Genomic DNA, 1,153,433 nt, shown 5'->3' on the forward strand with positions numbered 1-1,153,433 from the left:
ATACTTACTCTTTTGTCCCTAAGAGCATGCAATTTAAATATGAATATAATTAAGTACTGATATTTCAATCCACTTTATGTTACATCATAACAAAATAGATTGGCTTAGTTGCTTTCCATTGCTGTGATAAGACACCATAACCAAGGCAACTTATAGAAGACTGAGTTTATTTGGGGTGTTTATAGTTTCAGAGGCCTTGAGTCCATTGACCATTATGGCATGTAGCATGGCAGTGGCCAGGAAGGGAGGCAGATGTGCTAGAACAATACCTGAGCTTATGTCTTCATTCAGAAGCACGAGAAAGAAAAAGAGAGACAGAGACAGAGAAACAGAGAGGGAGATGGGATAATCCTTTGAAACCTTAAAGCCTCCTTCCAGTGACATACTTCTGACAAGCTCACACTCTAATACTTCCCAAATAGTTCTACAAACTAGAGACCAAGAATTCAAAAACCTGGGCCTATGGGTGCTGGGGGCCAACCCTGGTGGTTGACAGGTTCCAGAGAGGAGGCAAGGAATAGGGGAGGGAAGAAGTGAGCCAGGCCATGCAAGACTCTTGCAGCCTGCCTAATTAGCAATCAGAATGTTTCTTTATTCATACAGAATTTAATAATCATGGATCGATTCATGGATAGATCTCCAAAGCACAGATCATACCATTTTTGTTTTTGAACAAATGTTTAACCTTTTCTCTTATACATCTGGGATTATATGTTTAGCCATTATTGATAAACCACGGCAGAACAGAGTTATCTTTTATAATTATTTTCTATCAGGTTTAGTTATCATTCATAAACAGAGTCATCTTTAACAATCATTTCTACTCATCAACGCCATAACCAAAATGCTAAAAATCTAGGGGCATATGACAGCCTGTTTTCAGGCTGGTAGTTCTTGTGCTTTCAAGAACACTAGAAGAAGGAAATTCTCCAAGCCAGCCAGGGCAGCTTACCATGTATTGAGCAGTGTATTATTAACTCTTAATGGTCAGAGCACCCAAGAAAAGTCCTCAAGCCAAAGCTGCTGCAATTGTTATTCAAATTCTGTCATAATACAATGTTTAAATTTTGTATCTTCATAGAATTTATTTATATGTCTAATTCTTGTATTATTTTTTATTGATTTTTATTGAACTCTACATTTTTCTCTGCTCCCCTCCCTGCTTCTCCCCTCCCTTCAACCCTCTCCCAAGGTCTCCATGCTCCCAATTTACTCAGGAAATCTTGTCTTTTTCTACTACCCATGTACATTAGACATATGTATGTCTCTGTTAGGGTCCTCATTGTTGTCTAGGTTCTCTGGGATTGTGGTTTGTAGGCTGGTTTTCTTTGCTTTATGTTTAAAAACCACTTATGAGTGAGTACATGTAATAATTGTCTTTCTGGGTCTGGTTTACCTCACTCAAAATGATGCTTTCTAGCACAATCCATTTTCCTTCAAAATTCAAGATGTTATTTTTTCTGCTGTGTAGTACTCCATTGTGTAAATGTACCTTGTATTATTTTATTCCTTTGTCATATGACACCACAGTGTCTCTGTACAAGTTAACTTTTCTAAGAATGGGTGGTCCTGACAACTCATTTTTTAATAAACTGTTTATTCCTTTCTTTGTCCATCAATATAAGTCCCTGCATAGGGAAGAGGTAACTTCAGCTAATGTAAATTTATTGCTGTGTGTGCCATGCAATTACCTCAATGCATAGCTGGAAGAGACTTGTAATCTGATATGTGGCCAACTCTTGTAGCTCACCAAATCTCGTTGACTTTTCTAAGTTTACTTTGTTTTGATTATCTTCTTCCTAAGTACAGGGGCAGATGTTTCAAGAATATCTCAGAGTCTCATAAAGAGTTCTCTGCTGTTTTTACATGTCACAGTCTCCAAGGTGTAAGGAAGACCTTCAAGTAGATAAGGATATATCCCTAAAACTGGGAGGGGGAGATACTCATGACTTGCTTGGGGAAGCTTAGAATCAGTATTCCTGGGAGAAGGCATAAATGATTCATAAAAAATTTTTCCCATCAATCTAATATCCCTAAGATTTGCAAATACTAAAAGTCATCCAAGCATTCAACATGCAGAGATCAAAATAAAAAGTGGCAGGGTGGCCATCATGCAGTTTGGCTATGCTGGCTGTATGGCTTTTGCCATCCCCATCAAATATGGCTACACCATATGGGAACCATTCTCATTCCCTCCACCACAGAGAGGAAATAAAATACAGACACTTGCTTAATGTCTATTTATATATGTGAAACTTATTTTATTAAAGAACTATAAAAGAAAGATTAATAATAATTATAAGTTCTTTTTTAAACTGGTCATATAGTTATACCTGGTATTTATAGCTCTTAATCTATATTTTCTTCCCTTTCAGAAGTACCTCTTGAAACTGGAACTTGGTTCTGGATCCACACATATTCATTCCTCAAAGAGCCTGGGCCACTTATATTCCTGGTTGGATGGGATTGTTGTAGTTTCCCATTGACCTAAATCTCAGGGAGTGGATCTTACCCATAGTCCAAACATAGCCTTCCACTATGAGTAGAGTAGTATTAAAATTTCCTACTGGTAGTCTAGGTCAATTACCATCAATAACAGTGTAATTCTTTTTTTTTCTAATTCTTTTTTTTTTGGATGACAAAGGATGTTTATTTAAGTTTGATCCCTTGGCACAGCCACATGTATAGAAATATATAAAGTCACGAAACTATAAATCATCTTGTCATGAAGTCCCTTCCTCTCCTTGGGCTCAGCTTTCTCAGTGGGCCCCCTTCTTGACCTCTTCTTTCAAAAATTCCAGAGTGTAGAATGCTGGGTTCACTTCTTGGCAGCTTCTGCCTGGGCTGCCAAATCTGCCTCTTTCTGAGCAGCCAAAACCACGGCTCGTTCCTTCTGGAAAGCTGCCAGTTCTGCATTGAGGTCCTTCACCACACGAATGCCCAGGGAACGGGCGGAGACAACAGAAGACAGGGACACGTCTTGCATGGTGAAAGCGTCATCCTTAGCTTTGACACAGGCAATCTCGTATATGTGCTTCACACTCACCAGGCCTGCCACCTCTCTCCCTGTCTGCCGGGCCCCCTTCTCAATCCCAGCTGCTGCCTTCAAGAAGTAGGAAATAGTAGGTTGCCCAATCTTGAGCTCAAATGTCCGGTCGGACTTCACAAAAATCTTTGTAGGCAGGGGGATGCCGTCTTTGATGTCCTTTGTCTTCTCGTTGAACTCTTTGCAGAACTGGATGATAGAGACACCTCGCTGCCCCAAGATGGGACCTAGTAGGGGCCCAGGCATAGCCTGGCCCGCTTGCACGATAGTCCAGATCACAACGCCGGCCTCGGGCTTCTTGAGGGTCCGAGTGACCCGGCTCAGCTTCGACATGATGAGGGAATTTCCTCTAATTCTTGTTTTTAACAGTGTAATTCTTTTTGTCAGTCTATTGACTTGAAGGCATGAGGAGATCAAAGTGGCCAGAGGGAAATCTTAGCTTTCAGCTCAATAGAATTGTTATACCTCCTAACCCTCATGGAACCAAGACTTCTAGGCCAGCAGATCATAAGGCAGTTGGAGCAAGAGACAGCAATTTTACTAGTGGGTCACTAGATTTAATGGTGGTGCCATTATCATTTTCATCCTTGATTCCTGAGTGCTGAAATTTTATCTGTGGCAGCACTAGTAGTGCATATTGTGCATGATTCTGGGCATGCATCACTTTCTGCAAAACCTTGCCTGGTACACAGAAGCTATTGCCTTCTTTTTGGTATCATCTCTCTCTGTGTCTATAAAAGGATACTGCTGTTTCAGGATGACTAGGCCTAAGTAATTCCTGAAATGCTTTCTATGAAGCTTTCCTGATTCATTCGCTTAAAAAAAAAAAGACTCTCGTCTCTGTAAAAGTAGGGCCTTTTGTTCTTATTTCCTCTCTTTGTTTGCCATTTAAAATTTGATCCTTTCATCGATAATTTTAACATCCTTCTGCTCTAATTTTTGCTCTCGATCCTCTCTATAAAAATAGCCAACATAACCCTGCCTCAACTTGAAGGCTAGGCTATCATGGCATCTCCTCTCTCAAGTTAACTCATTCATTATTTTTCAACCCAGTGTTACTCTGATTTTTCATGAAAAGGGGAAAATATGAATTCATTTTCCAAATAAAACATGAGTGACCTCTAATCCAATTCTCAATGTAGTCCAGTTGAATTAGTGTGGCTTGCAATACCTGCTTTTCTATTGGAATTCTGGTTTTATGAACTATTACTACAATCTCTCATTAGACTCACTTACATCATATTGTGGCTTCTCTAGCCTATACCTTCAAACTTATACAAATTTGTCTTTTAAGTATTTCCAAAGCACCGCACAATCAAGCTTATTATTCCAATGACTTCGGCTCTGAGACACTACTTTTCTGAATTAGTTGCCTTGTCCCTACATTTAAAAAGTTGATTAAAATGTAGTTACATTATTTACTTCATCTTCTCTTCCCTATACTCCTTCCATATTCAAACCCTCCTTCCTGTTCCTTTTCAAATTCAGTCTTCACTGCTTTAAACATTGCTGTTACATTGACATATAAATGGATGCGTATAGGAAGACATCCCACTGAGCCCGCTGTTACTTGCATTTATATGTTTCTAGGACTGACCACCTTTGAATCACTGTGACAACAATAACTGACAGAAACAGCACAAGTGAGGAAACGCACAAGGGCCCTGGCAGAGGCTCTTCAAGGATAGCAGGGTAAGAAACAGAGAGCACAGCCAGATCTAGTGACTAGGCTGCAACCATCAAAGGCCTGCTCCAGGTGACCCGCTTTAGCCCTCTGGATTACACCTGGGGGTTCTACCCTCCTAAAATACTGCCACTACCTAAGGGGCGAAACACTGAAAACATGAACCAGAAGGTGATCTTTTAAATTCAAAGAATAAAATGTATAGTTCATTGTAAAATGAACTCCAGCATATCTTCCATAGATGTCAATAGCGACCAAACCCACAGAGCCCTGTGTTCCCCACCAGTGGTAAACATTATGAGGACGTAAGGAATCTTATTCTGTCTTGTTTATTAGTTTTAGTCATCTTTACTACGATATAATTTAGAGACCATAAAGCTGGCCATTGTTACAATTAAGCAAGTTTTGAACAATGTAAGCAGGTGATCATATTATATACAGAAAACTTTATTATTATAAAATGTTACCTTTAGTAACTAAAAAAAAAGATTTTTTAAAGCCACTTAAAGAATTCTTGGTTGACAATCTTTCTTCCAGCTCTTAAAAAATGTTGTGCCATTTCTAATGACTTCATGGATTCTGATCAGAAATTTGCTGTCACAGTTTCTATAGTACTGGTAAAGTTTCATGTCTTTCTGTTTGCTTGGAAGCTTGAATTTTCTTAATGTTCAAAAATTTGATTGTATACTTGATTAGAAATAAAAGTAGGAACATACTTGCAAAATTGTAGAGTAAGATTATGTTCTGCTTTGCAGGAGTCAAATACCTTCTGAAGACCCACTATTTGACATTCCCACCAACAAAAGAAATGCGAGTTCCAGTTTGTCTATATCCTAACAACAGAAAAGCAACAAACTTTTGGTTATGTTGTATCTGAATGGACATCTCTCTGGGATTATACAGTCTGATAAATCTGTAGGATTTTGCCTTTTGTCAAGTTTGAAGACCTTTCATCCATTGTTCTTTGAATATACTTTCAGTCTTGCATGGTTTCTCCTTTTCTATTTGAAACTCTGGTGACACAAATGATGGATTTTTTTTTTTTTTTTTGCAGCTGAATAGGCTCCTAAGATCTGCTCTTTTTGTCCCCACTCTGTCTTCTGTGTTGTTCAGAACACTGTTTTTTAGGTATGTTGTTTGGGACCATGGTCTATATTCTGTCAATTATATTTTAAATAAATGCTGATTGGCCAGTAGCCAGGCAGGAAGTATAGGTGGAACAGCCAGACAGGAAGTAGAGGCGGGTTAAGGAGGTCAGGAGAATTCTGGGATGAAGGAAGCCCATTTCTCTGTAGTCCTGTCCAGCCACAGAAGAATCAAGATGTGACTGCTTCGCTGAAAAAGTTACTGAGACATACGGCTAACACAGATATGAATAATGGGCTAATGTAAATTGTAAGAGTTAATAAGAAGCCTGAGATATGGGCCAATCAGTTTATAGCTAATATAGAACTCTGTGTGATTTCTTTGAGACTTAACGGCTGTGAGAATGAGGCAGGACAAAAAAAAAAAAAAACCCATTCAACAGGTATGTTCTTTACATATTGTATTTCTTTAATGAGACTCCCTTTTCTATCCAATTGTTTCAAGTGGGTTTTTTTTTATTTAAAAAATTTAAGCATTGCTATTGAAACAAATTTTTATATAACACATTCTAACAACACTTTTACCCTCAAGTATATTTTAAATTGATCACTAAAACATTAGGTGGCTTCTTGAAGAACACTGACGGGGTGTTGCTGTTGACATCTAGTGATTTTCTTTTCCTAAATCAAATGTGAGAGTTCCCTGGTTCATGTACAAATGATTTTCATTTCAAATCTGAAAATTTTGGGCACTATACTTTGAACATCTGTATCCTACTTAAACTTTGGTTCCCCTGACATGGCTTAAACAGCAAGAGGCATCAATCACCTCATCAATGCCAAGGGAGGAATGGGAAAAATCTCTAACTTTCCCTTTTGGTTCTATCTAGTTTCCTTTTATTTATTTGAAAGTTCGATTACAAAGTAAATTCATATAAAGTGTATGTTTGCCTGCTGTTTTATTTCCTTTAAAACATGTTTTCATTTGTTAGTTTCGTGTGTGAATGTATGCACACATAGCACAGAGGTCAGAAGCTAATTTATGGGAGTCAGTTTTCTCCTTGTGCCAGGTGGGACCAGGGATTAAACTCATATAGTCAGGCTTAGCAGCAAATGCTCTACCCTTTTCTCCTTCCCCCTCCCTCCCTCCCTTCCTTTCTTCTTTCTCCTTCTCCTCTCCTTCTCCTTTGTATTTTCTGAGTGGCATATGCATGTATGTGAACTTGTGGGTGCATTGGAGGACATGTCTGCATTTGTGCATGGGATGCAGAAGTTGACAGGTTGATCCCACTACCATTCATTTTATTTTATTTTGAAACGGGGCTTCTTATTTGACTTGTAGCTCACTGTCTTGGCTAAACTTGGGTTCTTCCTGTCTCCTTTCTTCTAGAGGAGAGGTTTAAGGCATATAACATTGTGTCTGGAGCTCTGTTTTCATGAATGGTTTCTAGGACTTTGAACATGGGTTCTCAAGATAGTGGGGCCAGTACTTAATAACTAAGCCTTCATCCCAGCCCTCCTGGCTGTTTCTACTGGCTTTTAATAATGTTGTTTTAATCCAGAGGGAACAATTCTTTGACATATCTTTGAGTAATGATTAATATACATTTTGTACCTTAAGTATGCTAATTTTCTTCAGATAGTTGCTCATGGACTCTGTCAGGAATCTGAAAGACCTGTTCCAAGTTTATGTGTGAACAAAGTCAAGTTTTGTGTGGGTCACTAAGCAATGCTCTGAATTTGTGTAATCCTTAACTCTGTTTCAGAGTATAGACTTTGGGCATCCTATTCCTACACAAGGAGTTTTGTTTTAGGGTTTCTACCTTGGCAGGAAATGAATTCTGAGCCTGCTGGTCATTCCAAGGGTTAGCCAATCTGTTTACCTTTCAGCTGCATCCCCAAATTCCAAGGAACAAGGGAGAACTCTTCCAGGTGGGATGAGTGTCCTCAGCGGTGATGCACAACAGAGTACCTGGACTTCAGCAATGTCCTCATCTTTTACTAGGGCACAAGAATACATGTCTCAGTTTACTTCCTTTGCATAGGCCAGCACTGGGTCAGGCTCCTCTCTATACTCTTCTTGCTTGAGACTAGTTATTTTGCCTTCATCTATTCTACAGCTGATGTTTTCAAAGAGCTTTCAAATTTTTATATAGCATTTTGAAGAATTATTTTATTTTAATTGTATAGAGCACACCATACAAAACTTACCATCTTAATAGACTTTTTGCCTGAGAATTCTACCATCCCTGTTTTGAGTAGTTTGTACTTAGATTGAACTATGATACTGGTGTCCCACATGCTCTAGCAAGTAGATGACCTATTTGAGGATTTTTCAGCCCTATAGTTTTATTGGAAAATTCCTTAAAATATCCTCTGCTCTCTCTCTCTCTCTCTATCATACTTATAATTTTATATCTCAGAAAGATCCCGACTAAAACACTGTTTGCATATGAGACTCAAAGAATTTTAAACTTGAGAACTTGAAATCTGTTTTCCTTTAGCGGCGGTGGCGCACGCCTTTAATCCCAGCACTCGGGAGGCAGAGGCAGGCGGATCTCTGTGAGTTCGAGACCAGCCTGGTCTATAAGAGCTAGTTCCAGGACAGGCTCCAAAGCCACAGAGAAACCCTGTCTCAAAAAACCAAAAAAAAAAAAAAAAAGATATACAAGGGCTACACTGCGGAAATTAGTTATCTCTTTAATATGCTTATAATGTTACACTATCATGGATAAACAAATGCTCAGTGTTGTGAAAATAGCACTACATTTATGCACAAGTATAACAGGGTACAAACATTATTCTGAGGAAAGTTCTTTGAGAAGCTATCACTAGATCAGGAACTTGGCAAGCGTGTTTAAACTTCATGCAAGCCCTGCATAGTCAACATTCAACCAAGGTGTTTACTGTAACTTGACTTTTGAATGGGTCAGAACCACACTGCCCGATAGAGTTACAGCAATGCTGACCAGGTTTATGCCACTCTAAGGGATAGGCGGAAAAAGTATTTTCTGAAATAAATATTTATGCTTTAGTGACTAGACAAGATGACCCATGAATAATTTCAGTCCTGTTCCTCACAAAAACCCATGCCCTAAATAGGAAGAAGCCTAAGCATCTCAATATAAAATTACTCAGCTTCTTTGGGTCTTGACTCAGAAGTCAGTAGGGCTACAACTGTAACGATGTGTTAGAATGGAAAAGTCAGAGGTTGATTCCCAGGATAGTTTCTTTCAGGTAAAAGAAAATAGAGTGGAAAAGATACCATGGGTCTACAAAAATGCACACTATTGTTATGGGAAATAGAAAAATACAGCGGTTTTCAGTCTTCTTCCACATCTACCCATACAGAAATTTTAAATTGTTTTAATGACACACCTGATTGCTTTAGGCCATAGATAATTAGTCTGGTTCCTTGCCTGTCACCAGAGTTAAAGGATCAATATTTTATGTATTACTATCCAGTGCTCCAGAGTTCCATGAATCTCTATGGCCTATTGAGAGTTCTTTTTGGAATTAAAGCTATATATCTCTAAACTCTTTTAATTTTCTCAAAAGCTAGGAAAGGGTCATATTATTCCCACTGTGCAAAATGCACTAATTGAGGCATAACTAAGTTAAAGGACTTGGTGGTACATGGTAGATCTGGGATTTAAACTTAAGAAATCTGGGTTCAGAGTTTGTGTTCTCAACCAGCATTCCAGATCTAAAACTATAAAAGCTAAGGAAAGAGCTTACACAATCTATTTGGTGTCTCTTCAGTCACAAGTAGGTTGATAACTGCGATGCTCATCACTGCGTGTTGTCCAGCATGTTGTAGAAAACTCTTCCTCTGAGTTTGAGCTTGTTGTTCAGAGCAGGTGATGGGGTAAGAGGAGAGGAATGGTCCAGTGAGAAGGTCCAACAAATCAAGAGTAGCAGAAACAGTGGAACTAGGTAGAGAGAAGACTTATCTAGAGCTTAGGAAAACATCACCAACAGTATTTGTTGTGTTGATGTAGGTTTCAGTTTTATGGGATAGTGCCTAAAAACTGGCTCTTTTCTATCTGACATACGTGTTTACCTTGTGATTGCTGCTAATTTGAATCTTCACAGAGCAGTGTTACCTCTCTATGGCCATCATCTCAAGTAACCTGGAGTGTTTCTATGCACAGGATTTACACCAACAATTAGGCATCGATGGAGGAAGGCATCCTCCATCTTCACGGCTGAACTGTTTGCTACTGATAGATTTAGGGAGAAGAAAGCTGTAGTCTTTAGTTGTATACCCACTGGTAATCACATTGGGCTCCAATAGATAGTTATAATGACCCAAATGACCTTGGTTAAACTAGAACATATACCATGACATCTGCTCTTCACATTTAGTTCTGCAGTCCCTATGGTTCTAAAAGCCTGGGCAGGTTTGTCTCCTCTTGAGACTCTGTAGTTTGTACATGTGGAGTAGTTAAACTTTTGTCTGTAGGATATGTCAGCTCTGTTGGGAATGGTGAAAACTACCAAGGCACAAAGATCTTAACAGAAGGATGGACAGCATTTTTTTTTTTTACTTGCCAAGCCCTGTAAGTACTGATCTTCTTGTTGGAGGGAAATAGCTGTGAATATCAAGTATTCCTGCAGAGTGTCATAGTTCTCAGACTCTACAACAGAAAACTGTAGAGAGGGGGGCTTCAGAGTAATCTAACCTCTGACTTCAGACTCAGTGTTATCAAACTTCAGAACTGAGTTCTGAGTCTATGACTTCGCTACTGACGTTGCGCTTGGAACTACCTTGTTTTGCGTGTACGTTGTTGTCTGACCTGAGTTATCTGCCACCTATAGTCTTTAGCTTGTCCGTGTCTAGCTTTTCTGCTATTGGTGGTAGAAGCTGAGGACCAGTTTTTGCAAGATTTTGGCCTCTTATCCAAATAATTAAAAACATGGGCTCATATCATCAGAGATGCTTCCCACCACAACAGATGGGAAGAAATTCAAAGATCACAGCCAGATAAATATGCCACAGTCAGAGATCTTGGAACACTTAACCTAAAATAGGATGTCTCCATCAAATTTCTCTCCTTAAGACCCAGGGAAACTTGTGGAAGAAGAGGCAGAAAAAGTGAAGAGCCAGATGGGATGAAGGACACTAAGGAAACAAGGCCATCAAAGTACAACAAGACCAACAGGAATATGAACTCACAGAGACTAAGGCAGCACACACAGGGCTTGCATGGGTCTGCACCAGCTGGGGTCTTAGCGCCAAAAGCAGAAGTGGACATATGCCCCCAACCATAACCCAAAAGCTATCTCCAATCGATAAACTGCCCCATCCATAACCTAGAAGCTATCTTCAATTGATAAGCACTTGCAAATGAAAATTTAGTTTCTTCCAAGGGAGTCTCAATGGGGACTTTTTTTTCTTTCCTTTTTTTGGTCAGCTTTATTTATTTATTTTTTTTACTTATATTACCCTATAAGTTTTATATGTATATATTGTGGCTTCCGATTTTGTGTTTTATTGGATTCCTGAGTGTGAGAAGGAAAGGATATCTGGATCTATGTCTGTTTTTTGTTCATTTTCTTAGTCTCTTTTAATTTAATTGGTTTGTCTTGTCCAATTCTGATTTGTTTATATTTGTTTTATTATCAACCCTTAGATGCCTACTTTTTTCTAATTAGAGACAGAAAGGGGGTGGATCCAGACTGGAGGGGAGTTGTGGAGGAACTGTAAGGAGCATAGGGAGGGGGAATCATAATCAGGACATACTTTATGAAAAAATCTATTTTCAATAAAAAAGCAAGAATAGTGCAACTAAAAAAAATAAGGGCTCACAAAGATTTCCAAAAGTATCAGTATAACTTTATTCAAAGTCAAACAATGGCACAAATTAAATAAAGATACTTTGCCAAGATCAACAGTCAGCCATATAAGCTAAAGCACCCATGGGTTCTTTGTCCCCAGTTATTATTTGGGGCATCATTTATGGAGTTCGAGGGGAGTGTAGCATGGACATTTCTTTATTTGAGTAATACGCAATATAATCATTTTTCTATTGTGCACTTTTCCCCTTCAATGCATCTGATTTTGATCACATGGACACCCAGTTATGATGAGAAATACGATTTCTTCTTAAGTGTTCACCTGAGGACACAATTTGCCTTGCAGAAAATGCTCCTAAAATCCGCTGAGGGTGGATTAGCTTTTCTGGTTTTTTTTTTTTTTTTTTTTTTCCCGCCAGGTACACTGGGGATACATTTAAAAGGAACTATCTATACTCGATTGCTGCTTGGAGCAGAGAAACTTGTACTGTTGTTCAGAGAGGGAGAAATTGTGTATCATGGTGCAGGTGTGGGGTTTGAGGAGGTTTGAGGTTGCTGTGTACATTGTTTGGAGAGGAGTATGTATGTGCAGGACATCCAGGTAAAGGGCTGGGTGGTCAAGTTCATTATTGGAAAAGGGGTGCTTGCACAACTCTATCCAAGTAAAGTCCCAGGTTGCTAAACTCTTTCTTATGTTTCCTGCCTTGTTTCCACCCTAAAACCACCTCTCAAATTTGTCTCCAACCTTGGGGCTATTGTAACTTAAATTCAGGTTCCCCACCTAAGGTATTTCCCTGTTCTCAAGTTCCAGTGTATCTTAGTTTTAAACACTAGATGCCCATTCAAGATGGCACCATACCCTGTCCTACACAGTAACAGAATGGGACTTCGCTTCAGTGCTGATCTGTCTTGTGGAGTAATGGCTCTTAGTCAAAACTTGTAGCTGGGTTCGAAGGACTGTGGGCCGGCCACATGTGTAGAACTGCCTATCAATTTTCACCAGGGTTACATGTCTTACCTTTTGGGTGAGGCTTCTGCCTCCCTCCTCCTGTTGGGGAGCCAGGTGGCTGACACAGTTTAGTTTCATTTCTTCTTGGTGCTCCAACCTTTCTCAGCAAATACCTAATGTTTGCTCAGCATCTCTAAGTTTCTAAAGCCCTTCATCTCTGTGTGGGAACCCCTGTTCTGTAGTAGGAGGCCCACTTGTTTGTTCCCAGATGCTCAGCCATGGAATAATCACACAGAAACCATATTATTTGCAATAATCTTCGGCCAATAGCTTAAGCATATTTCTAGTAAGTTCTTACATCTTATATTAACCTATCTCCATTAATCTGTGTATCACCATGTGGCTATGGCTTACTGGGTAAAATTCTGGCATCTGTCTCCAGCAGGGCTACATGGCTTTTCTTGATTCTGCCTTCTTCCTCCCAGCATTCAGTTTAGTTTTTCCTGCCCACTTCTATTCTGCCTTGTTCAGGTCCAAAACAGTTTCTTTATTAACCAATAATATTCACAGAATACAGAGGAGAATCCCACATCACTCTTCTTCCTTACAGGTAATCTGTTTCTTAAGTTTACATAGAGGCCACTTCAAGTCCATAATTTTACCTCAAAGTCTTAATGTACTTTATTCATTTAATATCTTTTAAAAAATCACCCTTAAACCTCACAGTTTAATTACTTGGATGCTGGTGTGGGCAGTTTTACTTGAGAGGGATTCCTCTAGAAGTGACAGTGTCCAAGGATCTTCTTTACTATTTCATTCACCCGAATGTGCATAGTGTACAACATATACTCAATACTCAATATACATATACATATATTTATTGAATAAATAAGTGCTGGATGAATAATAGAGCACCTGGTTTTTGTTAGGCTAAATCTAGTTTCTTTTTCTACCATTAAATTCACAATGCAGATGGTACAGTTTATGTTAGGGATGCAGCCAACTAAATTACAATCAGTTGATTTTATCTAAGGAGGTTTTGAGGTGATTGAAAATGTTCTCTGCCATCATTTCCTATTGACATTCATCTGTGTCAGTTTCAGAAAACCCCAAAAGAAACTGCACTGATATTTGGAGTGACGGCCCGTGTCTATTCCCGATAGGCTTTGATATTGCAGATGCCTTGATATTGCAGTTATAGTCTTTCCCGTCTGTGCATCAAATAAGTTTGTTTCTGCTGAAGAGAGAACAAAATCATTTCTAAGGATCTGCACTGAAGCAGGTGGTCAGGAAAGTCCTGTTCAGAGAAAAAACATCTGATAGTGTTGGTGATGGGACTAGGGACAAGCAGTGGATAGTTTTGATGATGGGGCTAGGGACAAGCAGTTGGTAGTGTTGATGACGAGAGTTTAGAGAAGCATTGTCTACCATCAACTCTGTGTGTGTTTGCACCCCTGCATCAACTTAGTTCTCATGGACTATGTTCATGTTTAAGAGAAAACTACTTGATTCATTTAACGGCAAATGGTTTCCTTAAAACATACATCCATGAATCTTAACATTTTATTCCATTTTAAATTAACACCTGTGTGACACAGGTTGACATGCTTCCCCAAGTGGGATCTCCAAGATGGAACTCTAGAAACACTTGGCTATGAGTGCGAACAAAGAGAATGATCGGGAGTGTTGAGTCATTGGTTGCATGACAATGGATCTCCTTGTGCCAAGGTTTCCAGGATATCATCAATGTCTTTAAGGAGTTATGAAAATAAAAATGCTACCTTAGACAAGGAATATTAAGTGAAAATAACACAGGGTGTGGTTGGTGACTCACTGGAGCTGAGTTTAGTTTATTAGAAAAGCCAGGCTTTCTTATCATAGTGTCATTCTGCCTGGAAACATTGACTGGATTTGGTTTTGATTGAATAGGGATGTTTGGTAGAGCAAGCTAGCTGTCCTTGGGTTCCTGAGGTCTGGGCACACAGAGGATATAAAGGGATGGAATTGCCACTGAAGACAGAAGTAGGCACCAGCTAGATAAACAAAGAATGTAGTAGAGGCTCTTGGCTCATGGTATTTTCTTGGGCTTGTAGAACCCAACTTCTGTGCATAAAATGCTATTTTATGGCTCAGTAGAAAGGAGATGCAGTTTCTTGGCAACAGGCACAAAGATCTTTATAAGCATTTCTATTATTTTAAACCATCTCTGGACATCATTATTAAAATGGAAAACTAAAGAAAAAAAGCTGACCTGTGTTGCACTCTATCTCAGCTTAAAGTAGGAAAAAAATGTTTTGAATTTTCTTTTTCTGATTAGGTTTCAGTTTTGTGACTGTGCTTTTGCATTCTTTGTGTAGAATTGCCTTTTATGAAGCATGTAGGCTGGAACTAAAGGTAGTGATACCACATAGCCTTACTTCTCTGTGTTTACAAAAGTGTGACCTCCCAGAATAGATGTGCAGACATTTTGAAGTATACAAATTCTATCCTGTCAACATCCTAACCTCTTCTAAAGCTCCTGCCAAGAAAATGCATCTAAGCTGGCAGGGTAGGCCCGCATGCCAACCCAGTGCTGTCACCAGTCCAGTTTAATCAGGCATCTCACCACTAATTTACATTTGGAGGGTTTTTTCTTTTAGCTTATTAAGTAAATTGGAATAAAAAGCTGGCTTGTCAATTCTTCCATCCAGGATTTCTGCATAGCCACAGGCAGTAAAATGTAGCTTTGGACATAAAGATTTTTAAAGTTTTGATTAGTGGAGAGAGAGAGAGCGAGAGAGAGAGCGAGAGAGAGAGAGAGAGAGAGAGAGAGAGAGAGAGAGAGAGAGAGAGAGAGAGAGAGAGAGAGAGAGAGAATACAAATAGGTTACATTTGTTTTTATTCTCCTGAGCCAATGTTGAAAGTGTTTCTGTTTGTCTGTCTGTTTATCTCTGTGTTGGATGTATCTTTTTTTTTTTCGAGACAGGGTTTCCCTGTAGTTTCTTGAGCCTGTCCTGGAACTAGCTCTTGTAGACCAGGCTGGCCTCGAACTCAGAGATCCGCCTGCCTCTGCCTCCCGAGTGCTGAGATTAAAGGCGTGCGCCACCACCACCCGGCCTGGATGTATTGTTAATGTCTTCTGACTGACTGTATCAGAATATGGCATGAACGTCAAGGCCAGGAAAATGAGCTTCCCAAGAGACTGTCTGGAGAATTACATGAACCCCATTGGCCTTGGAAGAACCAGTGGGTTCCAAATGCTACAAGAGCTGTGCAGAAAGAGCTCACTGCTTTGCTAGGCTATCATTGGTCCTGTCCAATTAGGCTCCTGTGAGATGTGAATATTGTAGCAATCAGAATGGGAAGGTCCATATGGAGAGACCTATTTGTACAGCTACAGCCACTGCTAACAAAGGCAAGAACACTCACAACCTGGCCAGAAGTCTCTGAGGAGGGTCTTTTCATGAGTCTTAGTGAAAAAAATTCAAGGGTACTAATTTCACTTTGAAATTCAGTAAGTAAGAGATTTTGGAGATTATACCAAAGCAGTATTTTCTGGTCTTGTGAAGTTCAGATTTAGCAGCTGTCCTGTATTGACTTGAATTTTCTGACCTTTGGTTTGGGTGGAGTGGATCCACTTCAATACTCAGATACTAATTAACCACACCCTAGGTGTTGACAGAGGTTTCTTTCCTGCCCAATCCCACAGCCGTTCAGTCCCAAAGAAACATACAAAGGTCTACATTAATCATAAACTGGTTGGCCTATTTACTCAGACTTCATATTAACTCTTTCTTACATTTTAAATTAGCCCATGATTCTTGTCTGTGTTAGCCATGTGGCTTGGTACCTTTATCAGTGAGGTGTTCTCATCTTTCTTCCTCTGTATCTGGGTGATGACAGCAAACTGACTTTTTCTCTTCCCAGAATTCTCCTGTTCTCATCATTCTACCTCTACTTCCTGCCAGGTCACCCCACCTATATTTCCTGCCTGGCTACTGGCCAATCAGCATTTTATTAAGATAAGGTAATAAATCTTTATAAGTTACAAGAACATTGTCCCACAGAACTTCTCCCCTTTTGTTTCAAAACAAAAACTCTAAATCTAATCTCCTTTGTTTAGCTTTCTTCCTGACCACTATCCATACAACTTGTAACTAACACTCTAAACACAGAAAAACATTAATAATCCATTTTTTTGGAAATATGGGTACAGTTTTCTAGGCTGCTTCCTACTGATTGGGAGCACTGATAATCTTATGGGGCTCTAAAGAAAATTTAGAATTATGATCATGTCCTGACTGGAGAATTCTGTGAGGCTTGATGATCTCAGCCAGCAGTCTTGAAACTGTTCTGGATGTAGAACTCAGTCATCTGGGTAATCTACTCCTATCAGACATTTTTCAGGAGGTCTTCCTTGATCAAACCTGATTTTTCTTAGCCCAAAATGAATCTACAACCTCTCATTTCCTATGGAAACAAAAGTAAAACCTCTTCTCCAAAGTAACGTATCTTTTGACTTAAAATTTGCAGTCAAAGCATTTTCAAAATACATATGTTGTATTAATCCTTCAGCATTTGTAATCAATTTTTTAGCCGCCGTTGTTACTTCCTGAGCCATCAAACCATTCGAAGACAACACAATAACATACAGTATCCAGACTCTCTGTGCAATTTTATGTGGCTTTATTTTAAACTCTATTTCTTTTATTTTTATTTTTAATATTTGACTTTTTGAGACAGGGTTTTTCTGTGTATCTTTGGCTGTCCTAGAATTCACTCTGTAGACCAGGTTGTTCTTGAACTCAGAGAGATTCACCTGCTTCTGCCTCCCTGTGCTGGGATTAAAGGTGTGTGCTACCACGCCTTGAACTCACAGAGGTCCACCTTCCTCTGCCTCTCGAGTGTTTGGATTAAAGGTGTATGCCACCACACCCAACTACTCTCTTTCCTTTTTTTTATTTTAAGGATTTTATCCTTTTTCTCTACTCTTCCAAGATTACATATATTTTTAAACACACTGTAAACCATTTAGAGGTTTTTTCATCTGAATCTATCTTTATTGTATATCTCTCTTTTTCTGACCACATGAGTCTTTAATTTGCTAATTACTATGGCTAGGATTAAAGCCATGGCTTTACTGGCTGAATCCACCCTATTCCTTAGCTTTCTGAGAGTCTAGCCTCATGGTGGAGGTACTGGTCAGAGCCATGAGTATTGCCACAACTCAGTGGAGCTTCAAGGTACATGCTGCCAGCAAGAAGCATGCTATAGGCTATTCCTAAACACAATTTAAGTGTTTTGTGGTGGAGCCTCTTAAAAGGGCTACAAAGTTTTTTCAGCTAAAGCTGAATCAAGAAGCCTTTCTTAAATTATATGTGTTTGTGACCAGCAAAGAGAACCTACCTAACAAAATGCTGCTACCAAAAAACATGCTTAAATCTGTTCGTTTTGTGTTTAGAATTCTTTCCCAAACTCTCTCAGGTTTTAAGTGGATTTAGCTATCCACGTTGGTGGCATCTGTTGACAGAGGTTTCTGTCTTGCCTGTTTCAGTAGCAGTTCAGTCCCAAAGAAACACACAGAGGTGTATATTAATCAAAAACAGGTTTGCCTATTAGCTCAGGCTTATTATTAACTCTTTCATACATCTTAAGTTACACAATTAACAATGCATGTCTGTGTGTTCAAAATCAATCTTTTCCCAGACAGTATGTTTAGAAGGAATCAAATACGAGACTGATGCGTGTGGTGACGTTCACAAGTTCATCAAGGCCAGACTGTTCTTACAACTACTATACTTACCATTTTGAAAATGAAATGTCTTTCTTCTAGTGGCCATGAGGTCGAAGCCAACTGGGTACAGTGATTGGAAATAAGAAAATAAAGGAGTGAAAGCTACTAATATTTACATTGTTACAGAGGTGCTGTGTCAGTCAAGGTGTACAGAAAAGGACACTTCACGTCAGTGGAAGAGCTGTCTTCAACAAACGTGATGGTATAACTAGCTAAATGTGTGAAAATACAGAATTCTGTTCAACTACAGAAAACATTGAGAAGTGTGACTGTCTTAGGACTTATATTGCTTAAAACAGTGGAATGTAATGCAGACTCAGGGGGACTAAGAAAACTATCTGTAGCATCTGTGAGGAGCATAGATACCCAGGATGCATGCTGGTTGATTTGCTTGGCTGCCTTCATTTCTGAAAACAAAATTCACAGACAGAGGGTGCATCAACCTTGTCCTTCCCAAATAACCCTTCAAACTCTGCAGTTGGATCTGATTTGACAGAGAAGGCACAGTATCAAAGCACAATAATGTAGTGAAAAGTCCTGCTTCACAATGATACAATAAAATGTTTTAACTTTTAGCTTAACAAGTTAGGTTTTATGCTGAGAAAGAATCCCACTTAGTTATTCATGTTTTATTTGTAAGGTGGAGACGAGCTAAATCATTCTGAAATGTCTTGTGTTGTTTAGCATTGTGTCAGTCTACTTCTAGACATGGCTTACACCTTGATTAAATAATAATCGCTTCAATATACAGAACTTTTATAATATAAACACATATGCTTATATTTATGTTACTCTATTTTTTTAAAAATGATAACTTCCTGACAATATTAGAGATGATTATCTAAAGGTAGGAAATACTTTAATATGTAAGAAATAAAAAAGACCAGAAAAACACTCATAATGTTCCCATCCAGTGATTTCTATTTTGAAAATATAACCATGGATGTAGGTCAAGAATGGAGATGACTTCTAGCAATTAAATCCCAGAATAGTATTGTCTTAGTTAGGATTTCTATTGCGTGACGACCATGCTAACTCTTATAAAACAAAAACAAAAACAAAAACAAAAACATTTCATTGGGGTGGCTTACATTTTCAGAGGTTTAGTCCATTATCATCATGGTGCGACTTGGTGGCATGAAGGCAGGCATGGTTCTAGAGAAGTAGCTAGGAGTTCTATATCTTGCACAGACAACAGGAATTGGTCTGTCTCACCGATGTTGCTTGACTTCAAAGCCTGCCTCCCAAGGGCTCCAAGTCTTCCAAGAAGGCCCCACCTACTCCAACAAGGCCACACCTCCTAAGAGTGCCATTCCCTTTGGGGACCATTCTCTTTCAAACCACGCAGGTATCCTCAGATTCCTGTAGAGATGCTGACCTCTCAGAGCTGTGCAAGAGAGCAACAGCACTGTCAGCCTCTGCAGCCCACTGACTAGTGGATTTCTTTACATTTTGAGACTTTTCCATTTCATTCCCACTGAAAACTAGTTCTGCAGTTTAACAAAATTTGTTGCAAACAAGTTAATTTGTGCTCATTCTGCTGGTCTCTGCCTTGAAACAGCTTCTTTTATGTCATTATTTAAAATTCTCCCTCTTCTCAGGTCTAGACTCCACCTTTCGGCCATGCAGTTTGACTTCAGATTATGTGGCTCCAAGTAACTCTGAAGGAGGATTTGGTAAGTAAGAAATCTCTGCATCCCTGCATCCAGGGATCTTTTGTTCTGATCTTCCTGGGGCTTTCTTTTTCCTTTTATTGAAAATTGATTTATTTCTCTCATAATATATCTTGATTGCAGTTTCCCCTTCCTCTGTTCCCAGTTCCTCCCCACCTCTCTCCCATCTAGATCCACCCTTTTCTGTCTCTCATTAGAAAACAGGCTTCTAAGGGATTATAATATAATATGACATGATATGATACAGTATGATATAATAAAAATCCAAATCAGAATAGGAAAACACAAACAAACAGAAGGAAACGACCCTGAGAAAAGGCACAAGAAACATATACAGAATATACAGATACAGAGACTAACTCATTCTCACACTCAGAAATTACATAAACACAATTTGGAAGCCATGATACATATACAAAGGACCTGTAGAGGAAGATGGAAAGACACACACAAACACACACAGACAGAGAGATATTAAAATTAAAATGAAAAAGATAAAACTAAAACAACAACAGCAAAAGCCTGACACGACGTTATAAGTCAAGGAGCCTTCAAAGATGTCCTTGAGTTTGCTTTCTATTGACCACCTATTGCTGGACACGTGTCCTACCCCTAAGAGCAGCTCATTTCCTCGGTTACACTCCCTTGGAGAATGCTAAATTTTCATTTGCAAGTAGTCATCAACTGGAGACACCTTCTGAGTTAGGAATGGTGGCGTGGGTCCTTCTGCTTTCAGTTCTTGGACCCCATCTGGCTCAGACCCATGCAGGCCCTGTGCATACCACCTCAGTCTCTGAGTTCATATGTGTATTGAGCCTGTTGTGTTTAGAAAGACTGAGTGCTATAAAGTCTTTTACTTTCTGCGTATTGTCTGGCTATGGGTTTCTGCATTTGTTCCCATTCAAATAGATCCGTGCTTACCATGCTGCACAAAATTAAACTCCAAATTGTATCAAAGACCTCAACATAAAACTGAACCTGATAGAAGAGAAAGTGACAAATCGCCTTGATCTCATTGGCACACGAAAAGACTTTCTGAACAGGACACTGTTAGCACAGGAAATAAGATCAACAATTAATGAATGGGACCTCATAAAACTGAAATATTCTGCATGGCAAAGGACATTGTCATTCAAAGTGGCAGCCCACAGAATATTAAAAGATTTTTGTTAAATGCACGTCTGAATGAAGGCTAACATCCAAAACATACAGAACTCTTCCGCCCTCCCTTGTCCCCCACCCCCATGCCACACTTCCAGTTTTCTCAGGAAATCTTGTCTTTTTCCCCTCTCAGGGGGACCATGTATGTCTCTCTAGGGTTTTCCTTGTTATTTAGCTTCTCTGGGGTTGTGGTCTATAGGACAGTTATTCTTTGCTTTGTGTCTAATATCCACTTATGAGTGACTACATATCGTGTTTGTCTTTCTGGGTCTGGGTTACCTAACTCAGGATGGTTTTTTCTAGTTCCATTCATTTACCTGCAAATTTCAAGATGTCATTGTTTTTTACCGCTGAGTAGTACTCCATTGTGTAAATGTACCACATTTTCCTTATCCATTCTTAAGTTGAAAGGCATCTACGTTGTTTCCAGGTTCTGGCTAATATGAATAATGCTGCTATGAACATACTTGAGGAAATGGGAAGGGGAGGAGAGGAAACTATGAGGAAATGGGATGGTTGAGATGGGGGAAGGACAGAGAGGGAGAACAAGGAAAGAGATATTTTGATTGAGGGAACCATCATGGGGCTAGTGAGAAAACTGGCACTAGGGAAATTCCTAAGAATCCACAAAGATGACCCCAACTAAGACCCTAAGCATTAGTGGAGCAGGTGCCTTAATTTGCCTTCCCCTGAATCCTTTGATGACTACCTTAATGGTCATCATAGAACTTTCACCCAGCAACTGATGGACGTAGTTGCAGAGATCCACAGCTAAGCACTGGGCTGAGCTTCCAGAGCCTCGCTGAAAAGGAGGAGTGATATCTGTGCAAAGGGATCAAGACCATGATGAGCATACCCACAGAAACAGCTGACCTGAGCTAGAGGGAGTTTATTGACTCTGGAATGACAGTGGGGGTTCCGGCATCAGACCAAACTAGGCCCTCTGAATGTGGGTGACAATGTGGCTTGGGCAGTCTGTGGGCCATTGACAGTGGGACTAGGATTTATCCCTAGTGCTCGAACTTACCTTTTGGAGTCCATTCTCTTTGGAGTGATATCTTCCTCAGCCTAGATATGGGGTGGGATCCTTGGTCCTGCCTCAGAGTGACATGCCAGACTTTGTGGGTTGCACCATTCCACTGTACCGAACTACCCACACTCTTTAAGTTTGCTTTTCTGTAGCAAATGACAGTGAATGCTAATGTACTTTAATGTAACTACCATCATCTATGGGATTACACTTACCATTACTGTATTTTATATGTGTTTCTGTACTTCTATGTCAAAACTCTACCATTCATAAGATTCATGTCATAACTATCCATTTAGATTTTCTTGAAGAAGCTTTCCTTAGGCGTTACCTTTTCATTTCTGAATGACTTTGTTTGAGGCAATTCTACTGCAGACAGCATAATGTTTGCTTTTTAGCTATTGCATACTATGAATATCTGATTGTAGAATGTACAAATTATGCTCATTTTCTCTTATCAATATGCCAGACATATTCAATAATAATACTATGTACTTATGTTTCATACAATGTAAAGACTTCATAAAATAGTTACATTTTCCTTTAAAATTTACAGTTTTTTTCCTGATGTTTAGTGTGACTTTTTGTTCTGAAGATAAATAAATAATTACAAATATAATTTAATACCATGTCTTTAAAGAAATTTAGTTTTCTTTACTGTGATCAGTGAATCAGTTTGGTTTGAATTGTCTTTGCTTGTCTATAATTACTTTTTCTGTCATCTAATTTAATCAACCAAATGGTTTAAGCTCAGTGTTTACCTCTATATGATAAAATATTCACATTCTCCCGTTTTCATTTTTTTCTTTGATTAGTATAATCTGATTGCCATCACATGAAGAGGAACCAAGCTTGTACTTATTTTGTCTCCTCTCTACCCTCCTTTCAAATTTCTCTAAATCACATGACTCTCACACTTTCAGTTTTTTGAATGAGCTGTTTTTATAACTTTGTGCTTTGTTTTAGTTTTTATATGCAAATAAATTATGTCAAGTGAAAGTTTGTGCTAAATTTTTTTCCATGATTATTTGTTGCTTTTAATTGAGAGCTCTGCAGTGGTTGTTTCCCTGCCCTAAACCTCCCCAGACTGATGTAGACAGAATTCTCTGATTTATAGTATTTTCAGACCTATTTGCAATCCTTGTTCTGGATTTAAATTGAAGATAAAAATTAGCATGTGTATGTATACATTGTATGTGTATGTGTGTTTATTATCTAAATATATGACTGCATTCATACTTTTACCTCATTTTTTCAATTCTTAAAAAATGTAGTTCTTTGACAATTTCATAAGTTTATGTGGTGCATTCTAGCTATTCCTTCCCTTCATCCTCCCTTATCTCCTTCACATTCTTATTAGTCCCTCTACTCCCTCCCTGCTCCTTTCCATATTCATGACTTTTGTTTTGGTTTTATGAGTCATTTAGTCTAACCAGGGCCATCTAGGTGACTTTCTACTAGATCTTTATATCATTACCAGAAAGTAACAACATCTCCTCTTTACCAGAATCTATCAGGTAGACTAAGACTCCCTGGGCTCCTTTTCCATCCATGCCTGGCTTTTATGAGCAGACACAGTGCAGCCATTTTTATTCATTGAGAGTGTATAATTACAATAGCTATGTCTTGCTCAGTGCATTGTAATGTGTTGAGTAAAGCCCATTGCAACTCTTTCCTCTATTTTCTTTAAAATCCCTCTTCCACAGTATTCACCGAGCCTTAGAAGGGATAGGATATGTGTCTTGTTTAGGGCTAAGCACATAACTGCCACCTGTTCTCAGAACTCTGTGCAGCCATTAGTCTCTGCATTCACTATGGTTCACCGAATGAGTAGTTTCTCTGATTAAAACTGAGTGATAACTGTTCATGAGTGTAAACATTAATTTAGAACATGCTTTGATGCTCTATCAGTTTTTATTTTTTAACCATCTTACAAGTCTTGTGCTGAATGTTACTTGGTAGAGAAGTCCAAGATATCAGGCATCTTGAAACATTTGCATCACTGGTCAAATCTTGCTTTCTTTATAGGTGAAATCTAGTATGCACTTTCAGGGTACAGATGGTCTGCTTTGCTTTTTGTTCTAGGGAAATTTTATTGAACTTTAAAATGTGTGTGCTATCATACTCATGGGGCTTTCTTTCTTCAGGAACATTATGCTTATGTCTGAACTCTATTTCATGTGTGATACATGATATTTTTATTTTAATACTTTATGTGCATAAATCGCCAGCTGGTGGTGGTGCATGCCTTTAATCCTAGCACTCTAGAGGCAGAGGCAGGTGGATCTCTTTGAGTTTGAGACCAACCTGATCTACAAGAGCTAGTTCCCGGACAAGCTCCAAAGCTACAGCAAAACCTTGTCTCAAAACAAAAAAAACAAAACAACAACAAACACTTTATATGCATAAAAACCCAGTAAATTTTTACCTTCTTTGTCTTAAACATGTCTTTTACAGCATTCTTTTTTCTTTTTTATCTCAATTTTATGTTTTCTTTCTTTTATTTTTTTCTCTTTTTTGTTTATCTATAATGAATTTTGTTTACATTTACCTTGATTATTTTAAAAACCTCTGTTTCATTTCCTCCTGTCACTTGGATGTCACCTCTTGTTCTGATCTTTTAAAGTTACAATTGCTTCATAAAATTTTTGAAAAATATGGCAGATGTTTTGTTGCAATTTTCTTCTGCTTTATTGAGCCATTTCTTTTCTGGAGAGTTCTCAGCACATATGACAAAGCTTGCTTCTTCTTCATGTATATTTTTTGGTGCATGGGTTCTTTGTATGTTTAATTCCCCCCCCCCCCCCCCCGTACTCAAATGTGTTAAACCCCCCTGGATAGGTATTTATGGGGAAAGCACTCTTTTGATAGCAAAGGCAGGAGACAGACAAGTAACATATCCAATACAGATCTCCTTCTTGTTGATTTGATGACAGCCCTGTTCACACATGATGCCTCTGCCAGCCTTATCTTCTTGGTGCTTTTTCAAACTTAACTTTCTTTGGGAGAATTTCTCTCCCAGTACCTTATTTCATTAGGATCTTTTACTGATCATGACTGCCAGGAGACACAGACAGAACACTGCAAGTAGATTCCCTCCCTCCCATAGAAGAGGTTGGCTGGCATAGTCCAGAAACTCTTGATGTCCATTCTGATCTCATTCACCGACGGCTGATGGCAGCAGGGCCTATACCCCATGTTCTTTGTGTTTTCTTGTAACTGTGTCTTCTGAGCCACACTGAAGGATGAATGTCAGTGACTCTTGGCAGCATGAAACTTTGTCATCTGGGATTTTGTCTGTTTGTTCTAGTGTAAATTAGTACTTCCATTTCTATTATCTTATAAATGGGTTTTGTAAATCAAGTGAAAAAAGATACTCAAGTATCTTTCACTGATGGAGTTAATCTTTAAAAAATCTTTTCATCAGTCTTAGCATTTGAGAAGCAGATGTCAATAATGCAGAAGCACAAATTTGAGAAGCAGATGTCAATAATGCAGAAGCACAAATAAATGACTGGTAAAGCTCTTACAGCATGAGCTACCTTGGGTCGACAAACAAATCAGAGAAGGATTCTGGAATAAAAATGGAGCAAGAAAGTATATATGTAAAACTTTTTATAATTTTATATCATAATTTCATTTAGAAAAGAATCAAGGAATAGAAGGAAGTTGACTTCCCTTGGCCACAGAAAATTCTTGATAATTTCACCAGAAAAAAAGAACCATGTTTGTTCAGAAAGGATAGAGGTTCCACAAGAGAACTCTGTGTTTAAAAGCAATCTTAAAAGTCATGAAGAAGGCACTGATGAAGGTGTCACACTGCAGTTCTGTTTCTGTCAGGAACAATGTCTCTATCAATTACTCAGGTCTCTGCCTGCTGTCTTAAAAACAGTTCTTTTTATGTTTGTTCATATTTACCCCATCCCCCCATCTCATCTTAGATCCACCCTGATGCCCACCCACTCAAATTTGTGTCATGTTTTCTTGTGGATAACCATCAAGTCCAATTTCTGATGACCACACATTCTTGGATGTTTGACCTTCTACTATAGTCTATTTACAAAAATCAACCAGAGACATTAGAAAGATGCATGGCTTCCTACTAAGGTAGGAAAGTACTTTTTATGTAAAGTGAGTAAGTACACAGTCACAAAACATAACTGGTATCTGAATATATTTGGCATCATGCCATTATCAACCTTTAGCATTTTCTCTCAGTTTATGGATCTAGAGCTTTAAAATTCTTGCCTCTAGTGTCTTTATTCCAAACTATTGTTTGTCTTAGAAGCATAGGCAGCCACCTCTACAATCAGGTGAATGGAACTGGAGCTTCAGGAGCCCTTGCTTTTTGGGACCACGATTACCTGCCACTTGATGATGGGCATTCTGAAAGTGCAAAGAGGAAAACAAATCTTATTTGGAGAGAAGGGAAGAAAGAGGGTTTTAAATTTTCCTAGATTGTATGACCAAAAATGGTTTGACATTGATTCACTGCTGTATCCTTTAATGCTTACCTTGAATTACATGCCGACGTTTCCACTTATATTAACCATGTCTGAACAATGGAATTGTCTTGTCCAGAGTTGAGAAAGTGAGTTCCTTACCAAAAATCCTGTTCCTCAGAGTGCCCTCTCCTGAAAGAGTGCTGTTAATTTTTCCTCCAGTGGGTGGGACAGGCTGGTGCCTACAGTGCCATTTACATATGAGCTAAAGCAGGTTGTAGAGGTCCTGAGTCTTCTGGTGACTTTTACTGCTTATGAATGCAATGCATAAGCAATACAGACCTTGTCTTTCTGCGATTCTGAGGAAAAGCCTCAGTTCCTGGAGGGCAGTTCATTAGCAAAACGATTGCATCTGGTAGCCCATTCCGAATAACCTGCTCGAGATAAGGCGCTTAGAAAGATAATGGTTTAAATTGACTCTTATTCACACTAGACACAATGACTCCACAGATGATCCTTTGGCTTGAGCCCTGTACACACCCCATTGTGTGTTTATGTCTGTATATGTGCCAGTGTTTCCTATCAAAGTCTCCACTAAGTGCTGACACAATTATACCACCTGACTAATGGTGGTGGGAGGGGCAGAGATAGTGGTTCCACAGCACTGGCTCCCATGGTAATTAACTTGTACACCCCACCTTTGTGCAATCTCCGGCTGTCCCATGGGGGTGCATGCACTTATTTTCTCAACTGGAAAGTTGGGAATTTTGGCACCAATATTTCCTATGACCAGCACCATGCATTTTGGCTTAGATGTCATCTCTAATTGCTTCTTATCCATGAGGTAACATGGATCAGTCTCACTAAATGTTGGACAATGAGTACATTTGTATGTGAATGGAGTGCTCTTCTCTCTTTGTTCACGTGTACAATGGTGGTATTTAGGAAGGTGGAGACAATGCGTTGATTTTTCCATAGAGAGTCCAAGAAAGTGTGATTGGGATATGTGTTGTTCTACAGCTACCCTATTAATTTTTAACAGTAAGTTCAATAAGAAGAGATAGTGAGTTATTTAAATTTCCCATGTACTTTGGATAAGACTTGAATTTGTGTTCATCATCAGTGAGACACAGTTATAACATGAGAATGGTATAAAGCCAGTATTCAAAGAATATTGCACCATGAATAATGATGTAACTAATATTGAATAAAATCTTAGTTTTCAGCTGCTTAGGGAAGAGGATCAATGTTGTTCCCATATAAATTGGTTCTAAATATTTATGGAACTCTGAGTAGTGTTTTCTATCTCTTTCTTGACATGGGAGATAGAAATTCGCCAAGGAAAGCACACCTGACGAATAAGAACACAAAAGGATTGGTCCTGGGTCTAAATGAATGCATGTAGTAGCTGAACGTTGTACAGGGTCTTTCTATGCAGAATGGGCATTAGAAAAATGTATGAAATCCTCTCCTCTATCCAGAGTTCCATATTTTCAGTCATTGTGCACTAAAGAGAATCATACATGTTTAATAACCTAAAAAATCTAAGAGCTTCTTTAGATGCAGGCCACACAGTAAGAGTTGTCTGTGGTCTCCTGTACCCACAAGTGACCTCAAGGTCAGTGAAGCATAAGATCGAACAGAGCTGATGCCGGCTCACGCGGAAGCTTTGAAGCCAGCTTCACATATGCACCGCAGTATTTTGAAATCACTTTTCCTCTAAGACTTTTTTTTTTTTTACAAAGTCTTGCATTTTTTTCCCTGATGAAATATCAGCTACCCAGTCCTTCTCGTCTTTATTTCACTCACCTTTCAATGAAAGCTTATGAAATGCTATAAATCTTATTATCTAATGTGTCTGCCAAGTCTTTCCTGGTAACACTGTTTCATATACTGTAGTCTTTGGCCACTTATACATTAGTTCATAGATATTTACATATTCTCACCAGAAAAAAATGATGGAATTCCTAAAATCAGAGATTATGTTTAAGTCTATTTCTCAGCATGAGCATAAAACAGACTCTTAATAAATACTTGATTAAACAATATGAGAAGTAATTTATTGCTATGAATCTATGATACATCTGGGGAGTGTTTGAGATTTTAAGTAGAATAATTGTAATCAAATGGATGCTCAATTATCGTGCGACCCAGTTTGAGTTCATTGGCAGTGTTGGCTGTCAAGTGGGTCATCATCTATCCCTGCTGTGGAAGGGGGATGCGGTAGCAAAGCGTACAAGTTTTGTTGTTCTCCGTGGCTGACTGTGTTCTACACCCTGAACAGAATACAGCAAAGGCCCTGCCCCCTCCAGAGGGAGGAAGACAGCCTCACTTATCACGCGGCTGATTTTCATCCTGATGCAATCAATCTACTTAATGTCAAGTACACTGACAAGAGTGTTTGTGACTCTGTCATCTGGAGGCATTTGAAGGGTGAGCGCGATGACTTGTATGCAAAGATGAACAGATAGAAAAAGTCCTTTTGGGCTTTTTCTGTAAGTGGAGGGGCTTCGCTGGAACCCTAGGGTGATAACAAAAGTGGACTCAGCCAAGCTGAGTGGGAACAAATAGCCTGGGTATGGCATGAAGTGATGCTTTGCTTTTTACAGCCCCATCAGAAGGGTAGATTGGACCTGAAGGTATAATTGCTTGCCCCTTATCTACCTCCATCTTCAGCTCTCAGCTGTCCTGGGTCACTGAATTTGCCCCTACAATCGGTAATGTGTTTGTCTTCATGTGTGCTTCCCTTGCACCTAACTCATAGATATCTGGCTTGAAGCTAATCTCACTACTTATTTAATGTTTTTCTCTTGATACATGCCTCAATTTCCCAAGGTACTTTCTATGATCAATTGCACAACATTGAAGAGCCTTTCATGACCTGGTCCTCTATGAGATAAGAAAGTACTGTACCACTTTGTGTACCTGAGTTACTAGAGTAGGAGAGAGATACTTCTAACTGTGTGCTGGTGTCCAATGGCAAGCAGAAATCTGCATAAAAGTGCCTGTTAGAATGACATGATTTCCTCTTTACTGCCTATTCTTATTTGACAGTTCTGAACATTGCTCCTCAATCTTTCTCACTTCCTTATCTTTTCATGTTATATGTGAAGTTCTTTGGATGAATTCCTGCTACCTACGGAATCATATATTGTGACTACATGTATATGTATAATTATAAGTATATCTTATGAAGACAATAATTCTTAGGTTCACAAACCTCACCCATGGTGAAAGGAAAAATAAAGGAATAAATTAAAATAGCCTAGGATATAGTTCTCTGCTTATCCTACCAGTTGGATCCTCTCTCCTTCTGGGTTTATTTATGAGTGTAACTGGGATACTAAAACCACATGTAGGCATCAGCAACCTCGTTCTAAATCCCAGAGGTATTCACATATTAAATTAAAGGACGCAGCTTTGAACAGGATGTATTATTTCCATTGCTAACTCTTGGCTTCACATAATTTTGATATTTGATCAAAAGTATTAGTTACAGATCCATTGTTGTGGGAAACGCCATTAGTGGGGACTTCTTTACTTCAAAGACTGTGACTGCCACATTTCAACCAATTACTGATGCTTTTGTTCACATAGCTTGGCTGAGGAAGCCTCTGGACAAGCATACCCTGTAATTTGGTACATGTGAGTGGATTTGTGGATTTATCTGAAGGCAGTATAATAAATGACACTCTGCTTGTCAGGGTAAAATCTCTGTTAAGATAGGGGGATCATGAGTCTGTATTAACTTGTCTGTTTAATCAGAAGCAATGTGGATATGCATAGTTTGACCTTTACACAGATGTAGTTCAGATCCAACTGTCTTTATTTACATAATCTGACAAACTTTTCCTTTCTTTCAGCCTGCACTGTGCTGAGATTTTAGAGTGTCAAAGCTGTGTAACATTTAGTGAATACCAATCATGTGGGAGAAACAGGTCCATTTGAGCTGTAATTTTTCTAGAGGTTTATTCCTGACAGCAGACTGGTCATTTCTCAGGTAGATTTGAGCACTGTGGGCACAGTATGATTCCATGGGTCTTTCAGGAGAGCCTAGATTTGTTTCCCTGCTGCAGGACCCTTCCTGCTACATGCCTAATGAAATCTTATTTCAGCTGCTGTCCAAGCAACTACCTTTGGAATTTAGGGTTGAAAAATACTTTCAACATCAGAGGTTACAGAGTAGATTTTACATGGTGGAAGAGAAAAGCTTTGCAGGGACAATGACATGAGATACATATGTTGGCTAGGCATAATGAGAATTATGGCTCCATTTCTCCTAAGGTCAGCCCTGTCAGCCCAAGGAGAATCTAAAATCTCTCTGTGTCTACATGGGATAGTAAAGACAGAGACTTTTAGTCTCAGAAACTCAGGTATGTTGGAAGTCTATTTTCTGTTTGTACCTTTATAGGGGTCTATTCACATGGATCAATATGCATAGAGCCCGAACAGAAATGATCTTGGATAACATGAGGCTTGATTTTGAATGGCACTGGCAATGCTTTTTTGCCTTTGGTTTCCAGATTATTGGATTATTACAATATTTAGGATTTTTTGAATATCCACTGAAAATATCCAAGGTGTTTATCTACATTATAGTGTGGCTTGTATTCTCTTTTATGGGAAATGTTGATGGCACTGTGTTGACACAATGTAATGTAACCTTCCCTCTATTTTGAGCATACCATTCCCTCTGAGTGATGGGAACCAATAACGAGGTTCAGCTTGGCTAAGGGTTTGAGTAAATGTTAAATCATGTATGTTCATACTATGGTTGCACTGGCTCCTTCACTTGATGACAATGGCAATAGCACAATCACTAAAATAATTCAGTATAATCCGATATGGAGCAACATGTGGTCTAGATAATTCCACCTTTGGAAAGGACTTAGGGAAGAAGAGGTGGAAATTCAAGATGTAGATAAATTATTATACACAAACAAAGGGGTGAAATCAAGCCTCCTTGCCTGGACTGTGTTTGAAATGTTTCAGGCCTGGCATTTTTCAGTGTGTGAGTCACACTGAATGTAAACGTCATGTAGTGACGTTCACCAACATTGCTGGAGAAAGCTAATTTCTCTTGTGATCAGAATAAACATGTTTAGGCAGAACACCACGATAGAACAAGGGGTCTCTGTGTAGACTTGGGAGCACAGAGAAGTGATTGGAATATTATGTGCCTGCAACAAATCACTGTGGTGAGTTTCTTTCTGTACTTACTCTGATGATAGGAGTAAGGACAGCTATCTCTTTACAGATGGGGGCTGAAAACCAGCACAGAGAAGTAAGAAAAAGAAGAGGTTTCTACCTTTAAAAAGCATTTCTAAATAATATCATGGAAGGATCAAGACTGTGAAAATAGGAGATTGATTTCTGTCAATTAGCCATGGCTATCCCTCAGCTGCTCTTACATTTACCTCAGTGAATAACTGGATAATCAGAGAAAGGTGAAGCCCATAGGCTCTGGATGGCTCTTTTCCAATCTGAAGATGACACTCTTTGACAACTTTGTTCAACTTGAGTTTCTATACAATGTTTATCCTTGATCAGGATCAGGATAAACAGAAAGTTTAAAGAAGATAGAGGGGCATTGTAGGAAAATGGTGTGGCACTGTTTCTTGTTACTCTACTATCAGGAAGAAATGGGAAGGACCAGCAAAATGTCAGAAACACAGAGAATATGGTCGTTGTCATAATCAACATCTAATTAGAAAGTTGTTCAGGGTTTTAGGCAAATATATAAAGTAATGCTGTGTTCCTTAAAACAAGTACATGATAAATGCTTTAAAGATGCACATCGGTTGGTTGCAAGTTGGAGGTATTAACAATGAATATGTTGGTTTCTAAATAGGGATATGCAGTGTGTTCTTGTAGGGCAGGAGAGCAAAATGTAAACCTCTCAAGTACACTATTTCTGGAGAATGTCAGGCTCCACATCATGTTGCTCCCTTCTCATTGCTAGAAGGTTGGGCTTAGATATGTTTAATAGTCATAGGGAGAGAGGAACAGGGACTCAGTAACTGTCTTTTCTCATCTTCACAAATACGATCTCAGAAAAGAACCTGGGTGGAGTGGAGAATCCTGGATGGAGCCCTAGCAGCAGCTTGTGGAAGGAAGCACAGTGTGCGGATTCAGTGATGATTCCAGGCTCTCTGATGTCTCAGAGTTTTAGATGGTGCTATCTACCATTGTCACCTTTGCTCTGTTTGAATCTTTCGAGTCATCTTGTAACTTATTCTTTTCTGCTTGTGAGTCTCAAGATAGCTTTAGTTTTCTACACGAAACACTGATGATATATATTTTTCTGTAGCTACAGAATAATTAAGTAGCGAAGCTGTCACGTAAGGAAAGTCTGCTTATAGCCTTTGGGCATCGCCTTCTAATTGCAAAAGAAAATCTCCCTGGGGAGAAAATACCTTTCATAGTTCTTGCAAGTTACTTCAGAGTTCAGCCAGGAGGTCGCAACGATCTATAGGAGAAGACAATCCTGAAGATGGAGGCCTAATTTCCGTAGGCTTCAGTCTGTTCCTGTAGCGTTCTTTCATGGAGTATGCCTGGCCTGATTTCTCCCAGAAGTAAAAGCTGACGTCTTGTGTGACAGCAAATGAAGCATGTGAGAACGAATTAGATACGTGAGCTTTCGGACAATGGTGTCTAGAAATCATCTCAACTATATGGGGAGTGAGGTTTTCATGTTTCTGTTTGCCATTCTAGTCCCATAGAGGCAAAGGCACAGAGAAACTGAGCTGTGTGACTTGAGAAACTTGAATTTTCCTAGCAACTTTACCCTTTCCCTCGAGTCATGGCAAGAAGGTAACTCCCAAAGGATAGGTGAGTTGAAGGGCGTTCTCTGTGTATGGAAAGTATATACACAAGGGAGGACGAGGTTCTCTGTGTATGGAAAGTATATACACAAGGAAGGACGAGGTTCTCTGTGTATGGAAAGTATATACACAAGGGAGGACGAGGTTCTCTGTGTATGGAAAGTATATACACAAGGAAGGACGAGGTTCTCTGTGTATGGAAAGTATATACACAAGGAAGGACGAGGTTCTCTGTGTATGGAAAGTATATACACAAGGGAGGACGAGGTGATTTGACTTTGTCACTTAACCCCTTTGTCTCAATTTCCTTACCACCAAACAGTTGCATTGTAAAATTTTTTTTATGGAAGAAGACAATTATGAGTCATATTGGCACAGAACAGAAATGTCAGTAACCTTTCTGCACAGAGCCGGTCACAGATTTGAGTGTTTTCTCTTTTTTTTTTTCTCATGGTTTATTTTTTTTTATATTTAAAAATTTCCATCTCCTTCCCTCCTCCTCCCCCCTCCCTCCCCTCCTTCTCCCCTTTCTCTCCCCTCCTTCTCCCCCTTTCCTCCCCTCCCCTCCACCCATACCTCCCCTCCCTCCCTCTCAAGGCCAAGGAGCCATCAGGGTTCCCCACTCTATGCTAAGACCAAGGTCCTCTCAACTCCCCCCAGGTCCAGGAAGGTGATCGACCAAGCTGAGAAGGCTCCCACAGAGCCCGTCCATGAAGAACAATCAGAGCCCAGAGCCATTGTCCTTTGCTTCTCAGTCAGCCCCCGCTGTTGGCCACACTCAGAGAGACGGGTTTGGTCGCATGATCCATCAGTCCCATTCCAACTGGAGTTGGTGATCTCCCATTAGTTCTGTCCCACCGTCTCCATGAGTGAACGCACCCCTCTCGTTCCTGACTTTCTCCCTCATGTTCTCGCTCCTTCTGCTCCTCATCGGGACCTTGGGAGCTCAGTCCAGTGCTCCAATGTGGGGCTCAGTCACCTTCCCCATCTGTCGCCAGCTGGAGGTTCCCTCACGGTCCTGACTTTCTTTCTCATGTTCTCTCTCCTTCTGCTCCTCATCAGGACCTTGGGAGCTCAGTCCGGTGCTCCAAGGTGGGGCTCTGTCATTTTCTTCATCTATCGTCAGGTGGAGGTTCTTCTTATTATCTTCTCAAGGATCCCAAACTTATAGGCTCGATGTCCTTTAATCATGGCTAGAAACCGAATATGAGTGAGTACATCCCATGTTCATCTTTATGGGTCTGGGTTACCTCACTCAGAATAGTGTTTTCTATTTCCATCCATTTGCCTGCAAAATTCAAGATGTCATTGTTTTTTACCGCTGAGTAGTATTCTAGCATGTATATATTCCACAGTTTCTTCATCCATTCTTCCACTGAAGGGCATCTAGGCTGTCTCCAGGATCTGGCTATTACAAATAATGCTGCTATGAACATAGATGAGCATATGCTTTTGTTGTATGATTGGGCATCTCTTGGGTAGATTCCCAATAGTGGAATTGCTGGGTCCTGGGGTAGGTTGATCCCGAATTTCCTGAGAAACCGCCACACTGCTTTCCAAAGTGGTTGCACAAGTTTGCATTCCCACCAGCAATGGATGAGTGTGCCCCTTACCCCACAACCTCTCCAGCAAAGGTTATTATTGGTGTTTTGGATTTTAGCCAATCTGACAGGTGTAAGGTGATATCTCAAAGTTGTTTTGATTTGCATTTCCCTGATAGCTAGGGAGGTTGAGCATGACCTTAAGTGTCTTTTGGCCATTCGAACTTCTTCTGTTGAGAATTCTCTGTTCAGTTCATCGCCCCATTTTTTAATTGGGTTAATTGGCATTTTACCGTCTAGTCTCTTGAGTTCCTTATATATTTTAGAGATCAGACCTTTGTCAGTTGCAGGGTTGGTGAAGATCTTTTCCCAGTCAGTAGGCTGCCTTTGTGTCTTAGTGACAATGTCCTTTGCTTTACAGAAGCTGCTCAACTTCAGGAGGTCCCATTTATTCAATGTTGCCCTTAAAGTCTGTGCAGCTGGGGTTATGCATAGGAAACGGTTCCCTGTGCCCATTTGTTGTAGAGTTTTCTCAATGTCAGTTGTTTACCCCACATACTATGAGTGAAACGTGCCTGCCCCAGGAGCTGAAATCGGGAGTGGAACTTTCAAATCTCTTCTGTTTAATAATCGCCCTGTGCCCCCAGGTCTGTCAAGTGCCTGAACGGTCTTGTATCTTTTGCCAAATGAAATAAGTCAGCTGAAGCAAGAAATACCAGAGTAAAACTCACGGCTTCGAGCAAAAAGGGTGGAAAAGGAAGGCATTATCAAGAGACTATGTTACCTCTTTTATGGAACTGGTGGAAAAACAAGCTGAGTGAGTTGCTTAACCTGAGGCAGTTAGAGGCATGCAAAAATAATAATAATAAAAAAAACCCCTCATTGTTAAAAGTCTCAATTATTTTGTTGTGCATGTGTCTTTACTGCAAGCTCTTATCTGGGAATATCTTGTGATATTAGAGTGCTCATGTGATGTTCTAGAAGTTTCTCTGACTGAAATGTTGCCAGCTTTTGTGTGAGCAGAATCAGCTGGCCTCATGATACATTTATGCCGGGGTCACACCTGAGAGGCCGGTGGCGGCGGGGGTGGGGCACATTCATCATTGCAGTGGGGAGCAGAGGACTAACCCTTTCCTCTCCACACTGGGCTCTGCTTTGGTTCTTTCTAATCCTTTGGTGGAGTGAGTGACGAATGAACTGTTACACTGGAAGGTGACTTCCCTTCCAGGTTAGTCTCATTTATTAGACGGTATCACGTCTTTTTCCTTCACAGACCCAGGACCCATTTGTCACACATATTTATGCAGTAAAAGACCCAAATGACCCTCCGCGCAGTAGAGACTGCTCCCCAGCTCCTTGTTCAAGTCCTTCCTAAACTATACATCTTTTAAGATAGCCAGGGTCAAGTGTTTCCAACGTCTATGTATAAATTGAAAATAAAATGTGTTTATAAAATTAAGAGGGTGCCTGATTTTTATATAGCTCAGGTGTACATTTAAAGATTTTTTTTTGGATGGAGTTATCCTTTGGGTAGACTTAAGAAAACTGAATGGTTTTACTCTCCATTACTAACTTTCATTAAATATATATGAAATTAGCAAGTCTCTGCTTCCACGGCTATAAAGCAACACATTTTGCTCCACAAAAATTGTATTTCTCAATGTGGTGCAAGATTTCTGTGGGAAAGAATCTGCCTCCAAGATTCGAAGGCAACTGTTTTATAAAATGCCCTAAAAATGAATCAGATGAAAGATCAAAGACCCCAAAATAAGTTCATGTAAGAAAGATAGTAGGGAGCTAGGGAGAGGGCTTGGATGGTAAAATGTGTTTGTTGCATAAATGTGAGGACCTGAGCTCACATCTCCAGGGTTTGTGTAACAGTTAGAGACATAACATCCCACCTGTCTGATGGGAAGATGGAAGGTAGAGACAAGGGAACCCCAGAGGCCAGCACCCCTGCTGTAAGAAACCCTGTCTTAAACAAGATGAAAAGAGAAGATAAGCATGAGGTTGTGCACTGATGATGATAAATGCAAGCGTTTCATGTACATGCCTGTAATCTCTCTATGAAGGCACACCACACTCACACACACCAAACAGGTATTAGATATTTAATAATATACCATTTCTCCATTGAATTGTCAAAAAGCTTTTAAACTTGCACTTCAGTTGATATGTTTTCAGGACCAGTGACAGTTTGCAGGTTGTGTCATTCTGTGGACCACCGGGGAGTGGCACAACTCAGTTTTAGGTCTCAGCTCCATTGTGAAGACCAAATCAACAGCAGGGTGTTTATAACTTTCTGTATTTACAGTAATTCTGTAGCTTCACTCACCTTGATAATCTCTCAAAGCAGAGTTTTTAACAGAAGTATAACACAATTAAAAATCTCTAGCAGCCACATGAAAACAGAAAGAATGAAAAATAAATTTTTACCAATATATTTTATTTGACTTGGGTTATTCAAAACACTGTATTCTTACATAAAATTTTTTAGGAAGTCTTTGAAATTTAATGTTTTGTCATTATAGTGTATTCATGTCAGGTAACCTGCATTTCAAATGATGGATAGCCACATGGGACGAGTGTAGACTAGTCAGTGTCTACTACTGTTAGACAAAGTACTGCCTATTTCTGTCTGGGTTGTTCTAGAGCAATGAGGTATATCTCTACTATATCTTACTTATTGGAAGAAAGCTATGTATATAGAAAGGACAGTTTTGTCTAGGCATGACGGTGCATGCCTATAATTCAAGAAGTTGTGAAGCTGAGAGGTAGAGCAAGCCTACAACTTCCCCCTCCATAAACAGACGGACAATTCAAACCCCTTTCCATAGTCTTCAGTGGGCGGGGGGGGGGGGTGTGTGCTGAGTAACCTTAAACATCCTGGCTCTTTTCTCATCAGACTGTGACTCAGGCTCACAGTGCTGTCCCTGCTCACCACGGCCAGAGTCCCATTTTCCAGTGAGTTTGAATACTATGTCGTCTTTTCCAGGCCCCTTTCGGTTCTGTTGTATTCAGTCTTCTTGAATCATTTTGTCTTCTCATTCCATATCAAGATCACCGCTTATATCATATGTTTACACCTATGTGCAAAACACAGATGGAACATTTGAACATAATCAGTATATGTGCTGGACATTCTTGCTTTGGCTTTACTTTCGTCTTCTTCCTTTTTCAGTTTTGACCAGGAGGGACACATGTCCTCAAAGTCTGCCACATGCACATTGATTCTTTCTGTTCTTGTTGTTTGGCAATAATGATAGCCAGACTGTCAGATGTGGAGGTGAATTACATGGGAAAGTGTCTCGGCTGCATTGCAGACCTGCACACAAATGCATTTCATTTCCCTAATGACATTCACAGAGACAGTTTCAGCTCCGTCCTCCCTCCATCATTGGAGAGATTCATCAATTCTCCTGACATTGTTTCTTTCAAGTTACATCCATGGCATAAGGAAGCATCTCCAACTAGGATTTCAGGCATTCTGAACAACTAAATATTTATGGTTAATGTGTTACTAGGTTCTTCTTTCTTGTTAGATAAAATCATGTGTATACTATTCTTTAGTTACTTTCCAGAGGAAACAATGACTTTTGCGAAGTGCTCTTGCTTTGAGATAAGATTATTATTATTTCATTGAGATGACCTGTCAACTTCAGCTCTGGAGGAAGAGAAAGGTAATGGGCATTACAGTTTGGCTTTTTAAAATTTCCCTCAACCTTTAGTCCACCATGAAAGTATCTCTGGACCATGTTATCATACAGACTGGTAGCGGGTGATAGCATATTTTCTGGAGTGAGATGTGGATTGTCTAATTTTAATATGTTAGTTTTACAAGAATGACCTCAGTGTAGAGCTTCAGCCCATGGCATCTGAGGACATGACAGAATCACAAACTGGTTTTCAGTTAAGCAGGCCAGAAGTTCAGGATGATAGAAGTCATGGGAACAGGGATGAGGTCAGGGGCAGACACACACAGGACAGGAGTTTCAAACCTCAGATCTCTGGGAAGGAAATATGGTACCCGAGCTTATGGAGTCCAACAACTGGAATGGGACACAGGGAAGCAAGGATCATAATGTAGCAGAGGAGAATGAGGGCATCAGGGTGTGGAGAGTCAAACTTGACTTCAGTAGAGGAGAAGATCAGCCAGGGTTCTACTGACCCGCCTGCCTATGCAGTGCTGGGGATTGAACCCAAGTCCTAGGGCATGTAGGAGCAAAGTGCTCTACTGGCTACCGCCCTTAGTAGCTCTGCTTTTAGTTTTGAAGATTGTAAATTGTTCTATTGATTAAATTAAGCCATTTTGTTTGTTAATGCTGCATTAAAAATGTTATTGTAATTAATTTGACTGAAAGCTAACTATTGCTCAAACAGTCTAGGCTGCATGTGTGGCTAGCAAGGGTCTTGAACATGAGTAGTAGTGAGATATCAAACATATGAGAAAAATTATATAAGTTACATTTAAAGAATGAAATTCTTTAAATTTTGTTAGTGACTTAAAATTAGACTAAGATTTATTTGATGTTGTCTAGCCCTTTATAGTTTAAGATTTTAATTATGCAAACAGGATTTTTTTAAAATAACAAATAGATGTTTAAAACACAAGTTAGATATTAAACTATTAAGCTTATGTTGTTGTCATGAGTTCTGTAGTCCCTAGTCTACTAGTCCCTGTCTTCTTTTTTTTTTTTTAAACAATGGATGGCCTGTGTCATTCTGGATCACCATCTCGCCGATGTGGTACCTTTCATAGAGTTTGGAATGCTATTAGGACTGGGTTGAGAACTACCCATTATTCACTTCCCCAATGCCATTCTTCATGCATCAATTTATCCGATTCATAGACTGACCTCACAGAAAAGAAGAAGAAAGAGGGAGGGAAAAGAATGGTAAAAAAGAGAAATTATCATGTCTTTTTTTGGCATGCAGTGAACTTTATTGATGGAATTCAAGAGAGTAGGGCCCCCTAAGCCCCTCCTGTTGTTCTGGAGGTCTGGGATGGAAACTGTGAAGAAGATGCCCAGTGTCAGGGCCTGAGTTAGGGCAGGGACTGCTCAGCAGCCGAGGGCCTCTCTCTTTCTATGTCCTTGCTGGGATGAGTGGTCCAGGGTGGGCTTCTTACTCCTTGGAGGCCATGTAGGCCATGAGGCCACCACTCTGTTGCTGTAGCCAAATTCATTGTTACACCAGGAAATGAACTTTACAAAGTTGTCATTGAGAGCAATGCCAGCCCCAGCATTGAAGGTGGAAGAGTGGGAGTCACTGTTAAAGTCATAGGAGACAACCTGGTCCTCAGTGTAGCCCAGGATGCCCTTTAGTGGGCCCTCGGATGCCTGCTTCACCACATTCTTGATGTCATCATACTTGGCAGCTTTATCCAGGTGGCATGACAGACCCACGACAGACACATTGTGGGGAGGAACACCAGTGGATGCAGGGATGATGTTCTGGGCAGCGCCACGGCCGTCTCGCCACAGCTTCCCAGAGGGGCCATCCACAGTCTTCTGGGTGGCCGTGATAGCATGGACTGTGGTCATGAGTCCTTCTATGATACCAAAGTTGTGATGGATAACCTTGGCCAAGGGGGTTAAGCAGTTGGTGGTGCAGGAAGCATTGCTGACAATCTTGAGGGAATTGTCATATTTGTCATGGTTCACACCCATCATGAACATGGGGGCATCTGCAGAAGGTGTGGAGATGATGATCCTTTCGGCTCCACCCCTTTTGTTACCTTGAGAAGGTTAAAAACTGAGAAAAACATTTATCATCTCAAAAAGTGCAAGTTAAGCAAACTTCCACAGCAAACTTTAATGCTGTTAAGTCTGGCTGGAAGTTTGTCACCTGAACCTGTTTCTTTCAGAAAGAACCAGGAACAGCTAGAGCAGTTAGAAAAAAAAGTGTGTGCCTACTTCTTTCCTGACCCACATGATAGATATACCTGCAATCTGAAAAATGTCAGACACCTGCCATTTAAAAGTCACATCTAAATATACTTGGTACCCCATAAGTAATCTTTTATTTTTAATTGTAATATTATTTATGAGTTTTCACTCACCAGGGATTTTATGTCAGTCTAAAAGTGATGGCACGAAGCCCAATACATTAGGAGAAAGACATGTGCTGCTGAAATATGATCCTGCATGTCATCATTCCGCTGATGTACATTAGAGAAGGGCCACGAGGATGAAGTTGAGGGATGAGGCTTTGTGCTGAGCATTCTCGAATGATTTCTGTGAACACTGAGAAACTGAAAATAGATTTTTATCCATGTGAAACAGAAAATAATCAGAAAAACTCTGCCCATGGTGAGTGGGGGGAAACCGCTCACAAGGCATACACCAACAACACACATTCAAGTTAAAGCATTGAAATAAAGTAAAGCATAGAAAAATAATTCCAGCAAGCTGCCTTTGAATAAAACTGAACTGAAGATTGTCCTCAACCCAAGGGACCTCTAACCGCTTAGATCAAACAGGCTGCTGATTGCAGACTGTGCATGAAACATTGGTCTCTTGGGGTTCATCATGGTCACTGTGGGATGTTACATTCTTTTGGGAGTTCTACTTATATATCTCTGATAGTATCCAGTAGATTTCTTACATGTCTGTATACTCATAAATACCTGGCATTTAACTTTCAATAATGACATTATTCAACCGGAGGTGACAACCCTCTCCTTGTGACATTTAATTTCCTTTTCAGTTTCCCTTTCCCTCTTCATCTTGTAAATGATTCTTAAAGGCAACAACCGAGGAAACATTCATTCTCATCAATCATCAGCTATGGTTCTTTTTTTCTGACAAAAATCTTCAAAGTACATGTCTAGTATTCAAATACCTGCTAGTACCTTCTTGAGCAGTAAAGTTATTGTGCAGTGGTGTCCTGTAGGCACACATGGCTGTGGTGGAATACTAAGTCCTTTTCCTAAGATGTCTACAAAGGAGTGCTTCAGAAGATGCTTGATGGACACCCAAAGCAAAGGATAATTTCAGAGCAAAATTTCCTTGGTGTCTGACAGCTTTCTGTGGTAAAGTCACAGAGGGTTATCTTTGAACATGAAGGTGAGCTAATACCAAATTTTGCTCGCCTATTTATTTTCCAATAGATAAACCTTTCTTCTGGTTCTTCTGCATGCATTCAAGAATTCAAAAATAGTAACTATACTTACTTTTGATATAGTGAAAATATTTCAGAAATAAATGGAACATAATTGATACTTTGGAAGGTTTTTTTTGAATTGTGTCTAGCTCTGGAACTTTCAGCAGTTGAAGGAGAGAGTGTTCCTTCTTTGGAGGTGGGTTGTGGTCATTGGTGGGTGGTCCATATCCTAGGGGTTTGCCACCAACCATGCACATGTGTGAAGCACTAACTGGACTCCATAGCTTACATTAAAAGAAAGAAAGAAAAAATACATGAAACTGGGATCTAGTTGTGTTAGAGAGTGTAGAAGAGAGAGGGGAGTTGAAGGTTGATATGATCAAGACACATTATATACATATATGAGAATTTCTAGGAACGAATTTAAAATAATATATAAAAACACCAACAGGTTTAACTCTCTGGTCTTCCCTTGCAGGGATAATCTTGAAACAAGCACTCTACATGATCTGACAGCTTCCTAGTGGATAAGTTTCTGCTCTGCAGTGATAACTATACTGAAGATGCATGTTTTATTGCCTACCTCCCCTCCCCTTCTCTGGTGAAGTCTTTCCTACTAATATGCCCAGAGATCATCACTAAATAAATGACTTCTTAAAACTGCTTATAGGATGGCCCCAATTAAGACACCACTCAATTACTTTCTTAATCCTCACCCTCTGGGCATCTAATGCTACAGTAAATAAGGGCTCAGGCTGTGGGTCATTTTGTTAGGAAAACCTATCTGCTAGTTGAATTCATGGAATCCTAAGGTTTTAGATGTCACCTGCAATTATCCAGAAATTCTATCCAATTAATATCTTGATTTGGATGTCTGATGAATCCCAAGATTTCATTTCCCAAAGCAAACTGGATTTTTTTTTCTCCAAGTGTTTGGATACTGGGTATCTTATATTTATCTTTATACTGAGTTTCTGGGTCTGACTTTTGCTACCAAGAGGCATGCAAAGCTGCCTCTAAACTTCTCAGTTGGAGAGAACTCGCAGTAGTTTAAGTGCCCATGTCTTTCTTTTTCCACAATTCCCAAGACTCAGGTTTAATAATTCTGGGCTATATTATTCTTATTTCATCAGATACCAAAACTCAGAAACTGGTTATTCTTCTCTATACCCACCTTTCTATGTAAACTTCATTGTTACCTTCAAAATCTGACAAGTAGAATTAAATCTTCTAAAACAAATATCTGTTATGGTCTAATATATGTGGATAAGGAGGGTTATATTTATTATGCATGTTTTTCTCTCTGTCTCTGTCCTCCCCCATATATCTGTCTGTCTCAGCATGTATTCCTTGCATGTCCCTCTTTGTACACACAAACAAGTTTATTTTTTCTTATTTTTAATAAAACTTAGTGATCATAACTAGAACAAACATTTTTTTTAACAGAGAAGTCTAGGTTTTTCAGTGTAATTTTAAAATCGCTTCTAAACTCAAGAAAGGGCTCCATGAGCAGACTAAAACAGCAGTATGAATCTGTATAAAGACAAGAATACAGTGGCGTTTATTCTGTGTATTTATTTTTCCTTTGTGATGTTTATCTAGATGGCCCACTGGCCTGCTCATCTGGTTTCTGGAAGAGTTTTTAAATTTGAGCGAATGTGACAATTGAAAGGAAACAGGTATGATATTTAAAACAATCTGAATGGAGCCTTTTGTTGCCCTACAAACTCCACTAGCTTAGCAACAATTGTTCTTTTTTGCCTAAAACCACGGGAAAAATAAAGCAAATCAAAGCAAAATAGAACAAATCGAACAGAAGCAGAGACTATCTTTCTTTCAGAGAGCCCTGAGCAGTGACATTGTTCCGCCGAGAATGGGCTGGACGCGGGTCTGAGGAGGACACTCTTGATGAAAACAGCCACCCTGGAAGGCCAAGCACTCTGTGGGCACAAATAAAGACAATGATGACAGCCTGGAGTTCTTACATATGAATGACACTTGCAGTCAAATAATTTTTATGTCTGTTTTTCCCTCCCTCCCCTCCCTCCTTCCCCTCCTACTTCCCCTTCCTCCTTCCTTCCTTCCCTTCTTCCTCTCTCCCTGCGGTCTGTATAATCTCTTAGTACATACTATATACTACGAACTATGCTGTACGATAACGAGACAAAAGGCAATTACATATTTTTCATGTTACATGAAAACCTAAAAGCTTCAGATTCTACCTTTAAAAAAATTTCTTGTATGTGCGTGTGTGTGTGTCATTACCTGCAAAGGCCAGAAGGTGTTGTGTCACGAGTTAGGGGTAGTTGCGAATTCCTAAATATGAATGCTGGGAGCCGAACTCAAGTTCTCAGGAAGATCAGCATGTGATACACCTGCTGAGCCATCTTTACAATATCCTGTAATATTTTTCTTTTTTTTGGTTTATTTTTATTAAAGTATAGGTGTCTATATGTCTGTGTGTATATCTGCATACGTGTGTCCTGGAGCTCAAAACAGGGTATCATATTTCCTGGAGCTGAAGTCAGAGGTGTTTGCAAGCATTCATACAAAGGCACTGAGATCCAGACGCAGGTCCGCAAGGTTGAGCAGCAAGTGCTCTTAACCACTGAGCTGTCTCTCCAGCCCCCATGTCCCAACTTGGTTATGATGTAAGCAGACAGGGTTATAAACATTAGTGTTCCTATAGGAACTCTGTGAAAACTCAGTTCCCTTGCACGACAAGTGAAAATCAGAAGGTGTATGGACAAATCGTACCTGTTAAAAGTAACACTGGATTGTCCTGAGTTTTATAGCAGAGGTGGCATAAAGCATGATTCATATGCAAACTAAAATCAGAAGCTCAGTATAAAAGCATATTTATGTATTTGAGAGTATGTATATATGTGCATATATGTAAGTAACACCAATTGATGAAAAGAGGCTGTGAATTTGAGAGAGAAGAAATGGGACTGTGGGATGCTTTAGAGGGAGGGAAGAAATGATGCGATTATTATAATTTCAAAACATAAAAGAAATAACTAAACAATGCAGCAACAAAAACGCCAAAGAAAACTAGATGGGAAACACAACAGAGATGCTTCTATTAGTATTCCAGGGACTGAAACTGATGCTTCCAGAAAGTCAAATTTCTCAAGAAAAGCTTTACCCTGAAGAGACCCCCTTCATTTCAGGGGCTTAGCATGGAAATATCACCAAGGCTGTTGGTGTCCAGCAGTTCTTCACCAAGCAGACTTTAACAGCATGCTATAAATGGACTACAAATATTGAGTCTAACTTCAAAGGGGGCTAAAATGACTAACACTACCTGAACCTAAAAATTTGATTCAATTTACTGGCTGATTCTACAGTGTGGTCAATTGAAAATTGGATCTTCACTATTATTAATTTTTAAACACTGAAGAAGAATAAGATAATAACTTTTTCATGTATATTTGAGGACTTTAGCATTGACATGTCAAGAACAAGTAGAGCTTAATTTCAAAATTAATGAGTGAGGCTATTTTCAAATGAAGCTTTTTAAACTGAGTTGTGAACCCAGCTGTTTGAAGGATGTAAGGTTTATCGCCGCTTGATGAAAATGGGTAACATACATAATACAGAATAAGAATAGAAGTCTTCTACCCATATACACTGATAATTGAGACTATTTGAGACTGTACGAGTTATTTAATAAAGGAAGAGCATTTTTTTAAAAAAATTTTAAGACGCATGGAGCCCAAGTTACTGCTTGTAACCCTTAACAAAAGAAACATAGGACGTAACAGAATCAGCATCGTTTTGAGAAAGTAGTCAAGTGTTAGTGGCCAGATTTGCTTTCATTATTTAATGAGGTGAACTCTGAGTGGGTTTTCCCATCTCACTTCCAGCACTAGCATGCTGTATTACCTGTGTCTCTGCTGGTGTAAGGGAGCCATGCCATGCCTATTTGACATATGCTCAACAGCTTTGAGAGCTGGTCTGAAATTTTTTTTTTTTACATTTTATTCGCATAATTTTTTGCTTTCAGTGTGCTCACAGAAAACTAGCACACCTTCAGCAGAAGTTGAAAAGCAATGTTTGGAAGCAAAGTTATAAGCCAGTTCTGTGCTAAATTGACCAAAGCCCCTCCAGTATTTACAAAACACGATAGACAAGATGCTACATAAAAGTATAACATCTGAAGATTTGCTTTTCCTTTATTCTCAAAGGCAACTGGAAAAGAACCCCTTGAAATTACTTGACAGTGGGAGTATAGAATTCACTGAATTGTGATCAGTAAAGATGTACAAACTATAGGGTGTACTGTGTGACTCTCTGTTTCATTTCTTGTCCGCAAAATAATAAAAAAAAAAACAATCTGCCGTCTTCCTCCCTGTTGGGATGATGCTTTCCTCTTTTGACTTTTTAGAGGGCCCACCACCCAGCCCCCAAATAAATCACACACAGCAACTTATTCTTAGCAATGACCTTCACTTGACTTGTTTCTTGCCTGCTCTTCTTAACCTAAATTAAAGCCTGTCTACCTTTTGCCTGTGGGCTTTTTCCTTTTCTTACTTCTGCATATCTTACTTTCACTCTTACTCTATGGCTGGCTGGGTGGCTGGGTGGCTGGGTGGCTGGGTGGCTGGGTGGCTGGGTGGCTGGGTGGCTGGGTGGCTGGGTGGCTGGCCCCTGAACTCCTCCTCCCCTTGTTCTCTCATTGCTCCTTCTTTTTCCCATTTCTCCTTCTATTTATACTCTCTGTCTGCCAGTCCCCCATCCTTGCTCCTGCCTCACTATTGGCCATTCAGCTCTTTATTAGACCATCAGGTCTTTGACATAGACAAAAAAATCACAGCTTCATAGAGTTAAACCAAAGTCACACACCTTAAAATAATATTCCCCAACCCTCCCAAATTATATATAATATAAAACATTTTATTGTTATTAATAGTACCCTGTGTCCAACATTTGCTCCCAATTGGCAAATGGGAATGAGGCTCTCTGCTGGGACATGATCAACCTACCAGTAATCATACAACTGGTCAAAGAGCTGAGAATAATAAACTCTGAGTGGTAAGCTGTGAGTGGGTCATTAATATTAACTGCCCATTATCCAAGACTCAGGGAACTTTATGACAGGTAGGGAAGAAAGATATGAAATATTGACTTCTGGACATGGCATGACTGTTGCACATAACTTTCATCAGCTGGGGTTATCTGTATAAGGAAAGTCAAGCCAATTAAAACTTTAGAATGGGTGAGAAATGAATCCTAGGCTTTACTCCGTCATAGGAGCTATTGGCAGTTGACGGGCGCTATGAGAAAGAGAGTTACTCTTTTTGGGGAAACTAAGACTTTGGCTTTTATCAATAGCACTGGGTACTTGCAGATGAAAACTAGTAGAACAAATGCCTTAGTGGAATAAAAGCATTTTTCAGACTTCCTGAGTTCTTGAGCTACCCTTTCTTAAGGAGCTACTTGAGGGCATTTTCCAGAAAAACGAGAGAACAAACTAAGAAAGAAGATAGAAGATGCAGAAAACAGGATTAGGAGACCAGAGGAACATCACACAAACTTGATTATGGGAGCTCCATCCCAGAAGTCAGGGAAAGGGGGAAGGAGTGAACTGAGTCTACAAAGTAGAGCTCTGATGTCTTCAAAGGAAGTGTGGTGTGTGTGTGTGTGTGTGTGTGTGTGTGTGTGTGTGTGTGTGATGATTATGGAAAGAAGCAGAGGAGTCAAAGCAGCTGGTAATAAAGGGAAGTCTGCTTACCAGGTCTAGCAAACAATTAGTTCATATTATGAAATGAGAAGGAAGATACTTCTTCTGGAGGAAGAGAAGGGAAAGAAAATACAAGTGGCGAAAATAGAAGCATGGATTTAGAAATGCCCACTAAACTGTAAGAAAGAAAAAGATTTCAATGGAAGTGATTCCATAAATATAATATCTAAGGGGAGAACATGAAGGCCAAAATGGAAATCAAGTCACTTAAATAATTAGCATTCCTCAGCAATTTAGTTACCACTGAACTTTATCTTTCAGAATCAGTCAAGTGATAAACAGTAGGAGCCCGGACTAAGATTACTGAACCGAGGGCAATGGCAAACCCTGCCATTATTGAAATCATATGTGGAGCTGAGAGAGCTAAGCGGTGGGCGGGGCCTGTTGACTAGAATGAGGAAGAGGCCTGTCCTGTGGTTTAATAAAGCGAGATCATTATGCATAGGCCCAAGGTAAGACCCAAAAAATTATTTTTGTAGTTGTTGCAGAGATGTTTGGAAGTAAAAAAAAAAAGTAATAAAATTATAAATAGTGAGAGATGAGGAGGTGTGGCGTCATTTGAGTGAGAGAGAGAATTTTATTTATCATGTAGGGGCTCAACAGAGAAGAAAGAGTGGTATAAATGTGCTAATTAAGTATTTGGAGTTGAGCCCTAAGAAAAAAAATGCAAGCAGTTAGATTTTGCCTCTAGGGACTAAGAGGCAAAGGGAGGGAGGCATAGAAAATAGAAGGTTTTCTCCATGAGCCCTTATGTTGTTTTTACTTCTTAAACTGTGCCTATTGGTTACCTAGAATAAAAACAACAATGAAATAAAAACTAAATTATATGCATGAAACTGTAATAAAATGAGAGCATTTATTAGAAAATATACTGAAAAGTCATAACAAAACATGCCCAGAAAACTGGGAATATTTTAAAGAAACAAAATCCATAAAACACAATTGGAAGATTCAACTTAAGCAGAATATTTGGAGATAAAATCCTCTAAAACTAATTTGAGAAGACATTATTTTTTAAGAAAATAATGCTATTGAAAATAAAATGAGGCTCAAAATAGTACAAGGATGGAGACCAGGAAGGAAGCAGATAGGCAGGGATGGCCCTGCCCTGCTTTCACGGGGAAGTCTATAAAACCTTTTGTGATAACTTGAGAACCAATATTGAAAACTAATTAAAACATAAAAGCACCTAAGAATTAGTGGCACTGACAGAAGATCGTCGATAAAAAGGAGATAATCTAGTAGGGGAAGTGTTTTGTAGGGTTTTTTTTTTAATTGAAGATAGGATTAAAGAGATTCACATTCTTAATTGTCTGTAGAAGCAATTAGATAAAAGAAACGAATCAAATAGCAGGGGGGCGGATTCATATCTAAGATGGCAAGAACTTGGCAAGAGGGCAACCAGCCTCTCCTTGTGCTATGACACGGAAGAGATTACCTTCAACACTTTCTCTCTGCTCCCAGACAGCAGCTGGGGCTCTTGTGACATGAAAACTTGTGACATTCTATAGGTAGAGTCAAATGGGATTAGGTTGTTAATAAATTACTTAGCTCCTTTTGACTTTACCTGGAAATTAGACAAAACTTTATATGGAATTAAAGCAAAGAAGATTTTATTCTATTCTCTTGCACACAGGAAAAATAATGCCCCCTAAAGAAGGCCAGAAGAGCGCAGAGAATTGGACGTACAGGTCACACAGTCAGAAGCATTGGCCAGCAGCCACAGTTCACCCAAGTTTTCAACTGTGATTAATGGTTTAGTTCAAGTCAAACTTGAGACACAGAGAAAGACATTAGCAACTCATTATACAGAATAAACAAATTGAGGTTAAATGTTAAGTGGTACGCTCAAGATCAGAAATCAAATTAATAGGAAATCTGAACCCAGATGTTAAGTGGCTGGTGTTCCAGTCAAGGGCCCTCCCACTGAATAATAACTTCACATCACAGCACACTTGATTCATTTGTCACCTCAAGACCGGGGTTCAGATTTTGGGGGCCATTTGTCAGCATTGTGCATGGCTACATTTTGGTATGGTTATTTTTAAGTACATCTTGGTTCTTTAACAGGCACACTTTTTAAAAGATACTAAATACTATAGAATTAGAAGATATGGCAAAGGAAAAGGGCCTCTGCCAGGGACCATACATCACAATTTCCTGGTAGAAGTCCTACCATGTGCGTATTCCCTGGTACTAGTGAAATGGAATTGCTGAGGGTCTAGTTGAAATCCATTTCAACTAGAATCATGTTACCTTCTCAATAGTGTTCTATACTGGAAAATAATTACATCCAGGTCTCTTGTATGTCTACACATACTATGATTGAGGGGATAGATATCCTCCGCCCTCTCTTTTTCTCCACTCTCCTTTCCCCCTCACCCATTGGTTTTTAGACAGTCTCTTGCTGTGTAGCTCACGCTGTTCTTGAACTTATTAGCCTACTGCCTCATCCTCCAAAGGACTGTGAATACCAGCATGTACCATGATGTCTGGCTCCTGGACTATCTTTTCCTGAGATGCTTATGTGACAAACAGCCTTGAAAAATAGAGACAATTTTTAACTCTAGAGCAAAAGGTAGGCATGTTCTTGTCATTCGTTCTTGTCATTCTGGAAACACTGGATTCCATAAATAGAAAGTTTTTCTCTTGTAGTACAGCCAACTCTGACATAGTGTATATGCAGGCATCTATCTGCAGTTGCCGGTGGGAAATGGTGGGAGGCCTGTTTAGCTGACTCACAAACTGCCTGCAGCGCAGTGAGTCACACTTTTACGCTGAGCCAGGAGTCTTGGGTCTTCACCAGTGTACAGGAATCTGTTAAGCAAACTTCTGTTCTGGCAGACGAGGTAACAACAGAACCTTAAGAGTTCTTACCACCTTTAGAGGAAGCCTAGGCATTCTGTTAATGTTTAAAATGAAGAGCACCTGACTTTGGGCTGAAACCCTGGTGGGGCTATGTTTCCCACATGCCTTTGCATGAGCACGCTGGTAGAGACTACATTTCCCATATGCCTTTATGGGAATGCACATGGCAGTCACTTTCTTGCCGAGGAGCCAGGTGCCACTTGGAGACCATGATCATAAAGACAATGCGTACACATTTCTCTTGTGCCTTCCTTTCATCTAAGGGAGAGCTGACCTAATGGTGGCATTCTGAGCCACACATTTTAGCCTTAAGGTTGAAGTCTAATATGAATGACAGACTTCTCTGTTAGCTACATTTCTCTACACTATTGGGACGGGGTAGTGGGGGGATAGAAGCTTCTATTTAAACATATGTGATTTGGGCTGCTCTAATGGAAGCTTGATTGTACACTAGGAGATGAAGATATAATCTTGGGTGTCTCTGCTACACTTATTTTTAATAGATGAAGAAATGGAGACCCAGGATCAATAAAGTACCGGCACATAACTGCAGAGTGAGCAAAACGAGGGTTAAAATTCCTAATTAAATGACCTCTCCAACTCCCGTTTTTCATACCGCTCATGTCCAGGGTACCCAATAATATTAAATAACTAAGCAGAGAGGCCCAGAGGAGCAGGAGTGCAGGAAGTCTTTACAGGGAGAGAGATTGCAAACCTAACAACTGGTATCAATTATCCCGTCCCAGATGCAGAGATGAAGATAGAGACATAATTTGAGCTTCATGAACTGACAATCAAGGTAAGACTGAGAAATTGCCGGGGTAAAAAGTACTCAGCGGAGGATGAATGATTTACACAACACTGACGTGGTTGGCAGCTTCTTTCAATTTTCATTGTTATGTCCCAGAAGCCCCATTCACTGCCTTTTTGGAATGGCTTCATTAAGCAAGTGAAATTTGAAGAGGGATCTGAGAGAGTTGAAATAGCGTTCATGGCTAATGGGCGAGGGAAAACTGGCTAAGAACCGACTTCATAAATCATGCAGTATCTTGTTTAAGGCATTTCCTAAAATGCCTGTGGGTGTGGTGAAGATATAAAGATTTTTAAGGCAGTGTTTGTACATGCAAAGAATGTATCATTTTTTTCTCCCCTCTCCTTTTCCCCATCGCGTTTTAGACAGTGTCTTGCTGTGTAGCTCAGGCTGTTCTTGAACTTATTACCCTACTGCCTCATCCTCCAAAGGACTATGAATACCAGCATGTACTATGATGCCTGGTTCCTATCTTTTCCTGAGATGCTTATATTACAAACAGCCTTGAAAAATAGAGATGATTTTTAACTCTAGAGCAAAAGGTAGGCATACTCTTGTCATTCTGGAAACATTGAGGGACATAATTTGCTTTCACCTGCTGGCTATTTTAAATAATGCTACCATGCGCCTAGAGGTGATATGGCTCTATCCTATGATGGTTATGTCCTTAACTAATAAAAAACTGCTGTCATTTTTATATTATATATGTGCACCATTTTCACACCCACCTATTACATATGAGGATTGAGTCTCTTCATTTCCTAGCCAAACTTGTTATTTTCTGCTTCTTGGTCTCTTCTTTTTCTTCGACAATAGCCGTTATACTGAGTGAGTAATCATCTTTCATTGTCTTAGTGTAACAATAATCAACTGTTAGATATCTTTTTATATTCTGTTGGCCATTTTACATATTGAGAACTGCTCATTTGAATTCTTTCCTGATTTTAATCTTTGTGGTTAAATTATAAGGGTATTTTTGTGTGTTGAAGATATGCTTCCTGATTTTCATTTACTATCTCTGTGGGTCAATTTCTCACATAGCTGATTGTGTCCTTTGATGGGCAGGCATTTCAACTTTATGTAGTCTTATCTACATTAGTTCGTTACCAGTGGTTTAAATGTTGTAGTGAAGAATTAAATTAATTTCAAAGTAGTAAAGGATTTAACTTGAATTTGAACAGAACATTTTTTTAATATAAACACTTTTTAAATATAGCTTTCAGTATTGTATTTATATATTTAGTCTATTTTGAATGTATTTTCATTGCATAATGTATCTGCCTAAATTCACTTATTTTTGTAATATTGTAATATCTATTTCCCAGAAGTACTAGTTGAAGAAAATTGTTTTTCTTCTATTTGTGTATCACCATTGTTGAAAGCTGTTTGACCTTATATTGTGAGGGTTTCTTTCTGACCTTCTTATACTATTCTATTGGCATATATATAGTGTTTCCATATATATTTACATTTTATGCTTTGACTTATTGAAACTTTGTTGAAAGTTTTGAAATTAGGAAGTATCTGCAAAAGTTATTTATTTCTTTAAAAATTGCTTATTGTGTGTGTATATTTATGAGCCCACCTGAGAAAATGTTGTCATCAATGAGCTGTGCTTAACTCTATTCTTTTTTTTTTTTTTTGGTTTTCGAGACAGGGTTTCTCTGTAGCTTTTGGAGCCTGTCCTGGAACTAGCTCTTGTAGACCAGGCTGGTCTCAAACTAACAGAGATCCGCCTGCCTCTGCCTCCTGAGTGCTGGGATTAAAGGCGTGCACCACCACCACCCGGCAACTCCATTCTTTTTTGTCTAGAATTACTTCCCAAGTTCTCTTAGGCTTTATGTGGATGCAGTTGTTCATGTGGGTGCCATTTGTTGTTGGGGTTTCTGTCCTGCCTGGTTCCTGCAATTGTTATGTCCCAAAAAAAATCACATAGAGGTCTACATTAGTTATAAACTGATTGGCCCATTATCACAGGCTTCTTATTAATTCTTATAGCACATATTAACCCATTATTATTGTCTATATTAGCCATGTGGCTGCTTGGTACCTTTTTCGGCGTGGCCATCACATCTTGCTTGCTCTGTGGCTGGATCAGGACTGCAGACTAGGACTTCCTTCTTCCCAGAATTCTGTTCTCATTAACTCACCTCTAATTCCTGTCTGGTTATCCCACCTATATTTCCTGCCTGATTACTGGCCAATCAGTGTTTATTTAAAATATAATTGACAGAATACAGACTACTGTCCCACACCAATATATAATTATCCTATGCACCTATGCATATATACATCTACATACAATCCACTGACGGCATTTAGTATTACTCACATATGGATGAAAACTTGTGTGTGTGTGTGTGTGTGTGTGTGTGTGTGTGTGTGTGTGTGTTTTATAAAATTGGCTACTTGGTATTGGATAACCAATCAGAAGATTCACCCATGAGGAAAAACCTCTTCTCCATTTCTTAGCAGCTATTAATTGCTCCTCATCAATGGATGGTGCCTTTGGAGATTTGCCCCATCCACATTGCTATGTCAGTTGGTATTTTCATTTCTCAGGTGTTGTTTAAACAGCCTCCTTGTTTAGATTTGAGAGGTGCAGCTTTTCTGTCGAGTCCAGGAACCACAGTCTTTTGGCTATTCAGTCTTTCCATGCTCTCTTCTTTAACGTTCCTTGAGCTCTAATGGTTGTGTTGCAGTTGCATCAAATGGGGCAAGGTGCCCCACAATCAGTTGTTCTCCACACTTTGACCACTTGGCACTTCCTGGAATGGCCTGTGTCTGTTGCAAATAGAAGTTTATCTGTAGATATAAGGGTAAGTATTAAGAAATGCATGTAATTTCATTAGAACTTTACTTGCAGTTAGGTTTTTTAAATCTATAATAATTGTAAGAAAATCATGTTGTCTCAATCATTTTTGAGGTTTTTTTAAATCTAGGTACTGGCTATATAAATATCACCAGAGATCATAGAAACTTTTTAACAATATATTAAAAATGTGAAATAGCAGTATTATATTGTAGTTTCCCCCCCAAGTAATGGTTTTGATAACATGTTGGCTAGAGAATTTTCTTAATTATATTTAATATATATTTATATTTTACTATGTATTTTAAAATATACATAAAAGGGCTTATTAAAATTTGGCAGTGGTAATATCATAGCTACCTCAGTGAATATACTGTCCAAGTGAACATTATGTTTGATCAAACTTTAGCACTTCCTGACATGATACTTGACTTCCTAGAGTAAAATGCTTATACTCAGGCATGCAGAATTGGTAGTTTTACATTGCTTAATAAAAATATGAAAACAAGTATATCAGAAAAATGTTCTTTAATAAGATTAAACATTTAAAAAAACTACAACAGTATTTGGCCCTACGTTGTTATTGTTTTTCTAAAATAAAAGAAAATAGCAGCTATAACAAATGACATTCACTTCACAACAGCTACATAGACAGCACCAGAGAATTTTCATCACATGGTGGCTTATATTAAAAAAGAATTGCTCTGTGGAATATAGACTTCTATAAATAGGAGGAGAAAGTCCTCAACAGCCTCTTCTGACAATAGGAATCATTTCTAAGGCATTCTTTCAAACTTTCTGTATGAGAAGAAAATGCTATTAGAGGATGTTACTTTTTATTCTCTTTTAAATTTTCTGTGAGTTGAAAACCATAGAACAAAGAACTCCCTCAAGTCCCCACTGAAGGGACTGTTGACGGAGGCTGCTAGTTCATGTCCCTACCACTTTGACTCAAAATAACCACACTACTTGGCCTATTAGTTCTAGCTTCTTATTGGCTACCCCTTACATCTTAAACTAACCCATCTCCATTAATCTGTGCATCACCATGTGGCTGTGGCTTACAGGCAAGGTTCTGTTATGTTTTCCTCTGGTGGTGGCTACATTGCTTCTCCCTGTCTCCACCTTCTTTCTCCCAGCATTCAGTTTAGTTTTTCCTACCTAGCTCTATTTTGCCCTATCACAGGCCAAAGCAGCTTCTTTATTCATTAACCAATAAAAGCAGAACATATACAGAAGGACTTCCCACACCAAGATGTTGAGAGATGGTGGAAATTTAGTAGTTAACTTGGTCATACTGTGAGGGGTAGAAGATTTGGTGTTTCCAAAATACCCAAGATTTTTTTGCCCCGACACACTCTCTGTGTTTTTGTGTGCAGTAGTAAAATATGTGAACAGTGTGTTGGGCAAGGCACACAGTTTCGTGTCTATCTAGGCAGTGTGGAGTCATTTGAGTAAAAGCAGAGGAATAAAATTGCAATTGGGAAAGGGGGCTGGGGAACCAGTTTTACATGCTCTAAAAGCAGAAGGCAGAAGAAAACTCTATGGGAGTCCCAAATAGTTTTAATCAATAGCCCAAGTTAATATATCGAGACATCAGAATTGCCTGTGAATCACTGGGTTTCTTCATTTTTTTTTCTCATTTTTTTTTTATTAAAGATTTCCATCTCCTCCCCTTTCCCTCCCCTCCCTTCCACCCATACCCCCACTCCACCCCTCTCCAAGACAAAGAGCCATCAGGGTTCCCTTCACTATGTTAAGTCCAAGGTCCTCCCAGCTCCCCCTAAGTCCAGGAAGGTGAGCAACCAAACTGAAAAGGCTCACAGTGAGCCCGTCCATGCTGTAGGGTTCATGTTCATTGCCATTGTCCTTGGTTTCTCAGTCCTCCTCCACCGTCAGCCACATTCAGAGAGTCCGGTTTGGTCCCCTGTTCCATCAGTCCCATTCGGCTCTCTTTCCCATAATTAGAATGACTGTGTGCTTTTGGATAATGCGTGTCCCTAGTTTCTGCTGTTTCCAAGAGAAAAAGACCGTGTTGCACTCATTTCCAACACATTGGAGAGTTGTGGCCTACTGCAACTCTAAGAACACTAATATTAAGGTATATTGGATTATGGTTCAAAAAAAGAAAAGTAGTAATGAAAATGTCATACTGGGATTATGGAGTTGCATTTGAATTAAGCACATCACCTGGTGTTCTTATGTTCTAGAAATTGCCTTTGCTGTTGTCCAGATCGGATTTCCTTCTGGTGTTTCACACTCACTTCTGTGCCGTCAGCCTCCCAATGTCATGGATGCCAATAGTAACTACATTGCATTTCATTGAAAAATGAGGATTGACTTCAAAAAGGATCCCAAGGATGATGTTGGGGCTGAGAGTAGAGCTTAACTCTTAAATGACCTCTGCTTTCTCACAGTAAAACAGCTGTCATTTTCAGTACTTGCTATGCTGTTTTTCAACCATAACGAACGGGTTGCCTTCAACAGCAGGTGTTGTGCAGATGAGCACAATGTCTCACACAGTCTGATTCCAAATCCTTGCTTTTACTCTCACCTGAGCCCATACTATTTGGTATTGACTTCCTGGAAATGAAGTAATAGTAGAATTGATTTTTTTCCTGATTAAAAGTGAGGTTTTTTATTTTTCTAGCAGTAGTTCATACCTAGATGTGATTTTTGGTCCCAAGATGCCTTTGACAACATTTTAAAACAGCTCTAGTTTCATGACTTTGGGGAAGGTGCCACATGGGTAGAGGCCAAGATGTTTCTGAACACTGTATAATGCTTGAGAAAACATTTTTTCCAAAGAATTATACAGCTCCAGATGTCAGTAGTGAGGAAGTAGAAAAAAATGTGATTTAAAGTCTTTTTTTTTCTTAAAAAAGCATGTTATATGGTTAGAAAGGTTGGTTTGGCAGTCTTAGCTAAGTACATTTTAAGATCCATCTGTGACTGGGTAGAATTTTAGGAGAGGAAACATAAAATTAATCTTATTCTATGATTCCCTAAGTCCCTAGTTCTGTTACATATGTTGGCTCATATGAACTGCCTGTGCAGAGAATATCCTGCAGGGTTTCTCCCTGCCTAGAAGGGATCAAGATAAGAGTGGCCATCCAGGTGGACACTCATTCTATCCAGCTTATTTGAATGATCAGTATTAGACAATTGAGAGGGAAAGTTTATACCTTTTTGTTTTCCTAATGTCTCTCAAAGTCTAAAACCAAACTTGTACTAGAGATCTGGAGAGCAGGCAAGCTCCGTGTTTCATTTATTTTTATAATAAGAAAGTCATGCAGGTTTGTTCACTGGAACAAATTACCAACTGATGGAATCAGGAAAGCCCAATATTACGTACAAACTGTTCTCCACTGGTACTCATAGCCAAGGAAAGATAGTTCTGGCATAATGCAATGGCATCCCAAATATTATAGCATTAATTCAAGTAACCAGGCAGTAAGAAAAAAATCCAGCAGGCGTGGGGCAGCATTGATGTTCTGTTCCTGGAGCTAATTAGCTATTTAAAATCCAGAGCATCAGAGCAGCCCAGAGATGTGAATGTGAAAGCAAATCAGACAGTAATTTTGTAAAAGAACTTGGGAAGAGAGAAGTGCTCAGCTATTGGCTAAGGGAATGTTTGACTTTGACAGTGAAGAGGGAAAAATGTATTTTCCTTTAAGATAGTACAGTAAATCTGAATACAGTTCTTAATGGTGCTGTCCAAACTGCATTTGTATTGTTGCTGTTGCCCCGAGAAGCATAAATGAATGCAAACATCTGTGCACAGCCCATGCATTTGTGCACGACATGCGCATGCTGTAAAGTTTCCCATAAAACAAAGCAGCCTTGATTTCACTCAGGCTTATTTTATAGCACTGCCTGGGTTTGAGAATGCATAGAGGGTTATTATATACTCATAAATTCTGGCCAATTAGGCAGAGGAACATTCCAAGCAGAGTGCCACACGTTCTCTCATTCTATCACCTTCGTTAGGTGCTGTTCCGCGGGAGGAGGAGCCCTCAGCAGAACTTGATACACACCATGTTTTCCTGACAATGAAAGCCTGCACATTCATAGGAGTCTGGCTTGTTAAAATCCACTCTTTCATATAAATTGGTGTCTTAGTCCCTGTGATTGCGAAAGGCTGGAGAAGATTACACAAATGTAGACTATAAGGCATATTAGAGCAAATCTTAACATTCCACTGTTCTTGAATATTATGCTCTACTTTTTATGATATTCAAAAGTCTCGTTAAAAACTTACTGGTTGTGTTTTCATCCCCCAGTGGTTTCACACATGTGTCCAATACCTGTCTTGCTCCCATTATCCTCTCATCCCACCCTGGATGAAAGCTGCCTTCTTTCCAACAGATTTCCTTCCTACTTTCGCCTCTTAGTGTGAAAGACTAAGGTAATTTAATAAGGGTTGCCCGTATGAGTGTGAGTGAGAAGGTTTTACCTGGAGCGCGAGAAAGTTATTATTGGAGAATTACTGGAGAAATAATGTCCCCCGTACCCAGTACCATTATAGAGACAATAGACCCTCAAGCAGGGATTGGGACCTCATGAGGTCTTGCACATCAATGGTAAAATGTTGTGTGACAAGACCTTTCCTTGGGAGATGCAACACCACATGAACTCCCCAGTTAGGGAGCCCATGACAGACCAAAGGTAGAGATTCCACCAAAGTCTGGCTTGGTAAACCAATGAGTTTTATGAAGAGGCATGCCTGGAACAAGCCCATTAGCCTTCCAACACAAGTGGCAAGCGAATGCGCGAACCTTGGTTATGGTGGATGTGACAGAAGCAAACAACATACAATTCCCAGGAACTGTTATAAGAGAAGCTAAGAGTTAAGTTTTTAAAAGACTTAATATTTAAGAGATTTAATGTTTCCCAATACTCAAGTCAGTGTTTCCAATGACTAGGAAGAGATACAAGCTTAAGTATTAGGAGTTCTGACCATGAAATAGATTCAATCTACTTTCAGGTTAAGTGAGGGTACTACATTTTACTGCTTTTTATGGGCACTGAAAAGGTTGCTGGTCTTTCTGCTGGACTATCTAAGCTTTTGGAATAGAACCATGTCAGATGCTTTTAATTAACTCTATGGTTAAGTGAACTGATGGCAGGTGAACCGCAATTATATGTATCTCAATAAAGCTTTTATGATAAAAAATCGATTGATGCAATTTCTTCTTCCAAAGTATTTTCCAAATTAAGGAAGGAAAGAAGTCAGTAAGAAAGATGGCTTTACAATCTGAATCCCCACTTTGAATGTTACTTTTGTAATTGAACTTATGGACTTTGTTCAATGACCTCTGTTTTGTGGATGGGTAATCAAGTATGTCCAGTCTGTGGCCTGCTATCTGAATATGGCCCCAGACAAATGTGGATGTGATCCAACATAAAATGATGAACTTACTTAAAACATCATAATATATATTTTTAGATTTCTTTTTTCCCTAAATTGTTCATGAATATGAACTTTATTGATGACAATGTCGTGTCTCACTATCCAAAAGTTGGACAGATCTGATCAATCCTGGGTAAGGAAAAGACAGAGAAAAGAGGGACTGATTTCCTTTGGCTTTCTGCTTCATTGTTTTAGTTCAGACATCACATCTTTACATGCTCTCAGACCAGATATATTTTATCAGTCCCTCTGATTCCTAGGGCTTTGAAAGTGCACTGAGTCACACCATCATCTTCCCTGGGACCCAAGTTTACACAGTGGACTGGGAAGTTTGGCCTCCATACTTCCTTAGATAGCTCTGTCTCTGTCTCCCCACACTGGCTGCTTTGTGTCTCTGGGGAACTCTAAAAGCATCTAAGACAGTGGTTCTCAATCTTCCTAAATTGCAAACCTTTAATAATAATAAAGCTATTTTCATTGCTACTTCATAGCTATAATTTTGTTACTGTTATGAATTATAATGTAAATATCTATGTTGTTTGATAGTCTTAGGTGAGCCCTGTGAAAGAACTGTTCAGTTCCAGAGGGGTTGTGAGCCACAGGTTGATATCCATGGACCTAAGATAGCATTTGCTTCAATCTCCTACTTACACTGGTGAAGATGTACAATCAGAAAAATGGAAATGTGTGTCTCCTACACTGTTATACCTCGCATGCATACTGCTTCTCCAGCTCACATCTGTGGTCTGATGCTATTTTAAAGCATAAACACTACAAGGACAACAGAGGAAAAAGATGACACCATACAGAGTAGAGACATAGGTGAGGGAAAGGAAGGCAGCGCTTGGTCTCCATAGAGGAGAACTGAGTGTTGAGAGATGCTGATTTTGTCAATTCTGTATTTCATAAGTCTCTGCGTTCTACCAGCAAGTGTTCAACAAGTCCACTTAACTGTTGTCAAAAACCTAAGGTACTTAATTCATTAAATATTCTTTTCTTTTTGGGTTTGACATTTTCATCAAACAGAAACTTTTCAGGCTAAATTATTGAGCTTGAAATAAAATTTTGCATGATTAAGCCTTTAAACATGAATGCTAATGCATTTCAAATAGCAAAGCAACCATAGGAAGAAAGCATTGCTTCATTTAAAGTGCCAATTAACAATTGAGAATTTCAAGAGGAACTTGTTTATTAGGCCCTAAAATGAAATTTTTAAAAATATGTAAGTGGAAAAGTTGTCACATGGTAGAACTCGTAATTTATATATGACAAAGATTTTCACAAGAGTACATGACCCTGTCTTAAAACTCCGTTTCCATCACATTCTTTCTACCAGTGCTTACACTTGTCTTGGTGAGATTGTGTCCCTAACACTTGGGACAACTTGGGCTCATGAAGTGAAGAGGGGGGATCAGAGGTGGCTATAAGAATTCACTGGAAGATTTTTTATTCCCTAGTCATTAAAATGCAACCTTTTAGATTGACCTCCATTTGTCTACAGTTTGAGTATTTTATTCGCCATTCCTGTTTCTGAATATGTGTTTTGGAAAATATAATTTCAGGAAAATAATTTGGGGACTGTTACCTTTTGGAATATGTATCTTAAATGTACTTTTAGTTATAATCCATGGTCCAAAATAGTTGTATAATGAACATCTAATGAGTAAGTGTATAATAAAAGATCCTCTCAAATGCTGCTTTGGATGTAAATGGACTTATTTTTTTACAGGTAAATATCTAAAACATTCTTGGTTTCTTTCTTTTTTTTTATTCTCCTTTTATAACATTTATAGAGTCTTGCGTGGCTGTGAAGCTTTTATGGGTCACTTGTCAGCCCGTATGGTCATTTGATAGGTGAGTCCATCTGCTGCTAACTTGACAGCTGTGTTCAGCTGCAAATTTAACTTCAACAGGCTTCCTGTGTTTTATCATCTGTGCCTTTGAAGGATAAGAGAGCAGTTTTATGTTTCTATGTTGGGTGTGAAATTAAAGTCTTAGTCTTTATTATCAGTACAAATGATTATCACTTAAGAGCTAAATGTTCTCTCTGTTTCTGTGAAGAATGGGTTTTAAGTTTAAGCGTTCATTTGGAATTCATTCTTAGTCAAAATAATAGGAGCCTGGAAAATGGGTCAGTGTAAATCAGAGACTGCAGAGATGGATAGAGCAGTGGTAGCTTATGTGTAGAAGAGAGTTCCTGAATATAACATTCAGAAAGCAAAGATCATGGAGGCTCATAAAAACTCTGCTGTAGTTCAGACAGAACAGCAAGTTGATTAGAACGTGGAAGTCTACAGTCCAAAATCTGAGAATAAAAATGCGAGAGAAGTTTAGAAAAAAATTGAATTTTTTTTTCTGACAGTCTGCAAGAAGCTAATATAGATACATTAGGCACAGGCATTGAATTGTCTTATTAACAATAAAATTAATAAACTAAGGTCATTTATAGGCAAGCAAGCAAAGACAAGGTAGAACATCATTCTGGGCTTTAAGTTTTTTCACCCCTTTTGATAAAAACTGCAGCTTACTATAATCTTCATTTGTTTTATATGAATATGCCTAAATTGCCTGTATTCTAAGTTTGAGGTCTTATGTGAGTGCCATCTCAATCTATGGAAGAAATATTGTCTCTAGAAATTCCTATGTAAAAAAAAAACATTGGCAACATTGCAATAGCTGGTTACATTCTGCTGACTACAGCAGAATGGACCAAATCTCCCAAAGTAGACACTGATGAGATTTCTACTTCAGCAGTCAGGCTGGATAGGAGGCAGTGGCCTAGTGCTGTGGAAAATCTTTTGTATGCTGTGAAAATTTGTCATGTGATTGGATTAATAAAAACTGACTGGCAAATAACTGAAGAGGATAAAGTTAGGTGGAAGAGCCAAACTGAGAATGAAGAGGGAAAGATGAGCAGAGTCAGAAGAGTCACAAGTGTGAAGGAGAACGGGTCAAACATACAAAATGGAATTGAGGTAAAGGCCATCGCCTCAGGGAAGTACATGGATTAACAGACATAGGTTAAGTTGTAAGAGCTAGTTAGAAATAAGCCTGGGCTATTGACCATGCATTTACAATTAAAGTAAGCCTTGGAGTCTTTATTTAAGAGCAGCTGCCTGGATAGGGAAACTAACATCCTACAACCTGGGTCTCTCAAGTTTCTGTATATGGAAGCTCTTACCAGACCTTGATACTACATTTTTACCATCAGGGATCCTCTACAGTTCCTCATCTTTCTTTGTCAACTGACAAATGCTAGTAGAGTCTTTCGTTTCTTCTTCAGTGACAGCAATGCATCTATCTGATTTTCCTGAAAGAATACTTCTGAGACTAGTCTAATAAGTCAAGGAAACATCTTTGAATGATTTTAGTATAACGAAAAGAAAGAAGGAAGAGTACTAAGAGCTAAGTACAACCAAAGTGTGCTGTGCTACAAATTATTAGAGACTCACAGCTTCCAACTTGGCTCTTGGTCCCTAATAGTCCCTTGGGGAAATTTCCACCCTTGATTATTCCATTATTCTATTTGAGGAATTAGTTCTCCAAGGTTCTTTTCCATCGGCGTGCTCTGTTCTATTCTGTATTTGTGAGCGCAGCACACAGGTTGACAAGGGCAGCAGATGGCAGGATGCTTTTTGCATGTCACTCATTCAAAGCATTACCCACATTGTTGTTGCTGTAGAAAGCAGTAGAGGAAGACCGTCCTCATATATTTTTAGATCATCAAAATTTCTACATTACAGTGTTAAGGGGATTTATAATGCAGTATAGGACTAAAGGGAATTATATATGTGAGTAATTTTGTAAATATATACACTGAGTGCAATCTATGTGTGTGCGAGAGTATAAAATAAATGTCTGAGTTATGAACAACCCAATGGGTTCCAGCTGGGAAAGAGGAGTCTATATTTTACTACTTTGGATAATTCAGAGAACACAGTACGTAGCGAAACCAGAACAAGGGCTCATTGCTTCCTGTTCCCGGTCCTAGACTGGAAACAAACCACACTAGAACTAAATAATCATCTGGAACTTTTTGTTAGGGGTTCTGTATGAAGACCTTCAGGTTCAACGTAAGAAGCCCTTTGGCTCAAACTCATATTTCTCATTTTAAATTTCTTTTATTCATGACTTCAAGAACAAAAAGAAAGAAAAGAAAAGAAACCCACAGAAGGCCCAGAGATAATATTCTGATATGAGACCTATTTACAACATAATATATTCGGCAAACAAAACAACAACAACAACAAACAAACCAACAAATAAAAACAGCTGAAGAGACAGAAATTAATGCATAAACAAAGAAGAGAGAATAATGTGATTAATGTTCTATATTTAAGATGAAGGAGCTCCTACACATGGGACAGGGTTTGCATGTTTATAAACTTTAGAACCTAGTATCTTATGCTGTTTTAGCAACTGTATGTAGGTGTGGCCCCACAGGACACACTGGCAAGGGAAACAGGTAAGCTAGCTGCAAATCCTCACCTTTCTCTCCTTTCCTCTAAATCCAGCCCCTCATTCTCACCCCCAGTTAGGTAGCACACTACCTATTGTGGCCACCCCTCACATTCTGTCCCCATCCCCAGGGGAGTAAGCAAATTCTGGTGAAATACCCTGCTTTCCTCCCTCACGTGGAGCTCCTAATTCCACCCCATTTTAGCCCATCCCCATTCCTAAGAGACAGCCCCCAGTGTCTAGAAATACATTCTACCTGGAATCCCCAGTGGCCACATCTATTCGGATCCTAGAAGAATTTCCTACCAGACAACTGACAGCAACCACGCACACCCTGCTAAGAACCAGAGGGCAGCAAAAAACAAAAATGCAAAACAAAACAAACAAAAACAAGGATCAAAACTCCCAATAAAGATAAGACCAGATATCATCACCTAGACTGACAAATTCCCCAAACCCAGGTGATTAGATGTCAGTATAAAAACATAATAAGATCCAGGACAATATGATTCTAATTGAGCACGGAAACCCTACCGTAGTAAGAGTCTTGAGAAGTACAACACAGCTGAAGCACAAGACAAAGGCCCTAAAACAACCTTTATGAATATGATAGTGAAATGAATAAACCATAAAGATATATGTATATGATATGTATTATCCACAAACAGTTGAAGACAATGAATAAAATAGTTCAAGACCTGAAAGTGGAAATAGAATAAATAAATAAAGTCCAAACTAAAGGAAATCTGGAAATAAAAAATTTAGGAACTTGAACAGGAATCTCAGAGGCAAGACCCACCAATGGAATATAAAAGTGGAAGAGAGAATCTCTCGCATTGAAAACATGATAGAAGTGGATAAACAGCAAACCAAAATGTTAAATCTAAAAATATCCTGATATCAAGCATTCAAGAAATCTTAGATTCTATAAAAAGTCAAGATCAAAGGATAATAAAAATAGAAAAAGAAGGAGAAAGAGGAGGAGGAGAAGAAGGAAGAAGAAGAAGAAGAAGAAGAAGAAGAAGAAGAAGAAGAAGAAGAAGAAGAAGAAGAAGAAATGCCAGTTGAAGATACAAAAAATATCTTCAACAAAATCACAAAAGAAAGTTTCCCTAACCTAAAGGAGAAGTTTATCAAGCATTAGAAGCATATAAAGCCCTAATTAGACTGGAGCAGAAGAAAAATTCCCCTTGGCATATAATAATCAAAATGCTAAGTGTACAGAACAAAGACAGGATATTAAAACCTGCAAGAGGAAAAAAACCAAAAATCATATAAAGACACACCCATTAGAATACCACCTAACTTCTCAATGGAGATACTGAAAGCAAGAAGAACCTGGATGGATGCCTTTCAAACTCCAAGAACCACAAACACCAGCCCAGACTACTACATGCAGCAAAATTTTCAGTCACAATAACTGGATAAAATAAAACATTACTTGATAAAACCATGCTAGACACTCTGCCCTGCAAATGCAAAGAGAAGTGTAGTTGGAGATTCTCTGTGTCTTGGCAGCCGCTCCCAAATAGCTATTAAGAGATTTATTATTAGTTATAAGTGCTTGATTGATAGCTCAGGCTGGTTACTAGCTCTTTGTTTTGTTTTTCAAGACAAGGTTTCTCTGTGCAGCTTTGGAACCTGTCCTGGCACTACCTCTGTAGACCATGCTGGTCTTGAACTCACAGAGATTCACCTGTTTCTGCCTCCTGAGTGCTGGAATTGAAGGCATGTAACCACCACCACCACTGGGCATTAACTCTTACATTTTTAGTTAACCCATATTTCTTATCTATCCTCTGCCGTGTGGTGGTACCTTCTTTCAATATGGCACATTCATCTTACTTTTCTTTGTGTCTCTCAAAACTTCTCAGATTCCCCTTCTTTCTTCCTGCTCTTTGTATGGTTTTCCCACATAAACTTATCCTGTCTAGCTATAGTCCAGTCAACTTCTTTATTAAGCCAATCAGAGCGGCATGCATTCACACAGTGTAAAGGAATATTCCACATAGAGGTCTGTCTGAATGGCAACTAAGCAAAAATGAAAATGGCAGTCTTAGAAAACGAGTCTCCCAGATGATATTGTAGCTGTAATTCCTTATGCTGGTCCCTTCGGGTTTTTGCAAAGTCACAAATTCTGCTAACTACAGTTGGGAGTTAGGTACAAACTTCTAATTCATCCTGGTTTCTCACTTATTATTCTCCTCAGATTTAAGGCAGAATTTTCTCCCAAATGCCAAGCTGCATGAAGACATATTGTACCCAAATAGTTGGATGTGTGAACACAACACTAAAACATCTGGTTGAAAAAAGGGAACATTGAATCACCTGTTAGGAAAGTGATTTATCTCCCTTGCTGAATGTCTGGGTGTTTGGAAACATCTGCGTGCATTTTGTTATGCTGAAAAAAACTTTTGGGTGGTGGAAGGACTTTTTATGTTATAATGGAATGAATTGAAACTCTTTTGTCTAAGTTCAGTACCCAGTTACACTGGCACCTCTACAAATAAGACTTAAAAACAGAAGTTGAAAGAAATTGGCTTGCTGGATGCTTTAAGATCTTTAGAAACAAGCCTCATTGATAGCTTCTTGTTTTTCCTAATCAACCCATTCTACCTATTACCCTAACTTCAACCTGGGCACATGTACTTTAACATTTGTTGTCCTTGCCATGTCTGTATATTAAGGTTTTCCCACTAGTGTATTATATATATCTTATCCCTAAAATATGTGCAACTATTGGTCACTTGTCTGTTCTCTCCCTCCTCTATGAGGGTCCAATCAGGAGATAGAAACCTTATAGTAATTTGAAACATGAAGATTTCCAATTATTAAAAATTGACAGAAGATTAGGGAAAATGCTTGAAACTAAATAGCTGGGGGTGATCACCAAGGAGAAATAACCAAGGTTTTTGTGTAGGGCACAGATTCTGATTTCAGTGGGTTGGGCTGTAGTACGCTAGAGAGCAGAGAACTTGCTGAATTGCTTAGGCCACAGCATGAACAGAGCTGGTAGGACAACAGTCAGGCCATAGTTAAACGATTTTCTCTGGTCTTCCTGGAATTATTTCTTTCCCACTTGTGGGTCTCTGCAGCTGCTTATGAGATAGCACTGTGAGGCTTAATATTAGTTACAATTGCTTGGCCAATGGCTCAGGTGTATTGCTGACTAGCTCTCACAATTAAACTATTCCATTTCTATTCATCTGTGTGTTATCACAAAGCTGTGGTTTACTGGTGATGCTCTGGCATGTTACTCCTTCAGTGACTACATGGCATCTCGCCACCTCAGCCTTCCTTCTCTCTGCATCTTTGTTTGGATCTCCCCTACCCATATTTTTCCTGGCAATAGGCTGAAACACCTTTATTCATCAACCAATAAATCAACACATACATCCCACATCAAAAAGCTGCCCAGAAAGGCAGATGCACTTAAACTCATCAGGGGTCTATTTTTAGGAAGCTACCGATAAGGTAGCCAGGACAATCTTGGAGCTTATTTTATAAATTAGCACTGGTAATCACTTCCTGTTATATCTGCTAGGTGGGATTTCTCTGGGAATCCCGAGTGGATCAGGAGCAGGAAAATTTAAGCATGTGGGAATCTTACCTTCTGTGTCCTCTACTAATAAAAGTTAACATCCTAAGAACTGCCAAGAGAGAAAAGTTTCAGGATCACAATCAGGCAATGAAAGATGGCTTCAGAATGGAGAGGTGATGAACTGATAATGGACACAATACTTCCTGTCATGGATATTGAAATCAGGTGTAGATGTAGAGGAACCATGCCTAAAGTTTACACGCTAGACTCGGGTAGCTTCATACATAGTGTGACTCAAAGGCTCTCCATTCCTGGAAGAGTGTCTAGCCTACTCTGTGATTAAGGGTCCATATGCTTTACATCTCTAGATATAATTCACAATCAGCTGAAGGGCAACCAACTGGGTACCACTATGCATTATCATAAGAAGCAACTGACAACTGAAGTGTGACATTTCCTTGATGGGAGGCTGCCTCTCAGTTTCTGAGACATTAAATTGTGCGGAAATTTTAAAACTTTAGGTTTTGATTGTCTAACCAACAATAATATGCAACAAAAGAGGATCATAGCTTTGGTTAGCAACTTTGTAAACCAATACTATTACCTTCTTTTTGCTATAACTTGTATTAATTCAAAAATTTAACAATAATTTTAGGCCTCATATTTTTTCCCATTTCTGTGAGAACTTTGCTATTTGCTTTCTGATTTTTCCTTCCTTTGTAAAATTGTCTTTTGATTGATTTTGGATGAACACAGTCATATTACTGTACTCGTTCATATACGCTTAATAGGTATGGAAGTTTGAATAAGAATGGCCCCTACAGGCTCATAGACTTGAATGCTTGATTGCCAGAGAGTGTATTATTTAGGAAGTATGGCATTATTGAAGGCAGTGCGTAATTGATGGTGGACTTGCATTTCAAAAGCTCAAGGCAGGCCCAGTGGCTTTCTCTGTCTCTGTGTCTCTCTCTCTCTCTCTCTCTCTCTCTCTCTCTCTCTCTCTCTCTCTCTCTCTCTCTCTCTCTCTCTCTCTCTCTTTCACTCTCCCTCTTTCTATCTCCACCATGTGGGTTCAGATGTAGAACTCTTAGCTTATTCTCCAGCACCTGACTTCTGTTCCCAGAACTCAATTTGGAAACTGTCACCAGCTCCTGTAACTTTTGCCTCAGAGACTCTGATGCCCTCTTCTGGCCTCCTCTGCTACCTGAAGACACAAACAGATACACACAATAATATATATAAAAATAAATCTTTTAAAAAATGGTTAAAAAAGTATCCCAATCTCCAATTAAAACTAAGTATCACATCATGTCACCTCCTGTAAAGACTTCCATTCCTTTGGAAACTACAAGTAAAATTTAAAAACCAGAAGTAGGGCAGTTGCTGAGAACTTTTTTTTTTACAACTATAAGTGTTTATTCTGAATTTCATTTATATTATAAAAATAAAGTACAAGACCCTGACATACAAGATGCACCTCTGTTTCTAACTGGGTGGAACTAAGTGAGTGTTTCAGATTTTCTGTCTTTGCCTTTGACGTGTGTATTACTGGTCGAAAGTCTCCCAGGCTCATTCTGTCTCCTTTTCCTGAGAGACAGGTTGCAGGAAATGTTCAATAGCAAGCAGATTATATTTAAACCAAGGTCACTGAAATATCCTTATCAGCCAAGACTTTACAGACTGCAGGGGAAGGACCTGGTTGGTTCTTTTGCCACCAGAGAAACTATTTGGAATTAGCTACATTGGAGAAAATATGAATCTTAACAAATTGCCTTGTCAGAACAAATTCGAAATATTTTTAGTAGTGACAAAGAGAGGATTGTTTCGTGATTTAATTTCCAACCATAAAAGAACAACTTAAAATACTAACAACCATAGTTAAACCTGGAAGATCACATGGACATTGAAAGGAAGGAGAGGGAAGAAATGAGAGGAATAATCACCGAGTGTTTGCTGCCGGAGTGAATTCCTCTCTGGAATTACTTTCTGCCAGAGGCAGGCCATAACTCTGGGGTGAAATGGGGGGCTGTTCACTTACTTTCTGGGTTAACCCTCGCACATGCTATTAATAAAAGTAGTGAGTCTGAGGACTTGGGGGCCTGTGTCGTATCCATTTTTCCATAGAGACTTCCTTCTCTTAGCTTGACAATGCAATCCGTATTCTGAGAAAGTAGCTCTATGAAATACAGGTTTTTAAAAGCAATTTTGATTTCTTTAGCCTATGGATGTTTAAGCAAATGCTTTTTAAATTGCAATAATCCATCATTTTATTATTATAATCTTTTACTAGAGGGGTTTATAATATAATCATTTCTCCTATTCTTTTTCCTCCCTTTAACCCTTCCCATGGATCTTCCTTGCTTTCTCTCAAATTCATGGCCTCTTTTCCTTTGAGTGTTGTTACATATGTATTCACACACATTCATAAATATGTAAACACAACCTTCTCAGTCTGTATGGTATTACTTGTGCGCATATGTTTTCAGGACTGATCACGTGATATTGGATAGACAATTTGGGAGCTCTTCCTTGGATAAGACTATTTATTTCTCCTGCTCAGAGCGTTCTTTAATTGTCTGTGATTCTTTGTAAGAATGACTGAGCTTTCTGCATTAGCATGTCTATTGGTGTAATTCTTGTTCAGTTCATGTTAGGCAGCCATGTTGGTGAGACTTCCTGGGTAACACCTGTAAGACACACAAACTCCCAGCATACCTTCCAATTCCTCTGGCACTGACAGTTTTTCTGCCCCCTCTACTTCAATGATCCTTGAGAGTTAGGTGCAAAAGCTATGTTGTAGATTTAACAATTGGCACCTGACTCCACAAATCTGCATTTTGATAGGCTATTTTTGTTTGTTTGCTGTATTTTGTAGGTCTCTGTTGCAAAGACAAGTTTCCTCCATCAGGAGTTAGGATTACACTCATCTGCTGTAGAGAGTCTTTCTCAGTCTTGCCAGGCAGCTCCCAAATCATGACATGGACTCTTATTAATTAGAAAGCTCTGCCTTAGTTTAGGCTTGTTTCTAACTAGTTTGTTTAACTTATATTAGCACATAGCTTTTAGTCTATATTCTTTTATGTGACTCGGTTATGTTTACTCTGTACTGCCCATACTGCTTCCTCTGAGTCTCCCCATATCCCTCTTTTTTCTTCCCAGTGTCCTCTGTGCTTGAGAATCTTGCCTCGTTATTGGCCATTCAGCTTTTTACTAAACCAGTCAGAGTGACACATTTTCACAGTGTACAAAAAGATTATTCCACAACAAGCTTATCCGCAGATATTAGGGGAAGTATTTGGAATGTAGTTAGGGATTATGCTGATTTAGGAAAGTAGCAAGATATAGGACTTCGTTATCCCTGGGTATTTGGCCAGTTTTTTTGGAACCTGGCCTGGTTTTCCTCTTGTTGAGGAGGTCTTCTGTCCAATTAGAGAGCTGCTGGTCAGTGACAAAAGAATTCTCTGAGTGGGCTTCATTTGTTGAATTTGGGGAGTTAAAGACTGAGGATGATCAAGGGCTTCTAAGACTGAGAAGATCGTCTTTACTCAGATTTGAATATGAAAGCTACAAATTTAAAATAATAGGACATATGTTGGAAGAAAGTTATGAACTGAGAAAACTGTTGTGTGATGTGTTACTCTTTTGGCTTTTGGGGGCGATCACCACCCAGCTCTTAAATAAATTACATATGGAGGCTTATTCTCAATTATAAATGCTCGGCCTCAGTTTGGCTGATTTCTTGCCAGTTTTTCTTAACTAATTGGCCCAATTATCTTTTGCCTCTTGACTTTTATCTTTCTGTATTTTGGTATTCCTTTCTTTACTTATTTATCCATGACTTGCTGTGTAGCTGAGTGACTGACCCCTGATGTCCTGCTCTCCTTATTTTCTTGCTCCTCTTTCTTCTCAGATTTCTCCTCTTATTTAAACTGTCTGCCTGTCAGCTCCACCTATCCTTGCTTCTGCCTCACCATTGACCATTCAGCCCTTTATCAGACCATCAGGTGTTCTAGACAGCCAAAGAATCTTCTCAGAGTTGAACAAATGCAGGATAAACAAAAGCAACACACCTTAACATAACATTCCCAACATGTAGACACAGCTTTGTCAGTAACCTCTCACACTGTTGCCCTGATACTGTGTGCTTCCAGTTGCTCATGATATATGTTTAAATGATGTCTTCAGAAGCACAAACTTCACTGACAACATCACTATACAAGTCATGCTATCCTTAACCCATTTCAGAGAGCAATCAATATTCTACAAACAGAATCAATCAGGATGCTGAGTATTGACACATCAAGAGGGTATGCAAAATATCTAATGATTGTTTCCCTAGGGTTTTAAACTATTTTTTTTCCTGGTAAGTTCATTAGGAGCCAAGTAGCTATAGGAATAAATCCCCACAAAGATAGACATCAAGGCCCAAATTCTTTGGTAGCCGAAATCCAAACAGGTAGATCCTTCAAGAATAACATGATGTGATTTGCATTCTCACAGATAATATGGTGTTTTGTGGAGACAGTCTGTGGTGATGGATATTATAAAATAATTCTCTTACATTCTAAGAGATTGGAACTTCTGTTGGACTATATAGACATAATTCATAACAGACTCTGAGGTCAGGTAAGTCTTATGACTGCCATCTCACTGAGTATTCAGTTTGTTTAGCCTGGCTTTAAGAAAGTGCTGTAACAATCAGCCTTACATGCCTTGGATTTTCATGTAATCAACTTTAACAATCTATGCTAAAGTGTAGCTGTAATTTTAGGTTATGTGCGCTTCCATGTCTCCAAGTAATGAAAGTGTGTTTGTCCATGTGTTATGGTATTCATTTGCTGCAAACAGTAAATACAGGTTAAATCAAAAGGAACCATAATAAAATGAATATCCACCATAAATGTTGAAAACGATATATGGGTTATTGCTTGATAGCATTGGTTGGTTTGTTATCTGGTTACCTGGGGTTAGTTGGATCCAGTGACTTAATCCCTTGTAAAACTCTTTAAAGATTTCCGTCAAGTATTTCCTTCCCCATGCGATTTCCTTTTCATGTGATGCTTTTTGTGCTGTTCACTAAAAGAGAGACCAAAGCTGCTTGTTAGGGACAGATTCACAATCTAACCTTCTGGCAGGCACAAATTCATACTTGTTTAGACAGAAGACAATGAAAAACACAAGGAGAGTGAGGTAGAGAATTAACATCTGGTCTTTACCAAGGGGAAGTGCTTTGTGTTCCTTCCCAATTGTGACACCCATCAGTGACTCTGAGTTTATTATTAACATATTACAATTGTTTCAAAAGCCCTTTTAGTGGGAAGGAGAGAGAGAAAAGAAGATGAGAAGCCCTGGGGGAGTAGAAAGCAGCGTTAGATGGTTGTGCTTGTATCCATACATGAAAACGGCAGACAGAATCTTATATAAGATGGAGCTGTTAGAAGGTATTGTGAATAAATATTGGACAGTCAAGTGTACTGGACTTCCTGATAGATTGGAAATGGACAATAAGTGGAAGATAGCGATTAATGGTTACTCTAAGTTTGCAGTTGCTAATGCCACTACGTGAGATGGAGAGACCTTTCTGGAGAATAAACTGGTTGAGTGAGGTACACTTTCCTTCTGTTTTGTTGATTCTAATTTCTAGATTCTTATCAGATTGCTAAATGAATATGGTACTGGGAGATTGTTATATTTGGTTTATGCTCAAGAGCTCTAAAGTTCTTTCACAGGTTCATACAAATTAATATGGTACTCAATTTACATTAGCTTATTTATCAATAGAATTTTTCCTGGAGTTGGATGAAAGTCTAGTAGTTTCCCTGTCTACTTTCTTGTCCCCTTAACCTACACTACCTTTGAATGCCCAACGCTCTAGTCTTACCTACCACCTTTGTCTCCATGTACATGTACGATGGCATATGCACACATTTCTTTGCTTGTATTCATTCTGTTCACAATTTAATTTTTAAAATTAATTTAAATTTAAATTAATTGCAGTTAATTTCTTTCCATCCTTAAAATATTCCCCAATCTTCCTGATGTCTTAAAAATTCTCTGTTAACACCAGTACCCATGACTTCATTTGTTGGGTAGTATTGGAACTGTTCAATGATCTGATTTCAAGACTAAGTTAAATACCTCATTATTAAAAAAAACATACACAAAAGCAACATTAACAACAACAAACTCAACTGACTTTATTTTCATACTGTTAAAATTCAAAGCAATTGGAATTTTAGGTGATGATGTGGTGACTGAATGAAAGGCCATTTTGTAAAGAATTTTGAACCTCTATGAATAAGGTAGTATGTAGAAATTGTGCACTGTTTTGACCTCTGAATATTCTTTTTATATAGACAGGACAGATAGGAAGACTACAAAGAATGAGTTAAGTTCGTATCTAGGAAATCTCATTGAACAACGTTGCATAATTTCATTTTTGTGGGTTACACTTCCTTCTGACTTAGCTTGAAAAATGTGAATTCTGGAGAAACATTTTAAAACATTAATCATGAAAGATAAGGTCAGTCTTAAAGTGTTAGTAAAATCTTAAAGTTTTAAAGATCTTAAAGCAAGTGTTAAGCCTGGAACACCTAGAATGGGGTTCTATATCGTGTTAGCCTCTCTTAAGTTTGAGGTGCAAGAACAAGGCAATGAAAGTGAGAGGCAAATATGGAAGATGCTTTAGTTCTAACAATGTAGTTCATTGCTCAGAGGCACGAGATACTTCGAAAAAAAATCAGTCCCTATCCTGATAATCTTCCATGTTCCAAGGGTTTTCAAGTGAACTTGAGCATATGAGGGGCATTTTTCCAATCCTCATCTTTAGTTAGTAGCCATAAACTGTGTTGTGAGATTCTCAATTTTATCAGAGAAGATTCACTTAAATCACTTGAATTTGCATGCACCCAATAATGTGCAGATGCTAAAATCTTATAGCCTTTCCTTTTCTTATGCAATTTTAATACAGAGTTGAGTATCATCATTAGTAATACCACATAATAAGATCAATGAAAGCCTTGGAACCAGCCTCTTATTTGTCTTCCGTGTCATAGAATAGAGATTTATCCTGTACAGCTGTCTGAGTCCTGTATCTTTCAAGGGAGAAGGAAAAGAATGCTCTACCACTCTACCCTACCATGGGTCTGTGGGGAAATCAGAAGTAAGCCCTCAGCAAAGCCTATTAGTCTTGACTCCAAAATACGTGTTACTTGGTTGTCCTTGTTTATTAATTTCAGACAGCACTGGAGAGCTAATTCACGTCAAACATAATGTGATGATTGGAGCCCCGTGTTCCCTTTCTAAGGAATGAAGACAGAGTTGATGCATGGCCTTTCTGGCATACAAATTTCGCAAGGAGGAAAGAATTGCCCATCATTCCCACAGCCTACATCCCTGGTTCCCAAGTCTTACCTCTTCTATCTTTCACTCTCTCCGTATTGTCTTGCGTACACTGTAGACTGGATTGCCTGTGCTGACTGCATTAGTTTTGAAGATCTATTCTACTTCCTTCACACAGGCTTCCTTTCGGTGTCCATTTATGGAGGTCATCAAATCTTTCAGGGGTGGGCTCTCATGTCTTTTATGTAACAGTTTTCCCACTCCCTTCCTTCTTTTCCTCTCCTACCCTAAACCTAAAATCTTTCCTTTAGCTAAGCCTTATTCTGTGCTGATGCCAGTGACGATGTGGCAAAGATAACAGGCAACTTAAGCCTTGCCCACCGTGGAGAGAATCTCCACGTAGTTGTCGGATTTCAGTTAATATTTATATTGTGTAATATGTTCCAAGGGCTTTGTGTGATATGACTTTGGTTAATTATTTGCCATAGCTTTATGGGACCCAATGCTAGAGTCTGCAAAATAGCTTCTGCTATTTTCTCATTTTATTCTTTAGATAATTAAGCCTTAATGGAGTTAAATAACTCACCAGAAGCCATCTAAATGGAGTAATTTTTGAATTTAGGTAGTCCTAACTACTAAGCATATTATTCTATGTCTCCACATAACATAATTATGGTGATACATATGTGTGCATGTGCATGCGAGTGTGTGCATGTATGTGTGAGTGTACGAGTGTGTGTGTGTTTATGTGTGTATCTTCTGCATAACTACATTAAAATGCCAGGTCTTTAAGAACACTGACCATATCCTAGAAAGAAGTTAAGAAGGCAAACTTTGGAAATAGATATATGTGTATTTAGACACATGCTATCATGGTTACATGACGGCTCAATTGTTTTTCTTTTGTCAGATGGCAAAATAGTCACTACAAGGAGGAGGGGACTGATTGCTGGTTGTGATAGCCTTTGCTGTACTTTAATGTTGGGTCTGCACAGGTATTTTCCCCAGATGCCGGTTAAGTCTTAGAGCCTGTGCTCCTCAGTGAATAGCACAGTGATTGACACACAGCATTGCAATTGTTTTTCCTGTGTGACCGAATACCGCAAACGCCTGCATATTTTAAGTTATCCTTAAGGACACTATGTTGATAGCTACATCAAAAGGACAATTTGATAAGGCATATAGGTTTCCTAAGGTGTGTTGGATGGCTCAAACCTGTCATGAGGACTTGATCAATTTCAAATGGAAATAAAGAACTTACTTCTTGTGTTCGTTTCCTTTGAGGTAGAGTCTCCTGTGGCTCAAGTTGGCTTCAAGCTCACTATGTAGCATAGGCTGGCTTCTAGATCCTTCTACTTCAATCTCCTTAGTATTGGGAATAGAGGTATGAACAATTACTTTCAACAAAGAACTTACTTTGACATAATTATAATAAATGCTACTCTTTTATCCTCTAGCACATTCATAGTTTTGGCTACATGGCCCACAAAGAAGTCAAAATATTCTATTTGTATTCTATTAAAACAAATTTATTAGTGAGATCCTAGTATTCACAATGTATTCTAAAACTGTATAATATTATTAAACATTTTTCAATAATATTGTTCACTTTCTCAAGTATACCACACTCATTTCATTGTGGGACAATGAAATAATTAAAATTTCACTTATTTTAATGAATTTAATTTGTTTAAACTTTCACAAAGCTTCCTGACATTGATTGGTAGCTCAATGTCATTATACCTGAGAATATACGTTACAATTTTTATTCCTTTAATTTGTCTTATAGACCACAGTGTATGTTCAAGCTGTTGTAGGATGATGTTCTATGTGTGTCAGTGAGACAGAGGTGGTTTATTCTGTAGTTTAGATCTTTTATTTCTTTAATATTTTTTAATCAATTAAAAGCACTGAGCTCTGCTGTGATTATGGATTTGTTAATTTCTCTACTTTTCTAGAATTGGTGCTATTAGTCTTTGTCTCATATATTTCAAAGTCCCTCACCAGATGCATGAACACCAGTCTTTACCATGCCTTCCTGGCAAACATCCCTTTATTAGTATGTAATGTTCTCTTTTGTTTTGGAAAAATTCTTTACTTTCAAGGCATCTTTATCTAATATTGATATGACTTATTTAAAATTTATCTTAATAAGTATCTGATGGGTCTTTTCTATCCCTTTAATTTACCTGTATAAAATACCACAATGAAATTAATTATTCATATGATTAATTTACCCTAATAAAACAACATATACATTTAAAACACTAAAAATGTAAGTACATAACACAACACTTAAAGAGGCTATGTTTTAGAGAATTATGTTTGCTATTTGACTGATGTGTTGGATTCTTTTATTAGTATGACTATATGAAATATATAATTTTGCTTTTACTGTTATTTTCTAACTTTCCATTTTTATTCTATACATCCCTCCACATTTTCTATCTGTTCATATTAAATATTATATTTCATTTTGACTCCTTTAAGGACTACTTGAAACATTTTGTGATTGCTTTCTGTGTGTTCCTTTAATTAAACACACCCACCTTCTAGTGATATTAAACTGCTTCTTCTATAGAATATGAACCACACAACTACCTAATTTCAATTTCAACCTCTAGTTTTGAAGTATGAATATCATATATTTATTCTACATATGATTGCCACACAATACTCATTGCTATACTTCTTACTTTGGGTAGTCAAATACCTGTTACAGCAATTAAAACTAAAGTAATCACTTCCTCCCCACTGTATCTATGCTGAGCAAGGTATCTCTCCATAGGTGTGGGAACCTTGGTTCTGCCTCAAGTGATGTGACACACTTTGTTGACTTCCTAAGGGAGGCCTCATCCTCATGACAAGTGGATGGTGGTGTGAGATGGGGAGAAGTTGGGAGGAGGAGAGGGAGAGAGAAATGGAAAACCAGGATTAGTATGTAAAATAAGATTGTTTTCTTAAAAAGAAAGTGATTCCATCCCATTACCCCTCAATTATTCTATCCAGATCTCATTTCTTTATGTAAATTCAAATCTGTCTGATATCATATTTCTTCTGCTTCAAGAACTTTTTTGACTTGTTTTGATAATTCTAGTCTGTGGAAATGAATCCTTTCAGTTTTGGTTAGTGTAACAAAAATCTCTATTTTACCTTTGGTTTAGAAAGATTTTTTTTGCTTGCCATAAAATATTTTCATATTGTCTCAAAAAACCAAAAAAAATATTTTCATATTATCTATGAAATTTAGAGCACTCTAAGAATTATAATCAGAAAACATATTAGCACACTTTTAGACAAGACATATACAAATTGTCCTCAAAATACAAAGTAGAGCTTTTTTTTGACACAGGGTTTCTCTGTAGCCTTTACTATCCTAGAACTCTATAGATCAGTCTGGCCTCATACTCAGAGATCCGTCTGCCTCTGCCTTCTGAGTGCTGGGATTCAAGGTGTGTGTCACCACCTCAAGCACCTTGAAGAATAGGTTGAGCAAAGAACACATTTCATACCTTAAACTGGTAATGACAAGATCTGGGCGAACCAGAAATCAGTGACGTGACATCTTTAAGCCACTGGAAATACACCGTCCAACAAACCAGGATTCTATACTATTAATCCTATGAGTTTTTACTTTATTTATTTACTTATAATGAAGCTTATTTTACTTGTGACATTTTCATGTTGTTTTATCTTAGAGCATATTTCTCAATGTTGAGTTTTTCCCAATTGTTTATGTTGGTAATCTTCTCCACAAGGAGTTATTTACTTATTTATTTATTTCTGGAACAGGATCTGGCTACACGCTCCTGGTTGACCTTGAGCTTCCGGAATTTTTCTTGCCACTGGTCCTGTGTACTGAGTTTGGAGATACTGTCACTCAAGATTCTGTAAGTATTATTTATATTTATATTAATTGTCAATTAGTATCAATATCTGGTCCATTCCTGAGCATGGTTTTGTTGGTTGTTTTGATTCTTGACATGTGAATGTGTATGTATATGTGTGTGTATGTGTGTGTTACTTATAGAATGATTGTAAGAGCCAGTGAGTATGGAGCAGACCAAAAGAAGAGTGCCTTCTGGACACAACAGGACTGCTTCACATATGAACTCACTGAGACTAGAATAGTATGCACAGGGCCTGCAGAGGTCCAAGCCAGTGGAGACAGAAAATGGACATGAGTTCCATCCCTAATCCAGAAGCCCTCTGCAACTGACAATTGCATGCAAGAAAGAAACAAACAAAACTCCCCTTTTCTCCCAATGGAGCCCCACTGCTATACAAACCACACTTAAGGAAGCCCCCGTGCCCAGCACTAGATAGCCAACATAAAACAGACTCAATGGTATTTTTGGAGTGTTTTTTTCTTATAATGCTTTGTTTGAGCATTTTTATCTTGCCTTTTGCTTATCTCTTATATCCCCAATTTTGTGCTTTTTGTATGTGAAATTATATGACTCTGTGTGTATGTATTTCTTATGCTTTTTTGTACTTTTCTCTTTTTGTCTATTTACTTTGTTTTATTATGGTTTGTTGTTCTTTTATTGGCCTGTTTGTTTTCTAAGCAGAGAGAGAAAGAAGGTGTGGAGTTGGAATGATTGGGAGGTGAGAGGATACAGCCTCATGTTGATGCTTATTTTAATATGCAGTTAATAACTGCTGTGTGGTGTGGGACAATTCCATATTCTGTCAATTATATTTTAAATAAACGCTGATTGACCGGTAGTCAGGCAGGAAGTACAGGTGGGAAAACTAGACAGGAAGTAGAGGTGGGACAATAAGAACAGGAGTATTCTGGGAAGAAGGAAACTCTTTCCCCAGTCATCCCTAGACACCGAAGAAGCAGGTTGTGACTTACCCTGCTGAAAAAGGTACCAAGCCTTGTGGCTAACATAGATAAGTAAATGGGCTAATATACATTATAAGAGCTAAGCTAATGGGTCAATCAGTTTATAATTTATGTAGACCTCTGTGTGATTTTCTTTGTAACTTACCGGCCGTGGAAACTGGGCAGGACAGAAGCCTCAACGAGCAGGCCCTCGTGTTACATCTGTGATGAGGAATAACTGGCTCCAATGTTGTTGAGGATAGTGATGATGGTGGCGCTTTTAATATTGAAGTTGTTATTGGTAGCTTCAGAGCTCAGGATTCTGATTTCACTTGTTTGTAAAATCCAGGCCTTCCCCCATAAGACATTCATGAGGGCTCATTCAGTCTTTCATGTGGCTTCTCAGTGTTATGCAGCTATCGAGGTGGGAGCAGTGCTCAGGTTTCCTGAGAAGCCCACAATGTGACTTAAAATCTACAACTCATGACCAAAGAAATCAAGACTGTGAGGAGATAAATCATGACATCGCTTTTAATTCCTGAGTTTAGCATAATCCTGACGATGTCAGTTTCCAAATTCTGATGCAATTATGGGCCAGGTGTCAGATAAATTTGTTCAAGAATATACTCTTACACATACCGAATATGCTTCAGTGCTTAAATAAACCTCTTTTGAAAGATGATCTATAAATAAATCTGCAAAGAGTATCTCTGCTTTGATGTTGGACACATGGAACCTTGCACATTCAGTGCTAATGGTGCCCATACACTATCCATACACGACCTGACAGATTTTGAGAAGGTGCCTATCTAACATTTTTTTAAATGGAAGATTTAGTTATTTTTACAGTAAGAAATATGAATCCAGAAGGTGGCACAAATACAGGAATTGTTTTGTTATAGTAGCTATGATTAGAATTCTCTGAGTGAAGACGACAGCAATAACAAATAGATCTGTTATAATAATGGGAACTTAAGAATTGCCTTGGTCCAAGGAACACCAAAAAGTGTTAAAACTAAGCAGAACCAAAAACGATGAAAAGTTGACCTTCTCGGGGTGGGACCCTTCAGGTAGGCTGTCAAAGATAAATATTTGGACCTGTTTCTTACCTGTCAGTCTGTGAGGGTTCATCTCAGGTACCTTATGGAACCATTGATTTGATTCTTCACAATAGGTGGTTGTGAATGCGAAAAAGTTATTTTCAAGAAAGATATTTTGGAATGTCAAAATAGCTTAGTAGGTAAATGTGTTTGTCATTTAGTCCAATGATGTGAATTGGGTTCCTAGGATTCTCATGTAGAGTGAGCTCCTGTACACCATCCTCTGACCTCCACATGTCATGACCTCCATGGCACAGGCCCTACTCAAGGAAATAAAGATTTTTTTTTTAAAAAATAAAAGAAATATATGTTCCTGGTCTAGATATTTATAGGGAAAGAACTGGTTGAGTTGCCATTTGGGAGGAATAGTTGTTTTAAAGAAGCAGTTCTCAACCTGTGGGTAACAAACTCTGTGATGGTTGTATTTCAGGTATTTTTCATATCCAGTATTTACATTACTATTTATTATGGTAGCAAAATTACAGTTATGAAGTTGCAACACAATAATTTTATGGTTGGGGTCACCAGAGCATGAGGAATTTTGTTAAAGGAAAGTGAGATTAAGCTTTTGGTCTTTGGGAATGAGGGTGAATATCCTATGGTAATGTCTTTAGGTTACAGAGAGTTTTGACTGTTGCCCGATTCCATTCAGGGAGATCTTTTCTGTATCTGCAGAGATAAAGCAGGTTCCATTACCTCCATATTGGAAATAGTTTCCTTTTAATTATTGAGTTGCTGTTCTAGGCAGGCTGTATTCAGATCGTCCATTCCTGTGGGATGGGGGTGCATACTAAATTAATTTTGAATTGGCTGCGTCTGATTGACCTTTTATTGATAGACCTGTTACCAGCATCTCCAGTTGAATTTACATAAACCCAGTTGATGGAGTGGAGGCGGGTTTACATGACCTTGACCTGAAGGAATAACAAGCAGTCGAGTGCTGGAGGAGACCTGAATTAGCAGACATCTACAAATGTCTCGTCACGTATTCTCTTACTGCAATCAGCAATAGCAATAATTTCAACAAGTCTATTTCAATTAGACTGATTGATTATATGTGCTTTTTTTTATAACCAAAAAACATTGATTCTCTATCCCCTCAGAGCTGTAAGCATGAAAGATTGGGTCAACTTTTATGCCTATTACCCAAGTTTATTTTTAGGATTCGAAAGACAGTCAGAAGCCATAGGAATTATCTGGACTAACTTCTATTTGATAAGCAAAATTTTGGTGGAAATGATTGAAATTTAACATTAGATTTAAGTTTTCACAACCCTTTATAGTGCGTCTGGAAAAAAATCTCCTTATAGATTTTTTCTATATTTCATGACTTTAAAATTTATTTTTATTTTTATGTGTGTGTGTTTTATCAGCAATTATGTCTGTACACCACATGGATGCAGTACCTGTAGAGGTCAGAAGAGGACCATGATGTTGTTTTAATGCAGGGATTCTCAACTTGATGGGTCTCCAATCTTCTAAAGGTCTGTGGTGGTTTGAATAGTTATGCCCCCTGCCATGAACTCATGTGTTTGAGTGCTTGGCCCAGAGAGAGTGGCACTTTTAGCTGGTATAGCTTGTTGGATGAGGTGTGGTCTTGTTAGAGGAAGTGTGTCACTGTGGAGGTGGGCTTTGAGGTTTCATATGTGCTCAAACTACACCCAGTGTCACTTCTGCTGCCTGTAGATCAAGATGTAAAACTCTCAGTTCCTTCTCCAGAACCATGTCTGCTTTCATGCTACCATGATGACAATGGACATCTAAAAATGCTAGCCAGCCCCAGTTAAATGTTTTCCTTTATGAGACTTGCCATGTTCATGGTGTCTCTTCACAATAGTAGAAATCCTAAGACAGGGTTGAATACCAGGTGTCCCACATATCAGATATTTACATTATGATTCTCAACAGCAGCAAAAAATGCAGTTATGAAGTAGCAATGAAAATAATTTCACAGTTGGAGGTCACCACCTCACGAGGAACTGTATTAAAAATTGCAGCATTAGGAAGGTTGAGAACGACTGCTTTAATGTGAATGTCACCATTTTACCTCAGATGCCTTCCAGCAGTCTGCCCTGAGGACATTTCTCCAATTAAATAATGATAATCCTTTAACTTATTTACCAATTGATTTTGAAAGCTCAAACAGAAAAACTAAGCATCCAGAAGCCATGGCACCGACTCCTACAGCTAGGCTATGTCTTCTGGTACAGTGTAGTTCCTCAGTTTCCATCTCGTAAGCAGTTCCTAGCTAAGTCCTACCTGTGGTGAGTCACACTGACTGCTTCCTTCAAAAGTGCTTATCTGATTACCGTTATCTTTAATGGTCCCTGAAATAAAGACATAAAAGTTCAAGAAACCAACTTGCATAAATGATCAATTAATTGATTGATTTGCCGATAGCTATTGAATGTTTATTATATGGTAAATAACCTCATATGGTTTTGGGTAAAGGCTATTAGGAAGGACCCATGCTCTCATGATGTTACATTCTAAGGTGGAACACAGACGTAAATATATGTCAAGCGGAGATGGATGCTATGAGAAGCGGCATTTGGGGTGGGGAGATTGCAAGTATAAAAACCTTTAAGTGGTTGAGGGCAGTGAATGCTTTGGGAAACAGGAAGAGAACAATGTTCTGGGCTGCTGAAAATGACCAGGAATAATAAGGCTAAGGAACTGTCCCTAGTGCAGTCACAGGGTGCCATAGAAACTTTCAGGAAGGGAGCACTGTAACTGGGGTCAAGGTTTGTCAGCATTATGGAAACATTAGACAGGAAGGGTTGAAAAGTTAGAGACTAGGCATAGTACAGGTTAAAAATAAATCATACTCAACTAAATGAAGTGGACATGAAGAGGGATAATGTGGGATCATAAAATAATTAGAAGTATTAAATGTTGGAAAGGGGTTAAACATGATTTCAAAGAATGAAAATAAATGGAGACCTTTGGGGCCCAGTAGCCTGTAAGCAGAAAAGAAATATTGTTTTTAAACTTCTGATGAGCAAGATTCTTATTAGCTATCCAAGGCAGGGTAGTGACAGAGATGTTAGGAGAGAGGAGTGGGAGGGGTGGATGGAGGGAAGAGGAGTGAGGGGAGAGAAGAGGAAAGGAGGAAAGAGACTGGGTGAGCAGGTGAGCACACTATTGTGGAAGAAGCAATGCATTTAAATAGAGTAAGGAAGAAAGTGTAGATACCACAAGAATCAATAGCCTTATAAAATATCACACTGCACATTAATCTACTTATATAGCGTTATCTCTTATGAAGTAAATCAAATAAGCCCTGGAATTCACGTTGCCATTTTTTTTCATGTCAGAGTGTTCTTGGTCCTTCATATTGAAGGTCCGAAGACTAAAGTTACTTGGTTCCCAGAAGATAGGAAGTAACCAAAGTTCAAAGGACTCCAAAGTAAATGATAGAAAGTCATAAAATTGATTTTCATCAAGAATATAACAAGAGACAAGATCAACCCCTTCACCACCTCTTCATTGCAAACCCACATTAAAATCAGGAGGTATCCATGGTGGATTCACATCCAGATACTGAATATTTTCTTTTTGTTTTATTTATTAGCAGTACTAGGAATTAAACCTAGGGTTTTGTCTAGTACCCTACTACTAACTATAACCCCAAACTGGGATTCTAACAACAAATTGACAGGCAGGCAGGCAGGCAGGCAGGCAGGCAGGCAGGCAGGCATGCATACATACACATAAGTGTATACACACACACACACACACACACACAAACACACTCGTACACGTGTCGTGACCCACGGGATGAGAACCCCTGCATTAAAGTAATGCCACGGTCCTCTTCTGGCCTCTCCAGAGACTACAAGCACATGCTGTGCAGACACACTTGCAGATAAAACACACATACACATAAAAATAGAAATAAATATATGTGTATTTAGCTATCATAGATAAAGGAATATCTTAGTTTTTTTGGTAAAATTTGTCTTAGAAATGTTTATAAATTGCTTTGTCTCCTAGGAAAAATATATTTATTACACATCGACCACGGCACGGAACTCTGTGAAACTGATAACTGTAACTGTGATATCCAGTGCTGGTACAAAGATGGTTTGCTCTGCTATGCATCATAGAAAACAACAAGTGCCCATTCTCTATTCTGATAAAGGGGAAATAAAGCCCTCTGTTCAAGGTTCACCAAATGCCCCCTTGTTGAACTGGTCGCCCAGGCTTCTCATTCTGATTACCCTGGATGGTCTTACCATCTGGGAACTAAAGGGAAACCCTGGCTTTAGCCATGTGCCTGGAGGACTCGTCCAGGGTTACGGTTTGGTTCATTCCCTCTGATGGCTGCTATTTGTGGTTACTAGATGTTAATGCTCAGAATGGCTCCCCACTACCATCTCTGTGCTCCAGAATAACAGCAATACAGCTTACAGATCTCCTAGGAAGTAGACATTCTCTAGCTTCTCAGTGTTTTCTTAATTATTGTCACACCTTTTAGGCTTTATCAGACAGATCTTTATTTGGATTTGTTAATATGTTAATATTTATTTGTTAATAAAAAATAATTTTTTAAATGAAATTGGACGCGACCTGATTTTTTTTCCCTGAGGGACTAACAGCACTTGATTGAAAAGATCTTTTTGACAACTAATGAATCTTGGGGTTCCTGGCAGATTTTATTTTTTAATATAATTTTTAAGTAGGTGCAAATTCTTCCAGTATAGGTAGATTTTATAACTCATCTGTCAGGCTACTGTCATACTTTACTTCTTTATAGAATTTTAAGAACTAATACATTATTATGTTCCAAAGACATAATAATGGCTTTAAGAAATACATGATTTTCGAAGTATTTTGAATTTATTGAGAGGCACACGAAAGAACTGATGCATTCTGCTTAAACATGAGTTTCACAGACACTGTATGCAATATTTCATTAAGAGAACTTGGGTATGGGATATTAAAAGTAAGACAATTGTTCAATAATTAAATATTCTTTGTTAAAAATGTCATTCTTAATGGGGTTGGAGATGATGTGCATATATTTCAGTGTATCGGAAGAGATGGAATACGCTTAGTTATTCATGACATCTGAATGGTAAAGTGGGGGAGTGTGTGCAGAAAGACTAATTTCTAAGAGACAATAGGTGAACAATGCCATGAACTGAAAAACTGAAAACTCATTTTTTTCTTAGTCAACTGTCATCAGTAACAAAATTAGTAGCTCTGTTCTTCCCTTTAGGAGACACTGCTGTGCTCACCGCGATGATGCTCATCTCATTATAAGGACAATTGGCAAATATTGAGCCACCGTTTGCACGGTCTTGAAAACCCCAGTTTCTTACTATCTCTGCAGACACACCTCAGATTTCTCAGCCGCTCTCCCTTGGTTCCCCGACACTGAATTTCAGAGTGCCTTAAGGCACTGGGTTGGAATTTATTGCCACTCTGCTTTCCCTCATCCACAGCCCCACTCTCAGGGGCTTTCTCTGTATCTGGTATTGATGACTCATAAGATTTTTTTTCTTTTTTCTTTTAGAACAGTTTGGTGTTATTGTCTTTGTGTGTTCTCACATGCTGTGACTTTATCCTTTTTACTTTCGCAGCACCAACATAAATAGTAACCCAGCAAAAATAAATGATAATGTGATATCATTATGAACACTCTTGATTCCTTGGAGGAACTCCGTGCATCTGCAGACAACACTGGGAATAAAGCTCTTACACAGAGTTTCTTTTGGAAGGGGCCACAAGCCACTTCCCTTGAATGGGTTAATCAGCAAGGTTTCACCTGAATTTCACTCAAGGACTATGAATCTCAAAAGGACCCAAATGCTATATTTACAAATTGTTTTCACTTATGGAGTTGTTGAGTATCATAGACCCCAAGAGAGGACGTCAAATGTATCTCTGGTGTATTTCATTTCAGTGTGGAATTGCATAACTAACAATAAACATTTGTTGTGGATGAATCCATAACCCCTTACAAATTGTGGTTGGGTTGCATTTCTGATTGCGCTGTTACAGGCCATGAACACTGGCAGCCAGAAGACCTCTGATGCTTTTTAATCAAACAACAGAATCCTAAAAAGGTCAGAACCATAACTTATAAAACCACTTTTCACAGGCTGCCCCAAAAGGAATGAAAGACCAAAATGTGAGCGATTCCCTAAGCAGAATGCCATCCATCCAAATATGAGAACCAAAAGCACACTGTTTCAAAGAAGACAACATTGGCAATGCATTGGAAAAAGAAATAAATTTCTCCTGTACCATGGACAGCCTTCTTCTATTCTCTCTTTTTCATCTAGGTGTCAGAAATTAAATTATTTTCATGGGTTTGAAAAATCTGATCCTCATATCAACAAATGGAAGAAGCCGTCCTCCCACCGATCACTTTAATAAAACAATTTGGCTCTTGCCACATGGAATTTATTTACTTTTGCCTGTAATTTCCCCCAGGATAGCTGTAATTCTCTGACCGTCATTGCATGCAATTTTATGTGGGAAGTAGAATGAAAAGAAGGGCAGTGTGATTGTATGATCTTGGGTTTGGAGTAGTCTCTGAGTGAATGTTTGCATGGATGTGCTTCTTGTCTTTATCAACCTTCCAGTATAAACACAGGCTATCAACTGCCACTCACCACACAGGCACACTCAAACAGTGAATGAAATATGAAAGAATTAATGTAAGTTTTGATTAGTTCTTTTAATGTATTTTTAGAAGAACTATAATTATATCACTTCCCCATCCCTCTGCTCTCTTCAGCCCCTCCCAAGACCCCTTCTTCCAAATCAGCCCACTCTCAAAGGTTCATAGACTTTTTATTATATTATTGGAACATATTTATGCATGTTTTTGTGTTGTTGGGGTTTCTGTCCTTCCCTGTTCCCACAGTTTTTAAGTCCCAAAGAAATCACACAGAGGTTTATATTAACTATGAACTGATTGGCCCATTAGCTCAGGCTTCTTATTAACTCTTATAACTTATATTAGCCCATTATTCTTGTCTATACTAGTCATATGGCTTGGTACCTTTTTCAGTGAGGCGGTCACATCTTGCTTCTTCTGTGGCAGGCTCACAACTGCAGAAAGAGCTTCCTTCTTCCCAGAATACTCCTGTTCTCATTGACCTGCTTCTACTTCCTGTCTGGGTGTCCCACCTATACTTTCTGCCTGGCTAATGACCAATCAGTGTTTATTTAAAATATAATTGACAGAATACAGACCATTCTCCCACACCATATATGTATGCATAATGTGTAAATACAATATGCTAAGTGTGTCTTGGTTGTTTGTGTTTATATGGTTTCAGGACTTACCACTTCATATTGGACAGCCAGTAAGGGGCTCATATTGGGGAGAAGCTACCTCTCCTTCCTTCAGCAGACACCAGTTGCCTTCAGTTCCTTGTCCAGGATTATGATCCTGGGAGATTTCTCTCCTTCAGCATCAACATGTCTATTGATATTGCCATTGTTTAGGTCTTGTTTATGTAGCTGTTTCTATGAAAGACTGTTTTGCAGGAGAAATTTTGATATTCTGGCTCTTTCAATCTTAGTTTTTCTTTCAAGATGTTCACTGAGCCATAGATGTGGAGGCCATAATGTAAATGTATCCACTGGGGCCAGGGATCCCCAATCTTATCCACTGATCTCTGCATTATGTCCAGTTGTGTTTTTCTGTCATGGACTCCATTTGCAGTAAAGGGAGCTTCTTTGCTGAGGGGCTGTCATCACACTTATCTCTGGGTATAGGATACGGTTTTGAATACGGTCAGGAATTATGCTGGTTTAGTAAAGTGCCAGTGGTTGATTTTTTCCCAAGATCCATGACCTCACTACCCATTGGAAGTGGTTAAGTTTCTAGTATGGACATCTCTGTATTGTGTATAATTTTAAAAAATATAAAATAATAAGATTTATTGAGGCTTTAACAACTTTAGTTTTATTTTTCCCTTCTCTCCTTTTTTTTGCATCAATCCTTCCCTCATGCCCTGCAAAAGAAACCCTCGCAGGTTTTGAGTTTCCGACTCCATATCAACTGTATGCTGCTATTTCCCTCGCGAGCTGCTCACTCATCTTCCCTATAGACTTTTGGCTTTGTGGCTGCTCCATGTTGTAAACTCACATCTGAAGATGTAGAGGTAGGAAATGCAGATGAGAGAGAATATGAAGCTTTTATTTTGGGGAGTATGGATTTCAATATATTCTTTCCTAGGTTCATGAATTTACTAGCAAATTTAATTTTTCTTTGCAGCTGAATACTATCCCATTTTGTATATGTACCACATTTTTGTTACCAATTCATCTGTTGATGGACACGGAGGTTGTTTCTGTTCCCTAGCAATTGTGAATAGTATGGCAAAAAACATGGATAAGAAAGTACCTGTTATTTTCATGTCTGTGTATGTGATATATATGCTTGTTTGCGTGAGTGTTGTGGAGACCCAAGGCTTCTGATTTTGAACCTTCCGTAAGCACTCCCCACCATATTCACTGAGGCAGGTCAGGATAGCTCAGACAAATCCAGAGCTTCCTGTAAAGCTAATCTAGCAGTCAACTGCTTCAGAGAATCCCATCTCTGCCATCAGTGTGCTAGCAGGAAGGACGACAGCCATGTCCACCCAGTGTTTATGTGAGCGCTGGGGATGTGGACTTTAATCTTCGTGATTGCCTACTACATGGTTTTTATGCACTGAGCCATCTTTCCAGTTCTCATCAAAATGTTTTAAATCTTACTTGCAATGCTAGCCAAAATGTCTTCAGATGGGGAAAGATAACACTGGAATACATACACGGGAACGTTCACTCATGGCCATTTCTGTGCTTTTATTGTTCCTAAAAGTTATACATTTACATAGTCATGGAATTCTCTGGGTCCAATAAAAACCGTAACTTTCTTGTCCGCATATGTTTCTGTTCCCCAAGCAACCATTTTTATTTCTTTTCACTGATGGTTTTTCTATTCCTTCTGTATTTCTGAGGGTGTTTGTTTTTCTATTCCTTCTGTATTTCTGAGTAACATGGGTGCTTTGCTACTTAATACAGTGGCTCAGGTACTGCCCAGTAGAATTTAACTGTCTTTTGTGTTTTAGCTTCTTTACCCGCATATGTGCATTTCTAGTCCCTGTACTGTTGAGTTTAGTAAGTATTTAAAATAGCATTTAGCATTCACATACTAAATGCATCCTGAGTGGGACATGGCATATACTCACATACAGACTTTTGCTTTGCAGGATTTTTTCCTTGCCCAGCCTGCGTAATTGCTTGCTGTCTGATTGGGGAAATAGTTAACAGTACCTTTCAGGTCTGCATAGGAAAATGCCTTGGCTATTCTACCAGTTTCACTTTACTGGAAACAAAATCTCTTGCAATGTTTTAGCATCTGCTTCTGTCTGAATTGAGGACTTTTAGACTTGGTAGCATTGAAGCTACATGATTCACTGCACTGGCAAGCGAGCATCCCGTAGGCAAGTTCTGGTGACAGATTCTGTTTTCTTAAAATTTCTTTCCTTCATTTCTTTCCTTTTTTCCCTTTCCTCCCCTTTCTTCTCCCCGTCCTCCTATCCCTATTTTTCTTTCATTCTTTCTTTCATACTGGGAATAAACTTGTTTACGTTCATTCACGGCCAAACACATCTAGAAACACATCAGTTATGTTTGCTATTTTAAGATAAGGTTTTGCTAGAAAATTCATTTTGGCCTTGAATTTAAGATCCTTCTGCTTCAGATTCTAGAGTAGCTAGGATTATAGTCCTGTATCACCTTCCCTTGTCTCCAACAATTCGTTTTTGGTTTATGTTGGAAATACGTTGCAACATATTCTCCAAAATTCATGTATAGAAAACATATTTGGAAATAACTTTGGAGGTTTAATCAGTATTGTTATATAGCCTTCTATAATTAAGTCTTGGACAAATTTTCTATCCTGAAAGTCACTTTTTCTTGGCATTTTGAAGGTAATTCTGATTTTTTTAACTTTTAGGAGCATTCTAGAGGATAAAGAAGTTTGGAGAGTTGATTCTGTGCGGCAGTTAACTTTCCCTTTCCCCTACTCCTGTCTTCTCATCTCTATAATACTGTGAGATTTCTCAGCTATGTCCCTTGTGTGATTCAACCTTAACCATTTTGCCGAGAATATTGTAAATCTGTTTTATCTAGAAATACACCTTCATCATTTTTGGATTTTGAGGGTCAATATTTTTATGCTATTATTCATTCTCAACGATATCTACTGCTGAGGCCACTATGTGTTAGAACTCTGGGGCTGGTCCTTATTTCTGCTTTTCCTTCTCGAGATTCACTGCTGGCAGCTTTTCTTGACTTTTTCTCTTAATTCGATTGAATTAATTATTTCCTAAAAGAATACTTAGAGTGTGCTTTTTTGAAAATATATTCTTTTGTCTCTGCAAGTAGCATCATTCATTTCATTTTATTAACTCCTCTATATTGGATCCTGTGTAGACCCTCCAAACTAAGTTCTGTTGTTTTGCTTTGTTCTGTGTCTTTAGTCTGAATAATGTCTTCCAACCCTTCATAATTAAGAGCACAGTATTTAAAGGATCGTTTCATACTCTATGCATCTGGATTCATTAACTACTGTAAATCTGGTGGGAGGGAGGTATGGGAGCTATCTAGCAAAGGAGGTGGTATAATCCTCCATGGAGACGAGAAAGCAAAGTGAGTAAGGCAACATCAAAAGGATTTATGATCGAATTTATCCAGAGGTACAGGCACAGGGCAATACTGGATGATGCACAAATTTCTGATTCATTCAGGTACGAGGAATATCTGATAATTTCTGATTTTGAGTAGGGATGGAATACCTGGGCAGGCATTGTTCCTTCTAAGGTCCAATTTGAAAAATGTTGAAACCTACTTATAGTTTTCCACACTAAATCACAGACTTTGTAGTTAGAGCATAGTTTATTATATACAACAGACAGATTGTGAATATGACAAACATAAAAGTGGCCACATAGTTATCTAGCTGGGACCTCCTAAGGGGAAGATTTGGACTTTGTTAGGGAGTGCACTTAGTGCTGCTCCCCTTGGGAGATGAAGTCAGTAAAGGCAGGTAGGTCAGCCTCTGAGTTCAGGTGGGTGGCTTCAAGGGCAAACCGTTCTGTTTCTCCATTGCTGCTGTGAAGGGCTGGAGAGTCTCTCGTTGACCTGGCTGTAGATTTATTTGACTAGACTGAATGAGGACAAGCCATTATTTTGACCATTGTAGCAATGTCTACTATATAAAACAAGATGGGTAGGAATTTCAGTATTTTATTCTTTCACATTGTATATATATATATATATATATATATATATATATATATATATATTTCATGCTGTAAGTCATGCTTGGATTGAACTTTGTGTTCTTCTTTGCACATTGTTTCTCTGTCTTCTCTTTTCTATCCACTTGGAGAGCCAATGACACACGTGTCCCCAGGGGCGTAGTAGGATGGGTGCTGCACTTTGGTGGGACAGGCAAGAGAGGCCGCATCCTCTTGTTCTCTAGAATGAGTAAACTCCTTTGTAGCTAGCTATCTTGTGCCTAGTATGGGGCACCCCTGAGAGTTTCTGGGGTGCAGAAGGAAGGGTAACACTTCGGTTGGTACAGGTTTATGTACATGATGGAAATTAGACCACAGTACAAAAAAACTGAAGTGTGAGAGGAGACAAAAATCAAATGCCTTATAATTCTAGAACTTAATGATGTTTTACAATAGAATGTGCGTAGGTCATGGAAACTTTTCAACAATGGCCAATGAGCTCTCTGTCAGTTGAACAGGACAGCTTTTTCATCAGCACATAGACCCTTCTACCATGTCAACTCCATATTATTGGCTCAGCTCACCTAGTAACAGTGCCTCCAGGAGAAGCAAATATTTTAAAAAAAGAAAAGTTCTCTCACGTTACTGCTAGCTTTTCTTCCCAGCAATGCAAAGTCAAATAATTGCACATTTTTTGTCATGTTATCTTTTTATTTCTTTATTGTTAAACATTATTATGATACTAGAACTTTTAAAAAGTATTACTTTATTTAATTTGTATATGTATGTGTACCACATGCATGGAGGAGCCCAAGTAAATCAGAAGAGGGTCTTGGTTCCCTAAAACTAGAGATAATTGTGAACCACCATGTGGGTGCTGGAATCGAACCCAGGTCTTTTGCAAAAAGAATAGGTGCTGTTAATTTCTGAGCCATCTCTTCCGCCCTAAATGGTGCTGCAAATAATAAGACCAGTCAGCTTATCCTAATGCGTTTATTCTATGCCAAGATTACTGGATAGAAACCAAGCCCATCTGCGTGACAAAATAAAACATAATAGAGGAATAAATAAAGGCTCTCAAAAAAAGCAGGGTAAAAATTGGCCAGTCCAAAGTTGTACACACATCCATCTTAATATTGGCAAGCTCATTTGTTTGAATTCTGTGTTAGGAGATTTTTTCCTCACTCAGTCCGACAATATGCCATGAGGTGCTAATCCTGATTCTGTAGCATCTTTTGCTGTTACAGGATGCTATGTTATTTCCTCCACTGACATTTAATTTATGTAACATACAATTTGATATTCTTGTACTGGAGCAAGCTTATAAAGAAGAAGAAGGGACATAGGTTTTTTTTTCCCCACTTCTAACTTTATCCAGAAAATATAGCTCAGTTTGTTACTGAAAGAAACTAAAGCGGAAGATAGATATAGCGATGTATTGTCTAATTTCAATATCTATAACTGGTCCACAATTCAGGGAATGGGACTGTTTATTATTTGTGAAGTCTCAATTTCAGAAAACACTGACATTTTGTTATTTAACTCTCAATCTTTGCCTTGAAGCCAAAGAGTCTATTCAACCCAATTAATTTCCTTTGTGTCTTTAAGGTGATCACAACATAGGCTTGAGCCTATGTACCAGCTTCTGAATTTTCAGTTAAGTGTCGTGGGTAGTAGTCACGGGCCTTTCATAAGTCTAGAAGCTAGGAGGAGGAGCAGACAGGGATTATTAATCATACAGCTGAAGAAAAGAGAAAGTTCTAGAAGGAAAGCAAGAGAGGGTCTGGCATTAATGAGGGCAGATGTGGGGGGTGTCTTGGAATTATATTCCAATGATATACAGCTTCTCAGGAATATTTTATGCTTTGCTTACTTAATGTTTGATATAATAAGCTTGTGAAATAAAAATATCTTTTCTTTCTTTTTTTTCTCTTTGGTTTTTCAAGAGAGGATTTTCTGTAGCTTTGGAGCCTGTCCTAGAACTAGCTCTTGTAGATTGGTCTGGCCTGGAACTCACAGAAATCTGCCTGCCTCTGCCTCCTGAGTGCTGGGCTTAAAGGTGTGTGCCACCACTGCCTGGTGTGAAATAAAAATCTTAATAGAACTGAAATACTAAGAAAGACTTTCTTCCATGTTTTCTACATGTATGCTCTATACCAATGTCTGTGTCATCCATCCTCTATCTATCTATCTGTTTGTCTGTCTGTTTTTGTATATCTATCTATCATCTATCTATCTATCTATCTATCTATCTATCTATCTATCTATCTTTCTATCATCTATCTATATCTATCTACCTATCTATCTATCATCTATCTTTCTATCATCTATCTATCTATCATCTATCTATCTATCTATCATCTATCTTTCTATCATCTATCTATCTATCATCTATCTATCTATCTATCTATCTATCTATCTATCTATCTATCTATCTATTATCTATCTATCTATCTATTATCTATCTATCTATCTATTATCTATCTATCTATCTATCTATCTATCTATCTATCTATCATCTATCTATCTATCATCTATCTATCTATCTATCATCTATCTTTCTATCATCTATCTATCTATCATCTATCTATCTATCTATCTATCTATCTATCTATCTATCTATCTATCTATCTATTATCTATCTATCTATCTATTATCTATCTATCTATCTATCTATCTATCATCTATCATCTATCTATCTATCATCTATCTATCTATCTATCTATCTATCATCTATCTATCTATCTATCTATCTATCTATCTATCTATCTATCTATCTATCTATCTTCCATCCAGCTATCTAGTCATATCTCCATAGTCACTTTCTCATTTCTTTCCATAACTTTCTCTTCTTCTTCCATCATACACCGTCAGGTTTCTACTGGTAAACAAATGTCCAAAAGCATGATTATGTTTTGATTATGCTTGTCCTCAAGATTTCAGTGAGCTAAAGAATCAACTGTAATATTTTTTACAAACTTATTTAAACCACTGATACATTAAAATGTTTGCATTATTAGATTTTATCGAGAACCTTGAAACTGCCCACTTATGGTCAGTTTTCTCTTAACTTTTTAGATAATTAAATAATTTCTTCATTCGCCTTTATTTGGATATTTTCTTTCATCTATATGCCAAGAAATTTGCAGTCTGATTTTCCCTTGTTGCATTTTGAAAGAAAATGTCCCTCAAAGGGAGTGACAATTTTTGCAATATGGCTTTGTTCAAGTAGATGTGGCCTTGCTGGAAGAGGTTTGTCACTGTAGGGGTGGGCTTTGAGAGCTCCTATGCTCAGGTTATATATAGTGTGGCACTCAGTTCACTTTCTGTTGCTTGCAGATCAAGATGTAGGACTCTTAGTTCCTTCTCCAGCACCATATCCTTCCTCCATGCTATCATGTCCCACCATGATGATAAAGGACTCAATTTCTGAGTCTGTAAACTACTCCAGTAAAGTGTTTTCCTTTCTAAGAGTTGCTGTGGTCATGGTGTCTCTTCACAGCAACAGAAACCTAAACCAAGATGCTTGTTATTGCATTTGAGTGGTTTTGGTAAGATTCAATTCACCAAGAGACAATTCTCATTTTAAAGTGCTTTTTGGGCATTTTTTTTTCCTCAGGATTCTTAATAGGTACATTTTTGAAACTAAGACATGTCACAAAAAAATAAATTCAAAGAAAGTTCTTGACAAACCACAGGGCAGGTTAGATAACAGAATGCTTAAGACAGCTAATAGGAACAGTGTAAGCCGTTTCCAGTTGGTGACAAAATAATTTATAAGCTTGGTATAGAGACATAAGACAAGAAGATTAGTCCAAAATCATGGACAAATAAGATGAAATGAAAAGAGCACTAAAAAGTCTGAGAAAATTGTGTCTCCTATTTCTCAGTATAAAACTTTTCAAAGAAACAACTGCATAGCCATGCACTGTATTTCCCCTTTATCTTGTATTTGGTTCACCAATGGGTTGTGATTATAGTGATACATACCCTTTTTACACCAAGAAGCTTTAGAAGCAGTAAAGTTTTCCCTACTTATCCCTGTCTGCATAAGTGATGCCAATAACAAAGCATCTTTGGAAGGTAATTATTGAATGGTGACTCCAAAATTATGGAAGGATCCTGGCTCCCAACTGCATTTGGAGACGTGTACTTTTTAGGAACATGTGGCATAATTGTCAAAGATGAGAAAACAAAGCAAAACAAAAATGTCTATGAGCATATATTGGTACTGATAAATAATAATATAATGAAAAAGAAAAAGTGAATTGGATAATAGTGATGTCAGGAAGAGTTTCAGAAGTGTTTATATAGGAGATAAAACACGTTTGCACTAGATGAAAAGTTGCTACCAGGAAACAACATGGGGTGAATATATTGATATGTTTTTATAAGTTTGATTATCACAGTTAAATGGCTTAGGGTGACAAGGAATTATCATGTAAATTTCAAAGTATTGATTTTTTAACTTTTTAAATTTTAATTATTTTTCCTTTATTGAAAATATGTTTTTTTATTACATAATATATCTCTTTATGGTAGCCCCTGCCTCTGCTCCTTCCAGTTTCTCCCCACCTCTCTTCCATCCCAATCTATTCTCTTTTTGTCACTCAGAAAACAAACAGGCTTCTTGGTGATAATAATGAAGTAAAATAAATACAATTAGATAAAACAAAATGTAACACACCAAAATTGGACAAAACCAACAGAAGAAAACGTGCCAAAGAGAAGACACAAGAATCAGAGACCTAATCTTTCACACACTCAGGAATCTCATAAAAACACTAAGCTGGATGCCTTAAATTATACACAGACAGCCTGATGCAGGCATGTGCAGGCCCTGTGCATGCTATCTCAGTCTCAGAGAATTAATAAGAGCTTTGACCATGTTGAATTAAAAGGCCTTCTTTTCTTGGTGTCCTCCATCCCCTCTGGCTCTTACACTCCTTCTGCCTCTTCTGGGTAAAACAGTTCCATAACTATCAATGTAAGAGTGCATTTAGTTTCTGAAGTAATCTTCTGAGGGTGTAAGTGTGATCATGGAATAGACAAAACGGTCTCCACTTATGATTTAAAACATTCTGTTAGAGGTAGTAAACTTAGAGAGGGTGTCTCTATGGGCTATAGGCCTGACATGTCCCAAGAAATTGAGTCATATTGGTAGTGATAAAAAAATCAATTTCCTATAATTAATTACATATTATGAATTCTCTGATGCCTTAATGATCAAATTACACTTCCACCTCAGGAGTCATTAGTACTCAGGTTTGGACTATCCTCCCTAATTCCTTCTGCAGCAGATCCCAAAGAGCCTTAGTACCACCACTGACCTTGCTGAAGAGAAATTATAATTATTATTGGGAGGATAACTTTGGCTGTTAGAAGAATCTGTTATAGCCTGTATTCAACATGAAAGTTATATTTGAAATCTATAATTCTATTAGATACGACTTTGTTCCTTGGCTATCAAAGGCAATTTCATAAGCAGAAAGCAGTGCTGAAGATAAGTTTAAAGAGACACGAGAGAGGTCTGACCCAAAGTCTCATGTTCTGCAGCGAGTCACCTGCACCGACACTGTACTTCTTGTGTGCAGAAGTTAGCATCTGAGGGTCTAAGAAGGCCTAAAGGCAGTGATGCCTGAGTGATTTGCCTGTGGAAGATGCAAGAAAGAAAGGAGACTGAGGAAACAACCGTGCCAGTGAGAAATTGCTCTGTCAAATTAGAGGAGCGAGTTAAGAGGGAGAGAGAGAGGCAGTGCAGTCTCAGAGGGCTTGAATCAGAACGCACAACCCTGAAATGGATCTTTTAGCTTGTGAAAAGTGTCTTAGGTCAAAATTTAATTTGTCTTCTCAACCTCCTTGTAAGATATTTGAATCATTAAGATCAGCAAAGGGTTCTGCTGTGTCAGTTGAGCAACAGCCCCACCCTGAACTTTTTCTATGTCATGTCCTCCATGTCTGATCAGGTTCCTCGTCTTCACTGGTCCCAAGGCAATGTTAGATTACCCTGCTCCGTGCTCTGCAGGAATTCTCTTCTGTGAGTTTCGTCAGACTTTCCCCTCCAACTCATTTAATTTTCACTAATTATATTCCACTGACCTTTATACAGCCTGACACTTGCTCAATCTCTCTCCCTACCCCAAATCCCCCTGCCATGCTCTTGGTTGCTCCTACGATGTTCCTGAATGAAGTCTTTTCATCATGCTTTGACAGGTGACATCAAATGGGGTTTATCCCAGCAACCACTGAATGGTTTCGATGAAAGATCAGTATCCGTATTAGTAGCAGCAAATACTTCTAGAGGTGGAATTCCAATAATGGAGAGAAACTCAAAGAGTTTAATGAGAATAGAAACAACAAGTACAAGTACTAAACTCAATGTGTTATGATATGGATATAAGAAAAGAATTACAAGTTACTCAATATTTTTACCAGCTTGTAGTTTTAAGTTAAGTTGCTTTAGGACTAGCTGGTCACTAAACAAAGCAAAGTGAACAAGCAGACATATTCCATACTATTACGTTTTAAATGATTTCTGGGAGGAGGTGGGCCCTTTGCAGGTGGAATCAATTATCTTACTAAGGAGGCTTTGGAGATCTGATAACCCATCCCATGTGCCCCGTGTGGTCACATCATTTGCCCCCTTTACCTTCCACACTTTGAGGATCATGGAAGCAAAAGGCTCAACCCTTATCAGATACTGAATCTGCTCACGCCTTGGTTTTAGAATTCCTATCACCCAGACCCGTGAGAGATAAATTTGTTGCTTACAAATTGCCGGTCTAGAGCATTTTGTTGCAGTAGCAAGGACAGGCTAAGATGTAGAATTGGAATTTGAGGAGACAGTGTCCTGGAATGCTAATGACAGATACCCACTGGGAAGGAGCTTTGGACGCACAGGGAAGACTGAATGCAGAAAAGAAGTAACATGAACTTGGAAGTCAGTGAGATCTAGGCTCATGTTCAGTTTGTGTTGCTTAATAGATCTTTTAATTCTGTTTTAGACAATCATATTTATAAATTGAATATCAATTAAATTTAAGTAATGCAAATTATTACATCTAATCAAATAATTCTTCCTAAGGACAGAGTGGATTCTATTGAAAGGTATGTTCATTACAATGTGAAAATATTATAATATGTGAACAAGAATACAGATGATAAATATTAGATATAATGTAGTTGTTTGAAATGAGAGGGATTTGGGTCATAATAATGTGCTAGACAGTTTGAAAATGGAACAATTGAATGAGAGGTTATATAATTTAGATGAGATTTAGGTAATATCAATTGTAAACATTACCATCTTGATCATTTTTATGTTATCACTAAAAAAGTTGGTTAATCTGCATAGAAAGATACAGACCTTAAAAAAAGTTATAAAACAGATCACAGAAATATTCAAACCCATACAGAGGAATTTAATGGTGAAGCAATTTCAATGTTGCATTATAAGAATAGAGAGGAACAGCCTAAGATTTTTACAAAAACAACCTTAATATTTATAGTCAACTTCTAGGAAATACCAAATGGCCGAGGTTCTGTTACAGCTAACTGGACTTCTGGGCCAATGTTAGGTTTAAGGAGTAAACAATAGTCTCATATGGCATGCACCTGCCCTTTGTGAAGCAAATGTTAAACTAGGGATCAGTTTGTAAAAGAATTATCCCTAATGACTGGATAGATTTGCTTACAAGTGCTTTAGAGTTGGTCCACAGTTACAATGGAGGACCCGGTTCAGAGGAGAGGCTAAGATTATTGAAAATGGAGTAAGGGTAGAGGTAGGGAAATGTTCCAAAGTCAATTTCTTGGAGAAGGAGGTTATACTATTATAGAAAAGAAAGCAAGCTCTATATGAGGATCACACTCAGGATTTATACCACACAGCAACTTTGAATGCTTGGGACAGAATGGAGAAGTAGGAAAGAAAGTTGAGTCATTTACCAAAGTTACATAGGACCCAAAGAAAAACTTCACAGATTTCTTACAAAGATTGTTATCAACGGTGAACACAATGATATCAAATTCAGAAGCTAGACAAATTTAATCTCTGGCTTTAGAAAACGCCAGTTCTTTATGCAAAGTCTTTTCAAAGGAAAAACAAGAGACATATATCCAAGATAACATCAGATAAAAAGTGGAGACGGGGCCAGGTGATAGTGGCAGAACACACCTTTAATCTCAGCACTTGGGAGGCAGAGGCAGGTGGATCTTTGCGAGTCTGAGGCCAGCCTGGTCTACAGAGCTGGCTCCAGGACAGAGAGGGCTACACACGCACACACACACACACACACACACACACACACACACACACACACACACCTACCTGTCTTGGAAAAACAAAAAAAGTGGAGACTGGTCCCAGACTGGGTTAAACTATCTCAGGAATTGGGACAGAGGCCAGATGCCCACAAGCTTCTGTCAGACAGTGAGGGTAACTGCCCATATGACAATCTAAAAGGCCAAGGAAGCAGTAGTTGCAAACACCTTAGCAAATCTGTGCAAATTGGGGAAATAAACAGAGGTCAGGGAATCATTTGATAGAGGAAAATCAAATCTATAATGGAAAGAAGGTGAACATTGTATGTTTTGACTAATAGTATATTAATGCCAAAGCCCTGAGCTATGTGGGTGTTTCTGTGGATGCGGTTCACATATAGGCAAGTATGTATCTCTGAGAACAGCATTATCATAAGTGGGGTGAAAGGTGCATCCCTTCACCATACAGGGAGTTAAATAACTCAAAACTGGCAGCCTAGACTTATATGGAGTTCTTGCCAAGGGAGATACAATTTAATGATAAAAATGCTTTACAGTTATATTTCTTTAGGTAGAGTTGTCCCTAAATGGGAGAACCACAGGCATTTTCCCCATGCTAGCTTGAACCAGGCTGACCTACCTCTCAAGGGGCAGACTGAAGGGTAAACAGATACTGGAATATTTGCCTTGGGTGGTCTTTCTTTTTTTTCTTTTTTTTTTGGTTTTTCGAGACAGGGTTTCTCTGCAGCTTTTTTAGAGCCTGTCCTGGAACTAGCTCTTGTAGACCAGGCTGGCCTCGAACTCACAGAGATCCGCCTGCCTCTGCCTCCCGAGTGCTGGGATTAATTGGGTGGTCTTTCTATCAATTATAATAGATTAGAGCCAAATAGGAAGAGAATCCATCTTGTCTGAGTTACACAGAATTCGTTTGAGAATGCTCAGATGTGCCTGTGTGAGCAGTTTGCTTCCTCTTAGCTGTGTCTTCTGATGTGCAAGTCTAGGCTGCTTAAATCTTGATTGCTTACTGCTTAGGGATCTGATTCTCTCCCGACTTCCTTCTTTGAATGTTGGCCTCTTTGTTTGGAGAATGCAGGTAATTAGTATGTGGATATGACACAGAGGAGGAGCGACACACAGGAAGCAGAGAGACAGCATGCTGTGATAATTCCATTATAGGTTTTGCTTCACTGGTACCTGGATTCCAGGCATAATGAGACAGTAGGGGTCTGCAATTTCACTCACAGAGGGTCTCTCTATGATGTGCCAGACTTAGGGTCTTAAATTTGAGAGCCATCATTTTATTAGTAGCATTTTACTGATGTAAATTAGTGCCCAGAAACACGGTTCCCTGGGTTAAACTGATGAGTTCACCTGGAATGACTTGACCATCCCTAATCAGCAGCCCTTTTCTGCAGAGTTCTAATTTAGTTGAATAATGTGGTGTTCCTGTTAACTTCCCCTTCCCTTCCCTCCTGCTCTCCCTGTTGCATAGGAACAGGCATAGTCTTTAATATAGAGGTGAATTCCAAATAAACTGAACCAACCAAATGTAAAATGCACAGACTGCGGTTTCTCCTAACAGAGGAATACAGGCATAATTACTACATTTTCCTCTTGTGGTAAAATCCCCAGCTCATATGGCAGCTCGAATAAACTAGAATTGAAGAGTGGAAAGCTCTCAGATGAGAGATACAAGATGAAAAGCAGAAGAGAAATTTCAGAGAATTCTATTAAAGTCAAGACATGCTCTGGTGTCTCCAGTAAGAATCTGCATGACATCCACAGCGTGTTCAGTGTTGTGTGCCCTCCAGCTGCAGGAGAATTTGGGTTTGGGGGAGTGCTTTGACGTGTACTTTCCACGTGGAGACGGAAGGCTTTTATTCTGTCAGGAGGACCATGAGAAAATAATGCCTTTTCATTCATGGAAAGATCACCACTTGCTCCACATGCCTCGTGCTTAGCCCAAGGTTGTGTTTACAAAAAGAAAGCGAGAGTGGGATTCAGGCCCGGGAGCAGATGGAAAGCCTTGAAGGCAATTAATTAGAGGAGAATGGATGTACTCTCCAAGAAGTTTCTTAAGGCACCAGACAGCGGGAGTACAGAGAGGCAGTTTAGTGGAATCTCGGCTTTGGAGGTCAGTGATTCTAGAGACTATCTGGTCCAGCGAGAGAGCAAGAGCTGAGGCAGATTTCTTTTCTTGGCAAACATGATTGTTGGATACACGTGTATTCAATAAAAGGCAGAAAATTTTCTTGTGCACTTGAGGAATTTTTCACTAAGATAATACATTTGTAAATCCGATCAGATCAAAGTAGAGCATGGTTGTACAGAAGAAATGGAACACCGTAGACTCAGAGAAGAGGCAACTGCCACTTCCAGCATGGCCATTCCTGCATAGCTCCAGGGACTGGCCTGACTAAGGCCAGAAAAGGAATGAAGAAAAGACAGATAGATGGACACATAGCCCCCAAACTGGGATCACGTGTTCTTAGATGGAGAAACCTTAGAACCCCGGAATCTCCGTGCATGTATTACATAGAGTAGCCATCATACCAGTAGAGGGAATGCATGCCCTAAACTGCCTGGATGGCAAGGAACTGGAGACTGGGTAGCCCAGAAACCTAGGGTAGAACCAAACACAACTGGGAAAAGAAATCAATGAAATGATTCTTGATGATACTCTGCTGTACTATATTACCTTGTTCAGCCACAGAGAGGCTCCTTTGGGCAGAAGATGGGAGTTGGTATGGAGAAGCCCTAGTCAGGCATTATGTGGAGTGAGAGCCTAAATTAGAGGTCTCCATTAGATTCCTCTTCGAGTAGGTTAGGGAATCCAGTGGAAGGAGGAGAGGAAAGACTGTAGGAGTCAGATGGGATGAAGGACACCAGGAGAACAAGGCCCACCAAGTCAACTAAGCAAAGCTCACCTGGGCTCACAGTGCCTGAAGCAGCAAGCATGTGGCCTGCATGCATCTGCACCAGGACCTTTGCCTATACGTTATCTCTGTACTCCTGGTGTTTCTGTGGGGCTCCTCAAAGTGGGAGCAGGTTTATCTCTGACTCTTTTGCCTGTTCTTGGGATTTTTTCCCTCTTATTGGTTTGCCTTGTCCAGACTCAACATGGCAGCTTTGCCTTGTCTTATTGTATTGTGTTTTTTCCTGTTTTGCTGTGGTCTCTGAGATCTGCTCTTTTCTGAAGAGGAAATGGAGTGGGAGTGGATCTGGGAGAAAGGGAAGTTGGAAGATGGAAGGAACAGAGGGAGAGAAAACTGCAATTGGGATGTATTGCATGAGAGAAGAATATTTTCAGTAACCCATGTCCTTATAATAACGCTGTCTTCCACTGTCTAAATGGAGAAATTAAGGCTCAGAGAAGTTGAAAAAATTTTAAAGAGAGAACGGCAAAGGCTTGCTAGAACTTGGATTTGTACATGGTGGCTCATGATTTTGTCACTGATTGGGATCTCTACATATGAACCCTGGTACTGAATGCACTTGTATGATACAGGGTGAGAACTGGATTATATGAACAGAGGAGGGAAGAATAATTCTTAGACTTGCAGAGACTTTCTTTGGAGGTGGGAACAGGGTTGACATATGTGTTACCTTAAAGTGGTTCTTTATTGGACTCTGGAATCTTTTTATAAACCTGTAATTAGATGGTGCTTCTCAAATGGGCTTACCAGGTAACTGCCTTCTTACAAATTCTTAGCAACTCTACAAACACATCTTTCATATATGAGTTCCTGCTCTGTAGAACAGTGTCCATGAAATTATATCCTCTACTTATTAGATCTCAGGAGCTTCCTGGTGCTGCTGATCATTCCACATTGCCCTAGGGCATTGCATTCTGGTCTTCTTTATTTTCTGAATGGATTGATATTTTAATATGTTTTTCAGTGTTTTTGCAGTCTCTGAGTTCGCTCTTCCTGTTCGTAAATAGCCATGGTTCACTTTCCACCATTGTCTGGCATCCCATTGTGTGAGCCCACTGAAGTTACTTTGTTTTCTCTTGGCATTTTCTTTCTAGTTTTTCTTATCAAAAGTAATAATGTTGTGTTTGTGTGGATGCACGTGTGTGTGTGTGTGTGTGTGTGTGTAAGTGTGTAAAACACTTCAGGGTCATCACGTTTCTCCTTTCCTTATCACTTCCTATCTCCTCCAAAACCCTACACCACTCTCTTTTGTTGCTTTTTATTTCACTTTGTTTCATTTTTTCTGAGAATGTAATCGCATCATTTCCTGTGGCGCCTGCACCACAGGACAGTTTGCAAGTCAAGCAAGGGGCTGGAGATTGAAACACACACACACAGAGAGAGAGAGAGAGAGAGAGAGAGAGAGAGAGAGAGAGAGAGAGAGAGGGAGGGAGGGAGGGAGGGAGGGAGGGAGGGAGGGAGGGAGGGAGAGAGAGAGAGAGAGAGAGAGAGAGAGAGAGAGAGAGAGAGAGAGAGAGAGAGAGAGAGAGAGAAACACCGGTCACCCTTGAAACAAGACTGCCAACTTCATTGTGTTCCAGGGCAGCTTATATAGTGCTTTTCCTGACCAATGGCCACACCCTAGCTCTCAGGATCCTTCAGCTGCAAGCCCACCAGAAACCACTTCCCCGCCATCAGGAACTCATGAGGATCTTATGCTCAGAGCAGCTGCAAGCATAGAAAAACAAGTTGTTTGCTCAGAGCAGCTGCAAGCACAGTCAAACAAGCTGTTTACTCTGGCAGGCAAAGAGTCATAGGAAATTCAGGGTCTGAGGGTCTGCAGTCCCCACCAATTTCCCCCTTCCTAGTCTCCCCCCCATCCACTCCCACATACCTGCCCCATTCTCTCCTTGAAATTTGAGGTCTCATATCAAATTTGTGGTCTCTTTTTCTTGGATTGTTTCTACATACTTGTGTATGTATAAACACACACAAGCTCACATTTACAATATATTGCTAAATATATACTTACAACTGCTCAGTCCATAAAATGTTACTGCATAATGTATCTTCAAGGTTGACCACTGATTTCTACTTGTTTGCCTTCTTACCAGTTTCTAAGTCTTTTTTCAGATAAACCAGCATATTTAATAAATTTGTTTAAGAAATTCATCAGTATGGCTATAGGAACTGGCCTTTTCAGGCTCCCTCTCCTCAGCTGCCCAAGAATAGAACCTCCACCTGACGATAGATGAAGAAAATGACAGAGCCCCACCTTGGAGCACCGGACTGAGCTCCCAAGGACCTGATGAGGAGCAGAAGGAGAGAGAACATGAGAAAGAAAGTCAGGACCGTGAGGGAACAACCATCTGGCGACAGATGGGGAAGGTGACTGAGCCCCACATTGGAGCACTGGACTGAGCTCCCAAGGTCCTGATGAGGAGCAGAAGGAGCGAGAACATGAGGGAGAAAGTCAGGAACGAGAGGGGTGCGTTCACTCATGGAGACGGTGGGACAGAACTAATGGGAGATCACCAACTCTAGTTGGAATGGGACTGATGGATCATGCGACCAAACCCGTCTCTCTGAATGTGGCCAACAGCGGGGGCTGACTGAGAAGCAAAGGACAATGGCTCTGGGCTCTGATTCTTCTGCATGGACGGGCTCTGTGGGAGCCTTCTCAGCTTGGTCGATCACCTTCCTGGACCTGGGGGGAGTTGGGAGGACCTTGGTCTTAGCATAGAGTGGGGAACCCTGATGGCCCCTTGGCCTTGAGAGGGAGGGAGGGGAGGTATGGGTGGAGGGGAGGGGAGGGAAGGGGGAGAAGGAGGGGAGGGAAGGGGGAGAAGGAGGGGAGGGAAGGGGGAGGAGTAGGGGAGGGAGGGGGGAGGAGGAGGGAAGGAGATGGAAATTTTTAAATATAAAAAAAATAAACCATGAGAAAAAAAAAAGAAATAAATTTGTTTAATATATGAGGCATGTACTTTAGTTCTGTTCATTGTCAATTTACTGGTTTTCTTCATGAAGAATTTAAATATATATTATTCCTTTAAATAACATGATGTCATGCATTTATCTTAATTTATCCTCCCTATGTGTTATTTATTGATTCCTGATTTAGGCACTGACATTTCCTCCAGGCTCCATTAACACTATTTCCCAAGTATAGCTTTAAATAATATTTCTATCTTCTTTTATTAGTTAATCAATGGCAATGAATATTAATTCACTCCACAACTTTTAAAAATATTTTTAAACATCAGCATAATTTAATTTCTATTTTCCCCTGCTATACGACTTGAAATAGTTAGGAGTATTATTTACACAGTGGGCAGTTTTACACCACCATAAATCTACCACCATAGCCATGTTGGGCTGTGGCTGCCTTGGTGCTGTTTGGGGTTTCACAGAGTATGCATACTTTTGGTAGCTTAATGCAAATCTAAAATAGATGAAGTTTATTTGAACAATATAGTGGTTTTAAATCATTATTCCTGGGATCTTCCTATGTCTGGAAGATATTACTTGATCCTATATGGAAACCTATTTTTCAAAAAGTTTTATCTGTGATTTTCAATGCTTTTTAATAAAGAATGATAGCTCTAGCTTTCTCTCCCTTTGGCAATATTTATTTACTTATTTAGTGAGTTAGTTTTCTTACCATAACTGTTAAAAGTTGGCTCTCAGAGCATGAATCAAACTTTGGAAAGTGTGTCCTTTAAAGTTCTGTCATCAGAGTCTTGCTTGAGGTCCTTTATGGACTTTGGAAATGATCTGAGAAACTTTGTCTCCAATTGGCAACTATTCAAATACTAAAGAGAATATTTTCAAAACTGTAGAAAATATTCAACCCAAAGACACAATCAGACATTTTGCCTTTCTTATATTTCTATTGAGATAATTAAAGGAGCTTAGCTTTATTCATAATTACATATCTACAGCAGACTAGTGTTTATTTGCTTTCAATATTTAATTGAATTAGAATTACATTACTATTTCTCTTCCATCAGCCCCTCCTAGTATCCCTCCCTCAGACCCCTCTCATTTCTGCCCTTTCTCAAGTTTATAGCCTCTTTTTCTTTGATTGTTATTATTGTATTGCATGATTATGTATATGAACATATATCTTGCTGGTCTGTTTCTGTTGTTTGTGTGTATATGGCTTTAGGGCTGATCACTAGGCAGTGGAGAACCAATAAGGGGGCGCATCCTTAGGAGAGGCGAATTCTCCTTTTCCCAACAGCCATTAGTTGACAATGTGTCTTTGTCTAGGGGTGGGACCTCACTGAATTTTCCCCTTTCCGTGTTAACATGTCCATTAATACTGCCATTGTTTGGCATTGTTTATGCAGCTCATTTCTTGAAGATACTGTTTCACAGAAGATGTTCTGCTGTCCTGGCACCCTCTTCTTCAGTGTCCCCTCAGCAATAGATGCAGGAGTTGAGATGCAGCTGTAACCCTTGGTCTCCCCACAGTCTATTGATCTCTGCCGTGTCCAGGTTGTGGTTTTCTGTGCCAGTCTCCAGTTACAGGAAGGACTGGCTTCTTTGATGAGGGGTTGTAGCAGCCCTTATCCAGGAATGATAACTCAGACAAAAAGGGAGTTTGTGGGCTGCAGCGAGGGCACTAGTCTTGAGCTGTTGCTTTTTTATTGCAACAATCAACTCCTCCACATAGTGTTGATTAGATTTAGTAATGAATCCTTGTCCTGTTTCAAAGACAAATTCATCATCACCTCTGTGCCTTCACACACGTCTTCTTCTCTAGTCTCTAGCTTGTCTTTCTGTAATTTCATTTTCACGAGTGGAGTATTAGACATTTTAAAGTACACTTTGTATTTGTTTCTACCTGTGTTTCATTTGTCTCTGCACTTCCACCCTACCCGCTTATTTTAAAAAAGCCTGTTAATCCTCTTTTTTCTGATCTGCTGTCCGACACAGCAATGATATTCTTAATTTCAATTACTTTAGATTTTAGTACTATAAATTTTTATTTAAATGCATTCCAATTTTATGGTGGCCTTTCCATTTTTGAATCTAATTTTAGCTGTGTAGATCATGGCCACTTTGACAGCCATCCATAAATGAAACACTACTAAAAATCCTCACAATTTGCTCATTGGCTGTATTATGGAGTGCCAATTCTAGTTTTGATGCAATATCTGAACTGGGTGTAGTATTTTGTAATGGATTTGTATAATATTTAGTACATGGAGAGACTGATTTTTTTTTTTTTTCTGGAAACTAAAGTTGATTGGTGTGGCCTAGTCTAGATGTGTGTCAGTTTCAGGTTTCTTATTTCCTGAAGATTGTCTTTCAATGTTCAACTCAAAACCTATGAGGAAAGCTGGATGTGGAAGAGCCGGCCTCCCAGGTACACTAGCTGGTTGTCCAGTGGCAAATGGTCATCCATGAAAATATATATATATAAGTGACATTGTACAGACATGTATTGTATACATTCTTGTATACATGTACACATACATGTATACAATAACAATTAGTATTAAGAAAGAGACCATGAAGAAGGATGTTTTGGAAGGAGGAAAGGGAAGGGGGAAATGTAATTATATTATTATTTTAAAAAAAAAACATTGTGGATACTTTTTTTACTTTACCTTAATTTTGATAAACTTTATTTTTGTGTCCCTGACACTGTCAGAAAAGGACACATTCACTTAGTTGCTTAACATTGGTCTTGCCAGAAACATTCCCAGCTTCAAATTATAGACACCTCAGCTGCTTTTGCATACAAAGTAGGAGGCTTATTTCTTGAGCATTTTCTTTTCTTCGTGGTATGGCCCTTCATGCAAGTTATGATTGCCATGATAATATTTGAGTCCTAATTTTTGCTTTCCTGTCCCTATGAGACTACCAACTCTCTGGCCCACCCCTTTTCATCTTAGCTTTGTACATGGAGTGACAAAAACCTAAGTACTTGGAGGAAAGATAACGGCCTATTTCAGACTCTCTCCAATGTCCCCATGCCTCCTTCACTCTCTTTTGTCTGTATTCAGCTCTTCCGAATTTCACTTTGCTTTCAAGATTATTTTTAGAAGAATATTTTGTTTGTTTCCAGGTGCTCCTCTTCAGTCAGGAGTAGAGGTCTACAGTAGACTTTATTTCTCTAATACATTAATTCTGTCAGTGGGCACCCGACTAAGCTTTTTGAGCTTGATCTGTCTTGTTTCTGGAATGATTCAATATCTTGTTGTCATCAGGAAAAATAAATTATAAAATAATATGAAGTGTCTTGTGTGGCTCTTTATATTTAGTAAGCCAAATACTTTTATATTATTTTAACAAAGAGCAACACTAATTCAAGTAATAGCTCACTTCACATTTTTGGATCACATAATACACCAAGGTGCTCGGTACCACACAGTAGCACAGAAACTTTAGATCAACATCATTCGTTTACATAGCAGATGACAGAAATTCAAGACACAGTCCAAATGAAAACTGGGAAAGAACTAAACATATAAAGAAAATCATGTGTCCCCTGAAAAGAAAGGATGGAACAATAAATAGGGATTAATAGGGTCAAAATGGCAGGGAGCAATGATAACAGGCAAACAGATAAAGGTTTTAACGTTAAATTAATATATTTCCTCAGTTTTGGAGACTAGAGACCTATGGATCAAGATTTAGACTAATGACTATGGATTCTTCTTCCAGCCTCACGCTTATGACTATTTATAAGGATTCTCTTCTTGCCCATTGGTCTTTTCCTTGATTCTGGCTTTTCAGTGAGCAACTCAGTCTAAAAGTAAGAGAAAAGGAGAGCAGGTTCAAGCAGATGACAAGCTTTTTAGATACCTGAATCAATCACGTGTGTTGTATTTTCCTCATTAGATGTGAGTTACAAAGTCCAGACCGCAGTCAGGGAAAGGTCTTCCATCAGAGTCTGAACATTAGAAAGCAGCTATCTCTTGGGTCATCTTTGAGAATGAGAATTACAGAACACCAAGTATTTGCAGCATTTCCAATTAGCTCAAGGAAAGGACAAGCTATAGATTAGGTTTCGTTTCAATTGGGGAAGAATAGTCACAAAATATATAAACTGTTTAGGAATAACTCTAACCAAACAAGTGAAAGACCTGTATGACAAGAACTTTAAATCTCTGAAGAAAGAAATTAAAGAAGACACCAGCAAATGGAAATATCTCCAATGCTCTTGGGTAGATTGAATTAACATAGTAAATATGGTAATCTTACTGAAAGCAATCTACAGATTCAATGCAATTCCCATCAAAGTCCCAGCAAAATTCTTCACAGATCTCAAAGAACAATACTCAGCTTCATATGGAAAAAACAAAAAACCCAGGATAGCCAAAACAATCCTGTATAATAAAAGAACTTCTGAAGGCATCACCATCCTTGACTTCAAACTCAACTATAGAGTTGCAGTAATAAAAATAGCCTGATATTGGCATATAAACAGACTGGAGGACCAATGGTATCGAATTGAAGACCCAGATATCAATCTACCACCTAGGAACACCTGGTTTCTGACAAAGAAGCTAAAAATATAAAATGGAAAAAAGAAAGCATATTCAACAAATGGTGCTGGCATAACTGGATGTCATCATGTAGATGAATGTAAATAGATCCAAATCTATCGCCATGAACAAAACTCAATCTCAAGTGGATCAAAGAACTCAACATAAAAATCTTCTAAGCCGGGCGGCGGTGGTGCACGCCTTTAATCCCAGCACTCGGGAGGCAGAGGCAGGCGGATCTCTGTGAGTTAGAGACCAGCCTGGTCTACAAGAGCTAGTTCCAGGACAGGCTCCAAAGCTACAGAGAAACCCTGTCTCAAAGAACCAAAAAAAAGATAGTAAAAAAAAAAAATCTTTTCTAATACAGAAGCTGATGTGAGCCCCAACAGCTGATAATATTGTACTTCCTTTAGTGTTGCTCCATACAAGAAAGTTCGTTGGAATTCATCATGCTTAGAGGCAAAGTTATCGATCCGGAATAACCAGGTTCAGTTCTGGCTCTGCCGTTTGCTACCAAGGTATCCTTGGAAAAGTCACTCGGCCTCACTATACTTCAAGGTTTTTGTTGAGAAATCGAAATAAGGTTCTTCTGAGATTGAAATAATTAAAAAAACCCAAAGTATTCTGTAACAAGGCATTCTCACAGCCTGTGCTCAATAAATGCTGGATATTCTTATTTTTCTTAACCATCAAAGAAGGCCTTGCAGCCACAGGTTATGCATGTTCCTCTCTGGCCGTGTTCCTGAATGTTCTCCTTTTCAAGCCGAGGAACTGAAACGCAAGCCTCTCCTCTCTGTGCAGGTAAACTAGGCGTTGCTGAACAGGTTGCACTGCTCTTTCTGAGATCCCACAGCATCTGGAAGCAGTTTTCCAAGACATGGACAGTGTCTGAAACACAGTAGCCACTTGAAAATATTCTTTGTTTCTACTTCTTCTTCTGTACCTATTTGCCATTAAGTAGTTGTGAAAAGACATCTTTACATCAGAGCAAAAGGCCACAGAGAGCAACACCCGCTGACTGAGTGGCCCAGGTGCTTCCTACGATCCCGGGAGGAAATGGCACTCCAGAAAACTGATTGGCAACGAACAACGGAATTTAATCTGTGCAAGTAGCTACAAAAGGCAGCGCAAGGTTGGACCCAATTTTTCTCAATTATCTGCCAGCATAAGGGGAAATCAGTCCCTTTGATTGAAATGTCCTAAGAGTAGAGACTCTGTCCCCACACCCCTCAATACATTCTTACTACTCTGCTTTCCTGAAGGTTAACACGCTATTAACTAGAAGTGCTTTCTCCTTGGGCTGTTGACCTGAAACTCCACTCTGGAAGATTAACATGGTTACAGAACTTTCCTCTCCTCTCCGGCAAGGTCTTAACAAATAAAAGGAAATTTGCCTTTTTAGGAGACACAGAAATAAACAAGAAGGGCAGGAGTCACTGTGATTGTGACTGTATATTCACTCTGAGTAACTCTGCTGGAGTGTGTGTGGCCTGCACTGTTACATGAGTGCAGATGTATACTTCACAGCAATTCCCAATTATTTAGGGAGTCAGACTTTAGAAACTTAACTCTCTCCCTTAACTTATTAAGCATTGAAAATGAGAATCAAGAATTAGAGAAGAATATTCTCTTTTCAAGAGTAATCATGCCAGAGAGAAAAAAAAGGGGACAGCTTTACACTTCTGAGCTAAAACAAAAATTGAAAGGGACAATATAATGAAAGGCTCCAGCTCCATAATTAAGGCTATTAATTAAAGTATTTAATGATTGAAGACCTTAATTTTTAATATCCTGAAAGATTCAGACAGTAGTGGACCATTTTTTGGCATCAGAGTTTTAGCTGTTATGTGTCATTAAGGAATTGCAACCACTAATAATTACATAGTCGTTTCCAAATTTTTCCCAAAACTATGTGAAGATAGTAGAAGGTAGTGGTTAATCACAGAGTACACTGAAAAGAGGTATAATTTAAAATAGCAATTGACAATATAATCTTAGTTAAACTGCATTCAGTCATAGTTATTTTATGGGTGACTAACACAAACTAGTTCGCATCTTTGTTTAGTGTTTTGTTTTGCAATGGGAGCTTTCCATTCTCCTGCTAGCTAACGGGCAAGCACTGGGAGTCACTGGGCAATCGAACCTAACATAGTAGACAGAAGCATGATCAGAACAGGCTTTAGTCTCCTCCCAATGCCAATGGCTTAGCAGTAGCATACCAAATTCATATTCACACAGATATACACGTTCACACACAGCCACACACACACCTACACATACACCCACACTCACATTCACATACACACATTCAACTCACACACAGTCACACATAAACTCACACACATACCATACACACTCATTAACACACACTCATTTCACACACACACACACATTCACACGTACACACACACGCACGCATACACTCACAGTAGTGTTCTTCTCTTCTTCATTAGCTTGACAAACTAGAAAGCAGTTCTTCATTTAAAACATCCTGCTTTGGCCCCTGAGTGCCTTTTTTTTTTTTAACAGAGAGTATATATTTTATCTTTCAGTGCCAAAATTTTATCAGATTTCCTTTTAAGATAGAAGAAAATTAAATTGTTATTTCATGAGAAAGACCAAGACCATTGGTGTCTTTGTTGTCTACCTGGTGAACTAAAGTTTCCTAACAGCTGTCCCTTCCAGGCCAAATTACTGATTAGAAATTCAATGACTGTAGAGAGGTCAGAATGTGCAGGTCAGAGCCTAGCTGCAATTTACTTTGGCCTATTTTTAGCTCTCTTAATAGCAATCCATGGCTCATCTCCATGTCTAACTTAACATCCTTGCGACTATCTCCTGAAACTTGTTGGGATATTTATTAATAGACATCGAGGATCCACCAACCCAGAAGCTAAGACTATCTTCAGAAAACATTTAAGGTTTGTAGCAGAGGGCTCTCCACTATGTGGTAACCTGCGCACCTGATGTACCCACCAAATATGTTTGAAGTGTTTGATTGGTGACTTTGTTCCTTTTGTAACTATAAAAACGTCACAAAAGTGTTACCTCAGTGGAACATGGAAATTGGATACCCTAAACTTGTATTCCTGGGCCGTGGCCATTCACTTATATTTAGGTCCAGAATAAACGATGTATCAATCCCTTCAGATTACCACAGTGATTTTCATGTCACTGGGTTTTTAGCTTTTTATTTTGTAAGTTATTAAACTGTTTTTCCTTTTTCTTCCTTCCTTCCTTCCTTCCTTCCTTCCTTCCTTCCTTCCTTCCTTCCTTCTTTCCTTCCTTCCTTTTGTCCTTCCTCCCTCTCTCTCCTCCCTCCCTCCTTCCTTCCTTCCTTCCTTCCTTCCTTCCTTCCTTCCTTCCTTCCTTCCTTCCTTCCTTCCTTCCTCTCTCTCTTCTTTCATATAATACATCCCTCTTCCTTCCTTTTTTCCTTCCTTCCTTCCTCCCACCCCCCTCCTTTCATATAATACATCCCAACAGTTTTCCCTCCATCACCATATCATTTTCATGGCCTTATGCGACACTGAGTCCCAAAGGGTTTAACTTGTCATGTAGCAAGATCCCCACAGTCACTCGCTTAAAACCTTATTCCCTACTTATCTTACAGTGCCCAAGCACAAGTGATGCTTGGCTGCTTTCTCCACTTTAGGATCTGAGACCCAAATTGTGGTGCTGGAAAAGCTGGTTTAAATCATGGAGGCTATAAGGCACATTTGTCTCCAGGACTTTTCAGGACACTGATGAATGGAATTCACTGTTTACCCTGCATTCTACAGGATTCCTTCAGTGTTTAAGGCAGCAAGAAAGGTGATTTGAGACCTTCTGTCTTGTGACTTTTCCCGGGGACATGAGAAGAAGCATTCATTTGCCTTAGAGAGGGTTCTGGCAGACCAGTGGATCCCATTTGGTGGCACTTTGGTGAGTCACTGAATTTATTGGGCACAGAAAGGAGGGCTGATGTGAATCTCCTGTGAAGGACTGGTGGTTTTCCTCAAAGCCGTCAGTTCTGGAGACCTTATCATCTCTGCTTTCTGCTTTCTTCTTATTTCCTTGCCAAGACTGTGTTTGTGCTGTTCTCTTGGTGATCATATTAATGCTGCTTCCTGGTAGGCAACGGTCATTCCAGATCTGGAAAAAAAATACTCCATTATAACCTTTTTTCTTACAGAGAAGCATGCTTTTGGTCACCTGAGGTCTGATGTATGCCCCCATAAGCTCAGCAAAATCTATACCCTTAGGACATTATTTTGAGTAAATATGTTTCCCCTCTGAATCAATAATACAAGGTAGGAAGGTGCAAACTGTTGAGACTTATGCTACTTATTTTATCCTTTGCTCAATATATATATATATATATATATATATATATATATATATATATATATATATATATTATGGAGCTTCTGAGTAAAAGTTTTGGAGTAAATACAAATGGTTGCCTTTTTTTTTCCAAAACATGTAAACAACACTTGGTAATTGTAAACCACTAACACCTTATATCTAATATCTGTTGTGCATAAAATACTTTTAAAAGGCATTAATTGAGCAAGAAATATAGATACAGACAGGGAAGTTGGTGGTGATTGTCATCTGTGTCCACCCCAGTGCTACCCCACAAGCATAATCTGACAAGAAAGTAAATGAAACACATTTAAAAACGGTTACTCTTAGTTCTGATATTTTTGAGCAGAAAATCTGGATGTGTTACTGTCTATTTTTGGAGGTGAAAATTCAGGTTAGTGTGATGCAGGGGGGTGGAGAGGGGAGTGATGGTGAGACCCAGTAAAAGCAGTAATGGGTAAAGATATGTAGGTAAAGGATTGGACTAGCTATCACATAAGACATGGCTGTCTTGGCTTTTCACTCAATGGAAAGCACAGCACCTAAGACATGCAAAGAGGAAACACATCTGGGCTCAGCCCTCTGCCTGCTGGACAACCTGCTGTTCATTGCGAAGGGCTGTCAGCCTGGGAAAGGGTCACATCACATTACTCTGTTCTCCAGTTATCTTCTCTAGTTTTTGATTCTTTCTCTCCCAAGAATTTGTATGCCATAAATAAAATGTTAATGCTTGATTTAACTCATTTAAGTTATGCTCTAAGGAAAAATTAGATCAAGAGAGTTGGGACTAAGCACAAGGTTAAAAATTAAAACTGAGAGTGTAATTTTGACTGATTGTATTTATTCTTTAGCTAATAGCCCTGGCTAGAGGTATAGAATCAATCATAGATATATGCTAAACATAGCCCTTTCCTGGAGATGAGTGACGATCAGTTAAATCTAATTCACTCAGTGGAAAAAAATCCAAGGTCATGTAGGAACGTGAATAGAGTCTTATGTAATTTACAAATATCTTCTAACACCTGGCTATAATTTTATAAAAATATTCCTATTTTCTCATCCCAGCATATCATTTAAAATATATCAATTTTTTTTAATGTTTACTCTTCTTCGGCAATGAGCGTAACAACATTATTGATAAAATGTATTTATTGTTTTTACCATACCATACATTCTTATTTTATATTACACTCTTGGTTATTTTTAAATGTTTATTTGCATGCTTGTGTGCACACACATGCGTGCTTAGAAGCCCATTCACATATAAACATGTGCATATAGAAAACTGATGGATCATTCTCTACCTTGATCTGCCTTATTTTTTAAGTTTTTTTGAGATTATAGTATAATTACACCATTTTCCTCTGTGGAGATTTGAATAAGAATAGTCCTCATAGGCCCGAATACTCCAATACTTGATTATCAGGAAGCGGCCCTACTAGAGAGAGTGATTGGGAGTGTGGCCTTGTTGAAGTAGGAATGACCTTTTGAAGGAAGTATCTCAATAGGAGTAGACTTTAGGGTTTTCAAAAGCCAAGCCAGGCTCAGTGTCTTTTCTTGCTCCCTATAGATCTGCCTGTAGAACTCTCACCTACTTCTCCACCACCATGCCTGCCTGTTTATTGCCAGTCTCTGCTCCATGAAGACAATGGACTAAACTTCTGAAACTTTAACCAGCCCCAATTAAATGCTTTCCTTTCTGAGAGTTGCTCGGTCATGGTGTCTCTTCATTGCATTAGAACACTGAGATATTTCAATTCCCTTTCCTCTTCCAAACTGTCCTATGTATACCCTCCCACCCTTGCTCTCACTCACATTTAGGGCCTCTTTTTCTTTAATGTTTCTTTAATGTGTGTGTGTGTGTGTGTGTGTGTGTGTGTGTGTGTGTGTGTGTTTGTATTTCTAAATATATAATACAATATACTCAAGTAATATAACCTATGGATGTTGTTATCAGGGCTGACTGTTTGATACTGGATAATCAGTTGTGTTCTTTACTGGAGAAGACTATTTCTCTTGCTCTCAGGATTCCCTAGTTGCGGGAAAGGGCCTCTCTCTGAATCTGGAGCCCACTGATTGGCTACGCTGACTGGTTAGCAAGCTCTAGGTATATGCCTATAATCCTCTCACCACTCCTGTCCCATACCAATGCTGCCCACAGTGGCTGTTTACCAGTTAAGCCACCTCTATCCCCGATCCATTTTAATAATGACATGATGTCACATTGAACAGAACATACCATAATTTTCTTGCATACGCCTCTATTGTTGAGCTTTTGAGTGTTCCTGTCTTTCGTTTGTTTTGGCTTTTTTAAATTTATTTTTTACTATTTATGTGGCAAAGAAAATGTACCTGAATATGAATCCTAGTTACTTTGGTTATATCTCTATCCCAAAATATATAGCAGAAAATTGATAAAGACTATACATATGCAGCACATCTGACTCTCCTGGGTTCCAAGATCTTTATCTATATGTCAATTTCTTTAGAGTCAGTGAAGTTAAGTGGCTAAATGTTGAGCTTGCATGAAGAAATGCTGTGATCTTTCCAAAAGGTAGAAACAAGAGAAATCAACAAACTTCTTAGATGTGAGTTAGTGAAAGTCATGTAGAAAATAATTTTAAATAATGAAAATTCAGGCTGACCTTGGAACTTTGACCTTCTAATCCTTCTTTCTCTATCTTTAAAAGGCTGAGGTTACAGGCATGTACTATAACTTTGGGTCTATGTGTCACTTGGAATAGTGTATCAGCTTCATGACTGCTAGGTCATAAAGTGAATTACACCTTCAGCTTATAGAATGACTCTTAATATTTCATATTGTTTTACATTGACCTCTTAGACTCCCAATTCAATCATTTTCAGTGGAGATTATAACTTTAGTAAGGACCCCCAGATGAGTCTGATATCACCAGTCTAACTGGTTCAGAATTTGGGATCTGATGATGAGTGATGAGATCATGCTGAGACATCCTCCTGGATATGAAGCCCTTGGACATTTGCAGCACATATAATCGGGTGTTCTAAGTTTGTCAACAGAACGATGAAATACTGGCAGAGCACAGGAAAATTCTCAAGGGTCATAGATCACTGCTTCACATTACAGAGTGAAGAACAGTGTTTTCTATAAGATCAACACAGCGTAAGACTCAGGATTCAATAAAGTTAACATTGCATCTTTTTATATATTTTTATAAACATCCATTTGGCAATTTACCAAAATGTGCACATTTGTAAAGAGCCTATTTCAAATTAGTAACCATGTAGCCAATGGAGAAAAGGGTCTTTTATGTTATACACCTTTTACCAACTGATGTGAGGAAGTTGCTATGGGAACCTAAAGGCTCATTTGCCATATTTGAGTGTCTAACACTTTCACTTTCTTTTAATTAAGATTAAAAACTAGCCAAAGATTGGTTCAGTTCACAGTATTTTGAAAAGTTAACACCTTTTTGAAAAACTAACAAATTAGATAGGGTTTAAAGGTAAAATTTTGAAAAATACTCAAACATTTTTTTTTTTAGATTTAAGCTAGGATACTTGAAAGGTCTTTGTTTAATTGGATATTTTTATGTGATAATTTAGGCTGTGCTATATAGAGTCCTTTAGGTAGGTGGATACTTAAAATACCTAATGTGATTAATTGTGGTAAACACTGGCAATAGCTTTGCAGAGCTTTGTATGGGGATAAGACATCAACTCAGTTCTGACAGTATGGGAAGGCTATCGGGCAGTCACAGCAGGTCAGTGTGCGTAGGGTGGATGATGGAGACAGAAAGTTCAAACAGCAGATACCTTTAAGTGCATTTCCCACAGTTTTCCAGTGTTTCCGTATCTGACCTCTAGCCTGATTTCAAAGGCGCTTTTGAGGTCTTGATGTCAGGTAGAAAGTTGTGCTAATGAAGGGATGAAAAAACAGCCTCTGAGTATTGTGTGTAATGAAGAAATGCAGTATTATATAAAAAATGATATAATAAATGATCTAATAAAGATGATGCATCAATAAGCCCAATAAAACTGAATTACATAAAGCAAAATGAAAGGTTTATTAGAGTATAACTAATACATTCGTGTGTTTACACATGTACAACTATGTTAAGTTTTAATATATTGAAAAATGTAGTCAACCAGTTAACAGTTCTGGTTCCTTACACTGACAATTTGGTCTTGTAAACTAATATTCAGTGGATTGCTGACATTTTAAAATGATGTCCAGTCCTGACCTGCAGACCACAAAATGCTCTCTTTCTAAGATCAAATGAAAACATTACTTTTCAGAGAGTTTATTTCACCTGTTTTGCCATATGTGTTTTATCACAATTTATGAGGTTGAAAAATATGGTAAATGCATGGATGTATTTTTAATACATATATGAGAATATTCTAAGAATGGGTGAATCTTTTGCCTTATTAAGCCCATAAAAGTATAGGATGTATCTCTCTCTCTCTCTATCTATCTATCTATCTATCTATCTATCTATCTATCTATCTATCTATCTATCTATCTCTACCAAAGAGCCCTTCATATACAAGATAAAGATAAAATACCTTTGTGTATTTCATTCACAGTCATACCCTGTCACCTGAGTTTTTCATAGCATATTCATCAGATTTAATTGAAGCTTTAGGGGACCTTCTAAATTTCTTTGTGTCATATGAAAGGTATTATATAACTTTGTCATAAACTTCAGGTTAGAAGTTTGGTTACTAAGGACTGAAGCAATGTCTTAGCTGTTAAAGGCACTTTCCTGCTCTTGAAGAAGAACTGAGATTGACTCCCAGCACCACATGGGAACTTGGAACTGTTATAACTTCAGTGTGCGAGACTCTTCTTTTCTATTTTGGCCTCTGTGAACACATGGTGCACATGAATACATGTGAACAAAACATCCAAACACATAAAAGTAACCAGATACTAATTTCTGTGATAAAAGAGATACTCTGGCAGACTTTATTTTACTGGTAAAATTAAAATGTGCCCAAGCCAGGTGTTCTTAACCTTCAGAGCAAGCAGCAGTAGGAGGGCCAGTGTGAGTATACTCACTGCTTGGAACAGGATATACAACACCATAGCTTAACTGAATCCTAGTCCTATATAACCTTGTATGGGTTGTGTGTTGAGTTGACTAGAGCCACATTGTTTTAGATGAAGCAAGGATAAGTAAATCCACACAGAAAGTATTTTATTCACAATTTCAATAAGTATTTGCATTGAATACTTTTAAAATATTTTCTTATTTCTCCCTACATTAAGAAATTATTTTTAAAGGTCTTAATGCTCCAAGTTTAGAAATAAACGGAATTTGAAAGCTATTTAAGCTATTATTTTCCCTTAATGTGCAAGATGATTGAATCTTTTCAAATTCACATTACTTGTCTGATGTTTTTGATTGCAAACAATTCAATCTTGAGTTACCTGTTAGGACATTATTTCTGAATAAAGGATTTGAAATTGGATGTTACAGGTCAGGGATCTGTATTTATATATCTAGTTCACGCTTCAGAAAAATGAGCTTCTTATAATACTTGATTACCAAATGATATTGTGCATAAAATATATAAATGTGAGCATGAATTGTTATTTCAGTGCTGGCAGAAAAGAAGGAAATTAGATAGCCTAAGGAGAAGACATAAAACGCGAAGTTATCACCAATTGTTTAAAATGAATCCATTTACCTCTTTTAAAACTATATTGTTGGTTTAGCCCAAAATAAATAAATAAACAAACAAACAAATAAATAAATAAAAAGATTTTCTAACGCGTGAGTGAGTTATGCACTAGCTAAAGGGAGGGTTGCTTTTCATAATCCAAACCCATTTGCATAAATTATTTATAAAATAATTGCTACAGGGAAAAGGCCGTGTTAGTTACTGGTTTGTTGCTGCTGTCAGTGTGAGCAGAACACAGCAGAATATTGGCTGTGGATATGAGTTACGGGGTTCAAGTACATCCGCAGTGGAACAATGGAGGCACAGAGATGAAGAGCGTTGATGCAGGCACTGTGGAACTGAAATGAAAGTGTTTACCAACTGGACTGTGTGCTGAAAATCTTTGGTTATGGGAAGTTTCAGTACCCAGGTGTTAAACATGTCCTACTTTTCCTGACAATGAATTGGGGAAACCGCAAATAGTTCCTGCTTCTGGGAGTTGTATGACCCTTAACAGGCTTGTTAAACAATAGACCATCCAGGCTCAGGGCTACATTGGTCAGATTTTTACCAGCATGATTCTGGAAACTTTTGCGAGGCAAAACATTATATTAGGAGAAGAACTAAGTTTAATAAATGCCAAAGTTGGAAAATAAGTAAATTTACATGTAGATGTGTCTTTTTGTGTGCACGGTTCCAGTAGGTGGAAAACTGGGGAAAATCATGTTTATACTAAATAAGTAAAGACTTCCTTGCCATTCCCTAACAATAGAGTTTAGCAGCTATTTACACAGTGTTTACATTTTATAAAGCATAATTGTAAGTCATGTGGATATGTCTTAGCGTGTGTGAGAAGTGTGTGTGCTAAGGACTAAGCGTATCACAACCTTGGCAATGGCAGATAGTACCAGATCCAAGCCTCAGGATAGCAAAGGATGACAATATCTACATGGAATCGATCTCATAAAATGGCAAGCACCTCCATTTGTTCTGAAGTTCCTCTAGATTTTATCACCTGTTGTAGTGGAGAGCTATAAAGTGACTTTATTTGGTACCATTTTAGAAGATTGGGTGAGAAATGGCTATGTTTCAGAAGCTCATTGAACTAATGGGACATTTTAAAGTACAGAGATACTAGGATTTAAGAAACTATTGGGGACAGATATTTGTGTTTGAAGAAACAAAGGCAAACTGAGAAGTCCATCAAAGGAAGATACTTTACATACAAGGAATGGATCAGTGTTAGACTATGGGTCCTCTCTAGCCAACTGAGCAACTCTATATCATGGTTTCTGAATGTATGATTGTGTTTGTTGAGTTGATTAATGAGTCCCTAAATTTCATATATACCTGGGCTATTTGTCAGGAAACAGAGTCTTTGAGGATTCATAGTGCATTGGAGTAGACCCTAATGCAATGACCTTCTTGTTAGAAGAGGATTAGACAAACATGTGAAAATCCTCCGCTGAAAGAGATGCCAAGGGTAAGTGCTTTCCAGCAAGTCAAGGGCCCACCAGGCATTGCTATGAGCTACTGAGAGAAAGACATTGGATAAGTATTTGCCAGATGTTCCTAAATGAACTGATTTTGCAAATACCTTCATTTTGGGCTTTCTATTCTTTACAATTGTGAAATAATTTGACTGTCTGTATATGTAGAATTTTGTCATAGTAGCCTCAGGAAGCTAGCTTACTTGATAAAGAGTACTATCTATAGAAGCCAAGGAGAGTACGATCTTAATTTCTATAGTCTTTTCTTAGTGATTAATATTCTCTGAATATTATTCTCAGAAACCATCAGGGAATCAAGAACTTATAAAACTTTTACATGTATGAGCCTTATGGAGATACCAAACTATCAGAAAGATACAAGTTTTTGTTTTAGCCAGCTTGAATATCTGGCAGATGAAGTAATAAGATTTATCAAGACAAAAACAATTGTTATGTATCTCTCTTTCTTGAGGATAAATGTATCTTCTCAGATTTTTCTTTTCCTTCTTTTACTGTGATGCCAATAAGAATTTTAGAAACAAGAAATGCTAATTAGAATTTTAACCTAAGAAATGAAGCACTGTCTTTGCTCCATATTCCTGTGACAAGCATCTTAACCAAAAGTGACTTGGGAAGGAGAAAGGTTAGTTTGTCTTACAACTCTAATGTCACACTCTTAATGGAGGAGTTCCAGGCAGGAATCCCAGGGCGGACACGTTGCTTACTGACTTGTTTCCCTTGGCTTGCTTGACCTGCTTTCTTACACAGTCCGGGACTACCTGCCCAGACGTGGTACCTCCACAGTCACCAGAGTCACCACAGTCACCAGAGTCACCACAGTCACCCGGAGGTAGAAAATAGGGAAAAAAAATCATGTGTGTACTAAATATGTAAAGACACTTCCTTGCCATTCCCTAACAGTACAGTTTAACAGTTATCTACATAGTGTTTACATTGTGTCCTCCTACAAAAATTATTATTCAAGAAAATGCCCCTCAGACTTGCCAGAAAGAGGGCACATCAGATGGAGGAGGTAATCCCTCAGTTAAGGTCTCCTCATCACAGATGACTCAAGTATTTACTGTAATGGCATTTAGAAAATGTTCTGTAAAACTGATTTTTTTCTAAACCTAAATATAAACATTAAATATTCTTACCAAGTAATTCTTATCTGAAGATTTATTGTTTCCTTTTATTCAGAGGGAAAACAATAACACATTGTATTTTAATATGTTAAATAATATAAGTTGTATTCTCTACATACTTACAAATTTAGACACATGAGAAATAGGATATCTTTTTGTGTGTCTGCATGTGTTTATACATGCGTGAATGTGTGTGTGTTCTACTTTGTAATTAGGAAAGTGGTGGGAGAACTTCAGAACCACATTCATCGCAATGTGGCAGCAATGTGAGCATAGACCAATAGACAACTGCAAGAGGCTTGAGCCTTGGTATGTTTTAATTTGAGGATGGATTCTACTCTCAAGGAACCATGAAAAGTCACACTGATAGAAAGAGATGGTTTCCTGGCAAATACCTCATCAACTTCATCACATTCATTCTTCAAGCAGAAAGCAACCAACAATTAGTTAATCTAGTTTGCTTGCCAATAACTTCAGAGCAATGTGAAAGGCGTGCCTGTAGTCTGGCATGCCTCTTGATGAGCTGAGTCAAAGACATCTACTCCACTACATTTGTGGACTCATAGGGATACTCAGTTTGATTGTTCTGAGAAACCTCACTGGCCTCTTTGGCTCAGAAACTGATTTCTTCCGGCAGTTTTCAGGTAAGTGATATTGCCCTTCCATATGAGCCAGTTCTATGCCAACACATCAAATCCATAGCTTGCATATGAACTAATGTTTCTGTTCAGTTTTGAGTAAAGAAAACCACATGATTCTTACATCTTCCTCTCATATTCTGTATTAATATGCTTTTAAAAAGAAAGCAAAAGAAGATACATTAAGCCACAAAGGTTAAAATTTTTGTATAGATATCTGACTGTCATAATTTTTCCCTTCCTTATTTATACAAGAGAAGCTATGACCCTGTATTTCAAGGTATCCTGCAAAGAATGAATTGCAAATATTGTGTATCATCACCCTTTCGAGTCTTATAGGGACTAAAAAATTATTCATTGGAACATAGCAAGACTGTGCTTCTGGCTAGAGCATGTCTATAAGTTCTGATGTCTGGCATGATAGCTGAAGGGGCAACTTGAATGACTTTCTTTTCAAATATCAGTGTTGCATTTAAATCACGAATAACATGGGTAGCTGTTTAAAGACTTCTATTTGGAAACAATTTCTAGTTCTGCTTTGACTTTGAGTGGGTCCTTGTTTTAATGTTGCCATGTTTGAAGGTATTGAAGTTATTTCTTCTACATCGAGTTAACTTAATCAAACCTCTGACATGACATATTATTACAGGAATTGGATGAAGTTGTTTGAATTTAGTATTCTTTAAACTTCAAATTTCTTTCTGTTTTAGAGAATATCAAATAGAACTCATTCAAATGAAACAGCCAACAGTCTTCATAGCTAAAAGAATACCTACCTTACATAATTTAAACTTCTAAAAGTAGGCTTGAATTTTAAAATTCTCTAGTCAAGAGTAATTAAACAAATCAAATAATGCATCAGTGGATGAAGAAGTTAAGAGATATTTAAGAATATGTTTATTCCAAAACTATTTTGCCTATTGAAATAAAGACTATGGAAAATATGAAAGTGCAATTATAGCTCTTTAAAGTTTTATGTCCTTAACATTGTGGCCAGGGAAGTGGTTCATGAGTACTCATCACATAAAATCATCAAGAGAAAGATAAGTATAGTTTCAATTTTTTAATGTAATTAATTGATGAAAAAAATCTTTAAAAGGAGATGTCTCAGGAATTTATAAAATGTTTATTGAGACAATGTTCCAGGTTAATAAGCTGATGTGTACAAGGCTGCAGAAGTACATACACATACAGATATTGATATGGCTCCTGGGCTGGAATAGGAGGAGCAAGCAGCCTTTGCCAGGTATATTGACTCTTCTGTAGAGCGAGATTTTGCAGTGGAAAGAAATATTCTGTGACATGTGTTGTCTGGAACACTAGCTGTGACACGGTACTTCCGTCATCAGTGGTTCACAAAGTTTAGGAGAACTGAGATCCACTGTTCAGCAGCAGGATTAGTGGGGTTATGGCTGATATTTAGAAGGAAAACAACTGATATGATGCAGAATCTTAAAAAAAAATTGCCCAAGGATGTGTCAAGGAAATGAAATCACGAGCATTTACTGTTAGCAAATAGTAAATTTTACCCTTGGGGGTAAAATTGCCTACCTGTAACAGGACTCCCTTAAGTGTCTAGACAATAGCCTTCATTCTGATTCTAATAATGACTTGAGATTCTGCATGATTAATGGTCTATTATGGCAAAGTGCTTATGTACATATACATACATATGTACACAGACACACATAGCTGCCATGTATTATGACAGTGATGAACTTCTATGTTTTAAACTACGTCAACTAATTTAACATATAGATTTATGTATGAGCAATCTGGGTCTTGTCATCCCATCAGTCTAAGAGATTATTACTCATTCATATGTAATCACATAATTAAGGTGAAATAAAGGGAAAGGGAGAAAGAGGAAAGAATGAATGAATTTTCTGTCACTCTGAATTATATTTTTATTGTTCTTTAATTTTGATTTTTTTTAAATAGAAGAAAGTGTTTATGTGGGGGACGCTCACTTTCAGAAGGATAAAGTACATATCCAGGATGGTGGGGCATATGGTAGCAGGCAGGCAGGAAGGCACGGTGCTGGGCATGAAACAGTAGCTGAGAGCTTTTATCTTGTTCCACAACCACAAGGCAGAGAATGAGAAGTGGGAATGGTATGGGAATGACATGGTGACGGCATGGGAACAGCATGGGAATAGCATGGAAATGGCATGGGAATGGCACGATTTTGAAATCATTAAGCCTGTCCCCTAGTGCCGTACTTCCTCCAAGTAGGAACTAGGTGTTTATTAAATATTTGAACCTCTGGTGGCTGTTCTTATTCAAACCACTCCAGCTTGGTTATTATTTTTCTGCTTCCAATAAAGGTAAGCCCCTTGAGATCAACTCATTTTGATTGTGATTCTGTTTTGAATATTTTCAAGTCATTTGATTTGGGATTTAAGTATACAGTTTCTGGAAAGATGGGGAAGATGAGTTGATCACTGGAGTCTGAAGAGTCTACTTCTGTAGGAAGATGATTAGTTGTAATGTTCTCTACTTGTTTGCTTGGCGAGAACTCTCATCCTCTATTTATTCCTGACTGTTTGTCGGCATTACAGAATTCATGCTATCTCCGTCAATAGATGTAGACAGAGTGACCTATACCATATGACATATATCATACTGGGAGATAGAAATCGATCCCAGGGAGAGAAACTGGAGATTGGAAAGGGACTATGTGAAAGATAAAGCTTTATATCTAAATTAGTGTTTAACTCTGGACAAGGTAATTGGGGAAGGATAGGAAGAGGGATAAGGCAACTCCCCTCAGTATCAACAATAGCAGAAATTATGTAAGGATGGAGGGAAGGAGGGAGGCAGAGAGAGAGAGAGTGAGAGAGAGAGAGAGCGAGCACTCAAAGAAAACAGAAAGGTCAGTGCCAATCTGAATAAATTAGCTGAATTTTTAGAACTTTTCTTAAATTCTTTAAAAATTCCTGCTTTCTTTTGCTATCCATTATCTCTGTTGTCCCACAAATTCCAGATCCAACCTGATAGAATTTTTTAATGGTTCCTGATAGTTCTGGAGTCAACATGATCACTGTCCTCAAGGCCTACTGGCTTGAAAAAAGCAATTACATAAAAGAACCACAGAATTGACTTTTCTCTCTCTTTTTATAAAAATATTCAGACCACAAATAAATGCCTTCTGTTTCTTTTCTTTTCTTTTCTTTTCTTTTCTTTTCTTTTCTTTTTTTTTTTGGTTTTTTGAGACAGGGTTTCTCTGTGGCTTTGGAGCCTGTCCTGGAACTAGCTCTTGTAGACCAGGCTGGTCTTGTCGAACTCACAGAGATCCGCCTGCCTCTGCCTCCCGAGTGCTGGGATTAAAGGCGTGCGCCACCACCGCCCGGCTCTTTTCTTTTTTTATTAAGAAAAATAATTCAACTTAAAAATTTTCTAGAATTCTAAAACATCTTAGAGTATCCTCTATGAGCTGTGTGATAATAGGACAGACTTCCTTCTGGTTGTCCTTAATTTTTTTTAAAAAATATTATAACTAGCATAAATAATAAAGGTTTTGTTATGATACTTTTGTCCATGTATATCATTGTACGTTGTTACCTTGACATAGCTTGATAGTTTTTAGACAACAATGGTAATGAGGGAGTATAGGAGCCTGAACTCACAGTTACAACAAACTTCTTTATGGTAATGAGGGAGTATAGGACCATAAACCCATGGTTATAACAAACCTCTTTTCAGATCTTGATCATCCTGGAGACACAGTGATGAGATACATTTTAAAATAAGATTATAGGCCTTTTACATTACAGGAATTGTCATTCTGGGCACTCTGACTCCCTAGAGATTGTCTTGCTCTGATTGACCCATTTGCTCATTGCCTGAGTCATATTGAAAATATAGATAGAATATATGAGAAGCGAGTGAGATACCTATAGCCAAACCCACTAAAATTGTGTACCTAGGGATTTCTCATTCTGAAAGCAGCTGACACTCTGTCTTCAGCAATTCATCAATAATCATCTGAAGTCCCTATCATTCTGATTTTCTACAACTGGTTCAGATACCAGAATACTGGTTTCCTTTGGATTTTGATTTTCTTATGGGTCCATGGAAATCTATGACTGACATATTTCTTCAACTATTTTCTGTTCTTGGGGACGTGATGCTTTCAAACTTTTTACATTAAATTGAAGTCTGAATGATTCATGGAAAAGTAGGGCATTCTGACAAAGATTGGAGACAGGAAGATATACAATAAGTATAGCATATTGTATGTAGCTGATGAAGATAAATGTGTCTTCCTGAATTTCATCATACTACATTTAAATGAAATAAAGCTCTAGACATGTGGTAAGCCTGGGTCTCTTCATTTTATATTTATACAGTTAAAAGTTTTGAAGATATGATCTGTAATTTGCATGGCTCTCTGATGAAGTCTGTGCAGAATCTGGGAGTATCTGAAGAAGCAGTCCTTATCAGAGCTGATGGAGTTGAAGACTGCAGAGAGTTCTATAGGTGCAGTCAACCCTATCTCAAATGTGCTAAATAGGAAGCAGGCAGCTGTGGCCAGAGGGAAAAGAATTCTATGATTGAGTCAGAGTTTGGGGACCAGTGTGAGAACTGAAATCAATTCAGATTAGAATTGGAAAGCCTTCTGGAAATAATCAATTGGCTATAATAGTCCTCAATGCGATTTTCACAGGGAGCAGCTGAGCAGCTGAAGTCATTAGATATATCGGTCTCACCACAGGAGATATGTACCACTCTATAATACAGGAAAGATGCTAATTAAGGAAAAAGTGAACCATTCCCTTTTGCTTAAATATATACTACAATGCCATAAATTTAAGAATTCATCTTGTTGGTAAAAGCATAGGGGCAGATATTTTAGAAATAGGTACATTTATTTAAAAGCCTTAAATTATAGAAGGAAAATATAAGCTCATAAAAAAACAACTAAAACGTGGTTTTTGATGGAAGTTTACACAAAATTCCTTTAATATGCACAATGATAAATTCTTATAATACTTTGTACAAAATATATCATCAAAATTAATCATTTTGCTCTTTGAACTACACACATAAAGAAATGGGAAGACAAATCACAAGCAGGAAGATGTATTTGCTAAGCATACCTGAAAATGTGCTTATAAAGAATATAGAAAGACCTTCTAGAATTCTCTATTGTTAAACTGTCTAATGTAAAATAGGCAGAAAGATTTACGTACATTATTCACAATGTGAAAACATCCATCATTAATGGGAGAAGAAAAGATGCTTAGCATCCCCAGTCTGCAAGGGGATGCAAATTAAATCTAAAAAGAGATATTGCATTCCAGTTAGAGTTGCTAAAGTTCAAAATGTAATTACATAGGATATTGTTGAAATCATGGATTGGAAATCCCACATATTATTGGTGGAAGAGGAAAATGTCATGGCCACTTTGGAAAATGACATGGCAGATGTTATAACAAACTGGCATATGATACACAACTTAGTCATCCCACTCCTAAGTAACTACCTACCAAAAACTGCATTATGCTTTCATGCACCGTTTGAATATAACTACTTACCATATTATTAATCAGACTCCTAGCTGCAGACAACTTAAATGTTCATTTTTTGGTTGTTGTAACATCCGCAGGAATAGAGTTTTAATGTAGCAATTCCATAAATATATAAAATCCTAGATACTCATTTTTCTTCTTGATTGCATTACCTTGGAACTATGGAACACAATTGCTGAAATCACTATAAACACACTTCAAGTTTTGATAAATAATGATCTACATTTAATTGGCAAGCATATCCCTTAATGAGTTGTCTGGGGATGATTAATCTGTCTTGGATTTAATTTTTTCCTTGTATCAGTATTTCAAATGCTGTTTGCTGTTCCAAATGCTAAACTCCTCTGGGCCACACACGGAGTTTGGGATTCTCTGCATCTTCTCGCACAGGGATGAGGATTAAAGGTGCTTTCTGAAACATGGTCATGAATGGATTATCAGGAAGGCAAGCTTGCCTTGCTGGTTCAGTCCAATCACCTGCAGGTTTGCTTAGAAAATATTACATTTGGATCTGGCTTACTGCACCAGATAATTTCTAGGCCTATGAATTTTTTTTTACAAATTAAAGAATTTCATGCCTTTTATCACTGTATACAGACTCAGTGATAATGTTTTCACCACTCAGGGAAATGTTTTTATCCACTCACTCCACTCACCTGTTGACCCACATCTAGGCTTTTTCCATAATCCATTGTTGGTAATGCCACGGTAGATATGGATATGGTGGGACAAGCAGATATGATTTTCTTTCTTTCCTGTTTGGAATCTAGATTTTTAAAACTGTCCATGTGACCTGAAGGTACAAGAACTCTCTGACTATCTGGGGAAAGATGAGTGGCATGGGAAGAGAACAGAGGAGAGAGTTATGGTGACTGAACCTAGTCAAAGTACATGATATATGTGTACGATCATGCTGTAATGCCACTTGGAACTTTTTACAGCAAAGATATGCTAATAATGATAAAAATAAATTACAAAAGCCTCCTAAGAATAGAAGCATACACTTGAACACTGTGCACTGGACCTTCGGGAATTCTCAGTGCCTTCTTTTTATTCCCTCCTCACTAACTGCATTTGAGCACACACTGGTCTAGGGGGTTGTCAGTCTCAGCTACTCACAGCACACCAACATCATGCCTGAGATATCTTGTATCTTAGCAGACCAGTCAGATCCTTAGGCTCTCTAAGGAAGGAGTAACAGGAAAGCAAGCTTGTCATGCTGGTTCAGTACAACCACCTGCAGGTTTCCTTAGAAAATAGTATATTTGGATCTGGCTTAATGCACTAGATGATTTCCAGGCGTATGTATTTTTTTTTACAAATTAATTTATGACACACATACATATTTGTATCTATTTAAATTTTAAAATTTATCTTGGAGTGCTTTACCTACAATGGCAGTCTCTAACCTAAGACTTAGATGGGAGAATCCCTGTGCATTTTTGTGAGCAACGGGCTAGAATTAATTTTATCTTTCTGGATTTTGTCATGAACCAAATTAAAACTATTAAAACCTAAATTCTCAGCTGGTGGTTGAGAACTTAAGTCTTTAAAGTAACGGACAGTAAAAACAACACACTGGAAGGAAAAGAAAAAACTGTGTCAGCTATTTCTAAAGTTTTTTTTTTAAAAAAACTTAAAATAGCTGTAGCCTAAAAATATAATCAGCGTATTTGAGAAGAATTTCTCTGTGTGAGTCCCATTTCTAGGGGTTTAAAGGTCAGAAAACAATTGTGTTCCACCTCATGTGAGTACAGCAGATCCTTCAGTACATGATTGCTTCCTTGTTAATTGCTTGGTTAAATACAAAAGCTACCAAATTCATTTTTCCTCATTTCCTGCTTTGCCTACAGTTTTTCCATTCAAGACAAATGAAAGGGAAACAATCTATTAATGTCACAGCAACCTTAGTGGAGGCTTATAGAATTTGCTGCCTATAAAAACTCGCTAACAATGGGTATTGCTGAATCTAACAGATTATGACATTGCAGCTATTCTATACTTTACCTGAGCTTTCCTAGGAGTTCTGCACATTGCAGAGATGTAATCAATGCCTGTCGATCAGACCCTCTAAATTTAGAGAAGATTGTTGTCATATTAAATTAGAGTTCTCCAAACAGCTTCATTTGCTGCCATGGTTTGTTGTAGGGCTCCTGTAGGTGGAGGGGAGTGTTTGCTCATCATCACTAACTTTGGATATGCAAGTGAAAGGTCAAGAAACTCCAACTTTTCTCATACTATCTTTAGGTATTCTGGGAAATCTGAGTGTAATCATTGCAACTTCGTGGTTCAACCCCCTCACCTTAATTTTAGTCTATCCAGTCTCTCCATTAGGAAACAAAAATGGTTTGGTTATGTAATGTGGGATTCCCCTCTGTATGCTGTGAATATGCTTTATTACCACTGGTTAATAAAGAATCTGCTTTGGGCCTATAGCAAGGCATAATATAGCCAAGGGGGAAATCTGATATATAGAGAGAGTAGGTGGAGTCAGAGAGACACCATATAGCTGCCAAAGGAGACAAACAAACAGGAACCTTACCAGTAAACCATGAGCCTTGTGGTAAAATGCAAAATTGTGGAAATGAGTGAATTCAAGATGTAAGAGTTAGTTAATAAGAAGCCCTAGGTATAGACCAAACAGTGTCTTAATTCATACAGTTTCTGTGTGATTATTTGGGGTCTAGGCAGCCAGGAAATGAATACTCTCTGCCTACAGAATGGGCTGACTAAATCCACACAAAACCTGCCCGCAGCTCCTCACTACAGTGTACTTCCATTTAACTTAGGTAATATTATATTCTTCTGAAGTCGTTGATGGAGTTGAAGAAAGATAGTTACAATTATATAAAGATAAATTAGATATAAAACTTTAGGACAGATGATAAGTATTTTCCTTAGTTTGTCAATGTAAATGGAATAAATATTGTAACTGTAATTCTTGCTTGATACCTGTTTTGTTACATGTAATTTTCCTATGTTAAAGTTAAAGCCTTCTTTTTCAATTAGACAGAAAAGAAAGGGGGAGATTATGTGGGACTACCCTAAGTATGCTGTGAATATGTTTTATTACCTACGATTAGTAATAATGAGGCCGCTTTGGGCCTATAGTAGGGCACAATATAACCAGTCAGTAAATATTATATATATATATATATATATATATATATATATATATATATATATAGAGAGAGAGAGAGAGAGAGAGAGAGAGAGAGAGAGAAAAGATGGAGTCAGAGAGATGCCATGTAGCCACAGGAGAAAGATGCAAGCTGCCAGCCAGAACCTTACCAACAAACCACGAGCCTCGTGGTAAAATATAAAATAATAGAAATGGGTTAATTTTGTATATAAGAGTTAGTCAGGAAATTGCCTTAGCTATTGGTCAAGCAGTGTTGTAATTAATATAGTTTCTGTGTTGTTCGGAGCAGTGAGACCCCAGATCCTGAATTTCTTGTAATCCCCTGATCTGAGTGCCTACAGCTGCTCTGAGCACGAGACCTTCAGGAGTTCCTCATGGCAGGAGAGTGGTTTCTGTTGGGTTTGGCTGGCGCGTGGCTATCTCTATATAATCTGACCGTGAACACAATAAAGGGGGCATTCTTGGGGAATTCAAGGATGACCCGTGTCGCTGTCTTTCTGTCTGTGTGTGTTTGTGTATTTTAACCTCCTGCCCCTTGCCCGAATCTCGCGAACTGGGTGCCAGCACACCAAATGCAGACACGGGAGCATGGTGCGCGGCACTGTGTCATTATTTGGGTCTGGACTGCCAGGAAATGATCAAGCATCCTCTGCCTACAGCTATAATTCTGGTTTGATCACTTTAGTGTGTATATTTTTATCTATATCTACATTTTTTCATGTTTTCATATTTCTATATAAGTTTTCTAACCATACTTTTCCTTTTAGTGTGTGATCACATAGATCTACTATACACATAACTTTTGCCTATTGTTCACATGTATTTATGTGCATGTTTTCTATCTGAACTTTCCACACATTTAGAGTCCTCATCTGTGTATACCAAATACTTGTATTATCCCTCCCCTCACTTCTGTCAGTATCTGTTGCACTTTCTTTCAATACCATATACATTTCTTGTGGTCAGAATTACTAAATTACACATTTCTCTTTGATTTTATTTACCTATATCCTCAAAATCTCATACATATCTATTCATCTCTTAGGATACCTGCTTTTCTCTTGGGGGCTAGACTGATCTGAAAACTGCCCAGAGTCCCCTGATGATGGAATGTGGGCATTTTGCCCCCACCTAGCCAGATGTCTGTGTATTTCAGAAGGGAGATAAAGGTTGAAGGCTGCAGCAAAAAAGTTAGTCATGAGATCAGAAACTTCCTCAGTTGTAACTGAATTCTACTATATAGGAAAGGAGCAGTCTTTGGTCAATTTCAGGGAAGAAATGAGAATTTGATTTCTGTTTATCTGTCTGTCTATCTATCTACTATCTATCATCTATCTATCTATCTATCTATCTATCTATCTATCTATCTATCTATCTATCTATCTATCTATCTATCTTTGTGTCTGTCTGTCTGTCTGTCTGTCTGTCTATCTGTCTCTCTGCCTCTAGATCTCAGTCTGTAGATCTATAGATGTATGTAAAACTCCTCAATAGGTTTCAAATAATATTTTCATTTCCCAAAATTTTATATGAATACACAATTTTAATTATCCCCACCGCCTCTACACCCAGAGGAACCCCTACTCCAGCTAACAAACATCAATTCCAGTGTGTGCCAAGTGAGCATCTGTGCACGGGGATGGGGCCGTCTACTGAATTTTATTTGTTTACTTTGTGAAACACACATCCAAAATGTTAGAGAAAAGTTAGCATGGAGAAGAAACTTCTCTTTAGCATTTGGCATTGTTTTCTGTGCCCATTACTTGGACGTTTTCCTTTTTCATGTGACTGCAATGAAATCCCTGCCCAAATAAATAAATAAATAAATAAACAAACAAACAAATAAATAAATCCTTAGGGAGAAAGGGCTGATTCCGGCTTACAGTTTCAGAGGCATCCATTTCATCTTGAGCCTAAAGATCGCAGCCGTCAGTGAAGCAGTGGTGGCAGGAACAGGAGGTTGGCTGGTCACACAAAATCCACTCTTGGGAAGTTGACAGTGCACACAAAATGAAGCAGAGTTGTAAAGCCTCAGTGCCCATCTGCCAGTGACATACAACCTCCAGCAAGAATCTACCACCTAAATAGTCCACAATTCCCTGCAAAAGCACCAAGAGCTAAAACCAACTGCTTTTCACATTCACACAATCTTCTACTACTGTGCTGGATCTATTTATCCAGACTCTCACTGATTCGGACATTGTGTTACAATGGCATTCCGGTTTTCCTGTGTCTTTCCCATGATGTTATAAACTCTGATATCTGTTCTTCCCTGATTTTCTTCCCTGAGTGAGCTTCAGTCTCTAGCTGTTCTCATGTGAGCAGAATTATTCATGGAGGAAGGGCCATGGAACACATAGTCTTCTCTGAATTCATCTTCTGTGAAACATGTTCCTTTAATATGTAGGTGCATCCTTCTTTGTGTCTCTCTGTGTTTATGTGTGTGTGTGTATGTGAGAGAGAGCACACGCACTTGCATGTTTGCACATGCACTCAGTAAACATTTGAAACACTGGTGTATTGGGTATTGATCCAAATTGATGAACTGGGTGGACTTTTGTCGCTGTGGCAAAATAGCTGGGAGAAATCAGCTTCAAGGAGGAAAGGTGTCCTTTGGTCCACAGTTCCCTGAGGTTTTAGTTCACAGTCAAGTGTTCCCATTGCCCTGGGGCTGCGATAAGACAGAACATTTTCACAGACCAAGCAGAGTGGATCACAGTTGCCTAACTCATGGTAACTGGGAAGGAGAGTGACAGAGAAAAGTGTGCCAGTTCCTTGGAACAAAATATGCTTCCCAGGACAAAACTCGTTGGCAGACATGTTCCTCTAGCTTGTCTGCCTCTTGGGTTCTAAGCATCCCAGTAATGACATCACGTTATGCCTCCTTTGCTTATCTAACAATGAAGAGAAAGCACCCTCCTCTAGTTAATTGTTTCTCAAAGATCCATCAGCTGCTAACCAACCCTTCAACACATGAACCCTTTGAGCAGACACTTTCATGTCCAAACTACATATTAAATGTGGATAACAAAACATAAGCAAAGTAAAAAATAATTGTAAGTATTTATCAATAGTTTTAATTTTTAGAAACAAAAACAAACTGAAATCAACTGTTACCAACAAGAGGATGAATAATTGGATATATTTTGCATTTGATTCCTTAAGTTATAGTGAGGGTACTTCTTAGGACTGAGTATGTAACCTCTTGGTATAATAGATGATTATCATATACGAGGCTTCCACTACTCAGTCTAAGCCATACTTCCGGGTTTTATCATTTCCAAAGTCTGGAATTCGTCTGTACCATGCATGTTCTTTCTGAAGGAAAGGGCAGTGGCAGTCAGTCATATTTTCCAGTGGACTATGTGATCATGAGGATGAACAATTAGAAGTCCGTAGTGGACAGTGCTACCAATCTATAATATTCAGTAAGTGAGGTGGATTCTGTGTATTCTTAATTCCATTTTAATTGCCATTTTAAGAAAAGAAACTTCTGGACTTTGAGGGCAGGATCAACAAAGTTAGGTTGTAGAAGAGATGGGGTAGTCAATTATGAGGGTGTGTTTCTGCCTTGAGCATCTAAAAGAAATAAATGTTTTTTTTTGTAAGAGAAACCTCTGGAAGATGTGGGCAACATATGGTGATGACTGAAGTCGGGACTTAAGGTTTCAGCAGATTGAGGGCAAGAACCTATTGGACATTCCAGGGCAAAGGGGTTCTGGTACTGTTGGATAAAATCATGCCTGCAGTTTGTGCAGCACAGTCTCTATGCAGCCAGTGTAGATCTATGACAGAATAGACACATGACCATAGCAGTCATGGATTCGTTAGAATGTTAGCCATGGATGAGCTCATGTCCAAGAAGATCTGAGGACTGAGGCTGAAGCCCTCAACACTTTAGAGTTTGAGAGAAAGAAAAACAAATAGAACTTGAAGATGAACCAGGAACAAGTAGATACGATACAAGCCATAAAAAGTAGTTGAAGGAGGAAATCTATGTCATATTCTGTAGATAGGTAGAATGCTATTATTAAGATTAACAGAGTAATATGTAATAGATTTGCAGAGATAAGAGAGTCACCAAGAGCATCAATTTAAACTATCTTTAGCGTTCCTAGTCTGTGGTGACTAAGCGGGAACAAACAGAGCTTCGTTCCTGGACCCCAGTGGGTTCCACGGCACAGCAATGTGCAGCCAGAAGTGCAGGAGCTGAGGGAGATGCTGGGATCTGCATTACAGCAAGCTCAGTCTTCCCTCCTTCCCTCCCTCCTTCTCCAGGGATTTGCGGAGCACTTGTGCGCTGCTTTTGGTAACTGCAGGCAGCAAAAGAGTTTGGCAGCTTTTCTTCCTCTTCTTTTCGTCCCCTTTGCTCTAAGCTAAGAGCTGTCATGTGTGTTGCAAAGGGTATTTCTGTCATGAAGTGGAAAAATTTTTTATTGCACTTGGACACAAAACTTCCTGCAAAATGTAAAATCGACTTCTACATTTTTCTAAATTCTGGGGCTTACTGCTTCATGAGTTGGGTGAAAAGTGTGTGTACATAGGTGTATGGGAATATTTATAAAAATACTGGTCATACAACAGATGTGTATTCTAAATCAAACACACACACACACACACACACACACACACACACACACACACTTACCTGTTGTAGTGGTATGCATTTTTGCCAGGCCTGAACTTAACAGGGTGTGTAAATGACATTTAAGGGACACATTACGGCAGTACTCTCTTTTATTTCTGTTCTTTATAAGTACTTTTCAAATTCTGCCTAAAATGCTATGCGCCTTTGTGTTTGTTGTCTTCCTGGAGGGTTGGAAGGCTCCTTTTTCTAACCAAGGTGTAGAAAATTTAGATGGCAGCATAGATAATGGTTTTTCACAGGTATTCTGAATAAGAAATACAATGTAAACCTCCAACATTGATTTTTGAGTTTTAAATATCCCTGTCACATCTAGAACACAACATAAAGAAAATTGTGTATGTATTTTTTAATGAGCATGCATCCAGCACTGTTAGAAACTATGAAAGCCTCAGCGACCATCCATATAGCACAGGTCCTAATTAGGAGTAACATTTATCTAAAGTATGGTTCTCATCTTTCATGAATCAAATGTCATAAAGATGATGAATATCATCCCTGGACTGAAGTTGTGTATAACTTAACTGTTTCAGCTTAAAAGCCATGTAAAGTGTTAATAGAGAGGGCTCAAAGGTGCTCAAGTGTTAAGAGAACATGCTGCTTTTTCAGAGGACCAGGGTTTTCTGCCAGCACCTACATTGTAGCTCAAAAGTCTCTGTACTCTTGTTTTAAGAAATCTGATACTCTGTCTGGCCTCAGAAGTCCTCTACACTCATGTTGCAAGAAACCCCATGCAGGCACACATACAGACGCTTAAATTTAAAAGAATAAATACAGGTTAAAAATAAAATGTCAGAATTAAAGGTGAGAGAATATAAATTTTATATTGACCAGCAGCATCAAATAGGAAAAATAGATGTTGGAAAATTAATCATAAGTTTTACAATAAATTTTGATTTACATGCTACAAAGCAAAATATAGCTTCATTTGAAAATTCTTTTATCTTTCCCATCAAACTAAATCATTTCAATAAATCATTTATAATTATTTTTGCCTTTATTTTTTTTGATCTATTTGCAAATCACTTTACTCATTTATCTACTGATTATTGTAAAAGCTTACTGAAGCATCACCATGTAGAAGGCACATTATTGTCAATGAAAACTCCCAGCTCACAGAGAAGAGTTCTTGCACATTGTATAGGCACAATAAATTCCAAAATACTAAACGATGTCTTAATTTATCCTAGTAAAGATGATAAATGATGTAGGGAAAATCGATAACGGGAAGGAAGATGAAGATCATATGGCACAATTGTCACTCTTAATAGTGTGATCCTATTTTACTCTCTATAAGAAACTGAAGGAGGCTACAGAGCATTAGGTATAAAAACATTCTAGGCAGAAATTGAACAGCTCAGAGAACTGAGAAAACACTGTATGAAAATATTTTGATTATTAATTTTGAATCAATAGAAAAGCCTCTGATGTGAATTTTATACAAAACATTTAAATGATCCTATAGCTCCAACCTTCGAACACTCTTAACATGGTCATTTTCTGTGATGGGAAGATAGCAATAAAAATAATGAGTTATAAAAATTCTATCAAGTCCCAATTAAAAGAAAAAACCTGTTTGTGAAACCTATGCATGACGAGTGTTGGAGGTTATCCTGGGCCGCCAGACGCTGAGCCTCGTCAAGTGAGGTGCTGGCATGAAGATCAGAAGTCACCTTACAGATGTTGCTAGGCTGGGTCACAGGAGGAATCTGGAAGCCACATCTATCTTGGAAACAGAATTTCTGATAAGAGCTGAGAATTTCCAAAGGACTTTTTCACAAATTGTTTTAGAGTCCACATTTGAATTTAAATGACTGAGCACAAATGAACAGGTGAAATCACGTAAGTCCATTGCTGGAACGAGAGCTTACTGTCAACTCGAGTGTTTATGTTGCTGCTTTGTGCTCAAAACAAAAGCAGCAAACTCATTCTTACAATGGAAGTATCCAGAAATAGACCTTTTGCCCCTCAAAGGAACTGGTAGCGGAAAGTTAAGGGTAACCTTGAAAATTCTAATTCGTCAGCCGCAGAAAGGCTCTTCAAAGCTATTTTTCTTTCCATAGGCACATGTATGTGTGTACAGGGATGCCTGTGGGAGGTGGGAGAAACAGGGAAAAGGGAGATGACATAAGGGAATGGGAGGGATTAGTTTGCTATTTTAACTGTCTATATATAATCATGTTGTGCTAGATAGTTCTACATCAACTTGACACAAGCTAAAGTTATCTCAGAGGAGGGAGCCTCAATTAAGAAAATGCCTCCATAAGTTCCAGCTGTAGGCAAGCCTGTAAAGCATTCTTATAATTAGTCATGATGGGGGAGGGCCCAGACCATTGTGGGTGGAGGCATCCCTGGGCTGCTAGTTCTGGATTCTATAATGAAAAAGCTTGTGTAAGACACGAGTTAGTAAACAGCAACCTTCCATGGTCTCTGCATCAGCTTGTGCCTCCAGGTTTCAGCTCTGTTATAGAGTCTATCCTGGCTTCCTTTATAGTTAGACTACAATGTAGAAATGTAAGTCAAATAAGTCCTTTCTTCCTCAACTTGGGTTTGGTCATGGTGTTTCATCATAGTATCCATAATTATGTCACATGGCTTCAGGACTCATTTGCAGAGTACTCATCACAACACTCAGCTAGTCTGCCTTACCAGAACTGTGTCATTTTAGATCCTCATAAGCTAAGCACTTTGGTTTGGTTTCTAGTATAAAATGATAACTAAATATGGATTTTCAGATTGAATAAAACCAGATTGAATTAATGTCACTTGGCCACAAAGGCAATCTCAGGGTGAACAATAAAACACAATTTCTTCATTGTAATTTACTCATTTAAAATTGATGATGTTGTGACTTAGTACCCAAAGTTGGTAAAAGAAAATCAAAGCATGGAATAGAGATGTCATGATACATAATGAAATGATTATGTCTAATATACAAAGGCTAGATCATTTTTATTTTTATAGCAGAGTAGACTGAGCATAAATTTTAGGGAATTGGGGAATTACATTCTTTCCTAGAGAACAAAACAGGATTAACTCACGTAGCAGGACTTCGCAAGGCCATCTAGTGGCACAAATGGAAATCCAACTGTGTCTCCCAAGAGCTGTTCTGCTTTTATTTGTTCTCAGGCATCCTACTTGAAATGTTTTCGCCTTGGTATTCAAGGCTTGATGTAAGTTGTGGCGAACACAGGAGCTTCATTAAGACCTGGGAGAGTTTCAGGTTTTTTTTTGATGATTGTTTAAAATAAGACTTGCTTTTGTATTTATATGTGTGCCTGTGTATATGCATCTGTAGAGGCAGGAAGAGAGAGTGGTATCACTGTTAACCTGAGGTATGGACAGTGATGATCTATCTAAGGTAAGTTTAGGTTCTAAGAACGAAACGTGAGTCATCCGCAAGAACAGGGAGTATGTTTAACCAGTGAGCCATCTCTCCAGGCCTAACAATGTTTAAATTTTGTTGAACGGAATCATCTTGTCTCCCATTCACAGAATATTTGGCGGGGGGTGGGGGGGAAGAAGTCGTTTCCAATCCCAAGAAAGGCATACTAATGTGGCTTTAAAAACCTTAAGTCTATGCATCTTCCTCTAGGTTGCACTGTGTGTATTATTGTGAAATAATAAATTTAAGACTTGTGTAGGTGCGCACAAATAATATAGTATCTTGATGTTTGTGTTAAAATCCTGGGAGCTAAAACTGCAAAGCCTGTGACAGGCCAGACAACTCAGGCAAAACAAAACTAAGACACACTTTCAACTATTCCCATGCTCCGTTCATTTTTTTTTTCTTGAGTACCCCTTCCCTGTATTCTTGAAGACTTGGAAAAGAGGGGATCCATACCAACAAGGATAGGTGTGGTTACATAACCCATGCACTTCATTTGCTCCAGACAATACAGACTGCTTTTAGACCATTTTGTTGTTTGTCAATGATCCCATCCACATCCTTGCACATGCTTAATGAAACTGTGTCTAACTGTGTGTGAGTCTAAAGCGGTTTCTTTTCCGACTTGCCCTTGCCAAGCTGTCCTGATGACTTAGTATACCAAGACGTGAGGTATTTAATCTTGCGAGATTTTTTTTCTTTAAAAAATTAAGTTCCTTTCATTTATTAAATTTATTTATTTTACATCCCAACCACAGTTTCCCTTCCCTCCTCTCCTCCCATTTCCTCCCTCCACCTCTCCTTTGCCTTTCCCTTAATATACTCCTCCTCCATTTCTATTCAGGAAAGGGTAGGTCTTCCATGGATATCAGCACAACATGCCATATCAAATTGCAGTAAGACTAAGCACACTCCCCTTGTATTAAGGCTCGTAAGGCAATCTGGTATGAGGACCAGGTTCCCAAAAGCCAGCCAAAGAGTGAAGAGACAGCCCCTGCTCCCACCCTTAGGGGTCCTGCACGAAGACCAAGCTATACAACTGCCACATACATGCCAGAAGGACTAGGTCGGTACCATGCAGGCTCCCTGGTTGTCGATTCAGTCTCTGTGAGACCCTTTGACTCCAGGTTAGTTGATTCTGTGAGCTTTCTTGTGATGTTCTTGACCCCTCTGGCTCCTAATATCTTTCCTTCCTCTTGAAGGAGGCATACAGTTTGTGGATCTCCACACATTTTAAATTTCATAGGGTGCCTAAACCAACAGAAATGCTCCACGTATCCAGTGATGTCAGTGCAGATATTATGAATACAAAAGGACCTGTTCATATTTTTCTATTAATCTCAGCAATGTATATTCCTTGATGGACTACTGAAACCTCTGAACCCTCTGTTTTATTGTATTCCAAATACCATTCACATTCAGTTAAAGCAGTCCAGTTTATCTCAGAAAAAGCTTACATTCAGAACAGTGACCTGGCAGGGCTGAGGGCAAAAGAGTCCAGGAGGGAGCTCCTAAAGCGGCAGCCTCTGCAGGAGGCTCCCAAATATGTGCTTTTAATGGATGTTCTGTTGCATCCAGGTTAGCTGCAATGTGCCCACTAGTAAAGTGAATGCATATATGGCAAATTAGATGCCCGCTTTTTGAAATGTATTATATACAAATGTTTATTTAGACATGAATTCTATTTGCAACACTGTAACAAATGTCAGTAGCACACTACCTAGTGCTAGAGAGGGAAGTGCTTTTCAATTTTTTTAGAGTATAATTTCAATTTGCTAGTTTTTAAGCAGCTATAAAAATAGAAAATGGTTTTAAAATTTTTTTATTACCTCTATGTGAACAAAGTAGTTTTTGATGTGACTCTCAGGGATTTGAGGAAATATTAAAAATCATGATCAGGAATTGCCAGTATCCAGCTCAATCATAAAATCAAACATAAAAGTCTATTTTCATGAAAGTGAACTTAAGTTCCCCCTTAAAGGAAAGAATTGAAAGACTTTATTTGAAAGTTTTATATAAGTTCAATATTTAATACCTTTTCTATCACATTTATTTTATTTTCCAATATTGTTATGTTACATTTCAAAATGTAGCTTCTCAGAAAGGTCCCTTTAGATGCCCTAGATCTACTCCAGTTTTGTCCAGAGAATTTGTAATCGATATATTTTTTTAAAACTGGAAATTATTGGAAAACATTGCCACAGTCTACTGGATTTGATTCAAAAAAAGTATAACTGTACTTGTTTTTATTATTTTTTAAATTTAATAAACTTGAAACTTACATAAAAACACAGAACTTGTACAGAGTAGTGAATACTGTACAGTATTTTGATACAAGGACACGTTGTAGGATCTAACTAAATATAGCTATGTCATTAACTTTCCCGTATTTTACACTGAAGCACTCAGTGGTCTTGTTTTCTAGATTTTTGAAACAAGTGGTATATAAACACTATCTCTAGTCACACCAATGTGTAAAAACAAACCAGAATTTAGTATCCCTATTCAACTGAAACAAGGTACCTATTGACTAAACTTTTCCTGTACTTCTTTCTCCTCTGAGTCTAAAATTATGCGCTATATTTCTGTGTCTTTAGTATCAGATAATACACTACCTCAGAGAATATTTGGGTTAGTATAAAAAGAATTAATTGCATCTTCTCTCTTAAAAATACTATTAAGGTGAGGAAATGCTCATCTTTTGCAAATCTGTGCTATGTTTCTGTGTTTTGATAAAGATTGCTTCTTTCTTATTCTTTGGTATGTAAATGTTGACACCATGAGGAGGAAGTAGATTAATATAGAGAAATAACAAATACCCTCTTTGGAAAAAAGTAACTATAACTTCCAACTAGTTCCTGTCTGGTTTAGGGCTTTTTGGTGGTAGGTAATTTATTTCTTTGTCTTAATAAACTTTACTATAAAACTTGCAAATACAAAAAAAGAAAAGAGAGGAAGAACCAGGTGGTTGTAGCACACAACTTTAATCCCAGCACTTGGGAAGCAGGAACAGGTGGATCTCTATGAGTTTGAGGCCAGCCTGGTCTACAAGAGCTAGTTCCAGGACAGGCTCCTGAGCTACACAGAGAAACCCTGTCTCGAAAAACAAGCAAACAAACAAAAACAAAACAAAGAAAAACTTGCAAATAGATAAAAATATCACACACAAGATTTATTCAGCTTAGAAGAATATTAGTCATCTTTAATGAAAGAAGTTAGGAATGTTATACGAAAATGAGTTTAGGTTTAAATTTCCTCTCGTTACATGTTTGTCCTTTGAGAATTTCATACAATTGCTTTGATATTTTCACTTCCCCTCATCAACTCCGACAAAGTCATCTCCACTTCCTTACCCCCTTAATTTTGTGTCCTTTATACCTTTCCCTATCAAGCACAATTGATGCTGCCCCGTGCTCTAGAATACGGGTCCATCTACTGGAGCATGGCGACATTTCAGGGGCAACACCCTTAAAGAAAACAAACTCTCCACCTCCTAGGAGCTTGTAGTTGCAGTAGCCCCTTAGACAGGGGTAGGACCTCTTGCTTATTGACCCTCTTCACCATGTTATTTGTTTTTGTTTTTTGGTTTGAAGTTGTGTTGGTCTTATGCTTGCTGCCACAATTAGTCTGACAATATGTGCAAGAGGCCCTCTGTAGTTTCCTTCAAATCATTTACTACATCTGGCCTCTAGGATCTGTCTACCTTTTCTATACTGATCCTTGAAGTTTCAGAGGGCGGGGGTCATGTAAATGTGTCATTTAGGACCGAGAAATCCAGTTTCTTAATCTCTGTACCTTAACCAGCTCTCTGCCTGCTACTAGAGAAGAAAAGTTATCATCAATCTACCCTAGCTATTATCTCAGTGGGTTCTAATAACTGTCTCCGAAAGACATGCCGCCTAGTACAATAGTGGTACAAATGTCATGCGAGTTTTGGTTTGGATTCAAGTCCCCATACTAGATTTGAAACTCATACCTAGTACAGATTTCAGGCCCAGAGCCTGTGGCTAGACACAGCATACTGTGGCCCTGGGGGAGAACGTGCTACTGTGGCTCTGCTAAATGGGAATCGTTATGACTTGTTCTACCCACAGGTTTCTACTTCTCTCACCTCTTAAGGAGAAGCTTCTATTTGCAGTAGATGATGATTAACAGGTAGACCCACAACTGAAAAAGGTACAGAGAATAAGGGTCTATGTTAGTTGTTCATCTTAATAAATTTCTGTGTCGGAGTAATATGCTTTCCACTAAAGTTTTCATTATCTTGAAGAGGAAGAGGAGCTTGCTTTCTAAGAACTGAGAATCTGACTAGTTTTCCTGGATTATAACCACTCATACCATGAAGTCAAGAATTATTTAGATTCATTGTTTTTCAAAACAGGAAATATTTTCTCATTAAGATGATTTAAATTGAGGGTCAGTATATTTGAGAATATTGAATAAGATATACATATATAGATATACATATATAATACATGCACATATGTACATAGACATGTTTTTACACAGATATATATTCTAGGAAATATTTTAAAATAATATGTTTATAAGTATAATCTATGATAGACATAGACTTAAATAAAGACATATGAAATTATTACTTAGAAACTGAGTCCTTGCAAGTCACAGTGGAAAACTTCCTGAACTGAACAGAAGCTTGAAAGGGATGTCATTATTTTTCTTCAATAACAAGTCAGGAAACCAAACAAACAAGCAAACAAAGTGCCCCACTGTATCCAGCATTGGGGACTGGTTCAAAGAGAGTATTTAGTACTATGTGAGACTGATTCTCAAGAGTCATTGTGACCGTGTAAAATAGACCCAAAGCTGCAGGGGAAGATTCTGTATAGCATGGAAGTTGTAGGGAATGATTGTTTTATCTTCTTAGAAAGCATCTTTGAGGGGAGGAAGGCAAGGAGGGAAGGAGAAAAAGAGAATTTCTCTTAGATGTTCTTATGAGGCTTCTCGTGTGAATACTGGGTTAGCCACAACATTAAAATGTTATCAGGAGCTTTGGACACAATGGTAGATTGCACATGTGAACTCTGTTCTGAGGATGTTGAATGTTTGTCTATTTATTCTTATAGGGATTGTTTACTTTGAAATAAATACCTGGAACATTAGCAAATTACTTCCAAAACACAGTAGATGAAGCATAAAGTTTGAATAGATAACATAACATTTCTAACTGAAATATCTGCAATTTAACCTCATTTTCTAATGCATGAAGGTGAATATTTAGTTGCAAACTGGTAAGGTATCAGTGGAATTGGTACATGCATGCAAAAACAAACAGCCTGTGGTAGCCTCTAGAAAATTTGGTTCAGAACAAATACATCCATTTTTTTTCACACGCCTGAAGAGAGACCTAAGTTGATGATGTTTTATTCTTAACTACATTTTTAGTTACTCTCTCTCGCTGTCATTTCACTGTACAAATCGATATAGACGCAGGTCAGTCTGTATGAATATAATCGATATAGACGCAGGTCAGTCTGTATGAATATAATCGATATAGACGCAGGTCAGTCTGCATGAATATAATTGTTGTGCACACAGGTGTCATACATAGTCATAAGTGTGTTGATAAATGATTCAATTATTTTTACAAAATTTTAATGACTTCTAATGAACTTTTGCTTATTTGTTTCTATATTTAATTTTTATAATATGGAGGCTAAAAAAACTTTTGACCAGACTCGGGGTGTATATATAAGCAACACCTTTCATATAGTACAGTCTCGACAAGGCTTCATTTACAACAAACACATATTATGTTTATACTAAGATAGTGTTAAATAAGATCATTCATGATTACACTTTCCTTATCCTGGGAATATCAACAAAAATGTTGAGGTTGTTATTCACATAAATATCACGCTTGAGTTGTAGGAGGTTGAATATTAGTTACTTCTTTCATTGTCATGATAAAATACCCAACAAAAAGCAATTTAACTACGTAAGGATTTATTTTGCCTAGCAGTTTGACGATACAGTTCATCATGATGGGGAAGCCGCAGAGGTAGGTACTTTTGTCATTTCGTCCATTTTATCTACAATCAGGAAACCAAGGAAACGGGAGCTTGAGGCTGTTTGTACATTGCATCTATAATCAGGAAACAGAGGACAATAAAATGATAACGCTTGACTTCCTTCCAAGACCCAAGGCCTTGTGACAGTGCCACTCACAACTAGAATGGGTCTTTCCATATCTATTCACTTAATATAGGAGACCTATCACAGGCATTCTGAAAGGCTTTTCTTCCCAGTGACTGCAGATGGTCTGTATGAGTCATCAAAAGTGGTCTCTTTTGGAATGCTCCAAATGTCCCGAGTTAATGTGGGCCCATTAAAGTGTAGGTCTACACATGTTATCAACATAAACATCACTGGCTTTGATTAAGGTCTGCAAATTGTGTAAAGAAAATCTTGACAGTCCTAATCAAGTTATTCCTATGGTTATGACTAGATAAAATGTCAAGATCAAAACTTTGATACATAGATCTAATCTACATGGGAAGTAGAAAAAGATAACATCTCCTGAGTAAATTAGGAGCATGGGGTCCTTGGGGGAGGACTGAAAGGGGGAGGGAAGAGGCAGGAAAGGGAGCAAGAAAAATGTAGAGCTCAATAAAAATCAATAAAAAAATTGATACCTACCCTTACAACCATCCAGTACAAGAAGGATTCCTGAATAACTTAAGAATGTGCTTTTCCTTTTATCTTCAAAGGCATAGTTTTAAGGAGTGTCCTGAGTATTTACCAGTTATTCAACGTTAAATTTTGAATTAAGAATCAATAAAGTACTTGCACTTTTGTTAATTGGTTTTTCACTAGTTCCCAAAGTAGTCAAATTATTTTTCTTTTGGAATGAAAATGGTCCAGCTTTAGTTGCCACACACAGTTGGTAGAAGTGCTAGCAAACTGATGTGTTAGAGCCTCTGGACTGATGACTGTGAGTATTCATTATATTAAAAACGTTGCTTGAGATTTTAGGGAACAGGCAATTTATTAAGTAAGCCTGGCAGACTTAAAAATCAATAAGTCTAAAATTATCCTCTCCTCTTGATTGTTGTTTTCCCCATTATTAATGGTGTAATGTGCTTCAGATGTATGTGCTGTAATAAACAAGAATGCCCTAAAGACTTGTGCAAAGGTACAGTTATTTGTAATGAATATGGTTTCTGAGCCTGGCCACTGTGGGAAGAGAGAGAGACAGTACCTTTCTGAGCAGCACTGTGTCTCTTAGTTCCCAATGCTCTTACTGTCCACTTGAAAATCACAGGATTCACTTCTAGAAAGTAATCATTTAATGCCCCTTTATTGGGTATATGTGGTAGTGCCTTACTGCTTTCTAAGATCTTCTAGATCATATGTATGACTTTTACACCCCACCTTTTTGCTCCTAATATGTCTCATGACAGAGGAGAATTAGAAGATAGAGAGAAACATCGTTCTTTCCATCCATAAAAGACTTAGAGTCATGAGTAAGTTTTATCTGTATGCTTGCAGCGATAACCTAGAATTCTTGATATTTTTGTCTATTCTTCATGGTTGGAGCTCAAACTTAGTGCCTTGTACTTGCTAGGTAAGCACTGCAGTAATGAGCTACACCACCAACTCCCTGATATTTTGATAACAGATAGAAAAGGAGACAAAGAGAAATTTTTAAATCTAAAATGATGTAACCTCTAAAGATATTAATTATAAATCCCCAACACACACACACACACACACACACACACACACAGAGAGAGAGAGAGAGAGAGAGAGAGAGAGAGAGAGCGAGAGAGCGAGCGCTCCCTTGGTAAAGATTAACTTTTCTAATGACTACACATGAAATATTCTCCAACACGAGTCACTTGCTGAAGCTTTTATTTCATTTAGTTTTTACCACGGCATCATCATGGTTCAAATTCCTGACTATCAAATTAAAATTTTATTCTGAAAACTGTGGAAACACTATTATACCTTACATTATTCTGCCTGGTTATTATCCCCAGCAGCTATTAACTCCCACAGGAAGTAAGGAAATTATGAAACTTTTCCTTGCACATTTCCAATAGTAGAAAAAAGGGAAATGACTCTAAAGGAGAAGTCAAAGCACCATTATAAAATGGAAACTTGCGTTATTTTCACATACTGGAGCACAGGGAGCGTGGAGAAAACAGTGGTGAGCAATTTTGCTTTGTTTACTGCTCATGAAAATAAAGTTGTACTAAGTTTATTAGAATTGGGGTAAACAAGAAAAGTTAATGAGGACTTTTAAGGAATAATTTATCTTAATCTTAATTTTTCTTATAAAACAGCACATTCATTAGACAGACCCCACCACCTCTCTGGTGGCACACACCTTTAATTCCAGGCAGAGGTAGACTGGTCCCTGTGAGTTCCAGGCTAGCCTGATCTACACTAGATTGATCCTGTCTCAAAGAGAAACAGAGCCAGGAGATGGTGTCTCACACCTTTAATCCCAGCACTAGGGAGGTGGAGACAGAAAGGGATATGCCTGGATGGAGAGATGAATATAAAGCAGAAGACAGTAGCTCAAGGCATTCAATCTGAGGGCATAGAGAGACAGGATACCCATTTAGTTTGACTATTTTGTAGAGGGAAGACCTAGTGACTGGCTGCTCTGCTTCTCTGATCTTTCAACTTTCAGCCCCTAATTTTTGACTCCAGATTTTTATTATTAAGACCAATTAGATTTGTGCTATGCCTCTCTCTGTCTCTTATACGCATGACACATGGTCAGATGTTAAAAATACATCCAACAGAAGCTGTAGGGCATTGGTCTCTCTGCAGATGGATTTGAAAACCAAAGTACAAATTATTGCACTCAAGGAAGCATATTTCATCCAAAGAGTTGAGAGTTCTCCAAACACGGATCAAACTTGGTACCCTGTGAAGGTTGTATGCCAGAAAGGATAAATGGTTAACGAGGAGATTAGATGTGTCCCTGGGTAACTGGTGCCATAATCAGTCATTTACAGGCAATTTGGGGTTCAGAGATAATGGTTGTGTGAGGATTATGCAACAACAGAGACAAAAAGCTTTTGAGTACACATCTGAAGAAGTAATTCTGCCCAACTTTCTTGTTCTTATTGTAAACAGAATTTTGTAGCTCTTTCCTACTTTAGTACATTTTATGTATCTGATTTTTAGCATGGTAGCCAGGAAACAGCTCAGACTAATCATGAATGGCAGTAAATAATCCTTCCCTAATGGAAAAACAACAAATTAAACATTAATGTATCGGGAATGGTGGGAAATAGCTCCTATAGCTCACATTGTAAAAAGAGTGGGTTTAATATTGTATACTCTGTCTGACTTTGACTATTTTCTCTTCCACTTGTTCTCCATTAGTGTATGAAATTTACAGGAATACTTAAGACATGCTAAACATAGAATAACCTAGGAGGAATCATGTAAAAATGGCTGAAGTCATTTTGAATTTTACATGTCTGCCACATTGAATAATTCACAAAATTGGAGTATGGATGAAACAGATTGCTAATATTCCTAAGTTCATCGTTCCCTTACCTATATGCTTTGTATTCATTTCCAACTATTGTTCGGCAGGATTTTGCAGTGAATAAATTTGCATCAACTTTACTACAGTAAGTGATGTCTAATAACTGATAAAATCATTTTTCCTCTCAATATCCATGAGAATATTTGTGGAAGATGCAGCATTTGCTTTTGTGGCCTCTTAAAAGATTGTCTATTACCAAACAGCTTGTCACTATCTAATCTAATAAGGGTTTATATAGAAAAAGGTTTGAGGGAGGTTGAATTTGATGTCTTTGACTGAGATGGAATGTTGAGCCCACAGATACAGATTCTTTACATCTTGACCAGAGGTCAGAGAGTTCAGGCCTAGTTTTACTCCTTCAAGGTTATGACAGGAGGTTTGACACAGAGTATGAATACCTACAGGATGCGAGGCCTGAGGTGTGGTTGCTGCATGTCCTGCCTAAACAACAGAATGTTTAATTGAGGTTATAGTTACTTGATGTTTCTGGTATTTAAGAGGTTATTATTGTTTGTTCTTTGTATACATGGTAAAGCAGGGTTGTTTTTTTGCCTCCTTCCCTCCTTTTGGATTGGGGTATATAAAGCATATGAAAAATAAATGTGGGCAGATTCAGTATTCACTGGGTTGCCCTTCAGACTCTATTCTGTGTCTCTGTATATTTCTTTTGTGTCTTTGTTTTGTCTGCCTAATATTTCTAATCCATATGCCCCTACCCTGGAACATATGAGCCCATCGAAGCTGAACCCTGACAGATGGCTCTCAAGGGGGGATCATGACTGATGACACCCCAATGTGGGACCCTGACACTGGAACATCCATTTTCTTATATATTTGTATAGCAGTGTTATTGGTTTTTAGTCTTTACACTAGAGCCTGGACTCAAAAGAGCTTGCTGCCTGGTTCTCAAGTGTAAGCTTTGAATAGTGATGTTACAGTGGGCTTTCCCAGGTCTCTTAGCTTGATATAATGTTAGGAACACATTATTGTATAATAATAGCTGGATATAAAATTCTCTGGGTATAAGTCCAAATGTGATGTAACTGGATCACATAGTAGTTCTAATTTAAACTTTTGTGGAACCTGTAAACTAATTTCCATAATGGCTGCATTAATTGTCATTCTCAATGGCACTGAATAATGCTTCTTCTTTCGCAACAATCTCTTCAATACTTGTTAGGTTTCTTTATGATTGCTATTATGACAGGAAGTGGGGGTGATAACGCTTCATAACTTTAAATGACAGGGCCATGTTGACTCATATTTTGAGAGAAAAAGTTTGCTTTATCAACATTATGCTTAAACCTGTTTATGATTAATTCTGAGTGCATGTTTCAGTGATGTTTAAATAAAATTTCAGTAAAGGTACTTGCTTTTTGTGTCCATCATCAATCGTATCTCTATTGATCATCTATAATTGTATCCATCATCTTTAATCTAACTTATTAAATATCTAATGTATAATTTATCCACCATCTTTCTTTATACTTTCTATAAATTGTCTATCACTGCTTAGTGTCTATCATCTATAATCTAATATATATATATATATATATGTATGCACTTGGATCCTGTATTTTTCAAGTCTCTGTATTTTCACAGATTGTACTGACTACTGTTCATATATTTAAATTCTGGAGGAAGCTGATCATTGTTTTCAGGGTTTGCTGGCTAATTGGAGAGTGACTATTAGCATCCCTTATGGAAGAGAGAATGACCCAAACTGTAGTTTTCAGGTTGCCTTTACCTCTTTTAATTGCGCTCATATCTAAAGAGAGGATATTTAGAGTTCATGATAAAAGATTTACTTTACGCTCCTAAGTCAAACTATCAAAATGTCAAAACACATACTATCTTCATCTAGCATTTATCTTGATGGCAGTATTCTAATGCAGTAAAAAAAATCATTGCAGGAAACTATTTAATAAAACTGAGACTGTCTTCACACCTTGAGACCTCTGCTCTTCCTCAGGCTCAACTTTTCTAAAGAATTTTCTTATATATTACCAGAAAGAGCATATAAATGAGCTTCAGGCAGGCATAATAATGAAAACTTTATGAGATATATTGCAGATACAAGATATATTTCAGAGCGAGATACAAGGGGAGCACAAGGTAAACTATTCTACATATTGTGCTTTTTATTTATTTTTGCTTTTCACTCCTTTGATGAACAGTTCTATGAATTTTGACAAATGCACAGAGTCATAGATATAACACAGCTTCAAAATACAAAACAATTCAATCCGCTCTCCGCCTTCAGATATCCTCCCACGCTCTCATCGGTAGTCCCATCTTCACTGGACCCTCTCACTTCTGTCTCTCAGGAATCTGTTTCCTTCTTACTGTTTTGCTTTCCCTAAAGCGTCCTATAAAAGGAATCCCACAGCAGTTAGTCTGTTAAGAATGAGAATATTTAAAAAAATTCCGGAGGCACATCGCCTTTTATTATGGGCTAAATTGTGTTTCACAAACCTAGATGGTAAAGTATATACCCCACAGTACCTTTGCTAAGATGATTCAGTTAAAATGAAGTCATACAGGCAATCCTTAATTAGACTTTTAGCTTTCTGGAAAGAGGTTAAGACACACACACACACACACACACACACACACACACACACACCTCCTCGTCGTCTAGAAGCTAAGGAAGAGGCCTCAGGATAATCAAGCCTGATGATGCCTTAATCTTGGATTTCTAACCCTCAAAACTGTAGGAAAATACATTTTTCTTGTGTAATGCACTCTGCCCAATTCCTAAACTGTGATAAAATATTTCTCTATTATGATACATTTAGTCACAGCATTCTTTTTTCTTTTTTAAAAAAACTATCGATTTTTCATTTTACATACCAATCCCAGTTCCCACTCCCTGCCCTGTTCCTGTTCCCTCCACCCTCTCCTCCACCTTCAAAGCAGGTAAGGCACATTGCTTTGGGGAAGGACTTAGTCCATCCCTTCTGTATCTAGGCTGAGCAAGGTATCCCTCCATAGAGAATGGGTTCCAAAAGCCAGGACAACAGTAAAGATAAACCCTGGTCCCAATGCAACTAATGTTTTTGAATTCTTACTTTAAACTACAGTAATCTGATAAGGTACAGGTGGTTATTAAATTTTTTTTACATCTTTCAAGGTTTGTATTTTGTTATTGAGTGTGTGGTCAGTTTTAAAGATTCCATGAGATGCTTAGAAGGATGTATATTCTTTTGTGTTTGGGTAAAATGTTTTATAGATGTCTGTTAAGTCCATTTGAGTCATGACATCTGTTAGTTCTCTTTTTTATTGATTTTTATTGAGCTCTACATTTTCCCCTGCTCCTGTATCTTCCCTCCCTTTCAACACTCTCTCAAGGTCCCCATTCTCCAATTTACTCAGGAGATCTTGTCTTTTTTCTACTACCCATGTAGATTAGATCTATGTATGTCTCTCTTAGGGTCCTCATTGTTGTCTAGGTTCTCTGGGATTGTGGTTTATGATCTGCTAGATCTCTTATTTCTCTGTTATGTTTCTCTCTGATTGACCTGTCCATTGGGAAGAGTAGGGTGTTGAATTCTCTATTAGTGTGTGAGGTTTGATCTGTGATTTAAGCTTTAGTAATGTTTCTTTTACAAATGAGGGTGCTCTTGTATTTGGGTCATAGATGGCCAGGATTGAGACTTCATCTTGATGGATTTTTTTCTGTGATGAGTATAAAGTGTCCTTCTCCATCTCTTCTGATTGATTTCAGTTTGAAGTGTCTGTTTTTTTTTTAGATATTAAGATAGCTACATTCACTTGTTTCTTAATTCCATTTGATTGGAAATCCTTTTCCCAACCCTTTACTCTGAAGCTGAGGTGTGTTTCTTTTCAACAGCAAAGGGATGGATCCTACTTTCATACCAATTCTCTTAGCTGTTGTCTTTTTATAGGTGAATTGAGTCCATTGATATTAGAAGATATTAATAACCATTGATTTTTAATTCCTGTTATTTTTTGGTGGTAGTGTTCATGTGGTTTCCCTTCTTTGGGGTTTGCTGGTGGGAAGTTATCTGTTGCCTGTTTTGTGAGTGCAGGTAGCTTCCTTGAGTTGAAGTTTTCCTTCTAGTACTTTCTGTAGGGCTGGATGTGGATAGATATTGTTTAAACCTGGTTTTGTGATGTAATATCTTAATTTCTCCATATGTGGTGACTGAAAACTTTGCTGGGTATGGTAGTCTAGGCTTAGATCCGTGGTCACTTAATGTCCGCAGCACATCTGTCCGGAACCTTCTGGATTTCATGGTTTCCATTGAAAGTTCGGGTGTAACTATGATAGGTCTGCGTATATATGTTATTTGACCTTTTTCCTTTACAGCTCTTAATATTCTTTTTTATTCTATATGTTTTGCATTTTGATTATTATATGGTAAGGGGACTTTTTTTTGTCCAGTCTATGTGGTGTTCTGTAAGCTTCTTGTACCTTCATAGAAATATCCTTCTTTAGGTTGGGAAAGTTTTCTTTTATGATTTTGTTGAATATATTTTCTGTGACTTTGAGTTGGAGTTCCTCTCCTTCTATTCCTATTATTCTGAGGTTTGGTCTTTTCACTGTGTCCCAGATTTCCTACAATTTTTTGTTAAGAATTTGTTGGATTTAACATTTTCTTTGACTGATAATCTATTTCCTCTATACTATCTTCAACATCTGAGATTTTTCTTCCATCTCTTATATTCTGTTGGTTATTCTTGCTTCTATCGTTGTCATTTATTTATGCAAATTTCCCATTTCCAGAATTCTGTCAGTTTGTTTCAGTATTCAAATCTTGAACTGTTTGAACTATTTGTTTCACCTGTTTGGTTGTTTTTTTCTTGGTTTTCTTTGAGAGACTCATTGATTTCTTCCAAATTTTGTTTGTATTTTTCTCCATTTCTTTAAGGGAATTTTTCATTTCTTCTTTTTAAAGGACTCCATCATCCTCATAAAGATACATTAAAATTTTTTTTCCAGTTTATTTATTTTTTATTAAAAATTGCCATCTCCTCCCCTCCTCCTTCCCCTTCCCTCCCCTCCCCTCCACCCACACCCCCACTCCCTCCCTCTTGAGGCCAAACAGCCATCAGGGTTCTCTACACTATGTTGAGACCAAGGTCCTCCCAACTCCCCCCAGGTCCAGGAAGGTGAGCAACCAAACTGACAAGGCTCACACAGAGCCTGTCCATGTCGTAGAGACCAAGCCCATCGCCACTGTCCTTGGCTCCTCGGTCAGCCTCCACCATCAGCCACCCTCAGAGAGTCCGATTTGGTCACATGTTCCATCAGTCCCATTCCAAGTGGACTTGGTGGTCTCCTCCTCTTTTTTTTTTTTCTGTTTCTTCTAGGTTCGGATGTTCAAGTCTTCTTGTCATATGACCCTAGATTCTCATGGTACCATATTGCTTTTTAGATTGTTGAATAAATTCTTGAATTAATGTCTACCCATCTCTTCCTCCAATTGGTGCTGGCAGTGTTTTGCCTCTGGGTCCAATCTTTGAAGTTGTTGTCTCTGTCTTTGGGAGCTGTTCTCGGTCTGCTTTATACTCTAGCTGTGTCTCCGGGAGCTGCTAAAGTCTCTCTTGGACTGCTCTTGTGGTCTGCTCTGTGCAGTCGCAATTTGTGCTTCAGAGTTCCTCTGAAGTCGCAGAGGATAGCAGGGTTTTGGGGCAGAGTAGAAGTTGTAGCTTACAGGGTCCAATGAATGGAGTGGGGGTGTGGGAGCAGTTTACCTGCAGGAAACTTACCTGTAGGCTAGATAGAGAATCTGAGGCAAATGGAGGATGGACCCTGAGTTTTGCTCCTGGTACTGAGGGCCAAGATAGTTGGGTGTCCAACTTGGTGGGTGATCACTAACCTCTTGATCCTCTCTGTGCTGTTGCAGCCTGTGCTTCCGAGTTCCTCTGAGGTCGCGGGCAATAGGAAGAGGAGGGTTCTTCTACAGTTTCCTTTATGGTAACCTTACCAAAGTAATGAATGTAACTTGTTACGGTGTGACAATGTCTCCCCTCCTAACAGAGATTTAAATATCCAGGACAGAATTTCTGCTATAAAAGCATTGATTTAAAATTACACAGTGAAGCCGGGCGGTGGTGGCGCACGCCTTTAATCCCAGCACTTGGGAGGCAGAGGAAGGCGGATCTCTGAGTTCGAGGCCAGCCTGGTCTACAAGAGCTAGTTCCAGGACAGGCTCTAGAAACTACAGGGAAACCCTGTCTCGAAAAACCAAAAAAAAAAAAAAAAAAAAAAAAATTACACAGTGAAAGAACAACTACTTCTCTGGTTATAATACTAAGCAAAAAATAAAAAAATATGCTGACAACTTCAAATGTTTGATAGTGTGAACCTACCATTGTTTCCATTTAGATCAGTTTCACAAACATTTATTGGGTCTCCTTGTAAAGTCTGTACTGAGGCTGAGGAAGTTCAATGCCTACATTCACTGGAGTTTAGGTTTATGACTTAGTTTTGGACATACTGCCATTGATTGAAACAAATAACCATAGAAAGGTCTTTTTGTTTCTGTGATAGAAAACGCGGATGGGTATCATATGATCATAGGATCTAGAGAAATGGTTCTACATTCAAGAGCTCTTACTGCTGTTATAAATAACTGGAGTTTGGTTGCCAGCACCCATATCAGGCAGCTCTCAACTGCATGCAATATCAGCTCCAAGGAGATCTGACACCTTCGGTCTCTGTGGACACTTGAACACACATGCATATGCCTACAAACAGATCTAACAACAATAATGAATACTGCTACTACTTCTACTCCTCTTCCTCCTCTTCCTCCTCCTCCTCCTCCTCCTCCTAATAAATACTTTGGACACAGAGAAAACTGTTTAGTCTCATGAGGTGCTTGTGTGCACAGAGGTATGTTACAACAGAGCTGACAACGATTTTTTAATAAGGCAGACTTAAGAAAGGAATGAATCGAGAATTTAGTAGAGACCTCCCTGTCAGTGGAGCAAACTTGGACATAAAAACATGATGAGCAAAACAGCATGAAAATTTACCATATTGTAAGGTATTTATCCCCACTGAATCATTAGCTAGGAGGCAAGAAGTGCAGGGATGAGAGGGAGAGATGGGTAACAAGATGCCTAGAGCCTTGTAAACCGTGCCAAGTTTGTTAAGTCCTACGAATAAGAAATGGTGGTTATGAGCCAAGTCTTGAGGATATAAGTGTTAAGTCTGCACTGTTACTGAGGACAAGTAGGAAGGAGGCAGCCCTGGGAGCAGAAAGTCCAACTAGAAGGTCATTGGAATAATTCTGAAAAGAAACAATCGCATCTAGAAGTGAAGAAATCTCTTTGTTTCCCACAGTTAAGTTTGAATTTTATTTTTTTTTCTCATTTTTTTTTATTAAAAATTTCCATCTCCTCCCCTCCTCCTCCCCCTTCCCTCCCCTCCCTCCCACCCATACCCCCACTCCCTCCCTCTCCAAGCCAAAGAGCCAGAGGGGAAAAAAAGACATATTTAAATCAAAGTAAATTCTTCTGTGTGGCAGCGCCATTCCATGTTGGTATGGAATTAGGTAGTGATCAATTCAGGATTCATGAGAAGGGCTGCTATGAGCTGTTCACCTGTCTGCACAGCCTGAGTAGGGGCATGAGTGGGCATGTGCTTTGAAGTCATTTCAAAGATCAAAAACCAGACCATCTAGTGGGAACACTTGAAGTAAAAAGCCACAGATGGCTCTTTGATTTTAATTTGAGAGTAGGTCGACTATAAGAGATACAATGTGTTATAAAGACACAATGAATTTGCACTATGTTGTAGTATTTACACATACATGTGTCTTTGGGAGAATACTTTCATTCTTATTCTTCTTTGGAACAATGTGGAAGAAATTCAGAACTTTAAACTGGTTAGCTATGCTTAAACATAGAACCTAAATGATGGCTGGAGAAGAATGTTTTAGGAGTGATTTGCTCATTGATGTTAGTTTAAAAAGTTAGAAAACTAAATATAAAAGAAAACGTAGAAGATAGTTTTAATGCGTTAAGATTCCCGTAAATTTCTTCACATAGTCAAAGACAGGAGTCAATACCTTTGTACTCTGTATCCTCTGGTAATAAAATTAATTAATTTCCCTTTGGCTTAATTTTTCCACTTCCCAAATGGAAATGTTATAACCTGCCTTTTAATTTTATTTCAAGAGTCAGATCATTACTGGATCTAATATTTAAAATAAACTCCCCTATAACTATGTTAACTCTTCCTTAATACTTAGTAAATGCTGCAGGCATAATACACAGTGCTAAGTCATGACATTTTTAAATCTTCTTACAAACCCTAACATTATTTTTGAAGTTACCTCTTCAAAGTTTCAATATACATATACACACACATATATACATGAGAAGGTGTATATATATATATATATATATATATATATGTATACACACACACATATATTTATATTAGTGAGTCAGAACAACAAATCAAAATGGCCTAAACAGACATAGTAATTCAGTTTTTATGGCATTAAGTCTTCAACAAAACACTGAAAACATGACTTGATTTTTCTTTCTAGGACTTTGTCTTCTTAGATTCCTCTAAAGTTGGGACTATCTCTTCTCTTCTGTGACTACACATCCTCTCCTGAAGTGAGTACCATGTACCATGTGTGTTGGGCTAACTAGAGAATCCATATATATCTTCTGCATCCTGCCTGTGTTGTTACCTGGTGTGTTCAGATCCTCCTGGGATTCAGGACCTTACCCATAAATCATCTTATGTTCATTTTCACAATGCTTTTTTTTTTAAACTTTTGATCCAGATGTAATAGCGTTATTTCCAGTTCAGACAATGCTAACTTGGTTTGTATTTTTAACATTTAGTTTTATTTGTATGTTTTATCATAGTAATTTTCCTCAACCTTAATGTATATACTACACTAATATCACTAAGGTATAAGGCAGTATATAGAATCATTATATTTGTCCAATTATTTTCATCTTGACAAAGTTTTTAGAGATTATAAAGGGAAGGATTGTTAGTTTTTAGTTCTTGGTCTAGGACTAAGGTGTGTTGGTTTTTGCTCCACACATTTTAGCATGTCTTTATTGTCCTTGTTCATGTAATGTTTAGACAGTTATGTTCATGATACTCTATAGGTGTAGTTTCTAACATTCCTAGGAGACATAGTCTCACAGGGAACTCCCTGTTCCTCTGGACCTTATAATTTTCTGTTGCCTTTTCAGTCATGTTTCTGAACCTTAGGTACAAGAGTGTGTTACAGATGCGTTTACTGGGACTATGCACCTCAACTCTACATTTTGATTGGTTGTGGTTTTCTGTTCTGTTGTGCATCTGTTGCAATGAGAAGTTTTCTTGATGAAGGATGAGGACTATATTTAACTGTGGATATAAGTATATAAAATGCAGTTAGGGATTATTCTAATTTACTAACGTGGGTTGTTCTTCAAGATCCATGACTTTACTAGCTAAATTTTCAGTACTAGGCAAGTTTTCCCTCTTTTTGGGAAGATCTTATATCCAATTAGAGAGTTGATGGGTTACTGCCAAGGAGTATGTGTGCCACTACTGAAACCTTCATGTTATCCTGCCATGCTGGTCTTCATTCTGGTTCATAATAGGCACCACAGCTAGACAGGAATATTGGTTGCCTCTCTCTTTTGGAAACTTTAATGGAAGCTTTGGGCACCATGAGAACTAGTCCTTAGGGAATAGTCATTCATGTCAGATTCAGCACAGGGGCCTTTGGGCTCTGAATCTGAATTGTATGATATTTACACCAATAGGAAAAAAAAAGGATGAACTCTGATGAATATTTACTTGATTAATTATGAGTAATAAATCAATAAATGTGAATTTAGTGATCTAATGGCTTAAGTGGAAAATGCCTGAAATTAAAAATACAAGCATTAGTGACAACATTATTAATGATGGATTATTGGATGTGAGTATGTGTCTACTATAATCCTGGCGATGAATCATTTCAGCTTACAGAGGGATTGAAAGATGTTGATATGGATGAGAATAAGTCTATGAATTTTGCTTTGAGCGATCAATTACTAGAGTAATCAATGACTCATAGTATGGTTTAATAAGAAATCATCTCTCCCTCTTCCCTTTTCCCCTTCCCTTTCTCCCCTTTTCTGTTTTACGATGCCTGCTCTCCTACTCCTTCTCTTTGTCTTACACTGGCTACGATTTTGTAGCTGCTAGGTAAGTGCCCTATACCTGAACTCTCATCTCCAGACAAAATTTTGCTGCCACTCCACTCTTCCCACATGTTGGGACCTTGTGGTAGACAGAAAATGCCAATGTCTGATGTATTTTCTATGGTCATGGGAGCAAATCTTCACAACTTTCCTATATTCAAACTTTAGATCCTTACTTCCCCAGGGGAAGGCCAGAATAACAAAGCCTGGTTTACTGGAATAAAATCAAGGATTAGCAGGGTCAGCCTCTGTGGGAAATTTGTTGTTACTTGGCAGGTTCTGGCTGGTGCAGAGCCCATTGCCTGCAGTCTTGTTACACCATTTTCTGCACCCAGCATAATATAGTGTTTTTTTCTCGGTATGTCAAGCTTTTCTGTCGGACTCTCTCTGAAAAAGACCCATGATTACATTTTATGCCTCTTGGAATAGTCCAGAAGAATCCCATGTCAACAGACTTAGTTTGAAATATATCCACAGCATGTATTTCTCTTGAAAAGGGATATTAATAGGCCCTAAGACCTGAAAACTTTGGGTGTCCATGAAAGTAAGAAGGATAAGAACCAAGTTAAACAATAGGACATCTATTTGCTCACTTTAAACGGTTTCCTTTTCTCTTTATTATTGTATTGTACTGATCAATTTACTATTATTAATTAGAGTTCATTGCAAGGATCCCTTGAGCAGCTTCACAAAACCACGAACATTGCGATTCCACCTCAAAATAGAATTTATGAACATGAGGACAGCGTGTTGACATTTTTCAAAGATTACCAACTGATTCCAAGATGGAACATGGTTAGGAGTCACTGTGGTAAAAGGATAAATATTAATTCACTGGCATTAGAGTCTGATTCTTTGGGATTCTGGAATAAACTGAAGACCATTTGAAACATCCAACCTCATAGACTGAACAACAACTCGATTCTTAGACCTTCCATTGGAAGATAGCTACCATTGTTAGACTAGCTGGACCATAAGGTCTGTTTCTCTAGAGAACCCTGACTAATACAGTTTATAGGCCCATGTTACATTAAACACAAGGACATGTATTTATTATAAATAGAAAATCAATATGGATATTTGTACTTATATATTTACTTGTAATATACTTACTGTGTATAAAGATTAATTTTAATATAATTGTGAGGAATATATATTAAATGAATGAATGTCAGGAATTATATTAAAAGTTGACTACTAATGACTGAAATAAATAAGCAAGGGCATATGAATGCTGGCCTTGGGTAGTTCTGCTGTAACACTCCATGCATGAAGCTGAAGGCTGTGGAATCCAGTTTATGTTTAGATTACATGGTATGATTCATCCTAAAGCATGCCTGAAACCGGGAAACCATTAATTGACTAATAGTGGTTGTTACTAGGTGTCGGGGAACCCTAAAGTAATTAATGATATAATTTGTTATATAGTAACTAAGAAGAATGCCACATTTGTATGGATTTGGCCTTGCGGTCAGTGTCCCTTAGCTTTTGCTCTCACCAGTCCACCTTTGTGTGTGACTGTCTGTATGCAGTTTGTGAGCATTAACTGTGTGCTTTGGTAAACTTTTATTAAAAATAAGAATGAATCTTTAAAAATACATTTAGGAGACATAAATAACATTACTATTATGGATTGTGTGAGCAAAATCAAGATTGATTCCTCAAATTGCTGTTTTCTACAACTGAGTAAACAGCAAGCCATTTACTCTGATGCAAAACTTGGAAGAAAGGCTAAGGAAAGAAACCAGGTTTAGTTTAATATTATTTGCTTTGATGTTTCTCTGAGTTACTTAAAAGGAATTTTAAGTTGATATTCGGATATGCAATAGCCCAGAAAAGAAGTTTCGACTGAAAAAATAGGTATTCATGAATCTTCTGCATATAAACAATAATTAAATTTGTAAAGAAAGCAGAATTACTAGGAGTAGAGCAAGGAGAAGACACGTGACTTCAGAATGTCTTGAAGAATCCCACTGTTTAGCAGCCTAGGGGAAAAACAAACAAAAAAACAAAACAAAACAAGTATGCACATTTGACAGCAATGATCTGAGTTTTGGGTGGGAAGGATTAACAAGGATTCCCTTCAAATGTGTTTTAATTAAAGGGAATTACTTAAGAGGTTTAAATGATTAAGCAAGAGATCAGATGAGAAAAATCCATAAGTTTTGATTTTATAGAGACCGTGGACCGGCCTCTAAGAGAAGCATCACAGGGGGCCATAACCAGTGAGCTAGACTGCAGGCTGTTGAAGAGAACATGGGAAATGAAAGGCATGAAAATTAAAAAGAATATTTTGTATATTTTGGAGATCAGACCTCTGTCTGATGTGGGGTTAGTGAAGATCTTTTCCCATTCTATAGGCTGTCATTTTGTCTTGTTGACCGTGTCCTTTGCTTTACAGAAGCTTTTCAGTTTCAGGAGGTCCCATTTATTAATTGTTTCTCTCAGTGTCTGTGCTGCTGGAGTTATATTTAGGAAGTGGTTCCCTGTGCCAATGTGTTCAAGTGTACTTCCCACTTTCTCTTCTATAAGGTTCAGTGTGGCTTGTTTTATGTTGAGGTCTTTGATCCATTTGGACTTGAGTTTTGTGCATAATGATTTTGAGAAATAAGATCCTGAAAAGGGAGGCAAGGAAAGAAGGCAGAAGGGAAAAAGAAAGAGATGCTTAGAGTGTAACCTTTTCTTATTTTAATTTACACATTTACAGTTTTATTATGCCGGAATGAGAGATCTTGGTAAGAGTGAGGAAGAACTACGAGAAATGACTTTAACACTAATATATATGTGCTTCTAAAAGGCATCTCTTATCTATATACAGCAAGAGAGCATTACGTGAGCTGTGAGGGCGGTGGGACGGTTATAATTTAGGCAGAGAGGAGGTTTAGAACCGGCGTTGTGGAATGCTTGCGAAGAGAAAATTATTTATCTAAAGAATTCTAGTTGGAAATCTTAGAACCATTGAAGGCCTTAATTAAAGTGATTTTGTTTCTTAGATAAAACCTTGTATTGTGTAATCTCATAGCTCAAGACACAGAATTCAATCACCCTGGAATTTCAGGGAACGGAGGTTAGGCGTTTTCAAGAATGCTATTAACACAGCATGGCGACTGATAGACTATCCTCTGTAGTGATGATGTAAAAGTGTGGATTTCAGAACTTTCTGTTCCCCTCCAAGTTTGGGTCCTCCCTTACCCACTAAGAGACTCAACTGCATTTGGCTTTATGGAAACAGGAATGTGGTTTCATTTTCCTCAGACTGATAATTCAAAGTATGATGACTCTGGAATCTGAGCTTGGTTAAAAAGGGAGTGGAGAAACTGTAGCTTCCCATTACCTTGTGATTTTTTTTTTGTTTTTTCAAGACAGGGTTTCTTTGTAGTTTGGAGCCTGTCCTGGAACTAGCTCTTGTAGATCAGGCTGGCCTCGAACTCACAAAGATCCGCTGGCCTTTGCCTCTGGAGTGCTGGGATTAAAGGTGTGCGCCACCACCACCCAGCCTTTTAGCCTTTTTTTTCCCCCTTGTGATTTTTTAAGACAAGTATATATAATCTGGTCAAGTATTTATGATTTCTAAAATGTCGTCTAAGTTCAGAGAACTAAAAATATCCTGTATTAATATATCCAGATTTGTTTGATCTTTCACTGACTTTTTAAAATGTTTTTCCCAGTAAATAAAGTAACACACACACACACACACACACACACACACACAACACACCCCTCCTTGCTTTTATGCTAGTAACATGCTAGTGGTCACTTAGTTCTAAAGCTCAGGGCAGGGAGCTAATGATCTGAGTCTATTAGAGCTGCTCAGCTCATTGGCTTCACACTGACCTCTTTTACTCACCTACTCTGGTCAGCCCTATGACATCATGAGACCATCAGTCTCATGGGTGGATGAGGGGAAATTTGACAATTGATTATAGATACTTAACAATATGGAAGCAATTGCAGCTCTCATGCTTTCTTGATTGGATTGTTCTTTATAAAACTTAAAGATATATTCATTAGGATTTTTGTTTGCAAACACCTTTTACATCTACTTGATCTTTTAGCTACCAAGTTCTGAGGTAGAAAAAGGGTTATAATGACACTGATCCTCAGTTTTCTGATGTAAAGTTTGAGGTTTGCCTATCAAAGTATATATATATATATATATATATATATATATATATATATACATACATACATACATATATATAAAATGTGTGTGTTATATACATATATACACACATGTGTGTATATATGTATGACACACATATCAGGCACATATATTTATATGAATATATCATGTACATATATATATGATGCACACATTTACGTATGTGTGTACACATATGCATATATGCAATGTATATACCATGTGTGTATATGTGATGCACATATATATGTGTGTGTATATGATACATATATGTATTTTGTTTTCTACATTCTGATGCTTAGATTTGTGGGATTTGCTCATCCTGATGGAATTGTCCTGCACAGATGTAGTCAATTTCATAGAGAGTATTAACATACTCATATTAAGACCAACCCAGACTCCACCACGAGCACTTCTTTAACTGATTCTTACAGCTAGGTCCCCAACAAGTCTTGTTTATCCCAGAACCAAATGCCAGACAACCAAATTCATTCCCTATGCCTTGAAATGTGCTAGATCCATTAAGATTAGTTAATCCCAAACCTGTGTTCCCTTCCTTGCCCACACTTTCCTATACAGCTACAACATAAGTTCCTGACTGTTCCCCAGCCTCCTGTCTCTGTTTCTCCTGCTTTCTGGTGACTGACTCAGACTTCTCAGCATTGTTCCCGTTAGTGTATTAACCCTTTCTTTTCCCTTTGGAACTGTGAATAAAAAGTTTGGTTTTCAATGGCAGCCCTCTTTTGATTTATTAGATTTACAGAGTTTCTATTCATTCCCTGTATTTAAAAGCAGTAAAGCGTCTTGAAAGTGATGAAGGCAGATTTAGAACTCAGGCTCAGCTCCGTTGCGTTTTACCACTCTTCTGCAAGGTGGGCGGTGGAACAGAAGGACAAATAAGCTAAGATGCTGTTCACTGGGTTAGTTCTATGTGTACATATCTGAAATACTTTATGATATGCTGGGCAATGCGTAAGACTGGATCTACAAAGAAAAATCGTCATATATGTATGGGGATGAATTAGTCCATTTGATAAATATATAAATATAAGATTAGAGATAGTGACAAGTATTGAAAGGAAAATAAATTATCTAACACATGACTTTTTTACCTTACTTAGAGAGAGAGAGAGAGAGAGAGAGAGAGAGAGAGAGAGAGAGAGAGAGAGAGAGAGAGAGAGAGACTGATTTTGGAAGAACTAATATCTGAGCTCTGACCTGAAGGAAGAGAAAGACACAAAAGTACAGAAATCTTGATTACTGTAGGAATGGAAACAAACTAGCATGAAACTGAAGTAGCAAAAAGTCAGATTATTTCAGGACCTTGTAACATACAGAGTATGAATTACATCACAGGGTAATGGAGAGCCCTCAAAGGCTTTTAACAAGGGAGTGACAGGATTCCATTTTTGCATCTGAATCTTTAGCTGCCGTAGAAATTGACAGAAGGCGATAAGAGAAGAGAAAAGAGATCAGATAAGAAAGGATTTAATGGACTGGAGTAGATTCAGTGATGGAGTTTAAGGCTAAGGTGACGGCTGTGAAGTTAGAGAGAACAAGGCAGCTCTGTCACACATTTTGGTGATGGATCAATGGCATATATGTGCTGAGAGTGGTAGGTACAAAATCCAAGATCTCTGGCTTAAGTAGAAGTTAAATAATGATGCAACAAGGGCTGGGGGAGAGGTGTGTGTGTGTGTGTGTGTGTGTGTGTGTGTAAGCGTATAGTGAAATGAATGGCAGGAAACTCACAACAGTTTCGAAAGGACATCTGTTAAGTTTTTCATGCATCTGAGTTCTTTGAGCAGAGAATACTCAAAGGTACTCAGCTGTGGATCCACACTTGCAGAATCAGAATGTCCAACTAAAGGAGGATTTGAATCTTTTAAGCATGGTAATGTTGCTAAACAGTGCATGAAGGATGAGTTAATCTTGCGACTCTAAAAGAGCTAACTATAAAGGTTCTGATTCTGACCAAGAATCTGTAATATTTTTAGCCAATGGTAAAGGGAGCAAATACCTAGAAAGAGGAAAAAAGAAGCGATCCAGGATAAAGAAACCAAAAATGATGACTATTTGAAAAGTAAGAAGGATCGCTATTCAAATAAGGTCTTGAGCTAATTAGCTGCTAATGAGTGCGGTGTGCTTTGTTTCAGTTGCCAGCTTGATATCATCTCACATCACCTGAGAAGGGCATCTAAATGAGGAGCTGTCTACATCAGGTTGGTCTGTGGGCATTCCTGCCAGGGATTTTCTTACGTGGTTAACTGAGGTTGGACAGCCTACCTCGTACATAGGTGATGCCATTTCATGGCCAGGCGCTGCACTGGATAAAAAGGAGATAGTGAGCTGAGTACTAGCAAGCATGCTCTAACTTCGTTTTCTCTTTACTCATAAAGGTAGATAAGCTTTCAGCAATCCATTAATGCCTGCCTCTTTTCCTTCCCTACAATGATGGTCTGTGGTCTGAACTTGCAAGCCAAGTAAATATTTTCTCCCTTAAGTTGCTTTTGTTGAGGGATTTTCTTACAATAGGAAATGAGATTCTTTACAGTCTACTGAAATAGACCAAATATCTCGCTTCAGTTGGCATAAACATCACGTTGATAACAAGGTTTTGCCACTCGAGGAAATGTGGAAATTCGCCTGGCACTTCCAGGTCTACATTGTAAACATTCCCATGGAGTCTGCATTATGATATAGCCCTTTCTTTGTGCCAGAATGGTGATAACCCTTGTTGAATATTGTTGATTCAGTGAGAAACTGTCACTTTCTTGTTATCGTGGTCAATATGTAGGACATAAATAACTTCAGTAAATAATTTTTTGGCTTATAGTCTACAGGGTCACAATCCATCAAAGAGCACAAGGCATGGCGGCTAGATTGCCTAGGTCAGTAGTAGGAGCATGCAGTGCAAGTTGCTGACATTGCTAACTTGCTCACCAGGAAACAGAGGAAGTGTGCTAGTGGCAGAGCCAGTCTATAAACCTTAAACATCCTCTGCAAGAGGCTTTATCTCAACAAGGTTCTACATCCAAAATGTTCTGTAACCTCTCAAAGCATCATTCACAAACACCTGGAGACTAATGTTCGGATACATAAGGCTGGTAGGGGGTAGCATTTTACATGAAAATCCTCATACACTTTTGTCTTAGGTACTGAAGACTGCATGGACCATAGCCAGCCTGTCAACTGTCAGAGCACTCTAGTTTATAAGTAAAATGATCATGGATGAGTTGTATTTGAACCGTTAGACTTGTGGACCGATGTACATTTGCCATGTTGACAGAGTTCTGTATTTCTTTTTTATCCTGTCTCATTATACACTATTCATTGTACACCATGGTGATAGTAACAGTGTTATGGTTTTGGTCCCTGTTCCTTTAAGAGAAAAGCCATGCCCATTCCCTCCCTATCCTCTGAGGCAGGCTGATCTTCAGCTTCCGGCCTGAGCTCACTCTCTTTTCCATCTTCCTCTCGGAGAGGCAGCTTCGCTTCTGCCTCTCTTCCCCCTTCTCTGTTTCTCTCTCTCTCTGTTTCTCTCTGTTTCTCTCTCTGTTTCTCTCTCTCTCTCTCTCTCTCTCTCTCTCTCTCTCTCTGTCTACCTTTCCCTCTCCCTCTCCCTCCCTCCTTTAATAAAGCTTTATGTCTATTTTTTGGGTCTGTGCTGTTAACCTCTGCAGCACCGTCTGTTCACCCACCACCCTGGTCACACGTGTTCCGTGAGTCTCCACGCAGGTACGCGCAGCTGCCCAGCTACTAAGTTTTTAAGAACAAAAACAGCAGTAATTTAGAATGACTCTCTATTTAGAGTAATAGTTTAGAAATGATAATAAGCTGGTCATATGGTTCCACATTCCTATAATACCAGAGACTGAGAAATGGAGGCAGGAAGATCAGAAATTCTGAGCTAACCTTGGTCACATAGCAAGCTTGAGACCACCTTTTTTTTCTTTGAAACTGTTCCAAAACGAAATAAAAATAAAAGCTAACCAGTTTAAAAACTGAGCCATTAAAAAACTGAACCATTATATCCACACGCAGCCTTTCTATGCTCCAAATACCCAAAAGGAGGAAAGTGAGACAAATTGTTCTTTTATTAAAACTGGGAAAATAATTAGTGGCTCAGAATCATTAAGAACTCCAGTTAGTAGTTAAGTAAAAGATCTTAGGCTATCTGTTACTACATTGCGAGTTCTTGGTAACGCACACAACCTTAATGTTCATGTTTATGAGACTGTTGCCATGTACAAGGCTATTGTCAATTAGACTTTTATTGATTTGTAGCTATTTTTTAATTTTTAAAAATTTTAGCTTTAAAAACTTTAATTTTGTGTTTGCTCATATATAAACAATAGATGTTGACACTAGATATTAATTACATTTTTCCTTTTGTAGGGTACAAAGACTCAGATCGGGGGAATATTGATTTATTTATGTATCTCACTAATGTGAGTTTACATCTCACTCTTAGGTCAAATTAATCTCCTTGTCTACTTCATATTTATAAAATACTTTGTTTAAGCTATTTCTTCATTTCACTTTAAAGTACTTAATCCATGTGTCCTGGAGATTTGGGTTTGTGCAGGTAGAACAACTATTTTTTAATTTCCACTTCTAAGAATTCCAAACACAGTGCCAAACTAAAGCATTATATGACTGCTTTCAACACCCAGATACCTTCAACAACCAAGGGCACAAAAGCCACTCAGGAGGTTAAAAAATTATTTCTGCAGTTTTTCTGTGGTGTGGGCACTCCACCTCAAATGTGTTACTTTCTATAGCTGCCGAGAAAATAAAATAAAACTCAGTTTCAAAAAAATGTATAATTAATTGTTCTTAAAACATAAAGATAAGGTCATTCGAAATTAAATCTTGTAATCAAACCAAAACATTAGTTGGAAAATACAAATGTGTGTGTGTGTGTGTGTGTGTGTGTGTGTGTGAATGAGGGTGCATGTCTGTGAAGGACAAGGTCATTCTTAGTTCTTAGCTGTTTATTCTCACTATCCACCTTGTGATTTTGTTGATCTTGTTGTTTGTTTTCATTTTTTTGACAGAGTCTCACTGTCCTAGAATCCACGAGATACACTAATTTAATGAATGCAAAGATCTGTCTCTACTTCTCCAGCACTGAGGTTGCTAACATATACCTCTGCCCTTGGCTTATTTTTTTTAATGATTATTAAGGATTAACCTTAAATCCTGTGTTTGAAAGTCAAGTCCTTTACTGACTGAGCTACCTCCCATGGGGGAAAAATCTGTTTGACTGATAGGTGGAAGGAAAATGATTACAAATGTTATTCTTATCTATTCATCCTTTCTTAGTATTCTGAAATTATTTTTCATGAGTTATTAAAATCCTATTGTTACATATTTGTTTCTCCTAATTTGCATCCTGGTTCTTAACATTTTCTCTCAAGAGTGACAAGCCAGCCTCACTGTAGATGACAGAAACAGTTGAAGAAGACACTCTTGAATCTTAGTCAAGAATTATAAATGGCCTCTAAGCAAGGCCAACCGAGTGATTACATTCTGCAAATACATTCTTTTAAAGCTACTTACTTTTACTGAGATTAGCTAGAGAGAGAATATAATTTCCTATCAATTCCGATAACATATGTAGAGCAATATCCTAATATATTACTCTTCAAATATTGACCTATTGAATATTAGAAAGGAAGCGATATTCTCTGCCTTTAGGAAATGCTCTTGAGTGGTTATCATAATAGACTTGAGAATGGGAATTTCTAAAAGCAACAGCAAAGAGTCAGGTCAAGGAGTACATCTGAGCTGCTGCCTCACTCAAAGTTCGAATCTCTGAGGATGGCATTAACTTAGGCCTTCAGTTACGTGTTTGAATCTCATCCAGTCTCACTGGGCCAGTTAATATGTCTTGGGCCTGACACCTCAAGAGTCTTTGGTGTGCATAAAAAATAGTCACATCTTCATTCAGCCAGTGGAGCATAAGATTGCTCTTACAGATAGACATACTTCAGGATACTGAAAGGAATTTATGAAACTCCCACAGAATGAAAGACACTATAAATTTGGCACAATGAATGAAACATGTTTTCTCAGCTCTTTTCATCCCAGAGAGAATTTTGTAAAAGCCATTTCAGGTGTCAGCCACATGGCTGTCATCCATTTGTCACTCTGGTTTCATTTAGCGTGTGGGGGAGCAAAGGACAGAGGACAGCAGAAACGCCACTCTGTTCCTCGACTCTATTGAAAGCTGGCACTCTTACAGAAAGCAATATGGGTTTCATTCCTTTTTTGTTTTTTAAATGAAGTTTTGACTTGTGACTTCCAGTAGAAGCCAGCTCCACACCAACAATTCAAAGAGATTTGTCCTAGGGCAGTGTTTGATTGTGTCCTTCTTAGAGCGATTCGGTGAGCACGTCTAAGAAATAATTTTCCTTCCAATGCCATAGAATTCCTATTGTATTATGAGATAAAAGGACATTATAGGAAACGTGAAGGATGATGGTACAAAGCAATTGTTGGACTTCTGGAAAAAGAAAGGACTTTTCAAAAGTGTGACGGTAGACAACATCCTTTTCTGGCATGGTTCCAATTTCATTCATAGGTGGTTTTAAATTTTCAGTTACATTGAAAAAGCACTGAACACTGAGGCTATACTCTCTGGTCTTCACTAAACCAGTGGAGCATTTTCTTTCTAAGAGAACTTTGTTATAAACCTGTGGATATGATTGGGTTCCCTACGCATCCTGCCGATTTGCAATCTTCGTTTCTTACAGAGTTGATGCTGAAGGAGTTACTTGCTGACTCCTGGTTTTGAGGGTAACTTTTTCCTCTATGTTGACTGTTCTTAATAATTGACTTAAAGTTGATTTCATGGCAAAGAAATGTGGAAAAGCAAGAAGAAGAGCACTTAGATGTCCATTTTAGACAGCCTTTATCATGTACAAAATGTTCAGTGATACTTAAAAACAATAGCCGTTCCTCAATACTCATTGCTGGTTCTTTTACTTTTAATAATGATGGAATATGTCTCTTTAATTATAGGAAATTGTATGGCTCTGAATGACATTTTCTTAGGCAAACTGGATTCAGAAATTGTGCGATTGCATTTTGGGAAGTGCTAGCTATAACAAACTTAAATGCCAGAGTTGATTTTTGTTGCTCACCAAAATTATCCATTGACTAAAACTCAGCTTTCCTTTTCTTTATATTCATTTCACAGCTCTGATCTAGTTCCTATTTTCAGTGGTGCTTACAGAAATGCATTATTTTATAAATTTCACATTGTTTGAGAGTGATTAGTATATTGATGACACACGTATTTTGGTGAATTCTAAAGTAATTAACTCATTTTTAAAAGTTTTAATACATGTATTAGGAATTCAGAAAAAGAAGGGATTGAGAGTACACTCAACCTATAATATATACTCTATATAAAGTTCAAACACCACAAACACAATAATCTCCACAAAGAATATAACTATATCACAAAAATGTCAATATCCCATTGTACTAACATGTGGAGAAAATTGTGCAACAGCTTGTAATTAAAGTGGTTATTAGAAATGTTAGTCTAACTTAAGTCCCTTCATTTATTTTTATTTTTTCTTTTTATTGAAAATAATTAGTTACATATATTACAAAACAGAAGAAAAAGCTTGATGAACATTTGCAGATACACACACATACCATAAAATCCGGGAAACTGGAAACCGTAATAAATAAAAAAAAGATAATACAATTAAAATAATGGCTAAACAAAGCATTAAAGAGACAAAACATCCTAAAAATAGTACTGAGTTCATTTTGTGTTACCATTTACTGCTGGGAATGGGGCATCCATTTTTAAAACATTTCTTGTGCTTTTTTTGTTTTGGTCATTTTTTCTTTTCTCTATTTGGTTTGTTTTATTCTGGCTTGTTTGTTTGTGTTTCTGTTGACCTATATTTTTCTAGGAAGAGTAAGAAGGGTTTGAATTGGATGGGTGGTGTTTTAGTCATTCTTCTATGGCTGTGAGGAGACCACATGACCACAGCTGCTCTTTGAAAGGAAAGCATCTAATTGGGACTTATTCACAGCATTAGTCCATTACCAGCCTGGTGGATAGCATGACAGCACACAGTCAAACATGGTCGTGAAAGTTCTGTATCCAGATCTTAAGGCAGTAGAAAGAGAGTTTCTGGAACTAACTTGAGCACCTGAGACCTCAAAGGCCATCTCCAGTGACACACTTCCTCCAACAAGGCCATAATTCCTAATCCTTATTCCTGGCCCTGGGGGTTTAACTTGGAGGTGAAAGATTTAGTAGTAGCTTCTTCTCATTATTTGGTAATTTCATTTAGACATTTTTTTTTTTTTTGGTTTTTCAAGACAGGGTTTCTCTGCAGCTTTTTTAGAGCCTATCCTGGAGCTAGCTCTTGTAGACCAGGCTGGCCTCGAACTCACAGAGATCCGCCTGCCTCTGCCTCCCGAGTGCTGGGATTAAAGGCGTGCGACACCACCGCCCGGCTCATTTAGACATATTTTATTTATGTATATTATAAGAAACTTACTGTGTTCAGTTTTTGTATGATTTCTCAGATTGCCCTTAGTGTTAACTGTACCTCCCCATATTCCTTCCCTTATCTCTCTCTTTCTTTGCTCTCTCTGTTTAAACCTCTCATTTCAGACATCCCACCTAACCCTATCGCTCCATGGCTGTGTATTCTATTTCCCATATACTGAGAGTTTCTTCCCTCCTCCCTAGTCTCTTAGTATATAGCTAACTATCTGCGATTATACAGATAGTAGCCTGCCTTTTGAAGGCTTGAGATCGAAATTGAATATAGAAGAGAATACATAGATACCTTTTGGGTCTGGGTTATTTTACTAAATGATTTTTCTCATAGCTCTATTAATTTATCTGATGATTTATTTTATTTTTTAAAATGCTGAATAATATTCCATTGCTTAAATATGTCAAACTTTTCTTATCCACTCATCTGTTGATGGATATCAAGGCTGCTGCAATTTTCTGGATATTATGACTAGAGCAGCTGTGAATATGGATGAGCGAGTGTCTGTGTAGTAGGATGCAGAATCCTCTGGGTACATGGCCAAGAGATGTATAGGTAGATCTTGAGCCAGATCATTTCCCAGCTTCCTGAGAAACTACCACACTGGTGTTCTTAGTGGTTAAACAAGTTTACACTCCCACCAGCAATCCTAAATCCTTTTGAGAAGAAACTGTCCTTTGTTTTATTATTCTTGGTTATTTGACTAGAGGATGATGAAATCTCAAAAGTTTTGGTTTGTACTTTTCTGATGACTAAGGATATTGAACATCATTTAAAAAATTGTCTCTCAGTCATTTGTGTTTTACCTTCTGAAAACTTTCCATTTAGTTCTGTACTGCATTTTATTGGATTATTTGTTTTCTTGATATCTACTTTTAATAGATCTTTTATTTATTTTAGATGACAGCCATCTATTAGATGTGTAATTGTTAAACATCTTTTCCCATTTTGTAGCCAGTCAATACTGAATGATAGTGTCCTTTGCCATACAGAACCTCTTCTGTTTCATGAGATCCTATTTATTAATTGTTGTGTTTAGTGCCTGTGCTAATGATGTTCTGTTCGTAAATCTTTTCCTGTGACAATGACTTCAAGACTATTCTCTACTTTCTCTTCTATCACATTATGAGTCTTTGACCTTATGTTGAGGTCCTTGATTCATATGGAGTTAAGTTCTGCGCAAGGTGATAAAAATGTGTCTATTTATATTCTCCTATATGCAGCTATCCATTTTGGCAAACACCATTTATTTAAGATGCTGGCTTTTCTTTTCAATGTATATTTCTGGCTTCTTTGTCAAAACTCAGGTGTCCTAATGTGTTTTGGCTTTTGTGTTGGTCTTCAATTCAATTATATGATCAACTAGGCTGCTTTTGTGCCAGTACCATGGTGTTCTTATTACTCTAACTCTGTAATACAATTTAGGACAAAGGTTGTTGATACCTCCAGCAATTCTTTCATTATTTGAGATTGTTTTAGCTTTCTTGTTTCTTTTCTTCTTTTCCTTCTTTTTTTCTGTTTTTATATGAAACTGAAAATTGTCCTCTCAAGGTCTGTGAAGAATTACATTAGAATCTTGTTTGGTATTACATTGAACATAGATTGCTTTCGGTAGGATGACTGCTTTCATTATATTAATCCTTCTGATTAATGAGCATGGGAGATCTTTCCATCTTGATGTCTTCTTCAATTGTTTTCTTCAATATCTTAAAGGTTTTGCTACACAAGTTTTTCATTTAATTGATTAGAGTTGCCCAAAAATAGTTTATATTTTTTAGGGTATTGTGAAATTTTTTACTGATTTCTCAGTCAGTCATTTGTATAGAAGAAGGCTGCTAATTTTTGTGTGTTAATTTTGTATCTGACTACTTAGATGAATCATTTATCAATTGTAGATAATTCTTGGTGAAATTAGTAGGATCATTGTAACATTACTGCATAAAATTATTTTGACTTCATTTTACTATATGTATCCCATTGATCTCATTCAAATGTCTTATTGCTCTAGCTAACACTTCAAATACTATATTAAATAGATTTGGAAGAATGAACATCCTTGTCTTGATCCTTTGTTCCTGATATAAATTAATATGTTTTTAATTTCTCTCCATTTTATATTGATGTAGGATATGGGCTTGTTGTAAACTACATTTATTATGTTGAGATATGTCTCTAGTCTCCTCAAAACGTTTGTCATAAAGTGTATTGGATTTCGTTAAAGGCCTTTTCTATATCTAATAAAACAATCATGAAGATTTTCTCTTTAAACTCACTTATGTGGCAGATTACATATGTCAATTTAAGTATGTTGATTCACCCCTGCACCTCTGGGATAAACCTACTTGATTGTACTTGATAATCCTTTTGATATGTTTTTGGATTCAGATTGCAAGTATTTTATTGAGAATTTTTGTATCTATGCTTATAATGGAAATTAACGTGTAATTTTCTTTCTTATATCTTTGTGTGGTTTATGTATCAGGATAATTGTAGATTCACAAAAGGAATTAGTTATGTCTCTTCTATTTCTATTTTGTGGCATAATTTCAGGAATACTGGCATCAGTTCTTCTTTGAATATGGGTAGAATTCTGTACTGAATCAATCTGGCCTTGGAATTTTTTTCAGTTGACTTTTAATTACCACATCACTTTCACTAGGGGCTATGGGTCTGTTTAAATTAATCTTCTTTAACTTTGGTATGTTGAATATATCAAGAATTAATCCATTTCTTTTACATTTTCCAGTTTGGTGGAAAACAGATTAAGTATGTTCTTATGATTCTCTGTATTTTGTCCTAGGCCATGTCACCTTAATTTTCTGCCTTATCCAGTAAAATTGGTAAAGTACAAAAGCTTTAGGCACACAGCTGTTTTGTTTTCTGAGTCTTCCCACCTTGCCCCCCAAAAAGCAACTTGTTAACTTGTACTCTCTATAATGCAGAACTTTTTCTCTTTCTGCCTCCCTCTTTCAGGTACCACAATCTCAGTCTCATTGCAACTGTTGTTTACTAACAATGGTGAAGCACCCTGCAGTTCCCTTCTCTATCAGCATTTACATATTTTTTTTTTAAAAAAATCAAGGATAAAAAGAACTTGCAAAGGTGATTTTGTTTCCTCCGGGACAGTTTGAGGAATTAAAGAACTGTTTCCAAACATGCAGGTATCCGATACACATACAAGGGAATACGGAGGCATCCTGGGGCTAGCTAATGGGGAAAGAAGGAAGGGTTATTTTCCATTTTGGGCCTGAAAGTGCATGTGGGGGAAACCATTACTACAATCTGAACAAGAGAGGCATGACCTTGAAAAGAGCAGAGACTTTGGGATCAGAGCTGCGCTCATCTCACGGGACCCTCTTAGAAAACAAGCTGGGAACACAAACACTCCAACATTAGTGTCTACTCTAATTTCTCTTCACTGTTCTATATTATCTGAGCTTAAATGAAAACCGGGGTCAAGGGAGCCTAGAGGAACCTGCTAGGCAGAGGTGCAAGGCCCTGGATGAGCAAAAGGCAAGGGAAGATGGAGTAGATCAAACAGAAGCATCAGACTCCTGGAGACAACCAGCCTCCTCCCTGCTCTTGACCCAGACCTTGCACAAGGTTCTGTTGCTTAAGCCATCAGCTTAGAGGACTGCCATAACCTACCTTGGAGAGTTCTTTGCAGAAATGACCAATAAAAATGAAAATAAAACACTGTGTAGGCACAAAATGCCATATGGATGCTCAATATCTGTGATTACATCTTTGAATCCTAGAAGTTCGGTGCCAATGGGGAGAGTGGGTCTGCATGGCAGGATTCCCCTGAGAAGCGTTATGGAAATAATGCAGATATGAAAGATAACTTGGCCACCTCGAGGACAACTGTGTAGGAAGGAATCTGTGCTACCTTGCAAACAGTGATTGCTATGGCTGTAAGGTGCTCAAACCACTGAATGACCAAACAAAGATCTCAATAAAAGGCTGATCACACTAATTATTTCAAAATTCTTCCTATTGTTATTGTGGTATTGGCAACTGGCACAGCAAAACACAGAGCTGACCCCTATTCGTTTAGGTTCTGTTTTTAGAACAGAAGGCCTAGAACTTGGTCATTCTTAATATATAAATAAATGAGTGAATGAATAAATACCAAAACAAAACAAACAAAACCCCACTATCCCAACTGTTCCAAAAGTTTTTTTAACTAGGTTAATTTTAAAACAAAAACAAAACAAAATAAAAAAACTTTTCTATGCCTATTCAGTCCTGTCCTTTCCTATAAAAGGAAATGATCTAGAGAGAAGAAGCCCTCATGGAGTTTGATCATTCCTTCAGGAAAGATTTGCTCCTGTAGTCAAAATTATCATCAATTAGTAGATCAACCCCGTGTGTGTGTGTTTGTGTTTGTGTGTGTTTGTCTTTTCCTGTTCCCCCTCCCCTGGTGTGACTTGAAACAATAACCTGACTGTTAAAACACAGAACCTAGCTCTGGTACTTACTGTATTTCTCTTCATCTTGCTAGCTGACTCAAAAGATACAGGAGTTCCTCCTTTATAAAAACTGAAATGTGCAGTTGGGACCTTGAAGAACTCAGTGATGGCGTTCTTCTCAAGCTAAAACTTGCAGAAGATGATGCCTCAAACAAATGAAAATTGCCTTTCTTAAGTTTTGAGGGAACAAAGGACTTCATAAGAAGCCTTGTCTGCTCTTCATCTGGCCCTTCCACCTTCTTTGTGATGCCATCTCAGAACCCCAGGATCCTGCCAACCACCTTCAGAAAAATCATTGCAAGAAATGAACTTTAAATTTTGCTTCTGCTCAATGTCTACTTCAATTCACTTGGAAACATATTAAATTAGTAGCATCAATTGTCTTTTGAGGCATCAATTCTAAGTCCTTTCAAAGAAAAGTCACTATCTAAAAATATCTAAATATACAAAGAGATTTAATAAAGCCATTTTGATGAATTGTGGGATTTTGGAAAAGAGACTTGGTATTTGACATGCAAAACCGGGGGAAAAATAAGTAAATTAAAGAGACTACCACATCCAACAGAGGGTAGACTATGATGGTCTTTGAGTTCTTTGCTAAAGGAAGGAATTAGAATGCTACGTGAATAATCATATTTCATTCATAACACCCATAATTGCAGATGTAACAGATCCCCCCATCTTGGCTGGGCTTGTTGAATTTCTATATCCTTCTAATTTCTGAGTTCACCATTTTGATATTTTGGGCTAAATAATGTTTTTCTTGTGCAGCTAATCTGTGCACTGCAAGGTGTTTAGAAGTATCCATGATCTCTTAACAGTACAAAGAACTAGCAAACCCTTCCAGACTGACAATGGAAAGTAACTCCTAGACATTGTCAAGTGTTTCTCAATGGAGAAATCAATAGGAACCAGGAATCACTGGTCTATGTAAAGTACCTGATATTTTGGACACTAGACAGTGCTTTTATAAAAATAAACAGCTCATCTGCCCTTGGCCATATATTCCTAAACTTACTGTCTTTTTCTGTGCAGTATAGTTAGAACATTTTTCCTTTATATTTTATTAGTGATACATATTATTCTAGCAACAGTTATCTTCCCTAACATTCCATATTCCTTTAAAAAATAAGTTTCTCAGACATGTTTTCTCAACAGACAGGGGAGGATTAGTTTCAAAGGGAGGGAAAATTTGTGGCTAGCATAAAGTCAGACATACAACCAGCTAGCATTCATTACTTGAAAGAATTGAGCCTAGGGCTTTTAGATGATACTGGTCTTAGCAGTTAACATTTTTATAAAAAGAATTTTTGAATTTTTGAGCCCACAACGAATTCAGTTATTTCTAAGGTTTGATACCTCTTGTATGTCCCCTACTTAATATTTTTCTGTGGAATTTTTAACAGCCATTTAGAGAAATTGGCGATTAGTTTAAAAAATTCATCTAGACAATAAATTTTTAGACCCAAAAACTAATATCATGTCCTATAATTTTGAGCCTTGTTTGCACTGGTATTGGAAAAGGAATTTATTGCTTTGAAGAGGTATAGAATCAATGCACTTGGAGTAATGTGTTGGTAACCATGCCAACACAACTTACATACAAAGCTAGAGGGTGAAGTGATTCCAAAATAATTGACAGAAAGATAATTAAGTCTAGTTGTGTCAAGACACGAGATAAATGATGATTCACTTGAAGCCCTCTGGTATTTCTTTAGCTGACAAAAATAAAAGCAAGCTTAGTAAACAGCGAATCTAATAAATGATTGCTCCACACACAGCTTGTGTGAGAATTTCTTTAAGAGGAGCCTTTCCTGGTAGTTTCTGTTCCCATTTTACATTTGGGCTTTAGCTCATCCAGTTTCTTTTCAAGGACTGTAAGGGGCTCTTTTGGTTCACATTTTAAGATTTTCAAATGAGTAAACATGCAAGAACACCAGGCCATCAGGTTCAAATGGGAAGAAACTGTGAAGTGTTGGACTTGCCTTTGGTGGCTGTCCTTTCTCAGTACCTTTTTCTGTGTCATTTTGTATTTAATGTGCCCTTCAGTGAAAAAATGTCCCAAGAATGATTCCTAGGCTATGCTTTATGCCAGCAGTTCAAACGCAGGCATCGCTATTCCTGAGATGAATTAAACTCTCCAAGGAGTTGATAGATTTCATAGTATTAAGTGAATAAATTTTTATTACTTCAAATTATGCATTCACTCTTTGCTAAAATTGATTCATCTAAAGTGTCTTCAGTTGACACATCAATCATCTTCCTTCATCCTTTTCTAGGTCACAAATATGGATTATAATATGGTCCCAAACTGACTGGACTCTCTTTAAATTCCAAGTTTCTATAGTACCTTTAAACATTTACTCTTGGATATACAAGAAACATAAAATGAAGCACATAAAAATAACCCAGAAGCCTGAGTCTCTTCAACAAATATGGAATTTTGCAAGTCTACTTGGTCTTAGTAGTATCACCATCAAAGTAGGAAAATAATACAATATGTTCTTTCTAAATTTGTATCTTCACTCTGTAGGTGTTTTTAACGTGCAGTATACCAACATACCACCTCCCTAAATAATGGTTCATAGAGTGTTAGCAAAATCCACGGAGTTGCTCTAGCACTCATGTTCAGTTTCATGGTGCTGAGCTACCATGGAATTCCTTCAAAACAATTTACGGCAACTTTTTAAAAAGCTCTTGATGGTGTGCACAGTTAAACTGCTTCAATATAGTCTATTCCAGAGGCAAATTACTCGGAGCCATGACCTGTAAAACCTCAGGGTTTTAATCTTTACCACATTCATGGGAACCTTTTGAAATGAGGCTGTGTTTCTAGAATGTCTGCAGCAATTATGTACAAGTAGATTGAAGCCCCTCCACTTGTCATAGTCCTTGTTTATTTGTGCAAAATAAAAACATTATCCCCTCTGATCAAGCCTGATCTTTGAAGTTATTGGGAAACAAGATAAAGTATTTCAGGATATTTACCCTCTGCTGAGGAGACAGGATCTGTTTAGCATATGAGTGACTTTTTGGTTTTGTTAGTATGTGTGTTTTGTTCTCTCTGACATGTCTGTCAGAACAGAGTCTCTTGATTTCTGTAATAAATTATGCTATTTTATGGTTTTGGTCCTAAGTTTAATCTGTAAGCAATATGCTCACAGCTGGTGAATCTGTTGTCTTGTTTCTGGCTTGCAATGTTTGTTTTATTTAAGAATAACATCAATTCATGACTGTGGCTGCAACAGATTCAATAAATGTGCAGTGTGAGACCATAACCCACAACCTGGGCTTGAGAACCAGTAGTGTTGAATTCTGAGGTTCGCTATGGCCCTTCTCCCACTACACATTTTCTTCCTCTCAAGTGACCATATGAGCAGAATTGGTCCCCTCAAGTTAGGAGTAGTCAATAACACTATAAAAATCAAAGCTTGCTTTGTTTTGTTCTTGTTTAAATAAAACATACTTCCTTTTCTATGAATAACATTTGAAACTACAACATAATTTTATGTAGAAAGTTCTCAGTCATGCTTTTTTTTAGGGAGCTGCCATGAGAGGTCAGATGGACAAGAGTTTAACCCTCAACAGCTGGGATCCAGAAAGCTTCAGAAATCAGTGTCCAGGAGTGAAGAGACAAGCATCATTTAAAGAATGGGGATGGGCTGACAAGACGGCTCAGTGAGTCTGCTGCCAATATGATAGACGACAGTTTGATTCCCGGGGAGCACAGGGTGGGAGAACCAATGAGCTTCTGGAAGTTGTCCTCTGACCTTAGCTAAGCACCTTGGTTTGTGTTCTCCTGCCCACAAAAATGTAATTTAAAAAAAAACATGGAGTGTGAGATAGTTCTCAGAGGATTCCAAAGTGAGATCCAGAAGTTCGTAGGAAGCTCCCTTCAGCACTATTGAAGGAAAAAAACAAATGAGCTGCCAGGCACCACTCTTGCTGATTTTGTAGAAAATCTGAGACTCAAAATGCTCAAAAGGAAACTGCTTTACTTCGTATCCTGCCAAGCCAGGTGCATGGTTTGCCCTTACTCCATGTTAGTGGTGTGTGTGTGTGTGTGTGTGTGTGTGTGTGTGTGTGTGTGTAGTATTTCTCATGGTTAGATTATTTGCATGTCTCAAGTTTATTTCAAGCAGATCATCAAGAATATGTGTTCTGTGAACACACATTAGAAACTATAAACTTTCTAAGTATGAGGAAATGCAAACAAAGGTCGGAAGTCTGAATTGGTTCTCTAGTGGTCAATATTTGGTTTCTTCAGCTTTTTTTGTGTTTCTCAATGTCCCAATGAGAAGTGGAGAGAATGGTTGTGTAATAACTAGGCATGTCTGTTGGGGGTCTTTTAAGAACAGAACTGAAAGAATGAACTAATATATCTGTAACAGGAGATTTATTAGAGTGACTTGCAGGCTTTGTTCTCAATAGTCCAACAAATCTAGCCCTGTCTCCTTATAGAAGGGCCAAAGATCCAGAAGTTGCTCTGTCCACAAGACTGGAAGCAATTCCAATCTGGTGCTGAAGTCTCAGGGATGCCCTAGAGAGCTGTCAGATTTTACTCCACATCAGAATCCTGAAAAGGAACATTCTAAAACCAGTAAAGGAATGGTTTGTGATGCATGAACTCGCCAATGAGAATGAGAGCGAGCAGACAGAAAGCACAGGCTTCCTTCTTACATCTTTTATGTAGCTACCATCAGAAGGTGTGAAGGTGTGGCTCAGATACAGGGTGGGGTTTCCCACTACAAATAATCTAACTGTTGGGAGCAGTAAGACCCCAGGTCCTGAATTTCTTGTAATACCTGATCTGAGTGCCTACAGCTGCTCTGAGCAGGAGACCTTCAGGAGTTCCTGATGGCAGGAGAGTGGTTTCTGGTGGGTTTGGCTGGGGCGAGGCTATCTCTGTATAATCTGCCCATGAACACAATAAAGGGGGCATTCTTGGCGAATTCAAGGATGACCCGTGTCGCTGTCTCTCTGTGTGTGTCTGTGTATTTTAACCTCCAGCCCCCTTGCTTGAAACTGGGTTCAAGCACACTGAGCACAGACACGGGGAGCGCTGTCCAAACAAAACAAAACACAAAGGGGCTTTCTGAACAAGCATTGGGGTTCCATGTGTCGGTCTGTCTCTGCTTCTGAGTTCTCAACCTCCAGCCCCCTTCCCAAAGCTCGGTAACTGGGTGCCAGCGCATCAAAGCAGACACGGGGGCGGGGGGCGTGGCATCTAACCATGAGAAATCTCTTAGAGACATCTGACTGCTTTAGGTTCCATTCCTTCTAAATGCAGTCAAGTTGACACCAAAATTAGCAATTATACTACATGAGGTGTGCGGTTCTGAGATAAATACCGAATTGAAAAGAACATTTGGTTATCCATTTATCAACAAGGAAATACTGGTAAGTTAAATAGTTTTAAACCTACATCAAATAAAGATTATATCTTCTACTAGTTTCAATGTTTCATGATAATTAAAGACTCATCTGGATAAAAAGTTAGTTTTACATGTCTTGAGTTGTCACTTGCTTAGAAAGAATATATACAGACCCAACTCATATCATGGTGCTGGCTTTAAGTCATCTCAACTGGGGTCTTTATCCAGCATAGTCTGTGGAGGGCACACAGGAGCATTGAAGGAAATATTTTCAGAGTTTAAAACGTGATAAATTTTAATTTTTTAGATTTATCTATTTTAATATATATATGGTCTAAAGAATGTATGTGCACCTTGTATATTCACTTCCTGCAAAGGTCAGAAGAGGATGGAACTGGAGTTAGCTGGAGTAAGCCAGCATGTGGACACAGAAACTGAGCCAGGCTGTACTTCAAACAAGCACTGATAACGGCTGATTTTTTTTTCAGTCCCAGAAAAAAGCTAATTTTAGTTGGATATTGAAGGTTAATATTCACAATGTGCATGAAGAAATTATAAGACTACACATAATGAGCCAGGCGGTGGTGGCGCATGCCTTTAATCCCAGCACTCGGGAGGCAGAGGCAGGCGGATCTCTGTGAGTTCGAGACCAGCCTGGTCTACAAGAGCTAGTTCCAGGACAGGCTCCAAAGCCACAGAGAAACCCTGTCTCAAAAATCCAAAAAAAAAAAAAAAAAAAAAAGACTACACATAATGAATGCAGGTCCATATTATAGAAGCTAAGTGGATGTTCTGAATCTAAGCGGCTTGCTTCCTTGAACTTATGTGAGCACATGCTTGCATGTAAAGTTCGTGAAAGCAACAGCTAATCATTGCTTCATGTAAGATAAAGGTGCTATGTTCATTTCACCCAAGTACAAATAATCTAATTTGTTTGCATTTTTTAGTGATACTATCATTTAAACCCAGAGCCTGCACAAGTGCTGGGCAAGTGGGCTACCACTGCTTTGTATCATCAAGCTCCTATTTTTACAAATTTTATACAATCAGAAAAAAATTATGAATGCCACAGAAACTGATATTGAAGCATTAAAGTAAATTTGGGTTCATTTTGCACATGAAGTAACTGAGGCAAAAAGGTGAAAAACTCAATTTTCAAGTCGAAAACTAAATGACAGACAACTCTAGTACCTCTGTGTTAGAAGGATTTTGCAACTGTCGGTTCCCATCAGCCTCATTTATACTGGTCGTTCCAGGCTTGGCATCAGCCTGGCTAGTAATGAAGTGGAGAGAGAACGTTCTGAAAGCTGGAGGTCTCTTCACCACAGATATTTAACCAGATGAGAAATAGCCAAGTGTAATTTTCAGGTTAAAATTGCTATGTGTCCATGAAAACCCACTTCCAGCTTTAACGATGGTTGATGATTCAGATTCTCTTCATACATCTGAAAAGAGTAGCATTTTCGTGTTGACCTCACTTGACTCTGAAACACCTTGAGGAATCTTGGCTCTGGGTTGGCATGGCTGCTTCTCATACTGTTAGATCCTCTGTGCCAGTCAAGTTTGGAGATTCATTGCTTCCTTTAATAAACGGTTGATGAGGCCTGGGGGTTGCTGCTCATGTGATGCCAATGGGTACTGAGACACCATTGGCTTTACAGGCTCTTGCAGCATTTGCTAGGCTTTCTTCATTTTGCAGTGCCAACAGGGTGGGGCTTTCAGCAGGGGTCCTTGTGAGGAATCAGAAGGCAGACACTTTCCTGCTTCTTATAGTTGCTTTGCTTTGGTTTTCATTTCATTTTACAGCTGTCTGGGCTTATAAAACACTTGGTGTATTTAGCTAATATTTTAGACTAGAAGCTAAATGAATGATTTCAGACATTTCCTTCCCTAACTGATTTTTTCCAGACTAAGAGTACAAAAGCAGATGGCAGAAATTCATCTCTGTATCAGCTTCATTTTAAGGGAGTGGGCACACTCATTTCGATCTAATATTGTTGTAATAGTGTGCTCGTGTGCGGGTGGGTTGGAAACAGATAAGCATATTACAGTCAAGATTCATGTCTCATGTGTAGTCTGATGGCATTCTTAGCCTTTGTGTTGGTGGAAGCTAGAGATTTATTACATAAATATCTTTGTGTTTTCCTGAAAGTCAAGTGAAAGCCAGCTTACACACCATGTCGGGCCATGCGTGGCTAAAGACAGCACCAGAAGGTAATTTGACTCTGAACCTACAATATACATCTAATTTCTATAATCACAAAAACTCTATGTAGTCAGACTTTCAGAGAATCTTTCACCTCAATGAGGTTCTTTTTCCTCTAGGAATCTTAATTCATAACTGCTTGCCTAGCTTGTGTGACACTTTATTTTCAACCTCGCTAACACACACACACACACACACACACACACACACACACACACACACACAAATTAGTAACTGATGACCCAACTATGACTTCAAATTTCAAGCCTTAACAGCCATGAATGCTATTTACTGTTTTTGGCAACAGAGTCTATCCTTTTCTGTTGTACTAGGATGTATGAAAGACAAGGATGCCATTTTTGTGTGAAGAGGGTGATTGAGTTTCTGATGACATTTTGTTATTGTTGGTAGAACTTGCATTCATAAAGTAAAACAGATGGGTAATGAAGAATATTGGTAGGGAGATTGGCAGGGAGTGTTTTAAATGGGTATTTACAGAAAACTTGGTAAAAGAGTTCAGGCTATGGCTACCTTCAAAGGGTGTGTTGCTCACAGGCCCCAAGAAGTGGGATCAACACCTCGGAAAGCCCAGTGTAAGAACTGGGCTGGGGAAGAAGTGAAAAGAGAGGGACAGATAATGGCAGGAATCTTCACCGTGGCTTTCGTGGAGGGACAAGGCCAAAGCATACTTAGCAGCTTCAGAACTGGATAAGTTGATATACTTTGGTGAATGCTGAGGCAGCAGCGCTGCCCTGGTTGCCAGTCATCTGGCCCCATGGTTTATTAAATCACTAATAGTGAAAAAAAACCCAATTAATATGAAAATAATACCCTCTTTTGTAACTGCTAAACATTTTATAAATACATATATAATATATGGGAGGTGCATTTAAGTAGTTAATGTATTAAGTATTTAATTGACATACTAGTCAGCATTCTAAAGAGGGACAGAACTGATAGAATGAATTTATGTACAGATATATAAAGGGGATTTTTTAGAGCGACTTAGAGACTATGGCCCAGTTAGTTCAACAATAGCTGTCTACTAACAGAAAGTCCAAGAAACCAACATTTGTTCCATCCACAACACTGGGTGTCTCAGCTGTTTCTCATTGTGTGCTGGGATATTGTAAGAGCTGCTTGTTTGTTTCCCAGCTGCCCAGACTCCAGGAGTAATCATACAGAAACCATATTATTTGCAATACTGTCTGGCCAATAGCTTAAGCGTGTTTCTGGCTAACTCATATCTTACAGTAACCCAACTCCATTAATCGGTGTATCACCATGAGGTTGTGGCTTACCAGGTAAACTTCCAGCATCTGTCTCTAGTAAAGCCACATGGTTTCTCTCTGAATCCTCCTTCTTTCTCCCAGCATTCAGTTTAGTTTTCACCACCTAGCTACGTTCTGCCTTGCTATAGACCAAAGCAGTTTCTTTATTCATTAACCAATAAAAGCAAAAACATAGACAGAAGTAACTCCCACACCCTTGGAATCCTGAAGAAGTGAGCTGTGATCCCAGTGAAGGAATTGACTTGCCAAGAAGAACAATGGTGAGCAGGTAAAAAAGAGAGCTTCCTTTCTCCATGTCGTTTGACAGATTCCCAGCAGACGGTGTGGGCCAGATTAAAGGTGAATCTTTCCACCTCAGTAGATCTGGATTAAAAGTGGGTCTTCTCAATCAAATGATTTAATTATGATATCCCTCACAGATTTACTCAGCCACTTTTGTTTTAGTTAATTCTAGATATAGTCAAGTTGATAACTAAGAATATCCATCGTAAGTCCATTCCTTGTGAACTCAACACACATTTATGTCATGCTAAACTGCCAAATAAAAACAATAAGCAGGTCATAATTATGCCTAACATTTATAACTATTCCACATAAACCTCAAACACCTTAAAAATTTTAGAATAGGTAGCAATGCTCCTGAAAGGACTTTTTTTTAGTATCTCAAAACAATCATCACTGATAGTCTCATAAGTTTTGCTACATTACATGATTGAGAAATCCAGGAAAGAAAACATAACTATCTGTATAAACATATTCTTTCAAAAGAGGACAGAAACACTCATGTCTGTTATAATCCTCATTTCTTCAGCTGGTCATGTGGCTTTAGCTCGTATTTATAACTACCTTCCTCTACTGTGCATTTTGTATCACCCTCAGCAAGCACGTCAGCGAGTCTTGGCCCTTTTCCTGGAGGAGTGATCCATACCATCATTCCTGAAGGTTCTATGCCCCTTGTCACTTGGCCTGGATCAGGTTATGGTAGTTTCCCATTGACTTTAATCACAGGACATGGGAGCACCAAGGGAGCTCAATGGCTGTCTGCTTATTGAAGGTCCAAAAGTGCAGTAGTTGTTCAGTCCAAAAAATTGGGTGTCTTAGCAGGTCTTCATTGTATGCTGGAATCCTGAAAAACTAGGCTCTAATGTCAACAAAGGAATAGATTTGCCAATGAGAGTGAAGGCAAGGTGGTAAAAAAAAGAGTTTCCTTCTTCCATGTCTTTTATATAAACTTCCAACAGAAGTTGTGCAGATAAAGGTAGGTCATGCCATCTTAAAATATCTGGATTAAAATTGGGCTTTTCCACTTAAAATGATCTAAGAAAAAAAAATCCTTCACAGGTGTATCCAGCTGCTGGTGTTTTAGTTAATTTCAGATATAGCCAAGTTGACAACCAAGAATAGCCCTCACTGTTGCTATGCAACCAAGAACAGGACTGGAGAGATAACAGTGAAGGATACATTATTAGCCTGATGTAGGACCTGAATTTGCTTCCCAGTACCAATGCAGGGCTGCTCACGTGGCCTGAAAATGCAGCACCAAGAGAACTACTACCCGCTTCTGGACATTGTATGCTGTACACACATTCACATACCCTACTCAGGCACACACATTACATACACACATAATTAAAAATAAAAACTAAATCATCAGCAATACAGCATTACTGTTTTGTTATGTTTGGGAATCAAGAACAGTGGCTGTAGTCTATTTTATTTTGGGTGTCTCTGGGGACCCCTGATAAAGAGGTAATCGTGACTAGCAATGAGATCTTCCTTTAATAACCTATGTATTATGGGAGATGCATGCATTATTCACCAATGCAGGGTACTTCTTTTAAAACTTTTTAAAAATATATTTTAATTAGCTTCCAAACTAGTTGAGTTTCATAAGGTTTCTTCATGCATGCTTAGTTTGACCTAACCTAGACCCACCCCTCCTTTTCCCCACACTACTGCTCCCATGTCCATTTGTCCCATGGTTTTCTATGTCACATGTGTTCTACTATCACCTCAAATTATTTATATATATACATATATGTTATATACATACATACATACATACATACATACTTGGATTGGTAGGTCATTGGTTCCCAAGTAACCTCATCATCATTTTTTATTAAATTCTTTTCGTTCATTATACTTAGATGGTATCACCATGACAGACTTAAAGTCGTATTACAGATCTATGGTAATTAAAAGCAGGATGGTATTGTGAAACCAATCTTGAACTGACCAGGAAACTCTCCATTTGCTGGATTTCATAGTCCTGGAAGGTACTATCCATGCTGCTGGAGAAGAAAAGAAAAGATGACAATTGTCTTATACAGTGACGGGCCCAGGATGCTCCAAAACTGACCAGCCAGAGAAGAGGTATCCAGGGTACAATGGTGTCAAGACTATTTGTAAGAGTTAACAACCACTTTTTCTGATCAGAACTGAAGCCTGACCCCTTGAGGGCTTTCACGCCTGGTAATGTAAACACAGTCAAAATCAATAGGAGGGAAATTATGACCCTGGGAATGAGCCTATTAACGCTGTTATGTTATAACATAAGTGGTATGTTGTCAACATGCCCTCTCCCTGTCTCTCTGTGGTTGTGTATGTGTGTGTATGTGTGCACGTGTGTGCCTGTGTGCTTGTGTATGTGTTGTGTATCTGTGTGTCTGTGTGTGTGTATGTGGTTGTGTGTGTGTCGTGTAAGTATACATCCCCCACAGCTCTCAGTTTTGCTCAGAGCACATTCTTTCTGCAGTTGGTACTCTGCAGTGGTGAGTACGGAGATACACTAGTGTTCAAAGTGCTGTAAGCAAGTGACGACTGAATGTAGCCTTAGATGGGCTGACTACATCATTCCCCAACCCCAAGGCATAATGGGAGGGAGGGCAGAAATAACGGCAGGCTGGAGGATAGGGGGAAGTGTTGTGAAAAGCTGTTTTCTAGAATGACATGGCTCCTGCACAAATAAATTAACAGAAGTTTTTACCTATACAAGACCTTCATAAGATCAAACCACTTAAAAATTCCAATATGGATTGGAGAGGCTACCAGGTCTCCACCATAACTGACATACAGTAAATATAACAGGCAAGGGACAGTCACTTTTCTTTAGGAGTGTGACAACTGGTAGGTCCCATATCCCAGTGGATGAACCCACATCCATGCTCACAGAGTTAAAACTAAATATGTAAATAATTATAAAATGATGGAGGAGAGTCATCTGTCTATGTGTTACTTTCATTGGTTAATAAAGAAACTGCCTTGGCCCTTTAATAGGACAGAAAATTAGGTAGGCGGGGTAGACAGAACAGAATTCTGGGAGAGAGAAGGCAGACGTTTCAGGCAGTCGCCATAGTCAATCGCCATGCATCTCCTCTCCAAGACAGACACAGGTTAAGATCTCTCCTGTTAAGCCACCCCTCATGGTGCTACACAGATTACTATTATGGGTTAAGCAAGATATGAGAATTAGCCAATAAGAGGCTAGTACTAATGGGGCAGGCAGTGTTTAAATGAATACAGTTTCTGTGTAATTATTTGGGTAAAGCTAGCCGGGTAGTGGGACACAGCCTGGCGTTCCATCTACAATAAAAGGAGAACAAAAAAGTGTAGGGATAATTCAGTAATTAAGTGTGCATGGTGCATTTGCAGCAGACATGAGTTGATTTCTTAGCATACAGATCAGGTGACTCACTATTGCCACTTCCAGGGGTTCTGACACCTACTGGCCTCTGAGGACATCTGGACTTATGTGGTACACATACATGCACCCAATGCACATAGCTACACATAACTTTAAACTGAATGAATACATATTTTAGGAGAAAGTAAAGTTGGGAGAAAGAGGGCCTGAAGAGTCTTGGTCAACTTGGAGAGGGTATGATCATGATACATATATAATTTTCTCAGGATAACCAGAAATAAAAAAAAATTAAAAAGAATTATGAGCCTCTTAAATAAAATCAAGAATAACAGAATTTTTTTTCTTTTTTCTTTTTTTTTTTGGTTTTTTGAGACAGGGTTTCTCTGCAGCTTTTTTAGAGCCTGTCCTGGACCTAGCTCTTGTAGACCAGGCTGGCCTCGAACTCACAGAGATCCGCCTGCCTCTGCCTCCCGAGTGCTGGGATTAAAGGCGTGTGCCACCACTGCATGGCAAGAATAACAGATTTAAATGTGATACTAAATTACTCAGGTTCGATTGCTATTTTTCACAGGTGCCCACTTCACAGGGGCCCATTAGAGTGGAAAGTAGGGTTTCAGGAAGAGTGGTGAGAGAGTTGTGATAGAACTCATTGGATATGAAGGTAAAAGGGATACCACTAGAGGCCAACTGTGCATTTGTCCAGGAGCAGCAGTGATGTGGGGAAGAAGCTGACGTGAGGATGAACATGCATGACTAAGTATTTAGAAATATTTCAATATTTTGCAAAATAACTCATTATTTTTTGTTAACGAAAATAAATCAATGGTATTTTCAGCAGAGGCATGAATTAAGAGGGTTCTAATATAATTTCCATAGCCACTATATCTCAATCTGAGCACAGCAAAGTGAAATACATTGCATTTTGTATATAAATCTTCATATATTTCTAAGTGATAGATTAAAATGATCCAAAAGAAAAGTATTTCAAGGGCACAATAGCTAAATTTGAGACCAAAAAATGTATCTGGGCAATCCTAAAACTGTGCAATCATGATTAGTACTTATTCCTACCCTGTTGCTACCTCATTCTTTGACGCATTTGAATATGAAATGTCCCAGGTGTCTGAATAATTTGTGTTGATATTTTGGAAATCTGTGCAATTTCTGTCTTAGTGTCTTTTTCGTTGGTGTATAAACATACCTTTGCAAAAACAACTTAGGATAGTAAAGGTGTATTTTGCATCATACAGACTATGTATGTTCTACATCAGATAGTAAAGCGAAGGAGACAGAATCTTAAAGATCATCACATAACATCCATAGTCAGGAAGCAAGAAAGATGAATAAATGCAGGCTCGCATTCAACTAGTTTTTTCCCTTTCATATAGTATGTGATCTCCTACCAAGAGAATGATCCCACCCATAATTAAGATTAAGTCTTTCCACATTAATTAATAACACCAAGACAATTCCTCAAAGACATTCTCAGAGGCTAACTTTAATCATGATAATTTCCGAGAAATGCACCCAGAAGCCTTCCCCCTGAGACCTGATTCTCTCAAGATGATAATCAACACCAACAATCTCAGATGTTAGTTTTTGCTTCAGTTTACGAACCACAATTAAACCATTTTCTTATGTCCAAGACAATTTTTAATTAGTGTTTTAAAAATAACATTATCAACTGAAAAACAACTCAGTCCAGAAAGTAACTGCTGTGCAATCATAAGTACCAGTGTTCTGCTGCCCAGAACCCATGGAATAAACTGGGCATTGCACCACGTGCCTCCACTCCAGACTTTAAGTAAGGGGCTTGGAGACAGGTGGATCATTGAAGTTCATTGGCTGGGAAGTCTAGCCAAATTGGACGGGCTTCATGTTTAATGAATCTAAAATTAAATGTGAAGACCCATTGAAAAAAGTACCCAACACTGACCTCCATATACACGATGCATGTGCTCTTCTATGGACATGTACACACACCGCCAGTACACATACCACCATGTCCGTCCCTACCACACACACTGACAGCATATAAAATAATGGGTTTTATTATAGCTTTTATTCATGCATGCATTCATTCATTCATTCATTCATTCATTCATTCATAAAAGAAGTTTTATTGCTCCTTTTCCCTCCACACCACTCCCCAGTCTCACTTTTGTTCCTTGGTCCCTTTCTCCCATGTTCTCTTTTATGCCACATGTTTTTGATTACCTTATTTCTTTTCTGCATCCCATTTTCCCTAAGTCTTTTACCCTGTTACATACTATCTTTTAATTTAGGAGAATAATAACTTGTATTTTGGGGTTAAGTTTGATAAATTGAGGTAAATGTTCTGCTATGAAGATGCCATTTTACCTCAAATTAGAATTTTAAAATTGATTCAAAATGTACTATTATCCTCATCACTCTATCTCTGGTTTCTTTTCTTTGGTATAGCAGTTAAAAAGGACAAGGTTTGCTTAATGTAGTGGCATGACAATGTAGTTAGAATTTCAAAATGTTTGTATAGACTGAAAGCATTCTAAATATTCTAAAAGTGTTTAGTCTCTGTTGATTTGCTACAGGAAACAAAGAATTTTACAATGCAAAGCTAACCATCATCTTGGTGATAGATTAAAGTACTAAGCTAACTTGACTGCTAAGGCATCTGCCGTCTTTTTCTTCTGGGCTCTTGCCAATTTCCTAAGGCTTGTTGAGTCCTCTAGGGAGAAGCTAAATAGAAGACTTCTTCAGGAGGAGTGAAAACGATTCTAAATCTTATTTAAAATATTCCTTGGGAGAAGATTAATAGAACAGTTGTATGGCAGCTGGGAATGAATATAACAGCATTTAATACAGCAAAAACACTGGGACCAAAAAGGGCACAAGGCATCTTTTCCTTGTACAGTTCCTCCTGGAAAAGCTACACAGCATCTCTCCACTGATTCAGTTCTCCTCTGCATTGCTTTGTCTAGCCACTCCATCCTCCACCCCTCCACTCCTTCATGCATTAAGACTGCGTTATTTCTAAAGCCCTTATTTGAATTGTTATCATATTCCTTTATGTAGTTACTTCTCACTGAACTTACTATATTATGCTTCACCAACTGTCACCTGCTATAAAAAATTAGTGGACACATGTTGGTCGAATTGGCAAGTTCTCTTACTTTTAAAAAGCTATATATATGTGTGTGTATATATATATATAATTACATATATATATATATATATATATAATATAAATTTATATCTAGGTAAGGAACTCAAGACAGTTTTCCAAACACATACACATATCCAATGCACATAACAAATAGTTCAGGGTTAAGAACACAGAAGTGAAACTTACAAATCCCGTGAATAGCACAATTAACTAACCATCACATAAAACAAAAATTACAGTCCAGATGTATCTAAGTACTGATGTTCTAATTGTGCTTGTTTGTTTGTTTACTACTTGGCTGAGAACAATAAATAAGGCCTTTGGAATACTGGGAAATATAGCATTAAGCTATATCTCTAGTCATGTATTAAAACATTCTCAAATATCTCAATGTTCATTGTATTCAGGATCCATTCATTCATTAGTGCTGATCTAACATTTAAAGGCCCAAGGATTTATTTATTTATTTATTTATTTATTTATTGCATTCTAAGTTGGCATTTTCAAAGGCCGGAGATTCAATAAGATCTAGCATCTGGGTCTGTTACTCCAATTTGTACAGCCTTAGTTAATCTTTGTAAAAAGTCAATAAAGGGTTCTTTCTGGCCCTATTTAACCCTGGTATATGATTCAATTCATTTTCTTAGTTGTTGAATCCTGTCCTAAGCATTTAAGGCTGCCTTGTGGCATAGGGATAAGATTTGTTCATTGTAAAGAGCTTGAACCTGTGGGTCAGCATAAGTACCCTCAACAAGAATTTAATCTTGGGCCGGGCGGTGATGGTGATTAATCCCAGCACTCGGGAGGCAGAGGCAGGTGGATCTTTGTGAGTTCGAGGCCAGCCCGGTCTACAAGAGCTAGTTCCAGGCTCCAAATCTACAGAGAAACCCTGTCTCCAAAAAAAAAAAAAAAAAAAAAAAAAAAAGAATTTAATCTTGGGAAGTCTCAGGACCATGCTTTTCCCTGTTGTTCTAAAATTTTAGACTCTTCCCTGAAATAACATTTCCACATCAATTGAGACCTGTCATCCAGGACTGTTGAAACTAACTGAAGCCAGTCGTGTGGCATCACTTTATTGCTAAAAGCCCATGTCTTTATCATCTATCTCCCTAACAAATGCAGAATGTAAGCCATAAGTTACAACAGTTTGCTTAATTTCTTTTAGATCATTCATTCCTATAGGTATCCATCTACTTTCTTTGGATCATTTTGGGCCTTTAGAAATTGATGCTTTGACAGAATAGATTACAGGGTAGGAAGTTAAAACCCCGAGTAAGTCATCTCTGACACCGACTGGCAATGTTAAATCCTGTCCTTGTTCCTTCTTTCCCTGCTCATCAGCTCCAATAATTTCCTCAATCATTTAAAATCTTTTTAGTACTGTCTTTTGTAAAGCCTAAATCCCCTGGCCTTTATATATTTCTAGTGATTTCATTGAGGCACCTAGCCTCTGGTCCTCATTCTGCACATATGATTCTGAGGTCTGAAGTTTTTCCTTTAAAGATAACATCGCATCCTTGAACATTATTTGGATAGCAAGCATATTGCCTTCCTGGAGAGATAGTCTATCTGCTAACCTATAATAACTTTTTAACAGACTTTGATTGTCAAATCAACAGTATAAATTCTTTCAGATAATTTCTCAATACTCTTTGACATGGATTCAATTTTGTCTGTCTAATGTTACCATTTTCAATAGTATTAATTTCTTTCAGGTAACTTTTGATTTTTTGTGGTATTAATCCTGTCAGCTAGCTATTTTTATAGTCTGTAAAAACTGTATCCTTTCTAAAAGTGCCTCATTCTTGGCTCTGTTATCTAATCATTTTCTTAAGAATATTATATGACTTAAAAACGGAGTTCCAATATCCAATAAATGGATGTATCACAATAACTATATAAGTCTTGCAGAATACAATGCATAGTATTACCAAAAATTTACTAAAATTCTCTATAGTAATGTTGTCAACCATTATGCAACTTTCAAGTTTATTGATTTATATTAATTAATAAAATATTTACCTGGTATGAGGTCCAGTAAACTGTTTTAGGTGTGGTCTTTATTGTCCAGCAGGTGTTGTGTTTGCAGAGTCACCAGTAGCGGTAGTACAATCAGTACAACATGAATGGTCCTGAGTCGGTTTGGTTTCCCTGCCTTGGTGCCTGTTAAATACTGAGAAATATGCTTTGCTTGACAAATTAAAAGCAATTGAATACATTCTGTACATGGAGCAAGAAGCCCAGAACTCTTGAGCTGGGAGTACAAACTGGAAGCCGTGCAAGTCACCAAGTGGCAGGAAAGCTGGCAGGGGAGGGGCGTGCACGAGGTTGGGAAACTTCCAAGTCACCACATGCAGTTAGCTTCACTGTGACTGGGGTTTTACAGAAAAAAGAAAAACAAACAAACAAACAAACAAAGAAATAAACACTCCCCCCCCCCCCAACCACTTAGTAGGTAAAAGCAAGCCAAGCCGCCAAGCCAGCAGGGGTGGGAAACTTTCTGGGTTGTGAACTGGCTAGGCCTTTAAGCTGATCCACCCAGTAGGTATGGAGTTCAGATGGATCCACATGGGGCGCCAGATGACACGGACTCTTAAAGAAATCCCACACTTGCTCAGAATTAAGTATAATCGAGGATTATTTAGTTAGGGGTAGACTCACAGGTTATAGTCCTCTGCTTGAACGGGGAACAGCAACCGAATCCCACAGCTAGAAGAGAGGCCGGATGAGCACTTTACATTGGCATACATAGTATAAGAGGCTGTGCCCAAGTGGGCGGGTAACTTAAAAGCTACTAGCTGTAGGAATTCCTACAGCAGTGAGTGCAAAGCCAAAATAAATGTAGAAGAGAGAAAAATGAGTGGGCAGAGATTTATTATTTGTGCCAGGTGAGCAAAACACCTGAGTCATTTCCAAACCAGTACCCTACTGGAACAAAGAAAGCAGGGGCGTTTTCTTCAGTAAGCCCACTTTCTTATAAAGACTGGTTCATTCCTGAGCATCCTCACTTCAAAGTTCTGAATGCTAAAGCAAGAGCAGGAATGTTTCTGGACATGCGTTAACCTGCACTAAATATTTCAACTGAAAATAAAGGAAAAGTTATTTTGAGGTTCCTTGGTACAAGAGGCTTCCTGTGAAGGTACCTATGTCACTTAATCAGTAAGAATTTCTCTGAGGAAAAAATGTTCTTTTTTCAGAGTGTCTATCAGAGCCACAACTGTGTCATCTAAGCCATAGACAGCAGGTGAGGTGAGGTTCAACAGTGATGCTAAACAGTCAAACAAATCATCCCTCAGTATACAAACTTTGAACTTGGTGTCAGTTACTATTTGGGGTGTCTATATGAGTATAGGAAATAAAAGTTTATGGACCCAGTTATGGTCATTTTTAATATGTCTACAATGAAGTGGTAGAAACTGGACTCAGAGAAAAAGGGAAAGTTTGATCCAAACAAGGAGAATTGAGAGGCAGAGTGCTGACTTCTCTATGAACTCTAAGTGCTTGGTCTCAGTTTTATGTAAAGTGTGGGGTTGGTTTGCAAAAAAAAAAAAAAAAAAAAAAGGAAAAGAAACAAGAAAAAATATATAATCAGAAATGTGAGCATCGTTGAAGACCAGCATTAGCTCATAAACTAATGGAATTATCAATTTCCCTAGACCTCAAATTAATTTGTTTATTCAGGCACTCCAAGGTATTTCATTTCTGCTCTGATAAGGAAATTGAATTTATGGCTAAGGAAGCCAAATGCTGGCTAGTGACGTGATGAGGTTAAATGAAAGTTTGAGTAAGCTTACATTTGGCTATTCTGTTCACTGTAATCAAGATTCCAGGCCTTTGTTACCCCACTTTTAGTATAAAGTGATGAAAATTTCCTTTTGAACAATCTGTCTTAGCTGCAAAGTATTTTGACACAAATAAGTAAGAAATCTATACAATAAATCAGGGTTTATGTCACACTCTTTGATAATTACAAAAGATCACGAAACTTGGCTGTTCTGAAGGCTAGTGATATTCCGTGGCTTGGTTTTGTGTCAGTCATGACAGACGCAACTGAACTTAGTTTTTAACCACAAATTATTATCATGATGGTTTTCAGTTTGTCATACCATTTATCATGGTTCAAAGTTTATTATCTTATTGAATATAAAATATTGAATGAGAATTTTCAGTTTGGGGTCACAGAGAATATTAGAGTCTTCAAATAGGTTTGAAGGGAAGATCATATTTTACAATATTTTTGTACTCTGATGGTACCTTGTGCAGATTTAGAGAAAGAAGATGGAATAAATAAGCAAACGGATCCACTTAATTTTGTACTTTTGATTGGTGATACTAACACTAGTATATTTCACAGACTGTGCAGCTATAAGTTGGAAGCGGATAAATACATAGGCACATAACATTTTATTTTCTTTCTTCAGTCTGATGGCATGATAGCTATTATTACCTGTCAATTTGACATACCATGAAGGAGAGAGCATCAGTTGAAGAATTGCCTTCATCAGATTGGCCAGCAGGATATGTGGAGTTAGTTTTCGATTGCTAATTAGTGTGGGAGTTCACTGTGGGAGCCAACATCCCTAAGCAGGTGGGCCTGGGCTGTGGTGAACATGAGCCTGGAAGCAACCCAGTAAGCAGCATTCACTTTTTCATAGGTGCTGCTTCAAGTTTCCACCCTGCTTGAGTTTCAATTCTAAATTCCCTCAGTGATGGATTGCAACCAGAAAATATAAGTCAAATATACCCATTATTTCCCAATTTGCTCTCAGTGATAATGTTTTATTACAGCAACAGAAAGGAACTAGAGTCGGTGGTTAGTGTTGAAAGTCAACTTCATCAGCTATAGAATTGCCTAGAATTACCTAGAAGAAAGGTGTCAAGGCACACATATGGGGAATTATTTAGATTAGGTTAGTTTACAGGTATATTTATGAAGATTATCATTTTAGGTTAGTTGGGCTGGAAAAACCCACTCTAAAGGAAGATTCCTGAATTGGGGTCCTTAGACTGGATTACAAAGAAGAAGCTAGCTGAACATGAGAATGCATTCCCTTTCTTTCTGACTGTAGAGGCAGCTACTTCATTTCTCTATTTCCTTGACTTCGCTAGTGTCACAATGGGCTGTTACCTTGAATTTTAAGGCCAAGTAAACACCTCTATCACAAAAGGAAAAGTCATGGTGGCAGGAGATTGAGGTCATTGGCCACACTGCAATTCTGTCATCCAGAGAGAGAGGAATGTTCATATAAGGCAGCTTTCTCATTCTTCTGCAATCTGGAACTACAACGTATGGGATATGCTGCCGACATTCAGGGAGGGTCTTTCCAACGCAGTTAACCTAATAGAAAACCCTTCACAGATATGCCCCGAGATCTGTACCCTGGGTGATTCTAGGTCTTGTCAATTTGACAATCAGAATTCATCATCATCAAAATGTTATTTTAGTGTTAAGCAGTATCTTGGATTGTTTTATGTTGCTAGGAAAAAAATATGTGATGCTGGGTATATTAAAACAAGAACAATGCAAGGAATTTGCTTCCACTGGAGGTTCTGGAAGGCAAGGAACTTCAAGCATACTTGGATATCTGCCCCACATCTGGTGAAGATATCATGGGAGAACAGGAAGAGGACAGTGTAGAAGAGATGAAAAAGGAGGAGCAGCCTCACTTCATTAGAACATGCATTCTTGGCAAACAACCCACACCTATAGGAAGGACGCTATTCTCGCTTACTGATCTAACCACCCTTTAATGATACTAAGTGCCATCATGGCCCCAATAAGAAACAAATCTCACTATGAGCCTCATAGAAAATTTTCAAATAGTAATGTAAAGTATTTCCTTTTGGAAAGTGAGTGTACAAATGTGTGTGCATGTGTGGGGCTCTGTGTGTGCGCGCGATGTGTAAGTAGTCTCATCCTGCCTATTAAAATGGCTAAAATAATACTCTGTGATGAGGGTGAGCTTTAAATATAATATCTTTCTTGAAGCAAATATATTTTAGCTCTATATCTGAGACCAGGGACCTGGATCAAGAGTGTTCAAGAAAATCTTGACATGTTTTGTTACCATACTTATCTTTTCCTGCCCATTACCCAAATACTAACCAGGAAAACTAGAAAATGAAACAGCTAATGTCTCTCTTCTTTGATTCCAAGTTCTAGGGGTTTATCTCCCTGAGGCACCACTGGAGAGATTTCCATATGTTTCCCCAGTCTGTGAGTGTAGGGCTCAGGAGTTAGGATTTTGCTAGATGACATTTTTTAAAGTAATGATTTAGAGCCTTAGAGAAGCATGGTGCCTACTTTATAGTCAAAACCAAATCCTCGTTAATGTGGATGCACAAATACTTAAAGTTCCTGTTTTCCCATTTTCCTGCCTGAATGAAAAGTTTACTTTCAGGGTTTTGCCAGTTTCATGACTGTTAAGTAGAATGTCACAATACATTGCAATTTCCCAATGTTTATTATCACTTGCTCTCTATTAGTGAAAATACGCGGTTTCTCTTTGAATATTTAAGAGCAAGCCAAGCTCCGGTCTAAACTGATGCACAGATGCTGCATTGGGCTGTAGCACAGAAGGCACATTCATTTTGTTCAGCTGCTCACGAGTGAAATGTCGTCTTTGGTCATTACAGTTAGTTTGTAGCACGAGATCTGGGACAGTATCTGGATATAAGCTCATTCTTCAGCTTTCCCTCTCCTTGAGATGGAGATTCTGCAGGTGACAATCATGTGTCCGTCACATGTTAGTATTGTGAGAGAGACTTGTTGAAAGTAAAAATGAAGTTTCATGAGCACTATGCTTGTAAATGGAGAGTTTCTTGAATTCAGCAAAAGTGCCATGCTTTTCTCCATTTGACTGTGAACACTACATTAAAGATGTAAGGATTAAAACTGAGGAACTGACATTCTTTCACATTCTAGAAAACATAAATAAAAAAAAAATCACTAAGGCAATATGCATTGTTTTCCCTAGCTGGAAAATAAAAAAGGTAGAGAGTTGAAGGATAGGTGGCAATTCTCTGTCTGGTCCTTCCTTCATCATCAATCTTCGGTAAGAAACTTGAGTATAGATTAGTTACCTCAACAGTGATGTTAAGACAGTACATCTCAGGACTGTGAAGAGATGAACTTAAATGATAGATTTCAAATGAAATGTATAGAATTTGCGATTAAAAAACAGAAATAGTACCAACTGAAGAAAAGCCAGAGTTAGAAAGGCAGAGGTAAGAAGTAACTCTGGGCAGTTTATTAAGTCTGTCTTCTTAGGGTTCTTCTCACTATTTCTTTTTCCCTCTCATTAATAACCCAGCTACTTCACACAAAGCGACAAGAAACTTCTAAAGAAGCAGAGATTCTTAGCTGATCTAGATGAATAGTAGTTTTGCCTGATCTGCTGAGCAGCCTGGATATGTCAGGGAAACAGTGTACCTGGTGGCAGATTGGAAATGGAAGTTAGAGATGGTTTTCATGATTAATGAAGGCGAGAGCTTAAAATGGACTGGGATTTGACATGCTGACAAGAAGATTTGCCTTCCAGGAGGGAGGTGTGTATTCAGCAGGTATATCACTACATTATAATTATTTGGATTCATTTGCTTATTTTTAAATTTTTATTACATTTTGTGTGTGTGTGTGTCTGAGTGTGTGTGTGTGTGTGTGTGTGTGTGTGTAGGTGTGCACAGTGAGATGGCCTAGCACACAGAGCAGGATTAGAAGGCAATTTGAGAGTTGGTTCTCCTATTCTAATTCATTGATCTCAGAGACTGAAGGTAGGTCGTCAGGCTTGGTGGCCAGCACTCTTTTCTGCTGAGCTAGTTTTCCAGCTCTCATTTTCTTATTTTCAGTTAACGTAAAAATAGAAATACTAGAAATTACTGTCTTGATCAATTTTAAGTTCAGCTAACTGTTAAATGCATTTATACCAAGGTATAGCAAATGTCCGGGACTCTTTCATCAAACTAGACCATATAAATATAAGCATTTTGGTAACTTTAGACCTTAGCATCTTACAGTGCTTTCTGAATTACTCATTAAACCAGAAATAACTAGTCTTGTGCCTTAAGTTCATTAAGATATTCTTAGCTATGTCATATAGCCACAAGGTAGTGATATGGCAAAGTTGAAAGATTACATTTCACACATTACTTTTGAAAATGGTACAAAATGATGTAAAATTCCCAGGTCACAAAGAGACAAATCCCCTCAAAATATGTGCTCAAAGTTCCCTAGTAAAGTGTTTTCTTAAGAAATACAGACCAGCAATCTCAAGGCAGTTAGGGGAACTGTAAGCTTGTAGAAGTCCCACCCAAGGAATCAATGAATGACAGCTTTAAGCTTTCTCAACCTGCTTGTGCTATTGTCCCCAAGCTTGGAACCTACTTCCATAACATGGATTGCAAACTCTGCCAGCCAAGGACTCTAATGCTCAGGCTGTTACTATGGCTCTAGTTGCAGCTTAGGATCCAGAATATTCTAGAACTCATAAAATCTCCTGTATAGAGACCTCTCTTTGCCAGTATGAGGACAGACTGCAGGTATGACCTCTGGTGGATTCTGCATGGGCTACTGTCATGAACCACTTGTGCAAATATACCTGAGGTAATATCTATAAAAACAAAAAAACCCCACAGCCTTGATGCTTAAAACCATTCTCACTAGAGTGTTGGCATACATCAAAATAATAATTTAAAGTTGTCATTGGAACTAGGGACAAAAATGTAAGTTCTCCGAGTTCATTTTCCAGGCTAATTGTTCTATTTTAAATCATAGCAAAAGTAATAATGACTGAAATTCCATATCTATGGGCTAAGCATCTTGGATGAGAGCCACCACTACTGTGAACACCGGCCTCTGTACTGTGACTGGCAGTGTGACACTCAGATGCACCTAGCGATGCTCATTATTGATTATTCTCTTTAAGAACTTTGGCTGACATTTCCTCAAGACATGTTTATGCAGCAATAGAAATGTTCCAAGTTCATTTCCACACTTGTTCTAAGCTATCATCAAAGAAATGTCTCTTTCTCTATTGCCTTTTCAACCTTAACGTACCAAACTACTTGAGTTTAAATTAATTCCACAAAACAGCAACCAGTTGAGGTTGAAAGTGATTGGAAGTGCAGACAGTAAAAGCTCCTGGCCAACATTTTTTTCCTTAGATCTAGAAAATCAATTGTAATAAAAAAATAAGCAACTGATCATACTCTAATCTTTATAAGCGCCCAGCTTTGCCAGTATTAACGAAGTGGAAATGGGTACATTATGATTTGTGCATAGATTCCTCTCCTGTTGGAGCTGCAGAAGAACTGAAGGGCACTTAACAGGTGCAGCTTCTGCGTGCCGGCTGCGGGTTATGATTCTAATCTTCTATCTGAGGGAAACAAGCAGAGCTGTCACAGTGGGGAAACAAGGAAAGGAAGCCATAAAAATGAATGTTCCTCCCCAGATGACGAGAATTTATTTTACAAAGTTTGAACTGGGTGAAGAATGAGCTAGATCTGAATGCTCCCTTGAGAGTGTCTTAAATTAGTTGGTGTGTGAATGCCTTTATGGGAAATACCTGAATATAAAGTAAGTGTAGATTTGCTAGAAATGATCTGAACTAATATTTATTCTTAAGTAAATCATACTAATCTGGTGTAAACAGGGTGTTGTAATATGACAATGTCACTAAAAATTAAACTATTGTGACTAAAAATAACCTCCTGACATTTATTGGAAATAATTAAGTAGAGGTAAAATTTGAAATATGCACATCAAAAGTATCGTTCCCTGATTTCAATTTTTTTTTATAATCATTAGCCAAATAATTGTGTGTCTCTGAAGCCAATGTGTGTTTGTGTGTGTATGTGTGCATGTGTGTGTGTACATGCTGTAGTGGGATTATTTTGATACAATTTTTCTTTGTGGCATTGTTATATGTACAAAGAGATTTAGAAATTAACTCAAATAAATCTGTTTATCTATGGAAATAAACACCAGGCAATGATAAACGTAAAAGGCTATCAGCATCTTACTGCAACAAAGAGGCCCTGCAAACATCTACACATTCTGGTAGAATTCCAAAACCAGGCATTGGCATGGGAAGACATAAGAATAGGTTAAAGGAATGATTTTGAATATGGCCTGACAGGGGGCTACTACTAGCATGGTGAGCGACAGCAGGTCAACAGAAGATAGAACCTAACGTCATTAGATTGGGACATACATTTGACTTTCTCATGTTGTTCCTAAATGATAATCATGGAAAAAATGTAAAGAATTTGTTTGCCGAGATGGCTTTATAGACAGTGCCTGTCTTTCTCCATGTCTGGTTTCTAGAAAACTTGCTACCTGGGCTATGTATGTGGGTACTGGATTGATTTCCAAAGAAAGGTTCCATGAGTAATAACTTAAAGTTTTATTTTTATGTAACTTTTGGTCATTGTTGGTTCTTATATGTTGCCTCATCAAAGAAATTGATAGATTAAAGGGGGCTTTTGCTTAGTCTGTTGTAACTTCTCTCAATAGAAACTTTCGCTGTTGAAGAAAATATCAAAAAGGGAGAAAACATAGGGATTTATAGATGCAAAAATAGACAGGGGGAGAATGCTCTTAGTTAAATTTCTGAGGACTGCTGGAGATTGGAATTTTAGAATCAACTCAGGCAAGTGCTCCTTTGATAATAACCCTGAGGGTATGATGGGGTGGGAGTTTTTCTGTTTTCATTTTCTTCCTAAATCAGATTTGCTCAATGATGTACCTGGCAATTAGATTGTTTGTGACAATTTAAATGTTTATCAATATCAGGTCATTAGATCAGATCTGACTGGGGAATTTACCTATGCATTGTTCTTTAACAAATCAAATGGTGTGTTTCTGTAGGAACAATGAAGGCAGCTCCATGACATTGCACTGAGGGACCTGGGTAGGATTTATAAACATACTCATATTTATGATGTACTCTGGAGATCAGCTAGGTTATAGGAATGTAAAATGGAGTATAATAGGATTCAAAGTGTGGAAGTAAATAAATCTCAAAAGCTCTTGGCTAAGTTGAAAACATGCTACAGACTTCCAATTGTACAGAGAAATATGACTTAAAATAAATCCCAAAGATTTGAGGAACTTGGGAATCATTTCATGGGTAATGGGGAGCTAATAGAAATGTCAAAGTCAGGTTCTTATAAAAGGGTTAAAAAGGAACTTAGGAATCATCAAAATAATTTGAGTTGTGGGCAATGAAGAGATGTTGTTGTTCAGAAGAAGTCAGCGAAGACAACTGGTATTTTTGTTTGTTCTGTTTACATCCGTCTTTCTTCTGGTAAGAGTATATTCAAATTATTTTTTCTCTCATTTGATTTTTGCTTATTTTTGAGTATATCTACTAATCTACCTTCTACTTATGTTGGAGAGTTGTCCCATGCTATATGGCATAATTCATGAGGAATGTTGGAAAGATATGTTAATGTTCATGTAGAAAACAATACACATTTTGTCTTCTAATTCATCCTCTCTTTTACCTTGCCTAGTAAGTGAAGGATACTAGTATCCATGAAGCCAAGCAAGTACCGTCCTAAAAATGGAACTACTTTCTCTCTTTTGTTTCACAGATCTAATTAGCAATAAAATCTTATTCTCTTACTTGGTAAACTATATTTGCATCTAAAGTCTATCCCTTCTATTTCAAAAACCTTATTCCATCACCTCATCAAGTCATGAGTAACTTCTGAATGCCTTTCTGAAACCCCATCCTCCCTGCCCTTTCTCAGATTCCCACTGATTGATTGCATTGGTGTCAAGGAAGTCACCAACTCTTTGCAAACTATCCATGTAACCCATCTACTATTGCTATAGTCTACCACCCATAGAATAAAAGCCAAATTTTTCTGCATCTGATAAAGCTTTTATGTCTTCCACCATCTTGATTTAACAATTCCATCTTTCCTGTATCCTCCAATAAAATGATTGTAATTTAATCTCTTGGCTAGCACTTTTCTGCCATTGTCAAGTGCTGTAGGAAGTCTTAGAGCTAGTGGTTACCCGGCCACTGGGGCGTGGCCTCTTATAAAATATATGCTGATGTAGAGCCTGCATCGGGTCTCTTTTCTGGCCTCTCTGTTTCGGTTGCAGATTTCGGTTTCTGATCTCCGTTCAAGCAGAGGATTCTGATTAGTGAGTCTGGGGACAAGGGTACTAAATAAATAACCATCTATTTCTCAATTCTGAGCTAGTGTGGGATTTCTTTTAAGCATCCTTCTTCAGTCAAGCTTTCACTGTGCTTCCCAGGACTTTCTTCTCAATTTCTAATTTCTTCCTGTCCACATCTCCTTAATAAGTCTTACTTATCACTTATATTTTATCTCTTATTTTGTTTCCTTCATGGTTACAAAGAAGGCTGGAGCTTGTGAGAAAGGCTAGGTGCTTGAGTCGACACAAACACATGATAGAGAAAATTCAAGGTAAATAGAAATGAGTAAAAACGTACAGTGAGCAAAAGGAAATCAGCAGCGATGTCTCTTTGAAGGGGCAGTACAGCTTACAGAAGTGGGAGAACAGCATAAAAAGATTAGAAATTAGCATTAACTCCCAAAGCTAAGACAGAATCAGATGCATCATTGAGCTCTGTTTGGTTTAAGATCTGGAAAACATCCTTTAGATTTTTCTATTTAGGGATTCTGTTTAGAGATCTGATAAAGATAGTGTTCACACAGAAGCAAAGTGTCTATGAATTGACTATCAAAACAGTGACAAAGCACAGAAGTTAAACTTAAAATACTCACTTGAGAATGAGGAATGGTGAGGAGTAGAAAGGGAAGAAGTATTAGCATTAAAGCTTTTGGAAAATCAATATGGGACGAAGGTTCATGCGTTATTACAAGCTAGAGATAACTGCAATAAAGTCCAGGTGGATTAGTTTCCCATTACCCACTATACATGCTGTACAGGTGTCTTAAGGTAAGTAGTGGAAACCTACCAAGAGCTTGCTGTACTTGTGACTTAAGAAGTGAAGGACAGTAGCAGCATGAGACAAGAAGTTGTTAATTACAAGAAGTGTCTACAATAATTTTTATAGCACTTTAAGAAAGTTATTTTCATTAATAGCAATGGTTTTCTATATAAAAATTTCATTTAAATCGCGACTGATTGATAGGTTTGGGGTTATTATTAGTGGATTTCTGTCTTTCTACATAAATGCTTCTAACTCTGCCTTACTACCTACTTCAGATTAGGGATGGACAGCATCTGTATCAGACTACCAGAAAAATGAAGTGCAAATACAACTGTTACTTTTATTCTTTCTGAAGCATGGGCTCAGCCCAAAGACAGAGTAGGTTGCCTCGGGAAATAGTGAGCTCCACATTGGTGGTGGGACTTGTCAAATTTTCAAGAGTCATTTGGATCTATGACAGGCCCAGGGGATTTTTAAAGCCCTTCATCCCCATGGTCTATGAGTTCACATGTCTAAAAACAATCTACATGGCAAGTTAATAATTAGCAAATATGAGCTGCTGGAAAAGCAAGCAGTGTAACTGACCATTATCTTTGTTGTCAGGATTTGTCAAGGATGATCTGCCTTAAGAGAACAGAGAACGTAGTCTACTACTGTTCATTGCTCCTATTTTTGGGCAAATTTTAATGGTGTTTACTTTCTGAATTATGAATTATGTACAAGAAGAATGAGAAGGTTGGTCATACTAGAAGAGCAACAAGAACTCTTAATGACTAAGAAATCTATCTGGACTCATATGAACCCCTTTTAATTTCATGTAATTCTATTTGTCAATTATCAGCAGTATATCCTGAGCTATTGAATTTCTTTTTAAAAGGCTTTGCTTATCCCTATATTTTTAAGTATTTCTCCTAACAGTTTTAGAGTTTTCATTATTGTATTAAGATTTTTGTGATGTGGGATTCCCCTCTGTATGCTGTGAATATCATTGGTTAATAGAGGAACAGCTTTGGGCCTGTAGCAGAGCCATAGGGGAACAGAACTAGGTGGGGAAAAATAAACTGAATTCTGGAAGAAAGGAGGCAAGATCAGGGAGAGGCCATACTGCCTGAGGCAGACGTGCTGGAACTTTGCTGGTAGGTCATGACCTCGTGGTGATGCACAGATTAATGGAAAAGGGTTAAATTAAGATGTAAGAGTTAGCCAATAAGAAGTTAGAGTTAATGGGCCAAGCAGTGATTTAAATAATACAGTTTCTGTGTGATTATTTCGGGGCTAAGTGTCTGGGAACTAACTAGTGGCCTCCTCCAACATTTTTGAAACATTTTAAAATTTATTTTCACTTCTTCCTTTCCAATTCGAATCCCCTTGATCCCCTTGTTTTGTCTTATTGCTATTGCTAGAACTTCAAGCACTATATTGAAGAGATAAGGAGAGAGTGGACAGCCTTGTCGCGTTCCTGAATTTAGTGGGATAGCCTTGAGTTTCTCTCCATTTAATTTGATGTTAGCTGTCGGCTTGCTGTAAATAGCCTTTATTATATTTAGGAATGACCCCTGTATCCCTAATCTCTCCAAGACCTTTATCATAAAGGGGTGCTGAATTTTGTCAAACACTTTTTCTGCATCTAATGAGATGATCATATGGTTTTTATCCTTCAGTTTATTTATATGATAGATTACATTGATAGATTTTCGTATGTTGAACCAGCCCTGCATCTCTGGGATGAAGCCTACTTGATCATAGTGGATAATCCAGTTGTAATGGGACTGATGGAACAGGGGACCAAACCGGACTCTCTGAATGTGGCTGACGGTGGAGGAGGACTGAGAAACCAAGGACAACGGCAATGAACATGAACTCTACAGCATGGACGGGCTCACTGTGAGCCTTGTCAGTTTGGTTGCTCACCTTCCTGGACTAAGGGGGAGCTGGGAGGACCTTGGACTTAACATAGTGAAGGGAACCCTGATGGCTCTTTGTTTTGGAGAGGGGTGGAGTGGGGGTATGGGTGGAAGGGAGGGGAGGGGAGGGAAGGGGGAGGAGATGGAAATCTTTAATAAAAAAATTGAGAAAAAAAACTGTATGTCCCCTTATAGTCCCCATTCTAATTTCAGGATTTATACACACTTACATACACATATTCACATGTAAAGCCAGGAACCACAAATAAAAGAAGAATATGCAATATTTGTTATTCTGAGCCTGGACCTAACTTAATATAACAATATTCAGATCCATCAAATTGTGTGCAATTTTTAATATTTCATTTTTCTTGATGGTCTAATAAAATACATAGTGTGTATTAAAATATTTATTTTCATATAGATAGAAAACTAATATTATTCTTCTGAAAAATGTTCAATTTCCCCAACACTATTTGTTGAAGAAACTATCTTTTCTCCAAAGTATGTTAATTATTTTTTTCAAAAATCAAGTGGTTATAGATAGATGACTTTGATTCTCAATCCAGTATCTAATTCACTAACCTATGTGTCTCTTTTGTCTCGGCTCCATTCTATTTTTGTTACTATGACTCACAAGTACAATTTGAGAGAAGATAGCATTGTTCCTATTTATCAGGTTTGCTTTATCTATTCAGGGTCTTTTTGCTTCCATATAGATTTTAGAATATTTTCCTGTTTCTGTCAATTTGTTTGAAATTACATTTAATCTATAGGTTGCTTTTGACCATATATTCATCCTTGCTGTATTCACATTGCTGATCGTGATCGTGGTTGGTATTCCATCTTCTACCATGTTTAATGTCTTTCTTCAATGATTTAAATGTTTCATTGTAGATGTCTTTTATTTACCTGGATAGATTCATTCCATGTTATTTCACTTTTTAAGTTATTATAAACAGGGTTCTTTTCTTTACTATTTTCTCAATTGGTTCAGCATCACTTCAATCCAGGTACTCTTGCATGCTAGGCACTCAGGTAATTGAGTAACATGCTCAGCTGAAGGGAGGTTAAAATAAGGGGGTTTTTGGTAACAGTTTGGTAAGATAACCCTTTTCATTTTACAATAAATTTTAACCAATATAAAACAGTAAATAACAGCAAAATCATTAGGGAAAGAAATTGTAGCCAGTATATCTGGAGTGGCTACTACATAGCAGTCACTGGTCAGGCACATTGCCTGCTTTATTTTTACCAAATTCTCTCCACTACAGTTTGACCACACATCCCACTCTGGTCTGGAGTGTAACAGTTGGAAGAACATAGTGACATGTGCCAATCAAAAAAGTGATAACAGGCAGGAAAATGCCATTCTAATCCTCCCTTTCTTTTCTCAAAACACAGATCCATCCCTAGAAAAACTCAGTAGATTTTCATGTACGTTTTCTTGTTCAAACCCTGTTATGTGGTCACTTCCAGGTTTAAAAGCTACCAGGAGACAGAGGTTGTTCTCTACAGAGGTACATGTTGTTGGACCAACTTAATACAACATGTAGGAGATAATGCATTTGATATAGTCACCACCATCACACGTTATAAAGTGTGTGCTAATTACACCGAGTCTTCATTTCATCAAGGCCTTTTTTTTTTTACCATTTTGTTACTTTTACTTTTCTAATTTGATAATATCATGCTTGCTGTACAGATTTTAAGTCAATAAAAGTTTTAAGTATTTTCTTATCTTTTTAAGTTTTAAGTATCTTCTTTATTCATTGCTTAAAAATTAGCCTCAACAGAGAAGGAGATTACTCAGTGGTTACGAGCATTGTTAGTTTTTCCAGAGAATGTGGTCAAAAGCATCTTCATCTTCCGTTCCAGAGGATCTGAGTGCATGCACCAGCTACACATTGACATATATTTAGACAGAACACTCATAAATATGAATGAATGAATAAGTAAATAATTTTTAAATGAGGGCTTTTGCCTTGTCTTATTGTATTGTGTTTTCTCCTGTTTGGCTATTGTCTTTTGGAAGACTGCTCTTTTCTGAAGAGGAAATAGAGGATTTGGATTTGGGGGAGAAAGGAGGTCAAGAAGCAGGAAGAAGTGTGAGAAGAATTTACCTTAAAAAAAAGTAGCCTCAGTAAAATAAGCAAATTAGGAGAGATGAACTTCCCCCAGTTGCTAGAAGGCCTGAAAAGAAAGAAAAAAATCTTTCTTAATTCAAAATAAGATAGCTTTTCCTTATGCAACCAAAATAGTATTGAGACTTCAGTCCATAACCACTCATACTTCTTTCTGAGTGATGGTGTCTAGCACAATGCCAGAATAGGCAAAGTTGAATACTGTAATTATGATAGGGTCCTTTCCCAAATTTGGTCTGGAAGCAAGGGAGTTGTGAGACAATTCCATTCAGTTATAGTTTCTTGAATGAGGAAGTGCACAAGTAAAACATTTTCTACTTTCTTTTCTTAAAAATACAGTTTGCATAAGTACCTCCAACTTAATTTGTAGTGTAACAAAGAAATATTTAACACAATATTCTTAAAAAATAATTATTGGACAGAACAATAATAAATATTCAAAATGAAGCCAACTGTATCTTGCCACTTTTCTTCTGTATTTTCCACAAAGGGCTATCCAGCAAGGTTTCTCAGTGTTATAGAAAGAGACCATTAACGACAGTCTATCAGGGAATGGCATTTGCATTCCTGAGGCATGGGGGCCAGGCTGCTGTCTGCATGCCAAGAGTGGTCTCGCTTATCCCTGTGACTGCTATGCCATGGCCTCACCTCAGGGCCAATGACTTTCTTACAGTTACATTCAGTAGGGCTTCTGGGGTCTTGCTCCAATAACTGATGAGCCTATTAGAGAATAAACAACAAAATGCCAAGTCTCCTTTCAACTCATGGTATTTTTTTCCCATCTGGATGAGGAAGCAAAGGATTTATCTAAGGCTGAATTCTTTAATAATTTCAGCCAGCCCTAACACACAGGCCGATTTAAAGCCAGTACTGACAAATTACAAAATACTTGGGGGAAAAAAAAAAACAGAAAAAACTGTTTCTGTAACTGTAATTCCAGATGCTGCCCACTTACGAGATGCATGTTTTTAAAAATAGTCATAGGGCTTAAACACAACTGAAGGAAGAGAATTTTTTTCCCAGCAAATCAAACAGACCAAATATCTCGGCTAGAATTATGTACCTTAGGGCTTGATCAAATTGTAACTTTCCAGGCTTATTGTTTTTCAACAATACTGTTTCCCTGAAAACTTCTGTTTGAAATATTTATGCCAAGGCTCTTGTGGTTTCGGTAATGGTGTTTCAACACTGAGAAGTGGGGAGCGAGTGGCACAGATGGTGCCTGTTTTTTGAGCTATGGGCTCTGAACCGAACCAGATAACTCGCTTTATACTCATCCTGCCTTGAGAATTCCTGCTTTTCTCATTACCAGTCAGGGCGCAGCCCTCCTGTGGCCCAGCAACACTGGTTTCACATCCAAGGGCCGCTGGGGAAACCATTTCCATTAAGATGGGGCACAAAACTAAGAAAGTAAATTATTATTGAATCACATTTAAACTTCTTGCATACCAACCAGGCTGAGGATTAGCAGATATAAGAATTTCAAGGATTGGGGGGAAAAAGCACAAAAATCACAAAATTTGTCCCAAAGAGAATCAGGTGGAAATCTTGAGAGAAATTTAATTTGTGCAAAGAAAAGTATTCTCTGAATTAGACGTATTAGATGTATTACATGTAGGGGCACAAGTGTGTTGACTTAATTAGGCAGACTTTTTGAGCTGCACTGGCTCCATGAAGCTCATGCCTTTCATAGGTCAGCTACTACTTGGAGGTTACATAAGACATTTGTACTTTAAAAGTCAAGCCTGTCTCAAGAAACTTAGCATGTGACTCTCTGGAAAAGCTTGCTGTTCCATTGACAATGGCATGAATTCCTGGATTTTCTTTTTCATTATGAATTTTATGTAGGCATACAACAACTGACATATTTTATTTAATCGCAGAGTATCACACACACATTTTAAAAATATACTATCAAATCCCTAAGTGCTAAGCCTGTTATTGTCACTGGGAATATTACCAATACTGGAGTGCACAGTCAAAGCTGAATATCAAGAAATTTAGTGGAAGTCCATGATGCCTAAAGAGGTCTTTGCTAAGAAGGGGCTGGATTAAATCATTTGTAAGACCAAGAAAAAAGGAAGAAAACAGAACAGGAGTTAAAAGCCACGAAGGGAGGCAACTATGGAAGGTAATACTGCGTATCACTTACAGAAAATGGAATTACAAGGGAAAGGGTCGACAGACAATTTTGTATTAGAACAAGACCATGAATGTGCTCCTAGCAATGGCCTAGAACCAGAGGGCAGCTGCCATTGTGAAACTAAGCAGTTCAGATTGGCTTTCCAGGCAAATTTAGCAGGACCTCTTCATACTGAGTCATGTGTATAGTTAATGTCACATCGTGGCAAGCTACTAATGTCTGTCTAGAAAACCAAGAGAACTGGGAGTCATGAATTAGTGAGTAAAATTCTCTTTGCTTTGAGTTCAAGGATACAGCTTCAACCTACTGTAAGGTTAAAAGCAGATGTGGTTAAAATGACAGTTGCATTCAACCCAACTGAGATGCATCCTGCAGATCAAATATAACTGATGGGCCACCGAGCATGTATGTTATGTTTTTAAAACAGAAAAATGACTGCCGAATGATCCTTGTTGCCTTGTCTCCAAAATTTTAATGCCTAATCTTTATATTAGTTTCTGTTACACAGTCCAGTCAACATTTTCAAGAGAGTTTTAGGGAAAATTAAAATGAGGAATTTCTAAAATTTGTAATTTTCCATGAAGTTTGTGATGCTTCCTGTGAAGGCCCAACAGACCAGTGTCCTCATGTGTTCAAGAAGATCAACATAAATACTGTAGAAGGAGCTTAAGGAAGCCACTCTTGAAGTAGGGCCCCCTAACATTGTAAGTGAAATTTCCTATTTGGGTGCAATTTTGCTTTTTGGAATCCTAAACTAACAAAGAAAACTGGGCAGTGAAGTTGGACATGTCAGACAAATCTAATTTTCTTTTATGATAGAGTGACCAGCTCTGTAGATGGGAAAAGCAATAGGTACAATATATCTTTCCTTCAGGAGAGCTTTGACTTTACTTCTTAAGATATGGTCATAAACAAGCCAGAAACCAGAGTATTTTATTTATGTCAGATGTCAGATGTGTGGAGGTCCAAGAGACTAGTTATCAATGATTCAGAGTCAACATAACAGAACCCATTTATGGGCTGTTTGAGTTTGTCTATAAGTTAAAATGTAGAACACTGGTATATCATACTACCTTAATAAGGACAATTTACTGATCACTTTGAAAATGATTGACCTAAAAATTCAGTTGATGACCTTTGAATAAGATGGGTTCAACTATTTATGGAATAATAACTTTGTAAATCTAAAAGGGACAAAAATAATGAGAAATATTATGATGGAATTTTGTATCCTTAGAAAACATGTTTAAATCTACCTTTGTTTATCTATGAATATGACCATTTTGGCTTCAGAATCTTTTCAGGTACATAGAAGTTCAGGTAACACTGTCTGGGTGAATACTAATTTAATATGACTATTTTCCTCAATTAAGATGTCATACTAATCTGGAAACACACAGTAAAAATACCATGTGAGAACAGAGGGAGGCAGTAGGGTAACGAAATTGTAATCCAAAGATCTGTGTACAAGAATGGCTACCACAGGATTCTGCATAGCATCACAGTTGAAATATGTCCCTGTTGTCCTGGTATTGGAGTTGCAGACAGTTGTGAGCAGCAATGAGGGTACTGGGAATAAAACTTGCATCTTCTGAAAGAGCATCCAATGTTCTTAACCACTGAACTATCTCTCCATCCCTCCTTGTATCTTTTTATTGGTCTTTATTTAAAATATATTTTGTCTATGTCTGTTTATTATGTTTTCTTTTCATTCCATTTATATGAAACACATACTTGCATCTCTTTCAGTTCATGTATGTAGAGTAAATAAATTTCTTGTAACCATCTAATGGTGTCTTTTTCAGTTACATTTATCAGTTTAATCTTTTAATCTGAGAATGTAATCCATTCATAGTTAAATAATCACAAATATGTGAGGTTTTCTACAGTCATTCAATTTTTTTCAGTCATTCAATTTTTTAAAAAATTATTTAGCTTTCTTTCCTTATATCTATTTTTCTTCCTTTCTTCCATATTCCTTTGTAGTTCTGGTTTAGTCTATGAAATATTTTCTATTTCTTACTATTTTTCAGTTCTGTGTTATAGAGCTGCTTTATTGATACCATGAGGCTCACCAAAATATTTTCTATTATTGAAAACTACTTTGAAATGACTTTACTTAGTATAACCATAAAAGAAGAGACCACAAAAAATGAATTGTACTAATAAAATCCATTGCATCCTATGTCAACATTTAGAAGTTTTGGAGACTTACTTTTGAATATTTCTATATTTCTTATTTTTAACATATCAGTACTTTTTTCTAATTATTTTTCTTTAAAATTACAGCTAGAGATAGAAGTTTCTTATGCAGTATGTTTACAATATTGGAACTTTCTGAATTTGCATTTCTTTTATGGGTAAGCTTGTGATGTGCCTTTATTTATTACCTTCCCCTTTCTGTTGTAGAACTATGTTTAGAATTTACTAGAAAATAGTTCTGGAGGGCAGGTATTCTCCTGGGTTCTGTCAGTATTTATTGCCACTTCGGAAGTGCAGCTTTTCTCTGCATAGTGTTCTGGCTTGGGATTTCTTTCTTCCACTCTAACGACGCTAATAGTCCATGTTGTTGTCTTACAGGGTTTGTTGACCTACAGGGTTTCATCTGTGAAACATACTGTTAGGCAATTGGAATACAGCTAGGCATCTTTTTGCTCTGTGTCTCCTGATGACTTCAGACTGTTCTCTTTTTCTTTGACTTTTGAGAACTTGGTGATATACTTCAGGATAGACTTGGTTGCATTGAGTCTGGGTAATGTTTGTTGACTTCTTGTACCCATGTATTTGCATATTTTCCAAGGATTGGGGGAAAAATTGTTATTTTCATAATTTCCTAGCTTTCTTTCAGTTCAAGGCATAGGCTCCGGTTTGGATTCTTGCCTTTAGCCATTTAAAACCTGTTACATTATGGTAGAATCTTCCCTTGGCTCTTCTTGGCAGTGATAAAAGTTCAACTAGCCAGTAAAGTTTAAAAATAGAATAAGAGAAAGAAAGAGTTCTTAATTTCCGTTCTTCTGTCTTCCATACAATTCTATTCATTCACCAAGGTCTTCTTCATCTTCTGTTTTTTACGCCATGCTTTCTTTGTCTTTAGTCTTCTACCATTTTCTCCTAACTCATATCATTCTCAATACTTCATATTATAACTTTCACTCACTTTTTAAAGAAATTATTATTTTCCATATTTGTGTAAATATGTGACATATTGATGCCTCAAAATAATCTAAAATTTTTAAGATGTTAAAAAAAATCTTTTTATTGCGGCCATTTTTATGATAATTTTGTGAATATTTTTAACTTCAGCATCAGTGTTTGTAAATTTCAGCAGAGGCAGTTAGTTCATATGAAAAGTTAAATAAAGGAAGAAAGAAATGGAAAGGAGGCAATAGAATATTATGAACCATTATTTGTAAAATCCAATGTGTAACAAGAAAATTTCCCCCATTTAGTTGAAGAAATAGGAAGGTTATAGGTACCATCATCTCAATCACCGTGTTCACATTTTAAATAGACGTTGGATCGACGACATGACCTTTAAGAACAGGCTTGATAACTATCAATGTGGTACAAAGAACATGCTCCTGAAGTCCTTCCAAATCACCAGCTGTATAAGAAAAATAATTACATCCTCTACAGCCACAGAGCCTAAACAAGAGCAGCAAAGATGAAGTAGGTAATTCCATGGAGGCCTACTCAGAGCACCGTCTGCATTTACAGCCAATTTCCTTCCACATGATGTTTATTTCTTTGTCAGATATTTATAGTCCAAATACCAGAAGTCCATTGAACATCAGCCATTGATACAGTAATATAAAGCAGATTTATACATTCTGCTTGTCTGATACTCAATTGGGAAGAGAAGGCATTGCTCAACCTAATAGCCTCCTTTCTTAAGAGGTATTCATTTTAAAACGTGTCTTATAAATATAAGATGGGTTAAGATGCTGCACTCTAAATATTTTTAAGGGATTTATGTTTGCATTCACTGTCCTTTTAATCAAACTTCAATGCATTTCTAATACTGCAGAAGTTTTAGGGAGAAAATACTACTTGCTACTTCTGAAGCTAGAAGTTTGTTTTTGGAAAGAAAGTCTTGAGAGTTACTAAAAGAGGCTATTATAGACACACTGTCAGACTTTTTATTATTTATAGAAAATACTTCTGCATTAAGTGACTGTATGAAGTTTAAGGACCTTTAAATTTTTTCTCTCCTGACTAATTCATGAAAATGCTCCAAAGTTGCATATATGTATTTCCAGAGTGATAAAAATATGTAACATCTTACCTACTCTTTTTTGTTGTTGTTTGATGTTTTCGTTTCTAAAATATTGGTAGTATTGTCACAGACTAGAACATTGAAGGACATTGTAACTGTATCTCATTCTGTTGATCCTTTCTTCTTACATTTGTGCTTCCTTCCCATTTACTGTGGTTTTCCCCAAGCCAGGAAGTATTTTCTATCCTCCAAATCTAACATAATCTGCAACACTGTACCATGTCTCCTTCCTCTTCATTTCTATGCTTCTTGGAGTAATTACTTGGAAACCACTTGTCTTTTTTCTTAGCACCCATTTGTTTAGGAATACCTTGTAATTGCACCAGTGCAAAGCATTTAAATTTGCTCTTTTTCTTTTTTTAATAGGAAGATACACTGGCAACTTCTACTGATTCATTTAGCTGACTTTGTCGAAACATGATGTCATTTATCAACAAAACTGGAACAAATTTGGCATTGCCTTTTACATGGTGAAGCTTTCTTCAATGTTATTTTAAAGATCCAACCATGATGGATGAGTTATTTTGCTGAGGGGGGGAGCTCAATTATAATATTATGAATATATTTTGATGACAACTAAAAAAATCCTAACTTAAAAACTTTTCAGGTTGGAAAGATGTTTTGTGATTACCTAACAAAGGCCTGAAATGAGGTCACCACTATGCTTTGCTGTTCGTGGACTTGGGATGTGTATTGATGCAGCTCTGAGGACAGGGCTCCCACAGAAATAAAAATGATGCCGAGAGAGGAGAAGGGGGTGGACAATCACCCTCCTTGAGCTTAATAATATTCAGGAAAGCAAAAGTTATTTTCAAGTTCCTCTATAGTCAGCCCCTGAGATCCAGAAGTCATAGATTCTATCCTCAAAATCCCGAGAGAGAAGTATATGACAATTGACTTAGGACTGACACAGGTTTTTACCGAGGCAGATCATTACCATGATGGGAAAAATCAAAATATTAGTGGCAAGAAATATAGGGAAGAAGCTAATGTATTAAGGGTATAATTAATATTTTTATAGCATCTGCTCTACCTCGTCCTCTTATTCCTCTTCTTACTTTATGTTGCTATAGATACTTAATGGAAAAACATTTGATGAAGCCAAGAATATTTTTTAATTTAATGTAAATTTCTTTTTGGCTACTTAAAGATACTGAACCCATTCCTAGGAGTTCATCAAGATAAAGTAATTAAGTTGTTTCACCTTTTTTTTCTCATTTTTTTATTCAAGATTTCCATCTCCTCCCCCTTCCCTCCCCTCCCTTCCACCCATACCCCCACTCCACCCCTCTCCAAAGACAAAGAGCCATCAAGGTTCCCTTCACTATGTTAAGTCCAAGGTCCTCCCAGCTCCCCCTAAGTCCAGGAAGGTGAGCAACCAAACTGACAAGGCTCACAGTGAGCCCGTCCATGCTGTAGAGTTCATGTTCATTGTCATTGTCCTTGGTTTCTCAGTCCTCCTCCACCGTCAGCCACATTCAGAGAGTCCGGTTTGGTCCCCTGTTCCATCAGTCCCATTCCGACTGGGCTTGGTGGTCTCCCGTTAGATCTGTTCCACCGTCTCAATGGGTAAAAGCACTCCTCGCGGTCCTGGCTTCCTTGCTCATGATCTCCCTCCTTTTGCTCCTCATCAGGACCTTGAGAGCTCAGTCTGGTGCACAGGAGACCGCTTCCTACGTATAGCCCCAGCAGCACAGACATTAAGGGCAACATTGAATAAATGGGACCTCCTGAAGCTGAGCAGCTTCTGTAAAGCAAAGGACACTGTCACTAAGACAAAAAGGCAGCCTACTGACTGGGAAAAGATCTTCACCAACCCCGCAACAGACAAAGGCCTGATCTCCAAAATATATAAGGAACTCAAGAGACTAGACTTTAAAATGCTAATTAACCCAATTAAAAAATGGGGCACTGAACTGAACAGAGAATTCTCAACAGAAGAAGTCCGAATGGCCAAAAGACACTTAAGGGTTGTTTCACCTTTGAACACTTCTTCAGATTCTGGTACAACTGGGATTGGTGCAAAAAACCAGAACTCAATCAGAGAATCAATAATCTTTTTACTGATCAACCTTGATTTTCTCGATATTTTAAGAGCATTTAAAATATTCAAATGCTTTCTTCAGTAACTTGTGACCCCTATACCATTGAATTACTGAGTGTTTCAAGAAGCTATTTGAAAGACTGAGAATAGTATTGTGTTCCTTTGAATATACAAAGAGTGAACTACTTATTGGAAACAGTCTCTGAGGCCTGCCGAGTAACGAAGTATAATTTGACTTAATTGTTTCCTATATGATAAAAAGAAACGGATGACCTTCAAGCCCTCAATCAACAAGTAAAGCTTTGTGACCACAATAAAATCGTCTCAGAATATTTTCACAAATTATCTTAGTAACTTGGAACTGGTTACTGGTATATTTCATGAAACAAAAAGATTATATAAAATATAATATGGCCCAATGGTGGTGGCACATGTCTTTAATCCCAGAACTCGGGAGGCAGAGGCAGGCGGATCTTTATAAGTTTGAGGTTTGAGGCCAGCCTGGTCTACAAGAGCTAGTTCCAGAACAAGTAGGACTATTACACAAAGAAACCCTGTCTTGAAAAATCAAATTATATGTATATATATATATATATATATATACACACATACATATATATATATATGTGTGTGTGTGTGTGTGTGTGTGTGTGTGTGTTATCATATGTGGTTTAGAAAGAAGACTAAGGACACAAAATATTTGTCCTGAAAATACTAAGATTCAAATTAAATGGGAAAAGTATGTAATAAAATCCAAATTTTCAAAATAAATAACTTTCCATTATGCCTGTTTGTAATCCCATACATTTCTAACTTTGTTATTGTGAAGCCAGGCAAAGGATGACAAATACAGTCTCTACTTATTATCCAGTAATCACCAGAGTGTCTTGCTGTTTACTTCAAGACAAATTTCTGGCTTGGTTTTAAGCAAGATATTTAACAACTTTTATGAAGAGACCAGGAGGTCGACCAAGGCCCAGAAGAAGACTAGCAGTAGGTAAATGGTGTCATTATCATATTCCTTATTTGACATGAAACTTCAATTTCTCATTTGTTGAAAATGGGAGTTAAAACATTTACATGACTGAGTGGTTTTAATCAATGAATTGAAAACACAATATAATACATTTTCCACAAGAAATCTTGGTTGAAAAGGTTAAAAACAAGATATTTCATCACATTTTGTACATTAGTTTAATAAGTACAAAGTTATAATTCATTTTTGGTTTCCTCCAAGGAGTTATGTTAAGACTACTGTGCTGCTTTCAATGTGTTACAAGTTTAATCTGTGCTTTCTGGAATTTCTTCCCTTCTATTTATACATGGTAATTTTCTAGCTTCTTAATGAGAATTTGGACACTAAAAACTACTAATACAGAATCTCAGCAGCGAAGGAAACATCTGCTCCTGCAGAAAACCTGGGTTTGGTTCCTAGCAGCTGTGTCAGAAGGCTAACAATTGTCTGTAACTGGAGCTCAAGTTCAACATCCTCTCCTCTCCTGGGGGACACTCCCTCCCTGCCTCCCTCCCTGCCTCCCTCCCTGCCTCCCCCCAGCACTCAGGAGGCAGAATCAGGTGAATTTCTGTGAGTTCAAGGTCAGCCTTGTCCACAAAAGCTAGTTTCAGGACAGCTAAGACTGTTACACATAGAAACCCTGTCTCAAAAAAAAAAAAAAAAAAAAACAAAACCAACCAACCAACCATAAATAAATAAATAAATAAATAAATAACAGTCAGATGGTTCTTTAATTCTCCTATAAAGGGATTTCTGGCAGTTGATTCCCTGAGTAATCTGAGGTTATTAAAAATCCTCAAATTCTAGCTATGTACAGCTAAGACTCTTATTTGTGGAAGCAAACACATACACATTAGTTTATCTGCTTCCTGGTAACTATCTAAGTGTCTCTGTTCAATTCATTATAGAAAGATGCAAGAACCTGCTCTGTTGACTCAGATTTTCCCCTGTAACATTAAAATTGAAGAAGTAAACAGACAAGAACTAAACAGTCCGGCTGGAGAAACCCACTTTATAAAGAATCACAGGAGTCCCAATAAGCTGGGAAGCACCTCTGATAAGAAACAGCAGCTTCAAGAAAATGAGCATTGCTTTAAAAGTAGATCTTCCCACACACCTGAGCCTCTGAAAACACTGAAGCCCTGAGCAGACACCTGGGGACATGCCAGTGAGCTTCCTAGGCAAAAACACTTCCAACAATTGACCTGTATGTAGAGACTGTGGGGTAAATGTGCTATTTTAAGCTTTTAGTTTGTGGTAATCTGTTGCATGTCGGTAGGATCCAAATAGCCCAGGCTAAAGGAATAATACATGATGGGAGTCACTTTAATTATGAGCCTTTATAACAGATCTAACTTAATTTTAAAAGGATAATTTGTTTTTGATTTATTTTGTTTTAATTAACACATAGTCATTGTACATTTTACTGTTTCGGGAGGACATTGTCATAGAAGTGCATAATGTACTTTAAACAGCACCTTATGCTATACTTTTATCTTCCTTTTCTCTTGTTTTCTGGCTTCCATCACTCCCGTTCATTTCTCTAGACAGTGTTGGTCTTATGTTTAGGTAATGACTACATCCATGATTTAATGTCGCCATTTAGACATAGTTCTATAAATGAAATGAAGGAAAATGTACTTTTCACTCCTGTTTGAGACTTAATTCCCTTAGTTTGATAGTGTCTAGTATATATATATATATATTCCTGCAAGCCATATGACTTCATTATCGTTTATTATTGATTAAAATTCACATATATGTCATATATTCTTTAATAATTCCTCTTTTCACAGAGGAATTATTTCCTCATCTGATTCTTTAATGTACTGTTGTGAATGATGGTACAATAAACATCAACCTGCAAGCATACTGAGTCAGGCTTTAAGGCAAATATGCTAGAGTAATATAGCCATATCTATGGTAGTTCTGCTTTTAGTTTTTTGATAAGGCTCCATATTGGCTGGACTAGTTTGCATTCTCAACAACACTTCAGACATGATCCCTTTCCTCTGCATACTCGCCAGTGTTTCTCATTTGTTTTTCTTTTAATCATTGAATATACTTACATGTATTTATTTATTTTTTCACAGCATTAAGGCTGTTTTATTGTTTTTGATTGTTTTGGTACACTGTATTTTGATTATGTTTCCACTTCTTCCATCTCCTTCCTGATCCTCTTCACATTCCCAGCCTCCCAAACCCACACATTCTTTCTCTCTTAAAAAAAAAACATACACATGAAAAAATGAGTTAAATTAAAAAAAATGCACAAAGTAATAAAATGAAAAAAGAACACAAGAAACACACACATAAACATAAACACAAACACATAAAAACACATATCAGAAACCATAATATACAAGCAAACATTAGCAAGGTAAAAGAAAAAATAAGAAGGCTTACATGGAATGGGTGAATCCAAAACTTAATTGATTCTAGTCATATTGCCTTCCAGAATTTCCCCTATAAGAATTTTAATGCAAAGGAATAATATTATCTTAGAATGTATCTTTTAAACACATAAACTGAATAAAAAATTAAAAATTTATATAAAAATATCTCTGAAATAATTATAAAAAGAAAATTGAGGCTTTGTCAACTAGCTGGAATAGACCCATCAGAGATTATAGTGCCTTTACTACTGATTAAATTTAAAAAATTATGGAAAGACAATGAAACCTGGGAAAGAGCTTGTGCTAATTTTTAGGAGAGATTAATAGCAAGTAATCCCAAAAGCAATATAATGAACCTTATAAAGAGAACTACTTAGATCCTTCTTCATATTCCACATGGCACACCAATAACTGGAGCCATACTAATGCAAATAAATCAGGAATGGCAGGCTACAAATTTGAAGGCTTAAATAAAGTGGAACAAAACCCTTCTAATTTGATCCAAAGGGCAGAATGATATGATATTCTAATGGTACTAAGGGATTATAAAGAACCTTTCAAAATAGTGGCTGCTTTGCAATATGCAGAACAAGTTGTTTTGCATATAGAAACTACTGAATTTCTACCAGATGATACAGAATTGGCTTCATCATTCATCTAGGTTCAAGGTACAATCAGGAATAGGCTTTGTTACATATACATAATACACATCCAATCCCATATGGGTCTACCAGGTCCTCTAGCACAAGGTAATGCAGAAGTAGATCAATAATTGATTAGAAGTGTACTGAAGGTCTCAGAATTTCATTAAAAAAATCATGTCAATACTGAATATTTAGGGAAAGAGTTTGCTATAACACGGTGAAAAACTAAGGAGATTATAAAGAGATGTCCTACTTGTTCTTTCTAAAAACCAAACACTGCTACCCACAGGGACTAACCCAAAGGGTGCATAAAGGAATAAAATCTGGCAGATGAATATGTTCCACTTTGCAGATTTTGGAAAATTAAAATATGTACACCACACTATTGACACTTATTCAAGTTTTCAACGGGTAACTGCTTTGAGTTCAAAAAAGGCTGATTCAGTAATCATGCATTTATTAGAAATTATGGCTATCATGGATATACCTGCACAATAAAGGCAGATAATGGTCCATAATATGTCTCTAAGAAAATGAAACCATTTTTGCTGATTATACTATAAAGCATATTACAGTTATACCAAACAATCCTATAGGTCAGACAGTTACAGAAAGATCAAATTGAATTATAAGAATATGGAAAATACCCCCAGAAATAGATTGCATAATGCTTTACTAACCGTGAATTTTCTTAATGCTAATGAGAAAGGAAAAATGGCAGCAGAGAGACATTAGATAATAGAAAAAAATCTGAATTAAATCAGCTGGTGTATTTTAAGGATGTGTTGACCTCACAATGGAAACCAGGAGATGTGCTATGTTGGGGAAGGGGTTTTGCTCCTGTTTATACAGGAGAAGAAAAGCTATAGATACCATCAAAATTAATAAAGATTCGATTTGCAAAGGAGAAACCTCTTAAGAAAGAGAAATGATGGCTGATCCACAGAGGTAACAACCATACAGATGGTACAGAAACCAAATAAGGGTTGGGGCAAGGTTCTGTTCTTGTCTTTGCAGGAAAATACAGTACTTTTTGAAAACGGAAGAAAGCTAAGTGGGCAAGGATTTTTTTTCTGTGCACACAGCAGGAATTTGTATCTTCAACACAAATATAAACAGCTGGGTGTGTCTTTGTGCACCTGCAACCCCAGTGCTTGTGTTTAACAATAACAATAAAGGACTGAAGAGGTGTCTCCACAGATAAAACACATGCTACACAAGTATGAAAATTGAAGTTTGGATTCCCAGAACTTGAGAAAAAGCCAAACATGCATAGTGGCCACCTCTAATTTTGGCATTTTCTAGGCAGAGACTAGCTAGGTTAGACAAATTGGTGAGTTCTAGGTGTGAGTAAGAGATCCTACCCCTTAATATATAAGGTGAAGAAAGATTGATAAACACAATTGCCTTCAACCATTGGCCTTTACATGCACATACATGTCTGTACAGTTGCAGACACATGTGTAATTACAGACATGCAAGCATACATATATAAATGCAAACACATTCCATGCTCTCTCACACACATACACACTCAGATACATAAATTAGAAATTCTTTATTATTATTCATAGCATATTTAAAAATTAGCACAAAATTTCTCCAAATAACTATACTTTATTAAATCTCTGGTTCAGGAAAGGTAAAGTTTCTACAGTCTTCCAGGGATTATGTAAATTAAATCTGAAGTTCACATATTGGGCATAAAATCGCCAGCATCAGCATCTCATTCAATCTTACTCTTCCAGGTGACAGAAAATGGAAGCATGATTTCTAACTCCTTATGGAGTATTAGAAACAGAGGCAGAAACAGTAGAAAAAAATTCCACAGAAGAGGATTTCAAAACGCTAATACATGCATGAAAGCCACAAATCATGAATAATGAAATTAGTATAACTCAGAGCTGCATGATAAAAGTAGTTAAAGCATAATGTGTTGAGAATGTAAAATGGTCTGAACTCTTTTGATAACTTATGAGAAATAGAACGTTGGTTATTTTTATTTATGACTTAATATTGGGGTTATACTTTCCATAGGCAATGATCTAGTCTTGCTCTGAATATATGGCCAGATGTATATCAGAGTTTTATAAAATTGTTTATAATTGAAGTTTTAGAAGCCTAATGTATAGCAGCAGTAGGATTGAATACTGGTGCAATTAAACAAAGAAATTTAGACCTCTGTTATAACATGAACAAGAACCATATAATGAAGAAAAGAAGCTAGATATGAGATAGCGAATACTATTTTCTGCTTCCTGTTTGTAGATCTCCTTGTGAACTATTAGCTATTGCTCCAATGCCAAGTCTGCCTGCCTACTGCCATGCTCCTCCCATGATGGCTACAGACTCCTACCCTCACCATCATGCCATTCATCAGGGACTTTATATCTAAGGCCTGGAAGTTCATTATCCAAGATGCTGAGTGCTGGCATGGATCCAAGGGATGCTCACATAACCAATTAACCTGGGCTCACAGGGGCTCACAGAGACTGAACTACAACCAGGTAGCCCGTATGAGACTGGCCAAGGCACTCTGCATGTATTTTACAGTTGTGTAGCTTGGTCCTCTTATGGGACTCCTAACACCAATAACAGGTCTCTGACTGTTTTACTGACTTTTTGGACCCTACTTCTCATACTGGGTGACTTTTCTCAGTCTTTTTTTTTTTTTCTTTTTGGTTTTTCGAGACAGGGTTTCTCTGCAGCTTTAGAGCCTGTCCTGGAGCTAGCTCTTGTAGACCAGGCTGGTCTCGTACTCACAGAGATCCGCCTGCCTATGCCTCCCAAGTGCTGGGATTAAAGGCGTGCGCCACCACTGCCTGGCTTTTTCTCAGTCTTAACGCATGGGGAGGTGATTAGTCTTACTGCAACTTGATATACCTTGTTTTATTGCTACTCAAAGGAGACCTGCCCTTTCCTGGATGGAAACAGGAGAGGAGGGGATTGGGAGGAATGGGGAAGAGGGACTTGGAGGGGATGATGGGGGAGGAAGATGTGGTCAGGATGTAAAATAAATAGATGTTCGGGCGGTGGTGGCGCACGCCTTTAATCCCAGCACTCAGGAGGCAGAGGCAGGCGGATCTCTGAGTTCGAGGCCAGCCTGGTCTACAAGAGCTAGTTCCAGGACAGGCTCTAGAAACTACAGGGAAACCCTGTCTCGAAAAACCAAAAAAAAAATCTATTTTTAAATTCATGATTAAGAAAGTTATGAAGGAATAGTCCTCTTTTTATTATTCTATTTGAACCAAATTCAATATATTTAAAAGCTGCAGTAAAACATACTTGATAAAAATCTTGAATCACTTAGTTTGTGATTCCAGTTATAAATTATTTGCACAAATCTCAAAAATCACTTTTCAAACCTTAACAAATAAACTAGATATAAATTCAATTAAGTAAAATGAATTATATGCAGACAACACAAGTAAGTTAATATTCAGAATATGCAACTGGGGACGAGGTACCCTGTAAGGATCTGTGGAAATGATGTTAAAAGTATTTATTTTTCCCAAACCAGAAGTTAACTAGGGAGAAAGGATAGAAGTTTAAATTGCAAATAAGGGTATTTACATGATTTATGAAGATAAATATTCACATAGAGAACAATTTGACATGACCTAGACTTTCTAGGAGTCATCTTTTCCTTGGATTTTAAGTAATGCTCATTCACAGCCTGGAGCTGTCAGCATAGTGTTTCTCAGGATGGACAACATTGGGGTCTTTTACAAGTTGACTCAGCTCATATGCCAATGCCCTGTCTGTGAGCACAACCACTTTCCAATCATTTCTTCTTGAGGAATACCTCACAAATCTGATACAATTTGCAGGGAGAGGGCCTTCTCACGAGCAACAAGAATGCATTCCTGCAATAGCTTTAAGCCAAAATTAGACAATTACCCAGAGAAACTAATGTCCAAGAATAGTTATACCAGGCCTGCCTTTTAATTACCAAAGGGAGCCCTCAAATAGCTTCAGCATAGAGTTGCGTGATTCTACCTTTTGCCATCTGGTGGTATTGAACTGTAATTGCAACCACTGGGAAAAATTACTCACCATACTGAGAGCATTCTTGAGCAAAGGGTTGAAGGCATGCATAATAACTTACAGTTTTGTTTTCCACCTTGCTGGGGAAGATGAAAACAAAACTGGATGTACCTGCAGAGAATCCTGATGCTGATAGGATGCATTCGTGATTCCAAGAGGCCTAAAAGAAATCTGAAAGTCTGAGGACAATCAAGTATTATGTAACTATGTCTTGGTGATGGGAAGCATTGCATCTAAGGACGTGAATTGGATCTCTCTACACCAAGAAAACACAGGCTGAATAAATGCTTCAATTTACTTTAGGAACAAATAAATAATACAAATTATCTTGAATATTTTATATAAAAATCAAAAATGTCCCATCATCTGAAATATGCTCAGAATTTTCCTGTAAGACAAATGTTTTAGATTATTCAACAGAATTTCTACAAAAACCCTTCTAATTATGATTAAATAAGAGGTTTAGCTAGCCTGGCTTTATATCTTAGAATATCATAGATTAAATGATCTTTCTTGCTTGACCTTATTAACCACAAAGTAATGTCATAAAACAGCCTAGGTAGTTTGATTCAGTAAATTATGGATTGCCAATATTGTCTATGGTTTTATTTTAAATTTCTGATCATGGGGCCTAATTCTACCTGACAGAATGGAGTGTTGAAGTCCACAGTTCTCTTTGGATTCTTGAAAGGAACCATTGGTTAACAAGACCACCCATCAGTATCCAGAAGGGAGTCATTATATTATTCCTACGATATCTAAAATTTTATCATTAGCATCCATGTATCCAGATAGCTGGGGAAGACATAATGTGTGTCAGTCTGTGAACAGGAGTGACGAGAGTAGAAAAACAAGAGAGATAAGTGCAATCCTTGTCCATATGAACAGAAAAGCATGGAGAGTACCCTTCCACTTGTGTGCTTGCTTCATTCAGTATTTGAACCTGCAGATAACAATACAAACTTTCATTTCTAAATCTAAGTCACATTCTCATTGTTAAAGTGTAGTTGAACGAATTATATATTGTTATTGGCTCAGAAGAAATTAAAAGGAACAGCTGAGGAATCTGTGTGCCAGGCAATGCACCAACAACTGGATTTTCCTATGGCTTAAAGTACAGGAGAATCCCCAAGATAATGAGATCATCCATCCTGCTCATTTCAGAGATTCTTATTTTGTGTTTCAGGTGGTAGTAGGGATAAGCAGGAAAAGCGAAGTCAAGGCTCAGTGGATTCGACTTGTGTTTCACCCAGGCATCCCCATTTTTGCTTTCATTCCAATAAATTACTTTTAGCTCACAGCAGAATAGGTTCTTGTATAGTGTATCTATGCAATAATTCTGCCTGCTTCTGAGGCCAACAGAGCACTTTTGGGAAAATATTCCTTTTTGCCTATTCTCTCCCTCCCACACATCAATAGTGAGAAAAATTGGCAGCTTCCATGTTTCTATAGTGTCTGCATTGACATATAGTCTAAAGATAAGCACATGATATGTACATTTGGAGCTCTTCCTTTGGATACTTGAGCTTGGGGTTCTTGACAGAACATAAATGAGTTTCTCCCTGGAGATAACTGAAATCTGGCATGGGAACTAGCAAATTCTGTATTCTACAGCACAGTAAGGGATCCAACTTGCCACAAAAGAAGCTGATGCTCATCTTTACAGTGGAAATCAGAGTTTCTCAGCCTTTTGACCTGAGTTGCAGTAACCTAAGGCAATAAACTATCTTAATGTTGTAAAACTATATCTCTTATTTATGATACGTATGTATGTATGTATATATATATATATATATATATATATATAATCTTTAAAATAAGTTTTCCTATTTTGGATAAATTTGTGCAATTTAGGTTGCTATGTGGAGTCAAGAATCCCAGTTGGTTACAAAGAGTTCTGACCAAGATAGTATGGATTTATTCTTTTAGTTTCTTACATGGAACCATTATTTGTGTGTAATCCTCTTGTTTTTTCTTAAAAGAAGAAAGACACAAGAGATTAAAAATATAGAGAAAAGAGAAAGATGTAGTTTCAAGAAAGCATTTTTGGATCTCGAGAAATGGCCGGGGGGATAAGAGCACAGGGGCTGCTATTACAGGGGATCTGGGCTCATTTCCTAGAACCCTCATGGTAACTCACTATTTGTAACTTGGCTTCCAGAGTATCTGATGCCCTCTTCTGGCCTTTGAAGGCACTGCATGCATATGGTTCATAGAACACGTTCTGGCAAAGGTTACTGGTACATATGAAATGAAATAAAGTCTTAAAAAGAAAGAAAGGAAATATTGAAAAGGGGGAAGGAAGGAAGAGAGGGAGGGAAGCAGAGAAGAGAAGAGGAGAGGAGAGGAGAGGAGAGGAGAGGAGAGGAGAGGAGAGGAGAGGAGAGGAGAGGAGAGGAGAGGAGAGGAGAGAAGATTAGTTCTTAGAGGGTATCTGGCCAGACTGGTTTCTATTTCAGTTTCCAAAGCTAAATTCTGTTGTGATTTCAGCCCTAATGTCCCTGCAGAACTTCTTTTCTAAACCTTCTTGAGAATGCAGTAGTTTGTTTCTCTGAACGATTGCATGTATTCATTACCTCTAATTATGGAAAGTTCATAGCTGTTTGCAAAATAGCTTTAAGCATAAGCTTCCCCAGGATTTGGCTTCTTGTTTGATAGAAATGGCACCTGGCTCAGGAGGATTAAGGAAAATTCTTGTTATTTCACATTTGTGGAGGAAGTCAGATTAATTCACGGTGGACCTGTGCAAGTTTTTTCTTAATTTCCTGTATGAAAAGCAAATTAGTCTCAAATTACTCATTGAAAGTTTAATATTAAACGCTCTGATTTCTTTTGGAATAGTGATGACTCAACACATTCTTAGGGAAAGATCGAGTTAAATGAAGGAGTAAGCTAACCTTCTCAATGTGAGAAATTCAATTGGTGGCACAATATATTCTCTAATTAGGGAAAATGCTAGAAAGGACTCCTAAGAGTCCCGAGTTAGTGAAAATTGTCCTCCTCTATGGATTATGAGAATCTCATTATACAAACTATTGCAGAAACAAATGGTTCAGATGAAGTCAATGCGTTGGAAACATTTTTTTTCCATTTTATTCTGGAAATTTGCCAGCCTCATTTGTTATTCCTGCCATGGGAGCACTTCCTCTAAGAGCCTGGACTAGGAGTATTGATGCTATAGAATGCTGTCACCATTCACCATCTTCATCAGTGGATCTGTGATAACTCAGAAGAGGGTAGTTTGAGATCAGGTCTGTGACATTCCCTCATGAAAGGGAGAGGGGGATAGAATCACCGGACATCACCTGAGACCTCAGCCACTTTCTTCCTGCCACCAATCTTCCTGTTGTATGTAAGGTTGACCTCCCTATACAAGGCCTCATGTTCTTAGAAGTTGCTAGAATATATAGGGCACAGAAGACTACCTGAAGATGGATACCATCTATGTAGCTATGGGGTAATCTCGTTTCATCCTGTGAAGACTTCAGTGGTGGAGTTGTTTTAGACGTCATCCGTGCTCCTGTCTTTAAACCTTCACCCACACACTGTCTGAGTATAAGCCAAATAAACTCATGGGTTCACCAGCTAGACTTGGGCAGAATTTTGCTTTTGTCTGTTACGGATACTCTATCTGTAGGAAGCAAATGTTTGTTTTTGAGTCTTCAGAAAACGTTCATGAAATATCTTGGCTCAGAAAGGACAAGAATGGGCTTTGGCATCAGTAAACCCTCTAAAGACAAGATTTCAACCCCCTACTCCCAATTATTTTTTCCAGTATGAGCATTCTCCCTCTGGAATCCCTATGTCTGTAACACTTGTGTATTTATTGGATCATTTATGACAACTTTACTAATTTAGAGGTCACACTATAAAATCCAGGTCTTTCCTAATATCAGAAAAAAAACATAATCTTTTATATATTTAATTATTGGTTTTATTTTGTAAATAATTGTTTACAAATTTTATTTTTGTATAAAACATGTAAAAGCAACCCAAGGCAATCAACAGACAACTGCTAATACATGAAAAGGGATTTTAATCAATATGCTACCATGGTATTAAAGAAACCTTTTGATCCTGGCAAATGTTGGCTGTATCCTTGCTTATCATATCCACAAGGTAGATAAAGGGAGGTTAAAGTACTTGGGGTGGCATTTATCTCTATGGCAAATGATGTGGGATTCCCCTCTGTATGCTGTGATTGCCATTGTTTAATAAAGGAACTGTCTTGGGCCTGTGCAGGGAATAGAGGTAGGCAGAGAAAACTAAACTCAATGCTGGGAGAAAGAAGGCCGAGACAGAGAGAAGCCATGTAGGCCTGCAGGAGACAGATGCTGGAACTTTACCTGGTAAGCCTCAGCCATGTGGCGATACACAGATTAATGGAGATGGATTAAATTAAGGTGTATAATTTAGCCAATAAAAAGCTAGAGCTAATAGATCAAGCAATGACTTAAATAATATAGTTTCTGTGTAATTATTTCAGAGCTGAGCAGTTGGGAACCAACAAGCAGCTCATACAACAGCCAGACAATGGAGGCGGATTAAAAAACTTGTTCAGAAAATTGGGAAATAAATTTCCCAAAGCCAGGCATAACTGTTTTATTTAATTTCACAGCCTAGGAAAGAGTAGTAGGGACATGTAAGACTGCCTGTCTATCTCAATTTTCCTTTTCTGAATGTGCCCTTCATCTCGGCCAAACCTTTATTTTAACCCCTGTCATGGCTTTAGGGGGAGCAATATCTTCTTTTGTGGGGGATGAGTACTAGAACTTGAGATGTATTTCTAGAGAGAAAGAATTAGATCAAGGCTAGGCAGCAGTTTAGAACTGGAGTTTGCAGGTTCTGATTAGACTTTGCAGAATTTTTCCTTGAAAGATCACACACAAGATAGAAATAATCAGCAAAATGAAGAGTCGAAGAAGAAAAAGAGACTAAAGACAAAGGATGAAACAGACTGGGAATTCCTTCAGAATCAGCAAAAACTGAGACAGAGACTCTCTGGGATCTTCTACTATTTCTGATGCTAGGATTCATGATAAATCTGAGACTGATATGTGAAGCAAATAGTCTTACAATGCAGTCTTATTGCTTGAGATGACTGTATTCTTTTCTTTCCTTGTAATCCAACATTTTCCAAAGAAGGCTATAAGCTAGCTTTAAAACTTCTTTCCTATATCCCCTCTGAATTCTGACCAAGTTTACTAAGCCTTGGTCTTTGTAATGAATGCTAATTTACTTTCATCTTTATTTTAATATAAGGATATTAAAATCACTTATTAAAAGTAAATACACTTTAATTTCCTTGTGGAATTTCAATACCAATTAAAATATGCCTTGCTTCTTCATTGACATGTAATTAGCCCTCATGGAAGAAACAGTAGCAGAGATCTAATGATCTAGGTGTTCCATCTTTCATAACAGTTTAGCTGATGTTTGCCTTGACAGACAAAATACTCTTGAGGTAGGAAAACAATGGCATCCTATTTCTACTTCTTCTCCCTTAGTGTCTGCTCTGGGTAAGATGTCCGTCGTAGTTATACTAAACTCTTTTAGGTTCCAAACTCTCAGGAGTTGCAGTGACAGCACACAAAGAAGACAAATTCTCAAGGTTGAAGTAAATAAGCTGAGAGAAATGAGAAAGTCCTCTTGTTAAGTTTTATGAGAAGGGTGAAAAATATGTACAAATAAAATATACTTGTTTGCAGGGATGTAGTTGCTCTGGATCCAAAGATGAATCTGTGGTGGAGGTGAAGAATTTGTTAGAAACAGAGCCATACACACATCAAAGCCTGTATCTCATACAAAATTGCATATAACTTATGCTTAAAATTATTTCTGGGTCATTTATTTAGTTCAGTGTAAATGCTATAAAACATATGTTGTTTTATTGTATTTGGGGATGATATTTTAAGAATATTTGTACATGTTCAGGATAGGCACAATTAAATGTTTTTCTTTTATGAATATTTTCTCTCTGTTTTCATTAAATTCACAAATACATAGGCTGTGAGTACAAGGAGCCAACTATCAAATGCTCTTAATCTTGTGTGGATTTTTTTTACAACCATGAAAAAGGATATTTATGATAGAAACTGTGTTAGTCAATGTCCTCTAGAGAAACCGAACTGAGATAATGAATTTATATACATAAAACAGGATTTATTGGAATGGCTTACAGGTTTGTGGTCCAACTATTTCAACAATGGCTGTCTCCTGAAGGAAAAGTTTAAGAATCCAGTAGTTATTAAGACCATGAGGATAGATGTTTCAGATAGTCTTTGGTAAGAATAGGCTCCAATACCAGTGAGAAAATGAACTTACCAGTGAAAATGAGGGGAAGCAGAGCAAGTACTTCCTTCTCCCATGACATTCATACATGACAGAACGTGTGGTCCAAATTTAAGGTGGGTCTTCCCACATATATTTATTCAGTCAAGAAAAACCTCTCACTGGTATACCTAGACTCTTGAGTTTTAGTTAATTCCAGATGCAGTTAAATTGTTTACCAAGGACAGTCATTACAAGTCTACCCATGAACTTGGCACACAATCATATATACTTATGTCTTACCTAATTTTGAAATAAAAGCAATAACCACATCATAATTATGCCTAGTATTTTATAACTATCCCTCATACAACCACAAAAGCATTATATGTTGTAGAATTGGCAGCAGTGTCCTCCAAGAGAAATTCTTTTAGTATCTAAAATCTTAAATGTTACAGTCAATGATATTCTCTTAATTGATGTTACATTGCAGGATCAAAATGTAGCACAGGAGACACAAATATTTGCACAAATGCATTCTTAACAAAACACGACAGAAATACCCATGTCAAGTATAATCACCATTCCTGCAACTGGTAAAGACAAACTTTGTCCTTTTCATGAAGGAAGGAGTACAACAAAAGACAGCCTGATACCATGTCGCTGGCTGGTCACTGGGGATTGGTGCCATACTGAGGGCTCAGTGTTAGTCTGGGATATTGGCAAATCTGGCACTCAGAAGCAGTTATAGCAGTAAGTCTTGCTGAATGGAAATCCATGTTGTGTTGCCCATGCCTAACCTCCATCTCTGCCACCCTGACCACTTTGTTCATGGGCCAATTGGAAAATTGCATACATGACTGAGGGAAAAGGCTGACTGCCCACAAAATGGTTCAGCCTATCGACTTGATTGTTCAATTCCTCCTCCCTGGATGGCTTTCCACAGGACATAATTATCTTCACAGCCTCTGACTGTTTAGAGAGATCTGTCCCATACTTCTTTCCTAGATGTCTTCTTCACCAATTTTCAAGTTAGACTCTTTTTCTGACCATAGTGCAGATTCTTTGGATACAGCTCACGAATTAGTCCATTTGTCCTTCCAAACAAAATGTATGACCAAATATAGATTTCAAAGTTCAGCCCATATGGACATTTCCCTTAACTTGTGATTTTCATGGTTGTCTGGGTAAGGGGCTGTAACACTACAGCTGTCCACCTCTGAGTGATGCATGCATAATGGGCAGAACTATCAGTAAATTATGTCCTTGTTATTCCTTCCTCAGTCAAATAATCATAGGGCATGCACCATGATGGTACGTGTTCATGGCTGACAGCAGACAGCATTGCAGTAACAGTAGAAACTGTAAGCATGTGGGTAACTTCTTCATGCAACATGTGTGTGCCTTCAGGACCTTCAGGACCTGCTCAGGCTGTTCGCATATATACCACTTCTATTTGACAACAGACTGCACATCCTACTTTATGGCTTAGTGAGTCAGAAAATGCCTAGCACATGGCGAGAAGCTCTGGATGTATGGTAACTTGGTAGACCACTGTCAAATATTCAGTTTCCACTAACGACCAACAGCAGGTCAAGAGCTGTCTCTCAGAGGGAGAAAATTTGTATGCAGATGACAATAGAGCCTTGCTTGGATATTTCTAAGATTTCTCTTGTGGCTCACTTATAATGGCCTACCAAGGGCTCTAAACAGCATCCTTATTTGCCACTGACAACTCTAGCACTCTCCTATCTACTGGATTTTATGGTTCAATTAGTAGAGTAGCATGCACAGCAGCATGGACCTTGAAGAAACTTCTCCTGTTTCAGGTCCCATTTAAATCTATGAGATTTCGGAATTACTTGATAATGGGCCAGAGTAACACATCTATGTGAGAAATATGCTGTCTAGTGCTTCCCTGATGGTGGGAAGCACCAGTTGCAGTAATTTGAAGATGGATCTTGGGAGCAGTGAGACCCCAGATCCTGAATTTCTTGTAATCCCCTGATCTGAGTGCCTACAGCTGCTCTGAGCATGAGACCTTCAGGAGTTCCTGATAGCAGGAGAGTGGTTTCTGGTGGGTTTGGCTGGGGCATGGCAATCTCTATATAATCTGCCCCTGAACACAATAAAGGGGGCATTCTTGGGGAATTCAAGAATGACCCGTGTCGCTGTCCCTCGGTCTGTCTGTGTTTGTGTATTTTAACCTCCGACTCCCTGCCCGAATCTCACGAACTGGGTTCAAGAGCACCAAACACAGACACGGGGACACGGTGCACGGCAATTTGAGGTTCCCACCTCCCACCGAGATATCGACAATTGGAGGTCCCAGCCGAGATATTGGGAACTAGGGAATGCTGAGAGGTTGCCCTCAGAAGGTGAGGATGGACTGGGGTATATATGTTAATCCTGACGTCCTTTTCTCGGTTTGGCAGCAAATGCAACTGCAACCGAGAAAGAGGGGTAAATGAACAGGGTTGTCCCCGGACGGAGGGGACATATGTATTGAGAAAAAATAGAAAGAATGTATATAGCTTAAAAAGATAAATGTGTACAGATGTGTGATATGTTGTCTTTTGTGTTCTGGACTGAAGAAAGACATTTGATTCTAGGAACTACTAAGAAAGGTATCTTGACTTTAAAATATAGACTTACGAATTTGATGCTTTGAAAAAGAGGTTCTGTTTTTGTCTCCACAGACGATGAGAACCTGAGGATTTATTCGATATTCATGTGGTTTGAATACCCGAGATCTCCTGAAATGTTGCAATGGAATATGAGCGGTGGTGGCAATTGCCGCACATTGTGTCCCCGTGTCTGTTTTTGGTGCACTTGAACCCAGTTTGTGAGATTCGGGCAGGAAGTCAGAGGTTAAAATACACAAACACAGACAGACTGAGGGACAGTGACATGGGTCATTCTTGAATTCCCCAAGAATGCCCCCTTTATTGTGTTCAGGGGCAGATTATATAGAGATAGCCATGCCCCAGCCAAACCCACCAGAAACTACTCTCCTGCCATCAGGAACTCCTGAAGGTCTTGTGCTCAGAGCAGCTGTAGGCACTCAGATCAGGGGATTACAAGAAATTCAGGATCTGGGGTCTCACTGCTCCCAACAGATAGACACTATAAAGTAATCCACACTAGCTCAGAATTGAGTATAATAAAAAGTTATTTACTTAGGGTAGACTCACCGAAAACAGTCCTCTGCATGAAAGGGGAACAAGAACAAAATCCATCAGCCAGGAAACAAAGCACATACAAGTTTTACAGTTACATTTATAGTATAAGAGACCACACCCAAGTGGGCTGCTATCTTAAAGGCTATTGGCTGAAGGAGTTTCCACAACATCTCCCTCTTTTGTCTAAATAAGAGAGTTCTAAACCTAGCACAAAACTTTATAGAATAAAAACAAATATCAAGTATAAAAATTAGAATTATAACCAGGATACACAATATCAAGCAAGAACCATAGGCTAAATGTTTCAATAATTATCCTTTTCTAAGGTGTCTAAGTCTTTTATTTGAAATAACTTGTCCAAGTCATGAGATGAAAGTAACTATGACTATCTGCTCTTCAGGACCGTTGAAGACCTGAAAAGGGAAGGAATATTAGTTGAGTAAACAGGAAGTAAAATCAAGCAACTTCCAAAATGTGCAATAAATGACAGAGACCACTAGCTACCTGGGCAATCACCCAAAGTCTCATTTGCAATGTTGGCACAACCAACTTTGGCTAAGGCCTAGAGTAACTGATAGACCATTTTCAGAGGCAGGAAAATTTTCAAAATCATCTTATCCTGTCTTGGCAAGGTCTGACAGTCTTTTTTTTTTCTATCCCGCTTGTCCTGTCCAGACACTGTGCATCTTGTCAGTGGTTGAGGCATGCGCAGTTCCTTGCCCGAAGACCAATTTGGCTAAGAATGAAACAAGTTCCAAGTGTGGTGTCTTCAGTGCTCAACATTCTCTTGGGAATAAATTGGTGCTGCCAGGAGCAATTGTGTCTCACATCAATAGAACCCTAATTTAATTAAATGTGATATTCTACAGTTCTTTGAATTGGTTGAAGAATATCTATCTATGCAGAATACAATCTCTATGTATCTAAAGAAAATGATTAGTCAAACTGTAAGTATAACAAACATGGATCACTATTAACCTATAATTCTTAATACCTATATAGCTTCCAAACTAAAACTTTGTATTAGAATATTAAAAAAATCTTTAAACAACTGTGCAGCAAACAAGCACAAAGACCTCAAAATGTACACAATGTATACATTGGTCAGAGGTAGAAATGTATAGTGCAATATGATAAATATACTCTAAAATTTTATCAATATACAAAACATCTTAAGCAGAGGTAGAAAGCATGCATGCATACAATATGACAAAATAACTTTGCCTATATGTACAAATTTTGTAAACAGAAGTAGGAACATATTCCATATAATTTGAATTTGTATTAATATACAAGAATCTATACCAATGTAAATTGCCTACAATTAACTGCTCACAAACATTTACTCTATTATTCACTATTATTATTAGTGTGAGTAAGCACACACTAATCTACCTATTATCCCATCCAATTTCCCTTTTCTTTTTTTTTATATATCCCTCAGCCTACATAATTTCCATCCCAACTCCCAACACTATATCAATTATAATCAACCCCTAATTGATGTCCCTAACCCTGAGGACAAACTTAGCTGGGAGAGGGGATGTTTTCTTCTAGAATTATTTCCAGCTGTCTTGGGGTCATGTTATTTCTATGGGATCCTGAAAAATTAAAATGATGGTTAAGTTTCAAAATTACTGTCTGGTATAACTGCAAATAGTCTCTGACTATTTATTTGACTATTATTTGGTAGGGTTTTTTGAGGTTCCTATTTGAAGTTCTGGCCAGAACATTGTAAGAAGGTACACCATTTCAGCTAACCAAGTTGGAACAATCTTGAACAGCTGGTATCCAAAACTCGTGTTATACTAGTATTATCAACATCATGATGTCATATCAACCAAGTGGAGTCATTGTTGTCGGGCCCCATCTTCTTCCTGGAAATTTCAAAGATGACTGCAGGAAAATTAATTGTTCATTGTGAAAAACTTAAACATGATTTATATAGACGTATATTTAATGAAAGGTATGATAGAAACAAAAATAGGTATGAAGAAAAATATTTTTTTCTAAATTCTTTCTTCTTTCTGTCCTATACCAGATGGCTTCTATCATGAGATAGAAACTCTGAACTTTCCTTTTTACAACATGCTTGGATATAGAATAATAGCCATTGCTCAACTCCAAAGCCAGTTTTGATTTTTAAGTAGAGATATATACATGTTCAGATAATCAAATTTTACTGTACAGGTATACAGCATCATAAATCAGATTTATCTTTGCTTGGTGATTCTTTCTAGATAGCTATCTTTTCTTCTTTAGGCATCTAAATGTCCAAGGTCTCTTGATGTTTTGAAGATAAGTGTTTTCCTGCAAAGACAAGAATAGAACCCTGCCCCAACCCTTATGAGGTTTCCTTACCACCTGTATGGTTGTCACCTCTGTGCGTGAGCTATCATTTCTCTTCCTCAAAAGGCTTTTCTTTTTAAAATCAAAATTTTATTAATTTTGATGATATTCATAGCTTTTCTTCTCCTGTGGAAATAAGAGTAAAACCCCTTCCCCAATGTAGCATATTTTCTGGTTTCCAAAGTGAGTTCAACACATTCTTGCAATACACTGGCTGATTTAATTCAGAAGTTTTTTCCAAGATCCAAGGTCTCTCTGCTGCCATTGTTCCTTTCTCATTTGCATTAAGAAAATTCACAATTAATAAAGCATTATGCAATCTATTTCTGGGCATATTTTATATCTCATTCTGTTTGTGTAACACATTCTTTGTAGTTCAATCTGATCTTTTATTACTGTCTTACCTGTAGGATTTTTTGGTATACCTGTAATATGCTTTATAGTAAAATAAGCAAAAAACTGTTTCATTTTCTTAGAGACATATGCTGGACCATTATCTTCCTTTATTGTGCAGGTATATCCATGATAGCCATAACTTCTAATAAATGCATGAATACTGAAACAGCTTTTTCTGAACTCAAAGTAGTTAAACATTGAAAACCTGATTAAGTGTCAATAGTGTGGTGTACATATTTTAATTTTCCAAAATCTGCTAAGTGGAACACATCCATATGCCAGATTACATTCTTTTCAGTACACTTTGAGTTAGTCCCTGTGGGTAGCAGTGTTTGGTTATCAAAAGAACAAGTAGGACATCTCTTTATAATCTCCTTAACTTGTTACCATGTAATAGGAAACTCTTTCCCTAAACCTTTGCTATTGACATGATTTTTTTAATGAAATTCTGAGGCCTTCAGCACATTTCCAGTCAATAATTGACAAATTTTTGTATTACCTTGTACTAGAGGACCTGGAGACCCATACGGGCTTGAATGTGTGTTATGTATATGGAACAAACCCTATTCCTGATTAGAGCTTAAGCCTGAATAAATAATGAAGTCAATTCTGTATCATCTGGTATAAATTCAGTGGTTTAAATTTGCAAGACAACTCTTTTGTCATATTATAAATCAGTAACTACATTGAGAGGGTTCTTTAAAAATCCCTTAGTACCAGGATAATAGCACATAATTCTGCTTTTTGGACAGAATTGTAAGGGCTTTGTTCTACCTTGCTTAAATCTTCTGCCTTTCCTGATTTATTTTCATCAATATAGAATGTACCAGTTCCAGCTATTGGTATGTTACATACAATGTGGGGAATGATGCAAGTAGTTTTCTTTATAAGATTAATTCTACCAATTAATGGATAATTGCTATTAATCTATCTGAAAAAAACTAGCACCAGGATTTTGCCAGGGTTCTTTGTCTTTCCATAATTTTTTAAATTTCTTCAGTGATAAAAGGCAGTATCATCTCTGTTGGGTCTATTCCTCCTAGTTGATGAAGTTTCAATTTTCCTTTTATAATTAATTCAGAGACCTTCTTACACAGAGGAAATAGTTCAGTTGCCTATAACCTCCATCCCTAAACTGCTAACCCTTATCCCAGAAGTGGCGCCTCTTTGACTGTGAGAACCAATGGAATGGTCATTGTAGGAGGAGGCCGCTTGTTCTTCCCAGCCACTCAGAACCAAAATAACCACACAGACACTATATTAATTAAATCACTACTTGGCCCATTCGCTCTACCTTCTTATTGGCTAATCTCTTATACGTTAATTTAACCCATTTCTATTAATCTGTATATCACCACGAGGTTATGGTCTACCAGCAAAGATTCAGCACATCTATCTCTAGCCTTGGCTCTATTGCCTCTCTCTGACTCTGCCCTTCTTTCTCCTAGCATTCAGTTCCATCTTCCCCACCTTCCTAAGTTCTGCCCTATCAAAAGGCCAAGGCAGTTTCTAATGATAATCACAGCACACAGAGGGGACTCCCACATCAGGTCATATTTGGTTAATGTATGGTTTACCCATGGCTCATCAACCACTGAGGGAACCAAAACTAATTGGAAAGTGGCAGGCTATAGACAAGGGGATGGAATGGCCAGTGTTGAGGAAGGAACCAAAAAATCAGCATAGCACTATAGGCTATAGGACAAACAACTAGAAAAGCAAAAAATAAAAGCTATATCTTCTCCAATTCATGATGTATGTTCAATGGTGTAGCTATATGGTCATCAAAATGGAAAACCACTAAATGACAGCAATATTTGGTCATGGGAGGCAAGGATGGAAACAGCAAAACCCAGAGAAACTTAGCAAAGACATCAAATTTTATGTAGCTCATACAGGCAAAACATCTGAAAATAATGAAATGGTGAACAAATTGGCATCATGTTTAATTAAGACTACAATATTAACATTTTCCATGGAACAAACTCAGAATACATTGGCAAGAATGATAGATTATGCTTTCAAAAAACTTGAAAGTTTATCCCTTACCCTAAAAAATGAGGAGAAATGGAGAATCAACTTAAACCAGTACAGGCCTATGAGAATAAGTATTATAAGGAATCAACCAAAAACAGGTGATGGTTCACACCTTTAATCATAGCACTTGGGAGTTAGAAGCAGGAACATAGGAATCACAGTTATTTAAATTTAAAAGTCATTTACAAAAGGCAGGCTGAAATTCAAACTGAATGTCCTTTGTGATCTAAAAATAAATTTACTTAAACATTGAATTGAGATTTAAAGAGAAAAGGTAATATAGGTATATTTATCCATACACACTTATGGGGGGATGGGGAGAGAAAAGTGTGAAGTGGAGGATGGGAAGAGCTTGGGGGAATAGGATGGTTGGGATATAGGAAGGGTAGATATGGGAACAAGCAATTATATATCTTAATTAAGGGAGCCATTCTAGGGTTGACAGAGACTTGACTCTAGAGGGATTCCCAGATGTCCAGGAAGACGCCCCCAGCTAGGTCCTTGGGCAGCTGAGGAGAGGGTGCCAGAAATGTCCAGATCCTATTGCCATACTCATGAATATCTTGCATATCACCATAGAACCTTCACCTGGTGTTGGATGGAGAAAATGACAGAGCCCCACATAGGAGCACCGAACTGAGCTCCCAATTTCCTGATGAGGAGCAAAAGGAGGGAGATCATGAGCAAGGAAGTCAGGACCGTGAGGGGTGCGTTCACCCATTGAGATGGTGGGACAGATCTAATGGGAGACCACCAAGTCCAGTTGGAATGGGACTGATGGAACAGGGGACCAAACCGGACTCTCTGAATGTGGCTGACGGTGGAGGAGGACTGAGAAACCAAGGACAACGGCGATGAGCTTGAACTCTACAGCATGGACGGGCTCACTGTGAGCCTTGTCAGTTTGGTTGCTCACCTTCTTGGACTTAGGGGGAGCTGGGAGGACCTTGGACTTAACATAGTGAAGGGAACCCTGATGGCTCTTTGTCTTGGAGAGGGAGGGAGTGGGGGTATGGGTGGAAGGGAGAGGAGGGAAGAGAGAGGAGGAGGGGAGGAGATGGAAATTTTTAATAAACAAATGAGAAAAAAATTTCAAAAGAATTTTTTAAATTGAAAGATAATACTTTTTCTGTTGCCAAAAATATAAAAAAAAAAGAAAAGAAAAAAAAAAAACCTTTTGCCCTAGGAAAGATGTAACCTGCCAAAAAAGGAACCCCCTAGAGTTAGGGTTGGAGCAGAGTTTTGCTTTTATGTTTTCAGAATAAAAGCATTCAACTAAAGCATCTAGAGACCATTGGACAAGTGAAGAAAAAGGACAGATCATTAAGAGAAAATATCCCAAGAAGAAAGAATAACTTGGCCAACTGGTATCACCCATCACCAGCTGAACCTCAGAGTAGTGCCAGCACCAATGTTACCATGTTGCCCATTCCCACAAGATAACCACAGATGTTCTGTTTAAACAGTGAATACCTTTTGGTTGACTGCTGTGTTCTACCTAGCTAGGATTGCCTCTACTGCCAAACACCACCCAATGAGCAACTTCACACTAGAAACTGCTCAAGTATTCAAACTGCTGAGTTCATATGAGACTTACAGGAACATTTTATAGAACTTTGAACTCAAAAATACTTAATCCTAAAACTGCCAAATATAACCAAGTTGGGCATTGTGGAAAACTTGGTAGAAATAGTTTCGTTATTATAAGTAGTTTTACTATGTTAGAGTTAAACCTTTCCTTTTTATTTAAAAGAAGAGGGAAATGTTGCAGGATATTTGATCAGACTCTTAACCCCAAGATTGCATTATTTACTGGAAAAACCTGTATCTAGTTGTGGAATGGATCAACCCTAGAACACACCTTTAATCCAAGAGCTTTCTGCTTTAATAACGTAAACAGGATTAAATAAAGTGAACCATAGGTCAATAAAAAACCAAGCAGAGTTAGGGGGAGTCAGGAAGACAGACAGATGCACAAGAAACAGAAGGGAGAGACCTTGAGTTTGAGGAGTTTTGTTCGAGATGGCATAGGAAAAAGGTCTCTTGTTTCTGGGATTGTGGCAGAGGAGGAAGGTCAGCTGGGTGCTTTCTCTGCCTCTCTAAGCTAGGAGCCTTTCACCCCAGCATCCAGCTCCAAGTATTGGTAAAATTGAATGATAGAGATTTAGTGAAAAACAACAGACCACTACAGAAAACGACAACCCATCAAAATTTAAAGTTGTGGAGCCTACTGACAACGAACCAATTTACAAAACACTTGAGAAACATTGTAGACGAGAGGGGTGGAATGATGATAAGAGCTGGATGATCAGGGAATTTGCTGTGAGATTGTGTAATGCCTGAAGCCACGTCCATGAAGTATCACTAACATGATTATGCAAAGTGAGATGAACACAATGATACTGATGAACATTGCTAGACAAGGAAAAAGCCACAAGGGTTCTGAAAGGACAATAGCTACCCAAGCATGTGGCTCTTGCAGGCCTTGCCCTTCTCCTTCTTTCACTTTGCCATGCTAAAAACCATTAGATTGTGTTCCTAAAGATAGCCACAATGGCCTACTCCCTTATTTGGCCTCCACCTCCTCCTGAGGCTGACTACTAAGGTTCGGCTATTAAATATTAAATATTAAGTATTTAATATTAAATATTAAAGTAAAACAATCAAAAACTCCCTTTGATTCACCTAATTAACATGTCCAATCAAAATATATCATCGTGTCCTAGCCCATTCCAACACAGATCTCCTCTTTTTCTGTTCTTACAAATTGCACCTACAAAGTCATTTACTGCTGCCACTTTAACTTGTCTTCCCCTCTTAATAAAGGATGGCTCTGTGAAAACAGGTGTTTAGGTGTGGTCTGTGCCTAATCAGGGGTCCTAGAGGGAAACTCCGCTGTGTAGAAGCATTCTCCTTCAGATTCAACCCTTCATAAAGGACTATAAGCAAGTGAGAAAAGCTAAGTGCAGGAGAGGTGGTCTTCCCCAAGGAAGGGCATATCAATTACTTGTCCAGTGTCAAGCAGTCAGCCCAGAAAATACACATAAAAACATTGTACACACTGAGCTGCCTATTATAATAACAGTGCGAATTCTAGGAATAGAAAGGAAGGATACATTAGTAGGTTTGGAGAGAAGAAAGATAATGGAGTTACAATCTCCATGACAGAAATAAAAATAAAAATAACACCTGATTCTTCTAATTCTCATCAACGTTTTTAAGAGGGATTAGATTTTTCTTTCCCTTTTCCATTCTTGGCACTCTCCTTTAGTGTTCCATTTGAGTAACTATCTGTGGATTTCTTATCTGTGTATGTATTTTCTATCTCTTTTAGAGCAGTCATAATCTGATCTCTTTTTTTATTATCTTTGCTACTGTAGAGACCATAATTTTAGCTTTTTGATTCCTTTCCCTCTCAGAAACACTCCTCAGTAACACTTTCATTCCAGCAAACTATCTTTTATAATTTCTTGACAATATGAAGCCAACACTTATTTACAAAGTGGACCTTCAGGAAGCTTTAGAATTTTTGGTCATGTGGTTTTAGTTCCACATAATTTGCATTTAATTTCTGATACTTTGTTGAAAATCAGAGAGAGCGTCATCCTTTTCCTGTTAGAGTACAAAAGCCTTGGAAATATTTTATGGCCTCGGTGGAGTTTTTGAATACTCTGAGTAATTAATTTCTTAAGTTCTTTCCTCTGAGCTTGGTCTCAGGAATTATTACCATCCTATTCAAGATCAGCATCTTGATCATTTTGTGCTGCTGGGGAGCCCCTTGTCCAAGGGGCTGATGTCCTTCTCAGGTAACTAAAGCTGCTCTCCTTCTCCTTCTCCTTTCCTCCTCTGCATAAAGTGTTTTCAAAATGGGCATCACCTCAGTAAAATCTAGGATGAGTTCAGGAATTATGTAGATCTGGACAGACTTTCAAGAGGGGCTTCACATCCTTAAAGTTCTTGCTTCAGTACTCGTAAGGAGCATTTACAGCCCTGATTTTAGGAACGTCACTCACTATGAAGAGAATTCTATTTGTTACAGGGGACCAAAACACTTCCTGGGGATAATGAAGTCATAGATCTTAGGAAAGAATCTACTACCGCTAGTGTGGTAGGCCAGCACCACTATTTGTCAGTTTTTACGGGGAACATGGGAATCGACTCTTCCATTCAGTAGAAAGCATATTCCGACCCTGTTCAATTTGGTCCGCTCCTCCCCTTTCTAAGCTCTTCCCATGAAGCCTCCTCGGCTTCCTGTCAATTTATATTATGAACTAATATCAGCCTCATATTTTCCAACAAGTTTAGCTATAGTAATTCCACATCTTATTTTGTTAGAATGATTTTCTTCTATTGAGAGTAGACACTATCTATAACATTGTCGTTCACACTTGGGCATGAAAAACTCTAAAAACTGTAAATTCAAAACTAAGGTAGACATCTGTGGGAAATGGAATTTGAGGGATTAGTGAGAATACAATATCTCACAGAGAAGTCATTATGTCAGCCCTTTACCAAAAATCTTTTTTTTTTTTTTTTTTTTTTTTTTGGTTTTGCCCATTCCTTTGCTATGAGAAGTGACACTCTTTTGAAGTACTAAAAGGGTGAAATTTAGAAACACATGAATGTTTGGGCTGAATGGGGATTTTGTCATACTAATGGATTTTTTTTAATGCTAGTGTGCACTATGCATTCGAGCTGGTTCTACCGTATCTTGAACATCTCACGTGTGCACTGACTCTTGTTTTCATGTTATGGAAGTATGCTACAATAATAATGATAGATTGGGTTATAATATCTGTCAATGGTCATTGCTATGGTAAAGCAGGTATCAAGGGGTCATTTCATTTCTTATTAGATATTTTAAAGGTAAGAATTAAAGAGATAAAACTTTATATCACCTAAGCATAGAACATCATCACTGATTAGAACTACTTGAAGGGAACAATCATGATTAGTATGAAACTCAAGTAGTTATATAATACTTTTAAAGAGTTCAGGTTAATGACTTAAAAGTAAATATAGAAACTTGAAGAAGGTTAACAAATCATTATCCAGCAGAAATCTTTGATCTTGGCCTTAATGAATGAATAATAAATAAGTAGACCTCTTTCAAAAGAGCAGAGCAATCGTTTATATGTTAATGGTCCTTCTCTGGTACTCTAAATCATCCAGTCCTAGGAAATAAGCTAAACATTTGCCCTACAATCTTAATTGTGCAATTAATTTGCATAGGCACCACTTGATTTTAAATACATGTATAGTGTTAGAGCAAATTTCATTTCATTTTAATGAAACCTTCCATACCAAACACTGTGAGAATTAAACAGGTTCCTGGTGACTTTATTACCCAGATTTCCCTTCAAGTGTGAATACAGCTTCCAGACATTTCTATCTATCTGAAAATGACGACTTTGTGAGACCTCATGCTCTAAGAATCACTAGGCTCTTGGAAATCACACCTTTTAAATATTGCCAAGTCTCAAATTAAGTTTATAGGTGAGGTAGGAGAAAATCATATAGAGAAATAAAAATATGCATTGGAGTACTCAAAATCAAGAAAGTATTCAAGCTGAAGGATTGTAAAATCTTAGGTCAGATTTTTAACTTATTTGACCCTTAATTTCTATAAACAGAAGAGGATTTTACTTTAATGCAAACAATACATTCTTAACATTGTATGTAAATTTTTCCACACCGTTTATAGATGGTGAGTAATAAAGGGACCTGGTACTTTTCTGGAAATTTTTGGCTTTTGTTGCTTTATAGATTGAAAATGTGAAAAGGAAACAAAACAAAAGAGAAATAAGATCATACAAATGCTTGTTCTAAGCTAAAATGGAAATGGTGTTGGCCATGCAGATTTTATAATCCGTTGTTCAAATAATTATTTTAATTCAAATATATTATTTTGAACCAATCGTGAGAAACAGTAGTCATACCAAAAACAACCAACAAGCTTTGAACAACCAGACTCTTCAAATCCCGAAATGTCAGTCCAATCTCAAATGATAACAACAAACACTGGCTTTGTGTCATTTTCATTTACTGAGTTGATTTTCTAAAGTAAATTCACATCATTTGGCCACATGAATATTTAAAATGATGGAATTTATTATCATCAGGAATAAATGTCATTTTTTGTATATAAAGAATGATATACCTTCTTGACCAATAAAACACTAACCCATAAGTTTATTGGAAAACAACCATTTTAAATTACGACTATAGCCTCTGCACATGCTATTTATCATGAGTTAGTTTATTCTCCCTTCTTTTCTCTCTGGGTTCAAATGTAATATAATAGAAAATGCTTTCATTGATCCCTGCTGACATCCTCCAATAAAATTTCCAAGGTCTTTGAAAGGTAGAGAGAAAAGTGGCTGTTTAGAACTCATTCTCAGGTCTACCCCTGGATCATCATTTAGAGATAATGCCAGTGAAATAGGACATTTGGGCTGGATAATGACCACCCGCTGTTAGATTAATCAAAAGGGAGAATGTGTTCCTCTCCAACAAGGCAAAACGGAAGTGCTTAGTTTCAAAGTGCAGATGATGCATCTTTGAGGAGGTTCTCAACCCCATGGATACTTTATACAGGTTTTTCATGCACTTCATGGATATATTATATAAAGGAAAGGTTGTCTCCTTAACTTCATCTATAATTGCTATGACAGACTCATGGCATGTCACTGAGGAACGTGAGATGGCACCTGACAGTCACCTTCTGGGCTTACCTGTTTGCTATACATCTGGAATGAGTTTCTTAGTTTCAGTTTTTCAGTCTGTACATGAAATTAATTATGCTAGAATTTTCCCATCCATTCATTTCAGCAGTAGTTTAATTTTATATATATATATATATGTATGTATGTATATATATATATATATTTGACATTTAGTCGTATGATTTTTTTTTATAGTAACTCGATCTCAAGAAAGGATAAGCCTGAACTTAGTCAAATGGACTTAAGAGAGGACTTGAGGTCAGATGGTTCAGTAGGCAAAGACACTTGCGACAAAGCCTGAAGACCTGAGATCAATTCCTGGGACCCATGTGGTATAAGGAAACATTTCAAGTAGACTCTGACCTCTGCACATGTGCCAAGGGATATAAGTACACATTTGTACACACAACACGTATTTAATTTTATTTATTTTTTATTTATTTATTTTTTTTTTAGTTTTTGAGGAAGGATTTCTCTGTGTAACTTTGGTGCCTGTACTGGAACTAGCTATTGTATGCCAGGCTGGCCTCAAACTCACAGAGATCTGCCTGCCTCTGCCTTCTGAGTGATTGAATTAGGGGTGTGCACCACCACAACCCAGCAACATATATAATTTTTTTAAAGTTTTAAATAAAAGGTAGAGCTGAGAAATCCTTATTATAGAGGTAAAAATTCATATGTGATCAAAATCATTAATCGGTGTCAACAATCTCATTCTGTGTTTGGGCATGTTTGAGTCCTTTAGACTTTAAACGTGCAAGATTGGAATTCACAATAATGTAAGTGAATTCCTTAAAATAGATCTCTCATTAGATATTGTCTACTAACCTTTCTGTTCCAGTTAAATCCTGTCTGGTATAGTGTCCTTTGTGGAAACCTGCATTTAAAATTCCAACTTAAAATTTACGCACTTCATTTTTGTAATCTTTTTAAATACAATATTTTAAATAATTCCTTGATAATTTTGTACATGCACACAAAGTGTTTTTATCATCCAAGCCCCATCGCTCCGCCTAATTCTTCTCAGACCCACCTCCCTGTCTTTCAAACTTCTCCAAATTTCATATCCTCCCTCCCTTATATTTTTAATAACCACCTAGTCCATTTTTTTGCTATCCATATATTTCTAGGTATTGGGGTCATGTACTGTATGTAACACAGCCTTAAAGAAAAATTAGTCTCCTTTCCCTACAAGCCAACCATGGCAGGATAGTTCCTTAGCTAATGGTGGGAGTTTATGAGCTCTATTCCCCACTATAATGTGGATTGACTTGATCTTGCTAACATCTTATGCAAGCAACCACAATCACTGTGCATAAACAAAGACTGCTCGTTCATTTTTAGACTGCCCAGATCTGAACAATCACACAGAAACTATATTAATTACAACACTGTTTGTCCAATGACTCAGGCATATTTCTAGCTAGTTTTAACATCTTAAATTCCTATTCCTGTTAAACTGTGTATCACCACGAAGCTGTGTCTTATTGGGTAAGGTTATGTTCTGGCATCTTTCTCCATCAGCTACCTGGTGTCTCTCTGACTCTACATACTCTCTCTATATATATCTGTTTGGACTTCCCAGCTGACTTTACTCTGCTAAGCTATTGGCCAAAAAAAGATTTATTCATTAACCAATAAAAGCAACACATATACAGAAGGATATCCCACATCACACCCCAACTAGTAACAAGGTTTTCCAGTAAATAATGCAATTTCAGAATTTACAGTGTGATTTAATATTCTGCAACACAGTTCTCTCTGTGTGTTTCAAAGAGAAGTTTCCTTGGGGAGGGGTAAAGACTATCAACTGTGGGGATAAAGAGAAATATTTATAACGTTCTGTTAGGGATTATGCTGATTTAGTAAATTAGATGTAGATTCTTCTGCAATAATAAATGACTTTACTAGTATTGAATAGTTAGCTAGAATTCTAGTACTAGGTTTTTTGCTTTGTTTCGTTTGATTTTTAAACATTATCCATTAGAAACCCTTGACAGATTTAAGGGTGGGACAGGATAGAGAGAGAAAGTGGCTTTCTTGGTGACTTTGGGGTTGTGAATTCCTCTCTGTCCTAGCTAGAAGGAGAATAGATGTCTCCTGGGTTCTAAAACTGTAACTTTAACATGCAATGAAACATGTTAACATGCAATGTTAACATGCAATGAAATTTGACTCGTCGTACCTTCTCTTTGCCTTTTCTTGTATACCAATGGGGTTCACTACTCAAGCGCACTGATATCTCCACAGGCTTTAGCTGGAATATGAAACACTTTCTTGCTCTCCAACTTTTGAGACCAGAGCTTTGGGGGAATAGGAAGAGGTGAATTAGGCATTAAAAAGTCCAAGCAGAGGGGAGGTTCCCTCTTTCCCTGATTCTGAAGCTTGTAGGTTACAAATCTATGTGCAAGTAATTTCAACACGCTGTAATATACCATGTAGGAAACATGGATTAAACTCTTACTCTGAGAAATGAAATGTGGAGGGGATAACACAGGGAGAATTATTGACAAGTATGTAAATTAGAGGTTTGGTTTTATTTTTAGTAAAAAGGTTTTTTTTTTTTTTTACATGAGAGTGAATTTTGTTTTTACAATGAAGTTTTGTCTTAAGAATTAAAGATTGGAACACAGATTGAGATGCATGTGGAACCTCTTTAAGGATAAGACAACTTGGGAAATGTGACTGCCAGAGACACTCTTGTCTTAGAAGTAGGGACACCTAACTGTGTCTCTTTTTCAGTAAGGAGGGTGAATTACCTATTGTCTCATTTAGGGGCAACATTCTTTTCTCCAAAGGGAAATTTTGAGCCTGTATACATGTCATGAAAGTACCAAAAGATAAAGTAAATACCAGTTACTCCTTACCCAGTATTTCTGAGCGGATATATGATAGTACTAGGAACAGGAAAATATCTACTAAAGTCTACAACCTTTACTCTTGGCGCCAATTCTCTTTCTCTTAGCAAAACTAATTCTTGGTCTAAAAGGTCCATACCAGGGTCCCGCGTATGTGTATGTGGACTCTATTAGAATCTGAAGCAACTTAAAATTCATTTGCGTCTAAGAATAGAATAGCAATACTATTTGAATTAACTTAATTCTGGTGGTTAAAACAAATAAAAACACAGATTGGATTAATTTTATCTATTATAATCAAGAAAATAAGTTGCCGTTTCGAGATGCTAAATCAGACAATATATCCTATGATAAAAAAAATCTAGAAATTTTAGACCAGTTTGAAAGATAAAAAAGTATGAAAATGAAAATAATGAGAATAAAAAATAAGAGGAAGGGACTGTAAGATATAAAATCCGACATTTGTTTTTAAGAAAAACATATCTTGAGTCAGCTTAGATACAGTTATATAGAAACAGAAAACACGGGACCTTTACCACCAGCCTAATTACTGCCCCTCAAAGAAAAACCGTGCTACTCTAACTACCCCTTCCACTCAAACTAGAAGTGTAAAGTAGAAAATTGCTGAGAGTCAGGTTTTCTCAAGGACCTGCAGATGTGACAATGTCATGTTTCCGATGGACTTTAAAACCAACAAGATATGAAGCATAGAGATGAACCTATGCACAGATTTAGTTGAGTAAAAGTCAAATGTAAGTGGCAACAGTAAAGATAATAACTGGTACCTTCCTAATTACTTAGCTAATGAGGAAAGAGGGAAATGACCTGTGTTAGAATTATAAAATAGGAAAAAAAGGTAACGGTTTCTAAGGCTAACTCAGCACACAAGTCATTCTGGGCTGATGCTCTGCATCGCGAGGTCATAAAACAAACTGTCGAGCTCTCGCTGCTGTGCGTCTGTAGTGCTCTGGTTATGGGGTGAGGGTCAACGCTCCTCACAGTTCAGAAGAAGAAAATTTTTTACTAGACATTAAGATGTGTAATGAGAAACACGGATAAATTAGATATAAAAATTAAAAAAAATTATTCTAAAGATAGGAAAGAAAGAAGAAATGAAGGCGCAAAGTCACAACTACACATGAAAAAATATGCCAAGAATTTATAAAGAATTTTTTAAAGGTCTTTATGGGCACAGAAAGAAAATCTAAATAAATGAATAAAAGTTTTGTAAATGAAGAAAAAAAAAACATGCTCATCAGCACTAGTTAAATATTATTACAAATTTTGTTTAATATTGTAAGACTATTTGGAAATAATTATAAATAAACTCAAAATATATTCATATTTAAAAAAAAAGCTTTGTTGAACAAGGCACTTATAAAGAAGATGAACAGATAGGACACAAAAAATACTCAACCACCGACAATGTCAGTATCACAATGGAATACAACTTCATACCTCTCAAGATGGCTGAGATTTTAGTGAAATGTTGATGTTGGTGTAGACCATGTAAAACATAACTGACTGGTTGGAATAGAAACATACAGCCATTTAGAGAAACAGGTTAGCAATTTATAATGTTAAGAATATATCTATTTGGAACTCTGTGGGACTAGGCCTGTGGGAGCCAGTGACCTCCTCCAGGGCAGGCCCAAGACAGTGACCTCTGCTGGAGCAGACTCAAGCCAGCAAGTTCTGTAGGATCAGGTCAGGGGCCTCTGTGGGAATAGGCCTGAGAAAGGGACACACATGGGAGCAGGCCCAAACCAGTGACCTCTGCAGGGACAGGTATAAGGGAGCAACCTTTGAGGGAGCAGGCCTGAGCCTGCAAACTCTGTGGCACTGGAATGGAGTCAGTTATCTCCAAGGCTGCAGTCCTGAGACAGGGACACCTGTGGGATTAGGCCCAAACCAGCAACCCCCACCAGAGCAGGCTTGAGCCAGTGACTTCCACCAGGGTAGGCCTGAGCCAGCAACCTCCTTTGGAGCAGACCCAAGCAAGTGACATCTATAGGAGCAGGTCCAAAAGAACTATGGGATTGCAGAGGGACACCCCAGGAGTGTTGAGTAACTTCCAGGAAGGCTGAGTAGCCTCTGGGGTGACTGAAACTGTGGCCCTGACTCTACCATGAGAAGCAACCATCTGAGCCTTGGATCCACTGACACCTGGAAGAGTGATCACCAGAGACCTGGCCCCCAACTATACCAATCAGACGAAAAGATGGGTAGACAAGGTAAGAACACTCTCAACACCACAAAGAGCAACACGACACCAACAAAACCTAGTGGCTCTACCACAGCAAGACTTGAACTCAATACAGAGAGAAAATCCAAATTAACAAAATCAGAAATAAAACAAGGGGAACATAGTCACAGTCACAGAGGAAATCCTGCGAGTCATCAGGTCATACTTCAAAAAACCGTACTCTACACAATTGGAAAATTTAATAGAAATGGATTATTTTCTGGGTAACTATCACTTAGTTAAATTAAATCAAGATTAAATTAGCAAGTTAAATAGACCTAAAGAGATATAAACAGTCTTCAAAAGTCTCCCAACCAAGTAAACTCCAGGACCAGATGGTTTCAGCACAGAATTGAACAAGATTTTCAAAGAACTAATACCATTACTCCTCAAATTGTTCCACATGCTTGAAACAGAACGAACACAGCCAGACTCTTTTTATGAGGCTAAAATTACCATGATACCCAAACCACAAAAAGACACTGAGAGAAACAGTTAATAAAAGGGACCTCCTGAAACTGAGAAGCTTCAATCAAGCGAAGAATATGCTCAATAAGACCACACTGCAGCCCACAGGATGGGAAAAGATCTTCACCAATCCCACATCGGACAGTGGGCCAATCTCCAAAATATATAAAGGACTCAAAAAATTGGTAATCAAAACAACAAAAATCCAATAAAAAAGGCAGATCTAAACAGAGGACTCTCAACAGATGCATCTAAAATTGCTGAAAGACACCTAAGGAAATATTCAACATCCTTAGCCATCAGAGAAATGCAAATCAAAACAACTCTGGGATTCCATCTTACACCTATAAGAATGGCAAAGATCAAAAACACTGATGATTTGTATGAGCAGCCTAGGAACAGTGTATGTTCATCTCCTTTGTTAGACTTGGTTGACATACATGGAGCATGTGGGACTTCATTGACTTAACCTATGACTTACTTAGAGCTGTAATCAACCTCAGTAAACTCAATACACTCTTTGCTTAGTCTTTGTCAGAGTCACTATAAAAAGTCTGCAGATAAACATCTTCACCAGTTTTTTTTTAATACCCCTTTAGAACTTGACTTGAGTTTTAGGGATCGTATTTCAGCCATATAATATTTATTTTTAAAAGTTTTTGTTGATAAAGCTCCTTATAGCCGGGCGGTGGTGGCACACGCCTTTAATCCCAGCACTCGGGAGGCAGAGGCAGGCGGATCTCTGTGAGTTCGAGGCCAGCCTGGTCTACAAGAGCTAGTTCCGGGACAGGCTCTAAAAAAAAAGCTGCAGAGAAACCCTGTCTCAAAAAAAAAAAAAACCAAAAAAAAAAAAGAAAGAAAAAAAAAGCTCCTTATAACCCATCCTTTGTCAGTGAAATTCAGTCTTTGAATTTGTCAAATAAAGACCTACAAACATTGATTCCTGAATTATTCACATCTGAAATAAGAAAATCTGCTTCATACTCAAAAAATACACTCACGCCTTCTTTTAGTAATAGGTTTACTTTAGGGCCCATGACCTTTCCAGCTGTGAATTATTGGCATGGTTTACAGAACATTGATGTTTATAGGCATTGATGTGGGATTCCTCTCTGTATGCTGTGAATATCACTGGTTAATAAAGGAACTGCTTTGGGCCTATAGCAGATCTTTTGGGGGAAGAGAGCTAGCCGAAGAAAACTAAACTGAATGCAGGGAGAAAGAAAGGCAGAGTCAGGAGAAGCCATGTAGGCCCACCAGAGACAGACGCTGGAACTTTAGCTGGCAAGCCACAGACACGTGGTGATACACAGATTAATAGAAGTGGGTTAAATTAATATGTAAGAGTTGGCCAATAAGAAGCTAGAGCTAATGGGCCAAGCAGTGATTTAATTAATACAGTTTCTGTGTGATTATTTCAGGGCTGAGCAGCTGGGAACCAATAAACAGCCTCCTCCTACAAGGCATGGTATGATATCCATCCTGAGAACAGGTTACAAATATAACCACAGTAGCTGGTTGCTCCCTTATTTGCCATGATCGGTATAGCACTAGCAGGCACCTGTTACCTATCAGGTCATTACTGTGGCTCTTGGGGTATACATCTGGGTAGGACTACCATGACAGCCTAATCTCTGATTGAATTCACCTCATTTTTATGAGACAGGACATCTTCCTAACCCTGAAGATCACTGGTTAGGCTGGGATGGCTAGGCAGTAAAATTCAGGGATTAATCAACTTTTACAGGGATTGATAGAGGTCATGGCTTATTTATGTGGGTGTTAGAAACAAGAACATAGAACTTTGTACTTGTTTGGAAAGCCCCTACCTACTGAGCCATCTTCTCTACTCTCCAGTAGTATTCATAATCTATGATTAAAAGAATTCAAGTGTCCACCAATGGATAAATATATCACAACCCCCAATATCCATATAATTATAGTCTGCTCCCAGGGGAGGCTTGGCACTGACAGGAGTCATATTGTGCACATTGGATGAGCTAAATATTGGAACTCTTTCAGAGAATATTCAAGATTCTGGCATGGATCTCCAGAATTGAAAAACAATCCTATTTAAGAATAGGCACAGGACTGTTAAGAGCACGCCAGTTCTCTAGATTCCAGTGGGTCTCTGCACCTCTTGTGATGGTGACTGCCACTGGAGCCCAGCAAGCTCTGCTAACTATCCATTCACAGGACATGTGTGGTCACTGTAGATGAGAGGCTTCTTAGCATTTTCCTGCCCGAAGAGCAGCGAGGAGACAAGTTGAGGAAAGGTCAAGTGGAGCTATATCCACACAGTTAATGGCAAATTTAATAGAGGCCTCTGGTTTCTCACTGCTTCATGGCACAGACTGAGCCCTGTTCTTCTGTCCACTTTCTCTGTGACCTCATAGAGAAGTTCAGGCTGAGTAATTTGACACATGGCTACTTAACTGAAGACACAAGGCCAGAGCAGAGTGGTCCAAGTCCCACAGTGCAAGTGAATTCTGTGTTCATCTCAGAGGGGGAAGTGAAAAGCAGAATGAATCAACTCCTATGGAGAGAACGGTTACAGCAGCTGTCATTGCTTCCCTTTGCTTAACTCAGAGGTAAGGTTGACTTTTCTATCTAAAAACACTACATGGAGAAGTGGGGAAAAAAGCAAATACCTTAGAAGTATAAAACAGCTACAGTGGCAATAGGTTAATAATGTGCACAATGTTGGACTCCTTGTACGTTGACAAAAATATCAATGTTTATGTCAGTATGGATGTTTGTGTGTGCATGTATGTGTGTACTTGTGCAATGCATGTGTGGAGGCCAGGGAACATCTTTAGGTGTTGTTTCTCTGGGCTATCTACACTGGTCTTTTTTAGACAAGGTCTTTAACAGGGACCTGAGACTCACTGATTGGCCATGGCAGATGGACCAGTGGATTTCCGTTATCTTTCTGCTTGGGTTAAAAACATGCACTACATGCCTAGCCATTTGTTTGTTTGTTTGTTTGATCAGTTTTGATATATTTTTCTTTTATTTTCAAGATTATGTTATAATTATACCATTTTCATTTCCTCTTCCCCAAAATGTTACCATATGGCTTCTTTTTCTTCATTAATTATCGTTACATGCATGTATGCACATGTATCACTTATTGGTTAATCTCCATCTCTCTCTGCTACTTATGTGTGAATACTCTGAAGACCAACGAGTGTATTGGATAACCTGGATCTGGAGTTACAGGTGTTAGTACACTGCCCAACGAGAGTGCTGGGAACAAAGCTTGGTTGCTCTGGAAGAGCGGTCAGTGCTCTGCGTCCCTGAGCCATATCACCAGCCCTCATGCCTAACTTTCAGTGTGGGTGCTGAGGAAGGAACCCACATGAGTTTTGTAAGTATGCATGCCTTCATACCTACAAAATGAAGCACTTCACTGACTAAGCTTTCTCCCCAGAGCCTTGTTTTATAATTTGTAAAGAAATTCCTGTGATAAGCCCATGCCCTTTTTGTTTTTAAAGACTATTGACTATATTTTATGGGGAAAAGTGCTAAAATGATTTGCTAAAAGTAGTGAATGAACCATTATGTCTTTCATGTGCCTAATGCCACAATGGCTACCGCTAATTGTCTCCCTACTTACAGAGGACCTAGTAAATAATTGTCTAAGTGGAGAAGGCCATGAATTAGAACACAAGGTGGATCCCAGCACTTGGGATCATGTCTTTAACCCCAGCATGAGGGAGGTAGAGACAGAAGTGACAGAAGGGTGGAGAGAGAAATATAAGCTAGGAGGGAACAGGAAACCATTGCAGTCTGAGGTTTGGTGGAGATTTTTGCAGTCTAAGAATGAAGACTGAGAAGATGCCATCTGAGGACAGGATCGCCACTTTGGTCTGAGCATTGGTAGGAGGTAAAATGCCTCTCTAGTGGCTGGCTGCACTGCTTCTATGATCTTTCAGCTTTTACTCCCTAATACCTAATTCTGGGTTTTATTTATTAAGACCAATTAGAATTCATGATACACCTGGACGCAAACCCAGCAAGTGGAAGTTTCATGAATTTAAACATTCTCTAGCTTAGGTAATCAAGCATTCCCAAGGCACATAAAAGACCATTAATACAAACTTCCTAAATTTCCTGAGGGAAATGACTATGTGTGAGAACTGATGGGGTGAGAATGGTGAGTAAAACCTGTGGGGAATAAATCTGCAGCCAATGGTTAGAGAGTACCAATAGCAAACACTTCCCAGCATTGTATATTAACATTTGGAAGAATCTGGGGACAGGGAAACAAAATTGAATTTCAGTGTTTTTCTTGACAGGGCAGGACATTTCTGCGTAGAATTTGGAAAGTTTTAGGCATCCTAAGTATATCAGTTTTCTCTTATTTTATCAACACACCCTAGGCAGTTAGCCAAAGAAGGAAATGGTTTATTGGGCTCATGTTTCTGGAGATTATAGTTTAAGACCAGGTAGCTCCATTCTACTAGGCTTTGGCAAGGGTGGTCCCACAGTGCAGGAGCAAATTCATTACTGTTCAGAAACAGGAAAACATCCCCCAAAAGTTTCAATAAAGACATGCCTCTAATGGCCTACAGACTTCGTAATCGACTCCCTTCTCAGGTCTTCTTTGTCCTCCCAACACGAACATTAAAAGTCCTGTGTTCATGGATCAGTAGGATTAATATAGTACATATGGCCATCCTACCAAAGCAATCCACATATAAAAAAAACAGCCCCCTTTAAAATTCCAACACACTTCCTTACAGAAACTGACAAAAATTTTCAGCTTCATATAGAAACCAACAAAAACAAAACAAAAGAAAACAAAAAACCCAAATAACTGAAACAATGCTGATTAATAAAAGAACTTCTGGTGATATCATCATCTCAGGTATTAAGTTGCACTACAGTACTGTAGTAATAGTCAAACAGAGTAGAATTAGCATAAAAACAGATGTATTGACCCAAGAAATTGAAATGAAGACCTAGATGTAAGTCTACATTCCCAAGGATACTGTATTGTTGACCAATAAGCTGGAGATGCACAGTGGATAACAGAAAGCATCCTCACCAGGTGCCTGGGGCTTTGTGTGTGGTTAGGGATAATAACACACCTATGAAGAGTTTAAAAGTTAACATCTACATATGAAGAGAATGTGTGCCCATTTTGAATTTGTGTTACCTCATTCAGGATTATGTTTTGCAGCTCCATCCATTTACCTACAGATTTCATATTTTGTTTTGTTTTTTAAAGCTGAGTAATAATCCATTGTGTAACTGTACCATGTCCTTCTGATCTTTTGATCTATTTTTTGTGTGTATGTATACACACACACACACACACACACACACACACACTTGCTAGTGTTCTTAGTGCTGAAAGACACTCTGCATGCTACCAGATGAGAAAACTAAACATTAACCCAGCTTTGAACCCCTTCATATACAATGGTTATGTGTCTTCATGCTACACCAGTAATAGTAGCAAACAATTGCATTTAAGGCCCACTGCATGAGATGGAGTGTGTGTCTCAGACTGCTCAGGTGCACCTTTTGTATAAGCATACTATTATTTATTATGCTAAAGGAAGATAGCAGTGAAATGACTCCTAAGAATGATCTTCTATACTTGTAGATCAGTATCTTGTTCAGCCACCACCAGAGAAACTTCTTGGAGTATATATGAACTAATGCTGAGACTCATAACTGGATAATGGATATGTGAGAGACCTTAGAACACTCAGTCCTAAATGGGGCATCTCCACCAAACTTCTCCCCCAGGGAAGAGTGAGCTATGTGGAAGAGGAATGCCAGTGGGGATGGATAACACAAAAGGAATGATGCCTTCAGACACAGCAAGACTAGTGCACACATGAAATTGTAGAGACAATGGCAGCCTGTATAGGACCTGCATAGCTACAAAGAGTTGGGTTCCAGCACTGAGAGGGGAAATGAACAAGAGCTCCCATCCCTGGCTCAGAAGCTATGTTCAATTAACAAGCTGTTGCTTGTCACAGAAAAATTAGTTTTCTCCAAGGGTGTACACAAACCCCACTTAAGAGAGTCTCCAAGCCCAGCAGTTGATTGCCGACACAAAACCAACTCAGTGGTATTTTTGGAGATGCTTCGTCCCATGTAGCAGTACTTTTTCAATGGGACCAACAGCCTGCAAATAATGACACAGATAATTATTATTATTTATAAAAGCTTAGCCTTAGCTTAGGCTTACTCCCAACTAGTTGTTATAGCTTAAATTAACCCATATTTTTAAAACCTACATTCTTTCACAAGACTTGTTACCTCATTCTCGTACTTCCCATCCTGCTTCCTCTGGGACTAGCTAGTGACCCCACCTTTCTTCCTCCCAGAATCTTCTCTTTCCCTGGAAGTTCCACCTACCCTCCTCCTGCCTAGCTATTGGCCATTCAGCTTTTGATCATACCAATCACAGCAATACATCTATCTTCACACAGTATACAACATCCCAGAAAAGTCTCAGAATTCTTTGTTTGGGCACTTAAAAGCAAACAAACAAACAAAACCAAAAAATAAAAAAAGAATCCTTACTTGTCTTATAATTGTCTATTATGGTTTCTAAATTTATTCTTTCACTGTTTTGTGTGTGTGTGTGTGTGTGTGTGTATGTGTGTGTGTGTGTGTGTGTGTGTGTGTGTGCCATGTGCCTCTGCATGTGTATGGTTTTCCTGCACTTCTTCTTTTTCTTTGCTTCTTAATCTGTGTGCTTTGCTTTCTTCTGGTTTATTTGTTTTCTAGGGAGAGAAACAGATAAAAGGCATGGAGTTGGGTGGGTAAGGAGTTCGGGAGAATCTGGAAGATGAGAAAGGGAAAGCTGCTATCAGAGTATACTATATGAAAAAATTCAATAAAATAATAAACAAAGAAACAAATTTGGCCTTAGGGATGAATACTTCCCAGAGTCTAGGTTAAGCAGATGTAGTGCATGGTGGGAGGAATTCAATACTCTGGAGGCAGGAGGCATATTCTGACCTTGTCAGAAGGGTCACAATCAGATGTGCATTTTGCAAGAGTGCCTGGCTATATATAGACTTCCTAATATTACTGAAGTTTAATTGTGTGAACTAAAGTATTTACTATTTTTCTTCGGTCTCTGTTTTGAGTCCTTGGAGCTGAATGAGACCTCATTACCCCATTAGACTTTTACATATCTATAAACCTCTCAGAAATCACATCTCCATGGGCGCTAGAAGAAATTTGTTCTAAACGAGCTCAAAGATGCTCTCATTTTATTCCATCCTATTCTTTGAATCTCATATCTGAGGATCAGAGATTATTTTACATTTTCCTACCTTGATAGTTTGGATGGAGTTTTATTTCGCATAATTCTGCACTAAGGTGAAATTCGGAAGGAGAAATTCTGAAAGATGATTAAAAAAGAATGAGCATTCTGTGCCACGAATGCTTTCATGGGTTCAAGACTCCCGAAGTAGGCTGCAGATAGGCTTCCCTTTCAGTTCTTCACATAAAGCATGTTTTGTTCATGTGCGCTAATTTTAGCAATTTAAAACTCGAACGTTCACCTGTGCTCAACAATTGTTATCTGGAATAGTTCCGCTGATTAATTCACTCTACCCACGACCATCATTGAATAACCTTAAAAGCTAGAGAAAAGGAGGAAAATTATGTAATTGGGCACTGCTCTTCTTGAGGGATACATATATTCATCTGTTATGCCTAATTAGCTACTATTTTTAAAATAATATCTATCTGCATTTAGTTAAGTGTTTATATGAAAAAGAACTGGCATCAGGCAATCTGCAGGTGAGTTATCTTGAGATGAGTCCCAGACTACTTTCTTTTTATTTTATATCTGAGTGTGGTTAAAAAAAACCTGAAGGCTAATAATTGATGAGCTTTCCTCAAAGTAAAAACTAATATCACCTTTGGTTTGCCTAGATGTTGAAGACAAAGATCAGAATGAGGGAGTAGTTATTTGAACAGGAAGAGTAGAACACTATTAAAGAATAGTAATATATGATGTTATTTGCATAGCAATAATAAGGAAGGATTACAAACTTCTGAGAAAAATACACTGATATGCTTAACACTTTGAAATGCAATTATAGGTAAAAAAAGTTGCAGAAACCAAATTGGTTTTTTTTTTGAGTTGTTATCTAAACACATAATTTAGGAGTCTAATACATCCTTTGAGTTTGAAAGAGTCATTAAGGAATCATTCATCTACAAGAAACAGCAAGAAAGCAATGAATCCACATGCTTATGAAAGTTGTATTTTAGGAAATATTCAGAGATACAATATACCCAATTTAAAATGAGGGATTAAAAGAGGCAGAAAAGCTATTTCATCTTAATTTAGTAAACATTTCCTTCTTGAAATAGAAGCAAAACTCCAAGATATGAAATTTTTAAGAACCTTACTTTTGAATTTAGCATAAATCTGCTAAACTTCACAAGAACTACAGGGTTTTCTAAAAGAATATTGTACACTATAAAAATCTGGTTTTCTTCTGTCTGCATTGGATAAGAGTACATGTCCATTGTAAAAGAATGTGTGTTCAAGAAAATAAGAAGGCAGACTTACTCAGAACTTAAATACAATATGAAATAATATAACTTGTGTGCAGGTTCAAAGGTCAGGGCTTGCCAATCAAATACATGATGAGAATAAGTTTTCAGCTATCTGATTTTGAACAGTTTATAAAACAAAAAACATTTTTTCAGATTTATTTGTTTATAATTAATATGTATAATTTGATGCGTATGTATTTACATGTGCATATCTGGTGCCCTTGGAGGCCAGTAAAACAGTTCTGGGAACCAGGCCCACGTCCTCTGTAAGAAGAGCAAGTTTATTGAACAACTGAGGAATCCTTCCAGGCCCTCTTCACACTTGAAAATAAGATTCTAGAGACATATTATGGACTTCTACTATTTTTTGCCACTGAAGACATATTTATTATCCATTCTAATATTGACTCATAGATCTGAACCCTTCTCTATCCCAATGTGCCAGGCTTTTAGGCATTTATCTTTCCCTCTCTGCTTTAGGGAGTGAATAAATGAACCAGTCAGAGAAAGAACAAATCCTAACTATGTTGTGACAATGACTGGTTCAGGCATAGATTTATAGCTCACCATGCATATCATTTGACCAGGCCCATTCATAAAAGGGTTCCATACAAGCAATGTAAATAACAAGAGATGAAAAAGAAATAAGAGACAACAGAACAGAAGAGTCAAAATCTGGAGTTCAGAGGGCTAGGGATGGCTGAAGATCCAGGCCAGCATACATATTAACAGTACATTTCTTGTTACCTTTCCTGGGAAGGAAACAACTCAGTAAAATGCATCACATGGCAGAATCACAGGAGGCTCAGACCATTTCAAGATGCTCCTCAGAAAGGTATATTCCGGGAAGGAAAACAAACATTTTCCATCTCAGCGTCTGGCATATTTTGGTCACAGAGATAATGGAGAGATTCCAAGTACCAGTTCCTGTGCTACATACAGTTCTCTGCTAAGGCCCTGGAGTCAGCTCATTGCTGGCCTTTCCCAGCATGACCCTGGCTAGATCAGGTGAGCCCATATCCTGTCTACGTACAGGACTTCTGGGGAGTCTCCAATGGAGTCTAGTCTCCAATAGTCATTTTTAGATGGCTTTAGAACAAATAGTACTCAGGTAGGAGAATGTTTATTTAAGGATTAAAACATGAGAGACAAATGTTGAGAGTAACAGGCACACCTGAAGCACACAAAAAAAGAATAATGTTTCCTCAGAGGAAAGAAAGAATAGAACTTCGGATTTCTGAGATATTTTCAATACTTTTAGATATTTCTATAAGGAGTACTGAGACCAGAGACACAAGCAAGAAATTGAAAGAGAGGCCTTTGTCAGATTGTCATGGGGCAAAGATTTCATGGGCAAAAGGTCTGTGAACTCTGCCTTCTGATAAAATGACTCAAGGACATTTTCAAATAGGCATATTTACATTGCGTCAAGTAATATAAAAAGCCAACAGGCCCTGTTTCTCCTCTCTGTATTCAACTCAATCTTGACTGAAGTTTACTTGACATTTTTATCTTTCATTCCTTTGGTTGTAATGAGAAACAATTGAACTTTTGACACTTGTTAAAAAATTGGAAGCCCCGTAAAAATGACTCCGAGTTTAAATTTTCTTGAAAAGTTCATGGAGATAATAGGGATGGCCTGTATGACTCATTACGTATGCAATGCGTAGTAGAATCTTTCATACTGCTTATTGTTGAGGGTCCTAAATGATGAACATGTCGGTATTCTGTTGGTGCATGTATTGAAAAGAATCATTATTCCTTCATAAGTAGAACTTTGTATTCCATTAGAGCTGTTATATGTGAAATCTGATGTTGGTGACAGAATCTGTAAGGAGGGCAAGGCAAATGCTATCATCCTTGTATTACAAACAAAACAAAACAAAACAAAACAGCGACAAAGCTGCATAGAGAGTAAGTTGTTTACTCCATCTAGCAACACCAAGGTCCTAAGACTCACCCTTCTCACCAGGATTCCTATTATCTCTTCCAGGTTTATCTCAGGGGGAAACCTGGAATGTCCACGAAGTCCATTCTCAGTCGTGAGCTGTCAGGTCTCTGTGCATAGAGCTGGAACTCCTGTCTTCACCTCCAGTCTCCTGAGAGACTGCTCCTAGCCTCCCTGCAACTGCTCTTCTCTTTGCTTTCATGACATCTTAGACTCCATGCTACGGCATTAGCAGAAACATTCGTTTAGCATTTCAGAGCAACCTTCATTGACCTACATAATTCCTTAGAATAATCGGTGAATGACTACCAGAATAGATTTTTCTTCGATTATATAGCTATTTAGTCTGAAAATTTGTTGTATAGATGAGTTTGACATGGAAATAATCCTGATTGTCAAAAATATACATTGAGCATTTTAGAATTCATTTTTAAAATACGGAAAATCCAGTTACCCTTTGCTCACGTTACTTTCAATTTTGGGGACTGAACCAAGTGCTTCATGCATACTAGGCAATCACTGCGTCACTATTCTGCATCCCTACTCAACCTTTTGATTTACTTACGGGTTTTCTACTCTTCATGGAATTCTTTCTCCACAGACAGCAGCTGTTACTATGTTTATCTTATGACAGTGTATTTCAGAACCCTCTTTATTTTATTCGATTCTAGTTTCTATTTGCAGTCTTTACTAAAACTACTCTCATATGGACGTCAATAGCTAAGATTACCATACCAAATATCACTGGGTATTCTTTATAGAGTAAGTACACTAAGCAATAATTCCCCTGTATTACACTTGAGCATAATCTTTAGACTGAAACTGTTGAAGAAAACCCAGAGAGCATGGTTATTTCCTCAGTCGTCTTTAAAGTGAAAATTTAAGTAAATCTGCGTTAAGTGTGTGTGACACAACATATTATTAACCTTTTAACATTTCGTAAATCTTCCTGCTTTCCCAGCACACTTTCCATTCTGCCTACAACATTCCCTATTAATTTTCCTATAGTAAGAAAGTCCATTTTGGCTTATGATATGTTATCTTTTCTGATTTTGTCCATATATTTAGTCCTTCACCTCAGTTATATTCTTTCTTCTAGTTGAATCCTTTCTTACATGTTCTAGATTCAAATATTCAAGAATGGTTTTATATTTCTCCTTAGTTCTACTCAGAACTAATCTCTTCCCAATGGTCCACAGAAATCTTCCCTCTCCAATATATTACTGTAGCACAGAAAATGTTATCACCAACTTAGAAACTTCATTATAGCAAAGGTCATATCTGCTTCTTTTGCTATATAAGCTCAGTCATTGGGTAATAGTATACCTCCATAGATATCTGTAAAGTGAATGTAAACACAGTTATAGTATTTCTTTATAACTAATATGAAAGATTTTAGATCATTGATTTAACTACTCCCATTTCTTCCCAAGGAATAATACACTCCTTCAAAAATATCTCAGAATTCTGACTAGTTTTTAAAATGCTTTTTCAATTTTACTATTTGTGTCATTTTGCTTATGCAACTTCCTTGATCTGAACCAAACTTAGCATTAAAGATTTTAGCTTTTTTATTTAAAAATCTTTCCAAGTATCATTTTTCCTAAAAGGCTCTTATGAGCTCCAAGTGGAGGCTGGTAGAACGTTCTCTTTACCTGTCTAGAATATCTCATTTAGACAGTAGTTACATGCACATGCATTCATAAATTGTTTATAAATGTGTGAGTTGCAGAGATGTTTCCTTTACTCCATTTGTGTTTTACCATTTTTCCATATAAATGACTAAAGGCATTGAAGCAATACTTTTGAAATGGACTTTAGAAAAGCAAAAATATTTTATAACAATACAATCTATTTCATATCTATTTTCTTAACCTCCATATATATAGAAAATTATACCTATAAACCTAGAGCCACATTCAGGTCACAGTTTTACTAAACTTAAGTATATTTTTTTAAACCATTAGGAAAGATTTCTAAATGCCAAGGAACACAAAGACAAAGAGGGTAGAATTCATTAAAGATTTTGCCAAGAATCAGAAATAATACTGTGGGTTTCAGATTCACTGTCTAATTTAAATTCAATCCTACCATATCCTTATGAAGTAAATTCTACAGTTAATTTTTTTAACATCAGTGTTTTGGGGAAGAAATAGGAATAATACATGACAGATGAGTCACATTTACAAAACTGAAATGCTAGCATTGTTAGGAGAGCGTCACACCAAAGAAAAATTTCATCTTGAATACAAAGAAAAGAAAAATAACTGGGGGAACCCACCATAGACTCAAAGAAGAGTACAAGAATTAAATCCTTAGGAAATATTGCAAGGGTGAAAAATTATTCTACTAACAGGTATTTTGTCAAACTTACATAAAGAGTCAGAGGAGATATTAGCAGAGACAGGGAAATTAAAGGACTGTCATTAATTTATAAAGAGCAATGTTAATTAAAACCTGAAAGGAATCGCAGAGAATTACTTCTTTTATTTATTTCAAGAAATCTTTTGAACTGCTAATGAGAACATTTGGATGGTCTCAGAAATAATTGCCTCAGTATTTATTGTATCAAATCATGATTTCTAAAGTTAAGAAAAGTCAAAGAAATTAGTTGCAAACGAAACAAAAAGAGAACCAAATAATATAAAATTTGATAAACAAAAAAGCAGATTAAGTTGAGACATAGGTAAGTATGTTCAATCTATGTAAAAGGGACGATGGAAGTTAGGGGTTTCCAAAACATCTAGAAATGAACACTTACAATGGCTTCTAAATTGTTGATGGGGCACAGTCCTTGCTAATTTTTCATTAAAATGTCAATGTAGTTTTAAAAAGTATTGGGAGAAAGAGAAGAAAGAGGAGGAGGAGAAACAGGAAGAAGAGGAGGAAGGACAGGTAGAGGAGGTGGAAGAACAGGAAGAGGAGGAAGAGGAATTTCGCTTAAAAAAACATCTCTTAAAAAAACACCCACATAATCCAGGAAATTTGTTGCAGCTGTTGCTTTAGCAACTATATAATGCCAAAGAACCAAATGGAGGGAAGAAAAAAAAGGGTGGAGTTGCCATATTTAAGGATATACACAAATGAAATTATCAAAGAATACACAAAAATAGAAAAATACAATGGGTAGCCTTTATGCAAAGTGATCTCTGTTTAGAAGTTTAAATGTTTCTATTAACCAAAACTGTCTAAGCTGCCTTAAAAGTATACAGATGCAGTCTCAAAAAACAAAAACAAAACAAACAAGCAAGTCTATAAATGCTCAGTGAAGTTATCTCTTCCATCTTCTTTACGCCTTCTGTCTACTCCTGTGATTACTGTAAACTTCTACATCTGGAAGCAAAAAATAAGAAGCCAACCAATGATTTTGAGCATATTTCTCCTCTTCAAGAGTTGTTAGTAGAGAAAGAAAATAAAAAAGAATATGGTCTTTGGGTTTTACAGTTTTTCTGTCTCTCACATACCTGTGACCTCGGGAACAAGGGGATAAGAAATATCACTCTGAGAGTTCACAGAGCAATCACTATAGAAACAAGAAGCCGTTGGAGGTCAGTATATAATAATTGGTTCATCTGTGACTCAAAGAAATCATTCAACACAAATGGTAGAAATACAAAGCAAACAAAATAATCAAAATACAAAGTGTTTCTGAGATTAATTCAAAAGCACAGAGGTCAGTACACATTATTATGAATAATTCTTCCTCCGCTGGAGAGTATATTGATATAGGTTGAAAATAACATCAAAGTAAGGTAAAGAAAATAGGCCAAGTTGTGAATCTGGACAGTCTTTTGGAATATTTCTTTATAAGATTTGAGGGGTTTCTTGGAAAGCTACTTCATATTTTCTATGTACAATAAGAAATACCCTTCCAAGGAAACAGGCTGGAATATAAGAAAAACAAGCAAAAACCAAACAGTTGCAGCTCTTGCCCGACACACCTGTTAACTCATTCCTTGGGAAGATGAAGCAGGCTTACATGGATCCTGGCAGTTTAAACAGTTAACGTTCAATATTTAAATGAGCTAAAGTCCACTTGAGAAGTTAAAAAGATTTTAGAGGGAAGTGTCATGTGTAACAAAAATAAAAACGAAGATGAGAAATAACAAGAAGTTGGTCCAGCAGAATATCAAGAATACTAAAAAGCTTAACATATCAAAACAAATGAGTAACGAATGGAGAAAATTATTTTATGGAAGAGGAAAGACCAGCCTTTTGGTGGTTCTTCTTCTTTGTGTAGCTCTCTTTGATTCTTTTTCTCAGGTATGTACATTCTCCTATATTCATATAAATATATACTATCATTTGTATTCCATTTAACAAGCAAGGTTCTTGAGAGTATTCCTAGCCATTCTCCAAATCAGTCCTACAAAACTAGTTTATTGTTTAAGTTTATCTTTCCTAAACTATACAACAGAAATCCATTTATTTGTTATTTAATTAACCATTTGTCCATTGGAAATAATCAACTCATAGAACCTTTTATGATAGAGTATTTTGTGCGAGAAGACTTTATAAATTGACTATAAATTGATTTCTGTAAGCCTGAGATAAAAAGATGGTGATTTATGCTCTCCTTTTGTCTCTCATCACACGTCAACTTCTTTTAATGTAATTAGTTAATACAATGCTGAATACAAGTAGTCTTAGAATATATTTTAGTATATTTAGAAGGTGGCTTTGCCAAATTTTTATTTTGAGATGTCATGTTGTGGTAAGATATATATATAACACAGAAATTATCTCTTTAACCATTTGATTATTGTACTCTTCATCACATCCATTTCCAGAATATTTTAGATCTTCTGAAACAGAACAAGTTACAACCATTAACTGAAAACTACTCTTTGCCTCTTACTTGCTGTCTCTGAAAGCCACCGTTTATTTTCTGTTTCTGAAGTGTACTCCTATGTGCATCATATATCTGTGTAGTCACATAGTATTTGTATTTTGGAGGTGGTTTATTTTAGTGAGAACAATATCTTAAAGGTTTATTCACATTGAAATGTGAAAATGTTTTATTATGTTTAAGACAGATAAATAATCTTCCAGTGTATGAATGTACTTCATATTTCCTTTTTCATATTCTATAAACATTTGGATTTATTTTATATTTTTGTTATAATTGATATTATTCACAGAAACATGTGGGTGGTTCAGGTTCCCAAACATCTGTTGATTCTTTATTTTTTACTTCTTTTGACATATATGGAAAATTTGTATTGTATGATTAGATAGTTATGTGCTTTATTTAGAAACTTTCATAGTTTAACACAGTGATTACTCCCATTGACATTTCTAAAAGTGAACTGGGTTTACTGATTCCTTAGCTATTTTAAAACAATCTTGATGGAATAGCAATGGGCTAAAGGAAATGAAAAAGACTGGAAGACACTTGCAGCAAGTAATTACAGAACACTTCTTACCTGACCAAATATTTAACAAAAAATTAATTAGCATGTTACTTTGTCTTAAACTGGCTACACATTCATTGTGAGGCATTTTGTTTTCTCTAGCAAAACAACACTACCAAAAAGCAAGTTAAACAACTGTTTATTTTGACTGATGGTTTCAAAGGGGTAGGAACTCATGATGGTGGGAATGCTGGTTAGTTTTGTGTCAACTTGATATAAATTAGTCATTTGAGGTGAGGAAATCTCAATTAAGAAAATTCCCTTAACAGATTGGCCTGTGGGAATGCCTATGGTACATTTTATTGATTGATTCTCAGTTCATTGCGGGCATTACCACCACTGGGATGGTAATTCCTGGATGAAAAAAGCCTTGGAAAGTAAGCCAGTAAGCGTGACTCCTTTCATGTCTCCCTTAGAGACTATATCAGAATCCTTTGATATTTTGAATTAAGAATCTCTAGTTCTGGACAGCTGTGGCAGAAGAAGCAGCCATGATTAACAGAGATCAGCATCTTTGAGATAAGATCTTCTATATTATCCTCAGGGTCAGCACACAGAAGCTATGATCTGGAGATTCCAAGGCTCGCAGCTCAACTTGATAAAGTATGAGATTCAGCCAGGTGGTACTGGTTTAGAAGGCATGAAGAGGTCATGGAGAACATCTGAGACTTGGTACTGTGTCAGACCTGGAGTTTTTAGATAGGTTTGGATAAGCCATCAGTAAGGTACAGCCTTCGTTGCAATCAAAGTCCTAGGACTGAAGTGGTCATGCAAGTTTAGCACAAAGTGGCAGTTCAGAATCCCAAATGGCAATTAAGAAAGGCTATTTGTAAAGTTGCAAACCAGTTGCAGAGACCCTGGAAGTTTGGAGATGCCTTACAATAGAACAACCAACAAGAACAGCAGAAACTGTGGAGTGTAGCTGTCCCAATCCTAGGAGAAAAGTTGCATGTGCTATGAATAGCAGATCCAGAAAAGTATGACTCTCCAAGATTGTGTGGTGACAGGAGCACAGGCTAGGACATCACATCTCAAATGCATATAGGAAGCACAGAGAGCTAATGGAAAGTGGGATAAGGCAGTACCAGTGATGTACTTCAGTGGTCAGGGATTGGAAAGAGCATGATTGGAAAATTAGTGAGACATTTGGAAAGATATGTGTGACTACATCTCTCCAAATGGGCAAAGGACATGAAAAAAATGCGCCCCATACGAATGCTTATCACAAGTGATTTAAGCAGAGGAAGAATTCAATAATCAAATAAAATGATCCAATCTGTTGACAGTCAACCTCTTTCTCTAGACCTTCTTATCTTTGTCCAGTGGGCCATTGGACAAAGTCACCATGGTGGCAGTGGTGGAGGTAGATATGTATGGGTTTGACAGCATAGACATTCACTCACCAAGACTAAACTGAATATGATTGTTGTTGAATGTTGTATTTGCCAGCAGCAAATACCAAGCACCAATTCATGGTGCAATCAGAAAGTGAGTGACCCTTATATAGACTACACTGAGCCACTCCCATTACAGAGAGGGCAGTCCTTTGTCCTTACTGGAACTGATACTTATTTTGGTTATGTTATTTCATTTCCTGCACATCATGCTTCTGCCTAAACTTTAATCAACAATGAAAGGACATACCATCCTGCATCAAGGTATTCCACACAGCAACACATCAGGTCAACGAACTCACAGCCAAAAAGGACCCACTGCTGTGGGTCCTTGGTTGTGGAATCTGCTAGTTGTATCATGATCAACATGATGGTGTTGACAATCCTGAAGAAGCCAGCTTCATAGAATGGTGGAATAGCCACTTAAGGATGTATTTATAATGCCATTTTAAAGGAGTGTGATTTCCAAGTGGTCTTCATAATAAAAACCCAGCAGATATTAGGGGTGAAAGCTGAAAGATCAGAGAAGCAGAACAGCCAGCCACTAGTTCTTACCTATATTAAATTCTCAGACCAAGTGGAGTATCATATCTCTTTAAGTACTCATACTGAATGCTCAGAGCTTCTGTTGCCTTATATTACTGTCTTTGCTCAACCGTATCCCTTTCTGTTTCTGCCTCCCTACTTCTGGGATTAAAGGTGTGAGCCACCACTGCTTGGCTCTGTTTCTCCTTTAAACTGATTCAATATCGTGTAGCCTAGGGTGACCTTGAACTCACAGAGATCTGTCTGCTCCTGCCTCCCGGGTGCTGGGATTAAAGGTATGTGACACCATGGCCTGACCTCTATGGTTAAATAATGGTTATCTCTGCACTCTGATCTTCAGGCAAGCTTTATTTGTCAATGTACAAATAAAATATCATCACATTTAAATAGCAACCGTCTGGGTCAGGGGATATACAGATGCTATATATGCTTTGATTCAGCATCCACTATATAGCACTTTCTCCTATAACCATGGCTCAAGCTTGGTCCAAGAATCGAGGGCTGACAGTGGGAATGGTACCACTCGCTATCATTCATAGTGACTCACTAGAAAATGATTGATTCCTCTTTTCATTTTTTTTATGCTCTGATGATGAGAACCTTTGGTTTTGAGAGGATTTGTATTTGTGCTAGGATGACAAATGTTCCATAACCATTAGCAAAAAAGGTATGGGTCACATCACCACAGAAAGAATGGAGACCTGTTGAGGTACTGGCTAAGAGAGAGAAAAATACATTCTGGGCATGAGAGGAAGGTAAATACCAGCTAAACTGGTCAGTCACATGACCAGTTTCAGAAATGACAATTGACAAGCATGTTTCTATCTTACTCTATTATTTTATGTATATATTTATGCACATATACACATCTAATAAGCAGATACTTATGTTTTCTTTCTCCTATCTCTTTACAATGCAATGTAACATAATTTGAGAGCATATAAATGGCTAAATGCTCTAAATTTATGTCATATTTAACTTATTAAACACTAAATAGATGAACCATTCCTCAAGGGAATTGTTGCCTCCTTTTCTAATACACACTTACATACACAAGCGCACACACACACACAAACACAAATACACTCACTTTGAGATAATGTCCTTGTACACTGTAATGATTAGTCACTCATATTGGTGACATTTAATAAAATGCTCATTGGCCAGTAGCCAGGCAGGAAGCATAGGCAGGGCAATGAGATAAGAAGAATTCTGCAAGAAGGAAAGGAAGAGACACAGTCGCAAGCAAGACAGAGGAAGCAAGATGAGAATGCCTTACTGAGAAAAGGTACCAAGCCACATGGCTCAACATTGATAAGAATTATGGGTTAATTTAAGTTGTAAGGGCTAGTTAGTAATAATCCTGAAGAATAGGTCAAACAGATTATAACTAATATAAGCCTCTATATGTTTATTTGGGACTGAATGGCTGTGGTACCAGCCAGGACAGAAACTTCCATCTACGCACACACACATTCATTTATGGCTGTATGTGGGATAGTGATACCATGTCAGACAGAATTATGAACCTATTCATTTTGGGGGGGAATTAAATTTGACATAATGATGTGTAATTGGAAGTCAAGTTGATAAGAGGTAAACTTGTGATAGTTAGCCTTGGTTGTCAAAGTGACTGGATCTGCAATCAACTAAAATGCAAGTCACTCAGCACTCTAGTGAAGGGCTTTCTTGTTCAGATTAGTTGGAATTGGAAGTCCTACCTAAATGTTGAGAGAACTTTCTGGTGGTAGACCACATGAAAGGGCTTGGAAAAATGACATTTTTGCCTCTTCGATGCTTGCCTTCCCTCTCACTGGCACATTTATCTGTCATGTGATCACAGTGTACAGCTCCCAGTATTAGAACGGATATGTACTGAAGACCAGAGGCACTCCAGGAATTCAGTGCCAATTATCATGGTGATGTCCATCACTGTGGACTTTGTAACTATCATGTTCTTGGTCTCTCCAGTGTGAGATACCTATTGTTTGACTGCCTAAACCCTATTGTGGAAGGTAATCTAATAAAACCCATAATACATAAATATAAATATATCTATTCTCTCTCTCTCTCTCTCTCTCTCACACACACACACACACACACACACACTATCAGTTCTTTTCCTCTCGAGAACTCTCATACAATGTCTAATCTTTTGGTAATCATAGTTATTTATTATTATTTATTATTAAAGACACATATGTTCTTACTTTGACTAAAAACGAATTATTAGGACAATGGGAAATATACTTTGTTGTTTTAGAATGATTTTTTTTCTCATTTTTTAATTAAAAATTTCCATTTCCTCCCCTCTTCCTCCCCCTTCCCTCCCCTCCCTTCCACCCATACTCCCACTCCCTCCCTCTCCAAGCCAAAGAGCCATCAGGGTTCCCTTCACTATGTTAAGTCCAAGGTCCTCCCAACTCCCCCTAAGTCCAGGAAAGTGAGCAACCAAACTGACAAGGCTTGGGTGAATTCTTCAAAAACAAGATCAGCTGTGAAAAGGTATGTGGAGCTGCTTTATTATGAATGGCTTCAGTTGAAAGCATTAGGGGACAAGAACTCTGTCAGTGGGGAAAAAGGCAGAAAGCTAAACATGGACACATTCTCAGTAGTGTGAGCCTCTGAGAGAGTTATTTTGTGTCTGTTTTTAGAGGAGAATTTTTGACCTGGTTGGGGATAAGTTTGATCACTTCTCAGAGTTATCTCTATTCAGAGCAGTGGCTCTCAACCTTCCTAATGTTGCGACTCTTTAACACATTTCTTTATGTTGCAGAGACCCCAATCATAAAATTATTATCATTGTAGCCGGGCGGTGGTGGCACACGCCTTTAATCCCAGCACTCGGGAGGCAGAGGCAGGCGGATCTCTGAGTTCGAGGCCAGCCTGGTCTACAAGAGCTAGCTCCAGGACAGGCTCTAAAAAAAAAAAAAAAAGCTGCAGAGAAACCCTGTCTCGAAAAACAAAAAAAAAAATTATTATCATTGCTACTTCATAACTGTAGTTTTGCTACTGTTATGGATTGTAATGTAAATATCTGATATGCAAAAGACCAGATATGCCATCACAGTGGGTTTGTGACCCACAGGTTTAAAACTAATCTCTAGGAAAGAGCTTGAACTATTTAGCTGCCCTGTTTAAGGTAGAATCTGACTCTTCCATTTCTCCGATGCAGGAGTGTAAATCAAGTTCTGGAAGTTTGGACCAAGGCTGCAATGAAACTGTGCAGACTGTAGAATGAACACAGGCAGCTGTGGTTGAGCACAAATTGGAAGAGTGGTGTAGGAGGGTGCAGGAAAATGTATAAGGTTGTAGTAAGATATGACATAGTACCACAATAGATGTAAATAAAAGATCTTAGGTATCCCGAGGGTAAGTGCTGATCAGCCAGAAAAGATATTAACTGGGTGCTGAGTAAGAATACTCACTTAATACGAATAAAGTAAATATAAGCATTTTGTATCAAAACTTTATTTATTAAACAAAAAAATGCACCATTGGAATAACATTTCTATAAAAAATGAATATGAGACTGTCCTACAGTGATTACAAAACCCCCTTTTCCTCATGTAGTAGAATACAAGTTCATGTGTAGAAACAGTCATCGTTTTTAAACCGTAAGCAAGCTTCCTTTCTCATAGAACAACATTTACACTTAAATATTGCAATCACTACTCTAATTTGGTTAACAACGCTAGAGGCTGACAATTCCAAGAAACCCTCTGTAGGCTCAAAACCCCTTTCGATTAAAAGGCGTTTTGTAACAACAAATGGTTCTCTTTTTTTTTTTTTTTTGTTCCACTAAGGCTAGTTAAAGCTGTAGTGTACCCATTTCTACCAAATCAACATATCACTATCATACTAACAATCTGAGTTGCAAAGCCCTTTGAGTGAATAAATTGCACTGATCTGCAAAATGCTAACCAGTTATTTTCGGTTTGGTGTTATCTTCTTTGAAGTCCTAGAAAGGGAGAAGGTGGTAGTGGTGGAACTTCAGTGAAGGCTTTGCCTGGCCTGGATATTACCTCGTGCTCAGCAGTGGACAGCCCATTTCTAAAGTGGTCCCTCTAAGATACAAAACACTGCAGCTTTAACAGCCATGCCTAGATCCCAACCATATCTCCCTTTGTATCATAAATTATCCAAAAAGAAGCCACTTCTAAATAATAAATTAAATATTACTTATAAAAAGTACCCCTCATACCCACCCACCCTTCCCCCAAACGAGCTGACAATCCACAAAGTTCAGAATTGTCAGGTTTACCCTACAATAATAAAAAACACATTTTTTCCTCCTCTCCAACATTCCTTCCTTGCATCTGAAAATACACATCGAACACACAGTGAGATCCCTTGGCCCATGCCTCTGTATTCATGATTGCATGTATAGTTTCGCTGTTTCTCTCCTATCAACATCATCAACAACAAAATCATAAGATGGTAATGCACAAAGCTGAGAGCAAGAGAAAAACACCCTTCAGAGTGTTGCTGGAAGTTTTCCCGTGAAAAGCTGTAATGGCAGAAGGGGTGGGCCAGATCAGAACTTATACTCATTTGCCAACATGGGCACAGTATTGTCACCTATAAAACCTCACTGACAAGAAATATAGCATTTCTTTTGCTAATTAGATCTTTCTGGAAGCAGTTATTTCATTAACAAGGACACAGGGGCATGAGGACGTGCATTACAGATGGATGGGGTATATACCTATAGAACAAAGCTTTTCTGAACATGAAAATGATTTTTGAAAGTCAGTAGATAAATATAACTTACAAAGAGAACATTGCTTCATTTGAGCGTGTCGTGGTGCTACAGATCCATAGTGCCCTAGGACTCTGTAGTCCGCAAACCATGTTAAGCGTGTATACCCAGATATACCAGGACATGATACTAAATTTTGACCTCGGGGAAAGAGTGTGATTGCATAAAGAGGACTAAGAAAGAAAGGGAGACTGTATGTTTTCGATAGTAGTGCTCTTCATCGTTATAAAATTCTATTCTTATTTTTTTTTTTTTTTTGGTTTCTCGAGACAGAGTTTCTCTGTGGCTTTGGAGCCTGTCCTGGAACTAGCTCTTGTAGACCAGGCTGGCCTCGAACTCACAGAGATCCGCCTGCCTCTGCCTCCCGAGTGCTGGGATTAAAGGCGTGCGCCACCGCCGCCCGGCTATAATTCTATTCTTATTACTTTTATTTTCTTTAAGTTCATCCAAGACTTGGGGGTTTGCCTTTTTCCTTGTGTCACTTACTAGAAACGAACATTCCAAACCCAGTAGAACTCTGAGCTTTGAATTAGAATTTATGCGAGATGTCAGGCAGCCCCTTTACTGGACTTAGAGTTCACCTGCCATGTCTGAGATACTGTGTTCCACTGGTCGGTGGCTTTAAGATGCTTATTTGAACAAAGTCTGGAGAAGGATCCAGAGGAGAAGAAAGCACCAACCATCATCTCATAGCACAAACTCTGGGGGCGACAGCAGCGGCAGGGGTCTCAGAAAGACCTGTGCTGGGGAGGTTGTTTCCTGGGAAAGCCAGTAAATGGCAAGCGTTAGCTTTAAAATGCTGTCTTGACTCTCCTTTTGTACATGCCACCTTCGCAGAGCATGAAGCACAGTCCTTATTTTCAACAACCTTTATTTTGAAGAAACCCAAACTATTGTGTCATCCAATCTCCAAAAGAAAATGAGTCTGCTTACATCATTAACTTGTCTTCTTTATTTCTGGGTCATTCATCTGAGTATGCATTTAATTATAGCCAAGGATAAAGCTGTATTGTTTAAGTATTCTAGAAGACAATGGACCTATTATATGGAGGCAGCTAGAACAAGTTTTCCAATGACTATAAATCACTAAGAAATACTTAACTTTGGCTAGAGCATTACACAAATGGTTTTGTGTATACTTTGAACTATCTTCCCTTTTGCTAGTTTAAACAAATGCAGAAATTTCTTGAGGAATAAAAATAGTTTTCTTATCAAAATGAAATAGAAAAAATAAATAGCAAAGTTCTTCCAGGGCAGGCTCTTGCTTTGCATCTCAGCATAGTGTATGGAAACCTGAGTCCTCCTGCCAAGTTTGATTTTCTTCCTTTTTACAGAGAATTGATTCCTGGTGGCAGAGTTGCTGGCTGCATGTTCAGCTTTGCCTTACAGGAGTCAAAGAGATTTATAAATTTAAAGGGTCCTTTATCCCATGCACCTGACTCAGAGGGAATCAAACCAAACTGCCTCACACCAGATAAAAAAGCCCAGGGAATTTAACTGTCACCTGGAAACCTGGGCAAGTTTTTTGGTACACATATGAATCACTGGAAGGGACGTGGGAAAAAGAGTTCCGAAGAATCCATGTTGGACTAATTGTGCATTAAATTCATGAGGTTAATGATTACTTTCATGGGTATCAACTGCCTCCAAAAAGTGGTTCCTCTTTGAGAAAGTTACACTAGCTTACTAAACTACATTTTACAGTTGGTAATCATGGATTATTTTTTTTTTAAATACTCGATGCTATGTTAAGAAATGCTTTATTTCAGGTCAGTCGAGAGTTGTCTAGTTAAGTGCCCAGATAGTGAACAAAAGCATTCTGTCCCATTAAATAACATCACACAGTTCTTCGAAAGTACTTCCAGAAAAATCTCAGCAAATCGAGCAAGCACTCTTGTTGAAGGAAGCATTTTGCAAATGGACCAGACTTTCTAATGAACCATTTGAACAAGCCCTCTCTTTGACATCAGATTTCCTTCCCGACATAAAACTGTAAAAAAATAATCTGAATTATTATTTCTGTTACAGTGCCATTTTGCTCAAAATATTTCATTCAGGGATTCATATATAATTACCCACCTAATAAAAGGAGCTATTAGGTTGTAAAGATCCTATCCTTGCCATGCTCTTTTAAAATTATGACCTACTCAAGCTTGAAATCAAAGGCAGAGCTGAAAGGAATAATTCAGCTGGAACTCTCATTGGGTTTTCAAGTCACCTAACTGATAAGTATGCAAACTAGCTCCCTTTTGGCGACTCAGCTGCATAAATAGGGATTAACTCCAAATACAGCTGAAAATTCTCAAACTAAAAGGAAATGCACAGAACGTTCTCAATTTCGGCTAGTTTCAAGCTGTAGATAACATGGCAAGAGTTTAAAATTCTAGTCCACAGTTTAAGATGCTGCTTTGAAAAATACCTATAGGAGTTATGATGTGTCAGATGTCAAGTGGTACCCACCCCCTCTCCCCTCCCTGACTCTGTCTTAGGCATGGTATAGAAGGTTGCCCTTCCAACAGAGCTTGTAGTAAACATCCATTAATGTTGCCTCGCACAGCTCAGTGAAGATACTATAGCTGGAAGTGACATTGCTCAAGAAAAGATGCTATTGGAAATGGTTTTTCATGCTCCTTTTCCTTCTTTCGAGCTTGCTCTCAGGAAGTCTACTTTCTCCACAGAGGGATACTGGGGACACAGGATATAGGATGCATGGAGTTGGCCATTTTACCTAAGGCTGCTTGCCCAGGGGAAATAGAGGGATGATGGATGGAGGATTGTGGGATGCTTCTGGCCAAATGCCCGAAGAAGAAGCCTTAGTGAAACTCAGACAGGCCATCACAGTGTGGAATGGCACGGAAGCCACTCAAGTTGAAAAGTATCATATTCTGCGCTTAAGTACACAATCACCATGTGTCTGAGAAGAGTGCATATTGTACTCTCCTTCTAGAAAGGTACCATTGTTGGCAGGATAACACCAGTTGAGGAATTTTAGGTTTCTATACTCTGGGCATAAATGTTAATCATGGATGGATTTACAGACACTTCTCAAATTGGTAAACATTTTGTACCCACTCACTGATATCTGCCACCCGTGTGAGATGTATGATTGAGCTATAAACAAGCATTCCCTGATCTTTGCTCATTCTCTTAATTTACTTTTTCTGGTGCCAAGGAAAACAGCCAATCCTTTGGTGCTATGGAGTGAGGGGATTACCATGGATGCTTTGTAGTTTAAAGTTGAAAATAAAAATAGTGAGATTTTTTTTTATCTGATTTGCTATGGCATGATACAGGCTGGAATAATGCACTTGTATTTTGTAAGACTAGACCTACACCAAAAATGAAAGACATCACAGAAAGAAAATGTAGTCATCAGTGATGACACCAGGGTCACTGCAGTGACGAAGACCCAGGACTATGCCAGAAACTTCAGCCTTGACTTCTCAGAGAAGACGCATCTTTGCTTTTGCTTAGGGACCTCATGGCCATCCTTGTCAGGTTCCTGATGTCCATGTAGGATGGGATGCTGATTACTTCTGACCTGCTTCAGGTGTTCCTTAACTGAGTGGTCCTGACGGTTGACCTGTACACTGGTTAGAGTTTTTGGACATGGGTGTGCTGTTTATGGATGCTTGGTATGCTGTAAAGTTCCCAGAAAACCTCAGTGCTTCGACAATATGTGTCAAAAAGCTGAACCTGTGATGGCATTAAGTTGCTTCATTAGCCCTTCCAGACTTGCCATTTGCTCACTCAGGTCGTCCTGTTCATACACCTAAAAAGAGAACGAGAGCAGAGTTAGTCCTGCGTCATGGTGGGCTCCCTCCATGAGGGACCCACTTATTATTAGGCCATTGCTTGGACCACTTATCATTCTTGAATTTGACATGGGGACCTATAGCAAGAACTATTCTCAGAGAATGTTAACTGAATGAAGGTGTGATAGAAAAGGAGCTAGCAATACATGACTAAAAAGTAGCCTGTTGATGCAATACACTGTTTTGTACAAAAAGAATGAAGTTTGTAGTGAGATAATTACTTGATCAATTATTTCCTATTCCCTCCCTCCCTTTTTCCTCCTTCCTATCCCTTCCTTCTTTGCTTCCTTCCTCTCTCTCTCTCTTTCATTCTTTCTCCCCCTTCTCTTTCTTTCCTTTTCCCCTCCGTTCCTCCTCTCTCCCTCTCTCTTCCCCCCCCCCCTCTCTGTCTGTCTCTTCTCTTCTTTTTTTTGAAGCAGTGTCTCACTTATAATCCATGATGGTCTAGAACTCTTTATGTAGGCCACACTGACCTCAAACTCACAGAGCTCCATCTGCTTCTACCATTTCAGAGCTAGGATTAAAGGTGTGTGACATCACATTTGGTCTTTGGACATCCATTTTCAAATATGTTGTTTTGGTTGTCTGAATTATTTATCTGAATTTAACTATTGTATTCTTTAAATATGGTTACTCTAAGTTCAATATATTTCACATATAAGACACACTTATGGATAATGTGAAAACAAAAGGAAAGTATTGTATTGACAGTTGTTTCATATTTATCAAGTATTAATACAATACTTGGAAAATATTGGATTAAATAAAAGCATTAAATTGCATATTCCAATTTTTATGCTTTTAGTATAGTTCCTAGAAAATTTAAAATTATCCAGGGTCATCACATTAATATTTTCATATATATATATGTGTATATATATATATATATTATATACACACACATATATATATATTAAAATTTTTAGCTCTGATGTCAAATGGCCTGTTTAATAATTAGGGTTGACTGAAAATAGTGAAAGCAAAGAACAAAGCATTAAAAGACATAAGAAATATATGAAAGCAAAAGCAGAAATGGGGCAAATTTAGATCAGCTGATCTAAACTGTTCAGAAGTACACTAACATTCCAAACAGCTGCCTTTGGGTAGCCTCATGTCAATCTCTTTCATAGTGCACCTTTGATAGAAAAGTTCTTATTTTTCCTCTCAAATTAAATTTTCTAATTTAATCATATTTGACTTCTTCTCTTAGAACAGAAAATTTCTGTTCCTTAACTAATAAAATTTTCCTTCTATTTCCTAAATGTGTTTCCATTAGCTTACAAACTATGCTATCTCCAAACGGTCTCTTCATAGAACTTCTTTTGGCTAGCTCTCACCTCACCTTCTCTGCTCCTCAATCTTCTGGTCCCCATGCCCATGCTCAATACTGAGAGAACTACCTCACTTCATGGGACTTTGTTCTACTCTCCTTTTTATTTTTTATCTTCGGTTGGAGAATTGGAGGTTTGCATGCTGTGTTTTCAGGCACTCTTCTATTTTGTTAAGGCTTTCTGTGCTCTTTGTCTTTGGTTGTCTAGCTCCATTCATTCTTGAATATTTATGCTTTTATGGATTTAGAAGCAATGACTAACTTCAGCAAATTCCTTAGGCTATAGCTTTCAGTTAAATATTAGTTCAATAAGGAGCACATTGTTTTCTTTCCAGGATTTCAAGGTATTTCATAGAAATCATAGGGTGTGTGTGTAGGCTCTTATGGGCAGACATTTATAGATATACACATGTATAAAAGTATGATTATAGCCGGGCGGTGGTGGCGCACGCCTTTAATCCCAGCACTCGGGAGGCAGAGGCAGGCGGATCTCTGTGAGTTTGAGGCCAGTCTGGTCTACAAGAGCTAGTTCCAGGACAGGCTCTAAAAAAAAAAAAAAGCTTCAGAGAAACCCTGTCTCGAAAAACCAAAAAAAAAAAGTATGATTATATATGATTATATGAATTTATAGGTTAGTAAATACTTTGGTATCTATGTATCTTTAATTTAACTGATTCCCTTGTGTATGTATATATATATATATATATATATATATATATATATATACTCTTTTTTGTAATCTTTCTCATCACACTTAAGTATAGCTAGGCAAGGTGTAAAAACAATGCCTTATGTGCTGATGGGTGATGACCGCTTTAGATCACATTGTACCGCACGACAGTGAACACAGGCTCTTACACTGGCTGGATCCTCTGTTGGCTTGTGACTCTCCTCAGACACTTCAGGGGCTGTTGGCACAGACACGGGAAGCAACGGGGACCTTGCCTTTCCAGCCAGCCCAAGAGAGGCTGTTTTAACATGAGTCTTGGGCAGAGTAGGTCCTGGAATAGAAAACACAGGTTGACAAAAGTAAGATATAAAACATCCAAAGCACAAGGTCTGAATCCAGCAGGCTGGCCTTGACTTGACCATGTTCTTCATTCTGTGTGTAGTGATAGATTCTAACTCTTAGAGCAGACTCGCTTTATTTTCCCTGAATGGAAGACAGACTGTGGGAAGGCCTTGCCTGGTGAAGCTCTACAAATCGTGACTAATTACACGTGGATTCCAAATCAGGCAGGGAGCTCCAGACTTTTCAGACTTTTCTTTTCAAACTACAGATTAACAGGTGAGCTCATTATTTGGCAGCCTCTGGGTCTGGGTATTATGAACTGTATAATAACCCCTAAATTATATAAGAGATAGAGATGTGTGAACTTAGAAAAAATAGCTGTTTGGTCTGTAAGGAAATACTACATATTTCAGCAAAAGAAAGTCTTGCATGGCTAAACTGAGAGAATTGTATAATGATCTATTTAACAAAACGAAATAATTTTTCTGACCAAAGTAAACTGTCAACAGAATGCATTCTAATATTGATCAAAAACAAGCAAGAAATTAAGTCCATCGAATGACATTTTTTTACTAAAATAATTAATTGCTTTTTATTTCGTTTAAAATTTCCTTAAAAATTCTGCTTAACTTTCTTATTTCTTGTTTCTGCTTTATTGCTATTAACTTTCAATAAGTGTTTATAAAGACTTATTGAACTGGGTAGCACATATCACAGGACAAAAGAGTCATGTCTAGTTAGACTTGAAACCAAGAGCTTTGGCACAAATGTTATAGGGTGTGGGAGAATCTACACTCATGAAGCTGCACCAACATGACTTTAAGTCAACATAGGCCCTGTTCAAGGATGACACCAATAGGCACACTAGTACAGAAGGGAGCAAGCTTGTGAGACCTTAGCCCCAGATAAAGAAATAGCGGCAACAAAGGAGTGCCGAGAGTGGGAGAAACAGTCTTCTCCAGGGAAGAGCACACCCACTGGTCATCCAATACTAAACCGTCAGTCCTGAAAAAATGTATGCACATGAGTAACATTATACACACCGAGAAGGTTGTACTTATATATTTAGGATATACATTCACAAGCATGAGCACACACACACACATACGTACATACAAACACATATATATATCAATCAATGCAGGTAGATGGCAGTGGTTGGAGGAGTAGAGGGAAAAGAAGAAAATGATGTAATTATAATCTCAAAACACAAATAAGCAAAATAAAAACTTTAAAAGAAAGGTATAAAAGCTTGCCTCTTTTCTATTCTACCACAAATTATGATACTTTAGTTCTTTGTTCTACTGATCTTAGATGGTACTATAGTCTTTGAAACAGACTACTATTTTAACAAACATACCAGGGTTAAAGCATTAACTGGGATAATGCATCTATGACCATAAAAAGGGTCTTTTGTTTATTTGAAACAATGTAAATACTCTAATAAATCTATAATCTGCTAAAAAGCTAGACACTGTAAAGGATAAATCTGAGTATGAATCTATTTTCCCCTGTCATGTTCTAACATCCAGTTCCTTCTCAATATCTTTTTACTAAACACTAGGGATCTAAGTATGTAACCAGACACAGAAATCTCATATATTCATTGATTGCTGGTTATGCAGTCTCTTGATTTTCTGAACCTCTCCTGGCTTATTTATCTGTAGAATGGTAATGATAAGAGTGATTTCTAAGTATTAAATGAGATTACATATTTAAATTGGTTGAGGTCTGCGGAGGCGGCTCTGTCTATAAGGTTCTTTCATTTCAGACATGAGTTCCTGAGTCCGAGCCCCAGAACACATGTAACCAATACGGTTGATTGAGCATGTGCTTGAGTCCCAGAACACATGTAACCAATATGGTTGATTGAGCATGCATTTGTAATTCCAATGGTGAGGAGACAGAGTCAGATAGGTCTCTGGGGCCCACTGGACCACTGGCTTCCTTAATAAGCAAGCTTCATTCCAGTGAGAAACCCTCTTTCGAAACAGAAAAGGTGGGCTATGTCCAATGAGTGAATGATATCTGGCTTTCTTCTCTGGCCTCCACATGCACGCACACACACACACACACACACACACACTGTAAGTAGCTGATCCTTACTGAGTTGTTCAAGTAAGGCTAATTTTATTATTTCTATATTAAAATAATCATAGGTATTATTACTCTGAGCTTACACATGAGTATAAAGAATGGAACAAAATCAAGTAAACTCAAAGTTCCACATTTGGGCAGACCGTTTCCCTAGCTTATATATAACTGCCCTGGATAAGGGAAGGCATCCTAACTCATAACTTGTTTTATTTTATCAAAGTGAGATTTTTCAGGAAACCATGAAAGTGAACATTACTGGAAATCAAAGACTATATTTAGCTTGAGGAATGAACCTTTTTCCCATGTCACTGAATGTCATAAGTGAGTTGTAATGTCAATAAACTCTAGCATTGTCTTCACGCATCTTTATTACACTGCTTTTAAATATATGCATAGCAGTGCCATAATCTTCATAAGTATTCATATTTCTTCTGTTATAGTCTCTAATACCAACTTAAGTAATCTTAAATGGGAAGAATATTATAAAAATAGACACTTGCTGGCTGAAGAGATGGCTCAAAGGAAAATGCTTGCTCTCCAAGTCCCATTACTTGAGTTCCACGCCCAGTATCTGTGGTGCGTGTGTCAGGGAGAGTCAACTCCAGAAAATTGTCTCTAAATTCCATAATCATGCTATTATAACAGGTATCAAACACACACACACACACAGTCGCAATAATAATAATAATAATAAAATAACAATAATAAATTTTTGAAAATTGCAACTTCATTAATCATTCCTAAAAAGAGGAAAGTTACTGGAATAAAACAAATACACCATGCAAATTTTGAGTACATGACACAGTCATTTAGGGTTCATGACCTAGGATTGGTTTTTACTACCATTATGCTCTAACCAAATGATAGTCAAATCTCCATTCATACAGAGATTGTAATGTTAGCTTGTCTTCACTGGACGTGAACCAATCATGTGTGTGGTACATTTACCTCTATCCTTTCTGTTTAGCCTTTTGCTGCACATAGGGTGTAGTGATATTTCATTTGTATTTTTAACAAATAAAGCTTGCCTGAAGTTCAAAAAGTAAAACAGTTGTGCTCTCAGCCTTACAGCCTTACACACCTTAATCTCACTAGCTACACTAGATTGCCATAGAAACCAGGCATCAGTGCTTAATCCCAGCCCTGGCGAGGAATATAAAATGGGATGAGACAGCTCTCAGAGACAATCTCTTTCTGAGATTTCTGGAGGCAGGATTGCCATTTCGGACTGAGGTAGGGGTAAGAACCAGTAGCTGGCTGTTTTGCTTTTCTGACCTGCAGGTTGAACCCCAATTTCTGTCTCTGGGTTTTTATTAAATGTGCTACAATAGGGTGTTCCTGTCAGTATCTCACTTACAGATGGAGGCGCTATAAAACTTGTTATAACTGAGTTCTCAACTGCATCTTCAGAAGGTCCTAAGGTTTAATTTGTATTAATATTTTACATTGTTTGCCTGGGGATGTAGGTTATGGTTAGATTACTTGCCCAGTATACATAGAGCCCTGAGATTAATTCCCAGAACTGTGATAGATAAATAGATGAATACATACATACATACATCAATGAAATATAAATACTGATACATTTTTTTAAATTTAGATACACATTTTGCAAAGGAATTCTCAAAGTTAGAAGTTCTTGAAATGGTGACGGTAGTACATACTACTCTTATCCAAACAAGTTGGAGGCTGAGACGTGAGGGCAGCATAAGTTCAAAGCCAGCCTTGGTACATAGCCTGGTTCTATCTCAAGTAACATGCCCCCTACCTCCCCAGCCCAGGTACATACACAGAAAACCTAAGAATTCTGTCATCAAAACATGAAACAAACAAACAAAAAAACCAAAACAAATGAGCCAAAGGCCCAACCAAACTAATGTTTGACAGTGCCAAAGGGCCCAACCAAAGTACTGACAGTTCCAAAACGAGGGCTGTTGAACTGGAGAATGAATATGTCCCCCGGATTCCTGTTTTGAATTACAATCTCTGAACTGTGCTCATGTATCCCCCTACAATGGTTTCCAGGTTCTGGGTGGATATGAGTTCAGCTCTTTTTCTCCCAAAGGTCGTACTTTCAGGAGCATCTTTCATACCTCACTACTTCAGCAGAGCAAACACATCCTAACGACTGTTTTCTCTATGGACTTATTTGTACATACTTCTCTTTTTTTAAATCAAGGCTTCCTAGATGACGAAAACAGAATTGCTTTTATTTTTAAGGTTTTCCAAATGTTTTAAAGAAATTTAAACTAGGTCTGAGGGCTTTACCAAGTCCATGTAATATACTCAGTACACACTGAAAACCAGTTCTCTTTAATGTGGGTATTTATACAAAGAAAAGGCAAACGCGTATTAGAGAAATGAAAAGACATTAACCTAGCTTATCATGGAGGAAATTATAGCAGGGCTGGTTTCTGTCATTTTTTTAATGCGAAAACACATGAAATAAATATTCTTTTAGAATTTACCAGACTTGTTCATATGATCCTTAATATTTATCTCAGTACATTTTTGACAGCTTTGTATGTAAAGAAAATGTGACGCTTAGGCATGACTTACCATTAGCACTACAGAAATACTCTCAGATACATTTTCTCCCTAACATATAATACATATATGCTTTATGTATTATACTCCCTTTGCCATATTAATATATTGCACTGCAATGCAGGTGTGCCTAAAGACTACCTTAATTCAAACTCATTAAAAAAATGAAGATCGTTATGTTAAGTGATTGTCTCTAGTGATGAGGCAACAATTATTCATTCTTTCAGAATGTACTGAATGTTATGCAATGATAAGACACTGTGAGCTTTGCACCAGGGATCTCAGAAACTTTTGATTCCAGACCACAGTGAAGATGTAAATTTGAACGCACTTCCTTTTCTGAAATACTATTGACAGCATCCCAAATGTTCAAGACTCTGAAACCTCCGTGGGGCCGGGATTCTATCCAGTGACCTTCTTTATTTGTTCTGCCTAAAGGAACCTGAGGTTCTTGGAAACCAAGACACTGAGGTAGAACTAATCTCCACAAAAATTTATAAGAGGCAAAGGTTTGAGCAGTCCTCCAGAGTTTATTATTGGAAGGATTTGACTGTGTAATCAGTGGCCTTTCATGCTTTTTCTTTCCACATGATGAAGAAGGAGGTACAGATATGTATATAGGAGGAATTTCCCAGGAGCAGTTTATGAACAGCCAATTAGACAATGTCAATGTCAAAACTGTTCTTTAGTAAAGAAGAGATGCTGTGAATCCAAGATTTCCAGGAGCATTTTCCTACTGGGACGCTGACCCCCTTCTGCTGGGTGTGTGTTTAATTCTGTGCCTGTGCTCCAGCTCTCTTTGCACAGATTTATCATTTTCTGCTTTGAACCTCAGCTATTTGAAGTCGGATGCTAGAAGCCTGACTCCCCAAAAGCTCACCAAGCTGAGCTTTACCCTTTACTTAAGTATTTGAAGCTCACTGAGCAATTGTTTTCTGATTTGATTTTCTAGGTTGCATCCCCAGTCTTCCATGGGGCTACAAGTCAGAAGTAATTCTTTACTGTGCATCTGACGACTTACCAGTTGCCTTCCGCAAGGGCAGCATTCTGACCCCATCTTCTACAGCACTGGAACCAAACATACATCTTTATATAAAATAACTAGACGTGTGGCATATGCCATTTTGAAATTAAAAAGAACCGCAATCCTCTGGCATTTGTGTAAGAGAGTGGAGCCTGGGGACTTGCCCAAAATGAAGACATTTCATAGAGCGCCATCCTGCTGCCTCTCATCCGTTGATATACTGATACTGTTGGGTGAACTGTTAACCTGAGTTAATTCCTCCATGTTGAGATTTCCTAGATTTCACTTGCAGACAGGGATTTGGTATATGCTTTAAACACTGCCTGGCTTTTTCTACATGGCCCTTGGGTTATTCACATGGAATAGCCAACAGTGAACCTTCTAGCAAGGTTAAATTCAAAGTCTTACTATTTGTTATGGGACAGTGGCCAAGGATCTTGCTTAGTTTCCTGCTCACCATCTGAAAAATAGGTTTCATGACCTAAATGACATGATGTTAACCTCTTGAGTGTTTTGCAGATTTAGAAATGCATCTTTAGGATGCAGGTTCATCTGAGGAAGCAAAGATGAGCAATCAGTCCCATAAGGTGCAAGGACCAGGCACAGCTGTAAAACTCATTGGTGTGTTATGGTTCAGTATTACACATGTGATCCCCGACAATGCTACAGACCAAAGAGCCTGTCCTGTAAATGTGAAGGACATTTTGAGGGCTCTTGAGATACTGGTGAATTTTCACACTCGATCTTGCACAAGCAGCCCATCTTCTGTATAACTTGATAGAGAAAAGTGTTATAGAGGATTGGGACAGGAAGCCTTAGAAGCTTTGGGGCAGGCTAGATTCTTGTAGGATTGGCTGAACAGTTATGTGCCTTACCCACTACCATAACAGTACCTTCCTTCAGGAGTGAGGAAGGCTGTTGCTGGGGGCTATGGCAAAAGCAATCAGTTCTAATAGTGCTTTGTTCTCAGTCATGGAAAGGAGCAAAGGCTCCGTGCACAGCACTAGAACAGCAACTGTGAGCAGTATATAAAACAAGCGCTGAGGGGCTGCAACGCCAAATCCCGGGACCTGCCTCGAGGACCAACGAGGCAAAAACGCTAGGCCCGCTTCCAGCGCGGGCCTCAGGGCGCAGAAGTGCAGCATGACCGCAACTGCATCTGGTGAATGCCACAGAAGTGCACAACAAGTGCTGGAGCTGAGACAAACTGGAGCACAGACCCCACTGGGCTACCCGAGAACGCAGCAGCGGGACAAGGAGAAGGCAGTGAAGTTGCTCTCTCTTGTGTTCCCTAAAAGCCAGTATTCTCCTGAGGAGATGCTGTCAGTCTCTCCTGAGTACAGGTTCAATCAAAGTGACCAAAAGGCTTTGTGGTCAGGAGGGTCTTCTGTTTTATAAAAAAATTATGGGGGAGATGTTGGGAGCAGTGAGACCCCAGATCCTGAATTTCTTGTTATCCCCTGATCTGAGTGCCTACAGCTGCTCTAAGCACGAGACCTGAGACCTTCAGGAGTTCCTGATGGCAGGAGAGTGGTTTCTGGTGGGTTTGGATGGGGCGTGGCTGTCTCTGTATAATCTGCCCATGAACACAATAAAGGGGGCATTCTTGGGGAATTCAAGGATGACCCGTGTCGCTGTCTCTCTGTCTGTGTGTGTTTGCCCAAATCTCGTGAACTGGGTTCAAGCGCACAGAGCGCAGACACGGGGGTGCGGTGCGCAGCAGACAACAAACACGAAAAGAAATATACAATAGATTTCAACTTGAATCAGAAATCCCGGGAATTTTCCATGTAGCAGATCACAGCCCATCAGATATTGCTGGAAATCAAGAAGAAGATGCTCTTTTCAAAGTATGGGCCATTTCCCCTCAGCTACCCTTGAAAGCTACCCATTGCATCCACATAAGTCTGGTCATAGTGGAACCAATATAGGTAGGAAATTATCTAAGGCTACTGGCATTTCTGTGAAATACAATGATATCTTGCATGCTGCAGAAATATGTGAGCACTACTCCCTATTATAACGTAAACAAATGAAGCCCTCATTAGACATGCACACAAGTTAACCTACCCCATGAGAAATTGTCAGGTAGGCTTAATAGGACCTATGCCTGCCAGTGAGAGCTACAAAAATGGCTTCACCTGTGTTGACACTGCCATGGGCCTCTTATAAGCATTTCTGTGTAAGAGAGCAACATGGAAAGCCACCATTAAAAGTTTCACCCAACTCAGTGTTACACATGGGTGTCCATGAAGAATTGAAAGTGACAGAGGTAGCATTTCATGCACATTGAGATACAGAATAGGATGAAGATAACCAGATCTGATGGTATGCCCAGATACCTTACCGTTCTACTGGATCTGAGCTAATTAAAAGGAAAAGCAGGGTGTTAAAACATAACATCTAAAGAGTCTAAACACAAAAGCTACCCCAGTTTGTACGGGAAAGCAAACCCTCAGAGGTCACTAAAATATTGAATGAAAATCACAGTGTGAAGGGTGGGCTATTACTCTATGAAGTTGTTGGCTAGGGAAGCCCCCGAGGCACCACAGATCATAAAGACTACTGCAACTGCTGTCAGTTGTATGCCAGATTCAGAAAGTAAGACCCTTTCGCTGAAGACATCCCTTGTGCACACTTTGCCTGCAGGGCATGCAGAACTAAAGCTGAAACTGAACCGGAAACTCCCACCTTGTTAACTGGCTTTTATAGTTCCAGAGGGATGGGGCATGCATGCTGCTGATGGAGAATAGACCTCAACATTCCTGCTTGGCTACAGGCACTGTGCGCTTAAATAATGCCATGCTAGGCAAGATGTGTCTGCTTATGGCTTGGCTATCATGGATAAGACTTAGCAAATCTTTGGATGGTATTTAAGTCCCACTCCAGGAGAGGGAGCTCACAACTAGTATTGTAAGCCAGGACAAATATGTGGCTGGGAAGATCATAGTGTCAAAAGGAAAAGAAACACTTATGGTTTTACTACATGGATGTCAAACTGCCCTTTAAACATTTGTGTTTACACCCATAGCTTACCATTGTTGTCAGCCTTGACTCAATCAATGGTGAAACTCTTGAGAACAGGTGAATTTTAGGGTGACACGTGGCCTAATTTTGAGCCATAGGTGGACATCCTTAGCCATCCTTTTCAACAGTCAAGGATCATTGCACAAGAGGGGGTCAGAAAGAAGAATGTAAAATGTAAGAGGAAGGGGTGGAGTGTTACATAATAAATTCCTCAGAGATAGAAACATCTATCCTTCAGAGAAGTTCTTTAAGACAGAAGGCAAACAAGTCAAAATGTATTCAACAGTCCCTGAAACAGACAGGATTTGCTCCCCTCCCTGTTCCCACACACGACGCAAACAATACAAACTGCAGAGAGACATTCTCAAAGAAGCCAAGCTGCATAGAATACTCTTATAAGAATCAAGATGTAAAGATGTTTCCAGAGCAGCGTTCTGGAAGAAGCAGAAGTTGTCTGGACAAAAGTTTATACCAACTGACTGACTTGGAAAGGGCACCCCAATCTGTTGCACTACCTGCAGACTGTGGTGTGCTTCTGATTCCTAACTTTTATGAGCTGTTATCCATGCTGGGGTGGGCTGTGGTGATGTAGCTGTCTTTGAGTCATTTTTGCTCCTGTAAGTAACCCTTCATATTCCTATAAGTAACCCTAATAAAACTTATTGGTTCATCAAGTTGGACTTTGAAGGTATCAGTGTTTTTGTCTGTCCTGGAGATTGAGAAGACATGTTTTATACCTCCCTAGGAAAAGTCTTATCACAAAACAGTCTAAGGAAACTTTTAGGGAGGATTCATTCTTGGAACAATTATGTCATGTTAACATAGGCACATATTAGTTAAATCATATATATTATAAATAGGAATGCACAGTAGAAATGAGGTCATATAACTTAATCTGGCAGTTAACGTAAGGACCACCACACAAGTTACTGTCCTTAGAAACCAACCTGTTCATTTTTTTATACCATAAAAGAAAAACTCAAAGAATAATTACACTCCTTGAGCACGCTCATGCCTTGTGGCCAACTGTCAATCTTGACAACGCAATTCTAATCAATCTGATTCCTTTACTTTGAATAAACTGTGCTAGCAAAAAAAAAAAAAATCCATATAACACCTTATATCAATCTTGTAAGAAGCTAAGAGCCTGGAAAAACATGGCCCAGACCTACAAGCCACAGATAACACTTTGACAAATCAAAGGGAGCTGCGACCTACTCTCCCAAGGCATTGCTGGAAACACTAGAAAGTAGAAAACAACCCATTTCACCAGCATGCTAAACTCTTGTTTCTCACTGTCTGGATATGCCAAGGCTCTCCCTAGTGTTTCTGAGGATGACAAATCTCAGCAGCAGCTTGTAGAGATGACTTCATGTTTACTCCTTTGTTTTAGAGAATAGCACTTACCTTGACAATTAGCATATGCATGAACAATTTAAACGAAACTCCTATGTGTTTCTTCAGAATGACATAACAAAGAAAAAGAAAAAGAAATATAAAAGAAACACTTCCAGGATTCCAAGCTGCTAATGTAATAAAATTTCAACCTTATATCAACATGGTCTGAGCTCTGTTCCAAACAAAAGGAGTGACTTTCAGAACGTGATCAGGAAACTACATCTCACTTTGGGAGGAAGAAACAAACGTGCATATGGGTGACAGCAAGCGAGAAAAACAACATCTCTGGGGTTGTAGAAATTGAAAAACTCATCTACTTGCATTTAGTTATGGATGGATGAGGGATTCCCAACCAGAAGCAATTAGCTCATGGACAAAATGAAGGAGTTTGAATTCACTGTTTTATCTTCTCCAAGTCAATGAACAATGTGTGATTTATAAAACGAAGTCCAGCTAAATACTCACACATGCAGAAAGGGATTCACAGTTTCTGCTATTCAACACATGCCTAGGAAAGGCAACTTTAAAGGCAAGGGACATGGTCACTTCATCTTATGGTTTTCAACCCTGTATTGCAGGCGCACATCATGGTGGGAGTGGGTGACAGGAAAGGGCTTGTCAACTGGTAAGGGTAATACAAAGAGATGGGGAGAGACAGGAAGGGCCCCTGGGGCCCACGATATCCTTCCCGGCTATGCTCTCTACTGACCTAATTCCCTTTCTGCCTCTTAAGCATTCTACCTGTTCTCAGCAGTGCTACAGTCAAACAAGGAAGATGCTAAAACAAGATTTTGAGGGACAGTTATCCATGCTATAAATGACAATTAATTAACCTGATAATGTAATTTCTTTGACTCATGATTTCCTTATATCCAACACAGTTAAATAATTTGCTCTCTAAATTATTACCTATAAAATTGATATTGCAGGCTAATAAAGCTATCCTGCCTGCATTTCACTCTCATGTTGTTTTTTAACAGCTTGGTATTTTAAATTTTATATTATTTCTATTTCCCTAGCTTATGAGTAGATTTATTTTGTTTTAATCTACTCCTCTACTTTCAACTCTTCCCAGGCTCCTCCCCAAACCCAAACCCTGCCAATTTAACTTTCTATTTAATGTCTTAGCTCTCTTTGAGATTTAGGAAGAATCAGCCAAGCACAGTGACATTTGCCTCTTATCCCAGCATTTGGGAGGCCAAGACAAGAAGACTATTGCCCATTCAGGGCCATTCATTGGACTCTAACCCGGTAAACAAACAAAAAAATAAAACAATATTAGAAAACATTGGTTAACACTTCGATAAAAATGTATTCACAAAAGATATCTCATCAACTTATAATAATTTGTAAGTGTTAACAATTTGCCTTTAAATCACTGCTCTGTAGAAAAGTAATTTTTTTTTTTTGTTTTTTTGTTTTGGTTTTTCGAGACAGGGTTTCTCTGTAGCTTTGAAGCCTATCCTGGAACTAGCTCTTGTAGACCAGGCTGGTCTCGAACTCACAGAGATCCGCCTGCCTCTGCCTCCCGAGTGCTGGGATTAAAGGCGTGCGCCACCACCGCCTGGCAAAAGTAATTCTTTTTTAACTCATTAATGAAAACCTGTAACTGAACTTTAGCTTGCTTTTGCTTTTTTATATACCAAACTATAAGTTGTTTAAGTAAAATAACGCAGTATTAAATTTCTATGAGTCTAAATGACCCATGGTTCATTGAAATGTTTCAATTTGCAATTGCTCCGGTTGAAGCCACTGCACAATTTTCTGTGCCTGGGGTGCACGCGGGAGAATCACTCCAGGAGACCCTCTGTGCAACCCCGGAAGCGGCTATGTTAAATAAATGCTTTTACATGGTTATACAACTAATTAAGTGAGCATCGCTTTGGATTTAATGTTGTTTCCTCAGCAGGACCCACTAAGCAGGGAAACACAAATGATGTTAGAGCTTTGTGATGGGCCAGCAGTGTGCATCGGGGGAAGACGAAAAGCCTCAGCAGGCATTTACCGTCCTAAGCTTTATTTCCACAGTGCAGTTATTAAACATTTCATTTGCTCATTAGGTACATAATGTATGACTGCCAGGTGCGGCCTCCTGCTAGCATCTCCTTGCATGTTATTTCCAACCGTAGTACTTTCTATGTTGAGAATCACCAGGCCAGGCTGCAGCAGGAATGCATTGTGCAGACCTGCTTGGGGTAGATGAGAGGCTGTGGTGCATGCTGGGTCTGGCCTTCGACTCAAACTTTCATATTCCTGCCTAGCTCTTCCTATAGCCAGCTCTAACTTTTCATTCCCTTATTTTAGGAATAAAACCGAAAGACAATGGATTCGCTTTTCGCTCTCATCTATTCTATAGTGGTAGCTGGAATGGCCTCTCACTGTCTAGTTTTGATGTGAAAAGTACTGATACATACTTATTTATAAGTACTCAGTCTGCTTGTGTCATCTGGGGATGATGAAGATGTTGTAAAGTCACCTGCACTTCTCATGTGGGATGAGGTTTGGTGCTATGCGAGAAATGGGAACAAGGTGTGGGAAATTGTATATTCCCCTTCTTTATATTTTATGCTCACAGAATATTAAAAATAAAGTGAGCAGCTCTATTTACTTTGCATACGACAGTCATAGGGAATCTTTACAGGCGGTCTAGTTTCAAACATGCATGTTTTTGTATTGCTCTTAAGGTATTTTAATTCACAACACACAAGAGTAGATTGCACTTTAAGAGTAATGAACACTGAAATGACTAAGAAAAGTCTTGTTCTCTTCTAACATTGTCCTTTCTCCTTACAGTGAGGTGAAATGTGGTGTATCTGCCCACTGGGGACAATCTAGCAAAGGGTCTTGTCTCTCTACCCATATATCCTCTCCCAAGTAAAAGAATCAACACTGAGTCACAGGTGAGATGGGTGTCACATGATAAATTGATAGAGTAAACATGACTACTCAAGTTCTTTTTTTGTTTGTTTGTTTGTTTGTTTGTTTTTCAAGACAGGGTTTCTCTGTGGCTTTGGAGCCTGTCCTGGAACTAGCTATTGTAGATCAGGCTGGCCTCGAACTCACAGAGATCCTTCTGTCTCTGCCTCCCAAGTGCTGGGATTAAAGGCGTGCGCCACCACCACCTGGCTCAAGTTCTTAAATCTGCACGTGATTGACACAGAAAACTCCAATTGTGCAGACCACATTTATTATGCAATTAGGAAAGGCTGACTCCAGTAGAGCAAGCCAATAGTCACATGGATAGGGGGAGGAAACAGGCCTCCTTGTTGTTCCTGCCTAGTTTCTTGTAAGGGCCATAGCGTGCTAGCATCTGGACACATTAGGGCATCAGGATTTCATCTCTATTGTGTCTATGTGACAGAACCCAGAGAAATACTTGGGTGCTGCCGTCTTTTCTTAGTGGTACAAAAACTATGACACCCCACACTTCCTTGAAATAGACTTTCAAAGCACACATTATTGTGTTGTCTTGGAGACAAGAAAATCAAAGTTCAAAGAAGACAAGGGACTACTTAAGCCTTCTCAGCTATTGACAGAGTTCATGGATTTCTACTACTGAGAGCTATGTTCTTCATAGATAAAAATAATCTGAAAATTAACCAAGAAGACATAACTGGGAATCAGAGTGAACAAACTAGGCAACTGTGGGTCTGGGAGAGAGAGAATAGGAATGGGGCAGCAGGAAGATGTCAGCATACCATTAGTAACTCACAGGGGCTCAGTCAGAAAAAAAGAACAGCAATAAACGCTACATATTTCTGTTTACTCTTTCTTCTGTCACGGGGTATGTGACCCAAGATATGATAAGATATGGTAACATGGTGCTCTACCACGGAAGTTCTGCAGACTCCCCCTTTTCTTTCTGTATGCCTGCAAAATTTGGTCCCTTCTAATAGATGAAACAGAATATATGGAACATCACAACATCAGAGAAATGAAAATTCTAAAACCTCTGTAAAATACAGTATTTGTGAGCAGATTTTAGTTTGAAAATGAACATCAAGAAATGTTTCCACATACTTTTCCTTTAGTTTTATCCTTTTTTCCCTTTCAGGAACTTCTCGTCATTTTGTGTTCACTTTCTGTACAGTAAATATGTGAACCCAAGAGCCTTATATTCTTTCTCATGACTAAAAAAAATGACCTAATAATACAACCAGTGGCAAATCAACCATGGCTTTCTAACTGCTTTGATTTGTTTGAATTTTATTGATAAATGATAGAACGGCAATATTGGCAAACGAAAGGTGTTCTGTTGCCATTTCATCTACCAGTTTAAGCGATGTTCTGCTTCTTTTTTTTCTCATTTTTTATTAAAAATTTCCATCTCCTCCCCTCCTCCTCCCCCTGCAATGTTTTATTTTCTATCCCCCTTTCCCTCTGACTGAACAGCCAGCTCATAATCCAAAAAATAATTTAATTATCCTCCTGTGGTTACAGTAAGCATCTAATAAAACATGTAGTAGTCTTAATGAGAAGATACATTTTCATGGTTAGCCTGTGATTTAACTTCGCACCTTTGCATATTGGAATCTAAGTACCAAATTTACTAGGCAAATTGGCGGCCATTTAATAGTAACTCAAAAAAAAAATAAAATAAAATAAAAACCCCACAGGGGCTTCCAAAATACCAGAGGAAAGAAAGAAGCCAATATAATTGGAGATGTGAGATTAAGTATGGTCCCAGGTTAGTTTAAAGTGTTGGGATCCTATATATGAAGTGTTTATTTTGCATTTTGGAATGGAAAAGAGAAACGCTTATGAGAATTTTAAAGATTTGAAAGGAAGTAGGGCTCATCAAACAGCCCTTGCGTTAAGTTTACACTGGGAAATGATGACTAAGCAGAGGAGGGGCGAAGTCCTCAAGGAGAGATCACTGTGTAATGCTGCTGTGTACTTAGGATTTGCCAGGCACCCAACCCACTGACAGCAGGGTCAACACTATGCTTTGATGGCGGCAACAAAATGGAGGTGGCCAAAGCAGGATGAAAGCAAGGAGGCTGAAGAACGTTCAAACCAGCGATTGTCCTTGCTTCTTCATCGAGAGCGGTCATAGAATACATCCCAAAGAAATCTGCAAAGATCTTGAGAAGCGGATTTGCCTGAGCAGATTTATGTTCCCTCCTTCTGTGGTTCTCTCCTGAGGTTCCTAGTCTAAAGCTACAGAATACCCAGCTGATTAAAATAGCAATTGAAACACACAGTCTTATGCTGGTGTTTTTAAGGCCACACGATCAGCAGTCAGGTATAAATATGATCATTTCACACTCTATCCATTACTTTCTTTAAGGGGTCTGCCTTGGCTTCCAAGGAGTTTATCATTTTCAACAATGTCACCTGAGGATTTACCTCAGTTAGTTTAAAAAATATTCTGAGTCATTTGGTATGAGAGAGACATTTCTTCTGCTCAAATAACTTCTTTGATTTTTTTCTCTAATTCTGTTTATCCTATTTGAACAAGAAGCAAAATTTTCTCTTAATATTTTGTAGCCATTTAGATTTATTTGCTCTGTGCTTCTGTTAAGAAAATTGTCAATTTAATTCTTCATAAAACATCTTTCCTTAATGATGTGGGATGTCATTCTGTATATGTGTTGCCTTTATTGGATAATGAATAACCCTTTCTCGGCCAATGACATAGCACAGCAAAGCTAGGTGGAAAATCTGAACAGAGATATACAGAGAGAGTAGGTGGAGTCAAAGAGATGGCATGTAGCTGTCGAAGGAGATGGTGGCCAGAACCTAACCCAGCAAGCCACAGCCTTGTGGTGACACACAGAATAATAAAAATGGGTTATTCTAAGATATAAGAGCTAGTCAATAAGAAGCCTGAGCTAATAGGCCAAACAGTATTGTAATTAATATAGTTTCTGTGTGATTATTCAGGTCTGAGCAGCCGGGAAATGAATGAGCAGTCTCCTTCTACAACTTAATATCAATTTTTCCATATTATAGTGATATAATTTCAGAGACACCACATTTCCAATTCATAAATAACATTGTGATTGTATCAATATTATTTAATAAAGTTAAAATCCAGAACCACATAGATGTTTGTAGTTAAGCTTCCTATGACTTTATTAATTGGATGCTGGATATAAATATAATTGCAACACTAACATGCATAATAACACACACTGGAGTATTCTTCTGGTAAATATTTTATGTGCAGTTTAAGGTAATAATTTTCATCTTTCAAAACTCATGTTATTGTGTATACAGTGTAGCTATTTTCCCTTTTAAAGGCAAACAGATAACCACAAGGACTCTGTTTTGTAGAAATCCCCTGACTTACAAGATCTAGATGACAAGATCCTTAACATCGTGAAATAATTGATTTTAACTTGTTCCGTCATTGAATGGAACTCAGCGAAGAACATGTGTGTACACATATACAAACACGCATTCACTAATGGGTATGCATCACAACTGTGTTTAGAATGTCCCTTCGAGATTACACTGTGGTATTGGCACATTGCTACATTAAACACAATCACTTCCAATTTTTACGTGTGTATTTCTTTGATTGACTGAAACACAGCACACACGTCGTTTTCAAAGATTAAAATCCTAATTACTCCATCTTATCCTCTAGCTCTCGTGTTCTTTCCACACCTTTCTTCTGTGATACACCTTGAAGCTTGAAGGGAATGAGAAGTGTGACTCATTCATAAACAGTCACTTATTTCCACAATTGGAGCATCTATGAGTCTTTGCAGTTACCTGCAGCCATAGGTGACTGTCGACTACTTCTCCCCTCTAGCAGCTATCAGAGCGCTGATAATGTGAAGGCTGACCAGTTGAAAAGATGTTTCTTGCTCTGTTCCTGATGAATTCTGTATAACTTCTGGTCAGAGCATATACAGTTCTTTTGGCAATAGAGTCTTAGCATCTAGTAAATAGCAGTAACAATTTTCTGAATTGTTTTGAGAGCCTTGGATATTTTCCAGGAAACAGCTCATAGGGAGGTAATTCACCCAAGACCGGTATTTTCATGTAATCAAGTATGGCTTCAGGGAATAGCTTTATCTACCCACACAGGGTACCTGCAGTCAAACTCCTTTTTAAATGTTTAATTTGGAATTAGCTTACCGTTTATCAGATTCCCTTGTGGCTCTTCACACAACTTTAGTTTGGGTACATATTTTTATGATAAAATTTTGTGAGAAATATCCAAATGACAGTATCTTTTCTTTGCTTGAAGGAACTACTATATTTATAATGGCTGTTTTCTTGAATTGCTTTTCTATCTTGGTTTCTCGAAAATTATAGTTTTATCTCTAGTACTTCTTTTTGTTCTACCACAAAAAAAAAAATGGAGATTTGTCTAAATTTGTTTTGAAAGTTTGCTTTTTCCTTTGAGTTCTTTTTCTAGGAGCTGGCATCTTATTCTTGTTACTGTATGCTGAAATGCTCACTTGCTGAAGATGATTCTCTGTGCTACCACTTCAGCTCTGGCTGCTCCATGAATGCTGTGTCTCTCCCTATACACACTCAATTTCTTTCTAGGTGCTCGTTGCTCATATTACCTCTTTATCCTCAAATTTCTCTCTACTCACAAAGCCATCTTCCCCAGTACTTCATTCTTTCTTCTTCTTTGCAAGTTCTCTGAAGACAAGGGGTTAAAACAATGATCACATGGGACTCATTTTCCCAATTCCTCCCATCTAATTATTCAGTTACTCAACAGCATCTGCATTTGAAAGGTAACTCTGGCAAATGTCTCCTATTCTCTCTCTCTGCCCTTCAAATGCATGACACACTTTCTATATCATTCTTGGTTTACTATTTGACCTTTCTTAGTAACAGCTCATTTATCACACTCTGCCTTTTCCCAGCATATAAAGTTACTATGACCATGGGAATCACACTTCGAAGTCAGACAATTTTACCTATAAACTTTGAAATGCCCTTGCTGGATCTTCATGATACAGTTTTGTGATGCTACAGCAATCCCGGACTAGGGATTCACACTGACATAATGCAGAGTGAGAATACCTTCTGCAACTGCTGTTTAGTGACCGCAGCGGTCCCAGTTTTTGCTCTCAGAGCTCTAGGTTCCCATCAGGCAGGATGATGCTGGTTACTTTACAGTTACTGTGCAATATAAAATCATGGTAAGTGCACAGTGGCAAGCTTCTCAGTGTGTAGAGCTAATACAGAATCAACTATGAATAAAAATGCATATGATACAAAATGATTTCTATTTTATCCTGAGCTACCAGAAATGTAATTTACTTAGACTGGATTCACTAAAAGTCTGCCTGGTTGAGAGTTTATTCCTTCCTGTTTGCATTGCAAGTAAGTGCCAAAGAAAAATTTCAAGTCATCATTTTAATAGCAGCCAAAGAGGAGACCTGTTAAAGTCTCCAAATGAGGAGTTACCAATGAGGATGGCATGTCTCTATATGATGCTCTGTAAATTCCTCACTATTCAGAATATCCTCTCTCTTGGGATTCCAGAATATTTTAACCTTATACAGAATGGAAGCCAATTCTGGGTTTAGAAATGAGTTCATCTGTTTTTAGATTTATTTATATCTACATAGATACTTACTTTAACATTCAAATAAGAAAACACAATCTGTACATAGAAATGAAAACCACAAATGAAAGTATAACAAAGTAAAACCCAATGAATATGTTAATAATTTATCAAATAAAAACTGAGCAAAATTTGGGGCATGTTTGGTTGTTGTGTTTCTTCTACAAATGATGAGGCTAGAATATTATGGATTATCCGACACATTCCAAAGAAAACATTAGATTTTTGGGGGGAATAAATGTACATATTTATACATTTACACATATATAGTAAATCTAGAATATAGATTTGTGACTTTTTTTGCTACCTACTATTCCTTGACTTCCTGTTTCTATATATTATAATATAATTATGTAGAAAACAAACTTCTCCTTAAGATATGCTTAGGTTCAGAGCCTTGTTCTGACAGTTACATAGTGTGTGAACCTGATCTACTTCTTATATCTTTTTTGAGCCAATTTTTTTTTCATGAATGAATTAGGAGAAGGATTTTTCCATTTATGCTTCTCTGATGAGTGATTAAGAACACAAACTTACAGTGATGTGTTTCATAAAGACAGTCAGTAAGGAAGTCTGAAGATCCCATTGACATTAGGAGAATACACAAGCTACCATCTTGTGGGATTTTAGAATATATTACACATTGTTTTACTATTAAAGAATATCGAGACTGTGTTTCTACAGTCTTCAGTGTCAGTTGTAGAAGTAGTCTCACAGGAACAAAATGTTTCTTTAGGATGATTCTACACAAAAGGATGAATAAAGCATTAACACCTGAGCTTTGAGGTGAGGAAAAATTAGAGATGACATGCACGTGGAGGAGGAGGGATTGGTAGGGAAGTTGTCTGAGTGGCCGTCATGATCTCTGACTGACCCGAGTCAGATTCTCTAGAAAGAATCCTATGTGTAATCAATAGTCTGAGAACTCACAGCTACTCCTTTACACACAATTCTCTGACATTAAAATCAAGAGAGTTTAGATAAATTTCTATCTGGCAAGCTATAATTCCCATGGTTTACCGCTGCTTCTCTCTAGTCTACAGTTGTCACATAAACACGCTCCCTTATTTTCAGCTGCTTTGAGTGCAGAACCTAACTGCTTTCTGAATTCAGAATCTCTAAACCAGTTAAAGGATGTTTTCAATGTGACATCTGGATGACAGAGAAGGTACTGGGTAAGAGAAAAAGATGAAAGGAAAGAAAAAAAGATTTAATTTCTTAAGAGGTAATTATAGAAACAGTATTTTTTTTAAAAAAATTCTTTCTCCCAACCTATGTTTACCAGGAGTCTTTTAGAACACATATTTACTTCTTAGGTATATTTTATATTCAATGATTAATTATGATGATATCTTAAGCAAAATTACATAATTCCACTTCCTTACTATTCACATACACATTACTTTCAACTACCTCCTGTTTGCTGTGCTGTCACTCTACAGGGTTACTCACCCTCGTTATTATCAGAAAAATACTGTAAGTTAATTTACGGATTATATATGATGTTAATCAGATACAACACAAAGCAAACTGGAAATTTTTATTAAACCCGTGTCACTGTGCATGTGAATCAATTGGTCTTGTGGGACGTGCTCTTCCCTGCACTACGGGAATATGGGAAGTCTAGGCAACTTTATGACCACCTCCAAAATGACACACAACTTCCCAGATTTCCACAGGAGCTCATCTGAAGAAAAATTCCTATAGGACGTTTCAGATCTTAGTTATCAATCTCCAGCCAGACACTGAGATCAAAGACACTTTCAGAAGTAGAACTTTTTCAGCATATTTATGTATATTAAACAAAGTAATGATTTCCTAATGTACTCGTTTATTTAACGTTTATATGGAAAATGAAAGCTTAATTTTGCACAGTGTCTTCTGGGCAGAGAGAAAGGTGCTCAGCTCTTGGCCCTAAGCTGTGGAAAGGTATGTTAGTTGTAAGAGTATTTGAATAAGTCTTGAGAGACAAAATTTGACCCACATAAATAGTTGCAAAACCACAGCAAAGAAAAACAGACCTTGGTGGTGATGTTCCATAGTTGAGCCTAAATGGGGTGTAATAAACAAGAAAGGGAAAGTGACCCCTAACCTGTTGCACGTAATAAACAATGTGAAAGTCTAAGAAAATTATAAACAAAGTAGAAACATATGTATCTGTGAACCTGTGAGTACAAACATATACACCCACACAGGAGAGAGAGAGAGGCAAATTTAATTTCAAGTGATCTATCGGGTATACTAATCCTTCCACAAGCCTCGAGTTAAGAGCACATGACCTGTTCTAAAATTAATTGCTTCAAGGTGTAAACTACAGAAGGGCAGCCACCACATCACCTGGAATTCCTTTAGAACCTCAAAATATGGGTGTTTTCTCCAGATCCACTAAAAATTCTAACCTCTATGTGATTTGCAAATGATTTCTCCAACACATGAAATCTGAGACTCACTGCTACAGAAAAAAAATCCATGATTTATCATTAAGCATAAGTGTAATTTAATTAAAATTAAACTTGTGTTTCAAGTCACAAATATTCTAATATCATAGCTACAGATTATGTTTTTGAAAATTAGAAGACAAATGTCTTGGTAATATTTTATGCATGATCAATAGGAAATAACCTTTGTTCCATTTTTCAACCATTGACTTCTGCTCCTCACTTTTTCAACCTCTGCCTTGCTATTTTTGCTTTAGAGGAATAGCTACATGAAAGTTTGATCTGAGATTGGGAGATTCTAGTAACATCAAACACATTAGATTGGTTTCCCATAGGTCCCTTCAGGGAGACCCAATGCTTACAAAGCCAGGAAAGCAGACATGTTGCAATCAGATTTGCCACAGTGCAGGACATAAGGGCTCACTGGAACCTATACTGTTGCAGCAGAGGCCAGTTCCCTAAGTGTTGGATGAATTTATGGTTTGAGAGCGAGTCCTGATCCAATGGATGAGACCTTGAATCACAGTAAAGCCAAGCAATCATATTCATAAGACTGTATTCTCGTCACTGATTTCTGCTCCATCTGGTGATCTGTTTAACTTAGGGCCATTATGTCCTGCAAATATATGCAGGGGAGTATGGCAATTCGCAAATTACAGCATGTTTGACCAGACCAGTGAGTTGTGGAAATACTATTTTATTCTCTCCTTTCAGATGATTCCCCTCCTTTCTGTAGGTGTTGAAAAATATAAAGGAGCCCAGAGTATAAAGTGATAGAGCCTCCATGTTATACCAGAAATTCCTGTTAAATACTATCATTTTATAACCATAATTCATGTTATTTTTATTCCCTAAAGTGGTGCAACAATGCCTCTCTGGGTTATATTTTATCTTATCTAGTTATGGTGGGAAATTGAAGCACAAAGAAGTTAAATGGCTCACTCAATATCCTAAGTAGTCAGCTGGGGTATTAGACCTCAGTGCAGGACTTTTGTTTGTTTGGTTGGTTTTCGCCAGTTCATACTTTTATTTAAACTTTGCTCAAGATGGATAGGAGACAAAGGAGAATAGATCAATACAATGTTTTCACCAGAATTTAAGCATGTGGTCTATAAAGGATATAGAATATAAAGGATATAGAATATGCAGAGGGATTGTTGTCTTGGAAGAGAACTGCTGCACACTCTGTCATTCCGCTATTCTTTGTCACCAAGGAAACTATGACGTATCTAATAAAATCTAAGGACAGCCCTCTAAAATAGCATGTTTCAAATTATCTTATTCATGAAGTCAACCAAATATCGTACATAGACCTCTTTAATTGTAACTTATTAGTAGTATTTAAATAGAATTTTGATATTTTAGCAATTAATAATGTTAAGCTGACCATTTACTTCAAGTGTATATACGATATTATTGATAAAAGTATTTTCCTTCTTTTTAATTGAGATAATTTGATCAGAGGGACTCAAAGATTGACCTAGCAATCACTTCCTATGTCCTCCAAATAATTTTTTAATTTGAAATTGCTTTTCTCACACACGCACTGCTGTCTTGGTCTGCTGTCATAGTCTCTCACCTACAGTTTGTACTGTATTTCCATGTCTTAGCATTTCCGTTCTTCACTTCCTTCTGAAAGTCTCAATTGTCCATGTTGGACTTCACAGCTCTGGCCATCAGCAGTCCTGACAGACAGCAACAGATGCAAGGGTTTGGCTTTCTTCCCTACTGCCGAGGATGACTGGCAGTTGGAGCAGGTGAACTTCCGACAGATGGCCATGGTTTCAGAGTTCTTTGCAAAGTTAGTATTCTTGGTATACCTTCCTTCTTCTATCTAGTAACACATGGATACTAAATAGTTATTCCAGAGCTGGCAAGACAGGCTGCTCTGTGAACTCGGTGCAAGGCTGGTGATCTGAGTTTTAATCCCTGGATCCCACACAAAGGTGAAGGAGATAACCCACTTCACAAAACTTGTGTGCACTTCAAACAAAAGTTATAACCCACTTCACAACGTAATGCACACATAAACCCACACACAGAGAGACAGACAGACAGACACACCATACACAAAACACCTGACACAATGAGTGAGTAAATTGTCATTACTCAATAGCTAATCTAAATATTGTATTGTCTTCCACAGTATTTCCTTCAAAAGAAAAGGGAAATCCACATTCCTTGTCAATATTATATTTTTCTGAATTTTGGAAGTCTGGTTTCATACTCAGTCGTTCAGCATGGGAAACATTAACTCTTTTAGTCTTTAATTATCATCATAGTTGAGGCATCACGCACTTGAATTGCTTATTAAATCTTCTCTGGAACTGATGTCCCAATTTTTAAGATAGGTACCAGACCTCTTTGCTATTTACATGTCAGAATACCATTTTACAGGAAATTAGTGTTTTCCATAATAAGCACCAGGTAGGTTACAGGGTGACAAATATTGGTTATAGCAAAGCAGGGTTGTCTTAATACATTTTTCTAGAGTATGATTTAGGATGATTAGATTATAACAGATAAAATTTCATCTATTAAATAAAACCTATTACAAGTGAGGACAGGAAAATCTCAAGATGCTTCTTAAAAGCAGAGATGAGATTTGACATGAAAGGAAATGTATTTAATAGGAAGGTAGGGTAACTTTCACGTAATTTTCCTCCATACAACTGATTCAGTGTTGACTCCAATAAGACCAAGTCAACACATCCCGGTTGTTTAGTTGTGGGAGTGATTTATGTTCTGTGACTGACCCTAACAGAAAGGGCTTTATGATACCTGTTAAAGGACCTCTGATCTCCCATAACCTCTACCTGCGACTGATTCTAGCAGGATGGAACACTCAGGTGGAATCCGTTAGAAACAACCCCAATGGTGGACTGATAGTGGGGTGTTGGAATCGATTGCAGTAATTTCTAAAAAGCAGTTGACTGGCCACATCATTTCATTGCATATTTACTGAAATGAGGCTTGACAAAAAGATGGTGTTACACAGGGAATACATGATTTCCCAAGTAGTCATAAAATATAAATGACATGCCTCTCTCCCCACTGTCATCCATCCATACACACACCTTGCCGTCGATTCGCAGACTAATTGAAGCACACGCCGCAATGTGCAGGGGGAAAATCAAACTCAGTGTTGCTATCTATATAAGGAAGTGATTTTTGGTTTTGTCGTGTCCACTCACATTATTGATTTTTCAAAGATTGAAAATATCAGGAGGATAACTATATGTTTTTCTTTGGATTCACCTTCTTATATATCTTCTCTAGGATTTTTTTTTTACGAATTATAGGCTCGATGTCCTTTATTTATGGCTAGAAACCAATTATGAGTGAGTACATCCCATGTTCATCTTTTTGGGCCTGGGTTACCTCAGATCTAACGGGAGACCACCAAGTCCAGTTGGAATGGGACTGATGGAACAGGGGACAAAACCGGACTCTCTGAATGTGGCTGACGGTGGAGGAGGACTGAGAAACCAAGGACAACGGTGATGAGCATGAACTCTACAGCATGGACGGGCTCTCTGTGAGCCTTGTCAGTTTGGTTGCTCACCTTCCTAGACTTAGGGGGAGCTGGGAGGACCTTGGACTTAACATAGTGAAGGGAACCCTGATGGCTCTTTGTCTTGGAGAGGGGTGGAGTGGGGGTATGGGTGGAAGGGAGGGGAGGGGAGGGGGAGGAGGAGGGGAGGAGATGGAAATTTTTAATAAAAAAAACTGTACTGTAAAAGAAAAAAGAAAATATCAGGATACACTGGGATTTAACATAGATATATAAGTGCAAGAATTACAGGATTCCTTTTGTTTTCCAAAAACACAGGGGCAGCTTAGGAAGCTCATGTTATAATAGTGCAACACTGTGAAGACGAGTGTTTGTGAAGCTGTGTGTTCTTTGTCTGTAGAATGATAGTTCCGAAGGACCAGTGGACTCTTGTTCTAAGCTCATTTAAAGTATTACTGGCCCTTGCACAGCTAAGAAGAACTTCAGGAAGGAAACCACACAAGAATGCATGAAAACACACAGATAAACACACACAGAGACACACAGGCACAAACACACACACACAGGCACACACACACACACACACACACACACACACACACACTATCTTTCTATTTAAGATGAGAAGGACTAAGTCAAATCACTAATCTTTCCATGCCTGTGATTTTTAAGGTACAGGGTAGCTGCTCTGTGGAATTTGTAAGTCTGTACAGTCGTTAACCGCTGCGATATAAAGCTCTGGTATAGAATCATTTTATCACAAGATAAAGATGAAGATTAGGAAAACACCATAAAGACCCTGGAGTCTACTAAGATAAATCTCTAACTCAGCGGGTGTGTGGGAAGGATGAAGGAATGAATTGATGCTTGCAGGTAGGCAAAATTCCAGACATTACAAAAACAGAATGCCTCTCTAATTACCACCTACCCCAGCAATATTGCATAACGCTCTGTGATCTCAGGGAGATTGTTACTCCATGATATGTATTGCCCTATTCCTCATATATAAAGCTGTTGCAAGCGCAGCTCTGCACATCTCAGTGGGAGGCAAATTGAGGCTGGGACCCTTAACACTGCTCATGAAAAACCACATGCAGAAATCCTATTGAGGGGAAGAGCTCCTTCACTGATGCTAATCACAAAGCTTTCAAAGCAAAGGAACTTCTCATTTAGCATAATCTTTAAAAATTAGAGCAATGCCTCCCATTACCATATTCTAAAGTAATTACGTGCAGTAAGTAAAGACAAATTCATTACTAATTACACAGTCTTTTATTGTGAAATCCAGAGTGAAATTATTTGAGGTATTTTCTTTTCTAAGCTGACAACAGCATGACTTTACTTCATCAATCAGTTTGACTAAAGCAATGATTTTCTTGGAATTAAAATTTGTTGAAAGCACTAAGTATTTCATCTTTTGGGCTAAGAAGCATGTAGTTAATGTCACCACTAATACATTTGTCAGTCTGCTAATTTTCTTTTTCTATTAGAATAAGTAAACAGCAGCCCTTTTAAAAAGCATACTATCTACCATGTGTCAGGAGCAATGTAGGGAGACTTATTTGAAAACCATGTGGTAAGGCATTATGAAATGCACAGGAATCACAGGCAGACAATGAAGGAGAAACATAAAAGGGAAAGGCATTTAATAATTCCAAAGTGACGGTAGAATACATCTCACAAAGCATAAAGGGAGGATAGCATTTAGAGGTGAATAGTAAAAAAAAAAAAATCAAATCAAATCAAACCAAGAACTCAAGGCAGAAGGACCAGGAAATATGAAAGGAGAGACGGTTTCTGACAAAGAGTTAAAGCAGAGTGGGAGTGATCATCAAACAATAGAAGACTCCTAGAGGACAATGGGGATGGAAGCAATGAGGCTTTGCTTCTAGGGTGTTCCACCAGTCAATACCCCCTCAGATAAACTCATTATTTGATGGAATATGGTCAGGGACAGTCCAAGCAACTCATTCTGTTACTAAGGACACACTTCAATCACTTAGGCTCCATTGCGTTTCAGTTAGACTTGGTAATACTTTAATTAGAAGAAAACAATGCCTGATAAGAAATGCCAGCTCTCTGCTCTGCTCACTGTCCCACAAAGAAACAAATGTTCTTTTTGAAAATTGTGTGATCCTGGAGCTCCAGATTGCAGCTTGATTTCTCCATCTCATGTCCTTAATCAAATGTCACTTCTACCTAGTGCTTCTTTTTTTTCTTTCATTTAAAATAGCATGCAAAAATTAATTTTCGCCTTTTTGCTCTATTAAAAAAACTATTACTTAGGAAAAAACCATTTCTTCTGTCATAGTTTAGATGTGATCGGTGGTGCTCTTTGGAGATGGCAGAACTCTAAGAGGTGGTATCTTGTGGGAGGTCTTTAGGTTATTTGGGGCATACTCTCAAAGATAACTAGAAGAACCTAGTCCCTTCCTCCTCTCCCTGTTTGGCAATGAGATGAATGGTTTGCTCTGCCACATGTTCCTACCAGGATGTATTGCCTTACCACACACAGGCTTAATAAATCATGAACTGGAACCTTTGAAACAAGGGCCCAAATAAACCTTTGTCATGTTTAGCGATGAAAAGATGGCTTTCACGATGGACACAAGCTAAGAGAATAACAAAAAGTACTCTGGCAATTTAGTTTTATAATGTTTATAATTGGTATAAAATTTTAAACTACTTTTTTTCCTATTAAAATGTGGATAAAGATGACATATAGGGATATAGCATTAAATGCATAACTATTTAGAATACTTCATGTATTCCTTTTCATAATTTTGGAATATTTGATAGATTACTTTTTATATCTGGTTTTGCCATTAAATGCGTTGGCCATAAACTGAGAGGCAAGGATGAATTCCTCAAATTTACGATCTGTGCTTCCTGACATTGGTGAAGGTGTATTACCGACCAGATCTGTAGACTGACATAAGTTGCTTAAACTGTCTGTCAGTTCCCTGATGACTTTTCAGTCATCAGTAACAAGCATGAGCACATGGGCAAGTAATCAATCCACATTGAAAATGTACATGGTAACCACGCCTTCTCTGGTTCCCTTCTGCACTTACGTAGAGCTATCATTGACGGCAACGTTCCTGGAGAGGTGACATGGCTACTTACCCGGCTGAGACAAAAGTGGTGTATAAGGGACTTTTGGTTCTATTGCACTCATTGGTGGAGGTAGCAAAGGGTTGGCAAAGCTGCGGAGCGGATGAGTTGGTCGGACACAGGCTGTGGGGATAGTTCTGCTGGGTGCTTCTTCGCTGCTGGGATGTTCAGGCTGAGCTGGGGGCAGCATGGGCTGTTGTTGAGCAGCAGGTCCTTCACTCACAGCTGTAGTGGAGATAAATCAGGTGTCATTCAAGATAAAGTTTATTTCCCCCACATTTCCATGGAGAAAAGATGGTATCAGCTAATCTCTTCTCCATTTTATGGACATTCTTATTCTTAAGCTCTCTTGTATGTATGGACAACAATCAGCTCAGCACTTTAAAACAGTAGAAACAGGTACAGTAGGATTGGGTGGGTCTTTCAGAGACAGTAATACAATATATTCTCACTAACTATATTGCATGAACTGTCTGGACCCTGTAATCATAAGTGATGAAGTGAGAGAAGAGGAGTTATTTCTTCTTTTCTAAGTAGTAATGCCAGTAAAATTCAACATACCCAACCCGGTTACAGCTGCATTATTTTCTACCAGCCAATATGTCAATTTTCCTGTGATTTAAACATGCCATGTCAACTGTCAAACAAATGAGAGTTACAGGGTGCTCAGAGGCATTGCGGAAAAAATTGATACAAATAATAGCCACCATCATTATCTCCCATAACAAAATAGAAGCACATTGAACTAAAAGTTATGAGACATGACTCCACTGGAGCAAGTTGCCTGAATACAGAATTACGATTTTTTCCTCTTTGATAGCAAACCATGTAATTTTCAGGCAGATTACTATAGTTGAAGAGGCTTCACATACTCATTTGTGACAGCCTTGAGGTATCCGGACAGCTTTGTATATTTGATTACACCTTTTCCCCTAGGGAACACAGTTGAGTGAGACTAAAATATTTTCAAGGTTTTTTTTTTTTTTCTGTTGCTAAAGACAGGGTGACTCAATTTTAAACGTTCATTCATATTCAAAGCCAAAAGGTCTAAGTTAAACCACAGATGAAAAGAGCTGCCTACTAGGTATAAGCGTTGTTGACTCTAGGCAAGTATTTCTAGTTATTTATTTCTTAGGAAAATTGTTTTGAGGAAAATGGGAAAAATATAATATTGGCATAATTATATCTCATTTTGGAAGGATAATTATAGACACAGAATTGTTTCAAGATACTAAGTTTAGGAGATAATTTTGAGATGATGCCGAGAAGCTCGAGAAGTAGGCAGAGGAGTTAGAAAAGATGTCTGAGAATTCTAAAGTAGAAAAAAATGAAAGATTAAAAAGATTGAGGTAGCTTTTAAGAGTTGTGCAGAAGTGACCCATGGCACAAAAGTGTTTCTATTAATCCTTTTGGGTTCAGATAGGGTCAGAGGTCCCTGGGTGAGAGAACAACCTGCGGGCCTCAGCCTTCAAAGGTAGAGGCACAGGATGCAGAGTTGGCAGAGGAAATCATGGCAGTCAGAGTTCAACATCAGACAGAGGTGTTTTTAGTCAAACAGGGAACCCTGAGTAAGACAGCCAGCTGCCAAAACCCCATGGAGATCTCACAAGAAACTTGCATGATCACCAGGAGGGGAAGGTCTGTGGATTTGATCAGATTCTGTCCTGGGTTGGCTGAACGTTTAATTTTCCAGAAAAAGAAAATATTAGGTTTTAACTTTGGACTTCTGTTTAATCTGAAAAAGAAAGTGACAAAAGCTGATTTTCAAAATGCAGATTTAATCATTTATTTCTTAACCTGAGCATTTTTGTTCCTTAATCTCAGAATGGTTGGTGGCTGAGTTGTTCCCTCGGTCCTGGTCCTTTGAAGAAGGTAGGTAACCTTGTTTGTATGCCCTTCACACCACAGGTCAGAAAGGAATTTGTTTAACCATTCCATTGCAGAAAATGACTAGAATATAACAGGTTCTTTCAACATTGTCTTCAGGGATGATTCTCAAGATGGGGAAAGTTATTCAACCCAAGCAGTTTAAAACCACATAGGCTAAGGAGTTCTTGGGAATATTGCCTTTCTTTGACCGAGAGTCTCTTCTCCTGTGTGAGTGGTGAGTTTCACAAACGAGGTTCCTGAAGTTGAGTGTCTCTGATTCCTTTTTATTTACAGTGGCTGGTTCTTAGTAATGGGACCACAACACAATACTAACTTATGTGAGTACAGTAAAAGAAATTTCACATTCTTTTCTTAGGAATTCATTTTAGGTGATTTCTCTCTACAGAAGACATACTATAACTAATCCACATGTTGTTCCTAGAACTCCCGCAGCATTGAAGAAACGATAGCTTCCCAGCTCATGGGCTGCTCTTCCTGCAGGCTCTCATTTCTATATCACCCTACACTTCAGCCACGTGCTCTTCTGTCCCCTATTTTAATCCTCTTCTCTCACTGTGTCCCCACCCCTGTTCTCATGATTCTGTCCATTCTGCTGGCCATGCAGCAGCTTTCTGCTTTCTCTCTCTGCTCTGGACTCTTCTAGATGCTTCTGGCTGCACTCTCCCTCATATCTTCAATAAAAACATTCCCTTCACCTATATCTTGTGGCCATGTCCTAACCACATGCTTCTCATGTCATTTATTTTTACTGGTTCAATGAGAACCAAAATTCTCTTTATTCCAAGTCCTGTATCTCTGGGCTTCCAGCTGTCCAAAAAGATTCCCATTAGGCTCACCATGTTGTGATCCTAACTAGGTGGATCATATCCTTTGTCTAACGCATCCTCTATAACACATAACATCACAGTGTGAAACCTGAGGTGTCAGCAAGATCCATGCTTGGAAATAAATAGAATGCAATACATAAGAGACAAAATTTCTTTTCTTTAAAACCCATACAGTGGAAGAAGGCTTTCATTGATAAGTCATAATTCTTATATTTTAAGCAAATGCTTTCAGACATTGGCTGACATTTAAAGCAGCAAAAATCCTGAAATAAACAGGATAGCAATCGCCCCAGCAGAGAAATGCCGCACCTTAGATGTGCCTGTTGGCCAGTTCAGACACCGGCTCCAGGACACCTATGTGAAACAAATTGGCTCAGTGACATGGCATTTATCTGCGCTAAGAGCTCTGAAAGCCAAGACAAGCTCCTTTCACCCACAGGATGCAGCCTCCCTGCAATTCAGAGCAGAGTGAGAATCAAATGGATGTCGGCAAGGCACTCATTTACAAATGATGAAATAGTCAGAATTCATTGCACAAATAGCACACAATTACACAGTGGAGTCAAATCTCAAGGTACTTTATACTAATTAATGTCAACATACAGAATACTTGCTACAGAATAACTGGAAGAAATACTGCAAAAATGGAAATGAAGATTTTTTTCTTCTTCTATCTGAAAACTGTATGGCTGACAGTAATGCAGCCCACCAACAGCACGGAACAGACCCTGAGACACGCACACCTCTTTTAGGAACCTATTTGACTCCTTAATCTTGGGAGAACAACATTACGAACTATTCCTCAGTAATCTAGTTTTTCATAGCCTGGGCTGTTTAAAGGACAGGCACTCCTAGAATAACGAATAAACTCTTCCTCTGTGCCCCTGATTTTATCCGGGACCAATTCCATTTGTCAGTCAATTTCCAGTTTGTGGGAGAAATGAATTAGAAAAAGCGCAGGAATAAATTTGGGACAATAAAGCACTGTGACAATGACAGAATCGGAACCTCTTTAAACTCCTCTTCCATGACTTGTTTAATAGATGAGGGGGAAAAATGAGGCATTGCTTTGTTATGGTTTGCAGAAATGAAGTTCCCAGACTACCTGTTTGGGAGATTTTCATCGAGCCGTACTGACCTCCTAAGGCAGCAACCTATTTGTGGGTGATTGTAAGAGCAGGGCTGGAGCTGCATTTGTCCATCGCTCAGGATGTGTGTGCAATGCACATGTTTTCAGTGTGCCTCCCTTTCCTTTCAGTGGCAGAGAGTTCCAGCTTTGTTGATGACTTCAGGCTCTGGGGCATGGCTTCAGCATTTCCTGGCATAGGAATCTCCAGGTCTTTGAGATAACTTATTGAAGAGGAATCTTCACCCTTGGCCACATTAACTTTATCTCTTTCTGTATGCCTTTCTCTGCTCCTAAAAGACACTAATAAGATATCTCTCTCCAGAGTGTTTTCTTCTTCAGAGAGGGAACAGGGGTGTTTAGTGCTCTACAAAGCATGTAGAAACCAATACCAACGAGCCAGATGTTAACTATCACTGACAGTGAGATTTATATAATATTCTGTTTCCTGGAAAAGGGAACATCTATTCCTTCCTTTTCTCTTCCAGGCACTTGCTTGAAGCACATTAGATGTTATTTCTTTTGCATCGCATATATTTAGTTGAAAACTACTTGCTGAGTTAAAGAACAGACACATTTTAGACCAATTTGTAAATCATGGCCAGGGAATCTTCACTGCCTTGTAATTGGGATGAAATTCAAAATCACACAGTATTTTGCAAGGAAAGCGTTGTTGACATAATGATACACCATTGTTTTGTTAAATATTTTCTATTACAATGTAGGATTACTTTCATCTGCTAAATCGTACTACTCAAAGTCTATCAAAACAAAAATCTACTCAAAAGGGCAAAAGTTGATTGATTAACTTTTAATGTACTTGATTATTTGGAGTTTACAGGAAAATTGATGGAAGTTAAAGAAAATTTTCAAATAGCCCCAAATACTTCCTCATTAACAAAACAGAGCTTTGAAAGCTAAGCTTCTTCTTTTTCACTTTTTTTTAATTTTTATTTTTTTAAAAAAGAAAACAACTATCTTTCTCATTATCCACACCAATCCAAGTTTCCACTCCCTTCCCTCCTCCCATTCCCTCTACAATTCCCTCCACCCCCATCCACTCCTTAGAGAAGGTAAGGCACATTGCTTTGGGGAAGGTCCAAGGCCCTCCCTATCTAGGCTGAAAAATGTATCCTTCCAGAGAAAATGGGCTCCCAAAAATCCAGTAGAAGCAGTAGGGGATAAAACCTGGTGCCACTGCTAGTGGCCCCTCAGTCTGCCCCAGCCATGCCAACTGTCAGCCACATTTAGGGGACTTATCATGGACAAACACGAAACAAAACAACAAACCAAACAAAAGTCTTAAGACCATCATATTTCAACTCCATTGAAATGTAACTTTTGAATAATTTTCCCCGGATCCAGAGGACAATTCTATATGCTACACTGACTCAGAAGAATAAATAAGAGGAGGGGCAGAGGAGATGAATATATTTATAGACTATGCTAAATAAAAATTGAAAAGGAATGAAGGTGACAGTTACTGAAAGAAATACTTTCTGATGAGAAAAGCCCTGAGCTATGCCATGTCAACTGTGCCAGAAAGGACCAGAACAAAGTTATTTCTATAGATTCCTCTTCAATGTTCCTTTGAAGTCCTAAGACCAGAGAATAAAAGACTGTGGTAGACATTCATCAAGTGAAGGGAGCTCTGTTGAGAAGCAAAGAAGGGACTTGGGGTTTTTGACTAGACTCCCATGTATAGTTGTTTTGAGATCCAGAAATTTCTAGCTGTTGGACTTCCCACACGAGTCTCATTTCTCTCCCTTCATAGGTTTTTTTTTTTTTTTTTTTCCTCCCCATGAGATTTAGCACACAACTCTATTTTGGAGAGTGAAGGTACAGCGAGAGAAGGGAAATGACTCTAATTCTCGCCTGGCAGATTTTTGATGCCTTTTAATTCTAACCTTGCTACATTTGGACGATTTATGATTTCTTTGAGCTATCCCTGTTGAATTGAGGAAAAATATAGCTTGCCTCGCGAATATATTTTATTGCTGTGCTATCATATCTATTACAAAACCGCCTCTTGCACATGAGCTGCTGAGTCACCTGTTCTTAACTAAGAGATGAAAGCCATAAAATCGACTTAAAGATGCTGTGCTCCTAGGGTGGGGGGGATCAGATGGAACAGGAGAAATCACCAGGTTCTAGAGGAAAGCCTCAGTCTCTCTCCACTCTTGTTCTCTTTCTAATAGATGACATTTTATTCTAGCAGCCCCCCCCACCCCCGCCTTCAACAGCTGAAAGTAGAAAAAGTAGTACTTAAGCAACAAAAGAATGTTGAGGATTCCTTGAGTATTTGTTCACTGGGACTCAGTAGAGATATTTCAATTTAACCTGCAGGTACTACATAAGATAGAAAATTTATTGGAAGACACAGCTTGATTAATACTTTCCTGGTTAGCAGGGTATTGTTTTAAATCCCCTGCTCCACCATTGTGTAATGGAACCATGCATCCCTTATTGCCCACAGACACATTTTTCTGTGGAGTCCGCTGTGGAAAGAGCATGCTACTAGGATCCCATGGGTAAACTTTGCTGAGAGGGAACATTCTTGTACCAGGGTCACCACCATCAGTCTTTCCAAAGAATACGAATATCAAAATGATACACAGAGGAGATCTTGCTATTGTTAATTCTTTTCATAACAAAGTAGAAGAAAAATGCATTACACTGACTTCTTCCTGCTCCAAAACCTCGATCCACAGACAGTGTTGGGAATGGTACTGGCCGGAGAGTGAACTGTGGATGCGGGTATCCACAGGTGGGAGATGGGAGGATTCCCGGATACTGGGCACTTTCTAGTGTTGGCACAGGAATGGCACTGACGACAGCTGCAAAAGAAAAAAAAATCAGTTATTTAAAAAAAATACTACATACCCATCTAGTTCACATCAAAGGAACTGGATAAATTTTCAAAATTTCAAGTCATCAAGCCAACGTATGTTCTCCACGGCTTCATTGGCAGTCTCTTAATTCATCCTGTAAACTTCCTTCTTGCAAAGCAAAGAAATTTTGATTTTCGAACACCCTATTATGGTCCATCTCCTTCCAGTTTGAAACTTTTCATGGCTATGAGAAATAATTAAGTTACAATAGATATGCCTCAATACTCCAGTCTTTGTAGTCCAGTTTTTGTTTTGTTTGTTTTGTTTTTAGTCTTTCTTTCAAGGAGAAACATGGAACAAAAAGAATTTGGCCTTCATAAAGGGAATATATGGGGTATAGTGGGTTAAGCAGGTGGTGGGAATTGTGATTTCATCCTGTAAAGAGATGTATTACTGTCAAGAGGAAACCTGCAAAGATAAACACAAGTGCACTGTCAGTACCCATAAGCAGGTTTTATCTTCAAATAAGATCCTTCTAACATTCAAAGCAGTCCAGATGAGTACATACTATTTTGAAGGTAGTTGAATGTTACCTATGAACAACAGTGTGATTATATGGGCTGAAACCCACACAAAAACACCTGTGCAAAGTTTTTGATATTCAGACAGCTTTGTTCAATTTCATTATTCAAGGGTTGCTAATTTACATTACACTATGAGGTGTTTATTACAATTTTAGTCAATCTTTATTTTATATCATTTGATAATCACCATCTAAAATAATGAATATTCTTTAACTCTTAGTACCAATATATGTACTTTAAACCAGCTATTGGAATGGCTAGTTTCCGTAGTATATTCTAGTCTATGATATCAAAGTTTCTTTCTATAAATTATTACTTATATTCTAATGCTATCACTGGGTTCAGTGTACATATATTTTCACATATCCCAAAGGAAACCCTCTCAAAAAATCATATTGCTCAATTATATGGAGAATGGAGGAACTCGGGTTCATGGCCAGTCTGGATGATGGAATGAGATCTAAACCACCCTGGACACTTTAGTGAAAGCTTGTTTCAAAATAACAAAGAGAGGACTGGGATATATACTTCTGTGGGAGTATGTTTGTCTAGTATGCAGAAATTGCTGGATGAAATTCTCAGGGGTTTGGGGCATATGTATGTGGAGACAATCATATAAACCTAAAATAAGTTAAATAAAATATTTCATGCTCTTTCTTTTATTATTTTTACCACAAACATCAGTCTTCAGAGACAGGAGAATTTATGTATGCACTTGCACACACATACGTGTATACACACACTCACCCAGACACACACATACAAGTGTTTCAGCATTCACTACATTGCTATGTTTATGTACAATTGCTCTAAGAGCATATTATCTTTCAATAAATATCTGCTCTGTGGTCAAATATGACTAGGTGTCTCTTCCGACACTGCTGGCAACTGAATTTATATCTCACACTGATGCACAGAACGTTTTCATGTAGAAATTCACTCACCAAATACATAGCTCCATGAGCAGGCACTGTGGCATCTGGAAACTTTTACAACCATCTTTAAGATGCTATTACTAACTGTGACCTACAGGAACTCCAATGTGGACACTCAAATTTAATGTTGTACATTTTAAGAACTGAAACTTCTCTTGATATTTCTCAAAATGAGACATGACAGAATTGAGAGATTTGCTTAAGGGGGAGGAAAACATAACAGTAAAATTATATGTTTGAGTTAAAAAGCTTCAATGAAACAATTTCTCATGCTGCCTCTTTTTATGAAAATGCTTCCACAATGATGTAGATATAGTTTGGAACACTGGAACATTTAGTGCATTGTCCTTGCTGATGAACAATCATACCTATTTCAGATGTTCAGATATTCATTGATAAGAAAGTTTCACAGATGTATTATTGTTTTTTACATGTATGCATATTAATATAGATTATTATATATTCATGTAGATGTCTGTTTAAATTCATATCTGAACCCAAAAGGCTTATGACCCTGTAAGATTTTGAGAGCAGAAGGAAAAGTTGTTTCTCCATGGAGGAGAGACTTCATGATGATGAAGAAAAATCTGGATTCTTAGTGTGGAGTTTTCTTTTCTGAGCTAGAAGACCATTGTTTATCTATCTGTGTCTGACTTACTCCTCACACACTTGACACACTTCCCAGGGAAAGGTATGCTATAGATCTGCTGGTTACTGTCTGCCACAGCATGCTTTGAGATATTTTAACATCATAGGGTGTGCACTGTTATAATATGATCTTAGACCCCAGCATCTCCCACAACTTTCATGTTTCTGTTAGTAATTTCAACTGAGGTCTTCTTCGGTGAAGTATAGCTATAAAATCCACAGACATCAAACAGTTGTAAATATGTATCAGATAGGGATTATTATCTAGAAAACATAAAGAATTATAAAAATTACACACCAAAAAAAAAACCCAGAATAAAAGCTTCAAAGTTGGGTTTAAATATCCCTTTCCCGGTCTATTTGTGTTGCGTCAATCCTTTAGTGATATGGTAGCTAGACCACATAGACCTCTCAGTTTTTCTTGTAGCTCTATTTTGCTTTTCAATAGTTCCTTCAATTTACTGTTAGCGAATTCTGCAGTCATGTAATTGTGGGAATGGAAAGGAGAGCCTTGGTAAATGTTCTGGAAACCTAAGGAACAATCAGTAGACCTAAGCAATCTTAAAAATAAAACTGTAAGGCCTCTCTTTTCTCACTCATTTTTACTAGGCCCTACACTATATTTCTGAGCTATCTTTTTATATTAAAAGTTGCTTTGTACTGTATTTCTTTTCTCAAATACCTACATGAAAATAGAAAAAAAAATAACCAAGATTTTGATCAACAAATTGCCTTGTATTAAAACAGAGGTTTATTATTGGGTGTAGTCTTACGGACCAGCTACTTCAAACTGAACTCCTAAATCCTGGGCCCCTCTACTCCTCTACAAGTTTGTAGAATAAAGTGAGTTGGCAATGGCCACACAGATCGTTCTCAGACTGTAATCAGTGGACTCAGCTGAGAACTGTTTGGGGGGCTCATCCGTAACAACATCACCTTTTTTTTTTTTTCAATCAAGAAGTGTAATCTTTGATGAATAAGTAGATTTTACTCACTCATGAAATGAAATACAATTCTAACATTTTAAAACCTCAAACACATATCAGATTAAATAATGCTTCATCTAATAAGTAATATTGGTTACCACCGTAGCATGGTGGTTTTATTGATAAATCTTCCTCTGAAGCTTAAGTATTTGAATATCTGGTTTCCAATTGCAGGTCTTCTGGGGGACGTTAGGAGAGAACATTTAGGAGGAGGAGCCTTGCTAGAGGAAGTATACATCATAAGGGTGAAAGGTCACAGCCTTGCCCTGCTTTAGCTGTCCTCTCTGCTTCCTGATGCCTGCCATTACATGCACTTTCTCTAGAACCGTAAGCAAAAAATCAACTCTTTCTTCTATAGTCACTTTTGGTAATGTTGTTTATAATAGCAACTAATAAATATGGTAAAAAATATGAAGCAGAAACAAAAGTAACCTAAGAAAAATGTTGTTTCCTAAGTAGAACAGCAGTTGTCTTTATACATGTCTAGAAATTGGAATAATACTACAGGTTTGGTTTATCTAAAACTTGGTAATGGAGTTCAGATCCGAATAAATCCAAGGAAATGCAAAGAGGCCATCAATAAACTCATGTACTATGCTGTAAGTATTCACAGCTCTGCCAGGTTCTAAACTGCAAAATTTAACATTGTAAGGTTATGTAATATCTTTGTCAGTCACAGCAGATGGAAATAGAGTATTTTATTTATCAGGTGCTTGTGAATTATTCTGAAACTGACTATGGTCATATATTGAAGTAATTTTCTTTCATTGGATATCACTTCACCAATGTAGAAGTTACAAACAATAAGTAATAATTCAATGTGACAGCATTTAAAAGAATAGATATCCTGTTGTGTCGTCATTTCTTACTGCAGTATAAGCTACACGTGGAAGCACTTGGACATGCCAAGTGTAGTAATTTCTGAAGTTAAATGCCTGGTACTTGTCATCCAAAGCAAAAAGGAAAACATCAGTCAAAGGCCTTTCATTGTCTCTAACAATCACTCATAAACTCCCTTCAACACTGCTGCCCTTGGGAGGTCTAAGACCATACATCCCCCCCCCTTTTTTTTGTTTTTACATTTTATGTAAAATGAACCATACAGATCAATTAGGTTCCTCTTCCATTATGTCTTTGAAAGGCCCCATATAGTCTTATCACTTAGTTGATGTGTCTAATGGTTGCATGTTATTGTATGCTATGACTATACTATAATGCATTTGTTCTCAGTAACAAAGATGTACTACAAATGGATATGGTCTTTGGGAAGTATATTGTGTGCTTATTCAAAAGTAGAATTACCTTAGAATGGAATAATTGGACCAGGATATCCTAATAAAATTTTAAACTATTTAGTAGATTGAAACGAGGTGCATGAAATACTAGAAAATTAAAATAATAATAGCAGAATCAGTTGTTGGACATTGTGGGGGACCCTATTAATGTGGACTAAATTACTACAAATGCGACAAGGCAAAGGGAAATTCAACACTAGGTGAGAACAGGAAGTAGAAAACACTAGACAAAATGAGTATCACAAGCCTTATTGTGATTGGCACAAGCCTTAATGCCGAGGTTTATAAACCCAATATAATACACTCAAAAACCATTTAAAACAGAGAAAAAATGAAAAGAAGGTGAATAATGCCAAGCATGAAAGGCATCATGAAAGGCATCATGAAAGGCATCTTTGTCTGTGAAGAAGCAGTGCACACTAGAGATTCAAGTGTGTGCAGCCGTGTTCTGGGGAAAGGCTCTTAAGCAGTCCATGACTGTTTTCCCTGTATGCAGCCAGGACAGTCTCGTTCCATTTTCATATTGTGAGAATTGAGCAAAATTATAATTGGTAATGTTTTGCCATGTTAAATGGCAATCAAAAGTTCTCAATATTTACAAATTTAATTTGATTTACCTTCCATTTAAAATGCATTTATTCATAGTCAGAAACAATTTAAACTACCTTTAGTACATCAGAAGATTTATCAGATGTTCTCCCTATTCTTGATAAAAATGAATCCTCCAACAAGTGAGCCAACATTTTTCTAGATGACATGACTTGAAAGGTATTTATCATATCATCCACATCTGCTCTGGTGTTTGAAAGCACATAAACTTGGTTGGGTGCAGCTCTCTATCGAGAAATTCTAATAGCACAGAGGAAAGTGATGCAGTTACAGGGACCGGTTATCAGTCTTCCTTGGAAAAGCTGAAGGTATAGTAGTGAGAAACCAGCTTGGAGCCGATACTTTCATGAGTTTGTAATATCGTGTTTGGTTATTTTCTTTGCTTGTTTGCTGTGATGAAAAAATCAATGGGATATGAGAATCGAGACAGAGCACCAACATATGGATCTAATGGCCTCCAAAACATTCTGAAGCACAGCTATGGTTTTAGAAGTAACAGTTTCAGATAGACGTTCCCTATCAGCAAAACAGCAATTAGAGCCTCAGAAACAAGATAGTGAAGTACAGTATTACTCTATTAGTGAAAGGTTTGCAAGAAAGAAGACGCAAGCTTTATGAAGTATTACAGCTAGGAGAATAATAGCAACTAGAACACTGAAATCAGAATTTTGTTTTAATTCTGACTCTAATCACTAACTGTGTGATCTAGCCAGTTAAACTCTCTGATCCTTAGTTCTCTCATCAGTTTATTCGGCAGAATGGTAGTGCCTAGGAGCCAACCTTTTATGTTCATAGTAAAGAGAGTAAATACAGCAAAAATATATTATATTAAAATAAATTGTATTAGAACATTAGAGAAGGGTATTGAGAGAAACAGACACACAGAGAGAATGAGAAAAGAGGAACAGAGAGTTAATCCATTCAAAGAGACGAACACATATTGTTAGTATATACCCTCACCAAGTTCCCGAGATGGTGCCTGCTGTTACCCAAGCCATAGAAAGAAGGGTTACCTGCTGTAGTGGATTCACATGTAATTACATATGAAAAAGTGATGTTAGAGATCAGCACAGAAGCTTGGCCACATGGAGCTTTGTGTAATAATTTAAAACTGTTCTACATGTATCCAGGGATAAGACGAGGTAATACATTTCTTGGATCACTAATGCTGGGTAACTAACCACAAGATAAACAGCTGAAGTAGACAGATAATTTTTAAGCATATAGAAGTAGTTTATATAAAGTGATAGAAGTAGCTTAAAGTCAAAGAAATAAAGGTGAAGAAAAGGTGCAATCAAACAAATAGAATGAACTGAGGAAGTGCATGGGGGTTGTAGTGAAATATTGAACTTAGAATGTGAGAAAGTCAGAATAAAAAAGAAAGGGGGCTGGGGTAGCATCTTAGTGGTAAAGAACATTTGCTTCACAAACATGAGGACCAGAGTTTGGAACAGAGCACCCACATAACAGTCCTTGCGTCCAACAGCACATGTGGCTCCATATTTGAAGCATCTGGTGCCCCCTCTGGCTCTGTGCATGCATACACAGAGGGAAATGCACAAATAAGCAAATACTTAAAAAAAACTCAACAAAATGAAATAGAAGCATGAAACTAAAGTTTATGACTAGAATAAATGATGGGCAGTTATGCCATTTCTGGAAATGAGGAAAAATGCGGTTCCAAAAACAGTTTTGCAGATGGGGAAAGGGGATTATGAACTACTAAAACCACAGATTTGATCCCAGCTAAGATACCCATTACGTATTTGGAGACGCTGAGTGGACAGTTGATAAGAAAGTTCATGTGCATTCTGGGAATAAAGGAAGGTAGAGATACAATTTAAGACCATCAGCATCTCTGTCTCATTATGGCCATAGACATTATCTCAGTGGTTACTATATTAGATAGGTGCAGCATCCTTAAGCAGGGGCCCTAGCTCACTCTGAGTCTTAAAAATCAGGAAGAAAGGGAAGAAAGATAAGGAACAGTCGATGGGAAGGAGGAAGAAAACTTTATGGATTTAATACATCCAAAGGGGAAAGTATCTCTCTATGTGTCTCTCTGTCCCCGTGTGTTTATGTTTATCTCTCTCCCTCCCTCCTCCTCCCTCTCTCTGGATATGTGTCTTTTTTGTTTGTATGGGTGTGTTTCCTCTCTCTCTCTCTCTCTCTCTCTCTCTCTCTCTCTCTCTCTCTCTCTTATGTGTGTCTGCATTTTTCTCTGTCTCTCTATCTTTTTCTGCCCCCCACTACATACGTGAATTTAAGCCACATTCAGCTGACAGTTTACTATTTGGTGAGACAACATAGATACACTGACAGCCTTGGTCACTGTGATGGTTTAAATAAGAAATATCCTCCAAAAGTTCAGGTATTTGAACACTCAGTCCCCAGTTGCTGGTGCTACTCAGGGAGTTTAGCAGGTCTGGTCTTTGCTGGAGGAAGCATGTCACTAGGAAAAGGTTTTGAAAGTCCACATACTCTTTCTAGCTCCAGTTTGCTCTCTGCTTTGTGTGATGGAGCTGTTACCTTTCTACTGTAGCCACTTGGTGTCATGCCTCTCCAGGCATTATGGACTCTCCCCCCGGAAGGAGAAGCCTAAATGCACCCTTCCTTTTAGAAATTGCTTCTTTCCATGGTGTTTGATTGCAACAAAAGAAAAGTTACAGCACAACTACTGCGGTTGCGGTAAAGAAGAAGTATGAATGCTGAATCCAAGAAGAGTAGCGTTTTTCAACACTCCTCTTTCTGGGGAAATAGAAGAACAAAGATGCTGACAACATTACCACCACTCTCAGGCTTCGGTGCTGGCGATTGAAGCCAAACCTCTATGGCTGTTAGGCAAACACTCTGAACGGCCCCCCTAACTCTGAGGAAATACCATTATAACACTGGTAAGAAGAGACTGAACTCAGGAAAATCAGACTAAATGTGACACTCATCTTCCTGAATGAAATCACCAACAACTGATGAAATGTAGAAGCATTTCCAGATGAACGCTCACCTCAGACTTGGGTTCAAACATTCCCAGAAGGCAACTGAGCATTGCTCTGCAGACACATTCAACTGATAAGTGCTGGGGTACAAGTTATTGGGGTTACTGGTTTTAACTATAGCTGATTGTTTTTGTTTCTTTTCAGTTGATTTTTTTCCCTTTTCAAGTATTGTGGGAAGGAGGAGCAAAGCAGATGAGGTGAAAAAACAGTGAAGACCTATGGGAGATGGGACACAGAGGATTGTGGAAGAGTTAGTGGATTGGCAGTCTCATAAGCACGGAGGAACTGTTGGCAAGGGACAATAAAATAAGTGTGCAGAAACTATTAATAAGGAGTTAGAAGGAAGGGATGATGGAAACTGACACCATGCATTGGTTTAGTCTGACATGGAATTGATGAATGGAGGTGGGAAGGAGCCAATATCATTGCAGGGACCATAAAAAGCTAACAGTTCAGGGAATCAGATGGATTATCTTCATGAAGAGTGTAATTACCAAGATTGATCATGGAGGTAATTGGAAAGGAAGTGATCCCCCGATGCTAATTTCTTCAGTGAATGTAGGAGGGAGACAGAAACTTCCAACAAGGAGGGGTACTAAGTGAATGTCTGATAACTCTTGATTTAATAGAGCTAGGTTGTGTAAGCATGAAAACCGGACCATCTACAGTAAAAATAAGAAAAATAAGCCAAGATGATGATGATAGAATCAGATCAATAATATCAATGTACATTTCAGCTTTTTAATACAGAAATTCATATTATTATAGTGTCTGGAATTGTAGCCATCTGTTTGCTAACACAGATGATAAAAAGATATAATTATATAGCAATGACCATGACTGATAAGTAAATGATATGACTTGCATCAGTCTTTAATTATTCACCTGTAATAACCAGATAAAATGTAATTATTTCTGATAATTTGATATTTATAGAAACAAAGCAAACTTTTTTTTTCCCTTTTGTAACTAAATTGTACTGACCAGGATTGTTAGACTGGGCTTCCATGGGAATCATTAGCTTTGCCCTGGTGGCCCGGCGTGCTGCAAGGGACCTCTCCAGAGTGGACATGGCGCTCCCTGCTTCCTCGGTGTCTTGTCCTAAAAATAAAAAAATGATAAGAGCAATTGTAATAATCTCAAAATAAATATAAATCCCTATAAGTAAAAAAATCCTGTATATAAAAATATATTTGATTTTATACTTTGAAGCCTCTATTTCACCAGAAAATCTCGGATTTTTGATAAACATTTTCATCAAAGTAGCATGATATAATAACAAAATAAAAATAGGAAGAACAAAGCTGGAGATACTACCACACATGACCTCAAAGTATAGTTCAGAGTCACGACTGCAGAACTTACGTAGTATGTGGTGCTAGTAGAGAAACAAATAGGTAGAATAGAATGCAGAACGCAGAAACAAACCCACTCAGTTACAGACACATAATTATCAACAAAAGTGCCAAGCACATATGTTAAAGGATAATGGGTACATCCAAAAATCATTAATTTTGAGAAATGCTTAAAAAGAAAGTATCTTTCCTCTGTAGAAAATGTGATATCTAAAAATGCAATAAAAACAAAAGGAATATGGGATTGAAAATATTTAAAGGGAAAAGTTCCCAATATTTAAAAACAGGAATAATAATTTAATTAATTAATAAATTTATGAAAGTTCATCGTCAAATCAGCAAAATATGCCATGCATGTTGCTGATAAACTCCTGAAAGCTAGAGCCAGTGACATTTGTCGCAGCAATGAGAAGAAAGCAATCTAATCCATGTCTAGCGGTGTGACACTTTGAATGACAGTGGGTTTCCCATCAGGAACCAGGAAGGCCAAAGTAATGTTCCAGTTCTCACATGCTGAAAGACTTAAGTGACAAATCTTTCAAGTCTCAAATGAGCTGGTGATGCAGAAACTATCCATAGAGCATTACCAGTAAAATGTGCTTCCAGAATAATTGTTAAGTCAGGTTATTTTCTGATAAAATAAAATGAAAGGGATTTCTCTCTACCACTTTTTTCCTGGTGGAATGGCAGCTCATTTTCTATAAATCACTATGAATAACAAAAGGAATCTTCAAAAATTAGAAGCAGAATAAACAATAGGAACTATACAAGATCAATTAAATAATTATTTCTTCCTGTTTATTATTTAAAATCATATTTAGTAAGTGGAAATAAAAACTAGAGCAGTATCTACTATGTGTATTAATTCTCACTAAATAAATAAATAAGTCATCTAAATCCAGCTAATTAAATGCCTTCATAGTTTTCAGATAAACCATTCAATGCTATTGGGTGTCTCTGGCCTTATATTTCTGATTCTGTAGCTACATTTTAATTATAGGAATGAGCTGCTTAGAATTACATTTCTCTACTGAGAATTTTAGCAAAATGGATTTCCAATACCATTTTTGAAGGACAGATTTGTTTTTTCTGTATTTTGCAGTGTGTTAGCCTTCTGACACTGCAACAAATACCTCCAATCATCAACAGCTTTGGAGGTTTGAGTCCATATTTAATTTCCCTGTTGCTTTTAGACTGTGGGGAGGCAGAACATATTTCTGAAGCAGGTTGTAAAGGAAAACCACATACCTGAGAGATGGAAGCCACAGAAAAAGAAGATGGGCCTAGAGTTCAAATTTACCTTAGAAAATATTTCCATAATTAACAAAGATATCTGCCTTCTAGGCCAAACCTTCTAACTTCCCACCAGGTCCCAAGAGTAACATCAACTGAGGATAGAGGATGCAACAGGGCATCTGAATATCAGTTATCCAGACCAGGGCCGGTACTCACATCTGAGGGCTTCCTAATGAGAGTACCTCTGTTTTAAACCATTGGTCCAAACGGGGTTGAGAAATTTATACAAAATCTTTAGTTAGCATGTAGGTAATTAAAAGCAAATAATGTTAGTTAGGTTCCAAAAGATCTTTTTCAATAAACTGAGTGTCTTTTAAAATATACAATATTAAAATTTTTGAATATACAAAAGTGACAATGTTGAAAATTACTTCTCTATGCATGAGATATGAAAATTAGGGGCCAAACTTTGGGATTTCTGGGCTGGAGTTGTACTGGGCTTCATGTTTAGGAAGTAATGCTATATATAAAAATGGAGATAAAGAGGTCCCAACCCTTGTCTTTCTTTTTGTTTTGTGAAGAGAAGTTTGAAACCCATTATGTCGAAAAGAGAGTCATCACTGCATTGAGACTTCTACCATGTTAGTTACAACAAATTACACTACTAGGACACTCTACCTGGGTGGTTGGAGGAAAATGTTTTGTTTAAACCAGTTAAGTACATGGAGTACAAAGAAGAGAAGAAATTAGAAAAAGCAAATGGAACCTTGTATTTGATGAAAAATATATTAGTTCTGTCAATGCTTTATTCATTTCTCTTTCTACAGTTGAAATACAAATATTACTCATGAGTTTTGAGTTTATTCAGAATCAGTTTCATGTACAGAGAAGTTAACACCTTCTAGTGGTTGAACTGGCTTTTTGGAACCCATTCTCTTTGGGGGGATACCTTGCTCAGCCTAGATAAAGTGGGGAGGGCCTGGGTCCTGCCTCAGAGTAATATGCTAGACATTGTTGACTCCCCATGGGAAGCCTTACCCCTCTGAGGAGTGGATGGCGGGGTAAGGCACAGGGAAGATGGAAGGAGTGGGATCAGGGGAGGAAGCAGAGACTGGGAACGGCATGTAAAGTGAGAAAAGATTGTTATAAAAAATAAATGAATTTAAATAAAAAATTTTTTAAATTACTAAATAAATCCATTGAAATTTGGTCATTAAGACATAGGTTTGAAAGATGGATGATTTTTTTTGGTCACAGATTACCAGTATTAATTATATAAACCACAATATTAGCTATGTAAGCCACAGTACTGTGTGCCCCCCTAATACCAGCTATGTAACCTACAGTCCTTGCCCAATGAACTACATCAGTGATTCTCAACCTGTGGGTTATGAATGACTCCCTTGGGGGGTCACATATCAGATATCCTTTGTATCAAATATTTATATTACAATTTATAGCAGTAGTGAAATTATAGTTCTGAAGTAGCAATGAAATAAGGTTATGTTTGGGGGTCACCATAGCATGAAGAAATGTATTAAAGGGTAGTAGCTTTAGGAAGGTTGAGAACCACTGAACTACATTAGGGACTATGTAACCGATAGTATTGACTATGTAAACTACAGTACAGATCTGTGAGCTACACTATTGAGTATGTGACCTGCAGTACTGAACGTGGAAACCGTAGTAGTGATTATATAACCTGTAACACCGACTATGTAACCTACAGCACTGACGATAAAATTACAGTACTATGTGATCTACAGTACTGACTATGAAATTATGGCAATGATTATGTAACCTACATTATATACTATAGTGCTGTTAATGAAAACTCTAGTACTGATTATTGAACCTATAATACTGACCATGAAAACTACGGTGCTGACCATGGAACCTATAATACTGAACATAAAACCTACAGTACCGACTGTGCAACCTATATGACATAGCCTAAAGTACTGACAGTATAAGCCGGAGTACTTACTGTGTAAACCACAGCACTGACTACATGACGTACTGTGTGTGTGTGTAACCTGCTGTGCTAACTAGAAGACCCAAAGCTTGTGACCCAAGTTGCTTCATTTATTTTATGAGGAGAATAACACATATTGTATCAAAGCATATTGTAGGGATTCTGCCAGACAATGTATACAAGCATAGCATTTGGCAGAGGAATCTTTCCTTAGACACTTTTGCCTCATTTGTCATTAACCCAGGGCATGATGGCACAGACCTCTTCTTCCAGCACTCAGAAGGTAGAGGAAATAGGTGTCTTGGCTACATTGGGACTTTGAGACAAGCTTGGCATACTGGAGACCCAGTCTCCAAAAATGCATTAAAGCTAGGTGGTGGTGGTGCATGTCTTTAATCCCAGCACTCGGGAGGCAGAGGCAGGCGGATCTCTGTGAGTTCAAGGCGAGCCTGGTCTACAAGAGCTAGTTCCAGGACAGGCTCCATGACAAACAAAACAAAACAAAAGAATTAAAAGTAGGAAATGCAAAGAAAGGAATGTGTTCTTTTTTTTCCCCTGTAAGCAATGCTGTCCTCATGTTGAGGACAAATGGACAAGTGTCCTCTCATTCCAAAACAAGCAGCCACCACCGGAGTCAAGCCTCCCTTAGTACTTACTGAGAGACACAAAACCAGTCTAACTGCTCCAAGGGCAGTTACAGTATAAAAAGAAAATGGGGGTAAATGGCATCCTGGAAATCTTTGAAAAGTATTCTGAAGATAGAGTCAGCCCCCTCTACTGGGAAGCAAAGACATTCTGCTGTCCCTGGTGACCAGCGCAGAATTAAGCTGTAAGGTGAATCCTCTGAGAAGAACAGAAGTTCCTGCAAAAAAAATTGTTTTCCTTTCATTCTGAAGATGGAGGGAAGGTCTGTAGTGGCCTTGCTGACCTATCATGTGTCTTTCTCAACAGAGCTAGAGGTAACATGAGACAAGGCCCATAGAGGTATAAGATCTCTTATGCCTGGTCTTGGCAAGGATGCAGGAGCTTCTTAGCGGTTGGGTGGATATACAGATTGTTACTCAGGCTTGAAACCTTCGTAAGTACTTTCACACAGGAAATGACCCACAGGTGTGCATGAAGAGCCCTGAGCTGATTTCTAATACCATAAACGTGGGTCGTGGAGGAATTCCACAAGTGTGTGAAGAACTCACACTTGCGCATCAGGAAAGATGCAGCATAGGGGTGTTATTTAGCAGCCCCCCCAGAGAAGAGTGGTGAAGAGTTCCGGGAGTCTTCTTCATGGCATCTCCTTTCTCTCACAGGCCTGGAAAAATGGAAAGGCATGCTCTTTGGGCTGGTTCCTAATTGTCACTCAAAGGTCCATGTATTAGAGACTTGGCTGCCAGCTGCTGGGGCTACTGGAATATGCGAGAACATTTAGAAAGAAGTTCAGAGGTTGGGAACAGTAGGGGATTCTTGGGAATCATTCTTCTCTTGCATTGGTTGTCATCTAGCATTAGGTGAGCCAGAATCATCTGCCATGTACTCCTACCATGATTGATAGTGTTATCATGGGCCCAAAGCAACAGGTTCAGGCTAACATAGACTGGAAGTTCTGAAACTGTAAGCAATAATAACCTTTCCTCTTTATAACTCAAATATTCAGATATTTTCAGTATGTTAATGAAAACCCGAATAACAAACAGGAAACTGCATAAATGTGATTCTAAAATGGACCATGACTCTTCTGCCCCATTTATTATTCCAATCTTCTTGGAGGTCCTAGAAGATTGAAGGAACAGATTGTAAACCCAAGTCTCCATATTCAAAAATCTAGCTAGCAATGAGGGAAGAGAATCTTTAAATTCTGGATTACAGTTTTTAGTATGGCTAATTTGCCCTTGAATTGCTCAAGACAACCTTCAAATACCAGGAGAGGAATATTTAACCTGTGTTTGAAGAAACGGTGACTAAAATCCCTCTTTTAGAAATTGTTAAATGACAAAGCCCAGTACACTGATTTTAACCTTCTCTTCTTTGGCAACCACCTTGAGAGGAGATTCGTGGCTTTTTCTGAGCTCATCTTATGTGCTACTGTCCTTTTAGTAAACACTCAGATAATACTATGACCTCCAGAAAACAGCGTATTTCAGAACTACTTTATTGAACTCTTAATGATTGCTGTGTACCATTTATTATGATTCAGTCTATTGAACAATTTGCATTTCTTCATTTAGTTCTGTAGACCAACAGCTTTCAAATGACTTTGTACAGTGAGAGATCATATAATAATATGACTGGGGATGACAGTTGATCTCCATGGTAATGAATGCTAAAATAATGGTATTTTCATTCTGCAGGTGCTCCTAAAGATATTTTTTTAAAAAACAACGAATAAATAGCAAACTTAGAATCATCTTTTAATAACCCACAGAGATTGAGAAGTGGAAAACGTACGGCTGGCCTCAAGCTTCATTGCTTTAACAGCACTTTTACTAGAATATCATTACCTGAATGTGAGGCGCTTTTGCTTCCCATCTGGGTTTCTGACTGGCTGTGGCTCACTGGTGTGAGGTCTTGGCAGCTCTGGATGGGGGAGTCCCTTCCTGCAGGGTCAGTTCCCGAAGGCTTCTCAATGTTTTTCATTTCCATTTCTTCATGATGGATCCAAAGGTCAGGAGGTCGGAGGTCCTTTTGACTGCCCTTCCTCTTGCTCACACTGTGGGTGGCCCGTTTCCTATGCAACAAAGTGAGAGAGCAGGTGTGAGTCCTTCTATCCAAGGGGGCTTCCTTTCTTTTCTTTGTCAGTTCAGGTTAAAAGCAGAGAAAAGAAACAAAAGGACTCCCAGGAGGAATCAGATGAAACCCCAAAATTGGCAGGCTTGTGTTGGCCTTCTTTCCTCTTCTCCCCCCAGAGTCTCAACAAATTTCTAGGAGATGCTGAGCTGAATCCCCAGGGGGTCTCAGCAGCCTGCCAGAAGCCATTCACCAGCTTCAGCAGCTGGAGATTCATGCACAAGGTGACAATGGGTTAGAGGGAGCCATATGCCAATCTTTGGAGTTAGGCATAAGGTACCTGACTGCAACATCTGTTTCAGAGATAAATGAAGGAGTAGCTTTGAAAGGGCAGCGAGAAATAAAAAAGGCCAGAATTTGTGCCAAAAGCTGAGATCTGAGCTTAGAAGAAAGTCTATGCCTCAGCTGTATAATTTAATGTGCAACTGGGATGCTTGCTATTTGAAAACAAAAGGCCGCATGAGGACATTCCTAGGTGAATAAACACTTTCCCTTGGAGTCATGTCTGGATCCAAACACAATGAGAGTTGTTTTTTGAAATTAGAAGAGAAAGAAAGATCCCTTCTCTGAAAATGTGTTTCATACCTCTCTTATTTGCTTCAGTAAGATTTTAGCTACCCCATTTTTTTCAGCGATTATCACAACTCGCGAATACTGAGACTCAAATGCACTCTGTGTATAAAGTAAAGTAGCACCGTGCTTGTACACTAACCATTTGTATCAGCAGCAATCCACAAAACTATGGCTCTGAAAGACCCCCAACCCTAGTCTCCATCTTAAGATTTTTTTGTGATCAACTAAGGAAAAACAGGATTCCTATGAGTAGCAGAAACAGCCTTGAGACCAGCTGCACCTGCCAAGTGGGCAAAACAGGATGGATATCTGTGGGCGGCAGGAGCAGTCTTGAGAAAAACACCCAGTCCTTTGTGTATCAAAGCTCAGGAGGCAGAAACTGGCTGAAAACTGGCTTAATTAAGTCTTGTTTTTGTTCTTAAGGGTCTGACAACTTGGTAACAGCTTTAAGTGCACAATCTATACAGTTAATATAGGTTATAAGATATGCTGAACCAGAGATACTGACAGTTTACTGTACAGTTAGTGCTGTGGACCATTTCTACCAAAAGAAAATGCACTTGTTTTTATCCTGTTAGACTTGTTTTCGTTCGTCCTGTTAGACTTGTTTTTATCCTGTTAGACTTGTTTTCATCCTCTTAGACTTGTTTTCATCCTGATGTTGATCCCCCCATATGTTAATTTGAGTTGACCAACGATATTGCTGTTGCTATGGTTCCCTATTATGTAACTCTGAGACCCTATAAATGTTTGCTGGAAGAATACCAGGGGGGGCTCAGTCTCACTGGAGTATTGAGTTCCCCATTGGCGCCTTCAACATTAAAGAACCTCTTGCTATTTGCATCCATTGGCATGGCTTATTGAGTCTGGGGGATCCTTCCCTGAACCCTAGAAACTAGGGTCTTTCAGCTCACAGGCCAAATCTGCCCCAACCTGTCTTGTAAATAAAGTTTTATTGAGAATTCGGGTTGCTCTTTTGCCTGTAAAATTGCTCTTTTGCAATTTTGCAGTGCAGTGACAAAATTGAGGAGTTGTGTTGGAAACTGTGTGCTGAAAATCTTAAACTGGGATTATTGCAAACTCCAGAGCTAGTTTCAACTGTGCTTTCTAACTTCATAAACGTTAATCTCTACTTGAAACTTCAATTTGAAAAAATAATATAAGACAGAATGCAAATAGCTAAAATCTGATTTGGACAGAAGCCCTTAAAAGTCCTTAGAAACATGTATTTTCTACTTTCCTCATTTACAACGTGACTGCTTTATTTGGGAAATGGCTTCCAATGTTTGGGAAGTATCTAAAACAAGGTAATCTCCTCTCTCTTAATCTCTCTCTCTCTCTCTCTCTCTCTCTCTCTCTCTCTCTGTGTGTGTGTATGTGTGTGTGTGTGTGGGTGTGTGGGTGTGTGTGTCTTTGTATGGAGGTCAGAGGTCAGTCTTTGGTGATATTTATCCAGAACAGTTTATCTTATTTTGGAATCAGAGTCCTGAAAAACACCAATTAGGCTAGGCTGACTTACCACCAAGCCCCAGATATTTTCCCATCTCCACAAGCCCTGAACCTGAACTAAGATGTCTGGGGTTTGCAATGCTGTAGGGGATCCAGTGAAGTCTCCATGTCCATCCAGCACAAGCACTTTAATGAATGAGACATATTTTTCCCAGCCCTCGAACAAACTAATCTTAATGAAAAAAATAACCACCTATGCAAGACCATTGGGAATGACTTCGCCTTTCCAATTACTGACTTAGAAGCTTTGCAAACATTTTCCAATTAATGTTCAACAGTACAATTTGTTGAATTTTCCCAGCATTCTTTCTGTGTTTCTGAAGTATACTGATGGGAACAGGAGACAAAGAGCTCCAGACTTACTAGCTGCCTTGTGGTTTATTAGACAATAGTCAGAGTTCCTCTACTACCGCACTACATCATCCCTTAGGTCAAACTTAAGTCCTTGTTGGCTTTCTGGTATCCAAGACAATAATCACTGGCTTCCTGTATATGAATCCATTTTCTTGCATGTCACCTGACCTCCTCAACAGGTCTGCAACACTTACTATGTGTTTTCTACTCCTAGTGACAGCATAGAAGATTTTCTCACAGATCACCGTTTTGTCTTTCTTTCTTTCAGTCTAAAATGCTAAATGACTTCAACATGCCATGACTGTCTTCAGAGAAGTACCAGTTCCCACACACAGAATGACACCATGTGCTTCATCAGGGTAACTTGATATTTGAATTGCCCATGAAAAAATTTCTGATCCGAATTTTTTACTGGGGTCAGAAAGGTAGCTCAGTTGTTCAAAGCCCTTGCTGATCTTAAACAGAACCCTGGTTTGAATCCCAATATCCTAGTCAGGGCAGCACATAGTGACCTATAAGCCCAGCTCCAGGGAACTGGTCATCTTATATGCGCGCGTGCGTGCGCACACGCACGCGCTCACACACACACACACACACACACACACACACACACAAACAAAAGCATACATACACACAGAGAGATGTAGAGATGATTATTAAAGTCTAAAAAATATTTTTTTTGTGGAAAGCAAAGGAGAGATGGATCAACCCTGTAATCCTAGCATTAAAGGTGCTGAGGTAAAAAAGGCATGCTGAGTTTTAGGGCTACATAGTGAGTGGTATACCAGCATGGTCTACAATTGAGAACCTATTTCAGAGGAGCAAACAGATAAACACACACACACACACACACACACACACACACACACACATTTGAAAACCAGGAATAAATCCAGAATTCTTGTTGACTCATGCTTAAATGTGTGCCTTGTTTAAGCTTCCATTTACCCCCATCTCTTTCACTATATGACCAGGCATCCCGGGTGTCCTATAATTTTAAAATAGTTCCAAATCTGGGAAAAGGCAGCAGCTTTTTGTTGGTTGTGAATCATGCACTTAACTAAAAAGAGGAAGTCATGATTCCCAGTCAATGCAGATAGCTTTGCCGATCAACTTTTTTCAGATTCCAGTCTTCTCTTGGCAGTGCTTAGCTGACCAGTGAGATTCTGGGAAGATCTTTGCAGGTTCATTTGCAGGTTGTGTGTGTTTTGTCAGGTCCCATTCACCACTCCACTTCCCACAAGGTTGACTTTTCAAGAGAGGAGCCGTCTGCTCAGAAATGTTCCTCTCCAGCCCTTCCCTGCACAGTGCGGCAGGTGTGCAATAAACCAGGTAGGTGCTCCTAACTAAAGCTTCTGAAATTTGTCTTCAAACTCTACAAAGGGCAGCTGTCATCCTGACCTTCTGCCCATCTGTTGTCTCCCTAGCTTAATGGCTGAAACTATAGAAGAGAACTCAGTTCTCTGGTTTTGGCCATGGAATCTTTGTAACATGTGTGCAGATGGACCTTGTGATGATTTCTCAAAGTGTGGCCCAGGACAGAGCCAGAGGACGCACTGCCTATGAACTCGGCAGGACTACTGAACCAGAGGCCATACTGAGGAGTGGGAGGAACTGTGTTCTAACAGGAAAATTTAATGCATGCCAATTACTGACAGGAAATTTATTTAGTTTTACTTGCTTGTATTTTTTATTTTTATTTTTTATTTTTATTTTTTATTTATTTATTTATTTTTGGTTTTTCAAGACAGGGTTTCTCTGCAGCTTTAGAGCCTGTCCTGGAACTAGCTCTTGTAGACCAGGTTGGTCTCGAACTCACAGAGATCCGCCTGCCTCTGCCTCCCGAGTGCTGGGATTAAAGGCGTGTGCCACCACCGCCCGGCTTACTTGCTTGTATTTTAAATCTGTTGTTCCTATTAAATGAAGAAATACCACACAATGAATCCTTCCTCACAATGCAAACATTGCTCCACTATTTTATATGATAAAATTGAAGTCCTACTCACTAACTTGCAACCCAAGTAGATAGGCAGATTATAGTTAAATATGTGATGATATATATCAATAGAAATGTGATGAAATAAATATGTCTATGTTTATTCAAGTAAGAAATACTTCATGATCGATTAAAAATAATTACGATTTACTTAATGTAATAATTTGCATTCCCCTGTGAAACAGGATGAGCACCCCACTCTTCAGCGACGTAGTCACAGAGACAGCAAAGAGGCCCCAGGTGTGTTCCTTATTCCGCAGCAATAACTGCCTTTTACTCCCACTCACTGAGAGCTCAGTAAAGAAGATTATTTCTCTTTCAGATTGGAAATGATCTTGTTTTCATCTGTATTAATTGGTTCTAATGTTTCTGTGGTGGAGATCGTGTGGGGGAAAGTCCTCCCTAAAATTAAAAAGAAAAAGAAAACCCATACATAATTGTAGAGAAAAAAACCTTCTTTTCCCTCTCTTTCAGCATGTATCTTGTAACACAATTATATTGCTCTAGCTCTGTGGGAGACCTTGAGCTCAGGGATAGTGATACCTATGGAAGTTCTCTTATCATACAGGATTGTTTTAGCTATCCTGGGTTTTTCCTTGTCCATTTGAAGTTGAACATTGCTCTTTCAAGGTCTGTAAAGAATTGTGTTGGAATTTTGATGGGGACTGCATAAATCTGCAGATTGTTTTTGGTAAAATGACCATTTTTATTATGTTAATCCGACTGATCAATGAGCATAGAACTTTCCATCTTTTGACATCTGCTTCAATTTCCTTCTTCAAAGACCTGAAGTTCTTGTCATACATGTCTTTCACTTGCATGGTAAGAGTTACCCCAAGATATTTTTGTTGTTTGTGGCTATTGTGAAGAGAGTTGTTTCCCTGATTTCTTTCTCAATCTTTTTATTATTCATATAGAAGAGGGTTACTGATTTTTCTTTTTTAATTAATGTTTTATCCAGTCACTTAACTAAAGGTGTTTATCAGCTGCAGGAACTCACTGATAGAATTTTTAGTGTCACTTATGTATATTATCATATCATCTGCAAATAGCAATACTCTGACCTTTTTATCCAGTTTGTATTTCCTTGATTTCCTTTTGTTGTCTTATTTCTTTAACTAGAACTTCTAACACTATATTGAATAGATATGGAGAGAGTCGTCTGCCTTGTCTTGTTCCTGCTTTTAGTGGATTTGCTTTTAGTTTCTCCCCATTTAATTTGATATTGACTGTTGGCTTGCTATATATTGCTTTTATTATATTTAGGTATGTTCCTTGTATATCTGTTCTCTCCAAGACTTTTATCATGAAGGGGTGTTGGATTTTGTCAAAGGCTTTTTCAGCATCTAATGAGATGATCAAGTGTTTTTTTTTCATTCAGTTTGTTTATATGGTAGATTACTTTGACAGATTAAAAAAACCATTTGATATTGGTATAAAAACAGACAGGTGGATCAGTTGGATGGAATCAAAGACCCAGACATAAATCCACATACTTTTGGACACCTGATTTTTGACAAATAAGTCAAAATTATACATCAGAAAAAAGAAAGCATCTTCATAAGTGATGCTGGTAAAACTGGATGTTGGCCTGTAGAAGAATGCATCTATCACTCTGAACAAAATTCAAGTCCCAGTAGATCAAAGACTCAGCATAAATCCATTTACACTGAACCTGACAAAAGGAAGTGGGAAAATCACATTGAACACACTAGTATGTGAGGCAACTTTCTGAATAGAACACCAGGAGCACACACACACACTGGGACTGACAATAAATGGGACCTCATGAAACTGGAAAGCTTCTGTAAGACAAAGGACAGTGTCAAAAGAATGAAAGTCTACAGGATGGGAAAGCTTCTTCACCAACTCTACATTTGACAGAGGGATGATCTCCAAAATATAGACATCAAAACAACAACAACAACAAATAATCCAATTTAAAAAATGGGGTACAAACCTAAACAGAATTCTCAACAGAAGAATATCAAATGGCCAAGAAATACTTAAGGAGATGTTCAACTTCCTTAATCATCAGGGAAATGCAAATCAAAATGACTGAGATTCTACAGCAACTTATTCTAGAGAGAATGTGGAGCAAGGGGAAAACTCCTCCATTCCTGATGGTTACACAAACTTGTAAAACATCTTTGGAAATCAATATGGTGGTTTTTCAGAAAAGTGGGAATCAATCTACCTCAAGATTCAGCTATGACACTCTTGGGCCTATACCCAAGGGACACTCAATCATACCACAAGGACACACTTGTTCAACTATGTTCATAGCAGTTTTATTTGTAATAACCAGAACCTGAAAAAAACCTACATGCCACCAAACCAAAGAATGGATAAAGAAAATGTGGGTACATTTATGTCATGGAGTATCACTCAGCTGTCAAAAACAATGACATTGGGAAATTTGAATTCAGACAAATGGATTGAACCAGTAAAAATCATCTTATGTGAAGTAACTGACACCCAGAAAGACAAGCATGGTATATATTCTCTCGTAAATGGATATTAGCTTTAAAGTAACAGATAACATGCTACAATCCACAGACTCAGAGAGTCTGTGGGGACACATGGATCCCTGGGAAAGGAGAAGAGATCTCATGGATGACTTAAGGCTTTGGGGGATGGGAGCTTGAAGGATTGGGTTAGGTCGTGAATGAAGGGGGGGAGTACTGAAAAGAATGATTGGAAAGGGAGTCATTTCAGGGTCAGGTAGAAATCAGATGCAAAGAAACTCCACAAATCTACAAGACTGATCCCGGTTGAAACTCCTAGCAATAATGGATATGTAACCGGAACTGACTGGCCTTCTCCTGTGTCACATTGGTGACTACCCCAATTATCATCAAAGAGCCTTCGTCCAGTAACCACTTAGAACAGATGCAGAGACCCTCCGCCAAATATTAGGCAGAGATGAGGGAATCCTGCTGAAGAGAGGAAACAAGGATTTTAGGAACCAGCAGGGTCAAGGAAACCACAAGAAAACCCACAGAGAGAGATTACCTGGCTTATCGGAACTCACAGAGTCTGAACCAACAACCAGGGATCCTGCATGGGAGTGGCCTTCTACATATATGTGACAGTTGTATATCTTGGTCTAGTTGTGGGACAAGACTACTAACAGTGGGAACAAGGCTTGTTCCTAATACTTTGGCTGGCTCTTGGGAACCCATTCCTCATACCAGATTGCCTTGCCCAGTCTTAGTAAAAGGGGAGATGCTTAGTTTTACTGCAACTTGTGTGTTGATTTGCCATGCTGTGTTGATACTCATGGTTGGCCTGCTCCTTTCTGAACAGAAACAGAGGAGTGGATTGAGAGGAGGGGCTAGAGGGGAGCAGAGAAAGGAAATGTGAGAAGAGAGAAGGGAAACAACAGTTGGGTTATGAAATAAATTAATAAGTTTAAAACTCCATAACAAACCCTAATTTATATATATATATATATATATTTGAAATTAAAATATAATTACATGATTTATGATTTATTCTGTTCCCTTTTCTATTTCCAGTTCCTTCCCTATATCCTTCTCTTGCTCTCTCTAAAATTTTAGATTCTTTTACTTTAATTGTTGTTATATTTATAACTATGTATATGTGTGTGTGTATGTATACATATATGTGTGTATATATGTATATATATATATATATATATATATATATATATATATATATGTAAGTACAACCTGCTCAATCCACATATTATTTTTAAGCTGTATTTGATTTGGTGTGTGTCTGCACATGCATGTGTGCTATAGAGTACATGTGGAAGTCAGAGGACTTTTGGGAGTGAGCTCTCTCCTTTAGCCACATGGACTCTAGGGATTATATTTAGGCTCTCAGTACCAGAAGCAGGTACCTTTATGCCCTTGGACATCTTGCAGACTTTACAAAATATTTCATCAGGGAGTAAGATGAAGGTCAGTGGATCTGTTACTGAGAACATGAGAGGAAGTGTGGGATTTAATAAAATAATAAGAGACTTTGTGAGTCGGATAATGAAAAAACAAAGTTTGATTTCTTTGGGTCATTCACAGGATCGTGTCTTTTTCTCCTTGTTCTCTAATTTTATTAGTTATTTATGTTTAGGGCACACTGTGCCTTCTTCTGTTAAAAATTTCAAACTCTTATTATTGCAAAGGCCTTCCTGTGGGTTTCAAGGTGCTTTAAGGTGCTCTCCAAAGACTGACAAGTTTAGTTCTACACCTTAGAGAGCAGACATTTTCCCTGTGTAGGGACAACACATACCCAGGAACATAGTTAACTAGAAAACCTCTAACTAAGAGATCCTAAGCTAGCACCAGTCAGTACGTCTACTCAATAATGAGGGGAGCAAGCAAAACTAGAACTCCAAACCCACCACAGAGAGCATCATTAAATTCAGGGTTCTTCGTGAATGTGCCAAGGCTTTAACCACCACTAAATTTTAGCACCTGCTTCCAGCCCCTTCACGTGAATTCTCAACTCTTGCTCAGACACCTGAAACCTGGATGCTACACCATGCCAAGGCTGAACAGCCCTTCTCAGGAACGCCAACCAGGAGACTATTCAGTGCTTTACTGTCATGATTTGCACATGGTGTGTAACAGGTTCAACTGGTGAGGAGACCACAAAAACGGTGAATGTTTTTATTTCAGTGATGGTTCATATTTTGTGGTCTTAGTTTCCTGATCAAGAAAGTGGGCTCATGAAGCTGTCAAAGGAGGGCTCCTTCTTGTCCCTGTTGCCTGTTTCGTCATGTCTTCTCTCTTCCACACCTGTTTACTTGTTCTGCTTTGTCACCTTGCATATAGCCACAGCAGAAGACCTTCACCATCATGCAGCGCTATGCTCTCGGACTGCAAGGATATTGAATCCAAAATAAACCTATATTCTTGACAAGTGATCCAGTTTCAGGTATTTTATTATAAGGACAGTCAATCATTCACTAAATTAATTAGCTCGTGTTCCTGACTTTTGTTAAGTGTTATGAACTCTGGGAGACCATGCCTGCTCTCAGTGTTCACACCTGAGACTGACTTTGTTAAACTCCTTCCATCAACATTCTCCTTTCAGGCAGTGAACTGGCTAACTGGTAACCACCAGTTCCAAACAGTACGACTCAAGACTGTAGCTGGATAGAAATTAAATGTACAGACTGTCTCTCGACCTTTCTGGAGTTTTCCTAAGGGTGCACTCCTCACTGGTTCCATTTCCACAAAGAGTGCTGAGGGACACAATAGAGACCATCAATAGAGCTATAGGGTGTATGAGAGAGAGAAAGACCAGTCATGAGAGAAGGATGGAATGGGTTGCTGGAGAATCTTCCTTACAATGAATGTAGAGAATAGCCATTCAGCCAGCCACCTCCAGCCAAGCCTCAGGGTTTAAGTTAGGGCAAATGAGAGGCCAATAACAAAACAAAAGGAAAGGGAACAAAAGGCATTCAAGCCAGTGAGAGAGTGAGTGTAGCTGAAAATGTATATCAGACTGGATTTAATAAAACTTATAAGCCAATGGCCAGGAGACTCTGGCAACTTCCAGAATCTGCAAACATGGGTAGATGTGCTGTTTCCAAGGTAGTGCTGGAAGGAATAGGTTGTGTCTAAATCATATTTTCATTCTCAACTTTGTACACGATGCAACCCTCTATAGACAGTAAAATCAAGAAGTGTAAAATAAGAAAATGTTTTGAAGTCATTAAAGATGTTATTTCCTGACATTTAAACATAGAAAAGGAGTAGGAACCTTTTCAAATTGCTGGACTCTTCTTTCTTCCCTAATGCCTAAGAGCTAAGCATTCTGTATTTTTGTAATGACATTGAGTTTGATATGCTATATTTAGTCATCCATTCAACACGCATTGATTACCTGCCTGCAGGACTCCCTGCCAAATGTGATAAATATGTACTGTGGAGGAACAATATCTCCAACTGTCTAGAAGCAATTACAGAGATGGGTAGAATAGAGGCATGGCGGAGTCCATTTCTGAGGGCTCTTTACAGAAGAATCTACCGAGAAGTAAAAGGAAACAGAAACGCATGATTGTCTCTGGGGGTTGTGTAAATTTGCAAGTCTAACTGTAACTTAATTATAGACTTACAATGGACAAAAGTGGGTTTAGTCAGGGTCAAGCAATAAGAGACGCATGGTGAATTATAGAAAAAAAAACACAGAGAGAGCCATCAGGAATAGAGCCAGAGAAGGGAACTCTTTTCCTCATGGCGCCAGCTGCTACTCACTTCCTCTGCTGGGCTGAAGAGCGCCGGGTACAAATCACAGCTACGATCACCACGACCAGCACGGTAAGGATGCCGACGGTGACCACAGTTATCACAAGCAGGTTGCTGTTCTTCTGGGGAGTGACACTGCCATGCGGGGGGTGCATCTGTCCGATGGGCGGTTCTGGGGGAAAAACAAGCATATAGTGTTCAGAGTTAGAAAGAGGCTGTCACCACTGCTCATTGGACCATAAGAAAGGCAAAGAGTTCTTACTGTTGAAGCCTGACAAACATGGACAGGAAAAGCTATTCAAAATAGTCCAAAACAGAAAAAAAATGTAAATGTTGACTAATTAAACAATGGTGATATATCTACTTAATAGAATTCTATCCAACCATAAGAGAAATGGAGTTCTGATTCATGCTACAATGTAGAAGCTAAGCAAAATCAATTAGAGGCTGGGTAGTGTTTCATGCCACTCATAAAATACCTAGAGTAGGCAAGTCAATGAAAACAGAATTCATTTTAGTGTTGGTCAGTAGGTGGAAAGAGTGGCCAGTGAGAACAGATAAGGGGACTGAGCTGCCTTTTTAACTCCCAGAACCATTCTAAATTAGATAGTGTAGTGTTTGCCTAACCTGTAGATTATACTAAAAACACACAACTTGAATCAGTTCCAAAGGTGATTTGTATATCCAGATCCACAAGCTAAGATGTATAATATTGAGAGGAAAAAAAAAATCCATGGAGTCTGCTTTGTGTTGGTAAGCTACTCCTGGTGTGGAGTCTTCCCTGGAGTATGGTTGCTATACCTAGCCACATTCCATTGCAGAAACCTGATTTTCTCTCTGCCAGCATGTATTATCCGAAATTAATTTCTTGGTTCAAGGTGGGAATCTGTGTCCACTTCCCCTTCTCAGTTCTCTTTTTGTTTTTTTCTGGATTTAGGTCATATGCATACTGCTAGAGTCTCCCTGAGTTCATATGTGTATCACATCTATTGTGTCTGAAGTTATTGTTGTTTCTTCCCACTGGCATTAAAATATTTGCTGGGAATATTTTTGAATTCCTACTAATAATTTATCAGTCTCAGAACAATCATTTAACAGATACACATATGACTTTATATCACATTAATTTGAATATTTGAAATATAATGACATTTTGAGGGAGAAAAAGCATGTTTTTAACCTGATATCCTATATGTGTTAATTTAGGAGAAAATTTAAAAGACACCCAACAGTTCTGAGTATTTGTAAATCAATTAATAATTTCATATTTTTACTAAAAAAAGAATCAAAGTACTAAAACATTTCAAGTTTAACATTGTTTCCAAATGGAGGTCAACAGAAAAATGTTGCATGCAAATGGATGGAAATAGAAAACACCATCCTGAGTGAGGTAACCCAGGCCCAAAAAGATGAACATGGGATGTACTCACTCATAATTGGTTTCTAGCCATAAATAAAGGACATCAAGCCTATAATTCGTAAAAAATCCTAGAGAAGCTAAATAAGAAGGTGAATCCAAAGAAAAACATATAGTTATCCTCCTGGATATTGGAAGTAGACAAGGTTGCTGTACAAAAAATGGGAACTTGGGAGTGGGGTGGGATGGGAGGATGGGGAGAGAAAAGTGTGAAGTGGAGGATGGGAAGAGCTTGGGGGAAGAAGTTGGTTGGGATATAGGAAGGGTGGATATGGGAACAAGGCATTATATATCTCAATAAGGGAGCCATTCTAGGGTTGGCAGAGACTTGACTCTAGATGGGTTCCCAGGTGTCCAAGAAGACGCCCCCAGCTAGTTCCTTGGGCAGCTGAGGAGAGGATGAGAAATAAAATATTAAAAAAATGTTTACAGACTCTGTGGATCTTTTGATCAAATTCACTAAACTGATTTCTCAAATTCCAACGAGAAAAGGGAATTGGAACTTCTTGGTGAGCATAGCAGGACTGAGTTGAAGTAATTTTCATGGTGGTTGTCTTTCAAACAAATGTAAAGATCACAAATTATGTTTGTATAAGTTGAAGCATGTTCAGCACTAACAAAGGATGTAGAATATATTCTAAAAATTAAATGCATCATAAAATTGAAATAGTATCATGTCAGCAAATATTTACCTTTGATTCTACATGACATAAGAAAATATTTAGGAAGCTTCTTTAGCTTCTACAATTTAATTAAGGGCTTTCCACTATGAGAGAATTCATGAACTACAGCATCTTTTTTGTTTGTTTGCTTGGGATTTTTTTTTTTTTAGTTAAAATTCAAAAGTGAATTTTTTTTGGTTTTTCAAGACAGGGTTTCCCTGTAGTTTCTAGAGCCTGTCCTGGAACTAGCTCTTGTAGACCAGGCTGGCCTCGAACTCAGAGATCCGCCTGCCTCTGCCTCCTGAGTGCTGGGATTAAAGGCGTGCGCCACCACCGCCTGGCTCAAAAGTGAATTTTTGAAAGGGTGGCATGAAAAGAAAAGAACATAAATATTAACAGGGTCTAAATTTATTTGCAACTGCCTTGAGTATTTGACAATAAGCTATTATTCTATTACTATGTTTGAAGGATGAACCCAGAAAATGTAGAGTCAGAAACCCCCCATAATTCTGTCAGTCTAAGAGAGATGTATGCTCTTTCACTATGTGAGAGGTTCAAGAACAAAAATATTTGAACAAATTATTTTCAATGCAGACTTCTTTCAAAGGTGAGATGCAGGCACAGACTTTGCTCTATGGGACCTTTTTTACACAGTTAATTGGGAAAAACCGCCCCCTTCCCAAACCTTAACACATTACTAGGCCTTTAACTGGGAATCTGACTTTTCACAGGACATTGTGGAGTCATTTATTAGAGCCAGGGCTTGAATCAGATCGCATATTCAGCATAACTCCTCTGCTAGTAATACAGTAGAGGAAAGAGATGAAGTTTGTCTTTCACCATCTCTGTGTCTAGGAGTTTCCAGTTCACTGTAATCAGTTAGTGTAATAGTTTGTCTCTCTAGTAGTGATCTAGATGCCTTGCAGGTACATCATTAGCCTCATTCACTGAGCATAATATTTGTAATCATGAAGTGATGGAGCAAGCTGAACAGGAATAATGCCAACAGATTATGTGAACTGGCTAGAAGCACTGAATGTCTTTATTTGGTTTCTCTCCACGAACTTGCCTTGTGAGGTAATGTTCGTTAAGTCCAATTTAATTATAATTTTATTCTCACTAAGAATTTTATTTAGTAAAAGATAAAAAAGTGCATGTAGTGGCATGCATTTCTCCAAATCACTGTCCTTTTCTTCATCTGAGGACTCTGTTAAACAGGAAAATTCTGTTGATCGACACATTCATATCAAATTTAGTTTGAGACCTGTTTTTAAACGACGGTTTCATTTTATTTTGAAAGACAGCTTCAAGCTCTAAAACAACTTTTAAGTTTGATCCACACTGGAAGACTGCAACATTTAAGAAGTAAAAATACAAGCATTTAGAAGGAATTTTGAATAATTTCTTATTGCTTATACATAATGTTAAGAAGCATATTACACTATAATTGAAATCTCTTGTAAAGAATTTACTTATATTTGATTCTCAAGCAATTGTGAACTAATTACAACTTTGCTTGCTAAAACTAACTCTATCCAACAATCCAACACTGCATTCTTTAGGACTTATAGCTCCGGAGAGGAGACAATTTTGCCTGTGGCTATACTTTCTCCACCATTAGCATTTGCATCCACTGCTTGGCAATACTGAAAGTCATGAGGGGACAATTATACTTTCCTTATTATCCGTATGGTTTCCTTCTTTTATTTTCCGGAAATTTGTCCTTCAAAAAGTACTATCTTGTGGTCATATTCATAACAGAATGAACTCTTATTCAAATGTCTTCATAAAATTGATGTTTCAAAATAAGAATAATTCAAAAGTATTTACTACTATGTATGAATGCATGCATATGCATGCAATATATGCATATGTGTGTCTATAGGGGTATATACATGTGTAGATCAGAAGAGCAACAATGACCATATTTCTACCTTTTCACTATGGGGTAAAAGAATCTAATTCAGGCCATCAGGATTGACAACAAGCACCTTTATATACACAGGCATCTTGCTGAGTCTGTAGAATGATTCTAAGGGGGATTTTGATCCCTTAAGAGAACGCTAGAACTAGAACCTTACTTTCTTAGGGATATATATTATTTATGTTACATTATATTTTTAGGAATATAATATATATTATATTCTTAGGAATGTGTGTGTGTGTGTATCCCCACACAATTAAAACAACCATTAAAAAAATGCACAACTTGGAAACCCTGTCTTGAAAAACCAAAAAAAGCACAATTTCTGCCTACTCAAAAATTTTTCTCACTATCTCACTTTTGTAGCTTAATTCTCTGTTTTTTCCACCCAGAAAAAAAATTTCATTTTCAGATTTTGTTCCTGAAATAATAGTTTCAAACCTGTATCCACAGTTTATTATTAGAACTCTACACTCTGTTGAGTTTTAGTAGCATTTTTATGTTACAGAAAATATTTACTTGTATTTTATGTATGTGGTTGGTGCATGCATGAATGTCTCTGCACCACATCCATGTAGTGTGCAAGGAGGCCAGGAGATGACGTAGAATCCCCTGGAATGGGAGCTACAAACAACTGTTAGTTGTCACATGAGTGCTGGGAACTAAACTCTGATCTCTGCAAGAGCAGCAAGTGTTCTTAAGCACTGGACCACGTCTCTATCCCACTAGTAATATTTCTGGATTGACCTTTTGAAAGTATGAAGTGTGCCTGGTAGACTGTTAAGTCTTCAGACAAATCTTGGATGTGAGTAAGTTAATGAAACTGGCAACATTTGGTGGCCAGAATTATCAATACCCAAGTGCACTGCACAGGGGACGCCACTGGTCTCTTTTCAGTTCCCACAAATGCTTTTCACATTCATGCTGGGCACTCCAGCCTGTGCTGACCAGAGACTGACTGAACTAGGCATTGGCTTATCAAGTATTACAGGAATGAGGGGGAAGACATGTGAAAAACAAGAGGAAGATGTGGGCCTTCTGGATGAAACATCCAGGGTTTAATCTTACTTAATAAGTAAGATTATAATCTTAATAAGTAAAATTATTCCAGGCTGGAATAGGTGTTCAAGATGTTCTCTAAGGTCTGAATATCTTGACGCACCAAGCTAATGCATATGTTGAAATCTAAGCTTTGTTTTTCTGAGATTTCATGGTGAGGTTTCTGGGTATGATTATGTGATGCAGGCAGAACCTTCATGAACTGGATCTGTGTCCTCGTTAGAGATGCCGAGAGATTCCAGTTACCATTTCCACAAAAGGAGGACAGAGACTATACCATCTGTGAAGTAAAGAAGAAGGTCTTTCTGTGTGCACAGTGTTCTGTGACCTTGACCTTGAACTGTCTTTCCAGCCTTTGGAAGAATATGAACAACAAATTCATGTTTACAAGTTACTCAATGTTATGTAGTTTGTGACAATAACAGGAATGGCTAAAAAAATAAAGGAAAATAAATATATTTGTCTATTAAGTAAAGGCTATTAATAAGGGAGGAAGATATAGGGGGAAATTGAAAAGTTATTAAAGAACACTACCATTTGCTGTGGGACAGTGACTCAGGCATCTGGTTGTATAAACACACACACACACACACACAAACACACTGTGTGCATACGGATATATTGATACCAATTGGAAATTTTATACATTTGATTATACTAGCATACAATAGGAACTAATCACTTAATTTGCCTATTTATTATCATTTCATACCCAGAAATAAATTAAATAATAATTTTTCTTTTCCCATCTGGATCTTTTATTAGGAAACTGCCCAAATGGAAATGTATCTTTTAATTAATCGAATCTCTCATGCAATCATACTAAAGTGGGTAAATAATTTTGTTAGTTATAAAATGAAATACTGTGCAGCAGTGGAGAAAAATGAGTGAGAACTATTTTAAGGACATGGATAAAATTTAACAAATTTAAAGACAAATTTTAGCATGATCCATAGAGGATTTAATTGGTATTTTTCATAAAATTATAGATGTGAAATAATTTATTTACTTAGTAGTATATAGGAAACATCAATCTGCAAAGTACATCAGAGAAGAGAAGATGAATAGAGAGCACACGTTGATTCAGACACATCCTGGGGATTTCAACCGCATGGTCAACTGAAGCATCTTAGAGGTTGTTATGTTGTGATATATAGTATCACAGATTTTATTGCATTTTGCATATGAATGGTTTTTAGTGAGTCAAACCAAGCGAGAACAGCATGTTTTCCAGTGATGAGCATGATACATTAGTCCTTTGGATTGAGTTAATTTAGCCTTTCAAAGATTCTGTTTCAGCAAGACTGAGACCCACTTCTGGAGTGTGACTTTCAGCCTACCCCATGTTCATTACCTGGTATTTCTTCCATGTGGGCCCCTGGAAGCCCACAGGCATAAGAAAAATTTCACTGGAGGGAGCAAGCAAAAAAACTGCCTAAACTTGAGAGTACAAAGGACCTTGCCTAAACTTGAGAGTACAAAGGACCAGTAATAATAAAATATAGGATTTAAAGAATAAAAAGTCCTAATAACTTAATCAAGCACAGTTGGTGATAAGTCAATTGATAAGTCAATCGTTACTTATCATCTCTCTCCAATAGAAAAGGCTGTTGTGGACATGGGAAATACCCCGCACATCTCAACCGTAAGTATTTACATTCTTGTGCTGGATAGATTTTGTCACGTTGACACAAAAGAGGGCAATCTGGGAAGAGGGAACCACAGTTAAAAATTGCTCCATTACTCTGGGCTATGCGGGCAAGTCTGCAGGTCATCTTCTTGATTAATGACTGATGTGGTAGGGTGCAGCCCACTAAGCACAAAGCCACTCCTGGGCCCCATCCTGGGCTGTTTAAGGAAGCAAGCAAAGCAATCCACAAAGAGTAAACCAGTAAGCACCATTCTTCCATGGCCTCGGTTTTGGTTCCTGTCTCTAGGTTCCTACCTGGAGCTCCTATCCTAATTTCCTTTCGTGATGGACTATAAACTGTACACTGAAATTAACCGTTTCCTACCTTCATTGCTTTGGTCAGTGTTTTCTCACCATATTAGAAAGCAAACTAGGGAAGACCTGTATCATTTATGGATTGCCCCAGTACTGGAACTTGTCTAATTATTTTTCATGCACCTGCCACCTCTAATTGTCATCATTTCGGGGTGGAATGTATGAAGTTTGCCAATGACATCATTTTTCTATCTCTGCAGTAAAGCTGGAAGTTCACAGTTCTTGCCCTTGTCAATAGAAAATTTATTTTGGACACTGTAGAATTAACTGTGTAATTACTGTAGCTAATCCAATAGAACTCAATTTATATACTTACCATTGAGAGTGCTTCTATCAATCAAGTTAGTATCAACTGGCCAATAACCTCCATCTCCATGACGACCTGTGTATATCAGCACATTAGCACGTTAGTGGTATAGCTCAGGGAAATACAAACAAAACATAATAATATGGTAAGGAAAAATTCTAAATATGCAATGAGTGAGCAGAATTATTGGTGCCAACTCTATAAATTTTACTTTTCCAGTGAGTAAGAAAAATCTGTCATACTTAAACTAGTGAAATTCAATTTTCTGGGATGCAATCTCCTTGTTTTCCTCCTTTCTTTTCATCTCAATATTTAAAATATATTACCAAGAAACAAAACACAAAAGGCCCAACATTGCCATTCTAAATGGTTTTCTCCTCAAGACTTCAGAACAAAGATGAACTGGATCAAGGCTCCTAGGTCTAGCCAACTTTTATTGTTTCCTGTCAAGAGTTTTTAGCATATTCTCGCTGCTATCTTGCCAGGCCAATATTTGTTTCATTTTAAATTTGGCTTTGAGTGCTTGCTAGTATTGTTAGGAGTAAAGTAAGGTGCTTGATAAATACTTAGAGAACAAAGAATGTGACCAGGAGCCCCACCTACACAGTCTTCCTATCTGTTGGTTCCTTCCCTGTGGTATTAGGTGTAAAACAGATGTGAACATACTCTCTAAAAGGATGGAGTCACAAATTAATCAAAAATACTTACAATACAAAGTTAACTAATGGTACTGTGTTATAGATGACCCTTTATTCATAAACATAGAGAACTACAATAATTTGATTAGCTTTGATCTTTAGAATATCTAAGTAGACTTCTCATAGAAATGAGTTAGAGATGTGACTCTGCTTACAGACATGTTCCAGTGTTCAGAATTTGTTTCTGAAGTCCCTCTAGGTAGGGCAGTGGCGAAAGTGTTGGCCACGATAACTGTGGTTTTCTTAGGTTCCATGGGTAGATTACATGTTCAACTTGACAAGTCAGCCTTGTGACATTCTTTTGCATACCCACTGTTCTTCTCACTGATGTTTTTCAAGCATTTCAGTGATTTATTTGCCAAAGAGTGGTGGAGAAGAGGCTTAGTATTCTGTTCACTGACTCTCTGAGCACATTTTTAAAAATTCGTTGGGAATCAGTTCTCAGCTGAAGTTTGCATGGACACCAGACTTCCAATAAGCAATGAAAGAAATTAATTCAATCACAATGAATCATGTTTTTCACTTAAAATATTTTTCACTTAAACTCCGCTGGGCTTTGACTCTGAGTATGAAAGGAAATCGAAGTAAGGATGAGGCTTCTATTTCTATGTGGCAGGAAGCTGGGGATAAATAAATAAAAAGATGCTGTGGGCATTTTGGTGGGCCAACTACATCAGTGGACAGTCCTGACCTTCCCCAGACACCTGACTTATGTCACAAATACATATGGAGTTTCAAAGAACATGGGTGAATCTTTGCCCATAGCACACTGTGGGATCTGTGTTGGAAGAAATGAATTGAAACAGAAATTCTACATGCATATTAAAAATATTTTTTGCAGCAACTGAAAGTGGCTAGACTGTGAGCAAAGCATTCAGCCAAAAGACATGCTAACAACCTAATCACTTAGGCCAGTAAAAGCAATAAATGACTTCTGTAGGGAATAATCCTATATTGGCTGGAAATGAGGTAGAGAGCCTGGGGAAGATTTTCTTTTTCTCCAGTCTCCTGACAAATGTCTTTTTAATGAAGTTTCTAACTCTCTTTGCTAGTTTGTGGGAGGATGTAAACAGAAGTGCACAAGCACATCCATGTATAACGTAGACAGTTAGCCATATGGGTCTGGAACTCCTTGGATTTACCAGGCTATCAATTACACTGAGAATACAGTAAGTAGAAAATACCTCTGATATCATATGGGCCGGATGTTGAACAAGATATAGGCATTGTGGAAGTGCTTCTAAATAGCATGGCACTTAAAACTTGGACATTTTATACCCCCACAATCTAGTGTGTTGACATGGCCAGTTTTTTGTTGTTTTACACTAGATTAATATCACAAAATAAACCGAGTAACTTTTTTTTTCTTTTTTTTTTTTTTTTTTTTTTTTGGTTTTTCAAGACAGGGTTTCTCTGCAGCTTTTTTTAGAGCCTGTCCTGGACCTAGCTCTTGTAGACCAGGCTGGCCTCGAACTCACAGAGATCCGCCTGCCTCTGCCTCCCGAGTGCTGGGATTAAAGGCGTGCGCCACCACCGCCCGGCTCCCGAGTAACTTTTAATGAACCCAACAGAGTGTCACTTTTAGGAAACATGATATAATCAATGAGGAAAATTGGATTCATGGGAATTTGGGTATCTTGTAGTAGTTCATTGGGAAAGCAAAAAAAAAAAACTCATTTCCAAGATATCGAAGACCCAAAGATAACTGGTTCTAAAGACATGGACTAGAGCTTTAATTTTGTGCTGTTTCCTCTCTTTGAAAGATGTTGTTAAGCTCAAAGGATGTTTATCTGATGGGCAAGTAATAAATAACTTCTAATAATAGTAAAAGCAACAGCAACAAAATATGCTTCCAGCTCTTTTGGGCAAGTCCTAGGAAGTTAGTAAATGAGACTAGAGATACATAGGACATGACAGTAATGACGCTGTTGCCAGGAAGGCCGACACATGGTTGAGGACTTTGTGCTGTGGAATGATATTTAATGTGTTCAGTTAACTTGGTTGATTTCATAAACATTGATTCACAGAAATAGAGGCACAGTTGGAATTTGGAAGATTGCTGGCGTGAAAGTCAGTCAATATAAATATTCCAACTACTGCCTTTCCCAAAGGTCTCAGCTTCAATAAAGGAGAATTAAATGGAAATAATTTATTCAACATTTATTGAATGCTTGCTACACAAAAGGCATATTCCTAGATTCTCAGAGAAGGGGGAGTATAAAAAGATGCATGAGCATTGTGTTCTGCCATGGCAGCTAGCATTGGTTCATTATGTCTAAAGCTTAAATAATCCTATTCATTATTAATAATAACCAGCTATTGGTGGTTGGCAATTCACTCTGGGTTTAATGGTTTAAATATGACCTAATCTCTCTCTCTCTCTCTCTCTCTCTCTCTCTCTCTCTCTCTTTCTCTGTCTCTGTCTCTCTGTCTCTCTCTCTTTCCCTCTCTCTCTCCCTCTCTCTCCTTTCTTTCTTTCTTTCTTTCTTTCTTTCTTTCTTTCTTTCTTTCTTTCTTTCTCTCTCTCTCTCTTTATTTCTTTTTTAATGACAGGGTTTCTCTGTAGCTTTCCAAAGCTGTCCTGAAACTAGCTCTTGTAGACCAGGCTGGTCTGGAACTCAGAGATCTGCCTGCCTCTCCGCATGCCTCTGTCTCCCGAGTGCTGGGATTAAAGGTGTGCACCACCGCTGCCCAGCTTAATCTATCTATTTCTATACAGCACTACCAGATTTTCTTAAAAATGTTTTTTATTTATCTAGAATAAGGAAAAGGAATACCTGAAAAAATGTGATATGTTAACAGCATTGCATTAGAATTTTAATGATTAAAACTTTGGAATCCTTCAATTCTTTTTACATAATATACTAAATCTCCAAAATTTAAAGTTTGTGAGGATCCCAGAGTGAATTTGACAATAAGCTAAAGTGTCTGTGACCTCCCTGTCATTTGCTCCCAGGACTAAAAGATGAGAGGGGCAGAAGTCTTATGGCTGCCTTTAGGGAGGATGCAAATTAGTTTCTCCTTCATGCTGATCCCAGGGACACCTCTGATGAGCTCTCACTACAGCAGGAGAGACTGTCAATTAAGATGCTTTTCAATGCATTACTAAATACTGTGCATTTTAATTTATTTGATTTTTACAAAATTTCCTTGCGATTTTTGTTCTCAGAGGCCACTTAGATATTGCTTCTCTGTTTTTATTGTGGGACAGTATGTGTATGTGTGTATGTGCATATGTCTCTTTCTATGTGTAAAATTAACCTATATTAATGTTTATTTTATGTCCTCACAGCACAGACGAACAGTATTTTCCGTGATAAATAATTTTCCGGCACCTAGAAAAGATGCATTATGTAGTAGTTTGGGTGCTAGGGTCTATTTTTGTCCTGTGGACATTTATAATTTCAGGAAGGGGTGTAAGGCATTCATGTGCAGAGGCCATTTAGGAAGTTGGATGTGGTAACTGTAATCTCCTCTTTAATCCATCTTCTTTGAATGGGGATTCAGAGGGTCCACACTATCAATCCCCAGAGAAATACATATGGGCCATAATCTAAATCAAATGGGCAGACTGGTCATCGAACAAATACGCACTGCACAGTCTCCCAAGGATGCAGAGCACGGAGTTATCGCCCTGATCTTAGAATTGGTTTTCTGAGAATAATTCTGGGGGTAATGATGAAAATTGCATCGATTTTATGTCTTGTACACTGGTGGATAAAGAAGATCCATTAATGCCACCTGAACACAATTTTACTGTCCAGCACACAGATCGCATTGAGATATATTTAAAACAGATGATTTGTCAGAAGCGGGATATGTGTGGGAGAGATCAATTCATCATGTGGCTGATAATACTGCTGACTTTGAGCAAAGGTATCAGGGCATCAAAACGCACGAAACAGAACAATAAGGAACACCCAGGAGTTTTCAAATATATATTAATAGAAAGTAGCTGCTCACTTGTTCCTAAGGTCCAATGCACTGTGCTTAAATAAACATAAAAGAAATCACCGAGTGACGGAAAACGTGGGTGTTTCGGATGCAACGGCAGCTAACGTTCTCATCACATACGAATGTTGGTGCTGAGTAAATCCATGATATGTCCCCTTCTCTAAAACCTTTGGTTGTATTTGCCTCCTGCAGATATTCTGGGAGCCATAGCTTGCAAAATAGGGAGGGTTTGGTTAAGGACTGAGCTGTCTGGAGTGAGAGAAGCAACGTGTGTGTCCCTCTCCACGCATTTTCTTCACAAAAGTTCCGCTTTTCTCCTATTCTACTTTTCATCTGTAATCCACTGACTATGAAGAGGGTTGACTCTTGCTAAGAAGAACACAAAGTTATAAGAATTCTTAGAAATCAAACTCGAAATTACAGACAGAATTTAATGTTTAAGTAAGAGGAGTAATGCGACCACGTGAAAACAGTGTACTGTGAGAGGCAAGGGAAGGACGAGCTGTGTGGTATTTGTTAGTCATGGTATCCTGTACAAGGGAAATTTGTATGGATTATTCTTCTATCTTAAATGCTTGCTTTTGGTGGACATCTCGGTTTAATTCTTAGTGTTAATATCCTGAGTCAAATGTATAGTTTGACCAGTGCTTGGTGGATGCTTTCCTGAGAAACTGCCTAAGGTAAGAAAACAAAGGAACCTTACAAATAATGCATTTTTTTCCATCAGAAGGAATAACATCAGCACTGTTAGACTGATCATAACTAACAAATATAGAGATAACTGATGCCAGCCAATAAAACACTTTAATGCAAACATATTACTTCAGTAATTAAATATGCACATGGAAATATCTACATATAATCTGTATGCCATAGTATAATATATAGTGTACTATGCACTTACTTCTAAACACTTCTGAGCCTCACGTTCTTGACACTGAACTAAGGAAAGTGGGCAATAATTAAAAAGAAACCAAAGAACCCAAACAAACAAGTAATATTTCGTAATCACAACCAAGCAGTTAACTTTCTCCTTCAAGAGATCACGTAAAGAAAACCCACAATTCTGAATCTTATAACAATCATAAATCCATCCACCTTCCTGTTTGCTGGTAAAATTTGCTACCTAACCCTGAAGATCTCTATTATAACCAGCTGTATTTTAAAAGCCCAGGACTTTACTAGTTGTTATAATTATTATTAACATACATTTAGATGTAGCATTGATTAACAATTCAGTTATTAATAGAACAGAAGCCAACTAACCATTAATGGCATGGGGGCTGGTGGTGCTATCTGAAGTTGTTTATTTCCCAGGGTCTCTCCTTCTGTCTCTTTGTCTCTAGCAGTCTGACATAATGGCCATCAGAGGGGTCTCAGAAATCACTTTTAGATTCAGCCATGTCTTTACGAAACTCTAAACCATCATTTGTTTTTTTTTTTTTTTTTTTCAATATATAAGGGCCTTCCTGGATGACAGAACCTTCCTGGGAGCTCATTTACCAGACATCGGCAACATGGACGATGAGGTACAGCTTCATGTAGTTCATAAAATAGAAACTGCGCTCAAAGTCCACCAAATGACACTGATAGCCTCTCCTAGATGATCCCAAACTTGGGTTTGATAAGGGCTTGTGTTTGGGTGGAGCTCTAAGTCACACAGAGAAAGGATAGAAGTGACAGGGTTCTGTCTTTCTCTAAGGAAGCTGCTGAGTGAAGACATTAAACTATAAGCATCCTTCTAGAGGATATCAATAATGAGTCCATTGGAATTTCCTCCCCCACATATCTACTCATCCTCCACCCATGCATTTGATAGAGCAGTTTTTGTTTTGTTGTGTAGCAGTTTCCTCTGAGATTCAACCATGACACACTGCAACCATGCTCCTCAAGACAGAAAGGAAATTACTCAAAACAGCTACCAGTAGTCTCTGAATCTAACTGGATTTACTACATTCATCCTTCTCCAAGAATAGAGATAACTCACTCTAAGATCAACCAAGATGCAAGAAAGTCTGATACAAATTCAGGTGCTTTCAGGAAGTAGGGACCAGATACAATAATCTGTGTGAAAAAGGTTCAGACCAACAAAGTCACCTGGTAAGGACAATCTCTAATCTATTGAGCTTCCTGCAGGCTGTGCAGTATGCTCTAGTTTCCCAGTGTTTGCGAGCTGTCACTCACACTGGAGTGGGCTTCAGTGACACAGCTGCCTTTAAGTCATTTCTGTTCCTATCACCCCAGGCATATTCTTGTGAACAATCCCAATAAAACTCATTGCTTATCTAAGTTGGATCTTGATGGTATCTGTACTTTGGTCTGGCACCTCTCTCTGGCGTGAGTAGATGCACATTTTGCATGCCTCCTGGGAAATTATGTCATACAATATAATTGGAGCCCGAAGACACAAAAGAACCAAAGGTGATTTGGGGATGAGTTGGGAGTGAGTAAGAGCATGGTCCTCACAAGGCTGATCAGCCTGAGGAGGAATATTCACAGAGGAAATCATGTGTGTGTCTTTTTACTATGGCCATGGCTGCATGGCTTTTGTTCTGGGTAGTGAGACCACCAAAGAAGGTTAAACCAACAGGATTAAGAATATCTATAGGGGAAGTCCCAGTATGGGACTCACTGTCTGTGTAGTAGGAGGTGGGGTGCACTATCTGAGTACAGAGATGCCCTTAAAGAAATGAAACTTTTAGAGACAATTTTGCCATCTTTGAGAGTAGACTACAATGTTTGGGTTTGTCAGTAAGCAACAGCAGAGGCTACCTGGCCTCTGTAGTTAAAAATGCATCCAGTTTTGAGACGAGAGCCAAGCAGGCTCTCATCATGTTTGTGTAAAGGAGGAATTTCAACTAGAAAGGGAGATGCAGCATCCTCCTCCATGTTTGTGCCTGATCTGACAAATAAACAAACTAGAGGACAAGATAGAGATGTTAGCTTGTTGTTTCTTACAGCTTGGAGGCTAAAAGGAAAAGAGACATCTAGTCAGAGCCATGCTCAAAAGCTCTTCCTGAGATCCAGAAACATAGCACCAAAGGAAAGAATCCAAGAGTGAGGGGGTGAGATGTGAGAACAAATGAGATAAATCTGACTGCTGTGCAGGCAGAAAAAAAAAAGAATAATACATCTATCCTTCCTTTCTTAAGGAAAAGGCTACATGAATTAGGAAAACAGGGAAATCAGTCCCTGGTGGATGGGTCTTTCAGAGCCATTAGGAATCTTTCACTGAAGTCCTCATAAATAACAGGAGCTGGAGGACCATAGAGGAGGTGCAGGCACTATTGATGGAACTGGGAAGAAGAGAAGCTGTGTTTTAATTTCACTTCACTGGGCTAGAGGGAACTGTGTCCACAAACAAGTTAAAAAACACATTGACTCAGCAGGGACCTCAAGAGTGGCATAGACCTTGAACAACTTTGTTTCCAAAGTAGGGCATGACGTTCATAAAATAAGAAATGCGTTGGCAGGTTCACATGTCTTAATTATGATGTAATGAGTGTAGGCAAAACAAGATAGTAACCCAAAGGAGATTTTTTTTTTTTTGTAAAAGGCAAAACAAAGGTAAAGGTCTGTGTCTTGAAGACAAATGTGGGAAGATTTGTGTAGAGTGGAATTTCCTAATGAATAAATATGACATAAAGTTCAATTATGTGCTAGGAAGGTGTGGGAGGCTTCACAGCATGAGGAATAGTTCACAGAGGCATGAAAGATAGGACTAAATAGGGAAAGACTCTTAAGCCTCTACCAGGGGTAGGCAATTATCCTCCATTTAGTTCAGGTACATTCCCCTCTAGAAAAGTTTATACTAGGTTTAGAGATAGTTGCTCCATTCAGGATTGCTCCCAAAAGTTAGGGGCAGTGGATAGAGAAGTAACAGCTACTGATTAAGTGACAGTGCCAATTCAGGGCATCTTAGACCCAGGAAATCAGAATGTACAGCAGTGGTAACTGGGCCATGTGCCCCCTTGGCTTTGGCTAGGCATGAGATGCTTAAGGCAGACCCAATGATTTCATTAAGAGTGAGGAAATATAAGGACGGCTTAAGGAAGAGCTCCAAGATATGGAGGTAGAATGACTCAGAGAGAATGACAGAGGGTTGTGGTGAGCTAATTAAGTTAGTGCTTCCTAACCATATTGCTATTATAGCCAAGACTCAACTGTGGAGGAAGCAATTGATGTAAATTGATGGACCTTACTATACTGTAGTAGACCTTGCTTATGCTTGAGTCTAGTATCTTCTTTCTTTTGGTCTTCTGGAATCACAAGTCACTTGTTAAGAACATATGACAGTGGACTTGCAGAATGATTTATGAAGGGTTTGTTTGTAAACCTACTCTTTGTTATGGGATTGCGTCTTTTCCTGCCCAACCTCTGGAAACGGTTTTATTATAAAGATAATGTAACACTAATAGTTCACCATTTTGCATATCTAGAGTCTTGTTTGGGACACATGTAAGCACACCACAAAAGAGTAAAGGAAAACAGAAGATCTCAGAGTCATAACGTTATCAGAACATCCAGTGCCAGGGGTCAGTTACTTCCCTATGCATTTTGGTCAAGGAGGTCTCAGGGGCCTCCCAAAGATGAAACCTTTGCCACAGTTGTTGGCTGCATTCCAGAACTGAAACATAAGATGCTATTGCTGAAGACATTATACATGGTGGTTTCAGGACTTGGAGAAACGAAGCTAGGACTTGGCCTGAAGTGTCCCCTCCCTGTAGGCTAGATCCTGTAGTAGCAGAAGTTGCTACTAGTAGTACTGGGGAGGATTCAACCTGGAATTCCTACTCGAATAAGCTGTGGGTCTGGAATACTTCACCTCAATGGAAGAGCCGGGTAAGAAGGTCCAGCCACAGCAATAGTGGCATAAATGGTTATGGATACAAACAATGTTTTGATTGGACATAAGGGGGAAATTCGCACCTAATATTGGGATCTTAGACTAAATCCTATGGCTGTGGAGGACATAGACTCAATGGTGAAGTTACAACTGTTATTTATCAAATCAACATGACATACTTGTAAAGCTGCCTTTTAAACATGTGTGCTTGGGCCCATAGATAACTGTTACTGCAAGTCTTAACTCATGACCACAAGTGAAGCTCCTGAGAACAAGAGATTGTTGCTCTGATATAGATTCCCGAGGCTTAAGTTTTGGATAGACATCTACTAACCCCTTTGAAGTCTTAGGGCATCAAGGAAAAGTGGTAGAAAGAATGCAACAGTCAAGTGAAGGGGTAGAGTGTTGTCTAGCAGTTCTTTCTGAGATTGAAACATTCCATCATGAATCAAAGTTCCTTAAGACATGTATTAAACAACCCGAAATAGTGACAGGAAGTCCTTGAAACCTACCAGATTCATTACGTTCCTCCCTCTCTGAGAGTATATAAACATAAAATACTGTCGAGAAACAGTCTAAGACCTAAACTCTCACACAAGACCCAAGCCTGAAAGTAGCAAAGACCAACTACTGCCTACATGAAACAAAGACCAACCAAAACACCTGGAAAAGACACTCTTCAGCATGTTGCACCTCCTAGAGGGTGTGGAGAGTGCTGTAGGTTTCCAGTTTTTGTGATATGTCACCCATGCTCTGGAGGATGTTGGTGATATTCTTGCCTTTGAGTCATTTCTGTTCCTGTAAGTCTTCACCCACATTTCTGTAAGTTACTCCAATAAAATTCATTGCTTTACCAGGTCAGATCTGGTGGTATCTATATTGGATTGGTCCATTCCTTCTTATCACAGGTATGTAGGCATGCACACATATGTGTGAGTGTGTGTGCACATGTGTGTGTGTGTGTGTGTGTGTGTGTGTGTATGATCTCACTACAGGAAAAGTCTGTCACACAACAAGTGAATCTACTGATTGTAGCATTAGAGACACAAAATGGCTATTGTAGAGGTGTGTGCACTACTGCAAAGGGACAAGTTTAATTGAGTGATTTCAACCCCTTGATTAGTTCCAAAAGTTAAAGTAAAACTCAATTTGTAAGTAAGGAATCATAATGGGACAGTGGTCTTATTAGCAATTTAGGACTAGAAAATTTATGGGAGGTTTTTCAGTGAACACAGAACTTGAGAGAGAGGTTAACTAACTGAGTTCTGAAAGCCATAGGGAAAAATATTCCGTACATGTAGTCTATCTAAAAGTTTCCTTAGAGTTTATCTTGGGGAGACAGAGACCCACTTAGGGAATTTTGCACACGTCCTATCTATTTGAGAAAGATTATGCTAATTACGTATGAAGAGATTTAAAGAAGCTCTTGCAGTAAGTAGGGTGTGAATAAAGTTAGCTACAAATTGTAAAACAGGGCGTTTTACTTATGAGTAGATTATGGCTTAGGAAGATGAATTTACTCAGGATCACATCTTAAGTAGCCGAGTCTGTTTAACTTTGGTGACGGTTTTTTTCACAGTGAGTTGATAAGTAAGAGAGCAAGCGAGGGTGAAGAGAAATGAACTAGATCACACCCAAGAGTTAATCATGGTATGTTTGTGTGGGATTCCTAAATTTATGATTTAGGAGACATATCACCTGTATTCTCAATAGACATACAAAACACAGTAGACTTTGGAAGGAAAGAGAAATCATGTTTTAAGCCATATATAGCACTTGGGGAAGCAATGTTGCCATTTTAGAAAGTGCATACCAGAATCTAGTATGGTGGTTCACATCTGTCATCCCAGTATAGGAGAGGGAGAGCTTGCTTTGATTGTCCTGAGTCTCAGAATCAAAACCAAAATCAATCAAACAAAAACAACAAAAGCATGAAAGCAAAATATCAGGAGAAGACAAACTAGGCTACAGCGGAAATGTAGGACATGACTGGCATTGAGACAACCCCTGCAATCACATCATCCTTTCCTTTCCTGGCCCCATACCCTCAAGGAAGAAATGCTCAAACATGGCCAGTGAAAGGTGAATGTGGTTTACATAGCTGTGAACGCAAGGGAGCACGCAGATTGTCAGTGGCTAATGAAGTGAATATTTGATGTTTTAAAAATAAGGAACATTCAAGAACTACTGTGTTAGAGTAGAGACAAATTAGAAATCCCTTTTAAAAGCTCATCTTTCTACAGTAAGCACTACCCTGATTACCGATCCTTGGTTGCACCATAAGTCCATCTTATAGTTGATATAATTTGCACATCTTCTGGATTCTTGATCATCCCTTCCCAGAATTTCCTCAAGTAGAAATGTACTTATCATTTTTGATTAAATTTTTATTTATACATTTAAGTCCAGACTAGGTTTTAAGAAATCCTTTTCTCTACTCTAGCCCACAATAATAACCTGTTTGAAATCCAGAAATATCTATTTTAGTGGTATCATCTGATTTGTCACTTAAATTTTACGTATTTATCTGGCAGTGAAATATCTATAAAGCAAATTTTCTGTAATGTGGATTGCTTGAAAATGAACCCAAACTACTGTTTTTTTTTCTTCCTCAAGAGTTTCCATTTCTAGCCTCAGGCTAGATTCACCACTATTAATAAATAAGTTGTCAGAAGTGAGTCCAATTCTCCTAATAATATTTTTCCACAATTCAGTTGTTCACTGGAACCTATTGGTTTTGATTTATTTTCTATTCAGCATTTCAAAAAGCTAGTGAAATTTAAGTCTATAAATTTTTCTGCTAACAACAAATAAGAAAGGACAGAAATCAAAGAAAGAAGGGCTTAGGATCTTTCAAAGTTGACTATAGTTTCTTATTTTCATATTTATCTATTGTTTTTGTAGGTGATTGTTGAATTTCTAATTTTTAGCTAAAGATCTATCCTTATATTTTAGTCATCTTATTTCTGAGACCATTAGCATATAGACCATCCTCCATCAATAGGTTTTTCAAACTACACTTTTTATTAGACAGGAAAGCTTTTGTTTTCTAGATGACTCCATTTTCCTAGACACTTGTATTTAACTCAAAATGCATTTATTTATGACTATAATATTAGTTACTAGGAAAAGTGGTAGAAATGACAATGAGAGTCTATCCAATATTCTACACAGAGAGAATATATAATCTGGTCCTTAAGTTAGGAATGATAGTAGTAAATTATTAGAAATGGGAACATAATGACACACAGGTGGAGTATTTTGGACACCAACAAGAAGAAAAGACAAGAAACATAATGAAAGATATTCGGAGATATAAAATGGGGACATCTGGAAGGAAGAGGGATTTGGATTTACTATTTTGAGAGAGGGAGAAAATATTGCTCAGAACTAGTGATAGCACATATCTGTTAGCTATTTTATTTCATCACGAGTCTTTAGTGTACATGGAGGAATATTCTGGCCATCAGATTAGAAAATATGGCTTTTGGTCTGGTGGCCGACATTCTAATGCCAAATAACTGAGTCTACTTTGCAACCATTCTATAAATATTATCCCTATACCGACTGATAAGTACAGTCTTTACTGTCCCTGAAGGAAGCTTCTCTTAGAACATGAGGGAGAAAGTCAGGAACGAGAGGGGTGCGTTCACTTATGGAGACGGTGGGACAGAACTAATGGGAGATCACCAACTCCAGTTGGAATGGGACTGATGGATCATGCGACCAAACCCGTCTCTCTGAATGTGGCCAACAGCGGGGGCTGACTGAGAAGCAAAAGACAATGGCTCTGGGCTCTGATTCTTCTGCATGGACGGGCTCTGTGGGAGCCTTCTCAGCTTGATCGATCACCTTCCTGGACCTGGGGGGAGTTGGGAGGACATTGGTCTTAGCATAGAGTGGGGAACCCTGATGGCTCCTTGGCCTTGAGAAGGAGGGAGGGGAGGTATGGGTGGAGGGGAGGGGAGGGGAGGGAAGGGGGAGAAGGAGGGGAGGGAAGGGGGAGGAGGAGGGGAGGGAGGGGGGAGGAGGAGGGAAGGAGATGGAAATTTTTAAATATAAAAAAAATAAACCATGAAAAAAAAAATAAACAAGAGATCACTATCACAACAACAACAAACACTACAGCCAATCAAAGTGTAGATCTTTGGAACCAAGTCCCAGTCAATACCTCTACATAACACTCCTGTGCCTAAAATAAGAGACTATTGCTAAAGAGGGGGAGGAGACAGTAAGAGCAGAGGGAAAAGGGAGTTGGCTATGAGTTTGTGCCTCCTAATAGTATCAGAAGTGACAACCATAAAGTCTCACAAACCTAACTTCCCAAACATGAGTTGACCATAGGTGACACCAATGACATTACACATTGGAAGAGAAAGAGCCCAGAAGGTCTCAACCTTTCACAAGGAACTAGGCAAATGAAGAAAGTTGGGGCTGGGAGAGGGGTCTTCCTCAGAGGAGAGAGCATGTGAAGTGACTCTTCAGTGTCTAAGAGTCAGTCCTGAAAACACACATACAGGTAACATTATGCAGACTGAAAAGCTATATTTATTAATATATATGTATGCACATATAAATATTTGTATAAAATAAGAACTAGTGAAAAAAAGGCTATGACTTGGAAGGTGAGTGGGGAGGGATTTATGGGAAGTCTTGGAGGGAAGAAAAGGAAGGAAGAAATGCAATTAAATCTTAATAAATACATAAATAAACAAAAACATGACTTGTGAGGAAAACAGAGAAACAATACTGAAGTTGCAAAATGCAGAACTGATAGGATAAATTATTCAAAGGTAGAAAGTGAGAGGAAGGAAGAGGTCTCTCAAGAAGAACCAAGGGGGCCAACAGTAGAGTAGCTATGTCACAAAATGAACTTGTGCCTGGAAAATTGAGATCCAGTAAACCTAAATGCCTGACTGAGAAGGTTAAAAATCTACATGGATCAAGTAAATCCCTTTGGGAGGTGTCTCTGTTTCTTTCCAAATTACCTGTTAAAATACAAAGATTCCTGAGAGGCAGTATCTTGATTGCTTGCTGGGAACATGACAGGCACTTAACACTCTATTAAAAACACATACTCATTTTTCCACCCCTACTTTTTTCCTCACTCATAATTTATAGAATTGCTGAATTTTGAACTTGAGAAAAACACAGAAAAAAAAAACTTGAGAATAGCGTTGTCAAGTGGGCGTAGCAAGTGGTTGAATAAAAAACTGGATTGAAGCTATTTGCAGTAATAGGGTAAAAAGAGACTTTCGTTTTCAATTAAACTGCTCCCACCTGAAGGTGTGAAAGGTTTCAATTTTTCAAACAGAAGCCTGTCTGTTGCAATTGGGAACCCTACAAATACTGTCTTACATTAACAAAATTCAAAGCTTGACTACACTGCCTTGGGAACCCTAGTTCTTTGAAAATGGAAACAATTAAGGTTTTGCTTAGACATGAGATCAAAACAGCTGAGGTGCAAAATGGCAGGTTTGGTTTCAAAAATTTTACAGAAATACTCCTTTTGCAGGAAAGAAAGTTTATCAAATGAGGTGAACTTACGGTGATACTGCTAGGTTTAATGTTCTTGATAAGAAAGAGTCAATGAATTTATTGCATTTGCAAAAATTATACAACGGTGTTGAGCAAAGATTCCTAGGTAACATGGGTATGTATGTATCTGTATCTAACTACGTATATTCTGTGAGCACTTGGGTAAGACTTAGATCCTCTTTATCTGATTTTAATGAACTATAACTTCAGCATGAGAATTGAATTAACTACCTAGCGGTTGAAGCGTAGTGGAAAAGCTATAATGTTTTTGTTATGCAAAGTTGCTATTCCTAGGTTTTTAAAAATTCTAATTCCAGTATAAAAACCTGTGAATCTTAAAGATCATGTGCACATGGTGATTTTATAGGTGGGAGTGCTGAGAGAAGCTAATTCTCTACCCCATAGTCACACAGTAGGTCCCAGGGTTAGGGCTGTGCTGGCATTTAACAGCTCTGATTCCATTCCAGCAACCACAGAGCACATAGTGAGTGACGACCAACAGACAGAACCAGAGATTTTTCAGTGATTGTTAAAATTCTGAGGGGACTTATCCTTCTTTCTTTAAAATACAACTCAGTTCACATGGTCGTTCTTTACCTCAATCTGCAAAATAGCCTACACACCTATGCTCTTCTATGCTGAGTGCTTCAACCCTGTCCCAGGTCATGGAGACTCAGAGACACTTGAAAGTTCTGGAGTGAGCATTTTCTCTGTAGTCGAACTAGGCAAGTTTCTACCCTCTGTGAGTTGCTCTGACAGTGCCATTGTACCCACTCTACCATCACACTGGCTAGGCACGGACATGCATAAGAAATCATAAACAGATCAATTTTCATCAATAGACAGCGCTGTGTGGAGCATACCTTGGCAGCCACAAAGAATCATTATGGGAAATGGGCAGCACGACCCTGAAATGTATTCATAAGAAACTCGAAGGTGTTACTATTATTTCAGAAAAACATAATTTCCATGTTTAGAGCAGCAATAAAATGTAAATTGTGAAGTCAGAGAGAAGCATTTGGCTTCCAACATTGGCAACAATGGTTTGTGTGATTTGGGGCAATACACATTTTTTTTTCTGTAAGTCAGAAAGACAATTAGTAAGGAGTGAAAGCCACTTCTGTTTGAATGTGAGTGCAAGGCTTTGTGAGTCCTGGGCATAACACACACCCACACAGAGATGCAGTATGGCTTCCACCTATTCTCTGGGACCACTCCCCAGGGACTGTCTGCATGATGATCTCCCTTTCCCCTTCCAAGAAACTTAATCACCAAAACCTCGGAATTACTTTAAAACATAAAAAAGCTTCAGATTATTTGCTCAAATGATGATTATAATAGTATTTTATTTTAGTACAAAGTCTAGAAGTCTCATTCAAATAGAAATTTCTTTCACATACTGATGCTGTTGTACAGGCTGCAACCACATTCAGATACAGTTGTAAATAAGGATAAGTGAAGTCATATGCGGAGAGAATTGATTCACTAGTACTTATGGCATTTTAGGAGGAGACCTCAGGAGGCTTTTTCCTGCCATGGGATGGCACAACAAAGAACAGCATTAGCAAGCAGGAAGGACAGCCCTCACTAGGATGCAGCTGTTCTGGACCTTCACATGGGGCTTTTATCTCAACTCTAAGGTACACACGTTTTTGTTGTTTAATTTACTTGGCATTTGGTACTGGAAGCCCAAGATAACTGAGATAGTAGAATTATCATAATCTCCATATTTCCAACCTTGTAGACTCAGAGTTGTGGGGAACCTTTTAACAAGATTATCCCAGATGGACAGTCATTTGCTTTGTTCCTAATACTGACATGAAACAAACAAACAAATACAATCCATGGTAGAAAAATGCTAACACACTAAAACTTCAGATGCTGTAACTTTCCAGCCTGATATGTTTATGGGTCCTGCATGTGAACATGGAGAAAGCACATACTGAATGGATTTGGATTTGGCTTTAAAATCAGAACTTCTGGAACATGGCTTTTGTGGGTTTGTTTCTACAGGCAAATTATTTAGCGTCTCTAAGCTTCAGATTATTCAGTGCTCAAATGGAGATAATAACAGTATCAGTCTCAGTTGTGTTATGAGTTAAATGAATCAATCATCCATTCTTAAAATTGTACTTGGCAGAAAGTGCTTCATTGCGTCCAATTAAGCATTAGACAAACTCTCAGAGATGCACTGCGGCTCTTGTCTATGCCCCACACACATTGTGCAGGCTTTGTGATACTGCCTCTCATGAAACGAGACTCACTAAAACCTCAGAGTTACTTCCAAACATGTTGGCCACTTCCTCATGAAAATTCCAGGAAAGAACTAGGAAACCAAATGAGAGAGGACTACAGGAAAATATACAAAGTAGATCAAAATTAGAGTAAAGAAAACACTAGATGCAATCAACTAATATGCGAGGGTTGAATTCTGGGTTGTTTATGATTTTCATGCTACTCTCACTACTGCTTAGATACTTAGAAGAAAGCAAAAAGAAATTGCCCTGCTCCCAACTCATTCTAGCTCTTGTAGACCAGGCTGGCCTCGAACTCACAGAGATCTACCTACTTCTGCCTCCTGGATGCTAGGATTAAAGGCTTATACCAACTACCGCCCAGCTCCCATCTTATTCTTGAGTCTTCTTTTCCTTCCCTCTCTCCTTCTCTCCCTCCTTCTCTCCCTCCTTCTCTTCCTCCTTCTCTCCCTCCCCCCCTCTCTCTTCTTGTTCTCCATGGCAGATGTTAGGTTCCTGGAACAAGTAATCGTGACAAGAAACTGCCAAGGTACTTTTAACAACCATCAAGGCTTTTCTTACATTTTCTCTTACAATTCAATTCCCTGCTTCTCTTAGGATTCATACTGCCAGGATAAATTAACTCCAAATTTTCTTGGAGTGAATTTCTTTTTATTAATCCTTGGATAATTCCATTTGTATTCGATCCTAGTATCTCCTACTTCTCTCCCCAATTCTTCCAGATCTGTGTCGACTGCTCCACCTCACCAACTTCCAATCTTTCCCCTGTAAAAAGCCCACCTACTGGAATTCTTGTTGCCATACTCGTGGGTGGGTGTGGTGCCATCCACTGGAATCTGGCTCACCTACAAGGGGCCACACTCTTAAAGAGAACTGACACTTCTGTCTCTAAAAGTCATCAATACCTCTTCAGTTAGGGGTGGGGTGAGCTCCTCTAAACTCCATGCTAGAATATTGTCTGGTTTAGCATGCTATCTCATCAAAAGGCCAGTTCCTGTTACAAAGAACAGAGGTCTCCCGGTGAGTATGATAAAAGCACATTCAACTCATTTGCTTTGTGCTGCGCACAGGGGCAGCTGGAACAGCCTTCTGTCATCATTTCCAGTACGTTTAAAGTCTGGAATCTGGGCTACTTCTCACATCCTTGGTTATCAACACAAGTTAATGGTGTTCTTTTGGTATCCAACAGATTTTTTTGTAAGCATCTGAAGATAATAACCCCCACTAACATAGCAGTCACCAAACCGTTCCTTTAATAAGTGGTTTGAACAAATAGGACACGAAATGTTAAGCTTGTCAACTTGACCAATTATCTGCCTGCTGGGTTTGAAAAGGCACCAAGTAGCATATATGGAAGAATCAATGTAAGTCATATTTAATGGTGAATAAACACTTGATTCAGTGTATCTGTGAACTCAACTGGGACAATAACGCTTCGAATCCCTTTTCTTCTAGAAACCGACCATATTTCACTGAATTTGTGAAAATATGTGTCAAACTTACAGGCAGGTAGAGGAAATATGGTCAGAAAGGCGGGGGGATCATTTATTTAATTTAAACAGCAAAGTATATAGCAGCTAATTTAACATGATATGAAGCAAAGAATGAGGTGTGAACCTCAGTGGAATAATTATGAGGCCCTAGAATCAATCACCAGCACCAGAAATAAAAAAGAATCATAATTTTAAGCCAAAAATGCTAATAAAAACCAATTACAAAACCGGACAAGTTAGAGTCTAAGATTTGGGGATTACAATGCTTTATCATGCAAGTGGATAATGTAACAGCTAGTTGAACAACTCAATAAGTTGCTGCTACTTTTGTTATTTCATACACAGACACACACTCTCACACACACACAGTTCAAATACAATTAAAGTTTAAGAGTTCTTTCTTAGTCTACGGGTGCTCCAAATAGTCTTCAGAGAACATTAATTGGGCCATTTTAGTTATCTTATAAGTGAAATAATTAGATAGCTACTAACTAAATGTCCTGCGTTTGTATTTTGTCAGTCCTATTACTTCATTTATTTAGGGAAATACATGCTAAAAATGATATTAATATTATTATTAATTATTGATCTTAATATTATTAAAGATCTCTGGTAGATACGGCTCTTAGAAATAATTTTCTTCAGAGGAAGCAACTAGGAGCAGCTACCTAGGTTCTGGAAATCTTGACTTTTGGTAGATGTGTCTAGAGTATCACGTCTATAATGCCAGTCACATTGTATTAAATAGAAATTTTTCCATAGTACTCCAGAAAAACAAAACAACAGAAACCAAATATAGCATCCTTAGGCAAAAACACTATTCAGGTTGGGCATCATCTACCATCAGCAAGAGCAACACACCGATGATCAGTATTTGTCAGAAACAACAGCCCTCAGGAAGAGCATTTTTATTTAATCTCACAACTTGTTGCTTTGGAGCCTCAAAGTGAGCTGGTTATGCAGATTATCATTCATATGTGCAAAGAAAGACAAACTACTGTTGGCCCAGGAAGCACAAATACATACGATAGATACACAAACAGTTTCTGGGACTCCAAAACTCTCCCTGAAAGAATGTATTCCCCCCTCCCCACAGGAAACTCATCAACTCTCCTTTTCTTACTTAGAATTCTATTAAATGTCTTTGATGTAAAGATAATGGAATACTAATTTATCAATCAGTCTACAAATTATGCTAATAGGGAATTCTTTTTTACTTTTGAGTTCAAGGATAATTTGTATTTATTTCCATTTTTTTCTTCATAGTGTGAAACCAGGAATGATTTCAGATCAACTTTTAGGCACGAGGGAGAAAGAGAAGGAAAGAGCTTCGGCTTCAAAGGAACAGCAATAATGCCCTAAAAAGTTAACTCAACTTTGTTTTTATTTATTAAAGAAATTTCCCTGCAGAGCAGAAGCACACATGATTTATGTAGCGCAGCAGAACTTTAATCCACAGCTCAGGAAAGGGTGCGAGAGCAGCTTGAAAATTATACTGAGCTTAATTATACTTAATGTGAATTATTCAGAAGTGCAGACAGAGACTAAAAATTTATTTCATACAAAGAAGCTTGACATTTTAATTGGTCCTTCAGAATGGAGACAAAACAATTTCCTCTAGAGAAAATTTACATCTTCCCTATCAGACCCACAGCCGTAGCCAAGCAGAACTTCATTAACAAGATTAATCATGCCAGTGTCTGCGCCTCCATCAGGTGGATGGCCCAGGTGAAAGCAGGAATACAAAGTAATGATTGACACTTTCACTAGATACAACTGATTAGAGACACAAACAGTGATAGACTGTTGCACAGTACCTTGGTCGTTAGCCATTTTGTCAGGGTGTTCCACTGTGGAGAGAAAAATAAATTATGTTATTATAGTGTAGCATTTCTTAGGAGAACGTTGGCTTATCAAGTCCATAATGTTGTTATCATTTTTTCTTTATGGATAATCAGTCAGAGGTAGCAAAACCTGAAAATAATGTGTTTTTGGTTTTGTGTTTTTTTTTTTTTTTTTTTTACTAAAAAATACCTTCTAAAATCTAGTTGTCATGTTTTTCTAAACAGAAACTCATTGGGTAATTTTAATTAAATTGGAATTGATAGTAAAATGTGTAGAAAGAGCTTCAAAATCATATTTATTTGAAGTATATTTCATACAGTCTTAGATGATTTCTAATGGACCGGGAAGACTAGTGGGACAACTCAGTGGGCTCCCTGCTGGCTGGATAACCTTGATGACTTGATCTCACACCTGGTAAAGGTGACTCTTGGTTTGTTCACAACTGCAAGAGTTATGATGAATAAAGGTCACAAATTCCTTTGAAAATGTAAAAGTATCTCAAAACATCTTAAAATCTGGCCTCTGTTCTTTAAACAAGTGAAATTAAATACTGAATCAATACAACCACAGTTCTAAAAGCAGTCTTAAGAATGTCTTGTTTTTAATCCTGTATATAATTTTCACTTAGTGTTTTATCTGCAAACTATTATTGCCCTACTAAATGTTGTTCTAATATATCTGTTTCTGAATATAGGAGTCTTACCGAGACTTACATATTTCTCTATGAAGCAATAGAGGCTGAGGACTGACAAGCACTGTAGGCAGACATGTTTCTTACAACATCTCGTTTATTTCAAAATTATTGACATGTAGCTTAATGGATATATATGTTCTAATAAAGTACATTTGGATTATATACTAGTATAAATTATAATTTAAAGATTACCTTTAAAAGATACTTATCAGTATTTTACATATTTTGAATTTTTTGTTAGATTTGTACATTGCATTTTGCGGGGAGTATTGATGTAGTGATAATGTGGCTTTCAATTTAAGTTCCACCTTTTAATTAATTATAGGAAAGAGATTGAATTTTCTAGTGTGTATGTTACACGTGTAAGCAGAAGCATGTGCATTGTTCAGAGGCCAGAGGTCAGTCTTGAATGTTGTAATTCAGATGCTGGATAATTTATTTATTGATGCAGGGTCTCTCATTGATCTGGCACTCACCATTAAATTAAGGCTGTTTGACCAGTGAACCTGAAGGATCCATTTGTCTCTGCCTTCTCAGTTTGGGGATTACAACCATATGTTACCATCCTGGCAGTTTTACTTGGGTACTGGGATTCAAACTCGAGTTCTTCTGCATATTAGGCCAATGTTTTATTTTCTGAGATATTCCTTCTACCTAGAGATTGACTTATCAATACCATTATTTTAATGTAATCCAACAGAATTTCAATTTGCTCCATAAGCAAAACATTTTTGTTACTCTTGATTGATTTCCTATGTAGATGATTATGTTCTTAGAGAATGGAAATTTATTTCTTCTTAATCTGCATTAGTTTTTGTTATTGTTATTTTAATGCAAGATCAAAACAATATAATGTGAAAAAGCTGAGAAGAGAGGAGACATCTTTGTCTTTACCCACTTTTGTGGGAAAACATTGTCTTTTTCACCATTATGCATGAGGTTAACCATGGAGGCTTTGTCAAAATTATGAACTTTCCAGCTTATTGAGATTTTCAGTCTTGAATGACTGGTGTATATCTTGCACGACTACTCTTTGTTTTTGATATGATAGTGTACAATTTTTCTTTTAGCTTATAGATATGAAATGCATAGCTGGGGTAAATTATTCTTTTTTGATTTGCTAATATTTTGTTGGCAACTGTTACATTTATGATCATCAGATTTATTAGCATGCAATTTCTTCATAAGCTGTTTGTTTGGGTTTGTTATCAAGACAATTGATAAATAACATAAGGATGTATTGATTCTGTTTTTACTCTTACATGAGAGCATGGTAATTGGCAGAATTTCTGCCTTTAGTATTTGGTAGGATTTATTAGTCAGCCTACATGGATTCGGTGATTCCTGTTTTAGAAGATCACTATTTATTGATTCTATTTTAGAGATAAAGGGGCAAATTTAAGTTGTCTTTTTCCTTGTGTGGTTTTTGCACCTCTATCTTTGAAGGGGTTGTCCTATATCATCTAGTTACTTAATATTGAGAACATGGAGTTGGTTATAGTGTTTCTGATTATGCCTTTAATGAGTATGGAGCTGTAGAGGCAACTCCTTTTCAGGGCTTGTGTTAGAGATTTAACTTTTCACTTACATTTTTTTTTCAGTTAGCCTGGCTAGAACCTAGTAGCTTACTACTCTTATTGAACTTTGCAAACAAACAACTTTGATCTAGTTGATTTCTCTGCCAATTTCCCATTTTAAATTTCATTTGTATTATATGTTCTTATAATTCTTATTATTTATATTCTTTTTAATCCATATTCAAATTTCTCTCATTTCTCTGGTTTTCTGAGGTGTTGACTTAAGATACTGAGTTAGATCTTTTAGCTTTTCTAGTATGTGTATTAATGCTACACATTTTCACTTAAGGGTTGCTTTTACCAGCATTCTATAAATTTAGATAAATTATGTTTGGTGAAATTCTCAGTCACTCATGTTTCAGAGATATTGCATCTGTTTATTTATATTGTATTTGTACATATTCCTGATTTTAGTTATTTCCAAATCCTTGTGAATTTTGTTCATTTTCTGTCTTTGTTTGCTTTACTTAAGCGACTCAGGTACCTGTTGAGATGTATGTATAAACACAGTCTTCCCTGAGCTGTGTCCAGACTGCTAAAACGCCAATGAAACAATTCTTTATTCTGTTACAGTGCTTATTTTTTTAAAAAAATACTTATTTATTTATTTATTTATTTATTTATTTAGTCATTTATTTATTTATTTATTATGTATACAACATTTTGTCTGTGTGTATGCCCGCAGGCCAGAAGAGGGCACCAGACCCCATTCTAGATGGTTGTGAGCCACCATGTGGTTGCTGGGAATTGAACTCAGGACCTTTGGAAGAGCAGGCAATGCTCTTAACCTCTGAGCCATCTCTCCAGCCCTACAGTGCTTATTTTTATTTTTAGCTTTCGTTTCATTTTTTAAGACTCCCTTCTCTTTGCTTACATTGCCCACCTGTTATTACATCCTGTTGACTTAATCCATTAGAGCCCTTAGCATCTTATTCATAATTTTCAATTATCGGACTGAGTCTTCTACTTTCAACATCCTACCATGTACAGTTCAGGTCCTTACAGATTTTCTGTCTCTCAAAAGGGTCCTTTTTTTCCTCCTGGAACACACTGATTTTTTTTTCCTTAATAGCCAAACATGCAGTGAGCAGGCCATCAGTAATGCAGTGTGCTTTGGGGCAAAGGGAAGTATTCTATACTTCTATGATTAAAACTTTCTTAACTAGTTATATTTCTCAACTGTGCACTATGAATTTCACAAGTATTTCTCTTTATTTTTCCTGACTTCTTAGGTGGAAGAAAAGAAGAGAACTAACTGAAGATGGACTTTTCATTTACCCACGTGAAAGACTACCACTTTCTTGAACTGAATGTTTTTCTTCTTCTTAGTTACTTGGTCTTGATAATAGCCTAGCAAGTTCAATCTGGAAAACATTCCTATTGAGGGCAGGAGTTTTTGAAGAATACATTGTTCTGGTTCTGATACTTATATGTGGTTCATATTATATTCATATTATATGCTATCCCCCACACTTGTTTAGTATAAAAGGTTTATACTAAAAAAAAAAAGAATTTTTTGACACTCTCCATTTTTGTAAGTCTCCAGCAATTAAACTATTTTACAGATATATGAATTTGACTTTCTTGTTTTTGGGGCATTAGCTGTTGTGGGAGCTCCCTCCGCTCCTTCAGCCAATAGCTTTTAAGATACCAGCCCACTTGGGCGTGGTCTCTGCTGCTTTTTAAAGCAGCAGTAGCCATGAGCTCTCTCTTGCTTTGGACTCAGCTTCCAGATACTAGCCCCCTTTCCCTAGTCGTGCATAGTGTCTAGGATGGTGAGCTGCACTTTAGATAAATAACCCTTTTATTAATCATAATTCCCAACTTGTGTGGGATTGTTTTGTGACTTATGCCTTCATTTAGCTAACCTGTAACCTGTACTCAAAAACTGACTTGTTTCTTGCATGTTTTGTTGAAATTCACAGAGAGCGAGATATCATGCAGTAATATACAATATAGTCATTCATTCATTCTGTGTACCAGAATTAATTGTGCTGAGAGTTAATTACTCTTGTTTGAAAAAAAAATAACCTAACGCAAACATGGAGAGTTGACAGATGACTCTGACTCTCTCTCTCTCTCTCTCTCTCTCTCTCTCTCTCTCTCTCTCTCTCTCTCTCTCTCTCTCTCTCTCTCTCTTAAATAAGTTCTTTCTGCTTAGAGATACCTGTCCTGGAACTCACCTCCTGAGTGCCAAGATTAAAGGCTTGTACCTCCTCACCCAGGTGAGCAGGATTTTTAACAAAAGTCTGTAGCCTGTTAATAATTATAATGTGTTGTCAGAACAAGTATATTAGGTTACTTAGCGATATGATTGCAGAATACTTCAGGGACATAAGTAGCTACATAATCTGGAAGTGTACAAATTTGGGAATCAACACAGTGACATTCAGAAAGCTATTCTACTCAGCATTTTATATCTAATGTAGAGATGTGTTTAATGAGAGTATATGGAATAATGTCGAATAGGAAGAAAAAGAAAAGAGATGAATGTCAGGTTCATTTCTCTCCATCCTTTGATTGTTCCTTCAAACTGTTAATTCTGTTGCTTCACTGTCTGAAGTCCAAGATATTTTTAGTAAGTGATGAAAAAATGTACTTTCTCCAGATTTGGTTTTCTGTTAGTAAAGTTACATTGGATACAGTGTGAAAAAAATTTCAAGTTATAAAAAATGTTTACTAGCTGGGTGTGGTGGTATACACCTTTAGTTCCAGCCCTCAAGAGGTAGAGGCAGGCAGATCTTTGTGATATCAATGCCAATCTAGCCTACATATCAACTTTCAGGCCAGGAAAGTCTACATAGTGAGACTTGTCTCAAAAAGAATTACTAAACATTATCTTCCAACAGAGACTAAATGAATTCTAATAGTTACTTTTTATCAAGGACTTATTAGAAATAGAATTTATAATTGTTTATGTCATGTGACTGAAACCACCATGTCTTTCCTGATACAATTTGAAATCTAAGCCAATTTCCCATACTCTGACACTTACTTTCAGTGAATTTTACTTCTGGGTTGGGAAGAATCATATTTTAAATTACCAATTAAGAAAGCCGGGAGAATGGATCATGCTCTACTGAGAATTCGTCACTGAACACTCTGCTCTTTTGGGAAGAGGAAATGATGTTCCCCCACTACAGACATTTTCTGTGACCCTCTTCCCTAGTGCAATTACATATATAATTGCTACTTTTAGCTGTCAATCTGAGTACATTTTGAACTAAGGAACACCCAAGTGACTGGGCACAGCTGCAAGGGACTTTTGTTGACTGAATCATTTGAAGAGAAGACCCATCCTAAATTTGAATCTTCTAAGTTAGGAAGACCCAGTTCAGATTTGGGCCACAACTTCTGGATGTAGCCTATATAAAGGACAAGGAAGAAGGAAGTGCTTGCTCTTTGCCTGTTTGCCTTCAATTTCCCTAGAAGTTGATTCCTTCACTGGAATTAGAGCCCCATTTTTCACGATTCTTGCATATGCTGAGGACCAGCTGAGACATCCACACTTTGTGAACTGAACAATTAGTGCATTCTTGGACTTTTTGTTGGGAGACAGCCACTGTTGAAAGAGTTGGATTACTTGTTAACGATTCTAATAAATTCTATATATTATACCACATACGGGATTTATTATACATTAAAAATAATCTAAGATATCATGCACAATATGAGATTTATTATGCATTAAAATAATCTAAGAAATCATGCACAATATGCATGTATGTGTGAATTATTTTATGTAATATATTATTACATATGACATATTCTTTTAGTTGTTTCTATAATGACTCTTAATATAATAGGTAAACACATCAATGAAGATTTCACTGGAGGTAATACACCCAGAAACATACATCTTGCAATGTTTTAACTGTATAGGAGTTTCTAAGTAGACATCTGTGAAGGATATTTGGAAGGGAGGTGGGAATTTGCATAATCCTATTTAATAAAAAATTAAGTTAAAAACTAATTTTAATTAAAATTTCAAATAAATAATTAAACACATCACAGATATGTGTATATGTGCTTTCTAATTATACATATTCTTTTAGTTAATCAGTGACTATTTACCAAGTCTCCTAAAGCCCTCTAGCTGGCTGCTAATAGCAAAAGACAAACTCAAATCTCAACTACAAAATGCTGCTACTTTGGCAAAGTCTGAATATGGAAGAATGAGACTTGTGGACACCTGCCTAGGGCGTGACTTGGAATGAAACATTTACCCATTAGCTAGCAGACTACAGGGATTCCCCAGCTTCAGGAAAACATCTGAACCACTCTCTGTCAAACAAGGTCACATACTGATGGACAGAGCCCTTCTGCTTTTAAGCAACTTTGGAAAGAGCAAATCTTCAGTCAGAGCAATTCCATGATTTTGTCTTTGGTGTAGCCATAGTTCAGTGAGATATCAAATCTTTTATGATGGATAATTTATTGTCCTTAAAACACTTGTTATTGAAAGTGACATAAAAATACATTTTTTTTTGCAGAATTCAGGTTATATTAAAGATAGCTGTGTCTGTATTATTATTATTTTTTGTGTGAGTAATTTAAAACTTCCCCAAGACATGAAAATATTTTTACCATATGAGCAAACTTTATTCACAAAATGCCTATGATTACTATTAAGCACAGCATCAGATCAGTACATTCATTAGACCTAATTCTTGTAGACTATTATAAAAGAAATTTTGTAACTTGTCTCCAGCTTAGGAAATGACTTAATAGATGATTCCAGGGCAGTCAAGATAAACAGTAACAGGCGCAATGTTAACGTTATTAAATAACCTCCAGGATGGCTATCAACGTGGGGCAATATATCCTGCGGCAGCTCATCAATCTACCGTATAAAACATTCAGATTCTTTAAATCACCATAAACCCTCCCTGACATCTCTTGCCTGGCATGCGCTGTGAGCATGAAATTAATTTGGCATCCGCCTATAGATAAAATTTAGGCATTTTGCAAAACATTATCTAGTTACATTCTATGATTCTATGAAATGAACAACTGGCTGTCTTTCAATTGCTCATGAAGTAAAACCTGATTTAGACACGAGGTCCGCAAAACCCGGACAAAAAGTAGCTCGTTGGTTGCTCACCTCCCTCCTCAGTCTTACTGTGACAGGAAGAACTGTCACACAGTCTTAGGATGAATGCTTGCTTGTGTATTTTTGGCAAAATTTCAGGTAAGCTGTTAACAAAATCCAGCTTTTGAATAGCTTACTCATGAGAATTCAAAAGTCCACTACATATTAGCATATCTTCCTAACGCACTGAGAAGCAGGCTATGCAGTTACTCTAAGACCCTTCTTCTCGAACAGCAGAAAGTGGGTAGAATTGTCAATCATGAAGGTCCTTTTAATGTCTCACTTGTTTTCGATCATGTGTTCATTTTTTTTCTGGAAAAACATATACACATAATTTTGTCACACTTTTAATACCCACACTATCTATCCTTTTATGGGCCATGCAAATTCTTTTTCATCGTCGACTGAGACTCTTGCAAACATATCATCTTGTATGAAAATATTACTGGATTCTAAAAGAGTACATTATTTTATGCCATCAATATTTGAACTCTGTACTTTCTATAAGTATACCAACTATTTTTAAACTGAGTGCACATACACATGTGTACATATATACATACATATATACATATACACACATATATATATTCTTACTAGAATGTGGGGTTTCACTTAACCATCATATTAAACTTTATTTTTTGCTTTTGTGTTATCAACTTGCCAACCACATTTATCTTTGTGTAATTTGTTGGTTTATGTTATTAAAGTTTACTTTAATAAATAAGAATAATCATTAATGAAAGGAAATAAGGTTGCCAATTTTAGGCTATATACATAATTCAATACATCTACATTATTATTCCCTTATATTAAAAGGTCTAAGGATTCATTGCACCTGAAATAAAATTGGTATACATGAAACTAATGCAAAATGCTGGATGCTATAAATACAATTTCGGATTAAATATGCCTGCTGGTGCTAATGACAGAAAAATGTGATAAAGCCATATTTGACATATTGTCTTTGAGTTTATAATAAATTTAAATTTATTTTGAACGCCCACTACAAGTATTATTGCTAAAAAAAAATATAATGGTGTAGGTTTGTTGGTTTGTTTTTCCTAACACAGACTATGGAGTTATTCTGTGACTAAGCCCAAAGAAAAAGAAAGAGGCGACGAGAACTAGTTCAAACCTTTCAAAGTCCTGAAGAGGATAGGATCAGAGAGGGGCCCCACGCCTTTCGCATTCCGTGCTTGAATTCGAAAGTAGTACATGGTGTCAAGGTTGAGATCCATGATCTGATGGGTCAGCCGATCACCACTTATAGTCTCCATAATCCAGTCGTCTATTGGTATATTCTTGTCCAAGGTATAAAACAAGATGTAAGCTGCATAAATAGACACATGTAATTTTGTTTGGTGAACATGTAGTAGTTCTCCTTTAAATGCATGCATGTTTCTCAAATATATTTTGTAATAATAATTATGTGTTTACAATGTACAAAGAACAACATTCTGCTTAGCAATGACTTTTTGAATATTGTAAGAATTAATTAATAATTGTTTCAATGCATAGAATCAGAATATAGAGTAGGTCATTAGAAATAAAATATATGTCATACTTAAAAATTGGTGTTTTAGCTACCTATAAATTCTGATTATTTGTCTTTTCTAAAATACAAACACTATGATGAATGTAAAACTGAGATAACATGCCTGCATAATACTCACGGCGCTCCAATAATGAATGATAATGAATTAATATTTATTTCGGCTGTGCTTAAATAATAAAGATACATTGGAAAGTATTAATGCTGTATATATTTATAATGTTATAAAAATGAACAGTCATATTTTATTTTTGCAGTGACCCTGGGAAATTAGCAGGGCCTGTGTGGAACTCCTCTCACAAATAACGAAGCTAGTTGGAAAAAGGGCTGGAGGGAGATTCTCAAATATTAGTGCCTATCACTGGAGGGCTTTAATTATATGGTTTGGGAGTATATCAGTAGAATGGTAACAATTCACGCACTTATAATAGTCTAATTTGAATATGCACTGAAAATCAGTTAGCCTTATGAAATATGCATATCTGAACACCAGTCTTAGCCAACTAAGGTGCTATCTCTTATTTAAAAGCATCAATAATTTATATATTATATTGTCAGATGAAACTGTATGGAGCTAATAGTGTGTGTTTTTGTTATATAAACACGGTGTTGTCCTTCCTTTCTGCCAAAATTCTGTAAATAATATTTGCCTTACATACCACATTGTTTATAAGTCTAATAATTCTGAATAAGTTCCTTTTATATAATCTTTATTGTTTGTATTGTTCATACACTGTACTGTGTTATGTAAGAATATGAAAATCACTTTCTTAAAGCGATATGCTGTCCTTTAAAAACATTTTCCTTTGATTTGCTCTTGCCCCCATCTGTACTGGGAACTGTCACTGCTGTGCCTGGGCCATGTTTTCTTCAGAGTTCTCTGACTGAAATTCACCTGTCTTCAGAAGATTCTCTGCACCAGCACAAATCCGCACTGTAGGAAGCTTGTAGCCCCCATTCTTTGTTATTCACACCAATCTAACTTCCCTTACCATCTGAATCCAAATCGATTCCATCAGTTGAAGTCCTGTTAAGGTATTTCTGACACATAAAAGCAGTCCTTAGCCATGAGCTTTCTGTCCTGTAAGCTTTGTGTTTTTAATAAATTCGGATAACACCTTTGCTTTTGTATCACTCATTACACTGCCTTGTAGGACTTTCTTGGATATTTGGAGCTCTGTGATTTCTGGGTTTTATTTTATTTATTTATTTATTTTTTGGTTTTCGAGACAGGGTTTCCCTGTAGTTTCTAGAGCCTGTCATGGAACTAGCTCTTGTAGACCAGGCTGGCCTCGAACTCAAAGATCCGCCTGACTCTGCCTCCCGAGTGCTGGGATTAAAGGCGTGTGCCACCGCCGCCCAGCTGATTTCTGGGTTTTAATCTGGGAATTTCCTCCCTGTTGATCTGTATATTTAAGCTAAATTTCAAAATACAACATCCACAAGTCATTTTGTCTTAAATAAAGACTGATTAATGAAACTTATACCTATCTTGTGTTAATTCTCACCTTTCTTCTTTATTTGTATTCTTTCAAACCTGCCTGTCATGGGAATTACCTGAAGGGTGGTTATACTTAAGAAAAATGACCTCAGGGCAGGACTTTTTCATTTAATAATTTGGTTAACCATATTTGATGGCTGCAATTACTCCTATACATTCTCTGGTCTTCATGCTTTTGTGTGATGCTGTCCTCCTGAGCTATGATGAGTTCTAAATCTTGCCTCTCATCAACATAATTAGTTGATGCATCAGAATACCCTGTAACATTGAGTCAATGGAGATTGTAATTTTAGTTTTGCCAGCAGATTTCATGGTTCTTTTCCTATGGTGGTTTTGATGAAGTCCATCTCCAAGTGAAGTTGACCAGGAGGCAGGAAGTAAAGGTTAATTTTGGCCATCAATAAGGAACCAAAACCTCCTGTCAATCATGCATGTTGAGAAGCAAAATTATTACCAATCACACCAACAATGAGACTTTAACTAGGTTGATAATTTGATTTATACCTTCGAAAATTAACAGTAAAATATTCTAGACACACAGAAATTGTGACCACAATCATGTTGGATTTGTTGGTTTTGGCTACTAATACATGGTAATACTATTGCCAGAAATATATACACTAAGGATAATCTCTATAACTGTGCTCAAAATTATTCCTGTGGTCAAGCAATGTCAGAAGCAAATTCTTGGGTGATCTATGGAATTTTTATATTTTTGGACGCCTGCTGCAATGTTAGTATGAAAGTTTGATCATGTTGTGAGTTGAGGGTAAGGTAGAAGGCATGTTATGATAGAGAACAACACAGAATATGAACATGTTATATGAGTTTTTCCAAACATTACATTTGGGAGGGTTTTGAGTTGTTATTGTATAAAAGTGTTTTCATGTATATTTGTTCATTTACAGTTAATTTCCCATGCTCAAAATTATAAAATATCTTCCTATTTATCATCAAAATCAGGTTCTTCAAGAAACCATATCTATTGAAAGAATATCCTGATATCTTCAATTTTTCTTTCTTTCTTTTTATTTATTATATCATGTCTTCTACCCCATCTGAAAAAAATTAAAAGAAAAGGAAATATTCTTTATGGCAGCAGCCACATCCTCTGGTATGTTTTCATTCCTCACAAAATTCACAAGTAATCAGTACTGAAACTCACTAATTGTATGAATGTCTGTAGCCTAGTTTTTTTTTTGATTAATGACTTGGTTTATTTTGTTATGGTTTTTTTTTTGTTTGTTTGTTTTTTGTTTTAGTCGGATTTCCTTGTCTGATAGCATAGCTGTCCTGGAACTTGCTTTGTAGACTAGGCTGATTTGGAACTCACAGAGATCCACCTGTCTCTGCTTTCCAATTGCTGGCATTAAAGGCATGTGCCACCATCACCTAGTGATTAATGACTTCTAATGAATTAAATTTTCTGTGCTGTTGTAAGGGCACGATGAATATGAAACTTTGAAATTTATTTTCCCACCTATGTCGCTATACTTCTTTATGATTTTTTTCAATTCTTACAGAAAAACAATACATTGACTTTCCCTGTGATTCCTCTAAATAACAATTTCTATTGAAGTATTTATTACTGTAGTCAATTAGCTAGAGCTCATCTTGTGTCAGGTTCTGACATTTTAAATTGTCCTTCCACCAGTCCTCAATATTATAGTGACACAGATGATTTCGTTTTTTCAATTTTACAATTAAAACTCTCCAAACTTCAGTTGAAGGTATTATTATCCAACCCCAAACCCTGGTCTTAGAGAAAGCTCCCAGACTCATCTGAGTGGCCAGGTTTGGGTATATTCTCAAGCTACAGAATCCACCATCTAAAGTTTTAAATTACAGACTTTCACAACTACACAGTCTCCTCTGGAAAGGTGTGAATCTGTTCCCAATGGCTGTCTTCTGCTCTTCGTTGTCATCTCAGTCTTTCACTTGTCACAGCTGACCAAAAGAGTAAAGTTTCATGTGAAATCAGAGTTTGCAGGCTCCCCTGGGACTGTTGGTACAGCGAGGCGCTCTCGTCTTAAAGACGCATTTATCTAATATGCATAAAATGCAACATCATCCAGTTGCCATTCTGCTCCTCCTCACATAAGCGGGCATCTGGGATTCAAGAAGCAATGTGCCAGAATTTGTTCGCTCCCGTCTCTATACTTTTTATATCTTTCTACATTTTTTTTTCTCTCATCAAACATTAATGTTGAGAATAAAATGATCCATACTCTGGTAAATGGGACTTAAGCGGTAGTTAGGACAACTCTCCAAAATGGAATAAAGGTAATGGTTGGATGATTTCACAATCCAAGAGACTTTACGGCAGAGGAATTGGTTACAGTAGCGCGAGACACATTAAATAGCGTTCCTCTTCCACAGAGCAGGTACACTGCTTTTCTTTGGGTAGGCCAAGGTGTGTCATGTGATCTCTGACAAATAGTAGTTCAACCCAGCCAGGACCTTCAATCTTCCACAGGTTTTAGTAGGCAATCATGGTAATTGTGCACTTAGGTAGAAAGATAAGAATGTGATCATGGGTGAATTACTTCAGAAATCTTGTAATTTCATTTAAGAATAGTAGGAATACGTGATCAGTTACTATCTTATCATTTTTTTGAAGGACAACATGTATATTGTCACTGCTTCCTCTGTTGTGAACATTATATTTTTTTTTAAAAAAAAATTACTCTAAATTTCCTGCACATGATGAGCTCATGATCAGATTATCACGACATTGGTGTTATCTGATTTACCTTCTTAGCATTGAAATTCTTCATTTATTCATTTTTGCTTGTCTCATCCTTTTGAAGTACATAAGATTTACAACGGAGCTAGAAACATCCTGGGTGAGGTAAACTAATCCAAAATGCAAATATTGCGTGTTTTCACCTATATCTTGATTTTAGCTTTAAAGCTTTAAATATGAGAAATCACACTGGTCATGTAGCTCTTAAGGAATGATGTTGAGGAGGGATAGCCTTTTACTTCTGTTATAGAACATAAGGAAATCGAGTTGGTGTCCAACTAGGAGATCCAGCCCAATGGAATAATGTTCACAGTGCTTAAGATCCTTTTCACAGGAAAATGAAGATAATCATCAATATTACTCAGATATAATCCTCGTGTCAGCTTTTAAGGATTGGTACTTCGTGTGTGTGTGTGTGTGTGTGTGTGTGTGTGTGTGTGTGTGTGTGTATGTTAACAGCACGAAAAGGAGACTCATTCAGCGTCATCATATTGGGAAGATGGATGTCAATCCATACATGCCTACAAAATCCCTCTCCAAGTTCCTAGCATAAGGGTAAGTTTATGAATAGAAGATGAGATTTCTTAATTTGGCTAAAATTCTATTTTTTATATTGGTAAAGCAAAATTGAGGCTTTGCTTTTCAGAGTTGAAAACACATTCTGTTGTTTCCTTTGCTATGTTGACGGTTTATTTGAGGAAGAGTCAAGAATGTAGCAGTGGAAAGTGTGATTCATTTCGTAGCTCACCAAATATAGTTTTCATCATATGTTTTTTCTTTAAAAATTTTCTATATTTTCTTCTTAAAATTTCATCTATTTTTGACATATGCTTATAAAACCTGTTTATAATGAAATAAAACATAAATAAATCAAAAGCTACAAACTTACTGAAACAAAACCAATGGAAGTAGACCAGACCACAGAGAAATGAGAATTAAAAAAAAAATGGAATGTATTCTTTCAAGTTTTCAAAGGGCTAGCACACTGACAATTGAACAAATATTCTCTCGGGGGAGGAATTTTATGCTTCTGATCTGTCCACTTTTTATCAGGTCATATGAAAATTCCATTTGCTCTTACAATAAGAGCCATTTTTAAACAAAACAAACCTTCAGCTTGAATCACATTTATAAGCGTCACGACATCTTTTTATTTTGAAAAGAAAACAAAGAACCATATAACATGAGATTGTCGTCTGAAATTACATGTTCCTTTTTTATTTGTATCACAGGAAAACTCAGTCACTCTGCTAATTTATAGTATTACCATGTACCTCTTGTACGTACATGTAGAAGAGTAAACAGAGACTGGTAAATTTCTAACCCAATGGTTCTATTTCATTGGGCTCTAATGTGCACATTTAGAGTTGTGTAATGTTTTTCATAATAAGTTAATTCTATGAAGATATCTATTTAAAACCTAAATTGATCATTTGAATGCAAACTCTCTAATAGAACTCCATTATGTTTTTTTATACATATACTAAATTAACATCATAGGCTTCTAATGGATGTTTTAATTAGGCATTTTTGTTATCAGCAATATTAGGAAAACTAAAAGCTGTCACTCTGAAAATTCATTATGTTCAATTTCTGTCGGTCAATATTAAGTATTTTCTGAAACTTATTGTTTAAGAATGAAGCTAAAAGCTAAATGAGAAGTTAAAAATCCCAAGACAAACCTCCTTTACACGTTGCACAAAAATGCAAGGCCACCAGAATTCCTTTATATTCTGTACTTGTCAAACAATCAGCTTCGTTTCAGTCACTCATTGTTACACTCACTCCATAAGAAGACTGTCTTAATGGTCCATCGGATAAAACACAAAATGCCTATCCTGAATGAAACTCACATATTTCGCACAGAAACTGAAAGCTGATAGTCACGTGTGTGTACTTGCATGAACCCTAAGAGAACTACAGCCTCAGCGGGGGGACAAGAAGCACCAATCAGAGAAGATGAGGAAACAACCAAGATGCTGAATCAGAAACTCCACACAAAGAGCAAGAGCAGCTGTGAAGTAAGCAAAGTAAGGGGCAAAGGTCAAGGTGGGACAAGGCTGGAGAGGAAGCTGGATGCTTACCAGTGATCTTCCCATTGGCTTCCAAGGGAGGCTGCCAGCTCACAATGACAGCTCGAGGCTTCCCTTCTCGAGTAATGACTGTCAAATCCTTGGGAGCAGAAGTCGGGGCTGTGAGATGAGACAGAGACAAGGTCTTGTCATTGATTGTGGAAAGTGAAGCTGGTGTGTATTTTGTCGTGGCGCTAACAATCAGAATCTATCATCAGGCATGTCATGTTTATTTTGCCTTTTACAATCTGTTGCAACTATTTGAGTGGCAGAAGGGAACAAGTAGAGTTGGTGGTTTACCATGGAAGCTCAATGTCTTCCAAAGGTGTGAGGAAATACAGGGCTGAAGAATTCAGTAGGTGCTTTGAAGTGAGCTCACACTCATGCATGTCTGTAGAATTGTATGCTCAATGAACACATGAACTGCATAGCTTCCATTAGGGAATCTACTGAAACTGTAGTTAATAACTGAGAAAACTAACCTACCAAGTTTCACGAAACAAAAGAGATACAAACAAACAACAACAAACACAAAACTCCATAAAAACACGTTAAATATTATAGCTTAAAAATGTACTAGGTATTTTCTAAGGGAGAACAGATATTGAGAAACAGAAGAAGAAAAGACAAGTAATATATGAGAGACTTTTATCGATCGGACATGAACTAAGATACCAAGAAATCCTGCACTCTTCAAATCTATTTCTTCTCTATGTTGTGCAAAATTAAATGCCAACATATTCTAAAGATGGAACCAATTGTGTGCAGCCTATTCAGCACCTCCCTGAACTCTGCCGATCTGTTTATTACCCATTTGAAGACAGTTTCCCTTCTAAGTAGCTAGCGACCTTCCACGTTGATTACCTGCAGTCTCTTTGTTATCCTTAGTTTGACACAGGCAGATTCGGAGCCAGCTCTCCTCTCCATCTGTGTTCTGCTAGGATTTTCTCGTTTCTAAATAGGACTCCAGTGAATAAGAATAACAGGACTAGATTTCTATTTGAAGCCATCTTCGTTCTCTTCTCCTTGGTGCTTCACAATGCCATCTAGGCTAAGTCATCACGTCAGCTACACCCCACTTCCAGAATACCTTCCTGTGTATTTGTAGATAGGAACCACATGGAAAGGCGCAAATCATTCCTATGTGTCATATTTTACTTCCTCAAAGGCCACTGGAACACTAGTTAATTCAAAGTCAGGTTAATTTTGATACGTTGGCAATCACTTAATATTTTTAAATTTTCAAAGAAAAACGGGAATGGCAGTAACCCACAGGTGGAGGAAAAAAAGGAAGATAAGGAGAAAGAAGGGGGTGGGATGAGACGGAGAAGAAGAAAACATATGTCTAGAGGCATTGGAGGAACAACATGGATTTATAGCAAAATATCAAAGAAGTAATGGCATTTTACAAAAGGATTACTTTCCTAAAGAGTTTATTCAAGGTATTTCATAGTCCATGAATAGAAAGACTAGATACAGTCACAATTGATTCAGATACTACACAAATAATATATATACATACATATAATTTTAAATTATGAGAGAAATAAATAGATTGTGACTTGTCAGAATGACTATTTTCTTACCTATGTTAAAGTTCAAATTAATATTGATTTAGGAAATCAACAAAGGATGATGCAAAGTTTACTTTACCAGTCAGCTCAGGTATTGAAAAGAGGAAAAGAAAAATCCTTCAAATTTTTTATTGCTATAATAAATACATAGTAATGTCCTGAGAAGTTGGTTCCTCAAACACTCTGTTAATTCGTGTGCCTCAGGTGTGTGCATATCTTTATCCTTAAGTTGTGGAAATGATGAATAGAAACTTTAGTGTTGCACGTTTTGGCTCCAATATTTAAAATTTCCCCATGAGCTGCAAATGTACCCCCAATATCTGGGAAAGAAACGGACTTGATGATTCCTATGGTTCCCACTAGTACCTAATGATTGCCCCAAGACTGTGACTAGGTATTATTTTGTGAAACTTTCCCTTATTTTTTCAAGCGGAATTAGTACTTTGTGCTGTTTCCTATAATTTCAACATGCCCCAAATTTGGTGACTTCATTTCTTCTGCTACTTCATGGTTCTTATGTTACTTCATGATTCTCAATATAGTTATCCTTTTAAATGATTGTTATTCTCTCTAAAATAGAGACTTTATTTTTTTTAATGCCTGGTACCTATCACAAGGCCAAGAAGTTACAAATCAACCCATTGTGTATACGGAGCAAGACTTATCATATCTATGGCTCTCACATGTGTATACAGAGCAAGACTTATCATATCTATGGCTCTCACATGTGTATACGGAGCAAGACTTATCATATCTATGGCTCTCACATGTGTATACGGAGCAAGACTTATCATATCTATGGCTCTCACATGTGTATATGGAGCAAGACTTATCATATCTATGGCTCTCACATGTCCCCCACCCACAGATTTCCATTTTTTTCAATAAGTATATGAACAGAGGGGAAACCTTCTAGGGTTAGAAAATTGCAGACATGAAAATTACATTATGCTTTTGTTATTTAGATTGTCAATATTCCTTTGCCCCTCTTCCTTTCAGAAAAACATATGGAATTTTCTTTTAGAGAGAAAAAAAGACTGTCTTTAGGCCATAGAAGCTTCAAGGCTACACGGATTTGTAATGTAGACTCTTTTAACCAGCTTTTCTTTGCCCCCCCTTTTTTTGACAACTATCTCAGGAAATACCCATAATGTCCTCTCTTCTGAACAGTGGAATATTGATTGATACAAACAAGGAAGACATGCAGGTTCAAAACACAAGGGTGATAGCTTGGTAAGGGCAGTGCAGGGATAGTTTCTTATAGCTGTGACTGGCTCCTTTGTGGCACCATTCCAGTTATTTGTATTTTAATACAGATAATCAAAATAAAATAAAAGATTCCTCATCTGGACAGCATGAACTATTTTAATTTAAAAATTTGCCAACCATCCTTAGGTTTACTACAGAGGCCCTTCAGCTTGTAGCAAGGAAGCCCTGGTGCCTATCTCTTATTTCAGAATTAAAGCAGATCTTCAAGTTATTTTATCCAGCTCATTTCCTCCTCACAGTTACAGAATTCCCGGACACTTGTGAATTGCTTCTTTCTTCTCATCATCACCCAAGGATCTCGTCCACATGCTATTTACACCTTTGCTCAGATCATTATCTGATTTGACAATCACTCTGTCTACTAACCACAGGTCTCAAACTTATTATCTTTTTGCCTGTGTGGGGAATGACCATTGGTGCCTCTATAAGGCTAGGTCCTTGATGAGAACTGTGTAGAGTGCATTTTGCAAGTCAGATGATGGTGTGCATTTTATGTCTATGGATGGGAAAAATGCATGAATTTGCTGACTTTAAGGTGAAATGAATATTCTTTCAGACAAATCCTATCAGGTTTTACTTATTTGATTTTTTTGTTTGTTTGTTTTGCTAGTTTATATTTGACTCTGTTCCTGACCTTTAGGGTAAAAAGACAGAGATGGGTATTTTATAGTTCTCACGGTATGCAATTCATTTGGCTGAACCTCACTTTCCTTATAAACTGCTGACATTGGAATCCAAGTCACAATTAATTAGGGAAACTTAATAATGTGTAATAAGTAAACTACAATAAAGAACATTACAATAAGACTATAAAGAGAGTTTTCCTGGAACTAACTCCTGTAGACCAGGCTGGCCACAAACTCACAGTGATCTGCCTGCCTCTGCTTCCCAAGTGCTGGGATTAAAAGTGAATGCCACCAAGGCCTGACTCAAAAAAAATTTTTATACATAGAAGTACCTACTAAATGTAGAGCTCTAAAGATTAAGGCAAAAACCATAAACAAAATCAAAGTTGCAACATCAAGAGGCAAAATATAAGTTTTACACATAATATAAATAGCAAACCAATTAAAACTGGAAACTATTAGAGCTGGAAAGGTGACTAAGTGGCTAGGAGTACACAAATAACTCTTGCAGAGGAACTGAGTTTGTTTCCTGCACTCAGGTCATGTGACTTCAAGAGGTCTGACACCCTCTGCTGGCCACTGTTGGCACCTGCAGTTATGTGTGCAGACAAAACACAGCCACACAATATAAAAATAATAAAAAGCAAAATAAAATATGTTTTAGAAGATATTCTTTAGAAATTAGGTTTTGGTAAACTCCAGTGCCAAATTTGAAAATATTTTAACTATAGATTTATTATTCCTAGAAAATTTGACTTTTGAACTTTATGTTGACTTATATTGATGTAGATCCAAGCTCTCTCAAAATTCATACAAGTTTTTCATTATGTGAACCTATTTTCAAAGTATAACCAAGACCACCCAGAAATACTTCCTATTCCAGCTTTCCTAACTAGAATTAAAAAACAAACAGGAGGCCAATTTTGTAATTTTTAAATTTTGCCTCAAATTATCCAATATCTATTAGGACTATTGTTCAAAGCACCCTTCTATCAGAGTTTGATAATTAAATGCCCATTTTTTTTTTTTTTTTTGTTTTTCGAGACAGGGTTTCTCTGCAGCTTTTTTAGAGCCTGTCCTGGAATTAGCTCTTGTAGACCAGGCTGGCCTCGAAATCCCCATTATTTTTAAACAAATTGAAGAGAATTCCTATTCAGATCCTATGAGTTAACGTTCTAAAGAACTCATTCTAATAATCAGTGATTAATCATTCCACCAGATTGTTTAATCCATTTGATTCCCCTCATTCTCTTCCATGGAAGTGGAATGATAATGATTGGCTGTAGAAGTGCTGTGTATTGTACGGGATATACTATTTAAAGCAGGACAAGGTACAATTTTGAAATCACACCAATCCTCTGTCTCAGTTTCCACAGAATCTGTGAACACTGCTACTTAGGCCAAACACAAGCCTTTGAGGCCAGCGTCTCTTCACATACCAGCCTCGTAGGTGGTGGCGTGTGCGGTCATACTCCATGTGCTTGACCTTCTGTTCTTTGTCACCATGACCGAGAACTCATACATCGTGTTAGGCTTGAGGCCTGTTGCTGTGTAGCTGAGAGAGGCTGTGTCTTCTGACTATACAAACCAGAATAAACAAAGAAATAAAAAGAATGAACTGTCAATTCAGTAAATCAAGACATGTAAACCAGCTAGCTAATGAGTCAGCCAAAAGTAGATAACAGTTCAAAATAACAGAATAGCTAGGCCCCTTCTGTGCCAGTCCATATATGCTGGCTGCTCATATATGTGAGATTTATTGATAAAACCAGGCAGTGCTTTGTTCTAAGGGGAAGCCAACTGGGTTAGTTCCCTGTTCCCATGAGCACAGGAAGAAGACAAAATTTATTTTCAACCCCATTTCAAGACAATTTCTAGTTGGACCTGAATTAAATTCATAGCTTTATCATTGAAATCAGGATTTGGCGGGTTAGTATTATATATTTTCTGTTTGTCATCATAATTTTCATCTGCGAATAATTAATTTAATAGCATTATAGCGACTAAGATATTTAATATCAAGACCTAGCTTCAAAGTTTGAGTGCTTCCAAATACCTATTGATCAAGAGGAACAAGAGTGTGTCTGGGTGACATGTTTTCTCCCTTTTTGAATATTTCACATATACAGAAACATGTTTAGAAAGAACATCAACCGATCAAAAAAGAATTGACAATTGTATAAATAGTAAACAAGAAAATTGTACTGTAGAATATTGTATTTGGTTTTGAGTCCATTTGCTGCATTATAAACAAGTTTAATTATTTTAGTAGGAAATAATTAAATTGTATCTTTCTTGCTTACTCAAAGAGCAAAAATGATAATAAAGGAAAAGCAGGCTAGTCTCACAGGTAAAAACTTATTTTCCACATGACCTGGCTCATTTTAGCCTATGCAAATCTCTTAAAAACATCTTTGTCTTTTCCCAAGCTAAATGCTTCCTATTGCTTCTATATTTAAAAATATGGCCGGGCGGTGGTGGCGCATGCCTTTAATCCCAGCACTCGGGAGGCAGAGGCAGGCGGATCTCTGAGTTCGAGGCCAGCCAGGTCTACAAGAGCTAGTTCCAGGACAGGCTCTAGAAACTACAGGGAAACCCTGTCTTGGAAAACAAAAACAAAAACAAAAAAAAATAAATAAAAAAATAAAAATAAGTTGGGTATTTACATCTGGAAAAGTTAAAGCCTTTTCCCATTGGTTAATGATATAAGTACCTCATTATTACTGTATTATGGCAAAAATTATTAAATCAAACATCTATTATAGGTTAGGCTATAGTTATGAAAACCCTACATGTTTTTTTACAACAAATAAAAATTAAAAGACATTAATAACATTTTTATGATGTACCCATTCATCCTATCAAATTAAAAATCTCAGGAGTATTTATCAGAATGCTTTCCGTAGACACTCATAGAGAGCTATTGCTACAATGAGTGGTTAAACCTCAAAATACTTTGGAAAATCATATATGGTTGCAGTTGTAAATACAGGATAGCTGGGTAATCCCTCTCTGAGCTCCTAAGCTCCCATATTCTTTTCTGTAAGTTTCAGTTAATATGACAGACTCTATAATGTCATTTACTGTGTGAAGTAAGTGAAGGAAATAGTGCTTGGCCTAGAGCAAGGGCTAATAATTGCTATCTATAATACATTAGACATTGTTTCATGTCATTTTCATTACATTAGCAATAATAAATTTTAACTTGAGTTCTATCTTGAGGAAGGGGACTGAGTTTTACATAACATTCCATATTCTACTACAGTCACAACATATCTGCTAAGCTCTAGGCAACTGCCAATAATTATATTTTTAGTGGAAACTCATGTAAAACAGTATGTGATTAAATAATTGTAAAGAAATTAAACGAAGTCAATACTTTTATAGGAAAATAAATATAGGAATCTAAGTAATCAAAGTATCATATTCAGAATTCTTGTCCAGTTTGAGAAAGTGAGACTCAGTGATTTGACAAAACCACAAATATGAAATGTGATTTGACTCCAGAAGTCCCCTTGGCCCTAAAATGAGTATGTCTTGCTTATCTCATTAAACTATATGGAACGAAAGGTTTAGTTTAGATATGAACATTATTTTAACAGCATAAAGTACAAACCAAGTCATTTATTATTAATAACTTCAATATTTATGAGACATCTTTCTCATAGACCTGTAATCCTCTTCATTCGTTCTTACTGTTCAACTGCCCAACCCTTTCCTAGAGACCTCTTCATCTCAGTGTACAGAGGTAGGTGTGTGTAGTTGGGCACGTGAAGAGGGCTGTTTGTAATAAAATACATAATTCCTTTCATCAGAGAAGGCCCAGTTGAAATCTGCTTTGCTTGGTCCTCAAATTCTTTGTGAGTCTGAGTAATTCTATATCTACTGTACTAGCCATTTCACTGAAATTATTTGCCCCAAGAAATCTTGGATCTTGTTATTCAAATGAGGCTGAAGAAAATAATCAAAATATTAGTTCATATTCTGTCAAAAGTTCCCATAGCCATTCTGCAAAATGAAGAGATCTCCAAAGTTATGAACGTAACAATTTTAAAGTGAGGAACAGTCTTTTCTGAAACTAAACTCAAAACTGAGCCATCTATATGTAGAGATACTTCTTAAAACTCTCATATATTCTTTTTCTTTTCTTTCCTGATGTTATCTTTATTTATGGCTCTGCTGAGTCTGAAATCTAATACTGTAAGGAGATAGGTAGGGTACTTATAACATATCCTTTATCTATGCTATTGTATAGACTTGCTGGAGGACTTGCCTGGTCTACCAGGGCAGGAATATAAAAAACTTTAATATTAATAATAATAATAAATATATTAATATATTATTTTTATATTGTTTCAACTAAAAGTTGACTTATCATAAACCACAAAGTTCTGACAACTTAAAAGATGAAAGACACTAATGTAATTCCAGCATGACTGCACACAGAGACAGAATCTTGAAACCAGTGTGATTTTGCTGTATCTCCAGTTTGGGGGCCAGAAATATCCCCCAGACAAGTGCATCTCCCAAATTTCCAATGTCTTGCAATCTGATTAAGGAATACAGTAGTTCAGTGGGAGGAAGGGAACAAAATTCTCTTTAGCAATTATCCCTGGGGAGTGTCAAGAAACGTGATAAAAGCGGGTCTGAGGAAACAAAGAGCTAGGGTTAAGCTACTGGATCCCTTAGTTTTGGAGGAACATTTACATTCTTCTTCACTTTATTTTTAGAGAAAACCTTATATTGTAGCCCACACTTGCCTCAAACTCTTGCCAATCCTTGTACTTTAGTACCCTGGATGATGAGATTATAATGTTATACTTCGTTTTCATTCCCAGTTATTGCCTTGTAAACTATTAACTTTCAGCTGTGTAACCCTACGTGAACCATTTATGGATTTTTCTCCAAGCATGCATCTATTAAGATGGGTGCATAAGGCATTGCAAGTTATACATATTAAGTAAGCAGAATTAAAACTTTATTTCAGAATAAATGATCTAGAAATGTTATAGACACAGAACAGGAGTTTGTTGATTCTTCCAGTCTGTTGACACTGTCTACTGCTTAAACACATCCACACATTCTTGGGTTTGTTAGTAACTCTTTGTTTGAATTGCCGAACTTGGGCAGGAAAGATGCAAAAGTGAAATGACAGTCTCTTATGTATCACTAGTGCTCTGGGGACGAGTATGAAACAATTTGGACATGAGAATGAACAGGAGGCTGCTGTAACTCAGGTTCATTTAGAGGCTTTTCCTTACAACCACAGGAAGATGGTTTCGAAGCTAAATAAGGAACGCACGGTTAATGCCTGGAAATTCATTTCTAGGGTGCTATAAAGTGTCCTCACATCCCTGACCCCCCCCCCCCCCCGTTGGACCCTCTCTGAGTGGGCTGTGCAATTAATGGACAGCAATCTAGATTCTGAGTCAAGGAATCACATCATAGTCTATTCGGGAGCTGGTCTTGGAGCCCTTCTATTTCCAAAGGAAAATGATTTTCCTGCTGAAAGCAAAAGCAAAAGTCTGGTGCAAGCAGCATCTGCTGGGATTCAAACATCTTTTTGCAGCTCTTGATATTTTCCTACCTTGCTTTTGTTGTTTTCCAGAGGCATATTTTTTCTTAACTAATTAGTTATTCAGCTATTAAAATGCCTTGCTTTAGTACGTGAAAGTCACTGTAGAAAAGCGGTTTATGGCACAACAGGAAACATGGAACACAACGCACCAAGCATATAAAAGATAACTTTAAATTTCACGCAGTCAGTTTGATTTTCACCTTGTACTTGGCGCTGGTAGAAAAGCTGGTCCTCCACCGGACAGTGTAAAGCCGCACGTCGGATGTTTTCTGGTTCTTCGGGACAGAGTTGTCTGCCCAGCTGACCCTCACAGCCTCATGGGTAAGAGCCACAGCCTGTACACCTACTGGTGGGAGCATGGGGGTGGAGACGTCTGGGCCCGAGGTGGGGAAATCATCAAGCAAAGGATAATAGTCAACTGGGTCAGTGGGATCTGGGTTCAAAACCCACCAAATGAAACCAACGAATAAATGTGTAAACAAAGAGTTAAAATAAATACCAGTGGTAACACATCACAATGAGTTAAATGCATGGCAAGAATGATGAAAGGGAACATGAGAAGAACAGAAAAAATGCAATTAATTAAATCATAACATATAATAAGAACAGTATTGCTATGTTAAAATAACAGTATTTCTTTATATTTATATCTAATTAGATTACATATCTTAGAAGTTCAACTTCTTTGAATGTTACACACTGTTTCTTTCACAGTCTTGTATGCTACTTTATGAGGTACATGATTTGTCAACGATTTGAAGTAACAATAAAAATGACATTTCTGATTATTTTTCCAGAAATGGAAATGAATGCTATTGGATACCTTAATATTTCTCTTTATATATGACTTTATTAGGGTTTTGTACTTCTTTTACTATTATCTAGGTAACATTTCTATAAATATTGTTCAGTCAACACTCAAACTATAATGAAAAAACTTGATATATATCTTTCTATCAATGCACAAAACCAGAATGAAGAGATATGCATGGTCACGTGGGTCAACAAACATCCTTTGTACTATAATTGTGTGTGAGATGGCACCTGGTAAGTTTTCTTAGATTGTAATATTAAACTCTAATAAAAGTGCTCATCTTCCGGTATTTACACACACGTATTCACACACACACAGGTTAGTTCCGTTTTCAGTCCAGTCAGGCATTCCTATATTACATTCCTGATTCGGAAACTGCAAGTTCAGTGGAAAAAAAAATGCACATCAATGGATAGGAAGACAAATTAACTCCTCCAGATTAATGAGATTTCCACGGAGATATGAACGTGCTTTGGCCAATAACATGACTGCAATCGGAAGAATGATGTGTGATTTTACACAGTTCTCCAAAACCCCTTACACTTGTCTTATGCTGGGACGACCACAATTTCAGAAGCTTACTTTATGGCAATCATAATCATTCCATTTTGAGACACTCAAATTTATAGATAACAGGTTGAAAAACCGACCTTTACCTGATGCACTAAGGAATCTAACAAAAAATTGAAGCTGACAGCACAGTACTAAGATGGGACATTTGAAGTCATTTAAGGGAATGAGATCAGATAAAATGGAGAGGAGTCTCCGGAGCAGTTTATACAGTTTATATTTTTAATAGCCAAGTTCAAAGTCGAGTGGTTGTTGGCTGTTCTGTTGATGACTGTTTCTTTTCCTTGAATTTCAAATTCTCATCTATTCATCATTGTGTTTTCCGACGGATTATTTAACATGGTACTGGGTTACTGGTTTGTAATTTTGGAGAAAAGATTTTTAAAACTGAAGACAGAAGACAGAAACGGAACAGAGAGAGAAAGAGAGAGAGAGAGAGAGAGAGAGAGAGAGAGAGAGAGAGAGAGAGAGAGAGAGGGAGAAAGAGGGAGAGAGAGAGAATGATAGATTTGAGATTAAAATTTAATGTCAGAGCCCAGGTTTTCTGTATTCCTTTTGATGTCTCTTTTTATTAAGGGCCCCTTTACAGTCAAAGGGATTCCTGAAATGACAAAGAGAGCAAAAGATGCTGCACTTCTACAAGGGTTTGAATCACACAGCAGGTTGGTGTAGCAGGAAAAGGTACTTGTGCTGAAGTTAAAGCAAGCACTACCTTTCACGTTTCTATCCTTGCCTGACTTTAAAAAGAAATTGATGCATAGAGGAAGTATAGTCCCACGTATGAGCTGCTTTTGACTTATTCACATCATGGGCTACCACCTGTGTCATTGCTTTGTTCCACTTAGTTCATGTAAACATGGTCTCTCATATGCATCTTGTGTAATGCTTTGAAGTCAAGTCATCCTACATTAGAAAATGATAATAGTCAATCCAACTAGTCTTGATTTTAGAAAATAAAAATGGTCATGGTTATTATTCATTGAGTATTTTAGGGACAGTTACAGAATAATCCTACTGTATTTAATGCAGTATTTTCTGTTGTGGATTTTACCTATGGTCCTAATGTGATCCAGAAAATTCTGCCAACGGCCAAATTTTATTTTCTATCTTAGGGAACACAATTTATTTTTAGTCATTCTATGATAATCCCTCTAAAATTTTGGTGCATAATGTAATAAAAATATGCTCTGTGGCTTCTATCAATGTAAACTACATAATTAGTTATTTGAACATTTATTCGTTTTTATGACAGCCAATTTCAATCATTCAGTGGCCATAAGAGCTCTTTCCTCACTCTAATGGACAGAACAGATAAACAACATCTCCAATAGAGCAGAGCATTCCAGGAGACAGGGAACAACGATGTAAAAACATGCTACACGTATTGCCAGTGCTCTTTGATTCCCTGATCAGGAATTTCTTGAGTAATTGGATGCAACCATTCTTTTGCTACTAAATCGTTCTATTTCAATGTTTCTTCCTCTGCTAGGATGCCTTATATGCTCTTGAATTTCAGAGGCACATGAACAAGTACATGTTTATGTGAGCATATATGTGGATGAAAAAATATATATATGTATATATATACTATGTATTATTATACACACACACACACACACACACACATATATGTAATTTGCTGAAGAAGAAACAGACAGTACCTAACATAGTTTGCTAATCTCTACCTTTAGTTACTCATTTGATATCGGCATTAAAATTGATAGTTTTCAACTGGATTGCACGTCGTTTAAACCTCACTAAAATGGCTCAGAATAAATGAATGCAAAGGGTGTATTTCATTAACTCCTGATTATTCTTTGCCCTTTTCCTTCTCCAGGTGGAAAACAACTTGTTTTTACAACAAGAGATAAAGAGCTAAATGGAAGGAGAGAGAATTTTCCCATGTGGGCCAAGCTGAAAGTTTCAGTAGCTTGAACTCTTATTCCCAGTCTGAGAAAAGACTCCAGAACTCACCGAAGGCTATGAGCACATGATTCAGATGCTCCAGGCTTGATGGTGATACTAGCCTAATGCTTTCATTGCCTTCAGTGTATTTTGTGTTTACTTTTTGCTGGATTCTTTCCAGGACTTCTCACGGGAATATTTTGCAACAACTCAAAGATAAAGAATAATTTTTTACATGACAATATGACACATTTATTGATAAGAGATTCTCTCAGAGCCTTCGCCTTTGGTTCCATTTGTTTGCCCTTTGTTCTCCATGCTGTGTAGAAGCATAAAAATAATTCTCCTTCCAGGAAAAGAGTATATTCTTTATTGTGAAGGGGCTGCTTTATGCATTCCTCTGCAGCCCATCACTGGCTTTTCTTCAATAATAAATTCCCTGACATAATTTCCAACTTTAGCATCACTTCGCTTCTTAGATCCATTAGAATCAGAGTCATAACATGAAAATAAAACTTGTGTTATGGATCACTGGCATTCGAGAAAACACCGTGGCAATGCCATATGCTAAGAATTAAAAACTGACAGTAAATGCCACAGGGAAAGTTGTTACTAGCACAGACACTTCCTACTGCACAGCCTACCTTCACTTTATCTGAACTCTGCCTTCTTCACTCACTGCTCTCAAGTTCCACTGGAGAACTGACTTTCGTGTTTATGCCCAGTAGGTTGTATTCGTGAGATTTAAATTTTGTATTAATAAAAGAAAAGCATTGAAAGACTGGCCTCGGTGGAATCACGTGTCACCTGATCATAGTTCAATGTCAGTTTGACAATGAGGAACTTCCTAGATTCCTCATGATGAACAGCAAAGAGATGACATACACACGGTCAACCAGGGAAATCACAGGTGCAGACATAGTCCCCTATTTCCCAATACACCTCACTTTTGGGACAGTCTGAGAGAAAAATCCCAAGTGCTCATCTATTATTCTATATCTTAGTTCCAAATCTAGAACTGAATGCACATCATTTTTCTAACAATGAAGGAGATACTTTTCTTAGGAAACAGTCTCCAGCCTCATGTTTATTCTTTTTGAGTATTTATAAACACCTTTGAAGGCATAGCAAAAGATGTTATCTCAAATGATAGCTCCCAATTTTGTATCTTTTTGGGGGGTGGAGGATGTCAGACTTTGAAACCAATGGTCAATGATTCCAGAATTCTGAAATAACAACTTCACTTTTTTGGAACACCTGGTTAACAATAAGTGAAAACATCTTTGGAGAACTGTCCGAAAGATAAACCATCGTCAGTATAGTCTGTGAATGGCAACTGAGGACTTTCAAAACAAACTATACAAACTTCAAGTAAATCTAGGTAGTAGTAATATTTATTCTCTAGTTAGTCATGCATCCTCATCTGAAATCCACACTCCAGTAATTTTTCTCTCTGATGCTTGGTATTAAATCTGAAGATTGCCCTCTTAAGCCTTCTATTCTAATTAAGGTGAATGCTTATGGCTAGTCAAATGAAGTTGAAAGGATGTGGTTTTCCGGGGTTGTGGGAGATAGGCACAAAGTATTAATTGAAGACATAAATTTTATTTTTGTCAAAGTTTTAGACAAGTTGTTGGGAACAATATTTTTAGGAGCAATATGGGTTTGTGATTTTTTTCTGGGTATCCACATATTCTGTTTTTGAGCAAACATAGCATTATTAACAACCTCCATCAGTGATTTATATCCCTCTTAACACTGTTTCATGCTCTTCGGCCCTTTGGGCCTTCTTTGCTATCTTTCTGTTTAAATTCATACAGCCATTCTTTAGACAATGAGCCTGGAACCAATCTTTCCTTTTGTGTCTCCTGACAGATGACCTATGCCCCGGTTTAGGATTTGTCTTTGCAATTTGGACTGATCCAATCAACTCCGATGTGCCAACTTAACCTTGTCACCTGTCTACAGGTTCATGTTGAGAGAAACAAATGCCCATTGAATATTTAGAACCTCCATCACAAACTTGCTCCTCAAATGGCAGTGTCTGAGACAAACTGGTTAGCAGAATGAAGAACCATATCAGGGCACCAAACTAGAAAACTTCTTAGATGATTGTGGAGGCGAGAGCGAAGTTCTCTACGTTTACACACTAATGTATCGAATAAATCCTTGCCATTTATTTGGAGAATGAAATAATCAAAAATAAAGTGTACATATGTGTGCATATATTCCTGATAATTTCATGCATTCATTTTTAAATAGTTTTCTTTTTAGAATTTTGCCCTTTCTCACCATAATCCAAGCACTGATCCAACTTGTCGCAAGAGGATGGACAATGGGTGCATACCTGTTATGGAGCGTGTTGTGGCACTTTCATAAAGAGGGACACCTTCTCCTGCGTTGTTGAAAGCTTTTAAGGAGATTACATAATGAGAACTTGACTCTGAAAACAGAAACAAATTGGACATGTGAATTAGTGTATTGAAATGCCTGTGGCGAACATTCCCTGAAAACAAATTTAATACAATGTTTTAAATGAATTGATGTTTGAAAACGAGTGGGTTGGATTCTGGGAACTACCCACTCTAATGGAGATAGAGACTTTCGATCTTCCTGAATGCTCACATGAGCAGGGAATGCATAAGTAGGTGGGGAAACAAGAACATTTAGACACACTGTACAATATAGGCGATGATATTTGTTCTTATCTCTGAAACACAAGTTTTTGTGAGTTATCAGCTGCCAGCCCAGTGACCCAAGTGTCAGCCATGTCTGGTCAGTCAAAACCAAAAGTGAGCATCAGACTGGAAATGAGAACAATCTTAAGAACCTCGGACATATTAGCACAGGGAACAAATACAAATACTTGGAACTGACCAGTGAAAGTTCCGCTCCAGGACAGGACCAATTATAGTTACATTAACCTGACACGACCTTAAGAATCACGAGAAGAGCTAGTTTCAGTTGAAGAATTGCCCATGTGAGTTTGTCATGTGGTACTGTCTGTGAGACACGCCCTTTATGGACGATTGACATGGGAGTATCCAGGCTCTTGTGGGAAACAGTACAACTCAGGCAAGTGAGACTGGGTTGTATAAGAAAAGTTGATGAGCATGAACCAGAGAACCAGCTAGCAACCAAGACATCCCCACAGTATATGCTTCAAATTTCTGCTTCAGTTCCTACCCTGACTTTCCTCAGTGATGAACTGTGAACTGGAATTGTAGGATGAAACAAACCCTCCCTATAGATGCCTTTTTCACGATGTTCATCTTACAAACAGAATGAAAACAGGACAGCACTTGAGCTAAGAATGACATGGAAGAAGGTATCAAATATGAAAATTGGTGAGGGAATAGCTAAAACACACTAAGCAGAGTCCTTAAAGAAGAAAATTTCAAACGGACACAATAAACACAGAAGGATACATTTCCTTTGTTGATATAATCTTTAAAAATGCAAATAAAAGCAATATATGATTTATCAGAGCAGAAATAGAGCATAATCTATTTTTACTAAAGCAATAGCTTATGAGACAGAATTATAGTAATTTATTTTTTTATTCTAGAGAAGAAAATATAATTAAGGATTTTCTAGACAGTCAAAATTATTAATAAATATAAAGGAGATAAACAATCAAACTATTATTCGTTTCCAAACTGCTATTGCCTTTCATTTTATTGACCACCAGAATTAATGAAAAATGAGTTTTAGACATCCAAAATGACCAGGGGAAACTATGACCTGAAAGCTAACTTCTGAATAATAAAGTAAATGAACTAAAACTAAGTGTCAGGAGATGTTTAATTATGTATTGGCCTATGCTATGATACTATAATGATCAGAGCATTAATAGATCACAATGGTCATCTATATACAACAATCAAATGAGTCATTTTGATGAAGGTGGAACTGTCATTTTAAGGCAAACATAATATAGATAAATCAATGAAAGACCACAAGGGCTACAATTTTACATATAATGTGCCATTTTAAGCAAGAGTCTTGGGAGAGATAGAATACACACAGAATTAACATATTGTAGTTAAAGTTCCATGTTCCCAAACTTGAGTTAGAAAAAAAAATTCAATTTTTTTAAAGAAGTGTTTTAATTCCTTGTCACATTCTATTCATTTAAAAAGTCAAGAAGGACAGACTTGATAATGTAAGCATCCGCAGTGTGTAGGCTGCAGCTGTGTATGGATCTGGTGATCCCAAGTTTGGAGATGGAAACATGGCAACCGAGCTTAAATCATCCTGTCATACTAGAAAAGGAAAAATAAGCCAATGAGGATGGCAATCTCCTGTTTAAAGAATCAAGGATTTTTGTATAAAGGGTTCCACTGACCACTAAAGAAGTCATCATCGAAGGAACTTCAGTGTATCAACTCCCTGAAATATATGTAAACATGCTAATTTATAGAGATATTTTAGGCTAGAAACCATTGGTCAGTTCTGAGGTTGTCAAATAGTCACATAACTATCTGAGAAACTGGGAAGGAAATTAGTATTTATGTTTTTTCCTAAATAAGCTTCATTCCAGCGTGAGCAGATAGCTTGAGGATCAGTTTGAATTTTTCTAAAAGAAAAGCCTAAGGAGAGAAACAGAATACTGTCATTCTACCATTTCAGAAAATCAACGAACAACCATGCACCAGGTGTCTCAAATGGAAAGCATCCTGCCCTCTAAAGTCTAGTAACAGGGACTAGCCTCTAACTGCCGGAACACAGCAAACAAAGCAGAGAAACATGCTGAACCCAGTGAAAGCACGTGTGTATGTACTTATGTGTTCTGTGTGTTTTTCTGTACCAAGGTATTTACATAACAATGATGAGGCTTTCAAATAAGTGAGTTTATATTTAATGATGATCTTTGAAAATCTATTAGGTCTCTTTTCCTTCATGGAGTTTGAATGTAATTTAAGTGCATATGTTAAAGACAATAATATCCAAAATAACCATGTCCCCAAAATACAATATAACAAAAAATGATATAAGATCATATCTCATGCAGGTCTTTGGCTTCCATGTGATGAATTGCTGCTACTCAAAAAGAGAAACGTATGTGTGCACGCACACATGCATAGATACGCATATGTTTATCGTCAAAGCAGTTTATTTTTAAGGAAGTAATCAATAATCAAATGTCAAGTGTTCTCTGAGATTCAAGACTGGTTGTAAAATATGAACCTCCCTTATTAGCTTAGTAAGTTAATTCTGAACAGGGGAAAAAAGAAACACTACATAAAATTAAGCAATAAAATATACAGGATGCTCTCGGGATGCCGTTTGGGATTAGAGGACTGAAGTGGTCATGAAGGACCAGGCCAGCTGAGAAGGGTTTCCAACAGATATTTACCCTCAAGTGGGGCTTGTGGAAAGAGGTGAGGTCTAGGAGGGGAGATCATAGAAAGTAAAAATATTTGAAGGAAATCTGGGAATGATGAAAATACACTTAGGAAAGGTAGAAAAATACTCATCTATTGTGACAATGACCTATTCTAGTTATATCAGTGTTGTTAGATCTAATTTTTTGTTTCAGATGGATGATTCATCTATATATTAAGACACAAACACTTATACTTGGTATTAACCTAATGATATAGGAAATGGCTTTTTTGTAGTTAAAGTGTAATTTAGCTCAATCTCATACACGTATACATTTGTATTTATCTAGGTAGTTATCAAGGGTGTGGAAATGAGACCAGGATTTTTCTATTTCCATACACAGGATCTAGACTATCTATTTGCCTTATGTGCACAGCTTTGAGATTTGTGTCCTTTTAATCAGAGTGAACAAAGGAAAGTAAGCCAGACTCGGTTCCTGCATGAGAAATGATAAGGGGGAAAGATTCCTAAAAGCTAAAGATGAACTATAATTCAGTTTCAGGACACTATTAATCCATAGAAGGTGGTCTAAGTGCAGTCAGATTCTCTAAAAACCCAGACATTTGTGTGAAAACAACACCCTTTAAATATTTGTAGCGAACTTAGATAAACTAATCAATTCATGCTAGCAAGTAGATTCTTGTGAATCTAGACCTACTATGGTCAGGAGGGCGAGTGTAACTTTAAGTCCTTTATGCGAAGGTTCTGTTTGCAAGCATCCTTCTCCCAGGTACTGGAAGGGGCTGTGAAACTCTAAAAGTCCAGCAGCTAGGGGCACTCACTATAGACATGCCAGGAAGAAGGAGTCTCTTGTTTTCTCTCTGCTCCTGACTGGAAGTGTACTCACTTGCTTTTTATAAACAACAGCAACGTTACCACCTGCACTCCGAGATGCAGCTTTGGGCTCTCTAGCACACATGTGATGCTTTTGTCTGCAGTCTGGACCTCCAGAGGAAACAATAGGCTTTTCCCTCCCACATTAGGCGTGATCCTCTAATGACCTTGTCTGCACAAGGAAGATAAACTTGTTACTCATTTAATGGCAAACTTAAGGAACGCATGGAATGTTTTAAGATCTGTTTTAGATGTGGACGGAGGGATATTTTTGAATTTGTTTTGAGCTCAAAAAGCTTTCAAAGTGTCCGGAGAACCCAGAATGTTTTCCCCTACAATTTACAATAAGTTGGATTTTTATCAGTTCACCGCTAGAGGGCAATGTGGAACTATTTTCCTGCACATGCTCAGAGCTTTCACGTTTAAAATCAGTAAATTAGAAAACAACGGCCTAGAATCACTGCCAGAATGGAAGCATCAAATGAGTGAAGCGCATTTACTATTATCATAATGAATTCCAAATGAATTAATCATTAATTATGGTCAGACTCCATTGTTCAGGAATATGCTTAATGACAATTATGACAATAAATTTATTTTTGGGTATTTGCTGAAATGTTGCAGAGACACAGGCTTGACAAATGTATCAGTTATCTCTGCAAATAAAGTGTGGCAGTTTCCTCATTTGAATTTAATGTGATTTAATCATACAGGAGGGATTTGGGTCTTGGTAGGTTTCCCTGGGAATTATTTTTAGTTATAGATATTCTGTGGGAGTCCACATATTTCATGGCATTGAACAGAATTTTTTGTTTTTATTCTTTGACTGGTCAACGTTTCTTTTACAACAGTTCGATTTGGGATTAAGGAAGCCAAAGAAATTCTTAAGAACCCTGAGCATGCGCAAGTAGATGACTGGGCCCATTATTGCTTGAGCTTCATGAAAAGCAGAGGGGGAGGAAGGCACATTTATTGATTAGAGGGTTGTAAAGGCAAGAAATGGTTATTGGAAGAAGACTTGGTGTCCTTCCCAAGAGACATGGGAGGTAAGAGACTCATTATTCTAAGAGCCTGTGTTAATCCTTCTCTGGAGGTTAGAGATGAATTTGCTCTCTGGGAGTCAGAGAATGAATCCGGAAACATTAGGGGCAGCCCTGATAGTCTGTGCTTAGTAACAAATGCCGAGCATGAAGAATTTCATTATTTTAATTAATATTTTATGTGAATTAAATGCCAGTGGTGTGTGCCAGATTGACAGCTCATGGTCTTTCCCTCTTTATAGACTGTGCACTTCATTCCGGGGCCCTACCCATGCCAAGCGCTTGCTGGGGCCCAGCAAGAGATGCTCCTCCATCCTTTCTATTCTCTGTCAGCACTGCCAACAAGTCAATTAGGGGAAATCAGAATACTAGCTGTCTCCTAATGCAAACAGCTGCTCCTTGGAAAGCGCCAGGGCTACCACAACCACAGGATGGAGGCCACTGCATCATTGTGAGACCCTACGTGTTTCTGGAGACCGCGGACTCTTCTGGACCTGAACTTTTTAATTAAGTGTAATGGGTGGAGAGTAAATCCAACAGACAGCATTGATCTCTGAGAAGGACAAGCAATTCATACTTGAGGAAGATGCAATTCATATAATACACTCAATTTACCTTCATGACATACACTCCTTTCCAAATTTAATTAATACCTAACCTAAATCATTCGCTAACAAAGACTTCATTTTTCTTCCCCAGAAACCCTGTACAGTTAAAGGTCAGATTACATGATTTGTTCATTAGCCAGACTTATAGATACTAACTACTTCCTCAGTCAACATGAAGAATTATTTAAGACTAAGGCATGAAATTGTGTCATATTTTATTTAATTGCTTAACGTCTACTATCAATAAGAAAGTCAGGTGAAAAATTACTTTAGTTCTCAGTAGACAGCATTTAGCGCTTGTCAGATGGACACATATGAGACCTAGGAAAACTATAACTGTGTACAAATTTAACCATGAATGGAGAAGACTGAAATATGAATGTTCAAGAAGGAAAAAAACAAAGATAGCCGATGTCTTAGGTTTACTTTTCTATGAACCAAAAAGAACAAGGATTTATATTTTCCGATAAGTAAATCTGGGTTATATGTTGAATCCGGGCAAGGGTGATGGTTATGTTTTACATCTGGTAAACACGCAGCACTTTCCAGTACCTGAAAGCTAGGCAGCAGGAAACAAGTTTCCAGGTCAGAACCAGTTTGATTTCTCTGTTGTCTGCTATTGAAGGATGTGGGTTTTCAGCAACAGAGTCTTACCATCACGTTCTGAAGAGTAACCAAGGGCATGGGCAAGAGTCTGTAATGTTTGGGGGGTGGATAGGAACTGATTGGCCAGAAATTCCAAAATGAGTGATGTGTTTTTGATATTGGGTATTTTATTCGTTGACTTTGATATCTAATAGGTTAGTGTGTGTGTGTGTGTGTGTGTGTGTGTGTGTGTGAGAGAGAGAGAGAGAGAGAGAGAGAGAGAGAGAGAGAGAGAGAGAGAGAGAGAGAGAGAGACTACACTTGCAGGTTTACATATAACGTTTTCAAAATTTGTCACTCAGATAGCTCTTCATGAAAACACCGCTGGAAATTGAAGAAAAAATAAGCACAAAATGATTTGGAGTCAGTGAGGTCTCGTGGATGGTAGAAGTGTTACTGACATGTTGGGTGATCAAATGTGAGGTGGAAGAGTATAATAAGCAAGTGCAGGTGAAGCTCTAAGGGTCGGGGCATCTTTCCTGTCAGTACTAAAACTTGAAGACAACGGTAACGGTCTCCCACTTTGTCTCTTCTAAGTTCTTCTCTTTCTCTAAATATTAACTGATTTTGCGGATGACAGGTTGAGTCCTTTATTAACTATATTCTTAATTTTACTTAATTTTAACTTACTCTTGTGTGTAACATAGACTACTTATAAAATATTTTGATTGACTCATAGTTTTGTGTATATTTATTGAGGATATGATATTTCAACACATCTACATATTGGTTCATGTTCAAAATCAGAGCAAATATCTGGCCTCTCATTTAGAGGAGAACTATTTAAAATCACTTTCTTCTACATACATATGCACCCATATATGAATAGATAGCTATTTTATTATTTATTGCACAGGCATGTCACTGTGAAAGTGTCAGACACTGTTTTTTTCTTTTTAAAGTATAACTTAACCAGAGAAGGAAGGGAAACGTTGACCAATTGGCAAGAAGTATTTCTTAAATGGATGACTAGCTATCTTCTTCTTAAAGGTCAATGGTAAAATGCCTGATTTCAAGGCTCAGCCTCTTAGCCTTTTGTACTATATTTTTTTCCTATTTTTGTTGCTGTTAAATATGAGATGATAAATATAAGAAAATATAAATTGTGCTTTATTATAGAATGATACAGCCTAGGAAAAATAGAAAAGATGTTAAAAGTAGGTATATTTCAGAGGCGACTGTAATTGTATGGACAAATATCATAAGGGCCTGGCTTGAGGTGGTGCAGTATGAATAAAAGGAAAATAAATCTTATAGCATATATTATAGACATATATGAAGGGGTGGTGGAGAATGCAAAAAGATGGAGAATGACTCACAGTTCTGGTTTCTGACAGGAGTGTGAAATAATTACTGGGACTAGAAAGACAAAAGCAGGCAAAATAAGACAATAGAAGAAATTTCAGTTTCTTCAGAAAGCATCACAGGTAAAAATGGCTGAATGTCTGGAACGTGAATTTATTACAGGAATGTAAATGAACAAATTGGGCAGAATTGACTTTTCTGAGCCACAAGGAAAAACTGTATTTGCTGAAGATGCTCTTCCACGTAAATTCATCTCTGTCTTCTCTGATGGATAATGTAGCCATCTTGGGTTGTCATGCAATCAATAAACAAATTTCCCTCAATTGCCTCAAGAGTGTTATGAATAAGTATGAATAAATAGTGGAAGGATGGTTCATGTTTATTTTAGTAATGTAGATCATGAGTTTTTGTGCATTTAAGTCAGAGGACACACTAGTAGGACCCAATGCTGTGTATGCTCAATGGTGCTCTTTTGTAGGGCTAGAGGTTTTGAGCTTCTCTCTTATTTATGCTGTAGAGCACAGTAAACATCCCTCATCCACTTAGCTGCTGGGGTGTGCTTCGGCAGATAGCTTTGGGAGTCAGGAATGGATATGAGGACATGCTTGGATTACACAGCATTATGCAGAGTTTACAAAATGCCATACTCAATGAAATGCTTCCTCATCAAAACCGTGCATAAGGAAGTTAGGTAGACATGGGAATACAAAGGATACAGGGTTTCTTCATTAGTATTATTGAGTAGTAACTCAAAAATGTTGGATTAAATATAAAGTTAGTTGAAAATATGGGATGAATACCTATGGGCTGAATTAATAAGAATACAAATATTTTAGTATAGTGAATGAAAGTAGACAAATCATTATGATGGTTTAAAAAGCCAGTTAATTTGACTCCTCAGGACACAAACAAAACAACTAAATAGTTCATAACAGATACCCGAAGCAGCAGCATGTATTTTTATAAAACCCAGTGCTTTTGCCAAGCACTGGTGGCACACACCTTTAATCATAGCACTAGAGAGGCAGAGGCAGGCAGATGTGGTCTGGAGCCTGGTCTATAAGAGCTAGTTCCAGGACAGCTAGAATTGTTACACAGAGAAATCCTGTCTTGAGAAACCACACACACACATGCAAAAGCCAGTGCTTTCTTGTTTCCTTCATACTTCTGTTCTTTCTTAGGTTTGTGTTTCATTCTCTTTGTTAATCTCTTCACCCACTCTTTCAGGGTGTTAGAAATACTGTAATAGGAGGTAGAGAACCATGAAAACAAAAGGCATGGAGAGAGAGAGAGAGATAGAGAGAGAGAGAGAGAGAGAGAGAGAGAGAGAGAAATAAAGAGAGAGATAGAGAGATAAAGAGAGAGATAAAGAGAGAGAGAATGGCCTGGAATAATGGTAGTATTAGTCTAATAACTAGACTCTAACTTGTTGTGGCAGACAATAAACTTTGAAGGGCTTTATTATACTTGTCTTTGTTGAGATTCTAAAAAGCTCATTGTGGGTCCTCATTCCAGAAGTTGGAGGGAAAAAAGCAAAAGCAAACATACAGATCACTGCACAGAAGTTCATTGACTCAGAACCATGTTTCCCTGCTGTGTAGGCAGCCATGATTTACTTCAGCTTAAGGGCTAAGACATCAGTATCAATATGCCCTATAATAATTTACCTTTAGTTATAATTTGGAGGCCTCCTAAATAGGTGAAGATCATATTAATATCATTTATTTTCCCAACCCTCACAGCATATTGATATTCATTTGAATAACTGCCATTTGAAATGAGTCTTGCCTTATACTCGACAGATATCCGAGATTCTCTTTGTGAACTCTCCATAGGCACATGAGTGTATGCATGTGGTGTTTGAATTAGCATGCCCTGTCCTTCCCTTTAATTGAGAGTTGTTTTTGTTTTGTGGACATTAACCATGAATTATGCAAAATAGATGACACTCAGATAACATCCAGATTCTTACGTATTTTTGTGCCTATTCTTTAATTGTATAGTTGTTCTTGCTTTCTTCATTATTCACAGGTAAAAGCCCTTGTAGGTAAGCCATTGAGTGCTATGAGCAACGTTACAGTCTAGTATTTGCTGAGATTTGGTAAACACACTACCACAAGCTGGTGTGCTGTAAATGGTACATGTTCAACCCATTGTGACATCAATACCAACTTACAGCCTTTGAGCAGAATGGAAAAATAGTGGAGTTTTATTTTGTTCATTTGTTTGTGTATATTTTGTCCTTAGGAAAAATTCAGTCCCTTGCTCATGGGAGAAAAAGAAATGGTCTACCACTCAGCAGCAGGCTGCACTCTATTTCATTTAAGTCTAACGAGCTATTCCTGTACACTGACATAGAGTCTATGGACCCCATCTCTCCAGTGTGTTGCCAGAATCGCTGAGTTGCCTGTAGACAGCACCAATGGGAGACTAAGACAATGAAACATAAGTGTCCTTGAAGTTCCTTCTACACTTTCAACTTCATAGAAGAAGTACAACTAATGACATATACATGCAATGGCTTTCTGAAGAATGCTAATAGTTTATAGATTGCACACTTATATCACATTTGACAATTGATGCGAGAGATTTGAAATAACCAAAAATAGTCCTTTTGGAATAGATCAGTTTTAATAAAAGGAGAAAAATGGACACTTACAAAGCCAAGGCTCCAGCGAAGCAGAGGGTGACACGGGGAAAATCAGGGCGGCTATCCCCAACCCGGTTATTTTTAAAGGTACCTCTCTCCCCTGGGGCAGCCACGCCCCTGAACGCAGGGATTGGGCCAGCTGCCCCAACAGAAAATAAGAAAAAGAAGCCAATGGCTTAATACATGATTTAGTTTCATGTATACAACCTATTCATTTACATCTTGTAGCAAAAAGATTGACCCAAAATGTTGTCATTTTATCTACTTCATTTTTTTTAAATCTGTGCCTTAAATTTTAAAGGTAATATTTATTTCAGTATGTACTCCATGCAGGATAATATGAACATATGAAAAAAATAACATTTGTTAACAGTGGGAATGACATCTCATTAATATTTCCCTTGTATCTATAAAATTAAACTTATTTTAGCACTGAACTTTAATAAAACTTGACAAAATGAAGTTGAAATAATTCTGTAAAGAAAAACCTGCTGAAAACAATAACTACCAATGACAAATGGAATAAAGAATGTATTTGAAAACTTGATCATGAATAAATATAACTATTGACACAAGTTTTCAAAACTAAATCAGTATGCTCAATAAATACTTGGATTATTTGGAAGAATTGAAAGGGCAGACATTTGCACAAGATTTAATTACTAAATGAAATTAAATTAAAACTAAATAACTACATCAAATGGACTTCACATGAGTAAACTGAGAAGAAAATAAGTGTGATTATTAATGTCAATAGTCAGTAGGTCACTAGCAAAATTCAAATGGAAAATACCCTGCCAACATGAAAATAAAGAAAAGCCAAAAATCACAAAAGATGAAAAAAACTGAAGTACCAAACAAAAATACTGAATCATATTACAGGTTTGCAACTGAATTTTTTTTTATTAAAGATTTCCATCTCCTGCCCCTTCCCTCCCCTCCCTTCCACCCATACCCCCACTCCACCCCTCTCCAAGACAAAGAGCCATCAGGGTTCCCTTCACTATGTTAAGTCCAAGGTCCTCACAGCTTCCCCTAAGTCCAGGAAGGTGAGCAACCAAACTGACAAGGCTCACAGTGAGTCTTATCAGTTTAATACATAGGAATTTTTTTTTCCTATTTTCATTGTATTTAAAACAAAAAAAACTTACCTGCTTTCATTTTTACATATCAAACCCAGTTCACCACTCCCTCCTTCCTCCCATTCCCTTCACCTTCCCCAAGTCCATGCCCCTCCACTCCTCAGAGAGGGAAGCACATTGCTTTGAGGAAGGACCAAGGTCTCTCTATGATATGGTATCCCTCCAAAGAGAATGGGTTCCAAAAAGCCAGTTGGGGATAAATCCTGGTGCAACTGCCAGTGGCCCCTCAGTTATGCATTTATAAATTTTCGTGGAGAATGTTATACAAGATTATCTATATTGGTTAAGATCTTAAATAATTGTATGTTTTAAAGGTTTTATTAGATGATGAAACACATATACATGACTTATCCAGTTGTGGGGGAAAACAAGTATCTGTATTGATTAGAAGGGTTGAAAGGTACAGTTGTTATTTAATACATTCTTGGAAAACATGTTTCAGTATGCGTCATTTTAATATGCTCTTATCACTTTATGTTTAGATTGTTTATTTTACTAATGACTTAGTACTTGTTATTTGTTTGGATAACCTGGAAAGAAGAGACACACAAAGCAAATTCTAGTTCTTTCTTAGACGAGTTTTAAATGAATTCAAAGCAATTGAGCCAGCTTCCAAAAGCAACAATACGTTTGGCTCAGCTGCTATTGCATATAACAACATAAGGTAAATGAAGGCCTGGAGATAACAAGGAGAGCAGCAGACCTGGGCGTCGGCTATGACCAGCTGAGAACATTATCAAAGTAGATCCCTCATACCAATTAGATTGACGAACATTGCCAAACAACTTGGTGTGAAAGATTCAGCAGTCGTTTTGAATTTTGAAGCAAATAGGAGAAGTGAAAAGGATCAATAAGTGTGTTTCATGAGCAGATCTCCAAAGTGACCTGTCATTCTGAATGTTCTTCATTCCCTTACTCTATGCAACACTAAGGAATCATTTCTCTATCAGATTATTGATGTGAAACAAAATCTGGCAAAACTAATGCAAAAAGATTTAAAATAATTAAAATATCAGCACTATTAAATGCCATGCTGATAAAATGAAGGGAGTCATGAAGATTATTACTTCAATTCACGTAGATGAAAATTAACCCCTTTACTAATCAAAATGTTTAATAAACTATGTATAGAATAAAACTATTTCAATGTAGAGAGATGGAAAGATGCCTAGTGGTTAAGGACATTGACTCCCAGAGAAACTACATTCACATCCCATCACCCACCTTGTGTGTGGTTAACATCCATCAAGAACTCCAGGCTAAAGTTCTGAGCACTCCCCTAGCTTCTACTGCCATCAGGCACACACAGGATGCACAGACATATGTGCAGGTAGAACCCACATACACATAAAATAAAATAATTGAAGAAACAACTATCTCAAGATAAAAAAAATGACCAGAAAATTTCCTACTCAATGGTGAAGACTGAAAGCTTTTTAATGACGTTGATGGAAGACAACAATATTTAATTATAACAAAAGCACGTCGGAAGGAAAAAAAAACCTAAAATTACAAAGAAGTAAAATTATTCCTTTGCTACATGACAGGACCTTGTATTTATTAAATAACAAAGAGTTTGCAAAAGCAAAAAAATCTATTGGCGTTTGTTAATGATTCAACAAAATTGAAACGTACATTTAAAATAGAAAAAAATCAGTTATTTTTCTACACATTATAATTGAAAAAACAAGGTCAAGGCTATCCTGGTCTACAAAGCTACTGCCAGGACCGTCACAGCTGTCACAAAAATAAACCCTATCATGAATAATTAAAATAAAACAAGTGAAAAAATCTTTAAACAAAAATATAAGCAATTCCACTTCCAATGCATCAAATCTATAAAATACTAACAGATTAACTAAGGTGTTGAAATATTTATACATGGAGAAGTACAAACAACTGAAGAAGGAAGTTGAATAAGGTAAATACAAATGGAAATACCTCTTATTTTTATTAATTGGCAACTATATTATTAAAATGTTAATACCCTCAACGTGTATGGGGACCCAAAATATGTGCGCTTGATCCACCTCGATTTGAGGTCAAAGAGTTTGAGCTTATTTTTGCTTTCAAAGCAGTTTCAAAGTGACTATACATTCCAAACTAGGGTGGTTATTTGGTGTTTTGGACGTTGAGATGCTCAAGAGGTGGCTCTGCTCCATCCTGACCCAAAATCATAGAATGTAAACCTATTCCTGCTCCTTTAATTAAAATAGGAGGTTGGACATAGGGAGTGGCTGTCTACAGGATACTTAGTCTAGGGTGTATCTTGCTCAAATCACCAAATGCTTTTCCCAGGAAATAATGACTTGATATCTCAAGTATTGAAGCAAGTAACTATTCTGGTTGTCCTTTGTGTTATGTTAAAGCAGTCTTTTGCCTTCTCCCCATTTATATTGTTATATAAAAGCATATGAAAATTACAGAATTTTTTTAGTTTTAGGAGGTCCCATTAATTAATTGTTTCTCAGTGTCTGTGCTACTGAGGTTATATTTAGGAAGTCGTCTCTTGTGCCAAGGCATTCAAGTGTATTTCTACTTTCTCTTCTATAAGGTTTAGTGTGCCTGGCTTTATGTTGAGATCTTTAATTCATTTGGACTTGAGTTTTGTGCATGGTGATAGATACGGGTCTATTTTCATTTTCTACATGTTGATATCCAGTTATGCCATCACCATTTGTTAAATATGCTTTCTTTTTTTCCATTTGATATTTTTTTTGCTTCTTTGTCAAAAATCAGGTGTTCGAAGGTGTGTGGATTAATATCTGTGTCTTTGATTCAGTTCCATTGGTCCTCCTCTCTGTTTTTATATCAATACCAGGATGTTTTCACACAGGTGAATATAGTATTCATTATTCACTGAGTTGCCCTTCTGGTACTATTCTGTCTCTTTGTATTTCTTTCTTATCTCTGTTCTTCCTACCTAATGTTTCTAATCCACATGTCCCTACCCTGGAATGTATGAACCTCTCATGGCTGAACCACAACAGAAGTCACCCCAAAAACATGGCTTATGACAAAAGTGATCTATAGATTCAATGAATTCCCTATCACAGGTCCGGTGACCTCTGTGTAAAATAGAAAGTTTTCTGTGAAATGCTTTTGTGATTCCAAGGATCCTAAATGCCTATGAAAGTTTTATAAAAGGCAACAAGTTGGATGTATCAGGGGTTCTAGTTTGCAAAGCTTTTATAAAGCTATAGCAACTAAACTAGTGTGGAGACGGGCCCATGTGCTAAAGTCCACAGCCCAGATATAAACCCATGATGTGAGGGCAAATGATTTTTAACAAAAGTGTCATGACAATTTGATGGGAATGACAGGCTCAATATAGGTGACAGGATAGTTAGATGCAAGAGAATAAGTTAGGTTCTTAGGTTAAATACTATACAACAATGAACTCACCTTGATCAGAACATTAACTGTAAAACCTAATCTAACAGTTAATGAAAAAAATGTAAAACAAAAGCTGCATGACATTGGCAAGCAATGGTCTCCTGGGCATAATGTTAGCTACAAAATCAACAAATTAAAAGGTTGACAAGTAGGACAAAAAGAAATTAATTATAGACCAAAAAATATTAAGAAATATAAAGCAAAACAACCCAGCAATATTGAGGAAAGCGTTATATTTTTATGTCTGTTAAAAGACTAATATCTAGAAATTCAACAACAAAACATGAATGATTCAAAGATATAGAATGCTTGAATATTTTTCTTCAAAGGAGACATAAAATGTGAATAAATAGAGTATGATATAATGCTTAGAATCACTAATAACTAGATAGCTTCACATTCTTAGAAGAACCATGCAGCAAATTTATATTTTTATATTTATATTTTTCATGGTTAATATTTAAAAAAGTAATAAGTCTTCACAAAAATTAGCAAAACTGGCTTCTACCCTTGTGAGTAATGTGAAACAGAGTATCTTTGATTGAAAACAGTATTGTTACTAAAAATTTAAAAAATATTTTTATATGATCGAGCAGCTCTACTTATGATTGTTAGCCCCACAGAGAAGAATGTAGGTTCAAATATATGTGTTAATCCATGTTTTCTAGCATAATTTACAACAGCTAAAGCTTGGAGAATTCAAGTCAATACTAAAAACTAAAAAAAAAAAAAATAAAATACTGATATATGGTGCCATGTGATTGACTCTTAATGATGCCATATTGCTAAAGTTAGACACAAATAAACTATGCTGTTTAATTTAAATGACATTTCATTTTGGAAGTTAGATATTCCATCAGAGATAAGCAGAGAAATGGGAAAAAAGTTGAAAAGTGAAGGAGAGAGAGGGATAAAAAAGATCTCAGAAATGTATAACAAACGCAGTTCAAATGGGAAGAGTCCTGGAGGAGTATGAAAGCAGTATGGCAGTATAAATATGTGAATAAGTATTAATTATATATTTACAATAACTATAGGAGATGGATTTGGAGGCATATACTAAGTAAAAGGTATTTCAAGGTATGGAAATGCTCATTATCCTAATTTAATTATGCACATTGTGTATAAATGTATCAATTAGGATATAGTACCCGCAAATATAACTCCTGTGTGTCCATGCAAAATTAGAGCTAATAATAAAAAGCAGATGAACCTGAGGCCTTTAAAGAAATGACAGTGGTGTGAAGTGGTGTGTGATGTTTTCTACAGTGAGCGGAGTGGGGTCATAAGCAGTGTCGGGATGACAGCAGTGACAGTATTCAGTATTTGGTGGGCACAGTGCTCATTTTACAAGACATAGAGCGTTATGGGGGGCAGTGCAGGGCGGTTGGATAACAAGAGGAACGTATTTAAAACACTGGCTGTACACTTTTAAGATATATTAATTAGGGTACCATGAAAATAGGGATATATGTCGGACTAATCCAAATTCTGCTTCTAGACTTTGTGAAATATCCAAACTATTTGTGCAATCCCAATACTCAAGATTGAATAAAAGTGCTAGAAAAGGCTAGAGTAAAAACGTGGTTCTTCATGAGAATGCCTTAATTGTTTTGTTGCTGTTCAATAAATTTATTTTACTGTGTATTGTTTGAAATAAGAAGGTTATACACAGAGGCAAAGCTTTGCTTTGTTTATCCTCTGTGAGTCTATGCAAATAATACTACATTGTGATTATGGAATAATTTGGCTCAAAGTAAAAATAAGAAAATAGGGAAGTAGAATTAAAGAGATATATTTGAATAATAAAATAGTAATTTCTAAGATGCATCAAAATGTATTTTTCATTGATAACCCTTATAGAATGTGCCTACTCCAGGATTCAAGAGGACAGATAGAGGGTGAACTCAGCTTACTACAAATGTGTATGTGTGTTTGTGTGTGTGTGTGTGTGTTTGAGTACACAAACCTATAATAATGAAATAAAAAAAAACTAATAATCATCACCCCAGGAGATGTAGTGAACCAAAATTGAAAGTTTATCAGTGTGCTGTTCAGACCTCATGGTGTGGTACTGTTATTATCTGAGGCTTCCCTAGTGAGTCAGGCCCCTAATCATCACGGTATTGGTAGGAAGAAGACAAGACTCGAAGTGTCTCCATGTTCTTAGGTATCATATGGGGATGAGAGGAGTACTGACCTGGTACTGTTACTCCAGCACTTGGTAACATCTACCTACCTCTGTTCAGAGTCTGTGACTTAGCTGTTTACTGAATGGTTATATCTTGCTGACAATCAAGTGGATGTTTATTTTAATTTATTTTGCATTATTGTTTACAAAGAAACCCAGAAAATCCCTCCAGAGTGTTCTTTCCAAAAGAACAGTTACCAGGATGTTTTATGACAGGATCAATTGTTAACACGTAGTGTTTTCAGCTGAGGACTCTGGATGCAGAACCCATTTTTATTTTTTGTAAACATTTCTAGTAGCTATCACGGTCCCCGGCATAGAGTGAACACTTAAAAACTACTCAATCACGTAATGAAAAAAAAATTCTGGTGAAATGGAGAAAATTAAAAGTTTAAAAAAAACTTATGGGAAAAATAAAATATCCTGACAAGGTCCTCCAGCCTATTGCTGAGAGTCCGGACACAACACGAACGCCTCTGTAGTTTTTCTCTAAGTGATGTGTCCTCAAGAAAGCTCCCATGATGAAACAAGCCATCTGCCTCAGAGAACTTCCTGCTCAGTAAACTGGAATATAAAATCCGTAATGACTAGAGCTTTGTCAGCAAAGCATTTGTTGTATTTCTTTTGCGGAATGTGAAAAATACTCACGTCGGTCTCATAAATTTCCTGAGCAATCACCCACTGTTCGCTCAGCCTTTTGGATGTCAGGGAAGTCTGTGGTTGACTGATTCTCCAATGAATAATTCTAACAAGAAGGCTCACTCCCAGTGTGCTGCACTTTTGCTTATGATTAGAAACAGTAAGGTTCGCTCTTGATTAATGACTGTTGTAGCAGTGCTCCGTACTAGAACACTCACACAGCCCCAGTCCCATCCTTTACACATCAGTCATAGCAGCTTCTCAACTGTTCCTTTCCCCAAACATCAAATCTAGTAATGGACTAATGGTGGCTGCCATTATGGGGTTTTGTTACTGCTCACTGGGGGAAATAAAAGGGTTTGAATTTTGTGTATTCGTTTTGCTTTGCTTTTTGTTTAACTTTGAAATGAGAACTCAGAGTTTGCTGAATGTTTAACAGGACAATTTTTAAAACGTAAGGTGTCACAGTGAACATCTGTACAATGTGTTTTTGCTTTCTATTCTTTTTTATAGAAAATATGTATACAAGTGTGGATATGAGGACAAGATTAAAAGTACAAACACCATAATCGTTATTTATCATCTAGTTTTTTTATTTATCATACAGTTAGAAGACTATGTATTTAGGAAAAGTTGAGAAATCCCCAAAAAGCAAGATATTATAATATCACTGATGTGCGAAAAGAAAAGCCAGAACATAATTTAAGAAAAAAAATATTCCACAAAATCACCCTCTCTCTATTAATTTTAACTATTTAAAAAGAGTTTATGAGTTGTATTTTGTGGTGTTAGATTTAGTAGCAAAAGAATAAATAAATAGCAAGTATTCTTTCTCTTACAGTCTCTACTTCCTCCTTAATTAGAAAACCCATGTACGTGATCTCTTCAAATGGCACAACAGTAAAGTCAACATTTTCGAGTCAAATTTAACCCCTGTTTTCTTGAGAAAATAAGGGTGTTTTCTCTTTAATCATAAAAGAAAAATAAATTAAGATGTACCAAGTAATTTTGACATGTTTTAGTCTCCTAATATGGGCAGAGCCTTAAGTCTAGGAATGGTTTAATGAAAGCATTAACCACACAAGTTTGCCCTGGGTCCCTTGACTCTGTAGAAATGTCAAGTGTTGGTAGTCTCCTATGCTTTTGTAGGTAGATGTAGGCAGAGACATGACAGTGCCTGGAACCTCTTGGTAGCTACCCTGGGGTGCACAGCATAGAAAGGACCTTGTCTCAAAAAAGGTGGAAAAGCAAGGATTGCCTCATGCAGACTGTTCTCTGATCTGCATGTGTAGGCCATTCCACACACATGCCCAGATCTCCTTATCCATAAGCTCATATCCAGACAACGTGCATAGACTTTAAGTGCTTATCATTAAGTCCAGTTTGACAGTGTTGGCATAGACAGCAAGGGACTGTTACATGCCAATGTTTTCCCAGTTAATGAAAGAAGGAATCAGTTCTATGAAATGCTCTGTCCAAGCCCAGTCCCGTTTGTGTTCAACGTCACTATCAGAATTACCGACTTTGGCACTTACTACATCTTGGTTGAGCTACTGATTTCTGTCATTAAACTCCAAACACATTCATGTTACAATAATACTCTGATTGGTTACATACATGCATCCAAGTCACTCTGTGTTGATGAAATACAATGTTAATAATCCTGAGCAATGTATTTATCATAAGTTTCATACTTGTAACATATATTTTATGGGAAATGAGAACTAATTTGTTCACTGACTCTCAAGGAAACGGAATGGACTATACTGAGAAAGAAACCTTTTGCTTTTAGAGCTGATAAATTCTATTTTCTATAGGTTTTCATATACTTCATTTTTGTTTATTCAATATTTTTACAATTAAATACAAATTACAAGATTCTTTATGTTATACTTGTTTTGTTAAACATCGTCAATATAAAATATGTGGTGACTTGAAGGAGAAGGGTGCCATTCGCTCAAATATTTGAATACTTGGTTATTAGTTGGTAGAACTGTTTGGGAAGAATTAGGATGTGTGGCCTTTTTGGAGAAGGTATGTCAACTGGGAGTGGGCCTTGATGTTTCAAAAGCCTCTCTTCCTTATACTGTGCTTCGTGAATTAAGATGTAAACTCCCAGCTAAGATCATTGGTGCCTGTCTCCCTGATGCCATAATGTCTGCTGTGATTTTCATGGGTTCTATAATGCACTGAACCCATGATCCCTAAATAAATACCTTCTTTTATGAGTTGCCTTGGTCATGGTGCTTCATCACAGTTATAGAAAAGTAACTAAGATATGAGGTGATTCCTCTTATTATCTCCATAAAGCTTTAAATTACAAGATGATTGACAAAGTTAAAGCTTACTCTTCACATATTGAAAGTTTCCACATTTAAGATAAGAAAATATTCAGCAATCAGAAATCAAAATAAAACAAGACAAAAATCTATCAACCTTAAAATGAAATTTTATCAGAAACCTTTTTCTGAGAAGGAAGAAAGAAAGCTGATGAGGAATGAGACCATTAAGAATGTAGGGATGTGGGGAGAATGTGGGATAAGTTAATGGAGGGCAAAGAATATGATTAAAATATATTGCTTGGGAAAATATAAATAAAAGGAAAAAAGCAGATTTTGTTTCCTGAGATTACATGATATTGTCTATAAAACAACTTCATCTTTTTGATGAGTTCTGTCTTCTTCCTTTACATTTCTCTAAAGGATACAGAGCTGGTAATGTTCTCTTGACAGACTGAGAAAGCCTGACCATCAATCTGAAGGAACCCCACTAACAGCAAGAAAACCGCCAACTCACAAACCAGCTAGAAAGTACCAAGAAAAAAAACCTCCTCTACATCATTCCTCAGTGTTATACATGCTTAGTTCACATTATTCTGATCCCTGTGTCCCATTTCTGTATGTTATCTGCCAGAGACATATATTCCTCAATTAGACCAAAATTATGATCTCTATTGTTTAATTATAAATTAGAAAATTAAAAGATTCTCTCCACAATCAAAAAGATTTGGAGGAAGTAGCACCTAAACAATGAATTATTTTTCATAAGTATAAAATATTGTGTTTGAAAAGGACAATAATATGGATATGGGTAGCATCAGTTATAAAATAAATATTGCTATGCTTCTGTTTTAAATCTACAAATGCTCCTTTCCATACAACAGTTCTGCTCTATACTGTTAGAGTATTTCCTAATTTCTGCTAAGACAAGACTAATTGGCATACAAGCCTTGTGAATTATATTACCACGAGGATACCGCTTTTTTACTCTTGCAAGTAAAATTCTTGGCTCTCTACATGTCTTCAAGCTTTTGTTTACTTTGTACTAATTGAGCTTTCCTATGAGAACAGTCTCTGTAGAGCATCTATTGTATTTCATTCAAGGTTTTTGTTCTATATCTTGTTAGAACACAAAAACCTTCCAACACTACAATAAGGCTAGTGTGAATTTCTTATTCATTTCCTGGAATGAATCGGCTGAGTTTAAGAGATGAAGTTGAGTGACAAGAAGAGAAATCTTCTAGATGACTGAGGAAGCACTTCTTTGATTACCTTAAAGTCTTCTTCCTGTATTCTCAACACCCAAGACATTATTGTCTTCCTACTCCAATGTTGTCCTATGATAGTCCTGTGCATTCTTTTAGAACCCAGCAGCTTTGCAATTATTTTTCATGTTGTCTTAGTGTGTGGGTGATGCTTGACTCAGATATTCAGTTTTAAAAGTTTAGGAGATTGAGAGAAAAATTAAGTTAATATTGCAAGTTACATTTAGCTATGGTGGCAAGTGTTATACCCAACAGAGGTTGTTCTCTTGCAGTTTAGAGGGTCAAATGCCTACAGTCAGGCCACTAGCTGTGCCATAGTCTCCAGGGCAGAATTGCTCCTCACTTTGTTGGGAGCTGGTGGGTTCGGTGTTCTCTGCCACTGTATCACTCCAGTGTCCACTTGATCTTCACGATACTGTCTTCTTCTAACCATTGTAGGGCTCCCAAAGGACACTGTCATGTAATCTCTAACTTACTGAGCCTGATAAGCATCCTTAACACAAGTCCATTGGTGAAGTGAAGACTCTTTCTCTGAAAGAAGTCAGGTTTACCGACCTTAAAAGTTAAGACATTTTTTCTTCACAAAGTTTTATTTTCTTCTAGGGAGATTTACATTACATGTTCATCATTTAAGTCAGTGACAGGCATTTTGCCTTTTGCACACAAGGCCCAACACCACATTGAAAAGATATTACTAGCTTTTAGATTGTCACTTCTTTGTTAATGATTAAGAAATTGATTTGCTTCAATGATTATAAAAGCACCTCAATCTTTTCTACCCTAACAGTATCACATGTGTCACCCTTTTGTCACGAGCACACAGGATTAACTACTCCAAAAGAAAGGAGTGACGTGTTGATTGTTAAAGATAAGCAGGTATGGCATATTATTGTTTCTACTTCCTGATCATAAAAGTTAATGTGCAATGGTGTAACAAACACATAATCAGCAACTTATACAATGAATCGTGAGAGGTTTTCTGTCAACTTGACAGAATCTAAAATCACCAGGAAGACATCCTGATCTATGGGCATGCCTTGGAGGGATTAAGTTGGTTACATTAACTGAAAAGGGAAGGCCTATTCACTATGTATGGCACCATCGATTCCCTGATTGAGATTCTGGTCTATATAGATGGAAAAAAGGAACTGAACAGTATCATGCATTCATTGTTCTCTGCTTTTGTTATAATTTATATGTGAGCAAATTCTTCAAGCTTCTGCTGTTTTGACTTTCCTGCCAAGATGAACTGTCTCTCTGCATTGTGAGCCAAATAAACCTGTCTACGTGTAGTTGTTTCCATCAGAGTATCTAATCATGCCGACAGAAAACAAACTAAAAACGCTGTAAACTACTGATTCTGAACAATATGACCACACTCATATTCCAAGACAGTCAAATATATGGTATAAGGAAACAAAACACGATTAGGTGAGTGAAAGTCTACAATTATCAGCATGACAAGATGTCCCTAAAGGTGATGTAGTGCCATCTACATCTTGATAGTAATCTATGTCCTCTTCAAGATGAAAACCTTATCTGATACTGTAAACTTACCCAACCACCCAGGGCTATTGAGAATATTCTACTCTCACTTTCCCAAACCAGTATGATTCCTCACTGCATTTTTAATACTTACCTTTATCCTCACAGACAAGGTGGCTCTCACCCCTCATCAATGACTCTTTACAGAATACAGAAACAATTATAGAAATACACACACAAGTGGTCAAAATGTAGAGAAAAACTGACTGTTAGGCTCCCAGCCTCAACTGATAACATCTACAACTCAAAATCCTACACCTACAATTCAGAGACTATCTCAGAAGGAGCACTAGACAGATTGTAAATGCCAGAAGACCAGAAAGACTTTTGCAAGATTGCGTGTTCTAGATATGACTGGAAGCTATACTCAAGTCCTCAAAATTAGGTCTGCCAAATAAGACCTGAACCATGACAATACCAGCTGGCATACAAAAGAGGATGGAGAAATAAGGCAGTAAGAGCCAACCATAGATAAAGGGAAGGACGCAATTAAAGACTCCTGAAAGGGAGAGTTGGCTGACTCTAGGAGTGAGCCTGGCTCCAAATTAATTAGATTATTCAATACAAAGCTGCCACCCTTTAAAATGTATACATTCAAGACAGGAAACATTATTTGCTTTGGCAAATATTCATACATACATATGTACATACACATACACACACATGGCCAGGAAAGAGAAAGAGAGCGAGAATTCAAGAGGTAGTAGGACTATGGAAGAGGTTGGAGTTATTAGATGGGGGAATGGTACAATTATACTTTAATTAAAATGAGATAACATTTAAATTTTTTCACTAGAAATACATAGTCCATGAAATAATGACCATTATGATGTAAAGTAGCTTAACATCTGACTCCATATTCCATTGTTATTGAAGATTTAAATTTTAAAACATTTAAAAATAAAATAAAAATGTATTTATAAAATAGTTGGATATAGGAGAGTTTATCTTCAATCCCAGCACTAAGGAATCTGGAGTAGAAAATTAGAGAGTTCAAGCAAAGACTCAACAAAAGTCATCCTCCCTAATCTTTTATTTAATCAGTACAACACAAAGGTGGCTATTAAACACACATCATGACTTCTAGAATAACTGTGGAATAAGTAAATCCAAAAGTATAAAGGGCTAGAAATTTAAGCCTTCTCTAACATGTGCTCACATTATCTTTCTACTCGTTATATATTCGATTATTTTTTAAAGAACTTGTATTCATGATTCAACTGGTTCATTCTCTAGACCTTGAGCTTCCCTTGTTTCCCCATAACTGCACAGTCCTGGAATACTATTTCACATTTGCACCATGAGAATGAATTCTACCCTGATTTCTAGAAATAGGTCTCCAGCTTGCATCTTTAATAAACTCTTCTAACAACCTCATATCAAGTAGCATTTCAAAGTACAAATGCACAAAACACAAGATATATAGAGTGTTGTGTTTCCTTTACTCTTTGTAAGAGGTATTTTTTTTTTCTTTTTAGCATGTATGACTTTGGGAGCCTGGAATATGCCAGACTGCAGCATGGGTTACATACTTTAGTACTCCCCTCTGTCCTCCATATGGTGCCTTATGCTTAAAGTTACTAAGTAAATAATTTAATATAATCAGTTTGGCAAAAAAGAATAAAGCACTTGATCTTTTAACATACTTCTCCCCGCTAGGTAAGCAACAGACTGCAAATGTGCAAACTGACCTAACATGGACCCGTTTGGTGTTTGACTAGCATTGATTAAATGGCCAAAAACATCTAAAAATGAAAATGAACTAAATAACAATGTACTCATTTATTGATTTCATTCACATCTGTAAAATAAAATAATTGAAGTGCAATAAGCTGAGCTTCAAAGGGTCTATGAATTATTAAGACAATAGAAAAACGATATATTCTTTGATTTTATTGATTAAACTCCATATACCTCTTGTTAAAGAATATATAAATTAGGCAGATGTTTTAATGTCAGGTAGACATAATAAGAACACAAATAAGAAGTATGGAAATTACTGATGTTAATGTGAGAATGAGCAATGATTTTCTATGTAAATATAAAAACTTGTAAATTCATAGGAAGAAAATAAGTTGCCTTTCTTCTAAACTATATTCAATAGCTTTAATATATGCATTTTCAATAGTCTGTTATGATAACATAGTCTAAAACAGCACTTTCTACCACTGAACTAAAAATACATTTTAATATGAAATTTAAGGATAAATAAGTGTGAAAATCTCCCCTCCTTCTTGCCTTCTCTACCATGAAATGACTTATTTCTATTGGGCCTCTGGAGTCAGGATTTTATATTTCAGGTAAAAAAAAAATCATTTTCCATAATTATTCTTATTTCCATTTCCAGTAATACAAAGCAGAATTTTGTTAACCAACACCTATAATATACTTCATTTCAAAATAATAAAACGTCCTCTCTATGGGGCTTATTCATTTTTTATTCATGTATGTCAACTATTCTTGAGACTACTAAAGTGAATTGATTTTTCTTATTTAAAATGTTTGCAAGTCATAAACTCAAAACTTTTATATTCTATGCATGAAGGATCTTTTTGATGGAAGCATGCTGAGCTTAACATGTAATTTACATTGAACGCACTGAGCTTCAAATGCACTCTGGGAGTTAGAAAGGTTCATTTCTCCACAGGCTGAAAGACCTCTTTCTAAGAGCATTCAAGTTAAATTTATTCCCCCAAAATGCAACATGACAGGATTCATTCTTGATGAGATTAATGGTAGATATCAAGAGATAGGTATAATACACTTGGCCTCTTTGCTCTTTTTGAATAGCTGAAAAGTTTGGTACACTGATATAGTAAAAGTTGTTTTAACCGTTGTTTAAAGGCTCCCTTTTCTAATAAAAAGGACTAATGGGGAGTATATTTTAACAATAAGCATATATTTAACACTTTTGTGACACTGGATACTGAGTCATGCAGGTCTATGACTTCTGAGAGAAAAGAAATTACAAAAGATTTTTTTTAATTCCCTATCTTTGATGTGGAGTTTCCAGACTGCAACACAGGAGAAAAAAAAGATAAACAATAGGAAAAAAAAACTATAAAGTTTCTAGAGTCCTCCCTCAATGGTTTGCTATGACCAAAGCAGCTAAGGTTTTTGGGGAAAGTACAAAGAGAAAAGCAGTAGAAGGGAAGGCTCTGGGCATTTATTTTTAGCCCTCATCTGAACCATTTTCAGCAATAGTTGAGGAGACTTCACAGGGCTGGGGGATAAACCACACAACATGACCAGAAGTCAAATATCTCAATGCTCTCAGAATATGAAGCACCTATAACCCTGATGACAATCCAGAAGTCACAGGAATTTGAGTAAAGGTTTCAACATATGTTATTTAAGTGGCATGGCAATCAAACACTAATCATCTAAGACATAAAAGTAAGGTACAGAGTGGGCTTGGTGTCCCAAGATCCTACATCATAGAGCAAAATGTAAGGAAAATAATAAACATCAAATTCTCTAACACCAAACAGCACACGCACGCGCGCGCGCACGGGAGCACACACACACACACACACACACACACACACACACACACACACACACAAACAATATGTTTCATGACTTCACATCATTGGTAGATTTGATAAAAAAGGAGAAAGACAACTCATTGTGAGGCTAAGTTAATGGAAACAGCTTTTGAAGTAACGAAGACAAAATAATTTGCAGAGAACAATCAAAGCATACTTTATAATAATAATTATATTACACATATCAAATGATATTCAAAACCCAGTATTTTAGTTAGAATACCAAACGTGTAGAAATATAAAGAACAAAAACCCCTTTTCCAGATGCACTGTACAGTATTTTTAAGATTGACTAGGTTAGGTTAGGCATCCATTACCCAGTCAGAAAAGTAGCAAAGGCAACAAAAAAAAAATCCTTGCTGACTTTAAAGACAATAAGAACAACTGTCATAAATGACATAGAGGTGCAAAATGACTAAAGCAAAAAACCAGTGAGATAAAAGATGAACTAGAGCAATGTAGAGGGCCATAATGTTTGTGGAACTCAAGTAATAGCTTGAGAGAGAAGAGGAAAGTAAAAAATTTTGAGGAAATAATGCTCAAAATGTCCTCACATTTGACGGAACCCATTAGCATGTGTGTATGTATACATAGCATACACATAAAATCGATAACAAAGGGAAAATTTGTTCTAACAGAAAAAGACCTGTATATCATGTATAAAGCTACAAATATGACTGAATGTCATTTTTCCTTTTATCTATACCAGTTTAGAAAATAGATTAATATTCTTTATCTGTTACCATAAATCTACTGGTATAATTGATTAGTAAAGTAAAATGCTCAGGTTTTTTTTTTTGCATTTTTTGTATTTTTTTTGTATTTTTCCCAGAATCAACTCTGAGTATAGCCCATGGGATAAAAATACTGTACCTTTATGTTTAAGTTCTGATACTCATCCAAAAACTTAATTTATGCTATTTGGTCAGTAACTTTAGAACTAACATCCTTTATAGCTGCATTAGATCACATTTTTCTTGGTAAATTAGCAGAATTTAATTTTCCCGAATCACCTTGATTATTCATGCAGCAAGTGGAAAGTCCCTGGCTGGATTTGACCTCTCACTTCTGTCTCTACCAGAAGCCAAGCCTTTATTGCAATCTCCGTCTAGAACTCTCATAAACACGGTATTTATTTAAATTAAAAGAGCTTTTATCCTTCTTTGTTTTCCTTCATTTCAAAAACTTGTGTAATACCCACCACTGGAGAAAACAACGAAATAGAGTGATGGTAATTTCACAATACCTTGGAAAAATAGTCTGAACAGCTGTCTGTAAACATTGAAAAGCAAGGAGAATCAAAGACAGGATCTGGATTGTTTTAACCCAAATAAAACATTTTCTAGAAAACTTAACAAGATACAGGAAACATTTTTTTTTTTATTGTTTGAATGCTTGATCCTAAAGTTCTCAGGAAGAATGAACCAGAGTCTTTTTGGGGGTCCTATATAGAGGAGAGAAGTTACTTATCCTTTCGTGTGGGTATGAGAGAGATCAGATTTCCAATGAAATATACATGGAGCGAAAGCCTGCGCTCCAATGGGATGATCTTTTTTCCTCTTTTTCAATAATAGTATTCATTTTTTTTTTTTTGTAATGGGCTTTTTCCAAGCAGCTTTAAAAAATTCACCAGGTATAAGACAATGCAACTGCTTTGGACCTCAGAGAGTAGGGAGTGAAGAAGGGGCTACAAATAGAGTGGATGCATTATTAATGAATCACCCTGCAGCTGTCCTTAAAGACTGCCTGCCAATGCCTATACATTTAGAAGACGTTCACCTGGAAGAAAAAAAAGCATCGAAGATAATATCCATTCTTTCTGTGTATTCAGAGCAATGATCTTATGGCTTGACCTTTTCTTATTCCCTGCCACTCCTCCCTAGGCAAGCAGTGCTCTTGGTGAACAAATGGAATTCTCTTCCCCAGTATTTATCAGCAGACTAGACAAGTGAGGAATAGAGATTTCTACAGTATAGGGAGAAATAGGTTCCTATGTCATGAATGACTGCATTTAGGAATAGAGCTAAATTAAATGTTACTGGGCTATGCTAAGCATCTTAAAAGCTTTTATTAAATGCTACAAAATAAAATATTTCTGAGTATTTAAAATTATTTTGATACCCTTTAGAAGTAGGTAAGTTTATCTACAATTTCTGAATGCTTAATTTGATAAAATTTTATTATTATTGAAATAGTCAACCCAGAATTCATACTTATACCTCTAAAACACCAACTTCCAAACCTCTGTTAGTGTTTACAAAAATCTGTGAACTCCAATGAAAGAATGTAAAACAACAGCAAGTATCTCTTTCCTTATTTTTATAGATAGATATTGAAAGTTCTTGTACAATTCCATTCTATTCTATACTTATTTACTCTTTGCTTGTTTATAATATACCTTGTCAATCACTAGTTTATAAAAACAATGTCTTCTGTGATGAATAATCGAAGTGATAATAGGAATGAAAAGAAAAATAACTGATGAGAATATATTCATTTTTCTATAATTAAAATACTTTAAGAAACAAGAGGCATGCAATGAAATATGAAAGTTTTAGTTATCTAGCTTTCTAACTTTACGATAATGTAAAATTATAAGAGCACCTTTTTTTCCAGTGCCTCTGTAGTAATCAATAGTGGTGTAAGATTTCCATCAGATGTTACAGATGTGAATGTTAGACACTGTTATCTAGTATTATAATATAGAACATAAACCAGGAGTGGCTACATTAATATTATGTAAACAGTAATACAGCCAAAGAGAGCCACAGTATGGGGATAAATGATAAAGAGATATTTTGGATACAAAAGTTATTTGTTATGAAATCATTACTATTATAACTTTACTGACTTAAAAACACTTTCCAAGATATCTTTTGTAACTAATCAAATTTAGTTTCCTTTAAAAATTTCACACACAAAATAAAAAATAACATTTTAAGAAAGTGGAAAAATCACCCTAGAAGCATTTTAAGAAGTTGTTACTGAAATTGCCTGAAAGCTAGGAAATGCATAGCCTTTCCTAAATGTTGGATACATGACATATTTAAGAACTCACCACCGATTTCATGGTAAATAGTGAAAATTTCCCCAAGGTCAGAAATCAGCTCAAAATGCTTGCATCTGGCACTTTTATGCACACTTCGCTCATCAAACTGGCCATTGCAATAAAGCAGGAGAAAGACGTGGAGGCAGACGCTCAAGGAATGACAAGTTCAAGTGTTTTCCCTTATATGGCTTAAGTAGAAATTCTATAGCATCTACAGAGTTGATGAAATTGTGAATTGAACAAGTAATAGGATATATGGTCAATGATAAGAAATCTGTTATTGTTTTAAATTAAATACACAGATAACAAATTTAAAGCATAATTCTACTTAAAAGTTTTCCAAACATGTTTAGAAGGAATAAGTCTAAAGAAATCATTTATCATCTTTATACTATGACTGAGAATATTTTTCATTGAAGAAAGAATTTAAAAGCAGGTTTATATATTATGTATCAGGTTTTTAAAAAATTAAAAATCATATACCTTAAATATATAGTTGATTATACACTAATAACTACATTTATAAATAAAATAAATAAAATAAAATAAATAAAAGAAAACATGTATATAACTCTTTACAAAATAATGTAGTTCTTAATGTAATTAAATTCAAATCACATGGACCTCCATTATGAATGTATATTTAACCTGGTACTACAGATCTCTAGTCAAACAAGGAAAGTGTTAGCAGATTATGTCTGATAGAAAATATAGCTAATGAGACTGTATGCTTACACTAGACAAGTTATTCATTTTGATCAGGTAATAATAAATAATTTTTAAATGATCTTATATTTCCACTTTCAAGGCAGGTTACACGAATCAATATCTAAATAGTAAGTCATTATTACCTATAATAAATGCAGTTTATAATTTCTGATTGTCCTCTAAGAGAGTAGGAGGCTTATCTGCCAATCACAAAGCAAGCAGCTGTCATATAGTCTAAAGAACAAATTGACTACTTGATGTTACGAGTGACATTGTGCATAATTGTTTAATAACTTTCTTGATATTTATTTGTAAAACTATTAAACAGCTCAAATTTTTCTTTTCTTTTCTTTTTTTTTTTTTTTTTTTTTTGGTTTTTCGAGACAGGGTTTCTCTGCAGCTTTAGAGCCTGTCCTGGAGCTAGCTCTTGTAGACCAGGCTGGTCTCGAACTCACAGAGATCCACCTGCCTCTGCCTCCCGAGTGCTGGGATTAAAGGCATGCGCCACCACCGCCTGGCAAATTTTTCTTTTCTTAAAATTAGGATATGGGATGAATTGGGGGAAAGGATCCTTGAGAAGATAATAAGAAGGTGAACTCCCAAAAAAAGATATAGTAATCCTCCTGGATATTGGAAGTAGACACGATCGCCAGGCAAAATTGGGAACTTGAGGGTTGGGCAAGACTGGGCCAAGGGAAGATGGGGAGAGAAAAATGTGAAGGGGAGAACGGGGGGAGCTCGGAGGAATGGGGTGCTTGGGATATAGGAAGGGTGGATATGGGAGCAGGGAAGCATATATCTTAATTTAAGGAGCTACCTGAGGGTTGTCAAGAGACTTGACCCTAGAGGGGTTCCCAGGTTTCCAGGGAGACGCCCCCAGTTAGTTCTTTGGGCAGCTGAGGAGAGGGAGCCTGAAAAGGCCAGTTCCTATAGCCATACTGATGAATTTCTTGCATATCACCATAGAACCTCCACCTGACGATAGATGAAGAAAATGACAGAGCCCCACATTGGAGCACTGGACTGAGCTCCCAAGGTCCTGATGAGGAGCAGAAGGAGAGAGAACATGAGAAAGAAAGTCAGGACCGTGAGGGAACCTCCATCTGGCGACAGATGGGGAAGGTGACTGAGCCCCACATTGGAGCACTGGACTGAGCTCCCAAGGTCCTGATGAGGAGCAGAAGGAGCGAGAACATGAGGGAGAAAGTCAGGAACGAGAGGGGTGCGTTCACTCATGGAGACGGTGGGACAGAACTAATGGGAGATCACCAACTCCAGTTGGAATGGGACTGATGGATCATGTGACCAAACCCGTCTCTCTGAATGTGGCCAACAGCGGGGGCTGACTGAGAAGCAAAGGACAATGGCTCTTGGCTCTGATTGTTCTGCATGGACGGGCTCTGTGGGAGCCTTCTCAGCTTGATCGATCACCTTCCTGGACCTGGGGGGAGTTGGGAGGACCTTGGTCTTAGCATAGAGTGGGGAACCCTGATGGCTCCTTGGCCTTGAGAGGGAGGGAGGGAGGGGAGGTATGGGTGGAGGGGAGGGGAGGGAAGGGGGAGAAGGAGGGGAGGGAAGGGGGAGGAGGAGGGAAGGAGATGGAAATTTTTAAATATAAAAAAAGTAAACCATGAGAAAAAAAAATAAATTGAATGAAAAAATCTATTTTCAATAAAAGGAAACAACCTAAAATTTTAGCTTATTACAAGGAAAACATACTAGACACTTTTGTGGTTTGAATATTTTAAATATTATATAAATATCTTTCCTAAATTATGCTATGAAAACTGATATGTCTACTATGTTGGTCCACTTGGTTGTCCTATGATTGAATTATAGGTTCCTAGGAAATGGCTAAAGCCTACCCCCGTTCTGTTCATGAGGGTCTTTCTACATAAGATAGTGGAGGGAAGACAGGGCCTCACTGTGGACAGAAACATCCCATCAGCTAGGTGGCCATGTAGAGTGAGAGAGACAGGGAGAGAAACCAGCTACAACTGCACCCTGCTTCAACCCACCAGCGACGATGAGAAAGCTGCCATGCTGTCTATCCAAGTGCACTCAATGCCTTAAAACTGTGATCAATATCATTTCCCTTTTGTGGTTGGTTCAAGTATTTTGTCACAGTTACTTAAAAAAATGAAAAAAAAACACTTATTTTAGTGTTTGTGTCATAAATGAAGCAATTGGTGATTTCAATGCTTAGTCTGTGGACATGTAAAATTCTTTTATCTTTATGTAGCTTATAACAAGTTAATCCTCACACCACCATTTAATAAAAAATCATAAGCTCAAGCATCTTAATGAACAAAAGCAACTTCGGCTTTAATTTCATATTTATGTCAACATCTATATTTTAAGATATTATCTTTAAAGTATTCTGTGTGATAATATTTGTGTGTGTACATGAGTACATGTATATGTGTGTATGTGAGTGCCTGTGTGGGTATGTGTATGTGTGCGCATGTGTCTCTATGTGTATACACATGAACTTTCTATCCAAATAAGCTGTAAAGAACAAATTTACGAATGAAGTTGTACCTTCTCTTGCTCTTTTCTTCTAGACAAGGTTTTGCTGCTGAGGTACACTCTTTAGCCTTTCTCCTTAATCTTGAGAACACATATTAAGATGTTTTTCTTCTTGGTTAACATTTAGGAAAATCTGCCAATATTAACTTCACAAAGTGGTAACTTTCCACTAGATTTCTTTGTAGTGGAAAGAATCACAGGTAAAGGGCACAGTACAGTCCTGCCGCTTTCTTCCCAGCTTTGCTGACTTAGTACTGCATTCATTCATGCAGCCAGTAGCTTGCACACTGCCAAGCTAGCTTGCCTTGTCTGGTTAGTGGCATAAAGATGCGCTGTCAGAGATGGTGTATCCTGAATAATGGATAGTTGAGAGTCCCCTGACACAGTTTTGACGGCCATAAAATATGAGCTTTGTGATTGCCCTTATATTAATACTCTGGAACTGACTGGGGGGAGATTATTTCTAAATGCCAAGCTAACTCTAATTGTGGCCGGTTTCAGTAGGTGATTCTCTCATTAGTGTTTGGAGCAATTACAGAGAAAATGGACTGGTGCAATTTTATTTCTGCATTGATAGAATCTATTCTTACTATTGCATTTTAGCTATTCAGATTCAAATCAGGCTCTTTTCACAAATGTCCTGTTTGTGAGGGACACCACAAATTACTGGAGCTTCCCGCCCCTAATCAAGTTTGATTTCCAATGAGGTCAATGCATTTTATTGCCAGTAGCGTAGTACTAAATCAACAGGTAGCACGAACTTCCCTTTTACTTTGTGACAATTGTTGAAATTATTGGCATCCTGATACATTATTTATCACTTTCCTCTCTTAATGATACAATCCCTTTCAACCCTGTAGAAAATCAGAATAAAATTAACTGAAAGTTTATACAAACAACTGCCCTCACCTAAGCCCACTTATGCAGAAATGAAGCCAACTGTAGTAAGAGATTTGGATTGGGAAGGAAAAACAAATGCCTAGAGAAGAGATTTACCGCCCTGAATGAAAACTCTCCTCTCCCTTACATTCACAGTAGACTGACACAGCCTTGTTTTAACTACAGATATTGAAGACAAGCAAATTACTGTAATTAGACAACTAAAATTAAAGAAAAATGATCAGAAATCTCCCTTGAAGGTACCAGAGAGTTTTAAAATGTATTATTTTATTTACACAAGAACAATTAAGAACAGACACTTCTTTTATTATCAGAAAGAGAAAACCTATCCAATGCACTTTGTATGTCCTATGCATATAATGAAAGGCATATAGCATAAGAGAAACGTAGAGATCTCATTATAGAGTTCTCTATCTAAGAATCACCAAACTGAAGAGAGAGAAGAGAGACAAAATCTGACTGTGTATATGGGCTTGTGTGTTTATGCGTGTGTGTGTGAAGAATGACTTTTAATACATGGTATATGTTGAAACATACATCTCCAAGACCAAGTTTCCAAGAAATAAAAGAATTAGAAATAAACCACCTTCTTCTCTCAGGAAAAGACACCTCAATAGCTACTCACCTAATCTCTCGATGGAATAATACCGCTGCTTACTGTCCACACGCACTGTCTCAGCATAAGGACTGCCAACGCCATATCCAATAATATAACCTCGCACCACAATGTTTGGGTTGAGAGGAGGAGTCCAACTCATAATGATGCAATTTGTCTGGGGTCGTACATGAAGGGAGCTTGGCTGGTCGGGAACTTGAGACTCTAGGATTTAAAGATAGATATCATCAGAAGGTCTCATTATAGTGTTAAAAGAATGGCTAAGATCACATTTAAATAAGACTATGTTATTCCAAAAAGACTCAAAGCTTATTATTCAGCCCTTTTACTAGCACCCTCTAAATTTTTCTTGTTAAATTTGAAACAAGATTTTGTATGTGGTATGTGCATGTGTGCATGCTTGCATGTGTGTGTGTGTGTGTGTGTGTGTGTGTGTGTGCGTGTGCGTGTGTGTGTGTGTGTGTGTATGCACATCTGCATACTAAGGTAGATAACTGCCATCTCCCTCTATAGATTTTTCACCACCGTTTTAAAGCCAGTTTCTCTCACTGATTCTTCTCCTCACTCATTAGGCTGACTAGCTAGTGAGCTCTGGCTTTCCTTGCCTGTCTCAGCATGGGACTTACAAATGTGTACTCTAGGGCCTAGTTTTTACACTGATGCTGAGAATCTGAACTGAAGTCTTCATGTTTGCCTGACAACACTCTACTGAGAGGATCATTTCTCCTCCATATCAAAGAACTTCTGGAATTTCATTCAACTTATTTTAATCATATTCTTCCCCTCTCCCAGTACCCCCACCCATAATTTCTTAAACATTCTTTCTCTAGGCATGTTTATTTTAATAGTTGTTTTTCCTTTTTCATATATTTTTAAGTATCATTAATGAATTGAAAAATTAAAGCAAAGAAAATAATTTTAAAATACATAAATGACAAAACTGTCTTGTCCAAGAATTATTTACCCAATTTAAACAAAAATAAAAATATATGTACCAATCCCTATGTTCAGAAATTGTTAGAGGGAGCTAGATAGATGGTCTAGCTTCTTATTGCTGGCTCTGCCTCTGAAAAGGAGTGTACTTATGCTTTCAGCATCTATGGTGGGTGATTCAATCACCTGAAACACCCACACAAATGAGCATATAGCCTGACTTCTGCACAAATAAATACATATAATTTAAAAACATAGTAAAACATTTTAGCAAAACAGATTGTCAATGTGAGCAATATGGAGTTGGCTCGCAACTTGTTAACTCTGTTAAAATACGGTATTTGAGAAAAGAAGACAGCACTTTGGATTAAAGACACATAGGTCCAGAAATTGGGAGATTTTGATTTCATATCATGTTCTATCATTCACTAGATTCGCTTTCCTAATTAAATTAACATGCCAGATAGTACTTAACTCAAGTTAAGAAAGAGGTAAGTTAAATTCTGTATGAGATTCTAACTTTGAGACTGTAGGACCTTGCTTGTAAGCCCGAGCTCCCTCAGCTGTATAATGAAGATAAAGTTGAGAACAATTTCATAGGGTATTGAAAAGAGTAAATGAGAGATAATGCCTAAAAATTCTTACTTGAGTAGTACCAATGTTGTCAAGAAGTATTGGATACTTGAGTTGACATTTTCTTTTAAGGAGACAGTACAGAAAAAGTCATGAATTTGACTACTAAATTTACAAGATTGCTGCATCATCATTCCAAAACATGATTGTATTCCTAAAATACACTGATACCTGTTAGATTAATACAGATACTGATACAGCATCCCACATGATGGAATGTAGGTTATCATCTATCTTCTATCATCTATCTATCTATCTATCTATCTATCTATCTATCTATCTATCATCTATCTATGTATCTATCTATGTATCTATCTATCTATCTATCTATCTATCTATCTATCTATCATCTATCATCTATCTATCTATCTATCATCATGTATCTATCTATGTATCTATGTATCTATCTATCTATCATCTATCATCTATCATCTATCTATATTTATCTATTTATATCTATATAAATATATCTATATATTTATACCTATCTATTTATATCTTTAGATATCTATTGCTGTATTAAAATACCATGACCAAAAACAACTTAGAGAGGAAAGTGTATATCTCAAATTACAGTTCCTGGGTTACACTCCACCACCAAGGATAGTCAGAGCAGGAAGAAGCCACTAAGAATACAATTTACAGGTTTGTTCAGACTGTTTGCTTATACATCCTAGGATGACTTGCCCAGGGGAGGCACTGTCTGCAATAGGTGTGGGTGCTGCCAAATCAATCATTAATTAAGAAAATAAAAAAAGCTTATATACAGATAAAACTTAAGGAAACATTTTCTGTTATGACTCTTCTCAGATTATATCCTGTGTTGGTTTTGATAACAGAAACAACCATGACAATAGGGCCATGTACCTACGATGGAACACAGAAGGTGGGAATGGTAGGTACAATACTTGATTCTTCCAGTTTGTAATATAATAAGAAAATTGGCATGTAAGAGAATATGTACAGTAATTAAGATAGACATTTTGATAGGATATATTTAGCCTAAGTTATAAATCAGTTAAGTACTATGAGGAAAAAAATAAGTGACTATTTTGACCATGATAGTCAATTAAAGGCTTAAATGTAGTTGTTAAAATTAACAAGTTACTAAAATAATGGTGATTTGAACCTCATTCAAGCAATTGTGTCCTTTATACATATCAATCAAGAATATTTGGAGGTAGACTCATTGAATAATGTTAAATAATTTGATTACTCAAGTAGTGCCAGAGTATCTTTCCTTTATGATTTTATATCAAAGGATAACAGTCTCACTGCACACTAATTTTATTCATATTCCAGTTGATACTTGTAATTCATGTGGTGAAAGAAAGGATTGTCTTAAAATTTATGACAGTAGGAACCATGTAAAAGTCATTAAAAATTAAAAATGTTATATCAACAGAATTTCCTAAAGGTGGTTTCATTTTCCTAAAGAAGTTCTTTTGTAAGCAGGAAGGGACAGACTATTATTTGTATTCCATAAAGAAGACTCCTGGTGTGGGAGGTCCTTTCGTCTATGTGTTGTTTTTATTGATTAATGACTAATGAACTGCTTTGAGCCTATGGTAGGGAAGAAAAGAACTAGGCAGGAAAAGCTAAGCTGTATGCTGGAAGAAAGAAGGGCAGAGTCAGAGAGATGCAATGGAGCTGCCGCCAGAGTCAGACATGCTGAAACTTTGCCAGTAAGCCACTGTCACATGGCAATACACAGATTAATAGAAATGGGTTAAATTAATATGTAAGAGTTAGCCAATAAGAAAATAGAGCTAATGGACCAAGCAGTGATTTAAATAATATGGTTTCTGTGTGATTATTTTGGGTCTAAGTTAGTCAGGTTGCTGGGAAGATCATTTTCCAAGAGATTGATGCCCAAATAAATCATTTTTTTAAAAAAAAATCTTTAAAGAAACAGAGTACAGACAGTCATAAATTTTAAGAAAAAAATTTAAAAGCCACATAAAAATGGACTATATACAGATTATGTATGTTGTGCTTTCTTTAAAATTTTTGACTGTAAAGGAGCTTAGTACAGAGAGACATTATATGGATTGCTAAGCTAAACCAGCATGTATAATATAAAGGTATCTTGACTTTAAAATTTGGGTCTAAGAATATTTTGCTTTGAAAAAAGGTTCATCTTTTGTTTTCACAGAGGATGAGAACCTATGGATTCATTCCAGGCTAATATGGTTTAATAAACCATAAGCACCCAAGAGGTCACTGTGAAAACACTCAAAAAATTACTTCACCCAATAAACAACAGAAATTTTGGACAAAACTGTGTCCATATTGCCAATATTGTTTGTAAATGTTTCATTACATTTAAAGGGGGATATGTTATAGAGATGTATACTTTGCTTTGGAATAGATCTTGGTCTCTTGATTAAGATGTAAGGTCAATTTTGTTATATGCATACTGCTGTTCTTGATTAAGGTATTGTGTTTGAGCAGCTCATTTAAAAATGTAATGTATAATTAGGAAATATATGTAGAGAGTCATCTATAATAGTCAAGCTGGTAGACATGTTAGTTATATATTCTAGATATACAGAGATGTATTACAGATAGGTAGGTATTCTTCAAACTTATCAAAGACTACCGAATGTGGCATTTAAAATGTTTTAATAACTTAGGACTTTTCATGACAATGAGACACGTTTGCTCCTGGCAGCACCAATTACTTCGAGAGGAAGATAGACATTGAAGAGGCTCCTTATGAAGTTTGCTAGCCATTTGGGCAAGAAGCTGCTCTTGCCTGGACTGCTTAACTGGACGTTCAGGACCCAAAGAAAAATGAATGCTAAACTTGCCTAAAGGTGAGATCATCTTTCTAAGTGCCTGCTTCATGAAAGAGTCTGCTAGACAATCTACAGGACTCAAAAAATGTGATGGACAAACTGCCAGTATAGGCAGAACTGTCTTTGAAATTTCCTGCTTTGAGGAAAAGTCTGCTGGATACTATGGGCCTGTAAGATGAAGATCGATGCCCCAATGATACAGAACTTTGGGTGACTGTGTAGGCAGTGAATTGTCTCTGTCAATTATAGAGTTTTGGAAGTTGCTTTTACTGTACTTCCTATTTACTTAGGTAATATTATATCCTTCTGTAGTCAGTGATGGAGTTAAAGAATTTATAGTTATACTTTTCCTTAGTTATGATAAAAATAATGTAGATATAAATACTGTAACTGTAATTCTTACTTGATACCTGTTTTTTATATCTAATTTTACTATGTTAAAGTTAAAGCCTTCCTTTTCATTTAAAGAGAAAAGGGGAAATTGTGGGGGTGGTCCTTCTGTCTGTGTGTTGCTTTTATTGGTTAATGAATAAAGAACAGCTTTGAGCCTATGGCAGGAAAAAACAGAACTAGGTATGAAAAGCTAGGCTGTATGCTGGGAGAAAGAAGGGCAGAGTCAGAGAGATGCCATGGAGCTACCGCCAGAGAAAGACATGCTGAAACTTTTCCAGTAAGTCACTGTCACATGGTGATACACAAATTAAAAGAAATTGGTTAAATTAATATGTAAGAGTTAGCCAATAAGAAGATAGAGCTAATGGGCCAAACAGTGATTTAAATAATATGGTTTCTGTGTGATTATTTTGTGTCTAACCTAGACGGCTGACCAGGAAAAACAAGTGGCCTTCTCCAACAGATTGCTATATAATATGCAAAGGCTTCATAAAAATTATCTCTCAAAATGTGGATATAAACCTTTATGGCAGAAACACAAATGTTGTGAAATATTTCCTTAAATAGTAATAGAGATGTAATAGATGGGTTAATATTTTCCAATTCTATTGGTACAGTTTTACAACTGTCCTTGAGATGTGATGTATTCCATAAATTCTGTTTAACATATTTTAAGCCTTGAAACAACTATTAAAGCAAAACAATATGCCTCATTTTATATCAAGAAAGTAATGGAACTTACTGAATGTTATTTATGTTTTCTGCATTTATGTCATGAGTGTGTGTATGTGTATGTGTGTGTGAGAGAGAGGGAAGAGAAAGACACAGAGAGAGAATATGGAGGCAGATGCCAACATGGGACTTATTTGACTTATTCTCAATCACTACTCTGTTTTTCTTTTGAGACAGTGTCTCTAACTGACCTGGAGCCACTAATTCACTAGATTGGCTGCTCCTCCTGTCCCCACCTCCCTTACTATGTACCACGATCACATACTAAGCTGCTATGCCCACCTTTTATATGGTGGAAGAGCTCCATGTTTAGGCCTTTGTTCTTACATAGCAAGCACTTAGCCATTATCCAATCCACCCCTGTATTCATGACTATTTTAAAACAGCATGAAAACATAATTGTTTGAATGACAATGGTTAATATCTTTTAGGATAAAGGGAAATATTAACAATTTAATAGAACCATAACTATTCCACCAGTTTCCTGGAAATCATCGAATAATTTCACTGTATTAGTTATGTAATCATATTGAGAGTGTAATCACCAAAGCTATAGCTCCACATGATAGTGAGTGTTCAACTGGCCCTTCAGGACCTCTTGGGGCTCCTCCTTATCCTCCATTGAATTGGAATATTTTTTAGTCTGCTATGCATTCCTCAAGATGATTTCATAGGGTCTTTGTCTTGTCTTATTGTATCTTGTTTTGTCCTGCTTGGCTGTTGTCTCCTAGAGGCCTGCTCTTTTCTGAAGAGGAAACAGAATGGAAGTGGATTAGGGGAAGAGAGAAAGGATGGGGCTGGGAGTAACGGAGGGGAAACTGCAGTCTGGATGTACTGTACAAGAGGAGAATCTACTTTCAAAAAATTATATGTATGTATGTAGAAAATGTTGGGAAATGTTCTTGAGTTTCTTTGTCAGATAAGAAAAAATAAAAATAAAAATAGGATTGTAAATGCATGAAAACAGATGTTTCTCAATCTAGATGTTTGGATGATTTTTGTCAATAAGCTAAGAGGTATCAAAGGGATAGAAGAAAAGCATATCTCAAGGGAATGCTAGAACCAAGATATATGATTCATAATATATGACCGTCTAATCATAACAACTCGAACAGGTAATTGTCTGTAATTCATAATAGCCAATTCATACCCACCTACTTACTTCTTAATAGGAAAGAGAAATGACAATTTGCCTATTACTCTTCAGAATGAACTACTCTCATACATTTGACCCTATAGGTTATCAAAACAGTTATTACTAAAATGAACTATAAAATATCAATTTCATGATTTCTAAATAGAAAGTATGTGACATGAGCACCACTTCTAAGGAATCCAGTTTTGAAATTTGCTGCTCAGAAGTACCAGAAAGATTTTGCAATTATCTCAAGGAGAGTGGTTGCATATATAAAACATAAGGAATTATTATTTTAATAATTTATTTTTAAAAGTATTTATTAATTTATTAAAATGTTAATTAATTTTAAAATATTTGTTATGATCAGAATAATTTGTTGAGATAATCTGCAAGTAAAGACAACTCACAATACATGAAATACCAAAATTATGATTCCCCCTTTTCTACCTACCCATGAATGATCATGATAGGAAAATCTGGTGCCATTCTGGATGATGAGACAGAATTTGTTTCTATAATGCATATTTTATCTTTAAGTAATGATTATAGGCTTGCACTAATGAATAATGTTTATGAAATTAAAAACTGTGACATTTCAGTCATTACACAATGTCTCTAATAATAGGCCAATTATAGTGTAGCTATTGTGCCAATGGAAGAAATACAAGAATAAACAAACAGAATTTACAAAGAAGTCAGGAGGACTTGCTAAACGTGTTTCTAACAGTTCAGTAAGTGATACACGAAGGACTTTTCCTCATGCAGTCTAAAGTGAGTGTGAATGAAGTCTTGCAAATTTGTGAAACTTGAAACTATAAAAACAACAGCTACAAAGACCTGCTAAGAATGTTTGGTATTTGAAGAAACCAAAGAAACCTGAAGCATGGAGCGGGGAGATAAAATATTCAAATGAGTTAGCTAGGGAGAATGTTAGTATTGTTTCAGTGGAAATTTCCCCAGAAAATGAAAAGAATTAGACCTGACTACACAATTCCGTTTCTAAATATTACTATATACATGCATATTCATATATCCACATGAAAGGCAAATTGGAAATAAAATATCCACATACCCTTGTTCATAGCAGTATTTGTTACTTTGATTACAATTGACCAAAAGTAGAAATAACCCATGTGTCAGTCAATGAATGAATATGTAAAGGTGTGACAAATCAATAAACTATCCTTCAATCTCTAGAGGGAGAAGAGTATGGAACAGGCAAATATGAGTTTAGTGACTACTAAATTAAATTATATAGACACCAAGGAGCAGAATTCATTCCATTTATATGAACTGGAATACTCAAATTCAAAGAGCCACAAAGTAGAGTATTTGCTAGGGGGAGAAGAAAGGAATGCGAGTTCTTCTATAATTGCTTTAGCATTCAGCTTGACAAAAAGGCAATGTGGAGACAGACAATAGTGACGGTTGTAGAGGTAAGTCTCCATACTGAACACAGTCAAACTGCATACTGACGACTGGTTTTAAAAAGTGAGTTTCACATTATGCCTATGCTTGCACAATTAAGACTGGCGAGGAGGAGGAGTCAACCGAGGCTGATGACATGAACCTGATACCCAGAAGCAATGCGGTGGAAAGAAAATAACAACTCTCACAAGTTATCCTCTGACTAGGACAGGTAACAGGTATGTCATGGCCATGCACATGGGAGCACACACACACACACACACACACACACACAAAATAGGAATGGAGGGACACGAAGAAGATTGAAAGTGATAGAGAGACACAGAAACACTCTACATTAAGCAAGACAAGAAGATGTAGAAAAGTGTTTCCCAAAAAAGATGAGTCATGTAAACTGTAATCGATTTTCAAATGGATTGCTATTTTCAATGGATTGCTTTTTTAAATTTGAGGTAACATCAGGAAAGGAACACAGAGACACACAAAAGGATTTAACACTTGCCTGGGCAGCTGTGCTGAAGGATTTTAGTTTAAGCAATGCAAGGAGGGCCAATTGAGATGAAGAGAAACAAACAGTTTTGAATTGTGTTAAACTTGATTGTCTTTAAGTCAAGTGTACAAAAGGAACATAGAAGCAATTGGACATGTTAAGACTTGTTTGGGGTGAAAGATCATACTTAGAAAGACATTTATACAAATGCAAGTATAAACACACACAAACACACAACACAGAAGGAAACCACTAGGATATAGATGGTACTTAAAACAAATGTATAAATATATACATATAGCATATGTGAGTAATTAATAAAAATGCAACCAGGATCATGTTACTACTGTGCTCAAAACCTGACCCTGAAATCTTCCATCCCACAGTTTAAGATCAGAAACTTTTAGGCCATCATTGGTCTTTGCCTCTGCCCCCTCATTTTTCTGACTTTTCTTATCACTCAGCTCATCCATGTCTCTGCTTGACACTAATACTTGGCTGTGCTCAAACACACCAGATACACATTAATATTCCTTTAAGTCATCTGTATGGGAGAAATCTCATTCAAAAGCATAAAAGAGAACTTTCCATTTCTATTTTATATTAAGAAGTAAATAGGTGAGTCTGAATTTGCTGTTCTGGATTATGGACAATTTCCTGGCCTAGTAATTATTACAAGGAGGTCATAAATTATGGATCAGAATGTCTGGTTCTAACATTGCCAAGAAAGATGTCTTCTCGGAACTATGATTTTAACTGGTTTAAATGTCTTGTAAATATCTCAATGGAGAAGCAGCATGCATTTACACTCCTCTTCTTATAAAGATGGGATAGCCTTGACTATTATGCACGGAGTAGCAATTTTTAATGCAATAATGATAATGAGGATCCTCAAGAGGTCTGGAAAGAGCAGCTGAACACTTGGGACCATGGTGTGCTTACAGTTATGAAGAACACATTTTTGCATGTTCTAACTTAACCAGGGAAGCCAGCCTTTCCCAAATCATTGCTCTCTTACTTTTCCTGTAGGATTTATTACATTTTATGCTAACAATTTAATGTAATTATTCCACTGATTTTTTATCTCATTCCTTTTTATAAATTCTCAAACTCCTGCATCTAGAAGAGTTCCTGGCACATAATGCTCAACATATGGGTATTGAGTATGTATTTTCTATAATGTTAAACACAACTGTCATTATATATAAAATTGCCACAATTTTCTATAACTGTCTCCACAAGATAAGAATTTTAAGGGAGAAAGAAAATAGTGTAGAAATAAAATCAAATGGAAATACAGTTATTGATGCTTTTCTCCCTTCCGAGTAATCAGAAAGATTTGTCTCTCCTGGCACATTTTAATGAAAATGGTCTGCTCTGTACTGTCTGCTGTGTATAGACTGCCAAGTAGGGTCAGCAAGCTGGTACTTTGGAAAAATACTCATTTGTTCTCCATCTCGTGTGCTGCATTTTGTGTTTCATTTTTTGGTAGAATTTTGTTACAGTCCTTGATAGCATATACTTTTATACAGAATATTACAAAAGGCAATTGATATATACATGTTCTCTCTTCTTTGGCACGATTAATACATACTAATGTGTTCATGCCCACTTGGCAAGGCCTCATTCCATAGAGAGACATTATCTCCTTAGACTGCTTCCTCCATAAATCTTGAATATAGCTTGTTTATTCACCTTTGAACTCTACCATATAGATTTCCTAATTATTATTTCCTATCATGTTCTTAATTTTGATGCTATAATAGTTTTTAGCAGTTACATGCCACAAAATTCACTCAGTGTTAGCCAGCTATGTGAAATTTGGGAAACATTAAGTTCCTTTAACTGTCATCCCATCATCTAAAGGAAAAATTGCAAGGTGTTCAAAATAAACTCATGTTGATACATTATAGTCAGGATAATTTTCTAATCTCTGTGGATATTCCAAATGAGAAACACAAACACATATCTACAGAGAAAAATAAGCATTTATCTTTCTGGAATGGGTTACCTCATTCAAGGTGATTGTTGAATAGTTGAAATATTGAGATAAATAGCTTCTAATTTATTGAATGAGATAATGCTTATGAAAAATCTAAGTGTATCACACACATTGTTTGTATTAGTAAAGTTTAACTACTGTTGTAACAAGGACCCTAACTAAAACCTGCACAATTTTAAATTATTATTATTATGTTGAAGCATGCATGGGTAGTCTGTAAATGGCAGTTCTGTTGTACTTGTCCGTATTGGGTTTCATAATCTAATAAAAAAATGAATAAATACTTGTCAGAAAAGATTCCTTTTAGAGAACTGCTGATGTGAGTAGGCCCCAGTCTTTAGCAAATAGTATGCTAAATGAAATCTTCAATGCTATTCCACTAAAAGGGCATCCAAACTGTGATTTGAAGCTATATCACTGAATCTTTAAAATTCTAAGTCAAGATACTTTTCTGATAGCCAGCAGCTATGTCTAAGCCTTTGCCATATATTTTCAAAGAAACAAAAAGCTCATGATGCATCACGAGTGTATGACTTGGTATCGGGCCACTTTCATAGCTCCTATAGGAAGCATGCAGTGTGTGAGCTATGAATGGACATATGAATTTCCAGTGCTGTTTTTAATTCATAACAGGAGGCAAGAGTGATAATGTCCTATGTGTTAGAAAAGTGTAACAAATAGACGAATGTACACTTCTAACTGTAATTAGTACTTTGTGACTATAGCAGTAGATATGAGGAAAGAATCAAAATGTGAGCTATTCAAAATTCGTATGCATTCCCAGCTGTATTTATATAGTCACACGCCCAACTCCTGAGTAACATGGAATGCATAAAACAGTGAAAAGTTGAGGACAAAACACAGTTCTTGGTATTAGTCTAGGGAGAAGAGTTTGAGCCAAAGAGACATTGCACCTAAAATGTGCAGAAAGGGTGATAAGTTGATTAGAGCCTGAGTAAATTGGGAGTATGGGAACCATGGATAACATTGAAGGGGAGGGGAGGGGAGAGGAAGGGAGGAAAGCAGAGAAAAATGAATAGCTCAAAAAAATGAATAAAAAAGAAAGTATGTCCCTTACATCTTTTTGGCAGACAGAACACAAATTTCAAAAGCTTGAGACATCAGTAGCTGAGTAAGTGCTGCCTGAGAGGTAGTGAGTATAGGATCAGCTAGTTGAATATAAGACTGGAGAATTTCATGGGATCAAATGAAAATGAGTTTGACAGCGAAGTGATAGCATCATGTCTTGCTATAAGCCAACAATTTGGTAGCATTCTAGTGTCTAGAGTACACAAAGACAAAGTGATGTCCAAAGAACAGGTCTGGAGTTACTGTCAGGAGAGCAATGGTGACAGGGTAGCAGGAAATGCGGCGGTATGAATGGAACTGACAGGTGGAGAAGGTAAGAATGTAGGTCATGCCTGTGGAAAGGATGCTGGGAAAAGTGCAATGGAAGTGAAGATTAGTGGAGCAGGCTGAGGCTTTCTGTTCAAGGAGTTGTACCTAGGTGTAGTCTCAACACAGAGAATGCAAGTGTTGTTTGCTTTTGAAGCAGCAACTCATTTTCACAGCTGGGGTTAAAAAACCAAAACAAGATGAAAACAACCAACAGAAATGCCAGCATCAGTAAATGGTCAGTTCACAGCTAATTTAGCCTGTGCTCTGCTGATGTAGCAAAAGAAGGACACTATAATAGGTTCTCTTGTCTACTATTTCCATTCTATTTTGAACTATGCAATGAGTGGTCTTGTGACTTTCTTTGACTTAAAATCTAGCAGTAGAGTCAACTACAATAAGCAAATATTACAGACAAAGGAAACATTGCATGCCCTATGAAAAATACTGCAATGGCCCCACTAACATTTCGTGAAACACCTTGTGACTAAGGTGCTGAGTTGATTTTACATTTCATACTCAAATATCATGAAAAATGTATGTTTTCTGGACAATCTTTATAGTCTCTGTTACACTGACTTAATTATGTATGTATTATGGATAATACTACATTGATTTTTAATCAAACTTATAGCAAATATTAATAATTATATTGAAACTTTCTTGGAACTCTTTTACATTTATTTTTCACATAAAGTTGACCATGACTGGAATTATATTTAATTAATCATTGATGTGATAAGAATGAATATTTACACAGTACTAACATATTCATCTGTGAATGAATATTCTCTGTTTGTGTGTTTTTGTATGTGTTATGTATGTATGTACATAATCTATTTTTTCAAATCTTATTTTATATTTTTATAAAACTATATTGTTTGAACATATTCATCCATTTCTTTTTAAATTTATCTAAATATCATATTATATTAGCTTTATTTTTTGCTTCCTTCTTTTTAATATTGAATGTAATTAGTAAATGCTATCATTGCTACTTAAGGGGAAAGTAGCTTTTGTATTTATATATAAGATACCTACTAGCTTATAAAATATCTAATTATTTCCAAAGGTTTTAATATATTTTCTTGAACTTTCCAAATATCCAATCATTATTTTCCTAAAAATAGTAATACTTTTAGAAATGATATGTCATGTTTTGAAAAGATTGTTTCATTTTTCCAACTGGAATCTCTACTGATATGGGATTTCCCCTCTGTATGCTATGAATATCTTTTATTACCATTGGTTAATAAGGAAGCTGCTTTGGCCCGAGGCAGAACAGCATATAGGTAGGCATGAAAGCTGAACTGAATGCAGGGAGAAAGAATGTGGAGTCAGGCAGATGCCATATAGCTGCCTAAGAAGCAAGATGTGAGGTAACAAACCATGAGACTCATGATAAAATATAAAATAATTGTAATGGGTTAATTTAAGATGTAAGAACTAGCTAGAAATAAGCTTAAGCTGTTGGCTAAACAGTGTTGTAATTAATATAGTTTTGTGTGATTATTCAGGTCTGGGTAGCTGAGAAAGAAAAGTGTAGTCTCTGTTTACACTCAGCATTTTAATACCTGAAACCGTAGCAACTTTTGCCAGCCTCTTTAGAATTTAATTATTTCATAATGGAGCATAATACCTGCCTTGGGTTCTTACCAAAACAATAAACATTTTAAAGGCTTCCTATATTCTTATCAACATGAATTTTTAAAAACATCAATGACTGTTTTACAATTTTTGCTAATATTAAATAATATTCTATAACATGATGGACTCTTTAACAAATTTTAAAATATTTCCTCCATTGTATCAGAGGTGAATATCCCTTCTTTTTTTTTTTAGGAAATAAGACTTTGTCATCACAAACAAACAAACGTGTCATAAGAAACAGTAGGAATATTTTGTTATTCTCTCAAAACAAACTATTGCCAAAAACTGAAGTTCAATATATTAAAACTGACTATTGAGATGCATTCTTTTATGTGACTAGACTTAAGTATTGGATCAATGAATTACTCTTTCATGATAACACAATAATTGGAGCATGGTTACATAATAATTAGAGTAGGATTAAAACTAAATGAATAAGAATCCATAGCCATCGTGTGTGTGTGTGTGTGTGTGTGTGTGTGTGTGTGTATTACAGAATACTTGATCATTTCACCACAGCAAGCCATAAGGACATCAAATATTTCATGAACAAATTAAAGTTTACTGTCTAAGAACAAGACCTGGGTACTTGGAATTTTGAACGTTTTTCCAACTCTAAATAATCTCTGTTTTCCTTTATATACTTTTGCTCTGGAATTCCGAACAGCCACTTAGCTAAGAGCTGATGCAGACTTTCAATTTCTTAGAAAAATTAGTTTTGCCTTTGCCTACTCCAATCCTTTTACAAAATGAACTCCACTTGAATTATAGTAAGAGTCTCAGATCTTAAATTGTACTATAACAGCAGCTGAGGATAGATTTTTCTAAACTTACTTGTCAAAAATCAGCTCACTATCATCAATGGTTCCTACCAAAAGGCCATGAAAATAATTTCATTTCTTGACATATTATTTGCCTATTTCTTCACCCATCAAATACAACATGAACGTCAAGGTAATTTTCCAGGAGAAAATATGCTTTTGCTGTTGTTGTAAACCCTACTCCTTACACTAACCTATTATTATTTACTTAGATGTATTTACATTTATCTGACACATGCTTTAATTTTTTAACTAAACTAATAGTAGGCAAATATAGCTTGGCAAAAATGAAAATCAGTTTTACAGATGGGATATCAATAAGTATTCTTAATACAGTAAAGAAAACATCAAACCTGCTTGTATGTTTATCAGGTCCTAAAAATTTCTTTTGTGTGTCAACATACATTTCACTTGGAGCAATAAATTCTTTATAAGTATATTTTTTATTTACAAACATATTGTGTATCACATTAGTGTGGATTAGTATTACCATTCACACACTGGTTTATATGAATGACCTCAAAACTTAAGACCCTAACAAGGGTCCATGATTGTCCACGACAATCTGTCTATCTCAGAACCCTACATTCCTCATGCCTACAAAGTGTCTCCTGACATGAAAATGATGGGTTTTCAGGGGATTCATGCTCAGCTGTTTGAGGAGTGACCTGGCTACAGCATATTATAATTCATACATTTCTACCATTCTTTGTTTTCTCCATTTCTGTTTATTAAAAATCATATTATTTTGCCTAGTAATTCTTCTAAGGGATCTTTTATTTTATGAAGTAATTCTTGTGTAACTATCCAGTGCCTCCACTTAGAAGGTAGACTCATGAACCTAGCTCTTATCATCATTCTGAAAATAAGCTTGAACTTACGTTTCTTTTCTATCAATGCACTCAGATCATGTCACATACTATGCTCATTCCAAAACACAGAGTTGCCTTGCTACAGATATCTCCAATGGAATGAATATACAATGAATTCATCTTCATGATTGAGGGGATAGTTGCCAGTTTCCTGAGGGCAGAAAGCTAGAGCAGTTCCCAGATTCCACTTTTTGCTTCATCATTGCCCCACTTTAGGAGTTTCTGCACTGCTGCTATTTTGTTAGCCAAGCTACTCCACTTCATGGGGAATGTTTGATTTTATATCACATCATCATTGATGATGTATGGCAACTACCACCTGTTACTGGCTTTTATAAGGGAAGCATAAACAGATCCCCAGGCTTGGTTTCCTGAATAATACCTCCTGAACTTCATATACAATTATTCATTTCTTTATGTAAGGCATTGACATATGAACAGCTGGGGGACAATGATCTATAACCTGTCACTTATATTTTAAATAATTGCTGATTGGCTAGTAGCCAGACAGGAAGTAGAGGCAGGGCAAGGAGAACAAAAGAATTCTGGGAAGAGTCAGTCTTCAGTGGTTATCCAGACACAGAGCAAGCAAGATGTGATTGCCTCACTGGAAAATGTACCAAGCCACGTGACTAACACAGACAAGTATTATGGGCTAATATATGTAATAAGAGTCAATAAGAAGCCTGAGCTACTAGGTCAATCAGTTTGTAATGAATGTAGAACTCTGTGTGTGTGACTATTTGGGACTAACCGGATGTGGGACCTGGTGGGACAGAAACCTCTGTCAACAAAGAACTTTGGTGAATTCTAATTTTCTTGGATTCTTTTAAGCTGAAAATTGGGGGCACAAAAATATTTCAAAACTTCCTAGCTGCCAGTAATAGCAATGTGATTTCCACAGAACCATGAATAAAAAATGAAGTTTGGATTTATAAATACTTTAACAATCCGTTCAAATTAAAAGGGCAATCCATGAGGATTTTAGTAGCTCTTCAAGTTCCTGTTTGCTTTCACACAGGTTATGCCAATTAGAGAAAGAAAGAGAAGTGTCATAGTCAAAGAACGGTAGAAAGGGCAGCTGAAACAGCACTGCCTCTGCTTAGTGACTCAAGGTTCAGAGCCATGGTCATGAACACATCTGTCTGGGGCTCTCTAGGAGACTCGAGAATGGAGATATATGCCAAGAGTGCTAATATCCCAGGCCTCTTCCATTACAGATTTCTTTCATTATGTAAAAACAATACTTTCCATTTTAAATGTTTTTTAAAATGATAGTCTATCCCTTATCCATAATTTAGGGAAGATAAAAAAATCTACATTTTTTTTTTACTTAGGAATGATTTCTCCTCAAAACTTCTCAACATAATTCTGAAAGCTTGCATGGAGGTCATTTTCATGAATTGAGCACTGAAGACACTCTACATGGAGTTTGTTTTCCTCTTAGCACAATTGACCTTTGGGAAAGTAACTGTCCATGCTTCAACCACTGACAAAGTACATGGTATCTGAACTGGCTAAGAAAGATATAAGAAAAAGGACTGTCAAACCCTGTCAAGACAGGGTAAGACAATTCTGAAAAATTTCCTGTCTCTGAAAATGGTCTGTCAATTACGCTAGGTCTTAGCCAAAGCTGGTTGCTTCAACGTTGCAAATGAGACATTGGATGATTGCTCAGGTAGCCAATTGTCTCCATCATATACTGCTCTACTCAAGTAATATTTATTACCTCCCTTCTCAGGCCTTCATTGGGGTTGAAGATTAGATAGTTGTACTTTCTCTTTCCTCTTATGACTTAGCCAACCCTATTTCCAATGCAAGACTTAGACCCTTTGGAATAGAATGTTTATTAAAACTTTATCATGTATTTCTTGCTGATGGAGAAGTGTCTGTGTGTTACTTTTATTAATAAAAACTGCCTTGGCCCTTTAAGAGAACAGAAAATTAGGTAGGCGGAGTAGACAGAACAGAATGCTGGGTAGCAGGCAGTGGGGAGATGTTTTAGGCAGTCGCCATATGCAGTCGCCATGCTTCTCCTCTCCGAGTTGGATGCAGGTTAAGATCTCTCCTGGTAAGCCACACCTCGTGATGCTATATAAATTACTAAATACGGGTTAAAGCAAGATATGAGAATCAACCAATAAGAAGCTACAGATAATGGGCCAGGGGCCAGGCAGTATTTAAATGAATACTTTTGAGTAAAGCTAGCCGGGTGGCGGGACACAGCCCGCCGCTCCTTCAACACCTTGCGTGACATTGATTATGTTGGTGTAATTTTATACTTGACATATGTTCCTATTATAGTTTTATATTGGGTTTGATAGCTCTTGTTTAGACAAAAGGGGGAGGTGATGGGGAAGCGTTGTCAACCAACTATCTTTAAGAGGTGGTATCATGTTAGGGTATGGCTTTCTGGGACCCAGAGAAAAACGGAAGTGCGGCCCAGGTGTGCTCTGTCTGTGTGGTTGCCTAGCAGCACAGCTGAGCTTGGACTTCTTTTTCCTGTTTTATAAGTTTTCTCCTTATAAAAAATAAAAATATAATTGTTTCATCTTTCGCTAGCCTGGTTATTTGCCAAACGGAGTTAGTTCATCAGTATAGTCAAAAGAAAATCAAAGTTAGTTACATTCTATTTTTAGGACTTAATACAAATCACCATGGATCAATCAAATGAGAAGGCATATAGAACAACCCCACTAATTTCTTACGGTGAATGTAACATTGTTTCATGGAGAAAGTAAAGATTGCCTTTTTGGATTTTTTTTTTTTTTTTTTTTTTTGTTTTTCGAGACAGGGTTTCTCTGCAGATTGCCTTTTAAAAAAATAACTAAATTCTCTGAAATTTGTTAGTTTCCATTATGTTTCAAAAACAATCTGATATCATATTCTGTAACATCACTGGGTCAAGAAGTACCCACTCCACTAACATCCTTTTGTATTTACTCTCTGTATTCACATTAGTAATGTGTATTGTGAGAAGGGACAAGAATTGTTTTATCAATTACTATCAGGATGAAGTTTGAGAAGAATGAAAATTACGCAAGACTGAACAGTGTTAAGGTACAGAACTAGTGAAAGAGTAGCATCTATGGAGCTAGGGATGCCTGGGTGATTAAGAGAACTTTTTCACTGCACAGAGGACTCTCCTTTTCTTCCCATCACTGATAAAGAATCACAGCCCATTGGGGACTCTTCTCCCTGGGCATCCAATGCTTTCTGATGGAGCTCACGGGCATCAGGCTTACACATGCTGCACAATTACACCACACATGTTGGCAAACTCTCAGACAAAGAAAATAAAAATAAATATTTCTTACCAAACAGAAACACTAACATAAATGAGTGTAAAATTTTGTGAACCAGCAATGGTTGCGGTAATATACTAAAGGAATGATTTTTAAAGAATATCGGAGAGCTTCTCTGTTTAATCATACTTGTCAAAACACCCTTTTCCTAAAATGACTGTTTCTAGTACTACTCTATTTAATGAAACAGTTTCCAATTGTGCAGCCATTATGTATGCATCAGTAGAGCTATTCTCACCAATTTCTTGCTTGCATTCCTCACGACTCAACATACTAGAGGCTCTTAATTACATTTCCTAATACTTGCATCAGTAGTGAACTAAGGAAAATGCAAGGAGGAATACCTCATTGAGAAGAGAGACCAACTTAAAAGCAGAATGTGGAAAAGCTCAATAATAGCAAGCATTTCATTTGGCTCCACTCATAAGGACTGCATCCAAATTATTGACTATAAGAGAGATAGGAAGTGATTTACACAGAGAGAGCACAAGTATAAAAAAAAAGCTTATAATTGAGGGGAGGTTGTGTTTCAATCTGAACACTGTGGTTTTCTACATTGGATTCACTTGGAACTTGATTCACTCAGAGTCAGAGAAAGAGCACAGGAGTCAAGTGCAGAGTCCTTTCCACTCCAGGTATTTTATAGGATCCCCTGCACCTCGGCTCCATTTATTTTAACTCCTTCTAGTAAGAGATATAGGCTCTAGGCTTAGGTAAGTGATATGATCTCACTTCTTAGAAGCGTTTGCCTTGAATCACTGCAGCTCTGGTTCATAAATTTCTACCTACATCCACAGCTGTGGGGTCAGTGGAGTCTTTGCACTGAGCACTGGGTATGAATTCAGAGAAGCCGACATTGAGTTCTAGTTATGGGTTCTTAGCTGACCTGATCAATTTAGTGAATGACTTTGGGTTGTTACTTTTCTCTGAACTAAAGCTAATATTATCTACTTCATGAAATTGGGTAAAAGTATTAATGAAGAACAGCACACACACAAAAAACTTCTGAACATTCTTCCTGAAGTAAGATAAAAGAAATAAGCATGTTAATGGCGTATAATTATTTAAGCAGAACAGGTGATAGCACTTGTAAGCCCAGTTTCATTGATGTCTTGGCAAGTGAAGCAGCAGGTTTCAGCATTGGGGCTCCTCTTGCGGCAGAAGATTGTTGTTCTATGTACTCTTGTGGTTGCCCCCTCATTTACTGATAGCCTGGACTATGGTGCACCTAATCGGAGAGATTAGGCTTTTCTAGTCTCTCTATAATTTCTTTCTAAGAAAACCTCTATTATTTTAAGCGATGTGTCTGTTTATGTGCCGGTGTATGCAAACAGATGTGTGTCCCTGAATGTACATCCCCACTAATGTATGCAAAGTTAACCATGTGTTTCAGTTGTAAGTTTAAAAATTCAGTGTTGTAATAGCATGCTGCCTATGCTAAAGTAAAGCCTGCAGTTATTACTCTCTGCCCCTTATACTGTTACTAATTCCAACTTTATAGCAAATTATCATTAGACTTCAAGTACTAGGTTTGTTATTGTGTGTGTTATCTTCAATTACTGGTCTCCATCTGTGGATGAGGCTAGCCCCAAACTAGCCATGCTCTTCCTGTAGTAACCTCCCAATTTCATCCCTCAAGAGTGAGTTTCAATTTCAAACTTTCTTTCCTCATTCATTCATCTATTCTCTTTTGGCCTATACGGTAGTAATAAAATTCAGCCTGGTTTGCTCTATAATAAAGATCATTTTCTATAATTTGTCCTTTTACATCTCTGTTACACTTTGAACATGAATGGAAAAAAAAGTCTTTCTCGGTGTCTGCTTCTTAGAACAGCGCACTATGCTTGTCATGAAAAGGGATATTTTAAATTGCTCTTTGAATGGATGTGTTGGTCTAGAGGTGAAAAGACACCCAAAAGCTCATTTGTCTGAATATCTGATTCTCAGCTGTTTGGCAAGAAGCTGCAGGTCTTAGAGCTTTGCTGGAGAAACTGAGTCAAAAGGGCAGACCCTGCATCATCATCCTGCACACTCTCTGCTGCCTGAGTGTGATGCAGTGTGACTAGCTCTTCTGCACCTGCTCTTATGTCGTCCTTTCTTCAAGAGATGACGTCTTAGAACTTGAGGGCAGAACAGGTCCTTCCTCTTTTCAGTTGCTCCTTTCTGGGTGTTTGGTCAAGATAATAGAGAGAAAAGTAATACAATAGCTATAGTTCCACCTGTAAGTGAACATCACCATTGTGGAAACATCATCTGCTCATTGTTTTATTGGTATCACAATTGTGTTTGTTAGGTCAAATCTGTACAATCATGAATAACAATGGCTAATTTTATAAAGATAAAAGGAAAACTATGGAGGGAGACAAGAACAAAAAAAAGTTCAGGGATGTAGATGGAAATGTTTGAGTTTATAGAAAAGGACTATAGATGGCTCAGATAAGAAAAAAAAGAAGAGAGGAGGAAAATGCAGACTTTTTTATCATTTATTTTTCTCAGACAATATCATTTCCAAATCTAAGAACTAAGAGTTTACCACTGTTCATTATTTACTAAGAAACCTTGTTTGGTCAAATTTTCAGCATATAACTGAACTTTAATTTTAATTCTGATTTTCTTGATCTTAGTTTTGATCACCTAACTTTAAGTACACAGATTTTGTTTTACTCTTCACTCTTATTTTCATTACTTATTTACTTTTAATTTTAATTCAAATTATATGTAGTATCTATGTACTTTATAACTTGAACTTTATTTTTATTGCCTTTTACTCAGTTTTCTTAATTTTCCATTCAACCTTGATGCTTTCATATCAAGAAGAACATCTCATCTTATTATTCTTATGACTCTGCTTCTATTTAATTTATCGTTATACACATTTTATATGAACCCTAATGTCTTAACTAATAATGTATCAAGAAAACTCTCAATCAAACAAATTACATAGTTTTTCTTTTTAGCACAACAAATAGTATTAAATATGAATGCTATTTGAAACAAATCAAAAATACATGTATTTTGAAGAAGCATTCTTAAAAATTCAGAGAGGATTGATATATATTGTGATTAATGTCAGAAAGTGAAGCAATTCTTGTGAAGAAAGAAGTTAAGGTCAATAATTCAAAATACTGAAGCAGAAAACTATTCCAATTATGCAAAAAGCACGAGCACAGGAATGAATGCTCAATCAATGTAAAGAGACTGTATATAAGCTTTAAGAACACTCTTTTCACAAAACTATTTTCTTTAGTTGTACATCTGAAGACAGAGGTAAAACAAACACTCTTAGAAATGGAGTACATTAGCATTCCTACATGACCAATATGCTGAAGTAGCTAAGAACTAGAAACTCAGGTCTTACCATCTAGGTCATTCTCTGGTGTCTCCGCTGTGTACCAGTTGGAAGGTGGTCCAGTGCCATTGACAGTCATGGCCGCCACTTGGAAACTGTACTGACTCCCTTTCTCCAATCCTGTGAAAGAATTTTTCACAAGAAAAAGAAATGTTACTGAACAATAAGAGTTTCCAGCTGGGTTTCCACAGCTTTAGAAAATTTATGACAATAATTGGCATGTTTTAAATATTGTGATTGTTTTGGTAATCATTGTTATTTGATTATAGGAGGAGAAACAACATAGCAGGAACTGAAATTATATTTCATAAATTATAAATTCTTGTGTACTTTTCCAGTTTATAAAAATGTATCATTGAAAATAGCCTCAGGGCATATTCAGAATATAAAATATGAATGATGAAGAAATAATCAAAAATAGCAAGAATCATTTTCCTCACTGTTCTGAGGAGCCCTGCCTATAAATCAAGAACAGTCAGCTTAAAAATTTATGTTTCCATCATCCATTCAAGGTCAGTGATGATGTTTACATTGGACCAAGGAAGAAGAATCTAAAGTAACTAAATTTCAGTAGAAAATAAGCACAGATTTTATATTTTGAAATCACCCTTTCAGAATATTTTACTTTGCCACATCCCACAGTAGAGAAAACTGAGGTGAATATAATGAAAATATCTGGGAGTATCATATTATCTACAGAGATTATTTTAGAAATAATAGAAATTACAGATGTAGTAGAGAGGCCTCATAGATGATCAGTTTTTTGGATTTATGTTTCTAATCTGAAAACCTTTTCTTTTCCCCAAGTCTCAAAAGCAATTAAAAACCTGACAAATTCCCAAAAAGCAAATAATTCTTGTTGCTGTGATTTGATTGTTTCGTCTAAAACTCATGTTGAACTTTCATAGTCACTGTTACATTTAGAAGAGACCACGACAATGTGATTAAACCACAAAACATTTGCCATCATCCATGAATTAATGTTGTTGAGGCAAGGGGATTATCAGGAGTGAGCTCCTGATAAAAAGAATGAGTCTGGAAGGATTTTCTTTTTGTATATTTGCTTGCTCTTCCATAGTCCTTCATGGGGTGACTCTTACCACTTACTGGTACTATGCCCTCAACCTTCAGAATGATGAGCCAAATCACCTACCATTATTTATCAAGCACTCAGTACGTGCAATCCTTTGTAATAGTAGAGATGCATAAAATATATTCTAATTGAAACTCAATATTTTCTCCAGTTCCTACATGTCAACATTCTTTAAAGAACCATTCACTACTTCTAAGACATTGATAACTCAGTGTAAATTGCTCATTCTTTAGATCTCAATTAGTTGCAAAGCTCTTACAGAGATTACAGCTGTTTTCTATTTTTCTCTTCAACATTATGAAACAGTATCACTATCTGTTATCAAATATAAAATAAGTGAAATAAAATAGTGAGGGGTGGGATAATAGTTATTTCATGTGGCAAATTCATACTGATATATTTTCACCAAAAATATGAGTACTTTGTAGCAATGTTGTTTTTAAATCTCTACTCACAGTGAATAGAGTCAATAAGATGGTGTTTAAGAATTATTACATTGAATTTTTACATGTATGTTACACATACTGGAGAAAACTATTTGCTAAATTAACTTGCACAAATATTTGGTAGATAAATTGTTCTCTAGAGAAGCTTCTAGTTACATAAAATGAAGCAGAAGTCCTGCATCCTGAAATTGTTGGTGGTGGGTTTGTCATCGCTAATATTGATATTTGAGCTATCCACCCATAAAGTTTACTACAGTGCTTGGCCCACTGAAGATATTCATAAAATTATAACTAAGGCAAAGGAAATATTAGGTTAAAATAAGCATTCAAAACCATCAAGGGTGCAAAAAGATGTTTGTGAACATGAGTCTTTTGTTGTATATATACATGTTGTTGAGTATAGAAGGCTTATACTCATTTCAGCCTGCTAGCCATATCACCATTATTGATTGTTTAAAATAGACATGACAGACGTCTCCTAAGAAATTATAGCATGAGTACAGAAAGCGCTCCAGGAAGGCATGTTTACCCAATCATGGACAGAGATAATAACTTCTGCAGTGGATTTGTCTGATACAGAGGAGAAATTCATCAAGAACATGCTCTTCCATTTTTTTTAGAAATATAGACAACATTTCGCACAAAATGAATAAGCAGTAGTTTCAATCATGTGTGCCCCAACTGCTCTCAAAGGCCATCTGTGATTAACAGCTTTCTCTGCCAGCAGGGCTGGGATTTGGCCTCCAGTGACTGAAACACTAATCACATGTCGTGAGACACATCTTGTGGTGGTGCTACAGTCCATATGCAGTCGGACGCTATGAGTAGTATTTAACAAACACATCAGAAGAGCTCTTAAGAGCAAACCATGTATTTCTCTGAAGCACACATTCTATCTTTGGTTCTTTACTTCTGCTTGAGAGGTGCAGGCTGGATTAAAATGTCTTCAGGCATTCTTTGTGAAATGTATCTTTCTTGTTTTGGCACATGAAAAAGATGGACTACTTACTTATTTTTACAAGATGAATTAAATCTTGACCAAACATTTGACACTGAAGGAAAAACAGCTTCTTCCACGTGCTTTTCAGAGTTTATTAACATTTTGATTTTATTGCTTTCCTTCTATTGAGAAAATTGTATTTTCAAATAGTATATGCCAAATACAGTTTCCCCTTCCTCTACTTCTCCAAGTTCCTCATCATCTACACTCCCATTTGCATCCAACCCTTTCTGAATTTCATTAGAAAAGAAACAGGCTCTTAAGGGATAAAGATCAAGTTAAAATAAGGTACATAATTCTACATGTTCTCTCCTTATCTGGTTTAACCTTGACTAAAATGGCATTTTATACTATGAATGAAGACTATGAATGGAGTTACTCTTCAACATCTGAATTCTTTTTTTTCATTCACTTGGCTTTGAATCAAGAGACTGTATTTCTTTTAATAACATATCTATTTTTGTTTCACATATTTTAAGTTCAAAATCTATCTGAGTCATTAAGTTTTAAGTAAAACAACAACATATAGCTGTTTGGAGACATACCCACCACTCTATAAGTATCTTCCTGGTAGTCTATGGGATGGGATGATCAGCCACATTACCTTCTTTGGAGAGTTCGAATCCAGTGACAGACACTGTTCGATAAACCAAGATATGTGGTACGTGAGGAACATCACCCACAGATCACCTCTGGTATTCACAGTGTTTGTGCACATGCATGCATACATAGCTGTACATATATGTATGTGTATAAGCAGAAGAATACATACACACATACATAGGCACTCACAGCTTTTGGGTTTTTTTCATGTTTTTCTATGATGGGCATAAATTATGAGATATCTCTCAGTACAATCGTCTAGATAGGCCTACTTAAACATATTTTAATATTGTATATTATAATATTAATGAAATATTAATACATAAATGTATTTATTTATTTCTTTAGTAACTAAGATGAAAAAAGTGAATCTGTAAGTAAAAGTTACTTCTGAGTTTATATTGTTATAGGATTTATAAATTGGTCAGGAAAAAGTGGAGTTATTCTAGTCTAGAGTTATCCAGGTACTTGAACTGAAAAACTAATCTTCACTCCTTACCACCTAATAGATATCGCTACATATCCTCTATCAATTCTGTATATCTGCTATGCTTCTCCATATGACCCATCTTTCTGCATAGTCCCCATCCTTCTCCATATCCCGATCCATTCCCATATTCCCCGTGATTCTCTATATTGCCCATCCTTCTTCATATCCCCCATTCTTCTACATATCCTCTAGTTTTCTGCATATCTCCCAGCCTTCTGCAAATCCCCCATCATTTTCCATAATTCCACTCTTCTGAATGCTCACACAGTCATACAACCATTGTTAAAGTTTGTCATTATTTAATGATTATTTAAAAGATCAGAACATAAGACTTCACTTCCAGCAGAAATAGGTTTTAATTTTTCTTTCAGAATGTAAGTGTATTAACTTGCAAGTCATGCTTTGTCTCCCTTTATATCTTCCTCATCAAAAAAAATGGAAATGAGAAAGAACAAATTTTTATAAAGATTACATTTGAAAGCATAAGATTTTTAGTATAAATACAAAGAACAAAAATTTGTTTTTATATTTATATATCTATTTATTTATTTATTTTAAATAAAACTATCTTTTTTCATTATACCTACCAATCCAAGTTACCACTTTCTCCCCTCCCCCCATTTCCTCCACATACCCTTCCACTCTATCTGCATCCAATCCTCAGAGAGGAAGTTTCAATGCCCTCCCTACTATATCTAGGGTGAGCAAGGTATTCTTCCAAAGAATATAAGTTACCTAAAAGCCAGTACATGAAGTAGGGATAAATCCTGGTGCCACTGGCAGTGGCCCCCTCAGTCTGCCCTAGCCTTGCAACTGTCAACCATATTCAGAGGGTCTAGTTTTGTCTTATTTTGGTTCCTCCCAGTTTGGCTAGAGTTTGTAAGCTCCCTTTAGCTCAGGTAGACTGTCTCAGTGGGTGAACCCATCATGGTCTTGACCTATTTACAGATATTTTCATTCTTCCCAATCTTCAACTGTACTTTGGGAGCTCAGTTCAGTGCTCTGATGCAGGTCTCTTCCTCTGTTCAATCAGTTGCTGGACAAAGGTTGTATGGTGATATTTAAGATACTCATCAGGGCAACTCAAGATCAGGCCCCCTCTCCTCTGATACTTAGGGTCTTGGCTGGGGTCATCCTTGTGGATTCCTGAGAATTTCTCTAGAGCCAGGTTTCTTGCTAACCCTTTAATGGCTCCCTCAATCAAGATATCTCCTTTCTTGTTCTTATCTCTGCCCTTCCTCCAATCTCCACTATCCCTTTCCCTCCATTTCTCCTCACCTTTCCCCTTCTCTTCCTCTTCCCTTTCCACCCTCCCTTCTCTTCCCACCCCATGCTCACAGTTTTGTCAGGCAACCTTGTATGTTTCCATTTTCCAGGTGTATCTATATATGATTTTCTTTGGGTTCACCTTATTACTTAGCTTCTCTAGGATCATGAACTATAGGCTCAATATCCCTTGTTTATAGCTAGTATACACTTATGAGTGAGTACACACCATATTAATCTTTTGCATCTGGGTTACCTCACTCAGGATAGTGTTTTCTAATTCCATCCATTTGCATGCAAAATTCAAGATGTCACTATTTTTTACCACCCAGTAGTACTCTAATGTTTAAATGTCCCACATTTTCTTTATCCATTCTTTGATTGAGGGGCATCTAGGTTGTTTTCAGGTTCTGGTTATTACAAATAGTGCTGCTATGAACATAGTTAACAAATGCTTTTGTAGTATGATTGAACATCTTTTGGGTATATGCCCAAAAGTGGTATTGCTGGATCCTGAGATAGGTTGATTCTCAGTTTTCTGAGAAACTGCCATACTGATTTCCAAAGTGGTTGTACAATGTGCATTCCCACCAGCAATGGATGAGTGTTCCCCTTACTCCACATCCTCTCCAGCATAAGCTATCATTGGTGTTTTTGATCATAGTCATTCTGATAGGTGTACGATAGTATCTCATGGTTGTTTTGATTTGGATTTCCTTGATGGCTAAGGATGTTCAACATTTCCTTAAGTATCCTTTGGCCATTTGAGATTCTTCTGTTGAGAATTCTGTTTAGTTCTGTACCCCATTTTTAATTGGGTTATTTAGAATTTTGATGTCTAATTTCTGAGTTCTTTATATATTTTAAAGATCAATCCTTTGTCTGATGTGGGGTTGGTGAAAATCTTTGCCTATTCAGTAAGCTGCTTTTTTCTCTTATTGACTGAGTCCTTTGCTTTACAGAAGCTTCTCAATTTCAGGAGGTCCCAGTTATTTATTGACGTTCTTATCATCTGTGCTACTGGGGTTATATTTAGTAAGTGGTCTCCTGTGTCCATGCATTAAAGATTACTGCTCACGTTCTCTTCTATCAGGTTTAGTGTGGTTGGATTTATATTGAGGTCTTTAATTCATTTGAGCTTGAATTTTGTGCATGAAGATCGATATGTATCTATTTTCATTCTCCCACCTGTTGATATCCAGTTATGCCAGCACCATTTGTAAACAAAATTTCTTAAATGGTTGTTGTTTTTCTAATGAATGGCAAATAATCATTTTCAGTATCATAGATCATTCCTAGAATCATAAAATGGAGTGAGACATACAAAAGCACACCCAAGATGACATCATAGAGTCTATAATGGTAACAAACCTAGGAGACAGAACATCAGGAATGTAATAGTGTTATTCCCCTCAACTGGCAGTTGACCTCCTATATGATGGTTATCTCTCCTAAGAAAGAAAGGCTTTGCATGTCATGTATCATGTGAGTTCTATAATATTTGGTGGGACCCTAAAACACAGTCTGTGCCATGTCTGTGTGTTTGTATATGAATCCAAATACATTTAAGTATAAAACTGCTCTAAAGTACTATCTATCTTTAGTCATAAAATGCTATCATTAAAACAGATTACTCTGCCTGTTGTTACTCTGCCAACTCAGAATCATTAGCTGCTGTAATAGCTCTCTCCTATTTCTAATTTCATATATCATACAGTAAAGATGGTATATCACTCACAAGCAACATGATTTCCCTCATGTTAGCCTTGCTATAAGATTACTATGCTGATTCCAGTATTTAGTCCATAAAATATGAATACACAAATGTCATTGTCTTTATTTTGTTTTGGCCATGAAGTATGAGAACACTCTTCAATTCAATTCCAAACAACCTTTCATGAAGATCATGAGGAAATTAAAAACATCATTTTAAAACTTAGTTGATATGGGTTCTCCCAACAATATGATGCCTACAATTTAAAAACCTTGTTAGAAATGTGAATGACTTGGTTATTGCAGATGTCCCATTATCACAGTAAAAAATACACAACAAACACAACAAAACACCTGTCTGATAAATAGAGCTTTGTAAAAAAAAGTGGCATTTCTGCCCATCAATTATACCACACAAAAAGGAAACATTAAAACATTTCCAATTTTCTCACATCTAAATCAATATGTCCATACATGTTCCAGGCATTGAAAACAAGGGGTCAAATCCTGTACATTTTATAACTCTGTGGATTTGTATTGAAAATCAATGACTCCACTTACTAACTATAAAGAATATTAGTTCCCAGATACATTATGTGGGAAAGCCTAAATCACAGCAAATCTTCAGGTGTGCAGTACTTGCTGGCTCCTTAAGGATTTTGAAACCATGGCCAAATTGTCTAGAAATGTAGCAGGTGTTCCTGAGTATAAGTCATGAGACAGGCGAGAGAAAAGCAGAAGCTGTGCCAAATTTGATTTACTGATTTCTGTTATTGCATCAGTTCAAATCAAAAAGGAAGGATGCATGACATTTTTGAGGTTAATATCAGGTGCAGTTACAAATCTTTTGGAGCATATTATGTTTAAATTCCCAAATGTATTTAACTTATTTTTGCCACAATGATATAATGGTGGGAATGCAAGTTACATTTTTGAATATAGGTTCCTGCAAACCTTTAAAGAGGCAAGTGAACAGTGATTAGCCATTCCCAGTAATAAGCTAACTAATTCATATCTGGAATAATAGTGAACCAATAAGCTGGAGTAGTAATGGGCCACTCCAAGCTGGTTAGACACCCGTATCATCTTACAGATTTCACAGAAATAAAAATATAGGAATGAATTATTTATTTCTCAATGAGTAAATTTTATTTGAGGATGCAATTTAAAATAATTGTGCTTGAGGGGAGAAAACATGAATCTGTAATGGTATGAATAGTGTTTCCCAAATTTGTATATAGAAGGAATATTAGCATCAAACCACAGTTTGCAAATAGGTTGTTATGGACATAATTAGTTAAAGAGCTCAAAGTAAAATCATTCTGGATTTAAGGTGAGCACAATACAACTAAATAATATTTAAAACATTAGCATGTGATTTGCATGTGATATTCCACATGGCTTTCATTAAATACAAATTATTCTATGACTGTCTGATTTATAAAGACCTACTACTTAAAGTTATTTGTAATTTTAAACACTCTTTTCAATTTAAGTAATATTCTAAGGAAGATGATTTTTCTTTAAAGTATTCCAAAAATAGGATTATACCTTAAGGCAAGTCTAATATATGTAGAATTGGACCTATATTGTATCTCTATTTTAAAATGTATACATACAATGCTTATATGCTTATGAACATATGAACATAGCACTTACACACATTATTTTCCAAGAATATTCTTGTATGTTATGTCCTAAAACAGAATATGGAATTTTACACTTCTTTTGTGTTTCCTAAATACAGCACTGCCGCTTATTTTTATTACTACTTTAATCAAAGAAAATAATCACTAATTTAACTTCTCTTTCTGTATTTGTAAACAAATTTGAACATTTTATCATGTTTTCGCAAGTAATCATGCTTTGAATTGATTTCCAGTCCTTTCTCTGTTTTATGTTCATCTTTTTATTTCATAAACAAAATTTATTTCATGTTTATAATGTTTTAATGTTCGGGAGAATTGAATGACAAGAAAGTGTCAAGGACCCAAAAAATCTGTATTCTATTAAAAATCTGTATTCTATTAAAATCTGTATTCTATTAAAATCTGTATTCTATTAAAATCTGTATTCTATTAAAAATCTGTATTCTATTAAAAATCTGTATTCTATTAAAAATCTGTATTCTATTAAAAATCTGTATTCTATTAAAAATCTGTATTCTATTAAAAATCTGTATTCTATTAAAAATCTGTATTCTATTAAAAATCTGTATTCTATTAAAAAGAGACTTGAAATAAAATATCCTTACATGCATTTATGTCTTATGTTAATTCTTAGTAATATTAAAATATTTTCAACAAAAATTTTAAAAACTGATTTTTTCCCTCAAAGTAACGACATCATTTTAAGTGCTCTAATAAGCACATGGGCTTTACTTTACCATCAATTATTTTTATATTTCATATTATTTCATTGTGGTTGAAGAAAATACATCACAGCTTGACTAATCTTTTTCTGAAAAAAAAAAACAAAAGCTTGGCTTTTAAAAAGCTTTACAAAGAGTGTGTTGGAACGTCATAACTGGCTTTTAACTTCAATAACACCCACCTAGAATTTTGCTCAGTTTTAAAATCGGCAATGTTATATTCTATAATCTCTCCTGGAAACATTCTCTCTCACAGGTCTCACGATTTTGTTCAGACAAAATCCCCATGGAGACAAACTATGTTATTCTTCTGCATGTGTATGCGTGCGTGTGCGAGTGTGGTGTGTGTGTGGTGCGCGCGCACGTGCACATATACATGCATGATATTATTTTTTTTTAAAAAAATCATTTACTGGATATCTGCACAGAGGAAAGGAAAATTAAGTGATTAATTTCCCCCATCAGAGATAATTTATTCACTAGACACACGTAGATTTATATGGAAAATCAATGACTCTACTGCCTTCCTTACTATAAGGAATATCAGTTTTCATTGCCTCTAATCTCATGCTCATGTGCTGTGATGCTGTGATAGTTTATCTTCCATTGTCGGCGACACTTGATTTAGGGACACTTGGGAGTCCTTCCCTTGAGAAAATCTTCACAGCAATTCCAGGAAAATTTAACAGAAGTACAAAGACCCACCGTCAGTATAGGTGTCACCTTCCCATGGCTGTAGTCTCAGGTTGAATAAGCTGATCATTAGCATTCTAGTGTCTCAGCTTCCTGACTGTGAGAACACTGTGATCAGTACCTCATATTTCTGCTGCCACAATTTCCCCTTTATGATGGGCTATACATTGAAAATATGTGCCAAAATAAACTCTTATTTTCTTAAATTACTTTTGTCAAGTATCTCGACCCAGCAATGAGAAAGGAACCAATACAGGAAATTGGTCACTATTAGTTAGAAAATGATCTGACAAAGATGATCAAGTGGTATATTTACATTGGAGTTGGTTTGTGGGAGGGATGTAGAAGAGCTTAATGCTGAAGAGTAGAAAGGCTCTTGAATACTGTAAGCAAAGCAATTCTGGAAAGAGTGTGGGATTATCACACTCTCCAATGGGCATTTCTGCTAATAGAAACCAAGGACAATGGCGATGGGCTTGGACTCTGCAGCATGGACGGGCTCACTGTGAGCCTTGTCAGTTTGGTTGCTCACCTTCCTGGACTTAGGGGGAGTTGGGAGGACCTTGGACTTAACATAGTGAAGGGAACCCTGATGGCTCTTTGGCCTGGAGAGGGAGGGAGTGGGGGTATGGGTGGAAGGGAGGGGAGGGAAGGGGGAGGAGGAGGGGAGGAGATGGAAATTTTTAATAAAAAATGAGAAAAAAAGAAATGCAGACAGTGAATTCTGTGCTTGGGAAATTTCAGAGGGGAACAAAGATTCTACTGGGAACTGTACTAAATGTCTTTGATGCTACATTCTGCCAAAAATCTGACTGCATTCTGTCCATGTCCTGAAAAAATAAAGTGAAGTCAGATGTAAAGGTAATGGACTAAGTAGTTTGCTACATTAAGAGTATACCATCCTGGCTGGAAGCCTTGCTGGAAATAGAATCAGAAATTGTTAAAGAAATTGATGCCACCAAAAAGAAACCTGGTCTTGTGCACCGGCAAAATAGTAAAGGTCTCCTTAAGGCAACTCATCAGGGGTTCCATGCTCTAAAAGTGCAGATTAGATGAAATACAGTGTGAATTGAGAATTATGCTCACGGAATTCCTTGATCAAAACAACCACCTCAGAGAGTCCAGTGGTCAAAGAAAACTGAAGCTACTATATCTTGGCAGAAGGCATTCAGCATATATCCGTAGCTGGTAGCAGATAGTGCACTCCATGTACTGCTGGGTTTCCAGGTATGCAAACCGAAAGAGACGGTGAATATAACACGGAGTTTAAAATCAGGATACTAGAAAGTTGCTGAGGCAATGTGTAGCAGGGTTCGATTCTCTGAAACTAAGCTTGAGCTGTGGACGAAGTCCCATCACATTAAGCTGTGAAAGTGAAAAGCAATGCAGTGGAAAATTGTTGTGCTCGTGCCAGAGACGTGAGTTACATGCCTAGGAGAGCTGAGGCTTAGGAATAGGACTGACACATGGCAGTCATTATGGTTTTAGCGGGTGGAGGATTTGGATGTGCAGGACTATCCAAAGACAGAGGAGACCAGATGATGTCTCCAAGTGTTCCAGGTGCTTGCCATGAAGCTTAAGAGTTTGGGTGGTTACCTTCTCTGTGTGACATGAATAAATCTATTGGGTTCAACCATGCTTCCTTAAAACATTGTTATTTCATTTTCCCCATATTAACTACTAAGTACAATGGTAAAAGAGAAACATGTTAATTCTAACCCTCACACACACACAAATACACAGAGAATGGGGAATGCCAATGTCTCACTGACACCTTTGTAATCAACAAGACAAAGGACAAACATTGCTTGATTCATTATTTAAGTGGATATTATATTATAAGTGATAAAATACCTAATAAAGAAAAAATGAATAAATACTATATATGGTAGTGATGTTAAAAGTCCATGGTATTAGCTTGTAAATCATTGTTTTATTTTTATAAAAGTTCATGGATAAGATTGCTTTTTGTCTTAGAAGAGACTTTAGGCCTTTAAACAATTGTTTAAACATTTAACAGTTTGAAGATTTCACAAAGGAACTAAATTTATTTTCAATTATTAGAAATTGAAAAGTTTTTTTTTACTGCTGAATAGTACTCTATTGTGTAAATGGACAGCATTTTCTTTATCCATTCTTTGTTTGAGGAGCACCAATTCTTTGTTTGTTTGTTTCCATGTTCTGGCTATTACAAATAATACTGTTATGAACATAGTTCATAACAATGAACAATGGTTCTTGTAGTATGATTGAACATCTTTTGGGTATGCCCAAGAGTGGTATTGCTGGATCTTGATGTAGGTTGATTCCAAATTTTCTGATAAACTGCCACACTGATTTTGAAAGTGGTTGTACAAGTTTGTGTTTCCACTAGCAATGCAGGAGTGTTCCCATTACTTGGCATCATCTCCAGTATAAACTATCATTGGTGTCTTTGATTTAAGCCACTCTGGTGTAAGATGGTATTTCAGCGTTGTTTTGATTTGCATTTCCCTGATGTCTAAGGATGTTGAATATTTCCTTAAGTATCTTTTGGCCATTTGAGATTCTTTTTTTTTTCTTTCTCATGGTTTATTATTTTTTTTTATATTTAAAAATTTCCATCTCCTTCCCTCTTCCTCCCCCTCCCTCCGCTCCTCCTCCCCCTTCCCGCCCCTCCTTCTCCCCCTTCCCTCCCCTTCCCTCCACCCATACCTCCCCTCCCTCCCTCTCAAGGCCAAGGAGCCATCAGGGTTCCCCACTCTCTGCTAAGTCCAAGGTCCTCCCAACTCCCCCCAGGTCCAGGAAGGTGATCAACCAAGCTGAGAAGGCTCCCACAGAGCCCGTCCATGCAGAAGAATCAGAGCCCAGCGCCAATGTCCTTTGCTTCTCAGTCAGCCCCCGCTGTTGGCCACATTCAGAGAGACGGGTTTGGTCGCATGATCCATCAGTCCCATTCCAACTGGAGTTGGTGATCTCCCTTTCTATTGAGAATTTTCTGTTTGGATCTGTACCCCATTTTAAAAATTGGGTTATTTGGTATTTTGATATCTAATTTATCGAGTTCTTTATATATTTTAGATATCAGTCTTTTGTCTAATGTGGGGTTGGTTAAGATCTTTTCCCAATTAGTAGACTGCCTTTTTGTCTTATTGACTGTACAAAAGCTTCTCAGTTTTAAGAGGTCCCATTTATTTACTGCTGCTCCCAGTGTCTAAGCTTCTGGTATTATATTTAGGGAGTGGCTTTTTGTACCCATCTCCCACTTTCTCTTCTATCAGGTTCAGTGTGGTTATATTTATATTAAGGTCTTTAATCCATTTGGACTTGAGTTTTGTACATGGGGATAGATATGTACCTATTTTAAAAATTTGCATGCAAATGGAAGGGACTAGAAAAAAAAAAAACATCCAGAACGAGGTAATCTAGACCCAGAAAGATGAACATGGTACGTCCTCACTTTTAAGGAGATACCAGCTATAAAGCAAAAGATAAAGAGCCTAGTCCATGACACCAGAAAAACTAAGTAACAAGGAGAACCCTAAAAGAAACATGTATAGATCACACTGGGAAGGTGAAATAAACAAGATCTCCTGAGAAAATTGGGAGCGGAGCATGGGGATGGAGAGAGATGGTAGGGCAGAAGGGGAGAAGGAAGGAAGAAGAGGAGGGGGAGGAAAACTTGAGGGAATGGGATGGTTAATATGGGGGAAGGACAGAGCCCAAGATCAAGGAAAGAAATATCTAAGAAAGCCTCTATGGGGCTAGCAAGAAACCTGGCACTAGAGAAATTCCCAGAAATCCGAAAGGATGACCCCAGCTAATTCTCTAAGCAAAAGTGAAGAGGGTAACTGAACTGGCCTTTCCCTCTAGTCAGAAGGAAGACTATCTTAAATGTAATAAGAGAACCTGCTTCCAGTAACTGATAGAAGCAGACACATACATCCACAGTGGAACACTGGGCTGAGCTCCCCAAGTCCAGTCGAAGAGTGAGGAGGAGTGAGAATATGAGCAAAGAGTTTAATACCATGATGAGGATACCCACTGAAAGATCTTACCTGAGCCCCGTAAATCCAGTCTGACAGTGAGGGACCCAGCATGGGACCAAACTAGGCCCTCTGAATATATGTGGTAGCTGTATGGTGGGGGCAGACTTTGGGGTCGCTGGCATTTAGACCAGGATTTATTTCTACTGTTTGTACTGGCTTTTTAGAATCCATTTCCTTTGGATGGATACTTTGCTCAGCCATGATATAGTAGGGAGAGCCTTGGTCCTGCTTCAAATAAATGTGCTAGATTTGTTGACTCCCCATGGGATGCCTTACCCTCTCTGAAAAGCAGATAGGGTGTGGGATGGGGGAGAAATGAAGGGAATGGGAGGAGGGGAAGGAGTGGAAACTGGGACTGATATGTAAAATGAGAAAAGATTGTTTTTTTAAGATAAATTAAAATAAAGAAATTGAGAAGTTGTTGAGGAATAAGTATGAGAGTCAATATAACAAGGAGTGATTTGTGTGTGTGTGTGTGTGTGTGTTTTAGGGGTACATGTGTGTACCATAGGTGTGCCCATCCATGTTTGAATGTTGTACAAGTGTATGTTTAGGCCAGAAGATTAGATCAGGTATCTTCCTTGGTTAATCTCTAACTTTTTTGGAGAAATAGACTCTCACTTAATCTAGAACTCATTAATTGACTACGCTGGCTGGTCATTGAGTCCCATAGAGCTGGGTTATGCTTACTCTCCCATGCCCAGGTGGTATGTCTCCTTACATGGTGTGGTTTTCATGTGAGTTCTAGTCATCTAATCTTGAATTCTAATACTTGTACACCAAGCATTTTATTTACTGAACTGAGAGTTGACTTCAGATAATTAATGTTCATTGAGTATTAATGTGACTGGAATTGAAATCATTCAGAAGACACACTTCTGGGAATGTCTCTGAGGGAATTGCCATACAGGAAGTCAGTCCCACCACGAGTGTGGGCTGTTCCTTTGCAAGAACTTGGGCCCCAGACAAGAATAGAAAGGGAATGGAATTCTAGGCGATAGCTCTTTCTTTCCTTCTGACTGTGGGCCCAGTGTTAGCCTCCTCACCAAGCCTCCTTTGTTAAGATGCACAATACTAGCAGTTTCTCACCTTGCTGATGCTGTCACCCTTTACCACGGTTCCTCATGTTGTGCTGACCCCCCCCCATCACAAAGTTTATTCATTGCTACTTCATAACTGCAATTTTGCCAATGTTATTAATCATAATGTAAATATTCAATATAGGGCCCCTCCAGGGTCACAACCCACTTGTGGGGAACCACTGCACTCTGCTCTTTAACAATGAACCCAAAGAAGTCATTTCTTCATTGTTTTTGTCAGACATTTTCTCACAGCCTTGAGAAATGTGCTCAGTATCTATCTTGAGTAACTGTGCTGTACAGTTATGCTATGATTTGTGATCAAGGCCACAGGTATGGCTCAAACAACACCTAGGCCTATAGAACTCTGAGTCTTGATGCCACCATCATATAAAGTCTTGATGAATGAGAAGAGACCTCCGATGAGCACTCACCAAAAGCTCTGGTTTGCAGGAATTTGCCTTGAGCTGTGCAGTAGCCGACCGCTTAGCCAATGACAGACAGGGGAAGCTGCACACTCTTCATCAAGCTCCTGCTTGTGGGACAGTCATGTTTTTATGACCTCCCAGAGTCATTCCATCAAGTGTTGCAAGCTCTGTATTTGTCTCAAAGTTATGGCCACCCAGCCCAGTCACATGTCACCAAAACTTTTAAGTATATCCCTGTCCCACCCTCTCTTTACTTGTGTACTCATTCTTGTGTTCTTATGCACACAACTTCACTGGGATGACTTTAGAAGACATTTCTCGGTGTCTTTACTAGAAACTTAGATTAACATATACTAATTTTCCAAAACACTAAGAAAATATACTGTTTTTCACTTTATAAAATAGTAATTCTCTTTGAAAATTGGATCCAGTTTTCATAAATACTAACCTCATTTCCCACTTTATCTTGACATTTGTGGTAAGGGGGATCACAGTGAGTAAAATACAGAGTCACTTCAGTGCATTGGATTTTTTTTTCATAAACATTGTTAACTAGAAAGTGAAAAGCTGGTAGGCAATAAGACATGCTGAATCAGCAATTCTGAGAGGGTAGTGTAGGAAAAATTCTGTGATGCACTTATTAAAATGATGAGGCAAGGGAGGAATGAGTAGTGAAAGCGTTAAAGTTAGAAATATAAAGGCTATTCTTGCTCAGGCCAATAAATGTCACCTGCCAGAAAAAAGTCGATGTTCCTTTGAAGTGAGAGGATACCTTATTCCTAAAGCATTTAATTCATCAAAAGCTTGCCAGACTGCACTGTGTGAACACTGACCTGTGAACAGGTACCAGAGGTTATTTGGTTCCAGTGTTTCCATCTCACCCCGGCGGGTGGTCTTTCTGTGTCGAATTTTATAACCAGTAATAAATCCATTTTGTGTTCCTGATGGAGGAGGAAGCCAGCTTACTTTGATACTCTGTAAAATAAAAAAAATATATAGAAATTAAGATATTGAAGAGAGAAGGACAACTGAGCAGATCAAAGAAGCCACCCAATCACAAGTGTGAATCAAACACAGAAGCAAGTTTCAAGACATGGCCTCCTAATTAAATCCTTTCCTAAATTCTGACAGCATTCATAAATGCTTTATTTTAATAAAAATGCCCACAATTTATGTGACTGATTATATTCAGTATTATGTCTCCCTTGTCAGCATCATTAAAATGATAATAGCGAATTCTAAATAGCAAAATTCACAGAAAGGCAGGACTTGGATACAGCAGATGAGACGCAACAAGTAGGAGCAAATTGGAGGCAAAGGAGAAAACTAAGTCTAAGACCATTTTTAAAAAATATGTTAATGAAAACCAAGCTAATTTCCATTTAATAATCATCTAATTCTGGGCCTCTTTGCTTCTGGTACAACCTGAACTTGGTATTAAGGCATGTCGCTGGAAAGGGAGATGTCTTAGAAAGCTTGAATATGAATTAAACTGCAGCTTCTTCCATTGAGAGAGAAACCCACTGACTCTCACTGACTGGTCTAGCTGAGAGTTCAGTGCTCAGAGTCCTTGAACACAAAGGCCACAGATTCAGATAAGAGGCACACCAGTGAGCAGAAATGGAAGGGGTTATCAGGTCCAAGATGTGAGGCATCTATATTTTCTTTTCTCATCCAGTTCCTACAGGGACTTAAGTTAGGTAGGGACAAAATCAAATAACTGTTCATGACAGAAAATTTAGAACTTTGAACTAGACGAAAGGATGCAACCTGAGTCCCCAACAGTGAAGCCATAAGATGACAAGTCCCACCCAGGGACAAGAGTTTGCCCTTTGCAAGTTAACATTTAGAGAGACATTTTAGTATAAACGGATACTATATGATATAAAGTCCATATGACTTGATATCAAAGAAAGTCTTGACACATGCATACACAAATATTCAATAGAAAGAAGTACATAATAAGTTGATGTGAAAGAAACAATAATATTACACATAAAATAGCCCTGGAAAATATAAAATTCTACACCAAAAAGCTAAGAGAAAATGCTGGATCCTGAGAGTAATGAAAACACAAGGAAACTGAGAGAGTAACTAAGCCTGAAAAACACGGCAGTAAAAATTATGAAGGGGGAAAGACTGTAGTGAATTGGAGAGAAAGAATAAGAAACTACTGCTTATATAACTATAACCTCCTCCAAAATCTCAATGGTAAATTGAGAGGATAGAAAGACAATAGGGTATGAGGTTGAAAAATAGCAAAAAAAAAATGCAAAAAAATAAAAATAGTAAATAAGGAATCAAGTTTCTCAGCTTTCTAATAAAAGTCTATCCCTGAAGAAGTGGAAGAATATGGGATTATCTTAAAACGAACCATGAAATTTAGAAGCATCACCTTAAAACAGTAGTTGCATTATTTCCTCCTCAGAGATAACTGGGTACCAATGTTTCCAGAATGAAGAATGGAGGAAACAGGTCATATAAAATAGATCCAGAAAAAGAATGACATCAGCATTCTCAAAAATACTTAAAGTTATAAAACAACATGATGAAACTGAGAAAATTCTAGTTGGGAAATTGTAGTGCAGCTCTCTGTGTCATAACATAAATAAGTGAAAGAAAGGGATAATGCTAGTCAGGTATGCTAACACATGTTCCTGCAGGTGAAGCATATGAGTATTTCCCATGTTCATGACTTCAGAGATAATTATTTGTATCCCTTTAATCAGAAGACTGATGAGAATATGTTCTGGGGGAAGAAAAGATGCCAGTGAAAGAGACTTGAAAACCAGGTAATCTGAGTAAAAAACATGAAAGTCTCAGGAAGACAGGAAGGATGAGGTGGGAAAAGTAGAAAAGTGGGGTGGTCACTTTATCTGGAGAGGGAAGGAGGGCAACACCAAGAGAAAGAAAGGGATGTAGGAGCAACAAAGAACAGAAAGAATGCCTGGAAGAGCCTTGTGGAACATTATTAAATACATATATAATATGAATATGTCCATTATGTCACTTGGGGTGAAAATATTCTCCCCAAAAGTCAGGGAGTATCTAACAGAAACCCCAGTGGTAGTCATGGGGAAACTCCCCTCTAGTCATTAGTTAGAGGAGCCCAAGAGAGCTCCATAACCTATTCCTGTTGCCCTTGTGTGAAGGTGACACACACCGTAGACACAGCACTTGGAGAAATCCAATTGGAATTGCTCTGGAAACCTCCTTCCTGAGTACTAGCTCTCCTATCATTTGAGGATGCCATACAAGCTGCCAAGGGAGAAAGACACCTAAAAATCATACCAAACTGCAATAATGCTATCCAACTAGCACAGGAAAGTATCCCTGATAATGCAATCACAACATATATCAACATCCACCTGGTTGGACTTAAAGCCAACTCAATAGGAGGAAATTCATACACTGTTCTGTAAGCCAATTAGCTCACCGAGGCTGGTGAGACATGAATCCTTGAGGAGAACTTGCTACTGCAATGTTCCTAGTCCAGTATAATTCCCAGCTACATTCTAAGTACCCGTCATTGTATTTCTAGATAAATATAGTTCTTACTCCTTGTGCTGGGATAGCTTCATGTCAACTCTTTAAAAGCTAATGCCATCTGAGAGGAGGGAACCTCAATTAAGAAAATTTCTCCGTAAAACCAGGCTGTGAGCAAGCCTGTAGGGAATTTTTTAATCAGTGATTGATGGGAGAGAGCCAGTTCATTGTTAGTGATGCCATCCCTGGGCTGGTAGTTCTGGGGTCTATAGGAAAGCAGGCTGAGCAAACCCCAAAGAGCAAACGAATAAGCAGATCCCCTCCATGACCTCTGTATCAGCTCCTGTTTCCAGGTTTCTGCCCTGTTAGAGTTCCTGTCCTGATTTCCTTTAATGACGGTCTATGATATGGACGTATAAGCCAAATAAACCCTTTCCTCCCTAACTTGTATTTGTTCAAGGTGGTTCATCATAGAAATAGCAACCTCAACAAAGGCATCCCCCATCAAAGAAGTTTCCCTTTGAAGTGGATGGTGACCATTACAGAAACTGTAATTGGTAAAACTGCAGAGACTTACTTTAAGGTGCCCGGCCTGAACTAACGCTTTAACAATATTTATACCTAAAGCTCAGCAAACTTTGCCGAAGAGAGGCAGAAAGACTAAAATAACCTAAGCATGAGGACATCAGTGAGACAGAGTCTTCTACAGACGACGGTCAACTGAACCACGAGGGGAAGGGGGCATGAAGGCTATCACAGAGTCAGTTGCTAAAAGTGTGCCCATGTTTTCTCCTTAATATCACTTTACCCCTACCCGCAATGAAATCATTTTGGGGAGAGTGTCACTGTGCATGCAATTCCTGATACGTGATAAGTGTCCCACCAGTGAGCACTAGTCCTACCTCTATTCTTGTGGATATTTTGTTTGTTTGTTTTTAATCTGAGTCATTCCTACCACTCGCACCTACCCTGCTTCACGTTAGACTGCAAGTTCTCTGTCTTTCCTTCAATGTGCTGCCCTAAGACTGTGTTTCTATCTGTTCTTCTTATTCTTGTTCCATGCAGTCAGTACCCCAAATCCATCCTTAGCAAGTGAAAACTCTTACTGGTGTGCATAATTCACACTTTTAAGACTAGTCCCAAGATTAAACATATGTGTGTCATCATATTTTCATGAATCTTTTCATTTTCAATCTAACAACCAGCTCGCCAACAGTGCCTTCCATTGACGTTACTGAATGTATGAAGCAAACATTCAGACGGAAAACAAACCAACTGTCTACAACATAAAGAATCACACAAATACAGGATGTTCCTTAAAATTCTGACCTATGAACTTAATGTCCCAGAGGATTATGCGAGATAATAAAAATTCAAAGTTAAAAGTAATTTTTATGGATTTTGGAACAGATTTTTACTCTTTTTGACTTTAAGGCTACCATTTTTTTAAGATAAATGGGTGGAACTCTCAAAATACAAAAGTAGCATCTTTTGGCAAGACAAGATGGTAGGGGTCATCAGGGCTGTGTTTCAGGAAATAACAAGTCATGTTTGGCCCTGCCGAGTGCTTTTCCCAACTCCATTCTTCTCTGTAGATGTTTTTCTTGTGGGTCACCAGCTCGCAAATAATGACACAGATGCTTTTTATTAATAATGAATCTTGGCCTTAGCTTAGGCTTGTTATTAACTAGCTTTTAGAACTTAAAGTAACCTTTTTCTTCTAATCTACATTCCGTCATACACCACCCATCCTGTTTCCTTCTTGTCTCCCAGAGTTTCTTTCAAAGGCTCAGATTTCTTTTCCTACTTCCTCTCTCTGCCCAGGAAGTCCTGACTATACCTCCTGCCTCCTTATTGGCTGCTCAGCTTTTTATTACATCCATCACAGCAATATACCTCATGCAGTATAAAATAACCCACAACATCCCCCTCCTCTGCCTTCTGAATTACAGGAAGCAGCTCTCTCTGGTTCCTCTTGTAGCTAATGTTCTGAACAAATCCCTTGGTCCCATGGAAGATCGCCTATAGGAAAAATGAGAGCACAGCTAACAAGACCCAGGCAGACTGTTAAACAATGTCTGGTCTTTTATCCCACTGGTTTCACCTTGAGATCATTTCTTTTGAAACTTTCAACAAGTTCCACTGGATTCACCCCTATGAAGGGAGCCTGTGAGCTTCAACGATCTGCCCAGCTCATCTGTGAGTGGCATGGCTTGTATAACTACCATTTGATTATACTTTAATACGTTTGTGTGCCTTCTTGCCTTCAAAAAAAGAAAGAAAATGCTAATTTGATATAAAGTTTGATAAGTTAAGTCACCACATTCAAAACAAGTATATACTGAATAATTCCACTTCGATTAAACCCAAGGATAAGAAAAAATAACACAAAATACAGAATAATTGCAGAAGCAGTGGCACTTTGGGGTTGATTACAAATGAATATAAGCCAACTTTCAGGCTTGATCTAAGTCTTCTGGATCTCAATTTCATGCTTGTTGACCTGGTGAAGGCAAAATCAGAGTTCTTTCATGGATATTAAACTTTATTACATGCATACTGGTGCTATTTAACTTTTAAAATATAACATGTGATACTTTTACCATATTTAAATTATTTTTAAATAAACATTAAAAATGCTTTCTGGAGGTAGTAGAAATAAATGACCAGCTTTTACAAAGAAGCCAGACCAAAAGTCAAAGGTATGGACTCCTCATCATGGCTTACAAGCCAGAGCCGTTCACGTCCGTTGGTCCTAGAACAAGATGGCTAATGCAGGACATTCCTCTCTGGAAAGAACAATACCCATGATCATTTTCTCACTTACAAAATGGCTGCTGCTCAAAATGACTGAGCTCATTTTGTTTTTCTGAGACAGGGTTTCTCTGTGTATCAGTCCTGGCTGTCCTGGAACTAACTTTACAAACTAGGCTGACTTCCAACTCATTGAGATCTGCCTGCTTCTGCCTCCAAATGCTAGCATTAGAGGCATATGCCACCAACACCCAGCAGCTGAATTCTTTTATACAAGGAGATAAAGTTATGTAAAGGTGCAGTTGTCTTTTTTTTTTTTTGCTAAGTATCCTGACAATTACAACATGTATTAAACAGTATATTTTCATTATTCATCATCTTTATTTCTATAAATTCTCAAGAAACCTCAATTCTAAATACTGAACAATTGCTCTTACAGGAAGTAGAAATATGGATTTCTTCCAGCATCTGATTACAGAATACATGTCAGCTTCTCTAACATGATTTTCCTTGAAAATTCCTTAACATTTTTGGTTAATACTGAGTTTTAATATCCAACCCTGATTATTTACATCCTACTTGCCACATCACCCCCTTTTTAAATTTAGTAATATTGAACACATATCAGTACTACATGTCATAAAAACTCAAAACAATAAAGTCTGCAATAAAAACAGATAAGGAAAATAAAAGTCCAAATTAAAGAAAAAAGATGCTCATTTTCCATGTAAAATTTGAAGGAAGAATCCAGGATAGAGGATGATAAAATTTTTACTTTTCTGCCCATGACCACTAAAGACCATGATTATTAAAATTGTGTTTACATTAGTGAGTATTCATCTCTCAGATGTAAACTTTGCAAATGTGAGGACCAACTATAGTTTTGCAAGTATATTATTTAGAGTTAAAATACGCAAAACATTCATGGAGAGCTGAAATATAATATGTATTATATAAACTATTCTTTGTTTCACTTCATCAACTTATTTATGATGTTATAATACTAGGGTAACATGGAATTACTGAGATTATTGGCCCCTATAAACACATTAGTATGAGAGATTGATCCCATTATTCTTAGGATTTGTTAATGTCATATTTAAACTACTATTGACATGATAATGATATATACTCTACTTAAGGTATGAATTTATAGTCCTGATAATTCTGTGAATTACAGTTCATTTTTTTTTACCTTTTGTTCTGTCATATAAACTATAACACAAAGTGGTTAAGTAACTTCAAATCATGTATTCTATAGTTGGTGAGACAGAAGTGAAGCTGAAATACTGTGATTCTACAACTGGTGGTTTACTACAATTTAATTTTGCTTCTCAAAGGAGGTTCACGAAGCTAATAACATAGTCCTACTATTCATTACTCCTTCACAGTACATCCATGGGAATAAGCAAAGCTCCAGTCATGGGTTATCTGTTTTGGCAGAGAAAGAGACATAAACTACGATGGGTAGAGTGTCAAGAACTGAAGAGGAATGTCTTAGACAAGATGCAAAGATTAATTCAGTCTCATATGGTCAAGAAACACTTCACAAGTTCACCTTTCAAGTTTGAGCAGAACTTTATGCAGAAGATGGAAAAGATACTTAAAGATAGGGAAATAACAAGAAGGACAAAATGTCATAACAGTGGAAAGCAACTTCAAGCCATAGACTATCTTATGGCTAGAGCACATGGGATATATTGGAAGACAAATATAAAAAATATGTTTGAAAACACTAAAAAGCTCTAAGATAATGGTAAAGAGACATGAGCTTGGATCAGACTTCACATTTGACTAAGTTCATTGGTAGAGAAGCCAATGAAAAATGTAAAAGTTTTCTTTTTCTTTTCTTGGTCGCCCAGAGTTCCCCTGGCTTTCAGTACATACATTCCCACCCATCTACTTCTTTCTAGCCCCTGCAATACATTTTCATATGTATGATATGTTCTTTCCTAAAAGTGATTTTTATTCTACCAAAAAGGGGGAAAGGAATCAAGAAATTGACTAAATACTGATTCATACTCTTGGTCACCCTAAAATTTTGGTTTTCAACATTTCAAGTTAGAAAAAATAGACTTTTTTGTTTTTTGAGACAGGGTTTCTCTGTAGCTTTTGGAGTCTGTCCTGAAACTAGCTCTTGTAGACCAGGCTCGCCTCAAACTCACAGAGATCCACCTGCCTTTGCCTCCTGAGTGCTAGGATTAAAGGTGTGCGCCATCACTGCCTGGCTGTAGAAACAGACATTTCTAACAATTTCTAATTACCCAGTGGAGGCTACTGGGTTATATACATCAGTGAATGTTTCCCCTGAGGTTGAAATATAGCAATACTGGAAGATTTTCTAACCGTTGATTTAACAGTTTTTATTTCACCCTTACAGAATCATAGGAGCCCCCATTTTGATAATTTAGTCACCTAAATTCTCCTACTAAGATTATTAAAAGTAAAGAAAAGAGCTGTGGAAATGTCTCAGTGGATAAAATGTTTGCCTTGCAAGCATAAATATCTAATTGGGATCCCTATCACACTTGTAAATGATGGGTGGACATGGCAGTCCATCGGAATTCCAACTTATGAAAGGTGGATAAAGGGGCACCCCAGAGTAAGAAGGCAAGGAAGATTAGCTGCATTAGTGACTTTGGTGGTAAAGAGTTATGATCCATTTACTTAAAATGGTCTACTTGACAGTATTCCCAAAAAACTGGAATAGTCTTGTCTAAATCAATGACATGGATTATTCTCTTTCATGGGAATTATTGGCTAGTGGTTTATTTTCTGTTCAGCTTCCATGCACGTGAGTAGTGCATATGGAAACAGGAAAAGTAACTGACACAACCACCAACCATATTGCTTCAGAAGCCACATGTCATAAGATTCTCTTCTTTTTCAAGTCTTTAATTTTAAATCCACATCTCTTAGCAGACTGATGCTTTGCTTTGTTCTCTATAGTAAGAAGTTCAGATGAGGACTAGGACATTTGGGGCTATGTTATACTCTACCAGAAGATACTCAATTATCTTAGTAGGGTGGTGTCTGACTTGCTTTCCCACAGAAGTGGTCTGGGAAGCAGCCTCTGAAAAGTTCTAAGAATGTCCTTGTTAGAACACAGCTAGGATCTCGGGGTTCTGGGATTAGTTTGAAACCTATTTTAGAGTTTACCTTTCATCTCTGTCCTTCTAGTAACTCATGTCTCAAGAAGTTGTTTGAACAATAAAATAAATGCTTAATCTTCATACGGTAAAATACTTCTTATTATGAGTGCCTGGAGTCACTTCTAAAGAGCATACATGCCTTGTACTACCCTCCAGTATCCTTATTTACATTACCTCTGTACTATAGTAATTCAGACCTTGATTTATGTAGAATATTTTCCTAGCTAGCAAGACGCATATGCTACAGAGTCCCAGTGCACACAAACACAACCATTACCTGCATTGTCAACGAGTGTTTGCAAAAGTAGAATATTTTGGAAAGCAAGAAAAGAAACAAACAAAGTAAATGGTATTGAGAATATGGATTTATTCTTTGTTGGACAAAAATAGCAACTTTTTTCTACTGCAAATTGACAGGGGCACCAAGAGAGATGAATTAGCTACAGACACATTAGGAACTACTATTCTCCCGTTCGCATTTGCTGAGCATCGACTCGCATGGAGTACATTTCTCATTTCTTCTTTTAGCAAATAGAAACCTCATGTTTTGCTTGGCTAGGGAGAAAACATAGAGAAAGAAGAAAACCAGAATAAAACATAAAAATAAAGATACTCAGTACATGTTTTTAGAAGTGGATTCAAAATGATTTGGTGCTTTTTCTCAATTTCTTTAGTAAAAGGAAAGGTAATAATTTAAAAGCTCGTGTGTCAGAAATAAGCAACTTAGTAGATTGTAATAACCCACTGGGGTGAAACTGTCAGATAAACAATCCACTTTAAAAGAAAACACCAGACTACATAACAATCAGAGAAATGCAAATTAAATCTGTTAAGATTGCATCCTAGCCCAGTCAAAATGGTTATGACCAAGGGAACAACTGACAGCAAACACTGACAAGCATGCGTGGAGAGAGGAACGTTCATCCATTGTTGATAGGATTGCAGACTACTTCTGTCACTCTGGAGATAAGTGCGTAGGATTTTATAAAAGTAGATCTATCAAATGATTCAGTTACACCACTTCTTGGCCCATACCCAAAGCAGTCAACAGCCTACTCCACAGGTACCTGCTCAGCTCCATTCATTAATGCTATAGACTCAACATACCTAAGAAATGGAATAACCTAGATGTCCTTTATCTGATGAATAAATAATAAAAAATGCAATAGATACATACATTATAGTTCATGCAGCTGTAAATAAAATGGGATTATAAAATCTGAAGGTAAATGGTAGCAGAAAAGATTTTCCTGAATGAGATAAGGCATAACCAGAATGACAAACTCCCTGCACTCTCTTATTTGTGGCTTCTACCTCTGAGTCTTTACAAGTGAGTACATTACCTAAAGTAACTGCAGAATACAAGAAAGATAAAATGGACCATGGTGGGGGGGGTCTAGACAACAGAACTTTAGGGCACAAGTGATCTGAAAGGGGAAATGGGAAATGTATGACCTTTAACTGAGGGCTAGGGAGAGGCTAATACACAAAGAGGAGAAGATGGTCTGAATAATGTTAATGGAATTTAAATTAAAAAACATAGAAAAATTTTATACATGTACATGCTATACTTCGTTAACTTCCAGAATGATATTGACTACCACTGGTAAGGTGCTGTTGACACTATTCACGAGATATAAGGTGTAGAGGAACTGTGTTATAACTGACCCAGAAGCCTCCTCCCACAAGCTCTCATAATATCTGAAGGTGCTTTGCAAGTTAGAAAGGGAGAAAAGTAGTTAATAGTCCGACATTCCTTGTAAAACCACTGAACCCTAACTCTAACTACCCCAACAAGGTATCTCAAGCGGTATAATCTCAATGTTGTATCTTTGGCATAACGTTTGTCTAATAGTATTTAAAGCACATTCCATATTAAAGCACTTAAGGGATTTCATGCCTGGTACTGTAAAACTAGCTAACTACCTATAGCTGGAGAGGTCACACACTCTCATTAGAACATACTGCTGCGATTTTCCTAAGCTGGAATAATTTCTAATCATATAAATATAATATGTCCCCTAAATACTCATCCTCACACCCATCGTGTCTCTGTTACCTCTCATCTAACAACCTTCTTTTGGCAACAGATAGAGACTATTGAAGAAATCTACAAGTCAGCATGCAGGGAACAACAACCAAGGGCAACAGCCTAACATTTCATTTAGAATAAATCACATCGATAATAAAATCATAGTAAGAAATCTCTTACATCTTTTCCCCAGTGCTCTGAGAAAAGACGATGATAAAAGCAGTTTAAGAAGGAAAGAGTTCATTTCAGGTCACAGTCACAGCAGCAGTAGCTAGAGGCAGCTAGTGACAGTATAGAAGAAGAAAAAAAAACAAACGATGGCTGTATTCTAGTGTTCAGCTTACATGCTCCATTTTCTACAGTTCAAGATCTCTGATCACAGAATGGCTCCACCGACAGTTAAGATGGATCTTCCAACATCGATTAACATAGTTATGACAATTCTTCGTAGATGTTCTAAGAGGTTGACCTTATTCTAGGCAACCATTTACTGTGTTTCTGGAAGTTAGCAGTAAATACTAACGATCACACATGACATAGCAATTTCATGAAGATGACATTTTATATTTAACTTTTGGGATTTATCTTAGCATTTTATATATATTTCGTAGATGTTGGAAACATCTATTTGAGGTTTCAACTGGAATAAATCTACTCACAAGCAATATTTTAAACTCAATTATGAGTTTACCTTTGTTAACAACACCTAAACTTGTTCTTCCTTTTAGTATATAACATAACATAACATAACATATCTCTCTGTATATCTATAAACTTTTGGTGCTAACCAAGTATGAATTTGATAAAAATATCAATAAAACATCACTATAACCCACATATTTTTACTGCCACTGTATGCTATGTCAGTGATTTATTTATTATTATAAATATATAATCTCTTCTAAATAAATGATGTTAAAATATTGATTTGCATATCAATGTTTATATTCGTGAATTTATGTGAGCAACTATTATTCAAAGTGACAAGAAAGGAAGTTGGTAAGCACATTCAGGGTAAAGCTATTACACACTGAAATCTGTCATCATTACCTACAGCTTGTAAATATTATGAATGAATGATAACATACATACAAATTGATATTTAACTTTAACTAAGATTTTAAATCATCTTTTAATTAATATAAAACATTGCTCTGTTTTATAAAAAAATCAAATGCTATATTTATCCTATTTAGTGACTGAAATATGACCACTTCTAGACCAAAATATTTATTTAGCTCTAAATGGTCCTATATATATTTTGTTCAGCCTTATAAATAAAGTGACAATTACCTGAGAGTTTAAACTATGTTTTGTTCACTCCATAAAAGCCATGTTCCTGCTTATGTGAGAAACCAAGGCAGACTGAGGTTAGATTTCTGGAAGTGGTGGGTTATTAAACCGCGTTTTCAGTGCAAGGAAAACAGTGCCTCTAAAGGAGTTAGCTTTCAGGAAGCTCGCGGAGCCCCCTTATTGTGGGCAATAAAAGCTTTTGTCCACCTTTTGGTTGTTCATCAGAATTAAGACATAAGACCAAGGTGCTGAAGGTAACACACAACCTTGGTTGCAAAATATAGAGGGAACAAATAAGCCCAGAAAGGAGCTGTATGTTTCCTCCCTACAGCTTTCAGTATGCTCAAAGACACAGTTCAGGCATCACCTGTCTCCACTGTGGTGATATCTTGCTTATGCTATAACAAAGAAAGCTTGCCTGAGGACCAGAGTGTAGGGCAAGCCGCTAGTTAACCAGAGAAGCCAGGCAGTGGAGACACACACCTTTGAACCCAGCACTAGGGAAGAGGAAACAAGAAATGATATGACGGAGCGGAGACAGGAATATAAGGCAGGTGGAGACAGAATTTCGAGTCCAATCAGTGTGAGCATTCATAGAAACAGGAGCTCAGTCGCCTTTCAAGCTGAGAAGTTGCTGAAGAAGTGGCCGGCTGCTCTGCTTCTCTGATCGTTCGGCTTTCACCCCCTAATATCTGACTCTGTGTTCTCACTATTAAGACCAATTGCTATGTCAGTCAGCTGTGAGTCCTTTGACTACACAACCAATCCTTCAGTAAGATATGCTCATCAGAGAAATTGAGGCAGGAATACTCTGGGGACAACCATCCACCCTCAAATTGGATTGGAGGAGGGAACCAATGCTGGTACTAGAAACCTGGTCAACAACCCCTTTGAGAAGAGAACTTAGGCCAAAGATGGCAACTCAGCATTGTTGTTCAACTAAACTAACCTACTCTCAAGCCCCCTTCTAAATATCTGCATTTGTTACTGTAAAACACACTGTAACCTTTAATAAGAGAAGCTTCTTCTTTGTAAGGAATTTAGATGAATGTGGACATAAGGCTGCCAAAGATGCTCAGACTAAAAGATGGTGTTGGCCCATCCCTGTGCAAGACATTCATATCACTAAAGGCTCAGGGAATATGGCAGAAAGAAGAGGAGAAATATAAAACACGGATGGCAAGGAGAAGGATGATGAAAGCCAGCCTCTAGGCAGGACATAACCACAGCTGTCATGAATTCACAGTAGATGTTAATACTACCTTACACCTCTACCTGACTGGTCCCAAGAGCAATCAAACATGAACCATTGCCTACTGATGGGTTCTGGGAAAGAGACAGTCACTGTTTCCAGTTACGGAGTACTGTGAGCCCATCAGGCTCCGGTGAATATCTCCAAACCCATATTTAAACAGAAAACCTTGGATAAACTCAGTGGATCAAAAAAAAAAAAAAGGAGCAGGCAGGAATGTGAGAATGGGTGCAAGGTAGGCAAGTATGGAATAGAGATAGTTAAAAGAATGTGGAAGATGAGAGTAATCAGTGTGAATGATACAAACATAAGAAATTGTAAGAGATCAAATTTAAATTTAAAACTAACATATAGAAACAGTTATTTATAAATAAAACTCTGAGTTTTACAGGAACTTCTAAAATGATTAGGTTAAAATTAAATTCCTGTTTCTAATTTGCACATGTACTTGATACAATAAATATTCAAAATCTGTTTAATGACTAATTGCAAAAGTAAAGCCAAATAGTTGAAACTTTTTAATTCAAAAATCTTGTGGGGGTAGGGGAGGGGAGGGAAGGGGGAGGAAGAGGGAAGGAGATGGAAATTTTTAAAATAAAAAAAAAAGAATTAACATATCAAAAAAAAATCTTGTGCCCAATGCTAGGCACAGATATATGGAACTATAGTTGAGACTTCTTAATTTGGAAATTTTGTGCTTAGAAGATACTATTAGATGACCTATTCTGAACTATTATTTAGAAAAAGAGAGAGCAGTATTGTACCAACGCCCCACCCAAAAAAAAAATCCACAAAGAATAGTACACTAAAGAGCAGGAAGCATCCTATTCTATCTTGAGGTTTTCAGGAATTTGTTGTGTATTACTAGAAATAATTTACCTAAACCATCATTGTATGTCACAGGTTCATAACTGTATTCCATCCTGTGTTTGACAGGGCTTAGAAAAGCTTTCAATTGCAAAGTACAAAGCTTGATTTCTATTTTAATTTTAATTAATAAAGCCCAATGGTAAGTTTGTGCCACTTTTGATACATACAACCGTGAGAATCAGGGCAAGTTTTCAAATACTGAGTCACCAAGATATGTTCTCTCATATCTTTGGAATTTGAAGAACTAAAAATAATGAGTGAATAAGAGGCTCAACTTCCTTAATAAAATCTCAATCTGATTACGACAACTAGATAAAAAAGAATGTTTGCTTTGCCAGTCAAAACACATTCACAGCAATATGTGAAGGGATGTTTCTTTGTGAGGTCAATTTTTGTCATAGTCTGATTGGTGATACAGAGATGTTTAACTGAATCCCAAATGCTGGTTCTCAGATAGGATCATGTATAGTTCCATTTATGGGAAGAAAAATCAATTAATCTTTCCTGCCACCTAAGCTGTCTTCAGGACAATATATAATTATCCCATCACTTGTAAACTAATGAAGAATATAACTGTGACTACAAAGTGTAGACCAGGGGAGAGGAAGGAAGGGAAAGAACAAGGAACAAATAAGTAGGACTCACTGAATGTAACACCTTCTTGCTTTAAGATACTGCACTTAAAATAGCCTCTTCCTCCACATAATATTGTGCTACACGATCCTGTTTTCTTCTGAGCCCAGAAAGGGGAAACATAATTTTAGGAGATATTCACATTTTGACAAAAATTCCATTACCATAAAGCAATTTTGTGGCTCTCCAGAGTTCCTGATATAGTGATCTGATGTGTAACGCATTTTAGAATATGTCAGTATCAATACATTTTATTTTGTCGTGTTTAAGTCATTCCCCATAAGTAAGTCACAGGTTTAGGGAGCCTCACTGACTCTTGGAGATCACTAAGTCTTTTCTCAATCTATTAATTTTTAACAAATAAAGTCACAAAAAGCAATAAAATAGCCTTGGTATTGGAGTAATGCAAGAAAAGTAGAAAATCCCATCAAGGGAGTTGTGTGTAAAACTATACATTCAGAAACACAAGAATACAGGATATATATAATTTTAGACAAAAATATTGTATTCCTCTATTTCTTGTTCTTTCATATTATTATTTTGTAATATAAATACCAAGTTATTTGAGCAGTCAGGTGAATGATATCCCTTTAGGATACTGATTTTACAAGATGGTAGGAAATCCTATGTGAAAAAACAAAAAGCTTCAATACTGATTATTTCACTTATTATATACACCCACTTATTAAGAATAACCATGATGAATTAAAAATATAATAGTACATACCAAAATGCATATGTCATTTTGAACTCAAAATTTTAGTTCTTAACCAGATATAGAAACTATAATTTTTATGCTGTATATGCCAATATGTTTTTAAAGTAATAAACTAGAACCTTTTAAAATTACTTCTCATAATTTCCAGCTGATGTTTGGTGGGAAATATAATTTCCAAACAATATTGTCCTGTATAGAATGATGCCTTTTGTCTTTTATGTACATTATATTCAACATGACAACTATTTAGGATAAACACATACAGAGGGGTCAATACTGAAAAAGGAAAGAAGAGCTTATTATAAAACATTTTTTCCTTTAAAAATAGTACAAGTGGCTATTTAACAGAAGCATATCTTCACGCAAACTGTCAAATTAGTTCCTAGGTAATTAATCTCAGAAACCAGGAGGTTTTTCATCGGAGAGCAGCAGCCATCTCAAAGAAAAGACTTAACCATGTAATTACATGGGACATTACAATATATTTATGAGGTCATTTGTTACAATGTACAGTAATTACAGAGTACTTACATAGCTATTTATGTCTCATAAAATGAAGTGAGACTAAATATTTTAATTGTGTGGAGAAATATGGGAAAATATTTGAGTTTAAAATGTCACGTAAGATTACAGGTCAGAGTCACATAATTCATTTTCATGGCCGAGTGCCTGGAGAATCACCAGCATCTGATAGCCCTCTTCAGTTAGGGATGGGTGGAGAGGACATTTTGATAAATATTCCTTTTGAGAATGTAATAAATGGAATTGTTCTCTCCAATTATCATCTCCAGGTAACGCCATCAGACATCTGGCTCATGATGTAATTTACTATGTGCATCTGATTTCCAAACCATAAATATCTGGATGTCAATGGAGCTAGAGGATTAAAAGTAATGTCATATACAATGCTTTCATTAAAAGGCACATGGTCCGACCATACGGAAAGATAAAATTGGCATTTGCTAAAAATGATCACAGGCTCAGTACTCAAATACACAAGTCAAAAGACATTCTCTTTTCTTACATAAGCAGATGCTCCCCTCAGAGTTTTGGAAGATGAGTTATTGGGTTTCATCGTTTTCTCAAAAGTTCTTAATGCCATTTTGGTCTATAACTGGATATTCTTTCTTAGGCTAAAAGATTGGTCTTACAGTCAACTCAATATGTTTTTAGTTCTTATTCCAGGACAAGGACACCAATATATGGTTGATCTGGAGAGGTAGGCACCCCTACATTGCATTGCATATTTTATGTTGTGATTTGTAATTATTATTTTATTTTTCTTTCAGATAGAATTTGAATACACAGTCCATGCAGGCATGGAATACACAAAGCTTGTGTTTCAGTTTCCCAAATACCAATACCATGGGTTAGTGCCATTATGTCTAGCTTACTTTGTTGATTTTAAAATTAAAAGCAAATAAACAAATCATAGAACTTCCTATGTACTAATGCCCATTGTCTCAGATATGCAGTGCAAACCTTGCTGTTACCATGAGTTATCCATTAAGCATCTGAAGTCCTTGCTCTTATCCAGGAATAGTACTCCAAGAGAATCATAGTCATTTAATGCATGTTGCTGGAAGAATGTGATCTGTACCAATGTTAGATTCTGACATTGTGGGCCAATTAGCTTAGTTATATCCCCTGAACATACTAGAAAACAACAGCAACAATACATTATTTTTGGTTTCACTTTGAAAGAAAATTTTACCCTATGTTGAGAATTTATGACACATTCATCATGAAATAAAAATCATATTATCCATAATTTACTTCTTGATTATTCTATTCCAACAATTAGAAAATAAGGAACAACTTTTAGTTGTGATTGAGTATATCCTTCTAAACATTAGCCTGGCTCACAAATTGCAAATGACTCAGAAGAAATTTCATTTATTTTGAAAGAGTACATGTTAAGTCATGTTTGCAATATGAATATTATAACCACCTAGCTGTTAAGATATATGATCTAGTTAATGTCTCTGAAGTCTAATTAGTTGGTGTTTAATGATACCCATTACATAATCTGGAAAAATGGAGGTTCTGTCAATGTTTAAGTAAGTACCGCATTCCCATATGTAAGCATTTTACCAAGTCCAGACTCATAGGACCTATGAAAATGTCTATATAGAATGTTACTGCTAATATACAAATAAGCCCATTCAAATTCATATACTCAACCAATATCCAACCAGATCACTTCCATGGTCTCAGCTTTATTCATTTTTGCACAAGTTGGTGCAGCTCCTTCTATGTTCAGCAACTTGACCGAGTGCAGTGGCAGAGCCCTTTTCATAATTAATTCCAACTTAGAAACAGTAAGATTGTTGAAGAACATGAGCAACTATCAATACTTCAGTGTTTCAGTTACAACTGCAACCTTAATGCATCTGATTGATTAACAATTACCAGCACCTGTAGTTGGCTATAATTTTAATTACTGACTACATTATGGCTAATTGCTTAAAATTATATTTGTGTGAGCATTGATAGAAAAGAATAAAACAATTCTAAAATAGTTCATCAATAAAACTGAGATCAATGCCAGTCAATAAAATAGGAGAGATTTTTAATTTTAATAATGTCAATGAATTTTTCTCTAAAACATAACAGAGAGAAGTTACATAGTGATCATTTTAATCTAATGAGCTATTCATTTTCTGAAATATGTGTAAGGAAATGAATGTAATGAAGAACGAACATTAGAAAGAAGGTTCTGACCACTATAAGAATAGACACTCATTACTGATATATTTTTTTTAAAAAATTGTGCTCATCTCATTAGATTCAGAAAAGTCCTTTGACAAGATCCAATGGTCCTTTATGATAAAATTCCTGGAAAGATTATGGATATAAGGAACATACCTAAACACAATAAAGGTAGATTACTGCAAGCCTATAGCCAAGAACAAATTAAATGGAGAGAAATGCAAAGCAATTCAAAAATCAGGAACAAGACAAGGTTGTCCACTCTCTCCATACCTATTTAATATAGTACTTGAAGTCTAAGCTAGAACAATAAGACAATTGAAAGGGATCGCAAGCATGAAAATTGAAAAGGAAGAAGTCAAAACATTTTCATATGATATGATAATATGTTGGATATATTATTTTAAGGTTGTTACTTTTGTTTATATTGTTTAACTTTGTGAAGCTGTACTACTTTGCCTGTCTCGAACACCTGATGGTCTAATGAAGATCTGAACAACCAATAGCAAAGCAATAGAAAGGATAGGTGAAATTGGCAGGTACAGAGAATAAATAAAAGGAGAAAACTTGGAGGAGGGGGTGAAATAGTAGCCCTAGAAGGAGGAGGACATCAGGGACCAGTCACCCAGATACACAGCAATCCATGGATTAAGAGTAAGATATAAAGAAGCAAGGGAACAGAAAAAATACAGAGGTCAAGAGTAGATGGGATAATATAATTTATGAAAAGAGGGCAAGAAAGAAGTGAAGATAAGGCCAGATATTTATAATTAAGAATAAGACTCAGTGTGTGATTCATTTGGGAGCTGGGTGGTGGGACTCCCCAAACAGTCCAAAGAGCATAATGTCATATTACAGCAATAGTATTGTTACTCTAAAATTTCCAGCAGGGAATTCTTAAAGCTGATAAACACTTTCAGTACAGTAACTAAATACAAAATTAAATCACAAAAATAAGTAACCTTTCTGTATGTCATTGACAAATAGACTGAGACAGAAATCAGGAAAACAACATCTTTCAGAATAGCAAAAAATAGTATAAAATACATTAGGGTATTTAACCAAGCAAGTAGAAGATTCATATGTCAAAATCCTTAAGACACTGAAGAAAGAATTGGTCTATAAGAAAGAAAGAACATATCTTTTTTTTTTTTTTTTTTTTTTTTGGTTTTTCGAGACAGGGTTTCTCTGTGGCTTTGGAGCCTGTCCTGGAACTAGCTCTTGTAGACCAGGCTGGCCTCGAACTCACAGAGATCCGCCTGCCTCTGCCTCCCAAGTGCTGGGATTAAAGGCGTGCTCCACCACGATAGAAAGATCTCCCAATGCTCATTAATCAATAGAATTAACAATGTAAAATGGTCATCCTGTCAAAAAACGATCTACAGATTCAATGCAATCTCCAATAAAATTCTAACACAATTTGTTACATCTTCATTTGGAAAAGCAAAACAAAACAACAAAAAATGGGTAACTAAAATAATCCTGAACAATAATAAGAATTAACTACTGGAGGTCCCTCCATTTCCAGTTTCAAGTTGCACTACAAAATAATAATAAAAATAAAAACTGCATGGTATTGCATAAAACCAGACATGTTGATCAACGGAATTGAAGTGACGATCCAGACAAAATTCCACAGACCTCTGGACACCTGACATTTGGTAAGGAGGCCAGATATACACACTAGGAAAAAGGTAGCATCTTCAACAAATGGTTCTGATTGAAAGGTATGACCACATGTAGAAAAATGAAAATAGATCTATACTTATCAACCCTCACAAACCTCAAGTTCAAATACATCAAATACCTCAACATAAAAGAAGATACACTGAAGCTAATAGAAAAGAAATGAGGAGTAGCCTTGAACTCATTGTCACAGGAGAACTACTGAAGATAACACTGACAGTTCAAACACTAACATCAATAATTGATAAATGGGACCTTATGAAACTGAACAGCTTCTGTAAGGCAAAGGACATGGTCATTTAGAAAGCAACAGCCTACAGATTGGGAAATGACTTTTACCAACTCAACATCCAATAGTGGACTAAAATTCAAAGCATATAAAAAACTCAAGAAACTATATATCAAAAAACTAAAAATTCAATGAAATTGGATTCATATTTAAACAGAGAATTGTCATTAAAGGATACTTAAATGACTGAGAAATACATAAAGAAACTTTCAGCATCTGTAACCATCAGGGAAACGTAAATCAAAACTACTTTTAGATTCTATTTTACAACTATCAGAATGGTTAAGATAAATAGCACAAATAACACCTCATGCTGGTAAGGATGTGGAATAAGGAGAACATTTATCCATTTCTGGGAGGAGTGCAAACCCGCAAAGCCATTATAGAAAATCAGTATGATAGCTCTTCAGAAAGTTGGGACTCAATCCACCTCAAGACCAACTATACAATTCTTGGGCATATAGCTAAAAAACACTTCATCCTACCACAAGGACACGTAGCTCAACAATTTTCACTATTGCTCTATTTATAATAGCCAGAAACTGGAACTAACTTAGATTTCCTCAACAAAACAATGGATACGGAAAATGTACATTTTTACCATGGACTATTACTCAGCTCTTTATAAAGTAACCTCATGAAACTCATAGTCAAATGGATGGAACCAGAGAATATCATCTTGATTGAAGAAACTCAGTCCCAGAAAGATAAATATTGTATGTATTCACGTATATGTGCATATTAGCCATTAAATAAATGATAACCAACCTACAATCTTAATAGCAATGAAGTTAGTTTAGGTAAGGGTAAGGAACAGGGAGAGAGGGGTGGGGCACATGAATCTCCCTGGAAGAATGAAATAGAATAGGTTTTATGAGTGGACTGTGGGCAGGTGGGGAGGGGAGAATAGGTATGAAGGAGGGAATACAGGGAGCAATAGCTATAATTTATTAGTAGCATTGTTCAGAATAGGAAAAATGAATGAAAATTTACCAAATGTCAGTCTCTGATGAACAGGGAAAATGTAGTGTATCTTAAGCAAGGCAAAAAAAAAAACAGAATATTCATACATGCTGACTTGTAAATGAACTTTGAAATGTCAGTTAGTTACAGACAACACATGGTACACAACTCCATTTAAATTAAGTGTAATGAATTAACAAATCTATAGAGATAAAATCAAATTAAAAGCCTCCAACAGTAGATTTAGGGAGTGGATTCCAGGAAGAAGAGAAGTACTGTGTAGGGTTCCAATATCCCTTTAGAATAGGATGTAAATTTTACAATTAATATGATCATATTGCACAACTTTAAGTGAGTGTAATGTATCATGTAATACACAAGGTAAAATGAACAGCTGATATATGTAGAGATATTTTATTTGTATTTTGGTAAATAAAACTCGCCTGAAAATCAGAGTGCACGCTAAGCCACTAGAGGCCAGGAATGGTGGCACACAACTTTAACCCCAGGACTTGGGAGACACCGGAAGATAGATCTCTGTGAGTTCAAGGGTACTCTGGGCTACACAAGATCAATCCAGAAACAAATCCGGGTGGTTTGTGGCTCACAACTTTAATCCCAGTTTTTGGGAGACTCATACCTTTAATCTTAGCCCTACAGAGGTGGAGACAGGAGTGATATGGCTGGGCCGAGAGAGGAATATAAAGAGGAAGAGACAGGCGCTCATTGGAGTTTGGAGTCTGAGGTTTGCTGGAGATGGATGCAATCTGAGGACAGGATCGCCCTTAGGTCTGAGCATTGGTAGAGGTAAAATAATTCTTCAGTGCATAACTGCTTTGCTTTTCTTATCTTCAGCTTCAACCCCAATATGTATCTCTGCTTTTTTATTATTTGTCCTACATAGGCATCTACATATAACTTAGTTGTTGAAATGCTCTAACAAAATTAATGCACAAAGTTTGGAGACTATGATCCCACTCCTTTTCTGATTTTCTTTAACACAACATCAGGAAAGAATGCACACAGCAAGCAGAGAATGCTGAAGTCTCATCTGCAAATATTTATCTAAAAGTAGGCATGAAATTACATACATTTTGAAAAATCCTATTATACATTCTTATTTATTTAAGGCCAAGAAATAAAGGAAGAATATTTAATGTCATTATAGGCTGAATACTTTTCTTGCAATGGCAATTCCCACTTATTTATTTGGTCATGTATTTTGTATTTTTTTTGGGGGGGTGGAGTTTAAACTAATAATCTCTTGCTGCCTTGTATAATAGTGTTCTTATTGTCAACAGCATCTTAACTTTATAGTGCTTTTTAATGAATTCCCATGTATTAATACAGATGAGTCATAAAACGGAGGTTTATTTTCATTTACTCAAATTTTACCTCAAAGAAGAGTTTATACTTTCTTTACTGGCAACATATCCATTTATAGTCCACTTTAGAGACATTTGGGTTGATTTTAGCTTACACGTGCAATTCAGAAAGTAGTTGATGGATCACTGGAGATGGTGATATCTCTTGTATAGTATGACCAAAGCCTAAATAAAACATGGAAGGGGCTGAAAACATGAATATGCTTCAAGAAGAGGCTGATTACCTAAATACAAGTGACATAAGTCTCAGTAAATGTCTCAGTTTCATAACTATTACTAGAGAGAGCCAAGAGCCTAAGGAATACAAATGGGTGTGAAGAAAGAGTAATAAAAGAAAGACACAGAAATGTAAAGGGTCTGAGCCCAAGATTTTGACAGATCCACCGATTGGGATATGGTGTAGCTAGATCTTGTGAAGCAGGTGGGTCTGCAATGTTAGCTCACTGTGAAAGCTCTTGTAAAGCCAAGCTGTTTAAAGAGCAAGCAGGGAGACATCACACCATAGATTTTGTTTGTTTTGATAAAACCATAGGTTGAAAATAAATGCACACTTCTCTATACGCTGATCAGTTACAAATGCTAGTTTTTAATTTTCTTAGTATACCCTAAATGATCAAAGCATCTGATTGCTTTGTTGTAGTTCAAATATAGGCTAAAGGAACACTGGAGTTCCCGTAAGCCAGAAGCTTTCCTTTGATATTCTCCTTTTAACTTGTTATTTGCATGTGTTATCTGTTAGCTTTACATTCTAAATTAGATCACAATACAATGAAACCATGCTTAAATAATGTTATCCAAACCAGTAGCTCCTTTTTATTGATTTTTTTAATTAAAGAATTGCTGGAAAAAGGAAAAAGAAGAAAGATATGAGACATAAAAGAAAGAAAACAACTTCTTAACTGTATTAATCAGAATGCATTTGTTCATAACTGAACAGTTCGGCAAGCTTCATATTGATCGAAAAGCCAGTAAACAGAAAATATTTCAATTGTATAAACTTGAAGACTACAGTGTGAATGACCCCTGTGGGAAGCTCGTACTTTATGCTTTAATTTTTTGATTCACAAGATATATTGATTTGCTTGAATGGAAATGTTTCACATTTCTCAGATGCCTGAGGGTCCACTGTGAAAATATTCACTTCGTAATAATTAGGTCAGGGCTGACACGCAGATTTCTTCTTTGGATCGTCAGTTAGCTGTTCAGACCATACAATACGGCTGCTAAGTATTACTGGGAAAGGCAAGTGACCAGAAGTCATCAGCAAACATTCTGTACACATCGATTTTCTGTTTAGGATTAATGACTGGGGTCATTCAGAGCAGGCCTTTAAATTTTGTACCCAGTGGCATTTGTTTAATTAGAAGTCTCTTTTGCTCCCTCCACACATTCAATAACACGAGGCTCAGAACTATTGCTGTGTATCTTATATCTTAATTTAGAGTTAAGAATACATCCTTTGTTTTCACTTTATTGGTTCCTACCCGCATTTAAAGAATATTTTAATCATTAGTCTTTAAGGGAAGGATAGCAGGAAGGGTATGAAGTGATGCTAACATGTAGAGATTTGAATGTTCCACCCTTATATAATATATCAGCATAAGATCCAAAGCTATTACAGAGCTTTTTCTCTATGGTCTCTTAGGCTGTAGTTAATTTGCAAATGAGGACATAAAGGCAAGATGCTCTCAACCCTCTGGGTTATAAATTATACAAATCATTAATTTTCTAAATATTCCCTTTAGAATTTTTTGGCTAACCCTAATTCCTGTCTTTCCACTTTGTGTTAGCTTTACTAGGGGGGAGATATGTTTAGAATAAGAAAGAAAATGAAATCCAAATATTTGTTCCTAGTCCTCTGGGTTGGCCTCGTCACCTGTGGTAGAGAGGAAGACAGATCAGGTTTCCTCCAGCTTATGCATGTGCCTCTCAACTTAAAACATCAAAAAGAGGAAAATAAGTTTATGTCTAAACTGGATTTAATCTTTCTAACCTACTGAGATGGCTCAGTACTGGCTCCATCTCCTTTGTGACTGCATGTGACCAGGTGAAAAGATGATAGCCTACTGGACAGGGGAGGGAAAACACAGTCAGAAACAGAGCATTTGAAAAGAAGGCCAGAAACAGAGTATTTGAAAAGAAGGCCTGATGCTGAGGGTGTGTTGTCCTTGAAAGTGGGTCTACAGAATGAGTTCAGGACAGGCTCCACAGCTACAGAGAAATCCTGTCTCAAAAAATAAAAAAAAATTCAGCCAACCAACCAACCAACCAACCAAACAAACAAACAAACAAACAAAAACAAAAAAACAAAAAAACAAAAACAAAAACAAAAAACAAAGGGAGAGAAAGAAAGTAGAGAAGCAGAGCTATGATCTGTCAGGATCCCTTGGTGTTAAGCTAATGGGATACACATGTTCTTTTGATCTGTTTTTGTAGTTGATGTGTTCTTATTTCTCAAGACAAGATCTTGCTAGGTAGATAAGGCTAGCCTGGATCACTGGAGTGTTGGGATTAGAGGGATACTATACCACTATGCTCCAATTATCCTTGGTTTTGAACTAAGAATTATTTAAAACAAAACACACATTCTTAAACAGAACTCAAAAAAAATAAAGAATACACACTCAGAAAGTAAAAATATATGAAAAAAGCAATAAAAATAGTCACAGGATTCTTGTAAGAAAGATAACTTAATGATTACCAAATACAGCATATGGAGGGGTTACCTGGGGAAAACCCTTACTTCCTCCTATCAGTTTTTCTGTAGAGGCTGGGAAGCCAATCTTCAGTCAAAGTTTAGACAGCGTCATTTCAAGTCATTTAAATGACAGCTCTCCGAACGCTCTTCATTTTCCCCAAGCTAGTAGTCCATAACACTTCACACTTCCATTTTGCTTTTTAATGAACTGGTCTGCTACTAATAAGACTTTTAAGGGTTGTGCTGGAATAATTAATATAGTTAATTCTGTGCTAAATGTCAAAACTCCCATAGTCCTCTCTTTATCTTCCACAGTAGTTGGGTTCTACATCCATTTTCTTATACTTGTTTACCCTTATCCCAAAAAATGATCCATAAAACCGGAAGTCCAAATGAGACAAATTGAGATTAAAATCATTATAAGTCATTGCAAGGTTTGAGACAATGTTTTTAAGCACAATTAATAAAAACTCAGAGAGAGAATTTAGGGTTCAACCTGAAGGTCGAGAAACAAAACAGTCAGCCACTGACTCTTACCTCTCCCTCTGCTGAGACAGTGATCCTGCCTTCAGGAATTTCAGGAAGAGACTGTGTCTGACAGCTGTGTCCTGTTTTATATTCTTCTCTAGTTCTGGGATTTCAGGCATGCACCACTACTGCCTGGTTTCTATGGCAAATTAGTGTGGCTACTGGGGTTAAAGCTGTGTGTTATTGTTACCTGGTCTGTAAGACAGGCCAGGGCGACTGTTTTACTTCTCTGATCTTCAGACAAGTTTTATTTATTAAAATACAAATGAAATGTCACTATAATGTTTTTGACTAATTCAATGCATTACCATCTGAACTATATTCAATCTGTAGGCATACAGAGTTACAATTTGTTTAATTCTGTTGTCCTATTTTAGTTACCAGAGCTTCTTCTATTTAAAAAAAGAAAAAAAAACTATAACCTTAAAAGTTGAAATTAAAAGTTTCAGCCAGAAATGTGAAGTGCTACTTACAAAGCATGGAAGATCATGAAAACAGAGGTAAAAACTGAAATTTCTAGTATTGTTAATAAATACACAATGGTATCATATTGTTTATTGGATTGCAGAATGTCAAGACTCTAAGAATCCTTGTAAGTCATGCCCATTGCTTTGAGAAAACCTAACATTGCATGGTGTTCCAAGCTTTCTGAATGCCCTTTCTGCAAAAAGAAGAATATCACATGTCTCCATCTGCTGTATAAAATGACATACAAATAATGATATTACCAGCCTGATATGTCAGATCATATGAAATGGTCAGTGATCATCTGTGTTTAACCTATAAAAATCATGATATCACATGTTTTATGCTCGTGGGAATGCTTTGGTTCCTTACTTAGTCTAATTTCTTCATTATATAAAGGAAGGACATGAGCTTCAGAAGTTTCCAGATGGTTAGGTGAGCTGTCTTGGACCACAATCCTTGATTTTCATAATTTGTGAAATTCATGAACCAAAATTACCATGTTGCTTAGATTTTCAAGCATGTTATGAAATATTTATTTTCAGAAAATAACATGTTTCACAGCAGAGAAATCCTGTCAAGCAGGAATACATGTGAACCGGAGCTCCTCAAATAAATTAAAGTCAAAGCTCAGAGGAGCATTCAGGAACTCACGAGCAAGTTTCTCATCCTGCCCAGGTGTCTCCACTATTGAAGAAAAAAACTTTCTAGTGAAGCCAGGAGCGAAATTTGCTATTATGACCTAGAATTACTTGCACATGACTTTATTAAGTTTTGTTTTTACAGTACTGTTCCAAGCCAGCAACATGGACAAAAGCAAAACCTCAAATAGCCTCTGGAATACACAGAGTAATGAAACTCTAGGCTACTAAATATTAAACTGAGTATTAGGAAAGGAATAAATATAATCAAATGAGTATACGCAAAGGGAGGGAATGCCAAAAGCAGATTGCATATGGCTAGATTGAGTGAGCAGTTGTACAGCCCTTGTCTTTTCTATTTACTCACTAAGTGAATTAAAAGCCAATATCACTAAAAAAACATGATCCAAAGGCCTTAAAATTTTTCTAGGTGGAAGCTCTGCCTCAGCTCTCACTATTCCCATTCCAGACCCTGCCCCTCAGAAAACCTGCCAAGAGTCAGTTTTTCCCCCGGGAGCTGCTCAAGACCACACACCTACGTGGTATTCAAGAACTGGTTGCCAGACTTGCCACGTGATCTCTCTCCTGCCTTCCTGAGTGTCACCCTGGAGTTGTTTTTGTCTGCTTCCTTAGCTCTGTTTATTAAATCTGGATTTATTAATTCAGCTGTATTTGGTTTATTGCATCGGCAGAGGAATCCACTAACTGGGATTTTTAAAATACTTATTAAAAAAAATTCGTCTAGATTTGATTTCAACTTCAACACTCACCTCTGATTTTGCAGATTCATATCACTTACTATCCTGAGTTTTATTTTCCCAACCGTGCAATGGAACAACAAAACCTACACAGTTCTGATGTGAAGATTCAATAAGACAATGGCTATAAAACATCCATGAGCGCCGGGTACCAACCACTTAGCGAAGAATATAATGAAGATCCTGTTTATCACTGCTGTCTGACTTTAATAGTGCTGATAATGTATTCAAGCGACCACAAAGAAGATATTTATAGTCTTACCCAGCTGTGCAACATAGAGACTTCAATACCTGTCTGTCTAGCAAGATGCACCGACTTGTTCAGTAGAAACCTAACTGCTATGTTGCTAAGCAACCACTTTGTGATTGGTTAGAAGCTGACTCCATAAGAGGGAATCCACGCTGGGTACTGGAAATCCACACAGAATCCCACGGCTGAGGAAGTTCACTTAGCCTTGGTGGTTCACTTAATATAGTGGTTTAATTAAAGAAATATGGGGTTAAAACTGCCCTCTAAATACTTGTCTTAATACCTGTCCTACTTGGTCTTTTTGGTAAATAACCTAGAGTTATCTAGGAATAGGAACCACAATTGAAAATTGCCTCCAGCACTTTGGCCTGTGGCATTTCGTTGACAAAAGACTGATGAGGGAGTGCTTAGCCCACTGTGGGTAAGCAGGTAGCCAGGGGCATAGAAGAAAGCAAACTTAGCTAACCAGTAGGAACATTGCCAGCAAGCAACATTAGTCCATGGATTCTGTTTCAGTTCATGTCTAGATTCCTGCCTTAAATTCCTTCATGATAGATTATAGTGTAGAAGGATAAGTTTAAAAAGGTCTTCTTACCCTTTTCTTTTTGGTCATAATATTTTATCACAGCAATAGAACTGCAAATTAACACAATACCCATAGGAAAATGCATATTCAGCCTTAATTAGAGAAACTGCCTTGCAGTGAACCATGGGTACGTGAAGAGACTAGTCATGGTGCTAAGAATAGGTGACAACTGATTGCTTAGCACTTAACAATACATTTATACCACTCTGCCACACCTTCTAAGGGTCATGAAATATCATGGAATAAAAGTCAAGAAGAATATATAAGGTAGATGTGGCGAGAAAGCTTTCAAAGTTTGTGTGCTAGAAGTGTCATGGCCATCGCAATCATGACTGTTAAAGCCCATGTGGTGGCACACACTGGACTGTACAGGCTGTGCCTTTCATCAGTCAGCCATGATCAGGGAGGAAATCATGGGAGCACAATCCAAACTGCAGAACTTTTGACTACTGGTGAACAGTGAAGGAGGCCCAACATTATCTTCATTGTGTATCCACAGCAGACTCACTGGCTTCCATTGGATAGTTTGAAACCTGTAGTGATTCTGACAATCATGATTAAACTCAGTGTATCATGGGACTAAACGAAAACACATGGATGTGAGATAGTGACTTGTAAGGGGTAAAGGCTGACAGGGTGGGGAGACAGGTAAGAGAGGATGGGGAAGAGAACAACCAGAATATTTTACATACATGTGTTAGACTGTCAGAGAAGGAAATTAATGGAGGTTACAATGCAAACCCTACATCTGAGACTGAGAAGAAATTGCAGAAGAGGAGGTGGAAAGATCACAAGAGGTAGAGAACCAGGACAAATGCTGCTTGGGAGTGTCATCTAGAAATGACAAGCATGACAGGCTAAGTGTGTGTGTGTGTGTGCGTGTGTATGTTTGTGTGTAAAAATAATAAAGAAAAGTTCATGAGTGTGAAAAAGAATGCACAAGGAACATGGGGGTCAGGGAGGGAGGCTTGAAAATGATATAACTAAAATTCTTATGTATGAAACTCTCGAAATAAATTAAAAATATGGAATATTTATATATATATATGCTAGGCTTATTTATTATTTTTAAAAATGGGCTTTTGACAATTGACATACGGTACAAGGAAATTACAGAAAAATGGAGAGATAAAATGAGATAATCTGGTTAATTAAAAAATATTCAGTGTGTGTGTGTGTGTCTGAGTGTGAGTGTGTGTGTGTGCGTATGTTTGTATGTGTGTATGTGATATGAGTTTGCAGGTGTGTGCAGGTTAGAAGAGAACTCTGTACAGTCTGTTCTTTCCTTTCACCTTTGTGTGTATTCCAGGACTCTGCTCAGATCTTCTGGCTGTATGGCCAGTGCCTTGATCCACAGAGCCATTGCTGTAGCCTATGTCTGCTCTATCTTCATCACATTAAAATGAGAACAATAGTAGTAACCCTGTAGGAACTTCAGAAGCATCCCACCATGACAGCCTGTATAGTAAAGTTCATAATTTGACTCAATAGTTAGAGACAACACGGTTGGTAGAATTCACATTCTTCCCAGTTAGGAGCCAAGAGTAAAAACCTGCCAAGAGGGTCCTACTCTATAAGCCAATACTACTTCCTATCTAAAAGAAAGGATTTTATCCTTTGATATTAAAAAAATCTACACTTTCCTAGGAAGTGAGAATAGTGCTTATCTCTAAGTTCTAGACTCACACAACAGTCCAATGTGAATGAAAGATCCATAAACCTAATTACTTAGATATTTTGATATAGGTATCATAATAAACATTGGCATTCTCGAACATCTTCAGTGGTTGTATAAACACATTCTATGGTCAGCCATATAACTGCATATTCAATTTCCCTGTCATTTATTAATAGGAGTCCAGTCATTCTCTACAGTGAAATTCTCTACAGACCCCCTGAAGCGTCACCTATGGTGTCAATTAGGAGTTTACCAAGGGACAACAACTGAATGAAGTCATCGGTGACATGGCCGCTAATCATTACTAGACCAAAGTCTCACTAACCTGTAAGCTGAGATCTCCTCAGACTACCCTCCAACTTCTTCTCCCAAGTAGTAGTCCACTGGAGCCACCTCTACCATTATACACTACACACTACACTATCATACTTATAAGTCCACTAAGCAGCTGCTCTGTGAAAATACCAGATGCTCCTGCTGGGCAAGAGTGTGAACTAAGAAGAATTGAAGCGAGGGGTGAGAGCCACACTTCTCGGTGTAGGCAAAGATTACTTTTAGAATGCAGTTACAAATGATACTTGTCGGGTGATGGTAGTAAGTTCTCTCTTTCTAAGATCTGTGACCTCATTAGCCCAGGGTAGTTGGCTAGATGTCTAGTCTCAGGCATGATTTCCCTCTGTTGAACCAGACTTACATCTAATTAGGCAGCTGTTGGTTATCTGCGAGGACTGAATGTCACTAGTGCATCTTTTATTTATTTTTATTGGATATTTGCCATCTCATTCTTTGCTGTGATTCATAAACTTCACAGCTACCTAGGGCCACTAACCAGTGGCAGCCTCCATGGTACTTTCTGTATTTTGACAACTAAACCACAGGAAGGAAGTTATCAGGTTTGATGCAGTTTAAAAATTTTCAGGTCCTGTCTCTGAAGGTTTTGGTATAGTCTAGGGATTCACCTTCAGCCTCTGAGGGGCAACCAAGGGCTGCAGTAATAGCCTATAATATACATGGAGTTACTTAAACTGTGCCAATCCTATTTGACAATTTTTAGTTGAAAAAGAAATGTTAAACTTGAAAAACAAAGAAAAATAATTAAAGAAAGAACCACATTCTTCATTCTTTTTACAAACAAGATATTAAAGTCAGAATGCCTATTGTAGTCTGACTTAGTTACAAGAAAAACGTATAGCAATTAAAAAATTGTCACTACAATATGTCAAAAACATATTACCAAAATATTAAAGGCAATAATTTAGTATGGAAAGACATGCTTTTGTTTTTCTTTCTAGAACTTTAAATAGAAACTTCAGGAGCAAACATGGACATCACATGAAGTACCGTCATAGCCGGTAGCCATACAATGTGAGCCGAACAAATAAGGCAAAGTCGTCCTGGCTTTGGAGATGACAGCATGTCTGTCGGTCAACCCTCTGCAGTGAGGCACTGTGTAGCTGGGGCAGTATGGAGAGGATTTTACTCCTCCAAATGATTAAAGGATCACATGGTTATCATCTATGGAAAGAGGAAAGATTTCCCTGGGAGTGGAGCTTGGATTGTCTGCTCCATTGTGTTATCATGACAGCCAGCAGAGGGGAGTCGAGGAGGGGGCAGCCAGCAGAGGGGAGCTGAGCAGGGGGCAGGCCAGGGATTCTTTCACTGCTCTGTCAGAAATTGAATGAGACAAACTCATTCCATGAGATTCTCTAATTTTGTCAAAATTATATCTGCTGTCAAGTCAGCTCTGGGAGCATTGAAGTCGGAGTGAAAGTGACAGCGGTGGATGAATGTGCAGGTTGCATTCCCATTTGCCAAGCAAATACGGCAAGTGAACAGAATAACAAGGACCAGAGGAGTCAACCTGGGTGCCCCATAGACAAAGCAAATGGGGCATCGAGATGGATGAACAAGGTTGCTAACCAGTTTTCTCAGAGTGCATGCCCTGGCCCCGTGGTCAGCAGGCTTGCAATTCTATTCCTGGCTCAAGTTTATTGCTGACATTTAAGCTGGACAACAAGTTTTTCAGCAGCTCAGGCTGTCATTTACAGTGAAATGTGCCTGCTGAAATGATTCATTTAGAGTTTCCAGGGCTCCAAATTGCCACTTCAAATGGGACATATAGCTTAGCCAAATCCTACTGTAAGTACTTCAGATACATACAGACCTAGTCCAAATCCCCAGAGGACTGAGTGAAGTTGGATTTCTGGCCATCTCCTTTTCTCAAATTCAGTTTTTAACTTTGTTTCCTAAATTTCACAGACAAGTAGGTCTCAATTGGGTTAATTTAAAGGAAAAAGCAGAGATCGGTCCCCCTCATTTCTAACACCCTCAGAGACCTACATGAGACTGTGAGATGCCTCAAAAGCTGTCCGTGGAAATATAGAAATGTATGTTGTTAATTTTAGAAAACTGTTTTCATTTGTTCATTTGTTGCAGTAATTAAGTTTGTGTTTGAATGCTTATACCATAATAGTGTAGAAGAGGGTATTAGATCCTTTGAAACCTCTGTTTCTGCAGATTGTGAGCCATCATTTGAGTGCTAGAGCCAAACCCAGGTCCTTTGCAAGAGCAAAAAATCTCTTAAATTCCAAACCATCTCCCTATATATGAAACCAGTTTCAATGCAGTTATATGATCATGTTCCAATTCCTCTTTGTAACAAGCAAAGGTTAAATAAGTTAATTTTTTATAATACCTTTTCTAGTTTCATAGTTTTAGCTCAGTTTCTGTAGCTGAATGTATTATACATTTCTATACACCAAATATATGGCCCTTGTCTTAATAATTACCCAAATTCCAAGATTAACCTCTTTGTCTTGGTTCCTTGCATATACAGTATAAATAAAGACTTATACTAGCCATTATATAGCCCCTTCAGAAATTTTGGTGCTTCATTTTTCCAGGTTTTTTTTGCATTAAATCAGGTCCTTTAAATTATTTTTAGGTATATGCTAGATACATTTTTTTCTACTAACATAGTCAATGTCAACTCTCAGCTGCAGCCACAGACTTGAGTTACACCAATAAACTCCAGCAGCTCCATAATTCTATAGGTAATATGACAATATGGATTGATGCGGGAGTCCCTTCTATGTGCTGTCATTACCATTAATGAATAAAGAAACTGCCTTGGCCTGTTGATAGGGCAGAACTTAGGTAGGCAGGGAAGACAGAACTGAATGTTGGGAGAAAGAAGGGCAGAGCAGGAGAGATGCCATGGAGCTGCCAGAGACAAAGGCTGGGAATTTTACCAGGTAAGCCAATGCCACGTGGCGATACAGATAAATAAAAATAGGTTAAATTGAGATGTAAGAGTTAGCTAATAAGAAGTTAGAGCTAATGAGCCAAGGAATGATTTAATTAATACAATTTCCATGTTGTTATTTTGGTTCTGGGAGGCCGCGACAAACAAGTGGGCCCTCCTCCTACAATGAATATCATCCATTGACAGACAATCAAGACAAGAGGGTATTTTGTGTCGCTTGGTGTTGCTATTCCTCTCCAGATAACTCAGAACTAAATTATTGTTCCTTATTCTTGTTTTATTTTATCTAATTTTTGAATTAAAACATAATTACATAATTTCCTCTCTTTTCTTTCCTCCTTCTGACCTCTCCCATGTCCCCCGAACCTTCTCAAATTTGTAGCCTCTTTTTCCTTGTTATTACACAAAAAAATATAAATTCAACCAAGTAATTACACTTAGTGTTGCTTGTATGTATATGATTTCAGAGCTGACAAGTTGGTATTGAATAGCCAATGAGGGATCTCATCACTGGAGAAGACATTTCTCCCACTTTCAACATTCCTTAGCTGCCCATGGGTCAGGTCCCATTCGATTTCTCCACTTCTACACTAATTTGTTTATTGGTATTGAGATTGTTCAGGTCTTATTTGTTCTTTCAAGTTTTTGAGGTACCATGGCTGAAGTTTCTGTGTAATGTCTAGGAGACATTTTTGTTTTGTTTGAGAAAAATATTCATTTATGTGTCCCAATTTGTCCTTAGGTTTACTATATGACCTTCACTAATCTAAACGAGTACAGGGATCTTCTCCTTCAGCCTTCCATGGCTGTAAATAAAGTTATAGGTACCACAGCCAGCCAGATTGCTGTATATCAACTCTATAAACAAAACAAAACAGGAGCAATAAAGGATAAAGTTGAAATCATTGTGATTTTTATAAAGACATATCCTGACATTGAAAATATTTAGAACTAGAAAATAAGAAATGTACATGAATTTTATTTTTCAAGAGGGCTTATAAAGATCATTTAATATTATAGAATGATGTATTTTATAACATTTCTACTAATTAGGAATCTCCAACTTAGCGAAGTTACAGGTTTCATTGTTAATTTTATGTCCAGTAGTTTTGTAAGTCATTTCTTTGAAAATGAGAAGAAAATGTCAGAGTTTATAGTTTACTACCAAAAGCATAAGTATCTTTATTACTCTCCTCCCAATCTTATTATAAATTTTCTACATTAAAGGACAAATAAATACCAGCCTTGACATCTTCTGAGTTGTTATTAATTCTATGTTATTAATTCTATGCTTTTACAGTAAAAATTCAACAGTCTAAGGCTCTGTAGGAAACAGGAGACAAGGAGATGCTGGTGGAGGTTCAGGTGGAAAACAGAACATGGTGATTGGATACCAAATGGGATGCTAGCGAGGCTGTGACTTCTTGCAGCTGGCCCTGAGAACCCACACTGAATAACAAGGTTCTGTGTAGTTTGAGAAGGACAACACAGGCTTCTAGTTTCTGAACGAAACTGGGAACATCATTTCAAAGTAATTTTTTTCTCATTTATTGTGAATGTTATCAAAGAAATGTTAAGTGTAACTCAGCCATTCATACGACTTGCAATGATATCTTTTCTCACAACAAAAACACAGAATCAAAAGACACTGGCATCTAAGCCTCTTTGTAAACTTTACCAAAACTAGTGTCAATTCCATCTTTTCTTTCATCCCATGAAAGCTCTTATCTATGGCATATGTTTAATACACTTGTGTGGTTTTGACTACATGTGGAAAGCCTTTCTTCTGTTATTCACTTTCTAGTCCTTGATACCATATATTCTTCAAAGTGCCAGATATTCTTTGAAGACCTACTCAGTCTGTCCTTACCCTACATCCATCCCTGCTTAAAAGGAAGAACTCACTTCTGTTGCTTTGTTCTTCCAAAACAATGGACTGTGAATCCAACCAGATTAAAGAAAATACTATTGTAATAAAAAGATTAGCCTCTGGAGACACATAGGAATAAACTCAAACAGCCATCTGAGTGCTGTACTATATGGAAGAAAGGCCCCAAAATACTTTATACCAAGCTTTATATTTTATGTAGGGACACAAAATAGTTGACTGACATAGGGAGCTATTTCAAAAGCAGAGATGCAGTGAAGAGACCGATTGTGAGAAGGCACTTAGGGGAAATGGTACAGTAAACATTACTTTAGTAAGGTAAGATAATGCATTTCTGATTAAGCAATGCTTTTTTAATTTGAGACTTTTAGGATAGTATAGAGGTGATGGAAGCAGGAAGTGTTTTCTTGGAGGACAGGCATTCCAGTATGGAGAACACATGCAAGAGACACCGAAATAGGACTAGAAAATATATACATGACCATGAAAATTTCAGGTGTCAGTTACCAAATATCTGCAGTAGACAAGGAAAGAAGAAAATGAAACCCAATGTAGAAAGAAATTGAGCTGTTTCTTCAGCAACAAGTTGGCGAGGTCAAAAGAGCAAGGAAAGAGAAGATCCATAACAGATCCAAGACTTGAGATTTCAGCCAACCAGTTCTCTTGACCATGTAAGAGCTTGTGTTTCAAAGGACAGAGATCTAAGTGCCTCTTGGCTTTCCACCATAGCCTCTTGCATGTTCCCTGCCTAACTAACATTCTATTAATAGATAGCCCATTAAAACATGATCTCTAGGCATTGAAAAGTTTATCTTGACAAGTTTATACTTTTGTTTAAAATTATATCCATTGCTGAGTGTTGCGGTTATCATTTGAGATTGCAGTGTCAGAAAAGACAAACAGCTGTTCCTGCTGCTACCACACTCTGCCTTCATCCTTTCTGACGGAGACTGGAGACGCGAGAAGATGCTAAGGAAGCGAGAGGTGCATAGTGTGGTATATCTGTGTTCTCCACTCCTCTATCTAGTATCACATATGCCAACAGCACATTGCAATCAATCCCTCTAGGATCTGCAAAAATAACATTCGCCATATAACACCATGATGAAAAAGTGTTGTAAGAGATAGAATTATAACTTGACAAAGGCAAGCCGTATGATGTAGGAGCAATCAGAGTTAGGCCCTGAACATACTGCATGATTGATAGTACATGTTAGGATCAGCAGAATAGATAGGCGCCCTGACACACAGTGCCTTTTACTAAACTATAAAGGAGCTTCAACTTACACACAAGCAGGTATGTATCTGTACTCTACTTAAAATCAGATAAATGTCTGATGGCATCCTTCAAGAAGTATAGCACAGCTTTGTCCTCTTTCCTGATTTTTCATGTTCATTCTGTTTTTAATGTTATTAAGAAAAAGTTCTTTTAAATGTATCTTTCTGCTTGCTGATAATTGCTTCCTTACTCTATATCCAATAATTAACTCTTTTCCTCAGGCTTGCCTGAAGTTCTATTGATTTCTTCCTGCTACTTGGTATTATGAATAGAAGAAATGCTTTTTTATCTATGGAGTTCAGGGGCTAGTGTCTGGTGGAAGTGCCAGAACCACAAATGATGTGTGGATTAAATCAGATAATTTGCTTATACAAGTCGAGTGAACCACTATTGACTTGAAAAGTTTCATACTGAACTGAACGGTGTTTTTAAAAGACAACAAAAATTGATATGATTGGGGAGTTAAACTAACGGTGATGAACTTGTAATATGGAGAAAATCAATAGTTTCAATGGCACAGAAATCAAGCAAAAGGAAGTAAATATAAATTTTGATTGCAGCTCCCAGGCAATGCCATGAAATTTAATATTAAATGTTAAGGCTGAACTCAGTGCCAAACAAGTTCTTGACCAAAGACTATAAATTCTTTGCCACATTTTTCTTTCAAAACTATTTTAATGATATTTTATCTCCTTAACCATCTCATTCTCTGCTAATCTTATTAGTTAGCTTTGCTTTAACATAAGTTATTTACTACAAACTCACACACACACACACATCTGCTTACACAAGCACATACACACCACACACATGCACACACATATACATACAAACACCACAAACACACACACATTCACATATACACACACAACACACATCCACAAACATATCCACACATACATCCACACCACATACACACACACACACCACACACATGCATACACACACACCACATATCTACATCCGTATCCACACACACATTCAAACCACACATATACCACACATACAAGCCCACAGCACACATCCATACACATATCTACACATATATCCACACCACACACACACACCACATCCACATCAACACATATATGTACACACCCATCCACAAACATAGACAAATACAAAAACATACCATGGACACTCACACACACCACACATCAACACAACACATATACCACACACACAAGCCCACAGCACACATCCATACACACATCTACAATACATCTATAACACACACACACACACACACCACACATCCACATCAATGCATATATCCACACACTCATCCACATACACAGACAAATACACACACACGCCACATACACTGTCACATACCACACATCCACACCACACACCCAAACACACACACACACACACACACACACACACACACACACCCCATGATGAATCATTCACCCCTTCGATATCCATGTACAGAGAACCCTATTGACCACAATGGTAAAGAAGACAAAAGTACTGATTTACCTACTGAAAGGAAATCCTGGAATTCACCTTCAATTTCATTTCATGAACATATAATCATAAACATTATGATTCATAAGAGCATGTACTTTCTGACTCTGTGGGACTAAATGAAATTGTGATATCTTTAAAATAATTATAACATCACTGCATTTAATTCACATATCTGCAGCATTTGTCTGTATGTGGCTGATCTTAGAGCTCTTTAAAATGGAGGAATAATCAAGCTAAATTATTTCCACTTAGTAATGGATCATTATCTCTGCTTTACTATTTGCTACTGACTCATGATCAAGGTTTCGATCTAATCAATAATTGTGTTTTCTTTTTCTTACTAGGTTAATTTGTATTTCTATGTTTTTCCTGAATCTTTTATTTATTTCCATATAAGGATTCATTCCCTGAAAATAACATTGTGTGTGTGTGTGTGTGTGTGTGTGTGTGTGTGTGTGTGTAAGAGACATCAGCTTCTTGGAAACAGAGGAAGCATCACTGTTTGAAGTTGTTTTTTCTATAAAAATATTCAGAAGTAACTATTCTTATTTCATATTAGAACAAGGTTCTAACATACTTAAGTTTAAGATGCTCTTAATTGTTTCAAATAATGTGTAAAATAAAATTATAATTTTAAGAGCTGTTTGGCCTGGATTAAGTCCTCTATGAATATACACAAATAAATAAAGGAACAAATTAATGAGCAGTTTATATTAAAATTAAAATAAAATCTCAAACATGAGTAATCATAAATAGGTTCTTTATTAAGTCATCCTACAGATAAAAATCATTTTGTAATGATAATTAGGAAAACAGAAGCATACATTTTTCAATGAAAGATTCTCATAAACTATTTCAGAGCAAACTTGATAGTGTTTCCTTGCAGTATATTGTATTCCCAAAATATTTATTTATTTCTTAATTTTTAAGTTAGCATGCAAAGTAATTGTTTAAATCATGGCATCTTCATACATGCATGCCATCCAACTTTGTTCTCACTTCTTCCCCTCTTGTATGTTTCCTTTGCAGATAATCTGTCCTTTTTGTGTCCAAATATGCTATTAATTAATCTCATATAGTCACATGTTGGTTAATGATAGGAATATGCTTTGAGGAAATTGTGATCAGTGAGTTCATACATGTGCAAATATCATAGGTTGTATTTACACAAACTGAAGTAGTTAATACAATTTTATGCAACTACAGTTGTCCAAACGGTCTATCATTGCCTGAAATGTCACTGTTGCATATGAAATAGTAGTGTTTCTTATGTTAATATCGAAAGATAATAAGTACTCATCTCAGAAGCCTCAAGCTCAAAAGCTTAAGGTCCCAGCCCCTGACCGCCTCAGCTAATCAAGCTTGCACTACAGAGGACTCAGAATGCCAAGCTATTTGTTTTCGCAGTCAACCACTTGTGAAAGCACATTAGCGAGTTGATTCCGCCAAAACACTATCTCCTAGACTTGTAATTGAAGGGCTGGTTACTCAGATGCAGACACGGTAATTAGAACATCTTATCACAACACAGCAAAGCAACAGGAATTGGTGTGACACTAAAGGAGAGTGCACAGATAGCCTGTCCCTAAAAGGAGCATTGAGTGGCAATCAGTAGCGCATCTCTTAATTGTGAAGCAGGCAAGGAGACAACAGACTTCATGATCCTCTACTACTTCAACGGCTACAAACTTAGGCTGTCGAGGGAAGAAATATTGGTGACAGCCTCAAAGATGGTGCACAATGAACCTAAGCAATTCACATTCCTGTTCCTGTCTGAGCTGGGCCTACTGACCTTATTCAGATATCAACTGTGAAGCAAACTGATGGTGACAGAGGACGATGACTCACGTACTCAGTCGGCCTGTCTGACTATAAAGGAATTTTCCCACCATGCTACAGGACGTGCCATGGAAATTTTCGAGCAACGAGAAAATGATGGCTCGAGACAGAAGTCACGGTACTTAGAGATTGTTAAGAACCAATTGTGAACTGTGAAGCAAACTGACTCCAGTCAAGCTTGCCGCCATGATTGGGTCACCAGTGGATACCTCGATGACAGCCTCATGGGAGGTGGAGCTGCCAGTACCTAGATAAATCACCCGAGTTCCAGACTACCAAAAGCCGGAAAACCAAAATACTTTAGTTACGTTAAGCCACTGATTTTGAAGCAGTTTTTCAACACTATGGTTGTAAAGGAAGCGATTGGTCACCCCTCCAAGTTCACAGAGCATAAGTAGATGTTTCATGAGGTGCCAAGAGAACTGAACAACTAATGTATATAAGAAGCAGTATAACAATGCTATTTGCTTATAACGAAAATGAAATCCTGATGAGCTTTTCCTTAATTATTGAAAACCATGGATGATACCTTAGTAACATGATATGATTAATAATTTAGATACAGGTCCCATTTGAAGAGGTTGAGATCACAATTTATAAATTTTATAATTTATAAATAATTTTAAAAATTAGTATTGGTGTCTATGTGCTGTGTGATATTTGAGGATAACTACACTTTGCATCATGAAGGTATAAAGCAAAGCTATAGGAAGAAGGTATTTAAAAATTCTGTCTTCTAATTGTTTTATGTTAAAGTCTAAATCCTTAAGCCTCAGAGATTGGGTTGACAGGCTTCTCCTTAAATATGCCTCTAAAACAGCCATTTCAGTGACAAGAGCTGTCAAAATTCAAGGATTGAGGCCATATAAATTGTCACATGTAATTATGGTTTAATTTTAAATAGTCTTCCCATGTTTTATATGTATATATAAATTAATCCTGTATTCCTCCCTAAATTAACAAGACAAAGAATGACAGAATTTTCAAGTTGGTAGTCCTTTAGCATACTTAAAATACATAGACTGTCATCCTTAAATCATCTTTCAACAATTACAAAATAACCTAAGATGCTTGAATAAAAGCATGCAAGAGAAAATATTTTATGGGCAGAAATCTTTTAAGTCTAGTGGGAAAACTACTGATACCCGACATCTGTCCTAAGAAATAAAAGGCAAAGTAAAAATGGAGCAAAATTTGCACCCATTTTTTTTTAACATCTCCGCCATGGCAGAATAAATGAGGCTGCCACTGACAACCTAGAGCATGACTGCCCCTTCCCTTACTTGCCATCCTTGCCACTGGCAAATAGTGTGACGTATTTGTTCTCGTGGAAGAAAACTAATTTTTGAGGGAATTTATAACATCATCAATAATGTAGGATATCAACATGAAAACTCTCAATTTTAAAATGAAAAAATAATTTATATATGCGTGTTACTAAAATAGTAATAGCAAAGACTTAAATCTTGTATCTGTGTTAAGACCATAGCTTGTTAAACTTTTACATAACATATAGGCTGAAATGTTCATTAGTGTTTTATCAAACAGATCAAAAAAACTAAATGTTAATATATATATATATATGTATATATATATATATATGCATATGCACATGTGCACATAAGCACATCTGTCCCCAATGGAAAGTATTCTTTCCTCCAAAGTCACCTATGTCTTGTGTGAACAAGCTGCCCACTGCACTCTACAAGGAGCAATTGCCCTGTGTCCCAAAGGGGATATTTGGAACCCTGTCTCCCCCTCCACTCATCTCTCCTTATTCCCTGCAGCCTCTGCTCCGACCACACTGTCTCTTTGCTCTTCAGCCAGCATCCAGAGACAGCATCTGTGCCCCTGCTCAAGTTGTCACCTTAACACTGAAGGAGGACAGAGCAGAAGCAAGGCTTCCTGGAGTCAATGTGACAGCCCTAAGATTCGGTTATAGAAACCCTGCCATTTGAAGCTGAGGAGAGTTCGGCAGCTGGACAGAGATATGAATCATGTCATTTTTTTAAAGCCGTGCAAATGAAAAGAAGAAAAGGAAAATGAGAATGGCATGGCAAATGAGAAAATTGAAGGCTGAGAAATCTTGATTAGACACATTCTCGACGACTTACTGAACATGTAGGAAGACATTTATAGTTTAATATTTTCCTGGGTGAAAAGAAAAAAAATATTTTTGAACTTAATTAAATGTGCCTAAACAGTGATAATTCTTGATATTAAATTTTATGAATACTGAAAAACACATTTTTTACCCTTTACAAATATATGTGAGGTTAATTTAGACTTAGTATATTTATTACATGTTCTATTTACTTAAAATCCTGTAACTAAGACTTGTTTTAATCTGAGATGCTGCCATTGTTTAATGTGATGTTTCAAAGTACAGTAGGAAGTTCTCCCCAGTGAAGAAAAGAAAATCCCTCTGAAACAGAGCCCAAAACAGCACTTAATACTCATCTTGTTTCTCACTAAATTTACCTCGGAGACATTCTACAAACTCATTTTTGCTACCTGTGTTCAAGTGGAAATCAAATATTACAGATACAATGGAAGAACTCGGCTACCTCCAAAGTAATAATTTTGCAATAAGGTGTGCACACTGAGAAAGCTTTGAGTGTTTTAAAGTGCTTATTTTTTTATAACTGCAAAGTAATTATACCCATAGTTATAAAGGAATCCTTATTCTGCTGTAACCACACTGTACCAGATTTGAATAGCATTGACTATAATGCTGTGGATGTCTGCTTCTTCCCGCTCCATAGCCACATGAGAGCCGAATGGGAAGCACTATGCCTCCCTCATTAGCAGCATTTAATTTGTGCTTTGAAATACAAGATTCAAAGAACCGCTGCTCAGAATAAAGTGAAAAGTCTAATTTAAATGACAAATGCCGTGTGAGAAGAAATCACCTGCCTTGTAGCCTGGTAGGATGAGGAAGCACTATGCTGTGAATGGAAAAAAAATTGGGCAGAATTCAGTGCCTCCCGATGTGGGCAGATGTTTGGAATGTTTATTCTACCACTACTTGTAAAAAACAGCCAACTTTAAAATATTAAAAGGAAAATTAATACACAGTCAAATAAGAACACTAAAGCCAAACTACTTTGAAATAAAAGTTTGAAAAAAGTAGCAGCATCATTAGCCAGTAGTGAAATATAAAATACTTTGATACTTTATTTTGATTTGATGAATATTTTAATTTATAGCTACCAAATGCATGTAATCAACCCAAAATGTAATAACAAAGACTGGCAAGGACAAGGAGAAATTGAAAGTCTCAACCCCAACTGATAAAATTTAAAGTAGTTTGGAATCTTTGGAAAATAAAATGTTGGATGGGATCATAATATGAACTAGTGTTGGATAGGGTTATAGACTGTAAGACGAAATTGGAGCAATGGCCCAGACAGATAGGAGTCAAAAGAGGAGAGTTTCATAGTGCACCAAAAGGTTAAAGAAAGAGAAAAAAAGCATGGCAAGAAAATAGAAGTCAGGAGATGTGGCATGTGGGATAGTCCAATGGGTTTGTCCATGGAATATTGTAGCAAATTTAACACCATTGAAAAATGAAATTTTTGGAATAGGAGCTAGTTTTAGGGGAGAAATTACAGAGTTGGTATTCCAAGCTTTAATGTATTGGTTTGAGGTGATAGCAATTAAACCCTACATAACCCCTCAATAATCTAGATAACAGGAGCTTTAAACATCTCTGCATATCTATTTAGGACATTACTATTATTAGTATTTTGTGTGTGATAAGTTTATTTCTAGAACTGTTCAACATGTAAACATTGTCTTTTGTTCTCTACCAACAATTGAAAGTCAATGAACTATGTTTATCATGACTAGGCTCAGATTCAGGGAAACAAATGTGGTCATTTTGGAAGACACATAAGTGGGACTCTGCAGTAACTCGGTAAATAAAGAACTGGCTATGGAAGCGTAAAGACCTTGAGTGGATCTCCAGTAAACAATGAGGGTGCAGAAAAAGCTCCTGGAATCATCCTAGCATGTAGGAGGATTCTTGGTTTTCAATGAACTGGATTGTCATCCTAGCCAAAACAGTGTGCTTCAAGTCAGTGAGAGAACACTGTGTCAAAAATAAAAACAGCTGACATCATCCTATGGACTCAACCATAAAGTTCACACATGTGCACTTGCACTTACATATATAAAACAATGAGCATACACACATAGAGAGGGAGAGAGAGAGAGAGAGAGAGAGAGAGAGAGAGAGAGAGAGAGAGAGAGAGAGAGAGAGAGCAGAGAATTTCCATATTCCCTGCATGTCATCTTTTTAGCAGAAGAAAAGTCACTGCTGTCAAACATCACTATGCTCCATATTTGATAATTGTGAGTCAACAATTCTGGTATCTTGTATGGATTTCTAATCCACAGAACCTTTGTGCCACTGAAGTTTATCTCAGAAATTATTTATGCTATGGGAAATTTCACCTTTCCCCGCGAATGCCACATGGGCTGTCATTTCTGTTAGTAACACTGAGCCTGAAATCTTAGCTCTAATGTGACCAAGGACCTAGGTTCTCATTAAATAGAAGGTGAGAAGAAAATACTCTGTTTTCCATAAACTGCATCCCAAACATCATCCCGGCACTCATGACAGGAAGCATGCTGTATTTAGATCAAGTCCTTTCAGAAATGTGAGATGTACAGGCCTGCTGTCTCTGTTCACCCCGGAACACACATCAGGCTTGTGAAAAGAAATAATAACCACCAAAGGAGCACTTGCCGCATAAACACGTAGGCAAGAATCTTGAAATGAAAATTGTTACAGAGATTTTTTTTTTTTTTTTTTTTTTTTTTTTTTTGCCAGTAAATAGTACAGGATAGGTCTCCAGGATCTTCTTGAAAATTCGCTGCCAATTTCTGAGGGTATGAAATAGGTTCTTTGTCTTCATAACATATTGCTCTGTTCATTTTTTAAGCCTTACTTCAGTCAGTGAGAAATGATGAGGATCATGGACCTAAAAGGAGAGCCTCTGACAACCACTTTGTAATGCTGAGAAGGAGGTGGCCTTCTCTTGTACCTGACAGACTTATAGCAGCTATTGCAAACTCAGAAGAGGATTGGAGGTGCCATTGATTCTAAGAGTTAATGGCATAGGACAAGTAATTAAAACTAAACTACAAGTAAAGTGCCTTTAGTGGGTATGGTCAGGCACATGAGGCTGATACATGCTCATTTTGAGTTTTATATATAAACTGACTTCATTGATAAAAGGATCTTATGGAAGAACAGTGCAAAGCAATTTTGTTACCACCAAAATCTCCAGAAGGTTTGCTTTGTTGAGAGACTGTGCAGATCTTAAGAACAAGACACATGGCCAAGGCAGCAGGTAGGCTAACTACAGATCTTCATCTGTCCCTACTCTCCTCTAGATTTGATACCCTGGCCATCCTCATTTTGTAGTAAACCACCTCCTAACTACGACCACTGCCACCACCACTTTTCTGCCTCCATTTCCAATAGATCACACAGACTTTCTCCTCCAATCTTGCTACCAACTCATCCTGTTATCTCAGTCCCAATTCCAGCTGACACTCCCTGGAAACTCCCCATTCAAGCCAGCCAGAGAAGAAATACACCAGGGAAGTTGATGGAATAGCTGCAGATCTTCATTCTCCCTTTCTCTTTCAAATCCAACTCTCCAGTCTCATGGACAACTCTGTATAGATTACATGCTGTAGCATGTTCTGAGAGGTTTTTAAAGAAAAAAATAAATGAATCTCTTTAACAAAATAAATGAATCTCTTTAACATAACCCATTAAAACACAAAAAGATGAAAAACTTAACAAAACAGTTCAAGACTTAAAGTTCCATGTGGAGTAAAGGGAAGACTACTCCACTGCTGATGGGCAAGCAAACTTGTACAGCCAATATGGAAATCAGTGTCGCACATCCTCAGGAAGACAGTAATCGATTCATCTCACGTTTGGGTATATATTCCAAGGATGCTTCTTCATCCTACCCTAGAGATACTTGCTCAATCATGTTTATTCTTGTTTTATTCCCAACAGTCAGACACTGAAAACAACCTTTTTGTCCCCCAGCAGATGACTGGAAAAAGAAAATGTGGTACGTGTATACAATGGAATTTGCAGGTAAACTGATGGAAGTAAAAAAAATCATAGTTAGGTAACACAGATGGAGAAAGACTAATATGGCATGTATTTGCTTATGAATGTCTATTGGCAGTTAAGTTGGTGATAATCAAACCGCAATTTGTAAAGTCACAGAACCTAGGTATAGAGTAGGGTGTGGTAATGGCAGGTAGATCTCCCCAGGAAAGGAAAATTGAATAGATATTGGGGGAATAGCTAGAAAGGGAAAGTCATGTTGTGAGTGGGAGGGCAGACAGGGAAAAGAAAGGGAATAAAGGAGAGTCGGCTAAATTAAGGATCACTTGAAAGTTACTCTGGAAACTTAATATCGTAGAGGATTCCTAAAATACATTCATATATGAATTCAATCTAAATGAAAATGCCAAATAACAGGGAAGACAGAAGCCCAAGTGAACATCTTTTGTCACCAAATGAAGCTTCCAGTTACTGGATTGAGTTACATCTAATTGAAGGATTGGCTAAAGGGTTGCCATAGGAGTCTATGCCAAAACTATGGGTTGCTCTTCCCAAACTGACTACAGGGCCCTGTTGCTGAAGACAACATCTAAACTACTCATTGAATAGGGAGAGGTGGATCTGGTGCCTAAGCAGAATCATGACCCCTATATTCATATGAAAATATGAAAGACAAATTTAGGGTTAATAATAGACACCAGTTTAAATCAGTAAATACTTGATAGATCAATCTCTCTCTCTCTCTCTCTCTCTCTCTCTCTCTCTCTCTCTCTCTCTCTCTCTCTGTGTGTGTGTGTCTCTCTGTCTCTCTGTCTCTCTCTTTCTCTTGTGTGTGAGTGTGTGTGTGTATGTGTGTATCTGTGTTAATTGTTACCAAATAAAACCAAAACTGTATTGTACAATTTAGTGCAATGCTTTTCTATCCAGGCCTACAGGTTAGGCTTCTTTATCCTTACTTCTAACACAACATTAATGGTGGTCACTATCTTCTTCATATTGGGTACTCCTGCACACAAAGCCAATGTAATAACATCATAATAATATCATTTTTAAAGGTGTCTTATATCTTTAATCTTTCAAAATAATGTACAACAGGTCAGTAGATTATTAGAATGCTACAAAAGGAGGTGGACTAAGAAGAATAGATTACTATATGCTACCCGAAATACATTATAATTTATTTTTATGATATATTTTGATAATATTGTTTCCTCCCCTGCAGTATATTCCACATGCTTCCTCAAAAACACAGTTTTAAAATCATGCATTCTGAATAAAATTGAGCTCATTTAAAAGAGAAGGTATTTTAATTGTACATATATACATATACGAACCCACACACACATATGCCATGTTGATTTTTATATTCTAGCCCTAGTTGGGCCTCCTAGCCTCAACAATTCTCAGTGGGATTTTTCATTCCTGAATGTTGAACAATAGGGTGCCAAGGAACCCATACATATCTCTATTTGTATTCATAAAGATGTGGCAAACTCGGCATCTAATATTTGTCATCTTTTGTTACAAATGAACAACTCTACTCATTTTCTGGAAATCTCATGAAATTCATTCTAGGCAGAAATTGATTTCAATATTTTATCGGATGGCAGAATAATGAATTTATTGGCCTCTTGGAAATACTTTTGACCCTTTGCTCCTTTCAACTCTCCTTTACAGCTCCTTAACCTCCTTAGAATTCCGCACAAGTAGGAGATCTCTGATCAAGGACTAAGGGAGAAAGCCCACGTAGCAAAGCATTATTGTTTATCTTTCAGAATTTATCAGTATGTTGCACCAGATAAAGCCATATTTCTATTGAATTATGTATCCCCTTGAGTTGTGCCATCTCTTTGGGGATGCATGTACAGTACATGTTTAAATAGGTGAATGAAAGTTTAGCAAGCATTACGTGTTCTGAAAGCATAATAAGGTCTGTAGAATCAGATGAGATTTAATGTTTTAATGCCTAGCCAGTAATTCAAAAAACAAAACACTATATGCCATTTATCTACAAAAGCGGTGAAAGATGAATGTTATGTCTCCCTCCCTTTGAGTAACCCACTTAGTCCAGTTGATAATGTCCACATGCACTTGGCTGTGGGGGATCCTCCTGGAAGCCTAACTCCTTAAGATAACTCCTTAAGATAACTCCGACACAAAAATGGCATGAGGGCAAGTTGGGGGATGGGATGGAGGCCGACGATAAAGATGGGGAAGACGAGCATCATGGATGATCTGAATTACATACATTCAAATGTCAAAGAGTAAACTGAAAATATTCTTAAAACAATAAAAGGAAAGAAAACCTCAGAAAATATGTCTGAATATCAAGAGTCTTAACAGCATGGAAGGGACTCCAATACCAGGATTTAACAAAAGAAGGTTTGGCTGTTGATCTGCACATACATTGCTTGATTTCACTTATAGTTCTCAGGGAAGAATAAAGGGAAGTCATTAGTATAGAGTTTCCCAGCAAAATCCACAGAGCATTGATCAGCGACATGGATTTAATATAAAATCATCATTTTACAGTATTTGTGTGTAATGTATAGGCATATGCCTATATTTGTTATCTCTTGAGTATTTTTAATAAACATTACAGTGGAAATGCTATATGATTTGCTATTTTTTACTTTTTAGAAGTTTTTGACAAAAAATGTCTGGACATGTTGAGAAAAGACTAGTTTTTTACAAATGGAATGAATGGATACAGGTGTGCATTCATAAATTCACATTGAAGACTGTAGCTATATGTAGTCCCAAAACCCTAGAAAAGAGACAATGAGCCTGTTGTATCAACCTCGGATAACCTCTATGATGCAAAAATGGGGGAAGGGGAGAAGAGACATGTGTATTTCCATGTTCTTGCAAGGCTACAAGAACTGAACTAACTGGGGTGGTGAGGGAATTAGGTAAGGACAAATAGACAAAAAGAGGAAAGCTGGGGTTGGTGTGTATTCTTGGATGGTGAAGCCTCTTGAGGTAAGGACAAACACTCGGAGAGAATGAGGAAAGCTGGGATTGTTCGTACTCTTGGATGGTGATGCCATTGTTCACAGGGAATTCAAAATGCCGATTAAATAGAACTGAACTTGGAGACAGGGTTATTGCGTAACACTGAAAAATAGAGGTGGAGTTTATAGTGTGCAGCTGAATTGAGAAAACAGGTTAGCTAACCCAGGTAGGGGCAGTCTCTACTTGGTAGCAGTCTTCGGGTATTAAATATCTGGGCATTTCCCATATACACATTGTCAACACCCACTCAGACTATGAGGGAAATAAGGCCACATTCCTGGGAAAAGCTTTGTGACTTCCCACAGGTCTAAGGCATTAGAGTCCTTAACATGACCAATCCCATGCCAATCAATGTACATTCATTTGTTTGCTTCCTACAATAATCTAGTTCCTTAGCTCTGTCAAATCATGGAGTCATTACGATTTCACCTTCCCTTGAACCAGGATAGGATCCAGAAGTACAATGGGCCCCACAAACACAGGGTATCTATCCAGGATAGAGACACAAAGCTTGAGGGATACCCAAGAAGTTGTCTGTGACTGCTTTCCAACAATCAGCTGTGAATGTCTTCATTATTAACTGAGGAACACTTTCAGGTGCGGCGATGTTAATTCTAATAGCTGATTGTACACTGCTTGCAGTAGACATGGAAGATCACACAGTGAACTGAGAAGAGATAAAGCTGGGATGGCACTGTGTCCTTCCCCTCTTGATTAGGAGTGGGATTGGGAAAGAAGCCCTATGCATATTGAACACTATGAAGGTGTGGTTAGTTAGGTATGTATCATTTTACCTTTTGGAAAATGTTCATGAATCTTATAAAATATTAGGAGTAAATAAGTAGTAAAGCATCCTACTATCATCCAGGAGAAGACAGCTGTGCTCTATTAAAGTTAGTGAATAACTTCATCTTCCTCTGCTTTTACTTTCATGTCCTCACTCCACCCCTGCATAAGGCAAAATATTGCAGTCTTGCATGCTTTACCATGCTAAGAACACTCGTCCCCTCAGCCTCCTGGGTGACATCTAAGCCAACTCCAGAAAGAGAAGATCTGTTGTTCTTAATTTCCATGAAAGACTTAATCCTTATTTCTTTCAGAAAGCAGATTACAAATACCTCAAACTTGTAGAATTAGGTTTTAATATGTCATAAAAAGGCAATTTTAAAGGCCAGCGAGATGACTCCATGGGTAAAAGTGCTTGTTGTACAAGTCATTCTTTGGACGACATTCTTTGAATATACAGAACTTACCAAACAACAACAACAACAACAAAAATCTTCATGTGCAATACTGCATATTTTCTGCACTCACTCATGTGGTAATGTGAGTGGGGGAGACAGAACTGCACTAAGAGCAGCTAAGCGGGATTCCATGGCATTGTAGAAACAACAAGAAATATTCACCTAGAAAGTGGACAGAGCACCAACTTCCCAATGCTGTCCTGACTTCTCTAGTGCGCTGTATTACACTGGTCTGTGCATATGTGCATGCATGCACATTCACAATAATAAAAAAGTTTTTAAAACAATGAATAAAATGTTAATAAATGGTAACTTGATCGACTGTTCATCTGTATGCAGTCCGGGACATGTCTCAGAACAGTATCCCTCTCTCTCTCTCTGTTGATACCTAGTTATTAGACAAATAAAAAATTGTTCAAAGAAGATAAAATACATGTTTTCAGATAATCATACAGTAGAATCGAAAATGTAATAACTTGTCATTGCAAAATGTATACATTCTTAAAAATCACCAACGTATCAGCAGCAAAACAGTAAATGTGGTTAAGTATTTGTTTGAAAGTTCAGGAGATTTGAGAAAGTCAAGAAATTATCAAATTAGAATATGGGAACACAGGCCTAGACATAAATAGTGAGAAAATAATTCAGTAGCCATGATTATGGTCAAGAGTTTTTTGAAATTCAATCAACTTTTAAGGGGTGTTGGTGGCTATATACATAATTAAATAATAAAAAATAAAAAATAAAAGATGACTAATTCCAAAGCAAGCAGTCTCGAGGGCCAATGCCTATGAAACAACTGGGTAGACAGCTTCAAACAGCATCTTTAAAAGTAACATTACATAAAATAGTTTCATTAGCTTAATAGTCAAAACAAACTGACCTTGATCACCATGCTTTAAATATAACACCCCGCCACACACACATAAAACAAAACAAAATAAAACAAAGATACTCCTTAACCCAACCAGGCAAGTGGTCATTAAATTTCTTCATTTCATTATCCAAGCCCATTTCCACTAGCTTCTGACTACTCTTGAGTATCACTTGATTTTCCTTTATAAATTGTCAATATTAGGCAACTGTTGGATGGTCCCTTCTCAACACTGTGAAAGGGGTTGGGTTTCCATTATTTCTGCTACTACAGTATAGGAACTGCACCACAGGGTGTCTCCTATGTCCAAAGATCCTGCATTCACATGCATCTCTTATTCATCATTCATAACGCACATAAAAATACCCATTTCTTTATAACCTTCCTTAATCCTGAAGCAGATTCCGAATTCTTATGGCTGTTGTACAAGCCGATATATATAGGCCTTGACTACTAAATATATTTGTTCTGATGTCTTTATGACTTTGCTTGCTTTAATTTATTTGTTTTCTTCTGTAATATAAATCCACATAAAATTAAGTAATGTTTATCTCTGCATTCGCTTGTTTCTGCACCTCAGTTTATGCCCAACTAACCCACTCTTTGTTCAAGCTGTAAATAATAGGCTGGAAGGAAAAAGTAACTGGAAGCTTCTACTTAAAACTAAAGTGTGCTTTTGATGTAGAAGAAAGAGGACAGATTTGAATAATTTTGCGAGAAGGATCCTAGAGCATGGCTTCTTGCCCATTGTGGGGACAATTAGAAAGTGACAGAAATCCTTGAGGACTGAGTTTTTTTTTTTTCTGAGAGAAGAATAGACATGTTTGTGTCTGGATAAAGAACACAATGATAGCAAGCCTGACAGAGAAGCTTTCAGAACTATTACCAGTTTCCCTCTGTGTTGCTGTTATAGAACTGAGTGAGGTCAAGACCTCAGAAAGCAAGCCCTATGATGGCAACAAAAATTATTTCTAACCCCCAGAAGCTGCTGCTGAGAGGGTTAAGGATCTTACACATACAGGGACTTTGGTATGAAGAATGTGATGCAGAAGAGAAGACTTATAGAAGTTGGTAATTAAAAATCATGCATGGCTGACTTTAGGATTGACAGAAACAGCAAACATCACATCACTTACAGTCTGTAGCTGTAGAGTAGAACATTTTACTTTAAAACATCCTAAAAGTTGATGGATTAATCAGTGCTTTTAGTGAACAGAATTTGCTGTTTTGAGTGTAGTATTGGGTATGGAGACCACCATCATGCAAATTGTCAGTCCTGAAAACATAAATATAATTAACATTCTAAAGACTCAACAGATTATATTTACAAATATAACAATCTGGGGGAAAGGGCCGCGAAATTGAAGGGGAGTAGGGAGGGATCTATGGAAGGGTTTGGAAAGAGCGAAGGGAGGAAGAAATGTTATGAATAAATTATAATCTCAAAAATAAAAAGAGATGCATTATTATCACAGGAAATGGATCAACTCATCAGGAATGAATTTGAACACAAATTTCTTGGCCTAAAATTTCTCTGTTATCCCTTTATGTCCTGTAGAATGCACATACTCCACCAGCATTTCCATAATATTCTTCAGTTACTAATACAATTCAAGCACACTTTCAGAATAAATGCAAGAAATCTGTATAACACTATATGAAGCCCTATTTTGAGCTTTTGGTTATGGCTGACCAAGAGGTTCTTAAAACATACATCCTATTGCTGTTGTCCTGGCTACCATTCCAGATGGTGAAAATAAGTCGTTATTGCTGAAAACACAATACAGCTTGGAAACAGAGTCTTAAGATTCAGAATGGAACTTAACCAAATGACCTCTCACTGGGAACTAGCTTTCATGGTATCAAAAGGTGCTATGTAAGCTTCCAAAGGAGAAATGCAATCAACAGCTGTATTCAACTATGACATGTATGAACCACATCAACACCAGCATGTCTTGATAGCCCTATGGATCCAGTAGTGGCATGCATACATTGGCAGTGACCAATAGCTTTCTAGCTGTCTTCAAGACCCATTCAACAAGAGAAATCATATGCCTGTTTTTGGAAACATAGATAACTACTCAGTGCTATTATAGTCATATGTACTGGAGGAGAATCTACATCTAATAATTTACTAAACCAGCATAAGCCCTAACAACAATCTATAAACTTTTGTCCTAAAACCCAGAGATAACTGGAGTCTTCACCCCTCATCAGAGAAACTTATCTTTGCAGTAGAAAGTGTTACAGAAAACTACAACCAGTCAAAATGCAGAGTTGTGGAGTCCAGTACCAATGGATACATCTATAAAGCATTCCTGCACTTAAGATTAGGGGTATTGCAGAAGAGTGGTCCAAAGTATTGTATAAGTCAGAGGATCCGGGAGTTTACTGTGAGATTATGTTTCCTGGTAATATCAGAAGTTACTCCCGTGAAGTCTTACCAACATGATTGCCCAAACATAAACTGTACAAGGATAATAATATCAATGAGCATGACAAACTGGATGGGGAAAAAGTCCATAACGCTTCAACACAAATAAACTGTAAGCAACTGAGGAAGGCTAGGATTGGAAGAGGTGGTCTTCTCTATAGAAAAGCTCACCAACTATTTGTCCAGTGCCAGATAATCAGCACTGAAAACAACAATAGACTAGAATTAGTGGTGCTGTATGTAACTATTTAGGGGTATACTCCCTTCTGCCCATATTTAACTACCATGGCTAAAGGTAAATAGAACTGAATGTTAGCATGCCTTCAGACATTGGAGGTCGATTTGTTTAAATATCCCCACAGTTGAAGGATAAAGTACCTGAGACTTATATGTATATAACACGCTTAAACCATTCCTCCTTCACTCAGTCGGTGAGAATGATGTGCTGTGTATGAGTTTCTCTGACACTTATCATCTTACCCTGGACTTGCAGATTAAAGCCCATATTCAGTGTGGTTTCCTTGAGATTTGACAGTACTGTAGATTGTAAGGAAGAAGGTGCATAACTATAACAGCTTTCAAGCTGCTATGCAGGAAGGAACATTTTTAACATGGGGGAATGATATGACTCTAACCTGTAGGTATTTCTGAATTCAAAGTAGAAGCAGACAAGGGAGAAAGCAGTCCTGCTTCAGTAACTGTGTTACAGTTACTGACATTGAAGGAAATGTTACTTGGAGCTGTCAAGGAGTTGGATCCTTATTAGAAGTGTATAGACAATTTCTGTATACAGTATGGATATTCTGGAGCATCACTATCTTTCAGCAGAATGAGGATGCAGCAGAGTTTGGGGAAGATATTTATTTCAACAGTGACCACAGAGAAGAAAGGTAATTCAAATCTCAAGAGTTCAAGAAGTCTCTGTTACTCTCCTGCTATCTTTAATAACCATGTCTTGTGTGCCAGACACTGAAGATCACTTCAAGTGCCTACAAGGAGACTTGTGTTATCCTCCCAGAAGCCAGAGGATAATAAACGTGATGAAACTGGCCAGTTGCCACTTTGCTTCTGAAGCATTCACAGTGGCTTCCATATTAACTGAATCAGAAGTGATAAACCTTGTAAACTCAGGTGCTTTCTGGACAGAATAATTTGCTGGCAGAGTGTGCAACAAAAAACTTGAGGCCCTTACAAATCTTAAAAGTACTAAAAGCAGAGTTTAGGCTGGACATTGAAGCAAGATTTTCATAAACTATCAGTAATATATCTGTAACTGGTCTAAGCAGTTTTCTTTGTGAGGAAATTGAGCCCGAGTAATGCTCCTTTGAAAAGCAAACTAAATTTTCAATAATTTTATCATACAAGCCAGTTTATTATGGAGGAAGTAATTTGGATTTTAGGCGATAAAAGAGTAATCTGTCAAGCACAATTCCTTAGGCTTCTTTGTAGCTATAACAGAGCTCCAGATAGTCTTCCTACGATTATGATGACACAAGAGAGTCCTGCGTGGTAAACATGGGAAATGAATGTTCTTGCAATGATATATGTTACTAATCAACACATGCAAGAAACCATCCTAAAACTCAATGACTCAAAGTACTACTGGATTGTTCCCTGTGGTTCTGAGGTTTGACTGACTTCATCTCTGTAGGTCATTTGGTTCATGTGGTACACTATATGAACTTGACATGATGGGGTCATTTGGTTCATGTGTTACACTATATGAAGTTGACATGATGAGCTCATTTGGTTCATGTGGTACACTATATGAACTTAACATGATGAGGTCATTTGGTTCATATGGTACACTATATCACATGATGGAAATATTCAAAGTGTCTTCTTTGTTGGCAGTTGGGATGAATCCTCCAGGAGGAATCACACACAATTGCTGAAGCAGAACCCATTTAGGCATCTGTACTTCCTCGCCAGACATAATGAGATTTCAGTCTCTCTTGAGGCTCTGAACGAAGGTGCAGACAAGTGTTCGGGTCCTTCTGGCAAGCCATATTCTGGTGAACATCTTCACTGTATTCCTAGCCCAATCTCCTTAACATAGATGGACTCTATCCTGGGGTATATATGCAGATCACTAAGACCCAGATCTCCATGGGAAAGAAAGAGAAGGACACCTTCAAGGTGCTTTTCTTCTCTCTCAATACATATGAGGAACTTTTCCAATCCTAGCTCTTCCCTTTCTCATTCTCAAGTCCCAGCATCATTGGGACTAAAGGAGCTTTTGGTTCAGCCTCCTTTAACAAGGCGACAAATTCCTGTCTCTACAAAGCCACCTGCCTTCCGAACTGGGAAGAGCATGTGATTTCTTTGATTAAGGTCATGACACTAGTTTCATTTAATTGATTTCATGGAACAGTTGTGGGGCTACTTTGAATTTTTCAGATCTCACCAGGTCAGCTGAACCTTGTACACCCTTTCTTGTTAGACACACAACAGGTTTTCATGTCCCAACTTTATACCTCATACCTCTCCACCTTTTGGCTCTGCAAAGCCCTAACTTCCAGGAACGCCCAGGGGATAGAATCTGAGCTGGATAATATGTGTGAACAAATGCTTTTCATTCCTTTGTAAGAGGGGCAGGGTCTAATTATTTAGTCTTGGCTAGCTTAGAACTATTAGAACTTATTAGAACTTAGAACTACCTATTAGACCAAGTTGACCTTGACCTCACAGGGAACCACTTGCCTCTGCTTCCCAAGTTTTAAGACTAAAGGCATGCCAGACTTTCCCTTAGGTCAGAGGTTACCATTCACCAAGTGATAATATTTACAATGACTGTCTTCCTGGTGCTTTTAAATACTAGTATATCAAGAATATTGGGTAATGTAATTACACAAGTGAAGACTGTATAAAACTAAAAGAGGTGCAATTTTTATGCCTGCTTTATTGACTATAGTTATATCTCCATTGTTAGCCCTGCTCTGTGAACTCACTCATGTTAACTAGACCAAGTTATTTATCATCTGTGGCCTCTTTGGCGATTTAAAATGCTTAGTTCAGATATATTAAGGATTGAGACGGGGAAGGAAGGTAGTGCTCATCTCTGTTTGAGCTTGAAGACAGACAAAATGATACAACAGAAAGACACCGAAAAGCTTTCCTACAGTGGTTTATTTAACACTAAGGTGGAGAATACACAATAATTGATTTTTTTCTGCTGGATTTTATTCAAGGCTAAATAAGATTAGGTACAGCATGGGATAGACAGTCAGTTCCTTTCAAAACAGTCAGCTCTGAGAATGATGAGCATTCTCCAGTCCCTGGTTTGGGCTATGCTCTATGGTGAGCTCAGGAGTATCAATCAGCACTTTTCAAATTCATGACTATTTTACATTTGTCCATGTCTGCAGCTCTAAGGAATAGAGCTATAAAATGTATGTAAATACGACCACCCATATCTCTGATTTTTATGTTTATCTTCTTGTGTGTTGATTGTTTTTGTTTTTCTTCTGAGACGGGGGATTCTCTCATTAACTTTGGCTGTTCTGGAGCTCATTTTGTTTACCAGACTGGCCTTGAACTCAGAGATCTGCAATTCAAATCTAGAATTAACTACGTGTGTGTCACCACCACCTGGCTCGTTTCCTTATCTTAAATGGACTCGAAATATTTCACTCCTGGCTGGGTGTGGTGACACAAGTTCTCTAGTGTCATCTCTCAATAGGAAGCGGCAGGCAGAGCTCTGAGTTCTCACCCAGTCTTGTCTACACATCAAGATGCAGCAGTCACGACCACAGAGTAAGAGAACCTGCACTCTCCTCCCCACCGCAGAAGGAAGAAAAGAGAGAAAGAAGAAAGTGTTTCATTTCTTTCCATGCTTTACTTTTCTGAGAAGTCACATGCATGGTATCAAGAATGCTCTGTCATTATCCATTTATTTACAAAGTCATTGGATTGTAGTCATTATTTTATCCAAGAGAAGCAGGATATATGTAATTGAGATATTTATCACCAGTGAGTGAATCACATTGCAACACTCTCCAAGCAGGATTCGTGTAGCTTTGCCGAGACACAAACACCAAATGCCAGCTTTAAATATCATAACATTAATTTAAAATGTACAAACAAATAGATTTTTTTTAAAAAAAACATGTTGTATTTATCTATGAGCTTAGTAAATTTAACTATGTTCTTTGTTAGCTGCCCTGAATCAAACATCAAGTATATACAGTACATAAATTGATAAGTGAGCCTTGCTAATAATAAGCCCGGCTCAAGAGTCAATGAGACCTCCTGTCTCTAGGAAACAGGCAGAGGATGAGATAAGACCAAGATACCCAGTGCCTCTCCTTGCCTTTTATGTATATACACACAGGAAACAAACAGATAAATGAAAATATGAAATATCTCAAGCATAACTACACTGATAATATTTTCTGTTTTTCTACTTTCTCTCAATAGTTCATATGTGCTTCATTTTATTGTCATGGAGAATAATGGATCACAATGCACCATTAGTAGTGATGCTAAAGCTGGAGAGAAAGAAAAATGCTGTAGGATTAGTACAACTGAGACCTTTATTGGAAAGATTCAAAAATGGAATTTCTTTTAGATTGAGAGTTTTTGTTGCATCGTGCTTCTTTTTTTTGTCTTTACAAAGTTTGAAATGTTTCACCATACATCATGAGAAACCTTAGGGTTGGGTTACAAACCTAAGTACAAATTTCATTCAAAATTCAGCTTGTGTATTACACACATTTCTTGAAGGCAAATTTTAATAATATTTTGATTTTCCTGAATATTGACCCAACACTTAAGACCACATGTAATTTCTTGTTTTGGGGATTTGGGACATCACACCAATATTCAAGCAGTTTCACGTTCTTGGTGATTTTGTTTTCTCACATTCTGGATGCGGATTCTGAATTTCCTGATTATATCATGTCAATACAGTAAACAAGACAAGTTGGTATTAGCATAGGAACAAACAAGTAGACAGTGGAAGAACATAAAATACAGAAATAATCAAATATTTGGTCAACTGATTTTATACAAAGATACTAAATAATTGAAAAGAAAGGGATGCAACATAATAAATGGTGCTAGTAATACAATTTTAAAATTTCTTGGTCCCTTGTTTGGTCAATATACAAAAATGAGTGTGGATAGTTCACGGAACCAAATGTAAAGGCTAATACAAGAAGGAACTGTGTTACACTCTATAATAAGACACACTTTAGTAAACACATGGGAAGAGTAGCAGGTAAAATAAAAAGCAGCAATTCTGATTTCATAAAAGTTTGAAGCTTACGATTATATCAAAAGATAACCTCGTCTTGTCTAAAAACAAAGAAAGTATAGAAATTTCATTTCTTCACGACTGGGTTAGGAATCTCATCGCTTTATATGCTTTAATACTTTGCCAGTTCTCCCCAAAATAAAATGAGTGATTGAAAGATAAGAATCTGTGGGCAGGAACAGGGACCGTTCCCCTTCCCCCCACTTGGAGTCCTTTTCCCTTGCAACTCTGCTCAGACAAAAGAAAAATATACCCAGGTACTACATGTCATTCTAAGAGGTTTAAATTTTCATTAAAGCCAGACAGCAGACAGGATTCCAAGGAAATAATGTGAATCTGTGCCCATATCCAGCAGGGATAATCATCCTTTTAATTATAAGTTACTGGGCCAAATTCAAAAAGCCATGATGGGCAGGCATTAGATAACCAAATTATCAATAGCAATGGCATTTCTCCCTTTGCATTTTAAAGGTTGAAACACTTGAGAACCTCTATTTGATATTCCTTCTGCAATGTTCCCTCCGTGTCATGAAGTCATTTGAAATAATGTCATTTGATGCTGTGCATCCAATAACTTTAAATAACATCATTAGCATTAGAATAAAAAGAATGGAAATTGGCTATCTAGAGGGCATCCTTCCTCATTTGAAAAAGGTTCGCCAAACAAAAGTTATGTGACTCTCCCTTTGTTACATGCATTTGTCTTGTATAAATAAGAAATGAATATATTAATAAGAAAGAAAAAAATGGAAAGGAGGAACAGACTATTATGAATCACCATTGTGTCCTCTAGAGAGTTAGCTGTTAAAGGCAAGACGAAGCGAGTGTGCTTTTGTGTGTGTGTGTGTGTGTCTGTGTCTGTGTGTCTGTGTGACATGCACATGTGTGAGAACACATGTGTGTAGTTGTGATTTTTCTTTGCACAGAGAAAAAAACAGTTTAGGGAGAGATAAGGCTTATGGGCTCCAGATATGCCTCAAGGTTGCTGAGCAATTTTTATGCACCTGTCTTTTTTATGTGGTCTTCTAAACCAGGGACTAAGCTATGTTTTTGGTTAATTTCCTTTAAGTATATTACTCTACGCAGTTGTTCTGGAGAATAGTGATTTGATATCATTGTCTTTGATTTGTATAAAACGTCTGGGCAGGACTTGTGTAGTATTTGAGATTTCAGAAGGTATAAAAGCTGATGGGTACGTATGTTTTAATGCTGTAAAGATGGAAAAGAAACTACTTTTCGTGTCTGTGCTGTGCTTTTGGTTTGACAACTGAAGGTATTCTCTATTGAGAGGATTCACAACAAACATTCAGAATTTTAGCTGAGAGCAGGTTTGGGTCAGGAGAAAAACCAGTAAGTGAACCAGGAAGCCGACTCCTCATTTCATTTTGCTGCGTGTTCACCAGTTCATTGATGTTGAGACTTTAGGGCTTCAGGTGCAATGGAAACTTGAAATAATTATTGGAATAATTTCCTTACATAGACTTTAAGGACACATGCATGAAATGACGTGTGATGTGGTTGTAGTGTGGATGAAGATGAACTAGGTCAGAATACTCATATCATTACATACTGCTTGGTTATTCTTTTCATATGAGGAAAACAAATTGATATGAAGGAGAATGAATGCTTGGATTATTTACATGAATGGCATAGAGAAATATAGGCAATAATAGAGCTACTTTGGATTACTACCTGATTTACTACGAAGAAAAATGGAAATGTTAAAGCAATGGAAGGTTTAGTGGCTTCTTTGGGGTCCTCTAGAAAATATTCATTTATTGTTGGTTTTTACCTCATGCACTCAGCTATTTTGACTTCAGGCAAGGCAATATACAGGGTTAATAATAGATAAATGAGGATGTTCTTACAAAGTAAATAAACAAAATGAAAATATCCTTGAAGATGCTGATACAATGAGGCACACAGCTACAGAGTTCAATTTGAAAAAAGATCTGAAATAAAGAAACCTAATAAACAGGTGAAATGATTTGATTGAAAATATTTATAAGGATTTATAATGAAAATATGAAGATATATTTATTTATATATATTTATAGATATATCAGTTCTTGGGAGTGAAGATAAAGAAAAACAAGAAATGTAAGGATTTTAGTGCGACTCTTTTCACAGCAACTTGTACGTGAAGGAACAGCATTGTACAGCGCATCAAAGGGCTGAGCCAGAGTTAGCAGCTTATCCGTTGCCTGAAATATTAGGAGTGCTATCATCCCATCTTAGACTGCTGCTTCATGAGTCCTTATGAGCTCCCAGGGACCATGAGAGGGTATGGCAATGGGCTTACTGTACCACAATATGTCACCAAGTTCCATAAAGAGATGGTGAATGTATGATAAAGCTTGACATAAATACAGTAAAGGACTTGGAACCTGTCAGAATCATTCTTGAACACTTTAGGAATTTTGTAGGGTAAGATAATGTGTCCACTCTCACCATCAATTCAATAGAAGGTTATGCGAATAATAATGAAGTATTTAAATGAGGAAGGAGCCCTTAGGGCCCGTCTAGGAGACACAGGAGATCTCTTAACTGTGCAGGGGAGGACGACATATCAAGAAAGGAGCTGACAAGTACACAGAAATATTTGTGGAAGCCAAGAATATTTAACTTGGAGAAAAGCATTGATAGAAGGAAGGGGGGCTTGACATTTTCAAGTAATCAGAGATATGCCTTACAATTTTCACAAGCTAATATTATGTATAGCCCCTGGAGAAATAATTATGATGAAACTTCAATGGTTATAAAGAAATACATCTTTGAACATAAATTCTGAAAGTTGGACATACATGTGACAAAAACACCTGCTTTGGTTTTTGTAAAATATATTCTGTTTTCAGAGCAGTTTAAATAAGAGTCTGAAGATAGAAACACAAAGACATGCAAACATCAGGTGTATGACCAGAGAATCAGAATTTTCAAAGTATTTTGGCAAATGTCTTATGTTCCACTAAGGCGAAAAAAAGGTTTGGTTGGTTCCAAGGTAATAATCTTAATTATTCAGTTTTTTTTTTAATTGTGTGTGAGATATTGGAGATTCTAAACTGAGAAAAGCATAATGAAACAAATTCTTAATGTTAGTTAGAGGATCCACCCAACATTTTTAAGTTTAAAAGATTTTGTACAAGTATCAGGCATTTGAAAATTTAAGCCAAGTTAATACACACTTAAGCCTTATTGTGTGGAGGTTACTTAATAATCATCCATCCAAACTGAAACACTGAAGTGCATCTGCAGTCACTTAGAGAAGCATAGCGCACACCCCTGCTGCGTCATTGAACACAATTCTCTGTAACGCAGGTCGAGGCTTGCTGATTGTGGGTGTGGGATAAAAGAGAATGTGGTTTCTTATTTCTCTTCTAGGCTTTATTGCCTATTTTCAAGACTCATATATATATATATATTATATGATTATATATATAATTTTTTATATATATATACAAAATTGCAATAATCATAAACTTTTTAATCATGTAATTATTATGACAAATAGTGTTTTATGCACTATGCAGTCACTTAAGACTTCTCATTCTAAACACAAGTAGCATATTGAGAATTATATTTTCTGAGAATAGTATACTAGCACAACTGTTTATATAGTTTGAAGCCAATGTGCTATGACAGCATGACAGCTGCTTTTCCCTTTGTCTAAATACCATTGCTTCCCATCAGTGTCAGCTCCTCACAAGACCACCGTGTCACAGAATGGGATGTTCTCCTCTTGGTAGCATCTGACTTCCGTGTACATCAATCAGTAACGTTGCATCCTGTACTAAAGCTCTTGCCATCCATGCCTTCAACCATAGGGGTTACTCCTCTAAACTTAAAAATGATTCCTTGGGAGAGGGTTGAAGGGGAGGAGAGAGGCAGGGAGGGGAGCAGAGAAAAATGTAGAGCGCAATAAAAATCAATAAAAAATAAATTCTAGAAAAACTGTTGTAGAAATATGTGTATCGAATATAATAACAAAGTTTAATGTTTTACATAATAGCGCAATTTGGATCTTAGACTGTTTGATGTCTTCGCCAAAAATAGTTTTAGAATTCGTTAAGTCAAGAAGTTGATGACATTTAAATCTTGAAGTGGACAAACATTAACAATTACTCCTTTTTTTAGTCCTCTCTATACAATCTTGATACACATAATTTTGCTATTTTTAAGTGAATATTCCAAAGGGAAATATTTCCACTCCTTATACATAATCAAAAGTAATAAAAGTATAGATTAGTCTATTTTGATTTTGTCACCACATTATAGCTAGTTCATTTTAATTATAAAAATTTCACGCTTTTTCATTACAAGCTGTGATATGGATCCAATCATCTAATTGTTAATAATATGTACATAATAATGAAATGTTGAACAAGTGAACAGATGAAATGAAATGAAATAAATAAATGAATGAATATATATTCAAATGACAGGCAAAAGAGTACACATCATGTAAAGTTATATAGCTTGGGCCACATAAGAAATAATGTTTATTCAGTACAAGATGATAAAAAATTCAAATTATTTTTTACAACTAAAACAATCTGTTGCTAATGAAATTATTCATACTTATTATAAAGATATTATTAATGGCACTGAACAATTCTACCTTATAGACAAAGAAAATTATATGTTAGTTTAAATATAAAGGTACAAGGTAGAAACAGTAGGCATGGAAAATACCTAAAAATTTATTTGCTGAAGTTAATGCCCAGTGGATTTTATTATGTAGAAGATTTGTTAATGTCACAGAAGTACTTATCACTCACTAAAAATAAAGATGGAGAAGAGGTTTAGGGGACACGGATATGTAAGTATACTAGTGTGACTAATTGTGTTCCTATACAGGATGCTAAGGAAAGATATCACAGAAGATGAAACAAGAGAAACATGGGAAGATTTTTAGTCCTTTGTTTTCGTTTTTTGGTGATAGAGATTCAGTTCAGGGATTTACACTTGGTAGACCTGAGTCTACCAAAGGTTGACATTTCCATCCTAAACATTTCTACTTTTACTACTATGTTTCTAGTATGCATTTGCTCACGATAGAGAACTCAGCAGTCCTCTTCATTCCTTCTTCTTTATTTCTCTTCACAATTTAATGGCTATAAATACAATGTAATCAGTACAGTATTTTCTTATTTCTTTTTAAAGAAACTATAAACAGGGACTGGCTTAAGAGTACCGATTACTTTTGCAGAGGATCCAGTTTAATTCCCTGCACCCACAGGGCAGCTCACAAATGTCTATAATTCCAGTTCCAGGAGACCCAGCACCCTCACACAGACATACATGCAAGAAAACACTAATGCTCATAAAATAAAGCAAAACTACAAAACACATACAATGTAGTTTATCCTGTGAAGGTGTCTCAGAGTCTACTAAGAGAACTGAGAGAGAAGCTAACAGATTGACAATCCTTGCACTCCCTATTAAGATTAGTGTATGAGAAATCATTAAAACTTGATCTTCCGTGGAGGGGGAGCCCAAATTGGCTGTATTTGTTGAATCGTGTGTTATAAAATACACCACAAGGCCAATTTTAAGCTAATAGTAATATGTCACTGAAAGAAGAATTGAAGATATGTGTGCTGCATTCCTACTATACAGATACAATATAAAAGTTCATAAGAGCACTGATCTTATCAAAATGTAATGATATTATATAAATTTAACATATAAATTTGTTCAAAATCATTTCAATATAAGTTTATGCAATTATTTTAATATTGTTGCATGAAGATGAACTATGTTTCAGAGGCTTCTAGTAATTTAAGTCAATTCTTAGGAACTAGTGCAGGATGATTGTAATATGGTATTGCCCTTGTCACAAGGAGACAAATGATTGCAATTTGGTCTTTGCATATTATACTGAGATGGATTTTAACACATAAAAAGCACAAAACCTATTGAGTTAATGAGTTATAGAAAGATATCCCGAACATCTACATCTATATCATTTGTGCTGCTATTTGAGAACACAAATTTCCTGGATGGTGGAGCTGCAGAGTCATAAGTGTGTATGTGGGTGCAGGCAAAAAGCATTTTAAACCAAGGAACTCTTTTAAAGGATGTGTAGATTTCTTGCGGTTTAATAGCTTCAGTTCTGGACATATCAGTTGTCACTTTTCCAACTTGGACCTGTGTCTTATGCCTCTGCTAATTCAGCAGCTTAAACTGAAATACTAGGACAGACCAGATAGATAGTTTAATTGTTACCTACAGCTGAAAATCATGTCCTCTAACCTGTTTTTCATAAAATAAAACAACCTTTAGTAAACTGAAGTTAAGTATAATGAAAAACACCCTGATTTTCTAAAAGAAATAGACAGGGAACACACAACTGCTTCCTTTATTATAGGAAATGAAATCATTAATTTTGTAAAAGTTGCTCAGTCCTGGGCACTGTAATTCATCCTTTTCACACAAGTGACTACTGTCAGGGAAGTGTAGCCATCAAATGATCTAGTAAGTCTCTTACTAAACTGGTGGAACAAAATTAATGGTGACTGTTATACACATATTTATTAAAAATTAAATGAATATGCAAATAAATGAACACATGAAATAATTTACCCAAGAGTATATCTGCTGTGAGATAATGGACTTGTGCACTGTAATAATTTGTCACTCATATTGGTTTAATATAATGCTGATTGGCTCTTAGTCAGCCAGGAAGTATAGGTGGGACAGCCAGACTAGGAGAATTCTGGGAAAAGGAAATGTAGAGATGTAGTTGAAATCAGGATGTAGAAGAAGCAAGATAAGAATGACTTATGGAGAAAAGGTACCAAGTGATATGGCAAAATATAGAAAAGAATTATGGGTTAAGTTATAAGAGCTAGTTATAATAAACCTGAGCTAATAGGCCAAACAGTTCATAATTAATATCAGCCTCTTTTTTGTTTCTTTGAGACTGAACAGCTGTGGTACCAGGCAGGACAGAAACTTCCATCTACATATATCAGAAGTGTTTTTTTAATTATTAATTTCCTGTTCTCTGTTAAAACGTTCAGATAAAAATAAAAATTGGAAACTTTAAAATAAAAATAGAACCTTTGATTCTGTAAGTGGCATATTATTTGATTGACATATACATCAGTAAAAGTTTCTATTGCTGTGTTGGAACATATACCCAAAGGCAACTTGAGGAGGAAAGGGTTTATCTCAGGTTACAGCTTGACATCACAGTAAATCAGAAGGGAAGTCAGGACAGGAACTCAAACAGCAGGGAACAGAAGGTAGGAGCTGATCCAATGACCATGGAGAAGGCCTGTTTACTGGCAGGCTCTTTATGACTTGCTCAGCCTGCTTTCTTATAGTACCCAGGGACACCCACCCAGGGGTGGCACCACCTACATTGAGCTGGGCCCTTCTTCATCAATCATCAATCAAGAAAATGCATCACAGGCTTGCCCACAGGCCAATGTGTGGAGAATTTTGCACTAGAGGTTCTCCCTTCCAAAATTACTCTAGATTGTGTCAAGTTGACATAAAACTAGCTAATACAACAAAATTATGTGGATTTGCATATAACTGAAACTTAATATGGTATTTTTGAAGTACAGAAAAAACAAACTCAATTCCTATTTTAAGAAAGTCATTGCCTGTGACTCTTCAACTTATCAATGTGAAAATAAAATGGAAAACTCTCACTATAATGGCTACCGCCTTAGCAAAAATGCAAAGTTGTCTATCAAGTTGATATGTCTGCTAACTGAGACATGCTTGTTGAGGTGGAACCTGAGTTTCTGAAAAAAAGACAATAAAATTCATTACTATTTAATCCAGGAAAAATATTTTTAAGTATTTGTAGCATATAAAATTAACTCTTCCTCATTGCATTAATATTAGATATTTAATGTAATAATTGATCCTCTGAAATACTAAATTATTAAGTGTTCTTTAAGTTACATACTCCTAGAACTGGAGATATAGCTCAGCAGGTAGGGGCACTGATTGCTCTTCCAGAGGACTGGGGTTCAATTCTCAGCACCCACATGGCAGCTCACAACTGTCTGAAAATGCAGTTCCACAAGATCTGACACCTTCACACCAACGTACATAAATTAAGTTAAATAAATCATTAAAAAATTTAAATTACATACTCCTAAAAAATTTTCAATGTATCTGAAAAACTCAACTGGAATCAGAAGAGGACTTTAGAAAAAGGAAAGACAGTGATAATAGCAGATTCTGTCACTTTCATATGAAGAGTTTTGCAGGGGAAAGAGTGACAGTTTAGACAACATGAAAAAACTAATGAAGGCCATCAGGTGCTCGGCAGAAAGGCACAGATAAACAAAGTAAACCAGTCATTATCTCCAGAGCAGATAACGTTGAGATTACAGGCAGATTATTTGAAGCAGAGACCTGTGGTGATATTTTGTTTGTGCTATAACAAATAAAGCTTGTCTGAGGATTAGAGGGCAAAGCTAAGTCACTAGTCACCCATAGTGTAGTGTGAAGGGCTGTGGGCCACGTTCCCGCCACCCAGCTCTGGCTGCCTGGATATCTTGTGCCCCGAAATAACAACACACAAACTGTATTCATTTAAACACTGCCTGGCTCATTAGTTTCTGCCTCTTACTCACATCTTGACTAACCCATATCGAATAATTTGTGTAACACCACAAAGTGGTGTCTTACCAGGAAAGATTTAGCATGTCTGTCCCAGTGGCTGGCTTCATAGCGACTGGCTCAGAGAGGAGAGGCAGGGCAATTGTCTGAGCCATCTACCTCACTTCTTTTTTCCTGTTCTGTCTACTCCACCCACCTAAGGGCTGGCCAAGGCAGTTTGTTTATTAGCCAATGAGAATCCTCCATCATTTCCCCTTTTTCTGTTTAAACAAAAAAGAAAGGCTTTAACTTTAACATAGCAAAATTACATTTACAGTATTTACAGTATTTACAGTATTTACAGAATTACAGTTACAGTATTTATATCTACTTTATCTTTTATCATAACTAAGGAAAAGTACAACTATCATCTATTCTTCAACTCTATCAAAGACTCCAGGAGACAGTAGCCTACAGTATTCAGTCTGAGGGCTTAAGGTTTGAGGATTTCTTAGACGTAAGAACTAGTGACCGGCTGTTCTGCTTCTCTCATCTATCAACATTCACCCCCTAATATCTGACTCCGGTCTTTATTATTAAGTCCAAGTAGAATTCATATACTACAGTGATCTTTAATTTTTGGTTGGTTTGAGTTTGGGTTTTGAAACTCTATAGCGCTGAAAGACCTGCAACTCATTATGAATGCTGGACTGAAACTTCTGAAATTGTGATTTAGGCTGACCTCAAAGACTTGACAGTTACCTTTACACCAGCCTCCAAGTTCCATACTATGCTTTTTAAATGAGATTAAAGTCAGAGGACTTGGGGAAAAGGGATCAAACTCTATTTTGATTACAGAGGAGGCTCTACCTTAGGGTGCTCTCATACTTAGACAGGTATGCTATTATCTAACAATGTTTCTTTTAAAGTCATCCAGTTTGTGCAAACATGGCTTAGTTTTGTTTATTCTGTAAATTAATAATAGTTAATTATAAAATATGTGCCTCACATTATGATTTGAATTTGCTTGGTGTTTAGCATCTATTTCCGCATGGTTCCAGAACAATGCTGCTAGATAATTAGAGGCTTTATTTGATTGCCAGCCAACCTTGGGGGCTGAGATAAGGGCTTATTTTTGTAATTCCAATTTTTGCCTGAAAACTTTCAATAATAAATGCATTCTATAACTTTAGATTGGGAAAAAATAATTACATTTGGAAATGCCCCAACATTTCAAGCTAGTTTACTGAAGTTTATTGAGGTATCAGCTTTGGTCTCTTAACAAATTGCAATTCTTCCAAGTTGTTTGTTTTTAGAGGGAAATACATAATTTTAAGACGCAGAATCTTTCAAATAGGTTCACGTAGTGGTAAGTTGGGTGCATTCATTACCTGTTTGTTGCTTATGACAAAATATCAGACATAAACAAAGGAATTATCGGTTTTGCATTACTGTTTCGGAGGGTTCAGCCTGTCAATACTTTAGCCGAATATCATGGTGAACAGAAAGAACACAGAGTGGAGGAGAGCTGAATTGGAGAGCAATGTAGTGTCCATCAACAGATAACACGCTCACAAGGTTCTACCGCAATTACCTGCTTCATCCAACTCAGTTCTACCTCCTGTTTTTAAACGGTTAGAAACTGTGCCACGCTCTGTGGAAGGGATAGTCAAATCAAAAACCAGTGAGTGGTGTTACAGAATTCAGTCCAAGCATCAAGAAGTTTTATTCTCCTTCCTTAGCACACTCTATTTCTTACACCTATTGGGTCCCAAATATCTTCAGGATGGATAAAGCTGTCTCAGGCACTGACCTAATGCTCAACTTTTGCCAGGGTCTTAAATCCACAGAGATCTTAGACCACTTGAAGGCAAGATTAATTTTATTTAGATTTTTTTTCTTCATACCTCTCCCCTTAGCATGAAACCCAGTACCCAGATAGCATAATAAAGTATCAACAGCCAAAACTTCATATCACAGTGTCACCCTGTGTGGTTCTGGGTATAAAACAGCTTTTATAAGCTTCAGGGTACTTTGGAAACTAGGGGTAATTAAATAATTCATTGACCTTACCATTTCCTCATTATCTATCACCTTCCTGTACCCTTGTTCCTACTTCTACTTTCTTAGACCATTTAAAGACCATGATTAGGATGGTTTCATTTTGGTTGTTGACTTGACAGTTGCAATGTAGAACCACCTGGGTTGGAAATCTGAATGAGGAACTGCCCAGATTACATCAGACGATGACCATGTCTGTGAAATATATTCTTAGTTGGGTTAGGCGATAAAGGTAAACCCACTCTGAATGTCAGAAGCACTACTTCACCAGCTAGGCTTTGTATTAAATGAAACACAGAGATCAACCAAGCACTAGAAGGCATGCCCATCCACCGTTCAACATTCTTAACTATGGATGTAATGTGAAAACTGCTCTCATTGCCTGTTGCTGTACTTCCCCTCTATGAGACAATGTAACGTGAAATTGTGACCCAAATAAGCCTTTCCTGCCCTGTGTTGGTGTGTGGGAATACATTGCTAGAGCAATAGATAAAGAAACTAAGAAGGTGAGCCTAGTTGTGTTCCAAACCTTTTAACATTCTTGACCCCTTTCTTGACAAAATACCCAACAAAATAAACACCTATTCTTTGACTATATCATACCAGCAACTAAATAGCCAGTTATAGAAAACAGAATAAATATAATTGTAGTGTTAAGTTTTGCTTTAAATATGGCCATAATCTTGCCTGCTCATCAATGCTGCCCAACAGTTACAGTAGCTTGAAAAACAAAAGTCAGGATCGAACACTAACTTTGGATAATCACTTACCCTCTTTTCCCATCTTCAAATAATCACTTCTCCCTTGTGCCAGCCATTATAATGTGATGCTAACCTTTCCTTGGACCAGTCATCTTCCCAGATTTAAAAGAGCTAGTCTACATTTCTCTCTGCTCTAGTTCGACTTAGCAATACTGAACTGACTGTGTCCTTCTTGATTTACTAGTTCTTATGCCTACCTTGTCTACCAATAAGATTGTATACTGGTATTCTTCCATTCTATTTTCTGCATGGTAAGTTTCCCCCTCTATTGCATCATTTCTAGAAATTTTAGTATCTCACAAGTTTGTAAATCAAAACCAGCAACATGATCAAAACAAAAAAATTCTTTTAAATCTTTTATTCACTTTTAGTTATTACCCAACTTTTTTCTCCACTTATAAAAAAAAAAAACAACCCTAAATCTTTAAATTGAATCTTTACACACTTCGTCCATTTTTATACCCTTCCCATGGCAGTAATTTTATTGTCATTATTTATCTTTGTCCATCATCACTCAGGGCAGGGTTAACAGTTCCCACATTCTGTAAAACTTTTCTACTATTTGCTAATATAAGATACCTTGCCTTTTTCATTCATACTTTCTCATCCTATATGACCAACTCCATGTGTTATTTGTGCCAAATTTTGTCTTCAAAGCATTTTAACTGGGAACTAGTTATATTAGCAAGGCTTTACCCTGAGTATGCACAAAGCTAGCCCCTACTGATGTGTTAGTTCTTGCATCACCTCTTCCTACATCCTCCAAGCTATTGCCTAACATGTTGGTGTCCCGAAGCTTTTCAAAGAACTTTTCCCTCTCTTATGTTAATTGTTGAATTGTGTATGATCTTACTTCCACATATCCAATATAAATAAACCCTAGGAAGTCATGGTGTTTGATTGCCTTTCTGAAAAGCTTTGCCAACAAAATCTAAGCTCAGAGTTGATATTCCAATAATTCATTTCATAAACAAGACTTCCAGGATTATAAGGCATAAAGGAAATGATAGTTAAATTGCAGAGCACATTGCCAGGTATAGACACCTGCAGTGCTTTAGTGACTTACACTGTTAGGTGCTCATTAAACATGAGTCAATAAAGTTGGTTCCAATTAGTCTTATTAGTGTGTTAAATCTCACAGATAAATTTCTTGCATTTTTATAATTTAAACATATTTAATACTATACCAGTAGAGATTTTATGTAAGTGAACATTTTGTAATCTACAAAATCAAATCACAGAGTGCCTTCACCTACTGGCGGGATTGAACCTATTCATGTTCTCTGACTAATCAACCATTTCAGCTATAAGGGCAACTTCCATGAGCGAAATTAAAATCAGAAACCTTATCACAGGACCTGGGTTCATTTAATTTAAGCCTATTATTAAGACTTCCTCTTTTAAAAAATGTATGACTTGAAGGAAATCTCATTAAACCTCACGGAAAGGCTAACGCAAGCTCTGACTGCAGAGCCAACCAGAAATGGGAACATTAGAGATGTGTGTGATGAAGTTTAAATTACAGGTGATAAGAGTATGAAACAAAAACTCTAATGGGAGTGATTCTGTTATATATTTTAATATCTTTGTCAAAATCCCTTGTGTACATGTACTAAATCATACATTACTGTGTATATACTAAAGAGCAATGCACATATCCAAATCAGGAAAGGGCAAAACTATATTAATATTAAAGCTCCCAATATATATTTTAACATATGAAACATAAATAATGAGAATATCCTATAAAATCTATCCAAGTCCTGCTTGGACGAATTAAAAGTTCACACTGACGTTGAAATGTAATCATGTCTGAAAGTCATTAAACCTTATCATAGACATCATAAGGAAATCCGTAGGAACTGTATAAAAACTTCTTGATTCTGCTTTCCACAGTAGCAATTGATACCTCTAGTTGTTCATCTAGAGTGGGACCACTGTAATTTCTCCTGTACACATTGTAACAGTAACCGTTGTCATACTTCTCTTGTTCTGGCATTATATTGTTGAAATTTTGTTAGTATATTTCTTCTGCCATGCCTAGGAGATACTATCCAGCAAAATGTATCCTGACCCCTCTGACTCTTAAAATTTTTCAGCTCTATACCTTGTAATTTTCTTCCTGGCCTTAAGTATAAGTGTTGAATTGCCCATGAATCTACGAAGGTGAACAAAGTCTTGCATAGGATTTTCCATCTCCAGTGGTTAGCCCTGGATACATAAATACCCATATAGTCACATTCAAGAGTGATAATTTATTTTTGTGATAAATTTATTAATCTAATTATTAGATTGAAGGAAAGATTATTAGTTTGTGAGGGCGCATGTGAAAAGCTTGAGAGTAGGAGAGGAAGTCAGGGGAGTATAAATCATACAGATACACTGCTCATCAATGCACGTCTTCACAAAACATTTTGCTCATGTTGGCAAAAATGTGGAGTAAGGGTAGCACATATCCATTTCTTGTAGACGTGAAAACTATTCCAGCCACTATACAAATCAGTGTGGTAGTCCATTGGGAAGCTGGGAATAGATTTATGTCAAGACCCAGCTGTACAAATCTTCTGCACATACCCAAAGGACTCTATAGCCTACTACAGAGTCATGTGCTCAGTCCCATTTCTGGCTGTTCTATTCATCATTGCCAGAAATTGTAAACAGCCAAGCTATTCACCAATAGGTAAATGGATAAAGAAAATGTGGTACACGTACACAATGGAATATTTATTATTCAGCTATTAAAAAATCATAAAATTCTCAGAAAATGGATGAAACTAGGAAAAAAACAAAAACAAACCAAAATCAAACCAAACAAAACATCCTATGAGAAGGTAACATATAAGCAAAATATGGTACAAACTTTTTTATATGTGAGTTTTAACTTTTAAGCCTTTGCTAGGCATGCTAAAACCTGAATAAGCACCGAGGTTAGGTGTGGAGTAAATACCTAAGAGGGAGTACAGGATAACCCAAGAAAGGGGAATTAGAATATATAATTAGAGAGAAATTGGGAGCCTGAAATAGGAGGATTAAATAGAGGAGATGAGAAAAAAGGAATTAGGGGAGGGAATTAAGGAAGGACAGATAATGCTGAGGGTCTTTTGAGGGAATCACATGAAAAACTAGCAGTGTAGAAGCTTCTAACAGCAGACACATATATGTAGAATAAATGTGAATGAAATCACCCACGAATGAGGGAGATAAAGCCAAAGTGAAAACCTCAATGCCAGGAATGGGTTATATTGTGATTGAGTTATTGACAGAAGAGGATGTATGGAGCTCCCATCAACAAAGACCATGGCCAAAACTATTGGTTTATCTCCCAAAACTAAGGGTAAGATCCCATTGCTGGAGAAAAACCAGTGTATCTCACTGAACATGGTGAAGTTAAGCTGGTCCTACCTAGAGCCCTTTCCCCTTCATTGGCTAGTGTTTCATGACACTGGAATACATTCTACATGGTTACCAGAGGAAAAAGATAAACACCAAGTCTGCCCCAAATCCTTGGATCTATAGTGGTGACTTGCCTGAATAAAGCACCACTGCACGAATGGCACAAATGCTGTGGGAGTAACCAGTCACTACTTGATTGAACGTAAGTCTCACACCATGAAATGACACCCATCCTTGACGTTAATCATAGGTCCCAGAACTTGAAACTATATATGTAATGTACCTAGGATAAAATCAAATTCTATTATTCTGCTAAAGGAACATAGTCACAAAATAACTACTAATGACATTCTGCTATTCTTCTAAGTCAGTCTCTCTCACTCAGCCACCATCAGAGAAACATTCTCCTGCAGGAAATAAGAACTAGTATAAATACTTAGAATTGGACAATGTATAGAAACTGAGAGAGCTTGGAACACACAATCCTAAATGGGATTTCTTCATCAAAGCCTTCCACAAAGGGCTAAAGGAGATATTCAGAAGCAGAGATATAAAGAGTGTAAGATCCATCTAATCTACATGGATAGTAGAAAAAGACAAGATCTCCTGAAGAAATTGGGAGCATGGGGACCTTGGGAGAGGGTTGAGTGTGGGAGGAGAGGAAGGGAAGGGAAAAGAAAAAGATGTAGAGTTCAATAAACATCAATGAAAAAAAGAGTATAAGATCCAGAAGGGATAGACAAATACCAAGGAGACAGTGTATTCCAGACACAACAGTACTGACAAACAAATTAACTCACAAAGACTGTGGCACCATGCCCAGAGCCTGCACACATCCAAAGCAGGATGGGTCTCAACTCTGAGACTGGAAAGTAAACATCAACTTCAGTCCCAAATATGAAGCTATCTCCAATTAACAGCTATTTACAAAAAAAATATTAGTTTTCTCCACAGGAATCTCATTGGATACATAAATCACACTTGTGGGTGAAGCTCACGCCCAGAAGTTCATGATTGAAGAAAACGAGCCCAATTGGGTTTCTGCAGATTTTCTTTGTCACATACTGTTTTGTTGGGCACCTTTCGTTGTTCTTTTGTTTGTATATTATGGTCCCCAAATTTTTCTTGTTTCAATTCTATTTTAGTGTGTATATGTTTCTCTCTGCATTCATTTTGTAGTTTTTCAATGTTTTGTTTATTTATTTAATTCTAATTTGTCTGTCTGCTTGTTTTATCTGCCTCTTTATTTTCTAAAGAAAGAAAAGAGAAAGCACAGAGTAGAACGGTAGGTGAGGTGAGGTGGGAAGTATATGGGAGGGAATGGTGGGAGCGGAAACAGTGATCAGAATATACTGTATGAATTTTCAGTTAAAATTAAATTTAATAAAGATTACTGAACTAAATGTTATTTTAATTTTATCTGAATTAAAATAGTATGGTCAAGTAATAGATTTATTTCTGTAGTAGTAAATATAGATAAGAGATATAGTCTTGATATAGTAACAAGATATAGTAACAAGATTACTTCTTGTTAGAAGAGCCTTAAGTACTCTAATACCTACTAAATCAAAAGTGCTTATACAAAAAATACCTAGTTCTTAATTCGGTGTATCTTAGTCTAGTTAAAGAGCTTGTATAACCAAATACCACTCACTAGCTGTTCCATTGCATTCCTTTATACCGGCCAACATCCTACTTGGCAGTGTGATGAGCAGAATATGTGCATAATAGGCAATAAAGAAATAGACTTTGGCTGACTCACCCTTGAATTAACCACTTCCAGGGAGATGTTCTGTGGTGGAGCGCCGGGCACTGAAAGGAATCAAACAAGGTATGAAGGTTACTGCCAAAGTCTTGAAAAAAAATTTAGCCAGCTGAAGAAAAGAGAAAGTGTATCTTTCAAATTTTATAATGAGAACTCCGTAAGATAATGCCATCAGGTGGCCCTTCTCAATTTTCCTAGAAAGAGGAGAAATAAACATTTGTTTATTTGTGTCTCGTGGGGTGGGTCCCTTAGCTCCCTCTGTGGAGCAACAGCTGCAGTAGCAAACACTGACATCCAATTACAGCTCTGTGATAACCTCCCTGGCGGAACCTCGGGAGGCACAGCAGTGATTTTCCAGAGTGGTCTTTAAGGATTATCATACTGTGCTTTTCAGGATCCACATGATTTTATGGTGGAATATATCATTGTAATAGACACCTAGGTGGCTTAATCCCTATAATGCAGTCATTATGGTCTCCTAGAGAGTGAACGAAAGAAGTGACTTTTCATGTTTTAAGCTATTTATAATTAAAGTTGTATAACATAGAAGCAAGCAGGTTCTCCAATAGTATTTGGCCCATAGATTCTATTAACAAAAGATCAGTTAATTTCTCATTGGACATTTTCTAGTTATTTTATTATATTTCCAACTCTATTTAAAATTTCTTAAATCATCATGTTAAAAGGAGTATATTCAGCTCCCTTTTGATAGCTGTCATGAAGATTTACTCTATGTAAGTCTCCTGCAATGTGAGCAATTTGAAGACAACCATTGAGTGCATAGCTGTTATATGTCCAGAAATTGCCTTGCTGTCAGGGTAGAACTGCAAATAAATAAAGCTCCTGCCCTCCCCCCACAGGTTCAGAAATGGTATTCAATAACTTCTTAGCATCATTCCTTTATTAAATGATACATCCTCATTTTCACTTGTGAGATAGGAATGGACTAATGTGTCTTTTCTCATCTCTGGACCATTCTTTGGCCCTGCTTCCTCTTCTTTTCATGGAAACTGAATGTTATTTGTAGTTTGTAACATAGGACCAGCAGCTGACTCTGAATTTTGTCTTAAAATTCTTCCTCACCAGGGAGGGCATGCTGTCTCTCTGACTAATTTCTGTCTTCTTCAACTGACAACCCAATTAATATGGGTTGAATCAATGACTAGATGAGAAATAAAGACCTACTTAAGGATTGGTACCTGGATCTTTATTAGCATGACGGAAATTGCAATAATTTGTTTTGCTTTGATTTGAATTTTGCAGTGCTTGATAAACATTGTAGCCAATGTATTCTGTGATACAAAGCAAGAGGCATGTGTTTACAAATTAAGTCACTAAGCTTAGTTAATATGTTTTAGTTAATACTACAGCTTTCACTAAGCAAAATATGAAATTTTCACATGGCCAAATGTTTTCCAAATGTTAATGTTAGATCATCAATACAGAGGGTAAAGTTAGGTTAATGTGCATATCCAGGAATCAGAAGTTGAGATAGTACATTATTTTATAGAAATGTTACAAAGGTATAATAATAACTATTTTAAAATCAGAATTTTAGATACAAAATTTTCATTTCCAGTGTTTAAATTGAAGTACTGGTTGAAATTTTTATATATTAATTTAGTTGTACTTAAATTTTCAGAATGTAACTAACATATTTATGGTACCAGTTGCATTTTTAACTTTTATCCTTGATGAAAATTAAAGAATAACATTGCTCCACCTCATATCATTTTAAAAACCTCAGAAATATTTTTTATTTTAAAAACAGACTTTGGAAATTATCTCAGTTATGGTTTGAATCTATAGCAACTGCCAATGATGGGATTTTGGAAGAAGGACAGAGTGTGTTAGATTTTTTTATTTGGTCAGGATCTTGTCTGTGAGAGACGTGATATCTTCAAATGCTGCTTAAAGCTTTTAATCTTTTAATAGTATCTAATTTCCAATTTCTAGTATGCCAGAACAGACTGAGGAGTTCAACAGGTATAACTATCACAATTTTAGAGACATCAAAATTATTTTTACTTAATGTTGAAAACTGATATAACTAAACTCTCAAAGTTTTTGCCTTGATTGTGTTGACTTATTTTGTTAATTTTTCTACAATAGAAAACTCTATTACTTTCCATTGACAGCGTACTGGCTCTTTGCTGCAGGCAAGTGGAGAATTCTTTTTTAGTATTTTAACAATATAAAGAATAGATTCTGAGCAGAAGTCAACTAAATACTTACTCCTATGCTCTTCTTGATCTGTCATAGTTTCATAGAGGGTTAAGGATATGTTTATTTTCCAAGTATTAAGATACCACACATTATTAAACGTATCAGAGATTGTCAAATATTCCTCTTTTTTGGTTTTTTCGAGACAGGGTTTCCCTGTAGTTTCTAGAGCCTGTCCTGGAACTAGCTCTTGTAGACCAGGCTGGCCTCGAACTCAGAGAGATCTGCCTGTCTCTGCCTCCCAAGTGCTGGGATTAAAGGCGTGCGCCACCACCGCCCGGCTAAATATTCCTCTTATTATGGTACAGCCTACAGCTCTATACACATTAAGATGAGTGTAGATTAAATCCCTATACTTCTTAAAGAGCCTCCATAACTGAGCATTTGAATTTATCCCTGAGATATGTTTCTATATTCATTGATTTAAGTAAATCCCAATTGAATGCATCCCTGTTGAAAACATACCACTTTGAGACATTTATCACCAATTAAGAAATGTTTCATACTAAATCCCACTATTCAGCTTGCTATACCACACTGCTTGACTCTGCTGTCATTTGTTGTTGTTGTTGTTGTTGTTGTTAGTTGGTTGGTTGTATGTTGGTTAGGTGGTTGGATTTTTGGTAATTTAAGTTTCTCCCTGTGTTTCTAAGATGACCCAAAACTTGCTATCCTCAAATCTCCACCTCCTAAGTTCTGGGCAATGTCAGGGTAGAGGCCAAGAGCACATATTTTAGTACAAATTAGAGGACAGGAGTTGATTATCAATGTGGTTATAGATGAAGTCAGGGTGGTTACACAGGAGTCTCAGAGTCCCTCATTTTTCTTATCAAGTGCATCTGATAAAGAATATTTAGTGTTCTTCCAACAATGATATTTACTCGGGTCTATGATTCTGGGGCTCATTTTTAAGTGACAGACATTTTCCTAGACACCGCAGCATTTCCAGGAGATAATTCGGGAACTAATGAGGAACAGTCTATCTTTCTCACTTATGACATTTAAAATCAAAGTGGAGAGTAAGGCCACACTGTTACAGTTCAGAGTGTGAATGGAATCTACATAAATTATGTAAAATATTCATTTTCATTTGTTTTTCTTTTCTTTTTATAATTATAAGCTATGAAGTAATTTATTCAGCCAGTGCATATTCTGTTCTCTCTTGAATAACAGAATCAGACGCTTGGGCAGAAGAATTGCATTAAAATTAATACTGAAGTGGCCTAAGAGTAGAATACCCTTTTGAGGGAAACTGCAAATGAGCATCACTCTTTCCATTATCCTTAAAAACATCCATGTCTTTTTTCATGCTGTTAATATTCTGTGGAGAATCTACCCTGACACTTTCCCAGATTAAAGGATGTTAGATCAAGAATCAAAAATTGAAGGCGTTTTCAATCAAAATATCAATAATTTATAGAACGAACATACTAGCAGGAAATCCAGGCTGACTAAAGCTGGCTCTTGATATGCTTTAGTATTCATGAGAGCCATCTCTGCAATTCCACTCCTGCCTGAATCTCCATAGTCCTATTACTATCCATACACGAGCCTGTAACATTTATTTAATTTCCCAGACTTTTGTTATCATCTATTTCTTTGGTCTCTGGTTTCCTCCGGCACTATATTGCTAAACCCATTATCATCATTAAGATTTCTTCCTCCCTTTTATTTCATTTGAAAAATATGCCTAGGCTTCCTTTTGTTAGGCAAGATAAAAATAAAGGTGTGCACATTCATGTTTGCTTAATATTTTAAGTGCATGTTTATTTAGTAAAATCCTTTGATATACTTTCCAGTTGATTGCTATATTTCATAATTTATACTTTTAATCATTTGTACCATTTAAAATGATAAAGGAAAGCTACATACCTTCTATATCAGTTCAGTCATAGAAGAAATGCATTTGAGTTGAACCATATATAGAAAAGAAAAAATACAATCACAAGAACAATTTGAGCTCTTACACAGTAACCACAGTTTGGGAATTATCTACTAATTCATCCTGATCCACTGTATATGATGAAATTGCAAATTTAAATTTGACTGCAGTACCACAAATAAGTTGCCTACATTTCTTACTTAGGATAAAACATTGCAAAGGATATTGGAAAAAAACTACACAACAAAATCAATAACTTCATCAACTTTCTTTTCATTTCATAACAGATATGTGAGTAAGATGTTTCTGTTTATCACTTACCATCTGAAAGTGTAACTACGGTTAAATCGTCGGTAGATACTCCTGGCCCATAACGGTTATAAGCTAAGAACCGGAGAGTATATTCCGTGAATTTTTTCAGGCCTTCCAGTTTATAAGATAGCCCATCAACCTCTATATTCTGGAGACATAAAATACCGGAATAGTTATTAAGGCAGCACATTAAAGCAGAAATGGCAGCCATTCTGTGCAATCAGTGACTTGGATGCTAGACGCTTGCTCATAGAAGCAACTCTATCCCTTTAATGAATTGCTGTAAAACCATCCTTGTGTCACACACTCCCCTACTAAAGTCTGAACTACTGTGAAGACTACGTATTAAAACATCACCATGTGATTTTTATAGTCATTAAGTGTCGATCTGTTTAACACCGCCCAGAACACTGAATAGTAGGGGTTATTCCACTCCAATTGAAAGGACACAGATTCATTCCTGTGCCTCAAACTAAATAACTCACCAAGAAATCACAGATTGTCATTTGCCTGAAGAGATATACCTACAGATACCAAACTCTCTGATACTGTGGCACAGGTTTTGTGTCCCCCAGTCCTGTGGTGGAGATTGTACCCTTCCTACTTCGCATCTGCAGTGGGGAGCTATGGAAGGTTAAGGTCATTACAGAAATCAGAGCCAGCGCTCACCAAAGGAGCTGTTGTTTAGTTTTACATGATGACTCCCAGACTACCACTATCAACATTGGGCAATAGGCCTCTTGAATATTTTAAAACAAGCTGCAGAGAGGCTTGTATAAAATTGAATGGGGACACAGTTTAAAAGTCAGAGCTAAGAGTGACATGGGAACAGCCAAGGAAATAAAGCAGAATTACTGATTACATAAGAACAGTTCAGCCAGCCAATACTGTCCTAAAATATAGCTAAGAAGTAGACCTGAATATTTCTAATTAAATCTCTGGCAAATTTGTTTCCAATGGAATGTCCTTATCAGACATTTTACATGGAATCATGAAAACCATTCTATACTTAATAACCTCTATAAACAATAACCTACTTTCTTTCATTCTTAACTTTTCTCTGTATATGTATTTATATCTTTTCCACACATAGGTGATAATTTGGAGGAATCTTAATAGTTGTGCATATGGTTATACACATACATCATAAAATGTTTTACGTTTTATTTGTTCATCCACATACTAATTTACTGGTACTCTACTTGAAAAACTCATTCCTCTCATTTTAGATTTCTATTAAAACCATTATTTTAAATATAAGAATCAATCAAGGTTGGGGAGAGTAAGCTTCTAAGACTAAGTTCAGAAAACAGTTGGTCACAGCATGGAGGTGAAGAGAAGACAGAATAGTCTAAACCATCTAAGAGTGTAAAGAACAGCTTGGACTAGGCCACTAAGCACAAAGCAAATCATTCTTAAATTGAGTAATGTAAAGGAATATCTCTGGGCCCAGGATATGGCAACCCATCCTGGACCAAGCTACTACAGTCAAAGTCCAAACTAGCACTTTCATTATCAACTCCACCCTATTGCCTTTTACCTCTTTCAAAATCACAGTGAGATGAAATAGTTTAAAAATTTCCAGCAAAAGTCCTTGGAACCAATCAGTTATTCAACAATCATGCTAAGTAATGAACTAGGCTATGGCAAGGTCCTTGTGTCTTTGTCCCTAGAGACACCCAGGGGAATGTAAGGCATGAAGTTCCTTTCATTACTCACCTGTTCTTTCCCTGTGGATACCTCAGTGCAGAACAATCTATAACCTTGGACTGGACCATTTGCATAGGCAGGGGGTTCCCATGTAATAAGAATTGAGGTAGGTGAGGTAGATACAGCATGCAGGTTTTCTACAGGCCCTGGAACTTGCACTGCAAATAAAAGAAATTAATGCAGATAAAACATGTTGCTTTCTCCAAACAAACATGTACTCTATGTAGCTAAAAAAATAAATAAAGGAGTATCCACTGTTTCCAGAGTCCTATGGGGTAATAATGTTAAAATATAATAAGAAAATACAGTAATGAAACTTTTGTAATCACTAATTTTGTTTCAAGGGAAAGGTTATATAAATTGAATTGCTCGTTTTATATTATAATTGATGACATAAAGAAGTAAGACTCTTAATCTAAACTTTTAACTAGGAATGTTTCTATTCTACGAGTAGGCTTTTGCATGTGTATTGCTAGTATCTAAAGAAGGAAAAGGAAATTACAATATTTTGCTTATTATTTTTATTTAAATAAACAACACACCTATACACAATTCATTACACTGACTTTAGGTCAGCAGTTTATCATGTATTTGATTGTAGGTCTTTTAACTTTTTGTAAATTATTTCATTTTCAAATTACCTTTCTGATTTTCTCTCATTACTATTACTTAATTAAAAACAAATCATTTGTTTACTAATAAAAGAAGGCACACAACCATTTTTCTTAATTAAAACACTTCTGTTCAGTTGTGTTTGTAGAGTCAGAGATTTTCAGATTTTTCCATAGTAAAGGCCAATATTTCTCTCTGGTTTTGCATTTAACATTTTGGCAGGCAAGTAGATTCCTACATTTTATGATCCATGATTCACTATTGTACTCAATTGATTTGGGGTCCAAATTTTTCCAGCGGTTACTGTAAAGATTTTCTTTATGTTACATCAACTGTCCTTCTAACCCATTCGTTCATTTATTTGAAGCTTTCTTTTTTCTGGCATAACATTGTCCTGAATTTTCTTGATTTGGTCATCATTTTAAAATCATACTGTGTTCTTTTAAATAAGTAACTGTGGTATTGAAAACAAAGTTTTTAATGTGAAGTATTTTCATTACTGCTTGGGTGTCAATACCTCTACATTTTTTTGGTGAAGAGTCATAAAGAAATCTGCCTATAAACATACATATATACATATTTACTAACAATATTTATACGCATGTTTACAAATGCATGTACAGCACATATTTCCATTGTGGTCTTTTTAGAGGTATTTCAGTACAATGAACATTTTTCTATAACAGTGTTCTACTCCGTACACACAATTTAAGAGACACTGCTGTCAATCGTAAGATATCAACTGTGTCACAGTTTATAGTAATATAAATAGAATTACATTTTAAGAAAGTCATGGGGGAAAACATCAAGAAATATAACAAAACATGTACACCGATGCCCAACTCTTAATCATAAATCAGCCTTTTAAAGAATAATAATAAAACACCAGAAATATTTAAAGAGTGCTCCTTTCTGAGCTACAATATGTTGTTCTTCAAATGAGAAAGAGAAAAGACGGGAGCCAAACACGGGAACTAGTGATTTAGTTACGATGTGTGTGAAATAGTCAGGACTTAGGATTTTAAGACAGATTTTTAAGAGCTGGGTTTTGTTCTCCCAAGACAAATAAAATCTAGGAACCCTGGAGACTCCCATGTGTGTACAATAACGGAAGAGCAAATGATTGGCTTCTGCTCGATTGTCTCACAAAATGGGTTGGAAAGAAATAATCCAATTGCATTGAGGTTTCAGTCAGTTGATTTTTTTTTTAAATGAACTCGCATTTCACCAGATCCCTTAGGTGTTAGGTGACAACTCTGCAGAAAAAACGAAGTATTAAAAGTCAGTGCTACACATATCCTGGGATTGTAAGCGTGGCTTGAAACGTTAGGAATCACTCCTCTTGTCCAGAGTAGAGCATCTGAGAACTGGGAAAAACAAACTGCGAAGTTTTTCGAACAGGACAGAGGTTGGGCAGAGAAATGAGAGGGGCGGTGCATAGCCATAGATCACCCATTGAAAGCAATCAGTGAAACCATTGCGTTTATAGGAAGCCAAATGAATCATTGAGGCTTGGGAACCAAGAAGATGAGATATGCCAAAATCATAGCCATTTCACACAGGTATCATAAAAATTATACTATAGCGTTAGATACAGTTCAAGATGGTGTGGTGAACCCCTGAGAATGAAATGAGTCTATTCTTCTATATGATCTTAAGTGCTGCTACTGGGGTCATATGGTTTCCTGTGAAAGTTCTCAAAATACTCTCTAGATTCTCTAATAATAGAAGTGGTCATGTCAACAGTTTCTGCACAAAGCTTGCTACACAGGAATCGGTTTAGAAAGTTGTATCACAGGAAAGACCTCAGGTAAAACTACCAATCCTACCATTAGTGAATAATGTTTAAAGTGTATCATGTCACATAGTCATTATTGATCAGAGAATACAAGTGATTAGTTAACACAAGTGATCGCTGATACCTTTAGAAGCCTGGCGAGAATAAGGTTGGAATATGTATCTACGAGTGCATGTGAGCCTGTGTGCTTTGTAATTGATAGTCATGTATCTTAAATGCTGTTGATTATGGAATATCAGGTCACTACTACCCTCATTTGGACCTAGTTGCCATGGATAGTGCCAGCCCCAATCGTTTATTCATTTGTTGTATTGGTCTATGTTGCTGATGGTTATTGAACACTTCTCAGGAAAAACATTGGTATAGACTTTCAGAAGCATTCCAAGAAGATATAATAAACACCAAAAATGCCAGAGACCATTCAGAACGCCTGTTTCGGTGCTTGGCCCGCTGATAGACAATGGAGAGCATTTGCCTTGCTCTGGTTATGTCTCAATACTAAGTTGTCTCTTGTCTTAAAATATAATTGATGGTTTTCTAACATGGGAAGAATATAACTGATAATCTCATTAATTAAAATTTAAACATCACAGCCCTATATATTTGAGTATACTTGTATATCAAAGATTATAACCAATTAAACATAGTTTTCAATAAAATTCCAAAACTCTGATTGAGATTAAAACACTACCTTTAAGATGTTTTTTTTTTAAATATCACTTTCCCTAGTGTCAAGACACTGAGATCCAGTTAATTTTAAAATGCTTATTAGTCATAAAAGTGCTATAAATTCAGATTCAAAAATTTCATAGTAATTTTCCTTTTAAACTATAGCCCTATTTATATATGTGGATAATACATTGTTTCTTGTGAAGTATAGACGTATATTTATATATACATGAGTGAGAATACATATAAAGAATTTTGTTTATATTAAGATGCTTATTTAGAAAAGATGTTGAAATGCAATTATTGTGGTATAACATGTGTGATATGTGCGTATGAGCTGCAAAGAAGAGAAAAACTAAAAGGGATACTCACAGATGTTCCAAAACCAGTATTAGATGTGAAATCAATACAGTTAACAGATTCAGCCTTCCATTTCATTACATTTTTAGTATGTCAGTCAAGAAACTTAATGGTTTTAACTGCTCATCATTTCCAAGATGTGTTTAATAGCCTCTACTGATCCCCTCGGACAATAATTTAGTGGCAAACTGCATCTAATTTCTCTCCATCTCAATTCGAGTTACCTATTTCTTCAACTAATGAAGTGACTTCACGAAAGAGGAATAATCCATGCAAGTAACTCATCAATCAATGTCAGTCTAACCAACTACAATTTAAATTTTCAATATTGCATTTCAGTAGAAATTTTTTGTAACACCTGTGTCTAAGGACATGTTAAATAGTTACTGTGCAGTAAATGAAATCTATAAGATGTGACTGCTTGCCTTGAGAACAGAAATCTGTGATTATATATGGATATGTGTTTTATAAGATAACAGAGCATTTTATAAGACCTTGTTGTATATTAACCTTGAACTGACATATTAGTCAAATCTTTAATAAAAACAATCACATGTAATACCATCAATTTGAGGATAGGATGTGCGGCAGAGGAAAGTATTGAGGGGAGAAAGGAAAGGGGGAGGAAAGAAGTAGGAAAGAGAAAGAAGAAAAGAGAAATGGAGCCATGGTTTAACAAACTACAAAAAAGTGATTATAGATGGCAGGATGACAGTCAGAGAGTATGCTGCTCTTGTCCCTTATCTGACTTTGTTGAGCATCTTGAAGTGACTCTGCTCCTACATGCAGTGTATCAAAACTGGAAGTTTATATTTGAAGGTGTGTGACCATAGTTTCTGTCATCTGGGTTCATGATTCTGTCAACGGTAATAACTAATGTGTTAGGACACCAAGGGCTGATTTACATTCTAAAAAATCAGTGATTCGGTGCCTTAAAATCCGAACTACTGATTGCTAATTATGTTAGGATGTGAAAATGATGATGGCTTCCCATAGAGACACCTATAACGTTTACTTATTATTACTATTATTGTGAGTGTTTGCTATCATGTATGTAGGTGCACCATACATATGAGGGCCTGCTACCCTTAGACATCAGAAGAAAGCATTTGATCTCCTGAGCCGCGGAGTTACAGGAGTTTCTGGGCTACCATGTAGGAGCTATGTAGGGAACCTGCGTCCTCCACAAGAGCAGTGGCTGCTCTCAACAGCTGAGCCATTACTTCAGACCCACATTAAACTTTCAATCAGAGACTAGTGTTTATAAATTTGCTATGATTTTTTATAATAGATTCTTTTCACATTTTCAGTTATGAGCGTTTTGGTTCATCTGGTTAAATCCAGTAGTATTTTAAGTTTTGTATTATGTTCTTGAGCAAGAAGTAAGTCATAGAACATATGGACAGTTACTCCCAGATATTTATTTTCCTTTCCCTTGTATCTCTGTGCTTTTCTGGCTACAATGTGCTTTCCTGAATTCCCAAAGCTGTTATCATTATTATTATTATTATTATTATTATTATCATCATCATCATCATTATCATCATTATCATCATCATCATTTTAGCCTGAATGTTCTAGCATCTTGAAAGTTTCAATAATCTACCCCAAACAAGAATATGATCTAAGAGTTCCAAAGAAATGCTTTAGGACGATAAAGACATGCCACAGACTAAGAATGCTGAATGAGCTGATATTTTTCAGCCATTACACTGATGGTTCACAGCAGGAAATCTGAAATGGAGACAAATGTTAGTGTCAGTGAATATGCAGTTGAGCATCTGAATATTTAGAGATTTTTCTTTAAAATGACTGAAAAGTACAATGAGCTCTAATGTTCCTAAATTGTCAACTTAACCGCTATTACTTTTAAAGGACAAAAGAAAAGCTTGATTTTGAAAAAAAATAAAAAGGCATTATATGTGTTGTCATTCAAGTAATGACCTATAAGTCATATACCCTCAAGTGGGGACAAAAATTTGAAGATGATTCTCTTTATCTGCTTAATAATTCACATGTGATCTGGGCTGAGCTTTAAAGATGATAACAGGAATGTATGCAGTCATCTGCAGTGATCTGAATGGATTTTGCCGACAAAGCTCCTGCCCTGTAAGGAGAAATTTGTACTCCAATGGCTTCCTGAAAGAATGTTTTACATGCAAGTCATTTCTAAAGCTACTCACCGTTATTGATAATAAAGTACATACTCTGATTGCCTTTTGGTTCTTTAATCCTGTAGTTAACAGCTCCAGTGATATTTATATGAAATCTGTTTCTATTCTGTATGAGTAAAGCAACATCAAAAAGCCTACTGGCGATGTAATTATCACTATAATGAATCTTGACGAAACTATACACAATTAGGTGATTTGATGGTAATTTGGCATGGAGGAAGCAAAAAAAATGTTGGATAGATTTTTAGAAAGATACCACAGGAGTGTTAAAGGTTTTGCTTGAGATAGACAATTATTATCCCTTCGTTTTGTTTCTAGTTTCAATAGGCACCTTTCTGTTAATATGGGATGCACTCAACAGTGTCATTGTGTATGCAAGTATTCATAAACAATATACAGATACAGCTGTATAAAATAAACATAATCTGTGACATGTCTACCATAACTTATGTATTACTTGAGGATATGCAAGTATATGTGGTTATCTGTTACATATAGTTGAATATAAACAACCCTAATGAGTTACAGGAAAGTTGAAGTAGTCTAATAATTATATTGATTAAAAGGAGTGATCTCAGGATAAGATACTGCTTGGAAGATCCTTGAATGTTTTCACTAAGACCACAAACTGCTAACATAACCTCAAGAAGCATATGAATTGTATTGAATTTCAATTTTTAGAACAATGCCAAGAAATGAAAAGTGTAGTGGAGATTCTTAAGTCTGTGTTGGAGTTCTCAAACATGATTTTTTTACTTAACAATTGTCTTTAGTTATTTTTTGATATGAATATTTTGTGTACATGTGTGTACACCATGGGCATACCCAGTGCCCAGTGAAATTAGAAGAGGGTATTGGATTCCCTGATACTGGAGTGAGAGAAGATTTACGCCACCTGGTGAATAAAAGGAATGGAACCCAAGTACTCTGAAAGAGCAGCCAGTGCTCTTAACCACTGAGGCACCTCTCCAGTCTCCGAGATTGCAACTCATTTACACTGAGTATAGAGAAGTTAATTGTTTTTGTGATGTAGAAAAATGAAGCCCCAACAATAAAAATTGAGAACTTAAACTAAGTTTCACATAAATTGTTTGTTTTAACAAGTCTCATGTGACATTTATATGTCAGTGGCTTCTTGAGGTTATACAAACTTGATGATGCTGACCTTAATGTGTCACCCCAGATAAGATGGTCTATTTATTTAGCTATAAAGGCCAGCTGACTTTGAAGTTTAAGTGTACTTCATGTTTTGATTTTCTGTGCTTTCTGAAGAATATTTTATGGTATTTTCAAGAAAGATATCAAAACACGGTAAACAGGCACAAAATACTTAAGAGATTTAAAAGAAGCCCTTATCATAGATATGAGGAAGGATGGTTAAGCATATAGCAGTTCTAGAATTCAGGCAAGCAATTAATGTGAAGTTGTCAGAGATGAGAAAGTAGACTCTTTGCCAAAACCTATTGCTGAAAATGGTTAAACATTTAAAATTTTCTTTGGTGGAAAAATACAGTGCTTAAGGAAGACAGAAGAATTTGATGAATCAGGAAATATTAATATGAAAAGATTTGATGGGTAATGTATGGCAGTGACCTTTCTAGAACAAGCTGGTAAGGGGGACAGCTGGCACAGCCTCAGACAAAGACTTCATATGATGACAATTTCAAATAAAATGAGCAATTAAAATGGGAACTAAATGATAACAGAGGCTCATCACACGGTGAGGCCACAAGATACTTTTTTTTAAAAGGTTTTATTTATTTAATTATGTATACAACATTCTGCCTCCATGTATGCCTGCATGCCAGTAGAGGACGCCAGATCTCAATACAGATGGTTGTGAGCCACCATGTGGTTGCTGGGAATTGAACTTAGGACCTCTGAAAGAGCAGCCAGTGCTCCTAACCATTGAGCCACCTCTCCAGCCCCACAAGATACTTTTCCATAATGTATGAGACTGCCATTAAATTGCCTCTTTGTTTGGTTGCATGCCATAAACAACTAAAATTTTGTTCCACCAATTTTAGAAAAATAATGAGGTATCTATCACTCATGACACTCAAAGTCCAGCAACTTTTTTTTTCAAAACAATTGTCTACAATTCAGTTTGAATCAAATATTATAGCACTTGGAATGCTGAGGCAGGAGGGTTATGAGGTCAAACCTACCCTTGGGCCTAACCGCTAAAAAAAAAAAAAAAAAAAATCAAATATGAAAAAAACTTCACAAAAATGTATTTTCAAAATAATTTTCTGAAAAACTGAAGAACTTGAGTCATTTCAAATAGAAATCATGCAGAGTGAACACTGACACTTGGTTAACTGCCAAAGAGCCAAAGTGTCAGGAGCCAAACACCTGAATCCTAAAGTGAAATCCTTTTTGCTATTTAATAACAGTGTATCATGGAGCCAAGGCACACATATACTTATACTATGAACATGACTTTTATCAGGGTTGAATATAAATATTTAAATGCAAATAATCATATAAAAGCTGTTACATAGAAAAAAAACATCTAAGCAGCTAGTAGATAATGTCACTGCTACCAGAAACAGAGTTCTTTGTTCATTTCCAAATTTCTGTTACCTTCCTAGACAATTAGGGAAAAATATACTCTTCTTCCTAGTTCCAGGACTGTACGACGAATTTGAATAAATGTCATATATAAAGGGAAATCAGTTCTGTACTTAAGAAATGTCTACCAGGACATTGAAGAAATCTTTATCAGAACTCTGTTTATAAATCTCACCTGGCAAAGACACACCCTTGTAAAAGAGCAGAAGTTTGTCTACAAATAAAAATTGAGACTTGCCACCTTCTTGTATACACCCACATAGAATTTCTTTCACTGTTTTATTTCTATAATAGGCAGAGGCCAAGTTATTGTTCCATTCCTATAGACACACCACAGGTAGAATTTTCAGGAAGCCTATTTCCTGGCTTCTGCTTGCTTCACACTGATTTGAGACTTACATATCCTTCAGGTTCATCTTTCTGCACACAAAATCTCTGCTCTCTATTAATAGATAAGTACCAGAGAAAGCAGGTGTCTTCAGCTCATGCCCAACCCAGAGTGTTTCCCATGGCGATAATGTAGCTAAGTCCCTGCTGCCTTTTTCGAAGTTGGCTTGTACTGTGGGCAGTGGGAGGAATCGATACCTGATATTTGTAGGTTTAATAGAGCTATAAAGGACATGTATAGATTTCTCTTATAAAAGAACCCCATTACCATTTGTTAGAAGAGAAGGAAACAACAATCTTTTTCAGACAGCTAAGAGAGCAGATTTTTCTACATGACAGCAAAAAGATCCTACCTTGAAAGATACAATCTCTTTGGGGAAGCAATTTATTGTTTCTCTGTTTCAGGCCTTTAAATGCTAAGCAACTGCCTAGGGTAAACTGGTCGGTTTTGGAAGTAGTATAAATTAAGAGAAAAAAATTAGAAATCTGTTCTCTTAACATAAGTTTCACAGAAGTCAGAGGTCCAGGTAACCCTGATGCCGCAAATGCCAGAAGGTCCCATCCAATTAATATTTGATAACAAAGACTAGTAGAAGTATGTATACCCTCAGGAGTCGGGGAGCCTAGGTCCAATTCTATAAACGTCTCTCAGACTATATGGACAAAGCCAAAACTTTTAAGGACTTTGAATTTGAATTACCTTATTTTATATGATTAAGTTCATATAGGTCCTACTTTGCTGTAAATATTAATAATGATTTATTCATAGTTCATAACAAAAATAAATTTTTTTCTAAATATTAACCAATTTGTATAATATGCCTTGGACTATGATTAATGGTTGGGAACACAGGAAAATATTTCTAAAACAATAACAATACAAGGAGGCAAGAGGAAGCACAAAGAATCAAGAACAAGAGTCCAAAATGGGTGGGGTGTTAAAATTGCTGGAGGGTAAACATATGAGGTCTTAAAAGCCTGTGTCTTTTCTCTCCTTTAAGACTCATGAAGAATTTTTGGCATCCTGTACTCAGCCTACAATACAGAGTAAATTTAAGGGGAGATAAATGTGGGTATTGGAAGCATAGTTGTTAATTATTCCAGAATCCAAAAAGAAAGAGATTGCCTAGAGTAATGTTTGTGGTGATGAAGAGACAGAAAGATTTAGGAGTATCATAAAGTCCTTCAGTTGACAGGACAGGGAAGGTTAGGGAGACTGCAACAAGGCTGTCTATGGGACTGACCTACATAGCTGCGCCTTGGGTGCTGGTCTCTGACACAAGAAGCACTGAGACGCAGAGAACTGGGCTGGGCTAGTGTGTGTGCACAGCTGTGTAGGGTGGATGAGTGACTCTGGGGGCTTTAGTCCCTTACTGTATTCCCAGTGCGTCACTATATTCTTAGCAGGCTTCTGCCCACTAACTATGGTCCTAGACTAGAATTTCTCTCCATCTTTCTTTTTCCTTTATTTTCTTGTGTCTCAGGTTGTTAATTTCTCACTATATATCTATTAATAGAATAACCCAAGATACCTAAGTGTCTTTATTTATTTATTTAAATTTTTATTATGATATTTTAAATACAATCTATGCTCATTTTATATAGCTATATACTGTATAGCAATATAATCTATATATAGCTATATACTGTATATATATATATATATATATATATATATATATATATATACTATTAAGCTGTAGTTCCCACTCCTCTCCTCCCCTTCCTCACCTCCCCCACCCCATCCACTCCTCTGAAAGGGAATGGCTTCCCATGGGGAGTCAATAAAGTCTGATACTTCACTTCGAGGCAAGATAAGAAAATCCCTAGAAATGGGCACCTGATGTTCCTGAAAAGCAATGGCTATTTCTGATGATTTTCTTATTTATTTTCTTTTCTATTTCTGCCTAACTTAGGTCTTGCAAACCTAGACTTTCATTTTAAGGCATTCAAAATAATTACCCTAAACGACAGATGAGATTGTCCCACAACACTCTTCCCGAGAAATGGATGTGTGCATTGATATTTTTCTCTTACTCACTTGGTGCTTGGAAAGGAGAGGAGAGATTTAAAAAATCATCCCTAGCAGCAGCAACAATAAACATTTCGGCTACAATGAACCTGAAGAGACATCTGACCTTGAAGATCCTATAATTAATATTCACTCTGTGGTTCCACTGACATTTATCTCGCAGGAGCACCTTTAATACCCTTACACATACACACGTCCCAGAGAAAGACTGATAATCACAGGGTGGAAAACCTGGCTTGTCCCATATCACCAGGAAGCATCTCAAAGGCTCTCGGTCTGTTGACTGAACCACCCTGAGGATTAAGTTTATTTTATTTTCAGTATTCAAAAGATAAGAAGTTTATTAACCACTTGGAAGATTCAGGCTTGTTCAGAGATAGCAGTAGCAGGACAGACTTGGGCAGTAAATCACAGGTGCAGAAGAGAAAAACCTAACCCAGTGACACCCAGCTACCCACCAGCTGCTCATGCAAACAGCTCTCCCTTGCCCTCAGCCAGTGCCTTTGCTTATATCCCCATTTATGATCAAAGTATTACATCAATTGGAAGGACATGACTTAATTTGCATTCAAAGGACACTAATCGTCTTACATAAATGTGGACTGAAGTAAGGAAAGTTCTGGCAATAACTGAATGTCAGATAAGTATTTCAGAAATTATTTTTGGGAGAAGGGTTAGGTTCAAACCTTAGATCTCAACAACTTTGAAGCTCAATTTAATGTAAGACTGTCAACCTTCCAAACTTCTTCTTAGCCTCAATAGTCACATGGATACACATGTGCGCTGTCTCCACGTAAACAAGCAAACAAACAAGAAGAACATCTGATTCATAAATGCTCATAGGTAGCCTAAATAGTCTGGCAAGCTTGTTGAAAGGTGTGTGTGTGTGTGTGACATAATTAAAGTTAATTTTAATACTATATATTTCACTTAGATATAGCATACTATTTCAACTTGATAAAAAAAAACTAGTAGTCTATCTTATACTTTCATGTTATATTTTAGCATAAAATCTGTGTTTTATAATTACAGCAATCTTTTATTGTGGAAAGCCAACATCCAATTAATCAGCCACCACTGTGATGAGAGGCCATCATTCTGAATGGGCAATGCAGATACAGGCAACTCTAGAGAACCAAAACTTTGTGATGGGAATGGGGAAAGCAGTTAAATCAGTTCAAAGAGAAAGGGAAAATTTACTATAAGAAAAATAAAGTCATAGAGCAATACCTATTCCAAGTTAATGGTTAATTAAGCTTTTAAATTTAAATACCAAAACATTGAGTGATCTGTCAAAAGCATTACACTGTAGTTAAATATTATGTGCTGGCCTACATCAAACTACTAGAATTAAAAAACAAACATTTATGGTAAGCCTAAGGTTATTTTTAAAATACAGATTGATTGAACCCCTGGAAAAATATAATACTGATTTTATTTCATGGCAGAATGCTTATAAATTTAGTTAAAGGAAAACCTTATGGTTAAGATGAAACAATATCTGTTCAATATCCTCCTCTAATATAAGTTAGCATGTCTCACCCAGGCTGTTATAACCCAATAATATTTCAATAATGTTTCAGGCTTAAAAACATGTTATAGTTACAGATATGATTTCTGTACCAACTTTTGTCAGTGGTGAGCTGATAACTATTTCACTTTTCCTTTTCTTTAAAATTGTTACATTTGAACTTACTTTCATAAACACAGCTTTGTGCTATGAATATTAAATTACATTCGATCTTTCTAACAAATTTTGTTAGTTCTCCTCAAATCTATGTGATCTTGCAACTGTAGATTGCACCCATCTTTGGAAAAGGATCTTTGCAGATACGATTAGTGTAACTAATTTGAGCCCGAAATCCAGCATGAGTACTTTCATTGTTAAAAGAAGGAAAATACACAGAGACTCAGAATCAGGAAAAATGTGATAGGATGCTCCTTAACAGCCTGGAGACAGTAGCCAAGAAATATTGTTCCTTGTCAGAATGCACCTGCAGCCAAGAAAAAGTTAGTGAAGACTATTCCCCCAGAAACTAGAGATGGAGTGTGTCCCTACTGACACTTGGGTTCCATACTGACAGGATCAGGATAGTGAGAAACCATTTTTCTATTATTTTAAACCACACTGTAAGTAATGTTTTCTTAGATAGGTGAGTTAGTATGATCCCATAAGAATAAACCAAATGTTGGGTGATGGTGACATGCTTTTATTTCCAGCACTTGGGAGGCAGAGGAAGGAGGATCTCAAATAAGCAAACAAGGATCAGAACGGGAAAGTCAACTGAGAGTCCAGCCTGGAACCCAGCCTGGAATCCAGGCCTTTTGTTTATAATCTTGTTCTAGTTACAGGAAGAAGAAGGGTATTTATGCCTAGTCTGCTACTTAGCACAGAAGACTGTGAGTTTAGAATCTAAACACAACACTGAAGAGTCCACCAGCTTATTGATGCATCTGTGTCCGACTTTAAGCTCTACAGATTCTAAGTTTGTCCTTTGTGAAGGTCAATGCTTACAAGCTACAATTTCAAAATCCCTTATAGATTTAGCAGGATAAATTTAATTTATTGGGTAAACTTTTAGGCATCTGGGTGTCCTGAATTCACAGTTCCTCTTCTCCCAGCCTGGTCTAACATTTGGAAAGGGCTCAAAGGATAGAGTTCTTGGAAGTCAGCAGTCAAATGTTTCTTTAATTCTGTAGCCCTCACTTGGTCGTAAACCAGACTCCTGCATATGTGATTCTAATGCACTGTTACAACACTCAGTTCGAACCTATGGATCATTATGATTGGCATCCCATTAGGATTCTTCCTTCAGTTTAATGAACACAGGCAAAGTACACATCAGCAAGCCGGTTGGCTCTCAGCGAACACTTAGCTTGGCATTGAGCTGACACTTTTGGATGGAATCCTTGTAAACTCTTGGCACCTGGAAAACTGGGCTGCAGATCTGAAACCTGCTTTTGAGTCAGTTTTTTTTTTTTTTTTTTTCTGATATCAGTCACATCAAATTACACTTTACGGAACTGACTGCAAGGTTTGTGAAAACTAGGGTTTTGTACTGCTGGCAAGCGTTTGAACACATGTTCTCAACAATTTGCAAGCAACTGCAGCACATCCATGAGGGATATGGGTGTGTATAGATGTTTCAGTAAGCCATGATATAAAATGGTCTTCATGTTTTCCAAATATTGCCTACCTTTGAACCAATATAAAAGCTAAACGTTACATTTCACTGACCATTAGCCAGGCTATATGTGGCATTTTACGTCTTCTCATAGTCGAAGTAATAAGTAATTTCTTTGAGTTCACAGTCTGAATGAACACATATATCTGCACACATTTCACCTACCAAGTTAAAAGTATCTAAATTTGATCTCTGTGAGTTCGAGACCAGCCTGGTCTACAAGAGCTAGTTCCAGGACAGGCTCCAAAGCCACAGAGAAACCCTGTCTCGAAAAACCAAAAAAAAAAAAAAAAAAAAAAGTATCCAAATTTGAAACTCATATACCTCTTCTCTAGACACCTTCCAAACTGTCGTTTCCCCTCAGTTTTTAAATTCTAACATTGCATCTATGTTTTGAAGATCAAGATCTGCAAGTAAGCCCTATTTCTATCTTTTATCCCATCAAACATCCAGCCACATGTCTTCTTCCTGTCCCACAAAGGAATCTTCAGTCCTGTGAACAATCCACTTCCACTGCTGCCATAAACTAAATTATCTCCAAGATCCCGTTTTGTATCAAGCCATAGCCCCTGTCTGGATGATTTTCCCATGGGAGTTAAAACGAGATTCCGAAGATCTCCAAGTAGAACCTACCACCTCCCAACCCCCTCGGCCATGCCCTCTCTTCACCTGGCACAGCCCACAGAGTTTTAATTTTTTTCTCCCCAGGATACTGGCAAGTATTATTTGCTATGTCCAAGATACTATCCCAACTAGAGTTTTGCCAGCACCACTCTAGATTCACCAAGGCATTTTTCAAATCATCCTGTATCCAGAGATATTTTAGTTTCTCAGATTATCTATATCTTTCTAATTCTGTGTGTCTTAAAGCAGTCTTGCCATTCCTTATGCAATTTTAAAATTGCCTTTGTTGTCCCTCTCCATCACTTTAATTCAGACTTTACAAGGATAAGTACTTTGTTGTTAAAGAACTGCCAAATTACTGGAGCCAAGACATAGAGTGGAGCTCATTAGACATTCAAAGTGATTACTTGCTGTATGTAGGTAATCATGTACGTATGAATGTATGTGTGCATGAATAGATGATAGGCTAAGGTTCCAACTAACTTATAGAGTGAAAAAAAGGACTTATGCAGGCTGAAAGATATAGCCCTGATGAGTTTGTCAGAAGCAGAACTTCATGTTTCAAACTATGTACTGAAGATCTAAAGAAGAAATAAAGCAGCTCAAAGAAGTAGGAAAAGATTTCATATTAACATGATCATATGAAAAATAGAATCAGTTGATGGGATAATAGAAAATTACAACAGTAACAACACCGAGAGCTGATGATTCTATGGAAGCAGAACAAATATTTCAGTCATCACAGCTGTCACGTGAAGGTGTACTGAGGCATTCCCATTCAAAGCTTTCTTATACTCCTTAACATATAGCTGCAAGATTAATAATATCTTCAGTTTACTTTTGAAGGAGCTGACTTACGAAATCTAACCTGCCTCAGTTACAGGATCAAGCCAGAATTTAAGTCTTGACTTGTGACTCATTTATAAACATTTTTCACTTTTTCCAATCACGACTCCTTTGGCACAGATTACAGATTACAGATTTAAATATGGTGACCCTGCATGGTTTCTGCATTGACAGTGGGCTCAGAGTTATACAGCCCAACTTCAAATTGTGAAATCAAAAAAATTATATATATATATATATATATATATATACTTTCTGGGAACTAATGGCAACATTATACCTTTCGTTTTAACACTCATGACTATCAGGAGTAATTGTCATCACCTTTAAATCTTAAAATCTTTCAATTTCAAACCAGGGCAATTCCCCTGGCTGTAAAATGTTCTGTGATCACAATCGGTGTCCCCAGCCTAACTGATTATACTTTTTTTGATCCCTAGCAAGGAAGATTGTGCTAAAAGGGAAAAAGTTTCCATGGACTGGAAATCACTTGTGCCTATGTCTGTCTCTGCTTGACATCGCCCTCCATCATAGATACAGTAATAAAATGCAAGAGTTTTAAACTTAAAAAACAATTATTCATCACATTATTGACTTAGGAGAGAAATATTTACAATCCATCACTTCAATAGACATCATAATAGAACCCAAATTTAAAACCAGTCATAGAGAAGCAATTTAAAAGCAAGTTCTATTTAATTTTGATTGCCTCCTATATCTGTTAAGTCATGATTTGAAGCATAATTAATAAAATCTCAGATAGAGAAATTGGGGTTCAACCTGAAGATCCTAAAAGCAAAACAGCCAGCCACTGGCTCTTACCTAGGCCTCAGTTTGAAATAGCGATCCTACCTCATAGAATCTCAAAAGGAGACTGTGTCTGAGAGCTGTCTTGTCAATTTTATATTTTTCTGTAGGCCTGGGATCACATGTTTGCACCACTGGGATTAAAGGCATGCACCACTTGATTTGTATAGCAACTAGGGTGGCTACTGGGATTAATTGTGTGTTACCATAATCTGGTCTGTAAGGCTGACCAATGGGACTGTTTGACTCTCAGATCATCAGGCAGTCTGTATTTATTGAAATGCATTTGCAATGCCTCTACAATGATTTATCTCAGTTCCAGCCCCCCTCTTCTTTTTTTCTACTTTCTGTTATTCCTTTTTTTCTCCCTTTCTTTCCCTGACAAAATTCAGCTAAAGCAACAATAAACAGGATTAAAAGAACTCCCATATGATAGGAGATAATCTTGCCACCACCTACACATCTACGCATCATTAATACAGAGGATTGTATACACCATCTGCATATAACTCAAAAAGGAGAGAATCACTATGCATTTCAGATTTCCCCTCTCCTGTAATCCTCTTGCATCATTCTTCTGAGTGCTGCAAATACAGGTATGTGCTAACATGTTTAGTCTTTGTTTTAAATATTGCAGAACAATTAATACTAAAACCTAAAGGGTTCTGTGCATAAAACTATTAATAATTTATACATTGATTTTGTGATTTTCCTGGAAAGCTAACTTCTTGTTGAAAATTATAAATCCCATCCCCACATATGATATGCAGAAATTTAATTTACAAATATGTTAATTATTGCACTAATATTATTGACAATTAAATCCTAATGGGATTCTTATTTCTCATGTTACTAAGAATGTTCAACCATAAGGGCTCACCTATTAAAAATATGTTTGGCATTGAGAGACCTTTTAATATGTTATCAATGTCTGTTGAATTCCAAAGAAGAACAATTAGCCTTCCTGTCCATATCTTGCTCTTGTTGTTGAGACTTGTGTCTGATCCACTATCAACTGACTAGACACCAACTTCGCCATCATACTTATTTCAAATATTCACTCTAATATCTTTGCAAATGAAACATGATTGTTGGAAACCAGATCAGGTGATCAAAGACATTATATGGACACAAAAACAATAAAATTGATTTACTAATTCACAAATCATGAAGAAATATAACATATTTTTCATATCCAGCACACACAGAGTACAAATCTTATTCTATTGGTATCTCTTAGTTAATTGAATATTTATAAAGTAAAAATGTAGTACTCCAATTAAGTAATATATTTTTTGATCATAAGACATAAATTTATTTAGTGTTACAAAGATTACAATACGCAATATTAGAGAATAAGCCTGTAAAATATTCTGAAATTTCAATGACTCATTAATGGGTGTGGGGGAGAATAAAGTATAATAAAGGATCATTGAATAGTAGTCACATTACTCCTAAACCATAACTGTCATGTTAGCCTTACCTACTGAGGTGATTACAGGTGAATGACCACTTGTTTTACAGTACAGGAGAGTTATTATCCTTTTTTATTTGATTCTCATCTTGACAGGATTAAAAGACTTTTGTGGAATATTTAACTATATCAAGATGTGTTACATTTGTTTATGCTGCAAAATATTACTTTAATTGTATAAAGGTGTGTTGCATTTGTTTATGCTGCATTTGTTTAACAATGTAAGGATGTGTGTTTAATTATGTAAAGATGTGTTACTGTTTCACCTTGCCTGCCTGAGGCACCCCGTTGGTCTGATAAAGAGCTGAATAGCCAATAGCTATGCAGGGGAGGAATAGGCAGGACTGGAATGAAGAGACAATAAAGAGGAGGAAAAATCTCGAATGAGAGAAGAGAAATGAAGAAAATAAGGGAGAACGGGAGAAATACGCCTAGCACCAGAAGCCAGGCAGCTACCACCCAGGCGTGGAAACAGCAGGAAACTTTTGTAAGACATACATATATACAAACATACATACATGCATGCATGCATACAGGAAGGAAGGAAGAAAAGAAGGAAGGTTAAAAAACCTGAGGCAAAAGGTAGATAAAGAAAAAGAAATTAGAAAAAGAGTTAAGGCTGAGCATTCATAATTAATTATAAGTTTCCATGTCATGATTTGCAAATTTGCAAGGTGGTTGGGTCCTCCCCCACAAAAAAAAAAAAAGCCTGGTACAGCGGATTTCTGACTAATGTGTGACTAAGAGATGTCAGAGAAGACTTAGAAGCTCTCCTATCATTACCTTTACCTTCTCAGCCTGTGAAAAGGTAAAATAAATAATACTTAATTTTATAGACTTAAAAAATGATAATGATAATTCCACAATTAAGGAATAGCCTCTAGGATGCATGCAATTATATTCACTGACATATTTTCTGTACCATACAAGTAGAACACTGCCATAATTAAAAAATAATACACAAAGGATAAGAATGTAACTACAGTTCTACACCTATGTTATGCATTTTTAAGTTGCTCAATATGAGATGTAACTTTCACCATCTCTTCATGTACAGAATATAGCAGACTTAACACTACTCACAATTCTTAAGTACAAAAGAGTTTGATAAATAATTGTGTCGTGGTTCAGGAAACAGGATTTGTACTGTAACTTGAGCCCTCGAGCCTGTATGTGGTCTATTTTAACATGCTTTATGATTAAATTGCCGTAAGAGCATTTTAAGGGACCCCACACACACACATAATAATTCAAAAATCTGCCACATGTGGTATGAAAAGATTAGACAAGTCTTAGTCAGGCAGGGACTTAAATCCTGCCTGATAATACTGTGGAGAAATTACACACTACAAAAGCTAGGTAGGAAGGGCAAAGGTTTAGCAAAAGGAAGATATAATCAGATGATACATGCCTTCACACAAAGCAGGTTTTTCGATTCTAGGCTATCACTTCATAAATTCTATCTTGGACTGTTGATCTCTCTAAATGATTACTGCAGAATGCATACACTTGTAGAAACAGTTGCTGGTGATTTATATTTCAGACATATTTGCATCAGGCTTATTCCTTGACAATACAATCTTTCTAATGGAGCTGATTTCTCAAATAAAATGAAAATCTGGACGTTAAATTTGTATAAAAGCTGTGCAGTGTCAGTATACAATTACTACATCACATTTGGGAAAAAAATCAGCCATAGAGGCAGCAACTAAATGCAAACCCAGATGAGATCCTGCTTTCAAAAGATAAAATGGTTCCGCTAAAGGAAAATATTGACAAAACTTCTCTTGTCTCTCTCAATTCTAGCCACATAATGAAACACATCTCTGTACTTCCTCTAAAAATACAGAGAGCAGGCTTATAAACAGTGGAGATAGGAGAAGACTGAATCTCTTGGGTACGCCATCTTCCTCACCATTTGGTGTGTTATTAAATAATGTTAGTGATGTTTTTATATTGCTAGAATGTCATTTACTGCAGCATCTATTAGCTATAATAATGCAATTTACTTATCGTAATGTCAATAATAAATGTAGCAAATGAGCTGCAGGGTAACGTATAAATGAGCTGAAGGGTGTAGTTTCATGTCTGCTATCTAAAGGATTTTCCATATGCACGTTCTGCTGATATAGGCTGAATCGTTCCTATCTACTGATCTACCCAGGAAGCGAAATGAACCAATGACAGCTCTTGGGAAACAGACTGAAGTCATAGTGCAGTTCACAACTGCAGCAAAAGTGGTCTTTAGTTCACACTAAGAAAGAACGGAGGGCATTTAAAATGAAATGCTGTGAATAAAGCCCCAAAAATGAAGAGAATCTTAAGGTCCTTATTGCCCTTAGAGAAGATATGCAAGAAATCTCCATTTTCATTGTTCTGAGAAAAAAAATCCTTTACTTGTTACCATATCACCAATTAGCATTATCTGTTTGGACACTTTGTTATTTAATTGCTTCATCATAGTGCGTGCTGGCTGTTAACTAAAATAGGTGTTTATAGAAGTCAAGGTTTAATTTGTTTGTTCCTTGCTTTTTGCAGAGCCACTTGAACCCTTGTCTAAGTCAGTTCTCAAATGCTATTCTGTTTCTTTCCAAATGGGCAGGAATAAATGATACAGAAGACTTGATATAAGTACTCTTGTAATGCAACATTTATCTGAAGTGGTATGTATAAAATAATTAAACATTAAAAAAGGAAATAACCTATAGTCATCTCTGTAAACATGTTCAAGAACAGACACACAGCTCTGCTTGTGTTCTTCCTAAAAATGTCCTGTAAGTATTTTTGGGGGGAAGGTTTTACTTTTACATAATGTGCTGTTTACTTTGAGATAGTTCCTAGATTTGTAAGGTTTGTTAATAAGTTGCCTGCATTGTTTCTTCTTCAGGCTTCAAATAGTCTGGGATACTATAAATACACAGTAGCTATTCACAAAATATAACTGTACATTTTATGCCACTCTTTGCATAGTCTACAATGTGGACACACAGAATTATGTATGTTAATTTCAAGTAATAATCACTTTAAAATGGCAGACCATGTGTCACAAGTAAGTGTTGCTGTTAGCAGTCATAGTCAAAAACGATTTCAAGCCATTGGTGTTTAGACAAAGTACAAGAGAAAACAAATAAGCAAACAACAACAAGAACAAAAACCAAAATCAAACAAAAACCAACTATTAAAGTAGGAAGCTTCAAAAGAATTTTATTGAGAAGAGAAAAAAAGTGGTCTGGTGCGGGGCAATTCTATATTCTGTTGATTATATTTTAAATAAACACTGATTGGCCAGTAGCCGGGCAGGAAGTATAGGTGGGAAGACCAGACAGGAAGTAGATGTGCAGCAGTGAGAACAGGAGTATTCTGGGAAGAAGGAAGCTCTTTCGGCAGTCCTGCCCAGATCATGGAAGAAGCAGGGTGTGACCTGCCCCGCTGAAAAAGGTACTGAGCCATGTGGCTAACATAGATAAGAATAATGGGTTAATATAAGTTATAAGAGTTAATAAGAAGCCTGGGGTAATGGGCCAATCAGTTTATAACCTAATGTAGACTCTGTGTGTTTTCTTTGGGGGCTTACTGGCTGTGGGAATTGGGCAGAACATAAACTCCAACAAGCTGGTCCTTATGTTACAGTGGTTATGTTGAGAAAGCCAGGCTGGCTTAAGCAGTTTTATCAGAAATGCGAAATGATTATGACCAGTTAGCCTTGAATAGTATATGAAAATAATTCTAGAAAATATTAGGATTGATATGACAAATAGATATGAAAAATTTAGATATCCAATAAAAGTATATTTTAAACAGAATCAGTCATGTTTATATTACAATATTATAGTAATTTACAAGAACTTTCTGTTTATCATGTTGAGGTATTTTTACACTTATAAAGTATGTTGCATATATATGTACTGGAAAAATTAGGATGTTAATATATTATGTACTTATGAGCATGTATATATTATACTGTTAAGTTCCAAAAGTGACAGAAATAATTATTAACTGTTACTTTTAATATTTGCATCAAATATGGTAGAACATCTTTCATCAAAATTAGGTTTGGTAAAGTGAATTTGTTTTATTTTTCTTTACTTACTTTGTGCAGTTTGAAAAACAATTTTAAACTATTATGCAGTCTGTAGTTGAACTCATGACCACCTCCCTGCCTCGGCTTTGTCCTAGGTGCTGGGATCATAGTTATGAACTGCCAACTCAATGATAGGTTATTTTCTTACATAATTAGATATATAGATATAGTAGATATTTAAGCTATAGCTAATATATATTATTATACATAATATATTATATAATATGCTTGATTCATGTTTTACTCAATTTTATTAATTAAAAATACTGAACATTCATAAAAGCAATCAATTATCTATATGTTAACTGTGGTGGTTTGAATGAAAATGGTCCCCATAGGCTCATATGTTTGAATGCTTGGTGGCCACTTAGCAGAATTGTTTGGGAAAGATTAGAAGGTGTGGTCTTGTTGCATGATAAGAAGCTTTGTTGGAGGAGGTGTGCCACTGGTGGTTGACTTTGGGGTTTCAAAGGCCCAGGTCAGGCCCAGAGTCTTGCTCTCTGCTTGCTGCTTATGGATAAGGATGCAAAAACTCTCAGTTAGTGCTCCAGTTCAATGACTGTCTGCTTTCCACCAAGATGATCATAGAAAGCCCTCTAGTACTGTAGAAATCCCCCAATTAAACGTTTCCCTTTATAAGAGTTGCTGTGGTAGGATGTCTCTTCACAGCACTAGAAGCCTAACTAAGACATGAACCTACAAAGAGTTAAGTCAGTGAAGAAACTGATGACTCAAACATGTTACCAGACAGTGTGATTCATAAACGGCTTATTTATTTATTTTGAAGCATAATCTTACTATGTAAAGGAAGGTATCCTCAAACACATGGTCCCACTGCATCGACCTTCCAAGATCACAAGTGTGTGCCTCCATATTAGTTTTAGTTAGCTACTTTAAATTTCTATTATGTTTGTTTATTTGTGCATCTATACATGTATGTATCTATGTAAAGGGGCATGCATACATCACAGTACAGGTGTGGATGGAGGTCGGGCATGTACTTATAAGAAGTTCTCTTTTACCATAATGTGAGTCCTGGGGTGGAACTTGAGTTATCAGGCTTAATGGTGAGCATCCTCTGCTGCTGAGGCATTTTCATGGGCCTTTGTCTAGTTATTTAAATCCCACAAACAACACAACATTCTTAGGAACAAATTCTGGGAATGATTCAAGCGCTATGAGTACATGACCAGAGAGATTGCGTGGCCTCTTGTTTAAAGGGACTCTTTAAGGACGTGAAGACAGCAGTTGACCTTAATTACTTTGCAATTTTCAATAAAGGGCCCCAAATTTTCATTTCACCCATTCTCCTAAGAGTTACCTAGCTGACTGATCCCCTCACGAAACTGAGAGCACTGTGCTTTTGAAGTTTCTATCTGCAATTTTGTTTTCATAAAGCAAATATTTATGTGAATATTAGGGCTTATTCATTTTTCCTTTGATGGATGATGATGCAAAATGCTCTCTGTAATAATCATGGGTAACAGGAAGAAGAACTGGGGATCTTTCCAATAGTCAATTATCTACCAGAATTCAGATGGCAAAATCGACGCTGTCTGGTCTTCATCACACTGTCGTCAAAGTCCATGGAAGTCAGTCAACTCAAGACTGGTTTTTCACCTTTACTAGTTTGAAATTTTTCCAATTTGTATGCACATGACTTACAAAAGCCTTACAAATTATTTTTAAGTTAAACAGAGGTTTTCAAAAACTAAAAGCAAACGTCTAATAGACAGTATTATTAACTGGAAAGGAGCTGGAATTCAGTACCTTATCATAAGTACTTATTCAGTGAATTTAACTTTTAGATTATAATGTTTTCACTAAATATAAGCAGACAAGCTGCTGATCAGTAATTCTTTTCCCCAAACTATCCTGAAAATATGTATGTAATGCATTAAAAAGTAGAGAAATTTTATCATTAAATATTGTTTTTAGAGTATTGTGCTTCTTTACTTTGTGATCCCCTAATTTAATTTAGCCAATAGGTTTAGAGTGGTGTTTAGCCAATAGAAGCAGTTGCCTATATTTCCAATGCTCCAGTTCATCTACTGGCAGCTTCTTGAGTATAGTTAATGCATATTTAATTTTTTAGTAACTTCTTGAGATTAAAAGTTCCATGCCATCAGTTTTTTTTTACTATTTGACTCCTTATAGAAAAATAACAAATATATGAAAAAATTAATGGAAGAGGATGAAGATAGAATAGTACTAGACAGGGTAGTAGTATTGGACTGCTTCTTAAAAGATAAATATGTAGGCTATGGGGATGACTTGGGCATTATCAGTTAAAACTTTCCCATTGTGTCTTGAGTAAGGTGGCTGTCTCATTAACATGTTAGTTTGCTTTCAAATGTGCTCAAGTTAAGTGTGTGGCTACAGCAATCTCCCTTCCATATTGGCAGCTCAAAAAGTTCTACGAGAGGATGCAAGGATATTGTAGATGAAGATAAATGCTTTTCAATTTGCCCTTCCAATGTCATACTCACACTCAGGCTGAGTGGCCACCTTGATGGGTTGAGAACTCTCCCCCGGTCCCCACTCGTTGTAGGCAACAACTCTGAAGGTGTACATGGCTGCTGGTTTCAAGTTCCCCACAGTAAGCTGAAGGGACCCAGGCTGGGTTGTGTTCAAAGCTCGCTCCCTAGGAAATCAAGTTGAAGAGAGATATTATCTTAAAATGAAAGCATTAGCCCAAACTTTGTTTGGTATAAAGGGGTAATGAGCAACCAAAAGGTTGCTAACTCGCTTAATGTTGACTCTGAGGAAAAGTTCAGGTATTCGGAGGTTTGTTAGGGAAAGAAATGATGGAAAGGGCCCACAAGAAGACACTGCAAGGTTTGAGAGCTCAAGTCATCATCACTCTCGTAAAACTTGCAAGCTAAAGTCCTGTTACCTGACATTTTAGAATTTTCTATTCAAAAGTCACGACAAGAAAGGAGCTAATAAAATGTCTGCAATCTAGATAGGAAGATATCTTTGGCAAGATGCAGCTGAAGATAGAAATTAAAGTTCAAATTATTCCACACATTGGTTGTTGTTAGTATTGTCTACAAATCCATTCATGCATTTTCTTTTCTTTCTTTCCTTGGGAAAGCAAAATGTAGATGAAAAGCATTTCTGTTTTTATATGGAAATCTGGCTCCTATTGTTACTTTATGTTCAGTTATAGGAAGAAATGACATGTCTTTTCATTTTCATTCATTTTCTCATTGCAAAAAGAAATAATACTTACGTCCCCTTGCCTTGTTCCTCAGACTACATCTACATGTGTCAATTTGTTCACTAATAGAGACCTTTATCCTGTTGGAAAAGAATGAATCTATAGACCAGGATGGGATTCATAGCCCACGATAAATGAGGACAAACTCTGTGAGTAGTGACAATGACATTCAGCAAGGAGAACTAGTAAAATATTTTTAAAGGATGATTCTAGAACTGCATGTGCTCACTGACACTTAGTACTTAATTGATTATACAGATTTAAGAAGAAAGTCTGAAACTATTGGACTGCATCATACATTTTATTGCTAGACAATGTTTTTATAACTTCTCTCAGGGATTTTATGTAGATGTTAATTTTGTCATTGGTTGAATATTGTCTTATTTTTGAGACAATTAAACTGACATCTATTTTTGTCTAATTGCACACTTAATTTTTCAGCTGTTTTCTTATGGCAAATCTTCTAAGGACATGAGTAGTTATTCCTAAGTTATCTGCATTCATAATAGGATCCAGTAGAGACCAGTCAGCTCAACCTTAGACCTAAAACTTTCTCTCTTTTCTACTGTCCCTTCTTCTATAGGATTAATTAAATGCCTAATTATGAACTGGGCAAATTGAAACAAGTAGACATTTCTGAAAGGAAGTACTAGTGATGAAATTTTTTTGAAAAATTTTCCAACTTCCCTGGACACCAGAGAAATGCAAATCAAAATTATAGCGTCATTGGTGCAAGTCACAATGACAATTATCTAAAAGACCAACATAATAAGGAATGAATAAGAGTAGAGCTAAGACACATGTAGTCATTAAAAAATATTCACAGATTTTAACATATAATTTAACTCTTCTATTTCCAAGGATATAATCAAAATAAAAAGACATCTGCACTCCCTTGTTTATTGTTTTACTCTGCAATATGCCTAAGATATGACCATCCTAGTTGTCCATCATGGATGGATGGTTAATCATAGGGTATATACACACAATTGAAATTATTCAGTCACAAAGGAAATTAGATATGGTCATTAGGAAAGTGGTTGGAACTGGAGATTGTGTTCAATGACATATAGAAAGATAAATAGCATATGCTGTGGAATAATCCTGTATTCTATGAATATGGATTAATCCTATTAGTTAATAAAGAAACTTATTGGCAAATAGCTGAGCAGAGTAAGGTTAGATAGGAAAGTCAGAATAGAAGAATGCTCAGAGAAAGAAGGGCAGGGTCTGGAGATGCCAAGGAAGCAAGACATGTAAAAAGTGAAGTACCAACCCAGGAGCCACATGGCAAAGCATAGATAAAATGTAGGTAGGCATATTCCATGCTTAGGAGGGAAGTAGTTCTGAGACATCTTGTTGGATGCTCTCCTGTGGAATTGCCTGTACAACTCTGCATGGATTGCCATTTTTATTTTCAGTGCAGACTTGCAATAGTTTGTTTTGGCAGTGATTTAATTTAAAAACTTAGATTTTGTTTTTTCAGCTTTAGTTTGTTTTAAGGTGGTATCTTACTTTGTAGGACAGGCTTTTCTGCAACTCAGTATGTCTGCCAGGGTGTCTTCAACTTGTGGCAATACTCCAGGATCTGCCTTGCTGATGGGCCTGCACTTAACATTTCATTTTATGTGTCTCTTTTCAAAAATGTGCTTACTATGTCAAAGTAAAACCACAATGAAATGTCATACAGACAATGTATATCAGTGCTGGACTAAATGTAGGAAGGTAACTTTTGGTTTTCTCATTTACCAGTTTCCCAGTTGCCCTGGGTGGTGAAATGGACACTCTACACCAACAGCCAGAAAGAATTAAATGACTGAATTTGTTAAGCTACCGAGGAAAGAGCATTGTAAGCAACATGGAATCTCTTATTAGTGATTGTTTTTGTCCTTATTTTACTACTATTGCAAAATAGCCACATTCTGTTCCATCCAGGAAAAGAGATTGCTACCACGCACTTGGAACTTTAGAGCTGAGTAGTTAGCATGTGGGGCAGCGAGGGATAAAGTGTAGAGACATTCTGTTTGTGCTCTAAGAAGAACCAAAGGATTGTGTGTATGGTCTGTATGATTAATATTATTCTGAAATTTAAATGGATACTTAGCTGATGGTCATAATGGTCATAACTAAAGCTTCTTCTCGTCATGAAGATGTTCTGGTAGTGAACATGGCGAGATCCCTAAGAAGATGGGATCTTGCTGACGGACACTGAGAGGAAAGAAGAGCCCAGTGCTACAGCCCTGCTCTCCCGTGACATCTGGGTTTCATCCTTGTGTCGGGGCTTTTGCTGCCAAGCTGACTTTCTGATTCCTTGTGGTCATAGTGGAGTGACATTATATTGCTAAAAGGATGCAAAGGCATTGTAGCAAAATGACATTTCCTGCCAAGTCCTTCCTCATAATTGTTTTAAGCTACAAATTGGAAACTGATTGTCAGGGGGGTTTTGTTAACATTTTCCTGGCGTGTATGGCTATGAATAAACTATGGGAAATTACTGTCCAACAGTAAGTGGAGACTAAGTTTGGAACGGCTGTCTGTGTTCTGCGGTCCTGACTAAGAGACCATTTTAAGGAGCGGGTCTCAGCCTGTCTGTATTGCAGTGGAAGGAACTAGTTTGCCATCTTCTCAATCTAGCCAGTGCTCCTCTGCGGAGAAGCAAATATACACAGGAGTCCTGAAGACGACAATGCTAGATGTGATGTCCTTGCCCCATCACTGTGTGGTGGTGGTCTCTTCCTCACTGTGCCTTCTGAAGGAACCTAGGTTCCACTGACCCCGAGTGAATGCTCTCCTGAGAACTGGAAACACGGAACTCCCAAATGCACACGGTTCAGGTGAGGCTGGGGCAGGAGATACACTTTCAGACAACAAGCCCTCCTCACTTCCCTCCTGTCTCAACTCAGAGGCTGCCTGTGGAGTCCATTTGGCTGAAGTTGAGGGGAAAAATAGCCTATCTCTTCTAGAATCCATCCGTCATAGATTGAGTCTTAGAAACACCTGAGAATGAGGAATGAAGCCTGATTCTTTTTTTTTTTCTCAGAAGCAGCAATAGATAGCATGCTCTCCTATTACCAAGGGGTGCAAGGAAATCGTCAGTGAGAACACTCTTTTCTTACCCAGGCAAAGCTGCCTTAGGCTTTACCTTCATAAGATTTCCTGGTAAGCTGCGTTTCAAAATCAACCACTTCGACGATCGGACAAAAACCCTGCTGCTTTACAAAAATACCACTATAACACGTAATTTTAAAACGGACTTTTTTTTGGGGGGGGGGAAGCCTTCTTTATTTTTGTATTTAATTTTGAGACTGTGTCTAACTATGTTGCCCGGACCAGCACTGGCACTGCACTCTTCCTGTCTTGACATCTTCGTACTTAAGATTTCAGGTGTGTACTACCACGGCCAGCTGGTGAGGAAGTGGTTGCTAAGGTAAAATGACAAGACTGGGAACACTGGAGAAGGTAATTAAGAAAGCTTGATGCATGGACAAGAGACAGATGAGCTAACCAGTGAACTGAAGAATGGGGCTCTGGGAGAAAGGAATCATCAAAGCTGGCTTTGATAGGCTGAAATTGGGTCCCATGGAGCCCCTTCCATAGGAGAACCTAAGAGACACTGTGGCTATCCCACCTCACCCCAGTAAACATCTCAGCTTTATGTGTAGTTACACCTTTCCACAAATTAGTGCATCTAATGAGTTTAATTGCAAAAGAGTGATCTCCGGATGAGGATGGATTCTAAGGAAGCCTGTTTCAGGGAAGGGACAGCCCTAGACTTGTTCCAGAACAGATGCTATGCTAAGTCTTGGAAGACCAGATGCAACAGGCAGATCTTGTCATTACCATACAGCTTTGTCCCCCTCTCCTCTCCGGAAGGTGTGCTTTGCTCTTGCTCACTCACCTGGGCAAAGAAACGCTAACTCAGCACAGGTGAGGTGTGAATTCTTCCCCCTTGGGGAAAGTAAGAGTTGGGACTGTTTGGGAGTTTGAGAGTGCTGTTGTGGTTGAGAAATGAGAAAACTTAGGAAGAGATTTTGCTTCAATAACATATATTAACTCCTAAACACTGCCACGGTTTTAGCAAACATTGTAGTACAAGGAACAAGCTCAGGAAATTTGCTCGGAGCCTGAACTCTGCTTAGGTTACTTTGATGACAAGTCCTTATGTCTGGAAGCAGTTCCTGGTATAGTGGGTACTTGCAATATAAGGTTAGATTTTCCTAGTGTTTTGCCTTCGCTATTGGCATTCATAATAGCTATTGCTACTTCTCACTGACACTCTTGTTTTTGACCCATGTCTTCTCTTAATTCGTACCCACAGCCTGGCATCCTGCCTCATCCTGTAGTTGATATCAACTCACCTCCTTGCAGCAATCTAGACACCCGCAAGGTGGTCCACGTTTTCACAGTCCTCTGTGGAAAGCCTACGTACGTGTTCCATGAATCCAGACACTTTCTACTGTCTCTCCTTTGCCTTGCTTCTCATGTTCTGTGCACTTGTTGAGCCCATCATCACCATATTTCAACTCGGATTTCCTTTTGTAGTTGGCAAGATCTAGTTCTCAGTGAAATTCAATTAGGATCCAACTGAAATGCAAGGTCTGATCTGTGGTTCACCGTCTTCTCTCTTAGTTTTAGCAGAATTAAGCAGTGTCTGTTTACATTATCATTACTCTTGGTCTGTATATGCAATACAAGCAATGTATGGCATGATATGAGAATGTATACTTTCTGAGTGTAGAGAATAGTGAGGTTCTTAATGTCTATAATTTTTCAGTGAGTACATAGTTTATTTTGAAAAAATGTCCAAGTGATAGATAATGTACATAAAATCTCCATAAATTATTTTAGAAATTCCTAGAAACCTGTACTTAATTCCACATTCCATCCTGAACTGGAAAGGTCTTATTCACACATTACTTCAGCTTCCTGTGAATGGCTGTACTATAGAAAAACCAGAGAGTGGGAGGCGATTGGAGAAGACTTTGCATTCCAATGTTCTCTTTTAGGAACAGAAAAAGCAATCATTTATTATTATTATTTGCAGCTGGTTGTTGTTATTGTTTTCTTTCTTTATTCTTTTTGGCATTATGTGAGCTGGAATCAGAACTTGGAACTTGTGTTTTTATGCTTTGATAATAGAGTTTGCATATTAAAGCATTCTGCTTTTAGAAGTTTATTTGTAACAAACAATTTCTACTACATAAATATATTCTGCCTTAACTAAGTGTGCTGGTGTTAGCATTTAGTTTTAAGAATTCTGCACAAAGGCTGTCATGAGGTGCCAAGTACCTAATTAGTTGCTTACAGGAAGAAGAATTACATTAATTCCTTTGTAGTGAAGAAACTGTGTATTTTAATAAAAATATTTTTAGCAGCGCCTTGTTATCCACTTTTTTATATATTTGTTCTTTTAGTGTATCTAACTGGTGCAAGAAGACCAGATCTTCTGAGTATGGGGACCTTGGGGGAGGATTGAAGGGGGGAGAGAGAGACAGGGAGGGGAGCAGAGAAAAATGTAGAGCCCAATAAAAATCAATAAAAAACTGAATTTAACTCTACTATTTGCAAACTTGGACATTTCTGGCCTTCTACTCTCACAGAACTACACAAAGCTTCTTAATTTTGATTTATCCCAAGGAACTGGTCATTGCCCACCAGGCAAACTGGAAGTGGGATACAGGGAAGGATACAAAATCTGAAGCCTGGGTTTCGGTGTGCTCAGTGTGAGTTCTAGATCAGTCAGGAATACATAAAAAGGCATTCTTTCTAGAGAGATGAGAATAAAATAAAAACAATACTCCAACATACAGTGATTCTCCCTCTCCTTTCCTCCCTCTGTATTCTCTCCCCATTTCCCCTCTCTCTAGTTCTTCCCCTGGGCTTCCTTTCTTCTGTACTCATATGTAATCTATTGCCTAGTCCCATCAATTGCTTCCAAGATCCAATTCATCTCTGATGCCTTCTCCACTGAAACCCTCCCTTCAGCCAGGATCACTACTTCCTTTGACTTCTGCAAAGGCTTGCTGCAAGCCTGTTGTCTTCCTTGTAGCTGACCGCTGGTCTAAGTTCTGCCTTCCAGTCAGAGCCATCCCTGTTGGTCATAATCTAGCCCAAGTCAAAGCCATTTTTAGTAGGACAATCTTCCCAAGACTTCCAGAGGACCTGTGGTTTCTCTACGACTTCCATACAGTGCTGGGTGAGCCACATTAAATGAAGAATGCTTCATTTACATATAGTCTTTATAGACTATAAGCTATAGACTAGTTTCCAGTATACTTTATATCTATTGGATGAATGAAATCATCAGTCTCTCAATCAATGTCATAGAAACATTGTTCCGTTAAAAAAAAAAAAAAGTTAGCTGCTTTCGAGTTTAAAGTGAAGCAGAGGCTCTGTGAGGAGGGCTGGCATCGCCAAGCTTTCTGCCTCGGTCACTGTAGAGCTTTGGATTTTGAGGCTTGTCCTCTTTCCATCACAACACACTCCCTTCATGGATAACAGGCTTCATCAGTTGCAGAGTCTTCAGCTCTGAAGAGCCGGGGAAGAATATGTAAACACCATGTTGGAAAATGTAATGCAGAGTGAATTCTAAAATGAATCCTCCATGTCAATCACGAAAACCTTGTCTCTAATCCATGGCAGTGAGCACAGGTTTCTGAGGCAGCACAGAACCATATGAAACATCCCTGCTGCACGATGGGAGACTTGGTCCAGGCTTTGTTCTGTTGCAAAATAGCATGTGACCTTGAACACTCCAGGGGTGTCCGGGAGTCTTCCATGCTTCATTTGCACAATGACGATACCAGCCCTTATCTAACTACCTCACAAGGCTACTGTGAGGATTAAATTAAATGATGCTCACAGAATGTTTTAATTCTCTCATCTGAACGCTTACTGTAGCTCACATGTAGCTTTTCAAAGGAACTAGCTCTTATTTTGTGCATGAGGTGAAGGGATCACCTTGCATTTACATCCGGGTTCTACTATTTACTACTGGCAAAATTCCTTAGGCCCAATTTCTCAGTCTTTTCGAAAATGCTCCTCTGTAAAATAGAAATTATCATAACTACATTATCTGGGGATCAAATGGGATAATGCTTATGAAAGCAATAAATCCCCCTGTAAGTAAGAGTCAGAAAATATCCCTGTATTGCATTTATTTTAATTTTTGAACCCCACAGTGATTTCTGTCCACAGCTAGTTAACAAGAACAGTGTGTTTTTATTGCCATGGAGAAAGAGCTAATGTTTCGGGTACTTTTTATAAGCATCATTTACTATTTGTCACAAATTTACATATCAAATATGGTTGTCACCACCCACCTGGAAACCACATGACAATTTTCTATGATTAATCTTGACTGTCAATGTCATTGGATTAGGGGACAAGTAGAAAATTAATAAGACAGAGATCTGGGTATGTCTATGGACATTTTTCCAGGAACAACATGAAGGAAAATAAAATGAAGTACTATGGTAGGACTGTCAATAGGTAAAGTCTGAGGTGCTATAAAAGCAGCAAGTGTTGCAGGCATGTACAGCTACCCTCCTCGTCTATGAGTGTGTCTACTGTTGCTGTCATCGGACTCTAGCTTCTTCACCCTTTCAAGGTAGACTCCTCATACTTGACTCTTCAGCGAGCTTTTAAACTTTGGTATCAGTCTGGGATTGATCAGCCACCACTTTCTGTGCTCCTCAGTGGACAAACAACCGTTCTAAGATTATTCAGTCTATAATAAATCCATATAAACACACAAACAAAGGGGAAAGAGGAAGAGAGAGAGAGAGAGAGAGAGAGAGAGAGAGAGAGAGAGAGAGAGAGAGAGAGAGAGAGATTCTACTGTTAATTCTAGTCTAATAACTACTCATTGACCCAAGGCAACATAGTTTATAGGGTGCTGGGACAGAATTCAAATTTTTAATGTTCCATGACCTTTTCATGTTCTGCATGACCTTTATACTTTCACTGCACTGTGTCAAAGTTCACAAGTAATCTCTAGAAAATTAAAGTTATAATGATCTTTATATATATAGAAAATATGCCAGTGTCTTTAAGTCATGACAAGTGCATATACATATCAAATCATCCACTGAGTTTGAAAATTTAGTAAAGAGAAAAATAGAGAATAAATATATCATGAAACTGTAAATATCAAGAAAGCAAATGTTCTTTCTTCTTATATTCACTACAGACGAAACGGAGTGAAGAAACCTGATTTTGATTAAGTCTTGCATTAAAATCTGGTCCTCTTACTAGATACATAACTGAAAAATGGACTTCTAACCTTATCTCTATAATATGTTTTGTGGACACTACTAAAGATCATAAGCACACAAGATGGTTGGCCTATCATCTTGTGTAGTAATTACTCTGTAAGCGCTGTCTAACATTGTTGGTGCCAACTCTGTGGCCTTGGACCCAGGAATCACTCCGTTCCTTGAGCACCAGTCTCTGAATGCTTACATAGAAGATAGATGTAAGATAATCTCAAAGGTCACCTCTAGTACTAGTGTGTATCAGGGAAGCAATTTCTCCCCTCTGAAATCTGGTTTTCAACTTTGCAATGTATGATATCCTCCAAATTGTAAAATGAAAGCACAACACAAGAAGAGAAGTTATAAAAGGAGAAGAATAAAAAAAAAGGTAAACATGGCACTTGTGTTCCTGATGCTATTAGCCAGTCTAATGACAGCATTAGCTAGAGTAATCCGTCTGGCAGAGTTGTTGCTCATCAGCCACAAATGTTAAATCCTCTACCTTTTAAAACACCACTGTGTTCAGGAGCCAAATAAACCTGCAGACACAAACAAACAGCACCGCCAAACCTTCAGAGACATATGGCATGTATTTCCTCTAGTGAGACGCTAAAACCTACACAATGAATGGGAATGTTAAAATCAAATTTCTGTGTCAATTTCTTTTTCTAAATTAAGAAAGTTTTCATTGAGAAGCAGTCAGTGCTTTCATCCCCCACAATTCATTTTATTGGCTAGGAGAAACTATCAAGAATATGACTGTGTTTTTCTACTGATTTATTTTATAAGATCTGATTAGAAAATTTCTGTGAAAAGTAGAATTCATTTTCAGTCAACAGTTGGACAAACTACAAGGATGCAACAAAAATATAGTGAGAAAAAAAGCAAATGCTCCTATACTAATTCAGTCTCTGTCTCTTTCTCTGTCTCTCTTTCCTTCCCTCCCTCCTTCTCTCTTTGTCTTTCTCTCTCTGTCTCTGTCTCTCTGTCTCTCTCTCTCTCAACTCAGAGACTGTGGTAGCACACACAGGGATTGCATAGGTCCAAGTCAGATGAGGTCCCAGTCCAGAGAGGGAAGAAGATAGGAACTCCCATACCCATCCAAGAAGCTATCTCCAACTGGCAATCACTTGTTAAGAGAAAGTTAATTTTCTCCAACGGAGTCTCGCTAGGTATACAAAACCTTTAAGGGCAGGCCCCATGCCCAGTAGTACATGACCAGCACAAAACTCTGGTTGTTTGGAGTATTTTTTTTCACTAAGCAAAAATGTACAGGCCAATTTTTATGGAAATTTAAGGAAAGACACATTGTACACTTAAATTGTCCATTGTAGCTGGCTTAAAGATATAGCCAGCTATTTAAGGGAAACATAAATGTTTGTAAACATTCACTTCTGATTAGCAAGGAAATTGTTGATTGTGAGTAAGGGGGGGTTGAACATGTTGAAATGGTGAGAATGGAGGAGAATCACGAAATATCATTAAGAAGATGTGTGACAGAGGCTGATATAAATATGATCTAACGGCTGGTAGTGTGAAATTATGAATTTAAAGTGACTGAAGTGAGCATAGCTGAACCTTTCTGCCTGCTATATTCAGCTGAGTGAATGGCAGTTTCAGTGCAATGTTGTATTTGCTCATCTTAGTTTCAAGTAATTTGAAGTAGGAACATAGAAAGCTATACACTGGTATACATTAGCATGTGCTCTCAGTAGTAGTCCATGAAATTTTAATTACCTAATAAACAAAGGGAAAGAATGTTGTAGGGCAGAGAACTTTCACCAGGACCAACAGATTGTAGTTCCCTATGAAATCAAATCTCTGATGCAAGAAAGCTGTTAACTAGAAGGTGGGGAGATATGACTTTGGAGAGTGAATCAAGTAATAGAGATACTACAAGGCAAGGCTTAGGACGCCACTACAGGAGGGAGTAGTGAGAAGATGCAGAGAACAGGATTCAAGGTAGGAAATGTTGACAGAAGAGGACACGGTCAAATGGTGTTAAAGGCAGGGACTTGCAAACAATTGTGAAATAAATGATCAACTCAAATTGTAATAGCCGCAAACTCAGCTTTGTAGCTCCTCATTCTCTCCATTCCTTACTTCCTGCTTTTCTTTTTTCCTTTCTTCCTTTTCTTGTTTACCTCCCTCCCTTTATCTACTGAGAATTAGTTTAATCCTCTCTTTCAATTTGTCTCTGAGGTTGCTGTTTTCAGCCCTTCACTCTACTTGTGGACAGTGACTGATCTGTAAGAAATCCTTCACATATTTCTCTTAGCAGTCTTGAGAAATAAATCCTTTTATCTATTCTAAGGGGTTTGTTGTTTGTCTATCATTTATAAAAATTAAACACACAAAAAATCACACAACTGATAAATTGCAGTGCTATTTTTGAATCTAACCATATGATTTTGAGTGATTGTTTTTATCCATTGTATGTTATATTTTAAAAAATCCTTATAAAAAGTTTAGGGTTGGAGTTCTCTAGTTATAAGTTTTCTAAAGTTTTTACTCTTTCTTTATACTTTATATTTAAATGCATTTAAATATATGAATCTTCTCATTTTCAACAGAGGAGTGGGTAATCCAACCTGTATTTCATTATGATAACCATATACAGTGAGAGGACTATTAGAAGCAGCAGCACTAGTTGAAGAAACTGAGTAAATATTAATGAAGTGACTGACAGAATAAAAGAGGCATGAATTGCTTGGGTTGAGATAGATACATAAGACCTGATAATGAACAGTGTTGAGAAGCAGGGGGGAGAGAGTGGAACTTGGGGGTTTCTTTCTTGAGTAATTGAATAAAAGATATTAGCACAAATGCAGAAAAAAGAGAAAAAGTATTTGAGAAGACAATCATCATGGTTTGGGACTGATGAAATTAAATTATCTTCAGGAAGCCCATAGAAACTCATAAAAATAACTGGGCAAGATTATTTCCTCTAGTTTTCATAAATGTACACACCAAGACCCAAATTCTCCCAAGATATTGTAGAGTCAGAGAGACAACTGCTGCACAGGAAAGGCCAACACAACTGCCTGCCTCTTCAATGAGTAGTCTTAGGAAACAGAGGCCTGGTGTATATATGTTTCCCCTTTCACTTTCAAGTCAGGTCAAATTTCAAAAGCAAACAGAAACTTTAAAAGATATGATTTAATTACATTAACAAACAAAACCAAAAACATTTGATAAGCAGAATGAACGGATTTCTTCAGCTGTAATTCTAAAGGACCTTTAACAATCTCCTGATAATCAAAACTGTCCAAAGTGTCCTGGGGGTGTGCCTAAAGATCTCCACCTCACTGAAACCCTACACATGAGAAACTAGAGTACCAGTAAATGAATCTCTGCTTCTAGCCTCGAACTTACTCAGTATTGTCTCAAAACTGAGAAGTCACATTCAAAACCATCTTGAAATATTCTGTGGGTAAAATGCTTTGGAAAACCAAAAGCACAAGCTGAGAGTTGCGACTTGGAAAGCACAGCTCATTCTTACCTAGGCAATCACGATATTCACCAAACAACTTGTATGGAACAAAGCACTCTCTGCTAGGAACTTTATATGTGTGATCTTAATTTATTCCTAACAAAAACCTTGCAAGCTAATTATTATTTCTTCCTTGTTAATAGTCAGAAAATCATTGTTTTCTTCGGATCATATGATGTCAGTGACTAGTCACAGTGGCTCTTAATACTTTGTTCTTCCAACATCCAGATAATTCTTTTCTGTATCAGTGTAAAAATCAAAGAAAAAAAATCAAAGAATCATTTGCATTCTTGCCTTTTGTCAGGTATGTTATGTAAATGATTTTGACTAATTTAAGTTGGCCTGTTTTGACAAAGCATACATATTCACTCAGTCTGCATGAAGAATGGCGTAAAGATTTCACACTTTCTTCCAGCTCCCCTTCAAGTTCTCCCAACACTGGCTCCTCCCATGGACATTAAAAGTGTTGGGAAAGAAGCTGAAGTTTAAGGGTGGTACCTACCTGTTGTCACCCTCCCTGGAGAAAAAGACTGTGAAGGTTTGAATGTTTCCTTTTGTTTCGGCAGGAGGACGCCAACTCAGACGGACAAAGCGACTAGAAACCAAGACAGGGACCACATCTCTGGGAGCAGAAGGAAGGATACTGGAGCTTGGGATGGCTAAGGAGAGACAAGAGGAGACCATCAGAAGTGTTGGTGCTGACTTCAGCATGAAGTCAGAGCTGAAACATACATAGCCAAGAATGTCAAATAGCTTCTAACAAAGGCGAACAAGAGAAATAAATAGCATCTAAAGTGAAATCAAGGATAAACTAGAATTCCCCGATTTTTGAAACAGTGACTCATAAATAACGTATATGACTTTATTGTATGATATGTAGTTTTTATTATTCTTGGAATCCATAACAAAAATAGAAACAATGCCAATGTAGGCAAACAGCAGCAAAAGACATTAACTAATGCATTTATTGTAATCTTTAAAAGTCATTTTGTGTGAGTTTGCATATGTGTGCATGTGTGCGTGCGGGTGTGTGTGTGGTCTCTGTGTATTGTGTGATATGAATGCATGAGCAAGCATATGCCACTGCACACAGATAAGAAAAAACAGTACAGTAGGACTCTCCATCCACCATAACAAAGCCTTGATAATGTGAATTTTTAATATATATTTAAGATCTATATAGGCTTTTGCTTTAGAGGTATGGAATCAATACAATACTTATAATAATATTATAAATTCATAATAAAATAAATTTTATAATAAAAGTATTATGTTTCTTAGGAGATTAGTGAAGAAATATTTTGAGCAAGAGATGGATCAGCGACATGAACATCAAACAAATTATCATATGTAATTAATGACATTTCTCTGAATCCTTTCTGGCATGAGGAAGGAGTTGAGTAAGTAAATGAATAAATGAGTGAATAAATTCATGTGTCCATATTTGAAGTAAAAACTACAATCCAGAATATAAGCAAGATGTTCATGTACAAAATTAAATTAGTAATGATTTGGTCAAAATAAATCAATTAGCTTTTCCAACAGGTTGAAACAGAAAGAAAAGGGTCATACTCTCACAGGGATGTAACAAAAAGCTGTTGATTGCTTTGTTTGTGATTTTCCTTATTTTAGAAGATGCAATTACATATAATTATCATAAATAGGGATGCCATCTGATGTCAGGTACACAATTTCTACTGTCAAAGAAAAGTTATAATTCTTTTAATTACTGATTTCTTAGGTGAGAGGTGATTAACAACAGAAAAGACACAGGACAAACAGTTGTACACAAACCGACATAGACTTCTGTAAGATTCTTATTTAATATAAATCTGATGAATACCAACATTCCAAAACACAGGCATAGACTTCTGTGTGAGCGTAACGCCACAGGAAAACAAACTGTAATGACAAAACCTTAATTTACTCAGAGTAGGCTTTTAATACAACTTAGAGTAGTCTGTTTATGTAATTTTAGAGGACTGAAAATAAGAGCAACAAGTTAAGAGCTTTATAATCAGTGTGAAACCAAATGATCAACACCTCCCCATCTCTAGCCTCAGGGGCAAGTCACCCTAGTTAGAGCTCTGTGTACTCAACTTTATTGGGCCCTGCACAGTTCTGTGATTATATTGTAGTTTTCTCTCTGTATCTGCTTTATTAATTTTAAAATAAATTACGTGGAAGAGCACAGGCAGATGGACAGTTTAAAATAATATGTTCTATGTTGTAAACTATGGAAGAGTACATTTGAAATGTCACATTTAGCAAATCATAGGAGAGTCAGGTGATAGATTTGCTATTAGTTTGGTATCACCATGCCACCATATGTGCATGTCTTAGTTAGGGTTACACTTGCTGTGATAAAAAAAAAAAAAATGACCAAAAGCAAGATGGGGAAGACAGGCTTTATTTGGCTATACTTCCACACCATTGTTCATCATCAAAGGAAGTCAACGAAGGAACTCAAACAACAAAGGAACTTGAGGCGAGGAGTTGATGCAGAGGCCAGGAAGGGTACTGCCAAATGTTTTGCACTCAAGGCTTGCTCATTGTGCTTTCTTATAGAACCCAGGACAACCGTCTCAAAGATGACACCACCCACAGGAGCTGAACCCTCCCATGTCAATCATTAATCAAGAAAATTACAGGCTTGTCTACAACCTGATCTTATGGAGGCATTTTCTGAGTTTTGGTTCCTTCCTCTCACATGACTTCAGCTTGTATCAAGTTGACATAAAACCATCCAGCACAGTGCATACACCAAAATATCACAGTGTACGCCATACATGTATAAGAATTGATTTCATTTAAGTAAAATACTATTACTATGTAGTTTTCAGTTGAATAGGGACTAGCCAAAGGCTGAAGTAGTTAGTGTGAATAATCTGCTGGTATAGAGAAAAAAACGCCTTTAACTTAACAATACATAATTGTAATTTGCTGTAGAGTGTCCCTGAATTTAAAAGCGAAGTTAGTGACTGTTGCTCACAGGAAGGGCTCCGCAGCACTTAGAGGTGGAAAAATGGATTTGCAGATTTTTGAGTCACTTTTCAATCCCAACGTCATTCTCCTCCTAATTATGGTGTGTTTGTAAATGCATAATTCATCTTTGATGGATATGTTTTTTTCTTTTGTTCAGCTTCCTGAATCAAGAAAATGTTTCATCTTGACAGATGATTTCTAGCCTCAAGCTACAAACAGCACAGTTGCCTCTACAGAACCTGTTTTTGTTTTTTAAGGCAATAAAGAATAGTTTTTTTTTTTCTAGAGCAATGTTGAGTGACCAGGGCCTGGAAATATAAACGGAGGTTACGCCAGATTCTTTGTTTCAATGTGAAATTGATTCCATGAAGTTTTATAGAAAAAAAGATATGGCTAAATGAAGGCAAGTTTAACAGACACTGATGAGATCAGAGAGATGGTTATAGCAAAATGAGGCAAGGTTTTCTATAGGTCCAAGTTGTTATCTAACGACATTCTTTGCTTTTAGATAGATGGAAAATATCTTTCTGCTAAGTATATAGATTTTAAAAGATTTTTTTTTAAAAAAAATCTATCATTACTCCTACGATGTTAGTTCAGACAAAGAAATGGGCAAGGAATGTCTGTTCCAGAAAGTAGAACTAGCCCCAGGTACCAGCCTCTTGAATCTGCTACATGCAATCTCTCTGTTGATATGGAATTCCCCTCTGTATGCTGTGAATATCATTGGTTAGTAAAGAAACTGGTTTGGCCTGCTAGGGCAGAACAGAGCTAGGCAGGGAAAACTAAACTGAATGCTGTGAGAAAGAAGGGTGGAATCAGAGAGAAGCCATGTAGCTCTGCCAGAGACAGACACTGGAACTTTACCCAGTAAGCCACAGTATAGTGGCGATATACAGATTAATAGAGATGGGTTAATTTAAGATATGAGTTAGCCAGAAATACGCTATTGGCCAAGCAGTATTACAAATAATATGATTTCTGTGTTATTATTTTGGGGCTGAGCCACAGGAAACAAACAAGTGACCTCCTACAACACTCCGTGTTACTGAAAGTCTAAGCAACCAGCCAGGTTCAACAGGCACAGCTTCTTAAGAGTTTTCATTCATAGTTCCCACTGTTGGCTAAGCATTACATTCTGTGTATGTGGGGACCATGTATTATTTATTAAATATTATAAGGTAGCTCATGGCTAGGAAGGCTTTAGCTTCCAGATCCTGGGCTCTGATGTAAATGGAACTGAGATGTGGGGAGGACCCCAGTCTTCAGGAGAAGGGAATAACTGGTAAACACCATTAAGAAAGCAACTCTTCATGCAGCAGCTTCTTGAAAAATCACATTTCTGATCATTTAAATATTAGTAAGCTTGTTCAGTGAGTGGAAAAACTATATATACTGGAGACACTGTACAGTCAATCTTGATAAAAATATGTAAAATTTGGTTATTTTTGATGTTTGTTCCATTTGTAATCTTTACTCTATTAAGCCTTAATTAGGTATATTAATCTATATCACATGTAAATATTATGTCATATACAGAGGGCATTAAAAGAACAGATCCGGATCATGACGGCTAATGTATATACTATCTTTAAACTGATTTTTGCAGACTATTTTCTCTACTTCTCTGATTGCATTCACTTTGTGCAGGGCCTGGCTGAGTCAGTATCCCACTGTGAACTAAACTGGTTATCTGTGAAATCCTTTAAGTGTGAAAAGGAAGGAGGTGCCTCACTTTCAAATGGTTTGAAAAACATTTTCCATATGAAATTCTTAAGCGTTACATAAAGGTGTAGTGATTTTTACAGAATGGCAAGAAGTTTTCAAGTTAGTTCTGGCTCCATGGACCTTTCGTTTGCTTTTTGGTATATATAATTTTTCCCCAGAGAGGTAGAGTATTTGACAATAAATAGAAGATTGGCTGCAAGTCAGTCTGCTAGAGCAGAATTAGGAGAGGAATGGAAAAGCTTGACATCTGACACACAGTATTTCTCTTGAGAGCAAAGACAAAGAAAGGTACACAAAATCTCCATGATTTCAGCCTAACAGATGCTTTAAAGAAGCATAGAGAAGCCAAGTTCTCTTCCTGTTCTCAACTTGCTTCTCTTTCCAGAGCATTCTTCTAATTGTTTTAAGGTCAGACACATAACACCCAGCAGTCAATGTGAACATCTATGCCCAGCTTTCCTGTTCGCTATATTTAGGATTTTCCCACTGAACAAAGCACACACACTTGCACACTGTTGTGGTCACTATGACGTGTTTATCCCTGTCCTGCGCCTGCTCATCAGATCTAACACAAGTGTCTCCCAGTGACTACACCTTCGTGTAATTCACCTTCTTCAGCTCATACTCTATGCAGCATCCAAAATAAGCTTATACAAATACACACTTGATCATATGACTCTCCTGCTTATTTGCTCTCAATATCTTCTCTTTATCCCAGGGCAAATTTCAAATTTCACAGTCAGTTTGCTGGTTTAGCTCATGTTTACCATTTGCCTTGGTAAGACTTCCTCTACCAAACTAAAAAGAGCTTAAGAAGGTACACATTGTTATAGAAGACATCACTGGAATACCAGTGTGGAAGAGGTCACAAAGCAAAACAGGGCAGAGAAGGGATGCTTTAAGAATGACATATGAGTGAACCAGCTTCTTAACTGGATTGTGACTGCAGGAGAATCACCTATTTGAATGCAGGGATAGCAAAATACTGGAAAAGAGTAAAAGTTTTCTGTAAGCATAATGATCAAAATTTAAGTTAAAGTCATATATGTAATGAGTCTTAGGTGTTTCTGGCTGAAAATTGACCAGACTGTCAGCAGTCACTTGGCTTTATCCATCCATTCTAAACATATAACATATGCACTTCACACTGTGAGTGGTATCAAGCCATGCAGGGCCAATGCCAACTGCCTGCAGCACCTCATCTCAGACTTGAGACTATTGACTATTAAGAACAGCATGATTTTCCCTAACTTGCAGAATTTCCTGCTCTTAGAAGAATAATAGTTAAATTGTGGAAAACAAAGACAATGTTTTCCTATAGGTCATCACTTGATATCTCTCAACTTAATATATGTTACATTTTATTGGGCTAGTGTTTCTTTAATTCTACTTGAATTGCTGATGAGTTTCAGTTGCAAAATAAATTTTGCCTTGAAATTTAGATAGAAATTTCAACAATTTCTGAAACGACCTTTAACATCATCCGTTTTTGTACTACCTTGTTCCCAACATTGAGAACTATAAAATCAAATCACAAATCTCCTCTGAAAAAAGACACTCTATATTCTACAGTATCAATTAATCAGTCAAGATGTAAATCTTTATGTAAATATAAACTGTATCAAAATCATTAGTATACAGACTTACTTTCATGTATAATAAATGGTAAACTTACATGCACACCAAGACTTTTTAATATAGAGGTCTTTATAATTTATCATCAGTAATTTGATTTGTATATCATATGTGTGTGTATCAAATATCACATAAAATCACACAGACACACGTGTGTGTGTGTGTGTGTGTGTGTGTGTGTGTGTGTGTGTGTGTGTGTGTACAGGGTCACAAAACTTCTAGGATGGAAAACATCAATGGGGAAAATAAAACTTTGACTGACTGACTTAAGCACTCAGGTAGCGAAGGCATCATGACCCCAAGTCTGTAGTCAGTCTGGGCTATGTAGTGAAGCTCATTATTAAATGAAAACCAAAGAATGAGTTATCGAGATGGTGTTAATTGTGGGAAATTCAATGATCATCCCCTTGGGAAATTCTGTAATTCAAGTGAGTGAAACCCATTACTAAAGGAGGAAATATAGGGTGCTTAGCATACTCCTGTTCCTCTCCTGCATGAAGTCGAAGAAGATTTGGGTGAGCATTTTTTTTTTCTTGTTCAATCGAAACATGTGTCCTGTGTCTAGCAAAATGTCTTTGGGCTAAGGCTTACAGTTATGCTCTACATACAGTGCTCATTATCTCTAACCATATGAGCAACCTTTGCTCCAGGTATAGAGAGATACAGACATCAGATGCATCGTTGTTCTTGTGGAGGATATAGCAAACCCTGGCTGCGTTTGGTGCTTATATTCAGCCCTTTAAATTCATGATTGTCCTCCGGCAATGTCCAGCATAGTTCAAGCAATCCCCACTCTCCTACAGCTGACAGTATCATGTGCTCACTTCCCTGGAGGTGCTTGCTCTGTGGGGAAAGCGCTAGAGAGTTGGCAAAGCACGAAACAAATAATTATTTTATCATAAGAAGAATGTCTAAAATAAATAATGAATAATTCTATTTAAAAGAAGGTTTAGGTCTAAGAAATAATCAACAAATAAGTATTTTTAAATAAAACTAAAATCAAGCAAGCCTGTCCTAATGGAATGGTTTTAAAGGAGCCAGTGTCTCAGGACAGCCAGAAACCACACTTTTGATTACTGTCAGTAAGTTGTCCAAGCACCACCTTTTTAGAATTCAATTCGGTAAAAATGCCTTCCATTTAAAACTATCCGTTCCATTGGGTTGGATATCATAACCTCAATAAATATAGAACTTAAAATTAACAAGTAATTTCTTCCTCTGGAAATTCATCTGCTATTATAGACAGCAGAACAGCAGACCGCTCAGAAAGGAGCACCATGCAGTTGCCAACTTTAAAGAACATTGGGTTTTTACTAAATACCTTTTTTCCTTACAAATGTGAATAGTGATGACTTCAAAAATTTGTGAAGTTTGTTAAGAAGTTAGAAAAGTATATTTCAAAAAACCATGAAAAAGGCCAGGCGGTGGTGGTGCACGCCTTTAATCCCAGCACTCGGGAGGCAGAGGCAGGCAGATCTCTGTGAGTTCGAGACCAGCCTTGTCTACAAGAGCTAGTTCCAGGACAGGCTCCAAAGCCACAGAGAAACACTGTCTCGAAAAACCAAAAAAAAAAAAAAAAAAAAAAAAAAAAACAAAACATGAAAAAAGTTTTCAATCATTTTCCTTCCAGGACAACTCAGTCCGACATGACATCCTAACTAAAAACTAAAATCAAGCTGGCTCTTTGCTCATCCCAAGTGTGCCAATGAGGAGTACATTGGGAGTGTGGTCACAAATAGACGTTCTTTTCCACCTTGGCTCCAGGAGTTGCTTCTTAGTCATCTGGTCCAGATTTATACAGTATATAGACCGAACTGAGAACAGCCTCAATCGCAGATGCTTTCTCCCTCCGGGTAAATGGTTGTCATATGACAAAGGATGGATACCTTTTTCTTAGAGCAATAGCTTCTTTTATTGTATAAGGGAATTAATATTGTCCATGCTATGCTAATCCTCCATGCTTTCTTTCAACGTTAACTTCTCTTCAAATAAGGTCTCAATGAAGAACCAATCAGAACCTCTTTTCACTGCTCTCAGAGACCTAATCTCCTGTCTGGCCCTAATCTCTCTGGCCCATTACTGTTTCCATGGTTACAGCTTCTTTATCTGTTGCAAGAGAGAGAGAGGAAAAAGTGAATGTGCTGTACTCTAACAGCACAGTCTTCCTCTTTAAAAATATCTGAGTAGAAAATTTCAAATGGTTATGGTGATTTCTGAAATTAATTATAAATCACAAAAATGACTTTGAAATAAAAAGCGGTATTTTATAGCATACTATTGAGTAAATTTTTTTATAAAGTTAGTCTTCAGGGGTACCCGAAGTAATTTTTCTTTTACAAATTTAAAATTTAGTGTTTGGGGACATTTCTTTTCGCTCTGAGCACATTAATAGCATATTACTTTCATTCCCTACATATAATATAAAAGTTAAAATATATTTCCAATACAAAATGTATTTAACTTATTAAACTTCTAACAAAAAGATTAATTTCCCTGTCATTCCCCATGTTATTAACTAAGATATGTAATTCATCCACCAACCTACTGCTTTATTAGCTACTGAAAGGCACTGGTCTAAAGACATTGTAAAAATCAAGTATATGTAAGCATTATTAGTGAAGTAACAGGAGATTCCATTGAAATATTTAAATACTTTTTCTCTCTCTTTCTGTTGGTAGCTTGATATCATACCCAAATGTGTCTTGTTTAAGAGGGGAAGTGTGGACAAACTTGAAATGCTCAACGTTCATAAATTAATTTCATAATTTGTACACAAAAGAAGCTTGTCTGTGTGATTTTGATATTTTCAAAACATAATTTGTTTCATAAAGTTTTCAAATGTTTTCAGATTTGAAAGAACTGTGGCATTTTGGGAAAAATGCGGATTTTTAAAAATATGGGCTTAGATAACCTTTCCTTTAAGTAGATGAAAAAACAGTTAATATACTTCAAATACTCAATAATCTTAATCTTGTGGCTAAGGAGATGGGCTGGTGGGTACAGTGCTTGCAGTGCAAACATGGGCAGGTGTGTGTCTGCAGTCCCAGCACTCACGAATAAAGTTGGGCAATATTCCCAAGCCTATATTCCCAGTACTGGTAGAAATGTGGCTAAAGGGTTTTGTTGCTCAGCCAGTCTAGGCAATTGTATGCCATGTTCAGTGAGGGACCCACTGTAATATCCAAACACATATAGACAATATCTAATGACACACCAGAGGAATCAGTACTTTCATTCCCTTTAGCATTATCCCTTTCAGTTTGAGGAGTCTTTAAGCTCATCTTTCCTGCTGCTTTATAAAGCACACATTAAAGGCTTGTCATCTACAGACAGTACACATTCTACTGACATTAACATTCTTCCCATCCTTGTAAACAGCTGCTGTCTTTATCCCATCTCCACGATTTGTTTCTCCTTATTATATTTCACTACTCTCTAAGGCACTATTTTTATCCTTTATTTTTTAATTTTCAAATCGATTTCTGTGTATATACTGATATTTCATACAAACATGCACTTACATACATTCGTGTGTACACATCAGTAGACGAGCACATACAGATGAGAAGGCAATGTTGGGTGACTTCTGATATACTGTATCTTAACTTTTTGATATACGGTCTCTCTTGATATATTCATCAGTTTGTCTTGACTGCCTGGTCAGCTCCTCACAGGACTCCTCTTGCATCTGCCTAACACTAGGGCTACAGGTAACTGCTTCCATGTCTGGCTTTTACATAGTTGCTAGGATCTAAACACCCATCCTCACACTTGTGTGGCAAAGTGCATAAGAATTCTCCTCAGCCTTTAAAAAACAAATTTTAAGTGTGTCTAAAGTCAAGCCAGTATAGGTGGCATTTATGTGCATTGGCTTATTTTACCTTAACATAATCTTTTCCAGGGCATTCCACAACCTCGCAAGTGTCAGCATCCACTGTCCTACAAACAATGCTAAATTATTAGCAGATAACAGCTCTTTATTTATTCACCCATCAAGGTCTACCACAGCTGATTACACATCCTGACTCTTGAGATGTATGTATCGCAATAATTTACGAGTTCAGGTATCTCTTCCAAATATTTATTTCACTTCCTTTAGAGATACCAGGTTTGGGGACAGGTGCATCACACAGAGGTTGTTTGGTGTTTTGGAGGATCATCCACACTGATCTCCATAACGTATGTATACAATGTAGGGGGAGACCCAAGTTTTACTGTAAGCTGTTTATGCCAATCATCATCAATCTGAAAATAAACTATAAACACAGGACAAAGATTCAATCAAAAGAAATCTCCCAGAAAATACAGGCTTGAAGTGAGAATGGCTATTTTTCAACCAAATAGACAAAGTGAGATGCATTTCAATCTGCTCTGGAAAGTAATGATACATTCCAAGCCATGTCAAAGGCATCATTATGTAGGCATATTTTCTATAGCACAGAATGCTTTCATGCGAAGGCATAAACGGAGCTGCAGAATGTGTCTTTGGGTTGTTCTGCCAATCCAGAAGAGGACCTGGGGCTTTGATAAAGGGTGTGTGTTCCTCATCTCAGGACCACACATCAAAGAACACTGCCAGGGGAAAGCCTGATGCTAAAAAAGATTCCCTGTGGTCCTAAACAGAGATAAGCTGAGTAACAAATTCAGGGAAGGATTTTCACGTCAGCAGAGACAGCTACAATCTTTAAAACTTGATTTTTTTTTTAAACAAAATGAGGAGGAAAATGATGATTGGTCGACCAGTAAATGTTTCCCCTTTCCCCTCTCAATTCTATACATTGTAAGGATAAAAATACACAGAAATGCTTTTAATAATTCTCTTATTTCTAAAATGCTTATCTAGGAAGAATGTTTTCAAACAGTTTACCCAAGATGCAACAAAAATGCCCACAAGTGAAGGTAAATGGTCAGAGTAATACACACACACACACACACACACAGACACTTACATGTGTGTATATATGCATGCATGTATATGTATATATAGGTATAGTCCTTGGAGTTACATAAATGACAATGTATAATTGCTGGATCTCTCATCTTGTGTTTTTACTCAGGCAAATGCTCCTTTTCTCTGATCATTACTTGCCATATTTAAAATTTCATCTTGCTATTTATAGTACAGAGTTGTTACATGTCTTCCTAAAGTAGCTAACGTACTATTTATATTCAATGGACGGCTATTTCTATATTTTCTAGTCCTTACATTTAAGAAGCCTGCTTCTACGGAGACAATTTTATGATGGCTGGCCGGAGACCCAAAAACCATATGGAAACATGCTAAGAATTAGTTGAGCTCAGTTTAATAGACATTAAAGACACGGGTTCTTCCTTAGACCAGGATAGTAATTGGACACCTCAATAGCCTTCTCTATTTCCTTTAGCAGGTTTCAGACCAAAGAAACACAGCTCTAGTATTCCATTTGTTAAATTTACCATTCCACTTGTCTGTTTCTGGGAGAGACTACTTTATTTTAGGCATATTTTTTCCTCTGTATCCTTTGCATCTGTCACTATTCCTGGTTTTCTGAAGACACGTTTAGTTATCTCTTATCAATATATCTCCCTGGTAACTTTCGTCTGCCACGGGGTAGCTAGCTTCGTGGACAAGCCAGCACCTTCCATGCCCACCCATTCCCTTGAGAGTTTGCATTGAATTTCGACTCAATTTTTATACTTTTTCAATGCTCACTGACCCCAAGTATGCCATTTCATCTACTCTCTGTCATCAGAACATCCCTGGGGATAAACACTGACAAACTGTGACAGGTTCCCTTATTGTGTGTGTATTTTCTCATCCAGCCCCTCAATCCAGCCATATGGTGTTTTGTGACCAGCTGCCTTGTGATCCTGTTCTCTGTCCATGACGAATATCTAAAGTCACACAACTGAGACACAGACAACATGGCGAGCTCTGAGAAGCACTGCTCTCATATGGCTTCTTCTGGTGATGAGAGAGTACTAAGGTGAAATACTGGACACTCCATGTTATTAAATTAAAAAAAAATAACCTGAAAAACAGACAGACAGCTAGCCAGGAGAGAGGGAGGAAAGGAGGGAAGAAAGGAGAGAGAGAATGAAGAAAGAGGGAGAGAGGGAGGGAGGGAAGGAAGGAGAAAGGGAAGGCAAGGAAGGGAATTAGTTGTAGAGACTGTACTTTGTTAAATAACTAGAAATACTAAGAAATTCAAATAAAAGTCAGTTTGAGATAGTATACTTCAGTAATAACAGCCAAAGCTTAACCACTCTCTTTTGCATGCGGAATACCTTTATGAACCACTTTTATTATTTTAGGCTTCAAAAAATCTAAAAAGAAATAAAAATGCTTCAATCACATTTGAAAGCTGAGTGAATTCAGCTAATGGGAAATTTCCAATCTAGCTCAAGGATTTTCGCTGAAATTTTAAATAACTTACTAAAATGTGCGGCAGAAGCTGGAGTTGGCAAAGCTTAGCACCATGATTGGAGCGCTTTGTTACTTTCCCTGAGAATCATTCAGAAGTTCAGGCTGGCTGAACACTGTGTTTGTGTTGGACAGGGTGGTGCGTTGTGAGTCAGCATAGCAGGTCCAGAATGCAATGGTGCAGCAGCCCGTGGAGACTCAGGAAGCATCTGGGTGCAGTGTGCTCCCTGCTAATCCTAGGATACTCATCCATAAATTTTGTCAGCATTGGAGCAAATTAAAGGGAAATAAACAGAAAAGCAATAAGCAACTTTATAAATCTAAGATAAATTATTAATTATCCCAAGTAAAGGGAGTTTCAAATTTTTCTTTAAAATTTTATTGGTCTATATGATGGAATGGAATTACAATAGGATATTCTCATATATCTACATAGCGTGTTGTGATCATATTCACAAACCCTTTGCTGCCCTCTCTTTTTCCTCTTCCTACTGCTGTTAATAACGTGTCCTTCTTTTGTATGTGAGAGAAACTAACACATTTCTTTGGCATTAGGTGGGGAGTTTAAAGGTGTGTGTGTGTGTGTGTGTGTGTGTGTGTGTGTGTGTTGCGGGGCGGGGGGGCTGCTGACAGAGTGTGTGTATGTGTTTTACCAGTGTCTACCTGACTGAAAAGGTTTCTTCTCTAGCCCCCAAATCTTTCTTTTCCTATATTAATCCTCAAGTAGGTGTGGAGAACCATAAGCCCTCCCCATTTCATGACAGACACAATCTTGTTGACATGACATTCAAACAATCACAGCTTCTCTAGGTTCAAGGGTCCCCTGCACAGAGTACAGGGGATTCAGAATTCTCTATTGCCCTTCCCTTTGCTGAGATTCTCAAGTTCTTCCCATTCCTCACTTTCCTCATAGACCTCAATAGGGTCTATGACCTCCCAAGTCACAGGCTTTTGACCATGTTTGCAGCACCAAACATCAATTTTCTTCTTTGGAAAAGGTCTCGAATACAACTAGAAAGTGGATAGTTACTATCTGAAATTACTACCCCACACGGCACACTACAAAGTTCAACTTGCCTTGAAAGTCAGTGTATTGATTTTGTTTTGTTTTTGTAGCAGTCTCTCTCTCCCTCCTTCCCCCTCCCTCCCCTCCCTCTCTCCCTCTCTCCCTCTCTCCCTCTCCCTCTCTCCCTCTCTCCCTCCCTCCCCCTTCTCTCTCCCTCCATCCTTCCCTCCCTCCCTCCTTCTCTCTCTCTCTTTCTTTTTGTCAAGAGAATGTCTCAAATTGTAATCTATGCTGTCCTGAAACTTACTACATACCTTAAGATTACCTGGGATTGTTGACCCTTGTCCTGCCTCAGCATCCTAAGAGGAATTACAGGCATAGACCACCATGCCAGCTCTTGATTACTATTATACAAGTAGAACCTTATGGCATTTCTGGGATTGATGCACTACAGAACAGCAGGGGGGGAATGCACATGAAGCATGAAGTGGTTTGTTGTTGTTGCGCTTAGTTGGTTTTGTTTTGTTTTATTTTGTTTCTTTTTTGGATAATGGTTGGGAGTATTGCTACTCTATATGAGACCAGCCTCTTTTTTTTTGGAAAGTAGGACCCTATGCAGGTGGTACTTTCAACCACAACTGATTTATCAATTATGTAAATATGTTCTTTCCCCTTTTCAATTGGTCAAAGTGAGGAAAATGACTGAAAAAAGGTAAATCCCAAATATAAAGAAATAAGTAAATAAATAAAATAAAATAAATAAAAAGACTCCAGACAGGGAAGCAATCAGGGTAAATGCTGAGCTTCGCCTTTAGGCCCCATCTGGTTTAGACCCATGTAGGCCCTGTACCTGCTGCCACTGTCTCTGTGAGCTCATATATACATCAATCCTGTTGATTTAGAGAGCTTTGTTAACTAAATCTGATCTTCAGGTTTTCTCTAATAATTACAGCCATGTCTCCACAGAGGCCACAGTATGACCTTTAAATAAACACATTTAAGAGTAATTCTGAAACAAAAACAAGCACATGGATCAGAATAAACATTTAACAACAGCTATATTATACTTCAAACATGTATATTACCCACTCTGCTGCCTAATTCACTCGGATTCCGGTAATGGATGAGAAGTCAGCTCAATTTTAAGAATTCTATTGTTGAACTCGTGTACAATTAGCCTTTACTCTCTAAAGCCCTGTCATTCTTAGCCTTGTCCAAGCCTGTGGTGTAGGTATCTTTGGAAGTTCTGTGGTATCACCTATCTTTAAGATTATTGAAGAGATGGAAATTTGCCCCTTCATATTTTTTTTTCCCAAAAGTCCCACACTGGAGTCTAAATGTTGAGAAAAAAACTTTAAATATATCCAGATTGGAAGATGATCTATTGGGAACTTTGCCAACCCTCTTGCACCTGGTCAAAGTAAACTGGAGGTGAAAGAAAACGCTGCAAGAAATAAACAATAGGGACATGACGACTAGATGCGAGGGAGTACCCTTACTAGAAGAGACAGAAAGCCAGTATTACAGCAAAACCTGACGAAAGTTGAACGAGGAGGACCCCATACTTCATATCACTATACCAATACTGATGATTTCTTTAGTTTCAACAGATGTCTATGATGTGAGATGCTAGCATTAGAGAAACATCAGGTGTCACATATGCATATGTTGTCATCTATTGAAAATTACCTATAAGGCTAAAACAGTTCTGTAGTATATGATCATGAAAGGAAAGAGTGCCTTTCCAGGAATAGCTGATATATGCCCTAATGCTAATAGCTTTGTATTACTTCTAAAAGCATAGGGCAAACTCTGAAGATCTATAAAATCCTCATCTATTACAAAGATATCATTTTATTTTGTGTGAAAAGTAAAAACAAAACAAAATAAAATTGAAAAAAGTGATAATGATAATGCTATTTCAGAATTCTTTTTTAGATCACCTGCCTGCCAGAGGGAAGAGATAAGTCCCGGATAACTGCTAAGGAGGTACGCCATCATGCTTCCAAACACGGACTGAGGAGAGAAGTCAAAGTACTGCTTCAGTCTGAGACGCACCATCCTCTACAGTACCCCAGGATTCATTTTGAGTCTTTGGTTTCACCTGGCACTAGTCTGGCTGTGTGTCTACTGTGCATTTCGCCCCAAGTATTTTGCTGTTTCCCAGCTAGGTTCCCGCTTCACTTGTTTTTAAGCTTACATTGTGACTAACAAAATTAAAAATGACTATGTACGAAATCAACTGTATATTTAAGTTTGTATGATGAATTTCCAGAGAATGTGGACTTGGCAAATTGTAAGGTTCTCTGACAGAAAGGGAAAATGTGGGAAGAGGGTTTCACTCTATCATTCAATCTTGGGTGGCTGAAGATTCACCATGCTTCCCTGAAAAAGACCAGAAACTCTCTAAAGGATGAAAATCAATGTCAGGTTATAATATTTGCTGCAACAAAACTTATAATTCTAAGTGAGAATTTTCCTCTATCTAAATACATGTTTGCAGGGAGGAAGGGAAAAAATGATGGGCAAATTGCTCAAGGAAACTAGAAAACAAAGAATGGAAATTGTGGAAGAGAAAATGCATATTCCAATTACTCAGATGGAAGGATTAACCAGCAATTTCCTAAAATCAAGACAGTTAAAATAGTACTTCCAAATTTAAAACTTCATGTGTCACAGCTCATTCCTCATGCTAAGGCATTAAAAGAAGAAATTATGAACTGAAAAGAGCTTTGAGTTTTTTGTTGTTGTTGCTTTTGTTTTGAGGGAGGGTCTCATAGAGTACTTCTGAACTCTAATAATTCCCTATGTAAATTTATGGTCTTATACTCTCCACCTCCAGTGTGCTGGAATGTGGGCATATGCCATTATGGTCAGTTACAGTTGGGAAAGGTTTATTTGTGGCACTGAGTAATTGAACCCAGGAGCATTTGCTTTCTAGGCAATTATTCCACTAATTAGTCCATGCTCCTAATTTCCAGGTACTTAATGTGGCTTCCATGTAGAAAATTATGCTTCTGTATAGTCTGAGAGGACAGTAAATCTTCTTTTGCTCTCAGAACTCTTTTGCATCTCTGTCTTTTAATATTTAGAAAGAAAAAAATGTGAATTTCTATTTCACTCTTTCCTTGTGTGTTGTAGCGCTGAGACACTGGAAATTATTTTAGGGTATGTGTAAACCACATATAATTATCTTTACCTGATTTATCATTCCCTGTGTCTAAAGATTTCTTAATATCTTCCTGTTCTGAAAAATTAATTGCTCCAAAAATAAACAGTAATTGAAAATCAGAAAACAAAAGTCACTCAGGACTTTGATCATAGCTTCTCTCTCTAATGATTATATCTGAAGATGAAAGAGTTAACCGAACAATCAAAATGTCTGGAAGAATTTGATTGGACAGAAGCTTACCACATTCTAGCTATAGAAAGTTTTTCACTTGTCTTCATGGCATCAATTACAAATTATGAAAAGTGTATTAAAAGTTTCAAACTTTGTGAGTAATTCATTCGAGAATAACCCATGCCATTTTTTTCTCTGAACTTATTATGTGTTATGTTATACATTCTTACACAAGCCCTTCTAAACTCTGAGTGGACTCTTGGGGTGTAGAAGATTTGTTGAAAGAATCGATAGTCACACAGTATGCATTTTGATTTATAAATCTCCTATAAATGCTCTTTTCCTGGGGTAAAGACCATGTATCACCACAGAGTGACAGTCTCTTATGTTAGTTCTAGTATGTATTAGTCTTTATACAAAGTTTGATTCTCATTTCTACTTTGTGTTAGTTTTGTTCATTTTACTTTATAAGGAAAATTGAGTGATCCAGTTTTTTAACTATAAATACACTTTTCGAGCTTTCATGGTGATAAGGAAGAGAAAACCAAATGGCCAAATCTCATCTTATAACAAATCTTAGTATATTAAGAGAGATCTGGAGACTTGAGGGGTATTCAGAGTTTATTTAAGAGAGTAGTACTCAACATTCCTAATGCTGCAACCCTTTAATACAGTTTATCATGCTGTGGTGACCCCAAACCATAAAATTATTTTGTTGCTACTTCAAAACTGTAATTTTGCTACTTTTATGAATCATGAAGTAAATAAAAGATGTGCAGGGTCCCCTCAAAAGCATCATGGCCTACAGGTTCAGAACAAATGATTTAAGATAAAGAATACATTAAGAGTTTGAAACAAGAGGTCTTCAAGTTCGAGATCTTCAGATAGAGCCTGAGCCATTTAGTGAAACTCTGATTTAAATCAAAAGTCCAGCAAGGGCTGGAGATTAAGGAAACTGGTGGTCTTGTAGCACAAAATAGGTTCTGGATTTGGTCTCCTGTATGGAAAGAGAAATGAAGACCTGCTCCATGGTTCTAGACATCTACTGCTTATTCTGCTTCTCAGTTTCTGCTCAGAATGATGCTTTCCATATGGAAACATCACTCCAGAAATATGGCAAGCTAATTTCTGTGAAAGAATTCATTTTCACCTCCAGCAAATTAATCTGAGTAAAGACAGAGCTATGTGGATAAATGCTTTTTAATTTGGATTTTAACATATGGTTTTCTAATACATATTTTAAAACTCAGCAAATCTGTTTCAACCAGATTGGAGAAACTTTAATTATAGAAAGAAGTGCAAGACAAATACAAAGATACACACCCCTTTACTCAAATGATTAAGTTTTTTTATATCAGAATAAAAGCATCCTTAGACAAGGTACAAATACACTCATCTAGCCATCTGATGAGTTATATGTTCAAAATACCTATACCAAAGGTCTTCTGTATATAAAGCACTATTGCAGGAAACAGGGATGTAATATACAAGGCCTCTTCCCTGGTGAAGCTCACTTCCCCTTTTTCTATCCTGTAGATTCAATTAGTTATGCAAATTGGAAAATACAGAATCAGTTGTCTAGATGCCTCAATTTGGATACCTGTGTCTTCTAAATCTTAGTGTGCTAAAATTTCTTTCTTAGCATTATGGTATTAAACTAGAAACTTTAAGAGTAAGGAGAGAACTAGGGGCCCCATCACCAAAACAAATTCATGCTATTCATTGCCTCGTACTTTACTAGTTCTCAGGAGAACACACTTGTATAAGCAAGGCCAATCCACTATGTTTGGCTACTCCAGAACACGTTACCTTGTGACACACAGGAAAGGCAAAGTAAGCATGATGCATCATAGACCCTCCCATCACAAAAACCATGAGTCACATGTACTGTTCAGCATAGAACATTCTCTTTTAGCAACAACAAAAGATTAAGTCAGTGAGCAAATAGTGATCAAAATGGGTATGTTTCTGATCCAGAGGATAATGACAGGGACCAAATATAAGAGAATCATACCTGAGCTCAGTGCTGTACATCATTCAGTACCAAATGACCTGGTTACATAATGGTCAGGCATTCTCAAAGCAATTATATCAGTTTTCTATTTCTCAGTTTTTTTTCTCCCTATACATGCTAATGATAAGTTCCTAGGAATATTGTAAGCATCTTTTAATTAAGATTTTTAATACAATATTTTCTCATTTTATAGAGCTATCCCTGTTCCCACTCTGTCTCCTCCTCCTGATTCCTCCACCTTCCTCCCACTCCACCTCCCCATCCAGCCCTCAGAAACGGCAAGGCTTCCCATGGGGAATCAACAAAATCTGACACTTCACTTCCAGGCAAGACCAAGGTTCTCCCCTCTATATCTAGGCTGAGCAAGGTATCCTCCAAAAAAGAATGTGCTCCTCGATGCCAGTTCAAGGACTAAGAATAAATCCTCGTCCCACTGCCAGTGGCCCCACAGACTGGCCAAGCCTCACAAATGTTGCTCACATGCAGTGGGCCTAACTTGGGCCTGTGCAGGTTTCCCCACTATCAGTCTAGAGTCAGTGAGCTCTCACTGGCTTAGGTCAGCTGTTTCTGTGGGGATCCCCACCATGGTCTTGACACCTTAGCTCATGTGTTCGCTTCTCCCTCTCTGGCCGGATCTCAGGTAGCTTAGCCCAGTGCTTTGCTATAGGTCTCTGCATCTGCTTCCATCAGTTGCTAGTTGAAGGTTCTATGATGACAATTAAGGAGGTCTTCAGTCTGATTACAGGGGAAGGCCAATTTAGGCGTCCTCTCAACTATATTGTTTAAAGTCTTAGTTGGGGTTATTCTTGAGAATTGTTGGTATAATTTCCATAGTGTTATGTTTTTCAATAGCCCTTTAATGGCTCCCTCAATTAAGATACCTCTTTCCTTTCTCTCTTTCACTGTCCTTCCCCTTTCTTAAGCATCCCATTCCCTCATGTTCTCCTCCTGCCTTCCCTTCGTCCCTCCTCTTCCCCTTCCACCCTCCCTTACCTCCTTTCTAACTTTTTTTCAGGAGGTCTTGTCTGCTTCCCTTCCCCAGGGGGATCCATTTATGTCTCTTTTAGGGTTCTCCTTTGATGTGGAAATTCTCCCCTGTATGCTGTGAATACCATTGGTTAATAAGAAAACTGGCTTGGCCTGAAAGGACAGAGTAGAACTGGGAGGGGGGAGCTGGAACTTAATTAAATGCTGGAAGGAAGGAAGTAGAGTTAAGGCGAAGCCGTGGAGCCACAGCCAGAGACAGAGACCTGGTAACTTTGCTGGTAGGCCACAAACCTCATGGTAAAATATAAAATTATGGAGATAGGTTAATTCTAGATGTAAGAGCTAGCTAGCAATATGCTTAAGTAATTGTCTAAGCAGTGAATTAATTATTAAAGTTACTGTATGATTATTTTGGGAATCAGAGTGCCAGGAACACACTAGCAGCCTCTTAGAACACTCCTTGTTACCTAGCATCTTAAGAATATCTTAAACAGCCGGGCAGTGGTGGCACATGCCTTTAATCCCAGCACTCGGGAGGCAGAGACAGGCGGATCTCTGTGAGTTCGAGGCCAGCCTGGTCTACAGGAGCTAGTTCCAGGACAGGCTCTAAAAAAAAAAAAGCTGCAGAGAAACCCTGTCTTGAAAAAACCAAAAAAAAAAAAAAAAAAAAAAAAAAAAAAAAAAAAAAAAAAAAAGAATATCTTAAACAAAGCCAGGCAGTGGTGGTACACACCTTTAATACCAGCAGAGATGGGGGTTCAATGTGAGTTCAAGGTCAGTATAGTCTACAGAGCGAATACCAGAACAGGTTTCAGAACTATAGAAAAATCCTGTCTCTAAAAACCAAAAAGAAAAAAATCTTAAACCCAGGACTGAGATAAAATTATATACCACATGTATAATATCTGATTCACAGAGAATATAGGAGACGTATAAAAGAGAAAGAAATGTGAAACTTTCCAAGAAATTAGACCAGAAGATGAACTACTGACTTACTATGATCAAGAAATGGCCTTGGCAAATACTCCAGTTTTCCCTGATATATATTTCCTAATATTGAGATAAGCAAAATAATTTTCAAAAATTCCTCTTTTGATTAAAAATTTAAACTTAATAACTTTTTGAGGAAGTTGGAGAGATATAACACACACTAGTAATACTTATTCCAGTGAGATACTAACTTCAGGGAAAACATGCAAGTTTGAAAAACATATGAGCATTGGTCAGCATAAAGTAATTATGTCCCCGTTGTATTGTTAGGAACCTCATGGTCAGTCTATGGACAGTGAATAGGCATTACTCTTTACTACTATTTACTATTTATTTAATATTTACGATACTAGATTGTATTTTCAGACATTTTGGGTAATTCAGACTCAAGATCTCAAAATAGTAGAGAATATCTATACAGCTAAGCTCTTGGGTACAATAATAATATGCATAGATCATGTAAACATACAGGGTATTAAGAATAACTTCTGTAGTTGTATTTCTCATATTAGAAAATGAATATTAAGTGCTTAGTGTTGGAGAGTTGACATGGAAAAATACATTAGGCAGTAAGAAAGAGAGCAAGAATTATTAAAAGTCATATTTCTCAGGTTGAAATTATGGATTCATTTGCAGTATTTAGTAGCTTGTCAGAGCTGCAGTCTTATTTTGCTGTAAACCCACAAGCATATCGTTAGTGTCATCTTTGAAATATTCACTAATTCAATGGCAGAGTTGTAAATTGTCTTGATTCTAGAAGGTAGAGAGCCACCTGTTATTTTGAAAAACTGAACATCGTGTATTTAGAGGATGACAAAATTAAGGGAGCCACCACTGTCTGAATTGGAGATGCTAATTTTCTGGCACAAATGTAGAATAATGTATTGTGCAATCCTGGCAATTACGCCAGAAATCAGTCTACAGTGATTCATTAACAGCATTTCTACAGCAAAAGTGGAGGGATATGACATCTGTAACTCATATTATGATCTATGTTATTTTATATTATGTTTTTGGTTTTATGAGCAATAGGCAACCATAAGATAATTTGAATAGATAATTATTAAAATACTCAGCTTTTCCATTCATCTATTGTTCAAGAATGTAGATTCATTTTGCAAATTATAGGTCTCATTTTCCTGATGAAGAAGATGGAAAGTGACAAGCTTAGAGAGAGGTGTGTTAACTCCTTCATAACCTCGTACATTAAGCACTGACAAAATTGACTAAAGAGCTGCTATGATTCTGAGATTATGCATAAAAACCAAATTTATGCAAATAAAGCAAGTTTTAAAGTACCTTTTTCCTATTTATCTAAAACTGAATTACATAATCCAGTTTTTAATAGTTCTTATATCTATTCTCATAAGTCTACTGAAACTATTTCTTGGTGAATATGTCTCTATGGGTATACTATGAAACAATTGTGGTGGATATTTCCTCAAGTGACCAAGGTGAGTGACCTCATTTCATCTGAATAGGGTTGGACATGCAATAAGGACTATAGAGCAAAAATGATGTGTGACCTATTATTACCTGTTCATGTTGGACAATGTGGCAAAGGTGATGGAATAGCCATTCTGGGAATAAGGAACCTGTTATGAAACCATGCCTTAGTAGACCGAAAGACAAGAGTCTCGGGCTTTCCTTCAAGAAGTGAAGAGCTCTAATAGAATAACTAAGGGACTGCTCCCTCAGCAGAGAACAGTGAGTCATCTCTGCCATCATGGAACAGCCTGCAAGAAAATAGAGGCTTCTGACTCTTAGGCATATGCAACTGCTCCTGCCCATGACCGAGGAGCTAGAGAGTTGATAAGACATCAACTGTAATGCTCACCTGACCTAGAGCCAGTGAGACTATGAAACATAGAATCTGAAAAATCTGACTCAGACATCTGAGACTGAAAAATATATTGTGTGAAATAATCAGGTTAGTGGTTATATAGCAATCAGTGGTTGATATCATAGATATATATACCATCCTGTTCCTAGGGGAATAGCTATCACTGAGTCTACAATGACAAACTGAGTCGTCTTAACAATACTCCTTCAGAACTTGGATGTTCAGCATATGTCAGGAAAGTTGTCAGCTCAGTTTATTTAGTAAATATATTTGGAGCAAGATGGGATTTTGTTCATAAGTGAGAATTAGTAAACACTACAAGACTGGAAAACTCAATTTTGTTTAAAAGCTGAGACTTGAATGATATCATTTATAAACAGGTATTTCAGATCTGAAAACTATACATATTAGAAATGAAATGTAAAGTTCTGACAGATACCTATGGAGGAGGGTCATCTGTCTATGTGTTACTTTCATTGGTTAATAAAGAAACTGCCTTGTCCCTTTAATAAGACAGAAAATTAGGTGGGTGGAGTAGACAGAACAGAATGCTGGGAAGAAGGCAGCGAGGCAGACGCCTCAGGCAGTCACCATGATTCTTTGACCAGAGATGGATCTAGGCTAAGATCCTTCCTGGTAAACTACCACCTCGTGGTGCTACACACATTAATAGAAATGGGTTAATCAAGATGTGAGAGTTAGCCAGTAAGAAGCTGAAACTAATGGGACAGGCAGTGTTTAAAAGAATACAATTTATGTGTTATTATTTCCAGGGCTAAGCTAGCCATGCGGGAGCCGGGCAGGATGAAAAGCAGGCCTTCCCGCAACTCCTTCTACATACCTAAACCTCGCAAAAGATCTGTCATCACAATATTGTCCTCTTAAACTTTTCTAGTCCATCCCTTTTGCTACCTGAACTCCAGGCAACCTGTGATTTGTATCCTCTTATTACAGCTTCAGTTTGTATTTCTGAATTATTTACTAGCAGGCTCAAGCATACATGTTGTCTGAGGCTAAATCTCCCCACTTAGCTTAGTACAGGTACTCCAGCTATCATGTGACCCTGAAACTTGGAAAGCAGAGTACTTAGGAATCTCCCCTGTAATACTGGCAGTTAGTGGTTGGTAGGGGAGAGTTTGGCACTGGCTTCGGTGGCATAGCCGCTGATAATCCACCATTTCTCCAGTTAATAGACTTCTACCCAAATCCATACCAGCAATTTTAATTGAAATCATTGGGTCCCACACAAAATTAATTTATAAAGAAAGGAGGAGGACTTATTAGGAAGAAGAAGGGTTGCAGAAAAAGGGTGAGTGGGTGAGGAAGGCTAACGGGAGGATGATACCTACTAAATACTAATATCTATAAAACTGGCAAATAATAAAATTATTAAAAATAAAATAGTCCCCTCCAACTTTTTGACAAGCATCCTGAATGTGCTTGTTCTTGTCTGGTCTTGGAAGGCAGAAAATTAGGACCTGTTTCATACTTGTATGGGAGAAACTTCTCCTTGTATGATAAACACTGCTTACAGTTTACAGCAATGTGTGCTTCCTTCTCTACTCACATATACATGCCCATGTGCATGTTGTAGGGATCTTCAGTTATGTACCTTTCAGTGTATGTATTATTATGCTATAACATATCATATGAACACATACACTTTACTTTTCAAATAGATCAAATAACTGATAACGCATGTGGGTGAAAGTCAATGGAAGAAGCAGTTGAAACGACTGAGCACATTTATTCAGGAAGTGGCTCTCAGTAATTAACTGATATCATATACTAAAAAATCAATAAAGAAAAACATAGGCATGCCTCCTTTCTATTTTATCAATACTACAGTGTTCACCATGCTTGTGTCTCAGCATTAGGATATCCTGAGCTCTAGTGCTAGGGTGACCTCTGTCATAACCAATCAGTCAATTTGAAAACATGGTGTAAAACATGACTTATAGATTGAGAGCAGTTCTCACACTTTTACATACTCCCCTGGCAAATGAAACTGCACTGTTCCCCTCAGCCATCTCTGAATGGCTGAGCACTGTTTCTTCCCCAGTCATGCAAAGGACAACAACAACAAAAATTCAAGAGAGAAGTTTGGTACTACTAAGCAGATTAGAGAAAAACACAAGATACTAAGTCTAGTTAAAGCCAGCATTAGGGCATGGAATGCAATGGTCCTAACTATAGCCACACAAGAAGAAAAATACTGGAACGAAAACAACTAGTGACCTTGACAAAACATAACCCCTGAACCTAGAGAATATTCTACATATTTATTGTGTGGCTGTAAAAGTGAAATTATTGAACGTTATTGTCTTTCCTTTACAGGACACGCTGGGTCTTTGTTTGCCATGCTCCTGCTGTGACACAAACAGTAGGAGAATTTCACTTTTCCTCCCGAAGTCCTGGATTCTCAAGTTCTAACAGCTTGATTCCCACCTCATTAGCTTCAGGCTCACACGTGACATCATCTTTGGAAGGACATTATGCTTTTCCTATCTGTCCCATCCTTACCATTCACTCTTACTAGTTGAACTGAGAATTAGGAATGACGAGAACAGCATAAGTTTTGTTACTTTCATTCTAATAGCTAAGTTACAAAGTGTAAGGGAAATGTCTAGCAGATAGAGAGACAAAGAAGTTTATTGCGTCAACTAGAGAGACAAGCAAGTCTTTTGCGCAAATGAATCCTCAACCGTCAAATACTGAATGAGACTATGTGGAAATTATAGCTTCATGATTAGCTAGGGGGTTTTGTTTTTCTTTGTTTATTTCTTTGTTTCAGACATGCTGCCTACTCCCAGGACACTTTTGATTTTTTTTTTGAAACCTCCAGGCATGAGTAAATTCACAAACCCAGTCACTAGAAGGAACCAGTTCTCCAGCAAATGTCAATTGCTTTTTAACTTCAGTCTTCCCACCCCAGAGCTGAATTCCAAATTTAGCTGTTAAAGAATTCTTTGGAAATTTGAGTAGGAAACTACCCATAAGTAAAATCCAAATAATTCATAAATAATGTACCAATCAAGACAGTTTTTTGGATCTCTATATATCCAATGACCTGCATAGAAATTTATTTCATATTTGAGAACAGCTTGAGGCTCAACTAGTATATTATTATTGAATCTCTATGTTATTTTTACACATCGAAATTAGGGGTATAATTTGCAAGTGTAAAGGATTAAAATCTTCCTCATATTCCACATATAAAAGCCACTTTATTACTACTTAGCTAAATGAGGCTTAGATTACACAAATCTCTAATCAGAGTAGAAAAGTCAACATCATGTGACTATAATTAAGCACATGGCCTGCTTCATTAGGATTGACTAGTGGTAAATACAATCTATCTCTGTCTTGTGAAGACATATGTGGATGTTCTTACATACACACACCACATTCTGCACCTCAGAAAAGTGACATTTGATGTGAAGGCATGTTTATCATGCAGGTACCCCAATGAGAGGATGCTTCAACCTGTTGTTTTGGATAGTAATGCGTGAGCTTAACTGTACAATTTCACTTGTGTTGTACATCCCACGCCATCTGAATCCTTTCACCTGACTGACACTTCAAAAAATGAATCTCTAGCTTGCCCACAATGTCAGCGGTCTCTCGTCTCAACCATTTTGTTCGTGTTCAACTACCTAACATGAACTCTGGATTCCAGCATTTCAATTATGAGATTGATTCTTTGAATGATCTCCACCTGGAGATTGTTGTTGGATCCTTAGCTTTTAATCTGAACAAGACTGAAAAGGTGGTTGCTATTTCAGAATTTGAGGATTCAATGCTTAGCCTTTTAGAACATTGACTAATGAGTTAGTGTGACGATGTCTTCATTAATTTTGTGAGAAAGGGATAAAAGTGAAGCCGGAACTAATATTTGAGGAATGGTTTGCTCGAATGTTTATTTTGCAGCAATTATGGAATCTAGAAGGCTAATGCAAATGGTAAATGACTTCTTTAGAAGTTTCAGTACGTGTTAAAAAGAGATGTTAAAATCCTTTAAAATAACTATATTCCTTACACAGAATCTCACATATGTGACTCCAACAAATTACCTTCTGACAACAGGCTTACTGGCAGAGTCTGCCGATGTTTTCAATAAGCTCAACTCTGCAGACTTATTGCAGAGGTTTACAAAAAAGGTTCTTGACAAAAGACATAGAAAATGACTAAACCAGGGTTTGTTGTTTAGTAGAAATCATGTTTTCTACTAAAATCTATGAGGGCCATTGCAGCGTTGCAGCGTTGCAGCGTTGCAGTGTTGCAGTATTGCATTGTTGCAGTATTGCAGTGTTGCAGTATCTGTGGTAGATTCCAGCTGTGCTCCCACGTCAGCAGTGCTAGTTTTATTTGTGACAGCTTTCTATCTTCAAAGGCTCTGGAGCCTCATGTGCTTTGTGCCAGTAGCTTCGCAGGGTCAAGCCCGCTTAATGTGGATGGCTGCGTGCTGATATAGGCTCTTCCAAATTTGGTAATTGACACGAGAACATGAATAAATGGAGTACAGGAAAATGGGTAAATGCCTAGTGGTGCCTAAAAGTGGGAGATGGTGGTATTAGATTTACCTTCACAAGTGGAAAAGTACATGGAAGGAGTTAGGATTTTAATAGGGTATGAATATTACTCCTTGGTAGGCCGTTGGATAAAACAAACCCGAGCTAGATTACTTCTCTGTGTTGGAAGATTCTGCTCACACAGCTCTAGATTAATACATAATTCAGTCACATCTACCACTGGAATGCCACTCCTTCCTGCACTGGCACACTGGATCTGAACACCCTTATCAAGTTTTTCATCAAAGCATTAAAGACATGAATGAATGACAATATAGAGAACCTGCCTTTTGGAATGACATAACTAGGAGTTCTTAACTATAACACAGTAGAAGATTGGAGAATTGATTTATCTATACTCAGAAGACAAATTGTGGTGTGACATGCTTATATCAGAAGGAAGATGTTATAAGCAGCTGGCCTGTCACTGCTGATCAGCTCCTGCCACTGTTCCCCTTGCTCTCTGCCTCACTCCCACATGCCTGCTCAAGCAACAAGAAACTGCTGCTCTTGATAATAAGCTAAATTGCATGTGACAGCCTAAATGAACAAGATACATATTGGAATAGAGCATGTTTGACTTTTACACCGTCAATTTTGGAACCATCTACCTTGAAAGGAACGTCAGAAGGTCAACAGATGTTTTAAATCGAGAAAGGATGTGTTATACATCTTCATACCAGCATCTCACTAGATAGGATCTCATGATAAGACAGTTTTGGTAGAGCCTAGGAGCAACCATGAAGCAATTCAAAATTTATATGTTCAACTGTCCCAAAGTCAGAAGTTAGTCCCATTAAGATAGTAAGCTTGAATTGGCTAGAGTTTCTGTGTATACATCAGAAATAATTTATACAAGTCAACAGTGTTCTTTATCAGCACCTTGCTGGTTAGACTTCTTCAAACTTTTGGTTCTCCCTGGAAAACAAGCTTAATTTTTTTTTTTTTTTTTTTTTTTTTTTTTTTTTTTTTTTTGGTTTTTCGAGACAGGGTTTCTCTGTAGCTTTGGAGCCTGTCCTGGAACTAGCTCTTGTAGACCAGACTGGTCTCGAACTCACAGAGATCCGCCTGCCTCTGCCTCCCGAGTGCTGGGATTAAAGGCGTGCGCCACCGCTGCCCGGCCAAGCTTAACGTTAAAATTCAATTTTAAAAAAACAATTGTTCTCAGGTAATACCTTCAAATTTGGTATTTTGTCGTCATTTTTCAAAGATGGCATATATGTAAATAAACTAAAGAACGTATATCTTCACTATAAAAATGTCTTCAGAACTTGATATCTAGTACTTGGTGATGAAATATGTGAATCAGTCCTAGCCTTGGGCAAAAAGTAATGGATGGGGTAACAAATAAGAAAGAAAACCTCACTGAGAATGGAAGAGAGACTACCAAGTTACTTCATGGACAACAAAGCTTAGATTATCTGTTTTGATTCAAGTTATTTTTACAGTGTGTGGCAAGTTCTGTTTCTGTAAAGACTCCAGTCTCTGCATTCCTATAATTTTTCTTTCACTTCTGAGCTGGGGGTGGGGTAGGGTGGGGTGGGGTGGTATTTACTGTCCGCATCACTACTGCCTCTGTCCTTTAGTTGACAATGAATGTCTAATTCTCTGTGTCATATTTTGATTTAAATGTGCCTCTTCTACCAGACTGATCTCTTTGAAGATCACAGGTATGTCATCACTTCTTTGTGGATGTCATAGTGACGAGCCTGCATAGAAATCAGGTAGGTTCTTGGTTGGGTGTGTTAATTAATACACCAGGAAATTTCTCTACCAATCACACACACACTCACACACACACACACACGCACACGCACACACACAGAGTATCAGAGAGTCAGCTTAGAACATCTTTTTGTGGTTGTCTTCTGCAATGTCAATAATTTGTCAGGTCTTACCCTCCCTATTCTTCCAATATGCTTAATTTCTAACTTGTCTTTATCTTTGTCCGTACCTTCTTTAGATCCTTCCAAGATGCAGTCTAAAAATAAGATATTTTGGCTGGCAATCTTTAGACCTTTGAATATTTTCTCTTGCAGTATTTATTGGTAATTTTTCCTCAGCAAATTCTATAATTAGGGGTTTTCAAGGCTCTTCTTGGGAGAATAAAGAACAAAACCGTGGGTGTGTTTTTATTGTTTTCAAAGGGAGTGCAAGGAAATTATGCTGATGCTGCCGTCGTCATTTACATTTTAAAAGCTGACTGCATCCTTTGTTTGAACTTTTACCCCCCACAACCCTGTGGATAAGGAAAAGAGGCTGCCACCTTGTTCTGTGCACTTCTGAAGTCCCTTTGTGTCCTTCTCTAAAGCAGTCTTTTAAGTGTTCTTCAAAATGGCAGGAGGAGCCCTCCTCAGCTTAGTTCTTCAAAGGTGCCATAGATTGTCTTTCTCATCAACTAGAACAGCTTTTTTATCACCTGATCGCCTTCAAGTCTGCAGCACAGTGTTATTTGAACACCTGGGTAAATTTGTCTATATCCAAAAAAGTTAAATTGTATGAAAGAACATAACAAATCTATTAAGGAATGAATATAAGTTCTTTCAGTTTTAGACTAAAGAAAATTAGTAGACTACATAAGGAGACAAAATTCAAAGATGGTGGCGTAGAGTACAAATGAAATCCAAGCCCACACAGCAAGACACTGATGGACAGTAGAGACATGTCTGTGTGACAGTAGGCTGCAGGGAGGCAGGGTCCCAAACCTGAGGATTATCTAAGGTTTGTGTCACAGAAGTCTCCGCATTCTTGTTAATGTTTGTACATTAAACAGCAAGTTTTAGTTTTCCTCTAGTAAAGCAGAGAAGTGTGTAGCCTCTTGGGAAGTTCAGAATTTACCTACTCTTGGGGACATCAAAAACACAGAAGAAGATAGATCAGGTATGCAGAGGAAAATGCAAAGATGAAATAAATTGAAGAGGCCGGGCGATGGTGGCGCACGCCTTTAATCCCAGCACTCGGGAGGCAGAGGCAGGCGGATCTCTGTGAGTTCGAGACCAGCCTGGTCTACAAGAGCTAGTTCCAGGACAGGCTCCAAAGCCACAGAGAAACCCTGTCTCGAAAAACCAAAAAAAAAAAAAAAAAAAAAAAAAAGAAATAAATTGAAGAGTGAATCCTCATACTTCTTTATCCAAGGCCTCTGTCTCCTTAGAAACAGAATTGTGTACAGGGCAACAGCTTAAAACGTGGCCCTATGGAGAGCCTGACTCACGTCAGCATAAAGATTCAAAGAAACCTCTCTCTAGAAGACCACATACAGGGATATCTCTGATGCCTTACACTCTTGTAGTTAAGCTCTTTCTACTTTTCCCTGTAAACAAGGTTTTGAATCAGTTCTTGCTGTTTCACTTTGAAATATGAGTGAATAGCTTAGGATTCCCAAAATCTGAAGAATAAACCAATTGGTTGTCCAGGGCCAAACAGTCAACCCTGAAAATATACACACAAGTTATTTGGACTCAATAGATTATAGTTTATATATTTTCATACTACCACTTGATCTCCTTCAAGTCTCCAGTACAGTGTTATTTGAAAATCTGGATAAATTTGTCTATAACCAAAAAAAATTAAATAAATTGTAAAAAGCATAACAAAGCTATTAAGGAATAAATGTAAGTTCTTTCAGTTTTCGACCAAAGAAAATTAGTAGTATACATAAGGCGAAAAAATGCAAATATGGTGGTCCTATGGACAGCCTGACTCACATAAGAATAAAGATGAGAATAAATAAATAAACAAATATTCTTAATTATATATACCTACCAAATTTCCTGATTCATATACATATTCCTGAGTATATACATATTTATGTATATAAATATATTATGTAAATATATACATATTTAGATGCAATAACAATGAATGAAAACAGAGGCCAAAAATGTGAAGAGAAGTTGAAAGGAATATATGGAAGATTTTGTCATATGGAAAGGGAGAGAGAAATGTTATATGCAATTAAATCACAATTTAAAAAAACCTAAGGATTATTTCAGCATGAATATTGAAAAAACAGTACAAAGGAATCAGGATGAAGAAGATAGTCTAAGAAACAAGAATTACAAAAGAGAAATACAGACTGAATACTGAATAAGACACCAAATAATTAGAACACTAAATGAAACAGGTGTTAATTCTGGAAGCATTTTAAAATAACTTTGGGTTTTGTCACTTGGTTATAAAGTATTTTAAATATTCCTATTTTTTCTCTCCTTCCTTTCTTTCAGTACACAGATATTCAAAAATTATTTTTTGCAATTTATTTAACAATATTGAAATCAATTTTAAAACTAATGTACTTAAAAGAGCAAAACAGAACAAAAATTAATTTTTTTTTCTACTCATGGTTTATTTTTTTTATATTTAAAAATTTCCATCTCCTTCCCTCCTCCTCCCCCCTCCCTCCCCTCCTCCTCCCCCTTCCCTCCCCTCCTTTTCCCCCTTCCCTCCCCTCCCCTCCACCCATATAATTGTTCTTCATGGACGGGCTCTGTGGGAGCCTTCTCAGCTTGGTCGATCACCTTCCTGAACCTGGGGGGAGTTGGGAGGACCTTGGTCTTAACAAAAATTAATTTAAATCCAACTATCTCATTTCTTGAGAGCTGTTGATATTAATAAAATTTTACAACATATAGCAGCTGTGATTAGCTGCATAGGACCTGTAAGATTAATGAATACTTAGTCCTGAAAAGGTAACCAACAAGCAACATTATACTTACTAGGCAGGTTATATTTAGAAATATATATATATATTTTGTTATATATATATATGCACATATATATCTATGTGCATATATGAGCAAAGAGGAAAATATGGAAGGTTGTTTCAGAGGGAAGGAAGGAAAGGAGAAAATGACGTAATTTATTATATTCTCAAAAATAAAAGGAAAAAAGTAAAATAAAAATTATCACAATCAAAAATAATTCATGGAGCATATCTTTGGAAATTATATTTAGTAGTTGCTATATGTTAAATCTTGTTATGAACAACTTACAAGTTTCAGAATAATTGATTTTAATTAAAATTGACAAAATTTTATTTGATACTACATGACTAAAATAGTGTGTTATGCCATTCAATGTTCCATTTTGGATTTGCGGAGAAATAAGCAGCAAAGTTGCAATGACGGCACTTTTAGGGTTCTTGACTCTGGTGGAACTGCATGTATAAAAGGCATTAAGTCTGGAAAAAATTTAAATATTTTTCCACTGTACTTGTTTAGAAAAAAAGTCTTTTGGGAATTGAGATTTACAAAGAAATCCTTAAAAGCCTGTTACTGAGATTGGTCTCTAAGTCATGATCTTGGGAGGAGACACACCTCTACCTTGTAGACTTGGGTTGCTGGGAAACTTTTAAGTACTCATCTTTTTTCTCTTGTCAGAAAATTACTTAAATTCATTTCTGCTTGGCACAAAATACTGGGTATCTAATCAAATAATTCCACAGTCAATGGCATGATCCTCATTTTAAGCTGTCATTTGTGTTTTTCTTCCCAATGATTTCTTCATGTCAGAATTACACCTGTCATCTCAAATGTCACAGCGACTTCTTTCTCATTTACACTGTCATTTGACCCCAGCATCTGGATGATGTCAGCATTAAAAAAAGAATAGTGATAAAATACCTAAACAAAAAACAAAATATGAACCTTAAGTAAACACTTTCCAGTGACAGATTGGCTGGTGCTTCTCTTTCTTTCTTTCTTTCTTTCTTTCTTTCTTTCTTTCTTTCTTTCTTTCTTTCTTTCTTTTTTTGAACAGACAGTTGGAAAATATCAAATCAATGAGGAAGTGAGTGAGCAGTCCATCATGAATGTTTTGTTCCAAAACACCTGTGCTTTCTTATAGCTGTCTTTTTTTGTGTCTTGACCAGACCTAAAAAGAAAAATGGTTCTTCATACAGCTGTTCTAACGAACATCCTAAATTCCCGATAAAATAAGCAATAAGTTTAAACATGAAAAAGGTCATTATCTACTGGATTGTTGTCCTGTTCAGTGTATCAGTTAAAGAAAATTATCTCATTGTTGAAATGTTTTTGAGCTTTCTGAAAAACTTTAGGCACAGATGTTGTGTTATCTTAGGATTAAGACTGAGGAAATCATAATTATAAACCCTGCCAATATGGAGTATATGTGGGAAACTATAGTTGTTTTGGATTTGGTCAGATTTTTATCTGTGCCCCCAAGCTCTTTTATCTGGAACGTTCCTGGCCTGTCTTTGCAAATTTCTTTCCTTAGGATGTCTGAAAGAGGGAGTACCAGTTGCAAGGTCACATGACAATTCCTTCTTGGATACTCAGTAAATAGTTATTTAATGCAGCGTGGATCTTCGTTCTATAACATCAGTGCTTTGTTGGTTGGGGCCAGTAACTTTGCTAAGTGCTGCAAATGAAAAAAAATGGTTGTCCATCATCCCTCTTGCTCTCTCCTTCCTCTCTCTCCCTCTACCACTCCCTGCCTCTTACCCTGTCCTCCCACCTCTCTTGTGTGCACATGTACAATTCATCTCTGAGAACTTGAACGGTAACTTAAATAATAACAAAAGAAGCACAGTGTCTGTGTTGGACTCAGAGCTGTGGTTCAGAGTGCATTAAGTTGGCTTGGTTGCAGAAATGTTACTTAATGCCCTGGACCCAAAATGTCAGGAATGAAAACAATTCTAGTATCACGTGAACTTATCTCCTTAAGCCTTTGCTGAATATAATAATTCAGTCAGGAGAAATCTCTAGTGGTAAGGATCAGAGTGATCAGTGAAAGGAACTTCCTGGGGATATAATCAAAATATATGATGTTCGGAGTTGGAAGATTCAATGAGAGGGACCTATGGAAACCTTTCCAAATGGAGCAGGTGCTCCTTTGTTTGAGGGTATGCATTAGAGCGGGGCTTCATAGCCCCGCGGACACGGTCAGGAATGGAGGTGCTTCGCCTTAGCACGAGATATTCCTAGGCGTTTTGAAAAGTGGAAGTTTGAAAAAAGAATAATAAAATCCAGTTGTAACATCACAGAAATTTACCTTCAGTACAATCCACCTAGGTTTGACAGACCAGCAAATCTTTATGCAGCCGATGACTACAAACAAATAAACAAAAATGTTCCCTACAGTCATCTCAGATGAATTCTTCTAAGACATTCTTGGGTTTAAAGGTTAGAAGATATGAGTACAATGAATAAAAGCTAGGGGTATTTGTTTTTAGAAAAACATTTAAAGTGCAAATGATGGTTACTCAGAGGTCACATCATATTCAGGGACTTAGGAACCTGCAGTGACTGTATGAGCCCTGAGCAGTATGAGTTGACTTACAGAAGGTTGTGTGTGCCCGAGCAGTAGCTGACTGCCATGAAAAACTCACACAGTGAGTGATTTCCCATGGTCTCATAAGACTGTAGAGTTCAAAGGGTCAAGAGATAATTTCCATTCCTTCACCTTGTTACAGGGGACATATCGTAGATTCCACAAACCTATTGACCCCCAAAGATTTTCACTGGTAGTTACAAACATGACTTAACTTTAACCTAGCTTATTTCTGACTATTATATTATGTATATTTCTTATTATTAACTTAGAAATGAATTTCAGAAAGTATTAACTTTCTACAGATATAATTTTAATATATTAATCTTGCTATTAATTGTTAGATTGATTTGGAAAAAAAACTAATTATGGTATTCTAGACATTTAACACATATTAAGTAATCCAGTGAAAAGGGGTTTTCTAAAAAAAAGGAAATTGTTAAGTATGTTTAGCAACACATTATGTTTACACTCATTTTATCAACACCACCCTCAGCTGTACTCCGGGAAATTTCTAATTCTCACCACCTGGAGCATGCTGAGGAAACTCTTTTGCTGTCCTTGTATGGCTAATCTCTCTGTCCTTTGCTTCTTGTGCAGCCTTATTTAGGCTTTCTTCTTATTTTTTTTTTCCAAAACCAATCATTTAATGTGTTTGTTAAATCCTACAGCACAGCCAGGACACGAAGTAACATGCAGCATTTTAAAAAAAATCAACAGAGTTTCACAGGAGAAACCTTAGGAGGAAGCTGTACACTAAGAGTTGATGTTCTTAAAGAACAAAAGTGCTGTACAGGAATGGAACATAACCAATGGGGGCAGAGAAAATTGTGATCCCATTTCTATAAAATATTCAAAAATGGCTTACAGGGGAGGCACTCCACCAGCAGAAAGCTTCAATTTCCTGTGGGTCTGCTCCAAGTGTAATTCAGCTGAGAAGCACTTCTCTGACAGGGCCCTGATGTGTCTCACTGATGACGTCATGACTCAGAGTGTGAAGAAGGAAATGGGAGGTAAGGCTACCCAAGGCTTAGGTACAGCCTAGGGGGAAGAACTGGAGGATAAAGTCGTAACCAGGATGTCTTAGAAATGGAACACATCATGTTTGAGAGCAGCGAGGCAGCAAGAGTGATGAGAAACATTCTTAGATTCTAAGATCAGGAAAGACAGAAGGGACCAGTGCAATGGTTGGGACGAGGAAAAGCAGAGGGAATCACTGCTGTTGTAATTGTCATTAAAGATAAAGGAGGAAAGAAGCTCATAAGTAAAGAAGTATCGATTAAAACTATGCCACGGCTACTGCTAAATAATCAGAAAAACAAATTAAAAGATTTCCATGAGGCTAGAGAGTTGGCTCAACTGTTAAGAGCTCCAGTTGTTCTAGCAGAGGACCCAAGCTCAGTTTCCAACACCCACTTGGTAGGTCACAACTTCCTGAAATTCCAGGTGCAGTCTGTCTTGCATGATTTAGTGGCATCCACAGGCACTGCTTGTAGCAGTTGAGTAGAGAAGTGGCAATCTTTGATTTCATATAACACTTTCGAAACACAACACTTCTCAGAGAAATTGAGAAGTGAGCTTCTGATTATATTTTCTTTCAATACCCTTTCTTTAGTATTGAAGTGTTTGTCCTGGAGAATGTCCTCATAGGATCCAATAGAACTGGGTAGAGAAGTTCCTAGAACTACCAACATTCTGCAAAGTTCAGTAATGCAGAGATCAATGTCTCTGTTGAGACTGTCATTTTCTTCTGTAACATTTATCTGAGCCATAAAATTTTTTCTAATGTTATAATAGATGTTGCTATATAGGTACATACATATAGCTAACTGCTAAGCACATAATAAATATGCAGTTACTATTGTTTTAGATTTAATATAGATTTAGATTTTATTGTTTTAAATTTAATAGTAAAATATGTAAATTAACAACAGTTCTAATGTTTCAAAAGTAAGAATGCAATTACACATATCATACATAAAACATTTTGAGGAGCCAGGCGATGGTGGCACACGCCTTTAATCCCAGCACTCAGGGGAGGCAGAGGCAGGCGGATCTCTGAGTTCAAGGCCAGCCTGGTCTACAAGAGCTAGTTCCAGGACAGGCTCTAGAAACTACAGGGAAACCCTGTCTCGAAAAATCAAAAAAAAAAAAAAAAAAAAAAAAGCCAAAAGGAAAAAAGAAAGAAAACATTTTGAGGAAATAAAGAGTCAATAGCCATAAAGTTGGGTTGAGACCACCATGTGTAGAACTGGAAACTGAAGTCTGAGAGAACTCTCTGAGAGGAGAGAAAGTTTGGTCATTAAGAGCACCAGCTATTCTTGTAGAGGACCCAGATTTGGCTCCCAGAATCCACGGGATGTCTCACAACCTTCTGTAACTCCAGTTTTAGAGGATCCGAGAATCATTTGTTATTCTGGCCTCTCTGAACACATGGCTCACCTATAGTATACACAGATACATGTAGAAAAATCAAGCATGGTAAATAAAAATAGCAAGAACTGCCTAACTGCTTGTGAAGTTGTACTAAAAACGATTAGGAAAAGGCATCACCTGAGGTCAATATGGAGATGCTCACCTGAGGTCAACATGGAATGTTCACCTGAAGCTAGCATTGTGATGCTCACCTAACATCCTAATACTCAGAAGGAAGATAGGAAAAAAACTAGAAGTTCAAGGCCAGCTGGGGTTCTATAGAGAGATAATTGGTGTCTGATTTCAATACTTATTTCTTCTGTTTCTTTTTCTCTGTCTCTCATGTTATCTACTTCCACCTGATCCCTTTGGGTTTTTTTTTCTCAGTTTTTCATGCTGAGATACATCTTGAATTTTGTTAAGATTGCAATTTAATTACATTACAGGTAAAAACAATTAGGAAGGTTAACAGGAGAATGGGGGGAGGAAATGAGTAATACAAGAAAGGATGAATGAATGAAGAGAGGGAAGGAAATGCAGATGCAAAACTCTAAGTGTACTTCTCTCCAAAAGAAGCAAGAAACAAGTATTCAGTGGCATCGTCATGATATTCGTGCAGCATTTTAAATCTTATTCTTAAACGTAGCTTGTATTATTTCACATAGATTTGATTGGAAAAACATTTAGTATTTATGGATCAAATGGCCCAAAATTTACATTTGGAAAGACCTATTCTTAATAACCCATGTTTGTTGCTTACATCACAGTTTTCATGCTTAACTAGTTCTACTGTCTCTCTGACTTTTGTTTTTACCTGAATTTTTGTCAATTTATCCTATATGAAACTTGTGAATGCATGGAAGCTGATGGCTTTATGGCAGTTGATTCCTTAACTGTCACACCAGATTGTTCAACAATCTACATATCTAATGAACTGTTAAATATGTAATTCATATTTCTCCTCCATGGTAAAATATATTTTCATACAATATAGCAGAGTAGCAATTCCATTCATCATTAGAATATTATTTCGAGGTAACTTCTACATTTCCTCCATAATCTCTCTGTGTAGTAACACTTGCTTCTAACACATCTATTAATTTGAATGTGGTTCCTCTTTTAACATTCTGTGAACCACACTTACTTTTATGGACATTCTTCTCCCTGAGGGACAAGGAGGAAAAATTGGCCCAGATTAGAAACTATGAATCTACATTGAACCCGGACAGATGTAGACTTGAAACAAGTATACCATCATCGGGCAACATTTTGATAATTTCCTAGCAAGGTACATAATCACTTGTGGCTTTATTCATTAAAGCATTCAAATATTCACTGTTCATAATCATCACTAAACTTATTAGCAGAGTAATTTTTCTTTGGATTTCTCATTATTCAAATAGCTTTGATCAACACAGAGATAAGCAGAACAGAGAGTAAAATCCTATTATCCAGACCTCTTGTTAGTATACACAGTGCTTCCAGTTATTAAATGCAAAGGGGCTTGTTCTATGTGGAAAGAATGAAGCTATAACATTTTGTTTGATGGATGACTTTCTATAACTAACAATATGATAGAACATTTTAACAGAAAAAATATTACACCAATTAAAAATGAAAGTCTTGGCCTGGTTCGGACCAGTGAAATGGCTCAAGGGGTGACGAAGCTTGCAAGTATGATTAATGACCTGTGTTATTGCCTAGGAAACACAAGGAGTAACAAGACAACTAACTCCTACAAGATGCCCTCTGACTAACAGTTGTGTCCCATGGGTCCCTTCACCACACCAAATAAATAGAGGAATGTAATAGAAAACAAGTACAAATGTGATAAAGAGCGAATTCTACATTTGAAGTGTAGTTTCATGGTATGAACACGTTATGAATGGTAACGATGACTGTATGGTGTTAAGGACATGAAACAAGTTAGCGATAACAATGAGTAATATGTGAAATTCTTCACTGGGCATGTTGATAGGGTTAGAATACAAACAATGAATATTGACATAGGTCATTAGTAGAGCATTTGTCTAGTAATATAAGTTACATAATACAGAAATATATATAATCTATGTGTAATCTATATTTATATCTATAGGTGTAGCAATATTTAATCTTTCAAGACAACATATATAGAAAAAATGCATTTTATTCCAGAAAGCTTTCATGACAAATAATCAAAGTTAATGATCCGCTGATGGCTTTGCTTTCCACTAGAGTAGCTCCACCCTCACACTCCAAGGTTCCCTAAGTGGACAGGGAGAGACTGCGAGGATGGAGACTCTGCAGCACTGCATGCTCTCTGCCAGCGAGAAAGCTGGGTCAGAACACATACTGAAGGAAGCTCAGCCACAAAAAATAATATTGTCAGGTCAGGAAATTGATGAGATGGGAGGCAGTGGCCAAAATAGAGATAATATAAGGATAAGACACAATCTCTAGATTTATTGAACCTCTTGTACCAAGGGAAAAGGGATTGTACAAACGCTACCAAGTTCCCCAAAGTAGATCTTGACCCATTATATATTTTTTTTCCACAAGCAGACTTTGTCTCTGTGGATAACTCAATAGGGCCCAGTATAAACGTATCACAGTATCTCCCTTAGATGCTGACAATAACAGACCACTAGATAGCCTTATTCCCAGTAGATGAGCATAGACAACTGACAGATTCTGCCTCACAGGGTCTGAAGAAGGAGAGCTAAAGGTTAAGGTGCATTTCACCACAACAGAGAAAAGAGTTGAAATGCGACCCGTGATAGGCATGTATTGATGCTGCACATCCACAATATGAGAAGAGACAGAAAAAATGTCAAACATGCTGAGTCTTAATTTGGAGTCTTTCAATACTAGTCATGGTTCTACTTCTACAAGCAAGGATATGACGCCTATGGTGTGGAATTATTGTGAGGATTTAAGTGAGAGAAAAGTCTTAAAATGCTGAATCCTCTGACTGCCAATTAGAAATGAGTGAACACATATCATTCCTGGTAACTCAAGAGCCACAGAACTTCAGAAACTTTAGCAAATATGATGATGATCATGCAGTCAATACTACTAATACAACTACTGGACATCTTCCCAAAACAAATATAAATTTTGGAAATTTAATACTACTATCAAAAGGGGATCCTAATGCATGGAAAGAACTGAAGAACTGAAAGGCACGCAAACATGCCAATTTGGTAAAAGTCAAGAATGGCATGGACGTCCGGTGCGATTTCCTTCTTCATAGCTTTGAATATTTAACCTAAAAAACTTACATAACTTATACAAAATACTTGTGGTGAAAAATCTATAAATGATGTATTTAAAATATAGACCCTGTAATAAAATTAATCTAGGGTATACATAGAGGGTTGCTAATCATCCCATTGAATGTTATTGGTAGCCTCTTGCTTAACTAACAATTGTCTGTATGTGGCACATGAGAAATTGACATTTGGAGTGTTTTAAAGTATGTATGAATAACGTTTTAATCAGCAAAATATTTGTGACAAACAGACAACCCAAGTCAGAGTGCTAAAAACAGGCTCAGCTTCAGTGTGGGTTGTCAGACAAGGTCAGCTAGCCATACGTTCTGAATGGCCCACGGAATAGAAAGGACAGCGCCTTAGCACCTTTACCAAACATTAGCGCAAATGAAAAGGCAAAATGATATTTCATGTGATGTGTCAACTTGTCAGGTTAATATAAATAAAATTAATTATTCATATTTTCTTGATGCACAAGCATATGTACTTATTTAGCGGATGGCTCTGGTTGACAGAATTTTCTCCAAAGCGGCAGAACCGAAATAATACAGCATTGGCAATGTGGCCTATAAAATTCAAATATCTCCTATCTGAGAAATAAATAGAATGTAGTCTGTGAAGAAGAGAAATTCCTAGATTGAAACATCTGCACAAGTTGGAAGATTAAGAAATTCAAACATTTGGCAACAAGAGACTGGCAGCTAATAATGACGCCAGAAACACGAGACGTGGGAGAACTGCAGGAACAAATACAAAGGCTTCTCCCTTCTCCCCTTTCTGTCCTATCTGCTTGTCCTTTAATTTCAAGAGTTTAGCATGGCCAGCTGTAGTCTGAACTGAATGGAAGTGCTACTTTGATTGTGGTCAAAAAGCACTGAGAATTAGCAACGGCCTACAGTGCAAATAAACTTTGGGGACGAACACGGCACAGGCACTGTTGCTAGTGCAATGTGACCAAAATGGCTCTTGATTGAGTAATGGATTGCACTAGCTCAGAGAAGGAAATTATAATGAAGCCTGAGGCTTTATATTGCAAAATATTGAATGTTTAGTATGGCAAAGCTCAGCTCAGACATTTCCTTTTGACATTTGGAAGGATTTGTATTTGCATTTTACTGGATTTTCATTGATTATAACTTCCCATCTGAAAAATAGTTCAATATAAATTTGGTTATTTAAAAGTTCCCCTGATGGGCTGGTTGAAAGACTAAACTATTCCAGTCACCAGAGAAAAAGAAATGTGTTTTGCCTGCTCAAAACTAACTTAATATGAGGAATCTGCTCTTTCGGTCTCGACCCAGGAATTAGGGAAATAGGAGAGATAAATGTGTGGTGTTTGTAAAAGGTTACCAATACATATTACGGATCAAGAAAAGGTGAGAAATCTTACACTGAAATTGAGCTAGAGCCTTAGATTAGTTTTCGCAAAAAACAAAGCAGAAAGTGCGTGATACTAAGCAGAGCATAAGATAACCATCTTCGCCGTCAGTCAGTTTTGATACCACCTGACTTGAAAGTCAGTAGTTTTTCATGATTCAAGAATGGCTGGGAATTAACCCAGCACACACAACGTACTAGATAAGATAGAACAAAAGTAACTGTGCCCAGAAGAGGCACAGTGACAAAAGAAACCCTCAAGACATTCCATGTGCACCAACATGACTCCACCCTGAAGTTTTCCTAGCAAGTCATTAAGTATTGTTTACTAGACTCGTTCAGCCTATTATAGGGATATGATGGGCCACCCTCGACTCTGAATTTTTTTTTCTGGAGTAAGACTTTTTCTCAGGTCTTTTCCCTACAGACTGGAAAATAGCTGAATAAGTAAGCAGGTAAATATTTCAGTAAAAACTGTTAGCACAGGAAAGTAGAGTAAAAAGAATAATTTTTATAAGATAAATTTTTATTCTCTTACTAAGACATTGTTAATGTTGTTTTGTTAAGTATAAAATAATTTGTTACAATTCCAAGTTAATGCTACTTCAAATGGTAGAAACATGAATGTACACACATTTAGTGACTAGGGATTCCATAATAGATATTGTTACCATCACAGAGTATTAACTCTTTTTATGTACAAAAGTAGTACACAATTAATTGCAATAATCTGTGTAAAGCTATAGAATGCTGAGATTCCATGCATGTGACTCTTCTACTAGCCTATAAAATGCTTTATAACTTAAATGTTATCTAAGTTGTAATATAGAACAATTATAGCACCAATATTTTTCATGGCTAGCTTAATCTTAACATTGAAATGGTAAAATTAAACTGATGAATGATATTAATGGCTCAGTTACAGAATAGGATTTTGAAAAGCATTTTGTAATTGTCTCATTACGTTAGGTCTATATCATTTTATATCTCCTTTATACATTCTTTTTTTATAATTTTTTTAAAGATTTATTTATTTATTATGTATACAACAACATTCCTTCCATGTATGCTTGCATGCCAGAAGAGGGCACCAGATCTCATTATAAGTGGCTGTGAGCCACCATGTGGTTGCTGGGAATTGAACTCAGGACCTCTGGAAGAGCAGTCAGTGCTCTTAACCTCTGAGCCATCTCTCCAGCCCCTCCTTTATTCATTCTTTACCATCACAAAACACACACACACACACAAGCACACACACACACACCTTACATCAGCTTTTATATTTGGATAAAAATGGAAAACTAGTTTTGAGAATATATAATAGTCAAGTATATGTGGAAATACCTTAGATATTTCTGTGCAAATGCAAATGTTTTGCTTCAATTTTATTTTATTTATTTATTTATTTATTTTTTCGAGACAGGGTTTCTCTGCGGCTTTAGAGCCTGTCCTGGAGCTAGCTCTTGTAGACCAGGCTGGTCTCGAACTCACAGAGATCCACCTGCCTCTGCCTCCCGAGTGCTGGGATTAAAGGCGTGCGCCACCACCGCCCGGCTTCAATTTTATTTTATCTATTAATTTTTATATTAATCTTTTGTTTGTTAAAATATAAGATTTCAGGTCATCATAGACAGGTCAGAAAAATCACCGTTCATTTGCAACTGTAAACCAGTTTACTCTACCAAGCCCAATCACAAATTACTCTTTTGATAACATTAAAACCCACAAATATGAGTTCCTCCTTTTTACTCAAAATTTCTGTTTTCTTTAAGTCAGTGCCTAACTAATGAGAATCAAGTATTTTTTAAATAATAATTAAAAAAAACCAGCAGAGAGGGAAAGTGGTACTGTCTTCTAGAAAAGAGGCACCTGAGATATATTTTTAAACAGAAGCCTTACTTTCAGGCTAGAGAATGCAGGGGTCCATGGGTTTACATTGTTGATAGCAATGGGCCTTGCTTACAAAGTTCAAAATATTAATTACATTTGGACACATTTCTCTCATCAAGTGTGTAAAAATTTCTTCATCTGTATTTTTTATATAAATTTGTGAATCCAAGCAGAAACATAATCAAGGAGAGAGGGCGTGCAGAAATCTATAGTTCTGGCCTGGTCCTTCAAATTGCTTGAGATTCTGAGCAATTCTGTGTGAAAGCAATTCAGCCCAGTGCATCTGATCTGCATATAAATAATCTGCCACACCGGTTTGCAAAATTATGTATTCTGCTTGGTTCTCTTGGGGGCCCATTGGTCTGGTATGTGCTGTATCCAACATGACTGCTCACTGTAGCTTCTACTTTTCACAAACATCAAAACTGTTTTCTCAGTGCACACCAGTTTTAAAATATGCTAAAGCTAAGCCAGCATCTTCGGAATTTTCTTCATGAGCAGATGTACTTTCAGTCTTGATTTTTCCATCATATTCAACCTCTGGGTCTCTAGAGAGTGCATTCCATGGTGTGGCAAGCTGCCCCTTTCCTTATAAATACAAAGAGCCATAACCAAATATTTTAAAATATTTTATGTATGACATTAACTCTTATAATATGAACAGTAACAACAGAAAAGATGGTATGCAGTAACAAGGTGTGAAATATACAAAGAGAGCACAAGTTAATATAAATTGCATGACCTGCTATCATAAACAACAGTTTGGTAGGATGTCACTTAACATGATTATCCACAAGCTATAAATATAAAGGGTTGTGAGATACAACATTCCAGAGGACTATTTGATCATTCTGCATGCCTTAATAATTTACAATGTCTTAATGTGTGTAATTTAAACTATCAAGAAAAGAACACACTGCTAAGTATTGTTTGAAATTTAGAGAAAATAAGAGCTTCAGGAATCCAGATGATTAAAGCAATGGAGGAGTGTGTGATTTCAGCACAGTAAAAATAGCATCATAAGACATTATCTCTAAAATCCACTTGCTGAGCTTCTGGTTCTGGCTTTCTTTTTCCTTTTGTCTCCTGAGTTTTAGGTATAAGAATTGTGCTGCAGATGCATTAATTATGGTCCGTGGTGTATGTCTGTGTATTACATATATATGCAGCAATAATGAGGAAGATTTCATGAATTTGAGATATGAATTTGAGGAAGTTTAGGGGACGCTGTAGGAGTTGGTATGATATAAATAAAGTACTCGTGGATGAAATAGTGAAAAATAAAGATATAATCAAAACATTACTAATAAGATTTAGCTTTGAACAGTCATGGTTTAGAACTTATATATCCTCAAAGGTTCTTTTACTAGTGTCTTGGTCAGCTGGCTATGCTATACTAGGAGGTGCTAAAAATATTAAGAGTTAGATGTTTTGAATAAGAATGACTCCCATAGGCTCCCATATTTGAATGTGTCATCAGCAGTGGTGACACTGAAAGTATTAGAAGGTGTGGCCCTTCTTGGTGGAAGTGTGCCTCTGGGATGGCCTTTGAGTTTTCAAAATCCCATATCTCATCTGTTGTAGTTCTTATCTGCTGCTTCAGTATCTGCCTGCAAGCTGTCATTGTCCCCACCATGAAGAAAATTTGCTTAACCTCTGAAACTATAAGCAAGGCACCAGTGAAATGTCTTCTTTTATAATAATTCCCTCGGTTATGGGGTCTTTTCACAGCCGAACAGTGACTAAGACAATGTCTTTAAAGGAGTTCCTGAGATTGTACCCCCTTCTTCCCTCCCTTGCTTTCCATCCACTGTTGGGGCAGCTGGCCCAATCCCTGCGTTCAGGGGCGTGGCTGCCCCAGGGGAGAAAGGTACCTTTAAAAAGAACCGGGTTGGGGAGAGACGGCCCTGTTCCCCCCCCACCACACACACACACACACACACTTGACTCTCTGCTTCGCTGGAGCTTTGGCTTTGTAAGTGTGTCCCTCTTTCTCCTTTTATTAAAACTGATTTATTCTAAAAGGACTATTTTGGGTTATTTCAAATCTCCTGCATCAATCCACCATGAGCATCTCTTCCCTAGATTCTGTTTACTATCATGATGTTCTGTCACAGTAGACATCTAAAAAAAAAAGGTCAACCTACAATCCTCTCAGAAGAAAGTACGCAATTACGAATTTGTTGTCGCAGATGTATTCTCAGACCAAAGGAAAACTGACAAATACTTAACACTTTTGACAGAAACTGAAGCAGTGGAGCTCAAAACATTATAATTTATAATATGAATGATAATGAGCTATCAAGATGACTCAGAGGTAAAAAGGTTCTGGGTACCAATTCTGACAACTTGAGTTCAATCCCCAGAATTAACAAAGATAGAATAACAATCCTGACTCAAACAATTTTCCTCTGACTTGTACATGTGCGCTGTAGTATGTGCATGTTACCCAACAAGTAATGAAATATAATCATAGATAAAAATATATAATAGATAAAAATATAATAATAGATAAAAATAATAATTTAATTTAATAGCATGAATTTATTATTGGTTTACTATTAAGATAAGAAGTACATCAACTATTTCTCAATAAACAAAGTTTTTCATAAGAATAAATAAGAGAAGACTTTAAGGGCTGGGAAGGCAGTTCATCGTGGAAGAGTGCTTGCTGCACAGGCAAAAAGAGCTGAGGTTGAATCTAATGCAGTCATATAAAAATTAGACAGAGTCTAGCTAGGACCTGTAACCCCAGGGTGGTTAGGGTGACAACAAGTCTTGCTTATATTGTTGACTGCCAGTTTCACCCTAGGTTTAGTGAGAGTCTGTCTCGAAAGAATGGAACAGAAAATCATGCAGCAGGAAGTCCAAATTTGGCCCCACATAAGGGTGTGGGAAACTACAAACATATGTTTACCATACACATACTTTCACATGCACATCAATAAAAAAATAAAACCCAAAAGAGGAAAAGTATTTGACTTAAGGCATAATCTATATCCTGTTACTTATATAGTCCACTTTTCCTTTTCATGTAAACAAGAAATAACTGAGTCCATGGTAGGCAAGTTATGTCTCAATAATGCTTTTTATAAAATAAATACAATATAAACAAGAATAAGAAGCAAAACAAAACCTTATTTAAAGGAAACATGGATTAGGGCTAATGGAAACCATTATTTAGATGTAAGCCTGGGAGATTTCCAAAAGAAACACAAATGAGGGCAAATACAAGTTATATAAATTGTAATGTCTATCATTAAATCACCTTGGAATCCTCACTGGTATTGGAACTGAGTTAATAAGTTATATCTAACTATTATGAATGAATCATCTATGTTCTGTATCTTATTTACTGAGCTATCTTAGAATAAAAGATTTCAACACACTGAATTTTCATCTCACATAAATATTTCAACAACAATAAAATATACATCAGCTTCTTTAAACTTCCCTTTACATTGTTTTCAAACAGACATTCAGAAATGTATTACATGTTGGGTTCAGTTTTAATTTTTAACATATCTCTTAATGGGATTTTTTGAATCAGTGGAGCCCTGGAAACTCATTTAAAAGAAAACCTCTCATGATGCTGGCCCTGCATATTATTGATCCCATGAATCAGTCATGAGCAGGAATCCCAGTGAAAAGGTATTTTTTTAAAGAAGAATTTTAAAGTGTGAGTCAATCTTCTGTGTTCAGTTTTGAAATGAAATAGCAAACCCTATCAGTAATATTGAGAAATTATATGCACGGTGATTATCCTTAGATGTTGAGAGACAAAAAGATTTCTAAAGAACAGAGGACATCTCCAAATCTTTTGCCTTATTCTAACTTCTGTGTCAATGGTCTTTTGGGCATGAATGTCATCTGTAGGGTATCTGGTCCCTGTAAGATCTCTATGGGAAGAGTGAGATATTTGCTCCCTTTCATTTGAAGGATGCCGCTCTGGAGTCTCTAGTTCCCCTCTTGCAGCTTCTCTGAAACTTCAAGGCTTATGAACTCATTCTTAAATCCATTATACAGTCTGAATACCCATGTGTGGACCCTGCAGGGTCACCAGCATCTGATATAATTCTGGGTGCTGGTGGAAAAGCTGGATCTGAGTTCAAACCTAGTATCTGAGTAAATACAGAATTACTTCAGCAGTTTAAACTTTCAAGTATTAAACAGAACCTTTGTAACAGTAGAGGTATTAGAATTTAATAAAGGGAACAAAGAATAAACACTCATTAGCTGAGTAAACAGATAGTAAATGTCATTTGTGTAGATTTTAATATTATACCATTATTTTTGCTGTAAAATGAAGAACTTATATTACAAATATATTATCTTTCTCTCACTGAGAAGTCTCCCTTATGTTCTATAATACCTCAAATATACCTTTAATATAACACCTCCCAGATGTGAGAAAAGTTTTCACTTATTTATTAGATATATTTGTTTTTCTGCATGGTGGCTTCAGAGAGCTTGCAGGTTAAAAACAGCAGCGAAAACAAACACTGACATCCAATCAAAGCAGTGTTCGGGCCACAATGGAAATGAGTGTTTTCTTCTTTTCCCCTTAATACAACTCTCATTTCCTGCTAGATCAGTGAAACAATGAAGCATTCAAAAGAATTCTCAGCAGCTGCAACTGCAGATTGCAAAACCACCACACGTGTTGTTTGCAGTGCCTGGCATTATTCGAATTCCCATTTTCTTGTTTCTTTTCTAATTCATTATCTTTCTAGGTTCTAATGCATATGCAGCTATGCAATTACTTCCAAGGGGGTTACAGGCTTGCAGAGAACATTTAGTAAATGGGCATAGATTTATTCCGTGAATAGAAGTTCTCAGAATAAGAGCGTGTCTCTAAACATAAATAAAAAACCTTCCTTCCCATTTTAAAAGAACGTAGTCATCTTTGGTATCATGGATGGACCAACCAACAATCTCAGATTTGAGAAAAATCAGAGCTATCAGAACAGACATTCTTCTTTGAGTTGCTACAGCTCAGGGGTAACCAAGCCTCGAGGGAGGCCAAACCTTCACTTGGAACTTTGAATTGTTGGCCTTCCTACAGTAACATTAACTAGCTGCTTTCTATCTTACTCTCAAGCCTAGACCAAAACAGCAAAATTCTTATTTCCTTTGCCTCTGTTGTTAGAAGAGTGCCAAAGATTGAAACCTTGCTGATGGATATAATATCTGATTTCACTTACCCTTCTGCTCACTTCTCAGATAAGCAAGTACCTTTCCATGGATTGATACAGCATAGAAACAGAGAATATGGCCACTACAGGCTTTGTGCGTGTGTCAATACATCTGACTATTGATGATATTGGTGTGATAAGGAGTTTTTATTAATTCAACTGAATAGCTTGGATTGTAGTCATTTCCCTTTTTCCTTAATTACTTTCTGATCAATTAATTATTCTCTTCCTATTTCACAAATGGATTGCAGGCTCATAACCCTCCTGTTTACATTGACCATTCTCAGACTTATGAATATATGACTGAAAGGAAAATGACTCAAAATTCCACGCAACCATGTGTACATATCTTGCTAAGTATACTACATTCTGAATAATTTATAATTAAATATTCATCATTTTCTATTAAAAGGTATTCTATAACATCAGTGATGTTTTTCTTAATGTTCTCTTGAGAAAAAAGTAAAAAATGTACACATATATAAAACAAGAGTGTTACTTTCTGTTATGAAAAACTTAACACACCTTCTCATGGAGGAGATCTTGGAAATCTTAGAGACAAAATTTTAAAAATGTCTGGCTGAAAAAATGCAAGTGTTTATGACACCATAACGAACAGACATTACCCATCCAATGCCTAGAAGATGCCTCAACATGCCTGAGTATGCAACAGGTGCTTTTCTTTTGCTGCATATCCAAACAGGGCAAAGACACCCACTGTGACCATTAATGTAGTAGGTTAACACAGGACCACTTGACTTTAGCACTCGAAATTTGGGGCTAACTTCTGATTACACGCTGCCCTGTGCATTACAGGGCGTGAATAGCTCACTGGCTTCTTTATACTACAGTCCAAAAAAATCTCCATTGGGAGTGGCAATTGGATTTATTAGATTATTAAAAATAAATTTAAAAAAGAGAAGATAGCATGAAGTTTGGAGAGGTATATGTTTGTAAGGTAAGAAGACATGATCCGTCAGGAGTTAGAGAAAGGAAATGGGAAGTGGATATGGTCATATTTCACTGCATACATGAATGGAACTCATACATGAATGAATGAATGAATGAATGAATCATATGTTTTATCAAATCTCCAAGAAACACAATTGCCCAAAGTTGAAATCTGTTGTTCTATGGGGTGGCACAGTATGTATAATAAAGGAGAAAAAAAGAGGATGAGAGAGAAAAATCACAGAAAGAGAAAGATCGACAGAGCTAGAGGAATTCCAGACATTTCAGTATATATCCAATGCAAGAGCCATTAAGTCTTTCATGTATAAAATTCTGAAGTATTATTTAAAGAATTAAACCTTATATAATAAACTTTCAATTATAGAATAATTCATAATTAAATACCTCAAAACTGAGAATATTAGAAAATATGCAAAACATTGGAATAGTAAAGCAATAGATATTATAAAACATGGGGATCGCGAGTGAAACCTTATAATCCAGAATGACAACAGAAACAATACAAAAAGATAGCAGCTCAGTGCAGGCATATACAAGGTACCTGAGCATGCATGTCACACAAGATTTGTGTGCGTAAGTGTGCAAAAAAAGTAACACTTATTATCCAGCAAAGAAATGCATCTTGAAACAAGAGCTATACACTTCATTTGCCACATTTCTACCATCGCAAAAGCTACAAAAACATCTTTATAGAGGAGAAGATAACACGTTTGGATTCAGTTGCAGAACATTCTCTCTGTGCTCATTTGGTTCCCCTGTGTCTAGGCCTAAAAGAAGGTGGAATACCGTGGTCGATAGGGGACATCAAAGCAATGGTGCTTGCCTCACGACAATCAGCAATTAGAAAGTGTAATATAGGGAATATGAGCCAAATTCAGTCTTCACATCCCTAGGGTCCTTCCTGTGATGGGTTTCTCCCTTCTAACAGCCCTATGAGTTTACTGACGTGTCAGTCTACACGGGGAGTGAGTACTGCTGCTGTTCCGTTCACCACTTTCAGTTGACTTTTCCTATTGGAGAGTTTTATACATGCCTGTAAAGTGTGTTGATGAAGTCCACTCCATTGTACCACTTCCACTTCTTCCCCCATGCTGACCCCTTCTCCTTTTCCTCTTCAACCGTGTCTGCTCTGTTTTTAAAAACCTTCTTTTCACTGCCTGTGAGAGTATGGTAGTAAGAACTTATAATGTAACATGAGTGCCCTCTCAAGAGCTGCACTCCTGAATATTGTCTCCCTCCTCTTTTAGACGTCAATTACCAATAGCTCCTCGGCTAGGAACAGGTCTTCCCATGCCCTTCTCTCATCAGTGATGAACTTTCACTTGATCTTTGCGAGTCCTATTTGTTCAGTCACGGTCACCATGAGTTCATTTCACCGTGGTCTTGTCACGTAGGACAAACACTGTTTCTGCATATAGGCCCACTGTCTATGACTTTTACAGTCTTTCTGCCCATTTTCCTTTGATGATTCCTGCAACTTGCAGGAGGATGTAATATAGACATTCCATTGAGAGCTGATAACTCTGTAATCTCTTATTCTCTGCAAACTGCTTCACATAAGACAATCAGTTAAGGATCACGCCTTTAACAGAGGAATCTTCCAGGTATATTTCATATCCGTACCACAACAGATAATTATACTTACCTCTAAGAGTGTCTTAGAGTGGAAATGTTTGACAGAATATAGAATGATGGCAAACCATAATACTACTAAGTGGGGATATAAACTAATATAACCCCTTTGATGTCAAACTGACATTATACTAAAGTCGATAATGTACAGCTCTATATTTGCGTTTATACCCATTATAAGAGCAGGTGCATTTTGCTCAAGAAAGATGTGTTAATATATTCGCTTCAGCATAGTGTTCAGAAGATGGAAACAATACACCTACCGATCATAAAAAGAACATGTGAGTCACAATAACAGCAATACCAGTGACACTAAGTAGTGATACATGCAAACTACAGCTACACAGCAACACTGATACCCAAACAATGTATGTTGTATGACTCTACAAGTACATATGTCATAAATAAATCAAATAAAATAATGCTTCTATTCAATCTCAATAAGTGTGTTGCTTTGATGGAAAATTAGTAAGAGATTAGGAAACTCCAGGTAAGATTCTTGGGGAATTTGAGGTGTTCTGCTTCCTTACCCAAAGAAGATATGTGAGAAGACATTAAGTCACTTCATGAATGGGGTGGTGATGATGATGGTGGTGGTGGTGGTGTGTTTAGTTTCTAACTTTTATATTTCAGTTAGACAAAAAGATAAAGGAAAGCAAATAAGCAAAAGACAAAAGGCTGCTTCTATGAATTTAAAATTTTTAGGTCTATGACAAATTCCTTGAGTTTGACACTTGGATTAAAGTAAGCTTGTTTTGATTTAATGCATTACTCTCTGGTGTTTATCTATTTGAGATTGGTCAGGAGAAAAATACAAACAGATTAGGAGTGGAAAAGAACAATGAACTTAATATAAACAAGCAATCAGATAAAAGAAGATAAAATATAGAAACAAAAGCAAAAATAAATCCATATAGTAAATATTTGAGTGTAAATAAAAAAGAAAAAAAATCAACCATTGTTGTCATATGAATTATTATTTCTGAGTATATCAGGAATCATGATCTCTCTCAAATAGTTGCAGTTTTAAACTTTAAGATACCAAGAATCAGAAAGTCTCTAGTAGGCATAAATATATCACCTCAGACAGGACATGTTGACTATCTACAAGTAGCTTAGGTTCTTACCAGATTGTCTAGTCACTGGGGATACTTTCGAAACAGATGGTTATTTTATGAAGGGGACTGACATTAATTAATACAAGCTATTAAAGGATTCTCCCTCTCCCTGTGTCCTTCCTTTTCACTCTTCCCCCTTCTCTCTCTCTCTCTCTCTCTCTCTCTCTGTCTCTCTCTCTTTCTCTCCCTCATTTCCCCCAAATCACTCTCTGTCATGCACAAAAACAAATGCAGTTTTTTATGTTTGTTGGGTAGAAGTGTGAAATAATTGTAGATATAAAGAATATCAACCCATTTTCCATATATAGAATATTAATTTAAATATGTATGACTACATGTCATTTCTGACATTTTCTTTTGAAAAATACAAAATTTCTGAACCCAATGTAAGGGCCCAGAGGGTGAGAGAAAGGGAACAGGACTTCCAAATTCTACTGCATAAGTAGGGAGTGGGTGGAATGATTGAGGCACCTTCAGTATGTCTCTATGATTTTTACTGGTTTATGGCAATTGTAATCTTTATTTAGAGCTGCATGATTTTTTCTGAATATTCATTTAAAGACTTAAAATCTGTTTTGAAATCTTTTCTTGCTAATAATTAATTAGAAACTCAAGAGTAATTTTTTCCTCAAATTGTACATAACCTCTGAATAGATTATTAAGTTAAGTAAAGGCATGCTGTAGGTCTGGAGAAAATAATGTGCCCAGGATTTACTTGCAATGAAATGCTATTTATGCCCTGTTAGCAACAGACATATCAGTGAATTCATAACACAGGTAAGCAAGAATCACACTATGGAGAAAGCAGGACATTCATTTCTGCACTTTGATGACACTAAGATCAGCTAAGAAGTTACCTATTCTTAGCTGAGAATATAGTTTAAGCAGCTATAAATAATATGTCTCCCTTGAGCCTTAGCCCTACAAGCCTAGTGGCCATAAAGCTCAACAGAAAGAAAGGGAAACCCATCTCATCTGTCAAGAGTCTTATTGGCCTTCTCTAAGTTATATCTGAGTTGTCATAAAAACATAGAAGTGACACAGTCACATAAAATAATTGTGACAAAGTCAAGCAAGCAACCAGGCTGAGGTTGCACATGTCTCCACTGCCTCTGTGTCTGTTCCCACACTGATGTAAGGTCACAGGGAGGTGTGAAGAATGTGAAGAAATTGTGGAGACAAAATGCCTCACCCTGCGCCAACAATGTTCAGCAAAAGACTTTTCTAAGTGGTTCACTGTAGAACGATTCTTGAGTTGAGACACAGGACAAAAAAGTATGAGAGTACAGGTAATCAGAGACTGAGTAGAGAATGAACTGCTTCATATTAAAACAAACAAAAACACACGTAAACACTTCCATTTCTCGGATTACAAAGAGCTTTATAGGGGCCAGAAATATGCACGACTCGGTGATTATTTGCATGAATTGTTCTTGTCAACTAAGTTTCCCAGCAACACATTAAGTGTCTCACAACCACTTATAACTTCATGTTCAGGAGATTCAACACCTTCTTCTGACTATCAGAAATAAAAGTATATGCAATGAAAATTAAATAAATCTTTTAAAATAGGACAAAGCCTTACAGAACTAGAATATGCTGGTTGGTGGAAAACAGATTAGGTGACTGTCACAAAGGAACCTGCCAGGTGATGGGTATGGCTTGTGAGAGCTTGAAAAAGCCAGAGTAAAAAGAAAATCACCACTTTAAGAACATTCCCCTGATTGCAAATACATATATTCAAGAATAAGTTAAACACTTAGTGAATATTTGAAGATAGAGTCATTAATATTATGTTATAATATATTGTTAACAGTAAATAAAGCTTCTTATTTTCATTCAGTCTTATAAATAAATAAATAAATAAATGGTAAATGCATATGTGTGTATTTGTCTGTGCTTTATGAACAAGTGTAGGTACACATGTCTTGTAGCTATGTGGTCCAAATGCCAGAGGACCATTTGGATCCCTTGGAGCTTGTATAAATGCAGGCTCAGAAATGCCAGCTTACTATGAAGATGCTGGGAAATGAGTCGAGGCCCTCATGATTACACACCAGAAGCTCTAAGCCATCTCTTCAGCACCAAAACCCTCATAATTTGTGTTAATTGCTTAGAATATTGGGGGACATTTTCAAGAAAAGATGCGTACCCTACACAAACACAAACTACACTTTTATATACACTAAACTCTTATTCTGTGGTGTTCATCTCTTCTTCCCTGAGTCCTCTGGCACCTCTTCAAGTGTTTGGCACCATGAGTAGAAGAGGTTCTGCACCGTGTTCTAGCTCTCACTGATGGAAGCTGGCCCTGGATTTCTCTTTCCGATTAAAATGTAATTACTGTGGCTGATATGTTCTTTGCTTATTTATATAGCATGTAATTTAGTGTGATGGTATGCCCAGAGCATCACTCAGTACAAACTCATAGAATGACTACACAAGTGAGTGGAGGGAGTGAACAAATAAATGGGTAAAAAGAAAATTTTTACTATGAGCTAAACACTCCTAAGTAAGTAACCCTAAATATTATATGTTTTTCAAAATTCGTTCTGAAGTTTAATTTTCCCCTTGGGCAGTAAAGATAAAATGGAATAATTCTGGCTATTTGCAAAATGTGTAGATAATTTAAGGGCATATTGCAGAAAGGCAGTCTTACGCTTTAAGATGTTAAAGCTCTAAGGAAGGCTCCATGAAAGTCCATGGGTCACATGCTCCATAATAACCAGTCTATGGACCCTAAAGCATCAAAAACCCTGGGACAGGAAATAGGCTAAGGTGCACAGAGAAGTTATTAGTTGGGTCAGCACATAAGGGATTTATGTGGTGCCCATATGCCCACAGTGTTGAACAAGCACTGAAAATAGACATGGTCTGACCTTTAGATTTCAGTGCGCAATAATTAACTTCAAAACACAGCTAAGCAGAGTGTCTGGTGAAGGAAATAGAGCTCCCTTCCAAGCAGCTTGGCTATTAAGCTACCAACACACAGTTTGGAATTTTAGACAGCAGATATTTAATGCAATTCAGTATGGAGCAGCCCCAAAGAGGTTTTCACAGATTGAGACAATCTAACTGTTGGGTAATCTGAGGAATGAAAACACATGGATCCATTCAAGTCATTTAAAAAAGCTTTGAGAAATAGCAACATTTCTATAAATGGCTCGTGAATACCAGGCCACTTTCAAGGGCATTATGGAATTTTACTATCATTTGTAATGAAGTGGAGAAGCGCTCACTAAGCTGTCATTCTCTGTAGGAAGGAAGGTGCCTAGTCACATGAGCCATTTTTTCCTCTGTTTGCAATGTACAGATAAGGATCTGTCTGTATGAGAAAGCCATTTCAGAGTCATGTACCAACTCTGCATCTCTCTGACGCTGTTGGGGGTAATGAGCTTGACCTCTATGGATACAAAGATGCAAGAGTCCAGGGATGGGGATCCTTAAGCTCTCCTGAGAGATTTACCTTAATGCAGTGCCTGCTTATATCCTGAGCCTGTCATTTCCTGAAAGAGGAAGAGATATGCCCTTTTCATTCCCAGCACCCAGAGTAATTACAGGCTCAGGTACTGGGTCAGTGGGGGCACTTGGGACCTTCACATGCCAAGAGGTGAGAAATCAGTGTCTACACTTTTACAAGAACAACCCAGCGGTACTTTCACTGTCACTTTCCGGAAGGAATCACCAGGAGGACCTTGACGGCATCTGAACTGTGTCTCTGAATCAAGACTTAGCATCTTGTGCCCATCCTGGGAGGATGGCTAGGAAACAAAGAACAACAAAGGTGTCAGTTTAAAAAAAAATGAGTTGCCTATCCCATTTTCTTGGCTAAGGAGCCCTATGGGAAATAAAATATTTTGAACAAATACCTGTGTGCTGACTGTTCCCAGTGGGCTGGTGTCTGATGAGCACGCCAGGGAATTTATTTAGGGAAGATCATCTTGCACAGTCTCACAGGCTTTGTAATCTTCTGGCATCACAGTTAAAAAGGCCCAAAGAAGACCTGAGGATTTAACCCTACTCATGTCTCTCACTCTGTTTACTTTATGTTGTGCCTCAGGCCCGGAAGATACACGAAACCGCCTCTGTTAGTAGGCATCTACTAACTCTCTTCGCTTGGTGACTGGACGGCCTTCACTGACAAGTTAAACACACTCTCAGGTATAGATAGAAATGGGGATGCCCTCCAAAATCAACAGGTATATCATATGCTCAGTGTAACAGAATCAGCCTCAGATTCTGGTATATTGACATTATGAAGACATTTCATGTCATAACTCCCACACTAAGTTTATTCTTGCAGTATCTTATCAATAGATCATAACCGCATTGACAAACTGGGAACCACTCTAAGCAGTTTGAAGCATGCAAAAGAAGGATGAAGGAGGGGGGATCTAAGGGATTGGTTGATGCATCTCCATTAGTGAGGTTTGAATCTGAATCAACGCATTAAGTCAAAAATGAATCTTCCAAACATTCATTTGTGGACAGTGTGTCTGATGTGACAAGGAAGGTAGCCATGTGCTATTTTAGAGTTGACTGGACCCTTTAGTACTAGTTATTTTACTACAGAATTTCCACAGCAACCGAACATTATTTATTGAATTTCCTTACTAAACAAAAGACTTGAGTGCTTTGAGCCTTCAAGATATGTAAGCAGTAACTAAATATGTGACCATAAGACAGTGACAGGCTGTCTTTGTTTTTCTCTTTCTCCCCCTCTCCTTTCTCCTCCTTGTTTCCATCCTCCTCCTTTTCTCTCCCCTCTCTATCTCCTTCACCACATAAAGACATAAGAACGATCATGTGGAGATAGAGCGATAAGGAGAGAAGACAGCCCAGCCATATACAAGCTAGTGAGAGAGCTGATGGATGAAATGGAATTTTGCTCAGGGCAGTGGTGGCGCTTCCTTTAATCCTGGCACTCGAGAGGCACAGGCAGGAAAATCTCTGTGAGTTCAAAGCCAGCCTGGTCTATAGAGCAAGTACCAGGAAAGGTTCTAAAGCTACTCAGAGAAATCCCGTCTCGAAAAACAAAAAAACAAAACAAAACAAAAAAACAAAAAGAAGAAGAAGAAGAAGAAGAAGAAGAAGAAGAAGAAGAAGAAGAAGAAGAAGAAGAAGAAGAAGAAGAAGAAAATTGAAATTTTACAACATATTAATAGATTCCCAAGATTCTACTCGCCAAACTGTGAAGAAATTAGTATCTGGGATTTCATCAAGATTTATTTTTTTGTGTGTCTGCCTGGCTGATGCCCACAGCAGCCAGAAGAGGGCACCAGAGCCACGGAACAAGAGTTAGATATGGTGTGAGACACCATGTAGGTTCTGGGAACTGATACTGGGCCCTCTGCAAAATGGGTCCTTGGTTGTTGCTGTTGTTTTTATTTTGTTTTCTTAACCCACAAGGCATACTTTTACTTCTTTAATTTTTGTCAACTTTATTCATATATATTTATTTATTTATTTTTTTGATTTAAGCCGGGTACATCTGAGAAATTATGAAAATCCCTCCACAAGGTTGCCTGTAGCATTGCTCATGGGGCATTTTCTAGATTAATGATTGCTATGGGAGCATTAAGCCAACTGAATCTAGTCCTATCTCTGGGCAGGATTCCTGGGTGCCATAAGAAAGAGAGGTAAACAAGTCATAGAACATAAGGCAGTAGATACCATTCCTCCATAACCTCTACTTCAGTTCCTGCCTCCAGATTTCTACGGTGAGGTCCCACTCTGACTTTCTCAGGGACAGAGCATGACCTGACAGGTGTGAGGTAAATGGTGCCCTTCCTGTCCCAAGGCACTTTGGTTGCGGTGTTTTATCACACCAATAGAAGCCCTAGTTCAAACAACCCGTCTGTAGAATTTTGTTTTAGCTAACAGGACAGCCTAGTATGGCATTGTAACTGAGACAGATTTATTATACATCTTTAAAATTACATCAGAATCACAGGTAGCTGAGTTCAATCTAGTTTCTATATTTTATTAGTATTTTTATCTCACCAATTAAAATGTACGCTCTTGGCAGATATACTTTAATAAAGAAGTGCACCACATATAGTAGACAAAGTTTATTTTAATAAAAGTGACCATAATATATTAGGATTAACAGAGAAAAACTTTATGAGAAGAACCAGGCTATAGTCCCATGGGAGTAAACTGTGTGGCCAGGACATAATTACAACGTGGAAGTGACCACCTGTCTTTACCCATAAACAATATCTTTTTCACTCAACACTCGTGGATGCACACAGGATAGAGTAAAGCGAACAGGGAAGGTGTATACATATAAATCTAATAGGTTTTATAGGTCATAAACTGACTGAACCTGAAATTACATTTATTAAACCATCCACAAGTTCACAAGCATACTATGCAGCAACTCTGTTAGTGCCACATCTGTTTTTTTTTAACATTTCTGAATGCAATATTTTATTAACCATAACAATTGTCATATGAAGAAGGAATCTTGATTGACATCAGTTATCCTACATCTGTTTTTTATTTCTTCAATACTCTTAGCATCTTTCCTATTTGGCTCATCTTCAAAATCAAACTTTGGGCTTTATATTTTCCTCCAAGTTGTCTTCTCTTTATTCACCTTTATTTTATTTCTACTCCTAGTATTTATTTTACAATCCTTTTAAGACTATATTTTGGATAGTGTGCGTCAATCTGAATATTGATATATTTTACTTCATAATAAGGTGGTGATGTTTTAGTACTGTAATTACAGCAACAATGGTACAATGGTATCTTAGGGATGGATCATAATAATAATCTTCAAATCATAAACCACAAACTGATTTATGAACAATTGTTTTGGCTCTCTGCCAATACTCCTTTTATTCATATTCTCTCTCTCGTTCACTTTGTCTCTCTTCCTCCTGTCCCTGGTCCTGTTGGCATCTAGTTTAATAGAAGTTTAGGAAAGACTCTGGATCCACTACAGTTGTGTAAACTCCAGTATATAGTAATACCCTTTGCTACATCTCTTTGACCATCTTTGGACACACATTAGAGCCTCCATATAGTCTGCTTCAGCACTACATAATTTTTGAGTTTCTCATGGAAACAAATAAAAACAATGAATCAGCCATTTGCAAATTGGAAACTTCCTTCCAGCTCATATTCTACTCAATTAGAAGAGAAACCTTGCATTTTCTCAACAATATCTACCCGATTGCCACACATCTGGAATCATTACATGTCAAGCCCTTCTTCAGTCTTATGATATTCTTTCATGCATTTTTCTATGTATTCACTAAAACATGTTGGTTTGAAAAAAAATTTATTGAGTACATACTCTGCACACATCTAGAAACTTAGAAACTTTGTTGCAACGATAGAATGAATATTGTGTGTGTATGTGTGTATTGTATCATTAGAAATTGCAAATATATCAGCTTACAAAGACAAAGTGACAATGTCAGTGACTTTAACAGTAAATGATTCTTTCTGGGTTATCCTGGTTAGCCCCTTGCATTCTTTCAGTGCTTTGAATGGAAGCAGGAGCATTGTTGTCAGGAAGCAAAGCAGCAAGCATTAGACGGAAAGTATGGGTGGGTCTTATACTGACCCATAAACTTTAACCACCTTAAACTCACTTTAGACACATGACAACCAGAATTTAGGGCAAATATCCATGTTAGTTTGTCATTAAGCCAGCAGTAATATATTATAGTAGTAATTAAAATCAAATGTATTCTCATTTCATTTTATTAGAGCAACTCAAAAGTACTATTGAAAAGGATTTCCTTTGCTGCTGTCCCAACAAAGACACGGCTCTTGCTATGACAGAGAGTGAATTCTCATGAGGAAACCAATAGTTCAGCCTGTGTATCTGTCTGAAGACTCGGGAGCGGTGTTCTTGACAGACTGACATAGCCCCTAGTGGTAACGAACACCTTCAGACTTAATTGTGTGGTTAAACACACCTCTGGATATGATCCTGTGCCATAACACATAGAATAAATCTATATTTAACCTTTACCAAATTATTGCAAAGCAGAGTTATACTAGTCAGGGGCATTTGAAGTGATTGGGGATATCTGTTTTAATTGGAAAACAAATAAATAAGCTTTGTTTGATTCTATGGCCAACTGTAATTATGATGCTTATAGCAGAAGTTAAAGACAATTTCATCATTTGTAGAAATTGCAGTGCAAAAATCATAATGCAAGTGATGCTAAGCTTTCCTTTATTGAAGATCTAGAGCAAATTATCTACATTAGCATTACTCCATTATTACTATACTATTTTTTAGATCCGCTTAAATACACCCAAGTGTTTAGCAGCCTCAGTAAATAACAAGGCTAAAAAGTAATATCATAGCAATAAAAATTGACAATATTAAGTCTTTAATAATTCTTTTAGCCTAAAGCAAAAAAAAATATGGATAATTATTGACTCACTGGAGAAATCCAGAACAGGTTGTCTCTGAATAGCTCATGCTCTCTCTGTTGGCTCTCCCTGTATTGTGCCTCTCTGCTTCTTACATTCTCACAAAGCAATCCAAATTTATTCTGTAACGTTCCAACAAAGTTTTCTTGAAGAATTCATAAACCAACCTTCAGCTGTAGTTTGCTACAGGTTTAAGAATTCCATAGGGATTCTGGGTCTTTTGACAAACTTATGCATTGCCAAAAAGAAAATACAAGAATGTGTATGAACCTTTCAAAAATTGGAGTCAAAAGGGAAGACTCCTGAGGTATGGAGGTTAATGACCTTCCAGATATAATACTTTTATTTATCTATCCTTAATACTTGCACATTATCTTTGTATGTAAAAGGACAAATCAGATGTTAGATATGCTCTCATCAACTTCTTCCTACCATCTGGGAGATAGTTGCATGCCATTTCTTTTCCTATGACTTCAAAATCTAAAGCAATCCAAGTTTTATTACAAAACTAATCTGCTTTTATCTTAAAACTTAAATAGATTCTGAGATTTTAAATACTGTGATTTCAGGCTAACCCGAGGAAAGTTATAAATATCCCACAAAGGACAATCGGTTAACAGAGAAATTAGTATAGCTCTGATTGGTTTTATTTCTTAATCTTATGTTAAGGATTCTTCACTTATAATTCCGTGACTAATAACTTTAAAAATAAATAAAATCTCTTTAATCCCACTCCCAACAAATTCTTCCGTTACTTATTCCCTCCGACGTGCTCAGCTATTGTTGCCAAGGAAACAGCCAGGAAGCAGGAGTGAAGCAGACTCTTTCATCTGGTGAGAGGATGATGGGAATGGATGAGAGTTGAGCAAGGTCAGACACTTGCTGCTGAATACAAATCTGTCATGCCTAATAGATGAAGCTCTTTAGCTTCTGTGCCGTTCAGGCTACTCCCAGCAGCCAAGGAGAAAATAAAAAAGACACTCAAGCATGAATGCCAATCAGCCCGTGCGGGCAACAGTGATGTATTTACATGTGCCATAGCAGCTGCACTAAGCTTTGCTAGGAATGAAAGGATGAATTAAATGTGTGTCAATAATTATAGGAGGTCAGAATTTAAATCCAGAAGGTTTGCTAATAAGATCAGAAGGGTGAGAACTGCCTGATCTAGACTGTTAACATGCCTTATGCTTTTCTGAGGTCAGAGTTCAAAACCTGTCATAGAGTCAAATGTATTGAGCTGAGAAAACCCTCAATCAGTCCTCTATTGGTTGTTTACCAGGGACAACAATCTTTTGCAGTATATTGGAAAATATTATACATTTGGACCCTTTTATAATGGCAGCTGTCAGATACAACACTTACTCAAATTAACATCAGGGGACAAGATACCTTCCTTTAAGCAACACCTCAACGCACATATATTTCAATTTTGTCCACATAGATTATAGTTTCAAGTCAACCCCTAACACCCTAAATACTACTTCTAACTATTAGAAAGTAAGATAATGCAATGCCATCACAAGCTAGTGTTTAGATCTTTACTTCCTATGTATAAAGTAGATGACTTCCTCAAATAGAATTTTCCCACATCCCTGCTTTATGAAATGGTCACTAACAACCCTAAATGAAATCACAGCTAAATTAAAGATAATAATCTTTAACTATTTAATATATTTATCAACATCTTTACAACCTGTCCATTTGTGTCAGAACAAGAACAGGTTTTGTGAATGCTGTGAGTGACAAGAAAGGGGATAACAGAGGGTAGAGAAGCATCAATGCTAGGTGCTGGGCTGGGAACTAATAACAAATCTTCAATTTTATTGTGACAACGAGGTAAATTAACAGGAAGAATTATCATATTGATTAAAATATAAATGGCTCAACTTTCCAGAATATGCCTGTGACATAAAAATGGCTCTACACTAATAAAGACTAAGAAAGATTTCTCATATAGTATAAAAACTAAAAAAAAGAAATTTAATTCATTGTCTCATGTTTCAATGAACATGCACCACATGATGACAAAGATATGAGAAACTAAATATACAAATTAAATTTATAAGCTACTATAATTAATATCATGACTCAATTATTGAACCCAGAGGTTCCACGGCAATGGTCACAGTTCTATGAGGGATGCAAAAAGATATTCTAAGTGTCTCTCTAACTGAGTATATGTAATAAATATAGCCCAGGTTGAATAGTGTTCTTCTTCATATAAAATATTTATAAATATATTTTGTAAGTATTTATAATGAAGGAGAGGCAAGGAAAGGTGCTGTGGGCCCTGAAAGACATAATAGTCTAGTAATAAAGAGACCTTTACTTCTTGGCCCAGTAGGTGGTACCAGGATTATACACTCCTGTTTTCTGGTCAGAGTGTAACTGTCTTTTGTTTTATTTCTTTCATTTTTTTTTTCATGAAAAGAGATAGGAGAAAAATAGAAACTGGCGAGGGGAAAGAATCAATTTGAAATATAACAATACCAATATTGCATTGTTTTATAAAATAGTGACTCGTTTATTCTCATACTAATAAGAATTGTCTGGCTTCATTCATCATAAACAATTCACACCTGTATAGATAGTTACCAAAACCAAATCATATTATTAGTCTTTAAAAGTTAGCAAGTATATACATATTAACCACTGAATGTTAATCATTTTATATTCAAAACTAAAAGATCCATGTCACTGAAATTCGTTGATGAGTAAAACCAGCACACGATGAAAGGAAGTAACGCTATCAGTGATGACCGTCTCGGTGTCTTCAAACTCTAGCTAGCCTTGCTTTTTATAACCTGCTACTGTAGCAGATATGATAAAGATGGTATGAAAAACAAATTACTTATTTTGTCCTGATTAAATCATCATGTTTGCTTCTCCTAATTATGAATATCACAATGATACAGACTGTGTTTTGAAGGATGGACATTATGACAAACATCTTTGAACAAGTAACTTTCCAGGGCCTGTGCCTCAAACTCAAACCCAGCATCAGAACAGAGGCATGTTGAAGGAGGCCGTGGGATGCCTCCACCTCCTCACATGACCAGATAGCATCATCCACCAATGCTCTTTAAAGGAGATGTACACGTAATCAAATAGTAACCATCTCTGTAACACAGACAGCTCTCAAAGAAACTTGCTAACTGATGGTTTTTGAACTCCCAATTAGGGTGGCATCCACTCAATTCACAAACCAGTCACTATATGCATGGGTTTTGGGGACTTGAAGACTTGGTGAACTAGGAGACGGTTCAGCCTGTAAATTTCAGTGAAAAGTCAACATTATTTTTCATAGTCTTTTTATGAGATATAAAACAGCATTGCTTTATTTTATTTAATATAAATGATTTATTAGAGAATATTTTCTGATTAGGGTTTAGTTAAAAGAAAGATTTACATATGAGAAAATTTTTAACAAAATAAAATATAATAAAAATAGCCCAAAAGTTACCATATTAAATTTGAACAAGGCAAAATAACAGAAGGAAAAGATCATCAAGAGAAGGCACAGAATCAGAGACCACTCATTCACACACACTTGTGTCCTATAAAAATATTAAACTGAAATATATATATATATATATATATATATATATATATATATAGAGAGAGAGAGAGAGAGAGAGAGAGAGAGAGAGAGAGAGAGAGGACCTGGTGCAGACCTGGGCAGGCCCTACACTTGCTGCTACTGTCTCTATGAGTGTCATAGTTTTTTAAACTTAAACATATATATGAAACACTGAATAAATGTCAGTGTAACATGTGACCAATGAGTAAGAGACTAAAACTTATTTTTTTAGAAAAAAATGATTTCTGTCTATTTACGTTTAGTGTCACCTGCACACACAATTTATATTTATTTAATTTGTATTTTTTTTTCTTTTTTTTTTTTTTTGGTTTTTCAAGACAGGGTTTCTCTGCAGCTTTTTTAGAGCCTGTCCTGGACCTAGCTCTTGTAGAACAGGCTGGCCTCGAACTCACAGAGATCCGCCTGCCTCTGCCTCCCGAGTGCTGGGATTAAAGGCGTGTGCCACCACCGCCCGGCTTAATTTGTATTTTTTATAAGCACTAATCTCCCACATGGGGGAAACGTGGCTGCGTTCACAGCACAGAGAGTGCATAAAAGCAAGACAAAAGCAAACAGGCCCAGATCAGAGCAGATGTGCCCTTCAAAGGCTTGACTTTAGTAACCTAGTTCTGTCAGAGAGGATCCATCTCTGGAGAGAGTCCATAGCCCTTAAAACCGTGTCACCAACTGGAGGACAAAATCTCAAAAAATGAGACTGTGGGGACACTCTGTATTTAAATCCTAACAGTCTAGTTAAACTGATCTACTGGCACACACTTTTCTCCTATATAATCTAGTTGGCTTTAAATCATTACTTCATTCCTTTATCAGCACTGAAAAGGCCTTTACTTGTTAATTTCAGATAAATGTGCCAAGCAGGAGAATGTTTGGTCTTTTGACCCCAGGAATTGTGCAGCTTCCTGCCTTCTGTGTTCTTCCTCTCTCTGAAGACTGTGTTGGGTTCTGGGTCCTGGATTCCCCGAGTGCCAAATTAACTCTAGTTTACATTCTGCCATTGTGATGAACATCACCAAACATGGCTTGATGGAGGTAAAGCTTTATTTGACTAAAGACTGAGTCTATCACTGAAGGAAGCCAATGCAGGAATCTAGAAGCTAACCAGGCCTAAAGCTAAAACCATAGAGAAATGCCTTGTATTGGCTTGCCCTAAGGACTTTGTCAGCATGCTGTATTACAGAACCCAAGATGACCTTTCTAGTGGCAGCACCCCCTATAATGGTCTATGTCCCCCAACATTAATGATTATGCAAAAAATGCTCCATAGATATGTCCATAGGCCAATCTGATAAGGATAATTCTACAACTGAGGTGTTCTCTTCCTAGGTGACTCTAGTTTGTATTGTTAACAAAACTACCAAGCACAGTAGGTACCAAACCATAGGCTTTAAACTGTTTATTACAGTTTTGTTCTCCTTAGACTAAGAATTACAGGAGAAGCATCCCTTTAATACCACGTGAGACCTCTTGGGGAAAATTATTCATAGCTACCGGGCAATGAAAGTCCTACAAATGATATACTTCAACTTTTGCAGTTTCCTGCATTCTCATTAATTACAGAACATGTCAGAGAAATGAACTCAAGACATAGCATATCTTTAAAAAATTTATTTTTATTCACAGGAATAAATCCAAGCCACATTTTAGACATACTTTACATAGCAAGAATTTCACATTTCAGAAGCTAAATGTTGACCAGGATATCTGAATCCCGGACAATTCTTGAAATAGCAAAAACATGAAATTGTTACGTGTGTATCCCACCCACAGTGATCAGTATGCCATTTGCAGCATATCGGTTTTCATTGTTCTTTGGCACACTGATGAACATTTTTTTTTAAAAAAAAATGAGAACAAGTTGTTCTCTTAGTTGTTACTTTCCTGTTTATTTTATTTCATAGTCTCTAAGGAAAATTAGAAGAAACAGTAAAGAAAGAACAGGTACTAGGAAATTGCTACAGAATGAAGGTAAGAAGTGACAAGATATACAAAGGTAGGCATGCCTAGTGGATACAGAGTGAGTTAGAACTGAAGAATTAAAAGACGGTACAAACGAAACAGTGGGCATGAGGAAATGGAGGTATCGTAAGGTGCGAGGAAGACAGGTCCTAACAGTTTAACTAACTGCAGTAGAAAACCAGAGACAGCAACACAAACTGAAAGTGTAAATTGCAAGGAACCTTTGAAGTAAGGATAATTGTAAGTGTTCCAAAACAAGGTCTGATGAGTGGACTTTAAGCAAGATGTTTGCCATAACTTGTTTAATATATAAAGTTTCATGTTGCATTTATCCAACATGCTGCCTAATGGTTTGTTCATGAACTAAGAACTGTTAAAAATGCTCCCTACCTTTATCTGAATTCTGGGCTTTCTGATCAGTTATTGTCCTGAAATATGATACTCTTCAACTCTGTAACAGGAAAAGCAATTTTTCTATGGCAGCAGAAGCTAATGATAATGAGGTATGAATCTGTTCAGAAAAAAGATATCTTTTAAAAGTTAACTATTCATCTCCTTGATAAGTTATTAATAATATGGCAAAATTCAGTTATAACAAGATAATGGTTTTTGTTACTGTGCTATGAGTGAGTGAATTTATTTTCAAATTTTGCTGATTATATTTGCATTTTTATATTAAAAGTTAAATGATATTAAAGATGCATAAAACCTATGTGTTCCAAATATTGATAAGGACTGGATATAGGGAATGTATTCAAGCTCCTACTGAAATTCTGACTCATATAAAATTCATATCTTTGCTCTATAGGCATCAGTGTGTTATCCTTTGACAAAGACAGATTTTAGTTGAAGTATTCTGAGATTGGAAACTACCATTCTTCAGACCTGGGACTTCCCTGTTTATAGTGTTTTAAAGATGCTGGATTGAGAGTGAAAAATTAAATCTTGTATATCAACCATCCCTGACACTACATTCATCCAAGTCTTTAAGATCCAAAGGGAATGAAAGCAATCTGAAGAGACGGTTGGACTGTCTAGCAGCAGAAGACATTACAGTTTACAAATCTTGGTTGTCATTCCTAGAGTGACCTGCTGATACTGCCACATGTATTTCATTACCAATTATAATTGAGTGTCTCTTAGCCACAGGAGAAAGGGAAAGAGGCTTTCTAGATAGATGGAATCTTTGTACTCCCCTTCACGTTTGCAAGGAATATTATTTCAAAAATTTACTGTCTATAATTTAGCCCAAACAATAAATATGCTCAAAAGTTTCTTCAACAAGAGAAAGGAGAAGGGGAAGTTCTTAGATTAAAGGTACTGGTAGATGTCTATTTAACCCTATCATTCAGATAAGCCACTGATTTTACTAACCAGTATTATCTCTTCTCCTTCATAGTTGAAGCTTTTAGATAATTGATCCCTTTTACTTTTGAGTTATACACTATAAAAGGTATTTTGATATTAAAATCATCAGTGGTTAGCATTTTTAACAATTTTAGGTGTTTGGGTGTACATGTGGTATATGTCTGTACACACATGTAGATAGGCGCAAGATATATTCCTTATTGCCCTGCCTGCTATATTTGAGAGAGGGACTCCTAGTGCACTTGAAGCTCACCCTGGTATCTAAATGGGAAGGCCAGTGAACCCTAGAGACCTGCCCATTTCTGCTACCCAGCAAGGAGATTACAGATGTGTGCCTCTGCTTGTAACAGGTTCTAGGATCTGAAGTTAGTTCTTCATGCTTGAACAGTAGGCCTGGTACTCACTGAGCTCTCTCCTTGGCCCTTAATGTTTTAAAGAAAACTCATCTATCATATCAAAATGCAGCCACATACAGAGAAAAACAATGTAATTCAAGCTACAGTAATCAGATGCTTATTTCCTGAAGCAAACATACTGCAAAATCAATTTGTGAACTCATTACATAAATCCATATTAAACTATTTAGTCTATATTTAACACTATACAAGAATAGTCAAGGGAGCTAAATGGATTTTATTTCTAGGTTTCTGAAAGCCAAAGTTAATCCTTCCACTTCTAGTTTAGTTCTCAGTGCCTGCTACAGACAGAAGGAAAGACGGAGAGAGAAGAAAAAGATGTAACCATTCTTACCTTCAGACATTTGAAGCTAATCAAATCAATATGTTCCAGCCCACCCCTGATAGCACTCACAGCTATTTTATGTTAATGTGTAATCCTTTACCTTGCTGTTTCATGATGGCAGTACAATGAGGCCATTCCTCAAAGCAGAGTAAAATGTGTCCAGCAAAAAAGGAATCATTTCATCAGAAGGAGAATGACCCACTTATATTCTATCAAGGAATGAGAGATGCATAATAAAACCCTGTCACAGGCTCCCTTAAGCTTTTCATTACCATCAGTAAAGCCAATAGTATAAAGCATTCCCAGTCAGCATCAAATGCTCCTTTTCAATTCAGATGCTAACTTCTAACCACTTCTTCCCTCATGCTATTCTTGGAATCCTTCTTTCTCTACAGGAGCAGAGTTTTCTCACTCATCCCAATCCAGCCAGTATCTATTCCCCCCGGGATACTGAAAAATATTCCACATTCATTTTTAGTTTTCCAGTCTATCAAATACATGCAGAAAAAAATACACTTTTTTCCAGTTTGCTTCTCAATTTTGTCTGTTTCCACTGACAAATTTCCAATTATAAGCTGTTCAATTCTTTAAATATTTACTTCTATTGAATCATGTTTATTATATTATAATTTACACCTAGGATTATCAATTAAATTATTTGTATTTCTAGGATTTTCATGAATCACAGAAAGTCTGCCATTGTCAGACCATCTGAAGATGCAGAAAATGCAGATGTGATTAAGAGATAGCCTAGAAAGAGCTCCCAATGCTGGCTCTGTCATCAAGATGAATTGAAGACATTCTTAGTGTTCATTACTTCCTACATAGTGGCTTTAACATCAACTACCTACTCAAGACTTTAGAAAATTTTCAGATTTCTAATATACCTAGGAACTCACAGTAATAGAAAGTTCCCATTTTTTGGAATCATTCCAACTACATCTACTTGTGTGTGTGTGTGTGTGTGTGTGTGTGTGTGTGTAGTTGTAGTAAATGGCCTTATAAGTGCCCAACAATAGACTATTATTGATAGTATATCTTATTAACTGCTTTCGTTCTTTCTAGTTTCATTTCCTGCGACCACTAATGCATCTAACAAAGGCATATCTTTAACAATAGTTGAACAAGGGGACCCACAATAGATATACTGAAGTGGACTTGAAAAATAGGCAAAGGTACTTCAGGAGGCTTCCATTCTGCACAGCTATATGAATATTAAGAACAGGAAATATTCTCATCCCCAAGAAAGAGCACACTGACTGGCCAAATACTTAGACCAAATAGTCAGCCATGAAAAAATACATAGACAACACTATTCAAACTTAGCAGGCTTCATCTATGTATTGGAATTCCTGAAATAAGAGCCCAAGTATTTGAAAGGGGATATATGGGGCAGTTTAGATAGAGAAAGGTTATGGGGAAGGATATAATTTTATTACCATCTCTAAAGATAAAAGAAATAATTTTACAAGCAAAAATTAAGTAATCTTTAAAAGAATACACCTAGAAACACAGTTATCATTCACATATAAGCCATCAATATGCTATGTAACTTAATAATTATTAATTAATTATTATGATTATTTTTGTGGAACTGAAAGATTAAAGAGAGCAAAGTAACATGCATAGAAGAAAAGCAACTGCCTATTTTCTTTTTTAAAAACTCATTTTGGGACTGTCAGTGATTCCCTTCAAGCTGGGAACAAAATAAAACAGCGAGTAAAAGAGAGTCCTAATACAGTAGGAACCTTGTCCATTCTCTCTGATGAATGGCATTACTAGATAAGACAAGGTTAGAATACCAACAACAACAAACAAAACAGCACAATCAACATGAGCTCTGTTAGACTTTAAGGATAATTAGCTGAAACAATTAAACTTTCCTTAAAAAGAATCTGCCATCTCTAATCTGCATCCTAGCTTCATACATATATTTTTTTAAGTATGTGAAAACTATAAAAGAACATGGTGATTCCATGGCAGTTGTATCACACGTCTCATGCAGCAGGGTTAAGACCTTCCCGATAGTTTAACAAGTGGAGTCTAAATTTCAATGAATTGTCTACCGTCTGGATACTCTAGCACCTCCTAAGGCCACAGGTCCTATGCAATTACAGAAGAATGACATTCAGTTGTTTGGTAGGTGCTAGGGGAGTGGCACAGAATCTCAGGTGAGAATCCAATTACTCTCTCCCCTGCACTTTCTAGGAATGGCTTTCAACAGGCTTTCTCTAGACAGGCTGGGTCAAGAAAGCCTCTTAACAGTAGTTATGGTCATAAGCAGTTATAGCTTCTCTGGTGGAAATGATGGTGGCTCGTCTCACAGGACAGGAATCTAGAACACAAATGGTGTTTTCCTGTAAGACTCCCCACATTTATTCCGTACCTAGTCTGCATTTAATTACAGCCTCTGACACAGTGTTAATCTGGATAGATATAATTTGGATGGCAGTTTCTTAGGAAATCATAATAATGTCAATCTTCTCCTTCATCGCATATTCCCGCACAATTCTGACAGTTCCCAAGCTTTACCCATTTATCTAAGCAGACTGCTATGTGGATAGAATGGGGATTGTCAGTCATGGCACAGTAGCTGGGAGTGAAAGACAGGTAGATGCCTTCAAAGTTATGCCTCCTTGGGCTTTCGGCTCATTTCCCAGGGACCAACTTCTTCCACAAAGCTTGACCATAGATCCCCCCCTTATCTTATAGGATGAATCAATTTTTGCTATGTTTCTAAGAATTCCAGATTTAACATAGAACCTAGCACTTGGCAAACTCAAGATAAGGTTCAGTCATTGTCAAATGTACATGCATGCACTACTCCTAGTTTCTCAGTATTAGGGATGCTATCTGATTTCCTTCAATCTATGAAATGAAAACAGGTTTATATTCTAGGCATATTATCCTAATGATGAGCATAATATGTTTCTAAGGTGGGAGCTAGAAGTTACTAACAAGATGGTTCTTCAGATTGCTACTTTCATTCCTATTTTCTGGTTTCTTTGTGCTGATCTCTTACTTGAGTAGAACAGGTTATAACTGTTGACATGTGCTTGTTCATAAAGTAATATCATATGTGTTTTTGTACTACTCTTCAGATTAAAACATTCTAATCAAAAAGCTTGTCCACTAAGACATTTTAAGTACTTGAATAAGCAGACAATATTCTGAGGAGTTTAGGAACCAATGTCAAAGGTAGCATCACAAATACATAGCAAAATCCCTTGTATGTTTTAGTTTTTCCTGCTGCTTGTCTGATATTATTTTCAAGTACATATTTAACTTTAAAATTTCAAAAAGTAGCATAGTTTTGGATTAAAATAATTCTGTGCATCTCCATTTGACTTGTGAGTTGAGATATATTTTATGAAAGGTATATTCTACTAAAAATTTTATTCCAAAATTTATGGATAACACATTTATTCTGTGATGTATTTATATCTCTACATTACAATTTTCATTACACTTATTACCACATCATAACAAATGTTGGAAAAATCACAAACAATGCTGCATCTCAGAACATTCTACATAATGTATTTTCTATCATAGTCTAATATAATTCAACAATCTTGTCATTAAGAGCTAGTAAAAGCCCATAGCAGTGAATAACCACAAACTTAGCTAAATGTTGTTCATATTATGTTTTCTGTGCCAGAAGCCATGTCTTCATCTACAGCAAATTAACATAACCTCCAGTGAAACATTTTTAACCACAGTGATGTGCATTTTCAGCCTTATAAGGAAACATAACTAAACATTCTCATTTACTGGGATGGATAAGCGCTATTCATTATAGTCATGCCCCAGGGCTCAGCTAGTCCTACTATGTCTGTCTTGACATAGTCCAAAGGGACATGGTCAATCCACTTACTTTGTAATCTACTATACTAAGCCATTATACTGGTAACATCATTTAGTCAGGTCAACTGAGAAAGAAATGACAACTTCGTGGGATGCTCTGGTCAAAATCACATGCCTAGAGTGTAGGCAATAAAATCAGTAAAGATGGTGTGTATGGTCCATTGTACAAGTAAAGATTTCAGTGGTACTATATTTTGAGAAATATCATGGTATATACCCTACAAGTAAGAAAAAAACTGCAGATCATTTGTCCATAAAATTAACAGTTATCTATGTGTTCGGCATTTGGGATTTTCAGGCAATTTATGCCTTTTGCGATGGTTTCCCATGTAATTTAAAAGGCTGTCTTGGGCAGTCCAAGCTATGTTGTTAGCATCCTTGACATTTGCATCACATTGCCTTTTGGATTCTATAATATTTATAATGTAGGAAAGAAGGCATTTGAGTAAAGATCATGGCAAGCCCCAGTAAGAAAATCACAAACAAAACCACACAGCATTCTTTAGCAAAGTCAGATCACTTCTATGAGAGATATAAATGCCATTTATAAAATTGCCTTTGGAGAATATTGAAGTGTGTTAGAGGAAACAAGATAGCCAGCCATGGGAGAATCACTGATTAAGTGGCTTGAAGTGATTATCATGAGCAGCACTAGCTATATTTAATAAGCCTAAATAAGTCACCAGGTCAAGGGACCTCCATCATTGTGATAACCTAAATATATTATTCTAAAAACAAGCAGGGCATATACTTGCAGAAGTCCATTCACACTGATTTTTAAACACTATTGCACAAGAGGAATTTTCTTTCTCAATTCTAACATATCGGGAATGTGACTCAGGAGGCAATGATCAAGTTTAACTGTCTGAGTATGATGGTATATAATTCTTATACTAAAGCCTTACTTAGAAATGCACTGAAGGAGAGACATTTCCCATTGAGAAGAACATTTTAACATACAAAAAGCTATAAATGATCCAAGCTAAAACTACATATACACACATTCATACATTCTCTCTCTCTCTCTCTCTCTCTCTCTCTCTCTCTCTCTCTCTCTCTCTCTCTCTCTCTCTTTCTCTCTCTCTCTCTCTCTCACACACACACACACACACACACAATGTCATCATGTTATAGTTTAGTTGACTTGTTATGGATTGAGAAGAGGAGTGACTTGAAGATCAGAAACAGAAATTTGGGGAAAGAGGCCTGCGGATGGGGTTAGGGAATTAAACAGCAAGTGAAAAGAGCATTGAAGTTTAAGTCAAAATAAATCATATCCTTCACAGAAAAAATGCTAAGTAAGTGATCATGAAGTGTAGGAAAACCAGCTGGTTGATCACTCAATCTCCACTCCCAATGGTAGCATATCAGAGACGGAAATGAAGAGCACAAGACAGTCAAGAGGAAGACTCTACTTGACCCATCAGCATAGGCTCCTGCTCCTTGAAGCTACTGCAATTGCTGAATACATGACTGAGTAGCAACAAAGACAAAAGTTGAGCTCCTAATAAACATCATTTGGGCACCAGCTAGACTCTTGGTGTAAGTGCTTGAAGTGAGGAAAGGTAAGGGGAAAATGATGCAATTATATTATAATCTTAAATAATTTAAAATTAATAAAAATTATATCTAGAATATTTTGGTATTTTGGCTATCAAATTATATGTGCAATTATACATTTTATTTTTTATAATAAGAGATAACATACTTATATATACATGTACACACAATACATATATGTGTGTTATACATAGACACAGGTATCTAAAAAAGAGTGATTTTTATCAGTAAAATATGAAAATATGATAAACATAAAACATTTGTATTTGATGGAAAAATCAACATTTTCTCTCACTCTCCCAATCTTTAGAGTTTTAAGAACTCCACGAGATTATGGCATTCCCTGGCATGTTTACCACCAGAATATGATGCGATCAATATTTATGAGTCTATCACATTTTCGAGGTTGTATGGTTTACAGTTATTGCTGATCTCAATGCACTCCCATCATTTCAGAATTCATTTCTAATGTCAAAGTCTGCCATGCAGCCATATCCTCTTGATTAGCACAGGACTGGCTCCTTGTTTGAGGCCCATGCAGAATGAAGGACAAGGTGAATGACAATCTTTTATTTGTTGAGAAGTCTCTACTTGTTAAGGAGAATTGGATGAGTGTTATTAAAGTGATATGGCTAACTATCCTGAGAATCTTTTCACTGCTAGTCACATCATTGTTCTTTGTAATAACTATGATAACTGAGCTATATATCTGCAGGTTAACTGAGCATTAGTGTTAAATATTTGTTCATCAATTATATCCTTGGAAGGTAGAAGATAGTGGAATAAAACTTTGATTTTATCCATCCAGATAAGTACTTATTTTTCTTGATCCTAAAGAAAATGATGAATTCAATAGTCAATGTTTTTGTAGCAGTTCCTTTAAAATACACTATTATTCAAAACCCTTTTGTGTGGGTCTGTGTCTGTGAAAGAGTACTTGTATGAGGGTACACACATCTGCATATGTGTGATTCAGGCAGAGCAGAGGACAATCTTAGTGTCGTTACTCAGACTCCTTCCCCTTTACTTTGACATTAGATTTCTGACTGACCTGGAACTTCACAACCTATGTCTCTGCCCAGTCAGGTTGTCATCACTGCGATGATGAGTATATGTTACTACATATGTTTTTATTGGTTTGTTTGCTTGTTTATTTTTGTGTAGCTTTTGGGCATTCAAACCCTGGTCTCCATGATTCTGAGGGAAGTGTTCTATGAACAGAGCCATCCTCTTAGGCCCTTCATTAACATTCTAATCGATTCTGTGATACAGTTTATAACTGAGGAGACGGAGCCTTGGAAAGCTTTGACAGTCACCTAAGAATCTGTTTATTGAAGTATAGGCCTTCTCAGTGTTTCCAACTGAGCATATGTAAGCCAAATAAGAATGGAGAGGACTCATATGCACAAGTCTCTTTTTCTTTTTTATTTTTTTTCATTTATTCTACATACTAACCACAGTTTCCCCTCCTATTTCTCTTCCCATTCCCTTCCCGTCTCCCATCTATCTTCCCACTCTCCCCCATCCTCCTCCATATCCCAACTTCAGAAAGGACCAGGCCTCCCACGGTAGTCAACAAAGCATAGCATATTAAATTGAAGCAAGGCCAAGCTCCTCCCCATGCATCAAGACGGGGCAAGACTTCTCAGCATGTGGAATAGGTTCCAAAAAGCCAGTTCATGTGCCAGAGCCAGGTCCTGATTCTACTGCTAGGGACCCCACAAGCAGACCAAGCTGAACAGCTGTCATTCACATGCAGAGAACATATAGGGATGGGTTCCATACAGGCTCCCTATCTCTCGGGTCAGAGTCACTGAGCTCCCACTAGCTCAGGTCAGCTGTTTCTCTGAGTTTCCCAGTCATGATCTTGACCCTACTTGCTCACACAATTCCCCTGCTCTCTTCAACTGAACTCCCTCTGGGAGCTTGACACGGTACTTAGGTGTAGATCTCTGTATCTGCTTCCAAAAGCTACTGGATGAGGCTCTCAGATGACAGCTAAGGTTGTCACCAATCTGAATACAGGAGAAGGTCAGGTCAGGCTCCCTCTCCTATTGCTAGGAGTCTTAGCTGGGGTCATCCTTCTGGACTCTTGGGAGTTTCCCTGGCACCAGGTTTTTTCCCAACCCCAAAATGACCCCACGTATCAAGATCTCTTTCATTGCTCTCCTTCTCCATCTGGCCTCCAGCTCGACAGAGTGAATCCCTCAAGTTTCCATCTCTGGAAAGAGGAAATAGGTGAGATCTTCTTTTAAATGACTACTGCAGGCTCATAAGCCAAATTGTGCTAAATCAATGTGCCCTTTAGGAAAATAGTTAACTTGAGTGTCTGAACTTCTGACAGGAACAGGAGACTTGGGGGAAGGATGGTGAGCACAAATTTTTTCTTTGTTCATTTCTACCAAGGCAAGCAAAACATAGAATTTTAATTATTGAAATTTAGGGCCATGTATGATGAAGCTAATAATTTCACTTAATAACTCTTTTTGAAAAATGATCCTGTATCTCCTTGGCTAGAATTAATTGCTAACTATTTATAAAATACAATTCCCTAAGAATGCTGTGCTCTGTGGTATAATCACAATCTGAATTTATTTTATAATGTCAAGCTAAACTTTTCCTTGTTTGAACTCAACCTAAGAACTTGGAAGAGGGATATTGTCATTTCAATGAACAGTTTATTTTCTATGAGGACAGTGTCTGGGAGTTGGTTTCCTAATACACTTTTGTAATACATGGAAATCATCTTCTAACTTGTGTTGCTGAGTCCTAGGAAAAAGTTGGTTATCTACTAACTATGATTAAGCATTTACACTGTGGAGTCCCTTATCATGTTAAGAGAGAGAGAGACTCATCTTAATTGGCAATGAGGAGCTACTATGATTAAGGCATGTCCAATCTTTAGTTATAGGCTCTCTGTATAGCTGTGTAGGCATTATTAAACTGAAAAATATATTCTAACATACCTCATAGAGTTGTAATTAATTGTACACTTTTTCAGTGTTTTACAAAATGCTTGTGGATTTACTAATAATTTATTCAAACCGGCATTGAGAATTATACACCATCATGGCTTGGAGTTGACATGTCGTTATAACAGTTTTCATGTAGATAGAGCTCCTGTCTGTTTGTATTCCCACATTTCTTGTATCTTGATTTGCAACAAATTCACAGAGAAATGCCACAGGTTTTTGATTTTTGTGTTGATGCTCATGACCAGGCAAAATATTTTTGCTAATTCTAGGCTATATGATATACTACCTTAATAAAATGTTTAAAATGCAATATCATTTGTAATCGGCAACCTTTCCAAGGGGGGACAGGTAATTGTTAAAGCTCTCATTTTTCTTAATATCTAACCAATTTATTTCCTCTACTACAGTGAAACTCTACATTGTTATCCACATTTGAGAGAGAAGAAATAAATCATACATTAGAAAATAGGTACTATTAGTATAGACTCTATTCTCTATTTCTTTCTTCTTTGATTTGAATAGTTTGCCCAATACATTAAAAATCTTTTTTAAAAAATATTTTATTTATTTATTATGTATACAATCTTCTGTCTGTGTGTATGCCTGCAGGCCAGAAGAGGGCACCAGACCCCACTACAGATGGTTGTGAGCCACCATGTAGTTGCTGGGAATTGAACTCAGGATCTTTGGAAGAGCAGGCAATGCTCTTAACCTCTGAGCCATCTCTACAGCCCCCATACATTCAAAGCTTTTAAAAAGATGTTCTATTTGTGATTCCATGGATTCTTCCCATTGTATTTTTATATTAGGTAGAATATGAGGTATGTATCATTTCTTCCCATGATAATCATGATATTACATTTCAGATCATATAATCTTCTGTGATAAGTATATTGTTCATCCTACAACCCTCAACCCTTAACTGGAAAGTTAGTTCCACTGAATTACTGAGGGCACTCTGGAGAAATTGAGTGCATCCCAGAAGCTAGAATCATAATAAGTAACTAGAAGTAACTAATTCATTTATCATTTGATGCTCTCTCTTCCCCATTTCCCTTCTCTCTGGCCCAGAATAATTATTAGCATCTACACCCAATAGCTCTATATAGAGTTCGTCATAAAATGCTCATCCCCATTCCAGTTTAGTAGATGGTGACTCAGGAGTCAGCTGGATTATAATTTATCAAGATTAACAATATAAGGAAGATCCTGTTCCTGTTAATTTATGTGCAACTCTAGCTATTGAAAAAATGGTTTTATTTTGAAGACACTTACTCATGTTGGGGGGATGGTTTATTTACTAAGTAGTGGAACTGGACCTCTATTTTCTTTCACTTGGAGAAAAGGCTTCGTATCAACCTCCTTTGCGCTCTCCCCATCCCCAAAATACTAACTGAAATGAACAGCAACACCAGAAATAGAACTCTGTCATCGGTTCTGAAAAGAGACTATTAAGCTCTTAAAGTGCTGTAAAGAAGGAAGCTAAACTGTTTTAATGTACACGTGACACTGTTTGTGCAATGATCCTGGCATTCGTTAAACTCTTAAATGTGAAGGGGCCATCCCCTGCCCATGGAAAGGTGTCTGATAGGTAGAAATCACGCAGTCTGCACCATGCACGTATTGTGACCATATCAACCAAGCACCTTTATTGATGGAGCATCCTACACTACAGCTATTTCTAAAATGCTACCCACTGGATATTTAGTGAACATTCAGCTATTTAATAAAAATCACATGTTTCATCTTTTGCAATACACACATTTTCAATAATTTCCCCCCAAATTTGTTGTCTGAAATGAAAAGTGCATCATCAACTTCTTACTTTACTCAAGATTATGTTACTTCAACACCCAAGTCACTAATTATTCAAGATGGACAAAATCAGATAACTATAGGTAAAAGACTGGGCAAGCTTCATGAGGTTTTGTAAATGGATACTGCATTGAACGGGTCATTGTTTTCATTTCAGGGAGAAGCAGATTGCTATGGTTGCCAAGAGTAACTGTCAGTCATAAGTCTATGGGCACTCCAAAGCTGAACAGCTGGGCTGTGCAGGGCCACAATGTGCCTCAAAGTGTATGTTGACCATTTATTGTTTAAATTTAAATAGGGCCATGTTCTTCACACCATGGTCAACCTCACTGCTTAATTTATATTTATAGCTGGCCTCTCCACCATCTGTGCAAACAGATGTGCACACTGCATCTCTGAGGAATTAGAGTGACATTATTTGAAGACTAGATTAAATAGCCAGGAAAAAGCAATTCATCACTTATGGTGGGAGTGTAAAAGAGTCATAGTAATAGTCTCTCATGTTTTGGGATTTCTGTTTTCATTTCCTGCCAATTTTTCCTAATTCAACAAAAAATGTAAAAGACGTTGCCCCAAAATGTCCCCGACAATACTCTATACTCAGATCATAAAGATGACCCTAAACTGACTTTAATTCAGAGACAAATAACATTGCTGGAAAGGAGGCCTAGGTTCCTTTACAAACTCCTATACCTAAATGAACCAGGATCTTAGCAGATTACAATACAATACCAGCAACTGTTGAAAGGGAGCTTTCTGGAGTGCATACAATCCAATGTTTACAGTCAGTATACTGGGTGAGCAGAATTATGGGGAATTAAAAAAAAGGCACCTTAATTTTTCTCCCAGTATCCATTGTTATACCCATCCTATCAGAGATGTCTTCTTGGTATTTGAATAACAGGTCAATCACCTAGCCCTTGAATTATCTTAAAACATTAAAAAAATATCTTTGGATATTTAGAATCAAGCGAACAAATTAATCTTATAAAATAAAGAATTTAACATAAACACAGACCACAAGCGAGCACAGACACACACTTAAAAACACATGTATATTTTAATACAATCTTAATCAAAATACTAAAGTAATGGTAAGTTTATCGCTTATCCTCTGATCCGGAGTAGTTCTGTGACTGGAAACAAGCAACAGTGTATCCCTAATGGCAGCTGTGGTTTTAACCCCTTGACTTTGATTTTGACGTCTTCTTGGAGCTTCCATAGGGTCAGAGAGGGAAGAAAGATCTTGCTGAGATGGAACAAAATCCATTTTTTATTTTTATTTTCAATATATGCTCTTCAAAGTCCACCATCATGGAACACATGTGTGCACATACTTCAGAGCACAGTCATTTGTTTTTCTCAGAGACCTCCTTCACTGGCATCTCTATACTAGGTCCTAACCTCTGCCCTAGCTTCTGGCTTAACTTCACTCTTGACTGTGTCTCTCTCATTTGGTAGAGGAAAGGACCCATTGCGATGGGTTTTTACCAAGAAAGTCTCAGCTTTGATTCACCCTTACTCCTTTCAAGGGTACAAATGTAGTCTCGTTTCTCTATTGATTCTTCTTTTTCATCTCTGCATTGTAAACAGCACCAGATTGTTTCTAGCCAGAATACACATTATCTTTTTCATTTTTCAATTTTGCCATCATTCCAAATTCCCACCCCCTGTCTCTAGCTCTCTGTATCTCTTGGTATTTATATTACTGAAATATCTAAAGAAAGAAGAAAGCCCACCAAAACGTAAAGTTAGACATATTTCAAAACTTCAGGCAATACTTGAATCCTGTGGGAAGCTCCTAGGGATGGTCTTTGGCCTCTGCTTAGTTCTAATGGGTACAAGGAGGATGTACCAACTCTTTTCCTGCAACTTACACAGATGCAAGAATGGTGTAAATATTCATGCATTAGCTCTATGTACACATTTACACATGTATACATGTGTGTATATGTACACAAAATCAAATTTGCATGTAAAACACATGAGCCTCATGCAGTAGTAGATATTAAATGTATTTGACACAGAATATTGGGAACAAAAGTTGGCCAAAAATAGACAGACAATAATAATCTGTTGTCTTGAAAGTAGAAGTCCTAATGTTCATAGGGTTCAGATTTCATTTTATTTATGTGACAGGTGGAGGAATACGATAGATCCAATAAAAAATTCTTAGAAGGAATATATCATAAATACACAATTGTCTACCCTGATTATATAAATAATTTCATCCTGACTTTGAGCCACAGGAAACCATGTGGATGTTGCAAGAAAGCCAAACACAATTATGACTCTAAGTCCCATGTCTTACCAGGTTTGGGGACAATCAGCTGGGCACTACTTTGGGAATTGCCAGCCTCATTTTCAGCCACACACTGATAAAAGCCTTCATCTGACTTCACCACCCCAAGGATCCTTAAGTTACTTCCTCCCTAGAAAGAAAAAGAAAAGCAGATTAGATATTTTATAAAAGGCAGAATGAACACAAGGTAACAAAACAAACACAGAGCACAGAAGACAAAGTAAACCATGAGGATATCTAGGCTATAGGCCCTATGCCAGTGGGGAAGTATTATACACTCTTCACTTTCTTAATTCAGGGCTTAATAATTCTGCCTAATTTGCAAGAGATGTATAGTCACATTACTAGACATCCTACATATTTAAATGTTAAAACGAAAAGATACCTTTAACAAGAGTGGAAGAAATCAATATAAGTATTTAAAAATACCTTATTGTTTCTCTTTATGAAGGGAGCTAGACCTAGGAGATATAGAGGTAAATAAACAAGAGTGCAAGAAAGAAATGTACTCCTTCTTGCAAATTCTGAAGAAGAAAGTATCTGTCTAGGTTAAATTATTTCTGTAATTACTTGCCCAAATATATGTTTTAATATTCTTTAAAATAGTCATTTTTGCATAATCTCTGAGGTACTTGAAGTTGAGCCCATGGCAGATTTTTATATCCATATTGTTTTTGTTCATAATCAAAAATTCTCGCCTCCAGCAATTCTGCGTGGAAACACAGTAAAGTTAACTCCTTTTGTATATAAATTGAAGCACAATCTCTTTCAGGGATGGATGATAAAATGATCTAGAGATAGTATTTAATTATATGAACTCAGTTTATCTTCAATATTAGTCCAAGAATTAGTTCAGTAAATGAGACATGTTAAATCACTTCCCCTAAAGTCATTAAGAGATAAATATTACCTCACAGGGAATTCTTAATTGTGTTTAGTGTCTTGTAGTCGATTTTCAACTGATGTAAAATTCTTAGATAAAGTTGGCTAACTTCTAATTAACAATTCCCTTCTAAGTTACTATCTGAGCTCAGCACTATACGGGCAGCAGCACACAATGGCTCTCAAATTTCTGAAACTATTCAGGAAATATTTTTAAGCACATTTTGATGTGAATAGGGCAAATACCACACATTTTCTTCCACCTAAAGAAAAGAAGCATTTAAATAGCTTGGCTGTAATGAGTCATGCTGTGAGCAAGATTATTCAAGCTGTAGAAAAAAATAAATGTTGCATTTTATCATGTGTCCTTAAGGGCACTCAACAATTTCCTTTTCATGCAAGTAGCATATATTTTAGGCACATGGACCACTTTTCAGGCTGCCCAATGGCAGGTCATTTTTAATTCAGTGGTAGTGGAAAAAACATTGCATTTAAAATAATGGATTGGTGTGGCATTCAAAAGTTAAATGGTGCCCTCTCTTTTACCCAACCAATTAAACAAATGAAAATAAAAGTGAAGATGGAAAATGGTGACAGATGTGGTAAGGTATGGTTTACAGATTTTTTTTTCTCAAGAAATCAAGTGTGATAAAATGCATACAACTGAGAGATTATGGAAGTTGCAGAAGCTGTCTGATTGTGGAAGTCATTTACCAACAAGATCACGTAATGACACAGGGGGAGACTGTGCTGATCTCACTGGATGACCATACTCTGGTTCCATCTGCCTGGGAGACTTGGCTTTGTGGTGGCTGTCCTTTGACAGGGTCACATTTGTCTCAAACACAAAAGCTCCTGAGGCCATCTCCTTTAGTCACACACTTCTTTTATAGTTAAAAAGCGGTTTTTATAGTTCCTATATATTCATAGGCCTGAAATCAGAACCTTTGAAGTTAGCCTCTACCTAACAGAGAGTCCTCATTGTGCTCTTTCAAATGAGCAAATATTCTGCTAGTAACGGAGAGATCCCTGAATATAGCACCTATCCTCTATGATCTCCCACAGGCATACTGAATATGAACTAGAGTTTATGGGGGCTGTAAGAGCTATGGTTCCTCTTCTATTTTCAAAATGGAAAATAGGGTTACAAAACATTACATACCATGGTTACCCCCGGCTAGTGCCAAGACCACAGTTACTACTACTATCTTTACTTCTTAATAGGATTAAGAGGTTCCATATGGAAAATGAATCAGGGAGACAGCATACCTAACTGCAGTAAACAATCAATAACCAGAAGCATATTATTTTGAGAAGCTGAACAAATAAAATAATCCTAGACTTGCATGAAATTTTAATTCTAGCCCATGAAATGGCAATGAAAATATTTGAGTCTCACTTGCCTTCTCTTCTACTCTGTATTTCCTACCTCTCTCTCCCTTCCTATTTCTTTCCCTCCTCTCTTGTTTCTTCCCTTCATTTTTCCTTCTTTCCTTCGTAAAAAATAAACACCCTGGATTAACTCCCTAGAATTCTGTCTACAAATTATTTTCTGTCTTTAAACAATTCCTATAAGATATGAGAAAGAAGCACACCTTATTTTTCAGAAAAGAAAAAAAAAATTAGTTGAAAAAACAGCAAATAGTGACCAGGGTTACAGAACTAATATGAAAAGGAGATAATTACCACTATCTGAAAATAATCACTAGGAATGACCACATCTCCATTCTTCATCCAATTCACAGTGGGCACAGGCTTCCCAGAAACTGCACATTCAAACTCAATATCCATGCTTTCATAGGCATAGAGGTTGGAAGGGTGATTTAAAAACCATGGTGGAACTGCAAAGACAGAAAACAATAGGTGAGTGGGGATATGGGGTATGTGTTGCAATCCCACTGAATTAAAACACTGCTATGTAATTGGTGTCACTTCCCAACGCTTAGCTGATTAACAGAAACTAGTGGAGGATTTATGTTCTGATCCCCAGTGCAGTTAACAGTGCTTTACCATGAGAAAGAAAAACAATCAGCTTTTGGGAAATATATATATATATATATATATATATACACAATAAACATTTTGAATACTCAAATATTTATATCCATTTGACCTGGAAGGTAGGTAAGGAAACTGTATGTTAAGAAAAAAAAACAATAAGTTTACATGTCCAAGACAATTCAGATCATGAGATCAGAAAGACCTGTATGGTAAATATCATCAATATTTATTTATTTATGGAGACTCTGTAGTGCAAATAATCTAGTCAATTTCTTAACAAATTTAGCAACTAAGCACTATACTGTATCACTGCAGTGTATATGTATATATTATTATTTTCTGAGTATAATATTTCAACTATTAATTTCATTTAACTTCCTAATTTTATACTAATAGCTGTGCTATAATGGAAATTCGCTTTCCAAAGAAAACTGCAATAGAATGCATCTTAGCTAGACACTTTATAGGTCAGTTCCCCAAAACTAGGGGGAAAAATGAGGAGAGTTAAGGTTAAATATGACTGGACTATTCACATTGTCAAACATTTTCCTTATTCTAACCAGGATGAGCAAGCTTTCCTTAGATGCCACACTAAGTATTCAAGATGTCTTTCTGTCTACCAAGCACTAAGGCAGGGTGAGAGACAGTATAAAGGCCATGGTTTTCTTCTTGGTTACCTCCATCTTCCTTTCTCAACCTGTCTTAGTCTTGATTTGCAGCTAAATATTTGAACCTCCAGGACTAAACTCATTTCTATTTCCTTAATCATTCACTGGGGCAATTGATTTAGATGACTGGACTCAGATTCATGAATATTCATGAATTTAAGTCATGAAAAGAAATGCCTCAGAGCTGTTCTAAACACTGTATACAGGGCTAAATTATGTATTTAATATTGATAATATTATTAGCATAATGACATTTTTTTTCTGATTCTTTTGCCAGGTTCACTGACAATGTACCAAAAGACAGCTGAAATATTTATTGAGTGCCTCTGAGGAAAAATATATGCCTTGAATCTTTACAACACTGTCCTCAGTTTTATACATATTTGCATCTGGGGATTATTTACTAAGCAACAGCCAGTATTTACTAGGAAAAGACAAAGTTGAATTTATTAGTCCATTCTCTTTCTATTTAGTATTTGCACCATAGTTCTTTGAGGCATAATGTATTATCCTTATTTTTAAAAGAAAAATATTATACTACAAGATAGTTATATAACTATTTTTTTCAAAATTACACCCCTTGTAAATTAAGAACCTGGCCTTGCCCACATTCTCAACTACTTTGCTGTAACTGCCTCTTTTGCTACCTAAAATTTTGCTGGAAAAGTAACTCAGAAATGCTTCTATCATATCAGAAATGATGTATTTAAGCACTGAGAGCTTCTTTAGAAATAATAGCATGTGTACACACTTCAGCCTTTCAATCTGTCTGTCCTAGGATAAGGGAAACTATATGAAAGAAATATATATAATGAAAATATATGAAGGTTTTAGAGGTTTGTAAACTTTGGTCATATTCAATAATAAATTCTCAAGGTAATTAACTGTTTTGAAACAAATATTTCATATATATACGTTATATGTTATATCTATCTATCCATTTATCTATGTGCAACTGGATAAGGAGAAAATGAGGAAAAAAAATAAATGGAGTAGAACAGAACAAAACAACCTAAAGTTAGAAGAAGTAACAGGAAGTGTCACCGGTATTGAATAGGAAGATGGAGGACAGCAAATTTCAATAGTGCCAGAAAAAAACCAAAGGTCCAATAACTCTGGTGATGAGGCCAGAATGGGATCAGTTTTAATCCTACTCTGTATATTCACTACAAGTCCCTCTGATTTTATCTTAGAATAATTAAAACTGATGGCAGACAGAGTTTGGAAACAATACATACTTATAAAGGAAAAGAGAAACAGAGCCACGCAGAGTGTATAACCCATACTAAATGTATTACTGCTTCCTTCTTTCCTAATCTATACAAATACCACATCAATGTATACATTGAGAGTGCATTTTGCATGGACATATGTAGCTCATGATATTTTTAAAGTTATGCCATTTCCATGTTTTCTAAGTAGAATTTCCAGTTGGTATTCTAAATGTCAAAATGTTATATTTTACAGCAGTGCTCCTGGAAAATGGCTATGTTTAAGTGATTCCTATTTTTGAAATAGTTTTATTCAGAATCAATCTTTCCTTTAATCTGATAGGCAGGAATCATTTTCCAATTTATTGTCTCTCATGAGGATAGATAATATAGAGCTAAGTACATGTTCAATTTTGATAACATCTCACGTTATTGAAGGTAAAGTTCAGTGCCCTATGTTTAAAAGGATAATTCCATATATTCCTATAGCAACCACAACATGGCAACTATGATGAACTGCCACAATAATTACTACCACTTACATATTATATATGGATATATATGCACAAACATATAAGATATATATGCTGAGTTCTGACTGTTTTTCTGTTGTTTGCCTATATTACTTAGGCTTTAATCATCACATTGGATACCATGTCTGTACTAGTTCTCTTAACGAAATATTTATATCTGGTTCATTAATTTCTGCATTAGATATTTGGTGAATAGAAGTATTTGTCTAAAGTACATGGGGAATTTAAACAAGTGATTATATATATGTTTGTGTGTGTGTGTGTGTGTGTGTGTGTGTGTGTGTAATCCTACTTGGGTCCATGTCTATGTTTTCTGCCATTTGTTTTGGGAGTGTGTGTGTCATCAACATAATATGGTAAGAGTAAGTCTAAATAATCAAATTATTAAGTGGTCAAAATGGACATTTAAGAAGATATGATCAGATTGTCTTGCTTTAAAATGGAGAAAGTAAATTGTGAATATGGCTTGTATACAGCTAAGTATTAACAGAAACTCTATCCATATTGCAATACTTAGATAAGTCAATTTTGTTCATTCTCTTAGAAGCAAGTTTCACCCCAATTGTATGAGGGTTTTGTCTTTTTCTTCTCCACATTATGTTCTTGCTCTGTGCCCAGTTGTTTATAACAAGTGTTGACTGAAATCGTTCATGTCTAACTATTTACCAGTCCGATTAAAGTTCTTACACGCAAAGTCCTGAGTACATGACTGTTTTTCTATTTTTTTATAATCTTGGCTCTGCCTTTTTCTTTCATGAAAAATAATCCTCTATTTTAAAGTACTTACTTATAGCCATAGCTTAATGAGGAATAAAAATTAAGTACCATTAAATTACAAACATGTCGAATATGAACAATATTATGGCAATTTCAGGAAAGATACTGATTTTAGCTATATTTGACTTCTTTGAATAAAATGCAACTCATGACTAAAAGTATATTATTCACATTTTGTAACATATTTTGATTTTATAGTGTCTTTATGCCTTATAGTATATTAAATGTTTTTAAAAAATTATAACTATCAGGGCAGTGGTGGTACACATCTTAAATCCCAGCACTCAGAAGGCAGGAAAGGTAGATCTCTATGAGTTCGGGTCTAGCCTGGTCTATAGAGAGAGTTCCAGGGCAGTCTCCAAAGCTACAGATAAACCATGACTAGAAAAACAAACAAACAAAAATATTGTAGTCAAGAGAATGGTTATCAAAATCAACTCTTCAAACATAGGGTACAGAAAAAAAATCTGACTCAGTTCTTGAATGAATTTGTTATATTCAAAATTTAAGGTATTAAATATTCCTTCAAATGACAATCCCTGGAGTTGGGTAAGAAAAACTTAAATTTGGGTAAATTTTTCTCTGATGTTCACTCTCTTCCATTATACAATAAAGTTTCTCCTGTTATGTTAGATCCCAAGTCCTCAGCGGCAACCAGCTCAGCACCATGGGTTTTCATTAAAGCAGTGATTTCCCCACTAGTATGTTTGGTATGCTTTCTCCCCCGTCCACATATGGTTTCTAACCAGAACTGCACTCATATAGGTTACTGTTTTTTCTTTATTAATATGTTTTAAATGGATAAAGGCATTACTGTCCTCATTTATTTAGGTCTATAATAAACATTAATATTTAAAAGCACACTTTACTGTACAAAATTAATGTTTTCAGTGTTACTTGGAATTGAAGAGATTCTATACATTTTAAAGAGTTGTCATAGCTCTTTGTAATGAGAAAGAACTTCTTTCTAAGTAAGGTTTTAATTTTTAAAAATGTAATTAATATGTAATTGCATATATTCTTCCCTCCTCCAACCTCTTCCATGGGGTGGACACTCAATATCCCCAACTCACTTTTAAATTATGGCCTCCTAAACAATGGCTTTTTGTAATCATGACGGTATAAATGAGAATACACTCCAGGGAATGACTAATAGTAATCAAAAAAGGCAGTTTCTATTATGAAAACATAAATATCCATGCCATCTGTTAGTAACCATTTCACCCTAAGAATGGAGAGCATTTGCTATTGGATAACCAAGTAGTGTGTCCCTCCATGGAGAATGCTATCATTGCCACTTTCAGCATTCCGTAGTGATCAGCAGAGGTCTTGTGGTCTTTGCTAGATCCAAAATATACGCTCACGAAACATTACATGTACTAAGTAGTTTGTTTTTAAGAATATATATGTATACAGATATATGCATGCAAAAATAATTAATGAAAAAAGAGGTTATGAATTTGAAAGATATGAAAGAGGTATAAATGGGAGGGTTTGAAGAAGAAAATGTAATAGAAAAATAATATAATTTTATTACAATTTTAAAAAATAAAGGGTGTAATAAAATATGAATATGTGAATAAAATATGAAATATTTTAAATTGGTGAAACTCAGTGAGTCTTTAAAGTTCTCTGTCAATCTCTTCAGGGTCTTTTAACTTTACTTATTCATTATTTGTGGAACAATGGCAATAATCCTTTCTGAAATGAAACTCATGAAGAAACTAAACACTCAATGGCTGAATAGCTCCATCGTTTTTGTCTCCCATGGAGAATTCTCCATGACTAATGCAAATGACTACACAGGAAGCCATCTGGTACTGAACGTGAGCTTAGTGATACCAGAGAGTAGGAGAGCAAAGGACACTTCCACAGAATCTGTCTCTCAGACCTAATGCTTCTAAAGGACTGCCCAAGTCAACAAAGAAAAATTGCTCTCTCCTTGTCAAATTTTGCTTTGTTTTATACTGTGCCAGCTTCTCCTGTTCACGGGACGTCTTTTCAAAGAACTTATTTAAAATGTAAAATTTTCTTTCTTCTCTTATTTTCTTTTTAGCAAGGTGCCATACCAATACTGCCTTCTAGGCATTTGTTGTGTGACAATACATTGGAAATCTGTTTACAGTTTATCTCTAGTCTTATCCTTCCCTCTTATGCGCCATTAGGGCCGGTTGTGGAGCCCCGTATCTGATACTCCACTTCTCCCTCACACATACCCAGCTATACTCTCCTAAGAAGAATGAGGCTGAGATAAGTTGACTTCCACCTTTAAATGGTAGGAATACTGTGCCTCGGAATTAAAGTCGTAAAGGTATTTTATTACTATTAATATTGATTGGAGTTTTCATTGTACATTCATTCTGTATTTTATTTCCTATATTTGCTATTCAACTTGGTCTTTTAGTATATTCCCACAGCAAAGTGAGAGGGATTCATTTATTATATGGCCCTAAAGACTGCTAGTGTACACTATTTTCCTAATATATGTATGATTCAGTAATTTCTTGGCTACAGATGAGTAAGAACAATAAGTGAGGTAAGGAACCGCATCAATAATATAAGGGATTATTTTTCCTCTAAAATCAACACCAACCATAGCAACAAAATACTAAAAACATGATTTATAGTCATAACCACTATTGCTGAAAAAGTCAGTGCTTTATTGGTATAGAGAAGTGAAAACCGAGATCTTTTGAATTTTATCTCTGCATCCCATTAGTATTGACTATTGTGAGCGCAATGCGGAGAGACACTCTTTCTACCTAATATTGCTGCTCTGTGTGGAAACAAACAATGTCTGATCTTCAACCTTTACTTCATAGTCCTTCATACATACTAGGAAATGATTTCGAATCTTTCCACACAATTTCCGTTATCCAGACAAGTAATCCAAGTCAGTGCCTTCCCCAGTGTCGGCTTTCTCTGTAATCAGGGTTGCTTCTCTCTAAGTCCTCACTGAACTTTTCATTTCTCTTTTCAATTGCGAGGGCTATAACTAAATTGGAAGTGTGATTCCATTAGGCTCAAGCCAGTGACGGAAATAGTAGGGGGATTTTCCCATGATCCTACTTCTATATGCACAATGATGTCAAAAAAATCCTGTTGTTAACATCAACAGTGGAAACGTAATACACAAGTAAAGATACTGGCAAATCACCAACAATTAACTTGCATGTTTGTGTGTATCTAATCACACACACATGTATATTTACACAAGTATTTTACATATACATATATATTCTTTTACGTGATTATATCAAATACCTGTATTGATAATGGCATTTGTTTTTATAAATCTATGTTAGTTCATATAAAATTGATAATCATTTTCAATTTTGAATTTCCATTTTGACTATGAAGTACATGAAAACATATTAGATAAGACAGAATAGAAATGCATTGTACAATCAAAAGTAGAAAATACAATATGTTGCTATTATTAATAGTACAAACATAAATTAGAGACCTATTACTTATCCCTCAATCAAATATAATCTACTCAGTTATTCTGGTATTTGAAAGTAGAAAAAACATGTAGATGTTTTAATTTTCTGGGAAAAAAATTCATTATGTGAAAGTTATGTTTGAGTATTTTACATTGAATGTTGAAGAGTTAGATATGTTACATTAGAAATAATTTTCCCAACTTTTCATTATAAGACATAACTTATAGAGAAATCTTACAGTCCACTTAATTAGGTTAATGGGGTTCATTTGTATTACTAAATCTCCTGCACCATTCATAACAATCAGGGTTAATTGCTCACCCCCCCCCCCAGCAACCTTTCAATTCATACTAACATCTTTAAGATGAGTTCATGCAAAACCTCTTGATAACCCATGTTTTTTCCTTTCTCCTTGAGAAGGTGCTATGGTTACTGAGAACACATAAGGAGCTCTTTCATTAACTAGTTATTTTTGCTTTCTTTGTTTCTATGATAACAAAACAATAACCGAAGTAACTTTGGTTTAAAGTGTTTATTTTAGCTTTTGGTTCAAAAATCACTGGGGAAGAAAAATAGTAGCTGGAAGCAGGGCTTGGTGGCCAGACCTGAAGCAGAGATCATCGAGGAATCCTACTAATAGGTTCTCTTGGATTGTTTGGTTACCTTTCTTATTCAGACAGGCCCACCCAGGAACACCAATTAATGACATCACACATTAATCCACAATCAATCATATGCTCACAGGTATGATTACAGGCCAGTTTTACGGAGCCAACTCTTAAAATAGGTTTTTTCTTTTGAGATACATATGTTTGTATTGAGTGGACAGCATCATCCAGCATAGCAGTAAAGAGTTGATTAGAATCTTTACCACGACTCCATCTTTGAAATACAGAACTGGAAAATAGAACCAATCAGTCCAGTTGAATATTCGAAAAGAGGTCACATGCTCTTTCATCTGAACTCAGCATCCTATACACACAGGTTATTTACTCACATCTGAAATCTGAAACATCCTGACTCAAAATAGAGTTTACATGTACCTAGGGAAGGTTGTTAATTAAGTCTCAAAGAAGCACTTAATATGCTAGAGTGTACAAAATGTTTAGATAAAGTTACTTACATGATTATATTTTAATATATATGCCTAGTAAATATAAAAATATACTGCAAATAGATATGGGCAATGGGAGGTATATGATGTAATACATGAATAAAAACTACTGCAGAACAGAAAGAAATTGTTCAACGTGCTCTACACAACAGAGTCTCCTAATATGTAAAAAGATTAAATAAAAACAGAGGTCAAAAACTAGATGAGAAGACAACAGGCTGAAACGATATGGGAGCTAGCCAAAAGCAAAAGCCCAAGCACCATCATTAGAAAACCAATGAATAAATCACAAATGCATAAAACCCCACAATGATTGCAACAGGAAATCAAATTACCAAGAGACAGCAGAGTGGAGCTATTCACAGCAAATGTCAATGAAAAAGGCAAAGCCAAACAAGTAGTGAAGGCCACACGTGCTGAGCCAGACTAAGATGATGCATCCTTAATATAACTGGCACTCTTGATATTACGAGTGCAGAGATAGGACAGAAGATAACAGCAAGGGAAATGTCCCTAAGAAATAACTGTGGATTTCCAAATTGAAAGACTGCTCTATGTTTCTGGAAAATTGAATACATAATGAGACATGGCAAGATATGAGATAGGTTTAATTTAAACCATTGAACCTGAAGGGTAAAGAATTTCTTGAACATCTAGGAATAAAACACACATACAATGGACAAAGGAAAGACAGACCTACCATATGGCAATCCTCACAGTCCAAAAGCAATGGAACAATGATAATCAAATGTAGATACATGATAGTTTATTTATGAAACCACAATCTCAATTATACAAGTGATGACAGAATGCAGCACCTTTTACATTATTTAACAACAAAGCCAGGCAACTGAAAGTCCCATCCAACTGGACAACTCTATGCAATGCTGAACAGGTAGGTGGTGATTTACAACACACTTCAATAGAGAAATAACAAAATCAAAATAGAAATAGTGAGTACAAAAGAGAATTATATCACTACAAGCCTAAACAAAGTGAGACTTTACCAAAGTGAACACTTTACCCAAAGTCTGGATTTGGGGAAATGATAGGAATAGGACATCAGTCTCTGCTACAGACGACCTCTTCTTTCTTAGCATGGAGTTTTGCAATACTTTTGAGTCCTGAACCTGAAAAGACTACTGTCCAGAGCATATTGGTATAAATGTCTATTCAGCCATTCATTCAAATGTTTATCAGATAAGGTATGAGTGGAGGGGAGGGGAGGGAAGGGGGAGAAGGAGGGAAGAGAAGGGGGAGAAGGAGGGGAGGGAGGGGGGAGGAGGAGGGAAGGAGATGGAAATTTTTAAATATAAAAAAAAAATAAACCATGAGGAAAAAAAAAAAAGAATGTATAAGACCTAAGATTTTGGGAATTAAATTTATATGGATTTTTCTCAAAAACTGATTTTATAAATGTTTGTGTATTGTGCACTTATGTGTGTTTGAGGTGTGTATGTGTGTGTCCATGTCTATGTGCAAGAGTGTGTGTGTGTGTGTGAGTGTGTCTGCAGGTGGGTGTGTTCATATATGTGTGTTTCTATATATGATTGTGTGATGTGCACATCTGTGTGTTTGTGTATGGGTGTATGTGAGATTGTGTGTGCACACACACTTGAAAGATTCCCCTTTCATGCAGAAGCTATAAGAAGATTCTAAATTTAGGGATTAAATAGCAGGGAGGGGAAAGAGAGAAAGAGACAAAGAGAGACAGAAATAGGGGGAAAAACAGAGACTTGGCAAGGTGATTTTATTATTTCTCTATAAAAATTTCTATATTCACAAAATTTTGAGAGTGCTTAAAAGTCTAGCTCCAAGAGGAGTGACTGGGACCTTCTCCTGTTGGCTCTTCAGTATCTTCAGGACTATTAGATTGTCATTGTTGTTATATACACTAAGAATCTACATACATTTAGGGATGGTCTAAGATAATTTCTGTTGCTAAGGCAAAGAAAACTACTCTTGAGTTTTGATTCTAGCTTTAGAATTCCAAGGGTTGCTGTATTCAAGCATACATAAATGTCCATATACTGTTCAGGATGAACAATTTGTATAGCTTTGATTTAGAAAAAGATAACAGGGGCAATAAAACTTTCAGTTATCTTTTTATGTTGCTACTAAAATAATATTTTAGTCACATTAATGTATTGCTTAGCACAACATATCCCCACCTAAGCATCTCATAAAAATCCCTGGGAGTCACTCAAAGGCAGATCAAAGGTTATTATTTCAATTTCTTACTAAGAATACTCCCTTTTAAGCCGGGCGGTGGTGGCGCACGCCTTTAATCCCAGCACTCGGGAGGCAGAGGCAGGCGGATCTCTGTGAGTTCAAGACCAGCCTGGTCTACAAGAGCTAGTTCCAGGACAGGCTCCAAAGCCACAGAGAAACCCTGTCTTGAAAAACAAAACAAAACAAAACAAACAAACAAACAAAAAAAGAATACTCCCTTTTAACCAATACATACAAAGGACTTACCACTAAGATAATTTAGTGAAAGAATACTTCCAGCACTGATTGTATTTTAATTTTGATACTTTATCTGCCTTCAGCTTTGCTTAGTTTATTATACATCTTGTGTGTGTGTGTGTGTGTGTGTGTGTGTGTGTGTGTGTGTGTATGTTCACAATTATGTGGGTGTCAGATGACAAGGTCAGTTGTCTGTCCTACAGTCTACCTTGTTTGAGAATCTTTGTTTTTAATTTTGTATAATCCATGCCTCTGAAAATTTTTGCACATGCAAACTTCTGAAAACTTTTGTGTCCCTTCCTACCATCCCCCTGTCTAGGTGCTGGAGTTACAGTCTCTGTTGTTAGACATCTGAATTTCTGCAATGAAGCAAGGCTTTTTACTCATGAGACTACCTCCCAGGTCCTCTCTGCCTTTGCAATTTTTAAACTTTGGCTTTTAGGAATCGCAAATAACTTACTCAAGATCAGAATACATAATTTCGACAGCTTTACAAGTGGGATTTTAAAAACAGTGAAGAAACATGTATGTTTGAATTATTATAAAATCTTACCAAATTGAAAATCCATTAATAAACATTAATGGCTTCTTTCATAAGAAATTAAATTTTATTTTAATTATTTTGTACAATATTCTTAAATCAATTATAATATTAATTAAAATGTGTGTGATTCTAGAATAACCTGAATTAAAACTTAAAAATTCTACTACATGTATAAAACCAGTTTTACAAAAAAAAATACTTTTATAGGCTACTAAGAATTCTACTGTCTGACTCTGCCATCAGTCTGTTTTTTATTGTAGGACCTGACATATTTGCAGGTTTTATCACATTTGTGTGTATGTGTTTATATTTTGTCTTCATTAAGCCATATACGATCTTCATATCTTATAATTTGTCAGGCATCGTCCATACAGCACAGGCCGAAATACTAAATAATGCACCATGCAATAAATTCTATTCACATGTAAGGGAAACACTTAACTGTCATCTCCAGGAGATACGAGGACCCAAAGCAACATTGCATTTCATCATGAAATCTTTTTTTTTAACTTTATTTCATGCATATTGGTATAATGATGTCAGATTCTCTCATCATGAAATCTTCTAATATTCAAAACATCATTGGAAATTGGTGAAAAAAAATTTAAGGAAACATTTTATGTTTTTTTCTCATGTTCTTTTTAGAAAATTTCTAGCACCTTTTTCCACGGAGTTATATAATTATGTCTATTCTATGGCTAATCAGTTAAAAGCAAGCTGATGAGAATGCTTATAGTACCATTGATTCTGATTAGCAAAGTATATATTTGTTTCGCATACACTTCCAAAATATTCTTGATATGTGTTTATACTTGCTGTTCATATTTGCTTCATATGTATCCCTGTGTTTACATTTAATTCATGTTCTCATGCTAAACATAAGCAGGGATATAAATCAACACAAGATTATACTTTGAGAATAGTCAGCCATACACATATACAGCTATGCAAATCAATATTCTATAAGCAAACATATGCCTTTGTATGGTCCTGTATATGTGTATTATGTCTTTAAGAAAAATGTAACCAAAAATACCAACATCCTTTCTTATGTATGTGTTTGAAAGCTTATTCAAATGTGTGCTTTGTGAATAGAAAAATAGCTCCACCAAGCTACATGTCAGGTGGAAATTATATTAGAAAGAGCTATTTTTTGCTCGTTTGATTCTGCTTTTAAAATAAACCTGAAAACCAAATGGGGCAGAAATGTAAGCTGTAAAGCCTTAAAAAGAGAATCGTGAATAATTATTTATTACCTCATATTCTAAGGCACTAACTCTTGAAAAAATGCTGACTTGATGGACTAAGTGGGGTCTGTAAAGAGTCGCGGAGATAGAGGCCTTCCCTTGTGTTTTATGGATGAAGGAGTTACTGGTAAACGACTTCCATGGCATCGCGCAGCTCATAAACACCAGAGGCAACATTAAAACTGTGCTGTCTAATTCCAGCCAGTGACCTTTCTATGTTACCTAGCCACATTTAAAAATACAAAGTACAAAGTAGTTTAGTGATCCCCACAATCACTTTGTTTTTTTTTTTAAACAAAGAAAATGTTCATTTTTTCTTTTTGTACATCTCAAAAAACAGACTATCATTTCTGCACTGTGGAGTAAGCAAACACGAAAGTGAATAGCATTTTCTCCAAAAAAATTTCCATATTAATATTTTAAGGTGCATTTCTCTGCCGAATATATTTTATCATAGAAAGGACAGTGCACTGTTTCTGATCCCCAAAGTAAACATTTTAAAGCACATACCATGCTAATATGCAAGAACAATATTACTCAGATTTTAATAAAGTATTCGTATTTCTTAGTCTGTTTAGAGAAACCATAGCATGAGGAAACCGTTTAACTTTTTTGTGCTGTCACCTTGACGTTCAGAGATAGAAACTGCTTTAAAGAAGGCATTAAATGACATGAGACAAGAATTAGTAAACAGGGTGGGGAGACTAGCAGAGGTGAAGTGAACTCTTGTTTATTTTATTAATTGTTGAATATGGTAGAAGAAAATTAATAAAGAAAGAAAAAATAAAGTGTAAATAAATTAATAAAATATAAAATAATGCAATGGAAACATGTACTTTGGAGATCACCTATTCTAAATACAAATTTGACAGTTTGTAATACAACATACACTTCTTTTAAAAAGTCAAGACGAAACCTTGCAATTAGGTGAATCACGTCCTAATCCTCCATTGGCAAATAAAATTTTCATATTACTAGGCCTCCAAACCAAAGGGGTTGATTTGCTTATATAATGATTATTTCTCTTATTTGAATAGCCACCGTTAGAAGATAAAACTGTCCATTGTAAGTGCTCACTTCCGTGATTTGTTTCTGATCCTCTGAGGAAAACTCTATCTGTTCTCATCTCTTGTACCTTCAAGTCTATTTCTCTGATTGGATGGCCTTTCCTTCTCATTCTGATCCATTTCAGGAACTTCATGTTTGTAACTGACTTCAGGCTTGTTTGAATACCATGTTTATTCCTCTGGATAGAGTTAGTTAGTAATTCTCTGGGCACTTCCTAAGCCAAACCAGCATTTGCTACAGTGGATGACTGTCTTCTGATAATCGTTTTCTGCTTTCCCTATTAGTTTTGGCAGAAGGCACAGCCTCTTTCAAAATCTCTGAAAGACTAAGCTAAATTCTATAATGTTATAACAGATTATTAAAATTAATTCAGAACATTGTGTTTAAAACTTCAGCTGATATTGAAGTTAATTATTGTAGATTTTAAAATACAGACTCTTTGCATCAATGTTTTTTTAATTCAGCAGGTTTTTAGTCTATCCCAAAATATGGATTGAAGAGTTTTAGTAATGCACATTGTTTGCAAAAGATTAGTATCAATACAGCAATTTTTTTGTTAAAGTATACTAAATACTTTGATGAAATTCATCCCTCATTTCCCTTTTTTGAAGACTGTCTCTCCCATGCCTTTTACTCCTACTTCTGAAATAACCTCTTATGTCATATGTTAATGTGTGTTTTCACATATCTATGGGTCCATACATAAACACACACCAATACATATTTCAATTAATAGAACACATTTTAATTTAATATTGAAATAATCAATTGCTTCCATTTTCCTGCATGTGATAATTTTCATACTTTATAACAAAATAGAATTCTACTCTATCCATCTAATATATTTTCTTTTCTGATGAAGGACATTCAGATTGATTAAATAATTTTATGAACATTATGACACAAATACGAATGGGCATATATTTCTGTAGTATGGTAACTGGCATTCTTGTGGGCAGATTTGCAGGGTAGCCTAAGAGGGCATGCAGTATTTCTATTTCTGATTTTGTGAGAAACTATTATATTTATTTCAATAGTAGATGTACCAATTCAAAGTTCTTTCAGCAAACAAGTATTTCTTTAGCCAGCATCTGTTGCTATATTTTTGTCAACTGCTAGGTATTCTAGTTGGGGTTAGATAAAATGCTGTTATAGTATAGTCTCAATTTGCATTTCTTTGACAGGTAAGAAAATTGAGCATTTTTATGTGTCCATTTGCTATCTGAAATTAATCTGTTAAGAAGAGTAAGATCATTTGGCATGATCATTCATTGACTGCACTATCTGGAGTGACTGAAGTTAATATTTTAGGTCCTTTATATATTTTAAACATTGGTCTCCTGTCAAATACATACCTGATAAGATTCTGTTCCATTCAATAGTTTCCTCTCAGGGTAGAACCTTATTAATATTATATAGTCATATGTGTCAATGCTTGCTTAAAAAGTCCTTTTCTGAAAATGTCTATATTTTGTTTGCTTTGCTTTGCTTGTTTTCTTCCATCAATTTGAGAGTTTCAGATTTTATATTCAGGTCTTTAATCTATTTCTAGTAGATTTTTTTTTACAAAGTAAGATATATTGATCTAGTTTCATTTTTCTATATATGGATACTCAGTGTTATGTGTATCATTTGTTGAAGAGGCTGTAATTTCTCTAGTGTATGTTTTTGACAAGTTTGTCCAAAGTTAGATATCTCTGACTATGCCAGTTTATTTCTTGGGTTATTTTATATTCTATTCCATTTTCCTTCCTAATTTTTTCCCAGTGCCATGCTGTTATTTCTTGTTTTAACATTTATGGTTGAGCATTACAGATTAAACTCACTTACAGTTAGACCCTAAAAAATTTTTTTGGTTGAAAATTTCCTCGGTAATTTGTGGTCTCTTTTATTTTAATATGAAACTTAAGTGATTTTGTCTTCAATTTCTCTGAAGAATTTCAGCAAAATTTTGATATTCTTGATGGTGACTGAACTGAATTTATAGATCTCTTTTAGTAATATAGCCATGTTGAAAATGGTAAATATGCTAATTTATAAATATGGGATGCCATTCCACCTTCTGGTGTCTTCTTCAAATTACTTCTTCAGTGTTTTAAATTTCCTCATGAATGTTTCTCACCAATTGATAGTTTTGCTCCTGGGAACCTTATTTTCTTCAGGGTTTCTGTAATTATCTACCGCTATTTACAATTAAATCTCATACTTCTATTGATAAAGATGTTCATATTTGCTTAACATTACTATCCAAATCCCCAACTGATCTGTTTTGTCAAAGGATACAACTTTATTCATTTTATGACAAAAATAAATTCCAATATGCAGAAATACTACATCTTCTTAATCCATCTTTTCTTGGACAACTAGTTTGCTTCCACACCTCAAAAACTGTCAATAATGCTGCAAAAAGCATTGTGTGTGAATATCTCTGTAATAGGCTATTGGTATCAATTGAGTAACTACCCAGAAATGCAAGGTGAGCCACATGATAAAACAATCATTAGATTGTTTTAAAGAAAGTTGTAGGTTAAGCTGAATCAGTAAGGAGTCAGTGAGTTAATAAGATATATATTAAAATATATAGGTTTTTTTTAGGCCAGGAACTGAGTGTGCAAGGACAATAGATAAAATCAGAGAGAACGGTGATAAAATTGAATGGAAAAAGACGATGATGTTTCCAAAACCCTCATGTTGGAATCACTGTAACTGAGCAAAGATGTGCTGGAGAAGAGCTTCATGGAGACAAAGCCCCAGGGCATGTTGGGTAGGATTTCCTGACGAGAGAAAGAACAGAGTCAAGAAGCATATTCCATTCACCACAGTTTTGACTTTTTGTAGGTAGGTCAGCAGCTGAAGTCCTGACCGCAACTACAGAAACACAAAAGTCGCAAACATATGTTTTTTTTTGTTTGTTTGTTTTGTTTTTTTTGATTTTTCGAGACAGGGTTTCTCTGTGGCTTTGGAGCCTGTCCTGGAACTAGCTCTTGTAGACCAGGCTGCCTCGAACTCAGAGATCCGCCTGCCTCTGCCTCCCGAGTGCTGGGATTAAAGGCGTGCGCCACCACCGCCCGGCTGCAAACACATGTTAAATGTCCTTTCTAATCACTCTAAACTTCTCTGATAAGAAATCACTACTGGAACACTCCTTTGCCAAAACTCTGTTGTAGAAAATGGAGCTCAAAGACGAGAGCAAATTCAAAGACATAAGTCTGACCCTTTCATTTTCATTCATACAAGGACGGAAATTTTACACTATCATCCGCCTGAACGTTAGTAAGAGGTTACCTATGAAGACAAAATGACCCTAGGAGTGGGATAGTGGCTGTAGGAGTAGAGCATAGCAGTAAAGAGGCAAGACAGTGCAGTACCATAGCAGTAAAGACATGAAGGAAAATTGGATTACTGATTCTGAAAAGAAAGGAAACTCCTCCCTACTGTTAGAAGTTAACAGACACAGCCTTCTGTAAAATCTATCTGCAAACTTCAAAGATGTCTAGGGTACATGTGACACGACATGAATCAGTTGAAGAGTCCAGTTTGGTGATCTCAGTGTTGCTTCCTGATACTCCCCCATGGTAGTTTCTAGGATTATAAAAAATTGTTTCCCCATGAATACCATTTTTCTGTTACAAAGACCCTTTTATTACATGTTCAAAGTTTAAGAAGGTTTTTCTGCGGACCCTAATAAAATCCTTCCATATCAATTAACTCAATTCTATCAACATTCCGTCTAAATGATGTTGTTTTTCTATCTTAAGTCTAAGGATAATGAAAGACACAATGTGACCTGGTTAACAAGGGATCAGCCTGAGTCGTCAGTGGCTGTTCTTTGGATGAATTCTGTCCACTGGTCTTTAGTAGGCAGAAGATTATGCAACTATTAATTCAAATTCACTTCAAGTCTCCTTTAACATGTGATAGAAAGAAAACCTCATTGTGCTCTAATGATTATCCAGGCTTAGTATTTACAATTCCTAAATTTGTATATTTTAAAGTATGGCTCTCAGAAATGATATATGCAGAAAGAATATTGGGAAATAATTAAATTTAGATTATGTCAAAAATAATGGGGCTGTGATGATGAGGTCGGTATGAAGAGCAGTATTCTTTCATTTCCTAGCAAGCACAGAATGCACAAAGGTCATTGCACTTTCCGTATTAGCATGGCTCATTCTTTCAAAATTTATAAATATAAGAACTACCGTCTTTCAAAAATATGTTTTAAATAATATGCTATTCAGAATTTATAAGAAAGTCTTTCATGAGACTAACAGGAAAAGTTGTAAAGTAGTAGTAGATCAAGACTAGAAAAATATTGCTTGTGATCATAACTGTGGATACAGCAAAACAGAAAAACAGATTCTACCTACTAAGTAAACAGTATATACTTTTCTGCAAGTATGCTTACTTTTAGATAATTCCTTCTGAGTTTTCATCTTTGACTTTTAACATCTGTTCACATACCTTTAATTTTTTTCTACATAGGCTTTGATATCATTTGTATTTGAATCTAAATTACAACACAAACCAGATGTGTGGTTCTTTAATACATCATTGTAGCATAGAACTACTTAGCAGCTGGTTATCTTTTTATGAACAAAGGTCCTTGCCTTATGTCCCTGAAATTAACTATTATATAATTAGAACATTAGTTTTTTTGATGGAAATCATTGTAAAGAGTTATGTTAAAAGAGTTTCAGAGGACTCATACAAACCTACTCTACTACCTATTATTAAAATGTTCATGTCTGTGGTACATTGAAAATGCATGTCAAGTTTGGGGTACTCTTTATCTTGTAGGTAATGAAGAATTTAATTGTACCCAAGATAGAAAGTAATGTTGGGAGAAATCATCTCCCAGCTGCTCAAGCACGGTTTGCAACCTGAGCTACTCAGTTCCAATATTGATTGTACATGATACACTGAGTACTTCCTTATGATTATAATCTGACCTCTCAGGTTCGCTTGTACTACTCACAATTACAGCCCAGAGAAATGGCTATGGGTGGATATGAAGAGGAGATTTAACAGAACCTTCATGTGTGATTAGGAAAATACAAATAACCTCCAGTGTGGCTATAACTCATGATATGTACTGACATCATATGAATCAGCTTTGCTGTCATAAATTATCATCGAAGACAGAAGGTTCTGAAGACAGATGTGACTGAGGACAGTTCCAAATACAGCAGTGCATAAATTGGCAGAGATTGGCGTGTTCCTTTATAAAAACTGTTAGCTTAGTACCTCATTTTTCTCTAAAGAAAATCATATATAATAAAATGTGCAATTTGAATTGTAATAACAAGTTTTCCTAAGAAATTAACCACTTGGGAATAGGCTAATACCTTAAGAAATTATTTTTTAATCCACTTATTTAATTGTGTGTCTGTTGTGAGTATATGTGTGGGGACATGCAGGCCATGGAACTCCTCTGAGTTGTTTGGATCAGGGATGATGGGCATTTGGGAATTACAGTTAAAACAGAATTGTACTGTAAACTGTGAGAGTTGTTAAGCAGTTTGTTCTTCTACTTATTTGTTTGACCTAAGCAATTGCAATGATGCATTGTGACAATGGAAAGAGCGGCCTTCTGGAGATGCGTTATGACTGGGATGCTTTGAAAGGAAATAAAAAATTTGAAAAAAGAACTGTGTAAGTGTATGATACTACTGGATATCATGAGGGAATAGCCTCGTAGTCAAACTATTGTTGGGCCAACATGGGAAGCAGACCAAAGACCTCCCACCAACTCCCCCCTCCACAAATCCATTCACAATGCAAATTTATAATGTTAGGAATAGGAAGCAATAGTAGATATGCAAATCTCAGGATCTAGCTAGTCATAGCTAGTCAGCCAGTCTAGCCAGCTTGGGAGACTTTGATTCCAAAAAAAAAAAAAAAAAGAGGTAGCAATGAATGAAGACACCCAGTGTCAACATCTTACTTCCATATGCTTATTTCACAGGCAAGTGCACCCACACAAACATGTGTATACACATGTATACAATATACACAAACACGCATACACAGAAATACACAAACACATACAGAGACATATACAATCATCCACAGACAGAACAGGCAAAAACAGGATTTGGCCTGTGATTGAAGGAGAGTCGTGGTGCATAAATAAATAATGTAGAATGCATCAATACATAAAGCACATTAAAATAACATAGAAAGACAACAATCCAGAGTTTTAGAACTGAAGCAAAAAATTAAAAAGCAGAAAACAATCACACACCATTCATCAAGGGAAACAGAAGAGATTCAACTTTCAAATAATACTGGAAGAAAGTTGGCTTTAAATTATATTATAAAAGATATAAAGTATTATAGGACACTTATTTGATCATGGGTTGCAATTTGAAATTGATCAAGTAGAGAAGGATAGATTAACCAAGGAGAAAGAAAGGAGAAGTACTGAGGCCAAGATGTCCCACAACCTTACAGATGTCACCTATGAGGGACACAAGAGCATATACTGAAGGGCACAAGTGATACATTTAGCATCCAATGGCTTTTCTCCTCGGATGTCATCTGTTTTCTCAGTATAAAGGAAAGCACTGCCATCATCAGTGACCGAGGAGGATGCGGAGGAAGGAGAAAGACCACACTGTTCGATAGTGTGGTTCATCAATCATATAATTCACTGATCAGAGTAGGGACACATGCTCAGTTGCCATACATCATAGCTGAAAGGAAACAAACAACAGAGCCGTGTGCTTATTCTTCACTCACGTTCCTCTCTAGGGTTTCAAGCAATGCTGAACGAGAAGCGACTGGAGTTACCTTGGCCAGCCTACCTTCTTCTTCACAGTATTTCAAGTCTGCACCACCCACGAGTTTCTATTTCTGTAATTCAATTCATTCCCCCTTGACTTCAGCCACACAGTCAGTCTCTAGACCTAACTTCCCCAGGGAATCTACTCCTTTAACTTCAGTATCTAAGATACCTTAAAGGGGTGAGTTCTCAGCTCCTTCAGCCTTCGTGTGAACACTCAGGCATGTCATTATATTTTTAGGATTTCTTGTGGGTTGCAGAGAAAAGTCAGACTCAGAGCCACAGGGCATTTCCTTAAAGACTCACCATTTCCCTCTCAACTGCTAGTCTGACTTGAACTGCAGGGTATTTTTTTTTTCCATTTTATTATTAACTTACTTCTCCTTGCAGTCATTTTCACTGCTCAAAATTTGGCACAGAAAAGAATCCCAGTACGTTACTCAAAGACTGCACCCTAAAGCTCACAAACCACTCCATGGAAACTGGATAACCCTCTTCTCTTCAATGGTGTCATGGGTGAATTTTCCTGACCCATTGTTTCATAGAAATGCAAACACATTCATTGTAATCAATTAAGGTTTCCACCCACATAACATCTGTTTATGGGTAGTGACTCTGAATTCAAAAGATACTTTCAAAGATTTCTAAACTCCTATTTTTTAAGTGAAGCTATAAAATAAACTTCTCTTCAAAATGCATGCCATGAATACAAAATGTCAAAACACAAATACTTTATATATCATGAGAGAAAGAGTCGATCAATACACTCCTGTATCACATCCAAAGACCTGACAACTGGGAAACCAAATAGGAAATATATTCACTATATTCACTAGGAGTAACTATTTGCCAGAAAATTGTCTTTTTTCTAAGTGAAAGGGCTCTTAATAGGTGTTTTCTTTTCATATTCTTAAATTTCAATTCACATGTAGAAATCAGAAGCAAAAGTCATTGTCTCTGCCTGTCTGACCAGGCCGCTTTCCTTTCATCCCTCCCTCCTTACCTCTTCCCACTCTCTCACAGGTCAACAGACATTCTTTTTCCCCTCTTTAGACTTTAAATCTTTGCACCATAACTCTAAGATGACAATGAGTTTTATATGACTTCTCTGTGATGACATTTTCTTTTGAATCTAAACAACAAGGAAGCAGATAGCTGACCTCTAGAGCTTAATATAAATATTTCAAAAATGACATTTGTCTGCTAGTCAGCTTCTCTTGTTATTGCATTCTTAGGTCTCTCGTGTGTACAACTGATAACATGGATTATCTCTGTGTTTGGAGTGGGTTTATCATAAAATCAAAATTAACTAAAATATCAATATGTACACTAAAACTAACACATCAACAACAGATTGATTTCAATTCCAATAGATAAAAATATACTTCTTCTGATGAATATGTCAAACAACAGGTTAAGAATAATTTCTATAAAAATTAGGCTATTTTAACCTATTTAAGACTTCAAATAATTTAAAAATAAATTTAGTGTATATCTTCAGCATGAAGCTTTGGTAAGATCTGTCTTTAGATGCATTTTTGAATATTCTATCATGAATTTTTTACAACTTATTATTCTGTTAATGTTCATTTATCTCAACTCAAGCTTTTTTGTTATCAAATTGTGAAAGAAACTACATGATTTGAGTCTGTTGCTATATCTTATTTTCAGGATCATTCTTCAAGGTCATTTCTAGTTCAGACTATCTTCCACTTTTATAATGGCAGGGAATTAGATTCTCATCTCTCTGACTCCAAATATTTCTAACTCCAGATATTTAGAAATAAATAACTTTCTAAAGAGTATTTCAAAATGAACACATATAGGTTATAGCGAGAAACAAGAGAGACTTCATATTGAATGCCAAATCCAACAAAATCAAAATGTGTCTATTTCTAGAAACTAATGTATCAAAATGCTAAATAGAAAAATCATTTAAATCAGAAAATTATTTAAAAGATATCGATGGTTTAATTTATAAACTATAAAGTGAGTTTTCTGGTATGGATGTTACTGCTATGAAAGAAGATAAAAATCCAGAAACCCACTTTAAATTTATTGTATTTTTTAGAATGAATTTCAGGAATTTTGCTTTTGGCACTCCCTAAAGGCATGATGGGACATACCAAATACTGTTTTCTGTACTAAAATGGAGTCTAAATTTTCCAACAAGAGTATATTTCCTTTGAGTAAGAATATGATATATAAAACCATAAGAATCCATAGCTATATATCTATTTTTAAATAATTGTAGAGATCATAGTTCAAGCTCAAGAATTGTGGTACCTATTAAGTCCAGTGTTAGTTCTTGATATTAGACAAAATATTTAAAAGGAAATTAAAACAAGAAAGCTTTCTTTTGTACCAAATAAGAGCCATTTATATACCTCCAGATTCTAAACTCTTTAGTAAGTATTCATTATGTGGAAAAAAACTTCCTTGTACTAAATCTATTTGTATGTTATGAAAATATGTTGTGACACTAGGGACCTATAATTTTTGGTTTTTTTATATCTTTATTATTTTCAGGGTAGCCCAAATTTTGTGAAATTGTCTTCATTTGAGGAGGATTAGCTGTCTAATACTTGACAGAAAGCCTACACTTTATGAAAACAAACTCCTTTCTCATATATTGTTTATGATTTAAAATCAAGTTACTTACTGAACTAGTTATACTAAGGTAGTTGATAAAACGTAGAAAGTGCTTGGGAGGTGATCTGGCTGAACAACGGAAGAACTTAAGATTCACCAGCATTGGAAATGATGGCTTTTATGCCCTGGGGAAGGCAGAATCTGTCCTGAGAATATGCACATGAACTATGTGGCTGGATTACAGACCCTGATTCCAGGCTCATGAAGTCTCCCAAATTAAATATAAAGCAATCCATGATCCACATTTTAGGACAGATAATGGGTAAGATTCAACAAAGACATGTATGTGTAAGAAAATTGATGGTACTGCAATAAATATTGTGCTCAGAAAGACAAATAACATATGTCCTCATATGAAGATCTTGGTCAATAACTGTTAAATATGAATATCTATACAGCAGTAAATGCAAGTTAGAGTCAAAGCTACAAGACAATCTATGTGACAGGAGTAAAGTCAAATAGGCATGAAATCATTGTATTGAAACCTGCCATTTTCACAAAATATAATAATAATAAAAACCCATATAAATATACTTTACCGACGACAAATGGCCTCTCTTTTTACATTCTGAACCATCACACACCTGGGTAATTCAGATTGATTATTAGGATTCAGGAAGCCTAATAAGAGTATTGGTTGTATAACTTCTCTACAAAATTGCAGTTTCAAACTCAATTTAGTAAAAGTACAAACATGTAGTATTTTGGTACTTCTAAGTTGTATAGGTACAAAAATAATAAGGAAGACTGTAGATGGAGCGGCGGGGCTGCGTTCCGCCACCCAGCTAGCTTTACACCTGAAATAATTACATGGAAACTGTATTCATTTAAATACTGCTTGGCCCATTAGTTTCAGCCTCTTATTGGTTGATTCTCACATCTTTCTTTAACCCATGATTAGTAATCTATGTAGCACCACGAGGTGGTGGCTTACCAGGAGAGATCTTAACCTGCCTCTGTCCTGAAGAGGAGAAGCATGGCGACTGCTTATGGCAACTGCCTGAAGCATCTGCCTCACTGCCTTCTACCCAGCATTCTGTTCTGTTTACTCTGCCTACCTAATTTTCTGTCCTATTAAAGAGACCAAGGCAGTTTCTTTATTAACCAATGAAATCAACACAAACAGAAGACTCTCCCACGTCAAAAGACAAAGCACAGATAATGCCTTTGAGCTATTGATAAGCTGTAGTGGAAGTTGACATAGAAGTACATAATTTCAATTGAGGTATATAAGAACGGCCATCACCAATGTACAGTGGCTCATGGAGGAAGTATGAATGACTTTTTCAAAAATTATTTAAATTCTAACTGTATCTAGAAAAGGGTTTCTGATGTGGGAGGTCCTTCTGTATACGTGTTGTTTTATTGGTTAATGAATAAAGAAACTACTTTGGCCTGTGCTAGGGCAGAATATGCTAGACAAGAAAACTAGACTGAATGCTGGGAGAAAGAAGGCAGAGCCAGAGAAGCCATGTAGCTGCTGCTGGGGCACACATGCTCCTGGACAGAAAAGGATTTCAGATACACAACAGGACAGATTCAGACATAAAAGACCTCTATAAATGACACAATTTGTTTTAAAATATATGTAGGCTTGGGAGAGAGAAGAAAAAAAGTATAGAGAGTTATAAAAAGTAAATGGTCTTTAAAAACTAAAACAAATTCTTTAAAGAGACAGAGTACAGATAGTCATAGATTAAATGGAGTAAAGAAAAATAAGCCATATAAAGATGCACTATGCACAGAGAGTCTGGATTATGTATGTTATTGTGTTTTCTATGATTTTTTTTTGTGAAAGAGCTAAGTACACAGAGACATTTCTTTGTATTAGCTGCTAAGTTAAAGAAACCTATATACTTTAAGATATCTTGTCTTCAACATTTGGGACTAAGGATATGTTGGTTTGGAAAAGTGGTTCATCTTTTGTTTCAATAGAGGATGAGAACCTGTAGATCATACAAATGTGGTTTGATGGACTAAGATGCACCAAAAGGTGGCTGTGAACACCTCCAAAAATTAATTTTCCCAACAAAAAGCAGGAAGCAGTTTGGACAGAACTATACCCAATTTTCCAAATACTGTTTGTAAATGTTTATTTATATTTAAATGGGGATATGTTATAGGAGTGTGAATTGGTATAAATTTAGTTAGTTTGGTTATGAGGTAATTCTAAAATGCAAAATATGCTTCATGTATATGTCTCGTTTTATGATTAATGTTCAACGAGAAAGCGGGGTTGGAATCTCAAACACTAGCCAAGAAACAGTACCATTTCCAAAGCTTTTTTGCTATATGATTATAAGGCTGTGTGATGAAAAGACTTTTGAAGTTTATTTGCAGTGTACTAATTGTTTATAGCATTGCTGAATCATACAATCTTAGCACTAGGGTGGCATATGAGATACAGTATTCAATATGTTTAAATAATATAAAAGTCTATGGGAAAGACTCATGAAAGTATCATCTGTTTTAGCAGTAAGACTTTTTTCTCTCAAGAGTTTTCAAATTAAAGTATTATGAGAAATTAACTTTGGCTCATTAAAAAATGACAAAGAGGTATTAAAAGATTTGAGCTAGCCTAATTTGAGGTTATCACCAAAGAATTCTAAATATCAGAAACTACCTAATATGATTGATAATACCATATGGATTTTGCTTTTTGTAAAAGTCTTTGAATATTAATCATAAATAATTTTATGCATTTGGAAAGTTATTTATGTGATGATTTTATAGCTATAAGAGATAAGCAGGGATAGGTAAGGCCCTTGCCTTCTGCTATAGGGTCAACATTATTGGCTTGAGAAATACGTAGTTAATTCACTTAATGCAAGATTCATCTTAATAAAAACAATGTAAATCCTAAAGTTGAAAGAGCAAATCACAAAACAAAACCATTGTGCTACTGTTAATGGTACCAATGGCGCATCCTTGTCTGGGTAATAGCTATTCCAATTACTCTCATCACATTATTTGTCTGAGCTGAACTCACTAGTTAGGCAACATGAGCAATGTATTTTCTATGAGCTATAAACTTGGACACACAGCATATTTTAGACCGGCTACCTCGGCCTTCTGAAAATTACCTATTTGCTCTGCCATTAGTGTGAAAATGCCCTTCATTATTCCTTAATATATTTTTTTATCAGTGCTGCCGTGTAATCACTTTCCAAGCTTTCATATTACTTTAGCTGATGCTAAAGAACCTTCCTCTCCACTCTGGAACTGCCTCACTGATCTGAAGCACTCTTTGCCTACTAGAAAAACATTGCTGTCCTTTGGTAGGCTTCTCACAGATAACTACTTGAGTCAAAGCAGCATACAAGATGTTCTGATATCAGTAAGTCATACAATTGGAAACTCTCAAGAAAGACAAAATATAAAATTAATAAGAGAAAAGACAAAAGAGAATATGAAAAATAATATTCAGTGAGTAACGTCTGAAAAGTAATATCGACAATACCAATATACATGACTGTCCCTGTGCATTAGACTGTGGTCCTTTCTACTGGACCTGATGACTTACTCATCTCTTAGTGGTAAGTCATCAGCATGTGGATAGGCAGATATTACATGAAATGCTTGACACAGGTCTTCATCTTCTGAATGTTGCTTCTTCCACCCCCTACCTAGCCTCAACCTTTTAACTTCAATCCATCAACATTTTTCATGTGACAAAGTGTAACAATATTTTCAGTGACACTGGGAAATATTTAATTAATGGATTTTAGCTTGCATCATATTTGTGTTATAATGTTGCTGTGGAATTTATCAAGGCATATTTTTAGTGGAATATGACAGCAGAAATAAATAACAGCTGTGATTATAAAGAATAATTTATCATACATCATGCATAGTACACAATGGTCATATCCTATGATGACTCAATTATACACTCTAAGTATTTACTAATTTAGACCACATTCTGGAATTTTTTTCAATGAGTATATCATATACAGCTCTAAAATACTGATAGCATTACTCATATCTGGCACTATGAAACATCTGTATAGAATTATAGCTGAAGTACAAAAGAACAATGCCTCAAAATAATAATTTATTTCTACCCTGTTATTCCTTGGTCCTTTTTGAATTTATCTAGCTAGTGAGTGAAATATTTATTACTTTCAAAACATTTTTCAGCTAGTAGGAAAGGAATGGCCTTCAGAATACAAAAAAGTGGAGATTCAGAGGAGAATGGAAAATTAAACAAAGACAAATATTGAGTCTTCCCCTGAGCTGATTCCTAGGCAAATATTCTCCACAATTTTGGGGAGAGCAAAGAACTAGAGAGTGACTGGGTTGTCTTAGAACCTTGTCTTTCTGTGCTGAGGATCCTGCTCAGGTGTGGAAAGTGATAGAAACTGTAAAGGTCATTAGGGTATCAAAGAAGAATAATACATAGATAGACCAGAGCTAGTAACTAGCTGTCAGAGATAATATCATAAGCAATCTGTATGTTGAGAAGCATTACCTATAACAATAATAAAGGGTAGCCTTTATTGCTAGATCTATGTTGTGAAATATTAACTTAAAATGTGTTACAATCTTCTATACTGTAAAATACTTGTGTAGTGATGCAAAACTGTGTTTCATTCTTTTATGTTGCATTTATTTGACTGTGTAAAGTTGCATTACTTTTTCAGTCAACAACACCAGATTGGTCTAACAAAGAGCTGAATGGTCAATAAATAGGTGAGGCTGCCAGGCAGAGCAGGATAAATAGGAGGATAAGGAAGAAGAGGGAAGAGAGAGAAAAAGACAAGAAGGGCAGGATTCCAGGGGCCAGCAACCCAGTCACACAAACAACCACAAAGTAAAAAGGAAAGAAAGACATATATAATAGAGAAAGGTAAAAAGTACAAAGACAAAAGATAGATGGGATAATTTAAGAAAATCTGACTAGAAATAAGCCAAGCTAATGTTGGGCATTTATAAATGAGAATAAGTCTCCATGTGTTTATTTGGGATCTGGGTGGCAAACCCTCAAGAAAATAAAGTAAAAATTAAAAATAATTAAAAGAACCAAGAATAATTACAGTCCTAATCTTATGCAAAATCATCATCAGAAAAGAAAAAGACACAGATATAATTTTTCTTCATTGTTGATCAGTTTTGTTCCTCCCTTTTACTTCTTTAAATGATTATGCTTTGTAAAAAACAATCTGTTTTGTACAGCAAAACAGCATATGAATCCCTGGTATGAAGCCATTTTATCTTATTAAATGCTGGTTTGTTGAATTCTGGGCTGTATAATTTATACTATTTTTGACTCATTTGCCTTTGACCCGCAAAGGTGCACTCACTGTTCTACAGACCTGTGTCGCAGAGTTCCCTCTATGCTGGAAATTATAGGAAAAGTGAGGCAGGATGTCAGAACACTGATGACCATTACATCAGAACCGTGAATACCACATTTACATCTCTCCCTGGCTGGCTAGACGACCTTTGGGACATTCTATCAGCTTGGCATCGCATTTGTAAATCTTCAGTATTAGTGGACATCTCTCTCACAGACTGGGAGTAGTAGGTGACAGACTACATTAACACTTTGTCATCGTGGTCACCATATAATAGCTTTGCCACAGTCATCATCAGTTTTTCTGTCTTAATCAGTGATTATTTTATTATTTATACAGCCCTTTAATTGATCGGTTAAGCTTTCTAATTGATTCTGATGTGACTTCCTTTATTCTATTTATCCAAAAGAAGATAAATTATAATTAATTTAATCATTAGAAAAGAATAAACTAAGCATTTTTAAGGAGTTCCCTAGGTGCTTAGGATAAAAAAACAAAAACAAAAATAAAATCAAAAGCTAAAATAAAACCAAAATACAAAAAACACAAAATACCTTTCTGTCCTACAGAACAATCCCTGAGAGAATGATCTTTCTGGAAGTTATTTTTACCCTATTTACAAATATTCTCCTGAGCTGGTGTATTATCCTTCCCTATTACCACACTGCTTGTTAGTGCTGCCACATCTCACATACGTACCATCTCTGTGAGAGGAGAGACTGATACAAAAGAAAAATAAAACAACAACAAAAAAAATAAACAAAAAAACCAAAACACTGTGCTGATGAGTGTTCTAACAAAGACAAAGAACAATGTACTAAATTTTGATGACTCTTTAATTCGCTCCAAGATGAAAAAAACTATGTGACTTAGATGAATAAACACTGTAAACAAAGTGTATAAACATAATTAGAAAATGGACATATCTAACTCATAAAAAGAAACTTTATTCTCAAACACTCGTAAGTGTATTACTTATCCTCTTACAACTTCTTGTAACAGGGAATAGTACCATCCCCTTCTTACCGAGTGGATAGTAAGCAGGAATGAGCTAACTGAATGTTCCTCAGTGTAGATGGACAAGAGTTTTGATGGCTGTTCCCGGAGTAAAGAAGATGTAGGAAGCCCACTGATTCATAAGCAAGAGATGCAACCAATTTATCCATTTCTAGATATGTATAAAATATGACAGCTTTCTATTTGGGACAGAAGTTTCTGATTTCTGGCTGTGCAGACCTCATTGCTTTAGCAAAACTGCTGAAACTGTCTGCATACAAAGAAATACTTTTACACTATAACTCTTGTGAAATAGTATTTTAATTGTATAAGATAAAGTCATCTCTCGACTTAGTAAACTATTACTACTTAGAAAAATCCTCTATTTTCTCTCTTAAGTGTAGAAAAACTTGCTATTTTGTTAAAAAAAAACACTCTTTGATCTAAAACCAAAGATAGACAGTGATAGTGGATGCCTGGATACTTGGTTTTTACCAATTCACAGGTTCTTCAGACATAAACTAAACAGAGAAACTTTAATTTAAATGATATCATTAATCAAATGGACCTAGCATACATAAAAACATTCAAATTACTAAAGAATACTTTTTTTTCTCACCAGCCATGGAACTTTCAAAATTAGCCACAGTATGTCTTAAAGAATATATGAAAATCCAAATAACAGTCTACATTTTATCTGACCACAAGGCAATAAAGCGGGATGGATATCGACAGCAATATAAACTACAGAAAGTACATAAACTCAAGGAAACAAATAGCATACTACTGAAGGCAAATTGGGGCAAGAGAGAAATCAAGAATGAAAATTGAAAAATGACTAGAATTTAAAAGGAAAACCCCGACAACATACCAAAACACAAGGGACACAATGAGAAAATTTATATTGCCCCCTTTCCTGAGGAATAACATTGATAAATACAAGAAGGCACTATACAAGCTTCCAAGGAAGAGAGGCAACCCAAAGGCCTACCCAGCTATGAATCTATGAATCACATCAGCAACCAGTATGGCACTATAACTCTATGGATGCAGTATTGGCACATTAACCTTGATGGTGACTAACTGCCCTCTAATTAGACTTAAGATCCACTCAACAAGAGGAGTCCATTTATGGTACTGAAAACATAGGAAACTCTTTGATAGTGAAGTCAGTGTCACTGGAAGAGAATCTACAACCATGAATTTACTAAACCAGCATAACATTTAACAACAACCAATAAGCATTTGTTCTTATACCCTCAGACAAGTGTAGTCTTCACTCCTTGACAGGGAGTCTTCTCTTTGTAACAGAGAGAGAATATCTGAAAACAGCAATCAGTCAAATATAGAGTTGTGGACCCTAGCCCAAATAAATACATTTTCAAAACTCTCCTATACCTAAGGCTCAAGAAACATGGCAGAAAATGGAGTAGGAAGATTGTAAGAGGCAGAAAATCAGGAAGTTCTACCTGAGATTGTGTCTCTTAGCAATGTCAGAAACTATACCCATAAAGTCTCACCAACCTGACTGCTCAACTGTGAGCTGAACAGGGATGGTACCAATGAACACACCAACCTAGAAAAGAGAAAGTCCACAAGGCTGCAAACCTACACAAAGAACTACAGGAAACAGGAAAGCTGAGGATGGAAGATGTGCTCTTTCCTGAGGAGGAGCCAACTAACTGCTTCTCTAGTGCCAAACTGTAAGACATGTAAACACACATACAGGTAGTATTAATGGACAGGAGAAGTTATATTTAAGAATGCATATGTATATATGGAATTGCATGCACTAACAACTATCCAAAATAAATAGACCATGAATCTAAATGAGAGTGGGGACCAGCATATGGAAAGTTTTGGAGGAAAGGGAAGGAAAAATGTTTTAATTAAATCATGCTCTCAAAAAATTAAGAGATCTTATATTGATATCTTAATTACAAACCTGAGGGTCTTAGACTAACAAAAATAAATAACACCTAAAAACATTAAATGGAATAAGATTATCAAGATCAGCAATGATATTAATTAAATAGAAAGAAAAACAATAATCATGGCAACAGAAATTATTCTTTGAAAAATGAATAAATTCGATAAACTGCTAGCAACATCAACCAAGAGATATAGAAGACTCAATAAAATCAGAGACTAAATAGAACATTGTAAGAGCCAAGAGGACATTCTGAGAATAATGGAAGGATATTTTAAAAACCTATATTTCACTAAAGTGGGTAAGATGGACAAAATGTATGAATATATGTGTATTTACACTTATATGTATGTATACATTATATAAAAATAATATAAATTATATATACATATGGATGAATATACATATGCCTCATATATATTTTCTACCAAAATTAAATCACAATCAAGAGAATAATATAAGTGGGTCCATAAAATCTAATAAGAAGTAATAACAAATATAGAGAATAAAAAAAGCTCAGAACCACTCGGATATAATGTCAGATTCTATCAGTCCTTCAAGGAAGAATCAATACCAATACTCCTCAAACTATCTTGTAAAATAGAAGACAAAAGAACACCTCCAAATTTTATCACAAAAGCCAGTATTACTTTGATACCAAACTAGAGATTCAGAAAAAAAATAGCAGAAGAAAATTGTAGGCTCATCTCTCTGATGAGCATAGACTAATGACTTCTCAATAGAACACTGCACAAGGAAGAAGACATTGCTTTTTACGATGAAATAAAAAATTGCTGGAGTTATTTTTTTCTGAAACTTGGCATTAAAGTGATAGCTTAGATGATTGTATTCTTAGAACAGAAAGACATAAAGAAGAATAAAGTACTTCCCATAGTCTAAAAAATAACAGAAAATGGCAGGATGAGGTAGATGAAAGGAAGAAAAATCACAAAAATACACTTTGGTTAAAAGATATAATAATCATATCTAATGCATCATATGCTGATTCAAAAATAATAAAATAAATATCAAATAATGTGAAACAACATGCCTGTTTTCTAAAGTGTGATTAATGAGTATACACAAAAATTAAGATAAATATCAATACCATGTTCATTTTCATAGTAATTTAAAGAATATCCTCTATAGAACCCTCAGATAGCATGAAGCTTTTGGACTTAAAATGTCATGCATATTGCTCACTTAACACACAGACCCAGTATCCAGTCCTCCTGACAAAGTTGCTCTCCAGTCTGAGCTGGAATATTTCATGTGCTGAGAGAGGGAGATTCTCACCAACATGAGATAATCTAGACATAGAAATGTATAAACATGTTACACATGAGTTTGTCTCCCTCCTATACTTTGTCTTAATTTATCTTACACAATGAATAAATACTCCATATGTGATAGTTTAGCAGCACCTGCTACATGTAAGTTCTTTTTCTGTATCGCAAATCACTTTTACCTGATGTTCTAGTCTCATTTTCAGTTGTTTAATTAGGGCTTTGCTTTCTATCCATAAAGCCGGAAAGACATTCTGTATCTAGAAGTATGATAGATATAAACGTGACAAAATAGTTATGCATCATAGCTTTACTAAAAAGTAGGTATGGTACAGTGGGGACTGAAATAATCATAGGTGGAGGACAGGGTGCTCCATGCCTGACTTTTACCTATACACTAAACAGAAAGGGCCCCAAATTAAGAATACTGAGGTACATGATCATTTTTGCTGATAAGCAATCATTTTTCTTTTCTTTTCACTTAGAATCCCATTTCTATATCATTAGGAAGCTGCACACATCATCCCACCATCCCAACCCTCTCTACGGGATTGCAAAACGGTTTTCTGTCCTATAAGTTCTACCGAGTCACCTGTTCATCTAGGCCTTTAATATTAGTAATCAAAACATGGAATACGCCATAACTTGAATCTCTACTAAAAACCCTTATCACTGTCAGAACTCTCTCACTTTGGTTGATTGTCTACCTAAATGTGTTACTAGGTTTGCGACTAAGTGCACATCATAGATTGAAGTTCATTACTATTTTCTTCTTTGTAAAGTCAAAACATAAAAAAACCCACATTTCCTGGAATATAATTATAATGAGGTTTATAGATTGTTTCTGTAAATGAACTATTTTAGAGTGGGAAAATCTACATAAGGCTATTTGCTCCTCTTTGATGATGCTGCGTACAGGCATGGCTTGTAAGTATGAAGGATGTTTTATTAATATGCTGAGGTACAGCAAATCTTCAGTGCTACTAACTATAAAAGATTAAGTTTATGTCTATTAAAGTTCAGCAACTTCAATCCCTTCACTCACTGCTCATACAAGTTTAATGTTTATTAATGCATACATGGTTAACACACTGCGGCGTGAGGGATTTGAGATTGGATTAGTAATCAGTGCCTGGCTGTCACTCCAAAGTTGATCAAGGAAATTGAGAACAGTTACTGTGACACAAGGAACTATTGGGTCTTCTTTGTTTAAATAAACTGTTGTTTGCCTTTCTGTGTGACAATGCAGAAGAAATACCCCCTCATCTTTTGATGAGATTGCCCTGGATGAAGGTCGTTGAAAACATCCGAGCCCTGTTCAAATGTGCTTGCTCCTTCAAACCTTACAGTTTATGCTCCCAGGATGAATTTGGGGAATTTTATTATGGGCCTGTACTTTAGAGTTTGGTATGTGAAAATAAAGTAGAGGATAGTAAAGGACTCTGCATAAGATTGCCATCCCAGAAAGGAGCATAGGCATTTCTCCCATTACAAAGACTTTCTTCCCGTCTTTTATGTGCTTCTTTCACCACACTTACTCTAAATTTTGTGAGAACAATTTTAAGAGGAAAAAGCAGCCTATGTTCCTTTTCAATACCGAAGCATGATGAAACTGAAGCAAAGGTTATCAACTTTTCTCTTAAGAGTTTTATCTTGCAATCTGCCCTTTCTATACTAATCATGGGTATCAAAGTTTTCTTGTGCTTCCCTATCATGTTACAGTGGTTTCCTTCCTATTCTCTATAATAGTCATAACATCCTTCAAAATTAATTCATTTCAACAATAACTATTCTATAATATATAATAGAAATTTTCATCTGTATTATAACTAATACATAATATATACTGATTTTAAAATGAATTAGAGGCATAACAAACAGAAAACTGGTGTGGAATGCGCTTCTTAATGCTGTGAATAGGTCTTAGTAACGCTGGTTAATGAAGAAGCTGATTTGGCCAATAGCCGGACAGAATAGAGGCAGATGTGACATCCAAACAGAGAAACAGGGAGAAAGAAGGGAAAGTTGGGAGATGCTGGTCGACGCCAGGGAAACAGATGTAAGGTAACAAATCACGAGAATTCTGCTAAAATATAAACTAATACGTGGGTTAATTTAAGTTGTAATAACTAGTTAATAATAAGCTTGAGCTAATAGGTCAAACCGTTTGTAATTAATATTAAGCCTCAGAGTAGTTATTTGGAAACTGGCAGGTGGGAGAGAAACCTTCAGTTATGAAGTTATTACTTATTAAAACTCTATAAGGTTATATTGTTACTAGAACCATCTACTTTATAGTTTGCAGTATCAGAAAGCCAAATAAATTATTAAATTCACTCAGCTGCAAAACATTGTAAATAGTTTACTTAGCCCTGGGGGCCAGATCTTTAACTTCGATGACATACTGTCAAATCATAGAAAGCATCAGCAGAATTTTAAGGGCCAAAAGTTATTTTAAAAAATATGGGAGAGAGCTGAAAGGGAGGGGAGAGGCAGGGAGGGGAGGAGAGAAAAATCTATAGCTCAATAAAATAAAATTAAATTAAAAAATATGATCTGATAGTAACTATTACCTAGTTACAGAGCCACATAGAGTCAGGCCTGTCAACTCACAAGTTGCATGTGATTAGATTAAGAAAACACAGAACCACTTAAAGTGGAAAAATACTTTAACATGTGCAGATGTTTTTTTTTTTTTTCTATAATCACTTAAACATTGTGTAATGATTTACATAGTGTTTATACTGGGCTACACATCGAAAGTTTTACAATGACTCTTTAAAGTATATGGAAGGATTGGAATAGTTCATATGTAAATAATATACAGTTTTACACCAGGTACTTAAGCACTGATGCACTTTAATATCTATGGGGCCAGTGGTGCCTGGAACAAATAAATCTTCTAGGAATTCAATGGATGTTAGTACTTTTAGAAAACCCTTGCAACAGTGTCTTCCCGAAAGATATTTTGTGGTTTGGTGCCTACCTTATTTGAAGACTCACAAATACTACTCCAATGTTCCGTAGTTATTTTTAATATGGTAATTAGATATTATCATAAACAAGACAAGAAGTCAAAAGACAAGAAACCTCATTGGAGTCTCAAGTGTAGGGGCCGTGCATTGGAGCAGTAACAAGTGTTTAACTGTTTTGTTTTCCCCAAACGACTGGACTCATGATGTGTGGGATAATACCGTCTGTGTGTGCTAGGTGTGAAGCTTCAGAGGAACGTCACAGAACACGACTTCAAGAAGAGCGCCAAACACTAGTGTTTCACTGAATGGAAAGCTTGTTCGGTGAACTTTTCTGTTGTTCTTCATCTTCACAAGGTGCATTATCAAAACTGAATTTCACATATTAAACTGACAAGAAAAGAGTCCCTATAAATAACTTCGAGTCATCTTCATAGCTGTAGTAAATGGTTATGTTCTTTGTGGACACAGCCAGTCCTACTACTGGGTTAAAATAAAATTTATCTACACTTTAATGGCACATAGTGATGTTTTTACCCATTAAATATAAAAATGAACTTAGGGTTCACTTTTTTTCAAAGGTTTTCATGTTCTGGGTATTTCAATACCCATATCTGCTCTTAGTGAAAGCTTGCTAAGATTCAACGCGTGTTCACAGTGGTCCTGGCACCATTCTAAGTACTTTCTCCCCATTGACCCTTTCTGTTTTCTAAAATCCAGAGAGAGGGATGGCATTATTTTCCTCAATTTTGTGATGAGGAATGTGATTGAGAAATAATAACCTCAAATCCACACAATGAATAAGTAGCACACCTGGGATCAGACCCAGATATGGTGAGTTTAGGGCCTATATTATTACAGCTCTGGACAATAAGCAGAGGCAATTTTAGGTTATGCTTTCGTAAAACCTCCATGCCGAAACCTTCCTGCTTAGCTGCAATTATTTTCCTGAAAATTTATTTTTGAAGTGGTGCACTATCATAAATAAAGGGAAAGTCTGATCCAAAAGAGCATCTGGGTAAATTCATATGCTAAAAGAAGTAAATGCGTGATGAAGTTATACAACACTGTTCTTATTGATGCAGACTAAAATCATCTTATAATAGCTTCCTGAATATTGTGATTGCAACTAAATTACCAAAACCCACTACACAAATTCCTTCACAGAATGACATTTTTTAATAAAGTCCAGATAAAACGCAGTGCAACCAGTACCAAACCGCTCCTTTCCCAAAGACGTTAATTAAGTTTTTTTTTTTTTTAGAATCCTGTAACATCCGTCCAGTCATCCACGTTTATTTTCCTTATCAGAGCAGCCTACAACTGGAATTAATAGTGAAGTGTTTTATTGCTCTCCATTACAGAAACACCTGCAAGAGCTTGGTTTGATTAAAGCAATCAATTGAACTTCCAAATTAAATGGCCATTTAGGTTCAGTATTGGGAAATGCTCAGATACATAACTGTACAACCTCTTCTGCTTTTCTCCATGGAAATCCTTCCTCCAGAGCATATGTATGAGAGTCTATTTAGGAAAGAAATTGGCGGATTATTTCCTTCTCTCAGCAGATGCTGAGGACCTGTGGCATCTTGGTCTGTACAGTCTGTCAACCTCACTTGACTCCTTAGCAAGCCAGACATATAACAGAAGAAGATATAATAACAGTCGTTAGCAGGCATCCAGATGATCTGTGCGTAAGTATTCACTCACAGCCCATTCACATCAATTGCTTTATAGAAAGACCTCCCAAATTTCTGTTCTACATTACAGTTTTCAGCTGTGGAAGACCACACAATTTTCAAAGGTGAGACAGAACATTTCATTTCTAGAGATGGAAAGTAAATGGGCTGATCACTCTCTTGATGCCCCTTCAGGGACAATCCGCACCAGGATAGGATACAACCTGCTCTGTGCTCTGTAGTCTGAACTTCAAAAAGCAAATCAACAGATTCTCCCAGCCCGGGCTTCCAATGGGTTCTACGGTAGAAGAGGCAACTGGGAAAGGGCAAATATTTAGATGATGTCTCTCCCTGTTTCCTGGCTTCTGAGACACAGCTGGTTGATTAGGTATCTCGGCAAATGCATTTTACCCCCATTCTCCTGATTTTCCCCTGGTCAAGAGATGGCATGGTGCCACAACAGGTGTTATTTTACAATAGGGTTCAGCAGAGTGCTCACCCCTGATATTTGTCCTTCGTTGAAAGATACCACTTCGCTACAGTTCATAAAATATCTCATCTGAGAGCACAGAAACTCAGATATACCCACCACACTCTACATAGCTCATGCCTCTCTATGTTGAAAAGCTATTGTCCTGGAAAGCAATTTAAAACAGAGATACAAGTGCATGCAATAGTGTTTTGCCACCGTTTTCTCTTTGCCTCAGCAGATACTGATGCTGTTTGGATGGTGTTCGCCCAAAGCTAATTAGATCACTTGAGCATTTATAAATAAGTTTAAGATGTGATAAGGACTATAGAATGTGTTGCATTGATTTAGAGTAGTATAATAAACCTTTCTCTTACTTTGACAACTGTTCCCAATGAATTTGGAAACAGCTCAATTTTAAAGAAAACTCTCGTCTGGGCATTTGAAAATGAAATGTCCACATATACTCAAAATAGTTGAACATTTGACCTCTAGTTGGTAGTGGCATTTAGGGAGATTGTGGAACCTTTAGGCAGCGGAACCTTGTTGGATGAAGTCTGTTGTGGAGGGGCACACTTCCACTTTACTGTCTCACTTTAGGTGTGAGGTTGGAGATGTTAATTCTAATTTTTTATGAATATGCTAGTATGTGTTGTAAGAAATCTATTGACATATTCTAAGAGACATCATAAAATAGTCTATATTGTTACATATCATGGGGAAAAGGGAACTTTAAAGTACAAGTAATAATAATTTTGTAGAAAAATAACTTTAATATGCAAATATGCATATGTTAAATGGAGTTTATTGATAGATATTTTATTGCCAAATCCAGGGAGAATTTATGTTTTGGTCACAAACTGTCCTACTGAATCTTAATGTTTTTGCTAAAAGGGCTTGAACAAGAAAATAAATCTCTAAGGCTGGCTAGTTGGCACATTGTGTAAGAGCAACTGCCTCCAAGTCTGACTATCTTAGTTACATACTGAAGACCAACATTACAACTAGAAATAATCAAGTCTTAGATGTCCTCTGGCCTTCTCAGACACACACACACACACACACACACACACACACACACACACTAAATAAATAAATATATAAATGTAAATTAAAACAGTTAATATGAGTTGTCAGTCTCTCTTAACAATGTCTATAATGTATGATCTGCAGCCCAGACAGGCAAGTTGAACTGAGGCTAGGTAATAAATAGATATGTCCTTTCTACCTCTCAGTGCTGTACCTCATTCTCATTTCTTACCATTCTGACATTTTGGGGGTTCACTTTAGACTTTAGATGATAATAATTATTTGGATTGGTGATTCCCTAAAATTGAAGAAATTTCACTCTCTAGTCTGTTATTTCAAACCATACCTAATAATTCTTTAAGTCTGAATTATTGATAAAGAAGCCTTTAGGAAAAGAGAAGCAGCACATATTTTTGTCTTTTGAGTCTGTGCTAAGCTACTTTGACCCAAAGCAACCATACATAATATGTGAAAATGAAATTGAGCTTGGCTGTAATTCAATAATGTTATTTTCAGAAATGGACGGTCAACCTAATTTGACCCATAGACCTTTGTTTGTCAATACCTACTCTAACAAACTCAGTGAATCTTTACTATGTCATTACATAGAGTACATTATTTTATCATACGGAGTTTAAATTAATTGTTTCCATGCTATGTGAAAGAAGGAAGGGATAAGGACAAGGAGCAGAGCAATATCTAGACTAGCAGGAATTACCATTCATAGCATATAGGACACAAGAGCACAGAAAGAGCACACATATCATGACTACAGATGTGGGAAAAAGCTAGTTTTCCAGAAGTCCCAAACACAGAGAAGCCATGGTCATCTCCATCTCCTCTTCATGTTGAAGGTGTAAAATTTCCTACCACATAGATAACTTCCCAAATCTCATGGATAACTTGGTTATCTGGACACAGAAGAAAAAGGGCATGTGAAGTATGATATTTCTAAAGTCAATGAAAATTGGAAGTGAATGAGAGAAACTCAGCGTTGACATGAGAGCCATAGTTGCCAACGTGGCACTGAATTGTGGAAGAGGGTGGCAATTAAGGGTGTCAGCTATTGGGAACCTATACAGAACAAGAAAACACTGTTTGCAAGGGGGATTGAGGACTGGGTACAAAACCTGAGCACAGCAGGGGTGATTGCCCCTACATGTACTTGCAATTACCTAAATGCACACCCACCCACACATGTGAACACACATGAAAAGATGTATAGACACACATGCACAGCACACACACATGCTCTGTGCATGCATACACACACCAAATATAAGTAAAAATTTTAAAAGGAACAATAAGACAATACATGGTTTCTACCTGTAATGTGTAAAAAGGCTCAAATTCAATGACTTCATATTTTGTCCCTCCAAAATTAAATTAAATGTGAAATCCAGTATGTTATAACATCTATCTCTTGATATGTACAATGGATTTTTAACCATAAATATTTTTGAACAAATAATATATTTTTCTAAATATATTTAGTAAATTACTGAGCTTGGTATTGTATATTTGAAAAAAAACATGTTCATGAAAAATGGTCCCTAGAAAGGAATTATACAGAGGGCATCTGAATCAAATTGAAGTAATGCAAATAAATGTAAATCTGATAAAATCTTATAAAAAGGAACATATATATATGTTCCTATATATATATATATATATATATATATATATATGCACAAGGTACCTAGGTTATATCCAGGTCTAGAAAAAAATGCAATTTTTATGTTCAGAGCTTGAATACAATGGTGCAAAAAGCATAGATTATATTACACTCATCTCTATGAGGACAAAATATATTCTCTGTGTTTCTGCCCAGCTAATATTTGACAACGTAGTGGTTGAATAGGATAAATATGGTAGGATCTTTTAACCTCTTGGATATTCTTAATCAGTTTTAGGAACAACTTAGAGCTACATCTGCCAAAGAATATCAAGTAAAAACATGTATAAAACAAGAGAGTATTGAGTGTTTTCATTTTGATACAACCTCAGTCCTCTACACAGGAAAATTAACCAAAAATGATAGACAGAAAGAACAGGTGAGAGAAATAGATTAAAATATCATCATGCCTGAGTTGACACGGGTCACTCCGCCTATGTCTTTTTTTAAGAACAACTCGTAGATGCTGCATAAGTAAGATGCAAGAAATATCACTATTGTAATTTTATGAGTTTTATTAATCTTTTAATTAACTTTGATCTTAGATGGTCTCATCTATGTGCACACGGCACACAGACCACTCTCAGTCCTAACCCCTCCATTTCTTCTACCTGCCCAGTGCACCACTTTAATCTGATTGTTTTGTTTTAATTTATTTTTTTAAAAAATATATTTTTTCATTTTACTTGCCAAATCCAGTTCCCACTCCATCCCTACCTCCTGCTTCCTCCACCTTCCCTCCACCCACCCCTCAGACTGGGGAATGCCTCCCATGGAGGAGTCAACAAAGTCTAACACATTGCTTTGAGGCAGAACTAAGTTCTTCCCCCACTATATCTAGCCTGAGCAAGGTATCCTTCCAAAGAGAATGGATTCCAAATTTTCAAAACAAGCAGTATGGATAGATCCTGCTTTCACTGCAAGTGGCCCCACAGTCTAGCCCAGTCAGACAACTGCCACCCACATTCAGAGGGCCTGGTTTGGGCCTATGCTGGTTCCCTCACTGTCCAGCTGGAATTTGTGAGCTCCTAGTAGCTCAGACAATCTGTTTCAGTGGGTATCCCCATTATGGTCTTGACCACTTTACTCACATGCTCATTCCTCCCACCCTTTGACTGGACATTGGGAACTCAGCCCAGTGCTCCATATGGATCTCTGCCTCCATCAGTTACAGGATGAATTTGGTCTTTTCTTTAATGATCCTACTCACATTGTGAGTGAATATTGTGGAAAAGTATAAATTAGTAGATCTATGACTATCCCTTTCAACTTTAAAGGATTCTGTGAATCAGTGTGTGTACATTTTTCCTGGACGTAGCCATTATCCATGGTTTGTATAAACACTCTCTGATTATGGACATGGTAAATAACAGTTCATCACTGGCAACTGTGTCTAATAAGTACAACGTTAGAAATTGATATGAGCATTAAGGTAATTCAAAAAGTTTTACAAATAGATAATCTATATCTCAACTATTTTTAATTTGAAAACAGCTACAGATAACTAGTGATCAAATAATTGAGCCTAATGCTATTTAAGAAAATGGAAATAGGATTAAGCTTCTTGATTAAAATATGCAATTTTGAATGACTAATATATTATTTTAAATTTGATGATAATATTTTTTCTAGGTACAAATACTAAAGACAAACATAAGCAATGTCTTCAGAAAATAGATATATGTTTTATTCATTTCTTCTATAATTGCATATATTTGTGATTGCAGCACTTTTCCCTTAGTATTCCACCAGTCTCAAAAGACAAAGTGTTTTGACCTTTATTGTGGAATTAAATAAAAAGAACAATTAGGTTCTTACTATTGATTTAGCCCCATACTTTCAGGTCATGGCTTTTAATACGGCATGTAGCATTTTTACATTCAATATTTATCATGGATAATGTAATAGAAGCTCATATGACAAAGTTTTTCCATTTTGCTCTTACTTAAAATTTGGTTGTAATTTATAGATTGCTTAAATGTTTAAACTGAATTGTTTGCTCTAGTGTTCTAGCCAAAGGAAGGGCAAAGGTTTTCAAATCTATATTTATAACGCTAATATCTCATTAGTCTTGGCATTTGCATACCCTACCTCTTTCTTAGATTAGAGAAGCTTCACTGTTATTGGCAATAAAGGGTATGTACCTTTTTGGCTGAAGAGTTTTACACACTAAGAGTAAAGCAAGAATGTAATTAAAATAATAATTTTGGCCTACAATTTCCTCAATATATTTTCTTTTTTAATGGAACTGAAAAAGATAGAAAGGTAAATGAAAGTATAAATAATATTGTTTGGAGACATGCATATGCTAACACATGAATTTTTTTCATCTAATTAATTTACCCCCACTAATCCCCTGACTGAAAATAAACAATGATAGATTTGACACTACAGAAACTCGTGATTAATTTCACCATTTACAGTAATTATTCTCATACATTTCAGGCGTTTTGATAAAATATACATATCAGCAATTAAGATAAAGAATGCAGAATATGGAATACTATTTAATATATATTAACAATAAACACACATGTTTAATTGTAGATATACTATTTTATCATTACTATATAATTCATCCTTATATGCTATGTTTTAAACATTACAAAGTGGTTAATGGAATTAATTATATTTAACATAGGATACTATTATTTGAAAAATAAAACTGCCTTGGATTAAAATTTAGATATGCAAATAAACATCGGGTGTGTTTTAAACTTGACAAAATTAATAACCATGACTAATGATTAAGATAAGAAGAACAATTCATTATATTCTTTTAGGATATCTAATAGCCAAAGCAAGTTTAGATTAGATTAATTAGAAAAACACGAGCATCTTAATTATACCACTCTAGAAACAAAGCAAATCAGCTCACTCATTTCAATCATGACTACAGATCAAATTAGACAAGGTATTTTGTCTCAGATTTACACAAACAAAAAATGGCATGAGAGAATCCTGGGGATGAATTAGATTTTTGTGAAGATTAATTGCAACATTAACTTAGCTAAACATAACCAGTATGAGGCAAGATCACAGGAGTGGGTCAAATCAATTTTGAATGAATTTAAAGTAGTACTATTTGATGGATTTGATTTTAATAATGTCTGTCCGTGTGTCTCCCAGCACCTCCATGCTGCTTTATAGCATCTTCCTAGAGCAGTCACTCAGGGGCTCCACAATAAAGTTCAGGCCAGGATGGGACCATTGACTGTGCTGTTGTTACAAAGAACCAACACAGCACATCGATTGGATTTGCACGCATATACAAACTATTGGGAAGCTAAAATGTTTAATGATGGACACCGGGTGCAAGCTTATATAGAGGTGATTTTAAAATGTCCCCAACATACAAACAGGAACTTTTATTCAAATAATTAAATGTTATAATATTTCATTACTGATCTTGTTATTTTCACTACACATCTTGCTCTGGGTATCTGGGAGGAACATACAGCCTTCACGTTCTATCTCTGACCAAGACAGATGGAAGAGTAGTTATAAATATAAAATTCTAAATATCACTGAGTTTTGAGACCCGAGTTCAAAATCCTAAAAACTTCCTAACCATGTTTCTTTCCTGTTTCTTTTGCCATCACCTGGGATTATTAGCACCATTTTCTTCATGTCACGATTGACAAAATGGGTAGACCGTGTCCATAGTTCATGGACTCTACCCCTTCTGCAGTCAACTCCAAAAATCTAGGAGTCCTTTCTGGTGCAATTTGTATATTGATTAATGATTCTGAGTCTCAAAGATGAATTCTTACTTTTCATTACCTTATATCCTTTTTAAATTTGAAAAAAATCAAGTGTAAAACACCAGAGAATAATAGAAACATAAATTAATAGAATATCGTCTGGTTTCCTTCATGACTGACAGATTTCTAACTAAATAAAAATCATGTTTTTTTATATGCCCAGGTCCAACACAACTAATTCCTACAAGCACCCACAAATATTATTGAAGGTATTATGAGGTGAGGAACCTACAGGATTAAAAGGGAATGAATTGGGTTGGTTATTGTGTTTCAGATGATTATTATTGTTCAGAATTAATCTTACAAGGCATGCTGAATAGAGTGTTCTCCCATACATAAGTCATTTAACATAAGTCAAATTACTGGGATTCCATAAAGGGATTTCATACACAGAAGTAGCAGACATATTAGATCTTTATGAAGTAAAATTCATTTGTAGGTTATTCTCTAAAGCAGCACCAGTATAATTAATTTCTTCTTTTGTATCTATAAATTGTAACTTTTAGTACTGAAAAAACTTATTGAGATGTTTGTGGTCATTTAAGATATACTACTCACAGTAATTAATATCGTTAAGAGTAATTAAGAATGATAAAATTTCCAACTACTTATTTTAAGTACTTGCTGAGTTATAATTGAATATTGTATAAAAGTAGATAAGGCTACCAAACTGATTTATTTAGGAAAATGTCCAGAGATAAAGATAATTGACACCTACATAACAAGTTGGTTTAATTAAATGAATATTATTGTTTGAATTACAAGAATGGTTGGGATATAGGAAGGGTGGATATAGGAGCAAGGAATTATATATCTTAGTTAAGGGAGCCATTCTAGGGTTGGCAGAGACTTGACTCTAGAGGGGTTCCCAGGTGTCCAGGAAGACGCCCCCAGCTAGGTCCTTGGGCAGCTGAGGAGAGGGTGCCAGAAATGTCCAGATCCTATTGCCATACTCATGAATATCTTGCATATCACCATAGAACCTTCACCTGGCATTGGATGGAGAAAATGACAGAGCCCCACATAGGAGTACCGGACTGAGCTCCCAAGGTCCTGATGAGGAGCAAAAGGAGGGAGATCATGAGCAAGGAAGTCAGGACCGTGAGGAGTGCGTTTACCCATTGAGACGGTGGGACAGAGCTAACGGGAGACCACCAAGTCCAGTTGGAATGGGACTGATGGAACAGGGGACCAAACCGGACTCTCTGAATGTGGCTGGCGGTGGAGGAGGACTGAGAAACCAAGGACAACGGCAATGAACATGAACTCTACAGCATGGACGGGCTCACTGTGAGCCTTGTCAGTTTGGTTGCTCACCTTCCTGGACTTAGGGGGAGCTGGGAGGACCTTGGACTTAACATAGTGAAGGGAACCCTAATGGCTCTTTGTCTTGGAGAGGGGTGGAGTGGGAGTATGGGTGGAAGGGAGGGGAGGGAAGGGGGAGGAAGAGGGGAGGAGATGGAAATCTTTAATTAAAAAAATGAGGAAAAAAAGAAAAAGAATTCACTTACAACTGAGAAGCTTTATCCTGTAAGGATTTGTTAGGTAAAAGGAATTATTATTTTGTCCATGGAGGATAATCTCTTTTGAGAAGAGTCAAATGTTTCTATAAGGTGGCATATCCTAGATCAATAAAAGTAGTAAAGAATTTAGTTTCCAGCAAATTCCTTGGAAGCTAATTAAGCAGAAATGGTTGATATATCAATAGAAGCGTAATTAAACAGAATAGATACAAATGGTCGATGGAAAACATGGTCCTCAATTCAACAAAACTCCTAAGCATAGTGAAGTGTTGGCTGTCAATAAAAATATGGTCTAAATTTACTGAATAAATTCTATTAGTAGAGGAGTTTTAATAATGGAACTCCAAAACCATTGTTAAAATTTAATATTGTTAAAATTAATATTGTATTATTATAACTTTCTCAGTTGAAAACTGCAAAAGATATTTCTACATACAGATTCAATTAATAAACATTCTTCAGGAATGCTCTCTATAAATTATGATGTTATTGTAAACTTTCTGTCTGGAAAGTATTAAATATCTTATAGTTTTACAAGATGTAGATTTAGGTGAAGTTGGTCCAAGTAATCAAGTATTCAATTGTGTGTTCTCAGTTTGTATTCTAAGATCGGAGAATCTGCCATTTAAAATGACTATCCTTTGACTTGGCTAAACACAGTGTTTAAGTCACAGGGCTGATTAGGAAATTTCTTGTGGTGATTCCTCCAGCTGTCCAGAGTCCTGAGAGTTTTTCTTAGACAACACTGGGTACTTCATGCTAAAGTTCGTATTAATTTTCTGTCATGAAGCATTTGACGGTTCAGCATTTGGATTGAAGTTTTGCCTTGGAGGGAAATGAGTGTGTGTTTGTGTGTGTGTGTGTGTGTGTGTGTGTGTGTGTGTGTGTGCATGTTTGCCTTGTGTTTATGTGTGTTTTAATACATATGTATGTATTCATGCATATACATTAAAAAATTTGGAGATATAGCTTCTATTTGCAAGCCCACAATTTGACTGTGACCCTAAAAATATTTTACTTAAAACTTAATGACTGATTTTTATTCCAAATTAGGTTCTTCTCATTTGTAAACACAGTTGTATGTTCAGCTCTTATTTAGTTCCAGACAATATATTTTGAAGAATTTCTTCTGTATGTTGTCTTTTTTGCCAAGAGTGGGGTTCTCCATGGAGCTGGCAGTTCAAAGGAAATGAATTCTATCTGTGCTTTGATTGCTTATTTAATTGTCTGACACTCACATCCAAAGTTACCATGAATAATATGAAATGTATCATTGTCAACTTGGGTTTCTCTACTAGTAACTACATCTCCTTGAATTATCTTGACCATTATAATTCAACCCCAATGCTTTTCCAGTGAAGACCTTATATTTAAGTTCCATATGCCAGATTTATGAATTTTGTTTTATATATGAAGCTTAGATTATTTGCAATATAATCAGTTGTTTCATTTTATTTAGAATTTTATGTTTATTTATTTTAATTTATTTTTTTAATCTTCTTGGCTTTCCCATATACTAAGCTATCATCTACCTTAAATCAATCAATAATAATAAATCCAGTCTTAGACAAATCACTTCTATTGGTCCATCATATATCATAAGCAATCTTTTAGACATTTTTGACTGTTTTCATTTGTAGGGAGGGGAGTGTCTGGGACATCCCATGACCTTCTAATGCTCCATAGAAAGTGGTTCAGTGCCCAGATACTTATTGTCAAGTTTCAAGACTTAAGTTTACCACTCAGTAGAACTGAGAAGGTCAGAGCAACTCATAGGGTCAGTTAAACTAATAGAAATAACTGTGTTTACACAACAATATGGTGGTGTCTGCCTTTGCTTCCTGTCTGAAAGATATGAATGATTGATGTGGGATTCCCCTCTGTATGCTGTGAACACCATTGGTTAATAAAGAAACTGGCTTGGCCTATATCAAGGTAGAACTTAGTTAGGTGGTGAAAGCTAGGCTGAATGCTAGAAGAAAGGGGTGGGGTCAAAGGGAAGCCTTGTAGCCCCTCCAAAGACAGACGCCAGATGGAACTTTACCGTGTAAGCCACTGCCATGTGGTGATACACAGATTAATAGAAATGGGTTAAATTAATATGTAAGTGTTAGCAAATAAGAAGCTAGAGCTAATGGGCCAAGCAGTGATTTAATTAATATAGTTTCTGTGTAGTTATTTCAGGAGTCAGGGTGGCCTGGAAACAAAAATGCAGTCTTCTACAACAAATGATCAACCCACAAACTGTTAATCATGGTGTATCCCATCTTATGAAGTTACAAGCTACTTACAAAACAGCTTAGCATCCATCAAGAGTCATGAGCTTGGCATCTCTGTGCTGGAAGTTGAATCTGCATCTTTTTAATTTTATATTTTATCATAAAATGCATCTCCAAAGTAGCTTCTGTTTGCTAGTCCTTACACTTTTCTCACTAAGGTTACAATTCCCTAGATTGTTTTCATGGCTTAAAAGTATATACTGCTAATTTATATTTAGAATTAGCCTACAGGCTGGAAATGGGTTTGGTTCCACATCACCACCCTTAAGAATAAGCAATCTAATTAATCAGTCTGTGTAGTAATTTCTGTTTGGTGTATTTAAATCTGATTCGTATAATTTACTTCTACCACTATAAAAGGTGAGCAATAAATTCTGATTAAGAAACACTGAATCAAATTACATTTTCCAAGTCCATGGTATCTGCACAATCGTTTACATTTTCACATATTAAATATAAAATTGGAAAATTTGGGAGTTTTGAAGATAACTTTCAAGTTTCAAATAATAATGGAATACATATATATGTGGCCTACCAAAAACAATGCCAAAACAACAAAATTGGGATGTTGGTTGAGAATAGTGACTGTTTGGTTTTGTCGTGGTTTCAATCAATATAAGCTGATTCCCTCTTTAAAATCACACCAGTGGGGAAGGCGTGATTTTAATTTAAGATGCCAAAGAAAGTTTCCCGCTCCATTTACAAGTTCTACAATGGAAGGTAAAATGAGCATCACTCCTTAAAGAAGGCCAGGGAGAAGGATAAATTAAGGGAGGGCAGGTTTTGTTATATACACAGGAGTATCAGTCAATAACCACATGCTGATTGGGACCGGAAATGAATCACACATCATTTTTAATGTACGATAAATAAATACTTAATACACAAATTGTATGTATGTATGTATATATATATATGTATATATATATATATTATAAAAAATGTAAGTGACATGCATATGGAGTGATTGGAAATCATTATTTTTCTTCTTTATGAAGCTAAAAATATGAGAAAACAATGGATTGTTAGCACACACATCCCAGTGTCAGCATAGTACTCCTTAATTAAATAGATACCTCCTATAATTGTTGCTTTCTGAAATAGGACCTTTTCTTTTGTGCCATTCAAAGAAAGCACAATCAGATCATGAACACACAGGAATGCATTGCCACAAGCACAGAGAAGCACACTCATTGGAAGGAGGAAGGAAAAAAGACCTTAAGTAACAAAACTAAATAGCAATCTGTCAAAGCTTATCTCAGCATAGACCACCTCACTATCCGCAATTCAATTTTAGAAAGTGAGGTACTAGGCAGAGGGCGTACACTTCTGTCAGAAAATGTGCTTTTCTCTTCTCCAGTTTGCAATGATTTCATAATAAAATAAATAAAGAGAATGCTTACGGAGATAATATTATATAAATAATAAATGATTCTTTGCTATTACAAAAATTCTACCTGAAAAAATTATGAAGAAACAAACGCCACACAAATACACACACACACACACACATTAAGCAAGTTTATCAGACTAATATCACATATAAAAATGATTTTCTTTTAATATAGATTGGAATTACAGGGAGATAAACACCTTTGGAAGTCTGTTAAGTTACTTATATAAAATGTATCTTGGACCTAGACTATTATTAATTTTTATGGCCTTCGCAGACTAAGTCCTCCATGGGTTGTCCTCTAAAGCCAACACTTAAAAAAATCAAATGCATTTGTAAACACTTTATTTTAGATAACTTCAATTTTAAACAGCACTCTACATAAATAGTCCCACAACACTTTTATTAAAATGCAGCTCAATGAATCCAAGTGACATTCCCAAGTTGTGAGTATATGATTAAATATTTTTAAAATTATTTTAAAAGTATTTGTAGATATAGTCATACGTGTATATTAAATAAAATTTGACCAAATTCACTTTGTAGAACGGTAAGTTAAATCACCATTTGAATGAAGCTGGACACTAATCAGATTAAATATGAATAGCGATAAATCTGGAATGCTTTAGTGGGAGTTGAATATTAAAGTGGCATGTCAGTGTGTCAGTGTTCTCACAGATTTCTGTTGGCATGGACTTTTCCCAAAGTTTTCTGAGAACATAAATAAATAGATTTTTTTTATTCCCCTCACCCTAAACCATAAATAAAGGCCTGAGATTCAATCTCTTTCACCAAGGTGGGTGTGTTTTTTCTCCAACTGCTGAACAGCTTTTATTGGTAGTGATAAGCAGGACCTATGGCCAATCACCTAAAATCAGTAACAGGTGAACAGAGGCAATGTGAAAGGCAGAGGGCTTCTCAGCTGCTGTGGTTCACTGAAACTTCCTTCTCCTCAGATCCAAGGCCTCTGTTAGGGATTCCAGAGTCATGTTATTAGGTTCAATATGTTATTGATCCAAGAGGAAGGAATCTCTTAGTCTAACAGCGTTTTCAATCATGTATTGAATTGTTTTCCTTCAATAAGTCATCATTTAATTAATGCACGGTGATTTATGAAGTATTTTAATTAGTTATCCAAGATCTGACCGTTGAGAAGCCAAGCTGCTGAAGGAGAGAGAAGTTGCTGTTCCACACAGGTCACATTACTTCCTACGCATGCCCTGAGCACAGCGTTCCTCCACCCAGCCTAATTAGAAAGGGGCCAAAGAGGTTAGTGCGTGGCACATTTCCCATAGCGTTTCTCCTTAGCTGTGCCCTCTTGTCTCTTAGAAAAGACAAAACATTTCATGAGAGCAGAGTTTCCTTTTTATGTCGCGCAGCCTTGACAGGCAGTTGCCCTTGGTGTAAGTAACATAAAAAGAAAGCAACACAAAGAAACTTGACCATGCCCATTCCCGGCATTTCTAAAGACCAGGTGCCAACACACATCTTTAGTGAAGAGCCATTCACTGTTACCTGGGAATTCATCAGGTGCAAATCTCTGCCTCTGTTGTCCTCACCTCTTCCAGTTCTTTCTTTCAAGGATAAAACCACTTTAAAAACAAATGCTTTTTAAAATACCTTTACTGTTTATTTTCAAAGTTCTCAAAATAATACACAGGGTTTTATCAGGAACTGGCTGCACTTCAGCATCATCCGAAGCCAAATCATATTCTGGATCCATTGTGAAACTTTCATACATACTTGGTGTTCATGGTCATTTTGCCTATAGCCAACAGGGTGGTAGAATATCACAGCAAAAAGAGGGGCAGTATAAAATTCATAATGCATAATCATGAAATTCATGTCTTACTTAGCAGACTTTGTAACATAAACATTTTATCTAAAATTCAATATTTCATGTGTTGTGTAGCAACTTCTTTCCAGTTGAAACTCTGCTTCCTCAAGGAAATGTCATTAAGTCTCAGGAAGATCTAAAGTAGAAGGATCAGACTCCTTAAGTCTTAGGATGTAAACAACCCAAAAGACACAGGAAGTCCCACAAACATCATATATTGGTGGTCTCCCCCTTTCCAAAGTTGTGTAAGCCATAAGGAATGATGAGGAGATGAAATACTTCCATCTGCTGAGGAACCAGCAAGTCATGTAAAAGCCCCAGAATTCCTACTTTTGCAATCATTGCCCAAGCTGAGGTACGCTTTTGCTGATCCTTCGGCCTTTGTGTTCTCTTTGCTCCTCTAAGTGGTCTCTTCCCCACACTCCTATAAGTAACTGCAATCAACTCATTGGTTCCTAAGGTGAGCTCCTTTGGCTCTGTTGCTATTGTTACTTTGGTTTATCACCAGTCTTCTCTGTGGTGAGGAGAGATTTGTTTATGTCTTTGAAGAACAGTGTCACCAACATCACATAAAAATTACTTGTTTCTGTCAAGAAATCCAGAGATCATTTCAGCAGTGTGGCACCTTCCTGTAGTTGTGAAAACACCTTCTCCAAGTACATAAGGAATAAGCCTTATGCCTGTCAAAGGGTTGACTTCTGTCGATCTTAATGTATGTGTGCATTGCTGTTGGAACACTTTTTACCTTTTTCACTATTTAATTCTGCCTTCTTTGGGTAGTAAATATTATTGATAAAAGAGCCATGTACCAGAAAAGTATAATCACATGATTTTCTGTTTGGGTACCAGAGCTACAAAGATAAAGTGATTTTTTTCAATGTTTAAGAGGAAGAAACCACAGAAATATGTCATTTTTATGTTAATTTTTCTCTGGCTGTCAAAAGTACTTGATAAATAAAGGAAGCTAATAAATTGCAGAAAACTTTCAGAATCACATACATAGGGGCCAGATTCGTTTCTTATAAAGTCTCACTCAAATAGAAACTTTTATAGGAAAAAAATATTGAAGAAAAATTAGCACAGAAGCTCTTTTCCCAGATCTACCATGTATACAGCTCATTCTTCAAGATATAGTATACTGTATATTTTTCCTCCTAGAAAAGAAGGAATAAAAAAAGGAAAACAAAAGAACCAAATCATGTAATTTATTTTATAGCTAGAGAAATTAACCTGCTCATCTCAATTAAATGAGACAGATTCTCCTTTGAGTTAAAGCAGAATAAAATGTTTTTAGGAATTACACCCAAGTACAATCGTTATATTTCAAATACAAAATGTAAACTAATGTTTTCAAAAATTGCTATCTAATTGGGTAAATTCTTGGCAGAAACTGTAGAACACACTGAGGCCGTCAAAAGCAGCTTGGCTTTGATATGATTTAGGACTATTGTTCATGTTAATTCAGAAGGGACATGGTGACATCTTCCCTGAATTCTTGGAATTAGTGAATTAGAGGTTACTTTTCTGAAAAGCTCAGATCTAGGGCTAAAGCAGTCATGTAAAATTATCTGTGAAAGCTTCCATAAGAAAACATCTCATTTTCTCTCATTCCAGAACACTCATTTTACCTCAGGCAAATCGTCATGGGTGATAATACCCGGTGTCATCGATAACACCGTCGATACAGGAAGACTGGTCACATCTGACACAGCGGTCACCTGACGGTTTCAGTGGTGGTCCTGTTGACAGCCTTCAACAGTACTATTTACTAGTTTCCCTGGGAATCTTGTTGTCTACTATGACTGCTATCAAGATACAACTTGATACCACTGAAGATGAACTTGGGAAAAAACACACAGTAACAAATCCTTACCCATTATTTCCATTATGTTGGTACAATTACTGTAAATAGCCTCAAGAATAAAGGCAATCGCAGGATGTAGCAAAAACAAAGAGGATGTGAGATTTATGTAACTGTGAATGACCTGATGTTTATTGACATATATTTATATGTAAGGCAATGCAGTTTAATATTAATAATGTTTTTAATTACTGTCTGACACAATCAGGATAACTTTTCTACTACTGGCTTTCATTAGAAGATCAAGCAGGACTGCTCAAATTTCTGATGGGACTCAATTCCTGACCCAGTCCTTCTGTATTATGGGTGATAAAATAAATTCAGCTATTTCATCCTAAACACAGTTTATATTTTAGACTTGCCTCAGAAAGGCTAGCAATATCTCTCAGTCTATTGCCTCAGAAAATTATACATGTGTAAACATCAATTTTGCTTACAGGAAATTGTGGCTCATTCCACAGCCATTTTTGAATTACCAAGGAAGTAATAACAGAACATCTAGATCAGTAATTAGACCATGACTTCAGAAGGCCTGCAGCATTCCCCAAAAAACACTGTGACGTGCCTACACAAAATCTATATTTATCTTCCATGGTCATATGAAGACATATGGAAATGAACTTACTAGCTAACATTGGGATATGTTTATTTTCTAGCATAATCATCACCAATTACTCCAAAGTGTGTAACTTAATGGACAGAGAAGGATTTCTTCTTAAACAAGCCTAAAGTCTGAAGGAAAAACATCAGCAGAGGCATGTTCCCTCCCACCAGGAGTCCCTCAGTGTTTGAGCATCCACTGGTGGTTGCTGGCTTTTTATCATTTGTTGGCTATATAAAATTCATCTCTGCTTCTTTCCTCAAGGTGCCATCTCTGTGTGTGACAATAAATAAACCCCATAAAAGAAAAACTGAAACTATTACTGGTTGAAAGGGCTCAACCAGTCTGCTGGGCTTTTCCCTCACCAATCAGAGAAAGGCTTAAAAGAAAACAGCCTCCTAACAGGATTCCATGGTTACTGAATAGTCTTCATGCATAAAGCTTAAGATACAGTTGAGTCATTTGATGGAAGAGCAAATGTCACAAAACTTAGCATGGTTCATTCTTTATCTGTTTCTTATCGGTTATGCTGAAACCTGATATGACCTTGTTTTCTTAATATGTTTTTATTCAAGTGACCACTGGTTTTCTGAAAGTTACGGAAGCCCAAATTCAGTTTTCTCTCTCCAGTCTTCCTTAAATAAAATCAATAGGAAATTTTAAAACTGGGTTAGTTTCAGCAAACGCCATCTCAGAGAAAGACAATATATACATATTTTATATTCTCAAGCGAAGTTTAGATCCCTGTTGACAGCCAGGTATGACAGGTGACAAGCAGTCAAACTTTCTCAAAAGTTTCATAAACCTTCTCCAATGTTATCAAGGAGACTGGCTGAATACTAATTATCCTCCCCTTGTAATAACTGCCCCAATATATTGGCATCCTGATAGTTGAGCAGCAACCTTACTGGAATGATTTGAGGCACAACTCAATTTCTAACAAGGAGGCTTATTTCATTTTTAAACAGGTCAATTGAGAGAAAATTGATCTATATTCTAAATTCCAGTTTGCCCTAGGTTTCTTGAGAAATTCTAGCCTTATGGTTAGAGAAACACAAATCAACTCTGGTTCCCGTAGCTTATAGCATGAGAATGCCCATTGCTGCTCCATTCGTTTTTTCTTAAGTGATCTATGACCCTCCTTTGAAAGTCATGAGATACTGTAGAAGATGAGGCTGTGGACATCCAGCCAGAGAGCTCAGACGGGCACTGATTTGACCACCAGGATTGTGAACAAGGATGGAAAGATTCTGTATCTACACAGATAAATATGCTAAACACTGTGCATCCATGACTACCGTGACCATGTAAAATAAAGGTGGTTCACTAGTCCATTCAGTTTTTAATAGTGTTTGATTTAATTTTAAGTCTTTATATGTGTTGATACCACATCGGAGAATGCACGGTTGATGGAACTAACAGGTCCACACACTTAAAATTATAACAGTTCTGGGCACCAGGCCTGACTGAGACAAATGAGGTTATGGCTGAGTTATAGCAGAGTTTTGAGGAAGGGACGCCTGAGCATGTATTGGATACTGAAATTATTGTGGTAAAAATGTGGAGACAAGATTTCAGAAGAAAATTATCATAAAGATCATGGGGGTCTGAGAGAACATGCTACAAGCAAACAGTTTCAAATAAGGTATCAGTTGTACCAAAAATAAGATGTTCCTGAGACACTGAGTTCACAGCTTTCCTCAAATTAGTTTTCAACTCTTTCTGCATCCACATTTTGTTTTGACTTCCAGGAAAAACATGAGACTGTTTATTTTAGTATCATATTTCAAAACATGCAGCTTAAAATTAGCATTCATTTATGTAAAAGTACCTCAGCTAGATTACATTTAATTAGAATGTCCTACAATTCTTACTCTAACTGCTAATAAATCAAGTGTCTCCTGTCAAATATGGGCCAGTGAGACTGGCAGAGCAGTGGGGGAGGGGTGTGCATGCCTGTCCTCTATGTAATGCTGTACCATAGTTTAGCATCTGAGAACCCTTTAAAATGTTGAATAATTGTTGGACAAACATTTTACAAATGTGTGTGATTTACACTTTTTTGTTTGTTAGTTACATATTTTGAAGTTTTGAAATCTTTTGATAACAGAATTAAAATCAAAATAAAAAATAGAAAAAGAAGGGGTGAATTTCTGCAGAGAGCTCAAAGTCAGAAGACACTAAAGACCAAAAAAATTTACTGCCACATTTTCTAGGTAAAAGGTTTTTTTTTATATATTTCTGGGTTATCCTTGTTTTTCATGATTTATTTATTTATATTTTATGTATATGGGTGGTTTGTCGGCATGTGGATCCATGCATCATATGTGTAACGTGCCCATGGAAGTCAGAAGAGGGTACTGGATCCTCTGGTACTAGGTTTATATAGACAGTTGCAAATGTCCATTTGGTTGCTGAAAACTGAACCTGGGTTTTCTTCTACAGTAGTCAGGACTCTTAATTACTAAGCAGTCTCCCTAATTCTACTCCTTTCTTTATTCTTAATGGGAAAAAATCTCTATTAGCTTTGTATATTGTCTTCAGTACAACCAACAGATTTCCAGAACTTTAAATGTAGTATATATTTGTTATAAACCAATACATAATACTAAAAATTGGACAAAGCAACCATGAAAGATCCATAGAGTAGTTGTTCATATGCACAATGATGGGAAGAGATAAAGCCACCACGGTGTTTAAAAATGCCGCTATCTCGGTGGAGACCTTCAATTGCCGCACACCATGCCCCTGTGTCTGCGTTCGGTGCGCTGGCACCCAGTTCACGAGATTCGGGAAAGTGGCTGGAGGTTAAAATACACAAACACAGACAGAGAAAGACAGCGACATGGGTCATCCTTGAATTCCCCAAGAAATGCCCCCTTTATTGTGTTCAGGGGCAGATTATGTAGAGATAGCTACGCCCCAGCCAAACCCACCAGAAACCATTCTCCTGCCGTCAGGAACTCCTGAAGGTCTCATGCTCAGAGCAGCTGTAGGCACTCAGATCAGGGGCTTACAAGAAATTCAGGATCTGGGGTCTCACTGCTCCCAACATAAAAATAGTAAGACTAGAATGTAACTCAGGAAATAATTCAAATTGTACAAAATAAAGTCAAGATTATTATAATAGACAAATGAAAATGGCAAAATATTTAAATCATATATAAGTGTCCCCATTATCAAGGAGTCAACCTGCCTGCCCCTGAAAGTCACATAAGTTAATAAGCTTCATGATTAGACACGTTTACCTTATTGTCTGCAATAATTAGTTAGATCCACTACTAGCATTTTTTGTTATAATAATTTTGACATATTGGCTTATTAGAAGTGTGTTGACTCCTACATGAAAGGACAATAAATACTTATTTAAGACCTTCAGTTAGAAGTATTTTTCAACTAGACTTAATTATTATTCTATAAAGAAGAAGCTGTCTGTAAATGAATTTTTTAATAACAGCCCAAATCCCACTAAGGTTGAGTTTGTACAATTACTGACCACATAGAAGTCTAAAAGTTATAACTATTTTCCCAACCATAAATCCAAGCAAAAATTTATACAGAGCAATATTCCTCTACTCTTGAGTCCAGATACTTTTTTACTCACTAACTTATATATATATATATATATATATATATATATATATATATATATATATATGTATGTATACTTTTTTTTCAAATTGGAGAAGCATGTAATTAGAACAAAAATGGCAACCTTCCATTTGTCTCTCATTTGTAAATGGATTGAAATGTTGAGATGGATTTCCAAGAATATGTCATTTTATTCACTTTGTACAAAGATGGTCTTAAAAAGGATAATCTTTTAATTAATTCACATAGGAAAAAAAGTAATAAACTTCATGGGGTCTAGAAAGTTGCCTTCTGTAGCAAATCTGATGCCTGACACTAATTTTAGATTTTTTTTAAAAGAGATTTAAGCAATAAGACTATTTCCAACACTTGGTAGCATTTCTTCCTTGCTAACACTACTGAGATAAATAGTTTTCTGATAAGCCAATGGTCAACTTGATCACCTCTAATACCAGTTATGAAATCTGATCAGCTAAGGCTAAATCGGTGGTTGTTACTAAACATCTTTCGTTTTGCTAGCATGAATTCTCATTTACTTTTCTACAATCGTGAAAAAGAGTAGAAAAGAATACCTCTTAAAGACACAGAATGAAATAGTCATTAAAAAATGTAAGAACTTTTTAAAAAGTGGGATCCATTCAAATTAGTAAGACGGTTCATCAGATAAGGGCACTAGGCACCAAGGTTGACCTGTGTTCAATCCCCAGATTTCATATGGTAGAAGGAGAAACTCAGTCCCCAAAAGTTGTCCTTTGACTTCCTCACACGCCCTTTGTGCAAGTCCAGACACCAGAATTATTATTTCTTCCTCACAAATAAACATTTGTGCTTGACTTCTCTCTTCAATTTTAATGACTGTATATTATTTTTCAAATTATTTCTTTTATTTGTGAGATTTTATTTCAGTTATGCAATTTCTTCATTCCTCTTCTTCCACCACAATCTTCCCATGTACCCTTCCCTGCTCTCTTTCAAATTCATGGCTTCTTTTTTAATTCATTGTAGTTGCAAGCACACAGGTCCATGCATATACATACATGTTCCTAAATATAACCAGTTCAGTCTGTATAATGTCACTTGTATGGAGTTCTCTTTGTAACAGATGGAGGTTATTTCAGAAAACTACCACCAATCATAATGCAGACTTTAAGAGGCCATTTCCAATGAATACATCTACAAAACTACCCCCAAACCTAAGCCTCAGGGAACATTGCAGAAGAGTTGGCAGAAAGATGTAAGAGCCAGAGAATCGGGGTGTTTGCTATGAGACTATGTCTCCTTGTAATGTCAGAGGCTATACACATAATATCTCAGCAATATGACCACCTGAACACGGACCACAACATGTTGAAATGGATAGGGAAAACACCACAGGGCATCGACACTACAGAGAATTATAGGAAGCTAAGGAATCCTGAGAGTGGCAGAAATTATCTTCCCTAGTGCACTAACTGGTTATCTAATACCAAATGGTCAGTTCTGAAAACATATGAAAAAGTTGTATAATCTTGAAGCAATTTACGCCTTAAATTCTGTCTGAACCCTGGTGTCTTCATCAACAACCTAGAAAAAAAACCAACATCTGACAAAGACTTATAAAAGATTTGATGGTGGAAGTAGTTATCTCAGACTTAGAATAGTATATTAAAATGTATACTGATTCCATTATCCACCTATTTGCTTGGGAAAAAAAATCTGTTTTGTTTGTATAAAGTCTTCCTATAGTAATTACTGTCATAGAGTGCTTTTCTGTAAAAAACTTTCTCATACAGTATTTTACTCAACTGCTCTCAATTGGATGCATAACTCTTATAACTATAGTCTTCAAATATTAATGTGTACATAGATACATAGAGATTGGATGGGAAATAAATAGAAAATAAAGATTCATGTTTTGTTAATTAACAATCTCATTATTTTGGCAATGGTGGCACATAAGGGCTTTTTAGACTAGAATGTGAGGCAATGTTATACTATTTTATATCTGAGAATAATCTAGCATTGCAAAAAGAATAAACTCTATTATACTGGGAAATTATGAGGGTCTTGGGCAGGTTTATGGTCTCTAAAATTCGTTGTGAGGCATCAGTATAAATAATTCACATCTCAGCTTGACTTGTTCACTGTAAAATGGGAAATTATAATAACCATAGGGCCATTGTTCCCTATTAAGAATAAAATAAGCATAAAATATCTCTGTTTGGACCAAAAACTGGTTTAATGCAGTACAGCTCTGATGCTGTCTCATCACAGGTGCTCTGGTTTCCACCTATATAGTAAATGCATAGATCTGCTGTCAGGCTGATCTCTCTCTCTCTCTCTCTCTCTCTCTCTCTCTCTCTCTCTCTCTCTCTCTCTCTCTCTCTCTCTCGTCTCTCTCTCTCTCTCTCGGTCTCTCTCTCTCTCTCTCTCTCTCTCTCTCTCTCTCTCTCTCTCTCTCTCTCTCTCTCTGTTTGTGAGTTTGTGTTTTGTGTTGTGTGCGCGCGAGCGCGGGCGTGTTTGTCTCTGTGTTTCTGTGTCTCTGTCCCTCTCTTCAACCTTCATTTTAAAAACTCATCCCTGTGTCGCTTTTATTTTTTTCTCAGAGTCCTGTAGATTGAACTCTCTCTGTCCTTGTGTGTGTGTTTCTGTGTCCCTGTCTCTATGTTGGTCTCTATATGTCAGTCTCTGTCTCTGTCTCTGTTCTTCTCTGTCTCTGTTTTCCCTGTGTGTGTATCGTGCCCTCCCACCCTCTCCCTTTCCTTCCTCCTCTTGCCCTGTCTTTCTCTCCATCCCTCTTCCTTACTTCTTCTGCTCTCCATCCTCTCAGCTCCTTTATAAAAGTTCCTCCCTGTATCCCTTCCTTTCTTTCTATCTTTCTCACAGTCCTGAAGATTGAACCCAAGACTTTATACATACTACGCAAATATCCTATCAGTTAGCTACTTTATTCATTATGTGATTATACCACTTTAAAAATAGGATCTTATTATGTTGCCCTGGATGGCATTGACATCTATCTGCTTCAGTCTCTGAGTATCTTTTTCAAGATCATAGCTAAGAAACAATCTTTAAGGTTTTTAGTTATAATAAATAAAATTGCAATCACAGCACTTAGAATTAAAGCAGTATATAATACAACACAAGTCAATATGTCAATGTAGGTGGGGTATATTTCACAAGACTCCACCTCTAGATGAAAGGTATAGGGAAATCAATAGTTGCTAAGAGAGGGAGAATCAATATTTTTCCAGGAATGAGTTCTCTAATAGGTTATCCAAGTCTCTAACCCAAACACATGTACATATGAACAAAACTAAATGGAATCATTTGGTTGCATAAATATATGTGTGTGTGTGTGTGTGTGTTTATGTGTGTGTGTGTGTGTGTCAATGACAATTATAAGAACAAGTTCATGAATTCAAGAGAGGGAGACATTGGAGGGTTTTCAGAGGGATGGGGTAGAATATTATAAATAGGGCACTTAATGAAATTCTTACAAAAATTAAATTTACATTTGAAAAAGTAAAGTAAAGTGAAAATAGAAATAATTTGATTAACATACTTACATACATGTATGAAATTTTCAGAGAATAAATACAAATAATATTTTAAAATATATAATGACTGAAATTGTGAAGGTTATCTTAATTCATACTGATTTCATAAAAGATAGTATTTATAAGATTTAGAATTATGTCATTTTCTTTTTTTCTTTTTTTCTTTTTTTTGGTTTTTTGAGACAGGGTTTCCCTGTAGTTTCTAGAGCCTGTCCTAGAACTAGCTCTTGTAGACCAGGCTGGCCTCAAGCTCAGAGGTCCGCCTGCCTCTGCCTCCCGAGTGCTGGGATTAAAGGCATGCACCACCACCACCCGGCGAATTATGTCATTTTAAATAAGTCCAAATAGAATGGACATTCTTGATTATGTGTTCCTTTTGAGGGGTTATTCTCTAGCTAGCCAACTATAATAAATAGGTAGATGATAAAATATGTTTAAATATTCAGTCATAATCATTAGCATGGAAGTTTTTTACATTTAAGAGTTAAATTATGCTAACATTAAATATTGCTTCCAATTTGGAGTGTAGCCCATATAATTTTTTTAAATAAAAGTTACTAAAGCTACTTTAGGGAGATATATAAATGTCTTTGAAAAATCCCATGAAACAATTCACATCATTTTCTTTTCTAATAGGAAATTTCAAGTTTCATGAGCAGAATAAATAAACAGAAGTAAAACATTTGAGTCTACTATGCACACAAATATTTGAGTAAAAATGCTTTATAGTATACAATATTTGAATCACCATCTTTTTAAACAAGACCCCTAATACTAATAGATTTTACAGCTGGAGGCTTAATGCTTGATAACTGAGTACCATATTATTACACATAAGTGAAATGTGTTTAATTTTGAAAATGTGAATATTTTCTCACAGAACTTTCCTTGATATGATTTTGGTTACTTCTACAGAGAAATAGAGCTTTCATAAATAGAATGAAAATATCTGTCAATCATCTAGAGGTTTCAGTGTGCAGTAGATAGTCCTGCCATACATGAGCCCTCTGTTACACTTTTCTTTCTGAACTGCATGACATCATATAGACATTTGATGCTTTCAAATTTCGTGAGAGGACTGTGGTTTAAAGGGGGGGAGGCAGGGGCTTTCATTAAACTGTGCTGAGACTCTAAATCTTTCCAGACTATATATTTTAATGTCCAATGAATGTCAGATCTTCTTCTAAATGAAGCATAGAATAAATAAAAAAAATTCTAAGCACAATTTTCATTACCGTTCCAGAAAAAAAAAAATACCTGAATTACTGTCCTGACTTGAAAGGTTGTAAATATTGGTAGCTTTTCTGGCTAAGTAGCTTGAAATTCTTGCTGGGCAATATTGATAAGAAAGCAAAATTATTGCAGCAGTAGAAGGAAATGTATTTGGTTAAGCAATAAGTATATGCAATCATGTTTTCAGACAGTTTGGAAGTATTTTTCTTGTTAAGTTAGTCAAAGCCCAAGGTGGCTAGGCAGACAGGGGATTTAGAAGTGATGTTGAGAATCTCAGAAAAGGAGAGTGGATGAGAATTTTTCAGAGTCTCTATCCTGGTATAGCCAGAATTTGGGTTAGCACAATCCAAATAAGACAGAGTCAGGCATCTGCAGCGGAGACTCACTGCGGTCAATGGGCATTTCCACATTTATGTGCCTCATTCTGATTTAGGTTAATGATGTTACGATGAAACCTGCCCTGTGTTTCAATGACTGTAGAGAAGTCAATAACCAGAGAACAATATCTTACAGGGTGTATGTGTGTGATAAAATATAGTAGCGGCTGTCAAACTAACAAAAAGAATTCATAACGTGATGAGCTAAGATTATTGAACTATTTCACTACAGCTGAAGCCTTTTTCTGGAACCTGTCTGCTGTTTGCCTATTGTCTTCAGTAGTCATTGTGCATGGTCACCTGCAGAGTGAGAAACAACACAACTCCTCTCGCTGCTAGAAAGTCCATTCTGTTCACCACTTCTCACCCAGACTAGAGCATGAGGCCAGACAGGCAGGTGAGCAAACTGACTGCAGTCTTATTTGCCCCTCGATAGTATTGTCTCTGGTATCAAAAACAATATCAGAGCCAAATTTAGTTATTTGTCTCCTTTTAAAATGATGCTAAAATCGTTTAAAATTTCATCTATGTTATAATGTAATTCACCAATATAAACAGTGATAAAGGACTAGAGCAAGGGGTGTGGCAAGGAGAAGCTTTCTTTGGGCCAATGACTGGATGACAGAAATCAGATATCATATTACTATTTGAAACAGAGATCTGGAAGTGTAATGTGTGTATGGAGAGAAAGTAGGTAAGAAGTGAGGTCAATAGAAGAAAATACCTGCTCTGTCGCCAGTTGAGGACTAGCTGAGTGTCACTTAACAGTGAGACTGGCTCCAATTTCTAGGATTACAAAACTACTTTTTCAAGAAACACATGAAAACAGACAGGGAGTTGAGTCTGAAGCCATTTTTCTTCATTGCAGAAGCTTTTCCATATTTCTATCCGCTGCTTACTCCACCATGCTATAGAGAAGCCAAAATTTTGTGATGTTTCTGGGGAAAGACTTACAGGCTTACTGAGATATGTTAACAAACAAATGATTTCTTTAATAAATATAGATGTTAACAATAGGTTAAAAAGCACGCAGAAAAAAATGAAGAGAGCCGGAAGGAACTAGGTGACTCCACAGGTCATGGGAAACTAAAACACCCTGAGACAAAACCCAGATTGAACAAAGGAGCTTCTGATAGTCTTATTCTTGACTTGAGGGCACCAAGGAGAAGACCAAGAATACAAGAGTATTCTTGTAGTCTATACTTCGGTAAGAACATAGGAGAAACTCTGAGAAACTGAAAAATCCCATCTATGCATTGAACCAAAACAAAATGAATAGAAGCTATAAGTAGATTAAATGTACAAATAAAAGAATTAACTCCAAATTCTCTTATCAATCTGGTAAAAATTTGAAGAACACATGGGGAATAAAGAGACTGAGAGAACTTTTTTAAGTAGATGCAGTCGCGATAGGTGAAGTAAGGCAGGCTCAGAGAAGGATTGCATGTTATCCCCGTGCATAAAGCGAAAAGGAGACGAGGGGACGAATGGACAGTGAGAAGCGAGGGAGTTCTCATCGGAGTATCTTCCATATTTGTTTGAAAATGCTATAATAATACCTGTTATTTTGTATCATGTACAGTATTTACAAACTCATGTAGTTAAGAAAATAGGTCTAGAAAATTATCTGACACCATAAATAGCTAAAACGAAGCCACTGTTTTATGGTTACATGTTCATCGGGATTCACATCTACTCAACTAAGGAAACCAGGTTTTCCAAGATGCGTACAACATCCTAAAGATGGAAAACTTCTTATCTCAAAAGAGAATGAGAATATAATTATCTTTATAATCCTCCTCAAACCTTGCTGAGTATCCTCACACCATAAAGCTATGTCTTTAAATTTTTTTTCAGAAAAAATAATTTTGAAATTGAACATTTAATGTTAGCGCTATTACTAATTATGGTGCCATTTGTTGTCTACATGGATTCAAATCTTAATTATCCAGATTCCTCTCTTAAACAATTTATTATAGTGTCTAAAAAGAACAACCCAAACAAAAAACTAACCCAAGCATTGAAGGAGTGCATGGGGGGAGGTCAAAACCTAACAAATGCAAAAATAGACTAGGTGTACAGGTGGAAAATACCCTGAGATAGTATTCAGAACAGAAGGAAAAGCATCCACACAAATTATAGTGATAATGTGAGTGGAAAGAATAACAACGGGATCTTTAAGAAAAATATCTCTTCATCCAAACAACTATTTAACTGGTTGTGGTTGTGCATGACTTTACCCCCAAATATTTTTGTTAGAAAAACATTTCATTTGGGGGATGTATGAAGTGATCAGTAGCTATGGTGTCTGCCTCTCATGTGTAGTCTTGAGTTCAACCCCCAGTAGTGTAATGACTGGAACAGCCCTGTAATCCTAGCACTTGGGAAGCATAGGCAACAGCTTCTACTTCAGAACAAGCGTAAGGTCATGTAGTATGCAAGAGACTTTCCCAAAAAGAATAAAGACATACATAAGGACTTAAATGAGAGGCTGTAGAGACAACTTGCGGAGTAAGAGCATTTGCTGCACAAACATGAGGGCCTGAGTTTGGCTACAGCACCCGTGCAAAACACAGGCCATGACTGTGTGTTATCTGTAAGCTCATTGTTCTTGCAGCAGAGATTGGGGACCCATTTGCTTGCTGGTATCCTGCATAACTCTTGATTCAATGAGAAGACTTTCTCCAGGGAATAAGAAAGCAAGTAAAAAGCAGGATATCTGATGCCTTCTTCTGGCCTCACCATGTATGTGCAGGCTTCTATGCACACACATGTGGGCACACACATACATGATCCATTCAAATGTTACACACACACACACACACACACACATATATATATATATACAAAACAATCAATAAACAAATGTGTGTCTGCATAGCATTCGGTCAAATATGTGAAGTGAGGCAAATTATATAGCAAGTTAAGTTTTGTTGGCTAAAAGTGAAGATTTTTGACCTCTTTGACTGAAGAAAGACATAAGCTCAGGGTCAAAACACTTCCTTTCGAAGGTCTAATTACAGTAATTGCCACTGTAAGGGAAAAATTGGATAATCATACTATGATACTATGTCGTTTATTGGCTTATTGCTTTTAATTTTTACAGTTAATCTATAATTACGATGGACAAAGATCATGTATAAATATGAAAAGACTGTGCAACTGGTAGATTTGAACATTATTAAGCTGAGGAAGGCTCGCACAAAGGGGGGATATGCTCACTGACGGCGGTTTCCTAAAAATGTCTTAACACTATCATTATTTAAGTAATTATTATAGTATCTAACCATGTTACTTTTTGTTTCTGATAAGCAAATTCTCAACTTTTTTTTCAATGAATGAACCAATTGCAGAAAAAAGTGCAGAAGAGCATGAATCTGTTTACATTCATTTAAAAATTATCAAACCCAAGTAAATCTAAAATTATAAAATTTGGCTCTCCCCCATTTTGTGGTGACTTCCTTACAGATTATGTAAAACTAACTCCCCAGAGGGGGGAAAAACATGTCATTTATTTTAAACTTACTTTCTATTTCGATTTCAAATTATACTTTTAAGGGAGAAATTGGAATTGATCATGATTATCACTCCCTATACTATAAAACAACTTTCTTTGTAGTTTGTTTAGAAATTCATTCTGTACTTATAAAGATTGGAAACGCCATCTTCACCACACAGACTGATACACACCTATTTAAGTTGTTGCATGTTGGTTCCATGGTATAAACATATTGCAGTGCAGGGCTTTTCTGGAATGGTAAACATTTTGACTAGAAAAATTGACTTTACTTAGCAGGCTAACTCAGTTCACTGCCACATGGAAAAAAATAAAGTGCAGGAGGCAGTGAAAAACGACCAGCCATTTCCTTTCTCCCAGTTGATACATATCTTATTTATTCTTCCTTGTAATGTGTGAACGCTGCACCGTGCCCTATTTTGTCTTCTTCCTCAATTAAAATGTAAATTTCTTCAGCCCATCTCTATAATTCCAAACTGCTCTAGGCAGGAGAATTTAAACTGCTTTTAATAAAACCAACTACAGATGCTGAAATAAGATTTCTTCCCAAGCCTTTGAAATCTATATGTGCTATGGAAGGCTGGGTCTTCAATAGTTATATTTCAGCTAAACATGTTCTGAGAACAGAAAAAAGTTGATTGGTGATTTTAATATCATCACACATGCAAACTCAGCACTGGGCATCAACCCTTCTCTCCTCTTGGACAGTTAATAGCAATCAATACTCTTTCTTTTGTAAAAGATAAATGTTGGTCATACTTAGAATTTATAGCCTCAAAATACCACCATTTATTTTGCCAGATAGGATAGCAAATTCATAGGTAGATTCCAAATTGAACTCACATTTGCAAAAAAATGACTTCTGTTTTGTTATTTTAGACTGTTGGTCTAACTACTCATTTTTCTATCATATATATGTATATATACATATATATGGATAGAGAGCTAGGTAGGTAGGTAGGTAGGTAGGTAGATGATAGAAGATAGATAGATAGATAGATAGATAGATAGATAGATAGATGATAGATAGATAGATAGATAGACACAAACACGCACACACACACACACACACACACATATGAAGCCTTACAAAACCATGTCACCTCTGACTGTCAGTTTCTCTTTAGCTCTTGAATTCTTGCAAATCTTTAAATCTTCAGTAATATGTCTCCCACAAGTAACATTACTAATGTCAGCTAGAGGGTCAAATTGTTCTCATATCCTCCCCTGTTTTTAAAATGTTTCTTTCTCATAGACACAATAATTCAGCAATCTTCTAGGTACAGCAGGACTTAACAACAATCTTCTAGGCAAACAGACAGTTGTACATTATTGCCAAATTATACAGTAACGTAAAAAGACTAAAAGTTAGAATATGACAATGGAAATGGCATATCAAAATGAATATTTTACATCTGTAATTCTCATATGTCTCCAATCCTAAATCCTCATAGCATAATAATGACCCTAATTCCCATGATGAAAGGAAATCATTTCTCTCTTATCTCAAAATGCACAATATTTAATACTGTAGTCTAAAATTTCCCCCAAAGCAATGATTTTCTCACAGGAAGGTTATCTTACCCTAGGGCCAATATCTGGGGATATTTTTTAGAGGATAAAGAGGATGGCACCAGTGCATTGTTATCTTAGTTATTTGCTATTGCTGTGATAAGACACCATGACAAGGAAAAATTATAAAAGAAAGTATTTGAAGCTTACAGATTCAGAGCGTGAGTCTAAGAGCTTCATGATTCTATGACTCAGAGAGGTATTACTCTGGATCAATAGATAAGAGTTCATATCTTGAAACACCTACCTGAGGAAGAGATACAGAGAGATATAATTTGGAGTGGTATGGACTTTTGAAAGTTTAAAGGCCACCCATAGTGACACATCTCCTCCAACAAAAGGCCAGACCTCCTAATCCTTCCCAAACAGTTCTACCAACTGGGAATAAGGCATTAAAATATTTTTATTCTTATTCAAATAACAACACAGGCATACAGGTGCATGAGTTATATCAAACATTATTTATATCTACATATTATTAGTGGCAATGCTTAGAAATACATCTATTGCAATAAAAGTGATAAGCATGTAACCAAGGTAAATAAAAAGCGTCAGTCTTTAGATTTATTTAAATTGTCATGTAGTCTAAATGAAAAAAGAAAATTAGGGAAACTTAATTGGGAAACCATCCACAATTCTCATTTTTGTACTCTGTTCTTGTTACAGAGGAAATGGCAACAAATGAAATATAATGAATCTTCACCCTAACATGGGTATTTCATTCTAGATTAAAACACGTGACTGTTCGGGACCAAATTATCAGAGTCTATTCTTTCTAAAGTCTTTCTCTCACCGCTAAGTCACGATCCAGAACCCCTCCTTTCTGTATCTCGGCCTGAATAATGCATGCAGAATGAACTGCAAGGCTGTCAGCCATCCGTCTTTCAAACATCATGTTTAAAAGCTCTCTACATCAGCAAACTTTTAGCCGAGATGAATGCTTGACTTACAGAAAACTTTCCAACTCTAACTCTTTAATGTTTCCTACCTAGGATGCCTTCACACTTCAATTTTATTTCACCCAATTCTAATTTTTGTACAAAATCTGTTAAAATTCAGTTTCCACAACTCTTTTCTCCACCATCTCCATGCCTGTTTAATTCTTTAATTCTTTACCTATTTATATCTATTGATCACTGCCATTGATGCATATTGTTTGCCTCTTTTCATAATGATGTAAACACTAAAGGAAAATATAACTTTTCAGTATAGACTGGGAATGGGTAAACATGCCTTGCATAATGCCAACACTTGGGAGGATGAAATAGAAGAAAAGCAGGATTTAATACTATATGGCCACACTTGGCCTAGGCTAGCAATTTAGATGAGCAATGCCCCCATGCATATGTATACGTGAGTGTGTAAATGTGTTTTGTGTGTGTGTGTGTGTGTGTGTGTGTGTGTGGTGTCCCTTTTCTTCCCTTCTTCTTCTTACTCTCTGTCTCTCAGAGAAAGAGATAATATTTTCTTTGGGGCCCTTTCACATGATAATAAAGAGGTAATGAAACAGTTTTTATTCATAACCCTTCTGGAGATGCATCGGTGACTAAATAGGCTTCTAATAATATTGTTTTCAAACATTTTTCTCTATATTTTGAATTTTAATTCAAACTCAGCTCTGTTCTCCCTTGGGGAAAGGAGTTTCAGGAGATATTCAGGTTGTTATCAGCTTTTCATTTTGTTCATACTCTACAACACTGGAGGAAACTTGGAAGCAGAAATAGAGGCCACATCAAATACAAGTTTCAGAAAAGCTGGCATCTTAAGACACAAACATAGTATAAAAGAATGGCTGCAATGTTCCAAGTGTTTATCAAACAGCCCCTTGAGGAGGAATCACAGGCATAACGTTTCAGGTCCATAAATTTTACAACTATTTCTGTGCCTTCCTTCTTAGTTTTCATTTCAAGTGTAATCTAGATGGGTTTTTATCATATTAAGACAAATTTTATATTTCTCAGTGCTTGGTTTCAATTAAAGGATATTTTCATGGACTAAGGTTTTACTTTCATAGTCCTATTTCACAAATTGAAAAGGCATATACTAATGAGGTTTGAAGACTCTCTAGTCTTAAAAAGATTTGCATCTAACCAATTTCTGAAAGTACTTATTCATATATATGAGAATATATATATATATATATATGTTTGACATACATGTATATACATATTTCAAAGCATTATTGGTCCACTTAGCTAGAAGTAACAGTGATTCATTTGAACTATAAAATAACTGCAGGGTTTGGTACTTAATGATGCAGAACTCAGAATATACTAGTTTTTTTTTATTTGATGCTCTCTGATAGACTTTGTCATTCTTTTCTCAGTTTACTCTTTTATGATAAATAATTTTCTTCAACAGCCAGCCAGTCTTCATTTGTTAACTAAGACAGGTTTAAAACAGTGCTGGACATATGGCTCAGAAGAAAAGAGCAGGCCCTGCTTCTCCAGATAATCATGGCTTGATTCCAGGCACCTAGGTTACGGCTTGCAACCATGGGCAACACCAGTTCTAGATATCCTTTGCTCTCTCTTGGCCTCTACACACTTCACACATCTCATACACTGATATACATGCACACAGAGCTTCCATACCATTAAAATAAACCTTAAAAAATCTCACTACTAGGTGATTGGTTTATTGGAAAGCATGTAGAGTTGTTAATCAATAAAATACTAGACTTTCTAAATCTAAATTATATGTAAATACATTCACATATAATGTTTATAGGTGTGAGACCACATATGTACCTGTACATGTAGTAGCCAGAGATCCACACTGGGCATCTTCTATTACTCTGCAACTTATGAGAGATTACAGAATCTCTCAGCAAGCATGGAGCTAATCAATTAGTTCAGTAAGAGAAGAACTCTCCTGTCCCCATCACCTCAACACTAGGATTGTAGACCTATGCCCCTGCTCCCAGCTTTGTACATGGGTGTCAAAAATTGAACTCAGGTACTCATGTTTGTAACCTAACACCCTTCTACCTGAGATATACCACCGGCTAAATAATTTCTAATTTTAAAAACACCTTATTGTATTTCATAATGATTTTTATAATTTTGACTTAGCAAGCAAATCAATAGATTATAATATTTTCTTAGAATCCTGCAAAAAAAAAAACCCTAATATTAGCAGCAAAGTTAGCTGAATACTGATCCTGTTTTCTCCTTTTTCTTGACTTCTTGTAGAGAAAGTTGTTAGCATGGTCACTTGTAATGAAGCAACAAGAATATCCTGACAACTTCAAACTTTTAACATAACTCTGGGGAAATGGGGTCCAAAATTCTAGCGGCAAAGAGGACCCTGTGCTTGCTTGAATGATAAAAATCATGACTGTCTTAAATTGGTGTAAAACAACGCATTCTTATAAGAGGCAAATAGATGAGTCCAGTGTAAAACAAAACAAAGAAGGAAAAGTCAGTGTATTATGGAGATCCCACATCCTCCTCGAGCCCGTAGAAGACTGCCCTGAGGAACAGCCATGTGGAGAAGAGCTCATCATCTTATGAATCCCCTGCTAAGACATGCACATCTTGGGGAACCAGCAAGCGCATCATGCATCAATGCCTTTCCTCCGTGTCTCACAGGCAACAGTTGAAGGTAGCGAGGGCAGATTATTGAATTAAATACAGTAATTGAACAGGGACAGTGTGCCCCTGCCTCAAGAATGCATCCTGTAGAACTCGGAGGGACTTTCCCTTTCAAGGTGTGCCCCTGCCTCAAGACTGCATCCTGTAGAACTCATAGGGACTTTCCCTTTCAAGTTAATGTGGCAGTGACTGGGCTACTTATGAGAAGTTGCCGAAGTTACCTTTTGTAGCCAAATTACAATACAGGGAGAAAGGCTTCCTGGGGATCTAAAGATGTCATTCTTCCACCTTTCTTCCAATGTTAGTTCAATGTTACTAAATCTATCAATGTCCTTCTCACAGACAAGGCCACTCATTGTCTGTTACCTGGATGAGTTACCCCCATGGATACCGTTCTAATTAGCATGTTGAAATATAGCAATATACTGCAAATGGATGTCATCCTCTGTGGGAACTCATGATACAAACTACCCAAAGCTAAACCTTGGCCATTCCTTGACTGAGAGCATTTTTTGCTTGAGCATAGACTTCTTCACTCCTGAGAAGAGGACAATTTAACTGAATTCAACACATAAAACTTGAAGAATGTGTGATATGAAAAAATGGCCATGAAGTGAGTAAAGCATTAGCAATAACAATGTTTGCTGAGGAAATGATGTGGTGAGCTGACATGAATTCGCCACAGATCTGGGCAGATTCTGTGCCTCTCATTCAAGGGGAGGATCAAAAGTGCACTATTCTCTCAGAACTTCCTAGCCCTAAAATATTCTTAATGCTCACCTTATTTCCTCCTCTCCCTCAGAAAAATAGAGATCACACCACCACTGTTTCCCATTATATTCTGATTCCTCCCACTCATTCACCTTTATAGGAATTGCACTAATGAGTACTCTATCACCTTTTCTTTTCTCTGAGATATAAAAAATTTTCCGTTGTGAATTATTCACTCATGTATATTAAGATACCCTCATGTTGTCAACACACAATGCACCATTCTTTTACGTGATACACGTTTCAAGAGCACGGTCTCTTACTATACTTCTTTCTCCCCTCCTTCCACATTTAGAAAGAGTCAGCATTTACTATGGTCTATGCCCCTTCAGGGCACTCCAACTTTTCAATGTCACAGACACTCTGCAGTCCTTATGAGCCTTCCTGGCAGATGGGTGCCATTCAGGAGCTGGGTTTTTGGAATCTGCTTCTTCAGATTCATGCCCTTATCTCCATCCCTTACTTTTCGATGGCTGTGTGGATGTCAGCCTAATACTATCTGCACATTGACTTTTTTGTTTGTTAGCTGGCTTTAGGTGTTTTGGTTGGTTGGTTGGTTAGTTGGTTTTACTTACCAAACACGTAATAATAGCAGCTACGTCTTTAAAGTTATGATGTGAATTGAGTTAGTACTCATAAAGCAAATGACACAGTGTCTACTACTCAATTTGTACAGTCATTATTGTACATTCCCAATAGAGTTTGACAGGGATGACCCCCTCCTCTAGTTGAAATATAATATTTCTGTTCAATCTCTAGACTATTACATTGTCCGAGTATTTTTAACTTCTCTGTTAGCTGATTATTTTCCCTTTTGTCTATTTCCATGAATCTATGGTTTTATACATTCGACATCCATATGCATGTGTACATGCACACACGTACATACACACAATAAAATAACTAAAAGTAAAATTATCAGATAGAATTAATGAGTGAAAAAATTAGCAGATAGAATAAATGAGTGAAAGTTCCCTAGACCCTAAAAGAACATTCCAGGATGCAATAAATCATTATCATTCTCTTCATGGCTCTCATTTGAAGAACTGTGAATTCTTCTTCATATAGGTCAGTTTCTATTTCTGAGAGAGTGGAAACAGGTGGTGACTGTTATTCCTCCCTTTTCAGGAGTCGACTAATATTTAAAAGTTGGATACCAAAATAGATTTCCTTCAGAGAGGAAAATATCCCATTTTGGGCTTGTGGCTCATTTTTCAATGGGATTCAGATTGGAAAAGAAAATGATAAATTATCTTCAACTGCTGAGTTAAGATATCTATGGAAGGCAAACTTATTTGGAAATATTTTTAACAGCTGGACTAACTTGTATTCCCTACATTGTGCATACATTGAATTCTTACTCAATTACATGACTATATTTGTGATGATTCTTAGAAGGAATTAATCAAGGTTACATGAATGGGGTTCTAGTCAATAGAATTAATGTCCTTACAGGAGGAAGAGTAGACAATAGAGACTATACTTTCCACGTTTTGAGGGTTTTGCCTAAGGATGACTACCCACAGCCAAGAACGGTGTCCTCACATGAAATCTAGCTCTGCTGTCACCTTGAATTTGTCATCATCTCACCCTATAGAATGGTGAGAAGGTAAGTGCTGGTTTCTAGTCTCTGAGAGGCTCTTTAAAAAGATCAATATAAAGATGGATCTTTATCAGTATTAGCAATGATGGCTGAAAGGAAACAGGGTCAACATTAAAATTATAAGGGTTTTCCTTTACAAACCATAGAAATCATTCTTGTGTAGAGCACATTGTTGTACAGCAATATAGAAAACAAAATTCCTTACCAACAATGGCACTTGCCCACTTTTCAAATTCTGAGATAGATGTGTGGAGAGTTTTGTACGTTATCTCACGACAAAATATAAACACAACATTGCCATGAGTCAGTCGTACTTTCAAAGGTTTAAGTTGAAGATCAAAGACACAATGTAATTTCTTCACAGTGGGTCCGGGTTTCCCACAAGAGTCATTTTGTTTTAAAATGAAAACCGAGAAATAAAAATTAGCAATTTACATTGCAAGTGGAAAATGACAAGGGAACTTATTGGATCATCAGGATCTTACAGCGCGCACTCGGGTAACTCTCTTACTGTTTACTCTCATGTATTCTCAAAGGCTCGCTGCAGTAGATTTTACAGGCCACCCTGTGGCTTTTCAAGCAAAATAATCATTCTTTTTCTTATAAATTCATTTTAGCAGCACTTGTGTTTTGATTTGCTTCAAGTCCTCTGACACTTATTAACATTCAGAGTGGTTCAGGGCAGCCTCATGTTAATGCACCTCCTTCAGCCAACATATCACACATTTTCTGTCTGACAATCAACATTTCATTAATAGTGTGCTGAAGCCGGAATGGACCTTAATAAAGACCTGGTTTTTTTCTCCCATATCCAGCCCAGCCATTCTGGAACACATAAAAGGCACAGGTGCTCTGACTCTCAGAACTTTGGGCAGCCTGCATGAACATTTAGGGAAGCTATCTTTATTTCCATCATTGTCTGTTTTCTGATCTTAGTAAAAATAGATAGAACAAAGTCTCAATGTGTTGGAAAATTTTTATCAGGGCTATTCCAAGTGGAATATGTTTTAAAGTTCCAAATATTTGTTTCAACATAGAATTGTATTTAAACACCTCTGTATATATGTGTGCATTCATTATATAATATATTGCATATATATTGTATATAAATATATTATATATCATAACACACACACACACACACAATGCTTTCTTCCAAGTGTACAATAGAATAATTGAAAATACATTGGTGAAGCTGGCAGATGGTCTAGTGGATAGGAGTGCTCACTGTAAAAGCACTTGAATTTGAATCCCTAGTTCTCACTTTAAAAGCTGGGCATTATTGCTCATGTCTATAACCTAACATTGAGGATGGACACAGACAAACTCTGAGTACTCCCTGGGCAGTAAACCATAAATGATGAGCCTCCAATTCATTAAGAGACCCTTTTATGAGGCAGTTACAGAATGATAGAGTCATCTGATGCCACATTCTGACTGCTGTATTTATACATGTAGGGAACATCTATTCTTTCATCATATACATGAAATATGTATAATGTCTAGCACACACATAAATGCATTGTAATATGGGATTCCCCTCTGTATGATGTGAATATATTTTATTAACATTTGTTAATAAAGAAGCTGCTTTAGCCTTGGGAAAAGCAAAATATAGCTAGGCAGAAAAGCTAAACTGAATGCAGGAAAAAGAAGCAGAGTCAGGAGATGCCATGTAGCTGACAAAGGAGAAAAATGTCAAGAACCTTACCAGAAAGTCACAGCCTCGTGGCAATACACAGATTAATAAAAATGGTTAATTTAAAATATGAGAGAGCTACCTAGGAATATGCCTGAACCATTGGCCAAACAGTGTTGTAATTAATAAAGTTTTTGTGTGATTATATGGGTCAGAGTAGCCGGGAAAGCACAGTCTCCATTTACAGCATTAACTTAAAAGTATTAAAAACATAACATTTTTCTATCTTCTGCACCTAATTACCCATTAGCATTTAAACACTCCCATCCATTCACATGAGTGAACAATACTAAACAGCAGAGATTTTTTTCCAGTATGTCTTCTTCTATCCACAAATGAATTTTTTTGTAGTCTTCTTATGTTGACTGTAGTCTTCTGTCCCACCCAGTCCTACAGCCATTAAGTCCTAAAGGATCACACAGAGGTCTTCATTATTTATAAACTAATTGGCCCATTAGCTTAGGTTTCTTATTAACTAATTTTTTTTTCTTTTCTTTTTTTTTTCTTTTCTTTTTCTTTTTTTTTTTTTTTTTTTTTTTTTTTTTTTTTTTTTTGGTTTTTCAAGACAGGGTTTCTTTGAAGCTTTGGAGCCTGTCCTGGAACTAGCTCTTGTAGACCAGGTTGGCCTCAAACTCAGAGATCCACCTGCCTCTGCCCCCCCCCCAAGTGCTGGGATTAAAAGCCTGCACCAGAACCGCCGGGCCTTAACTAATTCTTATAATTCTAACATTAGCCCGTCATTCTTGTCTGAGTTAGCCACGTGGCTTGGTATCTTTTTTGGTGAGGCAGTCACATCTTGCTTTCTCTGAGGCTGGGTCACAACTGCAGACTGCAGAATCCTCTTCCCAGAACTATCCTGTTCTGATTGTACCATCTCTACTTCTTGCCTGCCAATCATCATTTTATTAAACAAGAACAAGAAGCAAATATTTACATTGTCCCATAACATTCTTACAGCTACAAAAAGAGTTAATATACTTTTATTAATTAATGTAAATGAAAAATAAGCAAGCCTAAAATTAAAATTTCTTGGTAGTAACCCCAGCCTCTGCATTTTATACAATTACTCTCTATGCCTCCTAGGGATTTCTCCCATTAAATGATAAAGATAGCTAGCTTTTATTTGAAATTAGTTGGCCCACACACAGTCAAAAATCCCCGTAGATGTTCTGATATGTCTTTGTATTAACTGAGTGTGGGAAGTAGAGAAATCTCACACTGTATGCTAGACAGATATTAAGGGTAGGTAGTAATACTAACAATGAGAGATAGAAAGACGGATATTTTATTAAAAAAATTTTACTGATATCTCGGTGGAGACCTCCAATTGCCACGCACCACGCCCCAGTGTCTGCGCTCTGTGCACTTGAACCCAGTTACCAAGCTTCAGGCAAGGGGCAGGAGGTTAAAATACACAAACACACAGACAGAGACAGCGACACGGGTCATCCTTGAATTCCCCAAAAATGCCCCCTTTATTGTGTTCAGGGGCAGATTATATAGAGATAGCCACGCCTCAGCCAAACCCACCAGAAACCACTCTCCTGCCATCAGGAACTCCTGAAGGTCTCGTGCCCAGAGCAGCTGCACGCACTCAGATCAGGGGATTACAAGAAATTCAGGATCTGGGGTCTCACTGCTCCCAAGAAGAGAGCAGAAAACCAGACAGAAAGCAAAACACTCCTTGCTAGGAGAGAAGTGATAGTGTTCATTATGAACTCAAGAACAATCAAGAGTAATTTTAAAATATAGAATTTTAAATTTTTTGCCACTTACACTAGTTTAAATATTAAGGTATGGTTGTGGTTTCTTGTTTTATTTATTTATTTTTTTTTTGAGATAGAGTCTTGATGTGTTTCCCAAAGAGCATCTGAAACTTGCTCTGTAACCAAGGCTAATTTTTTTCTCAATATTTTTTATTTACTCTTTTCAGAATATATTTTCATTATATTCTTTTCCTTTCCCCCAGCTCCTTAGGTTTTCACCCATCTTTCCTATTCACCCAAACTCCCCTCTCTCTCTCTCTCTCTCTCTCTCTCTCTCTCTCTCTCTCTCTCTCTCTCTCTCTCTCTCTCTCTCTCTCTCTCTCTCTCTCAACAAAACAGAAGCAACAAAGAAAAAGGAGTCCAAATTGTATTGGCAAATTACTTACTATAGTTCTTTCCCTGGATTTTGGTTGATACCCAGTGACAAACTGATTTTCAAAGCAGCATCTCTTTTTTGGAGAGAAAAGAAAATGATCCCATTTTGTGATTTTGGGTGTTTTTTTTTGAGGGGGGGGGTTGACATTGTGAGGATATTGTGCACGCTATAAATTTCTGCATGTTCATATGTGCTTCATCACCATTGTGTCTGAAAAACACTGTTTTCTTGAAGTCTTCTATCACTTCTGACTCTTACAACCTCTGTCCACCCCTCTTTTTTATAGATATATGAACCTTGAGGAATGGAGTGTGATATAGATACTCAATTAATGCTAAGCATTTTAAAGTCTCTAATTCTCTGCATGTTTTCCACAGTAGATGTTTTGTTAATTAACAACTACTGCAAGAAGTTTCACTGATCCAAAACAACTTTTGATTTTGTGATCCTCTTGCCAAAATCCACTAATTGCCAGAATTACAAGCATTTTTCACCTTTCCCTATATTCAACTTAAATATTTTATAATACCTTTCATTAGAATTACTAAATATTGATAACTTTTTCAAAAATGTTACTTTAAGGTCTCTTCTGTGAACTGTGTTTTATCTAATACCTAAGTAAAGAAAGATGAAACCAAAGAAACACACACAATATATCTACTCACTATTAATCTACATGCCCAGCCATCATTTTATTAAGTAACTGCTATGATGCAGTGCTGAGTTAGCAATAAACCCTCTAAGTGGCCATGCAAAACATTAATGTTGTATGTGCTCTCTTTGGTTGGCAACAAACCCATTTTTCTCTGTCTTATTTCTGTGTCTGAAATTTTCATTCAGATAGCAATGGCTACACAATGCACAACTTAGTGCTCACACATAAAGTGATACATCATAAGGAACCATCCAACACTACATTTAGTGGTATGTCTAAGGATAATACCAGACAGCTATGGAAACAAACAAGCTTAGAATTGAGACCCAAACAAATGGCATATCTTCCCTCCAAGAGCATCAAGTAGAATGGAGAACATAATGCTGCTACTCTATCAATGTCTTCAAGCAAGAGGCAGTGTTCTAACAGCAATGAAAGTAGAGGAAAATGGGATGAGGTTGACTGGACTTCCAAGTGCTTCATATTTTAGGCCCATGCACATTTGGCATATGTGTATGCTAATAGATACATATCTATTACAGACTTATCCATCTTGATGTGCATGTGTAAGTAGACTGAAAGCTCTACTGTGACTAATTTTAAAAAATGATACTAATATTCAGGTAGCCATATACCTATGTCCTTTTGGAATGAACATGAATCTCGTGGACAGCTAATCACACATAGCTTCCACCTTTTATGGTATGAAGCTCACTTCTCTAAAGTTTGTTTTACTTTGCAGTGTTGCCATGATTGAAGGCTAATGAGAGTTTTCAGTTATTAAATCTCATCCTAATGAGATTTTAATTAGTGTCCTGTTACATAAATCCACTTCAAGGCAAATTTTAAGGGAAAGACATTTTTAAATAACGTTTAATGAATATGGTTAATATGATTGACTTTTAAAAAGTCACCCATGCTGTTTCCCTACTTCATAACTTGAAGGAAAGTAAAATTGTACCTCTTATCTTATAGTTTTTCTCCAGACAGCCTCCTGGTTGGCTGTAACTGGCCCATGAACATGATTTGTTTTCTCTATGTTCAAAGACTCTCGTCACAGATCTGCACCAAACACATGGCACTAAAGGGCCATGTGTCACTTCCAGTTAGCTATCCACACTTTCAGTACACTTTTTTCTGGGGTCACGCTCTCTCAGAGTCAGAGGACAGTGGGTTCTCTCCCATGATGAGTCCGGGCAGCATCTGAGTATGGAGGAAATGAGAAAGTCATAGGGAAATGTGAAAATTTGTTGGAAAGGAGAGAGCACTTCATCTCTGGAAGCAATTTGGGGACAAAGGAAGGAAAACATGCCGCACATGCAGCCAGTTATTCCTGTCAGAAATCAGTAAGAGCAGACGACTAAGCTTCTTTCTCTTAACTGATCTTCATTAGAGAGCTAAGGTATGACTAATGACTGAAAGAGAGGGGAGGTGGTAGGGGCAGGGGGATTAAAAAAATAGATTATGGTACCTTACCATAGTCTATAAAAATGAGCCCTCTTTCCAACTCTTTATATTCCCTTTTCAGTCTGTTTCTGTTACTCCCTTGGAAGGAAGTTTAGAAAGGAAGGTGTGTGTGTGTGTGTGTGTGTGTGTGTGTGTTCTTCTCCTTAGAGAGCATAACAGTCTTGCACCCTTAAGAAGGATATTCATACTCCTCTCTGAAGACATTCTATTACCCAGCTCTGAGGCCAAGCCCACTAACTGGAATCACAGGGAATTAGATATCTATTGCTAAGCAGTCCTAGTCCCGGTGGTGCTGAGTGAGCTGATTTTCTGGGCCCACTTCATAATGCCCTATTGGTAGTTAGGGAGCCACAAAGCAGTAAGCTCTGATATGATGACTAATCAATCAGGAGTTGAAAGCTCACACACAGGGCATTCTGGGAGAATTCAATGAGGCTTTGGATGCTCTGCTAAAGCAAAAGCAAAAGGCCAAGGCAAACCTCTGGTTCCTTTTCCCTCAGGCTCCAACAGCTGTCATCTGTCTCAGCGTGCCAGTGGAGTGTTTTCTCTAAGTAAGAGTCTCATTTGCATATTATAGAAAGTGGTGGGAAACCAGAGAATGAACAAATTTAACACCAACTCCTAGCAAATAATTCTGGTCCTTTCTATTCCCAGAAGTTTCAATTCAAGAAAACTAGATCTAAGAGCTAGGCTTGTAATGTCTCTGTGTAGACGGAATGTCCTGATCTTTCTTCAGACAGCCCTGCACAGCTTCTGTAACTTTTCCTAATGATACCCCAAGCTCCACTCATTATCAGCTAAATAGAAACAACTCTACTGAGGCTTCAAAGAGGATTCTGCTACCCACCATGGATTCTCCAAAAGCACTGGCCACAGCAACTCCAAAGAGATGCTTTATTAATGGGATGGCAAGGAACTCATCCCGCCAAAGTTCTGTGCATAACTGCTTTTCCTTCATATCCTTTATCTGAAAGGTGGACTTAAATTTCTCAGACTATGTCAGCAGATGGTGATGTTCGTTTTGCTCTCCTCAGAAACTAAAAGTTTTTTAAAAGGCACACATTCCATTTACTCACTCTGCAGCCTAAGCAATATTTAGAAGTTAATTTACAATTGATTTAATATTATAAAGTAAATGATTAAAAATAATATGATATCACGTGGGGGGCATGTGATCAATAAAACATAAAAATAAAGAAGGGAAGAGAGAAATTATCCAGTTGAAACTTCTGAGGTGAGGCAGCGCTTAGGACGCTAGAGTTAGTGTGCAGGGACACAGAACTCCAGCTCAGAAGGAGTTTGAATAAATAGCCCATACTTTTTATAATATGGCAAATTGGCTTACTTTAAAATATTACACAACCTTACCTTATATTTAAGTTTTCTTAATTAAAATTGAAGTTAATATTTTTAGTAGAATTTTATGCAGTATTTTGCTCCACAGTGTTGTTTCAACATGACTGACCTTATTCTGTTGACTCCATTAAAGGAGTTCTTGTGAAACAAATAAGTGAAAGTTGATTATTTTAATTATAAAGTAATTCTAGTGCACCACTAAACCTTTATTCTTGTGACTAAGAAGATGGCAGGTGAGGAATATGTGCAGAGGAGTTTTTACAATTCTTTGTTGTGGGTGAAGCAGAAGTACAGGGAAATGCCTGGCACAGGACTATGGGTCTTCTGAGACATAAAAGATGGAAGGCAGGAACCCATAGTAAGAGGCAGAAAGGCATGGCTGATCTCAGACACCGTCGCTCCTCATCCCCACTCAGCCAGAGCCAAGCCCTTCGACAAGTCCCTTTGCTGTCTGAGTGTCTGCTCAAGCATGCATCCCTTTCTGTGTAATCCTCTTCTTTAGTCCCTGGTGGACTCGCTACAATTCATTCTTCAGCACTCACACTGCTCAGAAAGGGAAGTCTGGCCATTTTCACAAAGACATGAACTCTTTTACGTTCTCACTCCAGTAACTTCTACTGTAACACTTTAACCCTTTCGTGAAAATTGCCTTAAATAGCACAGTTTAGGCGACAGCTAGCGATCCAAACATTTCTCTAATTAATATTACAATACAAACAGTTAATGGGATGGCAAGGAACTCATCCCGCCAAAGTTCTGTGCATAACTGCTTTTCCTTCATATCCTTTATCTGAAAGGTGGACTTAAATTTCTCAGACTATGTCAGCAGATGGTCCAATTATTGGACTAGTACACATGGTTAGTAAATGTTAAACAAATATAATGAATGCCTCCCCCAAACTTATTTACTCATCTGTCTATATTGGTGAAAATAGGTACAAGTTCATGAACCTAATTACTATCAAATAAAGTAAAAATTTGAGACCTAATTAAGCTCTAGGTTTTGATGCATTAAATAGCTCTGCAAACATGCAGCTACATGTGGCACCATCATAATCTACACAACATGATTAAGTTTCTACTTTCTTAATACGGTTAGAAAATTGCCCTAAACTTCTATTGGAAATCATCTGCTATATTACATTATCTGTTTTTAGTTACGATAGAGACTTCTATCATTTTAAATAAATATAGAGGTTGTATTCTTTGAGAAAATGAAGGTGAAAATCAAAGCAGAAAATTAAGGCAGCAAATTCAGGACAATATATAGATTCATCGGAAGTTAAGAAAAAGACCACTACTTAGAAAAATAGGGACATGAAACACAGACAAAATATTTTAAAATTTACTGGAACAAATGAAATACAAATCCAGGCCAAAAGTATGCACATATTATACATTTGGATGTCTCAGCAAAGAAGAACTCTTAGCATTTTGGTCAAGACCTTGTCATTAAGGAAATTACCCACCAATCAAGTAAGCAACACTGACAACCATGCTCAACCAAATTCTGCAACCACCACCTCAAGGAATAATCTATAGAGAATTTCCGGCTCAATAGGCTACGTATAAAAACAAGACCATGAAGGGACACAAACAGATTTGCATGAAAAAAATTATGTTAGCCAAACTGTTGTCTAAAGAGCTAGATAATCAACTGTGCATTTTTTATCCACATTACCTAAATCAGTAGATTTCAGATATTCAAACCAGAAAATATGGAATTCCATACTGGAGAAAAATTAATGACTTAAATAATTTCCAAAGGAGTTGAGAAATTCTCCTTATCCTACCGTCATGCCTTCAGGGTGGGCAAACTCACTGAAAGAAAATAACCATAGAACACCAGAACACAAGAAAGCTATAAAGATTCTCAACTGGCCATTGACTGTTCTCTTACATAATAGGTACATTTCACCCGTCAGTGACATAGACGTAAAGAGGAAAACTTTTTTCTGATCTTGACACAGCTAATGCCTAGAACCATGGAGAAAGGGCATCTTGAATCAGATATAGCTATGCGGGATGACACCATGCAAGGAGTGGAGAATACCTCCAAAGCTTCTTCTTTCCTATGCATCTTCAATTACTGGTACTTTCTGTTGGGTGAATCCTAAAGTTACCAGCTATGGAGAGAGCCTGTTTGATACAGGACTCAGGATCCAGGCTCCAGAGTCACATCACAGAGCATAGAAAAGAAAGGTATGGTTTGAGGTCTGAGATAAATAGAAACAATGGAGATTATACAGGGCAATGGCTAGTTTTCAAAGGTACAGAATGCTTAAACAATTCAGAAACACCACAAAGTGCATTCTCTTGAGTGCTATAAAGCATAAATAAATAAATGCTTCCTTTTTGTTACTTGTTCTTAGGAAGTGAATTATTCAAGTTGTCAGAGTACATAAATTACATCTCTTTATTCACGGATGTGGAATGGGCTCCCTTTCTCAAATCTTTTGTTGTTGTTGTTGTTTTGCTTCAGGGCAAATCTTGACTTAAAAATAGCAAGGGAAATGATTTTGAGAGAATTGTTCATTTAGAGTGAAAGACAATCTATGGATTATTTAAAGAAAAAAAAAACCAGAACTCTTTGCAGCACATCTTAGATGTTTTCAACATCGCTCACAGTGGAGAGAATCATCATAGGCTGACAAGCCCCATCACTGTCTATGATTCCCCACAGACCCAAATGCACCAGTGGAGCTTATTGAGTGCATGCCGAAATGTTTCTGGCTCAGATTAACTAATTTAAGCAAAGAAGAGGCTCTTGGGAAGCTTACACACTTTAGTGTTATCTGAACTTAGGTGCAAATCACTGTGGTAATGAATTTAGCAGAAAGAACTTTCATTACTCATATATCTACCAGGTATGGGTCTACGACTCAGTGGCCAGATATCTCATAACAGAAATATGAGTGATTTATGACACACTGCCTTTCACTATAACCTTCAGAGAGAGCTTCTTTCTACCAGCCGCCCCTAAAACAATTACAGGATAGCATTAATTATAAGGTTTTAATTCTAAAGGTACTCACTGAACACAATGGATCTTTCTTAAAGAATGAGAAATGAAGAGATGAAAACAGGACATCTTAAAACCTGTCATTGAATCCGATGCGCCTAGGTCATCGAATTTTACTCCACGAGAATGTAGGGATAACAGCAGTTACAGGCAACAGAGGGTGAAGTTTAGAACCTGAACTATCTTAAAAAAAGACTTCTGTCAGTGTGAATTTGTTTTGGAGGAAAGATCTCTACTTGCCCCCCTTTCTGAGCTGGTGTGGGTTGGTCCTGGATTGGGGTTAAGAAGGAACAAAACAATCTGAAGCTCTGTTCCTTACTTATTTTTCTTAATTCTTCAAGCATTTCCTACATTACACTTAGAACACTTTTGTCTCCCTCCCCTATTTCCTCCCATATCTGCCCCTTATTCCATACTTACATAACTCTGTTGTCACCTTTTCTCGCCCATCAAGTGTCATCAGTGCTGCCCAATTGCCCTTAGAAGTGTGTCCATCCACTGAAGCATGCTGTACTAAACAGAGGCCACGTCCTAAAGAGAGTCAACCCCCTCTCTCCCAGAAGCTATCAATTACTAGCAGCTTTTCAGGCAGCATGGGACTTAAGCTTTCTCAACTCTCCATGCTGGGAGTTTGTCTGGCTTGAGATTGTGCTGATGGTGTGCATGCGGTCACACCATCTGTTAGTTCACACTGATTACTTTATGTTTCTGCCATGTTGGGTCCTTACAATTTTCCTGGTCCTTCTTCTGTAACATTCCCTAAGCCTTGTGGGGAGGGGTATAATATAGGCTTGCGTACTCTGTAATCACTATTTTCTGTACCTAGAACAGTTGTGGGTCTTCAAGTTAATTACCATATACTTAGAGAAGAAGCTTTGTAGTTAAGAATTGAAAGATGAATTAATCTGTGTTAATGTCATTAGGAATTGGTTTACTATTTTACTCCAACAACTACTCAATAGTCATGGGTTCTCCCCTAGGGCATATGACCTCTCTAGAGGCTTACCTAGTCTGATAACAGTACCAGGTACAAATTCCATCTTGTAGAGCAGGCCTTCAATGCCAGAACGTTTTCTTTAAAAAACTATTCTATGGGACAATACTTGAGGAAGGGTTTAAATACCAGCAAGTGTGAAATGACCTTGCAGATCATTCATTATGTAATTTCTCCCCCTTATGTATGTTTTTTGGAACAATGGCTTTGCTTTGCTGTTCCATTTACTTGTCCTTTTTTTCTGCTTTTTGGTCGCTCACTTATTTTTAGGGAGAATCTTAACGGTGCATCTCTAATTCGTGAATCACCACTTCCAGCTCAGGTGTGCTCCTCCAGGCTTAGCTCTGTTCAAGGTCTTGATATAGAGTGATTATCCTGGACTCACCGGGCACCCAGACTAGAATAACAAGGATCCTCAAAATAGGAGGCATGAGGAGAAGGCGTTGCAGAGAAGGAAAAAGGCCTTGTGAGCAGCACCTTAGGAAGAAGGAATAAAAGAGACGCTGCTCTTGGCCTTCAGGCTAGAGGATGCTCCCACAGGCTGAAAACCATAACTAAAAAATGTCCCTAAATGAGTTCAGAAAATCTTTACAAAACAAAATTAAAGAGAAATAATTGTAAGTATTTGAAAATATATACCAGATAACCTAAGTAATTATTCTAAAGAAAAATATCAGTGTTTACAAAAGCTTTGGGGCGGTTAGAATTCTCGTTGTAATAAGCATTTACACTGGACAAAATGGCTAGGGGCTAAGTATATTTCCTCTTTGCATCGCTTCACATTCCTTTCAATATCACAGTAACCTTGTCATCATCTCTGTCTGGGTCTTCTATTATTTTCCCTGGGACACAAGAAGCTGGAGCTACTCTTTAAAGGGTGTTTTGTGCAATCCCATCCCTTCCCTGGTTCACTGACTTGGGTTTGACTTGGAAACCATGGTTTCACAGTTACAACTTCTGAGCTTGGAAAGTACATCATTGTTTACAAAAAAAGCCATGTGTGTAGGTCTGTACATGCCTATATGAATATTCAAGTCCTTGCCATTTACCTAGAAAACATTTTTTTGCTGTGTCTTAAGAAAAATATGCGGTGGTACAGAAATTTTGGGAAGATCTTTATATGTCCAATTAACATAACTACTCACTTTTGAGTATTATTGGTCTTGATTGTTGGAATCAAATGGTACTGTAAAGTCTATCCTAAGAAGGCACAAAATTAAGATGCGTGACCTACAATTAGTCTCAAACATATTAATACCTCAAAATAACCCTGTAAAATAAAAATATGTCTATGCCTCTCTTTCACTTAGCTAAATATCATTTTATCAAAATATTTTTATCTTAACCAATTTATAGCAATTTGCTTTGATTTGTTTGAGAAAAAAGATTAAAATAAATGAGTAGGTGGACAAAATAAAAAAATGATAAAAAGCCTAAATTTAGTTTGTTAATAGCAGCAGTTAAAAGTATAAAGAAGCATCATGAAGTTGGCTGTGCTCTGATTGTGTTTGTTTTTCTAGTGCAGCTTTAGCCTGGTGTCTTCATCCTGTACGTACCACTTGATGCTGGAGTCACCGGGTGATGAACTATGGTGAGCCACTGGAAATTTTGTAATGATATTTACAGAAAAATGATGAGTCTCAGTCAGGGGTGAAAAACTTGGGGGACAAAGTATACCAATTAGTAAAGAGGTAAAGCAAATCTAGAGCAATACTAAGAACCTAAAAGTTACAAGAAATTAGTGGCAGACCCCGAAACAGGAAGTTGCAGATTCTGTTTCTACTGGCAACGTAAAAAACAGTCACTTATGCAATTTATTAAAAAGCTTAAAATTTTTAATTATAGAAAAGGGCTTCGGGGATAGACATTTGATAGAATTTTTCTGTACTTAATCTGTCATTTTCTAGCATGATAGGGAATCTGATGAATAAAAATAAACAAATATTCAAAGATCTGTAATTGTAGAAAGAGAAGTTGAAAAAATAAAACTTGAACATGTGAAAAACTTATAAGGATATGGCCAGAGCAACTGAAATAAAGTCTCAAGTGGCCAAAAGTGGGGGAAGGGTGTTTACTGGACACTGCTAGCCTCTAACAGTGTGGCATAAGTGAAGTAACAGTTTCTTATCGAATCATTAAATGCCCTGGTGAGCACTCTTAGGAACATTTGGTATTTTATTTTTAATGTTTACATCATATATGCACATCCTAACACATTATCCTAATGTACTTGAATATATAGGTGTATGACTGTGTATATAATATGTAAATATATTACACATGTGGGCAAACGTCTGTGTATGCACGTATATGCTAATTTCCATAGAAATCCCCTTTTCGTTTTGCTGTTGTCTGATATTTTTTTCTGCTTTCAACATAAAATATTTATATTTAGAGCCATGTGCCTTTCCCTGGTCCTCATCTATCTCTATAAGCGTCAGTTTTAATTGTCACACATTTTTTTTCTAAATTCCTATATCCACAAACTCTATTTATTCTATTTTAAGTGTGTTGACAGATGATCATTTTTATTGATAATACCTCTAAGTGGGTTTTGAACTGATGATTGCAATATTATTTAAATGATTTCTTCTTGTTTTTCCCAACCCCAATATCAACCTTTGTCTTAAGATACTTCAAATTACCAGATTTAATTACTCAAACCTATTTTTCATTATTACAAAGAGACTACATTCATTTCAGGTAGCATATTTCAGTGGCTTCCCAATTACATATATACAAGCTTATAAATATATATGAATATATACAAGTTTATAAATAATACTAATAAAATAATTCTTAACTCGTCTCTATGGAAATCATGAGATCATATAGTTCAAGCTAGGACTCCTGTCACTCAGAATATTCTGACAGAACTGTGAGCTTCATGTCTGCAGACAGGTCTGTCAGAGGTTCACCACTTAACATCTTTGGATATCTAGAACACTAGATAAAATGCAGGTTTAGAAACATGCACTGAGAGAACAGATGGAAGAGCTCACACATATGCTGTGGAGGGAAATTCTTAAATATCAGAAAGAAAGGGGGAAACATCACCAAAGTAGCAAGACAGTTGCTAACATGTTGATTTCAGGGGAGACGATTAGAGGCAATTTGTACTGTGAGTTGGAATTAGGCAGAAACTTTTTTTTAATTTTTAAATTATTTTTTGTCTTCAAAAAGAAAATTAAAAAACAGGCAAGTTGACTTGACAGAAAATTAAAGATAGCTTCCTCACCTGCAAGCCCAGGCCTTGAACCCTGCACTGTCTGCCTATATCTCTGCTGGACCCTGTGTTCACACCACTATCCTAAGAAGTCCTGAAGTCTTGAGATAACCCCAAGAAGCTCTTTCATTTTCTGTTTCTAATCTTGTCCTCTTTTCTCCTATGCTTGTATAAAGTCTATCCCTAAAGTTTCAAGTGCTAGAGTTGAAGTACAGATATCACGATTGTGAGAGTAAGTAGACTCTTTAGAGGTTTCACTTGCCACAGATGCAGGCAGTTCTCCATGAGTTTGAGGCCAGCCTGTTCTACATAGCTAATTTATGCAGCTATGCGGTTGGATGCACCTAGATACAAGTGCACCCAACCCTCCTTTTAGAAAGGTTTAATTTCCATATCTTGGGAGTAGGTTTGTTTATGTGGAGCTTGATTCCCTACAATGAGAGAGGTTTTAAAAGGCAAGGCCACCCACTCTCAATCTCTCTCACATGTACTCTTACCGTGAGATGCCATGTGCTATATTGTAGTGCAGCATGAAGCTCCTGCCAGTTGCTGGTACTGTGGTTTTGGTATCATGAACAGTAATATAAACTGCAAATTAGAGCTTGCTTTCATTATAAAATTCTAGCTGGATATATTTTTTTACATATAATAGACTAAGACAATTCCGAGGATTGCTTTATAGCACAATGGGTTTATTACTGTTGAGATGTTATCAAGCCATAACACTCCTTTTTGAGTGCAATATTGTGGCATCTACCTGCTCTTTATTGTAGTGCATAGGACATTTATGGTAGGTTGTTATTTTTCTCTTTAGTCTTATTTACCATCATTAATCACTTTGAGATGAGCCCTTAACTCATGGAACATAGCCTAATCTCCATTCCCAGGAATTTTTATCTGGGAAATTCCCAAATTCACAAGCACACTGGCCTGCAACTAGAAAATCAGTCTCCAAGTGGGACCCTGCTGAGAATCATCAATTGATATAGATAGCCTTCCACTGTGCAAATGTACTTCTTTTCCCTTTTCTGCTCAGTGTGAGAACTGTGATCACTGATAATACTGCAATAAAAGCTAGGACAACAGGAAAAGGCAGTTGGTAGATGTTCCATAAACATTTCCTGAAGATATTACGATTCAGATTTTTAAACTTATTTCTCTTGTTTTTATAATAAAAACTTCAGAAACTAAATACACATTTAAAATGATAATGTATTCTACAAGTACCAACTCTGCTGCTTCCAATGTTCTTTTTTATAGTCATTGATAAAAGTCTATTTCTTCAAAAAATGTAATATACTATATTGGTAGGAAGTGATGGGCTTTTAATATATATTTAATGAATTAATATATGAACAAATGACGGAAAACACTGAATAATCAATACTAGGTCTTTATTGAGATGTCCATAAAGAATATAAAAGATCATAAAAATATATTTTTCTAATTTTTTCCATAGCAGTGAATTTTTTATTTAAAATATGCCCTTACTCTCTATTTATTATTAAATTATTCTTTTTCCCTATATCTGCAACACCTATGAGTGTAATTGGGAAAAAGTATTTGTATAGCACCTTAATGGAGCCTGTGTCCTTCATTGTGATGTATTATATTCTGAATTTTTAATAGAAAATGTTTCTTTATAATTAAGCTACATCTTTACCAATTATATTTATACATGAAAATAAAGTTTATATTCTAACAGAGTTATCAAAGAATTAAACAAAGGAACTATCTTGTTCAACCAAAGGTAAAACACTGAATATCTGAATACTGGCAAGATGTCTGTAATTGCACTGAAAAATCATCAAATTATTTTATTAATATTAATGAACTTATTTTATAAGTTATGTCCTCCCCTCCAATTGTAAGAGAAAATTAAAGTCAGAGAACTGACATGAACCAAGTCCAAGACTTATAAAGTGCAGACATCAAGACTGTGTGGTATTGGTAAAAATAAATAGATCAATGGAGTGGGGATGGAAGAAATAGCTCAGAAATAGAAAAGCCATATGAATGTAGTCAATAGTTACCTGATGAAGGATCAAAGACAATAAAACAAAGCCAATGTGGTCTTCCCAGAAAAGATACTGGGAAATTGGGTATTCTTGTGTAAAACAACTCAAGGACTTTTGGGGAAGAGGAAACTATGAAATGCTAACTTCTGTGCATGACGTGGATGTAGTATGCATCCACTCACGGAAGCCATGGTGCATGCACAAGACCTGTATAAGAACAAGCTCATCAAAATTCTAGCATAGAAGCAGCAGGATTTTCTACGGTCCACCCATATCAGAAGAGCTGCTAAAGAAGGAAACCATTCTCCTTAGAGAAAGGGGTCTTTGGTCTTCACTCATACTCCAGTGGATGGCCACACACACATGTGCACATGCATAGTGCTAATGGATTCAATGGGTTATTAATAACAACAACTAAAAAAATAAGTACATGAAGCTTGATGGGAGATAAGGTTGGGAACACTCAGGGGAGTTAGAAGGAGGCAGTTGAGAATTACTATGATTGATCACTATACAGTGTATAAATTTGTGAAAATTTCAAAGAATAAAAAGTAATTATAAAAAGATGTGGACACCTACTATTGCTTAACAACTTTTAGTGACATTAAACACATTCTCATATGACTCGGTAATTATGACCCTCAATATTTCTTTAAATGAATGGAATACTTATGTTCACACAACCAGTTGCACATGAATATTTTAATTTTCTAAGCTTGGGGATAACCAAGATATTTTTTCACAGTCAAAATAATGAACAAACTATTATATACATCAAGCTTACATGTATATAAAGGAAGCTTACACATACACACACACACACATATATATGTGTGTATGTTTGTATGAATGACTAAGGATATATAGTCATATACATATGAATGAGGAATAATTATTATATTTTATATTATATATTATATATGAGTAAGTATTATAGATGTGTGACTAAGGGGTAATTATTATATATTATATTATATATGACTAAGTGTTTTTATATGCTTATACAAATATGTATATATGACTAAGGAATAATCTGAAAAAATATATATGACTAAGAAATAATATAATATATATGACTAAAAATAATATGAAAAGGTAGAACATTCTGCAAAAGGTAAAATTGTGTATGAGTCACTAAAATTATGAGTGTTTGCCAGTAAGTGCAACTGTTTGGAGTAAGGAAGGGAATGAATAAACAAAGCATGAAGAACTTTTTAACATGAACCTAATGTGAATGATGAGAAAATGATAGGTATATATCATTAATGTGAAATAGTTAAAACACTTAGGCAGGTTTAACTCAGTCGGTATTTTAATTCTTAGAATAATCGATATTTAATAGTTATTTTCTGCACACCTTGAATTGACTAAAACAGAATACAGATTGACTATGAGTGTCTGAAAACAAAAGAATGTCTGACCATGTTAGCACAATTTAGGTAATAAAATAATTTAAAGTATGTGGCTCTTAAAGTTTGATTCTTAAGTGACTCACTGCCTGTAACATGGTTCTCTCTTGGACAAAATTGGACTATTTATGTGAATTAAGGTATTGCATATTATGAAGGCCTTAGAAATACATGTGGTCTCTTCAAATTCATTCCTCTTTCGTTTTGCTACTAAATTAATCTACAAAACATATTTATTATTTTCTAAGTAAAGTGTCTGGATTTTTTTTAACTTATTAAACTCTATCCCTAAATTCTATTAACAGCATGATAGACATCAGCCTGAATTGAATTCAATATGTAGAAAATGGAAAAATAAATTATATAAAGCAGGTAAAATTTATGAGTCATAAAGAGTATGATTATTTCATCATCCAAAGAAGCTAAGAAGTAGTAATAGTGTTTCCCTTTAGATCCCACATTGTTCCCTATTACTGATCAGTGAACCACATCTCTGAGTATGTATCACAGGTGTGCCTGCCACAGTTATATTTGGATGATTTTCATTTCAATTTTATGTTAGAATTATGAAAGAGTGTGACTGCTTGTAATCCTATTACACTGACAGAGAGTTAGTTGAGAACAGATATTGGGGAGCTGAAAGTAATGCAGACACTCAAACAAGCTCTCAGGATCCCTGCATCCATGACTTTTCTCAGAGAACCTAATGATACTTGGGTTGTGCAATTCAACAGAGCACCTTTAGATTGCTAATCCTGCCATTGTGCTTTTGCTTACACATCTCAATATTCCACGAAGCCAGGATTACTTTTTTATTAACCAAACCAAGACTGTGAGTCTGAGGTGGACACAGCATCAGGGTTCTGAAAGAAACCTTTATTTAGTCATGACTCAGTTGCTGTCCAGATAGTCACATAGACAAACGTACCTTCATATCTCATAGCTGAAATCATTCATTCAGGCAGCTTTGAAAGTCAGTGATACAAATGGGTAAGTGCTATGGGCTCACCTTGAATGGCTTTATGGGGAGGGACAGAAAACTGCTCTGGAAGGTCCTTAGGACTCTACTGACAAATGGTACTGGCGGGTACAAGTTGAACTCCGGAGGAATCACTGAATGCATTATGTGAAAGAATCTGGACCAGGTCAAAGAGACAGAAAGATTGGGGCATCAGTCAGAATCCTGTTTGAGGATAGACATGGCTCTCATCATAGTGGAGGTGGCAACAGGGGAAAGAATAGAGACTCTCCAAGTCTAGTCATTAAGGCCAGAAACCTAGGTAAGAGCTGAGAAAAAGAATTCACAATGCCTTGACATATTCCTATAACCCAGCCTTCTGTTTTGAGCTCACTTAAGACTTAACAAATCCTTGTGAGCCATGTTTTATCTGAAGACGAGTATCAGGTACTGCTTGGAAAGGTCAGCATGAAAACTAATTTTAACTCTTCAATAAAAATATCACAAAACATTTTGAGACCTGTGAGGTTGAAGCAGCAATCCTGAAGGATTCAAAACAAAGGATAAATTACTGTTGGCTGACTAAACAAGACAACTGATGCATAAACAAGGGAACTGATTCCATTCGGGGAAGTTTACTCCACTCTACAAAGGCTACAGCTAAACACACCAAAGGGCATGTTGAAACTCAGTGTAGTGATCATTATATATTTAAAAATACAGAAACTGTAATTATAAGTGTTCAGCTCCCTCACCCAATGCTTTTCTATGCTCCTTCTATGCAATATCACAATACGTTTAAGGGATAAAAGGTAGAGGAATCATTGGTCAAATGTCTTAGGGCCACAGCTGAAAATCAAGACTTTGAATTCAGGGTGCCTCCATGCAAAGGCAGCAGGGGATTATTTTCTTATCACATAAATTCTCCTGAACATTGGGAAGGATACAAGAGACAGGAATCTCTCTTCCCAGCAAGTGAAGTAGAACATTGGAGCAAAGTTTTACACTTTCTTACTGTTGTGCTTTTTGCAGACTCTTTTTGATTGTATACTCTTCTTCTAATGGAATAAAAATATCCCACAGAATAAGGGAAGAGAGACATAGATAATTTAACATATATACAAAGGGAAAACAACAAATTTCTAGTCTATCTGGAATATGAAAACAACAGTACATGGAAGAGTGGGCCAGTATCAGGTAAAATCAGGCAAAAGAGTTTGGCCAAAATGTATTCAATCTATTTTATGACAAAGCCATTGTTGACATACTATTAGTAAACTCTTGATCATCAGATGATTTTATCTTTATTTTTCCAGGCATATCAACTGCCCCTCCCAAGCATTTGTTCCCAGTCTTTGTGCTGAAAATTCTGCACTTGGATTTCTTTTATTTACCATGAGATGATCATATATGCATATGTACCTCATTAGTAGTATTAATTATGTAATTGGTAATGATACTGTTCATTATAATCAACAATAACACTAACCTTAATCCTTTCCTAGACATCACTGCATATCTGTAGTATAGTAAAATGTTAATTAAAGTACCCACACTACTTAATTATCTTCTGTTGAAATGTTTTCCATTAAGAATCCACACACTGTTTAACAAATACCAATTTATTTTCTAAGGATGCGCAAGCAAATTTGCCCTAGAGCAGCAGCTCAGGAGATAAACCTGCCTGGATTAGAACCCTCAAAATTAATGTCTGTGTTCTGGCCCTGTCTACTGCAGGTGAGGACAAAGTACTACCCTTTAAAAGCACATGACTCCACAAGTAGAATATCAGCAAGCATGGGCTTCTAACTCATTGGCAGTTCAAGGATAGCAAAGAAAGGGAATGTTTCAGAACAAAATTTTGAACGTTTAGAGTAAAAGTTAATTAACTCTTGTTAGTTATAAGGCAAGAGAAAAATGTGTACATGATATGTTGATGTTCATAAAGTGAGACAAACAGAAAATTTTCAGGGACTTACTGAAAGATATTTTCTATGAAATAGCCAGATTGAATCACTTTGAACATTGTTGTGAATTAAAACACTTTACATTTCTTATCTAAATAAGCTTGTTGGATATTCCTGCTTCAAAATAATATTCAGTTGCTAAATAATGGCCTACACTTTTTATTTGTTGGGACATGTTGATGGTTTCAACTAAGTGCAAAAATAAAAATAAAAATGATCAAGAAGGTCCACCTGGGGATATGCACAGATTGGAGCCTGACCATTGGTGAGTTAGTTTAGAATAGAGAGTGTCTAAAAACAGGAAGGAATATGAACTTGTTTTCAGTAAATCAAGTTCCTGGGCATCTTGCTGTAAAGACTGGCTCATGGAAATAACTTGTGAAGTGAGTATAGGACAACTAATGGGGACACATAAAAGCATCATTGCATTAATGCAAAGATGGTAATATTCCTACAAATAAACCTGAACGATTTGAACAGCATTCTCTACTTGAGGATGGAAATCACCCAGATGTGCTCACAACTAGCAGATTGTCTGTGCATGTAGGTCCACAGATACACTTGTCAAGTTGGTGACAGGTCACTTACTATTTTTAGGACATTTGTCCCCTAGTTCTTGTTCCTATGATACAGATACCAACTCAAAATTACATAGGAGGAGAGCAGGCTCTGAAAGAGAGTACCACAAATACCTAATATTTTGTTGCCAAATCTGTAAATGAAGTGCTTTAGTTATGAAAACAAAATCTATTTCTGCAAAATGTTCAGAGAATATAAAATTTTGAGTCCTCAACTGGTTCAGTGTCAGCTGAATGCTCTGGGAACCACTCCTATGTCACGGACCATGATTAATGCCTTAGGACAAAGAAAACAGAACTAATAAAATGAATGAATGAATGAATGAATGAATGAATATATATATATATGTATGTATGTATGCATATATATGCATATAGTAAATCCCATATATACTAATTGGAATACACAAACATGCACACACACACACACACACACACACACACACACATACACACACACATACACTAGCTGGACTATAGCCTGTAAGCCACTCTAATAAATCCCATATAATAAATATAAGAAAATCAATATATATAGGATATATTAGCATGGTTTACAGACTATAGTCTAACTAGCACAGCAATGTCTGTCTATCAATAGAAAATCCAAGAACTCAGTATTTTCATTCATTGAGACAAGATGTCTCAACTTGTCTTCAGTATCCACTGGAGTCTGAAGATTTAGACTCTAATACTACTGAAAGAATGGACTTTGCCACTGAGAATAAGGCCATGCAAGAAAAGAGGAATAGCTCCCATCTTTTGTGTCCTTTACGAAAGCTACCTCAAGAAGGTATGCTCAGGTATGTCAAGAAGCTTGGACTTTTAATTAATTTCAGATGTTGTCATACTGACAATCAAGAATAGCCATCAGACTTAGGTCACTTGCTATCAAGAATCTCATCTTAAGGAACACTACAAATATCTCAAAGACTTGCCATTCCTTGCCCTGTGCTCATTTCTGAGAAGCAATAAGTTGGCCTGGAAAGGGGAAATGAGACAAGTAATAGGAATCACATGCAGAGCAACCACCGTGTTCTATTTTTTATTGATTTTTATTGAGCTCTACATTTTTATCTGCTCCTCTCCCTGCCTCTGCCCTCCCCTTCAGCCTTCTCCCATGGTCTCCATGCTCCCAATTTACTCAGGAGATCTTGTCTTTTTCTACTTCCCATGTAGATTAGATCTATGTAAGTATATCTTAGTGTCCTCATTGTTGTCTAAGTTCTCTGGGATGTGATTTGTAGGCTCGTTTTCTTTATCGCCTTGTTCTTAAGCATCCACTAGCTCCCTTTGGGTTTAGGTTTACCTTAAGTAGAAAGGGGAAGGAGTCTGTTCTAAGAAGCACCTTTCCCTTCTTTGTATCCCATGTGGTTCATGTGTGTCTACTTTTTGCCTAGTACTGAAAACTATCAAATAAAAACAAGGGATCTTCTAGGTTACTGTTAGATACAAACAAATAATGACAGCAGCTCCAGTTTTCAGGGTACTAACAGCATGCTCACAGGCTTTTTCTGTGAGTGTCTGCTCTCCTTTCTGTGTGAAACTTCACTGCAATGACACAGTTCACATGGGACATGGCTATTAATCATAGTTTTATAACTAAACATATAGGACTTGGCAATTGTCACATCAGGAATTAAAACTTTGTGCCTAAGAGTTTTAATTGGTGATGGTCTCTGAACCAGAGACAAAAAAAAGTGTCATTAATTGAGACAGCTTTAAATAAAAGAAAACAGCACAGCTTTGGGCTGAGCTCACATTTGCTCTTGTTTTACCCAACGCCTGCATGTGTGAGAAGGCTGTCTCTCCTCGACTCTATGGGCCTTAGTTTTGCTCCCTGTAAAATAGGTGACGGTCAAGCAAACATAACAGGAAAGATTTAAGGAGACAAAATATTAAATGCAGGGTTAGCTGTAACTCAGTTCGTGATGAATATAGTGTTTACAAAAATTAAAGAGAAACAGCACAGTTTTGGAACAAATATATGTAATCAGAGACTATGTCTTTGTTTCCCAGTCATCCAGACCAAATAATCACACAGAAAGTACACTTAATTACAACACTGTTTTCCAATGACTTAGTCGTATTTCTACCTAGTTCTTATATCTTACATTAACCCATTTCTATTAATTTGTGTATCACCACGAGGCTGTGGACTACAAGTAAGGTTCTGGCATCTTTTTCCTTCATGGTGTCTCCCTGACTCAATCTTGTTTCTCTCTGCATTCAGTTTAGTTTTTTTGGCTAGCTCTATTTTGCCCTATCATAGGCCCAAAGTAATAAATGATAGTAAAACATATTTGCAGCATACATAGGGGAGTCCCACATCAATTATAGCCTAGATATAGATGAACACCAGTATAATTGGATTCAGGATTTGGGTGATTCCATGTTGAAAAATAAAATATTGGTTTAATGACTAATATAATACAGTGATTAGTTCTCATTGGCCTGTCTGACAGAGAAACAGTAGGCTGCCTATGGTTATAAAGCCACTTAATGAGGTGTTTCTGTCTAAAATGTCACATAAAATTCCTAAGTAGACAGAAAAATAGTGCTGGACCCAGCCTCCTCTTATCTCTGACTTCTAATTCTATATATTTTTTGCTTTTGTCTATCATCTGGAACCTAATGCCAGGGTGGCCTGCTTATAGCTAACATTCAAATTTGAAGAGTATAAAGAATTGCTTAATAAAATCATACATCTCTATTTAAGGGCAAAACACACTTTTCTAAAAGGCTTCTGGTATAATATGCTATTTTATATAATTCAGTTTTTGCAAATTATTTTATATGAAAATGTATATGTTTTGAAGTCTTTTGTGGTAAACTCTTAAATTATATATTAGTAAAACTTCTAAGTACTTGAGTTCCCAGAATGGCTTTATATAAATAATCAAACTAGCACAAAGTTAAGATAGTAGAAAGATCAGCTTGGTAGCTACCACCAAGGAAAGGATATTATCTGGGTGAATTGTTGTGAAATAATCTTTTTGTATGCTGTAAAGATTTGTCTCGGAATGGATTAATTCAAAAGCTCATTGGTTGGTAGCCAGTCTGGAAGTATAGGTGAGACAACCAAATTAAAGATACTGGGAAGAAGAAGAACAAAGTTAGAGGAGTTGCTAGTAGGATGCAAAGGAAGTAAGACATGCTGGAGTACAGGTAAAGCCAAGAGTCACATGGCAATACATAGGATAACAGAAATGGATTAATTTAATTTGCAAGAGCTAGTTAGTAATAAGCCTGAGTTATCAGATGAGTATTGACAATTAATATTAAGTTTCTGAGTGGTTATTCAAGAGTGGCCACCAGCACAGAAAAACTCAGACTACAGTCAATTTTGGGAAAATGACAAGAGACAGCCAGGACTATGGTAGTGTGAGTGAGTTGAAAACTCCCCCTCGTGCTGTTACCTTATATTTCCCACTAGGTGCAACTGTCTCGCTTAGAAAACCTCAACTTCTCAGGATTGGATTATGAATTGTAGTTCTCCATATCAACAGTTTCACGGTAGGTAGAAGGCAGTTTTTGCCCTTAAGACTTCTGGTGTTCCCACTGAAGATTACAGAAGATAGTATGATCAGAGCTTGACATGGGTTTATACATTGGGGTTCTCTTATATTTCTGCAATCAGCAAAATATAATATCGCAGTAATGGAACTGTAAATTCTTTTGTCACACACTAGTGCATGGAAGAGGACCAAATCTAAACTACAAACTCAATCCTTGTAAGAATTATGGACCTTGAGGGAAAATCATGGTTACTCTAAATCAAATAATTTTAATTTTGATGTTTGTGCAGCATTATTGTGGCAATAATTTAGAAGAGAAAGTAAGACATTTGTTCCTCTCCCTCTGTTATAGTTTATATAAATGATAATCAATTTTGCTATTAAAGAATTAATATAACCCAAGCTGCTGATGACTGGTATTCCATAGATAGATGAAGAGGAATATTTCAGTTCATAAGAAGCCGACTGTCAAATAGGACAAAGAATAGTAAAAATAGAAGCAAATAATCATTATAGGTGCTGAGTTGTAAGTCATTAATTTATGTAGTAATGAGGTTAGGTTTATTAAACATATATATAGAGAAAAGTGTCCTAAAAGAGGTGATTAATAATTTGAGTCTTATGAGATTATAACCTCAGATATTGAGAAATGTCAGGTAAATATAGAATAAGATTTTCTGGGATCCGTAACCAACAAAGCACACATGACCCCAAGAGAAAAGTTGCTTTCCATTGCTGGTCAATTATAATTATGATGGAACAGAAACTTGAAGGTTGATGTCTTCTACTTTTCAGAAAATTTTAGGATGCTCTCCCATAATTTTTGATTAAACTTTTTGGTCAGAAATTTTAATCTATTCCTACGTACTTGACATCCCAAAGCCAAATCATCATCATCATCATCATCATCATCATCATCATCATCATCATCAGAACATATTTGTACTTTGGCTTGCCAAGTTTCACAATGGTAGACGGTTTGTGAAGGAGATCATATGAGTAATTTCCATTTGTAGATGACGGAATACAATAATATAGTCTATTAACTATACAAGTACATATAATGTTTCAGCAATCAAAGCAGTTTAGATAACAAACAGTGACTATTTCCATTTCAAATGTTCATAAGGGAATTGATGAAAATCTATCTACGTTGTATTTCACAGCTTATCTATCTTCTAAAATATGCTGAACCAAATAATATAAGAAGGCAGTGAAAATATATCTTTTAGTTTATTCATTTTGATAATCCTGTACATCTTGTTATTTTTTAAGAAATAAATGCCCAAGCGACCAAGACAATGTCTTGGAGTCATGCCCGATGCACTAATAACACTTGGAATATTATACAATCCAGTGTTTCTTTATCAGAATCAGCCAGAAGAAAACGTCTGGTCCTGAAGTTTCTGCTCTCATTTTCATCAGGCCTTAAGTAGGGTCTAAGCTATTGTGCTTCAACCACATCTCTACATTGTGTCCATAGCCTGCCCATTCTGTGTAGAGTACAGTTGCGGAAGTACAGCTTTTTCTTTTCAACAGAAATAACAAAAGAAAGAAAGTAGACTACACTTTCCCTTTCATAAATACATAATTAATTTGTTTCTTATTATACTCCAAGCTTGAGGGATTCTGAAAAATAAAAGAATATATTTATTGTCAGGTAACAATAAAAGCCCTCTTCCTTTCTTTTTTTTCTATTTTTTTATAAAGTTACTTTTAAGCTTGAGGAGATTACTTCAGGTAACATATTCCTGAATTTTTTACACAATGTTTTAGCTCAGGCTTGACTTACAAATATCCTTCAAAGACATGAAATTTGGTATGTTCCTGTTCACTCATTACTTTCTCTGTACTTGACAACATCTTACCTAGTCTTACTACTTCATTCTTCTAGTTATCTCTGTGAATCATTCAGGCTTTATCAGAGTGTCCTACAACAGAATTTTGACCTCTATCCCAAATACAAAAATATGATTAGTTCTACTCAAAACTTTATCAAATCATATAACTTTGTTGTTCCCCTTTTTTTAGAATGTTGACTTGCTCAGTTGCAATTCAATACTGATTTTTACTAGACTGTCATCAAGAACTAGTTAATTCATATTTATATTTTTCCCTATAAACAAATGGCAGTATATTATATAGTATTTTACTTTATCATCATATTTTGCATATTATTTCCAGGGTATGTTTTCTATAACTAAAATTCTTTATTAATTTGCCCATCCACATAGTTACACAAAATATGCTTGTAAGACTGTTTGCTAACCTATTTGAATAGCTTTGTCATCTTCTCAAAGACTTAGAGATATCTCATTGCAATTAAAATGGCCTATGACCTTCTCTAGGAATACATATTTTCAATCACTACTATTATTCACCATGACTTGATATCATTCTCATTTGGGTTTAGCCCTAACTTATACTCTGATATGAAAACTATTTACCCATAGAACTTTCAGAAGCAAGCATATCAAGCTTAATTTCTAGCTTATTTAGACTTCAAACACTATGTTCCAATGATAAAAAAAATACGATTTCTCCCCTCTTTAGAGAATAAATTAAGATAAAAACAGCATCATCCTCATAAATTAGTAAAACTGCTACAGAATCCCTATATATTGTGCTGGCATAAGCAGTGTCCAACAAATGTGCATTATTAGAGCGTCAATGTGAATAATGAACACTGCATATTATTAATTCAACAGATTGTTTGCTTTTACGGATATCATAGTTCATAAAAGAGTTGAGGGCTCTACCTCAGTGCAGTTCACACTTCACTGAAATCAGGAAACAACAATGAATGCCTAGGTAGGCAATAACAGATCATCTCAAGAACTATGAAAGGAAAAGAACATCATAGGAAGAGGTAATTCTAATTGTGTTAGCATTATTTATTTTAAAATGCAGTATTTGAAGAAAATGATGAGGGACGAGAATTCTAGATATTGGAAGCTTCTCCCTAAACAAATGTGATAGGGACCCTAATAATTTGTCATGCTTGGGAACAATGCTGGATCCGTGTGGTCAGAGCCTAAGGAATAAGTTGAAAGGAGACAGGTTAGAAAGGTCAACCCCACAGGCCTTAAAAGACATGTAAAGGAGATTTTAGTTTATGAAAACTGGAATGGTCAAGATAATTTGAAGTTTGAAGAAGGTTCATCCACGTTCTGATTAACACAAGTGAAGTTGGGCCACAGTCAAGCAAGAGCAGAGGAAACACAAAAGCAAAGGATGCAGGGCAGATCGAAGTAACCAATAGAAACTGCCAGGTTTAGAGGAATGGCAAATAGAATGAAGAGGTGCTGGCAGCTTCGAAGTAGATCTTAAGGGCTGGGCTTTCGTGGATTTATAGTAGGATTTATATATATTAAATAGACGTCTTAAATCTGATGTCTGCAGTTAATACATTATTATACCAAGAAGCCTTATTCTTCAACCCAAACATTATTTACTGATTTTGACAGCTTTCATATGTGTTATATATGTGAATCATAGTTTTTTTTCTTAGAGAAAACTGTGTTAATTGTGTATCTCTGTTTTTCCTGGTGATTTTCTTAATAACATATATAATATGTTTGGAGAGTGTAAATAATGCTAATAAGGTTTTAAAATTTCCTCAAGAAAGCCCATAATATTATAGCATGATTTATTTTTTAATTTCAGTAGCATACCTCTCTATAGTATTTCATATGTACTAGGCCATGACTTGTGTCAAGTCACAGCTCATACAATACACTCAAACACAAAACCTATTCCTTAGTTTATCATTAATATCAACCAGAAATCCATTTCTATAACTTTGGCTCAGTGTCTATACATGAGAAACCCTACAAATCTTAATTCAACTGTTTATCCTCAATATCATCCATAATATTATTCTTGATTGTAAGTTTTATTTTTCTTGAGTTATTCTAAAATACCAGGTAACATTAATCATGCTTATGGACATAAGATCTGCATGAGACCTGATACTCTGCTATTCCAAGTCTGAATAACATCAGAAACCCACTGCCAAAAGAAACTAAGGAATAGAAAAGCTAGAACAATAGGGGAAGGTGCTGGCTACACAAACCTATCAGAGTAACTAAGACCACATGACAACATGTGCATGCCCACATTAATCCAAAGATACAGAAAGCAAGGCTACATAAGTGGTGTCTGCTCTCTCTCAGGTGTGGTCCTGCAGCTTCCTTGAATACTACTTCACTGAGTCTAACCTTCATAGCAACTCACTGACCTGTCAGAGCTTAAAGACCTGCTGAGTCGCTCACAGACTCTTCCTCAGCAATATCGTCAAGTGAGCACTGAGATATTATGGCAATATGTCAAGGGAAATGTGGTGGCAGGAGGAAGCGATGCGGACAGTGTGTGAAATAGCCAACAGTGTACAGCTGTTTCTTCTTTAGGGAAGATACTGATCATCATTAAGTATCCACAAAACTTTCAGTCAAACAGAAGAAAACCAAAGGGTATGCAGTGAAAAGCAATGTGCTCCTCTACGACAGTAAGTTGGCTAATAGGGTGAAGCCAGATTTAATTTGTTATTGCATTAAAAATAAAACTATAACAATGCCCCTCTTTTCAGTCTTCCTTCTAGCATGTATCCCATAATGACTCAGTAGAGTCTTCATTCCCAAAGCATCTTAGAAACTCAATTACCAAGCTAAAGGAAAAGTGTAATTTTATTTGCACAACCCTGCTTCTGTCTAGGTAACCATCTTTTAAGAAGCCAAACTCACACAAAATCTCTCGTTCATTAAGAAATTTCCTTGTGTTTCATGCGCTGTAAATCTGTGATAAAGTGTTATTACTGAACGCCCAACAGTCGAATCACTAACTCCTCAAATGTCAGTAGGAACATACTGACAGAAAATTGAATTATTTGATTTCATCCCTTGGATTAATTATTCTTATTGCTGCTCCTCTGAAAAGGACTGGATGTGAACTTGCAAAGGCCATGTTTGTTTTTCTTAACAGGAAGGAAGTTTTGTGCTGTGATTGAAATGGTATGGTGTTGTTTCTCATAGAATATTTTCTTGAATCTGACCTGAAAGAACAAAGAATTGGCTATGCCTATTAACTGTAATTTAAAACTCCACGCTATCTAGGCAGGCAATTCCCACAGAAATTATACAGTAAGCTGCAATTAAATGTGAACTAAATTGGAGTATCTCTACTGCAGATCTGATACTGCAGATTCTTCACCTATAGCCTGTTGTTACTATCTAAACTTAGGTAAATACTAGGGTTAAATCCAGAACCTTTGTTATTGCACTCAGCCTTTCCTAATCCTCAGTCTGTTAGAGAGTCTGGGAATATCTGGAGTGTATATCTTTTTAATATTGACGAGTCAAGAAAATTCCAAACTGTGACAACCATTGCTGCTTTTAGTTTGCTGGGTCAGACCTGCTGTCACTGCAGACTTTTGTTAGGTGTATTTAACAGCCAACAGGGTGAACAAGAATACTTAACATTAATCTTCATCAGATACCACTCTAATTTTAGTGATTTTACTTATAACCATACTATTACCAACATTTTATTTCACAAGACATAAATATAATAATATTTAAATTTAATTCAGAGCACTTTGTCCCACCTCAGTTGTAGTGCAGCTAAAAGCTTATACAAAATAATAGCCAGAGTATAGGATAATATAAACTAAGTGGGATCGATAGTTTGGAGGCTGACAATTGTTTAGAAAGGACTCTTTGGTCAAAAGAAGGTATTATCAATTCTACTATTACCAATTGAGTTACGTATAACCAACCGACATAATAATTCTCACAGAGGACACAAGTCCAAAATCAGGGTGCCAGCATGACTGACTTCAAATGAAAACCACTCCTCAGACTGCAGGTGACCAGCTCTTAATTACTCGTCCCATGGTAGAAGGGGACAGCTAGCACAACTTGATACATTTTACAAAGGGCAAAAATCTGAATTATGAATATTTACCTTAAAAGTCAAACCATCCTCCAAATAGCAAACCTTAACCTATCACAGCTGGAGACAGAACCATCCAGATCATCACATACTGACAATTTTTAGAATAAAAATCTAAAATCAAACATAAAAAGAGACATAGCTGTCATAATTCTCAAATTCAAAAATGTGACAACTGCCATAAAAGATAGAAGGGATGTGAAATGACCAAGACACAGACCATTCTTTTGCAGAAATTAATTTAAGCTATGTGTGATTGCAATTCACTCTAAGATTTATAGGAACCACTCATCCCACATGCTGTTAAAAGTGAAATTAATAAGGGGCATAGGGAGGAAAGGATCACTTAAGGCAGCAGGTAAGAGGCAGGATGCATAAATGCCCCAGGGTCAGTCTCATCATGTGCCACACATGTTCCATGTTTCTATCAGATATGTAGAGCAGATATCCAATGTGAAGTCATAACAGGGTACTGGGGAACGAGTTGGTTTTCCTCTTTCGAATGTCTGAGTGATGGGATTAAGACATTGCCATTATACTTAGTTTATGCAGTATTGAGAGGATGGTGCCCAAAGCTTCATTGACAATACGCCATTAGTCAGATCACCAGTATTGAAATACCCTGTTTGTTTGCTTTATTCCAAGTCAATTATAATTATGTTTATATTTATTTATTTTTCTTTTACTATTTATTTATCTATTCATTTAGTTATTTGAATCAGGCAACCCTTACCTACTAATACAGATCCCTAAAGAACGCAAACCTAGTTATGAGATACAAATTATAAACTGAGTAAAGGATTTAGATGGGCACTTATCTAAGAAAATGAACTACACAAATGGCAAATGCTTAATCTTATGAAAATATACTCTACATTATTTACCAGAAAGGAAATGCAAAAACAAAGTACAATGAGATACCATGTCTTACACTGAAGAATGGCAGAACCATCATTAATGAATTGAGGTCAGTGTGTCAGCATTAATGTAGAATAACAGCAACATTCCTGCCCTACTGATGGTATGAAAAATTATATAGTAAATTTTGGAAAATAGTTATCAAATCTTTAAACACCGAGTTAATATAAGGACCAGAAATTTCACTCATGGGTATATAAACATAAGAAAATTGAAAACAGAGGCTTGCACAGAAACTTGTACACATTTTATACAGCAGAATTATTCATATAGACAAAAGGTGAGGCTAATCTAAGTATACATGCTCTGGTAAACAGATAAATAATATATATTATATTCGCATAATGGAATACTAATTAGCCACAGAAAGGAATAAAATTCTACTATATGCTTTATTAAGAATGAACCTTGAAATATTATGCTAATTAAATGAGCAATAACAGGCAAACTGAATTCTGTAATTTTATGCAGATAAAATAGCTTAAGCAAGGAAATGTGCAGAGATGGGAAATAGATAAGAGGTAGCTTAGGATTGTTGGGTTGGCAGGAGGTGAGAATAGCAGCGTAGGGGTGGAAGCCATGCAGTTTCCTTTGAGATAATTGGATGTTCTAAAAATAACTCTGCATAAACATATGTATATATGGCATATGTATATCATATATGTAATGTGTGCAATATACATATATGTGGTGTGAGAGGTCCTTTTGTTTGTGTGTTGCTTTTAGTGGTTATTGAATAAAGAACTGCTTTGAGCCTATGGAAGGGAAGAACAGAACTAGGTGGGGAAAGCCAGGCTGAATGCTGGGAGGAAGAAGGGCAGAGTAAGAGAGAAGCCATGGAGCTGCCAGAGACAGAAACATTGGGAAATTTAGCTGGTGAGCTACAGCCATCTGATGATGCAGAGAAAATAGAAATGGGTTGAAATGATATGTAAGAGTTAGTCAATAAGAAGCTAGAGATAAAGGGCCAAGCAGTGATTTAATTAATACAGTTTCTGTGTGATTATTCCAGATCTAAGCTAGCTGGGTGGCAGGGACCAACAAGCAGCTTCCTTTTGCTACAACATATATGTGTGTATATAAGCAACTGTGATTACATGAAAAATATTGAATGATACACTTCATAAGAAAAAACAGATACTCTAGTAATTATCTGCTCAAATATGTGTCACAATAAATATATGTCCTCAAGCTTTCTATATAAAATATGAAAACGGTTATCTCTAAGTATTGTGAAGAGTAAATTAACAATATAAAAATAGAGAAGTATCTAAGAAAAATTTACTGTCTGAAATGAGAAAAATAAAAGGCACTAGTGCTGTTAACCCTATAGAGCTATGATTAAAACGCCAGCATTTAATTGAGTTTGAGTCTTATCACCATAAGTTCTTCTGGGATAACACTTGGTCCGGGTGCTTATGGACAAGTTTATCAGGAAGTACCCTAATGGGAGGTTTCAGCTGCTGTCAGCAGGTTCTAGTTAGTCACAGATGGTCAATTCACCTTGGTTAAATTGCTAGAAGTAATTAAAATCATACTCTAGATTACCTATTTTATGTTCTCAGTTGATCTACAGTCTCTATCTTTGCCTTTAGGGCCTCATCCTTCCTCATCTATCTAAGAATAAAATATAGATAAAAATATCCATGGTAAATGAAAATTGTTATCAAAAGAAGGGGAAAGAATTGAACATCAGTACAGAGTAGATGCCAAAGTAAATATTTTTCATAGTTAAACAAATCCTACCTCCAACACAAATAGGGTCTCCATAAATAGTTGGTAAAGCAATAAATACTAATTTTTTTAAAACTAAAGCCTGAAGTATTACTTTGTTTCTTCTAACTCATACACATTTAAAAGAAACTTTTAGGTATTGTTAGAGATGGGAGTTTGCCTGTCAATAACCATGATTTTAGCTACAGAAAAGAGTCACGAGGAGGGTAATTACAGAAGCACATTACAGGTGACTTTAAGTTAAATTCTTGGGACTTAATTTAGTTTTAGATCACGTGCCTCTGCCATCTATGTTCTTGTGAACACAACACTCCGTATCTCCTTGGCAGCTGTTAAGAATCCTCAGTACAAACTTCCCTAAGATGTTCTTTCTGTGAGTATAATCATTGAGCTGCATGATGGTGGGGCAGTCTTTGACAAGAAGGGCAATTGTAGACACAAATGAATTTAAGGTCTATTACTTAGGCAAAGGCAGTGGTGCTGTAAATTCAGGCTTGCTCCATTTAAATTAGGCACCTTATGTAAAAACAGAAGAATAAATATTATGCTAATGCATTCTGTGATAACTTTTTCCCATAAATGGCAAAGACACTAAACCTGAAACCAAATTAAATGAGCAACTACACCATCCAGGGAGATATGGAACTCCTAAATTCATCACGGGTATTCCCATCACTCAATGTCTCCACACAGTCAACTGGTCATGCACCAGAAGAGCACCCAATGTTTCACATGATTTGTTAAAAATTATAGACCAGAGCACAGGGGAGAGTCGGAGGGATACAATGCTGTATTTACTTTGAAGTATCAAGATCCGTTTTTTTTTTTCCTTCAGAAATATCTAGAAGTTGATGACAGTGTACATAGATATGTAAGCTTGTCTATGGTAAAGTAAATCCATCTATACTGTATATCTAAGAACTGATAAAGAAAATGAATAAATACAATTTCAATGAATAATATATTAATATTAAAAATGGAATAGGTAATTTTTAAATATAAGATTAAAGCCAACATAGTTCAACCTAGTTAGTAATTGCTAAAAAAAATTAGAAAGTAAAAAGAGAGAAGAACAATAGTATATAAGAACATTGTAACTATTAAAATTTTTAAAAATTTTGTAAATCATCTGAGAGATGAGATGTATGGAGATCATTCTACTGCATAATATTGTAAAAGGTTCTAGAGTAATTGTATACACATCAACAAGGACCTGTCAGTATTAAGGACCAGTATTACTATTTGCTGCACAATGAGAGAGTTCCTTTCTAACAATAGCCCAGTAGTTAGTTTATATTCATTAACCCCCCAAAAGCCTTTGCCCAAATACAAGCATATTGAGAGTTAAGACAGGCCACAACTCAGATTGTTGCAATAATCTATAAAGTTGAAAAGAATTGTCTTAGAGGAAAGCTTGTAAAGTATTTTATGGAGAGTTAGATACTCTATAGAGTTTTTGAGGTTTGCAACTCAGCAGTGCCAAAGAAAAAGACCCAAGTGTATGCACCAAACTGAGGAAGGCATGGACTCTGTTTTTAAGTGTCTTCTTATCTAGCTGGGATGTGATGCAGAAACAGCAGGATGTGAGCAGCACAGGGAAAAGGCAAATGTAAAATGTCTCACAAATGGATGTCATCCTTCTGCCACAGTTCTAATTTTTGTCTGTGTTTTGAGTGATTACTGCCAAAAGCATCCCTGTGTATCATCAGCACATCATTATGTTGACTCCTCCGACTTCATGGGGATTATGAAGGGACATTTACTGCTGTCAACATTTTGTGGATGAAAAACAAAATGGGTAAAGAGAGACTGCAAGGGACGTTTTAATAATGTGTCATTTATTTTTACTTTTGTTTGCCTTTGCTTAGTCTTTGCATCTCAGTTTAGGGCTTCTCCTGAAGAGACATTTGTTGTTGTTTGTTTTGTTTTTCTTTGTTTTTTTTTCTTTATTTCCTAGCACATCCAAAGCTGTGCCTTACTGTTTTGCTGTGTTTCTCTTCTAATTCTTACCTCTAAGCAGTCACCAAACCCTACAAGGAAGTAATTATCATTTTTTTAAGGTAAAGGAATTGAGGATTACTACCTGGCTCAGAAGAGACAGTTAATAAGCTACACATCAGAGCGCTTAGCAATGAAATGCCATCGAACTAAAGATAAAATCTAATCGTAGTAACATCAGAGCACTTCAAAACTGGACTGGTTTTCCAATCCAGCACAACATTCCTCTGTAACAACCGTCTTTGTACACGTCCTTATTTCTTCCTGCATTTCTTGCTCTTCTCTGACCATTCACGCATACTTTTTTGTTTTCTTCCAATTGGTTAATGGTCTCCTTTATGCTCCTATATATGGAAGTCCCATTTTCTCATTATCACATTTCATTAGGCCCTTCCTCTCTTACTTCCCCTGTATCACTTTGGCTTTTTCAGTAATTCCCTGTGTCTCAGCTTTTGACTAGCCATTCTTGGAAGCCCAGGCATGAGTGGTACCTTTTTTTCTGAGTCCTCACAATGTTTGGTAAAATGTTAAACACAGAAAAGCTCTTCTTTATGGTGACTGGGTTATGATAAGCACTGTGGTCCCATCTGTACACCGGACTGCAACTGGATAGGTTGGTATACATTCAAGCATCTTTATTATTATTGAGAGACATTTTATCAACAGTGAATTAGTAATTTAAACCTTTAAACATGGAAAACAGTTATTAGCATAAGTTTAGCTTTAGCACATGATAAAGATAATAATGGATTACCGTACTTATGTAAGATTTTCATGTATTTCTTATGGTTAGGTTAGAGTTCATTCTTTCTAGCATAGAAAGCTATAGTTATAGAACAACGCTTAAACCTCAGCCTCATACATCGCCTGATTCCTACACAAAGCCCAGATAAGTGACTGAGCTTTTACTGTCTATGTTCAAATACACATTCTCTGAGGTTTACATGCCACAAAACCTCAGGGACACAAATCACAGGGAGCCACCCTTGAGTGTATTAAACTATAATCAAATATGAATCTATGTAAGGTAGAGCTGCTCAGGTTGAGAGGAACTACCCTGCTTAACATATCCAAATGGGGTGATCTGTGGGTCCTTACTGATTAAGGGGAACAGACCCAACAAAGGCAAATCGTCTGTTTCAGGCACAGAATTGTAACTTAGCTTCCTCTTTTCCCTGGAGGAGTCTAAACACAAGCAGCACGGGAAGTGGAGTAGGTTACTCATACAGAAGAAGACATGGAAGATTCTTAGGGTTAGTTTCATGCTTCCAAATTGCTAAGAAGAAAAAAAAACAGAGTTTGACTTAACAGACTTATCAATACCCTGGAAAATAGGTTCTATTGTCCCTCGTTAGCATTTCCCTAGAGATTTGTTAAAGGAAATAAACATGAGAACAAAGTGGTATATATTGATAAGCTTTTTATATTTTGTTCCTTTTATATTGATGCAGATAGCTTTCAAAGGAGTTCCAGAATCCCTTCTGCAAAAGTTGAAAAAAATGTTTGAATTACTTATCTGTGTCAGGTATGTGGCTTGCAGTGAGGAGCCCTTCCTAAGTGACCTCTCCGTGGTGTCCTCGTATGTGGTCATGAACTGTACATAGGTCACTTTAAAATTCATACTTTATTGATGAGAGATTAAATACCTCATACAGTATGCATCTCTGCATTGATTCAGGTACTAAATTTAGATTCCAGATCAATGTTGAGCTGAGACAGTTGCAAATCTTCTGTATGTTTGCTGAGGTTTGTCTTACAGTAAGCACAGAGTTATATATGACAGTCAATATGGACAGCTGGGGAAGATAGATGTATATTTTAAGTTATAATATTATAACTCAAGCTATAGGAAAAGGACATTTAATATATCGTTAGGAAGAAAACAAAATTATTTAGTTCTTTAAGAAATGGTTATAAGGTTTATAAAAGTAAGAACTATGGTACTAGGGATTTCTAAAAAAATGTATGCTGGCCACAAGTTTCAGAGAACTTCTATCAGTATTCTCTTTACGCCCCTTCCTGATCTAATACCTTGGGTCCAAACCTTCTTTCTATGAGAAAGAGACAATGAATATTTTGAAATGGTTATATACTGAGGGAATGCTTCCCAGCTGAGTCCTGCCATCATCAAGGGCATTAGTGACTCCAAAGAAGAAGTTGTTTAGATGTCAGAGCATGACACAAAAAGCATGCGACCAAACCCGTCTCTCTGAATGTGGCCAACTGTGGGGGCTGACTGAGAAGCAAAGGACAATGGTGCTGGGCTCTGATTCTTCTGCATGGACGGGCTCTGTGGGAGCCTTCTCAGCTTGGTCGATCACCTTCCTGGACCTGGGGGGAGTTGGGAGGACCTTGGTCTTAACATAGAGTAGGGAACCCTGATGGCTCCTTGGCCTGGAGAGGGAGGGAGGGGAGGTATGGGTGGAGGGGAGGGGAAGGAAGGGGGAGGAGGAGGGGAGGAGATGGGAAATTTTTAAATATAAAAAAATAAACCATGAAAAAAAAAAAAAAAAAGAAGTAGTTCCCTTGACCTGTACCCTTGAAGGACATGATTTGTGCCTGAACACTTCTTGCTCTTTCCCCTGCTTCCAAATGACCATGAGCTATAAAGCACTATGCCTCTGCATCCTCTGACCATGAGGTATAAAGCTCTATGCCACTGTGCCCTCTGCTGCAGTGCCTTCTCCCCACAGACACACAATGACAAGGCCAAGTTTCCATGTGCTAAGAGCACTGAAACTGTGAGAACAAATAAATTCCTCTTTAGCTTGCTAATGCCAGTCACAATGAGAAAATCACAAATCAACACAGGCAACAACTACTCAAATCTTTACAGGTTCTAGGGTTACATATAATATTAAAATGTCTTACAAGCATTGGTCAAATCAACATGGAAGTTTTTAAATTGCATTGCAAGTTCATGAAACCTTTTATGGTTTTCCTACAGCCAAGTACCATGCTAATGTCCAAAAATGTCCAAAGATATCTTATTGACTTTTATCTGCAACATCAAATGGTTATTTTTTTTAAAAAAAGTCTACAAATTTATTTATTTTATTTGCTTGAATAAAAGTTACCCTAATTTTTTGTAATAAACTTTCAATTTTCATTTTATCAGAATGCAATGTAAATGTTAGATTTTAAACTATCCTTGATGTTTATTGACGCAAATTACTGAAAAGCACCGCAACATTCCCTTTAATCCTGTTGTTTAGAAAACTTAAAAAGTCATGAGTTCAAAATGTTCACATTCAAAGCTAGTGAATGCTCAAGATTGATCATGAGTTGTAAAACAAAACAAGAGTCTTATAAAATTCATGATTAAAGATTTATAAGTAAAAGTTTATATTTCCTGTGGGACTTTAATCTTATGAAAAATACCACTATGCTCGAATTTTTAGAAGTTAGGAAAACACATTTGAATAACCTCGATAACAAGGATCGCTTTTCTTCACTGCATACATTCCTAAAAGGCAGTAAATTCTGTTTTTAAATAAACGGCATGCTAGAGAGACACTAACTTTGTATTAGGCCAGTCTGACACCCTATAAAACACTTTTTAATGGAACATTTGTTTTCAGAGCTAAGATTAGTCACAACCAACTTCTTTATTAAATCAAGTTTTAGGTAGTTGTTTTCAGTCATAAAATGTCTATGGGAGATGATTAAAATACATACCCCGTTACCATGGTGATTTCTTAGAAACAAAAATACATGAAATGAAAATACAAATATTAAGATATATATATAGATCTTATATTTGTTAAGAAAATTAAAGATGCTTCCAAAAGACATACTCGTTTTGTAATCTATAAGCAGATTTTTGGAAGGAGAATTATTTATAATAAAGGCATTAATTTAGTGGTAAAAAGCCACTTACTATAAATAAAGCAATCTCATTCATTGATTTGTATCTATACACACAGCATAAGCATAGACTTCCTGCTTGCAAGGGGTTCCTGCCAAGCAAAGACGTATGCTTAAATAAATACTTAAATGCCAAGAAAATTGGTTGTAACTTTAAAAAACTGAAAATATAATTTTCTAGTAATAATCAACTAAAAAGAAAATTTGAAACTAAAGTTTAAATCATAATTTAAATGAAAATGAAAATGTAATGCCACAGAGGTGTAAATTTTGAAAAGGAGATTCCATGATAGGTAAATGTGAGATAAAGAAATGAAAGATTCACTCTAGAGGTAGGGAGAGATTCACTCTATCTAAGAATCTAAACTCTTAGACTGTTGATGAGAGTTTAAGCAGGTCTGCATTCCTTTAGAAGTAAATAAATGAATATTTAGTGATTTTGTCTCTGAGGGTGTGTGTGTGTGTGTGTGTGTGTGTGTGTGTGTGTGTATTGCATTTCATCTCCAATTTAACAACCCACAAGGTTCAAATTTCTCAAAAGAAAATTCAGAAGAATATCCAAAACTACACAGGGATGCAGAGAAGATACTGAGTCATCTTTAAGTAAAAACACAACTCCTGCAAAAAGCATTCACCTCACATAGGTGGAGTATATGTGGCTTTGCTCTAATTCAGTGCTAGTTTAGAAAAACAAAGACTAAGACATCTCAAATAACATACTCATTCTTTGAAATGGCTGCTGCTCAGAGATTGACTGTATCCCAATGAGCTAAACAAGCCTGTTTGCTCACTGGCAGCCTAATCTAGGCAGGATGTCATTTAAGAACTAGCCTTGTTTGGGACTGGGGAGATGGCTCAATTGTTAAGGGCACTGGTTGTTCTTTTAGAGGACTAGGGTTCAATTCCCAGCACACAAATGGCAGGTCCCACCCTCTCTATAACTTGAGTACCAAGGCTTCTGACATGTTCACACAAACAAACATTCGTACAAAACATCAATGACTATAAAATCAAAAGAAATAATAATAACTTATCCTTTGGTCTCATCCTTTGCATAAAAAGTCCAGTACCTTTTAGCTTTTTTTAACATTTATTTTGTAAACATGTTTTTCTTATTTGTATAGCATGTATTTGTCCTCTTTTAAAATAAAGCATGCTTTAAATTCGTAGGTTCACATTTATTTATATGATCATAGATGTAATGTGTAGTTCTAAAACATTAAATAAAGTCATCAATACATGATATCAATTATATATTTGCTGCCTCTTCATAGGTTATGAGTATGAAAACCATTTAACCTTATTTTCACAAAACAATGTCATTTTTCTTATCTTTCTGCCTTACCATCCTTTCTTTCCTTATTCTCTCAAGACTGTTCTAACATATTCACATAGTACTAGGTGTGATTACATCACGAATTATGAAATTTTAGAATTGTTTCATACATATCACACAACCTACCTCACTGTCTATCTGTTTCAGAAGAAAAAAAAACAATTGAAATTTGTTTGAATCAGAAAGATAATTAACCTTGAGTCTGAGGCTGTGGGAACAAAGAGGCAAGATTTCAGTCTGGTTTCTTCCTTGGGACAGTTACTTATCAGTCTGAGAAGAACTCATTCATCAGATAGAGTTGACATGGAACCCTCAGTTAGCATAGGCGTGAGTCATGTTTCTTCCTCAGTGTGAAGATCTCTTATTTTCAAATAGACTCATCTAGGAAGATGGTACCTGCCTTTCCACTTCACCCTCACACAGCCTTCATAAGATTGAAGGCTGCTAGAGCAGGAAAATGGCTCAAGTCAGAAAGAGCCCTTTACCACCATTCTTCTTGGAAACACAGGAGAGCAAATTCCCCTTCACTGCTGCTGATCTCCAGGCAGCAGACAAGACAACTCTTGAGTGACGCCATGCTTCCACTGACTAGACAAGCTGTTCATTTTCACCCAGTTCCAATCTACTTTCTCAGAACCAGCCATTTAAAGAATAAAAATGTTGAATAAGATGTCTTATTTTGCTTCATTTTCTAAACTTACATAAAATTAGAGCAAAGAAGATCACTGCTAATATAGTCTCCTTATACATCTCAAACAAGAGACCTTTTGAATAATAATTGTTTCATAATTTTGGCATTCAATAAATAATAATTTTCATTTATATGTATATTTCTATGCACAAACATATAGGCACACATAAATATTCATACATGTAACATGTACACATATTATAAACACTCACATATTTACAAGATTTTATGTTTCATATATGCATTTTGTATATATATAATCAGATTATATTACAGAATTTATTGCATTGTTTAACTTTTTAATTATCAATATTAGTATAATGAATTCCTATAATGTGGGTGGCCACATATGATTCATTGAGACATGAAATTTTCTGGAAGAAACCATGTCAAGCTACCAGAATGTTTTCCCAAGAAAGACAGAAAATATATCATACTGAGTGGGAAACTTTGTTGCTTCTCTATTTTGGGTAGATTTAAATGCATAAAAACGTATATAGGTTTCTATAATAATTACTACAACTCATAGAGTAAAATGAATGTCAGTCTGCATGCAGAAGCACGTGTTCACACTGGTATATTCTGAAAAACTTCAATAATGTGTCCTCAGGTATCAGCACTCATGTGCAGGTAAGTTAGATGTCAGTGAAGCATTGTAGTCTAATAAGTTCACATAAAATTTGACTTCATCTACACGTAATCTAAATTCTAGCTTATTATATGACCAGTAAAGATCACATTGCATAGCAATACGTGTCATGATATCTTGATATTACAAATATTTTATTTTCTTTATTATACTGAAATATGAAGTACTATTAAATGAGATTGTTGGCAGCTTGAAGGCTGTTAGTATTTTACCTAAGGATGTGCTATCTCTAAATCTAAAGACCTTATACCATTTTCCCCTTTGTTATTTAGAATTTAAATTTCAATGAGAAAATAAGCAACCTGCCCTCTATCCTATCATCTTTCCCCTAGCCTTTAAAGTTCAAAGCAAAATGAATGCCATAGCTACATGATATAGCTCAGCAGATTGTCACATTTTATAACTCCTTAATATCTTTGAATATCTACAGAAGAATTTATAAACAGCCTCTGTTTTTATTAGATTTTTAAAAATACAAAAGACCTTATTCAGTAGGAAAAAGTGAAAAACTAGTAAACATTTTTTGTCATATACAGGAAAAAGAAATAAAAATAAAAAATTTATCTTCTCTAAGTACATAATTGACGGCAAAATAGGTAAAACAAATTTCAAGACATGCTAAGACAGTCATTTGTCTGAGCTGGTACCACAGATTATTATTCTTAATTTTCAATAAGTTGTAGGTGTTCCTGCCTTCCTGAAGGACATAAATCCATCTATGTTCCTTAAACTCTTTAAATTGTATTCTTGCTATGGAAGTTTTTCTTAGCATATTGGATTCTAGTTGTTTACTTTCAACACAACACCTACAGTTATTCCATATTAATAAATTAATCTTCTCAGCACACTGAATTTAATGCCAGAGACATTATTTCAAGTATCATCAGCTTTTCCACTCATGAACACTTTTATATAATTTCTATAATTTTTTCGTCATTTATTTTCTGTGTATATGATATTTTTAGAAGTCTTCATTGTTATTCAACACATCTGCTCATTAACACTTTGGGAACTTTTCAGTACATCACTAAAATAATTAAAGCAAGAAGTAATATATGTGACTTTTAATCAATAAGCAAATATTCAAACACTGCATTTAACCCTTGTGCAATTAATCAAAGCATAGCAAGAGCATGCACAGAATACTGGAACCTTTCAATTTCACACTAATAAATACGGGAAGCAATCAGTGACAAGCACTTAAAATGTTATAGCAGTATATTTTGAAGGGTATAATGTAAACTAATCTCCAATCATTGACTTACCCAAAACTGTGAGCTCTGCAGAGGCACTAATATTCTCGTTCTTGTATGTGACAACACAAGTATAGGTTCCACTGTCATCATCTGTCACATTAGAGATGAGCAAATTGCTTCCACCCAACAATGAATACTTTTTAGACCTGTAAGACAGAGGCCACATGGAAGGAGAGGGTCACTTAACACATTCGAGCATTAGGCAAGACCTCAAAGTGCTCATGAATTTAACAAATGCTCACATTGTACAGCTGAACAAATAAAATCCCTATGTCATCAAGGATCCATAATATCTCACTCACTGAACTAGTATTAATTCAAGGTAAACTTCCATCGGGAAGCTCTGTGTATTAATTCAAGGATTAACTAAATTAAATGTAATACCAAGTCATTACAGTTACAGAATAAATGTAATCATGTATAGAACAATAAGAAATTTCTATTCTAAAACTAATAAAAAGAAATTTCAAAATAATCTAGTGTGATTCTTTCATTTTAAATCCCAGGGCCTCAAGGTGAAAGAAATGGTTCTCCAAGGTGGAAATCAATGTCTCCTACTCTGACATGTAACTCAGTCACTATTTAAACAGTCACACTCCAACCTGAACCAAGAGCATCTGTCTGTATCAACGTGAGCAGTCACCAGATTTCCTGTATGCCTTCATGACCTCAGAAACATTGTGAAGACATCCTATGTCTTTTTGTTGCCTAAATACTTACTTAAATTGGACAAAATTTAAACAATAATTTATGATCTATGCACGTATCTCATCACAGAAATTAAACGTGTTAAAAGGAGTATACCAGTCATTCTAATCAATGAACTTAATTTCTTAAGTGGGATCCATTTAATCAAGGTGGTTCTAAGTATTCCAATTAACTATCAACTTGATTTCTAACTCTCACTTATTATTAATCTTGGGCTAATCCAATTTGAGCCATGTTCTCCAGAATTATGTTATATTTATATAAATATAAGATAATTTATAATATCTTATCCCATAAGTCATATGAATAAAAACATGCACATTTGGAACTAAAATATCTATGCAGATCTTAAGATGGTATGTAACACATTAAACTGAAGAAATGCTTTCTTTTCTGTCTTCACTATTATTGAAGTATAATTGACAATGAGAAATTGTTTATATCTGTGGTATACCATGTGGTTATTTTATATATGGAATGTGAAATATATGCATATGCATATAATATAAAATGATTTTCACAATTTAGGTAACATCTGTATATGTGTGCATGTATGAGTATGCATGTGGGAATGCATTGTGTTATGAACATAGAAGATCTACCATCTCAGGAATGTTCCTGTGATGACATCATCTGAATGTTCTTGCATCTTTCTATGCTAATTTAGTTTCCCTTCAGAACTGAAGCCATGAGCTTTTACTTCTTTCCTTATCCATCTCTTTCCAATAATTAAATATCATGGCAAAGAATTTGAGAACATATCTAATTATTTTTGAGAAAACTGGAATGTTTGGTGCCTATCAGGAAGTAAAAGGCAATAGTACGTAGTTCCCTAGGGTCCAGGTGTGTATGTAATACCTCAGTTGGATAACTTCCTCGCCCCGTAACCAGGTGAAACTTGGCGGAGGGTAGCCAGAAACACAACACTCCAGGACAGCATCTTTTCCTTCAATGGCTACTACGTTGGATGGTCTTTGCAGAAAATATAGCTGTCTATGCAGCCCTGGATCTATGGAAAGAAAACACAGGGTCATAAAATGTCACCTGAAAAAAATTGCAGCTAGAATCGTATGTGTTATTGGTATGATCAAAGATAATGAAGAATAAAGGTAGAAAAGTAGAAGAATGACAGGAAAATCTGAGGATAAACTTCTGAAAGAATTTCTCTACTCCAAGAATGTAGAATCCTGGTTTTAGAATATTCTTAACTTCTAAGAAATCAAAACATAATGTAAGAGGCATAAGGTAGAAGTTATGGATCCTTATTAGGCTCCAGGCTATGTCTTCATTGGTGAAAATTACAATATGATCAGTAACTTGTCTACATGTTAGCGTCAAAAAAATGTTAACAGTTCACTTGGTCGGCAACAACAACCTTGATTCTCCTTTCTTCTGCTTTCTAAAAATCACTTTTATGTATTGAAAAGTAAGATAAACATGTTGGAATGGTTTTAGATAGCCTATGAACAGTGTATGAAAATATACAATTTTGAGTGAATATTTGCTGTTTCCAAGCAGAAGTTATGCTTGCTTAAGTGTTTATTGTTTGTCTTCTAAAAATAAATCAGGCTATGGTATAGCTTTGTTTTCATTTTAAAGTCTTTCTAAAGAGTGAGCTTGTCCCCATTGCTAAGAATGTAAGTGAATGAAGAATTCAAACTCCATCCAGTTCATCTCTCACACTAAGTCGTGTATGAACTTCATTCTTATCTACACTTTAGTTCTCCTCACATGGATGAAGCAGAAATTCAGAGCCTAAGCATAGGTTCAACAGTCAAGAAATCCTCTTGAGACCAATGAGCACCCCTTCTTTTCATTATGTGATTTCCAGGAACCATGCCTGGAGACCAATCAATCAAAACAATTGCCTTCTCATCTGGCCTAACCTGTTCATCAATGTTCATCTCAGTTGATTTATTAAAGATATATTACTAAGTTTCTTCATTCCCATAAAATCTACATCCCTCTAGGAAAGGTTAATCAAGGGACTAACTTAATGAAATGTGTAGAATTAACTTGTCAGTAATACTGTTTACTCAAAAGTAAAATCTGAATGCAAAGAAAGTGAGGTGACAGTATTGTATATCTAGGAGAGAGGTGAACAGAGAGTCACTGAATGAGATTAGCTGCAACCAGGCCATAGTGCAGGTTGCTGCTGATCTCAAAGGTAATTATTTGACAAGGACCTGGAATATATTTGAACACATTATTGTCCTAGCCAGATTCAACCTCACACTGAGTATGGGTTGTAGAAGGAAAACAAATTACTGGGATAGTAATTTTCATCTTAAATATTCTGTGTATAGAAATTTAATTCTATATATAGAAATTTTCTCAGTCTTCCTAAATCTGTCTCTGGTAGTTTCAATAAGATTAATAAATCATCTTCACAATGAAAATATTCAAAACATTTTTCCAGGTGTGTTAATTGTTATTAAACCAGTGCTGTTGAAAAATGCCTCAAAACATTGGAATACACAGAATTGCATATCCTGTTTCTCGTCTCAAAGGTGACTTTTCAAATAAACAAATATGGTTCATAAGATAATACTGCCTAAGGAAATTATTTTCTGAAATGGACAAATTCCCACACGGAGCGTTTGTATGTAACTGTGCTTACAAAGGCATATGATTCATTCAGACACAACCCCTCACCAACTGTTTTCAGGAATACCATTCCTATACATTCTATATAAGACTGCTAAGACTCACCCAGGGGCGATCTGCTTGCTTTCATTTTCTACCTACAGGAAATTTTAACTGGCCTTTTATACAGGTAAATTATTTACCAACCAAGAAATAAATATGGCAACTCAAATTATTGTGCGTTATTTTATCAGAAAGCACAACCACAACATAAAATAAAACAGGGGTAGTTCCTCAGTGTTAGGTCCCCATCTTTTGCCACCATCTGCCCTGACATGAACATGTGACATTAGTGTACATAGTTGTTACCAAGGCTAAGACAGTTATTAAATTATTCCCATAGTTTAAATTGGGGATAATTATTTTATATAGGCTTTTATAAATTCAATTCATATGCATCATTAGAGTATGCCATTTCTTTACTTATTTATCTTTTCTCTGTTAGCCCTACTTTAAATCTTAAGGGATAACTAATAATTTCACTACTTACACTGTTTAACATTTCTGAGAATTGAAATTATTTGCATTTTCTCTATGTTAAGGTTTTACCGGAGTAGCATGACAGATTATAGGTTAAGTAGTATTATTCATACATATTAATAGTTATCAATCATAATATATAGTACCTGTTTAAACTGTGCCTTTTAAATTCAGTATTATATCCTTAATATTTATTCATTTTGTGCCTGATAACTGGCCCTTGTTGTTTGAGAGTATGTAATTGTATCAGCATGCTCAACTTTTGTAGTTCACCAGTTGAAGAATAATTTAGTTTCTCTCAGTGTTTGAAGTCTAGGAACAAATCTTCTACTAATATGGATGGATTCTAAGTACTGTCAATTATATTTGTTATTTGACCATTTCACTCATATCAACAATGCATACTGATCACAATCCTGCCCCACTCCTTCCCCCTAAGTACCCCTATCCAACTCCCTAAAACTCTACTTCTCATGTTTTGTTTGGTGACCCACTGAGTTTAACTAGGCTATTCAAGTTGGCTTGGAACTATCCACTGGAGCTGATCAATTTAGCATTAGTCCACAACTGGAGACAATAAAATCTCACTCCCAGAAGCCATCAGCAGCCATTAGTTCAGTAGTAAAGGCCATGACTGGGCATTGACAGGGTCTTGCTAGGACCTTATCAGTGCATATAACAGCAGTTATGAGCTCATAATAACAATGATCACATCAAGATTATATGATGGCATTTCATTGTGCTTTACCCTATCGTCTGGCTCTTAAATGCTTTCCTCCTCTCTTCTGCAATGTTCTCAGAGCCTGAAAGGTATAAATGTCTTGTTTAGAGATGAGTCCAATGACTCAGAACAGAATTTCTAAATTGTGTGATAAAACTATGTTTATCTTTGGAGAAAAGTTCCAGATTTCTTCCAAAGTGATAGTATAGTTTTCAACTCTCAGAAAAATGGAGGTGTTTCTGTCAAGTACTGGCATGTTTTGTGTTCTGTCATGGTAATGGGTGTGGGTGACCTTTCTCTTATGCTATGTTCTCATTGTGTGTTTTCTTTGGTGAACTGTTTGCTGCAGTCTTTTGGCTGAATTTGATTGGCTTGGTGGTAGTGTTAGACTATAGCTTTAAAAATGTTCATTATATATTTTGGAGTTAGGCCCTTTTACTAATGTGAGTTATGAAAATATGCTTCTAAGACATGGCCTTTTTTGTTCATAGAGTAGGAATTCTGAATTTTAAAATACCTATCATACTTTTCCTTTCATTTTTTTAATATATGATATCTGAAAATCCATGATCATATCCAAGCCCACCACCTGGACTTCCTACGGTATCTTCTAGAAACGTTAATATTTTGTATTTCACATTTAGGCTAATGATCTATTTTGAGCTCATTGTTTTCCAATTGTCCCAACTCCCCTTCATGAGAAGATAATTTTTTCATTTTTTAAAATTTATTCCATTGTCAAGGATCTACTTTGTGAGAGTTAATTTCTGTTCTTCTGTTCATAACCCTGTTTATTGTCAGTTTCTACTGTCCACCTACTGAAAAGGGACAAAAAACTTGAAGCCAGATGCTAACATACTTCTTACTTCTGCATTGTGCTTACAATGTAGCCTCTTCCCATCACAAGTTCAGAGCGTATTTGTTAACTTCCAGAAACCACTTGGTGGGATATAGGTCTTTTTTTTTTCAATGTACCTGTGGTTTGACATCATGGGGTTCATATAGTCACGAAAGAATCTTCTAAACCTCTTTCAATATATCCCTGTTTAACCCATCCTGCTCTGACCTACTTGGGTATTATCAGAATCCTTGTAGCTTCACAAATATTGTGGTTTGTAACCCTGGGTATATTTATAAAATACTACTAATGTTTACTATAAAAATACAATTTCAATTCTCAAAATATATCTCTTTGTATTTTATCTAATGAATTTAAATTTTAAGGGAATTCCTCCAAATTATGATAGACATTTTCTCAAACAGTGAGTACTTGGTATGTTCTTCAGATCCTCATCAGATTAAATGTCAGCAAAAAAATACTTGGAGCTCCTCCCACCAGAAATGAGTGACTCTTTCACGGTGCTACATCCTGAAGTGACCCTGTGCTTTGCTTTGATCAGAAGGTTGTGGAGGAGTTGTTCTGTATGGGTTCGAGAACTAAAAACTCATAAAGACTTTCCTTCTGTCATTGCCCTCGGAGTCTACCTGGAGAGCGACAGAAACCATGGATGGCGATGGAGGTCCAGTTGACCATCTCAAACCCAACTGCCAGACTATGAAGACGACAATCATTAGTGAGCCTCCCAAAACAGAAACTGCTGTAAGGGGCTACAAAACCAGAGAGTCAATAAATCTTCCCCTGTTTTAAGAGATTACATTTTCTTGGGTATTCTGCAATAGAACAGCAACCAAAACACACACATAACAGTGAAAGCAAGACAAGCCATCTCAACAATTCAAAATACTCACTGGCCAATGTGGTTATTGTCTTTGTTTGATTCGGGGGTTTCATACTGTTAAGATGATCTGGCTATCGACAGAGACAATACTCAAATTCATTATCTCCCCCTCCCTTTTCTTAGAAGATTTAAAGGGAAGATTTTAAAGAATCATTGCTAAAACCATACCTGCATTTTAAAATTAGCAGAATAAAGAAGATTGTCAAGGTTAGCTGTGTGTGATAGACCTGCAGGGGGTTTGCATTTTCACCTTTAAATTTTTTCATATTTTCTAAAGGTTTTTAAAATGGCATGTAGTATTTTTAGAGTGAAGAGTTATTTTAAACTCCACTGTGGCAAGGTGTATAGAACTTTCACAAAGAGAAAGAAAAACATCCTAAATGTTAATGACTAAAACTCTAGGCAAATATTTAAAAGCAAATGAAAATCATTCCTCTAAGCTTTATTGTAGTTTAATGGAAAAAATAAAAATTTAGATTATAACTCTTATTGTCTAAATTGACTTTAATTAAAAAGAGGATGGAATTAGAAATTAATGATAAATATCACTTGTGTTCTATCTGTATCAGCAGTAACTATTTCAAGTCCCTGTGGAGTTATACAGGTAATAGAACATGTGAAATGTTTTAATAACACACCATCCTTACAGTAATGCGGGTTTGATATGGGACTCCCCTCTGTATGCTGTGATTAACACTAATTAATAAAGAAACTTCTTTGGGCCTATAGTAGAGCTAGAGAGGAACAGAACTAGGGGGGCAAAACTGAAGTGAATGCTGGGAGAAAGAAAGCAGAGTCAAAGGAACACCACGGAGCTGCCAGAGGAGAAAGATGCAAGCTGCCAGCTGGAAACTTGCTGGTAGACCACAAACCTCTTGGTAAAATATAAAATAATAGAAATGGTTAATTAAATATGTAAAAGCTTGCTAGGAATGTGCTAGAGTCATTGGCCAATCAATGTTTTAAATAATATAGTTTCTGTGTGATTATTTTGGGAATAAACAAGCAGCCTCCTACAACAGGGGGTGAGTTTATTGTTATGTCCAGATCACGGGGACCAAAAAAACCACAGTGGAAACTGAATTCTGTATGTAAAAGCAACGAGCCTTTATTTCAAGCTCAATCTTGGTCTCTCTGTCTGTCCAATGAAGCTGTGAGAGCAGAGAGCCCTGAGCCCAGTTTGGGGTGGGCTTTTTATCCTAGTAGAGGTAGGGTTTAGGGGATTTCTAAGGTTCAGGAGCCCTGATTGGCTGACATCTATCTAGGGATGTCTTGGTGTAAGGGAATAGATGTGTGTTGAGCTAAAGAACATTTGGTGATCCTATATACAGAAATGGAGGCACTGGGCGTGGCTTGTCTCTTAAAGAGACAGAACAGATCATTATATCTACAATGGTTGGAACCTTAAGTATCTTCCCCTTGCATGCTGATTGGTCCATTTCTGGTGGTGCCTGGGTGGTCTCAATTTGTGCTCTTTCCTGGAGTCAGGTGTTGCCTTAGGATATACTGACACTCAGGCCTGCTTTCTGGCTGGTCTTTATTGAGCCTGTCATGGCAGTAGTGTAGCCAAACTGCTGCTTGGGTCCCACAGACAAGTCTGTTAAATTCAATTCCTGGTTAATAGGAATCTGCTGCTGCTAATGTAACAAACCAATGAAACCGACTTAATACAGCCAGGTTTATTCTGAGCAAAATATTCCTGAGAAGCCCCAGGGGAAGTTGAGGAGACCAGGAGGAGAACTCAAGAGGTGGGGCTTTTAAAGCCCTCAGGGGTGGAGCCAATGATGCTATGCTTTCTCAGGTGGAGTCCAGATTGAGACAACTCCACAGAAGGGAGCTTGGGCTGCAGCTCCCACGGAAACAATCCAGACTCTTTGGGCATATGGATGCCAGGAGCTAAAGTGAAGCTTTTCTCAATGTCAGTATAAGTTTTTAATGTGATATCTTATAAATTGGGTAAGAAGGCATATTGTTAATTATTAAACTGTACTACCTTTCAGAGAGTTTTAGAGGTTTAAAATATTTTAAAATAAAATTTGGAGAGAGTAAGTGTGATTACGAGATAACAAATTTGGCAATTGTTCTGCATTAAAACTAATAAGAATTTTTCCTTTGAAAATGTTCATATCAATAACTACAAAGAAATTTTCTGTAATATAAAACTCATGAATAAGTATGTACAAAATTACATGACTTGTGATTCTAAATCGATTTTTTTTTTTTTTTTTTTTTTTTTTTTTTTTTTTTTTTTTTTTTGGTTTTTCGAGACAGGGTTTCTCTGTGGCTTTGGAGCCTGTCCTGGAACTAGCTCTTGTAGACCAGGCTGGTCTCGAACTCATCTAAATCGATTGTAATGATCATAATCTGCTTCAATTAAAACCCAGTTTAGGTTTTGCTGTTGAAAGAAAAATGTTAATGTTGCCCTGGTTCTGCTTCTTTTTGTTGTTGTTGTTGTTTCTTCTTTTTTTTAAAAAACCTGTTTTTCTGCCATCAGAGTGGCAGAATAGTAAAGTCTCCTTAGAATCCAAGAGAGTGGTGCGTAAACACGGAAGCAAAAAATTATCACAGGGTGATACATACACATAGTTCTCCCCAGGACTACAGTGATGCCTTGGAGCACTGAAAGACCTCATAGTAATTTATTGCCTTTGACTGTTCGGCCCACATTATCTATTCCTTTCACTTCTTTTTAAATGGAAATCTTGGCCTACTTTAGCTTCATGGGTCCTCTGAATTGGAGGGGACTACTCTAAAATCATTAGAAAGAGAATTGCATGATGATATCAACCCAGGAACTGAACTGAAAGAGTTGGCTATTACTGAGGATTCCAAAGAATTCTCCTCAGGTAGCTGAAACTTACAAAATGGGCATTTCAAGGCATAGTGTAGGAGCGGGAGGAGGAGGAACTGGGGTTGGTATGGAAAATTGATAAAAAGTTTAAAATAAAAAAAGAGTAGCATGATTTTCTAGCAAAAACAGTACAGTAATAGTTTTTATACTAGTATAAATATTTAAATGAATAGCTTGATAACATGGTTCTTAGCTGGACCATGGTGGTGCATGCCTCTAATCCCAGCACTTGGGAGGCACAGGCAGGCAGTTCTCTATGAGTTTGGGACCAACCTGGTTGAAAAAGGAAAAAAAAACAAAAAACAAAACAAAACTTGGTTTTTAAGATGAATTCCTCATTCATACATTTCTCATAGGTATTTTTTGTTGCATTGCATGTAAATAGTTCAATTTCAAGTAGGTATGTAGCTGTCAAAGGCACATTTTGACAAACTTTTCAGATGACTATAGAATTATTCTTTAACCTTATGTCAAATCCTAGCAACCAGTTTCTTGACTTTTAGCTATGATGTGGAATCTAACATGGTATCAATAAACATTTGGTACTGTCTTATATTAAATAAAATTCAATGGCTCATCTTCTACTTGAATGAATCATTTATTGATGTATGATCACACCAGTGGATGGTAATTTGGAATAGTATGTTATTTTAGACAGGACTTCCAACTGGTGTCATGTATCATTATAGAAAAAAATTGTTACTATTATTAGCAATCCCATCAAAAATGACTATTAATGTTGGAGAGCTGTTAAACTACCAGTAAAATACACAAGTTTTTCAAATTTCTAATTTTTTTCTTAGGAGCTTGAATTTCATTCTTGGTAGACAATATCATTTTTATTCAAATGACTCATTCAAATTTTTCACTTTTGATAAAAAAATATAGCAAGTATCCTTGTCTGAAAAATATTTTCCTTTGATTGTCTTTTTAAATCAAGCTAACATTCCATAAGGGGAACAAACAAAAGGTAGTTCATTCTGTTTGGAGTTCAAGTTATCACAGAAGTATTTCCTGTCAAAGTACACTGGCTGCACTATGACGTCCTTCATCTGCATTTTCTCCCCAGAGATGGAATATAAAACCAAACTGAATTATTGGATCTCAATGAGAGTGCTACAGAAGGCTTCATATTTATTACTGCTTCATCAAGAACATTCTTAGGCAGCATGTTGAAACAGCAGAGACTGTGGCACTAAGGTCCTGACCACACAGGTTTCCTCAAGGAACCTAAAATCCATTAACCATTCTTTGAGAACCTGCAGAGACACATTGGAAGAACGTCGTGAAATGACTGAGATTACATTTCCTACCAATATAAGAATGGTTTTATATCTATCATTAAAAAAAAACTGTTGATACTACTCTTTCCCCCTCTTCCTCTACTTTCTTTTGCCATTCCTTTCCTCCTCTTGCTTCTCCTTCTCCTTTTTCTTATTATTATCCCTACTTTCATCATGTAAAATAGTGAAACCTCAAAATTTTCTAATAAGGGGAGGCACTTGGCCTCACTGCAGCTTAATAGACCATGGCTTGCTGATATCCATGAGACATCTGCCTGTATCTAAAGAGAAACAGTGGAGGAGGAGCGGATGCAGTGGGAGTTGGGAGGATAATTGGGGAGAAGGGGGAAGGGCAAGCTTAGTTTATGATATAAAAACAAGAAATTTTTTAAGTTTTTTATTAAATAAAAAGAAGTCTAATTATAACTATTCAAAAAGAATCTATTTAGAGTGCTATTCCTTGATCCTCTAGAATCAGATACTATGACCCAGTGCCTATGATTAATATACTCAGAAATAAAACCCAGCATCTATCACCATTATTCACTGATACAAGAGCTAGACAAAAGGTTTATTGGTGCAATTGGAGAAGAGGTAGTTTTGAGTGGCATTTTCTGAAACAAACAGCTCTGTCTGGCATTGCCATGGTCAAACTGAGTGTGAGCCTGAGCACTAGCAGGGTTTCCCTCTTCACTCTTGGGATAGACTTTTCTCAATAGACCAAGTCTTTGCTGTAGGAGTCCCTCACAGCTAAGCCTGCGGTTGCGGCACACACCCATAATCCCAGCACTCAGGGAGACACAGACAGGTGGATCTCTGTGAGTTTGAGGTGAGGCTGATCTACAGAGTGAGAAACCCTGTCTTAATATCCTCACAGCAAATGACTTTGACCATGGAAGTTACCCAACTGGAGTATTTAGAGCCAGAAGAAACTCTATTGTAATTCTCTTACATCACAGAACATAGTGCTTAGGATTCTGGATAAATGGGTATTTGTATTTATCCTGTGATAATAGCCTCCCCTCGATGGAACCATTTTCCGGAGCTATTATTTAAGAACCTTACCATTAAAGTCTTGTGCTGATTCTGAAGAATAACTGAGGCATGGGAAAATTAAATTATGGTTTGTTGGAATCTGTGTCAGCAAGAGAAAAAATCACCAGTTTTCTCAGCTCAATAACTGTCACTCTTTAAAACTAGTACTAGTTTTAATTCCCATGCTTTCTGAATGTACAACCTGCTTTACCCATTGTAAATTCTTTGGCGTGCTTTATTACAATCATACTTGGTTGGATTATCACATACTTTTCAACTGGAACAGAAGGGCTCAGTTAGCTACTATAGGTTGATTCATCTCATTTCTGCTCAGATACAAGAGTTATAAATTCACTGAATTTCTCACGGTTCCCTGTATTGGAATTCTCAGCTTCAGGTTAAACTGCCGTTTACCTGCTGACTGCTCTGCCTTTGTCCTTCCAGCTAGGTTTCCACAGGTCTGCATGTTTCAAACAGCATCAGGTTTATGCTATAATAGCTGAGTGAAATTTTCCCTGGCATTCCTCCCAATTCTTCCTTTAGAATTTTGGATTTTTGTTTGCTTGCTTGTTTTGCTTAGTTTTCTTTAAACCATGCTAATCTCTACAGATCACAAAACTCATAATGTATTCCATTAAAAACTCTTTTTAAAAATTCAGCATGCTGTGAACTAGGAACTTTGAACACAGGAAAGCAAAGTGCTGTTTTCTCAGGAGCTGTTCTTCACTCTGAGATTCTATCATTTTCTTGCCTTATTTACACTAATTTGGTACTAAAAATGACATTTTCTCTGTAAATATTCCTACATCTGTTCAAATTTCCTCTTTCTTTTTCCATGAGCGCACACTCACTGCTATTTGTGGTTAGATTTGGAAGAAAGGGGAACATCTATTCTTGTCACTACCGTATGGCTAAGTCCCTTCTGTCCCTTGAAAATTTTGGTTCGATGATTACTGAAGCAGGTCTGAAGGAAGTGATTTTTCATTTTTAGAATGGTTTAATTTTTTTCAAATGACTTAAGAACGCTAGGAAACAAATGTTGCCATCATGATATGTCAAAGTCAATTTAGAGAATCAAACATCTTCATAATTTATATACACATACGAAGAAGCATTTGAAACTTTACAGAAAAGTAGGGATTTCTTTATTCGAATACTTGTTTTAGGTAAATAAAACAATCTCGATTATTTTCTGTTTATGCTTCATTGAGTCAAGAAAGGCATAACCATACATTAAGACCGAATATACTTATATTATTCTTTAGGAAGAAATTAGTGTTAAACAAAGGCAGTGGAGAAAGCATGTTTCCTGGAGATTTCAGGATTTTTTCTGACACTTGTGTACTGATAAATTATAGTTTTATTTTCCACACACCCTCAGGGAAGGCTTCTTGTTCACATCTGAGTTGAAAAAGATTTCCTGGTCCTCTGTTCCATCTGCACAGGGTTAGTACCCTCTCATTTTTAGTTAAGACAAAACTGAACATATGTTCACCTCATTATGTTTGGGAGAACACAGAACTCTTTCTCTTCAAGAAATACCCAGTTCTCCATTTGGAGACCCACCACAAGACTAGTATTTTTGTCTTCATCTTTTGGAATAAATTTTCAGAGACTAGACCCTAAGAGAATATAAAATAATCAATATCTAACATAACTCAAGGTCACGGGGAATGTTGGAAACCAAATGGATTTGATGATGGGATAATCATTATGACATGAGAGTAACTGGAAAACTGAATTGTAAAATAGTTACCCTAGTATTTTCCTTTTCAAGTCAGAATCATGGACCTCTTAATTCACCCTAATTGTAGTAAGAGACAGATTCAAAGTCAGAGGATGTTCCTTTATCTGTAGTAATTAAATTCAATGCTAACATATTAAATATTGTTTCACTTTAAGTGATTTTTAAATTAATTTTTTATGTTTACTTATTTTTGAATGTTTTGTGTGCATGTATGTATATGCACACACACATTTTAGATACAAAGGGTATTGGAAACTGGAGTTGCAGATGGTTAAGAACTGGAATCATAGATGGCTGTAAGGGAAAAGTGTGGGTGCTGGGAAATGAACCTGGCCCTCTATGAGAGTCATAAGTGCTCTTAGCTACTGAGCCATTGTGCTAGCCCCCAGAAGGATTTTGATAACCCCATTGAGACAATGTTGATAGTAGTCTCACATCCAGTAAGATGTGGCCTCACCTCCTGTAACTAATTCTAATAATATAACATGATTGCCCTTCCATTCCTGAACCAGATCAGCCAAGTTTTCCAGAGATGGTAGCTTCTATGTGGTAAAGATCCACATATTTATCATGGATCTTGGCCAAATGTATACAACAAACGACATTGGATCATTTTTTTCTAGGGATTTTTGTTGTAATATAAATGGACAGAAGTATTTCTATTAACTTAAAAATAGAAAAAATGCATTTTTGTGACTTTTTAAATCAATAATTACTGCCTGATTGCAGTAGCCATGCACTTTCCAAAGACAGGAATTTCTATGGCAAACTGAAACTCTTAAGTTTCAAAAGGCAGGACTGGGGCTGCACATAGAATAACAAATGGTATCCTTGACAGTGAAGACATTTGCAAAGTCAGATCACATCCTACTTCTATTTGGGATAGAGAGAGACAAAGGACATTAGTGTTAGATAAATTGTTACTGAATTTTGAAGATCCAATACTAGCAAGCGTAGTTTCCTTTCCATTCCCACATAAGCCATGGCAGCCGACATCGTATAAAAGAAGAAATGAAAATGATAAAGAAGTCTGGGTTGAAATCAGAGTTTGAGATGCTTGAGTAAAAATCTTCCATGTATTTGTGTCTCAGATAGAGAAAATAAAGGGAGAAAACTGAACAAATTACTGGCATGTCATTTCCAGGAGGCTTGTATACCCATAATAAAACAGGATAATAATCAGGAAACTAATCTTTACATGGGAATCAAATTATTTAGTATCAAGGAAGCTTCCAAAATTCAAAAATAATTCCAGTTCTGCAGAGGTCTAGAAAATGAATTTGGCCTGTCCAATGTAATCTTTACAATCATCCTACAAAATATATCCTAGCTCTGTCTTCATTCCACAAGATAATGCTTTAAATTAAGTAATTTGTCTGAAATTGTGCAACTAGGAAGTGTAAAACCAAGAACTGTACTGAGTTTGGTCTTAAAATCCATGCCCTTAATCATTTCTCATGGTAATATATTGGGACACTAACTCAATCTGAGTAAAATCTAGGAAAATGGATTGTGGCAGTCCATGTTCAGACCCTTTCATGTGGTCCAGATAAATCACAGTGTGCAGAAAATCTGCACTACATGAAGCCTAATATAAAGTGCTAACATAATTCATTCTTTTTAAAATACCTTTATGAAAGGAACACAGGTAATAATTTTGTTCAATTTAAATCTTCAAAAGGCCACATGTGTTCTGCTTATAGCCTGACGTCAGAAACAGTACATTCAAAAGTAGATGGATGGAAACATCCTTTAATTCATATAACATGAAATAATATGAAAGAAAAGGATCTTGTGGTATATTAATTATGCTTATTATTTACTTCTTTGTTTCTGTTTTTCTGGGCTCTAATTACATCATTATCCATTCTTAAAAACTTGCAAAAATACCCAACCATAGGAAAACATAACACATATTAAACACCTAGACATGAGATTCAATAATCTCAGTATGTTGCTTTCAACTTTATATTTCATATTTGATATATCTGGTATCATACTTTACAAAGTATTCCTCTTATAATCTAGAAGTTCTCACCAAGACTGTCCAAATATCCATCTAGGTATGTTTAGTTAACTTATGTGGATCCAGGTGTGTTCACATTAATGTACCCTTTTCTGCTTTATCTTAGTTGTTTTATGAATTAACAACCTAGCATGATGATAAATGGGCAAATCATTTTAATGTATTGTTCACCATTCCTTACAGACAATTACACAAATTATTTTATTAAGATACTGTGGTCATGTTCCCTGGTATATATCTATTTTTTTGTTCTTGGTTCTATTTTATAAATAAATAATGTATTGTTTGCTTGTTTTTGAAAATCACATTTGCCCAACAGTACATACTCACTTCATGTGTCTATCACAGTTTGATAATTCTCACAATATTTTGAACTCATATTATATATGTTTGGTCATCCATGATCAGTCATCTTTCCTGTTACAACTATAATTATTCTGTAGTCATAGTATAGGTGAAAAACTTAGAATAGTTCAATGTGATTTTATACTTTTTCCATATTCCCCTTTCCTCTGTCTTCTCTTGGAACTGGGACAACTCTGTATAATTAAAAGAAGTTGTGTATGCCTCTTGGCTTAAGTTTAAAGCTGGAAACAATTAAGCTCAGAAAGGAAGGGACTTTAATAAAAGCATAGTAGGCTGAAAACAAGACCTCTTGTACCAATCACTTAGCCAACATCAGTTTAAAGGAAGGTTCTAGAAAGAAATTAAGCCCTGCTCCACTGAGCTCATGGATGCTAAGAAAACAAAACAGTTGGTCTGCTGATATGGAGTAGCCTCACCAGAAGATAAAACCTGGCAGTAAATTCCTGTAAGTCAGATCCCAATCCAGAACAAGTCCCTACACTCCATTCAGTTCTGGGAAAATGAGCACTATAAGGAAAGCTCAGAAGACAATTTGAATCTAGAAGTGGTTGATTCAGGTGTTGTAAGAGAGCCATTTGTATTCAAAAGTATAAACTGAAACAACAAATGATTATGTAAAAGTGTAGCAAACTTTCAAAGAAAAAAAAAACCCAGCTAGAACAATTGAAGAAGCTTACTAAACTGACAGCTGATTTCCAATATATGCCAACTGCCTTCAAATGCCATGATACCTACTGCTTTCATAGCTCAAGACAAATGTCAGTGCTTGGCCTCAGCGCTTCAAAGGTCTGACTGTCTTGTGTGTCAGGTGTTAATATAACTAGTAACTAAGTTAAAGCAGATCTCCATTATCTTTGTGAAAATCTGCTTGAGGCCCTTTAAATAGTGTACTTCTTTCTACTTTGTTTTTGCTCTCTAAGTGCAACAAAAATTGGGTGACAATTTTTTTGCAGCATATATTGTGGAATATTTAAGCCCAGTATTGAGAACTGCTATTCACACACAATAGAAAATGATTACAACATATAATTAATGTTATTATTATATTATGAGTAATATATTAATATTAATCTGACTTAAGGAGTGGCTACAAACAAGATATCCTGACCATGGTGTGGTTACTTGGTACTTTGGATATTAAGATGGCTCACAGAGGTGGGTCCATCCACCTTGGCCAAAGGTCAGAGAATCCACGCCTATTTCTGTTCCTTTATTTTTAAGACAGGAAGTTTGACCAAGGGAGTGGCTGCCTATAAGATACCTGGTCTAAGGTGTTGTTGCTGAATGTCCTGCCTAAAACATCAGAATACTTAATTCAGGAAATAGTGGCTTGATGTCTAAGGTATTGAAGCAAGTATTTATTCTGTTTGCTTTTTGTGTCATGTTAAAGTAATCTTTTGCCTTCTTCCCCCCTTTTTTTGGATTGGGGTATATAAGCATATGGAAAATAAACACAGGCATTTTTAGGATTCAAGATTCACTTGGTTGCCCTCCTGGTAGGTACAATCCTATGTCTCTGTATTTCTTTCATATCTCTGTTCATTTTGCCTAACATTTCTAAACCACACGCCCTGACAGATGTCGCCCCAACTTGTGGCTATGACAATAGCTGTCATCCTTTGAAATGTAAGTTTATAAATATGATGTCAACTTAGTTGACAAAGCATTGGTTGAGTTTCAAAGATTGGCTTTGGCTCTGAAAGGAAGCCCACGGTCAGCAAATGCTACTAAGCAGGAGGTCCTGCTATTGCAAAACCTTTCCTAAGGGCAAACGTCAGTCTTTTCTAATTTGAAGATCTTTCTGGAGACACTCAGTCTTCAGCTGCCACCACCCTCATCAGTCAGCAGCGTCAGCCTAAGGTTCAGATGAACACCAGCTTGCTCTGTCTGTGTGATGAGGGCCTATATGGCTCTACAGCTCTGACTGACCAGCTTCTCACTGCGGGGTCCAAGTCCTCCTTTGCCTTCCTCCCACATTATAATGAGTTAATTGGTTTTTCTGTTTTTTTTTTTTTTACATAAAACAGATGTGCTGTTTTGGAAACATAATATTAATGGACATTTTCACAAATTATATAAGAGTAAATGTAAACTTTGTATGTACTTAGAAACGAAAAATATTTCTGGTCTTGTGTTTTTCTGAGAGTTATTCCTGTAGTCTGCAACTGAATCAGGAATTTTTTAAATAATAACCTATAATTAATTTTGAATTATTATTAATAAAATATGTTAAATACAATATCAAGTAGTCTTCTTAATGATAAATGAAATTGTGAAGTAATCTATTTTAAGGTCACAAATAAGATAAATATTAAAATTTTTTGAAATAAAATTAAATATTATAACAAAAAATTCAGAATATATTTTCAAGCAACCATAGATAATCAATACCTCTGGGTCTGTAGAGGACCCAACATCACCTTAGTGTAGGGGGGATAAATAGTAGATTGAATTATCAACTGATTAATCGAATTAGGACATTAAGAAACCTGAAATGAGAATTTCAAGGCCTGGACCAGTTCATTCAGTCAATCTGGTAATTGAAAAACATTTATAATTCTGTAATCCAGTTGGCGGGTGGCTTGGCATTCAAATGTGATGAACCATGAATAAAGTTAATTTTACAACCACATTGGCTGTCATATATAGTCCCCTTTACGGAGGATGTTTTGAAACATCACAGCCTATAGTGTTGCAGTTGATATTTTTTTAAAAGTATATTACAGCAGATACTGCTAATTTACTCTATTAAAAACATACAATTGATCATAAGGAAAAACTCAATTTATCTTAAATCATTAGTCAACAAATTAATTAGTTACTAGTCTTCCTGCTTTTGAATTAAATAATTATTCTCACCTGGAAAAGATAGACTGTCATGGAAAAATCTCTCTTGAAATGTATAATTGATGTTATCCATGACGACTGTTTTCTCTTACACCCAAGTTTGGTACAGATGTAAGATGAGGCCACATGCCTGTCTCTGCTCAGATCCCACTTCCCAGCTTTTGTCGGAACCCAGATGACTGACATCCCATCCCCCACAAATCACAACACCTGCTTTTAAAAACATCCCAATCATCTTCATATCTGAATCCCTTCTGCTGCCACTATAGGAGCAGTCCTCTGCACAGTTAACAGGAGGTCTTTCTTCCCAGCTTAACTTCCTTCCTTCTGGCTTGCCCCTCCCACCACCCCTTCCTCAAAGAGAACTCCTCTTACACAGACTGTTAAAGTGTCTACAGTTCATGAGCCAGGCTAGGTCAAGACTGACAGCATATCTGTGCATTAGATCTTCTTGTAGTTCATTTTTGAAGTTTATGTTTGAATATTTGAATTAATAAGAACTTAAATACAATTCTTTATTCTAGTTCTACTGAGAATTTTATCCATGTATATAATATAATTTGATCATGTTTACCACTCTCCCTCCAATTCCGTCCATATCACTTCAGTACACGGACTTCCTTTACTTTAGTTTTCCTTCCTATAAAAATATCTATACAGCTCCGAAGCACACTGATGTGGCTGTAAATAAATCTCTATGCAATTCAATTATAATACACTTTACAACGTGAACAAATCGAGGTCAATAACAATTTAATTTATATTTCAAATTTAATATTAGATTTGATTCCTTAATGTTACTGAAAATAGGCTTCTCTGTCATATTGAAATAATCAAGCATATTCCTGTCAATATTTTAAAGTGGCTTACTACCTAATGATTCAAGGTTTGCATTACATAGGAATGTAATATTTAAATTTGGGGGCATAAAATGGAGCCTAAATAAATCTGAGCATGTGCTACTAATAACTGTTATATTTTATTTTATTGTAAGGTGTATGTAATGTAGTCAAATTGTAATAGTTACTAGCATACTGAAGTCAGTATCCATGGGGCTAATTTGAGCACACAAAGAAATGAGAAAGATATTTTAAACTTGTCTTATTTAAAACATGAATAAACTTCACCTGAATTGCAGTCTCTCTATATGAAATATTTATGATAACTCAAGCAATTAGGAGTATATGGATTGATACCAGTACCTATGATTTGAAGAGCAGTTCATTCAAACTTCTGAATGCTTTTCTGTGATTTACAAAAGTAAGTATAGGTCTGTCTCAGACCAAGTGTGGACATAGAAAGATGTGAAATAACAGCAGCCACTGGAAGAGATCTTTGATGCAGCTAATCCAACTTCTAACTATTCAAGAGAACAAAATGAGTTGACCAGAGTCATGGAGATTTACCAGAGAAGAAGGAAAAAGATGAAAGATGGAAAGGAACAAACTTCCATATCAATGTTAATTACATTTTGTTATAAATACTTTGTATGTTAAAGGGCCAGGCTCCGGTGTCCGCTTTAGTCAATGTTAGACATAGTACAGTGCTTTCTAGAAATTAGTGTGCAGAAGTTTGAGTAGACGGTTTTTAGACATTAATTTAGGGATGACATTCAGCCTCACAAATCCTTTCGTTTTGTGAATGGGAATGATACCTAGTTTTATGCCATTATCAGAAGAAAATGAAATAAAATGAGAAGTCATTATAAATGGACTGTTCACAAAAATATAAAATAAACTTAAATGAATGAAAGAATAAAGGAGAAGAAGGATGAGGTTAAAGCATATTTATATGTTTCTCAAAAAAAACTAGTATACAAAACTTAAGAACATATAATCTTATAAGTTAACAAAAAAGAAGGAATAATGTTAATCAAAACTCAGTAAGCAATATAGAACACATAATCCTTAGAAAGTATTTGTCCATAAATAATTATTTGATCTTTTATAGACAGCTTTATTGTGGAAAACCACGGTAAGCATTGAAATACCTGATAAAATTCTAACTTCTGCTTCATTTCCTGTTCTTATGCTGGCTGGGTTCCGAGCTGAGCATCGGTAGACTCCAATGTCCCCTGCCTGAAGTCGGCTGATCTGCAATGCTCCAGAGGGCAAGACTACCACACGGGAGTCTCCTGGAACTGGAATGAGGTCTTGTTGATTTTTCTGCCAGTGTATTGTTGGCATGGGTTCCCCAATGACTTCACACTTGAGTAACACTGTATCTCCCACGAAGGCTGTGATAGATTCTGTCTGGGAAAGGAACCTCAGTGGTCCTAAAAGAAACACAATGAAGAAAGGTTGAGTCATTCAAATACAGGACATACCAGTATCTTGTGTTCTTCTTGTGACATTGTATCTTAGCATCTATACTATTAAATTATGCTGAATTTTCTAACTTTATTACACATTATAACAGCAGGCTTGGAGAGTAAATTATTTGGCTAAGATACGATGACAATAATGTCACTTACCTCTAGAAGCTTCTACTTTAATTGTGACTCTTAGCTAATACCACCACCATCACCAACAACAACAAAAATCTCATAAAATAAACCGAGCAGATAAGGTTAATTTAATTTTAAAAATGAGGAAAATGTGCTTTGAAAGTTAAATTCCACATAAAAAGTAACGGTGGCATTATGTATCAAGGCTGCAAATGATACCTTGCTTTATTGAATCCGAATTCACTATATTTTCCCAGTTACCTAAAACTGAACTAATGTACAAGAAGTTACAGAGATTCAAGAACTGATCTGTAGTATACTTTGAGAGAGATTCAATAAAGAAGAGCGATATTCACTTCCAGTTACACAAACAGACAGCAACCAATGGTAGGTTGGCAGTTTAATGTGATTGTTCAACCAGCATTTGTCTGGTGCATTTGCAGCATGGAAAAGAAAATCCTACAGTTGGAGTGAGAACAGCTTGTGTTTCTAGCTTTTATGGGCCACTTATACAGATGAAATGTTGCATTTTGTGCTTCATTTCTTCATGTGTGCAATGAAACAATAGCTAATCCGCACCCCGCTTTCATGTTCTGCTCAAATGGCATGTAAAATGGCATGTAAAATGGCATGTAAAATGGCTTTTAGAGATAGTAGGGTTGAAAGGGAAAAGAAACTGACCACCTTGCAGCAAAGCATGGTGAGTAAGAGTCCCTAGTCTGCTGTTTCATTATAGAGAAGCAGTAGACACTCTGAGCTTGTTTTCACGAAGCCTTTCATGAGCACGAGTATATCATTATCCTAACCTTTCGTCCTTAACAATCTGCTATTACTTAGTGAGTCCAAACAAGTCTGTATGAATCGCATCATTCTAACCCACAAAATGTATATTTTCTAGAGCTAACTGAAGCAAATAATTTTACTATTTGGATTTTTGCTTTATTCATCACAGATACATTCCTATGTTTTGATTTGCATTTAATCTTGATAATGCTGTTCATTTTAGATACATGTTATAATAAAATTTTATTAATTCATCTTCCTTAGATTCTTATGATTTTAATAATTATTTTCAAGTATTGCAATGTTTAAAAATTATTTTAATTAGAGCAGAATTTCTCATATCTGGGATTAAATCATGTTAAAAAGTTTTGATTTTCTTCCATCAATATTTCATCAATGACAAACTCTGTTGTGATCCATTTTTCCTACTGCTACTTCGAACCTCCATCTGTTAATTCCTCCAAACCTAATTTTCTTTCCTAAACTGACAAAAAGTAAAGCTAGAACAAAAGGTCAGAGGTAAATGGACTAGTTAAACACAATTTAGCATGAGAGGCAATAAGAAATATTATAGTGAAGTTTCAGGCCTAGGTCAAGGAAAAACTTCATGTCTACTTCAAATATTAGGGTTTAGAATCACAAGATAAAGGAATCAATGACACATAAAATTATTTCCGCATATCATATAGAATAGGTTCAGGTTGATAGGTACTATTATCACTATATCTCTCCCTAAACTACTTGAAATCATAGAAATGTAATAGTAAGGAGACAGACTATTCTTTAAAATGAATGATTAATACAAGATCATGTATGCACTTCATGTTACTTGAGCTGTAAAACTACCTGTTTCCTAAAGCTAAGACTCTGGAATTTGAATCTATGGAGCCACCTAGACCAACACTACAGAGGTATTTCCAAACGGCATCAGTCCCTTGGAAAAGTTGACTTTTCCAAACAAAAGAACCCACCTATAACTGAGAGCTACTGTGAGTGGCTGGGAAAACAAAAGGAGCCCATTAACTTGCTCTCTGGCTCTTGGATCAAAGTCCTACTTAGGCCCTTAGAAATGTTCTGAATGCTTTTGAAGAAAAAGATACAGTATATTAATCTGCTACTAATTAACTTCAGTGTGGATTAAAAGGATGAAATCAAAGGGTGATTGCTATAGTATAAGAAACAACAATGAGTAGAAGCGTTATTTTAAGGTTTATGTCAGGAAACAGGATTCTGACTTATTTAACAGCATTCCTTCTTGTCGTCATTGTTAGTGTTTCTTATGATTAAGGAAAAATAGTTATGAATAGCTATATGATATTTATATTAAATTTATAAAATAACAATATAGTTTATTAATGTATGTTAGAATAAAATATACTAGGTAAATTAGAAAAACATCTGGACACTTTTATGCATGCAGATACATGAATCTATATTACCTAGAGACATTATACAGATTCAAAATCATTGTGTTCCATCTGATTATCAGTAATCTTAAAAATTTAGCTAGCAAGTTAGTGCTAGAGCATAGAATACAGACACATAATTCAAATTGCTATTCAACAATTGTTTTCCTTATGTCATCCTCATCTAGCTGCCATAGTAACATGATGAGACAATGGGATTGGCTCCTAGTCTACAGGCTATTGTGTCCTCTGAACTGACAATCGGGAAACTGACAGAATTTTAAGAGGCTAGGAAGGAAACTGACAAGCTTCAGATAACTCAGAGATTGAGTTAGTCACCCCTGTTCGTGTACGTATCTTTAATTGAGTGCCATCACTTGTGTGGTCTGTTGTTGGTGCTGTATTTGGTGTGAATTGTCATTTATCACATCTCCCCAGGCAAAATCGTGAAACACATATTATTTGTATGCACCACCATGATGGCTTTAGATCTTAGGAAAGAGAAACAAGAGAGCATATTCTGGGTTCAATTCCTAGTGCTGGGAGTTAGGGAATGGAAATATATTCAAGTTTAAAGTTAACAATGTAGCAGGAAATTTTCAAATAATTGTGAGGATGGAAAATTATAAAATGACTTTTAATCCACTATTTTTGCCTATATCCAAGAAAACTACACAGCAAACAAGTAAGTCTCTAGATTTTTGTATGGCTTGAATTACTGCTTTCACTATGGAACCAAACATCTGCATGACATCTCCTTGTAAAAGAAGATATTATGTGATATCAATTTTAGTTATTAAATTCACCATAACTCATAAAAATTAAATACTATATATTTTTCATAAATTATTAAATACAATAATATAAAGATTTTGTGCATCCGGTGGCTACGGGGTCTCTTGTTACCGTGGTTTCCGTTCCCTATTCTTCACTCTCTTGTGTCCTTTCCAGACATCAGAAGGAGTTCCTGCTACCGCTGGTGAACATGGCTCTGACCGAAATTTTTGATATTAATCTTACTGTCCAAATGCTGTAAAAGAGTTCTGACTATATTTTAAAATTGCATACCCAGGACTCTAGCATAATCCCACATCTTTTTTTCACAACTATTGCAAAACAATTCTGAACTCTGGTGAACTGGTCTGAAGCTCTGAACCTCGTCTTCTCTTGATGTTATTTCTTTAGTACTTTCTCTAGAAAGGGATATGCTTTTCCCCCAATATCTTCCTGTCATAACTGTAGGCATTCTAATAGCAAGAAGTATAAAAATCCCTACGCTTATGCTAGTCTAACTGAGAATCATCTTTCTCACTTAAATTTTTTATATCGTTCATAATTTACAGATACTATGACAGAGTCAGTGTATAAATCAAACTTTGAAAGTGTCTTCATGTTCCTGTTATATTATCTGTATTTTCTTTCCATGGGGTATATCAAATATTTACTGACCATAAAAAACTAACATTAATATTTGCATAGATCCTATATAAGTTTAAATGCTTTAAAAATGCCTACCTTTTGAAAACTGATACTAGTTTTACATTTATCACCTTCCAATATACCCTGGGAGCTTGGGATGGGAGATAACACACCAAGGGTCCAGATTATCTGGAGTCACATTCCTGCTTCATCTCTTCATTGTATTCTGTGCATCAAGTAGCTATGGTGTTCATGGATATTAGGTCCCTGGTCAGCAAGAGTTTGTTCAAACTCAAGAGATCACGTGTAGTCTATTGTCAGGCTTAGACGTGTCCAACACTACCTTGTGTTAACACAGACCAAACCTTCAGTGAGAAGTTGTAAAAAGTAAAGCATTGTTTGTTTTACCTATAGGAAAGTCCGACATGCCCCATATATCAAAGCTTTATTTTTCCCTTTTCCTTGAAATAATAAATACATATAAGCCTAATTCTGATTTTATAAGTGACTTCTATAGACTAAGAAGTGTTTTGGAACATAGTATTTACGTATTATTTGATTCGATAAGTCAGCTAGACATGATTTAAAGTATATGAGAGGATGTGCTCTTGTAAAACTGGCACCTTATGTAAGGATGAAAACATCTGCAGATTTTCCTTTCTACGGAGTCCAGGAACCAATTCCCCCATTCACTGAGGAACAACTCCATATTCTGCACTCCATTAAATTCTATAAACTCACTACAGTCTGGAGTGCTATACTATTCAAAATAGCACACAGACCTATTTGGAGTGCCTCAGGAGGGCTTCTATCTTTATCCTTGAGAAAAGGTTGTTTCCTAAAAGGAAGTGTTGTCAAGATGCCTACCTTCACACCCAGCCTGGCCCGGGATGGTGTACCAGCTTTACGTCTAGGAACACCTGGAACTGCGGAAGCCTCCCACACCAGTCTCCCCACAGCTTTCGACGTGTCCAGCCCTACCGTGTGTTAACACAGACCAAACCTTATTAGTAAGAAGCTGTAAAGAGTAAAGCATCGAATGTTTTACCTACAGGAAAGCCAAGACATGTACCACATACCAAAGTTTTATTTTATCCCCTTTTCCTTGAAATAATAAACACAGATATGCCTAATTCTTATTTTATAAGTGACTTATATAGACTAAGAAGTATTTGGGCTTCAGCATCAGAAATGTTATTGATAATACCAATCTTTATTACAGCTGCAAAGTAAATAGGACTGAGAACAAGAAATATAAGCCCATTTTGAAGTTGGCACAGAGCAATAAGTCCATCATTTATTCTGATTACTATAAAACATACTTCTGTTTTTAACTTATAGTAGTTTACCACCAGAAAGATTCATAAAGAGCTTCTTTGCATGTGTACTTGGTTAAATGTTGCTCAAGATCTGTTATACATCCATAAAGTAGACTCCTTTCCTAAGCATTTACCAGTTATACAAGAAAGGGCTTATTCTTTTTACCTCTCATTAACATAACGCTTGCATATGTGGAGGTGGTAATGTCAAGGTAGGTGATGAATCCCCTGTCCAGGGACAATCAGTTGCTCCTCCGGTCCCCTTTGCATCATATACATCCAATCCACTGCCACTATTTAACTGTGCGGTTTGTTTTCTTTTCCAGGCTAATCTGCAAATTCTACAGCAGAGGACTCACTCAGTCCTAGTTGTATTTAGCGCTAGTTGTCTTACAGACGGTACAATGTATAATGATTCTTCATCAAATAAACATTTGTTGAATGTAAACTATGTGTTATGATTAATTTAATCATCAGGAAGCATCACAGCCTTAAACATTAGGAAATGTTTGAAGCAAAGTCCTGAAAACGAACCGCTCTGCACACTGAACCTTCTGCTAAGGCTGGTTAACTGGCTAGACCTTCAATGACGGTGCAGAGATTGGAACATTGCTGGCCCAGGGTCTGACTACAATTTATCTTTAATCCCCTTAGTAGCCACTCCTTGACGACCTGTGTGTCTGACTCTTGTGACTCATAGGTAAAATGCTTTAGCTATGAAAACTCTAGTTTCCATCAACTAAACGGCTAAGACAGTCACCGGAGAGCATCTGAGCTGAGTGGTCCCTGCTTTGCTGTAGCTAATGATTCCAGCAATGTGTTTAAAAAATACCTTTACTTATGATTTCGTTGGTTCTTTGTATCCTAAAATTGTCACTAAACTGCTCCCATGTTGGAAGACAGGATTTGAGGTAAGCTAAACGGGTATTCCTGGGCCATGGTTACTCATTTGTTCCAAAATAAACTTCCTAATCCCTCTGAGGTGAGAGCTGTGGGTTTGCAACCATAAAGAACAACAGCAAAGTCTACCTATGGATGGGGAAACTGGGAGAACAGTGGTTTCTTCAGGCAAAGGATTAAAGAGCTGAAGCTAGTTTACAAACCCGAGAACACCTGGGAATACAGCCTTTCACATGGAAATGGATTCCATGTGTGAAAATTAGGAGACAACAAGGCCTGACATGACCAAAAAATCTTTTTAGTCCTATAAACTTATTTGATGACCAGTGTATGTTTTAAGTGATATTTACCCATCATCATCTTACAAATCACTGTCTCAAGGAAAAGATACCAGATCCTTCCAGGCTACCCTCACCGGTTTCAAGCCAGCTTGTGTAAGCAATATGTCAATCAGTCTCCTTCAAGACAATATGTACTTCTTCACTGGCTAGATCCAACCAACAAGTTGTTTCCAGGGCAGCGGAAATGTTAATAGCCAAAGCACCAAACATTTTTCTTTTCAGCTTTTCTTTTGTGATGCTATGGGGGGAGGGGGATAAAAAAAAATCTCCATGGCAATGAATGGAAAACTGCTAAACCTGTAGGAAGATGTTAGGCTCTCAGAATTAAAATAAGGGAAACAATGGTCCATCCCCAGCATTTCATCCCTGTGGGAGGCACCGCAGAGACTCCAAGAAATTGTCCATGAGAACAAGACAGTCAGAAAGTTACATCAGTTCGAGGCCAGCCTGGTCTACAAGAGCTAGCTCCAGGATAGGCTCCAAAGCTACAGAGAAACCCTGTCTCGAAAAACCAAAAAAAAAAAAAAAAAGTTACATCAGCTTAGATAGACACTTTACTTCATTCAGATCTAAACTATGTTAGGTTTCAGAAAGTAAATGTGAAAGCAAAGCATTTAACAGTCCACATTTAAGTATGCAAGTCTCCCTGCTGCCTGGGAAGACTCTCTTCCACCCACATACACCCAGTCAGGCCTACTCCTTTCTTTAAATTCTAATCTGGAAAAGGCATATTCTTCTGATTTGCCCTTTAGCCTCCTTGGCACACTATCAAGAACCGCATCTCCTCCTATAGAACTCTAATTATTAAGTAATTAAAGTTCATTTCATAAAGAGACTTATCAACTGGGCGGCAGACCTCGTGGTTGGAAATAAGCTTTGCTTTTAAATATTCAACAGTGTGGTAATACTCTGCAATTGCCAGAGGAGAGTGGCTGTAAACACTCTGTTTGCTCTAAATTACAGACTGAAGGTTACATTCCCTCTGAGCAGGGCATGTTTGTACCTGCTTAATTGACAAATTCACTGAACAGCAGAGGAAAAGAGGCGACACCGAGGAGACATTGTCTAAATGGAGTCATTTACAAAGGCAGTGAAGAGCAATAAAGCATCTTCATGGAAATTCTTAGACTGTTTTCCAAGCCTTCAATTCCCTTGTCCCTTTATTGTGGGTTGGTGGGTTGTTCCCTAATCCATCCTCCCTCCCTCCCTCCCTCTCTCTCTCTCTCTCTCTCTCTCTCTCTCTCTCTCTCTCTCATCCCCCTCCCTCCCTCCCTCCCTACCTCTCCCTCTCCCTCTCCCTTCCTCTCCCTCTCCCCCTCCCTCTCTCTCTCTCTCCCTCTCTCTTTCTCTCTGTCTCTCTTTCTTTCTCTCTCTCCTCTGTGTGTCTCTCCCTCTCTCCCTCCCTCCCTCCCTCTTCCTCCCTTTCCCTCTCCCTCTCTCCCCCTCCCTCTTCCTCTCCTTTACCCTCTCCCTCTTCCTCCCTCCCTCCCTTCCATTTGTAGTGGTAAAATGAAAAGTCCTAGGTAGTTGGAATAAGAGCAAATGGTGGAATGTGGGTTTACAACATAGGTCTAGGAAACCTGCTTGTTCCAGTCACAGGCTTCCATATGTTTTTCTGTTGTACTAGTGGACCCATGTAGAGAAGCGATAGAGGAGCTATGACATGGGAAGGGAAAGAGTAGAGATAAAATATGCCCTCTGCCAGTTTATGTGCCAGCTCTACAGTCTTCTTCTCATGAAGGAACTCTTTCCCAAAGTCAAAAAACAGTCAATGCAAAACACCAAATCTTTCTTGGAAATCACCTCTTGGGTCTGTTGCATGTAACTGTTAGGAATTTTTCCTAACTGAAGCTTTCTGTTGAAGCATAAATCCCAATCAAGCCAAATCACAACAGGCCAAATTAAAAAATATCCAGGATTCTCCTTTGGGAGCTATCTTACATACCCTGTAGGAGGGGTCCTGACCCCCCAGGGAGGGGTCAGGACCTGGCATGCTGGGATTTGGAGTCCAGAACAATACAACTCCCAGGCCTGGGAGCTGGGGACTACACTCCCAACTTAACAGTAACGTGCTCTGAGGAGTAGACACAGTGTCATCTTTTAAAACAATTGATGAGATCCATGACTTTGAAGCAGGTAGTGACTGGGAAAGTATTGTATGCCAAAGTCCAAAATGCAGTATGGAGGCTGTTACTTTAAAGTTCACCTTGCAGTCAGACTAAATTCTCTCTTAGCTGACCTTTATAGATGCAGAATTTGAACTCTAGATTCTTCAGTCTGTGATGCTCTGAACCATTGCACCATAGTAATAATGCTGTGGACAGAGCACTCTTTCTAGTAAGATAGGTTCTATAAAGCTATTACACAAGAGAAGTCAGCAGCTCCAGACTCACCAACTCTGCCCTGGAGGGAGTTACCAGGCTAGAGCTACCCCTGTGTGCGAAATGGCTTCTTCTTCCTGATTTCCTTATCAGCCATCACACAAGCCTGAGTTGTGAATGGCCTTCCCAAGACTTCATTAACTTCATCAGAGGGCAGCTCTGGGGAGGCTCAGCTGGTAGCATTTTAATAACTTTCCTTTTATCCATCTGAGGTACTATATAATATCTATTTCCAGCACAAGATCAAATAAGGGAGAGTTTTTCCACTTCACCTCCAATTTACGCAGTATTGTCTTCCAAGATATAGATCTTTCATAAAATATAATGAAATTGCATAGAACATCAATGCTATTATTCTACACTAAAGTTAACCTAGATTGCTTCTCAGGTGAAGCTAAGTAACAATCATGCAGAGAGGCAGGCGGCTTTTAGATTAGCTGTGCAGACACTACCTTTGATTGTTGAAATTGGTCATTCTTCATATATGCATAAAGACAAACAGAAATTCAAAATTGCCACATATACCAATTACATATTTCACTGTTTCACATGAAAAAAGTTATATGCATGTTATTTAAAAGGGGAACTAGTCCAGAAAATATTTATGAATCAAAAATATAAACACATTTATATAGTAAATTAGTCTACCAATATTATATAAACCATTTTATAATGAAAGCTAGACTAATAAATATGTAAATTGATGTCACCTTGAAAATTAATTTGACAGTATAACAATTTAACCGAAAAAGTTACTTCTAGGTGTCTACCCATAAGAATATAAAGAAACAATTTTAAAGTATTTTGTTCAATGTGAAAATTAGAGAATGGGTGAACTATACTGTTGCTAATTGGTTAAACAAATTACAGTATATCCACTGGACAGAGTGTCAGAAAACACTGGAAATTAAGGCAATTATCTTTCTTTGGGTTATTACACAAAGAGAATCTTACACTCTGTAATCTAACTGGCTTCAATCTATGATTCTCCTGATTCCGTTTCCCAACTGGTAGGATTATAGGAATATCCTCACACCAAGCAAACATTTCTTTAATCAAGGACATATACTTAGGTAATTCTTAAAACAAGCTTGTTTTTAAAAAGAGAGCGTGAGAAAGAGAGGAAACAGCAAATGATTTCAGTGTTCCAATAATCACGTTATTCAGGGCAATCTTTAAGCAAGCCTTCATGAGCACACCCATGTCCTAAGAAGTTGTTTCCCTCAGCAGGCTTTGACAGCAATTTTATTTTTATTCTCAGCTTTATGTTAAAATTCTTATTACAAAAGCTAAGATTGGTTTATAATTAAGGTATTTATAATTATGATATTTTAAATAAAACACGAAGCTAAAACTTTTGATCAAGGTTCCCTCCTATTGCATAGAGCACATGGATATTGACTATTACTTTGGCTGATACCTATGGGAACTTCTTGAAAGTGTGTTCAGATAATAGAAGACACTATAAGATCATCAAAGTAAGAGAAAAGCAAGCCCTTAAGATCTGTATTGCACTTCAATCCACATCTAGTTACTGTCAATATCTTGCTTCTACTTTACATGGGTTAACCTGCCCGAGACCCCAAAGCAATACCAATTATAGTATGGGCATTTTCAGAATACTTGCTTTATTCATTCAATTGTCAGTTCATTTAATCATTCATTCAGTATAATAGCTAAGTTTCTAAGTCATGTAGTAGAGGATATGAGTCCTGTGTTTCCATATTATTTCCAAGGTGCACACACACACACACACACAGAGAGAGAGAGAGAGACAGAGAGAGAGAGACGAGAGAGAGAGAAGAGATAAATAATTTGAGAGATAGTAGAAAATAGAATATCAGAGAAATTAAAAATTTTAAAATTGAGCATATGATCAAAAGGTGACTGAGAATATGATAGGAACCAGAAATAACATAAAGTACAGTGTTTTAAAAACTACGTCTTCATTGATAGTTTCTGGTAACATTTTCCTCCATGTTGATTTAATAGTACAAGCTGCCTTTTAATATGTTTTCCAGTCAAAGCAAATAACTGAGTCCTGTTCAGAATTTGTAGACAGAGTCAAATAAAAGAACAAACAAAGCCAGGTGGTGGTGGCACACGCCTTTAATCCCAGCACTGGGGAGGCAGAGGCAGGCAGATCTCTTTGAGTTCGAGACCAGTCTGGTCTACAAGAGCTAGTTCCATGCCAGGCTCCAATGCTACAGAAAAAAAAAACCCGTCTCGAAAAACCAAAAAAAAAAAAAAAAAAAAAAGAACAAACTAATAGTACAGGTTTTCAATGTAAGCAAGTAGCAGCGAGAATACTATCAGTTCAAAAGATTTGTTTTAGCATATAATTTGTAGGTCAAAAATCTGAGCTTACTTCCAGGTTTTAAAAGCCCCTTGACACCTGAGCTCTCCTCAGACTCAGGACTTGAAATAATACCAATACACACCCTGGAAATCTCCACCATGGATAACTCTACCCCCAAGAAACCCTATATAAAGCCTGCCTTCCATTTTGTTCTTTGATGTTTCTTGTGTGAGCAGAGGAAGCCACTCTCTTGTGTCTTTCCCAATAAATCTCTTACATGAGGTTTGTTATACAGTGTGACTTTGGGGTACTCCTTCACTCTTGACTTCCAGGATACTTTCCTTTCAGAGCTAGGACAGTTACATAATTCATTATAGTTAGCTTGATAATACCCGAGATTCACATCACAGATATAAAAATAAGAATAGCTTTTTCCCTTTTATAATTTAGATATTTTCCCCACGTCACAAAATCCATTTTATGGAAAGTAAAGCAAAATCAACAGTGCAAACAATAATCTAAATTCCATACTTCTAATAAATCTATAATTTAATTTTTGATTTGGAAATACCCACTTATGGAAGCATGCCACTAGTAAAATATATTTGCATGGTGTGTCTTTGTACAATCACAATGATAATTAAAATAATTTTGTTACCTCATGTTTCATGTATTTGTGTGTGTGTGTGTGTGTGTGTGTGTGTGTGTGTATGTGCTCATACTTATCATGCATTCACCTTGGTGTGGTTGGGAATGCATGGATCCTTGCATACAGATACAGGTACCAAAGCATGATGCCAGAGTCCTCTGTCCTTCTTCCTGCCTTACTGACTTTGGACAGGTTAGTCAGTGAGTTCTCAGGGTCAGGCCATGTCTACCTTATAATGGCTGTTTTACGTGTATGGGACACACCATCCCTTGTACCTCTTAGAAATTGTTTGGAAATAAAAGAATGTCAGAAAGTTGGGAAATAGAAAATCATCCTATAGGACAACCTCGCTGTTTTGAGCTCATTGTCCTGGGTGGAAGTGTACCATATGATACTGGTGGATGGAGATCGATAAAGTGTGGACACAACCATCTGGGAAGTCAGTTATAACTCTATGCTGCTTTAAGAGAGAACTGAAGTGGGCTGCAGTTGTTAAGAGAAACTAAATCATAGGCTCACAACAGAAGAACCTAAGACTGGTCTGGAGTCTTTTTTTAATATTTATTTATTTATTAGGTATACAATATTCTGTCTGTGTCTACAGACCAGAAGAGGGCAGCAGACCTCATTACAGATGGTTGTGAGCCACCATGGGGTTGCTGGGAATTGAACTCATGACCTTTGGAAGAGCAGGCAATGCTCTTAACCACTGAGCCATTTCTCCAGCCCAGGTCTGGAGTCTTATGAAATGAAAGGAGTCAATAAAGATCCCAAAGACGCTAAAACTGACAAACTCACGTTACCATGGATAAATATATCTTTCAATAAAATTATGAATAATTAACTGTCATTTATTATGACTTCATATTATTTTATAGTAGCTTTCTGTGATTAATTGACTCTTCAGGTAGCACATTAGCCCTCAAGGAGCAACTAAATTATTGCTATTTTAATATCTTAGCTTTTCAACAAAGACAAGATCAATCATCTAAGTTCAAACCAGTTTTTCTTATGCCATTTTTGCCAAGTTATTTAAATTCACTTTCAATAAAATATTTTTCTTTTTGAAGAAAACTCTATTTTCTCTTCTCTTGGCCTCAGCAGTTGAGGACTTAAGAGCCTTTAGAATGCATCAGAATGGCATCTGAGACACATGTTGGTAATTGATTAGAATCTTAGCTTTTTCTTGAGGGAATTTTGCTAGTGAACTGATTATTTTATATAGAACTATCTATTAAGATGACAGCAGAGTCTATCAATCTGAGAACATGCTGAATGATATGAAGCATAAATCTTTAACTTTTTACCCACATACTTATAAAACTTATAACCCCAAATGCTAAGTTCACATTTGAGGATGTCAGAACACCCTAAATATCACAGGGTTATTTCCTTAATTTTTATGTGATATATATATTATAGTTGCTTACTTGTTTCTTGTTTTTTTTTCAGATTTTCCAGCACTTATATTCCATAATCCTTATTAATAACCATTCCGTACATTTCCCAACTACCTGGCTAGCCTTGTTTATTCTCCTCTCACCTCTCTGATAGACTGCTTCCCATTTCTTCTTTTTTTTTTTCATGGTTTATTTTTTTATATTTAAAAATTTCCATCTCCTCCCCTCCTCCTCCCCCTTCCCTCCCCTCCTCCTCCCCCTTCCCTCCCCTCCCCTCCACCCATACCTCCCCTCCCTCCCTCTCCAGGCCAAGGAGCCATCAGGGTTCCCTACTCTATGATAAGACCAAGGTCCTCCCAACTTCCCCCAGGTCCAGGAAGGTGATCGACCAAGCTGAGAAGGTTCCCACAGAGCCTGTCCATGCAGAAGAGTCAGAGCCCAGCGCCATTGTCCTTGGCTTCTCAGTCAGCCCCCACTGTTGGCCACATTCAGAGAGACGGGTTTGGTCGCATGATCCATTAACTCACGGAGCACAGGGTTTTTACGGTTTGGCTAATATTAGTCCTCAGCTCGTAGTATGCTATAGGCTAAAGGAAGTTAGGACAGGAACGGAGGACCATTAGACCAGGGACGGCATCACCCGCAACGGGCTGTGCCCTCCCGCATCAATCACTAATTAAAAAATGTTCTACAAGCTGGCCCATAGCTCAGTCTTATGAAGGTACTTTCTCAATCAGGGTTTGCTCCTCGCAGATGACTATAGTCTGTGTCAAGTTGCCATAAATAACAAAAGCACACTCATTGATGTAGCTACCATCCTTTCGTGCATTCTGTCCTCTTCATTGTAGTTCCTCATGCTTAAGGAAAGGACGCCTTGCTAAACATTGCTGTGAAAATTCACAGTGTCTTATGAAGCAAAGGCATCAAAGATATCCTTTTGAAAATTTTATCACTCTACGGAGTAATTATTTTTGTTTGGCCCATTTAAACAAAGGACCATCTGGTAAGGAAACTCAAAAGTAATCTGCTTTGTTTTATTCATCTTTTAGTTCTATTGATGGGTCCTTTTTTATTGCAGTATATTTTTTGGTGGCTTCATTTTGCACAAAATGCTCATTATTAAAATGTGAACGTTACAATGTGAAATAATTTAGACCATATGGAGTTTGGTGAAGACAGAAATTTTATTTTAAAAAAAGATATATAATACATTTTATATGTTTTGCATTGATCTTTCTTGATTCTGGAAAACAGGACTTAATTATTAATGAAAGTATTACTTATTAATCTTTTGTTTACTCGATAGTGTTGATATCAGTGTCTGATACTTTTCCAAAGTAATTTTATAAATTTATGGAAGGTAATAAATCTTGAGGTACTTTGTTCTTTCCTCAGCCTAGTCCAGGACCTGGGCAGTTAGCAAGGACTCTATGCTGATTGTCTGTTTGTTTACTAAAACTCTGATTTTTCATCTATTTTTTTCCTTCAAACTATTCTGTTCTTCATCAATCATCTATCATAATTTCTTAAATTTAAAAATTGATTTATGAAACGTGTAGGAAGATAAGCAAATATTTCATTTATTATTTTAAGGATAGAAGAGTTTGTCTGGCGGTGTGGCTTGGTCACAAGCATACTTGTTAAGTGTTCATGGAGTCCTGACTAAGTTTAATGTCCAGCACTGTGATTCCAGTCACTGGGAAACAAAGGCAAGAGGACAGGAAGTGCAGCCATCCACAACTATGACAGCAAATTCCATGCCAAAGACAAGTCAGGGATACATGGCATAGGAGCCTCAAAATAAAAAAAACAAAAAAGCTGGGAAGAGGCATTAGGCCTCAAATATACCTAATAATTTCATTTTGTGAAAAAACATGTGGTGATATAAAACTCAGTGCCTTCAGCCCCATTTCTAATTCCTGCTTGCAAAACTGACAGTTTTGAAGAATTCTGCATCTGATATATTAATATAATATATTAATATATCTGAATATGATTAAGAAATATGCATTTGTATATATATATACACACACACATATGTATCTATGATACAGATAGTTAAAAGCATGTGGGTGTATATGTATGCATTTTTCAGAAAAATGCATATATATGCATATCAGTATTTTTGCTTTTTAGATTATAGTATAATTTTTCCCTTCCTTTTTCTCCAATCCTCCCATACACTTTTTCCTACACTGTTCAAATTCATGGCTTCCTTCTTCAGTAATTTTTATTATATACATACATGTGCATGTGTACATATTCCCTAAATATAGAAGTGTAACTACTATGTCTGCAAATGTTTTCAGGGATGACCATTTGGTATTGGGTAATCTTTTGGTGTGCTCTTCCCTAGAGAAGACAACTTCTGCATTTCTGTTTTTGCATTTCTGCATTAGCATGTCTTCTGGTGTATGTTTTCTCTTTAGACTTATGTATATAAAACATATATATATTGCATATATTCCTTCAAAGATATATGTTTACCTATCAAAGCCATTGGGGAATTCCCCGAGGAAGTCACAATCTTATCAGTGAATTTGTAGCTTTTGAAAAGTAATTTTAGGTTAAGAAACTGCAAGGATTAACAAAAGTCTCAGTTGTTCCATTTTTAGTGTTTTTCCAGCAAGTTTAATCAGAACTTATATCTAAAAATAAGCTGCCTCTGTTCCCTTCTTTAAAGAAATGGTGATAGGCTTGCAAATTTCCAAGCCTGTCCACAACAGGTTGTTTAATGATTCAAACCCATCAGAGATGACATCTTAGTGTTCACACCATACTGAACTGCTAATTTTCAGAGATAAATGCACCTGTGGAAAAGAAATCATATCTTTAAATTGTATTATCCAGCAACAAGACCACATACTGTTTTGTCCTTGTTGTTAACACAGAAATCAGAGGGTGTAAATCTCTTCATCTTCCTGTCAGCAGTCTGGCCAGGGTGTTAATGGCCTGCAGCCCAGAAGTTGCATAGGCTTCTAGCCAATCAGTGGTGAAACTATTTAATTGGCATTTCAAACAGGAAGCACAGAGCTAAGGGAAAAGGAGGGGGTTCAATGCTAATGCATTTAGATGAAAAGATATTTTCAAATCTCCAATTAAAACAAGAGATCTTAATCCTTTGTGATATAAAGTGGGTTAAAGAGACTCATTTCATTTATGAAGTGAGAAAAGGCTCATTTTACTGATTGAAAGTACATTATCAATGTCTTAAGAGATGTTTTTTCAAAAGAAGAAAACCTGCTAGGAAGAAAGTAGTCTTGTTTCTCCAACAAGAGAAAGAGTGGCTTCCTGCATAGAAACAAAACATGTCTAAGACCAGATGGTATAACAGGCCCCCAGACATTAGCAAAACTGAAACCTCAACAGAGGTTCCATTCTGTCCTTAAAACTCATCACATAGGCCCAAACTATTGAGGTTTAGGTTAGAGTTAAGCCCCACTAAACCTCTCAGGATTCAGAAGGATTGCCATAGCAGGCAAAATCCTGACTAAGAAGGTCTGAGAGTAAATGAAATAAATTAGCTCACATAAGTCTTTTTATCATGTCTCATTTATTTTTCTATGCTCTCTAAAGCTCTCTTGATGTCCCCTTTCCATGTTCCTCCTTGATGTTCCTTTTGATACAGCTGTTCACCCATCCCACAAGGTTTTCAGTTTATATACCCGCACAGGCATAGTTAGCAATTCCATAGGCTATAACAATGGTACAAAGCATGCATTTCGTAGTGCAAACAATATAGATAAAAGACTGACAAGGTGGGCACCTTCTGTCTCTGAAGGGGTGTGTCTGTGAAGCTCCCGGGCAGAAACCTGGAGGATTAATGTGAGCTTGGTCCCCTGGGCTAAGCATCAGGATACTGTATACACTGGCACCCAGGTGAGAAGAAATTGTTTTCTCTGGGACTGCTTTAGAGACTCAAGCTCTTTTCATGTATATTTTAGAGGTAAGATTACAAAGAGTTAATTTCCTAGACCTAGACCTTGTGTCATATGAAAGGCAAAGTTAAGTACAGAATATTAATAGCTTGTTAAAGTAGAGACAAGGCCAGTAGATTACACCTTCCTGTGTCTGCTGCTAGAGAATTCTGGCCACCCAGACCTGTTTATCAGTAAGAGTAGACGTGCTGATAAATGTTCAGTGCCTCCTGCTCAGGGCTCCTTTTTTGTTGATAAGTCCTGTCAATAATGGTGGGGATCTAATGTTATGTAGATTTGACTATTAGGACAAAGGTTTGCCTGAGACAATGCTTGTACACCAGAGCCCCACAACTTGGGAAAATGGCAAAGGTTATCCAGTTGCCAGTACATGAGGAAGTTATTCCAACGAATGATTTATACACTCTTGGGATATTTTGGGATGAGTCCCACGATGGAGAGGAGAAATGTCATGATTTCACACGATTTCCACAAAATTGACAGTGATTATTCAAAAGTCAGGTGTTCCTGGAGTCCTGCAAGTTGGGGTTCCATAGGTGGTCCATTTGTGGGTCTGTCTATGAATCTGTCAGCTGCACATTCACTGTATAATCCTTGTGGCTCACATCATCTAACATTTATCAAAATGGGAACTGAGACTTAATCCATCAAAAGTCTACTTCATAGTTGCAGGAAAGTTCTTGAATCACCTATCCTTGTTTTTTGGCTTCTGTCATTCTGCTTCTTGCTAACTAAAGTGTGATGACCAGGTTGCTGTTTTAGTGCATAAAAGACAAAGGGCTATAAGGATCATGGTTGTGTGATATAGGCAAGTTCCTGGTATCACCTCTAGCTAGCAATAAAGATGTTTATTTTAGCTTTGAGTTTTCATGTGTTGATGTCTGGTGGGCTTCCGTGATAACAGTGCTTCTCTGGGTCTCTCTAGCTATAAAGTGCCCCATTCTTAAATATTGGGCCTCAAAGAAGGATCACTCTTTTAGTCTTAGGACTGTGAAAGCTGTGGAATCAGCCTTGGATTTTCTACTCTCCAACCCCCCATCCTGCCACTGAAATAAATCATAGAGAGCAGAATTCCTGTTTTCCAGGGTGGATCACAGAAAATATAACCTCTCCTCCATAAAACAAGGCATGAGCTCAAAATATCATTCCCCTCATTCTCCTTGCTATCTTGAATATGGTCATTCCAAAATGGTCCTGCTCCATATTGGTAAGAAGAAAGGTTGTGCAGGAAGTCCGTAAAAATTTTCACCCGTACCTGGCTAAATTCCTTCTCCTAATTCTATTATCATTGAATATATGTATATATATAGATATTAGCCAAGGTTATCCTTTCCTCGGCTTTGTGGGGCCCAAGCTGAAGATGACTGAATAAAATGATATGTAGAAATGCTTACTATCCAGTTCTATAAAACAAAATATTACCAACTCCTGGTATATGGAGTTGGTAATTCCATATGTTGATTCGAGAGTTCTAAATTAACCAGCATTCTCATGAATGGTTCGTTGGTGACACCTGGAAAATAATCAACTAATCATGCATATTTGTTCTTTGAGATCAACTGTACAAAAAATATATACTTGCTTAATACCTTAACCTTCCATATAGACACAGGCCCAGAGGGCACTTCCAACCTTTTATAAACACAATAAAAGCATCAAAAACAAAAAGAATGACTAAGTGGAATGGCTTTGTAATTTCCTTTAGGTTCAATTTGATTTCCACAGCTACTCAGCAAGTAACAAGCGCTACAGTATTTGTTATATCAGCAACTGTGGAATTTGCAGCTCCCAGTATTACAGCTCAAGTGTAGAAGCCAGTTTCAGTGTTTCTCCTCTTCGATTGCAATCAATGCACTTCTCAGTGTTTGCTCCCTAAGCCCTCTCAATGAAATGAACTAAAGATAGGATTAAAAATGGATGAATTTGTAACTGGGTAGGTGTTAAAAATTCCACAGTTGAGCAAGCTCACTCCCTTCAATGTTATGCTAATACTATTTCCAAGAATGAAGTATATTTGAGATGAACATCTTTAACACACCTTCAGATGATCTGGGAAAATTAGTTTATCTCCCACTTACTTACTGAGCACCTACTGTGGATCAGGAATTACTTCTGGTGCTGGAGAAAGTGTATTAAATAAAAGTGATACACCTGATCAGTCTAGTAAAGAAATATGTACTTGTAGGGGAATTCATGCAAAAAATAAATAAGCAAAAGCAATGTATGGAAGAAGGGACTGACTGTGTGTGAAAGTAATTTAGAAAAAAAAAAGGGTTAAGTCTGCTACAAGGGAATAGAAAAACATAGCCTAAAATTTAGCACTCTGGTATTCTGAGCACACTGAATTGAAGGACTTAGGAAGAGATTAAAAATTAGTCTATTTCTGACCTAGTCATCTTCACTCTGCCCTCATATTCTTTCCTGGATAGACCACAGGAACTTGAATGCTTCTTTAAAGCCAGGGGAATCTGGAAATGTTACCTTGGTATACCCTTATCTTTTGACAAAGAACTGGCCAGAAAGAGATTCTGTGATCTACTTTATTGGATAATAGACCATGAGACTCATTCCAAAAAATGCAGTGTATACCTAGGAGGGATGAATGCTATAGAGAGAAGCCAAGAAGAATGAAGACAGCCTTGCTGACTTTCCCCTGTTATGCTGCTGTCTTAGCTTTATTTCTGCTTTTGTTATTGTTTTGTTCTGTTTGTTTGTGTGTTTTTTAAGACAATCACAGAAAAATGGAGGTGTTTTTGTTCACATTTCCCAGTCCCTAAGCAGAGAGAAACAAATGCACGGGTGTTCAGCACTCTGTTAACTTTCTCTATTTTTATACAGCTGAGGGCCTCAAACCAGGAAATTGAGCTATCCACTTTCAGACTAGTTCTTTACACATTAATTAAAGTCAAAGAAAGAAAGAAAGAAAGAAAGAAAGAAAGAAAGAAAGAAAGAAAGAAAGAAAGAAAGAAAGAAAGAAAGAAAGGAAGGAAGGAAGGAAGGAAAGAAAAAAGGAAATAGAGAAAGGGAGAGGAAAGAAGGAAGAATGGAAGAAAAGCAGAAAGGGAAGAAGGGAGGGAGAGAGGGAAGGAAGATGGAAAGAAGAAAGGAAAGGAAATGAAGGAAGGAAGGAAGGACGAAGGAAGGAAGAAAGGAAGGAAGGAAGAAAGCAAGGAAGATTCCTCATAGGCATCCACACAGGCAAACTTTTATCTGGACAGTTCCTCATGGAGACTTTCTTCACAAGCAACTCTAGTTGCTTCAAGTTGGCAATTAAAATTAACTACTACAGTTGGATATCATTAAGGGATGCTTTCTCTCTCCAAAATATTTTTATACAGTTACCTATTTTTCAATGAACCTGAACATAAAATGAGATGCTTATCTTTGGGTCACTGAGTTTTCATTTCAGAAAGCACCTGTCGTAAAAAACTACAATTGAGTTCGTTTTCTGTGCTCTGTTCTTGTTAACCTGTGTTCTGTTTAGCAGCGATAGCTCTGACCCTCATGACGGGTAAGGAAAGGTAGGACTTTCTGCCTCTATAGCTTGCAGCCTGGGATCTGCAGGAACTCTAAATACGGAGGTCAGGAAAGATCACATGGGGCGATGCATCGCAAGCACATACGTGCAGATGACTAAATGTGAGAACATTTGGGGGACTGACGATGAGTGGTGTTAGAAGGAAATAACACTGGTTCAGCTATTTCTAGACTCTTCCTAACAAGGGAGGAAAAGTATAAAAGTATATACCATTGTTTCTCATCTGGGGAAATGTAAGTTGTGCTTCCATGAGACACAAACACTATAGCAGAGGCTAACAACATGGGTTGGTTTTGGAGGTTCAGGAAATAACATAATTTTTTGGAGGAGCTTAGTTTAGAGGACTCCTTACAGGATGGCACGAGGCTGGATACATTAGCAAAGCAGAAAATGCTTGACCCATGCAGAAAATGCTTGCAACACAGTAACCTGTGGGTTGTGTGAACTGTTTTTATTTCTTAATGCAGAGATGCATGAAAGGGAAGGAAACACTCAAAAACCAAAGTGGAAACAGGCTGGGGAAGGAGGATGGAAGAACAACTGCTGAAGAAGCAACATGAATTTAACCCCACAGGTGAAAAGAAAGTTACTGGGTTTAAGAATGGAATAAATAGCACATACAGGGTGAATATATATGCACGCAAGCAAAACACCCATAGTAAAATAAAACACAAAATAATAAAATAATATATCTTTTAATGAAGTAAAAGGCCGGGCGGTGGTGGCGCACGCCTTTAATCCCAGCACTCGGGAGGCAGAGGCAGGCGGATCTCTGAGTTCGAGGCCAGCCTGGTCTACAAGAGCTAGTTCCAGGACAGGCTCTAGAAACTACAGGGAAACCCTGTCTCGAAAAACAAAAACAAAAACAAAAACAAAAAAAGAATGAAGTAAAATACTCAGGAGGCAGTACAATCAACATAGTGATTAATATAACCACTATGAGCAAAACTGTGCTTGTGTTGTGGTAAGGTATGATAACAGATTCATTGCTAGGTAAATGGAAAATAATTGCCTATTTTTGTTTACTGTATCAAGTTCTCTGTTACTAAGCAAATCCTTTTACTTTATACTGCTTTATTTGAGTGGAAAACACAGTGACCATAAGTTTCCTGATGTTTTATGTTTTGCCCCCCCCCCAACATCTAAAAGCAAATACTTACCCACCTCTCTCTGGAAAAATGGTTTACAATTGGCATGAGACAAACCATAGGTATTTAGAAAGAGGAAGCCAAGGATGTGACTAGACCATCTCCCATGCTCATGCCGACTTCCAGCAACACAGAATTATCTGACTCAAGTCCAATAATGCTAGAAATAGAACAATCTACACCAAGATATAATTGTCCTAAGATGAGATGCCCAGTTAAGCAGAACTGCAGATAAAATGAGTACAGTCTTAACAAAAGTGCATTCCAAGGAAGATTGAAAACAAGCATACACTAGAAATTACTCGTGTTTTACCTGAAAATAAGTTTTAACTGAGTGTCCTTGATTTCAAATGAAAAGCTCTGAGATGTCATTCAAGGAGGATTTTACTTCAGTGACTCTACACACTAAATTAATAAGAGATCATGAGACATGCCCCAAATCAAAAGTCAGGGGGTAGTAACTTTTACTGACGTGCACATACATGTAAGGCCGCTATTTCCAATGTAATTTGGTGGAACAATAGGAACTTGCATTTGTGACTCCAAATTAGAGTATTAAAAGAGAATCTATATTTGGACAGATCTCTAGAGAATTCATAAGCAGATTCAAAGTTAAGATGTTCTGATCCTTTTGTTAGTCACGGAAAGGTAGGATTACCCCTAGCAATTGCAGGGCTATAATGCTAGGAAGTTTTAATATGATGTAAAATTCTCTCATTTAAAGTTCTTTATAAACTGTAATTCCTTATTAGCATGAAATTTTTTTCAAAATACATTTGAAAGGTAGAATAAAGGATTTATGTTTTTATGACTCAATTTTGATAAAACTTGTCATTAAAGTTAATTCCTAATAAACTAGTAATGTAACTCTATGAGGCATTTCTCATGTACAAACAAATCTAGACCAGTGAAAGATTCAAATACGAAGGAAAAAAATCTACTGAGAAAAATCAAATCAATATATTGTTGAGTCAACCAAGCTCTGATGAAAGAGTTTAAAAACAGCCTACATTTTATATAGGCAAAATTGATTCGTAATGACTCACTTAACTATTACCTGTTATTTAATTGTTGGCTGGTACCTACAAGCTTTTGAGTTGCCCTAAACAAAAGTTGTTTAAATGATAGGTAAAGCAAAACAGCGATGTCTTAGGAAATCGGAGGACACACAGTGAGCACTAGAAAAGGACGGGAATAGTGGTGTTTGGAAAGTTACCCAAAGCACTGAGGGCTCTGAGCAAGGGAACTGCCAAAGGCTTGCAGATCTTCTGCCCTGCTTTCTCACACCCTTTCTTCTCTACCCACTGTCCTTCTGTCTCCCCAAGATCACAAAGGAGGTTCTCAGAAGTTCTCTCATCTGCCTACAGAGATACTATCCCAAAAGCATCCCAATTGTCTTGAGTTTCTTCCCCCTGGAACTTAATAACAAGACAAAAACCTACTAAACCATAGGATATAAAGCAAATGGCTTTCAGATTTTATCAATGACCTGGTCACCCCCTCCTCCAGAAATAACATTACATGAATGAAGTTCATCTGCATAAGGAGATAGTATCTGTTCATTTCACTTCTCCTGCCCATTTCTTGTTTATTGCCCCCTTCCCCCAGAGCCCCAACCATGATTCTGATAAGAAAAAGCTTCAATGATCTGGCTCTTTGTTCCTAGAACCCTCCCCCAAGGTATAAGCATATGACTAATTTATATGTCTTTTATGGTGGCCCATCCACAATATGCTCTTATGTACACTTTTGTTAACACACTCTTGCTCATACACATCATAGTGTAACCATCCTATGTTACAGTAAAGTTTCTCTCCAACATAGGAAAGGATGAAAGCACATCCATTTTAGTGTGGGTGCCCTCTCACACAGGGATCCGGAATGTGCCAAGAAACTATTATGGGTTGGAATTCTTTGCTGAACAGGGGTGTGATGGAACCTGCAGAAGAGAATGAGAGATTTTTAACTAAGGCTGTCTTAGGATGTGACACAAACATTGGATGTCTGTGAAGCAACCTCATTTTCTCACCTTTAGCTTCAATTTGGAGAGAAACACAGCAGTGCTCATTCTTCCTGATAGAAACCACGACAAGAGTAACAGAACTGCAAATCTGAAAAAAATCTACAAAACTTCCAAGGCTACTAAGAGCGGAATATCAGTCACTATCTGCTGTGTCCTGTAATGTCTCACAGACTCTTTCTTGAATCAGGAACCCCGAAAGATCATCTCATCTCCAGGCAAGTTCAGGGTCCTCTCTTTGAGGGTTCTCTGTGTCCAGTTTATGTAATAGTCCAGGCAAGAGCAGTTTCTTGCCCAAATGGCTATCAAACTCCATAAGGAGCCTCTTCAATGCCCATCTTCCTCTTGAAGTAGATTGGTGCTGCCAGGAGCAGACATGTCTCATTGTCATGAAAATCTAAGTTATTAAAACATTTAAAATGCAATATTCTGTAGTCTTTGGAAGATATGAAGAATGCCTATTTAACTTAAATATCTATATATATCTAGAAAATCTAACTAACATGACTATAAGATTAGTATTATCAATGACTATCCATTAACAACCTATATTTCTTAATTATACATTACATTTTTAAATGAACTACACAATCACATACCTTAATCAGTATCAAAAATACATATACATATAACAAAATTGACCGTAAATCTCTATCAATAAAGCAAAATCTATACCAATGCAAATTATTCATATCTATATCATATCCCCCTTTAAATGTAAAAGAACATTTATAAACAATATTTGGGAACATGGGCGCAGTTATTTCTCTCCAAACTGCTTCCTGCTGAATGGGGACGCTGTTAATCAGATCTTTCATGGTGTAACCTGTGTGCCAGGTTCATCTCAGTCATCAGTTGAGCGAAGTAATTTTTTGAGGGTGTTCATAGCAACCTTTCAGGAGGGCGTGGTCTATCATACCATATTGGGATAGAAGCAATCCACAGTGTCTCATTTTCTGTAAAAACAAAAGAAGAATCTCTTTCCAAAGTATTATATCCTTAGATCCAAATTCTGAAGTCAAGGTATTTTCAAAATATCTATCTTGGATTAGTTCAGCAGCATTTATAAACAAATATCTTTTAGCATCTGTTGCTTCTTCCTCAGCATTCAAACAATTCAAAGAGAGCATAATAGCATACAATATCAAGATTCTCTGTATATTTTCCATCTTTGTGCGGCTTTATTTTAACCTCTACTTCTTTTATTTTTACTTTTACTTTTTGAGACAGGTTCTCTGTATATCTTTGTCCTGGAATAACTCTGTAAAACAGGCTGTCCTTGAACTCAGAGGTCTACTTGCCTCAGCCTCCCCAGTGCTGGGATTAAAGGTGTCTGCTACAACACCTTGAACTCACAGAGATCTCTGCCTGTCTCTGCCTCTCGGACATTGGGATTAAAGGCGTGTGCTACCACACCTTGAAGTCACAGAGGTCAATCTACCTCTGCCTCCCAAGTGTTGGGATTAAAGGTGTGTACCACTACAACAAACTACTTCCTTTTTATTTTTATTTTTATATTTTTTACTTTTAAAAACTTTAACCTTTAGCCTGCATATATTTTTAACACATTGTAAACCATTTAGACGTTTTCTTCAACTTTGAATTCTTCTTTTACTGTATATCTCTCTTTTTCTTTTCTGACCATATGAGCCTTTAAATTACTGAGCAATATGGGTAGGATTCAAGCCGCAGCTTTGCCAGCTAGATCCATCCCATTCCTTAGGTTTCCAGCCTCATGACAGAGGTACTTGCTAGAGCCATTTTTATTACCACAACTTTGTGGTGTTTCAAGGTCCCTGCCAGCAAGCAAGCTGCAACAGTGTTAAACAACAATCAGAAGCTCCATAGTCAGGACCGCCTGCTTGAAAGAGTCAGCGTTTGCCCTGGCAGGATGACCCAGAAAGCCAGCATTTTAAAACAGCACAACTATTTTCCTGCTACAGCTGAAAACTGAAAAGCTTTTCATCAACACCGTTTAAGTGTTTTGTGGCAGGACCTCTTAATGAGCTGCAGGGTTTTGCAGCTGAAGCTGAGTCAGGAAGCCTCTCTTAGATGAGCGCTTGCTCAGACCCGAGAAATTGCTGTTATCAAGAAAACATGCTTTACTCTAGCCTTTCCCAAGCTTTCTCAGGCTTTCCTACTAGCACTGCTACAAATGCTTTACTACCACTGGCAAATAAATCAGTCGTTGCCATCAGCACCAATGACATCATGAATATTTTACACCATAGCATCTCTGACTGTGAGCTTTATCTTTATCAATGGCTAGGGAAGGTGTTTAAGTCCACAGTTCTCTTTGATTCACTGTGATATTATTTTCTACATCTCTTTCTTAGTGTTGTTTTGAGCGCACAAAGGATATCATATTTGATGTTTATGTTTCATATCTCTGTCTCTTAGAAGGAAGCAGACTTGCTGCAATGCAACCACAATGTTAGCGGACACCATAAAAGTTAAATATGAGACAACAGATTTAAAAATATTATTTTTATGATTAGTAGAAGCTTTTATTAATTTGAGCAAAGAGTAAAATTACTATAAAAATTCTCTATTTATGTTCTAATTCTCTATATATTATGATTTGAAGAAGGAAATTGAGGGATTATATTTGTGTATATCAGGTGCATATGCAAGTATGTGCATGTATGGAGAGAAAATGGACATGTGCGAAGTGCATGTGCAATTAAGTGTGTGCATGAAAGCCAATAAACAAATGTGGTTTAATATTTCAGGTTCTGTCCCCCAATTGTCCATCTAATATCTATCTATCTATCTATCTATCTATCTATCTATCTATCTATCTATCTATCTGTCTATCATCTATCTTCTCCCATCACCGTGTGTGTGTGTGTGTGTGTGTGTGTGTGTGTATACAATATTTCACTGGCCATGAACTTTAAGCTAAGATGACTGGCCAGTAGACCAGGCTTTTGTCTCTGCTTTCCCAGTGCTAGGAAGACAGACACATACCATTTCGCCTAAGTTATTTAATGCAGATTCAGAGATTTGAACTCAGATTATTAATAAGCTAGCAAGACAAACACTTTAACAGGCTGGCTTAGTTTTCCAGCCTCTATTACAATGTTTTGACATGTTAAAAGACCCTTATGGCTACAGAGGGATTGCCATATTTATTGCCATATAAATAGGGATCTCTATTTAATTATTAGACAGGAAAGGATATTCTTTTACATCCAAACCAAGCTACACCATGCCCCCATATATTCCTATGCCTTCTTTATCTTTGAAATATGCAAGCAAGAACCCCAAATTATCGACACTTCCTTGCCTTGTCTTTCCCGTAAACCCCCAAGAGAGATATTGACCAGCCTGGTGTCCATCACATATGGTGTTGAATGGCATGCTGTACTCATAATCTCAAGAACTTCCAGGAATAATAAGATTTGTTTTATCTTGAAGTTTTCCTTTGGCTACTATTAAGATCCCTTCACTTAAAAAGTACCTGTTTTGATTTTTTTATTTGCAAAGACAAACTGTGAGTTTGTGTTGTTGTTGTTGTTGTTGTTACAGTGGAAACATGAACACCTTAGCAGTAAGGAACCAAGAGAAGAGTTGAAATCAAGAGATCAGGAACTAGATGTAAATTCTGAGAACTTTTGGTCAAAGGAAATCCATCACTTATTACTGTCACATATGTATATAAAGAGGGAAGTACCAAAAGTTGATTATACCCTCAAAACAATTTTAGTTTAGTATCCATATATCTATGACTTATTAACACTGGTAATTGCCAATTTTTATTATAGAAGATTAATATGACAGAGAAAATACTTTTCAGAACTTAAATTTGGTTGCTATGAAAATCATGGACATATAAGTTAAGCAAACTTTTATCATTTTAAGTTATAAAGACAGTTTGTGCTTCTTTATCTTCATCCATATAGTTTCAGAGATAAAAAGATATGGTTTAGCTTGTTTCTTTGAGTTGTGCTAAATGTTGACAGTATTTTGAATCTTATTTCCTAGGAATGTGTCAGTTACTTGATTCATTGAAATAACTTTCAGCCAGTGTCATTAAGTTCATGGTTTGTGTTTCACTCACAGGGACATTTGTTATGACATGACCTAGATCTTTCAATCAATGGAAATACTAAGGTTTTGATACTATTTTGAAACAGACTTGAACTCTGATAATGAAATTTGATTTTAAAATGTCTTTATCCATATTCATCATTCATGATATTTGTTTCATAAGGATATATTCATACAACTGTATATTGAACAAATATTCTCCCTATACTCCCAGGAAACATGAGTTTGTTTTTCTGTAAAAATGAAGTAAATACCAGTACTATTCTCATGAGGATTATAAAAATAAACTCAGTGTTTGATATTTACCATGTTGAACTCTGAAAAAAGAAGAACCATGCTGTCTGCATTTCCCACTTCTCACTGTTTCTTCTTCCCTCCTTTATTAAAAGTAACTGCTTTCTCTAAATCCTCCTATCTGTGAAAAGGCCAGATCCTCTAGGTAAGGTCAAGAAAAATAACTAAACTTGATATCATAACCACAGCCCAGGCAAATGGAATCCAGGCTGTTTGTGTATTTTGAGCCCAGTCATCTCCCATAAAAATCATTTCCTCTTCCTCTAAAATAGCACACAACCTGCATGTTTGTCAGCATCCATCCATCTGGCTCTTCTTAGTGTTTCATAGTTTGTATGTAGGTCATGTATTTGTACCTTAAAAAATGTAAATGTCTTTGAGTCTATCAATCTCTTTACTGTTAGTTTATATTTAGACTCAAACCAACAGCTTTTCAGGTGAAAAAAAAATGGTTTCCTTTCTCCTTCCCTACACTAAGTTAATCAAGGGAACAAAAGAAAAAATGTTTTTATCTCATTCACTAAAGTACTTTGTCAGGATTTTGTTCTAGGGGCAAAGTCTCTGGACTCATCAGCTATACAAGGAAAATCTTGCTTATTCTCCTTCTCTCATCCAGACTCAACCATGAACATCAGTATCACCCACTGAGAGTTGCTAAATTTACTTGTGTAACCTACCATTTGCTTTCAGTGCCATATACCCACTTGTTGTGTGGCAAAACGTTTCCTGGGGAGATGTACACATATGTCTATGAATCCAGATATGGAGCCCATAACAGACCAAAGAATGGATTCCAATAAAATCCAACTTGGTGAACCAATAAGTTTTGTTGGGGTTACTTATAGGAAGATGGGTGAGTGGTTACTTATGCAAGTGTAAATGACTCACAGACAGCTACATCATCAACTCCCACTCCAGCATGGGTGATAGCTCACAAAACATGGGAAACTGGACACTGCAGTATCTGCAGGCAGCTCAAAAGTTTGGAGACTGATCTTTCCAGGTGACTCTGGTCTAACTTTCTCCAGGCAGCTTGACTGCTTTCTGGTTTATGCACGCAACTGGTCTCTTTTGAATCTTTTCTGCAGCATGACCTGCCTGAGAGACTCAACTTCTATTGTTTACTTTGGCAAGAAGGGGCCTACTGGATCTGATTAGTTCCATGAACTTCATGAAGCTGTTTTAAATTGATTATTTTCCTGCTTAAGGAACCATTCTAGATGATAGAATGTTTCAATCTTGGAGAGAAGGGATATGCAACACCATATAACAAATCCAAGCCAAATTCGCACTTTCCTACATGTATGCTCTTCTCTGATTTATTTCTCAGCCCATTTATCATCTGTATAATGGAGGGCTACTGACGTTTTTGAGTTAATCTTACATCCTGCTATATTACTGAAGGTGTTTATGAGTTGTAGGAGTTCCCCGATAGAATTTTTGGGGTCACTTATGTGTACTGTCACATCATCAGCAAATAGCGGGAGTTTAATTTCTTCTTTTACAATTTGTATTCCTCCTGATCTCCTTTTGTTGCCTTATTGCTCTATATCAAACCTCAAGTACTATATTAAATAGATATGGAGAGTGAGGACAAGCTTGTGTTGTTCCTGATTTTCGTGGGATCACTTTGAGTTTCTCTCTATTTGGTTTGATGTTGACTGTTGGCTTACTGTATATTGCCCTTATTATGTTTAGATATGTTCTTTATATCCCTGGTCTCTCCAAAAGTTTTATCATGAAGGGATGTTCAACTGTGTCAAAGGCTTTTTCAGAATCTAATGAGATGATCATGTGTTTTTTTTTCTTTCTGTTTGTTTATATGATTGATTACACTGACAGATTTTTGTAAGTTGAACCATCACTGCATTTCTGAGATGAAGCTTTCTTGGACATGGTGGTGGCCACAAATAACATACAATATCTTGGGGGTAACTCTAACCAAACAAGTTTTTATGACCTGTATGATAAGAACTTTAAATATTTGATGAAGGAAATTGAAAACAAAAAATGGAAAGATTTCCCATGCACATGGGTAATGGAATTAACTTAGTAAAGATGGCAATATTACCAAAACAATCTACAGATTCAATGGAATACCCATCAAAATCCCAGAAAAATTCCTCACAAACTACAAAAGAACAATACTCAACTCCATAGGGAAAAACAAAAAAAATCCAGGATAGTCAAACCAATCTTGTACAATAAAGGAATTTCTGAATGCATCACCATCTCTGACTTCAAACTCTACCACAGAGCTACAGCAATGAAAGCAGTCTGGTATTAGCATAAAAACAGACAGGAGGATCAATGGAATTGCATTGAAGACCCGGATATCAATCCACACACCTTCAAATATCTGGTTTTTAACAAAGAAGCTAAAAATATAAAATGGAAAAAAGAAAGAATAGTAACAAATGGTGCTGGCATAACTGGAAATCAACATGTAGAAGAATGCAAATAGACTCATATCTGTCACCATGCAAAAAACTAAATGGATCAAAGACTTCAACTTAAAACCAACCACACTGTACCTCTTAGAAGAGAAAAGGAAAGTGCAATTGAATGCAATGGAACAGGAGACCACTTTCTAAATATAACCCCAATAGCACAGACACTGAGAGCAACAATTAGTAAATGAGACCTTCTGAAACCAAGCTTCTGTAAAGCAAAGAACTTGGTCAGCAAGTCAAAATGGCAGCCTACAGAATGAGAAAAGACCTTAACCAACCCTAAATTTGACAGAAAACTGATCTCCAAAATAAAGAACTCAAGAAACTTGATATCAAAGGAACAGATAATCCAATAAAAACAGGGTACAGGCCTATACAGAAAACTATCAATAGAAGAATCTCAAAGGACTGAGAGACACTTAAGGAAATGCTCAACATTCTTAGCCATGAGAGAAATGCAAATCAAAACAGCTCTGAGATTCCATTTACACCTGTAAGAATGGCCAAGATCAAAAACACTGATGACAACTATTTCTGCAGAGGATATGGGGTAAGGGGAATACTCCTCCATTGCTGATGGGAGTGCAAACTGGTACAGCCCTTTTGAAATCAGTATGGCTATTTCTCAGAAAATTAGGACACAACCTACCTCCAGACCCAGTAGTACCACTTTGGGGTATATATCCAAAGAATACTCCATCATGTCATAAGGATATGTTCTCAACTATGTTCATAGCAGCATTGTTTGCCATAGCCAGAACCTGGAAACAACCTAAATGCCCCTAGACCAGGATAAGGAAAATGTGGATAAGAAAATTTGGTACATTTCTACAATGAAGTACTACTCAGCAGTAAAAACCAATGACATCTTCAAATTTGCAGGCAAATGGCTGGATCTAAAAAGAAATAACAAGTGAAGTAACCCAAACTCAGAAGACAAATATCATATGTACTCACTCATAAGTGGATTTTAGACATAAAACAAAGAAAAATCAGCCAAAGTCCATAATCCCAGTGAACATAGACAACAGAGAAGACCCTAAGAAAGACATACATGGATCTAATCTATATGGGATGTAGATAAAGACAATATCTTTTGAGAAATTTGAAAGTGGGAGGTCATGGGAAAAGGTAGAAAGGAATAGAGAAAAAAGGGAAAGAGCAGAGAAAAATGTATAGCACAATAAAAACAGATAAAAATAAAAAAACCCTCTCCTGTTTGTCTTTTTCTTAAATCAAGGCTCCTAAAGATACAGCACACCTTATTTTTAGTAAAACATCCCACAAATGACAACTTCCCAGGGGATATTTACTTATTCAAACTGCACTATTGGCGTGGTCAGAGAGATTTCAATGTTACTACTTCAGTCCAGGTTTAATGGGAAGGAAAGTCATAAAACCAAATGTTTTTTTTTTTTTTCTAGGCCATGCTGAGATGGTCTGTCAGTCTGTGTGCTGTGGTTTACGTATTTTCTGTATCTTGATTCTGTTTCCACAGCTGAGATACTCACATACATAGACCTGGGTTTACAGCTCATTGTTGAAGTGTGAAATTAACTAGACAGTCTCATTCTCTGTACATGACTTACACAAAGAATGAATCCAGCAAAGTTTCACAGAGGAAAGGGAAGAAATTCTGTCATTAACAGTGACAGTTGCCACTTAGATTCTCTGAGCATTAAAATTGTTTGCTTCTTCGGGGATAGATTTGGGGATTAAAGGCATTCTAACAAGTCCGAACATGGCAAGCATGGCCCTAACAGGTTTTGTCCTTCCCTAGTCTCTTTTTCTTGCTAAAACCATTAGCTCACATTCCTAAAGCTAACCACTAAGGTCTATTCCCTCAGTTGGCCATTTCCTACCCCTGAGGCTGACTACCAAAGCCCAGCTTTCAAAGCTTTGAAACCTAGTTATCAAAAGGCCCCTTTTGTCCACCCCAAATAAGCTGTCCAATCAAAATTAAACACCTCATCTAAACATGTTTTTCCCTTTTATCTTTGTAAACTACCATTTGCCTGTGGGCCATGTCTGTCTCCTTTCTAAACAAGGGCAGTCCTTTGTCCCTCTCAGGCAAATACTCATTGCCACCTCTTCCCTGTTCCTTTCTCCTTCTCCCTCATTTTCCTCTATGCCCTGTGTTTGTTTCTCATTCCTTGCCCTCTGATCTTCTGGGACAAATAAACTTCCTTTGTGCCAAGAACTTGGTGTTGGGGTGTCTTGTGCCGATATTAGTCCTTTCATGGATTACTTCCTTGATGATAATAAAGTTTCTGTAGTAAGAAAATATTTAGTGGGCTGATGATTACAAATTTTAAGACTTGAATACCACAGTGTTATTGGTATATCACGAAACAGTCTGCCAATGAGCTTAGCACCAGTTATCGGGATTGATCTGTAAATTTTCCAGTGCTCTTTTGATTATGAGTTTTTATGTAAAAACGTAATAATTTGTTTATTTTTTTATAACTGTGTCCCTGACTTGAAGTGTCATAAGGGGACCAAACAAATCATAAAGGAATAAAAACTTTTTAACTACTGTCTTATCCCTGAATTCTTTCATCTGATCCTCTCTCAGGAACATCTATAATGATGACTAATCAAAAGATCCCCACATTAATTTATTTTATTAGCCCCAGAGATTACAATTGGCATGGCTAAAGTCTTGGTCAGGCAAGTCCTTACGTTATTGCATTTCCTGGGCATAGTTGACATTGTGAGTCATGCCTGTCCCAGACCACGTAAAACAGCAAGAGCAGGGCTGGGGAAGGCTACTGCTTGTGTTTTTGTTTTGATTTTTATGACCTGGCTGAGCATAAGATCAATCCTCAATTACTTTTCATCTAGAGGCCCATAAACAGGTGGAGAAAGTCATTCTCACACACTAAATGGGCTCATGATCTTGCCAGCACCATGGAATCATTATGGGCTAGGCTAAAATGTGGACAAAATGTCTGAGCTTCCCAGACTGCCTCAGTCGTTAGCGGTAATGGCTGCTAGGCACTGTCGTACCCCTTTGGTGACTAAACTTCAAATCATAGACAGTCCTGGATTTCAAGTACTTTCTCCCCCAGGTTGCCCTCCTTTGATTGCCTTATTCCAAGACCTACTTGCTAGCTGCCTCATATTTAGTTGAATACCAATCTGCTTGCTGTGGTGTTCTCCAGTATTTCCAGAGTGGGCTCACATCCCAGTCCTCAATGTCTTCCTCTTGGCTTGATATTTTCCCCGCAGGACTACCTTTCCTTAGAAATCTTGCTGAGTGACTGTGGCCAACTGAATTCACAAATTCTTTGCATGCTAAGCCTCTGAATGATCCAATTTCAGAGAAATTTGGGATGCATTGGACTTCAAAATATAGTAGAAGCCAAGAAACAGAAAAGGCCTGAGGGAATTTTAGCCCTCTACAAAGGAATGTTGACTCCATTCCAGGTAATCCAGCACAGCCAATTACAGCAAACATTTAGTTTTGAGTTCCCCATAAAATCTTCTTGTGACCAAAGTCCTGACAGAGTTGTTACAACATTTCTCTTCAAGGCTGATGCTATGCTATTCCTCTACCCATGGATGCTTTTAGGATGATCCCTGTGGATGGGAGTCAACAGGGTTCCTGAACTCTAATCCCAATTCAAGAATCCCTTCAAACCTTGAGCAAATCCTTCTTGTGATACTTTTCCTAACCCCACCTCATAGGTCAATGAATAGAACAAATAGAACAACAACAACAAAATATGTCCAGACTACAGTTTCTGAACCAGTGAGTATAATGAGAGTAATTATAGCATGGATGATTGGCACCTGTATCAACAAAAAGTCTCAGCCCAAAACAGTGGTGAGAACTCACAGAGGCTGCTATCACTGCAGTCTGAACCTTCCACCTTCTCTACACTCTAGCATTCTCCTGGATCACACAAGTAGCTGGGTGCCAAGAACCTTAAGTGAGGGTCTGAGGATGCCAGAGTTTGTGTGTGTGTGTGTGTGTGTGTGTGTGTGTGTGTGTATCAGGGTAGGTAATGAGAGCTTCCTTGATTTCAAGATGCTAGTGACCATGTCCTACATAGAACACCAAGATCCATGCTGTGCATTCCATTCCCCTGCCTTTGAAAAGAGCCTAACAGGCTTTCTTCAAATGGAGCATCATCGGAAAGAAAAGGCTTGCTTCAGACCATCAGCACCACTTACTACCTATGCAAATAATGTAGTGGTTTCTGCTTATCTAAACCACCCAGAAAAGAACAGTCATTGTTTTGACTAGAAAGTCAGGATGAATTTCTAGCAATAAACATATTTGTGAAAATAAGCCAAATAATTTTAATTCTCCCTTTCCAGAAAGCAATTCAGCATTAATTTACATATATTGTTTTAACCAAAATAATGAAATGTTTTTTTTTTTCTGTTGAAAGACTCATGACCAATACTTAGTCCAAAGGGCTGTTCTAATTATGAGGAGATTGTTATTTTCCCATTTGTACAGATTTGGCTCATTAGAGCTTTAATCTTTTCCCCTCAGCCCTCAGACAGAATGTAATCTTTCCCTATAATTATGAGAGGAAAAACTGACTGTTTAAACAAAAGTTCAAATCACAGTACCTGCAAGGCTTGACCAACATGATGCTTAGCAAAGACAAAGACTGGGAAGGTTATCAATTATGCAATCCATTGAAGGGACTTCATAATCACTCATGAAAGTCACTCGGCTTTAGCTTGGTGGCCTCATGAAAATGTGATGTTAAATTCTAATTACACCATATAACATCATGGTGTCGAAGGCAGCCAAATTCAAAGGATATTTAGTTTATACTTTTCTAATCTCCAAATGCTTTGCTGGGTCATTTATAGAATTGAGTCTTAATGGTTAGAAATTAAATTAGAAAGGAAATATGCATCATGCTCCTACTTGACTCAAATACATTTTTTTCTCTAGTTAAGTGGACCATATTTCTCTTTTGGATATTTAGCAAGGAAAAAAAAAGAAAGACTGGATTTAATGGAGTGAGAACATTATGCTGCTTTTGCCCATACATCAGCTCCTGTCTTAGAGCAAAGACTGTGGAATGCTCTTCAAACAGGTTCACAGCCTGAGTTCGCTAACATCACTCCTCTCTCTATTCATACCATTAGGCACTGACTTAGTGTTTGTTTTCACCAAGGTCCAACCTAATTAAGAAGGAATATACCTGGCATCTTTGACCAACTTTAAAAAGAAAAAAAAGTAAATCACATATAATGGTGATGGATCCGTTGAGCAGAAAACTCTTATGAGGCAAGAAAATTAAGAGTGTTTCTTGGCACATTGATGTGGAATTTAGCCACTGAAGGCTACGTTTACACTAATAGCTCAAAGTAGGACTTGCAGGAAAGGGGCTAGAGAGACAACTCATAGTTAAGAATGCTAGGTGCTGTTCTATAGGCCCTAAGTTAAGTTCACAACACACATGCTAGATAAGAGAGAGCTTGCAGCTTCCTGAAATTCCAGTTCCAGGGCATCCACCAACTTCCTGGCTTCCTCACCTACCCATGTGGCTTACACACACACACACACACACTATATATATATATATATCTCCATCATGTTGATGTAGTGTGTCTTGTTTTCTTGATGTCCTCCATCCCTTTTGGGTCTTATATTCTTTCCATCTCCTCCCCTTCATTAGAGTCCCCAGAGCATCCCTGGAGCAGGGGATTTGATGGAGACATCCATCATCTTGCCAGATGATCGCTCTTCATAATATCTATCTGTGGGAAAGGTTTTAATCTTAACTACACATGTCCGGTAAATCTAGAAAACCTTAATTTCTCTTTCTTAGTCTTCCCCGCCCTGTTTTATAGTCATGTCCACTCAAGTTGCACAGCAATTACTACAAGGACCAAGTATTTCAGAAACTGCCTCCCTTTACCATGTAACTGGATTCAAATTATGAGGAAGGAATAAACAACAGGCTGTAATTTTCCTTCCTTTATGAAACAACATAGTTTTTAAAAATAAATTCAGTCCACTGTGTATTTGAAAATGTCCAGTGTGCTTCTTTGTGGGCTCTCATGCAAAATAAGAAGCGTGACAGAGATTAAACTGTGCATTCAGTAGAGTAGCATATGTTCCACGCTGTCCTCAAACTCCCCATGTAGCTGCTAACAGCCACAAACTTCTGATCCTCTTGTTCTTATCAGAGTTAGATTAGATTAGAGTTGGATTAGAAGCATGAAGACACCAACAGATGAAGTTTCCTTGGCACTAGAGCTGAAATTCAGGACTTCATACATGGTGTACAAACCCTCTACCTAGGGAACTGCATTCCTAGCTGTTCTGGCTAGTTTAATGTCAATTTGACACAGCCTAGGGTCAGAGTTGAGGAGGAAACCTCACCTGAGAAAATGCCTTCATAAGATAAGGCTGTAGGCAAGCCTGTAGGGCATTTTCTTCATTAGCTGTTGATGGGGATGACCCATTATGGGGGGCATCCCTGGTCTGGTGATCCTGGGTTTTTACAAGAAAGTATGCTGAGCAAGCCATGAGGAACTAGCCAGTAAGCAGCACCCTTCTGATGTCTCTGGATCATCTCCTTCCTATGTTTCCTGCACTGCTAGAGTGTCTGCCCTGACTTCCTTTGCTGATGAACAATGATGTGGAAGTGTAAGCCAAATAAACCCTGTCCTCTCAAGCTGCTTTGGTCCTGGCATTTCTTCACAGCAATGCTAACCAAGACTCCACCAGCTGAGAGTATCCACATTCCTCTTGACCCAGACTGTGTTCAACATTCCTATTTTACAGACGAAAAAGCCAGCAAACTAACGTTATGAAGGAAAACTTTCAACCTGAAAGCTATTGATCTAGGCTGTGGGGACCGAAATGTAAGCTGCTTGCTGTTAGGGATTTGAGTTTTTATTCAAAGTTTTGTCTTTCCTCATTTACAAATAAGCATAAAGACCCTCAATCCCTTCCTCCCGGTTACCTTAGGGGGCTCCATCTGTGCATCTCTTACTTTCTCTTACTTCTAGTTCATTGCCCAATGACAACAGCACCATTTCCCATAGGAATATGTGATCTTATGTTTTCATTTGCTGCTCATAAGATTTGGACTGCTGTTGATCCCTCCCTCATCCAGGAGTAGCAAGGACAGGATAAAATGATATTACAAAGTGCCTCGAGGCTCTGAGAAACTCACAGCTTACTACTGCTTCCTCTTTTCCACCTCTCACATCTTGTGTCTGTGTACACAACAGGAGAACACCAAGAAATAGTGGCAACACTAGAGATGGCCTTCCTTCACCTCTGTCAAGTTAAGCCCATCCATTTGGCTGTCCTCCTCCATCAGGACATTTGGTTTCCTCCGGGACTTACAGACCTGGAATGTGCATCATAGAATGGTTGTGGAATTTAATGAAGGGTAGTATGACAAACTGTTCATGCCAGGTTTTGTTTTGTTTTGAACTTTTGAGACTTGAAAGCTCTGGATGGCTTTCTTTTCATCCCCTTTTCGGTTGAAATTGTTTGTAAAACCACATGCTTAGCGTCTGCTTTCAGTGAGGCAGTAATATGCTGTTTGACCCCAAAGAGTTCAAAATTATGGTTTTGCCAGAGCTGCCTTTCTCCTCTCTTGCAGCTCTGCTCTCTGCTTATGTGGTTAGCCAAACTCCATCATTATGCCTGTGTTTTTATTATTTGAGACAGGAGTTGAAATTCTGAGTTACAATCAAGGTAAACAATTTCAAAGAAGGAAACCTGCAAATCCACTGTCTTGGGCAAAGAACTAAATGGGGTGTTTCTAGGACATTCATTCACCTTAAGAAAATCATTGCTAGGTGGTGATGGTGCACACGTTTAACTCCTGCAAAACAAAGGAAGGCAGATAGATCTCAATGAGTTCGAGGCCAGCCTGGTCTACATACTGAGTTCCAGGACAGTCAGGCCTGTTACATAGAGAAACCTAGTCTCAAAAAAACCAAAACCTCACGGTCCTGACTTTCTTTCTCATGTTCTCTCTCCTTCTGCTCCTCATCAGGACCTTGGGAGCTCAGTCCGGTGCTCCAAGGTGGGGCTCTGTCATTTTCTTCATCTATCGTCAGGTGGAGATTCTATGGTGATATGCAAGAAATTCATCAGTATGGCTATAGGAACTGGCCTTTTCAGGCTCCCTCTCCTCAGCTGCCCTTGTTCTTCATGGACGGGCTCTGTGGGAGCCTTCTCAGCTTGGTCGATCACCTTCCTGGACCTGGGGGGAGTTGGGAGGACCTTGGTCTTAGCATAGAGTGGGGAACCCTGATGGCTCCTTGGCCTTGAGAGGGAGGGAGGGGAGGTATGGGTGGAGGGGAGGGGAGGGAAGGGGGAGAAGGAGGGGAGAGAAGGGGGAGAAGGAGGGGAGGGAGGGGGGAGGAGGAGGGAAGGAGATGGAAATTTTTAAATATAAAAAAAATAAAAAAAGAAAAAAAAAAGAAAAAAAAAAAAACCAAAACCAAAACCAAAACCAAAAAAAAAAGCAAAAAAAAGGAAAGGAAAGAAAAAATAGAAAAGAAAGAAACTAATCAGCATAGCTTCAACTCATTTCAATATTCACTCAGTAACTGGGATCCATAATAATACATGCTTCATGTGGAATTGGGGTGGGAGAGGTAACAAATATATTTATATATGTATGTCTAATATTAATTTAATGAATGTAAATTTTTTCATTGAAAGGAACTATTATCTGCAACACTGATTTCTAAATTCCGATGTTTGTTATTTTTTTCACCTTACAGAAAAAAAACTGAAGTTCCCAAAATATTTCAGACTATCTCTCTATGCACTCGACCCATATAAAATATTATAGCTGTATCGAGGTATGAGTTTAACGTAAACTTACAAGAACCTTTGAAGTCCATGGAACATTCAGGGAACAACTGAGTGTGATACATAATCAATATCCTTAGTAATAAAACATGTTCACTTTGTATTGACTTGTCTGTCTTCACAGAACATCAGAGAATCATCTACATAAAGGATTCTGGATGCTCAGAGAATTCTGTCTTGTTTTGTAATTGTTTTATATTTTTTACTCTTGATGTTAATTTAAACATATAAAACAAATGAATAAAAGTTAACAACTATTTCACATTTTAGAGGTAGTATGAAAATAATCTAAAAAATGAAAATTCTTGCTACCGCGCTGAACATAGTATCTATATGAAAATAATATGATCATTACTGGATCTAAAGAGAAAATAGTTTTGACTTTTTCCTCTTGGTTTATCTTTCACTTTGATGATATGAGTGAATTATCATATTTATTTCCATATTTTGACAATTATCTGTTTAGATTATAAACCAACTTTCATTTAAGTACAAGAATAATATATAAATACTGCTGAAATGTGAAAACTTTGAATTAAGTGGCCATATTAAGCATATCCAAATATTTGTGTGACATAGTATGTATTATTTATACAATTATAGTGAATGCCCCAATCATTCTAATGATCGAATGTAAAGTCTGATATGTGTCCTTTTAAAACACAGTATAAGATTATAATTATCTATGGCTGGGCTGAGGTCTGCTACATAGGAGGAAGCACAATAAGTATGTGTGTCAAGTGGTTACTATCTTGTTGGTATATCCACTCGAGCCAGTTGACCTCCAGCATTAAATTTGACATTGTCCAATTCCAGGTTCCTTGCTAACTCAATTTTCTATTCATTTAGAAAAGAGCAGATTAAGACAACAGAGGAATGTGGGTTCATTGTGTACATGGCAAACAGGACCGGGAAAACTAAAGGGGACAGGCCTGTGTAATGGGGTATGTGAACATAACATAACAGACATGTATCATGTACACGTACAAATATGCCCCACTGAGACAGTATTATGAATAATTAGTAACACCAATAAAACATTTGAAGATAATACTTCAAAATGAAATAAAACAATATTGTGACTAAACTACTTTCAATCCTTCTGTGTCAGGAATTACAACCTTGGCACCTAAAGGCAAGTTGATGGATGTGGGAGCCCACAATTGTGAGCCTATTCCACCTTGACTAAAAGTCATAGAGTTTGAGCTTATTTTTACTTTTTCAAAGTTGTTGACAAGAGGTGTAGCTACAAACAAGAGATCCTGACCTGGGATATGGTTAATTAGTATTTTGAGTATACAGGTGGATACATTCCACCTTGCTATTCTTGCTCCTTCAAAGGAGATTGGCAGGAGGTTCCAGGGAGTGGCTGCCTGCTGGAGAGTTGGTCTATTCCTTATATCATGTTAATCAAGTCTGTTGCCTCCCCGCCCCCCCTCTTTTAGAGTGATGTATATAAGCATGCGGAAAATAAACGTGAGCAGATTCAGTGTTCACTCAGTTTCCCTCCTGATGCTGTTCTGTGTTTCCAACTTTTATTTCTCTCAAATCTGTGTTGCTTTTGCTTAATAATTCTAATCCTCACACTCCTGCCCTGGAATGGCTGAATTTCATCGATGCTGAACCCCAACAGGTGTCACCCCAACGTGTGGCTTACAACAGATGGAATTACAAATGTGTGTTTTACTGGTGTCTTCCTGCTTTGTCCTACGCCACTGACAAACGCAAGTTAGGAACTGTGTGAGCCTAGAAATTGACCCACTTAATGGAAAACAGTGTTTCCTGGGCTAACATTTAGATACTAACCTGGTTAGTTTTATGTTGCCCTGATATAAGTAGGAGTCATTAGTGAGACTAGAACTGCAATTTTAAGAAGTCCCTCCAGATTATCAGACTGTGGGCAGGCAAGCTTGTAGAACATTTTCTTGGTTAGTGATTGGTGATAGAGGGTCCATCCCACTGTGATCAGGACACCAAACGGCTGGTAGTCCTGGGATCTATCATAAAACTGCCAGAGCAAACCACGAGGAGCAAGCCAGGAAGCAGAACTCCTCCATGGTTTGGGTCAGATCCTGCCCATTTTGAGTCCCTGCCTTGGTTTGCCTCGGTGAACTGTGATTCAGGATGAGTAACGCAAATGAGCTCTTTCCTCCCAGTGTTGCTTTTGGTCATGGTGTTTCATCGCAGCAGTAAGAAAGCAACCAAGAGACGTTCTTTTAGAAACATGATATCTAATGAACTTGACTACAGTTGAAAAATTATCTATAAGGATTTGTAAACAAGATACATCAAATAAGAAAATAGAACAATCTGTCTGTAAAATGTGAACGCGTATAACAAAAGATTTCAAGAATCATCAGATGGTGAAAAGCATGCTTTCTTGGCAGTGCCCACCTCACACTGAGTGCAGACATTGAAATCAAGAGGATCAGAGACATTTGACTGTTGTGTCTGTCTACGGACACCTTTCTATTTTATCAGCTTATGAAAATTGTCAAAAATATGCAGAATTTATTGTTAGTTTATTATTAGGCGTATAAGACCCTTTACACAATACTGTTAAATCTGCAAAGCACTATGGTTTTATTTTTTTTAATTTGGGAAGGATAAGAAGATCAGTTAAAGGCAATTGTGTGAGTCATTCATTCATCTGACTGGACCTTGTCAGCTGCATCAATGACACAGAGTCAGATCTGATTCTAGAACTTATTTTGCATGTCTACCTTAGAAAAGCAGGGGAACTTCAAGTTCAGACAAAGACCCCTTACCTGAACTACATGTATTCAAGCTCTTTGTAAAAAAAATTATGAAAAATGGATGTTGAGGTTGGAGAGATGACTTAGGTACTGAAATGTTTATCGTACAAGCATGAAGACCAAAGATAGAATCTCCAGTCCTCAGAAAAAATAAAATCCCAGTTATTAAGGATTCCTGAGGCTCTTTGGTTACAGAGTTAGTGAATCAATAAGCTTCAGCTTCAGTGGAGACCTCGTCTCAAAATTATGGGTTGGCAAAGTGTTAGAAGGAAATCTACATTTTTATCGTCAGGTCTCCACAGGCATCTGAACACACATGATCGCACATTCACACATTTAGACACACAGACATGCTTGGTTACATGTATGCACATACATGCTCACACCCATGCCCACACACATAACTACATGCATATTTACACTTGATTAAACAATACATACATACATGATTACATACACCCGTGACCAAACATGTGTGTTTGAAGGTGAAACTGTAGGCAAAGAAGAACAGATATTTCTGAGGAAGCCTTTTTAGATCTATTCCAGATACCTTTCATTCTCATTAAGAGCAAACAGAATATCTCTATTGAGGATGCAGAGAAAATAGAGCTTTACAGAATGAGTCAATATGAATTCGTGTTTAATTGAGAACCTGATCAATAGGAAATATATTCAGTATTCATCTGTAATAGTCCAGTTTTAAAGAGAGGGGGCAGAGTTCTGAAAAAAATGCTTCTGAAAAGATAAAGCTAATTGCTGAACTAATTGTGCATCTCTTGGATTCCTTATATACAAATGATGTACTTCAAGATTAATACCTTTACTTCTGAAGAACTGGGAGTGAATCCAAATTCTGATTATTTCACTCCCATGGAAAATATGCCTCCAGCTCTGTCCTTGGGCATGAGATGCTAGAGATACTTACTTACTAGGTCTTTCTCAAATATGGCACAGTGTATTTGATATCCAAAATTGACTTCTATATTCAAATCCAAACAGACGATAAGAGTTATCTAGGTACTGTAAGCTCCAATTCTATTGCTTCCAACATTATTTTATCAGAAAGCAAGAATATTTGTTTGTGACCTAGGATGCTGCTGTGTTGTTTTACAAGCTTTTATTTATGAGCTTTGATATTTTCGTTTTTACCTCCCAAATCAAATAATAAAGTCGAAGATCCCAGGTACTGTCTCTGCAAAGCTTCCTAAATATGAACAGTAAAATTAAAAGTTCAGTTTACTAGCTCCTGCTGCGGCATTCTATCTCCCATTGGCTCCTTTCTCCTGTATGAAATCATAGGCTAGATATTCTGTCCTAAAAATGAAAGAAGCATTGTAATAAACAACCAAGTTATAAAAGCAACTTCGTATGAGCTTGGCTGTTATGAGTATATTCTGTCACCAAGGATGCTTTATTAAAAAAAAGTTGAGATTCTGTTGGAGAATAGTTAAAAATTATGCTATTGAGCCTATGTGTGTTGGTGTCATGATCTTTCCAAATCTCTCTTCAGGTGCTACATCAACTTCTCAGTTACTCAGATAAAGGCAAAATTCCCATCCTTGATTATTAAGTTCAGTTTCCTCAGAGAGTTAGAGGAAGAATAACAAACTGGCCAGTTCTACCACTGTTGGCAAGGTTGCTGAAAATGGAACCAGCAGGGAGTCTGTCTATGTTTAAAACCAGAGAGAACATTTAGTTTATTTTCAGAGGGTTGGAGGGGAGACATAGTTAACTAGGGTAGCCATGACCTAGGACAGATGGCAACAGCAACTTAGCAGGGACACTTCTACGACAAAGATTACTTCTGGGCAGGATTGATTCTGGGAGTTAAAGGAAAATCAGAGAGTGTTTTGCAAAATTACACGAGTTAGACTATCATTTGAATTTGTCCCAAAGCATTATAGAACACACACATACATATGAGAGAGAGAGGGGGGGGTGTACCGAGAGAAGAGAGCACAATAGAAAGAACTGAAAATAAATGAAATTCACCAAAAGGATAAAGTAAAATGGAGTATTTGGTAACAATATCTAATACTCTAAAAAGGTTCAGAATATGTCCAATAGCATGCCAATTTTTATTTGATCCTATGACTGCAAAATCTCGGAGGTACTTATTGGAGGTAAAATTATTTTCATTGCTACTTACAACTGTAATTTTGTTGCTCTAATGAATCATAATATAAGCATATGATATTTCTGATGGTCTCAGGTCACTCCTGAGAAAGGTTCGCTAAACCTCAAAGGGGTTGCAAACCACAGGTTGAGAACCACTGTTCGAAGTAGATGTTGTTCCCACCATTTCTTGATCATCTACTTCAGATCATTAAACTGGGATTTCCCTTTAAATCTTATTCTGGGAGAAGGTTGGGGCTGAAGCGTGGTGCCATCTAAAGAGGGAGCTTGTCACTCAGGAAATAATTTCACTTAGTTCTGAAAATTTGTCAGAGCACCTTGCGGGAAAGACTGGAGTCCAGAGAGTCATGGCAAAACAGTGACCCACTAGAATACACTCTGAATATGATCGCTCAATTATGCACAACTCCTGCCCTCTATCTATCTACTCTCTGTGTTAGGACCCAGAAGAAGGGCTTTGGGATGGGTGTCACTGAATGCCTTTGCTCTGCTTTCCCATGTGGCCTCACGGAATAAATCTTCTTTTTCTGCCTTCCAATGTTTTTTTCTCTAATTGGACAACTGAGATTGGTGGCCAAATCTGGCTTGTTAGGGAGCTACCAGAGCACCGGCTCTGACCTGACCATGTCAACACAATACCTTTGACTGGATCAAGCTTTGCACCGTTTCCAGCATTTTGATCACAACTTCTGAGTACTCTGAGCCCCAAAGATCGATGTGAAAGAGTGACAGGCTAGCAAAAGCTTTAAAACATGTCTAAATTGGAAATATAAAACATATTTCTATGTCTGCATTAGAAGGGTCCCCAGCTAAGGAACAGATGGGAAGAGAAGTGAGGAGAATGACGATTGTGGCTTTGAAACCAGAACATCTATTTTCTGTAGAAACTTATAAAAGTGGAAGCATTTGACCTGGAAGGTGAGGCCTTCACACTACAAACTACGTGTGGTAATGGGGTCAGATTGATTTCTCAAAAGTCATAGGTCAGAGTTCACACAGTATTCCCAACTTTTGCACCCTCTTGCAGATCTACCTGTCCACTTTCTGTCGAGTCATTGTTTGATGTACAGATCTCTGAGGTGGGAGGAGGGTGGGTTGATATCTCACATTTAAATTATTGAAACTCAGTGGTTCTTGAACTAAAATAGAGATGCTCCACCATCAATATAGTTTTCACTTGAAGCTCAAACACCAACCATTCCTTTTGGTGTTCATCTTTTCTTGGTTCTGTTTCAAGTGTGTGCATGTGTCTATGAGTGTGTATGTATGTATGTATGTATGTGTATGTGTGTGTATGTGTGTGCATGTATGTATGTGTGTGTGCGTTACAAGCCATGGCATATACATTAAGCAGCACCCCATATGAGAGTCTTTATATGAGGACATAAAACAGAGCCTCCTCCTTGTTTGCCACTGTGAATGCCAGGGTTGGTGGTTTAAAGCTTTGGAAGATCTTCATGTTTCTGTTTCCTAGCACCTCTCAGAAGCACCGGGATCACAGACATATGTTACTGTGTCTGGTTTTTACTTAAACTCACAGAGATCCATCTGCCTCTGCCTTCTGAGTGCTGGGATTAAAGGCATGTGCCACCACCTGGTTGAACTCAAGTCTTCTTGCTTCTATGCCAAGCACTTTACCCACTGAGCCATTTCCCTATCAAGACTTTTCATTCTAAATATACTCATTAAACATAGGACAGTTTTAACACATTTGCAGTGCTTTCAACAATGCATGAGAAATTAAGAGAAGTATGCTTTCTTGTGTATGCATGCATTGTGAGCATTTGTTTGGTGTGGTGGTGGTGGTGGTGGGGTGTGTGTGGGGGGCTGATGGGTGGTTATTAAATCTCAAAGCTTTGCATATCAGAATTTATCAAACTTTCCAATGTATAGGACCAGAAATGGAAATGTTCTGTATGTTCATTCAATTCATGCTTTTTGAGAGAAATGAGATATTGGTTAAGATCAGAAGTTAGGAATGCATGCATGTGTACGTACATGTGCGTGTGCGCACTCACACACACATATACATATGTTTATTTTTGTAGGCTTATTATGAGGACTCTACACCCATTGAAGGCAGAACAGGATTTACATGAAATGGTCTTGAAGGTGGTTTACTTGTGTTTGGTCCTGTCTTACCTAATAGAAAGGCTTATTCCTACAAAGTTTGTCATGATGGATTTCCTATTTAGCAGAAGAAAATGGCTGAGCACTCCCATAGTGATTAGTGACCATTCTAATAGCATATGTTATTGTTGACATTAAAAATGTATCAATATAAGGCTGTCTTTCAAGTCCAAGAAAAGGGCCGATAGCAATGTCAGCTGATTGGAGAGCTCTGTTGCATAAAACTTGTTGGATTTCCCTAGCGAGAAGCATTCCTGGCAACTGCTGTCAACCCTCTCCTGGGAGCTGCTTTCCAGCCTCACTCTTTGTCCTTTCTGCATCTTTCCTACCCCCAAGGGCCCTGAGATGAGGCTCAGAGAGTTCATTTTCCACTGACATCTTGTCAAGAATGTCAGACACTAGCACAGATGAATACCTCTTGGACAGGTCTTCGCATCGTGTTAAGTACGACACTACCTTTCTTTCGTGGCGAATTCTTTCCTTTCTTTGACTAAAAAATATTCTCCAAGGTCACTACACAGAATATATCAACTAAATAGCATGATTTTGAAGCCGTTCATTCAGTACTTCTTGTCCACTTTTGATGGCTAAAATCAAGCTTCTCACACTGACATCAATCTGTGGCAAATATCAAAAAGAAATCCTCAATTTTTCTCAGTTTACAAGAACTAGTCATCAATAAAATAAATAATGAAGTCTGTTTTCAGAGAATTCATTCAGTTTTAAACTCCACACAGATGTCTCCCCTGAAGCTATTTTATATTTATTTGTTTTTTGTTTCTCTTTTTTTTCTGTAATACATTGATAATAAACTAAGCCATAGAATTGTTCTTACCAGATGGAGTAAACACTATAGATACCAGATAACCAAAGAACTGACAGAGCAAATGGTGATTCAATTGATGAAATAGTTACAAAATGCATTTACTGGATCCCACACTACAGCGAGAGTAAATTACACGTATTTGGAAAATGTACAAAGAACATGTGTAAATAGAGACATCAGAGAAGCCTTATCTTGAATACAGAATGATTTGTATTTATTACAATTAATACAGGCACAAGTGACAACCAAGAACTAGCAGGTTTTTGCATTCCTAAATATTATACACATACCCTGTCACTATATGTGTGGATGAAATGGTACACCCACCCACACACACAAACCCAAACACAGACATACACCATATTGCTCTTCATCATAAAACAACATGTTACGTCTTATGAGAAGTTTGACTTCTTAGATAAAAGACCACGAACATTGTATGTACCTAGCTCAGCATTCTTGTCATTCAGAATTGAGAACAGTTGATGTGCAAGTTAATGCATTCAGTTTCAAGAAGTGATCTGTAACCTTTTCATTTCTTTATTGTCTTCTATTCACAGAAAAACTATGTAGTGGTCATCTCATAAACATGTAAACCATGAAGGATAAATTCCCTACCATATTAACTTGGTAAATCGTAGACGTAAGTGACGACATTTAACTTTAAACCCCAGGTTTGTATATACTATAGTCTTTCATGATTATAGTTTTTGCAACGTATTTAAACTGTCTGGACAGAAACTGTCCTTGAAGCCAGACTGTGGTGGTGCACGCCTTTAATCCCAGCACTTGGGAGGCAGAGGCAGGCAGATCTGTGAGTCTGAGGCCAGCCTGGTCTACAAGAGAGTTCCAGGACAACCAAGACTGTTACACAGAGAAACCTGACTCGAAAAACAAAAAGAAAAAAAGGAAAAAAAAAGAAAGGTAGAGAAAGAGATTGCACTTGAAAGGCTGTCAGTCTTAATGGTTCTTTTCTTTGCTCGACAACAGTTTCTGTTATGTTTCACCTGTGTCGGTCTTTAAATAGAAGAAAAATACTTAAGACCTGCTATAGCAATCTGCCGCTGACAAACAGGCTAAATTTGGCATCACAAGCAAGTGACATGACGGAGGCCAGCACATGTGCACCGCAGATGGTGTTTAAGTAGTCACTGAGTGATGAATCTTCAGGAGAGGATGCACAATGTGAGAGTTACTTCCCCTCTCAAAACTCAGGACCGAAAAGGAAACACATTAAGACCAAGAGAAGTGCTGTTAGGACGGAAACGGTGGTGTTCTATGAGCTCACGCAGTTGTTGACATTTAAATTAGTTTCAATTATCTGACCGCACATTTTCAATTCCTTTTTGAAGTATACTATTTTATAAATCTTCAGAAAGTTTCATGTTTATATATGCTTTTCCCAGAATACACTCAAACTTTGATCTTTATATTTGTCTGGTTCTATGTACACACAGGCCAGACCTGCCTTTCTGGGGTCTTCTAGAGTCTAATCTGGAATCTAAACACATATGCATGTGACATGTCACCTTTGCTAGGAAACACACTTTTTTTAGCACATAAAAAGAGGAAAATAACTGTATTTTACTTCATTATTTTAATTTTATGTGCATTTGTGTTTTGTCTGCATGTATGTCTAGGTGAGAGTGTTGGGTCCTTTGAACTGGAAATACAGATATTAATGAGTTGCCAAGTGGGTACTGGAATCCAGGCCCTCTAGAAGAACAATCAATGCTCTTAATCTCTGAGCCATATTTCCAGTCTCCAAAATAGCCTCTTACACGTCTTTATAGATTAAACCACTCTAGAAATCTCTACCTAGTAATTAATAAAATATCATAAAGCATTTGAACATACACAGAATAAACAGTATGTTTTTTTAAGGGTAGTTATTCTCTGGTCTTATATGTACCCTAGGAATCTATATAACTGTCTCATAGAAATCTCAATGAGAGATAGACCTACTTTTTGGTATAATTCTCAACATATGTAAATAAAATTCTTGCCACATCCAGTTCTTTAAGATCCCCTAGTAGGTCTTTTCCCTACTAATGAGGGATGCACAGTTTATGGCCCAGTCATGGTCTATCATCTGAATAATTTGATCTTTTCACTTTAAAAATCTTTGAAGTCTTTCAATCTTACTTGAGTTGGGAAGAGAGGAGTTGGCTCGTCCAGACTTGCTCCTCTCAAGTTCGGCCTGAGAACTGTAGGTTGGCTAGATCCTCAAGCCTAACACCCAAGATCCAACCTGAGGTTTAGCCCTGCATTCCCTATTGAGGAGCCACAAACCTAGAAGGAAAACCTAGCAAGAGGGTCTCTTGTTCACATAATTTACTGCAGAAACTGCCCTGATAGAGCATCCCCTACTAGATTGTGTCTCAGAATCACTACACAACCTAGATTCACTTTTCCTAGTTTTAAAAATCACATTCATAATAATCTAAAATCTCATCATTACAAAGTATAACATATCACTTCTCTATGGGTCTAGAGAATACTCAAATAAAACCAAATCTCTTCCACAGCTAATAAGTTCCCCCCAACTTTCTGACTTAAAACATTTCCAAATATTTATTCCTCTTACTGAAAAATCTTGTGTCTTTATTATAAGCTCTGACATGATTCTAGCACTCTAGGAAATGACTGATATTCATTAATTAGTTCTGAACTCATTCCACTTGCCATCAAAAGACATTTACAGGCAATTCTACCCATATGCTGCCATACACCCCCAGCCTCTGACTTTTGCTTACCTGCTGTCCTTCCCTCATAGTACCTAGCCACCCTAAAATCTTCTAGTTTTTTACCTATGCTTTCCTGTTATTACATCTGCCTACCTCTTCCCTCATAAGACTAGAGACTCAGTAGACAAGTAGTTCCAGGACCCATTAAATAATATCTACCCAAAGTAGATATTATTAAGTATTATGTGTATTATACAAGTATTTTGAATAAATATACAAATAGTATACATTGTAGCTGAAATTTTCTTTGGTACACTAACCAGCTCTCAAATAAAGACATAAAGACTTATCATTAATTATGAATATATGGCATTAACTTAGGTTTGTCATACTAGCTCTTATTCTTAATATAACATCTTCCTATTCATCTATCTTTTGCTGTGGGGATTTTTGCCTTTTTTTCATTCTGTATGTCTTACATTCCTGCTTTTTGTGTCTAGCTAGCAAGTAAGTGGCAGCTCCCTGGTAATTTTATTTTTCTTCCCCTGAGCCTAAATTGTTCTTCCTCCTTACTCCCCCTGCTTGGAAGTTTCATCTATACCTTTACTCTTGCTTTTGGTTGTTCAGCGTTTTATTCAACCAATCAGGTGCCTTAGGCAGGCAAGGTAAAGCAACAACACATCTTTACATAATTAAACAAATATTCCACAAAATGAACAAATGCAACACATCTTTACAGTTAAACAAATGCAATATATCTTTGGATAATTAAATAAATATTCTGCAATAATACATGATCCATATGGGAATGATATTTTACTTCTATAGCTTTTATTGCTTTATTATGGCTGGATTCTTGTTTTCTTTTAGACTGTACAAGGTTAATAATTTGTATAATAAGCATTCTAATAGGATGGTGAAATGGGTCAAAATAAGCAGAATAGATTATGCCCAAAATACTTTTAATTCTCACAGTAAGTATACTTCCATTTTGATATTGTAGTAAGTCATTAACAAGCTGGTTATTGAGCCAATGCCACCCCTACAGTTAGTTATATAAATACACCATCTGCCTTATGGAAACCCGTCATGAGGCCATAAGTAGTGGACTTAAAGCAGAATAGGAGATTAAATATTTCTTAAGATTCAGTCCTTCAGGGTTAGAACTCAAACAGGGTTCTGCACTCAGTAAATTAATGTCTGCAAGTGAAATATAACCAGTAAAAAGTTACTACTTCAGTCTATATTCAGGAGATTTTTGTCTCTAAACCAGCAGCTCTAGCATCAATATATACAGCATCTGGGAATGTTTTAGAAATAAAAATAATTGGGGTCATTTGGAGAGCTAAGAGATGAGAACCCCCATGTGCAGGCTTAGTGTTGCATTGTAACAATCCTGGAAGGTGATTCTGATGCTGACCCATGATTGAAGGGCACTGAGAAGTGGAGCTATTACAATGTATTGAACTGCAATGGGGAATGATGGAGAGTACATTGTTTAAAGTCTTCATTTGGGAAAGATTTGGAATAAATTTATGGTCCAGTATTCAGCTTTTCACTAATCGTGCAGTCCTCAGCTCAGCAAAATCCCTTATACACCTACTCTATGTTCAATGCTTAAACAAAATGGAATTCCCTACTCTCCACTTCACTCTGAAAGTGGAAGAACGCTCCACCAAAGCACAGTACCCTCAGAATAATACCACCGTGCTGCGGCTTGGCTTGGCTTTCTGCACAGATATCTGAGCAGTCATTGCATGGCTTGTCAAATGATAAGAGCTTTACCTGTATTGCCTTAAATACGTATTTGATACTTCCCACAAAGGAGCATTCCAGCCATCTATCTGCCTAGTGGTGCAATCACTTCCTTTAATAAGAGGTCTGTAATTGTCACTCTCAGTGGCATGATACGTCACTGCTGATTACTACAGAAGACAAAAATGTCTCAGGAGCAAAGTAAGACAAAACTCACTTCATCCAGTCTGCGCTTGCTTGTTGCCTCATTAGGTAGGTGTCTACAGTCTTTTATTGTGATTGATGATGACTGAGTATCTCACATGCAAAAATACATGCTTGAATACCCATGCATGCATGTGTGTACACTTTATCCCCTTCTTTAATACAGGCTTTTTGTACAAATTAACTAAAAAGGTATTTCATTCTTCTATGTTATTGGCTATGCAGAATCAGTAGTATAATTTTTTTCTTCCACCTGGAATTGTTTAAGTGGAAACTCAGACATAAATGAAAAGTTTTCCAAATTCTGTTGCCTTTCAACTATACAATGTAGTCTAAACTCTATGTGGTCAATATATATGTTTTATCCTATATTTTCTCTTTTTGCTCCCTGATTCAACTGAAGCAATCTTGTGATTCTGTGTTTCTTGTTTAGTGATACCAGTTAATTTCTCTCTTAAGCTGTTTTCCATCTCCCCATAACCATATTAGCACATCCTTTTCATGAACAATAAAGACAATTCCTCTTCTAAAACACCATTCAAGCTAAGATTCGAGTCTCATTTCCTCCAAAATGTAGGTGAATCATTTTTTCATTTCCTGAACTCTTCGCAATATATTGTTTCCTTTACCTAATTGCCATTTATACAACACTATTCTCTGAAATAGTACATATTATTACCACTGTTTTCAATCCTCTAACTATTAAGATTGTTTAGGTCAGGTATATTTTTTCTTGCATTCCTATTCTCCACATAATTACTGGATCAAGAGACAAATATTTGTCCATTGCTATATTGAAGGGTTTTAAATATGCCTTAGGTAAGATAATATCAATATATCAGTATCTTTTATTTTTGAGATTGTAATTACAATATTTCTCCCTCCCCTTTCCACATTCCAAACTGTCTCATAACCCATTCTTGCTATTTTTAATACTCATGGTCTCATTTTATATTAGATGTGGTTTTATGCACATACTTATATGTATATATATATATATATATTTGTAAATACAACCTTCTCATTCTTTATACTATTACTTGCATGTGTGTATGTAAGCACGTGCATTTTCAGGGCTAATCATTCGGTTCTGGATAAGCAATTAGTGTGCTTTTCCCTGGGGACAACTATTTCTACCACTATCACAGTCCTGAGTTTCCTATAGTTCTTTGTGCAGGGTTGAAAGCTAGTGATCTTTCTCTTGTTCAGTTTGTCATGTCTTTTGCTGTTGTTATCTATGGTTAGCTCACTTTTAGTCAGTCATGTTGGTAAGATGTTATGGGTTTAGTTTCTGAAATTACTAGGAGACACAATCTCATAGAAAACTCACTGACTAAACTTTTGTTGCAGGGAATGAACTTTCTACTTCCAATATTCTTCTGAGTTTCCCAAATATTTTCTTTTCTTTTTTTCCTTTTTTTTAGAATTGGACTTAGAATATGTTCAGTAGCAGAAAACTCATGGACTAGAAACATATTCAACTACTGAGGACTAGTGTTGAGGAGCCTATTTCTAGCGAATTATCTATAAAACTATGTATATTTTTTACTGTAAAACTTTGAAGGGCTTAAAATAAGACATAGGTGGAATAAAAACAATCTATAATTTTTGTATTAGAAGTTAATAGTTTCTCATTTCCCCAGCCAGCCCCAGACTCTTTTAAAGGAAAGGCATACCTAATGCAATATTGATGTATAATTACAGAACTTTGGCATTTTTAGTAGCATGTGAAGCCATCATTGTGAAACACTCTATAAAGGTACCAATCATTACATTCAAATTCAAATGTGTGTAGATATTTCACTTCATAAAGCAAGAAAGTAGAACCATGTTTTAAAAATATTCTTTTAATAAAAAGTTGTGTTGAACAAAGAAAATTCTTACTGTCATAGCACAATTTCCCCTAAAACCTAGAATTAATGACAGTTTTATAAGCTTTAAAGAGAAAGGCCAATAGCGTATGTGCCATCAAAATTAAACATAACTCATTTTTTCCTTTAAAAATCTTGTAAAATCTTGTCATGAGCATTCTGATGTAGCCTGTCTGAATCCTATCTGAAAAACTGCAGTCTCTCCACCTGTTATGCCCACACTGGGGAGGCACAAACATGAGGATTCTGAGTTTGAGTCCAGCATAAGTCACACAGGGAGACTCTGTCCTAAAGAGCAAATCACAACAACTAAACCAGCCAATTAAAAACTAACAAATGAGAGGAAAAAAAAAAAAAAACAAAAACACCACCACCACCATCACCACCACCACCACCCAAACAAAAACACACCAAGAAACAAAAGAAAACAACAAAAAGATTAAATATCATGCCAAAGTAAGAATGGTATATTTTTTTTACAAAGTCTTATGTTGACTTTTTTCCACACCTGTGACTTTCAAAGTGGATCCACCAGAAAAGCTCATGTTAAATGCAATTTCTCTTTAGAAACGTAAATATTTTTAAATGAGTAGGAGTCAGTTTTTAAATGAATATACTTTTAAGTTATTTCAATTTGCTAAAGCAAAGATTCTCTTTGAAGCTATATTTCTGTTTCAGCATAGACGGTCACATACCTGAAATAGAACTAAAGACATAATAACTGAAATAAAACAAATTTAACCTTCTTCAAATATCCAATCATAAGAGAGTACCTTGTGCATTGCCACAGTAACAGAACCAAGAGTAGCTGATTTTAAGCTCCAAGTGAGAGAAATCGGCATTGTTTCCCCTTTAAAATCAATAGCTTGAAATAAATAGACACCTAGCATAAATTCACAGGTGTATACTCAAATGCAAACCCCTGAAAATGGCACAGTCCTTGCACAATACAGTGAATCTGAGTTTTTCTTCTGTTTGGAGACAAAGAGAGCACGGGACAAATTGTGGTTCCTCCCATAAATCTCTTTTAGGATTTTGGAAGCTAGGTATTTCATGGCCATTGCATAAAATTGCTCATAAACTCCACCTCTGTGAATTACAAACTATTCACAGAGTATTTAACAAGGTGATACAGAAACTACGCCAATGTGTTAGCTACCATTTACAGTGAGTTTACACAACAGTTTGCCCAGGAAATGAGTCAGAACATGTTAGAATTCTAAATAAGAAAGGAAGAAGGAATGGATGAACAGAATGCTTTACTACTTGGCAGTAACATGAATGAAATACTGTAAGTTAAATAAATGTATTCAGACATGGACTAATATGTATATGTTATTCACAGACATGTATAATGTGAGTCCACACACATATGCACACATAAGTACATACATTTAGTAGTCATTTGGGTAAGTCAGTTTACTCTATTAAAGTAATTTCTATTTTCTTCTCAGTCCCAAGGCCACTGGCTACACTGGAAAATTATAAGTAACTGTCTTACATAGCCACAGAGGAGATTCTATATTATAAAAGTAAAGCTGGTGTTAGTAAGAATAATAAATTCTTCATTTCTCAAGTAACAGTTTTAATAAGGTTTGATTCAAAGAACCAATGACATCTAAACTAAAAAGTTCAACAACTATTACATGAAACCAGTTTTTCATGAATGCCTTGGGTACTTGTTATAAGTATTACCAACAAAAAAAATTGCCCACACCCCAGACAAGCATTCTAGGTAATTCTTTGACACACTGAAAACTAGGCTACATTCTATGGAACCAGTATCCCCAGTCCTCAGTGAATCTAGGCTCATCCAGATGACCTGTGAAAACAGATTATGATTCTTCATCCAGTGAACATCTTCCAATAGTAAATACAGAGTGAGAACTTCTGACAAATTACCCAGTGGCACCCCTGCTTCTGACCTGAGACTGTCCTTTCAGAAACACTGCCACAATTTTCCCTAAATGTCACATTTTCAGTTGGGTGCCAGGTGAATTGAACTTAAAATTGTTTACAAGCTTCACTTCTAGGGTTTGGGTCGCGAGTTCTTCATTGAAGAAGGACCCATGTGCCGTAGAATGAAGAGGGCATTGAAGGTGGATCCGTGTGCCATAGAAGGAAGAGGGCATGAGGGCCAATAACGAAAATGTCAAAGCCTAATATGTTTCAACCTGCGTAGAAGATCAGACCTCTGATACACAATTGGAAGCTGCAGGTGAGAAACTGAATCTCTGCAGAGTGTGTGGCGGATGGGCTAAATTACGGGAGCCACGAGAGCTCTGTATTGAAGCTGAGAACATCTTTGACCCGCTTGTTCTCAAAGAAACAACAATCTACTATCATGTTGGACAGAATGGCTTGATAATAGCTCATAAGTCCCCTAATTGTCCCCTTCCAACAGTTACTTCATCTCAGAAGACTTTCTGAAGCTCAGAAGAAATTCTTTCAGCTTGGAATTTTGAACTGCTTCATAAAACCCAGATTTTAAGGTTCTGGGGGTCTCATTAAGATGCTGTGGTCATGTGAAATATCCTGGAGAACGTGCACGAAAAGTGTGGCCCCAGTATTTAAACAGGTGAGGTCGCTAATCATGAGTGAGTAAATGACGCCAGGCGCATGTGAAAGACGGGTGCCTATGAGTTTCGTTTTAGAGTAATTAAAGCTAAGGAACATCTTCTGGCTGTAGTTAAACTCCAGAATGTTCTAGTTATTCAAGTTTCCTGGTGCTGGGTAGACTCTCCTAATTATTAGATAGATATCTATTTATAGTCTTTTGGCAATGGCAAAGAGCTATGCACATGACTAGTCTAAGAGTAACTTTTTATCATTATTTTATGTGTTACAATTTTAGGGAGAAATTTCATTGCCATCTGTCTTCCTAAGTCAGTCAGCCTTGCTAACTACAATAGTAAAGCAAAGGGTTTCTCCGTTTAAAACAGAAACTCCCGAAGTCCCACAGCTAGTTTCTCTCCTGAAGTCAATGGCCAATAAAGCAACACATTATATATTATTATTCTTGGCTACTTTCCCTGGAAGCGATTATAGCAATGATACAGTGGACTAATTTCATCTTCTGTCTGTTTGCTAGTCTCACTAAAAAGTATGCAGAATATGTAAAAGAAAAAGAAGAAATTAATTATTATTAAGCTTAAAAATATTCAGAGGAAAATTTGTTAGGCCACTAAGACTATTTTTCAGCTGTTAAAGCAGAGCACAAATATGACTCTGGATTATATCACCAAAACTAAAATCTTAGAGATCAATCGTAGGGGTATAAAAGTGAGCACAGAAATATAGTGTACAATTCTTGTGACTTTATGAAATTCTTAAGGTAAGGTCTCCTAAACAACAAAACAAACAAACAAAATTCAAAAACAACAACAAAAGGGCCTCAACTTATACAAATAAACCCAGCCTGGTGTAGGTTTGTTTTGATCCCTGGAAAACCTCATTAATGTTCTTACTCCAGGCATTCCACACCCAAAGACTCTAAGGGCTATAGTAGAGTATCAGGACCAATTACCACAAAGGTACAAAACTTTTCACATAAAATGAAAATGAGTCACGTTTTCCTTTTCGTCTTTTTTTAAATCTATGCTTTGGGTATATCCAAAGGGTGACATGCTACCATAGTCAAGAACTCACAACTCTGGAAGGGGTTCAACTGCTGAGAACTGCTATACTCAGGTTTCTATTTAATGATAAATACCATCTCCAAAAGCAACATGGGGCGGAGAAGGAAATTTTGTTTTACATCTTTGAATCCATAAAAGAGAAAAGCCAGTGCCAGAATTCAAGGAAGGAAATTGGAAGCAGGAACTGAAGCAGAAATTGTGGAGGGATGCTGCTTGTTCCATGGCTTGTTCAGCCTAATTTCTTGTACCACTTAGGGACACCTTCCAGAGGTGGCATGACCCACAATAGGTTTGGTCTTTCCACATCATTCAGTAGCTGAGAAATGCTCTACACACTTACCTACAGGCGGACCAGACAGAGGCATTTTCTCAGTTGAGGCTTCCTTTCCCCAGAGACCCTAGCTTGTGTTATGTAGACAAACGTTAAGCATCACAGGTACTAAATCTTTACTGACAAAGCAGGAGGAAATGTGAAGTTCTATTTCTAGGTTCAGGTTTTCTTTTTAAGGAACATTTCTATTTTCCTTTTCAGATCTCTTCATCTGTAGCTGTGCAGGTCTGAGCTATTAGCGCTCTTTGCCCTGTCGTGAAATACTCTTTCAGAAACCTAATCCAGCAAACAGTACTAAAGAGCAATGTAAGTCAAAATGCTACCAATCAAATGACTCCCCATTTATATCTTTATTTCATATTCTCCTTTTAACCTCAAGATGTATATGTTACAGTATCCATTTAGCTGCCCAAACCAATACTGTCCAAAGCAAAATCACTGTGATCGCACACAGTCTCCTTTATCCACCTAGCATCAAAGCAGTCTTTCAATTTTCTCATGTCATCAAAACTTATTGTCATAATGGCCCCTCTCTTGTGCTCAGAGCCCCCCCCACACACACACACACTCTGTCCACAGATCCTGCAGGATTTAGGCTCACTTTGTAACTACAGTATGACAGCTACTCTGATCACGATGCAGAAGCCTGCAACTTCTCCCAACTAGACTGTAGCATCTTAACAGGTCCCCTGTATATATGCCTGTCTTCCTGTATGACAGGATAACAAGGAAAGCCATGGGGGAGCTGTGCTTTCATCAGATCACAGAGCAATATCTAACGTCATATTTTTTTATTTTATGTATTTATTTTATATCCTGACCTCATTTTCCCCCTACCTCTTCTCCTCTGATTCTCTTCCCTCATCCTCCTCTCTCAATCCTTTCCTCCTCTGTTTCTGTTCAGAAAGGTTCTGGCCTCCCATGGGTATTATTAACACAGCATGGCATATCACATTGTGAAGGACTAAGCACTTCCCCTTGTATTTTAGACTAGGCAATCCAGGATGAGGAATGGGTTCCCAGGAGTCACTCAAAGCATTAGGGACAACCCCTGCTCCCATTATTACGAGTGCTACAAGTAGAATAAGCATATATGTAGAGGGTCTAGGTTGGCCACATGCAGTCTTCCTGGTTGTTGGTTCAGACTCTGTAAGTTCCTATGAGGCATGTTAATCAATTCTTTGGGATTTCTTGTCATGTCCTAATCCTCTCTGGCTCCTACAACTATTCTTCCCTTTTTTTCAGCAGGATTCCCCAACCTTAGCCTGTTGCTTGACTGTGGGTCTCTGCATCTGTTTCCATCAGTTTCTGGATGAAGACTCTCTGATGACAACTGGGGTAGTCACCAACCTGATGAACAGGAGAAGGCCAGTTCAGGCTACTGTCTGTTATTGCTAGAATTCTTAGTTGGGATCATCCTTGTGGATTCATGGGAGTTCTCCTTGCATAATTGTCCCCCACTCCCCATTTCCAATTATCTTTTTTTTTTTACTTTTCCCTTATATCCACTCCCAAACCTGATTTCTCAAGTCCCCATCCCTACCTGCCCCCAGTCCACCCCAGTCTCTTTTATTTCCCCTTCCCAGAGAGATCCATGAGTCCTTCCCTGGGTCCTCCAAGCACACAAGTGACCATATGACTAGCTGTAACTTACTTCCTAGTGCCTGCCCAACCACCTCCACTAGCCACTGAACTTAAACACAATGCTCACCCTGCCATGTTGTGATCTGAAAAGCCATAATTATGCACTGGAAGTTTTGGGGTTCTTATTGTAATTTTTTATTCATTTTACATACCAACCAGTTCTTCCTCCTTCCCCTCCTCCTGCTTCCCCATCTCACCCCACCCTACCAGATCTACTCCTCAGAAACGGTAAGGTTTCCCATGGGAAGTCAACAATGCCTGGCACATCAAGTTGAGATAGGACGAACCTCTTCCAAACCACAAGGACATTTGCTTAACTATGTTCATAGCAGCATTATTCGTAATATCCAGAACCTCAAAACCACCTAGATGCCCCTCAACTGAAGAACAGATAAAGAAAATTTGGTACATTTACACAATGGGTGTATTACTCAGCTGAAAAACAAATGACATCATGAAATCTGCATTCAAATGGATAGGACTTGAAAAAAATCCTGAGTGAGGTAATCTGGACCCAAAAGGACAAATATGGTATGTAATCACACATAAGTGGACACTAGATTTTAAAGCAAAGGATAACCAGGTTACAATCCACAGCCCCCCAAAAGCTAGGTAAAAAGGAGGACCATAAAAGGGACTCATGGATCACCCTGGGAAAAACAGAAGAGATCTCTCAGGGAAACTGGGGGTCAGAAAAACAGTAGAGGGGGGATGGGGATGAGAATATGAGAGAACAAGATGGGAGGGACAGAGTAGGAGAGCAGTGAAAGAGAAATCTTGATAGAGGGAGCCATTATTGGTTTAGGGAGAAACCTGGTGCTAGGGAAATTTCCAGGAATCTTCAAGGATGACCCCAGCTAAGACTCCTAGCAGTAGTGGAGAGGGTGCCTGACCTAGCTTTCTCCTGCAATCAGATTGGTGACTACCCTAACTATTAACATAGAATCTTTGTCCAGTAACTGATGGATGCAGGTCCAGAGACCCACACCCAAGCACCAGGCAGAGCTTTGGGGATTCCAGTCAAGAGTAGAAATAGGGAATATATGAGAAAGACCTGGGGGTATGGGGGTAGGAAGAGGGAACACAAGACCATGACAGGGAAAGCCACAGACACAGTTTACCCCAAACTTGTGGGAACTCACGGCCTCTAGACCAACATCTGGGAAGCTTGATGGGACTGAACTAAGCCCTCTTAATTTGGTGATAGTTATGTGGCTTGATTGGTTTGTGGGGCCCCTGGTAGTGGGACCAGGATCTATCCCTGTTGCATGAGCTGGCCTTTTCTTCTTCTTTTTTTAAAAAGTACCTGCTGCTTGACATTGTTTGCTTCCTAGTCTAAGAGAATAGTCTCACAAAACTCCCAGAAATAATTCTCTGGCCTTCTGAATATTCTGCTTAGAAATAATTTTCGTAACAAAAATTAAGCTGGAACGACTTATCAGTACCAAGATACCTATTCCCTACCCATTTGTTAATGTTTTCTTCTTAAAAATGCATTATACTGGCAGATTTCAAATAACCTTTATGAATTGCCCATAATACCTGTCATTTTTATCTTTCTATTTTCTGATATTTGACTCTATTGTATGGTAGAGATAATCCCTCTTGTTCAATAAAGTATTCCAAATAATTAGATCTGTACCTATGAGTGAAATGCTCCTGGGCCTATGAAGTTTGGAGAAAAGGTCTTCTTGAGTCTTTAAAGGGTATGTGCCTTAAAATTTTCATTATGAAATTTTAGTTTAGGACAATTATTAAATATAGGATTTTATATAACTCAGTAATAATATCATAGTTCTAAATAAGTCAAAATTCAATAGTAGAAGACAAGGCCAAAATAGTCTTTTAATAGAAATTTCTAAAAGAAAAGATAGTCTAAGTGTAGACTATTATCCATGAGTTTCTTGGCCTTTGTGCCAAGGCTGTGTTTGGTCAGCAGACAGTCCAATTAAATCATCAAATACAGACCCTAAAGCGCTCAACATGACTGATACATAAGTGTATGCATTTTATCTCCACCCCGGTATTTCATCTACATTGGTCTCATTGCTATTTCCTTTTAGGAAAACTTTATTTGATTGTGTGTGTGTGTTAGTACATGTATGAAGATCAAAGAACACATAATGGGAATTGTTTATCTCATTCCACAACTTGAGTCCTGCAATATTAACCAAATTTGTGGTCTTGTTGGTAGATTCCCCATAGTCTCTGAGCCAACTCACTGCCTCCCATTGGTATCTCTTAAATCACCTTTGCAATGGACATCCACTCTACCTGAGCCATCCGTCTTGAGAAATCCCGAGGGCTCATGGCTTTCAGCCGTCGGATCTTCGTGCCATCATTTCACCCCGCACTTCCTTGACAATATTTATAGAGAGATTCCTAGTCATAGATCACATTGGTTTACTTATAACCTCTCTAAAATTTTTCTCTATTACCTAATAAGAAAAATATTTTAATCTTTAGCCCATCTATGTTCTGTTTCTTTACCCATGATCCCCTAGGGTAGCCATCAAAGAATATGTAGTGTTCTATGTTGTATTCACAACATTTAACCAGTGTCTGGGGAAAGGATAGTCTCCCTGAATCTCTTTGGTGAATGGATGATTAAACGTCAATGTAGATAAATAAGCACATGCAGAAAATTCCCACACATTCTCCTGGAGGCATACGTACCTAAAAGCATGCCTTGAGATCTGAGTAGTTCCATTATGTGATGGGGCATCAAGCGGAAAATGGTCATTTTATTTCTGAATTCAGCCTCTGTTTGCCCAGTGAAGCAGTATTAGGTAAACCATTTATACTCTGCCTCTCTAGAGTCATTTCACTAATGTCAGATGTGTATAATGTAAAGATTAAAGACATTTCAAAAATGGGCCCATCTCCTCCACAGTGGAGATGAGTTCATAATATATCTAAAGTCAATTAACAAGTTCCCTTACCCCATCATAATGGCAAAGACTCAGGTGCTCTTAGTAGAGCAGTGATCCTACTGTAAGGTCCCTCTTGGATTTGTTAGTATCCAAAGAAAAGAATGAAGAAAGAATATTGAATAATGGGTATTATTTAACATCTCGAATGCATATAATTCTACATCATAAAAGACAAGATGGTCCAAATATGACATCCTGTTTCTTGGCTTGCAAGTTCTTATATGTATTCCTGAGGCAGCTGATCACTCAGATGGAGAAATTGTAAAAATAGCTAAATAGTTTGAAAATTTGGCAGCTAGAGCATCAGTTAACCGTGTTAGTGCTTAATTCAAGCTGGTAGGTCTATTCCTAAGGTGAGCAAAGCTACTGTCTCATCACTTGAAAGGGAAAACCACCATGATAGGATGAAGACAATTTGCTTTTCATAAAACTCCCCATTATAAACTTGATATAAAAGCGAATAATTGCTTAATTCAGAAGTTATTTGTGTTCTTTTCCATGCTCAGTAGTTTCCTCACTTGATAATATCTCCCTCACACAGCATTAGCATATTAACTGAAGGCATCAGTCACCGGGAGCATCTAAGTGAATTCTACTGGCAGATAGGCGGAAACAATAGATATTTCAAAGTTTATATTAAATAATTTCAGTTTTCTTTGACATTTTAGCACAATCCAGTTTTAGAGCAGGCCTCTTTTCAAACGGAAGTCCTCATTATAAATGAAATGAAAAAGTTCCATACCACAATTCAAAACGAGGATAAAAGTATTTTCAGGCAAGGAGGTAGAATATACCTTTGCTGCTGAAATTGGAGACATCAAGTATCTTTAAAACAAGCACAGAGATTAGATCACATTTATTGAAACCATTGTTCTTCATATATCCTCAATATTTCCCGCTATGATATCTCCTGTCTTTGTATAAGGCTGGGTTATAAGTGTCTTTTGGTAGCATGCAGTTAGAAGGAACAGGGAGATAGCATTAGGTACAATCCAAATCAAATATACTTATAATAATCAGGAATCAGAAATCAAGTATTCAAAAATAATTCTTAACTGAATGCACAAAGCATCTTGTATTTATATCTCACACAATTCCATAATAAGAATATGTATTAAGGATACTTGGGTGCATGGTAGAATAGGAGCACAGAATTGCCTTGGATAGTGAGGAGAGTATGAACTAAACAGGGGCAAGTGTTTAACACAGATGACATAACATGACAGGCTAATCTACATTGCCAACTTAACTCCATTTAGTGCTCTGCTGGAAGACTGAAAAGGCAAGGCTCTTCCTTGTGTATCCCTGTATGAATTGACAGAGAAAGACCCCATCCTGAATAAGTAACATCATCCATTGGCTGGCGACCACCTTATGCTAAAAGGAAACAAAGGAGCATTATTCTCACGTCTCTGCTTCCTGACACAATGTGATGCATCTGCTGTATATTCTTGTATGTGCTCCCCACCAAGATGGACAGAACACTCAGAAATCATGACCAAAATTAATCCTTTCTCTTTTAGATTTAAGGCAATAACAAAAAAGTATAAGATAGGGACAGAGCTCATGTGAGTAAAACAGACTTGTGTTACTATACAATTACCCACACAGAAACCCAGTCATAAGGGGACCTATGCTGACAGAGTCTAAGTATTTTCTCTTAAGTTAGTCACAGGTAAATCCAGAGAAGAGCTAGGAGTATATGATAAGTTCTAAACCAATTCACAGAGAGGAGACAGGAGCAGCATCAAACTGGCAGAGAAAATCAATGAGATAATTCATTCAAGATTAGTATCTTCAATTCAGTGGAGACTACTCAGAAGACTTGGGCTGCCTAACCAAGTGGAGACTTTGGGATCACTAGAGGAATTCAAATTTGGGATCACTTTGGGATCACTACAGAAATTCAAATTTGCAAATTCGCAACTCAACAGAAGTCTTGAAGCATTTTGAAGTGCTAATTGTACGCCTCCTCAGAGGCTGGGAGCATAAAGTTGTAGTGAGTCAAAGTCTATAATTAGAGATTACTGGTTTCTAATTAGGTTAGGGCCCTCTGATGTAGAAGACACTTAGATTCTGAGATGTGCAGAGTTCAGTGAACACAAAGGGCCATTCTATACTTGACAGGTCTTCTCATTGAAGCTGAACACCTGTCCTCTGAGAACTAGACTGTGTTCTGGCCTGATCATAAGTATGCAAGCATGACTGTTTTCACCTTCCATGTGTCTCATTTATCCAAACCAATTATGTTTTTTAGAAAATCCTTAGTGTAGATGAATAACCTCAAGATGTAAAGTTTATTAATTTGTAGAACACATATGCACAAATGATTATTTTTTGGAGAAGAATTTGCCAAAGGAAAAAATATCGTCTACATGGAAATAATCAAAAGAATGAATATGCTTAAAATTTGAAATATTATCCCCCTATCTGACTTTGAAATTACCTACTTCATGGAAAAGTCTGCTAGATATGATGGGCCTGTAGGCTGAAGATGGATGCTCCAGTGTTACAGTAGAATTTTGGGTGGCTGTCCAGGCAGTGAGATGTCTCTGTCAATTCTAGAATTTTGGAAGTTACTTACAATGCACTTCCTGTTTACTTAGGTAATATATCCTTCTGGAGTCTTTGATGGAGTTGAAGAATAGTTATAATTATAGTTTTCCTTAGCTATGATAAAATAGATATAAATTTTATAGCTGTAATTCTTCCTTGGTACCTGTTTTGTTATATGTAACTTTACTATGTTAAAGTTAAAACCTTCCTTTTTATTTAAACAGAAAAGGGGAAATGGTGTGTTAGGTCCTTCTGTATATGTGTTGCTTTTATTGGTTAATGAACAAAGAAACTTCCTTGGCCTATGATAGGGCAAAATAATAGAGCTAGGTGGGGAAAACTAAACTGAATGCTGGGAGAAAGAAGGCAGAGTCAGAGAGATGCCATGGAGCCGTCAGAGGAGAAAGACACAAGCTACTAGCTGGAACCTTGCTGGTAGGCCACAAGCTTTATGGTAAAATATAAAATAATGGAAATGGGTTAATTTTAGATGTAAGAGCTAGCTAGCAATACACTTAAGTGATTGGCCAGCAGTGATTTAAATAATACAGTTTCTGTGTGATTATTTCAGGAATCTGGGCAGCTGGGAAATGAACAAGCAACTTCCAACAACACTTATCACTAGAGATAAGATCCCCACAAGTTTCAAAATGTAGCCAGCTGAAATAAACACTGAGGTAAAATTATTTGTTTTCCCCAACAAATGATTTTTTCAGAAGTATTACTCCTATACTTAAACATTGCAACAAAAGTTAGGCATAGTGGTATATACTTTTAATCACAGCACTTGGGAGGTAGAGCAAGAAAAGCAAAAAAATGGAAAGAAAAGAACGAAAAAGAAGAAAGAAAAGAAAAGAAATGAAATGAAAATAAATCACAGCATATTTAATTAATTATTTATTTAAATATTTAATGAAATTATAAGTGTGCAGACATATTCCAAGATCCATTTGTTGGTTTTCAGAGACAAGATTCAAAGCTAATCATTCTGCATATGTCACAAACTAATCTTAAACTCCACTTTATTCTCTACCTTAGTTTATATAATAGAAATATGAGGATGACATGAGAGAAGCCTATACCTAAGATAAGGAAGTCCAGAGATGCAGAGATGCAAATGAAATCACCTGGAAAAGATGCTGCCACGAGCACAGGCATAAGGATGCTGGATGCAGATAAAGTGTGACAGAGGATGGGAATCTGGACCAGGTATAAGGTCTTTCTAGTAGCATAATAAGGGAAAGTTTCCTTTTTGGGAGACCAACAGGACTGAATTTGCTCAGTGTGGGCACACGTCAACACCGAATCCACTCTCTTTGTCCTTATTGCCCCTATAGTGTCTTCCCATTCTCATATTCTCACGTAATAAATCACATTTCAGTCCTTTTGGCAGAAAAATAGATGGTCCATGCCAATGAATAGGATTTTTTATTGTATTATACAACTGAATATAAACCATCTAGGAACTAGTGAGAAATTCTTCCTAAAAAGTGGCTTAAAATAGTAGTTTCAGCAAATGTTTTGAGTTTAGTTACACAGAAATAATGAGGCTACCATCACCAGACTTATTTTCTAAGAGTTCTTTTACAACCTGACTGCCATCATAGAACTTTTATCCAGTAACCAATGGAAGTAGATCTAGAAATCCACACCCAAGCACCAGGCCGAGCTATGGGAGACCAGTCAGGGAGAGGTAGGAGGGATTATATGAGCAAGGGGAGTCAAGATCATGAGAGGAAAACCCACAGAGACAGTTGACCCTAACTTGTGGGAGCTCATAGACTCTGAACTGACAGCTGGAGAGCCTGCCTGGGACCCCTGGCAGTGGGACCAGGATCTATCCCTGGTGCATGAGTTGGCTTTATGAAATCCATTCTTTATAGTGGAATACTTTGCTCAGTCTTGATTGGGGAGAAGGGTTTGGTCTTCCCTCAACTTAATATGCCAGGCTTTATTGACTCACTATGGGAGGCCTTATGCTTTCTGAGGAGTGGATAGAAATGGGTTGGGGGGGGGGGGAAGGCGAGAAAATGGGGGAAGAAAGGACAGAGGGGGAACTGTGGTTTGTTGGCAGAGGCTGCTTGTTTGGTCCTGGCTGCCTAGATCATGAAACAATCACAAATAAGCTATATTATTTGCAATAATGTTTGGCCAAAAGCTTAAGCATATTTCTGGCTTATTCTTAGATCTTAAATTAACCAATTTCTATTGTTTTTCATTTTACCATGAGGTATGTGGCCTACTGGCAAGGTTCCAACTAACAGCTTGCGTCTTTCCCCTCTGACAGCAACATGGCGTCTCACTGACTCCATCTACTCTCTCTATGTATCTCTTTCAGTCTGGCTTTACTCTGGTAAGCCATTGGCCAAAAGCAGCTTCTTTATTAACCAATAAAGGCAGCACATGGTATGTAAGATGAGTGAGAGAGAGAAAGAGACTGTGAAATTTTCTTAGAGAAAGAGTTTTTATATACCTTATCCAGCTTGTTGATTTTCTAAAATGGTATTATATTCTATTTATATCCAGTGGGAAACATTCTAGTATATATTTCAATAATACATCACACTGTCTCAGCATCTTGGCACATGATCCTGCTGTTGAAGCGACCGATGTGCCATGTTAGAGGAGTGATGGTCTGGGTCAGCTTCTGTATCTACATGTATGAAAACTCTTGAAAGAAATCCTTTTTTTATTCATATTTATTTTGGATAAGAGAACACCTTGTTTATAATTCCATTAAAATATTTAAAAATGAAACAGTCATGATCATAGTTTCCAGTAGTCAAGAATTTCATTCTTAAAATTTGATCATAATCAACACATACAAAGCTATATCTTCAGAGTGTTCTACAGTTTGTAGCTATTGTCATTAACTTAGAAAAAAATCAAGAGGTGACTTCTATCAGGGGAAATTACACATTATAATTTTGCAAAAATTAACAGTGTGAGAAATAAGCCAAAATATCTGCAGCTATCTCTCTTAATTTCTACTTATTTTTCTTAATTTCCAGAGGTTAGATATGGGTATATATTAAATTTTACATGATCTACTTTGTTCCTTACTCTCTCTCGCTCTCCTCCTCCTCCTCTCATGTGTGTGTGTGTGTGTGTGTGTGCGCGCGCGCTCACGTGCACACACATATGCCTATGATTGTCCAAAGAAACCTGGTACTCTTTGAGCTACAGTTACATGTAGATGTGAGCCTAATATAGAATTTGACTAAGATCCTTTGAAAGAGCAACAAGTGTATTAAGTGCTGTGGCATCTTTACAGACCCAGAGAAAATTCTTTATGAAGTGGATGAGAGTCAATATGTAGGCTCACAACTGATCAAAATGAAGAGGATAAGTGTTTCAGGAATAGTATTGTCTAGATATAACAGGGATGCTGTACTCATGAACTCAGAGCATCTGGACCTGCACACAATCAAGCTGGTAAACACTCCAGCATGGGGTCATGGGCTGTACTCCAACCTGAGGAACCATTGAAAGTTGATGACCACTGGAGAAAGGAGAATCAATTCTCTTCATGAGTATGGCCTATGGTAGGTTTCCCATACTTCATTGTTGGCACCCTACACCCACATACATATGTACAGTACTAATTGGACATAGTGTGGGGGGGTGGGGGAATAAGAAATAGAGTGAAGAAGAGGAGAAGGAAGAAATGAAGGACAAGGAGATATGAAATTGGGAGTGCCATGAGAGAGGGTGGATTCTGGAGGAATTGATATGACGCAGATACTTTTTATTTATATTTTTAAAAAATTGACCAATACCACATAGCTTGACAAAATTAAGGTATGTTTTGAGTATGGTGTCTTACTGTAGTGTGCTCACTTTGTATAGAAAGTAATCCTTTGAAGGGTGGGAAGGTGGCTCAGGGGGGGAAAGCTTGTTGTGCAAGCACAAGGACATGAATTTGGATCCCTAGGACCAACATAATAGCAAGGCAGAGCTAGACAGGCTGGTCACTTCAGCACTTGGTACACTAAAAGGAGGGTCAGAGACAAGCAGATCCTTAGAACTTGCCAGTCAACCAGACCAGCTAAAATGACAAAGCTAGAGGTTCAAAAAGAGACTGGTCCTTAAAAATAAGACAGAGGAGCATTAAGGAAGATTATAGCACATGTACACACTGGTACAGAGCACCCACACACTTGTGCATGCACACATCAGCCACACACAAATGACCTTTACACACAGCACATACAGAGGCAAGCACACATACACAGAGAGAGAGAGAGAGACAGAGAGAGAGGGAGAGAAACAGAGAGACAGAGAGAGAGAAACTAAAAAACACAAGAAAGCAATGCTTTGACTCTTTAATAGAAAATTAGCACAATAAATTGCTTAACCAAAGACTCTAACTTGAAAAACACCCATACAAGAAGTAAACAGAGAAACCACTGTGCAGCGCTTAGACCTTCAGAAAGCCCCTACAGTGAGGTGTCAGAGGGCTGATTTGACCATTTTGGTGCACCAGATAGGTCCTCTGAAATATTCAACTGCCCGTCACTGAGATATCTCCTCACCAAATTTGCAGCAGCTCTAAAGATTCAGCTCCTAGATTTTCTTTGCTTTCAATGTTCTAGCATTAGAAAAAAATATTTATTTTTATCCTTCAACCTTAAAGGTTTTGAGGAACAAGCACACAAAAGATTATCAATCAATACTGCCTTAAAACAATCCTAATGTTTTCTACAACTTCCCCACAGTGGATCCTGCCAGCATCCCATGATGTACGAAGGAGCCCAACTGTCTTTCCAGAACACTTGTCGTGAATGTGCAGAATAAATGGACCACCTCTTGTTTTGCAAACTGTTTCTCTTTCTTCACAATTCTGAAAAGGAGCTGTTATGTCTCACATACATGATGACTCAAAGTGGCTTTTAGTTCTTTGGGAAAGTCTAGTGGGACTAAGGTTGAGGAAGTACTTCATCTCTATTCCTATAATTGAAAACAGGTATGCTTCCCAGTAAGAGCTGTGCGTGAATCAATTTCAGAACCCAAACCATCTTGAAATGAAATCAAGCAGCCAGTCTTTTTTACATGGAGCGATCCCAGCTGGCCACAGAATGGTGGCTTGCTTTTCCCCTGGGAGTAATCTCACTGCATTTTCTCACCTTCTCATTTTAGCGAGAGTAGTTACTTCTGCCACTGGGCCCAAAGCTTTCCAGTCATTCTCATGCAATGTGTGGAAATAAAACCCACACAACATTACAGATTCTTTATGCTTTGCACTATGTGCCATTCCCAGTTCTAAAATCTTACCACACTTTACTCTCTTTAATCACCTGCGTGCAGGCACGCACACAGAGTGTCCTAAAAGAATGCTTTCCTATAGACTGAGCCTATTCTCAGTAAACACTGACACCATTTTTGAAAATCTGGCACGGATAAAGTACAGGATTATGGTAGTGACATTTGAGTTTTGCGGATCAGACAATTAATGAAGCTATTTTTATTTTACCTTTATGCATTTCCTACTTTTAGTAAGTGAAACGGAAGATAGCCTCAAGACAGAAGGTTTCTTTGACATTCAAAGGCTTCTGCAGTTGTAGAAGATCCTTACTTTTCAAAGACAGCTGCTCAGAGTGTGGAGAAAATTGGGCCAAATACCAGATACCATAGGTCGCACTATAAATATATCACTTAAAAATAATTCTTTATATTTTAAACAAGAGAAATAAGGTGCGATCAAGGGTACAGATTTTGTGTTTGTTCGTAAGCCTATGAGGAGTTCATCAAAGTTTTCAGCAATTGTTGGTTGTATTTAAAAAGTAAAAGAGTAAAGATGGAGCCAGACTCAGGGGTTAAGAGCACTTACCGTTGTTCTTGCAGAGGACTGGAGTTCAGTTCCCAGCTCCACACAGTAGCTCACAACCATTTGTAACTCCTGTTTGGAGGTATCCAATGTCTCTTATGACCTCCATGGAATTCCACACACATATGGTACTTTTAAACACACTCAGACACACACATGCACACATGTGCACATAATATAAAATTAAAAATAGTTTAAAAACAAAAGGAGTGGGAAAAGTTTTCAAATTACAAATTTTTGTTAGATTTGTGTATTCCTCTTTGGATTTATTACCTTGAAAAATGCTACTTCTTATACCACTTAGCATCCTTAATGACTCATCAGTCCTGTAGCAAAATCATACTTCAATAGGAATCTACATACACAGTGAAATTCTTTGTTGACGGATTTCTAAGGGCAAATAGTTTTAGAAAATAAGGAATCCACACATCTTCTATCTAATTCCACAGCCAGAACACTGATATCCGCATTTTTTCCTCTACAGAAGAAAAAGAAAGAATTGTATTAAGTGTAAACTTCAAATTTTTTTCATTGAAACTGTAGACCCTCAGTGCCACAGACTCTACCTGGGAAAGTGACTGATGATCTTTGTGCGGAACATTTCTTTTGAATATCATAGGTATCAACTTGACATTTTTTCATTGTGATGTTTCCATATTTTTTTCAAAAGAAAGAAGTAGGATAGGAATTTTGATATGGAGATACCAGAATAATTTGTATGTGTTTACAGAGTGTGTTTACTTATATTTGGGAGGGGAGAATTAAAATAAAACTGTGTTCTTTATCTCAGGCATCAGTTGACTCTGAACCATAAAAAAAAACAACCTTATTCTTACCTATACCTTAAATCTCAGTAGATTATTTAGGCCAACAGCTGGATAGAAATCATTGGAAGGTGTTGGAAAAGTGAAGGGTGGGGAGTTGATGGGGGAATTTCTCACAGTCTGCTCCTTGTCAGCTTCTGCCTCAGCATAGAGAGGTTTTGTGAGAGTCCCAGTGGCTTGTCAGTGTTTCTTGTTGGATATGCCTGAAAATAACAGACTGTAGTGTGTTTTTCTTTGTCATAGGTTTACAAAAGTAAGTAAGGTTTAGTTTTATATGTTCATGGTACACTAAGACATCTGAAAATATGTCTGCTTACCCTGAGTCAAACAGAAATGAAGAGATTTCAAAGTTCTGTTGTCATATTCAACCAAGACAGTATAGCACTGGATGAAAGGGTTGTCAGATATCATCACTCGCAAAGATATTTCTTATTTGTAAATTCTTCTGGTGTTTATGGCTTTACAATATAAAACATATGATCTGTAAGGCTGTTACTTTAAATAATTCAGTGATGATGTTTGGGTACCCAGCATGCCCCAGATATTGTTCTACTTAAAGCATGAAAATGAAAAATAAAGCATAGAGTTTCTCACAAAGTACCTGATCTTGAATTCTGATGAGGCAGAAAGACCGTAAATAGACAATTAGACCATTAGACCAGGCATTGTGGTGCACCCTTAAATCCCAACAGAATATACATATATATATATATATATATATATATATAATGTAAAGTATTTCAGTAAAGAAGAATAAATGAAAAGATAAACTATTTTTGAGATATTAAATAAAATAAAGACTGCTTTGGTTATGGAAAAATGTACATCCTGAGAAAGGTCTCAGAGGAAAGTAGACCAAAAATCACAGAGAAAGAGATGATGAAATAAATGATAAAAAGGGGTAATGATGAAATGAGAATAACATTTTGATAAGCTCATCATAAAGCTTTGATATAAGGAGAAATATAGGAATGGGACAATGCACCATGGCATCCATTGCCAAGGGTGTGTCTATAGAATCGTGGAAATGTGGTTTGGACTAAGATCCTATAAATAGTGGCAGAAACAATAAAAGGAAAACAGAGGAATAAACCCTGCAGATATAAGACACTAGGGATCCAAGTCCACCAGTGGAAGCAAGAAATGGCTCTGCAAATGCAGAGAAATAGGAGACCCCGTCACCATAGGTGCAGCGAGGTTGGAAAGTTGAAATTTGAAAGATTGTTCTTTTCCAATTGTTCCCCTTTCTAGGCAATTAGGATGTGGACACAGTAGTTAAGAAAAACAGCATTCAAAGAGAAACTCTATATTTTTAAATAGGATGAGATAATAAATCTACCAGAGAGACAGGATAGGCCTGCTTCTCTACGAGTTGCCTGGGGATTTGTGTCTCATGTGTAGTGATTTTTATCCAGTACTTTCACATACTCACGGGCCAGCACAGGTAGAGTTCAGCACTACTCTCTTACTAACACAAACAAAAGGATTCTGACAGGAGGGTTTCTGGGTTTTCAGTCCAAATTCCTATCTATAAATTGCTAGCCTCTCAAGGGCATGAATTGAATGCTGATAATAATTGGTCAATGTGTGTTTGAGCGAAGAGACTCAGCATGGGCCCTTGGAAAGCGTCACCTTTTTCTTTTATTTTTTTACTGTGTCACCTGAATATAGGTACTAATCCCAACTGAATTTTATGCAGCACTTGGGATAAAAATAAATAAACAAACTCTGGCCAGCCTTGGGTTGAACACTTTATAATGCTTTTTCATTTGTTCATTTACATCTTGTCTGAGTGTCCTAAGTTATTTTGCTGAAGTCAGAGAACAATAAGGCTCCATGGGCTTCAGAGTCCTTATAAAATATGAATCTGTGGTGTGCTTGCAAAAGTTGAAATACTTTTATTTTTTGGTTTTTCGAGACAGGGTTTCTCTGTAGCATTGGAGCCTGTCCTGGAACTAGCTCTTGTAGACCAGGCTGGTCTCGAACTCACAGAGATCCGCCTGCCTCTGCCTCCCGAGTGCTGGGATTAAAGGCATGTGCCACCGCCGCCCGGCAAAAGTTGAAATACTTTGTATTTCAGAATCAGAGTCTTCCCATTTAGAAAAACACTTGCATGTTTAAAAGCAATGTTAGAGCACTAAATGGGTGTTTTTTTTTTTTTTTATGCACATACGCCAGGCAAAGGCTTTCCAGCTGCTCTTGTCTATGTTAAAGCTCTGCCATAGCCACAATTCATGAATGTTTCTCTAGCTTACATATCTTTGGTGATTAGTAACTATATCACTGTTGTGGAGAATTATTTTAAGGTGTGTTACATTTGTTTATGCTGTGGAATATTTGTTTAATGAAGCAAAGATGTGTTGCTTTTGTTGATGTCACATTTGTTTAACTCTGTGAAGCCTGTTTAAAACATTTGATGGTCTCATAAAGAGTTAAATAGCTGATAGTGAGGCAGGAGTAAGGTTAGGCGGGGCTTGTAGAGAATAAATAGTAGGAAAAATCTGGGAGAAGAGGGAGAAGGAGCTAGAAAACAAGGGGAGGAAGAGGATAGGGAACAGCCATCAAGCCATCCAACCAGCCATGGAGTAAGAGTGAAAATAAGGTATACAGAAATAAAGAAAAAAAAAACCCTAGAGGTAAAAGGTAGACAGGACAATTTAAGTTAAGAAAAACTGGCAAGTAATAAGCCAAGCTAAGGCCAGGCAGTTATAAATAAGCATAAGCCACCATTTGTGATTTATTTGGAAACTGGATGGTAGATTCCCCCCAAAAGCAAAAGAGTAAAAAAACAAAGCAATCAACAACTTATTACCACATGTGCTTCATCCATAAGTCTCCTTGTTTACCTTTTCAAATATAAAGTGCATGCTAGGAAGTGGTCTAAGTATCTGTTTATAATAGAATGTCAAGTGGGGAGAGGAATTCAAATATGTCCATGCAAAATAGGAAATGCTTTTATCCAATAATTGTGTATGTTGAAATATAGCCTGAAATTCATAAGTTGATCTCCTCAAAGAAAATAAAATTATTTTAATTTAAAACCAGAATTTCCAAAGATAAATGGTACAGATTAGACCTATCATATTGCATGGTCTTTTTTAAAAGTCTTTAGATATGAAATTCCTTTTAGTCCTTAAATTCTTCAAGATGCATGTGATACAAATAGAATAAATTTATAATAATCTGACATATAGTCATAAACTAACTCACAATATTGTGCAAAACTGTAAGAATAAATGAAGTTAATAAAGCTAAAATTATAAAATCATTTGCTTCTCTCATCCTGAAAACTTGGAAATGAAATTGTCATTTTATTCCATAACTTCGGGTACTATGAAGAAAGTCAGGTAGTGAAGAATAGAATTGTTAGCTTGATTCTCAGTCTATTTCTCTATAGCTTTTTTGATACTATTGTCCACTCTGGTCTTCACTGAACTTTATGTTCCACAACAGAACACCTATAGGCTGTAGACTGCATTGTAAAAACATACTTTTCCTTAGGGTTGCAGATTGTACTTCCTATTTCCTCAGTAGCATGTGATATAAGAGAACCCATGCCTAAAATGTTAATTTATATCGCGTGGACTGTGAGGCCTATATTTGTCTACAGAATCTATCATAGAATGAAGTGAAAGACAGAGTCATGAGAATCTGATAGGCAATTGACAAAATAATCCAGAATTTCAGAGAGCCAAAGGATTTGAACATCTATTTTTTTTTATTTGTTCTCCAAACAGAAGGGGAAACATCTGCTGTCACATTAGGTAGCTTTGACTGTCCTTGCATTTTCAAGCAGGCGTATTATATACTTCTTGGCAGACTATGCCCATTTCCTGGACAGCCAGCCATTTGGTTGGTAAACCAATTGGTAAGATAAATGTATGGTAGCATAGCTAAACATTGTTATCTTAAATTCTAAGCAAAACTACAAGTTCATTATTGATTCAGTGATTTTCCTCTTTGATGTTCTTTTGGTTATTTTCTTCTTTAGTTCAATGTTTGACTACCTCAGTGTAATTATTCCCACCCATAAAGCCAGCAAACACAACAAAATTATGAATAGCATTCTCAACTTACCAATTTTAAGTGTAGATAATAACTACTAAAAGAATCTGTTCATTTGACATTGTCTACTTGGTCTTTTTTTTTTATTCCTGTTAATATAAACAAATCAAATTACCTTGTATCCTTTAGCAAAATAAAAAAAGTGGACTAGATAGGAAAATCGTCTCAACCTCCTGGAAATTGGGTTAGGCAGCATATCATAGCTTTCCAGGGCTCTTAAAAAATGAAGAATGTGAGGGTGGGGGACATGGTACTCTAGGTAAAGTGATTCCCTCTCAAGTGCAGTTGGTATCCTAGGCACCAACGTCAATGCAGGGTGATTAATCTCACTCCTCATTTCCTAATTGTTGACACACATGGGATCACACAGAAAGGAAGGAAGGAAGGAGGGAGGGAGGAAGGGAGGGAAGGAAGGAAGGAAGGAAGGAAGACAGTGGAAAATTCAAACTATCTTTGCCTAACAAGGAACTTTAGTAATAAACAAAACATCCCAAACTATGACTTTTACCTGGTTCTGTTCCTCCTTCCCTATGGTACCATACCCTCAGTTCTACTCTGTTTGGGATAAAGACACAGGAACATGCAAGGGAAGAAGGACAGTGTCTATGCAGAAAGGCTTGGTTTTTTTTTCTATTATAACTACTGAACTGCTGTTAACACTTCCATGGTGGCCCCTCCTGGTGAGAATTAATCCCCGATGGCATTTTTTTCGAGAATGGGAAAATATACTCATTCTAGTCACACTCTTGTTTTCAATATTTATAACTTAATCCTTGTCTTCAGAGTTAAATTACTCACAAATATTTCTGATTTCAGTCATTTGAGGAGCTCTTACTTTAGCAGCTGCTACTATAAACCAAAGTAGTCCGAATAAAACAGAAAGATACAGGAATGAAAAAAAAAATGACTTGGTGCCCCATACAAATGAAAGAAGGGTCTGTAAGGTGGTACCAGTAAAGGGGTATTTTCATGTGCATGGAATGACTTGAATAAGGCATAGAGTGATAAAATATTTGACAAGGGTAGAGTTATTCATTGTAGAAGATTTTCTTATAAGTAAAATTATGTGGGACTAGAAAGAGTGTTGTAGAATATTATTTTAAGATGTGTTGCATTTGTTTATGCTGTGAAACATTTGGTTAATGATGCAAACATGTGTTACACTCTTTCATGCTGCATTTGTTTAACGCTGTGAAGCTGTGATTCTTTGCCTGTCTAAAACACCGGATGGTCTAGCAAGGCAATGAATGACTAATGGCAAGGTAGGAGAAGGATAGGCAGGGCTGGCAAGGCTGGCAGGCAGAGAGAATAAATAGGGATAGATAGGAGGAGAATTCTGAGAGAAGATCAAGAAAGAAAGAATAAGGTAGAACAGGAGAGGGGGATAGTGGGTGGTAGTCACCAGCCACGCAGCCAGACACAGAGTAAGAGTGAAAGGAAGACTTACAGAAGTAAGAAAATGAAAAAGCTCAGAGGCTAAAGGTAGATGGGATAATTTAAGTTAAGAAAAGTTGGCAAAAAATAACCCAACCTAAGACCGGGCATTTATAAGAAAGAATAAGTCTCCATGTGTGATTTATATGGGAGCTGGGAGGCAGAACCCCAAAAGAACAAAGAATAAAGAGAAAAAAAAACGACAAAGAGGGGAAAGCAGAGAATGAAAATTTGTCTAAAATTAAATTAAAGAAGTTTAGAATGAAAGGAAAAACAATAGAAATCTTACAAATGCATTAATCACCAAATCTTTTAAAATTATTTTAGGATTGCTCTGTAAGTGTCAATATCAAACGACTAGCAAAGTGTAAATGCTTAATCAAGGAGATGTCTTAAACCCATTAAGATTATGTTTACACACTCATCCACTGCTGATGGGAGTACAAAGTTGTACAGCCACCATAAAAATCAGTGTGATGAGACACTTCTTTAGGAATGTGGGCATCCACCTACCTCAAGATCCAGATATACTTCTCAGGAATATACCAAAAGAACACTTCACCCTACCCCAAAGACACTTGCTCGACCGTGTTCACTACTGCTCTATTCATAACAGTCAGAACTGTAAACAATCTAGGTGTCCCTCAACAGAAGAGTGGACAAAGAAATTAGGTATATTTACACAATAGAGTAATATGTACCCATTAAAAATGACATTATAAAAATTGCAGATAAATGGGTGAAACAAAAAAAAAAGGATTGGGTGATTATCTCAGAACCAGAAAGACAAATAGGGTATGCATTCATTTATAAGTGGATATTAGCTATTAAGTAAATGATAAGATGCAATCCTTAGAACCACAGAGAATAAGTATAGAGTAAGAGGCTAGAAGGAACAGATAGATCTTATGAAAGAAAAATAGAATAACTGTGAATGGATGGGGGTATGGAAGAGGAGGATCAAATGGGCAGGGGTAGAGGTGGGGGAATGAGAAATGGAATAAGGGAGAGACAGCTAAAATTAAGGGTAGTATGGAAACCTAATACAGTAGAAGCTTCCTAAAATACATACATATGGGAAGGGATAGCAAATGAAATAACAGATGAGATAGAGTTCTTGAGAAACATCTCTTGTCACCAAATAAAGCTTCTAGTACTGGAACTGGGTTAGTTTTAAATGAGTTGTTGGCCAAAGAGGTTTTGGAGAAATCCCCAAACGACCCAGGCTGTTGCCAAGACAAATAGATTTCTCTCCATAAAATGATGATGAGGACCTGTTCTCAAAAACACCTACACATATCATTGAACACAGAAAAGTTAAAATGGTGCCTATGTAGGGCCTTCACCCCTATGCTCAGGAGTCTTTTGTACAGGAAAGTACTCAACATGCTACCAGAAGAGAAATGTCAACATCAAGCCAGACACGAAGCCTTTAATTGACAATGATGTTCTATCTACAATGGTGGCACAAAGCTTGTGGGAGTCACAAACCAATGTCTGTTTTAACTTAAAGCCCACTCCACAAGATGGAACCCATACCCGACACTGCTTGGGTGACCAAGAACATGATACTAGATAGCCCAGGGACCTAGAATCAAACCAAACATTACCGATCTGAAAGAAATGCCATGATACAATGACTCTGCATGACATTCTGCTGTGATCATAGATCCGAGCCTTGCTCAGCAAATATCAGAGCTGCTTCCTCCTGCAGTAGATGGGAACAAATACAGAGACCCACAGCTAGACACTATGTGGAGAGTGAGAGACCTTGGAACACTCAGCCCTAAATGGAATGTCTCAATTAAATACCTCTCCTCTAGGTGCTCAGGGAACTCAGCAGAAAAGGAGGAAGGAGTGTGAGAATCAGAGGACACCAAAGAAACAAGAGCCTCTGAGTCAGCATGATCAGAGCTCCTATGAACTCACAGACTGACACAGCATGTGGAAACAAGTGGTCTCTAATTCTTACACCTTCTCTAGGGCTCTTTTCTTCTGTTTCTTTTGTCCAACTCGTAAATATTAGTTTTTGTTTTATTTTATTATAGTTTATCTTGTTATATTTATTACGCTTTAGGAGACTTTTATTTTTTAATAAGAGACACAAATGGAATAGATCTGTTGGGAGGGGATGTAGGAAAAATCTTGGAGGAGTAGAGGTCAGGGGAAACCATAATCAGGGTATATTATGTGAAAACTTAATCTATTTTAAATAAAAGTCACAGAAAGTTGGTGAGTATCTGTAACACAGTGATCCTAAGAAGAAAAGCAAAGCTAACAAAATCAGGGTAGTTCAATCCTGATACTGTAAAAAAAATGGAAAAAGAACCCACAGGTCATAAATTGAAATATAAAATAATTGAATGATACAATAATTCATCTTTAGAATAGTCAATGATTTATAAACTTATTTTCTCACTCTTCACAATATTATATGACATTTCTACTACATGAAAATATTTTAAACCCTTAATATAGTTATAAACAATAACTATGAAAAATAAAATATAAATATAATATGTAAAATTATAAGACTCTGGACTATATTTTTCAAATTTTAGTAATGTTTTAAGTTTTCAGGGACGGGCAAATAGGAGGAAAATGGCTTTGAAAGTTGTTCCTTGCAAAAAGTTACCAAAAGAATACAAAATATTTTACCAGGAGAAGCAATGTTTTGAAACTAATAGATCGGTATTAAAAACTAAATACCATCTGGGCCTGAGAGATGGTTCTGAAAGTACGAGCATTTGACGTTCTTGTTGAGGACTTGGGATCAGTTTCCGTCACTCATACAGTGGCTCACAAACACCTGCAACTCCATTTTTAGGGGACATGCTATTCCTGCCTACTCTGGCAACAGATTCACATGTGGTACACATACACGTATACAGTTACTCACACACAGATATAAAATAAAAATAACTCTTAAAACAATGAATGTTGTCTTAAGGAGTTTCATATGAAAACTGGGGTGGTATTTATGCTATTGCAGGGATGGAAGAAGAACTAAGGAAGGTGAATGGGGTGCTTTCTCTATGAGGAATTCACACTGTGAATTCTATGATTGTTGTGATATGAAATGCCCTGGTTATAGTGCTTGAATGTTCTCATCCTCGAATTCCCATGAGAAAAACAGGGACTTTAGCAGAAGAGGAACACTGCTGGCTTAGAGAAGCTCAGCAGGCATTGAACAGTGTTAGTACTAATATAGAAACAAATGAAAGTGCACATATTACGTACACAAATATATCTCATCAGTCTAGTATTCTTGCATTATGAATTCCCTGTTACCTCAGTAAGAGATGCTTTGGAAAGCAGGAAGCTATTCTCCTGGTAGAAATATTCATGTTAAATCTGGATGACCCGCCAGCCCAGCTCGTAGAGGAAACAGGCTTGTGGTGACTCCAGTTACTATTTCCCATAAGATGCAGCAGTCCAGTGAAAATTTTAAATCAAGGCTCATAAAACTTAAGAAAATTGCCTCTAGAAGAATGTCTGTTTAGAAATTCTACTCTGTCTCATTCAGCACCAGGAATCTGATTCTCTCTGTAGCTCAGACCTCTTGTCCTAGAAAAATTAAATTAGTAATCATGACTACCCAAGATGCTTGGGTAAAGGTTAATGAATACATTTGGGGTGTGTAGAAAACACAGCAGAGGAGAGAGGAGGGAAACTTAGTAAAGTGCATGTCTAGAATGGACTCTGAGGTCAACCCTTGCTCATATAAAACATGTATGGCATTGCATACTGATAATCCCAGGATTGAGGAGGGGAAAGTAGGAAGATCAGGACTCCAATATAATCGTCTGCACAGGATGAGCCAGGCTGCCTTCATCTTAGGCTTGAGAGCCACCTTATAGTAAAAATAAACTAGGTTCATTTCTGTTTATGAATAAACCTGTTTCTCAAGGATTGGACTATGCCCCCCTGGAACCTTAAGTACAAGTGGTTCTGAAGAGCCTGTTTCTGGAAATGGCAACCTCTGTCTTTGTTTAAAAAGTTATTACCTTTGTTTCAAAAGTTTATATAACTACCTGTTTTTATGACTACTTTGTTATAAACATCTTGTTATGTTATGCTCTGCTTCTGTAACCTACCTGTGTCAAATCCCCCATTTATGTGTGTGTTTGTGTGTGTGTATATCATCTCTATCCTGAACTATAAAAATCTTATCTTCCTCATATTCAATGCTGATCCCTTGAACTCCACCTTAGGGGGAGGCAGCCCATGTACACGAATAAAAAAAAGCTTACTTTAATTAATTGTTTGCTTTAATTAACTTGTTTATAATGATTTGGGTTAGTGGTCTTTCTTTTCTTGTATCTTTGAGAGGAACACATGTTCAGTGTCTGTGTGGGTAATATGAGACCATGTCTCTAAAATCAAATAATGAAATAACATCCAAGAAATTAGCACAGGCAAGTGCTTAGTAGTTATCACTTACTCCTATCAGTAGTATTGCCAGTGAATTGGTTGCTTTCTTCTCTCCTTTTTCTCACATCAGGTCACTATTTGCATGCTAACACAGCGGTTCACTGTTGTTGATATACACAAACATTAGACATGTTTCATTATTCTGCCTAACAGATATGTGATTTCTAAACAAATAGCATAATATTATATATTGTTTTCTGAAATATATTTTTATTATATATCTCCTATTCTTGGGAATAAATACAGCATGATTATTAAATAACGAATCAATACTATAGTTATTAACTAATCTTTATTATATTTATAGTTATTAACTAATCTTTATCTTTTTGTTATATTCCTTAAGGACAATTCATCTAAATTGCAGATAATTTATTTTATAAACATGCAAATTACTATATTCATCAAACTGGGCTGTCTTAACAAAGCACCACAGTCTGGCTGACCTGAAGAACAGAAATTCATTTTCCACAGTTTGGGAAATCACAAGCCCAAGACGAAGGTGCAGCAGCATTCAGGTGAGCATGTAGTTATCTGACCTTTCACTTTGCCTTACTGCCTTTGTTGACCTTTACCGCCTCCTTGTTGAACCTACTTCCATACCTAGTCACACTTGAGTTGATGTCTGCAACACGTGAATTTGGGTAGCAACCAACTCGAGCCTCTGTGTTATCTAAATTATCACTCGATCTTAGTCAAGCCTGAATCAGTCCCAGTCAATTAACCCTGCATTTGGTTACAACTGAGTGTCACCTCTTACCACAAAGTCACTTATCATCTTTGGACCACAAGGGACACCCCTAATTTCATCTTTCTAACTGAAACCAATTTTTTTTCACTTGCCACATTTAATTTGCAAGTTATCATTGGATTTTTTTTCCTTCATCATCTGCTTTCAATGAGTCGCCATGTTGGATTGACCCATCTTTGGAAGCACCCTTTCATTTTTATTAACCCTGTCACCCCTTAATGATATAGCTCTAATCACTTGATGGATTACTAGGACAACATCCTCACTAATCTTGCCTGCATTTTCCTCCCTCCAAGGGACCGTGCACACTCAATTACTCTCCCTAATATGATCCTATTTTCACTGCTCGCATTGCCCCATCATGCTGCATCTAGGAGAATCTCCTTGGTGTCTCAAAGTCTTTGAATTCTCATAGATTAGGTTTGGCTTTCCATGTATTTTTCAAAGCAAGATGTGCGCAAGCTATACAATTGGGGGAATGGTATCACAGTATGAAGCAAGTCCTTAAGAATGTATTTTAGGAGATTATTATGTGTAAAAATTATTTCAATAGTTTCCTTTTCCAGTACACAGTGTCTTTCAAGACATTTTCCACCATGTCACACAGAGAAGATCATCATGTCTACTCTGGTGCTATGTGATGTACCAATCAATATGTACAAAGGGGATCCTGATGCTCACTCTATGTTGACTGGATCAGAACATGTTTTTTTTTCTTCAAAAGAGAGAGAGAATATATATGACTAAATTCAGCTGCTGTGGCTTCTTTCCTAAGTAAGGGAATAGAAACTACCGCCCCCCCCCCCCATAGTGTTGCTATGCCTAAGAAAATTCTATACACAAGTCCTTTGCCAACTGGGAAGACTCAGACCCCTTTCATTGTGTTTGCTTCTTCACTGTGAGTCTGGCTTTCTAAGGCTGTGAGAGGGAGGACTCACAGGGTTCCTGTCTAGTTTGGGTTTCTTTGCTGCAATGAAATGCCATGTTCCTAAAGCAAGTTGAGGAAGAAAAAGCTTATTTGGATTAAACTTGCACATTGCTGTTCATCGCTGAAACAAGTCAGGACAAGAATTCAAACAGGAAAGGATTCTGGAGGAAGGAGCTGATGCAGAGGCCATGGAGGGGTGTTGCTTACTGACTCGCTTCCCCTGGCTTGCTCAGTCTACTTTTTTACAGAACCCAGGACCACCAGTTCAGGGATGGCACCACCCACCATGGGTTGTGCCCTTCCCTATTAATCACTAATTGAAAAAAATCCATAGAGCTGGAACTCATGGAAGCATTTCCTCAACTGAGGTGCCTTCTCTGATGACACTAGCTTGTGTCAAGTGGACACACAAAATCAGTCAATACAACTGACATTTTGTCAAATTGACACACAAATACATTCCTATTAAGATACAATGCTTCTTTTCGTATTCATCCCGAAGATCTCACATTAAAATCATAAATAATTTAAAAAGTCCCAGTGTCTTTACAAATTCAAACACATTAAAATTTCAGTCCCTTTAAAATATTCAATCTCTTTTAATAGTTCAATTCCTTCACCTGTGGGCTCTTTAAAGATAAAAAAATCAAATTAAATACTTTATTCAAGAGGGAAGAATCAGGGCACAGCCACAATCTGAACCAATCAAAACCATGTACCAACAGTATAAATAACTCAATATCCAATTACCAGTTATTCACTCAATATTTTCTGGGCTCCTCCAGGGAGCGTCATTCCCTTCTCCAGCTCTGCCCTCTGTAGCACACACAGCTGATCTTCTAGGCTCAGGTGGCTTCCCTCCACTGCTGCTACCTTCTTGCTGGTCTTCCCATGGTACTAACATCTTCAAAATGTTGTGCACCTGGTCTACAGTTTTGACAGTAGCCTCTCATAGTCTCTCTCCTCAGTACCAAGCCTCAGCTTCTCTGCATGACCCTTTCAGTCCCGGGCCTTCAACTACCACTGAGGCTTCACCTTCACCAATAGCCTCTCCTGCCCTCTCACAGTGCCACACTTCAGCTGCTCACCATGACCCCTTCATGCCTCCAGAACCATTCCCACCAGGGTGACTCTTACACATCACAGTGAAGTTGCCAGCATGAGGTATAACCTTGTCCCCCTCTGGAATGGAGCTTCCATGTCTCTTAGGAAACACTTTCCAGATTTCACATTAGAGATGCCGATCCCCTCCTGATTACTGTTAATTTCTTATCTCTAGCTAACCAGTATCAAGTGTCCCAGTATCGTAAAGGTTTCTTTCAGCAGTTCTGGTGTCTCTTTAATCACAGCTGATTCTTCAGCTCTAGCTAGCTAGAACCACATTAAATCAAAACGGCAAATGGCCCTGGTGGTTTCTTCAACATTCCCTCTAAAGTGTCACAATCTAGGCCTCCATCTTCTGCCTGCCTTCACCATTCTTATCTTTCCAACTTCCTCTGGACATCCCAACAAGGTCTCAAAATTTACTGACTTTTCTAGCCCCAAATTCCAAAATCCTTCCACAGTCCTCCCACAAACATGGTCAGGTCTGCCACAGCAAAATTCCACTACCCTGATACCAACTTATCTCAGTCCGGGTTTCTTTCGCTGCAATGCAGCATCATGTCCATAAAGCAAGTTTTGTAGGAAAGGGTTGCTGACGGAAGGAAATCAGGACAGGAACTCAAACAGAGTAAGATCCTGAAGGCAGCAGCTGATGCAGAGGCCATGGAGAGGTGCTGCCTACTGGCTTGATTCCCCTGGCTTGCTCAGTCTGCTTTCTTACAGAATCCAGGCTTGGTAGTTCAGGGATGGCACCACCCACCATGGGCTGGGCCCTCCCCCATTGATCACTAGTGAAAAAATGCCTTACAGCTGGATCTCATAGAAGCATTTCCCACAACTGAGGTGCCTTCCTCTGATGACGCTAGCTTGTGTCAAGTTAACACCCAAAACCAGCCAGTACAGTTCCTGTACTGGGATACAGTCTGGCAGTGCCCCACCTGTGGCATACTTCTAGAAGAATACATGATAGTCAGGTTGCCATATGAAAGAGGGTCAATAGAATTTATTCATATAAAACTGTGACTCCACAATAGTGAATATTAACTAATCTCATGCATGATATTCAGGGGACAGGGAAGAGACCCAGAGTCAGTCAGCATGTAGGCCCTTTCTACATCTGAAGCCTTGAGATGCAGAAAACTGAAGGTATGTCTTCTAGTCTAAAGTCAGGTTCCTCGAGACCCACATTGAACTGATGTTGTATTCTATCAGGTACAAAGGAGCAATGTCTGGGTCAAGTAGTCAGGGAGACAGGCAGGCAGCGTTTTCCCTCCCATGGGGCTTTTATTCTAATCATGCCTTCAATAGATTGCATAAGGTTCATACACATTAGGGAGAGTGACATGTGTTCCTCGTGTGCTGAAATATTAATATTACCCCCAAATTTTAATTTAGATATATCCAGGAAAAAATGTTTAGTCAAATTTCTGGGCATCATGTGAGCTAGTCCCATTGGGACATACAGTCAAACATCACAGAATACCTTTAAAAAATTGGATCATTCCTTACTTCAAAGTTTTACTGTCCCCATTATATATCCTTAATTCATCCTATTTGACTTCACAGAATAATCCCTAGTTCCTGGCTCATGAAATTAGGTGACTCAAGTGGGACAGAACCTGCATGAAACCTGTATAGGCAGTCACCTTTTGTGACATTCATTCCATACTGTGTCTGCCCACTGGTAACCATCAAATCCCTGGCCTTCAACCACCCCAGTACATTGAAACTTCAATTGACATTTGCCAAACAAATGTCTCCTACTTCTTCCTGAAATTCTTCAATATTTGCTCCAAGATTCATGTCTTTCTAAAATGTTTTTGTATTCCTTATATATGAAATGCTGTTCTTGTAGAATTTATATATTTGATGTCATCTATGTGGAGTATATAATTTCTATTTTGATTTAGTGTCTATGGTGAATATCTTTCCTTTTCCTGGGGGACTAACAAAGAAGCTTTCTGTGATATCTTGTTGGATTGGCATCTTAAATGGACCGGGTTCTAGATTTCACTGCCCCCAAGAAATGAATAATTTCGTCTAATGGATAGTGGGGATGTCCTCTCTAAATGTGAACACTATCTACTATATATTTAACTTATGAGGTTAAATAGTACCCAAAATATTCAAGCACAGTTTCCTCAACTACAAATGCAAATTATAGCCCATACCTTGCAGCAAAAGTGTTGTATAGATTACAAACCTCTTGTAGCTAATCCTCATGTAGTCCTACTTTTAAAAAAATATACTAAATGACTGCTAGAAGTGGGCATTCCTTGCTGTTACACTTCATCCCCTTTGTCTTTACCACTGTTATAAGGAAAAGAGATTTGAAGAAAATATTCTCTTTTTTTTTCCTTTCCCATACATGCTTTTGTTCTGCAGCCTTTTATATCACACTGTTTGTGAACAAATGACCTTTCCTAATACATTTTCATAAAATGACCTTCCTGGGGTTTAACTATTGAAAAAGTATCTTCCGCCATCCACAGCATCTTCAAATGCTGGTAAAACCTTTGCAGGATTTCTCATAGGCAATTATATTTATAGGCACTAGGTGTTCTTTAGGATTAGATAACATCACTACTGAGAAGCAATAGCAACCAGAATTAAAATATCCTGTCTCTGTATACCTCAAATATCCTGAGGCTGTTAAATGAAGATAGTATTAAACTGACTCTTCATGACTTTCCATTATGGTTGTAGATCAACACATCTCTTACCCCTCATTTAAGAATGACCCACAACTTGTCATCGTGAACGAACTATGAGACGGAAGACTTCTCAGTCCTAATCGGAACCAGATACCTTTTTCCCATCACTCAGAGATTATTGCTGAAGAGAGGGGAGAAAGAGCGTAAGTGCTAGAGATGGCAGATAACTACCAGGAAACAGAGTGGTTGCAACAGCATGCAGGAAGCATGCAGAAAACAATATCAAGCTCAAACCTGACCAAATCATGGTATGGAGACAGGAGCTGGCCATGTAATACCACCTGTAAACAGGGAACTATTGACAACTGTTAGCTCCTGGGAAAGGCAGGGATAGTTTTCTCTAGGGTGTAGACCCTAGTTAGTAGATCACTGTCTATTGAAAGACCATGCATGCAAGAATATTTGGGCAGCACAAACTGGTCTTTAAGGTTTGTTCTGTTTGTACTTTTACAGAAAATTGGGTGATAGGGAAACAGGAATGAATATGAGAACGTCTGAGGGAAGGAAATTAAATTCTACCAAAACAGGTAGTCTGAAACTCTTGAACAGATATATAAACATAAAAAAAAACATCAGGCTGATTTTAGGATCCTATATGGAAACCTCAGTTAGATTCATCTTTACTGCAGAAAATCAAAGATATTATATTTTCTTTAAAACACATACATCTTAAGCTCATGCAACATCTTCATTGCAGTTCTGGAAGCTGTGTTTCAGTTCTCCATCCAGGCCAAGGGGAGCTGTTCAGTGAGACTGCTTCGCGTTTTTTAATCTCAGGAGATGAAGATTTCTGCCTGCTGGTTCTTGGTGAGCACACCAGACTCCCACACAGTTCTGACCAGTCTTTACCCAAAGGCTTACATTTCCAGTCTGAAACACTATCAAAGTCCCAGTCCAGTAGTGGAGCAGTTGTTAAGGGCTCTTGAATTCTGATGGAGTTTTGCCATCAGGTATGAGAAGCAGCAAGCACACAGCATGAGCTGTTCAGCCGCAGACCCCGACTACTTGGATCCAATGGAATTAAATGTCAACTTTTAAGCACTATTTAAGCTGCTAAGTTTTCTGGAAACACAACACCCTTGGGCTTTGAATATACAGATTTCTAGTTCATCCCAGGTCTTGGCCATCAGAGTAAATTATCATTATTATATTTTAGGTTGAAAGAACTAAATTTGGATAACTTCCCAGCTACATTTTCTCTTCTAAGGTCTTAAGACCTTAGGTGAGTACAGCATGTGGTTGTCTGCCTTTTGTGTGCATTCCTAGTGAGCTCCTTGAGGACAAATATTTAAACAGGGAATTATTGGTTTTATTGTAGCCAATTGTCTATCTTCCAGAATGACATAACAATCAATGATCCTGCCCACCTACACTTACGGAAAAATGTGGATATTCTTTTAAGTATTGTATTTATGTAGAGCACTACAGAAGAAAAGGAATTTTTTTTTACAAAAGTCATTATACGGAGCACTTAAGAGATATTCATCCATTAAAATCATATCAGAACCCATGGCTTAAGTGAATTAGAATCTTTCCATTTTCATAATCATACACATTGTTAGTCCTGCATTCAAGTGCTTTACATTGAATTCCATATTCTCAACCATCCTGAGTGGTTTTTTTCTCACAGTTCAGAAAAAATTACTTTCATATGTCCTCAATTTTAACTCAATACGAATGTACAGAACCCTTATGCAAACTATGTATAACATAGTCCAACACACAAACTGAAATAAGAAGCCACAAAGAACATTTAGGATGAACAAATGTGGAATTTGGGTTCTTTCTTTTCTCTAGCTCCCCTTAGGTTTCCCGATTGTCTTTTGTTTATAAGATAAAGGGAATTGGAAGTGTAATTAGTGCAAATTATAGAAGAGAACAAGGTTTGAAACAAAACCATCTGTTGGAAGAAATCCTATCTATTCAGATCTTAGACGAAGATAACAGAAAGCTACACGGAAACATGGATTACTTGTAATTCACTATATTGATCTTCTTTAATGCTTAATAAGATTGTGATTGTGTTATTTTACTCAAATTTTTACTTCTTTTCTTGCATTAAAAGACAAAATTTTACCAGATACCCAAATGCAATGAATGAAAATAAATTTAGATGTAACCCAAATGAAAACATTAGTTTTTCCATAGTGCTCTTTCAATAACTTTGAATGCTTCTCCCAAATAAAATGATTTTATTTTCTAATATTAGTTTATGTAAGAGAAATCACTTGCCTATTTTTTCCTCTTGTGAATGAGTCAGGGGTCCTGGCTAAATATTTTTTCTTCAATCACTTCATGACAACATTCTTTAACATTGATTAGATTGTCTAGATACCAGACCCAATGCATAAATGAATATTGCCCATAATAATACCTCATTAGATATTTTGTCACACACAATATAGTCAAAAAAGGTAGCAAAAGAAGACAGCACACATATATAAAAAAGATGATAGGGACAGCTGTACAGCTTCTGCATGAGCTTGAAGCTGCATATGCTGATCCTTCTTGGAGGACTGGTAATACTTTTTGTTTTCTTAAAGAAATGTAGGTTTTCTTTTTATCTAAACAAAGATAGAACTAATATTATGAACCCTATTGATATGGGACTCCCCTCTGTATGCTGTGAATCCCATTAGGTAATCCCCATCAAAATCCCAACACATTTCTTCACAGACCTTGAAAGAACAATACTCAACTTCATATGGATAAACAAGAAACCCAGGATAGCCAAAACAATCCTGTACAATAAAGGAATTGCCGGAGGCATTGCCATCCTTGACTTCAAGCTCTATTACAGAGCTACAGTAATGAAAACAGCTTGGTATTGGCATAAAAAACATAGACGTTGACCAAAGGAATCAAACTGAAGATCCAGATATTAATTCACACACCTATGAACAGTTGATTTTTGACAAAGAAGCAAAAAAAGATACAATGGAAAAAAGAAAGCATCTTCAACAAATGGTGCTGGCATAACTGAATGTCAACCTGTAGAAGAATGAAAATGATTCATATCTGTCGTCATGCACAAAACTCAAGTCCAAATGGATTAAAGACCTCAATATAAATCCAACCACACTGAACCTGATAGAGGATAAAGTGGAAAGTAACCTTCAATGCATGGGCACAGGAGACCACTTCCTAAATATAACCCCAGTAGCACAGACAATAAGAGGATCAATAAATAAATGGGACCTCCTGAAACTGAGAAACTTCTGTAAAGCAAAGGACACAGTCAATAAGACAAAAAGGCAGCCTACTGAATAGGAAAGAAATCTTCACCAACTCCACATCAGACGAAGGATTGATCTCCAAAATATATTAAGAACCCAAGAAATTAGACATTAAAATTCTAAATAACCCAATTAAAAATGGTGTGCTGAACTAAACAGAGAATTCTCATCAGAAGAATTTCAAATGGCTCTTTTCTTTGTCTACCTCTGTCCTATGCATGCTTCACCTAACACTGGACATCCCTAATACTTTTGGCTTCATTACTTACTGTTTCTTAAAAGTCCCCCTCCCTGCTATGCAGCTACTTGCTAGTCATGTGCCTGAGCTCCACACCAGCATAAACTGAGCTGGCCTTTCCTTTATCTCCTCTGTTCCTCTAGGCAGTTACTGATATTTATATTTTGTCTGCCATGGGATTCTTCTGTTTTAAAAATCTAGCAAAATTGTACTTGTATTTCTGTATGATACCGTTCTTAAATTGTTTTTTGTAGTGAGATTGAGGACTCTAATAAACTCATTTTCTCTATATCATTATGAACCAGTTGGTGGGTAAAAACGAAGGACATACATTTACACAGGTAGGGACTGGCATGTGACATTTGCATCTTCCAGAAACCAGAATTGCTCACATAAGCCGCTTATGGGCATGCCCATATTTAAAAGATGTGAAATACTTCCAGTCAATATCTTTGTACCAGAGATTAAGAGCTGTATGAAAGGATGAAGATGGTTATGGAGCCCCTGAGTAATTCAAATCCCCTTGGATGCAAACCAGGAAGAAAAGAGACTTAGAAAACCATTTTTAAAAAATCAAGAAAAAAAATAAGGAAACTTAAAAGAAAAGAGGCAAAACGAATCAGAGCTAATGTAAGCAAGTTTAACCAATTTAATTTGGGTTGGATATTCACAGAACCATCCCAACACTGTCCTGTTTGTGACAGGAGACCTTCTCTGCCCCCTGTAGGTGGAAGCGGGAAGTTTCCCTGTTTCTACACTGCAATGCCTTCTCTCTTCCAACATGAGGGGCTTCAATTCATGTTGAATTTTTCTTGATCATCGCTGATGTAGTTCATATTTGTCAAGTTGTTTGGTGTTCTGTATTGTGTTATTTGTAGCCAATTCATAATTCATTTGATGCATGAGAGGCTTTGTGTGAGGCAGGGAATTGAAGTAGAGAAAACAAAACAAAACAAAACAAAAAAACAGCCAAAGCATGTTTGACTCCCTCCCTCCCTCAGAATGATAGGCTGTCTGCTGGAATGTCACTATGTAGCATTCCCTAATGGTTCAGATGTCAAAGTGAATCATTTTGTCAAGTGGAAAAACAAGTTCAATATCAAACTAATACTGAGAATAAAAATATCTCCTATGAGACACAATGCAGATAGGTTATGCCTAAGGGCTAAGATTCATGTGTGTGTGAGTGTGTGTGTGTGTGTGTGTGTGTGTGTGTGTGTGTGTGTGTGTGGGTGGGTGTCAGGGGTGTGGGGACCTCTGCCTAGGTCTCATCAGGTAGCTAAGCTTATATAAGCTTCTGAAATCTGAAATCTCATACAGATGGGAAAACTTCCTAGGGAATGACTGTGCAAGGAGCAGGCATCGGAAGTAAAGTGTAGGTTTCAGCAACACAACGTTAGTGGTCATGGCAACCACAGAGCTAGAGCCCTGCAGCCATTTAATACTGCATCATTCAGAATTAACACATGAAAAGGGATGGATCTCAGAAGCATGGACCGAACCACCAGTGAATGAAAAATTTCCAGTGTGTTCTGGGAGAAGACTGAGAGAGGCGGTGTGTAATTGGATGATCCCTTATTTGTAACAGGAAAACATAAAATCACATTAAACTCTTAAGCGGGTGCTGGTGTGAAGGCAGCACTTGGAGAGGATAAAGACCTGCTCTCTGTACAGTTTGTAAAAACACCAAGTGTTATAAGATTATTATGGATGTTGTTAAAACCAGTCCAGAGGCAAGAGGGAAGAATATGATGAAATTGATTTATTTCAGACGGATATTTAATGAAAAGCAGATTCTGAGGCCAGCATACTAATACTATTTCTTTCTCCTTTCAAGCCTCTGGCATTTTTCTGTCTGGAATCATTTGCTAAACTAATACCTGTGCTTTCGACAATGTATTGTTATTTTAAAACAAGGAAGCAGGTGTGTTTATTTCCACGTGTGCTTGGCTTTCTTTTTGACACAGTATGTCATATGAGTGTGTGTATTAATATTATATAGTCAGATCACCTGTCTGGGACATGGCTGTGTTTTACATGTAGCTCGCCACCACCTAGATAGGCAAGCATTCTCACTGTGCCTCTGGATTCGGTGATTTCATGAGCCCAACACTGTAACAGAACTCCATACTTTGCAAATCAAGCAGTCAGTCTAAATAGAGGTCCTTATGCTTAGGTGTTACTATGCACCCTGTACTGCTGGTTTTATGTGTCAATGCCATACAAGCTAGAGTCATCAGTGTTGGGGCAGCTGGCCCAATCCCTGCGTTCAGGGGCGTGGCTGCCCCAGCGGAGTAGCATACCCCTTAAATAGGATCGGGGCGCCGGAAGGAGCCCCGTTTTAGCTCTCCCCTGCGTACCTTCTGCTCCGCTGGACCCTAGGTTCTGTAAGTTCCCTTATTTCCCCTTTTATTAAAACTGATTTATTATAAAAGGACTATCTTGGTTATTTCCTTACCCCTCCGACCGCCGGCAGCTGGTACACATCAGAGTGGAAGGAATCTCAGTTGAGGAAATGCCTCCATGAGATCCAGCTGTAAGGCATTTTCTCAATTAGTGATCAATGGGGGAAGGCTTAGATTACGGTGGGTGGTACCATCCCTGGGCCAGTGGGTCTGGGTTCTATAAGAAAGCAGGCTGAGCATGGTGCATGAAGCAAGTCAGTAAGGTTTTTGGTCATGGTGTTTTGCTGCAGTAATAGATACCCTAACTAAGATGGTTGATACCAGGAATGGGGTATTGCTGTAGCAGGCCTGATAATGTTCGGGGAGGATTGTGGAAGGACTTTGGAACTTAGGGCTAGAAGAGCTTTGAGTGATAAGAGCTCTGTGGGATGCTCAGGGAGAGTTAAGAGGATAAGAATCCTTAGAGTCTGAGAAGCTCTGTAAAGCAATGGATGCAGTTAGTAAGACAAAAATACAGCCTATTGAGTGGGAAAAGATCTTCCCAATCCCACCTCAGGCAAAGGACTGATCATCAGAATATATAGAGAACTCAAGAAATTAGACATCAAAATTCCAAATAATTCAATTAAAAAATTGGGTACAGATCTAAACAGAGAATTCTCGACAGAAAAAAAAATCTCAAATGGCAGAAAGACACTTAAGTAAATCATTGACTTCCTTAGCCATCAGGGATATGCAAATCAAAATGACTCTGTGATAACATCTTAGACATGTCAGAATGGTTAAGATCAAAAACACCAATGATAGCCTATGCTGGAGAAGATGTGGAGAAAGGGGGAACATTCCTCCATTGCTTGTGGGACTTCAAACTTGTACAATCACTCTGGAAATCAGTATGGCAGTTTTTCAGAAAACATACCTTAGGATACAGCAATACCTCTCTTGGGTATATACCCAAAGGCTTTAAATCATACTACAAGGACATGTGTTCAGCTATGTTCATAGCAGCATTGTTTTTCATAGCCAGAATCTGTAAACAATCTAGATTCCCCTCAACCGAAGAATGGATAAAGAAAATGTGGTACAGTTACACAATGGAGTACTACTCAGCAGCAAAAAAAAAAAAACAATGACATCTTGAAATTTGCATGCCAATAAATGAAACTAGAAAAAACATCCTGAGTGAGGTAATCCAGACCCAGAAAAATGAACATGATATGTACTCAATCATAAGCAGATACTAGCTGTAAAGCAAAGGATAAGGAGCCTATAATCCATGACCCTAGAGAAGCTATGTAACAAGGCAAACCCTAATGTGTGTGTATATATATCCCCACCTGAAAAAGAGAAATAGACAAGATCGCCTGACAAAATTGGGAGCATGGGGATGCGGGGAGAAGGGAGGGCAGAAAGGGAAGAGGAGGGAAAAATAGAGGAGAGGAGAACTTGAGAGAATGGGATAGACAAGATGAAGGAAGTGCAGAGATGACAGCAAGGAAAAAGATATTTTGATTGAGGGACCATTATGGGGCTAAGCAAGAAACCTTGCACTAGAGAAATTCTCAGGACTCTACAAGGATGACCCCAGCTAAGACCCTAAGCAATAAAGGAGAGGGTGCCTGAACTGGACTTGCCCTGTAGTCAGATTGATAACTACCCTAAATGTCACCATAGAACCTTCATCCAACAACTGATGGAAACAAAGGCAGAGACCTTCATGGTAGCAACCGGCTGAGCTTCCAAAGTCCTATTGAAGAGTGGGAGGAGTGAGACTATGAGCAAAGAGGTCACAACCATGAAGGACACCCACTGAAACAGCTTACCTGAGCTAATGGGAGGTCACCAACTCTAGCTGAACAGGGAAGGAACCAGCATAGGACCCAATTAGACCCTCTGAATGTGGGTGACAGTTGTATGGCTGCAGGGCCCCTGGCAGTGGCACCAGGATTTATCCTTACTGCTTGTACTAGCTTTTTTGAAACCTATTCTTTTTGAATTTATATCTTGCTCAGCATAGATAGAGGAGGGAGGGCCTTGGTCCTTTCTCAAAGCAATGTGCCTTATCCTCTCTGAGGAGTGGATGTGGGGTGGAGAGTGTATGGTAAGGTGGGGGGAATGAGAGAGTGGGAACTGGGATTGGTATGTAAAATAAAAAAGATAGCTCGTTTTCTTTTCTAAAAAATCAAATTAAATAAAAAAAAACCACACCAAAAAAAGTTAATCATAAAACAAAAGAAAGTTTAGAGCAGTACAGAGGATGAAGGTCCAGCTGGTGACATTTCAAAGGGAAGTTTAAAGATACTATTGGGGCCATTTGCTATTTTGAATTAAGATTCTGTGATTTTGATTATCAGGGTGTTGAAGAATAAACTGTAATTAACAAAATACCAGAACTACTGAGGCAAAATTTTTCATTGCTAGGATACTTGATGCCCGTTCGCTGGAGTTAAGAAATGTATGGGATTAAGAAGAGACCACTGTTACTGAGGTGAAATCTTTTGGGAAGTATTTCCTGAGAGCACAGGGAAACTAAATTCCAAAGGCAGCCATGGCTGTACCTCACGCTGGCAACCAGACTTGGTAATGTGTAAAAGTCACCCAGGTGATTCTGGCTTTGAATGCATGAAGGGGTCATGGAGAACCATTAAGCCTTGGCACTATGAGAGGGCAGGAAAGGCCATTGGTGAAGATACAGTCTCAGTGGCAGTTGAAGGTCAAGGACTGAAGGGGTCATGCAGAGAAGTTGAGGCTTGGAACCATGAAGGGAGCCTATGAGAAGCTATTGGTAAAAGTGCAGCTCAGTTGCAGCAAGGGACACCAGCATTGTAGAGATGTCAGTACCATGGGATGACCACCAAGAACAGCAGCAGCTGTGGAGCAGAGCCAGCTGGAGCCTAGAAGACAAGCTGTGTGTGCTGCAGAGGGTGGGGCCAGAGAAGCGGCCCAAGTCCTTTGGAAGACTTCACATGCCTTGAGTGGATCCTAACCATTGGACAATCAGAATTTGGCTTTGTTTTTATTTGATCGTTGCTGTGTTCTAATATTTACTTCTTGAAAAAGGAAGGTATTGTACTGGAGCCCACAGTTGAGAGACTGAGTGTTAAAAGACTTTGGATATTAGAAGAAATTGACTACAAAAGGGACTGAAGCTTTAATGTGTTTGAATTTATAAAGACACTGGGACTTTCAAGATTACTTAGGATTTTAATGTGAGATCTTGGGGATGAATAAGAAAGGAAGGGTTGTGACTCTCCTGCCTCTAGGATTCTGCCCTGTTAGAGTTCCTGACTTCCTTCAATAATGACCAATAAGACGGCAGTGTAAACCAGATAAACCCTTTCCTCCTTAACTTGTCTTATGGTCATGGTCCTTTGTTGCAGCTATAGAAACCCGAACAAAGGCACATATCTTGACCAATCCCTTTCTCTCTCACTTAGCATTTCAAAAATACCTAAGATAGAGGATTTTAAATGTTTTCACTAGTAAGCCTATAAAAATATAAGAAATGATGTATGATTTTGTTATAATAAAATGAATCCATGGATTGAAATATCATACAACAGTCCTTTAATAGACACAATTATCATGTAGTGATTAAAATAAAAAAAAAAAAAACTACAAAGAGCAGATTAGAAAATCCATCCAGAATGACCCCTCCTTGAGGGATCTGTGATCACACTATGTGAAAATGTGCCACTGTCTTATTCTAATTGGTTTAATAAAGAGCTGAATGGCCAGTAACTAGGCAGGAGAGGATAGATGGGACTAACAAAGAGAGTTAGGAACTCTGGGAGAAATCTGAGCTGTGGGGAATTTGCCAGTGATACACAAAGGGAGTTGGATGCACATTATGGAGGAGGGGTAACAAGCCACATGGCAAAATGTACATTAATACAAATGAGTTAATTTATGTTTTAAGAGGTAGTTGGGAGGAGGTTTAAGCTAAGGCCAAGCTTTCACGCTTAATGCAAAGCCTCCATGTCGTTGTTTGGGAGCTGGCTATCCAAAGAAAAACCTGCTACACCTCCTGAAAACTATAGAATTTCAGTGATATTCCTGTGTTCACATAGGCTCAACTAGATAGAAGCATATCAATGTATTACAGATGTAGGTGGGAAAAGGTTTGCTTTTGTGGAGAACTGGGGTAGATTGAAATCCTAGTACTTTCACTTCAGCTTTACTGTGAATCTGAAATTGAGCTTTATAAAGTCTATTAAAATAAATAAGATTCAGAAAGTACTTTTCATAAAAAGCTCTCTGTTTTTATTGAAGCCAATGGGAATCAATAGAAGAGACTGTTAAGGGGTGTGTTTCAGAGACATCTAAAATTCTTCAATCTCCTTAATCCTTAAGGATCACAATATCTTCAGTCTGTCCCTTCCAAATACATCAAAATGATATTGAAATGTAGAAGATCTTTGGTTCACTGAGGTCAAAAGAGATCTTAATAAAAAGTGTAATCTACATATCAACTGGGGCTGCCTAACTCCTGAGATAGCTGAAAATTGCCTTGAACCCTTGAGCAGTCTAGACTTCTGAGAATAACATACCAACTTTTCTTTTTGATATCTTTTGTCTGTTCCATCATGTATTGCTATGATTGTGTTAATCCAAACAGGATATAAAAAGGTATTAATATCCACTGCTTATAAATATGGTAGACTTTAGTAAAATTTGATTTGGGAAAGAGTTTCAAACAAATTAACATAAGCAGTTATTAAACTGAACAACAGACTTCCTTGTCTAAGATGCCCTTCTGACATTCTCTACAAAATTTTGCTCATCTCTTCTGCTTGTGTGTCCTCACATCCCCCTGTCTCCTTGCCTTTTCTAATTGCCACCTTTTACATATTTCTCCTCTAGTCTCCCTTTTTGGGAAGAAAGCATAAATTCCTATAATTTTCTTATCCAGAACAATTTAACCATCTCTTTTTATAGTTGGGTCTCCTGCTGACATTTGTGCCCTCGGAGTCACGCCTTGCACAATGCTTTACTAAGGTATTTTGACAAATAACATTCCCTCCTTAGGATGGATTCTGGTGCCAGCTGTTAAGATAACACATCTTTTGCTTGATTATATAAGAGGCACTTTATTTGTCCTTAAACTACCCTGGTATGAGTTGGAAGGTATAGATCAAAAAAAAGAGTCAGAAATTGCCCATGTAACAGCTCAGAGGGATTGATCACATGACAATAGATGTTTTGATTTTCATGTATACTTTGCTGTGGTTCTATAAGGAAGCCGGTGCTTGCCTTCCTTACTGTAGAGATGATAAAACAGAGGTTCATGAAGGTTAGAATGTTGTTTAAAATTAAATCTTTACTTTTTGGAAGAGACATATTTGAAAATTCTTACCCTAATAAAAAGAAAAATAGGTCTAATGCAATTGTGACAAGAAAAAATCTGGATAATGGAGACACATGTCATATTTTAATAATTTATAGAAGGTTTTAGGTTTTGCCTAATGAGCTTGTAGCCTATCTATGTAGTCTAGGGAAAGGACCTCTGTATTGTCGTGATGCTTCTCCATAAACCTCAGATCCCACAATGAGTGGTCCTAAGAATTAGATGAAATAATTTAAGGGAAAACATCTTGATAATGGAAGTTTGTTTTGTTAGGTGAAGAAATAACATTTGGGCACGATAAGCCAGACATTAAAGGATGAACTAACTGTCACTCATAAACATAGTGTCACTCAGCAAGCCTCTACGCTTCAGTGTCCCATATAGTCAAAGAGAAAGTATTTACTTCTGAGGACATACGTACTAGATGAAATAATCAACACAAGTATTTGATTATTTCAATAAATAATAAAATGGGAATTGATTTAATTATATATATTATTGGTAATTTCATACACAAATAACCTGTTATATTAACTGAAGTGCTAAATGAGACACTTATCACCTTCTCCTTGTCAAATGAGGCTGCAAGTAATGCAGTGCTGGACCTTATGTGACATATATGTAGACTTGTATATCAATGGTGCTCCCGGGAATTGTGCTCTACAGTGTTACTATATTTTAAAATCATTAATAAATACATTAAATACAAATGGCATAAACTTCTTGAAGAACTCACCATTTCTACTAATTCCTAGATTGAGATTAAACTTCGAAATGCTTCCTTATCTCTACAAAAGATTTATTTGAACAATATTTAATTTGCAAACCAGACTAGTAAATTCTGTGGTGACATATATGCATGCTTCATATGAGCAAAATGGAGAGACAGATCAACATTCTTATGGTCTGTGGTCCATGGCTGCTAAACATGTGTTTCAGTGAAATTGAGGCCATGCTCAACTTAGTCAGCCACCTGGATTTGGCTGGAGTCCTATCCAGTGCTTTTTTCCCAGAATGTGAATCTTAGTCTTTATCCTGCTTTAATGTAGATAGTTAACTAAATACCATCTGTACTTTGACTAGATTTAAAGAATATTCAATTCTTTAAATGTAAGTTATGATTATTTATATGGAGTATATCAGTTTAACAACAAGTAGAGCTAACTAGCTCATGGGTACAAATGTGATTCGATTTATAGTATCAGTCCTTACATGCTATATGCAGACCAGGCACATTGTCATGTGCCTTCAAGGTACTTCTCATTTCTACATGGGAAACCCAGACAGCCTCCTGGGCTGTTCATATGCCTTTGGCTGGCTTTGACTGAATTTGACCACCACTACTGCTAAGCTCAGAATTATTAGAAGTCTTTTGAATTTCCCACTCAGTCTTACCTTCAGGCTGAAATGCAGAGAGATCAATGCTTTGCTATGAAATAAAAAAGTTTAACTTTTTTTTCTTCCTGGAGTTTAACTCAGCTGGAGCTATCTCCCAGTAGATTTCTTAGCTTTTAGGGCTTTTTGAGAGTTCTCATCGTGCACACAGGTTCTTGAAAATCTCTGGAGATGTGTGTCAGAACAGATTCAAGAGCAAAACTGTCACCGTCTTCTCAAAGACACAGCCTTCTCTACCCATTCCCCTGTCATCCTTTGCACAAAAGCTCCCTTGACCAGGGAGGAGCATTTACAAAGGTGATTAGAAGCAAGAAGGGACAACTAAGTCAACAGTTCAGTTCCCAACACTCAGATACCCTGCCCCCTGTGTCACAGGCTTGCCTTTCAGCTGGGCTCAGTGCATTACGAACAGAGTGCAGTTCTCATGCCCTTTCTTTGTACTTGAAGTTCCCACCTTCTAAGTCAAGATCCAGGTTCAAATCCTACTCTTTGCTTTATTCCATAAGTAGCTAAGATTAATCTACCTCTTTTAATGTCCCAGTATCCAGTTATAAAATAAGAATAAATATATTGGTTGCATTCTATTGTTTAAAGGATTAAATATAACTTGACATTTGACAAGTTATTATTAGACCATTATTATTCTTTCTACAAACTCTAAAAGAAATCAACACATGCATAGGAAGAAGCAATGTGATGTCTTTCTGAAGCAAACTAGAAAACTATACATGGATACACATATGGAAAAGTGTGTGTGTATGTATGCACACACAAACACAAATGAATCTAGAGAAATACACACACAACACTATTTTATACAGATCTTGGCATATAAAGATCTTATTTAATCTTCCTGGATATTTGAATTATCTGATATAGCCTAATTTTGATTGTAGAATGTCACTCCCCCAGAAAAATAGTTATTTTCCTCAAGAGGCTGCCTTATTTGTATGCCTTAGGGCAATCCTGGTAATCTGTCTTGAGATGAGTGATTTGGAAGCAATTAGATGCAATTTAAGCTTCCTCAGTATCTTACTTCTTTGCTCTATTACTGTTTCCCAACTGCTAGCACAGTTAATGCTGTTATTTCTCAGAGAGGCATTGATGCAAAACTGAAGGAAAAGAAGTAGAAGAAGAAAATAAGAAGAAGTATTGGAAGGATGAGGAGGAAGAGGAGCAGGAGTAGGAGAAGGAAAAGAAGAAGGGAGGAAGAGGAGGAGGGTGGAGGTAATATAGGAAAGGCTTGAATACTGACATACAAATAAGCTAAGAATTTGGGGGATGATTTGTAGATCTAATTAGCTAAAATTTATATATATATATATATATATATATATATATATATATATATATATATATAAAGTTAGTTTTGTTTTGTCTTGTTTTGTTTTAGATATTCCAAAGCAAATAGAGATACAGGAAAGGTATTTTGTATATATCTGTATATTCTCATAGACAGGTATACTAGAGATAAAAATTAGATGAAAGTGACTTGGCTTAAATATTATGTTATTTTCCAGGCTAGGTTTCACAGGTTTTAACTACTAACATGTTAAATATTAGTAGACATGACACACAAAGACATGTGTCCAAGTTATAGATTTGGAAAACGTGACAGGAAACATGACCATCAGTAAGATTCAAAATTACATTAATTCAAAACTCTGAACACTCCACAGGGCAGATGGGTACACAGATTCTTAACCACTGTTTATTCTGAATTTTCTACATTTGACACAGGGATCTTTTCAGAGATTTTATTATCTGGTCCTGTGGAACAGCCATCTCTGAAGTCTTGTCTATAAAGTGAGGGAGACTGATACCCATCCATCACACAGACCTACTGTGAAAACGGCAAGAAACCACATGAAGCATCAGCAACTCTAGGCACATAGCTTCCCAAACATGTCAGTTCTCAGAGCTATTGCTGTGGTTCTGGCTATTAGTTAAACAATATAACTTCTTGATAAACTGATGGGATATTTAAACATTAACTATAATAAGAAAATTGGTGTACACACTTCTCTCACAAAGGGAAAAGAACATTTCTCTATTCTTGGCATCTTTGCCTAGACAGCGATGGTAGAGACAATGCTCCAGCCTAGGGCTCAAAAGACAGACCAACTTCCCTAGGGCTTTCTTTGTTGGAACCCTGAGCTCTCAGTGGAGACACACTTGTCTGCTGGAGGGCACACTGCCTGGAGAAAAGGCCCATCTGTCCATCCCAGGCTGTCATAAGCAAACCACTCCTGCCAGTAAACCAGTTGATTGTAGAAACATGAGGAGAATGAGTCTGGGTCCTAGACATCAGAACTCGCCATCTGACTACTGGAATCATGAATGGTATAATTGTTTTAAGCCACACACATCGGAGAGGTTCTGCTATGCAGTGATGCCTTATGTATCAGTCAAAAAACCTGGTGCTTTAATTCTAATCTACTCTGATGGCAATCACTCAGGAGCAAAATATGCTTCTCAATACAATGCGATCTGCTAACATAGTGTATGTTTTTCTATTTACGAGCAGTCATTGATCCATATAAAAGTATGCAGCATCTGTTTGAAGTTGAGAATGCAGTCATAAAGATTTTTTAAAACATGTTTATATCTGCATCTAATATCCCCACTGGCATCATTTTCAAGCATGAAGGACAGCTGTCTATGCACTGTTAAGCAGTCTCTTATCATCCTATTTAACTAGAAATCCTAGAAACAATGTCTTGAATCAATGGACAGAACACATGTTGCGAAGACCAGATGTCGTCCAAACCTTAATGGGAATGCCATATTATAGAACATCTAACATTTCTCATGAAAATATTAGAGCACCATTATCCTTAAATACTTAACCAAGTTTAAAAATACTACAATGAATCTGTTTAAAGGCTTTTACTTGAAACATTGATGCCCTGGTTACTTTTGATTGTTCAAGCAACCAGATGGCAGTGCTAACTGAGGATCTCAGGCTTTTGAACAAATTTTGCTTCAGGTTTAATTAAAAAGAACCTAGGAATATCTTATCTGACTGAGAACTCTACAACTCATTTACTGAAAACTACAAAAGTGATTACCGTTCACGACAAAAGAATCCAGGAAACGTAAGCCAACTTGCTAAATATTTAGTGACAATAGATCTGTCTTAAAACTTTGATAGTCTTCAAATGATTCTAGGTAAAGAGTGTACCAGCAGGGGTCTTTCAAGTAAGGGAAACAAGAAAACAACCCGAGGAATAATTCAAATTATTCGTCTTTGGAATTGCTGAAGCCTATCAGATTTGGGGCTTGACCTGACTGAAATAAGGGAATGAAGAAAGACAGTCACTCATACAGGAAAGCTGGGATGGGCTCAATCGTGTGCTCTGATGGAGACACACCAACAGCCAGGGAACTCTGAGCATTTACAACATTCTGGTGAATGAAAAGGCAGGGTGTGTGTGTGTGTGTGTGTGTGTGTGTGTGTGTGTGTGTTTGTGGTTGAATGAGGAGGATGGTTTATTAGCCTGGATAGGGGGTATCTGGAGGGGGGGTAGTTTCAGGTGGCAGTCATCAGTCATCTGAGAGGAGAGAGCTGTAGTTGACAGTTTCTGCAAACACTGGTTTAAGTGAAAGGTCAGTCATTCTTAATATCCACACTTGGAGCAGAGGAAGGCTTTGCCATTCTTCTGAGGCCGGCCTGGGAAGGAACTGACTTTCCCCTGGGTCTGGGGTATAAGGGTTCTTGACATGGCTGCACTCATATCAATTCACTTGGAGCTTCATCCACTATCCACAGGTCCTGCTGACTGGAATGTTCTAAATTTCATGGAATCTGAGCAGGTAAGCCAATGTATGCCTCATTAGGATAGGAGAATTCAGAGTGAGTTCCAACCTTGTCTTAATAAAAACTAGTCACTGATTCTATCATCGTTTCTCATAAGTATTATCTGTGATAGTGATTTTAATGGGATAGCAAGAACCAAACAATATCAAATCACTTCTTAAAACTTAAATATTATGCTACACTTCTGGCCATGATCACCTTAGGATGTGGCAACACGGCGTTTGAAATATTCTCTCAGTATTGATCTTTAGGCAACAACTGGAAAGTAAGTTAAGTTCAGATATTTAGTTAAATTACTGAAATCATTGGCCATTTTCTTTGATAATTTCCACTAAGTTCCTAAGTATGTCCCTGGTCTGGGCTAAAATTCTATGCTTGCTTAATTAGCACTGGTGTTAAATTCAGTCACTCATAAATCTTATTTTTGTTACCTTCTTGTCTGTGTGCCTCTTTTTTCTATGTATACTCAAGGACAAAATCAAGTAAGAATAATATTCATAATAATTATGTTTTTAGTTTCTTTTCTAAACAAAAAATAGAGGTTTTAGTTTTCAAAGCTTTCAAGATTTCACAGAAACATAACACATAGCAGGCTGAAAGGCTACATAAATCATTGGAACAGCGACCTGTCCTCAAATCCTAAGTGACCACTTTATGAGATTTCAAAGCCGCCTAAAAGGAGCTTGTTTCTGATTTCATACTTCAAGAAATATGTTTATGTTTATTAGAGTTTGAAGCACAGTGTATTTTAAGAATGTATATAAGTTCAATTATTGTTCCATTTCAAATATTTAATTCATCATAATAATTTTGTAACATTGGTCATTAACTCTAAATACAATTTTTCAACAATGCCTTTTTTCTTTTCTTATCTCTTCCTAAATCTGTTTATTTCCTTCATGTTTTCTCAACTCTAAAAGACACAGGAATACTCACAAGAAGCCACTGATTATTTAAATCTCCCCTCCCACCTCAACTCAGAAGGCATTAAGACCTCCACAAAGAATACAACCACTGCCTTTAATAATTACTTTCAGTCTTTTGGGATCAAAACAGGTAATGCCTCTCCAGCATGTCCAGAATATTTAATAGATTTTTGCTTTCCATAATCTAATAGCAGACTCATTGCATAAACTGGATGGAACTTCACGGCATAGTCTTCTAAATGAGCCAATAAAGAGCTGGAAGATGAGAAGAAGTAGCCCCTTGCTTGACTCAAAAGTTTATCCATTGCTCTTTGCCCTCAGCTATCTGCCAGACAAGTTCCAGAAGCAGCTGATGCAACTATGGTAGTAGATCCAGCTGCATCATGGCTTGTGTGGAAAGCGTCTCTCACTACCAATGTGCCTGAAGAGGAAATGGAGGAATTGCCACATATGAAGGAGCTGGAGGTGATGAAGATGTTCCTGTTAGATATCAGCATCTGGTCCAAGATTGTGGACAGCATAGTCAATATCTATAAGAGAAAACCTTCACCAAGTAGAGAGATCAGGACCATGCAGGCCATTCCTGAGTTATTGACAAGTTATTGTCTGGACTGTTAGCAGCTACAATGTCTCTATGAAATACAGCCAATGCCAGGGTATATACAACCTTGTTTGTATAAAGAGTCAAAAAGAATCTTGACAGAAAGATCTTGTCAAGCCATAAGACAACATATTTACACTAGTCTTTATCGCATGGACCTTCTGGACCTTGAGACTAAAACCATGCTTCCCCGAGAGATGTAATAGAAATTTTGTATATTTTGGTATACTTTTTTGTTGTAAAAGTAAAAGTGGAGGAAAATAAATTATTTTTGGTTTTGCATAAACATGTTGATTTTACTATAAAATTATAAGGAGATGCAAAACCACTATATCTGCCAGTTGAGTTGACGGCATCAGAAAGAAATAGCCAACTCAGTCAGATTGACAACTTCTATAAATTGAGTTTCTTGCATAATTATTCTTTAGTTAAATGTTGGCATCTCAGGTTCTGCTGTCTAAAAATGCTGGCGGTGTAGGTCTGTGCTTCATTATGACAAGCAACATATTGTTAGAAACATCTGACACACAGGAAATCAGCATACCTCTTGCTTGTAGCTTCCTTGAATCTAACAGGGCACCATCTGTCCAGAGACATGTAGGCCCTTCAACAGGTAATGTGATCTAATGAAACAGTAGAGATTTACATTCTCTAACAAATTTGTCAGCTGCTTCTTCTAGGTGGAGTGTCAGGTACTAAAACCAAAATGTTTATGGAAAGAGCATACTAGCAACTAAATCCCCCTAAACTTCTTTTAAATTTGCGTTATTTTAAACAGAGCATGAGATACAATCAAAATCTTATACATGATCATTTTTCTCCCATGACAACTTAAAGGGGAACGAAAGAATCTCAAATAGCTGAGCACAAGAGAAGAAGGGATTAGGTCCAGTAAGTCTCAATCACAGGAGGTCAGCATGCAGAAACTAAAGAAGGGAATTTGCATGAAGGATGGATGAGCAGGAAGGAAAGCAGGAATCCAGGAGACTGCCTATGATTGTTCTGGCTATAAAAAGAACAGGCTTCCGAGCCGGGCGGTGGTGGCACACACCTTTAATCCCAGCACTCGGGAGGCAGAGGCAGGCAGATCTCTGTGAGTTCGAGACCAGCCTGGTCTACAAGAGCTAGTTCCAGGACAGGATCTAAAGCTGCAGAGAAACCCTGTCTCGAAAAACCAAAAAAAAAAAAAAAAAAAAAAAAAAAAAGAACAGGCTTCCAAATATTTACAAAGGAATGAAATATTCAGTGGTAATGAACCACATATATTCATTTTGCCTTTGCATATATACCTATGGTGAAATTTAATATAAATCACTCAAGGTTTATAATAACAGAGCAATTCAACTAACATACTGTGATAATGTTATATGATTGAAGTTTTTCTCTCAGTGTATCTTTAAAATGGCTTATTTAATTTTTGAGGTTGTAATTACATCATTTTCCCTTTCCCTTTCCTTCCTTCAAAATCTTTCATATAACCCTTTGTGCTATCTTTAAAACCCATGGCCTATTTTTTTCCTTAATTGTTGATGTGTGCATGTGTGCATGCATGCATGCGTGCGTGCGTGCATGCATGCTCATGTGAGTGTGTGAGTGTGTGTGTGTGTGTGTGTGTGTGTGTCTGTGTGTAATTTCTGAATATAACCTGATCAGTCTACATAACATTATTCATATGTATGTTTTCAGGGTTGACATTTTGGTACCAGACGACCAATTGGTGTACTCTTCTCTGGGCAAGACTGTATCTACCGCTCTCAGAATTCCTTAGCTGCCTGTATAAAGTCTCCTGGACTTCTTCCTGTCCATTTTGGTTATTTATTATTTTTTTGGTGTTGTCCTTGTTCAGCTTCTTTTTAGGCAGTCATGTTGGTGTGACGTTATGGACATAGCTTTTGAAATTCTAGGAGACACAATCTCAAAGCAAATACCCTGATCTTCTGACTTTTGCCATCTTTCTCCCCCCTTTTCTGCAACGTTCCCTGTGACTCAGGTGCTGGAGTGTTTTGTAGATGTATCCATTGGGACTGAGTTCCTCCTTAACTGCAATTTGATTGGTTGTTGTTTTCTGTAGCAGCTCTTGTCTGTTGAAGGGTGAGGACTACACTTGTCTATACATAGAAGAACAAACATATTGTGTTGTGATGTCTGTTCAGCTAGACTGACTACCGGTGGGTGACTGAAATCATAAGGAGGGAAATTGCAGGTAAGGAGGACTAGTGTTCCTGGGATTAAAGATGTATGTGACCATAAAAACACTAAGAAACCAGGAGAGAAGCTGAGATCTCAGTGACAGGATATACCTGAGAACCCAGGCTCACAAGCAATCTTAGAGCTTGGCTGATATAAAAATTATGAGACATGATAGAAAGGGGAAAACCAAAAGTAGAAACTAAATCCTTTCTTCTGACTTCTAAACACTGCAAATCCCACGCCATCCCAAAAGGCTAAAATTTCAAAAAAGAGGCAGCAAATCAATCTGTGTTGCTGAAGCCACGACAGTAAAACTAACATTGTCTTCCCTGGAGTGGCAAGAGTGGATCATTCCTCTCTAGATTCTTACAGTACATTGTGTCTCGAGTCTGTTGAACTAAACAAGGCCCTTTGAGAAGCTTTTCTTCTGAAGTGCGTCTCCTTTTGTGAGAGCAGCTTTCTTCATGGAGAACCTTTGTGCTCAGCTCTGAGAATGCATTAGCTGAAGAGAGCGCTTTCTACCTTTATCCAACTCTCTTCATGTGAAAGTGATCTTTTGATCAATTTATTTAAAATATTATTTTCTTTAAAAATAAAATTCCACACTGTTACTTATTGTTTAGAATTGCCCTGGCATATTCAATTAGTAATAAAAAAAAATGTGATTTCACTTAGATACCGAACAATGTTTCCACATTTAGACTTTAAATTTCACTATGTCCTTCCGTCTTCTTCCCTTCCCTACACTTACCAGGCACTACTCAATTCATGACCTCTTGTTTTATATAGAGAAAGGGACCATGGAGCAAGTGGGAATCTAGAGAGATGAAGAGATGGATAGTAGAACACAGATGCTATGAACCAGGGATGGAAGGTAGTAAAGAGGGAGAGGAAGGAAAGAAAGATAAATGTTACTGAGGATAGTTGAAACATTCATAGAGATATATATATATTATTTTATAAGCTAACCTAAGATAACGTCTACATAATATATATGTGAATACACATAAGTACATTATACATACATGTTAACGAGCAACAATATACAGCATAGTACTGTTCTTCTCATGAATCATAGACTAACTAACAAAATCTCAGTGCCTAGAAGAAGAAATCTTTCAAATTGTTGGTTGGGAGGGGGTCCAATAGAGTCTTCCAACAATATAGGTTATTGCCATTGCCCTTTCTACTCCCAGACCCTGAAGTTAAGAGTATATGACTGAAGACATCACACGCAATACAAACTTTAGACACAGGACTCAGAAGAATCTATCTCTAAAAGTATAGAAGGTGCTATAGAAGCGTTCAAAGGAGAGGATTATTCAGTAATCCTACTCAAGTGTAAAGCCAGTGGATCACAATGATAGAACTGATAGCCCCAATGGTGCAATAGTGGCACTTTACCTTAGAAGTAACTAGTAGTTGTGTAATTGGAACTAAGGCAACCTCAATGAGAGGAGGTTCCTGTCTGATACTGTAAGTAGAGCCAACTATTGATGACTAGAGAGGTGATAGACACTAGAGACAAACCTATAACTTCCATTTTCCTAAACCAATGTAATTTCTAACTTTTTTTTTTTTGGTTTTTCGAGACAGGGTTTCCCTGTAGTTTCTAGAGCCTGTCCTGGAACTAGCTCTTGTAGACCAGGCTGGCCTCGAACTCAGAGATCCGCCTGCCTCTGCCTCCCATGTGCTGGGATTAAAGGCGTGCGCCACCACTGCCCGGCAGTAATTTCTAACTTTATTCTAAATGCTTATGTGCATACCCACAGATATGTGTAGAGCCTATCCCCTCATCAAAGAAGCTTTGCTTCAGTAGACAGAGGCTACCATAGAAATGTATGTATAGAAATGTATAACTGTTCAGCATTCAGAGAATAAGTGACCATGAGGTACCCAGATACAGTTTATATGTCTACAACACAATGCCTACACGTAAAGTCATTGTTGTTTTGTTTTTAGTTTTGTTATTTTTAATTTTGAAACATGGTCTCATTCTTAAATTCATGTAATCCTCATGACTCAGCATCTCCAACACTGGAATTATAGGCTTGAGTTACCATGCCTGGCAGTAGAGAAAAATAAAAAAGCTTTATTTATTCTACACACACACACACACACACACACACACACACACACACACACAAATTCTCAACTTGTAGCACTGACTTGTCTTGCTTACTATGAAGCCCAGGCTTGCCTGAAAGTAATTCACCAGTGATTTCTAATAATACATTCATGGGTTTTATTCATTTTCAAATTAAGTACAAAGTCTACCTAAATCATTACATTTTTAAAAAATGAATTATCTAGTTCAAGCTAGTTATTTATGTAGCCCTCTATCTATTGAATCTTATTTGAAAGTCAAACAGATAAAATTTTAAACTTATATTTAAATTATCAGGAAATAATAAGTATAGTATATTATTTAAAACTCTCCAGAAAGATATTCCAAGACCTCCATTGTTAATCAATAATACTCCAAAGTTTCAAAAATATGAAAATAAACACATGTATTTTCATATGTATACTATATATGTACTCTGTCTGTGTGTGCGCGCTCCCATGAGAAAGAGAGAGAGAGAGAGAGAGAGAGAGAGAGAGAGAGAGAGAGAGAGAGAGAGAGAGAGAGAGAGAGAGAGAGAGAGAGAGAGCAGGCACTATCATGGGCATGGGAATATGTACAAACTGGATGGATAATAGAACTCCACCTGATTCTCTAATATTTTTCTTTTCTCTCCCCACTATTAATAGTACAAATCTTAGAAGACTTACTTTTATGCTCTCATTTATTGATCTTTATGTTTTTTTTTAGATGTACCTACTGTTTTATTTGTAGAGTTGTTTTATTTGTCTATATGTCTGTGGATGTATGTAGTGCCTATGAAATCCAGAAGAGGGCATCAGATCTTGCTGGAAATGAAATTACTTGATGCTATGAGCCACTATGTGGGTGCTGCAAATTCTACCTGTGTCCTATGAAAGAGAGCTCTTAAACCCAAAGACACCTCAAGAGGCTTCATTTATCGATCTTTAAGTAGACTACTATTGAAACAGTTTAGACCGTGAACATTCTATTTACAATGCATATTACTGGTTTTTACTGAAATGAACTCTAGAGTTTCTCTACAAATACTATATCAGCGATATTTAGAAATCTTTTGTTTCTTTGATGACTTGAAGATCCTTCTTATGATTCTGCTGCTCACCTTTGCCTTTATTTATAATGTAAGAATTCTTATGCTGTAATTTATATTTAAGTAGATTGGGAACACATTGATTAAGAAACTCTCCCTGGAGGAAGTGAACCAAGACTTCATGGTCATGTCAAGATTCTCTCAGTTCCAAAATTAAAAGGCTTGTGTTGTTTCATACTTAAAATAATCTTTTTCACTTAGGGAATAATAATAAATACTTGCTATGTATTTTTACTGAAAATAGATAGAAAAAAACCTAGAAAATTAGTTGTATAGTTGATTATTTGCCCTTTTTCTTTCTCTCTCTCACTGAGGGGATTCCCTTGGTACTCAAGCTTCAATGAGAATCTGCCAATTCAGTAAATCCTATTTTTCACCGCAGTCCTTCTGCACATGCTATGAGACCGTGGTTCCTAAACTTGTAAGTTCATCATAATTACCTGGAGGGTTTGTTAATCACAGATTGTCCACTGCTCCCATCCCCTAACCCAGTCTCATATTCAGTCGGTCTTGTTGGGAACCATTAGTTTGCAGTTCTGAGAATGTCCCTAGTGATGCTTGTGCGGCTGATCAGGGAACATACTGAGAGAAGTTTCCAGGCCACAGTTTACCTAGCCAGCCTGAATACCACCAACATCTGGGACTCTTATTCCATGATGATTTCCCATGCCCCATAACACTTGGGTAATTACAAATTGGTACATTTAACAACCACCTCTGGAGACTCTCATCAGGGAAAATTGTTTGACTACAGCTTCATCAGACTTGAATCATCCATCTTCCTTTGCAAGAGACATCTGTGTATTTTTTTCTTTTTTCATTTTTTATTATTCATGTTTTTTCTCAAATTGTTACAAGCACTTGTTACAAGCATTATGTTCTTACCTATTTAATTAGTTGTTTGGGTTTGAGCTTTTTAGACATTCAAGTGATGATAACAAGATGAACCTAGTTGGTAAATAAATCACCTTGATATAGAACTCACAGTTAAATATATGAATACAATAAGCACAAAGCAACACCTTCCTTTGCCTGTCAGCTTAATTGTTATTTAGATCACAAAGCTGACACAATATGATCATCAAGTAAGCAGAAAGTTCTTCGATATTAGAAGGTAAAATCCAGAGTCCTTCCTAGTTTCAGGTGTCTAATTAGAAGCATAATTATTGAGTTTTATGGTAACTAAATACTTCAAATCCACATTCTTCCAGTCAAAGTCATTTCTAGTTGGAAGTATTAATACCAGCAACCCACAATGATGTAGGGCTTTGGTCTATCAAATGAGGTCTCAGGTACAAGTCTATTACAAGACAGCTAATCTACCTTGTCTTGGGGGACACATACGAACCACACTCTGAAGTGATCTGTTTGAAAAATTGATTTTCTTGAGGAATTAAAATAGTTAAATAAAATTAAAGAGGACCTTTAAAAAAATAGCCCTGGTGTAGAATTCAGTAGCTTGCCCAAAGCTAGGCGTTTATGCTCTACCACTGAGCACACCCTTCAGCTGTGACTTAGGTGGAAGAGGAGGGCTATGATGAAGTAGAAGAGGATGAGGAGGAGGAAGGAAAAGAATAGAAGAATTAGAAAGAGGAAAGATGCACATGGTGCTAAAATAATGACTTCCACATTAGAGGCAAGGAAAGATAAGGAGTCAAAATAATATCCCTGGATAAATTTCAGCTTCCAGGGGTAGGGATGGAGTGAAGTGGGTAGAGTTCCTACTTAGCATGCAAGAGACTCTGTTTTCAAATCCTAGCTGTACATAAGCGTAGTGTCACATACATGTAATCCCACACTCAGGAATCAAAATAGGAAAACTAGGAGGTCAAATTCACCTTTCATTTCACAAAGAGTTTGAAACCAGCCTGACATACATTATGAAACTATCTCAAAAAGAAAGAGAGGGAGAAAAGGGAAAAGGAGAAAGAGTATAGGAGGAGAAAGAAAGAGGGAGGGAAGGAGGGAGGAAGGGAGGAAGAGAGGAAGAGAAGAATAAAGGAGTGAAGGAACAAAGGAAGGAAGAAAGAGAAGAATGAAGGAATGGGGGAACAAGGGAAGGAAGAAGGGAAGGAGGAAAAAAGCATGAATTCTTTCCCTACTGCATCAGCATGAAGTTAAAAGTAAGAGAACAGCAATGTTGTTATCTTTGAAGACAGTGTCACAAAGGTTAAAGTACTGCTGGATCACAAGATGTTTTGGACTGATACCTTACAGACAAGTGTCATCTGAGCTAGTGATATTACAGAAGAACACAGCCAGGTCAGACACTGAGCCTAGACATGTGCTTTCACACTTTGCTTTGAAAAATTTTGTCAGATTCTCTCAGGGAGCTTTTCTGAGTACACTGGGCATAGCTATGAATCAAAGTAAGCAAACTGAAGGCAAAACAAAACTTCAGCTCTACATGTGTTTAGAGTCTAACACGATTACCAGAACGCTTCTACCACCAACCAGAGCGATCCGCGGAGATGCGCTGAGCCAGGCTCTTTAAAAATTAAACTTCTCATAAACCTTCAGCTTTTATCTTCTCCATAGCTTGTGCTTTCTGACTGTTGATAATCATACCACAGTGGAATATTGCTGAAAGACTAAATGATGAAAAAAAGTTTCCAAACCAATACATGTTCACTATGAATTGACAAAGATACTATTTGTCACTTTGCCATCCCAATACCATCTAATAAAGATGAGGTGATGATAAATGCCTTCTAACAAGAAATAAGATTACACTGTAATAAATAAAAGTAAATACCAATACCCAATAACCACACTATATATTATACAACAGAAACAAAGTTTCTTCTTACTTTTTGTAAACTTCAGATAATGCACATACTAAGCTTCGGTAAATGCCATGGTTATCTGTGAAGCTATTAGAGAACCACATCATTGAGACAGGACAATCTTGCACAGATCATTCTAATGCGTGTCAAACTTAAGACAGGCCAAACAAAGGAGTTAATTAAAATATCTAGAAAGTGACTAGAGAAACAAATATTAGGGGGAAAATACCTCACTCAGTATTACAAGAGGCATTTGATACTGAAAACACTTCTATCTTCCTTAATTAAGAAAAATAACATAGAGAAACTTAGTTAGGGAACATTCTATGTACAGTGTCTACATCTCCTCCAAACGAAAGAGTAATGAGCCACAGCATCTTTGGGTTTTGGACATTTGCTCACTCATGTTTTTGTGCAGTGAAATTTCCCAGCTTCTATGACCACATTTAGACAATAGGGGAAAAAAACCAAGACTATCTTCAAAGAATGGAATAATAATAATAATAATTAATAATAATAATAATAATAAATTAATGAATTATCTTAAGGAAAGCATACTAGAGGAATTGCCAATGACAGTTAACAGTAGGTCTCATCAGGTATATTGCTTTTAATTTTAATATGTAGTTATTTCAGCTGAGTAGAGTTGAAATGATGACATTATACATTTATTCCTGTTTTGAAATGTTCCTTTATCTGAATAAAAACTCCCCTTTATTGTACATATCCAAGTGATATACAGTCTTCTGTCCTGCTCATGTGAGGCCGTTTCTGTGCATGTGGTCTATGTTTCACTCCCAGGAGGTACTAGGCCACCCCAGGACCACCCCTAGACGACACTGATTACAATGGTCCCTTTGAGTCTGGAAAGCAAATTTCAGGGCATTTGAAACCTGCTTTCAGAAAGTTAAAGTAGAATATCCCTTACACACAAAAGATGAAAGAAACCGGTTTTCTCTGTAGAGCCCTGGTGGGAAGAAAAGGCCATGCACAGAGGCTGTCTTATCTTCCTGAGTAAGTCAGTCCCTGGGATACAAATAGTTTCTGGACTATGGTGCTTGAAACACGGAAAAGGATGTTAAACGATGAGTCCTTTTATGATGGAATCATGTAATTGATATGATTATAAAACTGCTGGCATTTGTCTTTTCTTCACACATGAGATTCTATGACTTTCTCAATCACTGCTCTCTAGATTTGACCTAAATGTTGCTGTAAATCTTTTGGCTGGTGATTTGATGACTTGAGTCCAAGGCAACAGACTTAGCTCGTTACTCCAGTAATCGTGGGATGACTCTTCAGCCTCCTGGTCCTATTGCTCTCTTCCCACCTCAACTAGTGAGTTCAGTTACTCATTTGCTACAACTCAAGCAGAACACTTAGGGTGTGGCCACTGTCTGTTCCTGGGAATACAAAAACCATGCTGTTTTTACTGTCCTCAGCACACGTGAGATAGGGGAAGCAGACGATAATAAACTAGGAACATCTTTGTCTTTGATAACTGTTAGAAAGGACACTGAAAACATTGTGTCTGAGAATGGTTAGCACTGAGACATAAAAGCTCGAGGCATAAGTGGCATTTCATAAAACAAAAAGGCTTCTTTCTACACAACTTAATAAATAATAAGATGGCTGACGGGAAAACCCCAGGAAGGGAATAAAATCTTTGGCAGCAAATACATCTGACAGAGAATAAAAAGCCAGAACTCAAAAAAAAAAAGAAAAAAAAAAATGAAGAGTTAAAAACAAGCAAAAATCCAAACAAATGACCCATTTGAAAATTAGGCCTGGGATCATAACAGATAATCTTCAAAAGAAGAAAAAAATATAAAGTGGTTAAAAATCTCAAAAATAATGCTCATCGGTTTTAGCAATCCGTGATTTCAAATCAAAAGAGCTGTGCGTGTTCACCTAAGCCTAGTCCGGGCTGCAAAGGACAGCAAAACAGCAGACAACAAAGCTGGAGGAGATGTGGGGAAAGGAAACCTCCATTTTTCTCTGTGGATGAGACTTCAAACAGGTAACACGTCCATGAAATGATGGTTCATTTGTCATACGGATTACAAATTACAATAATAACAAAACGACACTGCATGCCTCTTATTCTTATAAAATTAAATGAACGAAAGCCTGATGCTTGTGTGTTTCTTCTCCGTGGTCTTTTCATTCTCTTCCCTCTTGTCTAGTTTCTTTCTAAAAAAGTACTTTTTTTAGACTTAACTGCAGACTGCTCAAAATATAATGCAGGAGGAGAGTAGCTAAATTATTAATAATTGGTTTTAAAACCTACACTGTATTAAATATGATAGATATGGGTGAGATACCCACCTTTGCACACTTGCATTTAGACACACAGACATCAAAACAATAAGATTAGCGCACACACTGTGAAATTAAGTGTTGGGAGCATTGAGACCCCAGATCCTGGATTTCTTGTAATCCCCTGATCTGAGTGCCTACAGCTGCTCTGAGCACGAGACCTTCAGGAGTTCCTGATGGCAGGAGAGTGGTTTCTGGTGGGTTTGGCTGGGGCATGGCTATCTCTATATAATCTGCCCCTGAACACAATAAAGGGGGCATTCTTGGGGAATTCAAAGATGACCCATGTCGCTGTCTCTCTGTCTGTGTGTGTCTGTGTTTTTTAACCTCTAGCCCCTTGCCTGAAGCTCGCGAACTGGGTGCCAGCGCACCAAACGCAGACACGGGGGCGTGCACGGCAATTGGATGTCTCCACCGAGATTTCGGCAATGATGTTGGGAGCAGTGAGACCCCAGATCCTGAATTTCTTGTAATCCCCTGATCTGAGTGTCTACGGAAGGTCTCGTGCTCAGAGCAGATGTAGGCACTCAGATCAGGAGATTACAAGAAATTCAGGATCTGGGGTCTCACTGCTCCCAACAATTAAGGAAAAATGTCTCCAGGCCTTTACAAAATAATACAAATGCTAAAATAAACAGACTGGAGACTAAGAATTCTCTAGTCCATCAGGGTCATGTCTGCAGATATTTGGCCCAGTACATTTCTCGGGTGACACAGTTGAGTCCAGAAGGATGAGGGTGATGTAAAGGAAATGGCATTCTCTATGATTGCCTGAGCAGTAAGTACGACCTTGAGACTCAGTAAGGAAAGGCCACAGGGCAGACCCGTATTGACCAGATCTGTAGATTTTTCCTCTCGGTCACCTGTCTCTCATAAGCCCTCTGCCTGCAAGCAGTTGTTGAGGCAGACTAGCCAAGCAACGTATTAAAAGGTTACTCTGTATAAATGAGAAACGGCTCAACTCATAATTTTAAAACACGTAAAACACATGTTCCCCAGGTAAGACCTTGCACTTCAAATGTCAGGGCAGAGTGAATTCCTAAAGCCGAGCTGTAAAGTTCTGGAAATAGAGTTCATAATGAAAATGTTGACAGGCTCTTGGAGCCACTGTTGTATACAAAATTTAATATGTCACCTTGTTTTACAAGATTTCACTGGCAAGGAAGAAAATTAAAACATTTAACATCTTTCACTTCTCCAAATTGCTTCCCTCCTCCAACCCGCGGTGCCATTTGTCCTGCTGTTTACTTCATAAACATCCTTGTTTTGTCACTGTGCGAGCCACACATTCTCAGCCCGGCACTCACATTTTCTTTCCAAAGCGCTGAAGTGGTTATCGGGGCATTATCTTGCAATCTTATTCACATTTTCTGAAGGCATGTGAAGTTATCAGAGTTCTGGAAGGGAAAGGCTCAAGTTGTTTGCATAATTACATGGTCCACGTAAATAATGCTGAGCATTAAAGTGCTTTCTAGGGAAAGCTTTTCAAAAAAAAAAAAAAAAAAAAAAAAGGCCTTTTGAAAGAGAAACATTTCCATTACAGATATTTGTACAAATTTGGCAGGGGGTAATCTTAGAAAAGATAGCTTTGTTGGAAGAAATGCATTTAGACCCTCTGACAAATTAGGGCTACAGCCTGCATGTTTTAACACGAGCATAAAGTGGGGGACAATTTCCTATATCACAGTTGTAACTAATCAAGATTTATATGAACATATAGCTCTTAAATTAGCCTGAACCCCTGAACCCCAGGAACATCTTATGTCTTTAATGACAGTGTACATTCATGATGTGTTACAGGACAGCTGGAGAGCTGGCCAACTTGCAGTTCTTATGCCTTTCTGGAAGGAGAAGGGACTCTCCAACGCCTTGACAAACTCTACCTCTCTGTATCACAGACTGAGAAGGAAGTAGTGTGCTTCAAAATGATAAAAAAGAAATAAAATTCTGAGTACTGGACACATATGTTCTGATGGAGTATTATGTTATTCAGCCTGATAATTCAGGTCCAGCTGGATGCCTCACAATCCTGGCACTGAGGGCTGGTAAAGAACATACATAATCTCACTTCTCTGCACAGGGCTCAAAGGGACAGGGAAGGACTACATGAAAAATAAGTCACATGAAATGGAAATCATATCAGAGAAACAATTAAAATGTTAGGTTACAATGTATCCAATACACCATGAGACCTAATGGACAGTGTTGGAGCTAGTGTTCAGATCAAAGAAATACTACTTATTTCTCCTAGCAAATTGTAGTTATTTGACTTGAATTCCCTTTCAGGAGAGCCCTCAAAAAACCCATGGTTGAGACTTAATGTTGAATTTGTGTAGGTGGGTTTAGACTCTAACGTGGTTTCATAAATGGGTTTCTTGTTGATGAAGTGTTCTATGTAGGAACACTGCAAATGAACCTTTTGTAAGGGTGGTAAAGCCTCAGGGTTACAACAAATCTATTTTCTTTTTTTTTTTTAAAAAGCAATGTGTGTGTGTGTGTGTGTGTGTGTGTGTGTAAAAGTCCAGAGGATATAATTCAAATGGTGAAGTTTGTGATTGTGGTGTTCATCACTAGAGTTAAGCTATGAGGCTAAGTTAAGGCAAGACATCTAGATGGAAAGATAGTAAGGGGGTTGGCTGTGTTCTGTGTTGATGGCCACTTGTCTTTAGTTGAGCTAGGGTGGGAAACACGCTATTCCAACCGAATCATTTAGTGAGCACAATGAGAAGTACGAAGGGCAAAGATACAATGCACCTCATACACTCACAGCCTGCTGATGTCTACCAAACAGTAATTGTCTTTACTCTGATTCTGAAGGAGTCAAGGCATGCTATGAAACAAACCTCAGTAGTTAGTTACTTTCCATTAGCAAACCCTATGGTCCACTTAGAAAAGTTTCCTTCATCTAAGAATTTTATGTAGAGAAAATTCTACATTAATGAACTGGGATAAAAGTCTGTGTGTTGGGGATGCTTCTCAGCTATGTGGAAGGTTTTCAAGGCAAGCCCTTTATGAGAAAAATGCTGTGACCACTGGCACAAAGGTTTTTGAAACCTTGAAATCTGTAAAAATCAAAATCGTGTGTGTGTGTGTGTTGTCACAAAGAAAGGAGAATAATTTATAACCTACTATGCTTACTTTATTGCTTTTTAAAACATGTCATTTGTTTCTGTTTTGTGATAACCTTATGACTCCAGATCCAAATCAAGTCTCTTGCTGTATTGAGAATATTATGCGGCCACTTCAAGGCCCTCAGTGAGTCATTTTCAATTATTCTCGCACATCTAATAGAAGACATATTTAATAATTATGAGACAAGTGACCAATTATTTTCATTACTATAGATTACATAAATGTACATAGAAGTTAATGTGTAGACTATTAAAATAATAATTTTAGGAGAGATGTGTTCATTTATTTTATTCAACATTTTCAAATATATACGTTATTGACCCTGACAGAAAAAGTGTGCGACTATGTTTATGGTTTCTCTTCAATCCTTTTGCTGTTGATCACGACAGAAAAAGAATAAAGGAGCTTAGGTACTCTGCACACTAACATTTCCCAGTTTCTTCTAGTTTACCATTTAATTTGTAGAGCATTCTTTAGGTGTGAATGTCTTGTTAGTATGTGGGAAAAATTGTAAGTAATATAAATAAATAGTCTGTTTCAAAGATCTCCGTGTAATATTTTTTAAATGCTAAGCCTTATTATAAGAAACATAATAACAGAATCATCAGTGCCAGATCCTGATTTATAAAGGTAAACATGTCCTTTCTTTACCACCAGCTTCAATTTCCTTAGAAATCTAGAGATCTACAGCTATGCTACGTAGACTAATTAGAGGTGGTTCATGAGAAACACCATTGCAAAATAAGACACGCTACAAGTCAAGCACTGCCTTTTCACCCTTTCTCTGCGAAATTACCTGATCAAAATCTGCTAACACGTATTGTAGGTGCTCCATGGAAAAGGGTGCTCCGACTCCGACTGTGGGAGGTGAAATGTAAGGGGTGCAGGGAGACGGAAGGGGCAGGTTATCCTGAGTACTTCCTGGTTTATATTGTCACATACGCTCTATCTCTCAGATCCCATGTCTCTACCCTTATTCATTTCTTTCATAAATGTAGCAGAAATCACGGCCACACCCTCCCATACACAGACAGATCTTCAAGTCTTCATCTCGCATGGCTCATGTGCCAAGACTTTGGTTGAGCAACCCTGACACTTTTCATATCGTTATTTCCTCAGTTATGTGGGTATCACAAACCTTGTGATGGAGCAGTTACTTGGTGTCACGTTCTCCTACTTGTGACTTAAAACGTTGGCAGGCTCATTGTTATCTCTAACGTGAAATTATTATATTCCATCGGAGTCTTGCAGATGTGAAAAGAAGAAGAACTTCTGATTATTATCATCTGAGTTACTTTAGCTATTACACCTTCTTCATTATAATGCCAGCAAAACCACACTGTGGACTGCACAAGAAAAGATGAAAAGAATAGCATTCTTCTGATGGAGATTAAATTTGGATTCATAATTAACAGTTAGCATTGCCACGTGAATTATAATCTATATCAAGGCAAAGAAAGTGAAAGAATGAAGAATTTTAAAATTTTTTTTTGTTTTTCTTCAGTCAAGTTCTCCACTGCCATTTCCTACTGTAGCCTGTCAGGAATATATTTTGATTCTAACTTATTACAAAGTTAATTGAAAGACATAAAAATCCTACTCTTTAAAGTTCAATTATTTAAGTTGAGGGCAATATCAATGATTATACAAGGTTTATTTGGCAATAAAAACTGTAGACCAGTACACATACAACCATTTCATCCACGTTCTTTCTCTTTTATGTTTTAACCAGAAAATAGCAAGAGTATTTAGCTAAATTGGCTCTAATTAAGGCCATTAGGAATTATAGAGTCAAACAAATTTATTTCCCTGCACATCACTTGACAGTCAACAGCATTCCTGTGCGTGTGAAACGGAAAGCTTCCCTCTGTAACTGAACCTTCCTAAAATAGACTTTTCAGAGAGTCCAGGGCCCTGGGATACATTTTCCAAACTGCTTCGCTGAATGAACTTGACCTTCTAAGCAAGATTCTTATATTTGCTCCTGTAGAGAAGAGGAATATGAGCATTTTTCTTGCTGTTTTCTTTCTATAACATTTGAGTGACCCGAGGCAGTGTATTTTATTCTCCTTCCCTTCAGACAAGCTTTTGCCTGTTTCCTTTGGAGCAAGAATGGAAAGGTCAGGTTATCCTTCCACAAAAGGCTCTTTCTCGCATCTCTCGCCATAATATGCATCCCCTAATTATTTCATAACTCATTTAAATGGGAGGCATACTGAAAGGGGGCTTGTGGAAACAACTCCACAAGTAACTAATTATTAAAAAACACAAGGAAATTTTAATTATAATGCCTGGGTTATTTAAAAGCAAAATGGAGCAGTTTGTGTCTTGAAATATCTATTGTAATAGGGAAGAAATAGAAAATAAGTCCCTGAATGACAGGACTGAAGTAAATGCAATTTGGTTGCTCTTTTCTTTCCTTGATCTAAAAAAAAGAACAAAAATAATATGCAATCTTGGCTTGAAGCACAAAAATCACTTAAAAATAAAGTGTGTTCCTAGAAGACACATATGCTTATTTAACAAATGCCAGGTTCTCTATTTTGAATTTGTTATATGACTCTATTGAGTATACAGCTTTGATAACAAAAATCATCCAAAGAAATCATGTTTTTTTTATTCCATATAATTGATGATTTAGAGAAACTGATCAAGAATTTCCCAGTAAAGTCAATTACTGTTATTTTTATTTTTCATGTTTGTCGACCCCACTCCATATCCAAGAATGTAAAAGATAAGGAGCTGTGTACCTTGGAATCTACAGGGGCTGTGTGGACAAACAGCTGTAGAGAAAGCAAGCGTGTGTGTGTGTGTGTGTGTGTGTGTGTGTGTGTGTGTGTGTGGCCGTGGTTATAGGTTATAGCACTGGAGAATGAAATGAGGTGGATCTTCTATGATTAGTCACAGAAGGTTTGTTCACATCGTCTCTTCTTTGACACTGGTATTCCTGAGTTCCAGTCGGAAGAGGACGTATGCATGCAATTCAGAGTCTAACTCACTGCCACATACCACGAGTCCTGCTTCAGTTGAAGGGACATTAATGAAGCTGAGAAAAAGGACCCAGAACCTTTTCCAGAGATGACTGAAACAGTACGCTGTCTATATACTCTGTCTATATATGGACAGCTGTGAGGGTATTTAAATTTCTTTGGGTACAATAAGGAAGAAAAATAGAGGCAAAGGACAGAAGAGGGAAGGAAGAAGCTTGTGATGGGTGCAGAACTCCCCCGCTGCAGCGAATGCTCATGTCACCATTGGTAGGATCCATGTCTACAACTAATCACAATGGATGCTTTGGGTAGAAACTAGACAGTGTGATAGAAAATAATAGGCAGGCCTCCTTCTCTCCTCAAGCTCAACTTCCCTGATACACAGAAGAAGGCATAGCAAAGGAAGACTGCACTCTCTTAAGTTAGAACAGTTAGGATAAACAGGACATTCCCAGTAAAACTCAACAGCAGTCAAGTTACTTTCAGAGATTTGATAGCCCGTCATGGTTTACTAATTGGACTCAAAATTGCAAAAAAAAAAAAAAAAAAAAAAAAAAAAAAAAAAAAAAAAAAAAAAAAACCAATCACCCAACAACAAACCCCACCACTTTTCATTAACTTGTTACATTGCAACCTTTGTAAAGATATTGCCTGGGATTGTGTCCCCATTTATCTTCCTACTGTCTTTCCCTCTCCAGCGAAGTGTGTACTCAGGATTTAAAGAGCACTTGAGAGGCTCCTGGAATCAGAGTGAATGGCGCATGGCAAGATAACTGCATAAAGCGCTCTGACTGATCAAAGACTGCTTTCGGTTGCCACTTTTTTCCTTTTTTTTTTAATATAAAAAAATCACTTTGAGAAAGTCAAACCGCAAGAGGGGCATTGCATTCATTGGCTTTACACTGAGGGTATACAAGAGCTGTGTTTTGTTTTGTTTCTTACCCAGACTAAGCTGACTGCTACCTTTCAGTAGTAACTACTTTATTGATTGCTAATGCTTTAAAAAATAAGATTAAATCAAGACCATGGTCTTTATTGCAAGGAAGATATATGCCCCTTGTGAATTCTAGTGGTTTGGCAACCTTAACCTCCACAGACATAACATTGATGCATTCCGTGTTGCCAAACAGCATGGCAAGTGTTTAAAATGCCATGAAGAACCTTATCGCCTTGAAATGATACAATCTGATATTAGACTACAACTCAATGACTGTATCCCTGAGCCTCCCCTTCCATAGAATACTAAAGTCAAAGCCACTTTATTTTAATATCTCACAGCGAAGGAATCATTCCTCATTTCACTGCTGAAACAGAGAAAACATAAACCTCATCCTGGATCGCAGGAACACAGACTTTGCAGCATTCCGGACATTTTCATTAGCAGTACAGATAAAGCTGCCTTTTGTAGCAGGGCATCAAAATGCCAACCTGATTCATTCCTATCAGCAGAGGTAAAGCCCCTGGAGCCATGATAGGATCCACGAGGTCAAAAACATACAAGCTACAGAAAGTCAAGCAAGCCCCTCTCAGCCATAAAACCTTTCTCTACTCTTCAGTACCTATCCCACATGCTTCTCTTAATCAACCACAATTACAATTAAAGTTCCATACTCCCTATCCTTTGTATGCATTAATCAAATTCCCGACACTCATCACTCACCAGCTCGAGATAACTTAAACCTTGCTATTCACAATCGGGCTATCTCCCCACCTGTCTCCCGAGGACAGGGGTTCTCAAACTGTGGGTCATGACCTGTAGGAGTATATATTATTTGTATTTTGATAAATAAATCTTGCTGAAGACCAGAGATAAAGCTAAAGCCACTAGAGGTCAGGCAGTGGTGGCACACACCTTTAATCCCAGAATTTGGCAGACAAAGTCAGATGGATATTTGTGAATTGAAGGCCACTCTGGGCTACACAAGATCAATGCAGAAATAAATCCAGGTGGTGGTGGCCTACAGCTTTAATTCCATACTGGGTAGCCATATGCCCTTAATCCCAGCACTAGAGGGAATATAAAATGAGAGGAGATAGAGACTGTCTGCTTTAGTCTGTGGTCAACCAGCCTTGGAAGAGGTAAGACTTCTCTATGGCTTAGCTTTTCTGGCTTCCAGGTTGAACCCCAATATCTGTCTCTCTGGGTTTTTACAATTTGTGCTACAATGACCCCTTTGGGGGTAAAGATCATTTCACAGGGTCACATATCAGAAATACTACATATCAGATATTTACATTATGACTCAAAATAACAGCAAAATTACAGTTAAGAAGAAGCAATCAAAGAATTTTATTGTTGGGAGTCACCACAACATGAGGAACTGTATTAAAGGGTTGTAGCACTAGGAAGGTTGAGAACCACTTCCTTATGATGTCATTACTAATTCAGGCAGGATTGCCTTTAAGTATGATGATCAAACATCTCAGTTCTGCCTGACAACTACAAGGTTTCCTGGAATATAAGACTATCAAATGCCATGCTAATGTCCACCCAGGGCTAATCAGAATGGCTGGCCATTATACTGGAAATAAGAGCACTACACAGAAAAAATACGTTAGCTGAGGGAAAGTCTGGTGCAACGGATATGGATGAGTCTGCTTTAGTTTGCTAGAACAAAAATACTTTAAAGTGAGTAGTCTATATATAATAGGAATTCTGTTTTCACAGTTCTAGAAGCCGGTCTTCTGAGATTAGAGAGTCAGCAGCATTTGGCCTCCTCATGGCCCCTTCCAGGTCCACCCTGTGGACTATTTCCACATAACAAGAAGCAAGTTTCAGCTCACTGTTTCCCCCACTTTGAGGCACTAATACCCCCCTCAAAGGGTAAACCTCATAATGCTAGCAACTTCAGAGCCAGAATGGCAACATGTTCATTCTGAGAAGGTAAAACTCTCGGTTGTAAGAAACATTGGTGTAGAAAAGAAGTCAACAAACGTGGCAGGAAGTCAGACTGAGTGTGGAATCTTAAGATGTCTGTGTGAAATCCATTTCTTCCCAGCTTCACATCATATCTACCCATAATAGAGAGGTGTGTGTGTGTGTGTGTGTGTGTGTGTGTGAGAGAGAGAGAGAGAGAGAGAGAGAGAGAGAGAGAGAGAGAGAGAGAGAGAGAGAGAGGATAGGAATTTGGTGGTATGCGGGGTTCTGATTAACTCTCTTTTTTGTGTTATTTACAAAGATGAGTCCTTATTGGGACTAATCTTTCAGCCTGCATCTAGATGAGATGACATCCAGGACAGAAGGAAATGGCTATATCCGCCCTTTCAACACTATGTTTGCTTTTTTAAAGTGAAAATAAAAGATTAACATTGGAAATAGTTCTCAAATATGCTTAATCATTTGATTAACTTAATTTCATTTTGTTTTGTTTGTTGTATTTGATGTTCATATCAAATTGTCTATATATTTATTTTACCTATACACACAAACATAAGCATGTGTAATACATCATTGTCAAAGTTTAAGTTAGGTCATCACAAAAACCAATTAAAACAAAGATCCCCACAGATCTAGAACTACATGGGTAACAGAAAATGCTCATGGGGCTCCTCCAAGTCAAAGGTGGAGCAGATATGGCAACACCGTGGGTAGCAAAACACCCTTCACCCTGTTTACCAAATTTCTGCACAGTTTTGAGGTTCACAGACAAGAAGCAATGTGTCTTTCTTATTCTTAGACATTGAGCTGATATGTCGATAAGGGAGCTGCATTTGAAAGCACTAATGGAACATTTTTATTTCTCACTTGAGGTCTATATTATGGATTAGGATGCTGTGATTAAAATAAAATATATTGCTGTCAGGGCTTAAAGCATCAAGTTTTACAAAATTTAACATCATTGACTTCGTAAAATAGAATTGATTAGGGTATAATTTTTCTAATATTTTATTAATAGAATGTCCGCCACTTCATGTAATCAATGAATCTGTAGGAATCAGCCCTGTCTTGAGAGCAAATCACCCAAAGCTGTTCATACTTCTGAAATGTACCAGCTGTTTTCTATGTTAATTGAAAAAGGAAAGTTAATAAAAAAAAAAAAACCCCGAGATACGAGTCATTTAGTCCTCTTTTATTTTGCTTACAAATGTATGCTGTTGGTGGAAAAACTAAAATATGGTCATTATGGATAAATTTCACAGAAAACTAAAAGTTGATGCAGCATAAGATATTATAAGCACGTCACTGGACCCGTGTATCTCCTAAGGATGAAGTGGCAAGTGGATGTTGGTAACCCCAAGCCTCCTGCAATACTAGCCACAACATCAAAGTTTAGAATCAACCTATGTGACCATCAGCAGATTAGTAGGTAAAGAACCTGTGGGATACCTAATGGAATGCCATCAATCCATTAAAAGGAAGAAATCTGGCATTTTAGCAGTGTTGCTGAGGCTAAAACATATTATACGAAAAGAATGAGTCAAAAAGAAAAAAATAACACGTTTTTAGATTCCATACATGTGAAATCTAAATGATTACCATTACACACTTACAAAAACTGGAAGGATAATTACGAGAAGCTTGATGGGTTAGATGGGTGAGAAATGAGGGGAGGGGGGTCTATGTGACATTGGGGAAAAGTATTAATTAGAAGAAGAAATGCATATTCTAGACTCAGGAAACTTGCCAAAGTTATGATTTTATTGTCTGTTTCACCATTGCTAAAAAAGTCCTTTCAATTGTTTTCACCACACAAATAACTATGTGAAGCTAGCTTGATATAATGATGAACTACCATCTGACAACTTATGTAACTATTTAAATTAAAATAAAATAATCACATGTGCATTGCATTTACAAGGATTAGTTATTGCTTATTCTTAAAAAGGATAGAAAAGATAAGTAGGAGAAAGGAAAATATCTACATACCTGCTACAGCAACTTTTGCTATACGGCTAATAATTGAGCCAGCATCTCCCAAGGATGCCTCACACTGGTAAAGTCCTTCGTCTGGCTTATGGTGTCTCGAATGAAGTATGTTCTGTATCAACAGAGACCCATTGGGGAGTTGCTGCTTCCTGTCATCCATGCCCAAGGCTAGGATGAGGCCATCTTTCCTCCACTTAATGACTGGAGCTCCTCGGTCTGACTCTGCGGAGCAGTTGAGCAGGACGTTCCCACCCCGCATTGTGACAGCATCAGAAGGTTCAGACACAAAACGAAGAGACGTGAAAGGTTTAATTTGAAAACCTGGAATAAGAGAACAGAAGGGAAATGAATTCGCGCATTCTGAGAAATTTCAATATTGATTTCTTCAACATTTTCTTGCAAAACTTATTTTTCAAAAAGAAGCCTCTTTATTTTAGATCTATGTATTGATAAATTTAAGATCATGAATACTGTCTGAAATAAAAGAATAATACTTATGTGAGTACCAATTAATGAAGCAACTGGCCAGAAAATATTACTAATAAAATAATAATTCATAATTTATGGATAAATATGATTATGTCCATCATTATATGAAAATTTATACTGATAAAATGAGTGTTTTCCTTATAAAAACAGATACTTTTAAGTCTCATCAGTTAGTAGTGTGACAGCTAAGATTTGTGAGACTTGAGTAATCCCATTATCTGCATTTTAGCATTTCTTGGCATTTTTAAATCTACCCATTTTATTTTACAAAATTAAAATCAGTGGTGTTGACAAAGTTACTTAGAATAGACATCAGGGGGATTTAGCATAGATAAATCTCACCTGCCCAAGAAAGTCATAAGGCTACTGCCTAAAACCCCCAAAGTAACTCTCTATCTTTCCAGGAGTTTCTTGTGGGCTTAGCTAAGAGAATATTGCAGTCGATTTGTCATGAATGTAAACAAACATAAGCAGTCAACAGAAAGATTAAAATAGTATTTAAAATTCCTGAGGAGATGGAGCAGGCATAACTAACGAAGACTATCAGTATAGTAATTACTAGTATCCAGATTGATAAATCAAAGACCTTGGCAAGATCTCAGAAGGTCATTGGGTTTGCATGCTTTGCACAGTGTGTATCAAGTCTTTCAAGTCAAGACATTTTTTTTAATTTTGAATAATCTATATGTCTAACAGTTCTACAATCTTTCCCAGTATTTTCTTTCATAAATGGGATCTTTGTTAAAGCACAACTGAACTCCTTTCCCACCATCTAATCCCACTTTCTCCTGAACCACACTGCATGAAAACATACATGTGGTGATCAGTTTCTTGTAAGTGTCCTTTATTCATTTGAAGTTGCATTTAATTTCATAAAACACCTTTAAATCAAGCTTTTATTCTGTGCACGATGGCAGCCTCGGGTTCTCTGGCGTTTTAAATTTATCTGGAACACCGTTGGTAGTTTTGTGAAATCTTATCTGCTTTCTATGATCTAAGTGGCAAACATCTAAATTAATATAATCAATATTCTCATCACGGGCTGACCTATGTTGGCTCACATGGTCATGATTATTCCTGATTTCCAGGGAAATGCAGGTTCTGCAGTTGTTTCCTTCCAGGGTTTTTAGTGCACACAGCCATTATTTCTAACGATGGGCATTATGTCTATGGCATTCCCCGTGATCTATTCCCCGTGATTTATTCCCCGTGATCTATTCCCAGTGATCTATTCCCAGCGATCTTATCACTTCCGATCAGACACTAACTCCTTGCAACTACTCTTCCGATGCACAGAAAGCATCTACGGCTTTGTTTTGCTCAAACTAGTATTGATTATAAAATCATAGTGATGATAAATGATAGAGGTAAAGGACATAAATGGCTCCAATCTGATCCTGTCCATGCCAACTAGAGAGCCTTCTCATACAGGTTGATATTTACATAATATTTACATATATATACAATTATAGTGAAGCAGCCTATCTCTTGAGTGGAAAGTGTGTCTGATTGAGAGTCTGAATATCTTGCTTCTTGTCGAGTCTATATCACTTAAATACGTGGAATTCTAAATGGTCGTGTACATCCTCAGAACTCGTGTCCTTCACATATAAAACAGAATTATTCACTGAAACAGAGGACTTTTCAATTCAGCTCCCATTTTGCAAGGGATTGGCACAGGAGTGTGTTGAAGGCATCTGTCAATGGAACTCACTAAGGCTACTGAGATGCAGATAGATTTTAAATTAAATACACCTTTCTTATTTGTCAGAAAAAACACTAGTTGGGAATACCTGGCTGGAGCTGCACTAAGGGCAAGAAAGCATAAAGAGTTCTAATGTTATTGAATGTCAAGATGCTTCATCAGAATAATGTCCACAATTTCCATTTAAGTAGCATTAAAACAGAAGAAATAAATTCACAATGCGAGACTAGGCAACTATATTAAAAAACATTTATTGCATTTTTGTTCTAGCCGGGGCCTATATTTTAAACTCAACCTCATGCTGTGTACATGATTTATGTCACGGAGCACATAATACATTTAGCACAGCTGTTTATGACAGCATGTTAATGAGCATATGTGCCCATTATCACAAATAAATAATCTACTTACTGTGAAACAGGAAGGTTATGACAGTTTTCAGTGCTGTGAGTACATGGTTTAGGAAAGTTAAATAAAGATTAATTTTTCTATGACACAATTACCCTTGCCTCTCGTTGGTAATTTGAGCTTTTTTAATTCTCTCTATAACAATTATACTTTAAATATATGGCCTTGAAATAAATGAAATCTCCTTAACTTCAAGAACTCACATTACTTAATATTTTAGAAAGGACAGACCCAAGTAAAAAGAGTTATTTGAGAAATGACAAGTGACTTTAATGTCAAAGTTTCAGATGATATGAAGAACAAACTGTCTCTGACCTCTTGTAAGGTACTTGATATGTCTAAAAAATAATCTGTTAGTGCATCAACTATTGACTTTGATGTATATTAACAAGTTCTCATTCTCTATTACCAAATTTGAAAAATGGAGGGGAAACCTTTAACTGGGGAGAGAGGAAGATAATACAAGGGGAGAGAGAAGGAAGGAAAATAAATAATACTGAGTATTTGGAGATACCATGGAAACATAATATTTTATAAATCAACTTTTTATATGTGTGTATACATGCGTATATGTATATATGCATACTCATGGAGTCATGTGACATGTGGTAGTGGTACCTCCATTACAAGCCATGCCTTATCTGACAAAATTCCCAGTCCGAGGCATGAGAAACCTACCAGCCCTCCTGCTGCTGGATGAAGTGCAATACAAGGGTCTTTGAAAACAATTTGGGCCACATCCATTACCCTTGCTAGCTGTGATGGTTTAAACGAGAAAAAGTCTCTTATAGTCTTTGGTATTTGAACACTTGTTCCATATCTGACGGTGCTCTCTGGGGGGATTCAAGAGATGTGGTCTTGCTAGAGGAAATACGTTACTGGGTGTGGGCTCTTAAAATTTACAGCCTCCCCTTACTTCTGGTTCCCTTTGTGTTTAAAGTTGAAATGGGAGTTCTCAGCTTCCTGTTCTTGCACTCCATCTGTCAATTTCTACTCTTCCTACCTTCCACAACGGATGGATTCCTATTCCTCTAAAATCACAAGTCAAAATGGACACTTCCATAATTAAGTTGCTCAAGGTATTTTATCACAGGAACACTAAAGTAAGTGATACAATCACCTCCCAGGATATGAGAACCTCTCGCTGAAGACAATATACACTTCAAACACAATTTCGAGGAACTCGCCTGAAACTGATCTAAAAGACCTCATCCCTGAGCACCGGTTCTTACAGTATCACAAGGTGTTATTCAAGCTGCCAAAGGAGATGAAGACTCAGTAGTCTTTCCCAGATGGACAGCCTATGAACCATAACAATGACTGGCCTAGAAAAACACCAAAAACAGTACGATACTATCACTTATGTTCTGGTAGCCAACCTCTGTTTAATTAAAAGTCTTGCTTGGTGACAGAGAAATCATGCCTGGTTCTTTAAACTTAGAAAAGTGCTCACAGTGGTCACAGACCTGAGAGAAGAACCTACGTTGCCGTGTTCCTAAAGCAGAAGAATTTCTAACTATTCTAAGTGGGTTTCCTTATACCCACAGATGAATGCTGCCTTCACGCTTCATCTAAGAAGCTTCTTTGCAATAGACAGAGACTGCTGCACAGAGACACAACTGCTCTGAATGCAGAGAAAAGGCGACTATTGGTGCCCAACAGCAACTGATACATCTATGACTTAACACTTCCACCAAAGGCTTGCGGGGGGCGGGGGCGATCACAGAAGAGGGAGAAAGAAAGATTATAAGAGCCAGAGGCCTAGTACATCTAACACTAGATCTTTTCTCCTAGGCATAATAGAGAAAATACACCTAGGAAATAGGAGGAATATGTCACATGAACAAGTCTAGCAAAATGATTTTAGTTGACATGCCAATGTGGGAAGGGAAAAATCCCACATGATCCCACCTCTAGAAGAATATAAGAAGTCAATGGCTGCTGAGAAAGGGAGAACCAGTTTCTCTGGGAACAAGTTATTGCATATTCTGTCTTCCAAGTGTTCAGTTTTAGATACAAGTGCATATGAGCAATGGTAAGTGGACTAAGTATATTATAAGGTTGTGCATTCATTCATATATATATGTATATATATATTAATAATTAAGGAGGAGATCGTGTATCTGGGATATGGACACATGGTAAGAGTTTAGGAAATGCAAGAACAGGTGTGATGTAATGCAAGGCTCACTAAGGAAGCTCTCAAATCAAGGTACTCCAAATGTTGGCTTTAGTAAATCTTTAGCTAGAACAGAAGCTAAGGCCATATATGTGTGTGTGTGTGTGTGTGTGTGTGTGTATATATATATATATATATATATATATATATATATATATATGGGGGTGGGTGTGGGTGGGTGTATACATATATATATGTGTATATATGTATAATATACATATATATTTCTACTACATATGTGTATCTATATGCCTACACATACACATTTCACCTTCCTAAAATCTTTTTACAAGGAGTTATTTTAAGCAGATAAAGTACCCATGTTTTCTTTCAATGGAATACTTATTCTTCACAGTTGATCAAAAGGAAAAATATCAAAACTTATTTTAGTTTTGTCAGATATAAAAAATGGCAGAAATCAGAAGTCACAGTGGTTTGAAAGAGAATAGCCCCCAAAGGGCTTGGCATTATCAGAAGGTGTATCCTTGTTGGAGTAGGTGTGGTCTTATTGGAGGGAGTGTGACCTTGTGGATATGGGCCTTGAGTTCTCATATATGCTCAAGCCATGTCCAGTGAAAGAGACCACTTCCTGTTGTTTGTTTGTTAAGATGTCTCAGCTGTGGTGATATTTTGTTTGTGATCTAACCAAGTTTGCCTGAAGATCAGAGTTTGGAGTTAGTTATATTCCACACTAGTTAGCGATAAAGGCCAGGCAGTGATGCAACATACCTTTAATTCCAGTACTTGGGATGCAGAGGCTGATGGGTCTCTGTGAGTTCAAGGCCACCCTAGGCTATACAAGATTGATCCCATCTCAAAGATAAATAGAGCCAGGAGGTGGTGGCTCACATCTTTAATCCTAATACTTAGGAGTCACATGTCTTTAATCCCAGCACTAGCGAGGTGGAGACAGGAAAGGATATAGCTGGGAAGAGAAAAGTGTTCAAGGCATTCAGCCTGAAGATTTGTAGAGACAGGATACCCTTTTTCAGCTGAGAAGTTGACAAAGGAAGAGGTGGCTGTGATTGTTCCTCTGTTTCTCCGATCTTTCAGCATTTACCCCGATATCTGACTCTGGGTTTTTATTATTAAGATCAATTATAATATGAGCTGTACTCAGCCCCTGTGCCAGCACCATGTCTGCCTGCAGGCCACCATATTGAACTATGATGATAATGGACTAAAACTCTGAAAATGTAAGCCACCTCAATTAAATGCTTTTTTTACAAAAATAGTTGCTGCATTGTGAAAGTCATCTCATCACACCGATAAAATCCCTAAGACAGAAATAAATTTTTTGATAGTTAATCTTCACAGTCTGACTTGCCTGAATCAAATTTGCAAAGGAATAAACATGTTATTGTGTCTTTCTGAGTGCTCCCCAGGAGAATTAACAGAGGAGGGTAGAACCAATCTGTGTATGTTTGGGACTATCCCTTAGACAAGGGGCACAAAGTGACTAGAAAGGAAATTTGATGAGCACCTGTATCTCCACTATTCCTTCTCAACAACATGGACCAAGCCAGGCCAGTCCTGCCACCATTGCTACCATGCCCTCCTGATGGAGGCGGGTCTTCTATCAATCTGTTGATTTCATTGGTTAATTAATAAAGAAAACTGCTTGGCCTAATAGGTTAGAAAATAGGTGGGTGGAGTAGACAGAACAGGAAGAAGGAAGTGAGGTAGATGGCTCAGACAATTGCCCTGCCTCTACAACCAGATGCCATGAAGCCAGCCACCAGGACAGATGTGCTGAATCTTTCCCGGTAAGACACCATTCGTGGTGTTACACAGATTATTAGATATGGGTTAGTCAAGATGTGAGTAAGAGGCTGAAAATAATGGGCCAGGCAGTATTTAAAAGAATACAATTTTTGTGTTGTTATTTCGGGGCATAAGCTAGCCGGTGGCCGGGAGCCGGGCAGCGGGAAGCCGGCCCGCAGCTCCACACTACACCCGCCCTCACCATGATGGATTCTAAATTCTTCTGAACTCTGAGCCAAAATGAATTATTCCTCCTTAATTCTTCTGTCTTCTGTTTTTGTTTGGGGGGCAGGTATTTATTTTCAGCAAGAAAACATTCACTGCTAGCACCAAAAGCTCCCAAGCTATAGTGAATATCTAGAGGAGGAGCTTGCCTTTAATCCATTTTAGAAACTCCTCAAATAGTCAAGTGTTAAAACTGTTTCTATAAATTCATGCCCCTTTGTGTTTTATCTCCTTATCATAGTCTTGCTCATTTCAAAGCCCAGTGAGCCACAGGGGCAGTCTAACCTAGAATGGAGTTTTAGGTATGACATTTTATCTACAATATCAAACATTGCTCCCTGCAGATTCAGAAATCCTGCTCTAAGTCCACAGTGTATAACTTGTCATTAAGACAATGAAATGTTAAAGACAATGATGAAAAGTAGCACAGACGTGAAAGACATTTCCTGAAAGAGCCCGCGATTAGACAATGTCACACAAGTCCCCTCAGAACCTGCTATGCATAATTCCATCTATTTTAAATCATATATACATTGAGATGCTCAAAGGTTTTGATAGGGTCCACGTCCTCAGAACTATGCCAGGTACCAACCCCTCTCCTTTAAGACAAAGAAATCTATGTCAAATGAAATTAAAATAATTCTGCAGAGGATACATTTTTTTTTTTTGCAACACTCAGACATGGTGGATGTGTGCAGCTGTAACTCTAGTATTTAATTCTGAGAAAATCTTAAAACGCTTCTGAGGCTAGGAAATGGGGTCAGGGAGTAGAACCATTATAAATAAAATGAAGAAATGAACAGGATTCCTAAGCATACATGAATATCATGGGGTTTAGTAGATAAAAATGTAAACTCTGGAAAAGAATTCATACTAGCAAAATCAACATCACATGGGAATATGGTAAAAATATCATTCTAGGCAACTGCACAGGCCTGTCATTCAACAATGATAAGGGAACAGCCAATCAGCCTGTGTTTGGCAGCCTTTTCAAGAGATTCTCTGGTACTAAAGCTTAAGAACCTTGCTCACAATCAGATCCAAACCAAAGCCAGATAATTTATATGTTCCTCAGACACCTGATCATGATTTTATATATTTAGATTTTTTTTATTTTATAATTCCAGACATTTCTTTTTCTGAGCAAGAAAATGAAAGTTTGGGGGAATTATCTTAAAAAGACAAACAACTGACCAACTCCTTCAACAAACATTTTGTTTATTTAACACCTTATTTTATACTTCTCTTTAAGTATTGAAGAAATATAAGGAAAGAGCCAAGACAGAGACCAATGTTTATAGTGTCAGAACAGGGCACCCTTTATTACAACCAGAACTCTGCTGCCATCCTCCACTGGAAACAAAATAATCAAACAACAAAACATCACACTCCGTAAAATAGAATAAAAATTCCCGCTTCAGACAATAAGAATGATCCATGGAACAGCTATATGAAAAGCTATGTTATATATCTTTTGAACAGTTGTAACAGTGGCAACTCTCTCCCAAGATGGGTTTGGGTTAATGAGATATTTTGTATGACCCTCCCTCTTTTTTTGATTGATCCTAACTCAGCAATGTAATTGTAGGTTTCTAGAACGTTGGGGCATCAGGCATTTAGCTGGATAATTTGTCTATTAGTGCAATCTAGTGTTAAGACAACTACTTGCTTCTTGTGCGGTCTGCAGATGCATTCTGTGAACTTCATACTATCCCGACTAAAGTCTGGCTTTTCAGACAGAAGAGGTGTGAACCCGCCAAAGGCCCAGTGCAAGTGAAGCTTATAAAAATTAATCCAAAGAAGGCCTGGCTATCAGTGAGCAGATTTTACATATCTAAGTTGGCTCAACTAATTTTTCGGAAAAAGAAAAATCGCCATTGGAAGTTGGAATAAAGGTTTCTTCTTATAAAACAATGGCAACAGCAAAATCAGTACTATAGTATTGGTTTCTGTTCACACTTGACAGTGAGATCTGGTTCTGTGTCATAATGTTGACAGGACTTTGTATGTCCATGTGAAGCTGAGTATAAATAAGATTCAGAGTATGTGGTCCCCTGTTGGAAAGACTATACTCATTCTAGCCCTTGAAAGAGACTAATAGATTTCATTGCCTGACAACCTTAGTGTTCATTACTAAGGAGAAATCAAGATGAATTACATATATGGCATTTATCCCTGAATACAAACAATGCAAAGAAATATGGTCCTGAAAGAAAAACAGGTGCATTTTATGAAGAATTATTGAAATGCAGAATGAACAAAAATTTAGATGAAAAGTTTAAAGGAATAAAATTTTCCTTCATTAGAGCTGCTGGATTTACTTTACAAATTTAAAGATACAAATTATATGTAGATAAATATATAAGTATATTCTATTGTATGTATGTTTATACATAAATATATATTTAGTATAATAAATATGTCCTATACACTTGGGTGAAACAAATATTGGTAGGTCAATAACAGAAAAGTATTATTTTTTCTTATTCAAAGGTCAAATAGTTTTGGATATTTTGTTGGAGTTTTATTATTTATATTTAATTTTATTTTATTTATGTGTATGGCTGTTTTTCCTGCATGTATGTCTGGGTACCACTTGGATGCCTGGTGCCTTTGGAAGTCAGAAGAAAGTGTCAGATTCCCTGGATTATAAGTGGCTATGAGCTTTTTCCTCCTTGGTCATCTGAAGGCAAGATGGGTCACCAGCAGCTATATTGGAGTCAGCCACAGAAGTTCTGCCAGGGCTCCAGGGTTCTCACTCTTGCCTGGTCTGCTCTAACTGCCATAGTCTTCCTGAGAAATATACACTGAACATGTGCCATTAGGGTTGCCTTCAGTCAACCAAGGACAGAAGGCTTCAGACAGTTGGACAAAATGACTTTGAATGGACTGTTCAAGACCATCTACCTAGTGAAACAGATTATGCTAGTCTTTGTACATAGACAAACAAAGAAAGAAACGAATAACAACAATAACAAACTTTAAGGCCTTCCAATAATAAAAGAATAAACTTGGAGGTAGTGGCACATGCCTGGAATCCCAGCATCCGGGAGGCAGAGGCAGGAAGAGCTCTGTGAGTTTGATGCCAGCCTGGTTTACAAAGTGAATTCCAGGGCATTCAATATTGTTACACAGAGAAACCTGTCTGAAAAAAAATGTAATAATAAAATAAAAAAATGGTTGTGAACTGTTCCATCAGTGCTGGGAATCACATCTTGATCCTCCAGACTAGCAGCCTTTGCTCTTAACTATTGAGCCATCATCGCTCCAGTCCCAAAGCACAGCAGTTTTAAACCCAGAGCTTTCTGTACACAAAACAAGAGATATATTTGCCTGACCAGGAAACTGAAGTTTAGCTAGACCTTGATATACTATATTTTATCAGGTCAGTCTGCCTTCTATAAAGTTCTTTTCTTAGCATATAGTGAAAGTAGCCAGTCTATGGATTTATATGGTTCCATTTACTAGTTTAAGGGCCATAGAGAAGACTGAACCTTTGGAATGCTACCATGATTGAATCAGCAAGTGATTTCAGCGTTGGGAAGTTCACTGACACAATGTAACAAGTGCGTATATCTCCCCGCTAAGGTTGCTGAACCTCGTTTGCTCTTCTCATGGTGGGCCCTAATTTCTTTTTCTCTTTACAAGACAAGAACAAAGTTCAGAAATAGAAACACAAGATGTGCAGTTCAAAAGCAACTGCCCCGGCAAAAATCTTTCAGTGAACCCACACAGAGGCTCCACATCAGAAATTCAGAGCACACTACGTCTTCTGCAAAGCAGGGGAAGCTTTGTGCAGATCTGAGGCTTCCATAGGGCAAAAAGTGTGCCCGAGGCGACTCTCTCAGTGTCCTCTGGCTAAATCCAATGGTGAAGAAAAATGATAAGAGCCACTTGGGAGTGGGGAGTAACTTTCTCAGCCCTTTTCTGCTTCCAGGGCCAAACCTCTTATGTCTCAGCTCAATTTTGCTCTGTGATACTGGAGAAATTATAATGGAATTATTTTTTTTCTTCCTGTTCAACAGGTAGCATAGCCCTGATATCTAGGTTATCATTCCCAAGAACCATGCAACATTAACACTTAAAAGGGAAACTTTGATGTCCTGCTTAATCTGCCCTGTGTTTGAAATTTTCACCTCCCACTGTGGTAAAATGTAAGTTATCTTTCTCTCCCTGTGCATTGCTCATCAATCTGCCTCAAAGCAGGAGGAATGGCAGCTTATGCTTGTGCAAAGATGATGACTGGATCACTGAAATCTGTTCTTTTATTTTTCTGTTTGTTTTTGAGAGTTATTAGTTTTTGAGATCGAATGTATAATTACATCATTTCCCTCCTCCCCTGCTTTCCTCCAATCCTTCCCGTACACTCCTCCCCTTGTTCTTAGATTTATGACTTGTTGTTGTGGAATATTAAGGTGTATTGCTTTTGTTGTTGCTGCATTTATTTGACTCTGTGAAGCTGTGATTCTTTGTTTATCTAAAACACCTGATGTGTTTAATGAAGAGCAATAGTGAAGCAGGAGAAAGGATAGGTGGGATGGGCAGGCAGAGAGGATAAATACTAGGAGAAATCTGGGAAAAGGGGAGAACATTAGCAGCCAGCCAACCAGTCATCCAGTCAGCCACGGAGTCAGAGTGAAAGTCAGAAATACAGAAGTAAGAAAAGGAAAAAGCCCTGAGGCAAAAAGTAGTTGGGGATAATTTAGTTTAGGAAAAGCTGGCAAGAAACAAGTCAAGCTAAAACTGGGCATTAATAAGTAAGAATAAATCCCTGTGTGATTTATTTGGGAGCTGGTTGGTGAGCCCCACCCCCAAAAGCCAAAAGAGTAAAAAGCCCAAGGATTAAAAGAATAAAAAACTAACAACTACAACCCATGTTTTTCTTAAGCTGTTTTTACATACATATTTTCCAAAATATGTAAATATACCTTTCTCAGTCCTTACCAGATAATTTTTATAGATATTTTACTTTGGACTGACCATTTGGTATTGGCTAACCATTTTGGGGACTCATTTCAGGGAAACATCCCCCTGTAGCAGAGATATCATTATAGAAAATCACAAGGGATCGAAATTCAGAGGATAAGTGAGCATGTTGCACTCAATCCCAACTTAATTCCCTACTATACAACTCCAGCACTTAAGGCTTGGGGAGCAAAGGGAAGGATTGTAAGTTAGAAGAATAGGGTACTTAGCTGTGAAATTTCATCTCTAGAAATGACAGAGCAACTACATTCACAAAAATCTCATAAATATGGCTGCTAAGTCGGACCTGAACAAGGGCAACACCAACTAACACATAACATGGAACACAAGAATCTTGTGTGGTCAATCCTAGACCTACACAAAACTAAGGAATGGAGAGAGCTGGAGAAAAGTGTCTCCCAATTGGTTACCTTTGTTTTACAGCAGCGGCAGCAGCAGCTCCTAAAGAGACATTTGGCAATCTCTGGAGACATTTTTGGTTCTTATCCAGGAAGATTGCTCCTGGCATTTAGAGGGTAGAGTTCAAGGACACTGCGTCACGTCTCACAACATAACAAATAAATGCTCCCAAGAATAAATTACCCAGACTCCAGAACTTAATAGATTCAGATTTGAGGGATCTTGTTTTAAAAGGATCAAATCGGTTGCTGTGTTGAGAAGAAAAGGGATTAGCAAAATGGTTACACCTATACTACAGATGTGAGATGCTGGGATTTGGTCTAAGCTATTACAGTAGAAATAGTAAGAAATGCTCAGATATAGGACTCATTGGACAGGTAGAGTTCATAGTGATTTAAGATTCAGTAACTGAGAAAAGAGCCTCTAATAACTCTAAGCAAATCACCCAAGAGAGTTATGCAATTTATATGAAAATAAAAGCAGTGTCAATTCCCAAAGAAAGCTTTCATGCCAGGTGGACAAGAGACCTGGGATTTCGGCAGGTCTGTTCCTTGCTAACCTTCTCTGTGAGCACTACATGATGGGAATCAATTCAATCATCAATGAAAGAGGGAAAATAGGGGCTACAAAAATGCTAGAATACACTCAGCTGTATGTCCTAATAGTCCAGGAATATGTTATCTGCCCACTTTTGCTGCTTGTACAAAACCCCTCAAATTTAGACAGAAATCTATTCTATGAAGAGATTTATTTCACTGTAAATCTGTGACACATTTCCCGTGGGTTGAAAATGAGACACAAAGAGATGTAGTTAATGGAAGTGCCAAGAGACCCACAACCCACCTCATTAGCCATCAAATAGAGGCTGGTCTTTTTCCCTTGAAGATAAAAGGCTGCAGAGGTCATGCTGCTGACAAAGCATGGGATGGCTTATCATGATTCATGAGAAATGAACTGTTCATCTTATGGAAACTCCTTTCACAAACAGGAAGGATTAATTTCTGAAAGGTCTGACAGATCCAGGGAAGCCCTTAAACATTCAGCAGAACTCAGGGCTGACACTGGCATGATGTTTGATAGAGGCACCCAAACTGATAAAGTATGTGTATTATAACAAGTCCAATTTTCTCAAAAACGGAGGCCAAAAGTTTTCATTAAAATACTGTCACTCATTTTGTTTGATATTTACTATATCTTGTCTGGGCAGAAAAAAATGCTATTTTTTTTTCTGCAAAGACCATGGTGACTTCAAAGATGAAACTTCATAATGATAATAATAGGGAGAGAAGCTTTGGCATTGAAAGTCAATGAGCCTTGCTCTGCCCAGGATATCAGCATTTTCTTAAAGACCTCACCTCTCTCTCCTTTTTTTTTTCAATGTTCACACGGGTTCAATGTATTTAGCACCAGGGTGTGAGAATAAAAACTCGTTTTACAATTAAAACCACAAAGGGACTGATGAACTTGTATTGCATGGTGCATGTGAACTAAGTGAATTTAAGTGACGAAGGTCTTACACATGAAGCAAACCTCAGCATGGAGAAACATTCATTTCTCTTCCTTAACAGGGATAGCTGCCACTGACATGCTGACAGAGCACCTGTAAATCTCCTAACTAGGGTCTGTCCTTGATTCAGTACTCAGAGCTTTGAAACAACCCAAAACAAAAAGAAGCACTGATGGCATTCACCTAACTTTCCATGTGCAGTGATTGACAATAACATCTCAAAGTTATTATAAGTTTAAAGCCGAATGCTGATGTGGGATTCCCCTCTGTATGCTGTGAATACCGTTGGTTAATAAAGAACTGGTTTGGCCTGATAGGGTAGATAGGCGGGGAAAACTAAACTGAATGCTGGGAGAAAAGAGGGTGGAGTTAGAGAGAAGCCATGTAGCTCCCGACAGACTCTGGATGGAACTTTACCGGGTAAGCCAGAGCCACGTGGCGATACACAGATTACTAGAAATGGGTTAAATTAAGATTTAAGAGTTAGCCAATAAGAAGCTAGAGCTAATGGGCCAAGCAGTGATTGTATTAATACAGTTTCTGGGGTGGGGGCTTGGGAACCAACAATCAGTCTCCTAGCAACAGATTACAATATAATGTGATCACATTTGTAGCATACAAAATTAAAATAATTGGTTAGAGCCAGTTGAGATATAGAAACTATAACAAACAGCATCTTCAGACTTAGCCCTTAGAGGGAGTAGAACTTCAATAATCTCTTCTGGTTCTTCTATCTCCCTATTGGACATCACATAATTGAGACTTTCATTTTTGTGATAAGGTAGATGCCAAGAAAGCAGAAATGAAGCACACCTGTCTATTTTACACAGTCCTTAGTAGCTCACACTTAACTACAGTTATTAGCAAGTAATTGTCAAATAAAACATATGTAGACAAAACCATAAATAATGTAGAAAAAGACTTTAAGGAACATCAACACACTAAAAACAAACAAACAACAAACCAAAAATAAGTAATTCTCTTGGAGACTATGGCTGACAAAGGTTCACTGCCTAGCGAAACCACACAAAACACGTATGAGCATTCCTTCATACACTCTGAGGAAACAAGTGGTCTGTCTTGACTATGAATGGCTAGGCAGTGTACAAATTTTGGTTTAGTGGACCAAGTGGCTAAATGAAAGATGGAATATTGATCTTTCAGAAGATATTTTCAATGTATAAAATGTTGTTGTTAAAAGCAGACAAAAGGCCATGTCTGGCTCACCTTGGGATACAGTCTGTTGACCCTTGTTCTAAAAAGATGATGATATCAATAGTGAAGAGGGCCCAAACTTTGATCTGCCATCATGAACCCTGCTCTACTAAATCCTCCATGCTTTTAGGGACTAGATGTGGCAATCTTCAAGGTTTTAGAAATAACATTGAATCTCTGGACTATGAATAAAGGTGATATTATCCAATAGATTAGTTCATTCATTTATTCCATTCTATGATCAAACATCATGTAATGTCTAATGCCCATTCAGATTTCTTGGCTCTTCCAAGAGTCACTATTCTAGGATGATAGTTCCTACCTACATATTCCTCTGGTTCCATTTCCTGCATCCCACAGTTCTTTTTCAGGGAATTTCCAAACAGTACAGAGCAGGAATTTGGTGGAAAATATATTTCAATTATCGATGATATATAATACACCTCTTATTTTCACAGCATCTTATAAAAGCCATTCATAATATTTTAAAAATTATCCTAATTATTTTTGTTCTTGGGCTTAAAAAAATATGTTTAAGATGGAGGCAAAAGCTCTTTCATTTCCTATCATAAAATGTGGCATAATCTCTCTCTGTGTCACACTTCAGTGAGTCTCTCAAAAGATGCCGTGGTAACATACAGCCCCAGAGAGGAAAAAGATTGTGTGACAGCTGATGCCACATAGATGCCACTTAGCATCTTGAAGTTGTTTAATCTTGTTTTAAATCATTCTAGATGAATTTCTGCCAAGCTGCTTTTCAGGAATATTTCCTATTTGATCTGTATACGTTTCTCTCACATCATCTCTAATAATAAAATAGTAAAAATCTGTGCAAATCAAAGCAAAGCAATAATCTCCTGAGTATCACAACTCAGGACTAGTAAAACTCCAAATTACATCAAAATACTAAACACCAGGTTTGTTTGAAGGATAGAAAAATGCTAATGCCATTTAGGGGCTCTGTGTATTATCCTGAATCCTCAAAAGGAAATTCAAACTCAATTTTCCATATTAAAAAAAATCAGAAGCATAAAATGTCCTGAGCTTATTTAGTTTAACACATAGTCTCTATCACAATGTAAATACCCATATAATTCATCGGTGAGGACCGTTTCCTACCATGACCCATGACCCCAGAGAAGTATCCCTGCTTCCTCTTGTGCAGCCCTCTCCTATCTCAACTTTTACTTCATCTTACCCGCAGATGGAGAATCTGTGAACTTAATGTGTACCTTGAGAACACTAATTATACTGTTCTTTATTGTGTAAGATTTACATTGTGTTATGTCAGTCTGGATTGCAATTTCAAAACCATAGTCAGCATGAATTTTAGAAACTATTGAAGACGTCAGTTACTATTTTTTCTTTCTAAGACTTTTGCTCTCTGGCCAAGGAGAAATTATGAAAACTGTGTTCTCACTTTGGCCTGGAAAAGGCAATGAATGTTATTGATATGAAAACAGCTGACGGCAATGAAAGTCACTTACATACGGGAAACTCTGGTCCCTTGTGCAGTGTGCACTCACAGTGAGGATCAGGATCACTCATCATTTTAGCTGTTGGGTCAGCAGGAGGATTTGCTGAAATTTAGTTGAATCCCACAGGCATGTGAAAGTATCTTTCTCTTCATGTTTTACTGTATCTGCAGTGATGTATTTAAGGTAAACCAGAGTTTACCTGGCTGCCTCTTGAGATCTTACTGACCAGAAAGATAAGTAACTTCATTTTGTATGCAGGCAACAAGATCTGATGCTTTAACTATTTTGATCATAGCCAAACAAGAAAAGTTGCTAGTAAACAAAACTAGATTCTTCCAATCTAATATAGGTTTTGTTTTAACATTTCTGTTCACATAATTTGGTTCCCTTTTCTTATGCTTTGAACAATATAGACTTCATAAAATATTTTAAGCCATACCAGTTCAGAGATAAAATAAATAAAAAATTCATGATCTTAATTGATATATTTAATATAGACCCCCTTTTGGCTACTGTGAGCCTAGAAAATCCATCATGTACAAGTATTTATAGCACTCATGGCCATGTAAATTTGCAATCAGGGATAAAGGACAAAGTGGAGAATTCTATGCTCCTCAAAGAGCCTGCATTGAAATTCCTTTTTGATCTATGGATTTGGAAATCACTCAGCTCAGAAAAATGACTCTTGTGTTCCCATCCTGAGCATCCACCAGGAGGGCTCAGGGGATTGCTCAGAATCTCTCCTGAAGCCAGAGACCTTGTGTATGAGATATGAAGATATGAAGGGAAGGGGAGGGACAGGTCCCTAGAAACCAGATAATAAATATCTAATTATTAGAGAGCCTGTACTTAGCTCTTTTTTCTCCTCATGGCTTTTCCTGGGTCTAAATAAAACTAGGTGTGTCCCATGTAGTACAATATGTGAAGAAATAAGCTACCTAACCATGAAATGGATCAATACTTTGATACAGCCTAAAAAAATATGTTCCTGAACATATATATGTTCACACCCATTTCTTACCTCCCCAAATCAAAAATGGTGTCTGAAAGTTCACTGAAATCTATATTCTTTCTTTCATTTAGCTCCACACTAAACAAATAGAAAGCATTGGGCCATAGTGTTCTCAAGGGGATTAAAATGTCTTGCCAACTTTAACATGTTCAATGACTCCAAAGTAGATAAAGCCAAGATTATAACATGTCGGAGGTGATTCCTGTGAGTCAGTCCTCCATTTGCCTCACAAGCTTCAGGCCTCAAGTTAGCCTTTATTAATCAGCACCTAAAGATTAAAGGCACACAAGGAAGCAAAACACTACCATTTCCAGGACACAGTCAGTATCATGGTTGGATTTATTTTTAAAATAGCTTTTACTTGAAGCTGCTTTTGTACATCACCAAAGATCCTCTTCTACCAAAGATTCAGAGTAAAATAAACATTAGCAACATGAGGGTAGGATTCAAGTGCAGGATAAATACGACAGTGTGCATTTTTCCTTTTGCTAATTTCAGCCTAATCTACAGAGTGAATGCTCTCATAATTTATTTTACATACCAACCTTAAGATGAAAGGGGGACTTGTTTTACACTGATATAAGGATTTGTATAAACTGGGATTGTTCTAGGTCCCCAACATATTAATATTTTAAAGGGAGGTGCAGATTCAGAAGTGTATTATCTAATAATGAGAAGTATTACCAGGTATTAACAAAATTTAATATTCTATAGAGCATATACATCTTCAAAATTAAAATATTTAGTATTTTCATGATTAGAAATTTTGGCTAAATTGCATTAGAGAAAATTGTATTGCATTCTTATTCATTTAAGTGTTGGCTACTTATTAACAGAAACTTTTTATCCATAGATAAGAAGCCTGTGCTTACTAAACCACTTCTTATACGTGACTTGAAAGGATGGTTATAAGCTGAACAAAATGACATGTAACTAGAAGTTACATGAAACAAACTGAGATGTCTCAAAGTATGAGACTATAGTTCAAAAACCATTTAGTCAACCTGCCATTCTGCAAAGTAACTAAAAAAAATGACATGTGAATCTTTGGAGGAAGTTCTGTAGGTGCTCATAACACTATTGGCTTTGTCTATCAAGAATGATGGCAGAATGAGGTTTGTATCTATATCAGAAGGAATTGCTGTCCCATCAACTCAAGGACCAAGTTTTGTGACCTTCTAGGGCACTGTAGATAGTTCATGAGTTTATAAAACCTCTCCAATAAACACTAATATCAGCAACTAAGAGTGGCTATAGTAGAGAACAGAGAATTTGTAGCTTGTGTTGGCATTTTGGTTTTATTAATTAGGAACTCTCATATAATACGTATTTGTTGACATTTTGTAATGGATCTTCAAGTGACCACATCCTGTGAAGATGAAAACAGCTACTATACAAATGCTTGTAGCATTTCTAAACATTTCCTTTCATAGGAAAAAAAAAGAAAGTGGAACAATACATAAACACACTCCATGTCTTAATTTAAAATAATATATTTATTAAGCTGGCTCAAGGAATAAAAGGTTGAAGCAGAGGCTTGTAGCTTATAGGTATCCCAGTGGATAAGATTGACTTTGAAATATCTTTGACTTAAGAGTCTATTTCTACCTCTCAGTTTGGTTTCAGTATCAGAGGTTGGCACTGCTGTCTTCTACAATACTATCTCTATAGTTAAGCTCAAGGAGGAAGAGGGGTAGATTTTTGAGATCCAGAGGACCAGGTTGCCTACTGCTAGTTAGTGCTTTTCATATAGGACAGGGAGCTGAACTTTTGAAGTCTTAACTCTATAGTTACCTAAAAAAGACCTTTGTCATGATAATACCAGTTGGGACAGCATCATGGATGTGTCAGACTTCACCAGACCACTCCTAGACAAAAACTCCAGACAATGACTGGATGCTGAGAGAGAAAGAACTGTTTTCTCCAGGGATGAACTTCTCTATAGGTTATTTAACACAAATGGTCATCCCTAACTACATATATGTTAAGAACAGTGCTAAGTGGGCTAATTAGGTTATGTGTATGTATACATTTATGAATGCATATAGTAAATTCTCAAAAATAAAACAAAGTATTAAATAAAAATACACAGTCAACAACTTAGCTTTTTGGATCCTACTCAAATTTGAATTGCAGCAATAAAATGGTCATAGACGCTAAGAAGCAAAATGGGCATATGACTACATATCATCATCACCTGCAGACTCTGACGTCACCACCAGAAATGAGAGCAAATAAAATTAGCAATGAGGACCCTAAGAGAGACATACATAGGTCTAATCTGCATGAGTAGTAGAAAAAGACAAGATCTCCTGAGTAAATTGGGAGCATGGGGACCTTGGGAGAGGGTTGAAGGGGAGGGGAGAGGCAAGGAGGGAAGCAGAGAAAAATGTAGAGCTCAATAAAAATGAATCAGAAAATTAGTAATAGAACCAATAGCCCTGAACATCTTACAGCCATTCCTCTAAACGTCTCCAGTTGATTAACACTGAGGAATAAAATCCCGATTTTGTTTGGAGTTTTCTGTTTCAAAACCCCCTTCCTCACCAAAATTTTGTTCTTGACAATGGTACAGTTTTCTCTCTAAACATACATAGACATGACCGTCCTATGTAGCCTGGACTTGCCTAGAGTAGAACTCAAAATCCAGTCTCAAACTCAAATGCTGGAACTGCAAGCATGCTTTCCATTCCAAAACTGTATTTAAAATAGCGTCACCTAGTGGTCAAAAGGGGCGCTGCCCTTTGCTCACATTAAGGTGTGATTAGATATAACACCTTGACTTAATGGGTAACCTCAAGAGTTATGACAGTTTAATGGAGGGCTATGCTTAATTAAGTTCAGCAGCCATTTATTGGTCTCTATGTGAGATATTGGAAGCGCAACATGCTTTTAAAAATAGCAATGTGTATTTAAAGCCATAAAAAGATGTACGCTCTAATAATTCCTTTCCTAAGCAATTACCTCTACTAATTAATAATAATGATAAATAAAACTAAAAAATAATAATAATTAATCAGTGAAACAAAATCTTTCAAAATATACAAACCCCTCATTATAGTGTTTTATATCATAGAAATTGCAGACCAGACATAAAAATACACACTATGACATAATCAAAATGATACCTGTGAAGATCAGGAAGAACCATACGACAATATGCAAATAATTGGCTGAGATTGTGGATGATGGAAATTTCTTTCATTTATGAAATAGTCTCTGGTTTCTCTGTCCCTATCAATTTTACTACAGAGGGTGGTATGCGAATTGCTGAGATCATCCCCCAGGTGAGGTCTGTCATGTGACTGAATGTCCTTGTGCTCACCAATTGTGCCACCACCTCTAAAAAATGCAGAACTGTGTTTTTATTGTGCACATTTTTTTTCTTCCGTTCCTCTTGAAGCCTATTCCCTCAGTCTTCAGAGGGCAGTTAACAATGCAATAAATTAATTTGTACTTTGGAGTGAACTCTTAACTCCTTTTTGTTCTCTCACCTCCCAATCAGACACATACCCTCACATTTGCATGGATTAACATAATGAAGCATTAATTACACAGTGTTTGGGATAGGACAAGCAAAGCGCTTCAATCAATCTCAATAAGTTGCATCAGGAAGGCAAAAAACGCTGCCCAGCCTTATCAGGACCACATAATAGACACAAATACAGGCTCGGTGCCCGTTGTGCATGTGATTTATCGCCAACATTGAAAAACAAAAAGCAGAAAATTACAAGGGGACAAATCAATAACAATTATCTTAATGACAGATGGACAAATTTTATTCTATTGTTCAGGCAGTATCGTCAGCTTACTGATTTGTTTTCAGGAAGGGATAAAGATTAAGAAACCCAATGGTATCTAAAGATGCTTAATACCTAGGAATTATTTTCCCGCAAGAAATAATCAGCGTTCACCACAGCAAGAACGGTGACTTTAGAGGACTGATACCCAGCACCCCCGTGAGTACCGAGTCAACGCTCTATCCTTGAGCGTTGTAAATATATCTTTCCCCACCTATATTTGAGAGGACCTGACTTCTGCTAATGCAAACCAACCCAGTCATACCCCGCTTCCATCCAACACTGATTCTGACTGATTGCTGCTGAACTCTGCCATTTTCATTTATGTGACGTATGCATGCAAATGTGCCAAGATTCGAATCCTGTACTTACAAACAAGTACATGATCTCATTTAATTTTTTTTCAAGAACTTTCTTTTTACACATATCAACTATTGTGGAAAATAGGCACTGGATTTTATACTCCCTTTTTTGTTCAACTTATTTTCTTAGAACTGAATGAACCAATAGGAAAATAACACAAAAAATATATTGCTTTTTTTGCCAATCCATGGCCATACTCCATGAATTCTCAGTAATGAACCTTTGAACACTGCAGGCCAGGTATCTGCTGTGGGGCGACAATCTGTTTGTAATAGGAAGCTTTTCCATCTGTGAATTATCGGAAGCTTGGTCTCTAGTCAATAAAAGCCACTTACCAGGTGTGAAAATAATAAAAAAGAACTAAAAGAGGACTAATATCTCTCAGCGAATGACGGCCCAAATCATTGACAGCTGGGCACTACAATCCTATACACTTTCATACAAGAATCACAAAGTACATATAAAATTTTTCTGAAAGAGATGGCTGACTTTATGCAGATATTTTTGCCATTACATATTCTTTGAAATAGGCACACTCTGAACAGATCTTAAGTCAAAATATTGAGGCAATTGTAAAAGAGGACAAGTCAAAATTTCTTTTCCAGATGAGTTAGTCCTATCTGGGCCTCCTTGAGCAAGTTTCTATGTTGTTTTTTTTTTTTTTTTTTTTTTTTTAAATATTTCATCCTCTACCATGAATGAGTTTGAAGAAAGCAATTAGGTCTCTTCCAGACCTGACATCCTAATGATTGCACCACCAGAAGATGTGACCCAAGCCACCCATGTACTTCTCAAAGATTTCCGTTCGGTGTGTACCACAGCTCTAGATTCTACTTTTTTGCATTTTAAGAGCACCAGATAGTTCTTTCACTCACATTCGCAACACTCAAAGCTTTGACCTCACAAGAAGGAAGAACCACACGATTACAATCTGAACATGTAACTCAGCCAAGGCATGAGTAGTTCCCATTCTCGCGCTGGGGGGAGACAGAAGCGTTGCAGGAGTGATAATTAGTCTGGATTCCCTCATAAATGTGGGCATGAGGACAAAGCAGGCACATTAACAAGCAACGACAATAAAGCAGACTACAAAATTAAGCCCTATCTACTTCCTATTGTGCTAAATCTTTACCCCCCTCATTATAGCAATTTCATTCAAGGTGGAGATTATGCTTAGAGGGAAAAAGCTAAATAAATTCAATTGTTAAAATCCAATTTTCCTGACTCTGACCCTATGGTGAGTTGGTCTTGGAAGCACATGCTTGATGATTTGTGGTTCTCAGAGCCCATTAGTGTTTGTAATCACTCCTCCAAAAGCACACTATTCACACAGATCTCTGGGGATGCTGGAGACCAGTCTGCCCTTTTGACAGCTGTCAAATCCTCGTTTGCATGAAAAATGCAAAAAGTCAATGCGATCATCCTTCTGGACCCTGAGCACTGTCAGTTATTGGCCATCGGGACTCATTCATCCGTGGGCCTTCATTTGGGCCCTTTTTATAACCGATACACTAGCTCCTGCATTTCCGCAATTGCTCAAGTGAGTGCGAAATGAAAGGCCGTGACAGAGACACAGCGTTATCATTCTCTATATCCAGGCATTCCAATGGCCTGCCTGCCAACATACAGCAGCGTGCTCCCATTTACAATGTCTCCATCTTAACAAAGAATTGAGGGCATCGTCTTTCAAAGAGGTTGTACTTGTCTCTTTTCATTGCCTCTCAACATTCCCGGGAGATGCATCAACACACAATGATCCTACCCTTACGTTTCCATGCGTTATCAGTTGTGGGACAAGAAAGACAAACTCCTCGCCTTAAGAGATGAAGGACAGAAATTCTAGCTCTATATAAAGAAATCTTTGCACACTCAGAGAGGGCGCTATTGAGAGCTGCTGTCCTACTGCCTTGCAACCGTCTCTGACGTGGTGAAGAACTTTATTTCCAAAACACAGGAGCTGACTTGTTTGTTTCACTAACAACTACTGAACAGTTTTCTGCACCTCATTATGCTTTTACTGTAGTTCACATCTTCATTATAACAAAGGAGTAGATGGAGGTAAAAAGCATGAAGGAAGGGAAGGAATGAGAAAGAGGGATAATATTTATAACTAGAGAAGAATCTCATGAATCAGGAATCACATCTTCATCCATATAAAAGCTACCTTGTTTATGGGTATGAACAACACAGAATGAAACCCATCTCCACTGAATCCAGTGTAGTTCAGCAACTCTAATAGCATGATAGCACAAGGCATCTGATAGTAACAGTATGCTTTCCCTTCAATTCCAGCCAGCACCACAGCAACATTCCCCTGTCCTGTGCTCCTGACCAGCTGTATTTGGTTACACATCATTAAAAGTCACATCTTCTTGCAATTTGATGGATTTGGCAATTTCAACATGAAGAAATGCAAAAATAAATAAATAAACGTTATCTGAAGATCCTAAAATTACAATTTCACTAGTTTTAGTATTTAAGATAAATGTTTAATGTCCACCTGCTGGATTATGTGATTTTTGTTTTTACTCCACAATTAACAAAGAAAATTAAAAAAGGAAAAGGCAATCAAGGTTGTGGGATTCTGAAATACCGTTATCCATTACAATGCCATCCTCATGTTGAATTGGTTGTTGCATTTCTAAGTCTATTTCCTGATTCATGTAAGGGTTTTAATTTAGTTGTTCAAAGAAGTCTCAGTAAAATAAGAGGTGTCCCTGTTGATTCTATTAAGACATGTCACTCACATACAGTTACATTCAAAAGAATAACATTATTTTCAACATCAGCAAATGACGGCAAAACTCTCAAAAAAAAAAAAAACTGCTCACACAATGGTGATAAAGGCTAACTTCTATATCCATATCCAGTCATTTTCTCTTTCTATTGCTCACTGTCTTCTGAGCACTAAGGCATAATTGTGGCATTGTGAGTGCTAACTGCAGTGTCCACCCACGGGGCAGTTCCCTTGTATCAAACGATCTTGAGTGATATGGAAGCTAACCTCTATATGAGACTCATGGCCAGAAAATAATTGCAGACATGCTAAGCCAGAGGAACTTAAGCCTTAGAACTTTTCCACATTTGACATGTTTCTGTTCAAAACTATGATTAATAAAGATGACAACAAGAGAAATTCCTATTGTTAACTCATTCAGTCATATATATATATATATATATATATATATATATAAACACGCAATGTTCATATATATATGAAGAATATAGACTACTCTTCATATAGATTTTATGATTCAGTTATCTTTATTTTCTCTATTTTATAGATGAATAAACTTGGGTGTAGAGAGGCTATATAATCTGGTCATTGAATTCAACCAATAATAAATGGAATAATCAGCACCAAATCCTTGGATTTTACTAACTGTAGATTGTGCTTTGGATCCAAGAATTATATTTGTAGATGTGAAACCTGGGCTGATATATATATATATATATATATATATATATATATATATATATATATATCATATACATATATATGTATATGATTTATATATACATATATATTAAAAAGGGATCCCTAAAATACATGTAAAATGAAGAGAGATGTATGCAAATAATGCTGGAAAATTGACTGTGCTATAAGGCAGAATAGAAATGAAATATGTGGATGTCTGTGCTTATGAACAAGATGTGAACTAACGGGTAAGTTGTAACGTCATGTTGGAGACAATGAACCAAGTGAGATGAAGATATAGTAGAGAAGAGAGGCAAGGGTAAATAAAAAGCAACAATTTATCCTGCAAGAATCACTAGATTACAGAAAGAGGAGGATGGGTGGATTATGGATAAAACAGGAATGTTCAGATCAGAAACTATGAAGTCCAGAATGCTTAGATTTGAACTCTAGCTCTGCCATTTACCAGTTGTGTGATTGTACCAAGCTATTCACCCTCTCTTTTCTCTTCTATCGATCAGGAAAAAATGTCATTACTTACACTCTGGGTCTGATGAACATCATTTCTTATAGTGTTTAACATATTGACTGTGGTAGGTGTTGTTAATCACTTTATTACTTCATACTAATCAAATTTCACCCCTCACTTTATCTCTGTTCTTCCTTGTATCCATTTTGAAGTGGGAATATATCGTTATTTTTTTCTAGTTGCACCTAACTGGATGAGAAAATGCATGTACAAAGATATCACAAAGTTTTATAAGCATTTACATATTGAACAGTAGATCGAGACTACCTCATATCACACTAAACCATAAATGATTGATTTCTTGCCTTGTATATTTGCCACCCATTGAGGAAAACAGAAATTATGGCGAAGGCCATGACTTATATTACATTGTGAGTCATTTTGTTATTTTCTGCGTTTTGTTTTGGCCATTCTGTCTATTCCTGATAAAATGTACTGAATATGCCATATCAGTCATGTCCGTTTATCTTATTTAACACATAAATCTTTATTGTTTAAATAAAACAAAATGTTCCCATGAGCTTGACTCTACCCACTACCTTTGTGTGCCATTGTTCGTAGCACTTGGTAACACTTTTAGTTTCACTGTGAGCTGTCTGTGAAACTCCCCTGGTCTCCCTCCTTTGTGTGGCAGGAGACAGGCAAAGGTCATAGCACCAAGAAGAGACTGTGATCATATGCCTCTGATGTGTCACAAGGTAAACATTCATTTATTGTTCTACTGTCTAATCTATTGATGTCCTTGCAAGACACTGAAGCTTTTCAGTAAACCTCTCCTAAAAATTTATATCCAGATAGTTCAAAAACAGCGCAGGGAATGTAAGGGATGGTGCTGTGTACACTGGGAAACGAGATATGTCTTGACCATGGTAGCTCTCAGTAGGGCTCTAACTCTCATAAATACCAACTTTCTGAGAATTTCTTGTATCAGAGTACACTTCCAGGATCTTCTTTTCCTATGAAACATTTTCCCAGCCTCAGAAGAAATGTAAATCTCTTTAGAAAGGTTTTTTTTTATACCATTATATAACCACAAGCTACAACATAGACAATTATTTCTCTTAAGGACAGCTGCTGCCCTGGAGACACTGAAGGAGATCAAGGGAGATTACTGACAACCATAATAATATTCATAGGTAGCTTTTCCTTGATTTGGCAAGGAAAGGGATTTCATGTGATCCTTTTTTTTTTTCTTTCATTCTTTTTTTCCTTTGGATGTATAAAGCTTTAGTTTAATCCCTTAACGTTTTTTCTGAATGATTCATGAAAAATGGCATGAAACATGGAGAGATCATTATGGTGGTAATGACACCAGGGTTCGTTTTGTGACAGCCAAACTGCCAAGCCTGAGTCGGCCATAAGTCTGCCCCTCAGGAAGAAAACACTAGTGTATGCACCCTGAAAAATCCAGAGACTTTTTTGTGAGTTCAATAATGGGCAAAGAAGTGTATTACATTGTGAAAACTTCATGCAAGCACCCAATAAAAGAGGAGACAACAAGTACCTCTACAGCAAAGCAGAGGGAATCATAGTATATTCCCTTCTAATACTGAAAATAATAAAAAAGAACCTATATTTTGAAAATTAAGATAGCCCTCACTTGGGAACCCTAGAGTCGGAAGAGGGAAATCATGGTAGATGTGGATGGGTAAGCAGTATGAAAGAAATTCACCTCTTCCATTTGACACAATAGAAACTCAGGGGCACGTCAAATAGAAATATTAAACACGAACAGTGTAAGCGTATCTATTAGAAATAAGGAACATTTTTCAATAAGAATATGTATTATGAGTTCTACATAGGAGTTAGGGAAAGGATTTGGGCAGAGGGGCAAGGGATTGATGGTGTTTATTAGAAGCTTTGCAGAACTCCAGAATCCGTGTGTATTGTACAATTTTGGTTTAAAAATTTGAAGACAAAATGCATCCTAACTAATTCTCAAATGTGATTTATTTGAGATACTTTTATACCCAGGAGACCACTATATTTGGAGAGGAAATAGGGCTTTAGAGTCATCACTGAGGAGAATCTCTGTGATTTTAATAACTCAATAGCCTGAGGATTGAGCTCAGTTGTACATTTGAAGTTAAAGTGGATTATGGATTATATCACTTAAGATAAACTGTTATCTAGGAATTAAAAACTGTCTTTATATTCATAAGACTTGTCTTGTCTTTATCAACCCCAGTGCCTCGCTGATAGTCAGTTCTGATCTAATCTTTTATACATGAAGCAAAGAGAACAGTAACCCCCTACAGTCCTGGGAAACACAGTCAGAGTTTGCTCATCAGAACGTTGTTTTTAGAAATTTGTGAGCTTGAATGGAAAACAGAAGGAACAGCCCAACATTAAATTACTCACTTGAATGGCTTTCCAAATTGAAATCCCAAAGATTGCAAGTACAGAGTTGTAACTACACAGGAACCCATTTGAAATAATTTCAGATCTGAACATTGCCATAAGGTCCTGTTGATTTTGACGGAGGCGACCTAGTCATGTGGATAATACTATGCAGAGACAGCACTGGTTCTGGAGCCCTCTGCCAAGGCCACTCCCCAGCCTATTCTCACCCTCACATTATGGCCATGTATTCTTTTGGGATTAGGAATCATTCAAAGAGCGGGAGGAACTCCAGCTGCTCGGTAGGTATGTACACATAATAAAGCTTCTGGGAGATTTATGGGGTTCATTTGCAAGGTTTCTGCCAGGAAAGGGAACTCATTTTCTCTAGTCAGATGCTAAAACTCTCTCAGGCAATGATACAGGCAACCGGAAGAATCTGTGCATACAAGACTCCTGTGGGCAAAGGCCCAGGCATGTCTAGGAGATCAGAATGGAACCTACATGCATTTTATTGTGTGCTTTTGTTTGTTTGTTTTTGAAGTTTTTCAAGACAGGGCTTCTCTGGAGCTCTGGAGCCTGTCCTGGAACTAGCTCATGTAGACCAGGCTGCCCTCTAACCCACAGAGATCCACTGGCCTCTGCCTCCTGTGTACTGAGATTAAAGGCATGTGACACCTCCATCTGGCTACATGGTTTTTATTAAGTGGTCACAAAATTATTTTTATTGTTGGGGAACAATTTTATTTTATTTGCATCTCTCAATGCCCCCTTTCTCACAACTGAAAATCTAGGTCTTCCTGAGATAGAAAACAAAGGTGTTTGTTAAGAACAGCTTTCACTGCCTAGTAGCCTTCCTGTAATATGTCAGATGTCTGTTAGATCAGAGGTTCAATAAACCAATAAATAATCTTATGTATGAGAAATTATTTTCTCATCTACAGCAATGATTCTAAGTACCACTAACTAACATTAAAGTTATCAGGGGACACACACCCATCTATGCAAATCAAATTTTGATGCTTGACTAGAAACACCAAAAGAATTTTCCATGATTAATAGAAAGTAAGCCGGGAATACATAGTGAAACCTCCTTTGTCAAGTTTAAAATTTTTATTATCTTAGAAATTAGTTCTGTATAGAGTTTATGGAGAAATAATTCACTCTTGATCTACGTTGTCCTCATCCAGGGACCTAGTACACTGGGAGTCTTCTGAGTCAGCTGAAGCAACAGGTGTATGTCTGGGATATGCTTATGTACTGAGCTTTCTGTCACAGCTTGGCATAGCTTTATCATAGCCTACGGGGCCACTTTTCTGTCTCAATATGTTTTCAAAACATTAGCCAGTAGGATTATACAAAAAATTGTGGTAATTCAGAGCTTGTGATTTTCCTGTTTAAAACTTTCTACATCTTCCCATTACACAGGATCCCCAAATCATAAATGTATATTGTCATGAGTCTATGGAGGTCCTGGTTCCCACTCTTGCTCTTGTGCCTCTTAGAGCTTCCTCTGTATGTCCTAAGTGTACTTGTGTTCATTCTGTCTCCATGAAATTGACCTGGAATGTTCACCAATTTTCACTTGACCAGCTTCTGTTCATTCCTTGGGTTCACTGTAAATACCATTTTCTCTGAGTGAATGTTTCTTTTATACCCTAATCAAAAGCAGGGCTTCCTTCCTCTCATTACGATAGGATTGCATGGAATGCTATACTGGCATTTAAGTTACTTGTACCAAGAAATTTGTTTGGCTGCTCCTTAGTATAATACTGCTTCTTTCATTTTGGCCATAAATGCCAGGAGGACAGACTTTGTTTCTTAACTGTACAAACCTATACAAAGTATCTAAAAGAGTACATGACACAGCCCACAGACTGAAAGACATTTCACTGACAAATAACCAACTGTACAGCCTTCTTCTCTGAGCTCCAACATTGACTGAGAGATGAAACAAAGCTTTAGTGCCTTAGTCACTTGCTTTGCATGTGCAACAAGCTTCAAAGGGTTTTAAATGTCGATATATATATATATATATGTAATATATATGTATGTATGTATACACACACACACACACACACACACACACACACACCCTTCCAAGTTCCTTTCAGTATCTTCTCTATAACTACTTGAAAGCTGATTTTTTTCCAAATACATACATGGAACCATAGAATGTGAGGAATATGTAGGAATATGTCATGTCTGTAAAGATCTTAAGATGGAAGTGTGTTCACTATTGGGTTGATTGCATTCCATACATGATTATCAGACACACAGAGTCATGTCGATCAAAAGGAAGAAAGTGGAGTAAGAAGGCGGAGATCGGAGTGACAGCACTGTAGTAAAGGGGTGACAGCATTGCCAGGATCCCCCGGTGATGGAAGAGACATGGGGAGTCTCCCTCCATTCACGTTTCAGAGGTAAAGTGTGCTTACTGATAACACAGTTTTAAATTCCAGATTTCCACAATTGTGAAAAGCCCAATTTCATTCATTTTGTACTTCACAGGTCGATTGCCTAATACATAACTGCATAATAACCATTTTGTCAGTTTTAGGTGCACCACCCAATAGCGCTGTGTGTGGCAGTCTTCAAAAACTAGCAGAGTATGGAACGTGGGTGGTGAGGGTCTTCTGTAAACCGGGCAGCTTCTTGCCCAAGATTAATGAAGAAGAGTCTGACACCAGGATGAAGATCCATATTCATTATATTGGTTTTGCAAGTGAACAGAGAAATGGTAAAAATAGAATCTTGGATTTATAAGGATATATACAGCCTCCCAACAACCTAGACAGCCTCTGTAGAGTCCATTTAGATGATTGCCTGGCTTTTGTCATATAACCAAGCCTTCATTATTTTACAGAGGTACCCAGAGGCGGAGATTTTAAAGAAAGAATGTCTATGTTACCTATATAAGAACAATCATGCCCTTCTGCCACCTACATGTGTATGCCCTATTACCGCAAGGAAAACAGCCACCAAGAGAGACAACATTGTAGTCTAAAGGCTAACAAAACCTGTGCTATCTTCCTTAAACTACATTCAATTATTGTGAGAAAAAACTAATGCAAATATTATTCAGTAACATCATTTTGTTCAATTAACTCTACCAAAGTCACTGTGGCATCTGAAGAATAGTTAATTTTCATAGGTGTGACCAACCCTCCAGTCAAATTTAATCACATCATCGAAAACTTACTGAGCACATTCTTTCGTTTGATAAATTTATTAAAGGCAAACAGTGATCTAGAAAACCCTGACAATTGTAATATACAGCTCAGTCAATCTTCATGAAACAAATCATTTGTGTATCCAGCACAAGGAGAAAGAGATTTACCAGATTCTATAAGCCCTGCTTATACCCTTTCTACCCATGCATCATTCCACAGCGACCACTCCCCTGAGGTCTTAACTTAATTGTACTAGGATTTTGTTATGCTTTTTTGTTGATTTCGTTGCTGTTTTTGTGTAGGCAAAATATAAGTCACACAGAAGTGACTACTGTATTAATTTTTAAATGTGATGCTGTCACATTGACAATTCTGCCTATTATTGAGTTGAGATAGTACACACATGCACAGTTCTCTGTGTATATCTTCTTATACTTCACATTCATTTATATCAGTTACATCAAGACAGTTAAATAAATGTCTTCTGTGTGCTTTATCTGTCACTGAACAGTATCAGCAAACCTACCAAATGGGCCGTGTCCTGGGTTAAAAGTCCCCTGGAGACAGTATAATGTTTGGTGTCCATTACACATAAATGTAGTTTTAGGCTCTCAAATCACTTCCTTGGGGAACACCTACACTATGGAAGATGTGTTTCTCATGCTTCTTGAGCATCAGAGTGTCAGGATCTATGACCAAAGGGAGGGGCATTGTTGCTGAACTCTAGGCTGGAGGTTGTAGGAGCATACTATTGGATGGACCTTTCCTTCCTGCAACAAACAAGAAGTGGGAATCATCTTAATTTCAGTCAGAAAAAGGTTAGAATGGGCTTGAGCTTCGAAGGCCATTATAGTGCCTATTAAATGAACGATAAGTTACCTTGTAAGCCCAAGCCTCTGATTTACAACGTGTGCTGTTATAAAGGTTATATGAAATACAGTTTAATAACCCCAAATAAAACATTTTTATTTAGCTTTATGACCCCTGCTCCACTAAATATCACACTCCCCTCTGCACCAAAGGTTACAGACTAGCGTTGTTCATCCTGTTTTCAAATCTAGACCTCTTGGTCAATTTGCAGCGGTGTAGTGACTTCTGCTTCCTGAAGCCAGGTCTTATCAGCTGAACAGCTGTGACCCGCAATTCTAACAATTTTCTGTGCATAGTTTTAAAAAAATGTAAATGACATTGCAAGGCATAGGACAAGATGAATGAGTATATTGTTCTATTTCTCCAACTTGTTTTTCACATGTATGTTCATCTCCCTCTGATTCATATCCCTCCAAATTTTCAGTACCTTAGAGGCTTCTTCAAAGAATGACCAAAAGCTTGATAAAAATTTTAAGATGGAAAAATCATCACATATAACTGAAATAATGTTTAGCAAAACTGAAAGAAAGCAAAAAAAAATGCATATAGGAAGAGGACTTATATTAAGGACTTATATATATATAAGTCTTTTAAAGGATCATGGAGTTTTATCAAAAGCAGTGATTTTTTTTTCCCATGTTGGCTCAATATAAAATTATATCTAGAGGTGAAATCTCTTCCTGAGAGGCATAGCACCAGTTGGACAAGGATAATTGCATGGTGTTTTTAATTGGCATCACATTTATTTATCTTCATCACCTGTCATACAGAAGAACTTGCCAAGCCCAAGATGCACACCCTTCATCAAAACCCACATGTAAGACTACAAAGGGTTCAGCGAGCAGCTGCCTCTGTCAGATCACATAATGTCATCAGGATTGTCCTCCCTCTCCACCAGCAATGTCGAAAGAACTCCTCTTCTCCTTCTGCCCATCACAGGTTGACAGGGGACAAAAAGAGAGAACCTCTGAATGATGGGGCCCAAGGAGGCACAGTGTCCACAAGGTGCCATTGACTGCCAGCATGACAGATTGCATGTTTCATATGCAAAGGAGGAAGGAAAAAAGGGATCCCCTGGGCCTTGCTGTCCTGCTGCTGCAGATACAGCCTGCGGGCAAGGGGTTGGCAAGCCAGGACCCAGTGATGGTCCTGCCTAGGGATGATGAGAAAACTGCACAGGGAGTTACTGCTCTCCCCAGCATGGCACCTGCTCCCTAGACTTGAGTGGAAGTAATGAGCAGAAGTGCTTAGCAACCACTTTGATTCTTGAGCTCATGTTTCTGCTGAAGAACAAGGCAAACGGATGATTCAAATTCTTTGGAGTCTCAGCCAATGTTCAGAATGTGTGTTCTAATACAGAAAGCACACAACATGAAAGAATCATCATTAACTGTCATCACATGCTTGTTGGAAACCTGGACAGACTATATAATCATTGGACCCTGTAGAATAAGACAAGAAATTATGCATGGCAAAAATACTGGTATGGGGAAAATCAATCTAGAATGTATAGTTTAGGTAAGGATATTAGCCAGCAGGGTCTTCTACAAACTATCAAAATCATGTGTTGAGTTTCACAAAAATTGTTCATGGGGGAAATCATCGCATCTTTGCAGGTAATGATTGCACACACTAATAAAAGGGAAAGTCAGACCTTGAGGATAAGGTGACTGCAATACTTCAGCAAGAAGGCTGAAGGGAGCACTACTGGCATCTTTGCCTCTGCTCTAGCCCAACAGACAGCAGCGTGGTCCTTTAGCCAACCCAAGCAGCGAAAGCAAAGTTATAGTTCTGCTGTGCAGGTAAGAGCTTGGTTCTGGTGAGCTCCAGAAACTTGGGAGCAGGTTGTTAAATCCTGTAGCTGACTTTTGAACGGGAGGTTGGAACTCACTTGCAAATCAGCAGCAGCACCAGGACCCCTGAGAAATGATGGGAACTTAGGAAAGGTGTCTTCCTAGAGAGGGGGCAAAGGTCAGCTGCTCTCAGACAATCTGCAATCAAATGATATGCACATGCACTCTTCTGGCTATAGGCTAACATTGCCTGAAAATGATTTCAAGCCGCAGTTACCAGGAGTCTGCTCCAGAAACACTGAGGATAGGGACCCTGCCCTGGTGTGAGCATGATCAAGCATTTTCTGATGGATGAGAATGCATGGAGATGATTTGCAAACCAGATTCTTGAGAAATGAAGAGGTAAGCCTGAGAACTCATGTTCTTCTGCAGGGGTCTTCCATAGAAAGAAGGTTAGAATCTGTGATTTCCAGTTGCTGATGCCACGAAAAATTTCCACCTAGGTGGAGCATGTTTCAAATGGAATGATGAGCTCAAAATGAATGTTATACCTATTCCTGCAACAAAAGCTGGGTGGTCTGACCACCAAAGCTAACTGCCCACCAAATTAGAAAAGTGATTTTGACTATCAAAGATAACATCTTTTATATCCCTATAATATTCTATTTTGAGTAAAGGCCTCCCAGTGTGTGTGCATGGGTGAGGGGATTAAACAGAAGTATCAGAACACATAGCGTGCTAAGACAGCGAAATGATTAGATTCTCAACTCCACTCAGTGCCTCTTTGGGTAGCACCCTTATTTTTTCAGGTATCGTGTTTCCCTTCCATTTTCGTACAGGATCCATCTTCAGTTCCGTTCCACTTCTTTGCTGCTTTTAAAACTTGTTTAACTTTGTGGTGCTAAAAATGTGACACAGCTAAATTCAAAGTCTGGCATCCAAACCCAGCAGTTTTCATTCTCACTTGACTACCTGACTAGTTAAATACCTGCATCCTTTTACACAATGCTCACTAAAATCTCTAACAGTGACACAACGCATCAAAGTCGGCTTCCCAAAGTTCTGTGCGACTTTTCTTGGGTTCCAAAGGATTTGTTTGTCATGCTTGTGGAAGCACAGTTTAGCTGGATCAGATGTCTATCTTTCTTTATTTTTCCTTATGAGCTACCTTTAGCATCGACATCTTCCGAGTAAGTAGGTTTGGAATAATCATAGCACTTAGCCCATAGTGCTGTTTCAAGGATTAAGCAGCGCATTAAATACTTAGCACTTGCCAGGAACATAGCAGTCATCCTAGAAGTAGTGCTTAAGTAGACAGCCACCAAATAAGAGCCTGTGGCCTTGAAACAGTGCCCAGGCAATTAAGTGCTCATAAGAGCTGCTCACTGACTCCGTGCTTGTATCTTTTCCACGTGAACTGGTAACATTGGTCTGCCCTGGCATGGAGCATGTTGTGATTATGTACATCTGGTCTGCAAGAACCAAGTGCCTCCTTGTATATCACTTAGCACCGAGCCACATGTAATTACAAGCTCGACACTTCCCTTCTGATGATAATGATGATGACAGTAACAGCAACATTGATAATGGCTAAGAAATGACAAGTAACCTGAAATTCAAAGCTTGCTCAGGGAGGGAATTCTCCCTAGCTGTTGGCTGAGCACAATCAAAGTGATCATCCTCAATCACAGATGCAATTAAATACTTCCCTGCTGCAAGCTGACACTAACAGTGGTAGCAAGTGCATAGGCGTAGAACAGGGTGGTATTTCATGTCTTTTCGATTTTAGATTTTCTTTCATTTTTGTGATTATAATTATTTCTCTTACCGCTTCTCTTTTCTCCCTCCAAAGCCTCTCCTAACCTTCCTTGCTCTATTTCCTATATATAAACTACTTTTATTGTTATTATATGCACACACACATATATACATATATGTATTCCTTTATATAACATGCTATGTCTATATAATGTTAGTTGTGTGTGTATTTTAAGAAATGACCATTTGGTATAGAATTGTCAATTGGTGTTCTCTTTCCCAGAGAAGACTACTTCTCCTGCTCTCAGAATGTTTTAGTCCACTGTAGTTCTTTATGTAGGTTTGAGTCCTCATGGCCCTTTCCCTGACAAGTTTTGGATTTCCATTGTTCTCATCATTGATCAGTTCATCTTTAGGCACTCACTTAGAATGTAGTTGTTAGCCCTCATGAAGGAAACTTCTCTTTGCAACAGATGAAAATCATTACCCCAGACCCCTAACCAATCTAAATACAAGGTTGTGGAACCCAGGTCCAATCAATATCTCTAAAAATAGTCCCCACACCTAAGGCTCAGGGAACATTGCTGAAGATGGGGTGCAAAGAGTGTATGAGCCAGAGTATCAGAGAGTATTATGTGACACTGTGTCTCCTAGAAATGCCAGAGCGACATTCATAAAATCTCAAGTCTTCCTTAGGCTGTGAAATACACTTCAAAATAGAATCAGGCCACAAGGCAGGAATGCAGCATCTGGTGGCCACCGCAGTCTTTAAACACTTTGCTTCCTCTGTTTAGAATCTGCCATTCTCTCCTCTGCTCATTATCTTGTAGGTCAATTTCTCACTGGAACAGTTCACTGTTTTCATGACTCTCTAAATGTTCTGAGTACCCACAACTCTTTGGTGCTTGATGTGAGATTCCCTTCCATATGTGGTGAATACGTTTTGTTACCATTGGTTAATGGATAAAGCTGTTTCTGCTAGTGGTTTAGCTGAACAAAGCCAGATGGGAAATCTGAAGATAGATAGATAGATAGATAGATAGATAGATAGATAGATAGATAGATGAATGATAGATAGATGATAGATAGATAGATAGATAGATAGATAGATAGATGATAGATAATAGATATAGATAGATAGATGATAGATAGATAGATAGACAGATGATAGATAGATAGATAGATAGTTAGATAGATGATAGATAGATAGATAGATAGATGATAGATGGATAGATGATAGATAGATAGATAGATCAATAGATGATAGATAGATGATAGATAGATAGATGGATAGATGATAGATAGATAGATAGATAATAGATAAATGATAGATAGATATATGATAGATGATAGATAGATAGATGGATGATAGATAGATAGATAGATAGATGTTAGATAGATAGATAGATAGATAGATAGATAGATAGATAGATAAGAGAGAGAGAGAGAGAGAGAGAGAGAGAGAGAGAGAGAGAGAGAGAGAGTAGATAAAGTCAAGGAGTGCCATGTAGCCTCTGAAAGAGCCAGATGCCAGAACCTTACCAAGTAAGCCACAACCTCGTGATGAAACACAGATTAATAGAAATGGGTTAATTCAAGATGTAAGAGCTAATTAGAAATACACCTGAGTCGTTGGCCAGGCAGTGTTGTAATTAATATAGTTTCTGTGTGATTATTCGAGTCGGGGTGGCTGGGAAACCAAAGCAGAGTCTCCATTTCCAGGTGCTAATCCCCTGTGTTGTTTTGACTTTTACCGTGAATTCCCATGAATGGAAGTTACATGTGACTCTTTCCCTTCATTGTGTTCTCAGTGTTAGCCAAACACAACAAATTAACAAGACACCCTGTGAGAGAAAAGACCTGACCTAGACAAGCTGGAAGAATTGGGCGTCAGCTTTCAAATCCCTCAGCACATGCTCCATCGATAACTCTCAGGAATTTCCCAGCTAGACACTAATGCAGTTTTATATCCCAAATGTCCCTCTTCTACCAATTAGGAAAAATAATTTGAAACTCAAAGAGATGAAACGGGGTGAGCTCTGTTTCCCTTAGAGGACAAGTGTGAATCAGGAGAGGCAGGCAGGCTGAAGAATACACCAGGGACTGAGAGTAAGTAGCTCCTGTTTGCTCAGCAATTCCTCATGGCTGTACCCTCTAAGCAAACCCTTTCTACAGATCTCCTCTCTGCAAAGCTTGAAGTGGACCAGGTTAAACGTCAATTGTGATGAACAAGAGGAATATAGATAAGTATGCCACTCTGGATAATGAAAACTAAAAATTCCAACATAAATGTTCCCCAAAGTCAAGCTTTAAAGGAGAACCTGGCCTGTTTCTGTGAACTATTTATTTTAATTCTAGACCCAAGAATTTGTACAACACACAAGATACATGATATTTCTATACATGATTTTTTTTTCTTTTTTATACAAATCTATATGCTTTGAGAATAATCATCTGAGTTGTACTAGTTATATTACATTCATTCTCTCCCGTGTAAAATCAGATAAAAATATATTTCCCCATAAAGTCATGTTAAAAATTAAATTATTAATACATGCAAGTCATGCATCAATACTTATCCCTGCATCAGTTTGAGTATTTTACCCATTACATGTCAATCATGACAAGTGGAAGTTATAAAATATGCAATTAGACAAAAGAATATTATGCTATATAAATATAATAATGTGATTCATTCTTGATAATGTCACTTTAACAGACGTTTGTATAAGTTTAAGTAGGTGGAAGAAGTACTTTTATTCTGACAGTTTTCTAACTCACCTACATATATCCAGGACTTTCTGGTACAATGAACTCTGTGTACCTGTAGCTATTAATTCTGCTAGCGATAAAGAAAGTCAGTATTGGGGCTAGGGCTATAGTACAATAGTTGAGTAGCTACCTAGTATTGTAAAACTCTGGTTTTATTCCAAGCACTAGAAAAAAATCTTTAATATTTGATACCAAAACCAATTTTGAAATATGAAAACTAGTTGGACAGATGTCCTGTGATTTCCACAGCGTCTGAAGAGTTTCAGCTTCCCATACCCTTCCTCAATATTGAAGGAATAAAATTAAAATTGATAGGAAGGCTGACTTCCAGTCTCCCTTAAGTGAATATGGAGAAGGCAAAGGTACTAAAGTGATGGAGTTCATGCACTTGTTCCCAACATCTGAACTTGCGACCAATTTAGTGTTTAAGGACCTGGGCAGCTAAGACCAAACTTTGAAAATTAAGACAGGACTGGAGAAATCGTTCAGCAGTTAAGAGCATTTGTTATTCATGCAGAGGACTCAGGTTTAATTGCCAGCACCCACATTGATTGTGCCTTACAACTATCTCTAACTTCAGTTCCAGGGGCTTTATACCCTCTTTAAGCATCTACAGGCATCAAGTACACATTTAATGAACATAGTTACATGCAGACATAATATTTACACACACACACACACACACACACACACACAAAATAAATTTATCTTTAAAAGATGGGCAAAATTAGATGTCAAAGCGTAACAAATATGTAATACATTTTTCACTGAGCCACTTATCAACAAAAATTTATGAAGATTTTTCTTTGTGCCAGATCATGTTCTCAGTCTTGAGTGTCCAGGAATGAAACAGCCTAGGCATTTGCCTTTATTCCCCTTAAAGTCTAAGGGTAGCAATAGATAGCAAATTGCTGATATCTTGGTGGGGACCTCTAATTGCCACGCACCACACCCCCATGTCTGTGCTCTGTGCGCTATTACCCAGTTACCGAGCTTCAGGCAAGGGGCTGGAGGTTAAAATACACACGCACACACACACACACACACACACACACACACACAGAGAGAGAGAGAGAGAGAGAGAGAGAGAGAGAGAGAGACAGAGACAGAGACAGAGACAGAGAGACAGAGAGACAGAGAGACAGCGACACGGGTCATCCTTGAATTCCCCAAGAATGCCCCCTTTATTGTGTTCAGGGGCAGATTATATAGAGATAGCCAAGCCCCAGCCAAACCCAACTGAATCCACTCTCCTGCCATCAGGAACTCCTGAAGGTCTCGTGCTCAGAACAGCTGTAGGCACTCAGATCAGGGGATTACAAGAAATTCAGGATCTGGGGTCTCACTGCTCCCAACAGCAAATAAATACGGCTTTAGTATTATAACTTCCATATCAGTAACAAAGATACACAAGGGACTGTTACCCCTCTTCTCGGTCATTGAAATATTGAGATAATAGAATTCAAGGAATTGAATTCTTTTTCCAGGAATTTCTTATGTGAAAATAATAATAATAATAATAATAATAATAATAATAATAATAATAATAATAAAACAAAACTATAGCCCTGCTGCAAGTCACAGGGTAGCTTTTCTTCTGGAAACGACTTCACACAGGCTGACAAATTGCAGAACATACCTGGAGTATATCAGGGATAGGCAGGACCAAAGCTTGACCATGCCCTTTTTAATGATGTGTGTATTCGTCCAAAAGTTAAATGTGAATTTCAAGTCAGTACCCTAAAGATGAACTTAAGAGAATCATGGGCTATTTCTATTCTTCTTGCCTAAAAAGTGAACACGTTGAAGAAATTGCTGTTTATTACCTTTCCCCGTGGCTTGGTCATTAAGGACTATTGGGAAGGGTGTCCTTTCAGAGCTTGTTAGGACTTCCGGGGCTTGGGTTTTAAACAGAACAAATTCTACAATATAACTTTTTGCTGCTGTGGAAAAGTAAAAGAAAGTCATAGTGTGGAGATGGCTATGTGGGTGTGGAGGTTTCTACCTTGGGCAGGATGGTTTACTACTAAACAAATTGTCATCACTAACTTTCATGTGTTTCCTGGAAGATTCATTTTTGGGGGGATACCAGACAGTATTTCATTATCAACCACATAAAATCGCCTAGAGAACAGCTTCTGTCCATTCTATTGATGGAGTATTAATTTTCCATCAATATGTTCTGTTTCCTTCTTCCTTAGATGTCAAAATCAAGAGTGGAACAACAAATTTACCTTTGGAAATAAAATGAAGTTGTTTTAACATAAGTTGAAAATAGTTCTTGAGAGCTGAAGAAAGAGCTCAGAGGTTAAGAGTACTGGCATCTCCTACAGAGGAGTTGGGTACAATTCCCAGCATTTATATAGTAGCTAAAAACAATCTGTAACTCCTATTCCAGGAGATTTGATATCATCTTCTGGTCTCCAAGGACAAAACATACATGTAGGCAAAATACCTATAAGCATAAAATTAATAAAATCTTTAAAATATTTTTAAAAACTGTCTTTGGAATTTATATTTTCAAATAAACTTGCTTCTTATTTCATTTGCTAAAAGATGTAGTAATTCTACAAAATTAAAAAGTGTAGAAAATATGACTAAAAAAACCTTATAATCACTATGTCAAGGCCCAAGAAGTCTACAGTCGACATTTTAAAGCATTTTCTTCATGTCTTGGTGAATGCCATATGTGTTCTTATATGGATATAAAGTATCAAACCAAAAATTCTCCTTTCTATTCTACTTTTCTTTCCTCGAGGTTTTAATGTAGGAGTGTTTTCTTGTGTGATACAATTATCTGATGGTATCTCAATAGCTGTATAATGTTCTGTCTCATGATGACACTATAATCAGGCATTTCATTTATATGGACACAGTATAGACTATAGCATTTCATTGTTAAATAGTCAAATGCAATCAACAGTTTTAGAAAACACTTTGTCCACACCTCTAGTTATTTCTTTAAAATACATTGTATTAGAGAAATAGCTCACAGGGAATATGGGAAAAAATTAAGACTTTAAAATAATTCAGCAAAATGATACTCAGAAATTAACTAGGCTACTGGGCAACCACTACTCTGAAGCTGACTGTATCATCATCTTGGGAGAGCAAACACACTGCTTCTTTTTAATGTTGTTATTCTAACAGTAAAATAATTATAGTCCACTGCTATTAAAGATCTTATTAATTTACTTATTCATTGAGTTGAATGTGTTCATATATATCCATTAATGTGGATTCTTTCCTCTGAACAGTCAAATTCACATAATTTGTCTGTTTTTCTAATGTTTTTGAAATATAATTTTTAATTCGCTTTATAATAATTTTGCTAGACAAGGATATTTTCAGTTACCTAATAGCAGTGTTAATCTTTGGAACACATTTAACTGACTGTGAGGAAATTTCAAAATATGGTTACTATAACATACATTGGATAAAAGCATCCGGTATTGTGAGAATAAAAGCTAGCAGTCTATTCACATCAATGCAATTAGATTGAAGGTGTTAATTGCTGTGCGGGTATTAGGGACACAAGAGTAACACACACACACACACACACACACACACAAGTATGTTAGATGGCTCCTGAGAATGTCAAGTTGATGGCATGGACTCCAGGTCCTTCTGTACCTTACACATTTGGGACGCTGGCTCTGGAAAAATCTCGACTCTGCTTTCCTTTCTCATCATCTGACATTTCTCTGTTATCTGCATCCATCCTACATCCATTTGTTTTGTTAAGCAGTGCTATCCAGGGCTTTGCATATACGGCGCAAGCTCCCTTCCACTGAGCCCTTTACACAGCCTCTAATCTTCCTTTTAAAATCATGTTTTTGAAGTGCTTTCCAGTAGATTCTGATGTAGGATCAGAAAATCCGTCTTCATGGTCTACCTTGCCGTGGAGGCATCCATGAGAAAATACAAAGTGCTTTGCTGAGATGATCACAAAGGTAAGAACGGAGGCAGAAAAGGACAGAGTAGCGCCTAACCCCAAAGACACTACAGACAGAATAAATCTGACATCCATCCTTGCTGAGCACTTAGCTTCCCAAGAGTATAAGTAACAAAAGTAGGCTATACAGTTTAATTCTGCTGCAAAAAGGATCTAAAGTGTTCTCTTTCTTTCTTTCTTTCTTTCTTTCTTTCTTTCTTTCTTTCTTTCTTTCTTTCTTTCTTTCTTTCTCTGTCTCTAGTTCTTCCCATGTTTTGCTGTCTCCTTTTTCTCTCTGTTTCTTCCCCCCTTGCCGTGTGTTTGTGTGTACATGCGTGTGATCGTGTATGTGTGTATGTGTGTGTGTGTGTGTGTGTGTGTGTGACATATATTCATGTCCTCTGGATGAGAAGTTGCTCATAGCTGAAGATCAGAACATGTCTGGGGAATCTCTTGCTACAACTTTTGAATTACATGTCCCCAGCTGCACTGTAGGGGGGATTCTCTGAATTTATGAGTAACAGGTATGAACCTACTACCAGGGTTCTGGCTTTGAGTTGAGGTTACTCAAATATCATTCTTTTTTTCTTTATTTAAATTGCCAAATATAAGTTTGTATAGTTACAGTACACAACCTGATTGTGGAACATCTCAGGCTAATTAACATATGCCTTATCTCATCTCCCTATCTCTGCTTTCTTTCATGGTGAGAACACTGAAAGTCTACATTTTGCAAGTTCACAACCTAAAATATTGTTATAAATAATAGCTGCTGTCTGTTTATTCTTCCTAATTAGAAGTTAACAGCTTCTGACTGAATATTCTTTAAACAAATGACCCTTTCCCAGTCCCTGAAATCTAGCAGTCTATTCTCTCTGCTACTGTGGATTCCTGGTTTTTAGAATAAGATTCCAAATGTAGTGTTGCCACTTAGTATAGTATTTATTTACTCTACACTTTACTTATCTTACTTGGCTTCTGTCACAAAGATTTCTGCTTTTGAAAGGCTGAATTGCATTTGGGTATGTATATTTACCTCATCTTCTGGTGACTGGTGGAAATCTGTCTGATTTCTTGTCATGGGAATAATATACAATGCAGCAATGAATGTAAGATTACAAGTGTCTCTACCATCCCGATTCCCTTTCTGTTGGTTACATGTGCTCAGCAATGGAATTGCCTAATACTTCTGTACTTCTTAATTCTTGCGGTATCTTCCTTCCCCTTTTTACAATGGCCAAAGGAAGTTCTACAAATACCATCAGCCTGCAAAGAATTATACACAAATAAATGGGAGTTATATTTGACAATTCAAAAGAAACTTAGAGAGATAAGATGAAAACAGTAGCACAAATATTACACATCTTGTTTGCTATCTCTCACATAGAAAGCGATGTAAAGATACGCTGCTGGGCTCTTCTCGTCCCATTCCAGCAATAGACTTTAAGTAAGCATGAAATAGCAACAAAATATGTGGCTACGTTTAACACTAAACTGAGTAGAAATGAGAAAGGATTAATAATGTAATATCATTTATTTCTCTCTACTGTGTTTGCTGTTCATTTCCCAGGCCACAGTAAAATAAATCCCAGGCTTCCCCAAGTTAGCTCACTGGAGCATAGATTTCTCTCTTTGATGCTCTGCACAGGTAGCTACTGTGTCCTAGACAGTGTTCTGTTCCCTTCCTTTCTTCCCATCATCTCTCCTAGTTCTTTTCTTCTTTAAAAAGCACTTTAGGCTTTGCTTCTCCCTAAAGCCACTTGAGTTCATCTCCTTTTACTTCAGCCTCAAAAGTGTTTGCATTTTAAGGTTTGTATCCTAATCCTTAAAGGCAACTGGCATGGCTCCCCGACATCTCAGCACAGCCGGTGGACGGGGAGGAGGAAGGAATCAAACTAACATATTAGAAAAGGCAGTGTTGCAACTGTGCAACAGCTACTGAGTTCTTCATGGTAACAAAGTTTCCACTTGGAAAAAAATAGACTGGGCCACTGTGATTGAAATGATCATCATTCAAAAACAGCCCTTCCATATTATGATCCCAAAGGAAACAATGTTTACACACAACCGCCAACATATCAGAAACCTAATTACAATTGTAAAAGTGTTTACAACGTATTAAATGTCACCATATTATAATGCTTCCTTTTGTATTATTTCCATCACCAATGTCACATCAGCAGCAACACTGGTTCTGTATACATTGGCTTTCTTTCAAACACAAAATCCCATATACCATATTCAAGGACCATCAGATCTACTAAGATTCCTCTAGCCACCTACCTACTTTCCTTCTTTTCTCTGAGAAAACCATAAAATTATCAGGCAGCGGCTATACACACCTTCAAACCCAGCACTAAGGAGTCAGAGACAAGCAGATCTGAGTTTGAGGTTAGCCTGGTCTACAGAGTGAGTTCCACAACAGTCATGTTTGCAGAGAAGCACTGTCTGAAAAAAAAAAAAAGGAGGAGAAGGAGTAGGAAGAGGAGGAGGGGAGGAGGAGGAGAAGAGCCTTGGGATTCCTGACATCCTTTAGGAACCAATCGGTATCCACAAACCAGTGATAGTTATACATCAGTGCTCTAGGAGAAGAGTAGATATAAAATGTGCTTAGCAGTGAGAGAAGCATATATACATGGTATATATGAAAATCAGACCTATTTACTTAGAGTCAGAGTTTACACAGCATGATTCCTTAAGGTGCTGCTAAGAGAAAACACCAGATACACGCTGTGGACACAATGCCTAGGACAACCTCTCCATCTGGGAACTCAGTACCTGAAAGCTTCTCATTATAATGCATGGAGAGGGCCAGAGGCGTGACTAGACATGAATGAGGGCTGGAATATAAAGGACCAGGCTGTGAGATAGCCTCCAAGTCAAAGCAAAGGCACAAGACAGGCTAAGTGCAAAGACAGAAAGCAAATCTGAAAAGTTTCTTTCTTATACCAGTAGATACGAAGGTTGAAAAAAAGACATCAACAGAGCGAAGATGCATTGTTCTCCCAGGCATGCTGAACGGGTTGAGTAGGAGGGACAATTGCTAAGACAGAGGCCATGAGTAATGTTCCTGAAATGCCTTCTTTTAAAGTTATTTTTTTCTATTTTGTAAATAAAATATAGCTACATCATTTTCCTCTTGTCTTTCTTCCCTCGCACATGCTTTTCCTTTGCTCTATCTCAAATTCATAGCGTTTATTTCTTTAACTGTTTGTCCTGGCTAGTTTTATGTCAACCTCACACAAGCTAAAATCATGTGAAATGAGGGAGCCTCCATTGAAAAAGTGTGTCTATAATATTGGGCTGTGGGCAAGCCTTTATGACAGTTTCTTAACTAGTGATTGATGGGGGAGGGCCCAGCCTACTGCGGGTGGTGTCTTCCTTGGGCAGGTGGTTTTGGTTCTACAAAAATGTAGATTGAGCAAACAAGTAAGCAGCACTCCTGGGTGGCCTTTCCATCAGCTCCTGCCTCCGGGTTCCTTCTCTGTTTGAGATCCTGTCCTGACTTCCTTCAATGAGGAACAGTGATGAGGGAATAAAAGCCAAATAAACCCAAAACTCCCCAGTTTGATTTTGGCCATGGTGTTTCATCAATCAATAAAAACCCTAACTAAGTTACTGTTGTTACAATGTGAGTTTATGTGTGCTTATGTATTCCCTATAATATAACTACAATATGCTTAGTCCAGTAACGTTGTTTACACATATATGTTATGTTTCAGGGCTGACCACTTGGTATTTGTATGAAGAATTTGGGCTTCTTCCCTAGGGTTCTTCAGTACACCTATATCATTCTTTGTATAGGGTTGTTTTTTTCTCTTTGAGCTTGGCATGTGTATTGTTCTATTTGGCTCAAGAATCATAGCAGAAGATGTAGTGGAAAAACCCACTGAATGGGCCGAAAGAACGTGGAGTTTACTGTGAAATTTCACCTCCTAGTAACATCAGAGAAGCTATACCCACGGGGAGCCATCAACATGACTGCCTAATCAACACCAGGGATGCCTTCTTTATGGCTGATGGCTGGTGAGTTGATTGAGTTACATGAGGACATAGACATTTAATTCTTCCACAGCTCATGTTTAAGTAGGGCCACTACAGAGTTCATGTTCTTGAGTGGAAGGCCTCAACCTCTTTTTTATTTGTTACAAATTTTAGAGTAAGAGAAGAATAACTTTCATAAGTGTTAAAAATAATTGAGAACAGCCTATCCATAATTTTCTTTAAAGTAACCATGCATTGGAAAATTACCATAATTGCTCTTAAAAGCCTCAAATATTTATTTAAGTCAAGACCTTAATTTATAATAAATGAATTATAACCTGCCACTCTCTTCTCTTACAGAAATGGGCAGTTCTTATGGTAGGGGCACAGAGAAGATGAATACTATACCAAATAAAAGTAAAATATTTCCCTTCAGTATTAGATGATAAATAATTATTATATTTAAATTTCATCTTGTCCCAGATTTGAGTTTTATGTGCCTGCTGACAGAGATTTGTAATGATGCCATGTTATATTGTAAAGCTCTTTTATATGTGCAGATTTCTTTACAGCTACACTAATAGACTCATAGAATGTCAGCATTATAAGGGAAATAAGAAGGCAAACGATGCTAAGGAAGCACTTCATCTTAGATGAGGCATAAAGACAGCATTCCAAGTATTTTCACACAGGTCCTCAACCCAACATTTATATTAGAAAACATAAGATACCTCCAATCACCAAATTACCACATGTACACATATACATAGGTACATACACATGCATATACATGAACATGTGTACTTACATGGAACACACATACAAATGCACACACACAAATGAGAAGCTGAAAGGCTTATGATAACATGGCAAAAATATGTAAGAGACGGATGGTCCATTTAATCCACAGGCTGGGGAGCAGAAAGAGATGACAATGGTACATTTTGATAAATATCAAACAATATCTTCACACCAAAAAGTAACTGAGGAAGAGACACCTTACAAAAATCATCCAGGTGGGCACTGTTTCATGGTATTCAAGCTAAGAGCTCTAAATAAAGTTGCAGAAATGTTTTCTGGGTGTTGGGTTCTTACTTTTTCAAAGAATATATGGCCATAGATATGAAGGGAAAACATGCTTACTACCACATTTCATTCTATCATGGTTTACTGTTGTATCTAAATTTTTCCTTATTGTCTATGAGAAGAGAAAATGGAAACATATAGCCTGTGTGTGTATGTGTTGACAACTGTTCATTCCATTGAGCTCACAGGGAAAGAAACCCAAACTCTAGCCTTTTAATTCAGCTAATGAGAACATGGCCTTCCCACAAGTCATTGCTACCTTTCAGCATAGGAAACCTTTCCAGGACCATGACTGCTGTGATTAGGATAGCAATAGGAAACACCACACAGAGCTAAATAAAAAAGAAAATATTATCTTAGCAATGTGAAGGAAAAGAGGAACAGTAGGAGATATTTTAATGTAATATAGATGTGGTGATTTTATTGAAAAAAAATGGTTTGGAGCCATGCATTATATTCAATAAGCTCTTATCAGAAGGACCCATATGTTACTTAACTAGGAAAACCTCCCAGACTATATTTAGTCATTGATCAGAGGCTATCATAGATGCAATCCAGCATAGGCAGTGTGATTTACCATGACAATAGGTTTGCTATACAGAGCTTTGTGCAGGTTTTCTTATTAACCCCCACTTATCATTATTATTATTATTATTATTATTAACCCCCACTTATTATTATTATTATTAACCCCCACTGCAGAGCAATGTGTAACAGAGAGGGGTAATGCCAGTCAACCACGCTCATGTGGTCCTCGGAGCAACAGCACCAGTGTTTTAAGGGATGCGGCTGCTGCTACAGCAATTGCTCTCTGCCCTGGATACTCCCAATTGCTTTCTTTTTTGAAATAGCTGCCTCTTTAAAAGCAGAATCTGGCAATTGGCACAAGAAGAATTTGCCTAGATTTTAAATTACTAAATCTATTTCTAGGCAATTTTATGAAAGAAAAAAAAAACAAATGCCCATTGAGTACAAGTCACAAATTTCTAGTCATTATCAAGAACAAAACAAACCAATAAAACCGTACTTCAGCCCATATTCTTAAGGTTACCTTTGTTAGGATGGAATGAACATAAGAGCCATTCGAGAGAGGGCCCTGTGGATTAAAAAAAAAGTAAACATAAAGAAGGAAAGCTTAACTAGATATAGATTGGTAGAGAGAATATTTATTGTAGCAGTGTGTGTGTGTGTGTGTTTGCATGTGTGCATGACTGTGTATTTTTTTAAAAAAGAGAAATTGTCTACAATTTATTCAACATTCATTATGTTTTTATCATGTTTCCTTTTCACATACATGTTCATTGAAAGAAAGTCTGAAGAATACTTGCTCTATTTTCACAGACATATGAAAGAGACTCAGATTCCCAGATTTACCTTAACAATTGTCAACATGTTCATGAACAAAATGAACACACCGGCTGGCCTCAAACTCACAGAGATTTGTCTGCCTCTGCCTCTTAAGTGCTAGGATTAAAGATGTGAGCCACCACTCCCCCACCTTTTTGAAAGTCCCCCTTTAGTGAAAATGGTGATAATAGATTGTATCTTCCAGTATTATGGAGATAAGTGCAGAAGAATGGCGGGCGGGGGAGATGAAGCAGGGGGAGCAATGCACCTCTACAGAGCCAAGAGAGATGTGCTAAGGAATTTATCAAGGAGAGAGAAGAAAAGAAAGCCACAGGGGGTGCAGGGAAAAGAAAGACAAGGAAATGGAGAAAGGGGGGAAGGAGAAAGAGACAAAATAATTCTCCTTTCATAAAAACAATTAAGAAACTTTTGTTTTATAATACATCACCTCTGAAGTAGATATAGTATTTCCAAAGTTAAGGAAATCAGAGCACATGGTTTCTATAAAGCCTCACATTAGGCATCAAATAGAATTGTTGAATCTGAGCACTGATTAGGTTCCAGATGGTTCCAAGCCACTCATGCCTTGCGGTTTTCAGATCACTCTCTCCTCATGTCTGAACTGGGCCTAGGTTATGTCTTGGCTGTGTTTATTTGCAGTACTTCACGGACTAAAAGGATGTGTTCTTGAGGGCATAGAAGACTCATTTCTACTCATGCCTTCTTTCAACTCCAGGAGCTTTACCTAGATCTTGATTGCTTTCTTTACACCAAACTTAGATTTAGTTTTGCAGAGATGAGGAAGAGACGTGATGACCTTACTAAAAAAGCGTGAGTGCAAATTAAACCACTAAATCTAAGCCCAGATGAAACCCTTTAATGATAATGAAGAAGAATATCAGAGAGTATAAGAAGGTGCCTGCTACATCCAAAATAGATTTCTCAATCATACTTCCAAAAATGTCCTCCAGAAGGCTTAAACAGCTGTTCTTCAATGGAATCTCTTGGATAAATGATTGCATTTCATATTCAACTTTATGTTTAGAAATGTGGCATTTGAAACTCCTCTTTTTAACAATGCACTTATGTATCTGGGTATTGTTAGCCACCACACTCAAGATACTTTTTATGGACATGGAATGTATTGGTGCTATCATTGCCATATTTCAGATAAAAATTTGAACCAAAAAAGTTATTTTATGAGAAAGTTTATTCAGACATATAAGATACCGTCTTCACAAATGTGACATGTCTGAAGTTAGGAGATCTCTCTCCTCTCTTGTTTTTTGTCAGTGCAGTAGTAAGCACTGAAGACTTCACGTTTCATTGTTTAAACAAGGAAACTACACGGAGAGCTCCTAACACTCAGGACCTTTTTCATTTTTTTTTTTTTTTTTTTTTTTTTTTTTTTTTTTTGCTTCACTTCAGTTAAAATCCTGGCTCTGAAGACTCAAACATAAAAGAACATCTGGAATTTTTTTTCAAGAACCAAATAAAATACCTAGTAGAGAACCATAAATTCCGTGATCCAGTTCAGAAGATCATCTTGCTTTCTCTCAAGAGCAAAACATAATCCCCTGTGTTCTGAAGGTACAATTAGAAGCCACGCTCAGGCAAAACCATGTCAAAACTTTGAAGTCCTGATGATTTCAACAATGAGCTGCATGTGATTGCCTGAGAAAAAGGATCCGCTCTTTTACAAGGCAGACTCACAGTTGAAACTTGTCAGGATATCAGGAAGCTAGCAATGTTCAAGCCTCATCTATCCAAATCAAACATTACATAAAACGCTGCAGCCATAAAACTAGGAAGTGCCAAATTCCTCCTTGCAAAACAATGTGAAATAATTGTTCTTAAACTCTGCAAATTTGGAAATTGAGAAATTGAGACACATAAAATTGTCATAATTAGTTTTTGGCAGAATGAGAAATATGTTAGATAAAGTATGAGAAAATAAGTGGAGACAGAAAAGCGAGACCCAAAGTCTGTTTTTTTCTCATTTCCTCTATCCAAGTTTACAGCTAACATCAGAAGTGGGTCTAAATGATGTTCTCTCGCATAGTATCTGATTTGCAAAATATCCAGATCAATGGAAATGAGCCTCACTTTATCCAGCAGGTGTCACTGTGGTGCACATAAGAGCATCTTTGTCCTGTTGTATTCCCAAGATTGCTCCCACTTCCGCATATACACTGCCAGCAGAATTATATAAGGTTACAGTTAGGATCATAGAGAATTGGTTATCCAATTCTCTAGTTTAAAAATTAAGTTCATCGCCGGGCGGTGGTGGCTCACGCCTTTAATCCCAGCACTCGGGAGGCAGAGGCAGGCTGATCTCTGTGAGTTCGAGACCAGCCTGGTCTACAAGAGCTAGTTCCAGGACAGGCTCCAAAGCCACAGAGAAACCCTGTCTCGAAAAACCAAAAAAAAAAAAAAAAATAAGTTCATCTATAAAAGGTGACTTGTCCAAGGCCACACATTAACAGGTGCGTTGGGTCAAGTATCACTTGAGACTAACTGTTGAGCACAGCCATCGAGTTCTGCCTCCTTTCTGGTGTTTTTGCAGTAGTAGAGTATGATAGATGCAATAGCCTATCTAAATACAAAGTAAACATTTAGGATAGCCCACTTTAAAGGCAGAAAAATAAATAGAAGCAAAAGCACGGGGTCCACAAGTTCAGCATTCCATTTTAATAGGCAACCTTATTCAACTACACTTACAGAACAATAAGGAATTCTATAGTTTGAAGGGAATAAGTTAACTGGCTCCAAATTTCTTTTTAAAGCAGTTTCTCCCTATTAATTAAACTTCAGGTTGTAGTCTGATATTATCACTTTCCCCCAGTAATGCCATTACTTCTACTTTAGGACAGAGCAAAAGTTTGAAGAATTGCTACTTAGGTATTTTATAACTGTGAATGTACTTCTCTTATTTTCTCCTGATTAAACTCTAAAGATACAGGGTGGGGTGAAAATGCAACAGGCAAGATATCATTATACTGTACGGAGGATACATGCTTTTAATATGACTGAACGCTGATGTTAACCCCATTCCATCAGCTAAGCTAGTGAGGGTCCAGGTGTCTCCACTAGGAGGCCACTTCTCTTTGTCAGTCTGTTGTTGAATCTGAGTCTCTATGCTCACTCCACACTTAATTTGGAATGTTTCTAAAAGGGAAAGCAGATCCTTCCTCTGTTACCTAATATTAGACTGTTAGATCAGGATACGGAGAGATATACTTATTTTGTGTTGGCATCTAGGATTCAGGAACACTATAGCTTTGTCTAAGATGGGTTGTAGCTATGAGAGTTGAGTGTTCTTCCATGATGTGTCCAGTGTCCGTGGCATTTAAAATTTCTTCTCTGATCAGTCTCTTGCTCCTGTAACTACTTGATGCTCTTGGACAATCTTTTACTTTCCTGTTATAGCCTTAAAATTAGCCACCTCAAAAAAAAGTCATCCATCTCTCTAAAAAGCTGCTGTGCCATTCCAAGGGTGTGGGGGAGAGGAAAGAGGGCGAGGCTTTGGTACCAGATCATAGCTCACAGGAAAGGCAACATTTTCTGCTTTAAGGATTAAAGAATCTCTTTATTTAAATAAAAAGAAATCTCTTTTATTTCTAGGAGCTGCTATTTTTCATTGACCATGTTATTGCTTCTGCCCTCGGACCTTATAAATCTACCATTTTATTCATGCTAATATCTCACTACTTCACTTAAACAGGTATACACTATAATTATAAATATAGAAGTGTAGTGTAGCAGAAAGTGTTAATGAATGTGGAAGTTACTGTGTGGTTAGAAGGGAAATCAAGAAATAACCATAGCCTTTACTTACGTGGTTTTTAAAAAATAGTTAAAGGTGTATTTGTTCCAATTTGATGGAAGACTGGACAATAAATCAGCGTGGTCTTGTCAGAGAACATTATTACTAGTCTTGGTTTTAGTGCTTGAGACACATCACACACCCTCGCTCTAGGCTCTTAACATTGCTATTGTTTCTGAAACAATGGTGTTTTGTTTTCATGAGCCTTTACCACTAACACGTGTTTCTCAGCGTCTGCATGTAGGAATGGAGAAACGTCTGACATAAGAGAACATAAATATACAATAAAACCAAGTTATTTCAAGAGAAATTTTTTTTCTGACTTCACATCCACTTCTTCCCAAAGTAGTTAGTGTGAAAGGTCAGCCCAGATGTGAGCAAACAAACTTTTTAAAGGGGCTTTCAGGTCAAGGAAATGCTGAGTGAAGACAGTCTACCCTGGGCAGGGTAGATTGTGGAGAAAGAATACATGATCTATACTCACGTCAAAAGGAATGTTGAGTGGAAATAGTCTACCATGGATAGGGTAGAGCATGGAGAAAGAATACACCATGAATGATAATTTATTCCCTAAATATTATGTTCATATCCTCACTTTTAGTATGTAGGTATAAGCCAAAGATCTCCAAGGAATATAATCAAGACATTCAGAGATTGAAGAGGGAAGTGAATTATGCAGCCACAGTCAAAAAAAGCTAAAGGTTAGATGAATTACAATACTGACTCCAGACTGACTACTGGGGAACCTCCATAAGACCAAACTCGGCCCTCTGAATGTAGGTGACAGTTGTGTGGCATGGGCAATTTGTGGGTCCACTGGCTGTGAAATCACTATTTATCCCTAGTGCGTGAACTATTTGGAGTCCATTCTCTATGGAGGGATACCTTATTCAGCCTTGATACAGGGGAGAGGACCCTAGTCCTGCCTCAAGTAATGTGTCAGACTTTGTTTACCACCCCCCATAACAGGCCTCACCCTCTCTGAGGAGTGGATGGGGGTGGGAGAAGGTGGGAGGAATGAGAGGACAGGAGGGAGAGGGAACTGGGAATGGTATGTAAAATAAGATTGTTTTTAAAAAAAGAAGCAGAGGACTCTTTCCCATGGTCCTAGAAAAGTGTAACCAAGGATCATAGAGCCCAGCTCACATTGATGGGCGATGGTGATCTCAGAATGCAGGAAAGAGTGACTCCGTTTCTAGACCACCTCCAATGCAAGGAGCATCACATAAACTATGTAGCTTCTGCTCTCCCGTGTGAGTTTGTGGGGCAGTAAAGGTTTGGTAAACTTGTAGTGAGATTTCCCTTGAATGTCTCCTTTTAAGGAATGATTCATGCTAGTCATGCCAGAGGCATGTTCTTATGGACATGGCAGTAATATCCCTTATTACAAATGAATTCATCTGTGCATGCTCACTACACATACAAATATTTTATGAGGAAAGAGATCTAGAGATCTCCTTCCGCTGGCTAAATCAGGTGGGAGAGCACACCTTTTAACATCAGTAAGTCTACTTTCCTAAGACGCCTTCTGGAGACACCAGCCTTTCTGACTAAAAACATTTTTATAACATCGATTTCCCCCTCAAAAAAAAAAAAAAACCATTAGCAGCAATTTTGTTTCTTCTAGAATTTCTTTTAAAATGAATTGAGGACATTCAGTTATAAATACTAATTAATACTTTACTTTGTACCTGTTATCACAAAGCAGAAATATTGTGTTGGTCACTGACTGCCAATGTAACATGACTTTGGATATGCCAATGAAATCTTTATAGACTTAGTTTCTTTCTGATAAACTAGTCATAATAAAGGAAGTAATCATAACACATGGTTCTTATGGAATTCAAATTAATTAATGCATATGAACTATATAAACAATAAATAAATCAAATGTTCTTTATTTGTGTGCTCATAATTGTTATTAATTTGCTTTTTCAACTTTTCCATTCCGGAAAACCTTACAAACCAGAAAAGTTTTTTTAAGTATTCTTAAATTCTCTGTGATTCAAAAAAATAATGTATGCTCATCTGTCAGAAGCCAGAACCCATGTCACCTCTGCCAGGAAGCTCCCTGCTCCTGAGTCCTTGTTCATGTACCTCTCTTCATCACTCACCTGTAAATTCCTTAGCAAAAGGGCTCAGGGCCAATCTCTACATCCTCTTAGAGCCCAGCACGTAATGTCTTCCTATGTTCTCAGGGGTGCTGATTTGTCTCAAAGAAACACACAATTGTTACTTACAACAATTGGTAGAAGCCAGGCAACTAAACAGAGTGTGGCCTGGTATTTCTGGTTCATGGGTTCTCATGAGGCCAGTCAAACGGTCAGCTAGTTGACTGGACTTGGAGATCAACTGTTAGCTTCCTCACATGACAGTTGCAGGAAGTCTCAGTCTCAGCCAAAGTCACTCACAATCCCTTCCAGAGTGAGTGATGATGGAGAAGGAGGGAAGAAATAAAGTCAGAGAGGAAAAGAGATAAAAGGGATATAGGGAGACGGAGGTAAAGAAAGACATAGGGGAAGGAGGAGGAAGAAAATAGAAAGAAGACAAAGTGGGGAAAGAGCTGAGGTTATGATTATTATGACCTGGTCTCTACTTCACATACCACCATTTCTTCCCTTTTCTATTTAGTAGAATTGTTTAAAATTCTAATACAACCACAGGGATTGATTCAAATGGGTAAAGCCAAGATCTAGAAATCATTGTGGGTCACTATAGGGGATGTCTACCTCAGTGACTCCCTGACAGACTGAATCAATATTTCAGATTATCCTTTCCACTCACTCTATGCTTTTACCTTCTTTTATTAGCACACTCGGGTGTGCAAGTGCAAACCAATCATTAATGTTGATTCAATTCCAGGAAGATCTACTATAAGAGTTGCAGTGGAAATATCTGAGAAGAAATGAAGTAGCAGATTCCAGTCCACTCTAACTTCATCACCATTATTAAGTATCCTTAAGCGGTCAGATAAACTCTACTCAAAACTAATAGACTCTTCTAAGTGTTCCAGAGTGGTGTCAATAAAGGATTTACTAACTGAAATCCAATACCCATTTTCTTCTTTATTTCTAGCTCACATTACCAATTCTTATGATATCAGTCATATTCTCATACTAAAGGGCCATGTGTTCATTAAGTCTTTGCAGCATGGTAGGTACTGTGTTTGAGACATATGATGAAGAAGGTCCCCATCCTCACTGAGTTCACAGTCAACACAGGAAGACAAATGCAATTGGAAGAATTCTCTGGAACTGGATCAACTGAATCTAATCTCTAGTATCATTTCTCTGTGCAAACTCGTATGCTCATTATTTCCCTGGATCCTTCCCACTTAGATCAATTTGCCTAAAGCTTTCCTGTATCCTTTGAAGGGGACCCAAGAAAAACCTCTTCCATGGCCTTTTTCCACCATGCTGATACCTTCTATTGCCTTCTGCTTCCTTGAAACTCTGTAGCAAATTAGCACCTAATTATGAACTCTCTTGCTTTCGATGCTGAAATTGCCTCATTTGATTTAGTCATATTGCCCCAACAGATGGCAATTTCTTTGAGGTCCAGGCTCCTCCCCAGTGTTTAGAAGGCACTCAATAAATGCTTGCCAATTGATGGCTAATAAAGATAAAATGTTTACTTCAATGTCCTTGGCCAAAATTCTCCTCATTCGAAGCTAAGCTGGAAAGACTAGCTTATTAATTAATATTCTAAAGCCCTACCACTGAACTTAATTTGAATTAAAATTTACATAAATTATTTTAATCAAAATAAATGCACAGAGCTCTTAATCTTTTCTGTACTTAGGATTCATTGGAGGAGATTGATAAGCTACGGTTGCTTAGCATCAAAATTTAGCAATAGGAATTTTAAATAATCCCTGCTTTTACATAACCACACATAATTACTATTACTATTATATAGTACTACTTTTATGGAACAGCTTTAAAAAACCCTTAAGCTCTTGCAAAGTGTTTAGATTTTAGATAAGTAACTAACTCTAGGCTTCCATATTTCTTATCTGTAAAACCATAACAACTACTATATAGAGAAGAGGTACTGGAAAATTTGCAATGAATATCTTTATTCTGGTGTCTTACATCAATAGTGCCTATATTATTTAAATAATAGTAATATTATTAAATAATATTTAAATAAATATTTCTTTTCAAATATTAAAACTATATTGATCTTCACATTAATATTTAGTTAATCTTTCAAGTTGTCCACACAGACATACAAAAACAAGTCAGAGACACAATTCAAGCTCCTGTTAGTCTATTAAGTCCATTGGTTACATCTCACCATTTCTTGCTTGAAAGAGTAAACATTAAACCAGGCCCAAAGCTAGATTTATCGAGCAGTGTACTACAAAAGAAATGGTAGGCAGTGTAGACAATGTGGTTCTTAGACTTCAGTAGATTATAACTACCTCTCCAATGACGCTACTTCCTATGAGCAAATGGGAGCCATTCTCATTCAAACCACCACAACTCTTTTTACTGTTTGTTTTTCCTATTCTGATGTGTTTGCTTTTGCTTTTATCTTATTACATTGTATTGTTAATGCTTAGAACCCTATTTGTGATTTGTTGCTGCTGTTGTTGTTATTGATGGGTTTTTGAGACTCAGTCTATGTAGCCCTAGCTGTTCTGGAACTTGCTATGTAGATAAAACTCAGAGAGATTCATCTGCTTCTACTTCCCAGTTGCTGGGGCTGAAGGGGCATGCCACTATGGACCAGCTCCCTGTCTATTTTCTAATGCGAGAGAGACTCGAGGTGGTTCCAAATAGAAGAGAAATGGGGAAGAACTGGAGGAAGCGAGGAAGGAAAATCCATAATCAGGATATGCTATATAAAAAGAAAAATCTATTTTCTAAAAAGAACGAATCAGATCATTTAATAAAAGAAGAACCATTAAAAAGCAAAACAAAACAAAAACAGACCTGATCAAAGATACTTCCAAAAGAGAAAGCCTAAGTGAAATAATGGCCAGAGGCAAGTGAAGAACACTAAAGAAAACAAAACAACAGTCTCTGCTTATTTTCCTTCATACTTGTGTACAGTGATCCATAGCACTATTGAACAGCCACCATTTACATAAATAATCCTATGTGTGATAGAGCTTCTGTGTTCAGATTCATCCACAATAACTCTTCATAGAGTCTAGTGATATTTCAATTCTAGGTATCCCTGTCAACCTCAGACGACTTCTTTAGTAGCAGTATTTGACTTTTATGTTTAATTTGGGATTATTTATTATTTTCCCTTTGCTTTGTGTTCTGCTTACTACTGGTCCTTAGTATTTAGAACTAATCACAGGATATACTTCTACGTTTTTGCAAAAACTGTCCACATATGTTAAGAACATTTAGCTAACATCCAAAAAGAGGAAGTTAATATATCTCCATGCTATTTGATCAGATTAGAGGAAATGGAAGCTCTTAACAATAAACATTCGAGATTAGTTTAAACAGATTCATTTAAACATTGATAGTCTGTGGCTAGAAGATGTAGGTCCGAACTGTTGCTACAGAAACATTACAACTATTAATAACTATTATAGTTAAGAAGAGAAAAAGATCAGAACAGTCAAAGTGAGGAGAAGAAACAGCACAGGCAAGGAACTTGAATGACATGACAGAGATGGCGGGATACATGAGGTGGGTGTGACCAGAAGTACATTGAGCCAGACCCCACAGATTAGTCCATACTACCATTTCATCAGAAGAAAAGGTGAATAGTGAATGAAAAAAATGTGTGAGAGGGTAACTGTAACAATATTGGGTTTAACTCCAACTCTCCTAAATCTATTCCAGATAATGCTTGCAATGTTCCAAGAGTGTCATGAACAGGGACTCATGAAACTGACTCAAGTGGTTTGTTCCACTCAAGAGACTCTTTCTTAACTCGTAAAAATAGGAAATGTTTACTTGGGCTTATAATTGCCTGATGTAACAGTCTGAAGTAAGATAAACTTTTATTGTCTTACTTATATACGCCTGGGTTTGTGCAACTTTGTAGAAGAATGGGTCAATAAATTGGAAGCAACATTAACTAATCGAAAAAAAATCACACTTGGGCTAATTAAATACTCCCAAGTATAATTGTGCTTTCCTGTGGAAAATAGAAATAAAAAGCCAGACAATTTTAAAGGAATCAGGCAGTGCCCCAAAGAAGAGAAATCACTTGAAGTTAGCTTGGTTATATGTAAGTTATGGTGTAGAGGGGTCCTGGAGGAGAAGCAGCCAGTATAAAATAAATAAGGATGATTAAATACAATTCTCTATGATGCCTCAGCCCTCATAGTCATGGGGAGATATAGCTAGTGGGATAAAAGACTAACAGGAGTGAGAACAGCCTGGGCACCAGGAAATAACAAAATAATTGCCACCATTTTCTGGAGGATGTGCCTTGGGGTTCTCAGGGGAAACATTCCTCAGTGGAGAATTTAAGTAAATAACATTGGAAATGCTGACAAGAGGCTGAAAATTACATCAGCAAGGGACTAGAGGTTACTGATATGCATCATAGTGGACTAGCACTTTTGCCTTTGCATGAAGCTAGAATTTTCTGCAGGGTTGACACCTATCCAATCATTCCTACCTGACTGAGTAAGAAGTCATTGAGTGTGTCTACATATCATATCATCCACTTCCTGATACAGTAAGCCACCTTGATCTTGGCAACAGCTGTGAGTATGCATAATTTAGCTCATTTTAGGAGCATGAAAATGTTTATGATCATAAGTGAAGTGAGCTATCTTATGCTACCTTTGTATCCTATCTATCTTGCAATATTGTTATTGGAAATAAGACTTCAAATATTTAAGGCTGGAAATATTCAGTGGCAGAACAGTTGCCTAGAATGTGCAAGGTGCCTAGCCCATTCTCCAGAAACATTAAAAACAAATAAACAAACAATAGATGTTGAAGAAAGGAGGAGAGGTAAGTAGGAGAATAAAGTAAACAACTTCATTTTTGTAGTTATGAAATTTTTTTAGATGGCACTAATGAATCTCTGGGATATTGTACTTGAACTTGTTACCTTTTCAACCTTTAACTCCATTTATATCAAAAAGATGACTCTATATATCATGCACATGTTGATATACTGCCTACAGATAATAAACATGAGAGATCAATGCTTCCTGGGCACCAGCAACTATGTCCTCACCAAAGCCTGAATACTGATTTTGGACTTTACAGCTTACAGAACTGTAGCAAATGCATTTCTATTATTGTAAACCATCTTGGTTCTGATACTTTGTAATAGTGCTGAAAATGAAATAGTCTTTCATGTAGAACTGAGAATAAAAATACTGTTCACTCGGGAGTTACCTGGTTTTGAGATTTTGTTACATCAACCCAAATGGACAAAAACAAGCTAGCATGACACAAGGTGACAAATGGCTAGAGAGAGACTCAGTCAGAGGAGCAAGGACAGAGACATTTTTCAGTCAGAGGTCCTGTCTCCAGGATAACTTTGAAGTGCCCAAAGAACACTCAAAGAAGGGGGTATAATTAAGAGGTTATAATTAAGGACTAAAGCAGGAAGGCCAGTGTAGTTCTGACTGAGGAAGGTAATGGACAAGATCATGTTGGGTTTGAAAGACAGTGTAAGGTATTCAGATTTAAATGTAAGCTTTTGGCAAGAAACAGTTCAATATAACTTGTGATATAGAGGTGACTAAGTGGGATATTATAATTTTTTCCTTCTCTGACAATGTGAATTAGATTTCTGAAACCATGTGATGAAAGAAAAGGAACAATTCCTGAAAGCTGATCTCTAATCATATGTACGTGTGCTCTAGTGCACAGAACGTGCTTGTCCACTAACACAAATAAATAAGTAAAATGTGAAACAAATGTTATGATTGGTTGTAAGAGGAAGATTATATCCATGACAGGATAATTTTGATAATCCTTGGAGAGATATCAGCATCACAGAGGACTCACGTAATGTTAGAGGAAGTGAGGAGTGGAGGAGGTGTGATGTGTTCTAGATCTTCAAGAGCTACCATCCCCTATAGGAGGAAGCAAGCTAGAGAGCCAACAATAAATGCTCTCATTGTCTAGATATGGTTTATTTGGATGTAAGTGAGACTCCATCATTAGATTTGTGAGGGAAGTTCAAATATGCCTACTGAGTATTTTTGACATCTTTTCAAACTATAAGGTATTAATAGGCATCAAGGGTGAACAAGTCAAAAGATTTTAGAATTACATACAAGATTTACTTAGAGGTAACTACAAAGGTTGATTAAGAACTCATTCTAGATTTGGGAGGATGAATGTTAGAATAATCCTATGCAATATACTGTGTTCTTTTCAATGCTTCTCTTCAAGGAAAAAGGATCAGAAAATCAAATTCATGGATCAGAATATATAGATCCTGTAAACATTTGTCAAACACCAACAAGACCCTTATATTTATCATAAAGAGAGGATTCCGTATGGGAGCAAAGTAAGAAAAATTCAGTGAAGGATAGTAGAAAAGTTTGAAAGTTAAGATTAACTGCTTAGTTTATTATTTCTCAGAAGTCACTGACATGTTTTATCCTACATTTGGACAGCAAATGCAGATAGCACATGTTAGTGCACTGAGCTAATGTGTTATGTGAATATTTGACACAAAATATGTTTTTATATTATAAGCTAAAACATATCAATATAGCTTAAAAACTAGAAGCACACATCTACCTATTAGTACTTTGATCGACAGATTAATATGAAATGACAACCATTATTAACATTAACTCTAAATGTTAAGAAAATAGACCTAAACCCCTAAAATATGAACTTGCCATAAAATAAACTCACAAAACTGTGATTTTGTGTCATTGATATCTAGGCAGATTAATTACATGTGCATTTGAAGGTCTTTCACAAAGTCCTTATTTTTGCTTATTTCTGAATATTTGAAGTGCTCTGGTCACATTGTAAACAGCAAATCCTGCTTTGTCTACCCTTTTGCTTTCATTCCTCGCTTCAGTTGACACCAACCAGATGGATGAGTTTGCTCAATCACTAGAAGGGGGATAGCTGGAAAACCTGATTGACTGATGTTATGCAAAATGTCACAGACTTTGAATCTGGTCTTGGCATGACAGGATGGAAACTATGATGGAAACTTTCCAGATTCCAGGACTGCAGAGGACTGTACCATCAGAACACAAAGGCACTGATGGGTTACATATTGAATTCAGGCCATGATTACATATAATTGTATCATTACCGTCATTACCTAGAGTGAGATTAATGGAAGCTACTATTCAGAAAAACAAGAAAGAAATTAGCTTTGAAGTGGCATAATGAATGATTTTAATTGTGGAAAGAATTCAGTCACATTTCAAAATTACTGGTTGTGATTCCATGTGACTTACGAGCTCCCAATCTTATTCACTGTTTCAATGCATGCGCTTTATTGCATTTGGTCATGCAATGATTACCAAAGATCTGATATCCACAGAAAAGAATTTTGCCACAAAGCTAATAAAATGTTTATTTTAATAATTGGGCAAAGGGAGTCAGAGGAACAGCCATTGACAAGGCAAAGAAATGAAGTGTCTTGTGTTTGTTTAGGCATCATTAGAATCAACAAGTCAAAGGTATAAACCCAGTTAGAAGCAAAACAATACATGCCAAATGAGGGTTGTGTGTGTTCTATATTAAATCAGTAATTACTAGCATCTAGAATGGCAGCCAATCTTATTCAAAGTCTCCCTTGTGATCTGCATTTAAGAATTCTATTGGCTGATTGTAGGTCCCACCATTTCACGTTTCCAACAGTAGATACAGTGTTTTCTTTTTTCGGGTATGTTTTACGATGCTTTGAACAGGGATGAAAGCACAATTAGTAATGAATCCTATGCAGACTGTGTTTTTACTCTAGGTATATACCTAAGACTAAGTTTAATTTATAAATCTTATGTAGGATATCATTATGTATATGTGTTGCTTTTATTGGTTGATGAATAAAGCTATTTCAGACAATGGCTTAACAGAGTAAAGCCAAATGGGAAATCTGAATGGAGAGATGTAGAGAAAGTAGGTGGAGTCAAGCAGATGCCATCCAACCACTGAGTAAATAAGACTTATAGAAAAATGAGGTGACATGACGGCTACATGGCAATACATAGATTAAAAGAAATGGGTTATTTTAAGATGAAAGAGCTAGATAGGAATATGCCTGAGCCATTGGACAAACAGTATTATAATTAATATAGATTCTGTGTGGTTATTCAGATCTGGGTAGCTGGGAAGTGAAAGTGCAGTCTTCATCAACAAAGAGTGCCCAATATGGGGCAAGAATTTCCACATAAAGCCTGAGAAAGCTTTAAAAAGGGATTCTAGATAGACAAGAACAGAAATAAGCACAGCTTCTTGGTAAATGTATTTTCTCCAGTAGGCTCTGTTTGCTGGCAACAAGCAGTGTGGCTTATGTAACAGAGGCTTCCTGACTTAGCTTTAGCTAGCAAAACTTCGCAGCTTTTTAAGAGGCCCTGCCACGAAATGCTTAAATGGTGTTTATGAGTAGCAGGTGGCATGCTTCTTGGTCATGACAGGTACCTTGAAACTCTACAGACTTGTAGCTATAAGTGTGGCTACTTCCAGTACCTCTGCCCTGAAGTTAGACTCATAGGGAGTGAAGGAATGGGCAGAGCCAGCCGACAAAGTTTCAGCTTTAATTCTAGCCATGCTGTTTAACTAATATAAAACTAATTTTCTCAGAAAAAGATAGAGATATACTATAAAGATAGATTCAGAAGGAAAATTTAAAATGAGACTAAACAGTTTCAGTGTGCTTTAAAATATATGTAGCCTTGGGAAAGAAAAGAAAAGAAAATTCTTTCAAAAAGAAAATAGAGTAGCCAGGCATGGTGGTACTTTAATCCTAGTACTTGGGAGGCAAAGGCAGGCAAATCTCTGTGACTTCAAAGACAGCCTCATCTATAGAATGAGATCCAGCATAGCCAAAAACACACAGGGAAACCCTGCTTCAAAAAACCAAAAATTAAAAAATAAAAGTAAAAGAAATAGAACTTTAAAAAGTCACATAAAGATGAAAAATACACAAGGAGTCTGGATTATATTCATTATTGTATTTCTTCTGAAAGTTTTGACTTTGAATAAGCTAACTACAGAGAGACATTTCATTGTATGGGATGGTAAGCTAAACCAAAATATATATTTTTAAAGGTATCTTGACTTCAAGTTTTAAGGCTGAGGACATGTTACTTTGGAAAAGAGGTTCTACTTTTGTTTCCACAGAGGATAGAACATTATGGATTCCTTACCAGTTAATATAGTTTGATCAAACAAGACCTCCTGAAGCAATGACCCAGATAATCCAACACTCATGACAACTTCAGGATTGCTGGTTTAGATGAACCAATCACACAGGCTACTCCACGAAAGGCCTTATTAACAGCACCCCCAATCAGCAGGAAGTAGTCTAAAAAACTAGACCCAAATTCCTAAATATTGTTTATAAATTTTCGTTTTCACGTAAAGGGGTTGATTATAAATGGGTAATGGTCATGGTCAAGGTCTTTCTAAGAAAAGGAGCAGGCGATGATATAGAAATGAAGACTACATTGCTATGGACTTTGGTTTATTGATACAAATTTAAAGAAAATTTTGCTATATGTATATTTCTACTCTTATTTAAGGTATTATGTTTATGTAGCCCATTTGAAAATGTAATATTTATTTAAAAGTTATGAACTAACAGATAGTCATCTATAATGGTCAAACTTGTAGTCACATTAGTTAGGTTTTCTAGATGTATAGAGATATATTTCAGATGGATAGGTATTTTTCAAACTTTCAAAAACCTACAGAATATAGCATTTAAAATATTTTAAAAACTTTGACTTTTCTTAATAATGGCACATGTCTGCTTCTGGCAGCACCAATTACTTCTGTGCGTTCTGCATGCCCAGTTCATATGGTGTAAAATCAAGCAGTCTAGACAAGAGCAGATTTTGCCTAAATAACTAGCATTCTCACATTGAAGGCAAATTCATAATAATTTCTTTGATGCCCTTCAAAGTATTTATATTGTATTATCCTTTGTGTTTTATATTCACTCTTGTAACTAGCAGACATCACTGCTTCTGCTGCTAGTAAACCATGATTTAGAGTGTTACCTGTAGAATAACACACACACAAATACACACACACATTTGTATTCAAACATAATCACAGCTTTTTGGAGGCTGGGGCAGTAAATCACAGACTTTTGGAGACTGAAGCAGGAGAATTGCCAAGAGTTGGAAGGCATCCTGGACTTTTTAGTAAGTACCAAGTTAACCAGGTCTATTGAGCTAGACCAAACTCCAAAAACCTAAACTCAACAAAAGTCTTAAATTTTTTTCTTACCTTTATGTAATTATTTCGTTCTAAAGTATATAATTCCCTCTGGTTAACTGCCACTAACATTTCGCTGCCCTGTGATTTCTTCCCTATACTATTATCATCTCCTTTATGTTCTATCACAATACCATGCTTGAGACAGAAAGGAGTGCCAGGAAGGATCTTGTACAAAAGGCTTAGCTCCCAACTGGTGGTGCTCCTAAGCGGTAATTGCACTCTCTGAATATTAACCTGAAATGACATAACCCATTGATGAAAACGTAGCTAAATGTACCATATGAAGAAGGAATTTCATATGATGACCTGAGTCAATGAGTCCTTGGTTTGGAAGGGCTTATCTTGTCTGCAACCCTTTAGATCGTTATTTCTTTACCTCCCATTCACCTTGAAATGACCCAGTGTGTTCTGCCAAATTATTTATGTCATGGAATTCTGTCCTTCCATACATAGGTCCAGAATTAATGTGGTCAAAAGATCATGAACTCAAATGTCATAAAGTATAAGGGGGAACACAACAATCCCTTTTCAAAGATGTTTTGCCAGGTATTAATGCATAAGAAAAAGGTAAATAATACAATAATATCACCAGGTTGCCCATCACCCTATCACCCTCTGCTTACAACCTGCCAATGGCTGGAGAGTTAGATGACTCCATGAATAAGCCACTGTAGGTGGAAGCATGGGCACCTGCGTTTGAATCCCTGAAAACCACATAACATTGAGCATGGTAGTTTTCATCTTGAATCCCAGTGCTCCTGAGCCGTAATGGGAGGGAGTGCCAGGAATACCCATGAAAGCTCACAGGCTAACTCATCTGGAAGACTGCATCAGGGAGCAACAAGAACAGAGAGGCCCTGTTTCAAACAAGGGGAAAGGCCAGGAGTAACATCTGAGGTTGACAACTGAGCAGAAAGCTCACGCAAGAATGTGTACACTCACCCCTCCCCCATACACACATATACACAAGCAACAACAGCAGTAAAAAGTAGCAACAATAAACAGAATAGAAACCTTAAAAACTCAGCAATTGCTTTTAGAGACAAATGCTAGAACCTTTGACCTTGTTCATATGCCTATTGAAACACCCCGCAGACTATTTTGTATGAATAAAGACTTCATCCTTCTTGCCACTCTCTAGCCCCTGTAATCTGGCTTCATTTTCTCCTCACACATCCACCTGGCATTGTCTGTACTCAGCTACTGAGTTTTAATTATCTGTCTTCCCAGGACTTCATCAGATTTGTTCATTTCTGTTCTCAGAATAGTACCTCATAGCAGATGTTCAGTGCTTGTTTCAAAATGAAAAGGAAGCGATCACTTCCGTGCCCTGAACTGATGAATCGAGTACCTGCCTCCCGATACTTCCCTTACAGTCTCATCCCATAGCATTTTTGCTGTTCTTGGTTTTTCAGTCCTATTGCCCTTCTCCATGTTCTGAGTATGCCAGGCTTCCTCCCATTTAATTGGTCATACGCAGGAGTTTCATCTACCACCAAATCCGTTTTAACCGATGCTTTCTTACTTCATTAGGCTGCATGTTCCATGGTAGGAAACTCTCTTATTCTTGTTGCTTTGCCCAGTTTGCATCACTAGTCACCGGTCAGTGGACTGAATGTCACTTTGAGCTGATGCTTCCATTTGTCGTTTTCTAAATAGACTATGTGTTTGCTTTCTTTTACTGTACTTTGCTTGAAACATGTGCACACAATGTACCTGTAGCTGGCCTATAAGTTCCTCTGTGGACTGATTTGGCCCTGAATGCACAAAGATCTGCCAGGATCGAAGGTGTCACCATGCCCACCCAGTCCAATGTGCTCCTTCACTGTATTCAAATCCATTTCATGTTTGTAGGGACTGGTTTGTATTTGCAAGTGCTCACATGAGCAAAGCAGGGTAGAATCTGCCAGGCACAGAGCACCACTAACCACTTGCTCTTCCCATTTGTCCAGTTTGCACAGGTGAGTTTGGTGTAGCCGCCACAAAACTAAATGTTTTCAGTACAGATTACATCACTAAGTTCTCAAAGCTGCCAGAATGAACCATACTGAAAACATTTTTAACCTCTTAGACTTAAATGAGATAGAATTAATTTTGAAATGTTCTCTAAAGTAGAAATATTTCCTTATGGGGGAAAAACCTTATTTAAAATCTGGAAGAGGCGATATTTTTCATGTTAGAAATTGCACATAAGTGGTACTTAACCCTCCCTCTTGTTCTGAAGGGCACCCTAAGTCGTCTGACACTGGAATTACATTCCTGAACAAAAAGGCTAGAAAGAAATCTCAATTCTAATTCAATCCAGAAGCATTCCCTTCTAGTGAATTACCTGATCCAGTCTTGGCTATCACTTCAAGGTGAAGTGAGCAGCAACTCTTCAATATTTAATACATACTGACAAAAAGAATGAATCAGAGAGACTCCTTGCTTCAAAGAAGCAAGAGAGCCCGATTTCTCCCCAACTAACTAACTAACCAATCAATCAATCAAAGCAATTTCTCTATTTCCTTTGAAACATTTACCTAATGATATCCCTATTGAGAATAATGAATTTCAGTAGTATCAATCAAACGAATATGTATTATTAAAATATTTTTTCATTTGCCAGTGACACGCCATGTCCTAGATGGCATGTGAGTTCAACTGACACTTTTGATCTCTGAGAATAATTGATGTGTTCCAATTGATTTTAACATTTGGAGAGAAAATGACGACACCTAGAGAGGAGGTTAGAAGAAGATGGAGCCGGGTGGATGTCCTGTTCTGGGATTCAGCCATTGTGTTAAGAGTGAAGGCACAGAGTGGAGGCAGAATATAAAAGATGGCATGAAGCACGGTACTTATGTCATTAATATTTTATTAAATGTTTCAGGCACTATAGTTGGAGACATGAAAAATATAAACTAATGCTTCTGTGTTTTCAATTTTCAAAGATTTCATCTGAACATCCTATACTATAATTATGGGACAAAGACTAGGCAGAATATATGTATTGTGTTAAATCTTACACACACACACACACACACACACACACACACACACGCACGCACGCACGCACACACTATGGAAAGAATTTTTCTTTTAGCATCAAAAACAGAGATTCTGAACCTAGCTGCTAATATCTTGTAAGCAGAAAAGGCATCACCCTGCCTAGCAAGTTTTTAAGGACACTCACTCATGTAGCCAACATTCACTAAGTTTGAATACTACAGCAAGGCATAATGCGTTCCTGGGGAACAATGTATAAACAGTCTCCATCTATACTTTCTTGTAGGGAGTCATGGTCTAATGATCGAGAAAGGGCCATGTCGATTAGGATATTAAATAATGATGCTCAATGTGTAGTTAGAAAGAGATGTAAGTTCCTTTAGGGAAAAAAAAAGAAGGAGCATACATACGTATGAAAAAACATACAAAACAAAACAAAACTCCAAACAAACAGAGGGCAGGCCCTTTGTCTCTTGAAAACTTGATTTTTTGATGAACAGTTCCTGGAAGGCTACTTGTTTGCTTCCTCTTAATCACCTCTGAAATATGCCCATTACATTTCACTTAGAAGTTTAACATGCTGTAAGTACCCAGTTAATCTGTCCCCACAAAAGGCTAGATGCCCACTCCTTTGCCATAACATCATTGGTCAAACTCAAGAATCAGTGATTTTCACCTCTCTACCTTTTCCCCAAATACCCGACACCTTTAAACAACCCTTTTATTTTAGTTAAGTGTGCCATATCCAGAGCAAATTTCTTGCTTTGGTTTTATTTGTGGGATTCTTGGTAATACTGTTTGATCACTTGACTATATTCTAGATACGGAATTAAAATTCAGGAGTTTTTTTTTATAAAGCAGAGAGAGAGAAAGAGATTTAAAATGAATACACTGGGAGGGAGAGAAGGTAGAGGGAGCAGAAGGAGAGGAGGGAGTGGGAAATGGGTTTTCCATTTAAAATGAGAAAAGGTAGTATTTAAAAAATAAATAAAAAACAGTATCTTGTTAACTTTCACAGCACTCAAAGAGGGAGGGTTAGCTTCAAATATTAGGTTTTTAAAAGGGGGGATTAATAATCTTAGTGGCAAGTTAATTGGAACCAATAGGCGTTTCAACAGGAGTAATCATGCACCGTGTGAATAAATTATGTATATACTAGTTTTCCACATATATTCTCATTTTAGTCTGTTCATGATTTTCCTGATCATAACTATTTTCAGTTGTATTGTGTGCTGTGTTATTGTTCTTCCTCACAGATTCTTTGAGGAAATAGGGCAGGGAATAAATTATTAATTTCAAGGAAACGAATGGACACTCCTGTTGTCTTTAACTGGTGAGATGAACTTTAGTGACTTAGAAAGATTCAAAGGAAATGGATCTTTTTTTTGTCTTTATTTTATTTTATTTTATTCTCATTTTTTTTATTAAAGATTTCCATCTCCTCCCCCTTCCCTCCCCTGGAAATGGATCTTGTATAAAAAAGTTTCAATGCAGGGAAGTACACTTATCACACACTTTTGTAGTAATACACAAAGGAGACCTATGGATCTATAGCCACGATTAAGCTGAAATTCCTAGGAAGCTGTATGAAGCTATGTGGTACTATGTCATGCCATACTAATTCTGTTTGGCTCAGCAAAAGTATAAGTAACTTCAGAGAACAACTTGGTGCAGGTTTCTGCTTTTCAACTTAATCAGAGAACACACTATGGACCCTGCTTCCTTCTGTTACCTAGCAACCAAGATGGCTAGTCATTACAAAAATGGGGGGAGGCGTATGAATGTACACACTCATTCTCTTCACAATAGGTTAAAAAAATCAGAGGGAGGGACAGCTGCAAGTAATCAACAAACTAACAAACTAAAATCCTCTCAAAATTTGCTCAAGAATGGCCACTTTATCAAAATACAGAAAACTAACATGCATGGAATTTTGCTTTACCCTAGTACTAGTTGGGATGCAAGCTTCCTGTGTTCCTAATGTTTTTAAACATCAAAAGATCTCAACAAAACAAAATAATAAAATCATAGCAATAGCAATAATAAGTTCTTCCTTATCAGTAATCAGTAAATTTTGTTCTTTGTAGTTGATTTCCTTTTATTTTATCCCTTATAATATTCATATAAGAGAACTTGCTGTGCCTTGTAGAGAATATATATATATATATATATATATATATATATATATATATTCCAAAGCTTGATTTCTGGCATATTACCACACTTTCCCTGGATCCTCTGCTTCAAGGCCAAAATAGCCTTTTCAGTTAAAAATCTAGAAGAAACGGAGGATATCAGAACACAAGTAAAAGTGTAGTCTGAAGTATGGAAATGTAGTAGTTACTGTAAGAAGTGAGGAGTGTAAGATGTTCTTCTGCCAGCTGGCAGAGTTAACAATAGAATCATTGATGAAAATGTGGGTGAAGGAGGACAGGGAGAAATAAAAGACGAGGGACAGAATCAAGTGTAAGAGCCATAGGGTAGCAACAGAAATGGGGGTGGGGGCGGTGAAGACAGTCAACAGAACTGGATGCCTAGTGAAAAGGTTAATTAAATCTTTTGTGGCATGGAATTCTTAAGGAACTATGTTTCTGAATATGTGCACACAGACACATGTGTGCTCTTTGCAAACACAGAGAGATGATTATTATTTTCTCATAACATCCTCTCCACACCATGCTTTAGAAAATTTTTAAACAGGAGAATGGTTTACAACGTAAGCTCCTTACACTTAGAACAGGAAGAATTTGGACAGTGCTGACCAGCGAATGATTTTAGGAGCCAGGGTCTCCTTTCAGTGTCCTGCGTTTTCTCTAAAATTCTCTAAAATTTGAAATCACAAGCACCAGTATAAACAACAAAGCAAAACCTTATATCCCTAAAACTTCAGGGCAAAACAAACGAGTTCTTATAAACAATAGGAGGCATGAACCTCCAGCTTCCAGCACCTGCTTTGAACAACACTGCATGGAAGATCAGGAGTCTGCTTTGATTATACATCATCTCTCTACACACCCCCACCCCCGCCCCGAGAACTCCAGACACTAAGGCCACAGCACAGTTATTTGTTTTCTACCTTTTGTGTGTTTCCTAATATTTACCTTGCCATGCTATCTTAAAGATCCCAGAAGCTTATGGCAGGTTGGGGTTGGAGCTACAAACGTCAGTCAAAAGTACAGACGACCCTTTCCAGACAAAAAGAAAGAAAGAAAGAAAGAAAGAAAGAAAGAAAGAAAGAAAGAAAGAAAAAAAGAAGGAAGGAAGGAAGGAGGAAGGAAGGAAGGAAGAAGGAAGGAAGGAAGGAAAGAAAGAAAGAAAGAAAGAAAGAAAGAAAGAAAGAAAGAAAGAAAGAAAGGAGAAACAAAACAAAACAAAAAAGTACAGATGCTAATCAAGAACACACAGCTCATCTCAGACTTGACGTGGCATCTCCATCACCACAGGTCTTTAAAGTTGTCTGTCTGAGTACTGTGCACACAATCTCATTAGAAGTCAAGGCATGCCACGGATACCTTCCAGTTGTTTTCTTTTTGTGGAGTGAGGCTTAGTCTTGACTTTCCAAAGCATTTTATTTATTTTTTTCCAGAAAACTAGTGTACTCTGGCAACCGGAATAATTGTATCTGATCAGGCTACATGTTGAAAGGGTATTAATATGCTTGCTCCAAGGGAAGCCCGTCTCTCTAGCCCCTTCTTTGTTTAAATGGAATCTTTACAGAAGGGAAATAAAAAAAATTGCTCAATGGTGGTTTCTCCAGGAAAGTCTATTCTATTCCAGTTTTATCAGAAGGCAAATGAGAGAGAGACAGAGAGAGAGAGAGAGAGAGAGAGAGAGAGAGAGAGAGAGAGAGATTATAAGCTATTCTGCCTCTAATATTACATAAAGTTGCCAATGGTTTTTTCCAAAGAAAAACAATTCTTATGTCCTATGCATGCATGTATGTGTGTATTGTGTTTGCTTATGTGATGTGATGTGTGTGTCTCTCTCTCTGTGTGTGTGTGTGTGTGTGTGTGTGTGTATGGGTCTCCATGCATGGAGGCAAGAAGAGGACATCAGGTTTCTTGTTCTATCACTGTCTGTCTTATTTCTTTGAAGAAGGGTAGCTCAATGAATCTGAACTAGTTTGGCAGGCAGCAAGCACCTACAATCCTCATGTCTGCCCACTGAACCAATGCTTGGATTACAGGAAGGAGTGTGAGCATTTGGTTTTGTTTTTTACATGAGTGTTGGGGATTAGAACTTGGGTTCCATTATTTGTACCAGTTGGGTCTCCTTCCTAGTCCCACTTCTTTCCTCTTCTCCAGAGTGATTGCACTCATCTATGAAAGCTGTGACAGGATGAACGGATTTACAAATTTCACCAAAATAACAACAAGCAAAAGTAATAGTAATAGACAAACAAGGAACCAGTAATATCAAAACAAGCTGACCTCACATTTGTTACCGTGATCTTTAATGCTGAGTGGTGAGTGATGTGTCCTTCAATTATTTAAACCTTAGGAAAAAAAAATCAAAGACAGACATCTTTATACTTGACTCTTTACTTCTTTCCGTTTAAAGATGCATACACTTTGCTTCCCCGTAATTATGGGGCTAAATAAATTTAGCACTGGTGAATTAGCTTTAGTGACACTGGCTGGATGAGAAATTGGACAATGGTTATGATTAAATAATTCATTTAAAGGCAACATTTTAAAGTCCCTGCATTGAGATAATAACAATAAAACAATCTCATAAGTTCAGTGCATTGTGCCATGCATTTTGAGAAATTTGGCTGTATTTATCATAGTTCTCAATTCTGTTGTTCTCAGAACTCTGCAACATTAAAAACCTTTTAAAGTATGTGTTATATTCAAATTTCTGTGGTAAATACTTGTGGAAAAAAAGATATCAAAACTGCAGCTTGTATCTTTGGGGCATTTACAATCTAGTTAAAAACATAAAATTTATAACCCCTGCAAGGCTTTAATTCAAAACTGAAGGAATCTCTGAAATAAGATCATAGGGTGACCCAATAAAGCCTAGTTCTAACTTCCAAGCTATGTGAATGCCTGCCTGTAATCTTGATAGCTTCTAAAAGAAAACAACCAAAGAAAAGATATTTAAAAAAAAACCACCAAAATTAGCTGTTGTCAGGTCTCACATTGAATTTGTGACTGAGTAGTGGCTGTCCTCACTTAGAGAGTCATGACTTCGCATAGCAAGAATATGCCTCAGTTTACAAAACAGATAAAACACATCAACAAAACTCATGTCTTGGAAGAGAGGGTATTTTTAAAGTCTCTGAGATACAAGGCACATACTGGCTATTGAAAGCCATTTTCTGTTCAACTATATGTAGAATGCTATTTTCTCAGCAACTATCACTGATCATGCTAATTATTTAAAACACAGAACAGAAACTTCTCTGCGCTAATCATTGGTAAGGACAATCTTTCTAAAGTCTATGACAACAAATACCTCTCCTGGCTTGTAAAGGACACAGCAGGCAGCAGTGCAACAGAAGCTCTTTCAGTTCTACTCAAGACCTGATTATTTACTATGATAATATTCATATATACTTCCTAAGGATTCATGCCTTCTGGCATTGGTTCCCTTTCGTAATGCCTGTGATTGGCTTTTAGCACCATGGCTGGCCTAAGGGATGACCAGATATGTGGTTGAACACTATTTGAAATATTTCTTTGCCTGTAGAAAAAAAATGCATTTGAAATGACAGTCTAAGTAGAATCAATCACCTTCCTCACCCTGAGTGAACTTCACTTAGTGTTGAGAGGCTGAACAACAGACAAAGAAAGGAGAGGTTCATTCCTTCACACCAGATTGCTTGAATATCAATATTAATATAACTATCAACACCAGGATCAATATCTTCCCACTGGTACTCAAGCTTCCAATTTAGACAGCAATCCCCACCATTAGGTCTTCTGAGTCCTCAGATTTAAGATTTCTCAACCACTGGAACTACAGTTGCTGACACTAAAAGAAATCTGCTCTAATGTTTTGTGGCACTAAAAATGCCGATGAATACACAGTTCCCTCATTGACTTTGAACTTGGTATTGCGGTGTACTTTGGTGCTTTGTGGTGTCCATTGCTATGGTCTGTACAGTGGATGAAACTGTCATAAACCTGTGAAAAGAGTCCTGTCTGGAACTCTGAATATGACAGGCTGCAGGTGAGACATGCCCATCGAGCAGCCATTTCTACAGCAGTTTAGTTCTGAGGATGGAGCTTAGAACCCAATACTTCCAAGCACCTATAAGAGGCATCACAACCCATAGGAAGAAATTTTAATGATTCTAAAGTGGTATTCTGCTCCCTCCTCTGTCTTCTTTCTATTAGGCCTTAACTCTTCAGTGGAAGGATGTTAGCAATATAGTTCAGTCCTGGCCAGTGTTTCCCTTCTATCTTTTATACTCCCCCATCCTATTTCCCTTGCTCCTTTCACCCTTTGAAAGTGAACATCACCTTAACACCTCTGAAAGAATGGAGTAAGAACAAAGAAACTAGTTACTTTCTAGTGGAGGACATTACTGAGGATGAAGGCCAGCATCACTGAGGATAATCATAGATGCCATACACTCTCACTATGGAATTGCAAACGAATTCTTTAGCTCAAGTATTGAAAATAGACAAAACAAAACAAAAAAATAAGCCCAGTCAAAGTATAAGGTAAACTTCAGATAGACCTAAATCGTCTGCCTTTTGCAAAATTCCTGTCGAATACTCCATTAGACCATCAAAGTTATGGAAAACCAGAAAAGATTTAGAAATTATGACTGACAAGAGAAAAGGTATGAAGAATAAATTTAATGCAATTAAATGAAAGAGGTCTTTTTTTTTTTTTTTTTTTTTTTTTTTGGTTTTTCGAGACAGGGTTTCCCTGTAGTTTCCAGAGCCTGTCCTGGAACTAGCTCTTGTAGAGGTCATTATTTTTTAAAAGGTTACATCCAAAGAAATTCTAGATTTCAGTTTAAAAATGGAAGTGACCATGCTGTTGTGGTGTATGCCTTTAATCCCAAATACAGGCAGATTTCTGTGCATTCAAGGCCAGGCTGATCTATAGAATGAGTTCTAGGATAGGCTTCAAAGCTATAGAGAAACACTATCTTGAAAAAAACCAAAATAAATAAATAGATAGATAATAACAAATAAAAATGGAAGTGTTTTCTACCGTATGTTAATTGTCAATCTCCTTTTCTAATGCAGAGAAGAATGATTTAAAATGTATTATGTACTCTAAGCCAATAAAGCATATTTGCAAATGAACCACCATAAGCACCTAAACCAAGACAATGCTGTAGTAAGTCATTAAGTAGGACTGTGAATGAATTTAAGATCTATTTTAGAACTAAGAAAAACATAAAAAAATAAGTAAGGAAAGAAAGTAGGGAAGAAAAGAGGGAAGTAGGAAGGAAGGAAAGAAAAAAGGAAGCAAGGACAGAAGGGTAAAGGAAGTGATTTTGTGATTATCCCTTCATTTTCCAAAAAAGTAGAAATCCATAGAAAAATAACTAATTAAATGACCTCTTGATAGTTGAAGGTTTCCTATTAACAGCTAATGAGGAGTCTGTGAAATGTAAACAAGTAAACACACTCAATGAGACAGCTTAAGAATGAATATTAATTTTGTGAAGGTTTTTTCCTTGTTTTTATCAATTAAATTTATTTATGTATTTTGCATCCTGACCATAGTTTCCCTTCTCTCCTTCCCTTCCATTCCTTCCCCCACCTTCCCTCTGTGCTCCCCCCATCCACTCCTCCTGCATTTCTCTTGAGAATGGGCAGGCCTTCCATGGATAGCAATAAAACATGGCATGTCAAGTCTCAGTAGTGCTATTATTAAAAGTGTTTGCTTTAATTCTAACAAAACAGAGACATTCTCACACCCATACTCTGCACTAATGCTTTATTACCCTGAAGCAAAAATGTAGCCGAAGCCTTGCTGCTTCCCTACTTTGCATGAAAAGGTTACTATTAGCCAGTAGGCACTCTTATTAATTCATCTAAACTAGTATGTGGTATTTGCTTTAACAGAGTGGTCTCGGATGAAGATGAGAAGAGCACCAAATCTTGCAAGTATGTACATAAATAAAAGCTCATGGTTGACAATGATACAATCTGGCTTTCTAAGTATGCCTGGAAATAATAATACATAAAAGCCTCTGCTCTGTGGGGCACTCACTCCCCTTTCAGCAGTTGAACACTGTGAGTTTGATGGCTGAAAGGTTGGCATATGATGCTAAATAATTCTATTGTGGTAGCAAGAAAAGATTCTGAAGAAAATGGCATCATCTGTGCCTTTTGATCAAGAAGTGTCACCAGGCAAATGACATAGAAGCAGGGGACAACATCATGTAGAAAAAGCAGACAACCATGAGGTGTGTGTCAATTCCAAATATACCGTTCTCTGAATTGTCACACTCTTGGTCACATGACACGGCCTTCTTCCTCCCACCAAGTGAGAAAGACAGCCTCCAAACAGAGGGATGCTGATTGACATGTAAGGTCCATTGTCCTGAATGATGAAAGACTCATGCCTCAGGTCAAAGCATCTATCTTGCTGAAAACCCAAGTTGGAATTTGTGAATTATTATTAAGCTTTCCCAGCAGGGGTCACTAAGCTAATGATAAATATGAGTTCTGTTGCGAGATGTGATTTCTGTTTCTTTGGATGGCAAGAAAAGAAAGGAAGTTTGATTCCAAAGCCCCTGTCGAGAAAGCATTTGAAGAACACACAGAAGGCCTCTCAGTACTAGTGACAGTACACAGTGTTGAATCAAGTGGCTGTGCTTCAGGATGCTGTTCAGCAAGAGGGTGATGGTCAACAAGTCCCTTAGGTTTTCGAGTTGATAGTGAGAAGTCTGATGTAATATTTGTATATAAGAAATCAACATAGGAAAGGCACCCAACAGTAGCTAGTAAATTGTTATCTAACACTGATTGTATTTGAATTTCAACTTAAAGATCTTATGTGTAACAGAGGAGAGTAGTAGTCCTTTAGACATATTTTGGTTTTAATTTTTAGATTAGTCATTTAGTCATTTAATTCCATTTTTACTCTCTTGGGTCATATTGACTACCTTGTTCAGATATTCCTCTACCTGTTTCTGTCCTCTCTAACTCAGAAGAATTTGCATTTGAATAGGTCACAGTGATGGTAAACACTTAAGAGTGAAGGGCTCAGATCTGCCATAAAATTTGTATCTCAGAGAGACTCAGCCTCAAACCACTTTAAAAAATATAAAGGACAAGGGTGAATAAAATGCAATGTATACATTTTCAGCAAATGAAGTCAAGGTCACTCCTAAGACCTAAGCAAGCTCTCTGGATGAAGCTTCTATTATCTCTCTCAACTTGGCATTTGTCTCAGAGAACCAAAGTTTTCTATCTGAAGAATAAACTAGGTACCAATTCCTTCTAGCCTTCATGTCTGTGTTTTCCTCCAGGGAACCATTCTTCTTCAGGAATTAAGTAGGTAAATTCTTCATGACATTTAGCTTTCTGTACAAAGAAAAACTCTTTATCTCCACGAGACCTTCCCTGACTACCAGACAGGAAAAGCACATCTGCTAGGTTCTACTTCTTTCACGTATTTTCTGTTTATTTGGAGCACTTTATTCTACAGACAGCATTTTCTAGATTTAGTTGCTACTTATTGCCTGTGGTCTGCCACCGAAACAGAGGGCCCATGGAAGTGGAGGTTTCTTTGAAAGATTAGCATCATAATCATATCACTTGGGAAGAGGAGATAAGAATATAGCAATCTCAGGGCTAGCTTAGCCTATTCCAGCAAGCAAATTCCAGGCTAGCAAGACCCTGTTTCAAAACAAACAAACAAACAAATAAATAAATCATACCAATAATATTTGTTATGGAAGACAATATGTATTTCCTAATAAATGAATACATAAAGTAAATAATATTATCATTCATTATGAAATTTGGAGTAAAAAATGACATACGGACTTCAGTCACTAGTGTTTTTAACTTTTTAAAAGGATGGGAGTTGCATGGAAGGCCTTACCTTTTCTGAATGGAGACTGAGGAGTAGCTGGGGTGTGATAGAAGGGAGGAAGGGGGAGAGAACAGAAGGAGAAGGGGAAGGGAAAACTGTAATTAGTATGTAAAATGAATTTAAAAAATAACAAAACAAACAAACAAAAAGGATAGGAGTTAAACACAAATTTTTTTTGAAACTTGTATTTTGGACCTATTCCCTTCTACCACCACCCCCAAAAGAAATCACTGACAGCAGACAGATGAGCACTAATTCCCTTTCAGGAGTGTCGCTTCTCAGAGGGAGCCTCTACATAATTAATCAGATACTTCAAATACTTATTTAACTAAACCTTCAATTGTTTGAGGAGCTCACAAAGACAGAAAGACTTTGCTCCTTTGCCAAAGACAGATTTCAGGCACTGGTAGCTCATTGTTCTATATAGACATGGAATTTCTTAGAACATTTTATTTTTATTAAATTATACTATTTATACTTTTATCTCTAAAATCATGGGATAGGCCAGCACACCAGATGATTTCCAGATTAGAAAGGTCTTAGCATAGAGTGGGGAACCCTGATGGCTCCTTGGCCTTGAGAGGGAGGGAGGGGAGGTATGGGTGGAGGGGAGGGGAGGGGAGGGAAGGGGGAGAAGGAGGGGAGGGAAGGGGGAGGAGGAGGGAAGGGAGGGGGGAGGAGGAGGGAAGGAGATGGAAATTTTTAAATATAAAAAAAATAAAGAAAAAAAAAGAAAAAAAAAAGAAATGATTTTTTTAACTATAAGTATAAAATTAAATTTTTACTTTTGTCTCTTTTCCCTTATTCAATTTTCCCTTATATGTAACATGAATAGATGTAAAAATACACTTTCTTCTTTACTTCCATCCTGCAAGCCACAACTTATTATCAAAAATGTCATTTGCAGGGGCTGGAGAGATGGCTCAGCGGTTAAGAGCATTGCCTGCTCTTCCTAAGGTCCTGAGTTCAATTCCCAGCAACCACATGGTGGCTTGCAACCATCTGTAATGAGGTCTGGTGCCCTCTTCTGGCCTGCAGGCATACACACAGACAGAATATTGTATACATAATAAATAAATAAATATTTTTTAAAAAATGTCATTTGCTTTTTCTCAGAAGCCTCAAGTCATGAATTTGGTTCAGTTTTATTGTGGATATAATAGAAAATTTTAATAAGCATGGGGGAATGCTATCTGGAATTTTTCAAATCTATGAAATTACATGAAACTTTCAAGAACTTTGCTTATTTTCCATGCTCTGCAAAACTTTATCACAATAATAAATATTTAATTAATGCAAATGTCCTGTGCGACTTTCCTGTAATTTGGCAACCTTAGTTCTTTGATAGATTCCTTCACTTTTCCCACTCATTCAAAAAAGAAAAATAGTGGGAAAATGGGGTGTTCCAAAGACACCCCTTAATGAGTATGTTTAATAGTGACTTGTCTTCTTTCTTCTTTGATTAAACTGGCACATCCTCTGCATGCCATTGTTCACTTTGAAGTGGTTTTCCATTGTTCTATCAGCCTCTACCAGGGCCGACAGACAGATGACCTATCAAATGCTACTCCTTTGTCTTCCCATCTCCTTACGGCCCTTCATTTTTTTTCTTGTTTTGAAAAGACACAATCTGCTTACCCTCTGGGGTAGCAGTTGGTAAGCCTGGTCCCTCCCAAAGCCAGGGGCTGTTATACAGAGTGTGACTGGATCCCAATTATTCAACAAGAAGTAGTGCATAAATTAGTAGGTGGTGTTCCTAAGGCTGTCAGGGAGAAACTGTTCCTACTTCCCAAGGCTGTCATGGGAAAGGAGGGGATTCTGGGGTGAGCTCTGACACCCCTATTTCTTCTTAAGAATAAAGAAGCATGAATGTCTTAAACATAAAGCAAAGAAAACCAGCAATCCAAAATCTACAAACAACAATCCCAGAGAACTTAGACAACAACTAGGACACTAAGAGAGACTTACATAGCTCTAATCTACATAGGAGGTAGAAAAAGACAAGATCTCCTGAGTAAATTGGGAGCATGGGAACCTTGGGGGAGGGTTGAAGAGGGAGAAAAATGTAGAGCTCAATAAAAATCAATTTAAAAAAGCATGAATGTTTTCTTTCAGGTCTGGGCCAGGAAGGGGCTTATGGGAGATCATATTTGCAAGAGTTTGAGCAACTAAATTAGAATTGACAGCATTGAGGCTATATTTGGAGGACAAATTTCAGTCAAATGGTAAAGCCCTGGAAACATAAATACAAGTAGCATTATATGGACCCAACAGGTCATATTTATGAACATATTTGTAAATGCACACACATGTATGCATGAAGTAACAACCAGTTAAAAAAAAGGCCATGGGTTTTGAAAGAGAGTAGAATGAGGCATGGGGGAGGATTTGGAGGGAGGCATGATAAGGGAGAAATATTATTACTGTACTATAATCTCAAAATTCAAAGGAAAAAGATAAACTTACATGTACTAATGATTGTTTCATGACTTATGTGGAGAAGAGGTGCTTGGATGGCAGAACTCCACCAGGAGATTGGCATTTAGCCAAATCATCTACTCCATCAAAATTGTGTTACTATGGGAACTCTGGGCAACTCTGGGCTAGTGTGACAAGCCCAGTGTCTTTCACCTTCCAATGCACTAGTCTCCTAAGAGGCTCTGTCATCAGACTTATAACTTAAAACTTATACTGACATAAAACTTAAAACATTTATATCAAAATATTTGAAAATTCTCTTCCTGGAAATAAAAAAGGATCATATTTCTACAGGTTAACTTATAAAAGTACATACATTGGGCGTCTCAAAAATGAACTTCTGCCGAGTAAATTCACCTCAAATGTGGTAGTAGTAACATATCATCATTGAGGGTTGCAGGAATACTGAAGTTATTTCCTTTAGACAAGTTAATTATGTGCTTTCCAAAACTTGTGAAATTTTGTCAAAATACAATGAGTTGAATTGATTAAAAATACTTCTAACAGTACATAAAATAAGGTAAAATTTTCAATTGTATTCCATGTTTGATTGGCAGAAATATAAGTCATAAGTAGTTTTCCTTTCCTTAGCATTACTATTTAAATTATTATTTTTCTTCTTTGCTGTGTTTCAAATCAATGTAAATTTGCAAGTAATCTCCGTAAGTGATGAAATCACAGCATTTTGTTTATCAAGACTGATGATATATCAGCACATCTCACACCTCCACATCCTGTAAGTATTAGTTTTTTTTTTTTATTCATACACCACAAAATAAAAATCTGTTAGTTTGAATGCCTCTTTCCTTTTCTCCATATGTGGAAAATTGGATGTATTAAAAGATTCAAAATAAATGAGGTATACAAAGATTGATCTTCTAAAGCAAAAAGACATTTGGCTGCATTCATGTACTCTTTTCAAATTCAGGCCTTCTAGATAGCCTCACTTCCATGGGCATGGAAGGCGGTGTATTTCCACAGTACAAACAAGATATGCTACCCACTACTGCTGCTTTACAGGAGAAATTAGACTTTGACTCCCCTATGTTTGGTGGATTAAACTAAACTGTAATTAACAAAACACCATCTAGACATGAGCCACTTAATCCCAACACTCGATATTGTTCTACCACTAAAAAGAAGTAACTATTGTAATTCAATAGATGGTATAAAGCAGGCTCCATTAAACAGTTACAATTCGCCAACTTCTGGATGACATCCAAACTCTTCAAGCCCATCTGCTCCACACGCCAGCAAACTGTACAGCATCTAGTGCGGCACAATTCAACATAACAATTTAAATAGTTTATATAATTAATGATATATTATTAAACTGAACATAATTACATTTGGGCTCTCTGAGGTAACTATAGTATAATTAGTGGTTCATCAACAAATACCTTTTCTAAAATATAGCACAGCTCTTTCTATATTAGTAAGCCATTGCCAGAAGGACCCCAGTTAAAACAAATAAATCACGACAGAAACTTGACCATCCTAAACCAATCAGCCTTCAGTTTCTGATATTAGAAACAAGAAGAGTCCGTTGCTATCTAAAACCACATGTCAAACAAGATACTAATGGATATGCCTTCGGTCTTCTGCATGTTGAAATGGGCTAAAAAGATCCAGCCACAAGATGGTATACAGTCAATTATGAAGAATTCCATAGAAAGAGGACTGACTTCTTGCATTCAGGTCTAGTTCAACAAATAAAATCATCCACTGTTCTGCTTTTATTTTTAGCACAGGTGGAGAAAAGTCATCTGAGAGGCTGTGTCACCTACTACATTGGAGAGAGAAGAGAGGTACAGTTCTCAAATGGGAACTGCTACTGTGCGGACTCCTCCCATGATACTAGCACAATGAAATGGAGAGGCACACCACAAAGGAAGTATCGGCACTAAGATACATGCTTTGTGATGTGTAATTGACACTAGCAGACATGATTTTAAGTAGCAAATTTCCCCAATATTCGATTGTGTACAAAAGAACCAACTTAACAGGCTACTCCTCCTGATGCAGCTATATAGACATGTGCTCTGCATTCAGTGTCCCATTCACCCTATGCACACATGAGTCCTTCTACCTCTATCTCCTACTTCACTTAATTCTATTTTCTCTGATTTTTTATTCCCATGATTACTTTCCTTTATTTCTTCTCTTGTTTCAAAATGATTAAAATTTGCTTATATTATTTTATGTGTATGAGTGTTTTGCCTAAATATATATGTGCACCACATCTATACCTGGGTCCTGTGAAGGGAAGAAGAGAATATCAGATACTCAGGAACTGGAGTTAGGGATGATGGTGAGCTACCATGTAGGTGCTGGGAGCTGAACCTTCTCAATGAGCAACAAGGGTTCTTCACCACTGAGACATTTCACCAGCAGCAAAATCAATCCACACCGACGCTGTTTCATGTTAACTTCCACACTATAGTGGTTAAACAGCAATCTCTTCCATAGCCATGTTCACATTCAATGATAGCTTCCAGAGTGATCATTTTCAACTCTCGACAGCTCTTCTCTCATTGCTGAACAGCCTTTTTACTACTTGAATCCCCCATTATAATTATTAGCAATGGATGTACCACCATTGTTAGGAATGAGAAAGTGAGTGTCTGCTCCAGTCTCTTACTTTCTTTCAATATAGAGGTGATATGGTTTTTAAAGTAATTTTACCCTGCTTGTTGTGGTTACATGCCATTAAGTTTTGAATGTAGCATCAATTACTTTTTCTGTTAAGAGCCTGGTGTGCTGTCCTCTCAATCTGGAAACCCATATTTCCTTTCATCATTTGCTCCTCTCTGCTTTCTGACATGCGTGCTGAAAACACTCCTCTTCAGAGACTGACCCTCCAAATACAGTGACTCTGTTAGTCAACTGCACAGACCAGCTTCATCAGAATCACCTGTCACTTCTCACAGATGCCTGTTCTCAGGTGGAACCCCAGACATGATTAATCAAAGACTAACTGCAAGGGTCAATGCTGATTCAATAGTCAAAGAAGGAAACCTGAGCTCTTCACCTTGAGTGAATGACAAGCTACAGAAACTGGCAACTTGATAACAATTTAGAGTTATGAATATAAATCTATATTTACAGGGTATAATTTGTCATTGTAGCCACAGCTTCACCACATAGACCCCATGGGTGACCCATGGATACATTTATCTCATTCACATTGACTTTCTATAGTACTATAAATATAAACCAAAGCAGTCCAATCATGTATGTGTTTCAGTAGTCAATACTAGTTCAGCTCTCCTCCAGGGCAAATTATTAGATACTGTTTCTATTTTCCCTTCCTTTCATGGTGATTTGACCTTGAAGTGACTCATTGTTTTACCTTCATAGATTTGCTCTATCACCACCTTTCATGTGGAAGAGGAATGAGAAGGAGGCCTGATGTTCTCCACCAATTGTTCCTCCACTGTGTGTGCACATGCACACATGTGCTCGTGGGGTTTGTTCCTAGATTTCTAGCTTGTTACCACAAACAAAGCACCCTGCCTACAATTCTACAGCAAAGTGGGATGGAAGGAAGAAGGCAAGCCTATAAAAACAATACATCAAGGAATGTTTTGCTGTCAAAATAATAATTATTATCTCAGCAAAAGTGGGGAGAAATGAATACAGTGGCAAGACCCTCTCTTAACTTGACAAATAGGTATATTTGTTCTGAACACTCAAAGCTGGGCCCTATGTAGCAATAATACTGACACAGGACTTAAAAACTAACCTTTAATTCTTCTCTACCCTGGCTAGCCTTCTGAGATTTAGAGGGCAGTAACTTTTGGACCATTTTCGAGTTCCAAAAAATCTGAAATTGTAAGACTCAGGCAAATCTTTTAACCTTTGGATTACAGTGTGTCTTAATCTGCAGAATGGAAAAGGTAAATTCCAAACTATCCCAGAAGTCTTCCACATTATTTTTGCAGACACTATATCAAGGTTTCTGAGTCTGCATTTGCTGACAGTAAACATGCAGGTTTAGTATATGTATACTTTCATAAGACTTGGAGGATCTTCCTTCATTATACTTGACATTTTTAACTAGAATTTTTTTTAAAAAATGTCTTAAAAAGAAATGGGTTGGGTTCAACAGTCTATAAGAATTCGTGGCACTGTAATGAAAGCAAACATGAACGTCTTTGGGAAGCTAAATTATTGAATTCTGTCCAAAGATCAGAAAGTATGCATGTGGGCAACACTGGCACTTGTTTGGTTCATTTGTCTCCTAGCTATATGAGTTCTTATGAGGATGATGTTTTAGATTAAAAATCTTAAAGAGCTTAAGTCAGTGAAGCATTGCATAAACACAAATAAAAATGTTTATTTGTATTAGAGAATGTGAAGGAGCTTTCTCATTGCTAGGTTACGAGATTTGGTTTAGAATCCCTGGATACAATGCTGTGTAGTTCTGTTCCAGACAAGGGGGTAGCTAGATTCCTACAAGTAATAATATGCTCAGGTTACTTGGTTTCATTTACTTCCTTTCTACAAAGTCCTGGGAGATAAGGTGATGATATTATGTATCATCCTTTACTCCTAAAGTGAATAGGTTATTTTTAAAGCACAAATATGGATCAATTCATCTGCAGTGATGGGAAAAGCAGACCCACTCGGTGCTACCCTAACGCTGTACCTAATCTCATGTTTTTGGTTTATGTTCTTATTTTGGTCGTGGGAAAAGTGGATAAATATGATTCGGACAAATATTGAAATGCTAAACACTAACTGAATATGGAAGATTAGGATGAACTAAAATATGATCGTTTCAGATAACTTGCTTCTTGTATGTAACTTGTCACATATCTTTTCAATTAACAGTCAGCCACTTACTTTTGAAAGTCAAGCAACAGATTAATTTGAATAAATTCTATTGATTTAACCTCTTCTGAAATCAAAAATATCTAAAGTGAAAGTGATGAGCAGTAACTTGACATTTTACCTCCTGTTTTTTTTTTTTTTTTGGTTTTTCGAGACAGGGTTTCTCTGCAGCTTTTTTAGAGCCTGTCCTGGAACTAGCTCTTGTAGACCAGGCTGGTCTCGAACTCACAGAGATCCGCCTGCCTCTGCCTCCCAAGTGCTGGGATTAAAGGCGTGCGCCACCACCGCCCGGCTACCTCCTGTTTTAACATGTATATCTTCATTGACAAATTCCTAAAATTTACCACCGTGAAATATGTAATCAGTGTTTTTGTACGGTGACACAGGTATGTAACTATTATTCGTTACCAGTTGCATATTTTCCCCACCCTGCAAAGAAATTCTACTCTTGTTGTTATTGTTTGTTTAAGTAAAGATAAATGTTGATTAATATTTTTAAAAGAAGGAGAGACCTTTATTTGGGGAAAGGGCTTAGATGAAAGAGTTTTTATCTAAGTTTTATTCACATATATGTGTTCTATTCATATATATATTATAAACAATAGTGGGCTTCATTATTACATCTTCATACATATATACAGTATATTCTGTACTATTCACCCTAATTATCAATACAATCACCCTCCTAAATTACTTTTATAAGTGCAAGGAGTTTGTTTTCCAAGAAAGCAGGGAACATGTATATTTTAATACAGTGTAACACAAGGATAGGGTTAGAAGAAGAAGAAAGGTACATGAAATCCAAGCATAAGCATTTGTAACTTGGGCATGACACAGTCTTAGAAATCACATGCGTAAGTGAAGAGAACTAGTCAAAGTGGCATATTTGCAAGTAACATTGTATTACTACAGTACTGAACCTGAAATCTGTTTAGAGGGAAGTGGGCTGTTATCCTTTTAAAACTCCAAAATTGCTCACCTAAGAACAACTAGGCATATGTTCCTAGGTTTTAAAAAAAGGTTTATTAAAAACACTTTTAAGATGGCTGTACTTTTACAAGAGTGAGAGCTTTGTTTTCCAAGAAACCAGAGAACATGAATTTAGTTTTAGAGCATAGCACAAGTGATGCAGGATGCTTCTTTGTATGCTGTGACTATGTTTTATTGCCATTGGTTAAAAAGAAGCTGACTTGGATGATAGCCAGGTAAAATAGAGCCATGCAGAAAATCTGAACAGAGATACAGGGAAAAGGGGGCAGAGTCAGGGAGACACCAGCTACTGCCAGAGAAGCAAGATGTGAGGTAACACTATGGTCACTTGGCAATATATAGATTAATAGAAATGAGTGAATTTAAGATGTAAGAGATAGTAGTAAGCCTGAGCTAATAAACCAAACGGTTTGTAATTAACATTAAGCTTCATATTAGAAATGATGGGCAAGATAAAAACCTCGAGTTACACATAAGAGTTACACATAGGGTTAGTGTTCAGGTTAGAGTAACGTGAAAGAAATAGGAGGACCCATCATAAGAATAGGCTACTTTAACAGCCCAGAAGAAAACAGTAGACTTTCTCCAAACAAGATTTAGTATTCTCTATAGTAGAAGCACTAGGTTTTTCAAATATCTGACTGTGAGTTGTTTGCACTCATGCATATGTTTTCTAAGGAAGATCTTCTGTATGCTCATGAAAGTTCTGTCATTTTGAACGCATAGTTAACAAACCTGCTTTACCTAGGAATGTGCTCCCACCTGTTCTGGTGCAGGAAACTTCAGAGTTGTAAGAGGAAAACAGTCCACTTCCCTTGAAATGGATTTCAGTTTAATTTCCTTCTTTCTGCTTAGCCTTCTGTCTATATCTGTCTTTTTCCTTTATGTGAGGGACCCAGTGGGTTTCTCTGGGATTTTAAAAGAGATGTAATGCATGCCTTACCAGAGGCTACAGCTTTAATAAGTGCTTTCCCCATCAACCTTTATCTGTGTATAAACTTTCAAGCCTCGTGATTATTCCCCTTCAGGAATGTCTTATTAAAAGAAAATCTAAGTCCTGGATATAGTCTGTTTCCCAATGAATTGTTGGTTAGAGATATTTCAGAATAATTCAAGCCATTGCCACTGCTCTTCGTTGCCTGCCAGAACTAGTTGGTAAGACATTACTACATAGGAAGTCGCATACCTCTGTTGCAGAAGGCACTGAAGCCAAGTTTCAGCTGCAATAGAAGCTTTCTCAGTTCTGGATAGCCCTAATGGCACCTGAAGGCACTGTGCTGGATGCTGGGGGAGAATTGTTATCCATAATCTCTGTCAGATTTGGAACTTGTGTGTAGCAATACTAAGCATCCATGGATGATGAGCCCACTAGTAAAATAGGTGAAAGCCTATCAGATATTTTTAAAAAGCAAACATTTTCATTATCTAGAGTCTTTGGGAAATGAAATTTCCAGCCTGACACTAGCTACCTCTCTCTCTAGGCAATGGGTAAAGGTAGTACTGCATCTGAGTCAACAGTTGCCACTTCCCTAAGTAGATTCATGCCCAACACTGCATTTGCACATTTGTTTTTTCACACTTAAAAATAACTTTATTTCTTCACCTTTTACTATGGGTCACCCCAAATAATAGGGATCACATCCCATTCATAATAAGTAAGTGATGAGTGAGAATTAGCTTCTTATAATATTGAGATATTAATATACTTTGTTTTAATTAAATACAAAATAAAAGTATAGTCCCCTGTCACAAAGAATCAAAAGTCCAGAGTTATGGGGTGAAACACTGGCATTTTGGTGATCAGGTTACTTACCTGTTATGGTGTAAAACTGAGGTCTGGAGAAGGGTCTTAAAAGGGTAATAGAGTGGTAACTCAGTTCAGCGAACATAGTCTGTATGTGCTTGGGAACCAGTGAGCCCTCAGCAAGAGAGGGTGCAAGACAGTTCCCAGGTGTGAGGTGGTTGCTGCCCGTGCAGAATCAAATGTGAAAACGTGTAATGACAGCTCAGTCCCTCCAGCTGACACAGACCTAAAAGCTTGAATCTCTTAGTTTACCATCACCATACACACCAATCCAGCTGTTGGTGGTTGAGTCTTACGTGAATCGGATTTGTAAGAAATGCAGGCAAACTGGCGTGAGGGAAAATTTAATATCACCTCAGGCATACGGCAGGTATTTGCGAAACATGGTGGGTACCCTGCTGATTAAAATAAAATCTTGATTGTTAATATAAGACTGTGATCACAGACACTGAGAAGACCTTGACTGTCTCCTGCATGGCCCTCAACAAATTATTTCTAGTCCAAAATCCTGGAAAATGCTTCCAGCTGATACTGATAGAGAGCCAGTGATGCGTGGTGAAACCCAGCAGCATAAACCTCACCAGTCAACCTCAGCTTCAAGAAGCAAGGAAGAGAAGGGATTCAGTTGATTGGCGTATCTGTGGAGCCTAGGAACCTGTGTTTGTCTCCTGCTTTATACACAATGTGGGAAAAGGCGAACATTAGGGAGAAGAGAGAGTAGAAAGCTTAGGTCAGGGAACAGGCTTCTTCTTCTCTCTCTCTCTTTCTCTTTTTTTCTCTTTTGCCCAGCATGGATTCAGGATTCAATCTTTCCACACACTACTGGGTCATCCCTTAATCCCCTATATTTCACCTTTTCAGACAGTACCTACAGGAAACAAAATGCCAGCACATTTGCCTCCTATCAACATGGTAGAAGAGAATAAAGAGTTTCTAAATGTCTTTCCAGAAGAGAGCTACCAACAAAAAGTGTGCTGTCCAAAGGACATCAGAAAGAAATAGAAAGGATTGATTTGTTGTTTAGTTTATCACTCTCCAATTCTCCAATATTTTGGGGAGATCCCTGGGGCTAGCGATGATGCTTGTAGCTAGAATAAAGAAAAACGTACTGTCAAAGCCTGGCCTTTCTCATAACAAACTATACTCAAACAGATGTGGTTGGCGTTGGATTCTGAGTTTAAGATTGCAGTAAATCTCAGCCTTGGCTGCAGTGAGCATGGAGAGCTACAATTCACCTCAGACTCCTTGTTTTTTTCTTTTCTACAGAGGTTAAATTATTGTCTGGAAAAGGATAAAAAATAACTAAAGGCAAAATATGATGCCGTGTATGAATGAGGGAGTGGAAGACACTGTGCCTTGATAAAGCAGCCATGGGCAATACATCCCTGACTTCCCCTTTCCCTTTCTCTCTCTCTCTCTCTCTCTCTCTCTCTCTCTCTCTCTCTCTCTCTCTCTCTCTCTCCTCTCTGTCTCTCTCTCTCTCTCTCTCTCTCCCTTCCTCCCTCATCTCTCCCTCCCTTCCTCCTTACCTTCCTTCCTTATTTATTAATGATTTGTATGTGTGCATACATATTTTGAGGGGCATGAACACATGTATGTGTGGAGACTGGTGGGCATGTACTTGTGTGTATGTGTAGGTCACTGGATCAGTGGATAGCTCTAGTTGTCTTTATTCAAAGGCCATCTACCTTGGGTTTTTGTTTTGTTTTGTTTTGATAAAGGATCTCTCAGTAGGTACATAACTTGTGAAGCAGTCTAAGTTGGCTGACTTGTGGACCCCAAGAATCCCCCTGCTTCTATCTCACCAGTGCTGGGATTATGAGCACACACCAAGACATCCAACTTCTTATGTGGTTATAGGGTATTGAAATTGGGCCCTTGGGCTTGTTTGGCAAGCACTCTAAAGACGGGAATACTTTCTCAGCCCTTACTATCCTAATTTTTCATTCTGCAATGAAAGGACTCTCTCAGCAGCACCCTGGAAAGTGGTAGTAAGATATCACAGGAACCAAAAGAACATGGTGAGCACTCTTAATAAAACCAAAAAGTCCTTCCCAGAAAACTAAGGAAATCATATCTCTTGTGACTGTCATTTGCACAGGGAGAAGCTGTGTACTTCTAAAATTATGTAAGGGCTAGATAAAGTGCATTAAGGAAAAGATAAAATAAAATAGAACTTTCCTTGTCGTCATATGTACTTTCTGAGTAGTTGTGCCCTAGCCTTATATGCATTGCATTAAGAAGGATGTAAACATTGAACAATAAAGGAGAAACCCCTCTTCTCATAGGATAGTAAAATTAACTATTGGGTTATGTTTCGGTTGCAATTTAGTGGAAGAAGGAGGAATTCTAAAAGTAAGTAAAAGGTGGTAAATAAGGTCATGCAATATGCTTGACGAATTCTATCCAGAGTGTAGGGGATGAAATCACCTTGGTAACATCATCAGGTATACAGAGTTGCTCCAAGGGCTGCATCTCATTGTACCTCCTCTTTTTCATTTGTCTAGCATTGCTTTCCTCAAGACAGTTGTCCAGAACACAATCCAAGGAAGATTCTGTGATGAACTGTGGATGAAATATCTTCCACAGGCATGTGTTTTAACTGTGTGGTCCCCAGCTGACGATGCCATGATGGGAGGCTCTAGAAAGCCTAAGATGTGGGACTTTGTACGAAGACCTGGGCCACACAGGACCAGCCCTAAAAATTATTTGCCACTATATACTTCTATCCCCTCTCTCTGTAGCTCTTGTCTATCAACTGATGAGTAGCCTCTGTCACATGGTTACCATAATGTTCTGTGCCTTCATAGACTGGGAAGTCAGCAGAAGCATGCATACTTGTTTAAATATTATTTTTGTCAATAATTTTACCATAGCAGGGAGGGAAGTAGCATATATGAGATAAATGGAAGATCTTTTTCCTCTTAATCTGTGCCTGAGCATCAAGATAAGAAAATGCAAGACAAGGATATATATACATATATATACATATATATATATATGTATATATATATATATATATATATATATTCTCACCCTTTTTTAAGTGTGGCATTTTTAATCAGCTTTCTGATAAATATACCACATTTAAAATGTCTTTGTCTCATAAATAGCTGATCATCTTAGGTAACAAGAAACATATTAATATGAAATACCACATTTTTGCTACATTCTTGAATAATGTAGAATAAAACACAGTTTGTGCTATGCATGCATCACATAGACAATGTGTAACATGTAAACAATACATATATATGTAAAACACACATATCCATATAGTATAATCTTATTATATTGAGGTGACTATAAGAAATTGTCATAGATTGAGTGGCATTTAAACAAACAAAAGTTGTTTTTTTTTTTTTTTTTTTTTACTATATTTCTGTGGATGGAAATTCCCAGTCCAAGATAAAGGAAGATTCAGTATTTGGAAGCGGTTCACCTTTTATTAATAAGCCAACATTATCTTTACCATTTCTTCATCTGGCTGAATGAACAGGGACAGTCTCTGTAGTTTCTTTCAATTTTACTTTTATTTATTTTCTTATTATTGTGTGTGTTTTCATGGATGTATATGTGAGTGCAAGTATGCACATGCTATAACGCACATGCGGGAGTTGCAGGACGAGTCTCAGAAGTTGTTCTTTCATTCTGCCGTGGACTTTGGAGGTTGAACTCAGGCCATGGTCTACAGTGGCAGGAGATTTAATGTGCTGAGCCATCTGGCAGGCCATGGAGTTTCTTTGACAAGGATGATTTTTTTCATGGGATTGTTGGCCCCATTAGATTTCAATGTTCCCACCTCCTAATTCTAATACTTTGAGAGGTAGGATTATAACATATTATTTAAGTAAATAAAAGATTCATAATTCCACATCACACATATCTATTTGAATACTAAGTTAATAGTACAGAGTGGACAAAAGTCTGCCTAGTATTTAAAAATTTCTAACAAAGGACCTCTGGGAACACAGACTTTCTGTGATTTCCATAGCTGAGAAACCCACACCATGCAAAGCACCTAGAAATGCTTTTTAAATTTTGTGATGTTTTCATGTTTAAAATAGCTTATTTATTTTTAGCTTTTACTTCTTCAAAGTAAAAATTAGATAATTTTACTTATTCTTTCAGGAGAAAACAAGTTACTACTTCTCTTGTAATACGAGTTCCAAAAACTTTAAAATGTCATTATTTATCTACTCTGCTTTAAAGTAGATGTTTTAGTGACCATTTTCACCACTGTATGGTAGATATTTGATATTTTGAAGGTTTTCAATAACAGGTAAAGTCAAACAATGTCCCCATCATTGCATCCATGATTTAGAGAGAACAGTGAACTAAGTGACAAAATCTTCTTGTACATTTTTTCAAGGTCACAAAATTAGCTAAGGAGAGTCTCATTTGTTTTGAAATGATTCCACTTAGGTCTCACCATTTGCAATGAAGGTAAGATGCTCTACAGCTCAGTTATTAATTTGTTAAACCATTAAATAAGATAGGTCTCACTTGCCCTTAAGAAAGCCTGACTCTTGGTGTTCAATCAAGACGCGCAGGCTTAACAAGCCCCTGGCGTCTCATTTCAACCAAGCAGAACCGTGTTTTTCATCAGCAACAACTGTGCTTGAATGAACTTTAATTTACTGATCTGTGTCTGTGTTCTTTTTCTCTCCTCTTTAAAAAAATGTACATAAATAAGAGCAGGATGCTTGCTTAAAGATGGAGGGGATGGTTGGAGTAAGGGGAAAGTTCAGACTCAGCCACCTAAAGTGGCATATTCGTTGCTAGGTCGTACCAGGACAAATCATAATGCATAGGGAACTTGCAATGGTTTAATTCACAGCAGAAAGAGGGAAACAATAAGGGTTTTTGATAAAGTAGTGGAATGTGGTCCTTTGAAAAGGTGTTTTTATTCTTGAAGCAACATAAGGCAATTTTAAACCATTGAGGGAACTATTACTGGGGAAGAACAGATTTTAGAGTCTTGCAATACCCCCTTTCCTAGTTACCCTCTAAAGAAGAGGTGGGTTTAGAATCATACATCCCACCCTGACACCAAAATTCATATGCCAAAGTTGCAAAACCTTTTATTTAGAAATATAAGTTTTGGAGATAACAGTGAGGACCCTAAGAGAGACATACATAGATCTAATCTACATGGGAAGTATAAAAACACAAAATCTCCTGAATAAATTGGGAGCATGGGGACCTTAGGAGAAGGTTGAAGGGAAGGGGAGAGGCAGGGAGGGGAGCAGAGAAAAATGTAGCGCTCAATAAAAATCAATTAAATTATTAATTAAATTCCTTTATCAGTTCATACCCTAATTTTGTACACATACATATAATTCACTCATTTTTTTTTCAATTTTAAAGTTGTATAAATACTGCAGAAAGAATATTATCTTAAAGCCTACTCTACTTCTGAGTTCCATTTTCCAGCCGTTGTACAACTATAACATTAGTTGTCTTTTTTCTATGTCCTCCTGTACACTGGGAACATTCTGGTGATGGCTTATTCTATCAGCTTTATTGGCTTCTCACCGCCAAATTTATAGGGCTAAAGACTTCCAGGGTCAAAGGGTATCTTTATCAGTCAATATTCTCTTGTTGTGATATATAACCAGATGTTTACTGAAAATCCATCCCAGAATAACTCCTCTGGCTTAGGAACAGAATAGTTCTGTGGAGGCCACTGTCTACCCTATGTGTCTAAGAGAGGCACATCACTGCTGGCCTGTACTTTCTACAGTGGGCTAAGTGAGGCAGTGATGTTGTTAAGAACTTTCTGTCCCCATCACCTCTGCTGGTTTGTTTCCACAATTATGGTCCAAATTCTATTGTTGCTAGAGACAGTTAAGTCAGGGAAAAGCAGCATATATTTTCAAGAAAATGGAATACAGTTTCCTATATCAGTAACAGTACTGAATATGAAAGGTTTATTTGAGTAATGCCAATTATGATAACAGAGGTTATTAGTACCTTCACCACCCCCCTGCTGTGTCTCTGAAAGGCTCTGCCATTAATATCTTAATCATCATATCAAGCAAAGCAAAATAAGATACAAGAGAGGAGATGAGGGAGGAAAGAGGAGGGAAGAGAGAGGAAGAAGAGTGGGAGAAGCGGGAAAAGCAGTATCTCGATGAAATCTTGTCTAGTATAAAAAGATGCCGGGAAAATGAAAGACCAGCTTTTCCAAATTAAAACTAAATTTTGAAGAATGAGTTTGTTCTTTAATTTTGTCTTTTTAAGGTTTAAAACTGGAGACCTTCAAAGAACAGCTCAAGAGCAACTATTTAAATACCTACTCCTTTCATGGACTCTGGTCCCAGATAGGCCAGGAAAATTGCATGTCAGAGGTCTCTGCCACCAAGACATTGGCTTTCCTGCTTTCCTGCAGTTAATATTCATAATCTATTTTTCTCTTAACGTTTCCTTATTTTGGCCCTCATGGTTATTGGTTCTCAAGTTTATGATCTTTCATTTCTCCTTATTTTTCTCTTTAACTCTAGAAAACCCCAGAAAAATCACAAGGTATTGAGCACACAGTTCAGACTCTCTTATGGGCACAGGGAGAATCTTTTGAGAAAATTATGATTTCAGCACAGCCTTTAACAGATCTAGGACCTAATGGCCTTTTTTTGTACATTGAGTGACACATATCTAAAGTCAAATATTCCTTTGGTATATTTTTTAGAGAAAAATTATTTTGGGGTTCCATATTTGCCTCTATATTTGGCTTCTGACTCTGGGCAGTGGATTTAATCTAGGTGAGTCACAGTGCTCTTAGGAGATAAGCCACAGAGATGGAAGTTTCCTCTGAAGAGCTTTTTTTTTTTTCTGTTCTCTCTATCCACAGGTCAGCATTAGCACCCATTTCTCTGTTAAGGGTAGGCATTCTCCACTCAGAACTTGTGCCAACTTCTATGGTGCAAACCCTCTGCCAAGTCTGTTTGCAGCATAGCATAGGAATATCAGGAGAAAGGACATTTGTACCATTAGGCCTGGCAAGTTGGCAGGAACACACCAGCAGCGCCGTCCTAGAGATGAGCAGGTACATTCATGCTTTTGCCTTCTAGTTTCTCCCCACACTTTTTCTTTGAGCCAGTGGGGCTTTTGTTTTCTTTTGGAATACTTCATTTCTCCTCATAATTCAAAACGCAGTCCTATAATCAACATGTTCTTAAAATTTTCATTAGGGTCCTGGGCAATGGCTCAGTGGTTAAAATGCTTCCTAAACATGAAGATTTAAGTTTGAGTCCCAAGCACATATATAAGTGCAGGTGGGCATCAGCATGGGCATGCAGCCTCAGTGCTGGTGGTTAGAGGATGCTCACTGGTCAGTCAGTCTAGCTAAAAAAACAAGAGAGATCCAAGTTCAGAAAGACTGTGTCTCAGAAAAGTAAGGGAGAGAGAAAGAGAAATAAATGCATCATTGACGTTTTGTTTCCATTTGCAGAGACACAGGTGAGGACACCTGTACACACAGCACAGCACAGCACAGCACAGCACAGAACAGAACAGCACAGAACAGCACAGCACACCAGAACCATCTCTCTCTGGAACTATCAACACTCACTCATTCCCTGTACTTTGTTGCTGTTTGCAAGCCCTCTGCCTTCTGTGCTCCCGTTTTCTAGCAGGCAAGCCTTTGCCAGGATCCCCATTTTATATACCCAACATAGCAGGAGTATGTTTAATATATTCTGAACAAACAAATGAACAAAACTACTTTGAAAAACACAAAAAACCAAACCAAAACAAAAACTATCAAGTAGCCCTTTCCCCCTACCCTGAGCACACCCGTAAAGAAAGACCATAGAATCTTCATCTGACAATGGATGGATAGGGACAGAGACCCACATTGGAGCACTAGACTGAGCTCCCGAGGTCCAAATGAGGAGCAGAAGGAGGGAGAACATGAGCAAGGAAGTCAGGACCACAAGGGTGCATCCACCTACTGAGACAATGGGACTGATCTAATGGGAGCTCACTGAGGCCAGCTGGACTGGGACTGATGGAGCATATGATCAAACCGGTCTCTCTGAACGTGGCTGACAATGAGGGCTGACTAAGAAGCCAAGGACAATGGCACTGAGATTTCATTCTACTACATGGACTGGCCTCATGGGAGCCTAGTCTGTTTGGATGCTCACCTTCCCAGACCTGGATGGAGTTGGGAGGACCTTGGATTTTCCACAGGGCAGGAAACACTGACTGCTCTTAGGACTGGAGAGGGAGGGGAAGAGGGAGGGAGGAGTGGGAGGGAAATGGGAGGAGGTGGAAATTTTTAATAAATAAATAAATAATAATAAAAGAAAGACTTGATTGATTCACATTCATATCTTGAATGAATCTTTTGTGCCAGATGAAAGAAGGAAATGAGCAGGAACAGGGTAAAGGTTTTGCCAAAAGTAGTCATTTACCTATCAGTGATAGATCAATGGAGGGGTAGTGTATTGGCCATCAGGTTCCACATTTACTGAAAGGATTCCTATGTCCTCCACTTCAGCATGAAGCTTGCCTGCAGAACTAGATTTGCTATCAAGTGTTAGAGTAACAAGGCCACTGTGCTGAATGAGAATATATCACCTAAGTAAAGCAAGTTTCTTGGAGGAAAACTTTAAATTTCCTCCTAAGTGCTAGTTGAGTGGGTTGAAGGATATTATTCTACACACACACACACACACACACACACACACACACACACACACACACACACACACACACACTGCTGTATCCGCAGGAGAAGCAACCAAAATGAAAAAGCTGACAAACTGTAGTTAAAGGCAGTAAACCAGGGACAACCATGGCCAGATACTGCCAGGAGTCAGAGACAGAGAGTTAGGAATCAGTCTTCTCTAGCCTGGTCAATATAACAGACTCCATTACCTGGCATATTCAGAATAGGTCACTATTGGGCTATGTGACTATAGACCCAGAATAGTGTGGAAGAACTAATTAATTAATAACTAATTAATTGTTAATAAAAGATATATATTGGTCTTTCTCCCTGTTATTTTGCATACAATTTTCAAAACCACTTGCATTTTCTAAGTAATGGCGGTGTCTTTACTACTCATGAGGAACTACTTTCTATCACACTTGAGTTTATGAAAATCAGTTCACTTGGGATGGGGTGCCTAAAAGGATGGAACTAGTCACTAAAGGAGAAAGTGACCAGAATTTTGGAAAGCTCATCCCATGTAATGACTCCAGGAAAGTATAAGACAGAAGGGTGGGCCAAGCTTTGGAAAATTCTTTGGTTCTCCTCTTTTCTTTCCTTTGTCTTTGTCTCCTTCCCTTTCTTCCTCCTTCTCTTACTCCTTCTCCCTCTCTTCCCTCTCTCCTGTCATTTTTACCCTTCTTTCTCTTTTTTCTTCCATGAAATACTAGGGAAAGACAAATGTCTTTGGTTACCATTGTGCCATTCCTATGGTTACAACTTTCTCTTTTTTTCCATTAAGACTTGGGATATAAACAACTTTGTTTTAATTCAATTACTTTATAATTTTATTTAGCAATTCATGGGTTAAAAATTATTACTTAAAAATGCCATATTCAATTTTTATGTATTTATTTAAACAACTAGATTTGATGAACTTCCTGGTTTGCAAGCAAAGGTATGTCATGCAAAACTATCTCTACAGAAACACAAGTTCTTGAGTTTGGTACACTTTTAGACCTCATCTATGTCTGTCTTCTCTGGATCTTCATCTCTATCTATTTAACTTTTTTATATCATACTAGTAAATACAGGGAAATATTTCCTTGAATTCTACGAGCCAGTGTAGCAAACTATTGAGCATTAAAAGGAAATCTTAGGCCGGGCGGTGGTGGCACACGCCTTTAATCCCAGCACTCGGGAGGCAGAGGCAGGCGGATCTCTGTGAATTCGAGACCAGCCTGGTCTACAAGAGCTAGTTCCAGGACAGGCTCCAAAGCTACAGAGAAACCCTATCTTGAAAAACCAAAAAAAAAAAAAAAAAAAAAAAGAAATCTTAGGAATCCTTGATTTATAGTATTAAGCTTGTTTTTCTGAGTAACATCCAAAGCAAGAAGCAAGCCTACTGGATATAGCTTTTAACCTGTGAAATCTTGGATAATTCTGTGTAACTAGTGTTAGAACTGAATGGAACAGTTGCATACCTAAAGAACTGAAGCACCGCTTGGTGTGTGGGGAAACATAGGCACATTTGATTTCACAAATTTTATGAGAAGAAAAAGGAGATTCCTTTTATGGGCTTTAAAAAATGATCACATGTAAAATATTTAAATTACACAAGCATTAATTTTTAAAAAAGCAACATCAGAAGTCACTTCGATGTAATTACAAAGCTCAGTCATGAACGTACTAGAAGGTTAGAAAAATGTGGTCCTTTTGTATTTGACCTGATAATTGTTCTTATTGTACATAGTTTTAATTTATTAGAGTTAAAACCTTTCCTTTTTATTTAGAAAAAAGAGGGAAATGTTGTGGGATATTTGTAAACTGTGTAAAGATAAATTGCTGTGATTGCTTTTAGAATGAACTGAACAGCTAATAGCTAGGTGGGAGGTATAGGTGGGACTTCCTGACAGAGAGATGAAGCTGAAAGAGATAATTAAGGTACACAAGAGATGCCAGGGGACACAGAGAACATGAGCTGCAAGATGGAGAGAGATAATGCCATGTGATAAAATGAAGATTAATATAAATGTTTTAATTTAAGTTATAATAGTTAGTGGGACAAGTATAAGCTAAGGATGAGCTTTCATAATTAATAAGAAATTTTCATGTCATTATTTGAGAGCTGGTTGGTGGGACAGAGAAAGACTCATCACATGTTTGTGTATATATTCATATATACATGCACATGCATATACATTATATATACATATATGCACACACACATATAAATATGCTTATAATGTATGAGTGTATGTGTGTGTATGTATATACCACATATTTTTCCTGAGGCCAGAAGAAAATGTCAGAAATCTCTTAAGTTACAATTAAACAGACTAGACTAACTCTTCTGGAGACATTGATTCACCAGTGTGTGAAGATGTCAACCTGATAATAAAACCTCCTTCTCCTTAGCATTGATATCTACTTCAGATTTTCATAAAGCACACTAATTTGAGAAAGTTATATAATTAGTCATTTTTAGTTCCTGACTTAGTTATACCATTCTTTTTCCCGAAGGAATAATAGTTGGAGGGAAGTGTTCCATACACTACTAAAATTCAGATTTTATTTCAAATTTAAAAAGAATTGAGAACAAAATGAGCAAGGAATGACTGCTGAATGGCTTACTGATACCCAATATATTAGTTTGAGATTTCAGAGAAAAAACCTTAAGCTTATAGTGTGTTTTGCCCAGAGGGAGTTTGAGTCTAGCCAAGAATTAGCACACAAAGAGAAGAAACAAGGTCAAGGGCTCAATGATTATGTTCATATCAGGATCAAACATGAGTCAAGAATGAGATGCTTTGAGAAATTACACAAGAAAAATTCCCACTGGCTACATTACTATGAATGAGATGGGATGAAGATATAATTTTTATGATGTAGAAAAATGTGAAAAACTCAGTTATATGTAAAAGGGAGCCATTTTCTTTAGATGTGTTGTCTCTATTTTAAGTTATTTTTCTTCTAATTTAATTTGTATATCAACCTTATGACATATTACAGAAATAATGTGTGTGTGTGTGTGTGTGTGTGTGTGTGTGTGTGTGTGTGTGTGTATTTCTTGCAGGGAAATGGAATTTTTTCTAGCCACTTGTTGCATAGCACAGTGCTGTGTAAGCCAGGGTTGTTCATATTTTTAATAGCAAAGAGAACAAATTGCTTGTATCAAAGGACTGTTGTGAATTAGCATAAAGTAATACATAAAGAGATTTTTGAGTTTCTTGAACAGAGGAGTTATCTGAACCAAAACCTGTGAAAAGAATAGTAGCTATAATATTTCTGACAGAGAGAGTACTGTATTGTAAAACAGTTTTTAAAGGAAAGACTTTTCTGTAGACATTATTTGTCAAACCTGGAGAGAAATCAAGGTTCTAGTAACCCATGGACAAACAAAAAGTTTCAGTGGAAAGAGAAAATAATCCCTTATTAATTTCCTTGGTTCCCTCAAGAAAGGAATAATAAGAGAGATGTCAAGAGACTCTCAATAGAGCTGAATCACACTCCTCAGTGAAGAATCGAGTTCCTCCTGTAACTTCAGGAAAGATAGATAACTTGATCAAACTATGCCATTCTATATTAGTTCTTCTTTCTTAGGGACCAGAGAAGAAAGAGTTAAGCACAGTTCAAGGCCAAAAGAGAAATAAGAAAGCATAATTTATGTGCTAGAGTGATGGCTCTAGGGTTCAAAGCAGTTATTACTGCTCTTTCAGAGGACAGGATTTGGTCCTCTGCATTCATATCAGGAAGTCTGCAAGAGCCTACAACCCTAGTTCCATAGGATCTGACACTATCTCCGGCCTCCTTGTGTACCTGCACACACATTGTGCACATATAGACAAGCAGACCCATGGGTGTGTACATAAGTATAAATAAAGTTGTGAAATAAAAGAATAATTCAGCAGACTGGTACATAAAAATAAATTAATATAAATTAATATGATAATATATTCAGACAGATGAAATAAAATTTCCAACTCTCTACCAGTAAATTATGCTGTTAAACAAAACCAGTTCCTCATTATCATTTAATCTGTGATAGTGATTGCCATTAGAATTCAAAATGATCCTACAGCTTTCATAGAAACATCAAAGTAATTCATTTTCTAAGTTTGCTTCATAATTCTATAAGTGATTTTTCACATATACATGCTAATTTTTTCAGAAATTTAAATTATGTTATTCCCACTTCACCATGTAATGTACAGTGCCTATGAATATTAATATTTTTCTAATACTTTTTAACCAGAGTCATTAATATGATAATACCTTGGTAATGAATTTACAAATATTCCATACAAATACTACACGTGCTAATACAATGAAATACTGTGAAAATAATATGCATAATGCATTAGGCTTTTTTACAGATGCCTGCCAAAAATAGTGTTTGGCAAACAGGACCATGCTTGAAAAGTCCCTAACAGATTAAAATATATTGCTACTGAGAGACCCAGAACAAACAGCGAACAATCTATCCTATTTGTGGTTTGGAAGACTCTCCAGCTCCCTCACTGCTAAGGTTACTTCTGCAAGCTTCTGGTCATCACTAAAGGTAAGGCAGACACTTAAAGAGATTTTTTTTTATGCTAAATAAAGGGACTCTTCCAAAACACAGGATTCCCATACAGCATAATTCCTTCTCCACAGATGGCATGCTTAGACAAGAGTTTTCCATACCTCGCCTTATCGTGGTAACACTGTGGTAAGTCACATATGTGGCTCCATTTAGTTTTTGAGTGACGGAGAGTTTCATTTGAATGTCCTGGACTATGGTAACATTAATGGATTCTCTTGCCTTTGGCCTGCTCATGCTCTGATGTCACTAAGAAGTGTCTTCCATTGTAGCTTTGTATACTCTTCGGTAGTTTTCCTATATCTCACATCTGAGCTGTGCATTCCAGATGTTGATACTGTATAGGTAGATCAGTAGTTCTCAACCACACTAAAGCTGAAGCACTTTAATACGGTTCCTCACATGGTGGAGAGGCCCCAAGCCTATACAGCTATTTAGATGTAAAATCAATTTGATGATTTATTATTCCAAACTCGGATTTAGACAATGGCTTCTACATAGCAAGAAAGAAGAACCTGAGTATTTTAAGTTTACCCAACTTCTTATTGTTATCTTACTATCTCCCATGCCTACAGGTGCTAGTCATTCCTCAAAGGGATATATAAGAGAAGCTATCTACAAAATCCAGAGTGAATGTATCCTAGTGATGAGAACCTTAGCAAACTCTCAAATATATGCTCAAATACTAAGTACAGAAAACTTAGGATAATATCAAATTTGGTCTTACACTTAGAATGTTTGCATTATGCATTGAAGCTTAATGATTGAATGAATACTAACTTCCAGTTATCTAACATTTTATAAACATTTTATAATAATCCTTGAGCCAAACTTTGATCAGGGATAAAGAAAACGTCAAAGTATAGAAATGATTCCTGGAAAAGAAGCTGAAATCCATCTCAGTTAAACTTTAGAAATGAAAAGGTCAACTGAGACCATTAAACGTAGCTGCCATTGAAGAAGTGCAATCAATCAGATACTTTTAGAACGAGCAACAGCAAAGATGATGGTGCAGCCAGCCTACAAAAACGTGTAACAATAATAACACCAAAGAGAATAGTTCTATTGATCATTAGCAGTGAGAGATAATGAAGAAGAGGGGGTGTATAATCAAATCCGGAAGGCAGAGGTCCCAGTTCTCGAGGAGAAAGGGGCTTAGGGTATAGTTAGATAGCAGTGTCTGTGTAGGATGCCAATGTCAAACTTCTTAGAGCCTTATCCTAGGAAGAGGGGCTAGCTTCTATTGTCATGGAATGATTATTTGCAATCCATTTGGAAGAGTTCAAAAGAGTCTTATGTTTTGGGACTGAGGATATCGCTAATGGTAGAATAATTGCCTAGCATATACAAGGATCTACATGAGTGTAATCCACAGAGGTTAGGGACAGCGAGTTGAGAAACTGATCTGTACTGAAAAGTCTTCAATTCAATTTTAGTGATATGCAAGTTTACAGAAAGCTATAAACATGAAATGGAACCAGAGCTTTCAATGAATAGATGTCAAAAAGCCCCCTACAGAGCAATATGGAAAACTTCCTCTTTCATTCTTTGGAGGACAAGTTTCCCTTTGGTTCCTCATTACCCCCATGAAAGCCAATTTTCAATAAAATGCTCAGTGCAGTACTTTAGAATCATCCATTCAAGTACGTTTTAAATTGTTTACAATTTGTACTGAGGACAGGATAATGAACAGAAATGGACAGAGTCCTTATTTTCTGAGAACTCACATTATGCTGTGAAACAAGAAATGAATTGGGACGTCATCATCCTCTTGGTTATGTACTTACAGACAGAAATTTGATCTCAAAGGAACACATCTCTCTCATAAAATGTGTTAATGACCAGTACAGACTGAGAATTTGGGGTAATTTATCTGAAGGAATGATAAAGAAGATGACATTGGAAAATGAGTGGAAGTGACTTAGGAGAGGTTGTGAGAGATTTTAGGGGACACATTGCATGTAGAAAGGTCTTGCATAGGATTATGGAGCATGCCATCTGAGGAAAGGTCTTGCATAGTAGGGTAAACTTCCGATAGAAAGAAAGAGCCAAGAGCTACAGCAGAATCTGCCTTCTTTATTATGGCACTGTTATCAGGGAACTCACTTTCCAAAGAGGAATGATGGAGGACAATTTAAGAAGCACCTAAAATGCACTTGACCTTAGTGAGTCTTTCATTTGGCCAGTCAATATAGTCAGACAATTTCCCAATTGAGGTGACAAGATCAGCAACTTTCAAAGCATAAACCAATTTGCATTAAGTTGATAAACAAGTCACCCAGCATACATCCATTTCAAACCAATGTGACAAGTAGCAAAATTAGTGAAACCTCTTACTAGCTCAGAGTCACAGCTAACTCCGGCATATTAAGCCACAGGGGGGTTTTCTTGCTTTAAAGAAATTGGCCAGAAATCATATTTTTAGAATAACAAAATGGTTCTAGTCCAAAATATGGTTAACGTTTTCTCCTGAGCTAAGATTCCTTTAATTAGTATGGATGAGTATCAAAAAGAACAGCACAGAACAATTCAAGAGTACAGTCTGGCTGAGAGCCAAGGATGAGCCACTGGCTGAGCACTGTGATGGCATTTTTCTAGCAACTGTCTGTTTTGGGACCTTTTGTTAAAAGAGTCAGTTTCATGGCCATTTATTCACGCATCCTCCCTGCAAGCTTTTTCTTTTTCTTTTTTTCTTTGTTCTCTCTGTCTGTATTAGTCAGGTCCATGTGGCTATCCTTTTAGTATTGGGAGAGTTCAATATAAACATACAATTAAACAGCAACTATACATTAGCAATAAGAAATAACAGTTAAAAAATCAGAACCCCTAAACTGAAATAATTTATTTTTAAATCACTTTATCAGAACAAAGTTATTACTCATTCTTCACCAGTCAGACCTGTGTAGAATGTTGGGGTTTCCAATAGTTGCTGAATATAGATGACCTTAAATGACGGGGAGGTGGCAGGTGAAAGGAGATCTGGCTCTGAAAGGTTGCTGAACCATAGTGCACTTATGGACACATTGAAAGAATCAAGTAGGGTCAGCATTTTGAGGTCACGTCCCCAAATTCAAAAACTTTATAAATTTCAGACCCTTCCCCCACTATTATGTTTCTGAATTATTGGCAAGAGGCTATCTCTAGGAATCACTGAAACACAGTAAAACACCAGCCCCTTAGAACTGGATAGGGGTGGGCTGGAGAGATGGCTCAGAGGTTAAGAGCATTGCCTGCTCTTCCCAAGGTCCTGAGTTCAATTCCCAGCAACCACATGGTGGCTCACAACCATCTGTAATGGGGTCTGGCACCCTCCTCTGGCCTGCAGGCATACACACAGACAGAATGTTGTATACATAATAAATAAATAAATATTTTTTAAAAAACTGGATAGGCATGACTTGCAGTGTACACGGTGGTCTGCTCCAGAAAAAGAGAGGAGTCATGCTGCAGAGTGACTTTGTGCAGCAGCATCATCCCTGTACACATCCCAGCTTCCTGCTGCTTCTTTCTAGAGATACTGTAAAAATTAACTATGCAGGGAGAATTGCATCTGTTCTCAGATATTTACACCCAAGTCTCTCCTTCATAAAATTCTATCCAGGAGACAATAAATACCTCCTTTAATGTGTCTCAGTTAACCAATGCTGCATTTGATTGGCACTGTGTGTCTTCAGTTTGTACTTTTGCAACTGTTCTTCATCTTTTCAATAAGCATCATCTTAAGCTTTCTATTGACCCTACTGTCAGGCCAATTTACAAATGAGAAAATTTAGGTTCAATAAAATAAAACAATTTGTCTAGGATTGTATAGTCACACCCTAGAAATGGAATAGTTTAGATATTTTGTTCTTAATACTTCTTACTTAGATTGTGTAAATTTTAAAAACTCTGACCACACCCACCCAAAACTCTTGGCCATTCCATGACTCAATGCATAAGCCTCTGGTAGAATGACCCCCTGGGTTCTATGCACAAACACCAGCCTTCTCACTTCTGTTACAGTTGGTAACATTTCTGAGAGTACAATTGCATAGCTGTGCTGTTTCTTGTTCTTTTCTAGATTTCATCAAGTGTTCCCTCTTATTTGTATTGCTTCTAGGATCTCTCTTCTAATCATTTGTAAGCCTCATATTATCCACATCTGAGTACTGTGTTGGAATTGAATGAAATTAGCAATTTTGATGTTCCTGTAGGAATAGGGTGATAATTTCCATGCTTCAGAAGCACCCAAATTTAATTATATAATAAAATTTCCAACTGTAATGTAAGGAACCCTGTTGAGAAGCACAATAACCATAATACTAGGTGAACTGGCAGTGTATAATCATTTTTAAACAAATAACTATACAACAGAGGCTAATCATTTTAAGTACATAGCCTGAGAAAAATAAAAACATTATAACATTGATTATAACATTGGACATTATGTCTGGTTCATTGGTAGACTGATTGTTGGCCTCCTGTTGGATTCCTAGAGAAACTGATTAATTCAAAGTTCTTTCTGCTTGTGACATGACAGACTGATTTCAAAGATAGGTATGCAAAATTTCTCCTATATATCCCCTGTCTTGTATTCAAGTCATCTTGCCTGTACCAATTTAAATGTAAATCTTCCTAGATACAACTAGAAGATGGATTTAGAGGGAGGACCAAATTCTTTTTTATCTCTCTCTAGCTTTGGAGCCAGTCCTGGAACTAGCTCTTGTAGACCAGGCTGGCCTGGAACTTATAGAGATCCCCTGCCTCTGCCTGCCGAGGGCTGGGACTAAAGGCGTGCACTGCCACCACCCAGTTACAGAGGAGCAAATTCTTAATCAGTCATTGGATGGCCAAGGATGGCTTTGGTCACTGATGCAGGGCAAGCATGCTCATTTCAGGCTTATGTCAAAACACCTGCAACTTCCAGAAAGCACAGTTTTATGAACTGATATTGATCCTGAGACAGGTGACTGTTCTCGCAAGTGTCTGAAACTTCATATTTAGAAAAAGATAAGTGAGAATCAAGGGTAGGATATAGTCACTTAAAAGAGTCACACTGAACAGCTATATCTGACCTGCAAACCAATGGCTGTTGAACTAAATGACTCCATGAAAAATCAAATACACAAAATTAATTTATTAACTGACAGTTCTTGCAGCTGCCAACCGCTTTGTTGAAATACAAACAGCATCTATCTGAATATGATTATATAGGTGCTGATAAGCTTAAAATAATTTTTGCTTATAGTGAAATTGTGTGGGAATCTTCTTATGCATGACTGGTTTGCATATTTTTCTGATAGTAGTCTCAAATGTGCTAGGGAAATTTTATAATAAAGAAGTTTTCTAACTGCCCTAAATATTTTATTAGTACAAAACACAGAGTTTTGAAGATTCTGCTCTTTGGAAAGAAAAAAGAACCCTCTAAGGTCATTCTAATTGAAATACTTTAATTTAAGAAGCATTTAGAGCAAAAGGAAACATGAACTCTTTCTATAGCTGATGAAATCTCTGACTTGGAGATAGAGAATAAATACTTGAAAGGTTAAAGGCAATTTTTCTCTATAAGTTTTATCAGTACATCAACTGCCTTAGAAGCTAGAACTGCCAGACTACACAGAGCACCAGAGAATGCAGAAAAAAGGAGAGGGCCCAGGTTCATATGTGCATTTATATGTGTGCACTTCAGACTCTTCTGATATTCAAGGAAAACAGGGAGCGACTATCTCAGAGCATTTTTCTCTGGCCAAAGTGAGCCAGATAGGGAGTGTGAAATAGTAGCATCAAGTTATGGGGTGCAGCTCCAAACCATGTCTCCAAGGCTAGCAAGCATGAGTGAGTGCAAAGCTGATGACTGTTTATTGAACCCATCTCTTTTGTCACTGAAAGAATTGAGTAACTTGCTTTTCTCTCCATCCTTCTAGGCATAGTGAATGGTTTGGGGCTGTTTGTTTGTCTGTTTGTTTTCCTTTACCAAAAGAAAACAAAAGTCCTTTCTCTGCAGTACAAATAGAAGGAGTTCAAATGAGCTTTGGTTATTTTATCCATTAAAATAATATTGATTACTTCTGTTCTTTATATGACATACAGGATAATTATAATGTGATGATTCCATGTTTAAGAAATTCAAGGTCAATGAACAATTGCATAATCTATTAATTGTTAGCTACTTACAGATAGTGATGAGATCATACCAATCTGCACACTAAAGCTCCACAGGTACCATATTTGTCTAGGGGGTTAGCTGACTGTCACTCCAGGTCCTCCAGTGGATACTTCACTAGGTTAATTTATATATGGAATTTTAATTGTAGGATACAAGGCTGTGATTTATTGTCTAGATATATATTAAGTTCCTTTCATTACAGAATAAATTTCTAGGTACCCTTTAAGTTTAACTCATTGCTTGGTTGGAGGACTGTGTCAGTATTTCCCTATTACCTGCTGTTTCTGAGAATCTAAAGAATGCTTATTTGGATTTCTTGCTATAAATCTGTTTTTCTGTATATTCAATACATGCATATGCATTTCTAATTAATGCTCAAATCCTTGCTGACATTAAGACAAGCTTTAAAACAACCGAGAGAGAGAGAGAGAGAGCGAGACAGAGAGACAAAGAGAGACAGAGAGAGACAGAGAGAGAGAGGGAGGAATGAAGGAGAGAGAGAGAGAGAGAAAGAGAAAATTTTTATTTAAAAATCTTAAAATTAATCTAAAGAGGAAAGAAAAGCAAGACAAAAACTTCAGTGGGAACACTTTAAGACAGACAAATAAAATAGAACATAAAAAGCAGGACAGAGAAATATTCTTGAGTAACCTTGTTTGAAAAATGGCAAAAAGCAAGCAAGCCTATGTAATCCCATAATGAACTGTTAGTTTAAGGCTTTAGACACAGAGAACTGTGTAATGAGATTTAACCACAGAAGACAGCATGGGTGACGGTTGACTGTTGGAAAGGTAAAAACAAATATATAATAAATGGACAACTTTAATTTACTACTCTCCTTCCTCCAAATAAATAAAACAATTAAGAATAAGTATCTTCCAATACTATGTATATCATAGTCTAGCTTCTCCCAGATGTACATGCATGTTTTAAAGAGAATGCATGGCTTTCATTTCCTTGACCTAATGATCCCATTATTTTCATGGGGAAATGATATAATTTTAAAGGGAAAGACCAATCCTTCATTTTTCTTTTATAATCTGAATTTCCTTTTCTTGCTAAATAAGAATAGTATAATAACAACACATATGCTACTAGCAGAAATTTTACAATCATGTATGTATTCTAGACCCTCCTCTATTAGCCCCAGGTGCCGAGAATCTACTTTCAAATACAGCACAGTGGTTGTTTCCATAATTAAGTACATTTTCAAAGAGAATCATTCCAAATGGTGGTGGCAGACTATCTTTCTCAATTCTTGATTACTTCTGCTGAAGATAGTTTCACATTCCACATGTGCCTAGTTCTTGAGAGGTTTTTGATTTTGGTTTTGGTTGGTTTATTTTATTATTATCATTTTATTTTTTTCTAACTAATCCTTTTTTAATCTTTGTCTTCTCTGTGTTTTCATAAGGTCTGAGACTTTATTATTATGAAAGTACAAAATAGGAAAAGCAAATCCACACTAAATAGTGTAAACTCCACTGTAAATGGCAAATGAGCACATATGGGATCCTGAACCTTTTGTAGACGAGCTGTTTTCTACCCTCATGCCAATTCAACTGGCCCTGGGTTCATAACTCAGTACTCTTGTCCCTCTTGCAAGAAAGGTGTGAGAAAGCTTCAGCTAATATAATTATCAGTTCCAGAATAAGTTTGACCAAAAGCAAAGAGACCTGCAAACATCCAACTTCACACTTTGAATTGTGTCCGGATGGGAATACATAGCCATGGAATACCCAGAGACCTCAGAATCAAAGAGCATGCTGTAAGAGCAAATGTCCTTTTCCCCCTGAGCTGATCAGATGATCCACATGATTCCTTTGGGTGAAAATGCAACCCCATCTCCAGCTGCAGAACTTCTCTGCTTGTGGTCAAACCCTGAAGCACAGATGCACCTTAGAGTGAGTCTAAAGTATTTAACGTAAAGGAATAAGACACAGTAAGTTGAGGGATGGGGGTTGGCAAGACTTTCTCACTTAATTTTCTTCTAATGAGCCCTCTGGAGACTCACGCTCTGCCACAGCCTTTTCCCTTTGGCAGTCTTCAGCCACAGAGTTCTAATCCTCCTTTCAAAGCTAAGTTCATCACCAGTGTGCTTATTTAAGTTGTAAGTGTTAAGCAGTTCACAGTGTGGTGTGGCAGTATCCATTTCTACAGGACAACCTTGTTAGAGGAAAATCGATTAATTCTGTTTGCTGAATTTCCAGTATTTAGAATCCAGTGGTGTCTAAACACATTAGCTAAGTTACACAAAAACAGCAGCAGTATTTAACATCGACTCTAAGAGTAAGATAGTAGCTTTGACAGGCTCTAGCCATACCCTATAAACCTCACCCACAATAAACAAGCCTGAAGGTAGGTCAGCACCATGGCCCATATGTTCAGTATTTGCTTCTCTAGAGGCTGACCCAGACTTCTAACCAGTAGTGTTGAGAACAGCTCAAGAAGAGAAATGATGGTTCTGCAGATAGCCCCGATGGCTACAAAATCTTTCTTTGAAATTTAAGATCAGCTAATTTCCCTTTGTGTACATGAAACGATCAATAAGATGTCTAGGCCATCTTCCAAGTAGTTCCTTGTGATAGTACAAAAGGTAGTGGCTTCTTTATTTTGTAAATTTTAAAGTCACATACCATAGTTACTTGTTTTTGCAATCAGCTACTTAAGAATGAGAGAAAACACTGCAAAGAAGTAGAGGAAAAACAATTAATATGCTTCATTTAACTTAATCAGGCATAGGATAAGAATAATTCAGAAAAGCAAATAAAGGTTGGGCACATAAAAATAAAATGAGTGTAAAAATAAAACCTATCAGGTAAAAAGAAGAGACACGCAGAGAGACAGACAGAGAGAGAGGAGGAAGGGAAAGGAGAGAGCAAGAGAGAGGGAGAGAGACAAAGAAAGAAAGAGAGGGAGGGAGGGAGGGAGGGAGGGAAAGAGGGAGGGAGGGAGGGAGGGAGGTAGGGATGGAGGGAGAAGCGGAGAGATTTTTCTAAAGAACCATGGCGGTTTATCTTCTATTAGGAACTTTAAGGAGACTGGTGAAAATTTTGTTCAAGTGCTGTTTTAGCACCCAGTATTCTGATAGTGGGCTAATTTAACACAGCCAGGACATCTTGATATTTTGATAGCTAGTGAGCCTAAGACTCAGAATCCCTCACAGTATGCTCTCTTCTACAGCAATGCCAAAGGTTTAAACAAGTCACAGCTTCCAGCTAGTGAAGGGTCCCCTTCCCTGCTCCAATTAATAGCAAAGTTGGAACTGAAAACTTTGATCCTAATTCTGCAACCTCCTCACTTCACAGAAGAAGGTGTTTGAGAGGTGAAAATTTTGCCCCAAGTCATAAAACTATACGAGCTATGAACCAGAAATAAATCAACTCTCCAAATCCAAGACTTTTTCTAAAACATATTGAGCCAGCATTTGGAAGGTAGTTCTTGACATGCCTCATCCATGTCAAATTTAACTAATTTGAAAACCTGAAAAGAAATCGGCTTCATGGCTTTTCAGGTCCCTTTGAGGAAGACTCTTCCAGTTGATTCTATCATTCTAGTCTAAGCAGTAATTTAACCACTCATCCAGGTTCCTGATTTGTTTTTCTGTCCAACAGTCAGTCAGATTGTAAAACCAAGTTGTAGGCTTAAATTTGTGATGGTGCCTGTCTATCACTGGCCACCATTGCCAATCACTAATTTATATCCTAATGAATGAAAATTATCTGGGGAAGGAATGTGACAGTCTGGGCTTTGTGTAGAGAAATTTGAGCTCCGTGCCATTGCTCGCTTTCCTGATGCAAATCAGGAAAAGGTTAAAATGAAGACTATTTGCAGAATTTGATTACTCCAAAATCCATCTACGTTAAAAATTCTGGGGGAGTTTCTAATTAAGATGCTAAGACAATTAGCCATTGCACATAAATCACTACTTAATGTATAGAACCTATAAACATGAAAGGTGGGTTGCTTTTAAGCCTCAGAGCCCTATATGACACCAAAGAGGCCAAGATTTCGTCTACAGCTTACCAGAAATGAAGGGAACAATAAAAGCTCCATCACTGCAGATGTGGTTGAAGGCAATGTGGTTTAGTTTGCAAACAGGACTTGGGTAACTGAATAGAAGTGCCTCTGCACAACTGGTGAGGAGCTTTGATGATTAATTTCACATCTGTCTATGAAATTAATCTGTACACATTCAGGAGATCATAGAAAAACAAGTGGATCTTGGCGAGAAGGAGGATTTTCACTAAATATAACAAAGATACTACTAAGATCCTGCATCATCAACCATGAAAGAGGCTACGAAAGAGCATTTGGTTTATGCTACACCATCTCACATGTGCCCATAAAAGCAGAGACCATGGTCTAGAAGTCAAAGAAATAGTGCTATTTATTCAGGAAGTCACACTCAAGGTTTGTAAAGTTTTTCTTTTGCAGTGTTTAATAGAAGGGAGGAGAATTTTCTTTCAAACAGAAATAAAGGCAGTGATGATATTCACTGGCATATTTACCATATCTAGGTTGCTACTCCAATGATGAAAATAATCTCTAATGTAAAATACTTGCACAATATTATATTTAACATGACAACTGATATTCTTTCCTGATAATTTATTGTCTAATACTCAGTAGTTTCGCTTCAAAAAATTAAATGTCTTCTATTAGGTTTTTGTTATACCTTTGAGCCAGGCCTTAGGCTACATAGCAACTGATAAAATGAGCAAAAAGTTAAGTTGTTCTGGCAGGCAGTCTTTCAAAATCAAGTTTATTAAACATTGTTATCAAAAAAAGCCTAGAATGGTAAGTAAATAAACTTTCTTTTATGTTTCATTGGCACACTTCACACAACTTATACTTATCACATTTTATCATAAGAAAATACTCTCCTTATTCTCTATAGCATATTTTTAAACATTACTTGTAGAAAACAAACACAAGACAATAACATCAAACAAAGAAACAATGTCCTCTCAAGATTGGATTAGAAGAAAATCTTAAGAAAGATTGACCTCTAAGGATGTGACTACAACACCTTGTCTGTGACTTTGATTCCTGAGAATTTAGTTTACCCTTAGGTCAACACATTGAAAAATATTAAATGTAAAATTCCAAAATAAACAATTTAAGTGTTTAAATTCTATGCCACTTCGAGTAACTCATGCCACAGCATCCTGCCTAGGATCTGAAGAACTTTATAGTCTAGCATCATCCACTCAGAAGTTACTGGGTCCCTCAGTAGCCCCACAGCCAGCAGATCAGCTTTTGGATTGTTGTATATTTAAGTAGACTTTATGTATTCAAGGCAGAGAAAAGCTATTAAGTGGTTTTTCAAAATGAGAAAGCAAGTGTTATCTATTAACCAGATATGAAAGATATCATATTCTGTGGTTGATAAGAATTGTATTGAGAGTGGATCCTCAGTTTTGAAGTAGGAAGGGCAAAAAAAAAAATGTGCTATTTCCATTGCCCTCAAAACACAGAGGCTACAGTTGTAGTGTGTATAAATGCTTAGTGATTCCCTTGATTCACCTCATCATGGCGACATCTCATATGCTAATGCTGGGAGTATGGCGGTAAAATAGAGGTAGATGAGAGACAGATGAAGAGAGATGAGTGGACACGATAGAGCACAGTCATATAATTTTATCACTAGAGATTGTCCTAATTACTCTATATTTCTTAGGGTTTTTTTTTTCTGCTGCTAGGATAACATACATACTAGACAAGACAACACAGTAGGAAGGGCTTATCTTATCTCATGGTTCAAAGCTTATAGTCCCTCAGGTGGGATGCCAAGGCACAGGAGTTGGTTGTAACTGGTAACATGATTTCTGCAGTCAGAAGAGAGCATGGAAAAATGCAAACTAACATCACCCTTTTGCGCTTTATACATCCCAGGACCCCATGCTTGCCTAGGGAGTAGGTCTGCCCATTCTAAGATGGGTCTTCCTGCATTAACTCTCAAAAACATTCCAGAGACTCATCTACCAGGTGACCCTAAACTCCCTCACGTGAATGAGGTACACTGATTATCGCATTTACTATTGCTGTTGTAAATCCCTCACTGTGCATAATAAACATTTTATGTATGAGTAGAATCACTATATATATGTATATATATGTATATGTATAAACATATATATGTATGTATATATATATATATATATATATATATATATATATATATATATATATAGTCTTATTTAGAGTTGCAGGTATCCCTTGAGTATATTGAATGGAATTTCCCACTTAGGGGGGCAAGTAGTACTGATTTATTGTATATGGAAAACTAATCAAGGTTCACCATAAAAATAAAATTTAAAATACCCTTAAAATAGAGTGAGAATTAAAAGCTACATTAACAAGAATGTTTGAGTTTGCTTTTCTTGTCTCAGATGGGCATTTACTTTGTCTGGTGCTGTTTGTGCTTAACCTCTGATTATTAAATATTGGTCCCTTCCTTACAGCTGTCAACATATAGAAAGTAATGAAGCATTCCATAGTCCTCATTTCTCCCTTTCACAGATCCTTTTACCTCTCCAATTAACAAGAACATTAGACTATCAAGATTGAATATCTTCAGATTCATTATTCTATAATTTTAGATCACTCAGTTGTGTTTTTTCTGCAGCCTGTGTTCTGTGTCTCCAATCTATAATACATTCTCCTTGTAGATTGGCAATCCTGGGACTTAACCCTCATCCTGGATATTACTTAGTCTGAGTTTTAGCCCAATCTCCACCCACTGGAAACGGCATTACCTCAGCTAGTTCGTAAAACACTTAATTCAATTTGCTCAATTCAGTTGTCCCTTATGAATCACCTTTATGTATCTGAAATTGCAGACCTGTTCCCTTCCTCCAAAAATTAGCCTAGAGTTTTCTTGCTTCTAATTTTAAAATCATATTATATTTTTTCTGTACTCACCCACCTTCCATCTATAATTCTTTTCATTACTTTTAGCTTCCAACATATTTGAGATAAAATAACACTTCTTTCTCAGATGATTCAGCACTTCCTATGTTTCCATTTTGAATTGTATGGTGTTTTGAATTGCATTAGTGTTTTCTGCCACGTTACAAACCCTTTGAGAGATGAGGTGTTCACGAATGCCCCGCAGTGTTGGTTTTAATCAATATTAGATACTTGTCTACTAATTCTCATGATGGTTATTGTTATCCGTTCTTCATAACATAACTTTAATTGGTTAATTAGATAGGTCAAGTCCATTGAGGTTACACAAAGGAAAAAGATTTTTTTCCCCTGAAAATATTGCCTCCTTCTCACCTTAATGTATCTCCCATAATTCCTCCTTGACGACATAGCTGGTATTAATGACTTTTTGGTAACTTTAAAATTTAAGAAAAGCATCACTTATGTAAGGAATTGACATGGAAGTCCAAATATAACCAAGAGCTTAGACATGGCTAGCGTTCCTCAAGATCATAAAAGGGGAGTGAGGGTTAAGGCTGTCAAAAACCAATGAAACCTGGAGCACTTGATGATTGATATGATGTAGTGTTCCAGTGTAAATCATAAGACAGAAAGAAAAAGTGATACAGTCCTAACATAGTCTAGATTTTTACTAAATATACCAGTGTTGGTTTCCTAATTTGACACACATACCATGATAGCAGAAAGGGCTAATAATGGGAAAAATTGATGAAGGAAACATAAAATCATGCTTTATTTCTTTGCAATTTATCTGTAACTCTCAAATATCCATAAATGTTTTATAGTGTATTTCATATATCATATATTTTAAATGTATAATTATTAATATATAAAATATACTTACCAGTTTAAAACTAATCTCAGATCATCCTGCTGACATTTACATTCCCACCTTCCTGTGTGTCTTTGCTATTTTTCAATAATATTTATAGGCTCAATGCTTATGTCTTCTCAGTCGTCCATGGGAACTGATTCCAAGAAGACATCAATTTCTTTTTTTTTTAAAGTCAGTTTCCACAATAATGTAAGAGTTCATCATCCTTTTACAAAGTGAGTACATTTTCATCCCAAGGTGCTATGAAGAAAGAGACCTCAATAGGAAGATGATTAGCATTGCAGGACCCTGGTTTCTACAAGATCAAGATCAAGACAGGATTTTTATTGTATGAGATGATAATTTGCATGGCCTATCAGCTTTACCCAAAGCAAGGAAAAACTTCACAGCCTGACAAGATGCCCTTTTCTTTCCTGGTCCTTTCTAAAAATGTCATGTCCAAAGAGGGTATTCCTACCACTCAGTATTAGGAAAAGAGAATTTTTAGAATATTTAAATGGGAGAGAAGCTTAGGATGGAATGAAGCTTCAAAGAATGTGACCTGAAGAAAGGGCAGAAAGTAAGAGCCATGTAAAATTGTCCAATTCATCAGAACCTAAGGACCATTCATAAAATTTTACTAGCTGTGGCTCACAGTTTACCTTGAATAATTCCACAGCTTCTGAGTCCTGTTCTCTTGGAAATGGTGATTTCACTCTGAAATGGTGCTTTTTGACACAGTTGTGTTAAAGTGGCTTACAGCTACCGACTCGCAAGAGATATGTGATCACACAGAGGGAACTCTGACATTTCCATGACATTTTCCAATGAAGGGAAAAGAAATCATTTCCCTTTCTTTCCTTTTAATTCAATGCAAGATTAGAGACAGCATGAAAGAAGAGAGGAAAAGTTGCTCACACCAAACAGCATCCTCTCAGTTACCCTAGTCATGGCGTGCCCCAAAGTTCTTTATGTTCCTATTTCTTTATATCCCCGATATCATCAACTTAGTATGCAAAGAGATACTTATGTGTATGCTATAAGAGATACTTATACCAAAAAGTGAGACTTTTCTGATAAAGCATGCTTTATATGTAAGATTTTTATTCAACATAGGATTGTCTTTCTGGTTATGTTTTCATTATTGACACAGAAAATGTTTGCCTATTTTCCTCTATCTTTTCTTTGTCCCTGACATATTTCAAGAAGAAATGAACAAGAGACAACTTTTAAAAGTCTATACAGAATGAAGAGCAAGGTATTATCTTCAACGTAAATGTCAAAATGCATATCTTAGACAAACTGCAAGCCACTAGTGGTGTCAGAAGCAACATATTTCTATTTTCAGATGCAACTAAAATGAGTGTTGGGGGAGCTAAGTGTACTTCTACTCTCAGATATCAGGATACAAGCAGGCATTAAACAATCCCCTACTTAGTTTTGAAGGATAGCCTCTACATTAGCGGGCCACCAGTTTCAAGTGAAGGTCCCATAGTTTTTAAGCCACCTAGAAAGAATATAATAATGTAAGCAACTCACACGCCAACACCGTTTGTACTCTGCCAACTGAGAGCTATCATATTATTTTTACGTTATATGTATGAAACATATAGAAAATTTAGAAAATATGGCAGTCAGATACAGAGTATTGTTTCTGGAATTTCCTAATCTGACTCAAAAAGGTTGGCAAGAAAGCAAGGAAAACCAATTTGGAAAGTGTTAGTGGTAGATAATCTATTTAGGAACAGTAGGGAATCCATCTGCTCTGAGCTTAACCTTCTGGCTCAAATACTAACACATTCCCCACCATTTCTCTTCCAAATGGAAGTCTAAGTAGTTCTATCCTTATGATTCTATTTCAGTATTCCATGTGCTCTGGATGCAGCATGATAAAGTTCCTTCCCGAGTAGATGTAATATCATCCATGTTGGAGTCCATGTGTGTTTTCTTAGTCCACACTTGAGACTTCCCTATTGGGTGTGGCCATATCACTTACTGAGTTGAGCAAGGACATTCAGAGGCTGAAGGTTGAGGTATCAGGATATGACACAGAATGGCCTGGAAAGAATTAAAAATACAGTCTCTATTTAAAATCCATAAGATTTCATTGTTGTTACTTTTTATTATCACTCTTTCTCTGTGTGTGTCTCTATGTCCCTCTCTGTTTGTCTCTCTGTCTCTTGCTGTCTCTGTTTCTGTCTCTCCCCTCCCAGTGTGTGTGTGTGTGTGTATGTGTGTGTGTGTGTGTGTGTGTGGTTGGGATTAGCATGAGGCAGTGTAGTATTAGTTAAGCACTTTAGCACCAAGCCACGTACTCACCTCATAATATTCAAGAAGCTTTGCTGCAAGGTCTTACACTGAGAATGATAAGGCCCACTTTTCATTGAAACAACAATCAAAACCTTTCTGATGATAGTGACTGCCATAAATGGGAGAGCTGAAAGAGGAAATGTGCTAATGATAGGAATTGAAATCAAAAAATACAGTCAAGAGGGGGAGCAGATGGAAATGTCCTCATGAGAGGTGAATGGTGATGTGGGGGGGGGCATGGAGGAAGACATGAGGAAAGCAAGAAAGATCCCCAAGTTTCGGGATTGTACAGATGAGTACTTCAGTACAAAATAATCAAATATGGACAACAGAAAGAGGTTTGCAAAGAGTGAGAATGAAATTTTCCTAATTTAGAGATAATATGAAGACAAAATGAATATATTAGAGTGTCATTTTGGAGAGGGGGAAATGTGGGTAATCACATCAATGGAAAATGTTTAAGGCAAACAAAGACCATAGCCAAAGCCTGTAACTGAAATCCCATGAGGAAAAGACACAAAAATTAAAAGCTAAATGTTAAAACCTATGTTTTTTTCTTTATCCTTGCACACTATCTAGTGGTGCAAAAATACATCTGGTCATATATATGATCATGCATATCCCTCATATTTTCACAAGAGCACATAGTGACTAGCATTATTTCAAACCCTACAGTAGATCATGATATTTAAATTTCTTCTGACATTAGCAATCATATTCTTATTGCCTTTTGACACATGAGAAAAAATAAAGCTTGAAGATTTTTATCTCTTTTTCTTAAAATACAAGCAAGGGTTACTATCCCTATCTGAATAGTCAAATAAATGACAGAATCTACCCACTGTCTGTTTTCTATGCAGCTTTTATCCATAATTCTTTTAAAAAGCTAATACAGAAAATAATATGCTGATTTGGTTGTAAATTTTGGAACGGAGCAACCTTTGACTATGCTGCTCAACCATGATGTATGCTCTAAAGCAAGCTTTGTTTTAAATCACAGCTCGGCAACTAACCAGGATATTAGCGTAGAGATCCATGGGTGCCTCAGAGAACTGAAACAAATGTCTAGCCATATATAAATAATTGTGTGTTCAGCATTGGAAGGATAATTATGAAAATTCTCTGGATATGTGATAACTGAGTGAGTCTTTTAGATCTGCTGAGAATCACCCCAGAGAGGTCAGGAGAGCAATGTGTCAGGGTTGGAAGCACACACAGAGGAGTTCCAAGCTGATGAACTGGGACCATCAGAAAGATTGTCAACCCTGCTAACCTTCTTCCTTGAATAAATCCTAACCGCCCTGTCTGCCTTTTACCCTCTTATCTTAGTTCTGATTTATAAAAAAAGAAACATGCTTCTAAAATGTTTGGTGTGATGAGTAGCATTTCTGCAGTTTCTTCTCCTATAAAAGAGGCAAAGCATATTAAACATATGAATCAAATATGCCTTACTGTCAGAAATCAGAATAAAACATATCCTTATATTTATTTACACTTGCAAGTAATATGTCTCAATCTGTGTGTATCTGGATTCATATCTTATTGAAATACATTACACTGACTTTCAGTCTGAGATGAGCTTGAAACATTTGCTGGAGAATCTGAGCCTTGCTATACCTTTGGGAATTTATGTCCCAAGAAAACGAGCATAATTACCTCATGGTAAGATTTGTTGTAATGAAATTATGTGAGTTGTAAGACGCAAACCAGGGCATATGGCTACTTGGAGCACAATTTGGCTCTTACAGCACCTCTGTAAGTTTTAGATATTGCTTCCTCCTCAGGCAAATTCAAAATTTATGCTCACATTCACAGCTTCTGGCTTACAGTGCAGAGTATAAAGCTCCAACTATCTACTTCTTTCTAAACATGATAGAAATCTTAGTTTCCTTCCAACAAAAATCAGGTTGGTAATGTTGGTATTTGATGCCCTGCAATGGCATACTCCTAGAGGCTCCTCTATGCCATTGCTCCATTACATTGAGGGATGTTCAACCACCAGTAAGTTAATTTCTGGTGGAGTCTCTTACATTTTTTGCATTTGTGTGTGTGTGTGTGCACGTGTGTGTGCACGTGTGTGTGCATACATGTTTGTGTATGTGAGCGTTTGTATTATATGTGTGTGTGTGTGTGTGTGTGTGTGTATGTTTGTGTGTGATATGTGTAAATTGGAGGACAGTATTTCAGGAAACAGTTCTTGCCTTAACCTGGTGGTTTTTGAGGCTAAATCTCAGGTTCAGGTTTGGTGGTAAGCAGCTTTACACATAGTTGGAAGTCATCTTATCTGTTTTGTTTTTGTTTCTTTCAGAGTCAGATGAAATCTCCCCAGATGTCCTAACCTGACCCTGAGGTGCTCAAAACAAGACCTATCTTATATGTGACACATGAAGTATATGTAACATACAGTATATGATATATATCAGTATATGATAGCATATCTTCTATAATGACTAGAAAAAGGCTGGCTTCTGATTTAGTAAAGGTATATTTAAGAGGTATTGTACATGACATCTAATAGTATATAAGCAAGAGAGAAAGGAAGAGGCAAAAGAAATGGCCACGAGGTATACATTATACATATATAATATATGTATGTTTATACACACATATGTATATTGTGTATATATGCATATGTTAAAAAGAATCCTTTTTTAACTTTCCTTTGAAGAGGATCTTCTGAAAATATTAGAAAGTATCATTGAAAATAGAACCAGTAGCTTCTAATTGATTTCCCAGTGAAACATGCCCCAGCCATCCCTATATTTACGCCACAGTACACATTGCTTGTCTGATGCCTCAACAGTGTCAAACTTTCCTGATGCTCAGCCAATTTCAAGGCCTGATTTAAGAAATTCCACCTCTTGGAAACTCTCTCCTATTTCTGTGATTCCTGAACATTTCATTGTGCTTTTGTTTATAGACTCTCACAGTTTCTTAGATCATTTTTACATATCATTACACATGGATTCATATCCAGATATTTTAGAATATAAATGCTTTCCTTTACAGTCAAATATTGTACATTTCTTATAAGAAGATATGGCTGTTTTTATCTATTTCAGCACACTTCTGTACTTTCTATGATAATAAAAATGCAGATTCGTTTAAATGATTTCACTAAATTTAAATAACCCAATTGGAAAGGATGCTCCTTGCACTACGGATCTGAGTGATTCAGATCTAAGCTGTAAGCCTCTGACTGAGGACACAGCTAGTTGGTTGCCAGAATGCGAGCTGTTAGCTTGCCATGAAACTGCTCATTTCCTCGCCACTTAGCTCAATTAGATGTTGATATCTATTCCTTAATTGGTTCCCAGATGTTGTAGGGACTTCAAGTGCCCACTGTAGCTGGCTCTTTTACCCTACCTGAGTCATGTGGGCTTAATAGTTAGGGACCAATGACACATTCTAATGGAGTCATTCATGAAAGTCATTTAACACGCAACCATCTTTCTCTGCCAAGGTGGTCATGGAGTTCTTGAGTGAGACGCCAGCATGCTGAGATCCCGCAAGCACTCTAGCTTAAATACTTTCATGGCACAAGCGATCAGATTCCGAAAAAAACCATATTGTACATAGCTTCTTTGTTTGAGCAACTGAAATCTTGGAGTTTATTTCTGAGTAAAGTATAGTATATATCATTGAAAGATTTAACACAAATCTTTAACATTTAAACATACATAAAATGATATATTCCTAAGTCATAATATTCCTTTACTCATTGCCAACAATTTACAAAAATCTTCAGGAGTTGAAAAAGAATGAATTTGCAAATAATATTTCATCAGAAAATTATGACTATGATAAATTTAGCATAACTTTGCTTTTCATAGATCTCCATTGATCTCAGTTACTCTGAAACATTTTACTTGTTTTAAACACTCTACTTTCATAATTTGGTATTATAATTCCCGGTCTATAACAAACACTTTTATAATATAAAGAGGCAAACTTGACATTATAATTAATTTATATCACATACTAAACATTTAAACTCTTATCCAACTTCTACCCTCCACTAGAACCTGATACAGACAGAACCTTTGTGCAATCCATACCTCTTTAACTGAACCCAGGTGCATAGTTATCATTACTTGTAGTAAAATCTTTTGGCAATCTTCATATATAGTCCTGCATGCTTTTTGCTTTTTGTCATTTGCAATTTGTTTAAGTAGCTGCTATATTATTGAGAATAATGAAAATGTATAGACATATTTTAAAATAATACTAATAAATAATGGTATAATTTTATAATACTTACTTGATGTTGGGTATTCAGGGTCTTTAAATGTATCTATTATAATCCTATAACCCAATAGGGCAAATATTTATTATTTTTAATAAATTTACTTATTTATTTTACATCCTTGCTATAGTTTCCCTTCTCTCCTCTCCTCCCAGACCTTCCCTCATCCCTTCTATGTTCCCAAATCCCAATTTACTACTCCTCCTTTTCTGTTCATGAATGGGCAGATTTCCCATGAATACCAAAAATAACCAAAGTATATCAAGTTGTAGCAAAACTAAGTAAGCTTCTCCCAATGTATTAAGATTGGGCAAGGCAAAATAGAGACACCCCATGTTCACAATGTTAGGAGTTCCACAAGTGGACCAAGCTACACAACTGTAATAGTAATATGCAGAGTTTATAGGTTAGTTCCAGGCAGACTCCTTGGTTGTCTTTTCAGTCTCTAGGAGCCCGTATGAGCCCAGGTTAATTTATTATTTAATAGATTAGACAACTAAACCAGTGAATTTGAGCCAGTTGTTTAAATTTTCACATTTAGTAGACATTAGAATTGTGATAGTAATTACTTTTTGTTCATTAAAACATATTTTTATTTTGTCCTGGGAACATAGTTGGTTACACTATGTAGAATTTCCCTCTGTATGCTTGAAAACCATTAATGAATAAAGAAATTGCTCTTATAGCAGGGTAGAGCTTAGGCAAGTGGGTAAGACAGAACTGAATGCTGTAAGAAAGAAGGGTGGAATCAGAGAGATGCCATGGAAATGCCGCCAGAGATAGACTCTGGGAATATTACCTGGTAAGCCACTTCCATGTGGCATTACACAGATTAGTGGAGATGGGTTAAATTAATATGGAAGACTTAGCCAATAAGAAGCTAGAGCTAATGGGCCAAGCTGACTCTTTCAGGCAAGAAGTCTGGCTACAGAGTGTTTGGATGGGGTTTGTGAGTAGACTATATTAGGCATATACTATTTGCTTGAACCATTGTTTGAAATTAGCACTGTGCATTTTTATTGAAAATACTTTTTTTCATACAATGTATTCTAATTACAGCTTCCCTTCAGCTAACATCTTTCAGATCCTTTCTACCACCCCACCCACCCAAATCCTTTCTTGCTCCCTCTCTCATTAGAAAACAAACAGGCATCTTTTAAAAAAAGGAAAGAAGAGAAATAAGACAAAAATCAACAAACAAATATGACAAGGAAAAAACCAAGAAGCCAATAGAAAAAAAAATAGCCAAAGAAAAAGCCCAAGAGACACATATGAAGGCAGAGACACAGTTGTGCACACACAGAAATCCCATGAAGACACACAATTGGAAACTATAATAATATAAACAAAATGTCCATAAGAGGAAAAATGTTTATAAAAATATTATGCAACAAAAATATTTTTAAAATCTTCAATAATACATTTCAGTTTATTTTGTGTTGGCCAACCACTACCTGGCATTGTACCTATTCTTACATTGTTGAGAAAAACATTCTTATTTTTACTATAGGAATTTTGTCTTAAGGATCCAGTTCTTTTTCCTTGGTACATTCTTAAATTTTTTAAGAAAACGCTGACCGACTTGCTTTGGCCAGGAGTCAAGTCTGAGCTCAGGAATCAATTGTTCTGCAATCACCCCTTAACTTTTTCTTCTCCTTCATCATGATTATGGCAACCTATGTTGACACCATGAGAGCAAAGATCCTGATGTTCAACTTTTATAAAGAACAGATGCCATAGAGATGTATTTGTTCAAAGAAGATACTACATGAAAAAGACTACAAGTTTTTGTTATATTAAGTAACTGATAGAAAATTTTAAAAAAGAGAAACAGAGATTAAAATGTAATACACAAATAAAGTGAAAGAAAAGAAAGAAATACTTCCTTTAGTTTGTTTATGTGAAAGAGTACATTTTCTTTTCTTTTTAAATAAATTTGTTCTTTCACTACTTTATACATGTGTATAATTCATTCTCATTATACCCACGCTTCACCCTTTCTTATTCCTCTTTCACTGTGTCAATCTATCTCCTTCCATGTCTCCTCCAACTTGCATGTCTTTTTTTTATTAGATTTCTTTTGTGATCCATTAAAGTTTAACCTGCTCCTGCCGAGTGAGAATGGGTATAGAGATAAGCACTGAGGCATGAGGGAATCACCAGTGGTTATACCACTGAAGACAATACCTCCCCTTTTCCAAGCATCTACTGATAGCTGTGCAGTTCCCCAAGAAGAGCCAGGGCCTTGTGTTACCTCTTTAAATAGGCCTGAGTTGAGTGCCCAGTTATTTGCAACTCCTGTGCAGGGAACCACAGGTTGCAAGAGTCCATGACTGCAGTGTTCATGTCATGCCCAGTACATGCTAACATGCCATGTCTCTCCTACCTACCATAAGGTTATGAGATTCTTTCCAATAGCTTTTGCTATGTTGTCTGGGCCTTGGGGAGGATGGTATAGTGACCTGTTTAGGACTTAACATTCAATAGTCATTTTTTTCCTGCACCTTGAACTGTCATGGGTCTCTGCATTCATTCTTTAAAGTAACCAAATAAAAGATATCTAAAATGAGTTTTATGAATCACTATATATATATGTATATATATATACATACATATGTGTATATATATATATATATATCACACATATATCACTTTATTAAATAGAGGTAATTTTTCCATCAATAAGCCATCTATCAGGCTGCACAAGATTATTGACTAGATTTTTTCAGGTATCAGCTCTGCATTAAGCAGTGTATTAAATGTATCTATTTCTATTAACCTTAGTGGCATTCTTATTCAGGAAATATCTGCCTGTGGCAGGCCAACAGAATGACAGTGCCACCCTACTGCCGTCAAGCCTGGCACCGTTCCTTCTCCATTCCATATGTATCACAAGGCCAGTGTAGGGCTGATGCTCTTGTCTGTATTCTACGGCGAATTCATTTTACTCTGATTGGATACTGCCTCCTGGGGAGGACGTCTTATTACATTGTGTTTTCTGCAGTTCTACATTTCTTCTGAAGTGCAGCATCTTTTAATGCTACTTGCTGCCGCAACAATGTGAGAACAAACGGCAAGTTAATCTTAGCAACTGTCGAAGCAATCATGAAAGCCTAACAAATTGAATGCAATAGCTTGTTAGTCGTCATTGCCGTCCCTTTGCTGGTTTAGTTGTACCTTTTAAAAGAAATGTCATATGACAATAGGAAAATAAAAGTCCACTGCATCTCGAAAACCTGTCGCTTAGCCCAATCTGTCCTCCCCCAGAATTCCAGAATCATTATATTAAAAATGGTGCGTATTTTTTCATCCTCATGTTTAATTGTTTGACATGCATTTCCCTGCTTATGTTTTCCAACAAAACTAATAAACTTGTATTATCCCTAATATTATAAAAAAGAACACAAATCTCTGAAGTACCATACAACAAGTCAATGGCCATGATGTGATTATTAGATGGAGGTTTAGTAACTCAAATTGTAGTCTTCAAACCGCCGGAACCTAAGTTGTTTGAGTAAGCCACGCTGCTGCTAACCAGGTAAGTGTGCGAAATGATTGTGTCAATGAAAACCTCTCAGGGTGATGAACAGGTGTCAGGAATACTAATCTTTGTTCTTAAGACCTGTCTCTTAATTGAAGAGACATTTCAGGCCATGATAGAAGAGAACTGATTACAAGCCTAATAGTAATGTTTAACACACAACCAACTGCAAATCTGTTCCTTATGTCCTTTCCTTTGCCTCTCACTATAGCCATACTGATGAATTTCTTGCATATCACCATAGAACCTCCACCTGACGATAGATGAAGAAAATGACAGAGCCCCACATTGGAGCACCGGACTGAGCTCCCAAGGTCCGGATAGGAGCAGAAGGAGAGAGAACATGAGAAAGAAAGTCAGGACCGTGAGGGAACCTCCAGCTGGCGACGGATGGGGAAGGTGACTGAGCCCCACATTGGAGCACTGGACTGAGCTCCCAAGGTCCTGATGAGGAGCAGAAGGAGCGAGAACATGAGGGAGAAAGTCAGGAACGTGAGGGGTGCGTTCACTCATAGAGACAGTGGGACAGAACTAATGGGAGATCACCAACTCCAGTTGGAATGGGACTGATGGATCATGCGACCAAACCCGTCTCTCTGAATGTGGCCAACAGCGGGGGCTGACTGAGAAGCAAAGGACAATGGCGCTGGGCTCTGATTCTTCTGCATGGATGGGCTTTGTGGGAGCCTTCTCAGCTTGGTCGATCACCTTCCTGGATCTGGGGGGAGTTGGGAGGACCTTGGTCTTAGCATAGAGTGGGGAACCCTGATGGCTCCTTGGCCTTGAGAGGGAGGGAGGGGAGGTAGGGGTGGAGGGGAGCGGAGGGAAGGGGGAGAAGGAGGGGAGGGAAGAGGGAGGAGGAGGGGATGGAAATTTTTAAATATAAAAAAAATAAACCATGAGAGAGAAAAAAAAGTAAAAAAATAAAAATCTATTTTCAATGAAAAAAAAAAAAAAGAAACTAGGAAAGACAAGCCCCACCCTCTTGCTTCTTTCAAGTTGAGCTCCTATGGTTCTGGCTTCTGGCATGTAAAGGGAAACCTGGAGGGGGAATTTCTGGTTAAACCTTTCTTTGCTGAACAGTAAGAACAGAAGCAAAAAGCATAGCCCTCTTCGATTTTTTTGTTCTTTTTACCTCAAACTTAAAAATAAGAGAAAATTCCAGTTTTGAAATGCAATTAATTGGATTAAATAATTATAGCAGCTTAATTCCTTTGGATTTCTGAGAGGGGAGAAATAAACAGCCATTTTGGAAGTCATTGCAATTCTTTCTGAAACAGAAAAGAACCAAAATACACCAAAGCTATCTGCTGTTCTTGTCCACTGTGAGCTCCCAGCCTAACTTACTCATTTGGGATCATATTATTGATTTGGAAGATGATATACAAGAAAATAAAAGCACAGTCACCAGAATACAGAAATCCTCAGATGACAGGAGGAGACTCTTAATTCTCAAACAGTGGGGTTATGTGAAGAAAACATACTTTAAAAAATTCAAGGTGGCATTGCTCTGTGGAAAGCAACCTTGAAAAAAAAAGCTGGGAACTTTTCTACTGACCATCTTAGCTAGTACCATCTATAGACATCACCATACACCCTGCACTACTGTACGTCTAGAAATTACTGATCAAATTATTGATTAAATTATTGATATAAATTAAAAGGAGTATACATGCACTCAGAGGTAATAAATTTCTTAGTAAGCATGCACAAAATTAAGGGCAAAATGAATAGGGAGACAATGTGTAAACTGAATAGAAGAATTCACATGTTCTATGTAAAAGCCTCTAGGAAAAGCTTATCTGATGCTGGTTTAGGCTTTCTCTTTTAAAGGTTATACAGTATAATTTTGTGTTATAGAATTTACTTATTTTATGTTTTTTTATTTGTTTTGTGATGTAAGGCTTGCATTGTCAGTTTATGTTTAAAATCAAAACACTAATAAAATATATGTGCATGCATGTATTGTGTATATGCAATCGCAAAACTATATATTTACTTGCATATATGTGTGCATATTTGCACATATTTATGCCTGTATGTTTGTGTACATGTATACAATACATCTATGTGAATGTGTCTGGATTTAAATGTGTGTGTGTGTGTGTGTGTGTGTGTGTGTGTGGTGTAGGATTGTCTTTGTTACTCCACTGTCTCTACAGGGTGTCTCAAAATTAACTTGACTTTTAAAAATCTACCAGACCAAAAATAAAAAAAATAAAAAAACCCCTTTCAAAGCAGAATTTTCTTCTATTCTCAGTATTTTCTTCTATGAAATGTATTTTCTATCTACTTAGTTTTCTCATTGTGATTGTTTTCTTGCTCTGGTTTTTCTTATGGTCTTAACCATGATGCATAGACACAATTTTAGAGCTGGAAGGAGTTTAGATGATATGTATTCCTGTTTCATAAACTAGCATGAGAAAATAGACAGACCCATTAGCAATGACGTAAGATCTCAGTTCTTACTCTCAAGAGTGGGATGATGTGGCGTTTCCCTCTGTATGCTCTGAATATCATTGGTTAATAAAGGAACTGTTTGGGGCCTATAGCAGAGCTATAGGAAAACAGAGCTAGGTAGGGAAAACTAAACAAAATGCTGGGAGAAATAAGGATGGAGTCAGAGAGAACTTATGGAGCTGCCGCTGGAGACACATACTAAAACTTTGCTGTTAGGCCACGACCTCGTGGTGACAAACATATTAATGGAGATGGGTTAAATTAATATGTAAGTGTTAGCCAATAAGACCCTAGAGCTAGTAGGCCAAGCAGTGATTTAATTAATACAGTTTCTGTGTGATGATTTTGGGGCTAAGCGACCCTGAACTAAGTAGCAGCCCCCTCCTACAGTGGAACCTACCCCATGCAATATTACATGACATTTAATAGAGTAATCTTATGATGAGAGTCCATGCTCAGTGTCCATCCCTGGGGATTCTGATTGAGCTTCTCATGATGTTACCCTGGATACTATAATCTAACAGACCTTCCTAACAGTTCTGAAGCAGTGATCCGTGTGCAATGAGGATTAAGGAACATGTCAAGAGAAGCCATGGTACTCTTTCCTGACAACATCAACACACTGTTTTATTATTATTTGTTTTTTTTTAGTTTTTTTTTTTTTTTTTTTTTTTTTTTTTTTTCGAGACAGGGTTGCTCTGTAGCTTTGGAGCCTGTCCTGGAACTAGCTCTTGTAGACCAGGCTGGTCTCGAACTCACAAAGATCCGCCTGCCTCTGCCTCCCGAGTGCTGGGATTAAAGGTGAGCGCCACTGCAGCCAGGCTTGTTTTATTATTTTTTAATTCTATTGATTCAGAGGTAGCAAAATCGTTTCAATCCTGGGTACTTTGTACTGTGCTGAACAATAATTTTCCCATCTTTAAATAATGCCTTAAATTTTTACTACAGTCATATTTGCTAAGTAAAACAACCCCATGCAAATACAAATAAGTGCTATGAAAGAGGTCCCCTCTTGTCAAGTGGTAGCCGCGAAAAACAAACCAAATCATAAGTAGTAGATCAAAAGGGAACAGCTTATATTAAATGCTGCCAGCTGCAACAGTTTTAAGTATAAAAGGCACATCATTTGTATTTGCTTTGTATTTCATTTGAATATTAATAAGAATAAAAACAGCTCATCCTTGGACATGTACATGTTAATTAATGCATATCTTAAAAGAAAGAGTTTAACTGATTGCATTAGATTCACAGTTTACTAACCTTTGCATTTTTCTTAGCAGGTTGAGTGTAGTGTACACACTGAACCAAGTGTCTCTGATGCCTTGAAGAGATAAAGTTGACAGGGATGAATGCGAATTGTAAACAAATATTTTACAAAGTGAATTCTTTTTCCATTTGAAAGCATCACCTTTTGCTTTTGCAAGGAAGTCCTTTGATAATACTTGTGAGAGACCCTGTGTCCTTATCCGTGTAAGCTGTATATTTATAAAAATGTGCCACATCTCTAAAGTAATTAGGGCTTTCAATTTACATCTAAATTTTCATTTTTATTATTTTTGACATTATGATATAATTAAATCATCTTTCCTTTCGTCTGCATCCAACCCCCCACCATATACCTCCCTCTGCTGTCCAAATCTTTCTAGAATGAGCGCCAACACGAATGAGTGCAAGAGAGGAGATGCCATTGGCTGGTCAGAGCCAGTATAGCTCCTGAAAAGCCTGGGTATTCACTTCAGTCAGTTTGCATTCTTTTTTTTTTTTGGTTTTTCGAGACAGGGTTTCCCTGTAGTTTCTAGAGCCTGTCCTGGAACTAGCTCTTGTAGACCAGGCTGGCCTCGAACTCATAGATCTGCCTGCCTCTGCCTCCCGAGTGCTGGGATTAAAGGCGTGCGCCACCACCGCCCGGCTGCATTCTTATTTTAGACTTTAAACCACAAAATTGGGGTGAACAAACTACGGGCTTGGCTGTGCATGCTTGTCAGTCAGTTGTTAAGTGCAATGATCCATTGTTTGAGCTATTTCTCCAGGTCATTCTGTTCTAGGTAGCAAGTGAAGTCGTGCTGAGAAATGGGCAGTCAAAGCAACACTTTATGTAGCTCAATGAATAAATCAATAATTCCATATCTAATACTCGGTCTCTTCTACCGTACTTTACTTCATTCTCTCCTCTTCACCTTCATGATACTCTATGAATCTATCTTGAAGAAATGGCTTGGTTCTCCTGCTGTATTATCTGTAGATTTATTGCTTCCGAGTTCTGATGAACCAGGACAAGGTGTTCCAGACGCTTGACCATAAGCAAAGTTCTAGCACTATCTTTTATAAGAGGCCCCATTACCTAAGCCAGCAGGGTCCTCATGTTGGCTTATTGTTCTCCACTGTCTCATGCCCTTTAGTCTTAACTTCGTTGCATTTTCTCTGTTTCTTATTGATTTGCATAAAAACACATTTGTCAGTTCAACACATGTATATGCTTACTGGACCTAATACGGAGGCCCTTCAGGAACTATCCTGACTTAGGTCTAGCAGTGATAACCCTTCTCTTCTACTTTCATTGGTATCAGAGAGTTCTTTCCAGAAAGATTCCCTCAACACCTCCTCAATCTCTTTTAATTTCATAACCTCTTTTACTTTTATAGCTTTTTGTGAGAATTTAGCACACAAGCACTGCATTTACATAACTTACACCCTCTTCCCTGACTTTATCTCCTCCAGTGCCTCCTGACTCCCTCCAAAATTCATAACCTAATCTCTTCTTCACTATAGTGAAGGGACTAGGGAAATGATCGTCACAACCTACTGAGTCCCTTCAGTGGTGCTTGTTTAACATGTCTTTAGGGCATTCTGTTCCATGAGAAACAAAAGACTTTTTAGAAAAGTCTTTTGTTAAATATATAAAATTTTTGTCCATTTGAAATTATATATATATATATCTGTAATACCATGCATAAATCAGTATTTATTTGAGGAATAAAATACAGTGAATGTAGTTACATAATGTTTGCACCTAAGATGGGAAATTATTACCTGAAATTTCTTTGCAAAATTCCTATGTTTGTTTTTTTTTTTCAAAAATAAGAGTCACACAAGTACTTTATGCAAGGGACAAGTGATAAAACCATAATTTTACTGGAAATTAAATATATGGAATTTATAGAAAAGTGTGCTCATGACGGAGTCTGTACTTAGGTATTTGTCTATCTGTGAATTCCAAAGGTGTTAGACTTATGATTTTCTACAAGGGAGAAGGAATAATAGACTAAAACAGCATCCATATTGTTACAGAAAAGATAAGTAGAGATACCTAAGAAGACAGACATGCAGGCCACACACTAAATCAGGTTTTAAAAGAATAAAATTAATACTTGAGTCTGAGAATCATGGTAGTTTTTTATTATGGTTGCAAATTGACAGCTATAAATAGCACCTGAACACCAAGAATTGATGAAGTAATGGAACACACACCTTCAAATGTGTTTGGCAAGGAGGGGGAAGTAGAGTAAGAAATCCCTTTAAGTAAAATCAGAGACATCAGCAGAAATCATGATAAACAGAAGGAAACCAAGTAAGCCTGAGATATTGACAACATGCCTCACAGGGCAGGCTGGTTTGAGATTAGGTGCTCACAAAGGAGGGGAAAGAAGGTAATCTATAGCTACATCTCACCTGGAAACAGAAAAGATGCAACCTGCAAAACTCAGTCAAGCTTTCAGATAAATCGGAGGCAAAACATGCTTGCAAAGATAATGGTAACCACATGCATACAAGAGACTAATGTGTTACACAGATACACATTCAGTTAGGTCTATAGAGTGAGAGGGGGCTTCCAAAACAATTTGTTTCATTAACACAATTAGGTAAATCTATCCATGTAATGAGCAATAATTTGGTCATGTAACCCCACCATTTATCCTGATACTTCTGGGTTTCTTTTCAGAGTCTCACTGAGAAGTAGTTTATGATCCTTCTACAAAATTTCTCTCATGAAGACACCATGAGCATTTTAGCAAACGTGGAAGACCTGGTTTTGCAGTTTTCCCATTGTCTACCTCTTGGTCATATCATTCTCTGACTCACTTGGACAAGGGTTGCCTGAAACATTTCAATTCAAATATTATTTTATAATTCACAGATGTTGAGTGTAGAAATCTAACATGAAAACACAGTTGTGTTGTAGGTTTTTATGAATTAAAAGAAAAAGTAAAAAGTTACTTAACTGGCAAAAATCCATAACCAACAATGTGCAAGATCACAAATGAGGAATTTATAGACCACTGTGGAAAATAATTAAAGACAGTTCAACTAATAAAGTAAAACAGGCCATTGTCACCCATAAAAACTATATCAGTGTTATAAAACTTGTCACTATCCTCAAATTAATCCAGTAGTTCAAAGCAAATATATTAAATCCCAAAAAGCAAAAATCAAGGGAAGAGAAAGCAATCAAAATCAAGTTCTCATGTATATGGAAACTGTAACATTGGAAAGAGTATATTTCCAATGAATAAAGATAGAGATGTTGATTATCTATCTGTGTTGGGGAGAGAAGAGAAGAAATTCCATACTGTGGCAATACTCTATTCCAGGTGATATAAACCCTGAAGTTTTAAGAACAAAATCTCTAGTCATCAGATGGGGGTCAGAGGAAAGGAGAGAATCTAAGGCAATAGATCAATGGGAAAAGAAAGGGATTTCATAGGGAAGGAAGGAAATTATTTAAACAGAAAACATTAATAATTATTATTAAATTACTAATAATTTAAAAGCCATACATTTAATGGCATTATAGCCAAGAAAAAGGAAACAATGATGTAGAACAGAACATGACAACATTCCACACACATGATAAATACAGCACTGCCTGTTTGCATATGGCATATTGAGACTGTGTTTTGTTTTGCATCTTAATATCTGTAAAAAAAAAACCTTGAAGGAATCAAAAGAAAATGGTGTTGATTCACTTATGGTAATCTTTGTATTTTAATGTTTTGTTATTGGCGTGATGCCACACGGTTGTTTCATGCTACAATTGAAAAGTAACTGTGATAGAGACCATATGGTCCCCCAAAACTAAAATTCTGTTAGTATTTGACCATTTGTAGAAAAAGTTTGCTGACAATGGTTTAGAAAGAATTCATATTTCATCACATACCACATCTCTAAAGAGACTACCAGTTCTCACAGGTTTTTTTTTAAGAATGTCTATATATCTATATCTATCTTCCAGTCTAACAACTGAGAACCCATCTTCCTGACTCCAGTCTTCCTATTCTCTAGTACTCTACTTTTATTATTATTCAAGCCTTTTTTACTTTTATTTCACTGGTTGTTCCCTGAAAAATTCATGATTCAACTTCATCTCCAATAGGGCCTTGCAGAAAGGGTGGTCTTGAAGAAGTGGTCAGGCTGTTCAGACTTTACAAAGGAAGCTAATTTTTTATGCCTTTCTTCCTTCCACCATAGGAAGACAAAATATCCATCCTGTTCAGTGGATACAGTAACAAGATGGCTTTCTTGGAAGTAGAAGGAAGGAAGCCCTCACCCAAATTTGTTGATGTCATACTGTTAGATTTTGAGAAATCTCAGAAGCCATTAAATCCCTTTCAAATTGTCCAGTGTCATATAGTCAATTATACCAGCATCAAACTACTGGAAATACAATCCAGATATTAAATTGTGTTTAATTTTCAACCTTCTTATTGAAACCACCATATTGATTGTACTTTAGAGAAGAGTAATTCACATGTATTGAATTTTAGAGAAGAATAACTTGGATCACTTCAAATAACTTAGCTGAACTACAGTTGACTTTCTACACACATTTCTGACTATTGTTCATCTCTGACCACATGACTACATTGCATATTCTCTGCTACTCAACTACTCATGGATCTGCATTCACTTACTGTGGCTGAATATCTGGACATTCACATCTATGTTAAACTCTATCTCTACTTGGATATTTTACTTAGCATATTCATTGTTGACTTCTCAGTCTCTTTTGGAGTTTCATCTAGTCTCTCATTTTCATCATGGTTCTTAAATATGTGGTACTTCTCTGAACTTTCTTAGACTTCTTCCAATGTAAGGTTGTCTCTTGTTTATCTTCATCCTCAGCATTTTTAATTGGTTCACTATAAATAAGTAACACACATGTTGGGAGCCATGCAGCCAAGTCTTGGATCAGCATCTGAATGCATGTCCAAAGGGTCTCTATGAGGCAAAGCCTATGGAGGATGGTCTCTCACTTGGCAAGGGCCAGTGGGTCACAGGGTAGTGCAGGGATCAGCAACTAGCAGACTCTTTTCCACTCTATTATATTGTTGCTTCTTTGGGTAGATTCTTTAGTTTCACTTTGTCAATTGTTCATATAACAGCTGTAATTTTCCCTGCAAATTCTATTCTTTCTCAAACATTTCCCCTCTTAGAATCAGCAGGGGACTAATGCTTCTTGAATTTCTTATCTGGAATTACTAGCTGCAGCTCCTAATCCTGGGAACTTTTCTGACTCAATAGAGGCAGTTTAAATTAATGGGTCTTGCTTTCATAATTGTTCTAATGAAAAGATAGATAGAAACACTTTATGGAAGAGACTACTATAATGGTGTTGGGAGCAGTGAGACCCCAGATCCTGAATTTCTTGTAATCCCCTGATCTGAGTGCCTACAGCTGTTCTGAGCACGAGACCTTCAGGAGTTCCTGATTTCAGGAGAGTGGTTTCTGGTGGGTTTGTCTGGGGCATAGCTATCTCTATATTATCAGCCGCTGAACACAAGAAAGGGGGCATTCTTGGGTAATTCAAGGATGACCCGTGTCGCTGTCTCTCTGTCAGTGTGTGTTGGTGTATTTTAACCTCCAGCCCCCTTGCCCGAAACTCACGAACTGGGTTCAAGAGCACCGAACACAGACATGGGGATGCGGTGCGCGGTAATTGGAGGTCTCCACGGAGATTTCGGTAATTCGGCAGAATGGTAGTAACAGGAAGTAATTGAAAACAATACTTGGAACATTAACATGTCTCACAGTTCTACCAAGGGGAGGAAGGTATCCAGACACAGAATAGGGACAACACTTCAGGAATACACATAATGCCAACTGTTCAGACTAAATTGGGCACCAAATATATAGAATCAATTGTAGGATCTGGTATGCCCCAAGAGGAAAAAATGCCATGCAAAGTATAGAATGGATAGATCCATCTTTACCATACACAGGAGTTTATATTGGTGGAAGATGTATGGTATGGTAGGATGAGAAAAGAGTACCTTATCAAAGTTTGCCTTTTATACAGAGATTGAGACATGAAACCCTCTTGTAGAAAAGGAAACTGTATGAGCATATCTTACAGATGTGAAAGAAATGTTTCTGTTTGAGTATTCTTGTTCTTAAAGCAATGTGCCTATGACTATTTGTTTTTCATTTGTAACTGAAAGCAGCTATCAGCTGACATAAAGGCTGCAATATCAAGGTGTGCCTGGCTCAATATTTAGTGAAGCTTTGCAGACATGCTAAACTCTATGTCTAAAATAAGGTTATATAGAGAGTGGAAAAGGGTATTGGGAAAACAAAAAGAGGGAAATGGTAGCTTTTATACTGATTATAATTAATTTCTTAAAAATCAAAAGTAGTAGCCAGTAATAAAGATGTTCATGCAATTCTGGTATAAAACTTTGTTGATGTATAAATAAAGACCACGCAAACTATTCATAACACTTGAGGGCAATGCAACTGGTGGTCAGAGTTTTTCCTAGCACTGATGCTCCTTCCTTGTCTCAGGACCTGAACCCAAGCAAAGACTGTACTACCCTCTCCGCCCCCCTCCCCACTAAACCTATGGAAACTTGTCAGTGCTATGAATTTTATCTAAATTAGTAGATTTAAATTGCAATGGGATCAGAGAAAGTTGCTTTATTAGGGGCACAGAATGCAATGAAACTACAAAGCAGGGATTAAATTCAGTTTTCAATGACTTTGAAGTATAAGCATTCTCCAGGGTTGTGCTACCTTAGACACCAGTTATGAGATTGTCTAGATGCAGATGCCAAGAGTCAGGATTAAAAAGAACAGAAAAAAATTGCAAAGGACTTAGACTTATAAATGGAAGGTGGTAAATGGAAGGTCCCCTGTCAAACAAACAGGCCACGAAACTGTGAAGTATCCTCTTCACTCCTCCATTCTGCAAACAATCTCTCATCTTCAGAGCGGAGACCAGACTGTATCAATTGCACTCTGATACATCCAAGACTGACAATAAAATTTAGTTTGAATCTGGGGTGGAACTAGCTACTAGCTGACCCTAGTCACAGCGGTTGTAAAGGAACAAGGACATATTGAGAGACACAGGAAGTAGTAGGGTGGAGTTTAGAAAAATTCTTGGCTTTTTTGGGTTGAGGAAGGGGAGAGGAGGTCATGGATCGTTTCTTATGTGTTTCTCTGATTAATCAGGTTCTTACCCTGATATCTGACTCCTAACTTTATTGATAAAGAATAATTAGATAACTACTTCATCTGGCACCTAACATGGGACTCCAAACCCATGACCCTGAGATTAAGAGTCTTGTGCTCTCCTGACCGAGTTAGTTGGGCTATTTATCCATTTAGAGGTCTTGGGGCTGAAAGATCTCAACCTATTCTCAATCTCTTTCTGTGAGAATTGGTGCTCGAAGAATGCATGCAGTTTTAACTAGGCACTCACATTCCACACCTGGTTCCACACCAGCAACCCAGCTTTCATCTGATCATATATTACCTGCAAAAAGGGAAACTCCCCAAAGTTAGGGTTGGGCAGGGTATTGTTTTTATCTCTCCAGGAGAATAAAAGCATCCAACAAAGGATCAAAGATCACTGAACAAAGGAGACATCTGAAGAAAAAGGATGAATTGTCTAGAAAAAAAAATGTTCCAAGGAAAAGAGTCAACTGGCCTAATGGTATAGCATGCTTAATAAATTTATTTAAAATCTTCCCAAGTGTTTATGACTGTTGTTCTCTACTAACATATAAGGCAAATGGTCTTTTTGTAGTTCCAGTTCAATTACAAATTATAGTTGGTTTTTGAGTTGGAGCATGGCTCCTTCTTTCTTTATATATAGAGCATATAGAGTACTAATTAATTCTAGAAATAGGCATCTTTGAGCTTCCCATATGTGATTTCAGGTTAGACTCTAAAACAGGTAACTAGGAATTAAGTTTGCATACCCTAGATGCACTTAACACATTGTCCTTTAACCTGAGATCTGCTGCATATAACATTTAAAAAAATCTAAGTTTTCTGCAGTGAATCATGGCCATTCCTAACAGCAATTTTTGAAATCTCCAAAAGGATGATGGGGACCCACAAGAATGATTCCACCAGGATTGTGGTAATACCACTAAGCTGATAAAAACCACCTAAAAGATCAGCTTTGACCTACAAACTGCTCAGGACAGTTTCAAGGCAGTTAGATGAAATGGTCAAGCCTCACACACTACTCCATCCAGGAGCTCTGCATTTTCTTATCACACAGAGGCTAAACAAAAATGAATAAAGCTAGCTTCCCCAGCTCACCCCCCAGCCCACCCCTCCTAATTGGTAATGGCTCCCATGGATAGTCAACAAAGTCTGTCACTTCAAGTTGGGGCAGAACCAAACCACTTCCCCCTGTATTAAGGCTGAGCATGACATCCAACCATAGGAAATGGGGTCCAACAAGCTAGCTATTGCATCAGAGATAGATCCTAGTCCTACTTCCAGCTGCCTCACACGTAGTCCAAGCTTTACCACTGTCCCCCACAAATGGGGGGCCTAGTTTGGACCCATAGAGGCTCCAGAGCTGTTGGTCTAGAGTTCCTGCATTTCCACAAACTTGCTTCAGCTGTCTCTGTAAATTTCTCCATCATAAATGTTACAGAGTGGGAGGTCAATGAAAGAGAGATCTGATAGAGAGAGCCACTATGGGGTTAGGGAGAAACCTGGTGCTAGGGAAATTCCCAAGAATCCCCATCAATGACCCTAGCTAAGACTCCTAGAAAGAGTGGAGAGGGAGACCAAACTGACCTTCCCCTGTAATCAGATTGGTGAATAGCCCAACTATCACCATAGAGCCTTCATTCAGCAACTGATGGGACCAGATGCAGACTCCAGGAATCCAATAAAAGAGAGGGAGGAGGGAATATATGAGCAAGGGAAGTCAAGATCATGTTTCCATCATTTCTATAGTTTTGGAAGTTGTTTTCTCTGTACTTTCTTTTCACTCAGATAATATTATATCTTTATTAGATTTCTAATAAGATTGAACATTAGATAGGCATAATTACAAATTTCCTTGCTACCAAATTCAGAAAAGAAACTCACAAAAGAGGTAAAAAATACATAAGGTTGAGTACATAAAAGATTAAATTGTTTATCTCAGAAAATGTTTCCAGGTCTAAAATGATAGTTTTGGGTTGGCAATACATGTTAGGATAGAAAATAAACTAGGTATAAAACTTGGACTCACCAAGATATGTTAGAAAATGAAATATTTTCTCTGAATTTGACAAATACAACTTGAACAGTGAATGTAATTCTTACATGATGATTGTTATTATTGTATACAGTTTTAGTGTGCTAGAGATAAAAGCTTTCCTTTTTATTTAGACATAAGGGGGAAATGTTGTAGGATATTTTGAATGTACTCTGACACACCTGAATTTGGCAATAAAATTTACTTTGACTCAAAGGATGTAGTTAGCTACCAGTTGGCCAAAATTAGCCATAGAGGTAAGGGAGGACTGAGGACATAAAGAGAAATACAGGAAGTAGCAGGGTGGGGCTAAAAGTTTGACCCTCTATAGATGGAGGAATGAGACAGAGAGGAGGTCTCTAATTACTTCTCTACCATTTCTCTTATCAATCAAGTTTTTACCACAGTATCTGACTCTCAAGTTTTTATTGATAAAGAATAATTAGATAAACGCTTCATAATCTGATCTAGGACCAATGCTCAGTGTCCTTCTTTAAAATAATTAACGATAAGCTTACAAGTCCAGACAACGTGTTTCCAAATGATCAATCACCTGCTTTGCACCCTGTGTACACAGACAAGAGGGTGCACACGTTTCCCGTCTTCCAGGCTATGATATTTGTCCTTGTAAAGATTTTGATATTTCACAAATCTAATCTTTCCAACACTCCCCACTAAGGGTTTGGTCCCTCACAATTCCTTCTCTTCCTCTTCAGTGGTAGACCATGTTTGGCAGTTAAAAGGAAGATTGAACAACAACAACAACAACAACAACAACAACAACCGACCAACCAACAAACAAAAAAGAGCTTCAACCACCTAATTGGTGTGATGGCATATTTTCTCCTTTGTGATGAGCAGGGACAGCGATATGGACCCCTCAGTTGCAGGCGGCAGTGAGATCTCAGGGCAAGGCTGCAACAATATTGTCTGTAATGAACCAACTCTGAATACCAAGCTGAGCAGACTAGGGGAAATCAAGTGAGAATGGAAACGGATAAACACATCTGATTAACAGCCAGTAGCACCAGCTGGAGCAAAGGCTGTAACACAAAGAGGTCAGCTCCAGTGCCGACAGGTTTGGCAAGGCAACCTCATTAGCAGCAAGATGAAACTTCATTTACTTGAAATTTCATAGGTTGTTTCAAAGACGCTTCCTGCAAATTGACTTTAGGAGACAGGATTTCATTTAGCTTGACTTCTCTAGCAAAAAGAACAAAAGAAAACAAACAAAAAAGATAATAAAAATAAAAAATAAATAAAATAATTTTACCAGCTCTACCTTGATGCTTATGGGGATTCAAATTAAAAGGGGAGCATATTTTAAAAATAAGAAAAATGTCTAGCAGGCTGCCATGTAAAGAAAATGCTTGGACATTTGTTCAGAGTAGTTATTGGTCACATGCTCCATAAGAATCCATATAAAGAGAACAGGAAGAAATGAGCATGGAAGTTCTTGAATGACTGACTCAGTGCATCCAAGTCAAGATTATTGACCTCAGCCTGACATGTGGTTATCAGGGATTTGTCCATAGCTTTTGAAAACTATAGATTTTCACCCCTGCAGATGTAGGCAGTGCAATCTGAGCAGTATTTAGAAGACAACATCCATCCAAATTCAGCATTATCATTGTTCTGATGTTACCACTAAATATACAATACTTATAATATTACATATGTCAGAGCTGCCGCTGGTGAAGGGATCATACTGAGAATTATTCCCTAAGATGATGGCTCATTTTTTTTTGTCAGATTCATTGTGATCTAAAATGACTGATGAACTCACAGGGTTCAGACCATGTAAAGTAATAACATACATACTGGATTACCTGGAAATGGTATGTTGGGCTTGGTGTGATGAATCATTTTCATAATACTAGCTCTTAGGAAACTGAGTCAGGAGAATTGCTATAATTCAAGGCAAGGCTGGACTGTAAGCAGGTTCTAGGCCAGAGTAAAGTTTATCTAAAAAATAATATGTAACAATAAAAGTGTTACAACGAAAATGTTTGTTCTCCGTTTGTAGAAAATTACTTAGATATTTTCTGAGCATGAAGTTGCACTGTTACAGTTACTAATAGATGAGTCTTATAAATAACTGAAGTGGACATAGTGCATTCTAGAGCTATGTTGAATAATACAAATGAGAGTGAGTAGTTATAAAACACGGGCCATTTCTTAGACGCTCCAGTCTCTACATGAGTCAGAATGTGGATATGCATTAAATCTGTTAACTGCAACGAACCCTCCAAAAGGATGAAAGCAGAAAACCCTGAGCGGCTGAAACTTCTGATGACTGAACTGTTACAACTCAGAAATTCTGGTCCAGCAGCTACCAACCGACCCAGTGTTTCCTTTGTTTCTGCTTAGAGATTTACTTGCACAATAGTGAAAGTCAGTGTTCTTAGAGATCTTGTCCCAGGAAATCACACTTTCACAAATGAAAGAGAATCTGCCATTCATTGCGATAGATCTAAGAAAAAAGCTATCATAGGTAGTTATAGTGAAACAGTATAAGAAAACATTGTCAGATAGTTCTGAGAAGGTAAGTGGTAACTTTCCTGAGTCCCTACATAAGGGGTTATCCTGGGATGTTAAATGGAAGAAATGGAAGGTTTAATGTAAGCACTTTGAACAAAGAAGAGAAAAGAATAAGAAATGTGTCGATAGTGAGCAAGTTCAGTTGGAAAATAAAAAATAATGCTTGGAATAAAGAAAATAATTGGGTTTGACAATCCCCACATAGACTACATACAGTGTTATAATAAGAAAAGTGACAACTACAGATTAATGCAAATTTCATTTTTAGGAACTATCTGAGATTTCAAGATTTCAGTTAAAATTGGGATATTCAGACGCATTGTGATGAAATGAATTGAACTTCTTCAAGAGTGGAAAGAAATGTGATGAAAAGCCATGATCAATCTAATTTAACTAAGAATGTTAGTAAATAAGATTTAATTATGCACATTCCAGAGTGTGAATAATGTCCTTGTTTGATGTAAAAGACATTGGCAGGGTGACCTTAAACAAGGAAGAAAGGAATAGGGGCATCCATCCCATCATAAAGTAAGAAAGGGAAACATTGTCTATGTAAAAGCTCTAGAATCTTCTCTAGGGTAATAGAGGGAAAGAGAGATTCAAGCCAAGGCTAGGCCTGTAAAATAATAGAAAATGAGATAAGGACTCAGTTCTTTTCTTCCCCAAGAAGCAAGTTAAATCCCAGATATATATACATATATACACATATACACATATACACATATACACATATACACATATACACATACACACATACACACATATACACATACACACATACACACATACACACATACACACATACACACATACACACATACACATATACACATATACACATATACACATATACATATATACATATATACATATATGAGAGGGAGAGATCAATAGACAAAATTCAGAAGAGTTGAGTTTCACAGACTTAGAAAGGTAATATAAGACATGAATAAGTAACCAATCCCCTGCAGTGGTACACAGAATCATCCCACTAGTACAATCAGTCTGTGAGTCGTTTCCTAAGTCAACTCAAGCATTTACATGGCACTCATTTAGGAGACCATCACTCTTGAAATTTTCCTAGAGCTTTGATTTAGAGTGACCTTTTCTTAAGGAGAATACATATTGCTAAAAATAATAAAATAAAGACTGGCCCTTTGTGCCCTCCTCTTAGCCAAGGCCCTATTTCCTACTTATCTAAGAAAATTGACTTGATATATAGTATGAGCTGCCTTCTGCATTGAAAACAATGTAAGCTTTGTGGGCTTTTATTATTCTCCCCATGCCCTAGAGGAAGGCAGAAGTTTTTGTCTGATCAAATTTCTTTATTTTTTATTTTTTATTTTATTTTTATTATTATTTTTATTATTTATTTATATTTTTTATTATAATTATTTTTTATTTTATTTTTTAATTATTTTTTATTATAATTATTTTTATTATTTATTTATAATTTTTATTTATTTATTATTTATTTATAATTTATAATATTTATTATATTATTTATTATTTTATTTTATTTTTTATTTTATTGAAATTTTTTATTCAGTCTATGCTGGAGGAGATAGTCAGTGGGTTTGCCAGCAGAAGCCAGTGGTTCTGACCCTATAGTGATGATGTTTGTCCATCAGAGACAACTTGCAAAGACTAGGCAATGTGATCAGGTATCAACGTCGAGAGGGACCATTGGTATCATCACACAATATGTACAAGCTGGGTTGTTACTAAATTCAGAACTCCTGCTTATCCCACATAAGACAAAATATTATCTAATCCTAAGTAACAATAATTGAGGTTAAGAATGGAGTATTAGAGCTGTTAAAAGCAAGGACAACAGGAAATTTGGAGACAAATGGATGAAACAAGAAAAGAGTCATCCTGAATGAGGTAACCCAGACCCAGAAAGACAAACATGATTGGTGCCCAGCCCAGTTATCATCAGAGAGGCTTCATCCAGCAACTAATGCTAACAGATGCAGACTCACAACCAAGCTTTAGATTTGGGAATCCTACTGAAGAGAGGGAGGAGGATTGTAGGAGCCAGAGGGGTCAAGGACATCACAACAAAACCCACAGAAACTCATAGGAGATCACAGAGACTGGACCTACAACTAGGGAACCTGTATGTGACTCACATAGCCCTCGGCATATATATAGCAGTTGTGTAATTTGGTCTTTTTCTGCGACTCCTAACAGTGGGAGCAGGAGCAAGCTTTTGGGACCCTATTTCTCATACTGGGTTGCCTTGACCAGCCTCAAAGAAGGGAGGCACTTAGTCTTACTGCAGCTTGATATGCCATGGGAGGCCTGCCTTTTTCTGGATAGAAGCAGAGGGCCAGTAGGGATTGCAGGTTGGGGGTGGGGTAAAGCGGAGGTGGGGGGACTGGGAGGAGAGGTTTAAATCAATGAATGCTATCTAGTTACATTTTGGGGCTTTTATGCTCAGTTGAAGTTGGTAGAGTTGTTGTTTATTCAGTTTAACTAGGAGGAAGGAGCTGATAACATGAGATATATAGGTCTGGAACAATAAGCAAGGCTTGTGTTAGGATACAGTTTTGACATCTGACACATGAATCACTCATATCTCACTTGAGATATACACAAACATTGCTGTCCCTTTAAAAAGTATTTTAATTATTTTTTGTTTTGTTTTTGAGATTATTTTGAGATTAAATACCTGAACAAGAACCACCCTGATATATACGCTAATAGCGTGTCCTCAATCCTGGACACAGAACTATAAAGCACCGAAGCAACATTGGTATTAGGAGAGAAATTCTTTCCTATGTTGCCCAATGCCAAAAGGCCAGCCCTGAAAATAAAGACATTAAAAAAAAAAAAAAAAACATTGTATAGGCTGAACCTTTTGAGAGAGGGTTGACCAAGGACCTTGAAGAAAATAAGAAGAAAACACCAAGTCATTACATCAAATTTACTTCTAGCACTTACGGAGAAGGGTCCTGCCTTCTTCTTGAATAAGCACATTCTACACTATGAAGCAGAACTTGCTATTTTGAATTATTATTGTTCCAATTCCAGATAGTATTTAATTCCACAATAAAAAAGAATAGCCAAGTATTTAGGGATCTCAATCAACTTTTATCTAAATACTTGTCTTTTGATAGTTTATATTAAAATGATACAAAGTGTGAATACATAAAACATAAGAATTTAGTATTTTTGGTTTTGTAACTTAGCTAGAAAATAAAAATATATTTCTATTTTCTTTTTCCCAAGTAATGTGTTTGAAATACTTCCTTTCGTGATTATCTGGGTCCCTCTGAGCTGTTAGAAAGTTTAAAGGTGTGATTTGTCAGTGTTCAGTAGGAACCTTGAAGATGTGTGCACACTTTCCGTGCCATTGTATTTCCATTACTTATCTCAATAACTAATTAGACAGGTCAGAATGTTTGAACAATAACTTAATAATGGAAGTGAAATTTTCAGAAATAGGGATCATATCTTACTTTCAAGAATTCACTAAAGTTATTTTTGTTAACATTTATTAATTTTGTTAACATTGTTAAATAATGTATTGAGGTAAAATACAGGTTATAGAGTGGTATTTTGTTTTATCTTTATAAATTTATTTTTATATTTATTATATATATTAGAGGGATATGCCTTTAAATGTTAGGAATAAATTTGGTAATTCAATCATTTTTGAAACTGAGGCCTGTTTTAGTTATAATAAAACCTGATTTTAATTTTGAGCAAAATAGTTACTTCTCTTTTCTGGAAAAAGCACACATTTTTTAAAAAAAGAAATTATAAAAATCTTAAAATTAAAAACATATAGATTTGTTTTTAGCTTATTTTGAACATGCTGCTTGCCTTTCTCTTAATCAACCAATGCCTTTTAATAATTATAATCTAAAGTAGGTAATTTTTTCCATAAATAAAAAAATAAGATTTTCAATTAGCATTGTGGATAAAATTTCAAAGCCTTGAGAAATATTTTACAACATTTTCAATGCCAGATAAACTACTTTCACCATTGATTTTTAAAGAAACAACCTTCTTGAAGACATTTATCTACTTGTAATCTACAGTGTATAATCCATTACTCTAATAGCTTAATGGACTTCTAACTAGGAACAAAAAGCAATTCTTAGATTACAAACCCCCTATTGGTCAGCTGGAGATGGTAAAGGCTTATCTGCGTATCTTGCTTTGTGGAGATTAATTAAGCAGACATATTTATCATGTGCTTCCGCTGTGCCAAGCACAGAGATTGGTTCCAGTATAGGGAGAACTGGAACAGGCTACACGCATTGTTAACGACCACATTCATCCTGCCATGTTGCAGTCCTCAGTTAAACAACCCGAGAACCACAGCTAGAGGGTCTCCTTGCTGTGTCCTCCCCACACGCGCCCTGCTCACAAAGAACGAACTTATGAAGCAAGCAGACCTATGTCGCCTCCAGCCAAGCTCTCCATGTGTCAAATTATGATCAGCGATGCATAAAGGGTGTGATTCCCTCGCATGCTGTCAACTTCTTCCCAACGTGTCAAATTAGGATCAGCATGTCAAAGAATAGCGTTATTCCCTCACAGACTGCCAAGAATTTGAGGTCAGAAAACTGTTTACAAATTTTCATTAGCCTTTAAGGAGCCTAGCTTTTGAATGGGCAGATGTTTCCAGCCATAAACATTTGGTAATCCTGAAAGGAATATTCTTCATCTCTTCATTTCATAGTCTTGGTTTGAGGTAGGTCAAGGCAATGGGCATCTAGAGTGTCCTTCAACTGTGACAATGTAACAGCGAGATTTCACCTGAATCAAATATATGTTTTAATGATTTATGTATTTTATTTTGGATTATCTATGGCTATGTGTATTGGGTGTACTTGCAGAGACCAGAGAGCATTGGTTCCCCTAGAAATGGAATAATCAGCTGTGAGCCAAGTAGTGTGAGCCTTGGGAGCCAAACCCAGGTTCTCTGCCAAACAATAAATGTTCTTAACTACTGAGCCAACCTTCCAGCCTGAAAATTAATTAATCTTCTTCACAAATTAAATGCGTATTCATAACCATCTCTCTATACATCTACCTTTTATGAATGAGGTAGGTGCAATTTAAACTAAAGCCTATAGGTGCATATTGTGTGAAAAGACTCGACAGAATTAGTTTCAAAATGTCACATTTCAATTTTGTTTAATATTGCCTAGCTTTTAACTTGCTTACAGAGCACTGGAGTAATTTATTATACACAATGCATTAAAAAAGCAACAACACATAAATTTCAAAAGCATATCTGCAGACCTTGATCAAGTTAATAGATCATCAGCAGAAAATTTAGCAAGGAATCCTAGTTTTAGTCTAATAAACTTTTCTCTAAAATTTATATAAACAATGAGCAATATATTAATACTTATTTATGTTAAGTCCTCCTGCAATAAAGTTATACAAGGCGATCTGCTGTAATTCCACAAATAAATCCCTAATAAATTCTCTGTTTTCCCTAAGATAACCATTAATTAGTCAATAATTGCTGGAAGGCTCCAATTGATTGGCACTATAAACACAAGGCTTATAGGGTCATTTTCTTTCTGCGCTGTATTTAAGATTAAATAATAATGTTAGCAGCATGTTATTAGGGATGACTGGGGAGGACTGTACAAAAACCCAGAAAGAGGCTAGAGAAAATGGAACAGGTTCATCCCTCTAGGCTGCGCAGACTGACAGGTAATAACAAGGCATGTACATCTTAAGAACAAGTCCAAATATTGCACGCAAATCGCTCCTCTAGAAAATATCACAACAAAAGATTTCAGAGAAATCCAACCAACGGCCCTTAAAGCTCAATGCTCCATCCTTGAGAATTTTCATAGCGTTTGTGTCATTGACGCCTCAAGTTAGATTTGTAAAAGAAGTAAATCCCTTTGTTTTGTTTCTGGAATAAATTTCCATACCTCCTCGATTTAGCTACTCTTATTTTATAAGCATGAGTGTTTTATGTACATTGAACATGTTCCTGGTACCCACGGAAGAAGAGGGTGTTGGATCCCCAGAACAGGAGTTATGAATAGTTGAGAACCTCCCAGAGGAGTGCAGAGAACTGAGCCTGGATCCTGTGTAAGAAAAGTCAGTGCTTTTAACTATCTGAATAATCTTTTCAGATGGTTTCCTTGTTTCTAGAATCTCTTAATGTCAAATTGAAAGCATTGGTATCCCATATTTTCTAATATTTTTATTAAACATTACTTGCATGCAATTGCTTTATTTGTTTAGTTGTCCCATTAACAACCCACATAACCACTGTATGTTGCTACAAAGTGTTTAAAGTTAAAATAAGATATGATTACAAATTATGAATACTAGATTATCTGTGTCACCCCTGAGCTTTAGAAGTATTTTAAAGATACATTTCATCTTTGCTATATGTTTTTTATGGACACTCATCTTTCAAATTAAAGTCAGTGTACAAATTGGTAATCTGTCTAATTTAATTACCCAAAGAATATAATATTGTTAGAATTTACTAACCTTTGAGAGAAAAAAATGGGTATCATTTAACATGAAACCTACTTACTGGCTTCTCACTGCACTGAGCATGAGCACTACATCTCTAAATGCCCCGAGTACTCAGGTTCCATTCTCCCTTCACTTGTGCCCATTCCTCTGAATGTTACACAAGCATATTCCTCTAGTCTGTTCTCCTGTGAATAGCATTCCTCCTCCAAAGTATCTCTGCAGTCTCAGCTTTCAATTTTCAGCTTAAGAAGATTCAATGATTGTCTTATATGTATCTCTTTCTGTAATTAGCACTACTTGCAATATTTATTCACTGCTGTGCTTATTTGTTTAATAAATGTCTTTCTCATAAGGCTTAGAGAACCGAAAGATGAGACAGCATTCTTGACATGTGAATCTTGCATAGACTTCTACACTGTAGTCATCCAGTAAGATTTATTGAATTATTTAAGAAAAATAACTCTTTTTACAAGGAGCGCTTACATCAAGAGGGAATGAAAACCAAGCTTTGGCTTACGGCATAGACTTTCAATAGACTTATCAATCAAGTGCACCCCCTGCACCAAGTTGAAGGAATTAATTTAATGTAACCTGACTTATCACTAATCTATAAAGGAGCTTTCTGTCATTAGATAGTTTGAGGTTATTGATAGATGACAATAAGTGAAAATTCATTTATCGGTGTTGCAAAGTATAGTCATTACATAGTGGGAAACCCTGCCTGAATATAAGGAAGTATAGAGATTTTTCTCGGGAATGACCATACTAAAATGAATATTATCAAGAGGAAAAATTGCACTAAATGTGAGAGACTAGAAACTTTACAAGAGAAATTAATGAAGAAAACTGACATGGAGAAAAATCCACACAAATAGCCTTAAATACAACAGAAAAGGTCCTCTTAGCCCATGCTCCATCCATTGTTTATAGATAATTTATTATCCCATTAAAAACCCTCTAGGTCCAATTGAGACTTCAGGTGTTTTTTTTTTTTTTATGTGACATTGTGCAAATAGCATCACTGCTGTCCTTGTATAAACTATAAAGTGACAGAAAAGGACAGAAGTTCTTGAGCTTCATAGTAACAGCTTTTATTTACCCATTTACATACATGACTCTCTATTGGCCCATGAATGCAGTTGTGACATCAGAAGACCCAACGTACAACAATGCAGTCTCATTGATTTGCCTAAAGTTAAAAGCTTGCTAAACCACACCCACTAGAGTTGGAAACTTGTTATAAAATAATGGCGCTAATAATTACATATAGTAAATTTAGGCTAATAATGTCATTCCTTTAAAAGAACACATCTTTATTTAATATGTACAGGCGTTTTGACTGCATGTAAACCGGAGTGCCGCACATAGTCATTGTGCATTGGCAAGAAAAGCCTTTCCGATACCCTAGGATTGTAGCTACAGGCAGTCCTGAATCACTATGTGGAAACTGGGAATCAAACACAGGTCTTCTGGGAGAGCAGTCAGATGATCTTAACCACTGAGCAATTTCTACCACCCCTAACTAAATTCATTCTTAGCTAAGTATAAATGTGTGAATCAGAATAAGGCCACCAATAGTTATCATTGTGTACAGAAGTATACATCATAGGTGGAAAATACCAGTGAAATTAGAAAAGTTGCTTAATCATTCCTCCATACTACTTATGTTGAATTTCTGAGATTCAGTTAAAAGCAAATGTACTGATTATCATGTGTATGACTTTGATTGTTCTAATTTGGCTCCCCTAATCTTGGTAAATGCAGTAGAAGAGAATACTTGACTCTTACAGTGTGCAGCAGTATAGTAACACTAGTAGCGCCTGTTTTGCCAGAAGTGATATAGTTTCCTTTAAGCTAAACTAAATTACTCCATAAATAGATCTCAATAAACTATCAAATGGAATTTTAAATATATATTCTAGGTAATAATTAGGTTCCAGATACTGATTTCTCTCAATTCTCTCAATGTCTTCTCTTATGTACTAAAGACACACACACACACACATACACACACACACACACACACACACATATATATATAATTTGCATTTTTAATATTTACTTTTAAATCACATATTTATGTGTGTGTTTTATTTATCTATATGTTCGTGAGTTTCCACATATATATATGAGGACATCAGTTCCCATGTAGCTGGGGTTATATGTGGTAATGAATGCCCAATGTGGGCCATGGAATCCTAACACAAGTTGTCTGAGAGAGGAATAAGCACTCAACCCCTGGACTAATGTGGGCCATGGAATCCTAACGCTAGTCTTCTGAGAGAGGAATAAGCACTCAACCCCTGGACCACCACTCCATGTCCCCAGTGTTTTCTCTTCTTAACATTAATTAAGCTAAAATCTATCACAGAGCAATCAAATTCAGTTTGACTTTTTACTCTATGTGATTACATATACACATGTATGATCAAATATTAAAAAAGCGCAAATAGCTAAAAGTCCATATATATATATAGTATTTTCAAATTTCTGTTTAGGACGTTCCAGCCCTTTCCCTGCAGGCACCCCTTGTGCTCTGAGATGGTGTCTCACAATGAATCTCTTCTGGCCTCGACCTCACAAACTTTAACTCCCACATCTCAAGTGCTAGGATTACAGGGAAGCTCTTCAAGTTGGCCCAAACTCTATCTATCTATCTATCTGTCTATCTATCTATCTATCTATCTATCTATCTATCTAGCGATCGAGCGCGCGAGCGAGCAGCTAGCGAGCGAGCAGCGAGCGAGCGATCTATCTATCTATCTATCTATCTATCTATCTATCATCTATCTATCTATTTATCTATCTTTCCTCACCTATCTATCTATCTATCTATCTATCTATCTATCTATCTATCATCTATCTATCTATCATCTATCTATCTATCTATCTATCTATCAATCAATCTATCATCTATCTATTTATCTATCTTTCTTCACCTATCTATCTATCTATCATCTATCTATCTATCTATCTATCTATCATCTATGTATCTATTTATTGTAACTGATATAGAGGTATGATACTCTTTGTGTCTTAGATATTTCTGCATTTTCCAGGCCTTGAACAGATCTTAAAAATCCTGAATAGTAAAACAGAGACATGTAATATTTACTCTAAATAGTAGTCTTTGTAGGAATGCTTACTAATGAGTTGGTTTGTTATTTACTAGTTTGATTTAAACTTAAAGATCATATTTATCTTTTTACTTAATCCAAACAGAAACAAAAAGTGTTTCATTAGAGATTATTTGATTGAGGAAAGAAATTTTTCTTCAGTAATACAAAGCAGGAAGATAGACTAGACTTAGAAAAGTTTCTGTCCATCCAGAGGTGGAGATATTCCAGAGGTATAGAAATATGAAATATATATTGCTTCTCTCAATGGCTTTTAAGGAATTGTAATTACAGTAAGGCCTACATATATAAGAATTAGAAAGCAGTTGATCTTATTTTGTTTTATGGCAATAAAATTATATTTAGATACATATACACACACACTATAATTATATATATTCAGTGTAACACTATCAAGTTCCTCAGATGTCCACTGCCATCCTTTCCAATTTCAGTATGAGGTTGGTCTAGAAAGTAAGGAAATAACATTTCTTATGTGTGTGGTTTTCACAAGATTCAATTATTAGTTAACACCTCCAGTCTGAGGAACATGGAAGAACTCAGAAGCAAAGTGCAACTACTCTGTAAACAAATATCCCGCCGGGCGGTGGTGGCACATGCCTTTAATCCCAGCACTCGGGAGGCAGAGGCAGGCGGATCTCTGAGTTCGAGGCCAGCCTGGTCTACAAGAGCTAGTTCCAGGACAGGCTCTAGAAACTACAGGGAAACCCTGTCTCGAAAAACCAAAAAAAAAAAAAAAAAAAAAAAAAACAACAACAAAAAAAAAACAACAACAAAAAAAAACAAAAACAAAAACAAAAACAAAACAAAAAACAAAAACAAATATCCCTAAAGCTTTCATTGAGGGCTTTCAGACCCGATATGATAAGTGAACGGTGGCGTCTTAGAGCACAGTTAGGTAGAATACAAAGGAATAGTGGAAAGAATGAAGGATCAGCAGTAGACAAGAACAAGTCTATGCAGAGAATTTTGTAGCACTGGTACCTTTTTGTTAGAAATATGTGGGCTCTAAGTAACACAAGACCATGGAGGGAGGAAGTAGCCTAGGGAGGTATGAGTTGGTGACCATTGGCTAGGATGCCAGAAACACTATAACTGTTTAAACAGGCATGTAATTGTAGAAAACTAGGAATCAAGTATTGATTAAACAATATGTAGGGATTATACTCTATTATTCATCAATAATTAACCCAGTCAATATTCACATATTGTCTCTGATCAAGAGATTTCCTCTAAGAACTTACCTATAGTTACATTATCTGGAAGAGAAATGACTTCTCCATAAATGAAGGGTCGGAATAACTTTTCTTAAACCCATTTTGTATAAAACTCTACAAGACTTCACAAAATATTTTTTTTCATTTGGTCAACATGCAACAACCTCTACGCTCCCCTGCCAGAATAAAAACTAATAACGCCATAATCTAAATGTGTTATAACTACATTATTTGCATTGTACATCTTTACTTATCAACTCATTTAATTATTCTGTAAGACCAGAATATCAGAATATCATCGTTTCCATGTTTGAAAGCACACGAGCAAAGGCGCAGTAAGGCAGTCATGGTTACGTTGCTATTGAAGTGGTGCGATGGTCGAGCGCAAGTTTGCTCAGCAGTAGAAGTATACAGTAGAAGTTTCCAGGTCAATATTTCTTTGAATTTTGCATATCCTGTGCAGACATATTATCCAAACCACTGTATCATCCTATTTGTTAAAGACTTTCCTGAAAGCTCCTGCAGACTCACACTTATTTGGATTCACTTAATTAAGTTTGACCTTGCCTCTCTAGTTTATTTTAATCAAATACAATGACATTCAAACATATAGCTGATCTCATATGCTTTAATTTGTACTTTATTTATTTCCTTTTATTTTATGTGTATGATGCCTTCCCTGGTGCCTTAGAGGTCAGGAGAAGAAATTGGATCTCCTAAAATCAGTATTTTGGGCAGTTATGAAGAACCTTGTAGGTGCTGGGAACTTAACCTTGAGCCCCTCTAAGAGCTAAAAATAATTTTAACTGTTAAGTCATATCTCTAGTCAATGAATCTCATTTTCTTATTTGAATGAATTATCCTTCCAATGAACATATTCCTCATATAACTGGTTCCCCCCACCCCATCACTGTCCTCCTTAATAGAAATGAGATCAAAATTCTGGGCTGGGAGCCATATACCTTGTTCCTCATGCTCTCCTGGTACTGAACTGACCTCATGAAGTTTTCACTTTTGTAGAACTCAACACAGTAGAAAAAAATAGCTCTCGTGGTATAGATGGTAATTTGGCAAATGAAGCTGATTCTCTTTTCCAAGCCCATCTACACCTCCAGATGCTTTCCGGTTTCTTTTGTTGCTACAGTGCAGCATGGGAGATATTCAGCATCAAACAACAGATTGTGAGATGCTCACTCTCTGCTTCTTGTCAGTAACTATAGAATGTAGGCGGGCTTTGATGGAAAACACCCCTTAAAAAGAATACTGCAAAGACGTGAAGGAGTATAAGCAATGAAAAGAAAGTAATTAGGGTTATGGAAAGGGTGGCACTGAAATACAAGGTAAGTTTTTTTGGGGGGGGGGTAGCTTGCCAAATTAATTCTCTTTCAAAACCTTTCCTTGTGTAAGATATTATAATGCTAAATCTGCTAAATAAAGATATGGTAACAGCCAGGTTTAATCATCTTTAGCAGCTTGCTTGCTACTACTTTCATTAACATTGTGATTTAGATGATTGTCTTAAATTATTATTCAAAGTAGAAAGCACAATGTTCATGTTAAACTAAAATGATAATGATGATGATAGTAAACTCCTTTATAGGAAACTCTTTGCGGAGATATCTAGTAACTGGTCATAATGAAAAATCTCTTTTGAAAAGGAGAGAGAGAGAGAGAGAGAGAGAGAGAGAGAGAGAGAGAGAGAGAGAGAGAGAGAGAGAGAGAGAGAGAGAGACAGAGAGACAGAGAGAGAGACAGAGAGAGAGACAGAGAGAGAGACAGAGAGACAGAGAGAGAGAGACAGAGAAAGAGATAGAGAAAGAGAGAGAGAAAAGAAGGAGAGAGAGGCAGAAGATCTGATTTTTATATTACATAATTATAAAATAAAAGTTAAATTGGCATCAGTTTTGCTAAGGCAACTTCTAGTCATCTTTAATACCGACAAGATTCTAAGAATCCCTGACATGGAAAAGACAGATTTATTTCTGAGGATGTTACCCCCAGTGTCACTGAACAGCTCAGAAATAAGGAGCAAACTGAACTACTTCCGCTCTGAAGTGTTTTGTGCCACAAACGAATCATTTCTGTTTACGGAGCTTACACTCTGTGCTCCTTTCTGTAGGCCCTGTACAGGTGAGAGAAGAGCAAAGCCATTAAAACTCAGCTCTGTCACTGGCCTTCCTGTAACTGTTAATTCATAAACAAGGTTACCTCACAGACATTGTTTTAAAGGTCATACAGAGAGCCAATAGCGCAGGGTTTGCATGGGAATTCTATGTCACTCAGACACCTGACGAAGACCTTCATGCTGTCTACAACATTTCTAAACCTAGTGTTTAGAAATCACACACAGTGCTTGACTTTGACTACGTTCCCTGAGCTATGCCACATGTACCACAGATGGAAGAGATTTTATAAAACTGTAAAACAGATCAGGAAGTAGCATTGCTCTGTCTTCCTTTCTCTTCTCTACCCAGGACCACCCTAAGCCTCCCCACCTTCCCTGACTCAATTTCCCAGCTGCTAGTTAGCCATAAAAGGGAGTGTCCCCATTTGGGGGACTTTACAGGAAAGCCTGCCCTGTTTTGATATATTAAAGCTGTCAAACCCTGTCCTGAGTCAACTTTTATCTAGCTTCCTCAAAGTGGTAGAGAATTAGATCGTGAAACTGCCACGCAAACAGGCTATTCCCAGCACAGCTCCTTTTCTCTGATTTGAAGAAGACCTCCAACTGATGACCAGTGCTTCGAAGGCACAGTCAGTCACTTCACACACAGACACATGAGCTTATTGGTTTGCTGCTATAAATCAAGTCACCCCATATTTCCTAAGAACACCCGTGCTAAAACAGCCCACTGACTTGTTAGAAGGGAGGGATGAGGATGTGAGTGTAGCCTCACAATCTATTCACGCCTGCAAGAGAGAATCTCTAAAACCAATGCTCTCTAGCTTAGAGAGAAACCCAAAGACGACATTTTTTTAAGCACACAGGGCTGGTAATGTTGGATAACTATTAAAAATATCCTTCATTAGCCATCTACCTTTTTAAAACTCTGCAAATTTAGACATGAGGTAAATTGAGCTGAAGAATTTCAATTAAGCTTAATATATTTAGAGTTCACAAATAATAAGTGTGCTATGTGCCCGGCTGCATGTGTGTATTTATGATGAATTAAGCGAGCGTTCTAGGTGTCGCCTTCTCTGGGAAATTATTTACATTGCATTATCCTGATGGACTATAAAAGGAATCATAAAAAATTGCATGTGGCAGAAGATAATGGGATGAAGTCCTTTGGTTTGTATATTGTTCTCTGGTGCATATTAAATGCATTAATGGCCACCATCAGTTAATTCCCCATCCTCAGACTAGCAAGTACTTTCTGGCAACAGAAGTACATTCTCTGGGCAAAGGAATCTACCTGATCGGTCGGAAGCTTTTTAGTGTAACTTCCAAAGATATTCTGAGTATTTCATTACTGTTCAGGAATAATTTGCAAACTGTAATTCAGGTTCACTGGCCTCTTAACAGTGGTGTACTTCGGACATGTTCATGAGCTATGCTGAAGAGAGCCAGGGAGAAGAGAGGGATATAAATAGATCAGGAAATGTGGAGACCAGAATGCAAAAGGCAAAGGGTTGAAAGTTTGGCAGGTAAGATGTAGCATGCCTCAGAGGCAGCAATGAATTCTTTCTACATTTTTAATGTATGCTACCATTCCTCAATAGAATCCAATCTATAAATATTTACTGAGTGTCATCTATGTATACAACTTCAATGTTGTGGGAGTAAAAATTATAACCATCCTATATTACCTATATTGCAGATAGTTTTGCAAGTTGTAAAGATCTTTCCTAAATTATCTTCACTTCCCCACATGATTCAGGTATCACTATTTAGCATATTTATGATCTACTTCAAGAGGATGATGGGCATCAAAGAAGCTCCTTATGCCTTGGCAGTATGCTGTATAAACTGGTCATGCAGGACCCACAGAAAAATGACTGCAGAACTTACCAAAAGAAGGTGAGACTGTCCTTCGGGGTTACTGCTTCATGAAAGAGCCTGCCACACACTTTGCAGGACACAAAAGAAAGTGACTGACAAACTGCCAATAGAAGTGGAACTGTCTTTCAAATTTCCTGCATCATGAAATAGTTTGACAGATTCTATGGGCCTGTAGGCTGAGGATGATTACCCCAAAGTTACAGAAGAACTTAGGGTGACTGTTCAAGCAGTGAGATGTCTCTGTCAATTCTAGAGTTTTGGAAGTTGCTTATAATGCACTTCCTATTAACTTAAGTAATATTATATCCTTCTGGGGTCTTGGATGGAGCTGACAACAGATGGTTATAGTTATAGTTAATTATGATAAAAAATAAATTAGATATGAAACTTTAGACTCACAAATATTAAAAAAAAATGATAGATTGTTTTCTTTAATTTTGCCAGACAAATAGACTAAATATTGTAACTGTCATTCTTGCTTGATCCCTGTTTTGCTATACATAATTTTGCTTTGGTAAAGTTAGACATTTATTTTCAACATGAATTTCCAGAAACTTCTCAAGCCCCCCCCCCAAACTTTACTATTTTAATTATTTGCTTATATACAAATTAGAGGCTATGAAATTCAATCTATCAGAACTGGAGTTCCAGGATAATGTGAGAAACCTGACATGGGTGCTGGAATCTGAACTCGGGTCTTTTGGAAGAAGAGTACACACGTTCATAAACTTACAGCCATCGATCCACTTCTTTGATTCTGTTTGAATTCCATGTTATCCTTAAATCAATCATTATAAATAGGAGTAATATGCTAGTGTAGACACTGGCAGGCTGCGTGATTCACTCATGTGGAATATGAACCCATCCTGCTGCACAGAGGCCTGAGTTTGATATACAGTTTCTACAGAAGAAAAACAATATGGCATTCTCCAAAGAAGAATGAATAGCATCTGTGAGAGTCCAATACACTGGCACAGTGCCATCTCCAGTCTACTGTCCCCTGATCAAGCTTTCCAACATTATAATGTATTAAATTACAGATTTTGGTAAAACTTCTGTCTAAATGAAAATATTAATACTGTATTTCTTGTTAAATTTTTTAAAATCAATTGCATGGTTTTTCATTCATTTAGTTAAAAATTTGTGAGTGTGTAACAGAGATACAGAGACACAGAGAAAGACCGACAGACAGAGAATGTGCCTGTTACCTGAAAGGTAGAGGAAAAGTAGCCTGAGTCAGAATTTTCCCACCATGGTAGTCCCAGGAAATAAATCCAGAGTCTCAAACTTTGGTTCTCAGGCTTTGTGGCAGCCTTTACACATTGAAATTTCTCAATTATGCAGTCATGATTTTTAAATTTATGTGATTTTACATTTTTTCCATCATAACTGCTGAATTGACCCATTCCAAATGTCCTAGAGACTAACATGTGGTGAAGAGAGGCTGCAGGCAAGTGCCCAAGAGACAAGGATCAGTGGAGGGAATGCAGATTGAAATCCTATTATAATTCAGGTTCCAACCATCATCTTCTTCTTTAATGTCTTCTCATGAAATATGTTTTCTTTTTAGTTTAATCCCAACAGATTAGAGTACTACAAATACATACATGTTCTAAAGAACAAAATAAGGGCACATCTCTGTTTTTGTAATTTCCAGAAGAAGAAAGTAAAAAATCATCTGCTATGCCTGACTGTGTGACTTACTATGCTATGATATTTAGAACAAATTATACTTAGTTAATAATTAGAAGATAATTTACAAGATCAATCCAATCATGACGCTCTTTGAATCCCCAAGCCCCTAAAAAACCTCTTTATAATATTTTGCATATTTTTAGCCTTAAAAGATAACTATCCAAACTCTATACTGGCAAAATAATGGGGAATCAACCTGAAATAGTAGTCGAAGAAAACATTTTATTTCAGCTTAAAACAATAAGATTATAACCACTTTAACCCTCCCCCAAACCCATCTATTTCTTTTTAAAGTATATAAGCAAAGATTAGGATGAAGTGCTCTTGTTAAATATATGTATTTATTTTGTTGTCCATTATAATTTGAAATTTATAAGTATTTGCTTCAATCACTAACAGTTCAGCTGCTCAATTATCTAATCTTTCTTGTAATTTTGTTTTGCAATATGCTTTTAACGTAATTTACTTTTACAGTGCACTTTCTCTAAATATAGTAGCATAGCGATTCAATTTAAAGGAAAATAGAAGAACAAAGGACAATAAAACAAGATGAAAAATAATGGTAGTCACCATGGATACTAAATGTTTTAGAGGACATGAATTTGCAATCATGCATAGATAACAACACTAAAAAGAAAAAATAATTATCAGGAGATAAAAGACCTAATATACATAAAAATTACCATTAATCCTGAGATATTTCTAATCCCATTGCACATATTTAATCTATGTGCTTAAAACAAGACCAACAATTAAGCTCATGGATAGGTTTTTGATAAGGTTGAGTTGGAGTATCTGACAGAATTTGGTGAACCCAAGGGAATAAGGTTTGCCACATTTCTGCCACAGTGATGTTCATCACAAATAAACAGTGTAGTCGTTATTACATCTATAATAGGTACAGAGCTGGGTAAGCTGAATCTGCACATGTGTGGAGAGCAATGGTCTAATGGCTTAACTACCCTTCTGTCTCATCTACAACCTGCCATCTGTGTGTGCATACTACATTAGAAGGTATATCAAAATTGTGTTAGAATACGGCGATAAAGCCTGAGCGTATGTGTGAAGAGTCTTCCTTGTTGCCTTGGTGATCCTTGGTGATCGTCAGGGGCATAATGAGTTGATGGCATATAAATCATTTCAAAGCCATTTTTAGCATGGGTAGGCGAAACCACCTCTCTTCTTACCTGTCATCATATCGCTCATTTTCAATCATTCGCTGTCCTATTATTTGGTCTTCATATTAACTCTGGCATTACCTGAAGAGTCCCTTTTCCTAAATCTAGCTATGCAATATCAGAGTCTCAAACAATAATAACTCAGGCAAGAAGTAGTCTGCTTCTAAGGCATTTCTCAAAGGTCAAAGGTCAGAGAGGACCTACTTGCAGGCTTCGCGCTTTGGAGAATCTTTAAGCTCTGAATTACAAGCCTCTGCTTACTTTGTTTAAAGGGAACTGCAAAAGATGATGAGAAAAGGAACTGTCAAAGACTTTATCTGGAAAAGAGAAAAGAAATAGGAAGGGAATAAAGGTTTTCAATTATATGATGGTTAAAAATAACTACTGAACCACCAACCTAAAAACTCATCTTTGCAGTTCTGATTGAGCTGCCTTTTTGCAAACATTAGCAGGGAAACTCTAAAGTGGTATTTTATTTAATTAAAAAAAAGCACAATGCTGTTCAGCCAATGGAAAGATAGCTATAACACTTGAAAATGCAGTCTAAAACCTGAAAGCTTGCGCCTGATAAGCATATGAAAAGGCACCGAAGCTCATTAGTGATTTGTAAAATGCAAATTAAAAATTACCTTGCAATATCATTACCCATCCTCCAGATTGACAAAGATGAAAATGCCTGACAATGCAGGTGATTGCAAGGATGTTTGGCAAAGAAACTGTCATTCTTTGATTGTGGAACTACAAATAAGAAAACTTGAAGGTGTCTATAGGCTACATACATACTACTGAGTATATAACCTGAAGATACTCTAGCATAATACTGTTTTGATTCATGTCATCAAATGTTTTCAGTAACCCCATTTTCATATCTGTGTAATGGAAACACGAAAATTTAAATGTGCTGGTAAATTGTAATATATATACATATATATGTATATATATACAACATATATATATATGCATATATTCATATACCCTTAAATAAAATACTATTCAGCTAGAGAGATAAAATAAAATTATACACAAAATGTACACAGGGCTCATAATGCAATGCTGGGGGAAAAGCACAAGAAAGAATACATAAAGCATGCTTACAAACACGAACACTATTGTGTTATCCTTTTCATGAGTGCTGCAGTGGTGGCCATTCTGTGGGACTATACCTTAAGTACCAGGAGTTGCTTGCCATCCCATCCTTGATATTGCTGGACTGTGTCCCTCCTATCTTTATGAGTATTTTCAGCTATGCTAGAGCTCAAGATGAGAATGAAAAGCTTACCCAGTTCCATTTGACCTTAGCAGCACTAGAGAAATTCCTAGCCAGAACTCCCATTAAGTAAAAACTGGCTTTTGCCAGACCTTTTCTTTTTCTTTAAAATTTATTTACCTTGATATCTACTGATTAATGTGTTTGAACGTCAGGCCATGGAAATCTTGATGAGTTATTAAAAACCAGATTATAAACTCATAAACAATGAACATAATGAAAGTCCATATTTATGATAAGCAAGTCTGAACAGATCCCTTGTTGAGATTACTCATATGAATGCAAAACATATAACACCTATATTAGTAAGTTGTCATTTTTACTAGCCACAATTTCTACCTTATGTACCTTACCACACTTCTTCAGGGATATGCCTCACTAGAGGCAAAGGGCACAATGAATCAGGTAATCTAGTAATGCACAAATTTATTCTTGCCACCCTACAAACACCTCCGACAAGTAACCAAGGACAAGGTTGTACTTCACAGAGCAGTAGCGATGATCAACAGAGACAGCATGGATGGATTACAATGCTAGCCCCAAAGCTACTTGTGGTGATGGAGCATAGTAGAATTGGCCCTGAAACATAGAGGCTCAGTAGATTTCATCTACATAGCCACCTTACAGACAGCAAAGATTCAAAAGAAACAGAGTCATGGACAATGAGATTCTTATTTATAGGTATCCTGATTAACTTTGTCTCCTAATCCTTTTAGTAGTTCAATGAGAGGAGATAAAACTTCAATCAAGTAAAGAGAACATTGTTTATATGAGCCATGGAGAGGTTAAAAGAGTTTCTCAAGTTCACAGATATGAAATCTACCTCAGTTCATAAAGCATTGAGTATGTATGCCTTTCTAAAAACACATTTGTGTATTTGTGTATGTTGTGTGTGTGTGTGTGTGTGTGTGCATACGTGTATGCCCGTCTGTGTGGAGGTTCAAGGACAACTTGTTTGAATTCATTTTTTCTTACTGTCATGTGTGTCCACAGGATCAAACTTAGCTCATCAGATGTGACAACATTCTTCTTCGCCTGATGTAGACATTTATAAATGCACACACAAACACACACACACACTGTACACAAGTTAAATAAATACATATTTTTTAAAATATTTTCTATTCAAATATAAAAAGTTGTAAGATATTACCTCCTCAGTCATCTATTTTCTTTGTTACTTTCTAATATATTTAAGGAGAAACAACAGCAAAACTGCACAAAGCTTAATCAAATAAGTAGCTTCAAAGCCTATACCTACTCCACTGCTGGCCAAAGTGAAAGAGTTATTCAGAAGGATTCATTCCTTCGTTTCTGTTCATGACTTAAAACTATAAAGGTTTTATATTTTCAAACTACATTAAACCTATGATTGCACTGACTCGGCAGATTGAATTTATTTTAGTGCAATTTTTTCCTTACACTTAAATCAGTCCATTTTTATAATTCACTTCCCAAATCCTGCACTCCTCGACATTTGGTTCTAAAGAACCACTCTATAGCTCTACCTAACAGCTTTATGAAAAAGGTGATGATATTATGCTTCAATGGCCTTAAGAAAAAAAAATGTGTTGTGGGAGAGAAATATTGCTAATATCGAGAGTACCTAAGGATTCTCACAGCTGTTATGAATTCTCTCATATCAAATTTTGCTTCCCCCCCCATGCTGGAGTGTGCACTTTTATTTCATGCACACTCTTACAGTTGCAAACTTTCACACTCTCATCCTTATTCCTAAAAATAGTCAAAATAGTCAGCAGTTAAAATAAGGAAAAGTACCAGGTCTTCACACAGGACAGCAAGCTAGCATGCTTGGGTCTAATGAACTTTTCAAAGTTTTCACCCCTTCACATTAGACACTGAAATATTTGGTACATATTGAAACAATATGGAGAACGCAAAATAAGTGAGGTAGAGCTGATCGTAAAGGTGCATCCTTGGCTTACGAGGAATTCTTTTCATGCCACAGAAAGACAAACAGCTTAGAAATGGGAAGAAGGGGAATTGCCAGAGGACATAGAGTGTGCTGAAGAGCACCGTTTGCCTTGGTTTGTACACAGACTTACAGACAAGTTGTTGCTTGGTACATGAGATTATCAGGACTGAGAGTGAAGAAGGAATTCCTTCTGAACTGATATGTTCTGGAGGGAAGGCCTGGGATTCTGAATCTTGAAAACTGGAATCTACAAACGTATGGTAATCACTCAGTCTGTGACAAATTGCTTAATTTTATTGCTTAGTTCAGTATCCAGTTAGAAATGGAAAGAAATAAAAAAAAAGAAAATCTCAATGTCCTTTTCCAAATTAGAAAATTTTCTCCTTTTATATACACAAGAGTCATTGTGCCAAGTCAAACAATTAAACAGAAATGTAGACAGGGTGATCCAATAAGAGCTTAATTCAACCTTGGAAACAAGAGTACAAACAAAGAAGAAAACAACAAGAATGAAATTCTGAGAAAATTTGAATTTTAGCTTCCAATTTTAGAATACGTTTACACCATTTGTTCAATGAGGCTCAATATTAGTTTAGTGGTGCAAATACAATTAAAATGTATATTAAATAATTGTGATTTAAAACAATGTTTTGAAATATATTGTCATTGTTCATAATACTTAAGAAAAAATAGTAATTTCAGGGATTACTTAGTTCAGGTAACCTAGAGACTGGGGCCAAAGATAAAAGACATCTTGCCTACCTACCGCCAATTTCTTTAAACTCATTAAGCATTTTATTTTTTCATTAATGATGGATTGTGTTATTGCTGATATGTTTTTTAAATCACACTTCCTTTAAAATGTTATTGCTAAAACACAAAGACACTGTGTAAATGCTTCTGAGCGTGCCTAGTATGGGTCCATGTGAATGTTCCCTTTCCCAGCAGCGGAGAAATGGTGCTTCCCCTGAAGAACCCACAACTTCTTTTCAGTTCAGCCTTTTCTAGACAGCCGTGCTTAATAGGTTTTCTGGCAGCAGACACTAAACACTTTTAAGAGGCATTTAATGTGAAGCTTTTGTTTACCTGTGGATTCATTATTAATGAAAAGCCAGGGAATGCACAGTTTGAGTCAGGCAGACATTAAGTGAATCAGCCACTTGCATTATTAAAATGTGCCCTCAGGGACTAAGGATTATTCTCCACATTCAATTATTCCTAATGTAAGGACCCCCACTTCCATCCCATATCACTTCCAAGAAGACAGCTTGTTTTTCCCTTGACCTTTTGAAATGCACACAGTGGTCGTGTGTCCATAGTGACATTCAGAGGTAGCAAGGTGGCAGCACCCATGAGCAGGGGGCCCACGACTTATCATGCCTTCAAATCCAAGTCAACAAACTCTAGCAGATTTGAAGCCTTTGTCGGCAGGTCGCTCAACTACAGGCAGCTTTGGAAGCTGTGACACAGATTCCTCCAGAGCCTGTCTCTACATCACTAGGAAGCAGACTTCTGTCAGGGAACATGCTTTGGCTGTCATCAGCTCAGAAATCAGGTAAAGACAGGCCAGAGCTCTCTTGAAATCTCAGTGAAGCAGACAGAAAAGCAGAGAGGTAAAAAAAAATATGAGGCAGGGAAAGGGAAAACTTATGAGTAGCATTTTTTTTTTAACCTCTCTGATTCTGTAGGCCACAAGTTCCCCTGATTTATATTGATATGGGAAATGGTCATAAACAACTTCCCATTTCTGCTATGCTCAAATGTCTCTGTTTATTGTTAGAAAACTTCCTTTGCCTATTTATATTGGGATGATTTATAAAGTTCAAGTTGTGTCTATAGATTGTTTTACATAGAACAGACACACCCTGCCTTCTAATGTTCAAAATTATCATTTTGTGGTGCTAAAAAGATTAAAACTTCCTTAAATTCTTTGAATTATTTTCCTTAATCATACTATAATTTATGCAATGTACAAGAGCTAAGTAAATTTTTATATTCCCTCTAGACTTATCACCCAGGAAACTTTGTATGTGCTTCTTGATAAATAATTTGCCCCCAAAATTCCATGAAAGGGAATTGCCTTAACATTTTGCATTGTGAGCCATGTAGGTGAAATTGGGGTCATTTATATTTGAAGGACCAAAGGCCTCTATCAGAACCATGGATGGTCATTACGGAATTGTGTCTTAGGCTTGAAGCCTTCAATGTGTTTTGTGCCTCTTGTCACAAAGATTAGAAAATGATTGGGGGATTAGAGGGTGGTAAGAATAAAGCATCCATTGAGTTATAAAACTCACATATTGGAAAGTCATTCCAAACTCAACAGATACTGCAGCATTGCAATGGAATGCCAGTGAGCAGGTGCAGACTGTTTTCATCAGTGAGCTTGAGGGAAGGATCAGAGGGTCTCAACGGATTTCGTTAAAGAGGTCCAAGAGGAATACCGTGAAATAAGAAGGCGAGCAGGGAGGCTTGTAAAAGTCAGGTGGCTAGCAGCAATGGGAGAATCAAGCTATGGATGCCTTTGTCTCTGAGATTCCCTTGCCAACAGCAACTACCTCTCCCTAGGAACAAACATGCCTCCTCTTCTCTCTTCCACAGAAACTTCTTTCTGAATATTCTCAACTGAGATAACAAACTGGAGCTGGAGAAGCTGCATCATGTTCTTGGCAGAGCTCTGAATCGTGTTCCTCAGGACCTTCAAATGAAGCTGATATTGTACACACGTGAGAGAAAACTAATAACGATCTTAAAAACTATGATGACGCCCTAGCCTAGAATAAATTCATCAGAATTTCAAAAGAAAGAACTACAAAATAATTTGATTTATTGTTTTCCTTAACTTCTGGCTCCAAATATACTACCAAAGCAATCTCAAACTGTCTTGCATTATACATCAACTGAAAGAAAAATGTATTCTCTAATACAAATTTAATAAAAATATGACATCGAGCCACCTGAATTTATCTTCTAAAACTTCATAGTACAGAATAAGACAGTGAAGAAGTGCTACACAGAAAAAAAATCCAGAGGCCGGGCGGAATCCCAGTGCTAGGGAGGCAGAGGCAGGCAGATCTCCGTAAGTTGAGGCCAGCCTGGTCTACAAGAGCGAGTTCCAAGACAGGCTCTAAAACTACAGCAAAACCCTGTCTCAAAACACCAAAACAGAAAAAAAAATCCAGTAAGCTATAGTTCAAAAAATGTATTCTTAAAAATCATTATTTTCAGGTGATATGGCAGCCTACAGCTGTAACCCAAGCACTTGGAAGACATGAAGCAGTAGGATTGCTGTGAGTGATTTCCAGAACATTCATGTTTGCCTAGCATGACCTTGTCTCAGAAGAAAAAAATTTCTTCTGAATTTTTTTCTGCTATCATGATCCACATGAAGCAATGTGGTGGGTATTCAAATGAAAGGGGTTGTGGAAATAGGGAAACTGGTAATCCAGTTGAAATTACCTTCCAAGTAGTCACACTTTCTGATACAATCCCACATTCTCTCTCTCTCTCTCTCTCTCTCTCTCTCTCTCTCTCTCTCTCTCTCTCTCTCTCTCTCTCTCTCTCTCTCTCACACACACACACACACACACACACACACACATAACCACATCCACATGTAGAAACATGTTTGCGGGCAGAGAGGGTAGATTTCTTTCTTACTGTCTTTTGACATGATCATACTGTTTGGCTTGGACTTACTACATAAACCAAGGTGATATTGAACCATGAGAGATTCTCTTCCTACTGTCTCCCTAGTGACTGGATTAAAAGTATGCACTATAAATTCTTTTCATCTCATGCAGATTTTGTAAAAATTTGAAATATTTTTATAGAAAAATTTATGATTATTATTTACTTCCCTCATTTTTTCCAGGTCCTTCCTTTTTCTCAAACTGCCCAGTTCTATAACAAAGGGAGTTTTATGGTGGCTTTAGGGGTTAGTCTCATGGCTTTCATTTTCAAATAGACAATAAATGGTTTAAAAATAAAAGAGTTATAATAGACAGATTCCAAGAAAGCAAAATAATACCAGCTCTAGAAGTAATGGGTAACTAAGTTCTGAGTTACCTCTGATGAGACACCTCCATCAAAATTTTTTATAGAAACTTCTGAGTTTCTATATGACCTTATGACTAAGGAAGTTCTAGATCCTGCAAAGAGTCTCTATTTCTTTTTCTTAGTTAAACTGATAAAATACTTTCTAAATATCAATATCTATACTATATCTATTTCTCTTTTTCTCTCTCTCTCTATATATACACACACACACATATATATTTATATACATAAATATTTTTTATCTCTATAGCACTAGTTCTGTTAATCTTCTCTATGGATCCATATCTATAATAACCAGACAAAGATTACCTTCAGCATTAATCATAGAAGTCTCTCTTTGTGCTGAAACCCATGGCTTCACAAAATGCTACTAATAAAGGATAGTTGAGGGCCCAACCCTAAACAAGTCATTTATCTCATCTCCGCAAGGTTTATGGAACACTCTTGAAGAGCAGGTAGATGGACTGTGAGACCAAGAAAATAAGGGGAAGGGCTGTAAAATGCTATTTTCTAAGTACAAGGTAGACATGCCATCATGAACTGGCTCGCGCCACAGTTGGCTGCTGGTAGAGAAGGAAATGACAGGATTCTACCACTTTTTGGTGAGCTGCTAACATGTCACAGATTTGGGGAGAACAGGAGATGAATCTGGGTTTTACTGTCAAATCCACCAAGCACTAATGGATATTTCTAAACCCACAGACAAACAAATGCCCTAGTTCAACTCTGAGGACATAAACCAGTGGAAAGTCACGAGGGAGATTTGTTGGGAAGGAGGGCTGACAGGAAGGGAAATAGACGACATGATCAGGAGAGTAAAGAGAAATAATGAAATACATGTATGAAAGAACCAAAAGACCAAAATTTGCTAATTAAAATGTCATAAAAATGTTAGGAAAAAAGAAACAAATCATTGTGCTCAATTTTTTAGTTCTGCCCTTCATATCCTGAGACCAGCAGTGTTGGCTGCTCAGATGAAACTGGTAACAGGACTGTGTGAGATTTCAGTATTTAAAACTCATCGTGTTAATAGCAGCGGTACCATCAAAACCATGAATCATTTACCGGAAGCAATTCATATTTTCAAAAGAACTAATGTACACAGTTAATACTATTTTCATGAGATCTTTGTATCATTGCCCCACTCCTTTCCTTTTGGCTCCACTTGATTATGTTTTTGCCTATACTATTCTCCCTTGTATCACCAAGTCAGAAAATGAGTGTCAATTTTCTTCTACTGTCTGTCAATCAAAGAACCTTTAGCTGCTTGGTGCCTCTATGGTCTATTAGGCAAAAATCTTTAGCTATTTGATGCCTTGCTTCCCTATGCATGGGAAATTTAAAGTTAATATGAGTATTTGTGAGGTGTATGATGTTCTGCTGAGGCTTTCCAGTGCTTCATGAAGGGGAACTACACTGTGCCACTTTGAGACTCTTATTTCCATCTTAATGTTATATATTACCCCAAATAACTAGAGGACACATAGCAATAATGGTGGTAACAAACATTTATTCAGCACTGGATAGAAGTCAGAGCTTGCTTCCCACACTGTGACCCTATATGATTAACAATTAAGACTATGTTCACTTCATACAAGTTAAGACACAGGGGATCAGAAAAGCTGAATAATTCATACATGCCTGCCCAGTGACAGTGTCAGGATTTGGACCAAGGCATGTTTTACTGCAGACTACAGACTCAGATAATGCCAAGCCTTCTTTTATTATCCCAGCACTTCATACACGAGACAGATTGATGGATAAGTGCTGGCTGGCTGTGTAGCAGGCAATAAAAGTCCAGTAAATCCTGTTATGATATAACTTGTTATTACATAGACTTATAAATGATTCAAAGCATGTTCTCAAAATATAACAACTCTATCATAAGAGCTGACTTTGCAGGGTCAGCAATATGGTGCCTGTTAGCCCCGCCTGTGTCTTCTTTCACATACTAACATACACACAGAGACAATTCTAAAGTAAATCATACAATAACTGTAATTTAATTACATCTTAGTAAGATAGAAAATTTAAATATGTATTTAAAAAAAAAAACTAAAGACTTTAACTACTAACCTAGAACTGATCACACCCAAATGCAGAGAACACACCTTTCCTACAAGATTGAATCCAAGTGCCTATTCCTAGTGCATGTGAGCATATAGGAAAGTACATGTGAGAATTGCTCATAGGTATGCTGACATAATAAATGTAGGAGACATACAAAATATATGCTAGTCCTTAAAATTCAGAAAAACATAATCTCCAGCTTACTGAGAGCTAGATCGCAGTTACTTTGGGAAGACGCAGTAATAGTAGGCACCATTGAAGCCCACACTGCACTTTTAGCTTTTTTTTATTTTTTTTTTGTTTCCAGTTTATTTATTTTTTATTAAAAATTGCCATCTCCTTCCCTCCTCCTCCCCCTTCCCTCCCCTCCCCTCCACCCATACCCCCACTCCCTCCCTCTCCAGGCCAAAGAGCCATCAGGGTTCTCTACACTATGTTGAGTCCAAGGTCCTCATGACATGGACGGGCTCTGTGTGAGCCTTGTCAGTTTGGTTGCTCACTTTTAGCTTTTTAAACTATCGTCCATGCCAGCTCCTTTAGTTATAAGAATGACCCTAAAGAGCTACATTTTGTTCCCTTGTTTATTTTTCTTCTACGGATAATTTTCTGCTTACACCAGAAGTTTGTTCATGCATTGTTCATGCATCTCTTGGATGAGAAACAGTGTGCACCCGTTTGCTTCAGAGTTTGTATTGTTTGTTTCCAACTTGAGATGATTGTGACTAGACTGACCGTGATCACAGTTACACACCTTTTGAAAAAATTTATACATCATTTTCTTAGAGAAAAATACCTGTGAGTGGGACTGTAGTATCATTAAGTTTATATTTAACCCATGTAGATAGTAACAGAAACAGGCAAGAAGCAAGTACTTCCTAAAACAGTAGTTGGGTCCTGCCTCCTCATCACCCGCTGTCTACCCCTAAAGCTTCCATAACACTCATTATCAAAATAAATCACTATCAAGGTCAACTGGTTTGTTCACAGTATCCTCAACTACAGACCTTATTCAGACAAGGCCAGTGTTTCACAAGTCCTCTGTGTGTGAATGCACATGTGCCTATGTGCACGAGTGCACATAAAATCCTGTGATGTTTCACCACATGGGACAGTGGAAGGACTGTCACTTAATCATGCTATAGAACCGTTTTGGGCTCACTGCACCCTATGTGCTCCCTCAGCTTTATTATGAACATGAACAAATGAGAAACCAGATAAATGAGGTAGAGTCTAAGCCTGATTTGAGAGAGCTGATCCAAACTAGAGCCAGGATATGTGACTTGGGAACTTGACTCCACCCTTCCTTTTCTACAGTCCCACGTGGCGGCCCTGCAGTTTCGTTTGTCTCACAGAAGGAAGCACCTATAATAACCCAAAAAGCTATTACCTGGGACAGTCTTTTATTGATTGGTAAAATGATGTTAATTCATTTAACAAATATCTCAAGATTATATTAACTGAGTTTTTAAGGTATTCTCAGTATTTCGGTATATACTTCTTTTTGAAAGATAATTAAACTCTCTCTGGCTTTTCAAGTAATATTACATTGAACTTTACAAAATTATAATTTTAAGTTAAATCGCAGATGAATGTTACAATTTTGTAGGGTCCAATTTAATTTAACTAACAATCTGTACTTGAGTTTCACTGTCCAAAGTGTTGAATAAAAGTTAATGATACCCTTTAGCTCATTCTGCAGTAAAAGGGAGCTCCAGGATTCAGCACAGGCAGAGACCATGTCCTCCCTTCCCGGCTACTACATGGGTATAGCAATTTATAACTCCATTCTTTCCATGGCATATAGTATAATTAACAAAAATGGTCGCTACAATCTTTGTAGCTCATGAACCGTAATTCTACGTAAATATTGTTACCCTGCTCTTTCAGGGGCTCATGGATTAAATTTCTTTCATTGATGCATCTTGCTCTCCCTCAACTCAAAGTCTGAGGCTGTGTGAAATTTCATCCATTTTCTCTTTCCCTATTCCACACTTCATAAAAAAAAAGATGTCACTGTGGTATTAATTCTTACCATTCCTAAATGGAACAGAGTGTATTTTATGACAGAATTTTGTCAATTTTGAAACTATTGTAAATGTAATTCTGTAAGATGATTAAAGGATCATAAAATTCAACTACATCAGGCTTGGAAAGGAGGAGTCTTACCGTGCTGAGTGACACTATGCAGTTTGGCAAAATGATGAACAATAGATCCTAATAGCATTAATTTTATGGGATATAAGAAATTAAATAATTGATAAAAGGAGTTAATGATACAAGGTTTCTAGCAATGCATTTATGTTGTTGTTGTTTTTCAAGACAGGGTTTCTCTGTAGCTTTGGGGACTGGAACTAGCTCTTGTAGACCAGGCTGGCCTCAAATTCACAAAGTTCCAAGTGCCTCTGCCTCCTGAGTGCTGGGATTAAAGGTGTGCACCACCACTGCCCAGCTCTAGCAATACACTTTAAAATAGGGTTGAGGAAAAATATAGAGAAAAGTTTAACTCAATCCTTAAGCAACATAGAGAAGTCACTTACAGACAGATTGGTATTTTAATTCTATCCAACTCAAATGGCACACTGATGGTATTGAAGGCATATTCACCAGGGATTCACTGACATTAAACTCAATGTTCCTGGAAGATTCCAAAACTTTGTGCCAAAAGGTCACCTTTACAGGCTTGCCTCTTACTATTCTGATTGGACTTGACCACCATGGAGAATACTCTAATATTTAGACATACCTCTCTTTAAAATTCCATGGAATACTTGAGCAAGTACTCAGCAATTTGCCATTTGTTTTATCTGGGCTTAAGAAAAAATATATTTAGCCGGGCGGTGGTGGCGCACGCCTTTAATCCCAGCACTCGGGAGGCAGAGGCAGACGGATCTCTGTGAGTTCGAGGCCAGCCTGGTCTACAAGAGCTAGTTCCAGGACAGGCTCCAAAGCCACAGAGAAACTCTGTCTCGAAAAAAAAAAAAAACCAAAAAAAGAAAAAATATATTTATTTTTTTGCTAACAGATTTGGACAATTTGAGCAACTGAGTATTTATTATTCTGATGCCTATACTAAGGAGAAGTGGCTGAAGACAGTGAACTGGCTGTGACAATAGCTGTAATTAAGTGAAAATACTTACTATAAATTCAAATTTTAATTACTGATATGTCTTTATGGTTACCAGAAGAGGCATGGGATAGAAAAGCAATACTTGATTTCATTCATGCTTTAACTTCTGGTCCTCTGGTATTAAAAATGCTCTTTTATTACTTAGAATATTATAATACTTCTACATTGATAAAAGAAGGTGAATTTTGACTTTATGAACTTATATTTGAGTTGGTCACAGGTATCACATAGGTCAAAAGTAACAGGTCACAGCCATTAGAAGGTTGCTGCTGTATTTCTACCCAAAGCTGGAACATTCAGAAAGTAGTTGTTAACTTCAGAAGTCAAACTTCTTACTTTTGTTTGAAGAGAATAGTCAAAATTTAATAGTTTTATTTAGAGACAACCCTTTAACTATTTTTGTATGCTTGAAAATAAGCATTTCTTCACTTTTCTTAATTATGCCAAAGCAGAATTAGACTATGGAGTACCAGCATCTGGAGATGCAAAACTGAATGGTGATAGTGTCCTTTTGTTCCCTGCAAGCTAAAATGGAAATGATATGTCCACAGGATGATTGTGTGGTCACAGTGCATTGCATCAACACTTGACAGGGTCATTTCTATTTGTGCTCTTCTTTGAATGAAAGGCGACAAAGCTCAAAAGAAAAACAATTTGACATAAGAATTCTAGTATCTCTGTTTCTAAAGTCAGGAATCAAGACTCTTTACGTTGCTATGCCTGATATTAATTGACAGTAATGTTGGCTTTGGCTTTGGTAACGATATCATAATTTTCATATAAGTCACATCTGTTGGTTTAACATGAGGTCACTTAAGGAGAAAGTGTCGAGTTACTAAATATTAAGCATTTAAATTTAAGACACATTACAATCTGCCCCCTTTAAGGACAGAATAAAATCTTACCCGAGTATCTGATCTGCCTCTCTGTTTCCTTTGTCTGCCCCTAATGCCACATGACCCCATGCCATTTGTGCACAGGATCATTGCCTGAGCTGTAATCAGTCCCTTGAGAACTCTACTTTGATATCAATGCCTTTCACACAGCATTTTAAATCATGGGTAAGGATCTCAAGCCTGTAACAAATCATTTCCAATTAATAATTACAAAATGATGAAAGTTGAATCAACTGTAGCCTAGTAAAATAAGAAATCTAGTGATAAATATGCCTATGCCTTGACTGGGGTGTCTAAAGATGGAGAGAAAGGAATTGGGTGTTTTCAAGAAAGTGGAATACATAAAGATTGATATTGTAGAACACTTTTCAAGTATGAAGCCCTGGTCTCCCACATTTTCTCTCTAATGTGGAATTCAGTATGTAGTGGATAAAAACCACCTTAGAACTTCATCAAAGATCTGAGATTAAATTGCTTTCAACCGAAATCTCTGGGATGAGAGTGAGCAAAGGTTGTGTTAGGAGGCTCATAATGGATCAAGAATACAATTCTGTTTAATCAGTGATTCAGCACAGCTTTACCAGGCACAATTAAAACATTCAAAATACGTGTGATGTATGAATAAGAAGCAGCCAGGATTTTGAAACAATCCATGTGAATCTTTATGTAAGTAATCAGATGACTTTAAACTTAGTTTTCCATTTTTTTTCAAAATTACAGATAATTTATTTTAAAACATTTGTAGGCATTTATAACTTTAATATATCGTTGAATGTAAATTCCTGGTAATTCTTGTAAATTTTTAATTATAATTTTTATGAACTATCAGGAAATTAATAAAACCTTAAAAGCAAAGCTGCCTTAGCATATTCTTTTTATTTATGTCATGAATTTAAATAACACCAAACATCTTGATATAAAGTAAAATGTTCTTTCTTCCATGTTTCCAAATATCCAGATGTTTATCTTCATATGTAGATATGATTATATAAAAAGGCAACACAGAAATACATAAAGTGAAATAAGATCTGAATTACTCTTCTGGTTAGGCAATTTTAATTCAAATGCTTAAATTAATATATTTATAAAAAGTAAGAAAATATTTTCTATCACAAGCAACAATTTCTCTGTCACACACCACACTGAATTTTCATATCTGAATAACTCACAAGGACCACAATTCTAAAGCATCATGTGATGAATTTCAGAAAGCTGATGCACAATGACAACCTATCTTAAAACAAATTATAGCATCAAACCAGGTGATAGAGATTATAAATGGAGCAGTAACTATTCTAGAAGGAGGGCTTTGGAGGGACACATAGATTCTTATTTCTTCTACAGGAGATGAATTGAGTATGATAGTTCTTAGAAACTTACTTGTTTATAAGAATGCTCACTCTTTGTTAAAGGAACCGAAGTCCCAGAGACCAAAGACCAATGGTTTATCCTACCTCCTTTCATATAGAAGGGAGGAAAAATAGTTTACTGTCTATTTAGGAGTTGAAAAATATTTAAAAAATTGTCTGATATATAAAATTGCACAAAATTTAAGTCAATGAGTATAATTTATTTTTGCCACACATCCATAACTTTTTATTTCCATATTGGCTAATTTCTCACAGCAGGAGCAGACCAGCATACTTGAAAATAAACCCTGCACTCCTGAGACACGCCGTAGATACTATTTATTTACATTCTGATTTATTATAGAAAAGGTTTGCTAGTCCAGGTTTCAGTCAATGCTTAGCTATTGGAATGGGGATTTTCTTTATTTATTAAATACTTACTTCCTAATAAAATAGATGAGTGTAGACTATGCATCAAGAACTAATAATTTTAAATGTAGAAAACACTCAAGCATTCTTATCTGTTCCTCCAAAGATTTGCTTATCACTTATTATTCCACAAAGAGTTAATTATTGGTAGATGAATGAAAAATTAAAAGATAGCTCCTCATACAGCCATCTGGTTAACTTCATTAATAACGCACCCTCTCCTGTCCCTTCCTCCCCTCTCTTCTCAGCTCCTTGCCTTCACTCCCATCTCCGATCCTCTCAATCCCCATTCCTCTTCTGTGTTTCCCTAGCCTCTTCTTTCTTTTCCTCTATCTTGTACACAGTATGATAAATATTTGATATCTATGGCTAAAGCTTCAGAATCATTCTAAAATATATTTAGCTAAGGAAATGTGGGATTTTCCTTTTTTAAGGGTATGTTATATGTGACTAGATTAAGCACTAAACAAGAGGATCAGGCTAGAGCAGGCTGGTTCTATCACACTCACACCTGTTGTGTATTATTTATAAATTTCATATTGCAGGATCAAGACTTTCCTTTTTATCTTTTAATTTGATTTTGATCCTTTTGTATATTGTGTCAACAGATTATGCTAGGTTTTTATAGCTGTTGAAATCTTTTATGTCATAAAAAAAGGAAAATAAAATATGTTTTCACAGAAATCTTTCTATCTCTAATGCATTTAAGAGATAGAATAATCTATTACTTCTCTTAATAAGTATTATAGTTTGAATATGAGATATCCCTACAAGTTTATGTGTTTTCACATTTAGTCTTCAGCCCGTGACACTATTGGGGGAGGATTTGGCGCCTTTGGTTAGCTTCCTACCAAGTTATTTAAGTAAAAGAAACTGACACAAGAGAACTTGCCTTTGTACTCAAATTAAACCTATGAACTGGGAAAGTGGTGGCGATGCCCGTTTCTGGTTCTAGTCTAAGTTCCCTGCTTCAGGTCCAGATGTGATGTGAGCAGATTGCCAGAGCTCCTTCTTCCTTCGGTCCCAACTGTTATATCTTCCCTGCTATGACTGACTGCAAACTCTTGAAATTGTGGGACAGTATAAATCCTTTACCCTTAAGTTGTTTCTGTCAGGCATTTTGTCACTGTAGTGGGCAAAGCTAACTAATACAATGGCAAAGCAAATTAGCTTTTGAGTTGAAGATAAAGACACTAGCTTCTTTGGAGTAGTGAAATGGTAACAGTGAGAACACAAGAAGAATTCTCCTCATGATCGCTTACACAAACCCCGTCATCTCTTTCGTCCTTGCTTACTTTGTTTTACAAATAAGTGGAGTTAACCGAAGCCCCTTTTAACGCTATAGCTAGGTACTTCTATGTCCAAGTTAACTGATTCATCAGAACACGGGAAGTATATCCATCAGTGAAATGTCTATCCCATTCTGAACTTTGCTAGAAAAGTTTGCGTGTATTTTCCTCACGTAAGATTCTGATGGCAAGGAACAATACCATTAATGATAGCCTCATGAAATATCATGGCATAACTCTAATCATGAAAATGGAATATTTGTATGATGAAAACTTAAGGCACTGAAAAAAAGATATTGAAGGAGATGCGAGAAGTAGGAAAGACACCCATGCTCGTTGATTGAAAACACTAATATTGTGAAAATATTTATATTAGCAACTGCACACTACAGATTCAAGGCAAACCCCACCAAAATCTTAGCACAATTCTTCATAAAAAATTTTGAAAAATCCATCCTAAATTTTATATGGAAATGCCAAAGATCCAGAATCGTCAAAACAATCATGAACAACAATATAACAAACTGTTGAAAATATCACCATCCTCAATCTCGTTATGCTATTGAACTATAGTTACCTAAAAACAACATGGTGCTAGCAAAAAAAAAAAAAAAAAAAAAAAAACCAGACTCATTAGCAGAATAGAATTGAGTAACAACATAAAAATACAGACTCCTACACTAACCTTATTTTTGATAAAGAAGCCAACAATATACACATTGGAAAAAAGATAATTTTGTGATGGTCAAACTGAATAGCTAAAGTAGAATTCTCAATTCCAAACAGACTGAGGACTTCAACATAAGACCTAATAACCTGAATATGATAGAATAGAAAGTATATATAGGGTCAAACTCATTGGCACAAGAATCAACTTTTTGTACAGGACCCTGATAACATAGTAATTAGGCCAACAATAAATGAGCCTCATGAGACTCAAAAGTATTTATACAACAAATGATACCATTATTTCAACAAATTCACAGCCTGAAGAGTGGGAAAAAGTAATTACCAGCTACACATATGTCAGAGTTGGTATCTAGAATATACAAAGTACTCAATGAATCAAAACGCCAAGAAAATAAACAATTCAGTTTAAAATGAAGGATGTTAACTAAAGAGGGAGTTCTCAAATGATGAAATATAAATAGCTGAGAACATACAGTTTTAAGTTCTACTCCTTAGTTATCCAAAATAATTTAAACTACCATGATATTTCATTAGAATATGTGAGATTAAAAGATAAACAAGCAAAAACAAACAAACAGAAAACACTGACAATGGCTGGCATGTGTGTAGGGAAAAGGACTATTTATTCACTGCTAGTCGTATAGGGACTGATAGAGCCACTGTAGAAATCAATGTGGATGGTCCTCAAAGAACTGGAAATCAATCTACCAACAGATTACCCTATACCACTTTTGAGCATATACTCAAAGCAGCTATAGCCACGTTTCCAGACTCGGTGCTGCTCTAATCACAATATTCAGGGAATGGCAACAGCCCAGATACTGACCAACTAATGAGTGGGTAACGAAAGGCTGTGTTTTTACAAAGTCAAACTATGCAGCCGAAAGTGAAATTTACAGGTGAATGGAGTTGGGGACAATCATTCTGAGGTAGCCAAGATCAGAAAAACCAAAGTCACACATTTTCTCTTGTGTTTGCATGGTAGCTTTAAAAGTTTAGCCATGGCTGTTACACTTAAAATACCTACAGATGTCAGGAAATTGCTGAGCAGAAATGGGAAGGACCTTTCAAGATAAGGGACAGATAAAATGCGCAGATAAAATGCACTAGGAGAGAGGATTAAACTGAAATATGGAACAAGGAAAGATAAACTGTGGTGCTGCAGAGAAGGTAGGGTAGGAAAGGCAAACTGGAGGCAGTAACACTGAGGAATTTTTTAAAAAGTCATAAGGAAACCTCTTACTCTGGAGCTTTCTAAACTATGTCTATGCATATGCATTAAAAGTGTGAAAATGGAAATATACCGTAGTGGGGGTAGCAATGCCCTCACTAGGCACCACTAACAAATACATTGTGGCTCCCAGGAATGGCTTATTTTATTCATAGTCGCTGGCCAATACAGTCCCAAAGACCTCAGGAGACTGAGCTATTGCTAATTCTCTTAGTGACTTTTTCAAAACTTGACAGTAAGACCTCATTGTTGAAGATACCATTAATTAATTACTCAACATAAATAAATCAAGCTGGTTCTAACATGGAAGCCTCATCCCTCTTGGCTAGCTTTCATAGTACTGGAAGTTGCTATGCACTCTACCGGGGGAGAAAAACATCAATTTTACTCATTTATGAATAATTAAAGCTACAGTTGTTGCTGGACGATAATGCAAGCTCTCTAGGACAATAGCTGCAGAAACATCCTGGAAGTAACCAATTACTTGCTAATTGGACTTAAGTAACAAGCACTCCACAAGATGGAAACCACGCCTGGCACCATTATCAGACGAGGAATGTGTAACTAGACAAACCACAGACCGTAGGCGAGGACCTACGACTGTTATTCTGCTAAACATAGACAATATTAAACCAACTCATAATGACGTATTATACCCATTAATGAAGGTTTCTATCAATTGTCATCAGGTTAGCTTCTGTTTGTAGGAGATAATGATGAAGAAAACTACAACTAGCCAGGGAAAAGAGCAAAAGTGGGTGTCAAAATGGTCATTATTGAAAGGAATATAGGCCATATTCTCTCTTTAAAGGCTCAGAGCTCATTGTGCACATGTGACCTGAAAGTAGTTCTGACAGCATTCACAAGATCTATTAGTTCAAGTCAGACCAAATCCCAGCAAGGATGCTAGAGTTGGAAAAAGTTCTATGCCTAGCCAAGGAGCTATTGACACGTGTTAACTTGTGGTCGATGAGGGGGTTTGTATTCTATAAAGGTGTAGGCCTTGAAAATAAAATATACCATGCTTCAGTGGAAGACCAGATACCCAAGAATATTTGAGCAGAAAACATTGGCCTTGATGGGGAAATACTACACAAACTTGGATGGTAAGTATTGGTGTGGGAGGGTAAATATGATCAAAAGGCGCTGTATAAAATTGTCATATAATTAATTTTTAAAGTATTATTTTTTAAAAAATGATTGGGATAAATGAAATTGAACCAGAAACCAGGATAGCTGGCTTCTCCTCCTCACTGCCCTCTGACCTCTATAATTGGAAAATAGAAAACACTATCACCTGGGTGGCATGAACTTTGGTGTTTATTTCCAATTTCTAGGACATGCATAATAAACTAAAATGTGAAGCAGGCAAGACGCATAGCTCTTCATTGAATATGAAAAGACCAGAAAAAAAGCCCACCCTTTTAGCAATCGCAGGATGCTAATTAGGGTATCTTTTATTCACGGGAATAAAGTGATGCATATATACATATAATATATAAATTAATTATACTGTTTATGCAAATATGTAATAAAATATACACAGAGAAGTTACGCAATATGTGTAGAAGAACTGCCAGTACTACTGGAATCATAATAAAAATATAGCATTGTTTATATTAACTGTTCCTTATTCTGTCTCAATAATAATAACTTTTTTTACCATTTGGCCTATGTTTCTTTGTATAAACACTAAATGTAGCATTATATACACTAGAAAAATAAATCTCCAATAAATTACTTTGGTAAATAATTTAATTATTAATGTTAACAGATAATATCATTTATATTAACAAAAACCTTATTTTCTCCAAAGAAATTTCCAGTTTTATATTTAATAACTGTAAATAATAGTTTGGAATATGGCTCATGATGGAAATTTTTGATCATTTACATAGTCATAACATATTTACATTAACAAATCATAAAAACTCATGATTAGAAATCTATAAAAAGGACACAAAATCTGTACATAATGTGTTATTTAGAAAGCAAAACCATATACATAAAAATGTGATATTGAATTCAATAGGAAGTAAAAGAAGGGGCTGCTTGCAAATTATGGGATTATAAGTTCTTATTTCTAGAACTGTTAAAGAATTTGTTATCATTGCTATTTTCCACTTCAAAAAGTAATAAACATTATTTTTTAAAAAATTAGTAACAATACATTGCAACTTCTATTGTTGTAATATAACTCATAGAAATAATCACTACAAACCTTTTACAATCTGTGGCTTTAAATTTTGACTGTTTTTAGCATTACCATGTCCATTAAATAACCCTAATGAGTATTTGTTGAATTAATGAATGTATTTTGTTATCTGTGAAAATTATGCCTATCCAACTGGGAAGGTAAACTTTTTTTATTTTCTTCAGTGCTTTAAGTATAGTGCATAAATATTATTATTACTAATGAAAATAAGTCAATATAAATAGTCTTAAGAAAATAGATAATACTATTTAACCAAGATGGAAAAATCAGAAATTCCTGCTTTGCAATCTAATGGCTCCCAGCCAGACTTGTGTCAATCACCAAATGAATAATGCATTTCAGTAAAGTTCACAGTAAGATAATACACGTATATGTTTCTTTGTACAATAGTTTTTTCATGAAGGTGTGAAAGATATAATTGTTTTTGATATACAATGAGGAAAGCAGGCTCAATATTTAATATGTCAGAGATTTAAATTCTGTAATTAAACCTGTTTGCGCAAGCAGTAAAAATGCATGGCATAGCTACGAATTCCATTCATTCATGGAGTTTGTTTAAAGAAAGTTTATAGCTACACCTTTTATTATTATTATTATTATTATTATTATTATTATTATTATTAATTATTATTATTATTGGTTTTCTTCAGTCAGGTTTCCTCCATTTAACAACCTTGGCTGTCCTGGAATTCACTCTGTAGATCAGGCTGGCCTCAAATTCAAGAGACCCATCTGCCTTTGTTTCCCAAGTGCTGGTCCATATTTTTTTTAAAAAAATATTTATTTATTTATTTATTTATTTATTCATTGAGAAAAGTATATATGTTTAGAAAATGCTTATTATTGGTGTGCTCCCTGAAAAGAAAATATTCAGTGAAACCAAGGATTGATTTGAAAGCCAACACCAGTATTAACTCAAAAAAGCCCCTCACTGGGCTATGAAGGTCATTACATCATGCAGTGTCAATTTTCACTGTTTAACCAAATAAAATAAAATTGAAAACCCAGATGTGATCTATGGAAATAAGGGATACTTTGTGTTATCTTGATCTTTCTGTTTCTCGGTCTTTCCAGCCAGCCTATTGCAGCCATTAGTAATGCAGTTGATACAATAGAAACTACCATGAATAGATAGAATATTCATGGCCATAAGTCTGTGGATTTATGTTATAATAGTTGGCTCACGCAAATCTCTGGGCCCCGCATGAGCAACACCAATAAAATTCTCTAGCTCACATAGAAGATTGCATAGGGCATCCCTTGGCATTTGTATCTAGGGACTTTTTTTTAATGTTCTATTTCTCCTTTGAATTAGGTGTAGGCTTGTAAAGTTCTTGGAAAACAATTCAGAGATATGTGAACTAACATAAATCAAGCATTCACTAAAGGTATGCACAGCTCTATAGGCATGGACTCTAATGAGCCATAGATACCGTATTGTAGAAAATATTGACCAGTCAACACACAACGGCTGTTGATATTCAAGTGACTGTGGCAAGTGAGGACATGCTGATGAATAACTATAATGCATGGGTTTAAAGACAAGCAAATTATTTCTAAAAGTACCAGAAATAGCACAGTCAATAACATGCTTTGAAAAGAATGACTTGTTCTTTTCCCTTAAAGTTTAATGAATCAAACCAGATGCTGCCATTTAGCTTGATGTAACCAAATGATAATGGATTTTTAAAAAGTCAGAATCTCCTGAGCTAAATTACCAAACCAAAATTTTTATTAAAAATAAAATAGCAAAAATAATAACTTGATTATCTCTGCTTCTTGTGTGCACCCCCCATAGCCCCCAGATATTACGCTAGCCAGCTATGTTTCTACCTAAAGACAAATGGTGCAAAAGAGGAGCAAATTGTTCTTCTTGCCATTTTTCTTCTAGGATAAAGCTCTTCTGGAGTCACAAAAGAAAAACAAACAAACACTAACGGCACTCTTCTAATTTATACGCAGCTAGAGACTTAGGAAACCTATTCTGACTTTAGTGTGCTTTGGATTAATTCTTCAACACAGCAATAAATAACAAACTATATTAATTTTTTTAAGTCACCGCAGCACCAAACCATGGGAAAGTTAAACTGTGGATGGCCCTCTGAACACTATTGGTTCTCTTTCACGTGTATATTAGTGTACATTTTTGGGGACAAGATGACAGGCCACATTCAAAAATGTTTATTTTCTGTTATGGCTCATGAATTTTTTTAACTTTACTAAACCCATACTAACTGTGAGTTCTTTATAAAATTATTTCTATGCATGCTTTAAGTGCAGTATCTGTGCATATGCACGTGTGTGACTGTGTGTGGAGTACATGCCTGTACACAGTCACAGAGGCTAGAAAAGGTTATTGATTTCCCTCCTTTAGTCCTCTGCTTTCTTCTCCTTAAGCAGGGCTTTTCCCTGGACAGCAGGTAAACTAGAAGCAGAAGGCTTCAGCAATCCTCTTGTCTCTGTCACTGCACATACCCTGGATTATCCAGTGTCTTATATGGGTTCTGGGATCCCAACTCCAGTCTCCGTGACTGTATAGCATGCTCTCAATTGCTTTAACCATCTCTCCCGACATTTTTTCAAGATTTCACAAAAAAGATATACGTTTGACTCTTCTGTATTTCCTTTGTTTTTAACCTCTGGTGTTTTTTTTTTTTTGTTATTGTTTGTTCAATTTGTTTTAGAGTATGTGTGTGTGTGTGTGTGTGTGTGTGTGTGTGTGTGCGTGTGTGTGTGTGTGTCACTTTGTTTTCTGAAGAGAGAATGTCCTGAAGTTGGATAGGGAGGTGGGAAAGGTCTGTGAGAAGTTAAAGGACAGCAAAGCATTATTAGAAGATATTTTATAAAAAATAATAATAAATAAAATCAGGATGAAGAGGAGGAGGAAAAAGAAAAAGGAGAAGAGAAAGAGGAAAAGGAAGAAGAGGAAGAGGAAGAAGAGGAGGAGGAGAAGGAGAAGAAGAAAGAAAAAATGATTTAAAATTTAATGGTCTTGCAGACAACTCATTCAGCTAGGTTTCTCCTGTGATATCTTAACCCAGCACCCTCTGGTAACACTTGCAAAGCCTGAACCATTCATTCACTCACAGTCCTCTGGCTTAGATTTTACTGAGAAAAAAAAAATCTGAATTCACTTTTTGTTCTCTCCTCATTCATCCTAAATTTACTCTTAAATTCTACACAAACTTATCTGATATCTTTTCTTCATGGTTCCTAGTTCATATATTCAAGTGTGAAAACTATAAACATCTGAGCTTCTTCTAATTTATATCATTTATTCAACAATTAAATAAGAATGTTTTGGCTAAACAGACAGGGTCTTATCCATTTACCTCATAAATGCTTCATGGAGTTTTATTTTGGGAATGTTTTCTGACAAAAGAAGAAAAATACTATTGCCTCTATCCTTGTTTGTATGATGCACCTTTATGTATGTCTTCTACGTTGCATTATTTCTGTATTCCTGATGACTGATAATGCATGAGACACCAACCAAAAGAATTTGCTATTTATTTTTATGTATATTTATGCTAACATAGGATTTTTACTAATTTTTTAACTGACTGGGGACTTGCTTATAATTTTTGTTCAGATTTGAGCTGCATCTAATCAGATTAAGCCACTGTTCCAGCTAATCAATTAAAAAAATGAAAAAAAAAAGATAACAGCACAGCAGGCTGCTGAAGCCAGCACTTTCTGTCTCTCCTCACCCGTGGGTCTCTAATTTGAATGTATTTCTTTTTGCTATGAAATATCATAACAATACTCACTTATGAAGCACTTATATTACCTAACAATCCTTTAAAACAGTCTCTCTTATTAGCCTTATTGTATAAGTAAGGAAAATTGAAATTAGCAAAAAATATGTTTCCTAGTTTAACCAAGTAGTGAGACTTCAGTCTCGAATTATTCCTCCAACCCAGTCCTGTTAATTGATTTAGCAGCTCCACATGATGGCCCTACCTCATTTTGCATTACATATATAACTGGGCACTTATCATGTGTCTCACTGCATATCGCCATTGTGTGTTTTTGCATGTATTTTTACTTTCTGTTTCATATTATTGTTCCCTAGGAAAGAATGCCCTCCGCTAATCTATATGAGAACTGATGCCTCTTTTACCAACATGTTCCACATCCTTTCAGTTAATTTTCCTATACTACTCTTGAGCTTCCAGAATTATATAGTCACTTTCACAACACAATCATTACTGGTTTCCTTTTTTTTTTTTTTTTTTTTTTTTTTGATTCCTTACTATAGAGTTCACTCATAGCATGGAGGTGAGGATCCTTCCTCACGCATCTTTAAATTCTCAGAAATGAACAGTGTTAGCTTCTTTGAAAGAACAAAATAGTGAGCAAGAGTTCATGTTGGGTAGCAGATCATTGATACCATCCCCCATTCTTAACACCCTACTTGATTAAAGTCACTTCCACTCATTCAAGGCAGCCATAACACCTAAAACACTCTTACATGTATGTCTTGCCACCACAAAAGTTCCTGAGATAGCTTTGTCTCTATGATATGAATTCCATATTACCAAGTTAAATCTGATCTGGAAGAGGGAAACAAAAGAACGGGAGAGAGCTGCATTTTGTCTGCCCAGCCTATTTCTTACTGGTTTTCAGGTAGTCTCTGTCTATCCACATATTTTGAAAGAGTAAGATAATTATCATCAGATTATAAGTCAAAGCACTATTTTTGGGAGCAAAAATGCTATGTTTACTTTTTAAATTATTAATTAATTTATTTACTTATTTTATATCCTGGGCACAGCTTCCCCTGTCCCTCCTCTATTTTAATTACTGAGATAAATGAAGGCAACATTGTTGCTTTGGTTATTTACTGCACTAGCAATACAGAAAATACTATAGGTTGTAGTGTTACATTTGCATCGTTGCACTGAACCACTTAGATGCTCTTCTTGGTCTCTTATTAGATAGAATAATCTTTTCCTTAAGTATTGTGGATTTCAATTCTGCTTTTATTCATTTATAGTGTGCAAATGTGTGTGTCTCAGCAACTGTATATGTTTCCTGTGATTTTTCTTTGGCTCTTTTTTTTCTTGTTTCTTCATTTGTTTTGTCCTTTTATTGTTTTTTATTTCATCTTATTTTATTTTTATTATATTATTATTATCTAGTTCCCTGTTTGCATTCAAATGAGAGAGAGGGAAAGAAAATATGTGGACTTTGATGGGCAAGGAAGTGAAGAGGATCTAGGAGGAGTTTGGGGAGGGAAAACCATAATCAGAATATATTGTATGAAAAAATCTATTTTATATTAAAAAAGATTTTAAAAAAGAATTAACAGTGATTTAAACTAGGTGTGTTGGCACGCATCTCAGAACTCAAGGGTCTCAAGTAGAAAGACCGTGAGTTCCAGGTCAGCCTGTTCGAGAAGTGAGATCTGCTTCCAAAAACACAATAAAGAAAGGAATATTTCTATTACTACTAAATATTTCTGTTAATTTTATGAATATCTTTTTCATCAGGTAAATGCTTTCTTTTTTAGTGCCATATTTTCTCACAACAAACCAGCTTAGAGTATCTCCTTTCTAGTCATGCTTTTTCCAAGACTTTTCTTTTTCTTTTTCTTTTAATATCTTTTTTTTTTGAAGGGTTTCTCTGTGTAGCTTAGGAGGCTGTCCTGGCACTTGCTCTGTCAACCAGGCTGGCCTCAAACTCACAGAGATCCACCTGCCTCTGCCTCCCAAGTGCTAGGATTAAAGGTATATGCCACCAATTCCAGGCTTTCAAGACATAGTCTTAACTCAGACCCTCTAAATGTCCAAAGAACTGTTTGAAATGCTCAGTGGAAACACAGGATATGCACACCCCTACATTCATTGCTTCTCTGGGAAAGAAGGTCTTCCAAGTGACTGGGCGTGTCTTGCATAACTCTTTGATCACTTTTTTGATCACTTTACTTTGGATTCCTGCTCTCCAAAAATTTAAAATAGAGCCCATCTGTCTTTGATCTGTCATATTTATTCCCTGTTCTGAGCTATCAATCTGCTACAAATTCCAAGCTTGATGTGAGAGCAGATCCAGCTGCCTGATGAGCTGGTTTCTCAGTTCATTAATCTCTTTAGGCCTTTGATTTTTATATTGAGAAGTTCAGGAATATCATTTTCATATTTTATGTCTTTACAGTACCAGTAACTCCTGCACCTAGACCCAAACTCTCCAAACTCCAAGATACATATTTTAATGCAAAGAGGAAAGCATACGTTTTGTTTGTGCTTAAGCAACGGTTGAGTCAATTCTGCTTTGGCAAACTACCTTGCATCCTTCAGCATCTCTTCTATTAGGATTATGGAATAATGCTGCAAGGTGTGGAACGTGGAGGTCATAAAGAGAAAGGAGACTATGCAACATTTCACAATTTCTTCTCATTTGTCACTTTATGAACTTAAAAATCTCGCTCATTATTCGAAGTCTGTCTATGAAAATTAATAATGTCACCATTAAAGTTTTAGTGAAAAACAACTTTAGCCTTTTTATACTTCTGAATCATTGTCTAATCAGGAGAAGTGCTTATGATCTTATTAATTATTATATTTTGGTGCCATAATTTGTGACTCAGATGTTAAGGATTTTGTCACAGGTAATTATACATCAGTTATTGTCTAAGGTAGGGCTTTACTGAAATTTCTTTATGCTTGCTCACTTTTTAAATGTGTTACTACCCGTTTCATTGTCAAGTTAAAGTTCAGTGCCACTATTAATATTTCAGGAGTAGGATGCCACCTTGCTTCTAGTTTCCCCTTTGCTGAGCTTTGGTATATAGCTCACACTCAACAGAAGTGACATTTCAATTAGGAGCAAATGATTGCTGAGTCCTTGTTATGACTGCTCTGCCATGACCTCCATCACTGGCCCACACTCCGAGGACTTTTGCCATTGACTCAATCCTCTCCTTGTTGAGTACCTTCAACACTATTTTATGTGACCTTTTCTTTAAACTTTTTTTCTGTACATAGACTTGCTTCTGAATTTCATATCAGACTTATTTTATTAACAGAGACATGAATGTATTTGTTTCTCTTTTCTGCATGTATACCTATTACCATTCACTCATTTAAAAACAAAGCTTTAAAAGAATACTTTTATTTTTAAATTGTAAAGCTATATAGTGTTATCATACATTCCATAACGATTTTCTGTATATGAAAAATGTGGTTACTCCTCTCAGGATCTGAACCTATATTGATATTTTATTATTGAATAAAGTCTCTGTTTTACTTATATTTCTTTACTTTCTATTCAGTATCCCTTTTCTGTTCCAGGTTTCCACAATCTATTGAAATCTCAAGTCTTCTTGGGATCTTTGTTTCTGTGCTAGTTTCTCAGAATTTCCTAGTTTGGAATGATTTGCGTAGTTTTATTGAATACTTGACAGGTAGTCTGGAGAATGTTTCTGAACGGGAGTTTGGCATTATTTTCGCGATTATATGACTTTGAGTTTGGGTAGGAAGATCGACAGTGTTATTTTAATGACAGTGCATGACAGTTGCATAGTTCCATCATGACAAAGCACAGTTGTCATACAACTTGACCGTATCGATGAGATGGTGTGCATCAGGCTTCTGTACTGGCAAGTGCCTCCTTTCTGCCCCCTTTTATACTTCACTCTTTGAAAAGAAGTCATAATTTGTAGGTAATACTGCACAATGAAATGCAATGTCATGTTCTGTCTCTTTGATAAAGGTGAATATTATGTAAATAATTTAAAATTCATTCACAAAAAATTTTGTTTCTATTTCTGCATTTATGCAGACAGTAATGGCTAAAATCATAATAAACTCATGGATTGTCATTCAACTTGTGGAACTCAGAAAGACTGAGGAGGCAGCTGGTTCCTCTGCTGAGTCTTTTCAAGAAGACACAGTTTCTTCCTGCTGGCAGTTTAGTCTCTATTGTCCAGTATTATCTACACCTGCATCTGACTGGATAAGAACTGATGCTTACAGCAATTACTTTAGGACTTTGTGCAAAATTTGGATATCAGAGCTCAAAGCAATTCTGCTTCAACTAGGACAGAGCAGACTGTGAGAACTAGCCTGCTGTGTCTGGACTCCGACTCCAGCTTTGTGTAGTCTACGACTCTGGTTATGTAAGTTCCCAGCGCCACAATTTTTCATTTATGGAATGGGAATGATAATCACATATAACATGTAGGGTTATGAAAATTAAATGAGATAAGCTCTGAAATGGTATGAGAGCTTTACACAACCATATAAAATAAATGTCAGCTGTGAAAATCATACTCTATATTGCAAATATCAGGTAATACCATTCATATTAAAAGATACAATTCTACTCTATGAAGAATGTTAGATGAAATAAAAGAGGTTATTAGTTAAAAAGTGAAATTAGCCCTTCCCGTGGGTATCCTAGAGAGTGGTTATTTTACCTTTCTGGTGTCATATTACATATTTTACTAAGTATGGCAAGAATAAGACAATAGAAAGACACGGAAAAACTGATTCACTGTGTGGAGAACAACCACTTATGCTAATCATTGAGGAATGGGCACAAAGTCAAGGTTTCTGGAGGAGTAAGCATACTTTGAGCACAAAGTTCTGTATGAACAAGTGTGTAGGCAAGGAAGTACATGGAAATGTAAAGATTGAAGCATTGCTTCCACAAAGAGCAGCAGGATAGAAATGGGAAGAAAGTAACTTAAAAAGAACACATATCAAGGCTACAGTTTCCCCCATCTCTGTTGTGTGCAGTGGGACTCTACCTATCACATTAGGAATGAGATGGCAAATGCTAAGTGTATCCCACTGTGCCTCAAGTTCATTTACATTTACATGCTGTCTTCAAAACCCAACCAGGGACAATATATACTAGGGCACTTCCTGTCCTTCAAAGTTCACTTCTGTTAGAACCGTGTGCTAACATATTTAGTGGCTCATTTGTAGAATTCCCCATGCTTTGTGCCTAAATGTCTTCCTTTTCTATCCCATTTCTGTACTCTGTAAGCATTCGCTTCTAGATGGATGACAGCATCGGTAACTAGGAAGTAGGAAGTACGTCAACATCCTCATCTGAATACAGTTAAAACAGTGGATTATGTTCTAAAACTTTCAAGAAGCTCCATGTCTAATCATGTTTCAGGATAACATAAAATCAAGTACTTTTATGAAAACATAGACTTTATTATAGGCACGCTAGTCGAATTACTCATATGTCAGCTCAAGTTACAAAATGTCTGTAGAATTTAACTCTTCTAATAGTGAAAATAAATGGAAACATCTCTGGTAATTTTCATGAAAAGTCTCCTCCTGGACTGTAGACACTTGCCCAAGACTGAAGAGTTGGATACATTCCATTCATATCCAACAGGTCATTGCTCTCATTTTAGAGCTACAGGAATGCCATAGCTCATCTGTTCTTCCTTTGTAGAAGTTACTTCTGAGAAGCAGAGTAAGTTCTGTCTATACTAACTAGAAGTAACGTTTCTTAGCCATCCCTCAATTCTCCACTCTCAGTGGATTAGGAAACCTGCCTTAAGAACATCTGAGATGTGAATGTTGACTAATTAGGGTGAAGATTTGTCCAGCTGTTTCTTATCTTTAAGAATAAATGTCTTGGTTATGAAGAGTTGGTTAAGAGCACTGGATGCTCTTCCAGATGACCTGGGTTATCTTCCTAGCACCCATTTGTAGCTCACAACCAATTGTAATTCCAGTTCCTGGAGATCCAATACTGTCTTCTGGCCTTCATTGTCATCAGGCACAGAGATGGTCCACAGACACACATGCAGGTAAAACATTCCATGCTTAAAAAAATAAAAATATATAAATTTAAAAAAAAACCTGTTTCTACTCTCAGAAGTCTCAGTTTGAGGGAAATAAAAAAAAGTTGGCCACACAGATTCTGCAGTTTAGTGGATGAGGTGTCATTTGATGGTGTGGGTCTGGGTGGGTTTGCCTATGAACATTTTACTTGGTTCTAGGCTCTTTTGTATCATTCTCCTTTTTGTGTATACAGAAGCAAAGGGTTCCTCCTATACGTGTGCTACCCACCATGAAGTTCTGCTTCACAATGGATGCAGAAACATGGGGCCACATGACCATGGACTTGTCTGAAGCCAGGAGCTTAAGGAAGTTTTTCTTCTTGAGGTGGCTGTTCAACTCTTTTGGTACCAACTACATGAAAATCAGATTTCCGCTCAGCACATGGAAGTTTTTACCCTTTATATCTACACAAAAGAAAAAAATGCACTGTTGTTAATATGTATGTTAAAATATATATTGTTCATTTATATTTACTCAGGGACAAATTACTTTTCAATACTATGGAAATTATTGACTTATATAACGAATGAATTTTTTTTAAAAAGGATTGCCAGCATGAAAGCAGTGATCATTTTGCTTAAAAAGGCTGTATAATGGAAATTTGGACCAAGTACTCTAAAAGAGAAAGTATTATTATGAACAAGTAAGCTAATAAAATTAGAATGGGAAACAAAAGGTTTTAGATATTTGAATATTTATATATTGATTTATAGGCTATTCTTTCTGTTCCTTCTCTTTCTTCTCAATTCCAGAGAAAGTAACTTACAGCCTGAAGAAGAGAGTTGCTTATTGTCTGTTCCTGTCAATAAGGTTTTATTGGAAAATGACATGAACATTCTTTTATGGACTCTCAGTGGCTGTTTTTACAATGTATGGCAAAATTAGGCTAGTTATATCAGAGGCACTATAAGAGAAAAAGGTCTATGACATTTACTGCCTGGATCTTTTCCAAAAAGTTTTCAAACTGTTTTTATAGTAAGAGGAGCTCATAGTCTTCACAGTCTTGCACACACACACACACACACACAGAGACACACACACACACACACACACCTTAAATAGTTTTCTTCATTCTTTGTTCATACCACTTATACTTAGTTCATTTTTCATTTAAAATGTCCCGATTATTCTACAATTCTAATATGCTATAAACAGTGAGGGTATTATACTTCCATTTTCCCTATATTACACAAAGCTAGCAAACAGAAATAAACCAACCACCAATTTTCTTTCAAAAGTCTAAACAAATCTCCTTATGATATTTCCAGTAATCGTTTTCATGTTCTCTGACAACTAGTATTTTGTAGTCATAATTTTATCTTTGTACTCTAAATACTGATAATAAATCTTTATGAACAAGTATTTGCTACACAGTTGTTGAATACAGGCATTCTTCCAAATTGAGGAAAAAGTGGAGTAAACTTGGTTAAAAATTAAATGAATCTTATCAAGAATCTTTGTAATAACTCCATAAACAAGGGAGAATAGCAACATTTTTGCTTACATGGTTAAGAATAGTAAAAATTATGTCAATAAAAAATAGAACCAAGATCATAGACATTTCATATAAATGCTATCACATGCATTATTATTGTACAAAGAGTCTACATGTACCTAAATTTGTTTTGTTTTTCTCATTAAAAAAACCTTGAGGTTGGCTGAATAATTGACGTTATTGTCACTTCACCGGCCTAGATGGCCAAGACTGGATAGGATACAGTTCTCCTGGTGGCCCCTGATCTGACAGACTTTGGAATTGGATCCACAGGGAGCAATTTGGTAGAAACAATTCTTCTTTGGCATTCTTTTCCCAAGTTACATGCAGTTCCCATCTGCTTTATAGGTTCAGAGAGCAAGAGAATTGGCCAAGCAACAGCTCCAGTGCCAATTGAAAAAAAAAATCCAAAAATTACTTAGTAGGAAAAAAATCCCTCATGACAAGGTTTCAAGCAGCTGAGGTGAGAATTCCTGAACTTAAAATCTGCCAGGTTATTTTTATTTTTGATAATAGACACATTCTATTTACCTATTGTATGTCATAATTCATTTTTATGAAAATGAGGATTAGGCCCGGGGGGATTCTATGTACCACTGGCATGTCTTCATCCTGTCCTTTTTCTTTATGGCAGTTGTCACTCTGATAGACTCCATATCAAGGTATATCAGAGAAAAAAATAACTAGCTGTCCAAAAAGAAACGAAGTATTCTGCTCACCTGCTCTGGACAAACAAGGCTATGTTACTTTCTATAAACTGGGTATTTGTTCCCATTTCTGTTTTTTCTGGCTTTGATTTGCCTACTCTGTCTAGGGTTACTCTTCTACACATTCTAGATGTGCTAGTCCTGAACACATGTCAATCAACAGCATGCCTTCTAACTGCAGATCTTTCAGACAGTTTTTTACATGTCTATTTTTGTCTTCACTTAATGTTTGGAGCTGTCTGGTAGAGTTGCATATGTGTGTGTTCTCCTGTGTTTATGTGCTGGTTTCTCTTCAAACCCAAAACAAACTTCTTAAGGATAGACATCCTTTATAGAATTTAAAAATGAATTCCACATGTAGACATGCTTAAAAGAGAATGTGTATTTGACAGTTAAATAAGAATAATGTTTGATACTGAATAGTTTTTCTCTAAACTATATTGAATACAATAGAAAGCAATAAAGTCAGAAATTATGTGTAAATTAATAATATGTATAAGTGAAGCATAAACACTTATTGTATTTCATACCTGATTTCTACATGTTGTTCATTGCTTAGGTACACCAAAGTCCTTGTCTCAAAATAATAGTAGAGTTACTTATAGAAAGAAAACTTAGGAGAAAAAAAACTTCTTCAAAGATGACACTTATTGCCATAACTTTTGGCAATTTCCTAAGGTCTCTCTTCATAATTTGTATCATTACTGAAATGAAAGCAATCTATTTTCACCGATGTTTGTTGAATACCATCATGAAGATTTATCTTCCTAATGTGATGATCAACATGTTATCTGGTTTATTTTTCCCCCAGACAAAAGTATTAACGGGCCAATTAAAAGAAGAAGAACCAGATTGAAGGAGCTAGCATCCTTTCAAAGTTAGTACTATCATTTACAGAAATGGATGTCACCAAGAAACAGTGGCCATTCACACTACAAGAAAATACCAGTCCAGCAAAAAGGCCTGCTTTTTTTATTAGCACTTCCTTTTATACTTAATGGTATAAAAAAGCATCCCTAGATATTCAAAGGCAAACTCAAAAATTACCTTCAAGTGTTCATTTCCCTTCAGTGGTTCAACTGCAACCTCCAACACTGACTAAATATCTGTGGACAAAGCTACTCTTTGCTGAGGTACAAAACTGCCTCCCAGTCAAACAAGATTTTGCTTCCAGCCTCAAACTGAACGTCTTATCTTTGCAGTACAAAATGGATGTGCTGGGGGGGGAGGGGATCCTGAGATTTTCTGCATTTATCATGCACCACCAAACTACTAAGCATTCCTTAAATAGTTTTTCACTGCCAGGCATTGTGGCACATGTCCTTAATCCAAGCACTCTAGATGCAGAGACAGGGAGTTACTTTTAATACTAAGTCACTCGTGGAATCTTGGGTGAAACCCTGCTTTACGACAAAGAAACCATTTTCAAAAAGTCATACAAAAACCAACTACTCTAGAAGTTGCCTAAAGCATGAATGTATTAAAAGATTTCAAGTGGAGTTATACCACATTGGGGCAACAATGCTTCCGCTGGGCACCAAAGACTAACAAATAAAATCCCTGATCTTAGCTTTGCCAAGCTTCTTTTGGAGTTGCTGGCCAATGAGTCCCAAAGACTGCATGGATTAAAGCTATTGCCAATTCTCTTAGTTACCTTTCTAAAACTTGACATTAAGACTCTGTTGCTGGAAATATATACTGAGATCAGTAAGCATGAAGAAATGCATCTGGTACTGATAAAGAAGCAACATCCTTACTGGGTAGCTTTCATAGAGCTGGAAGGTACTATGCACTCTACCAAGAGAGAAAAACATCTTACACAGCTGTGAACATCAGTCTTATCCAGCAACCTACAAATGCACCTGGCCTGCTAGTATGAGTTTACTTGTATAATAGTGTCTGGAACATCCTGGCATTAAGCAACCACTTTCTAATTGGAAATAAGGAGCACCCCACAAGATCACAAATATACCTGACACAATTATTGGGTCAAGAACCTGCCATACTCATGAATATCTTGCATATCACCATAGAACCTTCACCTGGCGATGGATGGAGAAAATGACAGAGCCCCTCATTGGAGCACCGGACTGAGCTCCCAAGGTCCTGATGAGGAGCAAAAGGAGGGAGATCATGAGCAAGGAAGTCAGGACTGTGAGGGGTGCGTTCACCCATTGAGACGGTCAGACAGAACTAACGGGAGATCACCAAGTCCAGTTGGAATGGGACTGATGGAACAGGTGACCAAACCGGACTCTCTGAATGTGGCTGATGGTGGAGGAGGACTGAGAAACCAAGGACAACGGCGATGGGCTTGGACTCTACAGCATGGATGGGCTCACTGTGAGCCTTGTCAGTTTGGTTGCTCACCTTCCTGGACTTAGGGGGAGTGGGGAGGATCTTGGACTTAACATAGTTAAGGGAACCCTGATGGCTCTTTGGCCTGGAGAGAGAGGGAGTGGGAGGTATGGGTGGAAGGGAGGGGAGGGAAGGGAGAGGAGGAGGGGAGGAGATGGAAATTTTTAATAAAAAAAAGAACTAACTCCCAGCTATCAAGAAAAAAAAAGAACATGTAACTACAAAAAACGTAGACCATAGGAGAAAACGCACTAATATTGTTCTGCTAAATGTATATAGTAATAAAGAAAGGGTGTATGTCGGGGGGGGGAGAGGTGTATGCATGTGTGTGTGCATGCATATGTGAGTGTGTGTGTTCCTCTGTATGTTTGTGTGTGTGACTGTGTATATGTTAGTGTATGGTGGTGTGTGTGTGAGCCTGTGTATGTTTGTGTGTGTGTCTTTGTGTGTTTGTGTCTGTGTGTATGTTTGTGTGTGTGTATGTGTGTGTGTGTGGTGGGGTGTGTGTCTGTGTGTGGATATGTGTTATTTAAGGTGATACTGCTCACTCTTCCCTCAAGTCTTTAAAGGTAAGAAGTTCAGAAGAGAGCAGACCTGAGGGAACAAACTAAAGTCCTAGCATGCTGAGTCAATTGTTCTTGATATAAGATGTGACCTGTATGATCATTGGCATTTAGCACTACAGGAAGCAGGCAGCAGGGGAAGTCACTGTGGTGTCACAAGAAAAAAAATTAAAAGATGGAAATGCCAATGGGGATGACATTAAAAATAGACTAAAATGACCTGCTTGTTCCTTGGCTGGTGTCAAAACATACGGTACTTCAATTTAGTTACCTCCAGGTGTTCTTTCCCCAGCATGACAAGGTGTGGACTTCAGGGGAGAGTCTGTGATAGCAGAGAAAAACCTTCCAACACTTAACAGCCCAAACAATGGCATGCAAAGAAAGCAAGGATAATGAACTCATAAACCAGATAATGGCCAAGTCCCTCCCCAATTAGGGATATTTTAGGGAAATGTTTGTATTTTCCTCCTTTCTTCTCTCCCCCTTGACACCCCCACCCCCAGGTAAGAGGACGAGTTTATTGATGACAAATCTGTAGGTGCCACGGTCTTCATGCTTTGAGTGGTAATGCAAACACGGCCGCCTTGAATGTTTGACAGTTTTTCCTTGGCAAGAGGGTTCTGGCATACATCAGATGCTGCAACTTAGAAAAGTCTAAGAAACACTGCTAAAGACGACAGTCTATAGTCTCTGACTGCCTCTGGAAAGCTAAAGGCACACAGCTGCCAGGAGGGCCTCAGTCCAATGGTGAGGCCTGAGATCTTGCAATTCTCTCTACTGAGGTTCTCGCCTTGGCATGGAATAAAGGTCAGAGGAACCTTTGGTTTTTATAGTCGCGAGGGGGCTCTATTCTGGAATTTATACTGGTGTCGTAGATTGAGTAAAGGTGACCTTGAATGTTCATCTCACTCTTTCCTCCACATGACCCATGAGCTCAGCAACTTTCCTATAAATCGAAATCTGTAATCTGATCCCTGAGAGCATTTGCTTAAGAAATATTTATTTGGGCCCCTGTCTGTTTAGGAGTACATGCCTGAATTGTATCAATTCAGGGTTGGTTTTATGATTTCTTTTTTATCATCCATAGTAGTAGTAGTAATAGGTGTGTGTGCGTGTGCGTGTGTGTGTGTGTGTGTGGTGGATGCACATGTGTAGATCATGTTGCTCATGACTGGTAGCAGAGGAGGATTGTCTTGTGTCTTCATCCACTGATCTCTACTTTATCTTTTAAGACCGAGTATATCATTGAATCCAAAGATGACTATCGTTATGTTGTAAGCTCCAAGGATTTGACAGTCTCCAAATACCTGATGCTGGGATACCAGGCATGCAAGACCATGGCTGCCTTTCTTACCTGAGCACTGCAAAACTGAATTCAGGTCTTCCTGCTTTCACAGCACGCACTTTGACTCACTGAGACCGATTTTTCTTAACTTAAAATTACTACACAATACAACAGAAATGAGCCACAGGCAAATATTGCTAATCTTTCCTTTCTCTACCTCATCGTCCTTCCTCCTTCTTGAGCATCCCATTCCTTCGTGTTCTCCTCTTCCTTCCTCTTCTCCCCTCCCCCTCCCCTTCCACTCTCCATTCTCCCCCAATTCTAACATTCTCAGGAGGTCTTGTATGTTTTCCCTTTCCAAGGGGATCTTTGTGTGTGTCTCTTAGGGTTCTCTTTGTTACCTAGATTCTCTGGTATTGTGAACTATAGGCATGTTATCATTTGCTTTACATCTGATATCTTGATTGAGGGAGCCATTAAAGGGCTATCGAGAAACATAGCACTAGAGAAGATCCCAGGAATCCTCAAGGATGACCCCAGCTAAGACTCTAAACAACAGTGGAGAGGAGGCCTAAATTGGCCTTCCCCTGTAATCAGACTAATGACCAACTTACAACATCATAGAACCTTTATCCAGCAACTGATGGAAGCAGATACAGGGATCTACAGCAAAGCACTGGGCCAAGCTACCTGAGACCAGCCCAAGAGAGGGAAGAGCAATAACATGAGCCAAAGGGTCAAGATCATGATGGAGATACCTACAGAAACAGCTGACCTGAGCTGGTGAGAGCTCACTGACTCTGGATTGGTAGCAGGTGAAACTGCATAGGAACAAATTAGGCCCACTGAATATGGGGGACAATAGTGAGGCAGGGACAGTCTGTGGGGCCACTGGTAGTTGGACCAGTGCTTGAACTTGTATCTACGAGAACATTTGGAGGGATATTTTGCTCAGCCTAGATATACAGGGGAGGGCCTTGGTCTTGCCTCAAAGTGTGTCAGACTTTTTTGACTCCCTATAGGAAGGCTTACCCTTTCTGAAGAGTGGATGGGGAGGTGTGGTGGGGGAAAAGTGGTAGAAGCAGGAAGAGGAGATGCAGTGGGAATGGGATAGTTATGTAAAATGAGAAAATATTGTGGTAAAAATGTTCTTAATAAGAGAAAGAAAGAAAGAAAAAAAAGAAAGAAAGAAAGAAAGAAAGGAAGGAAGGAAAAAGGAAAAATGCAGCTACTCAAAATAGAAGTTTTGTATCTGTAAAATATATACCTGATACCGAAGTTTCAATAGAAAAATAATATAAAGTTTCCTATTAAATATTTTCTACTGAGCTTATGCTGACGTACAATTTTAAATATATTGTATCATACATGTTTGCCTACAATACAATTAGTATCATGTTTCCTTTCTTTTCTACAATATGGTTACTAGAAATCCTACACCTTCATGTGCTGCTCTGTCTTCACTGTATTTTTATTTAGTAATAATTCAATCTTCCCCACTCAGATTTTATTTGACAAAGAACTCAGCCTTTGCAAAAAGACACTTCCCTTTCTGACAAATCTGACCAAGGAACTACTTGTTATGAAGTGAAACCTGCTTTCTTAGTTTCCCTAACCTGGATACTGAATGTGTGGATCGATCAGTATCTTAAGCTAAGCTCTTTCTGGCAGAATTTCAACTCTTCGGTGGCATTAATCACAGTCTCTTACTACTTCTCCAAGACAAACAATAGCATCATTTTCAACTCATACTCTCATAACAGATATGAAGTTTACTTTATGGTTGCTCTTAATTTTCTATGGTATATTAAAGTGGGCTCATAAAACACAGCCTTTTCCAATTCATTAGAAAGCCTGACTGTTGTTCTTATTATTGATTCTTGAATACCATAGGTCGGCTTTAAATTCTCTGTGTAGCTGAGGATCACCTTGAGTTTCCGGCACTCCTGACTTCAACTACTATGAGCTAAGATTAAAGACATGCACCATCATGCCCTATTTATATGCTGTTAGGGAGCTGGCTCCGAGCTTCATGCTTGCTATAGTAGCACTTCACTAACTGAACTACATCTCCAACACTTATTGTTTTTAATTATAAATTCTTTAGCATCTATAATATTACAGTGTGCATTTAATTTTAGAGTTACACATTGAATTTTGTGGTATTTATATTATTTCTGTTGATCCTTATTTTATTTTAAACACTGAAACTTAAAAGCAGTTGTGTATCATGTACTCTAAATATGTCATTGTTCAAACTTACACATATTTATTCTTTCCTTATTTTTAGTGAATGCTACTAAACACCATACAAAAAAACCTTTAATTTCTGAAATGAGAGTTGTATTATTTTACAGTGAACACTGAGTATGTTTCTTTTACATTTTACTCCATGCTTTACTTGAACATAGCTACATACAACCCTGCATTGCATGTTGTAATATGAATACATACTTGTTGTATGAATTAATATAATATTAAGTTATACAATTCTAATATAAAAATAAATGCATTTTAAAATTATGTCTTAATCTTAAATCACTGCACCAAGAACTGTTTAGAACACCTGGATTCATGGCCAAAGCCATAGGCTCACTTATAAAATTATTAAATAAAAGGTTACATCAATTTAAGAGCTGCTGTGAGCATTTGTTGTGAACATCAAGGATGCAAGGCCAGGTCCCAGCTACTCAATAAGAACTGGGACCAAGGGATGTCATCTACTTTGAGCAACAGACAAGGCAAAACTCAAGCCAAAACCTTATAAAATATTGAGAGTAGAAAAGATCTCATATCCATCTGTTCATGCCCTTGATTTTCCTGCTCTAAGTGGGAAAATTATCTTCATGAAAGTAATAGCATTAAAATGTAAAGGACTTAGGAAAGAAATTCACATTTTATCTTCTCAAAACTATGAAATCTAGCTTTAAACATTATAGAGAGTAGAGATTAGATATTTAACCCACCCAAATGGATTATTATTATTATTTTGGTGCTAAAGAGATCATCAGCAGAGTTTAGAAGATCTAATTAAAATCATCTTCCCAGTTCTGAGCCCTTTCTCTTGCTCTGCAGAGCAGAAGAAGAGACCGTATGGTCCTTATGAGTGATGTGTCAGAGAATGGAGAGAAAAGCTCCGTGTTGGAGATGTTAGCCTCTGCTCCACTCTTGATTCCTTTATTTGTCTCATGACAACACCAAGACACATAATTGTCAGCTGCAGAGACCATGCAGTACTAGTTGCTCTACTTGGCTTACTGGATGGCTATGGGCAACAAGTGTTCTGATACTTTCAGACAGAAACATTGGCAAAAAAAAAAAAAAAAAAAAAAAAAAAAAAAAAAACAAAAAAAAAAAAAAACCATTCCCCCAAAGCTGGTTGACACTTTCAACCATCTGTTGTCCAATCTATTTCTAGGGGCAGATGATGTTTTCTCCAAGAGATAATCACTCTCTCAGACTTCAGTGAATTTCTCCACAATACACCTTAGAGAAATAGATCATCCCCTTTCTTTCAGGTTTCAATTAAAGACTGGGTAGCTAGGAGCTTACATTAAGAAACAATATGAACTCGGCAGTGATGGCACAGGACTTTAATCCCAGCACTCAGGAGGCAGAGGCAGGTGGAATTCTGTGAGTTCAAGGCCAGCCTGGTCTACAGAGTGAATTCCAGGACATCCAAGGATATAAAGAAACCTATCTTGAAAAAGCATGAAAAAGAAACAATATGAAGAGGATTATATTTTGAAATGTAAGATACCAATTTCATGACAGAAATTTATCCCTGAAGCCTTATATGCACAGACAACAAAAAACAGCCTCAGCAGGCTATGTGTGTGGGGGTGTGGGGTGTGGGTGTGCATATATGTATGTAACAAAAATAATCCAAAATAAGGCTATCAATATAAGAGTGGGGATGCATGGGAGAAACCGGAGGGAGAAGACTTGAGAGGGGATGGAGGAAGGAAAGTGAAAGTGATAGTTATATTTTAATTAAGAACAATATTAAAATATCAGCTTCCCCTTTGAATATTAGGATATGATAGAATATATACACAGAGACAACTTTGTTGATAGACAAATGTCACTAATAGAGTTTTCTTAAAATAAGTAATAGTGTAATTGCAATGAAAATCCAATTGAGAAGCAAATAATAAATTACATAACCCAGTTTACACGTGAATAAATAAATCACAGTGGATAGCAAATGTCTTTGGATATAAACAAGATTATGTTTGATTTGCTTCTTACTCAGTTTTATGTTGATTCTTCCTTTTATGCTTAAGGGTACCACAGTCATAGAATCACACACTCATGCTCTGACAAAAAATAGACGGGTGATAGGACATAAATACAGTGAACTCAAGAGTATTAACTTTTTTAAACTGTGGTTGGTACATTTGTACATCGAGGGCAATTGCCTGCAGAGGCCAGAGAATCCAGATCCTCTAAAGCCGCACTCCAGGCGGTTGTGCAATATCTGATGTGGATACTGGGCTTTCAACTCTGCTCCTCTGCAAGTGATGTGCAAACTCTCAACCACTGATGCATCTCTCAGGCCCCTAGGATGCCTGTGATGAAATGGCAGCTGCCACCAACAATAAATAAATACAGGCTTCGTGAAAAGAAGCTTCGTGAGCTCGCACTGATAATGAAGTCAGCAACATGAAGAGAAAAAGAACAAACCGATTTTTGACACATCTTCCCTGAGTTCTTCTTTAAGAGCACCAGTACTGCTAGAATTTGGGTAGCTCTACAACTCAGCTTTGAGTAAGGCCTCTCTTTAATCTCACTTTACCTGCCACCTTGACAAGAAAAATGCAGGTACCTCTTGCTCATTCATTATCCATGTTCTGCATAAAAATTGCCTTCTAATACTAAGACTGAGAGAAATTACCATAGGAACAAAACCATATCCAATCAGTGTTTTTGGACATATGATAATTTCTTTGTAAATACTAGATCAGTACAGAGAAAATAAAGTGTGGAATCAGAATGATATTTTAATCTGACAATCCAATCAAATTTTAGCATGTAAGGGGTCAGCCATTCCTAGAACTCATTTAACCACCTTGTTTTATGTTTAAGAAACACAGCTGGAGAATGTATATTTTTGCCAATGCCCCAAGAAAAGAAGTGATATTTTGTTTGTTTTACGGTCCTGCCTCCTGCCTCAACTGCGCTCAACTTGCACAACCTGTGGTTCATTCAACTCTCCCTTCCAAATGAGAATTCACCTCTCTACCCATTAACAAGTCCAAGAGGCTGCCAGATGCCCAGAGAATTTTACTTCTGCTCATGTGGATTTCTCTCTTTCTGTTTATTTCATGGCTGAAATAATAGGCATTGGAGCTCTCTCATATTTACAGGACATAAAAGAGAATTTCACTTCTAATCAGTGCTTATTTGGTGTTTCCACTTCTGGGAAAAAAGAGTCACTGCCATTTAAACCTGTATATTTGAGACCATCGCTCAACGCTCCCACTGGAAGCAAAGTGTCAAACATTATCCTGAAGTCTTGCTCCAGCTGAATGTCCTATTCCTATGTCATCTGCACCATCTCACTTACAGAATTTCTCTTCTGAAGAATGGCTTTTCTTTTTCACTTAGCTCACTAGAAACCTGTACTTCCTCCATTTCTCCAGGCCATCTATCTCTCATAAAAATTCCCATGACTGCTTTAGCTTATACTTCTGGCCAGCATGTGAGTGCACTTGGCTCCCGATGGCTCCATCATTTCCAAATGTGTGCAGGCTGTAAAACAGGGAGATTCTGGTTCTTACTTTATTTTATGCCCCCACGTTTTGTTTTGCTAAGTGCACTTATTTTTGGGTTATTTCTTTTATTTAGAAGTAATTCTGCCATCAAAAATAACTCCATTCCGTTCAATAATGTATTAAGCTAAACCCAGAGAGAAGATAGAAATTAGATGCAAGAGCATCCCTACCCTGGAAGAGGTAGCATTACAGCAGGAAAGCAATGTCAACAAATAAACTCCTAACACATCTTTAAAATAAAGATTTCTTTCAATATTCTTTTTATCTCCTAGTTCATTGAACCAAAATTTTGTGTTTCAGGCCTGAGTACAAATATTCCCCCAGGAACAAGACAATGCTGAATACATCTAACTCCTATGAACTCTATTTTAGAGAAAGAACAGTCATTATACTTAAGAACAAACACGAATATTCAACAACTCTTTAAAAACATGGAGCAGGATCAAGTAAACACAGTGATCTGGTCTTAAAACCCGGAGTAACACTGACTTTCTTATGAGTGCATTGAGAGGAAATGAGCCCTCCTCAGTGGTACAAGGATGCAGTGATGATGCCACTGCATCTTCAGAACATCATGGAGCCTGGGGTGACACAACCAGAACTGAAGCCCCTGAAGACCCAGCTTGACTGAAACTCTCAGATTAAAACTACCAGACCTCACACTTTAACCTTGCTAAATACACAGAAACTCTCTGACATACACATGCACATGTGTACTTGAACTGACAAATAAAAATTGGGTGTGTATATATACATGTTTAAACCTTTAATTAAAGAAAAAATTAAAAGTGCATACCAGTTCATATTAAAGCATTAAAAACAAATTGCTAGTTAATATATAATTAAAGATCACATTCATTTCCAAAGAGAAAGGTAAATTTTAACTTTTCACTATATGTCAGATTCATTATATGTCAGTATATATTCAGATATATACCAACTATATATCATTCATTCATTCATTAATCCATTCACTCATTCATTCAGTTAATATACTTTTTTATAGCCAGCTATATAATGTATTTTATAAAGCTTTCAATAATATGCAAAAAGAGAATAGAAAACCCTACACTATGAAGGAATTTACAATCAAAGTTGAAAGGAAAAACATGTTTAAAGAAACTACTAGAAAGAACACACACCAAGACAAGTAAGTTGCTGCATCAGGGACAGCTGCTCTCTGGAGAGGCATCACATGGCAAAGCTTTCTCTTTGAACAGGGATCTTTGATAGGGCCACTGAAGATGGAAACATGAAGGAGAATCACTTAGTATACTAAATTACTTCCAGATAAAAGAGGACTGTAAGGAGTCTTAAACAGAAACAAAATACTAGGCAGGGTTGATGACATAGTAATTAACAGAGACAAATGAGGCCAAACTAGAAAGGGGGTGGATAAAGTTGAGCAGATTGCTTGAGAAAAATTATCATAGATGGAGGCAAAAGCATATAATATATACTTATTTTATTGTAAGAAATATTTATGTGTGTTTGTATGTAACAACAATATGAAAAAAGAGGCTATGAATTTGAAAGAGAAAGAAGGGTACGAGGAAAGGTTTGGATGTAGAAAGGGGAAATGGAAAGAATGCAATTATATTATAAATCTAAAAATAATTAAATAATTTAAAGTACTACATTATAATGTCAAAAAATAAGAAAACGTGCAATAAATTTGTATGGGGTGGGCAAAGTAAGAATTGTGATAAGATTTTAAAAGCCTAACAAATATTATCACTTCTGAAGCTGTAAGATACAGGCAGAATGAGTAACCCTAAATCTCATGAGGTAAACTAAGTGGGGAGAGGGTGATGCAAGAATAATTTCTGCAGAGATCCTCAGAGCACTTAGAAACTTCTTTGCTAAACAGCTTTGACTTCTCAATAGGCTCCAAGTTAACTAAAAGCTATGCTAAAGTTTGTTTGCCTCCTGAGACTGAAGGCTCAGAGAAAAATTATTCTTCTACATCTTTTCTCTAGTGTCACCTTGTGGTATAGGACAGACAGCAAGACAGACCACCTCTAAGGAGTACAGTTATTCAAAAGGACATCCATAAGGGTTCACTTTGTGCCCTCAAGAAATAAGAACTGATTCATTTGAGTCATCTTGTAAAACCAGACTAAGGTAACATTGAACAGCACCATACCTTAATCAGAATTGTTTAATTATGCACGCTTCTTGGTCCTTGCAACATTTTGGTCTTTTACTGAGTCTAGGTCCATAGACAGAAGATGGATTTCTGATTGTTAGCCAACTTTGTCCATTCCTATTTCATACGGAGTTAATCTCCTGTTTTACACCATCACTATTCTCTTTAGCTAGCATGTTGTGATGGGACAAATGGACATATGCTTTCTTGGGCTGCCAGAACCTATCTATTTCTCAAAAAAAAACCTTCTTTTACAAATTAGGGTATGAGTGTGAATGTTAGGCACTTGCTGGGAATGAAGGAAATAATGCCAAACCTAATAGTTTAAATGCCTATTCCAATAGTTAAGATGTTCTGTTTTAGGAAGATCCGAGTCCATTTATTAATGAACCAGGGTAAGAGGTTCAGTGAGTGCAAGAATTACAATCTAAGGAAGATGCGCAATGTACAATGTTAGCAAAATGAGGAAACTCAGAAAGTGAAGTCAATGGTTGCTGTGGTGCTTTGAAAGAAAATGACCCGCATAAGGAGTGGCACTATTGGTAGGTGTGGTCTTGTTGAAGTAGGTGTGCCTTAGTTGGAAGAAGTGTCTCACTGTGGGATGGACTTTGAGCTCTCCTTTGTTCAAGCTTCCTTCAGTGTGACACCCAGTTTACCTCCTGTTGCCTGTGGTTAAGATGCAGGAGTCTCACTCAGCTCCTTCTCTAGAACCATGTCTGCTTGTATACCTCCATACTCCACACCATGATGATAATTGACTAAGCTTCTGAAACTGTAAGCCACTCCCAATTAAATGTTTTCCTTTATAAGAGCTGCCATGGTCATGGTGTCTCTTCCCAGCAGTAGAAATCATACCTAAGACAGATGGACAATAATTGTATTGTGTATAAGGTCAATACTTGATCAGAGAAGCAAATAAGGCTTTTGGCATGTTAGACTGTATGTATATGCATGCTCATTTGTGAATGTACACACAGGTGAGTGTGGTAGTATATAAATTTGTGATAGCCATTAATTGTCTTTGAATGCCTCACATGAGAAATACCCTATGTCTCTGGAGGAGAAAATAAACACTTTGTATTGAAAGATGAAAGCCATGGACTATTGTCCCTAAGAATCTGCATCTTTGCTCTCTTTGCATTTTTCCTTTTCTTCCTGTTGTTTGTCCTTTCTCCAAGGCCTATCATATTTAATGAGAGGAGATGGTTATGGAAGATCCAAAATTGTACACATGCTGTGGACTGTTGCTACCCCCTCTAGACTGTAATTTGCAGTCCTAAAGTTACAAATCCTGGGAGATATTTATATCTTGGAAGACGATTTCAGCAGACTCCATGTTTGCCTCCAGGCAGCAGCCTCAACAGACGCTGTGTTTACTTTCCTACATTGAATGGAAAACATCATTTTTAAAAAGCTCATTTCCAAAAACCAACCCACAAATAGCCTAATTTTAGAACATATGAAAGCTAATAATTTTAAAATTCTAACCCACAGCCTCGTGTTTATGTTTTGCAATCCAACTCTAAATATGTCTCAGAGAAAATTTAAAACATTGCTACATCCATTTATTTACTATTATTGCATTTATTTATTTATTTATTTAGCTATTTCCTGAAGCAAAAGTACAGCAACATTATTCTCAGTCTGTGTTTGTTCTCTAGATAGGAGAGGTTTTCTCATGTTAAGACTAGAACTTGAGGAGAAACTCAAAGAAAATAAGAGTTCATGATTAAACTCTCCAATAAAAAAAAGAATCAAATCCAATAGTCTAAGACATTAGGGCTCCTGTATTCTCATATTGACACTTCCTGTCTCCCAGAGGAAAAATAAAATTACAGAGGTGCCATGCTGAGCCTCAGCTTCACAAGAACAAAATAATAATCAAACCTAGTGTTTTGAAAGAACCTGGTACTTAACAATATAGAACTGCAAAGGGGATCATTTCTGAAGCTGCGGGGCCTCTGCAAAAAATTTCTGTGAATCTTCTTTGGGAATTAAATTTCTCTCAAAAACATATTAAGGTGATTCTTCAGGTGTAGATTAACTTTTGACTAGTGTATTTTTTTTTTTTGAAGAATTGATGTCTTACAGAACTGTGGGATAGAGGTCAATTCTCCCCCAAATCATTCAAATTTTGGTTTGATTGATATCTTAAGATTTACCAAAGAATTTTTATATTAAAATATGTGGCCCTGCTGCTTATCAATACATTTCCCTTCATGTTTCTTCGGAAGAACGTCTATGTTGGAATCAGAATCTCTAAGCATCCCTTTGACTGGAGTAAATTTAGATGTTGCACATAGTGAACAGCCTTTTCGATACAGGAGCGATAGTCCACCTGTCCCAACTTCCTGTTTCCTTTTCCTCCTGTCACACTGTCAGGGCATGTGCTTCTGGTGAGATTCGAAACTGGTTTGCGTGCCTCTATCTCAGAAAGCCTGACACCAGAGACCTTTACGGTCTAGCTATAGTGAAGTCCATCCTTCATCTTGTCACCGTTTCTTGACACATCTATTCTATGTTCTCCTGCAACATGGCATTCTATATTATAGCTTGTATTTGGGAATCAACTGCCCATATGTTCCCATTCTAAATTGAAAATATACCCATTATGGGAGGGTTAGACTACTCCAGCTCTTTATCTTTTATGCTTTTTCTTTCTACAGTGCTGTGACCTACATCTTTCACAACATTAAGCACCTTGCATTAGATAACCAGATATCTCCATTTCCTTTCAGCAGGTATTTATTAAGGGCAAGAATCAATGTCTTCTCAGTATATAATAGATGCTAAGAAATAGTTGGAAAATAACTGAGTTTAGAAAATTCCAAACACCAATTTTTTGAAAATGTATCACTTTTGCTTCAGGTAGTTTTTTTTTTTTAATCTGCATGTTATTTCTCTCTGAAAAATATTTCACATCCAAATAAGACTCACAAAAAAATTCCAAAGTTAAATCTGATTTGATGGGTACTTTATCATTCTTTAGACAGCTTATCTTGTTGAACATGATTTCTACATCCAGTTTTAGACAAGTTTCACAAACCCATCCACTTTATTATCAAGAGATGTGCTACCCTGATGCACCCAGTACAACCTCACATCACAAAACAGAAAGAAGCAGCCTGTACTACATCAACACTAGAGTGAACAGTAAGGAAAGGGGATACAAGCAAGGATTAGAACAAAGGTTCTTTTCTTTCATTAGGTTTTCTGTGTTTTTGCTAATATTTCCCAGTGGGGTGTTCCGTATTCCAGATTTATTCCAGACCAAGAAAAGATGCTGGGCAGTGGCAGCATACCAACATATCCTTTGGGAAAAGATTCCACAGTGCATTGTGATGTATGATAACTGTCACTGGTTCTTTGATTGATTATTGATTATAATCATCTGTTCTCTTCCATGATGGAGTTGGCTATAACTCGTACATGCAATGACTGATAATGCTATGTCCCTCCTTTCAAAAACGACTTATGCTTATTGCTGCCAAAAATAAATTACTCATTGACAGTGGGGGATGGGAGAACGTGGTGAAGGAGAGACTAAAGTTTATTAGTGACTTAATGATATATTGCGTTCAATATCTCGATTCAAGCTATACATAATGAGGTTGGACACAACTTACAATAAGGAGCCAATATGTCAGGTGGCTTAGCTATTGGATTCTTTGCCAGTAAGGATAAGTAATAGAACAAATTTGACAAGTGAAACAGAAATTGCGTTTTCAAAATAACACTTAATAGATCACATTTAAAAAAATTAAAGATCACTAATGGTGTAACTTAAGCTCAAACTGTCTTCTTAGATTGCTTTAATTATGAACTTGAGAAAACAAGTATTAGAGTTTTTTATTTCATTCTGCAATGAAGTATTTAATCATTGCTTTTGCTGGATTTGTGACCTGAGCTAACTTAATTAGCCTTTCTGAATTACACATATGCCTTCCAGAAGTGCAATGACCATTAGGCTCTCATTAAATATTTGTTCAGTAAATGAATGAGTCTTATAACTTATCTTTGAGATGACTTTATGTGGAACTCAAATCTGGCAGCTGGAATTCCTTATTAAGACACTAGCCATTAGGGAGGAATAACAGAAAGTTTACAGCAAGTCTGTATTGATTTAGTCATGTTAAAAGTTTTGTGTAGCTTTGTTTATTTGTGGGGCTGCTGAAAATGGAAGCAGGTTGTCCCTGGTGCTTTGGCTAGCTTATGGTAGTGCTCAACAATAAAAATAAATGAACCACTGACATATGCAGCAACCTCTGTTCTGCAAAGACGTCTCAAATACAAATGGTTAAACATCATTTTCATTCTCTTGTAAGACAAAGTTGTAGGAGGGGAAATTATTAGCCAGCAGCATAGTATGTTGGGGGAGGAGGGATATCAAGAGCCTGATAAGAACCAATGGCCCATCCATTTATTTCTCTCAATATATATAGAGAGATATACAGTGCATAAAGTGGATATATATATATATACACATATATATATATATATATTTAAATGGTCTGTTGAGTATGAATAAATCCTGAATAACCTGAATTGACTTCGTTAGTTGTATCTATGTCCATATTGTGGTTAGGATATGGAACTACAAGGATGTGGGGTATTATTTTTGGTGGAAACTAGGGGAAGGGTTAAGAACTTTTCAAGCACTTTTTATAATGGCATTTGAGTTGAATCAAGAACAATTTCTACTAAATATTTTCAAAGGTCATACATTGTCTGATCCTATTTATTTGTCCAGATCTGACAAACCCAAAGGGACATAAGATGGATTAATGGAACGATGGCAAGGCCAAGACCTAAGAATGAATAGGACATGTCACGGGTATGATGTTTCTCTTAAAGGTGGGAAAAATGCTCTGTAAACATACCACAAATTGCTCAGTATGGTCCATATATTAAACAGCAAAAAAATAACACTGTGAAGGTGTGCATTCTCTGATAGGTTAATTTTATATCAGCATTCTGAGTTTTGTCTCTATTATTTAGAAGGTAGCTAAAAAAGACATCAGAGGATAAGACACAGTAAAGTGCTCTTGCCTCTCTCTTATAATCCTTTGTGTGAGAAACTCATCTTCATTTCTTTCAATTAATTAGTCATTTGTAAGAAATGGTTTTCACCCATAGTCTTCAATCAGTGATGCAATGTCAGCCATTGTTTCTCCACTGAGAAACATGTGAACACAAAGATGAAACTCAGAATGTCTTTAAAATTCGATTAATCTTTGATAGAAAAGCCTTTTGGAAAAAGTTATTATCAATTATATTCTGTATTTTGATATATTTACCATATAGAGCAATTTGTAATAATGGGCCAGGTTATCAAAATTACTTCAATGAAACTGACTTGCATTGAAATGCAATCTGGTCAGTTTCCACAATTTAACACAAATTATCAAGAGAATGAGTGCACGCAGGTCAATGTGATGGTATAATCATGAGCACAGAGCTTATGCTAATGTAATTTTTAAATATCTCTTAAATGCTATCATTAAGTTTCTTGTATCATAGAAGAAACTAGGACAAAAGCCAACTTTTGAATTTAAATTACTCTCTGTAAACCATCCCAAGTTGAAAGCACATTTCCTTCTCCCACAACAATTCAGATGTCTTTGGTAGTTTGGTCATGGTGTTGAAGTTATGTATGTCTTTGTAAGACACCAATGCTTGCTCTTCTGTATGTGTTCTGCAAAGCAAAAGAGCAGAGGTGGATATGAACATGAGACTGGGAACAACAGTTGCATATGATAGTGTTTTGGGTTAAGGTATTATTTTTCTCTGTTGTATGTATCTTTATGAGTCTGTTAGTTTATTTTGATCTAGAATAAAATATACACTGGGATTGAGAACTCCGGAGCACCTTTCCAAGAAGGAGTGTAGGTTCTTAGCCTTGGAGAAAGTGATGATGATGATGGAAGGGACAAACCCCACAAAGGAGGAAAAAGTTCGGGGTCAAGGGAGGTGACTTAAATATTCTATAAGACAACAGTAAATTCAGTGCTTTTCAGGAGTCAGGAATTAGAAAGAAAAGAAAGGGTAGGAAGCTAAAGGGACAGCTCATTAAGACAATAAGTCCAGACAGGCTGTAGATCCAGGAGAATGTATTTCAACAATCTGTTTTAGGAAGGAGAGACTTGGAATATATTAATGACCTTTCCAGGGAAATAGGTTTAATATTTTTAATGTTTTAAACGCCAAATCCCAACCATCTTGTAATGAATATATTACCCAACTTTTAAACATGTTTAAAACAGTTTATCTTTTACTTATCATATTTCTTTATTTAAAGTTAGTGTTCAATAATTCATTTTGGCAATATGGAGTAGAACCTTAGCCATTTACTGTCTGCTCTTCAGGTCAGAATTTGTGGTGGCTTATTGCTGTCCTGGATCTAAGCAGAGGGTCCTGGGTTTCCATGTTTATATGTGCCACAGATCTCCAAGAAAGTTTGCAGGGGATGATAATACACATGGTAACTCAACTGTTTGAAAGCAGCCCTGGTAATTGCCAAGAAGAGAGGAGGCAGGTTACAGGCATCAGCTGCTTTGTGAAAGAACTACGAGCACCCAGAAGTGCATCCCAATGGATCCAAAATTAATACAAACTAAGAAATGCACTGATGTCAAGGAATACTATGTCCTGATGTCATGGCAATCTCTCTTGCTGAAATATTAGTGTTTTTTTCTATGCAGGATCATCTACCTAGAGCTTTTATGCAGATTGCCTTTCCACCTATCATGAAGTAACGAAAGCAGGTAAAAATAATTGAGAATGGTACTGTGGAAGCTGACATGCTGCCTGAGCTCTCCTCCTTGTACTTTGTATTCTGCTAATTTCTACAAGCAAGGAAGGTCTGAAGACTGGCTTGTTTGAGGGAAGTTGGCTCTGAATATGTTTTTACTTTTCAGATAAATTTTTTAGGACAAACTACAGATGACACATACCCCTCTACTTTTATGAAGCTTCATTATCTTCCTACGAGACAATGTTAATTTTACTTCTAAGTATATGATAGAGTAGAAAGTTCAGTACACTTAAAAACTAAAATTTTACTTTTGTTTGGTAATTAATTACCAGGTGCCATTCATTAATACATATAATACATATTTTTTATGTGTAATACAGCTTCTGTTTCAGGACAAGCCAATGTGAACTAAATTATCAAAATAATAAAAGATGATTAAGATTCTACAAGGTCATGATTGTGGGGAATGAGAATGTTATAGATTCAGCATCAAGATTACCTAGGCTGTCCTTAGTCCCCTTAACCTCCATGAGTTCCCTATCTCTATATCTGTCTTAGCACTCTTGATTACCAGGGAAAACCTATGGAGTATTTTTAATCTAACTTCTACTAATCCAGAAGCAAAGACTCTCACCAGAGTACATCCAAAAGCTACAACAGAGATTTATCTGCTTTGCTGTAACCCTCTCGTCTTATATCCCCATCAAGTTATTTGGGAAATGTTCTGATTTATAAATTTCATTCTGTGACTATAAAAAGTTCATGCAACGAGACTGTGGTGGAACACATCATTCAAAGTAGCTCTCATTTGTGTTGCTAAGCAATGGTCATTTGTGCTTGGCTCAGAATAACCTATCTCTTACTCCCTTTGGAATGAGAACTGTTTTGCACTTACACCTACAACAATCCTATTTTCCATCCAACAAACCTTGTGACTCTCTTACAAATATTTAATAATAGCTACTACAGAGATTTGCAATGAGAAAGGAGTAGGAGTAGGATTCAAACCAAAAGTCAAACCTGTGAAAATTCTCATAATACATTGTCATTCCTATTCTTGCATTTCTTGCTGAGTGATTCAACAAACCACTTAACTACTAATAGCTTTGAGCTCCACATCCCAGAACATTCTGTGTCTTATATATGTGTGTGGGTGTGTATGTATTTATGCTTGCCTGCATATCTGTATACATATATGTGTATATATGTGTGCATATTCATGTATGTATGTGTAAGTTTGTATGTATATGTATATTCATGAGTGCATATTTAATAAATGACGTATTTTACATGTTGATTCTTGTGTACTGAACATCTGGTATAGAAATAAAAAACAACACACACAAGATCTCTTGTAAATTATGAACAATCTAAAACATAGTATATTATTTCCGTTCAACTTGCATTGTGATATAATATAATGAGCACATTTTACATTTGCTAAAATACAGTAATAGATTTTTAGCTGCATTAAGATTTTGATTTTTCTATATTTCTATAGCTTCCTATTAGAAGGCTCCTTTGGCATTGGACTTTGATGAAAATTTCCATTTGATTGGAGAGAAAGATTGATGATGGTCCCCGTTCCAGAAAGATGAGTCAGGGAAGCAGATGGGCTACTTGCTCAGGATAACAAGATGAGAAGTCTCTGTGATAGACACACTATCACCTTCTTATTTGCAGGTGACTCTGCTAGAGAAGACAGGCTGTAGGGGAGAATGCTTTCCATGTATGGAATATGATTACGAATAATTATACTCTAAGTCCCAAACTAAGTGAGTCTAACAGATCAGGTTCCCAAACTAAGGATCATGTACAATACTTTTTAAAAGAAAATATGGATGAACTTGTGGAGTTACAAATATCCTGTTACTGCAAACAGCTTCTTAGTATGCCAGTAAGAACATGAGTGTTGTTACTGGATTTTCACTTTACAAAAATGAGCCACAATACTGGTTAGTAATTAATTTTATAAACATTCAATATTTGGTATTAAATACCAATAAAATTGAATACTTTTTCTTTTGCAAAACCAGGTGCCAAGATCAGCCCTAATAATTGTCAAGGTCATCTGAAAGTCCATTGTAGGACCACATTAAGCTTTAGGATGACCACAGATTCCTATATGTCAGATGATAACTAGGTTAGCATAGTTTATGATTTGCTTTATCTAAGAGGCAGCTGATTAGTGGACTGGAACATGTGAGTGAAGTGTAGGCAAGCCATAAGCCGAATGGTGTAAAGGAACTAATGACCATCATAAAAGGTCCCAGTCACAGCATCAACCATGTCTTCTCCTGGCGGAAACAGCTGATGGACTTAGATTAATAAGAAGAATATTGAATAAGCCTAAAATCTGAGTCGGTACAACCCAAGCAAGGATAATTATAATCTGAGAAAAGAAGCAGAGGGGTCGTGAGTGGGTGTCCCACTAATGGGCATCTCCTTTAGTGCACAGTGAATCCCTGCTCACAGGGGCCTGACTGTAACAAGTTCACTAGGCCTGACAAATGGGAAAATGCTTATGTCCAGCTACGGAGCTAGGAACCAGTCTGTGGAATCTGGCAATAAGTATTATTAAACTTTGTTTCCTTAAAAGCCTGGACATACACGTTTTTCTAAGGTCCAATTTATAGAAAAAGAAAGAAAGAAAAACATACAAAGTCAGAATTCCTGGCTCCTTGTTTTCATTTAATACCTTTCAGATAAATCTCTCATTTCTCAGGTTAACTATCCCTATTTCAAGCATCAAAACAAATATATATCTTGATTTTAAAACAAATCTATGATAGATACATGGACACACACACACACATATATCATATGTATCTTATTACTTAGTTTTTAAAGAATAATATTTCAACTTATGTAGTGCTTTGGAGAAGCTAATGAGATAAAAGTGAAATGAAAGGTGAGATTACCTATTTATCATAATTTATCTATCATCTATCTATCATCTATCTATCTATCTATCTATCTATCTATCATCTATCTATCTATCATCTATCTATCATCTATCTACCTATCTATCTACCTATCATCTATCTATCTATCATCTATCTATCATCTATCTACCTATCTATCACCTATCTATCATCTATCTATCATCTATCATCTATCTATCATCTATCTATCATCTATCTATCTATCTATCTACTTATCTATCACCTATCTATCATCTATCTACCTACCTATCTACCTACCTATCTATCTATCATCTATCTACCATCTATCTATCTATCTATCATCTATCTATCTATCTATCTATCTATCTATCATCTATCTATCTACTTATCTATCACCTATCTATCATCTATCTACCTATCTATCTATCTATCATCTATCATCTATCTACCTATCTATCTATCTATCTATCTATCATCTATCATCTATCTATCATCTATCTATCATTTATCTATCATCTATCTATCTATCTACTTATCTATCATCTATCTATCTATCTATTATTCTATCTATCTATCATCTATCATCTATCTATCATCTATCTATCTACTTATCTATCATCTATCTATCATCTATCTAACATCTATCTACCTATCTATCTATCTATCATCTATCTATCTATCTATCTATCATCTATCTATCATCTATCATCTATCTATCATCTATCTATCTATCATCTATCTATCTATCTATCATCTATCATCTATCTATCAATCAATCTATCTATCTATCATCTATCTATCTATCTATCGACTTATCTATCATCTATCTATCATCTATCTATCTATCATCTATCTATCTATCCATCCATCCATCATGTATCATCTATCTCTCTGTGTCTTCTCTCCCTCTCTCTCCTTTCCACTTTCTCCCTCTCCATCTCTAGTTCTCTCTGTATATATGTATATCCATACACACACACACATATAGTCAACCCAGCTATATATAAATATACATGTATTTTATAGGTATATAAGAAAGAGAAATATATCTTGTCCATGTTAAATATCAGCCTGTTTTGTGTTTAGTTCATTATTCAAGTCTTCTTATTCTAGGATTTTAAATTACCTGGGCTCTCCGTTTAAGTCTGTAACAAGATTTGACATTATCTTTGCTGTAATAAGGAACAACAAGAAGATTTAGAGCTGAAACATCCAGTGTTTTATCCTGGGCTTTGCAAAAGCAGGCAAATTTGTCTTGCTGAACCCTTGTAGCAAAGGTAAAATGAACTGCCTAGAAAATCATTCTGTGGAAATAAAGCAAAGCCCCCGAGGACCACACTGCTGCCCTCCCTCCCCATACTTGGCAGCATATGGATACTATTGACCTAATGCCCTACTGCATGCCAAGTATGTAGAGTAATTTCATTTTCTTGAAAATGCTTTTATCAGCCACAAGTAGAAAAAAATTAACCTCAGGACAACTTGGAATTGTGACTGAAATGGGATAGCTGTGTGTATATTTAACAGTAGTTGTGGTATGTGTGGCATTTCGTGGACAGTGCAATGAGTGTATTAATTTCCTTCCACATGCACATATTAGTGGCTTAAATTGCTACACGTGTAAACATTAATAAGCTCACTTAGCAATCACTGACCTTTCTCATCCTTCTTAACACGTTTGCTATCATTCTTGCCCCAAAGATAAACAACTGGGGGAAAACTACACCATTTAAGTATAATTATGCTTAATTATCCAAACTTGCCACCCATAAATCATGACCAATAAAACATTTCCAACTGATTGCTCATTGGTAGAATCACTCACTGTGCCGTTATGATAACACCAGAACGGCTGACATTTTGTGAGCTCCTATATAACACTTCTTTATTTAAAGAGAAATGGTGTTTGTTCTTTCCAAACACATCCCCCAGCAGAATGAAGGCAGTGTGCAGATTCATTACAGCACGTTGAAAGGGGGAAGAATAAATTGCTCTAGATCTACTGGTCTATAGGTAGTACAAGACATTTCTTAGTGATTGTGTCCTTCGTCACACAGGGAGCAGAATCATGTGCGGTGTGGCTCTTTGTTAATCCAGGTAGATGGATGCAGTAAAAGCCTTAAATTATACACCTATCAGAATGGTGTTATCCTGACCGCCAATTTTACAAGAGGGTTTCCTGTGAGCTTTCGTTTGCTCACTGGGGGAGAACACATTGATGTGTGACATCTGATATTTAAATGGTGCCACCTGCAGATCATATTAGATTTGGGATGATCCGTGTAAACTGATGAGGGAAAGTATTTTTATAAAACTAGTATAGGAAAAATATTTTGTTTTATTTATCCTTCTACATCTCCCTAGTGCCAAAACACAGATCTATGAAATAAATCTGTGTTAATATGTACACATTTGAGGTTGAGTGTGTGAATGTATATCAAGTATATAAATTTTGTTGGAAATTAACTAGAAGTCATCTTCTGTGATTATTCAGAGGTTGTATTTAAATAGTAGTGGTTTGCATTTGAACAGTTTTCAAATATATTCAGGCAATTCACCTCATTCTTCTCCTTAAATAATACTCAAGAATGATAGTCCGAATACATGGATGAAGAAAGCAAGAATTACCTATAATGACTAAAGAGTCTGTCTTAAAATCCAGGGCTTCTGTATTTTAGGACAGTATTCATATGTGGGCCCAAAGAGGCTCATTAATACTATAGTGTAGTAATTTTTAATTTAAGAGTTACAAAGCCTT

The 1,153,433-nt window shown here is 37.1% G+C and overlaps 2 protein-coding genes and 1 pseudogene across 3 annotated transcripts; all 3 read right to left on the reverse strand.

Annotated features, from left to right (window-relative positions):
• Window positions 1–2,818: 2,818 nt before the first annotated feature.
• On the reverse strand, window positions 2,819–3,379 carry LOC119815827 (39S ribosomal protein L11, mitochondrial-like). 2 transcript variants are annotated; one of them, XM_038332134.1, is made up of 2 exons: window positions 3,335–3,379; window positions 2,819–3,256 (listed from the first exon to the last, which is right to left on the reverse strand). In XM_038332134.1, the coding sequence occupies exons 1-2, from the start codon at window positions 3,377–3,379 to the stop codon at window positions 2,819–2,821; spliced, it is 483 nt and encodes a 160-aa protein (XP_038188062.1). The 2 variants fall into 2 exon arrangements, with proteins under 2 accessions (XP_038188062.1, XP_038188061.1); XM_038332133.1 differs by having other exon boundaries at window positions 2,819–3,379.
• A 36,753-nt stretch (window positions 3,380–40,132) lies between these two features.
• LOC119815382 lies at window positions 40,133–42,363 on the reverse strand (annotated as a pseudogene).
• A 237,490-nt stretch (window positions 42,364–279,853) lies between these two features.
• Dcc (DCC netrin 1 receptor) lies at window positions 279,854–938,766 on the reverse strand. Its single transcript, XM_042055177.1, has 29 exons — window positions 938,763–938,766; window positions 938,020–938,340; window positions 811,402–811,686; window positions 792,529–792,679; window positions 790,972–791,108; window positions 674,335–674,489; window positions 671,776–671,896; window positions 591,033–591,189; window positions 578,049–578,203; window positions 553,946–554,094; window positions 552,236–552,374; window positions 547,807–547,856; window positions 472,595–472,736; window positions 456,561–456,671; window positions 434,619–434,813; window positions 400,680–400,775; window positions 395,244–395,476; window positions 390,905–391,043; window positions 386,009–386,116; window positions 379,261–379,455; window positions 370,732–370,764; window positions 350,140–350,205; window positions 342,766–342,928; window positions 331,818–332,044; window positions 325,744–325,860; window positions 316,557–316,712; window positions 310,045–310,257; window positions 282,175–282,317; window positions 279,854–279,943 (listed from the first exon to the last, which is right to left on the reverse strand). The coding sequence occupies exons 1-29, from the start codon at window positions 938,764–938,766 to the stop codon at window positions 279,854–279,856; spliced, it is 4,251 nt and encodes a 1,416-aa protein (XP_041911111.1).
• Between the last annotated feature and the right edge of the window lie 214,667 nt (window positions 938,767–1,153,433).

This window comes from Arvicola amphibius, chromosome 5 (assembly GCF_903992535.2).
Source record: "Arvicola amphibius chromosome 5, mArvAmp1.2, whole genome shotgun sequence".
Lineage (NCBI taxonomy): Eukaryota > Metazoa > Chordata > Mammalia > Rodentia > Cricetidae > Arvicola > Arvicola amphibius.

What these genes read in the sequence shown, in the direction of transcription:
- LOC119815827 (XM_038332133.1), bottom strand. Translation starts at nt 3,379, where the DNA reads ATGTCGAAGCTGAGCCGGGTCACTCGGACCCTCAAGAAGCCCGAGGCC.
- Dcc (XM_042055177.1), bottom strand. An exon ending in AGCAAAAGTTGCTGTAGCAG is followed by an intron (nt 811,687 to 938,019) that starts GTATGTAGATAT and finishes TGTTTCTTTTAG; the next exon opens with GACCACTGAGGTTCCTTTCC. An exon ending in TCCAGGGAGGGTGACAACAG is followed by an intron (nt 578,204 to 591,032) that starts GTAGGTACCACC and finishes TTGATTTCCTAG; the next exon opens with GGAGCGAGCTTTGAACACAA.